The 1,074,413-nt window shown below is 45.0% G+C and overlaps 3 protein-coding genes across 7 annotated transcripts; all 3 read right to left on the bottom strand.

Moving 5' to 3' along the window:
- Positions 1-34,139: 34,139 nt before the first annotated feature.
- GPR176 (G protein-coupled receptor 176) lies at positions 34,140-103,434 on the bottom strand. Of its 2 annotated transcripts, XM_029600191.1 has the most exons (4): positions 102,541-102,633; positions 68,205-68,313; positions 38,087-38,339; positions 34,140-35,689 (listed from the first exon to the last, which is right to left on the bottom strand). In XM_029600191.1, exons 3-4 carry the CDS (start codon positions 38,329-38,331, stop codon positions 34,582-34,584), a joined length of 1,353 nt encoding a protein of 450 aa, XP_029456051.1. In that variant the 5' UTR covers positions 38,332-38,339; positions 68,205-68,313; positions 102,541-102,633; the 3' UTR covers positions 34,140-34,581. The 2 variants fall into 2 exon arrangements, with proteins under 2 accessions (XP_029456051.1, XP_029456050.1); XM_029600190.1 differs by lacking the exon at positions 68,205-68,313 and having other exon boundaries at positions 102,541-103,434.
- Positions 103,435-196,269: 92,835 nt separating this feature from the next.
- EIF2AK4 (eukaryotic translation initiation factor 2 alpha kinase 4) lies at positions 196,270-742,277 on the bottom strand. 2 transcript variants are annotated; one of them, XM_029600187.1, is made up of 39 exons: positions 742,016-742,277; positions 741,632-741,735; positions 741,428-741,530; positions 720,381-720,554; positions 699,731-699,811; positions 687,467-687,600; positions 656,428-656,543; positions 627,392-627,549; positions 590,070-590,608; positions 578,450-578,556; positions 557,745-557,902; positions 525,872-526,290; positions 507,827-507,896; positions 507,151-507,240; positions 490,039-490,161; positions 476,419-476,523; positions 474,168-474,228; positions 466,791-466,870; positions 455,847-455,948; positions 444,683-444,733; positions 437,870-438,106; positions 418,958-419,033; positions 382,689-382,810; positions 378,327-378,376; positions 373,480-373,648; positions 361,767-361,883; positions 356,983-357,048; positions 347,967-348,137; positions 347,295-347,429; positions 347,098-347,205; positions 346,247-346,375; positions 345,520-345,606; positions 321,893-322,005; positions 294,046-294,101; positions 273,216-273,316; positions 272,344-272,412; positions 235,642-235,686; positions 219,135-219,253; positions 196,270-196,680 (listed from the first exon to the last, which is right to left on the bottom strand). In XM_029600187.1, exons 1-39 carry the CDS (start codon positions 742,211-742,213, stop codon positions 196,623-196,625), a joined length of 5,001 nt encoding a protein of 1,666 aa, XP_029456047.1. In that variant the 5' UTR covers positions 742,214-742,277; the 3' UTR covers positions 196,270-196,622. The 2 variants fall into 2 exon arrangements, with proteins under 2 accessions (XP_029456047.1, XP_029456049.1); XM_029600189.1 differs by lacking the exon at positions 235,642-235,686.
- A 60,209-nt stretch (positions 742,278-802,486) lies between these two features.
- On the bottom strand, positions 802,487-1,074,087 carry KATNBL1 (katanin regulatory subunit B1 like 1). Of its 3 annotated transcripts, XR_003856488.1 has the most exons (10): positions 1,073,948-1,074,087; positions 1,043,905-1,044,148; positions 1,002,870-1,002,988; positions 972,405-972,455; positions 955,827-955,916; positions 919,749-919,838; positions 909,871-909,917; positions 895,993-896,030; positions 852,373-852,466; positions 803,226-803,243 (listed from the first exon to the last, which is right to left on the bottom strand). XR_003856488.1 is itself a non-coding variant. In XM_029600186.1 (8 exons), the coding sequence occupies exons 2-8, from the start codon at positions 1,044,034-1,044,036 to the stop codon at positions 803,211-803,213; spliced, it is 609 nt and encodes a 202-aa protein (XP_029456046.1). In that variant the 5' UTR covers positions 1,044,037-1,044,148; positions 1,073,948-1,074,087; the 3' UTR covers positions 802,487-803,210. The 3 variants fall into 3 exon arrangements, 1 of the variants encoding a protein (XP_029456046.1); XR_003856489.1 differs by lacking the exon at positions 909,871-909,917 and having other exon boundaries at positions 803,227-803,243; XM_029600186.1 differs by lacking the exons at positions 895,993-896,030; positions 909,871-909,917 and having other exon boundaries at positions 802,487-803,243.
- Between the last annotated feature and the right edge of the window lie 326 nt (positions 1,074,088-1,074,413).

Genomic DNA, 1,074,413 nt, shown 5'->3' with positions numbered 1-1,074,413 from the left:
GTGAAGTATCAGGCATATTTGGTTTGGGGTAGTAACCGCAGTAACAAGCCAGCTACTCCCCTCTTTGTGAGTGCAAATCCTTTTTTCCATTACCTCTTGCTGTTGAAGCTTAGAGCGATGTAGGAGTCACAGTAAGCATGTGTATGTTTATTTAATAAGGGTATTGTGTCAATAGCCATCATTCTGGCGAGTCACCCACTCTTCATTGGCGGCCTCTTGACTTTATGGATCCGCAGTGTTTATCCCACGCCCCTTTGAAGTCTTTCACAGTTCTGGTCTTCACCACTTCCTCCGGAAGGGCATTCCAGGCATCCACCACCCTCTCCGTGAAGAAATACTTCCTGACATTGGTTCTGAATCTTCCTCCCTGGAGCCTCCAATTGGGGGTATGGGTGGAGGTATGGGTGAGGGTAGGGTTGTGGTGTAGGAGGTTTTGGGAGACTGCGAGCAAGTGAATAAGAAACTCCATCAGAACACCTTAAAAGACCAGTCACAGTTATCTGGCCTGGTCCTCCTTAAGAATTACCAAGCAAGGGATTCTGGGTCAGGGAGGCTCCTTTCAGTTGGAGATGTGTGAGCAGATCCCAGAGGAGTTAAGCTGGCCCCTGGAGGAAGATAAGTAAACTGAACTGTAAGTGGCATTGGCACATTTTGTTTGTTGACCTGCACAAAATAGAAAAGCTGCTTGATCTGTTACTTGCTACAAATAAAGAGATTTATAAAATATTCTGCCAGAGACCAGCTTGAAGTCTGTTCTCTGGCTACTCTCTGACTGCTCAGTACTATAGGGATAATTGGAGTTTAGGGGAAGGGTAGGGGGTGCAGGTAAGAGATGCTAGGGGAGGGGTTTTGTGGTATGGCATTAGAGGGCCTTTTAGAGCATAGGAGATGGGGTACTTTGGAATAGGTAAGGATTATAGGTTTCAGGGGCAAGGGAGTCATATAACAGTAGCAATACATGTACATAGGTCATGACATTAATGTGTTAAAAGTCATGATCATCATTCACATGGCCATATATGGCTTCAGAAAATGATAATATATTTATTAATTGTTACATGTGTTGTTACTATTACATACTGATAGGTAAAGAGAAGAGTACAAATGTAAACCTTTATTGGCGGATGGCACATATCCTGAAGGGCCATAAAAGAATTTATAACTTGGGTTATTTTCACACGTCTCATTCCCCTTTCCCGTATCCCAAACTGTGGGTCTTTTCTGTCGAGGTGAAGGCTAACCTTCTTGGCCCAGGCATTAGTGTTCTCCCATGTGTGTGTATTTCCATATCTCTTCAGTGCAGGTACCTGAACAGACCAGTTGTAACTCACGGACTGAATGTTCAAATAATATTTGGGAATTATAATAATGCAATCAAGATATATAGAAAAATTAAAGTCCATTTACACTAGGTTTTATAGAAACTTTAGAGTACAGGATGCTTATAGTTCTTCTCTTGTATAAGTGCATCCTCAGTGTAGGAAATCAAGATATCTGTTTTCTCCATTTGAAAGGAGTGAGTATCCCAACTTGGCCAGGGTGTCCTAACTGTGTGTAGGGTCCCTGCTGCCCACAGTACCTGAGGTCCACATCGCATGGCCTGAATTCCAGCCTGTCTGGGGCCCTGCATCCTGGGGTGGGGACTCTGATTGGGGGTCTTCAGATGTTCTTTTTTTTCTCCTCTCTCATTCAGTTTTCATGGGACCTGTCTGGGGAAAAGGTCTATTCTGAAAGCAAATCTTAACTTCCAGTCCTGGGCATGGAAGGGGACAGAAAAACACTTCCTTCCCAGTAGATGGTATAAGCTTAATCAAAAACAGGACTCTTGTGGTGGTCTCTGAAAACTCCTCTTAGCTGGATGAAAAAGGCAGACAGCGTCCTCCTGCACTCCTGAGAAGGGGATTTCTACCTCCCAGAAAGTGCAGGTCTGAATAGTCCCAAAAGTATTACAAAAATAGTAGAATGGACAAAACCCTTCTCTGATCCTCCTTTCCTCCAGCCTGCCTTTATTTATTTATTTATTTATTTATTTATGTATTTATGTATTTATTTATTTATTTTATATACCGACATTCGATCGAGATATCACATCGGTTTCCAGATAACTAAAGGAATAGGGTGGTAACAGCCCTATTTTACATTATAACATGATAATAAATATAACAAGTTGTAACAGAACTAACAGGAATATATGGAACATTAGACTATAGTATATAACATATACTATAGTATATGTTTAGTAGAACGTATGGTAGAGCTGTGTCTCTCCTTTGCTGTGCTAAGTTGGAGCCTAACTCAGGGGCCGATGCAAATCAGTGCGCTCAGCCGAGTGCACTGTATAACCCACAATAGGGGGATTAGCACCTATTTAACCCACGTCCGACACGGAGTGAATGAGATAGCGCTCATCACATGCAAATGCATGTTAATGAGGCTATTACTCATTCACTCCAATGCAAAAAAATAAATGTGCATCTCAGATGCACATTTATCGCTCAGTATTAATGCCTGCATTAATAGCTGAGCACATTGAAAAAAAACCTCTGCCGCCGATATGCTCGGCGTTGGTTTTCATAACTGGCCGGCTGCATTATGAAAACAGACGCCGATAAACTCGGTGTGGGTTTTCATAACCAGCGAACTGCAGTTATAAAAACTGACGCTGAGTTTATCGGCGTTGGTGTTCATAACCGGCAGACCACCACTAACCATGGGTCGCGTTAGCAAGGAGGCGCTAAGGTCGCGCAAGTGACTAATTTGCGTATAGCATGGTGCCCCCCTTGCGGGCGCCATGCACACGTTAAGAAAGCGGGCGCTGACTTTTCAATGCCCGCTTTCCACATTTTTTATAGCATCGGCCCCTTAGAGAGCAGACAGATACACTTCCTCCCTTATTGAAATCAAAACACACTGCCCTCATTTCTCCTCTTACCAGAAAAGGAATCTACCACTAGGCAAACCTCAAAGGGAAGTACCTTAGGGAATGGTATGTTCCTCGTATCTGCTAAGATCTAGATTCATCAAGTCACTATAAATATAGTGAAAATAGTGCCCACAATAAAAAAGGGCATGGTTAGGCTAATTTGCACCCTGCTGTACTGCATAGTTAAATACCACACATGGTGTTGTGTCAGTGCACGCGGCGTTGTCAGTGCATCGAGCGTTGCATCACCACACGGTGTGTTGTGTCAGCACGTGGCATGTCATTTTACACGGCTAGTGTAAATTAGCGCGAGGTGCATTATTTTTGCAGTTTATACATCCCGGCTTCATGCAGCTGCCTCTTTGAGGGTGTGTCAGGAGTTTGGAGAGAGGAGGTAGGTAGGTGGTGTTGGTGGCTAGTTGGAGGTTCTTTATAGTTATTATTGAGTGAGTTGTCTTGTTTTCTGTAGCCATCTGTTTCCCTTTAGCTTGGACTTTTGTCTTCTTTGTTGGAGTGAAAGTTTTTGTTTGTTAGTCCAGTTTCTCTGTCTCTCTTTTGGTGCGGAGGAGTGGTGGTGGTGGTGGTGGTGGAGTGTGCAGGAGTGAGGAGGAGTGGAGGAGTGTGTGTGGAGGAGTATTTGTGGAGGAGTGGTGTTTGTGGTGAGCAGGATGGAGCATGAGAGGCATGGGGGAGAGAGGAGAGGAGGGGGAGGAGGAAGGAGAGGATGTACGAAGATAAGGGCAGGAATGCTAGGGGAAGGAAGAGTAGGAGTAGGGACAGGAGTAGAGATAAGCAGGAGGGAAGGGATAGGAGGAGGTGGGAGGGGGAAGGGGATAGGCAGGGGAGGACAGAGGGTGGAGGATGTTAGGCTAGGGATAGACAGAGAGGGCAGAGGGGAAGGGAGTTGGCAGGGTAGGGACAGGAGGGGAGTTGGAGGGAGAGTGAGAAAAGGGAGAACACCTCTCCGGAAGTGGAAGTAGCAGTCCCTTTCTGACAGCCAGGCAGCAGGATGCCCTCATCTCAGGGCTATCAAGCTCAGCATCCAGGATAATGAGATGGTCATTATAGGGGTCCTGGAGCATTATGCCATGCTGTTTGGCAACCAGGCAGCTAAGACCTCAAAGGCATCCAGGAGTCAGATCTGGCACAACATAGCCTAGGGCATCTCCAGGCACACCAGAGTCCAACAAAGCAGGGAGCAGGTAGCCCACAAGTACCAGGACATCAAGGTGCAACTGAACGCCAAGGTGGCAGCCAGAAATAAATATATACATTGGACCAGAGGAGGGGCTCCTTGTCCCAATGTCCTCACCCCCATGGAGGAGTGTTTCATGCAGAGGCTGGGACCAGATGTCTTCGAGGGCATGGCTGAGCGGCTGGACACCATGCAAGCCGCAGCTGGTAAGTTCATCTCACATGTAAATGGGCAGGCAGCAATGGATGTACACATCATTTGGCATAAGATCTTCACAATGCTAAGAAGCAAAGTGCACCTCTGATGCCAAATGAAAATAGGATACTTGCTGTATAGTTACCCAGTTCGCCCCTGGAGCCTTTTTCAAATATGGGGTTACATTGGCCACCCTCCAGTCTTCATGTACAATCGATGATTTTAATGATAGGTTACAAATTTTAACTAATAGATCTGAAATTTCATTTTTGAGTTGCTTCAGTACCCTAGGATTTGCTACTCTTTAGTTTGTCAATCTGGCCTACTACATCTTCCACGTTCAGAGTGATTTCATTCAGTTCATCTGATTCATCACCCCTGAAAACCATCTCCAGAACTGGTATCTCCCCAATATCCTCATTAGTAAATATGGAAGCAAAGAATTCATTTAGTCTTTCTGCAATGGCCTTATCTTCCCTAAGAGCCCCTTTAACCCCTCGGTTAAAGGGGCTCTAATGGTCCAACCAATTCCCTCACAGGTTTCTTACTTCGGATATATTTTAAAAAGTTTTTATTATGAGTTTTTGCCTCTTTGGAAGTCAATGTGAGGTCAGTGAGCCAGCAGACACTCACAGGTCCTGCAGTGCCATTGCCCTTGCATGGGTTTCTCTGGTAATTGGAAGCCCTGCATGAGAAGGGAATGGACTCACTGCAGAGTCTGTGAGCTTGTAGTGGCTCATAGGAGTGGTATTGCTTTTACATACTAATGCTGCTACCATTGCAGGTTATCATCAGGTTTAGGACCAGGCATGAAGGGAGAGGAAGGCTAAATGTGCATGGGCTTGGAGTAGATTGGCATAGCTTCTCTCGCCTCATCCACTACTGAACCTACCCCCAATGTGGCTTCTATCCTCAGCCTACCATCTCTTCTCACCAGGTGTTATCCATCTTTTGCCTGGGCCCAAAGGAGAATGTTACCACAGACTTAGAGAGGGAGATGTTTAAAGAAGGGGGCTATTTGAAGGGAGGGATCCAATGCCTAAGGGATTTGAAAGTTGAATGAGCTGGGGAAGGATTGGCTGTGGAGGATAAGAGAAGGGGAATGAAAGAATGACAGGAGATATGAAAGGAGCTAGAGAGTTGAGTGGGGAACAACTAGACGGATGTGAGAAAAGGGTTGAAGGTGATAAAGGGCTGGGATCATGACAGAGGATGGAATGGGGGAGGGGTGAGATGAGGAGAATGACAGAGGATCAGATGGAGCTTATAAAAAGGGCTTGGGGTTGAAAAGATCAGCTGGGGGATGCAAAACGGGTTGAAGGGAGTGAGTGAGATAAGGTTAACTGGGGAATGTTAGAGGGTATAAGCTAGAGCAGTGGTCCCCAACCCTGTATGCAACATGCAAATTTTCTCTCATGCATATTCATTGTGGATATCCTGAAAACCCGATTGGCTGGTGGGCCCCCAGGACAGTCCTCTGTATGGGGTGGATCAACTAGAGAGAGGAAAGGAAGAGAGAGAGGGTGGGGCGGATTGGCCTATCAGTGTTTTGGGCATGCCCCGGTGGGCTGGTCTGGTCAATCATGTGGGTTAGTGTTGATCACAGCAGTCCCATACCCATGGAACCACTGCGACCAATACCAGCTCAGCAATAGCTCTTCTAAAAAAACTGGAGCTTCCCCTGAGGTTCTCCATGGTCTGTCTGCTAATATTTACAGTGGCAGTGATGACAGCATGGGCCACTTCCCGCTCTCCTTCCCACTCCTCAACCAGCATTACAATAATATGGGCAGGCTCCCCGCTCTCCTCCCCAACCAACATTGAGGTAGCAAGGCCTGAGGCCTGTTCTCCTTAGCTGCGCCTCCCCCTGACGTATCATGGTGGCGGGAAGTACTCTTGTGGCTTCCTCTCACATTTCTGCCTGTTACTTCCTAGTTCAGAGGCAGCCAGCAGATCTCCTGCACTGTTGTCTCGCCATTGGTTGAAGGCCTCCCACTGCTGTCTTCTGTTGGCCCCTCCTTATACTCGACCACAGCAAAAAAATAATGACTCTTACCTTTCCCTAAGCATCAGGACTTTTCAGCCATCCTCTTTCCACACTATGGGGCACTTCCAGGATTATCAACAGCATCCCTGATCAGTGTAAGTAAAAGCATTAAAAAATATATATATTCAGTGGCCAAGGGGATAAAAAGTGAGAAAGAATGTGAAAAAGCATTTGTGTAGGAGCATGAGAGACAGAATATATGTGTGTGTGTCAGTAATTGATTGTGAGTGAGCAAATAAGAGATGAGAAAGTTTGTGTCTCTCCTCCCACTTCCTGTCCTTAACTAATCCATAATGATCTCAAAAGCTCCCAAGTATTGAGAGCAGGGTATTTTTTTCATCCTTAGTTAATTACTGGGTGTCATTTGATGTGTCTGCTGTTGTAAAATATTTTATTGGTGTTTGGGAAATATTTAAAAATGTATACAGTATATGAATTTTAAATTAATGGATGTTCTATTCATCAGCTGTTTTAAAATATTTATTCTTTTTGTTAGTATGGGTTTACTATTGGTTTATATTTCTTGATTTTATTTTTTTATGTTTCATTAGGAATGGAGATATTTCTATTTTTGTGCATTGTACTGCATACAGAATGTGGCTTATTGCGGTTTCAATTCAGTTTTTATCTGCATGTTTCTATATATACTTTATGGTCACATTGTTTTGTATTTGGTTAGGGTTTTTCTGCATGTATGTCAAGGTGAGGTATTCTGGTAGCATATAGCTGCTGTGTAGGGATCTATAACAGCTTGGCTTGTTCTGTTTTCCTTATAGGAGGGATATTGGTGTTTTAGGACCTGGTGTAATATTTGCAGTGTTGCCTTTTCATAAGTAGGGTTGTCACTGTTTAAGTGATGGCAATTAGTGTGGTTTTGGTATGGGAGGTTTAGTATATTGTAATTCTAAATCTGTTTAATTATGGCTTTCTAAGGGTTAAGTCCACAATCCAGCACATCATGATTTGCCTAATGTGATACGGGTTCCAACTTTTTTGGTTTTTTTTAGCAGGATTTTTTGGTTGGCATCACAGCAGTTCATGTAAATATAATATACATGCTGTTATATTTTTACCTCAGAAAACTGTGAATGGCCTTTTCCATGTAAAATTTGTTATTATAAATGTATAATTTTTAATTGTGTATGAGAGAAAGCAGAGGGAGCGGGAGGGTGCAAGGCTGTAAGGTTTGCTTAGGGCACCTAATACCCACCACCTAATACTCAGATGTGCTACTTTGGGTCAGTGGCACTCCCCAATCTCGGCCAGGGCTTAATATTTCTTTTTAAAAGCCTGGAGGAACAGCATGGATCACTTCTATTCCTCTCTCTGTTGGAATAGGTAAGCAGAACAGAGCCTGGGAAACCATAAAAGCAGCAGACTCTGTATAGTATACAGTGAGTGAGCATGCTCTAGAGAAGTAGTGGTGATGGTGGGTCAAGGAAAAGTGGAGGCAAGTTACAGTCAAAGAAAGGGAGGGGGTGAGCCAGGAGAAAGGGACTGTGCAGTGCTGGGGAGGCTTCTGTCTGAGATGAACTGGGCTGAGCTCTGAGAAGGGGCAGCTGGCTGGGGAAGCATTGAGCCTCCTGGAAAGCGGGGATGCCAAGAAGGGTGCGAATGGGAAAGGGAGGGTATTACTGCAGGCTGGGGAAGGGCTGGCAGCAAGCAAAAACTTTACATGACAGTGCTGAAGAGGGGGTACTCACTGTCTGAGCACATAAACAGCAGCAAAACAGCAGAATGCATGTCTGAGAGAAAGAGAGTGGGTATGTGTCAGAGAGATACACACACACATTGTTTTTGTGAGAATGTGTGGGTGGGTGGTGTCTTTCTTTCTGACACAGTGTGCATGTGTTTCTTTCTGACTTGTATGCACTCTCTCTCTCTCTGGGGCCGATGCAATAAAAAGTGCGGAAAGCAGGCGCTGAAAAGTCAGCGCCCGCTTTCCTAACATGCGCAACCTTAGCACCCCCTTGCTAACGCGACCCCCGCACGGCTGCTGGTTATGAAGACCGACGCCGGTAAACTCGGCAGACGGTCGGTTATGAAAACCGATGCCGAGTTTACCGGCGTCGGTCTTCATATCTCGGCAGTCTGCCAAGGTTTTTTTTTTTTTTTAAGTTAAGAAACAAAAAAAAGTACAGAAAAGCAGTTTTTTCTGCTTTTCTGTACTTCTTTTACCTGTGCTTAGCTATTAACGCCTACTCCAGGCAGGCGTTAATAACAGAGCAAAATGTGCATGAGACGCACACTTTTTTAATGTGGAGTGAATGCAATAGTGCTCATCACATGCATTTGCATGTGATGAGCGCTATTGCATTCACTCCACGTCGGACGTGGGTTAAATAGGTACTAATCCCCCTATTGCATTGGGAGGTGGATTAGCGCCTATCCAACCAGCGTCAGAGTGCGGGTTATACAGTGTGCTTGTGACACAAAGTCGCACCCACACAATGAGAGCAAGAATGTGTGAGTTGGTATCTTTGGGTCAAAGAGAGGGAGAGAGAGAGACACACACACATACATGCCCTCAGGGGGCTGATGCAATATTATTCGCAGAAAGCAGGCGCTGATTTTTCAGCGCCTGCTTTCTTAACGCATGGATGGTGCCTGCAAGGGGGGCACCATGCAAATCGCAAGTTAGGGGGTCGCACTAGTAAGGAGGCGCTAAGGTTGCTAGCGTGACCTTAGCACCTCCTTGCTAACGCGACCCCGCAGTTACCAGTATTCTGCCGGTTATGAACACCGATGTCGATAAACTCGGCATCGGTTTTCATAACTGCAGTCAACCTGCACATTTATTTTTTTGCATTTGGAATGAATGAGTAATAGCCTCATTTACATGCATTTGCATGTAATGAGCACTAACTCATTCACTCCGCGTTGGACGCACGTTAAATAGGCACTAATCCCCCTATTGCATTAGGGGGTGGATTAGCGCCTATTTAACCCACGTCCGACAGCAGGTTAAACAGTGCGCTCAACTGAGCGCACTGCATTGCATCGGCCCCTCAGATACAGACAAAGTGGGTGTGTTTGTCTGAGAGACTACATATGTGTTTGTCTCCATAACTGGCAACTAGTTCAAGAACTGATTGATTGGCAAGACACTTTAAACACCAGACCAGGAATCCAGGATATTATATAAGAGATGTAACCAAACTTTGTGGGGAGCCAACCAATTGCATAGGTGGAACAATGACTGAAGCTCTGTTTGCTCAACCCTGGTCTAGGTTGTGCTGTATTTCTTAGTTATTTAGGAGAAATGTGAAGTTTATGTTGGAGATTTTTTGACTCAGTTTTTCAAGGCACTAGGTCACATGATGTGCCTATCAAAGATCAGTTTGGCTTACTTTTGGGAGCTGTCAAAGCATGCACTGTAGGGAAAGTGCACAAGTCAGTCAGATATCCCGTGGGCTGGTTTTGAAAAAAAAAATTCCCCGGGCTGATATTTCCTGCAATCCGTTCCTGAGAGAGGGGATCAGCTGGAGAGCAGAAAGGCTCAGAGTGGAGTGATTTATGGAGAGGGTGGCTCCCCAGCTATTTAGTTTTGATTTTCTTCTGGGAACATGTGATTTAGACAATGCTAAAATGAGGTGACATTGGATACACATTTTGGAAAACCTATCTTACCTCTTCAAAGGGTTAAAGAAATGATTACAATCTAGTCACAAAAATAGGTCTAGTATATAAAGGGAAAATTCTTGTATGCTTCTACATTACTAAATGCACAGCACAGGAAGACTAGGAGCACACATGAAGTGGCATTTTCTACTACAGCACAACTTACAACAGAGAAGAGTCCTATGGATGTGCTGGCAGGTGGATAGAAAGGTGGTTACAATTTGGCCAGCTTTCTTCACCGAGTCAGTTGTATGAGCTACAGCCCCAAAATGAAAAACCGGCAGCAGCTTTTGTCAATGTGCACAAGGACACATACTATTGGAGGTCCTTTTTTTAAGAGGAGTTTAAGGGATGTAAAGACTACATACTCAGCAGCATATACCTTTTCCCCTAAAGTGCCCAGTGTGACTCCTCTTCCTCCCTTTTCCCTATCCTTCTACAAGCAAGCCAAATTGCATATTATCCCACAAAATAAATAAATAAATAAATTACTGTATGACAATAGGGGGAACCAGCTCTGGAACTCCCACTCTGTATTTAAGTAATATACTGTCCCAGCAGGGTGAGATCTAGACTTACAGACACAATGAGTCTTCAGCGAACCTGACTTTCACTCTCTGTATTCTCCTGATGATGCGTGGGGGGCAGATTGGCTCCTTCTTTAGATCTGGTCTGTCTCCACTGGGATGCCATACCTAATAGCCTCAGTGTGCAGCAGATAAGCACTATATCATTTACTTTGAGAGGGTCATGCAGCAAGCCCCTCCCCCCCCCCCCCCCCCACACACATTCTATCCAGACACCAGAATCTACTTTTCAATAAGCCAAAGGTGCACTTGATCATAGATGAGAGTGCCTCATTGTATCACCTCTATGCTGGTATCCTAGGTTGAGCAACAGGTATGAGAAGCCAAGGCTGGCAGCCATTTCTTGCACCACCTATACAAGTGACTAACAGGCCAATACAGTACGGTGTGCTCAGCCGAGCGCACCGTTTAACACCTGTTGGGACGTGCATTTTTGACGTGCTCCTATTACTCCTTATACTATAAGGGGAAATAGCGCATGGAAAACATGTGGCCAACCCCCCCGAAACTAATAGCGCTCATCACATGCAGAAGCATGTCGATGAGCCTATTAGTTATTTGCCCGGAATACTGAAAGTAAAATGTGCAGCCAAGTGATATTAAGTTGGTGGCACCAAAAATATATATTCAAAAACAGACGCTCAATTTTGCCGGCGTCCATTTTCCAAACCCGTGGCTGTCAGCAGGTTCAAAAACAGACACTGGTAAAATTAAGTGTCGCATGATGGACCCACTGACAGCCAACTTTTCCACTAATAAGGAGGCACTAGGGACACGCTATTGTCCCTAGCGCCCCCTTATTAGCGCACGGCCTAATTTAAATACAGAATCACATGCCCAGGAGAGGTGCCTGTGTGCGCGTCGGGAGAGCAGGCGCTCAACTCAGAGCACCGGCTCTCCCGCACCTTTTATTAAATCGGCCTGTAAGTGCATATGAAGTGCTGGCAGCTGACCTTATCAAGTGCTGCACTAGTCTTAAATAGTAGGTTAGCCTTTAGCCATGCTACAACTTTAGGACTTAAATGTTTTATGTTACTGTTACACTATATCAATAGGCCGACCCAAGATTCTTTGAGAGAGTATAAAACATCCCATGTTAGGCATGAATCACCAACAACACACCACCAAAGTCACACAGCCCTCCACTGAGCCTTCCACTCCCTTGTATAGCAACATGCTACCATTGTGACACAGGTTTCTCTGCTATGGACACAGGCCATATGATCACTGAAAGAAAAGTAAAAGCTATACCCACAGAGATTAACTACATCATTAATTACATATTAGGCAAAGGTTAGAGATCCAAAGAAACCTCCAAATACATATTTCCCTGATAGACAGGTTGGTACTCATGGCCCAAGGAAAATAATCTCAGGTAATGAAGCTGTACAGTTACATTTACATGATCGGAAAAGTTTGCCTTCACACATGCAAATGCTGGAAACCTCACCATAAGCTGGCCTTTATTTATATACCTGGGTTGCCATTTCATCCCAGATCGCCTTTCCAGATTGATAAACTGCAGGTTTTGGCTCATTTCATGCTTGGAATTGCAAATTCTGAGTGTCTAAGGGACATCTATGGGACAAACAGACATGCAACTCCAGGCATGCAATAGGGCGAAACCTAGAGTGGCTCAGCCTAGAAAGGTCACTTGGGGTAACATGACAACCCAACTACATCCCCAACAACAGCTAATGGTGACTTATAGGGGTGTGCATTCGTTTTGAACTTAAATGGAAAAGCAACTTATTTATTTTTTTTTACTTAAAAAAAAGATGAGGCTTAAACGATCGGATTTCCAACTTATTCAACATAGCTATGTTGAATACGTTGGAAATCGCGATTGTTGATCTAAATAAAAATTTAAACCCCTCACCCTCCTTAATCCCCCCCCCCAAGACTTACCAAAGCTGGCCAAAAGTTCCATGAGGGTCCGGGAGCGGACGCGTGGGGAATCACGTGACGTCCGCGTCACGTCGGAGTGACGCGGCGTCACGTGATTCCCATCGGGTTCGCTCCCGGACCCCTCGGGTTCGCTCCCGGACCCCTCGTTGGGCCCAAAAGGCACTTTTGGCCAGCTTGGGGGGGCCTCCTGACCCCCCAAGCTGGCCCCCCAAGCTGGCCAAAAGTGCCTTTTGAGCCCAACGAGGGGTCCGGGAGCGAACCCGAGGGGTCCGGGAGCGAACCCGAGTGGAATCACGTGACGCCGCGTCACTCCGACGTGACGCCGACGTCACGTGCTCCTTGCAAAGGAGCACAGGAATGGCGTCCTGACCCCGCTGGACCACCAGGGAGTTTTGGTAAGTCTTGGGGGGGGGGGGATTAAGGCGGGTGAGGGGTTTAAATTTTTATTTGCACATATGGACATAGACTCAACTTATGGAATTCTCCATATGTCCATATTGACCGCAAATGGGACCCCCTTTCGACTTATGGACTTATGAACTTAAACTTTTGGTCTGCACATCCCTAGTGACTTAGATGATGCATCACGGAGTACATATTGAAAGCTCTGTCACAATCATTACATCTGGTATCCAAGCATTAATAAATAGGTATGAGTGAATCAGACTGCAACCTGTACTTGAATGTGCCTCATTTCTTGCATTTTACACATTTGTTTTAAATGACTGCACATCCCTAGTCTTGTGTATCCAGCTGAGAGAAATATATAATCAGAAAGATGGTAGACCATATCTTACAGGAGACTTTAGAGCAGAATACAGAAAGCTGCCTAGCATTGCTAGTGATTTTGAAGCAGCCAGAGCAGAAATTATCAGGCAGTGAGCAGCATTACAAGAAGCCCACCAATGGTATCTTGTCAGAGAGAAAAAGAAAAGGCAACTGAGGAGATTGAAATTGAATCTGTAAGGACACCGAGATAGAAGCAAATGAGTGACCAGGTATTGGAAGTTCTGAAAATGGAATTAAAAGAGGCAAAGAATTTGCAGAGCTTGGGGAAAACAAGAGGAAGAAATGCCAAACTAACTATTTTTTATATTTATGTACCAGCAGGGGATCGGATGGTCAGGCTCTTTATATTGACTCATGGATCACAAAGGCATTTTTAGAATGAGGGTGGAGGGAACATCTTATAGAAACTTAAACCCCCTTTAAGCTGGCCTACCAAGGACAGGTCCTGCTATTGCTTGTTGCTGTGGCCAGCAATGCATACTTTTCCCAGCCATGGCAACATAAGAAAAATTCCTACAAGATTTTATGGCAACAGCATATGCCCCATAAGGGGTGAAGAGGGGTCATGAACTACCCAAAGCCAGCAGCAGCAAGAGAAGGAAGGAGAACCTCCATCCATGTTTCCAAGGGGCTCCTGCTTCCCTACCCACACCTCTGCAACTGGCAGCTAAATCTTCAGGCCTTTGGGCCCTGAATGGGGCTACTTTTTGGGCTATCAGGGTGGAAACATACAGTAGCTATACCAGGCTACAATCTATTCAGGAAGGACTGGGTAGGAAGGAAAGGTGGAGGTGTGGCACTATATATAAAAAATAATATTAAAGCAACAGAATTGTAGGGCTTTTGAAGTAAGGAGGAGACACTGTGGGTTAATTTGGAAAAAAGACACGGAGCATCAGACCTCCATCACAGACAGAGGGGATGGATACAGATTTAATGGAGGTTATTCACAAAATTGCTATGAAAGGGGATGTGCTATTGTTAGGGGATTTCAATCTGATAGATGTTGATTGGGTCATCCCAGCAGTAGTGTCTTCTAGAAGTAAGGAGATCCTGGATTCTCTACAAGAAGAATTGCTCTGTCAACTGGTAATGGAACCCACATGGTTGTAGTTGATAATCAGCTGGGATTCAGTGATCACCAGATGGTATGATTCAGTATTAGAGCACATGAGATAAAGGATCATTCAAAGACAAGGGTTCTAGACTTCAAGAAAAATAATTTTGTTAAAATGGGGGAGCATCTGAAGGAGTCATTAGCTGGTTGGGACAATCTAAGGGAAGCAGAAGATCAATGAGCAAAAACTAAAAGGAGATATTATAAGGGCAACTAACGTTTTTATTAGGAAAGTACATAAAGGAAAGAGGAAAAAGAGGCTGTTATGGTTTTCTAAAGAAGTAGCTGAAAAGGTAAGGGGAAAATGTTAACATTCATAAACTACAAGAGATCACAGAAAGGGGAAGACAGCCAGCAATATCTGGAAAAGCTAAGAGAAGCTGGGAAAATAGTCAGAAATGCAAAATTCCAAATGGAAGAAAAAATAGCAAATACGATAAAATGAGGGGACAAGACTATTTTTAGATATGTTAGTGATAGAATGAAGTGCAAAAGTAGCATTGTAAGACTCAGAAGTGAAGGGGAGTAATATGTAGAGACTGATGAGGAAAAAGCAAAATTGCTTAACAAATATTTCTGTTCGTGTTCACTGTGGAAGGGCCTGGAGCAGGATCACATAAAGCAAATACAAATAAGATTGGCAGTGAAGTAAACCTCAATCGATTTTCAGAACAGTGTGTTCATGAGGAGCTAACTGAACTTAAAGGCGATAGGGCCAGATGTGATACACCCAAGAGTATTGAGGGAACATAGGGATGTTTTGACAGCTCTCTGGCTGACCTTTTCAATGCTTCTATAGTCAAGAATTGTTCCAGAGGACTGGAGAGAGGCATATGTGGTTCCTATTCATAAAAGTGGAAGTAAGGAGGAGGCTGGGAACTATAGGGCAGTTAGTCTAGCCTCTGTGGTGAGAAAATTATAGGAATCACTGCTAAAACAAAGGATAGAGTATTTTCAGGAATCCAATGTATTGCAAGATCCGAGGCAGCATGGTTTTACTAAAGGTAAATCTTGTCAGACAAATCTGATCAATTTCTGTCACAACTGAGGGTCTGGCTAGAACTGGAGAACCCCCCCACAGGGGCAGCACAGGACTTCAAGGCAGGGCAAAGAGAATCTTCCACCTGTACCAGCCACCTCCCCCGCAGGTTGAGCCCTTGGGTTCTGGCAGCTGGCAGGACTTAGGCTGAGGCTGGAATCTAGGTGCCAGCTGGAACTTGGAGACACAGGCTGGAGACTGAGGACAGGATATGAAGGCAAGCCAGGGCTGGAGACTGAAGCAATATAGGACTGGAGACTGAGGCAGTGAAGATCTGGAGTCTGAGGCAAGGCAGGACTGGAGACTGAGGCAAGACAGGACTATAGATTGAGGCAGGGCAGGACTGGAGCTGGACACCCGTGGAACTAAGCTATAAAGGCTGGGCAGAGTAGGACAAGGCAGAGCACTTGCAGTACAGGGAACGAATATCAAGGACAGGACTAGGCCTCACAAGAAAAAGACTAGAAAAGGACAGAGACAAGACAGAACAGCCTGGAGGCAACGGGACTAGGCAAGGCAGAATGGAAGGCACAGAGGCTAGAGAGCAAGAAAGGTAAAACAGGGCCAAGCAGGGAGCTGAGTAGAATCAATGATAAAGCATCAGATATTGCAAGTGACAGATCTAAACAGGCCAAACCTGATGAATCATTATTTATTTATTATTATTTATTTAAAACATGAGCCCATGGAGATTATAGCTGGAGTGAGAGCAGGTGTAGCTCCATGGGGACCTCTGGTGGCAGGGAGGCAGCATTGTAGGAAGGATCCTAACATTTTGTTTGGGTAACCAGAGAGTTGGATGAAGGGAGAGTGCTAGGTGTACTGCACTTGATTTTCTTTAAAGCCTTTAACAAAGTTCTGCACAGGAGACAAAAATAAATTGAGTGCCCTTTCTTTGGAACCTAGAACGACTGAATGGGTTAAAAACTGTCTGAATGGGAGGCAACAAAGGGTAGTGGTAAGTTAACTGGAGCTTACTCTGAGGAGGGAAATGTTACTAGTGGAATACTTCAGGATCATCCTAGGACAAGTTCCTTTCAACATTTTCATGATCAACATAGCAAAAGGATTGTCAGGAAAGTTTGTCTTTTTGCTAATGATACCAAACTCTGCAGTAGGGTAGCCATCCAGAAAGGTGTGAAAAACATGAGGCGGGATCTAGCGAAGCTCAAGAATGGTCTACAGCCTGGCAGCTAAGATTTAATGCACAAAATGCAGAGTAATACATTTAGGCTGCAAAACCCCAAGGAAGAGATTCAATATTGAAGGCAAAATTCTTCTAAGCACAAAAGAGGAGCAGGATCTGGGGATGATGGTATCTGATGATCTTAAGCTGGCCAGACATGTGGAAAAGGTTATAGCAAAAACCAAAAAAATGCTTGGCTGCATAAAGAGAGGAATGGTCAGCAGCTAAAGGGAGGTAATATTGTTGCTGTATAGGTTCCTGATGAGACTTCATTTGGAATACTATGTACAATTCTGGAGACCACACCTTCAAAGGGATATAACCAGACGACTCATTGGGTGGCTACTATAATGACCAATTGTCTTAGTTCTAAAACATATGGGGATAGACTTAAAGATCTAAACCTGTACACCCTAGAGGAAAGGTAAGATAGGGGAAATATAATAGAGACATTTAAATATCTGAATGGTTTCCTTGCATGGGAGGTTAACCTCTTTGAATGGAAAGGAGAAACTATGTGGATGTGGATGAAAGGGGGTAGACTCAGGAGTAATCTTAGGAAATATTTCTTTACAGAGAAGGTAATGGATGCATGGAACAGCCTCCCAACGGAAGTGGTGAAGGCCAAAATGATATCGGAATTCAAGAAAGCAGGGGATACATGGAGGGGATATTTGAGGGAGTGATGGGAATTGTAAGGGTTAGATTAATTAGATGGATGGGCAGACTAGTTGGGCCATATGGTCTTTTTCTGCCATCATGTTTCCATGTTTTTATGTATACATACAAATAGAACTTAGAATTCTGTATATACAATCCACTAACAGTGGAGGACTGTCAGAGTGATGAGGAGCTGAGACTTCTTTATGCCTCTAGATAGGGAGTAACTTGCTTGATGCGATAGTTGGTTCCCTTAACCAAAAGCCTTATTCTACACTTCTGATGCAACTCCAACATTGCACATTGCTCTCTGATTCAACAGCAGGTGGGAGGGAAATTGCTCTCAAACAGTAACCAACAAGAGCCCTGACCTTGGCGGCCTGAGTGATAGGTATGGGAAACTGATAACTTTGGGAGCTTGCTGGGCAGACTAGATGGACCTTAGGGTCCTTTTCTGCAGTCACTTTCTATGTTTCTATGTTCAAGATCCAGAAAGATCTATCAGTCAGGACAAGTAAAAATGAAATCACATAGTAGATAGTACCCAAAATCCTACAGAGGAATAATGCTGCAGCATGCATATGATGAACCATGTGCAGGACACAGAGGTGACAATCACCTATGATGCCTTGAAACAGGTAGCTTATTGGCTCCATATATATACATTCAAGATTGTTTAATCTGTTGTAGGTTCAAACTAGGCTCTCCATAACATAGATCCCTCTTATGAAGTAAAGAAATAAGATTCTTTGGTCTGATATTCAGATAGACTGGATTGGCTCTGTGGTCTGATCTTCTTGAGGTAACAAATTTTAATTTCATAGTGGACAGAATCTATCCCAGCACCAAACTGCACAACCAAAACCACAGCCACCTTACTGTTAAATCGTGTTTTAGGTCACTGGGGTCTCCCAAATGAAAGTAGACTCCAACCTAAATTTACATTTTACCAGACAGGTAATCAAGAATATGTGGAAGGTCTTAGGAATAGCAAGTAAATTCAATATCTCAGATCATTCACTGTCTTTGGGGCAAGATTGAAGAGCTAATAAAACCATACAGGCTAATTTTAAAACAAGCACACGTGTCCATACACACATATATTGATTGGTACACGAGCGGAAATATACTGGAATTTTAAATCATGCTCACACTTGTGTGAATATGATTTAAAATACACCTACCATGCGTAAATATGTTCCTAATTTTAAGAGGTTACTCGAGGAAACCTACTTCGCGTATGTTCCTTAGGACTTTGCCCGCTTTAAAGTACTATGTCAGCACATTTTAAAACATGCTCGCACAAGGGACATTCCCAGTTTTTCCAGTAAGTCCACCAGTTTGCTCAGTCAAACTGGAAGACATCCAGACTCCTCTGGTTCTTCATACTGCCACCCCCACCCCTGTTGACCTAGACCCCTCATCCTGTCTTGTAAGTGCTAAAACACGAGACCTGCAGACTTGCTCCTCATCTGGAGCAGCAATAAAGTTATGCGGCTAATAAGCTGCTGTGCATTGCAGCCTCCGGTTTAAAAATATAGAGTTACGTGTGTAACATTTGGCCCGGCTCCAGAATACCCATGCCTAGGCCTAGATTTGTCAGTAGGCACACTAGGTCTTTGCCTAGGGTAGCAAAATCATGGGGGGGGGGGGCAGCAGGCTAACTGAAGATTTACTGCCTTTCAGCTGGCTCAATCTCAGAGCTGAATCTCCCTCTGCTTCCTGATCCAGTTCCTCCCTTCCCAGGCAGCATGCAGGGAACAAAATGGGAGGAGGTGAGTCTGGAGCACAGAAAGTGATAAGGGGGATCTTCATAGTAAGATTAGGAGGGATTGAATGGGGATCATTGGGGGTAAGAAGAGAAGCTGATGAATGAGAGTGGATTAGTTGAGGGAAGGGGGGAAGTGTTTGTGTGCATGAGAGAGAAGAGATTGAGGCTTCTGTGTGTGTTCTAGGTTGAGAGGATAGAGAGGAATTGTAAGGGGGAGCAGGACCAGAGCACAGTAGGGATAAACTACCTCTTCTCCTTCCTCCTCCCCCACCCACTACATTTCAAGTTCTCTGTCCCTTTATCTCAGATTCTATCCCCCAGATCCTGGCTCCTCCTTTCTTTCCTCTCGCTTCTCTCCAGACCCTGGAACCCTCCCCACCCCCGCCAACATTTCCTACTCCCTTTCACCCTTTCTCAATCCTAGAACCTCCCTTCCTCTCTTTTCCTGCCATCCCAGATTCCTGAATGTCCCCCTCTCCTTAATCTTCTCCATCTGTCATCCTTCCCATCCCTAGTCCTTTCTACCTCTCTTTTCCTCCCCCCATCCCCAGTCCTCTTTCCTTCTCATACTCCTCCCTCCTAACCTGTCCTTTCACCTTCTCATCACCCCATTCCTAGTCCTCTTACTTTCTTCTCCCCATCCCTGTTCCTTTCACCCTTCCCTTCTCTTGTGCCTATCCCTGATACCTCCTTCCTGTACTAATACTTAAGATCCCTTTTCTTCCACTAATAAAATAAATAAATTATGCAGACACAAACAAGGTTGGAAAATTACTTAATCTTTATAAAATGAAAGATGGAAATGTTTGCCAATGTGCTTCAGATTTTTCCAGATTTTGCCACAGAATCTGTGCCTGAGTTGCTGCAGCAAACTGTAGGACTGTGCCTTACACCTCCTGCTCACAGTTGTCTAACCTTACAGGGGGGTTGGTCGCAGCAACAGTGACTAGGGGTGGCAAACTCCTAAATCCATCTCTGCCCATGCCCTGCCCCTTTTCTGATCCCTTAAGTTTTGCTCACACACATGCATATACACACATAAATCATGGCTTTTAAAATCCATGTTGCTTGCGCACAGCCCACATACATGCCTATGTGGGTATCCTACGCACGCAACACTTTTAAAATCAACCTCATAGTTAGCACTTGAAAAAATATGTATCCTCCTTAGGAAAGGATTCGTATTGAATTGAGGTGAGCAGGCCCGGCCGCGGTGCCAACGCAGCCGGGAAGCGCAACAATAGACCTATTTCATATCCCTCCCAGCTAACCTAACAGTTAGTGTAGCTGGGTTTAAAAAAATGTTTGGATAATGTCATGGAGGAGAAGACCATTACCTGCTATTAATCAAGTAGAGTTAGAAAATAGCCACTGCTATTACTAGCATCAGTAGCATGGGATATACTTAGTGTTTGGGTACTTGCTAGGTACTTGTAGCCTGGATTGGCCCCTGTTAGAAACAGGATGCTGGGCTTGATGGACCCTTGGTCTTCTGACCCAGTATGGCATGTTCTTATGTTCTAAATTAAGAGTGCCCAATACATGTGTTTATGGGCACACATGCGCCCTTTTTAACATTTTCCCATTTGATGCTAAGGTTTGTAATGTGCATTTTTGGGTTATTAGTCTCGTAAGGATTTTAACAAGGCAGTAATATAGTATTTTGGTATTCATTTCCAGCTGCATAATGGCCGATTCATGTTGATTGCCAGTGAAGCCATGAAAATTCTTGGAGCCATTTTCCACTTAAAATCATTCATTTGAACCTACACGTTACCAGAGCTTTCTTTGTTAAATCTGCAAGCCCCTGATGAAGACCGATAATGGGCGAAACAAAAGCCTTTGTCGGGTCTCAGCTTGAATGTAATACTTACAGAGATATGTGTCCGATATTGGTACTTATTATCCAAGTTTGTAAATATACTCTTCAGAAGGATTGCTTAAAGTTGTACAATGATTGTTGAATACACGTGTGACACATTTTTAGATATCAAGTGAATAGTATCACTGAGTGTATAGTTTCAATTTTGTAATTGTTTTTGTTTTATAAATTTTCATTGCGTGTGGTGTGACAAATTAATATGTATGAGTGTAGTTAATGCTTTTATTGTGATTATTTATTGAGGATATCAGCTGTAATTTATGTAATATGAAGCTGGAATAAAATTGTCTATTTGGTTTGCAATCCTACATTTTTAAATATATGGGTGTACTCTTTATGTTTTCAATGGTTATCTATCTACAGCATAAGGAACCTACTTTGTGATTGATTTATCTATATATACACATACACACTTATACATACATAAATAGATATATACACACATAAATGATATTCACTAGGCAGCCACACTGCCAACCAATGGCTCAAAGCCCCCATTTTGTTTCTCTTCAAGCACAGTAGTTCACACATACACGGGCAAAGAGGCAGACACCCTATACCCAGTTTGAGAAAGAGCAAAATAAATACCCAAACAGACACAGAAACCCCACACATAGACAGTTACCTAATACCCAGATAGACATGGAAAGACATAGACATCCTAAACCTAAACACTGACTCCCCACAGAGAAACAGAAACCCAACACCCAGTCAGGCACAGAGATGTAGACACACCACACCTAGACACAAAAACAACAGACAGACACACCACCCCCAAACAGAAGAAAGACAAACCACAGACAAAGAGACAGACATGGACATACCACACCCAGACCCAGAGATACACAGGCAGACTACATCACACATAGATAATAGATCACACACACAAATAGAGCACACCAGACAGACACACAGGTAACATACTATAATGGTAAGGAATGGAAGAATTTTCAAAAAACTTAGGTGCCAGTCAAATTTTTTTAGAAATTGAATAAAAATCCATCCCAACCTGCCAAACTTTTTTTTGCATTTTTTTTTCTAATTTTTCCTATTTTTTAGTTTGCTCATCTTTTTTATTTTCTCGTATTTTAATTTGCTTATTTCACTGCTTTACACTTTTTACCTTTATCCTCTCTTCCCAAGTCCTCCAATCCAACTCCGTGTTCTCTCTGGTCTCTCTTCCCATTCTCCTCCCCTACCTCACCATTTCTTTTGCCCTGGGTGGGCAATAGCTGTCATATCTCTCCCAGGTAGGGATCTGGCAGCAACAGGAGCTGAGGCCTGAGGGTGGCAGCTCTTCCTGGGTTGTGGAACTGTAGTAGTTCCTCCCAAGTCCAGTTCTGCCAGAGTAAGAGGCTCCTCCCCCCCGGCTCACTGCAGCAGAAGCAGCTCCTCTCCCCAGCCCATCAAAAGAGATGCATGGCTAAGCCATGGCATGCATACAATGATGCCAGTACATTCTGGCAGTCCCCTATCCGCTGAGCTTGCAGTAATTCCATGGCACTGAGACTCAACAGTGTAGCCATTTTTTCTTCATTGATTGGGCCTCCCTTCAGGATTATTTAAGCCCCCATGGGAGTCCCACTCCCCAGTTTGCTCACTGCTACTCTATAGGATTGGCACCTTTTAAAATGATGGTAGGGAGAGAAATGACTTTACCTATGCATCTTTCTACAGGATGCAAGATGCAAACTTAGGGCTGGATTTTCTTTCTTTGCACCGGTTTGTGAATCCCGGCGCTAACGGGGGGGGGGGGGGGGGGGGAAGCGGGGGGAGGGGGGCCTGCGAAAGCCGGCAGCGATCGCACCACCGCGGTGCAATCGCTGCCGGCTTTCGCACCCAATAGCGCCATCATAAAAGGTGGTTATATTGGGTGCGCTACTGGCGGCAATAAGAAGCCTTACCTTTTAGCCGTCAGCGAAGTTTCCGCGGCATCTGTCCCGACACTGCCCCGACTCCTCCTCTTCTGGTGCTGATGCCACCCCAACTCCGCCCCGATCTAGGTATCACATGCGAAAAGTCCCTTTTCGCGTGCGATATGCTTACAAAAGGATCCCCTTAGTGAGTGCAACTACTGAATATGAATATGTTCCTCACCTAAGGAAACATTTGCAGAGTACCTTTGCCTTTGCTGAAAAGAGCTTGGAAAGTTCTGCCAGAAGTAGAAAAGCTTATTATAATCTACTTGTAAAGAATAAGAAATTGGCGATAAAGTATTTTATGACAATTTCGGCAAGAAGAAGGCAAAGAAAAGTAAATTTGTACCTATTTAGAAAGGTCCATGTCAATTGTGAACAAGGTTTTACCTGCCAAATATCTTATCCAAATTAAGAGAAACACTAATGGTTAAGATCTTAAATGGTTCTGCTTTGGCCTTGCCATCCTAGCAGGTTTATAAGCTAAGAACCTATTCTTGAAACGGCAGTTTTTGTTTTTACAGATGGAGAATAGAATCCTGAAAATCCTTTCCTGATGCAGTTGCTGGTCAGAGCAGAGGTTGCTCAACTGCTCAAATCAGGCTCTCCTGCAGGAGTTATGATGCACGACATTCTGGAGTTCCTGATTTCACAATCATATACAGTTATACATACTGGACCCTTATATTGTATACATTCACTAAATACACTAATTTTGCTTAAAATGCACATGAATTATGCAACTGCAAATGTGCAAAACATTCTAAGGTAGATAGACCCATCATGCAATTCAGCCTACCTGAAAGCAGACCAAAAGTGACAAAATATTTGTGGAATTTATTATTGGTGTAAATCTCTTTAAAGTTTTGGGTTGTTTATTTGGTAAATTCATGTCTGTATTGAGCACAGAATACTATTCAAGAATTGCCAGCTGATATGAAAGGTGTCTTTTATCAGATACAATGTCAACAAAGTCAGTTAACAGGTCATGGTAAGATTTTGAGTTACGTTTGTCACTTGGAGGATGGTCGTGGGAGCGGCTGCACTCTCCTTCAGGCCAGCGAGCCTTGCTGTAGCAGGATGACGCCGAGCTGCACACACAGTGGGACTCCGCCAGAAAAACTACCCCCAGACTTTTCTCTAGGTACGCTTTGCACCTGAAGTCAGCAGCTTTTAAAGGGCCTGTGGCACCCTTGGATGATGTCACGACATTTCGCCCTTAAAAGGGCTCCTCCGATGCTCCTTCCTCACCGCAGCAAACAGGTCCCTTGTCTGGTTCTAGGGAAGCCTGCCTTGAGTTCAGCAAAGTTCTGTCTCTAGTCTTCAGCCTTGCTCCACTTCTGTCTCCAGTCTTCAGCCTTGCTCCACCCACCCTTCAGATATGCCTCATCTACGCCCCTCCTAACCTCCTCGAACACGACTCTTCCCCCCCTCATTGAATTCATTGTAGACAACCTCAAAACAGACTCCCCCGCAGTGATCCTCGGAGACTTTAACCTCCATGTGGACTCCACCCCCCGTACTCCGGCATGCGAAACATTCCTAACCACACTCGAAGCCCTAGGTTTCAAACAGCTCATCGCTTCCCCCACGCATAAGGCAGGGCATACCCTCGACCTCCTCTTTGTCAACTCCCATCTGTCTGTACCCAACACTCCTTTAACCACCCCTATACCCTGGTCCGACCACTTTATCATTAATGCCCAAATCTGTCTCAACTCCCCCACCAAGTTATCACGAACCCAATTGAAAAAAACCATCTCCTTCCATAAACCCTGCTCATCAGAAAGCATCACTACAGCACTCGACAAAGCAGTAGAGAACCTCAACCTCTCTAATCCAGATGCAGCCCTTCACTCCTGGAATCACATCACCAAATCAATAGCCAACAAACTCTGCCCCATGATCCACAAAGAAATCCCACTCCTACAGAACAAAAAAAAACCCTGGTACACTAACGAACTTCAAAACCTGAAGCAGGACCTTAGGTCTAAAGAACGCCTGTGGCGCCGCCATCCCTCCCCCCAAAACAAAGCAGTGTATAAACAACTACTGCACAGCTACCGGCAAGCCACCATAAACGCCAAAAGGGACTTCCACGCTTCGAAAATTCACGACCTACAATTCAACGCCAACGCCCTCTTTTCCTATGTCACCAACCTCACTAAGACCCCCCACCCTGCCACCACTGAAGAAAACTCCAAGGAGAGATGCGAGGATCTTGCTAAATACTTCCAGCATAAAATATCCAGTATCCTCCTACGCTTCCCCCACAACCCCACGACTATCTCCCCCATCCCTAATCACAATAGCTCCTGTATCAGATCCTTCGACCCCACCTCTACACTAGAAATTGAGACCATCCTCAAAAAAATGAAACCGGCCACTCACTTCTTAGACGCAATCCCCTCCAAAACCCTCCTCTCCATACCCACCACCATCGCCAAACCCTTAGCTAATATCATTAACTGCTCCCTCACCATCGGCCAAGTCCCAGATCCCCTCAAACTTGCCTTGGTGAAACCTCTCCTAAAAAAACCCTCTCTTGACCCCTCCGACCCTGCAAGCTATCGGCCCATCTCCAACCTTCCTTTCCTTTCGAAAGTCCTCGAGAAAGTAGTCAATACTCAGCTCACCGACTACCTCGAAGACCACAACCTCCTACACCCATCACAATTTGGTTTCCGGAAAGAACGAAACACTGAGAATCTCCTCCTAGCCATCACTGATACAATACTCATTGGACTAGACCAAGGAAAATCGTTCCTCCTGGCCTTACTGGACATATCGGCAGCCTTCGACACTGTCAATCATCAAATCCTCATTACACGCCTGACAGAGATAGGCATTGCCGGCACAGCTCTAGGCTGGCTCACCTCTTACCTCTCAAACAGAGAATACCTTATAAAACTCGATAACTTTGAGTCCTGTCACATCCCCCTAAGACAAGGCGTCCCTCAGGGATCTTCCCTATCCTCCACCCTTTTCAATATCTACCTCCTCCCCCTCTGCAACTTATTCTCAGACCTAGGCCTGGAATTCTTCTTATACGCTGACGTTGTACAAATTCTCATCCCCATTCAGAAAACTCTCAATGAAACCATCCTTTTCTGGGAATCTTGCCTAGTCACCATCAACTCCCTACTAACCAACCTTCACCTCGCTCTCAATACAACCAAAACCGAACTACTCTTTATATCCAAACAACCTGAACACGACTCCTCCCCCACCCCACCACGCCCCTCCATCTCACCCACACTACCACCCTCCGTAAGAGACCTGGGTGTCACACTTGATCAACACCTGAACTTCAAGCCACACATCAAATCCCTACTCAAAGCAGGCTTCTACAAACTCCAGATCCTTAAAAAACTCAAGTCTTTACTCCACATTCAAGACTTCAGGTTAGTCCTACAGTCCACCATCTTCTCCAAAGTGGACTACTGCAACGCCCTGCTACTAGGCCTCCCATACTCCACCATCAAACCACTACAAACCTTACAGAACGCCATGGCACGAATCATTACTAACACACGTAAAAGAGAACATATTACACCCATTCTGATCGACCCGCACTGGCTGCCCATCCAATTCCGCTCCCAATATAAAACCCTTACCATTCTTCACAATATTCTCTACAAAAACAGCCCCCCCTGGCTTAAGGAAATGCCCCACTTCCATTTCTCACTCCGCCCCACAAGATCCACCTCCACAGGCACCCTTCACACACCCCCCCTCAAGACCGCCCGCCTCTCCACCACCAGAGAAAGAGCCTTCACTATCGCAGGCCCTGCCCTCTGGAACTCCCTCCCCACACACCTCCGTCTTGAACCCTCACTGCAAAACTTCAAAAAAGGCATTAAGACCTGGCTCTTCAGACAGGCATACCCAGAAACAAACCCCTCGTAGTCCACCCCCCTGAAACCCTCCCAGCCACCCCCCCCCTGCTACCCACCTAAACCCCCCCCAGTCACCCCCACTAGTCACCCCGCCTGCAACCCACCCACCCTACCCCCGTATCCCACCGTACTTCACTGTAATTAAGCTAAAATGTAAAAACCTGTGTTAAATGCTGTAAATAAGTTATCTTTTATAACCTGGTAAATACCGTTGCGTTCCTGTACTTTCTCAGCTGCTATCCCTTCCTCCTTAACTCTCTCCCTCTCTTCCCCCCCCCCCCCCCCCCCCCCCCCTTATTTCGCTCCTGCTCCATTACCCACTCCCCGTTTTTTGTAACTTTCCTCCTATCACAAGTTTATTGTAAACCGGCGCGATGTGCTCACACGAACACCGGTATATTAAAAGCTGTTAAATAAATAAATAAATAAATGTCTGCCTTCAGCTTCAACCTTGCCTGGTCTTTCAATCTTATCTGGTTAGCTTGCTCTTTTGGATTTTGTCCTAGCCTGGCCCGTACAAAGACTCATTTGCCTGCCGTTGCCGCCGCAATCCTTAGGGCTTGGCCCATGAGGTTGCATCAATTGCAGCATGGCAAGAGGGGCTTACACTCTTGTCACTTGCAACAGGCTGCTGAGGCCATGAGCTCAATGAATATGTCCCTGTGATGGGCCAGTGCTGCATTAGCCACCCAGATGCAGACGCAAAGAACTGAATTAAATAGTGTTCCAAACAGGTTCATGCAACAGGCCCAGCAGCAACGTGATCAGTTAAATGGGTTACTACAGACCTTGTCTCAGCACTTAGATATGATACAAGCCCAACTTCTGGCCCCAGCCTTAATACCACCTCTGGTGATCTCTGCACTGGCATCCATCTGGACCACGGAATCCATGGTACAGTTCCCACTATCTCTGAGGAATAGTGGTGACCCAAAGGAGTGCAGAGGGTTCCTCAACATTTGCAAGATTCAATTTGAGTTACAGCCAGCTCATTTTTCTGACCACGCCAAGATTATATATATCCTCTTCCTGTTGGACAGTCCTACTCTTGCCTGGACTTCTCCCTTGTGGGAGCAAGATGACTTACTTCTCAGGAATTTGGATAATTTCACACAACAATTTTGCCTGATCTTTGACCAACCCGGGTACATCTCATCTGCTGCCACAGAGCGTATTCATCAAGGCACTCGCTCAGTTGGTGAGTATGCAGTGGAATTTCATACCTTCGCTTCTGATCTAGGTTGGGCTGAAGATAAACAAACTGCCATTTTTTTGGCAAGGATTATCCGGGCGAATAAAAGATGAACTAGCAGCTCTGGACCTTCCCCCATCCCTAGAAGCACTTATCATCTTGGCAATCGAATAGATTTGAGATTCCAGGAACAAGCTCGAGAGAGAAAGACTTCCCATTGGACCATTCCTGTGGCTTTCATGTCTCCAAACCTCCCAGAATTCACTTGCCTTTGAAGAACCCATGCAATTGGGTAACATCTGACTCTTGGTAGATGAAAAACAAAGGTGAAGACTGCATAATCTCTGCCTCTACTGCGTGGAACACGGACATTTTGTCAGTTGGTGTCCTGAGAAACTGTAAAACTGTAAAAAGAAGATTAGTTGGGAAGGAAGTTTTTCACCATTCTGTTTCCCTTCCACCATTGATGGTATTGGTGTCCCTCACCTTTGGAAAAAGCTGTTTGAACCAAAGCCTTAATAGATTCTGGAATCGGGGACAACTTTATTCAGGACTCTGTTTTGCCAATGTGGCTGCCCTATTACTAGCATGACCACTTCTTGTGTTATTTCCTCCATCTACAGAGAACTCTTATCCGGTCACGTGACTGTGGCTACCTTGCCTATCACTATGCAGATAGGGTCTCACCATGAATTCCTTCAGTTCTACATGCTACCTAAGGCATTAAGTCCCCTTATACTTGGATTACCCGGACTCAGTCTCCATCCACTGGGGTCCATCCTGTCAGGAGCATTGTACCGCCTTGTCCTTATCTCTGGGTACTTCGTCCCAGACAACCTTGCTTGAAGTATTGGATTTGCTGCTCCTGTTCCAGCTTATGTTATAAGACATGTCTGGATGCTCCAATCCTCTGAGATTCATCATCATGGGGTAGAGGCCACTGCCAAGATAGCAAAGGCTGTCCTCATTCAATATGGTGATCTTGGAAACTACCAAGTCATGTTTTTATCACTCCAAATGATCCTTATCTGTAGAACAGGAGGCACTCCATGAAGTTAACATGTGGCACATTTAAAACTAATCAGAGAAAGTTCTTTTTCTCTTAATGCACAATTAAACTCTGGAATTTGTTGCCAGGGGATGTGGTTAGTGCAGTTAGTGTAGCTGGGTTTAAAAAAGGATTGGATAAGTTCTTGGAGGAGAAGTCCATTACCTGCTATTAATTAAGTTGACTTAGAAAATAGCCACTGCTATTACTAGCAGCAGTAACATGGGATAGACAGTTTTTGGGAACTTACCAGTTTCTTATGGCCTGGATTGGCCAGGATGCTGGGCTTGATGGACCCTTGGTCTGACCTGGTATGGCATGTTCTTATGTTCTTAATCAGCAGATGCTCTTTCAGTTCAGTCCAGAGACCAAAGAATCCCTAGATCTCATGCTGAACTCATCAAGTTCCCACATAATAAAGATGTACCTTCAACATCTCACCCGAAGCTGAAGTGAAGAGGCTTGGGGAGGGGCTACTGATACCTTATGCTGCTTGTAGAATGGTCCCGCAAGTGACTGCCCTCACCTTCAGGGTGGCGGGCCTTGCCGTGGTGGGATGCTGCTGAACTGCACATGCAGTAGGATGCCATTCGAGGCGCTGTCCCCAGACCTTCCTCTAGGTGCGTGCATACCCAAAGTCATCAGTTTTAAAGGGCCTGTGGCAGGAAAAGACTGTGATGCCCTTGGACGCTGTCACAACTCTTCTCTCCTTGAAAGGGCTTCTCCAATGTTTCTTCCTTGCTTCAGCAAACAGGTCCCTTGCCTGATTCTAATGAAGCCTGCCTTGTCTTCAGCCTTGCTCCGTGTCTGTCTCCATCTTCAGCCTTACTCCATGTCTGTCTCCAGATTCAGCCTTATTCTATGTCCATCTTCAGCTTCAGCCTTGCCTGGTCTTCCAGCTTTGTCTGGTTCCCAGCCTTAGCTTGCTCTTTTGGACTTTGTCATAGCCTGCCCATGCAGTCTTGTTCGCCTGCCATTGTTGCAAACCTTAGGGCTCAGCCCATGAGGTTGTATCAATTGCACCATGGTAAGAGGAGCTCACGTTTACATCACTCACAACATTATAATTAACTTAAACTCTCAAGCCAATGAATAGAATGAAAATGATCAGCATGTCCTTAAAATTTAGTTAAGAACATGTTTTTTATTCAACCCATTCAAGCCTTCACAAATTACCTGCTTCATGAGCTGGATAATGGTATGAGTAATTTAATGAAGGGTCAAATTCCTACCTATCTGGCTACTCCAGAGATTATTACTGAGGCCTTTGCTAAAATGACACTTAATGGCATTAAGCCCATTCAGATTCAAGGTGCTTTCTACTTGGAAAATGCCATTCCATTATATGTTGATGTATAAAAAATGGAGATTGCTTATGTATTGAATCCAGCCTTTATATTACTTGACAATGTTTATCAATTGAAATAGGTGATTAATATAGATACCTGGTCTAATAATTTGTTTCTTTGAATCAAAACACCTGCATTTTAGCATATCATTATAATGACACACAACAGTATTTGATACCCAATTTAAAACTGTATCAACTAGCAAATGACAAACATTAGTTGTGCCCTGATAAGCCATTTATAAAAGATACCACACAAACTCTTTATAGTCCATAATCTGAGAATATGCCAAAGAAATGTAAACATAATGATTTCTCTGACTGCAAAATTGTTGTTGTGAACAATGTTTGGTTAGTCAGCTCCATGCTGAAAAAAATAGCTATTTCTTAAAGCAAGCATGATATTTTTAACCATATTCCTCTTTCCAATAATGTTAGCCTTATTACTATTCCCAAAAACTCTTTAGCATATGTGGGAGGAGTATCACCTGTTCCTACAGAAATAGAATTGCTGAATGTGTTTAGGGGACATGCAATCAACTTCATTGAAGATCTGGGTTATTTTATAGACTATACTTTCATATTGTTGAATTATCTGTTGACTAAGATGCCCAGCAGATCATTGATTACAATTATGATTGTTGAGATGAAAGCGCTCTGCAAATAAGTTATGTTTTGATAGGTGTTTGATAGGTGTTTCATTGCAGAAAGTTTAAGGCTATGCCTCCAACTGAACATGACACTCAGCTACTGTTTATCTGCATTTGCAAGATTTAGGGGAGGCCAGAATCACTGAGATGCTATTCTACATGACACACATAGCTAACACTAATCATATCTTGGTTCTGAGTTTCAAATATTGATACATTAACACATATGATATCCATGATTGATTGCAAAGTAATAATTATGAATTGCCTTATATTTTGCATTGATTCTAACATATCATTGCTTACCATTTTTGCCTTGTGTCACTATTGGTTTCAACTTGCACAGTTATATCAATGTAGATTAAGCATTGTCTTAAAAATGTAGAAACTTAGAGCACAATATTCAGTGGCTCTTAGCTAGTTAAGTTTGGATTTAGTCAGCTGAGTGGCACAGTTTGAATATCCAGGCACAGTCAGTGGCTGCCACTTAGCTGATATGACTGAGAAGAAACATTCCCAGATATGGAATATTGTGGATCTGTTTCCTGCTTTGCCCATGATGGAACCTGAACCCCCTGCATATGTTTGCAGATCCAAAGATCACATCTTGGATCTAACAGCTAGGACTGCAGCTCAGATATTGATAGATTCTGCATATTCCTTCCTTGCTAAGTATCCATAAAACCTGGGTAGTTTATTCCATATGTGCTGGGACCTCAGTTGGCAATGCATACAAGAGAAGTGTGGGTTGGAACTTACTTTGCATAAGCAACTTAGGCCCTTTTGAAACCCGAATGAATTGTAGGTGTTACATAACAAGTCTAAGCCATGTCTCATATAACTGTTCTTCATTGTATGTCACAATAAAAACTTCGATATACCATAAAGTGGGGTAAAATAAATCTGGTCCCTAATGAACTTGGGTTGCCATTGGCTGAGATCTAAACCATTTCAGCTACTATATGTGAGTCCCATCTACCTTACAATATCTTCAGCATTTTCGGTCTCTTTCATATTCTGTGTTTTTCTGATAGTAAAGAGAGAGGGAGCTCCTGGCTCCAGAGATATTCTGAGATCTCTCAGACTCAACACAAACTATATCTCTGACAGATCAGGGAAACAGAGCTTTTGAGTCAATAATATTGTCAGCTCTCTCTGTCCTCGGTACACTATCTGTTTTTGTGACAACAGAGAGAGGGAGCTCTTAGTCAGTGATATCTTCAACTTTCTTGGATCCTGGCACACAATATATAGTTGAGGCAGCAGATACACGGAACATTTGGAGCCACAGATAAACTCAGCTCTGACCAGAGAGAGGGAGCTCAGGGGGTCAGTGAAATCCTCAGCTCCCTCTCAAACCTGTCATCATCTGTGCATCTGTGAATGGACAGAGAGAGGGTGCTCCAGGATTTAGTGAAATCTTCAACTCTCTTTCAGACCTAGGCATATATTGTACAATTCTGACAGACCAGAGAAATGATGTGCTCAGAATCAGTCATAGCCACAGGTCTCTGAGACACCTGTACACCCTATAACTGTCTGTGACCAACCAGGGAAATGGGTATACAGTAGTTAATTATAACCTCAGCCTGTCACATAAAACAGAGACCATCATTATGTACATAATATTATTTACTTTGTAAAAAAATGATCAGCAACGCAATTTAGATCTGTGAAAGAGAAGCCACATGCTTACAATATAATACTCCAAAGAGCTTAGAATCTCATGTGACATCATAGGTTGCTTTTTTCTGCTGCAGTTCATTTCTTCAGTGATATGAAAGGTATGTGACTGGTTGCCCCTTTTTGGAGACTGGGGATTGGTGGTGCTGTTTTATTGCTTTATCAGAATTATAATAAGAAATTTTACTTGAGAAATTAGTGGGGTATTGAGGAGAAGAGCAGGCCAAGATGTCTATATTTTAGAAACCCAGACTCAAAGGAGCACTTCATAGGTTTCTGCACTCAGGCAGTGAAGGAAATCAGGGTCTCCTTCTGAGACATGCACTTATCATCAGAGGGCTGGGAGGACACTTAAGTTATAAAACCTAAAGAAATAGAAAATACTTAAATAAAGAACAAACACAAAGAGAAAGTCAAACCATGTTAAGATGTTTTCCTTTTGGTTCTAGAAAGAGGACAGTTTAGATGTGCAGTGCAGACACATTTCTGGCTGTAATAGCTGAATATGAAGCACTTTGGTGCATGTTTCCCTTTTGTGTCTTGTTATTTGGCATTATCAGTTTTATCATTCCAGGCCAGGTTTTCTTTCTGCCGCTCCAGTGCATTGTGGTCTTTGTTATTCTGATATAGCATTGCGATAGGAATTAGAAAAGCAGGACCAAGGGGGCCCTCCTGCCAGTGAATTATGTGCTCCACTGCTAAACAAGAAGCTTTTCCAGCAGATAAATTACAAGAATAGGTAGGAAATGCTGTTGAAATAGCTGGAGGCAGAGAGGAAGAGCATGTGCTGCTTCTCATGTGATACTATAGGCTAGTCATAAATAACTTTACAGTTAATTACTTTTTAAAGGAGGGATATAGGAACAATGTATAATGCCTACCTGATGAGAGCTGTATAGGAATAAGCAAGAAGTATAGGCATACACAATGGGGCGGATTTTCAGAGCCCTGCTCGCCTAAATCCGCCCGGATTTAGGCGAGCAGGGCCCTGCGCGCCGGTGCGCCTATGTTCAATAGGCCTACCGGCGCGCGCAGACCCCGGGACTCGCTTAAGTCCCGGGGTTTTCCGAGGGGGGCGTGTCGGGGGCGTGTCGGGGGCGGGCCTGATCCACGCGGCATTTTCTGGGCGGGACATAGCGTTTCGGGGGCGGGCCCGGGGGCGTGGTTACGGCCCGGGGCGGTCTGGGGGCATGGCCGCGCCCTCCGGACCCGCCCCCAGGTCGCATCCTGGCACGCTAGCGGCCCGCTGGCGCGCGGGGATTTACGTCTCCCTCCGGGAGGCGTAAATCCCCCGACAAAGGTAAGGGGGGGGTTTAGACAGGGCCGGGCGGGTGGGTTAGGTAGGGGAAGGGAGGGGAAGGTGAGGGGAGGGCAAAAGAAAGTTCCCTCCGAGGCCGCTCCGATTTCGGAGCGGCCTCGGAGGGAATGGAGGTAGGCTGCGCGGCTCGGCGCGCGCCGGCTATTCGGAATCGATAGCCTTGCGCGCGCCGATCCCGGATTTTAGCGGCTACACGCGTATCTACTAAAATCCAGCGTACTTTTGTTTGCGCCTGATGCGCCAACAAAAGTACGCCAAATCACGCTATTTGAAAATCTACCCCAATGGTTTTATGATTAGAATGATGAGAGCCAGAGGATAGAGAATTAGAAGATTAAATCTGATGGGAGTTAGGTGAGAAGGAGTATGGAAAAAGCTATGTAGTAATCCTGATGAGAGCATGATGTAAAGGATAAGGAGAGGAATCGTGAAGGATGGGTCCCTGATATGTGCTGGATAAGAAGATGTAAGGATAAACAGAAGAATTTCAGGTCTGGCTGGAAATATAAGGATGGCATAACTGGGCTGGCTTTGCTTCACAATAATCAGTATGAGGCTGTTTTTGAAGAGCAATGATCCATGGGATCAGGTACTTAAGTCTTGAGAGCTAGGAATCCACCTTTGGGAAGATGCTGACTTTATTGTTCCTGCTGATTTTTCTCTCAGCTTTGCACTTGGACTGTTTGGTTTGGATCAGCTCCTCAGGTGTGTTTCCCAGGGGTGGTAGCAGTCTTTTCTTACTGTTTCTATTTTCAGACAACCACTGAGGGGGCAGCTCAAATGGCCCAAAGCCAAACTGCATAGAGTACTTGTCACTGAGGACGTCTGCCTCCGTGGGCATGGCAGGGGCCACCTGGGCCGCAGAGTCTGTACTCTGTGGGATAAACTTCTGGACCAGCGTTTGTTCTACCTTTAAGTTGGGACATGGGGTTTCTTTCTGCTTGTAGTCACTAGAGACAATAGATTTTGTTTCATTCTCCTCCTCATCCTCTGTTGGTTTGAAAATCTGCTGCTGCCCAATGTGGAACATCTCAAGTAACTGACTCCCAGAATGCACATTGTGCTCTAAGGTGCATTCTGCCATGACCCCTAAGCTGACGACATTTCGTCTGCTGTACCTGCGATGCAGTTGCACAATGGTCCCCACTAAGCATTTGCGCACAGATTTATTAACAGTCAGAAAGAGCAGAGGATTGGCCAAGAGAGACAACTTGGGAAACCAGATGGCTGTAAGCAGTAAAAACTCAGAAATGTCTTGACAATTGAGCACTGTGCGGTAAATAATCATAGTCATATAGGGAATACTGCAAAGAATGAAGACCAATACCATGGCCAAAAGCATGGCATGCAGTTCTGCCTCTCGCTGTGAGACATAGGGGATGGAGATGGTGTTCTGAGGAGTCCTTAAGGCTGCAATGATGACCTTCCTCTTCTGGCTGGCACTGAGTGCTCGGCGAATAAGAACCATGAAAAGGAACACCAACACCACTGGCACAATGACTGTGGTAATGTTGTAGATAATGACATAGACCAGATGCCCCAGTGAGTGGCTCCAGGGCTCTGTGCAGGTGGACATGGCATAAATATTGGTCACATTCGTCACCACAAACACCGGGAGGCTGATAACTACTGCATGAACCCAGATGTAGATAATCAAGTCACGAGCCTTGTTGTCAGATATCTTTCGTTCCAAAGGATATAAAACAGAGTAATACCTATAAAAAGAAATATAAGATAACCATTTACATACAGCAAGAACAATCCACCATTCATACACAATTTTAAAATCATATTATTAGGCCAGGAATAAAGGGAACTAAATAATCAATTAAGAAAAGGCTATAATGGAATCACTAGTAAATCATCTAAGGATAATTTCCCATTTTATCCTTTAATTTGCAACTTTTTAGACTCCAACCTTTAGCTAACATTTTCCAAATTTCCCAAGTAGTAAATGAATCTGTAGTACAAAAGCAATAAATGTGCATAAAACCTAGTTTATGCACAGTTATTTATTTAAAAAGTATTTATATCCCACGCCCTCCAAAGTTCGGGGCGGGTTACAATAAAACATGCATCATGAGATTTAAAACAGAAAATTGAAAACAAATTTAATACACAACATAAAAATGAAATAAAATATTGGATTTATTATTGTTGATAAAATAAAAATGGTGTTTTCAAAGAAAAATAAGAGTGAGGTGAGAGAAGTTATAACATACATAAGTCAGGGAAGGCCTGCAGAAAAAGGTAGTGTTTGAGGGCTTTCTTAAATGCTTTTCTGTCTGTGGTTAATCTAATGTCAGGAGGGATTGTGTTACCTGGAGGGAAGGGGGTTGGTTGTGCATGTAAAATGATTTTGCATATGCATTTATATGCCCTACAAAAAGGCATTCCAGAGGACAGAGTTGGGGCAGGAATATCACACATATACTTTTAATTTTTGAAAGCATGCATGCATATAAACAATACATGCCCAAAGTTACACCTGCTCCCAACCAGGGGTAACAGTGTGTTTGTATGTCAGCACTGCTTCTGCACATACCTGCAAATTTTCAAAGTGGATTTATGTGTAGAAATCCACTTTCAAAATTTGGGCTAAAAAGTCTGAGGGTAAAAAGTACTCAGAAACTTTAGTCTATGCAGACTGTTTGAAAATTACCCTCCCTGTGTCAGACAATGATAACCTGCAGAGTTCCAGTGAATTTGACAGAGACTGAGGTGGCAACTTGCTGTGACTCCACCAACTTCAATGGGCCTGATAAACATTCTAGAAGTTGCAATGGACACCTCTGAGAAAGCATTTCAAATTCATAGTCAAAGGCTTTGTCCAGGTAGCTTTTGAAGTGACCCACACAAAAGTCAAGATTTGAACTTTTTCCACCCTCTGCCTGGCTAAATTTTATCTGGGTGACCCATTACCAGTACAAAATGTAGTCATATAAAAAGAAGTAGTGATGGAGATGTTCCTGTGCTATGGTTAAATTTTAGCTAGTGAACACTGATATTCAGTGCTACCCAGCTAAAGTTAGTTGAGTAAGTCTGTCCTGAAGTTTATTTATATAAATTTGAAAGTTTGCTTCTTTCCAGAGTTAGTCTCAAGGTGAATTACAAGAAATTGAAATGAACAGAGGCATTTGCACATCTTACAGTCAGAATGAGAAGTTACAATTAGAGTGGTATTGGCTATTTAAACAAGCCTTTTATAAAGATAAAGATAAGGAGAAAAATGGTTGAATGATAAGGACGCACCAAACTAGAAGTTATTACTTTTAACCTACAAAATGCATTTTAATGTTAAATTAAACCGCATAATATGTTCCGAACAAATAAGCTTAACTGACACACATAGTTTTTGACACTAAATTGTTACCGTTCTATGATGGCACGTGGTTAATTTGTAATCTATACCACTCATATTTTTCGTAAACGTGCCTTTTTGTAAACCATTGTGATGGTTATCTAACTCAATGAAGGTATAGAAGAGTTTTTAAACAAATAAATAAATAAAATATTGGGAAGCAGTATAGGGAACCTATTTTCATAATAAGTTGGAGTCCATATTGGTCCCTGTTATGTATAACAAAGTTTCTAGTTAGTATAGGAAATTTTAGCTGGGTATATTCAATGTTGCTGAATATTGAAGTAAAGTTAGCCATGTTATCTTCTCACACACCGGCCCACAGAATATCTACCTCAGTCACCAAACTTATGGTCAAATGTGTCCTATCTTTTCACTGTTACACAATAATAAACAGATGTAATGGTCATATTACTGCACCTATTTGTTGCAATGACAGTGAGGATAAGGAGCTGAATGCACACTGATACTGCACCTAACTATAGCAATGGCAGTGAAGATAAAACAGCTGAGCATATGCTGATATTGCACCTGTCTATAGTGATGGAATTAAGGGTAAAGAGGGGAACACATACTAATACTGCACCTGTCTATAGTGATGGCAGTGAGGGTAAGGAAGAGAACATGTACTGATACTGCATCTGTCTATAGCGATGGAAGTAAGGGTAAAGAGGGGAACACATACTAATACTGCACCTGTCTATAGTGATGGCAGTGAGGCTAAGGAGGGGAACACATACTGATACTGCACCTGTCTATAGCGATGGATGTGAAACTCAAGATTGTTACAGAGCAGAAAACTTTGTGCAAGAACTTGATGATTTTGCAGAAAATCAATGTGTAGATCCACCAGCAACAGCCAGGACTGGCATTGAGGACAATATCAAAAGGCACACAGACAAGGCTGGCACAGATTCCCGAGCAGGCCAAATTCTTTATAAATCTGTTAGTTACAGATTTGAATACTGATGTTCTACATGTTGACCATAACACCATGAAGTTTCCTGGGGAAGTAAAAAGAAAAAAATATGATAATACATACATAAATACATTGTTATATAAATATATCTTAAACCTGCCGGATACTGAAGGGTTTGATTGTCGTGCCAAGGAGCTAAAAGGGGAATGCCCAGCCCTTGTTGCAGCTAATAACTTGTGATGTGGCCCTCCCCTGATTTAGATGATCAGTTTCCTAGTCTCACAAGGTCCTTCTGCAGTTCCTCACAATCTGCTGCTGTTTTAACGACTCAAAACAATTTTGTAACCTGCTCAGATTTGTTTTGATGGTGTGGGAACTAATTGAGTTTTAATAAATAAATAAATGAGCAAATAAATAAATAAATAAATCTACTTGCTACTTCTCATAAGATTGACTTTAAAGTTTTCAGAAAAAAATAAAGATGATTTGTGTGCCTTAGATCCCTATAATTATTCCTTTGATTAATGAAGTCGTTTTATGTAGGAAACATCACTGCCAGTCCTATTGTTTGTGGGAGGCATCCTTCCAGTATTATGTGTGTAGGTATCACTGCGAGTCACACTGTACATGGGAGGCATTTCTGCCATTCACATTTTCCCTGGAAGCCATCACTAACAGTCAAATTGTATGTGGAAAAATGTATTACTGCCAATTTCTGGCTGATTGTTTGGAATATATACATTTGAGGGATTATCAAAAGCTCTGTCTTGGACACTAATGCTGGGATTATCTGCCCCTGTCAGAGAATTTGCTACTCTAAAATAAAATTTAAACATGATACAACCTTTTTTGAGTTTCTGTTATTAATTTTCATTGGTTGTGCTTGCACATTTGCGGAGTTTTAAACATAAGTCCTAGTGTGCCACAAACAGGTCTGGTTTTTAGGCTAACCAACATATTTAAAATAGTTACATTACATTGTATGTAAATAATAACTCGAGAATATTTATAGCAAATGACTAGATCTCCAACCCTGTTTATGGCGCCGCTGGACTGGAGTTTGCCATCCTTGTAGAGTTCTCTCTGGTGGTCTGAAATCATAAGAACTGTCTATCAGGGAGCAACTGGCATACTTAGCTATACTGCAAAGTACAGATATATGCACAGAGAGAATTACAGACATTTATAAAACAATTAAAAGGTATCAGCTGAAATATCAAACCTTCAGGACTGGCACTGTACTAGAGGATCACTGAGGATTACTGAAATTATCTCTTTTTATGATATTCATAATGAATACTCTTGAGATACATTGAAGACCATCATATCCAGTGAATGGCTCCTGCATAACCATCATGGATCTCCTAATAACCAGACCTGGTAGTAGACCTTAAGAACCAGGATGGGGATCACTCTTTCGAAGGGCTGCAAGCAATCTAAGAACAAAATGGATTTTTGTAGGGATCTTTTATCTCAATTACATTCATGAACAGGCATGTGAGCACCTCATAGGAATCTGTCACAATCTATGTTCAGCATCTAGACACGGCATGGCACTTTTGAAATTACTGAGAGAATAAAGAGAAGTTAAAATAACTCATTTAAGGTTGTAGAGATAATTGGTGGCACAGAGAGCTATAGTGACATCCAAAAGTCACACAGTGAGTCAATGACAAAGCCAGCATTAAGTAAGGCACACTAATGCCTTTCCCACAGTTACACAGAATTAATGGCAGAGGATTAGAACCGATTTCTGGTGGTTTGATCCATACATCAATACAAGCCCACTCATTTGCATCTCCCATTGTCCATGTTATACAAACACAGGTTGCCTTTTATTCAGGACATTTATTATTATTATTATTATTATTATCAGTATCAAGTCTCAGAGTCCAAAATGCAGGCAGATAAAAAATAAAATTGCTTATCTTTAACAGGTGTTCTCTGGACAACAGGATATTCAGTCATTCACGTGAGCAACATCATCCAGTGGCACTGAGTATGGAACATTTATTAACTTGAGCTAGAAAACCTTTTTGTTCAAGGATGGTTGGCACCGCACACCATAAGTCATATATCAGAACTTACAAAAAAAATGTTTTTCAGGATAGGAATTTTCAAATAACCCTTTTACCCAAGTAAATTGCCATTGAGAAAGGCCAGCTTTGGTATAGAAAAAGGGGATTCAATTTAAAATCCAATTTGAAAATGTCTATTTTGTGACTGGTAGATCTGGTCTATTAATTTAAAAAAAAAAAAATAAGATGACTAGTTGAATGGACAGCCTCACAGCCTTAGTTCTGCTGATGTAAAGACATGGCACCCTTTCATAATCTACAGCAGGGGTGGCCAAATCTGATCCTTAAGAGCACAAATAGGCCTCTTTTTCAGGATACCCTTAATGAATATGCATGAAATAAATCTACATGCACCACCTCCATTGTATGCAAATATATCTCATACATATTCATTATGGGGCGGATTTTCAGAGCCCTGCTCGCGTAAATCCGCCCAAAACCGGGCGGATTTACGCGAGCAGGGCCCTGCGCGCCGGGAAGCCTATTTTACATAGGCCCCCCGGCGCGCGCAGAGCCCCGGGACTCGCGTAAGTCCCGGGTTCTCGGAGGGGGGCGTGTCGGGGGCGTGTCGGGGGGCGGGCCCGGTCGTCGCGGCGTTCCGGGGGCGTGTCGGTAGCGTTTTGGGGGCGGGTACGGGGGCGTGGCTACGGCCCGGGGGCGTGGCCGCACCCTCCGTACCCGCCCCCAGGTCGCGGCCCGGCGCGCAGCAGGCCCGCTGGCGCGCGGGGATTTACGTCTCCCTCCGGGAGGCGTAAATCCCCCGACAAAGGTAAGGGGGGGTGTAGACAGGGCCGGGTGGGTGGGTTAGGTAGGGGAAGGGAGGGTAAGGTGAGGGGAGGGCAAAGGAAAGTTCCCTCCGAGGCCGCTCCGATTTCGGAGCGGCCTTGGAGGGAACGGGGGGAGGCAGCGCGGCTCGGCGCGCGCAGGCTATACAAAATCGATAGCCTTGCGCGCGCCGATCCAGGATTTTAGTGGATACGCGCGGCTCCGCGCGTATCTACTAAAATCCAGCATACTTTTGCTTGAGTCTGATGCGCAAGCAAAAGTAGGCTGATCGCGCTTCTTTTAAAATCTACCCCTATGAATATCCTGAAAATGAGGCCTGTTTGAGGCTCTTGAGGAAAGGAGTTGGCAGCCCTGATCCAAAGTATAGAAACATAGGAATATGATGGCAGAAAAAGACCACACAGCCTAACTAGACTGCCCATCCACTCTTCATTCTAATGCCGAAAGTCTCCAAAGAGATAGGCATGCCGCTATGACACCATCTGCAACACTGCTCTCCTGGCTCCCCTAGGCATGTGTGTGCATGGCATGGCACCTTCTGAAGTCCCTGCAATGGGAAACCCAGCTGACAGCACTCAGTGATGACATCACTCAACTGGATATAAAAGGCCCAGCCGTGCTCCACAGGATTATCTCAACAACAGGTCTCCCTGCTCGGATACAGTGCGTGTTGCTCCTGCTTGGGTTCCTGTCTGCCTTGCCTAGTCTGCCTTGGTCTGCCGGTCTTGCCTTGCTCTGCCTTTGTCCAGTCTACTCTCCTTGGCTTCCCATCATCTCGGTCTTTCTTTACTCTATTTGGCACTGACCTCTGCTTTGCCTGCTGCCTGCCACTAACCTCTACTTTGGACCCAGATCTCCCTCTTGCCTGCCACCTGCCTCTGACTTCAGCTACGAACTCTGTCTACACCCCGTTTGATGCCTGCCTCAACCTCCAGCTAATTCCTGTCTCACCATTGTCTGTCTAGATATTGGCTTTGCCCCAGATTCCAAAGGGCGCAAATTTTCACCAAGTTTGACCTGCATGGGGCCTATAATCTTATATGGATCTGTGAGGGTGATGAATGGAAGACAGCCTTTTACACCAGAGTCAGCCATTATGAATATATGGTGATGCCATTTGGCTTATGTACTGCTCCTGCTGTCTTCCAACACATAGTCAATGAGATCTTTCGGGATCTTCTATACTCTCATGTGGTAGTGTACCTCAATTATACACTCATCTTCTTTCAATCCCTGGCCCAACATCAACAGCATGTAAAGCAGGTTCTGCAGAGGCTTTAAAGCACCATCTTTATGCTAAGCTAGAAAAATGTATTTTCGAACAAGAAGAGTTACCATTCTTGGGTTACATCATTTCCTGGCATGGGTTCTGTAAAATGGAAAGCCATCCTGAAAAATGGAAAGCCATTCTGGACTGGACCCAACCTGTAAGGCCTAAGGCTTTTGAATGTTTTCTGGGCTTTGCTAATTATTATAGACAGTTCTTACCTGGATATTCCTTGTTGGCGGCTCCTCTCACCGCTCTCATGAAGAAGGGTGCAGATAATCAGACATTGGCCAGAAGAGGCCATCCAGGGTCTTCAAGCATCTTAAACAAGAATTTCTCAAAGAACTCTGCCATTATCATCTGAACCTATCAAAACCCTTTGTTCTTGAGGTAGATGCTTATGCCATTGGGATAGGAGCTGAGCTTGCTCAACAAGATGAACATGGGACTCTTTTTCCATGCACTTTTTTTTTTTTTTTTAGTTCAAACATGTTTTATTGAGTACAATATAAGACAAGGAAATAAACAACTGGAAAGGTACAAAAAACACCATGAAAAGCATTATAAAGAAAACAGCATAAGGGAAGGGATGTCAGGAAAACTCAAAGAAAGAAGGTGACAGAATCTACAGCATTAGTACAGAAAGATATCAGTCACTGTTAAGGGAAGGTAAAGAAGAAGATTCAAAATAGACATCCAAAGATTCCCACACTGCTATCCAAGATGCCAAATGATGAAATTTGATGTCCACCACCTTCTCGTATTTACAGTACATACAGATTGTATTCCACCAATAGTGTTCATTGAATAAATCACCATTCTTCCAGAATGATAGCATTAATATAATGGTGACTCCCAAAAAGAAATACATTATATTCCTGTATGGAATGGGAAGAGAACAAGGAAAAGTTGCCACACGGAGTGTAACATTGCGGAATGTAAGCAGGAAATGTAAATGTAAAATATAGGATATAGTATGCCAAATGGTTTGCCAAAATTGTATCATAGGACAAAAACATAACATGTGGGACACAGTGGCAACAGCAAGAAGTGGAGGCTAAACCTGCTCTATATAATTTCCATGGGGTCCACACAGCTCTATGTGCAATAAAATAAGAAGATTGCATTAAACTGGAAGTTAGTGAAACACACTGACAAATTCCAGTAGCATGGCCAATCAACCTCATCAGCTGAACATTCAGATTCTGTAAGCTATACATTCTGCAAGCTCATCATGCTAGGATATTTGGTCATTTTAATAGATTTCTAGAGCTTGAAAGCCAAATGGCCCAATGATCCAAAGTCTTGGTATATTATAAACCATCTAGGGAAGAGAGACAAACAAAATTGGGAAGAAAGATCAGAACCCAAGCATTCACGCAACTGCAACCATAAGTAAAATTGAGACTTGGGAAAAGGGAAAAAAGATATCAATTCAGCAAAAGGGAGAAGTTTGTGGTCCTTCTGAATGGAGGACAAAAACCAAATCCCACTAGCCTGCCACACCTTCCAATTCAGACTTTTACCAGCAAGTTTAATATGAGTATGGAACCAAGGGGAGGCCAGTTTAGAATATTTCCATTTGGGTGAGGAGGAGGCTAGCAACTGGTCAAATTCAGAGTATGCTCTGTGAGTGAAGCGAAGGATAAGATTAGCTAGCAAAGTATGAGGGAGGATCATTCAAGGAAGGGCTTCAAAGGGATATGAAGAAACAAGCCAACATTCTATATTCAATAATCTGGGATTGTCAGAAAGTTGCAGTGAGTCAGACATCCAATGATATCCTTGCTCCAAAAAGAAGCTTGAGGTTAGCTGTAAAAATCCAGAAAGTTAACCCCACCATTACCTTTATCAGCTTTCAATTTGGAAATGCCAATTCTTGAGGGCTTATATTGCCATGAAACACCAAGCAACATACGGTCTACTTGCTTGTAAAAATCCATAGAAAAGAAAACAGGAATCTTAGAGAAAACAAAGTTCATTCTAGGCGCTAGTGCCATTTTAATAGTGTTCAATCAGCCCTACCATGTTAGATACAGGGGAGACCATTGAAGTAGGGACCCCCAAAGCATTTGCAGAATAGAGGCTTCACTGTGAGTTACAGGCTGGAGAACAGTTTCAAAGAAAATTATGCCCAACTATTTAAGTTATTTTTTCATTTTTTAATACAGGTAATTAGCGACATCTACATGTCTACTGGGGAGGTTTAGCAACAGTAATTTAGTCTTGTGCCAATTCACCTGATATCCTGAGAAAGAAGAATATGTAGAAATGAGAGAAATGAGATGAGGAAGGGTACTATCAGGGTTCTTAAGATACAACAAAACGTCATCCGCATCTGCAGAGAGTTTGTAAGTGTCAGCACTCACCTCTTCTCACTGGATGCCCAGGTGCTGACGAATAGTCAATAAAAAAGGGTGCAAAACCAGGTTAAAAAGAAAGGGTGAAAGAGGACAGCCTTGACTGGTACCCCTATGTAACTCAAAGCTAGAAAAAAGTCTACTATTAACATATAAACGTACTAGCGATTGGTGATAGAGCAGCCGTACTCCAGCTAAAAATGAGGGACCAAAACTAAACCACTGCAGTGTAGTGTAAAGATATTCCCATTCCACCCTGTCAAATGCTTTTTCAGTGTCCAGGGAGAGAGCGATCAGTGGATATTGATCAAATATAACTAGTTCAAGCATGTGAAGAAATAAATATGTGTTGCGTCCGTCAGTCTCAAACGGTTTCGACCTTTGTGCCTCACCTTTCTCTCTGCTCTCCCTTGGGAAGATGGCTACCGCTGCGTCTGCATGCCGCTCTCTCCGGCATCCCTGGAACGGCAATGGCAAAGCCTCACACCATGTTTCTCCTGAGGGCCTCCTAGGGTGCGTGCGCGCATGCCACCCACGTCTTTATCCACGTCATGGCGGTAACCTCGGGGGCGTCCCCCTCGAGTGACGTCACGCCATCCGGGTATTTAGCCTGCCCTTGTTTGCTAACTCATTGAGTTAGCAAGGATTGTGAATGGATGGAAAGCCTCCGGTCTGAGCTACTCTGCCGCTTCCTTGCTGCCGCTGGAAGCTCTCTCTGCCCTTCAGGGTATTTCTCTAACCTGGGTACCCGCTCCTTGGGGGCCCTTTACTTTCTTTTAGGTGCCTATCTGGGATCAGGTACTCGCTCCTCGAGGGCCTGCTCTCCCGGGCTCAGTGCCTGTGTTCAACTACTTCTGCCTGCTGGGATCTCCACCTTTACAGCTACCAACTTAGTGAGTAATCTAACTTTCTCAGTCTGTCTCATCTACAGCTCTGCTGCGCTGGGAACCTGCATTCGGATATCCCTATACTATCTCTAGCCAGTAGCCACTCAGTGTTGTGGCATCACACCAATCAGCTACTTGCTATTTTCTTTACGAAGGCTCACACAGCCGCAGAAAAGAGAGAACAGACCTATGTTGTTTTATCTGATGCAGCTAGGAGTGTTTCCAATCTTCTCTCTTAAATCAGCCTCCCTCACTTACTGACCCTTCCTTGCTTCCTCAAAGGGCCCTCTGGCTTGCTATATTTTCAGCCCTTCCATCTCCTCCCTTGAGTTGGGCCTGAATCTTAGGTGGCTGCTGCGCTGTCTGTCCTTGCTGGTATTGGCTGTTCTCCTTAGCTATGGCTCTTCCTATGCTGTGACTGCTGGCAGCAGTGCTGCATGCTGTTGCCGCTTCACTGTCACACTATTCAGTCATACTGTTTGGCCTACTGCAGCTCTCTCTTTCCAAGTCCTGAGCTCGCCTGGCCATTTCTCTACGTCCACTCCTCTCCTATTCCAACCATCACTGAGTCCTGTGTGAGTGGCACTGCCAGTGCAGACCTCAAAAATTAAAGTTGCTATCTGCTGTTTGCATCCAGTCTTGCTAAAATAAAGGCATAATTCGCTTTGAGCTGCTGCTATACAATTCCTGCCTCCCTCCTCAAACCATTTCAGTCCCACAGGACCCTGTTAAGTGTATTAGAGGGACAGAGGATGTGTGTATGTGAGAGAGACAGGGAAGCGTGTGTGTGTGTGAGAGAGAGAGGAAGCATATATGTGTGTGAGAGAGATAGAGACGAAGTGTGTGTGTCAGAGAGACAGAAGATGCATGTGTATGTGTGAGTCACATACACACACACACGCTTCTTCTGACTCACTTATGTACTCACATATGTTCCCTCTGTCTCTCAATGAGTGTGTATGTGAGAAAGAGAAGAAGCATATGTGTGTGTGTATGCTCACAACAATCTCAGTGTGAAAAGTATAGAAAGCAGGGGATGTTTAAAGTTCTTATTAGTTTTAATTATTGGGTTTTATTTGATGTGTCAGCTGTTTTGAAATATTATCACTGTTTAGGGAATTTTTAAAATTTGTACATGAGTTTTTAATTATTGGATGTTACCCTATTCATTAGCTGTTTTGAAATATGTATTTTTTAATAGTATGGTTTTACTATTCTGATTGATGTTTTATGTTTCTTGCTTGTATTGTTTTATGAGGAATAGTTTTGATTTTGCTTTTTCCATTGTGGCATCAGATACAGAATGTGGCTTGTTGCCACTTTAGTCAGCGAATTTTTTTTTATTCTTTAAGGTCTCTTTATTCTGTTCTAAATGAGGGTCTATCTTTGCTCTGCTCGTGTAACCAAAGGTGAGTGATTTTATAGTTATAGAAGGTTTACTATATTGTAATTGCAATTCATTTATTTTATGGGGAGCAGCTGAGCGGAAGGGGCCCTCCATTGGCCCAAAATGCTGGAACAGTAATTTATGCAAATGAATGAAAATAAGAGGAAGGCTCCCTCTTCCCCCCACCCAGTCCTCAAGGGCCCAGTCTAAGTCTGTGGAAAAGTTGGCAACCCTATTCCTATGGGATGGTACCCTCTACAATGTATTTACTTCTGCTGTATAGTCGATAAGTCCTATAGAATAGATCTGAGATATATTTTGTAATGATGGGCCAGTGTGACCAGCCTTACTCACCCTCCACTCATCCCGATGCTGCCAGGGCCTTAAGGTATGCGCGCACTACTGTAATTTAGAGACTCCAGGGCGGGAAAACTTACAGAAATGCTCCCGGATGACGTCACCCTGGCAGGGAATTTAAGCGCCTGCCAATATCCCTAGTGCTGCCCTTGCAACAAGTCCCCTGCTACTACAGTGCTAGTTGCCTTGCAGTTTCTGTGTTTCCTCTTCCTGCCGTGCTCCTGTGTTCCTGCTTGTTCCTGTGTTTCCAGTTCCTGCTGTGTATTAATGGTTCTTTGAGCCTTCAGTCTTTTTTCAGCCTTACCAAAAATTCCTGCATTCATTTTAGACTGTTCATTCTCTCTATGACGGACACTGAGGTGGCACACTAGCTTTGCCCACCCAGTAGTGGCTGCTCTACCTGAGGTTTGGATTCATAATGGGACTGGTTTACCTCCATGGCTATGGAAAAGATTTTGTGCTGGACAGGGAAACATGCTGAAATAACAGGATATATATTATTGGAGCTGTTAGAGGCATCATAAGTATGACACAAATGCTGTGTTATGCTATTGATCACTGCTGTATGCAAAGCCATTGAGTCTTTTAATGCTCTATTTACAGGTACCACACAATTTGATTTTGCATTCCCCCATGTACACACTCATAAGAAAAAAAAATGTTGGAAATGTCAGGATTGTACAAATCCACGATATAATTCAGTAAGGTTCTTGGGCTTGCCTGTCACGGTCAAAGAGAGTCAACCCCAGGATCCACCCCTTATAGGAACAGAACAACCAACCATAAGTCTGCAGTTGATAAGTGAGACACCATCAGCCACACAAGAGGACAGTCAATTGGTCGAGCTCCACCTCATGTGGCCAGACACATCGTTGCCTGACATTCCGGATGTACCAACACCTGGCATCTGTGTGGGCAGCGGGTCTCCAGGCTATGTTGTGACTGGTAGTGGGCCTTATGATGACAGCACTGTCCCACTAATAGAAGCGCCACCCCCCTCCATGGATGTCATGGAGAACCAGATTGCAAGGCAGGAATTTGTGGAGTCCAGTGTGACAACCGGATGGAAGCAATACATGCAAGAGATGGAGCACGTGCAAAAGGAAATGTGCCAGAAGTGTACAGAGGCCAGAATGTCATTGAGAGAAAACACAGCTGTAGCCAATGTGATGTCAAATTGCATTCGTGCTTCGTCTGATGATATTGCTGGAGATCTACGTGGCTTTGAACCCTGGGATATAAATCAGACACTGAACCATCTGATCAGGCTCGTGGTCCCCCATGAGGCAAGTATGTCCTCCTCAGAAGCCATGGAATGCAGCAGCCCCCCAAGCAGAGGCAGAGATGGCGGCCATGGATAGAAGAAGTATCCTTGAGGCATGTTCCCACCTTGCTGACTCCTACCATGATTTTTTCTGGACCTGACCCTACACTGGACCACCCTGGCCCCACTAATGATGCTATCTGGATCCACCCTGGCGCTACCTCAATGACTATTCCTTAGTCAACCACCACGCTGGACCACCAATGACTTTCTCTCAGTATTCTTCTGTGACTGGTGGTTGACACATAACTGTCAGATTTTTGGGCCGTTCCCCCCCCCCCCCCCGGAGAACAGAAAAACATCTGCTGCCACATCGGACCACCAATGAAAATACTTGAACCCTGCCAAGTTGTCGCTCATCACTGCACTATGAGGAGATGGTGGTTACCCTCCTGCTTTTCCTTCCAGTGCAGATGCTTCTTCTGTGAGAATACCTTGTCTCTATGCAGATGCTTTTCCCTCTTGAACACCTTGCCAATGCTATCGCCTGACCTGCCACCCACCAATGCACATCTCTTCTCTTCCTGTATTTACACTCCAACATTCCAAAGCACTATTCCTACAGGTAGCCCAGTGGGCTTAACAGTGTCAGCCTTGTATTTCTTCTCATTTTTTTCTCTCTTTCTCATTCTTTTTTGCAGATAGGTGCATCTTTCAAACCCCTCCTCCACACACACGATTTCCGCACAGTCATACAGACCACTATGCTCACGAAACTAGATTATTGCAACTCCCTGCTACTAGGACTCCCTGCCACCACCATCAAACCCCTTCAGATTCTACAAAATTCCATGGCCAGAATCATAACCAGCACTCGTAAAAGGGACCACATCACCCCCATCCTAAAGGACCTACATTGGCTGCCCATCGCCTTCCGCTCACAATACAAAACTCTCACCATCCTTCACAACTCCCTACATAAACACAATCACACCTGGCTCGATGAGATGCCTCGTTACTGCTCCTCTGACCGCCCCACAAGAACAACCCTTACAGGCACTCTCCACACCCCATCCCTCAAATCAGCACATTCATCTCAAACCAGAGGGAGAGCTTTCTCCGTCGCTGGCCCAGCCTCTGGAACTCCCTCCCCACCCCCCTACGCCAAGAGACATCACTTCGCAACTTCAAGAAAGGAGTCAAGACATGGCTCTTCCGACAGGCCTACCCCGATACTAACCAAACTTAAATTTTCCCCCTAACCAAATTTTAAATTTCCCCCTTTCAGCCCCTCACTGCTCGACCACTTACCCCCCCCCCCCCCCCCGCTCCCCCCTCCCCGCCCGACCCATCCCTACCCCCACTACCCTCCTAGTTACCCAACGTTCCCACTGCCTCCCGGCCGCGCCTAAATCCCTCCAGTATACCCCTTACCTCCAGTACACCATCCAGTTTACCCCGTAAATAAGCTATATCTTAGGGGTAGATTTTAAAAAGCATTTACTCGAGCAAAACTGGTTTTTGCTCGAGTAAATATACTTTACTCAAGTAAGTGGGCTTTTCAAAATTGCTACAATATATGCCATTGAATTGTCCATAGGATTTACTCAAGTAAGTGCACTTTACTCGAGTAAATAGCTTTGAAAATTGCTACGATAGTATGTCACATTTACATGCGTAACTCCTTTGAAAATGACCCCCTTAGTGAATACTATCGCCCAGTTAATACCGCCGGTTTTCAATACTTCCTTAGTTCCACTTAAGTTAATGGTACCTGCACATATGGCCAATTGTACATAGTTCCCTCTATTTTTGTTTCTTTACTTCATCTATCTTTCTGCCTTTTTCCCCTTCCCCTCCTTATCCCCTCCCTCCTACTCCCCCTACCTCCTACTTCCTACCCTCCCTCCCTCCCCTAGTCCCGCCTCCCCTGCTTACCCTACCCCCCCCCCTCCTTCCCCTCTCCTCCCTTATATTATTGCTCCTCTGGTTTTTATTGTTATTATTGTTTTATTGTATTATTGTATTATTGTTTTATTGTATTTTCCGCCTGAGTTCATTGTAAACTGGCATGATGTGCTTCACGAATGTCGGTAAATAAAAGTTAATAAATAAATAAATAAATCTTTGTCATCAGTGCTCATTACTGCAGTATACTCAGATGGTGGTTGTGCTCCTGCTTTTCCTTCTAGTGCAGATGCTTCTCCTGCTCAGATGCCTTGCATCTATGCAGATGCTTCTTCCACTTGAACACCTCATCTCTGTCATTGCCTGACTCACTGCCCACTGATGCTCATCTCTTCTCTTAATATTCCAGAGGTGTACCAGTCTTGCAAATCTCTGGACCAAGGATACAAGCCTGGACCAACCGTGACAGACCCAGAATCCTTTGTCCACAGATTTCCAAACTAAGGTGGAGGTCTTTGGACCAAGGATGCTGGGCCTGTTTTTCATGAATGTCACAGGCCCAGTATTCACATTAATGAAGAGCAAGACCAATGAAGAATGAGGCTGTCATTAAAAATTTCACTTTATTAAAACTGCATTTTAAATGGGAAAATATTTTTCAAAAAACAAGCACATTGCAACATTTCAAAAAAACAGACATTTAAAATTTGAACATATTAAAAACAGTGCATTCTCTTGCTGGCATTCATCTTCTCAGGGGTTGGCACCAATCTGAGAAAAACATTTTGACATCAGAATCTCACTCCACACACCACCCAGACAAATCATCCTACCCCTACCATGTGTACAAATGTACCTCCGAAGTAGTCCGCAATGACCTTGCGATAGAGCTCATTCTCCCTTGCCTTGCTATCGCCATCTGCAGCAGGTGTAAACATTTTGGGTTCTGGCCCCAGGTTTGGGTTCACTTCTTAATGAATGCTATGCTGAAGAGCAATATCGTGAAGCATGCAGCATACCACAATGATGTCCGCTACTTTCTCCGGCGAATATTGCAGTGCTCCTCCAGAGCAGTCATGGCAGTGGAACCTGCTTTTTAAAGCATCAAATGTACATTCTATGAGCACTCTGGTTTTTGCATGTGCCTCATTGTAACAGATTTCTGCTGTTGTATGTGGCGCAGGCAAGGGTGTCAACAGTCATGTTTTGAAGCCATAACCCGCAACTCCTGTAAAAAAAAATAAAAATGAGTCTTTTGTTTAGCAAAGTGTGTACTACTGTTCAGCAAATTTCCAGCTTTTGGCACCCACCCCAGAGAGCTTACAAGTGTAGTGGATTAGTATGTGCTTCGGCACCATATACCAAAAAGCGTGCACTAATCCGCTTATGGTACCCACCCCAGAGAGCTTACATTTCAACTTTTTAAGCTTGTGCTTTATTTTGTCTTGTATTTCAAATTTACTGAGCAACCAGCTTTTACTGTATTTCCCTTCAGTGAAATCTGAACCAGCGCCAACTGCGCAAGGATGAAGGACTCATGGCCGCTTCTGGAAAACTTGGAGACAACACTGATGATTTTTAACGTGTGCATTGCACACAACTTGTATATTCAAGATATGGAAATGCTTCCTGTTGCAATATGCCATTTTTCTCCAGTGTGTGTGTGTGGGTGGGTGGGGGTTGTAAGAGCAACATGGTTGAAATCAATTGCATTCATTACATTCGGCATGCCAGCGAATGACAGAAAGTGCACTTCATTCTCTGCTACTCCATAAGCTGTAGTAGCTACTTGTTACGCTGCCTGACCCGTTTCATCATGGCCCTCAGTACCTGGCTGAAAAACCTTGAAATCGTTGACTGGTGCATACCGGCCACCATGGCCACTGTATTCTGTCAGGAGCCTGTGGCGAGAAAATGCAAGGCACCAATAAGCTTTACCAAGCCTGGAATGGCATGTCCATGATCTATTGGGAGATCAGTATCGTCTCTGATCTCTTCATAGAGAGAAAGAATTGCCCTTGAGATCAGTCTATATGTCGGCACCACATCTATCTCTGGCAGTCCCAGCAGTGCTGTCCTCAGGTGGAATATCCACTGCCTGCATGCCCTTCTGCAAATGGCTTGGGCCAAGTCCTGCTTCTCTCAGACCCTCCTCCCTTCTTCAGCGATAAACCGTCTTCTTTCAATCTGTTCCCTCTTTCTTCCTCACAGTAAAGCTTCTGCTATTATAATTCTTCAATTGACCCGCAAAATGTACCAAAAAAGCATACATAATACATGTACTCACACACAGCCATACAATGGCCAGCAATGGAGTAGAACTGGCCACCAGAAATGTGCTTAACTTTTACTGCTGCCCTGTCCCAGGTGTTATAATTCCCATGTTAAAAACAAGCAATAGAATGTCTCACTGCTGACATGGCTCTCTGCATTGCCCTGTAATTGCTAATATCTTCTTTTATATGGCATTTGCCTACATCTATGTTAAGCAACCATGGATTTTTAGTGCAGTTTTTTTTTGGTGCTAAAACCTATATTACATACATGAATAAGGTTAGCACTAAAAAAACCCATGCTAAAACCAGAGTAAAAACCCATTTTAGATTCAGCACGGCTTCTTACAACAGACCTAACAAAGCAGGTTTCATATCCTTCTCACCTTTATTACTTTCCCCAGGCACTTCATTGCCCCTCCCATCACCTATCCACTTACATTATAAGCTCTTTGGGCAGGGCATAGAAGCCCTGTATCTATAGCAAAGCCCATTTCCACTGTAGCCCAGCAAAAGAGAAGTGATACTTGGGTGGTATAGGCATAAAATTGCTGCTGAGCAGAATAGGCCTTTTTTTTATCTTTATCTGCCATCATTTAATATCCAGTGGGGATGCTATCTGATTTACTGCCCTATGGAAATGATTTCTGTGTTTTTCCTTTCACACACACACACACACACACACATGTAAGCCAACCATAGGCTTTTTTTTGTTTTCAGCAAAAGCTTTGAGTATCTGAACACAACTTACAGGTGGCTAGCGCAGCAGATTTAAAGTAGGATTATTAGATGTGTGGTGCGTGAATCCTGGACACTTGTTCCCTAGAGTACCGATAGTGAGCAAGCAGTTCATTTGGGTGAGGAGATGAAAGGGTTGTCCAGTGGACTGTCTCCATGGGAAATTGTAGTAATATTTTCTCAACAAATACCTAAAAGCACATTTTTCAAGTTTTATCATCACAAAATAGTTCAGACCCAATACAAAGCCTCAGAGTTGCATACAAGAGAATTGATTATGCACCAGAAAAAAAAGTCAATCAACAAAATCCAGGTGTGGGAGATACATCCAAGTGAAAGACTTTGAACTAGGTACTAGGATGTTTTACATTGATGAGATATTAATTTTCCCTATCAAGCAATAAATGTTTCCAACCCTGGATTTCTTTGACTTGATTTTCTAGCTCAGTATGTCTCTATTTTCTCATTCTCTTGGCTGGTCTATGTCCCTTTTTTTTATGTTCTCGCTCCTTCTCATGTTCTTTTTTCCTTTTCTGTTTTAATTGTCTCTCTCTCTTTCTTCTGTCTCTCCTGCAGAGTGGATATTTTAATATTCTCTCTTACTTCTCTCTTTCTGCTCACTTTTCTTCTTTTTGTCTCCTCTTCCTGCCTGCCCCTTTCTTTCCTCTTTCTCCTATGCTCTCTCCTCCAGACCTCATCCCCTTACTCCTCCATTATCTTCCTTAATTTATTCCTTTCTCTTTCCCTCTTCCTTATCATGGGTCTTTTCTCTCTCTCCTTCCACCTAATAACCAGTCCTCTTACCTCTCCTTCCCTCAGTCCCTAGTCCTCTCTCTCTTCCCCTCTTCCCAGTGCTCTTTCCATCAGACTCTGGTCCTCTGCCTCCTTTTTCTTGCATTCCTTCCTTCCTCTCTCAACATCCTGGGTCCTCTGTCCTGCCTCCCCTTTCTTCTCTCTCACTGTGATCCCCATTCTAAATTTGGCTTCCCCTCCTCTGACCTCCTATTATCAAATAATCAAACCACTGGAAAGCTCTCACCTCATCCCCACTATTCCCTGGAAAGCTATCCCTGACAAATTGATCTCTGGTACAATCTGGCCTAACATCCCTGCCCTGTTGCCACCCCCAATTTCAGGATCCTCCCTTTGCCCTGGGCTCCCATCCAATTCCGTACCCCTCTCTCTAGTTAAGAACATAATAACATAAAAAATTGCCATACTGTGTCAGACCAAGGGCATCAAGCCCAGCATCCTGTTTCCAACAGTGGCCAATCCAGGCAACAAGTACCTGGCATATACCCAAACACTAAGTAGATCCCATGCTACTGATGCCAGTAATAGTAGGGGCTTTGACCTAAGTCAACTTGATAAATAGCAGTTAATGGACGGCTCCTCCAAGAAATTATCCAAACATTTTTTTAAACCCAGCTACACTAACTGCATTAATCACATCCTCTGGCAACAAATTCCAGAGATTACTTGTGCATTGAGTGAAAAATAATTTTCTCCTATTTGTTTTAAATGTGCTACTTGTTAACTTCATGGAGTGCCCCCTAGTCCTATTACCAAAAGAGTAAATAACAAATTCACATTTACCCATGCTAGACCTCTCATGATTTTAAAGACCTCTATCATATCCCCCCTCAGCTGTCTCTTCTCCAAGCTGAATAGCCCTCACCTCTTTAGCCTTTCCTCATAGGGGAGACGTTCCATCGCATTTATCATTTTCATCACCCTTCTCTGTACTTTCTCCAGTGCGATGTGGTGACCAGAATTGTACACAGTACTCAAGGTGCGGTCTCACCATGGAGCGATACAGAGGCATTATGACATTTTACATTTTATTCACCATTCCCTTCCTAATAATTCTAACCTTCTGTTTGCTTTTTTGATCTCATCAGCACATTGAGCTGACGATTTCAATGCATTATCCACTATGATGCCTAGATCTTTTTCCTGTATGGTAGCTCCTAATATGGAACCTAACATTGTGTAGCTACAGCAAGGGTTATTTTTCCCTATATGCAATGCATCACCTTGCATTTGCCCACATTAAATTTCATCTGCCATTTGGATGCCCAATTTTCCAGTCTCGCAAGGCCCTCCTGCAATTTATCACAATCTGCTTGTGATATTTTTTATCATCTGCAAATTTGATCACCTTACTCATCGATTTCCTTTCCAGATCATTTATAAATATATTGAAAAGCACCAGTCCAAGTACAGATCTCTGAGGCACTCCACTGTTTATCCTTTTCCACTGAGAAAATTGACCATTTAATCCTACTCTGTTTCCTGTCTTTTAACCAGTTTGAGATCCACGAAAGGACATTGCCACCTATCCCATGACTTTTTACTTTTCCTAGAAGCCTCTCATGAGGAACTTTGTCTAATGCCTTCTGAAAATCCAAATACACTACATCTACTGTTTCACCTTTATCTACTTGTTTATTAACCTATTCAAAAAAATGAAGCAGATGTGTGAGAAAAGACTTCCCTTGGGTAAATCCATGCTGACTGTTACATGAAACCATCTTTAGATTATTTTTCCCAGCACTGAAGTCAGGATCACTGGTCTACAGTTTCCTGGATTGCCCCTGGAGCTCTTTTTAAATATTGGTGTTACATTGGCCACCCTCCAGTCTTCTGGTACAATGGATGATTTTAATGATAGGTTACAAATTTTAACTAATAGATTAGAAATTTCAGTTTTGAGTTCCTTCAGAACCCTGGGGTGCATACCATCTGGTCCAGGTGATTTACTCCTCTTTAATTTGTCAATATGGCCTAATACATATTCCAGATTCACAGTGATTTTGTTCAGTTCTTCTGACTCATCACTCTTGAAAACCATCCCCAGAACTGGTATCTCCCCAACATCCTCATTCTTAAACACAGAAGCAAAGAATTCATTTAATCTTTCTACAATGGCCTTACCTTCCCTAAGAGCCCCTTTAACCCCTCAGCCATCTAACAGTCCAACTGACTACCTCACAGGTTTCTTGCTATAGTTACACAATGTTAGGTTCCACATTAGATGCTACAACCCAAGAAAGAGATCTAGGTGTCATAGTGGATAACACATTGAAATCATCGGTTCAGTGTGCTGCAGCAGTCAAAAAAGCAAACGGAATGTTGGGAATTATTAGAAAGGGAATGGTGAATAAAACAGAAAATGTCATAATGCCTCTGTATCGCTCCATTGTGAGACCGCACCTTGAATACTGTGTACAATTCCGGTCGCCGCATCTCAAAAAATATATAATTGCGATGGAGAAGGTACAGAGAAGGGCTACCAAAATTATAAGGGGAATGGAACAGCTCCTCTATGAGGAAAGACTAAAGAGGTTAGGACTTTTCAGTTTGGAGAAGAGATGGCTGAGGGGGGATATGATAGAGGTGTTTAAAATCATGAGAGGTCTAGAATGGGTAGATGTGAATCAGTTATTTACTCTTTCAGATAATAGAAAGACTAGGGGGCACTCCATGAAGTTAGCATGGGGCACATTTAAAACTAATCAGAGAAAGTTCTTTTTTACTCAACACTCAATTAAACTCTGGAATTTGTTGCCAGAGGATGTGGTTAGTGCAGTTAGTATAGCTGTGTTTAAAAAAGGATTGGATAAGTTCTTGGAGGAGAAGTCCATTACCTGCTATTAAGTTGACTTAGAAAATAGCCACTGCTATTACTAGCAACGTTAACATGGAATAGACTTAGTTTTTGGGTACTTGCCAGGTTCTTATGGCCTGAATTGGCCACTGTTGGAAACAGGATGCTGGGCTTGATGGACCCTTGGTCTGACCCAGTATGGTATGTTCTTATGAGTTTTTGCCTCTACGGCCAACTTCATTTCAAATTCTCTCTTAGCCTGCCTTATCAATGTTTTACACTTAACTTGACAATGCTTGTGCTTTTTCCTATTTTCTTCAGATGGATCCTTATTCCAATTTTTGAAGGATGTTTTTTTGGCTAAAATAGCCTCTTTCACCTCACCTTTTAATTATGCTGGTAATCGTTTTGCCTTCCTTCCACCTTTTTTAATATGTGGAATACATCTAGGCTGAGCTTATAAGATTGTATTTTTAAACAATGTCTACACATTTTGTACACTTTTAAACTTTGCAGCTGTACATTTCAGTTTTTTTCTATTTTCTTCATTTTATCAAAGTTTCCCTTTTGAAAATTTAGTGTTAGAGCTATAGATTTACATATTGTCCCCCTTCCAGTCATTATTTCAAATTTAATCATGTTAAGATCACTATTGTCTTGACACATGTCTTGCCCCACCACCATTACCTCTCTCACCAAATCCTGCATTCCACTAAGAATTAAATCTAAAATAGCTCCCTTTCTAGTTGGTTCCTGAACCAACTGCTCCATGAAGTAGTCGTTTATTCCATCCAGGAACTTTCTGACTCTAACAAGTCCTGATGTTACATTTACCCAATCAATATTTCAATATTGGGGTAACTCCATTATTATTGCACTGCCAAATTAGTTAGCTTCCCGGATTTCTCTTAGCATTTCACCATCTGTCTGATCATTTTGGCCAGATGGATGGTAGTATACTCTTATGACTATACTCTTACCATACATGGTATTTCTACCAATATAGATTCTACTGAGCATTTAGTCTCTTGTATCATCTTTATATTGTTGGACTCTATACCCTCCCGGACATAAAGTGCCACACCCCCACCAAGTTGATCATCCCTATCATTACGATATAGTTTGTAATCTGATATAGCACTGTTCCATTGGTTATCCTCCTTCCACCAGGTCTCTGAGATGCTAATTATGTCTATCTCATCATTCACTGCTTTCTAACTCTCCCATCTTACTTCTGGCATTGGCATACAGGCATTTCAAAATGTGTTTTTTGTATGTATTAGCAACCTGCTTTTCAGTTGATAGGGATAATTTGGAATTCTTTAGCTCAGGTGATTCTTTACTTATAGGCAAATGGACTACTTTTGCTTTTATTGGAACCTCTCTGCTGGGATGCCCTAACTTTCCTGTTTCATTAGTATCCTTCAACGATACATTCCTCTGAACCATGTACTGCTGAGTGACTGACAGCTTTCCTTTTTGTTCTAGTTTAAAAGCTGCTCTATCTCATTTTCAAAAGTTAGCACCAGTAGCCTGGTTCCACTTTGGTTAAGGTGGAGCCCGTCCTTTCAGAAAAGTTTCCCCTTTCCCAAAATGTTGTCCAGTTCCTTATAAAACTGAATCTCTCTTCCCTGCACCATTGTCTCATCCATGCATTGAGACTCCAGAGCTCTTCCTGCCTCTGGGGACCTGCACGTGGAACAGGAAGCATTTCAGAGATTGCTAACCTGGAGGTTCTGGATTTCAGTTTTCTACCTAAAATCCTAAATTTGGCTTCCAGAATCTCCCTCCCATTTTTTCCTATGTTGTTGGTGCCCACATGTACCATGACAGCTGGCTCTTCCCCAGCACTGTCTATAATCCTATCTAGGTGACACATGAGGTCTGCCACCTTCGCACCAGGGAGGCAAATTACCAGGCGGTCCTCACGTCCACCAGCCACCCAGCTATCTACATTTCTAATAATCGAATCATCAACAATGATGGGCGATCTAACCCTTCCCTGCTGGGCAGTAGCACTGGGAGACTTGTTCTCAGTGTGAGATAACAATGCATCACCTGGAGAGCAGGTCCTTGCTACAGGATCACTTACTGCTACACCAAGGTGATGCTCTCCAACCGAGAGACCTTTCTGATCCAAGGCAGCACCAAGGTTGCCAGAATGGATTTGGGACTTGGCTACTATGTCCCTAAAGGTCTCATCAACGTACCTCTCTGTCTGCCTCAGCTCCTCCAGGTCTGCCTCTCTAGTCTCCAGAGATCGGACTCATTCTCTGAGAGCCAGGAGATCTTTGCACCGGGTACACAGATAAAAGCAAGTTTGCTTACCGTAAACGGTGTTTCCGTAGATAGCAGGATGAATTAGCCATGCTGTCATGGGAACTGTCATTCAGGGCCTAGGAGGCGGAGCTTTATCAAGCAGATGCTAGAGTTTTTGGTCTCTGCGGCTGCGTGTGTGTTCCTGTGCAGGAAAGTAACAGATTCTCAGTCTGTAATTAAGCTTAGGCGTAGCATAATAGAAGGTCGAATACCAGGAAGGAGGGAGGGTCAGCATGGCTAATTCATCCTGCTATCTACGAAAACACTGTTTACGGTAAGCAAACTTGCTTTTTCCCGTTGATAGCAGGGCTGCATTAGCCATGCAGTCATGGGAGTCCCAAGCTCCCGATCATGCCAATTGTAAAGGCCCATAGTTCTTGCATGATCTACGCAATGTGGTAGTTGACTTGGTTAAGATGATAGGGCAAGCAATCCTGCAGTCTCTATCTTCACATCAGCGGTTGACTGCTGGTCCAGGCAGTAGTGAGATGTGAAGATGTGAAGAGATGACCATGTAGCTGCTTTACAAATGTCCACAGGTTGTACATTTCTGAGATGTGCTATTGTCACAGCTACTGTCCTGACTTGGTGAGCATTGGGAACAGAGTTTAGGTGTAACTTCTGTTTCTCATAGCAGAATTGGATGCACTGCGCTATAAAGCTGGAGATGGTTCGTTTAGCTACTGGTAGCCCAGGTGCAGTCGGGTCGAACAAGACTAATAGTTGAGAAGCACGGGAGTCAGTGTGTGTTCATTCTTTGTAGTATGCTAACACCCTTTTGCAGTCTAGTGTGTGCAGTAAGCGCTCCCTATCATTAGAATGAGGCTTAGGGAAAAATGTTGGTAGTTCTATCATCTGGATCAAGAGGAACTGAGATACCACCTTTGGGAGAAAGGCTGGGTGAGTCCTGAGAACTGCCTTGTGGTGATAAAAACTGTAAATATGGAGCACAGTGAACTAAGGCTTGCAATTCGCTAACTCGACATGCGGATGTCACTGCCACAAGAAATACTACTTTCCATGTAAGGTACTTCATGTGTGCTGAATCCATGGGTTTGAATGGGGAGAGTATGAGCAATTCCAAGACTATATTGAGGTTCCATGGAACCGGTGGTTTAGAGATTGGCGGACGAAGGCGAGTCAAACCTTTGATGAAACGAGAAAGCAAAGGGTGATTGGAGATAGGATGATTGTTAAATGGCCTATGATATGCTGCTATGGCACTAAGGTGAACTCTTATAGAGGATGTTGCTATGCCAGACATGTATAATGTATGGAGGTAATCCATGAGCAGCTCTGGAGAGCAGTCCAATGGTGGAATCCCTTGGATGTGCACCAGGTAGAGTAACGTTTCCATTTGAAGCTGTAATTCCATCTAGTTGAGTGTTTCCTGGATTCCAGAAGGATCAATTGGGCTGCAGTGGAAACACCTTGCTCAGTCAAGAGGAACTGTTCAATCTCCACGCTGTCAAATGGAGGGATGAGTGGAGCGGGTGTAGGAGCGTTCCCTGCTCCTGAAGCAAAAGATCTGGTTGATCTGGTAGTCAAATTGGGTTTTTGATTGAGAGGCATAAAAGGTAACTGTACCGTGGTTGCCTGGGCCAGGTTGGGGCTATTAAGATCAGTTGAGCCCCTTCTGCTATGCATTTTTGAATTTTCCTGGTAATGAGCGGTATGGGAGGAAAGGCATACAGTAGGCCGTTCTTCCATGGAATGAGGAAAGCATCTTGGCCAATTCTGAGCTGACTGGGTCGAATCGAGCAGAAACGCAGGACTTGAGCATTTATCTCTGCGGCAAAGAGGTCTATCGATGGCACCCCCCATTGCAGGAATATCCCTTGAGCTACTTGTGGATTGAGGGACCATTCGTGTGGATGAAATATTCAACTTAGTCTGTCCGCTCTGGTACTGGCTACTCCCGGTAGGTAAGTTTCCTGTAAATGTATGGAATTTCAATGAACTTGCTCGAAGTTTAGGAGGGCTTCCTTGCACAGGGACCATGAACCAGACCCTCCTTGTTTGTTTTATGTAAAACATTGCCACTTGGTTGTCCATGTAGATCATGTCTCTGCGACCCCACAGGTATTTTTGAAATGCTTGTAGGGCGTTTAGAATTGCTCTAAGTTCCAATAAATATATCTGCAAGGCTTGTTCTGACGCTGACACACACTCCCATCCCCTCACAGGCAGGCTCTCATTCACACACACATGCAACCTTTTGCAGGCAGAGTCCATAGATCTCTCTTACTCCTCTGCTGCTACTGCTGCCACCCAGTGCCTTGTTCCTTGGTTGCATGAGATGAGCATATAAGAAGTACTATCACCATGAGTGTTGAGTATCGCAGGGCCAGCCAGTACACCAGAAGGAACCGCCGAAAGAGCTCCCTGTGCTTCTGGCAGAGTATGGAACTCTTCCTTCTTCTGCCGTCGGTGGGATGGGGTCCACAGACTGCCTCATGGACCTCTTCCTTCTTCTGCCACTAGTGGGATAGGGTCCACCGGCTGCCACATGGGCCCTCGCTTCTCCCTTTAGTGGGCCTCCACCGCCCTCCCCGGTGAGCCACCCCGTGCAATTGCCTGAACTGGCCACTATAGCTGATCCTGAACTGCAGTATATTAGTTGCCCTTCCCCTCCGGCAGCATCTCTGCCTCCCACTCCAGTTGAGGAATTGAGCTTCTTTGGCTCCTCACAGATCAATATGCAAAAGCTGATAGAGCTCCCAAAAGGCAACACTGCATCTCAACAGGCCCCTTTTATGAGCACACAGATGATAAGAAATAAGTACTTGGAGGATGGATATTGAAAAAGGCTCATTATTCACTTTCTCTTTCACTTAATGTTACTGTCCTTCACCATTCACCTTTCCTTGTATTGTACAATACTTAAATAAATGTTCAATTACAACTGTTGTAAAAAATAATCTATTTCTTTGACAGATGGCACCAGTTGTTTGGCGCTAGGAAGTTTCTAGGCCTGCCTCAGAGTCAGAATCTGTATCACTCTCTTGTGCTCTTCTCCTCCCTCAGGCTATGCTATTCCTAGTTGTGTAGCTATCTTGTGTAGAATTCAGCATGCAGTGAAGATGTATTTATTTATTTTGATTTATATTCTGCCTTCCAGACACTCCACAGCAGATTACATTCAGATACTGTAGGTTTTTCCTGTCCCCCAGAGGGCTCACAATAAAAGGCCCTCATTTACTAAATCACACCATTTTACTACAGAAGGGGAGTAATATTATGGGGGGCATTTCCATGATATTGTCCCCTCCCCTGTAAAATATTGCGGAGGTTTCCTGATGAAATTTTTTCTCACAGAAAAAGTCGGCGAGAAAAAATATTGCGGGGAAAGGTAAAAAATGCAAGATGGCGTGTCCCTTCATACGGAACCACCATCTTCTAAAAGGGACACGTGGCCCAAAATCCCCCCTCCCCTTAGAGGTTTGATTAGACACCCCACCACCTGGCCCAGCAGGGCCAAAAGTATAAAAAATACAAACAATATTCATACAGCGATGTCCCACCCCTTTCCGAAACCCATCCTTTTTTGTGCAAAGTGGCCCCCACCACCACATATCCCCCCACTCCCCACAGTAGCTTTCCACCAGCCCCAGACCCCCACTTTACAATCAAATTATTCCCTGGTAGTGTAGTGGCCCCCCCACACCCCCTTACATAGAATAACCACCCTGGTAGGTTAGTGGTTCCTGTCCCAGGCAACCTCCACCCCCAGCCCCCCTTACCTAGAGAAAGTCTCCCTGGTAGTCTAGTGGCAGCCCAGAGCATCCCCTAACTCTGGACTAGTCAACAGCATTTTCCTAGGGGCAAAGGCTGGCTGGCGCTATTTTAGAAAATGGTGTCAATCAGCTCGGAGTTAGGGGGCCCTCCAGACCACTGCTAGACTACCAGGCAGACTTTCTCTAGGTAAAGGGGGTCTGGGGTGGCAGGGGGCAGGGGCCAGAGGCCACTAGATTATAAGGGTGGTTATTTTAGTTATGGAGGGTGGGGGGGGGTGCCACTAGATTACCAGGCAATAGGTCGATTGTAAAGGAGGATCTGGGGGTGGGGAAAGATACTGAGTGGGTTGGATCGAGGAGGATTTGGTTGGGAGGGCAACTTTGCACAAAGGAGGGGTTTGGGTAGGGGCCCAGGGCACTGCTGCGCAAATTTTACTTCTAGTTTTTTTTCACTTTTTTCACTATTGGGCCACCTCTATAAGCAGGGAATGGGGATTTTTGTAAATTGGGAGGGGGGGTTTCCAGGCCACACAATCCTTTAAAGAAGCAGGCTGGGACGTGCTCTCAGCCTGCTGATCCTCCCACAGAAAGTTAGCTACAACTCCTGAGTTGTAGCTATCTTTCTGGGAACTAACATGGCTTCGGGCTGCCGTGTTATTTTATTTTCATAGGATTACCTTTGCATTCGGTGCTTTGCATGCATTTGAAAATTATTTTGTATGCACAGCAGCTAATTTCAATAAGGGGAGATTTTGTAGACTAAATATTGCACAATATGCAATTATGACTGGATAAAAAGCGTTTTACGTGTGAAACACCTAAAGATGTAAATGTAACATTCCTAGTTTTTGATGGCAAAGCCTTTTTTCCTACATATATCATGAACAGTGTTTATATGCTACTTTCCTTTTCATTGAGCTAGTTCCAGGAGAAGCTGTCATATTTTGACCTTTGCATTCTATGATGTGGGCATCATTTATTTATTTATTTAACATATTTCTATACTGGTCTTCATGAAAGGATTCATATCAGACCGGTTTACATGGAACTTAGGGGATTAACTAAATAACCATTACAGGAGAGCTGAAGCAAAGTTACATAAAACAAGGAGATTGAACTGGGGGCTAGAGTAGCCAGGAAGAAGAAAGACAAAAATTAGCGATAAAAATACATGAGAAGAGTACTGGGGCTAGTGCGACCTTTCCATCTGTTTGGCTGCGAGTGGATTGACCTAATAGACATTATGAGAATGCTTGGAGGAAAAGCCAAGTCTTAAGTTTTCTACGGAAGGTAAGAAGGCAGGGTTCCAGTCTTAGTTCAGTCGGCAATTTGTTCCAGAGGCCTGGGCCCGCTGTGGAGAATGCACGTTCTTTGGAAGACGTTAGGCGGGTGGATCTAGTTGGTGGGACAAGTAGAGTTCCTTTATATACTTCTCTGATGGGTCTTGCGGATGAGTCTTGCCTCCTCCGGGCTGTGGTACCTTCCTCATATAAACAGTGTATACCATAACCTCCTGCCTACATCTTGACCTTTCTGGCTGATGACTGTCTCTACCCTGGCCTCTACCCTCATAGGCACAAAACACCATCCCAAGTCTCGCTCATTGAGTACAAGTGTCCATTTCTGGCTTACAATTTCCAAAATATGACGTGAACACTCCTGTCAAATGAGTGACACGTTGGAGGATAAGATGATGCATGAATGTTCCCCTGTGTAGTATAAGCATGACCTGTTAAGTAGTATTACCTTTTTTTAAGCTTCCTAACAATGTGGCTCCCCATGCTTCTAGAAATACTGATCACCTTCAGAGCTCCCCAATTCATTTATCTTCATTTCATAATATCTATCTTGTTCCCTACATGATGGCAATGTACCCTTTCTTTTGCACACCAGCATCATTTAGAAATATGTTCATAAATATATAAAAATGTACATTTAAATCATGACATTTATTGTGTCATAAAAATTTAGTTTTTGGAACAATTCAAAAATTAAGTTAAGAAAAATATAAGACATGTATGCAAGAAAAAAGTATATTTTAACAACCTCCCCCCCCCCAAAAAAATAAAATAAATAAAAAACAACAACAAGCAGGGACAGAAAGTGCTAAGCCATGGGTCACTGGATGTTAAAGGCAGCCATTGATGGTCCACTGCTAAGTGCTTATACCCTCTATTTCTGAGAGCAGGGTGGAATTTATTTATTTTATTTTATTCTGAGGGCCTGTATTTCAACTAATGTATTGCTGAGGTTGGTGGGACTCCTCATGCTTCCTCTTCTTCTTCCCAGACCAGTTTCTCTCAATGGGTTTGCTTTGCACATACCTTGACAGGAATGAACCTCATTGGTAAGCCAGGGTATGTTGCAAATGATCTCAGTCTCAAATTTACTGCTAATACACTTCTTAGTACTTGCATTGTGCCAAAGAGAGCCACCTTCTGAAGTTCATAGGGTGTAATCTTAACTGGCAACATATCAAGATGCATTTGGAAATTCTTGTTAATTAGTCCAGTAGCACCCAATATGACTGTGACTATTTCTGTATTTTTCTGCCACATTTTCTTGGTCTCTGATTGTATCTTGGTATTTAAGGATCTTCATTTTCTCCATATGATTCACAGAACAGTCATTAGGTCCTTACACCTCTACCAGTAATGCCATTCTTATGTTTTTCTCCTTCACCACAATATCTGGTTTTCCAGCATCAATTTTCCTGTCAGTGGGAATGGGAATGTCCCAGGTGATCACAACATCTTTGTTTTCTTCTATTCTATTAGGGGTGTGTTCACAATGTTTGTCTGGTAATTGACATTATGTTTTCAATGAATAAACTGTGCCATCTTGCTGTGCCTTTCAATACACAGGACTTCTGATATCAACACGTCATACCCAGCAATTGCGCCGATAAAGCGTGCTCAGGTCGAGCGCACTGTTAGCTCCCGTTTGGCCGCGTGTTTTCGACGCGCTATTTTTACCCTTTATACAGTAAGGGGTAATAGCACGGCCAACCCCCCCCAAAACTAATAGCGCCAGCAACATGCAAATGCATGTTGATGGGACTATTAGTTATTCTCGCGTGATACAGAAAATAAAATGTGCAGCCAAGCTGCAGATTTTACTTTAAGAAATTAACGCCTGCCAAAGGCCAGCACCGGGAAAGTGTACAGAAAAGCTGCTTTTCTGTACACCCTCCGACTTAATATCATAGCAATATTAAGTTGGAGGCCCCAAAGACAAAAAAAAATAATAATAAAAGATCTAAACAAAAAAAAAGTCGGCCCGCGGCCAGGAAAACGGACGCTCAATTTTGCCAGCATCCATTTTCCGAACCCGTGGCTGTGAGCGGGTTTGACAACCGATGCCGGTAAAATTAAGCATCGGCTGTCAAGCCCGCTGGCAGCCGCCGCTTCTGTCAAAAAGGAGGCACTAGGGACGCACTAGTGTCCCTAGTGCCTCCTTTTTACTGCGTGCCCTAATTTGCATAACTCGGCTGCCTGGGTGCGCGTCGGGAGAGCGGGCGCTCGCCAGCTCTCCCGCAAGGTTTTCTGTATCGGCCCGAATGAGATGAGTAACCATTTCCAGATCTGTATTGCAGAATCTACATTTGTCTGTTTTACCAGTCTTTTTTTTTCTATGCTGGCTGTGAACTGTCTTGTCCATAGTCCACTATCCTGTGCTGCAATTATAAATCTCTCATCTATAGGTTTTAATTCATCTCTCTTTAACCACTGCCAGATTAAATCTTGATCCACATGTGGTTTCTGGAGTAGCTCTCTATACTTCCTACTTTGTGCTTCTGCCAATTATTCCTTCCTTGTTTGCTGACCTGATTATTTAAAGTGTTTTTCTCTTGTTTTGCTAATTCTGTAGCTTCTTTGCCTTTGTGTGCTGGTAGATTTTCAGTCATTCCCTCTATTGTCCAAGCTTAAGGACTGAGACTGAAAATGCTTGCTCACTGTTTGAGCATTTAGGTCAATTGATGCCATTATGTATGCTTGAAGACTCTAATCAATTTCTATAAGATTCGCACCACTTTCAGCTCTAGAGATATACAATCTCAGCATATACTGGTTCTTATAGATTATCTAATAGATGTGAAGAAACTTTCTTGTTTTTTTTATATCTAATTCTTCAGGATATTTATGGGGCCAGTCTACTATTTCAAAATTGCATGATAGTACAGGAATTGCAAGCTGATTAATAGCTTGTATCTTATTTTGTGTTATTAAGGCACTCTTCATTATCAACTTCACTCTCCTATACTATTCTTTACTTATTTTTCCTCCCAGACCCTACTACAGCTGCACAAATCTAGCTCTTAAAATAACTCCGCATGCTGAAATCACCCTTAATCTTATGGGTCAATGTATAGGTAACATACACTACACATTACCCACTAGACTATCACAGATTGATGGGAATGTTTCTATACATCAGTGTGTATATTAGAATACTGTAGGTGTTCATGGTCTTTTTCATCACCCTGTATAATGGCAATAAAATATAGCCAGAAGAATGTATAATTAACCTACAAGGTTCTAAACTTTAGTAGATGTTGATCAAAGTTAGGTAAGGATCTGGTAACTTTATTTTTTTATCTAAGAACCATTACATAATTGTGATAAAAATAAACCAAATCCTGCCTCTTTTAGAAAAGATCTTAGTACCTGTGCTATATATAGTTACAATCTCAGAGAGTGGAATGTTTGTACAGATAGAAAATATGCTTGTCCTTAGATGGCAAAAGCTGATAAGGCCATCAAAAAAGACCTGGGAGCTCAAACAGAAATGTTTAGGTCAAATTTAGTGATGTGGCAAGCAGCAAATTTATCCAGGGAAAATTATGCACATAATTTGTTCTGGATATTCAATAGGACTGTCTCCCGCTGAATATATTAGGGTATAATTGTGTAACTTTACACAGAAACATAGAACATGATGCCTGATATATGGCCCACTGCTGAGTTTATAGTCCTTACAAATCCCTCAGGGATCCTTTGTGCTTGTCCCATGCTCTCTTGAATTCTGTTACTGTTCTTGTCGCCACCATCTCCACAGGGAGGCTGTTCCATATATCCACCATCCTTTCTGTAAAGAAATATTTCCTTAGGTTACTCCTGAGTCTACTCCCCTTTCACACTCATCCCATGAACCCTCACATTCCAGAGCTTCCTTTCCTTTGAAAGAGGCCTACTTCCAATGCATTTATTCCTTGGAACTATTTAAATGTCTCTATTGTCCCTTTTTTTCTATCATCCAGGTTTTACACAGTTAGATCTTTAAGTCTGTTCCCATATGCTTATGATGTAGTCCTGAGGGAGCACTGCTAGGAGCTCCATCTGCTGGTGGATTGCAAACTATACATTTCTTATAGTTCAGTTTATTTATTTATGTATTTAGATTTATATTCTGCTTTTTGCACTTTTTTCAGCGCTTCGAAGTGGATTACATTCAGATACTGTAGGTATTTCCCTATCCCCAGAGGGCTCACAATCCAAGTTTGTACCTGAGGCAATGGAGGGTGAAGTGACTTGCCCAAGGTCACAAGGAGCGACAGCAGGGCTCGAATCCTGGTCTCCTGGTTCATAGCCCACTGCTCTAACCACTAGGCTACTCTTCCACTCAGTTTACCTATTACCAGACAGAAATGATGCTCAGCATAGTGCCACACCAGAGACAAACCTTTATAGCTATAAATACCTAAAACAACTATATTTTGTCAAAATTATTTAAATGCACACAAGTAGTTCATGTCTCTCATGGGTTGTATGCTATGCCTCTAAATATGCAAAGCAACCCTTTAGATCTTCAGCTGTACCTCTGCCAACAATACTTTTAAAATCACTTGCAGTCATTCATCGGCAATTCTAATGTGCTTAGATGACTATCTGCTGATTTTGAACCTTGGCCCCAGGTTTCACACATTATAGTTTGTGCCACTTTGCCGAGTACAAGGCAAGAGAGCCTCTTCCTTTAAGGCACCTGTCAATCCTTAGCAGCCTAACCCCTGTGTACAAGTCATAAGTTCCACACATATCATATTTCCAATATCCAAGATGCAGCTATATTGCCATACAAGAGGGCCACCAGTCAGCATGGACAGGCTTTTGAGTCACGGGTTTCCAAAATTGCATGCATGAAGTTCTAGGTAAGATGGGTAGAGTTCAGCTTCTGGCTATATGCCTCCCCCCAAAAAGTGCGTATTCTATAAACAGGTAATTTTTCTGGCTTGATTTCAATTGATGTGACCTGTTGGATATTTTTTCTTAATTGCTTTTGTTCTTTTTATTTTTGATAAAGGGATATTTTGGGTTCCCTTGGTATCGTTTTTTTTTTTTTTTCTTCTGCCTTTAGATTTAGTAGTTCAAAGGGAAATCTTATTTTTTATTTTGAAGCCTTGGGGCTACAAAGGAGCTAATTACTTGTTTTAATTGTATCAAGGCCTTTGTATAGATCAGCCAAGCTAAGAAAGATGTGAAATTCTTGGAGGAGCTGAACTTTTCCAGCTTCTTTTCATCTGCAGACACCTTATTATGAAGAGGAATATGTTTCTTAATTACTTTTGCTCTTTTTATTATTTAAAAAGGGATAGTAGCATTGTTTTTTTTATTTGTTGGGTATAATTACTGCTTAGATTTAGAAAGGAATAGTACAAGGGAAAGGATTCCTTTGCTATAGCTTTTTTCTTCTGCCTTTAGATTTAGTAGTTCAAAAGGACAGATTTTGTTTGAAGCCTTGGGAGTAGAAAGGAGCTTGTTAGCTGTGTTAAATGTATCAGGGCCTGAGTTCTGTATATATGTCAGCAAAGCTAAGAAAGGTCTGCCATTCTTGGAGGAACTGAACTACAAACAGGTAATTTTTCTGACGATTTCGGCTGAGACCTTATTTTCAAGGGAGAATTTTTTTCTTAATTGCTTGAACTTTTATTTTTCAAAAGGAATATTTTGCATTGCTTTATTGTTTGTTGGGAATCATTACTGCTTAGCTTTAGAAAGGAAGAGAAGAAGGGAAAGAGTTCCTGTCCCCCACCCCTACCTTTCATTCTAACTTTATATACTACATAGAATAATGGAAAAATAATAGTCATCTGTGAAATCAGAACTCTTAAGTAAAATTCAGGGTGAGCTTAATTAGTAATACCATAGTAAATACTTCAAGAAATTTATTTTTAGTTAGTCTGAGATTTAGTAGCTAAGGCAGCAGCATTCTTTATAGAATACATACTTAACAGATACAAAAACTAATTTTATAAACTAAAATGGAGTTTTGGAAAATTGTGTATAACTCTATCTGTGACTTTAGACAAATAAGTGAGAAACTAACCATAACCAAAATTAAAAGAAATAGTAGGTTAATTAAAGATTATAAGCAAATACATTAAAATCATAGATTAGAATACATTACTAGTCATCAGTTGGAGAAAAGAACTGCTTTGTACCAGGAAGGGGAGGGATAGCAAGTGATTTAAGTCACTTTGGGTCTTCTGTAAATAGAACAAACTAAGTAAATTTCTTGTGAGCTTGATTGGTAGCATCATATTTGACCTTTGTACTGGTAATAATAATTTCTAGTTGCTCTGGTTTACTTTTATACTCTGAGTAACAAAAGTCTATTTATTTATTTTTTTTAAATGTACCTTCCAGTAATTTGGTGTTAAATTTGCTGTTCGCAGGATCATCCCGGAACCAGGAGCACTCACCCAATAGCCTCCAGAAGGCAGGAATGAAACCAGCGTCACCAATCCCAGGTTCCTCTAGGCATGCACATGGCGCAGTGCCTTATGAAGACCCTGTGGAGGGAAACCAGGCTGCCAGTGTGCATCGATGATGTCATGCAGCTGGGTATAAAAGGCCACCTGTGCTCCCTAGCCTTGCCACAGCAACAGGTCCTCCTGCTTAATATTAGTGCAAGTTGCTCCTGCATTCCTGATCCTGCCTTGCCTCGTCCAAGCTGCCCTGCTTCACCCAGTTTGTCCTGCCCCATCCTGTGTCTAGCCTTCCTTCATCCCGGTCCTGTCTGCCTGCTATGGACCCGGACTACTCTCTTGCCTGCCACCCGCCACTGATCTTTGCTATGGACCTTGCCTACTGCCTGCCCTGGCCTCTGGCCTTCTCCTGGTAATTGTCTGACTGCTGACCTAGGACCAGCCCTGGACTCTCTTACTCTGTATGCCCAGTGGGACTCTCACCTAAGTCCTGCTGACCTCTGGAACGCAAAGGCTCAACTCACAGGGAACGGGGCTGGTATAGGTGACACTCCAGTATATTCCCTGTTCAAGGTGTGTTTGCCAGCTGTCGGTGTGAGCCTAATGGGTTCACCTACTAGGCTGCGTCAACCATGTAACAGCATAAGATTTGCTGAGTTTACAAGTTTGTTGAGGCCATGGTGACTCATCCACAATCCAGGCCATACCGGATCTAGCCCAACATATCCAACAGGCTGGGGAGATGATAGGCAGATGGCCATTTTCTGGCAAGGATTGTCTGGGCGAATCAAAGATGAGCTAGTGAGTCATGATATCCCGCCCATTCTAGAAGGTCTGATTGCCCTAGCCATCATGGTGGAGCGCAGATTCCAGGAATGTGCATAAGAAAACAGAGTTTCTCGCCATCCCATTTGTCTCCCTCCTCAGTTTCAGCCTCCGTTGGCATCCTCATCCAGCCCTGTGCAGGTGGTCCCAGTTGAAGGACCTAAGCAGCTGAGATGCTCTAGGATTACCAATGAGGAGAAGCATAGGCGGGGCAATTAAATCTTTACTTATATTGTGCGAGACCAGGGTACTTCGCCAACCACTGCCCCAAGAAGTAAGGAAACTTGAACACCTAGGGCTGGTTGGAGAAGCAACCCTAGGCTGAATTCCTCATTTTCCACAATTATAGTCCTTGTTTGTCTCACCACTGGGGAAACTGTGATCCACACAGAAGCCTTCCTTGATTCCGGGGCAGGAGGTAACTTTATTGAAGATGCATTGGTATGGAAACATAATCTGCCTATAACCAACCTGGTAAGTGTTCTCACTTTCACTTCTGTCCAGGGAGGTCCTCTGCCTGGTCATCTGACATTGGTCACTGCTGCCCTTAGTTTGTAGATAGGCTTTCTTCACAGTGAAAGTATCAACTTCTATATGCTTCCTAAAGCAGTTAATCCCGTAATCCTCGGGTTGCTCTGGGTCCACCTTCATCAACCAGTCATAGACTGGGACATGTTGCAAATTGCTCGTTGGAGCCCTTCCTGCCTGCAAAATTGCTTAGCTTCTGTTCTGCCAGCAGTCACCATAGCTAAGGTCACACCCCCTAGTTTACCAGGGTTGTTGGATGTCTTCAGTAGGCAACGGGCCAAGACATTACCCCCTTATTGATCTTATGATTGCCCAATAGATATTCTACCAGGGAAGACGCCCACTAGAGGTTGGGTTTATCCTTTATCACAGCCTAAGATGCAGTCCATGTCTAAGTATGTCCAAGAAAATTTAGAGAGGCTTCATCCAGCCCTCAACTTCCCCTGCAGGTGAAGGTTTTTAATTTGTGGAGGAAAAGGATGGCTCTTTTAGGCCCTGCATCGATTACAGAGGCCTCAATGCATTCACATTGAGGCCTCTGTAATCACAGAATTAATTACAGACTTATCACAGAATTGTTTGACTCTCTCCGAGGGGGCCAAATCTTCACAAAGCTTGACCTGAGCAGAACCTACAATCTTATACGGATCCATGATGGTGATGAATAGAAGAAGGCCTTAACACCAGAGTTGGCCATTATGAGTATTTAGTGATGCCATTTGGCCTATGTAATACCCCTACTGTCTTCCAATACATGTTTAATAAGATTTTACAGGACTTTCTCTACTCGCATGTGGTGGTGTACCTAGATAACATTCTCATCTTCTCACAATCTCTGGCACAACATTGAAAGCACATTAAGCAGGTCCTGCAGAGACAATATGCCAAGCTAGAAAAATGCTATTTTGAAAAAGAGGAAGTGCCATTTCTGATTTACATCATATCCTGGCATGAATTCTGCATGGAACCTGAAAAGCGGAAGACCATTTTGGACTGACCGCAACCTGTGGGACTTATAGTCCTACAATGCTTCCTGGTCTTCGCCAATTACTCTCTTCTGGTGGCTCCTCTCACTGTCCACATGAGGAAGGGCATGGATACCAGGCATTGGCTGGACAAGGCCATTCAGGCCTTCAAGCGTCTCAAACAAGAATTCATTCGGGAATCCTGCCTTCGCCACCCAGACTTATCAAAACCCTTTATCTTGGAGGTAGATGCTTCTGCCATTGGAGTAATGGCTGTCCTCGCTCAACATGATGAACACAGGATTTGTTTTCCATGCTCTTACTTTTCTAAAAAGTTTGTCCCCATCAGAGAAGAACTATACAATTTGGAATCGTGAACTTCTGGCAGTTAAGCTGGCATTAGAGGGATGGTGCCATCTATTAGAAGGAGCCAGACACCCAATCACCAATTATACAGACCACAAAAACCTGGAATACCTGCCACAGGCCTAACAGCTGAATCCTTAACAAGCCTGGTTGTCCTTGTTCTTCAATCACTTTGATTTTGAATTCCGCTACTGTCCAGTGGAAAAGAATCAATGAGCAGATGCTCTCTCATGATCATTAGAGACCAAAGATGCCACGGAGACCCCTCGCCACATCATAGATTCAGCAAGAATCGTGGATGCCACTGCCATCACCATACTACCCATGGAAACCATCATCCCTAAACAACTCAGGTGAAAGGTATTCAAATGGGCTCATGATTCCCAATGGCAGGGCATTCTGGAGTCATCAGAACCTTAGAGCTTATCAACCTCAACTATTGGGGTCCTCAAGTGAAGCAAGAATTGAAACATTGTGATACGTAAGAGCTCTCGGGCTCACCCTTGGAGGCTGTTACAGTCATTGCCAGCCCTGAAGGAACCCTGGCCATTTGGCCACTTTGTCACTGACTTTCCCCTCTCAAATGGTCACATCATTATATGGGTAGTGGTGGATCATTTTTCCAAGATGGCTCACTTCGTTCCGATTCCTGGCATGCCATATATACAACATATCTTCCATTTACACGGATTTCCTTCTCAAATCTTCTCAGACCAAGATGTTCACTGCCTACTTCTGGAAAGGTCTTTGTAAGAATTTTGGTATCACGCTGCATACCATTCACAAAATAATGGGCAAATGGAAAGGATCAATCAAATCCTCAAAAGTTTTCTAAGGGCATAGATCTATAAGCACCAAGATGATTGGGTTTCCCTCTTCCCATGGGTGGAGATCTGCCACAACAAACGTGGGAAGTTCTATGGAATCCTCTCCCTTCCAGATAGTCTTTGGTCACCATCCTCAGGTTCCACTCCCAGTACCTCTCTCTGTCACCTGCCCAATGGCTAACATCTTAAGTCACAATATCAAGGATCTGTGGCACAGAACAGATTAACTGCTCACTACAGCTGCCAGTCAATTTAAAAAGCAAGCTGACAAAAGGTGCCAACCGGTGCCACAATTCCAACTCAGAGAACTGGAATGGCTAAGAAGCCAAAATCTACAGCCCAAGATGCACCTAGGTTTATTAGGCTGTTTTCCATCCTGCAGCAGATAGGGACAGTCATCTACAAGCTAAGGCTTCCTCCCATGCTGAAAATCCATAATGTATTTCACATATGACTTCCCCCTCTTCCCCAGCTCTGGCAACCCAAAAATCCAAATAGCACTCATCGTAGCATTTTTGTTATCAACACAAAATGTCACCAGGATATACTCACAATAAAGCAAATAAGATTAGAACTACATCTTGTCAAATTGTTCCAGTTTATCATACTTCAATGCAGTTAAGTGGCCCAAGAAATATATATCCTGTAACCTCTTTTTAACAATTTGTAACGAGGTGCATAAAGCTTGGCTCCAAAAGGTTGCCAATGAAATTCTAGCTGCCAATACAATTTCAAATATTAAAGGTTGTAAAGATTTAGAGACGTTGGGTACTGGGATACTTAACAGTAAATATCTGGGGTCTCTTGGAACCTATTTTAAAGTAATCTAATTTTGTCCCTAGTTTTATCCAACACTTAAAGATGCTTACTGTTAGGGTGTAGCTTATGTAAGATTTCTAATCTCTTAGGGGTAGATTTTCAGACGAGCGCGAATAGCCTACTTTTGTTTGCGCTCCAGGGGGTAGATTTTCAGAGCCCTGCTCGCCTAAATCCGCCCAAAACCGGGCGGATTTAGGCGAGCAGGGCCCTGCGCGCCGGGAAGCCTATTTTACATAGGCCTCCCGGCGCGCGCAGAGCCCCGGGACTCGCGTACGTCCCGGGGTTTTCGGAGGGGGGCGTGTCGGGGGGCGGGCCCGGTCAACGCGGCGTTTCGGGGGCGTGTCGGCCGCGTTTTGGGGGCGGGTATGGGGCGTGGCTACGGCCCGGGGGCGTGGCCGCGCCCTCCGTACCCGCCCCCAGGTCGCGGCCCGGCGCGCAGCAGGCCCGCTGGCGCGCGGGGATTTACGTCTCCCTCCGGGAGGCGTAAATCCCCCGACAACGGTAAGGGGGGGGGGTGTAGACAGGGCCGGGTGGGTGGGTTAGGTAGGGGAAGGGAGGGTAAGGTGAGGGGAGGGCAAAGGAAAGTTCCCTCCGAGGCCGCTCCGATTTCGGAGCGGCCTTGGAGGGAACGGGGGGAGGCAGCGCGGCTCGGCGCGCGCAGGCTATACAAAATCGATAGCCTTGCGCGCGCCGATCTAGGATTTTAGTGGCTCCGCGCGTATCTACTAAAATCCAGCGTACTTTTGCTTGAGTCTGATGCGCAAGCAAAAGTAGGCTGTTCGCGCGCCTCTTAAAATCTACCCCCAGGCGCAAACAAAAGTACGCTGGATTTTAGTAGATACGCGCGTAGTCGCGCGTATCGGCTAAAATCCTGGATCGGCGCGCGCAAGGCTATCGATTTCGTATAGCCTGCGCGCGCCGAGCCGCGCAGCCTACCCCCGTTCCCTCCTAGGCCGCTCCGAAATCGGAGCGGCCTAGAAGGGAACTTTCCTTTGCCCTCCCCTCACCTTCCCCTCCCTTCCCCTACCTAACCCACCCGCCCGGCCCTGTCTAAACCCCCATCCTACCTTTGTCGGGGGATTTACGCCTCCCGGAGGGAGGCGTAAATCCCCGCGCGCCAGCGGGCCTCCTGCGCGCCGGGCCGCGACCTGGGGGCGGGTACGGAGGGCGCGGCCACGCCCCCGGGCCGTAGCCACGCCCCCTTACCCGCCCCCAAAACGCTGCCGACACGCCCCCGCAACGCCGCGCGCTCCGGCCCCGCCCCCGACACGCCTCCCGACACGCCCACTCCGAAAACCCCGGGACTTACGCGAGTCCCGGGGTTCTGCGCGCGCCGGTGAGCCTATGTAAAATAGGCTCACCGGCGCGCAGGGCCCTGCTCGCGTAAATCCGCCCGGTTTTGGGCGGATTTACGCGAGCAGGGCTCTGAAAATCCGCCCCTTAATGTCTTATTCCACTTCCAACTGTTCTTTTAAAATCTTTTTCTTTTTATTGCAGAACTAGGCAATCAAGTGACCTCGAGCAACAGCTTGAAGACCCTCCCATAGCATAACAGAAGACACCTCCCCAGTATCAATCTGTAAATAATCTTCAAGAACAACTCTCAGTTTATGACAAATATCTTTATCATTCAATAAAGCATCATTAAGTTACCAGTAGTGTTTACCTGAATCATTACTAGTCAGAAGGAATTTAAAAATAATCGGGGCATGATCACACCATGCTATGATCCCTATGTCAGTCTCTTGCACCATGGAAAGTAAGGGGTAGATTTTCAGACGAGCGCGAACAGCCTACTTTTGTTTGCGCTCCAGGCGCAAACAAAAGTACGCTGGATTTTAGTAGATACGCGCGGAGCCGCGCGTATCCACTAAAATCCTGGATCGGCGCGCGCAAGGCTATCGATTTTGTATAGCCTGCGCGCGCCGAGCCGCGCTACCTCCCCCCGTTCCCTCCAAGGCCGCTCCAAAATCGGAGCGGCCTTGGAGGGAACTTTCCTTTGCCCTCCCCTCACCTTCCCCTCCCTTCCCCTACCTAACCCACCCGCCCGGCCCTGTCTACACCCCCCCCTTACCTTTGTCGGGGGATTTACGCCTCCCGGAGGGAGACGTAAATCCCCGCGCGCCAGCGGGCCTGCTGCGCGCCGGGCCGCGACCTGGGGGCGGGTACGGAGGGCACGGCCACGCCCCTGGGCCGTAGCCACGCCCCGTACCCGCCCCCAAAACGCTGCCGACACGCCCCCGGAACGCCGCGACGACCGGGCCCGCCCCCCGACACGCCCCCCTCCGAGAACCCCGGGACTTACGCGAGTCCCGGGGCTCTGCGCGCGCCGGGAGGCCTATGTAAAATAGGCTTCCCGGCGCGCAGGGCCCTGCTCGCCTAAATCCGCCCGGTTTTGGGCGGATTTAGGCGAGCAGGGCTCTGAAAATCTACCCCTAAGAGTTTATCTATCAGAAAGAAAGCAATATGAGAATATGTATTATATGGTTTGGGATAATATGTGTAGTCTCATTCCAAGGGGTGACGTAGTCTCCAAATATCTATCACCCCTAATCAGGAGATCAGAATTTTTAGACAAAGACGATGTTTCTTGAGAGTATGACCCACTCTCCCAGAATTATCCAAATTAGGATTCAATGTAATATTAAAATTCTCCCAACAATTGCATGACCCACAGCTTTAGTAGTAATAAAATCAAAACTTTTCTGGAAAACGGCCCTTGATCTGAGTTGGGACCATATATATTCAGAAATGTTTATATGTCTTCTCCCATAACCATTTGGATCATAATATATCTTCCATCAATGTCCCTATCAATTTCCATAAAGTCAACATACACATGCTTAGAAACTAAAATCCCCACCATATTTATTTTTTAAAATACTAGAAGCTGGGAACAACTTGGGGAACCCTTTAGAGTACAGCAACTTCTCATCCCTTTTCCGTAACTGTATCTCCTGAATGAACAGAATATCAGTATTTAATCGCAATGCCTCCTTAAACAACAGGTTCCTTTTAAATGGTGAGTTCAATCCTTTAACACTGAGAGAAACAACTTTAAGAGCCATTTCGTATAAAGTAGAAAGATAGAACTGCAATCTGGGACCTGAAAGCACCCCAAAGGTGCAGAAAGATAAGAGAAAAAACAAGATTCAAAGAGAAATCAAGTAATAGCTTCCAGTAAACCAATGTTTCACATATGTTAAAGGTACCCACCCCATTAGATAACTTAGAAAACCCATCGAATATACCCTTTTCAAACATTGCCAAAGCCCCTTTTAAAATGTCCCCCCTCCCTCTCCCCCTGAATACCTCATAAGAACATAAGAAATTGCCATGCTGGGTCAGACCAAGGGTCCATCAACCCAGCATCCTGTTTCAAACAGAGGCCAAACCAGGCCACAAGAACATGGCAATTACCCAACCAAGAAGATCCCATGCTACTGATGCTAGTAATAGCAGAGGCCATTCCCTAAGTCACCTTGATTAATAGCAGTTAATGGACTTCTCCTCCAAGAACTTATCCAATTCTTTTTTGAACCCAGCTACACTAACTGCACTAACCACATCCTCTGGCAACAAATTCCAGAGCTTAAGTGTGCATTGAGTGAAAAAGAATTTTCTCTGATTAGTCTTAAATGTGCTACTTGCTAACTTCATGGAATGCCCCATAGTCCTTCTATTATCCGAAAGTATAAATAACCAATTCATATCTATTCGTTCAAGACCTCTCATAATTTTAAAGACCTCTATCATATCCACCCCCCCCCCCTCCGCCCCAGGCGTCTCTTCTCCAAGCTGAACAGCCCTAACCTCTTCAGCTTCATAGGGGAGTTGTTCCATCCCCTTTATCATTTTGGTTGTGTGTATAAAATATTACTCACTTTATACAGAGGTATGATGCAACTTCCCAAGAACAGCACATCCTCAACTTAGGATAAAAACCAGTAATATAGTCCCATAGGGATACCCAACTCCCATAAGAACAAAACTTGTGAGAAAAAAAAATCAAGAGAGTGGACTGCAGTTGAAAACAATTGTAAAACATTCCTTGTAAAGATCGCTAGACCACTGGCAGTGTTCTATAATCACTCAAATCTTCTGCTGATGTAGAAGAAAAGTGAAATTAAATTAAGTGGAGTGGAGGAGTAGCCTAGTTGTTAGAGCAGCAGGCTATGAACCAGGAAACCAGGGTTCAAGTCCCACTGTTGCTCCTCTTGATCTTGGGCAAGTCACTTTACCCTCCAGGTACAAACTTGGATTTTAAACGCTCTAGGAATAAGGGAATACCTACAGTACCTGAATGTAATCCGTATTGAAGTGCTGAAAAAAGTGTGAAATGCGGAATATAAAAAAAGAAATCTAAATAAATAAAAATCTAAAATAAAGTTGCCGCAGATTAGAATGTCAAGAAACATCCCCAGACACCTGAACAGAAAGTGGCACATCACCCACCATTGGAGTTTTTGTAGTCATCTGCCACCTTTTCCAACTCTGCCATCTCAAAGTTTCTCTTCTAGACTTGGATTTAGAATTAGCAATCGGTGGCTTTACAGTAATGCCAGCCTCTGCCAACACTGACATTGCCTCCGAGAGATTCATCACTTTAGAGAACTTGCCATTAAGAGTGAAGGCCAAGCCAATAGGGTAAGTCAACTACAGCGAATATTTTCAGACCTGAGGGAATTAGAGACCAACTTCAGATCTCTCCTCTTCTGCAGAATTTGTGACAAGTCATTAAAGATAGCAACATCATTATCAACCAAAACACAACCCAAAACGCAATCTTGATTCCAGAGACCTCTCAAGTCAATATATCCAAATCAAAAAGGTGGTCAACTGGTCATTTATTTCAAAAAAACACTCTTTTATATCTTTTTTCTTTTTGTTATTTTAATACTAAATATAATCTTTGTAGGATCGACACTTCAACAGCTTTCAAGAACCTAAAAAACTGTTATCTGTTTTAAGTCCACTTTATTTTATTTATACCTCAATATATCAAACATTGTCCATTTATGGCTCAATCTTCATGAGAAAGCTGTTGTAAAAACTCCAACAACATGAGCATTATTGATCACTCAAAAAACAATATGGGCTACTTCCCACTGAAAAGTACTTATCTTGCCGCAATGTGAAGGTCACAAATCCTGACATGGATCCATGTTTCGAAAAACAATCTACTTCGAGGGGTCAAATCATCCAAAGTCCCAACAACTTTATAAAAATTCACTCTGCTCACTTCATCTGGAGAAAATAGGTCCTACATTTCTCATAACATCTTCAAAACCTTTTGAAAAAACTTTAAAAAACATGGCGGCGTAAACGGTCTTTAAATACCCCGAGGAAATGATGTCTACTCAGTTGATAGGACAACTCTCAAATGAGGGAATACCAATTAATTAATTCATTTAAACCATGTGGTTGTACAGAGTCCAACTTGAAAATCCAGAATTGTTTACGTTTGTTTAAAAGAATCTGAATATCACCCCTCACACCGATGCATCAATCTGCTCCAAAATAATCCACATTAAATCCTGGAACTGATGAGCCTTCTGTACACAGTGGAGCAAATTTTCAAAGGGTTACACGCGTAACCCCGAAAACCTGCTCCTGGGCGCGCCAAGCCTATTTTGCATAGGCTCGGTGACGTGCGCAAGCCCCGGGACGCGCATATGTCCCGGGGCTTTGAAAAAGGGGAGGGAAGGGACGGGGACGGGGGTGGGGCACCAGTCCGGGGAAGGTCCCAAGTCCTCCGGCACAGCGGCCGTGCTGGGGGATGGCGCAGAGGCAGGTATAACTCCTGAAATAAAGCTACTGGGGGGATTTAGGTAGGGCTGGGGGGTGGGTTAGATAGGGGAAGGGAGGGAAAGGTGGGAAGGAGTGGAAGGAAAGTTCCCTCCAAGGCCGTTCTGATTTCGGAGCATCTTTGAAGGGAACGGGGAAAGTCATCGGGGCTCCCCTAGGGCTCGGCGTGCGCAAGGTGCACAAGTGTGCACCCCCTTGCGCGCGCCGACCCCGGATTTTATAATATGCGCGCGGCTGCGTGCGCATGTTATAAAATCGGGCGTACATTTGTGTGTGCTGGGTAGCGCGCACAAATGTAGGCCGCGCGCGCAGGTTATAAAATCTGCCCCAGTGTGTTACCATTGGGGCTGTCATTTTCAAGGTATTAATTCAACTTTTGTGTTCAATTAAGCGTACCTGTATTTTGCGTTTAGTGCGTCCTACATAAACTAACCCACATGGGCATTGGAAAGCATAAATCATCCTTTCTGAATTGCGAGTAGTGTATTTTTATTTTTAAATGACACAATTAGAACCAGGGTGTCGCCACTAACAACCTGTCAAAGCCTGGGTACACATCTCACATGCGCCACAGGGGTAGTTACCTCTCACATCAACATCCATCCAAGTCACTATGTATATGAGTCTTCAAAGTTGAATGAACCAACATATCGCGAAGATTGCAAAATAGGCTCGGCGCGCGCAGGGGCAGATTTTCTCAAGTTACACGTGTAGCCTTTGAAAATCTGCCCCTATATATCGGGGAACTACCAGCGATCATCAACATACAGGGGTCAACATACCCGAGGCAATCAGCGACAAATTCAGAATTATCAATCAGGAGAGTGAAGCAGACCACGATCCCGATCCCAGTTCTCATCGAATCAGTTCCTATTGAATCAGTTTCCTCCATAATACCCCTGGAATTGCCCTCGGCTGTAATTTACATCTCAGGTGTAGAATAACTGAAGCCGAGGAACAAGTCTTAAATAAAGGGTTGAACTATGTTCCTACACAGACACACGATTCATTTCAATTTCGTTGTGAATTGTTTTAATTCATACATCAGTTCCAACGGAAGACTTATTTGTCTCGGTGTCCATCGGTATCAACAAATGTATCTCTGGTAAAGTTGAAACCTAATTGGAGCCCACCGCCCCCCGGGAGATGATACTATCAACACCTTTCAATGTCAAAGTCACTAACAAACATTGTGAAAATAGAGGTGGTAAATCATGTAGAAGAGCCAACATATGAAGTATCCTGTAAAAATGAAACAGATTTTTGAACAAATGGTTTTAGAAAAAAGTCCAAAAAACTGGAAAGTGGTTCTAATATGGAACCTCTACCTGCTACAATCGGACGTCCCGGTGGAGATGTTAAATTCTTGTGAATTTTAGGTAATGTATACAACACAGGAATAGACGGATCATTGTCTTGTAAAGCACGAACCTCTCTCGTAGAGAGAAAACATTTAGCTAAGCCCTGATGTACCACCATCTCTATATGTGATTTTAAAGCTGAAGAAGGATCACAGAAAAGAAGCGGATAATAGGAAGTGACATTTAATTGACATTGAATCTCCCCAATATCTTTCTTATTCTGTAAAACAATAGCTCCCCCTTTATCAGCAGGTTTAACTATTACATCAGGATTTCGAGCCAAGGTATCTAGCACTTGAAATTGAGAGTCAGACCAATCATTAGAATAACCTTTCCGTGTAACGCGCTCACCATTCTCCAATACAGACAAATCTCGCAAAACCAATTGAATATATGTAGAAATAACAGGGTCCATAGGACCTGGAGGAAACCAATGAGATTTAAGTGTAATGATGGCACTATCAACTCTTGTCACTCCTTGTTATTGAAAATATAACCAAAGTTGGGTATTTGCCAGGCACTTGTAGCCTGGATTTGCCACTGTTGGAAACAGGATGCTGGGTTTGATGGACCTTTGGTCTGACCCAGTATGGCAATTTCTTATGTTCTTATCTGAAAAAACGATGTAAATCAACCCAAGTCTGAAAGGAGTCATAGTGGCTAACAGGGACAAAAGATAAACACTTATCCAAGGCCGTCATCAACTCCCCAAATAAGGCTAGACTAGACAGACTGACTATTGTTGTTGATTGTGATATTGTGCCCGCGTTATAGGGTCCTCCCACTCTGAGGGCCGTGTCCGTGGGTAACCTCTCTCCGGGTGACCTCTGCAGGGTTCCCGGTATGAGCCCAAAAAAATTCTGTCCCTGTCCCAAGGAGGGAGAGGAGAAAAGACCCTGTCGGGGTGAGGTTTCCGGCCCCGTTGCCCTGCTCCACCTTCCTGACGTCATTGACTGCGACTACCTTTTGCCTACAAATACGTCCCTACTGCGGCGCGTAGCGTCCGCCGGCGCGTCGTTGAAGCCACGCGCTGTTTAAGGGGTGCGCGACTTATTTGCGACTTGCTTGCGACGGCTGGAAGACGGCAGAGTAAATATACCTTTTTGTTTGCAAATAGCTCGTTGGACTCTCCCATACCTCCCTGAGGACCAAGAGATAGCTTGCAAGGAAGTTTGTGTGGTAGGAACCTTCTTTCTTTAACTGTATAAATATAATGCCACATACCAAGCGCAAGGGGCGATTGCGTATGGATTCCTCTGTACCTACGCAACCCCCCCCTTGCACAGCAAGTGATAGAGGGTTTCTTCACACCAATTGCAGTATCGACACTGGGTGCTGGGTCCGTTGAAGGTGTAGGGACGGAGCAAAACCTCACCTTCCTGGACATTCACACTTCTCTAAGCCCCGGAGCACCTGAAACACCCACACACCCAACCCTGGGACACTTTCAGGGGTTAGTTCATGAGAAGCAGACTGATGTATGCAGTCTCATGAACACAGAGGAGAAACCTGGAAGTGCCAGTAAAGGGGGAAATATAATATCAGATAGGTGTGATGGAAACCTGACAACAGAAATCTCACAGATTTCACAAGTTTGTCAGGAAGGAGTGGTGTCATCTAATCTCATTATGGAAAAATTAATACAACCAGAGGTGATCACATTGGACTCCATATGGAAGGCCTTGATGACAATGGAAAATTCCATAACATTGTTAACTAAGTCTATAAATGTTTCTAATAACAAAGTGAATGATATCAATACCGTAGTGAATACCCATGAGGTTAAGATGAATGAGATTTCTGCTCAATTATCTTCTATGAAAGATATACAAGTTAACTTGATTAAATCTGATGAGTTAATGAAGAGAAATTATGAAAGAATCGAGAACAGGATGAGATATTTAAACTTGAGAATAATTTAAACTTGAGAATAATTAATTTCCCAAGTATGAAATTAATTTCATCCAAAGAATTATTTAAAAAATATCTGGTTAAGATGATTTTTGAATTGAGCAATAGTCTGTTCTAATTGCTTTTGGGATGCATCCAAAATTTCTATATTAGTTGACGATTGAAGATGAGTCTTCATATTGGCAATATCTTTTTTTAGAACATTGATAGAAACAGACGAACATTCAACAATCAGCAGTATCAAATCAAGAGAACATTTATTCAACACTGCAACCCACTTGGATGCAAACTCAGAATCTTCCTGAAATACCCGTGGCTCCTTCTACATACCTTTCCTTGGTTCTTGAAAGCTGTTGAAGTGTAGGTCCTACAAAGATTATATTTTGTATTAAACTATCAAAAAGAAAAACGATATAAAAGAGTGTTCTTTTGAAATAAATGACCAGTTGACCACCTGTTTGTTTTGAACATCATTATGATGCCATGCTATACCGTAGTACCCACAGCTCTAGGTTTTCTCATCATCTCCTCTTTCACTGCAAAGGTGTGCAAGTAGGCAACTTTATATCTGGGTTTATTAGTCTGTGGTCTGCCCAAGAATCAATGTGCTCTATACACTAAAATTTCCCTTGGAGCTTCTCCAGCATTTCCAGTATTCAGAACCGAAGCACAAATTGACTATACTATTTCATGACAATTTGCATAAACATCGTTGTCAGGGACTCCTTGACACTGTCTGGGCCTATTTTCCAAATCCTCTAATTTAAGTGCCAATTTACATTTATCCCGAGACAATGGCTGAACGTGGACTGTAATTGGGATATATAATTGGCATACTCATGGCCCCATTGTTCAACAGTTAGCAGCCTCTGATCCATATCTGTAAGTTCACGTCTAAGTGCACTGACCTGTTGTACCACTTCAATCTTTGCTATGTCAGTCTTCAATTCTTTAAATCAGGTCAGTTCTTCTCTGGTAAGCCAGCCTACATTCAACATGTTTTTATCAGAGCCTGAGGCTGCATCATTTTTTTTTATCCTCAGGTGCTATGTTGAGATTGTGGCCATTCTAGGAAGCGGCAGAGCCCCTGGGGAAAATCTGGAGCCTTTTTATAATTTGCCATTCTTATATGGTACTGCAGCACCATTTATAGCTATTTTTCAAGCTAGCAGGAATTGGGGATCAGACCAAGAAAAGCATTGTTGCGTTGCTGGGAGCTGAGAGTTAAGCGGCCATCTTGAGCAGGTGATGTCAGCACCTTCTGCAGTGCTCTTTTGATCTCTGTAAAGCCCTGGCATTTTTTTTTTTTGTAATTCAACTGAAAAGTCTCAAAAGAAACAAACCCATTGATCCTGGTATGTTATTTTCTAAAGCTTCAAATTTGCCTCAAGTATTTTACTTTTATCAGCAAAGTGATGGAGTTCAAAAAAATAATCGCTCTAGGTCTGCCATTAACTGATGGCACTAGGGTCAACGCTTGATGGGCCCTGTCGATTTTCAGCAGGCTCCTTTGCAGTCAAACTGCAGCACCTCCGGTATCCACTTAGCGAAGAATCCTACCGGGTCCCTCCCTTCACCTTTTCTAGCAGAACAGAAATTGTTAAATTGTTTCTGCAGCTTCTTTTTTCATAATCATCCTGCTTCTCTAAGATCTTTTCTTGGGCTCATTCCAGAACATCTATGTTTTGCCATGCAGCTGTTAGGGACATTTCAAGTTCTTCCACATGCTCCAACACACTATCCAGTTTTGTTTTTGTTTCCTCCACAGAGGAAATGAGTTGTGCCACTCTGTCCACTACTGTCTAACTTGGCATTGAGACTGGAGTGAATTTTTCCCCCAACTGCTGCAATTACCATATGCACCATATCCACCATTTCACTTGGCAAAGCAGCATTACCCATGGCCTCATCCTCCTTCCAAAGCCTGCGATTTCTCTGTGGCTATTTTCCAGATATACCGGTATCTTTTTGGCCGGACAGCCTGTTCTCTCCTCAACATCAGAAGGGATTTCTTGGCACATTCTTTTGTCATATTCTCACCTAAGATCTTGTTTAGAACTGCAATAAATAAGCGATTTAAGCTGGGGTAGATGGGTGGTCCTCGGTCTAGCTTCCTCCTGCTTTTAAAGTGTAGGGAACCTTTGTTTACCTCACTAACAGGAATGTACTATCTGTCTGGGGAAGTTCACAACAGAACTAGGCAGAGGGTTGGATTTTTGCTTCCCCATGTGGGAACTGCAGATGTTCTATTTATCATCCTCAATCACCATTCTCGTGAATTTTGAATTGGACTTTCATGCAGACAGGAGTCCTCTGTCTCCTGCTGTAAAATGTTTTTATTTCATGAAAAGGAGATGGGATTTTTCCCTGTGGGGGGTCAGCCCTCCCATCTGACCTGATTCTGCTTGTTTTACTCTTTTAAGTCAATTTTTTAAAATTCTTCTTGAGAACCTTGGTAACCTTTTCACAGAGGATGGGGGCATCCCTATGTAAGGCTATATCAAGGGGTAGGGAAGACCTGCAGCACGATACTACTCCTCCACCTTCGTCCTCAGCTAGCCGACTTGGCAACAAGTTCCGTACGTCTCTTCTAGCTCCTGTTCCGTGTTTCTGTGGCTACGCTATTGGACTCCATATAACTTTGGACTCTGTCTGGTACCCGCTCCTCTGAGGCCAGTGGGTGCCCTCTACAGGGACCTTGTCTCCTGGCCTCCCTCGCTCCTCGGGATGCCCCTGTGCTTCCAGAAGTCCTACTCTGCAAGGCTCCCCACTCCACGGGGCTGCCACCTGGACTGACAGCACTTCCCCGCTCCTCGGGGCTGCGTCCTCCTACTTCTCAAGAGACTCTCAGCACCATCCCGCTCCTCGGGACAGTGTCCTTGTGCTTTACTGTGACTGTCTGCTCCTTGCCGCTCCTTGGGGTCTCGCTTACGAGCTACTAGACTACCAGCACTTCCCAGCTCCTCAGGGCTGTGCTTCTCTATCATACAGAGACTGTCTGTGCTCCCTGCTCCTTGGGTTCTACCTACGTCATCACCGGAGACCGGACTTGGGCTTCCCTGCTCTATGGGTTAGCCTGCGTCACTACAGCTGTGCCTCCCTCGCTCCGCAGCTCCGCCCCTCGGGGGTGTCTTTCCGCTATCCCTCCTGCACGCCAGTCTCAAGCCTTCCACTCTATGACCTGCCTGGCGCCTTCCCCTTTGGGGGTCTCAGTCAAGGTATTATCATCAGCCTGCTTGTCTACTGGGGAATTCCTCCTGACTCCTCTGGACCTCTCCAGAGTCTTAGCCAGAGCTCCCTGCCATGCCTGGCCTCGCCTTCCGATGGTGTGGGCCTGTGGGGCTCCTCCCCACAGGTTGTAACAACTCATACCTCGGGCCAAGTGTCCACGAACCCACAAACCATAACAATGACCTTTAGTTCTACTGTTTCCTTTTGAAAGGAAAAGGTTTGAAGTACGTGCATCATTAAAACATTTTAAATGTCTGAAGGCATCATATCTCCCCTACAACTCCTCTTTTCCAGGGTGTACATTTGCAGATCATTCAGCCTTCCACATAAATCTTCTGATACAGACCGCACACCATTTTGGTCGCTCTTCCTTGGAACGCCTCCAGCTTGCCTCTATTCTTTTTGAGATATGGGTTCCAGTACTGAACGCAGTCACATTGCTTTGTCAACCTCAAATCACCAGACACTATCACCCCAAGGTCCCTCTCCCAATCCATGCACATTAGACTTTCACTACCCATCACATAAAGCACTTTTGGGCTACCGTACCCCAGATATAAGACTCTGCATGTTATGGCATTGAATCCCAGCTGCCAAATCCTCAACCAGTCTTCAAGTTTCTTAAATCACTTTTCATTCTCTCTACTTCTTCAGGCATGTCCACTCTGTTGCAAATCTTAGCATCAAACTTTACTTTCTATCCCTTCCGCAATGTTTCTCACAAAGATATTGAACAGAACCGGTACCAAAACCAATCACTGTGGCACTCAACATGGTTCTTTCTTCAGAATAGGTTCCATTTACCATTACATGCTGTCTCCTGTCAGTCAATAAGTTTGAAATCCACACCGCTACCTTGGCACCCACTCCCAAGCTTTTCATTTTGTTCATGAATCTCCTATGCGAGACCGTATCAAAAGCTTTACTAAAATCCAAGTTATTCACATCAAGCACTTTTCCTTGATCCAATTCTCTAGTCACCCAATCAAAAAAATCAGATTTGTCTGACAGGACCTTCCCCTGGTGAATCCATGCTGTCTCGGGTCCAGTAGCCCACTGGATTGTAAATGGTTTACTACTATTCTTTCCTTCAGTAGAGTCTCCATTAATTTTCCCACCACCGAGGTGAGGCTAACCGGCTTGTTGTTTCCAGCCTTCTCTCTGCTCCTTCTCTTGTGAAGCTTACCGCCATCGCTCTTCTCCAATCTCATGGCACTACTCCTGTTCCCAGGGATCTATTGAACAGATCTTTCAGAGGACCCACCAGCACATCTCTGAGCTCCCTCAGTATTCTGGGATATATCTCATCTGGCCCCATACATTCTCTTCCGTAAAGGGAGTTTTGTCTACTCCCCCCCTTCTGTAAAGGGAATTTTGTCTTAACCAGAGACAGTCCTTCTCCAGGTTCTTCTTTAGTAAACTCCGAACTGAAGTACTTGTTTAATATTTCTACCATTTCTTCATCTCGCTGACCACATAGCTCCTGTGTCACCTTTCAATTTCTCTATACTCTATTCTCCACCTCTTTGGCAATCTTTTCTTCTGACTGACCTTTTGCTTCTTTCTTTATTTCTTTCTTCATCTCCCTCAGTTTCACCAGATATTCTTCCCTATGTTGCTCTTTTTGGGATCCTTTATACTTCTTGAATGCTGTTCTTTTTGCTTTTTTTTCAGCCACCTCCTTTGAGAACCAGATTGGTTTCTTATTCCTCTTATTTTTGTTTACTTGTCAAACATATAGATTAGTTGCTTTTGTAATTGCTCCTTTTAATTTGACCACTGTTATTCCACCTCACCCATTTTCTCCCTATCTTCCAGTTTTTTCCTCCAGGTACATCCCCATTTTGCCAAAGGCGGTATTTTTGAAATTCAAAACTCGAGTCTTCTCTGTATCCTATTTGCAATATCAAACCATACTGTTTGATGATCACTGGTGCTCAGGTGGGCACCCGGACATTAGCAACATTATCCCCGTCAATGAGCACTAGGTCAAGTATAACTCCTTCCCTCATGAGTTCCATTACCATTTGTTTGAGCAAAGCCCCTTACAGGGCATCCACTATCTCTCTTCTTCTCGTAGATTCCGCAAAAGTGATGCTCCAGTCTACATCTGGCAGATTTAAGTCTCCAACAAGCAACACTTCTCCCTTCTTTCCCACCTTTTGGATGGCTTTGACCAGATCTTTGTCTAGTTCTTCCGTTTGAGTCAGAGGCCTGTAGACCACACCAGTAGAAATGGAAGCACCATCTTCTTTTTTAGGACTGTCCATAATGCTTCTTCTCTACCCCATGTCCCTTGCACATCAATTGCTTGGATATTGGTTTGATATAAAGAGCTACTCCTCCCCCTTTTCTGTCCTCTCTATTCCTCCCTTATCAAGTTATAACCAAGGATGGCAGTATCCTAATCATAAGATTCAGTGAACCAGGTCTCTGTAACAGCAACAATGTCCAATTCTGTTTCCACCATTAAAGCCTGCAGATCTGGAATTTTATTGCCCAGACTGCAAGAATTTGTGGTCATAGCTTTCCAACTTTTCTCCCTAGCATTGTTCTTCTTAGTCATCTTTTCTGCTATTTTGATCTGATTGATTTTGTTTTCTCCTCCCAATTCCTGTATTGCTTGGGGGTGAAATGGCAATTTCTTTGGTCACCTCCTGCCACCCCTTTCCTCTAGTTTAAATGCCTGATAATGTATGCTCTAAATTTCTCATTTAGCATCCTCTTTCTAGCTAAGGACAAATGTATACCATTCTTACAGTATCATCTTTTACTGCTCCATACATGGCCCCAACCAGCAATGTAACCAAAACCACTTGCTTTACGCTATGTTTTGAGCCAAACATTGAAGTTATCTATATGGCAGAGCCTTTCCTTCCCCTTTCCATGAACAGGTAATACTTCTGAATAGGCAATGGTCTTCGCCATGTGTCTGGGATTAAATTGGGAATTGAAAGGAAGATTGAACAATCTGAGAAAGCTGAGTAACTAGGAAGAGAAAGAGGTCAAGTGTTAAGAAGTGTGCTTCCAAAAGAATTAGGAGACTTTGCTAGAGGTTACAAGTTTATTCTTTCTGTTGTCCTATTATTTATTGATGTTATTTCAATGATGAATTGAGCGCTGTAAATATTCTGAAATCATCAAATCGACTATCAGTAAAGAAGCTGAAAACCACATTGCTTCTCAATGTGCTTTTTGTATATAAAAAACCGTGATTATTATTAGTGCTGGTTACAAGTACGGAAAGGGACTTGTACAGGGACTACTGCAAAAGGGCATTGGAATTATTGTTCCCCAGAGGGTAATTGCTATTCATAGAGAAACTGAAAGAAGTGTGTGCAAAAAGGGTCCATCTCTCTTTTCTAAATTCCCCTAGGTGCAAGTTAAAGGATCTGTCCCATCCAGGGGTTACACAAAAGCATCTTGTGACCTCCCTAAATTTATATATCTTGAGGGCCAATTTTAACTCCAGGCTGTTTCACACAATCCTTTTGATCCCAGGACCAAGGTAGGGAAAGGAATTTCTTCTCCAAAGCCCTGGGAGCAGGAGTGACACTGTTTCTTTAGCCTGGGAAAGGTATGCTTTCTCTTTCCCCTGTGGATATGAGTGCCAACAAACAACACAGGTCACAAGATGCCGCATCTCAAAAAAGATATAGTTGCGATAGAGAAGGTACAGAGAAGGGCAACCAAAATGATAAAGGGGATGGAACAGCTCCCCTATGAGGAAAGGCTGAAGAGGTTAAGGCTGTTCAGCTTGGAGAAGAGACAGCTGAGGGGGGATATGATAGAGGTCTTGAATGAGTAGATGTGAATCGGTTATTTACACTTTTGAATAATAGAAGGACTAGGGGACACTCCATGAAGTTAGCAAGTAGCACATTTAAGACTAATCGGAGAAAATTCTTTTTCACTCAACGCACAATAAAGCTCTGGAATTTGTTGCCAGAGGATGTGGTTAGTGCAGTTAGTGTAGCTGGGTTTAAAAAAGGTTTGGATAAGTTCTTGGAGGAGAAGTCCATTAACGGCTATTAATCAAATTTACTTAGGGAATAGCCACTGCTATTAATTGCATCAGTGGCATGGGATCTTCTTAGTGTTTGGGTAATTGCCAGGTTCTTGTGGCCTGGTTTGGTCTCTGTTGGAAACAGGATGCTGGGCTTGATGGACCCTTGGTCTGACCCAGCATGGTAATTTCTTATGTTCTTATGACTTTGATGGAGTGTCCAAAAATAACTTTACTGAACATGTCCTCTGATAAATTAATGGCACCATTCACATCAGTTCTTATCACCACAAGTGGCATATACAGCTTTTAGGCTTTATGTATGCAAGGATCATGTTATCAAAGTAAGGGAGACACCCTCCCGGCCGTGGATAATTAAGGTTCCCAAGTGGTCAGGGATATCCTTATTTGGACAGAAAACCCCTCTCGAAAATGGTGAGAAAATGGTGTAACAGTCTTTGCACAGAGTCCCAAATTACCTCTTCTTCAGGGTGAAGAATCCAAGTGGAGGTCCTCAAATGATTTAAAAAATGGTCTTACTCACAGTTCTCCAGAATTTCTCTGTCACATCCAGATACCTTGCTGGAAGAAAAAACAAACAGGAACACAGCAAAAATCTTCTTCCCAGATCGTCGAACCAAAAAAGTTTCTTACCAAAAATTATCTCAAACACCAGAAATACTTGCAGCAGATCACCACCATTCCTCTGTCCTCGATGAGAGTACAAAGGGGCAGGTCTTTCTCATCCTAGCCCCCAGGGAGAGACTTCTCTGTAATCTCTCTACAAGCAAAAACCAAGCGTCTCACAAGGCTTCTTACAACTAAGGTAAAAATCCCAAAACAACCCAGAAGACAGACCTAGCCAGCCAAAAGGTGGACTGGAAAGGCAGCTTCCTGATCTTTCCCCAAGACTGCAAGCTGGTGGTACCTGAGTCTAGAGGTAGGCCAAAAATCCAAAACAGAAAAACATTTCTGTACTTCCTCTAACTGTCAAAATCAATCTGCACTGCCCCACTCTCTAAGGGAGAGACCTGCTTATATACCCACAAGCCGTTAAGCCCGTTAAAACGGGCTACATTAACATTTTTTTTGGATCATTTCCTTCCCCCTCATTCTCCCTCCCACCTCCCCCACTCTCTCCCCTCTCCCCTCAGTCACTCCTCTCTCTCCCCCCCTCCCTCCTCCCCTCAGTCACTCCCCCCCTCAGTCACTCCCCTCAGTCACTCCTCCCTCCCCCTCCCCCCAGTCACTCCTCCCTCCCCCCCCAGTCAGTCACTCCTCTCTCCCCCCTCCCCTGAGTCACTCCTCCCTCCTCCCTCCCTCCTGTCACTCCTCCCTCCCCTCAGTCAGTCACTCCTCCCTCCCCCCTCCCCCCAGTCAGTCACTCCTCCCTCCCCCGAGTCACTCCTCCCTCCTCCCCTCAGTCACTCCTCCCTCCCCCCCTCCCTCCCTCCTCCCCCCTCCCCTCAGTCGATCTCCCCCGAAGACCCGGAGCGGCGGCCCGAAGACCTGGAGCGGCAGGAGCGGCGGCCCGAAGACCCGGAGCGGCGGCACCGGCCCGAAAACCCAGAGCGGCAGGAGCGGCGGCCCGAAGACCCGGAGCGGCGGCGGCATGCGCGCGAGGGAGGGACAGACGGACGGAAGGAAGTCTGTCCCTCCCTCGCGCGCATGCCGCCGCTCCGGGTCTCCGTCTGTCCCTCCCTCGCGCGCATGCCGCCGCCGCTCCGGGTCTTCGGGCCGGTGCCGCCGCCGCTCCTGCACGGGTCTTCGGGCCGCCGCTGTTGCTCCCGCCGCTCCGGGTCTTCGGGCCGCCGCTCCTGTCGCTCCGGGTCTTCGGGCCGGTGCCGCCGCCGCTCCGGGTCTTCGGGCCGCCGTTCCGGGTCTTCGGGCCGCCGCTCCTACAGCGCCATTTTTATTTTTAAGAGGCACACTGTGACCGACGTGCTCGCATGCGCGGTAGAGCTGCTCTCTACTGCGCATTAGCGGCACGTCGGTCAACCTTTGTTTATTAGGTTGATTGGGAACGGTCATCCCAGCACCCTCACAGGGAGGGGCTATACCGAATCCTTTTCTTAATAGTACTGCCTTTCCTAGCTTTCCTTTTGGTAATGATCCCAAAGAGTCATTGCAATGGCAAAAAAAAACAAAACATAGAAAAAAGAGATTGATATAACCGACGTACTGGTATATGATTGATGCATTAGTGCTTTGCCTGAATAAGATTATGGTTATGCACATAATATACTAGAAAGTCTTTAGGACATTATCCCCCTTCTTTGATATTGTTTTGCTATGTTCTGATTTGGATTGCGTTCTTTTTAGCTTGTGTTTGTAATTGATATTCTGAATACTATAATTTATTTACTTATTTAAAAGATTTCTAGCCTGCACCCTCCAAATAGTTCGAGTTGAGTTACAAAGTGCACAACACAGTATAAGCTATACAAAACAAGACAGATTAATTGAAAACTTAAATACGCTGTCATATTATGGTTGGAGAGACTGACCTATAGGACTAATCAGTGACAGACCCAAAAGCTTCCTTGAAAAAGTGAGTTTTAAGGGCCTTTTTGAAGGTTTTAATTTCCCCAGTGCTATGAATGTTTGCTGGTAAAGAGCTCCATAAGATAGGTCCAGCGATCGAAAATGCCCTCTCACGAGTTTCATCCAAATGTACTTCGCGAGCTGCTAAGATCTTCAAAAGGTTCTGGCTAGCGGAGCATAGTATCCTAGTCGGAGCATAAATATGCAGAGTTTTATTGATACAATGTAGACCAGAATTTGATCATAGGCTGAAAGCTATCACTGCTATTTTATAGCATATATGCCAGTAGATGGGCAACTAGTGTAAAGAATGGAGAATGAGCATAATCTGGTCTCTTACTGATGATCTAGATAATAGCTGTGCTATGGAGTTTTGAACCAGCTAAAGTGCTCAAAAAGTCTTGTTAGGGATACCAATATAAACCAAGTTACAATAATCGAGGGAGGACAGTATCAGAGATTGCAAAACTGTACAAAAATGTGATGGTAACAATAATGGTTTAAGATTTATTTATTTATTTATTTAGAGATTTTTATATACCGCAGTACGTAAAGATATACATCACCGCGGTTTACATTTAACAATAACTTAGCAACAGGCTTTACAATTGACATTATTAACTAGAATTAGAATTAATTACAAATAACAGGATTGACGGAGAAACAGTCTGTACAGACCGTGGACCATCCATTAGAGTTTAACATACAATAATGAAATTGAAGTAACTAAAAATATTTACGAACCAACACTAAAACCATAGAGCAAATAATACAATAACGGTGCTGAGTGGGAATACAAATTCTAAATTGATCAATGGATAATTCTATTATATAAAATCAATTAAAATATCATAATCGGGGATGGTGCGGGCAAATGGGAGGTGAAGATTTAGGGAGGGACAGTGGGTAGGAGGGACAAGGAGCATGGGATAAATGGGGGTTGCAAATTGAATGGTATTTCAGTTGAATTGGGTATCAATGTGTGACATTTCAGTTTAATTGGGTATCATTGTGTGAAAGCTAGTTCAAATAACCACGTTTTGAGGCCTTTTTTGAATTTCTTATGGCAGGGTTCCAGACACAAGTCAGTGGGCATCTTGTTCCATAGGTTGATTCCCGCTATGGAGAAAGCGCGGTCTCTTGTTGTCACGTGTTTGATATGTTTAATAGGCTCAGCTGCAAATTTAGCTTGATGGATATTTCTTATTGGTCTCTTAGAGGTATGGAAAACAAACTGCTCCGAGAACCATTGCATCTCTTGGTTATAGACCGACTTATGAATCAGGGAGAGAACTTTATAAATAATTCTAGATGCTACTGGAAGCCAATGCAAGAACATGAGAGCTAGTGTAATGTGATCATGGTGGCGGGTATTGGTGATTAGTCGAGCTGCTGCATTCTGTAACATCTGCAAAGGTTGAATTGCGTTTTTAGGGAGACCTAAGAGTAATGCGTTGCAGTAGTCAATTTTTGGTAGTATGGTAGCTTGCAATACCGTCCGGAAATCTTGTGGATGAAGCAATGGTTTAATTCTTTTTAGTGTGTGAAGTTTGAAAAAACCATTTTTTATTGTGGCCGAGATGAATTTCTTTAAAGTAAAATGATTGTCAATTATGACGCCAAGACTGCGGACTTGCTGTAGTTGGGGAAGAACTGAAGTTGAAAGATGGGATGTGTTGAAGGAGATGGTATTGTGTGGCGTGATGAGGATGAGTTCCGTTTTGGAAGTGTTTATAGCTAGGAAGTTTTCTGTGAGAAGCTTTTTTATTTCATCCAGGGCTGATTCCCAGGTTTTCAGAGCATTAGAGAGGGAATCATTAATAGGGATGAGAATCTGTACGTCATCAGCATATAAGAAGTGACGGAGATTCAGTTTTGCTAGGAGTCGACAGAGAGGAGCTAAGTAAATGTTAAACAGGGTTGATGATAGCGAAGAGCCTTGTGGTACGCCTTGTAGCAGATTTCTTGGTTTAGATATTTGGGATCCCAACTTGACACTGTATGTCCTGTCTTTCAGGATAGATTGGATCCAGTATAATGCAGTGCCAGTGATGCCGATTTGAGAGAGGAGGGCTAGGAGGATATTATGATTGACTGTGTCAAATGCCGAAGAAATATCAAGAAGGGCAAGAATGTATGAATGACCAGAATCAAGTGTTTTTAGAATAGAGATGACATAGCATCTGTAATTTTGCATACTGAAATTGCACCATGAGTTTCACACGAGACTGCATGGATAGTTTGGAGTCTAATAAAACACCTAAGTTTTGCACAGTTTGTGAAATCCTTATAATGTGGCCCTCAAATAAAAAAAACTGATAGTACACTTGCAGCTGGGCATCTACTTAGTAAAAGGATTTTTGACTTGACAATGTTTAGGGGTAGTCTATTACTGGATAGCCAGATTCTCACTGTGGACAAGCAAGACGATGTAAACTGCAGTGTTTTATGTCAAGATCATTTTACTGGGGAAAAAAATGGATATCATCCACATAAAGTTTATATGACACACCTAAAGAGATCAATAGCTGGCAAAGAGGGATCATATATACGTTGAACAGAGCCGCCGAAAGGGTGGACCCCCTTAGGTAGACCAGTGGTTAGTGAGCACCAGCATGAAGAACCTGAATTAATTTTTTTTTGCTGTTATCTGTCATTTAAGTAAGACCTAAACCAATCCAGTAAAGATCATCCTAGTCCAGCTTGTCCCAGGTGTGATAATATGAGGCTTTAATTTACAATGTCAAATGCAGTAAATATTGTGTCTCAGAATCAAAGCCACAGCAGCTGGACAGGAGGAGATTCTCTGTGCTGTAATGTTTGTGAAAACCAAAATGATGTGGTCCAAAATGTCAAAATTATCAAAGCATGCAGAGAGTGCACTGGAAGTACATTTTCCAATAGTTTTGCTAGTGAATGAATGGATGAAATTGATCGGTAGTTCAAAAATTCTTGTGGATTTGCTGAAGGTTTTTTTCAATATGGAAGGCACAACTTCTTGTTTCAGCAGTGAAGGTACAGAACCAGAAGAAAGGGAAAAATTAAAAATATTGGATGTCAAATCTACAATCTCATTTCTTGCAAACTTCAATAGAATTGTCAGACAAGGGTTTAATGCACAGGGCATAGGGTTCAATTTTTGCATGACTGCTAGAATCTCAGATTGAGATACTGGAGAGAAAACAGACTGAGGTGGGATATGATAGAGGTCTACAAAATCATGAAAGGACTTGAACAAATTATTGTAAATTGGTTATTTACTCTCTCAGATAATAGGACTAGGGGGCAATCCATGAAGTTAGCAAGTAGCTCATTTAAAACAAATCGATAAATTCTTTTTCACTCAGCGCATAGTTAAGGTCTGGAATTCATTGCCAGAGGATGTGGTTACAGCGGTTAGTATAGCTGGGTTTAAAAAAGGTTTGGATAAGTTCCTAGAGGAAAAATCCATAAACTGCTATTAATTATTAAGCAGCAGTAGCTTGAGATTTTTTTATGTTTGAGTACTTGCCAGGTATTTGTGACCTGGAGTCGCCACTGTTGCAAACAAGATATTGGGCTTGATGTGCCTTTGGTCTAACCCAGTATGGCAATTTTTATGTTCTTATGTTCTTATATCTAATCTAGCATCAGCGTGCTCAACTGGTGTCATATTTTCAGATTTTTGCCACCTTATTGACCAAAAAGGAGACAGAAACATCACATACAGGTCTATCCTGTAAAGTGCGTCCGCAGTTTCCCCGTTCCTAACCGGCTCTCTACTCACTTTCCGGCCGCGTTAGCCCTTCCTGCGATCCCGAATCCCCTTTAACCTACTCCTACCGCGTCCTAAAATCCCCAGCCAACCCCTTCCGCACGCGGCATGCATATTGCATGCAAATGAGCGAATTAGCTATTCCCTAGCATCCCGTAACCCGCGCCCCGACTATCGCTACCTTTCCCTGCCGTTTTGTCGCGCGTTTAACCTGCTAACTTACCGCCTACCCTGACCCCTGCGGTAGAGGCAGGGGTCAGGGTAGGTGGCAAGCTTTCCCCCAGCCCGGACCCGACCCGGACCCCCAACCCAGACCCGACCCGACCCAGACCCGACCGGCCAAGAAGGTATCGTGGCTCCCCTTTTTTTTTTTGCTTCGCCGCTGTCAGTCTGTTCTCCCTCCTCCCGGAGCAAGGCTGCTTTTCATGCCCTGCTCCGGGAGGAGGGGAGAAGAGATGACAGCGCTGAAGCAAAAAAAAAAAAGGGGAGCAATTTTCCAAAAGCGACAATTTTGGGTTTTTTCCAAAAGCGACTTACTTTTGGGATCTGTCAAGATCCCAAAAAGTAAGTCGCTTTTGGGCGCCTGCACAACTTACTTTTTTTTGCAGCCATCAGCAGGAACACATGGAGATCGTAGCTCCCGTAGCTACTCCCGACTAAGATGGCCGCCTGCACGGGGGAAAGCGTGCAATTGGCCGCTCAAGACGTGGCATCACATCCCGTGACGCCAAACGTCGTGACGTCACGTCTTCAGCGGCCAATTGCACGCTTTCCCCCGTGCAGGCGGCCATCTTCGTCGGGAGGAGCTACGGAAGCCACGATCGCCATGTGTTCCTGCTGATGGCTGCAAAAAAAGTAAGTTGTGCAGGCGCCCAAAAGCGACTTACTTTTTGGGATCTTGACAGATCCCAAAAAGTAAGTTGCTTTTGGAAAAAACCCAAAATTGTCGCTTTTGGAAAATTGCTCCCCTTTTTTTTTTTGCTTCACCGCTGTCATCTCTTCTCCCCTCCTCCCGGAGCAGGGCGCGAAAAGCAGCCTTGCTCTGGGAGGAGGGAGAACAGACTGACAGCGGCGAAGCAAAAAAAAAAAAGGGGAGCCACGATACCTTCTTGGCCGGTCGGGTCGGGTCCGGTTCCGGGTCCGGGTCTGGTCGGGTCTGGCTGCAAAAAAAAGTAAGTTGTACTTTTGGGATCTTGACAGATCACTTTTGGGGTCTCTTCTCCCCTCCTCCCGGAGCAAGGCTGCTTTTCGCACCCTGCTTCGGGATGGGGGAGGGGGGCTGGCGGTCCTGACTTCCTGGTATCTGTCATTTCAAATGTCATTTGAAATGACAGATACCAGCGTGGCGTGAAGCCTTAGGCCCGCGCACCCAGGATACTGTATAGGCGCTCTATCCAGTAAAATGGGTTGCGCGGGCCTAAGGCTTCACGGACGCGGTTTACATTTACATAAAATTAGTGTTCAGGATCGAGCGGTAGGTGAGCTGCACTGTGCGTGCGGCAACCGCGGGTGCCACAGGCACTAACGCAGCTCTTCCTACTGCTCGGTACTGGATAGACCTGATAGTTTTAAATTGCCCCCTGGTGTATTGTGTTTGTTAGGAGCTGAGATGTTAATCTCTTGACAGTGGCAAATAGCTCCCAAGAATTTGAGGAAGAGGAAGTAATACAGTTGTTTTTACCATTACTATGCTGAGAATAGTGAAACAGGCAAGGCTGAACATTTTGGGTGCCTAACTGATTAGCTTGGCTGTTGTCTTCTATGCAGAGTTGCCATCTAGCTCCATATTTTCAAGATAGGCTACCTAGTCCTGGTTTTATTCCATGGCATACCTGTAATCTGTCTTTTTTTAGGCAGTACGTTAGGGAAATCAGAACTACACATCCCTGCATGCTATAAGGTAAAATTAGCACTAGATTAAACTGTCCTGAATCAATGAAGTCTACTTCTATGCTCCAACCCAAAGAATAGATCCTTACTTGTATACAGATTTTCATTGTAATTTTGAGTTTTAACCTTGCTCTTCTGCTGCAGTTCTGGAGCAGGTTCTATTCTCCAGCTGCTTTTGCTCCTGACAGTCAGAAGCACTGTACTGTAGGAACAGGCATCAGTAAAAGTTCCTGGACAACTTCCTGAACCACAATTGGGGGTAAAACGGACAGAAAATTTTCAGATCAGCATTAGGCATAAGAACATGCCATACTGGGTCAGACCAAGGGTCCATCAAGCCCAGCATCCTGTTTCCAATAGTGGACAATCCAGGCCATAAGAACCTGGCAAGTACCCCAAAACTAAGTCTATTCCTTGTTACTGTTGCTAGTAATAGCAGTGGCTATTTTCTAAGTCAACTTAATTAATAGCAGGTAATGGACTTCTCCTCCAAGAACTTATCCAATCCTTTTTTAAACACAGCTATACTAACTGCACTTACCACATCCTCTGGCAACAAATTCCAGAGTTTAATTGTGCATTGAGTGATATAAGCTAACTCTCATCCTCCCATTCAGGACGATGCAATTCCGACATGCTAAAAACATGAGTCCAAAGTGGACACACTTTTTTTTTTTTAAGACGCGCACAATCGCCTCTCCTGGGCGCTTGATGCAATAAACAAATGAGCCACCACACTAAAAAGGATGTGCTAGGGATAAACCGTGCATCGCTAGCATATCCATGGTATTGAACGCCCAGCAGAAGTGGCTGTGCGCAAGTTAGGAAAACGGATACTCAATTTTACATGCGTCCATTTTCCTAACCTGTGCACAGCCCGGGTTAGGAAGATGGACGCACGTTAATTGAGTGTCATTTCCCTAACCTGACCACCAGCAAGACTTTTTTTTTTTTACGTTACTTCTTTTTTCGGTTCCTCCAACTTAATATCGCCATGATATTGAGTTGGAGGAACTACAGAAGAGCAGTATTTTCTGCTTTTCTCTTAAGTCTTGAGCAGCCCTAAAAGTTAATGCCAGCTCCAGGGCTGGCATTAATTTTTGAGAGTAAAAATGTGCACGCTGGGTGCACATGTATTTTTTACATAAGGGGCTAATAGCCTCATCAACATATCATTTACATGTGATAAGCATTATTAGCCACGTGCATTTTGGACGCGCTAATCCCCTTATTGGAAAAGGGGTTATGAACGTTTGTCCAAAACACACGTCCATCCGCGGGTTAACCGCCTGAGCTCATGGTACTGCATTGGCCTGGTTGTGCCTATAGCATGGGAAACCTCTTACACAAACATTTCAAAGACATATTCTAGGAGCATGGCCTTTCTTCTGATGATACTTGATGGTTAGTACCGGCACCTTTTTTTTCCCCTCTGGATCAGCTCTTGAGAAACAGCAGGAGGGGCAGGACTGGGTTACAGAGCTCCAGTTTCACATTCTCTGCTGCTGGTCTCTGAAGACTGCTATCTGGGAGGGGAGGAGCTGGACAGAACAGGAAGCAGAGAGCTGACCAAGAGCTGGGGCACCAGACCAGACTAGTATGCAGAACCTGGCAATTGTCCATACTGTACCATTAGCACTAATTCATTTTTTCTTTTTTTTTCCTGCCTTTAGCAGCTATGTATTATTTTGGAAACACACGAGAAAGATTTGTGAATCTAAATCTGAGAAAAGCACCAAGAGGAGAGGGAGAGAAGAGAAAGAAAAGCACCAGTGGTGCCTCTCTCTCTTTCAACCTTCCCCCACTAATTGCAGAAGGTAGGGCTACTGTGAGGTTGCAAAACACAATTCTTGTCCCCCTAAGAACAGCCCCACATGCAAATATCTTTCTTTCTAGAGTAAAAGCATTTTGTAGAAGTTAATTCATATATGATTAAAGTAACTGCAATAAAGATTATGTACCATGCATAATGTCTGGACTACAGAAAGTGAGGACCCACACGTATAAGAACCCTACACGTTGCTGAAGCCTATGCAACAGCCAGGCACCAAAGGATTAGTACATGCAACAGCAGATTTATCACAGGCACTGAGCTGAAGCAGCAGCTTCCATAGCTGATTTAGTAGGAATGAACTTTTGCTCAAGAAAGCAATATAAAAGTATTTTAAATAAATAAATTCCCTTTCTACTCATTGTCTTCCCCTCATCGCTTGAACCTGTCACAATAACATATATTACAACACTAATAAGAAGTAATTCTGATTTAATCCTCTAGAAATGAGTGATACATGGGCATTTTCAATAAAAAAAAATAACTTTTGCTGCAGAAACAATAGAACTGACTTAATTGCAACAACTACATAATCCCTAAATCAGTTTATACTTTCCTCCAAAAATTTAAGCTTTAATTACTATTGCTTTCTGCGTGCAATCTCTTGACCAGCTGAATTGTAATACAGAGAAACATCCATAGGTAATACAAATCCCACCTTATCACAGCATGTCTATGATTCTCCTCTGTCCCATTGTATGCATGGAGTTGTAGTTCTAATTTCCCTAGGCAAAGTAGGCCTACATCTCCATGAATGCAATTGGGCAAACCAGGACTGGATTACCCTCTCTGAATCCCATGGCACCTCTAACCATATCTTCATCGAAACAGAAAGGAACAGTGAGTCCATATACACTACATAAGAATCCTGCAGCAGGGATGCTCACAGGAAGACAAATACAAAATAATAGGGAAAGAGCAGTATTAATACTGACAGTACTTACCAAGCAAAGAGCCAATAAAGATGACAATTTGCACAATGGTAGTGAAATGCCTATAGGTTACCTCCTCGCTGTATTCCCCGGCTTCCAGGGGGCTGATTCTGTTAGAGTTTGAATTGTTCCACATTAGAAGGGGCCTGGATGCATTTCTTATATCTAAAGCCCTTGTCGCTGCTTGACTAAAACTATTATCGCTTCCATTTTGAGAACTCCAGCTCCCATTGTATCCCATGGCCAGTTCCTTTTCTTGATCCTGCAGAATGATCAGAGGTCCAGCGAGGGAGTTTGACAGCTGACTTCAGAAGCGCTTCCGTTAGGGAAGAATCTGTGTCTGTGTGGCATGTGTTTGTTCTTGCATTGTAAATCAGCTTGAGGAAGAAGGGACATGTAGGGAAGGAATCAGGCTCTTTTCTTGGTCCATCTCTTTCCTCTGACTTTCTTCAGCATGTCCTTTTGCACAGCCTCATTGTCTGGGTGTAGATACACACAATGTGCCATGAGCTCCACATTTCAACTTCCAGGATCAGCCCACAACAGGGTAATCTGAGATGCGATCATGGTTTGCTTGCTTGAATGGCATTTGCATACAGCTCTTATCCTCCCCTGGCTCTCTGTCCCATTCTTTGCCTAGTTCGGTGCTCCCTGCTATACCTCCTCCTATGCAGGATTTCCCGGCCCCATGCTCAGACAGACTCTGCAGGTAGTTCATGCAAATCCCCAGAATCTGCTCTTCTACCACCAAAATACCAGCTATACGTTCACAGGATCGCTGTCTATGGTCTCTCCAGTGTTCACAACAATAGAAACGCTCTGCATGCAGATTTTTCTAGGTTATGCTCTTCAGTAGTTAGGCCATTGTGGGCTGCCGTGGATAAATAACATTAGAAGTATCAGCTGAGTCTCTGCCCCAATGTTATCACGTCAGCCGCTGTTCTCAGAGCGCCTCTCAATCACGTGACCTATTGGGGCGGGATCGGTAGTCATTTTACTTATGAACCTGTCAGCTATGTGACGGGAGGGTAGATACTGTGCTGCATCACTGGAGATCTGTCTTGCACAAAGCAAATCAAAAGCAGCCCCTTGCATCCAGCAACATCTGTACTGTTCCCTGATTTTCCCGCCCTACTGTTGTCTGCTCTTGTACTCAGTGTTTACAGGGAATTTGTGAGAGAAAGGAGATCTTATATTAGTTTGCCACTGAACTGTATCACAGAAAGAATTAAAAGAGTATTCCAGGAATCTGCTGCCAGGAAAAATCAGGAAGAGGAGAGGAGACGGAGAAATGAGTTCAATGTGATTGCACAATCTCTTATTCATGTAAAATATATAAATGTTTCATAATTACTGCACAACGGCCATTTATACTAAGAGGTTTTCCAGTTTGTGTTGGAAGAAAAATACTTTTTACATCTGGCCTAATGCCTGTAAAACAATAACAAAAAAGGTAGGCAGATATATGTTTGAAGGAAAATATACTAGTCCTAAACACTAAAACTCATCATCCTGGTTTCCAGGTCTCACAGTGTTAAGGTAATACAGATAATCTATGTTTTTAAAATCCCCTGAAAAACTATTAACATGGCGGCAGGTGGGCATATTCCCCTCTGACTGGCAATTAAGATTGCTGGGTGTGGGTGGAAGGGGTGTGCGGTTAGAGTATAAGGTCTGAGCTCTAGGGCTGTTAAGTTTTATGTTTTTTTGAAATCGGGAGAGGTAAAGCCTGTTCCCTGTACGTACCCGGATCAGTCCAGACACCTGGGTTGTGACTCCGCACCAGCAGATGGAGACAGAGCAAAACTTGTCGGGCTCCCTACATATAGTAAGGTGCCACCCACAGCCCCTCAGTCTTACTCTGTCTCCAGCAGATGGGGCAGGTCCACCCACAGTCTCTGGGATCCCTGGGTTAGCTGGTTTAGTTAGTCAGGGAAGTTAGTAAAAAAAGTTTAAATCAAAAAAAAAAAAAGAGAAAAGAAGAAGTTTTCAGGAAGACAAAGATTCTGATTGGCACTGAAGAAAGAAGATCAGAAGGAAGGCTCCCGTCGGTGGAAGCTTCCCAGGGGGGTTGGGAAGGCCTGAAGGGCCATCCCCCCCTGGTTGAGGCCGCTGCTGTGGGTTGAGGACCCAGCCTTTACAGGCAGCAGCGTCGGGGGTGACACCGGGGAGCCCGGTTCACTCACCCCCGCTGGAGCAGACCGTTCAGGACCCGGGCCAGCGGCCAAAGTAAAAAAAAAAAAAAAAAAAAAAAAGTTTTTCTTTCGGAACTTGTTCTTGCCGCGCCGTCTCTCTGCGTCTTCGCTGCGATCGCGTCGCACCGGGGGGGGGGGGGGGGGGGGGGGGGGTGCTAGCTTAGCTTCCTTCTCTGGTCGTTGCGAGGCGGCGGGGCTGGTTACTGGGATGCCTAAGGGAGCGCCGTGCCGCGCGTGCGGGTCGGCGCGCGCGCGGGATCTCGAGACGGGGTGTGCGCGAATTGTGTTCCCGGGGATGAGGGGTTCGTCGGGGTCGGTCGAGGGGGCTGTCCGTGCTCGAATCGCTCGCCGGCGTGTGCCGCTCCGACCGAGGATCGCGTTTTAGACCCGTTCCCGCTTAGCGCGGGAACGGCGGCCATTTTGGACACGGTCCGGGAAGCAACGCGGCGGGCCTGTAATGGTGGCCAGCCGCCTTCGTTGTCCCCCCAGCCTCGAGTTCCCGAGGGGGAGGCCCCGGAGGGGCCCGGGGGGGACGACCACAGTGAGCAGGACGATTCTTCCGACTCGGAGTCGTTTTCAGCGGATTTCCAGCTGTTGCTGCGCAAACTGGCAAAATTAAAAAAGGCAAGGAAGCAGCCAGGTAAGGCTAAGGCCTCCGGGGGCAAGGGGATCGCTCTCGGCCCCAGAAAAGGGCAGCCCGGGATCGGGCCCCGGGGGACCCGCCGAGGGACAAGCGTCCGTTGCGGGGAGCCCCCCGGGACTCGAGCTCGGAGTTCACCGCCTCTTCGGAGGACAGTACGACCGCAGGAGTCCATGAAGGGCCTGAGGGGCCCGACGAGGAGGGCCCAGCTATGCCGGGAGCCGGCAAAGGGGCACAGGCGACGGATGGTGACGATCCTAAGGTCGTCCGCCTGTTTAAGAGGGAGGAGCTGTTTCCCCTCATTCCGGCCATACTTCAGGAGCTCGGGGTCGAGGGCCCTCCGGTGGAGTCCCATCAGGAGGCAAATATGGATCCGGGTCCTCCTGGGTCTGGGCCGGTCCACACCCATGGCTTTTCTGTTTCACTTCTCGGCCTCCGATATCCTTTTTCGTGAATGGGATACGCCGGAATTGGGTCTGAAGGTGAGTAAGGCCATGGACAAATTGTATCCTTTGCCGGAGGAAGTTTTGGAACTTCTCCGCCTCCCTCGGGTGGATGCAGCGGTGTCGGCGGTCACGAAGAGGTCCACTATCCCTGTCACTGGGGCTACAGCACTCAGGGATATCCAGGATAGGAAGCTGGAGGTCCAGCTCAAAAAAGTGTTCGAGGTATCCGCTCTGGGGGTCCAGGCGGCCATTTGCAGTAATTTTGCACTCAGAGCGGGGCTGCGCTGGGCCCAGAATCTGCAGGCGAATGCAGGTCTCTCTGACGGGGAGGCTTCACAGGCGGATCACCTGGAAGCGGTGATCGCTTACAGTGCAGATGCAATGCATGATCTGCTGCGAACTTCAGCCAGGGCCATGGTGTCCGCGGTCTCGGCACGCCGTCTTCTGTGGCTAAGAAACTGGGCAGCTGACGGTTCGTCTAAGGCGCACTTGGGCTCGTTGCCTTTTAAAGGGAAGCTGTTGTTTGGAAAACAACTGGACGACCTGATGCAGTTCATCGGGGAGAACAAAGCATTTAAGCTTCCGGAGGACAGGCCCAGGCCTAGAACCTCCTTTTCGGCTAGAAGTCGTTTTCGAGGAAACAGACGTCAACGGCCACAGAGATCTTCGGGATCAGGGCCTTCCTACCGATCCGGCTCTACCAGGTCCTCTTCATGGTCGCAGTCCTTTCGAGGGAAGAAGTTCGGAAGGTCTGGAGGGACCTCGTCGGGACCGGGTCCCAAGTCGACACAATGATGCGAGACGGGTCCATTCCTTGCGGCAGCCTCTGGAGCTCGTACCCGATGTGGGAGCGAGGTTAGCCTTGTTTTTCAAGGAATGGGCCAAGATAACTTCAGACCAGTGGGTCCTCAACGTGATAAGACACGGTTACGCTTTAGATTTTGCTCGCCGACCAGTGGACAAGTTCCTTGTATCTCCATGCAAAGGGGTCGCAAAGAGCGTGCTGTGAGAGCCACCCTAAGTCACTTGGAAAGGCTAGGCGCCATTTACCCAGTACCCCCGGGACAGCATCGTCGGGGGCGGTATTCCATTTACTTCATGGTTCCAAAAAAAGAAGGGACGTTTCGACCCATTTTAGATTTAAAAGGGGTCAACAGGTGCCTTCGGGTTCCACGCTTCAAGATGGAAACGATTCGCTCGGTAGTGGCCGCGGTCCGGCCGGGCGAATTTCTAGCCTCCCTGGACTTGACGGAGGCATACCTGCACATCGGAATTCAGCCGGCCCACCACAAATTCCTGAGGTTTTGCATCCTGGGCAGGCACTATCAGTTCCGGGCTCTCCCCTTCGGCCTGGCCACGGCTCCCCGTACCTTCACCAAAGTAATGGTGGTAGTGGCAGCACAGCTCCGGAGGGAAGGCCTCTTGGTACATCCTTACTTGGACAATTGGCTCATCCGGGCCAAATCCGAGGTCGCGTGCAGACAGGCAATCTCCAGGGTGATGCAGCTGTTGCGGTCTCTCGGCTGGGTGATCAACCTCGCCAAAAGTCATTTGGAGCCTACCCAGCGGTTGGAATATCTGGGGGCTCTATTCGACACGGCGAAGGGCAGGGTCTCCCTATCCCAGGACAGGGTGATCAAGTTGCAGAGACAGGTGAGACGCCTATTGTCTCTGCAGTGTCCACTAGTGTGCGATTACCTGATGGTCTTGGGATCGATGGCCTCGACGCTCGCCTTGGTGCCCTGGGCTTTTGCTCATCTACGACCATTGCAATCCGCCTTACTCTCCCGATGGAAACTGGCATCAGAAAAATTTTACCGGCCTCTTCCGCTCACGGACCGGGCTCGGACGAGTCTGGAGTGGTGGCTTCTCCCCGGCCACTTGACATGTGGAGTCTCCCTGCTCCTGCCCAACTGGACGGTGGTTACGACGGACGCCAGTCTATCGGGCTGGGGGGCGGTCTGTCAGGGACGCTTGGTTCAGGGACAGTGGTCCAGGCAGCAGTCTCGGTGGTCCATCAACCAGTTGGAAACCAGAGCCGTGGCGCTGGCGTTGAACGCCTTCCGTCCGTGGTTACGGGGACAGGCGGTCCGCGTACTGTCCGACAATGCGACTACGGTGGCCTATATCAATCGCCAGGGCGGAACAAGGAGTCTTCAGGTGACGGAGGAGGCGGGCCGTCTGATGCGCTGGGCGGAAGAGAATCTCTGCGGCATCGCGGCGTCTCACATCGCGGGAGTGGACAACATCCAGGCGGATTTCCTCAGCCGACATCGTCTGGACCCCGGAGAATGGGAATTGCCGGACGGAGCGTATCGCCTCATCTGCGAGAGGTGGGGTCGACCGCGCATGGATCTCATGGCCACCGCGCTGAACGCAAAGGCTCCACGGTTCTTCAGCCGGTGCAGGGAGCGCGGGGCGGAAGGAGTGGACGCATTGGTGCTTCCCTGGCCCACGGACGTGTTGCTGTACGTCTTCCCTCCTTGGCCCCTAATAGGCAAGGTGCTTCGCCGGATAGAGTTGCAACCCGTCGGAGGTGATCTTGGTGGTGCCGGAGTGGCCGCGGCGACCGTGGTTCGCAGACCTCATCCAGCTGGCGACGGAACCTCCTCTTCGGTTTCGCGGGGACGAGATTCTGCTTCGGCAAGGGCCCGTTTGTTTGGAGGATGCGGGTCACTTCTGTCTCGCGGCATGGCTTTTGAGAGGCGACGCCTAAAGTCTAAAGGTTACTCAGATGCGGTGGTGGCGACCTTGTTGAGGGCTAGGAAGCAGTCTACGTCCTTAGCCTACGTTAGAGTTTGGGGTGGTCTTTGAGGATTGGTGCAGGTCTCGAAAGGTGGATCCTCTCCGGTCCCCTGTGCCTGAGGTTCTTTCCTTCCGCCAGGAAGGTCTGTCTAAAGGGCTGTCTTGCAATACTCTGAGGGTTCAGGTGGCGGCTCTTGGTTGTCTCAGGGGAAAGAGCCAGGGAGTGTCCCTAGCGCTTCATCCGGATGTGGCACGGTTTCTCCGGGGGGGCTAAGCATCTGCGCCCTCCGTTGCGGCACCCTTGTCCATCCTGGAATTTGAACTGGGTGTTGACGGCTCTCTTTGCAGCGCCATTTGAGCCTCTGAAAAGGGCGACGTTGAAGGACCTTACGTTGAAGACGGTTTTCCTGGTCGCTATTGCGTCTGCTAGACGAGTATCGGAGTTGCAGGCTCTGTCCTGTAGAGAGCCATTTTTGCGCATCTCGGACTCGGGGGTTTCCCTGCGTACGGTACCGTCCTTTTTACCGAAGGTGGTGTCGGCTTTTCACCTGAATCAGTCGGTTGAGCTTCCGGCTTTTGCGTGTGGAGAACAGTCTGCCGGCGGGACACAGGAGTTGAGAAAACTCGATGTTCGCAGGGTCCTCCTCAGGTACCTGGGGGTGACGAATCCTTTCCGCGTTTCAGACCACCTGTTTGTTTTGTGCTCTGGATCACGGAGGGGTGTGGCCGCCTCTCGGGCTACGATTGCGCGGTGGCTCAAGGAGGCCATTGGCTCGGCGTATCTCTTGAAGGGGAAGGCGGTTCCCAAAGGTCTCCGGGCTCATTCGACTCGTTCTCACGCTACGTCCTGGGCGGAGGTCTCTCAGGTGTCCCCTCAGGAGATCTGCAGGGCGGCGACGTGGAAGTCGCTGCACACTTTTTCTAGACATTACCGGCTGGATGTCCAGGCGGCTGAAGCTAAGGGTTTTGGGGAGAGTGTTCTGCGCGCGGGACTCTCTGCTCCCACCCTTGGACATTAGCTCTGGTACATCCCAGGTGTCTGGACTGATCCGGGTACGTACAGGGAAAGGAAAGTTAGTTCTTACCTGATAATTTTCGTTCCTGTAGTACCACAGATCAGTCCAGGCTCCCGCCCGTCTGATTCTGTTGTTGTATTGCGCTAAGACGACAGAGAGTCCGCTCGGTTGGATTCCAGTTCTCGTTATTCATTTTAGGAAACAAGCCGTTCGCCTTTGGTTCTGGCGGTTCTCCAGTTGGAGGTGTTGTTGAATTGGCCTGGGTTAAAGGTCGTATTCTAGTTAGTTAGTCGGGCACTTATTTGCTTTGACATTACGTAAGACTGAGGGGCTGTGGGTGGCACCTTACTATATGTAGGGAGCCCGACAAGTTTTGTTCTGTCTCCATCTGCTGGTGCGGAGTCACAACCCAGGTGTCTGGACTGATCCGTGGTACTACAGGAACGAAAATTATCAGGTAAGAACTAATTTTCCTTTTGGTTACAGGGAAGTGGGGGTGGGGGGGAGGGTTATAGAATAGAGTATAGTTAGGTTTTGGCGTATTTTGTTTGTGCCATTGTGGGAGAGAGCAATTTTCCTAAACTGTTTCCTCAACGGTTCCGGGCATGCAGTGCAGTTTTTTCTTTTTCTATTGCCTAATCTTACTACCAGATTAGTGTGAGTTGGGGTAAATTATAGGTCATTGGTAGAGGCATCGTGCAGGAGCAAAAAAGTCAAGGTGGTAGGAGCGGTGGAATAAACGGTGGTTATACAATAGAGGTCCTGGCAGCATGAGTGAACTGACGATTAGGTGGAAGGATATGGAGGAGGAGCAGAGGCATCATGGCGAATGAAGGCACAGATTGAGGAGGATATGTATGGATATGTGAGCAGCAACAAGAGCGTATCAGCAGCTTCACCAGGGACATCTGAGGCCGGTGAGTCCTCAGAGGCGTGGGGTGTGTGGACAGATCAAGAGTCGGAGGATGGGGCAGGCCTTTCTGAGGAGGGCAGTGCAGGCCATTTAGGCCTGCCTCAAGCAGGCATGTGCTATAGGTAGTAGTGCTAGTGTGGTGCAAATGGGGGAAACAAAAAAGGACCTTGAAGTTTGACCTTCAGGATCATGGGATATGATCAAGAAGTCATTGGCTCCTGCAACATGGGCAGCATATACAAAGGCAACAGCTGTTGTCTCCAGTTATGTAAGAGCTCGGGGGTGGAATGGGGGTCCCGTGTCAGAGGCTGCAATCATGCAAGTTTATTATCTGGGCAAAACAGAGGGGTTATTCGGTGTCTGAGGGGTGGGGGGGGGGGGGGGGGGGGAGAGAGAGGGGTTAGGAGGGATAAACAGAGACTGAGCCGTTATCCAGAATTGTTGGTTATTTCAAAGAATTTTTCGAAGATTTGTTGGTCAGAATATGAGATGATCCTGTTTCCGATGACATTTGTATTTGCCCTTTTTTGGGCTATGCATGTGGGGGACGTAGTTGCGGAGCCAGCATTGCATTTGGGAACCTCGAGTCTGTTGTAGGAAAATGTTTTGGTGGCACAGTTTCAAATTCACAGATCTAAGGTGGACCAGAAGGGAAAAGGTCAGACAGTTGTTTTGCATTGTGGGCAATGTGTGTTAGTTTGCCCAGTGCGTTGTGCTCAAGCCTTTATTAGAGTGCAGCTTCATGTAGGAGGACATTTTCTAGTACATGAGGACGAATCGTCAGTGATCCACTATCAGTTCGTCAGCGTGCCTAGGGCAGTGATAGTGTTTTGGGTTGGGATGCAGACCAGTACAAGACACATTTGTTCCGTATTGGTGCGGCAACGAGTGTGGCTGAAGACGGTTTGTCAGAAGGTCAGATAAGGGGACTTGTGAGCTGGGTTTCAGGGGCATTTGCATCTTATGTCCACACTAATTTACAAAGTGATTATAAAGGTTGGTTTGGTTCTGGGGGATTTGTAACCTATTTCTGCTGTTTGTTTCATAATGGCGAGGGGATTGCAAAGATCATGGGTTTGCCTGGGTCGTGGGCCACTCATTCATGCACTACGCTCAGCGAAAAGCTTTTCAGAGACCATGTGATGCAGATCTGGATTGGCAGCAGCAAGAAAGCGGATAAGCTGGTTTGGCATACTTGGGATGCGATGGAACCAAATGATGTCACTCTTGCAAAGCCTGTTGAGGAGTCATTGAACTCCGGAAGCATTAGTCTTTCATTTCGGAGGGAATGATTTAGGGGCATAGTCGTACAGGGATTTTGTAGCGGCAGTATGGAAGGATTTGGGCAGTTTAATGAATGTCATGCCATGCACTAAGTTTGGGTGGTCTGATATTAAGCGGTTCAACTTTGAAGATCAGCCTCTGTTGAAGTGAGGAATTAAAAAGGTTAATCGACAAATTGGTTAGGTGGAGACTCAGGCAGGTTTTCAGGTGAAACATGAGTGGGCAATGCATGCCTGTTCCAGTCTTTATAGGGCAGATGGAGTTCATCGGATGTAGGGATTGACCTATTTAATAACTCACTACAAGAAGCATTGAAGTTTCGTTTCGCCCACAGATAGGGGTCCGCAGTTGAGGGGGATCAACAGAGGTTGGCCTTCATGGTAGCGGTTAACCCGAACCAAGTTGTAGAATTTTTAATGCTATGATCCTAACTTGTAGGGGAACAGGGCAGGGCAGGTGTAGCTGGGGAGGTGCTGCTACACGGTGCAGCTACACACAGTGAGGTCATTGTGCAGGCTGTGGGTTCTCCCTGCTGGGATGTGGCAGGGAGGACCGGAAGCAGCAGTGTGGCTGCTGGCGGGGGCGCAGATGGAGGAGGAGGGGCAGTATGTCAGTGGTGTGTGGTGGCATACTCGGACAATATGTTTGGGTAATGGGGGATAGGGAGGGTTTTCGGGGGGAGTAACTTTGTATTATATTTTGGCTCAGGTTTCATATGGATATAATAAACTGCGGCCTTGTTAAATACCAATTTCTAGTCAATGTAATTATTGGAAGAGAAGATGAGGAGAATGCCAGGCGAGTCCCACATGCACATGTTATTATAAGGCAAGGGGTAACGTCTACCCTCTGACAGAAAGTTAAGATTGCTGGAGGGTGGGGAGTGGAAAGGGAGTGTGGTTAAAGTGTAAGGTTTGAGCCCTCTAGGGCTGTTAAGTTTAATGATTTTTTTTTTTTAAATCACGAGAGGGAAAGCCTGATTGCTTACATCGAAGAAGGGAGTTATGTTGGAGGGGGGAGGAGGGTTATAGAATATAGGTGAGATTTTTTTTTCCCCCATGCTAGGTCAGACCAAGGGTCCATCAAGCCCAGCATCCTGTTTCCAACAGTGGCCAATCCAGGCCATAAGAACCTGGCAAGTTCCCAAAAACTAAGTCTGTCCCATGTTACTGTTGCTAGTAATAGCAGTGGCTATTTTCTAAGTCAACCTAATTAATAGCAGGTAATGGACTTCTCCTCCAAGAACTCATCCAATCCTTTTTTTAAACCCAGCTACACTAACTGGACTAACCACATCCCCTGGCAAGAAATTCCAGAGTTTAATTGTGCATTGAGTGAGAAAGAACTTTCTCCAACTAGTTTTAAATGTGCCACATGCTAACTTCATGGAGTGCCCCCTAGTCCTTCTATTATCCGAAAGAGTAAATAACCGATTCACATTTACCCGTTCTAGACCTCTCATGATTTTAAACACCTCTATCATATCCCCCCCCCCCCCCTCCCTCAGCCGTCTCTTCTCCAAGCTGAAAAGTCCTAACCTCTTTAGTCTTTCCTCATAGGGAAGCTGCTCCATTCCCCTTATCATTTTGGTAGCCCTTCTCTGTACCTTCTCCATCGCAACTATATCTTTTTTGAGATGCGGCAACCAGAATTGTGCACAGTATTCAAGGTGCGGTGTCACCACTGACCGATTTAGAGGCATTATGACATTTTCTGTTTTATTCACCATTCCCTTTTGTTGCGCCGGAGGTGGACCCTTGGGCCGAGGTGGGGTTGACACAACCCATTGGCAGGGGCCTACGGGTCCCCATTGTCAGCAGGCGGAGTGGACTGATGAACAGAGGACAACTGGAGCTTCACCAATACCAGCCCTCGTTCCCCGCAGGTTGAGCATTTGGGTGCCAGGGCCGGCAGGACTTAGGTGGGCCTCTGTATGAATTTGAAATTAAGTTGGCCATAAAGGCAAAAACTCATAATAAAAACGTTTTAAAATATATCCGAAGCAAGAAACCTGTGAGGGAGTCGGTTGGACCATTAGATGACCAAGGGATTAAAGGGGCTCTTAGGGAAGATAAGGCCATTGCAGAAAGAGTAAATGAATTCTTTACTTCCGTGTTTACTAATGAGGATGTTGGGGAGATACCAGTTCCAGAGATGGTTTTCAAGGGTGATGAGTCAGATGAACTAAACCAAATCACTGTGAACCGGGAAGGTGTATTAGGCCAGATTGACAAACTAAATAGTAGCAAATCACCTGGACCAGATGGTATGCATCCTAGGGTACTAAAGGAACTCAAAAATTAAATTTCTGATCTATTAGTTAAAATTTGTAACCTATCATTAAAATCATCCATTGTACCTGAAGACTGGAGGGTGGCCAATGTACCCCAATATTTCAAAAGGGATCCAGGGGCGATCCGGGTAACTATAGACCAGTGAGCCTGACTTCAGTGCCGGGAAAAATAGTGGAAACTATTCTAAAGATCAAAATCGTAGAGCATATAGAAAGACATGGTTTAATGGAACACAGTCAACATGGATTTACCCAAGGGAAGTCTTGCCTAACAAATCTGCTTCATTTTTTTGAAGGGGTTAATAAACATCTGGATAAAGGTGAACCAGTAGATGTAGTGTATTTGGATTTTCAGAAGGCGTTTGACAAAGTCCCTTATGAGAGGCTTCTAAGAAAACTAAAAAGTCATGGGATAGGAGGCAATGTCCTTTCGTGGATTGCAAACTGGTTAAAAGACAGGAAACAGAGAGTAGGATTAAATGGTCAATTTTCTCAGTGGAAAAGGGTAAACAGTGGAGTGTCTCAGGGATTTGTACTTGGACCGGTGCTTATCAATCATACCTATAAGGGAGCCCGGACCGACGTGCCGCAAATGCGCAGTAGAGCTGCTCTCTACTGCGCATTTGCGGCACGTCGGTCTCAGCCAGCGTCAGTGGAAAAAAAAATGGCGGCGTCGAGCGGCAGCAGCGGTGTCGAGCGGCAGCAGCGGCGTCGAGTGGCGGCGGCAGGTGATGAAGATGAGGAGCGGCGGCAGCGGCGGCCAGTAGCGAGGGAGGGGACTGAGTGAGAGGGAGGGAGGGAATGAGAGGGAGGGAGTAGGAGGGACGGAGGGAGGGACTGAGTGAGAGGGAGGGAGGGAATGAGAGGGAGGGAGTAGGAGGGACGGAGGGAGGGACTGAGTGAGAGGGAGGGAGGGAGTGGGAAGGAGGGACTGAGTGAGAGGGAGGGACTGAGTGAGGGGGGAGGGAGGGAGGAGTGGGTGAGTGTGTGGGGAGGGAGGTAGGGGGTGGGGAAGAGTGAGGGGAGTGGGAGAATGAGGGAGAGGTGAGAGACAGGGATGTAAGTGGAAGGGTAAGAAGTGGAGCAGAGAAAAAGGGAGTGGAGGAGGGCTGAGGGAGAGGGGGTGGGGAGTGACTGAGGGAAGGGGAGAGATGTGGGAGTGACTGAGGGAAGGGGAGGGAGGTGAGAGTGAGGGGAAGGAGGCAGTGGGAGACAGAGGGTGAGTAAGACTGAGTGGAGGGAAGGGGAGGAGTGAACGAGGGGAAGGGGGAGTGAGGGAGAAAAAGTGTAGAAGGGTGCTGTGTTCGAAAATGGACTGAAAAAAAATGTAATGTAGCCCGTTGTTACGGGCTTAAAGGCTAGTATATATATAAATGATCTGGAAAGGAATACGATGAGTGAAGTTATCAAATTTGCGGACGATGCAAAATTATTCAGAGTAGTTAAATCACAATGGATTGTGATACATTACAGGAGGACCTTGCAAGACTGGAAGATTGGGCATCCAAATGGCAGATGAAATTTAATGTGGACAAATGCAAAGTGTTGCACATAGGGAAAAATAACCCTTGCTGTAGTTACACGATGTTAGGTTCCATATTAGGAACTACCACCCAGGAAAAAGATCTAAGCATCATAGTGGATAATACTTTAAAATCATCATCTCAGTGTGCTGCAGCAGTCAAAAAAGCAAAAGGAATTATTAGGAAGGGAATGGTTAATAAAATGTCATAATGCCTCAATCGCTCCATGGTGAGACCACACCTGTGTACAATTCTGGTCGCTGCATCTCAAAAAAGATATAGTTGCGATGGGGAAGGTACAGAGAAGGGCAACCAAAATGATAAAGGGCAACCAAAATGATAAAGGGGATGGAACAGCTTCCCTAAGAGGAAAGGCTGAAGAGGTTAGGGCTGTTCAGCTTGGAGAAGAGACGGCTGAGGGGGGATATGATAGAGGTCTTTTAAGATCATGATAGGTCTTGTACGAATAGATGTGAATTGGTTATTTACACTTTCGGATAATAAAAGGACTAGGGGGCGGGCATTCCAAGATGTTAGCGAGTAGCACATTTAAAACTGTTATTAATTGCATCAGTGGCATGGGATCTTCTTGGTTTTTGGGTAATTGCCAGGTTCTTGTTGCCTGGTTTGGACTCTGTTGGAAACAGGAAGCTGCAGCAGAGACTCAGAAGAGACAAGACAGAGCAGGGCTGACTGTAACTCCCGGACTGGCTTCTGCTGGGGGCCACAAGAGGCAGCGGCGGCACCGTGGAGTGTTACCTGGACAGGAGGCAGGAGCAGGGCTGACTGGCTGACTTCTGCAAAAAAGCCAGTACGGGACACATGATGCTGAATGCTCCATCCTGCTGCGTCCCCAAGCGACCTTGCATCCCCGGCCTAGACAAGAGACTCACTCCTCCTTCCAGTCACAGGGAATGTTCGGATTCTCAAGCAGTGGAAGGTTCATTTTAATGAAAATCAATTCCTCTACTAAGTCTGGATTCAAACATCACGGTGTGGACTCACAATGTTCCCTGTCAATTAAAATACTCTTTCACTTTGCATACTGGTGGGTAGGCAGAAAAGAAAGTGTTGTGCTACTATGGTAAGATTAGGCTACATTGAAGCTTTTTCTGCCCCATTTCTCAGGGGATCTGACTCCATGCTCTGAACTGGCTCAGAGAGAAAATTCTTCACATGAATTTCTGCAACCTTCTCTTGCAGGTATTGCTGCTGGTTAGCAGCACCAGTCACAATTCTGCCAAGTCTTGCTTTTGCTTTTGAAATAGCACCAATTTGATGAAATTTGGGAGGAGGATGGGGTGTCATGAGAGGGGAGCAGCTGGTGGAACTGGAAGCAGTTGAGCAGGATGGAGTGGGAGTTGAAATCTTTTCAACCATTTTAATCAACTTGTGTTTCCAGTATGCAAGAGTATTGCACTTGAGAGAAAAATGGCCTTTCACAGGTGGGTCACACATAGCTGCTAACATATAGCTATCCCTTTCCATTAGCAGTTTCAACCTTTTCTGTACTTGCTCTTTTAAGCATTTCACAAGCTGCAACACTTCCTTCGACAAATCTGGCTGATGCAGAAATTCCTCTAATACCTGCTCCAGATCATATATTACAGGGATAATATCACATAAACTGGCCGAAGCTGCACTCAGTTCATCAGTATATTCTTTGAATGGCTTGAGGACATGCACCATCTGTGCAATGTTTGGCCAGTCCTGACATCCCAGAGGACTTTCCAATCCAATTTCAGATTCCATTGCCAAATCAAGCAGAGGTGTCTGTTGTTCAGACAACCTCTCCAACATAAGATAAGTGGAATTCCATCTGGTAGGCACATCTTGAACAAGGTTGTGCAATGGTGCCCTAACTGCTATTTGTTTCTCTCTAAGTTCCTTCCCACTTTTCATACTGTGATTGAAATGCCCAGCTATTTTGCGACACTTTGATTGAAAATCAACCGCTTCAGGACTTGACTAGTACCACCTTGCACTTCCTTGCCACTTAGCCCCAAAGCATCCCTCACTACCAGGTGCAGTATATGTGCAAAGCATCGGATGCCCTTGAATCCACCATCAGCCAGAGCCTTAATCATATTGGCACCATTGTCAGTAATAACATATCCATTTAAACATTCCATATCACTGCTTCTAAGTAGCCCTTTCCATCCTTCCATCATCCCCTGAATTGCCTGTAAGATATTTTCAGAAGTATGTCTCTTGTCTAGCACTTGAGCATGCAGTAAAGCCCACTGGTATCCTGGAGAAACCTTTTTGGAGCTGCTGGTGCTACTGCCACTGTGTGTGCTGTCAGTTAATGCCTCATCCAGCTGCCACCAATGTGCTGTTAGAGACAAATACGCGTGCATTCCATTTATACTAGTCCAAACATCATTGGTGAGATGTATGCTCCTTCCCTTTGCCCTTGCCATCACACTCTGCATTTGAGCACCACATTGTGGTGCTCAAATGCAGAGTGTGCTAAAAGATGGATCAGCTTCTTAAATCCACCATTCTCTACAATCTGCAGTGGCTGATCATCCTCAGCAATCATTACAGCAATTTGTCGTGTCACCACTTTGGATATTACTTGCTTCTTACTCTGTGACATTGCAGAAGGACACCACCCCATCTCTTCAATAGTAGCTTGCCGCTGCTGCCGGGGAAGAGGAGAAGGAGACTGCTTCTGCTTCACATACAATCTTCTGAACTACTTTCCTTCTGTGGCTTCCCTGTAGCTTCTGCAAGCAACAGTGTTCTATGTTCTCTTTCAAGGTGATATTTCATGTTGCTGTTAGTAAGATATCCAAGAATTCTTCCACGGCTCACCATCCTTTTACAATGGATACATTCAGCACATCTCCGATCAGCCACAACATTAAAATGATTCCAAATCTTAGATGTTTTTCTACTGTCCCTTACTCTAGGCTGGACACTTATTGTCATTGTCATAGTACTACTAGTATTACAAGAAGCAGCAGAAGAAGTTGTTGTTGTATTAACTTGCCGATGTTCAAATGGTTTAGGGATAGGGAGGATGATACTGGCACTGGCAGTGGTTTTTGCAATCGGACTACCATTACCACCATCTGACAGTACATTGTCATTGGTGGTGTTCTCCTCCTCCTCAGAATTTTTAATAGCCCAGAAACCCTGATCATCATCAACATCGTCATCCTCCTCAGAGTCCTCTGATTCTTTATTCAAGACTTTCTCTAGCACTTCATCTAACAATAAAGTGTGCTGCAGCTGCACAGATTTGTCCTTCACCTTTCCTTCACATTTTTCTGATTTTGCTCTTTCCTTGTCCTGCAAGTTACCTTGCACTTCTACATTAGCTGCATTAGAAGTGGTATCGTTCTTCTCAAATCACAGTTTTTTTCTAGGGACTGGAATTCTCTTTCCACCACCAAACATTTTAAAACTTTATGGCTTTAGCAGGTAATAATACTATAGCAGCCCCAGAGCACAGGAAATTAATTACACTAGCGCTACTGGTGATTTATAACAGTGGCCACTGGCCCACCAGCCAGGCTCAGTCAAGCTGCAAGTCAAGTCCAGTACCAACAAGTAAGCTGGCACAGCAGTGTAGTGACACTAATAGCAGCGCCTAATAGCCCCAACCAGAGCACAGGACACAGGATAAGGATATAGTGACTAGGGATGTGAATCGTTTTAGGACGATTAAAATTATCGTCCGATAATTTTAATATCGTCTTAAACCGTTATGGAACACAATACAATACAGATTCTAACGATTTATCGTTATAAATCGTTAGAATCGTGAGCCGGCACACTAAAACCCCCTAAAACCCACCCCCGACCCTTTAAATTAAATCCCCCCCCCTCCCGAACCCCCCCCCCAATAACTTAAATAACCCGCGGGTCCAGCGGCGGTCCGGAACGGCAGCGGTCCGGAACGGGCTCCTGCTCCTGAATCTTGTCGTCTTCAGCCGGCGCCATTTTCCAAAATGGCGCCGAAAAATGGCGGCGGCCATAGACGAAAAAGATTGGACGGCAGGAGGTCCTTCCGGACCCCCGCTGGACTTTTGGCAAGTCTCGTGGGGGTCAGGAGGCCCCCCACAAGCTGGCCAAAAGTTCCTGGAGGTCCAGCGGGGGTCAGGGAGCGATTTCCCGCCGCGAATCGTTTTCGTACGGAAAATGGTGCCGGCAGGAGATCGACTGCAGGAGGTCGTTCAGCGAGGGTTCCGGCGCCTCGCTGAACGACCTCCTGCAGTCGATCTCCTGCCGGCGCCATTTTCCGTACGAAAACGATTCGCGGCGGGAAATCGCTCCCTGACCCCCGCTGGACCTCCAGGAACTTTTGGCCAGCTTGTGGGGGGCCTCCTGACCCCCACGAGACTTGCCAAAAGTCCAGCGGGGGTCCGGAAGGACCTCCTGCCATCCAATCTTTTTCGTCTATGGCCGCCGCCATTTTTCGGCGCCATTTTGGAAAATGGCGCCGGCTGAAGACAACAAGATTCAGGAGCAGGAGCCCGTTCCGGACCGCTGCCGTTCCGGACCGCCGCTGGACCCGCAGGTTATTTAAGTTATTTGGGGGGGGGGGTTCGGGAGGGTGGGGGATTTAATTTAAAGGGTCGGGGGGGGGTTTTAGGGGGTTTTAATGTGCCGATTTTTCGATTTTTTCGATTTTTAACGATTTTTAACGATTTTTCACGATATTTTACCCCCCCAAACGGCAACAATACGATTCCCTCCCCCTCCCAGCCGAAATCGATCGTTAAGACGATCGAGGACACGATTCACATCCCTAATAGTGACACGTCACTGAGTGACTAGTAATCTGACTAGTGGCTCACTGGCTACTAGTAGCCACTAGCCAGCCACTGGTAGCCAGTAGCACTATATGAGCGAGCTACCCCTTAATAGCGCTACTGATACCGAGTGATTTATAAATTATAACCGCCAGCCAGGCTGACTCAAGACCAGCACCAACAAAGTAAGCTGGCACAGCAGCCAGTGAGTAGTTGAGTAATGTATTGTGTTGTATTTTACTTTTTAAACTTAAGCAGCTAATATAATATAGCCCCAGCCAGAGCACAGGACAGAGGATAGGATATATATAGTGAGTGACAGGTCACTGTGTGACTAGTAATCTGACTAGTGGCTCACTGGCTAGTAGCCACTAGCCACTAGTAGCCAGTGACACTAGGCTACCCCTTAATAAGTATTATACTAGCGCTACTAACAATCGATTTATAAATTTAAAGCTCAAGTGCAAGTCCAGCACCAACACACTGGCTCAGCAGTAAGAAGACACACTAGTTTAGTAGTTAGACTGATATTTTAGTATCAATCAATCACCAGCTGCAGCTAATACTGATTGATCGATAATATAAATAATACAAATCACTAAAACACTACTGCTGCACTGCACAGGAAGCACTGATGTGACTGCTGGAGTGGTGCCTACCTAGGCTTGAATAATGCTGCAGTACTGCTACTAATTCTGCTAAATGTCACTAGCTAGACAGTGACACTAAGCTAGTAGCCTATAGTATCAGACAATCACCACCTAGTAATTAATTATTAATTCACTGATATAATAAATCAATAAAAAATTGAGTAGGTTGATATAATAGATCTAGTACATTGAATAAAGAGCTGATGTTTCTCCTCTCCTCACAACAAACAAGCAGAGAAGCCCTTATTATATAGCTTAGCTAGTGAGTAAAAGTAGGAGGGAAAGTAAACGTATTGGCCAATTCAAAAATACACTTACCAATTACCATATACATCTCATATAAAAGGAAGCAGGATTGGATTATTCGAAGTGTGTATAATGCATATATTCCAGGACCCCCTTTCTAAAATGCACAGGGATTTGCAAATTCAAAAAATGCACTAGCATTTCATGTGCCAGTGCCTGGTAACAAAAATAATAAACAAACAAGTTCTAGTCACATGACTGATCACATTACTTTTTTTGTCAAGCTACCACCCATTTCCCATCCCCCATATATTAAACCATCACGTCAGTGCGAAACTTGGTAACATCAATAAATAACAAGAGGGCAGCCAATAGGAATATATATTCGTTCCTAAATTGCCCAAAAAGTGTCAAATTAGTATCATTTTCTGTTAGTGTGCACTAACAGTGGGTAATGCACACTATTCGAGACGTAGCGCGCACTAACTCCCGTTAGTGCTCACTAAGACGATAAACAAATTTTTCACAATAAATCGGGGGAATTTCTATTCTTTAACACTCTTTAACGATTAATGACAATTTAAAAAATATCGGACGATATTTTAAATCGTCAGAAAAACAATTCACATCCCTATTATCTACTGGGTGGCTTTTTCTCTACCCTCTCTGGGCTTCTCTCCAAATTTATCCGGCATCAGAAGAAGGCACGTATTAAGATGCATATCCTTTGGAGTCCTAAAGCGGCCGGAGGTATGGCCCTCACTGAATTACAGAGCTATCGCTGGGCCTGTGGGCTTGCGGGGGCCATGGTATGACTTCATAGGGATCATACAGTTTCTTGGTATGGCCTTGAACGCAATCTAGCCAGTGTGGTAGATTTACCAATGCTTTTACTGAAACCACATTCACTCAGCTGATAGGGCTGGTCCTCATGTTACCTATACTCTTAAAATTTGGAGAGCTCTGAGTACCAAATTGAAGTGGTCAGATTTACTTACTCCCTTGAGGGGCAACCTTAAGTTAGTTACAACTATGCTATATAGTGATGCCACCTGATGGTGGAAGCTTGGCTTAAAATTATTGGGTCAACTAAGGGAAGATGACAGTACCCAGCCTCAGTCTTTTCAGGATCTCTAACACTACTATGGGGTTGCAGATGATTCAATGGTTTTCCATGATCAGTTGCTAGCTGAACTGTCCCATCTTAGAGATAAAGGATGTCTACCCACTTTCCCTGATCCTGTAATGCGTATCCTTATTCAGGAATCTGTACTTGGTCGGGGTATATCTTTTTTTTTTTTTTTATAAATCTCTGTTGCAAATCTAGGTGGCGCAGGCTCCCCCCTTTAAGATTAATTCAACAGTGGAATAATGATCTCCAGCTGACTTTAACGAATCATCAATGAAAGGGGCTGTGGGAGAAAGCACATAAGATTTCTTTGTGTGTTCACTGTGTGTAAATGATGGTTAAGCTTCTCCACTGGACATATAGATACCCTCTATTTTATACTAAATTCTCTCCTGCTGCTTCAGGGTTGTGTTGGCGGGGTTGTGGTCACCCCGGTTCTTATATCCATTGGTGGACTTGCGATTTTGTTGTAACCTTTTGGCGCACTGTTTTGACTTCATGCCACTTAATTTTGGGTAAAAAGCTAGCATTGAAACCCGGGCTCTGCTTACTGGGGTTTGGAGAGCTCATGCTTTCACAAGCTCACAAAGAAGGCTTGCCAATCATTTACTACATGCCGGACGATTTACCATAGCTTTAATGTGGAAATCGGCTCCTACCCTCAGGTGCTGGCAGAGCCAGGTCCACAAAATAGCTCGGGTGGAGAAGCTTACCTATATGTTAAAACGCAAGTTATCATTATATGATAAAATGTGGCCTCCTTACTGGAACTACTGTAATGCTAACCCTCTTTGAAACCCACTGAAAGGCCTCAACAGCTGGGCGTGATATATTTCATTGCTTACTTAACATTACTATCTATTTTTGTTATTCAGCTATGTGTTGTTTTAAATGAGAACTATGCTTTCTTCCATGGGGTGGGGGGTGGGTGGGATGTATGTTTTTGTCCTATAGTTGGAGTGTTGGCTTTTGTTTTCTCCTTTTCTCTGTATTCAAACTGCTAAAATAAAGAGTTACAAAAAAAATCTGAAATCTTTTCTTTGGAAGAAAAAGAAAGTGAGAATACAGTTGCAGAAATTATTCTGATAAAAAGGAAATGGGTGGTATTAATCTATCTTATATACAAATGTATTATTCTGCTTGTCAGATGCAATTTCTGGGAGATTGGGTACTGAGAACTAGAAGGTATATAAATCTTAGTTTATATAGTACAAAGTTTTGGTGATTTATTCCTAAAACACGTGAAAACAAATACATTGTACCAGTTTGCAAGACATGGGCACATATGAGGAGCAAATGGCCACTACCCATCAAATTTTCTTTGTTGACCACACATAGGCATAATCTGGTTTTACAAGAGGCTGGAAAAGGAATTTATATTTTACAGTGGCTGTGTATGCCTTGAAGATCTTATGACTGCTGATCTTTTGGTTGATTCGTTTGCTAATCTACAAAGAAAATATGGTCTCAATACTAATCATTGGTATGCATATTTACAAGCATGCCACTATATTTTATTTTACAAATATTCTGAGTTTCAACAATGTTAGGATCCATGGGTTAGTGGGCCTTGGCCCGAGGTGAGAGTTGGTACCGCCCTCGGGAAGGAGCCCCACTGGGCCTCACTGTCAGGAGGCGAGGTCTGTAGCAGCAGATGACACAGCCCAGAGAGTATGGAGAGAGTGAGGCTGGGATGTGGGTGCAAGTGCCAGAGTAGGAACTCACTGTGGTGGAGCGTAGAGCAGACCCCGAGGAGTATGAGGCAGAGTATGGAGGAGTACCAAGGGAGCAACCTCAAGGGGCGGAGACACATGGTGAGCCGGCACAGGAGAGATGACGTAGACTTACCCAAGGAGCGGGGAAGCCCGATGGAGTCTCTGGAAATGCATGTAAGCACTACCCCGAGGAGCAGGGAAGTGAGCACAGTCTCTGAAGTGAATCAGGACGCTGCCCCGAGGAGCGGGGAAGCACGGCACAGTCACTGAAGTACACAAGGCCATTGCCCCGAGGAGCAGGGTGATGTGGCACTGTCACTGAAGAACACAAGGGGCTGACACGAGGAGCGCGGCACAGTCACTGAAGAACCCAAGGCGCTGCTCCGAGGAGCGGGAGAGCACGGCACAGTCACTGAAGAACACAAGGTGCTGCCCCGAGGAATCGGGGAGCGCAGCACAGTCACTGAAGTAGAAAGGCAATGGCCCGCGGAGCGGGGTACACCAATGCTGAGTCTCCAAGAAGCAGTGTAGTTCCAGGAGCAACTCCAAGAAGTGGAGAAGCTGGCAGGCAGGGCTTCAGAGGTACAGGGCCTTCCCGAGGAGCGAGAAGCCAGAGACAAGAGCAAGCCCCTGAGGAGCGGGTACCCGGAGTGTGTCTCATGCCAGGAAGTACAGGATACGAGAACCATAGGTCCGAGGAGTCTGCAGCAGGAATCATCAATGAGGGAACTCATTGCCAAGTCGATTAGAGCCAGGCCTGGGTGGTGCTTAAGAGTCCAGGGCTAGTGATGTCATCAGGAGACACCCCTGAGGTTCCTGCCCTAGCATCCTAAAGGTGGGCCGAGTAGCGCACGCGTGCGCCTAGGAAGGCCTGGAGAAGACATGAGGTCGGCAGCGTCCCTGCCACCATGAGGAGTCCCGGGACAGGGCAACATGTGTCGGGAGAGGCTGGCCACAGCCGTGAATTCACCCAAAGAAGAGAGGGCGGCAGCACATGATGTAAGTAAGAGCGGTCACAGCCGTCTGCGACCAATGGTCATAAACGAAAAACAGAAAAATGCTTTAGTCAAGATTAAAGGAAGTTATTAAAGGGTAAAAAAAAACATAACAGGCTGCTATAATTTCTACAGGGTTTAAGTATCGGAAGATAAATTGATCCCCACAAAGTGTATATTGGTTTGACTTGTTACAAACACCAATGCAGGCAGCAGATATGACTTATTTTTACTCACATTTGTATAAAGTCAGTATAGATGTATGTCTTCATAGAAACATAGAAACATAGAAACATAGAAATGACGGCAGAAGAAGACCAACCGGTCCATCCAGTCTGCCCAGCAAGCTTCACACATTTGTTCTCATACTTAACTGTTTCTCTTGGCTCTTAGTAACCTTATGTTCTAATTCCCTTTTCACCCCCACCATTAATGTAGAGAGCAGTGCTGGAGCTGCTTCCAAGTGAAATATTAAGTTTGATTAGTTGGGTAAGCGGCAGCATAGCTCTCTGCCATGAAGCAGAGGGCAATGCTGGAAATGTGTGAAGTATCAGTTTTTCTTTTCCCCTGTCATTGAAGCAAGGAGTCATGCCGGACATGCACCGAAAGTGAAGAATGCCTTGAAAGTCACATTAACTATCATCAAATATTGAAAAGCCTAATAATTGGTAATACCTATAAGCCCATGAACCCATCCCTGTTTTTTTTTTTCTTTTTTCTTTTCTTTTTTTAATTGGGAGATGGATGCCCTTCATCCTTCTACTCTGTGAAGGTGGACACCTACCACCGGCCACTGGCATCCCGCTCCGTTAATGCCTCTGTGGCTACTGCCGCTCCATGCAGTGTTTTACTACCTGCTCTTTATATGCGTCCTCTAGAACTGATGGATCCCATCCCTGGGTTTTTTTATTATTTATTTAATTGGGAGATGACAGCCCTCCATCCTTCCGCTCCGTGAAGGTGGACACCTACCACTGGCCACTGGCATCCCGCTCCGTGAATGCCTCTGTGGCTACTGCCGCTCTGTGCAGTATTTTACTACCTGCTCTTTATATGGACACCTACCACTGGCCACTGGCATCCCGCTCCGTGAATGCCTCTGTGGCTACTGCCGCTCCGTGCAGTATTTTACTACCTGCTCTTTATATGTGTCCTCTAGACCTGATGGATCCCATCCCTGTTTTGTTTTTTGTTTTTGTTTTTTATTTAATTGGGAGATGACAGCCCTACATCCTTCCGCTCCATGAAGGTGGACACCTACCACTGGCCACTGGCATCCCGCTCCGTGAATGCCTCTGTGGCTACTGTGCAGTATTTTACAGAATGCAATTCAAAATATTGCATTCTGCACATATTGATAAAGTTTGGCTTTTTCATATGGGCCTTGTTTTAAGTGTGAGGGGGATAAAGGTGTGTTTTTACATGCTTTTTATATTTTCCCTAAAATGTTTAGTGTGCCCCCCCCCCCCCCACCCCTTGGTCCAGACTATGAATTACCCCATGCTTGGGGTGGATAGTACCACATTATAAATTATATTTACTAATATGATTTGTCTTCAGGTTCGTAGCCTGAGTGGGGGAAGAGACAGGGTCCTAGTCACCCGATACCACAATATTTCATTTGTAGTACCACAGACCGGATTAAATCATCGCACCAGAATAAAACAGTAATTAACCTTTTTTAAGTAGATAAAAAATCCAACCAGAATATTAAATAGGAAAAGTACAGTAGTAAAATATAATATAAACTTGAGATTTTCTTATTTTAAATCAAGCCTTGTAGAAATAACACAGGGCAACCAACATACTCGTATGGATAGTAAAAAAAAAACAAAAAAAACAGTAATAGAGAAAGGTTGGGGGGAAAAACAGTGAAATACACAACTTTCAGAAATTGTCTTTACCCCGAGTACTCAAAGGGGGCAGGTGTTACAGATCCACCCCAATGTCATCAGTCTGTAAAGGGTACACCCTGTCCCAAACCCAAAATTGTGTGAAAGAAAAAACAAGCAAGAAAATGAAAGAGTCCCTCTTGATGGTGGAGCTGTCTAGATGACAAACCAAATAGATGAATACTGCAGTGTTTGGAAGGTCGGTCTCTCCTGAGAGCATCCCCAAATGGTTTACTTGGTACTAAACAGAAAGTGGGCCTGGTTTTATTCTCTTACAGAAAGACCACAGTCCATCAGCTTCTCTTTCCCTGCCCTATCTTTTGTGGCTGTGGTAAGGGTTTATGCTTGACTTTGTCTGAAAGGCTGAAACAGTTAAGATGAGATACTGAATTTGTGACTAAAGGCAAGGAAATAAATCTTCTCCCTCCTCTTCTTAGATACTCTCCATACAATGTTTAGATTACTTAATTCATTCTTTTAGGAGAGTGATCCAGCAATGTGCTCCTAGGCCTAGATAGGAAGTCTCTCACCTCCTGGCTCTTCTGTTGTTGGGATTTTACATGTAGCTTGACTATTAAGCAAGAACAGCTGTCTGTCTCTCTATTTCCTCAGAGCACAGTTTTCTGTCTCTTCCTCTTAATAATTAGCTCTTTCGGAGAAGATCTAATGCAGGGCTGCTAGATGCACTCCTCTTCCTAGCTCCAAGTACTGGTTGTTTCTGCCCTTCACACACAGACAGAACCAGACAATTTGTGCTTTTTCTTCCTTAAATGGTCTCCCAGCATTCCATTGGCTTCCTAATCTGCTGGCTATGTAGTGCTTTCTCTGGGAAGGCTATAGTACAGCCCTTTCCCCAAGCTAACACTGAGAGATCTGGATACTGGTTCTTGCAGAACATTTGTCATTCACAGGGAGAGCACACAGGAGTTTTTGATGAACATAAGAACATAAAAAAATGCCATACTGGGTCAGACCAAGGGTCCATCAAGCCCAGCATCCTGTTTCCAAATGTGGCCAATCCAGGCCATAAGAACCTGGCAAGTACCCAAAAACTAAGTCTATTCCATGTTACCATTGCTAATGGCAGTGGCTATTCTCTAAGTGAACTTAATAGCAGGTAATGGTCTTCTCCTCCAAGAACTTATCCAATCCTTTTTTAAACACAGCTATACTAACTGCACTAACCACATCCTCTGGCAACAAATTCCAGAGTTTAATTGTGCATTGAGTGATATAAGCTAACTCTCATCCTCCCATTCAGGACGATGCAATTCCGACATGCTAAAAACATGAGTCCAAAGTGGACACGAACCACATTCTCTGGCAACAAATTCCAGAGTTTAATTGTGCGTTGAGTAAAAAAGAACTTTCTCCGATTAGTTTTAAATGTGCCCCATGCTAACTTCATGGAGTGCCCCCTAGTCTTTCTAGTATCCAAAAGAGTAAATAACCGATTCACATCTACCCATTCTAGACCTCTCATGTGATGTGTTTTTATATTCCTTCTCCTTAGCTGTGGTGGCTTGCATTCTCTGCAGGGTTAAAAAATCAAAACCTTTTTGACAGGTCCACAACACATCACTCAAATCCAGATGCAACTCTGTCCACATTTTAAGGCTTCAACACAAGTTAAGCTCGTGGGGGCATGAACCTGGTTTATAGTAGCTTGCTACAGCAGGGAGCTGAAAGGATTAGAAGATACATGCTGGGCAAGAGGATATGAGCTGTGAGAAAAAGAGGAGCTGAAGTAAGGGGCTAGGATAAGGTGACAGGAATTTAAGAAGGAGAGAGAAGTGAGAACTAGGAAGGAACTCTGTAGGACAGAGAAATGGGGAGCTAATAGGGAGCTAAATCAAGAGAAGCATTAAGAAAAGAGAGGGGATCATGGTAGACTGCTACTCTTTCTATTAGGTTTTATTTTTGACTTAAATTGTAGTGTTAGTATGCTGCTGTATTATATGGTATTTATTTCTGATCATATCAGTGATCCAAGATTCATTTTAGATCATGAGTTATTTTAGAAAGAGTATATTTATGTATCATTTTCATTTCTTTCTTGGACAAAAGAGAAAGGGTAATTTTAAGACTGGCCATATAAGTACAAAGTCTGTGGATACTTTTGTCCAAAAGGACTTTGCACTAATTTTCAAAGTGAATATATGTGCATGCTTTCACTTTGAAAATGATCCCAGGAAAATTACCTGCACACATTTATACCTGCTAACATGAGTAAGAAGGTTTCCTGAGAAAAGCTGCACTCATTCTTTTGAAAATTCAGATGTGCAAACCCCTTCCTAAACCTGCTGCTGGGAATTCTTCCTCATACTCTGGATAAAAGGACCCCTACAATGGAACTATGTGAGACGGACCCTATGGTTATGTCACAATTAAGACCTGGATGAACCTTTAGTTTAGTCAGTAAGAGTACTGGGGGAGGGGGAAGATACCATTCAAATGCAGCCCCTCCCTTTGAGGGGTCTAGAATGGCCACCCCCTGATAGTAGCTCTCTACAGAGAGCATAGGGGGGCAAGCCCTTTAGGTTTGCTAAGAGTTAGGATGTAGAGAGGCATTTTTAGAGAGTTGTTTTTTTCAGACCTAGTCAGAGGAGCCAGGAAAACACTGCCTAGTGATCGTGACCAGGGTCGGAAGGGGTTTCCTTATCCAGTCCATTCATTGGTTGGTTAGGATTTTCCCTCTGGAATTATTTTTGGGGTTTTAAGAGTTTAATGGTAGGAGCATTGTAAGAGTCTATACAGCTCCTGGGCTCAGGGCACAGGGAACCTTGTGTCTGGGGCTGTGCAGGTTAGGGAAGACCTGTCCTCTAGGGGTGTGCATTCGTTTTGAACTTAAATGGAAAACGCAACTTTTTTTTTTTTTTAACTTAAAAAAATGATGAGGCGTAAACGATCGGATTTCCAACTTATTCAACATAGCTATGTTGAATACGTTGGAAATCGCGATTGTTGATCTAAATAAAAATTTAAACCCCTCACCCTCCTTAATCCCCCCCCCCCCCAAGACTTACCAAAACTCCCCAAGCTGGCCAAAAGTTCCGTGAGGGTCCGGGAGCGGACGCGTGGGGAATCACGTGACGCCGACATCACGTGATTCCCCTCGGGTTCGCTCCCGGACCCCTCGTTGGGCCCAAAAGGCACTTTTGGCCAGCTTGGGGGGGTCAGGAGGCCCCTTCAAGCTGGCCAAAAGTTCCTTTTGGGCCCAACAAGGGGTCCGGGAGCGGACGCGTGGGGAATCACGTGACGCCGAGTCACTCCGACGTGACGCCGACGTCACGTGCTCCTTGCAAAGGAGTTCAGGAATGGCATCCTGACCCCGCTGGACCACCAGGGAGTTTTGGTAAGTCTTGGGGGGGGGGCGGGATTAAGGCGGGTGAGGGGTTTAAATTTTTATTTGCACATATGGACATAGACTCAACTTATGGAATTCTCCATATGTCCATATTGACCGCAAATGGGACCCCCTTTCGACTTATGGACTTATGAACTTAAACTTTTGGTCTGCACATCCCTACTGTCCTCCAAATCCTCCACGAGGAAAGGAGGTGTCAGTGACCTGCTGCAAGGAGGAATTCTGGTGTTAAATTCAGTTGTATAAAAGACTTTGAGTTCAAGATCTAGGAGGAAGTTTTGACTGCCCTTCCTTCCTGATTGAAGCAAAGAGAGCCATTTTTTTCAAAGAGATTCCCTCCCATCAGGGATACAGAAAGAAGAAATAAAGAGAGTAAATATTGGTAACATGTTGAATTATTGGTGTGGACAGTTCCCCTGATGAAGGATATTTTCCCGAAACCTAGCTGAGTCAGGAGATTATAACCTAAGTAACATGTTGAATAATCAAAAAAATTTCAAGGAGCTTTCCTTAGCCTTTGTTGTGTTCCGCGGACGTGGCGCCCCACGACCGCGGCCCCCTACCTTGTCCGTGGTGCCCCTCGCCGCGGGAGTCCCTGGGGAGGGCTCGGAACCAGGCAGCCGCTCGCTGCAGGGGGAGCCATCCTGCTCCCCCTTGCAGCATCCAGCGGCATCTCTCCGGCATCTCTCCTCCACGGAGGAAAATCCAAGATGGCCGCCGCCATCCTTAGGCACGAGGCAGCGCCTCCTCCACTGATTTAAAGGGACCTAATCCCTTTAACAAGCCTCACCTGTTCCTCAGCAGCCTAAGCAGGGGAAGTGTAAAAGGAGACTTCCTCTGCTTGTCCAGTGACTTGGCAACATCCTCCAACGCTGTCTAGTCTGCTTGCTTCGGTGAGTTCCTTGAGCTTGGATTCTGCTTCCTGTTTCGTCTTGGTATTTCTGGTTCCTGACTTCGGATTGGCAAGCGGTGATTCTCTGGTGCACGACTTCGGACTGGTGAGCGACGACCCTCTGGCACTCGACCTAGGACTCCTTCAAGACTACCGTCTCCAAGGGCCCACATAAGTCCCAGCGGCCTGGGTCCCTACGGGCTCCTCCCGCGGGACCACGGGCTTCCAGGGCGAAGCTCCACTCAGCCCTTGCACTGACACCTGACCTCTCAAAGGTCCACCTAAGTCCCAGCGGTCTGGGTCCTTACGGGCTCCTCCTGGGGGGACCACAGACTTCCAGGGGTGAAGACACAGCTCCTCTTCTCGTCCCTTCATCCGTCTCCGCCTCAGTCTCCAGTGCCAAGGGTCAGCTCGTCCCGTCTTCTGCTTTGCCTCGCCTCCCGACGAGAGAACCTACGGATCCTCCGAAAGGTATACCATCCTCCCGTCAGCCAAGGGTTCACAAGCCTGAGCATTACAGATTGCCAAGTCCATGGACCCGGCAGAGGCATCCACCCGCCAGGCCATTCCGGGAATGGCCCAGCGCCTGGTGGACCAGCAGAAAACCCTAGACGCCCTGGTTTCCTCCGTGCAGAGCTTAACCCAACGCCTTGAGGCATTAGGGCCTATGAATCCTACACTGCCATCTCCACCCGGGGCTCAAGGAGCCCGCGCTACTCAGCCACTCGCTGTCCAGACCTCCAGGGGTGACCTGAGGTATGGAACTCCAACTCAACTCCCGGCGCCCTCTTAATACGCCGGAGATGTGAAGCTGTGTCGAGAATTCCTCAGTCAGTGCCAGGTCCGCTTCTCCTTGCTGCCGGCGCAGTTTCCTAGCGACCTGGTCAAAACGAGTTATATTATGTCCTTGCTTGATGGGAAGCCTCTGATTTGGGCCTCTCATCTGTGGGAGAGAAGGGATCCCATCTTCGGGAACTTGAGTCAGTTTCTGTCTGCCTTCCGGCAGATGTTCGATGAACCTATCCGCAAACCCACTGCGGTCTCAGAATTGCTCCGACTGCGACAGGGTACTCGGACAGTGGCCGAGTACGCAATGGAATTCCGCACCCTGGCTGCAGAGCTGAATTGGAGGGAAGATTGCCTGCACGGAATCTTCCTGGAAGGGCTAGCCTCGCGCCTTCAGAATGAGCTAGCAGCGAGAGAACCTCCGGACGATCTTGATGCCCTTATAGAATTGGCTAACCGAGTGGATCGCCGTATGAGGTTTCACCTTCCGGCAGCTAAGGTGGTGAGAAGGCCCTCACCTCCACCCAAAGGTATGTCTGAAGCCCCTCGGGCACCCACCGAGGAACCCATGGAAGTGGGACGAGGGAAGTTGTCCTCCCGTGAACGCCACCGGCGAATAAAGAAGGACCTCTGTTTTTATTGCGGCGCAGCGAGCCACCGGATAGCCGCATGCCCGGCGCGATCGGAAAACTCCCATGCCTAGGACCAGGAGGAGGTCTCTTCCTAGGCTCAACTTCCTCTGCGCCTCCATTAACTGTTCCAGTGGCGCTAACGTCACCCGTGGGTGAGTTTCATACGTTAGCCTTGGTTGACTCAGACGCCGGCGGCAATTTCATAATGCAGAAATTGGTGGAGCACCTGAAAATTCCTCTGGCCCGCATCCCTGCTCCTCTGGCCATCTCTTCCATCCAAGGGAGGCCCCTCCCAGGCTGCGTGACCCACATGACTGAACCTACCCAGTTAAGGGTTGGGCTCCTTCATCGCGAAGAGATGACATTCCACGTCTTGGAGCACTCGATGCACCCGGTAGTCCTAGGCCTTCCGTGGCTTCAAGAACATGGTCCCCAGTTTGACTGGAAGACCTTACAGCTGACCCGATGGGGTCCAAACTGCCATGATAAATGCCTTCAATCAGTAGTTCCAGTCTCCTGCTCCGCGACCTCCACCAGTCTTTCAGGCCTGTCGGCCCCCTATACCTTATACGCGGATGTGTTCTCGAAACAAAAGGCCGAAATTCTCCTGCCTCATCGGTCCTTCGATTGCACCATCAATCTCCTCCCCGGCACTGAGCCTCCTCGAGGATGCACCTATGCCCTCTCTCCTGCAGAGACGCAGGCTATGAAACGAATATATCAGAGAGAACCTGGAGAGGGGCTTCATTCGGAAGTCAAAGTCCCCCGCAGGGGCTGGATTCTTCTTCGTCGGAAAGAAGGATGGGACGCTCCGCCCCTGCATTGACTACCGGGGCTTGAATGCTATAACGATCAAGGACCGTTATCCCCTGCCTCTCATCTCTGAACTCTTCGACCGACTACAAGGTGCAAAGATCTTTTCCAAATTGGACCTCCGAGGGGCTTACAATCTCATTCAAGTTAAGGAAGGAGATGAATGGAAGACAGCCTTCAATATCCGTGATGGCCACTATGAGTACTTAGTGAAGCCATTCGGGCTGTGTAATTGCCCCAGCAGTATTCAGAATACTATGAATGAGATTCTCCGCGACCTCCTGTACCAATGTGTGGTGGTCTATTTGGACGACATCTTGATTTTCTTCGATACCTTGGCCGCTCACCGGTGGCACGTTGTCCAAGTTTTACAACGCCTCAGAGAACATAAGCTGTATGCAAAGCTCGAAAAGTGCCTGTTTGAGCAGGAGTCTCTTCCCTTCCTGGGATATATAGTCTCCAGTCAGGGATTCCGCATGGATCCACAGAAGCTAAGTGCCATTCGGGAATGGCCACAGCCGTCTGGGCTCAAGGCACTCCAAAGGTTCCTGGGCTTCGCGAACTATTACCGGTCTTTCATCCCTCACTATGCCTCCATTGTTGCCCCAATGACAGCCCTGACCCGGAAAGGAGCAGATCCTAAAAAGTGGCCTCCGGCAGCAGAGGCCACCTTTCGTCGCCTCAAGGAGGCATTCACGCAGCAACCATGCCTTCGGCACCCAGACCCGCAATGACCCTTCTTTATAGAGGTGGACGCATCTTCAGAGGGAGTAGGGGCCGTCCTGAGCCAGGCCTCTGAGGGCCATAAGCTACATCCGTGTGCTTTCCTCTCCCGCCAGTTATCGCCTGCTGAGCAGAACTATGCCATCGGCGACAAGGAGCTCTTGGCCATCAAGGTGGCCTTGGAAGAGTGGCGCCCATGGCTGGAAGGGGCACAACACCAGTTTACGGTCTTCATGGACCATAAGAACTTAGAATACTTGCACCAGGCACAACGGCTCAACCCACGACAAGCCCGGTGGGCCCTGTTCTTCACCCGTTTTAATTTCATTCTCCGGTACAGACCGGCTGGGAAGAACATCAAGGCTGGACGCCCTATCTCGGGTATTTGATTCAACAGAAGGGTCTGAAGAACCACAGTACATCATTGAGCCATCCCGTATCCTCCTGTCGGCTACCACCATCATTCCGCCTGGGAAAACTCTGGTTCCGCCATGCTTACGGAAACAAGTGCTGGCATGGGCTCATGATTCCCCGCTGTTCCCAGCCACCCAGGGCCAATCCCGCACATTACAGACCCTGCGCCGGTATTACTGGTGGCCCAAAGGTAATAAGGATGTCCGGGCTTATGTTGGAGTCCCTGCCAGACCTGTGCCCGCCACAAGAGGACCCCGGTTCCACCCCAGGCTTACTTCAAAACCGTTACCCTGCGCCTCTGAACCGTGGACCCTATGTGGCACTGACTTCATGGTGGACCTGCCACTATCCAATGGTAACACGGTGAAATGGGTGGTAGTCGATCGCTTTAGCAAGATGGCGCACTTCGTGCCTTTGCCAGGATTGCCGTCTGCACCTCAGCTGGCCCAGCTGTTCGTTCCAGCACATCTTCAGGCCTTCATGGCCTACCTAAGGGCATCCTGTCTGAATCGAGGGCCTCAATTTACTGCCAAATTCTGGAGGGCTCTCTGCCAGAAGTTCGACGTCACCCTAGATTACACATCCGCCTACCATCCATAAACCAATGGTCTCGCAGAAAGAACTAACCAGACCTTGAAGCAATTCCTTCGTCTATATGTTAATGAGAAACAAGACAACTGGGCTAGCCTGCTACCCTGGGCCGAATTTGCGCTAAATTCCCATATCTCCGCAGCTACGGGAGCCTCCCCATTTCATGGGAAACAGCCCGCCACTGCCTGTTCCCATCATGGTGGCATCTCCGACAGCTCAACTCTCTGCCGACGAGTTGCATCGTCTGTGGACATCCACGCAACGCGCCCTGATCAGGGTTGGCCAAGCATCTAAGAGATATGCTGACCAGCACAGGAGACCGTACCCCGCCTCTCAAAGCCGGGCCAAAAAGGTTTGGCTGAGCACACAGTTCATCCGCTTGAAGATGCCATCATCGCAACTGGCCCCGTGATTCATCAGCCCGTTTTCCATCATCCGGCAGGTGAGAGCTGTCTCGTATCAACTTCACCTCCCTCCATCTTTCAAGATTCACAACAACATTCCACGTCTCCCTATTGAAGCCTCTGGTATTATCATGGCCTTCCAGCACGCCTCGATCCCACAACCTGTGTGCCTCTGAAAGATGACCTCACTTATCAAGTCTGAGAGGTCTAGATGTGAGGAAACACAGGAAGAAGTGGGAGTATCTAACAGTGGTGAGAAGGCTTCGGCCCCGAGGAGAACTCCTGGGAACCAACTGGCTAATATCCTGGACCGGAATTTGCTGGAACAGTTCCACAAGGACCATCCAGCTAAATCCAGACCTCCGGGGAGATGCCCTAAAGAGGGGGGTACTGTTGTGTTTCCGCGGCCGTGGCGCTCCACGACCGCGGCCCCTACCTGTCCGCGTGCCCTCGCCACGGGAGCCCCGGGGGAGGGCTCTGAACCAGGCTGCCGGTGCGCTCGCGCATGGGGAGTCGTCCTGCTCCCCCCCTCGCGGCGTCCAGCGGCGTCTCTCCGTTGTTGTTGCCTCCTCCACGGGGGAAAATCCAAGATGGCCGCCGCCATCCTTAGGCGCGAGGCCGCGCCTCCTCCACTGATTTAAAGGCTCCTAATCCCTTTAACAAGCCTCATCTGTTCCTCAGCAGCCTAAGCAGGGGAAGTATAAAAGGAGACTTCCTCTGCTTGTCCAGTGACTTGGCAACGTCCTCCAACGCTGTCTAGTCTGCTTGCTTCGGTGAGTTCCTTGAGCTTGGATTCTGCTTCCTGTTTCGTCTTGGTGTTCCTGGTTCCTGACTTTGGATTGGCTTAGAGTGATTCTCTGGTTCCTGACTTCGGATTGGCTTATGGTGATTCTCTGGTTTCTGACTTCGGATTGGCAAGCGGTGATTCTCTGGTGCATGACTTCGGACTGGTGAGCGACGACCCTCTGGCACTCGACCTAGGACTCCTTCAAGACTACAGTCTCCAAGGGCCCACCTAAGTCCCAGCGGCCCGAGTCCCTATGGGCTCCTCCTGGGGGGACCGCGGGCTTCCAGGGCAAAGCTCCAGTCAGCCCTTGCACCGACACCTGACCTCTCAAAGGTCCACCTAAGTCTCAGCGGTCTGGGTCCCTACGGGTTCCTCCTGGGGGGACCACAGACTTCCAGGGGTGAAGACACAGCTCCTCTTCTCATCCCTTCATCTGTCTCCACGCCGCCTCAGTCTCCAGTGCCAAGGGTCAGCTCGCCCCGTCTTCTACTCTGCCTCGCCTCCCGACGAGAGAACCTACAGATCCTCCGAAAGGTATACCATCCTCCCGTCAGCCAAGGGTTCACAAGCCCGAGCATTACAGTCTTTTTGACCAGCATATGGGGGAAAGAAGATGGACATTGGTTGCACAGACGAATGAGGTGGTAGTTGGACATTTGGATTTGGATTTATTACATTTTAAAAGTCAAAGGTTCACAGCATATATACAAAAAAATCATTTTTTTCAAAAAAAGATAAATCTTGTGAATCTTCATTCAGTAATTGTGGTTGGTGGTTAGTTAATGATTATAACACAAAGTATTAGGCAATCAAGTTGGGGCCTTGACCGGTTAATAGATGAAACTACCACTTGTCCACTTTTTTATATTTACATAATCAGAAAAATTTAAGATGAGTTTCACATATCAGTTGTGTTCAGGGATTAAATGGTTTGTAATTTGGGGTCTATCTTAGAGTTAATCCCATTAGTGGAGACCGTTGAGATTAGTTACAGGGTCATTTATCAACTCGCGTTATGGCGTTTTCGCATGCATTAAAGCGTTTTTTGCATGCGAAAAATGCCTTAACGCATACGAAAAGCACCATAACGCATGGTGTGATGCTAATTTTTAAAAGGGGAGGGATTGGGGAGGAGTCGGGGGCGGGAATTTTGTAAAAGTGGGCTGGCATGATATCGCACAGTTTTAATGCCGAAAATAACTACAACTTTTTCATTAGCGTTAAACTGTGCAATGTCATGCGATATTCCCATAATGTAAATTGCGATTTTTCACAAATTCTGTTTTGGGCATTTTTAGAATGGGGAAAGGCCTGAGATGTTGGAGGGGATTGGGGGAAGAGCGTGAGATGTGGGAGGAGTGGAGGAGAGAGAGCGAGCCTCTGGGGGTGGCACCATGGCAAGCAGCTATTTATGCTACTATAGGAGGCCCACCTAGTAACTCGAGGTGAGGTTTAGGTAGTAGTGAAGGGGTTAGGGGCCACTTTTACATGTGGAGTGAGACGTATGAACAGAACAGTGCAGTCTCGTGAAGATTTGATGTATATATTGGAACTGGTCAATAGTCGTGCTTCTTCATTGTGCGTAATCTGCAAAGCCCAAAGAGTTTTTGTTATGGATGTGGATGCTTGAGCTGGCTAGAGTGTGAAGAGGATCCGCCGGAAGGCCCACAGCAGAACTCATAGCCAGGAGGCAGTACAGGACCAGGAGACCTAGCAGGACCTTCACCTATACCGGCCCTCGTTCCCCGCAGGTTGAGCTCTTGGGTGCCGGGGCCGGCAGGACTTAGGAAGAGGTCAACTGGCAAAGAGGAATCCGGTGAGAGGTCCGAGTCGAGGCAGGCGGCAGGGCAGAGAAGACAGGGCCAATCCAGAGGTCATGGCAGGCAGCTGAGAAGCAGAACAAGGAGACGTACCAGAAGTCAGGGCAGGCAGCAGACAAGCGGGTACCGGAGACAAGCCAAAGGTCAGGACGGGCAGCAGAACAGGAATACCAGAATACGAACCGAGGTCAGGAGCCAGAGAGATGAGCCAAGGAAGGAGAAGGAACCAGGGACAGGCGAGGATGGAGCAGGAATCAGGAACAAGCTGGAACGGAGTAGGAATCAGGAACAAGCTGGAACGTCAGGAACAGCAACTAAGCACTTGCAAGAGAAGACCCGTTGCCAAGGCAAGGAGTAGAGCTCTGCAGGGTTTAAATACCCGAGAGCATCTGACGTCACTCCCGGGGCCGAGTCGAAGTTTCCCGCCACGGCCCCTTTAAATTTGGAGCTCCTGCACTTGTGCATGTGCCTAAGGGGCGGGGCCAGCAGCAGAAGATTGGCGGCGTCTCCCTCATGGAGGGAGCGCCGCGGGAAGGCCCAGCCAAGGCCCAGAGCAGGCCGGAGGACGCCGCGACCAGCTGGGGTAAGCTGGAGGTAGGTTGGGGAGCTGGCCACGGACCGCCGTGGTCCAGAACCACAACAGTTTTGTGGCAAAACAATGAAAAGTGAGTTACAGGCAGGACCGGTACAAGGGTATTAGGTATCCTAGGTGAAAGTTCTGCCTTGTGCCCCCCTCCCCTGACCCAAACACATAAGCAAAAATTATTTTATGTGTTTATTTATTTACTTACCTAGATTATGCTTTTTAGCACTTCAAAGCGAACTACATTCAGATACTCAGCTTTTGACCACGAGTGGGATGGGCTCCACTCACAGCCCCACACAGCCTGGTGGACGCACTGGCCCTGGCTACAGTAATCTATTGATGAAAAAATGAAAGATTGGAGAACAGTTCAAATCATTCAGATCTAAATATGGTTTAGTGAGTTGTGGCATATTTAATTATAAAAACCTCGTTTTTGAAATTAATGTGTGAAATATGTGGTGTCATGGACAGAGATGAGTCTAATATGACCCTGGGTTCTGTGCCTTCTTCGATATATGGTAATTTGGTTATTATAACAGAAGGAGTTTGGGATCTCATATTTAATGCCACAATCTAGAATGACAATGTCAGTATTTTTAAGGTTTAGTGCTAGCCAGTTATGAGATAACCAACATTTTATACTTGAAAGACAAAGTGTAGCAAAATCAACTGTAGTGGTCCATGAAGTTTAAGGGAAGTTAGGGCAGGGAAGGCAGCAGCACATGTAGTTTGGGATTTTCAAAACTCTGCCTACTGTACTCAGAAAAATGTACTCACAGAAAAAGCAGGCATAGATCTCTGTGGATATTTGTTCCTGTGGCAATAAGCAAAGCATAATTACCCATGTAGTTTTCCTTTGATAATTGATTCAAACTGCATGGGGAAAAAAATACTAGCAGTTTGCAGTTTAATTAATAGTCCCTTAGTGAAAACAAAAGAAATGATATATTGATTCTTTTCAATGGAGACGTTAGGCAATGATAATATGCCTCTGTGAAAAAAGTATTGACTTCATACATGGAAAAAACAGGTCAATCACAGCTCTTAGGAAAGCACGGAAAGAGCTAATTATTCAGGGATAGAAAGCACAGACCCTCTGTTTATTTTAGAATGACCAAACGGGAAATTTCAAGATCTAACTGATCCAAAATGTAAGAAATCTAACATAAAATATCTTGTTCTATTTTTAACAAAGACCAGAACAGCTTCCCCCATGCTACTTCATTTCAATACACATAATACGACACATCTGAACCGTTATTTTTGTTAGAATCGATGTCTATAACCTACCCCATTGGACAGATGCTGAATGTGAAAAGCAACACAAGTATAAACTTGTTCATCTTTTTCACTTTATCAGAGTAGGGAGGAAGCTCTCGCCTTGGTGTGGTGTCAGGAGAAGGACCTTCTCTCTGTCTTGAAGCACCAGTTCATGCACTTTGTTACTCTGCAATGGCAGCAGCAGTAGCCTATTGGGTTTTTTCTTCTGCTGAATTTCATCATCACTGGCAGTGGAAATGAGCGAATTATCCCAATGTCTGTTGTGCTAGAACAGACCATGTATATGCACTGTGCTCTCAACTTTCATCATAAAACATCATCACAATTTGGAGTGTGCATACTGATAAGTGAAGAAATACTTTTTGCTCAGTTTGATGCTCCTTTTATGTCCCTGAGAAATAAGAAAAGGTTTTGTAAGAGAAAACAGGACAGGATTTTCCTGAGGAAGTAGTAGGCTGAAGAGGACAGTGGTCATCTGCTTGGATTCTTCTGGCCGTGCCAAGATCCCAGGCTTACTTCATGATATCATGAGATTTGGCCAAGTATTTGTCTTTGTGTCCCATGATCAGAAGAGTGAGTGGGAGAGAGAAGGATCCTCTTACTCTTTGGGCAGATAGACAGAATTATGGTAAACACCAGTTACAACTTCTTCCTGCTTTATCAGGACCTGAAACAAAGGCCCAGATTTATAGTGAGTGAATTCTTCAAAAAAGCAGATCATTTAAATTTTCACACCTGTAACTTTAGATCATATCTCCTTCCTGTCAAAAAAATATTTAGACTTCAGTGGTTTTAACTGCCTTATTTTTTTTTTTCACATATTTTTCTGATGTCTTGGCCCCAAATCCTTCCAGGATAGAAGTAGCCCATCCAGTGAAAATGATAGGACTCAGTGGTGTTACCAAGCTGGCAGTGGTATTTCTTATTTTTTTACCTCACCCTCAGTCCTTCAGTGTCATTTAATGCTTTGTAACGTCTAAATCAACTCACACTGTAGAGACTTTGACCAAAACTGATGTGTTTTTCCTCACCTAAGAACTAAATGATAAGGAAGCAGATAAAATCTATTAAGCTGCTGCTTGTCAGTTTGTCCCATTGAAAAATCAGCCACCACAGTTCTTAATTTTTTGCATCAGATGGTGCAGAGGAAAATGAGGCAAACCTTGGCATTCTGTTTACAGATGACAGTGGTAACGTTAAACCTTGGTGTTTGCATGGACTAGTGTTGCAATGTGGGCACAGCAATAATCAAAAGAGAATGGGGCAGTGTAACCTTTTAAAACCCCTCCTGCGCGCGCCGAGCCTATTTTGCATAGGATCGGCGACGCACACAAGCCCCGGGACGCATGTATGTCCTGGGGCTTGAAAAAATGGGCGAGGCATGGGCGGGGCCAGAGGCCTCGCCACTGCTGCTGGGCCCGGGGATCGCGTGCCAGCAGTCAGCCGGCGCACGCAACCTACGCCTGCCTCCAGGCAGGTGTAAATAATAAAACAAAGGTAGGGGGTATTTAGATAGGGCTGGGGGGCAGGTTAGATAGAGCAAAGGAGGGGAAGGTGGGGGGGTGGAAGGAAAGTTCCCTCCGAGGCCGCGCACATGTTATAAAATCGAGCGTAGATTTGTGCGCGCCGGGTTGCGCGCACAAATCTACGCCCGCACGTAGGTTACAAAATCTGGTCCAATATCATTATTTTTGTCAGCCCCAGCTGCATACAGATGATCTACAAGAAATGCATTCCCAAGAAATGCTAGTAAGCAAGTTCTTGCCTTTCTTGAAGAATATCTGCATGGGGTTAGAACACCAGAAAAATGATTTTCTCTTCTGGTTGTGTAGGCTGTTAAAAGGGGAGTAAAGACTTACGGGCGGATTTTAAAAGCCTTGCTCGCGTAAATCCGTCCGGATTTACGCAAGCAGGGCCTTGCGCGCCGGCGCACCTATTTTCCATAGGCCGCCGGCGCGCACAGAGCCCCGGGACGCGCGTAGGTCCCGGGGTTTTTGGAAGGGGGTATGTTGGGGGCGTGTCAGGTGGGACGGGACCCGATGACGCTGCGTTTCGGGGGCGGGGCGTGGCGTTTCAGGGTGGGACCGGGGGCGTGGTGCCAGCCCGGGGGCGTGGTCCAGGCCTCCGGACCAGCCCCCGGGTCGGAGGACGGCGCGCCAGCAGTCCGCTGGCGCGAGTAGATTTACTTCTGCTTCTCGCAGGCGTAAATCTATGGACAAAGGTAAGGGGGGGGTTTAGATAGGACCGGGAGGGTTGAGTTAGGTAGAGGAAGGGAGGGGAAGGTGAGGGGAGGGCGAAAGAGAGTTCCCTCCGAGGCCGCTCCGATTTCGGAGCGGCCTTGGAGGGAACAGAGGCAGGCTGCGCGGCTCAGCGCGCGCCGGCTGCCCAAAATCGGCAGCCTTGCGCGCGCCGATCCAGGATTTTAGAGGATACACGCGGCTATGCGCGTATCTTATAAAATCCAGCGTACTTTTGTTTGCGCCTGCTGCGCAAACAAAAGTACGCGATCGCGCTGTTTTTAAAAATCTACCCCTTAAAATGCAGGCTTTATGTAACCTAAAGAATTTCACAATTTTGAGTCCATGTTGTAAAAACAACAGGGGCATCCTACTATGCTGTTCTTGTGGTCTGGTCCATAAAGAGCTTCCTCTCCCCCTTCCTCCCTCTGCAGCATACTTTATTTGGGAATAAAGGCGCACCATTAAAGAAAGAGAAAATCCAACAAAACAAAGCACCTCAGGAGAGTGCTGCATGTCACTCCTGGATCTCAGCAGGGTGCTATGTGCCTCTCATGGATAAAACATATCAGCTACAATTTAATCTTATCAAAATAGACAAGGCAAGAATCAGCAAGCTTGCAGCCATCTAGAGTCAGTTTTCTAGAATCAATACAATGATTGCTTTTAACGAGATCTGTAGCTATCCTAAGGCCTCTGTGGCTATGGCCATAGGCACCACTGAACTAAGGATACCGTAAATACTATGCCCCCCCCCCCCATCCCCCACCCCCCAGAAATTGTCGAGATGAGAAGACGACAGCACCAGGCATCGTACCTCTATGGCCATCATAAAACATTTGCCTTGACTCCAATTTTGATGCTGCCAATGGGGCCAAAAAGAAATTGCTCTGCCACAACACCGTGCGCTGTATCCAACTCATGTGAGATTAGATGAATCTGCAGCTGCCATTAGAGTAAAAAATATGAGTCAGATACTGGCACTGTCTCCTGCCCATGGCCCAGCACAAGCCAGAGAGAGTGGAGTTGCCACCTTCCCTCCCTCCCATGCAGTTCAGAGTCTAAGAATGTCAGTATTCCCTAACTATACATTCACATAGATCATTCCTACATACGGCCAAAGCAAATGGCTAAAAAAAAAAACCAGAAAGATCTATATAACCTTCAACTGGTGATTATCCAACTGTTTCAGAAGGTGCTCACTTGATAATGAATATTTCATTATCAAGTGAGCACCTTCTGAAAAATGTTTCAAACAAAACATTTTTTCCCACGCAAAATAATTGTAATTTGATCATTTTTAATGAGGTGCTTAATTTAAATTGTTTGGTTAAATTTATGGAGGACTATTTTTTCTGGCTCTTTGTGATTATGTCTAGGATAGCTGCCACTTTCAGCTGGAACAAAACTTTTTGGAATGATTAAGCCTTTTCACAAATATACAATCAAATAATCATGATGAAAAATTAAATTATACAACTGCTATATGAAATTATATTGTATGATAAGGGATATATTCCACAACTGGATACCATTCATGAATCAAGCATGTGTAGAAGCCTCCATGTAATCATCAAATACCACCTTATCATATACAAGTCCATGTAAAAGCACTTAACTGACAGGGCTGCAGCATAGGATCCAATATGGCCTCATTTCAAAGTTCATTCTACTTCAGCAGAAAATTTATGAAAAGAATGCTTCTAACCTTGAGCAAATACTTGTAACATGGTTCTACACTGTCACCCCCATCCAACATTTTTTAAAAAATTTTTATTTATCAATTTTAACATAATTTTACAAATATCCACTTGTTATGAAAATTACAATGTAGTATGCAAAAGTCTACAATGAAATACTTATTTGATATAAATTATAACAAGAGGAAATAATATAAATCTACAATTGTATATAACAAAGGAAATATAGGAGAGAGAGCAGGAGAAATGGAGCATTACTTAATTTCAATGGAGTCAGGAAAATAGACCTATTGAACAGAAGCCACACCAATTACTTCATACCAGACCAACATTGGAAAAACTTTAGGTGTGGGAATCCAAGAATGCTCTCAAATGGGACGGCTCATAAGACACATACTCTTGCTGTTGAAATTTTAAACCACATTTACAAGGAAAACGTTACTGAAATGCTGCTCCTTTTTGCAAGGGCTCAGCGCTCATTGATAAAAACAATTTCCTTCTAGCTTGAGTAGCTTTAATTAAATCTGGATACCACCAGACTTTATAACCATGGAACAATACATGTCTATTCCTGAAAAAATATCTAAACACGGTATTTTTATCTATAAGAAAGGCAAAGGAGACTAATACGGGTCTCCTTCTTGAAATAACTAATTCTTGCGAGGACTCTAATAAAGCAGAAATATCCAGTGGTGCCGCTGGTTCCTCAGGATTTATTTCTGTGTATGGTAAGTAATAAGCTTTAGTTATTACCGGTGTTATACTTTCAGTCAGTTTTAATACCTGTGACACATATGATTTAAAAAGTTCCAACAGGGAAATATTTTCAATAACAGGAAAGTTCATAAAACGTAAATTGTGAGCTCTCAAACTGTTCTCTATGGGTCAAATTTTCAAATCTACGCCCGATTTTATAACATGCATGCGCAGCCGCATGCATGTTATAAAATCCGGGGTCGGCGCACGCAAGGGGGTGCACATTTGTGCATCTTGCACGCACCGAGCCCTAGGGGAAACCCGATTGCTTTCCCCGTTCCCTCTGAGGCTGCTCCGAAATCGAAGTTGGTCGCTGAGGGGCGAACAGCAGAGCGTGTGTGCTCTCCCCTCTGACCCCGGAAATATCGCTGAGCCCTGGATGTCCAGACAGGCCAGCCCCACCCATCCAACATTTTAAATCTCAGCGAAAGCTAGAAAACATCCAATAAAATAATTAGCTGCTACATACCAATTGATAATTCAAATAAAAAAGAAGCAATCCAGTGCCTCTTTCAGTCCAGAAAGAGCTGACGTTTTTAATGTACAGATCTAAAATTGCACTGGACCGCGCGCAGGTTGGGCGCTGCTCACGGCCACGCCGCCACCCCCAATCTCAGCCCCAATCACGCTGGGCCACAAAAGCAGCTGAAACTCTACTCCTCCTCCTTGCTACTGCTTGTGGCCGGTGGCCCCACAAGACTTGTGCCCCTAATGGTTGGTGCCCTAGTGGGTCCGCCGGCCCTGGCCTTGCTCAAGGTAATAACTGTAACTCCATCCCCAGGTACTGAATGCTACCTGATGAGGCCATAAAAGTATTTGTATAATTCTTAGGTGCTGGCACTTTCCCAGGCTAGCAAGAACAATGATTCTTATCTCCAGGGCCTGGATCCTTGGTTGAGGGGAAGGGAGAGATTACTCCCAAGACCCCATGTGCTAAGGGTGACCTCTCTTGTCCTTTGTTTTTGTTCCTGGGAGAGGGGTACTTGTCTGTCTCAGTGTGTGCTGGTAGTGCCAAAATAAAGTCTCTGGATTTACTGTGTTAGTGTCCAAATAAATGTTTACTGTTGCAAATGAGTGAAAATGGTACCATACAGATCCACAGAGCCACAGAATATGTTCTTTACAGTCTTCTCCTCAATCTGTGCAAGAATATTGGCTGCCAGAACCAGGGGAACCTCTACCCTCCAGGTGGTGCAGGGTGTCCTTTGGATGGGCAGAACACAACTTCCAATTAGCCAAGATTTCACAGTTACCGTTTCTGCACAGAGAGATAAACTCTCTCTTTCCCCAGGGGTTAGAAGCAGCAGATGGGTGTCTTCAAGGATGTTAGGTTTTGCCTTTACTCAGTTAGTTGATTTCCTGATTTCTTTGTCTCTGATGCACTCCTTTTTCTTTCTGTTGTGATCCCTGATGGGAGGGATCCCCTGCCACAAGACTCTCTGTGCTTCAGTCAGGAAGGAAGGGCAGTCAGAACTTCCTCCTGGATTTTGAAAACCAAATCTTCCCAACAACTGAAGATAACACTGGAGTGTATTCTTCATGGAGGGCAGGTTTTCCCTAACCTGCGCAGCCCCAGACCCAGGGTTCCCCGTTCCCTGGGCCCAGGAAGTGTACAGGCTTCAGTAAGGCCCCTACCACTTAAAAGGTTAAATCTAAAAAATGTACCCAGAGGGAAGAATCCAAACCAGCCAGGGAGTGGACTGGTAAGGAAAAACCCCTCCCAACCTTGGTCAGGACCACCAAACAGCTTGCTTGGCTCTTCTGACTGGGCCTGTAAAATAATAAAAGCTAAGCTCCTACTTCCTACACTTGTGCAAACCAAAAGGGACTGCCTCTCAATCAGTAGCTAGGGTGTTGTTATCGAGGCTCATCAGGGGTCTGTCAGCTGAGCGCCCGTTACATAACATAATGGTATGCAAATGATACCCATGGTAAAAAAATCCATGTTAGTTAAAAAAACGTGCCGAAACCCATGCTAAAACCCCGATGCAGAAAACCATGAGAAAAACAGGTGCTAAAATTGGCGCTAATGTAAAAAAATGCTGCAGATTCCCTCATTGGCTTTTTAAAGTAACATAAACCAAACTAAGGTGTAATTGGTGTGCATAGATGTCCATCAGATTTTCTGGGACACTCCTCCTTGCAGAGGAGGAGTGTCCCAGACACTCCTTGCAGAATAAAAAGTGGCTCCTTCCAGGGCCATTGTTATTGTTTGTAAGGTTTTGGGTGGACCCTTGGACACTGTGGCAGCTGACCACGCCCACGGGGGGAAGCCCCGTGAGGGGCTACAGGTCAGGCTCAGCTTTGGGACACACAACACAGAGTTATATTTTTTATTAGACAGAGTTGATAAGCCACCAGAGGTGGCAGTAGTGAGTAGAGATGAAGCCCGGCTGGGCTAGGGTTCCTCAGGATACTGGAACAGTGATTCCCTCTATGGCTGTGCTGTAGTGGAGAAAACTGAGATAGTGAGTACAGTGGAGCATACACAGAGTTCTGGTATAGAGCCTCGCTGGTAAAGTTACTCACACACAGGCCGATACAGTAAAGCGCGGCCGCGGTTACCCTGCTTCTAACCCGCTTTCTACTCACAATTTGGCCACGTTAGTCCAACCCGCGATTCACTATCCCTTTTAACCCATCCTTCCGCTTCTTTAAATCAACGGGTAACCCTTTCCGCCCGCGGCATGTATATGATATGTAAACGATCAGATTAGCTATTCCCTCCCATACAGTAACGTGCGCCCCGATTATCGCCTATTTAACCTGCAGTTTTGCCGCGTGTTTAACCTGCTAATTTACCGCCTACCCTTACCCCTGCGTTAGTGTGGAGCGTCAGGTCAGAGAGACGAAATTTCACGGGCAAACGACCCCTTCACCCCCCGGGACAAGACCTTTAGAGGAGCCAGGATCGGGCAAACTTTCCCCCAGCCACCGCTCACCTACCCTGGTCGCGTCCATGGGTGCCGATCTCCCGTACGGGCGTGCTGACAGCTCCGGAGCAGGAAGGAAGGACCTGTTGTTTCCAAGCATAACCTCTAAACCTCCATAACTAAACTCTTGCCTGCCCAACCTAAAATCCAACGCACCGGGAAAGCCACGCTTCAGGATCGGGCAAACTTTCCCCCAGCCCCCGCTCACTTGCCCTGGCCACGTCCATGGGTGCCGGTCTCCGGAGCAGCCCCAGTCTTCTCTCCCCTCCTCCCGGGGGCAGCCGGCGGTGAGAGCAAGAGCGGCTTCAGCAGCCCGGGGCGGATCGGGTGCTCCCCATGCGAGGCGCGGCTTCCAGCAGCCCTCGCCGGCGATGGTGAATGAGCGCATGAGCGCACGCTGTGACCCGAGCGCCCAGCTGGACGTCCGAGGTCATGGCGTGCGCTCATGGCAGCGAAGGTGCATGAACGCATGCCGTGACCTCGGACGTCCAGCCGGGCGCTCAGATCACAGCGTGCGCTCATGCGCTCATTCACCTCAGGTTTTTTTTTTGTATATTGAGTCCCTAGAGAGCCCTTCCCCAGTTTCTTTTTTTTTTTAAGTTTGTAAATAGAAGAGGGGGTTGGAGGTAGAGAGCACCATAGTCCCTACCAGCCCTCTACAGTTTTCCACTATGAGCCTGAATGCCCAGTCTGCAGTAGTCCTTTAGCTCATCCAGTATATACAGACTGTAAAGAAATTAAGGTGGAAGCTTAAGGAAAACAATTTCTTTAAAGCCCAGGGTCTTCAAATGTCACAGCACATACATTCTATATGACAAACAGAGTTGCAACAGCTAGCCATCAAAATAAGACTCTTATACATCCATAACTTTCAGCCAGTACACCCATCCACATGCTCATATTCTTTAGGCCTGGAAAATCCCTTCATTGAACAAACCAAAACATATCTTTTATATCATACCCTTTAGAAGGCTTCAGACAGCTCCCAGCAGAAAGCCATAACTCTCTCTTCGCAGGCCCCCTCAACCTCTTCAATGTGCTCAACATGCAATAGAGTAGAAGACTGACTTGCTTGAAGATATTTAACAGCTAATATAGCAGCTGGAGTTTCAGGCGATGTGGGATTTTCCCCAGCTAGCTCTAACTGATAGAGAATTGACATCACATAGGGATGGGAGGGAACAAGAAAAGACGTGTGAAATCTAACATCTGGCATGGATCCTTTTAGAGAGAAAGGACACATAGAAATAAATGTGAGTTACAGACTCACTATCTAAATGGCCATGAGCAGATGAAGAGAATAGACAAATTCCCTAGGCTTAATTTTCCACACCTCGGTTCCCTGAACTACTTTGTGCTGGTCCAATGGCAGCTGCATGCACAAGTCCACTCTAGGTATTGGCCACAAAGTAAGCCTTAGGAAGAATGCTGGATCTGGATTGCAAGATCACAGAGAATATAGCACAGTTGTTTACCTGTAACAGGTGTTCTCCTAGGACAACAGGATGTTAGTCCTCACATGTGGGCGACATCATCCGATGGAGCCTGGCACGGAAAACTTTTGTCAAAGTTTCTAGAAGCTTTGACCAGCACACTGAGCATGCTCAGCCTGCTGCTATCTGCTCATCCATGCAAGGTCCCCCTTCAGTCTCGTAACATAGCTAAAAATACAAGCAAAAAAATAAAACAACAAACCGGAAGGAGAGCCCAATTCCATGGGGAGGGGGGGGGGGATTCCTGAGGGCTAACATCCTACTGCCCTAGAAGAACACCTGTCACAGGTAAGTAACTGCGCTTTCTCCTAGGACAAGTAGGATGGTAGTCCTCACATGTAGGTGAGTGCCAAGCTCCAGACGGTCCTTGTTAACAGAAGAGACCAACAGCGATTGAACAAGGTGCCAATGGGCACAACAACAACTGCGACGCTGTAGATCAGCAGAGGACTGACTAGTTCCGACAGAAGCACAAAAGGAAGAGATGGGTTCAGGTCTGGAACAGATTGCACAGGACAGACTTACTGAAGGCACTGTCCTGACGCCTGTCCTTGTCCAAGCAGTAATGAGCCACAAATGTGTGAAGGGAACTCCAGGTTGTGGCTTGGCAAATTTAGACAATGGGGACTGCACACAAATGAGCCACCGACATCGCCATAGCCCGCACAGAGTGAGCCTTTACTCTGTCAGCTAGCAGGAAGCCCACCTGTGCATAGCAAAAGGCAATGCAATCCACCAGCCAGTTCGACAAGGTCTTTTTACCTACCACCATTCCCAGTCTATTGGAATCAAAGGACATGAAGAGCTGGGTGGACTGCCTGTGGCTTGCAGTGTGGTTTAAATAGAAAACCAAGACCCTTTTTCAGTCCAGGGTATGAAGAGCTTGTTCCCCCGAGTGGGAATGAGGCCGCAGAAAGCAGGTGGATAAAATGATGGACTGACTGAGGTGGAAATCAGTCACCACCTTGAGCAGAAACTTTGGATCAGTACACAGGACTACACAATTGTGGAAGAACCTCATGTATGGTGGGTACGTAACCAGAGCCTGGAGCCTGAAGTTCGCTGACTCTCCAAGTGAGAAACGTCAGATCACAGGACTGTAGCGGCTCAAAAGGAGGGCACATGAGCCATGCCAGGACAACGTTGAGATCCCAGGATGCTACAGGAGGCCGAGGTGGAGGGGGGGGCTTCAGCTGGAGGATGCCCCACATGAAGCGGCCTACTAAAGGTTGCACTGAAATGGGTATACCAGTGACACCCCAATGGTACGCACTGACAGCGCTAAGGTGGACCCTGACCGAGCTGGTTTTACGCCCAACAGCCAAGGGAAGGGGACATGAGAAAAGTCATGCCCCGCACACCAAATGGAAAACCTTTTCCGCTTCAAGCTGTAGGATTTCCTGGTGGAAGGCTTCCAAGATGCCATCAGTACCTGGGAAACACAGTCCGAGAGCACCAAGGGCTAAAGGATGATATGTGTGCCTGAGCTTGAGACCAACATGGAGACGGCAACTGACCCAGAATCCTCTGCTATCTTAGCCTTTCTGGCTATGTGAACTTTAAATGCCCTACTGAGCCTGACCTGGAAAAATTCCAAGGACACCTGGACAGCAGTTGAAGCTGGTTACAATTTGTGATGCCTAATTATAGGGTCACAAGAACAGAAGGCAACGGTCAGAACCTCAGGCTAGAATGTCGATTATAGGGGCATGTGTAACAGGGGCATCTGTAAACACAGTCTAAGATATAAAGATTGCCCTGAGCAGCAAGATTTTAACAGAACAATGGATTATGTAAAGAGTGATGGTAAATGGGTCCCAACTTGGAGAACAGGTCAGGGTAACTCAGGGATAATTTATCATGCTGTTGACATGACAACCTATGTAAATGAAACTCCAGGTGGTCACGCAACTTAAGAATTTCTGACCTAATACTGAAGTGTATTTTACCTATAAAAGAAGGATCAGTTCATGTATACAAACGAGATGCTGATTAGTCAGTTTGTCAGAGAACTGGCAGCCAGCAGTTCCCAAGAATACTTATATTGCTCAATAAAAAATTATACTTTCTACAAAATCTAAGTACAGTATTCTTGTCTTGTGACTGTGGAGAAGTGCCTTAAGCATGTTTGGTGCATAACAAGGACTACGCACTCACAACCAAGCCGTCAGAGCCAACGCCTGGAGGTTCGGGTGGCACAGGGTGCCCTGGGTCTGGGAGATGAGATCAGGCACCGTCCCCAGCTGGACAGGGATCTGCACCAACAGGTCCTGCAGAAGCGGGAACCAGACCGGAGGCCAAAAGGGGGCCACAAGTATCATGGTCCCTCTGTCCTATTGAAGCTTCAGCAACATCTTCAAATGGAGAGGTAGAAGAGGGTACACATATAGAAGGCCTCACCCCAGTGAAGGGAGAAGGCATCGCAGGTTGGATGCTTGCCCCTCGATAGTAGAGATAGGAGAGAGCAAAACCTGCTCACTTTCTGGTTGTGAGGGGAGGTGAAAAGGTCCACATATGGCATACCCCACTGATGAAACAGTCCGGCCGCTACCTCTGGGTTAAGAGACCACTCATAGGAGTGGAGGAGTAGCCTAGTGGTTAGAGGAGTGGTTAGAACAGTGGGCTACGAAACAGGAGACCAGGGTTTAAGTCCCGCTGTCGCTCCTTGTGACCTTGGGCAAGTCACTTTACCCCCCCATTGCCTCAGGTACAAAACTTAGATTGTAAGCCCTCTGGGGATAGGGAAATACCTACAGTACCTGAATGTAAACTGATGTGATATCTCAGATCGAATATCGGTATATAAAAAAAAATAAAATATTAAAAATAATAAGGCTGGAAGGAATGGCTTAAGTAGTCCACCAGTACATTCAGATACCCCAGCAGGTACATGGCTTGCAGGGACATCACCTGTGACAGGGCCTAGGGTCTACACTTGCACTGCCTCCAGAAAGAGCAGGAACAAGCCAGTGCCACCCTGTTTGTTGATATACCACATTACTACTTGGTTGTCTGACCGAATCTGGACTTCCTTGCATGACAACTGGTCTCGTAATGCCCACAAGGCGTAACGTTACATCCAAAGCTCCAGGAGGTTTATTTGACGGTGGGCTTCGGAGGCGGTCCAGAGACCCTGTGTGTGGATACCATTCACATGGGCTCCCCAGCCCTGAGGAGAGGCATCGGTGGTGAGGATCACCTGAGGTGGAGCAGCTTGGAAGGAAAGTTCCCTTTCCATGTTGGAGAGATCTTCTCATCAGGAAAGAGACACTTGCAGAGGATCCATGACTGCAACGTGAGTCTTGAAGCCTTGGGAGGCTTGTTGCCATTGGGACTGCAAGGGCCACTGAGCCCTCTGCATGTACAGGCGAGTGAGAGGGGTCACATTGATGGAAGTTGCCAAGTAGCCTAGCAGATGGAGCAGAAGGCAGACGGATACCTGCTGACTGTTCCGTACAAGGGCGGCTAACGAGATGAGAATGAGAGCCCGGTCCCTGGGTAAAACACTTTTGCCTGCATCATATCCAGTCTGGCTCCAGTGAAGTCCAGCTGGGGAGATGGACAGAGGTGAGATTTAGGGTAGTTGATAAACACTAAAGTCTGTAGCGTCTGCATAATCAGGGCCAGAGGACTCAAGGCCCCTGCACGAGAATTGCTCTTGAACAACCAGTCATCCATGTACGGGAAGACATGCCCCGACCACCGCCTGAGATAGGCGGCTACAACCGCTAGGCATTTGGTAAAAATTCGGGGGACTGAGGCCAGCCCGAAGAGGAGCACCCTGTACTAGTAATGGGCCTTCCCCACCACTAAGCAGAGGTACTTTCTGTGGCCGGGGAAGATGACTATGTGAGCATATGCCTCTTTGAGATCAAGGGAGCAGAGCCAGTCTGAGGAGGGGAATCAGTGTACTCAGAGAGACCATCTTGAACTTTTCTCTTGTGAGAAACCTGTTCAATGCCCTGAGGTCTAGGATGGGGCGCAAGCCACCATTCCTTTTCAGAATGAGGACATATATCGATTAGAACCCTTGGCCCTGCTGATGATGAGGGACCGGTTCTACTGCGCCCACTACAAGGAAGGCGGAGAGTTCCATCTGAAGTATGACCTGCTAGACAGACGCACCCCACGATGGATATGGGGGAGAGGCCTCTGGGAGTCAGCTGAAGTTTAGATGGTACCCCTGACAGATGATAGTAAGGACCCAGTGGTCCAATGTGATCTCTTCTCAGCAATGGCCAAAGCCAAGTAGCCTGCCTCTTACTGGGGAATCCAGCATCAGAGATATGGTCAACTGGCTTCCACTCCCTTGCCACCAGTCAAAATCCCGTGGCTGGGGCTTGCTGGGGCGCTGGCTGGGGCCTAGGCGCTCACTGTTGGCAAGGGTGGCCCCTGGTGCTGGTGCGAGGCATGCGAGCCCTGGAGGCCGGAGAATATTTCCTCTGCCTGTAAAAGGGCTTTTGGGATCCCGGCCTGGAGGACTTCTTGGGGTGTCAGAGGCGCTAACAGAAAGCTGTTGAAGGGTATAATGGTGGTCCTTCAATTTCCTTACCGCATCCCAGACCTTGTCCCTAAAGAGGTTTTCACCTGTGCAGGGGAGGTTGGCTAGCCTGTCTTGGACCTCCAAGCGGAGATCAGAGGCACTGAGCCATGCCATTCTCCGGGTGCTGATGTCCACTGTGGGTATGCAGGCCGCTGTCTCGAAGACATCACAGGTGGAATGTACCTCATGCTTGCCAGCTCTAGACCCAGTAAGACAATGGCCAAGAATGCCTCTTACTGTTGTTGAGGCAGACTCTCTGCAAACTCCTGTATCGATTTCCAGAGGTTCTGGTTGTACTGTGTCATATATAGCTGATAGGCAGCGATGCAGGCAACCAGCATAGTGCCTTGGAAGACTTTCCTGACGAAGTCATCAAGCTCCCTGTGCTCTCGTTCCAGGGGGGGGGGGTGAAGGCATGGGTGCGGGAGCATAGAACCTTCTTTAGGGCAGACTCCACTACCACCAACTGGTGGGGGAGGTGCCATTTCTCAAACCCCATGGCTCATTGCACCAAACAGGTGGCATCAGCTTTTCTGTTGACGGGGGAGATGGAAAGGGGTACTCCCACATCTGGAAGAGGAGGTCTTGAAGATGTCATGGATCCGAACTCCACAATCTCCTTAGGAGCATTAATGAACTGTAGTACTTTCAGCATCTTATGTCGCACGTCTTCCTCCATAAGCAGCTGAAAGGGGATGGCCTCGGCCATGGCCCTGACAAACCCTGCAAAAGACAAGTCTTCAGGATACATCCGGTGCCATTCCTCCAGGGGCTCCAAGAGGGAATCATCCAAATACTTGGAGGACGACTCCATGGAGTCACACCCCAAGGATCGTAAGGCCCTTCTTCCTCACTGGGACCAACGTGCTGTGGGTGAAGTCTGTGAGGGGTATCGGCCCTGGGCTCTGATGGCTTCGGAGGCCTCAAGGGCACCGTGGGAATCAACGGTTCCCAGGCTTCGAGGGGATCGGAGGCCATGGGAGGCCAGAAGGGCCCAGTAAGGGCTCGGGGAAATGTGGTCTGGGGAACATCGTATTGGCTGCATCTTCCTTCTCCGAGGACCCAAGAACCGGGATCGCCCCGGTGGATGGCATTGGTGGCCGTTGGGGAACTGAGGGCTCCTCGCGCACCAGCTGCATCGGGAGGGCACCCAAGAGGACATCCAGACGCTCTAGCAGGGGTGCTAACATTGATGGTGGAGGCTCAGGCACTGGGTAGGGGAGCCAGTGGCACCAGGAGCTCAACGCTCTGGAGCGCTTTAAACACCACAGACTGCACCCTGCAGTCCAACTCCTCCTGAAAGTTCAGAATGGCCAGGACTGAGGAAGGGGGATGAGGCGTTACTGGCCCTTCCTTGGGTCTCTGAGGTGACATGGTATCCAGCACTGATATAGGTGTGGAACTCCTAACACTACTGGGGACATTGGAGGATGGGGCCTCCGATGGCCGGTGTTGCTTTGGTGGTGGCCAGGCAGCCACTTGTGCTGCATCGGGACCGGAGCCATGCGTCAATGGCGACCGGTGGCCATGCTTGCAGGATCTCCCTCGGTGCTTAGCCTGGTCTTTCCCCAGTGCTGAGGAAGTGGAGGATCCCGATGTCCGGGAGAGTGGTGAAATTACCAAGGATCTATCACTGTTCCCGTGATCCTTAGAAGTACTGGCAAGAGGAACAGTGAGGGGAAGTGTGTCGAGAGGCTCCCCGTGACCTCCTGGCATCAATGGGGTCAATGCAGGTGTAGAAGGAGCAGACTTTGGGGCTCCAAAAAGTTTCTCCATCTTGTCAAGGCATGCCTGATTGCCTGATGGCCTTTGGGGTCATCTGATCACACAGAAGACAACCACGGACGTCATGCGAGGCCCCCAGGCAGAGGATGCAAACCTCTTGCGGATCCATGATAGACATGGCCAGCGGGCACTGGAGGCACCGATGAAAACCTGTCAACATAATGAAAACACACCCGGTGTGCGGTTGATGACTAGTGGTCACCGTGAGGCGAGAAGTCGGGGATCGACCGCAAAGTTGGAAAAAGGGGCAATAATAACCTACCACACCAAAGAGGCACCAACCGCGAAGGGAGACCCGATGAGGGCGACCGGGAAAAACCTGATACTGTCGAGAAAAATAAGAAAAATGGAGAACTCCATAAACCACGAGGCAACTGTACCGAGGTAAAGAAGAGACTGAAGGGGGAACTCACGTGGTTGAGCAGATAGTGTTGCGCCTGTCAGTCGCAGACGGCTGCGACCTTTGCTGCTCACCTCTTTTTGCCCTGCAGCTTCAAGTCTGGGGAGGATGGTCGCCTCGGCTTCTGCACGTCGCCCTCCATGGCATACCCAGGATGACACTGGTGCTCCTAGCAGCCATCTTACTTCTGGGGTGACCTAGGGCATGCGCACACCTGCCCCCATCTTAACCACGTCATGGCGGGAACCTCGGGAGCGTCCCCACCGCTTGAAGTCACTGCCTATGTGCATATAATCTCCTCGGACTGACAAAACAGCAAGGAAGGCTGCTTAATAAAGCCGTGGGAGCAGAAATACACAATAAGCAGCAGGTATAAAGGCAATATTCACTTTTTATGTACTTATTATTTTTAGTTATTTATTGCTACTTTTACTGTGCAGGTTTTACGTTCACAACATATATTTATGTCACCATTATATTTATTGTTGCTTTTATGCTCACACCACATATATCCATGTTATCATTTTATATGTTCATTTTAAATGTGTTATTCATATGTTTTTATCAGTTTTTAATCTATTTTTATATTATTTAATGTCATTTTTTGTATGTTTTTCGCCCCTGATGCAGCCCTATTGAAAGAGGGCGAAACTCGGCTGGAGTCGGGCTCATTTGCATACATTTGCCTTTGCACAATAAATTCTTACAGATCGGACATCTGGCTGCTTATTGTGTATTTATAATCTCCTCGGGCCAGCATACCATCGAGTTAGCAAGGATTCCTGTCCTGCTCAATTCCGCCATACTGGGACTTCGCTTCGCTGTTCCTGCACTCCTGTCTGAGTGATCTTGGTATCCGCTCCTCGGGGGTCTTGCCACACTCAGGGCTATCTGCTCCTCAGAGGGCCGTCTCTACTTGCCTCACTTCACTAACCCAGTGAGTCTCTTCCTGTTTCCACAGATGACCCTTCAGTGCTCCTGTACACCTCGGGTCTCCACGGTGCCTACCACTACAGCTGGCTACTCTGTTCAGAGTGAGTACTGGATCTGCTCTACAACTTCCTTCTTCTCTGTGTGGATTCTCGGGTTACCCTGCTCTGCGGACCACTACCGGAGACAGCCTGCACAAGTCTCTACGAGAGAAGGTATTCCCCGGGTTACCCCGCGCTGTGGACCACTACCGGGACAACCTACACAAGTTTCATGTAGAAGAAGTATTCCCCAGCTTACCCTGCGCTGCGGGCCACTACCGGAGAAACCAGTTTACAAGTCATCTACTCTGGACTGAGCCTATTAATCTGCTCCTCGGGTTATCTTGCTGTAAAATAAAACTACTGCATCTGGTGTCCATCACTGCTGAGTCCCCGCCTGTTGTGGTGAGTCCCCACAGGGCTCCTCCCTGTGGGTGGAGTCAGCTCTTGCCAAGGCCAAGGGCCCACTACCTAGTTCTAAACACACAGAACGTAACAGATTGCTAACTCCATGGACCCGGCTCAGCTCTCAGCCTTACAGGCCATTCCTGGCCTGGCCCAACGGATTACGGAACAACAGAAGTCTCTCGATACCTTGGCTACCGCCTATAACCAGCTGAGTTCCAGACTGAGTAATTCCACAACTTCTGATGTGAATGAATCTCCCCTGGTGGTTACCGGGCGTACTACAGTTCTTTTGCCAGCCCCCACTCGTTTCTCAGGAGATTCCTTGTTGTGTAGGGGCTTTTTAAATCAGTGCTGCATGCACTTCTCCTTACAACCGGCGTATTTTCCTACTGCTGCTACCAAGACTATATATATTTTGTCCTTATTGGATGGAAAAGCCCTGGCCTGGGCTTCACCTCTTTGGGAACACAATGATCCAGTCCTTAATGACTTGTCTGGGTTCCTGGCTCTCTTCAAATCAGTATTTGATGACCCCGCTCACCAGTCCATTGCTGGTTCTGCACTCCTGAACCTCCAACAAGGAACCAAGCCACTCCCAGACTATGTGATTGAATTCAAGACACTGTCTTCTGAACTCCTATGGGATTCAGTTGCTTAAGAGCTATATTTCTACAAGGCCTCAATCCCTGTATAAAAGATGAACTTGCTGTACGGGAACTGCCTGACACTTTAAGCTCACTTATGGACCTTGCTTGGCGTATTGATCATCGTATACGCGAACGCTCTGTTTAGGTGAAACCTCTTAAGAAGCACACATCCGGAGGAACTCGCTCTCAGCTCCTACCGTCAGCTCCGGTCCAGTCTTTACCTAATCCTGAAGAGGAAGATGAACCTATGCAACTAGGCCGTAGCCACTTGATTGCCAAAGAGAGGCACTATCGCAAAAAGATGGGCCTCTGCATGTATTGCGGGAAGAACTGGCATGCAGTCCAACCCTGTCCTATCTGTCCAGGAAACAAGCAGACCTAGGATCTGCTGGAGGACTCTTCCTAGATCTGATTGCTCCATCTCCTCCACTGACTCTGCCTGTCTCCATCATCTCTGGGCCTCTCGAATTTGCCATTCAAGCACTAGTTGACTCTGGTGCAGGTGGGAATTTTATTCTGAAGAGGTTGGTAGAGCACCTATGACTTCCCAATGAGCCAGTACCCACACCACTGCTCCTCTCTTCCATTCATGGCGAGCCACTGCCAGGAGAGGTTTCGCTCACCACACAACCTATTTGCCTACGCATGGGTTCCCTGCATACAGAGACCATCATGTTCCTTGTTCTCAAAAAGGCTATTCACCCCATAGTGCTTGGTATACCATGGTTACAAGACCACTCCCCCCAGTTCAACTGGTCTTCTAACGAGTTATCACAATGGGGGCCTAACTGCCATGACAGATGCTTAAAAAAAATAACTGCACTACCATGTATGGCTACCGCTACTGCTCCTCCTGGTCTACCACCACAGTACGCAGCCTTTCAAGACGTGTTTTCTAAACAAGCAGCAGATGTACTTCCACCACATAGACCTTTTGACTGTGCAATCAACTTAAAACCTGATTCAGAGCCACCCAGAGGAAGAGTTTATCCACTCTCCTTATCAGAGACAGAGGCCATGTCGGCCAACATTCAAGAAAACCTGCAGAAAGGATTCATCAGACCCTCTAAGTCCCTGGCAGGAGCCGGATTCTTTTTTGTCGGCAAGAAGGATGGATCTCTTTGCCCTTGCATTGACTATAGAGGTCTGAATTCAATTACCATCAAAGATCAGTATCCCTTACCGTTAATTTTGGAGTTGTTTGATCAGCTTCAAGGTGCAAAATTTTCATTAAATTGGATCTAAAGGGCGCTTACAATCTTGTCCGTATCCATCAAGGGGACAAGTGGAAAACGGCCTTTAATACTCTCAATGGCCACTTCGAGTATTTGGTGATACCATTTGGCCTGTGCAATGCCCCAGCCATATTTCAAAATATGATGAATGACATCTTGCGAGATCCGTTATACCAATGTGTGGTCGTATACTTAGACGATATCCTTATCTTCTCCCATGATGTGTTAACCCACCAAGCTGTTGTCATCTCCGTCTTACAGAGGCTATAGGATAATCATCTATACACCAAGCTTGAAAAGTGTGCCTTTCATCAAGAGCCTGTTCCCTTCCTGGGGTACATTGTGTCTAGTAAGGGTTTTCAAATGGACCCCCAGAAGACAAAAAGCACACAAGACTGGCCTCAACCTACTGGTATTAAAGCTCTATGCCGCTTCCTTGGCTTTACAAATTATTATCGCACATTCATCAAGGACTACTCCACCTTGACAGCGCCACTTACTGCCATGACTAAAAAAGGGGCTAACCCTTCACACTGGTCTCCAGAAGCCATCTGCACTTTTCAAGTGGTCAAGGAAGCCTTCCTCAAGAAACCCTACTTATGCCATCCTGATCCTCATCGACCCTTCATCATGGAGGTCGACACCTCTGATGTCAGCGTGGGGGCCGTGCTTAATCAGCACAGTGATACACATGTTCTACACCCCTGATCATTCTTCTCTAGAGATTTAGCCTCCCTGGAGCTGCACCACACAAGCGACAAGCTGACCCGCACACCATTGTACCAAGGAAAAAGAAAAAAGAAGAGAACCCTGAAGGAGAGGCAAAGCAACTCGCGGGGGGGTGGGGGGGGGTGGAGGAGGAGGGAGAGCCGACCTTACCGCTGCGCTTTCTGCTGACAACCGCCCCCTGCCCTGATTCTTTTTTTTTTTTTTTTTTTTTAACTTTAATAAAGTTTACAGTCGGTCCCCTCTCCTAAAACCAAAGAGAGCTGTCCAGCTCAATTCAGCAAATTAAGGAACAGAGGGGGAAAAAAACCCCAAAAACTAACAGAGCCAAAAGAAAAACAAAAGTCACCGAAGTGACCTTGTGAGGGGAAGGATCTGGACCACCAGATGTACACCCCACGGCTATTCTGGGACCAGGCGTACAAAAGAGTCACCAACACCCAGCCCGTCCGCCTCAACCAAACAGGGTAGGGATCCCTGATTAGTGTTGTGTCCGTCGGTGCCTGATGCCTTCTTTCTGCCCTCCTTACCTCTCTGGCGCCTCCCTCTCCGACCACGGGAAGATTGGCTGCCGAGGCATTCTTCTGCCACAAGTCCTCGGGCATTCCCGGACCGGCTCGACGCTGCTATCCGCCATGTTCCTGGAGGCCTAGGAGCATGCGGCTCGGCCCCGACAGAAGTACCGGCGATGGTGCGAACCTCAGGGGCGTCCCCCGAAGATGACATCACCCGCGATGGATATTTAAGGTCTCAGTATTTGCTAACAGATCGAGTTAGCAAGGGTTTCGCTACCTAAGCTACTCTGTCTCCTCGGACTTACTAGTGGTACTCGCTCCTCAAGGGCCCTTGTTCCCAGACTTGCTCCGTATGCTCTTTTGCCTGGAAGTCATCACTATCAACTATATCAACTACATCAGTGAGTTATCATCGTTCTCTCAGAGCTTTCCCTAGAAAGAACCAGGTACTCGCTCCTCGAGGGCCTATACATTCCAGCTCCTGGACTTCATTGGGACATTGTGTGAGTGTTACCATCTGCATACCCTGCCTACTCACTATATCTCAAGTTTCTCTATAGCTCAGCCTCCAGGGATCGCTGTTCCAGTATCTGAGGGACTACAGCCCAGCCGGGCTTACCAGCTCACTACTGCCATCTCTGGTGGTTCAGTATACTGTCTAATAAAAGAACTAGTGAGTGTTTGTCTCCTAACTCTGAGCCTGACCAGTAGTCCCTCTCGGGATCATTCCCCGGGGGCGTGGTCATCTGCCACCGGCCCAAGGATCCACCCACAACTCTCCTATATGATAACTACTATCTGATTGCTCCTTCCATCAGGCAACAGATCCTGAACAGATTGCTAACTACTTGCAACAGATCCTGAACAATTAGAAACCCCGAACCCTGGGAGGAAGGCTCAAACAAAAAAAAAGCTAGAAAAAAAAAATACTGGACACTGAAAGAAACTGCAGGTATATTCACCAGCCACCATCTGCTGGAGTTAATGAAATACTGAGGAAATGCAGGTGGCACCAGGGTATTTGAAGCAGTGTCAGTTTTACTTTTTCTGTCTCCATCTGCTGGCACAGATGAATAAACCCAGGAGTCTGGACTGATCCGGGTACGTGCAGGGAACATCTAATTTTTCTGAAAGCATGTATATTCTGTCTGTAATGATGAGCTAAAGGATAATAATGGTCTTTACTGCTAGTGCTTCCTTTCTGCCTACAAGCAGTGTACTTTTTTTTGAACAGACCGATGATTTTTTTACCTTCCTTTAGTATACAAATAAAGAAGGCTGAGCATAACCTGAAGAACATCATCAGTCATGTACCATATCTATAAAACATCTTGTGATACTTCAGGTTAATAGTTGGATATGTTTACTTCCCCCGGATGGCTCCACAGGATGTAGGGTCATGTGACGCCTGATCCTTAATCTTTTTTGCTGTAGCGACTTGCCCCAGCATCCAACATTTAAAATAGGAGAGCTTGGCTGTACTCAGTAGGGGAGGGGGTCGTTTGGAAGAGCAATAAACATTTATTCTGCAGTCACTGTCAGTTTTCTGCAGGTTTTCTTGCTATTAATCCTATTTATCTCAGTAAAGGGCTGTCAGTTGATGGATATTTTCCCTGCATGGAACTTAAAAGCAGCTTGTCAATATTATGTCACAAGTCTTTATGCTACTCAATCCAGACCTATCCATGCTCATGAGGACAGGTACACTTGTCACACTGCTATTACAGAAACATGGTTTATTGAGTTTCATGTATGGGGTACGGCCATACCAGGCTATATAACCTGTTCAGAAAGGATAGAGAAGACAGAAATGGGGGAAAAGTAGTTCTTTATGTCAAAAATAATATCCGAGCAACTGAAATGCAGGGGGTGTGGGAAAAGGAAGAAGCACTGTGGGTTGTCATAAAAAGAGATGATGGCATTTCTATTTACACTGGTGTGGTCTGCAGGTCTCTGAATCAGACAGAAGAACTTGATAAGGATCTGGCTGAAGACATCCAAAGGTGAGAAAGGAGAGAGAAGTGCTGCTATTATGTCTTAAATTACCTGGGGTCCAGTGGGGGGGGGGGGGTCCCGGTGTGATCTTCCACTCTTGGGCCCTGTCATATGACAGGGCAAAGGTAGCACCGGCGCCATTTCTATTAACGCACCCGTGGCCCGAGAGTGGAAGATCACACCGGGACACCCCCCCCCCCACCCCACTGGACCCCAGGTAATTTAAGACATTTTGGGGGGGTTCGGGAGGGTGGGGGATTTATTTTAAAGGGTCGGGTGGGTTTTAGGGTTGTTTTAGTGTGCCGGTTTTCCCGCCCTCCCCTTCCCCCGATTTACGATTTTTGACGATAAATCGGGGGAATTCCTATTGTATATCGCCTCTAACGATTTTTGATGATTTAAAATATATCGGACGATATTTTAAATCGTCAAAAAACGATTCACATCCCTAATACTCATGAATTGGCCATGAGTTCCAGAGGAGAGAGGGTGGACCCTGGTAGGGAGGAATGTAAAATTTTACAGTTTTTATTACTGGAGGGAGATGAACGAATCACGGGAAGGAGGTGGGGGGGGCACTTGTTTGCATAGGACAGCAAAAACACTAGCACCGGCCCTGCTAATACCCTTTCCTATCGATGGGGGTTTTTTTTTGGGGGGGGGGATGCAGTTTTTAAAAATATAGATTGCAAGGAGTTGGGCTTTATTTGATGGACCTGGGACAGAGACTGAATTAATGGAAGGGGGCAGCACAGTAATTTGTCGCACAGTGCAGCAAAAAAAAAAAGCTAGCACCATGCCCTGGAGCTGGGAGATATAATTTCTGTTCAAGTGAAGTCTGAGAGCCTGGCACTTTTATCCTTGTGGGTGCCAGTGTACCTGTTGAGAGATTTTACTCTGACTGCTGTATCCCATGAAGTCTGAGTATTCATTAATTACATGTCCTCCCAATTCTATTCCTGTAGATAGTGTCTGGCTGTAAAGCCAGAAATGAAGTTGAGAACTTTGGTGTATCTGAGTGTGATGTGACTCTGTCTTGATGCTTTATCATGCCAGCATGAAAGGAGATAGCCAGTGGGGCCAGGGTTCATGGAGAGGAGGAGATGAGTGTTCTTCCTGACTAGTCAAGAGAATGTGAGCTATCCCTGCTGTTTCTATCTGGGTCCACTTCACCATCTGCATAACCCATAACTTTTAAACCCACTAAATAAATTAATAACTAAATAAACTTGAAAATCATCAGGCTCTAAAAGAGGCTTTAAACATCCAAGCATTTTTAGCTTAAAATATCCTACTTTTATAAAATTTTATATGTGAGCCTTCATTGATAACTTTGAGTCTAGCAGGTCTACAAGATCATGTACATATGAACCCATAGATATTTTTTGCCCACCAAATTCTAACTGTGGCAGATCTTCCATACTTTATTTTCTGATGAAACCAAAATTGTTATTGATAATTTCCATTTTTGCATCATTTAAAGATAAACTATTGCAAAATAGCCCTGTTTGTACAACAGCGAGGTAGATTTCCAAATGTTTGAGAATGTGGTGGATTCTAAGCTACATACAGGCATAAAAAAGTGTATGTAGACAGTGTAAATTCAAAAGTTTAAACTTAGTTCTGCTAATAATTTGCTAAGTGGTGCTAAATAGATGTTTAATGTTGCTGAACACAAAGATTCCTGGAGCACAAGTCTTAATTTCAAATCAATTAGAGGTATTACTCCAATTGGAGGGTCATTTAACAAAATGCTATAAGCCATTTTTGCATGGGAGAGAGAGAGAGAGCACCTAGCCATAATGCCCCCACACTAGATAGGTATTTATATCTCTATGGGAGGCTCACCTAGTAACTCAAGGTGAGGTTTAGATATTAGTGTAGGGGTTAGGGGCCACTTTGACATTCAAAGTGAGACGTACGAACAGAACAGTGCTCTCTTGTGAAGATTTGATGACCCTCGGAGTGAGGAAACTCAACCAAAGATGAGATTTGTGCAATGTTCTCTCAACCTAGCTTGATGTTACCCAGGTAGAGAGTCCATCAAGCTAGGCTGAGAGAACATTGCACAAATATCTTTGAGTGAGTTTCTTCACTCCGAGGGTCATCAAATCTTCACAAGAGAGCACTGTTCCGTTCTTACGTCTCACTTTGAATCTCTCTCTCTCATAGTCAACATGGTCCCCCCAGTGGTTGTATGTAGGAAATATCACAATTTGTGGTAACTTAGCTCTTCGCATAAATAGGTATTAGCACAAATTGCGATAAACTGCCTATTACCATAAAACACGCCCCTTTTTCTATCGCAGGCGGTATTTAGTGCATTTTGATAAATCCAGGCCTTAGATTGTAAGCCCTCTGGGGATAAGAAAATACCTACAGTACCTGATTGTAATCCACTTTGAAGCACTGTGAAAAGTGGAATATAAATGAAAATAAATAAATACAAATTCTGATCTGTTGTGAACATCCAGGTAGAAATGAACTAAATTCTTTCAAAATGTTCCTAGGATACTGTGATGTGGGGTGTAGACTCAGGGTGCTAAGGCATTGATTTCTGTAGTTAAAGTGAGCAATTTCAAGTTATGGGTCTTTACGATTTTTAGGAGTTGAGTGCCCTCTATCTATAAGTGGGTTTTCTATTTCTAGAATCTGCTCTGCACTTAAGTCTTAAACTTCTCACAATAAAGCAAAAGGGGTTCTTATCTCTAGCCTGTGGCTAAGCTTGTGTGTCATGAGTTTAACATCAGTCTCAATCAGTAAAGCAAGGCTCTGTGCAGAAGATTGAATTCTAATATTTTCTGCTTCATTGTGTCTTTGACAAATATGTTGAGATCTCCCTTTTAACTCACAACAAAACCTGGAACGGGACTTTCATTTCCTTGTGACAATTCTTGTAATGTTCTACATCTGTTTCCCCAAACCCTTGCACCATTCTAGGCCTTAGTAATGACTCCAAACCAAACTACAACTCAATTCCCCAAATTCTGTTTATTCAGTAACAGTTAAACACAGTGGTAACAGTTTGAAACAGGTATTTAGCAAGGCTTAAGAGAGGCTCAACCTTTAAGCTTCCAAATAAATTCAAGCACAAGGAGAAAAGTACTGCTCATAGTCTTACTACTCCTGAGCTGGCTTGCATAGGCTAAAAGGATTCCATGCCAGAGTTTCCAAATGATTGACTCTAGTAACCCTTATAACCTGGAGTTCTAGTTTATATAATTTGTGGCACAAGTTACAATTAATGAGAGGGTACATTTCAGGGTTTTCTAAACACCACAGTTTCCCCAAAAGAGTACAAGAACAGAACTGATCAAGCATGGCTCAAAAGTACTAAACTTTCACTATATTGCTTCAAAGTCTAACCACTTGGTCCTTTCTAAATATGTTCCTCAAATCCCCAAGGGAATAGCCACCATTTCCCTGCTGTTTCTAGGCAAGAGACTTAGCTTAGAAATGGGAATGTCCCTCTGACTGTCTCATCTTCATCAGCACTGCACTCCATTGTTCGCCAGGTGTCCTTTATCTCAACCTCCTCCGTCCCTTCCCTCTTTGCTGTTCCCCTCTGGTTCCTTTTATAGGAACTAGAAGCCTATTGGTGAACTGAGTGAGCCTCTCTCTGACTCAGCCCCTTTTTTGCACCACCTTTCTCAAACTAGATGACTAGAATCCTGGGATTTGTAGTCCTACTAGAGTAGCCCTCTTAACCCCAGATTCAAGCTGCTGTTGCCTTTTATTAAAAGGCTGCCTTTTTGCACAGAGACCACTACCAACACACCTAAATCATCACAGATACCAAGCTCTTCCAACTGTTTAGTGTCATAGATGACTGAGATATCAAATAGCACTAGGAATTAACTTTGGCCACCTTTCATTATATCAAATTCAATAGTAACAGTGTTTCAGTGATAAAGTTCTTTCTAAATCCGAACTGGTAAGAGCTTAATAATTAATTCATCTCCTCTAGGTAGTCAGTTAGTAGTTCAAGTGTACAGTTCTTTTTGACTTTTGACAAAAATGGTAGGGAAGATATCATGTGGTAACTGGATAAAACACTTGGGTCAATTGTATGCTTTTTTTTTTTTTTTTTTTATTGTTGGATGAGCCAATGCTTTCTTGATCAGATCAAGGAGAGTCCCCTCATTAATGGCAGATTAACAATTTTAATCACATAGGGAGAGATCATCACATATCTTTAAAAGCCCCATAAATATGGGGCTTAATGGACAGAATGATACATTCCGTTTAGATCATCACATATCTTTAAAAGCCCCATAAATATGGGGCTTAATGGACAGAATGATACATTCCGTTTAGATATTTGCTGAATTTCATAATTAGATAATGGGGCAAACTGCTCCCTATATAAAACAGCCTTCTGAGAGGCCATGGTTACCCCTGTGCCTTCTGTTTAGGATTATAACTATCCCAATGTCTTCTGTTTACCACTGTAACTACCCCAGTATATAACTGCTGATCTGTGCAGGTCACCTCCGTGACTATCTTGGAAGCACAATGTGGTTTGGGGATGAACCAATGCTCCATTCTTATTACACCAGTATTTCATTTCCATCTTCTTGATAATAAGGGATCCTCTATCCCAAGCTTTCTTGCTTTTTGCTACTATCTTTGTCTTCATTACATCCTCCGGTGGCATTCCATGCATCCACTACTCTGTGAAAAAATATTTTATGATGTCCTGAGTCTGCCTTTTTGGAACTTCAAACTGTGACCCTTAATTTTATTGCTTCCTTTTTATTGGAAAGGTTTGTGCATTTTCAGGTATTTAAATGTTTCCACTCAGGGCAGTGTCTCCAAATGGGTTAATTTTATACATATCTTGCTAGGAATCAACCTCATTTGTAAAGCCAGGGTATGTTAGGAATGATCTCAATCTCTCAAATTTACTGCTAATGCCCTTCCTACTTCTTGTATTGTGCCAAAGAGATCCTTCTAGAGATCATAGGGTGTAATCTGTATAGGAAACATATAAAGATGCACTTGGAAATTCATCTTAATCAGGCCAGTGCCACCCAATATAACTGGGACTATTTCTGTATGTTTTGCAACATTTTCTTGGTCTGTGATTGTATCTCTTGGTATTTATCCACAGAATAGTCGCTGGGTACCGACACCTCTATCAGCAATGCCATTATTGTGTTCTTCTTCACCATGATATCTGGGTTTCTGGTATTGCTCTAGGAAATAATATCCCAGGTGATCACAACTTCTTTGCTCTCTTCTATTCTATTAGGTTTGTACTCCCAATGTTTGCTTGGTTTGTTGATTTTATGTTTACCCAGCTTCCAATGAATAAGCCATGCCACCTTGTTGTGCCTTTGTGTACTGGTTTCCTGACATCAGCATCATCACATCCAGCTTCCAGTTCTGTTCTGCAGCATCTGCATTTGTCCATTTTACTAGTCTTTTCTATGCTATGAACCATCTTGTCCATAGTCTTCTGTCCTATGCTGCCATTAACAATCTCTCATCTATAGGTTTGAATTCCCCTCTCCTTAACCCCAACTGTGTCAAATCTTGATCCATATAGGGTTTCTAGAGTAGCTCTCTATACTTCTGACTGTATTTGTGTTTCTGCCAATTATCCTACCTTGTTGCCAGGTCTGATTCTTTAAAGAGTGTCTTCTATTGTTCTGCTAATTCTGTAGCTTCTTTACCTTCGGGTACTGGTGGATCTTCAGTTATTCCCTGTATTTGCCAGAACGATTGTCCTAGTTTAAGGGCAGAGACTGAGAATGGTTGTTAGCTTTCATACTTCTGCGCTGCTTAGCATTTGGGTCCATTGATGCCATTAAGTACACCTAAGGGCTTATTATGGTAGCTCCATAGGTATAATCAATTTCAATAAGACCAATACCATCTTCAGCTCTAGGAATGTACATTCATTAATTCTTATAGATTACCTGATGGGCATGGAGATTTGTTTTTACAATCAATTCTTCAAGATATTAATGGGGCCTGTCTATTATTCCAAACCTGTATGATAATTCAGGGATTGGACGCTAGTTAATAATAGCTTGTATCTTATTTCATGCTATTAAGGCACTCTTCAATATCAGTTTCATTTTTCTACAGTACTCTTCTTTACTGATCTTTTCTCTCAGTGCTTTATACTGAATTTTTCTACCTTCCTCTACTAGATATTTATATCTTCCTGCTTCAGTTCCTTTGTATTGCAATCTTCAGTTAGAAAGATGTTTTCAGTTTTGCTTAACTTTCCTTTAAGGAACAACATCTTAGCACATTTGTCCAAGCCAAATGTCATCCTGTCATCTGAGAAACTCTTCGCTATACGAAGTTGTTCTGCTAAATGAGCATCACAGGAACTGTAGAGTTTCAAGTCATCTAAAAATAGAAAGTGAGATGATATTGGTAGGGATTTGTCACTCTAGGATTAAGGCTAACACCCACTTTAATTAGTTCAGTATTACAAGCTTTATTATTTGGACAACTTGACTACTGTAATAGGCTCTATTATATTAGCAAAGAAATATCTTACAGGTAGATTTGAAAAGCATTGTTCGCGCAAAAATTCTCCCAAATAATGTGTAGGTGGGCCATGGGCGAACAACGCAAATTTTAAGAAGCCTGGAAGTACATGCATACATACTTGTACATGCGTTAAGAATAAGGAGGCAGAAAAGGGGTGGGGAATGGGCATTCTGGTGTGGGGGCAAGAAGTACGCGCATAACCCCTGAATTTTGCAAGGCTGACCATGGCAATTAGGGATGTGAATCGTTTTTTAACGATTTAAATTATCATCCGATAATTTTAAAATCGTCATTAATCGGTAAGGGACTCGATACAATAGGAATTCCCTCGATTTATCGTGAAAAATTGTTAAATCGAGTACGGGAATTATTTGGGGGGAGGGCGGGAAAACCGGCACACCAAAACAACCCCTAAACCCACCCCGACCCTTTAAAACCAATCCTTTACCCTCCCCCACCCTCCCGAACCCCCCCCCCAAAATGTTAAATTACCTGGTGGTCCAGTGGGGGGGGGGGGAGGGGGGCCTGGCGCGATCTCCCGCTCTCGGGCCATCGGTGCTATTTTGGCTACCACTGATAAAAATGGCGCCGATGGCCCGATAAAAAATAAACCCACCCCGACCCTTTACAAATTACCTCTTTGCTTCTCCCACCCTCCCGACCCCCCAAAAAACCTTTTACATGTACCTGGTGGTCTAGCGGGGGGTCCGGGAGCCATCCCTTCAATCATACCCTCGGTGCCGGTGCTGGACTGGTTTCAAAATGGCGCCGATCGCCTTTGCCCTCACTATGTCACAGGGAGCGACCGTCGCTCCCTGTGACAAAGTGAGGGCAAAGGCGATAGACTGCCAGTATGGCGCCGATCACCTTTGCCCTCACTTTGTCACAGGGAGCAACCGTCGCTCCCTGTGACATAGTGAGGGCAAAGGCGATCGGCGCCATTTTGAAACCAGTCCAGCACCGAGGGTATGATTGAAGGGATGGCTCCCGGACCCCCCGCTAGACCACCAGGTACATGTAAAAGGTTTTTGGGGGGGGGGGTCGGGAGGGTGGGAGAAGCAAAGGGGTAATTTGTAAAGAGTCGGGGTGGGTTTTTTTTTTATCGGGCCATCAGCGCCATTTTTATCAGTGGTAGCAAAAATGGCGCCGATGGCCCGAGAGCGGGAGATTGCGCCGGGACCCCCCCCCACTGGACCACCAGGTAATTTAACATTTTTGGGGGGGGGGGGGGTTCAGGAGGGTGGGAGAGCAAAGGGGTCATTTGTAAAGGGTCGGGGTGGGTTTTTTTTAATCTGCTCAGGCCTCACTAAAAAATTAACGATGTGAATTGGAATCGGAACCGATTCTAATTCACATCTCTAACGATCCAATTTTTTTCTCCCTCCATCCGAACCTGATCGTTAAAACGATCGGGCACACGATTCACATCTCTAATGGCAATGCGTGCTAAGTTACGCAGGCAACTTTACTACTGGTCCTGGGCGGGAGGAGAGGCTTTTAAAGGGATATTTCACATTGTAAGGGGGCCTCTTTCAACTCAGGGTGAGTTTTGGGGGTGTTACAATGGTCTGCCTAGGACACAAGGTTCTTTAGATCCTTGTAACACCACCCCAAAACCCATATCAGACACTTAAGATAAGTTATAATGGTTGTTTTTGCTCTCTCGTCGACTTTTTGAAATAAGATTTGTGCTAATAACCCGAAAAGGGACCTTCATGCTGTTGGGATTAATTTGAAATGAACAAAAAAATGAAAAAATGAAAGTTAAAGAATAATAAAATAAAGTAAAAGTGGACCGAAGGGATACACAGCTTGTTTACCCTTTCAAGTTGTACTCATGAAGGTCCAACAAATTTAATAGAGAATACAATTGAAAATATGTAAAACTACACTGGGGAATATTGTGCTGTTTTTGGGATATTCTCTATCAGATAACATCATTTATTTATTGAAAATTACACTATCCTCAGTTCTAGGCAGATCCCATAAAATTAACAATACAAACTAAAACAAACATGAATCATACACTGATGCAATCTAGTGCTACTGATCCTCCCTCCAATGCCAAAATTCCAGATTATTTCCTAGGCGTAATAGCTACTTAGACAATCAATGAGGACTGATATCCTGCTGTCCTCAGAGAACACCTATTACAGATAAGCAGCTCTGCTCTCTGTGCATACTCTGCCAGCATGGCCCTGGCAGTGCCCCATATCCCCACGAGGTAAAGTACGTGCACTGTGGACAGCATACATACTTTTTCCCATGCTTTGGGGGGGTCAGTTTTCAAAGGGGAGCTCTCCAGAAAATCCCTTTGAGAATTTCCTCCCACAGAGGATAGGGAGTTGTCTCCTGCAAGCAGTCAAGCCTTTACAGCTCAGAGATGTGAGATATCCTTAGCTAAAGTTATTCTATTCTGAGATGAGGTAGCGAGTTTTAGCTCTCAAAAGGTAATCAAGAAAGAATAAAAAAGTATCAACTTTATGTATTAAAACAGCAGCCACACTCCTTTAGCTAAAGTAGTCAGGCAGACTGGATGGGCCAATCACCTGGACCAGATGGTATACATCCTAGGGTACTGAAGGAACTAAAAAAATGAAATTTCTAATCTATTAGTTAAAATTTGTAACCTATCATTAAAATCATCCATTGCACCTGAAGACTGGAGGGTGGCCAATGTAACCCCAATATTTAAACAAGGCTCCAGAGGCGATCCAGGTAACTATAGACCAGTGAGCCTGAATTCAGTGCCGGGAAAAATAGTGGAAACTATTCTCAAGATCAAAATCGTAGAGCCTATAGAAAGATCTGGTTTAATGGAACACAGTCAACATGGATTTACCCAAGGGAAGTCTTGCCTAACAAATCTGCTTCATTGTTTTGAAGGGGTTAATAAACGTGGATAAAGGTGAACCGGTAGATGTAATGTATTTGGATTTTCAGAAGGCGTTTGACAAAGTCCCTCATGAGAGGCTTCTAAGAAAACTTAAGTCATGGGATAGGAGGTGATGTCCTTTCGTGGATTACGAACTGGTTAAAAGTCAGGAAACAGAGAGTAGGATTAAATGGTCAATTTTCTCAGTGGAAAAGGGTAAACAGTGGAGTGCCTCAGGGATCTGTACTTGGACCGGTGCTTTTCAATATATTATATGTTATAGGTAACTTTTGTTTCTTCTGATTACAATAAGTTGTTCCCTATGTTACAGTTATCTTTCCCCTGTTTGATGTAAACCGACCTGATATGGTATTCAACCTTGAAGATCGGTATAGAAAAATGTTAAATAAATAAATAAATAAATATAAATGATCTGGAAAGAAATATGACGAGTGAGGTTATCAAATTTGTGGATGATACAAAATTATTCAGTTAAATCACAAGCAGATTGTGATACATAACAGGAGTACCTTGCAAGACTGGAAGATTGGGCATCCAAATGGCAGATGAAATTTAGTGTTGACAAGTGCAAGGTGTTGCATATAGGGAAAAATAATCCTTGCTGTAGTTACACAATGTTAGGTTCCATATTATTTTATTTATTTAACTCTTTTATATACCGACATTCATGAAAAGTATCATATCACATCGGTTTACAGGGAACTGGGGAATTATAACAATTAATGGTAACGGGAAGAGAGAAATTACAATAAACAAGGAGTTATGATAAGTTGGGAAAAACTAAGAAAAGATATTAGGAGCTACCACCCAGGAAAAAGATCTAGACATCATAGTGGATAATACTTTAAAATTGTCTGCTCAGTGTACTGCAGCAGTCAAAAAAGCAAACAGAATGTTAGGAATTATTAGGAAGGGAATGGTTAATAAAATGGAAAATGTCATAATTTATTTATTTTGAATTCTTATATACCGACATTCCTGTATGAGATACAGATCACACCGGTTTACAGTAGAACAGAACAGACGCAATTGAGCGATACATAATGCCTCTATATCGCCCCATGGTGAGACCGCACCTTGAATACTGTGTACAATTCTGGTCGCCGCATCTCAAAAAAAAGATAGTTGCGATGAAGAAGGTACAGAGAAGGGCTACCAAAATGATAAAGGGGATGGAACAGGTACCCTATGAGGAAAGGCTGAAGAGGTTAGGACTGTTCAGCTTGGAGAAGAGACGGCTGAGGGGGGATATGATAGAGGTCTTTAAGATCATGAGAGGTCTTGAACGAGTAGATGTGAATCGGTTATTTACACTTTCGAACAATAGAAGGACTAGGGGGCATTCCATGAAGTTAGCAAGTAGCACATTTAAGACTAATCGGAGAAAATTCTTTTTCACTCAACGCACAATAAAGCTCTGGAATTTGTTGCCAGAGGATGTGGTTAGTGCAGTTAGTGTAGCTGGGTTCAAAAAAGGTTTGGATAAGTTCTTGGAGGAGAAGTCCATTAACGGCTATTAATCACTACTATTAATTGCATCAGTAGCATGGTATTAATTGCATCAGTAGCATGGGATCTTCTTAGTGTTTGGGCAATTGCCAGGTTCTTGTGGCCTGGTTTGGCCTCTGTTGGAAACAGGATGCTGGGCTTGATGGACCCTTGGTCTGACCCAGCATGGCAAGTTCTTATGTTCTTAATCTACCTTGTTACAGGTCAAAGAAGGGAATATGTTATATGAGGCCAAGGCAATTCAGAACAGATTTACCCAATTTTATGAAGAGCTGTATTCACAAGAAATGGTAGCCTCCGAAGCGGATATTTCCACATACCTAGAAAGAAGATTAGAGCTCCCTTTTCTGTCCCAGACTGAACAGCAACAAATAGGGCGTAATATCTCTGAGGTGGAGGTAGACTGGGCAATAAAGGATTTGAAGCTAGGAAAAGCCCCCGGGATCAATGGGTTCACACCACTATTTTACAAAAGATTTAAAGATGTACTCCAGGCCCCCCTGATTCAGCTCTTTAATTGCTTGAGAGATGGGGAGAGGCTACTTTCCTATGGCAATGTAGCGGGCATAACAATACTTCCTAAGCCAACACTCTGCGGCTCATATAGACCAATATATTTTATTAATATTGATTTGAAAATTTTAGCAAAACTTTTATCCCTTCAATTAAGAGGAGTTATTGGGAAGTTAATACATTCAGATCAGACGGGCTTTATGCCTAGGCAAACAACAGCTGACAATATCAGGAAAATCTTAGACCTGATACATTGTGCCCGGTCGAAGGGGGATCCTGCTATCTTATTGACTATAGACGCGGAAAAAGCCTTTGACCGGGTACACTGAGTCTTTTTATTTGCGGTAATGGAAAGGATGGGGTTGGGGTGGACCCTTTTTGTCTTGGGTAAAAGAGCTATAATCAGGGGCCCACAGGCTGGTTAAAGATCAACAATGGCTACACTGAGAATTTTCCCATTTAAGAGAGGTACCTCACAGGGGTGTCCTCTCTCCCCCTTCCTCTTTGCAGGAAGTATGGAGCCCTTGGCTGCGGTAGTGCGCAGTACACAGGATATTGACGGTATTGGAGTTGGGAAAGATCAGTTTAAAATTTCTTTGTATGCAATGACATTATCTTTTTCCTAACTAAACCTGAGGGGTCATTACCGTTTGTGACAAAAGAGATGGATTACTTTGGCTCTGTTTCTGGTTTCCACGTAAATATGGATAAGCCGGAAATCCTCCCCATAAATATATCTAAGGAAAATGAAACATACTTAAAAGCGAGACACTCCTTCAGGTGGACAGCTGGGCCCATCAGATATTTAGGAGTTAATATCAGCTTAGATTCAAAGATCTCTTTAGAATCAATTATTCCTATTAATTGCAATCCTTACAAGCAGATCTTTGTCAGTGGGAACACCTGAATTTATCTTGGCTAGGCAGAATATCGGCAGTTAAAATGAATATCTTACTTTGTCCTGTGCTGTGCTAGGGAAATGCTGATATTCAGAGGGTAATGTAGTTAGGTGGTACTTTCCTGCCATCTGCTGGTGATTGTGGTTAATTGTAGAATTTTGCTTACCTTGACATTAAGGGGTCCATTCATCTTGTGTTATGTTGGGCCTCCCTTTGCTGAACAGCAGCAGATTATTTGGGGTTTCCAGAATAGCAGCTCTTATAAAAGGGTGTATTCAAGAGATATTTGGAACATATAAGCATCAGCACAGTTTTAAAAGACATATTTGAAATTCATAGGAGGCAGCAGCGGATCCATCATTAATAAAACCCTTCATGCTGCCCAGCCCCATCCCACAAAATTTTATTATCTTGGATTTTGCCTTCCAGAGGTTCTCCGCTTGAACATGCTCACTCCTGCCTAGGATAGGAATACATTTTTTTTCATCCAACCTCCATTATCTTCAGTGGGGGAACTTCTGTGCGAAATAAATTTTTCTTTTAGTGTAAATTACTGAAACCAGAACATAATTCACCTTCTGTCCTTTTACTCTTTTTTTTAACTTTATATAATTTTATAATATTTCCAAGCATAATTACATCCTGGAAAAAAAACACTATCAAAAAACCAAAACATATCTGGTAAAATTAAAAAAAAAGGATGAACTCTTTGCTTCGGTATTCACTTTATCATTTTGGTCACCCTTTTCTGTACTTTCTCCAGTGCAACTATATCTTTGAGATGTGGCGACCAGAATTGAGCACAGTATTCAAGATGCGGTCTAACATTGGAGCGATACAGGGGAATTATGACATCCTCCATTTTATTCGCTATTCCCTTCCTAATAATTCCTAACATTCTGTTTCCTTTTTTGACTGCCACTCTACAATAAGCTGACAATTTCTATGTATTATCAACTATGATGCCTAGATCTCTTTCCTGGGTGGCAGATCCTAATATGGAACCTAACATTGTGTAACTACAGTAAGGTTTATTTTTCTCTATATGCATCATCTTGCACTTATCCACATTAAATTTCATCTGCCATTTGGATACCCAATCTTCCAGTCTCATGAGGTCCCGCTTGTGATTTAACTACTCTTAAAGAAAGGATACTAAACTATCTACGATCCAGTAATTTGCTGGACCTGAGGCAGCATGGATTTACCAGAGGTAGGTCCTGTCCGACAAATCTGATTGATGTTTTTGATTGGGTGGCTAGAGAATTGGATCGAGGAAGAGCACTCGTCACCTACTTTGATTTCAGCAAAGCTTTTGATACTGTCCCACATAGGAGGCTTGTGAACAAAATGAGCTTTGGAGTGAGGGTTAAGGTGGTGGCATGGATTACAAACTGATTGATTGATAGGAGACAGCGTGTAATGGTAAATGGAACCTACTCTGAAGAGAGAGCTATGTTAAGTGGAGTGCCACAGGGATCGGTATTGGATCAGTTCTGTTCAATATTTTTGTGAGTGACATTGCGGAAGGGATAGAAGGTAAACTTTGCGGATGATACCAAGATCTGTAACAGAGTGGACATGCCTGAAGGAGTAGAGTGATTTACAAAAGTGATTTACAAAATCTTGAAGAGTGGTTGAAGATTTGGCAGCTGGGATTCAATGCCAAGAAGCACAGAATCATGTGCAGTAAACCAAAAGAACTGTATGTGGGGGGGGGGAGGCTGATGTGCACAGACCAAAAGCAGGATCTTGGGTTGATAGTCTTTGGTGATCTGAAGATGGCGAAGCAATGTGACAAGATGATAGCTAAAGCCAGAAGAATGCTGGGCTGCATACAGAGAGGAATAACCAGTAAGAAAATGGAGGTGGTGGTGATGTCCTTCTATAGGTTTTTGGTGAGACCTCATCTGGAGTGCTGTGTTCAGTTCTGGAGCCTTTATCTCAAAGGAATTGAGACAGGATGGAGGCAGTCCAGAGAAGGGCCACCAAAATGGTGTGAGGTCAGTATCAGAAAACCTAGGAGGAAAGACTGAAAGATATAAATATGTATACTCAAAGAAAGGAGATGCAGGGGTGATATGATACAGACTTTCAGATACCTGAAAGGTTTAAATGATGTACAAACATCAAACGTTTTCCGTTGGAAATAAATCAGTAGAAATTGGGGTCATGAAATGAAAATTCAGGGAGGACGTTTCAGAACTAATACCAGAAAATATTTCTTCACAGAGAGGGTGGTGGATGCCTGGAATGCCATTCCGGAGGAGGTGGTGAAAACCAAAACAGTGAAAGAATTCAAAAGAGCATGGGATAAATACTGTGGATCCCTTAAGGCTAAAGGATGAAATGAGTGCATGGAGTAACTTGCTGGTGTGGCGGTTACTACACTTTACCAATAAGCCTCGATACTGTTGATGTAAGTCCATCATCGCTCTCTGCTTCAATGGCAAAGGGAATTGGATTCGAACAGCAACCAATGAGGGCCCTGACTTTTATGGTGTGGGAAACTGATATGCATGGGTTAACCTACATGGCGCAGATGATACTACCATAAGCTTGCTGGGCAAATTGGATGGTCCATTTGGTCCTTTTTTGCCATCTTTTCTAGGTTTCTATGAATAATTGTGTGTCATCTGCAAATCTGATCACCTCACTCATCATACCCCTTTACAGATCATTTATAAATATATTAAAAGCACTGGTCCGAGAAAAGATCCCTGAAGCATTCCACCGTTTACATTTTTCCACTGTGAAAACAGACCATTTAATCCTACTCTCGGCTTCCTGTGTTTTAACCAGTTTGCAATCCACAAAAGGACATCTTCTCTTATCCCATGATGTTTTAGTTTTCTTAGAAGCCTCTCATGAAGGACTTTGTCAAATGCCTTCTGAAAATCCAAATACACCACATTTACTGGTTCACCTTTATCCACATGCTCATTATCCCTTCAAAAAAATGCAGCAGATTTGTGAGGCAAGACTTCCCTTGGGTAAATTCATGCTTCCTGTGTCCCATTAGATCATGTCTATCCATATATTCTATGATTTTATTTTTTATGTTTCCACATTTTTTCCCAGCACTGAAGTCAGGCTCACCTATCTATAGTTTCCCAGATCACCTCTGGAGCCCTTTGTATATATCGGGGTTACATTGGCCACCTTCCAGTCTTCAGGTACAATGGATGATTTTAATGACAGGTTACTTTAATAGGTATGAAATTTAATTTTTGCATTCTTTCAGAACCCTGGGATGTATACCATCTGGTCTAGGTGATTTGCCGCTGTTTAGTTTGTCAGTCTGGCCTACTACATCTTTCCAAGTTTACCATGATTTGGATCAGTTCATCTGAATTTCACCCTTGAAAACAGGCTCCAGAATGGGTACTTCCCCAACATCCTCCTCAGTAAACACCTTGAAGGCTTCTCGCCTAAAATTAAAGACGAGCTCGCCACTTGAGACCTCCCTGGAGGAGCTCATAGACCTTACTGGGAAAATTGACCACTGGCTACAGCAGAGGGCCTGTGAAGTCTGCCCAGCATGAAGGAGTGTTGCACTAGCACCTCAAGTTTCAGAACCCACTCTCGTCCCGACTGCTGCTTCTTTGCCCCCTCCTGTGGCTGAAGAGCCCAGTATCTGGGGTGTTCTTGCTTGACTCCATATGAGATATTTCACCACAGGCAACAAGGTGCCGGTCAGGGCCATCTGTTTGCTCAGTGCCCTCTGAAGTAGGGAAACCTCCATGCCTAGGGTGCCACATGGAGATGATACTAGGCCTCACAGTGCCAGCTCCCCAGTTACTGATCCCAGTGACCATGGAGTTGGGTTTCAAGTGTCTCACTATGCAGGCCTTGTAGATTCTGGCTTGGGGGGAGCTTTATCGTAAAGGAACTTGTCAAGCAACTCGTAATTCTCATGATCCAGATGACCTCACCCCTAATAATCTCTTCAGTCTATGGAGATCCTCTACCAGGCCAAGTTACCTGTGACCTTCCACATCAGTCTCTTACATTTGGAGAAACTCAGTTTTCATGTGATTTCCAGGGCCATGCATTACATTATTTTGGGACTACCTTAGCTCCAATGGCATCTACCGCAATTCGACTGGGCCACCCTTCAACTTGCCCGATGGGGCCCTGACTGCAAGGATTCCTGTTTGGAATTATTGAACCTTCTCATCCTATGACTTTGGCGACTGGACTTCCTGGTCTTTCCCCCCCGCACTATGTTTCGATCCTCCCCATAATAAATTATTGCAACTCTATTCTACTAGGTCTACTGGCAATAACCCTAAAACCTTTACAACTTCTGCTCAATGCAGCCACACGTCTCATTTCTGGAACCAAAAGATGAGATCACATCACTCCCATCCTGATGAATTTACATTGGTTACCCATTAGTGAACACATTAAGTATAAAACTGCAGTCATTACCTATAAATTGATTTCTGACTCTGTTTCTTCATGGGGCAATGCTCTATTACATCTATACTGCTCCACCCAACTTCAATCCTCACAAAGAGGTCTTCTTGATGTGCCTTCTCCATCCTATGCCAGGGCTGTGTACAACCAGGGACAGTGCTTTTTCTGTTGCAGCACCTATTTTATGGAATACTTTTCCAGTGGAACTGCATTTGGCTAAAAACATTTAAATCCCTTTTAAAAACATGGCTATTTAAGCAGGCGTTTTTATTAAGCTATGGCACTTTTGCAAGCATCTGATCTGGCTACTGTCTGTCTGTGTAATGTGTAACCATTATTTTATGTATTTTTTTTTTAACAATATGTTTATTGCTTTTTCATTATAAACTGTACTTAACAGAAACATAAACATTCAGGTAAGATATCTAAACAAAACTTGTCCAATTATGCGACGGAACGAGATCCATATGTCCCCGTCCTTCCTTCCCATTTCCCCCCTTTCCCCCTCCGCCTCCCGTCAGGATCCGCTACCAGCCAAAATGTTCCGAAAGTACCTTTTACTGTCAAGGTGCAAGAGTTGCTGTAACATAGTCCTGCATAGTGGTTGTAAGAATGTTCCAATAGCTACTCCATATCGCTTGGCATTTGGTCACAGCTGCTTGGGAATTATGTTTGGCAGTCATGTAATCAAATTGTAGGACCTTGAATAGTCTATTTTTCCACAGTTCTACTTTCGGTGAATCCTCCGAAATTAATTCCTTGAGGATCGGCTGAAGGGCTACTAAAAAAGCTTTTTTCAAAAATATCTGATCATGTTCCTTTAGTCGTTCCAGTGGTCCTTTGATAAGCCGTAACAAGCAAAGTTCCGGTGACTTGGGAATATCCCTCTGCAAAATATTCCCCAAAGTTGCAATCACATTGTCCCAATATTTGGTAACTTTTGTACATCCCCAAAATAAATGGATCAACGTTCCTTTTTCCAAATTACATTTCTGACATTGATCTGTGGCACATAACTTGGCAAGAAACATTTGAGTTCTAGACATGTACATACATCGGAGTTCTTTATAGCCTATTTCCCTCAAGATAATATTTTCTGTAACCCGTACATCATCAATCAGTACCTGTAAGATATCTTTCATAGTTAAGACTATCCCTGCATGTAAGTCCCATTTACCTTGTATTTCTGTCAGTACCATCGCCGAGGGTATGTCCTGGATAGCTCGGGAAAATACCGAACAGGAATTTTGTTTTTTCACTACAGGCGAAAAGAAGGTTCTTATCCTTGTGAGTTGAGGTCTCTGGGGGAGGTCACAAGTTTTAATCAAGGTATCAAGGTAATGTCTGGCCTGTAGGTATGCATAAAAATCTTTTGATTCAAGCGCATAATGTTCTTGAAGATCCTTAAAACTCCTCACATGAGCATGATCATCATCCCATATCTGAAACACTCTGGTTAGTCCAACCGTTCCCCATTTATGAAAAACATTACTAGTGATCCCACCTCAAACTGTGGATTCCCTCGAAAGGTAACATATGGTGATATGCCCCCCTTGACTTGTAACTTGTTTCTGCATAAATAGGACCAGGCACGTCTACACGATTGGATTAACAGGCATTTATTATAAGGGGCTGGGACTTCAGCTTCCCGTAGATGAAGATTTTCAGGATAATAAGGCGCTGTTCACTCCAATAGAAAATCATGTGGGGAATACAAGTTAGTGCCTGTTGTGACACGCCTTCTTCTATGACGTCACCCCCTTCTGTGACATCAGATGCTGGGGGGATTTAAACCTGGCGTTTCCTAGGTTTCCTTGCCTTGCAACACAGTTACCAAGAAACCTGCTTGCCTGCCAGCCTGCCTGCCAGTCTACCTGCCTGCCTGCCTACCTGCTTGCCTGCCAGCCTGCCAACCAGTCTACCTGCTTGCCTGCCAGCCTTCCTGCCTGCCTACCAGTCTACCTGCCTGCCTTCCAGTCTACCTGCTTGCCTGCCAGCCTTCCTGCCTGCCAGTCTACCTGCCTGCCTGCTTACCTGAACTGCCTCCTGACCGTCTTCCATCAACGGTCGGCCCAAAGATCCACTTCTGGATTTACAAGTGCCCATAAACCAATCTTGCATATGCCGCAATAAACATGCTAGGTTATAGTCCCTCCAATTTGGACACGAAAGTCCTCCCTGCAAATATGGAAGCATCAAGGCTCTTAGGGACACTCTTGCCCTCTCACCCCCCCATATATAACGATTCAATATCCTATTAACTTGTTGAATTACCTTTTTTGTCAACCAGAATGGAATATTTTGTAGAACATAAAGCCAGCGTGGCAGTTCCATCATCCGAAGTAGATTTAACTTGCCCATAAGCGACAATGGCAATTTAGACCATATGCCCAATCTCTGCTCCATGTGTTTAAGGAGTTGTCCTTTGTTGGCCCCTTTAAGTTGTTCCACCGTTCTAGTCATATGTATTCCCAAGTATCTCATAGTCTTCCCCACCCAACGTAATGGAAACTCCCCTTCCCACTGAGCTTGAACATCAGGTCCTAGGTCCATGGCCTCTGATTTCTCCTCATTTATCTTTAGGCCGGCAAACATGCCAAATAATTTCTGATGGGACAGTACCCATTGCAGAGACTGCTGTGGGGAAGTGAGAAAAACAAGCCCATCGTCCGCAAACGCCGACACTTTAAATTCTTGCGACTTCCCTTTATATCCCAGAATCTGTTCATCCATTTCTAATTTTCTAAGGAGGGGATCTATTGTTAAAATATAGAGCAGTGGGGACAATGGGCACCCCTGCCTAGTTCCCCTGTGCAATTGGAAGTCTTCCGAAACATGACCATTCGCTAGGATTGCCAATTTCAGAGTATTGTATAACATGTCAATATTCTGTATAATTTCCCCCTTAAACCCGTATCTTCCTAACACTGAAAACAGATATGGCCAAGACAACCTATCGAACGCCTTCTCGGAATCAAATCCTACCACCATGGCTGGGGTTCCACCAGCACTGCTTTCTTCCATAGCTATTAATAGTTTAGTCAGGTTCGTACTCACTGACCTCCCCCTTTACAAAACCTACTTGGGTTTTGGTAATTATTGTGGGAAATACTTGGCTTAATCTATCCGCCATTATTTTTGCGAATATTTTAGCCTCATAATTTAGTAAGGAAATCGGCCTATACGACGCAGTGAAGCCAAATCTTTTCCTGGTTTTTCCAGAACTGTTATATAAGCCCTGGTCAACCCTTCAGGGAAGACCCCTCTCTGTTGGGCTGATTCATAGAATTTTAATAGGTGTGGGGCAAATTGGTAAAGAAGGCTTTTGTAATATTCTGCACTGAAGCCATCCGGACCTGGTGCCTTCCCCCTTTTGCTCATTTTTATTATACTAACAATTTCCACTAGTCGTATAGGCTGATTAAGTTGTGCCAATTGCTCCAAGGTTATTTGTGGTATAGGTAAATCCTTAAAAAATTCAGCTTCATGTTCTGAACCTCCTTTTCTATCATCGGTGTATAACTGCATATAAAAGTCTCTGAACGCTGCACAAATGGATGCCACATTCTTTATGGGATTTCCTTGGGAGTCCCTTAACTTTGCAATATAAGATTTGCCTCTAGCTGTACAGGTCAGATTAGCTAAAAGGCTTCCAGCTTTGTTCCCATAACAGAATAGCTTGTGTTCCCCATATAGAAGAGATTGTTTTGCTTTCTTGTGGAGCCATTTAATGTATGCAGAATGGCATAGTAATCCTCTCTTGTTTGCCTATTATGTGCCGTCATTTGGGCCTTGGCTTGCTTAAGCCTGCTCTCCAATATTTTAATTTGTTTATGCATATTTTTGGACCGAGTTATCATATACCCCAAAATTTCGCCTCTCATTATGGCCTTGCCTACCTCCCAGTATAAGATCGGGTCTACTTTATGTTGCTTATTATGCTTCTCATATTACCTCCACTTTTCTTTTAGAAATTCTTGGAATTTTGTTTCACCCGCCAGGTATCCAGTAAACTTCCACATTTTGGTACCAGGTTCGTCCCTTTTCATCTTTAAATCGATCCATATGATTGCATGGTCTGAAATCTCGATAGGTCCTATTACTGCTTTCTCTATTTGTGGGAATAGGGCATCTGCTACTAATATATAGTCTATCCGTGATAGTGTGGCATGAGCCCTTGAGACGTGAGTATAATCACGTTCTGTAGGATGTAGGGTACACCAAATGTCCAATAGGTTCAATTCAGTACTAAGATAATCAATGCCTTTACCTTTGCCCCCATTCTTCCTAGTTCCTGTTTTATCCATGGATGGGTCACTGACACAATTAAAATCACTCATGAATATCAACTGTCCCCTAGCTATAGAAAGGGGACAGTTGATGAATCCAAATTAGGAAAAGCGGGAAGTGCAACTGTTTGACTAAGATGAAAAACTGAAATCAACTTCGGCAGAAATGAGGGCATTGTTCGCAATGGCACTCCATTTTCCATAAACTGCAGAAAGGGGTCTCTAGAAGACAATGCCTGAAGCTCTGAAATTATTCTGGCTGAACAAATTGTCACCCAAAAAAACCGCCTTCGGGGTTAAATCCTTTAGAGTTATCCTCCGCAAAAGCTTGAATGGAGCCTCACACAACACCCTCAGAACTAAATAAAAGTATCATGAGGGACACACCTTCCGCATCAGTGGCCGCAAGTGTTTCACCCCACGAAGAAACTGAATCACATCTGGGTGGGAGGCTAGGGACATTCCCTGCACCCTACCCGAAAGACAGTCTAGAACCACCACCTACACTCAAAGAGGCCTTTTTCCAGAAAGGTCAAAATATGGGAAACTGAAGCCTGAGTGGGCTGCGTTCCTTCTTTGATACACCAAGCCTCAAATATCCTCCACACCCTAATGTAGGCCAAAGATGTGGATGGCTGCCTGGCTTGGTGTTGATGACAGCTGCCTGGCTGGTGTTGATGACATCTTCAGAATAACCCTTACATCTTGAGCATTTCCTCTCAAAAGCCAAATCATGAGACAGAAGTGAACTGCCTAACCCGAAAATATTAAATCTTGACATAAGGCCCATCTATTATTAAGTTTAATATGTCTGCAAACCACAGCAGACATGGCCACTCCAGAGCCACTAGAATCACTTTCCCATGGGGGAAATATATAAAGAAGAATCCTCGGCGACCATGGAAACACCAGAGCATCGATTCCTTCTGCTCCATGTTCTCGCCTGTGACTGTAAAACCATACCTCCTTGGCATTTTGACTCGACACCATCAAATCCATGAGTGGCATTCCCCTCACCTGGCCCAAGGATAAGTTACATCTATAGAATGAGTCCTAGACTCAAAACTGCTATAGCATTGACCTGGACATGATAGTGATCACACTCATTTATCAATTAGCATTAACTAAAAACTATGTTACCGAACCTTATGGCACCTGTGTAAACTGATAGATTTTAATAGCATTACTTTTGTGCCTTACTGTAAACCGTTGTGACGGTACCCACCTTAACGATGGTATAGAAAAAGATTTAAATAAATAAATAAATAAATAAATAAATGAGAAGATTTGTTTCTTCCGTCAGCTCTCACTCTCCGGGGTCCAACATTTGCCTGTTGAGAAAATCTGCCTCCACGTTTTCCACCCCAGCTATGTGAGATGCTGCCAGAACTGCCAGGTGATGCTCTGCCCAGTGAACCAACTCCTGAGCCTTCTGAGAAACCATCTGACCTTTGGTCTTTGCATTGTCTGAGAGAACTCACACTGCCCAACCTTGTAACCATGGCAGAAAGGAAAGCAAGGCTAAGCGCACCACTCCCATCTCTAACCGTCTGATAGACCATGATGCCTCCTCCTTTGATCATCGGCCAAGTGTAGTCTGCCCATGACACACCGCTCCCAAACCAGATAAACTAGCACTGGTGATCACTATCAGCCAATCTGGGATTTCCAATTCCATCTCTCATTCCAGATGGACACAACCAAGCCACCAGGAAAGACGGGACCTTGACTCCCCCCCCCTGAGGGGGAGAGAAACTTGAAACTCCTCTGACAACAGATTACAATGGGTGAGGAGCGCTCTCTGAAGAGGCTACATATGCTTGAATGCCCAGGGAGTCAATTCTAGCGTCAATACCATAGAACCCAGAACCTGCAAATAATCCCAAACTCTGGGCACCTTGAATTGGAACAGGTGGTGCACCTGACTCTGCAGATTCAGCATCTTCTCCTCTGTGAAGAATGCCTTACCAATCCAGGTGTCGAACTGAGTCGCCAGATGCTCCAAGGTCTAGAATGGCATCAGATGGCTCTTCGCTAGGGTCACCACCCAGCCCAGAGCCCTCAACTTCTCTAGGACTTGCTGTACCACCAGCTAACAGAGGTCCTCCATCTTTGCCCGAATGAGCCAGTTGTCCAGATATGGGTATACCAGTACTCCTTCTGAAGTGCTGCAATTGCCACCACCATGCCTTTAGTGAATATACATGGTGCTGTCGCGAACCCAAAAAGGAGGGCACAATACTAGAAATGATCTCCTAGAATCATAAACCAAAGAAACCTCTGGTGCTCTTGCCTGAATGGTATATGCAGTTACACCTCTGTGGGGTCTAGCAATGCCAGGAACTCTACCTTGCAAATCGCTGCAATGACCAAATGCAGCATCTTCACAAGAAACCGTGACATCCTGAGTGCTGCATTTACCTTCTTTAAATCCAAAATCGGTCTGAACATCCCCTCCTTTTTTTTAGGAGGGGGAAATAAATGGAATACTGACCTTTTTCCTGTTCCTTCTGGGGAATCAGCACTATCACCTCTAGCTACTGCAAGCAGACCACTGTGTGATAAACCAACCTGTTTAGCATGGGGAGTGCAAGGGGAGATGTTGTAGGCTTTCCACACCAGGCAAGCAAATTCTAACACATAGCCATCTTTTCCCACTTCTGAGACCCACTAGTCCGTTGTGATTCTGATCCAACAGCTGGAAGAGAAGATTGGATCAGCCTTGCTTCATTGAAAAGATTTAACTTCCCAGGTTCCCCGCCCACCTTGAAAGGACTGGGTCCTTCCCAAGCTTTTCCTCTGAAGGGCCTCTGTTTGCCGATATCTCCTATAGTCATAAGAACATAAGAAATTGCCATGCTGGGTCAGACCAAGGGTCCATCAAGCCCAGCATCCTGTTTCCAACAGAGGCCAAAACCAGGCCACAAGATCCTGGCAATTACCCAAACACTAAGAAGAACCCATGCTACTGAAGCAATTAATAGCAGTGGCTATTCCCTAAGTATAATTGATTAATAGCCATTAATGGACTTCTCCTCCAAGAACTTATCCAAACCTTTTTTGAACCCAGCTACACTAACTGCACTGACCACCTCCTCTGGCAACAAATTCCAGAGCTTTATTGTGCATTGAGTGAAAAAGAATTTTCTCCGATTAGTCTTAAATGTGCTACTTGCTAACTTCATGGAATGCCCCCTAGTCCTTCTATTATTCGAAAGTGTAAATAACCGAGTCACATCTACTCATTCAAGACCTCTCATGATCTTAAAGACCTCTATCATATCCCCCCTCAGCTGTCTCTTCTCCAAGCTGAACAGCCCTAACCTCTTCAGCCTTTCCTCTTAGGGGAGCTGTTCCATCCCCTTTATCATTTTGGTTGCCCTTCTCTGAACCTTCTCCATCGCAACTATATCTTTTTTGAGATGCGGCGACCAGAATTGTACACAGTATTCAAGGTGCGGTCTCACCATGGAGCGATACAGAGGCATTATGACATTTTCTATTCTATTAACCATTCCCTTCCTAATAATTCCTAACATTCTATTTGCTTTTTTGACTGCTGCAGCACACTGAGCCAACGATTTTAAAGTATTATCCACTATGATGCCTAGACCTTTTTCCTGGGTGGTAGCTCCTAATATGGAACCTAACATCGTGTAACTACAGCAAGGGTTATTTTTCCCTATATGCAACACCTTGCACTTGTCCACATTAAATTTCATCTGCCATTTGGATGCCCAATCTTCAAGTCTTGCAAGGTCCTCCTGTAATGTATCACAGTCTGCTTGTGATTTAACTACTCTGAATAATTTTGTATCATCCGTAAATTTGATAACCTCACTCGTCGTATTCCTTTCCAGATCATTTATATATATATTGAAAAGCACCTGTCCAAGTACAGATCCCTGAGGCACTCCACTGTTTACCCTTTTCCACTGAGAAAATTGACCATTTAATCCTACTCTCTGTTTCCTGTCTTTTAACCAGTTTGTAATCCACGAAAGGACATCGTCTCCTATCCCATGACTTTTTAGTTTTCGTAGAAGCCTCTCATGAGGGACTTTGTCAAACGCCTTCTGAAAATCCAAATACATTACATCTACTGGTTCACCTTTATCCACATGTTTATTGACCCCTTCAAAAAAATGAAGCAGATTTGTTAGGCAAGACTTCCCTTGGGTAAATCCATGTTGACTGCGTCCCATTAAATCATGTCTTTCTATATGCTCTACGATTTTGATCTTGAGAATAGTTTCCACTATTTTTCCTGGCACTGAAGTCAGGGTCACTGGTCTATAGTTACCCGGATCGCCCCTGGAGCCTTTTTTAAATATTGGGGTTACATTGGCCACCCTCCAGTCTTCAGGTACAATGGATGATTTTAATGATAGGTTACAAATTTTAACTAATAGATCAGAAATTTCATTTTTTAGTTCCTTCAGAACCCTAGGATGCATACCATCCGGTCCAGGTGATTTGCTACTCTTTAGTTTGTCAATCTGGCCTACTACAGCTTCCAGGTTCACAGTGATTTCGTTCAGTTCGTCTGAGTCATCACCCCTGAAAACCATCTGTAAAACGCAAATGGGATGGAAAGGATTTATTTTTCCCCTTCAGCTTGTCCTCTGGCATTGCCCCTTGGACTCTCTCAGATGCTTCACTAGCTGCTCTAAATCTTCCCCAAACAACAGTTTTCTCTTGAACGAGAGGGTTCCTGAGACTTTGACCAAATGTCTGCAGACCATTTTTTTTAACCATAGCAGCTGCCTGGCCAAAACTGCTGACATCAGTATTCTGGATGATGTTCTTATCAAGTCATACAAAGCATCCGCCACATAAGCTATTGCTGCCTCCAAGCACTCTGCCTGCTTCGTGGAGAGCAATGAAAAATTCTCCTTTGCCTGCAACTGTGGAACCCAGAGCAAACAAGCTCTCTGAATAAAACTGCTGCCTATGACAGCCTATATATATCCAGCAACTTCAAAAATCTTCTTGAGGTAAACTTCCAGCATTCGGTCTGCACATCTTTCAGTATGATGGACCCAACCATCGGAATGGTGGCTTTCTTGGCCACTGCCGAGACTGAACATCAACCTTCAGAATCATGAAAAGCTTGAGTGTCTCCTCCGGTAACAGGTACAACCTTGCATTGCCCTTTCAACTTTCAGACTGGTCTCTGGGGTCTCCCACTCCCTGCAACCAACTTCTTTACCAACTTTTGGAAGGGAAAAGCCTTAGCCCAATCTCTCAAGCTGTCTAGGATGGTGTCCACTCTGTTCTGGTCCGACTCTTTCTGAGGAAGTTTTATGCCTAGCTGATTAAGCACATGTGGAATTAAGGGCTACAACTCTTCCCTGCAAAACAGACAGACCACCTTAGGGTCGTCCCATTCGGCCATTAGCACCTCCTCCGAATTCAGATTGGAAAAGTCCTGCATGGACTCTGACTCCGGAGACCCCTCCAGAGGACCATTCTTGTCTTCGAAATACTCAGATTCCTCAATGGTACAACTGTGCTGCCTAGCCAAACCTGAGCACCCTCCGGATGTTAACTGATGCCTTCTTGCTGATCACCTTGGGCCATTTAGCAGGCCGTGAGACACTTTGCAGCTGACACTTAGTACAAGAGCACTTCTCCCCTGCTGCCTTTCTAGCCAGATAAGCTCTGTGGAGAAGTGACACCAAATCTGAGGGAAAGAGGGCCTGAGACTCCTCATAATCTTCCTGCATCAAGGACTCCTTATCCTTAGAGGCTTCCAGCCTCTCTGCAGGACTTTGCATGGTTGACGATAAGGAAGGAGAGGAATCCCTTGCCTCCCCGGGAGCCTCTTGTACTGCTGCAAATGCACACAAGATGGCTTGCCATTCCCACATTCATGGGAAAAGGATTTGTGGTGGCTCATGATGAGTGTGATGCTTTTTTTTTTTTTTTTAATTTATATTTTATTAGAATTTTCAAAGTATATAACAATAGCAGAGACGGTACCATACAAGGTTAGGTGAGTACATTCAAATTAACAGATAAACATAACTAAGATACCTCACCCCCTGTGGATTCCAGCGAACTCTAATCATCCCCTCTCCCCCCCTCACCCAGGATCCCTTGCAATTCCAAAATCCAGGGCATTGTTGTGGGCAACTGTGTATTGTCCGTTTAAGTGTCTCTGTGGTTTCGAACCGTAGAACTTGGTCGGTAGGTATAGGAATCAATGTCACTAGAAGTTCCAGAAAATGCAGTGGTTAAATATTGTCCCTGGCTCAGATTCTCGCCACACTGAATAGTGGACAAAATAACAAAAGCATCATTCAAGAATCTGGCTCGTCTTTAGAGGAAATGCTTTGCGATGGGAAACCAGGCGGTTGTTGCGAAGTGCCGTCAAGTAGTCCAGCCGCTGATACCCCTTTAATGTTGCTAACACTTCAGAGAGATGTGGGAGTGTTACAGACGTCCAATATCTGGCAACTTTGATGCGTGCAACCAGTAATGCAAAAGTGAAAAATTTACGTTGACATGGAGTAAGACCATCAAGGGGTACATTTAGTAGAGCATTCGCAGGCCCCCATTGAAAGGAACAACCCAGTAAAGTCCTTAACCAATCAGCCATAACTTGGCAAAAGATTACTATTTTTGGGCATTGCCACCAGACATGGAAATAGGTACCAGTCTCACCACAGTTCCTCCAACAACAAGAAGATATAGAAGGGTAAATGTTATGCAACCGTTCAGGGTCAAAATGCCATCTATAAATCAGTTTATAGCCATGTTCTTGCAATCTAGCTGAGATGATACCTCTACTAGCTCTCTGATAAATTGCGTCCCATGTTTTGACCGGTAATGGTTCTCCTAGATCTTGTTCCCATTTCAAAACATGCAAGGGCGCTATGTTCCCCCCAGTGCTCAGTAGTTGATAAATTCTTGAGATTCCTTTAGTCAAGGAGTCAGAGTTAATACAATAATTTTCAAAAAGGGATCTGTTTCCCCTCATTCTCCCCGAGTTGCCGATAGCTGAGAGAAAGTGACGAATCTGTGCATAAGCCAAGAACATATTATGATGAAGATGGTACTTCTCTAAGAGTTGTTGCCACGGTAATATCTTCCCCCTTGGTAGAAGTGACCCAGTGTAGTTAAGCCTGCATCATGCCATGCTTGAAAAGTCCGTGACTGGAAACCAATGGCAAACTCCTTATTATAAAGAATACATGTCTGATAGTAGTAAGAATAGTTCCCTACTAGTCTAGACTGCCATTTATACCAAAGTTTCAACGTAGTCTGAAGGGACCAGGGAATATGCCGTACAGGTTGCCATGTAGATCTGGGCTGCCAGGGCAGGGCGCTAATAGCCATAGGGCCCAATATAGATTGTTCAATAGCAACCCACTGTTTACCAGTGTGTCGTCTGGCTAAGTCCAGTACGGCTCTTAACTGTGAGGCGGTGTAATAAGCCTGCAAGTCAGGGACCCCAATCCACCCTGTAGCTTAGGCTGAAATAATATGCGACGGGCCACCCTAGGGGGTCTCTTCCGCCAGATAAAATCAAATACCCTTTTTTTGAAGCCTACGGAGAAGACGTGCAGACAAGAGGACAGGTAAAGTAAAGAATAAATAGAGGTATCGGGGAAGGATATTCATTTTAATATGGCTATTCTACCGAACCAGGTAAAAGTGCTTCTGTACCAAGTATCTATATCTCTTCCTATCTTTTTCAATAATGGAGTATAATTGAGATTAAACAATTCGTCAACCTCGGGGCTCAAATGGATTCCCAAATATTTCAAGGATTGTTTGGCCCACCGAAAGGGAAATTGTTTTGAGATTTTCGTGACCTCTGATGCCTCCAAATTAAGGTTCAGGAGTTCAGATTTGTCAAAGTTCACCTTAAAACCTGAGACCCTACTGAATGACATCAATTCCTGTTCCACCCCTTGCAAAGAGTAGAAGGGATCAGTTAGAGTGATCATGATGTCGTCGGCAAATAATGAGAGTTTATATGTGAAGTCACCCACCTCTATCCCCTGTATAGCTCTCGTATTCCGCACACGGGTTGCAAAAGGTTCAAGAAACAGTGCGAAAAGCAAGGGAGAGAGCGGGCAACCTTGCCTCGTACCACGTCCTATCGAAAACGCATCTCCATAACCACCATTGACCTTTACCATGGCTTTAGGGCCATTATATAGTTGAGTTATCCACTGCGTGAAGAAAGGGCCAAAGTTCATTTTAGCTAGAGTTTGAAATAGAAAAGGCCAGTGAACTAAGTGAAATGCCTTTTCGGCATCTATAGAAAGTAAGACTGCTGGGATATTCTGTTGTTTTGCCCACCAAACCAAATCTATTATCTTCCTCACGTTATCAGCAGCCATCCTTTGTGGGACAAATCCAACCTGATCTGTATGAACTGGTGATGGTAAATAGCGGTTTAGGAGCACAGCCAATATTCTGGCTAAAATTTTTAAATCTTGATTAATTAAGGAAATAGGGCGATAAGACCCACATAAAGAAAGGTCTTGCCCTGGCTTGGGCAGCACTGTGATACCCGCTACATTAGAATGCTCCGTGAGGATCCCCCCATCTCTAATGTAGTTAAACAATTCCACCAAGTGGGGTGCTATGATGTCTGAGAGAGCTTTATAATACTCCCCTGGTAGCCCATCAAGCCCTGGTGCCTTATTAGCTTTTAAAGTTTTAAATGTCATTTTCACTTCCTCTATAGTAATAGGCCTGTCTAAAATATCTTGTTGTTCTAATGTTAATGATGGAAGTTCCACCCCTTCTAGATAGTTTTGTATATCCTGACCGTGTATGTGTGAGTCCGGCCTATACAAAGTTTCGTAGAACTGAGTAAAACATTGCTGGATCTCATTGGGTTCAGAAATAAGCTCTCCTTTTACATTTTTTATTTTTGTAATGCTGCTTTGGGATGTGCGAGACTTTAATTGACGAGCTAGCAATTTCCCTGCTTTTTCTCCGCCTTCATAATACACCTGTTTATTTAATTCTAATATATGTGCAATATGGTGATCCTCCAAAGCATGCAGATGCAGCCTCGCTTCAGAGAGCTTTTTATAAATTGTTGGTGATTGGGACTGAAAATGCTGCTTGGAAAGCTCCCCTATCTCCTTTAACAATAAAGACCTACTCTGCTCTCGCTCTTTCTTTAATGCAGTAGCTTTTGCAATGCAGTGGCCCCGAATTATGGCCTTTGAGCATTCCCACATGGCACTAGTGGAAGTTATGGAATGGGCGTTGAGGCTATAATATTCTTGTAATTGATTTGCTAAAGTTTTAACAAAGTGCTCTTCACGCAACAAGGAAGTATTAAGCCTCCAAAAGGACTGTCCTCCTCTTCCACCCCTAAAATGCAAGTCCATCCAAACAGGACCATGGTCAGACCATGTAATTGGTTCTATATCTGAATTATGTAATTGCAACATAAGGGATTTATCTACGAGGAAAAAGTCTATACGTGAATACGAATTATGAGGTGGTGAATAATAAGTGTAAGTCCTAGAGGACGGGTGTCCATGACGCCAGGGGTCTACTAGTGTCCAGTCATCCATAATAGAGCGAATGACAGTTCTAGCTTTCTGGTTCTGCTTTGCCATATTCCTATGACTCTGATATGAGTTGTCTAATTTGTGATTCAGCGTTAAGTTAAAATCCCCTCCCCAAATAAGGGTGCCTTCCCCGTGTTCCTCCAGCAATCTTTTCACCTTAGTGAAGTAAGTGTCCTGACCGGATGTGCGGGCATATGTGGATAGTAAGGTGAAAATATCCCCTCCCATTTTAAATAGGACAAACCTCCCCTCAGTGTCTAAAATACTAAGTAGTGTGTCAAAAAGCAATGAGGAGGAGATAAGAATCCCTGTACCGGCATATTTGGAATGTTTACTGGCACCTGAGAGAAAGCGAGTTGGAAAATCCCTAAATGCTAATAAATGTTCATGCCGCTTCTTAAGGTGTGTTTCTTGTATAAGAATAGTTGATGAATGTAAGCGTTGCATTTCTTTGTGTAATAAGTGCCTCTTCCGGTATGAATTGAGCCCTTTAACGTTAAGAGTGACAATCCGAATCATTATAAGTAACTATTAAAAATTGACTATAATTTATATGGCCCTACCGATATAAAAGCTAAGAGTTATTGATAGAAGACATATTGCCCTCTTCGGGGCATCTTGTAATAATAACCCACTAGTAATCAGAGAATAAACGGATCCTAGGTGTGAAAAAGTATTCCCTTCCCTCCCGTACGATCCACCATAACCACATATGGATCCCCACCTTAGGGTGCGTCCCAACTGCGGCATACGAACGCCCCAACTGCTCCCTCCCCCCTCCCCCATCCCACACACTAACGAACAACAATACTTATTATAAGCTTTAAATAGTTTAACATTACATAGCTAGTAACACGTGTCAAAAAATGACAAGGCAAAACAGTCTCACATTATGCGACCCTCAAAATCAACCTTGATCAGATAGATTGTCCTGTGGCTGCCACGAATGGGTTGCCATGCGGCGTCTCGGCTTCTCTACCCGCCGCCATTTTAGGGCTCCCTCAAGGTTAGGTTTTGGCGCGGCAGATTGCAGCGATGGAATCTGAATTGCAAGACCTGCCTGCTGAAAAACGGCGTTGGCCTCATCGACGGATTTAAGCCGGTATGTGATTCCTTCACGCTGAAATGATAATGAAAATGGAAAATTCCATCGATAGCGGATATCCATCCGTTGCAGGGCCTCCGTCACCGGTCGTAGGTCGTATCTTTTCTTTAAGGTGCTAGCGGCAACGTCCTGGAACACAGCTATCTCTAAATTATTCCAGCTCCAGAGCCTCTTTTTAAGTGCGATTTGCAATATTGATTCTTTTTGCTGGAAACTGAGAAAGTTGACAATATCTCGAGGCTTCCCATCTCGGCCCCGAGATGGGAAGCCTCGAGATGGGAAGTGCACAGATCACCCCGAGTGATCTGTGCGCTCTTTCAATTTTGATCTCTTCGCACCGATCGCCTAATGTTTGGGTGCCTTCAGGTCCACCTTGCTTTAATAAGAATAGACAGAATTCCCTTGCCGATTCAGTTCAATTGGAGAAATCAGCCAATTTGGGTATACCTCGGATTCTTAAATTCTGACGGCCAGATCTATTCTCGATGTCTTCTAGTTTATCGTTTATGTGATTGATAGCGGTTTGGTGCTCATTAATACCTTGTGTAAGATGCGTGATATCCGTTGCATGCTGTTCTACATGGAGCTCCATTTCATCAACTTTTTGTCCGAGAGCCTGAAATTCCTCTCTTAGCTCAGCGAAAGAGTTCATTAGATCTTCTTTGTGTGTACGCATGTCCGCCCTTAACTCCATAAACCACTCTCGGAGCATCTTTTTATCAGGTAAATCCGACAAGGTAGGACTGGTATCAGATACTGCTTGTGGCGACAAAATCGGGGCCTCTGCCTCTATTTCCTCTGCTTCTCCCGCCATGCTCTCAGTGATGTCGGCCTCTCCGGCCCGCAACTCCGAGGCAGCTTTAGTAAAGGAAAACTTTTGAAGATCGATTCCCCGCTTTCTCAACGACATCAGTCCTCTTGTAATAATTCAATCAAACAATTGTTTGTAAGAGAAAATTGCGTGATACTAGCAAATTTAAAGATGGGGGAGTATCGAAGCTTTAGACAGAAGCGTCCACCATGCCTCGTGGCGAACAGCGCCCCCCAAGTATGATGGTCTTTTACGTGCTGAATTGGAGTCTGCACTATTATGCTCAGAAACTGTAAGCGCCGAAATGGAGTTTGCACTGTCTGAGCAGCCCTCTCCCATGGAGATGCAGCGTATGCGCATATCCCCACATGAACGACAGGCCTTGTGCGATCTTTGGCTGGCGCCATGTATGTCCTACATGCACTGCCTCTTAATCGCTTGCTGTGGTGGACTCAATGCTGAGACCCATAGCTCACCTGTGTGTGGTGTGATCACTGATCACTCACAGGATCCACCAGAGTCAATATTCTCTCTCCAAGCCGCCTGTCAGGATTTTTTTTTTTTTTTTAACTTTACAGATAAAAATAAATTACTTTCCTGAATGCTGTAGAGTGGCTGCTGGTTCCCGCAGGTTCTCTGGGGGATTGAGGGAACTGGATCACCAATTAATTGAAACCTCCTCAGTATCCAGGGATGAGCTAGCATCAAGGGTCACCAACCCCTGCTCGTCCATCTCAATCAGGTAAGATGGCCCCCACCAGGGACCTAACACCACCCTAGGAGGAAGCTCCTGAAAGAAATCCATCTCTCCTTTTTTTTCTTTTAAACTCCAGACTGCAGGTTTTACACCTCTACCATCTGATGGAGACAGAGAAATACTGAGGGCCTGCAGGTAGCACACTAGGTTAAAGTAGCAGTAAGGTTTTCTTCTCTGTCTCCATCTGCTGGCAGGGAAGCAAAACCCAGGACTGGACTAATCTGGGGTATAAACAGGAATGAGATACAGTTTCAGTGTTCAGATGTTAAGAAGGATGCAGTAGAGCATTGAAGAGTACAGAATGGAGATATTATATAATTGAATCCACATCAAATTCAGAAATGTAAGATTATTCATATCAGCAGAGATAAGAACACCCGCCTCCCAAGAAAGTGATGAATTTTAGTCAAATCAGATAAATAAAAAGAGATGACGAGAGATGACAAAATTACTGTCTAGAAAATATGAAAGTACAATATGAAGAGCTAAGATAATGTGTTTACTTAGGGAAATACTGAAAAGAGAACAAATTGAAATTCATAAAATAGAAAAGAAAAACTACTCTATTATGAAAAACAAACCACACAATACATTTCAAAAAGTTTATTTTAAATAATTGTTTTCCTGAACATTTGTACTCATTAACATGTTCATGAAAACTTTCAGAAACCTTGTTTCCAGTTCCATAATATGCATTTTTCTATTACATTAAAAGATCATCTTTAACAGAATACATAATATAAATATTAGCTGTATTGCTTCCAGGTTTATTTACAATAGTACTTTGCAGTTTTCTTCAGTTATTATCAATTAAAAAATAGCACTAATTCCACTTAGTTACACAGTTCTTAGAATGATGTCTTTCACTTTTATTTCGTTCCAGTGATCAGAGATGATGGATATGGCAAAAAATGTAGCTTGTGTAGCCAAGACTTTCAGAACTAGAACAATACCTTGTAGAAGTCATCTTTGTAACTGTACAGCACCAGCAGGGAGACTCTGCAAAAAAAGAATGAGGGTGACAAACAGTTCAGACACTACGGGAAGAAATAAGGGGTGTTAAACAGCTAAGAGAGGACCAGCCCTGCATTTGTCAATAGGCACTCATTATGCCTGGGCCTAGGGTAGCAAACATTTCGGGGGTAAGATTTTCTGCTTTCTAGCTCTGCTGAATCTTATTCAGTAGAGAATAGCCCTCTGCTAACCAGTAATAGTTCCTTTCAGGAGGTGGGGGAGCGGGATGAAAGCACCAAAAGTGCCTAGGAGTGGCAAAATCCTAATCTGTCCCTGGAGAGGACACTAAGAGGCACAAGAGAACATGAAGCAGCTCATAGAGAGCAGGGACATGAATGATGGAAAATGATGTACCTCACAGACTACTTTTGAAACAAACACTGGGACTTCCTGATCATGTCCTTCTTGATTTTGACCATTTTTCTAAAATATACAAAGTTCCTGAAATATATTTGTCTTGTCTGCGAGTCTTGACTAGAGTGTAAGCTCCATGGGGCAGAATGGTCTCTGTGTGACTGTATAGTACTGTGTACATATTGTAGTGCTATATAAATAATTATTAGTTGTAGTAAGACTGAAACCAGATTTTAGACCCCTATCAATTTGGATTTAGGGAAACCCTTAACACTGAGATATTTCTTTCTCTATGCTTGACAGTATTAGACCCAGCCTCGATAGTGGTCATAGCTATGTACTAATTATGTTGGACATTTCATTGGCCTTCAATACTCTTGACCATGACATTCTTCTTTATCGTCTGAGGGACTGTGGCATTTCTGGGCAAGTTTTAGCATGGTTTACATCCTATCTTTCCTATCACTTTTCTCACAAGTCATGATGGGGGTAGGGGTCAATGTTCTTTGTGGTTTGCTAATACCACAGGCGTACCTCAGGGTTTTGCCTTATTTTCACTGCTGTTCAACATCTATCTACCCCTCTTTGTAAGATTCTCACAAGCCTTTGTGAAGGATATTGAATTTTTGCAAACGATATTCAATTCTACATCAAAATGAGTACTACCTGGACTGATACAGTGAGCTCTATCGATATCTGTGTCAGTCATTAAACTATGGCTACAGACAACAAACTTTCTCTAAATGTCTCAAAACAGAGTTTTTGGGTTTCTAGCGTTTTAACAGTACTAATGTTCCTTCTAACATAATCTTGAACAACTTTAGATTTCCCATCTCCTCTTATGCAAAAAGCCTTGGTGTGTGGATTGACTCCTAGCTGCATTTAACCATCATATAAAGACTGTGACTAGAAGTGGCTTTTCAAACTTATTCTCCATGGCCTGAAGAATCTTCTAGAACCAGACGATTTCAAATTAGTTGTTAAAGCATCAGTGTTACCCATCTTGGATTATTACAATGTGATATACATTTTGCTTCCTGATTTGGCCTTAAAACCTCTTCAATTATTTCTTAACTCTACAGCCCAGTTGGTCAGTGTAATCAAAAGCACTGCACTTCTACCCTCCACCATCTTCAATGGTTCCCTGTTTGTTTTAGGGTTCAATCTAAGATACTGATTCTTACTTATAAGCTCCTTAGTATTTCTTCTTTGCCTTGGATTAATTTCTTACTATGAATATATCAACCCAGTAGACACCTCAGATCACAAGAAAGAGTCTTCTTGAAGTGCCTACAGAATGAGCAGCAAAGCTGTCATTCCGAGAGATTGTGCTTTTTCAGTAGCAACACCTGTCATGTGGAATACCCTACCTGCAACCTTGAGACTTATGGAGTGCTCTAAAACATTTAAATCCGCATTAAGATCTTTTCTGATGAACTAAGCATTTATTAAAATAATACTCTAATTTTAAGATCTAGTCACTAGCCAGACTTTGGGTATTTAAGTTGTCTTATATTTTGTCAGTGAAGTTATTTTGTGTTTTATTTATGGTGATTTTATATATCTGTTTACCTTGTAAATTGCTTAGGGCGTGAGCGTGAAGCAATTAAGAAATTTTAATCAACAAACAAATAGCTCAGAAAGGGAACAAAGAATACAGATTACTGTAACTCTTTACTACTGGGCCTTCCGGCCTCTTCTATTCGTCCTCTACAGGTCCTGCAGAATGCTGCGGCAAGAATTTTAACAGGCAGTAGAAAAAGAGATCATATTACACCTATTCTTGTTACCTTGCACTGGCTGCCTATTGAATACTGTATCCAATTTAAGACACTCTGCACTTTACCCAAATTAATATACGTGAGCAAGTGGACTGGCTTAACGCAGCAATTTGGCTTCACGTGCCCCAAAGAAATCTCAGGTCTGTTAAAAAAGGCCTACTTTCAATACCTACTGTACACTCCACCCATCTTAGCCAAGATGCAGAAAGAGCTGTCTCGCTCACTGGGCCTAAATTATGGAATGCACTGCCTATGGATCTGAGATTACAAGCTGATTTTAAGAAGTTCAAACGGGAACGAAAAACCTGGCTGTTTGAAAAGGCACTTATGGCTGAAATATGAGATAGCGCTCTATTTTTAACCTTTAACTTTCTTTATTTTAATCTTAATCCTTTTATCTATTTTACAATATTGTTCTTTTATCCCCGGATAATTTAGGTTTTAATTGTCTATTAGCTTTGAATGTATTTATTCTATGTCTTTTAAAAAGCTGTAAACCGTTGTGATGGCTCGTCTGAACGACTGTATAGAAAATCTGATAAATATATAAATAAATAAATGGAGCATGAAGTGGCTCAGGGTGGGCACTGAAAGGCAGGACGGAATGTGAAGCAGCTTAGAAAGGACACTGACAAAGAAAGATCAGTACCTATTCCTTTTCTTATCTCACACAAACCTCATCTTTCTTTTAATTCTAGGGATATAAAAAGTCAGAATATGGAACAGATCTACCTTAGTGAAAGGAGTTTCTATGGTAATCAGGCTTCTTTGCAGCCCACATATGGTGAGTTGTATAGCTGTCAAATATGATTAATGGAGTAAGGAGGTGTTAAAGATAAGTAAAATAAGGAACTGGGCATTGGTTACAGTATCACAGAAACCTTCCTAGTATGAAAAGTGTTAAAATAATGTAGGGATCCTGTTAGATCCCTACTAGAGTTTAGTTAGAAGAATATACCATCGGTTTGGGGAAAGACATTGTAGTAACCTTGTGGGTTTGCAGCATCCCTTTATGGAAGCTGGCAATGGATGTGTCCCTCTGGTTTATAAAGCTAGATCACCATTTTATCTTGTAGATTTCCTTTTTGCTTTTACAGAGACAGCATGTCTTGGCTGATTTTTCTATTAACTTAGTTTTGGCTCTATGGAGATAATTTTGTTTGAATGGGAGTTTCTTTCACCCTCCCTATCTACCCTTTAATCTTAATTTATTTATGTTTGGTGTATTCCATCACTTGGGACTAAATTAAGCTGATTTAAGTTTGCTCTACCATCAAATGGGAGAGGTTCCCTTTATGTAAGATGGACCTGTGATTATCAAGATTCAAGAAAAGGATGACTTTCAGCCATTCTGAGAGAAAGGGAGAGAGGGGAAAGGAACTGGACCCCATCCAGGGCCCATGTACATCTACTGAAGATTGGGAGAAGAGGAATAAAAGATATCACCCTCATACTGAAATGGAGAAGAGAAGGACTTTTGCATTTCAGGTACTGTGATGAAACAAAAAAGAAAGAGGAGAAAGCTACAAGGAGGAGGTAGGAGATAAATTACTGTATAACAGATTCCATCTTTGATACTTCATCTTCATTGGGAAAGGATCATGCTACTTGCCCTATGTCCATGGAAGGGAAGAAATTAAGTTTTTTGAAGAACTAATTCAATTGAATTTAACATCTGAAATTGAGAAAGACTAAGAAGTCACAAACTTATTAAAAAAAACAAAATAAACCCCAAACCCCCCCCCAAAAACGCTTGTACCATCAATAATTGAACCAATCAGCTGTATAAGACTTTAAACAATCACTTTGCACCTTATCAGTAAAAGGCCAAAAACTCTCATGTGTTTCACTGAACAGTGATCTTAATGCTCATCTATTCTGTTATCATCAATACTGTGTGCAAAGACTTTATTATGGGAGAAAACTAATTGCAAAGGTAACTTTCCCCCATGCAGGAAACCCTGGAATTAAATAATAGAAATCTGAGACATGGCATCTGGAACTAATATCCAGGTTATAATAAGACTAAGTATTTGTCCTTCTTGGTCAGGTATGGGTTCTGGTAAAAAATTAAATATGCAGGGGTACATTTAGGGCCGGATTTTCAAAAGCATACGGGCAAATATCCATGGGATTTACGTGCTTAGGAGGCCTTACGCGCGCCGGGCCTATTTTAAAAGGCCTGGCCACGTGTGTAAGTCCCGGGGCTTCGAGAAATGGGTGGGGTGGGGCCAGAGGACCCTACCACAGCAGCCATTTGCTGCTGTGTCAGAGGATCGTGTGCTGGCAGGCTGCCAGCGTGCGTAACCTGCGGTGGGAAAGTTAGGGGAAGGGATAGAAAGGATAGATTAGGGGGAAGGAAAGTTCCCTCTCAGGCTGATCCTAAATTGGAGCAGTTTGGGATGGAACGGGGGAAGGCTGCGGGTGTCGTCGCACGCAAGTTGCACTAATGTGCACCCCCTTGTGCATGCCAACCCCCGATTTTATAACATGTGCGCACCGGCGCGTGCATGTTATAAAATTGGGCGTCCATGTGTGCGTGCAGGGTAGCGCGCGCACACAAGTTTATAAAATCTACCCATTAGTTTTTAGTCACTATATAGAAAAGAAGCATTCTGGAGGATGTTGGACAAAATAGCTGAAGAAACTTGTCATAGTGAAAAAGCAAACCACTGTAACCTTCCCCCACCCAAAGCAGCCTGTCTGTTGGAGAACTGAATACTGAAAAACTAATCTCTGAGAAGGTACACCAGGCTATAAACAAAAGATCCAAGCAGAATAAAAGATCCGTTTTTTATCTAAAAACAAAAGGCTAGGTTTTTCTCTACTGTGCCATCTATCTTTCCTGATGTTCCTGATAATAGTCTACAATTAAGAGTCAAGTATTGATAACCTAAGATATAATCATCTAGAAGTTTCTGGAAATGATACAGCCAGCAAATGACTGCCTTACCTGCAAGGAAATCTCTGACCAACTTAGGCCAGTAAAAACTAATTCTACTTTTCCACCTTTATCTCCATTCAGAAAAAGCTATCACCTCTTTTTGCTATGTGACTGTCACTACACAGTCCTTTCAAAATACTATAAGAATAGAATAAAGACAGATATGAGGAGAGAAAAGCCAACAGAAGATGCAAAAGGAAGAAATTCAGACTGTAGAAAATACACAGACAACTGAAGAAGAAGCCACCAGCAAGATTCAGAGACCTGAGACTGCAAATGCACACAGAAATCAAAACCAACACAGAGGATCCACAGATCATCACAAAAAGACCAGAGACCTGACAACACAGAATTCCTGCTTATCAATAAGTTTGGACTAAAATGTATTAGAAAAAAAATAGTTTTTACATATTTTCCATAAAAGCATCCGAACGATAAGTTGCAAGTATTTGAATAAATTAAGAGTTCCTAAATTCTGATGAAGAAAACTGTCAATGTGATTACTGCAGCAAATTGCTGATAGAACATTTAACCTATAGTCTTCTGTAAATAAAACAATTGAAAACAAATATGCCTATCCTTTAAATTAACTTCCTGGTAACATCTGGTGGTTGGAGATATGTACTGCATTTAATTTTACTTCAAACAGTTTTTATTTTGCTCCAATAACTACAAACACTGGTATGACAAATACAAAGAATATTTGAATAACAATGGTAATACAGAAAGTCGCTAATAAAGTAGTAGATAATTTGTTCTCCTTTCATCCCCACTCCGTTCCCCCTTACCTTTCCCACCTCCCCCCCCCCCCCCCAATCCTCTATGGTCTTCAACGAACTCTGATATGGTGCATTAAACTGAACATATACCTCCAATCTTGTCTCTAAAGTTCAAGCATTTAAAATTAAACTCCTGGGTTGATGTGGCAAAGCCAAAATATAGGGTTCCCATATCTGCATAAATCTCTGGTGATGCTGGGGGAAGATTGAGCCAGCTCTTTGTCTATCTGGAGCAGTCTATGGAAATGGTTCAGCCATGCCCAATATGTGAGGGGTCCTAGCTCTGCCAATGAAGAAGTATTATCTTTTTCCCTTCGCAAGTAGCAGCAGAGGAGGCCCTTTCCCTCGAATCGAGGATTATGGTAGGAGTCCAAACAACACCAGTTGCAGGGTAGGCTTAATAGAAATATCCAACAATCATGATATGTATTGTATTATACGTCCCCAGTAATCTCTGATGAGAGGACAACCCCAGAACATATGTAAGAAATTACCAACCTGTTTTACACTTCCCACAGAGTTCTGACATAAGAACATAAGAAATTGCCATGCTGGGTCAGACCAAGGGTCCATCAAGCCCAGCATCCTGTTTCCAACAGAGGCCAAAACCAGGCCACAAAAACCTGGCAATTACCCAAACACTAAGAAGAATCCATGCTACTGATGCAATTAATAGCAGTGGCTATTCCCTAAGTAAAATTTATTAATAGCCATTAATGGACTTCTCCTCCAAGAACTTATCCAAACCTTTTTTGAACCCAGCTACACTAACTGCACTAACCACCTCCTCTGGCAACAAATTCCAGAGCTTTATTGTGCATTGAGTGAAAAAGAATTTTCTCCGATTAGCCTTAAATGTGTTACTTGCTAACTTCATGGAATGCCCCCTAGTCCTTCTATTATTTGAAAGTGTAAATAACCGAGTCACATCTACTCGTTCAAGACCTCTCATGATCTTAAAGACCTCTATCATATCCCCCCTCAGCCGTCTCTTTTCCAAGCTGAACAGCCCTAACCTCTTCAGCCTTTCCTCATAGGGGAGCTGTTCCATCCCCTTTATCATTTTGGTTGCCCTTCTCTGTACTTTCTCCATCGCAACTATATCTTTTTTGAGATATGGCGACCAGAATTGTACACAGTATTCAAGGTGTGGTCTCACCATGGAGCGATACAGAGGCATTATGACATTTTCCGTTCTATTAACCATTCCCTTCCTAATAATTCTTAACATTCTATTTGCTTTTTTGACTGCTGCAGCACACTGAGCCAACGATTTTAAAGTATTATCCACTATGATGCCTAGATCTTTTTCCTGGGTGGTAGCTCCTAATATGGAACCTAACATTGTGTAACTACAGCAAGGGTTATTTTTCCCTATATGCAACACCTTGCACTTGTCCACATTAAATTTCATCTGCCATTTGGATGCCCAATCTTCCAGTCTTGCAAGGTCCTCCTGTAATGTATCACAGTCTGCTTGTGATTTAACTACTCTGAATAATTTTGTATCATCTGCAAATTTGATAACCTCACTCGTCGTATTCCTTTCCAGATCATTTATATATATATATATATATATTGAAAAGCACTGGTCCAAGTACAGATCCCTGAGGCACTCCACTGTTTACCCTTTTCCACTGAGAAAATTGACCATTTAATCCTACTCTCTGTTTCCTGTCTTTTAACCAGTTTGTAATCCACGAAAGGACATCGCCTCCTATCCCATGACTTTTTAGTTTTCGAAGAAGCCTCTCATGAGGGACTTTGTCAAACGCCTTCTGAAAATCCAAATACACTACATCTACCAAGTTCACCTTTATCCACATGTTTATTAACCCCTTCAAAAAAATGAAGCAGATTTGTTAGGCAAGACTTCCCTTGGGTAAATCCATGTTGACTGTGTTCCATTAAATCATGTCTTCCTATATGCTCTACGATTTTGATCTTGAGAATAGTTTCCAGTATTTTTCCCGGCAGTGAAGTCAGGCTCACTGGTCTATAGTTACCCGGATCACCCCAGGAGCCTTTTTTAAATATTGGGGTTACATTGGCCACCCTCCAGTCTTCAGATACAATGGATGATTTTAATGATAGGTTACAAATTTTAACTAATAGATCAGAAATTTCATTTCTGAGTTCCTTCAGAATCCTAGGATGCATCCCATCCGGTCCAGGTGATTTGCTACTCTTTAGTTTGTCAATCTGGCCTACTACATCTTCCAGGTTCACAGTGATTTTGTTCAGTTCGTCTGACTCATCACCCCTGAAAACCATCTCCAGAACTGGTATCTCCTCAACATCCTCATTAGTAAACACGGAGGCAAAGAATTCATTTAGTCTTCCTGCAATGGCCTTATCTTCCCTAAGAGCCTCTTTAACCCCTCTGTCATCTAATGGTCCTCACAGGTTTCTTGCTTTGGATATATTTTAAAAACTTTTTATTATGAGTTTTTGCCTCTATGGCCAACTTCATTTCAAATTCTCTCTTTGCCTGTCTTATCAATGTTTTACACTTACCTTGACAATGCTTATGTTTTATCCTATTTTCTTCAGATGGATCCTTCTTCCAATTTTTGAAGGATTTTTTTGGTTAAAATAGCCTCTTTCACCTCACCTTTTAACCATGACGGTAATCGTTTTGCCTTCCTTCCACCTTTCTTAATGCGCGGAATACATATGGACTGCACCTCTAGGATTGTATTTTTAAACAATGTCCAAGCCTGTTGAACACTTTTAACCTTTGCAGCTGCATCTTTCAGTTTTTTTCTATTTTCCTCATTTTATCAAAGTTTCCCTTTTTAAAATTTAGTGTTAGAGCTGCAGATTTACTTATTGTCCCCCTTCCAGTTATCAGTTTAAATTTGATCATGTTATGATCACTGTTGCCAAGTGGCCCCACCACCGTTACTTCTCTCACCAAATCTTGTGTTCCACTAAGAATTAAATCTAAAATAGCTCCCTCTCTTGTTGGTTCCTGAACCAATTGCTCCATGAAGCAATCATTTATTACATCCAGGAACTTTATGTCTCTAGCAAGTCCTGATGTTACATTTACTCAGACAATATTGGGGTAATTGAAATCTCCCATTATCACTGCACTGCCAAATTGGTTTGCTTCCCTGATTTCTCTTAGCATTTCATCATCTGTCTGACCATTTTGTCCAGGTGGACAGTAGTATACTCCTATCACTATACTCTTACTCAACACACATGGCATTTACTCTCTTGTATGATCTTTATCCTGTTGGACTCTATACCCTCCCGGACATAAAGTGCCACACCCCCACCAAGTTGATCCTGCTACAGTGGAGGGAACATAGGCTCTCCACAGAAACTTAAATTGCATTTCTCAAAAATACATATTGGTAGATATACTAGATATTCAACTAAAGCTCATTTTAATTATTTCTGCAATTACAATATTTGCTTCCTCTTTATTCAGCGCTCTTCTAACAAGGAAAAGACACTATCAGTATTACAGCCTGCTACCTTTTTATAGTAATGGGCTAGAGAAGGGCTCTGCCTTTTCTCTAAAGCAAATAGATCTTCTAAAATTAAGAAATCTTTGGATTGTGTGGAAAATGCAGGTAAGGATTTTATGTAGTGCTGAATTTGCATGTATGGGAATATGTGTGTTTGGGTTAAATTTATTGTGCTGATAGAGAGGGAAAGGATAGCAAATGGCCATCGCTGTTTAGGACATGTCCTATGTAAATTATGCCCTTAGAAATCCAATTTTGAAACCCTGCTGTGTGTGAGGCCGGGGAGAAGTCTAAGTTGCTGCTAAGGGGAAGAAAGTAGATACATTGACATGGCATGGTAAGTAATTTTGTGACAAGCTTCCAGGCAGTTCGGATTGGGGAAATTAAAATATTTAAGAGCGATGACAACGAGAGTTTTACTCCTTCCGCCTGTAAAACAAACCGCTAATCTAAAGTACCTGCTAAGGTTTTTTCAGCCAGGATATCAACATAGGATGATTCTCCCAATAGCCAATCTTGGACAATTTGAAGGGTACCAGCCAAGTTGTAAAGTTTCAAATCGAGCACATTTAATCCTCCCTTACCCCAGCTAGCTTGTAAATGGTGAAACGGAATTCTTGATTTTCTGCCTCACCACAGAAATTTCCACAGCGCCCTCTCCAATCTCCTCAGGTCCCTATGTCTGATCATTAAAGGCAGGTTTTGAAAGAAATAAAGCCACTTGGGAAGGATGATCATCTTAAATAAATTAAGACGGCCCATCAAAGACAGGGGGAGAGATCTCCAGGCCTCCAGTGTTTCCAACGATGTGTTACGCATAGGGAATACATTGAAATTGTACAGTTTCGTGAGCTTTGAGGGGAGGCATATTCCCAGGTATTTAATCTTGGAAACAGCCCAAGCCAACGGAAATGATTCCTCCCAACTGTCCTGTAAGGGGAAGCCAAGGCCTCTGACTTCACTATATTTAGTTTAAGCCCTGAGAATTCCCCAATAGAATAACTGGAAGAGTGCTGGTAATGATTGCCTGGGGTTTGTTAAAAATGCAATAATATCGTCTGCAAATGCTGCATATTTGAATGTTTCTGTTTGGAAACGCACCCCTTTGATTGTTCGTGTGTCCTTTATTGCTAAAAGAAGTGGTTCTAACTGCAAAAGAAACAGCAACAGAGATAGGGGGCAGTCCTGTCTGGTACCTCGACAGACTGGCAACGTATCTGATTGAGAATTATTGGCCACGATAATCGCCAAGGGGGTCTTGATATAGTAACTTAACTGCATTGTAAAAAACCCCAGTAATTCCCATTGATTGTAAAATATGGAAAAGGTAGTCCCACTTCACCCTGTTGAACGCCTTTTCAGCATCAAAACTAATAACTAAGTGTGGTTCCTCCACTTGACAGAAATATTCGGAAAGCACTGGCAGCAATGGCTCTAAGTGCATATCGTCATCTCACAAATCCCACCTGACAGGGTTGAATTAAAGAAGGCATCAACACCGCTAATCGGTCCGCTAAACTTTTAGCTAAAAATTTATGGTCGACATTTAACAAGGAAATTGGGCAATAGGATTCGGGGAACAGTGGATCTTTCCTAGGTTCTAGTATCAAGGTAACATGCGCAGTATTCATGTGAACAGGAAAGGATCCTAATTCAATTAAGGCATTAAAGTTATGCACCAATGGGGCTGTGATGGAATCAATCAGGCATTTGTAAAACTCAGCGGTATAAACATCTGGGCCTGGGGCCTTGTATCGTTTAGCCTGTTTAATAGTCAATCTGACTTTATTCTCAGTGACTGGGCTGTTTAACCAGTTTTGCTGCTCACTAGTTAAATGGGGAAGGTTCAATCATTCAAAGAACTGTTCGCAGGCCTGCGAATTCTGAAACTCCGCTGTATACAGTCGAGCATAAAATGCCCTAAATGTGTTTAGAATAGAAGGAGTGTCATGAACTATTCTATCCAGGATGGTATGTATAGCCGAGATATGTCGGGGTACTCTGTGTGAGTTATCAAATTGGCCATCATTTTGGTGGATTTGTTACCAAACTGGAACAATTTATATTGGTAATATAACATGCTCTTCTTGGCCCGTTGATGCAACAACGTATTGATGGCATTTTGGGGGGCAAAATATTGTTCCCTATTGACTCTTGTAGGAGCGTGCTGAAAAGCGTGCCTGGCGCGCCGAAGCTGAGTACTTAAGGAGAGTAATTGTTTGTCTAAAAGTTTCCATCTCCGGGCTATGTAAGATATAATCTCCCCTTGAAGGAATGCCTTTGCAGTGTACCAAAACAATACTAAATTGGCTAGGTCTTCACCATTAAAATGCAAATAATCATCCCACTTGATGCGCAAATATTCGTGAAAGTGAGCATCCTCTGCCAGATAACAGGGGTAGCGCCATGTACGACATGTCGGAGACTGAGTGTTGCGGTCCCAACCGCCCCTCTCCTGATCGGGCTCAGGACCGCCTACCTCCGCTCCGGCAGCCGCGGGATTCCGCCCAGCCCAGGTCCCGGGAGGCCCTCCATCCGTGCAATTCCCACGTGGCGGACGCCATTGCAGGCCTGTTCTCCTCCGGCCTCGCGCGCCCGCGTGAAGAGGCTCCTCTTGTGCATCCAGCTCCCGGAAGCCCAACTCCGCCTCCTCGGCTGACGTCACGCTCTGCCTCCGATATAACCGGCGTTCAGTCGTTCACTAAATGCCTTGCAACGAGGTTCCTAGCTGACTAGTTGCTTCCTGTTTGCGTTTCCTGTTGACTCCTTGCTGCCTTGACTCCGGTTTGCTTCTGACTTCGCTACAGCCCGCTGCCTGCCTTGACTCCGGTTTGCTTCTGACTTTGCTACAGCCCGCTGCCTGCCTTGACTCCGGTTTGCTTCTGAATTCGCTACAGCCCGCTGCCTGCCTTGACTCCGGTTTGCTTCTGACTTCGCTACAGCCCGCTGTGTGCCTTGACTCCGGTTTGCTTCTGACTTCGCTACAGCCCGCTGCCTGCCTTGACTCCGGTTTGCTTCTGACTTCGCTACAGCCCGCTGCCTGCCTTGTCTCCGGTTTGCTTCTGACTTCGCTACAGCCTGCTGTCTGCCTTGACTCCGGTTTGCTTCTGACTTCGCTACAGCCTGCTGCCTGCCTTGACTCCGGTTTGCTTCTGACTTCACTACAGCCTGCTGCCTGCCCTGACCCGGGTTGCCACGGACTTCTCTACCGCTTGCCGCCTGCCTCGGTCCCGGTCTGTCACGGACTCCATTACCACTGCCCGCCTGCTCTGGCCCCGAGTGTTACCCTCTGGGCCAGCTTCCTGACCGGGCCTGTCTCTCTGACTCTCTGGCAAACCTCTAGCCGGCTCAGCTCCTAGTGGGCCTCCTGCCCTCCCTACGCACTAGCTCTTCAGGACATTCTCAGCAGTGCCCAAGTCCCAAGGGCCTGGGTCCCTACGGGCTCCTCCCGGGGGGATCCCAGGCTCCGGGTGAAACCTTGCCAGATCGTGCCTCCGCCTCCCGGCCTGCCCTGTGATCACCGGTAGGCCGGCCCAAGGGTCCACCATCTACCCTCACAGCAGTCTAGCCGTAACAGTTTGCAAGGCCATGGACTCGGCGGAGGCTCCCAGTCTACAGGCCATCCCTGGGATGGCACAACGCCTCCAACAACAACAGCATTGCATCGACACCCTTGCTGCCACCGTGGAACAGCTGGTCAGCCGCCTGGAGGCTTCCCCACCGGACCCGCCTCCAGCTCCGCCCCTTGCCTCCATCCCCAGCTCCGCATCAGTAACCCAGTTGCCTGCACCGACTCGCTATGCCGGGGATATCAAGACATGCCGAGGCTTCTTGGACCAGTGCTATGTCCGCTTCACTCTCTTGCCAGCACAGTTCCCCTCGGACGCAGTCAAAGTAGCTTACATATTCTCGCTGCTGGATGGCAAAGCACGCGACTGGGCCTCTCCCATGTGGGAGCGTCAAGATCCCTTGTTACAGAACCTTCAGGAGTTCGTTCTCAACTTCCGCTTAGTTTTCAACGACCCTGCACGCCAAACTATGGCCACCTCTGAACTTTTGCACCTCAGGCAAGGGGTGCACTCAGTGGCGGACTATACTATAGACTTTCGCACCCTCGCCATGGAGGTCGGTTGGCGGGACGACTGCCTTAGGGGGATCTTCCTGGAAGGTCTAGCTAGCCGTATCAAGGATGAGCTAGCGGGTCGAGATCTCCCGGATGACCTCAATGACTTAATTGATATCACCGGAAGGGTGGACAGTCGTCTATAGCAACGAGACAAGGAGACACGCTCCTATCGAAGGGCTCCACCGGTTCCCCAGAGTATCACCTGGCCCTCAGCACCCAAGACACCACCCACTTCTGCCGCCCCCGGAGAGCCTATGCAGTTGGGCAGATCCCCACTGACCACAGAAGAAAGGAGGAGACGCCGTTCGCAGGGCCTTTGCCTCTACTGTGGCGGCAAGGGGCACTTCCTCACCAACTGCTCGGAGCGTCCGGGAAACGACCGTGCCTAGGTTACCCTGAGGAGCTACTCCTAGGCTTTGCGGGCTCAGCTCCTCAATGCACCATACCAGTGACTCTTAAATACCCCGGAGGGGAACTCCAGACTTGTGCCTTCATCAACTCTGGAGCTGAGGGCAACTTCATAGTAGCGGACCTGGTAAACCAGCTATCGCTCCCCACGCGGCCCAAGGTTCCTCCACTGAGTATCTCTTCCATCCGAGGTAAGTTGCTCCCTGGGACCATCTCCCGCTGCACGGGTCCCTTGACCCTTCAGACCGGACTGCTCCATTCTGAAGAGATCTCCCTGCTGATTCTGGAGCGGGCAGTGCATCCTCTGGTCCTCGGACTGCCGTGGCTGCAGCGTCACTCCCCGGTAATTCAATGGGACACCCTCCAGCTGACCCAGTGGAGTCCCTTCTGCTTCGCACACTGGCTGCAGGTCCCACGTCCTCCGCCGCCGCTCCAGCTTTGCTCATCTCTTCTCTTGCTGGAGCCGTATCAAGCCTTCGCCGACGTGTTCTCCAAGGAGATGGCAGAGATTCTCCCTCAACACCGGCCATTCGACTGCCCTATTGACTTATTGCCTGGCACCACACCCCCTTGAGGCCGGGTTTATCCGCTGTCCCTGCCAGAGACTGCTGCCATGTCCCAGTACGTTACAGAGAACCTTGCCAAGGGCTTCATTCGCCCGTCTCGTTCCCCTGCTGGAGCCGGCTTCTTTTTTGTGGCAAAGAAGGACGGCTCACTCCGCCCCTGTATAGACTATCGAGGCTTGAACACCATTACCAAAAGGGATCACTACCCCCTTCCGCTGATCCCTGAACTTTTGGACCGCCTCCAGGGGTCCCAAGTATTTACTAAGCTAGACCTTCGGGGGGCCTACAACCTCGTCCGTATACGTCCTGGAGATGAATGGAAGACGGCCTTCAATACCAGGGATGGGCATTACGAGTACTTGGTAATGCCCTTCGGACTCTGCAATGCCCCGGCCGTCTTCCAGAACCTCATGAACGAGGTTTTACGCGAGATGCTACACTCTCACGTCATCGTGTACCTTGATGACGTGCTAATCTTTTCAAAAGACCTGGAATCTCACCGCCAACACGTCAGGCAAGTCCTACAGGCTCTAAGGGATAACCGCCTCTATGCCAAGTTAGAAAAGTGCGTCTTTGAGGCGGAGTCCTTGCCCTTTCTGGGGTACATCATCTCGTCCACTGGCTTCCGGATGGACCCCGAGAAGGTCTCGGCCATAACGAAAAGGCCCCAGCCCCTGGGTCTCAAGGCTCTTCAAAGATTCCTGGGATTTGCTAACTTCTACAGACATTTCATTCCTCGCTACTCCCATCAGGTCGCTCCCCTCACTGCCCTAACCAGAAAGGGAGCCGACGCCAAGACTTGGCCCGACGCCACCGTCAAGGCATTCTCCGATTTGAAAGAGGCATTCTTGGCCGACACCTGTCTCTGCCACCCGGACCCAGCAAGACCCTTCATCGTCGAAGTCGACGCCTCCAGCGTGGCCGTTGGGGCGGTCCTCAGCCAACACTCCGCTTCAGGCCAATTACTACCCTGCTCGTATTTCTCCAAGAAATTCTCCCCAGCCGAAGCGAATTATTCCATTGGAGATAAGGAACTTTTAGCAATCAAACTCGCCTTCGAGGAATGGAGGCAGTGGCTCGAGGGAGCTAAACAACTGGTCACCGTATACACTGACCACAAGAACTTGGAGTTTCTGTCCCAAGCCCAGCGGTTAAACCCCCGTCAGGCCCGGTGGTCTATGTTCTTCAGCCGCTTTGATTTCACACTGCAATACCGCCCTGCAGCAAAGAACCTTCGGGCCGATGCCCTGTCGCGGACCTCCATGTCTGATGAGGACCTCGAGCCTCCCCAATATATTCTGGACCCCAGCAAGGTCCGTCTATCCGGTTTGCTCCTGACTGTCCTTTCTCAAGGTAGAACCATGGTCCCCCGACGAGACCGACTAAAGACCCTGCGCTGGGCCCACGACTCCCTTACTGGAGGCCACGCCGGGCGGGAGCGAACGCTGGAACTCCTCAACCGGTTCTGTTGGTGGCCCAACATTCGGCAGGACGTCCGTACCTACGTAAGCTCTTGTCCCACCTGTGCCCGACAAAAACCCAGTCATGGTCCTCCGTGTGGTCTTCTGCAGCCTCTCCCGGTTCCCACAGAACCTTGGACCCATCTCGCTACAGACTTTATGGTTGACCTACTGCCGTCACACAGGAAGACGGTAATCTGGGTCACCGTCGACCGTTTCTCCAAAATGGCGCACTTTGTGCCGCTGCCCAAGCTGCCATCCGCAACCGAACTGGCCCTTCTTTTCGCCCAACACATATTCCGGATTCATGGGCTTCCCCAGGATATCGTTTCTGACCGAGGGCTGCAGTTCACCGCACGGTACTGGAGGGCTCTCTGCAAATGCTTCAAGGTGCAGCTCAGCTTCTCCACCCTCAAAGCAATGGTCAATCCGAAAGGATGAACTGCTCCCTAAAGACCTTCCTGCGTGCCTTCATCAATGAAAGGCAGGACAACTGGACTGAGCTCCTACCCTGGGCCGAGTTTGCCTATAATAACCAGTGTCATGCCGCCACCGGACGCTCACCCTTCCAGCTGGTATATGGGAAGCAGCTTAAACCCCGCTCCCCATTTCCACGCCCAGTGTTTCCCCGGCCGCTCAGCTGACGGCTCAGCAACTGCAGACTCTTTGGCAAACAACTCAGGACAAGTTGGCTGTCTCTGCCTCCTCCGCCAAGCGAGCAGCTGATCGCCACCGACGCCCGGCACCCATGTATCAGCCTGGAGACCGGGTCTGGCTCAGTACGAAGAACATCCATCTGAGGCTTCCCTCTAGGAGATTTGCGCCCAAGTTCTGTGGACACTTCCGGGTTGCCGAAAGGATGGGGCTCGTTTCCTACCAATTGAGGTTGCCATCCTCGCTACGGATCCACGACGTCTTCCTCGTCTCTCTGCTAAAGCCTCTGGTCCTCTCCCGCTACAACCGCAAGCCTCAGGACTCTTCGGCTACTCCCATAGCTGATGATCCCACGTACCAGGTACGCGAAGTACTAGACGTATGATTCTACAACCGAAGATGTGAGTACCTCCTCGCCTGGGAGGGTTGCGGCGACGAGGACAACACCTGGGAGCCAAGCCGTAACATCCTGGACAAGTCCCTCCTTTAGCAGTTTCATCTTGACCATCCTGAGAAACCCGGTCCTCTGAAGAGGGGCCGTAAAGGGGGCGGGGTACTGTTGCGGTCCCAACCGCCCCTCTCCTGATTGGGCTCAGGCCCGCCTACCTCCGCTCCGGCAGCCGCGGGATTCCGCCCAGTCCAGGTCCCGGGAGGCCCTCCGTCCGCGCAGTTCCCACGTGGCGGACGCCATTGCAGGCCTATTCTCCTCCGGCCTCGCGAAGAGGCTCCTCTTGTGCGTCCAGCTCCCGGATGCCCAGCTCTGCCTCCTCGGCTGACGTCACGCTCTGCCCCTGATATAACCGGTGTTCAGTCGTTCACTAAACGCCTTGCAACGAGGTTCCTAGCTGACTAGTTGCTTCCTGTTTGCGTTTCCTGTTGACTCCTTGCTGCCTTGACTCCGGTTTGCTTCTGACTTCGCCACAGCCCGCTGCCTGCCTTGACTCCGGTTTGCTTCTGACTTCGCTACAGCCCGCTGCCTGCCTTGACTCCGGTTTGCTTCTGACTTCGCTACAGCCTGCTGCCTGCCTTGACTCCGGTTTGCTTATGACTTCGCTACAGCCTGCTGCCTGCCTTGACTCCGGTTTGCTTCTGACTTCGCTACAGCCTACCGCCTGCCCTGACCCGGGTTGCCACGGACTTCTCTACCGCTTGCCGCCTGCCTCGGTCCCGGTCTGTCACGGACTCCATTACCACTGCCCGCCTGCTCTGGCCCCGAGTGTTACCCTCTGGGCCAGCTTCCTGACCCGGCCTGTCTCTCTGACTCTCTGGCAAACCTCTAGCCGACTCAGCTCCTAGTGGGCCTCCTGCCCTCCCTACGCACTAGCTCTTCAGGACATTCTCAGCAGTGCCCAAGTCCCAAGGGCCTGGGTCCCTACGGGCTCCTCCCGGGGGGATCCCAGGCTCCGGGTGAAACCTTGCCAGATCGTGCCTCCGCCTCCCGGCCTACCCTGTGATCACCGGTAGGCCGGCCCAAGGGGCCACCTTCTACCCTCACAGCAGTCTAGCCGTAACACTGAGAGGACCAGTTCATCTCAATCCATACGGGGGCATGATCCGAAACTATCACATCCCCAATATCTGCAGCACAGAACTTAGAAAAAATGCGGGTACTGACTAAAATATAGTCTATTCTGGATTGAGATGAATGAGCCCATGATATGTGCGTGAAATCCTTAGCGGTGGGATGTAAGATACACCAGGCGTCCAACAACTGCAAAGAGTGTTCTAAAAAATGGATGCCTTTGCCCGGGACATTATCTCGTTTGTGGGCGCTAGTCCTATCTAGTTGAGCGTCTCGGAAATTATTGAAATCCCCTCCAATAACTATGTCCTGATCCATGTAAGGAGCGAGTTTGTCCATATAGGCCTTGAAAAAAGTCTAAGCGATGATTATTGGGGGCGTATACATTGCAGAGGATTACTGGGATCTGATTTAACTCAGCGACTAGAATTAAATAGTGCCCCTGGGATTCTTTTATTTCTTTATGAATCTGGAGTAGGAAACGTTTGTTAACCAATATGGTAACACCGGCTGACCGAGTAGTTGCGGAGGCAAAATGGACTGCCCCCACCTAGTTCCGACTCTATTTTTGATGTTCCAAATCATTGAGATGTGTTTCTTTAAAAAGGCTAAGTCAGCAGAATTTTTCTTTAGCACAGATATAATCTTAAATCGTTTAACTGGGGAGTTAATACCACATACATGCCAAGAGAACAATCTTAACCCTTGTTTAATCATCTATTCTAGGCCCAGGAGACAAGAAATAACAAAAGAAATAAAATTTGGTATCGCTGTATGGAGACCTTCCCAGCAGAGGCCTCCATTCCAGAATCATAGCACAGGTTTAAGAGGTGCCAAAGCGACTTAGAAACCCAATACCACGTTACACACCACAAGTGAACCATATGAGATTATCCACTTCACTGCCCCAATCCCCTTCACTCCCTACTCTCCACCCTTCCCTCCCTGTCCCAGATTGCCCTATTTTTACCCATCCCGAACACATCCCAAAGGGATTGATGGAGATCACTGTAGAAGTAACTGGCCCCTCCGCCCCCCACCCAGCCCCATCCACATTGTGTACATATATTTCAGCACAATAGAAACACCATTCATGTTATCTCCGGGAAGCGTCAAAATCATGGAAATGGTGAGAGCAATTTAAAAAAAAAGTAACTGGCAATACATAGTAAATAACAGTTAACACCAAATGCTCTCCTGCCATAAGGTAATTGACATAAAAATTTGTCTTAGGTAACCCAGAACCACTAAGTGAGGGATATAAGAAACGTAACAAACTCAGATATTGAGATAACTGTCCAATGTCCCTCAAGGTCAAATTATTCTGATCATGACAGTGTCTCTCAGAAAAATAGTCACCGAATTACTCAAGTAATGACTGCAAACTCCCTTATTTTCCTCTAAATGAATACTTGCAAATCACAGGACAAGTTGGCCCTTTTCAGGAGACTCCAGCGGATGAGGAGTGAGTGCTTTCTCACTCAGTGATGTAATTTTGAGCTTCCTCCGGGCCAGAGAACTATCGGATCCTTGCTGGAGTCATCACCCGGAGCCGCTTTCTCTCCCAAAGCATGTAATTTCGCACAAAACGGCGCCATTGTTCGGCGCTGCTGCGCCACGTTTGCGGAGAAGTCCTGGAAAACTAGGACCTTCTGATTTTCATAGGACGGGGGATTTCCCCGAGCGCAGCGCAGTTAAAATTCCGGTTTTATGAGCATAGTTAAAAATCTTAGCAATCACGAATCTGGGACTGGATTCTGCCGCACGTTTAGGCCCAGGTGATGGGCGCGCTCAATTCGCAACGGGCCGATGGTCTGAGCCAGATCTAATGTACACGTCAGCTACGATTCCAAAAAGGCCGCCAACTCTCTCTCACAAATAAATTCTTCGAAACTCAAACAGCTCCTACGTCACAAAGAAAGAAAATGGCGTAAAGCCCCTTCTCCGACCTCCCTATCGGATTACAAACGCTCACTCCACTTATACAAGAGCATCACCTTAAAGACAAAGAGGGACTTCTATGCTCACAAGATCCACAATCTCATCTACGACTCCAAAGCTCTGTTTACCTACGTTCCAATCTTACAAAAACTAACACTCCAGACATTCCATTCGACCTAGCCCAGTTGAAAGCAGATGAGTTGGCTCTTTACTTCAGCAAGAAAATCACCAACCTTCAACAATTGACACCAAATACGCACTCACCCTCTAGTACTTATCTACACTCAAACAGAGATATCACTTTCAATTACTTTGAACCCATCACTATTGCAGACATCCAATCGGTTCTGATGAAAATGAAACCGTCTTCACACCCCTTCGATCAAATCCCTTCCAAAATGCTGCTACTAATCCCAGATACAATCTCTAAAGCACTGACCGACATTATAAACTGTTCCCTATCTCAGGGTATCTACCCAGATCAACTTAAAACAGCTTCAATTAAACCTCTCCTAAAAAAAACCAAACCTCAATACCAGTGACCCCAACAATTTCCGTCCCATCTCCAACCTCCCGTTCATTGCCAAAGTTATGGAAAAACTAGTAAACTCACAACTATCGAACTACATTGAGGATCACCAAATACTGTTTCCTAATCAATATGGATTTCATAAAGCATTAAGCACGGAAACTCTACTCCTTTCACTCACAGATTTCCTCCTCACTGGCATTGATAAAGGACATGCCTACTTATTAATCCTTCTGGACCTTTCGGCTGCATTCGATACAGTCAACCACTACATCCTCCTAAACCAGCTGGCAAACATAGGCATTACAGGCATAGCATTGGCCTGGTTTAAAACCTTCCTAGAGAACAGAGGATTCAAGGTCAAAATCTATAACAAATAATCTCAGTACTACCCATCCTCTTGTGGGGTTCCACAGGGCTCCTCCCTCTCACCCACACTCTTTAATGTATACCTTCTCCCACTGTGTCAACTGCTAACCAAACTAAACCTTAAACATTTCTTATTCGCAGATGATGTACAGATCGTGATTCCTATAAAAGAATCCATTAATAAAACATTAGAATTCTGGGAAAGCTGCCTTCTAGAGATCAAACCAGTCTAAACTTAATTCTCAATGCTTCAAAAACTGAATTCCTGCTTATATCCCCTGAAAATAACAACCTCACTACAAACCCTCCAGCTAATCTTCAAACCTCCCACGTTAGAGACCTAGGAGCTATCATTGACACCCGTCTAAACCTAAAATCATTCATCAACCAAACTACCAAAGATTGTTTTCACAAATTACATGTCCTAAAAAGAATTAAGCCACTCTTCTACCCTCAGGACTTCAGAACAATTTTACAAGCAATAATCTTCTCCAAGATTGATTATTGCAACTCTACTTTATTAGGTCTCCCTGCGACCCATACCAAACCGCTACAGATGGTTCAGAATACAGCAGCCAGAATTCTGACTAACTCGAGGAGAATTGACCACATCACCCCTATTCTCAAAGACCTACATTGGTTGCCAATCCACTACAGAATCATGTACAAATCCATTACCACCATTTACAAAGTCATCCATCACTACGCGCCTCTAAACTTACAAATTCCATTCAAAAAACATACTTCCGCCAGACCCATTAGAGAGTCTTATAAAGAATCACTCCATGTTCCACACGCCAAAACCTTTCAACATAAATCCTTGAAAGACAGAGCATTCTCAACAGCAGGACCACCACTATGGAACTCCATACCTTCCGACCTGCGACAGGAACCGTGCCTACCGATATTCAGGAAAAGGCTGAAAACATGGCTTTTTAAAAAAGCTTATCCTGACCTCAACTGATCCTTACCACTCAGCCAGTTACTATCAGACATTACAATCTCTGTGTTAATATCCTCCATTCGGACCTCAACTGATTCTTACCACCCAGCCAGTTACCATCAGACTTTACAATCACTGTGTCAACATCTTCCTTCACCACATCAACTCCACTTCACTGTAAAATGTTTTGCAACAATCTAAATAATTTGCTATTAGTTAATCTTCTTCTTTACTTTCTTCTGCTCCCAGTTGTACGCCTCCCTGTTTTATTGTAACTGCAATTTTCTTACCATGCACTTGTTAGAATTTTTTAGTTATATGTATATATCACACCCTGTTAAATGTAAACAGACATGATGTGACTCTAGTCATGAATGCCGGTATAATAAAAAAACACTAAATAAATAAAATAAATAAATAAATATGGAGAATGTCTGGGAAATCTGGCACAATCCAAAGTGAATTCCAGGTGTTTTTATTAAAAAGTTATTTTAACATTTGTGGAATACATACAGAAAAGCATGCGCACTATAAGCTCAAAACTTTGTTGAGACTATCTAAATTTAGAATTCAGTATTTACCTTTTTTCTATTTTTATGTTGTAGATTTCATCACAGACAGATTTTAAGTATCTCTGCTTTGGCAATCCAGACATCAGTTGTTTCACAGTTGTATAAAAGGTCTGTTCATCTCCATCACACTGTTTTAATAAACATAAATTATAACTATTACAAGAATATTATGCAGGAAATGACGGTATGAGCACAACAGTAGTCAACCACAAAGGATTCAACTGTCATAGAGACTTGGTATAATTTGCTTTAAGCATTATGGGGCAGATTTTCAAAGGGGTACACGCATAAGATACGCGCTTACCCCCCCGAAAACCTGCCCCAAGCCTATGTTGCATAGGCTGCTGGCGCGCGCAAAGCCCTGGGACACGCGTAAGTCCTGGGGCTTTGCTTGGGGGCGTGGTGCCAGCCCGGGGGCGTTCTGGGGGCGTGGCCGAGGCCTCCGAAACTGCTCCCGGGCAGGGGAATGGAGCGCTGGCAGCCGGCTGGCAGGCGTAAGTTTTAAAATAAAGGTAGGGGGGGGCGATTTAGCTAGGGCTGGGGGGTGGGTTAGGTAGGGGGAAGGGAGGGAAAGGTGGGGGGGGGGAATTCCCTCCGAGGCCGCTCCCATTTCGAAGCGGCCTCGGAGGGAACGGGCAGCGCGCGCAGTGCTCGGCGCACGCAAGGTACACAAATGTTCACCCCCTTGCGCGCGCTGACCCTGGATTTTAAAAGATACATGCGGCTACGCGCATATCTATTAAAATCCGGCGTAGTCTTGTTTGCGCAGGGTTGTGCGAACAAAAGTACGCCCGCACACTTCTTATAAAATCTACCCCTATATTTGTATCATGTATTGGAATGTTCCTCTACCCAATCATCTGCAAAATCTTTTAATATTACCTAACATCAGAGGTCTGCTGGAACTCATAGCTGAAGCAGCTGAAATTTCAAATTTTAATTTTTCAAAATTCATTCTCCAAAGTGAGAAGCCCCTGGCAACAGCCTACGCCAGGATCACTGCCCTTATCTTCTTAATAACCTCATTTTTGGTCCATATCATCTATCTCTGATTGTGGGCATCCATCTGGTGACAGATAAGGGTGTGAACAGGAAAAATCTAATTCATTTTGTTTTTCTTGGTTTTTTTTTTGTTCCATTTTTAAATTTTGTTTTATTTTGTTACTAATGTGTATAAAATATGTTTGTGTAGGTGCATGATGTTGAGATTACTTACCTGATAATCTCCTTTTCCTTAGTGTAGACAGATGGACTCAGAACAAGTGGGTATAGTGTGCTCGTCCTAGCAGTTGGAGACGGATCTGACGTCAGCACGGGTACATATACCCCCACAGGAAGTGAAGCAACTTAGTAATCTTCCTTGCAAAAGCTGTTATGGACATATGTGTACTGACTGATCAAATAATTAATGAAATAGGATTCCCCTGGCCGACTGATAGTAGCTGGAGACCGCCAGCGTTCCCAACCGGATGGCGTCGACACCTGGTAGAGTGGACGCTCTTATGTAAGAAAATGACATGGCTTACCTTGAATCGGTGAAACCCATGTATACCGGCAGCCGGGCGGGATGCTGGGTCCATCTGTCTACACTAAGGAAAAGGAGATTATCAGGTAAGTAATCTCAACATTTCCTGGCGTGTAGCCAGATGGACTCAGAACAAGTGGGATGTACAAAAGCTACTCCCGGATTGGGCGGGAGGCTGCCTGAGGACCGCGTAGGACTGCCCTCGCAAATGCTGTGTCCTCCCTGGCCTGGACATCCAGACGGTAAAATCTGGAAAAGGTATGGAGGGAGGACCATGTCGCCGCCTTACATATCTCCGCGGGCGACAGCATCCTAGATTCTGCCCAAGAGACCGCCTGCGCTCTGGTAGAATGAGCCTTGACCTGCAGAGGCGGTGACTTCCCGGAATCTACGTAGGCCGTTCTGATAACTTCTTTAATCCAGCGGGCGATGGTGGGCCGAGAGGCCGCTTCTCCTTACTTCTTCCCGCTGTGAAGGACGAACAGGTGGTCCGTCTTTCGTACTGCTTCTGTCATTTCCGGGTATCTGGGTAGCAATCTGCCGATGTCGAGATGGCGTAACAAACGCCCTTCTTCCAACTTCTTCAAACCCGCCGTGGTTGGCAAGGATATGGTTTGGTTGAGGTGAAATTGTGAGACTACTTTAGGTAAGAAGGAGGGAACCGTGCAAAGATGGATAGGCTCTGGAGTGAGTCTGAGAAAGGGATCACGGCAGGACAGTGCTTGTAGCTCTGAGATGCGGCGTGCTGAACACACTGTCAGCAAGAACACCATCTTCAAGGTTAGCAAACGGAGAGACAGACCCCGAAGGGGTCTGAAGGTGGATCCCGCGAGGAAGTCCAAAACTAGGTTGAGGTTCCACAGGGGCACTGGCCACTTCAGTGGCGGACGAATGTGCTTGACTCCTTTCAGGAAGCGGGAAACATCTGGGTGCGTGGCAATGGTCTTGCCATCCCTCCTGGGACCGTAGCAAGACAGCGCAGCCACCTGAACCTTGATGGAGCTGAGGGAGAGAACCTTCTGAAGCCCATCCTGCAGGAAAACCAGAACAATAGGGATTGTGGTCGCATGTGGATTGGTGCCATGAGTGTCGCACCAGGCTTCAAATACTCTCCAGATCCTTATGTAGGTGAGGGATGTGGAAAACTTGCGAGCTCGGAGGAGTGTATCTATCACCGGCTCCGAGTAACCTCTTTTCTTCAGTCTAGCCCTCTCAATGGCCAGACCGGAAGAGAGAATTGAGCTGGATCCTCGTGGAGGATGGGTCCTTGACGTAGCAGGTCCCTGAGAGGAGGCAGGGGAAGGGGCTCCCCTGTCAGGGTACCAGGGTCTTCTTGGCCAGTCTGGTGCCACTAGAAGAACTAGGCCTCTGTGCCGCTGAATCTTGTGTATAAGGGTGCCCAGCAGGGGCCACGGAGGAAAGGCATATAGCAGGGTCCCTGGAGGCCATGGCTGAACCAGGGCGTCGATCCCGTGAGAGAACAGATCTCGCTTGCGGCTGAACTAACTGGGTACTTGAGCATTGGACCTGTCCGCTAGTAGGTCCATGTCCGGAGTCCCCCACTGATCCACAATCATCTGGAAGGCTGTGGGGGACAGCTGCCATTCTCCTGGATTTAGGCTTTCCCTGCTGAGGAAGTCTGCCGCGGTGTTGTCCCTTCCGGCAATGTGGACGGCGGAGATGTCCTGGAGATTCGCCTCTGCCCAAGCCATCAGCGGGGCTATCTCTAGGGACACCTGTTGGCTTCTGGTTCCGCCCTGTCGGTTGATGTATGCCACCGTGGTGGCGTTGTCTGACATCACTCTGACTGCTCTGTTCCGCAGTCTGTGAGCAAATCGCAGGCAGGCTAACCGGACTGCCCATGCCTCTAGGCGGTTGATGTTCCACCCCGACTCTTCTCTGTTCCACTGCCCTTGGGCGGTGAGCTCTTCGCAGTGTGCTCCCCAACCGTTCAGGCTGGCATCCATGGTGAGCAGAGTCCACGTGGGGGAGGACATCTTCGATCCCCTGCTCGTGTGGTCGGACAGCAACCACCACCGTAGCTGGGTCCGCACTCCAGCGGGTAGAGGTAAATGCACGGTGTAGTTCTGTAAACGTGGGCTCCACCGAGAGAGGAAGGAGTGTTGTAACGGTCTCATATGGGCCCTTGCCCATGGTACCACTTCCAGGGTGGATGCCATGAGACGGAGAACCTGCAGGTAATCCCAAGCTATGGGCCAGCTGGCTCCCATCAAGGAACGTAGATGCGTCTGGAGCTTCGACCTTCTCTTGGTGGTTAGGCTGACTCTGTCTGCCTGGGTGTCGAACCGGACTCCCAGGTATTCCAGTGATTGGGAAGGCTGTAAGCAACTCTTGCTTAGGTTGACTACCCATCCCAGGCTTTCCAGAAGGGCGATCACTCTGTTGGTTGCCCGATGGCTCTCCTCTCGTGATTTCGCCCTGATCAGCCAATCGTCTAGGTAGGGATGGACAAGGATTCCTTCCCTTCTGAGCGCCGCTGCTACCACTACGATCAACCTTGGTGAAGGTCCGCGGCGCCGTGGCTAACCCGAAGGGCAAAGCCCGGAATTGGAAGTGTCGTCCCAGAACCCTGAAGCATAGGTAGCGCTGATGATCCTGATGGATCGGGATATGCAGGTAAGCTTCCGACAAGTCCAGGGCCGTGAGGAATTCTCCTGGCTGTACTGCGGTCTTGACTGAGCGCAGAGTTTCCATGCTAAACCTCGGGACCTTTAAGTATCGGTTGACTGACTTGAGGTCCAGAACGGGTCGGAAGGTGCCCTCTTTCTTGGGTACCATGAAATAGATGGAATAATGTCCAGAATTCATTTCCCAGGCAGGTACTGGGATTATGGCTTTCAAGGACATGAGCCTCGCCAGGGTAGCTTCCAATGCCACCTTCTTGTGGACTGGACACGGAGATTCCACAAACCTGTCTGGAGGGACGTGATGGAAGTCCAGATAATACCCCTCTTGGATGATGGCGAGGACCCACTGGTCCGGCATAATCTCGACCCATCTGGGGTAGAAGAGGGTTAACCTGCCCCCCTATGGCTTTGTCCCCCGGATGGATCGGCTGATTCTCATTGTGAGGTGCGGTCGGGACCTGAACCCAAGCCGGCTCCCCTCTTGTGCCTCTTGGTCCGAAAGGACTGGTTCCTGGCCTGAGGACGAGGTGCCTGGTAGCGACTCCTATAGGGAGTGAAGCGTTGGGAGCTTCTACCTCTGGAGTGCCTCGGAAAGGTACGCTGGTTCCTCTTGGACCTGTCTTCCGGCAGTCGAGGTACTGGAGAGGCGCCCCATGTGCTGGCCAGTTTATCTAGGTTGCTGCCGAACAGAAGAGAACCCTTGAACGGCATTCTAATGAGACGTGTCTTAGAAGGAGCATCGGCTGACCAGTTCCGTATCCAGAGCTGCCTCCTGGCTGCTACTGAGGATGAGACCCCCTTGGCTGTCGTACGGACTAGGTCGGAGGCGGCGTCCGTGAGGAACGAGAGAGCTGACTCCATGTCCGCTGCCAGGGCATTGTTCCTGACCTGTGACAAACAGGAACACGTCACCACTGTGCAGCAGGTTGCGATCCTCAGAGACAGAGCTGCCACCTCAAAGGTTTGTTTCAGGATGGCGTCCAGGCATCGGTCATGAGCCTCCTTGAGGGCCGCCCCCCCTCCACTGGAATGGCAGTGCGCTTGACCACAGCGCTAACTATGGCGTCCACCTTGGGGCATGCCAGCATGTCCTTGATCGCCGGATCCAGGGGATACATGCCAGACAGGGCCCGATCCCCTATGAATGAGGCCTCCGGCGCATTCCACTCCAGATCGATCAGCTGTTGTGCTGCTTGCAGGAAGGGGAAACGTTGGGCTGTCGGACGAAGGCCCTCCAGCAGGGGGTTCTGATTGGGTTCCCCCAGAGTGCTGGGGCCAGGAATAGCCAATTCCGTCAGGCACTGGGAAACCAGGTCCGAGAGATCCTCCTTGGGAAAGAAACGTCTCATGGTTCGATATGGCTCCATCCCCGAGGGAAGTTCCCCCTCCTCGGGGAGCTCGGACTCATCCTCCGAGACATCAGGATCCCCCTGAGCAGGGCTGCCTAGTGGCGGGTGCCCGCGGTAAAGACGAGAGGGTCCCGGGGCAGGGGCAGCCGCCGGGGCAGCGGGGCCTGGGCGGGCAGCCGACTGCATCTGTACAAAGGCGTGGATCCCTTTAAATAAGTCCACCCAGGAAATGGAAGCAGTCTCTAGCCGGCGGGGAACCAGGTCCCCTGGGATGCCTGGTTGTTCAGGTCGGCCCGCTAAATCTGGGGTGGCCCCTGAGGAACTGTCGGTAAACCTCGGTTGAGACCGGCCCTGGCCCGAGGCTCCCATGGCCTCTTCACATTGGGCACAAAGGGAGTCCGCCTCCTCGCTCTGCGTGGCACTAAGGTGGCATGCTGAGCAGAGGCCTAGAGCTTTTATGCCGGAATCTGGAGACGCCAGGGCGTTTAAGTGTTCCATCGCGTCTTGTGAATGCAGGGCGCCGGCGCTTATGCGATATGCTTTCAGCTATATGCGCTCAATAATATGCACTCAATAATATACAGTATGCGCTCAATAATATGCGCTCAGCAATATGCGCTCAATAATATACAATATGCGCTCAATAATATGCGTTCAGCTATATGCGCTCAATAATATACAATATGCGCTCAATAATATGCGCTCAGCAATATGCGCTCAATCATATACAATATGCGCTCAATAATATGCGTTCAGCAATATGCGCTCAATAATATACAATATGCGCTCAATAATATGCACTCAACAATATGCGCTCAATAATATACAATATGCTTAGCAAGCTATATGCTGCGTTGTGCGCCTATCAACAGGCGCCTATCCGTGGGCGCTCAATACCTGAACAAGGCAGAAAAATGGCGACCTCCTCGGCGTGCCGTATGCAGGCAACGCCGCCGATCCTCGCTCCACGGAGACCAGCAAAAGTAAGAGATGTACGCCTTACCTGATCTTCGGCGCTTCCCGGCTGCAACCCGGGTGGTCTCCGGCTGCAGGGGGAGAGGGTGAGTACCTTCACCGCCGTGCTCGAGGAAGTGCACCCGCTGCCTCTAAGCCGCCGAACTCGTTACGCTCGGGGCTAAGTCCTCACCGCGAACGGATCAGGACCGAGGCGCCTCCCAGCCGCGCCCGAGCCCTTCTCACTCGGGGGCTAGATCCCTGCCGCGATTCGGCCACCGGACCGAGGCCTAGACCTCCGAGGGACCACGGAAATCACCTCGGGAAACTCAACTGGGGGAGGGACCCGAGGGTATCACCGCAGGAGTGCAGGGCTCGTCTTCTGGTAATCTTCTTAGAAAGTTTAGAAAGTAGATTTGGAAAACACGCTCAGCGAGCGTGCAGGCGCTCCAAACTGCTTTGGAGACGGAAATTACTAAGTTGCTTCACTTCCTGTGGGGGTATATGTACCCGTGCTGACGTCAGATCCATCTCCAACTGCTAGCACGAGCACACTATACCCACTTGTTCTGAGTCCATCTGGCTACACTCCAGGAAAAATAGAATTAATACATATAAAACATGAATGCACATAAAGTAACACAGCAAAAATAGTGATAGAATGATCACCAACCCTTAAATCAAGGGACAATTTACACTTCACCCCAACAACCCTAAGTTGGCTGCTACAGTACTGCTGAAAAACAAAACAATCACAATTCTGTTATAACTGTTGTCAGTTTTCTGACATAAAGGTATGAAACTGAGCAAAAAAATTGAATCATCTATCTGAGATGTCTTTTCCTGAGGACTCTGTAACATGTGAAGAGAAGAGGCAGAACAGAGAATGTCTTCTGTGTCCCAGAATCTGCAGGACACAGCGGCCCTGCCAATAAGAGAGAAGTCTCTTACTAACCTCATAGTAAGCTGATTACTGGGAGACATAAGAATGTATGTCAGCACAAACCATAAAAATACACATTAAACTGAAAGTATGTCATGGGTATTGGCAAAATCACTTACAGAAGAGACTGAAAAGGAATTAATAAAACAGGAACTTTTACTGTTAACAGGATTTACAAGAGCTTGGCTCTGCAACTTTTTATTTGAATGCTGGGCTTTCCCATACTGTAGACCTTGTTCTCTCTCTGACAGTGTCCTTTATGTATGAGAATTTCCTCCCTCATGGAATGTGGAACAATGTCTTAGCCTCTTTACTCCTGTGCCAGGATGTTCCACAAAGTGCACACTGCCTTCCGAGATACCTGTTTAAAGGACCAAATCTTGACAGCTTAGCGCAGACTACTGAACTCCCACCTGAATTCACGGATCTTCTCCTCTAGAGGACAAAATCTTAGCCTGGAATAATAAACTAAGGGAGGCTTTTGATCAGTGATGATTTGTTATGGTACCATTCTGGTTTGAAATCTTTAGAGAGACAGATAAGACATTTTGAAAGGAAATGGTGGAAAGATAAGCTGCCTGAGGATGAGTACAGACTTTAATGTAACATTAAAGGTAAATTTTAAAAGAGATGTGCACGCAAATAGTGCATATTCATGGAAGTGCTATTTTATAAACCTCACACATACAGGTGCAAGTACTGGCTCTTGAATAACTGTGCTCATGTAAAAAAAAAAAAAAAAAAGGGGCCGACTAGAGGCATTCCTGGGTGGGGCTAATATTTATGTGCAGAATAAAATATTTATGTGCAGAATAAATATTTTTATTTATGTGCAGAATAAAACTCTTTATAGCCAAAAACTGAAAGGGTGAGGGTAAACTGCAGAGAGTTCGGGCTAAAGAACGAGGGGGGTCTTGATAACCTAGAGGTAGACTGAGAAAACTGGTGGACTAACTGGTTAAACTAATTTCCCCCAAACACGCATGTTATAAAATTGGATGATTTACATGCGTAAAAGCCAAGTGCTAAGAAAAATATGCAAATTATATGTTCTCATGTAAATGATTTAAATTAGCATAAATATGCATGCAGATATTCACCATTCATTTGGATAATTGTTTACTTATTTGGTGCAGTGGTGGCAGCGATGGAGAATTCTGTAGAGGAGAGTATGATCATCCAAAAAATCCTCTTTTCTCCCTCTTGACTCTCCCCCAGGCATGTGTCAAGCATGACCCAAAAGAAGAAATCTACGGAGCTTATGAAGTTCTCTTTTGTGAGTCGAGAGACTGTAAAGGCCACAGGCATCAGCGCTGGAGAGGAAACCGGCAGAGGTAAGCTGTGAGGAAGGGTACAGCATTCCGGATGATCAGGGGATTGGCATGTCGGCTCGAAATGAATTAAAAAAGTGATTCACTGAAATCCACAGAGATGTAAGCAGCATAAAGGAGAATATGGGAGTGATGGTAACAGAACTCCACGGCGACATGCTGGAACTGGGCCAATGGGTGGATGAGGCAGAGACGCATCTTGATGAGCATACATCTGATCTGGCCTTGTGGTAGGAGGCCTTGGACAAAATTACTTACTCTAATAATGAGCTGAATGTGCGGCTTGAAGACCTGGATAACAGATCTTGCAAAAGCAATTTGAGATTCAGAGGTATCATTAAAGACCACGAGCCTGCAGATTGCTGCCAAATAATTCAAAGCATCTGTACCTTGATCATGGGAGCAGATATGGAGGCAGGATAGCTGCCTATTATTTATTTATTTAGGGTTTTTATATACCGACATTCTCGATATACTATCGAGAATATTTTAGAATATCGACATTCTCGATATTATAAAATTGGAATGAGCCCACTGAGCCCTGGGGTCATCCGAAGGAAATTTCCCATGAGTTATCATAGCCTGCTTCCCATTTATACTTTGAAGGAAAAAACTGCAGTACATGTATAAAAAATGGGTGAGATCACCGCAAACAAGGTAGAAGTGTTTCAAGATTTAATGCCCATCACTATCCGCAAGTGCAGGGAATTCAAGGAGACATTAGCAACGTAGCAAAAAGAAAATGTCAGTTACCAGTGGTTGTTTCCCTTTGGACTTGCTTTGTTCTGTATGGTAAGTCAGCTTGGGTAAAAACAGTGGCTGAAGCAATTTTGTTTTTGTGAGATGCTGGAATAATGATATCAATAGCGGGGCCACCCTCACCAAACAGACAGGCCAATACAGTACAGTGTGCTCCGACGGAACGCACTGTTAGCCTGCTATTGGATGCGCGTTTTCCCTTACCGCTTATTCAGTAAGGGGAGGAAAACGCGCGTCCAACCCGCGGCACCTAATAGCGCCCTCAACATGCAAATGCATGTTGATAGCCCTATTAGGTATGCGCGCGGGATACAGAAAGTAAAATATGCAGCCAAGCCGCACATTTTACTTTCAGAAATTAGTGCCAACCCAAAGGTCGGCGCTAATTTCTTCCAGCACCGGGAAAGTGCACAGAAAAGCAGTAAAAACTGCTTTTCTGTGCACCCTCCGATTTAATATCATAGCGATATTAAGTTGGAGGTCCCGAAGAGTAAAGAAGTAAAGAAAAAATAAATAAATAAATTTGAATTCGGCCCGCGGCTGTCGGGCCGAAAACCGGATGCTCAATTTTGCCAGCGTCCGGTTTCCGAGCCTGTGGCTGTCAGCAGGCTCGAGAACAGACGCCGGCAAAATTGAGCGTCGGCTGTCAAACCCGCTGACAGCCGCCGCTCCTGTCAAAAAGGAGGCGCTAGGACGCGCTAGTGTCTCTAGCACCTCCTTTTACCCGGATCTACCGCCGGACCTAATTTAAATACTGAATCGCGCGCACCGGCAAAGCGGGCATTCGCCCGCTCTTCCGCAGACTTTACTGTATCGGCCCAAGAATTTGGATATACAGTGGTGAAAGAAATGCCCGAAATAGCAGAAAGTGCCTGGAGGGGGGAGATGGCTGCAGCGCTAATCAAGCAGCCCTGGCTCACCAAGACCAGCTAGCATATAACAGAGATCCTAAATAGTGCTGATGAGGCATGACAAATTGCAATGACTAATCTATGGTATTACTGACTTATTCCTGCAGGGGAGGGAAGCTTGGGTTCAATAAGATCGATGTTGCTGTTGGCTGGGGGAGGGGGAGGTTTAGGAGTTGGTCATCTGGTCAACTTCATTCCTTAGGTCGGAGGTAAACGATCAGAAGAGGAGGTGGGGGAAGGGGTAGGGGTGGTTGTACACGGGATAGATATCATTTGGGGAAGAAGGGAGATATGAAAATGATTAAGAATGGTGTTTGAAAAAACAGACCTATGCAGGGAACTCTGGACAATATTCAAGGCGGGGGGAGGGCTCTTGTTTATACTTGGCCTATGGCTCAGCTGAAAATTCTCCCAACGTTAAAGAGCGAATAAGAGAAGGTTATTGTTTAAGGAAGCGGAAGTATTGGAGGCAAATATTGTCATTTGTCAAGATCAGACAGGAGGAAAAAAGCAAACTGCCTTTCCAATGGGTTTAAAGTCTCTTTTTGTTTTTTACTCCTAAACTAGAGTTTAAGTCAACTGGCTATAGGTTTACTCTCTAGCAGCATTATAATTGCCACAAAAATGCATGTTGGCTGCATAATCTCAAAATAAACTAAAACAACCAAAAAAAAATACTGTGCTCAACTGAGCTCTTACTACACTTAAAATTGTTTTCCATCACTGCTTAAATAGGAACAGAAAAGAAAAGAACTGGTAGCCAACAATCCAAAAAATAAAAATAAAAAATCCTTAAGCTGTTGGATTCTCTAGGGGACTGCCACAATCTGTTAGGATCTGAATCCAAAAGGACACAACTCTGCAGCCACACTATTAACCAAGCTTTAATGAAAAAACAAAGTCCAAAAAACATAACGTACATTCCGCCTTACAACTGCAGGAAATGCAATCAATGTTAATCAAGATGTGATTCCCCTTACCGGGTACCAAGGGAAGAGATCCAATAAGAGTAACAATGGTACAAGCGCAGTCCTGTACAGACCCTCAGCTTTACACTTGAAAGAATGTAGTGCCATATAAGTTAGACAGATGCGATGTATCCAACTACCTTCCACAATGTCTGAATATCTACTTCAGGGTGGTTTCCCACAGAAATACTCATTCATTCAAAATTTGGAAGAAGGATCCAATAGAAGAAAATAGGATAAAGCATAAGTTGGCAAATGAAATGTAAGACATTGATAAGACAGGCTAAGCGAGAATTTGAAAAGAAGTTGACCGTAGAGGCAAAAACTCACAGTAAAAACTTTTTAAAAATATATCCAAAGCAGAAAGCCTGCAAGGGAGTCAGTTGGACCGTTAGATGATTGAGGGGTTAAAGGGGCACTTAGAGAAGATAAGGCCATCGCGGAAAGATTAAACGATTTCTTTGCTTTGGTGTTTACTGAAGAGGATGTTGGAGAGATACCCATTCTGGAGAAGGTTTTCATGGATAATGATTCAGATGGACTGAACCAAATCACAGTGAACTAAGAAGATGTGATAGGCCTGACTGACAAACTGAAGAGTAGTAAATCACCTGGCCCAGATGGTATATACCCCAGGGTTCTGAAGGAACTAACAAATAAAATTTCAGATCTATTAGTATAAATTTGTAACCTATCATTAAAATCATCTATTGTACCTGAAGATTGGAGGGTGGCTAATGTAACCCCAATATTTAAACAGTGCTCCTGGGGCGATCCGGGAAACTACTGACCAGTTAGCTTGACTCCTGTGCCAGGAAAAATAGCGGAAAGTGTTCTAAATATCAAAATCACAGAACATATAGAAAGACATGGTTTAATGGAACAAATTCAGCATGGTTTCACCCAAGGCAAGTCTTGCCTCACAAATCCGCTTCACTTTTTTGAAGGGGTTAATAAACATGTAGATAAAGGTGTACCAACAGATGTAGTGTATTTGGATTTTCAGAAGGAATTTGACAAAGGTCCTCATGAGAGGCTTCTAGGAAAAGTAAAAAGTCATGGGATAGGTGGCGATGTCCTTTTGTGGATTACAAACTGGTTAAGAGACAGGAAACAGAGAGTAGGATTAAATGGAAAATTTTCTCAGTGGATGGGGAGTGGGCAGTGGAGTGCCTCAGGGATCTGTACTGGGACCCGTGCTTTTCAATATATTTATAAATGATCTGGAATGGAATACGACAGTGAGGTAATCAAATTTGCAGATAATTAGTTAAATCACAAGCGGAGTGTGATAAATTGAAGGAACACCTTGTGAGACTGGAAAATTGGGCATCCAAATGGCAGATGAAATTTAATGTGGATAAGTGCAAGGTGATGCATATAGGGAAAAATAACCCATGCTATAGTTACACAATGTTAGTTCCATATTAGGAGCTACCACCCAGGAAAGAGATCTAGGCATCATAGTGGATAATACATTAAAATCATTGGTTCAGTGTGCTGCAGCAGTCATAAAAGCAAACAGAATGTTGGGAATTATTAGAAAAGGAATGGTGAATAAAACGGAAAATGTCATAATGCCTCTGTATCTCTGCGTGGTGAGACTGTACCTTGAATACTGTGTACAATTCTGGTCGCCACATCTAAAAAAAAATATAGTTGTGATGGAGAAGGTACAGAGAAGGGCGACCAAAACGATAAAGGGGTTGGAACAGCTGCCCTATGAGGAAAGACTAAAGAGGATAGGACTGTTCAAGCTTGGAGAAGAGATGGCTGAGGGGGGATATGATAGAGGTGTTTAAAATCATGGGAGGCTTAGAACGGGTAAAAGTGAATTGGTTATTTACTCTTTTGGATAATAGAAGGACTAGGGAGTACTCCATGAAGTTAGCATGTAGCACATTTAAAACTAATCAGAGAAAGTTCTTTTTCACTCAACGTACAATTAAACTCTGGAATTTGTTGCCAGGGGATGTGGTTAGTGCAGTTAGTGTAGCTGGGTTGAAAAAAGGATTGGATATGTTCTTGGAAGAGAAGTCCATTACCTGCTATTAAGTTGATGTTGAAAATAGCTACTGCTATTACTAGTATCAGTAACATGGAATAGTTTTTGGGTACTTGCCAGGTTCTTATGGCCTGGATTAGCCACTGTTGGAAACAGGATGCTGGGCTTGATGGACCATTGGTATGTCCCAGTATGGCATGTTATGTTCTTAAATAGTCTAGCTGAGATAAGACTAATACATATGTCACCTTTTTCAAAGCATCTATATATAATATCAGTTTCAATTGTTTTATTAACTTCAAATTCAAATATACTTTTTTTTTTAAACCACTGCAGTTACCTGCCTTTCCATATTCATCATTGAATATAAACTTACACCCAAGGACTTTACTTCTATCAACCAATAGGGAACATTGTGACATTTTTCAAACAAGCGCTGGTTTTTATCATGGTTTTCTGCATGTCAGTTTTATTTTCCACTTTTGGCACGTGTTTTGGGCTTACCGTGGATTTTTAGTACTGGTTTGATTTGCATACCATTAGTTTACTGTGAGTGAGGCTGTGTGTTTTTAGTGCGTATGTTGCGTCTGTGGACTCTTGGTCCAAGGCAGGATTGACGTAACCCGCAGGGAGGAGACCTGCAGGTTCCTACCGTCGGCAGGCGGACCGGGTGAAGCAGAGACTTAATGAGAGCTTCACCTATACAGCCCTCGTTCCCCTCAGGTTAAGCCTTTGGGTGCTGGGGCCAGCAGGTCTTAGGTGGGGTCTCTGCGAATGGTAGAAGAGGTGGTTCTTGGATAACTGTGTCATAGGCAGGTGGAGGCAAGAGGAGTCCAAGGTCCAGGAGATGGTGAGAAGCAGGTGCGGTCAGGAGAATCCGAGATAAGGCTGAGGTCAAACCAGGTATCTGTCCGAGGGAAGAAATGAGACAGATAGGCAGGGCAGGCAAGCAACTTGGAGGAAGACAAAAACAGAAGACAAGGTACTGGAAATGAAGACAAGACAATGAGAGCAACACGCACTACTTCAGGAGTAGGTGGACCTGTTGCTGAGGCAATGAGAGGTCAAGAGGGCCTTTTAGGCCTGAGTGAAGTCATCAGGAAGCACCATTGGTCTTTTCCTGACATGGGTCCTTTAAATACAGCAGTGTCGGGCACACACGTGCCTTAGGAGGAGCACAGCAGGAGTGAGTTGGCTGCGTCCTGCCATGAGGTGAGCCAGTGGCATGTTGTCATGAAGAGGAGCAGCGCCCTGCTGCGAAGAGCAGGTCATTGCGTTTGGGGGCCCAGCCAGAGAGGTGAGGGTGGCAGTTCGTGGGGTTAGCCCGCAGACCACTGAATGCAACAGCATGCGCTTGAAAAATCGGAGTAAAAATGTTGCATATGTTTTTCTGTGGATTTTATTTCATCTGTCTCAGACTGTGCTGAATACCAGTGTGTGGGGTTAGGAGGGACTAAATCATTGGGAGTAGTGAATGGCAGTACGTGAGAATGGGATGTCACATTGAGTGGGTAAATTTCATGAAGCATTGATGACTCTTTCTGTATTTGAAAAGTATCATTTTTTAAATGTTTGCACTAGGAAAATCATACAAACTTAATTTTACTAACTATCAGATGTGAGCCAGAAGATTGCAGACAAAAATAAAACCTTTTAGGTCTAACAGGATACACAACTTATCCTTAATACCGTATTTTCCGGCGTATAAGACGAGTTTTTAACCCCTGAAAATCTTCTCAAAAGTCGGGGGTCGTCTTATACGCCGGGGGTCGTCTTATAGGGCGAATAATTACCATATTTTTCGCTCCATAAGACGCACTTTTTTCCCCCAAAAGTGGGGGGAAAAATGTCTGCGTCTTATGGAGCGAATATAAAAAAAAATAAAAATCTAACAAACCCCCCCCCACCCTCCTGACCCCCCCAGACCTGCCAAATTAATTTACTACAACCCCCTACCCTCCTGACCCCCCCCAAGACCTGCCAAAAGTCCCTGGTGGTCCAGCGGGGGTCCAGGAGCGGTCCAGGAGATTGCTCCCAGACCGCTCCTGGACCCCCGCTAGTAGTAAATTAATTTGGCAGGTCTGGGGGGGTCAGGAGGGTGGGGGGTTGTATTTAATTAATTTGGCAGATCTTGTGGAGGGGTCAGGAGGGTGGGGGGGTTGTATTTAATTAATTTGGCAGGTCTTGGAGGGGTCAGGAGGGTGGGGGTTGTATTTAATTAATTTGGTAGGTCTTGGGGAAATCAGGAGGGTGGGGGAAGCTGAGGGATTAGTTTTAAAGGGTCGGGGTGGGTTTTTTGTTTATCGGCTCGAGCACAGCCGATAAAAAAAAAACCCGATCGTGCTGGACGAAAAAAAACCCACGATGTGAATCGGAACCAGAACCGATTCCGGTTCCGGTTCCGATTCACGTCTCTATTACCGGTACCTCCTTCTCTGCCTCTCAGATCTCGCACATGCACGTCTGCGCCGCTTCACTGCAGTCCTCAGGAGCGAGATCTGAGAGGTAGAGAAGGAGGTACCGGTAATAGGATACAAAGGTGGGCCAGAGGGATGCGTTACCGCTCTGATAGTCTTGGAGACAGGGAGGGCTGGGCAAGCAGGGAAAGCTGACCAATCCAAGCAGGATTTGTATACAACAACCAGCCAATCGCCGGTAAGGTACATCGCTTGCCGTGATTGGCTGGTTGTTGTATACTGGGTACCACATACAGTATGGTTATGTAGTGACACAGAAGGGTAGTCTTATACGGCGAGTGTATCCCAAACTCTACATTTTAACTGGAAAAGTTGGGGGTCGTCTTATATGCCCAGTCGTCTTATACGCCGGAAAATACGGTATATATAAACTCTTGTCTCTGCATAATATATTGACATATATTATAGCAGACACTTCTTTAACCAAGCAGGCATTGTACAGAATTATACCTGCATCATCATTAATCTAGAATCAGTTCCCAACTCTACAGGCTCAAAGGGCAGCTACCGATTCACAGTTGAATCTGACAAAACTACAAACCCATCACGTCATCTGAGATCTTTTGTTTCAAGATAGCTTTACACACTAGCACCAATCTTTTTCAAGAGTGAACAGGAATGGATATAATAATGGTATATTACTCACCTCTAATGACATAAAATTTAAGATTGTTTCTTTGGGCAGATCAACCTAGAAAAGCATAGAAGTAGATGATATCAATATTATGTATTTAAAGCTATGCTGCAAAGTACACCGAGAGCTATGGAAAGGCAACTTTTCCAAGTAGTAGAAAAGCAAGGTTGTTTACTTACAACATGCGTTCTTTGTACAGCAGTTTCTGCTGTCACATCAAGAGTCAGAAGCCAAACAATAATAGGATTTTAATACGTAGATAACTGTACATCACAGCTAGGTAAATCTCTTCTATAGAGGTTGGCCTCATATAGTCCTGTGATGCAGCTATGGCCCTGACATTATGGGTCATCATCATCATCATTTATTTATTACACATTTTTTCAGCCAGCATGTTCAAAGTACATGGAGGTAAGAGAGAACTGGAACTCAAGAACAGACTGGAGCTGCATGGAGGTAAGAGTGAACTGGAACCAGCTGGAGCTGCATGAAGGCAAACAGGAAACAAAGTAACACTGGAAAAAATACTAGGGCATGGACAGGCTAAGACAGGACAGGACAAGGACTACACAGAACATGGAACAGGAAAGCCAAAAGGCTACAGAGCAGAAAGGCCCTGAGGGGCAAGACAGGGAAAGGCCTAGAGTCAGGAGAAACCTAGGGAAGCCTCAGACTAGACCAGAATTCAGGAAGCAACAACCAGCTGGTTTGTTAAATCTGGTATAACATAGTAAATCATACTGTTGATGATTACTATAAATGCAAACAATAGGCCGGGGGGGGGGGGGGGGGGGGGGGGGATGTGTCACAGGAGGATTCCAGGTATTGTGGGTACCGAGTTGGGGAAGGGTGGTGTCTACACCTCCAGAGTGGCACAGGAGGGCAGGACAGAATGGAGTTAGACTAGGCAGTCTGGTTAGGCTGGAGCAAGGGATGATATACAGGCTGTACTGAAGCTTGGGAACGAGTGCAGACTGGACCAGAGCTCAGGGACAGAGTGCAAGCTGGGCTGGAGCTGCGTGGAGGTAAGAGAGAACTGGAACTCAGGAACAGACTGGAGCTGCATGGAGGTAACAGTGAAATGAAACACAGGAACCAACTGGAGCTGCATGAAGGCAAGCAGGAAACAAAGTAACACTGGGAAAAATACTAACTAGGGCATGGACAGACTAAGACAGGACAGGACAAGAACTACACAGAACATGGAACAGGAAAGCCAAAAGGCTACAGAGCAGAAAGGCCCTGAGGGGCAAGACAGGGAAAGGCCTAGAATTAGGAGAAACCTAGGGAGGCCTCAGACTAGACCAGAATTCAGAAAGCAGAGACAGACCTAGTATCAGGAAGAGGCTTAGGAAAACCTCAGCACTAGGCCTGAACAGAGCTGAAGGCCAGGAGGCCACAGGACAAAAGCAGAAAGCCAAAAGGCCACAAAGCAGACTGGGAACAGAGGTACCTGAAAGGCCTCAAAGCAAAACAAGTCAAGGCTATAGACAGAAGCACCAGAGGCCATGAAGCAAGACAGCGAAAAGGCCAGAGAAGACAACAAGGTAAGGGTGGCTAGAGCAAGGATCTGAGTAAAACTTGATGCTGAAGCATTGAGGCAGAGGTGAGACAGGTTTAAAAAGGATTGGGGTCTGGGCGTGGTGCAGGCAGGCAAGACAAGCTTGACCAGCCAGGGGAATGAGCTCTTGGAGGTCCCCTGGTGGCACAGAGACTGTAGGACTGACTATAGCTAGGAACCAGGCACGTGCTGGAGAGTGCAGTTCAGAATTGGGTTCACCAGAGTCCTCTGGTGGAGGAGAGGCCGCAAAGCAGTTGGAAGCCTTAACACAAGGGTATGGTGTTATAAAGAATTTGGTTGATTAGTAGGCATAAAGAACAACATAATTAGTTAAATAGGGAACATTTATAACTACAAATTATCCATTCAATTACTGTATACAATTTCTAATTAGGGTTTAATCATATTATACTTAATTGACACAGTGCCACAGGCTTTTCTTTGGTGTGTCAAGAGATCAGAGGATCTTGACAGGGTCAAACTGGCTTAGGAAAAAGTAAAGGATACATAACCTGCTACCTAATTAGTGTTCTTTTGATTAGCTGCTTTGAAGACAATTATTGGCTGGGGGTTCTGAGAAGGGGGTGGAAGGGGTCTGAAGAGCACTGATGAACTGAAAAGGTTCAAACAAAAGCCAATTAATATCTAGTTGTGAGGTAATGAAGCTTTAGCCAGCAGGCCCACATTCCAGCAAACAATCCATTGAAGGTAGGCTAATTGTAGTTGGAGACATGGCAGGAGATATGGACTGGGAAATTTCATGCAGAGCAGTATTTGATAATTTAAAGCTTTGGTGGAAGATCAATCCTTTCTGACTATCTGCTTTGAGGACACAAATTCTGCTTTCAGTATTAATGTAGACAGGTAATAAAGCGGTGCTGAAGGTTAATTATTATTTAGGAAAAGAACTGGGATACATTCTGAGTATAAAGTTACAAGGTAAAAAGCTATGCAGATTTAGAGTTCTGGCAGATGCACAGTGGGGGGAAGCCCCCCCCCCAGTGAGCTATACTATGTGGAGCCATTTCTCAATGGGAAAGGAAGCCTTGCAAGTTTGTTGAAAGAACTGCTGCTTGTTGACAATTACTATATTTTATACAAGATAAATCAGCTTCACTATTGGTATTAAGTAAATATACAATTATATAAATTTGGTGGCATAGGCAGAGTGCCACAGCAGCACACCCCCCTTTCGAAGCTAAGTAAGCAATCATAAGAACATAAGAACATAAGAAATTTCCATACTGGGTCAGACCAAGGGTCCATCAAGCCCAGCACCCTGTTTCCAACAGAGGCCAAAACCAGGCCACAAGAACCTGGAAATTACCCAAATACTAAGAAGAACCCATGCTACTGATGCAATTAATAGCAGTGGCTATTCCCTAAGTATAATTGATTAATAGCCATTAATGGACTTCTCCTCCAAGAACTTATCCAAACCTTTTTTGAACCCAGCTACACTAACTGCACTAACCACATCCCCTGGCAACAAATTCCAGAGCTTTATTGTGCGTTGAGTGAAAAAGAATTTTCTCCGATTAGTCTTAAATGTGCTATTTGCTAACTTCATGGAATGCCCCCTAGTCCTTCTATTATTCGAAAGTGTAAATAGCCGAGTCACATCTACTCGTTCAAGACCTCTCATGATTTTAAAGACCTCTATCATATCCCCCCTCAGCCGTCTCTTCTCCAAGCTGAACAGCCCCAACCTCTTCAGCCTTTCCTCATAGGGGAGCTGTTCCATCCCCTTTATCATTTTGGTCGCCCTTCTCTGTAACTTCTCCATTGCAACTATATCTTTTTTGAGATGCGGCGACCAGAATTATACACAGTATTCAAGGTGCGGTCTCACCATGGAGCGATACAGAGGCATTATGACATTTTCCATTCTATTAACCATTCCCTTCCTAATAATTCCTAACATTCTGTTTGCTTTTTTGACTGCTGCAGCACACTGAGCTGACGATTTTAAAGTATTATCCACTATGATGCCTAGATCTTTTTCCTGGGTGGTAGCTCCTAATATGGAACCTAACATCGTGTAACTACAGCAAGGGTTATTTTTCCCTATATGCAACACCTTGCACTTGTCCACATTAAACTTCATCTGCCATTTGGATGCCCAATCTTCCAGTCTTGCAAGGTCCTCCTGTAATGTATCACAGTCTGCTTGTGATTTAACTACCGTACTCTGAATAATTTTGTATCATCCGCAAATTTGATAACCTCACTCGTCGTATTCCATTCCAGATCATTTATATATATATGGAAAAGCACTGGTCCAAGTACAGATCCCTGAGGCACTCCAAGTACAGATCCCTGAGGCACTCCACTGTTTACCCAATCGTCCTAAGGCAAACAAAACATGCTCCGCTTTGGTTTGTGTATTTGTGCACCTTCAAAATTTTGCAGTTGCCTATGTTGCTTATGCTAAATCTGGGCCTGACAAAATAGGAGATGAAGGCATCAGGTCTGTATGCATATATGTGTATGTAACCCCACAAGTGCGACTATAAACTTGGTCTCTTCGGGCTAGTGACCCTGGCTATCTCTTTCATTGCCCCCTTTCCCTAGGGTGTGATTCCCTAAAATTTGGGGAAGAAAGGGTTGCTTTCTAGTTGCAGTGCAGAGGTGGCTAACTTCCTTCCTTCCTTGAATTCCCTGGATGAGGTGAATTTCTAAGCGCTATGTTGCTTATGCTAAGTTGCCTATGTTGCTTATGGACCGAAGCCGATAGGCGGAAGAGAAGTATTAGCCCCAGAGGGGGAAATAGACGTTATATCTACTGATAGTCCTAATTTAACAGCATTCTTGGAGGCCTCAGTGGATGATATCCAGTCTAGAGCCACATTAATAGTGGTGTTTAGCCTGGAACAGGAAAAAAATCTGGTACTTCAAAAGTACTTCGGGAATAAAGAGTTTAGTTTTTGTGATCAGAGAATGCAAGTGTTTCCAGATGTTTCAAAATCACGCAATCAAGGCGGAAATAGTTCTTACTTTTGAGACAGAAAGTATTGGCCCTTGGGGCCACCTTCTATCTCAAATTTCCTTGTAAATGTTTGGTTACCTTCCAAAAAAACAAATTTGTTTTCTTAGAACCTACCCACCTTGAAGTTTTTCTTGCAGATAAGGGTGGACAGGACATAGTAACAACCCCCTAGTTTGGGAGTAAATAACTGGCGAATAAATATAGGCTCATCTCCTATTAGATCATGTTATGATTTTGTCTTCTAATGTATTATTTCCTTGGATGGTTCCCCTATAAAGTGGGCTGATGTATTTGAATTTACATTTTGTCTATGTTGCGAGAGCCGCAGTGAAAGTATTTCTGGTTTGAAGAATTGATGATGTAAATCAAAATTTTCTTTATTTCGTTTGCATTGTAAAATGTTTAAGAAATTTAATAAAGTATAAATTAAAAAAAAATAACTTCTTCTGGTTCTCAAAAAGGAAATAACACTAGAACTGCCTCTTGCAATGGGTCACCACCACTTCTGGAACAGGATTTCCCTATCCCTCAGCAACCTGAACACAGGGTTCTCCATTCCCTGAGTCCTGGAAAGGCCCAGGTGTCCAGCAAGTTCCTATCAATTAAAGTTCAAAATGCCAAAATAGTCCCTGGCAACCATTCTGCACCTTGTGAGAAGAGTACAGCAGTGGAGCCCTCGACGTGCCCTGAAGGATCCCAGGCAGGATGGAGAACAGACCCCCCAAGTAGGCCAAAAATGTAATTCAGGCAAAAACCTCAAACCTTCCTCTTAAACTGCCATCTTAGACTGCCCCCAGAGCTTTTAGTGGAGCTCTGCTATAAAATCTCTGCAAAGGATATCCATTCTAGCACCCTTAATGGGAGAGGCTGCCAACGAATGGATCATCCCCTAATTACCTCTCTTACTAACTGCACTAATTTGACTTGTCCTGGGGCTTACTGGTAACCCAGAAAGGTGCCCGAGTTACATGATTATAAGGCAGGTATTCCCATTTAGTTACCGTAAGTTATCAACAAAGGTTAAGCAGTCTTTTCCATTTGGGACTGGAAGTTACTGTGGTGTGTGTGCGCACACAGAATAAAGCAGTCCTTTACAGTTTGGCACAGGTAATCACAAGCATATCTGAGCTCAGGCTCAGGCTTTTTTGCTGCAATACACAATAGTAAGCTGCATCCTATTTGTGAGATAAACAAAGGTACAAAAATTCCCTTCAACACATTCCAGCATACTGCTACAGCTGCTATGAATGATGGGATTTACATGTTTGAGAATAACTGTTTTGTTTACAGCAATATGTTTTAACTTGCGCATATACGCATATAATTTGTGGCTTTTAAAATACGCATTATTCATGCGTGGCCCACATACTTGTGTATATGGGCCTTTTAATGCGAGCAATGCTTTTAAAATTCACCTTCTAATGAGAATAGAAATTTCTCCTCAGACTTCCGGCAATGACGCAGAGCTGAGTCAATGTCTCCTGTCAGTGGCAATATATTAGTTTTCTTTTTGTAACTGGACTTTGTGTATTTTCGATGGATAATATTGTTTCTTATGTATGGACAACTCTGTGATCAAAAATGCACAGAAATGTCACCTAGGCAGAAAAGAACTGGAGTCACTAAGAATATGCTAGCTGAAGATAAGATGGCATTGGAACTGGGGACTATTGTGGAGGCGATCTCAGAGACCTTATAAAAAGAGCTTATGCGGGCAGGCGTGGTAGTAAACGATATAAACTACAGAAGTTGCTTATCCTTATAACAGAGACATGGCTTTATGAGCACGACACAGATATTAAACAACCTCTGTCCAGAAGGTTTCATCCCCATCTCACAACCCCGTCCCACTCGAAGAGGAGGAGGATTACTAGCTATCAACAAATCCTCATTATCCCCTTGCAAGAAAATCATTACAAAAAATGAAACTTCAATAGAAATTATTTTAATCTCCACCACCATATTGAACTTATGTCTAATATACAGTCCTCCAGGTATACTTGCTAACCACTTATCCTCATTTCTAGAAACAATTGTAACTTTACCATGTGGCCTATCCAACATTACTGCTGGTGACTTCAATTTACATTTCAATAATCAACAATCACAATCCTCAGTAACAAATCTAATAGATGTGTTATCTGGTCTCAACTTATCAACACTAATTAATGAACCTACTCATAAAATGGGAAACACTAGATCAAATTTGCTATTGCTGCTGAAATCATACCAGTGCTCTGGTCTGATCACTTCCTAATAAAACTATCTGAACAATACAAACCAATGAAAAACACTAATTCTAGATCTGATTATACTAATCAAATACTAACAAAATGTAAAAATATTAACATTGATGCATTTATTGAATCCATAACACTTACAATAAACCAAAACGTTTATTCTGATGCTACTGCAATGTTATCATACTGGGATAAAACCATAGAAGAGAGCATAAATATCTTAGCACCTTTAAAAACATACAAAAAAAAACTTCAAAAGTTACATCACCATGGTATTCTGATTCATTAAAAACTTTCAAATGAAAACTTCGTAATTTAGTACGTCGGTGGCGAAAAAATCCGTTACCAGCACGCAAACAAGCATACTATACATACTTGCAACAATATAAAAAAGAAAGAATAAAAGTAAAGAAAGAATACCATGCATCTAAAATTCAGACTGCCAATGAAAACCTAACAGTTCTATTTAATATCGTGAGAAGTCTAACGACAACACCATATAATACATCCCAATTAGCAACTGATGAATTATGCAATAACACAGCAAACCATTTTGAAAAGAAAATATTTTAACTGAATTTGCCACATTACCTATTCCTAATTCGACCCTGCCACAAGCGACCTGTTCTTTATCGGATTTCAGTAAGATAAATAAAAACGATATAATTAACATCCTAATATAATCTAAACCTTCCAATAGTCCATTCAATCCTTGCTCTGGTCATTTACTAAGGGATACCAAAGAATATATTGCTCAGTCTCTCTCTAACATAGAAAATGCCTCATTGTCAATAAGGTATTTTTCCTGCATCCCTGAAAAAGACATCAATTACACCAATACCAAAGAATAAAACCCAAGACCCACAAGATGTATCAAACTACCATCCTATTGCTACACTTCCATCAATGGCCAAAATCATCAAATCTGTTGTACTCCATCAGCTATCAGACTACATACAAGACACCAATATCTTACATGCTAACCAACACGAATTCAGAAAAGGACACAGTACTGAATCTTTACTTCTTTCATCATTTGACAACATTCTAAAAGGATTCAACTCAAATACAGATTACATCATGGTGCTGCTTGATATTTCGGCAGTGTTCGATACTTTAAATCACGACATACTAATGTTAAACCTTAAACAAACAGGAATCACAGATACTGTTCTACAAATATTCACTTTCTTCATATCAGAACGTCCCCAAAGAATAATAATAGGAATGTCAAAATCTAACTGATATACTACCAGATCTGGAGTTCCACAAGGATAATCGCTCTCTGTGATTCTTTTCAACATATATCTACTACCACTATGCCATTTACTATCCGGACTCAATTTATCTTTAAAAATTTACGCTGATGACATTCAGTTCATCATACCATTCACCCATTCTTGGAAAAATACATTTTCGCTATTACATCTATACCTAACTACAATAAAAATTTGGTTATCCCACAGCAGACTAAAATTAACCACAGCAAAAACCGAATTACTTTTCTTATCCACGATGCCTGACTCACCTCACCAACCGCCCAAAACCTTCACTTTTGAATGACAAACACTAACATAAAATCATACATTAAAAATCTAGGTATGGCTATTGATTCTAGACTATCTAAGTCTAACAACATATCAGCATTGGTAAAGAAATCCTTCTACAAACTCCATATGCTAAGAAAACTTAAACTACTACTATAGCCATCAGATTTTCGATCCGTAACACAAGCACTCATCCCAAGTTTAGACTACTGTAACTTTCTATACATAGGATTCCCAGCCTCCACTATTCATCCACTTCAACTCATTCAAAATTCCACAGCCCACTTATTATACAATGTATCCTGTCGAGATCATATCACTCCAATACTACATCATCTTCACTGGTTGCCAATATCCTACCGAGTCACATATAAGATTCTTACAATGATTCATAATCTACTTTACAACCCAACCACAATATGGCTCTGCACCGTACTACAGATTTATAAACCAACTCAACAACTGCGATCAATAGACAAATGTAACCTTCAGGTACCCTCAATAAAATCTGCACACTTAGATCTAACTCGTAGACGAGCATTCTCAGTAGCAGCCCCAACTCTTTGGAACTCCATCCCCGAAGAAACCCACTTAACATCTAATACAAAAGAATTCAAAAAGCTTCTTAAAACATACCTTTTCACTTTAGCATACAAAATTAGTTAACAGACTTACATACATAGTTCTCAAGATAACATTTTTATCAGCATGTCTTATTGATATTGTAAATTTATGTATTTTAACGTACTTAATTTGTTTGTAATGTTATCCTATTTATTATGTATGTTATATATGTAAATCACTTAGATGGTCAGTTTTCTGCCCATACTGCAGTATATAAAAACATAAATAAATAAATAAATAAATATAAATAAGTTGCAATCTTCCCTTGACTAGCAGAATGATACGATGAAACATAATAACGTTATTATATCTACTGCTGAACAAAAGGTTATGCAGTATAATGACTGCCTCGATTCTCTACTGTCTCTGAGCCGTGCAACAAGAACCGTATACCTGAGGACAAATTTAATGATTTGGAGAATCATAGTTGCTGGAATAAAATCTGGAATCTTGGCTTGCCTGAGGCTATACAGGGTGAAGCTCTTCTCTGTCTTTGTGAAACATGGCTTCCGGAGGCACTGGGAGTCAATGTGCAGGAGAGCCCAATCTTAATGGAGTGGGCATATTGAGTAGGCCCCAGTGCTCCAACTACAAAGACGCCTTGCCAGGTTATTGTGAAGTTTTGAAACTTCACTGACAAGATGAAACTGTTAACTACTCTTCAGAAATCTGGAAAGCTAAAGTATGAAAATAAAGCAGTTGCTTACCTGTAACAGATGTCCTCTGAGGACAGCAGGATGTTACTCCTCACACATAGATGACATCATCCTCTATAAGCATGCTCAGGCATGCATTATACCACGCGAGGTCCCTTTTGCTCATCCCACTCAGAAAACCTCCTCCACTTCAGGCCATAGGACTTTCTGGTGGAAGACTTTCTGGAAGCAACAAGGACACAAGACACATCTTCTGAGAGATTAAGGAGTTGCAAAATCAACCTCTCAACATCCAAGCTGTGAGCAATAGGGCATGAAAGTCGGAATGTTGCAACCTGCCCCGATCCTGGGTGATGAGATCTGAGGAAGTCCCCAGTCTGATCTGTTTTTGGATGGACAACTCACAAAGGAATGGAAAACAGAACTGTCTCAGCCAAAGAGAATCATAATCCTTTTGTCCTCCTTGAGCATCTACAAAGTTTTTGCCACTAGCAGAGCTGAAGGATATGCATACAGGATACCCTGGCCCCAAGGAAGGGCAAAAGCATCTGAGGCTAGCTTGCCATGTATCCTGTGCATAGCTCAGAACTGAGGAACCTTCCAGTTCCAAGGGGCTGTGAAGAGACCCACATCTAGGCATCCCCAGAGATGGAAGAGCCAGGTCACAACCCTTGGTCCAGAGACCATTCAGGGGGTCTAAAGTAGCTGTTCAGCCTATCCGCTATCCCATTCTCCATACCAGCTAGATATATGGCCCTGAGTACCACACTGTGGGAGAGGTCCATGAACATATCTGGGTTGCCTCTTGACACAAGAGGTAAGAGCCTGTACCTCCCTGCTTGTTAACGTAGTACATCGCCACCTGTTGTCTTTCTCGATCAACATGACATTGTTGGACAACCGATCTCTGAAAGCCTACAGTGCATACCTGATCACCCGAAGCTCCAGGAAGTTGATTTGACAGAGATATTCCTAAGCAGACCAGAGACCATGGGTGCTGAGCCCATCTACATGGGTTCCTAAAACAGAGTGAATGTATCTATTGTCAGGATAATTTGAAACTGAGGAATTTAGAAGGACACCCCCCTGTTCCAAACTGGAAATTTTCTGCCACCAGGCCAAAGCGTCCTGGAGGGACAGAGTGACTCAGATGCTGAATAGCCTGAAGCTACAGAGTCCGCTGGGCTCTCCACATGTGCAGGTGTGCCAAGGGAGTAACAAGTACTATTGCAGCCATGTGGCCCAACAGTCTCAACATGTGCCATGCTGAAACCTACTGGCTCTTTTGAATCTCCGCTTCGATGGTCATCGAGATGATGGTCCGATGTCATATCAGGTCCAATTGAGGTGACGGGTTGAGATGGGACTTGGAACAGTTGATGACAAACTCTAGCAACTCCTACACCCGGATGGTCGAGCACATGGACCCTTCAGCCCCTGCCTGAGAGATGCTCTTGACCAGCCAATCGTCTAGATAGGGGAAAAATGTGAATTCCCAGTCTGTGAAGGTGCACTGCCACCACGGTCAGACATTTTGTAAAAACCCACATGGCAGGCACTAGCCCAAACAGGAGAATGCATTACAGTAAGTGCTGTTTTCCCACCACTAAACAGAGATACTTCCACTGGCTAGGAAACATCTCAATGTGTACGTATGTGTCTTTGAGATCGGGCAAGCATAGCCAATCCCCTTTTTTTTGTTTTGCAGAAAAGGGATCAAGGTGCCCACGAAACCATCTTGAACTTTTCTCTTTTTAGAAACTTGTTCAAGGCCCTTAGGATTAGGATGGGATGTAGTTCACCTGTTTCTTTGGAATTGGGAAGTACTGGGAGAAAGATCCCTGCCTTCTTGGCCCTGGTGGAACAGGCTCAACCACTCTGGCCATTAAAAGGGAGGACAGCTCTGACATGAGCACTTCCTAATGTGCTACCGTTCCCCAATTTGGACGGCGATCTGGTGGGCACCCAATAGGTTTAATTTGTACCTAGTCCTGGGGGAATTCTGCGCTACTGCGGAGCACAGAATTTGCGCAGAATTCCCCCCCCTGCGTAGAATTGCCAAATTCTGCGCAGAAAATACCAGAGGAGACCCCGGCATGCTGCGAATGGAGTGCATCTCGCGTGTGCTGCGTGATGCGCTCCATTCGTAGTGAAGATGAAATCCATGGCGCGCTGTTCGCGGTGAAGATGGAAGACCCTGGTGAGAGAGAATGTGTGTGTTTGTGTGTGTGTGTGTGTGTGTGTGAATGAAAGAGGAGAGGGAGAGGGGAAGGGGAGGGTGAGAGAGAGTATGGGAGGTAAGAGAGTTGGGGGATGCTTTAGTGTGGGTTTCAGAGAGAGGGAGCCTATATGAGGGGAAGGGGTGAGGGGGAGGGGAGGGTGAGAGAAAGCAGGAGGGTGTGAGAGAGAGCATGGGAGGGGATGTTGGAGTCTGGGTTTCAGAGAGAGGGAGCCTATATGAGATTGTGAAGGAGTGTATATGTGTGTGAGAGAGATTGGGAGTTCATGTGTATAAAAAATGGATTGTATGTATGTGAGGGTGCTAGCTTGTGTGAAGGGATTGTGTATGTGTAAGAAAGAGCTTGTGTGAAGGGGTGCGTGAGAGAGAGACATTGGTAGCCTGTATGAGGATGTATGTGTGAGAGAGAAAGGGAGCTTGTGTGGGTGTGTATGCAAGAAAGAGGGCCGTGTGTGTGTGTGTGTGTGTGTGTGTGTGTGCGCGCGCGAGAGAATGAGGGAGCCTGTAGGAGGGTGTGTGTATTTGTATTAGACAGAGGGAGGCATGTGGGTGAGTGAGGGAGGGACAGAGGGAGCCTGTGTGAGGGGCAATACTGAGAACAGGGTCAAAGTCTGGGACTGGCAATAAAGTGGAAGGAGTTGAGCCTAGAGGTGGAGGCGAAAGATACTAGCAGATGGAGGAGTTGGGGCTTGAGAGGACAAAGTGGCCAGGGGAGTAGGGAGAGCGAGTAGAATGGACATCTTACAGTGAATTTCTAGGGAAATTCTGCTCAAAATATTTAAAATTCTGCATCTTTAATTAATAACTTTTTTCTGTATTAATTTAAAATGTATTAAAGACTGTCATGTAAATTGTGTTATTTTGACCAATATAAAGTTTGCAGAATTTTAAATTTTTTTGCGCAGAATTCCCCCAGGAGTTATTTGTACCCTCTGTGAATAATGTTGAGAATCCACAGGTCCGAGGTTATACTGGGTTACTGGCTTACATAGAACCGCAGCCTGCCCCCAATCGGGAGGTTCGACATCACGGGTTCAAGGGTTTTGGCTACGCTATTGCCGACCCAGTCGAAACTCCGTCTCAGGAATTGAAGAAGCACTGTCAGGGGTTTTGGAGTCCTCTGCTTCTTTGGGTGGCTACGAAGAGCCTACTGCTGCTGAAGGAAATGAGATGTTGGGTGTCTCCTTGCGCGGAAGAAAACTTCCTTGGACCAGATCTCAAAGATCTCCTGGGTCCTGAGTGCCAGCAGTCAGCTGCTAAAGCACTGTGTGGTTATCACAAATTTAAGCCAATGCACTTTATCTCCAAAGATATTCTCTCCTGTGCAAGGCACATCAGCAAGTCTTTCCTGTACCTACTGATGGAGATCTGAAGACTGCAGCAAGGGGAGTCTGTGGGCACTGATCCCTGCAGTGGAGACTCTTGATGCCACCTCAAAAACATTGTAGATCGAACAGACCCTGTGTTTCCTGCACTCCAGGCCCCAAGTGCACCAGTGACAGGTCAGTGTCTTGCTGCTGCTGAAGCAGCTGCTTGGCCACCTCCTGCATATGCTTCAGGATGTCCTGCATGTATTGGCCCATGAAGTGCTGGTAGGCCGCTATGCAATGAGCATAGCTCCTTGAAATACCTTCCTACCAAGTTTGTCCATGGCCCTCAGATCCTTTCCCCGGGGGCACTGAGGAATGAGTACAGAGTTGCTTGGCCTTCTTGAGAGCAGATTCAACCATGGCTTATTGATGTGCACCTGACACTTGTCAAATCCAGGAGTCTTTGGGATAAATCACGTCCACCATCTTATCAATGGGAGTCACCGAGTAGCAGCACTTCCAAGATCTCCTTAGGAAGCTCCATGTGCTGGAAAATATCCAGCATCTTGAGCCAGGTATCCTCCTCCAATCTCCAATGTAAATGGGATGGCTTCCTCCATCAACCAGACAAAACCTGCAAAGGTGATATCCTCTAGAGGAGACTTCATGTTGCCTGTGGAAGAAGAAGGGTTGGAGGGAAGTTCATCCGATGCACCATCTGAAACATATGAGGAGCCTTCCCCACAGAGGTCATAAGGATTACCATCACTGTGATATGTGTGCCTGAGCTCGAGATCAACATGGAGACGGCAACTGACCCAGAATCCTCTGCTAGCTTAGCCTTTCTGGCTAGGTGAACTTTAAATGCCTTACTGAGCCTGACCTGGAGAAATTCCAAGGACATCTGGACAGCAGTTGAAGCTGGCGACAATTTGTGATGCCTAATTATAGGGTCACAAGAGCAGAAGGCAACAGTTAGAACCCCAGGCAAGAATGTCATTACAGGGGCATCGGTAACAGGGGCATCTGTAAACACAGTCTAAGATGTAACGATTGCCCTGAACAGCAAGATTTTAACAGAACAAAGGATTATCTAAAGAGTGATGGTAAATGGGCCCCAACTTGGAGAACTGGTCAGGGTAATGTAGGGAAACTCAATTATGCTGTTGACATGATAACCTATGTAAATGATACTCCAGGTGGTCATGCAACTTAAGAATTTCTGATCTAGTACTGTATTGTATTTTACCTATAAAAAAAGGATCAGTTCATACAACAAGATACTGGTTGGTCAGTTTGTCAGAGAAATGGCATCCAGCATCTCCCAAGAATAATTATATTGCTCAATAAAAAATGATACTTTCTACAGAAAACGTCATAAGTGTGTTTGGCGCATAACTGTCACTGACAGGGGATGGATCCCAAAGTGCTCAGTCTTCAGCCAATGGTATAGGAACTGACTCGGCTGGCTGAAGGGCTGATGCAATAAGGGCGCATAGAAAGCGGGTGCTGAACAGTCAGCGCCCGCTCTCTTAACGCACACGTGGTGCCCCAAAGGCGACCTTAGCACCTCCTTCCTAGCACGACCTGCCGCAGCTGCCTCACTGCCAGTAATGAAAACGGCCCCCAAGTTTATCGGTGGCCATTTTCATTACTGGCAGATGGCTGGTTATGAAAACCGAGGCCGAGTTTACCGGCATCGGTCTTCATAACTCGGCGGTCTGCAGAGTTATTTTATTTTATTTACTTTAATAAAGAAGGACAGAAAAGCAGTTTTTTCAGCTTTTCTGTACTTCTTTTCAATGCCCTCAGCTATTAACACCTTCTCCAGGCAGGCGTTAATATCTGAGCGATAAATGTGCGTCTGAGATGCACATTTATCTTTTTGCATTGGGAGTGCATGAGTAATAAGCTCATTCACATGCATTTGCACTTGATGAGCGCTCTCTCATTCACTCCGCGTTAGACGCGCGTTAAATAGATGCTAATCCCCTTATTGCATTCGGGGATTGATTAGCGCCTATTTTACCCGCGTCTAACTGCTCGTTAAGAGTGCACTCAGCATATTGCATCGGCCCCTGAGTGAGCTTGGACCCTGACACCAATCCTGCTACCAAGAGAGCTTCCTCCTCCAAGGAACTGGGGATTACCACAGGATCAGTCAGTGATGGCTTCGATGCTCCGATGGACATCGATGCCAACCCTGGGCACAGACACCAGTGAAGGTGTTGGTGGCACTCTGATACGCACATACAGGGAGCCAAGCAGTGACTCGAGGAGTGACGGTGTCATGGATTGTGAGTTCTTTGGTCTGTGGCAAGATTGGTTAATCTATACTGGCAAACCAGCTTAGGCCCCTGCCAACAGCAGGCAGTCACACTCACGCAGAGACAAGGAATACGCAGCACCTGTACCAGACTCTTCCCCTCCTGCAGATTAAGCTCTTGGGTTCTGAGGCTGGCAGGACATAGGTAAGGGTCCCGTAGGGTGTGATCAGGCAGCATCAGTAACAAGGCCAAGATCAGGGCAGGTAGAGAGCAGACACATTAGTATCCAGGCTGGATTCAGGCCAAGCAGAAATCAGGCTGGGGTCAGGTAACCAGAAAAGTGTCTGAGAGGCAGGGGCAAGGGATGAAGAGACAAGGCACAGGCAGGCAAGATAAGGGCAGGAACAGACAAGGCACGGAGAAGACAGACAAGGACTGGAACAGGCCAAGGCAAGGAGCAGGCGAGGAGCTGGAAGAAGCCAAGGCTGGAATAGGAATGTAGCAACATATACTACAGGATATGCATGGCAGGGGACCTGTTGCTGAGACACTGGCTGATGGAACTAAGCTTCCTTATATACTAGAGCTGAGACATCATCATCAGTCAATTCCAAAAGGAAATGTTGGCTTCATGGTCTATAAAAGGGCTACACGAAGTGTAAGTGGTTTCAACTAGGACCTAGGATGCAGCATGCTGCAGGAAGCTCTGCCAGAAGCACTTGAGGTAAGGGATTACAGTCAGCGCTGGGCTCAGTGCTGTTGGTGCACAGACATTAAGGAATTGCAGCACCTTTCTCCATGGCTTGCTGCACTTGCTTCTCCAGCTCATCCTCGAAGACTGCAAACACCAAGACTGACTGGGATCCAGGAGGCATGACCAGATCCCTCTTCGGAACCAAGAGGAGGATGGTGGTGGACATTAGGACTTGTGGAGGCCATGGCAAACTCCTGGGAACCATGAAGGACTGGTGCTCCTCACCATGGGGTCATGTCTGGGGCATTGTGTTCAAGGCTGGTGCATCCCTGTGCCCAGTACCATGCATTGAATGGAACTGATGCCAATGCTTCTTTGGCTTCCCTCAATCCTTGGTGCCAAGGTCAAAGATGATGAATAGGTCTTTGATCTGATAACTCATTTCCAGAGTCCATGATAGTCATTCATGCCAATGGAACTGATTGCCCCACTGACGTCAATGGCTCTATGGCCATCGGTGTGGCTCCGAGGTCCTTCGATGTTGATGCATCAGTCTTCCAGAGCCCGAAGAGCTGGTCCATCTTCTCCATCTTCTCCAACCAGGCCCGTCGTCCTTTACGGATCATCTGAGAGCACTTGCTGCAACCCTGGACATGTAATGTCCCCAGGCAGAGAACACATCTATCAGGTAGACATAGTTCTCCCACACTAAAGGCACCGCTGGAACCCTGACGAGGACATATTGTCATGAAATAAAAGGGATGCAATATCAAATTCGTCAGTAGTGGCTATTGATAGCCAGTGGGCACAGAGCACACTGCCTCCCCAAGAGTTCGACCTGAAAAGAAACTTACTAAAATGTTGAAAACCCTGAGAACTGGGAGGACTCCACATCAATCACATAATCTCGACAACGCTCAAGCCAGGGCAAAAAACAGCAAAAAACTCCCGATAAAGGAGAACTAAAGAGAGACTAGACTCAACCGTGAAACACCAGGCTCCATGGAAAAGAAAAAGCTGAGGGGACCCCGCATAGTGTAATGTATGCCTGAGCATGTTCATTGAAACTCAGTCAAAGTTCTAGCAACTTTGACATAAGTTTTCCATGATGGGCTGTATCAGATGTCACCCATGCATGAGGACTGACACCCTGCTTGTCCTCAGAGAATTTACTCTTGCTTTTTCTTGACTGTTCAGCACAGGTTCTGGCGCAATGCAAAGAAGTGTTGCCCTATACACCCAACTGTTCCAGCATGGTATTAGATTTTCACTCTAGTTCCCAACACATTTTAAAGTGTTTCACCTATGGAGAAGCTAAATCCTTTGCTCATAAGGAGGAGAACAAACGTTTTCTGGTTAGCTTGCCAGAATAGTACAGGCTCTTTTTTGTGTTCATTCTAAAAGCTACACTGCCGTATGTTGTGTTGAGTATAGGTGAAGTGCCTTCATTTATTTTTCCTTTTGTCTCTGAGCATATAGTAGAGAAACTGACTTCCTTGCTCACCAGATAAGATTATCAGTCTCTTGGCCAGTTGAGCATGGCTGAGCTGATTTTTTTTTTTCCATTATACAAGCTGTATTGCTGGTGAAGGGCTTTTGTTTGTTCCTCCTTGTACCTCTGTACATTTGGTAGAGAAACTGACTTTCTTGCTCACCAGACAAGACTATCAGCTTCTTGTTTTTCATTTTACAAGCTGCACTGCTTTGTTCTGTAATGAAAATTGGTAAGGAGCTTTGGTTTACACTTCATTTTACTTTTGTTAACCCTGTGGAGAAACTAATTCCTAACTTACTCAGATGAGATTGCAAATTTTTGGAAACGTTTCAAACAGTTGCACTGCTTATTTTTTGTATTTATTTTACCAGTTCCATTCCCTTGTTTTGTGTCATGTGTTGGTGCAGACTTTGACTATTCTTCATTGTATTTTCATGCATTTACTGGAGAAACTAAATCTGATCACCGAGCTAGGAATATATGCTTTTTGTTTTGTTTCAAATGGCTGAGTTAACAGCCTTTATTTTCTTCTCATCATATCTCTGTACAAAGTAATGTTCTTTGTTTTCTATGCTCAATGCGTTAATTTTTTTGCTAGTGCTTGGAATGTTTTTGGGATGTCTGCATCTTTGTTCTTCAGGTCCTGGAATTAGGCTGCTGACTCTAAGTCCCTTTAATTTGCATGGGAAGAGAAGAAGAGTGCAAGACATGACTCTCATGGACTTGTGGAAAAAGTTATGGTTCCTGTATGTTTTTTAGGCAGCAAATGGATTACTTTTTTTTTTTTTTTTAGGGAGGGGGGAGAAGGGTTTGGAGTGCATGTATATGGTATGCTTGTGAATGTGTGTGGGAGTGCTTGCATGTTAAAACTTTCCATGGTGTTGTATTTGTATTTGAGTCAGGATCTGGTTGGTATATTCATGGTTAGGGAAGAATTTAGATTGAGGAATTCTCTCCCTGTATTGTTTATCATGTAAGAACATGCCATACTGGGTCAGACCAAGGGTCCATCAAGCCCAGCATCCTGTTTCCAACAGTGGCCAATCCAGGCCATAAGAACCTGGCAAGTACCCAAAAACTAAGTCTATTCCATGTTACCATTGCTAATGGCAGTGGCTATTCTCTAAGTGAACTTAATAGCAGGTAATGGACTTCTCCTCCAAGAACTTATCCAATCCTTTTTTAAACACAGCTACACTAACTGCACTAACCAACATCCTCTGGCAACAAATTCCAGAGTTTAATTGTGCATTGAGTAAAAAAGAACTTTCTCCGATTAGTTTTAAATGTGCCCCATGCTAACTTCATGGAGTGCCCCCTAGTCTTTCTACTATGCGAAAGAGTAAATAACTGATTCACATCTACCCGTTCTAGACCTCTCATGATTTTAAACATCTCTATCATATCCCCCCTCAGCCGTCTCTTCTCCAAGCTGAAAAGTCCTAACCTCTTTAGTCTTTCCTCATAGGGGAGCTGTTCCATTCCCCTTATCATTTTGGTAGCCCTTCTCTGTACCTTCTCCATCGCAATTATATCTTTTTTGAGATGTGGCGACCAGAATTGTACACAGTATTCAAGGTGCGGTCTCACCATGGAGCGATACAGAGGCATTATGACATTTTCCGTTTTATTCACCATTCCCTTTCTAATAATTCCCAACATTCTGTTTGCTTTTTGACTGCCGCGGCACACTGAACTGATTTCAATGTGTTATCCACTATGACACCTAGATCTCTTTCTTGGGTTGTAGCACCTAATATGGAACCCAACATTGTGCAATTATAGCATGGGTTATTTTTCCCTATATGCATCACCTTGCACTGTGCATTACCTTGCACTGTATCTTTTTTTCAGTTCTTTGCTGGGAATGTTTGATTTGACGATGTGTTCTTTTAACATAGACAGCCCGAATTCCCTTATTAAAAGAAAAAAAAATGTTAAGTGCACTAAGGAGACATTGGGCTAACATTGTCTTTCTCCAAGAAATGCATTTGGATGATTCTGCACACCAGAAACTGAGCCAGGAATGGGTAGTGCAATGTTATTTCTCTTCTTTCTCCATGTGCCAAAAGGGAGTTGCTATTCTTGTCAACAAAATATACTCCCTTTCAGTTTGAACAACAATTATCTGACACTGAAGGTAGATATATGAGTGCCTTTGCTGAGTAAAAAAGTGTTATTTGCCAGAACATATGTGCCAAATACCTATTCCAATTGCTTCTTTGCTCATCTATTGTCTAAATTGGTTCCATGGGATGATTATTCGATCATATTGGGTTGGGAATTTAATGTTACTGACAACCCATCTCATAGACTGTAAACCAGTCAAAACCCCTAGAAAACAACAATCTGATACTAGGTAGGTTTCTTGTGTCATGGGTTGAATCTTTTTGACTCCTGGATATTTAAACACTTGGAGGATCAGGAGTATACCTTTTACTCTGTGGCTCATAATGTATACTGTCATTTGGATTATATTCTCCTTTCTACTACTTATTTCAATAAGGTACGCTTTAGTAATTTGATTGATCTACCCTTTTCAGATCATTTTTTTGTTAAAACTCTATTAACACTGATATCAGATAGGACAAAATTCAATACTTGCAGGATGTCTTCACTTTTATATCAGGATAAGATGTTTGTGAGATTTTTACAGGATAAATAAATAATCTAAATATTCTCAGCTGAATTCCCTTGACAACGTGGGACCTACTATTTACTGGAATATGGTTAAAGCTGAGTTGCGAGGTCATATTATTGCATACAGTGCACCCAGTTCAGAGAGAGAAATCAGAAAATTGGTAATTTGCGTTCTAGATTTTCTCGTTTGAAACATTTATTTATTTTAATTTTTTTTTACAATTTTTATTCAGGAATGGCACATAGTACAAGGATATTTACAATCACACCGGAAATCAAGCAAGTAATACACATCAATATAACAGGTCACGGCTCTGAGACACAAAAAACACCTGAATAGAAACATTTTTGATAATACCCTCTCACGCCCCCGCCCCTTTCCCCTCCCATCCCACGTCACGGAGAGCTCAGGAAGGTAAACCCAAAAAGAAACGTAAGGTGAATGTCCATTGCCTAAGATAATCCAAAACAACAAAGTCCCGAGGTGTATCCTACGACCAGCTTAAAGAAATCCAGTTGTTGGTAGAGATTTCCACTGCAAGTAAAGTCACCAAGCTGCTTCAAATCGACCCATCCTGCCCAACTGAAGTGCAGTCAGCTTTTCCATGAAGTACAGCCAGTGGAGTCAGCATAAGACACATTCAAAAGTAGGGGGCAGAGATGACATCCAATCACGTGCTATTGTGCCCCTCATCACCTGCAATACTGCTCACACAAAAAGACGCTGGAGGGCTCAGGGATCTTTAAGATAGTAAAATTCAAAAGCGCAGTGCGAGGAGTGAGTGCAATGGGAGGGGCTCAACAGTTGCGTAAACCAGTTTTCAACAGTACGCCAAAGTGTGTTAAGACTAGGGCACAACCACCACATATGCAGGAAATCCCTCCTGTAGACTACACCCACGCGTGGGGTACATTTTATGTAGTTTGACCGGAGTGTAATGCCAGCGAAAAAGTAGTTAATAATTAAGTTCCAGAGTCCAGGCTGAAATAGAACTGCTACTGGTGGCATGGAAACAAACATTCCACTCATCGGGGGATAAGGGCCCCATTAGGGCCTCCTCCCAGGCCTTCATAAATTTAGTCGCAGGGTCCTTTTGTATAATTAGTACAGCATACAACTTAGATACCACCCGTCTAGTCTTATCAGCAGAATCGTAAAACCCCTCCAATAGGAATTTCCCCTTGAGTAAATCAGCCTTCACCTCAGGCTTAAAAAGAAAATGGTGAAGTTGTAGGTAGGCAAAATAATCATGTGAGGTCAGGGAATGCGACTGCTGAAGATCTGCAAAGTCTGTCATAACACTCCCCCTCCAAACCTGGCGAAAAGTACTTAATCCTCTCTCTGCCCAGACGCCAAATGCTTTACTCTCCCCTCCCGCCGGAAAACCACAACAGCGCCGGATGGCTGTGGAAAAAAATAGCGTCGACACCCCAAAAAGTGTGACCTCCATTTCCACCACACAGATATCGTACAAGCAGTGCAGGGAGAGATTTCAGCCAACCGGGTGTGTGGTTTAACAGGATCCCAAAACCGCTCACTCAAAAGCTCATCAGCCAACATTCCCTGTTCTATAGAAACCCACTGCTTACTTTGATTAGTGTTGTGAAAATCAACCACCGCTTTCAACTGGGCGGCTATGAAGTACTTCTGAAAATGTGGAACCCCCAGTCCACCATGCCGTTTAGGGAACCCCTCAGTCCACCATGCCGTTTAGGCAGATAAAGAACGAACCAAGCCACCTTGAGGGGAACTACACAGGGTAAAGCTTGAAAAAAATATCCAACTTTGGGTAACAAAGTCATTTTGATGGCCGCCATACGTCCTAACCATGAGATAGTAAAATGATCCCACTTAGCCAGGTCGGCCTCCAGCCGTGTAAGTAAAGGGGGGTAATTTAATGAGAATAAATCACTATAATTAGAACTAATCGAGACCCCCAGGTATTTAACCGCCTGTTTTGCCCATTGAAAAGGGAAAAGTTCTTTAAGTGTGCTCAGGGAGTCCTCTGGTAGAAATATTGGAAGAATTTCTGACTTAGCAGTGTTGATCTTAAAACCAGACACTGCACCATAGGCCACAATATCATCCACAACCGCCGAGAGGGAAACCTCAAGTTTGGTGAGAGTAAACAATATATCATCGGCATATAATGCAATCTTGTGATGCTCTCCCCGATACAGACTCCCCAAACCACCTGGTTCTGTCGGATATGCTCCGCGAGAGGCTCCACACAAATAGCAAAGAGCAACGGAGATAAGAGGCAACCCTGACGTATACCCCTTTGTACAGAAAAAAAAGGAGAGTAACCCCCATTCACCTTAATGCAGGCAAGCGGATCTGCATACAGGGCGCGCACCCAACTGAGAAAGCGAGTATCAATCCCCATTTTAGACATTACCTTAAAAAGGAAGGGCCAATGTACGTGATCAAACGCTTTCTCAGCATCCACCCCCAGGAGGACCGAAGGGCGTTTCATCCTTTTAGTAATGTAAACAAGTTTAACTATTTTCCGGATGTTATCATCAGTCGTGCGTCCTGGGATAAAGCCACCCTGGTCAGGATGTATTAACAAATGTATAATAAGATTCAATCGTTTCGCCAAGATCTGGGCCAAGATTTTAAGATCCATATTCAAAAGGGAGATAGGCCTATAAGAGCCGCAAAAGGAGGGGTCTTTCCCGGGCTTAGGGATAACTGTAATTCCCGCTATGTTAGAGAAAGGTAGCAGCCGCCCCCCGTTGCATAAATAATTGAACATTGCGGTCAATAGCGTAACCAGTAAATCTTTAAATTTTTTTTTTTTTTTTATAAAAGAGTGGGGTAAATCCATCTAAACCGTGCTCAAAAATCGGGTCTTTACCCTATATTGGCACCATTGACCAAAGATTTTAGGGAGAGTTCAGAGTTAAGCGTCCTCCTGCATCTAGTGACGTCACTTCCTCCCCTGAAACATATTTATCTTACTAATTTATCAATTAAAGAATTAAGGTTAAGGCAGAATTGATTTTATTAGATCACTGTTGCCAAGTGGCCCCACCACCGTTACCTCTCTCACCAAATCCTGCGTTCCACTAAGAATTAAATCTAAAATAGCTCCCTCTCTTGTTGGTTCTTGAACCAATTACTTCATGAAGCAATCATTTATTACATCCAGGAACTTTATGTCTCTAGCAAGTCCTGATGTTACATTTACCCAGTCAATATTGGGGTAACTGAAATCTCCCATTATTATTGCACTGCCAAATTGGTTTGCTTCCCTGATTTCTCTTAGCTTTTCATCATCTGTATACTCCTATCACTATATTCCTATCACTATTCTCTTACCCAACACACATGGGATTTCTACCCATATAGATTCTACTGAGCATTTAGTCTTTTGTATGATCTTTATCCTGTTGGACTCTAAACCCTCCCGGACATAAAGTGCCACACCCCCACCAAGTTGATCCTCCCTATCATTGCGATATAATTTGTTACCGTGATATAGCACTGTCCCATTGGTTATCCTCCTTCCACCAAGTTTCTGTGATGCCAATTATGTCAGTCTCATCATTTGTACACTCTAACTCCCTCCCTAGTTTAAATCTAAAAATGTGCCCTGGTCTTTTTTTTTTTTATTATTTATTATTTATCATTTCCGATACACAATTTCGAAATGTTTAAAGTGGAATCACAATAAATCATATTCCTATAAATGTTATTACTGACATAACATTTTATAAAATGTGCCCTGGTCTGACCATTACCAGATTACTGGCAGTTGTATGGTTAATTTGTTCTAATTTTCCACTTCAGATCCTAACTACTAGTTACTAAACGTGGGTTTATGGACATTAAAAAATTTACAGAATGATTATTACCTCATTCAATTTCCTTGCAGATAATTTAGAATTAAGCTGTAAATTCATGGCACTCTATGTTGTTAGCAATCTCAAGATCGAACATAGAAAGCCATGTGCCTTCGTTCAATTCTACACTCAAATTACTGAACAGAAATTGAAACTATGTGAGTGTAAGTGGTACAAAACTCTGACCACCTCAAATAAAGCCACCTACATACAACTGGAAAGTTATCATGCAAATATTGAGAAGTGTGATGAGTTGAGCCAGAGCGGAGTCTCTGTGCTGTAAAACTTTGAGGTGTTTTCCTCAATGGGCAGTTACTTTGCAGGAAGGAAACTACATTTCCCAGATGCCCTGGTAGTCAGCCTCAGGAAGGGTTGGGGGGCAGGGAAACACAAGGGTGGTTTCTTCCTAGGGAGGGGCACTCTGACATAAAGAGAGTAGCCCTCCAAAGAGAAAGGAGGAGGAGGAGGGAGGAGAGCTGGAGGGAAGGCAAGTAAGATCCAAAGCCTGAGGCTGGGGGGATGGTGCCGAGGCAGACCTTTTCCACTAAAAGCTAAGTCAGCTTTAACAGATGGTTTTTAGAACTGCACGGCAAGGGGAGCTTGTGGCAGTGAAAAGAGTTGTTTTACTTAATTAAGGCAGCTGGGGGAAAAGAGGTAATTAGGACCTGGCAGCTGGCCTAAGGAGACGTTCCTGCAGTGGGGGAGGTTTCAGTACTATGTTATGCTTGGGGGAAGTAGAATGTACTGGGGGAAAAACCTACTTTGCCCACATGTTGTGCAGGGGAAAATATGCTAGAAACTCAGAGTGAGAAGCTTGGTTGATAATGCTTGTTCAGTTGAGTGTTTTGCCTTTCTGTGGAGTTTGGTTTAATTAATAAACTTTAATACATAAGAAGCTTCTGCCTGGATGTAATATGTTGTTTTAAAGGGCTGCCAGGGAGGTGACCCTTACTCTAGTGGAGAATGAGGGAAGTTTGGTCTCAGGGGCCTAGTTGTAAGAGGGCCTTCCCTTACAAGTGGTGCTGACCCCTAGCCTCCTTGCCTTATGGTTATCCTCTACTCCTGTCTCGCGGGAGAAACTTCAGGAAGGGATCTGCTATAAAGGACTTTGTGGAAGCAGTCCTTGATAATTAGCCCCGAGCCCGAAGTCACCGCTGAGGACCTGCCACTAGGAGCACCATCATCGCCACAAATGGTGGCAGCAGTGGGATCATCGAACTACACGTTATAGCAGGATACAGCCCGGACGAGTGCCCATCTTATGGACGAGGTTGCGGAGCCTGACCAGATCGCTGAGAGGACCGGCAGAGAACGGGAGGAGCAGACCAGGTGGGGGATTAGCCGTGGAGAGCTCTGGAGGCCTGTTGTGTCTGAGTTCCGGTAAGCGTACCTGGAGCTTGCCCTACCGTCGGAAGGAGAAGGGGCTCAGGGTACTGTGGTGTGGTGGTGCCGAGGCGAGGTCCAGTGGTTCTCTAACCGAGGGGGTGGATGTATATTGCCGAAATGCTGGTGTAATTTGTTCCGCTGGTAAGGTGTAACCGGAGAGAAGGGGCTGGCAGATTTTTTGGGTGAAGCAGTCTGCACTCGGATCCCCTATTTTCTTTCCTTACCAGCTGCTCAACAACAGCAAGGGTGTACGAAGAAACCAAGGCAAGCAGCGGGAGGCCCCACTTGGAGGAGACAGAAGCTGGAGGCGTTGTGAGGAGAAAGCCGGAGCCCGATGGAAAAGCCAAGAAAAATGGACACCCGGGATTCACAGAACAGAAGCTATTGCAGTCCACCGTGGAAAAAGAGTTGGGACTGTATACCTTCAGTTAAGAAATCATTGGGACTGTTTCAACAAGGTGTAGCTTGGGATGTTGAAGTTGGTGGAATAGATTGTAAGGAAAATGTTTATGATGGAGAATACTGTGTGTCAGGTGGTTTTATAGGCAGCCAGGGGGGCTGGAGTAAGAAGCAGTGTCCTTGGGAGAAAGGGGTCTCCAGGGAGCTGTGGGAGACTGACACAGCGGGGGCTGGGAGGGGTAGATCTCCAGGGGTAGGGATTGAACCCACCAGCCAACGGCCAAAAGTAGAATTGGCTGGGAAGTGTCCCAAAATGTGGAAATGGGAATGCTTAGAGGGCCCGCAGCCAGACCATGTTAAGGAAGATTGCCCATGTGAAGAAATACACGGAGAGGGGCAGGAGATTAATGTGGCAAAGTTAGGGCCTGGCACAGGAAGTGTCGTACGAAGAGGAGCCCGAGGGACTCCCCAAAGAAATGGGAAAAGGGGTAGAAGCCGGCGGGGCAGTACCACTTGCCAGATTTGTGTGGAAGACAGCCATGTAGGGGAGACTTGTCCCAAAGACCCACTAGAAATGCTTTACAGAGAGTGGGTTGGGGAAGGGATGGACCTTGAGGGGTCTCCGCATGGAAGGGGTGAGAGTATAGACACCCCCAACCCTTGTACCCAGGTTGAGAATAGGGGTGGTCTGAAGGGGGAACGGTCAAAAGGTGCTTTGCATAGTTTTGGTAAGGACAATAAGACCCAGAAGACGAAGGGCGGGCACCCTAGGCAGACAATGATGGGGGAGGTTAGAGTGAGTACCTCACAGTCTCAAGATGCGGGGGACCCAGATGTCTTCACAGGGGTTTGTCTTTCAGCAGAATCCCTCGAAGTAGGAGAGGCACACTCTGGGCAGGAAGGGACAGTAGAGGGGAATAAAAGGGAGGAATTTCTCCAAGCTTGTTTCCCAGCCAGAGAAGGGGGCCTGGCTCCGGGGGGTGGGGTGGTGGAGCATGGCTGATACTGAACAGGAAAGCAGCACCAGTGACAAAGTAGTAAAAGACTCCCCTTGCAGTGGTCAAAAGAGGGAGGGTTATTTGAAGATAGGGAGTGTGAAAGGAAGCCTAGAAGTAGGCAAGACTCCAGGTCTAAAGGGGAAGAAAGCAAGGAAGAAGCAAGCTGATTTTAAGAAGAGGGTAGAAGAGGAGAAAGCTTCCTCAGTACAAGGCATCCGGGTTGAGCAGGAGAGTTTGCGCAAGCCAGGGGGAAGAGTGGATCAGGACTCTGTAGGAGGGTCCTTGGCCCAACAACTAGCGCTAGCCCTTCAGGGGAAGGTGAAGGTAGAGATGGAGTTGGGGACAGCCCTGAGTTTATTGCAGCAGCAGATAGAACAAAATCAGCAGTTGTAGTTGCTAATGTCCGGATTACTTGATAGCCATTTGGCAACTAAGGGGGAAGTTGCATGCCTACAGGGGAAGCTGCAGCAAGCACACCAGAGTAATGCGGAGGCAGAAGAAAGGTGGGCAAGGGTGATAGAGGAACAGAGGAGTAGGCAGGAAGCAGTTGTGAAAAGGTGGGAGGCAAAGTGCCAGGAGCGCTCTGACCTTGTAGCCACCCAGCAGCAACTTAGGGAAACTGCTGAAGAGGAAGCTGCCAGATTAAAACAGGTATTAGACCAGGAAGATGAGCAGCATGCTACTCAGCAACCGGAGATGGAAGACAGGCTCCAGTGGCTGCAAGACCAAAATTGCTAGATTTTGGAGGAAAAGACAGCAGTAGAAGTGGCAGTTGAGGCTAGGGTCAAACAGCTAACTCAGAGAGAAGGGGAACTGCAAGTCCAGGTTACTGCACTGCAAGAGGCTCTGGAGGCAGAAAAGTTGTTACGCAGGGAAGTAGAGATTGAGAAAATGAATTTGAATATGGAACTAGAGAGGTTGAAAAAAGAACAAACAGCCCGCTTAAATACCAGAGGGACTCAGTGTGTACAGTATTTGGGCTCCATCTGTCAAGTCGAGTCAAAAGCAGAAGTTAGTGAAGCGTCGGAAGCTCAAGGCCGTCAGGTTCAGAATCTATCAGGGGTGTTAGAGGTCCCTACCTTGGGGAGAAGGGTCAGTGGCCATTGAAGTTAAACCAGCAGACTTTGGAAATCCAGGGTGAGGAACAGCCCAGTTACCTAGTGCAGTGGGTCGGGGAAGGCCAGACATTACAGAAGAGGGGAAACGAGATGAATCAGCTTCAGGGAGAACTGCAAGAGATTTCAAGGGAGTGGTTGCAGAAGGTAGAGGGTATTCTGCAGCTAGCTAGAGAACTCACTCTAGTGAAAGCAGAGTTAAAGGAATCCTCATGGGTCCCGATAATAAGGGGAGTGGGCTGGCGGAGACAAAATAGATTAAGAACATATAGGGGATATAGAGGTTGGCGCCAGCTACTCAAAGGCATGGGTGACAGCAAAGTGCTAGTAGTGCTCTTTGACACTTCCTCTGACGGGAATAGAAAAGACAGAGGGTGGTGGACATTCAAGAAATCGGAGAAGCTCCTTATAGAGAAGTATCAAAGACGCAGGGCAAGACAGAGGAAGATAGATGAGGCTACTGCCTATAAAGCCTTTTTACATATTCCTACAGGCAGGGGTTGCGAAGAGGAATTGGTATGCTCTTGTGGCAAAGGTTTTTGTGTTTAGGTTTGAAATTAAAAAGGGGGATAAGAACACACATACCCCGTGCAGAGACTTTCCAAGGGGGAGGGTGTGTGGTAATTTGAACCAGAGATGAGTCTCTGCACTATAACACTTTAAGAGGTTTTGAAGAAGGGATAGTATACTCTCTTCTCAAAGAGTGGCTTTTGTGTTCAAGGGGGGAAACACTGTATATCGTGCACAGAGACTTTTTAAGGGGGAGGGTGTGTGATAAGTTGAGCCAGAGCGGAGTCTCTGTGCTGTAAAACTTTGAGGTGTTTTCCTCAATGGGACGGTTACTTTGCAGGAAGGAAACTACATTTCCCAGATGTCCTGGTAGTCAGCCTCAGGAAGGGTTGGGGGCAGGGAAACACAAGGGTGGTTTCTTCCTAGGGAGGGGCACTCTATCTGACATAAAGAGAGTAGCCCTCCAAAGAGAAAGGAGGAGGAGGAGGGAGGAGAGCTGGAGGGAAGGCAAGTAAGATCCAAAGCCTGAGGCTGGGGGGATGGTGCCCAGGCAGACCTTTTCCACTAAAAGCTAAGTCAGCTTTAACAGATGGTTTTTAGAACTGCACGGCAAGGGGAGCTTGTGGCAGTGAAAAGAGTTGTTTTACTTAATTAAGGCAGCTGGGGGAAAAGAGGTAATTAGGACCTGGCAGCTGGCCTAAGGAGACGTTCCTGCAGTGGGGGAGGTTTCAGTACTATGTTATACTTGGGGGAAGTAGAATGTACTGGGGGAAAAACCTACTTTGCCCACATGTTGTGCAGGGGAAAGTATACTAGAAACTCAGAGTGAGAAGCTTGGTTGATAATGCTTGTTCAGTTGAGTGTTTTGCCTTTCTGTGGAGTTTGGTTTAATTAATAAACTTCAATACATAAGAAGCTTCTGCCTGGATGTAATATGTTGTTTTAAAGGGCTGCCAGGGAGGTGTCCCTTACTCTAGTGGAGAATGAGGGAAGTTTGGTCTCAGGGGCCTAGTTGTAAGAGGGCCTTCCCTTACAAGTGGTGCTGACCCCTAGCCTCCTTGCCTTATGGTTATCCTCTACTCTTGTCTCGCGGGAGAAACTTCAGGAAGGGATCTGCTATAAAGGACTTTGTGGAAGCAGTCCTTGATAATTAGCCCTGAGCACGAAGTCACCGCTGAGGACCTGCCACTAGGGGCACCATCATCGCCACAGAAGGCTAAAAAGAAATACTTTTCACTGAAGATTCAAGCATCAATTAACAGCCCCACTGAATTATTTCATATTATAAAATTATGAACAATCAGGACCACAAAGGTCAATAATACTTTATGTAATAGCACTGTATGCTGCAATAAATTTGCAGATTCTTTCTTAAACGAAATAAGAAATGTGGCACATTTTTTAAAGATGCTGTGTTATTTCATAAAAATGCTTTGGCTTTGACCCTTGAAGGTGGAATGACCACCGAAACATTGGTCGTAATGGGCATAAAAACCAAATAAGCCTGATACTTCACTTTCAATGCATATCCAGCATAGCTCTCTGCTTCAACGGCAGGGGAGAAAGACTGATACTTCTCACATATCCAGCATAGCTGTCTGCTTCAACGGCAGGGGAGAAAGACTGATACTTCACGTTCAATGCATATCCAGCATAACTCTCTGCTTCAATAAAGAAGCAGGGGGGAATAAAGAAAAGTGGATCTATATACAGACAACCAACAAGGATTGAATTACATAGTCTGGGTAAACAAATAAGCATGGGTGTAGCTTGCTTATTGCGGCGGTTACTACCCCTAACTAATTAAGCTAGATATTTCACTTAGATGCAGCTCCATCACTACTCTACATCAATAGTGGGGGTGGAAGGGAAATAGACCCAAAAGGTTACTAAGAGCCAAGAGTAACAGATAAGTATGAGAAAAAAAAAAAGCATGAAACTTGCTGGGCAGACTGGATGGGCCGTTTGGTCTTCTTCTGCCATCATTTCTATGTTTCTATATTTCAAGAATAGACAGCACTGATTATTCACGTTTAAAAAGTGTCATAAGTGTGTTCTGATATTTAAATGATTTGAGATGGTTTATTTAAAAGAGATTTGATATAGTTTTGGAGAGTTTCAAGAAACTGGTAAATGATTTGACATCCATTGCTTTTCTTCTGATTCCTGTTAGAAGCCCATTGCAGGCAGGAGGCAGAAGACAGAGGATTAACTTCAGAATATATATTCATTTCTGATAACTTTTTCTTTAGTAGATGTAGTTGATTTTTTGAAATCTTTTTCCAATATAGGTATCTTATTCTTTTGTTTTGTGGTAATTTTGAAGAGATACAGCAAAGCAAAGAATTCATTTAGTCTTTCCACTATGGCCTTTCCTTCCCCTAAGTGCCCCTTTTACCCTGCGATCATCTGATGATCAACAGACTCCCTTCACAGGCGTTCTGCTTCGGATGTATTTGAAAAAGATTTTATTATGAGTTTCTGTCCTATGGCAAGCGTCTTCTCTTTCCCTGACTGAGGGGCGGATTTTCAGAGCCCTGCTCGCGTAAATCCGCCCAAAACCGGGCAGATTTACGCGAGCAGGGCCCTGCGCGCCGGGAAGCCTATTTTACATAGGCCTCCCGGCGCGCGCAGAGCCCCGGGACTCGCGTAAGTCCCGGGGTTTTCGGAGTGGGCGTGTCGGGAGGCGTGTCGGGGGGCGGGGCCGGAGTGCGCGGCGTTGCGGGGGCGTGTTGGCAGCGTTTTGGGGGCGGGTACGGGGGCGTGGCTACAGCCCGGGGGCGTGGCCGCGCCCTCCGTACCCGCCCCCAGGTCGCGGCCCGGCGCGCAGGAGGCCCGCTGGCGCGCGGGGATTTACGTCTCCCTCCGGGAGGCGTAAATCCCCCGACAAAGGTAAGGGGATGGTTTAGACAGGGCCGGGCGGGTGGGTTAGGTAGGGGAAGGGAGGGGAAGGTGAGGGGAGGGCAAAGGAAAGTTCCCTCCGAGGCCGCTCCGATTTCGGAGCGGCCTTGGAGGGAACGGGTTAGGCAGCGCGGCTCGGCGCGCGCCGGCTATACAAAATCAATAGCCTTGCGCGCGCCGATCCAGGGATTTTAGTGGATACGCGCGGCTCCGCGCGTATCTACTAAAATCCAGCGTACTTTTGCTTGAGTCTGATGCGCAAGCAAAAGTAGGCTGATCGCGCTTCTTTTAAAATCTACCCCTTATTGTTTTTCATCTAACTTGCCAGTGGCTTATTGTTTTTCCTGTTTTCTTCATTTGGATCCTCTTTCCATTTTGTGAAATATGTTCTTTTGGCTATAATAGCCTCTTTCTCCTCAACTTTTAATCATGCTGGCAGTTGTTTGGCCTTCCTTCCACCTTTCTTTAATGCAAGAAATACAACTGATCTGGGTTTTCCTGATATTTAAGCATTGTCCACTCATGCCAGATGTAAATTCATAACCTCTGCAGCAGCACCTCTTAGTTTTTCCTAAATATTTTCTTCATTTTATCCTAGATTCCCTTTTGAAAATGAAATACTAGGCAGTAGCCTTCTTTAATGTCCTCTCTACAATTAAGTCAATTTGATTGTGTTATGATTACTAGTGCAAGGTGGCCCCACTATTATTACCTTATCCTCCATATCCTGTGGTCCACGAAAGAGTACACCTATATCATCTCTCCCTCTTGCTGGTTCCTGGACTACTGCTGCATGAATCAGTCATTTATTTCATCTAGAAACTTTACCTTCCAAGCATTTCCTGATGTGATATTTACCCAGTCAATATTGGGGTAATTGAAATCTCCACAATAGAAATTAGAGTCAGCTAGGTTACCCAAGCAATAATATAGTAATCAAAAAATGAGAACACAACTATCAATATTATAAATAGCCTCCATGAAGGTGTCAGCAAGCCAGTCGCGACACCTTCATGGAGGCTATTTATAATATTGATAGTTGTGTTCCCATTTTTTGATTACTAGGTAATTGAAATCTCCCATTATTATTGTATTGCCAAATTTGTTATTTCCCTAATTTCTGTTAGCATTTCATTGTCTGCTCATTTTGGCTAGGCAGATGGTAGTATTCCTCTACTATTATACTATTCGCCATCACAAATTGAAATTCTATCCATAAAGATGGCATAGTGCATTTTGTCACATATAAGATCTTTATCCAGTTTGACTCTATGCTATTTTTAAATATATAGCGCCCCACCGTGTTGACCCACACTATTATTGCAATATAATTTGTATTCTGGTATCACACTATCCCATTGGTTATCCTCTTTCCACCAGGTCACTGAGATGTCAATTATGTTTATCTACCTCTTCATTCAGAGCTATCTATTCTTTCTAATTTTTTAGACTTTTGGAATTATGGTTTTTTAAAATTTATATTTATAATTTTTCTAGCCGTTGATGGGACACATTGGAATTTTTTAACTCAGTCTGCTCTTTATTTAAATGCACCTGGCCTTTATTAGTACCTCTCTATTGGGATGCTCCAACTTCCCTGTTTTGTTAGTATCTTTAAAAATACCTCCCTCTGAGCCATGTACGGCTGAATGAATATTGGCTTTCCCCCATGATCTAGTTTAAAAGCTACTCTGTCTCCTTTTTAAACATTAGCAACAGCAGGCAGGTTCCACCCTGGTTAAGGTGGAGTCTATCCTTTTGGAATATGCTCATCTTTCCCCAAAATGTTGCCCAGATCCTAACAAATATAAAGCCCTTGCCTCCCCTGCATCACTGTCTCATTCACACATTGAGACTCTGCAGCTGTGCCTGTCTCTGGGGTCCTGTATGTGGAATGGGAAGCATTTCTGATAATGATATTCTGGAGATTCTGGATTTCACTTTATACTTAAAAGTCTAAATTTGGCTTCCAGAACCTCCCTTTCATACCTTATTTATGTCATTGGTGCCCACATGTGCTACAACAGCCGGCTCCTCCCCAGCACACTAAAATCTTATCTAGGCGACATGTGACGTCCACCACTTTTGCATCAGGTAGGTAAGTTACCAAGCAATTCTTAGTTCCACCAGTCATCTTATCTACATTTCTAACAATTGAATCAGCAACTAAGACAGCCGTCCTAATCCTTCACTCCTAAGCACAAGCCTTTGGAGAGGATACTGAATCATCTGGAGCATGGTGCTGCACTCCTTCCAGTTGAACTTGCACAGAGGCTGCCAAGACTTCAGTTGGGATTTTACTGTAGTTCTCCTCAATGAATCCCTCTGTCTGCCTAAGATCTTTCAGGTCTGCCACTCCTTCTCTGAAAGCTAGGAGGTTCTTTGCAGTGAGTGCATACATACGAACTCTTACTGACTGGCAGATAATCATACATATGGCAGAGAACTTTTTCACAACTGATTCTTCTTGAGAGTCAGGCAATAATGTAGGTGGTTATTCTAAGCTTTTCATGTCCTAGTCTTGGATGAAGGTCACCTTTAAGACTTAACCTGCAACTGAGTTGGCAGAAATTCTTGCCCGGCTTGGTATGGAAATTGTTTTTGACAAAATCAATTCACATTTTTCTGATAAAGGGATGGAAGGAGGAATTCCAATAGATATGATTCTGGAACTAGAATGTGCATGGATCATGAGAGGTCTTGATCATGTGCATGGATCATGAGAGGTCTTGAACGAGTAGATGTGAATTGGTTATTTACACTTTCGGATAATAGAAGGACTAGGGGGCATTCTATGAAGATAGCAAGTAGCACATTTAAGACTAATTGGAGAAAATTCTTTTTCACTCAACGCCCAATTGAGCACTGGATTTTTATGCCAGAGGATGTGGTTAGTGCAGTTAGTGTAGCTGGTTTCAAAAAAGGTTTGGATAAGTTCTTGGAGGAGAAGCCCATTAACAGCTATTAATGAAGTTTACTTAGGGAATAGCCCCTGCTATTAATTGCATCAGTAGTATGGGATCTTCTTGGTGTTTGGGTACTTGCCAGGTTTGGCCTCTGTTGGAAACAAGATGCTGGGCTGGATGGACCCTTGGTCTGACCCAGCAAGGCAATTTCTTATGTTCTTATGGCTTGTTTAGAAGAAGAGGATTTGGAATAAACTAAATGTTATGGTTAATTGGCGTTGATATTTGTATTTCAGAGCAAAAAGTTCATGGCGCAGAGAAAAATATGGACTGATGAAACAGCAAGGGAGGCTATCTAACCAAGCCATCGAGGCAACAATACAGAATTAGAAACCAAATGTCCGATCTGGATTCTTTATTAGACAGAGACAAATATCTTTAAACAAGCCCGACTCAGGCCGAGTTTCGCCCTCTTACAATGGGGCTGCATCAGCTGCTCAGCTTTGTCATTATGATGCGCTATGATCGGACACAGACTGAGCTTGCCGCTTTGAAACTAGAGATCTATCAGCACATCAAAATTATTGGAGTGAGCTGTTGTTTTTAAATAACACTGCAGTACAGGATATCACAATCTGCCAGAGGTCATTTGATGCATAATCACAATTTTCAACCCGGACACCCAGAAATCCCAAAATGACAAAGCTGAGCCCCTGATGCAGCCCCATTGTAAGAGGGCAAAACTCGGCCTGAGTCGGGCTTGTTTAAAGATATTTGTCTCTGTCTAATAAAGAATCCAGATCGGACATTTGGCTTCTAATTCTGTATTGCTGGAGAGAAAAATATGACACTTTTGTCAACAACACTGACAAAAATTCTGCGCAAAATAGTGAGGGTGCTGAAGGTGCTATTAAGTGTGTCAATATGTTGTTGTGCCCCCAGGGACTGTTTTGGTTCCTGTATGCTTTGGCAGTTAAGACCACATTTTCCCTTTCTCTTCAGAAAAGGAGGACTGGCCCATGTGCCAAGACTTATCCAACTAATGGTGCTTATAATGAGACACTGCCATTTAGGAAATGGATCATCAGCTGGTTGTCATTTTCTCTTGGTTTAACTGGAGACTTGAGGAGAAGTAAAAAAATTATTTTTGTGCGTCGCTTCTAGATCTTCTGGCTCTGGGCAACATTCAGGCACAAGCAGTGCAGTTAGGCCAACTATGTGATGGGCCTAAGCAGCAAATGCAGTGGTTATGCTGGCCTGATAAGGACATTTTGCAGGATCAGTAGACACACCTTTTGAAGCCCACTTTACTGGCTCCCATTGCAAAGAAAGCTAAAGCCAGACAAACTCAATTTTGGAAATTTAAAGTAAAAAAAAAATGTATTTCTTAGGAGACTAGTAACAAGAAAAAAATACTTCAAGAAAAGGAAAGAAAATTGCAAGGAACAAATTCAGCCAGTGGCTGAAGAATAGCTCAAAAACCGCCTTCTTTTGTACAAGTGGAAGAAAGAAGACTGAGAAGACTCATGTGCTGGTGGTTGCACAGGAACACTTGTGCATGCTGAGAAATCGTTCATGATTTTTCTGAGCTTTGAGAGAGCTTTTCCATCTCAGCACCATTAAATGACATCACCCACTTTGTGTGGCTGATTACTGTTCTGCTTGTCCAGAGAGAATATATTTTTGCGATATAATAAATGTGCATTACAAGTTAAGTGTAACAAGTTAAATGTAGAAAGCTAAGTTCTACCCTGTTGCAGATTTTGGGATCAAAGGCCTTATTGAAATTCAAGTACACTACTTCTTATGCTCTCTCATGACCAACTCTCTGGAGAAGGAAATATGGCCTCATGCCTTACTGATGAGAAGTTTAATGTATGAAAAAGAAGAAAATAGAAAATATGAAGAAAACATCTTAACTTCTCTTTTTGTGACCAAAGCTGAAAAGAGAAGCTATTTATGCAAGAAAAATGTGTCTCTCTCATTCTGTGGAAAAAGACTGAATAAGGGGGCCTTGTGGTACACAGCTATGCAGTACCAAGCGCACTGAACAGAAAGGTTTTCTAGGCTTTTGTAGCTCAAATTAATAAATGCTCCATTCTTGGCACCGTTGGATGACATTACCAATTTATGTGACTGATTCATTCTGTTTGCCCACGCAGAATGACTTTTAGTTCTTAGAGGATAGAATTTGTAACTGGAGGATGGCCAGCTTGTTGATGGAACATTACTGTAAACTACACAGATTTATTAAACTGACCTCAGAGAAGTGTGGAAGTTTCTAGACTTACGTGACTGCCCAAAGACTCATTTACAGACCCAGCATGGTTGAAATTAACAGAAGATGGAGTAATATTAAGTAGATTGAAATAAAACAGGTCAACTCACTGCCAAGATTTCTATCTCATTGCTGCGCTGCTGCAGGCTGCTGAGGAAAGTCTGGAGTCGTGCAAGTACCTACAACAGAAATTCATTCAATTCAGCTCAGTATAGAAACTCAGAACTTGTTACATTAGAATGCTTGAACTCAGGCTGTGACATCTTTATAGAAAAACTCTGACAAGATGAATCAGCTGTTGATAGTTTTATCAGGAGACAAGAGAGAAAATTGTAAGATATAATTCCTCAATCAAATAACCATAATTACTTGCTTACATCTAAGTACAAGATAAGCATTATTGGGAAAACACTAGGCTTGATAAAATATAAAGTTCTTCTCCTTCATTATAACTCTCTTCTTGCAGCTTCTGTCTCCTCCATTTCCTGCCTGAACAGCTGTCACACTTCTGTCTCCTGCCTGCCTGCACTGCTGACTCCCATTCTTTTCCCTGCTTCTAGAGGTCTCTTCCTTTGTTTCCTTTGTACTGAACTATCCTAACCTGTTCCCTGCTCATTTGGCTGTGTCCCAGCTCTTGTTGCTCTTTCCTTCTGTCTTCTGCCTGTACAGTATTATCCTTGCTCCATCTCTCCCTGCTTTCCATCTTATGCCATTCTCTGCCAATAAGGACAGAGGCAATTACATACTACACAAACATTTTGCAATGGAGTAAATTCACATACGAAGAGAAATAAAATGAAAAAAAAAATTGGTTTGAAATTGTACAGAATTTCTGGATACATGATGATAATCAGAGGAAGGAAGGAAGAAAGAATAGTACATTTGTAACATTATTGAGTATGCCAGTTTTGTATTGTGAATATAATTGTGTATTTCATGTTATAAAGCACTGCTGAAAGATGAGCATCTTCAAACTACTCACTTGAATTTCATGGCGGCGGCGTATGTTGGAAGACAATTTCTCTGGAGACAGAACACTTACATTTGGCACTACGGCAGCTCCGTGCTGCTGTTCAAATAAGCCTGAAATGTAGAAATAATATGATCTCATCACCAGACTCATTACAGAGACTAGAAAAACTTCAAGTTACTAAAAAACTACTATATCTAATATCAGCATTTCTGTTCTTAGGCTCTACTGTTGTTTATTTTGGTCTTTTTACTAGGTCATGGGGAGGCAGGAGGGTTTTGTGAGGATATTTTGCTGTTTTCAGACACCTGTTACATACAGATAAGCAACTCTGATTTCTCCAAGGACAAGCAGGATGGCAGACTTCACAAGTGGGGACTACCCAAATGAAAAAAAGAGAAACAAAAACAAGCGTTTTTTATATTTTATCTTATCTATGAAGGGCAGCCTGGAACAAAAACAAGCCCTAGGATGAGTGGAGTTGGGTTTTACACTTCAACAAATTCCATAGGACATGTCCGCCATTCCTGTCCAAACACAAGTGAGATGTGAACATCTGGAGAGAATTTCACGTCGCAGCTTGGCAGATCTCCTCCATGGGGAACAATCGTAGGTGAGCCACTGATGTTACCATAACTTGAACAGAGTGAGCCTTGACATGGTCACCAGATTCAGGTCCGCTTGTGCATAACAGAAAGAAATACAATCTGCTAGCCAACTGGATAAAGTCTGTTAGGCAACAGCAATCAACAGCTTGTTGGTATCAAAAGAAACAAAAAGCTGGATGGGCTTTCTACAGGCTTCATTCCACTCTAGGTAAAAGTACAAGGTTCTCTTGCAGTCCAAATTGTACAGTGCTTGTTCACATTGTGGATATGTGGCCTGGGTAAACATATTCGAAGGATGACTGAGTGGTTAAGATGGAATTCTAATACTACCTTAGGCAGAAATTTAGGATAAGTATGCAGAATCACCGTATCATGATAAAACTTGGTATAAGGTGGATAAGTTACTAGGAACCTGGAATTCAGTGATACTGCGCGCTGAAATCACTGACACTAAAAATATGACCTATGTTAGGTACTTCAGGCAGCAAGAGCACAGTGGCTCAATGTGAGGTTTTATCAGCTAGATCAGTACCATGCTGAAGTCAAAGGGCACAGTGGGAGGCCTGATTAGAGGCTTCATGAGTGTACAGAGATGGGTCCAACTTCTACATGCTGGTGATAGGTGCCAAATGCAGACTCGGACTGGACTCGGATAAATGTAGAAGATACACAAGCAGGTTTTGTGTGGAGCAGGAGAAAGGATTTATATAAATCTAGGAAATATGATCTATAGTCCTGGATCTAGAAGCAGTCATTCAAGAAACTGATTTAGATGTAGTGGCTACTGCAGAGACTTGGTACACAGAAAACCATGACTGGGATATAGTTATACTGGGCTACAATCTATTCAGGAAGGACCGGATAGGAAGGAAGGGAGGAGGTGTGGCATTATATATAAAAAAAAATATTAAAGGAATAGAATTGCAGGGCTAATAGAGTAAGGAGGAGGCACTGTGGGTTAATTTGGAAAGAGAGCATGGAGCATCTATTTATACTGATGTAATATACAGACCTCCATCAGAGACAGTGGAGATGGACAGAGATTTAATGGTGGATATTTACAAAATTGCTATGAAAGGGGAGGTGCTATTCTTTAGGAATTTCAATCTGCCAGAAGATTATTGGGACATCCCAGCTGCAATGTCTACTAAAAGCAAGGAGATCCTGATTTGCTGCAAAAAGAACTGTTCTCTCAGCTGGTAACAGAACTCTCAGGGGAGGAAGCCATATTGAACCTGGTGCTTACCAAAAGGGACAGTATCTTTGTAGTTGATCATCATCTGAGATCCAGTGATCAGTGGATGGTGTGGTTTAGTATTAGAGCACAAGAGTGAAGATTCATTCAAAGGCAAGAGTCCTAGACTTCAGAAAAACTAATTTTATTAAAATGGGGGAAGTATCTCAAGGAGGAGTCGGAAAAATCTAGGGAAAGTAGAAGAGTAGTGGGCAAAATTAAAAGGAGATATTATAAGGGCAACTAACCTTTTTGTTAGGAAAGTAAATAAAGGAAAGGGGGAAAAGAGGACACTGGTTTTCTAAAGAGGTAACTGAAAAGGAAGTGGAAAACAGGCCACAATATATGGAAAAACTAAGAGAAGCCGGGATGCAAAAGTTCAAATGGAATAGCAAATACGATAAAATGGGGGGAGGGGGGCGGGCACAAGACTTTTTTTTTTTTTAAGATATGTTAGTGATAGAAGGAAGTACAACAGTGGCATTATGAGACTTAGAGGTGAAGGAAAGGAATATATACCTACAGTACCTGAATGTAATCTACTTTGAAGCACTGAAAAAGTGCAAAAAGCGGAATATAAATCTAAATAAATTAAATATATAAATAAATACATGTAAGAGCTAGTGAGGAAAAAGCAAAATTGCTTAAATATTTCTATTCGGTATTCACGGTGGAAGGGCCTGGAGCAGGACCACATAAAACAAACACAAATAAGAATGGCAGTGAGGTAAACCTCAATCGATTTTCAGAACAGTGCATGAGGAGCTAACTAAACAAAGTAGATAAGACAATGGAGCTGGATGGGATACATCTGAAGGTATTAGCAGAACCTAGAGCAGAGCTTTCCAAACTTTTCATGTTGGTGACACACTTTTTAGACAAACATAATTTCGGGACACAGTAATTAGTCTACAAGCAAACCGGAGGTTAAAGGTTAAATGAACGAAATGTATTTCGACAATTTATGTATGTTTCCTTAAATATATACATAATAAAATGTTTCACGACACAACATATCTTGTGAAAACCTTTCGTTTATATTAAAAATATATAATATTCCAAGATTAATGTTATTGTTATAATTTATGAGTAACAATAATAAAACAAAGTTATTGTGTTATTCAATTTACCTCTTTAATGAGATATATGAGCTTGATGGGATGAACACAGCTTTTGAATATTTGGTGTTAATAAAAAAGTCCAAAGGGTCTTCTGCATAATTTTAAAAAGCTGGCCAGTTTCATACTATATAATTATTTGATAGCCTCATTCAACTAATTCTATATGGCTATGAGAGTGAAATCTGGAATTTATAGGAAGGGACAGAATGTCAATATAAATCCTGCACCTCCAGTTCTGTAACTCTGTGCATCCACTGAAATTCCCCCAAACAATGGAGCTTGGATGTTTCCCTTACAGTTCATCATACTAAAAGATATTTTCAAATGCTGGTGTCACCTCACAGTAACAGCAGCACAAACACCTTCCACTGCCAGGCACATTGTGAACTAAAATAAAACCTCGCAAAAAAGACACTCAAAATCTATACTGCAATCCCATTGTAACATAACAGTAATAACACCAAGGACTCAAACAACAATAACCCTACCTGTGAAAAAGCATGGGTAAATATTACACTGGGTCCTAGAATACCAATACACCACCTATTGAGGAAACAAAACAAACCCGATTGCTATAGATCCCTATGCTAGCAGAATCTCTCATCATGGTCACACACACAGAGCAGAGACAGACCCTCACCAAATACAGAATACAAAATAAAGGAGCACAAATTAGACAAAAACTGAAATGGAAACTCCAAGAAGCCAGACTCTGTGTATTAACAATGGAAAAACAGAACCACCATTCCTCATAAAACAAACAAAATCAAGAAACATAAAGCATCAGTTATAATAGTAAAACCATACTAATAAAAGAATATTTTAAAACTACTGATAAAGGAAAATTAGTTTCTTACCTGATAATTTTCGTTCCTGTAGTACCAAGGATCAGTCCAGGACACCTGGGTTGTGACTCCGCACCAGTAGATGGAGACAGACTAAAACTTGTGGGCGGAGCCATATAAGCCCCTGTGCCAGTCACAGCCCCTCAGTCATACGTAATGTCAAAGTAGAAACCCAAAGGGCAACCATAGCTAACTAACAAAACTTGCCATTTAATCGGAAACAATTCCAACCCCTGCGGGAACCGGACTCCCCAACCGGGAGAGCGAACAAGCGGTGAGCGCAAGGAAACAACGATGAGCGGACTCTCCGTCAGCGGGCGGGATCCTGGACTGATCCTTGGTACTACAGGAACGAAAATTATCAGGTAAGAAACTAATTTTCCTTTCCCTGTACGTACCAGGATCAGTCCAGGACACCTGGGATGTACCAGAGCCAACTTACCGAGGGTGGGAAGCAGAGAGTCCTGCTCGGAGTACCCTCTCTCCAAACCCTCCGACCTCAGCGGCCTGAACATCCAGACGGTAATGTCTGACGAAGGTATGCAACGACTGCCAGGTAGCCGCCCTACAATCTCTTGGGGCGACACCTGAGAAGACTCCGCCCAGGACGCAGCGTGAGACCTTGTCGAATGAGCCCGAAGACCCACCGGCGGAGTCTTTCCCCGTACAAAGTACGCTGAGCCTATGGCCTCTTAGAGCCAACGGGCGATCGTCGTGCGAGACGCTGCAGCCCCTTTCTTGGGACCAGAAAGGAGGACAAACAGATGATCCGTTATCCGAAAAGGATTAGTGACCTCCAGATAGCGAAGGAGGGACCTCCTCACATCCAGCTTTCGTAAGTCTCTCGTCTTCGGATCCGACGACTCCCCGACCGCGAAAGCGGGAAGTTCAACGGATTGATTCAAATGAAAAGCCGAGACGACCTTCGGAAGAAAGAAGGGACCGTGCGCAAGGAAACGCCTGTGGCGGAGAGTCACAAGGACGGCTCCCTACATGACCACGCCTGCAATTCCGAGATACGGCGTGCCGAAGAAATCGCCACCAGAAACACGGTCTTCAACGTGAGATCCTAGACAGTAGAGCGCTGCAAAAAGGCTCAAACGGTGCCGAACATAAGGCAGAAAGAACCCAATTAAGATTCCAAGCCGGACAGGAAGGACGCAAGGGAGGACGGAGATGCTTAGCCCCCTTCAGGAAAACGGGCTATATCCGGGTGAAGAGCCAGAGGGGATCCCCCCGACCTTCCCCCGCAAACAACCAAGTGCCACCACTTGGACCCGTAGGGAACTGCACGCCAAGCCTCTGGCCAGTCCCACCTGGAGGAAAGCCAGAATATCAGAGACCGCAGCGGCGGTGGGATCCAAACCTCGCTTCATACACCAATCCTCAAAAACTACCCAGACCCTGACATAAGCCAGGGAAGGAGACTGCTTCCGGGACCTCAGCAGCGTAGCAATAACCGCGTCCGAGTAAACTTTGCTCTTTAACCGATTCCTCTCAAAAAGCATGCCGCGAGACAAAAGTGATCCTCATCCTCCAAACAGACGGGGCCCTGATGAAGCAGCCCCGCGAAGCCGTGGAGACGAAGGGGAGCCTCCGCTGACAACTGAATGAGGTCTGCGAACCATGGACGGCGTGGCCACTCCGGTGCCACCATGATCACGTTGGATGGGTGCAATTCTACACGCCGCAGGATCTTGCCGATCAGTGGCCACGGGGGAAACACGTACAGCAGCACATCCGTCGGCCAAGGGAGCACCAGCGCATCGACGCCCTCTGCTCCCCGCTCTCGACGCCGACTGTAAAAAACGCGGAGCCTTCGCGTTGTGCCACGTGGCCATCGGATCCAAGTGGGGAACTCCCCACGTCCTGCAGAGGAGAAGAAACGCCTCGTCCGCCAGTTCCCACTCTCCAGGATCTAGACGATGCCTGCTGAGAAATCCGCCTGCACGTTGTCGACCCCGGCAATGTGAGACGCTGCTATGCTGCTGAGATGTTGTTCCGACCAGGCCATCAAAATTCTCACCTCTTCCGCCACCAGTGGACTTCTCGTCCCTCCTTGACGACTGATGTAGGCCACGGTGGTTGCGTTGTCTGACAGTACTCGGACCGCCTGTCCCCGCACCAAGGGTATGAAGGCTTGGAGAGCCAGACAGACCGCTCTGGTCTCGAGGTGGTTGATGGACCATTGAGCTTGCGACGCTGACCAACGACCTTGCACCGACTTCCCTAGGCAAACTGCTCCCCAGCCGGAGAGACTGGCATCTGTGGCCACCACCGTCCAGTCGGGAACGAGAAGGGATATGCCACAGGACAGATGACTTGGATCCAGCCACCAAAGAAGACTGGATCTCGCCGGACCCACAAGCGGGAGCAGTAGGTAGAAATCCTCTGAAACTGGTGTCCAACGGGACAGCAAAGAAGACTGCAATGGCCGCAGGTGAGCGAACGCCCAGGGTACCAACGCGAGCGTTGAAGCCATAGACCCCAGCACCGTCAGGTAATCGCAGACTCGTGGACGGCGAAGAGACAACAGACGCCGCACCTGAGATTGCAGTTTGCATATCCGATCTTGAGAGAGGATTACCCTGCCCCGTTTCTGTCGAATAAGGCCCCCAGATATTCCAAGGACTGAGTGGGAGCCAAATAACTTTTGTTGTAATGGACCACCCAGCCTAGGGACTGCAAGAACTGGAGGACCCTGTCCACCGCCCATCGACACTGACTCTCTGACTTCGCCCGAATCAGCCAATCGTCTAGGTAAGGAAGAACTAGAAGACCTTCCCGTCGCAGCTGCGCCGCCACTACCACCATCACTTTCATGAATGTCCGAGGCGCCGTTGCAAGACCAAAAAGGAGCACCCGAAATTGGTAGTGCCTCCCCAGAACGCAGAACCTCAGAAACTGCTGGCACGATGGCTGAATGCCCACGTGAAGGTACGCCTCCTGTGAGATCCAGAGGAGTCAGAAATTCGCCCGGACGCACCGAAGCAATAACTGACCGAATCGTTTCCATTTCGAAGTGGGGAACGCGAAGTCATCTGTTTACCCCTTTGAGGTCCAGAATTGGCCTTGAAGTGCCGTCCTTCTTGGGAACTACGAAGTAAATGGAGTAACGGCCCGAGCCGCGCCGATCGGCAGGGACGGGGGATATGGCCCCCAAGCTTTCCAGCCGACGGAAGGTGTCCAACATCGCTGCCCTCTTCCTGGGGCCTTGCAGGGCGAGACCAGGAACTCGTCCGCTGGGATGCGAGCAAAATCTAACTCGTAGCCGTGTCTTATCACGTCGAGGACCCACTGGCCCGACGTCACCCTGGTCCACTCCTCGAAATATAAAGTTAACCGTGCCCCTACATTTGGAACGGCGTGCCGCAGGCGCGACAAGAGGTGGACCGGCCGGAGTTCAATGCGAGGGCTTGGACCCCGCACCCGACAGGGCCCCGCCTTGCTCCCCGTAACTTTTCCCACGAAAGGACTGCTGCCATTGAGTGTTCCGGGAAGAAGATGGTCTATACGAAGAGCCGGCGGATCTTTGAGGGCGCGATTTCCTGGGCCCCCGGAACCGGGCACTGGCCGGAAAGGAGGGCCGCGCCCTGGCCCTATCCTCGGGCAGCTAGAATGCCCTGTTCTCTCCCAGAGAAACCATCAAATCATCCAACTCCTTGAAAGGTAACGAACCCAGGTGGGCTTTGGAAGAGCCATCCGCTGCCCAGTTGCGTAGCCACAGGAGACGGCGCGCCGAAACTGCGGCTACTATGGACCTAGCAGAGGTGCGCAGCAGGTTGTGGAGGGCGTCAGCTCCATAAGCTATTGCCGCCTCCAATCTATCAGCCTGAGACGCCACCTCCGCCAACAGGCCTGCATTCGCCTGAAGGACCTGGGCCCAGCGTAAACTAGCGCGCATGGTGAAGTTAGTGCAGATTGCTGCCCGCACCCCTAGGGCGGATACCTCAAATATCTTCTTGAGCTGCACTACAAGCTTCCTGTCTTGTATATCCCGAAGGGCCGTCGCCCCCGTGACCGGGATAGTGGGCCTCTTCGTCACCGTGGAGACCGCTGAATCCACCTTTGGAAGTTGCAGAAGCTCCAGCGCCTCCTCCGGGAGCGGGTAGAGCTTATCCATGGCCTTGCTGACTATCAACCCTAATTCCGGGGTATCCCAGTCGCACTGGATCCATATTGACCTCCTAGCGGACCACCACTGGGGAAGCCTCTATCCCCAGGTCCTGGAGAATGGCCGGGATGAATGGCGACAGTTCCTCTCTGCGGAACAGACGGACTACCTTGGGGTCATCCCCGTCCGCTGCCTGGGTACCTGCTACCGCGCCGGGCTGGGCGGAGCCATCCGCCCCCGTCTCCTCAGCCCCCCTCGGGGGTTCCTCGAGACCACCAGTATCCGCCGTGGAGGAATCTTCTGGATCTGACTCCTGAGGTACGCTCCGGGGAAGCCGTTTCCCTCGCGCTGGCTCCTGGGCGAGCATCGCGGTCTTTTTCGCCTTGCGCTTACTCGGTGGGGCCTGGTTGGAGCCCTCCCCAGAGCCCCCCCCCTCGGGAGCGCTTGCTGCGCTTGTACATAAGTACCTTGCGCAGCAAGCCCGCGAAATCCTCAGAGAAACGACCCGGATTTGGAAGAATCGGCGCCGGAATCCCCCCGGGGCTGAAGCCCCTCCTCGGCGCCCCCTCCTGCCGCGCCCCGCTGCGGGGATAACGCGGGAGGGAGAGCCGAATCGCCTGCCGCGGTCCGCGAGAATTCCTTGCCAGTGGCCAAAATGGCCGCCGCTCCCACGCTGAGCGGGAAAATGTCCTGAGGCCTATTTATTGAGCCTACCCCTCGCGGCGGCGAATGCGCGATCCGGGCCCGAGCCCCCCGCGATGCCCTGGACGTTGGTTCACCGTCCTGGATGCAGGCCGAGCAGAGGCCCTCCTGGAAAAAACACGCGCGTGCGCGCGCCGACCCACAGGCCTTGCCTGAAGAACCGCGCGGCAAGCCGGCGACCGCGGGAAGTAAAAAAACTGAGGCGCGTCAAAATTAAAGAAAAAACTAATTCGGCGACCTCCCCTCTCGCCTGCGGCGCCCCCCTGCGCGAAAACGACGGAGCAGCGACGCTGAAGCAACGGAGAGCCGGCCGCAACAAAATAAAAACAGAAAACTTTTTTTTTTTTTTTTTTTTAAACGCTGACGCCGCTGTCCCGGGTCCTGGAGCCCTAGTCCTGCAGGGGTGAGTGAACCGGGCTCCCCGGTGTCACCCCTGACGCTGCCACTAGACCAGCCGGGTCCTCGACCCTGGCAGCGGCCTCAACCGGGGGAGGGTAGTCCCCTCAGGACCTCTCAACCCCCCTGGGAGGCAGGGCACCCGAGACTAAGGGATTAAGAGAAAACCCCAATTTGGTATATAAAACAACTATGCCTAACAAAAAACCTAGCCCAAAAATTCAAACCTGACTAACACCAACACCAGAATCAGGTCAGGCAGGGCTATGACTAGACCTGCACCATCTACTGGAGACAGAGTAAGACTGAGGGGCTGTGACTGGCACAGGGGCTTATATGGCTCCGCCCACAAGTTTTAGTCTGTCTCCATCTACTGGTGCGGAGTCACAACCCAGGTGTCCTGGACTGATCCTGGTACGTACAGGGAAATAGAATTTCTATTAATTAAAATCATATACATTTTTTACAATTTCCCAGAGGTTATCCTCTCTCACACAGACTCACATGTCCATTCTCTCTCACACATACACTGTCACATACATACACATTCATGCTCTTATACCCACCATAACCTCTCGCTCTCACAGACACTGACACACTCTCAGGCTCTAAGACACTCTCTCCCCCTCCACACACACCCCACACACAAACTCTTACTCCCCTGGATTTTCTCATACACACTCTCTCTGGCTCCCCCTCACATACACACAAACACACACACCCAGGCAAGTTCCCAATCATTCTCGCACAAACACACACACCCAGGCAAGCTCCCAGTCATTCTCACACACTAAAACTGACCCCCAGGCAGGCTCCCATTCATTTTCACACCACTCCCTCACCATCCCCCAGGCAGGTACCCATCCATTCACACACATACACCCCCAGGCAGGCACCCATTCATACACATGCACACACTAAAGGCAGACCCCCTCTCTTTCTTTTGCCAGCAACCTCGGAGCCTCTCTCATTCCTCTGCTGCCACTGATGCCGCATGGCTATTGGGGAGGCGCTGATTGCTGCTATTGGCACTGAAGCCCATTCTGCTGCCTCCTCTGTGCAGGCCCTGTGGGTTTCCAGTTCCTCCATGTTGATCTCGTACATTGTGAGATCCGCATAGAGAAAGTGCTACTCTTGACATTAACAAAGATTACATGTGCCAATCAGTAAAAAGTAATTTATTTCTTTTCTTTTTTTTACCTTTGCTGTCTGATCTTAGTTTTCTAATTGGTTGGTCCCAGGCTTTTTTGTTCCACCTCTCCTTTCATATTTTTTTGCCAATTCATTTCATATTGTCTTTTTTTCTATTTCTTTTCTCTCCATCTATCTTCTTCCCTCAAACATACAGTCAGGTTCTCATTCTCACATGCTTTCTCTCTCTCTCACACACACACAGGCTCTCACTCTCACATGCTCTCTCTCTCATACAATCATTCATACACAGTCTCTCTCTTGCACATGCTGTCTGACTCTCACACACCCAGGCTCTCTCTCACTCCCACAAGCTGTCTTGCTCATGCACAGGCTCTCACTGTCACATGCTGTCTCTCTCTCACACACACACAGGCTCTCACATGCTGTCTCTGCAAACATTGAGATCCTCACTCCCACACCCAATCTCTCAACTCACACAGGCACCCAATCTCTCAACTCATCTCATACACGCACACAATCTCTCAATTCAGCTCATACAGGCACCCAATCTCTCAACTCAGCTCAGCTCATACAGGCACCCAATCTCTCAACTCAGCTAATACACGCACTCTACGGGCTCTCAGCCTCTCTCTTACCTCTGGGCCTCCTCTTCACGGGTCGCTGCAGGATCGGCTCTGCAGCGGCCCTGATCTTCTCGGGCCGATCCGATCCGCAGTGGGGGCCCTGCTACCAGGCCTCTTCTCGCCCACTGCAACAACGCGGCTCCTCTTCTGCACGCGGCTGCTTCATCTCCTTCCTGCCCGTGCGGCTCCGGCAACATTTTTCTTCCAGGGCCGCGTGGGCAGGAAGGAGGCGGAGCACCTGCACGTTTAGACGTGCCCTTTTTCTTCGGGCCGTGGTGACGTGAACTCACCACGGCCTTACCGATCTTCCGGCTGTGTGTCTGCGGCACACAGCACAACGATTCTTCGCTGCTCAGCAGCCAGTGGGATGAGCTCCACCGGCGGCCACATTGGCTCCCACTTGCCGGTGTGTCACGTGCACCGGGCTTGCGCGACACACCAGCACACCTCAGGCGACACACCAAAGTGTCGCGACACACACTTTGGAAAGCTCTGACCTAGAGAAGTCCTGGCAGCTCCATCACTTGACCTTTTCAATGTTTTTTTTTGTTTTTTTTTAGAGTTGGGAAAGTTCTGGAGGACTGGAGAAGGGCAGATGTAGTTCCTATTCATAAAAATTGAAGTAGGGAGATGGCTGGGAACTACAGGATGGCTAGTCTGATCTCTGTGGTGAGCAAATTAATAGAATCATTGCTAAAACTGAGGATGTTCTTATAGTGCAATTTCTGGATTGAACTGCATGATCTGTAGTCATGGACTACTAGAAAAAAAGTCTAACAAATATCGGGTGTCTTTATAACAGCCTGTTTGTAGGGGCAAAAAAAGCTTTGGGGTAGAAGGGGAAAGCAGATTGCTTACCTGTAACAGGTGTTCTCACAGGACAGCAGGATGTTAGTCCCCACACATGGGTGACATCATCAGGATGGAGCCCAATCACGGAACACTTTTGTCAAAGTTTCTAGAACTTTGACTGGCACCTACTGGGCATGCCCAGCATGGCACTAACCCTGCATCCAGCAGGGGTCCCCCTTGAGTCTCGTGTATAGCAAGAAGTACGTACGAAAAATAAAATAGTAAAACGAGAACGAACCCAACTCCGCGGGGTGGCGTGCGGGTTTCGTGAGGACTAACATCCTGCTGTCCTGTGAGAACACCTGTTACAGGTAAGCAACTCTGCTTTCTCACAGGACAAGCAGGATGGTAGTCCTCACACATGGGTGAATATCGAGCTGAGGATGCCCGAGCAATGCACCAAATGCACCCAAAGACGTGCAACAGGCACAGCAACAGTGGTGGATTTGGGTAAGATGGAATCCTGAAAATCCTGTACGGGTCGCTGGTAGGATGTTGGGTAGTTAAGCTGAGAACAAGTTGCGAAGAACTGACTGGTCAAAGATGGAATCTTGTCTGCCAGCTTTGTCTAAGCAATAATGGGCTGCGAAGGTATGGAGAGCGCTCCAGGTAGCAGCCTTACAAATGTCAGCAAGCGGCACCGAATGGAGGTGCGCTACTGATGTCGCCATGGCCCTGATAGAGTGTGCTTTCACACAGTCTTGTAGCGGAATGCCTGCTTGCTGGTAGCAAATGAGATACAGTCCGCCAACCAGAAGGAGAGGGTCTGTTTTCCCACTAGATTTCCCAATTTGATGGTATTGTAAGATACGAACAATTGAGTGGATTTCCAATGGGCTGACGTGTACGTTTACAGTCCAAGGAATGTAGCGCCTGTTCTCCTGGGTTGGAATGGGGCCTGGGAAAGAAGGTAGGTAGGATGATGGATTGATTAAGATGAAACTCCGATACTACCTTCAGTAAAAATTTAGGGTGGGTGTGGAGCACTATCCTATCATGCAGAATTTTAGTGTAGGGTGGGTAGGTGACTAATATGCCTGCAACTCACTAACTCTGCGAGTAGATGTAATAGCGAGAAGAAATATAACTTTCCAGGTGAGATAGCGAAGATCGCAGGAGTGGAGAGGCTCAAATGGAGGTTTCATGATCCGTCCTAACACCACGTTAAGGTCCTAAGCAAGGGCCGGAGGGCGCAATGGAGGTTTCAGGTGGAGCAAACCTCTCATCAAGCGTGTGACTAAGGGTTGTGTTGAAATAAAGAAATCTCCCACGCCGTTGTGGAAAGTGGCTACCGCACTGACATGCACTCTTATGGAGGAAGTTTTCAGGCCTGACTGACAGATGCAGAGATAGTCCAGAAACTTCGCAGTGGAACAAGAGAAAGGGTCCACGGACATGGACATGCACCAGACCGTAAACCTTTTCCACTTAGAACGATAAGAGCATCTCGTAGAAGGCTTTCGTGAAGATACCAGGATTCAGGATATGGACTCCGAAAGGTTAAGGGGTTGGAGAATTAACCTTTCAACATCCAGGCCATCAGGGACAAGGACTGGAGGTTGGGGTGGCATAGGCACCAGTCGTTCTGAGTTATCAGAAGCGGATCCTCCCCCAGAGGGATGCGCTGGCAGACTGACAGGTCCTGGAGGATCGGAAACCAGACATGGCGCGGCCAGGGAGGGGCTATGAGAATCATTAAGCCCTTGTCCCTCCGTAACTTCACGAGAGTCCTTGAGATGAGAGGAAGTGGAGGGTATGCATAGAGGAGACCGCTGGACCATGAGAGGCCGAAAGCGTCCCTCGGTTGTGAGGGGTGGCTGCGAGTGAGCGAGCAGAAGTTCTCTGCTTTGTGGTTGTGGACTGACGCAAAGAGGTCAACCCCACGGTAGCGAACCCCACGGTTCGCTACCGTGGGGTTGAGCAACCACTCGTGTGGATGAAATGTGCGACTCAACTTGTCCACCAGAACATTGTCCACGCCCGCCAAGTAGGTTGCTTTGAGGTACATCGAGTGGGAAAGAGCCCACGCCCATATCTGTGCAGCTTCCTGACGCAGCAGGTAGGAGCCCGTTCCACCTTGCTTGTTGATGTACCACATTGCTACCTGATTGTCGGTTTGGATCAGGATGGCCTTGTTTGAGAGGCGATCCTGAAAAACCTTGAGGACATATCGGATCGCCCGAAGCTCCAGGAAATTTATCTGATGTTTGGCTTCCTCTGAAGACCAGGTTCCTTGAGATTGCAGGTTGTCGATATGAGCACCCCACCCTAGGTTGGAGGCATCTGTCGTCAAGACAATTTGAGGTTCTGGAGCCTGAAAAGGAAGGCCTTGAAAGAGATTAGAGTGGTGCATCCACCAGGCCAGCGACAGGTGGAGCTGCTTGGTAATGTGGACAATGTTCGACATAGGGTGAAACGCCTGAGCCCACTAGGATTTCAGGGTCCATTGCATTACTATCATGGCTAGGCGGGCCATCGGCGTGACATGTACCGAGGATGCCATGTGACCTAGCAATGTGAGGAAATGACGGGCTAAGTACTCTTGGGCCTGGAGAGACTGTGCCAGGGACGCAAGAGTGTGAGCCCAATCCTGAGGGAGGAAGGCTTTTGCCTGTACGGTATCCAGATCGGCCCCTATGAAGGATAGGGTTTTGGATGGAACTAGTTTGGACTTGGGGTAGTTGACCAGAAACCCCAGGGGCAGCAGAGTATGGAGAGTCAGACGCAAGGAGGTCAGTGCGTCCTGAGTTGGAGCCATTATCAACCAATCGTCGAGATAAGGGTAGAAGTGGACCCCCTTGATCCCTGAGGTAGGCTGCGGACGCTAGGCTGAATGGCAGTACTCGGTACTGGAAGTGACGGGGCCAGACCAGGAACCGAAGGAACTTTCGATGAGAAGGAGTGACCGAGATGTGTGTGTGTATGCATCTTGGAGATCTAGAGAGCAAAGCCAATCCCCTCTTTGCAGAAGAGGTAGTAGAGAGCCCAAGATTACCACCCTGAACTTCTCTTTTCGGAGGTACTTGTTTAAGGCTCGAAGGTCCAAGATCGGACAAAAGCCACCTGACTTTTTTAGCATGAGGAAATACCGGGAATAGAATCCCTGCCCCTGTTGGGAGAGGGGCACTGGTTCTATTGCCCGGGATTTGAGGAGGGATGAGATCTCCTCCTCTAGAAGAGGGGAATGGTCGGATGATCCCCACGTCAGCCGAGGTGGGAAGTCCTCCGGGACTGTCAGAAAGTTGAGGTGGTAACCTTGGGTCACTACAGCAAGTACCAATTGATCTGTGGTGATTGGGTGCCATATGCTGGTGAAGTGGCACAACTGACCACCGACGGGTACTGACGGTAGAGGTGGTTGACATTTGCTCTCCAGCGAGGAGTCGAAATCTTGATGCTGGTACCGGTTGAGGCGCTGGTTGTGCCTTCTGAGGACAGGATTGTCTAGTAGCAGGAGGTTAATAACCTTCTTGGCTTGTAGGCCGGTTGCTTAGAGTCCTGTCTGAATGTCCTCTTGGAAGTGGACGAGAAATCAGAAGGCACTGCAGAGAGCTGGTGTAGCGTCTCATGGTGGTCCTTAAGCTGCGCCACTGCTTCTTGGATTTTGTCTCCGAAGAGACTGTCACTAGCACAGGGCAGGTCAGCTAACCAGTCCTATACTTCTGGTCTGAGGTCAGAGGACTTCAACTGCGCCCATCTTCGTGCACTAATCCCCGATGCAGACATCCTAGAGGCAGTGTCAAATATGTCATGCGCAGTGCGGACCTCATGCTTGCCAGCATCCAGTCCCTTTTGAGCCAGGGCATTAAGTTGATCCTGAAGATGGTTGGGTAAAGATCAGAAAAATCCTGGATCTTCTTAAAAAGGTCCCTGTTATACTGAGTCATGTACAACCTGTATGAAGCAATGCGAGATCACAGCATTGAGCCATGAAAAACACGTCGGGCAAATGCATCTAGGAACCTCTGCTCCTTCCCCAGAGGAAAGGAAGAGTGAGGCTTAGAACGATGTGCCTTCTTCTGGGCAGACTCCACAACCACAGAATTGGGGCAGTTGTGGTTTTTAAAACCCAGGGGCTGTCTGTACCAGGTATGTGGCATCTGTTTTCTGGTTCACCGGTGGCACAGAGCCTGGATGTTCCCAATTTCTCTTCAGGAGATCAAGGAGAACTTCATGAACAGGTATGGACATGATCTCCTTGGGTGCATCCACAAACTGGAGCACTTCAAGCATCTTATGCCTGGAATTCTCTTCCATCTGAAGCTGAATCAACCTTTCGTGGATTGCAAACTGGCTAAAAGACAGGAAACAGAGAGTAGGATTAAATGGACAATTTTCTCAGTGGAAGGGAGTGGGCAGTGGAGTGCCTCAGGGATCTGTATTGGGACCCTTACTTTTCAATATATTTATAAATGATCTGGAAAGAAATACGACGAGTCAGATAATCAAATTTGCAGATGATACAAAATTGTTCAGAGTAGTTAAATCGCAAGCAGATTGTGATAAATTGCAGGAAGACCTTGTAAGACTGGAAAATTGATCATCGAAATGGCAGATGAAATTTAATGTGGATAAGTGCAAGGTGATGCATATAGGGAAAAATAACCCATGCTATAGTTAAGTAATGTTAGGTTCCATATTAGGTGCTACAACCCAAGAAAGAGATCTAGGCGTCATAGCGGATAACACATTGAAATTATCGGTTCAGTGTGCTGCGGCAGTCAAAAAAGCAAACAGAATGTTGGGAATTAGAAAGGGAATGGTGAATAAAACGGAAAATGTCATAATGCCTCTGTATCGCTCCATGGTGAGACCGCACCTTGAATACTGTGTACAATTCTGGTCGCCACATCTCAAAAAAGATATAATTGCGATGGAGAAGGTACAGAGAAGGGCTACCAAAATGATAAGGGGAATGGAACAGCTCCCCTATGAGGAAAGACTAAAGAGGTTAGGACTTTTCAGCTTGGAGAAGAGACGGCTGAGGGGGGATATGATAGAGGTGTTTAAAATCATGAGAGGTCTAGAACGGGTAGATGTGAATCAGTTATTTACTCTTTCAGATAATAGAAAGACTAGGGGGCACTCCATGAAGTTAGCATGTGGCACATTTAAAACTAATCTGAGAAAGTTCTTTTTTACTCAACGCACAATTAAACTCTGGAATTTGTTGCCAGAGGATGTGGTTAGTGCAGTTAGTATAGCTGTGTTTAAAAAAGGATTGGATAAGTTCTTGGACGAGATGTCCATTTCCTGCTATTAAGTTGACTTAGATAATAACCACCGCTATTACTAGCAAAGGTAACATGGAATAGACTTAGTTTTTGGGTACTTGCCAGGTTCTTATGGCCTGGATTGGCCACTGTTGGAAACAGGATGCTGGGCTTGATGGACCCTTGGTCTGACCCAGTATGGCATGTTCTTATGGCTTCAGACATCTCCTTTATAAAATTTATAAAGGAAAGGTCCTCTGGATTAGAGCGTCGTCTTTCCTTAGGAGGAGATGGTTCTGAAGGAAGATCATCGGTGTCCTGGGATGATTCATTGGTCCAAGGATCGTAAGGTTGATCACCGGCTCCCATGTAATCTCCAGAGGGAAGAAGTGGTTCTAATCCTGAAGGGCCAGGCCGAGGCACTGGCGGCATCAATAGCGGCACCTACGGCATCAATGCTGGCATCGATGGAGGCACCAATGGAACCGACGACAATCGATGGGCGAGCCAGTGGCAGGATTCCAGACGGTCCAGGTATCGGTGGTTTTTTCATCCTCCGATGATAGAGGAATCGAGGTGGAAGGTGTAGGACATACCGATGCCCTTGGTTCCAATGGTGGAAGGGCAATGATGAATGCATCCAGTCTGCCCAGAAGCGGTGCGAGCTCCATGGGAATCAGATCGGTGACCGGAGCGGGCACCGGTGTCGGTGCCAGTGGAGGCTGGAAGCCCTTTAGTGCTTTTCCGATGGCTCTTGGATCATCCATCCAATTCCTCGCGGAAGCCTGGGGCGTAGAACCCCGGCTCCGGAGTAGGAGACAGCACTGGCGTAGCCGGAGGGTCCACCGGTGAAAGTGGAGTCGCGGCTCCCGGCACCAACAAAGGTGGGGAAAGCCTCAGTGCTCAGTCGCTGTTATAATTAGTGAGGTTTGGGTGGACCCTTGGACACTGTGGCAGCTAACCACGCCCACGGGGGGGAAGTCCCGTGAGGGGGCCACAGGTCAGGCTCAGCTTAGGACACACAAACATACAGATTAATCTTTTATTAGACAATGTGGTGAAGCCACCAGAGGTGGCAGTGGTGAGCAGCAGAAGTAGCCCAGCTGGGCTAGTATCCCTCAGGTGCTGGAACAGCGACTCCTCTGGTAGCAGTGCTGTAGTGGAAAGAACTGAGAATAATGAGTACAGTGGAATATGCACAAAGCCCCAGGATAGGGAGAGCAGGCCCTCGAGGAGCGAGTACCTGATCCCTGAGAGGCTTGAAGGTAATATACTCACACAGCGGTTCCACGTAGGAGATGGCACTAGGGCTGGAACGGAGGCAGGCCTTCGAGGAACGAGTACCTGGTTCCAGGGAACAGCTCTGAGGTGAAGATGGTAGTACTCACTGGTGCTGAAGATAGTGAATCCCTCCTGGCGGAAGAGAAGGTAGGAGCAGGCAGCGAGTCAGGGAACATGGGCCCTCGAGGAGCGAGTACCGGTTTCCTGATAGCGACCTGAAAAGCAAGTGAGGCCCTGGAGGAGTGGGTACCACGTTAGCATTAAGAGTCCAATGGAAAATTGGAGAGGCAGAGTAGCTGGGTATGGAGAGCGAATCCCATCCCCAAGATTCCCCTTGCTAACTCAAAGGCTAGCAAACATCGTAGGCTTTAAATATCCAGGCAGCGTGACGTCATCACAGGGGGACGCCCCTGAGGTTCGTGCCAAGTAGAAAATAAGAGTGAGGGCTGCGCGGTGCGCACGCCCTAAAGGTACCAGCGGAGCATGGCGGGAGGCAGCGCCCAAGCCGGTCCGGGGACGCCGGAGAGGACGGCAGGCAGACGCCGCGGCAGCCAGGCGTCCATCCATAGCGAGAGGAGGTGCAAAGAAAGAAAGGTAGACGGAGTGAAGCCTTCGGGAAGGGACGGTTGCAACAGTTGCAGAGGAGGATGGGGCCTTCTCTGGATGGGATTTCTTTGTCGGTGGCTCTGTCGACACCGATGCTGAGGGCTTGCCTGGATCAGCAGACTGAGTCTTCCGATGATGGTGTCGACGCTTCTCCCGATGCTCTGCTCTGTCCTTCTCCATAGTTGAAGCAGATGCAGTCGATGCTTTCGGAGTAGCGAGTCGGATGGGCAGCACCGGTGTCCTGCTGCTGGAGAGAGGTCAAAGGTACTGGCTCAGACGAGGTCGACGCGCTCGATGGAGTCGGTGGCTTTGCCTGAAAATGGAACTCCATCTTCTCTGAGCGGGCCTTACGGCCCTTCAGTGTCATTTGGGCACATTTGGTGCAAGTTAGGACGTCATGGTCGGACCCCAAACACAAAACAGAAACCCTATGCGGGTCAGTGATGGACATTGTCCGAGGACAATCGGGGCACCGACGAAAATGCAAAGCCATGGCTTCGACAAAAATTTAGCCGCGGTGCGGTCAATGGCCAGTAGGCCCCAAAGGGAAAACTCGATGGGAATCGACCACAAATGAGGGTTAAGCCTTACCTTACGACCGCGGACTACGGAATTGATAGGGGGACCCCTATGGGGTAGAATATTTTTGAAATAAGTTCCGTGAGGAAAATTCCTGTCAGGAATCTCTAGAGAGCTACTGCTGCGCGGAAAAAAAGAGACTGAAGGGGGACCCCTGCTGGATGCAGGGTTAGTGCCATGCTGGGCATGCCTAGTAGGTGCCAGTCAAAGTTTCTAGAAACTTTGACAAAAGTGTTCCGTGATTGGGCTCCATCCTGATGATGTCACCCATGTGTGAGGATTACCATCCTGCTTGTCCTGTGAGAATTTATAAACCTGGATATTTATTCCTTCTGTGTTAGATATAACAGAGAATATATATCCTTAGCTCTAACAAGATCCTGAAATAAAAAATCATGGCTATCAAGCTAAAGAACAAGAACAAAAAGTGGTGATATGCTGCTATTGTGAAGGGTAGCGGGTGAGTGTGCTGTTTGTGCTGAGGTGTAGTTGACGCAGCCTCAAGGGCGATTCCAGGAGGCCTAAGCCGGCAGCTAGCGAGTGAGTCCTGTGGCAGGACAGTCTGGAGCTTCATCTTTGCCAGCCGCCTTCCCTACAGGTTAAGCCCTTGGGTGCTGGTGGTCAGCAGGACTTAGGCAGAATCCTAGGGTAGTGAAAGTAACTAGAGTCCAAAAGCACACCAGGGTCAAGGCAGGTAGCAGACTACCGGAATCAAGAATAGGCCAAGGTTGGGACAGGCAGCTAACAAGAAAGGTCAAATCCAGGCAAGGAGTCAGATCCAGGCAGCAGGCAATCGTGGTCATGACTACGTGGCAGGCAGTTGAGGTCAGGTCAAAGTAAGAGGTCAAGAACCGTAGATTCAGGCCAGGGGAGACGCAGACACACAGCAGATACTAGACGAGACAGGCGGGATAGGATAAAGCTGGACAAGAAAGGCTGGACGAGGACGTCTGGAAAACAAGGCTGAAAGACAAGGCACAGGAAATGCAGCAATCAGGACTGCTGGCAACACGCACTGCAAAACAGACGACCCATTGCTGAGGCATAGGTGGCTCCTCCACAGGAGCCTTAAATGCAAGAGGGCGAGTTATGTGATCACTGGGCATCACAGCAGAGTTCCTGCTGTGGGCCCTTCATAGATTGGGCCAAGGTGGTCAGTGGGGTGCTGTCATGGTAACATCCTTGCCGCAGTTGGCTCTGATGGTGTTGGCATTCCGATGGCGGCATACAAGCTGTGGAGAAGCTTGTTGGCCTACTGGGGTGAATGCTGCAGCTCGCGGGCCCTCGTGTGAGCCACTAATCTGAAGAGCTATTACATTTAAACTACACGAGGGTTCCATAGCCAATAAATATAAACTATTTGAGCAACTATTAAATACACTTCCAAAAATTATTTTAAAAAGTTGCATTGTGGCTGACAATTAGAAAAAAGATTTTAGACTCACTAATGATGAGGAGGAAGAGATATGTAGCAAAGCTTACTCTGAACCTGGGATTAGTATTATATACAAACCTGATGTGTTAGAAGATCCCTTCAGGTTCTGTGCAGAAAGATTATCTGATGACTCTCTAGAAATGAACAAACAAAATGAGCATTAGAAAAGATAAAAAATGAAACCAGTAGTTGTCACCTTCCTCAAAATATTCATCTGAACCCTCTGATTACTAAGAACAACATAAGAATTTGCCATACTGGGTCAATCAAGCCCAGTATCCTGTTTACAATAGTGGCCAATCCAGATCACAAGTACCTGGCAAGATCTTAGATAGTAAATAGATCCCATGCTGCTGTCGCATAGTGATAAATCTACTTGGTTAATATCAGTTTACTGACTTCTCCTCCATGAACTTGTCCAAACCATTTTTAAACCTAGCCATGCTACATTTAGGGGTAGATTTTCAAAAAACGCGAATAGGCGTACTTTTGCTGGCGCATCAGGCGCAAGCAAAAGTACGCTGGATTTTAGTAGATACGCGCGGAGCCGCGCGTATCCACTAAAATCCTGGATCGGCGCGCGCAAGGCTATGAATTCTGTATAGCCGGCGCGCGCCGAGCCGCGCTGCCTACCCCCGTTCCCTCCAAGGCCGCTCCGAAATCGGAGCGGCCTTGGAGGGAATCCTCTAACGCCCTCCCCTCATCTTCCCCTCCCTTCCTCTATCTAACCCACCCGCCCGGCCCTGTCTACACCCCCCCCCTTACCTTTCTCCGGGGATTTACGCCTCCCGGAGGGAGAAGTAAATCCCCGCGCGCCAGTGGGCCTCCTGTGCGCCGGGCCACGACCTGGGGGCGGGTACGGAGGGCGCGGCCACGCCCCCGGACCGCCCCGGGCCGTAGCCACGCCCCCGTACCCGCCCCCAAAACGCTGCCGACGCCCCCGAAACGCCGCGACAACCGGGCCCGCCCCCCAGACACGCCCCCCTCAGAGAACCCCGGGACTTACGCAAGTCCCGGGGCTCTGCGCGCGCCGGTAGGCCTATGTAAAATAGGCTCACCGGCGCGCAGGGCCCTGCTCGCCTAAATCCGCCCGGTTTTGGGCGGATTTAGGCGAGCAGGGCTCTGAAAATCCGCCCCTTATTGTATTCTCCGACAATGAATTCCAGAGCTTAATTGTGCATTGAGTGAAAAATAATTTTCTATTTGTTTTGAATGTGCTATTTACTATCTTCATGGCGTGACCCCATTTTTCTATTTTAAGAAAGAGTAAATAACCGATTTTCATTTACCTGTTGTTTTCACTCATGATTTTATAGACCTCTATCATATCCCCTCTCAGCCATCTCTTCACCAAGCTGAACACCCCTAACCTCTTTTTCCTTTCCTAACAGAGGAGCTGCTCCATCTCCTTTATCATTTTCGTCACCCTTCTCTGTACCTTTTCCAATGCAACAATAAGAACATAAGAAATTGCCATGCTGGGTCAGACCAAGGGTCCATCAAGCCCAGCATCCTGTTTACAACAGAGGCCAAACCAGGCCACAAGAACCTGGCAATTACCCAAACACTAAGAAGATCCCATGCTACTGATGCAATTAATAGCAGTGGCTATTCCCTAAGTAAACTTGATTAATAGCTGTTAAAGGCTTTCTCCTCCAAGAACTTATCCAAACCTTTTTTGAACCCAGCTACACTAACTGCACTAACCACATCCTCTGGCAACAAATTCCAGAGCTTTATTGTGCGTTGAGTGAAAAAGAATTTTCTCCAATTAGTCTTAAATGTGTTACTAACTTCATGCTTTTTTGACTGCTGTAGCACACTGAACCAACGATTTTCATTGTATTCGACTAAGGAATTTTTTCCTGCTTTTTCTGTTTCACTGTAAACCGGCATGATTTGCATTTAATGCAAGAATGTCGGTATATAAAAGTTAAAAATAAATAAATAAATAAATAAAGTATTATCCACTATGATGCCTAGATCTTTTTCCTGGGTGGTAGCTCCTAATATGGAACCTAACATCATGTAACTACAGCAAGGGTTATTTTTCCCTATATGCAACACCTTGCACTTGTCCACCTTAAATTTCATCTGCCATTTGGATGCCCAATCTTCCAGTCTTGCAAGGTCCTCCTGTAATGTATCACAATCATACACACACACAACCGTTCCCTCTCTCAAATACCCACATGCTCCTTTTCTCTCCAGCAAATATGCTTAGACGCTCACACATTCCCTCTTCTCTCAGCACTTATACTTACACAGATATGCTCTCTCTCAGCACACATGCTTACACACAAACATGCTCCCTTTTGCTCAGCACACATGCTTACACATACACTCACACACATTCCCTCTCTGTCAGCACACAGAGAGGGAGCGTGTGTGTGTGTGTGTGTGTACAAGCATGTGTAGTGAAAAAGAAGGAGCATTTGTGTGCAAGCATGTGTACTGAGAGAGAGGACGCGATTGTGTAAGCATGTGCGCTGAGAAAGAGGAAGCATGTGTGTATACTGAGAGAGAGCCTGTGTGTGTTAGCATGTGTGCTGAGAGAGAGGGAGCATGTGTGTGTGTGTGTGTGCATGCTGAGAGGGGAAGCATGTGTGTGCATGTGTAAGCATGTGTGCTGACAGAGAGGGAATGTGTGTATGAGATGCATCTGATGAAGTGGACTCTGTCCTTGATATTTCATGCCCCAATAAATTGGTTAGTCTATAAGGTGTCACCCACCTCGTGTCATTTTTGGTCAGAGTAAAGTTTCTGGTAAAATTTCTGTAAGACCTATATTGTATGTCATGGATACTGGGGATTGTTTGTAAAGAATTCTTATGCAAGGCTCTAGCCAGTAAAACTCCCATTTTATTGCCATGCTTACAGCAAACTTGAAGGTCTTTTTAATGCCATGAATCTGAAGTCCCTGCCGTTCTGCTCTACATTTCTGAAGAACTTTATACACTTTAGAAGAACAAGAAGTCTTGTTCCTATCCTCCAGTAGTTTAGGGGTAGATTTTAAAAGGTGCACGCAGGCGTACATGTGCACGTGCTACCCGGCGCGCACACATATACGCCCGATTTTATAATTTGCGCGCGCAAGTTATAAAATCAGGGGTCTGCGTGCGCAAGCGAATGCACAATTGTGCACCTTGTGCGTGCCGAGCCGTGCTGACTTCCCCTGTGCCAGGAGCCTCTGACCCCGCCCCAGACCGCCCCCTTCCTGCCCCTTTAGTAAAGCCCCGGGACTTACACACGTCCTGGGGCTTTATGCGCTTCGCCGGGCCTTTTGAAAATAGGCCCAACAAGTGTAACCCTTTGAAAATCCGGCCCTTAATGTGTTTCTTCAAGGACTATTCATCTTTAATCCTCTTCTTCTTAAGGCGGCTAGCAAAAACTAATAATTTGGCCTCTAAGGAGTTTGTTCTGCTCCCATATGTACCCTCTTGAAATTATAGCATTTTCTATCAAGATATGCAATTGATCATTATCCAAGAAAGAGGTATTAAAACACCACATCTTAGAGCCCTTCAAGTTTAGTTTATTAAAATTTCTTAATCACTTTTGTGTAAAAGCTCAAAGTGATTTACATAAATAAAACACACACAATATAACAAGTCTTGTGACACAGCAAGGGGCATGAAAACCGGATGATGAACCGAAATGTGACAGGTTAGAATATTTAGCTGACCAGCCATACCTGCAAGTGCTGCCACACATAAAATGAAGTTAATGCAACTGTAGGAACTGTGGTGTTGCGAAACATAAGTATAACCCCTACCAGTGAGGTATGGAGCTTTCCATATATTCAGAAGCCCCAATCGGCACAGCAAAGCCCTAACCCTCTCTGCCAAACCCTGACTGCACCTTCTGTGGGAAGATCAAGATACATATTCCAATCCCTGCCCCCCCCCCCCCCCCCCCCCCCAACAATCTAGGAAAGTGAAGAAAATGCCTCAAAGGTACCAGTTAATTGTCTATAAAAACTCTATTGGCCCTCATTTGGGCCATATGCAATGGCCAGAACTGTTTCCCATAAACAGAGCATTCTAGAGCTATAAAGTGACTGCCTGGATCATTTTGATTAATTCAGGAGGAAGGGCCTTATGAATTAAAGGTAGAAAAAAACATCCAGCCCACTCAGTTATGCTCTAGCTTTTGAAGTTCTACATCTGTCAAATGTGTCATCTGCAAATGTGATCGCTTATTTCAATATTTATATACCACTAATCAAAATTTCTTAGCCTTCAGAGTAAAAACAATCATAAAGGCACAATATGATTAATATGTTAAGAATCTAAAACAAAACAGCGGACCACACAACAAACTCATAGCAAGCACTGCACGGCCTCCAAAGTTATCACTACAATGCTCTAAATCTTAAAACCCTATAAACTCTGCTTAAAAAAATGAAAAAATAAAACAAATAATTACAAGAAATAATTAGAAAAATAAAAACAATACTTTTCAAACCTGCCATGCAATATTTGCTACTTTGAATATTATTAGACTGGCCATTAGTTAGATAAACCCTTGATAAAAACAGCATGTCTTAAAAGCTTGTTGGAAAAAGAACCCCTTCACTCACTGTTCCCCTTTCCAGATCATTTTTAAATATATTAAAAAGCACTGGTCCCAGTACAGATCCCTGAGGCACTCTATGTACCCTTCTCCGCTGAGAAAACTGACCATTTAGTCTTACTCTCTGTTTCTTCTTGTTTAACACTGTCTCCTATCCCATGAGTTTTTAATTTTCGTAGCACTCTCTCATGGTGCATTTTGTCAAATGCCTTCTGAAAATCCAAATACACTATATCCACTGGCTCGCCATTATCCGATTGTTTGTTAACCCCTTCAAAAAATGGAGCAGATTGGTGAGGCAAGATTTCCCTTCTATCAATGCATGCTGGCTGTGCCCCATTAAACCATGCCTTTCTATATGCTCTATTTTATTCTTTAGACACACATTTTCCATGCACTGAAGTCAGACTCATTTGTCTCTAGTTTCCTGGTTCACCCCTGGAGCCCTTTTTATAGATCAGGGTTATATTAGCCACCCTCCAATCTAGAGGCACAATTGATGATCCCAACGACAGGTTACAAATTACCATTAACAGATCTTCAATTTCATTTTTTAGTTCTTTCAGAACTCTGGGGTATATACCATCTATGCAGATGACGTTCAAATCGTCATTCCCATTCACAACTCTCTCTCAGATGCCCTTGCCTTCTGGAACACATGTCTTGCCAACATCAATGACTTCCTCACCAACATCCACCTCGCTCTAAACTCCTCCAAAACAGAGCTGCTCCTTATCTCTCCTCACCTCCCTCCCAAACCACCGATCTCCAACGATCCAGCTTTCAACGTCATAACACCCCAACCCACAGTAAGAGACCTTGGGGTTATCATAGATCAACAACTCAATCTCAAAAAACAGATCAACTCCATCCTCAAAGAAGGTTTCTTCAAGCTTCACATCCTGAAGAAACTCAGACCCCTCCTCCACTATCATGACTTCCGCACCGTCATCCAAGCCACCCTTTCCTCAAAGCTGGACTACTGTAATGCCCTCTTCCTTGGCCTACCCTCCTCCACCACCAAGCCCTTACAAATGCTCCAGAATGCCATCGCCAGGGTCATCACCAACTCAAGGAAAGCTGATCACATTACCCCAATACTCAAAGAACTCCACTGGCTCCCCATCGCATCCCGAATTCTCTTCAAAATTCTAACCATAGTGCACAAGTCCATCCACTCGCACAATTCCAATTGGTTGGATGAACCCTTTCGTCCTATACGCACTGAACGACCCACTCGCACTGTCAACAAAGGCACCCTCTCCATTCCCCCTTTGAAAAAAGCCCACCTCTCCTCTACTAGGGACCGTGCACTATCCATTGCAGGCCCTAAACAATGGAACGCCCTCCCTACCACTCTCAGGCTAGAGCCATGTTACGCCAAGTTCAGAAAAAAACTTAAAACATGGCTCTTCCGACAAGCCTACCCTGATTAAGTACACCGACTTCTGCAAGTATCTTGCCTACGCCTTGTATATTCCTGTAAATAGTCCGTTGCAGTTTTTATTTATTGCTTTAATTCCTCCACCTCCTGCTCTTTGTATACTCCTCCTTGTTCGCCCTCCCTGTTCATTGTAATTTCTACCTTTAAAGTTACATTGTAAACCGGTATGATGTATGCATACTAATACCGGTATATAAAAGTTTTTAAATAAATAAATAAAATAAATAAAATCTAGTCCAGGTGACTTAAGTTTGTCAACCTGCCTCATTACATTCTCCAGCTTCACAATGATTTGCAAGTAAAAGCAAACAACAAAAAAAGGATTTAAAAGGTGAATGATAGGGAAGTCCAAGTGTTTGATTTGTTAACCAACACCATCTGGCTTGCTAACACCTTATATTTGCTATACCAATGAAACCAGCTCAAGTGTCTCAATTTACTTCGCTTATGAATTGTCTCTGTGATTTTGACATTTGGACAGCATTAGCTCTTTGTTGGTAGATGTAATTTTTGGTGTAATATTTTAGTATGTGGGTAACCTGCATGGAGTGGCAGTTACACTCTAAATAGAAGGCATGGGGTTAATCTGCAAGGAGTGACAGTTAAAAGTCTAAACAATTTGCTGGGCAGATTGAATCTGGCCAGATTTGGGTCTTTATGTTACTGCACAAGTAAATGCAAGACTCTTTACACATGTTCCTTCTTTTATCAAAACACAACATGATATACATTTTATGTGTGAGTCCCAAATCAAAGTTTCTTTATTTTTAGAAAAATGGCAAGGGAAATATTTACAAAAGAAAACAGTCTTATATTTCTGCAGTTTCTTGAATTTACAGAACAAAGGACAGGATTTAGAAAAAGTAACTTTAGAAAATAAGCCATTCCTTTAACTTTCTAAGACATGTTAAGGGACTAAACTTCCTGGGGCTATGACTAGCTTCTGCTTCTTTCTTTACTTTATCCACTCTTTGTTAAAATTTTAATTTACAGTTTAGATTCTCCTCCAAACATGATGAACAATTAGATTAAGATTATCTTTCTCCTTTGGATCGCACACTTATTTCTACGTCCTCCCTCTGTAGGCTTCTTTATTAGGAGCAGATCTATTAAAGTACTTTCCCTGCAACTTTTACAATGCACTTTTTAAAATTACTGTCTCATGATTCCTTCTTTGATGGACTTCAAAAATTACTCTTATCTAAAGCCTGGGGCGTGTCAAGGTGGTGCCCTGAACAGATGTGTGTGTTTGAGTTCCTGAGACTTCCCTGCAATTTTTCTTGTTCATTTGCAGCTCACCTATCCCTGTGGCTATGGGATGTCGCAGCAAACCACCATCTCTTAGTTCTCACCCATTCTACCTTTGCCGACATTGGAGGTTGACTTAGCTGGCTCTGTGGCTGCCATCTCATCAATGGCTGAGGCTTCTCTCAGCCCCATGGATCGGTCAATGCTGAGGCCCCCGTGTGATGGCTAAGACACTGGAAAGCGAATGGAATCCCGGTGCTGCCACCACGTTGTCAGTCGGTGCACACCTGTTCCCTGCTGTGACTGGAACACAGCGAGATGCGATAGAGAATGGTCAGCTTTTCTGGGGACTGGATAGACTGGCTGGAGGAGTGGTGGCTGCAGTTTCAGTGTCGGGTGAAGGTTCCTCACCGTTGGCTTGCAGGAGGACCAAAAAACGTATCTCCTCACTCCAGATTAGAACTCCGTTGTCCAAACCTGTTTCTGTCACACTAGACAGTCTCTGCTTTGCAATGGTGACCACTGAATAATCTGTCTCCTCTCTGGTAACTGTTACCCTTGATATTCATTCAAAATTTCACAATTTCGATTCCGCAAAACCTATATTCCAAGCTTGGAGGCATCTGTTTCTCAAATTAAAGATTTACAAGCCAAACAAATTGTAGATCTAACATCCATCTAATGAAGGGTTGAGAATCCAAGAATCTGTATTTGAATCCAAGAATCTGTATTTGAGAGTTTTAAACTTTCCTCAAACTCCAATGCTTTCGCCTATTGACATGTTTAAATATTATATGAAGGATGTTAATTTCTGAATCAGTGTGGCCTCCTATCCAAAATAATTTTTATTTACCTTCTACCAAGAAGAACATGGATGGAGGTGGACTTTGGATATGACTTTTTTGAAAATTATGGGACACAATCTTTTTCTAGAGCTACTCTGTTGGTTTCATTTGTGTTTTTTTGCAGGACAGACATCATATTCTTCGTTTATTCTTTCTTCACTGAGAAGCTATATATAAGAGAGGGACACTCTGGATTTTCCAGATCTAACTAGGGGGACACAGGAGCGAAGGAGAAAATTCTAGGCCATGAAATCGGAGGTCACTTCTTTGGGGGCCACCTGCACTGTTAGACACCCTTGTAAATGTTTGGTAGTTTTGAATTCTGTTAGATATGTTTTCTTTGATCCCATGCAGCTGAGGGACTTTGATGCCAGATGTAACGCTGCTTCCCAGCCCTCTTAAAGTGTCAGGCTCTTTATGAGAAGTTAGTGTATTGTTCAGGATGTGATGGTCTATGTTTATTTTGTTTCTAATTTGTAGGTCTTTGCCCTAAGACCTTTTTCTTTCCCCCCAATATCTGAGGTCTTTTGGGGGTTCTACAATCTAGTTTTGTATAGTTCTAAATATTTCTTTACTTTTTTTTGTATTTTCTAGTTTGTACCTCATTTTTCTTTCAAATATTTGTATATTTGCATTCTTATTTAAATTCAAATAAAAATAAAGTTATACAAAAATTTTCTTAAGGTTTTTTACTTATATATGAGCCTCCCTTCCATCCCCTATGAAGATAGTTCATGATGTGAGAACCTTCCCACTCTTTGAAAAGCCGCTGAATATACACTACTACATATAAATGGCTAACTAGCACAGTGGCTGCATATGGACCCCAATATGTTTATGGTTGTATTTTATATTTATTTATGTGTAATATGGTTGTTTTGTCTGTGGTTGGGATAGGGATTAGATCAGTGTTTCTCAGCCTCTGGTCCCAAACAGCATTTCTGCTAGTCCCCAGAGTGATGATAAATGCAAGAGGATGAAGAAAAAGCAAGACCTGCCTTGCAGTTACACACGCTGAACTGCACCCTAGCCAGCAGAGACTTTTTAAAATCTTCCTCCACCTGCTCTGTGGACCCTTTTTTTCCCCCTAGTTGAGGCTAGTTCTGAGGCTCCATCTCTTGGAGGGCAGCAGCTGCAGCTGAATGTTAATGAGCCAGTGTGAAACTGAGTCAGGATCTGCTCTGCTTTCAGGCCTCATCTCCTGTATAGGGGCTAGGAGGGGACGGGGCTCACTCAATTTCATGCAGGCTCATTAACAGTCAGCTGCAGTTGCTCCCCTCCTAGAGACTGGACCTTGAGACTAAACCCAACAGGAAAAAAAAGAGTCTATGGGAAGTATTAACTATGGGGCCAATAATACAGTGCGCTGAGCCAAGCGCACTGTTAACCTGCAGTCGGATGTAGGTAGAACAGGCACTAATCAATCCCGTAATGCAATAAGGGGATTAGCGCATATTTAACGCGCGTCCAACGCGGAGTGAATCTAATAGTGATCATCACATGAAAATGCATGTAAATGAGGCTAATAGGCATTCACTACCGATGCAAAAAAAAAAAATGTGCGTCTTGGACGCACATTTAACTGTCATCTATTAACGCATGCCTGGAGCAGGAGTTCATAGCTGTGTATATATAAAAAAAAACAGAAAAGCAGAAAAACTGCTTTTCTGTACTGCCTCCTATTTAATATCGTTGTGATATTAAGTAGGATGAAAAATAAAAGAAATAAAAGTAAAAAAAATAAAACTGACAGTCAGACCCATTATGAAAACCGACGTCAATAAACCTGGCATTGGTTTTCCTGACTACCATGATGCCAAGTATATTGGTGTTAGTTTTCATGACGGCCATCCGCCACTAAGGAAAACAGACGAGTTTATCGGAATCTGTTTTCCTTAGCGGCGAATGGCCGTCACGAAAACCAACGCCGGGTTTATCGGCATCTGTTTTCGTGGCTGTCCACCAGTTAAGACAGCAGGCACTGACTGTTCAGCGCCTGCTTTCTATGCGACTTTATTGAATCAGCTGACTGGAGGAGGGGGTGAAGAAAAAAAGCTGTTTACCTGTGACAAGTGTTCTCCACAAACAGGACAAGTCAGCCACACAAATGGGATGATATCTGATAGCATTGACATAGTAACATAGTAATGACGGCAGAAAAAGACCAAAATGGTCCATCTAGTCTGCCCAGCAAGCTTCCCAAGGTAGTAACTGCCACTCCCTGCAGGTTACCCCCCATGTTTCTCTTAAGGGTAGGGTAACTGCCGCTCCGTGCATGGATATACTCTCTCAAGAGTTCAGAACACAAATTCTTTCTAACCATGTACAGGTGTCCATGGGCACTGTGGGAGTCTTCTTAGTTTTTTCACTAGCTAAGCTTCATCTCTAAGGGGAGGAAGGTGGGATTGGGTGGCTGATTTGCTCTGCTATCTACAGAGAACATCTGTTACAGGTAAGCACCTTTGCTTTCTCCATGTACAAGCAGGAACAAATTCAGCCACACAAGTGGAAATTCCCAAGCTGAGAGTTGTGTGAATACATTTCTGGTTTTCTTTATGCAACCTAGTTAAGTAGCGGATGGTGAGAGAACAAACTAATATTTAAAGAAAAATTTTTAATATTGTTTGATGAAGGCACTGTCTCTGCATGAGCCTTCTAGAAAATGCTTAATAAAAGCGAGAACAGAAGAGCAGGTAGCTACATTGCAGATGTCTTGCATAGAAGATGAATGCAGAAGCACTACTGAAATTACAACTGCTTGAATTTGATGAGTTTTGACTTTATTACAGACATTGAAGCCTGCTTCTACGTAACAATGGAGCCAATGCAATATGCTGAGTGCACTCTTAACGAGCAGTTAGACTTGGGTAAAATAGGTGCTAATCAATCTCCTAATGCAATAAGGGGATTAGCGCCTATTTAACGCGCGTCTAACGCGGAGTGAATGAGATAGCGCTCATCACATGCAAATGCATGTGAATGAGCCTATTACTTGGGGGCCGTTTTCATTACTGGCAGACAGGCAGCCACGGGTAAGTTAGACCTACTCAAAGCAGGTCTAAACTTAGACGGATATGACTTGTCTGCCTAAGAAGTGCTTGCTATGGGTCTATTCAGCAGCATTGCCGTGCTGCTGAATACCCCATCTAAGTAGGATATGTTTATCCGGCTAACTTAGAAAAACGGATCGGTTTTCAATCTCTATCCCAGTATACATATATGGTATTTTTTAAGTTTATTTAATACAATTAAAATTGTATTATATTTTTTTGATACATTCTCCCTTTTTTCTACATTTATTCTAGACATCGTATTTAAAAGCTGTTTTGCAAGAGGATGATACGTCATCAATGGAGAAATTACTTACCTGATAATTTTGTTTTCCTTAGTGTACACAGATGGACTCAGGACCAATGTGTATAATGTGCTTCTGATAGCAGTTGGAGACGGATCAGATTTCAATCTGACGTCAGCCCTAGTACATATACCCCTGCAGGATGCCATGCTCTTCAGTATTCTCTTCAAAAAGCAATTGTGGATATATGTGTGACTGAATAACTTGATTAACTTGGATAACTTGGTTAACTTGATTAACTTGAACTGGTTGATGTGGTTATAGCTGGAGACCGCCAGTGCACTCAACCAAGAAACCTTGTAGAGCTGTGGCCGACAGCTTCCTTTCCCCTTGGTCTAGCTTTCCCTGCTGAGGTAGTCCGCAGTGACATTGTCTTTTCCCGCAATGTGGGCAGCTGAGATCTCTCGTAAGTTTGATTCCGCCCACGCCATTAGGGGATCTATTTCCAGGGATACCTGTTGGCTCCTGATTCCTCCCTGGTGGTTGATGTAGGCCACTGTTGTGGCGTTGTCCGACACAACTCTGACCGGTATGGGTGTCCTAATTAGAGGGAAGCTTGGCTTACCCATGTTTGTCTTGTTCTCGGGGATTGTCACCCGAGGTTTCCGTGATTGTCGGCGGGATGCTGAGTCCATCTGTCTACACTAAGGAAAACGAAATTATCAGATAAGTAATTTCTCCATTTCCTAGCGTGCAGCAGATGGACTCAGGACCAATGGGATGTACAAAAGCTACTCCCGAACCGGGTGGGAGGCTGCCCGTGGCCCACTCAGTACTGCCCTTGTGAATGCCATGTCCTCCCGAGCCTGAACAGGTGTGATATGTATGTTATACAGGAACGTCGATTTATAAAAACTAAAACTAAATAAATAAATAACATCCAGACGGTAGAACCTAGAGAAGGTGTGGATGGAGGACCATGTCGCCGCCCGACAGATCTTGGCGGGTGACATCCACTTGGTTTTCACCCAGGACACTGCCTGGGCTCTAGTGTAATGGGCCTTGACTTGTAGAGGTGTCGGCTTGCCTGCCTCTACGTAGGCCGCCTTGGTTACTTCTTTGATCCAGCGGGCTATGGTTGCCCGCGAGGCCGCTTCCCCTTGTTTCTTCCTGCTGTGAAGGGCGAATAGGTGGTCTGTCTTTTGTACAGATTCTGTCCTTTCCAGGTATTGGACTAGGAGTCTGCCGACATTAAGGTGGTGAAGGCGGTGAGATTCTTCAGAGTCCTTATGCTTGTCTGGCAACGGCAGCGAGATGGTTTGGTTTAGATGGAAGTGAGAAACCACTTTTGGGAGGAAAGAGGGGACCGTGCATAGCTGTATTGATCCCGGTGTGAACCTGAGGAACAGTTCTCGACAGGACAGTGCTTGGAGCTTGGAGTTGCGACGGGCCGAACAGACTGCCACTAGAAATGCAGTCTTCAATGTTAGTAGTCGGAGGGACAGACCGCGGATGGGTCTGAAGGAGGCTCACGCTAGGAAGTCTAAGACTAGATTGAGATTCCATAGAGGCACCGGCCACTTTAGAGGTGGTCGGATCTGTTTGACCCCTTTCAGGAATCGGGAGACATCCGGGTGAGAGGCTAGGCTGCCGCCCTCCACCTTGGTTCTGTAGCATGCTAACGCGGCCACCTGCACCTTGATGGAGTTGAGGGATAACCCCTTCTGTAAGCTGTTCTGCAGGAATATTGACTGTCCGCGGGAGGATGTCACAGTCTTCACACCAGGCTTCGAATATTCTCCATATCCTTATGTATGTTAGAGATGTGGAAAACTTGCGTGCTCGGAGTAGGGTGTCAATCACTGCTCCGAGTATCCGCTCTTCTTCAGGCGAGTCCTCTCAATGGCCAGACCGTAAGAGAGAATCGAGTTGGATCTTCGTGGAGGATCGGGCCTTGCTGGAGCAAGTCCCTGTGCGGAGATAGAGGGAGAGGGCTCCCTGTCAGTAGTCTTCGCATGTCTGAGTACCACGGCCTTCTTGGCCAGTCCGGGGCCACTAGAAGTACCGGTCCCTTGTGTTCTATCTTGCGGATGATCCCGCCTATTAGCGGCCATGGAGGGAAGGCGTATAGTAGGGTTTCCTGCGGCCAGGCCTGGACGAGGGCATCGATTCCTTGGGATTGTGGTTCCCGTCTGCGACTGAAGAAGTCGGGAGCTTGTGTGTTGGACCGGGTTCCCCAGCTGTTTACTATCAACTGGAAGGCTGTGGCCAACAGCTTCCTTTCCCCTGGGTCTAGCTTTCCCTGCTGAGGTAGTCCGCAGTGACATTGTCTTTTCCCGCAATGTGGGCAGCTGAGATCTCTCGTAAGTTTGATTCCGCCCACGCCATTAGGGGATCTATTTCCAGGGATACCTGTTGGCTCCTGATTCCTCCCTGATGTAGGCCACTGTTGTGGCGTTGTCCGACATGACTCTGACCGATTTGCCCCGGAGTCTGTGGCTGAACCGTAGGCAGGCTAGTCTGACTGCCCATGCTTCTAGCCAGTTGATGTTCCATCCCGATTCTTCCTTGTCCCATTGTCCCTGGGCGATCAGTTCCTGGCAGTGGGCTCCCCACCCTTATGACTCGCATCCATGGTGAGAAGGATACAGGTTGGCGGGGATAGCCTTACTCCCTTGCTCAGATGGTCTTCTTGTAGCCACCATTGTAGCTGGGTTCGAACTTCCTCCAGGAGCTGGAGGCAGACGGAGTAGTTCTGGGACATCGGATTCCAATGTGACAGTAGAGAACACTGTAGGTGCCGCATGTGAGCTCTTGCCCATGGAATCACTTCCAGTGTGGATGACATGAGACCGAGGACTTGGAGGTAGTCCCATACCTTGGGGTGAAGGCTGCTTAACAGATTTCGCAATTGGTTCATCAGTTTTGTTCTCCTTGTAGGAATTAGAATATCCTTGTCTTGTCTGGTGTTGAACCGGACTCCCAGGTATTCCAGAGATTGGGAGGGCTGCAGACAGCTCTTGTTCGTGTTGACCACCCACCCGAGACTCTCCAATAGAGTTTTAAGAACATAAGAAAATGCCATACTGGGTCAGACCAAGGGTCCATCAAGCCCAGCATCCTGTTTCCAACAGTGGCCAATCCAGGCCATAAGAACCTGGCAAGTACCCAAAAACTAAGTCCATTCCATGTAACCATTGCTAATGGCAGTGGCTAACCATTGCTAATGGCAGTGACTCTGGTGGTCGCCTAATGACTTTCCTCTGGGGATTTTACCCTGATCAGCCAATCGTCCAGATATGGGTGTACGAGGATTCCTTCTTTCCTCAGTGTCGCAGCCACTACCACCATGATTTTGGTGAATGTTCGGGGCGCTGTGGCTAGCCCAAAGGGTAGTGCCCGGAACTGGTAGTCCAGGATTGCGAAGCGTAGAAAACGCTGATGCTCGTGGTGGACTGGGATGTGCAGGTAGGCATCTGACAGATCCAGGGATGTGAAGAATTCTCCCGGGTGTATCACTCTTATGACTGAGTGTAGGGTTTCCATGCAGAAGCGAGGAACCCTCAGGTGGCGGTTGATGGACTTGAGGTCCAGGATGGGTCGGAACGTACCCTCTTTCTTGGGAATAATAAAATAGATGGAATAGTGCCCAGTATTTTGTTGATGCGTGGGCACCGGCGTTATGGCCTTTAAGGCAAGCAATTTGGTCAGCATGGTTTCCACTGCTGTCCTCTTGGAGGGGTCGTGGCAGGGAGATTTCACAAATTTGTCCGGAGGGATGTTGTGGAAGTCCAGATAATATCCCTCTCGAATGATGGTTAGTACCCACTTGTCCGAAGTTATCTCGACCCATCTTTGGTAGAATAGGGCAAGCCTGTCCCCTATGGCTTCTTCCTGTGGATGGGCCGGCTGATTTTCATTGTGGGGTGCGGCTGGGGCCTGGGCCAGAGCTGGCTCCCCTTTTGTTGTGCTTGTTCCGAAAGGACTGGCCCCTGCCTGTGGGGCGAGATGTTTGATATGTACTCTTTTACGGTTTGAAGCGCTGTGATCCCCTGCCCTTAGATGTTCAGGGAGAAGGGCGCTGGCTTTTCTTGTTCTTGTCCTCCAGCAGCCGCGGTAGTGGGGATTTGCCCCATTTGTCGGCTAATTTCTACAGTTCGCTCCCGAACAGGACGGTTCCCTTAAAAGGCATTCTTGTGAGTCTCGTCTTGGACGTCACTTCAGCTGACCAGCTTCGGAGCCAGAGTTGACTTCTGGCAGCCACAACGGAAGAAACGCCCCTGACTACGGTGCGTACCAGGTCAGAGATTGCATCCGTGAGGAATGATAATGCTGGTTCTAGTGCTTTGACAGGCGTGGTGGCGTTCCTGGTCTTAGATAAGCAGACGCGTGTCACCACAGCACAGCAGGCCACAATATGTAGTGACAGAGCTGAAACGTCAAATGACTGAGGATGGATTCCAGACAATCTGTCCTGGGCATCCTTCAGTGCCACTCCTCCCTCGACTGGGATGGTAGTGCACTTTGCGACAGCGTAGACCATGGCATCTACTTTGGTGAATTCCACAAGATCTTTGGCAGCGGGGTCCAGGGGGTACATGGCTGCCAGGGTCCGTCCCTCTTTGAACATGGCCACCGGAGACTCCCATTCCAGGTCAATCAGCTGTTGGACCAGCTTGTAGCAAAGGAAAATGGCGGAAGGCTTGGCGGAGTCCCTCTAGGAGGGGGTTCATCTTAGGTTCCCCTGTGGCACTTGTGCCTGGGATAGCAAGCTCTTTCAAGCTGTGCGCCACGAGGTCTGAAAGCTAGTCTTTGTCAAAGAACCGCCTCATGGTTTGGTAAGGTTCCGTTCCTGGAGGGATTTCTCCTTCCTCCAGGGAGTCTTGATTCTCATCCGAGGTATCCGTGTCTCCAATGCTGGGGCTTTTGGGCGGGCGAGGCACTTCTCTGGGTTTAGAGGGTCCCGGGATGTTAGGGTCCTCTGGAGGAGGCTGTGGCTGTGTCATCGGAGGCGCCGGTTGCATGTGGACAAAGGTACGTAGGCCTTTGAAGAATTCTACCCAGGAGAAAGATGCTGGGTCTAAATTGAGAGGCACTGCATCCACGGGGAGCCCCATTTCAAGGAGGCTCCCGCTGGGGATAGCAAGGTCCGGTGTACTGTCGGTTGATCCAGATCCCAGTACCGGCTGGGGAGGATCTTGGGCTGGATCACCCAGAGCCTCCTCGCACTGTATACACAGGGCTGTGGCCTCTTCGTGCTGCGCAGCTCTAATGTGGCATGCTGGGCAGAAGCCCTGAGCCTTGAGCTTCTTGTCCAGTGGTGCCAAGGCTTGTGTGCGTAGGATTGAGGAAACCTCCAGTTTGTGCATTCAAGACTACACCGGGAGGCTTAGTTGTGCGCTACGGGCGTGCCGAATTTATGCATGTAGGTCGAATGCGCGCTCAACATGAGCGCGCCGCTGTGCGCACGGGGTTTACTTATGCGCCCGGCACAGTAAAGCGTGTGGCTGTGCGCCCGGCACCCTCATGCACATCGCTATGCGCACGATACTTATGCGCACGCCGGTGTGCGCACAAGAGAGTTTGTGCGCACGGCTCGCCTCTGTGTGCATGGATCGAATTGGCAGACAGGGCGGTGATCCAGCGAAAATGGTGACGGCGACCATGCGAGCAATATAACGACCATCTCGGAGGGTTCTCCACATGGGAGGACCCTCGTATCGGACCGGGGTCTAGCCCAGAAAAGGCTGATCAACCTGGTGGCACTGACACCGGCTGGCAATTTGTGCGGCTCTTTGAGCCTTGGAGACCAGAGACTTTTAGGAAGTTTTCTACCTTACCTTGTCTCGGCGTTTCCCGGTCTCGTTCCGGGCGGTCTCCAGCTGTGGGAGGAGAGGGAAAAGTACCTTCACTGCTGCGCTCGAAGTTGCACCCGCTGCCTTTCAGCCGCACCCGAAGTCGGGGCTAAGTCCACGCCGGGAACCGGCTGCAAGACCGAAGCTTACCTCTGAGGGATCATGGAAATCACCTCAGGAATTCTCAACTGGGGGAGGGACCCGTAGGTATCACCGCAGGAGAGTGGGGCTCGTCTGTAGAGGTAAGATTTCTGCTTGTTCTGGATTTCTTTGGTTATTTATTTAAAAACATTTCTATACCATCTTTCACAAATAAAATTTGACCAAGACTGTTCACAAAATTGAAATATAAAAAAACAAGATAAAAGAAAAATAAATATCTAATTAAATAAACTACGCAAACAAAAAAATAAAAATATAAAATAAACAAAAGTAGAGTAATAGATAGGAAAAAAAATACAATGATTACTTATAAGCCCTAATTCTTTAAAATAACTGTACTAATTTTACAAAAACAAGTAAAAGTCAGAAAAATTAGGGTAAATCTAAAATATCCTAAAGATTTTCACATGGTTAGCCGCAGTAAGAGCAAAGGTAAATGGGATTGTTAAGTAGCCACAAATGGAATGTCGGTATATAAAAATTCTAAATAAATAAATAAATAAATATAACTCTTTGGAATTAAGGATTCATTCCAACAACCCTCAAGACATACAACCAGATCCCTCATCCCAATCATGACTCCCCCCTTCACGCAGTTGTTAGGACTTACGATGTTCTCTCTTACTCTGCTCAATGCTCAGTCACTGACAAAGAAAACCCACGTTCTAAATGATTACCTCTTAGACTCAAAGCCGGACATCTGTGCCATCACGGAAACCTGGCTAAAAAGCTCAGACACAGCCCTTATAAATCAACTACCGTTACACCTCTATGACATAATCTCGATTCCCAGACAAAAAAAACGAGGAGGTGGTCTTCTCCTAGCCACAAAAAAAGAATTCAAACTCAATCCACAACCAGTCAAGATCCCGACCTCTACCAAACTTGAACTAGGTCTCTTTAAATCAAAGCATTTACAAATTCTACTAATATATGCTCCACCAGGACTGCTAGACTCCGATGCCTCCCCCCTCATAGAAATAATAGCCACACACATTAACATGGACTCGCCAGCCATAATCATGGGGGACTTCAACCTCCATGTTGACGCCTCCTCGCCCACCCCTAATTGCAAAGTGCTCCTCACTACACTCGAAGCCATGGGCTTTAAACAAATCATTGATAAACCTACCCATAAAGCAGGACATACCCTCGACCTCATCTTCATCAACTCCAACATTTCCTACAACAATGTTCCGATCTGTACCCGCATTCCCTGGTCTGACCACTCACTGATTTCAACAATCCTCACGACTCAAGGAAATCCTAAGCCCCCTCATCCCCTCTCCACCATCCACTTCAGGAAAACTTGTACATCGGACATGCTCAGTGATCATCTCTCTAAGGAACTCCCCAACTTGGACACCACCAACCCCAACACAGCCCTTCTTTCCTGGCACAACATCACAGAGTCTATCGCAAATAAAGTATGCCCTAAAGCAGTGAAAACAATCAACCCTATGCATAAAAAGAAACAACCCTGGTTCTCCTCCGAACTTAAGCAGATAAAACAAGACCTCAGACACAAAGAATGCGATTGGCGTAAGTCCCCCAATTCCTCGACTCTAGCAAACTACAAACACACACTACATCTCTACAAGAATTCTATCCTACGGACTAAAAGAGACTTCTATGCCAGAAGAATCCACGACCTTCAATTCGATGCCAGGACCCTGTTCTCATATGTCTCCCAACTCACCAAAGCCCCTACCCACAGCATACCAGATGACCAAGCCCAATCCAAAGCGAACGAACTAGCACTCTTCTTCCAGAAAAAAACTACAGACACTCTAGCTCGCCTTCCCACCAACACAACTCCCACCCACCCTACCTACAACGCCACTCCTCACGCTGGAGCTAACCTAGATTCCTTTGAACCAACAACCCCACTAGAGATCGAATCCTTACTTAAGAAGCTGAAACCCTCCAACCACCCATCAGACCACATTCCAACTAAACTTCTGCTTCTCATCCCGACTACTATCTCCAGACCTTTGACCAATATCATCAACTGCTCACTCTCCCAAGGAATATATCCTGACAGACTAAAAACGGCCTCCCTCAAACCCCTCCTAAAGAAACCTAACCTGGACACGAGAGATCCCTCCAATTTCCGCCCCATATCTAACCTACCTTTTCTGGCAAAAATCATGGAGAAATTGGTAAATACGCAACTCTCACTTTATCTGGAAGAACACAATATCCTCTATCCATCCAAATACAGCTTTTGTAAATCATTAAGTACAGAAACCCTCCTTATCTCACTTTCTGACCACATCCTCATGGGCCTCGACAAAGGACTGTCTTTCATCCTGATCCTTCTAGACATCTCTGCAGCCTTTGACACCGTGAACCACACAATCCTACTAAATCGGCTTTCAGAAATCCGATTATCAGGATCCGCACACAAATGGTTCTCCTCCTTCCTCAGCAACAGGAGCTATAAGGTAAAAATTAACAATAAAGAATCTCCAGACGTCAAATCAACTCTAGGCGTACCTCTAGGATCTGCCCTGTCCCTCACCCTCTTCAATATCTACCTCCTCACCCTCTGCCAGCTGCTTACAAACCTAAAATTAATCCACTACCTCTATGCAGATGACGTACAGATTCTAATCCCCATAACAGAATCACTCTCTAAAACACTCACCTACTGGGATAGCTGCTTTCAAGCTATTAACTGCCTACTCTCCAGCCTGAACCTAGTCCTCAATGCATCCAAGACAGAACTCCTTCTCATTTCCTCCGACCATTCAACCCTAACACAGCCAACAACACCCAACACCCAAATCACACAAGTAAGGGACTAGGAGTTACCCTTGATAACCACCTGAATCTAAAGAAATCCATTAACACCACCACCAAGGATTGTTTCTATAAACTCCAAGTTATGAAAAGGCTCAAACCTCTCCTCCATTTCCAGGATTTCAGGACTGTGCTCCAAACCACTCTCTTTTCCAAAACAGATTATTGCAACGCTCTCCTTCTTGGACTCCCTTTCTCCTCTATCAAAACATTACAGATGCTCCAAAATGCAGCAGCCAGAATCCTAACCAACACCAACAGAGGATCACACATAACTCCCATACTACGGAATCTTCATTGGCTGCCAATAAAATATAGAATATTACACAAGGCCCTCACCACAATTCATAAAACCATACACAATCAGCAACAACTAGACCTCCAGTTTCCAATCAAACTAGACTCATCCTCAAGACCTATAAGAGAAGCGTACAAAGGTACCCTGCAAGTTCCCCCAACGAAATCCACGCGCCTATCATCCACCAAAGAACGAGCATTCTCTACAGCGGGTCCAACCATCTGGAACAATTTGCCCTCAGACCTCAGACTAGAACCCTGCCCTCGAACCTTCCGAAAAAAACTTAAGACCTGGCTCTTCCTCCAGGCCTTCCCATAACTTACTGAACCATTAACTGTCAACCAGACAGGACTCTGCTTTCCTGGCTAACGCCCCGCCTTGCATAGACGTTATATTTAAGCCGCTATTTTTTGTCTCAATGCCTAATCTTGTTTTTGTTACTCTGTCCTTTACCTCTGACTAGCCTAGCCCCCCAGTTATAGGAAAATTAGGTTCTTACCTGATAATTTTCGTTCCTGTAGTACCAAGGATCAGTCCAGACTGCTGGGTTATGCCTCCCCTCCAGCAGATGGAGTCAGAGAAAACTGAAAGCACCCCCTAGATATACTGGTGTGCCACCTGCCATCCTTCAGTATAATTGATATCAAAGCAGAAGAAATGGATCATCCTTCCGCCAAAAATTAACTATGGCCACTGGCTAGATCAAGTAGTAAAACTCTGCAAAAGTAAGCATTAACATCGCTCAAACACTACTGAGCCAACCAAGCAAACAAAGCCAAAAAGGCAACGAAATGAATAATCACTTACCGTATCAAGTTATCGATACCTGAAAGAGTGGAAAAGATACTGTTACAAGCGGACTCTCCTGAAACACCATTACTGGGCGGGCATCTGGACTGATCCTTGGTACTACAGGAACGAAAATTATCAGGTAAGAACCTAATTTTCCTTTCCCTGTACGTACCAGGATCAGTCCAGACTGCTGGGATGTACCCGAGCTGACTTAAATGGGGTGGGACCCCGAGAGTCCCGCTCGAAGTACGCTGCTTCCAAAGGAAGTAGGTGACGGCCCTCGAACATCAACCCGATAATGTCGAGCGAAAGTATGCAACGACTCCCAAGTGGCCGCCCTGCAAATCTCTTGGCTCGAAACCAGGTGACTTTCTGCCCACGAAGTCGCTTGAGAACGGAGAGAATGGGCCTTGAGCCCCTCAGGAACAGCCTTACCACCACCAATGTACGTGGCAGCGATCGAGCCCTTCAACCAACGGGCAATAGTTACTTTGGACGCCTGAAGCCCCTTCCTGGGGCCATGCCACAAGACAGATGATCAGACCGTCGAAAATCATTGGTAACTTCTAAATATCGCATGAGCACTCGACGAACATCCAAACGTCTCAAATCTGACCCTTGAGAAGACTGTAGTTCTGTCGCCGAGAAGGAAGGCAATTCCACCGTCTGATTTACATGAAAGGCCGATACCATCTTAGGTAAGAAAGAAGGTACCGTACGCAACGACACACCTGAGTCCGAAATACGCAAGAACGGTTCTCTACATGAAAGAGCTTGCAACTCAGAGACCCTATGAGCGGACGCAATTGCCAGGAGAAACACCGTCTTGAGAGTTAAATCCTTTAAGGAGGCCTGCCTGAGAGGCTCAAAGGGGGCCGCATTGAGGCCTTTGAGAACCAAGTTCAAATTCCAAGACGGGCAAGGAGGCCGCAGCGGAGGACGCAAGTTCCGAACACCACGTAAAAAGCGTGCTACGTCTGGGTGACAGGCGAGAGAGGACCCTTCAACCTTTCCTCTCAAACACCCCAGAGCTGCTACCTGAACCCTCAGAGAACTGTAAGCCAAACCCTTCTTCAAGCCGTCCTGCAAAAACGTAAGGATTTGAGCTACAGAAGCCCGGCGTGGCGCAATCTTCGAGACACCGCACCAGGAGTTAAACACCTTCCACACTCTAGCATAAGTAAGCGTAGTAGAGGGCCTCCGTGCCCGAAGCAGTGTGGAAATGACAGGCTCAGAATAACCCTTTTTCCTTAATTGTCTCCTTTCATAAGACAAGCCGCCAGACAAAAGCGATCCGCCAGATCTAAAAATACCGGCCCTTGCCGAAGGAGGTTTGGAAGATGACTGAGACGTAAAGGCCCATCCGTCGCAAGATGAACCAGATCCGCGAACCATGGTCTTCTTGGCTACTCCGGGGCCACTAAAATCACCCGACCATGATGCGATTCTATGCGTCTTAACACCTTGCTGATCAGAGGCCATGGAGGAAATACATAGAGGAGGACGTGACGAGGCCATGGAAGCACGAGTGCATCCACTCCTTCCGACCCGTGCTCTCGCCTTCAGCTGAAGAAACGCGCCGCCTTTGCATTGTGCCGAGTTGCCATCAGGTCTAGGTGCGGAATCCCCCATCGTAGGGTGATGAGACTCATTGCCTTGGCCGAGAGCTCCCACTCTCCGGGGTCCAAGTGTTGTCGACTGAGATAATCCGCCTGAACGTTGTCTACGCCTGCAATGTGGGTGGCCGCGATGCGGGACAGATAACGCTCCGCCCAGGTCATTAACAACGCTGCTTCGGTCACTACCGGTCGACTTCTTGTACCGCCCTGGCGATTTATATATGCTACCGTGGTTGCGTTGTCCGAGAGGACTTGAACCGCCCGACTGCGTACCAGGGACAGAAGGTGGCGCAAGGCTAGACATACCGCTCTGGTCTCCAGACGGTTGATGGACCAAGAGGCCTGGCGAGGGGACCACGTTCCCTGTACCGCTCTTGATTGACAGACCGCTCCCCACCCCGTTAGACTGGCATCCGTCGTCACTACCACCCACTGAGGAGGATCGAGATCTACCCCCTGCAAGAGGTGGTCCGGGATCAACCACCAAGCTAGACTGGACCGAGCCGGTTCCATCAGCGGCAACTGGGCACCGTAATCCCCGGTTTTCTGGTCCCAGCGAGAAAGAAGAGCGGTTTGCAAAGGACGCATATGCGCAAAAGCCCACGGCACCATTTCCAGAGTAGAAACCATATGTCCAATGACCTGCAAATAATCCCATGCCGTAGGTAAGGGGAGATCCAGTAGGTTCTGTACCTGAAGCATCAGGTTCTCCAGTCTCTGCTGAGTCAGGTATACCTTGCCCATCAAGGTATCGAAACGTGCTCCCAAAAATTCCAAACACTGACTCAGAACCAGCTGGCTCTTTGCAAAGTTGACTACCCAACCTAGCGACTGCAGTTGCTGAACCACCACCTGGACTGCTCGCTTGCACGAGTCCTCAGACTTCGCCCGGATAAGCCAATCGTCGAGGTAGGGATGCACCAATACTCCCTGACGGCGCAGGAAGGCTGCGACTACGACGAGAACCTTGGTAAACACTCTCGGAGCTGTGGCTAACCCGAACGGGAGGGCGCAAAACTGAAAGTGTTCCCCGAGCACCATGAACCTCAGGTACCTCTGGTGGTGCTCCCTGATCCCAATGTGAAGATACGCCTCGGCCAGATCCAAAGAAGCCACAAATTCTCCCCTGTGGACGGCCGCAATAACAGATCGAAGAGTTTCCATGCGAAAACGGGGAACATGCAAGGCCCTGTTTACTCTCTTCAAATCCAAAATTGGCCGGAATGTACCTTCCTTCTTTGGAACCAGGAAGTAAATGGAATACCGACCTGTTCTGGTCTCGTCCGGTGGAACGGGCACCACTGCCCCCAGGGATCGTAACCGGGCCACAGTTTGGGCTATTACCAGTTGCTTTTCCGGAGGACCGCAAGGAGATATCATAAAAAGATCCCGGAGGGGCCGAGCAAAATCCAACTCGTAACCGAGACGCACCACGTCAAGGACCCACTGGTCTGAAGTGATCTTGACCCATTCCTCCCAAAACTGGGATAACCGGCCTCCGATGCATGGGAAGGAGGAATGGGCCCGAGCGCCTTCATTGCACAGGTTTGCCTGTGGCCAAACCCTGCGAGGAACCCATTCGTTGTGGTCGTCTGCCTCGAAAGGAAGGAGTCCACGACTGAGACCTGGGGCCCTGCTGCCTTTGGGGAAAAGATCCACCCCTTCCCGTGCGAAACCGGCGTTGCCCTCGAAATCGGGACCGCATGTTTCCGAAAGACTGCAATTGTCGGGGCTTGTCCTCCGGCAACTTATACACCTTATTGTCTCCCAAGTCTTTGATGAGTTGATCCAACTCCTCACCAAACAACAACTTCCCCTTAAAGGGAAAAGAAGCTAGTCGCGACTTAGAAGAGGCATCTGCCGACCAACGACGGAGCCACAATAGTCGTCTGGCCGCAACAGCCAAGGACATAGTGCGGGCCGAGGTCCTTAGCAAATCATACAGGGCATCCGCTGTATAAGCAACCGCCGCTTCCACACAATTGGCCTGCTCCGCCTCTTCCGGCGGGAGTTCTTGGGTGGTTAGTAATTGTTGCACCCAGCGCAGTGTGGCCCTCTGGACCATACTGCTAACAAGCCGCAGCCCGGACTCCTAAAGCCGCTATCTCAAAAATGCGCTTTAATAGGACCTCTAACTTCCGGTCCTGGAGATCTTTCAAGGCTACCCCTCCCGTGACGGGAATGGTAGTATGCTTAACCACGGCAGTGACTGCCGAGTCCACCGAAGGGACCTTAAAAATCTCTAACGAATCCGAGGGCAGAGGATATAATTTATTCATTGCCCTGCTAACGCGCAGGGATGCCTCTGGAACCTCCCATTCCTTAGATACGATCTGTAATACCTTAGAGTGCAAGGGGGGGGGGGGGCTCTCAGACCCGCCATAGCTACGTCCCCAGTGGAAGTATCCGTGTCCTACTGCGGCACTGGGATCTCCAGGTCCTTCAAAACATGAAGAATCAAATAGTTCAGCTCGTCCCTGCCAAACAGGCGTAAAACCAGGGGGTCGTCCCCTTCGAGAGACCCCTGAGCGTCTCAGATGTCGGCCCCTGCCCCATCCCGTGAGCCCTGGGTGAGATCCGGGAACCCCGGATCGTCGGCACCCCCAAGGGAACAAGCTCCTGATTTGCCCGGAGCTTCAGCCTTTTCCTGGTCTCCCGATTTGTCCTGCACCGAGGACACCTTAGGCACTTTTAGAGGGGGGGGGGGGGGGGTTCGTCTGGCTCCCAAGCCTGCTTCTGCCTCCAAAAAAGCCTGTTGCATCAACAGCACAAACTTGGAGGAGAAAGGCACCTTCCTTTTAACTGATCCCCCCTCGGGACGCACCGGAGGGGGGAGGGGGCTCTTGCGGCATCAAATTCGGAGCCACTATGAGGACTCAAAGCCGGCGGTGAAAGCGGAGGAAAATTCTCCTCCGCAGAGGCAGAATCAACATGCTGCCTCGTGGACAAGATGGCCGCCGGCTCCCCCTCACTGGGAGGCGGGGCCGACAATCGCGGCGCCGACAGCCTCCTCAGCCGCGCCGAGGAGGACGGATCCGTGCCACTGCGGGCTGCACTCGGCCCCCGGGAGGGTCCCTCGCCCCCGGGAATGCAGTGGGAGCAGAGACCCTCTCGGGAGAGTCGCGCCCCCGCCCTACCGCAGGCCGTGCAGGCCGAAGAACGCGGCATCGAGGAGGCAGAAGAAAAGCGCGCGCCAAAAATAGGAGCCCTGTGCAAGCGCCTCTAACGCCAGGTGAAAACCTCCACCCCCTCCGGAGTCCCTGGTCAGGCTAATTACCAGCGCGGCAGGCTAGGGCTGGGAATGGATCACTGCCTGCTACCAACAGGGCTTATGTGTCCTGCATCCACTTTTTATTCACTCTCTTTTTTTTTTCAAGTAAAGCCCTCTTCAGATCAAAGTCTGGAATCACTGTACTTCGGGGGGGGGGGGGGGGGGGGAAGGTTACCGGCCCACCGGTAAACTTTCCCCCAAGACCAAAAGGGACACTAATCCGGGTAAAACAATGAGAGCCAAGCTCTCAGTGCCTGCCTGTACGCTGCGCTAGCAAAACCAACAAACAACTGCTACAAAAATATCAACTTTTTTTTTTTTTTACACTAAGCAAGGAAGAGAATAAAACCAGTTGATCTAGCCAGCACAGTTATAAAAATCATAAAGAACACCTGAAAGATTGTTTTAGTCAGAACAGACAGGACCGCAGGTTATGCCTCTCTATCTGCTGGAGTCAGAGGAAATACTGAAGGATGGCAGGTGGCACACCAGTATATCTAGGGGGTGCTTTCAGTTTTCTCTCTGACTCCATCTGCTGGAGGGGAGGCATAACCCAGCAGTCTGGACTGATCCTGGTACGTACAGGGAACTACCTTTGTTATATGTAACTTCCGCTTCTGGTTAATTATGTTTAAGTTATACCCTTTGTTACATGTAAACCGTTCTGATATGAAATTTTTTCATGAAGGTCGGTATATAAAAGTGCTAAATAAATAAATAAATAAATAAATAAATAAATAAAATGTCCTGCAAAAGCCATCTTAAATAGGTAAGTTTTTACTGCCTTCTTAAATTCATTGTGATTAGTGATTAGTCTTAATGTATTAGGGAGCAAGTTCCAAAGTAAATGTCCTGCCACCGAAAAAGCTCTCTCTAGTTATATTTAATCTGGCCAGCCTAACTGTAGGAACATCAAGTAAATACTTGACAGCAGATCTAAGGTTTCTAGTTGGTTTGTATAACCGCAATGTAGTACAAAGCCAAGTTGAGTCCGGATCATGTATTAATGAATGGATTAACGATAATACTTTGTATTTCACCCAAAATTTGATAGGGAGCCAATGCAAACTGAACAAAATGGGGGAAATATGATGTCTCATAGGTTAGAATACTCTAACGCTGCGCAAGCATGTATAGAGTCCCGAACTGCTATGGAGACGGAAAATACTGGAGAATATGGCATCCTGCAGGGGAATATGTACTAGGGCTGACGTCAGATTGAAATCTGATCCATCTCCAACTGCTATCAGGAGCACACTATACCTATTGGTCCTGAGTTCATTTGCTGCACGCTTGGAAATGTGTCTACCAGCAACAAAAGTTTTCCCGGCATAAGTCAAAGGAAACTATTCTCCTACTCAGAGTGATGCAGGCATAGAAACATTTCAGTTGCATATAACAGACTATTTGATCAACTAAGGGTGACACTGACACATTTTTACGGAGGTTTACAGAACGTTCTGTTTTGCCCTAAAAAATAAATTTCACAAACACAGGCTTTGGATCCCTTTTTAAAAACTATCAGTGTGAATTCATTAGGAATTACCTTTAGTTGACACTGCTTTCTATATTGCACTGTTGAGACCTATCTAGAGTTACCTATGCTGTCAGGTCCTAACCTGACAGTATATAAAACTGGCGCGAACTCTCAGTAATGATTCTGATCAGTCCTTCTCTGGGATTACTCAGAAAATGGAACTGGATCCTAATCTTTACCTGGAACTTCTTTCTTCAAACACTTTAGTCCTCAGTTTTTGCACCAGGTGATCCACAAGTTCAGATTCTAATATTCTCTTCTCAGTCTGTCTGTCCTTCTCAAAGGATTTCACCTAAAGAAAAGATATAATGGCAAAGATGAAATCTTACACTGTAGATTATTAGAGGGATATAGTTTATAGAGACAGCTGCTTTTGAGAAACACGATGCAGACTAGTGACTAAGTTCAAGATTATTATAGGAAATACAGTTGGTTTAGTGATGCCTCAGATACATGAAGCTCCCATCGCTTAGATGGGACATACACTAAAATGATCAGATCATTTATGTAATAAGGCATAGATTTTGAAAAGGGCCCATCTTCCCAACCCTAAGCAACTCCATCTTCAGAAGAAAGACCCTCTCCATTCTTTTCCAAAGATCACCACCAATACTGCCACCCCTCAAGCAACCCAATCTTCAGAAGAATTTCTACCTAGAGCATGTTATAAGCCACTTCCCTAACCCCCGCCCACCCAACATGCAGAAGAAACCCCTACCCCACTTCTCCCACAGACTGATGCCAACCACCCCCCAACCCTGGCAACCCAAACTTCAATTAGAATTTAACACAATTGTACCGAAACGGGTGGAAGGAAGAAGCTAGATTGGCCTGGGGGTAGGAGGGGGAAGAGTGAGGGGCAGCAATTGCTGGTTCAAAGGAAGGTTGAAAATTGGGCTGCTGGGAGTTTGGAGGGGGTGACTGTCAAGCAGAAGACTGGACTGCTTGCGTGGGAAGGGGTGATCTCTGGTTCTGGCAGGTTGGGGGGTCTTTTATTCAAAGGATTTACCCCCCCCCCCCCTAACTTAAGGAGTTAGCTGGGCAGATCTCCTGCAGCTAGACACAACTTGGTTTTGAGAAGCTTACTGACTGACACTAACAAAATATAGACTATAACTATATATTTTATTTTTTATTTAACAGTTTTATATACCGACCTTCATAGTAAATAACCATATCGGATCGGTTTACAATTAACAAGAATAAAAAACTGGGGTAACTATTCAAGTAAACGAAAGATAAACAGTAAGTAGGAATGAGTCAAAGTTACAATCAACAGGGAAGAGAACTTGGAAGCTTGCAACAAGCAGGAAAGAAGATAAGGCGGGAAATAAATATGAAGTGATGCCATAGGGCGTACGGGTTAAAGCATTAATGGTGCCTTAACCTGGGAGAGTCAGAGTCCATTCGTGAGTATAATCATCATAACGGGTAAGCGTGAAGGACAACTAGTGATTGTCTGGTGGGTCGGTGAAGGCTTGGTGAAAAAATCTATATATCTATAATGAATGAATTTCTAAGGATTTCACTGTTATTTTTTTCAAGGCCTATTTTATATTACTGTGGCAAACCATGGGACATAAGGGAGTGAATTCACATATACCACCTTGAAGACTTGAAAGTCTCTGGTTTGCCCCATAACCTTCATACTTTTTTGCCAGCAAGCTAACACTATACTTCATTGTCACCTTCAACTTATGACTCTAGCAGCAAAGCATAACCGCAGACTAACCTTTCATATGGCAAAAATCAGCATTACAGGTAAGATCTGAATTAAAGAGCTAAAACCATACAGTTTGAAAGTTAGCTATTAAAAATACAGTAAATGATGACAGATAAAGACCCAGATGGTCTTTCCAGTCTGCCCCATAAGTTGTTTAGGAAAATAACTGCAACTCCATATAGGTTATCTCTATGCTGAGTTATTACACTTAAATGTTAACACAAGTTGCTCATTTTTTCATTTCCATCGTTTAGCAACTGGGGATCCCCTGTATGTATCCCTTGTCCGTTCTTATCTTAACTACCATGTTTGGGAGAGCATTCCTGATGTTGTTCCTGATTCTTCACCTTGGGAGTTTCAAGTCATGATTCCTAATTCTACAGCTTTCTTTCCACTGGAAAAGGTTTGATTCTGGTGCATTATTTATGTGTTTTAGGTATTTAAAAGTTTATATAGCTCCCTGGTCTCTCCTCCAGTCCTTCAGTCTCAGTTCATAAGTCTTTTGATACAGACCCTACACCTTTTTGGTTGTCTCTCTCAGGATCTCTTCCATCATGTATAAATATTACTACCCTTAACATAAGGCTTGGAGGTAACCTGCACAGAGCAGCAGTAACTACCCTTAACAGAAACATGGCATAACCTCACAGAGTGGCAGTTACTACCATAAGAAACTTGCAGAGCAGACTGGATAGATTATATATATTGTGGAGGAGTAGCCTAGTGGTTAGAGCAGTGGGCTATGAACCAGAAGACCATGGTTCAAGTCCCACTGTTGCTCCTTGTGACCCTGGGCAAGTCACTTTACTCTCCATTGCCTCAGGTACAAACTTACAGGCCGATACATTACAGTGCGCTTTCGACGTGCTAGCTTTATCCCTTATTCAGTAAGGGGTAATAGCGTGTCAAAAACGCATGTCCAACCCCCCCGAACCTAATAGCGCCCGCAACATGCAAATGCATGTTGATAGCCCTATTAGGTATTCCCGCACGATTTTTTCCGGGCACCGGGAAAGTGTACAGAAAAGCAGAAAAAAACCTATAATTGCAGTTCCCTGTGCATACCCGGATCAGTCCAGACCGTGGGTTATGCCTCCCTTCCAGGAGATGGAGACAGAGAAAAACTTGTAGGGCGCCCTCTGATAACCAGTAGTCTTCTGTCTCCAGCAGATGAAGGAAGGGAGAACCGGCGGTCCCGCTTTAGCAGCAATTTAAATTTGGGGGTTTTGATCCCCTATTTCCTCCCATATTACCTTATTCCTTTGAAATGTAAAAAAAAAAAAAAAATTATAAAAGGACTTTGAGGAAAGTTTGTTTCTTACTTACTTTCCTCTCTTGTCTATTGGACAATAATACTCATAATCAGAAAGTTCCTGATGGAAAGAGAATTTGCATTTATACCTGTTTTTAGGATCAGGTAGGTGATTGTTAGCAGGGTCCTGGTGGTCCAGCCTCTTCCCCTGCACTGCAACCGGCTGCCCGAAGAAGTTTTTGCCTCAGGGCAGTGCTGGCTGAGATGCGGCTTTTCTCAGCCAGTCCCTGCTTTTATCTTACAGGTGGGTGCGATCTTTGTTCGGAGCAGAGGGTAGTCGGACTTACCTGCTCCTGCCAGGTTTTTCGGGGGAGTACGCTCGCGAGTCCGCTGCGTTTCTCGACCCCATTCCGTGCTCGGCATAATGCTCCACCTGCGGGGAGCCCGGAATGCGGCTCTGCTGCGAAGGGATTTGCTCTCGGTGCCTCCCCAGTGGGGAGGGCTCCTCGAGAGTGGCGGATCGGAAGGCCTTGCGATCGCAAGCTCGACAGCCGTCAGGGGGGTCGGCCCCATTTGCACTGAGCGTGGGAACGGCGGCCATCTTGAATTTGGGAGCCTCTGCTGAAACACAGCCAAATGGCAGCCTGCACGTGGATTCCTTCCCTGCACCTCACCTCCCATGTTAACTCCGGAGGAACCCCCCCCCCCCCGTGGGGGGGGGAGGTAGTACCAGGACCCGCTCCTGCTGTACCTCCCTCGGGGCCCCCTCCCCCACCTGCTTTCACTACGGAGTTTGTGCTCCTCATGCACAATGCATATTTGGCACGCATGATCAACAGGATGGCTCTCCTCCGGCTCCCCCTCCCCCTCCGGTGAGTTGGATGGATGGTGGGGCCCCTCAGGGGACTTCCCGGTTCCGGGTAGTACCCCATTCTGGCTCACAGGATCCATCTCCGGCGGACCCATATCAGGATCAAGATGATCCCGCTTCAGGCGCACAGCTGGAAGGGGATGATCCCCAAGTTTTGTGTCTCTTTCAGAAAGAGGAGCTGGAGCACCTTACCCCCATGTCCTTTGGATATTGAGGCTCCCCAGGATCCTTCAGGGGCCAGTTCCGGAGCCTGCAAAGGAGATTGGGTATTAGCGGGGTTGCGTCTGCCAGCGAAGACGTTTCCCCTTCATCCAAGGCTCCTACAGTTGTTATCCAAGGAATGGGACTCTCCGGAGTCTAGTCTACGAGTTGGACAAGCCATGGACAAGCTCTATCCTCTCCCGGAGGACGTCCTGGAGCTCCTTAAGGTGCCGAAGGTGGATTCTTCGGTGACGGTGGTCAGAAAGAGGACTATCATACCGGTCACAGGTGGAGCCGCTTTAAAGGACTTCCAGGATCGCAAATTGGAAGTGTACCTCAAACGGGTCTTTGAGGTGTCCATCACCTTGGGAGTCTGGGCGGCGGTATGTAGTTCCCTCATGCAGAGGGCAGGTTTGAGATGGGTCCAACAGCTTCTCTGTGGTCAGGAGCTCCCACCAGACGACGCCCAACAGGTGGAACGCATGGAGGCGGTGATAGCCTATGGGGCAGACGTGCTGAACGACCTTTTACGAGTCCTAGCACGTTCGATGGTTTCAGTAGTCTTGGTTAGGTGCCTCCTATGGCTTCGGAATTGGTCAGAGGACTCTTCTTCCAAGTCTCGATTGGGTTCTCTCCCATTTAAAGGCAAGTTTCTGTTCGGCGAGGATTTGGACCAGATCATCAAATCCCTGGGAGAGAACAAGGTACATAAGCTCCCTGAGGATCGGCCCAGGACTTCCCGATCTTTCAATGCTTCCAGGAATCAATTTCGTGGACAAACGCATTTTCGGCAATCAAGACCAGTATCCCAGAAGCCTCCGTCATCAAGGTCCCAATCTTGGTCCCAGTCCTTTTGGGGACGCAGACCCTCTCGAGATGGTTCATCTCAAAGCCCCGCTCCAAAATCTGTCCAATGAAGGATCACCGACCTGCTCCCCGGTTCCCAGAGTGGGGGGATGCCTCTCCCTATTTTACGAGAAGTGGGTCAAGATCACGTCGGATCAATGGGTACTGGATATTCTAAAACACGGTTATGTCTTAGAATTTGCTCGGCCCCTAAGAGACAGGTTCCTCTTCTCACCTTGTGGACCATTGCGGAAACAACAAATTGTGCGTCAGACCCTCGACAGGCTCCTCGACCTCGGGGCCATCCTGCCAGTCCCACCAGAGGAACATGGGTTAGGCCATTATTCCGTTTACTTTGTGGTTCCCAAAAAGGACAATGCTTTCCGTCCGATCTTGGACCTCAAGACCGCTAACAAGGTTCTCAGGTTTCTCCACTTCCGAATGGAAACACTGCGTTCCATTATCACAGCAGTTCATGGAAGGGAATTGCTGGCATCGTTGGATCTCACAGAGGTTTATCTCCACATCCCCATTCGCTGGGAACATCAACGATTTCTTCGTTTCAAGATCCTGGGCCAGCATTTTCAGTTTCTAGCTCTGCCATTTGGTCTGGCGACTGCTCCCCGGACCTTCACCAAAGTGATGGTGGTGGTAGCAGCTGCGCTCCGGAGGGAGGGAATCTTGGTCCATCCCTAACTGGACGACTGGCTCATTCGGGTGGTCCCTGGATCTTAATACTGAAGGGACGCAGGGGGTGCAACTGGTTATCAGAGGGCACCCTTCAAGTTTTTCTCTGTCTCCATCTGCTGGAAGGGAGGCATAACCCACGGTCTGGACTGATCCGGAGTACTACAGGAACGAAAATTAACAGGTAAGGAATAATTTTCTTATCATGTGATTCAACATCTAGCAGTCCCGAAAGACCTTTCTCACACCAGTGCAGCAATACCTCACAATTCTGGGCAGACTAGATAGACCATTTTGGACTTTATTTGCCATCATTAACTATGTCACTAACAAAATGCTCATTTTAAAAAAGGCTTCCCGGGGTTATCCAGGAAACTGTAGACCGGTGAGCTTGATGTCAGAGCTAGGCAAAATGGTAGAAGCTATTCTGAAGAACAAAATTATTCGTCATCTGGATAGACAAAGATCATTGAGGCACAGCCAACATGGATTTAGCAAATGGAAATATTTTCTCACAAATTTGTTAGCTTTTTTTTTTTTTAAGGAGTTTAACATTTGAACAAGGATGAGTCAATTGATATAGCGTATCTGGATTTTCAAAAGATGTTTGATAAAGTCCCTCATGAGAGCATCATAAAGAAATTAAAGAGTTATGGGGATAGGAGGCAATGTCCTATTGTGGATTAGTAACATGGTTAAAAGTCAGGAAACAGAATAGGCCTGAACGGTCATTTCTCTCACTGGAGAAATGTAAATAACGAATTACTCCAGGGATCTGTACTGTGACCAATTTATTTGAATATATTTATAAATTATTTAAAAATGGGAGTGATTAATGAAGTGAACAAATTTGCAGATGTCACAAAATTATTCAAAGTATTTAAAATGCAATCAGATTGTGAGGAATTGAAAGAGGATCTTATGAAACTGGGGGATTAGGCATCTAAATGGCAGATGAAATTTAATGCGAATAAGTGCAAAGTGATGCATATAGGGAAGAATAATCCAAACTATAGGTTCACACTGTTGGGTTCTGTATTAGGTGTCACCACCAAGGAAAAGAATCAGAGTCCTTGTAGATAATACTTTAAAATCTTTTGCTCAGTTTGTGGCAGTGGTCAAAAAAGCAAATAGAATGTTAGGTATTATTAGGAAAGTAATGAAAAATATACTGGAAGATATAATGCATATGTATCATATTATGGTGCGACTGCACCTTGAGTATTGTGTGCCATTGTGGTTGCTCCATCTCAAAACATATAAGCAGCACTACAAAAGGACCACTAACATGATAAAGGGAATGGGACAGCTCCCCTATGAGGAAAGGCTAAATAGGCTAGGGCTTTTCAGCCTGGAAAAGAGATGACTGTGAGGAGATATGATAGAGATCTATAAAAATGGGAGTAGGGTAGACAACGGTTATTTACCATTTCAAATTGTACTAGGACTAGGGAACACTCCATGAAGTTAATAGATTACACATTTAAAACAAATTGGAGAAAGCATTTTTTTTCACTTGGTGCACAATTACATTGTGGAATTTGTTGTAAGAGGATGTGGTGAAAGCTGCTGGGTGGGTTTAAAAAAGATTTAGACAAGTTCCTGAAGGAAAAATCCATAAATCACTATTGGTCATGTAGACTTAGGAAAGCTACTGTTTATCCCTGGTTATGAGCAAAACGGATTGGACCTATTCTTTGGGATCCTACCGGCTACTTCGGATCTGATTGGCTGCTGCTGGAAACAGGATGCTGGACTTGGTGAATCTGTGATCTGACCTGGTATAGCATTCTTGGTCTTCAGGAAGTAAGGAGGTTAAAAATATCGCTCATCATCTCAGACAGCTGGGTTTCTGTCTGCGAGAGGTTCTCTGTACTAAAGCAGGTGGGAATACATACTCTTATTTTATTTAGACATTTTATATACTGTCATTCCATATAAAGATCACAACGGTTTACAAAAGTAACATTCACACCTATTAATCATCAAATTTGACATATTCATAAATAGAATTAACACATATATGAAGTTCTGTTACATATTAAGTCGTCTACTAAAGATCTAAGACATAAGGTAAGTAATACAGGGAAATAGTATAACAAATATCATATTAATGTCAGTACATTGCGATTCTTACATTCACTCGTTATATTTTATTTCTCATGCTTCAATTAATATCTCTTGTCCATCTTGTTATTTTAGTTCTTTACATTCTGATGTTTTTAAGTTAGGTTATATGCATTTTTGAATGGCCATGTTTTTAGTTCACATTTAAATCTCTTTCTATCTGGTATTAAACGTAACATCTCAAGAAGAGAATTCTACAGATTTGGGCTCGTTTTGGAAAACACATGATCTCTTGAGTCAGATATGTACTCCATATTGTGGGAACAATCAATAGTCCTTTATTTAGAGATCTTAGCGTTTGCTGAGGTGTGTATGGTTGTAATGTCACGCCAATCATACCAGTATTACTGGAATGTATGATTTTGAATATTAACGTTAATACTTAGTAATAGATATGTAACCTATACAGGAACATCGGTATATAAAAGTTAAAAATAAATAAATAAATAAATAGATTCAGGATTGTACTGGCAGCCAGTGCTGTGAAATCAGCGAGGGTGTAATGTGATCAAATTTCCTGGTTCCTAATAAAAGTCTAGATGAAGGCATTTTGTAATATTTGTAATGGTTTTAAGAGACATGTGGGAAGTCCGAGTAATAGAGTTACAGTAGTCTAGGTTTGAGAAAATAAGTTTGCAATACAGTAAGGAAGTCTCCAAAAGTTAAAATAGGTTTCAACTGATGTAATATATGTAACTTTGCCTAACCTGTATTAATTAATTTGAGGATGTACTTTTTCATAGTAAGATTTTCATCTAGCTGGATACCTAAATTCTGTACTTGATTTCAGGGAGTAATTTGGAAAGTATCCAAGTCTAGAACCAAAGGTTTAACTATAGAAGGGTTTCTATTTAGCCAAATGACTTCAGTCTTTTCAGGGTTTAATGTTTGTTTAAGATGAGATAGTTTTTGCTGGATTTCATTACTATGGGTCTAAAGTGTCAATACTGTATTTTCAAATGATTTAGAGAATGGAATGTAAAATTGTATGTCATCAGCATACAAGAAGAAAAAAATTCCTAAATCCGCCAGTAATTTGCACAGTGGGAGCAAATAAATATTGAATAGTGTTGCCGAGAAAGCTGAACCTTGACGGACACCTGTATCAATATGGAAAGTATCAGGTATGTGATTGCTCAATCTGACTTGGTATGACCTATTAGATAGGAAGGAAGAGAACCATCTGAGAACACTACCTTCGATCCCAATGTTGCTCAGCTAATGGTACAACAGGGTATGGTCCACGGTGTCAAAGGTTGCTGTTAAATCGATTAGCACCAGAAAATAGGATTCATCAGAATCGAACTCTCATAAAACAGAGTCCGTTAAGGAAGGAGTAGAGACTTATTGAATGATGTTTCCGAAATCCAAACTGATTAGGGAAAAATATCTTGGTCTTCCAAATGATTCACATGTTGGGATAACAGCTTTTTCCAGTACTTTTGAGAGAAAAGACAAATTGGATATGGGCCGATAGTTGTCCCAGTCATTGATTCTACTAGTTTTATTTTTTAAGAACATAAGAAAATGCCATACTGGGTCAGACCAAGGGTCCATCAAGCCCAGCATCCTGTTTCCAATAGTGGCCAATCCAGGCCATAAGAACCTGGCAACTACCCAAAAACTAAGTCTATTCCATGTAACCATTGCTAATGGCAGTGGCTATTCTCTAAGTGAACTTAATAGCAGGTAATGGACTTCTCCTCCAAGAACTTATCCAATCCTTTTTTAAACATAGCTATACTAACTGCACTAACCACATTCTCTGGCAACAAATTCCAGAGTTTAATTGTGCGTTGAGTAAAAAAGAACTCTCTCAGATTAGTTTTAAATGTGCCCCATGCTAACTTCATGGAGTGCCCCCTAGTCTTTCTACTATCCAAAAGAGTAAATAACCGATTCACATCTACCCGTTCTAGACCTCTCATGATTTTAAACACCTCTATCATATCCCCCCTCAGTCGTCTCTTCTCCAAGCTGAAAAGTCCTAACCTCTTTAGTCTTTCCTCATAGGGGAGTTGTTCCATTCCCCTTATCATTTTGGTAGCCCTTCTCTGTACCTTCTCCATCGCAATTATATCTTTTTTGAGATGCGGCGACCAGAATTGTACACAGTATTCAAGGTGCGGTCTCACCATGGAGCGATACAGAGGCATTATGACATTTTCCATTTTATTCACCATTCCTTTTCTAATAATTCCCAACATTCTGTTTGCTTTTTTGACTGCCGCAGCACACTGCACCGACGATTTCAATGTGTTACCCACTATGACACCTAGATCTCTTTCTTGGGTTGTAGCACCTAATATGGAACCCAACATTGTGTAATTATAGCATGGGTTATTTTTCCCTATATGCATCACCTTGCACTTATCCACATTAAATTTCATCTGCCATTTGGATGCCCAATTTTCCAGTCTCACAAGGTCTTCCTGCAATTTATCACAATCTGCTTGTGATTTAACTACTCTGAACAATTTTGTGTCATCTGCAAATTTGATTATCTCACTCGTCGTATTTCTTTCCAGATCATTTATAAATATATTGAACAAAGATATAGATCTTCCTTCGTTGCTCTCCTCTACTACTACCAACGAAGTATCTTTGGAACTTCCTCCTATATTCACTCCATTTCCAAGTCCCTCCCCGAGAATGGGCATTGAGTCCACATCTTTGGTAGGACTCAACCCCTCTGAATCTGGATTGAGTGAAAACTTAGGCGGTTCTGGAGTCAAAGGTGCTCCGGGGCTTAAAGAAGTCTGAAATTGTTCCTGAAATAATGGTAGCTGCTCCTGCTCCATATCTAGTTCGGAATCACCCGGAGTATCTGCATTTAATGTTCTGAGAAAGTTTTCAATTAGCGGTTGGGAGGAAGCTAGATTGGGAACAGTCGGGGTCTCTGGACGCAATCTTCCCTTCCTCTTAGTATGAGGCATACTTTAATAAGGCTATATCCTTCTCAGACATCACCTTAATTTAATAATATAGAGACCTTCAGTGAGGGACAGAGAGTGTTAGAACTTTTGAAGGGGAAATTAAATATTACAACTTACTTAATATTCATTACTTCTTCTTCATTTACTTTCACTCTCCGATTTCAGTCTTTAAAGTAACCCGGAAAAGTGGCTTCGACCGCGCGCCGGCGACTGCGCGCCGAGGGGGGGTCCGGTTTTAGCACTACCGGCCCCTCCCCTTGATGACGTCAGGCACAGGAACCAGGAAGTAGCTGACAAACCTCCACGGAGAGAAAAGTAAGCAGAAATCAGCAGGAATCTTTCAGCTGCGAAGGGCAAAGCTCTTTCAGCCCTTCACACTCTGTTCACACTCTCCGTCCCGAATACTTGCCGAGGGGGGGGTCCGGTTTAGCACTACCGGCCCCTCCCCTTGATGACATCAGGCACAGGAACCAGGAAGTAGCTGACAAACCTCCACGGAGAGAAAAGTAAGCAGAAATCAGCAGGAATCTTTCAGCTGCGAAGGGCAAAGCTCTTTCAGCCCTACATACTCTGTTCACACTCTCCATCCCCCCTCTACATCAACACCTAAAGGCGCTAAAGGAGGGGTAGGGCTTGGTAACTACTCACAACCTGGTGAAAGTGTCATTAAGAAAAGAAATCCTCAATTTAAGGAAAATTGTGGTGTCACACTTGAAAATATATGGGAAGTTTTAATGGATTTAAAAACATCTATGAAAAATCTAGAAGTGAAAATGTCTGAAGTACAAACACAAGGGAAAATTGTAGAAGAAAAAGTTAAGAAAAATGCTGAGAAATGTGAGATTTTAGAGAAACAATTAGTTCAGATTCAGGAAGTACAACTAGGGCTGATAAAAGGAGAAATCTCTAACTCTAGAAGGTTAGAGGTACTTGAAAATAATTCTCGTTATAAAAATCTGAGAATATTGAATTTCCCCTCAGTTAAACTAATATCTCCTTTGGAACAATTTAAGAGATTTTTGATTGAAAATTTATTAATTACCTCTGAGAATATGCCCTCTTTAGAAAAATCTTTTATATTGTTTCAAAAAAACAAGAAAACTGTGATGTGTTAAATCAGACCCATCCTTTAGTAAATCTTACAGACTTTATTGAAGAATCAATGGAAAATCAAATTGAGTCAAGAGGTACCTTATGTGTGAAGTTTCAAAAGATAGAAGATAGGGATAATGTGTTAAAATTATTCCTAAGAAACCGGGAAAAGCTATATCTTAATGGGAAAATTTGGATGTACCCAGACATTACAAAAAATACACAGATAAGGAGGAAAAACTTTCTTCAGATGGGTCCAGATGTTAAGCAACTGGGAGCCCAGATGACAGTTTATTTCCCCTGTAAATGCATCGTTAAACATCTAAATGAGCGATACGTATTTTTAGAACCATTGGAACTCAAAAAATTTATAGACTCAAGAGTTAAAAAATGAACTTTCACCAGGTTGGTCATTGGTTTATATATTTGTAATTGCATTTAAACGCACCTATTCCTTAAGTAATTTTGCTTACTTATGCTCCAGATTAATTGAATTGGGGCCTTCCTTTTCCTTATAACTGGCAATGTATAAAGAATTTTCCTTTAAATTGTTTGTCTTGCGTACTGATCAATTTGATCAATTATATACATAAATTGCCTTGTAATTGACATGTTTATTTGCTGTCAAAATCTTTTTAAACTGCATAAATAAAAATTTAAAAAAAAAATATATATATATATATATTGAACAGTAAGGGTCCCAATACAGATCCCTGAGGCACTCCACTGTCCACTCCCTTCCACAGAGAAAATTGCCCATTTAATCCTACTCTCTGTTTCCTGTCTTTTAGCCAGTTTGCAATCCACGAAAGGACATCGCCACCTATCCCATGACTTTTTACTTTTCCTAGAAGCCTCTCATGAGGAACTTTGTCAAACGCCTTCTGAAAATCCAAGTATACTATATCTACCGGTTCACCTTTATCCACATGTTTATTAACTCCTTCAAAAAAGTGAAGCAGATTTGTGAGGCATTATCACAGCTTGTTTTAATCTTGTTGGTACAATTCCTTCTGAGAGAGAGATTAATTAAGGTTGTGATTGTCAGAGTGATGACACAGCGTACTTGTTTCAAGGAACTGGCTGGAATTGGATCACGTGGGTGAAAGCACAGTTGCTTATCTGTAACAGGTGTTCTCCTAGGACAGCAGGATGTTAGGCCTCATAATGTGGGTGATATCATCCAATGGAGCCCGGCACAGAAAACGTTTGTCAAAGTTTCTAGAAGCTTTGACCAGCACACCGAGCATGCTCAGCATACCACTATCCACACATCCACGCAAGGTCCCCCTTCACTCTCGTAACAGAAAAAATATGAGCGAAAAAATAAAATAAACTGGAAGGAGAACCCAACTCTGTGGGAAGGTGGGCGGGATTCCTGAGGACTAACATCCTACTGCCCTAGGAGAACACCTGTTACAGGTAAGCAACTGCGTTTTCTCCGAGATTAAGCAGGATGGTAGCCCTCACATGTGGGTGAATACCAAGCTCCAGGCTGTCCCCATTAGCAGGTGAGACCAACAGTTACCAAAGTGCCAATGGGCACAACAACAAATGTGGTGCTGTAGGTCGGCAGGGAACAGTCTAGCTCCCACCAGAGGCATAAAGCAGGAATAGTTGGGCTCATGTCTGGAACAGATTGCGCAGGACGGAGTGACCAAAGGTACTGTCCTGACGCCCATCCTTGTCCAAGCAGTAGTGAGCCACAAACAAGTGAACTCCATGTTGTGGCCTGGCAAATTTCGACGATGGGGACTGCTCAGAGATGAGCCACAGACATTGCCATAGCCCGCACAGAGTGAGCTTTAACTCTACCGTCCAGCGGAAGGCCTGCTTGCGCATAGCAGAAGGCAATGCAACCCTCCAGGCAGTTGGCTAAAGTCTGTTCAGCCACCACCACTCCCAGTCTGTTGGTATCTAAGGATACAAAGAGCTGAGTGGACTGCCTGTGACTGGCTGTGTGATCTAAACAGAAAGCCCAGGCCCTCTTGCAGTCCAAAGTATGAACAGCCCATTCCCCTGGGTGGGAATGAGGCCTAGAAAAGAAGGTGGGTAAAATGGTGGACTGACTGAGGTGGAAATCAGTCACAACCTTACGCAGGAACTTAGGGTATGTACGCAAAACCACACGATCATGAAAGAACCTCATGTATGGCGGGTACATAACCAAGGCCTGAAGCTCATTGTCTATACGAGCTAAAGTAATCGTCACCAGGAATATAACTTTCCAGGTGAGGAACTTTGGGTCGCAGGAACATAGCGGCTCAAAGGGAGGATGCATGAGCCATGCCAGGACAATGTTGAGTCATAGGATGCAACAGGAGGCTGACGAGGGGGCTTTAGCTGGAGCAGGCCCCTCATAAAGCAACCTACTAAAGGCTGAACTGATATGGGCATGGTCAGCGACACCTCAATGGGACGCACTTACAGTGCTAAGATGACCCCTGACTGAGCTGGTTTGAAGCCCAGACTCAGAAAGGTGCCACAATTAGTCCAACAGCAGGGGAATGGGGCAAGTGAATGGATCCAAGTCATGCCCCACACACCAGACGGAGAATCTTTTGAACTTCAAACTGTAGGACTTCCTGGTGGAAGGTTTCCTAGAAGCCCCAGCACCTGGGAGATACTGTCCGAGAGAGCCAAGGGCTGAAGGACTAAGTGCTCAACATCCAAGCCATTAGGGCCAATGCCCAGAGGTTCAGATGGCGTAGGGTGCCCTGGATCTGCGTGATCAGATCGGGCGCGGTCCCCAGCCGGTTGGGAGCCCTGACCAACAGGCCCTGCAGAAAAGGGAACCAGACCTGTCGGGGCCAAAAGGGCACCCTGAGGATCATTGTCCCTCTGTCCTGTTGAAGCTAAAGCAGGGTCTTCAAGAGGAGCGGGAGAGGAGGGTACGCATGCAGCAGACCTCTCCCCCAGTGGAGGGAGAAGGCATCGCAGATGAGATATCCTTCCCCCCCCCCCCCCCCAGATGACAGGGAGCAGAACCTGCTCACCTTGTGATCATGAGAGGAGGTTAGGAGGTCCACATCTGGTGTACCCCACCGACGAAACAGTTTAGCCGCTACTTCTGGGCTGAGGGACCATTCGTGCAGCTGGAAGGAGTGACTCAGCCGGTCCGCCAGCACGTTTAGATTCCCATGCAGGTGTCGCGTGCGACATCCTTAGCAACAGGGCCCATGTCCACACCTGCAGCGCCTCGTGACAAAGGAGGAACAAGCCTGTGCCCCCCTGTTTGTTGATATACCACACTGCAACTTAATTGTCCGTCCGGATCAGGACTGCTTTCTGCGACAACCGGTCTCTGAATGCCCAACAGGGCGTAACGGATCGCCCAAAACTCCAGAAAGTTTATTTGACAGCAGGTTTCGTGAGCAGTCCAGGGACCCTTCGTGTGGAGACTGTCCACATGGGCATCCCAGCCTTGAGGAGAGGCATTGGTAGTGAGGATTACTTGAGGAGGAACAGTTTGGAAGGGAACTCCCCACTCCAAATTGGAGAGGTGTTCTCACCAGGAAACAGACACCCGCAGAGGTTCCGTGACTGCAACGCAAGTCTCGAGGTCCTGAGAGGCCAGTCACCACTGTGACTACAAGGTCCACTGAGCCCTCTGCATGCACAAACAGGCAAGAGGGGTAACATGGATGTAAGCCATGTGGCTCAGCAAACGGAGCAGAAGGCAGGCAGTCACCTGCCAGCTGCTGCAGATGGAGGCTGCCAACGAGGCGATGGCAAGAGCCCAATCACGGGGCAAAAATACCTTTTTGTCTGCACCGTGTCTAGTCTGACGCCTATGAAGTCCAGCTGAGGAGACGGGCAAAGATGAGATTTTGGGTAGTTGATCACAAAACCCAAGGCTTGTAGAACCCGCACTGTCAGGGCTAAAACACTCAGCACCCTTGAGTAGGAATTGCTCTTGATTAACCTGCTGTCTAGGGATGGGAAGTCATGCACCACACGATGCCTGAGAAACACAGCCACCACTGCCAAGCACTTGGTGAAGATGCGAGGGGCTGAGGCCATTCCAAAAGGCAGCACCTTGTACTAATAGTGAACCTTCCCCACCACGAAACAGAGGTATTTTCTGTGGCTGGGGAAAATGGCTATGGGGCAGAAGCGTCCTTGAGATCAAGGGAGCAGAGCCAGTCTCCTCTTTTGAGGAGGGGGATCAGCGTACCCAGAGAGACCATTTTGAACTTTTCTCTTGAGAGAAACTTGTTCAATGCCCTGAGGTCAAGGATGGGAGCATAAGCCGCCATTCCTTTTTGGAATTAGGAAATACCTCGAATAGAACTCTCGGCCCTGCTGGGGGGTGAGGGACCGGCTCTACCTCACCTGCTGTGAGAAGGGCAGAGAGTTCCATTTGAAGTATGACCTGCTGGGCGGACAAACCCCATGATGGATATGAGGGAGAGGTGCCCGGGAGCTGTCGGAAGTTGAGGTGGTACCCCTGACGGATTATGGTAAGGACCCATCAGTCCGAAGTGACATCCTCCCAGCGATAGGCGAAGCCAATGAGCCTGCCTCCCACTGGGGGATCCGGCGTCAGGGGTATGCTCAACTGACTCGTGCTCCCTTGCAGCCAGTCAAATGCCCATAGCTGGGGCAATGGCTGGGGCCTGGGCTCATGCTGCTGGCGGGGGTAGCCCCTGGAGCTAGTGCATGGCGTGCGAGCTTGGGAGGCCGGAGGATAATACTTCCTCTGCCTAAAGAAGGGCTTCTGGGATCCTGGCCTGGATGATTTCCTGGCCGAGGAAAGGGCGTTGGAAGCACTAGCGGAAAGCTGTTGAAGGGTATCATGGTGGTCCTTCAATTTGGCTACCACATCCCAGTCCGTATCCCCAAAGAGTTTGTCACCTGTGCAGGGAAGGTCAGTCAGTTTCTCCTGCACCTCTAGCCGGGGATCAGAAGCCCTGAGCCAGGCCAACCTATGGGCACCGATGCCCACGGTGGCTACACGAGCTGCAGTTTCAAAGACATCATAGGTGGATCGCACCTCATGTTTGCCAGCTTCGAAGTCTTGCAGGTGTTCATACTGGAGGGCTGCCATGCTCCAGGAGTCCAAGAGTATGATTACCTACTTTTACAGGGAGTTCAAATCTTTATCTGAATGCTTTAAACACACAGAGAGTTCAACGAAAAATCATTCAGGTCAATCCAGTAAAGTGTGGCCACGTTTACCCCGCTCCTAACCCACTTTCTACTCACTTTCCAGCCGCGTTAGCCCTTCCTGCGATCCACAATCCCCTTTAACCTACTCTTACCGCGTCCTTAAATCCCCGGGTAACCCCTTCTGCACGCGACATGTATATTACATGTAAACGATCGAATTAGCTATTCCCTACCATCCAGTAACGCACGCCCCGACTATCGCTTTTTTACCCTGCCGTTTTGCCGCGCGTTTAACCTGCTAACTTACCACCTACCCTTACCCCTGCGTTAGAGGCAGGGGTAAGGGTAGGCGGCAAACTTTCCCCCAGCCCCCGCTCACCTGGCCTGGCCGCGTCCATGGGTACTTGTCTCCGGGGCAGCCCCAGTCCTCTCCCCTCCTCCTGAAGCAATAAAAGCGAAAAAAATCGAAAAAGAGAAAAAAAAAGTTGCAAGAGAGAGGGGGAAGAGAGGATGGGCAATCCTACGCTCAGGATTGCCAGTCCTGCCTCCCCTCCTCCCGAAGCAAGGCACGAAAAGCAGCCTTGCTCCGGGAGGAGGGGAGAGAGGACTGGCAGTGTAAAGCGACGAAGCGACTTACTTTTTTTGCAGCCCCCCTCCGGAGACGGACATCGGCGAGGACAACCGCAGCTCCCCTGCCTCCAGCTGCCCACGAAGATGGACGCCTGCACGGGCGAAAGCGGCCCCTGTTCGTGCAATTGGGCCGCTCAAGGTGTGACGTCACGTCTTGAGCGGCCCAATTGCACGCACAGGGGCCGCTTTCGCCCGTGCAGGCATCCATCTTCGCTGGGAGGCAGGGGAGCCGCGATCCGTCTCCGCCGATGTCCGTCTCCGGAGAAGGGGCTGCAAAAAAAGTAAGTCGCTTTGTCGCTTTACACTGCCAGTCCTCTCTCCCCTCCTCCCGAAGCAAGGCTGCTTTTCGTGCCTTGCTTCGGGAGGAGGGGAGAGAGGACTGGCAATCCCGAGCGTAGGATTGCCCGACCTCTCTCCCCTCTCTCTCGCTACTTTTTTTTTTTTTTGCTTTTTTCTGCTTTCGTTGCTTGCTTCGGGAGGAGGGGAGAGAGGGCTGACAATCCCGAGCGTCCGAGAACCGTCCACTTCCTGGTACCTGTCATTTTAAATGTCATTTGAAATGACATTTGAAATGACATTTGAAATGACAGATACCAGCGTGTCCATGAAGCGTTAGGCCCGCGCACCCAGGTTACTGTATAGGCGCTGTATAGCGCTCTATACAGTAAAATGGGTTGCGCGGGCCTAACGCTTCATGGACGCTTCTTAGACGCGGCTTGCATTTGCAAGCTATTTACATACAGGATCGAGCGGTAGGTGAGCTGGACTGTGCGTGCGGCAACCGCGGGTGCACCGGGCACTAACGCAGCTCTTCCTACCACTCGTTACTGGATTGACCTGATTATCTTTGTACTCCACGCTCACAGAGAGTTCAGAGAAGGTCTTTCTTGAATAATTAACAACTACTTTTTATCTTTAAAATAAATAATCTTTATTAGTAGTAAGCAAGAAAGTGAGAGTAAATACAATAGGTTTCTTGGGAGCAGCGTACTAGTTTTAATTGTGACATATTACCTAGCCTGCTCAGTTATTACAGGATACATCATTGTCTTATATACATGTCTACTAAAACTAATGATATCACAATGCCTTTATCTTGGTATACTCCTTCTTTCCCCACTCAGTAGCCAGGCCTTGAAGCGTCAGCAAGTTTCTTACACAAGTTTCTATGCAACCTGCTTCTGCCTGTCATCCAAGGACTGTTTTTCTTGTTCATAATGACAAATCACATTCTTTTACTTGTGCAAAGCTGTTTCATTAATTTCAATATTTCACTGTTTAAATCCAGAATATTATCATCCCCCTCTTGAAGAATTAATACTTCTAATTCTTCATACCAAATGGCCTGTACCTGGCATTACCTGTCCTAGCGATGGGCCTGTACCTGGCATTACCTGTCCTAGCGGTGGGCTTGAATACTGTGTACAATTCTGGTCGCCGCATCTCAAAAAAGATATAATTGCGATGGAGAAGGTACAGAGAAGGGCTACCAAAATGATAAGGGGAATGGAACAACTCCCCTATGAGGAAAGACTAAAGAGATTAGGACTTTTCAGCTTGGAGAAGAGACGACTGAGGGGGATATGATAGAGGTGTTTAAAATCATGAGAGGTCTAGAACGGGTAGATGTGAATCGGTTATTTACTCTTTCGGATAGTAGAAAGACTAGGGGGCACTCCATGAAGTTAGCATGGGGCACATTTAAAACTAATCGGAGAAAGTTCTTTTTTACTCAACGCACAATTAAACTCTGGAATTTGTTGCCAGAGAATGTGGTTCGTGCAGTTAGTATAGCTGTGTTTAAAAAAGGATTGGATAAGTTCTTGGAGGAGAAGTCCATTACCTGCTATTAAGTTCACTTAGAGAATAGCCACTGCCATTAGCAATGGTTACATGGAATAGACTTAGTTTTTGGGTACTTGCCAGGTTCTTATGGCCTGGATTGGCCACTGTTGGAAACAGGATGCTGGGCTTGATGGACCCTTGGTCTGACCCAGTATGGCATTTTCTTATGTTCTTAAAAATCAAAATAGTGGAAACTGAAAGAATGAGATTGTGTTTCCTTATGGGAGTAAACATAGCATTGTTTTAAATTTGCATTACCCTCTTTTAGGCTGTTAAACATGGCTTTCATATTCTCATATTGCTAGTACATTGCTCACAAACATCACACATTCTTTGCTTACTCAGTCTCATCTTCACATTTACTCTGCATTCCTATGCTGCCCAGGCCTTCTTGTTCCAGGTATTTAACACATGAGGTAGTTTTTTCTTTTAAAGCAGCAATTAACAAATAGCCTATATTTTCATTTTTTCCTCTTAATGATTGGGGACAATCATCACACTCAGGGCCATGCCACTGACTTAGGTTGTCCAACATAACCATCCTAGTGATTGGATCTTACCCGTCCTTGTTAAACATGACATCCTGAGGAGGTCTCTTTCCAGGAAAGCTGCTGTATTAAAGTAAGCATAGAGGTTCTGTGTCATACTTATTTGGACAGTCCACCCTCCTGCTAAGAAAGACCCTCTCTTGAAACATTATCTTTTTAGCCCACGCTCTTCCCATAGTTAGGTCTTTCAACATTGTACTCTGCCACCTGTATACTCTGCCACCTGTATACCCCTACCGGTACTATTCAACCTTACCACCACTTATTTGCAGTTATCGTATCATTTATCCATGTTATTTGACGAATTTTGTCATCTATTTTTATATAACTTTATATTTAATATTTATTGATTTACGTTCTTTTGTTTAATAACCTGTTGATTGTTTAATGTTCTCTGTTCAATACCCTGTTTATTGTTTAATGTAACGCCTCACCAGCGACAGTTGAGTTATATGGAAACCGACTTGATTTGATATGTATATCGAGAATGTCGGTATATAAAAAAATCTAAATAAATAAATAAATAAATACTTGACCTCTAGTATTGACTGTATTCATGGTGATAAAAGATGTTGTTTTAGGCCCATAAAACAATAAACAGGTAGGCAAACACATTCATACTGCTTCCACATTCACAAGCAAAGGATCAGAGCAAACCACAAGTAGTCACTGCCAATTACCTCTAGAAATGTGAGCCAATTTAACAGTTATTCCCGCCAAATAGACCAAATTCAATGGAAATACAACCTTGTCCTTTTTAAAATAGCACATACTTCGCTTTGGGATAACAACAATCATCTGTACATATGGTTGTGATAATTCATCAATAGATCTGTTAAAACATATTCTCAGACTCAAACTATAACTAAAAAAATGGCTTGTAAGCACTGTATTTGTGTAAGAACACCTAAAATTGCTAATAGGGAGGTGTTAAGATTTAGGAAATCTAATGACTTGCAGTTCTCTCTTTAACCTGTAACCGGGAGTAAGTAAATAAACATTTGGAACTACAGACAAATTCAGATAATGTGTGTGTATGGAAAAACATTTTCATTGAAACAAGTGACAGCTCACTCTATGGGAAAGTGTTCAGCATGCTATGTGTTCAAATGCAAATTAATGTACTTCATAGGATTACTAAACCATCAGTGTGAGCCTTTGTACAGGAAAGTGAAGAAATTCAAGAAAATAAAAACAAGAAATAAGGAAAAAGGAAAAAGAATGATATATTCCCCTCTGGAACCTTAAATGTGATCAGACTAGCTTTAAAATGCTGCAAAACTCTTGGAACGTAGGGAACTAATAAAACTGCATTAACTCAAACTGTATCATCAACTTGAAAATCCAAACAATGGCATCTGCAAAAAGGCATATTGACTAGGTATATATGACAATCAATTATCACGTCAGATAAAAGTACATTGATTCATACAATCAAGAAAAACTGCATCTGGGTAAGGCATAACAAAACAATTACAAAGAGAAAATCAGGCAAATGGGGTAAATATGTCAGTTCAGATAATGACGGGTGCAGGATGAATTCTGTGGCAAAAGCATGACTTCAGTGGCAAAGACAAAGGATGAAAAGGATGGAATGAAAATCAATGGCATATTCAGTTCTTTCAGTAGGGTGTATTATTCTCTTTCTTTCGTCGAGGCATAAGTGATATGTGTGTGTTTATGGATTCAAATACCTAATATAACAGAACAACACAAATTCAAATTAATCAATTAAAAGACAATAGCAGAAAGCGTCTCCTGCTGCTGCTGAGGTACGGTCTCAGCAAGATCCTGGACTCGCTTCCATAGGTTCCAGTTGTACTGAATCATGTACAACTGGTAGGTAGCAATTTGGGCAATAAGCATAGCGCCCTGCAGCCAAAGGCCTCGAGCTCCCTATGCTCTCGCCCCGGAGGGGCAGAAGCATGAGTAAGGTAGCACCTGGCTTTTTTGAGGGCGGACCACCAACTGGTGGGGGAGGTGCAACTTCTCAAATCCCACAGCTTGCTGCACCAAATAGGTGGCATCCGCCTTCTTATTGACAGAGGAGAGAGAGATTGGGTGTGGTTGGTAGACTTGGAAGAACCGAAAAGTTTCTCCATCTTATCAAGATGTGCACGACGGCCTTTGGGGGCTTATCTGATCACACAAGCGACACCCGCAGATGTCATATGCAAGGACCCCAGGCAGACAATACAAACCTCATGCGGATCCATGATGGACATGGTCCATGGTCACCGGGGGCACCAACGCCGCGCTTAAGCAGGTCCTGCATCTTCTGATGATGCCATCGGTGGGCAGGAGGTGGGCATGGCCAGCCTTCGTGGCACCGATGTCTCCCGTTAGAATCAGGGAAGCATCTGCCACATCTTCAGTGCCACCGCCAGCAGCCAGGCCAGTGGAGGCCAGGCAAGGAGAAAGCCACGCTGTCATGTCAGAGCCCGTGGTGTTGCCACCAGCCTTAAGCATGCTCTGCACCTTCTGATGTTGTTGTCTGTGGGTAGGCGGTGGGCATGGCCAGCCCTTGCAGTGCCAATGTCTCCCTGTTAAGAGCTGGGGGGAGAATCTGCTGCGTCTTCGGTGCCACCACCGGCAGCCAGGCCAGTTGAGAAGGCCAGGCGGAGGAGTCACCCACGCTGTCGTGTCAGCTGGGTTCCTCCTCACTTGTCCATCACATTGGTAGGTGGTGCTGAAGAATACCTTTGTAGCACAGGCATGGGTCCCCAAGACGACATAGGTGTCAATTGTGTGCTGTTGGTTGGAGACTAGATACACCATCAGTACACGGAGTACTTTCCTTGGCAGCAGAGCTCTGTTTCCCAGGGTGGATGGCTGTTTGTTTCTTGGCGCTGAGGATACAGATGGTTCCTTGGTCTATGCCAAGGTGCTCCATGCTGAGGGAATTGCCTTGTTCTACATGCTCTGCACAGATGTAACTGAAGGAGCCCTTGATGGCACTAGGCATAGAGCATCTGGGAAGAATAAGCTGTCCAGCATCATGGAGGTCTTATGCACTGCCAAAGAGTTTCTCATCGAGGTTCTGCCCCAACAGAAGTCTACACTGACGTGCTGACTTCTTGGATGCTGAAGGAGATGGCCCTGGAGACTTACCCTTGTGCTGCTTAAGTGCTCTTCTCAACTTTCTTCTGGCACTTTAGGTTTCTTTGCCAAACTTAGATCTGAACTATGATAGATCCAGAAACCAGCTCCAATAGGAGGGAAACCTTTCCTGTCAATTTGTGGGAAGAAATACTTCTTATACAGTTTGAAGAGACCTCACACAAAGGTGGAGTGGCTGTCTGAAGCACCTGCAAAGATATCCTCCTACAACTAAGGCGACTTGGGACATCATGGTCTGGGCTCAGGCAGTAGTAGCACACAGTTTGGTGTCCGTGATGGACATCTGGCACCCACACCCATAAGCCTTGAATCTACTTATTGCAGGTTTCTTCTTCGATTTCTCCATCTTTTGAATTTCATATGGTAGTTTGAATGAAAAAAGACTGAGGGACTCACAAGGTGGTGACTGCATGCATAACTCCCACGCATGCTCAGAAAGACCTCTGAGCTCAAGAGAGATGGGTCTGTGTCTGTGCCGTTGTAATACGTCACTCACTGGTTATGGCTGATTTAATCCTGTTAAGTCAATGAATTAACTGTTGCTGGGCACTGGTATAGAGATCTGGTGGTGTAGGACACTAGTTGCTGGTGGGGAGTTGTTTTTGCAGGGTAAGGGGGATAATAAGGGGAAATATTGCTGCTGGGTGTTGTGTGGCGGGGTACAGGGAGGTGTCACAGCAAGGTGCGGAGTGATGGCATAAAGAGGTGCTGCAGGAGGCACTAGGTGATGGTATAATGAAGTGTTATTGCAGAGTGATGGTGCAATCAGAGACAGCATAGTCTGTAGAAGATCTGGAGGAAGGAACTTGTGTTTACCTTTACATGGCTGCCTTCTTTGTCCGAGACGAGAGCAACGTACATAATTCCGGAGTTTCGGCAGTATTCCTGCAGTTCTTCTTGAGACTGAAAGATGACAAAGTTTGGTTTTACTAGAACACCTAAGCCCAACAACAGATGCTCTAAAATAAGTAGTGCTCAGACCAGGAATGAAAGGCAGACACAACCAACCTCTGGAAGAAAGGGACATGGATAAAGATGAAAGGGGAAAGACTCAATACTAACGTAATGGAATATTTCTTTACAGAAAGGATGGTGGATGTATCAAACAGCCTCTGAGTTGAGGTGGTAGAGGCAAGTATCTGAAATAAAGAAAGCATGGGACAAGCAAAGGGAATGGTAAGAATTGTAGAGCTGATCAGTTGTTGTGGCTGCGCAGTCTAGACTGCATGTTTTCTTTCCATGCCATTTTTTTCATGACCAGCAGGGTAAAAGACATTAGCGATAGTATTTGGGTGTTGGTTTAAGTAAATAAACTTGTTAGCTTATCTACCTAAAATGGTAGAGGACCAAGGAGGGAAGATAAAACAACTAACCTGGATAAACAGTGATACCCTCAGCTGATCAAACTTGTTCAGCTGTTAGTCAGTGCAAGGAGGACATGAACAAGACAGACTGCGTGAGGCAATTAGTTTTCATCTCCTATTATTTTGTATATTAGTTTGAGATCAGTGATGCATAATCCTAGCAGTAATTTGGCAGTTACCTGAGACCAGTCATACATAAGCTCAGCTGTGATTCCTGCAGTCCAAAGTTTCTGAATAATGCTGATGGCTCGGTCCATAGATATCTGTCCAACACTTACAACCAGCAGGTCAGTGTAGCCAACACTCGCCTGCAAGCAAAAACAGTATCAGGTAAATACAATTCTATGAAGTCCATACGGTTTGGAAGGCTTGAATTCAATTTCTGAGTCAGATCTTCCAATCTCTAAGCCAGCCAGAGCTGGGGAAGCTACAGAGGCAGCACACACAACCCTGGGGGAAAGGAGCTCAAATCATCATGCTATGGGGCAACACCTGGTGGCTGGATTTAGGTCCCATGAATGCCCTGGGGCAATGCTTCTGGCTGAGGACTGCTGCTGCGATAATGGAGCTAGGTGAGTTGGAAGGGGATATAAAATAGGGATAAAAATCCCCAAGTAGTTCTGAATGAAGGCTTGGTTTAGAGTGAGTTGAAAGCCAAAAGAGGAGGAGGAAACTGCCTGGCAAAAAAAAAGAAAGAAAGAAGAAAAAAGGAGGGTTTTAATATATATTGGGGAATCTCATAGCTGAGATACTCCTTGCTCAAAGCATGGCTTCTATAGGTTCCCACAGGCGTGAAGTATCTGGTGTTTCTTTCCCATACAATCTAGTACATATAATCCATGCTTCTCTCCCACACTTTATTAATTGCAACCAGTGTTCCCCTACACATTCCAGAAGGAGTAACTGCAACTCTTGTTCTTATACACAAAAAGTTTTATGTGTTTTTGGTAATAATAAAAAAAATATGGCTAGGATGTACATTAGGGAGTCTGAACAAATTTCTAATCAAACTCACTGAGTTGAATCTTACCTGTTCCCCCATGGCAGAGAGGGCTACAGATATTTTATCAATAGCTATACTAACTCCAACAGCAGAGGGAACAGGCCCTACAGTCTGAGGCACTCTAAATTGTGGAATCTGAAAAAGAAAATAAGACACATGTTGGAAAGCCATACAAATATGCAATAGTGGGGAGCTTGAGCTAGGCTGTAAAGTGCTGCACATACCAGGTGATCATATCTGCCGCCAGCTGCAAGTATCTCTGGCACAATCTTTTGCCGACGTCTGATAAATGCTACAAACTGAAAGATAATACCATTGTGCTGCCGCACCTTATAGACCAACCCCAGATTTACCACCACCTACAAAACAAAATACATTTGTGATTATGTGCCTCTTAAATAAGGACTAAAATATTGATTACAGAGAAGCTATATGAAATAAAACAAATACCTTGTACACCCTGTAAAACAGCTGTGCTTATGTTTACATACCCCTGGCAGATTTTGTAAGATGTTTGGCATTTTAAGAAAACACGGGTGATCAAACAAAACACATTTGTTAATTTAAATGTGCTTCAAATTAAACTATTTTATGCATCACAGAATAACTGGCCGATGTTGGAAGCTGCCTCTTTAATAGCCTTTTTCCACATCTTTATAGTTTTACTAAAAAGCAGAATATAGTATTCTACCCAAAAACTTTATCCGAGTGTTAATATCATTTCATGACTCAAAGTTTGGCAGATTAAATATACAGAGGAGACTCTACTTATTGCATACAAGTCTCATTTTTATGCCTCTGCACTCTAAAAATACTTAACATTTATCTATACAGAATTTTGTTTTCAGAAAGAACTACATAGAGTATAGCAAGATTCTTGTATAAGTTTTACAGACCTGCAGTTTCACACCTAATCTCTTTAAAAGGTTCAGAACTTCCTCCAACTCCTTCATGCCATTTTTAATCAGCTGGGTGACACCGATTTTCTGCCTGGTAAGCGAAATTAATATGGGACTCAGATCCTGAATATCTCCCTTCTGCTCGATGAGTCGACAGAGACAAGCCAGCTGAGAATTTAATAGAAACAAACTAGTATCTCATTAAGGCAAAAAACATCAGATTACAGAGTCAATAATGTACTAGGGATGGGGTGGGAGTTAAAATGTGCTTGGGAGCTAGTCAGGCAAATGTTAGATTGTATCCGAAGAGCCTGGGACAGTCAGTTTGGGTGCTATACTATACCTAGGAGAGACATTATAATGTAACCGGAGGGTCTGGGCCAGTCAGACTGAGGAGGAGAATGGGAACATATCCACACCTGAAACATTCTTTAACAGTGAAGATTCTGAACAACTAAAACAAATATCTGTGATAATGGAGGATGTAATAAATCAGATTGGCAAGCAAAAGAGAAACAAATCACTAGGACCCAGTATGGCGTTTCTTATATTCTTATGTTATTGTGCTTCTCTTCCAGCAATTTCATTAAAAGAAAAAATAGTTCTGATCTGCTGCTGCAGCCACCACCATTTTATCATCTCCTGGGCTTTGATTTATTGCTGCTGCTGCCTCCTCCTTCTCTAGCCCCTATTTGCCTCTGCATTCCCTGCTGTATCCTTCTCCATCCCTGATCTGTTGCTACTATTACCTCCTCCTTGTCTCACCAAGCTCCAATCTGCTGATACAGCCATCTACTCCTTCCCTCTCCAGCTTCCTTTGGCGACCTCAACAAATAATTTTGCATTATGTCAGCAGATGTTAGTAATTTCACATTTGTTTCTTGATTTAAAGTATCTGGCCAGTCAGGTCGAATATTTTAGCATAACAGAGGATGGAGGACTTTCAGACAAGGTGTTAAACAGTAACCAGCTGATAAGGCCCATCAAAAATGATGGGCTGAGAGAGCCTCTGTAGCTGCACTGATGTATCTGTTTGCTGGCCTGCGCAGACTGCTTTCCTCTACCATGGTGTTGTCCATGTAGTGGTCTCCATGGGTCACTCCCTGCCTCACCATCCTGGTGTAATAGCAGGAGATAATATGCTTGTAGTTTCAGATGAAGGGCCCTGGGCTCCCTGTCAGTCATGTTGCTCACTGGGCCCAGCACCATGCCACAGGCCCACCCTTCAGTTTCCCCAGGGCAGCTAAATGCTGGAGCACTAAAGTACATTCTGCCCAAGAAAAACAAACATGACTTGAACAAATGCAACTGCTAATTATATATAGTGGAAAATGGGAGTGTCTTGGGCAGATGAGTTGTATGTTGTAATAAATGATGAGGGACAGAGGTGATATTGGAAAATTGGTTCTTACCTGCTAATTTTCATTCCTGTAGTATCACAGATCAGCCCAGACTCTTGGGTTTTGCCTCCCTGCCAGCAGATGGTGACAGAGAAAATTTCACTGACACTGTACATAAGCCAAGATGCCACCTACAGACCCTCAGTGTTGACCTGTACCCAAGCCAAGATGACAGCAACAACCATAAATTTCTAAGCAAACTCGCTCCCCTCCAACAAGCCGGAAGAAGGTGAATTTGCCCAAAAAATACAATGGAAAATTATTTTCCCAAATTTATCATAAGCGATCAGCACTGAACCTCCAACAACTCCGCACTATATACAAAACAACAGTAGGAGGGGGCAGACCCCCCCCAGTAAATGGGCAGGCGTCTGGACTGATCTGTGGTACTACAGGAATGAAACTTAGCAAGTAAGAACCAATTTTCCTTTTCCTATATGTACCCAGATCAGTCCACACTTCTGGGATGTACCTAAGCTCCCCTTAACTCAGATGGGATGTGGAGAGTTACACTCATAGAACACTCTCACTAAAGCACATGGAAGCCGGATCCCCCACAACCAAGTGATAATGCCCAACAAAAGTGTGTAACGACTTCCCAGTAGCTGCCCAGCAAATTTCATGCTGAGACACCTGTTGAAAATCAGCCCAGGAAGTTGCGCCCCTAAACCCCCCAGTAGCAGGCACCCTTTAGAAACGTAAGTCAACTTGGTCACTTCCTTCAGCCATTGCACAATTATAGCCTTAGATGACTTATTTCCCTTCTTTGGACCACTCCTTAGTACAAAGAGGAGATACAATCTACAAAGAGCTGATGCGATCTATGGAAATCATAAGTAACCTTTAGATACCTCAATAATGTATGCCTCCAATCTAAGAGGCAAAGCTCCCCCACGTGAGGCATAGAGGAATCCAAATCCATAAAATCTGGAAGCTCTACTGTCTAACTAAGATGCAACGCCAAGACTACCTCAGACAGAAAAAAAAAGGCACCATGCATAAAGATACCCCTGAATCAGACATCTGCAGGAAGGGATCTCAACACGGCAGTGTCTGGAGCTCCGAAGTTCTCCTGGCTGAACAAATAGCCACCAAGAAAACCTCTTTAACAGTCAAGTCCTTAACTGTAAATCTCTTTATTGGTTCATTGGACTGAGCTCTCTTTAGTAGTTCAAACTGAGCATCACAAAATCCTCTAAGGACTAGATTCAGATTCCAAGATGGACAAATGCTCCCCGAAGAAACGGTATAACATCTAGATGTGTGGACAGGGGATACCCTTGCCCTGGAGACAACCCAATGTTGCTACCTTGACTCTCAGAGAGTTAAATGCCAGTCCCTTAACCAGAACCATTCTGTAGAAAAGCCAAAATATGCAACACCATAACATGAATACACTGAGGCTGCACTCCATCAAAAGCAGACCAGGACTCGATCCTCCAAATTCGCATATACATCAAGGATGTAGAAGGTCGCCTAGCCTGCAATAAGGTAGAAATAACCGCTTCAGAATATCCCCTCAATCTCAGTCATTTCCTCTCAGAAGCGAAGCCGTGCGACAGAAGTTAGCCACCTGATCCAAACGTATTGAGCCCTGATGGAAAAACAGTAGACTGATATCTGAACCTCAGGAGCCCATCTATGGCCATGTTGATCAGATCTAGAAAGCATGTTCAATGTGGCAACTCTGGAACTACCAGGATGTTTCTCTATCCACCATAATCCCTTTTTCCACCAGAGGCCACGGGAGGGAAGACAAAGAAGAATCCCTCAAGTCCACAGGAGCACAAAAGCTCCAATTCCTTTGTACCATGTTCTGTTCAGCAGCTGTAAAACCATAACACCTTGGTGTTCTCTTTGGTCAGGATACCCCCATTTTCCATGAATGAGACCCACTGCTCACATTTTCCAGCGTCCAACTATCTCCAACTGATAAAATCCACCTGAATGTTGCTCACTCCGGTGATGTGAGATGCTGCCAGCCACTCCAAGTGCTGCTCTGTCCAGACAATCAACTCCTGGGCCTCTTGAGCCACTGCCTGATTCTAGGTTCTACTTTGATTGTTCATGTAGTCCACCATAGTCGCATTGTCTGATAGGATTTGTATTGGATGGCTGCGTAACCTTGGCAGACAGACAAGCAACATGAAATGCACTGCTCTTATCTCTAACAGACTGATAGGCCATGAGGCCTACTGTTTTGACCACTGGCCCTGTGCCGACTGATCTTGCCATACAGCCCTCTTTCTGGAGAGGCTTGTATCAGTGGTGATTATTATCCAATTCGGAATCTCAATTCCACATGACTCTTGAGATTGGTGCAAGTAAGTCACCATAAAAGACTGCCCCTGGCTTCCCCCTCTAATGGAAGAGGAAGATGAAACTCTTCTAATAACGGATTCCAGCAGGAGACAAGAGCCCCCTGCAGAGGCTGTATGTGTGAATGCCCAATGCATTCATTCCAAGGTCAATGACATAGAACCCAGGATCTGTAAACAGTCCCAGACCTTGGGCACCGAAAACTTTAGCAGGAGCCTAATCTGACTCTGCAATTTCAGCATTCTCTCTCCCTGAGAAAAACCCTCTCTGCCAGTATGTCGAACTGAGCTCTCAGATACTCCAGAGTTTGTAAGAGGACTAAATGTGTTGTTGCTAGTTTCACCACCCATTCTAGAGACGTCAAGAACATTGGTACCTTTTGTACTGATTGTCGACAGAGGTCACTTGGTTTTGCATGAATAAGCCTGTCATCCAGATTCAGATACACCAACACATCCTCCTTTTGCAATGTGGCTGCCCCCTCTATCATCACCTTTGTGAAGGTACGTGGAGCCATCACCAGCCGAAAGGCAGGGCTTGAAACCAAAAATGTTCCCTTAGGACCATGAACCTCAGGAATCTCTGTGTTCCAGCCTAATGGCTATGTGCAGATACGTCTCTATCAAGGTAAGAGATGCCAAGAAGTTTCCCTTGCATACCGCCGCTATGAGGGACCACATAGTTGGACCTCAGAGTTTCCATGTAGAAAAGGGGAACTTTGAGAGCATTTACCTTCTTTAAATCCATAAGCACATAAGAATATGCCATACTGGGTCAGACCAAGGGTCCATCAAGCCCAGCATCCTGTTTCCAACAGTGGCCAATCCAGGCCATAAGAACCTGGCAAGTACCCAAAAACTAAGTCTATTCCATGTTACCATTGCTAGTAATAGCAGTGGCTATTTTCTAAGTCAACTTAATTAATAGCAGGTAATGGACTTCTCCTCCAAGAACTTATCCAATCCTTTTTTAAACACAGCTATACTAACTGCACTAACCACATCCTCTGGCAACAAATTCCAGAGTTTAATTGTGCGTTGAGTAAAAAAGAACTTTCTTCAATTAGTTTTAAATGTGCCACATGCTAACTTCATGGAGTGCCCCCTAGTCTTTCTATTATCCGAAAGAGTAAATAACCGATTCACATCTACCTGTTCTAGACCTCTCATGATTTTAAACACCTCTATCATATCCCCCCTCAGTCGTCTCTTCTCCAAGCTGAAAAGTCCTAACCTCTTTAGTCTTTCCTCATATGGGAGTTGTTCCATTCCCCTTATCATTTTGGTAGCCCTTCTCTGTACCTTCTCCATTGCAATTATATCTTTTTTGAGATGTGGCGATCAGAATTGTACACAGTATTCTAGGTGCGGTCTCACCATGGAGCGATACAGAGGCATTATGACATTTTCCGTTTTATTCACCATTTCCTTTCTAATAATTCCCAACATTCTGTTTGCTTTTTTGACTGCCGCAGCACACTGAACCGACGATTTCAATGTGTTATCCACTATGACGCCTAGATCTCTTTCTTGGGTTGTAGCACCTAATATGGAACCTAACATTGTGTAACTATAGCATGAGTTATTTTTCCCTATATCACCTTGCACTTATCCACATTAAATTTCATCTGCCATTTAGATGCCCAATTTTCCAGCCTCACAGGGTCTTCCTGCAATTTATCACATCTGCTTGTGATTTAACAACTCTGAACAATTTTGTATCATCTGCAAATTTGATTATCTCACTCATCATATTTCTTTCCAGATCATTTATAAATATATTGAAAAGTAAGGGTCCCAATACAGATCCCTGAGGCACTCCACTGTCCACTCCCTTCCACTGAGAAAATTGTCCATTTAATCCTACTCTCTGTTTCCTGTCTTTTAGCCAGTTTGCAATCCATGAAAGGACTTTTTACTTTTCCTAGAAGCCTCTCATGAGGAACTTTGTCAAACGCCTTCTGAAAATTGAAGTATACTACATCTACCGGTTCACCTTTATCCACATGTTTATTAACTCCTTCAAAAAAGTGAAGCAGATTTGTGAGGCAAGACTTGCCCTGGGTAAAGCCATGCTGACTTTGTTCCATTAAACCATGTCTTTCTATATGTTCTGTGATTTTGATGTTTAGAACACTTTCCACTATTTTTCCTGGCACTGAAGTCAGGCTAACCGGTCTGTAGTTTCCTGGATCCAATATCTCTTGAATTGGATGCAGGTGGAAAAGAAACAGGATGCTTAACTTAAAATTGACCTCTGGCCACACTAAGGGACCGATGCAATAATTTTCGAGGAAAGCGGGCGCTGACTTTTCTTAACGCACGCATGGTGCCCGCAAAGGGGGCGCCATGCAAAATGTAAATTAGGGGGTCGCGCTAGGAAGGAGGCACTAGGGTCGCTTGCTCGACCTTAGTGCCTCTTTGCTAATGCGACCCAGCCGTGGCTGCCGGTAATGAAGACCGACACTGGTAAACTCTGCATCGGTTTTCATAACCGGCAGACTGCCAGTAATGAAAATGGCCGCCGATAAACTCGGTGTCCGTTTTCATTATTTATTTATTTGTTTGTTTTTATATACCGGTGTTCGATTTACATATCACATCGGTTTACAAATAATTTGAAGGTGCAGGAAGGAAGTCCTTCCTTTTGACAGGTACAGAAAGCGATTAGAGAAATGTAATAAGATGTTATAGTAGCAACATGGGTAAAAAAACAGTGCCAATAATGGAAACCAGACAGGCAGGTTATGAAAACCGACGCTGAGTTTACTGGTGTCTGTCTTCATAACTCGGTGCTCTGCCGAGTTATTTATTTATATTTTTAAAAAGTACAGAAAAGCAGTTTTTTCTGCTTTTCTGTACTTCTTTTACCTGTGCTCAGCTATTAACGCCTGCTCTAGGCAGGCGTTAATAGTTGAGTGCTAAATGTGCATCTGAGATGCACATTTATCTTTTTGCATGCGGAGTGAATGAGTAATAGGCTCATTCACATGCATTTGCATGTCACGAGCGCTATTACATTCACTCCACGTCCAACGCGGGTTAAATAGGTGCTAATCTCCCTATTGCATTAGGGGGTGGATTAGCACCTATTTAACCTGTGTCAGAGTGTGAGTTATACAGTGCGCTCGGCTGAGCGCACTGTATTGCATCTGCCCCTAAGTGTGTTCAGGGTCTGAGCTAACAGACTCGGGCCATACCGAGCCTGTTCAGGGTCTAAGCCAATAAACCCAGCAAGACATATCTGTGAAAAATGAAAAAATTTGAGCAGAGTCCAAAGCGGCTCTCAATCATATGCAATTTCTCCATCTTCTAGAGGTGAGAAAGCCAATTCTCCATCAGAATCCTCTGGTCTCATGATTCACACCCCCTGAACATTACCAGGGAAAGCCTCCCTGCAGCATTTGCCTGCTGTAACTGACAAATGGAAGGCCCAAGCACATGATCCCTATGTAGTAGGTTGTTTCACCTTCCCTGAGTGCCCCTGCAGAAAGGTCTGCAGGCCCTGGAAACATTTCACCCAGGAGCATATGTGCTCAAATCTAGGCTGCGATCTTATGCGCACAGGTCCCTGCGCATGCAACTGCCACATGGCGAGAATGCATGCACATGGCTATGCACGCGGGAAAAAGAACCACTGCCAAAGCCTACGACACGGCTAAGCAAAGCCTGCCTGCTTCACTGCATTTAGGTCCAGAACCGTTTGACATCCAGCACTGAAAATCATTGGCCTGAAGAGCTTATCAACACCTTAGGCCTCTTGACTGGCCGAGAATCCATGAAGACTGGGGCCAAGAGCCAGCATCCCGCTAAACACATTTTGCGCATAAGCAAATTAAAACTGGCAGAAGACCTCTACCAGAACCAGAAACTCCTCCTCAGTGCAAGTGCCTCTCTGCACCTCTGCAGAACAGGGAACTGCCAGTGATAGTTGGAGGGGATTCCCTTGCCTCTCCCACCAATGCTGCTAGGGAATAAAAATTGGCCACCATTTCTGCGCTGACGGGGAAAGCCTCAGTGCTAGACCCCATCACCCACAAGGTTTGTTCTACTGGTGTGGTCATGCTTGACGCAGATCCTGAATGCCATGCTCCTTTTGCCGCACATGAATGCTGTTTCTCCCCGCACCACCATCAGCACCTCAACGGCAAGCAGGGGAATAGTCCCTCAGCACCACAAAGCCAACACCCGTTCTCCTTCACAGGCAGAGGAGCTGCTGAAAAACCCCATCACTGAGCTCCCTGAGCTGCTAAGGTAGCTTCCCCCCCTGGAACCCCACTGCTGCACAGATTCCTCTAACCAGTTCCTTGTTCTCTCTCTTTTTTTTTTTTTTTACTATCTGAGAACAAATCAAGATACATAGAAACCAATACTTTCCTTTGGTGCAGAGGTTCAGGTTCCAGGGGAGCAGGCCGAATGGCAGATGAGAAAAAAACCAGACCACTGGCTATATCTGTCTCCTTTTGCCAAACTTTAGCAACCTAGCCCAGGACAAATTGAATAGAAGGGATACGTACCTGATCCACTGGGCTTGCAGTACAGAACTGCCAGCAGGTTCCACCGCTGTCTCCTGGGAGATGAAGGATCTGAACCACCAGATGTCCACCTCATGGACCACCGAACTGAGCTATCAGAAGGGTCACCAACCCCCTGCTCGTCTGCCTCAAACCAGGGGATGGCCCCACCAGGACTTCACAAACCCCTGGGAGGATCCAGAAATTTTGTCTTTTAATCTTTTTTTTCTTTCTTTCCAGCCTGCAGGTTTTATACCATCTACCATCTGCCAAAGACAGAGAAATACTGAGGTCTGCAGGTGGTACACTAGGTTATGCACACTGTCAGTGAAACTGTCTCCATCTGCTGGCAGGGAGGCAAAACCCAGGAGTCTGGACTGATCTGGATACGTATAGGGAAAAGTCCTTTTTTTAAAATAATGTAAATTATGTCAGAGTGCTTCATAGTTCCCTGGGTTTTGTTTACAAACTGCAATGGTAGAGTAACACATGGGGCAGAGAAGTTTTGTTGCACTGAAGGTAATTTATTACTGGCACAATGGGAAATTGTCCCATAATGTACTGGGATATTATTTGCCTTGTACAGTTATTTTCCAGGTGAGGAATATTATAAATACTACCTGCAACAATTATATAATACTAAAAGCATAGCATGCAATAACCATGTAGCATCACAAGTATGAAATATAATTCTGTAATATTATAAACATCCCTGTAATAATACAAAAATAAATCAAATATAATGCTGTAAGTTCAATGACAACAGTATGGAAACACTTACATTGTTTGAGGAAAGAGGGAGATTACAGAGCTTGGCTTCCATCTCTCTTCTGGTCAGTTTTTCAGTCTAAAGTAAAACAAACAGAGGTAAATCTGCTGGACTATTCTGCACTATGCAAAGCTAGTTCTGAAAGTGCTGTGGAGGTAACTCCTGTGCTTCACTGTTTTGTCTTCAACAGGCAGCCCATTCTGATAGGCCTGCTTTCTAGTTCAGGACAGAGAACATCAACTCTGCTACAATGTCAACCTGTGTCTGGTGGGGTATGGGAGTATGGGTATGACCTAATCCTTTTATCTCAGATCAAACTGAGCTATTAGTCTGTATACACTGAAGCTAAGGCAAGCAAAAATAGTCATAACAGAGAAGAATCAAGTATTGCAATATTTAGGAAAAGTCTGGTGCTATTCAGTTCTCGTAATGGATATTTAAAGCTTAAGCACTGATTGATTTTTAAGTGACATCATTCACAGAATGATCGTTTCAAATGAACCTAATATCATTCACCCAATCATTCACAGTATGACACTGATTTCCATTAAGTTGCCTATGAGATTCCCATAATTGCCATACTATATTCCCCTCTAATGCTGTTTGATCCTCTTCTCTTACTCTAGTTGAACACTCTGCCTATGAAAAAGCACTAACCATGTTAACTAATTGATAAAATTGTAAACTGTTGTGATGGCAATACCGAACGACAGTATATAAAACGCTATAAATAAATAAATATCTGCTTTTAAAAATACTGTTAAATTTGAAGAGTCTGGGGACCTTCCTGCATCATGCATTTAAAGCTCTGCACAATCCCTTACATATATGGTAATTGGCATTACCAATCATTCACCCAATCTCAAATCCCCCTTCTTCCCCTACACCACTTGCTCAACCAATTCCAAAATACCAAGCAAAAAATAAAGAAACAGATAGTGAACAATTTTAGTCCACATAAAACAAAATTATCTAAAATAAAACCAATAAAGTAGTTGGGTAGAAAGGTTTTAGTCCTTGTAGCAGCGATAAGGCATTGACAGCTGTTGCCCCCTTTGCCCCCATCCACAGACCCAGGCAGCAAATTAATGAGACCACACCAACCAGTTTTGGGTGTAAAGGCCGCAGCCAGTTTTATGATGACTAATTTCAAGAAAAAAAAAGCAATATTTCTATCCTAGCGAACCCGAGCCGAACAGCTGTCACCATAATATAGTTGCCCGTTTCAGCCCGTCGTGCTGCAAAGCAATAGGGCATTTACCGAGCATTACCATGCTCACACGTTTACTCACTACCAGCCATGAAGTCCCAACAAACATGTACAGCCCTTAAAATTGTCCACCTACCCCACCCCCTAACTAGCTGTGACAATGAACAATAACAATGCAGAATAATTCAAGAAAATTAGCTTAACATCTTCTATCTACGCACATTATAGCCCCATAAACAGACAATCGCCCACCAAAAAAAAAACAAAATGGCAGAAATTTCAAATCAACTCCTTCACTACACATATTTCTTACTCTCGAAGCCTAAACCTCTAGGGTGGGTTGGAGGGGGATGCTGGCTTGGCGAAAAAGAAGGGCTGTAGGTTGTGATGTAGCCTAAAATCTCCCTGATGTCAGCAGGTGGTATCTTCATTTCATGTTAAAATGGGGCTGTCCTCAAGTCGATCTGAAGGAGACACGTCACAATGCAAAGGCTCCTCGGTTTTTCAGCAGACGCAGGGACTACAGCGCTGAGGGTGTAGATGCTCTTGTCCTTCTCTGGGTTTATTCATCCATGCCAGCAGGCGGAGACAGAGAAAGTAAAACTGACACTGCTTTATATACCCTGATGCCACCTGTAGTTCCTCAGTATTAATCTGTACCAAAGCTAAATGTAAAGAAAGCATCATAAAAAAACCCATTGGAATAAAACTTGATGAAATTGGCAAAAACTTCTGATATCTGTAATGTGCAACAGTTAAGCGGACGACTCTTCACCCTCCCTAATACCTGGGTGGGACTCTGGACTGATCCTTGGTACTACAGGAACGAAAATGATCAGGTAAGAACCAAATTTTTCTTTCCCTGTACATACCGGATCAGTCCAGACTCCTGGGATATACCAAAGCTTCCTAAACAGGGTGGGATCTGGAGAGTCCCGCTCATAACATGCTTTCGCCGAAAGATCGAAACTCCCGAACTGCCACATCCAGTCGATAATGTCTTGCAAAATATGTAGCAACTTCCAAGTCGCCGCTCTACAAATCTCTTGTGGCGATACCAAGTGAGCCTCTGTCCAAGAGGCAGACTGAGATCGGATGGAATGAGCCCTCAAGCCTTCCGGTACTGGCTTACCTTTGAGAACATAAGCGGATCCAATAGCTTCCTTAAGCCACCTGGCATTGGTGGTTTTGGAAGCTTGAAGCCCTTCTTCGGACCGTTCCACAAAACAAAGAGATGGTCAAATCGCCTAAATCCATTCGTGACCTTAAGATAGCGCAGTAACGCTAGACGGATGTCCAATAGCCGAAGTTCACGAGCATTTGGTTCCGAATCTGCCAAATCCGAAAAGGCCGGCAGCTCAACAGACTGATTAACATGAAATGAAGATACCACCTTCAGGAGAAAGGATGGTACTGTTCGTAAAGACACATCCCATCCGATATCTTAAGAAAGGGATCATGACATGACAAAGCCTGAAATCCTTCTTGCAGAGCAAATGGCAACCAAGAAAACAACCTTCAAAGTCACTTCCTTAAGAGTAGCCCTACGTATAGGTTCAAAAGGAGCCTCACACAAACCTCGAAGTACCAGGTGGAGGTTCCAAGGAGGACAAACTCTCCTCACCGGCGGACACAAATTCTTGACACCTTGAATAAAATGGACAACATCAGGATGAGAGGACAAGCGGTGGCCATCCATGGTTCCTCTCAAAGATGTCAACACCACCACATGAACTCTAAGAGAGTTGAAAGCAAGGCCCTTGACCAAACCGTCCTTTAGGAAAGATAACACGTGTGATACGGAAGCGCGCAAGGCCTGAATCCCCTTCGCCACACACCAGGACTCAAAAACCTTCCAGACTCGGACGTACAACACTGAGGTGGACTTCCGCCTAGATTGAAGGAGAGTAGTAATCACTGGTTCCGGGTATCCTTTCGACCTTAAACGCCTCCTCTCAAAAGCCATGCCGCTAACATAAGCGATCTGCCTGATCGGAAAATAAGGGACCCTGATGTAGTAGACCGGGAAGATGACTGAATCGTAACGGTCCCTCGACCACTAGGTTTATCAGATCTGCGAACCAAGGACGGCATGGCCACTCCGGGGCCACTAGCACCACCTCCCCTGGATGTCTCTCTATTCGCCACAGGATCTTGCCCACTAGGGGCCAAGGAGGGAACACATATAGCAGAACTCCTCGTGGCCAGGGAAGGACCATAGCATCTACGCCCTCGGCACCGTAGTCCCTGCGTCTGCTGAAAAACCGAGGCGCATTGCATTGTGACGCGTCACCATCAGATCGACTAGAGGACAGCCCCATTTTAAAATGAAATGAAGATACCACTTAAGAGTCTGGACTGATCTGGTATGTACAGGGAACTTCCTTTCCTTCCCCTTTTCTGTGTCCTCTCTGTCTCTCCCCTTTCCCTATCCTGTGACTATGTCTCTTTCTCCACCTTCCCTTCCTCTGTGACTGTATCCTTCGGCTAGCTTGCTGCAGCTCCTCTCTCAGGTCTTGGCCCAGAACTCAGTGCGGGAGAGGGAGGGACCCAGAAGGCATTGCTGCAGAGATCTGTGGGGCTCAGGAACTGAGAGCTGTGCTATGCCCTGCCTCCTCTCTCCATCCCATCTAATCACAAAACAGGAGACAAGAGGGCAGGGACACAGCTCTGTCTTTCCCTGTAACCAGGAAGCTGTGGAAAAGAGGATACTCTTGCAAAAAACGATTTTCAGTGTCTGGTCAGTACTTCTGACAGGACACTGTACAGCACAGCTGAAAATCTGGCTGTCTGGTCCAAAACTGGACAGTTGGCAACCCTTCTTACCTGCACCAGTTCAGAATCACAGAAGGCAGCCAAACCTTGGTGGGGGGAGGGGGGGGGGAGGAGAGACAATTGTAACTTACAGACAATGTGTTGCTGAAATACAGCTCAAAGGCAAGATATCAAAGAAATCCTCTTCTTGCATATAGAACTTGGTTTGATCAGTAGAGGCTCTACCTATTCCATGATTCAAAGGAAAGGAGCTTTTGTGAATATGGGCTTGTTAAACTGACAGCCTGTCAGTAGCATGGCTCCCAACAGATCTTCTGAAAATCCTTTTCCTTTTAACATTTTTTTTTTTTTTAAATAAAAGCTTTTCACTGAAAGCCTTAAAACCTGCTGCACCAATCAGAAATTCTTCTCATTAGCTGGAAGCAAAGAATACTGGCTTATTCATTCTGCACCTAGTTTACGTAGAGGTAGTGATGTTATAAGAATAAAGAAAAAAAAAACCAATGCTCTGCCTCTATCAGTTGAGAAAGGAATGAAACCCAACTATTCTGGACTGATGTAGCAGAAAGATAAGGAAGTACCTGTTCTGGGAAGGAGCAGGGTTAAAAGGAACACTGCACGCTACAGAATCTTATACATCTGAGAATCTTTATCCCTCAATCACTATTTATCAGAAATTTACATATGATATTAAGCTTGAGATAGTTTATCCATAGGAACTGTGGAATGGAAGATGTCATTTACCACAGAAGTGAATACAGCATATAGGATTACAGATATGAGGGAGTTTATTTTCAGGAATATAACGTACCATTGCATCATACAGAATGTTATACACCTGTGCGAGTTTATCCTCTGGTACTCCGGAATGTAACAAGATAGCTTTGAGCAGAGATGTGTGATTTAGATAGATGCTGTAATTCCGTTCCTAAAGGAAGACAGAGATATGGCTTTATTAGCATAATAAGGAAAAAGAATACATTGGAAAATATGCCAAATAATGGGAAATAACTTTGTTGCATACTGGGTACGGTTAGAGATTGCTGCCCACTTAAAGTTCGTTTTGTTTCTAGGGAAGTAAAATAACCTAAAATGTCAATTACTCCAAATCTGTAGAGGGAAAGAAGCATATTAGTAAGCAGGTGAGTGGACAAATTATCCAGCATAAATTAGCTGAATAAATTGTCCCATATATTCAGCCGGATAAACATGTAACCAGATAACTAAAAGAACCAAATCAGTTACATCTGAATGTAACCAGTTAGGTTTTAAAGTTATCTGTTCTTGTGCAGCTGGATAGCTTAAGACTTATTCAAAAGAGTACAGCCTGTTAAGTGGCACTGAAATTATATATATAGGTATATAGATATGTAGATATATTTCTGCATATAAATGGCATGCTACAGGTCTGTGGCCAGATAACTATCCCCTCCCCCCCCCCCAATATTTCATAACACACCCTGTTGTGTCAAGCACCTCCCCCAGCCCCATAAATCATTATGAAAGGTTTATAAAAGATCCTCAGGCCGGTACCCCCCTCCTTGAATGTTTCATTTCTTAATAATTGTCCCTCCTGTTGCAACCCCAGGCACTGGACCCCCTTGACTCTCTCCTCCCCTTCTCCAGATCCTGAAGACCCCAGTCGGGAGCAAGGTATTCTCTTACTTACACATGGCACTTACAGCTTTGCTGCTGTCAAAGCAACACTGGAAGTAAGAGAATACCTTGCTCCCAGGTGGGGTTTCCAGGATCCAGGGGAGGAAAGCATCTGTGTCTAAGAGGTTGTAGGTGGATGGAGAGTGGGATAGGAGTGGGTGGGAATCGGGAAGCCGATCTGCAGCTTAGTTTTTTGTTTTTTTTTTAATCTCTTCAGACAGGTTTAGGGTGGGGTACTTGGCCCAGCAGTCAGTTATGAAATATTGGAGTGTGGTGGTTATTTTGCTGCAAGCCCGTAGTTCTCTCTTTTTTTTTTTTTTTTTTTTTAAATATACAGAAAAAAATCCAGTCAAAATAAGATCTGGTAGCACATTTTGGTATGCAGCTAGATCCTGAAGATTCCAATATTGCTAATGTTTTTTCTACATATATTTATTTAGTTTTTTCTCTATCTTTTGAGTGTGCTTTTTAAAAAAAAATTTTTCTACTACTAATCTCAACTGTTAGAAAAGAAATCCTTCCTCTTGCATAACCAATTTCTTGCTTTAACTCGTCTACTAATCTTAACCTGTCCTACCCAACTATATTTTTTAATATATATGAATGTCACTTTGTAAACCACTGTGATCTATATATGGAACGACGGTATATAAAATGTCTAAATAAATAAAAATAATAGTGAACTTTACTTATAGTTCAAAAACTCTCCAGCTGATCTGATTTGTTTTTAACTATAGCTCTCTGCAGTATCTTGTTTAGAACAAAATTTTACCCTGTTTGTATTTTCTGTTTAAATAGCTGCAGTTCATAGCTTGGCTGTTGAGTCTGTTTTGTTTTGTTTTTTTTAACAGAATCTTTTTTTATTGAGAAGATATGCAATTCATAGGCAGAACATTATCGTACAAAATACAAGGCTGAAGCCAGAGACAATGCAGTACAGAGACTGAAACGACAACCATGTCCTTTCCCATTGCCCTGTCATAATAGACCGCATGCAAATCTCCGTTTTGTAAAGAAACAACTCACTCAACCCCAGACTTACTCACTAAACATTACCATGACTGTCCAGCCATGCATACAACCATCCAGCCCTTCCAATCCAAACAACCCAGTCATCCACTCCTTATCTCCCCCCTGTCCCTGGGAGACTAACGAGCCTTTGCCCAGCTCATATAGTATTAAAGGATAAGATGGGAGCTGCAGACACACTGTACAGTCCCCAAAGTGCCATTCCTCCCAACCTATTGGGGCACATATATACATCGAAGGCCAAAGCACAACATAAACACTGACTATAACCAGTTCACCCAATAGCCAGCCACTAGTAGGCTAGTTTGTATGTCTGCAGGTAAGAGATATTAGCATTTGGACCAGCTTTCACAGTATCGCTTATAAGGCTTCCTGTACTCCTTACACTGTCCATCCCCTCCATCTGCATGACAGTTGCTATCCGTCAATGCAAGGCTGTTACTTGAGGTAATGCAAGAGGATCAATTCAGACCAACAATATCTCCTGGAAGGCTAAGAAAATGGCAAGACTTCCAAAACAATCATGGGAGGCAGGACATGGTATCAGGGTCTCTTTCAGTCCCGACATAAGAAGTCTACCTGACTTCGGGAGCTGTCGGCTGATACATCTTTCAATGAACTCAAATACTGTAGACCAAAAGGTCGCAAGGTATGAGCAAGCAAAAAGCTGATGAATCATAGTCCCGGGCTCTCGCGCACATTTGATACAAAGCGGTAATGACAAACGGCCCATTTTGAATCGACACACATCATTGCAGATGGTGTGGTGCAGGATCCAGAATTGCAATTCTCTCAGCCCCAAATCCGGGATGTGACAGTGCAGTCTTAAAACAGAGTTGTAAGTAGGACTTTGTAATCAACTCCATCCATACTGCTAACCAGTAAGCAATGAGATCATCTAGGGAATCTAATGTAGCAAATTGTTTGCTCAAGGCGCTCCAGCCTTTTATAGAGCTGCGAAAGTTTGCACTGTCAAATATATTTTTAGTAAAAGAAGATTCTCGTTGAAACAATTCTCGTGTCTAGTGAAATGAGTGGAGATAATGTCGTACTTGCAAATACGCAAAAAACTGTTTGAACGGTATTTGATTTGTTTGGGCTATAGAGGCAAACTCCCGCACCACAGGGTTATTCTCTTCATAGAGATGAAAAATAAATGGCAGTCCATTATGAGCCCAGGCTTGAAATATGGCACTACAACTGAGTCCAGGCAAGAAATCTTTGTTGCTTACTAGTGGCAACAATAGAGAGTAGGAGCCCTCCATAGTGCACTGGTGTCGAAGCCACCTCCAAGCACACCAGCAGGGACGAAGAAGCACTCGAGAAATGTCCAGGGTCTGAAATGTCTTCGGGCACGCTTGCAAGAGATATAAAGATGACCATGGAGCAGACATACTGGTAAACAAGCCCTGCTGGCAGTAAGAATAAGAGTCCAGAAGCCATTCTCCCACAAAACGCATCTGACAGGCAACATTGTATCTCCGGAAGTCTGGGAGTCCAAGTCCCCCCCCCCCCACTTCCTTGGAGCACATAAGGGTCTGGTACTTTATTCGTGCCCACTTTCCAGCCCCTAAAAACTTTTGGAAAGCCGACTATAGCCGCCATAAATCTACATTGGATAGCCAAATAGGAAGCATATGTAATTTGTATAGAAGCTTGGGGACAATCACCATTTTTAGAAGAGCACAGCGCCCAAAAAATGTCAGAGGAAGCAGATGCCAAGCCATCAGCTGGGCTCCTACATTCATGATTGTTTCCCGAATATTCATGGCATAAAGGGTGGTGAGATCCCTAGGAATCCACACCCCCAAATACTTGTTTCCCAAGGGCCCATAAAAACAGAAAAACTCCAGGCCAAGTTGCCTGTAGATGCTGATCGAAGGGTAACGCCTCAGACTTAGAAAAATTAATATATAAACCCGTAATCTGCTGAAATTGTGAGAAAATCGAAACTGGCTGGAATGCTTACTCGTGGGCGACCCACAAACAAGAGAATATCATCAGCAAACATTGCCACCTTCAACAAATGATTGCCAATGCGAAGGCCCCAGAACTCTTTGTTACGCCGGAGTATTTCAGCTACAGGTTCTATCGCTAGGACAAATAATAAGGGAGATAGAGGACACCCCTGACGCACCCCACAGTGCAGTGAGAAAGGCAAGGACAACGAACTATTGATTAACAGTCAGGCCCTCGGGTTGGTATAGAGCACCTCTAACCATTGCGCCCAGAACAAATAATCCCAAGACAAAGAATCAAATACTTTTTCCGCATCTAGGCTCAGAATTAGCGCTTCAGTCTGGGGGTGGTAACTAAGGGCAGCTATCAAGCGACATAAGTTTTGAACTCCTTGTCGACCTTTAACAAAACCCGCTTGGTCTGGGTGTATTATCTTGGGGACTATGGCATTAAAGCGGGCGGCCAAGACAGATGCTAGAATTTTGATGTCTACATTAATTAGCGAGATCGGCCGATAAGAATCTACATCATAAGGGTCTTTGCCTGGTTTCGGTATAAGGACAATCGTGGATTGATTGTCCTCCTCGGGTATGAGCTTGCTGACGAGGAGATTGTATGAGGTTAAAGTCGGCAGCAGGGGAAATTTTAGCCACTTATAAAAGTCATTACTTAGATCGTCTTGCCCGGCCGCTTTACCAATCTTCAACCCTTGTATGACAGCATAAACCTCGCTATCCTTAATGGGGGCATTCAGCATCTCCAATTGCTCCCGAGTTATCTTTGGCCATGGGAAATCCTGAAAGAAGACCTCAGAGGCTTCTGCGCTCCTGGATTTTGTACTATAGAGGGATTGATAATAATCTAAAAAAACTCGAAGCAATATCATCTATGGCTGTTTTACAGACACCATCCTTACAGCGAACCCCTGAGTTAACAGACTTCTGGCCCCTAGCTCTAACCAGATTTGCCAGCAATTTACTAGGTCTATTGCTGTGCTTATAAACCTGATATTTATAATATCGAAGCGATTTGGAGGCCCTCTGATGTAAATGAGAGTTTAGAGCCACTCATATACAATGTCTCGCTTGTTTATTGGAAGCAGACATGTCTGATATATGTCTTAACTGGGCTGTTTTTAAATCAGCTGTTAAAGCGCAATATTTCCGCGTTACATTTCCTATTTCGTTTAGCGACATATGCAATGACATGACCTTCCCCGTGGCCCACAAAATGTCTGGGGTCACATCGGGGGTAGAATTTAGTTGCACATAGTCTTCCCAACCCAAATGCAAATAGGCCTGAAAAGATTTATCAAAAATGAGGTCTGGGAGCATACGCCAGGAAAAGGCCAGCCTCTGAGGTCTTCCTATCTCCAGGTTGATTGATATGGGTGCATGATCCGAAATTGATATAGTGCCTATAGTAGCCGCTTTTGTCCTACAAAACAGTGAGTTGGAAATTAAGGAGTAATCTAACCTTGAGTAGGAAAAATGGGGGTGAGAGAAGAAGGTAAAGTCTTGCCCCTCAGGATGCAGTGTCCTCCATACCCAACTCTTTACAGACAAAGTATACTCCCATGAGGTGATCTCTACTCCCTTGTAAACGTGGGGGCTTACAATCCAAATGTTTGTCCATAACCGTGTTAAAGTCTCCACCCACCACCAGGGCATGGTCAGACAGGTTTGCAAGAATACCTATTATATGAGTAAAAAGAAATTACAGGGGCTGCTCTAGCATTTATTTGTGATTTTCCTTGATAAATCTGCTCTTTGGAAAGAAAGAATGGATTTACTTTTCCTATCTAGCCCTACTGTGGAAACCTGCCTTTATAAGTAGAAACCATTGAACCAAAGGTACTAGAAAAAAAATCCAGTCAAAACCAGAACTAGGCTACCCCAACTATATTGTTTAATAGTGAACTTTGCTTCTGAGAAGCATTTAAGCAAGTTAGTTTTAGGTTTAACATGCCCTGACACTTAAAAACCCTCCTGCCCTACCTCATCTCCTAACTACCCCGACCTTGTTTTTCTTCTATACCCTTAGGACACATATACAAGGGTACTTAAAACTGAATGGTAAACAAGGAATTTAGAAACTCCTTATCACAATACAGGTGTTCTGTAGTAAAATAAATCTATAATTGGCCACTAATCTGGTTAATATTTGTAGTGCTTTAGTCTTAAGGCAGACCATCTGGAAGCTCAAATCTTGTCCCATTTGTCAACAGCTGTCTCCAATAAAAAAAGAAGTTGATTGAAAGAGGAATTATCTATGTTTAAAAATACCTCCCCCAATTGTGTGGCATCCAGAATATCTGTCCCCACTCCCACAGACAATTTGGAAACCCATGAATAAATGGATTACAGTGGGTTCTGGAAGGGTAAAACCTGTGGCAAGGACACACCAACTCTACAAAATGATACTCATACAAAACATCTTTTCTGCACTGGAAAATGAAGATGGGCCACAAATGGAAAATGAATTGGTATCTAAAAAGAGAGATACTCAAGACATGCTGAAACCACATAATGCCATCAAGTATCAAAACAGAAAGCTCCTGGTGCTGGGAGTCAATTTCAGCACAGTCCAACAGAAACCACAACGTGCTACCAAACAAAGGGTAGCTGGGAGACGACAGTTGCAGTAACTTGGGACTCAGTTTGAGGGACATACAATAATAAAATGCCTTCCAGGATCTTCAGCTGGCAGAAATACAAATCAGACTGGCAATACCATTAGGGAAGTAAGTAAGGAATATAAAACTGTTGTAATCCATCTGGGGACCAATGATCTCACTTGAAACGGCATCCAAGAAGTAAAGAGAGATTTCCAGAATCTGGGGAAGCAGCTTGGGCACATAGCACAGAATATTACCTTTTCAGAAATGTTAACTGTTCATGGAAAGAGAAGGGAGTGGTTAAGTCATATAGTCTACTTCAATATGTGGTTCAAAACCTGGTGTAAAGGAAGATTTGGATACACTGGTGTTTGGGGCAGTGTATGGAATAAAAGTCTGTACAGCAAAGATGGCCTGCATTTGTCTGTGGCAGTAAAAAAGATCCTAAGTGAGAAGCTAAGAATATATGTCATCATTTAAACTAAAGGAGAGGGGTGGAAAAAGGAAGTCAATGGAATTAAAATGTCACCCTCAACATATATAAGCACAAGGAGTGGTTGGAGAAGAGAACAAAATTAGTCTACTTTTAGGCAAAAGCACAGAAAAAATGTCTGAGAAAAGCAGCAAGCAGAGGGAAAAAAGCTGGAAAGCTATGTGCACAAATGCTCATAGTCTGAAAACAAAGTTCCAGATTTGCAGGCTCGAATAGTTGACTTGGATATTGTAGCTATCAAGGAAACATGGTTCAGTGGGTCTCATGAATGGGATATGCCCATCCTAGGATATAGCCTGTTGAGGAAAGATACAGAGGGCAAAAAAAGGAGGAGCAGTTACTTATATCAAAAACAATATCCTATATATATATATATTAAATAAACAAATGATAATTGTATTTGAATTTATTAAAATTTATTACCTGCGTCATCACAAACCTTTGAGGATTACTACAAAGCGTGAACATACATAAAATAAACATAACTAAAAATAAATAAAATAAAACAAATGAAGCCTTTGGCTGAATAAATGAACACACAGTTATGGCTACAGTGTCTGATTACAAGTATAACCAGACACTGTAAAACCCAGCCACAGCAGCAAGGAAAGATAGTCTAACGTGGCTGAGCCAGGGGCTAATCAGATTAAGTTTAGCTTTAAGTCCTGCTGCACCAATCAGAAGAGAGCATGCTCACGCTGTGAAAGCATCATAGGCATTGGAAAGAGGTGGACCACTGGGGCCATGGCCTGCCCCCATCTACTTTAGCCATCAAGCATGTGTTCATGCACAGGCCAGTAGCAACTCCCTCTCTTCCATGTAACTTGCTTGTGACAGAAGCCAAGTCTTATAGCTCTATCTTCTGCCGCAAGCAAGCTTAAAAAAACAGCAGCTGAACATGTGGGCCTTCTTCCTTTTGCTGTTACCTTGGGCCATTAACCTGCCTTTATTTCAGCTACTACTTACACCAGACCTGCATCACCTTTGCTGCTGACCTCCTCAGCAGTTTTTCAGAGACTTGGGTGAAAAAAATCAATCCACCAGGACAGGTATGTGGAAGGTGGCAGTCAGATGATGGGAAGGACTGGGAGAGCAGGGGTTGGGGGCAGGAGCAAAAGCAAGTAAAAGGGGATTGATGGGAGCAGGGCGAAGAGAAAACAAGGGAATGGGAGAAGGGTAAAGGGAGGGGAAGAGGCAAAAGAGAGCAAGGGTGGGGAGATAATAGGGTAGGGAATAAGTGAAATAGGGAGGGGGTGGGTGGGGATGGGCTGAAGGGAAAAAAGGAGGATGGGGAAGAGGTGGGTGCTAACAGGGGAAGAAGAGAGGGCTGGGAGCAGGAGAGAGAGAGAGGGAACTTTTCTCCCTACCTTAGCCCCAAGTCCCAGCCCCAACCCCCTCTTTCTTCCTAATCCTGCACTGCCTCTTGCTCACCAACTCTGCCCTCTCCTTTCCCCTCAGCCCTTCTCTGCCCATCCTTTCCCCAGACAGCACTGTGTTCCCCCGGTTCTCAAGGTGTTCAGTTATGGACTGTAGAAAAGTTGGCAACCCTAACAGTATAGGAGGCAATATCCTATAGTGGGTTGGTAGTGTTCATTACTATAGATGTTGAGTGTACATTTTCATGCACTCATGAAATTTAAAGGCTGGAGAGGTGGAGGGAAATTATCAGAAATTGAAGTTTGCCATGAACGATGAAAAGTCAGGGAGCCAAAACCCACTGTCATTTCATTTGCATGTCTCTTCCTACAAGAGTATGATTTGTGCACTGGTGTTTTAACTTCTGTTTCAACATCTTTCAGAAGGCCTCTTCACTTACGGCACCTCTTTAGGTTTTGGCTGTTGCTCGTTTTCCATTTCCAGCCATTTAGGCATCCTATACACATCCATTATTTTATTTTCACGATCACAAAGCTAAAGCTTTTCATGACCTCTATCACGTGCTTACTTCTACATCCGGTCATGCAAGTTTGGACATGCCCATGCAAATTATACTGCATGCAGCTCATCACCTTTTGTTTCTTTTAAAATGTATCCTAGCAAGTCTGTGTAGCAAATAAGCATCTTGATCTGTAAGCCAATCAGTCACTTGTTTTTTGGTCACTGGATGATTACATGTTTTAGCAGCCTGAAAAAGAGGATTTCTACCAGCAAAACTACCTACAGTGCCTGATTCATAATATATTTTATTTAAGATCTGCTGGTGCAAGGCTATTTTGTATGGCTGTAAACACAGAGGTCTGTTTTTTAAAAGAAAACTAAATCCTTGTTTTATTCACTTTTGAAGTCCCACATCTTCCAACACCCTGCTGTTAATTATTCTCTACTCAGATTTCACTCTGCCAGGATAGGGGCAGTTGGGGCATGCGTATCTACATTGAGGGGAGGAGGGAAGGGGGAAGATTCTCCCTGTCTCTGTGTACAGAAAGAGCGACAACTTCCTGCCACCTCACAGGTAATAACTTTTAAAACAGAAGGGCTATAAAAAAAAGCATGCTTCCGGTTCTGTCATCATTAAAAAGCGACAGGGACATTTCTGCTGATGTTCTAGGGGACGCATTTTTGGGAGGGTGGGTTGGGTTTTGTATTGTACGTCTGGTGAGATCATCAAAAACAGCTAGAGTCCATTAATTCTGTCATCATTAAAAAGTGACAGGGCTCTTTCTGATGACGTTTTAGGGGGAATGTTTTTGGGGGGTGTGGTGAGGGGGTTGGACTTCCAGTGATATCATAGGGGTTTGGCTTGGGGCAGGGTGTGGGAGGGGCCACCAGTGATGCCATAGGGGGATTGGTTTGGGGCGGGGCCATTCCATTCACTTCTATTGGGGGAGGAGTGTGGGCGGGGCCAGGGGCGGAGCTAGGGGCATGACCAGGGCAGGAAGGGCAGGGCTTGGGAGGGGCAGTGCTGTGCTCCATTCACTTCTATGGGAGTGGGCAGGGGGATGGGTGGGACTTAGACAGGAAGTGAATGCTGATTGGCTTCCTGTCATCTGATTGGCTTCCTGATATCTAGTAGTCTAGTACCCATAGACTACTAACCCAGCTGCATGCTTTCAAGCACATGGCATAACTAGGGTGGTAGCCACCACCAAATGTTCTAATTAAAAGATAGGAAACAGAATTGAACTAAATGGTCAGTTTTCCCAATGGAGAGAGATAAAGAGTGGAGTGCCCCAGGTATCAATACTGGGAATGTTCGTATTAAAATTTACATTAACAGTCTGGGAAAGAGAGAAACGAGTAAAGTGCTTTGGATAACAAAATTATTCAAATGTGTTGAAAGACAAGTTGATTGTGAGGAACTGTAGAATGGCTTTGCCAGATTGGAAAGTAGGCATTTAAATAGCAGATTAAATTTAATGGGGGGGGGGGTAATTTTCAAAAGTTTTATGTATGTACATGGGCATTTTTGAAAATCACCCCAGGGTTGAACACGTAAAAGTACATGTGGAAACAATTTCCTGTGTACTTATACGCGTACTACAAAGCAGCAGTCCGGGGGCAGAGTTGGGGTGGGGAAATAATTTACATGCATACTTTTGATATAAGAAAGTATGAGCTGCCAACCACACAGACACCCTCTTTGGTTTAGGGCCAGGGTCAACAGGAGGGGGGAGAATTAATCTGTCACTCAGGAGCTGTGCACCAGAAATTTTCTGTTCACCAGACTTAAACCGCCTTCGCATCCATCACAGGAAGCTTGTCCATCACCTGCTGGAGATAGAGAATACTGGCAGGCTGGTGTCAGCACAGAGGTATATAAGGAGTGACATCAGCGAGCCTGTTGTTCTCTACCTTTATCTGCTGGTTAGGGTATATAACTCACTTGTCCAGACTGGTCTGACTGGAAGAAGAAGAAACTCCTTTTAAATTTATGTCAGATGCCTTGACCTCGTCCTCCAGCAAGAAATTCCACAGCTCAATTGTGCATTTTTTCCAATTTGTTTTAAATTGCTATTTGCTACTTTCATGGACTGTCCTTAGCTCTAGTACTATTTAAAAGGATAAATAACCTTTCCCTATTAACCTTTTTACCCCCTCAATTTTATAATCAATACATAATAAAGAAGGGTAATTTTGTAACAGCCCAAATAAAGTAGAAAGCAAATAATTGCACAAGTTATACCAATTTTCAAAGTGAACTTATGCATCTAAGTTCCCTTTGAAAATTAGCACACTAAAAATAACCTGCACATGACATCTGTTACTTTATATGCAATTTTTTCAGGAAAATTTAAATGCATACTTTCAAAAATGAAAAAGTATGTGCATAAGTGCAAACTGCTTCCCAACTCTACACCAGGGAACATCTCGGTTCAGACCAGGTAAACTTGTTCACATACAGGACACACATGCATAAGTTGACCCACATATCAGGTACACAATTTTATAACAGGTCATTTCTACAGGTTACTACAGAAATGCCTTTGAAAATAATTAGCCAACCACCCACTTTTGTAAATCTATGTTGGAAAACATTCTCAAAGTCATGTCTCTGCATGCATTCTCTACTTGTTTTTACAGCTTAAATCTTTACCAATGCATCCTAGTGTTCTTCTAGTTTGGCCACCTTTGTTTTTTGTTTTGTTTTTTTTCTATTTTGTTTTAATTCCATTTCTAATAATTCCTAACATAAGAAGTTTGAATTGCTGAAAAAAATCTGCTACTTTATTGCTTCATAGAAGTTCAGAAATATACATCACAGGTCTCAATACTTTTGACATATCCAGCATCTATGTGTATAAAAAAGGGTAAAAAAAAAGAAAATGGTACCTGTAGCACTGGGAACTCCTGGATGATCTCAGTGATGGTGTAGATGGTTTCTGCCATGGGTAGGGAACTGTTGCTACTTGAAGTGATGATATCAAATGCGCATTCTAAAAGTTCTTTAGGATGACTTCTGTCTAATCTCCGTGGTCTGAACACTTTCTCAATGCAATACCTAACGAGAAGATCAGAATAAAGATGATGGGATGTACTCTCTAATAATAAGAGCTAGAGTATGCAAGTATGGTTCACTATGTGATGGAAGGCTATTTTCTGTTAAGTAAATAATATAGCAGCATAGTAAATGACAGCAGATTTATTTATTTATTCAAAGTTTCTTATAGTGCATGTCTTCCTAACAAACTTCTCCAGAGCGAATAAGTTACAATCATAAAATAACACACATAATAAAAACATAAAACTATCTTATAAAGCATCATTCAAGTTAAAACTAGACAGATAACCAAGATCAAAATGCCTTCCCTTGCAGTAGCAAGCTCAGGTATATGCTTCTTTAAAATAACATAGCTTTCACCTGCTTTCTAAAGTTCTTTTAACTCCTGTACCTCCCTCACCTTTACTGGTAACTTGTTCCATGCTGAAATCACTGCAAATGAAAAAGCTGTTGACCTTGCTCATACCTGAAGGTGCTAGCTGAGAGAATCTGTAACAAACGTGTGCTTTCTGAGTGCAGAGTCCTTGAGGGAATATAGAGAACTACAGTAATCCATGTGGTGTAGGATTAGTGACTGAACTATTGTATGAAAGAGTTCCGATGGCAATAGGTTCTTTAAAAGTTTTACCAATTTGACACCTAGATTCATCATTCTGCTTCATTTATAGCAGAATGATGAGACAAAAAAAAAGGGATAGGGCAATAGTGGGCAGCCGGCCGCATCGCAGCGGTGAGATCGCGCCACACATTACCACCTCCATAGCGCCACGGGAAAAGGTGGTATTATTTCCCACAGTGCTGCCGGCGATAATGTAGAAAACATTATCGTTGGCAGTGCTGCCGGGCCATAACCCCGCCCACACTCCTCCCCTTACCCTAATTAGCATGGCATCACAGAATAAAGAATGACCGTGTAAGCTTGTAAAATGCTGCCTTAGCTACCTGTCTAATTTGTTGCTTCATCGTAAGTTGTGAATCAAGAGAGACCCCAAAACTCTTTTTCTGAAAGAACGGGAATAGTGGACCTCTCAAGATAAAGCTGTTGAGGCTACAGTATTTCTTCGGGAGACCTGCTTATCCACAGAATTCTAGTTTTTGGTTTGTTTTTTTTTAATATTCAAGCATAAGTGATTTGGGATCAGTCAATTTTGATTTTTGCAAGCATTTCTCAGGCAGTGTCTCATTGCGCAGACAAGGAATATAAAGCTGAATATCATCAGCATAAATGAAATATGGAATATTCAGCATCTGTAAAAGAGTTCCTAATAGGCTAAGATATAAGTTAAATAAAACCAATGATAGTGCGGATCCGTGTGGCACTCCCCAATTCACAGTATGCCATGCAGAGCACTGGTCTCCCTCTCTGAACCTGCTGTTTCCTGTTGTGCAAGAAAGAACAAAACCAGCACAACATGGTTCTTAACATTTCAAAAGTCCACAGCCTGTACTAAGACACCATAATGTACTGTATCAAAAGCTGCAGACAAAAGACCTAAATGGCCCATCCAGTCTGCCCAATAGCAATTTGTGCACTTTGGACATACAAATTTCCACATGGAAACTCACACCCACTCCACTGTGTTCTTTTTTGGATTGTAACTGCTACTCCATTTAATTTATCTCATACCTTCTAAAAAGCACAATGCATTCATAGCTCCAATGTTTTGGGGCTATAACTGCTGCTCCATGCAGATTACACCAGTACTTATCTTATTTTGCCACTAGGGATTCTCTGTGCTCATTCTATGCTTTTCTGAATTCCATTACCGTTTTTGTCTCTACCACCTCCCTCTGTGAGGCATCCCATGCATACACCTTCCTTTCTGTGAAAATCTATGTCCTGATGACGTTCCTGAGTATAGGCCTTGGAGCTTCATATCATGTGACAGATACTTGGAAGTATGCAGTACATCTGCATACTTCTCCCAGTTGCTTCGGTGGATTGCTACAATCTACCTTGGGCCTGGGCTGCTCCTACCCTTGAGTTCCTCGAGAAGCCAGAAGATGCACCCATGGGAATGTTCTCCAGATAAAGGACAGCAAATAATACTAAAAACATTATCAAGATCGAGACACAGATCCATTATAGCATACTATGTAAATATTAACTGTAAATGCATTTTTACTATGTAAATATTCCTGTCCCTCTCTCTTTTCCTCCTATCCCAGTTGTTAACTTCCCCGTTCATTGTAACTATTATTTTCCGCACCAGTTCAATACCTCTAGTTCTATGTTCAATGCACAACTTGTTAAATGTAAACCGACTTGATGCAACCTCTGGTCGTGAAAGCCGGTATAGAAAATAATAAAATAATAATAATAATAATAAGATAAACAAAATGAGAAGGACAGAGAACCATTAGAGAAACCCACATACTGGAATCCATATCATCAGCCAGGCACATACCATCATACCAAAGACGATTCACTAGGGCCTTCCTCCCATTCTGTGCTATGTGGAAATACCTTGATGAATCAGGGCCTAAGACAACAACGTATGCTATACTCAAAAAACCCTACTGCTGAATCCCAGTAAATATGAGACAGCTAAAAAGAAAAAAATGGGCTCTCAAACTTCACGCACAACTTTTATAGTAGCTTCACAAATCAAATGGTATCCTTGGTAAAATCATTATAGGTGGCCATCTGTAAGAACTATATGGAATGAGGAAACAGCAAGTCTCGGCTACCATCGCAGAGTACAGCCCATGTGAGACATATGTGGCTTCAAATTAGAAAAATCAGACCCTACAACACAATTCAGTCCACATCTCTTGCAATCAGGTATATAAAATAAAAATCATAATACAGAGAAGACTGTGCTGGTGTAGGATGGCCATTATTGATAGCCACTTCTATAAGCAATAAATCATATTTTGCTGCCAAATATCAATCTAGGAAATTTCTTATAAATTGTGAAATAACAGTCAGTACTGAATGGCAAATCACCACTTACAGAGGTGTTCCATTACTCATTTGGTGGGGGGGAATATATGTATTTGAATAAATTATGCATTCAAAGCTGCTTATTGAAAGAGGCATTTTCTAGAGAAAATATTGCGAGATATCACCGCGATATCACACAAACAGCATTTTCATTTGATAAATGCTGTTTTAATGCATTAAACACTTATTGCAACTTTATACTTTTATGCTTTTTGTTTACATTATCTGTTCAACTCTGTCTGCTCATTACTTAATGGCACCTGAGCTTCTTTTGCTTTTATTTCAACCTCTATATCAGGATGCCCTAAATTCCCTGTTTTGTTAGTATCCTTCAAAGTTACATCATTCCGAACCATATGCTCCTGAGAGACTGTCGGCTTTCCATCATCATCTAATTAAAAGCTGCTCTATCTCCTTTTTAAGGGTTAGTGCCAGCAGCCTGGTTTTACCCTGGTTAACATGGGAGCCCATCCTTTCCAAAAAGGCTCCACCTTTCCCAAAATGTTGCCCACTTCCTAACTAACCTAAAGTCCTCTTCCCTGTACCATAGTCTCATCCACACACTGAGTCTCCAGAACTCAGCCTGCATCTAAGATCCTGAGCATGGAACCCTGAAGGTTCTGGATTTCAACTTTCCACCTAAAACCCTAAATTTGATTTCCGGAACATCCTCCCTGCACCTTCCTATGTCATTGGTGCTCATATGTACCAAGACAGCTGGCTGCTCCCCAGCACTATCTAAAATCCTAATATGGGACAGTCTTGTGGATGTATCACAGAAGGGTTAATTTAGCTCCTTACAAGAGAGGAACAGAGTTGTAGTGATATGATGCAGCTTTGTGCTTGCTTGAATTCACTGTAAAACTTTGGTTAGGTAGCCTCTCTTCCCCCTAGTTTGGCAGAAGCTTCCTGGAAACTTCAAGGTCACACACAGAGAAATACAAAATACAAGATGGAGACAAGACTTATTTAGACAACTTTATTTCTATAAATCAAAATAATATACATTAAACTACAAATATATGCAAACTTATATAAATTTGCCATATAATTGCCACAATGTTTTGAGACGTCTGCCACAGAATTTGCCAACATTTGCTGCAGAATCTTGAAATATCTGCCACAGGAAACCAGGGGCTCAAGGGGAGGGACTGGATTAGGGAGCAGAGCAACTTTTCTTTCCTCTGCTCAGTCCTCTCCCATTTCACCTCCTCCCCTCCTGTTCTGCACATGCCTGGAAGGAGAGCAGCTGGAGCAGGAAGCAAATAGCTGTTCTTTGCTGAGTGAGGTTCAGTTCAGCTGGGAGGCAGCAAAAATCTTCCTCCTGCCTGTTACCCCCCAGATTTTTGCCATCCTAGGCACAGGCCTAAGAGTGCCTAGTGGCAAATCTGCTACATCACCTCTTACTGAAGGGTTTGGGTGTCTTGAGTAAAGCTATGATAGAAGAGAATTTGTGACATGATCTATCACTTGTCACTTATCTTTTTTTCAGCATCAGCTGCTTATTACTGCTCTCATTTCTATGGCACTCCTGAAAAGATTATGTGAAATCTCCTGAAGAGTATATAAATACTGACTGCCAACCACTGTAATTTTCTCCTTTCCTGGCCCTCCATACTGGCTCTTGGGGAGGGTACAGTTGAAAGCATATATTCTCCTTCCAAACATTAAGCAAACTCCTGGCTTAGTCTTGAAAAACATACAGATTAGTTTTACTCTTTATCCTCTTACCTTTTCAGATTTGTTATATTATTTCTGGCTACAAATCTTGCAAAGGGAATCTGAGAAGTAAAAAATATCAACATTCAGATATACACATGATAGAGCATAAAGCAAAACAAAACATAGCAAACAGTACCAAGAGATTGTTCGCATTATATAATCCACTTCTGCTAAAATTTGGGGGATTATGGTTAAAAACAATTTAAGAAAGGATGCTTCATCTGTGTCTAAAACCCTCACTTTGTATTCAGAAAATATAATTTACCCATGGACATCTTACTTCAGACATTGTTCACTGAAATGGAACAAAAGTGTGTAATGGCTGTATGGGAGCCAGTTCTTATTTATAAGAACATAAGATATGCCATACTGGGTCAGACCAAGGGTCCATCAAGCCCAGTATCCTATGTCCAACCAAGTCACAAGTACCTGGGCAAGTACCCAAACATTAAATGAATAGATCCCAAGCTACTAATCCTTATTGATTAATACAGTTTATGGACTTCTGCTCTTGTAACTTATCCAAACCTTTTTTAAACCTGATATAAAATCAGTATCCTGCCACTCCCAGCCAAAAGGGCCGACGGAGCGCACTGTTAGCCGGCATTTGGACGTGCTAGCTTTACCCCTTATTCAGTAAGGGGTAATAGCATGTCCAAAATGCGCGTCCAACCCCCCTGAACCTAATAGTGCCTGCAACATGCAAATGCATGTTGATGGCCCTATTAGTCATTCCCGCGCGATACAGTAAGTAAAATGTGCAGCCAAGCCGCACATTTTGCTTTCAGAAACTAGCGCCTACCCAAAGGTAGGCGCTAGTTTCTGCCGGCACCGGGAAAGTGCACAGAAAAGCAGTAAAAACTGCTTTTCTGTGAACCCTTCAACTTAATATCATGGCGATATTAAGTCGGAGGTCCCGAAAGTTTAAAAAAGTAAAAAAATAAAAATGTAAAATGTAAAATGGGCCCGCGGCTGTCGGATTGAAAACCGGACGCTCAATTTTGCCGGCACTCAAGAACAGACGCTGGCAAAATCGAGCGTCGGCTGTCAAACCCACTGACAGCCGCCGCTTCCGTCAAAAAAGAGGCGCTAGGGACATAAATTCTTTTCGATGAATGATCCCCCCACCATACTAATACCAGAGGACCTATCCATTTGAGTATCATGGACACAATTGAAATCCTCACCTATCAAAAGGAAACCAAGATTCGCTGGCCAACAATTTCACCAACTGGATGAAAAAAAGAATGCTATAAAATGTAAGTTACTCCCCTTTACGATCTGTTTTCTAGATCATCTATTTTTAAAGCTTGTTGATCGCATACAGATTTTAGCAACTCTACATCTGTTTCTAGGGTATGCACACGATCAATCACATCAGAATTTTGCCTGCATCTCCTATATTTGCTTATTGGAATCATCAAGAAGTGTGAACACTTCATCAAGTTTGGTATAAACCTTATCAAACTTAGGCTGGAATTTTCCATTCTTGCAGAGAATGGTGAATTCCGGCGGTAATGGGGGGTGGGCCTGCAAAAGCCAGCAGCGATCGCACCACCGCGGTGTTATCGCTGCCGGCTTTCGCACCCAATTGCGCCACCGTGAAAGGTGGTGCTATTGGGTGCGCTACTGGCGGCGATAACATGTCTTACCTTTATCGCCGCCAGCGAAGATAGCGCCGCGTCCACCTCCTCGCCGCCCCGACTCCACCCCTGGCAAGCTATCGCACGCGAAAATTCCCTTTTCGCTTGCGAAAGCCTTAGAAAATAACCCCCTTAGTCTCTAATGCTGCCATAACTGCCGCTGCCACTTTCGTGCCTCTAGATTCCATCTCTCCCACGATGGTGGTAATCTGAGAGGAGCCGTCATTTTCTAGCTCACCGATTTTACTTTTTCTTTCTCCTGATGTTGTGGTTTAGAGGCTATAAAACTGCCAATTCCTTTCAGCAAATTAGTGATACAACTATACAAAGGTCTACCAAGCAGGATTGATCAGTTCTTATGTTTAAATGTTAAAGTATTCCATTGTAAAAATGAAAAATAGGAGGTGGAGATCAAGAGCAGTGCAGGAACACATCCTACACCTCTCCTTGGCGTCATGTGACCTCTGCGCATATGTTATAAAATACTTGTCTCTGTGCATAAAGTGAAGGTTATTACACATATAGGTTACAATTATTTCCCATGTAAATATATATGCATGCTTTTATAAAATAGGTGCATAAATTATGTAGATTCCGGCATTAAAGAAAAATGTGTGCATACTCACATGTGTGAACTTTTAGGTTGGAAATATGTAGTATTTTATAAACTATATGACTGCCACCACACGGTTTATAAAATACTTTACATGCACAGATAAGCGCATATGCAAAATACTGAAAATTACCCTCTGAAGTTTCAAAACTATGCATGTACTGCTACTCAGAAAAAATTACCTGCACAATTAACAAGTGTAAATTGTACGGGTGGTTTTCTTGGGATAATTTTCAAAGTGAAAGTAGGTACACAGATTCACTTTAAAAACTGGTGCAAAATCTGTGGGTAAAAACTATTCCTGGATGTTGCAGCAATGCAGCCAATTAGAAAATTGCCTACCTCAATATTTCTGTTTATTGTAACAGGACTATACTGTGTGTGAATCAGGAGAAAAGCTGTATAAATACTGTATTTCTTGAAATAAAAAAAAAAAACATTCCATTACAAATCGGTGAACATGATTCAGCAACATAACAAATGCCATTCTCATTCAGACCTATAGTTCATCCTGTTGCCATGTCTATGACTGTTGCCAATTAGGGTCACTTTCAAGAAATACAAATAGATCCTAATAGGTGGTTCCATTGGCTGCTGTTCATGACCAGTTCCTGGCATTAACAGGTGATGTTTCCCAAGATTATTTAACTAATAGGCTAATGGACCTGTCTTCCAGAAACATGTCCAAACAAGTTTAAAACCCAGCTACATTATTAATTTGGATCACATCCTCTGGTGTTAAATTACACAGGTTGCATGTTGACTGAAAAAAATACATTTTTAAATTAGTTTTAAATCAGCTACCAGTTAGTTTCATGGTGTGTTCCCTAATCTTGGCACTGTTTAAAAGGATAACATAAGAATTCGCCATACTGGGTCGGACAGAGGGTCCTTCAAGCCCAGTATCCTGTTTCTAACAGTGGCTAATCCAGGTCACAAATACGTGACAAGATCCCAATAGATCCCATGCTGCTATCTTGCAGTGTTAGTTAGTGGCTATTTCTTAAGTCTACTTGGTTAATTACAGATTGACTTCTCCTCCAGGAACTTGTCAAAAACTTTTAAACCCATTTTTTTCTCTTGGACAATGAATTCCAGGGCTCAGTTATCTGTTAAGTGAAAAAGAATGGTCTCCAATTTATTTTGAACGTGCTACTTATTAACCTCATGGATTGTCCCCAAGTCTTTGTATTTTTTTGAAGAAGTAAATAGCTAATTTACATTTACCAGTTCTATTCCATTCATGATTTTATATGCATCCCCCCTCAGCCATCTCTTCTCCAAGCTGAACAGCCCTAACCCTCTTTAGCCTTTCCTTTTCTAGGAGAGCTGTTCCATCCCCTTTACCATTTTGGTTTTCGTTTCTCTGTACCTTTTCTACTGCAACTATATCTTTTTTGAGATGTAGCTATACAGCATTCTAGATGTGGCTATGAAGCAATACTGAGGCATTATGATATTTGCCATTTTATTCTCCATTACTTCCCTAATATTTCCTAACATGTTATTTGCTTTTTTAACCACCAACACAAACTGAACCGAGGATTTCAAAGTATTGTCCACTATGATGCCCAGGTACTTTTCTTGGGCAATAAATCTTAATATGAAATCAAACATCAACTTTTCCCCATGTGCATCACTTTGCACTTGTCCACATTAAACTTCTTCTGCATTAAATTGCCCAGTCATCCTTATTTTCTTATTCCACACCACTCATTATTTTATAAACTTCCATCATATCCCCCTCTCTTATTCAAGTTAAAGACCATACGTTTTCATAAAGGAGCTATGCCATACCCTTTATCATTTTTGTTTCCCATCTCTGTACCTTTTGTCCTAAGAGAAGAGAAGCTAGTTAGGCTATAAAGAGGTCAATATTTAAAAATCATTTAGATGAATAACTGAAAAGTTATACGTTTAAATGGCAAAATGATGATATTCATTGTTGTACACAGTTAAAATATAGCTGCATAAATTAGGGCAGGCTGGAGGTATTTCCGGGAGGAGCAGTGTTAGCCTTATATGTTATGCGGCTAACTCAGATATTCAGATATCCATATTCTGGACTATGAACCAATTACTGGAAGACACGTGTAAAAGAAGGAAATAAATTACCCTGAGATCATAGGGTAGGATGGCCAGCATCCCACTGTGGTCCATAAAACAAGCTGCCTCACTGGTCTCATATAACTTCTTGCTCTGAGGCATTAGCAGAGGGGTGTGCAGTTTTACAGCTCCTACAGAAAAAAAAAATTATCAGCCTGCAAAAATTCACATCACAGATTCTTGTACACTCAGTTCCAAAATACAGACCCCTCTTTTAAAGGGAAGCACATTCTTTACAGTTCAGGAGACAGAACTTTAGAGAAATGGATGTAAGCAAGGCATTTTCCACACATTAATCATTCTTAGTTACTGTTAATATCAAAAGGGACACAGATATGTAGAAATCAACATTAACCCCTACTGTCTAAGAGTTTCAATGAGGGTAACATACACAACTGTAGAAGATCAGATGCTGAGTCCAACCGTTTTATGAATTATGAAAAAATTACACCATACCTCATAAAGCGCAGTTGCTTACCTGTAACAGGTGTTCTCCTAGGACAGCAGGATGTTAGTCCTCACATGAGTGACATAATCCGATAGAGCCCGGCATGGAAAACTTTTGTCAAAGCTTCTAGAAACTTTGACTGGCAAACTGAGCATGCCTAGCCTGCTGCTATCCGCGCGTCCACGCGAGGTCCTCCTTCAGTCTCGTAACATAGCAAAAATACGAGTGAGAAAAATAACATAACAAACCGAAGGTGAACCCAAAGTCATGGGGAGGTGGGCGGGATTCTTGAGGACTAACATCTTGCTGTCCTAGGAGAACACCTGTTACAGGTAAACAACTGCGCTTTCTCCTAGGAAAAGCAGGTTCTTGCCTGTAAAGTGGGGTCCGCAAGCCAGTCCTGAACTTCTGGTCGGAGTCTGGAGGCCCGAAGCCAAGCCAGCCATCTGGCACAAACACCTCTGGAGGCTAGGCAGGCTGCATTCTCAAAAACATCATAGGTAGACCTGACCTCATGTCTACCCGCCTCGAGCCCCAGTGAGGCGATGGGTGCAAGGGCCTTCTACTGTTGCTGGGGAAGGCCCTCCGCAAACTCCTGGACCTGCCTCCACAGGTTGTGGTTGTATTGGGTCATGTATAGCTGGTAGGGCACAATACGGGCAACCAGTACAGCCCCCTGGAACATTTTCCTGCCTATGTCATCGAGTTCCCTGTGTTCGCTCACCGGAGGGGCAGAAGCATATGTCCGGGAGTGTCCGGCCTTTTTAAAAGTGGACTTCACCACTGCCAGCATAGAACCTGAAGTATTTCTGATGATCTTTCCGGATTCCAATATGCAGGGATGCCTCCGTGAGATCCAGCAAAGCCAGGAACTCTCCCGGTCTCACTGAAGCAATCACGGACCTCAGGGTCTCCATGCAAAAGTGTGGTATCCAAAGACAGCGGTTGACTTCCTTTAGATCTAGAATAGGCCGGAAGGAGCCTTCTTTCTTTGGAACAACGAAGTATATGGAGTAGTGTCCTCTTCGTTGCTCCAAGATGGGAACTGGGACAATAGCCCCCAGATCTACCAACCGGACCAAAGTCTGATGAATCGCTAATCCGCTTGTCTGCATGCCTGCACGGGGATGGAAAAGATATCGGATTGGGGAGGCGAGCAAAAGCGTAACTGTGTTTTAACACAGAGAGTACCCACAGGTCTGTCGTGATTGTGGTCCATTCCTCGTAAAAGAGAGACAGTCTGCCCCCTACCTTCGGCACAGAGGGATGGACCGGCGGGACATCATTGTGCCGACTTACCGCCAGGGGCCGAAGAGGCGGAAGCAGGCTTATCAAAGCATCTTCCTCGAAAGGACTGAGACTGCTGTCTACCCCCTCCCAAACGAAAGGAGGATGAAGGGGTACTAGGACGAGGGGTCCGAGACTTACGATTTCCCCAAAATCTAGACCAGAATAAGAAGGACCCCTTGGAACACGACCTGTCCTCTGGCAGTCGGCATCCTTTATTTTCGCCCAGCAACTGAATCATATCATCCAATTCTTTACCGAAAAGCAGTTTGCCCTTAAAGGGTAAGGAACCCAGGCGAGACTTGGAGGCTCCATCCGCTGACCAGTTCCTTAACCACAATATACGTCTGGCCGAGACGGCGGACACCATGGAGCGAGCCGAAGTTCTAAGGAGGTCATACAGAGCTTCAGCACTGTAAGCCACGACCGCTTTGAGACGACCATCTGGCTTCTTCCTCTGACATGCCCTCGTTGGCGAGTAGTTATTGTACCCAATGCAGGCCAGCCCGTAAAGCGAAGTTACTACAAATTGCCGCTCGGGCCCCCAGAGCTGAAACTTCGAAAATCTTCTTCAACTGGATTCCAACTTGCAACCCTGGAGATCCTTCAATGCCGTAATGCCCGTGACTGGAATGGTCGTCCTCTTTGTTACCGCTGAAACCACGGCATCTACCTTTGGCACCCACAGGACTTCCAGAGCGTCATCTGGCAAGGGATACAGTTGATCCATGGCCTTTGTGACCTTTAGGCCCAGGTCTGGGGTATCCCATTCTCGAAAGAGAAGGTCCGTCGCCAAGAAGTGAAAAGGGAAAGTTGTAGGGGGGCCACTCAGACCCAACAACACTGGATCCATTGATCCAAGCCAAGACTCCTCAGGGGTGTAGCAATCCCTAACTCCCCCAAAATGGTGGGAATAACCCGTCGGAAGAGGCATATCACCCTCGGATCATCACCCTCAGAAGTCTGGCTTTGCCTCGCCGTCCCCTGTGCCGGTGTGCCATCTCCCTCTGCCCCCCTCGGAGGTGGGGAAGGGTCCTCATGATCCTCAGGGTCCATCAAGTCGGAGGACTCCTCCCTGGGGGGGAAGGACCCGCAATGGATGTTTGGATTTGGAGGCTCCCTCCTTCACCTCTGGACGCGGCCGAGATGCGCCCGCTGTAAGTGGGACCCCCTTGGGGCTCCGACTGGGGCGAACGCCTCTTGTAGGCTTTGCGGGCTTTAAAGGCCCTGTGCATCGCTAAAATAAACCCCGAAGAAAAAGAGGAGCAGGAGTCCTCTGTATCTATGTTGTCTGTATCAGGCCCCATACCTCCCCCTGCTGCTGCTGCTGGGGAAGCGGACCGCGAAACCGGCCGCTACGGTGAAAGGGAGGGTGGGGAATTCCTGGCCCCCTCTGCGGTCGGCGCGTCAATGTGGGCCGATGGCAAGATGGCAGGATTTCCTGCGTTCCGCGAAAATGGCTTGGGAGGGAACGAGGAGCGCTCCCCGATCGCGACCGCGAGCATCCGAACAACCACCCCCGAACCACCCCCAAAGGACTCTCGCCTCTGGAGATGCAGGCTGAACACAGCCCATCCCGCGAGAGGCGCGCACTCCCGGAGCCGCAGGCTGTGCAGGCCGTGCCTCGTGGCATGCTGGCTCTGACTAAAAATGTAAGAAAAAACGCGAAATAACAAACCGAACACGCGGGAGGGCTGAGGGGAGGAGAAAAATTGCCACCGCAGTGAGGCCGGAGAATCACCGAAACAAACTTTTTTTTTTTTTTTTACCTCAGACGCTGTCCCTCGACGAGTGCTGAATCGGTCCGGCTGGGGTGAGTGAGCCGGGCTCCCCAGTATCACCCTGGCTGGGCTTGAAGAAAAAGCAGGGTCCTGGACCCCTAGCCCCAGCAACCTGCTCGACCAGGGGGGATGGTCCCCTCAGGACCTGGCAAGCCTCTGGGAGACACAGACCGTTCTTCCTCCTAACCTATGTATGCCTCTGTTGCGTCGGGTTCGCTGGTCTAAAAAATTAGAGCTGGATTGTTGATCAAAGTCATAAGAGTTACAGTTGTTATCCCCTTCCATAAATCTCACCTGTCTCATATCCTTTTTCTTTTCCTTATGTTGTCCATCAGATTCATCAGTAGAGTCATCAGATGAGGAAAAGTCACCTTTCTTTTTGGTGTATTTTTGTTTTTTATTTACCTGCATCCAATGGTATACGTATCCGCCATTATAAACTTTTTCATCTCTACGGAATTTACTAACTTTTACTTTTTTCGTTTCCTTCCGATACTCATCTAATTGATTTTGCAACTCACTCATACGACTTTGCAACAAATCTGTAGGCAATTCCTCCTGAATTTTTACCAATTCTAAATCAATTTCCTTTTTTAACTCCTCAATTTTAATTTTAGTATTCTCAATAATCAATATCATCAAGTCATAGGAACATTTATTAAGGATGGAATTCCATTTTTGGATAAAAGCCTCATCATCTGTAAATAATAAAGGCTCTTTATTAATTCGTAAGCCACGTGGAATGCGTTTAACATAACAATATTCTGCTAACGTGGCCACGAGTAGTTCCATCCACACAGCTTTTCTTCGATTTTTGGCGTAATTATCCCAACTAACTATATCACCATGTACACCAGAAGAATCAAAAAGGTGAAAACCCGACAGGATAGTATTGGCGGCTTGTTCAGTATAAGAGTGCATATCCTCCATTTCTCTCCCTCAACTTGGTAACCAACACGATATAATAATACAGAGGGTAATCTTTTTAAATATAACTCCCTATAGCTCTATCATTAACTCTACCACACAAATAGAGAGACAACAAATTCACAATATGTGTAATATTTATTGAATACATTCACATGTTCACCAGCGATCCCGAGGCAACAGAGGCATACGAGGATCCAGATTTCAGAAGGCAAACTAAGTAACTCCAGTTACAATCTTCGCCGGTAGGAGAAAATTTGGTTAACATTAAGGATGTTTCAGTGTTTAATCTGTCTGATAAAGTACTTACTAAATCCATGTTAGAAGTTCTTAATAAAGGTTTCTCCTTTGTCCCGGCTTGAAAATATGATTCCTTTTTCACTTGCACTGAATTATTTAAATTCTTCAGGTGACTTCACCTTATGGAATATTTTATGGAGGAAAACAGCCAATATGAGAAAGGAGGACTTTATAAACCATCTAGATGGATTCCCCCTACTGCCCCTAGCCATTTACTTCAGACATTTCAGACTTTGGTACTTAGAGATCTGGATAAAATGGAAAACCAGAAAGAGTTTGTACAATACAATCTTTCAAAAGAACAATGGAGCGCGATGATTCAACTATGTGATGATATTTCTATAAAAATAATATCGGCTGATAAAGGGGGCGGCATCGTCGTTATGAACGACGTCAACTATGATAAAGAAGTATATAGGCAGTTGTCTGATACGCATTTTTATAGAAAATTAGATCAAGATCTTACTTTTGAGTTGCATCAACAAGTATCTAACATTTTGGAAATAGCTATGAAGGATAAAATTATTACCAATAAGGAATATCAGTTTTTGCAGGTGTCTTGTCCCACTACGGCATATTTTTATATTCTACCAAAGATTCATAAATCATTGGTTAACCCGCCTGGTAGGCCTATTGTTGCCAGCATTGGTACTGTTTTAGAGCCTATAGCCCAAATGATTGACTATTTCCTACAACCTCAGCTAGTATTGGCTCCTTCATATGTGAAAGATTCAACTGACTTTATAAATCATTTGTCAGACTTACCAGAAATTTAACAAAATTGGGTGTTACTTACAGCTGACATCACCTCATTGTACACAAGTATCCCCCAAGGGGAAGCCCTGGAAATTATTAAAGTGGAACTTGCTAAAATGGATATCACTGAACGATTGAATTTTCTCAGCACTGTAGCTGAAATTGCTTTAACGCGTAACATATTTAGTTATAAATCTGATTATTTTCTACAAATCAAGGGTATACCCATGGGGTCTCTAATGGCCCCTAGTGTGGCTGGCCTGTATGTGTCTCATTTTGAGGAAAAATGGGTTTATAGTTCCCCGTTATTTCATTATGTCATGTACTGGAAACGCTACATTGACGATCTGTTTTATATATGGAGTGGGAATGATGAGGACTTGGATTCATTTATGAGTTCGCTCAATTCGAGTGATCACAATTTGGAATTTACTTTCACTAGGAACCAATATTCTGTTACATTTCTGGATATTTTTTTATTTTATTTATTTAGATTTTTTCTATACCGGCATTCGTGAAAATATCACATCAAGCCGGTTTACAATAAACAGTGGGGTGATAACCGGAACAGAGAACAAGATATGTACTAAACATACTATAGATGCAGTTACAATAAAACAAGGAGGCGTACAACTAGGAGCAAGAAGAAGAGAAAATAGTAACTTTAACATAGTATATTAACCCGTAAAATGGTAGAATTACCAAGCAGGGAAGTGTGTGATTTACAATGAATTATGATATGAAGGTTTATGATATGAAGGATATGAAGGTTTATGTCCATGAGAAGAGATTAGTTACAAGTGTCCATAGGAAGATAACAGACAAAAACACCTTGTTGCATTATCATAGTTTTCACCCTAAACAACTCAAGGATAATATACCAGTTAGTCAGTTCTTGTGGTACAGGCGGTTTCCCGTTGATAGCAGGGCTGAATTAGCCATGCTGTCATGGGATCTGTCAATCAGGCCCGGGAGGCGGAGCTTGTCAAAGCAGAGAACAGAGCTTTGCTCTCTGCGGCTGCGCGTGTGTTCCCGCGCAGGAAAGTAACGGTATCTCCTCAGTGTTTTTTTCCGCGAGCGGGATCGCACGCAGAGCTGTTATTCTCCTCAGTTTTTAAAAAACAGAAATAAAATGTCAAAACCGGGGTTTAAACCCTGTCTCTGTGGAAAACGGATGTCGGTAACGGACGGACATGATCGATGTTATCAATGTCTTGGACCACATCACCATACAGAGAATTGTGAGTTTTGCTCGAAAATGTCACCAAGAGCATTAAAACAAAGGGCCTATAGGCTTCAGGAACTTTTTGCCTCCCGCGATCCGTCAGAGGCTCAATCATCGCCTGGCCCGTTCACTTCATCGGCTCCATCGAAAAAGAAATCTTTGCCGTTTGATCCTAAGTCCTCCACTATAAGAGGTAAAAGGAAAGCAAAAAATCAAAGGCCAATGGGTTCTCATAAATCCCCAGTGCCTATAGAGCCGCAACGTACCTCATCGGAGGAGGAACCCTCGGCGCCGAAGACTTCTGCGCCTATGGCGCCAAATGCGCATATACCGGCGCCGAAGACAGAGTCTGCGCACAACTTAGCGATTCCGGCGCGCATGGCGCAGAAGAGACCACCGCGCCGACCAGTTATGCGCACGGCGCTGGAAACACCTATGCGCATGGCGCCGGAAACACTTACGCGCATGGCGCCGGAAACACCTGCGTGCACGGCGCCGAAAACATTTAAGCGCACGGCGCCGACTGTAAGGAAACTTATGCGCACGGCGCCGAAAAACCCTGTGCGCTTGGGATCAAAGAAATATGCGCATAAAACTACAACCGCGCACAATTTTACTTCTGCGCACAGACATTCAAGTGCGCATGAGTCTACAGTCGCGCATACCTCTACATCTGCGCGTAAATACATATCCGCGCATAAATCTAATTCAGCGCATATATTAAGATCTGCGCGTAGAAACCAAAATTACTTGCCTCAAAAATTAAAGAGAGAGTTAAAGCGAAAATGATTACCTTCACACAGCTCTTCTTCCGAGGCGGAAGTCACAGATACTGAGTCTTCATCTGAGGACTATCATAAGTACTCACATCACTCCCATTCTAAAAGATTAAAAAAGAGGAGTGCGACATGGGAGATGAGTCCTTCGACTTCTAAATCATCTCATAAAGTTCCATCTACTACCGGCTCATTAAGAAAACTGGTACAAATTCTTTCCTCTACCACTTCTTCAGATTCGGAAGATTTAAGAAATACTCCAGTCAATAAGACACGGAGAGATAGGGAAGTTCCTACAACTTCACCTCCAACAATTATCCCACAACAACAAGACAATCGTATGATAATGCCCTCTCATACAAGAGAAGCATTTTTTCAATTGTCGCAGTCTCTAGCAGGATTTTACGAGATGCTTCAATCATCATCAACCTAATAAATGAAGGTTGACCGACGTGCCGCAAATGCGCAGTAGAGAGCAGCTCTACTGCGCATGTGCGGGCAAGCACGTCGGTCTTAGGCAGCGTCAGAAAAAAAAAACATGGCGGCGGCGGTGGCGGCGGGCGGCGGCGGTAGCGGGCGGCGGCGGTGGCGGCGGGCGGCGGCCAGTAGCGAGGGAGGGAGGAGAGAGAGAGAGGGAGGGAGGGAGTGGGAGGGAGTGACTGAGTGGGAGGGAGGGAGGGATTGAGTGAGGGGGAGGGACTGGGAGGGAGGGACTGAGTGAGGGGGAGGGACTGGGAGGGAGGGACTGAGTGAGAGGGGGGAGGGAGGGACTGAGTGAGAGTGAGGGAGGAGTGGGTGAGTGTGTGGGAGGGAGGTAGGGGGTGGGGAAGAGTGAGGGGAGAGGGAGAATGAGGGAGAGGTGAGAGACAGGGATGTGAGTAAGTGGAAGGGGGAGAGGGAGAATGAGGGAGAGGTGAGAGACAGGGATGTGAGTAAGTGGAAGGGTAAGAAGTTGTGGAGCAGAGAAAAAGGGAGTGGAGGAGGGCTGAGGGGGAGGGGATGGGATTGAGAGAGGGTGGGGAGTGACTGAGGGAAGGGGAGGGAGGTGAGAGTGAGGGGAAGAAGGCAGTGGGAGACAGAGGGTGAGTAAGACTGAGTGGAGGAAAGGGGAGGAGTGAACGAGGGGAAGGGGGAGAGAGGGAGAAAAAGTGTAGAAGGGTGCTGTGTTAGAAAATGGACTGAAAACAAAATGTTGTTTAAAATAACTAATACTTCTGAGGACAATGCTATAAAACCTAAAGCACAGTCTAATGAAGAGCAGTCGGCAGAACCACCGACATCTCCCAGGACAAACCAACCAACCTCGCCTACTCACAGACAGGATACATATTTTGATTCTCCTTCAATACAAACATCCCCATCATCATCGGTGGGATGTCTGTCAGATACACAGGACCAACTACAGGAGCCATATTCTCCTCCTGAAGACCTTACATACCCAAAATTCATAGAAAAAATGGGTACAATTCTTCACCTATAGGTCCAAAAAGAAACAGACCCTAGAGCGGAAACTCTTGGACTTCTAAAGATATTTGATACTCAGGTGGAACCAACATCTCTTCCATCACAAGAAATCCTGCACTCCGTCTTACAAAAATCCTGGGAAACGCCTTATACAACTGCAGCTGTTTCCAAGAAAACAGACATGAAATTTCGTATGAAGAAAGCATCACTATACACTCTACCACAATTGCCTCACGCATCAATCGTAGTAGAGTCGGCGATGCACAGGTTCAGGAAAACAGTTGCACACTACTTTCCCACCAGGGAAAGACAACAAATATTTGGATGAATTTGGTAGGAAAATATACCATAACTCGATGTTAACCGCAAGAATTATGCAACATCAGTTCTACATGGTACAATATCTGATTGAGTGTATGCAAGCTATGAAAGGTATACATTCCTCAGTAGCGGAACAGATACCTCAGCCTCTTCATGACATGGAGGAATGTTCTCGACACCTATTGAGATCAATCTATGAAGCACATGAAACATCATCCAGAGCATCTGCAGCAGCTATTGCAGCCCGCAGACTAGCATGGTTACGTTCAAGTTCCATAAGAGATGACTTGCATGTGAAACTAACAAACCTCCCATGCACAGGAGATAACTTGCTCGGAGAAAAGTTCCAGGACGCAGTAAGTAAATTAAAAGAGGAAGCTCTAGCAGTACAATCTCTAACATCGAATCCTATTTACTCGACTACACGTCGTTATGTGGGGTCTACCCGTAGACAATCATATGCCAGAAGACCCTATAGATCTTATCAATCTTTTCGTACGCAGCCATACCCTGCCTACCAACGTCCTGCTCCACAAAACAATACCTCAAATCAACGAAGAGGTAAACCACGTAACCAGAGGCAACAGGCACAACAGCCGACTACTGCAGTAAAACCAACGTCATCTTTTTAGTTACTCAGCCGCCACCACAACATCAAGCTCCTCCAGGCAGAATTCATGCTTGCCTGAATGTCTGGGAAAGAATAACATCACATCAATGGGTTCTGGAGATAGTACGTCAAGGCTACCAACTCCAATTTGTAACAAAACCCATCTTGCCTCATCTTTCCACACTCAAGATCTACAATTCCCATCCACAACTGGGGGAGGAAATTGCTTTACTTCGCAAGCAACAAGCAATTCGACAAATCCACCCACACCCCAATTTAGCAGCATTTTACTCCCCGTACTTCCTCATACCCAAGAAGTTTGGAGGCCTTCGCCCCATACTAGACCTAAGGGAGTTGAACAAATTTCTCACCAAGGAGAAATTCAAAATGGTATCGTTGAAGTCAATTCTTCCTCTCATTCAAACCAACGATTGGATGTGCTCCATCGATCTGAAGGATGCTTACACGCACATTCCAATCCATCCATCCTCGTGGCGTTACCTGTGCTTTCGCTACAGACATCAACACTACCAATACAAAGTTCTTCCCTTTGGACTATCGGCTGCACCCAGAGTTTTCACCAAATGCATGATAGTGGTGGTGGCTCATCTCAGGAAACAAGGTATAACCATCTTTCCATATCTGGACGACTGGCTCATAATAGCCTCAACCAACACAGCAGTTACAGTTCATAGGCGCATGCCTGGACACTACGTGCAACAGGGCATACCTCCCAGACGACAGAATATCACATTTCTGTCAACTTCTGCACACCTTGAAACATACTCAGAGGCCGTCAGCAAGACAAGTCCTGGTAATTCTGGGCCACATGGCAGCGGCGAATTTCATGGTGCCCAACACCAGACTACACATGAGACGCCTACAATGGGGTCTAAAACGACAATGGAAACAGCATTCACAACCATTGACGCAAAAAGTATTGCTGACCGCAGAAATGAAAAAAGATATAGCATGGTGGCTCCTAGACTCCACCTTATCCAAGGGAGCATTGTTCAGCCCCCCTCCTCACAATGCAGTTCTAACCACAGATGCGTCTTGCAAGGGATGGGGGGCTCACCTCGAGATTTATGAAACCCAAGGGTTATGGACACTCTCGGAACAAAATCTACAAATAAATCTACTGGAACTCAGAGCGATTCGCAATGCATTACGAGTCTTCCAAGACCACCTGAAAGGACGCAGGGTCATGATCTACACAGACAACCAGGTAGCGATGTTTTACATCAACAAACAAGGAGGGTCCGGTTCATGGTCCCTCTGCAAAGAGACCCTGACAATCTTCGAACACGCTCACAAGCATTGCATACATCTACAAGCAACTTACCTACCGGGAGTTGCAAACACAAGAGCGGACAGGCTAAGCCGCATCTTTCATCCCCACGAATGGACACTCAATACAGAAATAGTACAGGACATATTTCTGCAGTGGGGGACACCTTCCATAGATCTCTTTGCAACAGAGATCAATTCTCAAGTTCCCAAATTCTGCTCGATAAGACCAAGCCAATTCAGGATCGCCCAAGATGCCTTCCTCATTCCGTGGACGACAGGCCTCCTCTATGCCTTTCCTCCCATACCTCTCATAACAAGAACAATTCAGAAGTGCATAGCGGACAAAGCTCAACTGATACTCATAGCCCCGGCATGGCCGAAGCAACCATGGTACAGTTTCCTACTTCGACTATCCATCAAGGATCCAATTCTATTACCGAATCGTCAAGATCTTCTCAGCCAAGATCAAGGAACACTACTACACCCGCTACATTCATCTCTATACTTGACAGCTTGGAGATTGAAAGGCTCCTTCTAACAGAACAAGGAGTTTCCACTTCAGCACAATTTATTTTGTTACAATCAGCCATGCTGACCCACCCTCCTCCCTGGCAGTCACATAGTCTTCGACTACACTACAGCTTTATTACAGACTGAGGAGATACCGTTACTTTCCTGCGCGGGAACACATGCGCAGCCGCAGAGAGCAAAGCTCTGTTCTCTGCTTTGACAAGCTCCGCCTCCCGGGCCTGATTGACAGATCCCATGACAGCATGGCTAATTCATCCTATCTACGGAAACATCGTTTACGGTAAGCAAACTTGCTTTTATGCACTTCCACTGTTGAATTTAAAATTCAAGCTCAACAGTTACAGGATAGATTTCTTGCCACAGGATATACTCGGACTACCATCAGAAGGGCATACAAGCGTGCATTGTATTCTAATAGGGACAATTTGTTAATTCAAAATCCTAGGGAATCTGCCACCCGTATGATTTGTACTATTCCTTTCTCCTCTAAATTATCTGAAGTAAAAAAATGTTATTCTCAAGCATTGGCATGTTTTATCATCTACTCCTTGCTTTATAGAAAATCCAATCTTTGCAGTTAAAAAACATCAATCTTTATATGACAAATTAAAACATTGGAGAGAACCTGAGGATTTAAATTCACTTCACGGACAGACCCCATGTGGGTCTTGCTCAGTGTGTCCTCTTACGCTCGAGTGTAAGTTTTTTCATCATCCTAACTTGAAATATCCCTATAAGATACCCAAGGAGTTTAATTGTAACACCAATGGTGTGGTATATGCTATCATATGTCCCTGCAATTTGATCTATGTGTGTCAAACTGCGCGGCTTGTCCGTTCACGCATTATTGAACATCGTAGCCGTATTAAATCTTTACGTGAACATGCCCCTTTGGTGGACCACTGGGTGGAAAAGAACCACTCTTTAGATGATATCCGCTTTTTTGTGATTAAACAAATCATTCTTAAGAATGGAGGGGACTTGTCTGCAGCCTTGAGGAAAGCAGAACAACGCTTTATTTTCAGCTGGCATACAGTAGCTCTGTCTGGGCTCAATGGACCAATCGAATGGAGTGCTTTCCTTAATTTGTTTGCTTAATTGGATACAAAATCTGTTCTTGCCAGTATAATTGTATTGATGGCTTTTGGCTAGTTGAATGGGAATGGGTTTGATGTTTTCTGGATTTTTTTTATTTTTTTTTTTTTACTTTTTGGCTGTGTCTATATGTTATGATATATTTTGGCGTATGATTATTTAATTCCCCTAGGGGCCTATATCACCGAAATGATGATAGACAGAACATTCTTAATTGTCTCCCTTGTGTTGACATGTTGTCTCTTATTTCGGCTTATGACTCTCTACTTTCCTAGGGGTCTATATCTCCAATATGAGGGTAGACATAACAGCCTTAATTGTCTCTCCTATATCTCCGATATGATGGTAGACAGAGCAGCCTTAATTGTTTCTTCTATATAAAGTTTTAGTATACAAATTGGATACGTTTTGGTGAATGACGGAGAGTTGCGTCATTTCCGGCGATACGTGAGTACGGCGGTGGCTAGTAGTGGATATCGGAAGGAGTGCTGCTGAAAAAGGTTGGTAAGTTTAAGCTTTGATTTTAGTTTTGATACTATGTTTATTTTTGTGTTTCCTTAGAGAAATGCTCCTTTGAGCACGCGAATTGGCGCCTTGACACAGAGGCGCGGTGCTGTTGAACTACAGCTTCATTGTCAGTGTTTAGCGGAATGAAGTTCAATTTGGCTCTGGTAAAGCAAGTTTGCTTACCGTAAACGGTGTTTCCGTAGATAGCAGGATGAATTAGCCATGCTGTCATGGGATCTGTCCATCAGGTCCAGGAGGCGGAGCTTGATAAAGCAGAGGTAGACTTTTAGTCCCTCTGCGGCTGCGCGTGGGTTCCCGCGCAGGAAGTACAGATTCTCCTCAGTCTGTGATTAAGCTGAAGTAGTCGAAGACTTATGGACTGCCAGGGAGGAGGGTGGGTCAGCATGGCTAATTCATCCTGCTATCTACGGAAACACCGTTTACGGTAAGCAAACTTGCTTTTCCCGTCGATAGCAGGGCTGAATTAGCCATGCTGTCATGGGAGTCCAAAGCTCCAGATCACGGTTAATATGAGCGGTAGCTGTCCGTGATCGCATCACTGTGGCAGTCCTTGAGGATCAGATGATAAGGAATGTAATACTGCTTGCCCAATCTTTGCATCCCGAGAGGTTTGTTGGTGGAGGCAGTAATGAGAAGTGAACGTGTGGAGAGAAGTCCACGTGGCTAATTTGCAAATGTCTGTTGGGTGGACATTGTTAAGATGAGCCCACGAGGTGGACCAAGCTCTTACTTGATGAGCATTAGGAGTAGAGGAGAGAGGTATGTTGCTAGATCTATAGCAAAACTGAATGCACTGTACAATCCAACTAGAAATGGTCCGTTTGGAAACTGGCAGACCCGGTGCCTTAGGGTCAAAGGAAAGGAACAACTGTGAAGGTCTGGAAACGGCTTGTGTTCTGGAAAGATAACACTGTAGTACCCGTTTGCAGTCCAGGGTATGAAGCAGCTTTTCTCTATCACTGGTATGAGGCGGTGGAAAAAAGGTTGGAAGTTCAATGGTTTGGTTAAGGTGGAAGGACGAAATTACTTTTGGTAAAAAAGATGGATGGGTCCTGAGCACCACTTTGTGAGGGTAAGACTGAAAGTAAGGAAAATAGTGTACCAATGCTTGCAATTCACTCACCCTTCTCGCCGAAGTTACGGCTACCAGGAAGACCACCTTCCAGGTTAAGTATTTAGGATGTGCTAAGTCCATTGGTTCAAATGGGGGAAGCATGAGGCGTTCCAAAACCGTGTTAATATCCCATGGTATGGTCGGTTTGGATGTAGGCGGTCGTATCCGATATAGTCCTTTGATGAAACGGGAAAGGAGTGGATGAGTGGAGATAGTTGCGTTGTTACACAAAGCATGATAAGCTGCTATGGCACTGAGATGTACCCGAATCGAAGAGGCAGCTAGTCCAGTGTCAAAAAGCGTGCATAAATAGTCCAGTAGTTTGTCCGGGGGACAATCTTTTGGATGTAATCCGTTGTTTGTACACCAAACAGCATAACGTTTCCATTTATAATTATAATTACGTCTGGTTGATAACTTCCTGGATTCTAAAAGAATGAGCTGTGCTCGTTCTGAGACCTTATAATCGGTGAAACAGCTCCGTTCAATAGCCATGCTATCAAATGAAGAGAGGCATGCATGGGGTGTAGTAAAGTTCCCTGGTCCTGAGCTAGGAGATCGGGACGTTGCGGAAGGTGGATGGGAGGTTGCTGTGACAGGTGGAGCAGATAACTGTACCACGGCTGACGAGGCCACGCTGGAGCAATGAGGATCAGAAAGGCCTTGTCCTCTATACATTTCTGAATGGTCTTGGAAATGAGAGGAATTGGCGGAAAAGCGTACAGTAGACCTTGCGACCATGACAGCAGGAACGCATCCTGCGCTTCCCTGTACAGGCTGGGCCGAATGGAGCAAAACAGAGGAACTTGTGCATTGGTCTCCGTTGCGAAAAGATCGATTGTGGGGGTTCCCCACTGTTTGAATACATGTTGGGCGACTTCCATATGAAGAGTCCATTCGTGAGGATGGAATACGCGGCTTAATCTGTCGGCTCTCGTGTTGTCTACTCCCGGCAGATATGTTGCTTGGAGATGAATGCAATGGAGATGAGCATGCTGAAATATCAACAACGTTTCCCTGCAGAGGGTCCAGGATCCTGTCCCTCCTTGCTTGTTGATATAGAACATGGCCACCTGATTGTCCGTATAAATCATTACTCTGTGGCCCTTTAAGTAAATCTGAAATGCTAACAGCGCTTTCCTGATCGCCCTGAGTTCTAATAAATTGATTTGAAGTTCCTGTTCTGAAGGAGTCCAGAGACCTTGTGTCTCGTATAACTCCAGATGCGCTCCCCAACCTTTCCTTGAGGCATCCGTGGTCAGAACTAAGTCGTGAGTTGGAGTGCGAAATAACGCTCCTTTTGTTAGAACAGTGGGGTTCATCCACCATGAAATGTCTTGGCGCATGGCTGCAGTAATTGTGATCGTGTGTGTCAGTGGTTGAGCGTGTTGTTTCCATTGACGCTTCAATCCCCACTGCAGTTGTCGCATGTGGAGCCTGGTGTTGGGAACCATGAAGTTGGCTGCCGCCATATGTCCCAAGACAACTAACAATTGTCTCGCCGTCGCTGAACGACTCTCGCAGAGATGGAGGAGAAGAGGCTTTAAGAGAAGTTGCCTCTCCACTGGAAGATAAGCTCTGCAACGTGTGGTGTCGAGTTGTGCTCCTATGAAAGTTAAATACTGTGTCGGCTGTAGATGTGACTTTGAAAAATTTACAATCAGACCGAGTTCCTGTAGAAATGGTATTATCGTTTGAAGCTGGCTGAGTAAAGTGTCCCCTGAAGAGGCTACTACTAGCCAGTCGTCGAGATACGGGAAAATCGTTATTACCTGTTTCCGGAGGTGAGCCACCACTACCACCATGCACTTGGTGAATACTCTGGGGGCTGCTGAAAGCCCGAAGGGGAGTACCTTGTATTGATAATGTATGCTCCGGTGTTCGAAACACAGGTATTTCCAGGATTCGGGATGGATTGGTATGTGAGTGTAGGCATCTTTGAGATCGATGGAACACATCCAATCGTTGGGCTGCAGTAAGGGAAGAATGGTCTTTAGAGATACCATCTTGAATTTCTCCTTCACAAGGAATTTGTTGAGCTCTCGTAAGTCTAGGATGGGGCGATGTCCTCCCGTCTTCTTTGGCACAAGGAAATATGGGGAATAAAATCCCTGGTTGACTTGTGTTTGTGGAAGTTTCTTGATGGCTCGCATTTGAAGTAGAGAGGAGATTTCCAACTGCAGTTGACTTTCTGAACTCGGAGACCGAGTTAGGGGAAGAAACGGGAGGCTCGGTTTGCGTTGAAATTGTAACTGATAACCGGTTTGTACTATTTGCAACACCCATTGGTCGGACGTAATGCATTGCCATTTCGGAAAACAGGCCTGAATCCTGCCTGGCGGAGCATGGAGGGGAAGTGGTGGCTGCGAAATCAAAAAGACTGTGTAGGTTTCGTAGTTGTAGTGGAAGACTGTTGATGAGAACGTTGATTACGAGGGCGTCCTCGGCGTGGCTGTTGAGTTTGTTGAGACTGTTGCTGTGGTCTTTGATACGCTGGATAGGTAGGAGGCCTATAGGGTTGGTAAGACCGATAAGGTCTACGACTATAATTTGGACGGCGACTAGATGTGAAAGTACGCCTGGGGTACTGAGTTGAAGTAGAGGACTGTAGTGACTGCACCGCGAGTGCCTCATCTTTCAGTTTTCCCACTGTTTCTTGGAGTTTGGTCCCAAACAGATTATCTCCAATGCACGGAAGATTGGACAATTTGTGATGGACATCTTCCCTTATGGAGCTGGAACGAAGCCATGCGGTACGTCGAGCCGCTATGGAAATTGCGGACGCCCTTGAGGAAGTCTCCATGCCTTCATATATGGACCGAAGCAAATGCCTAGTGCACTCCTCCATATCATGGAGAGTTTGAGGGGCAGTAGTGGCTGAGGTAGTCAAAAGACCTTTAGTCGCTTGGATGCATTCGTAAAGATATTGAACCATGTAGAACTGGTGGTTCAATATCCTGGTACTCAACATGGAATTTTGAAAAAGTTTTCTTCCAACTTCATCCAAATATCGGTTATCTTTATTTGGCGGGTAAGAAGAATGGGATCTCATTTTCCTAAAACGCTGCATAGCGGACTCTACCACAATGGACTCATGTGGAAGCTGTGGAAGAGAATAAGGTGGTTCTTTCTTCATACGGAATTTTAGGTCAGACTTTCGCGAAACAGCAGTAATAGATTGGGGTGTTTCCCATGATTTTAGCAGAACTTGGTGAAGTAACTCGTGTGGCGGTATAGCCAGAGGTTCACCGGGAGTCTCGAAGATGCGAAGGAGACCAAGGGTTTCAGCCCGTGGGTCCACTTCCTTCTGTAACGGTAAATTCAAAATCTTCCCTATTTTCTCCAGAAACCTTGGATATGTGAGATCCTCTGGTGGAGAATATGGTTCTGAAGGTATATCCAATGGGTCCGAAGGAAACCCTGTTGAAGAGGAAGGTGAAAGAGATGGAGACAGTGTTGGAGACCTTTGATGTGTATGGCTGCTAAGCGAAGGCGATAGCCTGTGACCTGAAGCAGGAGACTGTGATCGCTGCTGATGTGTGGTGGTTCTCACTGGAGACATTGTTACAGCAGTTGCCGGTTCATCCCGAGCAGGCATCATAAAAGCGGATTCTATGGTTTCATAGAATCCTGTCAAAGACTGGGAAAGTTGAAAAAATGCTTCTTTAGCATGCGCCGGCATTGTCGGCCTTTGATCACTGCGGTCTCTTGGTTGGGGCGGAGGAGATTTAGAAACCGGGGTAAGAGATCTGCTCCTAGAGAACGAGTGTTGAGAAGCTGAAACAGAGGTTGTTGACTTCGTAATAGATTTAGAGCGAGATGACGAAGGTGATGAAGAAAGTTTCCTTGTACTGGTTCTAGATGCTTTCGGAGCAGTGGAAGAACGACAAGTATGAGTTTCTTCACGGTGTCGATGAGTTCGAAGAACTGGGCTACCACTTCTTTTTGTGACTGAGACGAAGTTTTGGAAGGGGGATGAGAACTAGATGAATTAGCGGAATGAGAAGATCGACGCTTTCGTTTCCGATGTACTGTGAGAGATTTAACCCCCTGTGTATTGTCTTCAGAGATGGACTTCCCTGAAAGAGAGTACCAATCTTTTCTATGGGATTTCTCTGTAACCCTTATTCTGCGGGAAGAGTCTTTTACAGAGACTTCTGTACCATGCATACTTCTCTCAGATTCAGTTGGAATGTGTTCAGGATTGAAAGTTTGTTTAGAAAGATCCTGTAGCGCCGTTATGCTAACAGGATGTAACGCTGATGGCGCAGATAATTGTAAAGTCGATTGGCTGGGCGCCGTCTGCGCCGAATCTGACTGCGGCGCCGGTTGCGCCGGCGCGGAATGCGAAGAGGACTGCGCCGAAGGTTTTTGTGTCGCTGTCTGCGCAGATGTTAGTGTAGACTGCGCAGGAGGTTGCTGCGCAGAATGCGCCAACTGCGCCGAGTGATGCGCTGTCCGCGTCAGGTCCACGAACGGTACCATCTGCGCAGTAAAGGGGCGAGGCGCTGACCGCGCCGTGGAATGCCTATGCGCCTTTAGTTTCTTTTTCTCCTGCGCCGAAGTTGTCGGCGCCGTCCGGTCCTGCGCCATAGTATGGCGCACATTGCCATGCGCCGACTTACTTGGTCGGGTGGAGCGATCTGCGCCATGTTTGGCGTGTCTTGAAGAAGACGGTTGAGGATCTCGGATAGGCGAACGGCCTCTTTGATTTTTTGGGCTCTGACCTTTATCCGATACATTATCACATGAAGTGGGTCTTTTCTTCTTCTGCTGATTTGTTTTCACCGGTCCCGGTGAGGACTGAACCTCTGAAGGATCAGAGGTAGTAAGTAACTCCTGAATGCGGTAAGCTCTTTGTCTTAGCGCCCGAGGCGACATTTTCGCACAAAACTCGCATTCCTTTGTTTTATGATTAACACCGAGGCAGCGATAGCAGCGGTCATGACCGTCCGTTTTTGCCATCACTCTGCCGCATCGGCAACGTTTAAACCCAGATTTTGACGACATTTTACTAGAGAGTACAAGCTCCGCGTGCGTTCTGGCGCGCGGAAAGAACAGACTGAGGAGAATCTGTACTTCCTGCGCGGGAACCCACGCGCAGCCGCAGAGGGACTAAAAGTCTACCTCTGCTTTATCAAGCTCCGCCTCTTGGACCTGATGGGCAGATCCCATGACAGCATGGCTAATTCAGCCCTGCTATCGACGGGAAAAATGATTTAAGTAAGTCCATTCCTTTTTTACCATCTCACATTTCATGCGGTGTTTGAAATGAGGTATTAGGTGGTGGTCTGAATGGGTTTCAATTTAGTATTCATGTGGTTTTCATTTTTGTTTTCAGACGTGCTTAACGAGAACGTGACACCATTGTGACTGATGCAGTCAAAAAAATGATTTTGCTAGATCTATTAAAGTAATGGTTTGAACTTGGAAGGGTAACTTTTAGTTACTTAGTCCCCATATTAGGAGGGATATTTTGTATATATTTTTTCAAGGGTCATAGCTATTAATTGATACTTCAGCTATTGATATTTGATAATGTTCTTCTATGTTTGTAGTGGAGGAAAATGAATTAACATCTGATAAAACTTAGTCCCTGAGGAGGCCCTGTCCATTAGGAGTGAAACGAAGATATCTTTTGTTGGACATATGGTTAAAATCAAGGAACATGGTCTAGTGGTTAAAAGCCAAGAATACTTCTCGTCATGATAAAGATTTATAATATAGTAAAACTGATATTTTTCAGTTTGAATTCATGAATTGATGAGATATATCTGTAAATATCTTTACAGCACCACTGCTGTGCAATTTTAGAGCAATCCTGTAAATATCGCTTTCCTCGTCGTTAGCAGTTACCTACTTTCATTGTAAATAAGTAAATAAGTAGATCTTGCTACCCACTTTCAGGTCGATACAGTAACATTCAGTTAAAGATTCCCCGTCTGTAATGTGCTGGGAGCGCACAATACAGACGAGTAAGGCGGTCCAGCAATACAGTCTCCAGTTTCACGCGTCCTTAGCGCTTCCTAAAATAAACACATAACCCTTTCCGCACCCAGCATGTAAATGAACGAAAAAGCTGTATAATGAAGGAATTAGCTATTCCCCTCCGATACTGTAACGGGCGCTGATATTATCTCCTCAGTAACCCGCTGTTCTGCCGCGGCCTTAACGTGCTAGTTTACCGCCTCCCCTTAGTAGGTGTTAGTGTAGTGTAGTGTAAAAAACATTGCTTACACGCCCTGGTCCCCGGTCCAGCCGTCCGGTGTAGCCCCAGTCCGGTCTCCTGCAGCCCCATCCGGTCCCCTCCTCCCGAAGCAAAAAAAACCCAAAAAACGAAAAAGTAGCAAGGCTCGGGCCTGCTACGGTAGTCCCTTCTCCCTTTCTCCCTTCCTCCCACCAGGAAGTGTAAAAAGTGTAAAAAAACAAAAAACCAAAAACCTGTGTGTTATATAAAAAATAAAAAAAAATTTTAAATACCTGTCGGAGGGCCGTGGGTCCAGGCGGCCGGTGGGCGGGCGGGCAGGCGGCGGCGAGAAGCAAAAAAAAGCGGCATCCGGGATCTGGGGGCAGCAGCGGCAGCGGGGGGGCAGCGGGATCCGGGGCGGCAGCAGGATCCGGGAGCGGCGGGTAGGTAGCAGCGGCAGCAGGGGGGGAGTGGCAGCGGGATCCGGGGGGTCCGGCAGCGGCAGCAGGATCCAGGGGCGGCAGCAGCGAGAAGCAAAAAAAGCGGCATCCGGGATCCGGGGGCAGCAGCGGCAGCGGGGGGGGCAGCGGGATCCGGGGGCAGCAGCAGCAGCGGGGGGGCAGCGGGATCCGGGGGCGGCAGCGAGATCCGGGGGGCGAGTAGGAGGCGGCGTGTTCGATCGGGCGGGCAGGTAGGTGGCAAAAAAAGAAAAGATGGCCGCCTGCACGGGGGGAAGCGTGCAATTGGCCGCCAAACGTCGTGACGTCACGTCTTCAGCGGCCAATTGCACGCTTTCCCCGTGCAGGCGGCCATCTTTTCTTTTTTTGCCACCTACCTGCCCGCCCGATCGAACACTCCGCCTCCTACTCGCCCCCCGGATCTCGCTGCCGCCCCCGGATCCCGCTGCCCCCCCGCTGCCGCTGCTGCCCCCGGATCCCGCTGCCGCTGCTGCCCCCGGATCCCGGATGCCGCTTTTTTTGCTTCTCGCTGCTGCCGCCCCTGGATCCTGCTGCCGCTGCCGGACCCCCCGGATCCCGCTGCCACTCCCCCCCTGCTGCCGCTGCTACCTACCCGCCGCTCCCGGATCCTGCTGCCGCCCCGGATCCCGCTGCCCCCGGATCCCGGATGCCGCTTTTTTTGCTTCTCGCCGCCGCCTGGACCCACGGCCCTCCGACAGGTATTTAAAAAATTTTTTTATTTTTTATATAACACACAGGTTTTTGGTTTTTTGTTTTTTTTACACTTTTTACACTTCCTGGTGCCTGTCATTTCAAATGTCATTTGAAATGACAGGTACCAGCGCACCCAGGTTACTGTATAGGCGCTGTATTAAGCGCCTATACAGTAAAATGGGTTGCGCGGGCATAACCCTTCCCTAACGCTTTACAGCCGCGGCATGCATTTGCATGCGATTAGAAGACAGTATCAGGCGCTAGGTCTAGAGAACTGTGCGTGCGGGGAGGAAGGGTGCGCCTGACACTGCCGCACTGTTTTTACCGCGGCCTTACTGTATCGACCTGCTAGTTAGCCACATGTTCAGCTTATTGTTCGTTCTCTTCAAATACCATGTATATAGTCTCTTGTTCTTCCCTTCCTGTTACCATGTTACAAACAGTTACCATGTTATAATGTAAAATAAGCAAGTCATGCCTTATTTGTTTTAGTTACATGTGAACCGATGTGATATCTCAATCGAATGTCGGTATATAAAAACAATAAATTAAAATAAATAAATAAATGACTGTGAACTTAAAAGAAATGTTTGTAAAAAATTTGGTTTCATTTTTTAAGAAAGTATTATCACATTGAAAAGATTATATATTCTATTTGGATTAAAATATTGTACGGACATCTGTTTTAATTGGAATGTATGAATGTGTGTGTGTGCTAGTTTAGTTTTTAAAGTGTTTATATAGGTGAACATGTATTCAATAAATATTACAGATGACAGAAGTTCTCTAATTTTTTCTTTGGCGGGTTCAGTCAATGAGCAATCTCATATATTAAAGGACCAAAATCACCTCTATTTCTACATCAATTTACAGCTGAAAAATCAGAAAGAATTCTTATTAATTTGTCCACTGATAATGACCTCATATAGGCATTTTTACGGAGCCTTTTTTTGAATGAGTGTGCTGATTAGCAAGTAGTATATCTCGCACTGACACGGTCCGTGTTTCGGTTTTCCACCTTCTTCATGGGGCCATGATATTTGTTGCTCAGTAACGTATTCCGTGTTCTGGTAAATCTGGTAAATCTGGTAAATTCTGGTAAATCTGGTAAATCTGGTTGAAGAGATGGATTTACCAGAACACGGAATACGTTACTGAGCAACAAATATCATGGCCCCATGAAGAAGGTGGAAAACCGAAACACGGACCGTGTCAGTGCGAGATATACTACTTGCTAATCAGCACACTCATTCAAAAAAAGGCTCCGTAAAAATGCCTATATGAGGTCATTATCAGTGGACAAATTAATAAGAATTCTTTCTGATTTTTCAGCTGTAAATTGATGTAGAAATAGAGGTGATTTTGGTCCTTTAATATATGAGAGTGAGTTCAATAAATATTACACATATTGTGAATTTGTTGTCTCTCTATTTGTGTGGTAGAGTTAATGATAGAGCTATAGGGAGTTATATTTAAAAAGATTACCCTCTGTATTATTCTACTGTAATAGAAAGTAGGCATCATGAGTGTATCCAGGAAACTTGGGCATGAAATCCAGGATGAGACCCTTGTCTCAGACCTCCTGCATATTGAGGAAGTGGAAGCCCTTGCGATTGTGGAAGGTGGCCTCTTCTTCTCCTTGTGCTCTTATAGGGATGTGTGTGCAATCAAGAGCCCCCAAGACAGAAGGAAAGCATGCCATTTGATAGAAAAAAGTCCTGATATGTTCTTGATGCTGTCTTCTCTGAAGAAAGGATATATAAAGGTGTGTTCTTAGCAAGGCAGCCAGGACCTTATCGATGCACATGGAGGTTGCAGACTGGCTGATGCCAATTGTGACCCCAAGAGGAGTTTGGAAAGTGCCGATTGCTAAAAAGGAAGGGCAGTGGTGAGCCTGACGTGCTGACAAGGTATGGTCCCTCTGGCTGGTGGGCTGTAGGTCCTGCTCTAACTGCTGGCATAGATATGGGTTAGTTTCCTTATTAAATCTGAACCTGTGTATGACTTTCTCCTCTGACAGATCTAAAAAATGTGTCCTTGCTCTGCAGACCTTGTGCCTGGGCGATACCTCCTCCTCAGCCTTATAGCCCTGAGTTTCCATATAGTGATTAGGGTCATATTGAAATGAAAGTCTCACCCACCCCAATATGTTCCAGACACTCCCCCTCCACGCCATTTACATCCCTGCTTCCTCCGATATGTTCCTCTAACCACCAGTCGATTGCTCCTGCATATCCCTGGTACTCTCCTTGGAACTCCCCCGTGTGACCCTGTCTTATATACAAGGCAAAGGTTTCCCAGTATCCACCAATTGGTCCCAGTCCGCAGCTGGTGTCCTCCCTGCCACCCACTGGGTAGTTTCTGCTTCCACTCAGTGGGAAAAGGTAGCCTCAAAAATGCCAAGTCACTCTTCAAGAATCTCTATTGCGGCAGTATGCGTAAACACGCAAAAGTTGGTGCATAGGACACTTTTAAAATACGTCATTACACGCGTATGTTTAGTCATGTCCCTTTTTCTGGGCATTCTGTTGCTCGCACACACACATATACATGCATATTTTGCCACTTTTAAAATACGAGTTGTGCACAATTGGCCCATATACTCGCATAAATGGATGCTTTTATGAGAGTAACTCTTAAAATTCACCTCTAAGATTTTAACAAAAATCTTATCACAATTTAATAGTGAATTAGGTCTCTAGGATTTCACTCGAGTTTGGATTTTTCCCTTCCCTAGGAATTACCAAAAAAGAAGCCACCATCTTAGATTTAGGCAAGGTTTCACCCTTTAATATTCTGTTGAATATCTCAGCCAATTTTGGGATCAATAGATGGAAAAATGTTTTCTTTAATAGTTAAGTTTTAACAAATCTTCTCCAGAGCATTTTCCAATAGTTAGGGTCTTGACTGCATTTTCAATATCAAATTGCATTATTTCTCTTTCAAGTAATCTTCCTCATTCAGAGATGCAAGTGTAATCTTATCCAAAAGCTGTTCTAACTGAAATCCCAGGCTAACCGCTTCCTGAGAATACAGTTTCTGGTAATGACACAAAAGCCTCCCTGTTCAGTTTAAGCCTTTGGTAGTTTTGCCATCATCCAATTCTAGTTCTTTTATATACTTATTTCAATGGATTTCAGTATATGGGCCAATAACTTACCAGCCTTTTTATCCTGTTTATAAAATTTCTAATTGGTTCTCCAAAGGATCGCTTCTACTTTCCTTTCTATTAGGACATTTAACATACCTCTTGTATAAAAGATTTTTTCTTAGAGATTGCAACAGACTCTGGGCCTTCTGGAAATCTAGAGCTCTAACTTCTTTATTTTACTCTGTTTTTCTCTGTCATCCTACTTTTATTAATAGTGATTTTTAGTACAATGTCCAACAATGTCCAACAATGTCCAACAATGTCCAGTCAATGTCCAACAATGACTGCCTTATTTACATCCCAAAAGCAAAAATCACCGGATTATGTAGGGCAGTTACCCCACCAGTCTGTCATGGTTGAGTCAGCACTCAAAAGAGCCACAACGAGACTTCACTCCAATTTATCTACTGGAAAGAAGCACAGGCTCCTGGACTCATTTGGCAAGAAGGTGTTCCAAGGATCCATGCTTGTGGCCCGAATTGTTCACCATCAGTTTTTCATGCGTACAGAAACAAAAACCTTTCTTCTGCACTGAGGTTGGCTAACCTTGTGCCCCGCCGCAATGCCACGATCTAGAGGAAGAGGTCCAACACCTTCTCTGTAGTGTGTATGAGTCATTTGATATTATTACACATATATCTGCAGCCTCGATAGGAGCAAGATGTATGGTGTGGCTTCAAGCCAATAGCATATGAGAGGACGTCCATGAGAAGCTCGCTGATCTGTCCTGCTCGCGTGACAACCTATTTGGGTAGAAGCTGCAGGAAATGGTCTCCCAAAATCAAGAACCAAAATGTGGCTGTCCAGTCCTTATCTATGGTATCAGAGCAACCATCCTTATCTCATCCTCCTCCTAATCCAACCGAAGGACGTTCTATCAGAGAAATTCCTTCCGTTCCTGTCACCAGTACTGCCTCCCACCTCTGCTGCTACAGCAGTCTCAACAGCAACAGCTGCCCATTAGACCACACCTCAGCCTAAATTGGGGCCAAGCTGGGTTTTTTTTTTATTTATAAATTTCAATTACAAAAGTCAAGAGTAAATCTTGAAACAGAAATCCAGAATTGAAAAGGAAATAAGAAACAGAAAAAAAGAGGAAATGAAAAAATTAAATATACATCTAATCAATTAATTCTACTCAAGTCCTCATAAATGGGGGGGATTCAATATCACTATACAAAGTTAATAAAAACAAAGGAAATATTATTAGCAGTTACCATTGGCCATACATTTAAACTTAGAATGACTGGCATATCTAAAGTAGTACTACAGGAGGCCCAGACTGAACAAATTTATCACTTGGAATGGGGCAAGAGTTTTTGATCCTAGAAGCAAAGACCAGCCCCAACCTCATGGGTGGCAGGAGCCAGGGTTTTCTATCAATGTGGCATCAAAATACCATGGATTCCTGGATCCTCAGGATCATGTAGTTTGATTACTATTTAACATTTCTCTTGACTCCCTCCCTTCCGACAGAGGGGTTCCCTCCTCCTGGATCTCTCCCAGTTTTCATAGCATTGAGAGGAGGTCCAGGCCCAACTCCAACAAAAGTCGATAGACTCAATCCCAACATCACAACTGGATCAGGGATTTTACTTCCATTCCCTTCCTTATCCCCAAAAAGTCAGGAGATTTACATCCAATACAGGATTTAAAACTTCAACAAATTCCTACACTGATAGAAATTCAAGATAAACTCTTTGCAAATGATCATCCATTTATTTTGCAGGGAGAATGGATGTGTTTATTGGATATGAAGGATGCATACGTTCATGTCCCGATCCATCCCGCCTGTTGGCACTACTTTTGTTTCAAAGTGGATACAACTTACTACCAATACAATATGCACAAGAGTATCCTGCACAGAGCAGTAGTTATTACCCTTTATGGAACATATGGGGGTGAACTACATGGTGTAGCAGTTACTACCATTAACAGAACACATAGGACTATACTGTACAATGAGGCAGTTACTACCATAAGCCACTTGCTGGGCAGACTGGTTGGACCATTTAGTCTTTATCATTGTTATGTTACTATGTAAGGTGCTGTCCTTTGGCCTCTTGGCTGCCCCGAGTGCCTTCACTAAGTGCCTGTTAATGGTAGCAGGTTACCTGCATTGTCAGGGGATTCAGTCTTTCCATATTTGAATGACTGGCTGATCACAAGTCCAACATGGGATTCTGTGATGAAAAATCTTCACACCCACCATTCAAGTTCTGCAAAGTCTTGGCTTCCTCATCAGCTTTGAAAAGTCCCATCTGGTTCCAACACAGTGCCTTCAGTTCATAGTCACCTGCATAGACTCTGTCTTATAAGAGGGTGTTCCTGCCTGTCTGCCGACTGGGCAGCAAATGTTTGACAATTAATATAGTGTCTTCACTTGCAGACTCAGATCATGGCTTCACGAGTGCAAACTGTCCTGGGCCATATGGCAGCCATATTGCATTTAGTGCCCATCTGCATATTCACTGTTTACATGGAGTCTGAACAGTCAGTAGAATCAACTAACTCAACCATTAGACTCTCTGATCCTCCTCTTGACAGCAATGAAACAGGAACTCCGCTATGGGCTGCAGCTGCAGGTCTTTCAAGAGGGTGTGCTTCTCCGACATCTTTCCCACCAAACTACACTAGCAAAGGATGCCTCGACCCTGGGATGCAGCATACATATCCAGTCCTGCAGGACATAGGGTATCCGGTCCCTCTAGAAATGCCATTCGTATATCAGCCTCCTTGAATTGCGTGCATTGAAGAACACTTTGATAGTCTTCACTCTAAGAACAGAGCATCTTGATTCAAACTTACAATCAAGTCACCTATATCAACAAACAGGGAAGAACTAGTTCATGGACTCTGTCAAGAGACCAGACAAATCTGGAAGTGGGCAATAGCCCATCATACTACCATTCAGGCAATGAACCTACTGGGGATTCTCCAATACCTTGGCAGACCATCTCAACATAGTACATAAGAACATAAGAAATTGCCATGCTGGGTCAGACCAAGGGTTCATCAAGTCCAGCAACCTATTTCCAACAGAAGCCAAACCAGGCCACAAGAACCTGGCAATTACCCAAACTAAGAAGATCCCATGCTACTGATGCAATTAATAGCAGTGGCTATTCCCTAACTAAACTTGATTAATAGCCGTTAATGGACTTCTCCTCCAAGAACATATCCAAACTTTTTTTTAACCCAGCTACACTAACTGCACTAACCACATCCTCTGGCAACAAATTCCAGAGCTTTATTGTGCGTTGAGTGAAAAAGAATTTTCTCTGATTAGTCTTAAATGTGCTACTTGCTAACTTCATGGAATGCCCCCTAGTCCTTCTATTATTCGAAAGTGTAAATAACCGAGTCACATCTACTCGTTCAAGACCTCTCATGATCTTAAAGACCTCTATCATATCCCCCTCAGCCGTCTCTTCTCCAAGCTGAACAGCCCTAACCTCTTCAGCCTTTCCTCATAGGGGAGCTGTTCCATCCCCTTTATCATTTTGGTTGCCCTTCTCTGTACCTTCTCCATCACAACTATATCTTTTTTGAGATGCAGCGACCAGAATTGTACACAGTATTCAAGGTGCGATCTCACCATGGAGCAATATAGAGGCATTATGACATTTTCCGTTCTATTAACCATTCCCTTCCTAATAATTCCTAACATTCTGTTTACTTTTTTGACTGCTGCAGCACACTGAGCCGACGATTTTAAAGTATTATCCACTATGATGCCTAGATCTTTTTCCTGGGTGGTAGCTCCTAATATGGAACCTAACATCGTGTAACTACAGCAAGGGTTATTTTTCCCTATATGCAACACCTTGCACTTGTCCACATTAAAATTCATCTGCCATTTGGATGCCCAATCTTCCAGTCTCACAAGGTCCTCCAGTAATGTATCACAGTCTGCTTGTGATTTAACTACTCTGAATAATTTTGTATCATCCGCAAATTTGATAACCTCACTCGTCGTATTCCTTTCCAGATCATTTATATATATATTGAAAAGTACCGGTGCAAGTACAGATCCCTGAGGCACTCCACTGTTTACCCCTTTCCACTGAGAAAACTGACCATTTAATCCTACTCTCTGTTTCCTGTCTTTTAACCAGTTTGTAATCCACGAAAGGACATCACCCCCTATCCCATGACTCTTTAGTTTTCACAGAAGCCTCTCATGAGGGACTTTGTCAAACGCCTTCTGAAAATCCAAATACACTACATCTACCGGTTCACCTTTATCCACGTTTATTAACCCCTTCAAAAAAATGAAGCAGATTTGTTAGACAAGACTTCCCTTGGGTAAATCCATGTTGACTGTGTTTCATTAAATCATGAGTTTTCGCTCAATCAGTCTGTTGCAGTCCATCTGTTCAAATTGTGGGGTTGTACCTCAATCAATCTGTTTGCCATGAAACACAACCAAAATTTTATCAATTCTGCTCCATCCTTCCCAGTGAATTCCAACTCACTCAGGATGTATTTCTTCTCACCGCTTCCCTTGATTCCAAGGACGATTCAGAAGCACCTTCATGACCATGCCCACATGGTAGGTATTTCTTGTGAATTTCTGTGAGTTCTCCAGTGCATCTAGGGTTAGATCCATTCCTACTGATGCAAGAAGATGATCACTTAGTCCACCCCCAAAATCTGTGGAACCTCACTTCACATCTTGGATGTTGAATGTTCACTGATGGCCAATCTCGCTTTGCTTAAACCCACTGAAGAATTTCTACTTTCAGAAAAAAAAACTTCGACTCTTTTCACTGGAAACCATGTTATTTACTATCCTATTTAACTTACCTCTACCAAAGCTTAACACCCATAGATATCAACAGGAGAAGTACCAAACAGAAGAGAGAGGATAGGAGGGAATCTGAGAAGAAAGAAAGCAGAATTATCAAAAAGCATAAAATCCAGTTTTCTACCTCCTATCCATTGTTCCTTCTAACTATGCACAAGCACACAGGTCGTGAATCCCGGGCACACAGCAAAACATAATATGCATGATAAATCCCGATATTTCCATGATACTGGCTTGTAGCATATACATTTGAAGTCAACTTATAAAAACAAACTATAGAAATAACATTTTTGCACATATAGCCTTTAAAATTTAAAGGGACTACTGAACCCAGCCTCATCTTCATTATCTTAATTTATTTTTAGTCACACTTTTCCACCATAAGAGCTCAAAGTGTGTGACATGTAACATTTCAGCAAAAGGAAAAATTCAACAAAAAGAAACCTTACACAGAGATTCAGTAAAACAAGAAATAGTATTAGAGTGAACTCTTCAATAACAATTCCATGAACGTAAAACAACCAGAGCTACCAAAAGTTGCAAGTCTTTACTTTTGTTCCAGTGATTCAGAGTTAATCCTCAGTCCCATTCAGCAACTGTGAAATCAACTTTTCCAAAAAGGGCCCTGGATCAAAAAGAGTTACTTGATCATCCCTACATCTGCTATATCCCTTAATGATTCCTTTTTTTTCTCTCCCTTGTTCTTATAGTCTCCTTCTGCTGTTAGTCGCTTACGTTTACTGCAGGATTCTTTCCACATTCGTGAGTCAAAAATTCCTTCTTCTTCTCCATCAACTCCTTTGTCTTCCCTTAACTCCTTCAGTGGGTTCAAGCACTACTATACACCCTTAAATGAAGTCTTCTGGTGTCATAGGTGAGGAACAGTACAGAGAGAAAATCCCATCTGTAAATGACATTTATCTGTTGCAGCCATATTATGAGGGACTTAACTTCTCTTAGCTGATGTTTTTTTTTATCTAAATCAGGGAATTTTTTGATTTGCTCCCATTTGTATAGTATATAATCCTTGCCCCTTAATTTTGACATTTTTTTGGCCAAAATAAGACGAAATATGCTATTCTTGCTTTTGTAGCACTGCTGCCTTTATGCCTGTTTATTCTATTTGCCCTCTCGAGTCTGACTACTGACTGCTGTTCCTGCCCCATTATCAGATTATATATCTCCTGTACAATCTGTCTTCTTAAGCCTCCTTTTCCATTACCCCAAATATTCTAAAATACATTGTCTGTTTTCCATATCTTCTTGCTTATCTTTTTAATAAGTATTTGATTTTCTTATAGAAGCAGGCTGTATTTTCTCTCTGTTTTCCTATTTTAATTTCATTCTGTTCAATCCTCATTTTAATATCTGTAATAACTTTTTAAAGATTTTGATTGTACCTGTTATATCCAAGCACGTTAATTTGATCTCTTGGATCAAAGCAGCAAGGTTCCTTTTAGTTACTGGAGCATCATTATTTGATAACAGAGTAGAGGTTACCCTTGTCCCAAGCGAGTCCTCCATTTCATCCTGTGCATTTATACTAGGGGGCGGTGATCTGCAGCATTACTTTTCTTTGCAGATATATATTTTTTTAAATCCCACACTGTTTAAGAACAAGTGCTGCTTTATGTTTTCTAATTTTCCTCCTTTCCCCTTAGCAGGTTTTCTAGATCAGGGGTGTCCAAATCGGCCCTTTGAGCCCCCCAGCCAGTTGGGTTTTCAGGATCTCTCTCATATGCAATTTTTTTGCATGCACTACCGCCAATGTATGCAACAATTTCTCATGCATATTCATTAGGGATATCCTGAAAACCCGAATGGCTTGGGGAGAGGGAGGAGGCCTGAGGACTAGTTTGAGCACTCCTGTTCTAGATTTTCAAAAGCATTTACATGCTTAAAACTTGGTTTTACATGTTTAAATGTGCTTTATCCATAAGTGGGCTTTTGAAAATTGCTACAATATATGCCTTTGAATAGTCCCATAATATTTACCCACAGAACACTTTATGCATATAAAAGATGGAATAGGGTAAACAATTCAATGTTACCCTGGCCTACTCAATAAAAAATAATCGTTAAACACTTTTTTATCTTATAACTCTACCTACCCTATATACTTATCATTGTAACGAGTTGTAATCAGTTGTTCTCTTTGTAACCAGTAGTTTTTCACTTGTAAAATATATTCAGTGTGATGCAGTACTTCACTGTTAAACCTCTAAAACTTAGCTGTTACAGTTTCTAAACCATTCTCCCATACAGGTCAATACAGTAAAGTGCGGCCGCGGTTACCCTGCTCCTAACCCGCTTTCTACTCACTTTTCGGCCGTGTTAGTCCAACCCGCGATACACTATCCCCTTTAACCCATTCTTACCACCTCTTTAAATCACCGGGTAACCCCTTCCGGCTCCAGCATGTATATTAGATGTAAACGATCAAATTAGCTATTCCCTCCCATACAGTAACGCGCGCCCCGACTATCGCTTTTTTAATCTGCTGTTTTGCCACGTGTTTAACCTGCTAACTTACCGCCTACCCTTACCCCTGCGTTAGAGGCAGGGGTAAGGGTAGGCGGCAAAATTTCCCCCAGCCCCCGCTCACCTGCCCTGGCCGCGTCCATGGGTGCTGGTCTCCGGGGCAGCCCCAGTCCTCTCCCCTCCTCCCGAAGCAACGAAAGCGGAAAAAAGCGAAAAAGCGAAAAAGCGAAAAAAAAGCGCTAAAAAGCGAAAAAAAAAAGTAGCAGCGAAGTGGACGGTTCTCCTAGAGAGGACTGGCAATCCCGAGCGTAGGAGAACCGTCCACTTCCTGGTACCTGTCATTTCAAATGTCATTTGAAATGACAGATACCAGCGTGTCCGTGAAGCGTTAGGCCAGCGCACCCAGGATACTGTATAGCGCTCTATACAGTAAAATGGGTTGCGCGGGCCTAACGCTTCACGGACACTTCTTGGACGCAGCTTGCATTTGCAAGCTATTTACATACAGTATCGAGCGGTAGGTGAGCCGGACTGTGCGTGCGGCAACCGCGGGTGCGCCCGGCACTAACGCAGCTCTTCCTAGCGCTCCTTACTGAATCGGCCTGATAGTTATTAATGTAAATCGTTTAACTGTTCATGTAAACTGTTGTTATACCTGTAAACCGGAGTGAAGGCATGCGCCAAATGTCGGTATATAAAAGCATACAAAATAAAAAATAAATAAATAAAAATAAATGACTTTTGAAAATGACCATGATAGTATGTTAATTTACACGCGTAATTCCTTTGCAAAACATATGAGGTTGTAAGCAAAGGTACAATTAAGAGATTTCCAAAAAATGCCGCAAACCAGGAATCCTTATGACTTGTGCAAATAAAAGCCTTCACATTTACGCTTTTGCCTTTTTAGTATTGATAAGGCAGAGTCTCTAGTTTACCATACTGTATGACAAAGGACCTTTTAATTGTAGCAAACATATATCTCATGGACTCAAAGCACTGAGCATCCTGATCACTCATTTTTTTCCTTTTAATTACTTTTTAAATAAGAGAGCTATTCAAATTGTTCTTTGCAGAAGTTCAGCATTCAAGCAGGCTCTATTTTCCATGAAGACTTATTACTCAGCTATAATACATAAAGGGAGCAAAAGGTATTTTAAAATCAGTCCTATTTCTCCTAATAATTTTTGCACTTAGTATCTCTGCTGCTAGTACCCTTAACTGAAAGCCTCCATTGTTTTGTTTTTTTTATTGTGGATCTCTCTTTTCCACTCTCTCTATATTACTAATCAAGCCCACTGCTTTCATTATGCATTACCCTAGCAGGCCTCTAAATACACTATGGTGCTGATATAATAAGCAGCGCTAAGCCTACCATGGGCTTTTACTCGTGTTTTAATGTGGATTTTTCAGGGCTAACATTGTCCTGGTATGTAAAAAGGGCTTTAGTGCCAAAAAACCCGCAGCAAGCTTAGAGTAGGCACATGCAAATTGCAGGGTTATATCTCAATTAGCTGGGGCAGCCTAGCATTACTCCTTTTATCACAGGAAATGTAGTGCCTACACAAAGGCAGGAGCTAAACCCCATGGTAAAGAGCAGAGCACCCCAGTCAGCAAGTCCTTCAACACAGTACTTCGGTGAGGTAGGGTGGCCAAGCCAGCAAATTTCCTTTTCTACCCTCCTAATGCAGAAACCAGGGAGGATCCGAGGTCTTCCCTGCTTTAATTAAACTAACACCAAAGACACCCCCCACCTCACTGGGAACCACAACCAGAAAAGACTCCTCTGGCTAGGCTGTCCCCTTCCTTTTCAGCAGGCAATTTGTTCCTCTACTATGTCAGTGAAAGAACAAATTCCCTTTCAGAAGGCTGGCCAGCATCAAAATCAGAAACATATTCTTGGTACTGTACATAAGAACATGCCATACTGGGTCAGACCAAGGGTCCATCAATCCCAGCATCCTGTTTCCAACAGTGGCCAATCCAGGCCATAAGAACCTGGCAAGTACCCAAAAACTAAGTCTATTCCATGTTACTTTTGCTGGTAATAGCAGTGGCTATTTTCTAAGTCAACTTAATTAATAGCAGGTAATGGACTTCTCCTCCAAGAATTTATCCAATCCTTTTTTAAACACAGCTACACTAACTGCTCTAACCACATCCTCTGGCAACAAATTCCAGAGTTTAATTGTGCGTTGAGTGAAAAAGAACTTTCTCTGATTAGTTTTAAATGTGCCCCATGCTAACTTCATGGAGTGCCCCCTAGTCTTTCTATTATCTGAAAGAGTAAATAACTGATTCACATCTACCTGTTCTACACTTCTCGTGATTTTAAACACCTCTATCATATCCCCCCCTCAGCCGTCTCTTCTCCAAGCTGAACAGCCCTAACCTCTTTAGTCTTTCCTCATAGGGGAGCTGTTCGATTCCCCTTATCATTTTGCTTGCCCTTCTCTGTACCTTCTCCATCGCAACTATATCTTTTTTAAGATGTGGCGACCAGAATTGTACACAGTATTCAAGGTGCGGTCTCACCATGGAGCGATACAGAGGCATTATGACATTTTCCGTTTTATTCACCATTCCCTTATCTGCATCTTTACTAATGACCATTTTGTCCCTTCTTTTCCTACCCTTTTATTTTACTCTTTCAGTATAATACTTTAGCAACACATATACAATTGTTATGCCAATAAAGTTATATACATTTGATTTTCAGTCAATATATGTCAATTGGCTTTTGCCCTACCTCAAGCCACAAAGCCTATCCAATCCATCGACCACTCCCCTCCCCTCCCCATTCCTATGCCTCCAAACTTCCCCTACCCTCACCCCCACCTCAAACTACTTTCCTATTTCCCACAATATGCTTACCTCATGGGGGTAGGAGGTTCCATGATTAAACCAGTTTTGAAAGCCCTGCTAGGCCTGCGGTATTTTGAGGTTGTTCTGCCAGAGCCAGTGAATGACAAACAGGAGGGCTTCCTTCCTTACCACCAGGAATGCCAGCTTGGCCACGTCCCTGGTGTCTTGCCGGGGAGGTGGCCATCTTGGAATGTGCTAGACCCAACAAAACCAGAAAGGTGCATATCTACAACACTTCCTGAACGCATGGATATTTACGTATACTGAAACTTACACATGTATGTTGGGGGAGGGGGGTGTGTGTGTAGAGATGCGCAATATTTTATAATCTGCATGGACCTATATACACAGATTATAAAATACTACATATACCTGTGTACTTACAGCTGTACAGAGATGTTTGAAGGTTATCTTCCTTGTGCATCACTATGTATTTCTCCACATTAAATTTCATCATTTCCCCAGCCTGGCAAGGTCCTTCTGCAGTAGCTCAAATCTGCTTGTGTTCTAACTACTTTAAATATTTTTCTGTCTTATGAAAATCTGATTGTTTTGCTCATTACTCCTTTTTCTAGATTAAGTTAAAAACTGGTCCCTGTAGAGATTTCTGAGGCACTCCATTTATCTCTTTGTTAGGAAAATTGACCATTTAGTCCTATTCTTTGTTTGCTATCTTTTAACCAGTTACCTATCCACCTCCTATCCCATGACTTTTTAATTTCCTGAGGAGTTTCTCATATGCCTTCTAAAAATCCAAATACACTACATCAACCTTTATCCATGATTTTTTAAAATATTTTTCTGGTTTTACTTGCCTTGGTTTTTTATATTGTGCTAGTTTTACTGGTCTTACTCTCTAATTTTTTTCTTTTTCATTCAGTTTATTCTATTGTGGCTATACAGAATCTGATACTTGGAAAATGAGCCTTAATTTTTACCTGTTTAGTAGGAGTGTCTTTCCTCAGGGGATCATAAACCATTTGAATTGCTAACATTTTTTCATCTAAAGTAATTGATGACCAAATCTTATTCTTTTATTCCTGCTGGGAATGTAACTTGTGCCAATGTCTTCAAGATGAATCTGTAGCAATTCACTGAATATTCTCAACTACCTCAAGACAGACAGAATTTATGGCAACCCTCAGAATAAACCTACCATGTCTTTTAAAGATGCGGCATACAGTCTCTGATACATGCTGTTGGATCCTAGCTCCATGGGTTGCATAATTACCCTAAAACAAAAAGATAATCTCAACAGAAGACTCCAACAAGGGAAGGCTGCAATATTCTCTATAGAGCTTGCTGATGGGACAATTAGAAACTTGAGTAGTAATGTTAGTATAGTTATAAAACCACCTTTATGTTAAACCAAGATTTTTGCTTCTTCAGAGTTTTAACAAAAATAAATAATTTCTCTGAGACCTGGCAGAAAGGGTTCAGAAGTGTCAATCCAATTTGAACAGAAAATTTAAAAAAAAAAAAAAAATCTGTAAGTAAAATTGAAAACTGCCTAGACTATGGTTACAGTTCCATAAGCCTTTCAGTTACAGCACTCAGGGCTCTTCCCCTTTCTCTTTCATTTATCCCAATTATTGTAGTGAAACACTCTGGACAAACGGCACGGAGTGAAATTCTTTCAAGAACCTGGCACACATGTGCTACTAAACAAGTCAGTAGGTATCCCTCTTGAGCAACAGCAGGAAGTGGGAGCTGTGTTGTGGCCTAATAAAAAAAAGAAAAGCAGAGGGAAAAGCCCCCGAAGTTTGTACAGCCTCGTCTGTAGGGAGGGGATGAGTGTAGCAAATCAAAAGCTATAAGACTAGCGTGTTGTTACAAGTCTTTAAGCACATACTGGAATATTGATTGTTACACATTAGAATAGAAAAGCTCCCAATAAGTGCATGTCAAGGAAATGTTGTGTATACTGATAATCTCAACTGTTAAAAGCTTTATCCCTCTACCCACCCATCATGGGTTAACATGGTCTTGCTAGGGTACCTAATTGCAATAATTGCTAACAAGGTACTGTGTAAATCTATCATATTTAAGGTGTTCCATATCAGAACAAATTAACAAAATGAGTATAATTCAATGTAGTAACTGCCTTTGTCTTAAGGCAAAGCATCTGAATGCTTAGAGCTTGCCTCATTTGTTTGCAGCTCTCGTCAATGAAAAAGGAGTTGACAACTCAAATTAGAATTAGCTACAAATAGAAAGACTAAGAAGGAATTAACAACCATCAAAAAAAACCTCCAACACTTTACAGCATTCAGAAAACCTACCCCCCCCCCCAATTCAATAGAATATTCAGAAACCCATGAATAAGTGATTCATAGTGGGATCTGGTAGGATATAAGACTTTTTACCCAGACACACCCACCTCTCCCCAGTTGTGCAGCCCAGATGTCCACTTTCAATTCCGCAGAGCATCCAGAAACCCAGGAATAAATAGATTACAGTGGCTCTGGAAGAACAAGATCTGTGACACAGACATCCACTCTCTCAAATGATAATGGTACATAATGCCCTTTTCTGTATTGTAAAATGAAGATGTTCCAAGAATGGAATCTGAAAGGAAAAAAGATACCCAATGCACAGAAAAACCCAATATACAATCAAAAGTCAAAACAGAAAGATCCTTGTGGTATAGTTAAATGCCTTCCAGGATCTTCAGCTGATAGAAGTACAAACCAGATATTCAATGCAATTCAAACAAGGACTCTAAAATCAGTATCATCATCCACCTGAGGGCCAATCACCTTGCTAGAAACAGTACAGAGAAATTTCCAGAATCTGGGGAAGCAAATTGGACACATGGCAAAACCTGTTGCCATACAGACAACTTCAATACATGGCTCAAAATCTGGTATAAAAAGGTGGTTTTGTATATATAGGGCCATGTATGGAATAGTAAACGGCTTTATAATAAAGCCTTTATAGTTTAGCTTACATCTGTCCATGGCAGGGAAAATGATTTTAAGTGAGAAATTCAAATTCCTGTACATACTCTGATCATTCCAGACCAGTGGGTTGTATATCCCTAAAAGCAGATGGAGTCAAAAACGTTGGACACTGCTACATATGAGAAAGTGCCACCTGCATTCCCTCAGTATCTCTCTGACTCCAGCAGCTGGTAGAGATGCAATCCTGCAGTCTAGGGTTTAGTTAAAAAAATTTTTTTAAAAAGTGTAGTTAGTTTAGATTAGCTGAGCTAAGATTTTGCTCCCCGAGGTGTTAGGCACCATTGCGGGCCATCCCTCCAGTGGAGCCGGGCGTCCGATGGGGTTAGATACCCCTAACAGCATTTTAAGTGCACCCTGCCGGAGGGCCTGATAACCAGAGGCTTCTGGTTCCCTCAGCCTCCGGTCCTGCTAAGGTTGGCTAAAGTTTTTATTTAAAAAAAAAAAAAAAGTGATTTCATCAGAACCTAAGAAGTTCCTCAGGTAGGCCTCTGGTCTTAGTTGGGCCCAGCCGGGACAGTGGGTACTGTGGACTGAGGAGGAGACTGGTCAGTGTCTGGGGCATGAGGGTCGGCAGCCCGGGGCTCCAGGCTGGAGCGACATCAGACACAATCGTTTGCTGAAGGGAGGAGGCTCCCTCAACTCTTTTGAGGCACTTGCTGTTTCTTTCTTACATACTGTGGTGTGAGTGACGCTTTCGAGGCAGGCAGCTGCGGGGCCCTAGTGCCTTGGTCGCAGGCATTTTTGGTCCACTGACAGATGGCAGAGTGCGGCTCCTTTTTGGCGGATGCCGTTTTCGTCACAATCCAAGATGGCCACCTGCTGCACACGTGGCGCGGCAGGGGGCAGGTTAGATTCTCACTCTCTCTGTGTTAACTGCAGGTCGGGAGAGGATGGCCCCTATGGAGGGGGACGCTCAGTTAGGCTAGGCCTCCTGCCTCTACCTCGGAAGTCAAGGATTCTGACCTCGTGGTGCCGGGGGAATTCCCCATCCTCCATTTCCCCTAAGGAGCTGGTTTGCACACCTGCGAACCTTGCTAGAAACAGTCCGAGCCCCCACAGGGGGTGGGGGAGCAGCCTATGAACTTTTCTCCTGAATTTGTGCTGCTTCTTCATCAGGCCTTTTTGGCCAATCAAAGATCAGAAATTAAAAAGACAGTGGAGCAGTCGGCAGACACTTCCACTTTGGGGTCCAAATGTTCTTCTCAGGATCCTCAGGACCCCCTATGGCCTCCTGGGCCTCCGTCAGGCACGGGGTGACCCGGCCTCCAGTGGGGACGCAATGGGGGCCCCCCAGACATGCAGGAGACGGTCCCGGGATCTGATCCCTCCCCAGACCTGGGAGATACCGAAATGGATGACCCGGCCTTGGATGGATTCCCAATCCCAAAGGGGGATGGACCCTTGAGTTGTCCAGCCATTCAAGCTGGAGGAGCTGCGCCCATTGATTCCCCAAGTTTTAGAAGAGTTGGGGATTAAGGTCTCCCAGGAAGAGTCGGATAGTGAGGGGGTCAATCCGAGCTCGATGGTCTGCGAGGATAGACAACTGCCTTTCCTCTACCCAAGAAGATCAGGAAGGCGTGACAAGGGCGTGGGACTCTCCTGACTCCAGCTTGAAGGTAGGCCGAGTGATGGCAAAAATTTACTCCCTCTCTCTGGAGACCTGGGACCTTCTGAAAGTGTCGCAGGTGGATTCGGCTCTTTCGGCGGTCACCAAGAAGACAACAATCCCGGTGGCTGGGGCGGCTGCTTTGAAAGACATGCAGGACCGCAAACCGGAAATTCAGCTGAAGCATTTGAGGTTTTCGCGCGGCAATGTGTACCAGCATGATGAAGAGTGCCTATCTGTGTTGGGTCCAGAAGGTTGCGGAGGCGGTAGCAGCAGGCAACCTTTTGCCCTTGCAAGTGGCTTGCCTTCAGGCGGGAGTGGCTTATGTGGCTGATGCTATGATTTGGTTCACACCTCTGCGTGTAGTATGGTTTCCTCTGTGGCGGCTTGCAGGCTTTTATGGTTATGGAACTGGTCGGCAGACTTGTCCTCTAAGGCGCAGCTCTGTAAACTCCCCTTCAAGGGTAAACTCCTGTTTGGGGAGGATTTAGACCAGTTGGTGAAGCTATTGGGGGAAACTAAGAGCAATAGGTTTGCTGGAAAATAGGAAGCCGAATAAGGTATTTCCTTCATAAGAACCGAATAAGGTTTTTCCTTCATAAGAACATAACATAAGAACATAAGAAATTGCCATGCTGGGTCAGACCAAGGGTCCATCAAGCCCAGCATCCTGTTTCCAACAGAGGCCGAACCAGGCCACAAGAACCTGGAAATTACCCAAACACTAAGAAGATCCCATGCTACTGATGCAATTAATAGCAGTGGCTATTCTCTAAGTAAACTTGATTAATAGCTGTTAATGGACTTCTTCAAGAACTTATCCAAACCTTTTTTGAACCCAGCTACACTAACTGCACTAAACACATCCTCTGGCAATAAATTCCAGAGCTTAAATGTGCGTTGAGTGAAAAAGAATTTTCTCTGATTAGTCTTAAATGTGCTACTTGCTAACTTCATGGAATGCCCCATAGTCCTCCTATTATCAGAAAGTGTAAATAACCGATTCACATCTATTTGTTCAAGACCTCTCATGATCTTAAACACCTCTATCATATCCCCCCTCAACCATCGCTTCTCCAAGCTGAACAGCCCTAACCTCTTCAGCCTTTCCTCATAGGGGAGCTGTTCCATCCCCTTTATCATTTTGGTTGCCCTTCTTTGTACCTTCTCCATCGCAACTATATCTTTTTTGAGATGTGTTGACCAGAATTATACACAGTATTCAAGGTGTGGTCTCACCATGGAGCGATATAGAGGCATTATGACATTTTCCATTTTATTAACCATTCCCTTCCTAATAATTCCTAACATTGTTTGCTTTTTTGACTGCTGCAGCACACTGAGCCGACGATTTTAAAGTATTATGCACTATGATGCCTAGATCTTTTTCCTGGGTGATGGCTCCTAATATGGAACCTAACATTGTATAACTACAGCAAGGGTTATTTTTCCCTATATGCAACACCTTGCACTTTATTTCATCTGCCATTTGAATGCCAAATCTTCCAGTCTTGCAAGGTCCTCCTGTAAAGTATCACAATCCGCTTGTGATTTAATTACTCTGAATAATTTTGTATTGTCCACAGATTTGATAACCTCGCTCGTTATCACCAGTCCAAGTACAGATTGAAAAATCTGTGAATATATTGAAAAGCACCGGTCCAAATACAGATCCCTGAGGCACTCCACTGTCTACCCTTTTCCACTGAGAAAATTGACCATTTAATCATACTCTCTGTTTCCTGTCTTTTAACCAGTTTGTAATCCATGAAAGGACATCGCCTCCTATCCCATGCCTTTTTAGTTTTCTTAGAAGCCTCTCATGAGGGACTTTGTCAAATGCCTTCTGAAAATCCAAATACACTACATCTACCTGTTCACCTTTATCCACATGTTTATTAACTCCTTCAAAAAAATGAAGCAGATTTGTTAGGCAAGACTTCCCTTGGGTAAATCCATGTTGACAGTGTTCCATTAAACCATGTTTTTAGGAATTCTCGGCGTTTTCATTCTGGTAAACCTGTTCCTCCCCCTGGGTCCAGGCAAGGCTCTGGACATCTGCAGTCGTTTCGTGGAGGATGTCGGATTCCCAGAGATGGTACAGGTCAGGGATCAGGAAGCTCTAAGCCTCCCCAAAGAGGCCAGGGGCCCCCACTCCCATGTAGAAACTTAAAATAAAATAAATAAATAGGAGGCAGACTATCCAGCTTCTACGAGGAGTGGGAGAAGATTACCTCGGACAGGTGAATCTTGAAGGTAGTCTGGCATGGTTACGCTCTAGATATCTTGTTTCCAGTTCAGGACGCCTCTGTAGAGGCTCGTGTGATTTCTTGCGGCAGGTTGAGAGGCCATGTGGGCAACTCTCCAGAGGTTACGCGATCTCAATGCCATTTGTGCAGTCCCTCCAGCGGAGCAGGGCCAGGGGTGGTACTCTGTGTACTTCCTGGTTCCCAAGAAGGAAGGGTCCTTTTGTCCTATCCTCGACTTGCAGAAGGTGAACCGGTGCCTACGAGATCCCAAGTTCTGCATGGAAACGCTCAGAAAAGTGCTTGTGGCTGTACGCAAAGGAGAGTTCCTCACGTCCTTAGATCTAACAGAGGCTTATCTGCACATTCCAATCCGGCAGGACCATCAAAGATTCCTGAGGTTCAAGGTGCTGGGTCGACATTTTCAGTTTCGGGCTCTTCTGTTTGGGCTCCTCGCACGTTCACCAAGGTGATGGTAGTAGTAGCAGCAGCTCTGCGTAAAGGAGGGATCTTGGTGCATCCATATTTGGATGAATGGCTCATCCGGGCGAAGTCTCTGGAGGACTGCAAGAGATCTCTCCAGAGAGTGATGACCACCCTACAGTCTCTTGGTTGGGTAATCAATCTGCAGAAGAGCCAGTTGGTGCCCACTCAATGCCTGGTGTACCTAGGTGCGCGGTTTGACACGCAAAAGGGCAAGGTCTTCTTGGCGACAGAGTGCAGAAGTTACAGACTCAGGTGAAAGGCCTTCTTCGCTTGACGGTGCCAACAGCCTGGGATTATCTACAAATCCTGGGCTCCATGGTGTTCACATTAGAGCTGGTGCCTTAGGCTTTTGCGCAAGAGACCTTTTCAGCATGCTCCATATTCCGTTGCCTCTTCTTCAGGAACCCAGACGCAGTCTCTCTTGGTGGCTGTTGCGTTGCAACCTGGAGAAAGGGGTGGAGTTGGACCCCCTGACTTGGGTGATTGTCTCTATGGATGCCAGATCATTCCAGAGGCCTACCCCATTCTGATTCCGAAAGACAGTCTGTGGAGCATTTAGTATTTTGAAGGAATGATTGGATTTTTCTATTTTAAATAGCAGGGCCATTGGCTTACCGGTGTATGTTTCGTTGGTTTCGGGCAACCTAGACCTCTGGTTAGTTGGGAGGGATCGGTCACCCTTGCTTGAAGTTTAGTTTCACGGGCTTGGATACAGGCTGATACAGAGGGACTGCAGGTGGCACTCTCTCTTATGTAGCTCGGCAGAACAAAACGAGGGTCCCTTGTTGGAGTTCTGGTAGTGTGAAGAAATGGAGTCTTGGCAGTGAGAAGAAATGGAGTTCTTCCAGTATGAAGGCATCGTTTCAGTTTTGGTATTTCTTCAGCGTTGATTTCTGCTGAAGTGGAAGTTGTTTAGTGCTTCAAGATGGAAGATTCATTTGAATTTTGGTGTGAATATACTTGCCTACATGGAGAAGACTTTTTCATAATTTGAAGTAGTATTGCTCTTTTCTATATACAGTAGTTCACATTTGGATCACTACAATATTTAGAGTATTTTGGAGGGGTTTTGTATGGTGAGTGTGTGTGTGAGTTGCTTGAGTGGTGAATGATTCTGGGGTAGGATTTAAGGGTTATATGTGGTTATGATATTGTTGGATAGTTTTCTTAAAGTGTTTGATATATGATATTGGATATAAATGATTACTGTATAAGTCTGTTGAAATGAAGATGTATATTGTATATGAGTCATTAGCACCTATGATATAACAATTATAATAAATGTATTTATGTAGTATTTTTGTTTTCGGTATATTGTGATTTCACTTGTTATATAGACTAATTTTATGTATACAGACAAATGTAAGCCATTCTTATCATATAGCCTTTTACTGCTCCAAACACTGCCTATCCTCCAATGTATCCAAAACCACCTTCTTTACATCATGTTTTGAGCCATGTACTGAAATCCATAATATATCGGACTTGGTAGTGTGTCCGTCAGGGCTCGCTCGTGTTCCCCAGCCCGCCAATAGATGGCGCAGGCAGCTCCCTGGCTGCCTTGGAGGCTCAAACACGCCATACAGCAGCCATGTCACAACACCAGCTACAAGAGGTAATCCTGGGGGAATTCAGCGCTACTGCGGAATGCAGATTTTGCGCAGAATTCCTCCTTCCCGCAGATTTCCTCCCTTGCCGGAAGACTATTCAAAACCGGAAGGACAGCGGTCTTCGCGGGACAGGCAGAAAATAGCAGAGGAGACCCTGGCATGCCGCGAATGGAGCGCGTCCCATGGCACATGCTCTGTTCGCGGCGAAGATGAAGGCCCGGGCGCACCAATCGTGGCAAAAAGGGAAAGCCCCCGTGTGCCACGATCGGTGCGCCCGGGCCTTCATCTTCGCCGCGAACAGAGCATGTGCCATGGGACGCGCTCCATTCGCAGCATGCCGGGGTCTCTGTTGCTATTTTCTGCTCAAGGCGAAAATGGAAGGCCCCCATGTGCCGCAAACGGTGCGCCGGGCCTTCATCTTCGCCTCGAACGGCGCGGGTCCTGCTGCATGCCGGTGAGAATGTGTGTCGGGGAGGGGAGGGTGAGAGAGAGCAGGAGGGTGTGAGAGAGAGCATGGGGGGGATGCCGGTGAGAGAGCACGGTTGGTAAGAGGAGAGTGGGGAGGGTGTGAGAGAGAGCATGGGAGGTAAGAGGGGGTGGGTGGGGGGATGCTTGAGTGTGGGTTTCAGAGAGAGGGAGCCTATATGAGGGGGAAGGGGATGCCGGTGAGAGAGAATGTGTGTGTGAGAGAGGAGAGGGGGTGTGGGGGAGTGTGAGAGACAGCTTGGTAAATAAACTTTGCCAGCCCTGGCTTTAGCAAATGTGCATCCACGTCCTTTGCCCTGGGTGAAAACAATTTAGTTTTTCCTTTTCAGCTAACGCTTCTATACAAGAGCATATGTGCCAATAAAAATGCTGCCGCCCGGACGTAGAACGGGTACAATTGCTAGTTATAGGTATGGATTAGACTTTCCTTTCCCTTTCCATGAACAGGTAATACTTCAGAAAAGGCAATAGTCTTTGCCATGTGTCTAATCTTCCCTAGATTTTGGTAATCTTTCTGTACTGCTTGGATACCATTTCTACCAAGGTCATTGGTCTCTAGATGGATAGCAACACTGATATTATAAGTCCCTACTTTCTTTTATAATTGCAATGAAAACCTGGTTTGCATTTCTGCTCGCCAAGGATCCTGGAAGGCATGTTGTGTCCCCATCAAAATGAATTCCCAAGTTAGTTCCTCTGATGACTGAGTCTCTCACAAGAAGCTTTCTTTTATGGTACCTGGGTGAATTGGGCGACTTTTTCCCTTTCATATATCAGTTCATTTTCTATTGCTGGAGCTTCATCATTTTTCAATACAGAAAAGACATTATGTAAAGCTATAATCAGGAAGAGAATCTCTTCATTGCAGACCTTATTCCACCAGAGTCCACTTTAATCCATGTTTTCCTGGATGTCTGACTCCTTTGTGGGAGTGGAGGTGGATACCCTGCATGCTGCACAAGTGGAAGCAAATGTCCTGGATCTGCAGTTGGGGAAATTGGATGTCTCTGGGTCACAGATCTTGTTCTATCAGAGCCCACTGTAATCCATTTATTTCTGGACATCTGACTTCTCTGTGGGAGTGGGGGTGGATACCCTGCATTCGGCACAATTGGGGAAATTGGACGTCTCTGGGTCTCAGGTCGTTTCTACCAGAACCCACGGTAACCAATTATTCCTGAGATTCTAATAGATTGCTGTTCTTTCTTTGCAGTTATAAACATTTTCTGGATGGATATAGCAGGCCATAATTTTGGGTTGTTGTTTTCACAAGGTCTGGAACAAAGTAGAGAATATTTGCCTTCAACAACATTCTGCGCTTTCAATTTAGCAGCTGAAAGAATTTTTAACAGCTGGGGTAATTGGGGAACCTCTTCTGAGCCAATGATCCAAAAAGAAAACTGATTTGAAGGTTTGAGAGACTAAATTTTAGGTGTTTTTTGCACAGGAAAATTTATGCAACCATTCTGGATGAGCTCTTTAGCGCACCCCTTAACCCCTCCTTCTGACTAATCTAATTCCTTTGCCTGGGTGATCAGACAGGTAGATTGGGGAAAGCACCAGATCTAGTTGTGTACTTGGATTTCAGCAAGGCCTTTGACACAGTTACACATAAGTGACTTATAAACAAACTGAGCGCCCCCTAGGTATAGCTCCTAAAGTGACTGGGTTAGAAACAGGTGAGAGGCGACAACAGATAATGTTAAATGGAATTCACTCTGAAGCAAGGATGTTAGCAGTGATGTGCCACATGACTTGGTCCTTGGTCTGATTTAACTTAACATTTTTGTAGGTGATACTGCAGAAAAGCTATTGGAAAAGGTTTGTCTTTTTGCAAATGATATCAAAATCTACAACAAAGTATACACGCTGGAAGGTGTGGAAAACATGAGATCCAATGATGAATGATCTAGAATCCGGCAGCTAAGATTTAATGCTAAAAAATACAGGGTTATGCATTTGGTTTTCAAAAACTCAAGGGAGCAGTACATTATAGGGGATCTGGGGGTGATCGAATCTGATGATCTTAAGATAGCCAAGTTGACAGCAAAAGCCAGAATAATGCTTGGGTGTATTGGCTCAGTCCAGAGGGCAGCTACTAAAATAGTTAATCTTCATTATAAAGCATATGGAAACAGAATAAAGATCTAAGCATGTATACCCTGGACAAAAGGAATTAAATACTTCTAAGGAATAACTGCACAGGAGCAGGGCCCTTTCAACAGAAAGAAGACTCTGGAACAAGGAGTAATAGAAGGTGGGTAAAAGAGAGTAGATTCAGGAGAAATCAAAGGAAATATTTATTTACAGAAAGGGTGAATGAGGAATGGAACAGCTTCCCTGTGGAGATGAGAACAGTATCTGAATTCAAGAGACCATAGGACAAGCAACGAGTATCTTCAAGAGGAAGGGACTATAAAGCTGAGCAAGCAGAGGGGCGGAATTAAGATGGTGGTATAATTAAACACGCTCCCTTGCTGTTCCTTGGTTTCCTCATACATTTTGTCTCAGAATGCCTCCTAAACGCAAAGGAAGGATAAGGGTTTTTCCCTCTGTTACCTCTCTTCCTTTGGATCAGCGTGCTATACCAGAGCTTGTGTCGGCTGCTCTAATAATGCGGACATCGAGCCCCATTGGAGTAGAGGAGCGAGAAACTCCTCTTTCTCCTGGGGCTGTTACACTTAGCCAACCGGACTCCTTTATCCAACCACGGATAACCCCGCTAGGTGATGAGCTCACTACAGGAGTTGCTACAGAAGGAGCGACCAGCTCCATTATCGCTTCAGAAGAGGTTTCTTCTTCTTTGCAGGTGGGTTCTTTCAGCCTGACTGGTAGTGATGAGGTCTCTAACATCAATTCAAGCCCACATAGATGGTGAGTTCTATGTTTTATGGGGCTTTATAGTTCCATCAAAACCAGCTGCTGTGACACTCTATTCTCTATGGGATTTGATGGACAATTTGTATCAGCCAGTATCTGAGTATTCGCACAGGACTGAGGCCGTATCCCATAAGGTTGACTCTATGGCTTAAGACCATCAACGTATTTTCTCTGAGCATTCTGAGAGTCTTCAAACCTTGGGCAAAAATGTTCAGGAAATTTAAGCTGTTAATGCTACTATCATACAAGAGAGGAATGTGGAAAATTGTCAGACATTTAAATCCAAGGTTGACTTACTGGACTTAACAGCTATTATTGAATCTTCAGATACGGATATAGCAGTACCTGCTACTTTGATCGTAACCCTGGTCTTGGAACTTGATAGAGATTGGCTGTTGAAATTATTCTTCAGGCACAGATTGGAACTCTTTATGCGATGTAAAATAAATATGTTTCCTGATGTAGCACGTCAGACACAAAAGAGGCGTAAACAGTTCCTATTATTGCGAACAGGAGTACAGCAGATTGGGGGGCTCTTTATTTTGAAATTCCCGTGTAAATGTCTGGTAAAGTACCAGAATGTTTCCTATATTTTTTTTGACCCCTCTCAGTTCTCCCAGTTTCTTGTAGGGAAAATTCCTCTGCCTAACTCTGTGGAAACTCCTTTAACCGAAATAACTTGATAAGAAAAGGATCCTTTTATTGTATAAAGTGCTACTGCACCTAACTGTTAATAGCTATTCCTATGTTTAAAGTTTGAAATTTCCTAAAGTAGTGTTTTGGATCCTCTCAATATTGAAGACTAAAATGTAAAGCTTATATGATTTCTTTTCTTTTTTTTTTTTGTCCTGATGGTATTATATTAATAAGCCTTACTGTTTTCAGACAAGAATTTCTTGTATTGTAAAGTTAAATTTCAATAAATAAAAAAATTAAAAAAATAAAAAAATAAATCCAAGGTTGACTAATTTTCCTAAAGTTATGGGAGAACTGCCTTGTATTACCTTATTAAAATATCTAATGAAGATTTTAAAAATCTCTGAAAACCTAATTTCATCTTTCAAAAGGTTTTTTTCTTTCCTTATAAGCCTTGAATTGGTCAACTTGGACTGGCTCAACCAAGTGCTGAGTTGGAAAATATATGTCTTTTCGGAAACTTCTAGTTTTGAACTTATTAAGAGAGCAACTTTGATTCTTTTTTAAGTGAAAATGATTTAAGTTTTGTAATGAAAAATTACTTCCAAAATATGACTCTTAATTTCCATTTAATCTTTCACTAAAAGAAGGTCAGGTGCACTTGTTAAAATCTATTCTGGTTTGGCTAAGGTCACTCAGGATAGAAGGAAAGCTTTTTTTTAATATGTGACAGGAGGTTCAAGCATTTGGAGCCTCCTTTTTGTTAAAGTATCCATGTAAATGTCTAAGTTAGGTGATGAAAGTTATATATTTTGCTCCAGAAAAACTAAAGGAAAATTAGTTCTTACCTGTTAATTTTTGTTCCTGTAGTACCACGGATCAGTCCAGACCGTGGGTTGAGCCTCCTGTCCAGCAGATGGAGACAGACCAAAACTGAAAGGGTATCTATATCAGGACAGAGCCTACCCTGCAGCCTTTCAGTATAACCACTGTCAAAGCAGAAAGAAACACAAAGAACAAGATCAAGCAAGTAACCAAAAAACTCAACTGAGTAACTCTACAACCTTTTAAGGAACTCTGTAGAAAGAAACACTCTTGCATATATTTGGTCATCAAACCCAATGCTTCCGGTGTTCTGAAGAGAAGAATACAGTACTGGCATCCAAATACCGTAGAAAAAGCTTCGAGTGGACGACGTGAAAGAACGAACAGGGAAGGGCGTCTGGACTGATCCGTGGTACTACAGGAACGAAAGTTAACAGGTAAGAACTAATTTTCCTTTCCCTGTATGTACCCGGATCAGTCCAGACCGTGGGATGTACCAAAGCTTCCCTAAACCGGGTGGGACCGAGACAGTCCTGCTCGAAGCACTTGCTGACCAAACGAACCAAAAACCGGCGCTTGCACATCCAGTCGGTAGTGGCGAGCAAAAGTATGCAGGGACGTCCATGTAGCGGCCCTGCAGATCTCTTGTGGAGAAAGTAGCTTGAGAACGCAACGAATGGGCCTTAAGGCCCTCAGGCACTTCCCGACCTTGACAAAGATAGGCCGAGGAAATTGCCTCCTTCAACCAACGAGCAATAGTAGTCTTGGAAGCCGGTTTGCCCCGATTTGGACCACTCTAGAGGACAAAAAGATGATCCGAGACCCGAAAGTCATTGGTAACCTGGAGCTACCAGAGTAAAACGCGTTTAACATCAAGCTGGCAAAGATCGCCCCCAGCGGTACCCGCAATCTCCTCTTGAGAGAACGTGGGAAGCTCCACCGACTGGTTGACATGAAAAGCGGAAACGACCTTTGGCAAAAAAAGAAGGTACCGTTTTGAGAGAGACTCCTGAATCGGAAAACCGCAGAAAAGGTTCCCGACAGGACAACGCTTGGATCTCTGAAACCCGCCGAGCGGAAGAGATAGAAACGAGAAAAACTGCTTTGAGTGTGAGATCCTTTACCGTAGCCTGACGGAGGGGTTCAAACGGAGCCGCAGAGAGCCCGAAAGATGAGATTAAGACTCCACGACGGATAAGTGGAGCGAGCAGGCGGCCGCAGGTGCTCGACGCCCTTCAAGAACCGAACCATGTCCGGGTGACCCGCTAAGGAATGACCTTCGACCCTACCGAGAAGAGAGTCGAGAGCGGAGACTTACACGTGCAAGGAACTGAAGGAAAGACCCTTGGAGAGACCCTTCTGGAGGAAGGAAAGTACCAACGAAACCGGAGCGGAGCGTGCCAAAACCCCCAATTCCGCACAGTCTCAAAAACTTTCCAAACGCGTACATAAGCCAGAGAAGTAGACTGCTTATGAGCCCGCAGTAAAGTGAAGATAACCTCCTTATAGCCCTTACGCCTTAGGCGTCTCTGTTCAAAAGCCAGGCCGCTAGACAAAAGTGTTCGGCCTGGTCGAAAAATACAGGCCCCTGCCGAAGCAGATGAGGAAGATGGCCGAGCCGGAGAGGTCCGTCCGTCGCCAGAATGATGAGATCCGCGAACCACGGTCTGCGAGGCCATTCGAGTGCTACCAGAACAATTGGCCCTTGGTGGAGTTCTATTCTTCGGAGAACTTTTCCCACCAGAGGCCACGGAGGGAACACATAGAGAAGGACATCTGTGGGCCAGGGGAGAGCTAGAGCCATTCACTCCCTCCGAACAGTGCTCCCTCCAGCGGCTGAAGAACCTGTTGGCCTTGGCATTGCGCAAGTTCGCCATGAGGTCCAGGTGAGGGGGACCCCACCTGCCGACGATCAGATCCATGGCTTCTTCGGAGAGTTCCCTCTCTCCCGGATCGAGAGACTGGCAACTGAGGAAATTGGCCTGTACATTCTCCTTGCCCATTATATGGGAGGCCGCTAGGTAATCCATATGGCGCTCCGCCCAGGCAAAGAGACAGCTGGCTTCTAGAGCCACCAGGTGACTGCGAGTGCCCCCCTGACGGTTGATATAAGCAACGGTGGTGGAGTTGTCGGAGGAGCCTCACCGCCTTTCCGTGGATCAGGGGCAGAAACTCCTGTAGAGCCAGACGCACCGCCCGGGCCTCCAGCCGATTGATGAGCCAACGCGACTAAATCGGAGACCAGATCCCCTGGGTGGTCTGGGACTGGCAAATTGCACCCTAGTCGGAGAGACTGGCATCCGTGATTACTACCATCCACTGTGGAGTCTGAAGAGGCATTCCCCGGAGATGATGAGGAAGCGAAAGCCACCACTGCAAGGCAGCGATGGTAGAGGTTGAAAGCGGGAGAACCGTGTGAAACTGTTCCGACACCGGCTGCCAATGGGATAGCAAAGCTCTCTGTAATGGTCGCATATGCGCAAACGCCCAGGGGACGAGGTCAATGGTGGAGGCCATCGAGCCCAGAACCTGGAGGTAGTCTCACGCCGTCGGGAGCGGAAGCGAGAGAAGGTTTCGCACCTGGTCGATAAGTTTGAGAGCCCGAGCGCGAGGTAGGGACACCTTGCCGATCTGAATACCGAAGCATGCCCCCAGAAATTCCAACACCTGGGAAGGCTGAAGATTGCTTTTGGGAAAATTGACTATCCACCCGAGGGAGGCGAGGAGAGCTAGAAGGGGTGGACTAGGACTCCTTCTCGGCAGAGGGCAGCCGCCACCACCACCATGACCTTGGTGAAGGTGCGTGGCGCGGTGGCCAGACCAAAGGGCAACGCCTGGAACTGAAAATCCCGGTTGAGGATGTGGAAGCGAAGATATTTCTGGTGATCATGGCGAATCAGAATGTGGAAGTAGGCCTCTGTCAGATCGAGAGAGGCGAGGAATTCGCCGGGATGAACCGCCGCGATGACCGCTCTCAAGGTCTCCATGTGAAAATGAGGGATCTTGAGGGCCCGGTTGACCCTCTTGAGGTCCTAGATCGGATGAAAAGCACTGTCCATCTTGGGTACCATGAAGTAAATGGAATACTGGCCGGTGCCAAGTTCCTCCTCCAGAACTGGGATAAAGGCACCCAGACTCAGGAGCCTAGTGAGAGTTTGGTCCAGCACCTCCCGCTTCAGACGGCTGCAAGGAGAGACTACGAAGAGGTCCGGTAGGTCTCAAGCAAATTCTAAAGCGTAACCATCTCAATCTCGAGAACCCACTGGTCCGACGTGATTTTAACCCACTCCTCGAGAAACAGGGAGAGACGACCACCCAGAAAGGGGACCAAGGAATGGGTCAACCGAACTTCATTGTGGAGCTGGCTTTGGGGTGGCGCGCTGAGAAGCTCCTTCGTGGAAGGGCCTGCACCCACGAAAAGGCTGGGACCAAGACTGAGACCAGAAAGAATAACCTCTAGAGGAGCCACCGCGCCCGCGAGGAGTATATCTCCTCTGACCCCGGAATCGAGGATGGGAGGGCACAAATGACCGAGATTGTTTCGGACAGTCCTCCGGCAGCTTATGAACCTTGTTTTCCCCCAAGGAATTAATAAGCTGCTCAAGGTCCTCTCCAAAGAGCAACTTACCCTTGAAAGGCAACGTGGCCAACCACGCCTTGGTTGACGGGTCCGCGGACCAATTGCGCAACCAGAGAAGCCTTCTGGCGGATACCGCCGAGACCATCGCTTTCGCCTGGACGCGGAGGTCGTACAGCGCATCTGCCCCATACGCGATGACACCTTCCAACCGTTCAAGCCTGCTCCGCCTCTGCAGACGGGAGGTCCTGGGTGCCGAGCAATTGCTGAACCCACCTAAGACCTGCCCGCTGCATAAGACTGCTGCAGATAGTCGCCCGAACTCCCAGGGCCAGAACCTCGAAGATACGTTTTAGATGAGCATCGAGCTTACGATCCTATCCTGTACGTCCTTCAGGGCTATCGCCCCCACTACTGGAATAGTGGTGTGTTTGGTGACTGCAGTGACAGAAGAATCTACTGTGGGAATTCTCAGCATGTCCAAGCAGTCCTCCGGGAGGGGGAAGAGCTTGTCCATAGCCCTCCCGACACGGAGCCCCGCTTCGGGAGCTTCCCATTCCCGGAGGAGCAGCAATTTATGTATACGATGGAAGGGAAAAGCACACGCCGGAGCCCTAAGTCCCACCAGGACCGGGTCTATTATCCTTGGGCAGCGAAGCTGTCAAAGTATCTGCAGGGGGCCCCTCAATCCCTAGCTCCTGGAAGACAAAGGGAATGAGGGGTTCCAATTCCTCCCTTTGAAACATGCGGAGGACCCAGGGGTCATCCCCCTCCAGGGGGGGAAACGCCCCCGCCAAATCCATGCTGGGATCCGGATCCGGAGTGACCAGAGGCGTCGGAGGATCAGGAATGGGAGGTACCCCTGGGACCACCTGCACCCAGACCGGCCCCTGCGGCTCCGGAATCGGCCTTGGGAGTTTTGCCGGCAGGGGACCTGGGGAAGGGTCCTCCTCCTCCTCCTGCAAGCTGGCCAAGTAAGATTTGTGCATGAGAAGCACAAATTCCAAGGCAAAACGTGGCCTAGCCTTGCCGGGGGGGGGGGTGTCAGGGACCTTGTCCTGGGGCAGCACAGGGCTCAAATTGGAGGGAAACTCCGAAAAATTTGGTTCCTCAGCGCCTGGCAGCCCTGAATTGGGAGCTGCCGAAACACCCAAGATGGCCGCCATTCCCGCGGTTTGCCGACCCGGGAACGGCCGTGCCATGCGGTGAGGAGTGCGACCCCAGGCTGGATTTACAAGTGCTGCCCAGGAGGGAGCCGAGCCGCGTCAAAGGCTCACCACAAGCAGTGCAGGAATGTGAACGCGGCATCCTCACTGAAGAGGAGCCGCGATCTGCAGTCAAAATCAGCTGAGATAAAAAAAAATTAGCTGCCGGCAGGAGCGGAGGCAGAGGAACGAACCCTGCACGCTCCTCTGCACTAAAGACCCTGGCTGCCGGCTTGTGGATTTATTTTACTTAGATATTTCCCTTCTTTATTTATTTTATTTATTTATTTATTTATTTTAACTGAGAGGAAAGTGAAAACCTTCCCAGTGCAGGGAAAGAAAAAGAGGAGCTCTGAGTCCCCAAGGCAGCCAGGGAAGGAGGGGGGGGGGGGGGGAGTGAGACACTGGACCACCAGTTTCACCCCCCACACCGAGGAAGCAAAATAGGGCTTAGGTTATGCCACACACAAGGGGCCAAGCCCCCCTAAGCCCCATAAGAGCCAGGAGACAGAACCGTCTCCTGTGAGAGAAGAGACAGGCAGAGTCAGTCATAAACAAATTAAATTATTATTTTTTTTATTTATTTATTTATTTATTTTTTTAACAACATTGGAAATAAATTACTACTTGCTTGATCTTTTAGCGAGAAAAGAAAACCAACATGAAAAACAAGGGCTGACTAGCCGAGATCAGGGAACCGCAGGGTGAGCTGATCCATTTGCTGGAGACAGACAAATACTGAAGGACTGCAAGGTAGGCTCTGTCCTGATATAAGATACCCTTTCAGTTTTGGTCTGTCTCCATCTGCTGGACAGGAGGTTCAACCCACGGTCTGGACTGATCCGGGTACATACTGGGAAGAGGTTTTCTGGATGCTTGATTAGGGAATTTGGTCATTAACTCTTAAAGCATCGATAAGAGTCTAATTCATTTATAGAGATTATTTTACATTAATTGCCTTTTCGGTTGTATAGGCAATATTACATTAGTGTATGTTACTCCTCTAGATTTTCCAACTCTTCCCTTTTTTATAATGTTTGTTGGGACCTATATGTGAGAACATTTACTTTTTTTTTTCTTTGTTGATTTTTCTAATGATTTTTCTTTTATCTCACGATGTTACTATACAAAGTTTGTATTTAATTGAAAAATGAATAAAGAGAAAGTATTAAAAAAAAAGCTGAGCAAGAAATGATAATGGGCAGACTTGATGCATTGTATATTCTTTATCTGCCATCATGTTCTCTGTCAGGCATAAGCAACTCCATTCTTCAAGTACTAAAAGCAGGTCTGATTTTCAGGATATCCACAAAAAATATGCAAGAGGTATATCTGCATACAATGCATCTAAATATAACTCATGCATACTCATTACAGATATCCTAAAAACTAGACCTGTTTATAGCACTCAAGGATGTGAGTTGCCTAACCCTGTTCTAGGTTTAAATGTAATATATAAAGGTATCTGACACAGTGAAATGGTGGCTTCAACCCACCATTTAATCTTTCACTTTGATATAAATATTAAAGTTATTAGATTAAGGTTACCTTCTGTAAGTCACTATCATAGGTATAATCCATTGCTGGAGAGAAGCGCTGGGAGAACATCTGGTTCACCATGGTACGGTAGGCTTTGCTGTCCAGGTTTGCTAGGGTGTGATGGAGAACCTCATGCAGCTCAGATTCTTCCATCTGTGGTGGAGGGATATGTTCACTCTTCAGCAGCTCCATTGCTGTAGGTCGCAGTGCAGGATCATGGTTTAACAGCCAAGTGATGACTAAGGTCTAAAAAGAACACACACATGATATATTGGAAAAACTCATTTGGGTAACACTACAGGCAGTAGCAACACTGTGATTACCATATTTTCTGGTGTATAAGTCGCTGTTTGTTTTTTTTCAGCAATTTCAGTAACTGCAACTTATACACGGTGCGACATATACTGTCACAATCTCTCTCTCTCTCTCTCAGCCTGTGCTGTTAACCTCACTGTACAAAGAGGTGTGTCTTATACAAAGGTGCAACTTATCTGCCAAAAGGGTGCATGGGTGTAACTTGCATGGATTAGCAGTTACTACCCTTAATGGAAGACATGGGGTTGACTTGTTCAGAGAAGCAGTTACTACCTTTAACAGAATGCATGAAGGTAACCTGAATGGAATGGCAGTTACTACCCATAAAAGAAAGCTCGGGGGAGGGAGTGGGGGGGGGGGGACACCTGCACAGAGCAGCAGTTACATGAGCCTACTCATGAACCCCCTATTCCTTCCACTCCATCTTTCCTTTACCCCGCCTACACCCCCTACCCCTCCCCTCACCCCCCTAGGCCCCCACCGAATACCCCATTCTTAACTCTATCCTCCTAGTTTTCAATGTACATTATCTATATTTATATTAACTATAATCCTCATGTACGCTAATTATAATTGTATTTAACTATGTTTTTATGTTAACCCATATGTACAGTATAACCCTGGTTTCCCACACCCTCTAATCCCACTCCCCCTCCTCCCCGCCCCCTCCTTCTTCACCCCCTCCCCTGTTTATTGTATTAGGTTCATTGTAAAGCCCTGTTGGCTATTTTATTGTTCTATGGAAACCGATGTGATGTTTTCCTAACGAATGTCGGTATACAAAACCTTCAAAATAAATAAAATAAATAAATTACAATCATAAACAGCTTGCTGGGCAGATTGGATGGCCCATTTGGTCTTTATCTGCCATCATTACTATGTTACTATAATCTATCGCCATAGCAGAACCCTCATTTCAGTTGGAAAATGTTTGCTTGATGTCCCGCATCAAAGATTAACTAGATTGATTGAGTCTAGTGAAATGAAGTTTGCTACAATGTCTCTTGCTGTTTTGGAATCTGTTCCTAAAAACAATGAAGAAAAACATGTAAAAACTTTTAGGAATCAGTTGAAATCAGTTCTGTTTTCAGAAGCATTTGGGCTGATCTAAGCAATTATTTTCTATTTGTATATGTAGAAATAGTGTCTTCCTTTTACTGGTTTTTATGTTTTTTGTCTTATGAGTATGTTATTTATTTTATTATGAATGTGATTCTATGCGTCACTTAGGACCTAGGATAATGCGGCAGTTTTTAAATAATTAAGTAGATGCATCTAAACTTACATCTGTATTTTATGGGCTCTGGTAGAATTAGACCTGTGATCCAAAGACATACACGGTATCAAGTGCAACAAGTACAAAATGCCTTCTCTGTATTAAATACTGAAGAAGTTCTTGAGAAAAAGACTGAAGTGATATCAGAAAAGAGAGAAGAAACCCAATGCATACAGAAATTCCAGATCAGAAACCAAAGAAAAAAAGCTCACTGTGATGGATGACTCTGTCAGAGGCACTAATCTTTTCCCTTGCACAAATGCAAAGAGAAAAGTGGATAACAAAACTCAACTAAAGAGGTCACAAAAGGAATCCAGGAACAGCAGTAAACCGAACAAAGAAAGCTGGAAAGCTAGGAGCACAAATGCTCATAGTTTCGACAATAAAATCCCAGATCTGCAAGCCCTAATGGTGGAGGCAGACTTGGACGTTGTTGCTGTCACAGAAATATGGTTTACGGAATCTCATGACTGGGATACGGCAATACCAGGCTATAACTTGTTAAGGAAGAACAGAGAGGATAGGAAAGGGGTGGGGGGGGGGGGGGGGAGGAGTGGCTCTTTTTGTCAGAAACAATATCCAAGCATCTGAGCTGCAAGGAAGATGGGGCAATGAAGCACTATGGGCCGACCTAAAAAACGATGGGGCATCCATTTTTATTGGAGTGGTTTACAGGCCTCCAAACCAAAAGGAAGAGCTGGACAGAGATCTGGTTGAAGACATCCAAAAGATAGGAAAGCAGGGAGAAGTGGTGATCGTTGGAGACTTTAATATGCCAGATGTAGACTGGAGAATCCCATCTGCAGAATCTAATAATAGTAGAGAAATAGTGGATGCCCTGCAAGTAGCTTTGTTCAAACAAATGGTAATGGAACCCACGAGAGAAGGAGCTATACTCGACTTAGTGCTCACTAATGGAGATAATGTCTCTGATGTCCAGGTGGGCACCCACCTCAGCACCAGTGATCATTAAACGGTATGGTTTAATATCACAAAAAGGATACGGAAAAGAAGCACAAAGACCCGAGTTTTGCAGTTCAAAAACACGGACTTTGATGAAATGGGGAAGTACCTGGAGGAAGAACTAAAAGGCTGGGAGAACGAGAGAGATGTGGATCAACAGTGGACCAATCTAAAAGGAGCAGTTACCAAGGCAACTAATCTATATGTTAGAAAAGTAAAGAAAAGCAAAAGAAAAATGAAACCTATCTGGTTCTCAAAGGAGGTGGCTGACAAAATAAAGGCTAAAAGAACAGCGTTCAAGAAATATAACAGATCCCAAAGGGAGGAGCACAAAGAAGAATATCTGGTAGAACTGAGGGAGACGAAGAAATTAATCAAGACATCAAAAAGTCAAGTGGATTGCCAAGGAGGTAAAGAGAGGTGACAAAAATTTTTCAGATACATCAGTGAAAAGAGAAAAGTTCAAAGTGGTATAGTGAAATTGAAAGGTGGAAAGGATCAATGTGTGCAGAGTGACGAAGAAATGGCAGAAATATTAAACAAATACTTCAGTTCTGTGTTCACTAAAGAAGACCCTGGAGAAGCACCGTAGCTAGTTAACAAGAAACTGGAGGGAAGTGGAGTAGATGTAACTCCATTTACAGTAGAGAATGTATGGGAAGAACTGGGGAAACTGAAAGTGGACAAAGCCATGAAGCCTAATGAAGTTCATCCCAGGATACTGAGAGAGCTCAGAGATGTGCTGGCGGGTCCACTGTGTGACCTGTTCAATAGATCCCTAGAAATGGGAGTGGTGCCGAGTGATTGGAGAAGAGCGGTGGTGGTCCCGCTTCACAAGAGTGGGACAGAGAAGAGGCTGGTAACTACAGACCAGTTAGCCTCACTTCGGTGGTGGGAAAAGTAATGGAGTCACTGTTGAGAGAATAGTGAACTATCTACAGTCGGGAGAATTGCTGGACCAAGAGGCAGCATGGATTCACCAGGGGAAGATCCTGTCAGACAAATCTGATTGACTTTTTTGACTGGGTAACCAGGGAATTGGATCAAGGAAGCGCACTCGATGTCATCTACTTGGATTTCAGCAAAGCTTTTGATACGGTCCCGCACAGGAGACTGTTGAATAAAGTGAGAAGCTTAGGAGTGAGTGCCGAGGTGGTGGCCTGGATTGCAAACTGGTTGACGGACAGAAGACAATGTGTGATGATAAATGGAACTCTCTCTGAAGAGAGAGCTGTTTTAAGCGGTGTACCGCAAGGATCGGTGTTGGGACCGGTCCTGTTCAATATCTTTGTTAGCGACACTGCGGATGGGATAGAAGGTAAGGTTTGTCTTTTTGCGGATGACACTAAGATGTGCAATAGAGTGGACACGCCGGAAGGAGTGGAGAGAATGAGATGGGATTTAAGGAAGCTGGAAGAGTGGTCGAAGATATGGCAGCTGAGATTCAATGCCAAGAAGTACAGAGTCATGCATATGGGGAGTGGAAATCCGAATGAACTGTATTCGATGGGCGGAGAAAGGCTGATGTGAAAGCAGGAGAGAGACCTTGGGGTGATAGTGTCTAATGATCTGAAGTCAGCGAAACAATGTGACAAGGCGATAGCTAAAGCCAGAGAATTCTGGGCTGCATAGAGAGAGGAATATCGAGTAAGAAAAGGGAAGTGATTATCCCCTTGTACAGGTCCTTGGTGAGGCCTCACCTGGAGTACTCTGTTCAGTTCTGGAGACCGTATCTCCAAAGAGACAGAGACAAGATGAAGGTGGTCCAGAGAAGGGCGACCAAAAAGGTGGAGGGTCTTCATCGAATGACTTATGAGGAGAGATTGAAGAATCTAAATATGTACACCCTGGAGGAAAGGAGGAGCAGGGCTGATATGATACAGACTTTCAGATACTTGAAAGGTTTTAATGATCCAAAGAAAACGACAAATCTTTTCCGTCAGAAAAAAAATCAGCAGAACCAAGGGTCATGATTTGAAGCTCCAGGGAGGAAGACTCAGAACCAATGTCAGGAAGTATTTCTTCATGGAGAGGGTGATGGATGCCTGGAATGCCCTTCCGAAGGAAGTGAAGACCAGAAGTGTGAAAGACACTGTGATAAACACTGGGATAAACACTGTGGATCCATAAAGTCTAGAGGATGTGAATGAAGAGTGGGTGGCTCGTGGGAATGACAGCTACTACCTGGAGATAATACCCTTATTCAATAAACATACACACGGTTAATGCGACTCCAACATTGCTCTAAGATTCAACGCAAGAGGAAATGTGGAAAAAAGGATTTGCATTCACAAAAAAGCGGGGAGTAGCTTGTTTGTCACGATGGTTACTACCCCAAACCAAATAAGCCTGATACTTCATTTTCAATGCATATCCTGCATAGCTCTCTGCTTCACGGCAGGGGAGAAAGTCTGATACTTCACACATATCCAGCAGAGCTCTCTGCTACAACGGCAGGGGAGAAAGTCTGATACTCCACGCATATCCAGCATAACTCTCTGCTTCAATGGCAGGGGGAATGAAGAAAAGTGGATCTATAAACAGACAACAACCAACAAGGACTGAATTACATAGTCTGGGTAAACAAATAAGCATGGGTGTAGCTTGCTTATTGCAGCGGTTACTACCACTAATTAAGCTAGATATTTCACTGCGATGCAGTTCCAACACTGCTCTCTACATTAATGGTGGGGGTGAAAGGCAAATAGAACCAAAAGGTTACTAAGAGCCAAGAGTAACATAAGTATGAGAAAAAAAAAGTGCAAAACTTGCTGGGCAGACTGGATGGGCCGTTTGGTCTTCTTCTGCCGTCATTTCTATGTTTCCATATAAAATGTGCAGCGGGAGCTAATTTATACAATAACGCACATCACCACCAAGCAAGTATGCACATATGTTTTACTACATGTACATTTTCTTTAATGCAGGGATATACAGAGTTTATACACCCTATGGGAGAGCCAAGTGACTTTCATACTGAAGACATATTGCACACAGGACCCCAATCTTTCTTAAAGATTCCAGCTTTGTTTACATCAATCAGCATACAAACATGTAGACTACTTATATTCAGCTGTGTACTCACAGCTTCATCTCAAGACAGAGATATTTCAGGAGTCCCTTCTCCTGGAGATGCAGAGCCTCCTGTACTTAACTAGGCCTCATTTTTAACCCTACTCAGCAGGGTCCCACCCACAGAGCTCTCTCTCTCACTGGGATTAAGGTGGACAAGGCTAGATGCCTGGTCCCACCCAGGTTAAAGAGGAGTTGTACATACCTATTCTATAAAAGTATGCCATATATTTTACACATTAAATAACTGTAATAGGTGTATGCAATAACCCTCAGCTCATGCTTGGAGGTGGGTATTTTATAAAGTTGGCTGATAAATGAGCATATTTCGCTTATGAAAATACTTACATGTGTGCATATTTCCAAGCACCAATTCATTGAGATCTAAACCAGGTGACCTAGACCTTCATTAGTTCACCTACACCAGGGATGGCGAACTGCAGTCCTCGAAGGCCGCAAACAGGCTAGGTTTTCAGGATATCCACAATGAATATGGATGAGAAAGATCTGCATGTACTGCCTCCACCGGATGTAAATCTTTCTCATGCGTGCTCATTGTGGATATCCTGAAAACCTGGCCTGTTTGCAGCCCTCGAGGACTGCAGTTCGCCATCCCTGACCTTCACCCTCCACCAATTGCTCCAGTCGCCTGACCCAAAAACTGCATACAAAGCAGGAATCAGATTTAATTTCTATGACTTGATTAGGTGGAAAATCATGCATACATGCTGGATGATGTACATGCATATTTCCAAACCTCACCACAGACTGCCCTCAAAACATACTGTTCATGCATATTCTTCCGCATGGCAACAGTATGCATGTACTCCTGTCCTGAAAATTTGCTTCCAGTGCTCAGAGTCCACTTATGCTGGTTTTACACATTTTGTCATAGTATTTAAATTGCATTATTTATCTTGTTTGCTGTCTACAGCATTCTTAGAAGAGGTAACTTATAAATGTTAGAAGGAAGGAAAAAAGGAACAAGCATCATGGCCAGGCCATAACTCTCTGCAATATGGAGTGAACGGGCTGTGAGATGTTACTCCTGGAATTGTGCAGTGACCACATAAAGAAGTGACTGTTCCAGCACTGGGAGTTGTTGAAAGGTTCAGCCTTTCCATACTTTTGTTTTGTAGTGACTGAGCAGAGACCAAGAGACAGGGGAGGAAAGGAAAAGAAATATTTAACAGTACCTGCTTTTCATTCTTTACAGGATCAAAATCTTCAGGGAAGACAATAGATGGCTGAAGAGAAAATGTAATCAGAATTTAAAAGGTTGGTTACTTATAGTACAGAAGATCAAACCTTTAAAAAAAAAAAAAAAAAAAAGACATCACCATGTATTGCTTAACTCCAGCTTAAATAAATGATTTGATCAATGACAGAGCATCCCACAGATATATCACATCACGAAAACTTCAAAGTCTTATCCAGTTAATGTTTTAGTTCCTTTTTCCATTGTCAGTACTGGTAACTCCTTAAATGTATTTGTTAGATGTCAAGCATGTAGCTCATATGAAAAAGAGCTCTAGAGAGCCATCTCAGTCCCTGGTGCATACAAGAACCTAATCTGTCCTTATAATAAGATGCAGATCTGACCATGAACCTTTTTGCCTTGAGAAAGTATGTGCCAACAAATTCAGCTTTGTATTATATGTCGTCGTATTTCTCCTGCACCCACAAGGAGAAATTACTACTTACTTGACAATTTCCTTTTCTTTAACAAAGACAGGTTAATCCACGACCAGTGGGTAATGCACCTCTACCAGCAGATGGAGACGGAGCAAAGCTGACATCACAGTATATATGCCCCTGCAGTGACATCAGCCCACCAGTATTCTCAGTAAAAGCCAAGGGGCGGATTTTCAGAGCCCTGCTCGCGTAAATCCGCCCAAAACCGGGCGGATTTACACGAGCAGGGCCCTGCGCGCCGGGAAGCCTATTTTACATAGGCCTCCCGGCGCGCGCAGAGCCCCGGGACTCGCGAAAGTCCCGGGGTTCTCCGTGGGGGGCGTGTCGGGGGCGTGTCGGGGGGCGGGGCCCGGTCGTCGCGGCGTTTCGGGGGCGTGTCAGCAGTGTTTTGGGGGCGGGTACAGGGGCGTGGCTACGGCCCGGAGCGGTCCGGGGGCGTGGCCACGCCCTCCATATCCGCCCCCAGGTCGCGGCCCGGCGCGCAGGAGGCCCGCTCGCGCGCGGGGATTTACTTCTCCCTCCGGGAGGCGTAAATCCCTGGAGAAAGGTAAGGGGGGGGGGGTGTAGACAGGGCCGGGGGGGGGGGGTTAGGTAGAGGAAGGGAGGGGAAGGTGAGGGGAGGGCGTTAGAGGATTCCCTCCAAGGCCGCTCCGATTTCGGAGCGGCCTTGGAGGGAACGGGGGTAGGCTGCGCGGCTTGGCGCGCGCCGGCTATACAAAATCGATAGCCTTGCGCGCGCCGATCCAGGTTTTTAGCAGATACGCGCGGCTCCGCGCGTATCTACTAAAATCCAGCGTACTTTTGTTTGCGCCTGGAGCGCAAACAAAAGTAGGCTATTCGCGCGCCTTTTAAAATCCGCCCCCAACTGTGGACAACTAAACAATACATGATCATAACTCACATAGCAGGAAAACACTGAGCTCAGACAAGGAGTGTAATATCACTAATCTAGGGATTGGATCTGATACTTACCAGTAATCCTCGGAAACGCAGCCACTCAGGACAATAGCACCACCTTCCGGCAGTCAAGGGCAGGAAGGTTGATTAACCTATCTTCATTAAAGAAAAATAAATTATTGAGTAAGTAGTAATTTCTCCTTTTTTGGCATCCAGACAGGTTAATCCACAAACAGTGGGACGTACCATAGCTACTCCCAAACAGGATGGGAGACTGCCCGTGGTCCGATCAACACCACACGCGCAAAGGCTGCGTCCTCCAGGGCCTGCACATCTAGCAGGTAATGCCTGGAAAAGGTGTGTAAGGAGGACCACGTCGCAGCTTGGCAAATCTCCATGGAAGACAATCTAATCTCTCACTGCCTAAGCCCTAGAGGAATGAGCCCTAACCTGCCTAGCAACAGCTGCTTAGCATCCACATACACGGCCATGATAACCTCCTTAATCCAGCAGGCTATTGTAGCCTGCAACACTGGCTTACTCTGTTTACCCCCAACAAGGAGTATAACTAGCTGGTCCATCTTCCTGAGAGGTTTAGAAACCTCCAAATAAATACCTCATGCTATGCCGCTTGACATCCAAGGTCCATGACAGATGATATTCATTCACATCTCTCTCCCTGTCCAGTGTCGGCAGGGAAATCGATTGATTCAAGTGAAAATCCGAGGCCATTTTAGGCAAAAGAAAGAACAGAATGCAACTGTATTGCCACCGAAGTCATTTGCAGAAACTGTTCCCAGCAAGACAAGCCCTGCGGTTCGGAGACTCTACATGCAGAACACATTGCCACAAGAAATACCATTTTAAAGGTAAGTAACCTCAAGGACAGACTACAGAGCAGTCAAAAGGTGGGACCCACCAGAAAATCCAGAACCAGATTAAGTCTCAAGGGCACTGGCAACCGCAAGGGGGGACAAAAATGCTTTATCCTTTTTCAAGAACCGGGCCACATCTGGATGTGCCAACAAGGGTTCACCATTCACCTGATCTCAGAAATGGGCAAGGAATTAAGAGCCAAGCCCTTAATCAACCCATCCTGCAAAAATTTCAAACTTCCAAGTTGTCTCGACTCTCTCCCTCTGGTAGTGCTCCTTCCCTCGATGTTCTTTGGGGCCTGGCTGCTGCACTCTGACCTCCTTCCTCTAGGGCTGCCAGCCGAACTGCCTGTATCGGCGAGGAGGAGGACCCAACTGTCCCAAGCTCGGCGATTCCACCCCGCTGGGTTCGTTCCGGAGCTTCCTCCTCCAAGAGCCCAGCTCCACCGACCTGGATCAGGGAAGAAGCTCTCAGAGGCAATCTAGGATCTGGCGGGCACAAATCCAGAGGTAGGGTCTGCATACTGCGATATTAACCACTGTCCCGGGGGGCTAGTGGGGTCGAGGGGAAAGACCCTCACTTTCACCTTCCTTTTATGGGGCATTTTCTTCCAAATTCAAGGGGAAACAAGATATTTTAAGAAAAGAGGACTCGGATCTGCGTTCAGTAGCATCCTCTAGTCAGCCATCTTGTTTCCCCCCCCTGCGCTGTTAAACACGGTCAAACCACAGCTGAACCAATGCAATGCTGTATGTAACTTTCCTAAGCAGGACTGTCAAGCACGCTATGATATGTTTGCACATATTATAACAGGACACGGTAATAAGGACATTGGGTAGCAGGATAAGGCTGCCAACAGCTGAATGCTCATACCACCCCTAGCATGGTAGCCTGCAAGATTGTAGCACAAGCAAAGCCCATAAACAAAGCATGTTCAATCAGTCTTATCTGACTTATCGGTAAGGTTGCTCATGTCCAAATACTGCTAGCAGTAATTTTGTTTTGAGGTTAAACAGCTGCTCGTTTTTGAATGTAAAATATTTCTACCCTTAACATGAGACTTGGAGGGTAAACTGCATGGGGCGGCAGCTACCACCCTTACCGAAGCATAGGCGTAACCTGCAGGAGTGGCAGTTACTACCTTAAGAACTTGTTGGGCCAACTAGCTGGACCAATAGGTCCCTCCCTGCCGTCAGTACTATCTAACCCCCACTATCTACGGCAGCTAACCACCATAATAGCAAGCAAATGGGACTGTCCTAACCTGCCAATCCTACCTGAAATTACCCATCAGGTCAATAACGGAAGGAGAATGTAACCAACGACCTGGTAGCGCTGCCACCACTCGAGCCACTGCACATTGACGAGCTGAGGCACAAGTTGCAGAAATGCTGCTGGCTGTAGCGCCCCCCCAACCGTAGGACAAAGCTGACCTGTCAGCAAGAACTACATTCAGTGATGCGGAAACAGCAGCCCATTAGGGCCATTGCTGGGGCTGTAGAGATGAGCCAAGCATCATATCTGAGCAAGTCGCCACCTGTCCGTGACTCAATGGACAAGACAGAGCCACCGACCCTCTTTGCTACCACAATGGCACAATTCGCATGGCAGAGCATGACAAGGCAAAAGAATGACCCACTAATTCATGAAGACAGGAGCATTAACAGTTTCCTGAATCACTCCCAGAGCCAGCAGCAAGCCACCACATGTAATTGCTGCCCGGATATCCTGAAGATGTGCAGGGCGAAAACAAAGACGTCACTGCAGCAAAATGTAAATGCCTAGGTGCCACAAAATGACCCGATATGGAAAGAGAAAGGAATACACAAAGATGACATTCTGCAAGAACTCCTAACGCCAAGACAGTTTACCCCATATACCCACTGCTGGGTTGTTAAAAGGATGTGCAGGATGAAAGTATACCTAAGACAAGCGAAAAGATACCACATAGAAAATGCTGCTATGTTATTGCTGGCGGAGTGGCCCTTGGCACTACCCGATCCAGATGTCCAATAGAGATTAGTCACGAGATTCCCCTGGATGCAGTTCCAATAGAAATACACCCCGAACCTCTATGTATTGCTCTAAGTAAGCCAAAAGGTAGATGCCTGGCTTGAAAGACACTCCCCGGTGTTGGCAGAACCCTAGGATGGCAGCTGACATACTCAGTATGGTTATAGGCATGCATTTTACTATGCTCTCAGCCATTCTTTTCTTGCACATAACCTATACCCACTCAGTCATTTCTGAGGTGGCCTGATTAAGAAGAATTACCATGCCTGCTGTGATATGTTTGTACACCTTACCTCATATGTACCAACCTCCCTATGATTTGAAGCAAAAGGAAGTCTAAAGGCAAAGCATGTTCAAGCAGTATTGTCTGAATTATCAAGACATGTCGCTAGCAGTAAATTTTGCAATGGGTTAGGACAGTTGCTTGTTTGAATGTACCCATTACTACCCATAATTTAAGGCTTATGGGTAACCAGGATAGAGGAATAGCTACTACCCTTGTCAAAAACAAGGAGGGGTGGGGGACTGCACAGAGCGGCAGTTCTACCATAAGAGACTTGCCGGCGAAAGCTCATCCTTTTCCCTGGAATACCTCTGTTTACTTAAATGTATCATAAATCCGCTTTGAAAAAACACATTGGGAAAGGTAGGTTATCAAAATGCTCATAAATAATAGATTATACTGCTAGATAATAACCTGTAGCAGGGAGGAGAAAGGAGCAAGAGGGCATAAAGCAAAGCAACTGCGAGGAGCCTGAGCTGGGACGTCGCACCTCTGCATTGGCCCTGCCCTCACGGGAGTAGCCCTCCCAATCACTCATTGCCCTGGAGGCCCCGCAGCAACAGGAAGAAGGTATCCCCCATCCTTTCCCTTCCTTAAATTTGATGCCTTGGCATGAGGGGTGCACAAGCATGCCTCAGCCACGCTGAGCATGTGAACCGCCGCCAAGGGCTGCTGCTGCCACCGCCTGGGCCCCCTCAGTCCGTCCATAGAGGCTGCGATGAGCCTCCCATCCCCAATCTACATTGCCGACACGCCAACCACTCCTGATGCACAACTCACCACAATGCGACGCAATACAGGTTGTCTCCTCAGTTCGGAGGGAGCGCCAACAGCCACCACAGAGCCCCAAAGGAGGTCCCCTGCAACAGGAGCTCTACATCAACTCACCCGGAGACCTGGTTGGGAGCCATGAGTCGACCCGAAGGCAACAAGCCACCTGCTCACCGCCAAAGAGAACCACATCACATGAAAATGGACGCAAGGCATCTCCGGACAGCGGCACACATGATTTCCCCTTAATACGGTCACCAGGGAGAGGAGGGCCCGACGCATCTCTGTGCCCATAAAGCCGTGGCAATGGGGGGAGGGGGGCAAACCCAACCTCCAAGAGTCGCTTACAGGGCCCAGGGCTGCCCTGGAATGGCCTTCCCAAAAAACTTCTGGCACTCACCCGAGCAAACCAACATGGCCAGGCAAAATTCCTCCAGTCTGCTCCCATGCCTCCTGGATCTCGACACAGGAAAATCCAATGCGGCAATGAGAGGAAGAACGCAGCCGCCACCTCGGCACTGGAAGCGCAAATGATTGCTGGGTGCAAAAAAACTACTGCCCACCTGCCAGAGCTGCACACCATCCATCCGGCCAAAGTGCACAAGGTCAAGGCCGCAAGCAAACCCGTGAAAGGGAAAGCCAGCAAAGTCCCAGCACGGGCCTGGCTCATGCGAACCACTGGCGAGGAAAAAAGGCCCAGTCCCCGTGCAAGCCCGAAGACATAGAAGCTGGAACAAAAACGAGAATAGGATGACAGACCTTCCCTTGCTCCAGCAGCGGGGTACCTCGCTGGTTGTGACCTCTCCGCCTCAATTGGGTGCAGGTTGACTTAAGTCTTTGAGCAATCCTCCTGGCTGGACCATTGTTTCGGGCATTGGTTCGATCCTTGAACTGCTAACTAAATTTATAGATAGATCATATATTACAACCGCTGGCTCTTCAGTTACAATCGTATTTGCATGATTCCGCAGATTTCATTAACCAACTTACGGACGTTACAGAGGTTGATCCATCGCATGTCATGGTCACGGCTGACATATCTGCGTTATATACTAATATACCACAGATGGCTGTCTTAAAGATTATTAAAGGAGCCATTGATGGAATGGATATGCCACCTAAAAGACATTCATTTAATTTAAAATTTAATTTAAAATTGGCTGAACTCACACTGATACGTAATTATTTCACATGTAAAGCGTCATATTTTTTTTGTAGATAAAAAGGATTCCCATGGGTTCTCCCATGGCACCTAGTATGGCTTCTTTATATATTCACCAATTTGAAGACCGGTTCATATACCCTTCAGTATATTTCAGAAATATAATTTTCTGGAAAAGATAGACAACCTTTTATGGATTTGGATGGGAGAGGAAAATACTTTCCATGATTTTTGTACATGGATCAATAAGGTAAATCCTAATCTTTCATTTACCTTTATGAGCCATTGTGTGACTATCATATCACATTTTTAGATATTCGCATATATAAACATGATGGACAGTTCCGAACTTCTGCATATTGGAAGCCTACCAATAAAAACACACTACTCCATAATTCAAGTTTTCATCAATGAGGTTTGAGGGAAAACATCTCCATTGGACAATTCTTGAAATTTCACAGGTTATGCTTCACCACTGTGAAATACAAGATTTAAGCTCAGAAGTTATGTGATAGATTTTTAGCCTGTGGATATTCCAGGACTGTGGTTAGGAGGGTATACAAGAGAGCGCTTTATGCCAACAGAGATAACCTTCTCTTTAAAACCACTAGGAACCCTTTAACCTGCATTGCGTTTACAATTCCATACTCTACAAAGACTACAACTATTAAAAAAATCATTCTATAATATTGGCCAACTGTTTCTTCCTTATATATATATATATATATATATAAATATATATATATATAAATGCAGTGATGGACTCATTTTCTCCGTGATAAAACATACAAATTTGAGGGCATGTTTAAAACAGCAGGATAGGGAATGTCCCATATTGATATTCTAAAGGGACAAATTTGTTGTGGGTCATGTTCTGATGCACACACATCTTAGCCTTACAATCGTTCATTCATCCTCATTTGAAGTACCCTTATGTATTACCGGGTCATTTTACCTGTAACACTTAGGGGCGGATTTTAAGAGCCCTGCTCGCCGGTGAGCCTATTTTACATAGGCCTACCGGCGCGCGCAGAGCCCCGGGACTCGCGTAAGTCCCAGGGTTTTCTGAGGGGGGCGGGCCCGAACCGCGCGGCGTTTTCGGGGCGTGTCGGGAGCGTTCCGGGGGCGGGCCCGGGGGCGTGGTTACAGCCCGGGGCAGTCCGGGGGCGTGGCCGCGCCCTCTGGACCCGCCCCCAGGTTGCGTCCCGGCGCGCTAGCGGCCCGCTGGCGCGCGGGGATTTACGCCTCCCAGAGGGAGGCGTAAATCCCCCGACAAAGGTAAGGAGGGGGTTTAGACAGGGCCGGGCGGGTGGGTTAAGTAGAGGAAGGGAGGGGAAGGTGAGGGGAGGGCGTTAGAGGATTCCCTCCGAGGCCGCTCCGATTTCGGAGCGGCCTCGGAGGGAACAGGGGTAGGCTGCGCGGCTTGGCGCGCGCCGGCTATACAGAATCCATAGCCTTGCACGCGCCGATCCAGGATTTTAGCGGCTACGCGCATATCTACTAAAATCCCGCGTACTTTTGCTTGCGCCTGATGCGCCAGCAAAAATACACCTATTCGCGCGGTCTGAAAATCTACCCCTTAATGTGTTATTTACGCATTTGTATGCCTTTGTAATTTGGTTTATATCGGGCAAACTAAAACAGATTAAGTTGAGGATCATTGAACCAAGAGTTGCATTAGGTTAAAGGAGGAAAATACTCCATTGGTTAATCATTGGATTCATGTGTCTCATGCTATAGACCGTTTAAAATTCTTTGCCATACGCCAAGTTAAACCAGGTAAAGGGGGTGACAATTCTCAGACTTTAAGATTAGAACAACGGTTTATCCTTTTGTGGCGTACTGCTAGTCCGAAGAGTTTAAATAACCCAACTGAGTGGTCAGCTTTTTTATAAGTCAATTTTTAAAAAAATCAATTTGTTTATAATTGAACTCAGTTGTTGAATTACAGCAAATTAGTATGGGTGGTTGCAGCTATAATAGATGTTGCCTTCATGATTTTGGCTGAATCAGCATCTTTGTGACTTGTAACTTTTCGCTGAAGTGGCGTCTTTGTGACTTGTAAGGTAATTGATCTTCTTTAAGTTTGCTGTGGATATTACTTGGATTTTTTAAGACAGTTTCTATATTTATGCAGTGAATTGATCAGACTGTATTTACATTTGTATTGTAGTTTGAGAAATGCATTGCTGGATAGTGAAGTGGTATTTTTAGTAGTATAGACAGTGCAGAAATGGCAGTATATGGAACGTTCAAGTTGGGACAGTTACAACACTGAAGAAGTATGTATGATTTTTTGAGATATTATTGAAGGGTGGTGGTATATTATTGTATTGATAGACAGTGTGTGTTATCGTTTATAGGTTCGGATATGTTTCAAGTTTCCCCCGAAAAAGCCCTATGTTTGAGTGTGAAACAAAGAATTCTTTGTTGGGAACATTAGAGAAGATGGATTGCACAGTATGAGAAGGAGGAAAGAATAGTCGTGTCATTATTGAATTGCTATCATTAGTACTATCTATCCACTTTCATTTATTGAAGAATTTGAGGAAGTGGATGAGAACATTGTAACTGAGATTTTTTGAGAACTGGTGTTGGTTTCCTCCTCTTTTGTACTCTGTTGTACTTTTTATTATTTTTGTATTTGGGACCGATATGGTATGAGTGAGTATGTGTGCATGTGAGTCAATTGTGTGTTTTTTTTTATAACATAGGGATATTGGGGTTGGTACTTCCAGCATAATAATAATAGGATTATGTAGATAGATAGATAGATGGATATACTGCAGAGAGAGAGAGAGAGAGAGAGACTGCATATGTTTACATTGTATGATGATTAAAACAGTTGAAAATTGATTTTGTAAAAAACTTTGTAAATTGTCATTGTATATATATATATGTATACAATGACAATTTACAAAGTTTTTTACAAAATCAATTTTCAACAGTTTTAATCCATCATACAATGTAAACATATGTAATCTCTCTCTCTCTCTCTGCAGTATATCTATCTATATAATCCTATTATTACTATGCTGGAAGTACCAACCCCAATATCCCTATGTTATAAAAAAAACACACAATTGACTCACATGCACACATACTCACTCATACTATATGAGGGAAAGTTCAATATTATCCTTCATTTCTTGTGGACCTAGTTGGTAGTCTAAAATTACCCAGATTCAATTCCCTCTCAGAAAATATTTCATCATAATATTACATCTGAAAATGTATTTTTTAATGGAAAGGATAGTAGATTCATAGAACTGCCTCTAAGTAGAAGTGGTGGAAACAAAAATAGTAATAAGATTTAAACAGTATGGTATATACACAAAGAAGCCCTAGATGAGAACAAGTAAGAAGAAAGCCAGAGATCAACCGGGATTTGCGGTATTGTTCCAGGAATGAGATCGGTCAGACTAGATGGGCCTAAAGGTTTCAATCTGCTGTCTTGATCAATGTTGCTATATTTCTGTCTTCAAAAAAACTGCCATCTAGTGCAGCTTCATTTTACTTCTATCCATCAATGTCATTTTTTTTCCACTCAAAAAAAATCAAAGGGCTAGTGAAAGAAAACAATCCAAAAATACAAAATTTTGTAACTTCAATAATATTTTTAGAAAGAGTATCATGGATTCATACCGTGAAAACATGCAGGAAAAGTCCTCAGAGCTCTGGTATACTATGTCAGCCGACTCAAATATGACAGTATTGTTCTATTCATTGGTCAAAAACCTCCAACCAACCAATATTTTTCAAATTTTAATCAATCCACTTGTTTTTTTTATATATTTTTTTAGTCCAATTGTTTTTTTTTTTTATTTTTATATTTTCTAAATAGACTGCAACTTATCTTATACTGATAGTCCTTTCTGTTGAATCAAAAATCCCGGCAAAAGCCACCACCAACGTTGGCCAATCGTTTTGCCATAGGCTGCTTCAGGGCCATCAAGTAAACGGTGAGTGTGTTGCTCCCGGCTGGAAGTAAGTTTGGATTGGTGGCAAAAAGTTCAGTTTCCGCCCTGAAGCAGCCTATGGCGTAACGACTGGCCAATGGCGGTGGTGGCGGCTTTTGCCGGGAGTTTTGATTCAACAGAAAGGAGTATAAGTCTAAGTTGCAGTCTATTTAGAAAATATAAAATTAAAAAAAACAATTGGACTAAAAAATTTATAAAAAACAACTGGATTGATTAAAATTTGAATAAATATTGGTTGGTTGGAGGTTTTTGAGCAATGATTTGAACAATACTGTCATATCTGAGTCGGCAGACATAGTATGCCAGAGCTCTGAGGTCTTTTCCTCCATATTTTCACGGTATGAATCCATGATACTCTTTCTAAAAATATTATTGAAGTGAAAGAATTTTGGATTTTTTCTTCCACTGCCAAATGCATTTAAGCACTCTTGGGCTGACTTCAAGCAAGGAGCTGACCAAAAGATGTTTCATGGTCTGCCTTTTGCCACAATCACAGGTCTAGTAGGCTATGTCCATTTTGCCATGTCATTTTTTTAACCTGCTGGCTTGGATTAAGAGGTAGTTTCATTCCTTATAGCTGCTTCCCAGAAACCTGAACTGCAGTACTTGAGAGTTCCTCAACAGAATGAAAAGTGAGCTTTTTCTATAAATATACAAACTATGGAAAGAAATATTCTGCTTACCTGTCTCAGCAGACTGAGTACAGAGATTCTCTCTGAGGTAGTGTTCATAGGATGGTAAGACATCTCAAAGAATATTATACCAAGACTGAACAGGTCCACTTTCTACAAAGCAGAAAATTCAAGAACAAGTTTCACTCCAGCAAAAACTGGAATACAAGCAGCTAATTCTGTGGCAATGCATTCTTGCATAAGAACAAAAATCTATTCTTGTATAAGAACAAAAATCTTACCTCCAGCCTTTTAGTAAATCAAAGTCCCCAAGCATTTTTTTCTTTTGAAAAAGATATATATGCTAAGTCCATCTGTACTCTGAGCAGTATGCTAGATCCATTTAGACAATTCTAGCATTTAGATGCTCTTTCTTCTCTATCACCTAGAAATGTAAGGCTTGTGGCACAGGAGAACAGCCTTCCATCACAGATCATCTTGGGCAGATCCAAATGGGTAAATTCATTCCATGTTGCTCATTCCCAAAAGTAAGAGGTGGCAGTCCCAACTCTACCTGGCTAATAATTGATAATGGACCTATCCTCCCAAAACTAGTCCCAACCACTTTTTAAATCACATCCTCCGGAAAAACATGAATTATTCTCAGACAAATGCGGATGATGTTTGGTGCTCTAGTTAGAAAGAGTGGAGGAGTAGCTTAGTGGTTACTGCAGTGGCCTGAGAATCAGGGAAGCCAGGATTCAAATCCCATTGTTGCTCCTTGTGACCTTGGGCAAATCACTTTACCCTCCATTGCCTCAGGTACAAAAATTTAGATTAGAAGCCCTCTGGGAATAGGAAAAATATTTACTGACCCTGAAAAGTAACTCACATTGAGCTACCATTGAAAAGATGTGAGCTAAATATACAATAAAAAATAATTAAAAGTATCACCTATAAAATCATATTTAACTGTTGCTAGCTCTCAGGAGTTAAGGTCTTAAGAGCTGAATCTGAACCTTTAATTTTTAATTTAAACTTTCCAGTCTTTCACTACTTTATTTGTTTAAGGTGTTTATTATTTGATATATATTCTGTCTTTCAGACATTTCAAAGCAGATTTCATTCAGGTACTGTACACTACAGTTTGAGGTTTTGGCTTATCTATACTCTACTTTCACTTGAAAACAGCATCATTTAGGAGGCAATTTTCAAATTATCTCATAGGGTTGCAAACAAGCAACTATATTTTATTGTAAGCCACCTAGGACACAGAATAGAGCAACATATGAGAATTGTAAAATAAATACAAAACAATATCCTCAGACTGATCTGTGCCCCTCAGAACACAGGTTTATAAACTTCTACAACGATCTTTTGATATAAATATAAAATTATACAATCCAATGAAAGGGGACAATGTTCTAAACTATGCAGATTGTTGCAGAGTCCACGGGTACTTTTTCACCAGTTCTCAAAGGGAAAATACATGTGACTTTAGGAAGCTCAAACCTTCTATCCTGATTTCACTTATCTCATGTTAATAACCTTCTTCCCTATCTGACTCCATAGATTAAACAGTTTTTCAACATGACCTCATCGTGGAAGCGATGAGGCCATGGAATCAATTTCCCATGTGGACAAGCGGGCTGGATCTGCTGGTGCGCAATGTGCCATGACACTGATCTTCCAATTTTGTTTTCCAGTTCATGCCTCTACATTACGAGGCATCTATGTTTAAAGATGCTCCAATAATGACATTTATAGCAACTGAGAGACATCCAAACTTCTGTATTCTATGAGGTAGATATTCAAAAGCCATTTAGACAGATAACTGAAAAAGTTATCTAAATAGCTTAGCCACAATATTCGGCGACTTTCTTTGCCAAATTTTAGACAGATAACTCTTTATTCGGCTAGAATTTAGCCAGCTATGTAGGGAGCATTCCTGGAGTGGGTGGTAGGCATTCTGGAGAGTAACAGAGTTAACCAGCTAACTTTGGTTGGATTTTAATTAATCAGAGAGAATGGCTTTAATTCAATGCAACAATTGTGGTGCTTATGTCCCAAGGCCTATCATTTGGAGAACCAAGAGCTGTCCCTTTTGCCTTCAGCTATCTAAAATTCAACTAGAGCTGATCCATCTAAGGGAGCAATTGGCTAGGATTCAATTAACCTCCCCTTCCTTGAAACATCCATCTGTCACCCATTTCCCACAGCGGTTATGGAATCCCAGGAAAAAATGTTTTACAGTGGGCTCTGGAAGAACTAGACATGTGACAACCAGGCACCCACCTTCCCCAAGTTTACAGGAACCTGTACCTCAACCCCCACTCCCACAGAGTTATCAGACATCCAGGATTCAAAAACCCAGAATCAATTGGATAATAGTAGGCTCTGGCAGAATAAGACCTGTGAAGGACATGCAAAGTGAAAATAACAAAATCAACCAGCTCAAAAACACAGACTAGGCTCCTAGGAAGTGCAACATAGCAAGGGAGAAAAAGTGGAAAGCTATGACTACAAATGCTCGCAGTTTGGGCAATAAAATCTCAGACCTGCAGGTCTTAATGGTGGAAACAGACTTGGACGTTGTTGCTGTCACGGAGACATGGTTCACGGATTATTGTGACTGGGATACGGCCATATCGGGCTATAACTTGTTAAGGAATGACAGAAAGGACAAAAAAGGGGGAGGAGTAGCACTTTATGTCAAAAATTATATCCAAGCAACTGAACTGAAAGGAAAGTGGGGTAGAGAAGCAGCATTATGGGCAGTCCTAAAAAAAGATGACTGTACATCCATTTTTACTGGAGTGGTATACAGGCCTCCGACTCAAACGGAAGAACTAGACAGAGATCTGATCAAAGACATTATAAAGGTGGGAAAGAAGAGGGAAGTGTAGATTGTTGGCGACTTTAATCTGCCGGACGTGGACTGGAGAATCCCTTCTGCAGAATCTAACAGAAGTAGAGAGTTAGTGGATGCCCTGCAAGGGGCTCTGGTCAAACAAATGGTAATGGAATCCACGAGGGAGGGAATTTACTTGACCTAGTGCTCACTAATGGGGCTGTCTCTAATGTCCGGGTGGGTGCCCACCTCAGCACCCATCATCATCAAACATCATCAAACAGTATGGTTTGATATTGCAAATAGGATCCAGAGAAGTGTCAAGACCCAAGTTTTGAACTTCAAAAAAACAGACTTTGTAGAAATGGGGGAAATATCTGGAGGCAGAATTTGAAGACTGGGAGAGGTTGAAAAACAGTGGGCCAAACTAAAAGGAGTTATTACAAAAGCAACAAACCTATATGTTTGCAGCTTTTAAGAAATATAAAGGATCCCAAAAAGTGGAACACAGGGAGGATTACTTGGCAAAACTGAGGGAGATGAAAAAAGTAATCAAGGGGCCGATGCAATATGTCCAAACTGTTAACATGCAGTTAGGAGCGGGTAAAATAGGCGCTAATCAATCCCCTAATGCAATAAGGGGATTAGCGCCTATTTAACGCGCGTCTAACGCGGAGTGAATGCAATAGTGCTCTTCACATGCAAATGCATGTAAATGAAGCTATTAGGAATTCACTCCCGATGCAAAAAGAAAAATGTGCATCTCCGACGCACAGTTAGCTGTCATCTATTAATGCCTGCCAGGAGCAGGCGTTAATAGATGTGCGCATCGGAAAAAGAATAAAAAGTAAAAGAAATAAAAGAAAAAAAAATTGACGATCGGCCCATAACAAAAACCGATGCCGAGTTTATCAGCTGCTGTGAGATGATTGAGTGAATGTCGAATATCGCTTCCTCCCCTCTCCCGGTCTCTCATCTGCCCTCGTCGGGTCCATTGAACTTTCTTCATTAAACTTACTTCAAGATAAACCTTCTTTAAGACACATTATAGACCTACCAACTCTTACTTGATAACTTTTAAAGCAGGATGGCCACATGCTGAACAGCAGCAGATTTAAAGCAATTTGCATTTAGCAAATTAGTGGAAGAAAACATGCATGAGATGATAGTGGCCCCAAATACCTCCCAGGGACTAAGGAACGCTGCAGAAGATGCGGGAGATGCGAGAATAGAAGGCTCGGAGATCGCCATGGGAGACACCGGTCCAGACTTCCCCACGCGGGACGAAATGCGTGGGTGGTTTATTGAACTGCGGTCGGATTTGCGGACCCACAAAGCAGAAATTCTGGCCTGCATCGAGAATATGAAAGAACATCTTGCTTCCCTGGGCTCCCGTGTGAATGAATTTGACGGAAGAGCGGATGGACAAAGCATTCAGATGGAGGCTCTATCAGCCCAAACAAAGCAGTTCACGACGGAACCAGAAACTTTGGGGGACAAAGTAGAAGATCTTGAAAACCGGTCCCGCAGATCCAACATAAGCATTAGGGGAGTTCCTGAGGAGGAGCAATACGCGGATAGCATGCAGACGGCGAAGGCAATCTGCCAAGATCTCTGGACCTGCTTCGGGATCTCCTCGGAGGAGCATGATCGTATCTTCCAGGTGGATTTGGAAAGGGCGCATCGGGCTCTAGGGCCCAAGCACAATAATCAGCCCAGGGACAACATCATTAAATTTCTTCACTATAAACAAAAAGAAGAGATCATTAAGCTGGCTCGGGCCCATCCCCAATGGAAATGGCGCAACCATGACATTGCCATTTATAACGACTTGGCGCCTTCTACACTGCAAAAGAGGTTCCTGCTGCATGAGGCAACAACCATCTTACGCCGTGCAGATATTCGCTATAGATGGGCCTTCCCATTTGCTTTGATCTTCCAACAAGGTACCTCCTACAGGCTTAAAATGCTAGTGGAGGCAGCCGAATGCTTCACCCAAGCCGGCATCAGCTTCGACTTCACCCCAGCTTCTAGGCCCACGCCCCATACAGCCTCGGATGTAGACCTACGATGGAGGCGACAGGGGCCGGGCCGTGGACGGCTTCGCAGACAACCAGCTGGCTCCGGGCACCTTATGACCTATAAGGGCTGACGAGGAAGGATCTCTCTTCATGATTCTATCCAGAGAGAAGGAGATAGTACTGGACAAATAGGAGTATACTTCATGTACAGACCTCACAGTTTTCTTTGTCAAACGTTGTTTCACAATTGATGGTTACAATCAGTTTTTTTTGATGGGCATGGTAGGCACATAGATAGTATTGAGCTAATTTTAGGGACACATGGGCTCGGCAAGTGGGCGTGGGGGGGGGACGAAGGCTGGGAAGGAAGCGGTGTCCATCAGGTACCCCCCCAGGGGGTAGATTTGCAGAGGATGGTGAGCGAATCCTTATTTGTTAAGATGGAGGAGGTAGTGGAGCCAGAATGTTTGATTAACTTTTCCAACTTAGACAGATTCAGATTGTTCCCTTTTCATACTACTAGGGCGGTGATACATACACTCAAGCACTTACCCAAGACATACATGGATATTTGCAGGAGAATCCCCTTATACCTAAAGCGATGCTTCCTTTACTAATTGATAATGGTTAAGATAATATCTCTCAATGTTAAAGGCCTAAATATACACATAGAAAGCGTTTCCTTCTCCAAAAAGAGTTGTTACATCACAAAGCAGATATTGCATTCATTCAGGAAACCCATTTGAAGCGCAAACATGAGCATTTACTACAATGCAGGGACTTCCCACATGTATTTTTGGCTGCAAGAGGACCAGAGGCTAAATATTCGGGGACAGGAATTTTGATATCTAAGCATTTGGTATTCGAGTATCTTTCTCACGCTGCTGATCCGCAGGGGAGGTACTTTATCTTAAGCAACCAGACTGGCACAAAAAAATTCACATTAGTGACGGTTTACGACCCCAATAGGGACCCAGGGCCCTTCTGGAAGGAATTGCATGGGGCATTGCCTTACATGCAGAAGGGTGAATCATATTAGGAGGGGACCTTAATGTTACCCTTCAGCCGGATATTGATGCGTCCAATCCACACACTCAGCTTTCTGGGCCCGGCAGGAAATCAGTGCGAAACCTCATGTCCGACTGGAATATCATTGACATTTGGAGAAGCCGATGCCCTAAGTCTAGATCCTATACTTTTTTTTCAGCACCTCATGCAAGCTACTTCCATATAGATTATTTTCTGGTTGATAAACTTCTGGGAAATCAGGTCAGGGGGGTGGATATAGACGTTATCACTTGGTCTGATCATGCCCCCATTACACTTGAGGATTATTTTGATAACCGGGACGAGGGCAGTCGGTTCTGGAAGTTGAATGAATCCCTCCTACAAGATGAAGTTTTTGTGCAGATGTTGGGTGCACAGATGCAGGGATATTTCCGTTTGAATTCTGGTGGGGAGGTATCCCCTAGCACCCTATGGGAGTGCTCTAAGGCGGTGGCAAGGGGGATTCTAATCTCTCGGGCTACTGCATGTAAACGCCAGGAACAGGGGGCCCATATAGCATTAATGGACAAAATTTCAGCCTTATCGCAGGTACATATGAGAACCCAATCTAAGCATTGCTACCAGAAGTTACTTGCACTAAAAGATGAATTAGCGCAACTTGATAATAAACGTATGCATTGGATTCTCTAAAGCAGAAATACTATGAGGGTGGGGATAAGGCAGGTCGCTTCTTAGCTCGTCAACTTCGGGCTCAGACCTCCCAAAATCACATTTTAAAAAATAAAAATTTGTCTGGGGACATCCTTACCGCCTCGGCGGGAATATGCAGCATCTTTTCAGAGTTTTTTCAGACTCTGTACAGGCCTGAGGGATCCATTCAACAAACCGACATAAATGCATATTTGCGAGATTTAGGTCTACCTAGCTTGACATCTGAGCAACGACAGAGCCTGGATGCTCCGATCCTCCCCAGCGAGATTGAGATGGTGATCAAATCCCTGAAATCCGGTAAATCTCCTGGACTTGATGGTCTCTCTGGGGTGTACTATAAAAAATGTATATCCATAGTAGCAGAACCCCTAGTCCAGTATTTTAATAGCCTTTGGGAGGGCAATGGCATAGGGTCCCAGAACAATACAGCCGGAATCACTGTTATTCTCAATCCCGGACGAGACCCGGCACAATGTGGCTCATATAGACCCATCTCACTTATCAATGTGGATCTCAAAATCCTGGCTCGAGTCCTAGCTCAACGACTCAATAAATTTCTTTCACAGCTCGTTCATACTGATCAGGTAGGGTTCATTCCACAGCGCATGGCGGCAGATAAGATACGGAAGGTCATTGATCTCATATGGTGGGTTCATAGAACTCAGACTCCTGTGGTATTATTGTCTCTTGACGCCGAAAAGGCGTTTGACCTAGTTCACTGGCCCTTTCTATTCTCCACCTTATGGCATATGGGCCTTTCTTTTTGCAATGGATACAACAGCTTTATGATAAACCCACTGCCAGGGTCAAAGTGAATAGCGGATACGGTCCTGCTTTTCCTATAGGAAGGGGCACTAGGCAAGGATGTCATTTATCTCCTTTGCTATTTGCCTTGTATCTTGAACCCCTAGTGACCCAGATCTGTAAGGCCGCTGATATACATGGAGTGCGACTGGGGGATGAGGAATACAAAGCATCACGGTTTGCTGATGATATTTTATTAACGTTAACCGACCCGGCCTCATCGCTGGAGGGGGTCACTCGCGAACCTTATAGCTTTGGAAATGTAGCTGGTCTTAAGGTGAACCTCTCCAAGTCAGAGTTGCTTAATGTGACTCTGAATCCAGCTGAAGTACAAAATATTCATAGTATGTTTCCATATAAGTGGGCGAAGTCACATATAAAGTACCTGGGAGTCTTTCTAACAGCTAGATTACCTGATCTCTATAATCTAAATTATATACCATTGATCAATAGTCTAACCTTGGATATGAGTCGCTGGAACAGGGGCACTTTCTCATGGTTGGGAAGAATAGCAATTGCCAAAATGACAGTCCTGCCTAAATTTCTCTATTTGTTTCCCACATGTTTCCCACATTAGGCCCCACATGTTTCCCACATTAGGCCCCATATCTGTTACTTTATGTTGTTAACCCCTTTTATTTTTATCCAAGTTCAATTTACCTGTTTATTGTAAGACATCCTCTTGTCATGGTTATTGTTTAGAATGTAAACCGACTTGATTAGTAATTCTGTTACTGGAAAATCGGTATATAAAAGTGCCAAATAAATAAATAAATGATTTGGCACTGGCAAAAATCGATTTTTGATTTCATTTGGCGAAGACGTGCCCCCCCCCCCCCCCGTCTAGCACATCAAATTCTCTATCTTCCAAAGTCTCAGGGGGGACTGGGAATACCCAATCTCCTATGGTACTATATAGCAGCTCAGTTGCGGGCCATAATGGATATCTATCGTAATACGGAAATTAAGCAATGGGTGACTATTGAACAAGCAATATTAGGCCCAATGGCCCTACGGGCCATATTTTGGCAACCACGGAATATTGGCGGCCTGCCAATGACATTACATGGTCTTTACAGGTCACCTTGTATATTTGGAAGCAGAGCAGAAGGCAAGTAGTTGGGGAATAGAAATATTTCTATCAAACCTCCCGACTCCATAATAGTCATATGCCGACAGGTTATCAGACTCCCCAGTTGACTGGAGGGACAAGGGTGTTACCACAATTGGGCACATGATGTCACAAGGGTCGATCCTATCATTGCAGGGGTTAATGGATATCTTCCCCTTCAGCCCGAAAGATTTCCTGGCGTATGCTCAAGTAGTCCACTTTATTCAGACTTCGCAACGCGCTAAACTGCTACGACCAAGTTGTTCGCTGTTTGAGTCTCTGGTTCAATATAGTGACAGAATAAAGGGGCCCATTTCTAAGATATATCACGCCCTTTTCCCAGACAAACAGATCAGCAACTTTGTGAGATAGTGGGCAGTAGAACTGGGGGAGCAGTTGAGCCTTCAGACTTGGGAGGTTATACTACATTTTGCCAGGAAATGTTCAATTTCAGCCGGATTGTGTGAAAATTGCTATAAGATGATATATAGATGGTACTTCACCCCAGATAAAATTCATAGGATATATCCGGCAGCATCGGACTCCTGTTGGCCAACTGTGGAAGTAGTGGAACTTACTTCCATATATGGTGGACCTGTCAGAAAATCCAGACCGTTTCGGAGATTCTTTTCACCTGGTTGAGTGACCTGTTCCATGTTACTCTTCATGCTTCTGCTATTACTGCCCTATTGCATGTTTACCCTGATGACCTACAAAAGTTCCAGCAGCATTTTTGTTCTCATACCTTTATCGCTGCTCGTACTCTGATACCAGCATGGTGGAAAACAGAACAGGTACCACAATTACCGGAGGTCATAGATAAACTCCATACATACTATCGGCTGGCCTCTCTAACAGCTGCCAAATACGGAAACCGTTTATGGACTATGTTTCTCAAATGTAATCTGATATTGTCTCAAGAGATCAGACAATATATGGGGGAATGCATTGATTCATAGCAACTTGGGTGGGAATGTATCATTTTGCATTGTATTCCAATGTGTCTTCTAAGTGACATGCTTCTTTTATAAGCATTGTGTATTGGGTATGTTGACATTATGGTATGAATGTGAGAAACTATTATCTGACACCAATGCCTTGGATTCTGTAGCAGATGGGCTATAGCTCCACTAAGCTGACGAGGGGAGGGGAGGGAGGGGGGAGTCGGGGATGCCTTCTGTATTTATATTGATATTGTAATAGCAATGTTATATTAAAAGTTTAATAAAATTATTAATTTAAAAAAAAATAGAAAAGCTTGAGGGTAAACTGCACAGAGCGGCAGTTACCACCCTTAACCGAAACGTGGGGGTAACCTGCATGGAGCAGCAGTTACTACCTTGGGAAGCTTGCTGGGCAGACTAGATGGACCATTTTTGTCTTCTACCATCATTACTATGTTACTGAAGTTAACTAGATATACGTATCTGGATATATTCACTGGCACTGTTACACCACTGAATATCTTGATTAAGTTAGCCAGATAGGTGCGGCTGAATATCATCCCCTATAAAATTAAGAGATGTATAGAAAATTAGATACAGGCTCAAGTTTCCACCAGATGGATCAGAATCCAAGTTGGCCTTGGTACTCTGATGTCCTTAGGATATTGAAGAGAAAAAACAGGCTTTAGAAAAGAAGAAATTGAGACCTGATAGTGATAAACTGCTTTGAAAATCAAAATTGCTTGAGTATAAATGGTGTTTGAAAGCTGCTAAGAAACAGAAATTTTCTACTTTGAGAATTGATTGAATGTCCCAAAATAGACTCCTGCTATTATCAAGTCATTACCAAATATGAATCCTTCTCATGATATATTTGTACCCTTAGTGGATTTAAGTGAAAATTCTTCTTGTTTTAATTTTTAAAGTAAAGTAATTTCATACCACAACCTTCTGCATTTCTTTAGCCAGCCACTGAAATTTCTGCCTATCTCAGACAGCTGACACACCAGATAGGCACAAAACTTCCCTTGTCCCATGGTGATTTCCCAAGTCTATACCCCTTACTATGAAGTTTCCATTAGAATTTGTTTGCTTCTCTTCTGGATTTATTGGCAGTCTATTTCAAGGTGTTTGCTATGGAGGACTAACTGATCAACTTTAACTCCGATTCTCGATAGCCCCAATAATTGCCCCTACATTACTAGCATGTTGCAAAATTTTTGTAAAGGGACTGGATATAGGAAGGGCCTGCAATCTATCGTATGAATGTTCCTAAGCCCACAGTAAAATAGGTTCCCTTCCTTTTGGGAAACATTTGCTAGTTACAGGTCTTGCTGGCCAACATGCAGCATGGATGGTGTGCTTTGAAGGTGCACCTCTTAAGATTTTGGACTGGAAGGCGTCATCTGAACCAGCAGGATAAAGATGGGGGAGCAGCAGTGATTTTTGAGGGAGAAAACAGAGAAAGACAAAAAAGGGAAAGAAAACAAAATGACCTATGACCTAAAATTCTCACATCTGGCCAGTGTATTTCTAGTAAGTAGAAGAAAAGGTCAACCCTGTTACCTGGTTGTAGCTGGCTTTGGTGTTTCCTTGCATCTCTGGGCTCACGTATAAAGCAGTGCCGACCATTCCTGTCAAGATACCTGTGTATAAAAAATAATTTCACATATAGCATCAATGTTAAAACAGAACGAGAAGCATTTAGCCGGATTCATAATTATTTTATGACCTTTTAATATTTTCGGTACTTATCTGGCAATACTTTAGCCGGATATCTCATTATTTGTCTAAAATTTAGCTGGATAAATTAAGTGCATTCTGGGACATTTCTGGGAAGAATTAGGTTAGCTGGATAAGTTACCCGGCTAACTGATATTCAGAGTTAACTGGATAACTTATCTGGCTAACTATGGTCATGCCATAAAACTGTCCTAAAGTAAGCCAGATAAACTTATAGCCATCTATATTCAATAGTGTGGCTGCATTCCCGAATGTCCCTCAAAGTTAGCCAGATAAGTTTATCTGCCTAACTGCAATCCAACCAGTGACTGAATATGGACCTCAACATTTACAGAATAGAAGTGCTTCTATACTTCAGCCATGTGTTGCATGATGTAGGATTTTTTTTATCATGGTTATATCTGTACACTCCACCCATAAACAAACCTTGGAAAACACATTTGTCTGCAGTGGTAAATAGAAATTATGAAAATGTTTTCTATACATTCTGACGACACATTTTCATGTTATTACTATATATCAATGTTCACAATGTGGCGGAGGAATGGCCTAGTGTTTAGAGAAGCAGCCTAAGAACCAAGGAAATCAAGGTCACAAATCTTACTTCTCTCATTGATACTCCTTGTGACCAAATCACATCACATCATCCTCCACTACCTCAAGTACCAAATTAGATCATAAGCTTTCTAGGGCAGGGACTTAGTTACTGTACCTGGATTGTACCTAACCTTGACCATGCTATGGAAAGACAAGTAATTAAATCTAAATCATATCTTTGTCCTTATGCTTCTAAAAGTATTCTAATGTTCCTAACATGTTTTTATGAAAAGAAAATTGAAGGATGGAATATTGTGGCAATAAACAAACTGGTTGCATTGGTACAAACTCTGTAGGTAGTTTTTACACATGAGATTTGCATCAATAATCTACCACGAGTGTGCCCCATTCGCAGAATATCTGGTTTGCTACCCCTCCCTGGTCCAAGGATCATTTGTGGGGTTCTAGAACCCAATTCAGTCTGACTACTAGAACATTCTCCTCACCTGCCAAATACTGGCTTTGCTGCTCTAACCTTTAAGTGAGAGGAGAGGCAGCTTAGAAGATTTTCTCTGTCTCTATCTGCTAGCAGAGGTGGAGGTGGTGGGGGTAAACACTCACTGGTCTGGATTAGTCAGAGGATTTCTGAGGAAGTGTGCACTGAAGTTCACATAGAAACATTTCATATTTCCTCTACGGAGATACAGCCCAAGTTAAGATGTGGAAGCTGCCATTGCTCTCTCATTTTGTACTTTCCTAAGTCTTCTAAAGACAGGCCTGTTTTGTTACAGCACACAGATATTTATTCAGATATCCAAATTGCAATTGTAGATTTTGTGAATGCAAGTACAGGTCTGTTAGGGTTATAAGAGACAAATAGCTGAAAGAATTTTGTCATATTTTTGGTTCTAAGTCAAAAGGACAGAGTTCTTTTACAGTCTAAAGCAAAGGTGAGCAAATTTCGGCCCACAAGCTAAATCCAGTACTTTCTTACTTTTAATCCAGCCTATGGAAGAAATTTTAAAATACATTAGATGCGGCCCGCCAAGACTTTCACAGCCTGTTCAAGTTCTCAACGTCATCAAAGGCGCAAAATATCGCCTTTTTGCTGACGCGCTGAAACGGGCCTTTGATGATGACATCAGCGGGAAAGCAGGTAGGATGGCATTGGTGCACAGGCAGGACATCTGTGTACAACCTGGCTGATGAGGAGAGACGCCATTCAACGGCGCTGGTGGTATTCCTGCCAGCAAGAACAGACACAACAGCAGCACCCTCTGGAGCTGAAAATGAAGAGAGATGCGGTAGCAGCGCCTGCCGGAGTCCAGGCCAGCAGGACCAAAAATGAAGAAAAAAAGACACGAGTGAGGTGCTGGTGGAAATCCTATCCCCCCTGCCAGCAAGACGAGATCCTGCACAGCGGTGAGCCTGAAATTGACCCAGCTCGCTGGAAGACGACAACATGAAGCTGGCAGGAAGGGTAAGTCATCACATGGTGGGGTGGGAAGAAGAAGGGTATGAATAAGGCAAGGAAATGGGGTGAGGGGTTTAGTGACTAAGATGGGAGGATGTGTGACAAAGGGAAGGGAAGAAATTGATTGGGAAGGAGGGAAAGTGATTGAAAGGGAAGAGGGTGAGTGACAGAGGGAAGGGGACTGAGTAGGAGGGGTGAATGACAGAGGAAATGAGTGGAGGGAAGGGGTAAATAACTGAAAGGTGAATAAGGGGTGGGGAGGAAGAGCATGAGGGGAGTTAGAAGAGAGGATAGAAGCATTTCTGAGTATGTGTGGGAGTGTGTCTGGTAAGAGAGATTTGAAGCTTGCTTGTGTGTGCCTATGAGACAGGGATTGCCAGCCTGCTTGTATGGGTCTGGAGAGAACTGATGTAGCTATGCATCTTTCAAAGGTAAATAAAGATGGCATTTTTAGAAAATTGAATGACCTGTATTTTAAGTTTTGTCTCTGAAGGTCAAGGAACTCTGAGGGAGCCCTGCCCACAGCTGCACCTCCTGCCCCACCCCTGGCCCCTACACGATGGACAAAACCTTCTAAAGTGGCCCCCGCACCAAAACGTTTACCCATCTCTGGTCTAAAGTATGTAAGGTTGATTCTACTCTAGGGGAAAAAGTTGGAAAAATAATAAACAGATATAAGTGGAAATCAAACTATTTTGGAAAAAATGTGAGATGTATGCAAAATTACTCTGTTGAAGAATTTGTGTATAGAAATTAAGTCACTTGTGCTTGAAGTTTGCTGACCTTTCTAGCAGAAACAATTTCAGTAAAATAAATATTACTTTTTAGGTTAAATACTTGAATTTACAAGTATTGATAGGCTCAAAAAAAGAGGTCTCATTAGTTGAGTGAAGACCATATTGCAATCCCAAGACAAAGCAAGTGCAGCATTATTTATTAAGGAGAAGAAAACAACCTTCGCCAGGCTGCACAATGCACTAGGCCCGCCATGCAGCCAGCAGAGAAGCTTGAAAAGGGAGAAAAGGAGAAAAACAAAATAATTACCATTAAGGTATAAAAGGAAAAAAGAATACAAAGACCTGTAAGTATAAACAGCTGCTGCAGTTCCAGAATTGTCACATCAGTAGCTGTGAGGGAGAGAGCAAAGCTGATACCATGACCACACAGCTTCGCAGAAAAAGAAAGACAGGGGCCCTGCCTATAAAGTAGGGAGGGGACTACAGCTGCACATGCTCTGTACAGCATACTGAAAGCTCTAGAATCTTTGAGATCAAAGTTTCGTGCCAGGCTCTAGCAGATGATGTCACCCATATGTAAGGACTACCCATCAGTGTTGCCAATTTAGTGATTTTGTTGCTAGATTTGATGAGTTTTTGAACCTGAGAAATTTTAAAACTGTGAATGAGCCAAGGAACTAATTTAGCTATTTTTAGACAATTTAGCTACAAATCTATCGATTTCCTCACAGCTCTAACATTCCCTTTGGGTTCCCTACTTACAGAGCATATCTGAAAGTAGAAAAGTACAAGCAAGTGAGACTTTCTCTGGCTAGAGTGCTGCAGGAGAGTGTGAGAGATCTCCTCAGGCTTAGAGTGTTGCAAACTGTTGCGGACTGGACAGTGGATCCTTGGGCCGACCTGGTGGAGGAAGATGACCAAAGCGAGGAAGGAGAAGAAGTCGAGACAGGCGACAGACACAGAGTTTCAGAGGTGAACCGGGATCAGGAACCAAGGAGACAAACCGAGAAGAATCCGGAAGATGAGCAGGATCAGGAACAGCAGAACAAGGATCAGGAACACAGCAGGACCAAGATCAGAAACACAGCAGGACCAAGATCAGAAACACAGCAGAACCAAGATCAGAAACACAGCAGAACCAAGATCAGAAACACATCAGAACCAGGATCAGAAACACATCAGAACCAGGATCAGAAACACAGCAGAACCAGGATTAGAAACACAGCAACTGGTGCCTCCAAGGAGAGAACCTCGTTGCTAGGCTACCTCCTTAGCCAGACGCCAGGCTTAAATACCTTGCCGGTGTCTGACATCATCAAGGAGGCGGGCAGGAACTTGCCACAGTTGAGTCTTTAAAACAGTCTCCCTCGCGTGAGAGAGGAAGGTTAGGACCCGGTCGCGAGTTTAGCGATCGGGACCGCAACATAGAGTGTCGTGCTGCCTGGCTGATTTCTCCCCCATCCACCCCAGGCACCAGATTTCTCGACACAGTGTGGCTTGGCTTGGCTGCAGGCCTTCCCTCTCCCTCCATCCAGATACACTGGGGAATTCAATGAGGTCACAAGGCAAAAGATCAATTACAGCAAAAATAAAAAGCAGGAGCTGCATCTGTATTGTCATCCTATGCTTTGACAGACTTATAGAAGCAAAAAAAAAAAAAAAAAAAAAATATAAGGAGGGAGCTATGATTATCTATTATCTATATCTTTATATATATATTTATATATATATATATATATATTTTTTTTTTTTTTTTTTTTTTTTTTTAATATTTTTTTTTTTTTGCTGTGCAGCTAGGACCTGAGACATCCTGCAAAGCACTATCTCATTGAGCCTGGGATTCAGGGAACCTATTGATCATGTAGGTCTTGGCCTAGGCTAAGCCATGCTTCCAGCTTCCCTGCCTCTTCTGTTTGCAATCTCTTCCCTCTTGCCTGTGGCACAGCATCAAGTGATTGCTAATTAGTTTTCTGCATACATCTCAGAGGAAGTGCAGCAGCATCTGAGGCAGCAAATTATCTATTTATTTATTTATTTATTTTTGGTTTTTATATACCGGAAGTTCCTGTATAATATACATATCACTCCGGTTCACAGATAACAGAGATAACTATCGCCGGGATGGCGGTTTACATGGTTTACATCTAGATGGTTATTTTTTGTTAAAACCTGTTTACTATACATTTATGTATTGCTGTTGCAGGTGGTTAACAATGAGGGGACAAGGAAGATCTGGGAAACTTTCAGATTTTAAAGGGAATGAACAAATTATTTTTAAATCCCTGATTTCTGTGGTCAGTACTGACCCCATGGGTTTAGCTACTTTTTACCCAATTTGGCAACTTTTCACAATGAATCTGGTCATTTTCTTCAAGTTGGAGTTGGCAACACTGACTGCCATCCTGCTTGTCTAAGAGACGTAGGCTTTTCATAAAACATGATATTAGAGAATGGGAAAACATTGTTTTTTTCCTCCTCACAAGTGGTAAGCAGCTATCACACTAATATGAATTGTGACTGAACTTGTTTTCAAGCCAGATAGAGATAAGTGGAGAAGATAGTCTAGCAAATGTGACACCGTGAGATATCTTGGGCTAGCCAAAGAACAGATTCAGGCTGGACTCTGGCTGTTCTCTCAAACTTCTGCTTACCTTCACAGTTCACACAAAATAAAGACAATATAACTCACAGTTCAGCAGTAATATCCTTCCCTAGGCCTCCCTTATTTTCCCTGGGCCTAGCTTCTTATTCCCTCTAAGGAGAACACCCTGAGAGCGGAACTCCCTTTCTTTGGCTTAAGGTAGACCAGGCTAAATGCCTTGTCCCGGACTTTTGAAGAAGGGTCTAACATACACTTCACATGTAGGAGAAAATTTAAACTCTTGCTTGTACACATTTATAAAACTTCTTCCACTTGAATATGTAAGAGGCTCTATTTGACAGTTTCATTGATGCATCTGTTAAAAACATTGTTTTTAACAGATGAGTGAGGAAATTACTGACTTTTTAACATCCAAGCTGATAGCCCTAAAAAATGAATGTTAGAATTAAGTTAGATGTCTTTGTTATGGCTAGCAGGGCTAGAAGATTCTTCAGGCAGACTGAGTTCCTTATGGACAGTTGAAGTACAACAGGAAAACATGTCTGTCTTGGCCAGAAAAGGACTCTCAGTAGTTTGGTTCCTTCAATTTTACCAAGGTTTGTCTATTAATAGTAACAGAGGATACACATAAAAATGGCATTCCCCTCACAATGTATCAAGAATATATGTGTAAAGCATTTCTTCTGGAGCAGATTTTTTGAACCTTATAGTTGAGATGAGATGCAACAAGTCTATGTATGTTACTTACTGGTTTAGAGATCATTTCTGTGGGTTGTCCCTGCAGAATTAGTCCGCTATCCCATTTTCCTTGCTTAGTAAATATGTGGCTTGGAAAATGGCTTTTCTGCTCGTACATAGCTTATTTCCTGTTTCAGCACACGGTAAGACGCCTTCAGTCAGTCTTTCTGTGAAACATGTCAGACGTTCTTGAGTTAGGAAAGCTTCTCTTCAAATATGTCTGACATGTTTCACAGAAAGACTGACTGAAGGCGTCTTACAGTGTACTGAAACAGGAAATAAGCTATGTACGAGCAGAAAAGCCATCTAAGGGTTTTCTAGCTCTAGGAAGCAAGGATTTACATCTTGGCCACCCTTAGAAATGGACAGCTGGCTGCCCCTTCTGACAGGAGGGAGTGGGGCAAAGAGAGGGAGGTAACCCTGTAATTGCACAGCACAATGCCAATGAAACAAGCAGAGCAGATGTCTCTTCACCCTGTCCCCACCACTTCCCCCACATTGGAGCAATTACCTGTATGCAACTGCCGACTCTGCTTATTGGAAAGTCCACCCCTGGCCCTAGGTATTATACATCCTACACTTGCCAACCACATATGTGGATGATTTAGTCCTACTTGTCCATGGACAATGACATCTGGGGGACTGCGATACTCCCAGACTTTGGACTTGTACGACCAGTGTACTATGCCAGATTCTTCTCCATCCCCAGCAAACCTACACACCAAAATAGTTTAAAAAAATGCCACAACTTTATTATTTAAATAATATATGTAGCAGTGGGTACAGATTAAGACACATGAATACATGATCCATTACCACAGAGCTCACAATCTGTGTGTGAGCTAAGGAAGGTTAACCTGTTGAAGATTGTATAAGCAAGTACTGGAAGATTTTTCAGCTCTGAGCTGTAATCACAACCTGATTATGTGTAATGCTAAGAGAATGTGCTAACTCTAACCAGAATAAAACAGGTTTTCTGACCTCCTCACTGTAAATGTAAAGATGCCCTGCTACAAGATACCCGTTGACACAGATCTGCTTCCAAGAGAACTACATAAGAGGGCAGATCTACTTGGCTCTAATGTATTAGAAAGAAAAATCCATGTACTTACCTGCAAGATCAGGTATGACTAATTGATCTATCAACTTATCTCTTTCCTGCTTTACATCAGCCTGCAAATTAAAAGCAACAGAAGGAAATATTGATCCTTTGAATGGCCTGTTTATTTAAATCAGTTCACTATACTCTAAGAAGTGGAACAGAGAGGCATTGAGCCCTATAAACTATGGTGTGATGCTCCTAAGGACCAAATACCCTAAACTAAAGACTGCAGAATGGGGTGTTGGGCAAGGACTACAGAGCAGTTTGTCAGGAGCTATGCACAGACAGATCAGATGTGTCCTTGCATCTGAAAGCTGTTATCTCATCACGGATGGCTGTGATAGCTGCTTTGCTTTAGATTGACAGACCTTATAGCTCCATATCTAGAAGGAGAAGCCAAGCTAATACCCACAATGCATGCATGTAAATGTAGTTCTAATTTCCCACAATAAAAAAGGACATCTTCCTGCATGCAAAGGGATAAAGTAACTGCTTCGGCTTGTTCCCCAGAGCATAAAGCAATATGGTCACCCTAGCATTAGCACATTACAGGAATATAACCTTTAAAAACCCATGTCATCAACAAAGATTTTATTTCATTATTTAAAGCTTTACTTCTACTTGTGAGCCCTAGCAGGATTGTTTCAGGATGGGAGATAATTGTCCTTGACCTATTATCTGTCATTAATGTCAGTTCACAACATATATGGAAAAAGGTGAATAGTGGATTACCTCAGGGATCTGTTCTAGGATTGATGCTTTTAATATATTTATAAATGACCTGAAAAAGGGGAACAAGTGAGGTAATCAAATTTGCCGATGACAAAAAATTATTCAGAGCTGTCAAATCACAAGAGAATTATGAAAAACTGCAAGAGGACATTGCAAAACTGAGAGACTGGGCATGCAAATGGCAAATTAAATTTAATGTAGACAAGTGCAAAGTGATGCACTTAGGAAAGAGTAACCCAAATTATAGCTACAAAATGCAAGGTCCCACCATCAGGAAAAAGATCTAAATGTCATTGTTGAAAATATGTTGAAATCTTCTGCTCAGTGTGCTCACTGAGCAAAAAAGCAAATAGAATGCTAGAGATTATTAGGAAAGCAATGGAGAATAAAACGGAGAATATCATACTGCCTCTGTATTGCTCCATGGTGCAACCTCATCTTGAGTATTGTGTTCAAGTTCTGGTCACCCAAACTCAAGATACAGCAGAATTAGAAAAGGTACAGAGAAGAGCGACCAAGATGATAAAGGGGATGGAACAATTCTCATATGAAGAAAGGCTAAAAAGAAGTTAGGACTCTTCAGCTTGGAGAAGAGATGACTGAGGGAAGATATGATAGAGGTCTATAAAATAATGAGTGGAATGGAACGAATAAGCGTTAATCAGTTGTTTACTCTTTCAAAAACTACAAAGATGAAGGGACACACAATGAAGTTACTGGGTAATACATTTAAAACTAATAAGAGAAATTTTTTTTTTTACTCAACACATAATTTGTTACCAGAGGGTGTGGTGAAAGCTGTTAATATAGCTGCATTTATAAAATGGCTTGGACAAGTTCCTGGAGGAAAAGTCCATTAGCAATTATTAATGGAGAGTTGCAGAAATCTACTGCTTATCTATCCCTTGGGATCCTGCCAGGTACATGTGACCTGGCTTGGCCACCATTGGAAACAGGACACTGGGCTTGATGGACCCTTGGGCTGACTCACGATGGCAAGCCTTATGTTCTTATACCTTGTCACAAGCCAAATGAGCCATCAATATGAAGGTGATATTGCTTGTTAACTATCCCAAGAGCTGTAGTAAGAGATCTTTTTTTGGCTTTCCAGTTTTCTTCTGATCCTCCGAGCTTCCAGCTCATTCAGAACTGGTCTCTGTTGGGCTATGGTGCTATTAACTTTCAGTTTCAACTATCCAGAACTTTTCTCCCTATTTTATATCCTAGTGATATACTAGTTCGAATGTCGGTATATAAAAAACAAATACATAATAAATATCCCCCTCCCCACAATTCAGCCAAGCCATCACAGCAATAGTCCTCAGCTTTTCCTGTGTTAGGTACTTGCTCTGGACAGCTATACAATTTGTGTTTTATGAATAAACGTTTATCTTTATGTACTATATCACAACTCTGAAAAACATTGTTGACAACTTTAGCTTTCTTTGGAAAGATTTTCCTTCTGCAGCAAACTGTATATTAAATTATGCTTTAAAAAGACTGTTGGCTTTGTTTTAAAGAACACTTACTATGGAAGCTGGATGATCTGTGGCAAGACCAAAATCTCCGATTTTCACATGATCATTAGAATCCAAGAAAATATTAACAGGTTTCAAATCTCGGTGAATCATTCCCTGCCAGACAAGAGAGACACAGTGACCAGGTTTCTGCGCCAGGGCAACATCAAGCAAAATTCATTCCCAAAAGCTGATGCTATGAAAATTCTTGAATGAGGAGAGTAACCCATTGCATTCATCTGTGAAGGCTTATATATGTGTAGATATATATATATAAATATATATATATCTACAAACACACATATCTATCTATATTCCTATGAACTGGACTCATAACAGCCAGCCACTAGCAGGCTCACTGGTGATTAAGCAAGCTTGTTGAGTCACTTTCCCCAAAGTTCAGAACAAAAAGAAGTTAGAGTGCCCAGGAGAAAGGCACTCAGGCGGATAAGCTGAAAGATGAAAGTCTTCAGATAGGATTTAAATTATTGTAATTGTTTTGTGAGTCCGACAGTCTTTCCCTAAAGAGTTAGGTAAATTATATTATGCATACACATAGATTAAATAGAGCCAGGCTTAATGTCTATAGTTTATTTTGCCATTTCACATATAGGGCATAATTTTTAAAGACTTCCATGGGAAACGTGCATAGACAATTAATATATGAATGTGTACTGTAGCTGCCATGTGGAAAAGAATGTGCATATAAAAAGATGTTTTGAAGGCATTACGGGGCAGGGTTTGTAAGCATGTGCATTTACATATTTTATAAACAGAGCACGCTCATAGATCAAACGTGCGTGCAATTTTTTACACCTGCTAATCAAATCACTTTTCTTTTGTCTGCAGTTTTGGAATGAGGTGTCTGGAGCAAGTGATAGGGAGCTGGGTCAACTGGTATTTGAAAGTATGCACACAAGTATTTTCAGAAGCAAGATACACACATGTATCGGCCAACTCACGCATAAACAGTTTAACACAGAGCCCAATATTATGACAGCTTGTTTAGGACTGATTGTCCACATGTACAAAGTATGCATGCAAGTCCGCTTTGAAAATCTGTGGTTAAGAGCAGGAGTAAATGTCCATGTAGACAGTGACATGCCTACTTCTGAAAAACAAAAATACGTGCATAATATAACTCCCCTGCCCCAACTCTGCCCCGGGAACATCTCTTTGCAATACAAATTAAAGTACGCACAAAATCACTGCTGCATGTACTTTTACGCATACAAACCCCAGAGTAAATTTTAAAAGTCATATATTTTGAAATTTATCCCCTAAAATATATGCACATACTTTTATAAAATAAATGTATAAACGAAGTGGATGCCAGGAAATAAAAAGCTGTGTATTGAAACATGAATTTCATGCAGGGCGGTGATAGACGGTATTTTATAAACTGTGCAGCTCTCACCTCACATTTTATAAAATACAGGCATAAAATTTAATGCACCTACTCCTGTGCTGAGTTATGCACACTACTGAAAATTACCTTCATCATGCTCTTCCGTTCTGGGCTCTTTTTTTTTTTTTTTTGGTCTAAACAAACAGCTTAAAGCAACATTTTGTGGCACTGTATCCCTGAACCAGAGAGTCATGGCTTACAGAATGAGTTGGAAAAGCCTTAGCATCAACCTCTGACAGATTCAACATCCAAAAAGTTGTGCTGAAAGCAACATTTTAGTCACTCAACCATAGAAGCACAATACTGCACTTGATCAATTAATTACATGCACATTTACCATTAACACAACTGTGAATGCACATCTGTTCTATGTCTGAAAGCCAGAGCTGTTTGTAGTTCTCAAGGATTGGGATTAATTCACTGCTGCTTGTGTTCATACAAGAAAAAGACTATAAATAAATACATACTAAAATGTTACATTACTTCTGAAATAATTCACACCACCAAAGAGATGTATCTGTGCCTAAATTAGTTACTACAGACATGAATAATATTGATTTTTATACATGTGCACATGCAATGATGGGATTAATTTGAGTATTAAGTCTGAACACAAAATGAAACAAAATCCTCACTTATTCCTTGAGAAGTTTTGTTGCAAGAATAAAAAAAGGAGCATAAAGCATGATTAATCAATGAGCAAACAGATCCAAGAAAGTCTATGTAGGATATCAAAACTGCTAGAAAAAAAAAGAAAAAAAAAAAAGAATCCCTGATTGGCTGAGAAACTTTTATTCCTTCAATACAGTTCCATCAATGGCTAATGAAAAGATTTCTTTAAACATCTTTCAGGGTTAACCTGTAAAGCAAATCTGATAACCAGTAAACAGGATTCTCTGTAAACAGCAGGATACATCAGTCAAAATGTGTAGGTGATATCTGACACTGCTGACATGAGCTCAACTCTCAGAGATCAGGAACATTTTTCTGAGTATGCTTGGAAGTTTCCATGCATGAACACTGCCTCATGAGCCCCCTCATTCTCAGAGCTTAAAGCTTAGCAAGATAGTTGACAACTGTGGTAATACGTCAGTTTGTTGCTTAGTCCCTTTGCAGGAATCCCTGGTTAAACTCATAGGAGCAGTGCAGGATTAGGTAAATAAGAGAAAAGCAAAAGTAGCTTTGCAGAGAACTACATTTCCCATAGTGCCTCTGCCTAGTTTCTTGGGCTAGAGGCCATCACACACCTGGGGGAGGACTATAAGAGGCTTGTGGAGCAGCTGAGCAGGGGCTGAGGTGGTGGTGGCTGGGAACAACTAGCCATGGAGAAGGATGGAGCTGGGGGGAAAAGAAAGGACCCACCTATGAAAGGAAGCAGACTTGGCCTTTTGTTAACCATGGATGAAGGCACTGAGGATGAGGACCACCCGAAGGCAAGATTTACCTATCAGCTCAACTACAAAGCTAAGTGAAATGTTTTCTATGCCTACTGTAAAAAAGTAGGATTTGACCTGCTAATCCTTGGGGAAGGTAAAGGAGTGGCCTGAGGAAGTCAGACAAGAGGGACAGATAAGACAGAAACTGGAAATGATGCACCCTGTTTAGATTTTGGCTAGTTTGTGTTGTTCAAGAATGTACAGCTACTGCTGCTGCAAGGAACTCTGATGTACCCAATGAAGTAGAAGGAATGCATGTAATGGCAGCAGTTATCCTTTGTTATCCAGAAGTACTTTCAAACCTGCACAGAAATAGAATTCTTCTCAATTACAGGCTGATAAAATACAGTGCGCTCCCACGATTGGCCAACGTTTTCAACACGCTATTCTTACCCCTTATACAGTAAGGGGTAATAGGGCGTCAAAAATGCACGGCCAACCCCCCACCACCCCCGAAACTAATAGCGCCCGCAACATGCAAATGCATGTTGATGGCCCTATTAGTTATTCCCACGCTATACTGAAAGTAAAATGTGCAGCCAAGCCGCACATTTTACTTTCAGAAATTAACGCCTGCCCAAAGGCTGGCGTTAATTTCTGCCGGCACCGGGAAAGTGTACAGAAAAGCAGAAAAAACTTTTTTTCTGTACACCCTCCAACTTAATATCATAGCAATATTAAGTCTGAGGCCCCAAAATTAAAAAAAAATACTTTTTAAATCGGCCCGCGGGTTAGAAGACAGACGCTCAATTATGCCGGCGTCCGTTTTCCGAACCCATGGCTGTCAGCGGGTTTGAGAACCGACGCCGGCAAAATTGAGCGTCGGCTGTCAAACCCGCTAACAGCCGCCACTCCTGTCAAAAAGGAGGTGCTAGGGACGCGCTAAATGAGGGCCCCTTTTACCGCGGGCCCTCATTTAAATACTGGATCGCGCACCCAGGAGAGTGGCCTGGGCGCGCGTTGGGAGAGCGGGCGCTCGCCTCGGAGGGCCGGCTCTCCTGCCGATTTACTTTATCAGCCTGATAGTAAGCTGTATCTAGGAACTACACAGGAGTAAAGATTTTTAATCAAGAGTAAGTTTTATAAAGCATATGAGTAAGCTGGTACTGACTGGTATATCAGTGAATTAGGATTATACAGACATCTATTGGCCATATAATTAAAACCACAGGTTGAGAGTGAGCCATACAGAATGGGAACTTCCCCTACGTGAAAGCTGTCTGTGTGAAACTGAATTTTCATAGCTGAAAAAAAGGAAACCACTTGCTATCCAGAATCCCAGATTGTATTGGGACTGTGGAATCACCTAAGAGCAGTACTAGCAGAATCAGAATTGCTATCTTGTAAAACCTAATTAACCTGAGTCTTACAGCTTACTTGGTGGGAGATGCAACTGTTTTGTTTACAAACAGTAGTGCATACTGTGACTAGTTACTGGAGAATGGCATTTCTAACTGAAGAATAAAGTTATATTCTTCTGAAATTGGACATATGAAGCATAAAAATAAAAGTAGTTGAAGGAATACCTCTGGTAACTGGATTTTTTAAAATGGAGAGCAGGCTATTGAGGAGACTGATTAACAATTATTTTGGTTAGCGTAAGAGAGTCGCTGACCCTTGCCACTGAAGCTAACCAGAAGGCCAAGCAGGGATTAAGGGAATGGCATCCATACCAATGCTTGGGATCTAAATGTTGCAACTCAACTTGGAATTCTAGCCTCCACTAGATCAAAAGCTTAGAATGCAAATGATCAGAAATCACAACCATAAATATCATCAGATAAGTGGTTTTCTTTATTTTTTTCCTCTGAAATGATATAAGCTGTACACAGGTGACCCAGTACGTCAGGAAGCCACCCAGAGCGCTAGCCATGAGAGGTGCCACAGATATTTTATCCTGATACCTACAGAGAATCCTATTTACATGTAAGAAAATTTCCTTTCTCCATTGACAAGCTGGCATAAAATAACCATAATGTATGCAAAGTCCCAATCTGAGGGTTGTGTTTCACAGCAGCTACTAAAACAGACAACCCAACCCTAACAGATGGAGAGCGACCTATTAGGTGAACCAGCAGTGGAATGTGAAGGTGTGAACATGTGATCAAGTAGAAGCTTTCCATATTTCTTCAATGGAAGGGGTCCTCTAATGAGCCATTGATATTGCCATAGCTCCCACTTGATGAGCCTCAACAGTCTATAATCTGTAACCCAACCAGCATGCAACAATGCACTATACAGTCCACTAGCCAATTAGACAAAGTTTTTTGGCAACTGCTCTTCCTAAACTATTAGAATCTAAGGATACAAACAATAGAGAAGCTTCAAGGTGAGGTTGAGATCTCTTTAGGTAATATATTAGGGCTCTCTGACAATCCAAAGAGCGAAGAATCGCTCTTCTTTGTGTGCATGAGATCTTGAAAAGAATGTTAGCAGCACAGTAGCTTGGTTAATGTGGAATGCAGACACCACATTCGGAAAGAATTTAGGGTGAGTTCACAGAACTATATGATAAAAAAAAAAACTGCAGGTATGGCAACTATGAAACCAAACCCTTTAATTCACTTACCCTTTATGCCAAAGTGACAACTACAAGAAACAACACTTTCCAGGTGAAAAACCTCAAATCCATCAACTTGAGCAGTTACAAAGGCATTTTTATGAGTTGAGATAGCACATGGTCCTGAAGGTTTACTGACTTAACGCTTGGAATGCCACGCACCTTTCATGAATTTTGATACTAAATACTGGAAAGAGATTGAAGTCACTTCCACCTGTTGATGATACACTGCAATGGCAATGAGATGAATTTTATTCAAAGAGGAGCCAAGGCTGGAGGATGAAAGAAAAAAATACTGAAGGCCTCCATGCTACAGGAAAAGGGATCCAGTTAGCTATCTCACATCATTCTGAGAACCTCTTCCACTTTAAACTATAAGATTTCCTGGTTGAAGGTTTCCTGATTGCAATAAGCACATCTTCTACCTCCCAAGAAAGGAGACTACTCTTTACTCGACAGTCATGCCGTGAGGGCCAGTAAAGGCAGGTTCAGATGACAGTGTCTGCTGTCTTTCTGGGTGATGAGTCTAAGCCATCCCCAAGGGTATCAGAAACTGAATGAAAAGAAAGAGGAGGTATGAATACCACACTTATGACCAGGGCAGTGCTATGAAGATCATCTTCGCCTTGTCCTGAAGGACAATCTAGACATTTGTAGCAATGAAAGGAATTGGCGGGTATGCCAATTTTAAATGAGAAAGGCGCTATAACAAGAAATAAAAATAATTTAAAGAAATAAGTAGAGTAATCAGACACTCCAGTTCAGCACAAAAGCATTGGGGGGCTGACCTGTGGTTGCTTGAAGACAGGAAGCAGAATTTCTCAATCTTCCTTTTGTCCTCTGAGGCAAACAGGTCAATCACTAGTGTTCCCCAACAAAGGAAAAAGTCATTTTTGAACTCCTGATCTAAGGACCACTCGTGCAGTTGCAGAACTTTGTTGAGATCCTCTGCCAGTGTATTTTGAAATCTCAGTAGGATGCCTGGAGATGCACATTATGATTGGTCTATGACCAAATACAGAGGACATTCTCACTTGTTTACACAGAACATGGCCAACTGGTTGTCTGCATCAATATTCTCTTGCCCAACAGCAGGTGAGAGAATGCCCTGAGTGAATAATGGATTTTTCACAGCTCCAGAAAGTTGATTTGTGGTGACTCTCCATTATAAACCAGTCCTTTGGGTTCGCATAGCACCGGTATGTGCTCCCAACTCTGGTAAAGGCACCTGATGTACCCAAGGCACACAGTGTGAGACCCACTATCAGAACCACCACTGGAGGGATGCTCGCTTCCTGGAAGTTATTAGGATTTGGTGGGATAATGGCTGGAACATGAGATAATGCTACCCCCTACCAATATGATCCACCCTATCATTGCAATATAATTTCTAGCCTGGTATCACCCTCTCTTATTGGTTATCCTTTTTTCGTTAGCTCTCTGACAAGCTAATAATGACTCTTCATTTAGTGCTATACATTCTAACTTTCTCATCTTATTCATTTTTTCACTTCTAGAATTTGTAAAAAGATATATCAAGATATGTTTTTGTTTCTATTTACAACCTCCTTAGCAGTTGACAAGGATAGTTTAGAATCTTTTAACTCAATTTGTTGAAAGGATCTCACCATGTTCATCAAAAGCTCAAGCTCTTTCAATAGTAAGGAATGCATTCTTCTGAAATGAGTCTATCCAGGCTCCTATGAACTGTGAGCTCAATATTCAGTAAACTGAAAAGCAAACAATTTATCCAGCTGCAGTTAGCTGAATATATTCGCCTAAAGTTACCCTGCTACTTATAGCTGGATAACTATAAAACCTAACTGGTTATATGTGAATGTAACTAGTAAGATTTTTAAAGTCATCAGGCTGCTTGTGGTTAAGAAGCATTGAACTGGAACAAAAAAAAACCCCTCTCAGGCTCAAATCCCCAACCCCACACTCCCTTAAAATAAGTACAGATAATTGGCCAAGCAATACCAATCCATCCCTTCCCTAAACAACTCAAAATTAAAATTTTACAGTAGCGACCAGTGGCCCTATGCCAGCACTCCTTCCCTTCCCCATTTTATTTTTGGAAATTGAAATCCCTCTGCATCTTTCCCCATCCATCCCCAACCTCTCTTTTACCCTCACCCTGGAACCATAAAACCCCAAAACTCCTGATGGGAGCAAGGTCTTCTCTTAGCCACTTCTGGTACTTCCAGCATTGCTCTGATAGCTAACCGGAAAATCTTTACCCTTTCCTAAAATGCCCTCAGAATGCCGTTTTTTTAAATCTGTCTAAAGGCTAGCTACATAAATATTTCCCACTATTCAAATCATTAGCATTTAGCTGGATAAATTATAAGTTATCCAGATAAATACCTTAGAGTACTGACCTCTGTATTCTTTGAGATGGACCAAATTGATTTTTGAGATATTGACCAGGAAACTTAGGTACTCAAGATAATGGATGGTCATGTTGAGGGACTCAAGTATCCCCCCAGAGATGGGGGCCATCACCAACCAATTATCCAGGTATGTGAATACACAGAGACTCCATGCCAGCGGAGATCTGCAGTTATGCCTGCGAGCCACTTTGTGAACACACTCAGAGGCCTCCAAGAGGTTGAATGGGAGCACCATGTGCTGGTAATGCATGCCCTTCACCATGAATTTGAGGAACATGTGCATACACACATTCATATCCAGAACAAATATCCAATCCCTCAGCTGAATGAAAGATAAAATTGTCTGGAGGGAATTCATCTGCAACCTCTTTTAGACAAATTCTGTTCAGTTTCTATAAATCTAGGATGAGCTTAAGCCCCGCTTGACTATATGGTGACTAAGAATTATTGGGCATAAAAACCCTGGCCACATTCTTGAGGTGGAATAGAGGCTGAAGAATGATCCCCGTTGGGCCAGAGTTGTTGACTATGGTTACTATCTGTGCTTCTCTCATCCTCCTCTGGCCCAACGGAGATCATTCTTCAGCCTCTATTCCCCTCAAGAATGTGGCCAGGGTTTTTATGCCCAGTAATTCTTAGTCGCCACTCCAGAAGGAAGAACTAGACCCTCCACCCCCACACTAGAGGAGGTAAGGAAACAGGTCTCAGGGACTTCAGAAATTGGTCCCTGGCTTAGGTTGTGACTGTTGCTGGGCCTTCAGTTATCTTTCTCTCTGTCTTTGATTGGATAGCTACTATGGAAGAGTATGAGGAGCTCAGTATCACTGTAAAGGATAGAAAGGCTGCATGTGGAAAAATGGACATCTGCAGGAGAAGCACTTACATCTGGCAGGACCAGGCTGTGGCAGACAGCGATTGTATAGCGGACTGTCACGCCTTAACCAGAGCCACAGTCTCCAGTACCTAATCCCTGAAAAAGTTCTCCCCTCTAAAGGGCACATCTGCCAGGCAGTCTTGTACATCCTCTCACACCCAGTCGCTCATAACCATGCGAGTTCCTTGGCTCCTACACAGACTGTCGAAGTTCTGTCTACGGCGTCAAAGGCCTCATACGTGGATTAGATTTTATAATATTTTTAACCCATGCCCCCCAGAAGTCCAGAGCATGGAACCGCATAACATATATTAAATATTGAAACAAAATCAATACAAAGCAGATCAAAAACAAAAACAAACAAATGGCTCTCGCTTCAACGGCATGGGAGAAGACTTATACGTCACGCATATCCAGCATAGCTCCCTGCTTCAACGGCAGGGGAGAAGAAAAACAACCAATAAGGGCTAATAACATAGTCTGGGTAAAACAAATAAGCATGGGTGCAGCTTGCTTATTGCGGCAGCTACTACCCCTAACGAATTAAGCTAGATATTTCACTTGGATGCAGCTCCATCACTGCTCTCTACATTAAAGGTGGGGATGGAAGGGAAATAGAACCAAGAGCTAAGAGAAACAGATAAGTATGAGAGAAAATATGTGTGAAGCTTGCTGGGCAGACTAGATGGGCCATTTGGTCTTCTTCTGCCGTCATTTCTATGTTTCTATGTTTCTATGTTTCTAAAATGCTACAACAGGTCATTCATAGTTCTTATCTACTCCAATTAGATGGTTGAGTTAATCAGCTATTTCAAAAGTTTCCTTAAAAAGAAAGCTTTTCAGTGCCTTTTTAAAAGCATTTGTATCCTTTAAGTTGTGAGCCAAAGCAGGTAAAGTGTTACTGAAAAGAATGGGACTTGTAAATGAAAAGGCCTTCTTACATGTCTCAGTTAAATGCACTGTGCATGGTGCCGTAATATCTAGAAGGCCTTGATTAAAGAAACCAAGAGATCTTGAAGCAGCATAGACTCACTGAGGATAATTTTAGAAGGAGCTTTTTGCTCCGAAACATCTGGATGTCGGCTATATAATTTTCATCAGAGTCTAAATACATCTATCTGATTTCATCACAAGATAAGTGGCATATTGTGACATATGAAATTCAAGTAAGTGCAAATTAACATGTTCAATAACCGCCATTGGTGCGATAAAGATCAACTATATGATCCACAACTACAATGATCAAGGTACCTAATGATTTTTAAAGCCTTGCACTTATCGGCTTATAGACACGATAGCTATAATTATACAGCTACGTATGAAGGTACATCCTTGATCACACTCAGAATTCTCTTACATAGCACGTCTATTTTCTTTTGGATTTTAATTCTATCACTCAACATATGCTTATGCATGAATACATTCAATGCATTGAAACTATGTATATCAATGGATTGAAGGCATGTACTTTACCTGTTTTAAATATATATATATGTATAAGTCCCAATTTACACACAAGTTGGACAATTTTAAAACATGCATGTGTCGAGGAAATTAACCAGGTTACCAATTAGTCCACCAGTTCACCCAGTCCTTTTCCAGTCATCAAAACCTTCCTGGTTCTTCAGCCTGAACTCCCCCCAATCCACCCAGACCTCCCACCTTGTCAGAACTAAACAATAAACAAGTTTAATATCACTTATACCAGATAAGATGTAAACACGTAATTGTTTGCCATGCCCCAGATTGCCCTAGACACCCCTTTTTTTACATGCACATATGTGTGCACAAAAGTGAACATGCACATGTTTTTCTGATTTTTATAAAATATAAAATTCACAAGTAGAGGCTACTTACATGGATATAAGCTATATTTTAGGTGTGCAATGTTTTGAAAAATCACCTTTAAGTGTTAAGTTTATCCTTGGGATATTTGTGTTTCTTAAGAAGATATGGAAATTAACTGTCACTTGTACTGTACATGCTAGTGAACAGGAAGCCAACGGAGTGCACGCAGTGTGGGAGAGATGTGGTTGCGCATATTAATGCCATTGAGAATACATGAATCTGCATTTTGGTCAATCTGTAATTAGCAGTGCATGTTGGAAGGGAGACCCAAGTATAAAGTGTTCAGTAATTTTAGCCAATTAATAAGAGGGATTGAAGTACTGTACAAAAATTTAATGTGTGTCTGGGTAGATAATGAGACATCCAGGATGACTCCCAGGTTCATTCCATACAGTTTGAGAAATAGGAATGGCATGACACTCAAAGGTGAAGATGGATGGTAGGTCTAAAGGAAGAAAGTGACTCAGTATTAGGCTGTTTTAGTTATATTAAGACACAACCAATTGTGGTGTAACCATATCTTGATGATGAATAGACAAACTGATATGAAATGAAAAGTAGTGGGCCAAGATATTTTTAACAGAAAAAAGAGCTGGATGTCATCTGCATAAAGTTTATAGGATAAGCTCAAAGTGGGCAACAATTTGCAAAGAGGTGTCAAATAAATGTTTAATAAGGCCGCAAATATGGCAGACCCTTGGGGAATTCCCATTAGTCATCGGTCGCCAAGATGAGGTTTCTCAATTTAATCTAATTTGTTATAATCGATTATGGAGATAGGATTTGAAAAATACTGTCCTTCCAATTCCAGTCTCAGTAAGTTACATGAGTAATATAACAATTTATGGTATCGAATGCAAGAAAGATTCAAGTAATAACATATAACGTACCAGAGTCAAAGCCTCATCATATGGGTTTGAAACTAGAAAGTACTGTGATATTTGCAAAACCCAAACTTAAACTGGTTAAGGATGGTGTGGTTATCAAAGAAATCAGAAAGCTGTATAAGGATGGTATTTTCTATGATTTTGGCTAGAAAAAGAAGAGATAAAATCAGGCAGTAGTTAGAGAAATCCTTAGGATCTGCAGTCAGTTTCTTTACGATATGGTTATTGAAGCCCTCTTTAGCAGAGCTAGCATTTTGCAATTAGAAAGGGACAGATTTGCAATTTTGGTGGTAATATCAAGAGTTGTGGAACATGGACTTAGAGGGCAAGGGAAGGAATTCAATTTGTTTATGATCTATAAAACCTCTGTTTGAGCAACTGGTGTAAATTGGTCCTATTTCATCTCATTCATTACGGCAACATCAGTAGGAGGAACTGGATTATTTGGAAATGCATCACACAGATGCAATGCTGCTCACACTTCTCAGACTCCTGTACAGCTCTCCAAAACTCCACCTGCCTAAAGTCTTTTGCATCTGCTTTTGCAAGCACTAGTACAAATACTACACCATAAACAATTGGAGGGCTACAGTAATCAGAGTGCTAAGCATGGATCTGTGGTAGGTCTTTTTCCCAAACACATCCAATGTCTTTGGGTCTTTTATTTATTTATTTATTTAACACTTTTTTTATACCGGCATTCGTAGGACACATCATGTCGGTTTACAAGTAACTGAGAAAGGAAATTACAATGAACAAGGGAGGGGCTAACTGGGTAATATGCAAAATACAAAGGAAGAGAGTCAACAGCAGAATTACAACTTTTTGCATTCAAGTTAGGGTTAAATATGCAAAAGAACTTATAAACAAATTAAACGAGGCATGTACACTTGAGAAATTAGCATATGAGGGCTTATTTACAGTATGAGGAGGCAAGTGCACATATGTATAGTTAAAAGCTAGTGGGGGGGAGAAAGGAGGGAGGGAGCAGGGGGAGAGGGGCGGGTGGGGTAGAGTGAAAAGGGGTACATTAAGGCATGGGTACTTTGAGGGAGGGGTTGCTAAGGGGTGAGAGGGAGGGGTATTGGGGGGCTAGGAAGTGCACTGGAATATTGGACTTTATTCCAGTGCACTTCCTGGAATATTTCCAGGAAGTGCACTGGAATATTCCCATGGGTGCTTTGCCTGCTTTAATGCTAACACCATCACTACAGAGTGGAACTTCCAAGCATGGTCAGAGACTTTTCTGCGCTCTGAAAGTTGGGTCTATGTCACTGCTGTTAGATGACATTATCCATGCATTATGGCCAATTTGTGCCAGCTTGTCGACTAACAATAAATGAAAGAGAGGGTGGTGATGTGTGCAACAGCCTCCCCCATTGGAAATGGTGGAGATAAAAACAGTATCTGAATTCAAGAAAACTTGAGATCTCTAAGGAAGAAATGAGAATTATAATGCTAAATTAATTGGATGGATGGGCAGACTGGATGAGCCATATGTTTGTTTGGTTTTTTTGTAGTCTTATTTCTATGTTTCTATGAATATGGCCTGTGACTGTGTAAGAAAGCAATTTTACAAGGCAATAAAACTAAGTCCCAAGCTTTGTTTGTAGTTTTCATTCTTATCTACTTTTGAGGCATAACTCAAATTATAAGAGTTATTCCACATTGACTGACTAATCTTTAAAAAGAAGGCAAACTCTACCCAATTTAGTATGAGTGGAAAAGAGCTTACCCTGACATTGCATCACTCAAAGTCTTAGCAGTTATTCATTTTATGGCAAAAACTGCATAGTGTGCCAGCATACACAGACCTTATCAATGCAAAGTGATCAGGGCCCCTGCAATCGAAGGAGTCAAACCCCAATCAACTTCTGGTGCTCAGGAAATGCTGTTCAAAGTTACCAAGGAACGCCTTATGAAAGGCCTTTTTATTTGCTGTCTTTGGTTAACACGGCTTGAATTCATGAGAGGCTCCTTTAGCCAAAGGGGTTTCTGGCTGGACTGGGGCAATATAATTGTGACAAAGGACCACCTGCATACTGATATCATCATTAACGTATTGATAATTTAAACCAGAAATTTCTCCAATAAATTATCAATGAAAGGACTTCCAGTTTGTTTCCATCTACATTATAAAGAGCAGGACATAAATACATCTTTCACTTTAGCAACTATAATTCTGCAGAAGAAACACAGGCTCTGGAATTTTCTTTTATTACTGACTTGATCATGTATATAAGCTAATCCATCCAAGATCTCTCGGAAAAGCCTCCAAAGCCGAATGTTGTCCAGATGCAGTCCCTGGTCTATAGTATCACGCAGCGTGCTCTTCTCACAGTACTCCATCTATACACAGCAAGAGAAGCCATGGTCAACATACCTCAGAGAAAACCCCAGTAGTAGAAACAAGGCATAGCAAGATATAGGATGCATTTGGAGACATTACCCCAATATCTGCAATATAAATGAATTTTAACAGGAAGGAATATACAAATAAAAGAAAATTATTACTTACCTGCTAATTTTCGTTCCTGTAGTACCATGGATCAGTCCAGACCGTGGGTTATGTCCCCAATCCAGCAGATGGAGTCAGCCCAAAACTCTGAGGGGGCGTCACCATAAGTACTACTACCCCCTCTGCAGGAGTTCAGTATCGAGTATATCAAAGCCCGAGTAAACAGAGACCCCTTGGTTGGATCAAGTTTAAACAAAACGGCAACAATAAGCCGCTGGATCGAAATAGAGAACTGGAACCATCCCACCAAGGGGTGGGAGGCCGTGAACATAGCGTGTCAACCACCAACAGAATGGTGACAGACAATGAAAACTGGAAACACGTGAAAAACAACAGCAGCAAAGCCACTACTGTAACAGACGGAATGGCTGAGCAGAGTCAGCCCCCAATACAGCTGAGCAGGAGTAGAACCCAAATGCGGTGGGCGTCTGGACTGATCCATGGTACTACAGGAACGAAAATTAGCAGGTAAGTAATAATTTTCTTTTCCCTGTACGTACCAGGATCAGTCCAGACCGTGGGATGTACCCAAGCGTCCCTAAACCGGGTGGGGTCCTGCGAGGCCTGCTCGTAGAACCTGTTCGCCAAAGTGTCCATGGACGGACGAGGCGAGGTGTAGTCTGTAGTGTCTCGAGAACGTGTGCAACGATTTCCAGGTGGCCGCTCTACAAATTTCCTGCGTAGATACCGAGCGACTCTCCGCCCAGGAGGCCGCCTGAGAACGTGTAGAATGCGCCACAATACCGGGTGGGGGCGTCCGCCCCGCCCCAATATAGGAAGCGGCAATGCCGGCCTTCAGCCATCTGGCAATAGTCGTCTTCGAGGCCTGGGATCCCTTCCGGGGACCGGACCAAAGAACGAAGAGATGGTCAGAAGTCCGGAAATCGTTCGTAGCCTCCAGGTAGTGCCGCAGAACGCACTGGACGTCCAGGAGACGGAGAGCCCGCGGCTCGGACGAAGAGAAAGATGGCAATTCCACCGTCTGATTTACATGGAAGGCGGACACCACCTTCGGGAGGAAGGAGGGCACAGTACGAAGTGACACACCCGAATCGGAGAACCGGAGATAAGGCTCTCGACAGGACAGAGCCTGTAGCTCCGAAATACGCCGAGCGGAGCAGATGGCCACCAAGAACACCGCCTTAAGTGTGAGGTCCTTGATCGTTGCACTCCTCAGTGGTTCAAACGGAGGTCCCGACATGGAACGTAGCACCAGATTGAGGCTCCAAGAGGGACAAGGATCCCGCAATGGGGGTCGCAAGTGCTTGACCCCCTTGAGAAAACGGCCGATGTCCGGGTGCTGCAACAGGGATCCTTCGCCCCGCAGGAGGGAGCCAAGAGCTGCCACTTGGACCCGAAGTGAGTTGTAAGCGAGCCCCTTCTCCACTCCTGCCTGCAGGAACTGGAGGATCTGCGGAACCGACGCCTCCGTGGGTCTTGTGTTCAGACCGGTACACCACATCTCGAACACTTTCCAGACTCGCACGTAGGCCACAGACGTCGAGGTCTTCCGAGAACGAAGCAGAGTTGACACTACCGCCTCCGGGTACCCCCGTCGTCGGAGACGGCGCCTCTCAAAAGCCAGGCCGCAAGACAGAAGAGTTCTGCCTGGTCGAAAAATACCGGGCCCTGGTGAAGGAGGCGGGGCAGATGTCCCAGCCGGATGGGACCGTCGATTACCAGGTGGAGGAGGTCCGCAAACCAAGGTCGACGTGGCCACTCTGGCGCGACGAAGATCACAGTCCCCTGATGAACTTCTATCCGTCGGAGTAGTCTTCCCACCAGCGGCCATGGTGGGAACGCATACAGGAGCAGATCGGCCGGCCACGGGAGCGCGAGAGCATCGACGCCCTCCGCCCCCCGTTCTCTCCGGCGACTGAAGAAGCGAGGCGCCTTGGTGTTCTGGGCGGACGCCATGAGATCCAGGTGGGGAGAGCCCCACCGCCGGACGAGCAGCTGCATGGCCTCGTCTGAGAGGGACCACTCTCCGGGATCCAGAAGCTGGCGACTGAGGAAGTCCGCCTGGACATTGTCCACGCCTGCGATGTGCGAGGCCGCCAGGCGGCGCAGATGCCGTTCCGCCCACTGCATCAGCATCGCTGCCTCGAGCGCGACCTGCGGGCTGCGAGTGCCGCCCTGGCGGTTGATGTAGGCCACCGTAGTCGCATTGTCCGATAAGATTCTGACTTCCCGATTCCGAAGGAGCGGCAGGAAGTGGAGAAGCGCCAGCCTGACCGCTCTGGTCTCCAGACGATTGATGGACCACTTCGACTCCTCCGCGGACCACGTCCCCTGCGTGGCGCTTCGGTCGCAGACTGCTCCCCAGCCTACGAGACTGGCGTCGGTGGTTACTACTACCCAATTTGGTAGATCGAGGGACACGCCGCGAGCCAGATTCTCCGGAACCATCCACCAGGTGAAGCTGTTCCTGGCAAACTGGGGCAGCGGAAGTATCACCTGGTAGTCCTGCGAAAGTGGCTTCCAACGGGACAGAAGTGCTCTTTGTAGAGGCCGCAGGTGCGCAAATGCCCAAGGGACCATGTCGATGGTGGAGCCCATCACCCCCAGGAGCTGTAGATAGTCCCAGGAGGTGGGAGCTGGTAAGGCAGAGAATCGCTGTATGTGTTCTCGCAGGGCGTGCGCCTTGTCCTGCCGTAGGAAAACCGCGCCCAGACTGGTGTCGAAGGTCGCCCCCAAGAAATCCAATCGCTGCGAGGGCACGAGGGAGCTCTTGGAGAAGTTCACCACCCATCCCAGAGACTGCAGAAACTCTATCACCCTGGCCACTGCCACCTGTCCATGCCGAAACGACTTCGCTCGGATGAGCCAGTCGTCCAAATAGGGGTGGACTAGAATCCCCTCCTTCCGAAGGGCAGCCGCCACGACTACCATGATCTTGGTGAAGGTGCGCGGGGCCGTTGCCAATCCGAACGGAAGCGCTACAAACTGGAAATGCTGATCCAGAATCTTGAACCGTAGCAGATGGTGATGCTCCCGGCGAATAGGGATGTGAAGATAGGCCTCCGTCAGGTCCAAGGAGGCCAGGAACTCCCCTCGATGTACCGCTGCGATCACGGACCGTAGCGTTTCCATGCGGAACCGGACCACCCGAAGGGATTTGTTGACTTCCTTCAAGTCCAGTATGGGCCGGAAGGAACCGTCCTTCTTCGGTACCACGAAGTAGATGGAATAATGGCCCGAGCCCACCTCTCCGGAGGGTACGGGCACAATGGCGCCTATCTCCCGCAGTCTGTCCAGCGTCAACTGCACCGCCCGTCGCTTGATGGTCGAGCCGCAAGGAGAGAAGATGAACCGTCCCTTCGGAGCGCGGGCAAATTCCAACGCGTAGCCGTGTCCTATGGTGTCCAAGACCCATTGATCCGAGGTGATCCGCGCCCACTCCTCGTAAAAGAACGCCAGCCGCCCCCCAATCTGGGGGACGTCGGAGTGGGCGAGCTGAACATCATTGAGAGGACTTGGGCGAGGGCTGTCCCGCCGTGGGAGCGGCTCGCGCTGGGCGTCGCCCGCGAAAGGAACGGGACCAGGGCTGAGACCTGGGAGCAGCGGGCCGAGATGCCGCCGGTCTGTAATTCCTGTAGCGCCTTTGCGCCCTGGCTCTGGTCCGCGAGGACGGGAATGCCCTGGTGGAGCGATATCTGTCTTCCGGCAGGCGATGGACCGCGTTTTCCCCCAGAGACTTGATGATCTGGTCAAGATCCTCCCCGAACAGGAATTTACCCCTGAATGGCAGGGAACCCAGACTCGACTTGGAGGACGTGTCCATCGCCCAGTTGCGCAGCCATAGGAGACGACGTGCCGCCACCACCGAAGCCATGGAGCGGGCGAGGACCCGAAACAGATCATAGGAGGCATCAGCCCCGTACGCCACTGCTGCTTTCAGCCTATCCGCCTGGGCGGCCTCCTCGGGCGGCAACACCTGAGACGTGAGCAGTAGCTGCACCCAGAGAAGACTGGCCCGCTGGGCAAGCGAGCTGCACATCGCCGCCCGCAGCCCCACCGCGGAGACCTCGAAGACCCGCTTGAGGAAGACTTCCAACTTGCGATCCTGCGTATCCCGTAACGCCGCTCCACCCGTCACCGGTATGGTCGTCCTCTTCGTGACTGCCGACACCGCGGAGTCCACCCTGGGCACCTTGATGAGCTCCAGAAAATCTTCCGGCAGCGGATACAGCCTCTCCATGGCGCGGCTGCCCCTTAGGGCAGCTTCCGGGGCATCCCATTCCCTGGTGAGAAGCTGCAGGAACGACTCGTGAATGGGAAAAGCCCGAGCCCTCGGACACAGGGCTGCCAACACCGGATCCCCCTTCTTTGAGGAAGTGACGACAGCTGGCGCAAAGGAGCCAGCGGGTCCGGCGGAGGATCGAGGTCCAACCCCTGAATGATTTGTGGGATTAGATCATCCAGCTCTTCTCGCTGGAAGAGGCGCAGCATCCGTGGATCCTCCCCCTCGGAAGTGGAGTCCCCTTGTCCCGACGCTGCAGGGTCCGACCCAGGGGAAACTGGGGCAGACCCAGGTCCACCCGAGCCCACAGGGAGCCGGGTGGGGACGGGGAGCTGTGAGGCCCCCACGCCCGCCGGAGCGGGGGGGGGCCGTATAGAGGGACGAAGGTCGTGGCAGCTTGGGTGGTGGCGGGTCCGCGGGAGCAGCCAGGTCCTGAAGGTAAGCTGTATGCATCAGGCGGATGAACTCCGGTGAAAACCCCGGCCTAATCGGGGGGACATCCGCTGCTGGGGGCCCCGGGGGACCCTGCCCCCGCGGGTCATCCTCCGGATCTACTTCTGGTAGTAAGCTCGGGGGAGAGCCCTCAGAGGCTTCCTCGTCCCCCTGCACTGCCTGCTCTCCTTCAGGACGGAGCGCATGCAAGATGGCCGCCGTTCCCGCCAGTGATGGGGGAGGGGCCGGCCCACGCCGCCCGGGCAAGGCTGCCAGAGGAGAAAAACGAGTGAGGGGCCGCGACGTGCCTTCCCCCCCGGGGAGGCACCGAGCGCAGATCCCCTCCCTCGAGATACGCGATCCAGGCTCGCCATAGGCCGAGCAACGCGCCGGCCGCGGCATCGGGATCGTGAAAAAAAGAAAAACAGTCCCCGGCAGCCCAAAAACGCCCTGGTAGCCTCGGGGGGGGGGGGCCGCGACACGGATCGCCGCTGCGGGGGGGCCCAGATGGCCTGCACTACCCGCCGAAGAACAAAACGGAGTCGCGGGGGGGCCTTCCTGGCCGCACAGCCCGCTGGAGGTAATCACCCTGCTCCCCGCTGCAGCCCACGTGGAAACAAAAATGGCCGCGGGAGCGGGCGAGGACGCTAGGAGGCCGGTGCCCCCGGCGGTCGCGTCCAAACCTAGCTGCAAACTAAAAATACCAACAGAGAAGAAATGCAACTTACCCCGGAGAAGCAACAACAGGTGCCGGGACAGAGGAAAGAGGGAGAGACAGAGACTCACAACAAAGAAGCCACGCCTCCCCAATTGAGCAATTAAGCAATTAAGTTGTTTTTTGTTTTTTTTTTTTTAAATGAAGGCCAACTTGATCCAAGCAAAAAAGCTAACAAAGAGCAGAGAATAAAGTCCCAAACAAAAGAAGTAAAGGAAGAAGGTTATAGGCAATCGGGAGCAAGCCCAGATTCCACTACTCGCATCTGCTGGAGTCAGAAGATACTGAACTCCTGCAGAGGGGGTAGTAGTACTTATGGTGACGCCCCCTCAGAGTTTTGGGCTGACTCCATCTGCTGGATTGGGGACATAACCCACTGTCTGGACTGATCCTGGTACGTACAGGGAACTAGAATTGGATGACAGGCTTGACAGATGACAGCATACAAGTTTAACATGAAAAAATGGCAAACTATCAGGCCAATGCAGTAATCTGGGTATTAAAAAACTGTATGCTGGATTTCAGTGCACATTTTTAACACCCAGATTAAATTTTCAACTCCCAATGTAAGCTAAGGATATGCTAATGTATCGTAAATTAAAAAGTAGGTAATCTGAGTTAACTCTGGGTGGAGGTAAGATTGGAGGAACCAGGGAAGAAAGCAAAAGTACAGAAAATCTTTTAAAAAGATAGCTGGATAATTACAGACTTATCCAGCTATCTGGCCACAGTTAGCTGCAGCAACTTAGCCGGATAAGTCAGTTCTTATCTGGAAAAGTACGGACTTATCCAGCTAAGTGGCGGAGCCAGATAACCAGATAAGAACTGACTTAGCTGGCTAAATGGCGGTGGGCTATCTGCTGCCAGATAGCCAGATAATACCATACTTATCTGGCTAAGTGGCAGTTGAGTGGGCAAAAATTGTTTTTCACAATTTTGTTTTGCCCGCACAGCAGCACTGGAAGCTTAACTCCATTTCTGATCCAGAAGTTAAGTTTCCAAGGTTAAAAAAAACCCAGGTTAGGCAAACATACCTCTCTGCATTGGAGAATACTGCTTAATGTCCTCGTTGCATGGGATTTCCGTGCAAGTGTGCTAAGCGGTAGTCACATTTTAGAATGCACATTTTGTGAGCATAGATCTCCTTGCTGCATCAGCAGTAAGGTTTATGCTCATAAAATGGGCATTCAGATTTGTTTTAAAACATTTGTAGTCCATCTATAATAACGTGTCAGGCTAAGTGGATCACAAATAAAACAGTACAACAATTTAAAACAATGATACAGGTAAAGCTGTGCATTGGGCTGAATGTACCTTTCTTCATCAGCCTGAAGATGGCATCTGAAGTTAAACAATATGTCATTCCCAATATTAGCATCCAGTGAGGATTATTTCAAAGGATGCCCTGCTACCACTTTTGTTCTGCAACTCAAAGAAGTGAGGATAAGAGGTGGTGATTACTAAATAAATCAATGACTGAAAAAATATATAAATGGATAAAAAATAAATGGTATAAATATGCTATAGATATAAATAAACAAATATACAGGTAAACATCAAATATTTATTCAAAACAGTAAACTACCATACAAATCGCTAAATTATAAATAGAGTAATGCATGTAAATTGTAAAGAGGAATACAAATTAAACAAATAAGCAAAAACTAATAAAACCCAACATGGCCATGTTTCAGTATAATTTTCTGCACCAGGGTTTGACAATTATTTAATCCATAAATGAAAGCAAACCAGAAAGTGACAATAAATCATTTATGTGATAAAGGATAAGCCTGTGCTCCTGTTTTTCATCACTCTTCCCCACTCCTGTTTGTTGCTTTTACTGCAAAGGTGTGCCTATGTTTTTTGGTTTTTTTTTTTGTTTGACCAATTTTGTTCTGGCACTAACTGTACTGAGTATTCATTAGAGATGTGCAGGCCAAAAAATGTGGTTCCAGTTCATTTTGTTTCGGGGGATATTTTCTATTTTCCATTTTGTTTTCCAAATCAAAATTTAAAAAAAACCACAAAAACAAAAAGAAGAGACTGAAGAGGGATCCTGCGTGGACGCATGGGATAGTGGTATGCTGGGCATGCTTAGTGTGCCTAGGCAAAGTTCTACAGAAGTTTTCCGTGCTGGGCTCCATCTGATGTCACTCACATGTGAGGACTATCATCCTGCTTATCCTAGGAGAAAGGAAGAATATTAGATGCTCACCTGTAAATAAAAGTAAATAATGCATCCACAAAAGACACCTCCCCAACCCCCAAGACCTCCCTAGATTCCATACTCACAAGTATATACTCTCCAGGTCTGACATTGTGAGTTACATAAGAACTTAAGAAATTGCCATGCTGGGTCAGACCAAGGGTACATCAAGCCCAGCATCCTGTTTCCAACAGAGGCCAAAACCAGGCCACAAGAAACTGGCAATTACCCAAACACTAAGAAGAACCCATGCTACTGATGCAATTAATAGCAGTGGCTATTCCCTAAGTATAATTGATTAATAACCATTAATGGACTTCTCCTCCAAGAACTTATCCAAACCTTTCTTGAACCCAGCTACATTAACTGCACTAACCACATCCTCTGGCAACAAATTCCAGAGCTTTATTGTGCATTGAGTGAAAAAAAATTTTCTCCAATTAGTTTTAAATGTGCCACATGCTAACTTCATGGAATGCCCCCTAGTCCTTCTATTATTCGAAAGTGTAAATAACCGAGTCACATCTATTCGTTCAAGACCTCTCATGATCTTAAAGACCTCTATCATATCCCCCCTCAGCTGTCTCTTCTCCAAGCTGAACAGCCCTAACCTCTTCAGCCTTTCCTCATAGGGGAGCTGTTCCATTCCCCTTTATCATTTTGGTTGCCCTTCTCTCTCGCCATTTGTCAGATTATCAAAATTATCAATACTAACATGGGTAGTTAAGGACATCGCTACAAGCCCTTGTGCAAAGCTGTTGAAAATATGGTTATCAAATTTCCAAAAAAGATTTCCTAAGAAAAAAATATCTTGGGTTTTTGGATCTCTCCACACTAACAAGATTACCTTTTTCCTACTAAGAAATCCTCTCTCAAGAACTACTTTACTCCCTTATCTATAATTCCAAATTGAAAAAAATCATCAACCACAATAGCTTCAACTTTGATTTGAACATTTTGGCCTATTACCTTAGTTAAAAATCTTGACAACCTCTGCCAAAAGGTCCACAGAAATGGACAGGACCAAAGTGTTAGCAAACTTCCCAGACATATTTTATATTTAATACAACAATCAGGGTTGATATTTTGGCCTTATAGGCCCTATTCTGCAAAATATAGGCCTTATAAAGAAATTTGTAAACTAATTTTTAAAAAGTCAAAATCCCTGTAAGATTTTTTAACTCTCATAAAACTACTCTCCAATTTCTGAGTGGTAAAATATTCAATTCTCTATTCCATTTTGTTGCCAAGTCCTCATAATATCCATAAGGATTCTGCTCCTGAAATGTTTTGTGTAAATCAGAAATAATACTTCAATAGAGAACATCCAATCCTGGCCCAAACTAGTCGGATTTGATGGATGGCCCAACAGAAGCTGTTGGTTGCCAAATCTTATATGACTGCACTGAGTAGATAGCCTGTGCTATTCCCAGCGTACTTTTTCTCTGAATGTCGACCTTTAGAATACATGTGATTTATGATTTTTGGGCCAGCTTTTGGAAAACGGTCACTGTCTTTCACAGATCTGGTAGCAGAATAACAGATTCTTAATCATATTCGTTATCTGTTTTTACAGTTCCATAAAGTTGTTTCCCAGGGGTCGGGCAATAATGAAGATGGGGAAGAAAGTGAGGGTTTGGAAGAAATTTTGTGATGTGCTGATAGGGGGCAGCATTTTCCTTCTCTACCATACATTACTATTAGGAGGCAGATCTGTGAAGAGGATATGAATTGATTTTTTAATTTGGTATTGCTTTGTAGAGAAGCGGTATCTGTTACGCTGGAGCAAGTTAAATTTATTGTGGATAGAGAGCTGGAAACGGTGATTCAAACTGTATGAAAGATGCCGTTTTGACAGAGTATGGTATCAAATTGATTGGTGGTATAGTTTAGAGGTAGTGAAATGGGTATATTATACTATTGGGTGTTTGAAAACGCCAACATTTTGAGAATTGTATTTTCTGTGAATTATATTTTTATAAATGTGCAGTATTTACATGTCAGGATGTTGTATTCATGTGATTAAGGTTTTTAATGCTTTAATGTATTCATGTGATTTGTGTGGGAATTATGAGCTTTGCTCCTGAAAGAGTATGTCAGGGGTTAAGCTCTATCAACACATCCAACTTCCCCTTTCTCGGGCCTGCACTGAAGGCAGCAGAATTGTGTAAGCTTTAGCCTGCCACTAGCTGAGACAGGAAATCTGTCTAACAATCTACTTGCCACAGACATGCCTGCACCAGGAATAGAGCTCAAACTGTAGCAGATCGAAACTGCTCGTTGCCTACTTCCTCTTACACTTAGTCAGCTAGTTTAACACATCTTAAACTGCTTCAATGTCCAGTTTATGACCTTTCTCCCCCCCCCCCCCCGCCTGCCAGCTTACACGTAGTCAGCATAAAGGCCAGGAAGGACATTTATGGTATGACGCTGTAACAGCCAATGAATGATATATATGTATTTGCAAAGAACCAATGATGTTATGACAAATCTGCATGCTATGCTATGGAATTATGTACAATAAAAGGAGACCCGGGGAAGGAGGAGGGGAGGTGACCTTCCCGGGGACACGCTTCACCACGAATCCTGCCTGATGTGTCTTCATTGATGCAACAGATTTGTCTTGTATTTTGTTGATACTGTATGTATTTTGTCTAATAAATATGTAACAGATACACTTCTAAGTGATTTGTTACAGTATTAATGTACATGTGGGTACCAACGACATAGGAAAATGTGGGAGAGAGGTTCTGGAAGCCAAATTTAGGCTCTTAGGTAGAAAGCTTAAATCCAGAACCGCCAGGGTAGCATTCTCTGAAATGCTCCTTGTTCAACGCGCAGGTCACCAGAGGCAGGTAGAGCTCCAGTCTCAATGCGTGGATGAGACGATGGTGCAAGGAAGAGGGATTCAGTTTTGTAAGGAACTGGGGAACCTTTTGGGGAAAGGGGAGTCTCTTCCGAAGGGATGGGCTCCACCTTAACCAGGGTGGAACCAGACTGCTGGCGCTAACATTTAAAAAGGAGATAGAGCAGCTTTTAAACTAGAACAAAGGGGAAAGCCGACAGTCGCTCATCAGTGCATGGTTCGGAGAGAGGTATTTTCAAAGGATACTAATGATGCATTAGAATTAGGGCATCCCAACAGTGAGGTTCCAATAATAAGAAAAGTAGTCCAAGTGACTGTAACTAAAAACTCACCTGAGCTAAAAAATTCTAACTTATCCCTATAAATTAAAAAGCAGAATGAAAATACAAACAAAAAACAAACTTTGAAATGTTTGTAAGCTAATGCCAGAAGTCAAAAAAGTAAGATTGGAGAATTGGAATGTATAGCAGTGAATGATGACAGACTTAATTGGCATCTCAGAGACATGGTGGAAGGAGGACAACCAATGGAACAGTGCTATACCGGGGTACAAATTATATCGCAATGACAGAGAGGAACACCCGGGAGGTGATGTGGCGCTTTATGTGTGGGATGGCATAGAGTCCAACAGGATAAACATCCTGCATGAGACTAAATGCAAAATTGAATCTTTATGGGTAGAAATCCCTTGTGTGTCGGGGAAGACTATAGTGATAGGAGTATACTACCATCCACCTGGTCAAGATGGTGAGACGGACAGTGAAATGCTAAGAGAAATTAGGGAAGCTAACCAAATTGATGGTGCGGTACTAATGGGATACTTCAATTACCCCAATATTGACTGGGTAAATGTATCATCGGGACATGCTAGAGAGATAATGTTCCTGGATGGAATAAATGATAGCTTTATGGAGCAATTGGTTCAGGAACAGACGAGAGTGGGAGCAATTTTAGATCTAATTCTCAGTGGAGCACAGGATTTGGTGAGAGAGGTGGTGGGGCCGCTTGGCAATAGTGATAATATGATCAAATTTGAATTAATGACTGGAAGAGGAACAGTATGCAAAATCCACGGCTCTCGATAAAATGAGAAAAATTGTTAGAAAAAAACTGAAAGGAGCAGCTACAAAAGTAAAAAGTGTGCAAGAGGCATGGTCATTGTTAAAAAATAACATTCTAGAAGCACAGTCCAGATGTATTCCACACATTAAGAAAGGTGGAAAGAAGGCAAAACGATTACCGGCATGGTTATAAGGGGAGGTGAAAGAAGCCATTTTAGCCAAAAGATCTTCATTCAAAAATTGGAAGAAGGATCCAACAGAAGAAAATAGGATAATGCATAAGCGTTGGCAAGTTAAATGTAAGACATTGATAAGACAGGCTAAGAGAGAATTTGAAAAGAAGTTGGCCGTAGAGGCAAAAACTCACAGTAAAAACTTTTAAAAATATATCTGAAGCAGAAAGCCTGCGAGGGAGTCAGTTAGACCGTTAGATGATCGAGGGGTTAAAGAGGCACTTAGAGAACATAAGGCCATCGCGGAAAGATTAAATGATTTCTTTGCTTCGGTGTTTATTGAAGAGGATATTGGGGAGATACCCGTACCGGAGAAGGTTTTCATGGGTAATGATTCAGATGAACTGAATCAAATCACAGTGAACCTAGAAGATGTGGTAGACCTGACTGACAAACTGAAGAGTAGTAAATCAAAGAGTAGTATACACCCCAGAGTTCTGAAGGAACTAAAAAATGAAATTTTAGACCTATTTGTAAAAATTTGTAACCTATCATTAAAATCATCCATTGTACCTGAAGACTGGAGGATAGCAAATGTAACCCCAATATTTAAAAAGGGCTCCAGGGGCGATCCAGGAAACTACAGACCGTTTGGCCTGACTTCAGTGCCAGAAAAAATAGTGGAAAGTGTTCTAAACATCAAAATCACAGAACATATAGAAAGACATGGTTTACTGGAACAAAGTCAGCATTGGCTTTACCCAAGGCAAGTCTTGCCTCACAAATCTGCTTCACTTTTTTGAAGGAGTTAATAAACATGTGGATAAAGGAGAACCGGTAGATGTAGTATACTTGGATTTTCAGAAGGCGTTTGACAAAGTTCCTCATGAGAGGCTTCTTGGAAAAGTAAAAAGTCATGGGATAGGTGCCGATGTCCTTTCATGGATTGCAAACTGGCTAAAAGACAGGAAACAGAGAGTAGGATTAAATGGACAATTTTCTCAGTGGAAGGGAGTGGGCAGTGGAGTGCCTCAGGGATCTGTATTGGGACCCTTACTTTTCAATATATTTATAAATGATTTGGAAAGAAATACGACGAGTGAGATAAACAAATTTGCAGATGATACAAAATTGTTCAGAGTAGTTAAATCACAAGCAGATTGGGATAAATTGCAGGAAGACCTTGTGAGTCTGGAAAATTGGGCATCAAAATGGCAGATGAAATTTAATGTGGATAAGTGCAAGGTGATGCATATAGGGAAAAATAACCCATGCTATAGTTACACAATGTTAGTTTCCATATTAGGTGCTACAACCCAAGAAAGAGATCTAGGCGTCTTAGTGGATAACACATTGAAATCGTCTGTCTTTTTTGAGGTGTGCTCCTAGAAGTAACCTAGAATGGTCAGCATCTTGAAGGTCAGCTCCTAGAAGTCACCTAGTAACCTAGAATGCTCAGCATCCTGGAGGTAGATTAATGCTTATCTTTTGGCAGCAAAGAATGCTGCTGAATTATTAGATGAAAACGTTCTAGTATAGATTTTACCTATATAGATTAGTTAGATGCTGAGCCAAGAGATCTCTATCAATTTATTTAAATCTTTTTCATATACTATCTTAGGCAATGACTCAGGAAAATTTTCTGAGGATAGAACATCCTCCTACATGACAAATGGAGAGTCAGCAGTTGAATGTACATTGTGATGTCTGTAAATGTGAAGGTATTGGGGGGGGGGGGGTGATGGTCTATGCCAGTGGTTCTCAACCTTTTTTCTGTCGGAACACACCTGACAGATGGTTCTCACATCCATGACACACTGGCCCATTATCATCACGGGGCTAGATGTAAATGTACAGGTTGCATCCATGGGAACCCCCCTGACCCACAATAATGGATGTAAAGCAGAATTACGACATTCCCCATACAACTCACCCTACAAAAAAAGATATTCTGGTTCTGGTGTCATCTCAGTAACAGCAACTCAAACTCCTGCTACTTCCAGGCTCAATAGCCCTACTTATGAAAAGACAGCAGTTTACCACCAATGCATGTCCTCTTGAGAAAACACAACAAATAAGACTGATACAAACGCTTACATGCTAGTAAAATATCTCGGTAATAGACACAGAACCGACCTAACATACTCCCAGGATCTGTAATAATGCACATAAACTAATCCGCACACAGTTACACCTGTATTATGGAATACACTCAAACAGGAGCAACCCTATCTATGAAAAGGCAACACTACAAATATTAAATCAGGCCCTAAAAAACCAATACACCTCCTATTAGAAAACAGAACAAGCCAAGCTGCTAAAGATCCCTACACAGAAATAACTGTAAAACTATACTAATAAGCAGAATAAATGTTTCAAAACAGCTATGAACAGAACATCCAACAATTAAAAACTCATAAAAACTATTAAACATACTCCAAACACCAATACAATATTTAAAAAAAAGCAGACACATCTCATAATATTAAATAATTAAAATGGCAGTCAATCAAGAAAAATAAACTTAAAAAGCCACCTTTACTTTCCCCCTCCAGCAGTTCTCCTATTCCCTTTCCATGCAGGCCGTAGCACACACCAGAAGCAGCAGTAGTGGCTAAGCTCTATATTCATGGTCCTCTTTTTTAGGGCCCATGTCTCTCACAGACACACCATACCAGTTCATGCCCCCATGACCAGTTTGTCTCTCACACACCAATCATTTCCCAAACAGTCTTTGACACACACACCAGTCACCTTCCTGAACAGTTTCTCTCATGTCATACACACACACACACAGGCTTCCCACTCCCGTGTTCTACTTACATATACGGGCTTCTCACTCTCATAATCACTTTCTCTGTCTCACACACACACCAGTCTCTCACTCCCATGCTTGTTCTCTCTACATGCACAGGTTTCTCATTCCCATAATCACTTTCTTTCTCTCTCTCACACACACATACACACAAACACACACCAGTCACCTGATCTCTCTCATGCATACACACACACAGGCTTCCCACTCCCATGTTCTCTTTCAGATATGCAGGCTTCTCACTCCCATAATCACTCTCTCTCTTTTACACACACACACACACACAAACACCAGTCTCTCTCTCATTTCCATACTCGCTCTCCACCTGCACAGGCTTCTCATTCCCTGAATCACATTCTCTCTCTCACATTCACACACACCAGTTTCTTTCTCTCACACACACTGTCACCTTACCAATCAGTCTCACTCTCATGCATGCACACACACATAGGCTTCCCACTCCCATGCTCTCTCTCACATAATCAGGCTTCTTACTCCCATGCTTTCTCACATACCCAGATTTCTCACTTCCATGCTTTTTCTCTTTCTCACACTCACATACACATCAGTCATCTCTCTGAGCAGTCACTCATTGTTTCTCACATATACACATACATCAGCTCTCTGACCAGTTTCTCTCAATCACACACATGCTCTCAAATACATTCTCTCACTTACACATAGGCTCTCAATCACACACACACACATTTTCTCACTTACACACAGGCTGGCTGCTTCTCTCTCTGTCACTCACTTCCTCCCCTCCCCCCCCCCAACACAAATTTTACTGCAGCAGCCTCCTCCTCCAGCCCCTGCAGGCCAAGAAAGAAGAATCCCATCGGCTGCGGGAGGCTCATGCTGCTGTCTCCTTTCCCAATTACGTCTGCTTTGGTTGCTCGGGGGCCGATGCTGCTGCCGCCACTGCTACTTTTCCACGCAGCACGGCCTTTCTCCTTCCCGTGCACCGCGTATCACTTCCTGTTCCGGGTCACGGGGGGAGGGGGGGGCAGGCGCGGGAAGAAAAATAGGCCAGCCACGGGTGCCACAGCTTCTTCTAGCACTGCTGCCGTTCCCACTGGGCTTGAACATGCTGATAGCCCAGCGGCAACAGCAGCAGGGAAGGAAGAGCAGCTGGAGAGACCGGGAGCACGCAACACACCTGCCAGTGCTTGGCGAAACACTGGTATGTCGTGACACACCGGTTGAGAAGCGCTGGTCTATGCACTCCATATCAAGATTACTTAGAAGGACAAACCTCTACAACATTGTCATCACTGACAGTGGACAGCACCAAGATACTAAATCAATGTTGAAGAATTGATGCCTGAACCCATCACTCAATGTCAATAGCTCTCACTTGACCCCAAAGGTGTCATTACCCTGCCTCACACTAAACTCCGAACAGGCAATCTTTGATATCAAAGTTTCATTCAATGAGTGACTTGTTGTGGAAGTTTTCAATGTCAAAGGTTTCAATGTTGAATGATTAGAAGAACTGACTTAAATGTGGATGGCTTCAGAATGGTATGGAGTCATAATCATCTAAGACTTATAGCTCTAGGACAGGGGTGGCCACTCCGGTCCTGAAGAGCCACAAACAGGCCTGGCTTACAAGATATCCATAACAAATACACATGAGATAGATTTACATATAATGGAGGCAGGTCATGAAAATCTCTCTCAGGTATATTCATTATGGATATCTTGAAAACCAGACCTGTTTGTGCCTCTTGAGGGCTAGAGTTGGTCATCCCAGGTCTAGAAGATAAGCAATCTGAAACATCACGTTTAAGTCTTAAACTGTACAGACATTCAGTATGGTGGTCAGTTATGAACAATGTTATATTACCTACAGGGCACAATTTAAACCCTGTGGCCATTTTGTCAGCCATCAAATTAAAAGTAACAATTTTTACATATAGTAAGGCCTGCAGTCCTTTTTTGTAAGACAAGGAAAGATATTGAAAATAAATTTAAAGAGAAAAGCGCTAAGAGAGCCTCACAATCGAAGTAAGAAGTTTTTACAATACAGGAACATACATCTTTTTCTGCCAAAGACAAATGACTGAGGGAACCTCATGACATGTACCTGTGTGGTGCTTGCTAACCATGAGCAGAAAGAGCTAGAAAGGACTAGAAAACCTATCTAGATAAATCTTTCTGTTCTCAGCACCATCAGATGACATCAACCACATGTGTAAATGAGTCATTCTACTTGTCCATGGAGAAAATTACAATAGTCTGTCTCTCACTGAGTGTTTCTCTTGAATATAAAAACAGTGTATAGCCTATGCTCACAAGTGACTCACCTGAATATAAAGATAGTGTACTGCCTGTGTTCCTGGATGTTTCTCTGAATCTCTGGAATCTTCCCTACAATTATTCTTGCATTCTTCATCCTGTACACAAAAACATACTAACATTTCAATCAAGTTTTCAGTCATTAAGTGAATTGGAAAAGTGCAGTGCATTGCATCTGGAAAACAGAAGACGTTCCAATGGTTACTATAATGCATCTGAGAGATAGAGATGGTTTATGCGATTGGCATAGGTAGGTGGAGGGGAGCCTCAGCATCAAGCACAAGATGTCTGCAAGAGGGATATCCTTTGGATAATGGAGTATGCTTTGGGACAATGTCCTGTGATGGCGCTGTCTAATTTGGGAGGGATTGCTGTGATCAGACTTGGGTATGTTTGGGAGCTGGTTCCTGTGATCGGTGCTGGTGGGGAATGAGAGATTAATGTAGGTTCCTATCAGTAACAGACACTTTGGTGCTTGACATTTTGTCTCCATCTTTTATGTACCACATTCAAGAGTTTTGGAGCAACTGGACATCACAGAGTTATAGTTTTTGGCTTTTCTCTAGAGTAGCTTGCTATCAATAGTTAGACATTAGCATTACCGGATCCAGCAATCCTCGGCACTACATACTGTTGATGATTTTAAAGATTTCCTTATTTCTTTCACAATTTGCACCTATTTACCTGTATGTGGCTTTTACTGTTCTCATCCTTATTTTCAAAAATGATGTCACTGTCAGAGTTGGTAGAAGGCCTGCAGCAGAGAACAAAAGAGGTTGAACATGGAAAAAAGTGCAGTTGCTTACCTGTAACAGGTATTCTCCTAGAACAGCAGGATGTTAGTCCTCACGTGTCGGGTGACATCAACTGATGGAGCCCAGCACGAAAAACTTTTGTCAAAGTTTCTAGAAGCTTTGACCAGCACACTGAGCATGCCCAGCTGTCGTCATCTGCGTAAAGTCCCCCTTCAGTCTCGTAACATAGAAAAAATAGGAGTGAAAAAATGAAACAAACCAGAAGGAGAACTCAACTCCATGGGGAAGTAGACGGGATTTCTGAGGACTAACATCTGCTGTCCTAGGAGAACACCTGTTACAGGTAAGCAACTGCGCTTACTCCTAGGACAAGCAAGATGGCAGTCCTCACATGTGGGTGAATACCAAGCTCCAGACTGTCCTCATAGCAGGTGAGACCATCAGCAACCAAACAAAGTGCCAACAGGCACAACAACTGCGGTGCAGGTTGGCAGGGGACTGTCTGGGCTCCACTAGAAGCATGAAACAGGAAGAGTTGAATTCAGGTCTGGAACAGATTGCACAGGACGGATTGACCAAAGACACTGTCCTGATGCCCATCCTTGTCCAGGTAGTAATAGGCCGCAAAGGTGTGAAGAGAACTCCAGGTTGTGGCCCAGCAAATTTCGACAACAGGGACTGCTCGCAAATGAACCACCGACGTCGCCATGGCCCACACAAAGTGAGTCTTTACTCTGCCGGCTAGCAGAAGGCCTGCTTGCACATAACAGAATGCCTTGCAATCCAACAGCCAGTTGGATAAATTTTGTTTACCCACCTCTATTCCCAGCCTATTGGTATTGAAGGACACAAAGAGCTGAGTAGACTGCCTGTGGCCGGCAGTGCAATCTAAATAGAAAGCCAAGACCCTCTTTCAGTCCAAGGTATGAAGAGCCTGTTCCCCCTGCATGAGAATGAGGCCTCGGAAAGAAGGTGGGTAAAACGATGGACTGATTAAGGTGGAAATCAGTCACAACCTTAGGCAGAAACTTAGGGTGCGTACGCAAGACCACATGATCGTGAAAAAATCTCGTGTATGGCGGGTACATAACTAAGGCCTGAAGCTCACTGACTCTAGGAGCCGAAGTAATTTCCACCAGGAAAATAACTTTCCAGGTGAAGAACTTCAGGTCGCAGGAATGCAGCTGCTCAAAGGGAGGACGCATGAGCCACGCTAGAACAATGTTCGGGTCCCAGGACGCAACAGGAGGCTTCAGCTGGAGCAGGCCCCTCATAAAGCAACCTAAAGACTGCACCGATACAGGCATGCCAGCGACTCCCCAATGATACGCAATGACAGCACTAAGGTGAACCCTGACCGAGCTGGTTTGAAGCCCTGACTCGGAAAGGTGCCACAAATAGACCAAAAGCTGGGGGAGAGGGCACGCAAAGGGATCCAAGCCATGCCCCACACAGCAGACGGAGAATCTTTTCCACTTCAATCTGTATGACTTCCTGGTTGAAGGCTTCCTAGAAGCCACCAGCAGCTGTGAGACATTGTCCATAAGAGCCAAGGGATGAAGGACTACGCGCTCAATATCCAGGCTGTCAGCGCCAATGCCCAGAAGTTCAGATGGCGCAGAGTACCCCGATTCTGCATGATCAGATCAGATGCAGTCCCCAGCCAGATGGGGCCCTGACCAACAGGGCCTGCAGGAGTGGGAACCAGACCTGTTGGGGCCAAAAGGATGACACAAGGATCATGGTGTTATGAATCTCTGTGAGGAGTTAGCAATCTGTTATACATCGGCTCCTGTAGAGGGAGGAGTTAGCAATCTGATATACTCTACTCCTCAAGAAGGGAGGAACATAAGAACATAAGAGGAGTTAGTAATCTGTTATGAATTGGCTCTTGTGGAAGGAGGAGTTAGCAATCTGATATGCTCAGCTCCTGTAGAGGGAGTAGTTAGCAATCTGTTAAGGAATAGACTGCGGAGTTGCAATCTGTTATGAATCTGTTGCTGAAGATTCCTGATGAGGAAGGAGTAGCAGCAATCTGTTATCAGCGGAGTGCTTGGAGAGGGCACTCGGCTGTAAAGGAATGTAGATAGGTGGATCCTTGGGCCGATGGCAGATGACTGCGCCCCCAGGAGGATATCCTGAGAGGGACCACCGGCTAGGCTTGGGTATGGAGACAGACACAGATAGTTCTTTTATTAGACAGGTTAGTTGAACCACCAGAGGTGGCAGTAGTGAGCTGATATGCCCGGCAGGGCTGAAGTCCCTCAGGAACTGGAACAACAATCCCAGGGTTGCTGAGCTGTAGAGAAACTATAGATAGTGAGTAGACAGGGTATGCTGGGTTCATAGCCAGAACTAGATGACAAAACTCACATAAGGTCTTAAGGAAGCTCAGTAGCTGGAAAGGGTAAGGCCCTCAAGGAGCGAGTACCTGGTTCCAGGGAAAGCTCTGGAGAGCGATGGTAACTCACAATGTCTGTATCTGCGATAGCTTCCAGGCAGTAGAGAATCTTCAGAGTGTTCAGGAACATGGGCCCTCGAGGAGCGAGTACCGGTTCCTATCTGCAATCTGAAATAAAGAAAAGAGAGCGAGGCCCCCGAGGAACAGGTACCCCTGGTAAGTCCGAGGAGGCAGAGTAGCTTGGAACGAATCCCTTTGCGTTTCCTTGTTAACTCGATTCGTTAGCGAATATTGAGACCTTTTATATTGGAAGCGGATGACGTTATCTCAGGGAATGCCCCCGAGGTTCGCGCCCTTGCTGGTACATGAATCGGAGCGCGCGCGCCCTACGTCATTAGGCAACATGGCGGATCCACAGCGCTGTGCCGGGCCGGGGATGCCGGAGGGAGATGGCAAGAAAACGCCGCGGCAGCTAACCGTCCATCAGACCCAGAGGGCGTCGCCACAGAGGTAAAAAGGGCGGAGTGAGGGCATCGAGCAGCGACGGACGCAACACATGATCCCTCTGTCCTTTTGAAGCTTAAGCAGTATTTTCAAGAGGAGAAATAGAAGGAGCTACGCATACAACAGGCATCTCCCCCAGTGGAGAGAAAAGGCATCTTGGGCCAGATGTCTGCCTCTGGACAACAGGGAGCAGAACCTGCTCACCTTGTGATTGTGCGGGGATGCGAAAAGGTCCACATCTGGTGTACCCCACCGACAAAACAGCTTGGCCACTACCTCAGGGTTGAGGGACCAGTCGTGTGGCTGGAAGAAGAAACTCAGGCGGGCCGCCAGCATGTTCAGATGTCCAGGAAGGTATGTTGCTCACAGCGACATCCCCTGTGACAGGGCCCAGGGTTCACACCTCCATATACCACATTGCTACTTGGTTGTCTGTTTGGATCAGGACTTCCTTGCGTGACAACCGGTAATGGATCGCCCTAAGTTCCAGAAAATTTATTTGACAACAGGTTTCAGGAGCTGTCCAGAGACCCTGCGTGTAGATGCCCTCCACATGGGCTCCCCAGCCTTGAGGAGAGGCGTCGGTGGTGAGGATCACCTGAGGCGGAGCAGTTTGGAAGGGAACTCCCTTCGCCAACTTGGAGAGGTCTTCCTACCAGGACAAAACCACCTGCAGAGGTTCTATGACTGCAATGTGAGTCTCGAGGTCCTGGGAGGCCTGTCGCCATTGTGACCACAAAGTCCATTGAGCCCTTCGCATGCACAGATGGGCGAGAGGGGTGACATGGACAGAAGCTAACATGTGGTCCAGCAAACAGAGCAGAAGGTGGGCAGTCACCTGCTGGCTGGTGCTGACAAAGGCCACTAACGAGGCAAGGGCAAGAGCTCGATCCTGGGGCAAAAACGCTTTTGCCTGGGCCGTGTCCAGTCTGGCCCTTATGAAGTCCAGCTGAGGAGATAGGCAGAGGTGAGACTTGGGGTAGTTGATGACAAACCCCAGGGCTTGTAACATCCTCACTGTCAGGGCTAGGGCACTCAAGGCTCCTGAGCAGGAATCGCTCTTGGCCAACCAGTTGTCTAGGTACGGAAAAACATGCACTGCCTGACACCTGAGATAGGCTGCCACCACCACCGGGCACTTGGTGAAAACACGGGGGTCTAAGACCAGCCCAAAAGGCAGCACCCTGTACTGGTAATGAGCCTTCCCCACCACAAAGCCGAGGTATTTTCTGTGGCCGGGAAAAATAGCTATGAGTGTATGCCTCCTTGATCGAGAGAGCAGAGTCAGTCTCTTCTTTTGAGGAGGGGAATCAGCATACCCAGAGAGACCATATTGAATTTTTCTCTTGAGAAAAACTTGTTCAATGCCCTGAGGTCGAGGATGGGGTGCAAGCCGCCATTCCTTTTCGGGATGAGGAAATACCTCGAACAGAACTGTTGGCCCTGCTGGGGCTGAGAGAGAGGCTCTACCACGCCTGCTGTTAGAAGGGCAGAGAGTTCCATTTGAAGTATGACCTGCTGGGCAGATGAACCCCACGATGGACATGGGGAGAGGTCCCTGGGAGCTGGCTAAAGTTGAGATAGTACCCCTGACGGATGACGGTAAGCACCCATCGGTCAGAAGTGACATCCTCCCAGCAATGGCCGAATTCGAGAAGCCTGCCTCCCACCGGGGGATCCAGCATCAGGGGTGCTCTCAATTGACTCTTGCTCCCTTGCCGCCAGTCAAAAGCCTGTGGCCGGGGCAGCAGCTGGGGCTTAGACGCTCGCTGCTGGGGAGGGCAGCCCCTGGAGCTAGTGCGTGGCGTGTGATCCCAGAAGGTCAGAGAATAATACTTCCTCTGCCTGTAGAAGGGCTTCCGGGATCATGGCCTGGAGGATTTCCTGGCTGAGGATGGGGCATCGGAGGTACTTGCGGAGAGCTATTGAAGGGTGTCCTGGTAGACCTTCAATTGTGCTACTGCATCCCGGACCTTATCCCCAAAGAGATTGTCACCTGTGCAGGGGAGGTCAGCTAGCTTTTCCTGTACCTCCGGACAGAGGTCGGAAGCTCTGAGCCAGGCCATTCGGCGGGCACCGATGCTGACCACAGCTATGCAGGCCGCCTTCTCAAAGACATCATAGGTGAATCGCACCTCTTGCTTGCCAGCTTCTAAACCCAGCAAGACGATGGCCGAGAGTGCCTCCTGTTGCTGTTGAGGCAAACCCTCTGCAAGGTCCTGATACTGCTTCCAGAGGTTCCGGTTGTACTGGGTCATGTGCAGCTGGAAGGTGGTAATTTGGGCGACCAGAATAGTACCCTGGAAGACCTTCCTGCCCTAGCCATCGAGTTCCATATGCTCTCACTCCGGGGGGGTGGGGGGGAGGGCACTGATGCATGTGTGTGCGGGAACACCGTGCCTTCTTTCAAGCGGATTCCACAACTGACTGGTGGGGGAGGTGCCGCTTCTCAAACCCCATGGCTTGCAGCATTAAGTGGGTGGTATCAGCCTTTCTACTGACAGGTGAAATAGAGATTGGGTGCTCCCACATCCGGAGGAGGAGGTCCTTGAAGATGTTGTGCATGGGAACTGCCACGATCTCCTTAGAAGCGTCAACAAATTGGAGTATTTCCAGCATTATGTGTCGTGCATCCTCCTCCGTGAGCAACTAAAAGCGGATGGCTTCGGCCATGGCCCTGACAAACCCCGCGAAGGACAGATCCTCGGGGAGTGACTGGCACCGTTCCTCCGTCAGGGAGGACACAGAGAGGAGGTCGCCCGAATAGTCTAAGAAGGACTCCATGGAATCATGTCCCCAAGGGTCCTAAGGTCCTTCCTCCTCACTGGGGCCAGTGCGGTATGGGCAATGCCTGTGAGGGGTATCGGCCCTGGGCTCTGATGGTTTTGGAGGCCTTGATGGCCTCGCGGGAACCTATGACTCCCTTGGCAGCAAGGGGACCGGAGGCCGGAAGGACCCAGCAAGGGCTCGAGGAACTGTGGCCTCGGGAACATGGTGCCGGCTATATCTTTCTCCTCAGAGGACTCGAGGATTGGGATCACTCTGGTGGAGGGCCTCGGTGGCCATTGGGGAACTGAAGGCCCCTCGGGCACTGGCTGCATCGGTAGGGCACCTAAAAGAATGTCCAGATGCTCCAGCAGGGGTGCTAAGATCAATGGCGGAGGCTTGGGTACCGGTATGGGAGCCGGTGAGATGGGTGACTCAGTGCTCTGAAGTGCCTTGAGCACCGCGGATTGCACCCTGAGGTCCAACTCCTCCTGAAAGTCCGCTAAGGCCAGGACTGAGGGAGGAGGATGAGGCATCACCAGCTCTTCCTCGGGTCTCCGAGGTGGCATGGTGTCCACCACCGATATCGGTGGGGAAATGCCTAGAACTCCCAGAGGCATCAGAGAATGGGGCCTCTGATGGCCGGTGTCACTTCGGTGGCGGTATAGCCGCCACCGGTACCACACCAGAACCTGAGCTGTGAGTTGACAGCAACAGGTGGCAATGATTGCAGGATCTCCCACAGTGCTCGGCCTGGTCTTTCCCCGGTACCGAGGAGGTGGAGAACCCCAACGTCCAGGAGAGTGGTTAAAGCACCACAGTTCTGTCACCGTCCCTGCGATCCTTTGAAGAGCCAGCGAGAGGAACAGCAAGAGGGAGCGTAATCGAGGTGCTCCCCACAACCTCTCTGTGTTAAGGGCTCTGAAGCAGGAGTGGAAGGAGCCAACTTGGAAGAACCAAAAAGCTTCATCTTATCAAGGCATGCCAGAAGGCCTTTGGGAGTCATCTGGTCACACAGACGACACCCACAGATGTCGGGCGAGGCCCCCAGGCAGAGGATGAAACCTCATGCGGATCTGTGATGGACATGGTCCGCAGACACTGAGGGCAGTGATGAAAACTGGTCAGTGCCATGAAAAAACACCTGGCATACGGTCGATGACCAATGGTCACCGTGAGGCGAGAAGTCGGGAGTCAACCGCAAAAAACGACAAAAAAGGCAGTAAAAACCTACCACACTAAGAAGCACCGACCGCAAAGGGGGACCAGATGAGGAAAAACAGGAAAGACCCAATCCTGTTGACAAAACAAGAAAATGGAAGAGCTCCACGAACCGCAAGGCAACTGCACCGCGGAAAAGAAGAGACTGAAGGGGACCTCACGTGAACACTCGGATGGCGGCATGCTGAGTGCTGGTCAAAGCTTCTAGAAACTTTGACAAAAGCTTTCCATGCTGGGCTCCATCTGATGATGTCACCCCACATGTGAGGACTACCATCCTGCTTGTCCTAGGAGAATACTTATTACATATCCACTTGCTTCTATTCAGGGCCTATTTTGTATACCAACTGTGAACTAAACCCTTCAAAGCAAACAAATACAAAAGGTTGCTTTCCGCTTTCCACAGAACACAGCTATTCTGGAACATGCTAAAGAGCTTTCTGCCAGATGGATATAAGAGATTTCTGTTCTCTGAGGAACAAACTAAAAATCAGTAAACCCTATAAATAAACTATTGGTAAAAATGTCCAGATAGATCCACTGACAATTAGATGGTGTGTTCTCACGTAAGAACAAAGGCAGAGATGGGACACACAAATTTCAGTGTCCTGGACTCCAAGCGTACCCATTATGTTTAGATAACGGAATACTTTAGGGAGACACTGATTCTTTTCTTTCTGAATGTACTCAAATGTTCATAACCTCTCGGACCAAATCTTCATTTAAATACTGGTGTCCCACAGGTTTCAGCCCTATTGGCATCCCTTTTTAACATTTATATTTCCCCTATTTGTAGGGTATTGGCAAATCTGGATTTCAGCTACAGACTACATGCGGATGACATCCAGTTTTTTATCCCCACCAAGAGCTCCTTTAATGATGCATTCAAGAAAGTTGCTGCTTATTTGCTTAAGCTAAAAATTTGGAGGTTTGACCACAAACAGATGTTGAATATGGAGAAAACTGAAATTTTATACTTGGCAAGATTCCCATCCTCTGATGCCCCTTGCTCTTTACTTGATGGCATGTCTATCCTAATATCTAAGCAATTGCAAAACTTAGGTGTGATTATTTATCCCTCTGACCTTTTGTGGTAGAGTAAGAATATATCGGCTTGTCTCAGATTATACATCATGTGACACAGCTTGTTCAGAACACAGCTGCTCATATCATTTCTCGAATTTCAATTAGACAACATATTATTCCAGTTCTTAACAGACTATATTGGTTACCTATAATGGGGCAAATAAAGTTTAAAATCTTGCTTCTAGTTTTTAGGGATACTAATGGCTTTACACCCACTTTTAATGCAGTGCTTAAACCTTACCAATCTATAAGAATTTTAATATCAGAGTCATGGGGTTATTTGTACCTTTTCTAGGCAAGTAAGACTGGATGAATTTCGAGAGCACCTTTTTTTGTGTACAGGGCTCAGCCTTATGGAATGTATTATCAGGGGCAATTAATGTTGAGATTACTTACCTGATAATCTCCATTTCCTTAGTGTATGCAGATGGACTCAAAACAAGTGGGTATTGTGTGCTCGTGCTAGCAGTTGGAGACGGATCTGACGTCAGCACGGGTACATATACCCCCGCAGGAAGTGCAGCAATTCAGTAATCTTCCTTGCAAAAGCTTTATGGATATATGTGTAACTGACCGATCAATTAAATGACCAGGATTACCCTGACCGATTGATAGTAGCTGGAGAACGCCAGTGTTCTCAACCGGAAGGCGTCGACACCCGGCAGGGAGGATGCCCTATTAAAAGAAAACATGGCTTACCGTGAGTCGGTGAATCCCCATGTATGCCGGCAGCCGGGCGGGATGCTGAGTCCATCTGCATACACTAAGGAAAACGAGATTATCAGGTAAGTAATCTCTACATTTCCTAGCGTGTAGCAGATGGACTCAAAACAAGTGGGATGTACAAAAGCTACTCACGGACTGGGTGGGAGGCTGCCCGAGGTCCGTTCAGGATTGCCCTCGCAAATGCAGTATCCTCCCTGGCCTGGACGTCCAGACGGTAGAATCTGGAGAAGGTATGGAGGGAGGACCACGTCGCCGCTTTACATATCTCTGCAGGCGACAGCATCCTAGTTTCTGCCCAAGAGGCCACTTGCGCTCTGGTAGAGTGAGCCTTGACCCGTAGAGGTGGTGGTTTCCCCGCTTCTACTTAGGCAGCCTTGATAAATTCTTTGATCCAGCGGGCGATGGTCACCCGTGAGGCCGCTTCCCCTTGCTTCTTCCCGCTGTGAAGGACGAACTGGTGGTCCGTCTTTCGTACTGCTTCTGACATTTCCAGGTATCTGGACAGTAGCCTGCCGATGTCTAGATGACGTAGTATTCGACCTTCTTCCGACTTCTTCAAACCTCCCGTGGTAGGCAAGGATATGGTTTGGTTGAGGTGGAAGTGTGAGACTACTTTGGGTAAGAAGGAAGGAACTGTGCGAAGATGGATAGCCTCTGGAGTGATTCTGAGAAACGGATCACGGCAGGACAGCGCTTGTAGCTCTGAGATGCGGCGTGCTGAACATACCACCAGCAGGAACACCATCTTCAAGGTTAACAAACGGAGGGACAGGCCTTGAAGGGGCCTGAAGGCGGGTCCCGCTAGAAATTCCAAAACTAGATTGAGGTTCCACAGGGGTACTGGCCACTTCAGAGGCGGGTGAATGTGTTTGACTCCTTTCAGGAAACTTGAAACGTCTGGGTGTGTGGCAATGCTGTTGCCGTCACTCCGGGGACCTTAGCAGGATAGCGCTGCCACCTGAACCTTGATGGAATTGAGGGACAGACCCTTCTGAAGTCCATCTTGCAGGAAATCCAAAATGATGGGGATTTTAGCGGCATGTGGATTGGTGCCGTGAGTTTCGCACCAGGCTTCAAATACTCTCCAGATCCTTATATACGTTAGCGATGTGGAGAACTTGCGTGCTCGGAGGAGTGTATCTATTACCGGCCCCGAGTATCCTCTTTTCTTCAGTCTAGCCCTCTCAATGGCCAGACCGTAAGAGAGAATTGAGCTGGATCCTCGTGGAGGATGGGACCTTGCTGCAGCAGGTCCCTGTGTGGAGGCAGGGGTAGTGGATTCCCTGCCAGTAGTCTTCTCATGTCTGCGTACCAGGGTCTTCTTGGCCAGTCCGGGGCCACTAGAAGAACTAGGCCTCTGTGCCGCTGAATCTTACGTATAATGGCGTCCAACAGGGGCCATGGAGGAAAGGCGTATAGCAGGATCCCCTGAGGCCATGGCTGTACTAGAGCGTCGATCCCGTGGGAGAGAGGATCTCGTCTGCGACTGAAGTATCTGGGTACTTGAGCTTTTGACCTGTCCGCTAGTAGGTCCATGCCCAGAGTCCCCCACTGATCCACAATCATCTGGAAAGCTGTGGGCGACAGCTGCCATTCCCCCGGGTTTAGGCTTTCTCTGCTGAGGAAGTCTGCCGTGGTGTTGTCCTTCCCGGCGATGTGGACGGTGGAGATGTCCTGGAGATTTGCTTCCACCCAAGTCATCAGGGGGGCTATTTCTAGGGATACCTGTCGGCTTCTGGTTCCGCCCTGTCGGTTGATGTATGCCACTGTGGTGGCATTGTCCGACATCACTCTGACTGCTCTGTTTCGAAGTCTGTGGGCAAATCGCAGGCAGGCTAGCCTGACTGCCCGTGCCTGTAGTCGGTTGATGTTCCACCCCGACTCTTCTCTGTTCCACCGCCCTTGGGCGGTTAGTTCTTCGCAGTGTGCTCCCCATCCGTTCAGGCTGGCATCTGTAGTGAGCAGGTTGGGGAGGACATTCATGACCCCCGGCTCATGTGGCCGGGCTGTAACCACCACCGTAACTGATTCCGCACTCTGGCTGGTAGAGGTAGGTGTATGGTGTAGTTCTGTGATCATGGGCTCCACCGAGCCCGCGCCCATGGGATCACCTCCAGAGTGGATGCCATAAGGCCGAGGACCTGTAGGTAATCCCAAGCTGTGGGCCGGGTGGCGCTCAGCAGGGCCAGCAGACGATTCCGGAGCTTTGATCTCCTCTTGGAGGTCAGACTGACCTTGTCTTCCTGGGTGTCGAATCGGACCTCTAGGTATTCCAGCGACTGAGAAGGCTGTAGGGAACTCTTGTTCAAGTTTACTACCCATCCTAGGCTTTCCAGAAGAGATATAACTCTGTTGGTTGCCTGGTGGCTCTCCTCCGGTGACTTTGCCCTGATCAGCCAATCGTCCAGGTAGGGATGGACGAGAATTCCTTCCTTCCTGAGTGACGCCGCCACTACTACTATGACCTTGGTAAAGGTCCGCGGCGCGGTGGCTAACCCAAATGGTAAAGCTCGGAACTGGAAGTGTTGGTTCAGGACTTTGATGCGTAAATAGCGCTGGTGATCCCGAGGGATTGGGATATGCAAGTAGGCTTCCGACAGATCTAGGGATGTGAGAAACTCCCCTGGCTGTACTGCATTCTTGACAGATCGCAGAGTTTCCATGCGAAAGCTGGGGACCCATAGGTGTCGGTTGAATGACTTGAGGTCCAGGACGGGCCTGAAAGTGCCCTCCTTCTTGGGTACTATGAAATAAATGGAATAATGCCCAGAATTTATCTCCCCTGAAGGCACTGGGATTATGGCTTTTAGGGACAGGAGCCTCCGCAAGGTAACTTCTAGTGCCGTCCTCTTGAGGGGTGAACAAGGAGATTCCACAAACTTGTCCGGCGGGAGCCGAAGAAAGTCCAGGTAATACCCTTCTCGGATGATGGCGAGGACCCACTGATCCGAGGTAATCTCGACCCACCTGCAGTAGAAGAGGTTTAGCCTGCCCCCTATGGCTGCTACCCCCGGATGGGTCGGCTGATTGTCATTGTGGGGTACGGCCGGGACCCGAACCCGAGCCGGTTCCCCTCTTGTTATGCTTAGTCCGAAAGGACTGGTTCCTGGCCTGAGAACGAGGTGCTTGGTAGCGAGTCCTGTAAGGGTTGAAGCACTGAGAGTTTCTACCTCTGGATGGTCTAGGAAAAGGGCGCTGGCTCCTCCTTGACCTGTCTTCTGGTAGACGGGGTAATGGAGAGACGCCCCATTTATTGGCCAGTTTCTCGAGGTCGCTGCCGAACAGGAGGGATCCCTTAATGGGCATTCTCGTGAGACGTGTCTTGGAGGAGGAGTCGGCCGACCAATTACGTAGCCAGAGCTGTCTCCTGGCTGCCACTGAGGATGACACTCCCTTGGCTGCCGTACGGACTAGGTCGGAGGCTGCGTCAGTGAGGAACGAGATTGCTGATTCCATCTCTTCTCCCGGGGTGTTGTTCCTAGCCTGTGATAAACAGGAACGTGTCACCACGGTGCAGCAGGTCACAATTCGTAGGAACATGGCTGCCACCTCAAAGGCTTGTTTCAGAATGGCGTCCATGCGCCGGTCATGTGTATCCTTGAGTGCCGCCCCCCCCCCCCCCCCTTCCACCGGAATGGTGGTGCGCTTCACAATTGCGCTAACTATGGCGTCTACCTGGGGGCACGCCACCACCTCCTTGGTTGCCGGGTCTAAGGGGTACATGCCAGACAAGGCCCGACCCCCTTTGAATGAGGCCTCTGGCGCATTCCATTCCAGATCGATTAGCTGCTGTGCTGCTTGTAGGAGGGGAAAATGGTGAGCCGTTTGGCGCAGGCCCTCTAACAGGGGTTCATTCTAGGTTCCCCTGGGGTGTCATGGCCCGGGATAGCCAGCTCCGACAGGCATTGAGAGATTAGGCCTGGGAGATCCCCTTTCAGAAAGAAGCGCCTCATGGTCCGATATGGTTCAATCCCCGAGGGAAGTTCTCCCTCCTCGGGGGACTCGTCGTCTTCCTCAGGGCAATCTGAATCCCCATAAGTGGGGGTTCCGGGTGGCGAGTGGCCGTGCCTAGGCCTTGAGGGTCCAGGGGCCGGGTCATCCAGTACGTATGGACCCGTTCGGGGAGCAGACTGCATTGTGACAAAGGCATGAATCCCCTTGAATAATTCCACCCAGGAGAGCGAAGCAGGATCTGGCCTTAGGGGCACCAGGTCTCTCGGGTTCCCTGGCTGCTCACCGCTGCCTGCTAGGTCCGGGGTGTTCCCTGAGGAACTGGCAAGTACGCTGGGCTGCGACCGGTCCTGGCCTGGAACTCCCAGGGCCTCTTCACATTGGGCACATAGGGAGTCTGCTTCCTCGCTCTGTGTGGCTCTGAGGTTGCATGCCGAGCAGAGGCTTATGCCTGATGCTGGAGGTGCCGGCTCCGCTGACGCATGGGCTCTCTTATGCTCCATCTCGTCTGTTAACTCAGCTGGAGTCTGCGCTTCGTAATAAGCACGCAAGATGTGCGCCTACCAATATGCGCTTATCCACGTGCGCTTATCAACAGGCGCCTATGAACGTGTGCCTATCAGCGGGCGCTTAGCAATGGGCGCCTAACAACGTGCGCCTATCAACGGGCGCCTAGCAACGGGCGCCTAGCAACGTGCGCCTATCAACGGGCGCTTAGCAACGGGCGCCAACAGTGTGCGCCTAACAACGGGCGCCTATCAACGTACGCTTGGTAACGTGCGCCTATCAACGTGCGTGTAGCAACAGGCAGCTATTGCGCGGTGACGAACCAGGACAGAAGGCAACGGCGAGCAGGCAGGCAAATGGCGACCTCCTTGGTGGATTGCCACGTAGGCAGACTCTGCTAATCCTCGCTTCCTCGGAGACCAACAAGTAAAGATGTACGCCTTACCTTGTCTTCGGCGCTTCCCGGCTGCGACCCGGGCAGTCTCCGGCTGCGGGGGGAGAGGGTGATTACCGTCACCGCCGCGCTCGAGGAAGTGCACCCGCTGCCTCTAGGCTGCGCCCGAACTCGTCATAGAGGCAGCCTCGGTCCACGCCGGGACTGAGGCTGCCTCTATGCCGCGCCCGAGCCCTTCTCACTCGGGGGCTAGGTCCCTGCCGCGAGTCGGCCACCGGACCGAGGCCCTTACCTCCGAGGGACCACGGAAATCGCCTTGGGAAACTCAACTGGGGGAGGGACCGAACGGTATCACCGCAGGAGTGCGGGGCTCGTCTTCAGGTAGGTTTCTTCTATGAATTTAGTCTTTAGAATTTGGAAAAACGCTCAGCGAGCGTGAGGTAGCTCCAAACTGCTTTGGAGACGGAAATTACTGAATTGCTGCACTTGCTGCGGGGGTATATGTACCCGTGCTGACGTCAGATCCGTCTCAAACTGCTAGCACGAGCACACTATACCCACTTGTTTTGAGTCCATCTGCTACACGCTAGGAAATCACATTTACTTAGGGAATAGCCACTGCTATTAATTGGATTAGTGGCATGGGATCTTCTTAGTGTTTGAGTAATTGCCAGGTTCTTGTGGCCTGGTTCGGCCTCTGTTGGAAACAGGATGCTGGGCTTGATGGACCCTTGGTCTGACCCAGCATGGCAATTTCTTATGTTCTTATAGAATCTGTTCCGTATTTGAGCCAGCAAGGGGGTGAGAAACTTGCCATCTTTAGTGGATCAGGATGCCTCTTGATGATTATCCTTTCTGCAATTACAGGATGAATGGGAACTACTGCACAGTCATTTTGTGGCATATCTGCAGACTGTTCATTATGGTACCAGTGTCTGCGCTGGAGCGTTGTCCAAGCTCATTTATACGGATGAGGAGGATAGCTTTTTTTGATACGGGGCATAAATTCAATAAAATGTCAATCAGGGTTTCTCATTTAAAGGAATTTTTGCCTGCTTGTCACATGGAACACCTAGCGGTAAAGTGGAGCAACTATCTGGAGGAACCTATTGATTCAAGTGCTTTGAGCTCAGCCTTTACATTGGCTCATACGTTTCTTCTGGCTGCGGATATGCGGGTGATCCAAGTCAGAATGCTCCACAGAGTTTATATCACTGGGGGTTAAAATGGGAATTTGGGAATCCAATCTGTGTCTCAAATGTAAGATTCTCACTGGGACTCTGTCATATGTTCACTGGGTGTGTAAAGCTCCAAGGGTTTTGGGACGAGATATCTGACTTTCTGGGCGAGGTTTTGGGAAGCAGAGTCCTCTGGTCTCGGAAGTTAATTTATTTGCATACTATTGATAGGAACTCTAGGCTCCCACAGGGGGGAATGCGGTTTTTGGTGGTAGCATTGTTGCTTCCCAAGAAAACTGTATTATCGTGTTGGAAAACTGACGAAGTCCCCTAGCTTTGCTCAGTGGTTAGCGCATATGCAATCCACTGCACAGACTGAGCAATTGCGGTAGAAAAACATATCCTCAGGTAGGGCCTCTCTAGCCTACAAAGGCTATTTTGAGCTATGGAGGAAAGTCTTACGGAACTGTGATATGAGCAGTCTTCCAGCTTACGTTTTCAATGGACCTCCTGTCATTTCCCAATCTTGGGCATTGAAATGAGCGGATGAATGGGGTGTGATTATAGTGTGAGTCTGTGTGTGGGGGTTCCGTTTTCTTCATTGTAAAAAGCTGTTTGAGCCTAAGGATTCTCTTACTCTGGGGATATTTTTCCTGCACTTTTGTTATGTTATAACCTGCTATTTACTGGACTGAGATGTATATTATGTTTATATATATTGGCAAAATATATCTGAAGCACGTAACCTGTGAGGGAGTTGGTTGGACCGTTAGATGACTGAGGGGTTAAAGGGGCTCTTAGGGAAGATAAGGCCATTGCAGAAAGACTAAATTAATTCTTTGCTTCTGTGTTTAATAATGAGGATGTTGGAGAGATGCTGGTTCCGGAGATGGTTTTCAAGGGTGATAATTCAGATGAGCTGAACCAAATCACTGTGAACCTGGAAGATGTCGTAGGCCAGATCGATAAACCAAAGAGTAGCAAATCACCTGCTCTGGATGATATGCACCCCAGGGTTCTAGAGGAACTCAAAAATAAAATTTAAGATATTATTAGTTAAAACTTGTAACTTATAACCTATTATTAAAGTCATTCATTGTACCTGAAGACTGGAGGGTGGCCAATGTATCCCCAATAATTAAAAAGGGCCTGCAGGGGCAATCCAGGAAACTATAGACCAGTAAGCCTGAATTCAGTGCCGGGAAAAATAGTGGAAACTATTCTAAAGATCAAAATCAAAGAGGATATAGAAAGACATGGTATAATGAAACACGGTCAGCATGAATTAACCAAGGGAAGACTTGTCTCACAAATCTGCTTCATTTTTTTGAAGGGGTTAATAAACATGTTGATAAAGGGGAGCCAGTAGATGTAATGCATTTGGATTTTCAGAAAATGTTTGACAAAGTCCCTCATTTTATTTATTTATTTATTTAGGGTTTTTATATACCGGCATTCGAGAACGCAGTCCCATCATGCTGGTTCACATTAAAACAAGTGTGCATCGTAAACAAAACTAAAACAATGGTGCGGAAAAAGGCAGTTACAAATAACAGGGAGATTAGAACTTGGCAGAGAGAGAAGAGAAAGGACAGGTTATTAATTCAAACATGTGAAGCCTCATGTGAGGTTTCTGTAGAAGCCTCATGTGAGGCTTCTACAGAAACTAAAAAGTCATGGGATAGGAGGCAGTATCCTTTTGTGGATTACAAACTGGTTAAAGGACAGGAAACAGAGTAGGATTAAACAGTCAATTTTCTCAGTGGAATGGGTAAATAGTGGAGTACTTCAGGGAACTGATCTGGAAACGAAAACGACGAATGAGGTAATCAAATTTGCAGATGATACAAAATTATTCAGAGTAGTTAAATCACAAGCGGATTGTGATAAATTGTAGAAGGACCTTGTGAGACTGGAAGATTGGGCATCCAAATGGCAGATGAAATTTAATGTGGACAAGTGCAAGGTGATGCATATAGGGAAAAATAATCCATGCTGTAGTTACACGATGTTTTGTTCCATATTAGAAGCTACCACCCAGGAAAAAGATCTAGGCATCATAGTAGATAATACATTGAAAATGTCAGCTCAGTGTGCTGTGGCAGTCAAAAAAGCAAATAGAATGTTAGGAATTATTAGAAAGGGAATGGTGAATAAAAACGGAAAATGTCATAATGCCTCTGTATTGCTCCACGGTGAGACCGCACCTTAAGTATTGTGTATAATTCTGGTCGCTGCATCTCAAAAAAGATATAGTTGCGATACAGAAGGTACAGAGAGAGAAGGGCCACCAAAATGATAAAGGGGATGGAACAGTTCCCTATGAGGAAAGGCTAAAGAGATTAGGGCTGTTCAGCTTGGAGAAGAGACGGTTGAGGGGGATATGATAGAGGTCTTTAAAATCATGAGAGGTCTAGAACGTGTAAATGTGAATCGGTTGTTTACTCTTTCGGATAACAAAAGGACTAGGGGCACTCCATGAAGTTAGCATGCAGCACATTTAAAACTAATTGGAGAAAATTCTTTTTCACAATGCACAATTAATCTCTGGAACGTGTTGCGAGAGGATGTGGTTAGGGCAGTTTATATAGCTGGGTTTAAAAAAGTTTTGGATAAGTTCTTGGAGGAAAAGTCCATTAAGTGCTATTAATCAAGTTGTCTTAGAAAATAGCCACTACTATTACTAGCAACAGTAGTGTGAGATATACTTAGTTTTTGGGTACTTGTCGCCTGGATTGGCCACTGTTGGAAAAAGGATGCTGGGCTTGATGGACCCTTGGTCTAAACCAGTATGGCAATTTCTTATGTTCTTATGGATTCCCAGCACTGGCCAACTGGGAAGTGGAAGACTTGAGCTGAAACTCGAACTCAGGTCCTTCTGCATGCTCAGGCCAATTATAAGTTTTTTTATACACAGTGAATTGTTTTGTTATTTTTCTGTGTAGCTTTCTCTCTAGGACCAGAGTTCACCAAAGTTTCTTTAAAATGTTAGCACATGAAAAACGGCATTAGAATTGCGACCAAATTATTTCCATGGAAAGCAAAAAGAACAAAGCAAGTAAAACCTGAGTGGCTCTGCTCTTGAGATGGAATGCTAAGACTTCTCAAAGTGAAAGATATCATAGTCACAACAATGGATGAAAAGTAACAGCTTATTTATATGGTTTACATTTTTTAAACTAGAGGTGTGCTTAGTTTGTGTATTTGGCATGTTTTTGGATATCGTATCACTCTACTTACAAGAAAGACTGAGAGAAGACATCTTCCGCATTGTCGTCATCATCATCACTGGAATCCTCGTGGGATCCGCTGCACTTGGCACTTGATGATCTCTCACAGGAAGTGCTCCACTCCACAGAACTGGTCAGGATAGGGGCAGGAGCATTTTCTTCCACATCATCTGCAATATCCAATTCATTGCGCAGGCTTTGATCACATCTGGATAATACTTCCTGCTCCTGAGAAGTATCTGGTACCTTTGTGCTGGGAATTGGACACTGGTGCTTTTCAATCCAGGCATTATAATAGCGCACAATGTTCTCATGGTTCAGCCGAGACAGCAGAGTAACTTCTCCTTTAATTCTGCGGAAATGCTTACTAGTGGGATTAATCTGAACACGCTTTACAGCATAGTAACATCCATCTAGCTTGTTCTGCACCTAAAAAACAAAAACATTTCTCAGTCATTTATGCAGTAACGAAAAAACAGTGATGTGAAAGAAAAAAATATGGTACTTCTCAAAGGTACAGGCAGCAACAAGCACACACTGTGTTTCTCCGAAACTTATCCAGCAATTAAAACTTGTCATTTTTCAAGATTTGTCCAGTAACAAACGCACATATCAAATCATATATGAAACAAAGATGTCTGCGGCATAAAAAAGGTACACAAATTATAATCTTAAATTTTGTTTCACTGTACACTAATCTGTGGAATTTACAAAGTCAACAATATTCAGCAAAAGTCCTAAAACTACTATTTGTTTTCATCCTGCTATAGTTTACAGTTGCTAGATACACTATAGAGCAGAGCTTTCCAAAGTGTGTGTCGCGACACTTTAGTGTGTCGCCTGCACTGTGCCGCGCAAGCCCAGTGCACGTGACGTGGTATATACTGAGGAGAGGTCAGAGGGAGCCAATGCGGCTGCCGGTGGACCTCATCCCACTGGCGGCTGAGTAGTTAAGCATCGCTGTGCTGTGCCGGAGACACACAGCAATAAGATAGTCAGGGCCGTGTTGGAGCTCATGTCACCACGGCCCGAAGAACAAGGTCACGTCTAAACGTGCAGGTGCTCCTCCTCCTTCCTGCCCACGCGGCCCCTGAAGAAAAATGTTGCCGGAGCCGCATGGGCAGGAAGGAGGAGGAGCATCAGCCGCGTGCAGAAGAGGAGCAGGTTGTTGCAGCGGGCTCAGAAGAGGAGGCGGCCCGGAAGCAGGGTCCCCGCCACGGATCGGCCCGAGAAGATCAGGGCCGCTGCAGAGCCCATCCTGCAGCGACCCGTGAAGAGGAGGCCCAGAGGTAAGAGAGAGGCTGACGGCCCGTAGAGTGTATGAATGAGATGAGTTGAGAGATTGTGTGTCTGTGCGTGTATGAGTTGAGTTGAGAGATTGTGTGTCTGTGCATGTATGAGATGTTGAGAGATTGTGTGTGGGAGTGAGGACCTTAATGTTTGCAGAGACAGCATGTGAGAGAGACAGTATGTGACAGTGAGAGCCTGTGTGTATGAATGATTGTATGAGAGAGAGCATGTAACAGTGAGAGCCTGTGCTTGAGCAAGACAGCATGTGGGAGAGAGAGAGCGCCTGGGTGTGTGAGAGTCAGACAGCATGTGCCAGTGAGAGACTGTGTATGAATGATTGTATGAGAAAGAACATGTGAGAGTGAGAGTCTGTATGTGTATGTGAGAGAGAGAAAACATGCGAGAATGAGAACCTGACTGTGTGTTTGAGGGAAGAAGATAGATGAAGAGAAAAGAAATAGAAAAAAAGACAATATGAAAGGAATTGGCAAAAAAATAAGAAGGAACAAAAAAGCCTGTGACCAACCGATTAGAAAACTAAGATCAGACAGCAAAGGTAAAAAAAAATAAATTACTTTTTACTGATTGGCACATGTAATCTTTGGTAATGTGCAAGAGTAGCACTTTCTCTATGCGGATCTCACAATGTACGAGATCAACATGGAGGAAGTGGAAACCCACGGGGCCTGCACAGAGGAGGCAGCAGAATGGGCTTCAGTGCCAGTAGCAGCAATCAGCACCTCCCCAATAGCCACGCGGCAGCAGTGACAGTGGCAGCAGAGGAATGAGTGAGGTTCCAAGGTTGCTGGCAAAAGAAAGAGAGGGGGTCTGCCTTTAGTGTGTGCGTGTGTATGAATGGGAGTCTGCCTGGGGGTGTATGTGTGTGAATGCATGGGTGCCTGCCTGAGGGTGTGTCTGTGTATGAGAATGAATGGGTGTCTTCCTGGGATTTGTATGTGTAAGAATAGGTGCCTGCCTGTGTGTGGTGTGTGGTGTGTGTGTGTGTGTGTGTGAGAATGAATGTGTGCATGCCTGGGGGATGGTGAGGGAGTGGTGTGAAAATGAATGGGAGCCTGCCTGGGGGTCAGTTTCAGTGTGTGAGAATGAATGGGAGCCTGCCTGGGGGTCAGTTTCAGTGTGTGAGAACGACTGGGAACTTGCCTGGGTGTGTGTGTTTGTGTGTATGTGAGGAAGCCAGAGAGAGTGAGAGCATGAGTATGTATGAGCAAATCCAGGGGAGTAAGAGTTTGTGTGGGGTGTGTGTGTGTGTGTGTGAGGGGGACAGAGTGTCTTAGAGCCTGAGAGTGTGTCAGTGTCTGTGAGAGCAAGAGGTTATGGTGGGTATAAGAGCATGAATGTGAATGTATGTGACAGTGTATGTGTGAGAGAGAATGGACATGTATGTGTGACAGAGAGAAGATAACCTCCTAATCCTTGACAATATCAGGGTGACTGGAAATCAAGAACTCACACGTATGGACAGCAGGGGCTTTTTAAAATCCTTATTAGTTTTAATTATTGGGTGTTATTTGATATATGTGCTGTTTTGAAATATTTTATTGGTGTTGGGAAATTGTAAAAAATGTTTATGATTTTAATTAATAGAAATTCTATTTATCAGTAGTTTTAAAATATTCTTTTATTAGTATGGTTTTACTATTATAACTGATGCTTTATGTTTCTTGATTTTATTTGTTTTATGAGGAATGGTGGTTCTGTTTTTCCATTGTTAATACACAGAGTCTGGCTTCTTGGGGTTTCCATTTCAGTTTTTGTCCAATTTGTGCTCCTTTATTTTGTATTCTGTATTTGATGAGGGTCTGTCTCTGCTCTGTGTGTGTGATCATGATGAGAGATTCTGCTAGCATAGGGATCTATAGCATTCTGGTTTGTTCTGTTTCCTCAGTAGGTGGTGTATTGGTATTCTAGGACCCAGTGTAATATTTACCCTTGCTTTTTCACAGGTAGGGTTATTGTTGTTTGAGTCCTTGGTGTTATTACTGCACTCCCAAATTCAAGAAAAAACTGAAAACCTGGCTCTTCGAGCAAGCCTACCGCATGACACCGCCCACCTCATAAAACTCCTCTGTAAACTATTCTTCGTTCTACTATTAAGAATGCTCTATGACTAGGAATGCCTTATGACCACCGATTTATGCCTGATGCTTTATGACCTCTGATTATTGTATATTGTTACTCATGTTCATAGTTCTTTATCTATCTATTTATTGATTTATTAATTTGCGTTGCCTTTCGGTATTATCTACTCTCCCTGTTAATTGTTTATCTATCGGTTATATGTAAGGGCTACGCCCAAAAGTTCTTGTTTTTTGTAAACCGATGCGATGTGCGAACGGCTATCGGTATAAAAGAGACTTTAAATAAAATAAATAAATAAATAAATGTTACAATGGGATTTGAGTGTCTTTTTTGCGGGGTTTTGTGTTAGTTCACAATGTGCCTGGCAATGGAAGGTGTTTGTGCTGCTGTTACTGTTAGGTGACACCAGAATTTGAAAATATCTTTTAGTATGATGAGCTGTAAGGGAAACATCCAAGCTCCATTGTTTGGGGGAATTTCAGTGGATGTAGAGCGTTACAGAACTGGAGGTGCAGGATTTATATTGACATTCTGTCCCTTCCTATAAATTCCAGACTTCACTCTCATAGCCATATAGAATTAGTTGAATGAGGCTATCAAATAATTTTATAGTGTGAAACTGGCCAGCTTTTTAAAATTACGCAGAAGACCCTTTGGACTTTTTTTATTAACACCAAATATTCAGAAGCTATGTTCATCCCATCAAGCATATATATCTCAATAAAGAGGTAAATTGAATAACACAAAAACTTTGTTTTATTATTGTTACTCAAATTATAACAATAACATTAATCTTGGAATATTATATATTTTTAATATAAATGAAAGGTTTTCACAAGATAGGTTGTGTCGTGAAACATTTTATTATGTATATATTTAAGGAAACATACATAAATTGTCGAAATACATTTCGTTCTTTTAACCTTTAACCTCTGGTTTGCTAGTAGACTGAATTGCCGTGTCACGAAATTATGTTTGTCTAAAAAGTGTGTCACCAACGTGAAAAGTTTGGAAAGCTCTGATCTAGTGAGTAATCTCTCAGTCTGATTCATCTTCAGCTCTGCCGTGCTGGGAAACCTACATCTGGATAGTCCTATACCATCTTGGTGAGACGGGTTCCCTCTGCCGAGGGTCCCTAGACTGCTCCTCTGGATCACCTCACTACTGCCACCTCTGGTGGAATACATCAGCTGTACAATAAAAACAAAACTCTGTGTTTGTGCGTCCTGAGTTTAGCCCAGTACAGTGGCTCCCCACGGGGCTCCTCCCCATGGGCATGGTCATCTTCCACAGTACCCAGGAATTCACTCAAACACCTCGAAACCATAACACTAAGGAAGCTAGGGCTGTTCAGTTTTGAGAAAAGACGACTGAAGAGGTCTACAAAATCATGAAAGAACTTGAAAAAGTTAATGTAAATCGGTTATTTACTCTCTCAGATAATAAAAGGACTAGGGGGCACTCCATAAAGTTAGCAAGTAGCTCATTTAAAACAACACTGAAAATTCTCTCTCACTCAGTGCATAGTTAAGCTCCAGAATTCACTGCCAGAGGATATGGTTACAGCAGTTAGTGTAAGTGGGTTTTAAAAAGTTTGGATAAGTTTCTAGAGGAAAAGTTCATAAATTGCTATTAATTAATAAGCAATAGTAATTTGAGATTTAATATTTGGGTACTTGCCAGGTACTTGTGACTTGGACTGGCCACTATTGGAAACAGGACACTGGGATTGATGGACCCTTGATCTGACCCAGTATGGCAATTCTTATGTTCTCTCACTTGCACACAGGCTCTCAGTCACATACTCTACTACTAAACATTTCTATAGCGCTACATGACACATGCTCTCTTCTCACTTTCACAGGCTCTCAATCACACACAGACACATGGTCTCTCTCTCTCTCTCACTTATACATACAGGCTCTTAATCACACACTTACATGCACACTGTCTCTCACTCACAAAGGATGTTAATCACACACACACACACACACACACACACACAGGCTCTCAATCACAGTTACACACATGCTCTCTCTCACACGCACCACACAGGCTCTCACACACTTACATATATAGGCTCTCAATCATACTTACATACATGCAGTCTCAAACATACATGCTTGCTCACTCACCCACTTTCTCCCCCCACCAAAGAAAGCCTCCTCTTTTTCCAACCCTCGTGGCCTCGAGAAAGATGTCCCATCGGCCGTGGGGTCTGATGACATTCCTCTTTTTACTCCAGCCCAATGCTGCCTATTCTTCTATGTTATCATGGTCTCTTCTTCCAGCACGCTCAGCAGCTGCACACCACTTCCTCTTCCTGGCTACGGGGTGTGGGAAGAAGATACCATGCTGCTAGTGCCGCTGACTCCAGCTACCTTGCTGCATTCCGCCCAGGTGATCAGCATTTCAAGCCCGGGCAGAAGAAGAGTTTGCATCTTGCTGGGGGGGGTAAAGGGGAGCAGCTAAACTAGTGGGGGACCAGGAACCGTGGCAACACACCAGTTGAGAACCTCTGTACTAAGGACCACATCCCCCTGGGTCCAAGTGGCACAATTGTGCACTCCTACCTTCTGACTAGGGATCAGTGGGCAGGGTTAACTGATGTGCCGGGAAGTGTAATAAGAGATTCACTCTCAGACCTTTTGTGTTCATTCACGACTGAAGGGACACTCGCATCTCTGCAGTTAAAAGAGATCTAGTGCCACAATGGCTGAACAACTGATCCCACTGGCTGCAGAAGGCTCACTGATGACCATGCATATTCAGATAAATCCGAGCAGCCATGTGCTCCATGCAGCTATGTGACATAGTAGAATAAGTATCAACCTTGGTGGCATCTGATCCTGCAGTAGGACCTCACCAGGCCCATCAAAACATCAGCTCTTTTGATAGGAATATCACCTTCTGAAGGGAGACTATCCAAGCTCCTATAATCTATCCTCTGGGACGCAACTACATTGGATTTCAAGAAACTGACAAGGAATCCAGGGATTGTAGAAGACTTACAGAAGCATGGAGAGATTAAAGTACCCTTGCCAGTAATAACCCCATCACTAACCAATCGTCCAAATATGGTAACACAGACTTTCTGCCGATGAAGCTGTGCAATCATGACTGTGAGACATTTTGTTAACATTCTCTGTGCCACCAAGAGGCCAAATGGAAGCATTTTGTACTAGCAGTGCATATTCCTCACCAAAAATCTGAGGAACTTTCAATGGACAGGACAAATGAGAATGAGTGCATAAACACCTTTCAGATCAACAGCACATTTCCAATCCCTCAGCTGAATCAGTAATATCTAAGGAGTTCACCTTTAACCCCTCTCAGACCAATTTGTATGGCTTCCATAAATACAGGCTAGGCCTCAATCCCTTGGACTTCTTGGAGATTTGAAAGTAATGGGAAAAGAACCCTGGCCACATTTCTGTGGTGGGACAAGCTTGATTACTTTCTGCTGAGCAGACTGAGAGGGGATTGAAACTGAAGATCAAACTCTTTTGGAGATGGAGGAGGGTGAGAGAAGCATAAGTGTTAGCCATATTCCACAATTTTCAGGATAAGAACATAAGAAATTGCCATGCTGGGTCAGACCAAGGGTCCATCAAGCCCAGCATCCTGTTTCCAACAGAGGCCAAATCAGGCCACAAGAACCTGGCAATTACCCAAACACCTAGAAGATCCCATGCTACTGATGCACTGATGCAATTAATAGCAGTGGCTATTCCCTAAGTAAACTTGATTAAAGGAAAATTAGTTTCTTACCTGATAATTTTCGTTCCTGTAGTACCTAGGATCAGTCCAGGACACCTGGGTTGTGACTCCGCACCAGTAGATGGAGACAGAGCAAGATCTGTCGGACTTGGCTACATATAGCCACGTGCCTCACACAGCCCCTCAGTCTTACGTAATGTCAAAGTAGAACAAGCTAAATAACTAACCCCAAAGGGTCCCAATTCAAAAACCCCAACGGGAACCAGGCTCCTCAACCGGAGAAGCAAACCAAGACAAAACCAGAAATTACATATCAGATTAGGTGAACAATCAAATAGCGAGCGGACTCTCCGTTACTTCAGAAACACGGGTGGGATCCTGGACTGATCCTAGGTACTACAAGAACGAAAATTATCAGGTAAGAAACTAATTTTCCTTTCCCTGTACGTACCAGGATCAGTCCAGGACACCTGGGATGTATCAGAGCCAAATTACCGAGGGTGGGAACCAGAGAGTCCCGCTCGGAGCACTCTCTCTCCAAAACCCCCAGAATCCATGGCCTGAACATCCAACTGATAATGCCTAGTGAAAGTGTGCAGCGACTTCCAGGTAGCCGCCCTGCAAATCTCTTGAGGCGAGACCTGCGAGGACTCTGCCCACGAAGTCGCATGCGATCGGGTAGAGTGAGCCCTAAGACCCACGGGCACCGGCTTACCCCGTACCACATATGCCGAACCGATGGCCTCCTTGAGCCAACGTGTGATCGTAGTCCGGGAAGCCGCCCCACCTCTTTTTGGACCTGAAAATAGAACAAAGAGGTGATCGGAAATCCTGAAAGGATTAGTTACTTCCAGGTAGCAAAGGAGGACCCTCCGCACATCAAGCTTCCGCAGTTCTCTGGACTTCGGATCCGACAAGTCGGTACCCAGGAAGGCAGGCAGATCAATTGATTGATTTAAATGAAACACAGACACCACTTTTGGTAAGAAGGAAGGAACCGTCCGCAAAGAAACCCCTGACTCCAAGATTCTCAGGAACGGTTCCCTACAGGACAACGCCTGTAACTCCGATACTCGCCTGGCCGAGGCAATCGCGACGAGGAACACAGTCTTCAACATGAGATCCTTGAGTGTCGACCGCTTGATGGGCTCAAAAGGCGACGAGCACAAGACGGAAAGTACCCAGTTGAGATTCCAAGACGGGCAAGGATGGCGCAAAGGAGGACGTAAATGCTTATCCCCTCTAAGAAAACACGCTATATCTGGGTGTAGTGCCAGAGACACCCCATGCACCTTGCCCATCAGGCATCACAGTGCCGCCACCTGAACCCGTAACGTACTACATGAGAGACCCTTAACAAGGCCAGCCTGAAAAAACGCTAGGATATCGGAGACGGAAGCCGAGATAGGATCCAGGCCACGCTCTACACACCAGTCGTCAAAGACCGCCCAGACCCGGACATAAGCCAAGGACGTGGACTGCTTCCTGGCCCACAGCAACGTGGAAACCACTGCGTCCGAATACCCTTTTCTCTTCAGACACTGCCTCTCAAAAGCCATGCCGCGAGACAAAAGTGATCCGCATCCTCCAAACAAACGGGGCCTTGACTGAGGAGCCCCGCAAACCCCTGAAGATGAAGGGGAGCATCCACCGAAAGTTGGATGAGGTCCGCGAACCATGGACGTCGCGGCCACTCCGGCGCCACCATGATCACAGTGGACGAGTGCAGCTCTATGCGCCGAAGCACCTTGCCTATCAGTGGCCACGGAGGGAACACATACAGCAACACGTCCGTCGGCAAGGGCAGAAGCAACGCGTCGACGCCCTCGGCTCCTCGTTCTCGCCTTCGGCTATAAAACCGTGGGGCCTTCGTGTTCTGGAATGTGGCCATCAGGTCCATGTGGGGCGTCCCCCACCTTTCGCTGATGAAACGAAAGGCGTCCTCCGCCAGTTCCCATTCGCCGGGATCCAGGTGATGACGACTGAGAAAATCCGCCTGAACATTGTCGACTCCGGTGATGTGAGACGCCGCAATGCTGCTGAGATGTCGTTCCGCCCAGCTCATCAAGCGTTGCGCCTCCTCCGCCACCAGCGGACTTCTCGTCCCGCCCTGGCGATTGATGTAGGCCACAGTGGTAGCGTTGTCCGACAACACTCGGACCGCCTGTCCCCGGATCAGCAGGAGAAAGGACTGCAGCGCCAGGCTTACCGCTCTGGTTTCCAGGCGATTGATGGACCATTGAGATTGAGCCAAGGACCAAGGGCCCTGCACCGACCTGCCCAGGCAGACCGCTCCCCAGCCGGAGAGACTGGCATCCGTAGTGACCATCGTCCAGTCGGGCACTAGCAGAGACACTCCACACGTTAAGTGATCCGCCTCTAGCCACCAGCGCAGACTGGCTCTCGCTTGAGCTGGGAGCGGCAGAGGTAGATGGAACTCTTCCGACACTGGCTTCCAGCGGGAAAGCAATGCTGATTGCAACAGACGCAGATGTGCGAAGGCCTAGGGCACCAAAGCAAGCGTCAAGGCCATAGAACCCAAAACAGTCAGATAATCGCAAACCAGCGGAAGTCGAAGAGACAATAACCGGCGTACCTGACTCTGAAGCTTGCACACCCGCTCCCTGGAAAGAAACACCTTGCCCTGCTTGGTGTCGAACCGGGCGCCCAGGTACTCCAAAGACTGGGTGGGAACCAGATGACTCTTGCTGAGATTGACCACCCAGCCCAGGGAGCGCAACAGATGGAGGACCCTGTCTATCGTTTGCCGACATCGACTCTCGGACTTGGCCCGAATCAGCCAATCGTCTAAGTAGGGGTGCACCAGAAACCCCTCCCGTCGGAGCTGAGCCGCTACCACTACCATTTCCTTCGTGAATGTACGGGGAGCCGTGGCTAGACCGAAGGGAAGGGCCCTGAATTGGTAAGTGCCTGCCCAGAATGCAAAACCTGAGGAATCGCTGATAAAACGGTTTAATGCCGATATGGAGGTACGCTTCCATGAGGTCCAGGGATGCTAGGAACTCGCCCGGACGGACCGAGGCTATTACGGACCGAATCGTCTCCATTTTAAAAGGGGGAATGCGAAGACACCTGTTTACCCCTTTTAGATCCAAGATTGGCCGTGCTGTGCCGTCCTTCTTTGGTACAATGAAATAAATGGAGTAACGGCCCTCGCCTCGTTGGTCGTGAGGTACGGGAAGTACTGCCCCCAAGCTTACTAGGCGCCGCAGAGTACCCTCCACGGCTTCGCACTTCCGAGGACACTTGCAGGGGGACACCAGGAACTTGTCTGTAGGCGTCCTTGCAAAATCTAACGCGTAACCTCTTCTTATCACGCTGAGGACCCACTGGTCCGATGTTATTTTGGCCCATTCCTCGTAGAACAATTCCAGCCGAGCCCCTACGTTTGGGACGAGCGACTGGAGCTGATGCGAGGGATGGAGCGGCCGCCTTTCATTGGGAGAGCCTCCCGTGGCCCCCCCCCCTTGCCTCCCGAACCGTTTCCCTCGAAAGGACTGCGGCCAGGAAGAGGATCGGGAGGAACCCGCACGGTAGGAGGGACCGGAGGACCTCTGGGGCCGAGATTTCCTGTTCCCTCGGAACCTAGACCTACTAGAAAAAGAAGATCGAGTCCGAAACCTATCTTCAGGTAGCTTAAAAGCCCTGTTTTCCCCAAGGGACAACATCAAATCATCTAACTCCTTGCCAAACAACAACTTGCCCTTGAACGGTAGCGCTCCGAGGTGAGCCTTGGACGACCCATCCGCCGCCCAGTTGCATAGCCAAAGGAGACGCCGCGCTGAAACCGCCGAAACCATGGATCTGGCTGAAGTGCGAAGGAGGTCATGTAGGGCATCAGCGCTATAAGCAATCACTGCCTCCAGACGGTCGGCTTGCGTGGCTTCTTCCTGTGAGAGGTCAGCATTGGCCTGGAGAACCTGGGCCCAGCGCAGGCTCGCCCTCATGGCGGTTGCTACAGATGGCCGCTCGGACCCCCAAGGCTGAAACTTCGAAAATCTTCTTCACCTTTGCCAGTACCAGGCTGAGAGGAACCGTCCCCCATAGTACCATCGGCCCCCCCGGGGGCTCTTCAGCCAAATCTTCCTCGTCCTGCGACGAAGAATCCGAGTCCGTGTCCTGCGGCACGCCTCTCAAGGGACGCTTTTCCCTAGGGGGCGCGAGGTTCCTTCTGGAAACCGCTCCGGATTTTCTCTTCCGGGATCCGGAGCCGCCGCCGGATCCCTTGGCGCGAGATTTTCCCTTTCCGCGCTTGCGGCCCTTGTAGTTTAGGACTTTGCGCAATAAAAGCGCAAAGTCTGAGGAAAAAGAGGAGTCCGACTCCGAAAAGTCACTTCCACTGTCCTCCACCGGTGAGTCAGCCCCCCCCCCGGAGGGCCTCCCCCCCCGAGGGTGCCCATTGCGGGGAAAGCGCGGGAGGCATGCCACCATCTGCCGCGGCCTCCCGCAAAATTTCCCGGGCTGACCCCAAATTGGCCGCCACTCCCGCGCTGACAGGGAAGAGATCTGCAGGCCCATCTGCAGCCTTCCCTGCACGCGGCGGCGATCGCACCGACTGGGACCGGCCCTCCCGACCGGCCCCGGACGGTCCCTCACCACCGGCCACACAAGCCAAGCAAGCCCTGTCGCGCGAGGGACGCGCGCGGGCCGAGCCTCGCAGCATCCGGCGGGACCGCGAGCAAACAAACAAATCGAATTAAACAATTAAAATAAAAGAAATCGCTGTGCCGAAACAGCCCCCCCCCCCCTGCCGCGAAGAGCCCGCGCAACAAAAATAAAGTAAACTTTTTTTTTTTGTACTGACTTGGTGCTGTCCTCGGTCCTGAGGCCTGTGCTCCTGCGGGGGTGAGTGAACCGGGCTCCCCGGTGTCACCACCAACGCTGCTACTAGTAAGCCGGGTCCTCGACCCTAGCAGCGGCCTCTACCAGGGGGGGATGATCCCCTCAGAACCTTCAGACCCCCCTGGGAGGCAGGACAGCCGGAGGATCTTCCTGCTGCTGTTCCCTAACAGCCAAAACTTTCTTTCCTTTTCTTTTTTTTTTTTTTTAAACCTTTAAGAAAAACCAAAGAAAACTAAGCCTAACTAACTACCAGGCCTAGCCAGAGGCTGTGACTGCACCTGCACCATCTACTGGAGACAGAGTAAGACTGAGGGGCTGTGTGAGGCACGTGGCTATATGTAGCCAAGTCCGACAGATCTTGCTCTGTCTCCATCTACTGGTGCGGAGTCACAACCCAGGTGTCCTGGACTGATCCTGGTACGTACAGGGAATAGCAGTTAATGGACTTCAAGAGCTTATCCAAACCTTTTTTGAACCCAGCTACACTAACTTCACTAACCACATCCTCTGGCAACATATTCCAGAGCTTTATTGTGCGTTGAGTGAAAAATAATTTTCTCCGATTAGTCTTAAATAATAGAATTTTCTCCGATTAGTCTTAAATAATAGAAGGACTAGGGGGCATTCATGGAATGCCCCCTAGTCCTTCTATTATTCAAAAGTCTAAAAAACCGAGTCACATCTACTCGTTCAAGACCTCTCATGATCTTAAAGACCTCTATTATATCCCCCCTCAGCCGTCTCTTCTCCAAGCTGAAAAGCCCTAACCTCTTCAGCCTTTCCTCATAGGGGAGCTGTTCCATCCCCTTTATCATTTTGGTTGCCCTTCTCTGTACCTTCTCCATTGCAAATATATCTTTTTTGAGATACAGTGACCAGAATTGTACACAGTATTCAAGGTGTGGTCTCACCATGGAACGATATAGAGGCATTATGACATTTTCCGTTTTATTAACCATTCCCTTCCTAATAATTCCTAACATTCTATTTGCTTTTTTGACTGCTGCAGCACACTGAGCCGACAATTTCAATGTATTATCTACTATGACGCCTAGATCTCTTTCTTGGGTGGTAGCTCCTAATATGGAACCTAACATCGTGTAACTACAGCAAGGGTTATTTTTCCATATATGCAACACCTTGCACTTGTCCACATTAAATTTCATCTGCCATTTGGATGCCCAATCTTCCAGTCTTGCAAGGTCCTCCTGTAATGTATCACAATCCGCATGTGATTTAACTACTCTGAATAATTTTGTATCATCCGCAAATTTGATAACGTCACTCGTCGTATTCCTTTCCAGATCATTGATATATATATTGAAAAGCACCGGTCCAAGTACAGATCCCTGAGGCACTCCACTGTTTACCCTTTTCCACTGAGAAAATTGACCATTTAGTCCTACTCTCTGTTTCCTGTCTTTTAACCAGTTTGAAATCCACGAAAGGACATCGTCTCCTATCCCATGACTTTTTAGTTTTCGTAGAAGCCTCTCATGAGGGACTTTGTCAAACGCCTTCTGAAAATCCAAATACACTACATCTACCGGTTCACCTTTATCCACATGTTTATTAACCCCTTCAAAAAAATGAAGCAGGTTTGTTAGGCAAGACTTCCCTTGGGTAAATCCATGTTGACTGTGTCCCATTAAATCATGTCTTTCTATATGCTCTATAATTTTGATCTTGAGGATAGTTTCCACTATTTTTCCCGGCACTGAAGTTAGGCTCACTGGTCTATAGTTACCCGGATCACCCCTGGAGCCTTTTTTAAATATTGGGGTTACATTGGCCACCCTCCAACACTTGTCCTTGGTGATACAGACCCATTCCAGAGGAAAGGACTGAATTCTTCTCCTCACCAGAGGTGGCAGGCCTTAGGAACATCAAAAACCGGTCCCAGTCTAAGGCTGTAACTGTTCTCGGTCTTTGGTTGATGCCTTTCCCTTTGTTGACCTCTTGCAGGCAGCTACTGCGGCAGAGCATAAGAAATTGCCATACTGGGTCAGACCAAGGGTCCATCAAGGCCAGCATCCTGTTTCCAACAGTGGCCAATCCAGGCTGCAAGTACCTGGCAAGTACCCAAAAACTAAGTATATCCCATGCTACTAATGCTAGTAATAGCAGTGGCTATTTTCTAAGTCAACTTGATTTTTAACAGGTAATGGACTTCTCCTCCAAGTACTTATCCAAACTTTTTTTTAAACCAGGCTACACTAACAGCCCTAACCACATGACCTGGCAACAAATTCCTGAGTTTAATTGTGCACTGAGTGAAAAAGAATTTTCTCAGATTAGTTTTAAATGTGCTATATGCCAACTTCATGGAGTGCCCCCTAGTCCTTCTATTATCCGAAAGTGTAAATAACCAATTCACATTTACCCATTCTAGACCTCTCATGATTTTAAAGACCTCTACCAAAATCTCCCTCAGCCCTCTCTTCTCCAAGCAGAACAGGCCTAACCTCTTTAATCTTTCCTCATAGGGGAGCAGTTCCATACCCTTTATCATTTCCTTCCACCCCCCCGCACCTTCCCCTCCCTTCCCCTCCCTTCCCCTAACTAACCCGCCCCCCGGCCCTAAATATTCTCCCCTCCTACCTTTATCGTGAAAGTTATGCCTGCTCGAGGCAGGCGTAACTTGCACGCGCCGGGCCGGCTGCCAGCGTGCCATGGTCCGGTCCGGGGGCTGGTCCGGAGGCCGCGGCAACACCCCCAGAACGCCCCGATGACGCGCCGGCCGCAACATGCCTCCCAACACCCCCCAATGATGCGCCGGCCAATGACACGCCCCCCGACACGCCTCCGACACGCCCCCCCAGGAAAGCCCCGGGTCTTACGCTCGTACCCCTTTGAAAATCTGTCCCTATGGGTTTTTTCCTATATGCATCACCTTGCACTTATCCACATTAAATTTCATTTGCCATTTGGATGCCCAATTATCTAGACTCACAAGGTCCTCCTGCAATTTATCACAATCCGCTTGTGATTTAACTACTCTAAATAATTTTGTATTATCTGCAAATCTGATTACTTAACTTGTCGTATTCCTTTCCAGATCATTTATAAATATATTGAAAAGCACAGGTCCTAGTACAGATCCTTTAGGCAATCCACTGTATACACTTTTCTTACTCTGTTTCCTGTCTTTTAACCAGTTTGTAATTCACGAAAGGACATCGCCACCTATCCCATGACTTTTTACTTTTCTTAGAAGCCTCTCATGAGGAACTTTGTCAAAAGCCTTCTGAAAATCCAAATACACTACATCTATTGGTACACTTTTATCTACATGTTTATTAACCCCTTCAAAAAAGTGAAGATTTGTGAGGCAAGACTTGCCTTGGGTAAAGCCATGCTGACTTTGTTCCATTAAACCATGTCTTTCTATATGCTCTGTGATTATGATCTTTAGAACATTTTCCACTACTTTTCCTGGCACTGAAGTCAGGCTAACCAGTCTGTAATTTCCCAGATCACCCCTGGAACCCTTTTTAAATATTTGGGTTACATTAGCCACCCTTCAGTCTTCAGGTACAATGGATGATTTTAACAATAGGTTACAAATTTTAAACAATAGGTCTGAAATTTCATTTTTTACTTCCTCATAACTCATTTTGGGGTTTTTTTTTATTTTTTTATGACCACCACGACACTAAACATAATACTACTGTTAAAAAAAAAAAAAAAAAAAAAGGTTACTTTCTTACTTTGCAGTCTTGATCGTCACATTCTCCTTGAATACATCTTGCACAATGTAATTACATAATAACTCATTTTAACCACTCTTTGATATATAAGCATCTAATCCACAATTTTAAAGTTATAGGCGATATAAGAGCCCTAATTATAGAACTTTGTAATTAACTAATAGTTAATATATTAGATGAGATTTTGATTTATGAATAAGTTGTCTCTATATAGAAAAACATGATCTTATATTTTTTAGATTAATTTCTATACAAATAATCCTAACTGCCTATTTTCCATCGTTATTTCTGCATTACTATTGTCATTCGCTAAATGATTCTGTCTATATAATTAATTTCCTTCCAGTTTATTTTGCCGCTTCGATACGCACATGAATAATTATAAATCTTTAATATGTTATCAAGATAATTAAGGTAATAATCAATCTATATCTCTTGGTTTGAAGATAATCATTTATGTTTTATTATGAGTAATTATGGTGTAGATTTTCAGAGGGTTACGCGCGTAACCCCCAAAAACCTACCCCAAACCCCCCCCTGTGCGCGCCGAGCCTATCTTGCATAGGCTTCCGGCGCACGCAAAGCCCCGGGACACGCATAAGTCCCGGGGCTTTGCGTGCCCGGGGGTGTTCCGGGGGAATGGCCGCAGCCTCCAGACCAGCCCCCGGACCGGAACATGGTGCGCCGGCAGCCGGCCCGGCAGGCATAACTTTTGCGACAAAGGTGGGGGGGGTGTAGATAGGGCCGGGGGGGTGGGTTAGGTAGGGGAAGGGAGGGGAAGGTGGGGGGAGGCCGGAGGGAATGGAGGCAGGCTGCGCGCGCCGACCCCGGATTTTAATGGCTACGCACGTATCTATTGAAATCCCACGTACTCTTGTTCGCGCCTGGTGCGCGAACAAAAGTACGTGTGTGCGCAACTTTATAAAATCTACCCCTATGTTTGTGTATGTTTATTTTAATACTGTTTTATTTAATTGTGATATTTTACGTCTTTTTTCATTGCCTAACTCCATTTCCAAACAGTTGTTAAATAATTTTAATATATTAAAAAAAGGGATTATTTGTTCAATTTTTAGCTTTTAAATTATTTATCAGAGTAATTAAAATTATATTTGTAGTTTTACAGCTCCTGATGCAGCCGATTAAGCGAAACTCAGCCAGAGTCAGGCAATTTATTTAATTGATTTTAATAAAGGAATCTTTCCAAGACGCACGTCTTGTCCTGTTCTTGTTTGCCTGTGGCTAAGCTAGACTGTCTTCCGTTTTGTTTTATTGGACTGATTTTAATGATAGGTTACAAATTTTAAATAGATCTGAAATTTCAATTTTTACTTCCTTCAGAACCCTGGGGTGTATACTATCCGGTCCAGGTGATTTACTACTCCAGTTTGTCAATCAGGCCTACCACATCATCTAGGTTCACCGTGGTTTGGTTCAGTTCATCTGAATATTACCCATGAAAACCTTCTCCTGAACAGGTATCTCCCCAGCATCCTCTTCAGTAAACACTGAAGCAAATAAAGCATTTAATCTTTCCGCAATGGTCTTATCTTCTCTATGTGCCCCTTTAACCCCTCTATCATCTAACAGTCCAACTGACTCCCTCGCAGGCTTTCTGCTTCGGATATATTTTAAGAAGATTTTGCTGTGAGTTTTTACCTCTACGGCCAACTTCTTTTCAAATTCTTTCTTAGCCTATCTTATCAATGTCTTACATTTAACTTGCCAGTGCTTATGCTTTATCCTATTTTCTTCTGTTGGATCCTTCTTCCAATTTTTGAATGATCTTTTGGCTAAAAATAGCCTCTTTCACCTCAATTTTTAACCATGCTGGTAATCATTTGGCCTTCCTTTCACCTTTCTTAATGTATGGAATACATCTGGATTGTGCTTCTAAGATGGTATTTATATGTCCATGCCTCTTGCACACTTTTTTACCTTTATAGCTGCTTCTTTCAGTTTTTTTCTATTTTTCTCATTTTATCAAAGTTTCCCTAAAGCCATAGATTTACTTACTGTCCCCCTTCCAGTCATTAATTCAAATTTGATCATATTATGATCATTATTGCCAAGTGGCCCCTCCACCGTTACCTCTCTCACCAAATCCTGTGCTCCACTAAGAATTAGATCTAAAATTGTTCCGTCTCTCGTCTGTTCCAGAACCAATTGCTCCATAAAACTGTCATTTATTCCAACCAGGAACTTTATCTCTTTAGCATGTCCAGATGTTACATTTACCCAGTCAATATTGGGGTAAATGAAATCTCTCATTATTACTGTACTACCAATTTGGTTAGTTTCCCTAATTTCTCTTAGTATTTCACTATCCGTCTCACCATTTTGGCCAGGTGGACGATAGTATACTCCTATCACTATGCTATTCCTCAACACACAAGGGATTTCTACCCATAAAGATTTGATTGTACATTTAATCTCATGCTGTATCTTTATCCTGTTGGACTCTGTCATCATGGAATAAAGCGCCACACCTCCTCCCAGATGCTCCTCTTTGTTATTGCGATATAATTTGTACCCCGGTATAGCACTGTCCCATTGGTTTCCTTCTTTCCACCATGTCTCTGAGATGCCAATTAACTCTATGTCATCATTCACTGTTATACATTCTAATTCTCCCATCTTATTTATTATTTATTTATTATTTTTATTATACCGAGTTTCATGATAGGAATCACATCAACCCGGTTTACAATTAACAATGTGAGTAAAGGCAGAGAGTAACATAGTAAAACATTTTACTTCTTAGACTTCTGGTATTAGCATACAGACATTTCAAAGTGTGTTCTTTTACCTCAGGTTTTTAATTACAGGCACTTGGATTACTTTTCTTATTAATGGAACCTCACTGTTGGACCTACTTCTAATGCGTCATTAGTATCCTTTGGAGATACTCAGCAGCACATGGTTCGGAGGGAGGTGACTGTCTGCTTTCCCCTTTGTTCTAGTTTAAAAGCTGCTTTATCTCCTTCTTAAAGGTTAGCGCCAGCAGCTTGGTTCCACCCTGGTTAAGGTTCATGACTTGGTTGTTGAAAGGGAAATAAGCTCTTATGATGTCTCTGATTCAGAGTAATATAGTAAAAGATGACAGAAAAAGACAATATTGTTCCATCTACTTAGCCCAGCAAGGTGTTTAAGTTATAACTGCTGCTCCATGCAGGTTACCCCATAAAGAAAAGTTATCACGTTATCCTTGCGCTTTACTTCCATCCATTTGTCATTATAGATCCTTTTTTATCTCCACTATTTCCTGAAATTGTTACTGAGTCTACTTCCTGGTAGATGATTCCTAGTAGCATTCTTTCCACTGGAAAATATTTGTCTCTTGTGCATTTTTAATACTCTTTAGGTATTTAGTCTGTTTCATATACTGTCGCCCCTCTCCTCCAAGACAGTGTTTCTCAACCTTTGATAGGTCAGCTAGTTACCTTTCTTAAACTACTGTGCATGAACCAGTTGCATCATTGTTGAGTTGGGAAAGGAGGAGAAGGGAGTCACCCAGAAAATTAAAGAGGTAAACCTAGTCTTAAATCTCATGGATCTGCCCTACAGCTGATCTGTGTCATTTTAAGAAGATAATTAGCCAGTGTAAGAAAAGCCCTCTCCCAGTCAAATAACACTATTGTCCTCAAAAAAGAAAAAACTATCTTCTTCTTCCTCCCAGTCAGCCACCAGCTGATCATTGAAAAAAATAAAAATCCCACTCTCAATATATCCCTTGCTCATCCAGAAAGCTACCAGTTGATCATTTGAAAAAGAAAAAGGCTAAAAGTCCCTTCCTCCCCCCTGCCAGCCAAAAACACTACTAAAATTAATATCCCTGCCTCATAGACTTTTTTTTTTCAGTTTGTGTCAATCCCCAGATTCAATTTCTGGGAAGGTAGCAACTGCAGGTGAATATTAATGGAGCCAATGTGAGATTGACTCAGTATCTACTCTGCTCTCAGATCTCCTGATAAGCCCAACCCATCCTGGCTTCTGAACAGGCAGCAGGACCTGAGAATGGAGAAAATGCTGCACAATCTCATGCAGATTCATTATCAGCTTGCTGGTGAGGGTGTAGTGCAGTATATAGAGCTGCTGATCTTTTTTCTTCCTCATCTGCCTCCGATCACCATTGCTTTGTAGTCTGGCAGAAATGCTACTAGGGACCAGTGTTTGAGAAACCCTGCTTTAGGTTATACATATTAAGGCCCTCAGTTCTTCTCTCATATGTCTTTTGTTGCCTTTCTCTGCACCACTTTTATCCTCTGCCTACAACTTCCAGAACTGGGTACTTCAGGTAATGCATCACCAATGGCCTATACAGAAAAATTACTACTTACCTGATAATTTCCTTTCCTCTAAGGCAGGCAGGTCAATCCCCACAAGTTGGGTATGCACCTCTACCAGCAGATGGAGACAGAGTTAAATCTGCCATCATGGTTATATAGTCTTGCCCCATCAGACCACCAGTATTCTCTGGGAAAGCCAAGCTGTGGACAAACTGATTATACTTGAAAATGATTATCAACCACTCATGCTTCCAACCAATAGGGAACACTGACCTCAGACAAAACAATGAACAGTTACTAAACTGAGGGGCTGGTAAAGTCACTTAACCACTGAACCAAAGCGAACCTAAAGCAAAAATCGGCAGCTGAGAGTGGGTTGGGGATTGGCCTGCCTTCCTTAAAGGAAAGGAAATTATCAAGTAAGTAGTAATTTCTCCTTTCACTGCATTCAGGCAGGCCAATCCCCACAAGTGGGATGTACCATTCATCATTCAAAACATCTTTGCCACTTAGTCAGATTTTTATGCTGAGAAGGCTGTACTCATCCCATTCAGATTTCAAAGTGAAATCATGTTACAATTATGAGAGATGTATCCAATGTGGGCAAGTTGATCTCAGCTAATTTAAATATTGAATCTCAAAAATTATCATTTAGGGTCACACAAAATGTGGAAAATGCAGCTTGTGCCCTTTTACAATTATTCCCTGCAATTTATACACCATTTCTAATAAGATTTATACTTTGAGGCATACCACTGATGGTACCTCCAAATTTATTATCTACCTTTTACAATGACCGTGTCCATTACTACATATCAGGAAGATCAAAAGAATGGTGAAAGTCAGAATGATTGAGTATCGGAGTTGTATCTCCAGCAGAAAGCTGTCGACTCCTTTAGTAACACATTCTTTTGAGGACTTTAAATGGCTGGTTTTGGACCACACCCACCTTCTAAGACATGTTGATCTTGCACCTCTATTATCAATGAAAAAGCAACATTGGATTTTTAACTTAAAACATATTCATCCTTTTGGTTTAAATCTAGAAAAGTAATGGGACAGTATACTATGACATTTTATTGAAATTTGTATTTTTATGTCTGCTAGTCCATTTAAATTCAGTGCCTTCTTTGATATGGATGAGTTTTACCTGACTATAACTCAGTGTCTAAAATGCCGCTGTTATTCATTACAGCAATGACAGCAGTAGGTTGATGACCTGCTGCAGCAACAGTTCCTGTGAAAAGTATCAAGGCTGGAAAGATATGTGCCAAAATATAGCTATATTAACTTTTTTTTTTTTTTTGAAGGACTGTGGAGATGCTGGTCAATACTGAGAAATTACTACTTACCTGATAATTTTCTTTTTTCTAATTAATCCACAACCAGTGGGTTATGCACCTCCACCAGCATATGGAGACAGAGCAAAGCTGACATCATAGTATATAAACCCTTGCTCTGATATCAGCCTGCCAGTATTCTCTGCAGAAGCCAACTGTGGTCAAACTAACAATACTTGATTATAAACATTAACAGACAACCACTTAGCAACAGGAAACACTGAGCTAAGCCAAAGAGTTAACATCACTAATCTAGGGACTAAAACTGAAGCTTACCAATTATCCTTGGAACACAGCCACTCAGGACGACAAAGAACCACAAACCAGCAGCCAAGGACTAGAAGGTGTATTAACCTTTCTTCATTAGTGTTACGCTGGAGGTAGATTCTTGGACTGAGGTGGGGTTGACGCAACCCATAGGCAAGGACCTACGGGTCCCCACTGTCAGCAGGTGGAGTGGGCTGAAGCTAGAGGCCACTGGAGCTTCACCTATACCAGCCCACGTTCCCCTCGGGTTGAGCCTTTGGGTGCCGGGGCCGGTAGTACTCAGGAGGACCTCACAGTTAGGTACAGTTAGTTGATGGTTCAGCCCAAAGACAGCAACCAGCAGATGGCAGGGTTCTATCTTGGACGGGATGTGGAACAAGAACTCAAGCACCACGGAACTAGGAGTGACTGAAGGTGCCTGAGCAAAGGAAGGCCGGGGCCTTAATAGTCCACGTCCAGAGGATAGGGACGGAGGCATCAATGCCGAGCTCGGACAGGAGCTGGCGGCAATTGGAAGGTGTAGCAAGCAACGTGGAACTCTTGACTCAAGGAAGTCTGTAACGTGGTCATTCGTAGCAATAGTCAAGGTGTAGAGAAGGCAGATGTGGTCAGACATAGCTATGTCAGGGCACGAAGGTAGGTGTGGTCAGGCGAAGCAATGGTCAAGGCACGGAGAAGGCAGGCATGGTCAGACGTAGCTATGGTCAGGGCACGGGGAAGGCAGGCGTGGTCAGGCGAAGCAATGGTCAAGGCAGGCGTGGTCAGACGTAGCAAAGGTAGAGGCACGGAGAAGGCAGATGAGATCAGGCGTAGCAAAGGTCAGGCTTGGAGAAGGCAGACGAAGTCAGGCGTAGCAGAGGTCAGACTTGGGAGAAGGCAGGTGAGGTCAGGTGTAGCAGAGGTCAGGCTTGGAGAAGGCAGGCAAGGCCAGGCGTAGCAGAGCACAAATCCAGGAAGTCAATTCAACGGAAGGATCAGATGGATGAACAACGGAACAGGAACCAGAAACTTGGAGAATCAAGAACACCAACAAGACAAGCAAGGAGGCAACGAGTACTCAGCAACCTGGAACAGGAGACTAAGGAGCCTTGTTGCAAAGGCGACGCTGAGGAGTGCGGCCTGAGTATTTATACAGAGAAGTATCTGATGTCAACATCTGGGTCTGCGGCCAAGTTCCCGCCGCGGGCCCTTTAAAGATGTCACAGATGCGCGCACACGCGCGCACCTAGGGAGGAGTGCAACACTTCCAGCAGCATCTCTCCGCGAATCCCGCGGAGAGGCCCGCCGCATGGGAGCATCCTGGCTAGAGGTTCTGTGAAATGAAACGAAGCCAGAGGCGCCAGCGGGAGCCCGAGGTTAGGGCCGGTGGCTTGCTGCAGCCAGCGACGAGGAGCTGGGACCTGGGAACTGCTTGAGATGGTGAGAGGGCCGCACTGCGGGGCTGCCGCGGGCGGAGAGCTTAAGAATTAGAGAAAAGGAAATTATCAAGCAAGTAGTAATTTCTCATTTCTCAGCATTCAGACAGGTTAATCCACAACAAGTGGGATGTACCTAAGCTACTCCCAAACAGGTCAAGAGGCTGCCACAAGATAAGCAACACCGCACACACAGAGGCTGCATCCTCCTGGGCCTGCACATCCAGGCGGTAAAACTGGAAAAAATGTCTAAGGAGGAGCACGTCACAGCTCAGCAAATCTCGATGGGAGACAACAATCGAAGCTCTGCCCATGACACTGCCTGTGCTCTAGTGGAATGAGTCCTAACCTGTTTAAGTAACAACTACTCAACATCCACCCACATGGCATGATAACCTCCTTAACCCAACGGGCTAACATAGCCCGCTATGCTAACTCACCCTGCTTACCTCCACTGTGGAGAGCAAACAAGCGATCAATCTTCTTGAGAGGTTTTAATAACCTCCAATACCATATCAGATGCCTCTAGACTTCAAAGGTCCACAACACATGATATTCAACCACATCTCTCTCCCTGTCCAGAATTGGCAGGGAAACTGATTGGTTCAAATGAAAATCCGAGACCATTTTCAGCAAAAAAGGATGGCTTAGTCAGAAGCTGGACCACCTCCAAAGTCACCCTCAGGAATGGTTCCTGGCAAGAAAGAGCCCGCAGCTTGGACCTGATGCACGGAACAATTCACCACAAGAAACACTGTCTTCAAGACTTTAACCTCAAGGAAAGGCTATGCAGAGGCCAAAAAGTGGAATTTGCCAAAATTCTAGAACAGGATTAAGGCTACATGAGGGCACCAGCAACCACAAGGGAGGATGAAAAAGCCTCATCCCCTACAAAACCGAGCCTCATCCGGAAGGACCAACAAGGGTCTGCCATTCACCTGACCCTTGAAAACAGGTAAGAGCCATCATCTGCACCTTCAAGAATTCCACGAGTGGGATCTTAACTGTTTGAGGATGCATGCCTTGTTCTTCACACCATGCCTCAAATACTCTCCAAACCCAAATGTAATCTAAAGAGGGGAGAACTTTTGTACTCGAAGCATGGTGGAATCACAGCAATGGAGATTCTGTGTGTCAACAACCGAGCCCTTTCAGGAACCACACCCAAAAACAAAATCGAGATGGACCTACACGAAGAACAAGTCCCTGTCGTGGCAGGTCCCTGTGGACTGGTAACCGAAATGGAGAGTCTGCCTGGAGCCTCCGCAAATCTGGAACCACCAGAAGCATCAATCATGTGTGTCCTTCGATTTTCCAATTACTCTGCCCAACATAGGCAGGGGAAAAGGCATACCGAAGCTTGTATTACAGCCACTTCTGCCCGTGCATCGATGCCTAGGGGCTTCAGATATCCCCTGCGACTGAAAAAGGGAAGGAACCTTTGCAGTGAGCAATGTTGCCAGCAAGTCTATAAATGGTAGGCCTCAGCGGCTCACTGAGCTGAATGCATCTGACATTTCCTATTCTCCTGAAAAAAAAAAATAGACTCTTACATTGTCTTTTACCGCAATTGAGAGGCGGAGATTTCCTGAAGATGTACTTCCACCTATTCCAAAAGCTGGATTATTTCCTGCAACACTTGCTGGCTCTTGGTGCCTTCCTGGCGATTGATGCATGCCACTATCGTCGCAGTGTCTGACATTACTCGGAGTGCTTGGCCCTGCCAGCAGTCAACGAATTGCAAGCATGCCAACTGTATGGCACATGCTTCCAGATGACTGATGCTCCAGAGAGACTCCTCTGCAGTCCAGCGTCCCTGCGCCATCAACTCTTGATAGAAAGCCTCCCAACCCTGAAGCTCGCCACAGTCGTGAATACCAGTCAGTCCTGTGTTTGTAGGGAAATTTCCTTTCTTAGATGATCCGCTTTCCATCATCAGTGCATTTGGATGCTAGTTTTCACCAGTAACTGAAGCCATATCTAGAAGTTCTGACTTTGGACTCCATCATGCCCATAGTGTGCACTGAAGAGGAAGCATATGTGCTCTTGCCCATGGAACCACTTCTAGGGTGGTTACCATCAACCAAACACCTATAGGTAAGACCATACCACCGGGCAAATACCTTCTGTCAATAGTCGCACCTGAGCTATCCATTTCTGAATGCGGGTCTCCAGCAGGAACACCCTGCCTTGCTTCGTGTCGAAATGAACACCAAGACACTCCAGCGTCTGAGATGCTGTAACTTACTCTTGGTCAAGTTCATCACCCAACCTAGAAATTGCAGCAAGGAAGCCAGCCTGCATGAGGTCTGAAGACTCTCTCCATGCCCTTAGCCCAAATTATCCAATTGTCTAGGTACGGGGGAGAACAGAATATCATCTTGTCTTGACACTGTCGCTACCACCACTAGGACCTTGCAGAAGGTCCTGGGCATGGTTGCCAACCAAAAGATAGCACTTGAAAACTGCTAATGTCACTCCAAAACATTGAACTGCAAAAGTGATGATGCAGCAGCCGAATGGGAATATGTAGATACACCGCTGAAGATTCAGAGGCGTGAGAAACTCCTACGACTGTAATGCCATTATCACTAAGTGTCAGGATTTCATGTGTAAACAAGCCACTCACAATGACTACTGATTTCCTTTAGGACCAGGATGGGCGAAAGAAAACCTTCTTGGGTACAATGAAATAAATGGAATGCGGCCCACACTTTCTTGTGACTTAAGCACTGGACCACGGCCACCCAACTCAGGGGCCTCGACAATTTAACCTGCACTGCCAGCCTCATTTCCGAAGAGTCACAGGGAGACGCAAAGAAGTTGTTCCGAGGAATGCAGAACTCCAGAGCATGGCTGTTCCTTATCACCACAGAGGAATAATGTGTGGCAAACAATCAACTGGTCAATAAAGCTCACAATAAACTTTTAATTCATACATACAATCACAGGTGTGTCATGAAATATTATTTCAGATATTTAGATATACATTCATGGAAAAATGGTACACACAAGGACCCCGACATGGCCGTGTTTCGCATCAGGGGCTGCGTCAGGGGGACCACAACTTCTAAAAGCATATAAAACAGATATTGAGCGGGTAGGTAGGGTTTTTTTGGGGGGTTTTTTTATTTTTTATTTTTATATATACTCTTACACATTCTTTCCCATTTTATCATCCCCTACTGGGTCTTTAGTCTTAGTCTACACACAGTATCCTTTATAAGTTACTTCCACTTATCAGTAATATGTATACCCTAATTGGTGCATCCTGAATCACGTGACTAAATTTTGGCGCGATATTTTCTGTATTTAATTTAGGCCCAGACAGTTCTATTTTGAATTGCCACATCGCCGTTCAGACTGCCAGTACATTAAGATTTTTGCAATAAGGTTTGTCATTCCAGCTATCTTTTGTATTCTTTTAATGTTCTCAACTCTGCCGCGGCTCATATTTTCTCTCCCTTCTCATTATCAGTTCCAGTTTAGCTTCCAGCGATCATGCACCTAAATTAAAGATTATTCTTTCCTCTGACCAAGTACCCTTTCGATACTTTAAGGTGAGCATGAGTATACTTTTTAACTGAGTCCGCTTTTTTACTTCTCCTCTTCTATAGTTTTTGATGCATTTTGTTCAGTGCTTTTGTCGCTCTGTTTGTATAGCAAACCTCCCCTAAAACCCTCAATACTGCTTACTTTGTTCACAAAGTACCTGACCTGCTCTTTAAATGTAAGATTCCTCTGTTCACCTTTTTAGCTCCGCGGGCAGATTTGCCCTACTCGCGGCTATGGCTGACTGAGTGAGCAATTCCCATGGACCTTCCAGGATAGGCTTCTTTGAATAGTTCAGGTATATTTTTTCTTCACATTTTCCACGGTCCTTTCCTTGAGCTCAGCATTAAATGGCTACCTTTGTCCATTTCTTACCATTTCCTCATTTCTTTTCAGAATTTTGGCTCGTAAATCTTACAGATTTCCTCAGTAAGTTAATTAGTTGCACAATTGTATTTTCCAAGTTTTTGTTCTATCATCTTTTCTCGTTTCCCTTTTTTGTTTATTTTTTCTTTTCTAGACTGCATACAATCAATTCACGATCTCTAGTATTGAGCTGCCCTTGATTCTCAGGTTATAATTCTCAAATTATTTATTATTTCTTCCCTTAACTTCTTTCCCCTCCTGCCCCCTTTTTCCATTTCTCCCCATTCCCCCTCCACCCCTTTTTTCCCTTCCCCCTCCTTCTAACCCCCTCCCCTTCCTTCCCCTTCCTCCCCCTCTCCACCCTTTCTTCCCTTCCCCCCTCACCTCCCCTCACCTCCCCTCCTTTCCCCTATCTTCTTTCTACCCCCCCACCTTTTCTTCCCTGGTTTTCCCCTATGTTGAAATGATATCTAGTTTTTTTGACTGTGCTCGCCTACCTGCTCAATATCCACTCAATATCTGTTTTATATACTTTTAAAAGTTGTGGTCCCCCTGACGCAGCCCCTGATGTGAAACTCAGCCGTGTCGGGGTCCTTGTGTGTACCATTTTTCCATGAATGCATATCTAAATATCTGAAATAATATTTCATGACACACCTGTGATTGTATGCATTAATTAAAAGTTTATTGTGAGCTTTATTGATCAGTTGATTGTTTGCCACACATAAGAACATAAGAACATAAGAAATTGCCATGCTGGGTCAGACCAAGGGTCCATCAAGCCCAGCATCCTGTTTCCAAAAGAGGCCAAAACCAGGCCACAAGAACCTGGCAATTACCCAAACACTAAGAAGATCCCATGCTACTGATGCAATTAATAGCAGTGGCTATTCCCTAAGTAAAATTGATTAATAACCATTAATGGACTTCTCCCTCCAACTTATCCAAACCTTTTTTGAACCCAGCTACACTAAGTGCACTAACCACATCCTCTGGCAACAAATTCCAGAGCTTTATTGTGTGTTGAGTGAAAAAGAATTTTCTCCGATTAGTCTTAAATGTGCTACTTGCTAACTTCATGGAATGCCCCCTAGTCCTATTATTCGAAAGTGAAAATAACCGAGTCACATCTACTCGTTCAAGACCTCTCATGATCTTAAAGACCTCTATCATATCCCCCCTCAGCCGTCTCTTCTCCAAGCTGAACAGCCCTAGCCTCTTCAGCCTTTCCTCATAGGGAAGCTGTTCCATCCTCTTTATCATTTTGGTTGCCCTTCTCTGTATTCCTCTGTTGTATATTTAATATATGCGTGTGCTGTTTACACTGCCTGTTTTGTGTTCCTTATCACCTCCAGAACCCACTGGTCTGACGTGATCTTGACCCACCCCCAATAAGAGGAGACAGGAGGACCCCTACCTCCAGTTCTAGGAAGTAGATCAAGCACACCTTCATCGAGGGGGGGTCAGGATGTATCACCACTCAAGCCTATGCCCCATCTGGGCTACCTGGGCCTAAAGGACCGAGACCTATTCAGAAGTTGAGCACTTGGATAAGGCACTTCTCTGTAGGGTTGAAAACGTTTGAAACTCCTAGCGCTCCCCTCGCGCCGAAAGAGCGCGGCGCCTGCTTTTAATCCTCTGGTAAATGAGGAACTTGGGACTCACCCCGAACAAGAGTGATTCTTTAAGGACAATTTCATAAGATAAGACTTTAAAATCGTAGCAGCCGACCAATCTTAGCTACAGCTGATGTGTGGTTGCCAACACCAAAGCCAGAGAGGCAGAGAGATGGACTAGGGCGCAGATGGACTAGGGCACAGTTTGCATTGGTCAGAAAGTCGTCAGCTGGTTCCATCAACTGCCCCAGTATTCTAACCAGTCTCATCGGCTTCTGAGAAAAAAGCAAACCAGCGCGAGCCACCAAGGAGCCGTCATTTCTATGTTTCTATGTATGTTTCAATGTTATGTAAGAAGTTAACTGCAATTCATTTCCACCACCTCAAGGCCTGCGTAAGGATAGCCTCAACTCTCCTATCCTGCACATGCGCATGCTTTGAAGTCACTCCCTCTTCTTCAGGAAAGGTCGTGCACTTGGAGACTGCACACACCAGTGCATCCACTTTTGGAAAACGCAACTGCTCTCTCTCGCTGTCGGATCCAGCCCTACCAAGGCTCATACCACTTTAACATTAGCTTTCGGAGCGCCCCATTCAAGGCCAATCAAGGTACTAAAATGGGATTCTTCTTTAGCTCATACATGGAACCAACACCCAGAACTCCCAGAATCATCAGAGTCAGAGATCACAGTGGGCGACCCATCTATATGACTTCAAACCCGGAGGAAGTTCTCTATCCTCCAGGGTGTAAGGATTGCACTTGTCATCAGAGCCAGCAGGGTCTCCATCAGTGGAACCTGCAGGAGGCCGGGGTGAGCTTCAACGCTTATCTGTGGCACCAGACTTGCAGGATTCCGGAACCTGAACTCCTGAACTTCCAGGAGGTAACTTGGAGGGGGTAACTTTGGGCCGTAACTTGCCAAACATTAGAAGGGATTGCAGCCCTTGAAAAAATTCCACCCAAGAAAAAAGGCGAAAGGAGGCGCTGAAGAGGTATCCATTGAGAAGTCCTCTCCTGCTGAAATTCTAGTTAGGGGAGTCTCAAAACAAGGCAAAACGTGACAGATCCCCCCCTCCAGTCTCATTCCCGCATCTTGCTGGGAAGGGCTGGGCTCAGCCAAATCTGCAGGAGACAACTCTCCCTGGGCTTCCGGGCAGAGCTGATAAGATTAGAGGGGACACCCTGCTGTGATGCTCGAATATAGCAAGCAGTGCAAATCACAAGGCGATTAGGATTCTTTATACCAGCACCATGAATAAGACTTCCACTAGCAGCACATTTACAAACAAGCATCTGACAATTGTGCATCCAACTGTGTGTCCTGTTCAAGGCAAGTCCAGACAGGATGCCCAAATTTAAGGCGCCCAAGTATGGGATGCCTATATTTAAAGATAGGACGTCCCATAAGAACATACTTCTCTTATAAAGAAGAGCTTAGGTGCTAGGATCCAAGGAATGCACAAAACTATGGACACCCAAAATTTGGATGCCCAAGCCACGTGATCCAGACAGATGACCAACTTGGATGCATAGGCGTGAATCGTTAGTCACTGTATCCCAGTAGACTTGCACAGAAGGCAGAACGTGAACACCACCATGGCCTACCACTCAGTATTTCAGAGAAGCCCGCGTGCAGGGCCTAGACAAAAGGCTGCTCAATCCAACAAAGCTACTGCAACTCCCCTAGCCCCTCACAGAGGCGGGAATGAATGTCAGATTGACATTCCAAGGCTCAGAGACCAGACAAGAAAAAGGGGGGAGAGGAATCTCTTAACAGTATCCCTCTCTCTTACATTTGTATTATTATTTTTTTTAACATCCCCTTATCTGAACTCAGGCCGCCCCGGCCAAGTACAGAGTTGGTCTCTGGCTGCGGGAGGAGAAGGCTAATGCCTTCACCGCCACACTCAGCTTCCTGCACCCGCTAGCTTCTCAGTTAATTCTCTCTTGGCATTTAAGTCCACACCGGAATACCGGCTACCGGACAGAGGCACTCGATTGAGGGAGGCACCACAAGGAACCACTGCAGGAGAAGCGGTGCATGATCAATCTCATTCTTCTTTACAAAACCCTATGTACCATCCATAAACTAATTCATGATGAGAAATCAGACTGGCTAAACACAGCATTACGGGTACACGTCCCACAGAGAAATCTTCTATCAGCAAATAAAGCACTCCTAACCATCCCTTCAGTTAAAACAGCAAGACTAACCCAAGTGAGGGAAAGGGCCTTATTAGCAGGACCCACAATTTGGAACACAATGCCTCCAGAGATCAGATTACAAAGTGATCTCAAGGCATTTAAGAAAAGTTTAAAAACATGGCTTTTTAAACAGGCATTTTACAAGGAGACGGGAGAATAGAAATTACTCAGGAATAAGCAGATAAGCACAGACACACAGTAATTAGGACAATACAGTAGAGTAGTCTATGAACCCCACATCACAACTAGCATATTGATAACACTATGTATGATAAATTTACCCGTAAAAGTACTTTCAGTACACTCGGTCATGACCCACTTCTCTAAAAATTATTTTGTCTAATGATATATTGTAACCGAACCTTTGACGGCACCTGTTAGAATGTACTATAGTACACTTTTACCTACATTAAATATGTGCCTACATGTAAACCGTTGCGATGGTATATAACTTAGCGACGGTATAGAAAAGATTTTAAATAAATAAAATAAATAAATACTCTGTATCTTTTCTTTTTTTCTAAACAAGCAATTCCTATTAGGGAGACACACATCCACCATCTACTGGAGACAAAGAATACTGACAGGCTGATGTCAGAGTAGGGATATATATACCGTGACGTCAGCTTTGCTCTGGCTCCATCTGCTGGTAGAAGTGCATAACCCACTGGTTGTGGATTAACCTGTCTGAATGCTGAGAAACTAGTGGTTTTGAAAATTCCATTCTGAAATGCGTGGCTTACGTGTTGGACACAAATTCAAAAAGAAAGCTACATATTTTGTTTAAGTATGAAACGTGTTATTGAAAATAAAACAGAGTATTTAGAGATTTTGGAACTTCACTTTACAATTAATTGGATTTTAATTACTGTTTAAGCACTGATTAAAACCTTGCGGTTTGCACCTTGAATAGGGTGTTTTACAGCCTTGGCGATCTTATCCCCATTTTTATGTTAGCCCTCATTTAAATCATTTAAAAAATCTTTGTGTTCCATTTTTTTTGTCTTTTCTGGATTCACAGTAGTATGGCTATCAATTTAGAAGTATCATTTTGCTAACCTATCATTTTCAAGAGGTAGAACACAGTTTTCACATTTTATTATAAAGACCCCAAGTTTTCAGCTGATAATTGTTTTTTCCGAGTTGTACCTTGATGACATCTCCAAAGGCACCTTTCCCCAGCAGCTGCAACTCTTCAAATTCATTCAAATAGCGGGAAAACTGTGGCTGTCCTGGTATGCAGTGCGTGATGTTGGAGAGCAGGTTTGTGGGGATCACCGTATCAATGCAGTCTGCCCCAATGTAATCTAGAAAGGAAGCAGAGACTTTTGTAACAATGTAAGAAACACATCCCTACTATTGTATCCTTTCTACATATGTAAACAAGAAATTTGCCCCTTTCTGGCTCTGCAGTACACACTTCCTTAAAAATTCATCTTTGATTGCCAAATAAGGTAAGTTCCCAAAATATATGGAACCAGTTGTTCTTTTACTGATTTTCCCTTGAAATCTAAAATGCATGTAAAACATGTGACTAGTTGCTAAACTATAACAGCACATCAGTTATAAGGAATGAAAAATTCAAGTACAATAACAAAAAAGCAAGTTGATTTGGCTGGACAAGGAAAGTGAAAATGTGCACAAGTACATTTCTGTGCTGCCACAGTTTTCCCACTATGTGACACTGCTACTGTCATAGTTGGTGATTCGATTATTAGGAATGTAGACAGCTGGGTGGCTGGTGGGCGTGAGGATCACCTGGTAATATGCCTACTTGGTGCGAAGGTGGTGGACCTCAAGCGTCACCTAGATAGGATTTTAGACAGTGCTGGGGAGGAGCTGGCTGTCATGGTATATGTGGGCACCATCGACATAGTAAAATGTGGGAGGGAGGTTCTGGAAGCCAAATTTAGGCTCTTAGGTAGAAAACTTAAATCCAGAACCTCCAGGGTAGCATTCTCTGAAATGCTTCCTGATCCACACGCAGGTAACCAGAGGCACGCAAAGCTCCAGAGTCTCAATGCGTGGATGAAACAATGTTACAAGGAAGAGGGATTCAGTTTTGTTAGGAACTGGGGAGCTTTTTGGGGAAGGGAGAATCTCTTCCGAAGAGATAGGCTCCACCTTAACCAGGGTGGAACTAGACTGCTGGCGCTAACCTTTACAAGGGAAATAGAGCAGCTTTTAAACTAGAACAAAGGGGAAAGCAGACAGTCGCTCAGCAGCGCATGGTTCGGAGAGAGGAATCTTCAAAGGATACTAATAATGCATTAGGATTAGGGCATCCTGACAGTGAGGTTCCAATAATAAGAAAAGTAGTCCAAATGCCTGTAACTAAAAACTCACCTGAGCTAAAAAAATTCTAACTTATCCCTATCAATTAAAAAGCAGAATGAAAATACAAACAAAAAACAAACTTTGAAAAGTTTGTATGCTAATGCCAGAAGTCTAAGAAGTAAGATGGGAGAATTAGAATGTATAGCAGTTAATGATGACAGACTTAATTGGCATCTCAGAGACATGGTGGAAGGAGGACAACCAATGGGACAGTGCTATACAGGGGTACAAATTATATCGCAATGACAGAGGAGCACCTGGGAGGCGGTGTGGCGCTTTATGTCAGGGATGGCATAGAGTCCAACAAGATAGACATCCTGCATGAAACTAAATGCACAATTGAATCTTTATGGGTAGATATCCCTTGTGTGACGGGGAAGACTATAGTGATAGGAGTATACAAACTTCCACCTGGTCAAGATGGTGAGACTGACAGTGAATTGCTAAGAGATATTAGGGAAGCTAACCAAATTGGAAGTGCGGTAATAATGGGAGACTTCAATTACCCCAATATTGACTGGGTAAATGTATCATCGGTACATGCTAGAGATATAAAGTTCCTGGATGGAATAAATGATAGTTTTATGGAGCAATTGGTTCAGGAACCGTCAAGACAGGGAGCAATTTTAGATCTAATTCTCAATGGAGCACAGGATTTAGTGAGAGAGGTAACGGTGGTGGGGCCACTTGGCAATAGTGATCATAATATGATCAAATTTGAATTAATGACTGGAAGGAGGTCAGTAAGCAAATCCACGGCTCTCATGCTAAACTTTCAAAACAGAAACTTTGATAAAATGAGAAAAATTGTTAGAAACAAACTGAAAGGAGCAGCTACAAAGGTAAAACGTGTGCAAGAGGCGTGGTCATTGTTAAAAAATACCATCCTAGAAGCACAGTCCAGATGTATTCCACACATTAAAAAAGGTGGAAGGAAGGCAAAACGATTACAGGCATGGTTAAAAGGGGAGGTGAAAGAAGCTATTTTAGCCAAAAGATCTTCATTCAAAAATTGGAAGATGGATCCAACAGAAGAAAATAGGATAATGCTTAAGCGTTGGAAAGTTAAATGTAAGACATTGATAAGACAGGTTAAGAGAGAATTTGAAAAGAAGTTGGCCGTAGAGGCAAAAACTCACAGTAAAAACTTTAAAAATATATCCGAAGCAGAAAGCCTGTGAGGGAGTCAGTTGGATCGTTAGATGATTGAGGGGTTAAAGGGGCACTTAGAGAAGATAAAGCCATCATGGAAAGATTAAATGATTTCTTTGCTTCGGTGTTTACTGAAGAGGATGTTGGGGAGGTACCCGTACTGGAGAAGGTTTTCATGGGTAATGATTCAGATGGACTGAACCAAATCACGGTGTACCTAGAAGATGTGGTAGGCCTGATTGACAAACTGAAGAGTGGTAAATCACCTGGACCAGATGGTATACACCCCAGGGTTCTGAAGGAACTAAAAAATGAAATTTCAGACCTATTAGTAAAAATTGGTAATCTATCATTAAAATCATCCATTGTACCTGAAGACTGGAGGATAGCTAATGTAACCCCAATATTTAAAAAGGGCTCCAGGGGCAATCCAGGAAACTACAGACCGGTTAGCCTGACTTCAGTGCCAGAAAAATAGTGGAACGTGTTCTAAACATCAAAATAACAGAAAGACATGGTTTAATGGAACAAAGTCAGCATGGCTTTACCCAAGGCAAGTCTTGCCTCACAAGTCTGCTTCACTTTTTTGAAGGAGTTAATAAACATGTTGATAAAGGTGAACCGGTAGATGTAGTGTACTTGGATTTTCAGAAAGCATTTGACAACGTTCCTCATGAGAGGCTTCTAGGAAAAGTAAAAAGTCATGGACTAGGTGGCGATGTCTTCATGGATTACAAACTGGCTAAAAGACAAGAAACAGAGAGTAGGATTAAATGGACAATTTTCTCAGTGGAAGGGAGTGGGCAGTAGAGTGCCTCAGGGATCTGTATTGAGACCCATACTTTTCAATAGATTTATAAATAATCTGAAAAGAAATACGACAAGTGAGGTAATCAAATTTACAGATGATACAAAACTGTTCAGAGTAGTTAAATCACAAGCAGATTGTGATAAATTGCAGGAAGACCTTCTGAGACTGGAAAATCGGGCATCCAAATGGCAGATGAAATTTAATGTGGATAAGTGCAAGGTGATGCATATAGGGAAAAATAACCCATGCTATAGTTACACAATGTTAGGTTCCATATTAGGTGCTACCACCCAAGAAAGAGATCTAGGCGTCATAGTGGATAACACATTGAAATCATCGGTTCAGTGTGCTGCGGCAGTCAAAAAAGCAAACAATGTTGGGAATTATTAGAAAGGGAATGGTGAATAAAAAACGGAAAATGTCATGCTGCCTCTCTATTGCTCCATGGTGAGACCGCACCTTGAATACTGTGTACAATTCTGGTCGCCACAGCTCAAAAAAGATATAATTGCGATGGAGAAGGTACAGAGAAGGGCGACCAAAATGATAAGGGGAATGGAACAGCTCCCCTATGAGGAAAGACTAAAGAGGTTAGGACTTTTCAGCTTGGAGAAGAGACGGCTGAGGGGGGATATGATAGAGGTGTTTAAAATCATGAGAGGTCTAGAACGGGTAGATGTGAATCGGTTATTTACTCTTTCAGATAATAGAAATACTAGGGGGCACTCCATGAAGTTAGCATGTGGCACATTTAAAACTAATCAGAGAAAGTTCTTTTTCACTCAACGCACAATTAAACTCTGGAATTTGTTGCCAGAGGATGTGGTTAGTGCAGTTAATAAGGCTGTGTCTAAAAAAGGATTGGATAAATTCTTGGAGAGGAAGTCCATTACCTGCTATTAATTAAGTTGACAGCCACTGCTATTACTAGCAACAGTAACATGGAATAAACTTAGTTTTTGGGTACTTGCCAGGTTCTTATGGCCTGGATTGGCCACTGTTGGAAACAGGATGCTGGGCATGATGGACCCTTGGTCTGGCCCAGTATGGCATGTTCTTATGTTATTAGGTGTTCTTCCTCTTATGTGCTGACCTTGCATATACATACGCTTACAGAACCAGGCTCCTGATTCATCAGCCTTCAGTGTGCCTTTTCACAGATAACCATGTCTATTAACATTCAGAAAAAGGCTTAAGACTTGGTTATTCAAACAAGCCTTTCCCGAGTCTAACTGATTCATCACAACTATTAAGAGACCTTTTAGCACAATGTAAATAATTACTACTGTAAAGTTACTCTTACTCTTGTCTCCTTCCTCTCCAGTTCCAGCAACCCTGTTTTATTGTAACTTTGGTTCCTCTCCACTTGTTAAATGTTCAAGGTTATTGCACCCCTGTTACCTGTAAACTGGCATGATATGATTTTAGCATGAATTCCGGTATAGAAAAGCTCTAAATAAATAAATAAAATAAATAAATAAATAAATAGCCATCCAGACACTTTTCCTTAAACAATCCAAATTCCTATGTGACATTGTTACTACTCAGCACAACCTCCTGGTTCTAGGGAATTTCAATTATGCATAGGCCTCCTTCAAAAGGATACACCACCAGCTTCCAGCACAACATATGACAAGTTCAGCCTCTTCCAGCTAATCAAGGTCCCTATGCACAGACATTTATTTTATTTATTTATTTTACATTTTTATATACCGGAATTCCTGTATGCAATACAAATCAGTCCGGTTTACAAGTAACGAAAGAGGTTGCCCTGGTCTGGGAAGTTAGACCTGGGTTTTTTTACATAGAACATGGAACAATAACAATAAACCATTGTAGAAGGTAAAAAGTTACATCAAACAGGGAGCGAACAATGAGCATTGCAAACAATGAGCATTGTTTGCAATGAACAAACAGACATGAACATGCTTTTGATTTAACTTTCCTGTATTCAATCATCAAGTTTTTTAGATGTGCCTACAATCAAATTAGCAAGGCTTGAATTTACCTGTAAGAGAGCTTTTTCTGTGGCAGGACCCTACTTGTGGAACTCCCTACCAGACTCCCTGCAACTCATATCTGTGCAACAATTTAAGAAATCCTTAAAAACTAGTTTCAAAAAGCTTTTAATATCTCCTCTTCAAATTGATCATTTAACATTCCTTTTTCTTATTGTCATGATCCTGCACCAGTACATACCCTCAGTCCATTCCATCCTCCCTTCCCCCTCTCTTTTTCTCACTCCCCCCCCCCCCCCCCTTTCCTCCAATACTTTCGAATATAACCTAGCGAGATATGGCACCTTAATCCCAAGAGGCGCTCTGTTTGTTTACTGAATTTTTAGATTCTTGTCTACATTTTTTGTTTTTATTGATGAATTTATTTTAGATTATGTATGTTTTAGATCTGTAAACAGTTTTGACTAAATTTTTGTTTGTAAAGGCGGTATACAAACATTGTTAAATAAATAAATAAATAAATACTACCAACTTCATAACAGTATTTCCCATTTTCTGGTTGGACCATAAACTTATCCAGGCATTCCATTCCCAAAATAAATTCCTTATGCTCCTACACCCAAATCTCCAAACAGAAACTTAGCCTGTATTACAAGCAAAAATGTGAGTAATGTCATCAATATAAAGCAACATCTACCATCTTAGATCCATTAGAACTTCTAGTCCATCAATGGAATGAATTCTCTAAAGCAATTAAAATTAGCCCCTCAAATCCAATCCTATTAAAACCCCCCAGGAATGATTCCATGAAGCTCTTCCCTTTAAACAACAGTCTTATCAACTCGAACAAGTATGGAGGAAACAAAAACATATCAACTTTCGCTTCTGCAAAGAACACTGAAAAAAAAAACCCAAAAAACAAAGCAGCCATCCAACAAGCCATTTCCAAACTAGAATCATCCATGAACTACCCAAATAAATTTTTCAACCTGGTACAGAAACTCTACAAACCAGAAACCCAAACGCCTTCTACCAGCTCAGAGGGTCACACAGCTGAAGACTGCCAAATTCTTCACAGAAAAAAATACAAGCTATTTGTTCCTCCTTTGATCCCTCTACCTCCCTCATCAATCATCCCAAGAATACAACAACCTTTCTTCTTACCCAGGCAAATTTTATTCAACTCCCTCCAGACTTTAGCCCATTGTCCGATCTGAGGACAATCTCCCCACAATAAGTGGAAAAAAATCCTCCAGTGAATCAGTCAGTCCATAAGCCCGTTAGATTCTATCCCTCCCAGATTCATCTGTAACCTGAACACGACCTAGCCCACAAGTTAATTATTTTAGGCTCAGCATCAGGTTTCTTTAAGGTGGGTTTTATGACAGCCTTTATTAGCGAGCAGGGTAGCAAACCTTGGGTTAGAATGGCATTTACTGTATTGATTAGCCACATCAACTTCGCTGGCTTCCAGTCAAAAGCAGGACAAAATTTAAACTATATGCTCTGTTTTCAAATGCTTGAAATAATAAGCCAGAGTACCTCTGCTAATTTCTTTCCCTTTACATACCCTCAAGGGAAATCTGGTCCTCCCAAATGGCTCTTTCCTCTCTTCCTCTGACCTCCACCAGATCGTCCTGCACAAGACTTAATGCATTCAATTATTATGCAACAAAAATTGGAAGAAAGTGGCACTAACCCTGCACCTGGAACCAAGCTACCTTAAGTTCAGAATAAAAAAGCAATGGGATGGCTTTTTATCCAGACCTTCACCCTCAGACACTCACAACCTCCCAGCCTAACTTCCTGAAGTCTGAAACAGGGACTTTGTTAAACACAATAGGGACAAAACTGTGACTCCAAGTTATGCAGCCACTCTCAAGCCCCTCCAGCTTCTTCAAAATGCAGCAGCACGATCACTAACAAATAACAAAAAAACGGATCATATTACGCCCACACTCAAACAACTCCACTGGCTGCCCGTCCCTTTCAGATCTCAATACAAAACCCTCATGCTCATACACAAAGCAATCCATAATGATAAAGTCAGTTGGCTACAGGGACCTCTGTCCCCCTGCAACCCCACCAGGAATCTCCGCTCAATCAACACAGGTTTACTCACTTCTCCCTCCATCAAGGAAGTGCATCGAGTCTCCACAAGAGAATGCACTGCATCTATAGCAGGCCCTCACCTCTGGAACAACCTCCCGCCCTCTCTCAGAACTGACCCAACGCCTTCCTTCCGAAAATCTCAAAACCTGGCTCTTTCGGAAAGCATTCCCTCCAGATAAATAATTTCTGCTACCCTCTCCTTGGCTTTGCCTGTTCCCTTCTCTGCCACTGTACATAGTAAGTTAAATCAGAACATATTACTATTAAAAAAAAAAGTTAGTTTGTAAAGCAAGTTATATGACTTAGTTAATCTGTTATACTGTATCATGTCACTATAAGGCTTGCCTTAGACATCCTGTTGTATGTAAACTGGTGTGATATGTCCTATCGAATATCGGTGTAGAAAAATAAATAAATAAATAAATAAATAAAATAAATGCCCTCAAGTCCTCTAGGTGGCAGAGCTCCTCAAAGCACACAGAGCTCTGCTCCGTGTGCCTGTTGTGTCCTCTCCCATGCGGCTCCCAGCTTGCCTCAGTCTGTTATCCAAGCTTGTACTCCATGGTTAGGAGACTATCTGGGGAGGTGAGTTAGCTGCTATCTATGGAAAACACCATTTATGGTAGCAACCTTGTTTTTTTTCCTGCAGATAACCAGGCTGAATTAGCCATGCTGCCTGGGAGTTGAGCACTGCATGGTCTCTGGAAGTGGTGCGCAGTCCATTCCGGTTCTTCTAGGAGGTACGCTTAACCTGGTAAGCCAAAAGGATGGCTTGACCCACCACAGCCTCTGCAACCGCCTGCTGGTTGAGGCAGTAGCGTGAAGTGAAAGTATGCAGCGATGACCACATGGTGGCTTTGCATATGTCCTGGACAGGCACCTCACTTAGATAATCGATGGAGGCTGCCATTGCTCTGACTTGATGGGCCTTTGGTGAGATAGATATGGTTTCTGATCTTCTGTTGTAACAGAACAGGATGCATTGGGAGATCCAAGATGATAGGGTTCTCTTGGAGATGGGGAGCCTGAGGGCATTCGGGTTGAAGGAGTCAAAGAGTTGGGAGGCCCTGGACTCTGAATTTGTGCGCCATTTCTAGTAAGCTAAGGCACATTTGCAATCCAATGTGTGAAGCTGTCTTTCTGTTTTGGATTTGTGCAGTTTCGGGAAGAAGGTTGGTAAGGTGATTGGTTGAGGTGGCATGCTGATACCTCCTTCGAGAGGAAGAAAGGGTGAGTTCTTAATGTCACCTTATCATGGTAGAACTCCAGGTATGGTGAATAGTGGACCAATGCTTGCAGTTCACTGACCCTCCTTGCTGAGGTGAGGGCGACCAGGAAGAGGACTTTCCAGGAGAGATACCTCATATGACTGCTGTCTAGAGTTTAGAAGGGTGGGAGCATCAACTGTTCTAGAACTAGGTTGAGATCCCACGGAACTGGTGAGCGCAGCTGCAGAATGCCTTTCATGAATCTGGAGATGAGTGGGTGGCATGATACCGGGAAGCCATCATGAGGGAGGTGGGTAAGCTGCAATAGTGCTAGCATGTACTCTGATAGATGCCGTTGCCAGTACTGTCTGGTATAGAGAGTGGAGGTATTCCAGCAGGCATTCCGGAGGGCAGGAGAAAAGGTCTACTCCATGCTCTCCGCACCACTTTGAGTATCTGATCCACCTAGCTTGGTACTTTTTTCCTGGTGGAGTACTTCCTGGAGGACACCAATACATCTTGAATTGGTAGTGGTAGGTTTAGATTTGTCAATACTGTCCTTTCAATCTCCATGCTGTCACATGAAGGAAGGAGCGCATGGGGTGAAGAAGGAATCCTCCTGTCCTGTGATAGCAGGTTTAGAGCATGCCCAAGGGGCATTGGCTGCCTGGTTGATAGGCAGACTAGGTAGGTGTACCACGGTTGCCTGGGCCATGCCGGAGCTATGAGAATGACATCGGCTCTGTCCATGATGCACATCTGGATGGTCCTCAATATGAGTGGGATGGGGGGAAAGGTGTATAGCAGTCATTCCGTCCATGGGATGAGAAGAGCGTCCTGTGCTAGACTGTGCTTGCTGGGGTAGATGGAGCAGAAAGCGGGCACTTTCCTGTTGTTCTCCATGTCAAAGAGATCTATGGAGGAGTGGCCCCACACTTGAAAGTGGCGGTCTGCCACCTCCTGGTTGAGTTCCCATTCGTGGGGATGGAAAATCCTGCTGAGTGGCTGCTCTTGAGTTTCCTATACCAGGGAGATAAGTCGCTTGGAGTGTGATGGACTACCCTTCCACCCATTACAAGATGCATACACAGTTTCTCTGCAGAGTCTCCATGAACCCGACCCCCCTTCCTTGTTTATGTAAAACATCGCCACCTGTTTGTCTGTGTGGACCATGACAGACTTTCCCCACAGGGTCCCTGAACGTGCGCAAGGCGCACCTGATCGCTCGAAGTTCCAACAGGTTTATTTGTTGCATTCTCTCCCAGTTCGACCATCGGCCTTGGGTTTGAAACTGTCTTTGCTCGAGGTGTCTGTGGTCAAGATAACTTGATGAGCTGGCTGTTGGAGGGGCATTCCCATAAACTATGTCTTTGGACTCAGCCACCACCGGAGATCCCTTTTCATGTTCGTGGTGACCTTGACCCGTCGTAACAGGGGGTGCAGATGCTGTGTGCACTGTGTTTTCAGGCCTCACTGTAGTCAGCGCAACTGAGGCATCACGTAGACGGACGCCACCTTGTGCCCCAAGATGGTCAATACTTGTCGGGCTGGGTGTGTGTGACCGCCAGCAGGTTTGTAACCAGGGTCTGAGACTTCCCTCCCCTGGATTCGGGGAGGGAAGTCTTGCCTACTTTTGTGTCAGTTACTGCCCCTATAAACTGAAGGATTTGGGTTGGCTGTAGGTTGAGTTTTTCGTAGTTGATAAGTAAACCCAACTCTTCCAAGCATCGGATGGTGATTCGTAGGCTGCGTTGCAGGGAGGATGGGTCCAGGGCAACTAGCAGCCAGTCGTCGAGGTAAGGAAACAGCTGTATTCCCTGTTTCCTGAGATGGGCCACCACCAGTGCTAGATACTTGGTAAAGACTCTCGGAGATGACAGACGTCCGAAAGGGAATACTTTGTATTGGGAAAAGGTGCCACTGACCTGAAAGCAGAGGTACTGCCAATAGGTACGGTGAATGGGGATGTGAGCATAAGCATCCTTTAGGTCTAATGCGGTCATCCAGTCGTTGGGCTGTAAAAAGGGTAGGATGGTGGTGTGTCCGTCGCTGCTCGACGCCCTCACTCCGCCTTCTCTACCTTTGTGGCAACTCCCTCCGGGTCTGATGGACGGTTGCTGCCGCGGCGTCTCCGGACCGGCTCGATGCTGCGGATCCGCCATGTTGCCTGATGACGTAGGGCGCGCGCTCCGAATGATGTACCAGCAAGGGTGCAAACCTTGGGGCCTCCCCCTGAGTTGACGTCATCTGCTTCCAATATAAAAGGTCTCAACATTTGCTAACAGATTGAGTTAGCAAGGACAAGAATACAGACTCTCTACGGATTCGTCCAAGCTACTCTGCCTCCTCGGACTTACCAGGGGTACCTGCTCCTCGGGGGCCTCGCTCTCTTTTCTTTATTTCAGATTGCAGATAGGAAGCGGTACTCGCTCCTCGAGGGCCCATGTTCCTGGACACTCTGAAGATTCTCTACTGCCTGGAAGCTATCGCAGATACAGACATTTGTGAGTTACCTTTGCTCTCTCAGAGCTTTCCCTGGAACCAGGTACTCGCTCCTCGAGGGCCTAACCCTTTCCAGCTACTGAGCTTCTTTAAGACCTTGTGTGAGATTTGTCATCTAGTTCTGGCTATGAACATAGCATACTCTGTCTACTCACTATCTATAGTTTCTCTACAGCTCAGCAACCCTGGGATTGCTGTTCCAGTACCTGAGGGACTTCAGCCCAGCCGGGCATATTAGCTCACTACTGCCACTTCTGGTGGTTCTATTAACCTGTCTAATAAAAGAACTATCTGTGTCTGTCTCCATACCCAGACTAGCCAGTGGTCCCTCTCAGGATATCCTCCTGGGGGTGCTGTCATCTGCCATCGGCCCAAGGATTCACCTATCTACATTCCTCTACAGCTGAGTGTCCTCTCCAAGCACTCCGCTGGTACAGATTGCTACTCCTTCCTCATCAGGAGTCTTCAGCAACAGATTCATAACAGATTGCTACTCCTCAGTCTAAACCCTAACAGATTGTTATCTACTCCCTCTACAGGAGTTGAGCATTTCAGATTGCTAACTCCACCTACGGAGCATAACAGAATACTATCTCCTCCTGGAGTTCCATATCAGATTGCTAACTCCTCCTTCCACAGGAGCAGATTCATAACAAGATTGCTATCTCCTCCCCCAACAGGAGGAGATCCATAACTGATTGCTAACTCCTCCTCCAACAGGAGCATCCATCATCAGAAACCTAACAGATTGCTAACTCCCTAGCAGATTCTCAACACAGCTATAACAGATTGCTAACTCCAGTGGAGCCGGGTTTTATTTGGAGAAGCAGTACTCCTGGGAATCCAGTTAAGGTATGGGATGTCAGTAACCCATGGACCCGGCACACCTCTCCGTTTTGCAGGCTATACAGGGCCTGGCTCAACGCATCTCAGAACAGCAAGAAACCTTGGAGAAACTTACTGCAGCATTCCATCAGCTTCACACACAGAAGATACAAGGTACAGCTTCTACCCAAGAAGGTCAGTTACAGGAGGTAACTTTAAAGCCTGCTGTTCCACTGGCTGCTCCTATTCGCTTCTCCGGAGAACTCCAGAAGACGCGGGGCTTTTTGAACCAGTGCAGCTTGCATTTCACCTTACAACCTTCATTGTTTCCCACGGGCCTCTCTAAGACTACCTACATCCTGTCATACTTGGATGGGAGAGCTCTGTCGTGGGCATCTACCTTGTGGGAACGCAAGGACCCTAATTTTGCAGGACATGGAAGGATTTATGGACTTGTTTAAATCCATTTTTGATGACCCTGCTTGTATGTCTGTTGCCGGGTTTGCTTTAGTGGACTTGAAGCAAGGCAACAGATCATTGGCTGAATTCGCCATAGAATTCAAGACTCTTGCAGTGGAACTTCACTGGGACCCCAGATGTCTGAAGACTCTCTTCTGCAGAGGCCTGGATACCCGCTTGAAAGACTAGCTGGCCACTCACCAGACACCTGACTCGCTGGAAGAATTGATAGCCTTAGCTACTCAGATTGATTGCCGGCTCCGAGACAAGGTGAAGGAACTCCAGCCTAAGGTGTTACCCAGGTTGAAACAGGCCAGTACCCCTGCACTTCGGATGGGTCCAGCAATTCCTGCTGTTGATAAAGATGAATCTATGCAACATGGTCATGGTCACTTGACCTCAAAGGAGAGAAGATTTCGGAAGAAACGCGGCCTGTGCATGTACTGTGGTCAGCCCGGCCATGATGTCTCTACATGCCCCATTCGTCCGGGAAACGGACAGGCCTAAGTCCCGCGGGAGGACTGTTCTTGGGCCATAAGGCGTTATCTCCTCCACTCTCTCTCCCAGTCTCTGTGACCACTGAACCAGCAACGGTTCGGACCTCTGCCCTGTTGGACTCAGGGGCAGGAGGCAACTTTATTCTCAGACATCTTGTGGAAGACCTGAGGAGTCCCTTCGTCAAATTAGAAGATCCATTATTACATCACAACTTGAAGTGGGCTTTGGACGTTCCTTTACATCACCACTTCTCGAGGATCTTAACGACATCCACAGCAGTTCTACTCTGGCTGCTGATATTCATAGCGGTTGCTATGATCGCCATGGCTAGATGGCGCTCTACATCTTTACCGTCTTCACGGACTATTACTGAGAGATATCTGCTATGATTGGTTCACTCGGAAGTCGTGCCTGAAAGACTATAGCACTATTAGTTCCGAAGAAGATATCTCTAGCTACCAGCCTGTTTGATTTGCTGGTGCTGCCACCATCTCTCTTCCAGCTTCATCTATGGAAGAGTTATCCAGAAGTGGGTTTTGGACGTACCCCAACATTGCCACTTCTGTTGAAGTTTCTGTGACGTCCATAGCAGCTAGCCATTGCTGCTTAATTCAACTTCTCATTCAGTTACATTCTGGAAGAGTTATCCAGAAGTGGGTTTTGGATGTACCCAACATTGCCACTTCTGTTGAGGTTTCTGTGACGTCCATAGCAGCTAAGCCATTGCTGCTGAATTCAACTTCTCATCCAGTTCATTACTGAAGTACCCTAACATCGCCACTTCCACTGATGGTTCAGTGACGTCAATGCCTGCGTGCTCTTGGGAACATGTGGCTGCAGTCTCTGCAGTTGGATGGGTCATGGTCTGGCCTCAGTGCATGAAGCCATGTCAATGCACATGCATCAAGACATAAGAAACATGATGCAGGATCATAAGAAACATGATCCTGCGTCATGTTTATGTCTTGATGCATGTGCATTGGCATGGCTTCATGCATCGGGCGGGTGCATCGATGCATCAGTGTCACCCGAGACTTGCCTGGGCCATGAAAGCCGTGGATCTTCCAGTGCTCCCTGCGTCGAGGCAGTGTGGGCATGCTTCTGCGGGGCCCTTGAGTCGCCTGAGGGGCCTGCCAAGGAGACCCTTTTTCCCTCGATCTCGGGGGTTCCCGACTGGGCCCCGGAGAGGACTGAGTGGATACTCGAGGTGGCTCTGGAATGCAGAATCCTGACACTGCTTCCTTCAGCTTCTCTATCTGTTGCCTGCGTGCTCTTGGGAACATGCGGCTGCAGTCTCTGCAGTTGGATGGGTCATGGTCTGGCCTCAGGCAAACGTAACAATGAACATGCCCATCTGTTACAGACATAACCTTTCCGTACTGGTAGAACATAAAGCCAGGAGGTCTCGGCATCACCACCTTGCTGTTTTGCAGCAAAGTAATCAAAGTATTCAAAGTTGTAGCCAAAAAATGGCAACAGTATAGGAGAGAGGAACTCCACGTGCAGCCTGCAATGTGGAAAAACAAGACTGAGGGATAGGAGCTATAGTGCGTAAACCTAGCAACCTTTGCAGAGTCCCCCACACCACCTCTCACTTGCTTTGAAAGACCATATGTAACTTCAGAAAAACCTCCCTGATGGTGTACGAAAATTCTAGAGCATATTCGTCTCTCACTACCTCTTGAACCCAACAATCTGAAGTAATCTTGGCCCTCTCCTCATATAATCTGGACAATCTGCCTCCTACCGCTTCTACGGAGGAATGGGTAGCCCTGGCTTCATTGTGCGAACTTTCCACCACTGGCCCCCTGACCAGCACCATCCCTGATGGATCTGCAGGAGCAACAAAAAGGACTGCTAAGCCCACCAACTGCTTTGCTCCTGTGGAGGAGGATGGCTTCTTGACTGGAATCTACACAACTCTCGAAAATGGGGTGAGTCGGAAAAACATTCTTGCTGGTTTTCTTATCCTCCGGCAGCCTATTTCCTTATCACTCCCCCAGAGTCTTCATCAGCTGATCTAAATCCTCCCCAAAAAGGAGCTTCCCTTTAAAAGGGAGATTACACAACTGGGCCTTGGACCACACATCTGCCAACAAATTGCGCAACCACAGATACCTATGAGCTGCCACTGCCGAGACCATGCTCCTGGCCAAAGTGTGCACCAAATCATAAAGCGCATCCACAACATAAACCACTCAATCCTCCAAGCACCCTGCCTGCAAACCACTGATATCCCAGGCTGAGGCTTGCTCTTGTGCCTTCTGCACCCAGCACAAACAGGCCCTCTGCATCATACTGGCACAAACTACGGCCCGAAGACTCAAAGCAAATACTTTTTTTTTTCTATTTATTCATTTTCAAAGTATTTCAAGACAAACACACTTGAAAAAGCAAAGGAGCTTAGCACAAGAAATATAAACAATATACAGAATGTTATTTAACAAAACCATCTCCAAAAAGTCCACTATCTGGGATCCAATAGACAGCAATACAAGCAAAAAGAAGAAAGAAATCATAATATTATGGAAATAGTAGAGCTGGTCATAACTACGGGAAACATTATTTATTTATTTAGTGCTTTTTTATACAGACATTCTTGATAAGGATCAAATCAGATCGGTTTACATGGAACATGGGGAAATAACATTAACATATCCAAGAATAAATGAAAGTTACAATAAAACAGGGGTACTCAAACTGGGAATAAGAGGAGCCAGATGGCAGAAGAATTTGGAACTAAACCATATCAATACAGCAATATTTACAAATGCGGTCCAGGGGGAAGCGATGACAGATAATCATCCTACTAAGGGTGAGATGGGAGGAGCAACCTCAAGATTGGAGCAATAATTTATCACACAAAAAGTCAGAACGTTGAGATGGAACAAAAAAAAAAATAACTTGAGCCTTTATACAAAAAAAAATAATAATTGAGCCTTTATACTTGACTACTTAATCTGTAATTATCTAAAGCCAAAATTTACAGCCAAGTTCTCAACAAGTTACTAATGTTCAAGAATACTGGATAAAAGAAAATTCCTCTCTACAATTTAAAATTGAAAATCTTGAGAATATAATCCGAAGCAGGAAGGCAGAGGCTTCTAACAGCCGTTTCAACTGAATCTCCAACTTGTGGTCCTAAACATCCTTCAGCGCAGCAGCACCCACCACTGGTATGGTCGTCTTCTTGGTAACCACCGAAACCTTAGGCACCTGTAGGAGCGCCACGGTTTCCTCCATTGTAGGATAAAGTTTGGCCATAGCCCTGCCAACCTTCAGGCCCACCTCCAGGTAGTCCCACTCCTGGTTCACCAACTTCCGAATCATCTTAGGCAAGGGAAAGGCACGCGAGAGACTTTTTAGCCCATCAGGACCGGATTCATGCCCTCATTATCAGACTCCTCCTGAGCCACTTTAACCCTCAATTCCTCCGACACCTGGGGAATAAGGGGACGCAATTCCTCTTTCTTAAACAAGCAGACTACCCGAGGATCAGTTCCCTCCGACACAGGAAACTCATCCAGATCAGGGTCAACCTTACTAACATTTGGATCCGCATTCGAGTGCGCCCCCTGCTGATCCAGATGCTCTTCATGTGGATCATCCGAATCTCCCAAATCCCTAGAATCAACCTCCGAATCTGCATGACCCAGCCCTAGGCACCTCAGCAGATCCCCAGACCCTCTAGAAGCCACTTTAGGCCTCTTAGCAGCGGGAAGAGACTGTCTCTCTCTCTTCGATGCTTCTCCCCTGCATCCTTCCTCACCAGGAAGGCCTTATACAGGAGAAGAATAAACTCTGGAGAAAAATCCTCTGGATCATCTGTCCCCTGCCCAAGAAGACTGTCTTCAGACTCCCCTCCCAATCCAGAGCCTCCTGCCCCCACAGGAGAAAGGGGTGGAGGGGAATCCCTGGGCTCTGCGGAGGCCGAGGCCCCCTGCCCACAACCCCCCTTGGGCACGGCTGCACCCCGAGGCCCAGCAGCCATGGCCCCCAATGAACTAAGGGCCCTTTTTCCCCCCAGAGACCACTCCCGCAAAGGAACCTTCCCCCCTGACACGCAGCCTGAGCACAGGGAACGTGTATTAAGCCATGCAGCTCTGGCACCATTAGGCCCACGGTGACAGGGAAAAATCCGCTGCCTGGGCGTGGCTCTCCAAACCAGGTCAACCACCCACACGGCACAAGCACTGCCATGGCAACACAAACAGCACGCAGGAAAACAGAAATAGGCCGCACTTGTGGCCGTACACGCAGCCCCACACCGCTGCACTGGCTCAAGCAATGCGCAGGAAACCCAAGACCACAGCCGCAGCTGAAAAACACTGCCCCCGCACTGGCTCAACACACCGCCCAGTCAACAAACCTCTGCAAACTCCGGGCCCCCCCAGGAAGCAGGGTGAGCCAGCACTTCGCTCTCCCTCTCCTGTGACAGCACGCGCTGTCCAAGCCATCCTCACCGCCATGCCTTGGACTGCACCTCCTGTTGCTAATATGCTTTTTTTTTTTTTTTTTTAACTTAATCGAAACAAACAGGAGTATTTCCCTGGACAAGGCGGCAGGTTAGGGGTTTCCAACCCCCCCCCCCCCCCCTGGGTCCACCTGAGGGATGGTGCACAAAGGAGCCTAACACCTCAGGGAGCCTTCCTTAAACAAATTCTCTTTTTCAGTCTTTTAGCTTTTCTCAGACTGCAGGTTTGCACCTCTACCATCTGCTGGAGACAGAGAAATACTGCTGGTGGCACTCTTGGTTATGTAGCAAAGCCTCAAATTTTTATTCTCTGCCTCCATCTGCTGGTACGGATGCAAAACCCACTTGTCTGGACTGATCTGGACATGTTCAGGAATGACAATTACATTCTCTCCACTGCTGTTTCATCTCTCTTCTACACATCTTTGTTAAACTCTGTTCACAAGGCAGTTTCATGTTGGGTTACTTCTAAAGTGTGCTTTCTACATTCTTTTTATCCACTCTGCAGAGTGTGCCTGGCTAAAATCATGTTCTCATACTGACTTCAAACATTTCATATTCATCTCACCTCATCCTAGTCTGCTATAGCACTCAAACACACCTACTAAATTCATCTGACAGACCCCATCTCCAACTCCTTATGCTCACCTCCCTTCTCAAACCTCCTCCAACCTTCACTTTCTGCCCAGATTATGACAGACTTCTTCCATGACAAGCCTCACAAGATTAATTTGCAGATCTCCACCAGGCTCTTCCATTCCCTTCCTATTCCTTAACTCCAGCCAGTATTTCTTCCTTTTCTAAAATCAGAAAAAGAAACTGTCCATCTTCTCTCTTCCTCCAAACTCACTATTTATTCCTCTGAACATATTCCTACATAGCTCCTCTTATTTCCCCTGTAGTCATCCCCATAGTCACATTTTCAGTCTTTTACTTTCCACTGCAACCATTTCTACTGTTTTTAAATATGCTTTCACCATACCACACAAACTCTTCACTTGATCCTACCTGCTCTGCTATCATCCTATTTCTTCTTCTTCCCTTTTGCATCCAAACTACTTGACCATGCCATTCACCTACACTGACTTAACTTTCTTGCATTTCAAATCATTCTCAATCTGCCCCAACTGGCTTCTGCCCTCTATAATCCATGAATACAGTTCTTGCAAAAGTCCCCAGCAACCAGGGCCTTAACTCAACCCTCATCTTCCTTAACCTATCTACTTCTTTTGACACCATTCATCATCATCTACTTCTTGACATTTTCTCACTTGAATTTCTGGACGCTGTTCCAACTTGACTCTCTTCATTCCTCTTTCATTTTTCCATTATTGGTCAGTGTGCCTCTAAGTGGGCCCTCTTCTCTCTCTCCAATCATCCACTTGATGCGCTTATCTCTTTCCATAGATTTCATCATTATCTTTATGACAATGACCCTATTTACTTCTCAATATTAGAAACTTCACAAAAAATTCAGTTCCAATTCTCAGCCTACTTGTATACCATTAGTTAAACTTAACATGGATAAGACATAACTTATCTTTCCTTCCAAACAAACTTTCCACCTTTCTCTTTTTTCAATCACTATAAAACTGTCATCTTCCCAGTCCTCTCAGAACACAAACTTAAGGTCAACTGACTCCTCTCTCCTTTACTGCCCTCACCCAAAACACTGCTGAAACATATTTCATATTTCTCTATAATAGTGAAGATCTGTCATTGCATTTCTAAACATACTACCAAAATCCTTATCCACTTTTTCACAACTTCCTGCTTAGACTACAGCAAGCGGCCCCTCACAAGTCTCCCACTGAATCATCCATCTCCATTACAGACTCTTCAAAATTCAGCTGCATGCCTTCTCTTATTTGTGTCATGATAATCATGAAACTTCTCTGAGTCACTCCATTAGTTCTCCATCCACTTACACATATAGTTTAAGCTTCCACTCAAATACAAGTGAACTAATATTGCAACTCCTCATTATCTTTCCTTTTTTCCCCTCACATTTCCACCTATACCTCTCTTTGTGACCTCCATTAGCGCATAAGAAATTGCCATACTGGGTCAGACCAAGGGTCCATTAAGCCCAGCATCCTTTTCCAGCAGTAGCCAATCCAGGCTACAAGTACCTGGCAAGTACCCAAACACTAAGTAGATTCCATGCTGCTGATGCCAGTTATAGCAGTGGCTATTCTCTAAGACAACTTGATTAATAGCAGTTAATGGTCTTCTCCTCCATGAACTTACCAAACATTTTTTAAACCCAATTACACTAACTGCACTAACCAAATCAAGTAAGCTGTTCTTACCTATATTCTTCTCCTTTGTTGCCAATTCTTGACTCTGTATTTTCTACCCAGCTGCACCATATGACTGTAGTAGCCTTCCTAAGTTGATGTGTAATGCTCTTCTCACCCATATGCAAATTGTGCTAAAAAGATCACCTTTTTTAGGAAGCTTTTAAATCAAACTCTGGCTCTCTATTATCAAAGCCTAGTACATTTTAATCATATTTTATATAATAAATTTCTGGAAGCCTGTCTGTGTATCTTGACTAGATTGTAAGTTCCATGGAGCAGGGACTGGGTTTTTAAAGTGTTGTATTCATCTAGAAGTGCCATAAAAACCAATAGTAATAGTTGCTGTAGCATTAGCAGCAATGTAAGACTATTCATTCTCTGGTTTTATTCTGTTTAACTACTAATGATAGATAGTCTGTGTTTGACCCATGCTTTCTTGAATTCTGATACCAGGTTTGGGTTTTTTTTTGGGGGGGGGGGAGGGGGGTTTGTTTGTTTTTTTACATCTGTGGGAGTCAGGTCTTATACATTTGCATACAAAGTATGCAAATGTATAAGACCTGTATACAATGTATACACTGTAAGACAATGTATACACTGTAAGACAATGTATACAACAGTACAAAGACTTAAGAGAGAAGACAAAATGAAGGCTAGAACTCTTTCTGATGGCTAGAATTCTTTCTCTAGGCAATGCAGAACCTGGTTCCCCTTCTCTAGCAACTCTACCAAATGTCCCCTTTCCTCTCATTCCTCCCCTTATTTCTGCTCTCTAACAACTACTTTTTCCGTATTCTTTTCTTAAAGTTTCTTTGTATAAATATTATCAACTTTAAAAGAAAATGAAATTACAAATGGAATTCCATATTTAAAGGAATCTTTTTTTTTTTCCATTCTGACCCTGGTATCTCTAGATTATTTGTATTTCTTGCATAGAGGTAACACTACATCTAAATGCTGCAAGGCTTGAAATCAGCCATTGCAGCTAGCACAAATCCTCATAGAAAGGAGCAAGATACCAAGAAAAGTGTAACTGGAAAATTAGTTAGTTTTTCATGTTGTGTAATCCCATCTTTGTAGGGGGAAATGTATCAACTGGAAAGGCCGAAAGAAGGCACTTTATATTCTGAGGCCATCCAGCGGAACAATATTTCCACTTCTCTCAATAAGCATTTATGTTGAAGACAGACATAGCTAGGGACACACCAAAATTACCTTCAGGATTCTCTTCCACAATAGGATTTGGCACAGAGGGGTTAATGAAGCTGTGCTTCAGCAGCTGCTCTGTGTTCCATCTTTCCTTGTCTTCTAGACAGACACATCTGGAAAAAAATAAGACATTGCACAAGTATGACCGGTCTTTCTCAGATACTAAAATTAGCTTGCTAATCACAATAATTTTAAGTTAAGTTTTACGTGATTTTATGTAACCCGCCCCAAACTTTGGAGAGTGTGGGAAATACATACTTTTCAATAAAGAAAGAAAGAAAGAAAGAACATAAGAAATTGCCATGCTGGGTCAGACCAAGCGTCCATCAAGCCCAGCATCCTGTTTCCAACAGAGGCCAAACCAGGCCACAAGAACCTGGCAATTACCCAAACACTAAGATACAATTAATAGCAGTGGCTTCTGATACAATTAATAGCAGTGGCTATTCCCTAAGTAAACTTGATTAATAGCAGTTAATGGACTTCGCCTCCAAGAACTTATCCAAACCTTTTTTGAACCCAGCTACACTAACTGCACTTATCCTTAATGCTGTTTAACCTGATTTTATATTCAATAAAGCAGCAGACAGCATGGCTCTGGTCAATGTGGAGCAGCTGGCAAATTTCTAGGAATTCTATTAGGAGTACTAGAGGTGTACATGGGATTTTTTTTTTTTTTTTAATTTCTTCGGTGGGGAGTTCATTTTATTTTTGTTTTCCAGTTTTAGTGTATTTTACAAAGGTTTTGTTGTGTTTTCAAATGAAAGCATATCCCTATTTTCTACTTCTACAGAGGATAAGCTAGAGTCTATGGCATTGCATCTGGCATGAAATTGTAAGCAGCAGTAGCTTTCTCAAGACTTAGGCCGTGTGTCCTAAGAACCAAGGATAAGCAGCGGCTTTCACAAGTCTATATTGCTAATGGTTTATGGACTCTTGCTCAGGAGCTTGTCTAAACCCTTTTTAAACCCAGCTATGCTTACTGCTTTTACTATATCACCTGACAAAAAATTTCACAGTTTGAGCACAAACTAAAAAATTATTTTATTTTAGATTTGTTTTAGCTTATTAGCTTCATGAAGTGATCCCTAGTCCTAGTACTATTGGAAAAGATAAATAACTGTACCCTATTTACCCATTCCAACACATTCCTGATTTTATAGACCTCCATATCTCCTATCAGCCATCTCTTTTCCAGCCTGAATAGCCCTAATCTGTTTAGCCTTTCCTCATAAGGGAGCTGTTCTATCACCTTTATAAATTTTGATTGCCCTTCTGTGTAACTATTCTAGTTCCGCTAGATCAATACAGAAGCATGATGATACCTTCTATTTTATTTTCCATTCCTTTCCTGATTATGCTACTTACATTTTCGACTGCCACCGCACAGAGTTGAGGATTTCAAAGTATTGTCCACAGTGACTCCAAGGTTCTTTTCCGAGGTGGTGACATGTAACATGGAACCCAGCAGCGTGTACCTATAGTTTGGATTATTCTTCTCTATATTCATCACTTTGCACTTGTTCATGTTAAATTTCATCTGCCATTTAGATGGCCAATTCCCGAAATTTGCAATGTTTTCTCACAATTCCTCACACTCGGCTTGAATAATTTTGAGAAATCTGCAAATGTGATCATCTCATTCATTGCTCCCTTTTCCAAATCATTTATAAATAAATTAAAAACCACCCAGGTACAGATCTTTCTCCACTGAGAGAATGCATAATTGCTTATCTTTAACAGATGTTGTCCAAGGACAGCAAGATGACAGTCCCCACACATAGGTGATGTCATCTGATGGATCTCGGCAAGGAAATTTGACTTCAAAGTTTCTACAACTTTAATCCTCACTGAGCATGCCCATGGGGAGGCAGGCAGGTTTTGTGAGGACTGACATCCTACTTTCTGCAGAGAACACCTGTTACAGGTAAGTAACTCAGCTTTCTCTGAGGACAAGCAGGATGGCATCCTCACAAATGGGAATCTCAAACTACATAAGGAGCAGTTGGACCAAAAATATTGACCTCTAGGAGGGAAAGGAGTCAAGTTCTACATCTCAAATTCTGCAGGACAGATTGGCCAAACCTACTGTCACGTCGGCCATCCCTATTCAAACAATAGTGAGATGTGAATGTGTAAAAAGAACGTCACATCACAACTTTGCAGATCTCCTCCATAGGGACAGATCACAGGTGAGACACTGTTACGGCCATGGCTTGGACAGAGCCTTAACATGGCTCAGCATATGCAGGCCCACCTGATCATAACAGAAGGAAAAGGAATCTGCTAGCCAGTTAGATAAAGTCTGTTTGGCAATGGTTATCTTCAGTTTGTTGATGTCAAAAGAAACAAAAAGCTGGGTGGACTTTCTATGGGCTTCAGTCTGCTCCAGGTGAAAGACCGAGGCTCTTTTACAGCCCAGACTATTCAGTGTTTTCATAAGTTGTGCATATCAAGATTAAAGTCATTTCTTGCTTCTGATGACTTCCATTCAGTTTTACTATCATTAGTTTTATAAAAACTAGATTATTGCAATTCGCTTTACATAGGAAACCTTCAAGCTGTGCAGAATGCATTAGTAAGATTTACAGGAGCCCAGAAATTTGATCATATTACACACTAGTATTATGTTATCTTCATTGGCTACCTGTTTTTTTGGGATATTAGGTTTATAGAAACATAGAAACCATAGAAGATGATGGAAGAAAAGGACATAGTTGCCCATCTCATCTGCCCAGCAAGTTCACAGCCTATTTGGTTCACAGACCGTCAGGATCTGGGCCTTGTAGGTTACTTGTTTGAGATCAATTTCTTGTTGTCCTCTGCTGTTGTGGTAGAGAGCACTGCTGGGATTATCCCAGTTGTGTCATCGTTAATTATAAATGGGTAATGTGTGTCTCATCGGTAAGTCACCCCCCTTGATAATTTGTCTACCTAGACTTCCTCTTGTGCCATTTGATTTACATTTTGCACTGGCATGTCACCCCATGCCCTCTAGGTTTTCCCAGACTGTACCCTTTTTCCGCCCCCCCCCCCCCCCCCCAAGATTATATAGTTCATGTTTTAATTTTCTGATGTCAGATTTTTTAACTGTATGAAGGATCTTGCCTCTAATGTGCCTCTTTCCTCATTTCACTTCCCTCGCTTCTAGGAATCCACAGAGTTTATCCCATACCCTTTTGAATTCCCTTCACTGTCTCAGTCCTCACCACCTCCTCCGGTAGGGCGTTCCATGCATCTACCACCCTCTCCAAGAAGAAATATTTCTTGACATTCAATCTGAATCATCCTCCCTGGAACTTCATTCCATGACCTCTAGTTCTCCTTATTTATTTCCAACAGAAGATGTTTGTTATTAAAGTTGAATCATTCATGCCTTTTAAGTATCTGAAGGTCTGTATCATGTCTCCCCTGCTCCTCTTCTCCTCCAGGGTGTACATATTTAGGACCTTCAACCTCTCCTCTTAAATCTTTCTCTGGACCATCTCATCTTTGACTCCTTTGAGATACGGTCCTACAGAACACAGTACTCCAGGTGAGGCCTCACCAGGGACCAGTACAAGAGAATTATCACCCCCTTTTTCCTACTGGATACTCCTCTTTCTATGCATCCCAGCACTCTTCTGGCCTTGGCTATCACCTTGTCAAATTGATTTTTCATCTTCAGATCACTAGATACTATCACCTCAAGGTCCCTCTCTTGCTCCGTTCACATCAGCCCTTCTCCCCCCCAGCTTGTATAGCTATTTTGGGTTACTGATCCCCAGATGTATGATTCTGCACTTCTTGACATTAAACGTCAGCTGCCACATTTCGGACCACTCCTCTAGTTTTCTTAAATCTCTTTTCATTCTGTCCATACCTTCCGGAGTGTCCACTCTGTTGCAGATCTTCGTGTCATCCGCGAATAGGCAGACTTTACTCTCTATTCTCTCACTAACATCGCTCACAAAGATATTAAACAGGACAGGTCCCAACACCGAACCCTGCGGTACACCAATAAATACAGTCTTTCTTCTGAGTAGCTTCCATTAACCATCACACTCTGTCTTCTATCCAACAACCAGTTTGTAATCCACACCACCATCTTGTCATTCAGTCCTAAACTTCTCATTTTCTTCATGAATCTTCTGTGCGGGATTGTATCAAAAGCTTTACTAAAGTCCAAGTAGATCACATCTAACTCGTTCAAGACCTCTCATGATTTTAAAGACCTCTATCATATACCCCCTCAGCCGTTTCTTCTCCAGCTGAACAGCCCTAACCTTCATCTTTTCCTCACAGGGGAGCTGTTCCATCCCTTTATCATTTTGGTTGCCCTTCTCTGTATCTTCTCCGTTGCAACTATATCTTTTTTGAGATGCAGCGACCAGAATGGTACATAGTATTCAAGGTGCGGTCTCACCATAGAGCGATAAATAGGCATTATGACATTTTCCATTTTATCAAAGTTTCTCTTGAAAATTTAGTGTTAGAGCTGTAGATTTAATTATTGTTTAAATTTGAACATGTTATGATCACTATTGCCAAGTGGTCCCACCACTGTTACCTCTCTCAACAAATCCTGCGTTCCACTAAGAATTAAATCTAAAATATCTCCCTCTCTCGCTGGTTCCTGAACCAATTGCTCCATGAAGCAATTGATGTAGTAGGTACCACCACTGCATTTCTCCAATCTCTAGGCACCACCCCTGTATCTAGTGATCTATTGAACAGGACGCATAGAGGACCTGCCAGCACATCCCTGATTTCTTTCAGTATCCTGGGGTGAATCTCGTCCAGCCCCATGGCTTTCTCTACTTTCATTTTACCTAGCTCTTCCCATACATCATCTTCTGTGAAAGGCATATCTTTTATTTCATTCCCATCTAAAGTCTTCCTAACCAACACAGGTCCTTCTCCTGGGTCTTCTAAGGTGAACACTGAACTGAAGTATTTGTTTAATATTTCTGCCACAATGACACAATGATCTGTTTCAACGTTTAGTTTCAGTATGCCTCTTTGGACTTTTCTCTTTTCACTGATATAACTAACAAATGTTTTGTTTCTTCTTTTAACCTCTTTGGCAATTTTTTCCCTCCACCTGGCTTTTGCTTTTATTATCACTATTTTTGTTTCTCTCATTTTCTTCTGGTATTCTTCTCTGTATTGCACTTTTTGGGATCTTTTGTATTTCCTGAATGCTGTTTTGTTTTTTTTTTTGCTCTTGCTTAATTGTTTAACAAACATATTTGCCTTTTTGATTATTCCTTTTAGTTTGGCTCACAGCCAAAATTGTATGCCTTGTCCATCTGGAAATTCTGTGTGCAATGTTTAATTAGACAAATCTATGGAAAAGATTTTTGGGTGCAGGCCCCTAGTGCTGGAATGAACTTCTGGATAAGTTAAGAGCAATTGAGGAGCTTCTTTTTATTCAGGAAGCAGGTAAAGGATCATTTCTTAAAACTAGCTTATGGCTGTCAAGAATAGTAATATGTAGTCTTTTGCTGGTCATGATACTAACAATCTGAAAAACTGAAGGTTCTGTGTGGTATAGCCCTGGGGAAAGTGATTTGTGATTAATTGTAATGTTATAGCTTTATAATACAAAGGTTGGTGTTTACTAGTGAACATTTTAATGTTTTATTTAAATTTTATTATGCATGTGCAGTTGTTACCTACTGAGTACATTGGATTGTGCAGGATATAAATGTTTTGCAATAAAATAAATAAATGTGGTCTGGGAAAGAATGATGAATTGTCAACTGGCTTGTTAAGCTGGAATTCCAACACCCCTTTAGGGAAGAACTTAGGGTGGGTGCACAGGACCACCCTATCATGATGAAACCTGGTAAAAGGTGGATGAGTTACTAGAGCCTGGAGCTCACTGACCCTGTGTGCTGAAGTTGTCGCAACCAAAGATACAACCTTCTAGCAGGCCGATACAGTACAGTGCGCTCCAGTGGAGCGCACTGTTAGCCCAGGTTTGGACGCACGGTTTGGACGCGCTAGCTTTACCCCTTATACTGTAAGGGGTAATAGCGCGTCAAAAACACGCATACAAACCTCCCCCCGCACATTTTACTTTGAGAAATTAACGCCTGCCCAAAGGCTGGCGTTAATTTCTGCCGGCACCGGGGAAGTGTACAGAAAAGCAGAAAAAAAAGCTTTTCTGTACCCCCCTCCGACTTAATATCATAACGATATTAAGTCGGAGACCCCAAAAGTAAAAAAAAAAAAAAAGTAAAAATTAAAAAAAAAAATATGTAAAATCGGCCCACGGGTCGGAAGACGGACTCTCATTTATGCCGGCGTCCTTTTTCCGAACCCGTCTCTGTCAGCGGGTTTGAGAACAGACGCTGGCAAAATTGAGCGTCAGCTGTCAAACCCGCTGACAGCCGCCGCTCCTGTCAAAAAGGAGGCGCTAGGAACACGTTAGTGTCCCTAGTGCCTCCTTTTACTGCAGGCCCTAATTTGCATAGGCCACCCTCCTGAATCGCGTGCCCAGGAGAGTGGCCTGTGCGCTCGCCAGCTCTCCTGCTCGTTTTTCTTTATCGGCCTGCAGGTCAGGTACTTCAGTTCACAGGAGTTCGGTGGCTCAAAGACAGCTTTCATCAGCTGGGCAAGTACCATATTTAAATCCCATGACACAGCGGGAGGTCTGATAGGATGCTTCAAATGAAGTAGAATCTGCATAAATCAGTCAACTAAAAGCTGTACAGAGATGAGTTTTCCTTTTACATGCTGATAAGTGCCAACTGCATAAAGGTGAATCCTTATCGAGCTGGTTTTGAGACCAGACTCAGACAGATGTAGATGGTATTCAATCAGTGTGTGTAGAGCAGGAGAAAAGATCAAGGGCCTTCTGCTCACACCACAGAACAAACCTCTTCCATTTTAAAAAAACAGAACTTCTTCGTGAAATACTCTCTTGAAACTAATAGAACTTGAGACACATTGTCAAGTATATCAAGGAGCTACAAGGTTGAATCAACATTCAAGCAGTGAGAGCTAGGGACCTGACATTGGGATGGAGCAACCTGCCTTGATCCAGTGTGATGAGGTCCAGGAAAGTATCCAGCCTGATCGATTCCCTGATAGACATCTTTCTGGGAAGTGGGAACCATATTTGTCTTGGACAAAAAAGTGCAATGAGGATCAGACTCCTCATTTTCTCTCACCTTCAACAGCATTCTCTGTCACAATGTAGGGTGAAAGGGTCCAAAGCTAGTCTGCCAAGTGCCCTTATTATAGAACAGAAGAGCTAAGTCTTTCTGTTCAGAGAAGACAAACATCTGCCAATGGGTTCTCCCACTGGCAGAAAATCTGTCTTACTACACCCCCTCCCCCCAAGGTCCAGCAATTACTCATGTGGATACAGGATTTGGATTAATCTGTCTGCCAGGACATTCTCTACACCTCCCAGACATGTGGCTCTGAAAACCATCCCGACAGATGGTCTAGTCCCACAGGTAGAGAGTTTCTTGATACAGGAGGTACGATTCCATGCCTCCCTGAAGGATGACATAATACATTGCAACCTGGTTGTTTATTTGGACTAGGACTTGCAGGGATCGTTTGAAAGGTTCTTCTCCCCTAAAGCTAGACAAGTTACATAAAAAACCATTACTGCACTGTGAAATTACATTGATCAGACTTGTACAAAAAACAAAACAAAAAAAACCACTTGCCAGTAGGGAATGTTGTAGCGGTCGCATATGAGCCCTTGCCCACTTGGAAGTAGGTTCCATACCTTGGGGCAAACGAGGTCAACAGTTTTCGCAATTGGTCCATCAGTTTCCTTCTCCTTGGAGGTGGGAGGAAGACCTTGTTCTGTTTGGTATTGAACCGGAATCCCACATACTCCAGTGACTAGGAAGGCTGTAGGCAGCTCTTGGCTGTGTTCACGACCCACCCAAGTTCCTGTAGTAGATTCTTGACTCTGGTGGTCGCATGGTGACTCTCCTCCGGAGCCTTTGCCCTGATTAGCCAAATGTCCAAGTAAAGTCTTTCCTTAGTGTTGCCGCCACAACCACCATAATTTTGGTGAAGGTTCTGGGAGCGGTAGCTAGGCCGAAGGGTAGCGCCCAGAACTGGTAATGATGACCCAGAATAGCAAAGTGCAGGAATCGCTGGTGGTCCTGATCTATCGGGATGTGAAGGTAGGCTTCAGATAGGTCCAGGGAGGTTAAGAATTCTCCCGGTTGTAACACCATTATAACAGAGCGTAGGATTTCCATGCGGAAGTGTGGTACCCTCAGGTAACGGTTGACGGCCTTGAGATACAGGATGGGCCGGAATGCTCCTTCTTTCTTGGGGACGATAAAATAAATGGAATAGTGGCCAGTATTTTGTTGGGGCATGGGCACCGGGGCTTTTGCCTTCAGGCTGAGTAGTCTTGCTAGTGTGGTTTCCACTGCCAGCCTCTGGAGTGGGAGTGGCAATGGCAATGTGATCTCATAAATTTGTCTGGAGGAGTGCTTTGGAATTCCAGAGAGTACCCTTCTCGAATGATAGTTAGGACCCACTTGTACGATGTTATCTCGACCCATCTTTGGTGGAAGAGGGCAATTCTGCTCCCTATGTCTTCTTCCTGTGGATGGGTCTGCGTCTTCTCATTGTGGGGTACGGCCGGAGCCTGCTCCCCCTCTTAGTATGTCTGTTCTGAAAGGAATGAGACCTTCCTGAGGGGTGAGGTGTTTGTGACTGTGTGTTCTTGTAAGGTCTAAAGAGCTACGATCTTCTGCCCTTAGTTTTTCTGGGGGAGGAGCGCTGAAATGTTCTTTTGTTCCTGTCTTCCAGTAGCCGGGGTACTGGAGATTCACCCAATTTGTTGGCTAACTTCTCCAATTCACTTCCGAACAAGAGAGATCCTTTAAAAGGCATTCTCGTGAGGTTCGCTTTGGATGTCGAATCAGCAGACAAATTCCGGAGCCGTAGTTGTCTTCTGGCTGCCACTGCGACACCCCTGGCTGAGATGCGCACGAGATCTGATGTGGCATCAGTGAGGAAAGAGACCACAGGCTCCATCGCTTCTCCAGACGTAGTTGCGTCTCTGGAGAGGAGCAAGCAGGAGCGTTCCACCAATACGCAGCAGGAAGCAATTTGTAGCGTCATTGCTGATACGTCAAAGGACTGCTTAAGGATGAATTCCAGTCATCTGTCCTGGGAGTCCTTTGATGACGCTCCTCCCTCCACGGGAATCGTAGTGCACTTTGAGACTGAGCAGATCATAGCGTCCACTTTAGGGAAGCGTAGGAGTTCCTTGGCCGTGGGTTCCAGCAGATATAGGGCTTCTAGGGCCCGTCCCCCTTTGAAGCTGGCCTCTGGAGCATTCCATTCCAGGTCAATCAGTTCCTTGATGCGCTCCAACATAGGAAAGTAGCATGAGGCCTTACGGAAATACACCAAAATAGGATTCTTCTTTGGATCCGTTATAGGGTCCGTGCCTGGAAGGCCCAGCGTCTTTAGTCTGGGACACAAGGCTGGTAACTCAGCCTTGTGGAAGAATCGAAGCATGGTTCGGTATGGCTCCATCCCTGGAGGTATTTCTCCTTCCAGGGAATCAGTTTCATCCTCTGAGATGTCTGGATCCCCATCAGGGAGGCTCTTGGTTAGGAAAGACATGTCTTGAGGAACCCGGAAGGTGCCGGGAATGGCGTGTGCTTCCGGCAGGGGTTGAGTCGGATGCGCCGCAGGGGCTGGTTGTACCTGGACAAAGGTTTGCAGCCCCTTAAAAGATTCCACCCAGGAGAAGGTTCCTGGGTCCATGTTGATCCCAGGAGGGGTCGTAGTGTAAGCCCCAGAGGTGCCTTCTTGTGGGGGTGCAGAGCTGGAAATACATAGATCCAGAGTACCATCATCAGTGGTTCCGGATCCCTCTCCTGGCAGTAGGAGGTCTTGCCTTGGTTCTCCCTGAGACTCCTCGCACTGCTGGCATAGGAGGGATTCCAATTCCGGTTGCGCGGCTCTTAAGTGGCAGGCTGGACAAAGGGGGTGTCCTTTGGCCTTTTTGGATGGCTTTGCCATTGTTTGTGCGCATGCAGAGCTTCAACCTCGTCTATGCGTGCAGGTATGCGCGCGGATGTGGTTAGTTGTGCACGTCGGATGCGCAGAAGTTATGCGCACAGGCTACAGAGTTTCTGCATCTGACCCCCATGTGTGCGCCGTTGTGCACGTCGATGTACGTATGGCACAGTAGGCACACTGCAGTGCACACAACTCAGCGTGTGCCTTTACGGGTGCGCTCAAGTTAGGCGCCTCAGCCCTCCGACCTGCCCCGTACGTACCGCCGATCGAGGGGGGAAAATGGCGCCGACGAGCCCGCTGGCAAGATGGCGACCCCCCCGGAGGATCTCCACGTGTGGACCCTCGCACCGAATTGGGGCCTAGCCCAAAGAGGGCTGCTGAACCCGATTTTAAACCTCGTCAGGAGGAAGATTGGTACTGCTATTCGAGCCTTGGAGACCGGAGACTTAAAAGTAAAGGTTTCTACCTTACCTGGTCTCTGCTCTTACCGGTCTTGTGCCGGGTGGTCGAGGGGAATACCTTCACCACCGCGCTCGAATCTGCACCCACTGCCTTTCAGCCACCCTGGGGGCTAAGTCCGCGCCGGGATCCGTCTGCCGGACCAAAGCTCACCTCTGAGGATATCGAGAATCACCTCCGGAAAGTTTCAACTGTGGGAGGGGACTCTTAGGTTTCACCGCAGGAGAAGCAGGGCTCTCTTCTTGCAGGTAATTTTCCTTCTTCTTTCTTGTTGTAAATGTTACACTATTCTCTTTTGGATAGTGTCCGCATCTGCTATGAAGACGGAGAAATACTGAAGAGCTAGGCTTGATGCACGGGTATAAGTAGGGTGACGTCAGCTTGAAATCTGACTCAGTCTCCCATCTGCTATCAGGAGAGCACAATACCCATTGGTCCTGAGTCCATCTGGCTACACGCTAGGAAAAAAAGCTTCAAAGTCTTCTCCTTCACTTTTTTTTGTTTCTGGTATTGCTGAGAGGTACAGCAGAAGGGGGGGGGAAGAGAAAGGGGGAGAGAAAAGAGAGGGAACTATGTACCTGAGACCGGTAGCCCCCTCATCCCCAGCAGTACTCAACTGAAGGAGAGAAACAAAACTTCACCATAGAGCTGCTATCCAAACATGTCAATTCAAAGGCTCTGGGCTATGTTCATCTGAGGGATGGAGAACTAGTCTTTCACCTCAGAAGCTGCACCCTCCTCCAAAAATATTTTTCCTATTCACCCAGTTCTTCGTTTAAAGAATGGGATGCTGCTACCATCTGCTGGAGACAGAGAATACTGGCCAGCTGAGGTTAACACAGGTGCCTATAAGGGGCGACGTCAGTAAGTTTTTTGCTCTCGGTCTTCATTTGCTGGTTGGTGGGCATAACGCATTTGCTGGACTGGTCTGACTGGATGAAGCAGCAGCAATTATGCCACCCATGTGTGACTACAGAGAACTGCTTGTCTTCAGAAAAAAACAATTTTGTTCCCTCTTAGTGGGAAATATCATACAAATCATATCAAATATATACTAGAAGGCTTTCACCTCAGAAATGACTTCATATCAGTTTCTGATGAATGTTAGGATCATGGCTACATGAAAGGTATTAGAGAACGTCAAAAGTATTTTACTTACTTTTTCAGGAAGTCTTGGAAGTCAGAGGGTAGATCACGAGGAATGACAACAGGATACTCAGAAACTACCTTGCCTTGGCTAAGAGACAGCAGCAGCAGGCCCAAATGCCATATGTCTCCCTTTTTTCCTGATTTTGTAGGTAAGGCACTCTCACTAAATCGAACTTTTGTTTGTTCAAAAACATCCTCCTTACAAGTGTCTGCCAAGCGCTTGGAAAGACTGTAATCTGTTAACTTTATGTTCCCTGCACTATCCAGGAGGATAGTAGAAGCAGTTAACATCTTGTGCACCACAGAATTAGTATGCAAATAATCCAGAGCAGACAGCAGCTGAGAGGTATAGGAGCGAAGCTGATCCATAGGGACAAGCAGCTGCCGATTAAGGTAACAAGATGTGAGGCTAGGTCCATTTACATGCTCCACCACTATATGTACCAGGAAGCAGTCCTCTTGATCCTGGAAGTTCATGGCAATGTACTGCACCAGCCCAGGGTGCTTAAGTTTCATCAGGGATCCAAACTCTGTTTCTGCTCCCCAGATCTGTTTGAGATAAAAATAAAAATCAAATGTAATCAATGAGCTCAGATTTCAGGACCCTAAATACCTCCCCCAATATCTTTCCCCTTACCCACTCTCGAGGGAACTCCAATCCTCCAAATGGCTCTGCCTTCCTCGCCCCTTGTTGACTACCACCAGATTTGTCCTGCGTGAGACTTCACACTTTCAGCTGCTATGCACCAGCAATTTGGAACAAACTACCACTAGCCCTGCACCTGGAGCCATGCTACCTTAAATTCATAAAATAAAGCAAATACATGGCTTTTCACCAGGTCCTTCCTCTAAGACCTACTTCCTTTGGCACATCTACCTGAACTCTTGTCAAGGGACTGTATTATACACAATATGGGTTTTCACAAATGGGTTTCCCATGTTGGATCCCATCACTACTCTAACTGCACATTCATATTTATTGTAAGCAATTCATATGCTTCTGTTCATTTAAATTTTATTGTAATCCACCTTGAGATCAACTCTGGGAAAAGGCTGAATATCAAATGACCATAAATAAATAATAAAATAATGAATGTAGAGCCTGCAGCTACCAGAGCCAAAGGTTCAAATCCCATTGTTCCTGACAGCCTTGCAGCATGAAGAAAATGCAATAGCAATAATTTAAAGATTTGGGGCTCCCAGTGACCCATTAATAACTTAGGCAATAAGACCCTGAAGTGACCAGTTACTGCTAATATCTCCCCTGTATATGAGACTATGTACTGTACATACAAAATTAAGAACCTGTACCCATGAAAACACACCAACACAATAAGATCAGCATTCATTACCTCTTCACTATTTAAATTACAATAAATCTAAGATGCTGTCTTAACAGCCATGTGAGAGTAAGGATTTTTTCCATGATATTTTTAGCTTGCAACAAACAAATACCTACAGTCCTCTAAAAAATCTCTACCCTCAGGTTCAAATACAAATATTGGGTGTGTCCAGGTATTTCATATTTAGTTATCTATTCCATAAAAGATTTAAAAGTCATCCCCTTCCAAATTTGTTCCAAAAATTGAAGAACTTTTTTCTGCCACAGCTGCATGTCAAATGAGAATGAGATAATTGAGGATTCCCGTATACCACACTTACAGTTTAACCTGGAAAGAATGGGAAAGGAGGATTGTGAAGGATTTCCCTAAAAACCCTCCTTAACCAGTACTGGACCAGTTATCTAGCCTGGTCCATCATAAAAGCTAGATAAACATGTAGCTCTGTAAGCAAATCCCTAGAGAGCAGTGTAACTGGGCCCCAAGTTTGGTGCTTCATCTTTCACTTTAGGGAGGTAGGGTCCAGATTCAATCTGAGAGGGAGGAAGAATAAACTTCTGGCATGTCTATCCACTCTTTACTCTCAATGTCCTTACTAAAGGAAGAGGACCTCCAACAGGTGCTAGACAGTTCAGAGAAAGAGCAATGAAGGTAATAAAAACGAAGGCAGGAAGATCAGAAAAAACACTCAGAAGTCCAAGAATGGTGTTCAAATAAAACTGTCTTTATTGCAACTTAAAATAATCCAAGCCACAATGCCAAAAATACAGAACAGCATAAAAAATAATATAGTAATGAAGATGATTGTTAATTTTTCCATCTTAGGTGTTACCTCCCTTCTCTTGCACCATTATCCATGGAGAAAAACTGCTCCCCTTACAATGTATGAATACAAGAATGGGGTTCCAGTATGAAGTCACTCAGCAAATAGAAGAAAATCCCCAAGCACAAAAACTGCAAGACAACTGTCCCCATGTACAAAAACATCCAACTTCAATTGGTACAATTTTAACTTTTCTTCAAACTAGAAGAAAAGGATTGTAGTCCTTTGTGTTCTTGTATCAAATAGTATCAAAGCTTCTTACCTCTGTTTCTTCAGGTCACTCAGGCAACCAAATTCTTTCTCCAAATCTTCACTCTTGCCCTAAATCCTCAGGGATACCGGGATTACACCCTTCCCTTCAAACTGGCAAAGGCAAAGCCAAAAAATCCTTTAATCCAAAAATTCCTTGAATATCTAATTTACCAAAGTGATGAGCAGAAGGCCCATCCCAAAAGTACTCAGCATGCTCCCTTCTGATAGAAAGTCCCAAAACTTCTCTTTCCTCCTCACAGACCCTGTGAGGATCCAAAACTCTTCCAAAAGTATTTTAAATCCTGGGGGGGGGGGGGGGGGGGTGTTCAAAATACCAACTCCTCTTGCTTGAGATCCTGTAGGTATCTTTAGCTGCCGCCTTCCCCTCTTGGCTGCTTCAGCTGCATCTAACCCTCTGAAGTTCTGGGCATGCTCCTAGGCAATATTTATCCCCGATGCCATATCCTTAAAAAGGTGGGATTGTCACACAGGGAGGAATAAAAATACAAAACCCCTCCTAAAGCCACAGAACATTCAAATTACAAGGGCAATATAAGTGACTGCTTGGATTCCCCATCTCAGCAGAAATAAGAGTTTGGTCCCAGTTGGGAAGAGAGAAGCCTCAGGTCTCCAGGAGAAAGTAGCTCCTGCAAGAATGTGAATGTGGCTAAAAGTAAGTCATTTATGTTGGACAATTTGCTTATGGAAAAAAAGTCAGTCCAGTATGTGTCTGTTCTCTGAGAAGTTACAGATCGCTTGTGCTGTCTCAAATATGGTGTAAGTTTGTGAATTTCTGCACTACACAAGGCACAGTCAGAGACCCATGCCTCAGAACAGAGAAAGAAGTATTGTTGAAAGTATTTGCAAAAGCAGAAACTCATGTCACAAAAAAAATAATAATAATGTATTTTTTTCCTAGGAAATCTGTTTTTTTTTCTCTAAAGCCTGGCACAGAAAAGTTCTGGTATAGACAGCAGCACAAAGGAGGGATTCACACTAAAGGAAAAGAACTAAAAGGAGAAATTTTAGAAATATGTTTATTCCTGCACAGAGCAAAAAGGCCTGTGATGAGGAAGGACTGTAGCTAAATATTGTGCAGAATACAGGAGCATATAATGAAGAAAAGTTTTCTAAAGAGGCTTGGGCTACGGAAATGGATATGCAAGTTTAAAATAACAGGCCAAGGAGAATAGATCTGCCTGAGAAAGGGAAAAAAAAAGTCAGAGCTGGATAAGCAGGGGTTTTTTTTTTCCCCAAGGGGGAAAAAGTGAAAGACGTGGACAGTTTGTGTTTCTGAGCAAGGATTTTGTCCTTTTCCCCCAAAGAAAAAAGAAAGAGAAAGCTGAGCAGGGCATGATCCCTAGAGAGCAATCCATCTCTTTTATAACAGAGCACAAGTGAGCTACTATGGAAGCTTTGCTTCAAACTCTCCTAGAGGGACAATGGCAGCTAGGAATTTCTCTACAGTCCTGGGTAGTCAAGCAGCGAGTTCTGCAAAAAAATTTGAAAAAGCAACAAGCTTCCTGGCTACAATATATAGAAGCCCTGCAAGCTACTGGAATCTGTGGTACAAATCTGATTCCAGTGACATCAGATGCAAATCCAGGAGAGAACTCAGAGCATTCTGAAGCAGAAGAATGTAAAAATGCAGGTAGCGCCAGATCCAGCACTGCTGAGAGAGGCTTTCACTAGGACATTGACTTGGCTACAAGTCAGGGCCAAACCCAAGCTCTGACAGGACCAAGTGAGGAAGAAAATGTGCAACCTGAGGATCCTGAAGTCCCAGAGAAGCAGCAGATATGGGACTCAGACCTACAGGCACTTGCTCAGGGAGAGCAGTGGCTGTCCCCTTCTACAGCTAATCAGCTAAGAGAGACAATCTACAGAGTTCAAAGAAGTCTCACAGGGCATAGAGCTAAAGAAGTGAGTGAACACACCACTGAAGCATTTAATGGAAGTAAACCGAGAACTGCAAAAACAGTCACAAATGACTGCAGGAAAGGAGCGTGGAAGCCAGGGGAATGAACCTCAGGCCAGTCCTGAAGAGGAACAACCCAAAGCAAGGTGGTACAAACAACCAGGACTGGGCCCTATAGAGCCAGATCGAAATATGGAACACTGGGTTTCCCCTCCCCCTCCAGCCACACTACCCCTGGTAACCAGGAAAAAAAGCTGCTTCAAGGTACAGATAAAACAAGAGAAACATTAGTAGTGGCCTAGAGGCCTGATACAGGTGCAGAGAGACTTAAAGAGGATATGATAACGGTTGAGAAAGATGGAGAAAACTGTTGGCAATGAAGTAGATGGAAGAGAGAAAATTTTCCACAGCAGGGCAGAACTACAACCTGCTACAGAGCTTAATAAAGAAAAAATAAAACATGCACACACTTTGGAAGTCCTGAGGAAAAACAGAGTTTTCCAAGGGAAGCAGCAATATCCTAAAGGATACCAGGGAATCCTGGCAGAAGAAGTTCCAGATTGAATATGCTTCGAGGTGGAGGACTGGAACTCAGGGCTTCTTATGGACTCATGTAACATAGTATTAGTTAGATGGGCTGTTATTAAGTTTAATAATAGGAATAATGTAGGATGCTTAAGTGACCTGATGTATGTTAAGTTATGGGAGGACATTGGGCAAAAGGTAAAGTAGCCAGTTTTGGCAATTGGAGCATGTTTAAGAGTAACCCTAGTGAAAATGGGGAATAGTGATACTGTCAACCCTTACCCCAGAGTTAACTGACAAGGTCTCCAGAGAAAGTTATAGAAAACTTGTAAAACTGAAAGGAACTATAGACGCCTGGGGGTTTGCTTCATCCCAAACCATGGACATAAGGAAAGAATCAGCCCAAATTCAAGCCAGGATGGCATCTGGGAGAGAAGTCACTTCCCTGGAAGATATCCAATGAGAGTAAAGATGCTAAAATTGACAAAAGTCTGAGCTGAGGGGAAAGGTATGTGAAAGTGTCCCCTAAAACCCTCCTTAACCAGTACTGGACCAGGCATCTAGCCTGGTCCACCTTAAAAGGTAGCTGGGTGGGTTCTCAGAGAGCAAGAATAAGAGTTTGGGCCCAGCTTGGAACAGAAAGGTCCAAAGTCTCCAGGAGAAGGTAGCTCCTGTAAGCATGTGAATATGGCTGAAGGTAAGCCATTTATGTTGGACAATTTGCTTGTGGAAAATAAAGTTTTATATACAAATAGTCCAACATGTGTCTGTCCTCTGGGAATGCACAGACTGCTTGTGCTATCTTACAAGGATTTAGTCAATCATTGGAATTCAGATTTTGTGAAAGCTATTGACATAACTGCACATAAGTTTAAAAAGCGTATTTTTAAAAGTCTGCAGCTTGGAACCTAGAAACCAAGTTCTAGCATGTTAAACGTAGACTGGAAAGAAAATGGAGAAAACCACCTGATGATAATCTGAAAAATTCTTTTACAGGACCCAATATGCACAGATTGGGGCGGATTTTAAAAGGCGCGCGAATAGCCTACTTTTGTTTGCGCTCCAGGCGCAAACAAAAGTACGCTGGATTTTAGTAGATAAGCGCGGAGCCGCGCGTATCTGCTAAAAACCTGGATCGGCGCGCGCAAGGCTATGGATTTTGTATAGCCAGCGCGCGCCAAGCCGCGCAGCCTACCCCCGTTCCCTCCAAGGCCGCTCCGAAATCGGAGCGGCCTCGGAGGGAACTTTCCTTTGCCCTCCCCTCACCTTCCCCTCCCTTCCCCTACCTAACCCACCCACCCGGCCCTGTCTAAAACCCCCCCTTACCTTTGTCGGGGGATTTACGCCTCCCTCTGGGAGGCGTAAATCCCCACGCGCGAGCGGGCCTCCTGCGCGCCGGGCCGCGACCTGGGGGCGGGTACGGAGGGCGCGGCCACGCCCCCAGACCGCCCCGGGCCGTAGCCACGCCCCCGTACCCGCCCCCAAAACGCTGCCGACACGCCCCCGAAACGCCGCGACGCCCGGGCCCGCCCCCGACACGCCCCCCTCGGAGAACCCCGGGACTTACGCGAGTCCCGGGGCTCTGCGCGCGCCGGGAGGCCTATGTAAAATAGGCTTCCCGGCGCGCAGGGCCCTGCTTGCGTAAATCCGCCCTGGTTTTGGGCGGATTTACGCGAGCAGGGCTCTGAAAATCCGCCCCATTATAAATAAGACTAGGAAATACTTATTTAAAGCTTAAAGAGAAGTCTGAAAAAAATCTAGTTATCTGTGTAATTTTAATAGAAATCTGTCTTCTTACTCTTACAAAAACAATGGGATGAGTGCAGTTTGTCATATTTTTCAGAGAGATTAGTAAGATCTGTGATTCCTTTGACAATGGTATTTTTGTGCAACTGTCTGATGTTTAGATCCCTTATTTGTGCTACAACTTATGAGAGTTTTCTTCTTGGATGATTGGCGCTATAGGGATAGCAATTTTAGAAAGGATTTATTCATTTATTTAGCTCACACTTTTTCATTAGTTCCTCAAGATGAGTTACACTCAGATACATAAAGTATTTCCCTATCCCCAAAGGCCTGTTGGAACAACCAAGTACAACCTATTAACTAAAAAAGCAAAGAACAATCCGGGTTATAAACAATTAACCATCTCGTCAAGTAAGATGGACACATCTCATTTTGAATTAACTCTTTAAAAGAAATCTGCTGGATAACAGATAATCAGTGTAAGTTCCAAAGTACTGGAGAGACATGGTCTCTAATACCAGCCTCAACCACCAATAATGCTGCAATATTCTGGACCCATTAAAATGTATTAAAACCTCTTATAGACAAATCCCAAAATAGGGAAATACAATAGTCAAAGTAAGAAATAATGGTGGCATGCAGACTCTTCATAAATACTGATAATTCAAAAAAGTGTTGAATTCTTTTTAATTCCTCAATTCATAAAAACCTATCTTAAATATTCCGGCAATATGGTGATCAAAAGGTAATCTAATATCACCTCCAAAGTTTTCACATAATCTTCGACTGCAATACTATCCTAGCCCCATATGACAAAGGGTTAAGAAAGACCCTAAGTCAATACCTCCAACCCACAAAATCTGTCTTCTGGGTTTTCAGTTTCACCTTACTCATGGGTCACCCACACCTTAATAGCATGCACACAGTCCCCTAATTCACTCTGCTATTCATTCTGCTTTCTATCCAAAAGGTGTATTCAGCTAAATATCATCCGCAAATATCTGGAGAGAGACACCATGTGCAGCAATATCAATGAGTCATTCAAGATATAATATTAAATAATAATGGAGAGAGCAGGGTCCCTTGAGGGACCCCTGTTGACAGTGGAAAATTTTGCAGACTTATTTCCTCACACCTTTAGACGACAACTGTTTCAACAAAATTGAATGGTTAATCACACTGAGTTGCAGCACTTTGGTCTAATACCACTAATAACGAATCTGTATCTTTGTCCAACCAACTCCACAGACTGACCACTACAGTCGCACTACCTCTATAAAATGGTGTTTTTCAAATCCCAACTGATTTTCACTTAAAATATTCTCCTCCACAAATTCTTGAAAGTGGATTAACATTTTCTCAATCAGTTGAATACATATGGCAGCTGCAACACTGGATGATAATTTACTAATTGGACTGCTGATGTCTTCAAAGATGTTGGGAACATTCCTGATTTTCAAAGATTTATACATAATTGATTGAACTGATTTCACTATCGCTTTGTCAGAACACCAGAATAAACTAGAAGGACATGGACCCAGCTTGTATGTAGTAATATACATCAATTTTATCAGAGAAATAGTATCCTCAACATTAACAGTTCTGAACTGAGAAAAAATAGTGGAATCTACTTCAACTTCTCCATTCTCTGCCACCCTCCCCCCTTTCAAATCCAATTCCCCACCAATGTGCACCATTTTCTCATAGAAAAAGACCACCAAGGAGTCTAACCCAAATATCTCTCCACCCCTATCCTTGGTCTAAGAAGCTTAAAATAAACCCTTTTACACATTCTAAAAATCTCCCGGGTTCAAGTTTCTATATCTTGTAAATACTTAACATAATAAATTCTCTTTACCTCTACAATTGCAGTCTTATAACATATCTCCTCCATTTACCCCTATCCACCATATTTTACATTTTAATCTACACCCTCTCTGCTTGTCAAATCTGCTTTTGCAGTCCCCGGAAACTATGAGAGAAACAAGGTGCACTCTTTCCTTACTTAATACCTCTTCTCTTCAACAGAGCCAAATTACTGACAGTGCACACCTCTGCATTCCAACAGTGAATCTGGACCCCTAAATGTAGAGAGCAAAGTCTGCTATACAAAGCCTCTAATACATCAACAAAATACCATAAATACACAGCACTGTCTCTAATCAATCCAGAGGCAACATTCCCATGACAGAAAACTTGTAGCCCTAAACATTAAATCAAAAGAAACAATAAAATGATCTGACCAAGGGAACGGGTTTACCCCAAAAGCCACAAAACTTAGTATCTTAATGGGTACCCATTTAAATCAGATGAGACAAAAACTACATCTAAAATATTCCCCTTATTATATGTTGGCACATTTACTTTTTGAATAAATCAAGTTTACTTACCATAAACAGGGAACTCTGTAGATAGCTAGATGAATTAGACATGACATGTGTATGATGATATCTACCAGAGCCAAATGGACCCCCTCTCTCCTAGCTCATAGCACTTTTGCTGTATTGAGTATGCATGGGAGTTCCTGCACATGCTCTGCCTCATGAGCCCCTCAGTTGATTGCAGAGCTCTGCTTTAGTGTTATGGTTATGAGGTGTTGGAGTGGATTCTTGGGTACTGCGGTGATGGCCACTCCCACAGGGAGGAGCCCCGTGAGGAACCACAGTACTAGGCTATACACGCAGACACAGAGAAGTTGTATTTATTGTACAGCTCGATGGTATTGCCCGGGGAGCGGGCAGCAGTGAAGGTAACCCAGCAGAAGTAGTCCAGGGATCCTCAGCAGAGGAGACCAGTCTCACACTCGAGTAGGTGATAAGCAGCACGGTGTAGCAGGCACAGGTCCCAGATGTAGACACAGAGCGCTGAAGCTGAGACAGACTAAAAGGGTTAGTACTTACTGAAGCAGAAAGCTGGCAGGCAGAAGTTGTTCAGTGACAGGCATCAGATTAGGGAGAGCAGGCCCTCAAGGAGCAAGTACCCGGTATCCCAAGATAGGTATCCCAAATAGAGCAGAAGGGCCCCTGAGGAGCGGTTAGTGAAGAAATACCCCGAAGGGCAGAGAGAGCTTCCTGCGGCAGCTGGGAAGCGGCAGAGCAGCTTAGACCGTAGGCAATCCAATCCTTGCTAACTCAGTTTGATAGCAAACGAAGGGCAGGCTAAATACCAGGATGTATTGACGTCACTCGGAGGAGGAGGGGGGGGGGATTCCCCCCCCCCCCCGAGGTTCCCGCCATGACGTGGATAAAGATGTGGATAAAGACATGGGTGGCGTGCGCACCCTAGGAGGCCCTCAGGAAAATCATGGCGAACACTGTTGCCAATCCGGGGACACCGGAGAGAGTGGCATGAAGACGCGGCAGTAGCCATCTTCCCAAGGCTTGAGGAGAGAGAAGGAAGAAAGATGAGGCACAGAAGTCGAAGCTGTCTGAGTCCGACGGACGCAACATTTAGCTGGGTAATCGATTCACCAGGAAGGCAAGCAGGTATTAAGCATGGCTAATTCATCCTGTTAGTCTACAGAGATCCCAATTTATGGCAGGCAATGTTGAGATTACTTACCTGATAATCTTGTTTTCCTTAGTGTAGACAGATGGACTCAGAACAAGTGGGTATAGTGTGCTCGTGCTAGCAGTTGGAGACGGATCTGACGTCAGCACGGGTACATATACCCCCACAGGAAGTGAAGCTCTTCAGTAATCTTCCTTGCAAAAGCTGTTATGGATATATGCGTACTGACGATCAAAGAAAAATAGTGAAAACAGGATTCCCCTGACCGATTGATAGTAGCTGGAGACCGCCAGCATTCACAACCGGAAGGCGTCGACACCTGGTAGATGGACGCACTCATGTAAGAAGTGATAAGGCTTACCTTGAATCGGTGAAACCAATGTATACAGGCAGCTGGGCGGGATGCTGAGTCCATCTGTCTACACTAAGGAAAACGAGATTATCAGGTAAGCAATCTCAACATTTCCTGTCGTGTAGCCAGATGGACTCAGAACAAGTGGGATGTACAAAAGCTTTACTCCCAGACTGGGCGGGAGGCTGCCTGAGGACCGTGTAATACTGCCCTCGCAAATGCTGTGTCCTCCCTGGCCTGGACATCCAGACGGTAGAACCTGGAGAAGGTATGGAGGGAGGACCACGTCGCCGCTTTACATATTTCTGCCGGCGACCTAGATTCCGCCCAAGATGCTGCTTGTGCTCTGGTAGAATGAGCCTTGACTTGAAGAGGCGGTGACTTCCCGGCCTCTACGTAGGCCGCTCTGATAACTTCTTTAATCCAGCGGGCGATGGTGGGCCGAGAGGCCGCTTCACCTTGTTTCTTCCTGCTGTGAAGGACGAACAGATGGTCAGTCTTTCGTACTGTCTCTGTCATTTCCAGGTATCTGGGCAGCAATCTGCCGATGTCGAGATGGCGTAGCAAACGCCCTTCTTCAGATTTCTTCAAACCTGCCAAGGTTGGCAAGGATATGGTCTGGTTGAGGTGAAATTGTGAGACTACCTTAGGCAAGAAGGATGGAACCGTGCGAAGATGGATAGCCTCAGGAGTGATTCTGAGAAAAGGATCACGGCAAGATAGTGCTTGTAGCTCTGAGATGCGGCGTGCTGAACATACAGCCAGCAAGAACACCATCTTCAAAGTGAGAGAACGGAGAGACAGGCCCCGAAGGGGTCTGAAGGTGGATCCCGCGAGGAAATCCAAAACTATGTTGAGGTTCCACAAAGGCACTGGCCACTTCAGTGGCGGACGAATGTGCTTGACTCCTTTCAGGAAGCGAGAAACATCTGGATGCGTGGCAATGGTCTTGCCATCCCTCCTGGGACCATAGCAAGACAGCGCAGCCACCTGAACCTTGATGGAGCTGAGGGAGACACCCTTCTGAAGTCCATCCTGCAGGAAATCCAAAACAATAGGGATTGTGGTCGCATGCGGATTGGTGCCGTGAGTGTCGCACCAGTCTTCAAATACTCTCCAGATCCTGACGTAGGTGAGGGATGTGGAAAACTTGCGAGCTCAGAGGAGCGTATCTATCACTGGCTCCAAGTAACCTCTTTTCTTCAGTCTAGCCCTCTCAATGGCCAGACCGTAAGAGAGAGTTGAGCTGGATCCTCGTGAAGGATGGGACCTTGACGTAGCAGGTCCCTGAGCGGAGGCAGGGGAAGGGGCTCCCCTGCCAGTAGTCTTCTCATGTCCGCGTACCAGGGTCTTCTTGGCCAGTCTGGTGCCACTAGAAGAACTAGGCCCCGGTACTTCTGAATCTTGTGGATAAGGGTGCCCAGCAGGGGCCACGGAGGAAAGGCGTATAAGCAGGGCCCCTGGAGGCCATGGCTGAACCAGGGCGTCGATCCCTTGAGAGAATGGATCTCGCTTGCGGCTGAAGTATCTGGGTACTTGGGCATTGGACCTGTCCGCTAATAAGTCCATGTCCGGAATCCCCAAGTGATCCACAATCATCTGGAAGGCTGTGGGCGACAGCTGCCATTCCCCCGGATTTAGGCTTTCTCTGCTGAGGAAGTCTGCCGTGGTGTTGTCCCTTCCGGCAATGTGGATGGCGGAGATGTCCTGAAGATTCGCCTCTGCCCAAGCCATCAGCGGGGCTATCTCAAGGGACACCTGTTGGCTTCTGGTTCCGCCTTGTCGGTTGATGTATGCCACCGTGGTGGCGCTGTCTGACATCACTCTGACTGCTCTGTTCCTCAGTCTGTGAGCAAATTGCAGGCAGGCTAACCGGACTGCCCGTGCCTCTAGTCGGTTGATGTTCCACCCCGACTCTTCCCTGCTCCACCGTCCTTGGGCGGTGAGTTCTTCGCAGTGTGCTCCCCATCCGCTCATATTGGAGAGGCACCCCATGTGCTGGCCAGTTTATCAAGGTCGCTGCCGAACAGGAAAGAACCCCTAAAGGGCATTCTGGTGAGGTGTGTCTTCGAAGGAGCATCCGCTGACCAATTCCGTATCCAGAGCTGCCTCCTGGCAGTCACAGAAGATGAGATCCCCTTGGCTGTTGTACGGACAAGGTCGGATGCGGCATCCGTGAGGAACGAAAGAGCAGACTCCATGTCCGCTGCCGGAGCATTGTTCCTGACCTGTGACAAACAGGAACGCGTCACCACTGTGCAGCAGGTTGCGATTCGCAAAGACAGAGCTGCCACCTCAAATGTCTGTTTCAGGATGGCGTCCAGTCGCCGGTCGTGAGCCTCCTTGAGGGCCGCCCCCCCCTCAACTGGAATGGTAGTGCGCTTGACCACCGCGCTAACCAATGCGTCCACCTGAGGGCATGCCAGCATCTCCTTGATTGCCGGATCCAGGGGGTACATGCCTATCAGGCCCCGACCCCCTTTGAATGAGGCCGCTAGTGCAGCCCATTCCAGATCTATCAGTTGCTGTGCGGCTTGCAAGAAGGGAAAATGGCGGGCTGTAGGACGAAGACCTTCCAGCAGAGGGTTCTGTGTAGACGGCACTGTTGTGCTGGGCCCTGTAATATCCAACTCCGCCAGGCACTGAGATACTAGGTTGGAGAGATCTTCCTTGGGAAAGAACAGCCTCATGGTTCGATATGGCTCCATCCCCGAGGGAGGTTCCCCCTCCTCGGAGGGTTCTGATTCAGTCTCCGAGACATCAGGGTCCGCCTGAACCGGACTGGCCGGAGGCGGGTGTGCTTGTCCACGATAAGGGCGTGAAGGTCCAGGGGCAGGATCCGCTGGAGCAGCAGCAACAGCCACAGCAGGGCCTGGACGGGAAGCTGATTGCATCTGTACAAAGGCATGGATCCCCTTAAAGAGATCCACCCAGGAAATGGAGGTGGTCTCAAGTCGTCGGGGTACCAGGTCCCCCGGGATCCCAGGTTGTTTGAGACTGCCTGCGAGATCCAGGGTGGCCCCTGGGGAACTGTCAACAAACCTCGGTTGAGACTGGTCCTGGCCCGAGGCTCCCACTGCCTCCTCACACTGGGCACAAAGGGAGTCTGGCTCCTCGCTGTGCGTGGCTCTGAGCTGGCATGCTGAGCAGAGGCCAAGAGCTTTCACGCCGGAATCAGGAGGCGCCGCCGCCGGGGACACCGGGGCATTCGATTGTTCCATTGCGCGCTGATTAATATGCGTTTAATACGATAAGCGCTCAACAATATGCGCTCAACAATAAGCGACAGCTATATACGCTTAATACAATATGCGCTCAATAATATGCAGTCAGCAATATACGCTAAATACAATATGCGCTCAATAATATTCAGTCAGCAATATACACTTAATACAATATACGCTCAATAATATGCGGTCAGCAATATACGCTAAACACCATATGCGCTCAATAATATGCAGTCAGCAATATACGCTTAATACAATATGCGCTCAATAATATGCGGTCAGCAATATACGCTAAATACGATACAGGCGCTTATCATGGGCGCTCAATACCTGAACAGGGCTGACAAAATGGCGACCTCCGCGGCGTGCCGCATACAGGCAACGCCGCTGATCCTCGAACTTCGGAGACCAAAAGTAAAAGTTGTGCGCCTTACCTGATCCTCGGCGCTTCCCGGCTGAAACCCGGGCGGTCTCCGGCTGCGGGGGGAGAGGGGAAATACCTTCACTGCCACGCTTGAGGAATGCACCCGCTGCCTCCCAAGTCCACGCAGGGACTAAGGCGCCTCTTAGCCCGACCCAAGCCTTTCTGCTCGGGGGCTTGGTCCCTGCAGCGATTCGGCCACCGGACCGAGGCCTAACCTCCGAGGGACCACGGAAATCACCTCGGGAAACTCAACTGGGGGAGGGACCGAATGGTATCACCGCAGGAGTGCGGGGCTCGATGTTCCTGTAGAAATTTGGTAAGTAGAACATAGAAAGTAGATTGGAAACACGCTCAGCGAGCGTGCAGGCTCTCCAAACTGCTTTGGAGACGGAAATTACTGAAGAGCTTCACTTCCTGTGGGGGTATATGTACCCGTGCTGACGTCAGATCCGTCTCCAACTGCTAGTACGAGCACACTATACCCACTTGTTCTGAGTCCATCTGGCTACACGACAGGAAAACTTACTTTCTCTGTCGACAGCAGAGTTGAATTAGCCATGATAGCTTGGAAAGCCCCAAGCTGAGGGCTGCGGAATGTAACACAAAGAAAAAGCAACCTAGACTAGACCTTCCCTCTCCCCCCTTCCCCTCCCATGGAGAGTGAACTACTGGTTGAACAGGCTGCACAAAACCTCTTGCACAAAATTACTGTTGCTTCTTGGGAGACTGATTAGACAGTAATAGGACATGAAAATATGAACCGACAACCAAGTTGCAGCATTGCAGATCTCATCAATGGGCACAGCTCCTAGATAAGCCACTGAGGTGCTCGTGTCTCTTACCCAATAAGTTTTGACTGAGACTGTGATCTGGAGGCCAGCCAGAGCATAGTAACATGTGATACAGTTTGATAGCCAGTTGGACAATGTGTGCTTGGCAACCACTATTCCCAATCTGTTAGGATCATGTGAGCTGAAAATTTGAGAAACCTAGCTAAGTGGTCGAGTTCTCTTTAGATAACAGGCCAAGGTCCTTTTAAAGTCCAGTGAACAGACAGCCTTCTCTCCCCTAATATGCATGAGGTCTTGGAAGAATACAGGTAAACAATGGTTTGGTTCACATGAAAGGCTAAAACTACTTTTGGCAGAAATTTGGGATGAGTGTGGAGCAACACTGTTGTGGAAAAATTGTAGGTATGGAGAGTAATGAATCAATGCTTGTAGGTCACAAACTCTTCTAGCCAACATGATGGCAACTAGGAACACCACTTTCCAGGTAAGGAACTTTAAGGAAGCTGACTAACAGTTGATAGGGCAGTTTCATCACTTATGCCAAGAGAACATTGGAATCATATGGCACCAGTGACTTGGCAACCGGAGGTCTCATATGCCATAAGCCTCTCATGAACTTCAACACCATAAAATGTATGGAGATAGGATTACTATCCACTTTAATACAGAAAGCAGCAATGGCACCGAGATGCATCTTAACCGATGATGTACTGAGACCTGATGAGGAAAGGGAGAATAAATACTGAAGCAAATCCTTTGGAGCACAGGCAAACAAGTTCAAAGAACCTGCTCGACACCAAGATGAAAATGTTTTCCATTTAAAAACTTTTCTAGTGAATGGCTTCCTGGCTGAAATCACAATATCCTCACCCTCCTTGAACAATGACAGTGGTGAGACTAACAAGCACCCAACACCCATGCTTTCAAATTCAGAGAGAGAGAGAGGAGATTTGGATGACAGATGACTCTCCAGTGTTACCAGTCAGAAAGATTGGATCCCAGAGGGATTGGAGAGCCAGACTGAAACTGACAAGGTAAGGGAACCACACTTGCCTGAGAGCAATGAGGAAAAGTTGCACCCGGTCTTTCAGGGCCTTCTGCATCATTCTCGCGATCAGCTAGAATTTAGGAAAGACATACAGCAGATATGCATCCCATGAGCAGAAAAGCATCCAGAGCAGATCTGAAACTGCTTTGAAGAAGGGAGAAAAACGTTTTGACTTTTCTGTAGTCCTTACATGCGATCCAGTCAATTGACAGGTAACCTTAGAGCATAAGTACATAAGAACATGCCATACTGGGTCAGACCAAGGTTCCATCAAGCCCAGCAACCTGTTTCCAACAGTGGCCAATCCAGGCCATAAGAACCTGGCAATTACCCCAAAACTAAATCTATTCCATGCTACAGTTGCTAGTAATAGCAGTGGCTATTTTCTAAGTCAACTTAATTAATGGACTTCTCCTCCAAGAACTTATCCAATCCTTTTTTAAACACAGCTACACTAACTGCACTAACCACATCCTCTGGCAACAAATTCCAGAGTTTAATTGTGCGTTGAGTGAAAAAGAACTTGCTCCGATTAGTTTTAAATGTGCCACATGCTAACTTCATGGAGTGCCCTCTAGTCTTTCTATTATCTGAAAGAGTAAATAACTGATTCACATCTACCTGTTCTACACCTCTCATGATATCCCCCCTCAGCCGTCTCTTCTCCAAGCTGAAAAGTCCTAACCTCTTTAGTCTTTTCTCATAGGGGAGCTGTTCCATTCCCTTTATCATTTTGGTCACCCTTCTCTGTACCTTCCTCCATCGCAACTATATCTTTTTTGAGATGCAGCGACCAGAAATGTACACAGTATTCAAGGTGCGGTCTTCACCATGGAGCGATACAGAGGCATTATGACATTTTCCGTTTTATTCACCATTCCTTTTCTAATAATTCCCAACATTGTTTGCTTTTTTGACTGTCGCAGCACACTGAACCGATGATTTCAATGTGTTATCCACTACGACGCCTAGATCTCTTTCTTGGGTGGTAGCACCTAATATGGAACCTAACATTGTGTAACTATAGCATGGGTTATTTTTCCCTATATGCATCACCTTGCACTTATCCACATTAAATTTCATCTGCCATTTGGATGCCTAATTTTCCAGTCTCACAAGGTCTTCCTGCAATTTATCACAATCTGCTTGTGATTTAACTACTCTGAACAATTTTGTATCATCTGCAAATTTGATTACTTCACTTGTATTTCTTTCCAGATCATTTATAAATATATTGAAAAGTACAGGTCCCAATACAGATCCCTGAAGCACTCCACTGCCCACTCCCTTCCACTGAAAAAATTGACCATTTAATCCTACTCTCTGTTTACTGTCTTTTAGCCAGTTTGCATGTACAATCTGTCTACTACTCTTCGGTCTAGAGACCACTCAAGGGGGTGAAACACTGCTGAGGCAATCCACCAGTGTATTGAAGATCATGGGATAGCAAGATGCTTGTTATTCATTTATTTAAAAAATTTAAAGACCACCTATCAACATTCTTTGGCGGTTTACAATTAAACATTCATATATTAAAACAGGAAGGCTCTATGGCAAGTCCATTCCCAAATCCTTAGAGATTCTTGGCAGAAAGTCCATGATGCTCTGCTGCCTTGTTTGTACATATAAAACATCAGTACCTGGTTGTCAATTTGGATCAAAATTCTCTCTCTCCAAAGGAAATGCAAAAGAACTCTCAAAGCAAGTCTGACTGATCGTAGCTCCAGGAGATTGATCTGAAACAGACGTACCTGTCACAAACCAGATTCGTGGGGTTCAGAAGCAGCCTGTGAGAGCTCCCCACCCTCTGATGGATGGGTCTGTTGCTAGTGTTACATGATGAGATAGAAGCCGATGAGGAGCACCAATCTGCAGGACCTTTTGAGGCTAGCCATCAAAGAAGAGCCATTTGCATCTTTTCAGTGACCTTCATAGGATGCAACTAAAAGTTGAAGCAAGCGATCACACTAGAGAATTCTCATTTTGACGTGGGGTCTACATGTATTACTGCCACCATATTTCTCAGGACAACCAGGACTTCTTGAGATTTGATCCTAGCATGATAGTTCTGGATCAAGAATCAGGCAAAATGTCTGCTCTGATGGAAAGAACTCCTCCTCCAAGAATCTATGTTCTGATGAACTTGATTTTTTGGGTAGGAGTAAAGGCAAATCTTTACCTTTTCTAGGCCCCTTTACCCCGTGATTAGACTGAAAAAAATAAAATCATACAGCCAATCTTGCTGCAGTGAATAAGTTCCCTTTATTCGGGATATGTGTACATAGAGGCTTGCCACCACAAGAATTCAGGAAGCAATATCTGCCTTTGCACTTACAAATCTTGTTTTGTTTTGTTTTTAATTCTTTATTTATAACTTGTCCAATACATATAAGTATTTGATCATCAGAAAACATGTATAAACCACATGGAACCTCACTATTCAAAAAAAAAAAAATAAGAAATACAATTTTCCATGGGTTATACCAAATCTTAATACAGCACACCAGAAAGGGGGCAATACATGTGAGGAGTACTAAGGAAATTTAAAAGGAAAAAGCATTATCCTGACATTACAGAGCTACCTTATTACTACAAAATTGGATCCTTTATGGTTCAAGCATTAAGTGGCATATGCATCTAAATAGGCTCTCAATTGTTCTGGGGCAAAAAATATATAGCAATCATCTTTCTTGACAATACATTTACACGGATACCTCAATAGGAAAGTGGCTACCAAAGAAATAGTCTCCTGTCTCATGATTAGAAACCCCTTTAGTCTCTCCTGGGTAATTTTAGAGATATCAGGAAACATACAAATCTTAAAGCCATGAAATAGGGAACTCAAATGTCGAAAATAGCAGGACATTAACTTACTAATATCCTGCTCAGCTATAAGTGATACTAACAGTAGAACGATCAATTATCTCTATGCCCGAGGATTCCAAAAAGGTAATTAAATTCTGGAGATCTGGGGGAGGGGGGGGAACTCCAGTATCAGTTGTTAAACAATTCTCAAATGTACTAGAAGACAAAAAATACACCTTATTAATCAGTGGAATCTCTGATTCAGGTAAAAGAAGTACCTCTGAGAGATACCTCTTAAAAGTGATTACTGGAAGTTCTCCCATTACCCGAGGAAAATTGATCAGTCTTAAGTCTTAAGTGATTTAAATTGTTTTGTGTTAGCCTGTTCCAAAAGCAATCATAAAATATACCAAAAAAAAGAGGGAGTTTTAAACAGACACTTAACAGGTGACTTGTGCATCATAGTAGGTGATCAGGCCAGCTCTAGTCAGTCTGCTTTGAAAGAGAGAGAAGAGACTACAGTCCAACTTACTTGGCAAAGCTAAGATTTCTTTAAATTAAGCCTTTTACAAAGCTTTAATTTTGCTATTCTGTCTGCTTCCCTCCCACCCTACCCCTCTACCCACCCACCCCTAAGGTTGGTTGTTCTAATATAGTCTACCTAAATACAATTGGCAACAGGATAAATTGGTAATTTAGTTGTTCCTTAGGTGTTATCCATCAGATAAATTTATCAAAATGAGGACTATCCAATGTAACCAATGTGGAGCATTTATTGTCAGGGAAGTCATCTGGAAACTTAGGGCTTGCCCTAAATGCTCAGAACTGTCTTCCTTGAAAAAAGAGCTGGCTGAAGATAATGCTGAATTGGAAGCAATAAAGAAAGTTTCACCCACTTTATATAATTCAGGAGTTAATCCCACATTACCACATAAAAACCAAAAGTCAAAACCAAAGGGGTTTACAGTGGGCTCAGGCAGGATAAGACCTGTGACCCACAGACACCCATTCTTGACAGCTGTGCAGCCCACAAGATTACCCTCTCACTCACATAGAGCATTAATGAACTCAAAATACAGAATTATAGTGGGCTCTGGTAGAATCAGACCTGTGATGCAGAGACACACACTGTATCAAGTGCAACAAGTACAAAATGCCTTCTCTGTATTAAATACTGAAGAAGTTCTTGAGGAAAAGATTGAAATGTTATCTGAAAAGAGAGAAAAAACCCAATGCACACAGAAATTCCAGATCAGAAACCAAAGGAATAAGCTCACTGTGATGGATGACTCTGCCATCAGAGGCACTAATCCTTTCCCTTACACAAAGGCAAAGGGAAAAGTGGATAACAAAACTAAAGAGGTCACAAAAGGAGTCCAGAAACAGCAGTAACCTGAATGAAGAAAGCTGGAAAGCTATGAGCACAAATGCTCGTAGTTTGGGCAATAAAATACCAGATCTGCAAGCCCTAATGGTGGAGGCGGACTTGGACGTTATTGCTGTCACGGAAACGTGGTTTACGGAAACTCATGACTGGGATACGGCAATACCGGGCTATAACTTGTTAAGGAAAGACAGAGAGGACAGGAAAGGGGGAGGAGTGGCTCTTTATGTCAGAAACAATATCCAAGCATCGGAGCTGCAAGGAAGATGGGGCAATGAAGAAGCACTATGGGCCAACCTAAAAAAAGATGGGACATCCATTTTTATTGGAGTGGTTTACAGGCCTCCAAACCAAAAGGAAGAGCTGGACAGAGATCTGGTTGAAGACATCCACAGGATAGGAAAGAAGGGAGAAGTGGTGATCGTTGGAGACTTTAATATGCCAGATGTAGACTGGAGAATCCCATCTGCAGAATCTAATAATAGTAGAGAAATAGTGGATGCCCTGCAAGTAGTTTTGTTCAAACAAATGGTTATGGAACCCACGAGAGAAGGAGCAATACTTGACTTAGTGCTCACTAATGGAGATAACATCTCTGATGTCCAAGTGGGCGCCCACCTCAGCACCAGTGATCACCAAACGGTATGGTTTAATATCACAAAAAAGATACAGAAAAGAAGCACAAAAACCCGAGTTCTGCAGTTCAAAAACACAAACTTTGATGAAATGGGGAAGTACCTGGAGGAAGAACTAAAAGGCTGGGAGAATGTGAGAGATGTGGATCAACAGTGGACCAATCTAAAGGGAGCAATTGCCAAGTCAACTAATCTATATGTTAGAAAAGTAAAGAAAAGCAAAAGAAAAATGAAACCTATCTGGTTCTCAAAGGAGGTGGCTGACAAAATAAAGGCTAAAAGAACAGCGTTCAAGAAATGCAAAAGATCCCAAAGAGAGGAGCACAAAGAAGAATATCTGGTAGAACTGAGGGAGACGAAGAAATTAATCAAGAGAGCAAAAAGTCAAGCAGAAGAGAGGATTGCCAAGGAGGTAAAGAGAGGTGACAAAACATTTTTCAGATACATCAGTGAAAAAAGTTCAAAGTAGTACAGTGAAATTGAAAGGTGGAAAGGATCAATGTGTGGAGAGAGACGAAGAAATGGCAGAAATATTAAACGAATACTTCTGTTCTGTGTTCACGAAGGAGGACCCTGGAGAAGGACCGTCCCTAGTTAACAAGATACTGGAGGGGAGTGGAGTAGATGTAACTCCATTTACAGTAGAAAATGTATGGGAAGAGCTGGGGAAACTGAAAGTAAACAAAGCCATGGGACCTGATGAGGTTCATCCCAGGATACTGAGGGAGCTCAGAGATGTGCTGGCGGGTCCGCTGTGTGACCTGTTCAATAGATCCCTAGAAACGGGAGTGGTGCCGAGTGATTGGAGAAGAGCTGTGGTGGTTCCGCTTCACAAGAGTGGGAACAAAGAGGAGGCTGGTAACTACAGACCGGTTAGCCTCACTTCGGTGGTGGGAAAAGTAATGGAGACACTGTTGAAAGAGAGAATAGTGAACTATCTACAGTCGGGAGAATTGCTGGACCAGAGGCAGCATGGATTCACCAGGGGAAGATCCTGTCAGACAAATCTGATTGACTTTTTTGACTGGGTAACCAAGGAATTGGATCAAGGAAGAGCGCTCGATGTCATCTACTCGGATTTCAGCAAAGCTTTTGATACAGTCCCGCACAGGAGACTGGTGAATAAAATGAGAAGCTTAGGAGTGAGTGCCGAGGTGGTGACCTGGATTGCAAACTGGTTGACGGACAGAAGACAATGTGTGATGGTAAATGGAGCTCTCTCTGAAGAGAGGGAGGTTTTAAGTGGTGTACCACAAGGATCGGTGTTGGGACCGGTCCTGTTCAATATATTTGTGAGCGACATTGCGGACAGGATAGAAGGTAAGGTTTGTCTTTTTGTGGATGACACTAAGATCTGCAACAGAGTGGACACGCCGGAAGGAGTGGAGAGAATGAGACGGGATTTAAGGAAGCTGGAAGAGTGGTCGAAGATATGGCAGCTGAGATTCAATGCCAAGAAGTGCAGAGTCATGCATATGGGGAGTGGAAATCCGAATGAACTATATTCGCTGGGGGGAGAAGGGCTGATGTGCACGGAGCAGGAGAGGGACCTTGGAGTGATAGTGTCTAATGATATGAAGTCTGCGAAACAATGCGACAAGGCGATAGCAAAAGCCAGAAGAATGCTGGGCTGCATAGAGAGAGGAATATCGAGTAAGAAAAGGGAAGTGATTATCCCCTTGTACAGGTCCCTTGGTGAGGCCTCACCTGGAGTACTGTGTTCAGTTCTGGAGACCGTATCTACAAAGAGACAAGGACAAGATGGAAGCGGTACAGAGAAAGGCGACCAGAAGGTGGAGGGTCTTCATCGGATGACATACGAGGAGAGATTGAACAATCTAAATATGTACTCCCTGGAGGAAAGGAGGAGCAGGGGTGATATGATTCAGACTTTCAGATACTTGAAAAACTTTAATGACCCAAAGACAACGACAAACCTTTTCCATCGGAAAAAAATCAGCAGAACCAGAGGTCACGAGCTGAGGCTCCAGGGAGGAAGACTAAGAACCAATGTCAGGAAGTATTTCTTCACGGAAAGGGTGGTAGATGCCTGGAATGCCCTTCCGGAGGAAGTGGTGAAGTCTAAAACTGTGAACGACTTCAAAGGGGCTTGGGATAAAAACTGTGGATCCATCAAGTCTAGAGGGCGTGAATAAAGAGGAGGCATTCAAACACTGCACGGAGCGGCAGTAGCCACAGAGGCATTCACGGAGCGGGATGCCAGTGGCCAGTAGTTGGTGTTCCACCTTCACAGAGCGGAAGGATGGAGGGCTGCTATCTCAAAAAAATAAAAAAATAAAAACAGGGGTGGGTAAGGGTGTGGCCTGCTTGTTACAGCGGTTGCTACCCCTAATTGAGCTGGACGTTCACTTGAATGCAGATACAGCGCTGCTCTCTAAATTGGTGGTGAGGTGGAGGGGAATTAGGGCTGGAAGGTACTGGAAGCCAATAGTAACAGGTGGGAGAGAAAAAAAAGGGGAAAAAAATGGATAAAGTGCGTAGCTTGCTGGGCAGAAGAGATGGGCCGTTTGGTCTTCTTCTGCCGTCATTTCTATGTTTCTATGTTCTATGTAAGTTCAGCTGACGATTCCAATTTTCTAGCATCTACAGCCTCCGTGATAAGGCTGCTCTATCTTTAATCGTTGCCATATTGAAACTTTTAATTTGTTGAATTTCAGTTTCAACTTTAACAGAAAACTTCACAATTGAAAGAATTCTCCTGAGCTTGAATTTTGGAGCTCAACGAAGTAGTTAACAAATCCATCTTATTATTACATGCTCTCACTGTTACAGAAAGCCCAGCAGTTTACTCCCATAGGGAATCCAATGTTACGACTGCGGGCTTAGCAGGGGACTCAGGTTGTTCACCCAATGGTGAGGGGATGCTTTCAGAAGGCGATAGAGTAGCCAAACCATCAAGGGTTGCAGAATCCTCCCTTGTTGATTCTCTCCTGCTTCCTGGCTGTGCCGACGCCAGCAGTAGTTCCTCCTGCAGTCCCACGCTGCTGATCTCATCACTCAGCGACTCCTGCAGGGCGTCTGGGATCGGCTCTCCTTTGACTGCCAACGGTCTTTTGTCGGGGGGGGGGGGGGGCTGAGGGAAACCTCCACCCTTGGCGACTCTCCTCTAGGCGAGATCGCATCGGGGGACACCGCCCCAGGATTCGCAGCTCCAAGAGTCAGAAAGTTGGTAATTAGTGCCTGCTCGGTGAGTTGTGTGGAGAGAGGGAAAACCTTCACTTTCCCCTTGTGTTTGGGAGGCATCAGTTAGCTCGAACAGCTTACTTTTCTGAGGAAATAAGAGCGGCTCTATTTCGTGACTCTAATCAGGACACCATCTTGCCAGCCATACATGCCTACAAATCTTTTTATAGATTTTTTAACTTCTGCTTTAATCCACATAAGGCCAAGCATAAAGAATAAGCCAATTAAATGTCAGTTATTATACTGTCTTATTATTATTCATTATCAAGCCAAACAGAACTGCTCCATTTCACTGCAACAGATTTACTCATTAGGCTCATTAATAGTTATCAATCACAAGCTAAGCTTTACTTATGCAATCCTAACAGCCTTTTAAAAGTAAACTGCTAGTTATAACTTGTTTTATTCCTACTAGCATATGTTAGATCTCTGTTCCTCAAAATTGGGCACCCTAAAAAGCAACTCACCAGGTGCCAGCTTCCACCCCCACTGAAGTGTGCCATTACACAGCCGGCCAACTTCCAATGATCTACACCTTAGGCACAGGTGCACACATGTATACATGCTATGTATGTACCTAGGAAGGAACGAGCAGGACTCGCGCTGACATGACATTACCTGCTGGCAGGATTTTATGTGTACTCCTCCCAATGCTTCCGGCCTCAGCAACTGTGTTCCTCTGCAGGGTCCCTTCCTTGGTTCTTTCTTGCCCATGGCCCTTCCTTGTCTCTCTTCCCTGGTCTTGCTCCCCATATTGTGTTTCTTGTTCTTCCCTGGTCCTGGTCTGTCTGTTCGTCTTTTGGTCAATCTGTATTTATCTCTGGCCTGATGTCCTGGATTCTGACCTCGGATTGCTTCTGGTTTTCCCTGGACTGCTGCCTACTGCCTGCCCTGACCTTTGCTTGAACTTTGACTTTGCCTCTTTGATTACCCCAGGAATCCACCTAAGACTTGTCGGCCATTAGAACCCAAGGGTTCAACCTGCGGGGAAGATAGCTGGTAAAGGCAAAGCTCCTGATAGTCTCAGGGTTCGACCACCTGTTGTATTGTGCTTCACTACTGCCCAAGGGTCCATGTTTGCTAACAGATTGCCGAGACCATGGACCCTGTGAATCTGGCAGCTTTACAAGCCATTTTGGGACTGGCATCCAAGATTCAGCAGCAGCAAGACATCCTGGACCAGGTTACCGGAGTCCTGGAGAGGCTCGCTGTTCACATGGATGCTCCAGCAGCACCAATACTAGCACCACAGTTCTTCCACCAAACCTGCAGCAACATCGGTCCTTAGACTACCCCCTCCATGACACTTCAATGAAGACCCTCTGGAGTGCAGAGGCTTTATCAACCAGAGCTGTATGCACTTTACTTTTCAGGCCACCCTCTTCCCTACGGATAAAATCAAGGTCACTTTCATAAGAACATGCCATACTGGTTCAGACTAAGGGTCCATCAAGCCCAGTATCCTGTTTCCAACAGTGGCCAAAGTCACAAGTACCTGGCAAGTACCCAAACATTAAATAAATCACAAGCCACTACTGCTTATTAATTAATAATAGTTTATTATTATTTATTTATTTGTATACCCTCAAACTGAATGATCAATCTTGGTGGTTTACAACACATTAAATAACTGAAATCATAATCCTAAATTACATTAAATTATAACCTAATATACATAACTTTAAATAAACAATTATAATCAACTTAAAAATGTTCAATCACTGTTGTTGTTCGGATATGCAATGTTAAATAGCCATGTTTTCAATTCCTTTTAAAGATCCTACTGTTGGATTCTAATCTTAGCTCACGCGGCAAGGTGTTCCAGAGTTTAGAGCCGGCTATAGAGATTGCTCTGTCATTGACCTCGTTTAAATGTACGCCACGAACAGCAGAGACCTGAAAGAGCCCTTTGCTTGCGGTTCTAATTCTATTGGGAATAGAAACATGCAAGGAAGCATTTAGCCAGGTGACATTATTGTATAATGAGTTATGAATGATTATTAATATTTTATATTGGGCTCTGTATTTGATGGGCAACCAATGTAATAATTGTAGTGTGGGAGAGATGTTCAAATTTGGATTTTTTTCTCTAGGAACTTATCTAAACCTTTTTAAAACCCAGTTACATTAACTGCTGTAACCACATCCTCTGGCAATGAATTCCAGAGCTTAATTAAGCACCGAGTGAAAAATAATTTTCTTCAATTTGTTTTAAATGAGCTACTTGCTAACTTCATGGAGTGCCCCCTGGTCCTTCTACTGTCCGAGAAAGTAAATAACCGATTTACATTAACTTGTTCAAGTCCTTTCATGATTTTGTAGACTTCTATCATATTCCCCCCCTTTCGTCGTCTTCTCCAAACTGAACAGCCCTAGCTTCTTTAGCCTTTCCTCATAGCAAAGCTGTTCCATGCCCCTTATCATTTTGGTCACCTTCTCTGAACTTTCTCCAGTGCAACTATATCTTTTTTGAGATACGGTGACCAGAACTGCACACAGTATTCGAAAGGCTGTCTCCCCATGGAGCAATAGAAAAGCAATATGACATCCATCGTTTTATTTGCCATTCCCTTCCTAACATTCTGTTTGCTTTTTTGATCACCACAGCACACTGAGCCGACAATTTCAATGTATTATCCACTATAATGCCTAGATCTCTTTCCTGGTTGGTAACTACTATGATAGAACCTAACATTATGAAACTACAGCAAGGGTTATTTTTTCTTTTATGCACCACTTTGCACTTGTCCACGTTAAATTTCATCTGCCATTTGGAAACCCAATCTTCCATTCTCGCAAGTGACTCTTGCAATTCATCATAATCTGCTGGAGATTGTGTCATCCACAAATTTGATCACTTGATGTACCCCTTTCCAGATCATTTATAAATATATTTAAAAAACACTGGTCCAAGTACAGATCCCTGAGGCACTCCACTGTTTACCTTTTTCCACTGTGAAAACAGACCATTTAATCCTACTCGGTTTCCTTTTTTTTTTTTTAAACCAGCTTGCAATCCACAAAAGGACATTGCCTCCTATCCCATTACTTTTTAGTTTTCTTAGAAGCTTCTCATGCAGGACTTCTTTGAACGCCTTCTGAAAATCCAAATATACCACATCTACCGGTTCACCGTGGTCCACATGTTTATTCACTCTATCAAAATCCAGGCTGGTTGTGTCCCATCAAACCATGTCTATCTAAATGTTGTGTGATTTTATTCTTTATAAGTTTCCATGATTTTTCCTGGCACTGAAATCAGGCTCACCAGTCTATAGTCTCCCGGATCACCCCTGGAGCCCTTTTTAAATATCGGGGATTACATTGGCAATTTTCCAATCTTCAGGTACAACAGATGATTTCAATGATAGATTACAAATTAATTGAAATAGGTCTGAAATTTCATATTTTTTAGTTCTTTCAGAACCCCGTGGTATATACCATCCGGTCCAGGTGATTTACTACTCTTCAGTTTGTCAATCAGGCCTACCACATCTTCCAGGTTCACTGTGATTTGGTTCAGTTCCTCTGAATCATCACCCATGAAAACCTTCTCTGGAATGGGTATCTCCCCAACATCCTCTTCAGTAAACACTTAAGCAAAGAAATCATTTAATTTCTCCATGATGGCCTTATCTTCTTTACATGCCTCATCAACCCCTCGATCAACTAATGGTCCAACCACCTCCCTCGCAGGCTTTTCTGCTTCGGATATATTTAAATACGTTTTTATTGTGAGCTTTTGCCTCTACAGCCAACTTCTTTTCAAATTCTCTCTTAGCCTTTCTTACCAATGTCTTACATTTAACTTGCCAATGTTTATGCTTTTTCCTATTTTCTACTGATGGATCTTTCTTTCAATTTCTGAATGAAGAACTTTTGGCTAAAATAGCCTCTCTCACCTCACCTTTTAACCATGCTGGTAATCCTTTTGCCTTCTTTACACCTTTCTTAATGCATGGAATACATCTGGAATGTGCTTCTAGGATTTTTTTTTGTTGTTTTTTTTAACAATGTCCACGCCCGTTGCACACTTTTTGCCTTTGTAGCTGTACCTTTCAGTTTTGTTTTGGTTTTTTTTTTGTTTTTTTGTTTTTTTTTTAACTATTTTACTCATTTTATCAAAGTTTCCCTTTTGAAAGTTACCCATAAGGATTAGATTGTGCATTTAGTCTCCTGCAGGATCTTTATCCTGTTGGATTCTATGCCATCCCGCCAACAAGATGCTTCTCTTTGTCACTGCAATATAATTTGTACCCCGGTATAGCACTATCCCATTGGTTATCCTCTTTCCACCATGTCTCTGAAATGCCAGTTAAGCCTATGTCATCATTTACTGCTATTACACTCTAATTCTCCCATCTTAGTTCTTAAGACTTCTGGCATTAGCATACAAACATTTCAAAGAGTATTTTTTGTATGTATTTACATTCTGCTTTTCAGTTGATAGGAACAAATTGGAAACTTTTAGCTCAGGTGAGTTTTTAATTATAGGTACTTGGACTACTTTTCTTATTATTGCAATCTCTCTGTTGGGATGCCCTAACTCTAATGCTTCATTAGTATCCCTTGAATATACCTCCCTCCGAACCATGCTGTAACGCTTGCTGACCGCGGGGCTCCACGGTCTGATTCATTCATCTCCTGCCGCCCTGCAGCAGCAGGCCCGGGCTCCCTGGCTGCGTCGAGAAATCGCTGCTGATACAAGCCATCCCATCCAGGAGCTGCAGGAGCCTCCCCTCTCTCTTCTGCGGCCGGGATCCCGCCGCCTACCGCTCCTCTACAGGCCCCTTCTACATGCCCGTGTTCGGCTCTTCCCGGGCCTTAAAAGAGCCGGTGGTGGGAAATGGCTGCCGGCCCTCCCTGTTAACATCACAGCTCCAGCCTATTTCAGGCTGCATCTGGCTCCCAGCCGGCGGCTTGGCAACAGGTCTCCTTGCTTGTGGCTAGTTCCTACGTTCCCCATTACTCCTACTCTTCGTGCCTCTCTGCTTGACCTCGGCTGACCTTGGACCGGACATAGACTACGAACTTCACTGCCTGCCACGACCTTGAACCGGACATCAACAACGAGCTTCACCACCTGCCACCACTTCGCCTGGACACTGCACCTTCGAGGCTACGACCCCAGCCCAGGCAAACTTGATCCTGCACTACCCCTTGGACTCCGGCCTGTTGCGGAGACCCCACGTAAGTCCAGCCAGCCCCGGTACCCAAGGACTCAACCTGAGGGGAACGAGGGCTGGTAGTGGTGAAGCCCAGCAGGGGTTTCTGCCACCTTCCTGCCTCACCAACCGACGGAGGGAACCTGTGGGGCCTCCCTACAGGTGGAGACAACTCCTCCTCGGCTCAAGGGTCCACGAACAGAACACATGCGCTGCTGAGTTAGTCAGCTTTCCCCTTTGTTCTAGTTTAAAAGCTGCTCTATCTCCATTTTAAAGGTTAGCACCAGCAGCCTGGTAACACCAAGGTTAAGGTGGAGTACCATCCCTTCGGAAAAAATTCCCCCCTTCCCCAAAAGGTTCCCCAGTTCCTTACAAAACTGAATCCCTCTTCCTTGCACCATTGCCTCATCCACGCATTGAGTCTCCTCTCCGGAGCTCTGCCTCCCACTGGGGACCTGTGCGTGGAACAGGGAGCATTTCAGAGAATGCTACCCTGGAGGTTCTAGATTTCAGCTTTCTACCTAAGAGCCTAAATTTGGCTTCCAGAACCTTCCTCCAGCATTTTCTTACGTCATTAGTGCCCACATGTACCACAACAGCAAACTCCTCCCCAACACTGTCTAAAATCCTATCGATGTGACATTTGAGGTCCACCACCTTTGCACCAGGTAGGCATGTTACCAGGTGATCCTCACACCCACCAGCCACCCTGCTGTCTACATTCCTAATAATTGAATCACCAACTAAGATGGCCGACCTAACTCTTCCCTCCTGGGCAGTAGCGAGAGGTGCGAGAGGACAATGCACCACCTGGAGATCAGGTCCTTGCTACAGGATCATTTTCTGCTGCACCAAGTTGATCCCCTCCGATCATGAGACCTTCTTTCTCCAAGACAGCACCAGGGAGGCTGCCAGTCTGGAGTTGGGACTTGGCTACTATGTCCATGAAGGTCTTATCTATATACCTCTGTTTGCCTTAACTCCTCCAGGTCTGCTACTAGCCTAGAGAGATCGGACTTGTTCTCTGAGAGACTGGAGCTCTTTGCATTGGACACACACATACATTTTCTCACCGGCGGGTAAAAATCATACATGTGACACTCGATTCAAAAGACTGGGAGGCCCCCCTCTTGCTGCTGGACTGCTGCCTTCATTTTAAATTTGTTCAGCTTGAGGTTAAGTTTAGGTTGCTGTGGGGGTTGGAATGCGTACAATTAGCGTCCTTTAAATGTATTAGTGTACTCACTATATACCTGGTAATGACCTACAAGGGAATGATCAAATTCTTGATAAGGTGTGGGGAATTTCTGAATTTAAGTAAAAAGGATGATTTAAAAAAAAAAAAAAATTTGCTCATAAATTAAAGAATGAGCTTGGGGTGCATGGGAGGGTTGGGAAATACAAACACAAACTTCTGTTTATTGCATGCCTGACTACCTATTTATTTAAGTTTTAAAGATTTCCCCAAGCAATACTTATTGATTCTTTTCAGCCACCAGTAAGGTGATCTTCTCCTCTCAGTGCTCCCACTGGATTGTCATTTTGTTCTATTCAGAGTTACTGCCTTGGCCTGGGCATCCCCCCTTTGGGAATGAGAGGACCCACTTTCTATAGGACTTTCACCTGGTTTTTGATTAGCCTGATCACTCCACCTCTGCCGCCTCTGAACTTCTGCAGATTCGACAAGGATCTCACACAGTTGGGGAATAAGCAGTACACTTTAGGACTCAGGCCTCTGAGCTGCAGTGGGGAAATGACAGCCTCATCGCAATCTTCTGGCAAGGACTCTCCAAGTCTATTAAAGATGAGTTGGCCAGATGGGAACTACCTGACACCATGGAAGACTGGGTTCCAGTGTGAGTACTGAGAAGAGAGGATCACCTTGCTGGTGGCTGAAAGGAATCAGTAAGTTTTGCTTGGGAAATTTTCTTTTTTAAACGTATTGGGGCAAAGTTAACTATTGGGGAATAGTGTGTTTGTGTGTTTCTGCTTTTAATAGTCAGAAAGGCAGCGAATAAACAGAAGTTAGACTGTATTTTTAAAAAGTCAGTCAGTAAGGCAGCTAATAAGCAGAAGTTGGAGTGTTTGTATATTAAAAAAAAAAAAAATTTAGGCAGAAGTTAGAAATAAGCTAGGAGCAGTGTATACCTAAGTAAAAAGGTTGAAAAGTTCAGTTCAGTTACTCACCTTGGAAAGGTGTTAAGGTAGTGTGATTTGGTTTGATTAGGTACATTCATTTTTTAATCAGATCAGCAGTGAGTCACTCAGGATAACTAACTGTAGTGTAAACCTCCAAAGGGATTGTTTTGCACTAATTTACGTCAGAAACACAATATATATTGCAAGGGAAGAGCTCAGTAACCCACAATCTAGTGGGAGCACTGAGAGGAGAGGATCACCTTGCTGGTGGCTGAAAGGAATCAGTAAGTTTTGCTTGGGAAATTTTCTTTTTTTAAAAGTATCGGGGCAAAGTTAACTATTGGAAAATATTATTTTGTGTGTTTGTGTGTTTTGTGCTTTTAATAGTCAGTAAGGCAGCGAATAAACAGAAGTTAAACTGTTTTGCTCCTGTCAGAGAACGAGCCCGATCTCTGGAGGCGCTGAGGCAGACAGGTATATAGATGAGACCTTCAGGGACATAGTAGCAAAGTCCCAACTTCAGACTGGCAGCCCTGGTGCTGCCTTGAAGGAAGAAGGTCTCATGATCGGTGAACATCAACCTGGTTCAGCAGGAAAGGATCCTGTAGCAAGGAAATGCTCTCCAGGTGGTGCATTGTCCTTTCACACCGAGGATGTCTCTCAAGGCCTACTTCCCAGGAGGGAAGGGTTAGGTCAGCCATCATAGTTAGTGATTCGATTATTAGGAATATAGACACCTGGGTGGCCGGTGGGCGTGAGGATCGCCTGGTAACATGCCTACCTGTTGTGAAGGTGGTGGACCTCACGCGTCACCTAGATAGGATTTTAGGCAGTGCTGGGGAGGAGCCGGCTGTCGTGGTACATGTGGGCACCATCGACATAGGAAAATGTGGGAGGGAGGTTCTAGAAGCCAAATTTAGGCACTTAGGTAGAAAGCTTAAATCCAGAACCTCCAGGGTAGCATTCTCTGAAATGCTCCCCGTTCCACGCGCAGGTCCCCAGAGGCAGGCAGAGCTCCGGATTCTCAATGTGTGGATGAGACGATGGTCCAAGGAAGAAGAATTCAGTTTTGTAAGGAACTGGGGAACCTTTTGAAGAAGGGGGACACTTTTCAGAAAGGATGGGTTCCACCATAACCAGAGTGGAACCAGGCTGCTGGCACTAACTTTTATAAAGGAGATAGAGCAGCTTTTAAACTGAAACAAGGGGAAAAGCAGTCACTCAGCGGTGCATAGTTCGGAGGAATGTATCCTTGAAGGATACTAATTAAACAAGAGAATTAGGAAATCCCAACAGAGAGGTTCCAATAAAAGCAAACATAGTCCATGTGCCTATATGTAAAAAATCATCTGAGCTAAAGATTTCCAAATTATCCCTATCAACTGAAAAGCAGGTTGTTAATACAAACAAAAAACACATTTTCAAATGTCTGTATGCCAATGCCAGAAGTCTAAGAAGTAAGATGGGAAAGAGAGTGTACAGCAGTAAATGATGAAATTGACATAATTGGCATCTCAGAGACCTGGTGGAATATGATAACCAATGGCACAGTGCTATATCAGGGTACAAATTATATCGCAATGATAGGGAGGATCAACTTGGTGGGGACGTTATGTCCAGGAGGGTATAGAGTCCAACAGGTTAAAGATCATACAAGAGACTAAATGCTCAGTAGAAACTATATGGGTATAAATCCCATGTGTGTTGGGTAAGAGTACAGTGATAGGAGTATATTACCATCCACCTGGACAAAATGGTCAGACAGATGATGAAATTCTAAGAGAAATCAGGGAAGCTAACCAATCTGGATGTTCAGTATTAATGAGAGATTTCAATTACCCCAGTATTGACTGGGTAAATGTAACATCAGGACTTGCTAGAGATATAAAGTTCCTAGATGTAATAAATGACTGCTTCATGCAGCAATTGGTTCAGGAACCAATGAGAGGGAGCTATTTTAGATAATTCTTAGTGGAATGCAGGATTTGGTGAGAGTGGTAACGGTGGTGGGGCCACTCGGCAACAGTGATCATAACATGATCAAATTTGAACTAATAACCGGAAGGGAGACAATTCTGGTCGCCACATCTCAAAAAAGATATAGTTGCGATGGAGAAGGTACAGAGAAGGGCAACCAAAATGATAAAGGGGATGGAACAGCTCCCCTATGAGGAAAGGCTGAAGAGGTTAGGGCTGTTCAGCTTGGAGAAGAGATGGCTGAGGGGGGATATGATAGAGGTCTTTAAGATCATGAGAGGTCTTGAACGAATAGATGTGAATCGGTTATTTACACTTTTGAATAATAGAAGGACTAGGGGGCATTCCATGAAGTTAGCAAGTAGCACATTTAAGACTAATCGGAGAAAATTCTTTTTCACTCAACGCACAATAAGGCTCTGGAATATGATGCCAGAGGATGTGATTAGTGAATTTAGTGTAGCTGGGTTCAAAAAAGGTTTGGATAACCTCTTGAAGAAGTCCATTAATGGTTATTAATCAAGTTTACTTAGGGAATAGCCACAGCTATTAATTGCATCAGTAGCATGGGATCTTCTTAGTGTTTGGGGTAATTGCCAGATTCTTGTGGCCTGGTTTGGCCTCTGTTGGAAACAGGATGCTGGGCTTGATGGACCCTTGGTCTGACCCAGCATGGCAATTTCTTATGTTCTTAAATCTTTTGCCTTCCTTCCACCTTTCTTAATGCATGGAATGCACAGTCCAGATGCATTCCATGCATTAAGAAAGGTGGAAGGAAGGCAAAACAATTACGGGCATGGTTAAAAGGTGAGGTGAAAAAGGCTCTTTTAGCCAAAAAAAAATCCTTCAAAAATTAGAAGACGGATCCATCTGAATAGGAAAAAGCATAAGCATTGTCAAGTTAAGGGTAAAACATTGATAAGACAGGCAAAGAGAGAATTTGAAATGAAGTTGGCCATAGAGGCAAAAACTCATAATTAAAAACTTTTTTAAATATATCCGAAGCAAGAAACCTATGAGGGAGTTGGTTGGACCGTTAGATAACCGAGGGGTTAAAGGGTTAAGGAAGATAAGGCCATTGCAGAAAGACTAAATGAATTCTTTGCTTCTCTGTTTACTAATGAGGATGTTGGGGAGATACCAGTTCCAGAGATGGTTTTCAAGAGTGATGAGTCAGATGAACTGAACAAAATCACTGTGAACCTGGAAGATGTAGTAGGCCAGATTGACAAAAACTAAAGAGTAGCAAATCACCTGGACCGGATGGGTATGTATCCTAGGGTTCTGAAGGAACTAAAAAATGAAATTTCAGATCTATGAGTTAAAATTAGTAACCTCTCATTAAAATCATCCATTGCACCTAAAGACTGGAGGGTGGTCAATATAACCCCAATATTTAAAAAAGGCTCCAGGGACCATCTGGGAAACTATAGACCAGTGAGCCTGACTTCAGTGCCGGGAAAAATAGTGAAAACTAGTATAAAGATCAAAATCACAGAGCATATAGAAGGACATGGTTTAATGGAACACAGTCAACATGGATTTACCCAAGAAAAGTCTTGCCTCACAAATCTGCTTCATTTTTTTTGAGGGTATTAATAAACATGTGGATAAAGGTGAACTGATAGATATAGAGTATTTGGATTTTCAGAAGGCATTTGACAAAGTCCCTCATGAGAGGCTTCTAAGAAAAACTAAAAAGTTAAGGTTTAAGCAGGCGATGCCCTTTCGTAGATTACAAACTGGTTAAAAGACAGGAAACAGAGTAGGATTAAATGGTCAATTTTCTCAATGGAAAAGGGTAAACAGTGGAGTGCCTCAGGGATGTGCTTTCCAATATGATAATGATCTGGAAAGGAATACAACGAGCGAGGTTATCAAATTTGCAGATGACACAAATTTATTCAGAATAGTCAAATCACAAGCAGATTGTGATAAATTGCAGGAAGACCTTGCGAGACTGCAAGACTGGGCATCCAAATGACAGATGAAATTTAATGTGGACAAGTACAAGGTGTTGCATATAGGGAAAAATAACCCATGCAATAGTTACACTATGTTAGGTTGCATATTAGGAGAAAAGATCTAGGCATCATAGTGGATAATACATTGAAATTGTCGGCTCAGTGTGCTGCAGCAGTCAAAAAAGCAAACAGAGTATTAGGAATTATTAGGAAGGGAATGGTGAATAAAAAGGAAAATGTCATAATGCCTCTCTATCGCTCCATGGTGAGATCAGACCGCACCTTGAGTACTGTGTACAGTTCTGGTCACCGCATCTCAAAAAAGATATAGTTGTACTGGAGAAGGTACAGAGAAGGGCAACCAAAATGATAAAGGGGATGGAACAGCCTCCCTACAAGGAAAGGCTGAAGAGGTTAGGGCTGTTCAGCTTGGAGAAGAGACGGCTGAGGGGGAATATGATAGAGATCTTGATTGAGTAGATGTGAATCAGTTATTTACACTTTCGGTTAATAGAAGGACTAGGGGACACTCCATGAAGTGAGCAAGTAGCACATTTAAGACTAATCGAAGAAAATTCTTTCACTCAACGCACAATTAAGCTCTGGAATTTGTTGCCAGAGGATGTGGTTAGTGCAGTTAGTATAGCTGAGTTTAAAAAAGGTTTGGATAAGTTCTTGGAGGAGAAGTCCATTAACTGCTATTAATCAAGTTGTCTTAGAGAATAGCCACTGCTGTTACTGGCATCAGTAGCATGGGATTTTCTTAGTGTTTGGGTACGTGCCAGGTTCTTGTGGCCTGGTTTGGTCTCTGTTGGAAACGGGATGCTGGGATTGATGGACCCTTGGTCTGACCCATAATGGCAATTTCTTATGTATTTATGTTCTTAAGGAGTTGAGCACTGCGGATGCTGCCTGAAGCAGGAGATAGCCCTGGATAGTTGGCTCTCCAAGGCAAGGGCAGATGCTTGAGCATTAGCACCAGCAGGCACTGGTTTCCTTGAAGTCATGTCAGGTCTAATCTGTGGTTTCTGGCAGAAGCCTGGGTGCTGCAAATGCAGCTTGGACCAAAGCTTTAGGGTGCAGTACAGGAGCAGCTGAACTGGAATTCCCCTTAAGTGATGCAGCTGAAGCAGAGTCCATCTGGGAAAGAGTAACTGAGTCTGGAACTGAGATATGACAGGGACAGATTCAAGCTGCTGTTGAAAAGTAGAGGAAACTGGCTCATCTGGACATGGCAAGAAAAGCTTGTGTTAAAAGGTATTGTGGGTTTCTCTAGTGACTGGACGGAGGTAGGTGGATTCTCTTTGATGGAGTCTTTGTGGGCACAGGCAGCCCGAAAAAGGTCCATGGCGCTGAAACTGGAAGAGCCTGGGATGGAAACTTGAATGTTATACATAGTTTTGAAGAGAGTCCTTGGCACTTCAATGGGCTTAGCCTGGGGTAGAATCTTTCTGGGCATATGACTGGCACAGCCTGAAGCAAAGGCTTAAGTGCTGTGTCTGGAAAGGCAGCCAGGCAAAAGGTCCTTGAATCCGTTATGAGCAGTCTAGGGTAGAGTCCTAGAATCTGCTGTGAGCACAGACTGTATCAGAGAATAGAAGGCTGCAGGAAAAGCCAGCTGGATCAAGATCGCTGGTGCTGCTTTGGGAGATGCAGTCCTGCAAAAAGTCTTTGAATCTGGTGAGATACCTACCTGGAGTAAAATATGTGACCCAGTGGACACAGCGTGAGATAGTCTTTGGAAGTGCTGCAACAGCAGCCTGGGCTGGGGTCTCAGGAACAGCTGCAGGCAGAGCTTGCATTGGAGTCTTTAGACATGATGTAGTAGCAGCCTGGATTGGATTCTTGAAAAATGCTGCAGGAACAGACTGGCCCAGAGTCTTGAGAAGTGTTGCAGAGACAGTCCAGACTGTATTCTTGGAATGGGCTGCAAGAGCAACTTGAATCAGAGTCTCTGGACATGCTATGGTAGCATTCTGGACTGGATTCTTCTATATCAACCAACAGGTTACTACTACCCAGAGTAAGGCTTGTGAATCAGTAAATAGTGCTAAGGCCATGAGATCACCAGAATGGATTGTCACTAACATACAAAACACTTACCTGCTTTTTACATTTTTCAACCTTTTCCTTCTCCTGGCTAGTAAGAAACTTTCCCATCTTCTTCCGCCAATGAAGTATCCACTCATATACAATGACAAAGTTGCCTGTAGACACTTCGAGAGCATTGTAAGTTGATTTTCCAAGTTGCTCATTCTTACCTGTGTAAAATATATAGAAGTTCCATCAGGTTTTCATTCCTGCAAATAGTACAAATACCACCACTACTGGTTTGAGATTGTGTCATAAAACCTAAAACCTCGAGCACTTGTTAACTGATGTCTAGAATGATAAGAACATAAGAAAATGCCATACTGGGTCAGACCAAGGGTCCATCAAGCCCAGCATCCTGTTTCCAACAGTGGCCAATCCAGGCCATAAGAACCTGGCAAGTACCCAAAAACTAAGTCTATTCCATGTTACCATTGCTAATGGCAGTGGCTATTCTCTAAGTGAACTTAATAGCAGGTAATGGACTTCTCCTCCAAGAACTTATCCAATCCTTTTTTAAACACAGCTATACTAACTGCACTAACCACATCCTCTGGCAACAAATTCCAGAGTTTAATCGTCCGTTGAGTAAAAAAGAACTTTCTCCGATTAGTTTTAAATGTGCCCCATGCTAACTTCATGGAGTGCCCCCTAGTCTTTCTACTATCCGAAAGAGTAAATAACCGATTCACATCTACCCGTTCTAGACCTCTCATGATTTTAAACACCTCTATCATATCCCCCCCTCAGTCGTCTCTTCTCCAAGCTGAAAAGTCCTAACCTCTTTAGTCTTTCCTCATAGGGGAGCTGTTCCATTCCCCTTATCATTTTGGTAGCCCTTCTCTGTACCTTCTCCATCGCAATTATATCTTTTTTGAGATGCGGCGACCAGAATTGTACACAGTATTCAAGGTGCGGTCTCACCATGGAGCGATATAGAGGCATTAAGACATTTTCCGTTTTATTCACCATTCCTTTTCTAATAATTCCCAACATTCTGTTTGCTTTTTTGACTGCCGCAGCACACTGTACCGACGATTTCAATGTGTTATCCACTATGACACCTAGATCTCTTTCTTGGGTTGTAGCACCTAATATGGAACCCAACATTGTGTAATTATAGCATGGGTTATTTTTCCCTATATGCATCACCCTGCACTTATCCACATTAAATTTCATCTGCCATTTGGATGCCCAATTTTCCAGTCTCACAAGGTCTTCCTGCAATTTATCACAATCTGCTTGTGATTTAACTACTCTGAACAATTTTGTGTTATCTGCAAATTTGATTATCTCACTCGTCGTATTTCTTTCCAGATCATTTATAAATATATTGAACAGTAAGGGTCCCAATACAGATCCCTGAGGCACTCCACTGTCCACTCCCTTCCACTGAGAAAATTGCCCATTTAATCCTACTCTCTGTTTCCTGTCTTTTAGCCAGTTTGCAATCCACGAAAGGACATCGCCACCTATCCCATGACTTTTTACTTTTCCTAGAAGCCTCTCATGAGGAACTTTGTCAAACGCCTTCTGAAAATCCAAGTATACTATATCTACCGGTTCACCTTTATCCACATGTTTATTAACTCCTTCAAAAAAGTGAAGCAGATTTGTGAGGCAAGACTTGCCCTGGGTAAAGCCATGCTGACTTTGTTCCATTAAACCATTTCTTTCTATATGTTCTGTGATTTTGAGGTTTAGAACACTTTCCACTATTTTTCCTGGCACTGAAGTCAGGCTAACCGGTCTGTAGTTTCCCAGATCTCCCCTGGAGCCCTTTTTAAATATTGGGGTTACATTTGCTATCCTCCAGTCTTCAGGTACAATGGATGATTTTAATGATAAGTCTGAAATTTCATTTTTTAAGGAGCAAGGAGCAGCAGAGGTCTGTGTCACATGCTCAATCAGAAGCTAGAAGAAATCAGAAAGGTATTTAGTAGACTACCTCATGAATCTGTCCCTGAGGCTAATTCTGCTCAATATCTTCATAAATAGATGAGCTAGTAGGAAAAGTCTGTCTTATTGTAGATGATACAAACACCTGCAACAGAGTAGACTGTATGAGGAGAGATTTAAGATAGCCTGAGGAGTGGCAGCAAACATTCAGTGCAAAAAATTGTACAATTAAAACACCTGGGGTTGCAAAAATCCAAGGGGAAGGTAAACAGAGAAGAACGAGATACTGATCACTATGAAACAGGACAAATATTTCAGGATTAGTATATCTGAGTTTATCATTGTCATGCATTTCAGGTGCAGAAATCCAAAGAAACAGTTCATAATACAAGTGAGGTACTGATGTATACCCAACAGGAGACAGACCTTAGGGTGACATCTGATGATCTCAACGTAGTGAAACAGAGCAACAAGGCAGTGGCCAGAGGCAGAGGAATATCAGAGTGGATAGGGAGAAGCATAACTAGCAGAAAAAAAAGCAATGCCTTTAAACAGAATATCAGAGGCAAGACTTCACCTGAACTATTATGTCCAATTCCGTTCAGAGGCCATGCCTCTGAACGGATAAAAAAAGGAGTGGAGGCAGTCCAGAGAAGGGCTATCAAATAGTTCAAGGCTGCCACCAAAAAATCTTATTCTCCAAGGTGTTTCCATCTTCAGACTCCACCTTAATAGTCGGAGACTAACATATATGTTGATAAAATCCCCAGAACAGCAGCCTATGATATGTTCCTGAAAACTATGGAAACTCTAGGGTGGTCCCAATTCATAACTAAAGCCACCCACAAAGCAGAACATATCTTAGACCTAATTTTTAGCAATCCCAAGCACTGCCAAGTCAACACTTCACACACAATAATCCCCTGGTCCAACCACCAACTAATAAAAGCGGAGATAACCATCTCCATCACCATGAGGATTGCTGTTAATATTTCACCTTCAGAAAAAAGATCGATCTTAAGATGGCATCTGTGGGAGAAGCTGGCGTGTGAAGCTCCTGAAGTGCTGTTTTCTCTGGTACTTTTTCCTGTTTCTTGGCCATCGAAAGATGCCACATACTAAGCGTAAGGGCAGGGTAAGAGAGGGTGCCCCAAATCCTGTAAGACCCGCGCTCATACAAACGCTGATGGGCTTCCAGCCTCAATTGGAGCTTATACCCCGGAATATCCTGCTGAGCAAACGGGCGGGGAGCAAGCACCCTTGCTCCAGGGAGACACCATTCTAAGTCCTGGGGGCCCCAACAACTTTTACTCCACCAGGTAACGCCAAAACAGCTGCTGACCCAGGCCCACTCAGAGGACGAATGGCGTCATTAGAAGTGAGCCCTATCGGGGAAGGAGCAGCTGGAAGTATGGCGGCATTAGAGAGAACGGGAGGTCCTTTCATCTCCTCCCCACAAGTGGAGGGAATTATCGCGAGGTCCGAGCTAAGACCAGCAAAATGGAAGCCGGAACAGTCATGAAAAGAGCTCAGCCTCAAAGGATCCAGGACACTCAAGGTATATCTATATCTCAAGTAATAACTTTTCTACTGTTTGTATCAAATGAGAAACCAAAAGTTGTTACTAAGGCAGGCGATAATGTCTATGCAAAGTGCCATAGTAAATTTGTCTACAAATATAAAAGAAATGCTGCAGACGGTGTTATATAATTTAACTCCTGAAATAAACCAGCATTCTGTGAATTTGTTGAAAGTGGAAGAAGAAATTAACCAGATAAAGAATGTTCAGCTTTCAATAATTAAAGGAGAATCTGTGTTGGAGAAGAAAGTGGAAAGTATAGAGAATTCTATGAGATAGGATTTTAAACTTTCCCAAGTATAAAATGGCTTCCCCAAAGGAACAATTAAAGAACTATTTTCAGGAAGTATTATTACTACCATCTGATATGTTACTGGTGATATCGAAGGCATATTTTCTTTTGAAGAAAAATGAGCAACAAAATGGAAACCCACCAGAAAATCCACCAGTAAATGGAACTTCGTTAAATGTTACAGAACTGATAGAGACTTCCTATAATTCTCAAACTGAAATGCGAGGAACCTTATTGGTAAAATTTAAATTCTCAGAAGATAGAGATAATGTATTAAAATTATTTTAAGTAAAAGATCTTGTTTATATTTGGGGCAAAAATTGTGGGTATACCCTGACATCTCTAAGGAGACTCAGATACGACAAAAAAGTTCTTATTGTTGGCTAGTCAGGCCAGAACGTTTGGTATATAGTTATCAGATTCCCTTGTAAATGTATAATGAAAGTGGATGGAATAAGATTTGTTTATTATGAGTCTGAACAGCTAGAGAAATACTTAGAGAGTCGACGGAACCAAGAAACTGAGCAAATTATGTCATCCTCTTAGTTGTAGGGTAAGAAATAGTTTACTCCGTAATCTCCCAATTTTTGAAAGTGCATTATCTGGTCTTTATTGCTCTAAAGTAGGATCCTCTCTCTCATGTTGTTTGGTAACAGGGAGTCTTAGATGATTATATTGTGCAATTGAGTAACGTATAGAATATATATTTATCCTAATTTAGGGTAATATATACTGTGATATTCTATGTACTCCTGAATTATGTTTATTTGCTTTTTAATTTGTATTCAAATTTGAAATTTCTAAAATTAAAAAAAAAAAAAAAATCGATCGATCTTGAAGCACTTGCCAAATCACTTGAAAAGTAGCTCCAAGATCTACAGCATTCCAGTGCCACCCCAGCCTTTGAATCTTGGGACCAAACTGTAAACGAGATTGCTGATAATCTCAGTCCCATCCAGACTAAAACTTTCTTTGATGAAAGGATATCCTCCAAACAATCAAAACCTTTTGGTACAATGAAGAACTAAAACTTGCCAAACAAATCCTTAGAAAATCAGAGAAACAATGGTGCAAATGCCACTCAGATGAACTCCTAGAAAAATATAAAACTGTCCTAACAAAATACCAAAATTTGACCAATAAAGCTAAAAAGGACTACTATGCTAAACAGATACATGGAGCTATATTCAATTCTAAACTACTCTTTGACCTAAGGATCCATCTTCTATAAAATACAGGAACTACAACTTTTCATTAGACAACTGCAACGAATACGCCAAATCCCTAATAGACAAAATTAACAACTTAAAAGCTCAACTCCCCACCTGCCTTCCAGCGATAACAACCAACAAAGTGTTAAACAATTGGTTCATACTCCCCCTGCGTAACAATCTATTAATTTTACCCTCCACATTTTGCACTATCAATCTTTCTAGTATTGACCTGTATTATATATGTATTACATTGACTTTTGTACTATTGTCCTTTCAAGTATTGACATGTTTTATCAATGTACTGAATGTGACTTATGAATGTGCAGCCTTGAATGATGAATGTCTCCTCAAGCAGTTGAGTATTCTTAATGCATGAATGTATGTATACTGTGAACCGTTGTGATCTTTACTGGAATGACGGTATATAAAATGCTTAAATAAATAAAGTTGAGATTTATTTATTTAAAATCTTTTCTATACCGTCGTTAAGTTAAATACCATCACAACGGTTTACAGGAAGGCACATAAAATAATGATAAATTTATAGGAACATACATTCTAGACAGGTGCCATTAAGATTCGGTTACATAGTTTTATGATCAATACTATTTGGTGAATGTGATAAATCTTGTCCTTTTATACAGGTATCATTTTATTTACAAATATAATTTTATAAGCTGTATATTTTATGTCAGCAGTAAGGTAAAATAATAAAATGCACACAAATTAGGTGCTGTGTGCAGATGTTCTACTGCCTGTCCCCTTCTACTTTCTATTCCCCATTCTCTTTGTGATAAGCTTGTTTAAAAAGCCAAGTTTTTAAATGTTTTTTTTTTAAAGATTTGATGTCTCTTTGTAATCTGATCTCTAGTGGCATGGTGTTCCATAGAATAGGTTCTGCTAATGATAATGCCTGTTCTCTAACTTGGGTTAGTCTTGCTGTTCTGATAGAAGGGACGGTTAGGAGTGCTTTGTTAGCTGATCTCAGGTTTCTATGTGGGACATGTACACATAGTGCTGTGTTCGGCCATTCTGCTTTTTCATTATGTATTAATTTGTGCATAGTGTTTTGTACTGAATTCTTTGCTCGATGGGTAACCAGTGTAATTCTGCTAGAGTTTTGGTAATGTGGTCTCTTTCTTTTACCTGTCAGAATTCTTGCTGCAATGTTTTGTAGTATTTGGAGTGGTCTTAGCGTTGTGTATGGTAATCCTAATAGTAATGCGTTGCAGTAATCAGTGCTTGCAAATATTAAAGCTTGTAGCACTGTTCGGAAGTTTGTAGGTATTAGTAGTGGTTTTAATCTCCTGAGGATCATGAGCTTTGCATAGCCTTCCTTTACTTTTAAAGATATCTGTTGTTTCATGCTGAGTTCTGTGTCTATTATCACTCCGAGGTTCCATACTTTCTCTGATAATTCTATTTCCTGGTTATTTTTAAGCATAATTGTGTTTTGAATGACCTCAATATTCTTTCGTTCTAAGTGTAAAAATTCAGTTTTTTCAATGTTAATAACTTGCTCCATTTGGTTTAGTAGCTGTTTGATAATATCTAGGTACATGTTAGCTAGGTTTCGTGTTTTTTCAATTGTGTCATCGATGGGTAGGATTAGTTGAATGTCATCCGCATATATGTAATGTATGATATCCAGGCCTGCCAGTAGGTGGCATAATGGCAGTAGGTATATGTTAAAGAGTGTTGCAGACAAGGCTGATCCATGTGGTACTCCTGTTTGAAGGTTTATTTTTTCTGATATTACATCTTTGATCTGTACTTGAAAAAATCTGTTATTTAGATATGATTTGAACCAGTTGATTGTTTTGCTGTGTAGTCCTATTCCTTCTACTCTTTTTAATAGTATCTCATGGTTTACTGTGTCAAAGGCTGACGACAGGTCTAGCATCACCAGAATGTAATGTTTTCCACTACCAAATCCTCTCATAATATTGTCTGTTAGTGAAAGCAGCAGTGTCTCTGTGCTGTAATGTTCACGGAAGCCATGCTGCGATGGATACAGTATATTATTATCTAAGTTATCTAATAACAAGAATTGCACATTTATTTATTTATTTATTATTTTGTTATACCGAGTTTCATGACTAGAATCACATCAACCCGGTTTACAATTAACAATGTGTGTAAGGTAAAGAGTAACATAGTAAACAATATTCCCAATTCAAACTTCAAATACAGAAAACAATATTATGGATGTGAGAAAGTTACAATAAAACAGGGAAAATTAACTAGGATCTGGAAAGGGGGAGAAATTGAACAAAGAAATATTTACATTTCAGTCAATTGCATCAATTAATATAATTGTTTAGCAAAAATGAATATTTAATCATTTTTAAATATTTAATATTTAAAAATGAATAATTCAATCAAAAATGAGGATTTAATCAAGGCCTGGGAATGCTTTTTTGTAAAGCCAAGTTTTTAGTCTTTTCCTAAATGTTAGAGTGCATGGTTCTTGTCTCAAGTCAGGTGGGATAGAGTTCCATAGAGTTGGACCTGCTGAAGAGAAAGCTCTGAGACTGAAGGATTTATGTTGGTAGGTTTTGGCATGTGGAACCTGAAGTGATTCTTTGTAGTATTCCCTGATGGGTCTGGCGGATGTGTTTTTTAAATGGGATATTGCATATTTTGCATATGCATATTCTAGAGGAGAGTGGGGAGACAGTGGAGCTTGATGAATTGATGGTTTATGAAAGCAATCAGAATGCTAGGAATTATTAGGAAGGGAATGGTGAATAAATCGGAAAATTTCATAATGCCTCTGTATAGCTCCATGGTGAGACCGCACCTTGAGTACTGTGTACAGTTCTGGTCACCACATCTCAAAAAAGATATTGTTGCACTGGAGAAGGTACAGAGAAGGGCGACTAAAATGATAAAGGGGATGGAACAGCTCCCCTATGAGGAAAGGCTGGAGAGGTTAGGGCTGTTCGGCTTGGAGAAGAGACGGCTGAGGGGGGATATGATAGAGGTTTTTAAAATCATGACAGGTCTTGAAAGAGTAGATGTGAATCAGTTATTTACACTTTTGTAAAATAGGACTAGGGGCATTCCATGAAGTTAGCAAGTAGCACATTTAAGACTAATCGGAGAAAATTATTTCACTCAAAGCACAATTAAGCTCTGGAATTTGTTGCCAGAGGATGTAGCTAGTGCAGTTAGTGTAGCTGGGTTTTAAAATAGTTTGGATAAGTTCTTGGAGAAGTCCATTAACTGCTATTAATCAAGTTGACTTAGGGAATGGCCCCTGCTATTACTGCATCAGTAGCATGGGATCTTTTTAGTGTTTGGGTACTTGCCGGTTCTTGTAGCCTGGTTTGGCCTCTGTTGGAAACAGGATGCTGGGCTTGATGACCCTTCGTCTGACCCTGTATGGCAATTTCTTTTGTTCTTATAATAAACTGAAGGTATGGAATAGAGGTGATGGTTTGGTTTTTTTTGTTTGTTTGTTTTTATCTATTATTCCATATCCTACATTTCCTTATTTTTTATTTATTTTTTAATCTTTAGTGGACATGGTTTTCTGCCTGTCCCAGTCTGCTATCCGCGGCTGCTAAATGGTCCAATAGTAGTGTGTAGTGAAAGTGTGAACTGAGGACCAAGTGGCAGCTCTAAAAATGTCCTCTATGGGAACATTTCACAGATGCGCTATAGAAGAAGCTTTAGCTCACAGTTGATGTGCTGAAACTGAACCTGATATGGGAATTTGTGTTGAAGTATGATGGAACTGAATACAGTTTGGATCCAGTTTGTTATGGTTCTTTTGGAAACTGCCACTCCTAGTAAATTTGGGCTGAATGATATTAACAGTTGGGAAGACTTGCGGTGAGGCTGAGTTCTTTGTTTATAGTAGGCCAATGCTCATTTGCAATCTAACTTATGGAGATTCTCTCGTCTGCATGAGGCTTGTGAAAGAATATTGGAAGTGTAATGTCTTGATTAATAGGAAAAGCTGACATTACCTTGGGAAGGAACTTAGGATGAGTTTGGAGAACTACTTTGTTGTGGCAAAATTGTAAGGCGAGAAATAAACTAAAGCTTGAAGTTCACTTACTCTTCGAGCTAAAGTTATTGCTACTAGAAAAACTACTTTCCAAGTTAGATATTTCAAATGAGAAGACTGCAGAGGTTTGAAAAGAGCTTTCATTAGGGTTGATAAGACTATGTTCAAATCCCAAGGGACAGGGGGTTTCCCGATTGGAGGATGAAGATTAGAGTCCTTTTTTTTTTTTTTTTTAATAGATTTCTTTATTGAAAGTTTTTTTTGTTAAATACAACCGTATAACAAACAATTTCCTTGAACATGTAATGAAAACAGTTGCACCCACCCACCCTTCCCCCCTCCCTCCCTGTATCCTGAATGAATGAATAAATTGAGTCCAAGCTAGAACGCCCGTGGTCCACAGTCTATATATAAGGAAATACTGAAGACTAAGAGTCCAGGCTTGGATATTTTCCTTCTTAGGATGCCTCATGTCCTGCTCGCTTCTCTAGAAGATTCCCTATAGTCCATGTACAGTTGAAGCTTGAGTGTTGCCTGTATGATTGATGGGAGATTGTTCCAAAATCTCAGCCAGGTCGCCTCCCAAAGGGCCACCTTCTTCGTTGTCGAGCGCCTTGCCGACAGATATTCAAAGCACATGAAGTTGATCATCCTCGAGCGCCACTGTGACTTTTCCGGTGCCTCCTCTGTAATCCACTTAGCCATGATAGTCTGGAGTCCTATCAATACAGCCTTCTGTACAAAAGGACACCCCTCATTATCTAACTCTGCCAAGTCCCTGTGTGTCATCCCTAGTAAACATAATAAAGGTTCTCTGGAAATGGTAAGCCCCAAAATCCCACCCACCTCCATTAGTAACATACGCCAGAATTGTACGATCACCTCGCAGTCCCACAACATGTGAATTAGGGTTCCATCATACATGCCACATTTTACACACTTAGCAGAGTCACATATTTTAGCTGCATACATCTGAGTTCGGGACATGTACATACAGTGCAATATTTTATATCGAACTTCCCGAAGAATTACATTTTCAGTCAATTTATGACTGTGTTGGAGACAATCTTTTATTTCATCTACACTTAGCTTAATACTTGCCCTTACTTCCCATTTAGCCTGTATGCCCTCAATGGCTCTGTTATTCTCTAGCCCTTTCAGTATTCTTGAAAAGGCCCCACTCGAGTTGGATTTCCGCCCCATTAGTAAGAAAGAACACCCGTAGATCCTGACTCTTAAGAAAATCTTCCTGACTCTTAAGAAAATCTTCCTTAATATATTTAAGAGAAAATATATAATGCCTAATCTGCAGGTAAGCAAAGAAATCATGAGAGCCTAATCCATACTGCTCCTGCAGTTCTTGGAAACTTTTCAGGCTTAGGGATTTTAAGTCCAAGCAGCAGTATACATTATCTAGGCCCTTACCTTCCCAGGTCCTAAACACCCGAGTCATCAAGCCACTGGGGAATTGTGGGTTTCCCACAAAGGAGAGATATGCAGAAACAATACCTGCCATTTTCAATTTCGTCCGGCACAAGTATCTCCAAGCGCCCCTACCGGAGAATAGTAGCAAGCTCTGTTTAAATCTATCTGGCACCATCTTTCCCGGTATCTGTAAAAGATTCACAGGACGATATGGAGTCATCCAGTCAAGTAGAAACTGGGTCGTGAGTATATACTAGTGCCATTTATCCAATCATATATATGACGGAGGATACAGGTAAGATTGTAGTCCCTCCAGTTCGGACAAGCTAATCCCCCCTGCAGTTTGGGCAACATCAGCATTGATAACGGTAGACGGGGTCTTTGCGTCCCCCATAAAAATTGCCTCAAGAGTCTATGTATGCATAGTACCTCCGCCCTTGTTAACCAAAGCGGACGTTGTTGTAGTACATAGATCCATTTCGGCAGTTCCATCATTTTCAACAAGAAAACTTTTCCTGTAAGGGACAGCGGCAAACTCCCCCACCCCTTCAGCTTATTGGCCATGTTTTGATACAGGGGCTCAATATTAGCCTTATGCAGTTGGTGCACCTCTCGAGTCAAACGAATCCCAAGATATCGCATATCATTATCTACCCACTTCAAGGGGAAATTGCCAACCCACTCCCTCCTTAAGTTATTTCCCAGCGCCATGGCCTCAGATTTTTCCGTATTAATTTTCAAGCCTGCAAAGGCTCCAAACTCCTTCTGGTACTGGAGGACTTTGGCCAAGTCCTGTTGGGGAGAGGTAAGGAATACCAATACATCATCGGCAAATGCGGAGATGTTAAAATTATGTACCCCCCCTCCATATCCTCGAACCTGGTGATCCCCGGCTATCTTCCTCAGCAAAGGGTCTATCGACAAAATATATAACAGGGGAGACAATGGGCACCCTTGGCGAGTGCCGCGATGTAAACAAAAGTCTTCAGATAGGCCATTCACCAGAATCGCCGAAGTTGGGTGATGATACAACAGGGATATACAGTTAAGAATTTCCCCTCTGAGGCCATAGCGCTGTAACACAGAGAAGAGATACGCCCACGACACTCGATCGAAGGCCTTCTCCGAGTCGAATGTGACCAGCATTGCCTCTATGCCTTTGTTTTGGCATTCAGCCATAGACACCAGCAATTTCGTCATGTTAATACTGATTGCCCGTCCTTTAACGAAACCAGCTTGATGTTCCATTATCAGATATGGAAAAACCACACTCAGTCTTGTCTGCAATTTTGGCAAAGAGTTTCGCCTCGCAATTTAGCAATGAAATAGGCCGGTAAGCCGCTGGGTTCGATAGGTCTTTACCAGGCTTTTCCAACACCATTATGTAGGCTTTTGTCACGCCATCGGGAAAACACCCCTTCAACTGGGCGTTATGAAAAAAAGCAAGCAACGCTTCCGAGGCAACATTCTTGAGGATCTTATAGTATTCAGCGCTCAAGCCGTCAGGTCCTGGCGCCTTGTTCCTTTTGCTTGAACTAATAACCCCTTGAAGTTCCTCCAGAGTGATGGGTTCGTTCAGTTTCCGCAAGTGGTCCTCTGTGACTTGGGGTAAAACTAAATCACGAAAAAAAAGGTTTTCTTCCGCAACTCCTCCCCCTCTGTCCTCTTGATAGAGGTCCATATAAAAGGGTCGGAATTCTGCACCAATCCCCTCCGCTGTCGTGAGAGGTTTCCCTTGTTTGTCTTTTAATTTGTCTATAAACGTTTTCCCCCTCTGTACCTTAACTAGCTTGGCTAATAGGCGGCCTGCCTTGTTCCCGTACTGGAAGAGCTTATGTTTCCCAGCTAGCAGAGTTCGTTGCGCCCTTCGATGTAAGGCATCATTTAGGGCTTTAAGACATTCGTGATATACTTCCAGGGTCTCCCTATTCCTGCGCCAACTCAGGGCCTTCTTAGCTTTGGCTAGTTTGTGCTCCAAGTCCAGGATATTCTTATGCAAACATTTAGCTTGCGCTATCACATATGAAGTAATCTCACCTCTCATGACCGCCTTGCCGGCCTGCCAGTACAACTCTGGGTTCTGCACATGTTCCTCATTATGGGCCGCATATTCTTTCCATTTAGCTACCAGAAAGTCCCCAAACTTCAAATCGTCCGCCAAATGGGCCGGAAATTTCCATAAGTTAGGGTGGTCTAAACCAACTCCGTCCCGGATTTTCACCCCAATCAAGGCATGGTCTGATACTGCTACATCCCCTATGGTCGCCCCTTGCACCCTGGGAAACAATGTTTCCGATATCAAAATATAGTCTATCCGGGACATTGTCGCATGTGCCCTGGACACATGGGTATAATCCCGCTCTGTAGGATGTAAGGTGCGCCAAATGTCAATCAAGGTAAGTTCCTTGCAGAGATAGGCAATCCCCTTCCTGTCTGTGTAGCTTGCACGTGCTCCAGGTTGGGATCTATCCAGAGCTGCATCATGTACACAATTAAAGTCTCCCATGAGAAACAACTGCCCTCTCTGAAATTGTAACAATTTTCCCACTAGACTTTGAAAGAATTTATGTGAATATTGATTGGGCGCGTAAACGGAACATAGTGTTACCTCCTGGCCTTGCAATTTACCTACAACAATTAGCACCCGCCCTTCAGTGTCTGTGTACTGTTGTAACAGTTCAAACCGCAACTGCTTATGAATCAGTATTGCCGTACCAGCTTTTTTTTTTACCGCTGGATTATAAAAGCAATGCCCAATCCGTCCCCTTTTCAATTTTTTACACTCCACCTCACTTAAATGAGTCTCCTGAAGCCCCACTACATCCACCTTCATACGCTGTAATGTGCTTAAGATTTTCTGTCTCTTAACAGGGGAGCCGAGGCCCCCTACATTCCAGGAATGTATCCTCAAGTTGCTCATGTGAACACAAATAGCATTTGTTGGCTTAACACACTAGACCAGTGGTTCTCAACCCTGTCCTGGGGACCCCCCCCAGCCAGTCGGGTTTTCATGATATCCACAATGAATATGCATGAGAGAAAATGTGCATGATATGGAGGCAGTGTATGCAAATTTTCTCTCATGTATATTCATTGTGGATATCATGAAAACCCGACTGGCTGGGGGGGTCCCCAGGACAGGGTTGAGAACCACTGCACTAGACAGCAGTACCAAACCGGTGGACCCCCCAGCCTGAGCCTCCCGGCGGTTCCGTACCAGACGCACCCTTATGACAATGGCGTGGACTAATAGCATTTCCCCCTTCCTAATTACCCGAGCAGGAACTTTATAGTCTATGAACCTTCTTTCGCGCCCCCTAGCTAGGTACAACCCCTGAGTCCCTTCCCTTCCCCATCCCTTCCCTGTATCTACCCCCACCCTGATTACTCCTTCTGAGTACCAACCCCTCAATTCGTCTGAATATCCGCCCCACTCTCTATGGGGATTGAGGTCCGTTTCTATGTGACCAGGTTCTGCCCTCCCCTTTCTGCAACCAACCTTCCCCTGGCTAGCTAGTCAAAATCCCACTGAAACTTTTACATAATGTACTTATTACCCACTTTAGAAAAACATGGAACAGGTTGTCGTAACTGGGATCACTCCCTACATGGCAGACAAGGCATAGTGTCCGGCTCATTTTCACTCACTGTTATGCCCCTTGGCTGAGAAAAAACAACACATATAAGGAAAAATAAAGATTATCTTCTGCACCGGCCCCCGATTTCATGAACCGGTCGCTTGATTGGTAAGCCAAGTCGCCACTTTTTCTGGAGCGTCAAAGGAGAGTATCTGTCCCGCGCTCCAAATTTTTAGGACGGCCGGGAACTGTAGGGCGAACCGAATATTTTTATTGAAAAGTGTGCTGCACGTTGGCGAGAATAATTTTCGTTTGGCCGCTACCGCGGCAGAAAAGTCCTGAAACATTATGATTTTCTCTTCTTTGTACCGCAGCTCCTTCATCTTTTTAAAGGCTGTTATTAATGCGGTTTTTTGGGCCCAATCAAGAAATTTGGCTATTACAAGCCATGGGCGTCTGTCCGAATCCCGCTTGGGTCCCAAGCGGTGAGCTCTCTCGATTGTCAGCTTGCCTTCTAGATCCGGTAAGTTCAGAGCTCTCGGCAGCCAGCCCTCCAGTATGGTTTTGAGTTCCATCTCCGCGATGTTTTCTGGGAAGCCCATAAATTTTAGGTTGTTTCTTCGAGCCCGATTCTCAAGGTCCTCGAGCTTTTGTTCAGCAGTTTTGACACTCCGCTCCAACGCTGTTAACCGCGTGGTCGCCGCCATGATGTCTTCTTCGGCCACAGACACCCTGCCTTCAGCTATATCGATCCGTCGTCCCACATCGCTCAGCGCCTCCTTCAAAGCCCCAAACCTCTCGGAAAGGTCATCAAATTTCGGCGTTAAGCCTGTAATGACTGCTTCCGTAATCTTGGCGACAGTCTGCTCTTCTACTGCCATTAGATCTCGGCTGGCAGTGGCGTCCGCCATTTTGAGCTCTGTCTCCGCCGCTTTTAATTTTTCTTTTCGTACCGGTTTGGCACTCATCTCTGCTTTCCTTTGGCTCTGATGGTGCTGCCAACAACTACCTTTATCTCCCGGGGCAGGTGAACCAAAAATTCGGTTGTTTTTTTAGCTCGCTAGTTAGGTTTTGGGGAGCGCAGAACCCGGAGCAAGGAGAGATAACCTCCTTCCCCGCTCACCACATCACGTGATCTCTAGAGTCCTTTTATGAAACGGGATATTAAAGGATATGAGGCTATGGAGGAGCCATTATGTCTCATAGGATATGCCGTTATGGCAATGAGGTATACCCTTACTGATGAAGTAGCTAAGCCTAATTTGGAGAGGTAAAGCAAGTAAGTGAGTATTTCCGTAGGTGTTGAGGTGAATGGATGAATTTTTTTCGGGTTCGACACCATTTGGTATATCTCTTCCTTGTTAATGGTTTTGTCGCTGCCATTATAATATGTTGAATATCAGCTGTAAGAATTAAACCTTGTAAGATCTTGCGTTCAACATCCAAGCCGTCAGGTGAAGGGAGGAGTGAAGAGGGTGAAGGAAAGTGCCCCCCCTCTCGAGTTAATAGGTTCAGGTCTTGATCCAGATTCAAGACTGGTCCCACATCAATTTCTGAACTGTCCTTGAGATTAAAGGAATTGGAGGAAATGCATAGAAGAGACCTCGAGACCATGACACCAGGAAGGCATCTTGCTTGATCCTGAGGGGGCTTGGGCGCACCTGAGAAAAATGGTGAACCTTTTGATTTTGTTCTGTTGTGAAAAGGTCTATCCAAGTTCGACCACATTGTAGGAAAATCTGGTTTGCTACTGATTGGTTGTGCGACCATTCATGGGAATGAAATATTCTGCTGAGTCAGTCAGCTAATGTGTTCGCTACCCCTGGCAGATAATTTGCCCGCAATAGTACTGAGTTTCTGAGAGCCCATTCCCAGATCCAAACTGCTTTCCTGCAAAGAATCCAGGAACCTGACCCACCTTGCTCGTTTTATATAAAACACGACGACTTGATTGTCGGTGTGAATCATGAGGGTGTGACCTCGTAACAGATATATAAAGGCTTTTAGTGCATACTTCATGGCTCTGAGTTCCAGGAGATTTATTGGATACGTCTTTTTGATTTGTGTCTTTAGACCTTGTGTCTTGTAATTTAGGAGAGGCATCTGTTGTAAGGATTAGGTTGTGTTCCATTTCTCAAAGAGGAGATCCTGCTGTCATAACTTCTGGATTTAACCATCAACAAATGTCTTGCCATGGATTCCACACTGTTACTACTGTGGATATTGGTTGGAGATATTGAATCCATTGTGCTTTTAATCCCCATTGAAGGTGTCGCTTACGTAGGCGAGTGTGGGAAACTACATGAATGGCAGCCGCCAAGTGACCCAGCACAATTAGGATTTGATGGGGAATGACTTTTGACTTTAAAACTAAGTCTGTACCTAGGTGATGAATCTGATTTATCCTCTCCTGGGGAAGGAATGCACGAGATTTGACAGTGTTTTTCCTGGCTCCTATGAATTGAAGAATCTGAGTCAGTTTGAGTACCAATTTCTCGTAGTTGATAAGGAAACCCAGAGTTTCTAGACACAAGATTGTCCTCTCTAATTGCTGAGACAAGGAGTTCAGGTCGGGAGAAACGTATTCGCCAATTGTCTAGATAAAGGAATAATCGAATCCCTTGACATCTCAAATGGGCTACTGCCACAGCCAAATATTTGGTAAAGACTCTGGGAGCGGAGGAAAGACCAAAGGGCAGAACCTTGTACTGGTAATGTATGGAGTTCAGACATTACTCAAATCACTTTGCCTCAGAGTCTGTGGCTGAATCGCAGGCACGCTAGTCTGACTGCTCAAGCTTCCAGGCGGTTTATGTTCCATTCCGCCTCTTCCTTGTTTCATTGCCAATGGGCCGTCAGTTCCTGACAGTGGCTCCCCACCTTCGCAGGCTCACATCCGTGGTGAGCAAGATCCAGTTCAGTGGGGATAGGCTTACTCCTCTGCCTAGGTAGTCTTCCTGTAGCCACCACTGAAGCTGAGAAGGTACCTCTGCTGGTAGTTGGAGGCGAATTGAGTAGTCCTGGGACAATGGGTTCCATCGTGACAGTAAGGAGCACTGGAGCAGTCGCTTGTGGGCCCTTGCCCATGGGACGACCTCCAGGGTTGATGCCATGAGGCCGAGGACTTGAAGATAGTCCTATACCTTGGGGCTTGCATTGGTCATCAATCGTCGTAATTGTTCCATCAGTTTCCTTCTCCTCGGGGAGGGAGGAAGACTTTGTTCTGTTTGGTGTCGAAACGGGCCCCCAGGTACTCTAAAGATTGAGAGGGCTACAGACTGCTCTTGCTCATGTTCACGACCCAACCCAGTTCCTGCAGTAGGTTCTTGTCTCTGCTGGTCACCTGCCAGCTCTCTTCTGAAGACTTTGCCCTGATCAGCTAGTCGTCCAGGTAAGAGTGTACCAAAATCCCTTCCTTCCTCAGTGTTGCCGCCATGACCACCATAATTTTGGAGAATGTTCTGGGGGCGGTTGCTAGGCCAAAAGGTAGCGCTCGGAACTAGTAATGGTGGCCCAGTATCGCAAAGCGTAGAAAACGCTGGTGATCTTGATGGACTGGAATATGAAGGTAGACTTCGAAGAGGTCCAGGGAGGTTAGAAACTCTCCTGGTTGTACTACCATTATTACGGAATGAAGAGTCTCCATGCGGAAGTGTAGTATCCGTAGATGATGGTTGACGTTCTTGAGATCCAAAATGGGTTGGAATGATCCTTCTTTCTTGGGAACAATAAAATAGATGGACTAGCAACCCGTATTTTGTTGGGGCATAGGAACCGGAGTTATTGCCTTCAGACTGAGTAGTCTTGTAAGAGTGGCTTCCACTGCCAGTATCTTGGTGTGGGAGTGGCAGGGTGACATCATAAATTTGTCTGGAGGGATGTTGCGGAACTCCAGAGAGTAACCTTCTTGAATGATGTTTAGTACCCATTTGTCCGACGTGATCTCGACCCATCTTTGGTAGAAGAGGACAAGACAACCCCCTATTTCCTCTTCCTGTGGATGGGTCGGCCCATTCTCATTGGGGAGCATGGCTGGAGCATGCTCCTGGGCCTGTTCCTCTCTTGGTCTGTCGGTTCCGAAAGGGCTGGGACCTTCCGGAGGAACGAGGTGCCTGAAACTGTGAGTTCCTGTAGGGTCTAAAGTGTTGTGAGCCTCTGCCCTTGGTTCTTCTGGGGGAGGGGCGCCGAGATCTTTTACTCCTGTCTTCCGGTAGCCAAGGCACTGGGGATTCGCCCCATTTGCTGGCTAACTTCTCCAATTCGCTTTCAAACAAGAGAAGATCCTTTAAAGGGCATTCTTGTGAGATTCGCTTTAGAGATCGCGTCAGCAGACCAATTCTGCAGCCACAGTTACCTTCTGGCTGCCACTACCGAGGCTACTCCTCTGGCTGGGGTACGCACCAGATCTGAACTTGCGTCCGTCAGGAAGCCTGCCGCAGGTTCCATCATCTCACCAGTATACATTCCGAAGTTATTTGCCTCTCTCGAGAGGGGCAAGCAGGAACGTGCCACCAGTGCGCAGCAGGAAGCAATCTGCAGTGTCATTGCTGTTGCGTCAAAGGCCTGCTTAAGAATGGATTCCAATCGTCTATCTTGAGTATCCCTTCAATGCAGCCCCTCCCTCAACGGGAATGGTTGTTCGCTTTGAGACGGCACAGACCATGGCGTCCACTTTCGGAAAACATAGGCGCTCCTTGGTCGCTGGTTCCAGAGGGTATAGGGCTTCCAAGGCCCGACCCCTTTTGAAGCTGGCCTCCGGGGCATCTCATTCCAGGTCAATCAGCTCCTGGATGGCTTCCATTATTGGGAAGTAGCATGAGGCTTTATGCAGGGACACCAGGATGGGGTGGTTCTTTGATTCCGCCATAGGGTCCGAGCCTGGAATACCCAGAGTCTTCAGAGTCTGGGAAACAAGGGCCGGTAATTTATCCTTGTGGAAAAAGCTAAGCATGGTTCGGTATGGTTCCAGGCCTAGAGGAATTTCTCCTTCTTCCAGGAAGCCACCATCATCATCTGAGGTGTCTGGGTCCCTTATCAGGGAAATTCTTGGTTAGGCGAGGCATGTCTCGAGACATCCAAGCAGGGCTGGGAGGATCTTGTGCTTCCAGCAGGGGTTGAGCCCAGGGCACAGCCGGGGCTGATTGCGCCTGAACATAGGCTTGCAGCCCTTGGAAAAATTCTAACCAGGAGAAGGTCCCTGGGTCCATGTTAAACCCAGGGGGATTAGTCATCTCTTGTGGAGAAGTCATTTCAGAGATGCATAGATCTGGGGAGCTATCATCTGTAGAAGTTCCGAACCCATCCCCAGTGAGGGACCAGGCTTTGGTTCCCCCTGGGCTTCCTCGTAATGCTGACAACAGGCAGGACTCAGTTCAGGCTGCGCGGCTTGTATGTGGCAGGCTTTGCAAAGAGCGTGCCTTCTGGCCTTCTTGGGTGCCGGTGCCATTGCCTCTAGCATCAATGCGTGCATGTAATTGTAAATGCGGCTGTGCGTGTAGTTGTGCGTGCCGCTGTGGGCATGTCTGTATTGGACGCGCAAAAGTTAGGCGAATCGGCCGCCCAGCCTGCCCCACGGGTACCGCCGGTCAAGAAGGGAAGATGTCGCCGACACCCCCCACGCGTAAGATGGCGCCCCCGAGGGTCTCCACGTGGAAGCCTGCACCGGATCAGGGCCTAGCCCAACCAGGGCTGCTCAACCCGATCGATGCTCCCTTTTATTTTGCCTGAAGAGAAACAAAATTGGTACGGCAATCCGAGCCTCGGAGACCTTAAAGTTTACTGTCTACCTGATCTCGGCGCTTACCGATTGAGTGCTGGGACGGTCTCCAGCTGCGGGGGGAGAGGGCTTTACCTTCACCGCTGCACTCTGTTGTGCACCTATTGCCTTTCAGCCACTCTGGGGGCTAAATCCACGTCGGGCACCATCTACCAGACCAAGGCACATCTCTGAGGGATATCGGAAATCACCTCAGGAATTCTCAACTGGGGGAGGGACCCTTAAGTTTCACCACAGGAGAGCGGGGCTCGATATTCTTTAAGGTAATGGAGAAATTACTTAGCTGATAATTTCGTTTTCCTTAGTGTGGCAGATGGACTCAGGACCAATGGGTATAGTGTACTGATAGCAGATGGGAGACTGAGTCAGATTTCAAGCTGACGTCAGCCTACATATACCCATGCAGGAAGCTTAGCTCTTCAGAATTCTCCTCGAAAAGCAATTGTGGCTATATGTGTGTTTTAAGAACTTTATTAACTTGGTTAACTTGATTAACTGGGACTGGTTAAACTGATTTCCAAATTGGAGACCACCAGTGCACTCAACCAAAAACCGCCGACACCCGGCAACTATGGGTGTCTTGAACTAGGGGTAATACCTGGCTTACCCGTGCTTGTCTTGTTCTTGGGGATTGTCACCCGAGGTTTCCGGATTTCGGGGCAGCCATGGGTGGGATGCTGAGTCCATCTGTCTACACTAAGGAAAACAAAATTATCAGGTAAGTAATTTCTCCATTTCCTAGCATGTAGCAGATGGACTCAGGACCAATGGGATGTACAAAAGCTACTCCCCAACAGGGTGGGAGGCTGCCCGTGGCCTGTGAACCTGAGGAACGGTTCTCAACAGGATAGGGCTTGAAGCTCGGAGATGAGACGGGCTGAACATATTGCCACTAGGAATGCAGTCTTCAAGGTCAGGAGCCGTAGTGACAGACCACGAATAGGTCTGAAGGAAGCTCTCGCTAGGAAGTCTAGTACTAGATTGAGATTCCATAGGGGCACCGGTCACTTTAAGGGTGGTCGGATTTGTTTGACCCCTCTCAGGAAGCGGGAAACATCTGGAAGGGTTGATAGACTGATGCCGTCCATTTTGGCTCTGAAGTAGGCCAGCGCGGTCACCTGAACCTTGAGGGAGTTGAGAGACAACCCCTTCTTCAAGCCATCCTGCAGAAATTCCAGGATCATGGAGATTTTGATTGTCCGTGGAAGGATCTCGCGGTCCTCACACCAGGCTTCGAATATTCTCCATATTCGTATGTAAGCTAGAGACGTGGAGAACCTGTGTGCTCGGAGTAAGGTGTCAATCACTGCCTTAGAGTATCCGCTCTTCTTCAGGCGAGTCCTCTCAATGGCCAAACCGTAAGAGAGAATAGAGTTGGGTCTTTGTGGAGAATCGGTCCTTGCCAGAGAAGGTCCCTGTGTGGAGGTAGGCACAGAGGGTTCCCCGCAAGAAGTCTTCGCATGTCTGTGTACCATGGCCTTCTTGGCCAGTCCGGGGCCACTGGAAGTACTAGACCTCTGTGGTGTTCTATCTTGCGGATAATCCCACCCAGTAGTGGCCATGGGGGAAAAGCATACAGCAGGTCTTCCTGTGGCCAGGTCTGGACGAGGGTGTTGATTCCCCGGGATTGCAGTTCTCGTCTGCGGCTGAAGAATTTGGGCGTTGGAACGGGTTGCCAGGAGATCCATGGCTGGGGTTCCCCAGCGGTTTACTATCAACTGGAAGGCTGTGGTTGACAGCGTCCATTCCCCTGGGTCTAGACTCTTTCTACTGAGGTAGTCTGCAGTGACGTTGTCTTTTCCCGCGATGTGGGCGGCTGAGATCCCTTGCAGATTTGCTTCTGCCCACGCCATTAGGGGGTCTATTTCCAGGGACACCTGTTGGCTTCTGGTTCCTCCCTGGTTGATGTAGGCAACTGTTGTGGCATTGTCCAACATGACTGATAGATTCGCCCCGGAGTCTGTGACTGAATCGTAGGCAGGCTAGTCTGACTGCTCGGGCTTCCAGTTTGTTTATGTTCCATCCCTACTCTTCCTTGTCCCATTGCCCCTGGGCCGTCAATTCCTGGCAATGGGCTCCCCATCCTCGCAGGCTCGCATCCGTGTTGAGCAGGATCCAGATTGGTGGGGATAGTCTTACTCCCTTGCTCAGATGGTCTTCCTGTAGCCACCATTGGAGCTGGGTCCGAATGAAGCAGTTCTGGGACATCAGGTTCCATCATGACAGTAGAGAACGTTGTAGTGGGCACATGTGGGCCCTTGCCCATGGGATGACTTCTAGGGTTGTCGTCATGAAACCGAGAACTTGGAGGTAAGTCCCATACCTTGGGGCGAGCATAGTTCAACAGTTTTTGCAACTGGTCCATCAGTTTCCTTCTCCTTGTAGGGGGAAGAACCTCCTTGTCTTGTTTGATGTCGAACCGGACTCCCAGGGACTCTAGCGATTGGGAAGGCTGCAGGCAGCACTTGGCTGTGTTGATGACCCGCCCGAGACTCTGCAGTAATTCTCAACTCTGGTGGTCACCTGGTAACTTTCCTCTGGAGATTTTGCCCTGATCAGCCAATCGTCCAGATACAGATGTATGAGGATTCCTTCTTTCCTCAGTGTCACCACCACTACCCACCATGATTTTGGTGATCGTCCAAGGAGCAGTAGCTAGTCCAAAGGGTAGCGCCCGGAACTGGTAACGATGGTCCAGTATCGCAAAGCGTAGGAAGCACTGATGGTCGTGATGGACCAGGATGTGGAGAAAGGCTTCAGACAGATCTAGAGAAGTCAGGAATTCTCCCGGTTGTACTGCCCCTTATGACTGAATGTAGGGTTTCCATGCGGAAGTGTGGTACCCTCAGGTAGCGATTGACGGTGTTTAGGTCCAGGATGGGCCTGAATGTCCCCTTCTTCTTGGGGACAATAAAATAGATGGAATAGTGACCAGTATTTTGTTGGTGCTTGGGCACTGTGGTTATCGCCTTTAAGGCTGAGTGGTTTTGTCAGTGTGATTTCCACTGCCGTCCTCTTGGAGAGGAAGTGGCACGGTGATCTCACGAATTTGTCTGGAGGGATGCTGTGAAAGTCCTGGTAGTATCCCTCTCGAATGATGGTTAGGACCCACTTGTCCAACGTTATCTCGACCCACCTTTGGTAGAAGAGGGTAAGTCTGCCCCCTATGGCTTCTTCCTGTGGATGGGTCTGTTGATTTTCATTGTGGGTTGTGGCTGGGGCCTGTACCTGAGCCTGCTCCCCTCTTCTGTCTGTTCCAAAAGGACTGGTCCCTGCCTGCGGGGCGAGGTGTTTGATAGTATGTGTTCTTGTACGGTCTGAAGCTCTGGGTTTCTCTGCCCTTGGTTCTTCGGGGGGGGAGGAGCGCTGATTTCTCTTGTTCCTGTCCTCTGGTAAACGAGGCACTGGAGATTCGCCCCATTTGTTGGCTAACTTCTCCAATTCACTCCCAAACAGGAGAGATCCTTTAAAAGACATTCTCGTGAGGTTCATTTTGGAGGTCACGTCGGCTTACCAATTTTGGAGCCATATTTGTCTTCTGGCTGCCACTATAGAAGAGACGCCCCTGGCTGAGGTGCGTACCAGGTCTGAGGTCGCATCCGTGAGGAAGGATATCGCCGGTTCTAATGTTTCGGCGGAGATGGTTGCATCTCTGGAGAGAAGCAAGCAGGCATGTGTCACAACGGCGCAGCAGGAAGCGATCTGCAGGGTCATTGCTGCAACATCAAATGATTGTTTAAGGATGGATTCCTGATGTCTGTCCTGGGCGTCCTTGAGTGCAGCTCCTCCTTCGACGGATGGTTGTGCGCTTTGAGATTGCATAGACCATGGCATCCACTTTTGGGAACCATAGGAGTTCTTTGGCCATGGGTTCCAGGGGGTATAGGGCTTCTAGGGCCCGTCCTCCCTTGAAGCTGGCTTCCGGAGCATTCCATTCCAGGTCAATAAGTTGTTGTACGGCCTGTAGCATTGGGAAATAGCATAAGGCTTGATGGAGGGAGAACAGAACGGGGTTCATCTTTGGCTCCGCTGTGGTACTCGCGCCTGGAATGGCCAGTGTCTTCAGGGTCAGAGACACGAGGGCTGGCAACTCGTCTATGGAGAAGAATCGCAGCATGTTCGGTAGTGTTCCATCCCTGGAGGAATTTCCCCTTCCTCCAAAGAGTCAGTCTCGTCTTCCGGGGTGTCTGAGTCCCCTAAGGGAAGGCTTTTACTTGGATGGGGCATGTCTCGGGAGGTCCGAGAGGTGCTTGGAAGGTCTTGCGCTTCTGGTGGAGACTGGGGCTGTGTCGCAGGTGGTACCGATTGCGCCTGGACAAAGGTTTGCAGCCCTTTGAAGAATTCCACCCAGGAAAATGTCTGAGTGGAGGCCCCCGAGGTGCCCACCTGAGAAGGGGCTGAGTCGGAGATACAGAGGTCTGGGGCACTATCATTGGTGGAGCCGGATCCCTCTACTGGCTAAGGGGGGCCTTGCTTCGGTTTCCCCTGAGGCTCTTCGCACTGCAGGCATAGGGCCAGAGGCCACTTTGGGTTGCGCAGCTCTCAGGTGGCAGGCTGGGCAGAGGGCTTGTCCCTTGGCTTTCTTGGCTGGCAGTGCCATGATTTGTGCGCGTGGAGTGGCTCAAAACTCATCTGTGCGCCTAGGTGCGCGCGCCGGGAGACTTAGCTGTGCGCTCCGGGTGCACAGACGATGTGCGTGCAGGATGTGGAAGATGTGCGTGCAGGTCGCTATTTGTGCGCTTGGCGGAGATGCGCGTGCCACTGTGCGCACGGGCCTATCTGTGCGTCCAACACTGTTGTGCGTGCCGCTGTGCGCCCGGCACCGTTGTGCGCGCCGCTGTGCACAGAAGTTGGTTGTGCGCACGGCTCAGGTGAGCGTACAATGCGGTGGGGTCAAAGGGGGGAAATGGCGCAGACGACCATGCGGACAAGATGGCGACCCCCCCCCCCTGGAGAATCTCTACTTGTGAGGACCCTTGCACCGGATCGGGTTCTAGCCCGGACGGTGCTGCTCAACCCAATTTAACAGACGCCGGAAGGACGATCTGTGCGGCTATCCGAGCCTCGGACACCGGAGACTTTTAAGAGAGTTTTCTACCTTACCTTGTCTCGGTGCTTCCCAGCCTCGTGCCGGGCAGTCTCCGGCTGCAGGGGGAGAGGGAATTACCTTCACCGCCGTGCTCGGTATTGCACCTGCTGCCTCTTAGCCACTCTGGGGGCTAGGTCCACGCCGGGAACCAGCTACCGGACCGAGGCTTGCCTCTGAGGGATCTCGGAAATCACCTCAGGAATTCTCGAATGGGGGAGGGACCCTTAGGTATCACCACAGGAGAGCAGGGCTTGTCTTGTAGAGGTAAGATTTCTTTCTTCTTTGGTTTGGATTTTCGAACACTGTGCAAGTGTGTGTAGTGTCCCTATCTGCTTAGGAGACGGAGAAATACAGAAGAGCTTAAGTTTCCTGTACGTATATGTAGGCTGATGTCAGCTTGAAATCTGACTCTGTCTCCCATCTGCTATCAGGAGTACACTATACCCATTGGTCCTGAGTCCATCTGCTACATGCTAGGAAAATTTTCTTTCTTTGCTGTAATTCTTAACACTATTTTAGTGTGTGGGATAGTGTCCGCATCTGCTAGGAGACTGAGATACTTAAGAGCTGAGGTTACTGCAGGGGTATATCTAGAGTGACTTCAGCTTTGAAATCTGACTCAGTCTCCCATCTGCTACCAAAAGAGCACATAACCCACTGGTCCTGAGTCCATCTGGCTACACACTAGGAAATCATGACAGAATTTAAGCATGCTTGGGACAGATATAGAGGGCAGTGGTAAGAACAGGGGTGGAAGAGAGTTGGGAGTAAAACAAATGTAGAGCCTGTGTTAAAATGTGGAAACTTATGCTCATGTACCCAGAACAGAAGAGGATCAAAAATCTGACTTTCACGGAGCAGTGGTATGGCTGCTATGAGCTGGCAGGATTGATCAGCAAGGAGTGATGGTGGGAACTTGTAATGCTCTGAGGTGTAAATGGGGAGAGATAGGCAAAAATGATAAGGAGTAAACTTCTGCACGTGATCAGCTAAGAATTCTTCTTAGCATGGTTTGTAGTAATAAGAAAGGGTGATGACTAAAGAAAGTGTAATGTAAGTGGTCAAGTTTATATGGCCAACAGCTGGGAAATCATCTTCATCAGAGAGTGAAAATGGCAGGCAGAGTGGGTGGGTAAAATGGTCCTTATCTACCAACATGCGTTATGTTATTATGTTACTGTTTCAATGCCCAATTTGAAAAATATAAGTTCCCTCTATAAGTTCTAGCACCAAAAACTTCACTCAAACCTTTTAAGCAAAGGTAAAATTCATATGAAAATGAAATCAAATACAAAATGAAGAGCACGTGCAATCAAATGGAAAAGGAAATCTGAACCGTGTAAGGAACTGATGGAACTTCTGGCCAGCAGCACAGAGATATATGGTAGAGTCAGAAGGACATGGTCTTTTATTCCAGAACAATACCAGGCAGAACTGGAGGGACATACTAAGTCTCTCTTATCAGAGGGATTCCCAATACAATTAGAAAAATCTGATGAAGCTTTTCTGTTCCAGTACAGTGAATTCAGATACAACTAAAGGAATGTTGGGTTCCATATTAGGTGCTACAACCCAAGAAAGAGATCTAGGTGTCATAGTGGATAACACATTGAAATCGTCGGTTCAGTGTGCTGTGGCAGTCAAAAAAGCAAACAGAATGTTGGGAATTATTAGAAAGGGAATGGTGAATAAAACGGAAAATGTCATAATGCCTCTGTATCGCTCCATGGTGAGACCGCACCTTGAATACTGTGTACAATTCTGGTCGCCGCATCTCAAAAAAGATATAATTGCGATGGAGAAGGTACAGAGAAGGGCTACCAAAATGATAAGGGGAATAGAACAACTCCCCTACGAGGAAAGACTAAAGAGGTTAGGACTTTTCAGCTTGGAGAAGAGACGACTGAGGGGGGGATATGATAGAGGTGTTTAAAATCATGAGAGGTCTAGAACAGGTAGATGTGAATCGGTTATTTACTCTTTCGGATAGTAGAAAGACTAGGGGGCACTCCATGAAGTTAGCATGGGGCACATTTAAAACTAATCGGAGAAAGTTCTTTTTTTTTTTTTTTTTTTTTTTTTAATTCTTTATTATCACTTTTTAATTTACAAAACCTTTAAATTTTGCAAAAACAGAAATTTCAGATCAGATGAACAAACAAAAAAGAAATAAAAGCAACATTTAAACATAATACCAGTTGTTCATCTTTTCTTAAATATTAATCAATATATATATATATAGCCATACATATACATATGGCTATTTGGAGAGATCCATTATTAATGAGAGTGAATCAAACAAAGAAAATAATATTAATTACAATGAAAGGCAGGCACGTAACACAACCATTACATTTAAGTATTTATGGGTGATGATGTGATAGGAGTTTTCAATGATAAAAAACTTTTTAACTGTTCGGAAGTGAAAAATATATTAACTTCAGCTCCTTTCTTCAAATAACATTTACAGGGAAACTTAACTTTAAACGAATAACCCAAAGCTATGACTTGTTGGCGCAGAGCTAAAAATTCTCTGCGTCTTCCCTGGGTGGTCGGGGACAAATCTGGAAAAAACTTCACATTTTCGTTTAGGAAAACAGTCGGAAATTTGCTGAAATACTTCTTCATAATAGACTGCACATCCATAGTAGATATCATTGAAACTAGTAAAGTTGTTCTGTCTATTATTTCTGTTGTATTTGACTCTTCTAAGAATTGCGTTAAATTTTCCTGGATGTCTAACCTGTTTGATGCAGAAGATGTTTTAGGCAAAAAATAACATTTGTTTACTGCAAGAATACTTCCTTCATCAAAACACAAGACATTTAACATAAAACTTTTTAGGGTAATATAAGGGTTTTCACCCAAAACCCGGGGAAAATTTAAAATCCTGATATTTAAATTTCTTGAAGAGTTCTCTAATGTTTCCAGTCTCCTAGCAATTGACTGATTATCTTTAACAACTGCCGCGTGAAATTTTAAATTTGTTTGCTCCTTCTCCTCCAGGGTTGATACTCGCTTAGAAACTTGGTCAAGTTTCTTTTGAAAATCAGTTGTATTTTTGGAGCTTTGTGAAGCTAATGTCCTCACTTCCTCACTCAGATGGTTCACAACTGACGCTACTCCCGCCATCAAATCCCATAGAGCAGTCATGGTCACCACTTCAGGGCGATCTGGAATTTTCAGGGGTTTAAAGGTTGGGGTAAGTACATGCAGTGTTGGCAGGCTTAAACTCGCAGAACTTACCCCTGCTACCCCTTCTCCCAGTCCGATATCCGCGATTCCCACGCTGGCTGTTATTCCCTCTGGGACGACCGAAGTTGTTAGTACTGCTTGTGCAGCAACGGTCAGCGTTGGCGTCTCTGCCAGTAACCCGGAAAGAGTTTCCTTCAGTCAGCGCGTCGGGTTGGAAAAGTAGCCCTGGCCCTTGTGTCGGAACTGCTCGCTGTTCTGGGCTCAGAATAGTCTCCTCCGGAGTGGATAACTCACTCTCCGTTCACCGCTCCAAGGGTTCCTCGACTTCTGGATTAGTGGTTGAGGAGGTAAGAAACCGTGTAATCTCCTGCTGTAGGATCGATATCGGAGGGGGTGTCGAGGGATAAACCCTGACCTTTCCCTTCCATTTCGGGTGCATTTTCGCAAGAAATTCAATGTTTCAGGAAAAAAGCAGGAGATCGACTGGCTCCGGCTCTTAACGTGCCGCCATCTTGGATCAGAGTTTTTTTTTACTCAACGCACAATTAAACTCTGGAATTTGTTACCAGAGGATGTGGTCAGTGCAGTTAGTATAGCTGTGTTTAAAAAAGGATTGGATAAGTTCTTGGAGGAGAAGTCCATTACCTGCTATTAAGTTCACTTAGAGAATAGCCATTGACATTAACAATGGTAACATGGAATAGACTTAGTTTTTGGGTACTTGCCAGGTTCTTATGGCCTGGATTGGCCACTGTTGGAAACAGGATGCTGGGCTTGATGGACCCTTGGTCTGAACCAGTATGGCATTTTCTTATGTTCTTAAGAGATGGAACGTCTCCAACCCAGAAGGACAGAGAACAGACCCACTCCAACACAGGGATACCAAGTGCAGTGCACTCCATATGATAATGGAACCCACTGCCTACCTAGTTCCAGCCATATCTATATACAAACACACAACACTCCCTATATTATACACTCACCTATACATTTTCCTCTGTGCACAGTCTGCAGACCATAGCCTCCTATGTGAAAATGCAGGAGTTCATAGGATGTGGAGCAATCTTCATTACTATGGACAGAAAGCTGACGATCTCGCCTTAAAAAAAAAAACAACAATATAAAACTACAAAGCAGAACACTTACCAAATTCCAGAAACTTGCATTATCAACCTTACTGAAGTGTGCATTCCTTAGTCATCTACTCCTAGGAAATAGATCCAGAAACCAACAGCAAGTTTAATTTCTTACAAAATGAGTTTTTTTCAGGAAAAAGATGGTAACATCAGAATTTGACATCTCAGAAAAACAAAAATGCTTTAACATTATCTGCAATGTCTTATTCTGGATTGCAAAATGGCTAAAAGTTAGGAAACAGTAGGTTTGACTGGTTAGTTTTCTCAATGAAGGAAGGTACATAGTGATACCAGTGCTTTTTAACATTTTTAAATGATCTGGAAAATGGATCAAGTGAAGCAATCACATATAGAGATGACAAAATTATTTCAAGCTGTTAAATCACAAGAGGTTTATAAAAATCTGCAGGACCATCTTGCAAGACTGGGGAACTGGGCATCCAAATGACAGATGAAATTTAATGTGGACCTATGCCAAGTGATGCAATTAGAGAAACATAATCCAAAAGGAAAATTGGTTCTTACCTACTAATTTTCGTTCCTGTAATACCACAGATCAGTCCAGACAAGTGGGTTTTGGAGTCAGAGAAACAAAACTGAGACATTGCTACATAACAGAGTGCTACCTGCAGTCCCCTCACTACTGACCTGTACTCAAGCCAAGAAGTAACCCCAAAAACCCTTTTGCGGGCTAACAGGGAAAACTATAGGGTTGGAAACCCCCAAAAACTAGAGCCCAAAACAATCCCAAAAGCTAAATCTAAAAAACCCAAACCATGATCAATAACTGCCCAAATACCCTGAAAGGCAAACCAACTTGAACCACTAGTTGGCAGTAACAGGATGGGTCTCTGGACTGATCTGTGGTATTACAGGAACGAAAATTAGCAGGTAAGAACCAATTTTCCTTTCCTGAACATACCCAGATCAGTCCAGACAAGTGGGATGTACCAAAGCACCCCTAGACTGGGCGGGAACCCGAAAGACCCGCATGCATGGTGAAAAGGGACATGGTGGAAAGAGGATAACCAATGGGACAGTGCTATACCGGGCTACAAATTATATCGCAATGACAGAGAGGAGCACCCGGGAGGAGGTGTGGCGCTTTATGTCCGGGATGGCATAGAGTCCAACAGGATAAATATCCTGCATGAGACTAAATACAAAATTGAATCTTTATGGGTAGAAATCCCTTGTGTGTTGGGAAAGACTATAGTGATAGGGGTATACTACCGTCCACCTGGTCAAGATGGTGAGACGGACAGTGAAATGCTAAGAGAAATTAGGGAAGCTAACCAAATTGGTAGTGCAGTAATAATGGGAGACTTCAATTACCCCAATATTGACTGGGTAAATGTATCATCGGGTCACGCTAGAGAGATAACGTTCCTGGATGGAACGTTTATGGAGCAATTGGTTCAGGAACCGACGAGAGAGGGAGCAATTTTAGATCAAATTCTCAGTGGAGCACAGGACTTGGTGAGAGAGGTAATGGTGGTGGGGCCGCTTGGCAATAGTGATCATAATATGTTCAAATTTGATTTAATGACTGGAAGAGGAACAGTATGCAAATCCAAGGCTCTCGGGCTAAACTTTCAAAAGGGAAACGTTGATAAAATGAGAAAAATTGTTAGAAAAAAACTGAAAGGAGCAGCTACAAAAGTAAAAAATGTCCAAGAGGCGTGGTCATTGTTAAAAAAATACCATTCTAGAAGCACAGTCTAGATGTATTCCACAGATCAAGAAAGATGGAAAGAAGGCAAAAGGATTACCGGCATGATTAAAATGGGAGGTGAAAGAAGCTATTTTAGCCAAAAGATCTTCATTCAAAAATTGGAAGAAGAATCCAACAGAAGAAAATAGGATAAAGCATAAACATTGGCAAGTTAAATATAAGACAGGCTAAGAGAGAATTTGAAAAGAAGTTAGCTGTAGAGGCAAAAACTCACAGTAAAAACTTTTTTAAATATATCCGAAGCAGGAAGCCTGTGAGGGAGTCAGTTGGCCCGTTAGATGATCGAGGGGTTAAAGGGGTACTTAGAGAAGATAAGGCCATCGCAGAAAGATTAAATGATTTCTTTGCTTCGGTGTTTTCCGAAGAGGATGTTGGGGAGGTACCCGTAATGGAGAAGGTTTTCATGGGTAATGATTCAGATGGACTGAATCAAATCACGGTGAACCTAGAAGATGTGGTAGGCCTGATTGACAAACTGAAGAGTAGTAAATCACCTGGACTGGATGGTATACACCCCAGAGTTCTGAAGGAACTAAAAAATGAAATTTCAGACCTATTAGTAAAAATTTGTAACCTATCATTAAAATCATCCATTGTACCTGAAGACTGGAGGATAGCAAATGTAACCCCAATATTTAAAAAGGGCTCCAGGGGCGATCCGGGAAACTACAGACCGGTTAGCCTGACTTCAGTGCCAGGAAAAATAGTGGAAAGTGTTCTAAACATCAAAATCACAGAACATATAGAAAGACATGGTTAATGGAACAAAGTCAGCATGGCTTTACCCCAGGCAAGTCTTGCCTTACAAATCTGCTTCACTTTTTTGAAGGAGTTAATAAACACATGGATAAAAGTGAACCGGTAAATGTAGTATACTTGGATTTTCAGAAGGCATTTGACAAAGTTCCTCATGAGAGGCTTCTAGGAAAAGTAAAAAGTCATGGGATAGGTGGTGATGTCCTTTCATGGATTGCAAACTGGCTAAAAGACAGGAAACAGAGAGTAGGATTAAATGGACAATTTTCTCAGTGGAAGGGAGTGGACAGTGGAGTGCATCAGGGATCTGTATTGGGACCCTTACTTTTCAATATATTTATAAATGATCTGGAAAGAAATACGAGTGAGATAATCAAATTTGCAGATGACACAAAATTGTTCAGAGTAGTTAAATCACAAGCAGATTGTGATAAATTGCAGGAAGACCTTGTAAGACTGGAAAATTGGGCATCCAAGTGGCAGATGAAATTTAATGTGGATAAGTGCAAGGTGATGCATATAGGGAAAAATAACCCATGCTATAATTACACAATGTTGGGTTCCATATTAGGTACTACAACCCAAGAAAGAGATCTAGGCGTCATAGTGGATAACACATTGAAATCGTTGGTTCAGTGTGCTGCGGCAGTCAAAAAAGCAAACAGAATGTTGAGAATTATTAGAAAGGGAAATGTGAACAAAATGGAAAATGTCATAATGCCTCTGTATCGCTCCATAGTGAGACCGCACCTTGAATAATGTGTACAATTCTGGTCGCCGCATCTCAAAAAAGATATAATTGCGATGGAGAAGGTACAGAGAAGGGCTACCAAAATGATAAGGGGAATGGAACAACTTCTCTACGAGGAAAGACTAAAGAGGTTAGGACTTTTCAGCTTGGAGAAGAGACGACTGAGGGGGGGATATGATAGAGGTGTTTAAAATCATGAGAGGTCTAGAACGGGTAGATGTGAATCGGTTATTTACTCTTTCGGATAGTAGAAAGACTAGGGGGCACTCCATGAAGTTAGCATGGGGCACATTTAAAACTAATTGGAGAAAGTTCTTTTTTACTCAACGCACAATTAAACTCTGGAATTTGTTGCCAGAGGATGTGGTTAGTGCAGTTAGTATAGCGGTGTTTATAAAAGGATTGGATAAGTTCTTGGAGGAGAAGTCCATTACCTGCTATTAAGTTCACTTAGATAATAGCCACTGCCATTAGCAATGGTAACATGGAATTGACTTAGTTTTGGGGTACTTGCCAGGTTCTTATGGCCTGGATTGGCCACTGTTGGAAACAGGATGCTGGGCTTGATGGACCCTTGGTCTGACCCAGTATGGCATTTTCTTATGCAGAACACTCTCACTAAAGAATGCTTCTTCCTGCGCCCTCACGTCCATGCTGTAATGTCTGGTGAAAGTATGCAATGAAGACCACACCGCAGCCCTACAAATCTGAGGCAACAACAAATTACATTCTGAACAGGAAATGGCTAGTGACCTTGTAGAGCACGCCTTCAGCCCCGCTGGAACTTGACAGCACTTACAAATATAGGCCATGCAAATAGCCGCTTTTAATCAATCAATGTGAAATGGTAGCTTTAGAGGCCTTCTCTCCTTTCTTCCTACCCTCATACAGGACAAAAAGGTGATCAGAGTACAGAACTATTCGACAGTTTCAGATAACTCAAAGTTCTCCTTAAATCCAAAAGATGCAGCTCCCTGCCCCTAGGGGAATCCTTAGACCACTGCGGAAAAGCTGGGAGGTCTACCAATTGATTAACATGAAAGGACACCACCTTAGACCAAAAAGAGGGGACTGTCTGCAAGGAAACCCCGTCATAAGAAATCCGCAGAAAGGGATTCTTAGAAGACAGAGCCTGTAACTCCGAAACCTGTATGGCCGAACAGAAGGCCACCAGAAACACTGCCTTCAGAGTCAAAGCCTTCAGCGTCACTCTTGTCAAAGGCTCAAAAGTAGCCCTACACAAAACTCAGAAGACCAAATTAAGGCATTGCTACATAACAGAGTGCGCCACCTGCAGTCTCCTCACTACTGACCTGTACTCAAGCCAAGAAGTAATCCCAAAAATCCTCTCTCGGGCTAACAGGCAAATACTTGACCTCTTAAGAAATAAATCATGTCCGGACGCAAGGCCAAGAACCTCCCTCGCCATTTGCCCCTAAGAAAGCCCAAAGCTGACACCTGAATGCAAATGGAACTATAGGCGGGACCCTTAGACAAGCCCTGTTGCACAAATTCCAAGATGAAAGGAACCTCCACTGACATGGGATGCACCTGTCTGTGAAGTCTCCAAGACTCTAACGCCCTCCAGACCTAAATATACACCAAAGTGGCAGGTCGACGAGCCTGGAGAAACGTGGAGATTACCTGCTCTGAATAACCTTCAAGGCGCAGCCGCCATCTCTCAAAAGCCAAGCCGCAAGACAAAAGCGATCCTCACGATCCAAAAATATGAGCCCCTGATGCAGAAACTTTGGTAGATGAACCAGCCGAAGGGATCCAACTACCACCAGATGCAAACCACGGACATCGCGGCCACTAGGGCACTGCCAACACCACAGAACCGGGATGCACCTCTATACACCTCAGAATTTGGCTGACCAGTGACAAAGGAGGAAACACGTACAGCAGGATCCCCGATGGCCAAGGGCACACTAAAGCATCCAAACCCACCGAACCAACTTCTCTTCTGCGACTGAGAAAGCAAATGTTGCTTACCTGATGTAACAGGTGTTCTCACAGGACAGCAGGATGTTAGTCCTCACAAATGGGTGACATCGAGGATGGAGCCCAACCACGGAAAACTTCTGTCAAAGTTTCTGGAACTTTGACTGGCCCCTACTGGGCATGCCCAGTACGGCACCAACCCTGCAGCCAGCAGGGGTCCCCCTTCAGTCTTGTTTCAAAGCTACAGGCAGTGCCGAAAAATAAAATAAGAAAAACGAACACAACACCGCGGGGCGGCGGGCGGGTTTCGTGAGGACTAACATCCTGCTGTCCTGTGAGAACACCTGTTACATCAGGTAAGCAACATTTGCTTTCTCACAGGACAAGCAGGATGGTTGTCCTCACAAATGGGTGAGTACCGAGCTGAGGATGTCCGGACGTGCACCAAAAGCACCCAACGGCGTGCAACAGGCACAACAACTGGGCTGGAATTTGGTAGAGGACATCCGCACCTCACCGCGTAGGCGGAAGGGTGTTGGTACGTCATGTTAGAAAAAGGTTACGCAAGACAGATTGGCCGAAGATGGAATCCTGTCTTCCAGCTTTGTCCAAACAGTAGTGGGCTGCAAATGTATGGAGAGAACTCCAGGTAGCAGCCCTGCAGATGTCAGGAAGCAGCACCGATCGAAGGTGTGCTACTGAAGTTGCCATGGCCCTCACAGAGTGTGCCTTAACACGGTCTTGAAAGGGAATGCCAGCCTGCTGATAGCAGAAAGAGATACAGTCCGCCATCCAGGAGGAAAGAGCCTGCTTACCCACAGGTTGCCCTAATTTGTTAGGATGGAAAGACATGAATAATTGAGTGCTCTTCCTGTGGGCAACTGTACGGTCTAGATAGAAAGCTAGAGCTCGTTTACAGTCGAGGGTATGCAGAGTCTGTTCCCCGGAGTTGGAGTGGGGCCTGGGAAAGAAAATAGGTAGTATGATGGATTGATTAATATGAAACTCCGAAACTACCTTAGGCAAGAATTTTGGGTGAGTGCGGAGTACCGCCCGGTCCTGCAGGAGTTTAGTGTAAGGCGGGTAGGTAACTAGGGCCTGTAATTCACTAACCCTGCAAGCTGAAGTGATAGCCAAAATGAAAATCACTTTCCATGTGAGATATTTAAGGTCACAGGAGTGAAGAGGTTCGAAAGGTGGTTTCATAAGGCGACCAAGAACCAGATTAAGGTCCCAAGATGGGGCCGGAGGACGTAAAGGTGGCTTCAAATGGAGCAAGCCTTTAAGAAAGCGTGTTACAAGGGGTTGTACTGAAATAGGGACACCCCCAATACCTTTATGGAAGGCGGCTACCGCACTGACATGCATTCTAATGGAAGAGGTCTTCAGACCTGATTCTGACAAATGCCAAAGATAGTCCAAAAATTTAGGAATTGGACAGGAAAGGGGATCAAGGGACTGAGAAGTGCACCATGATGTGTACCTTTTCCATTTATAGGAGTAAGATTTTCTTGTGGAAGGCTTTCGTGAAGCGATGAGGACACGAGAAACTGAATCCGATAGGTTAAGTGGTTGAAGGACTAACCTTTCAACATCCATGCCGTCAGGGACAAGGCTTGGAGATTGGGATGGAGGAGGCATCCGTCGTTTTGAGTGATCAGATGCGGGTCCTTTCCCAAGGGAATGTGTCTGCGGATGGAGAGATCCTGGAGTATGGGAAACCACACTTGGCGTGGCCAGTGCGGTGCTATCAGGATCATGGTTCCCTTGTCCTGACGTAGCTTCACAAGAGTCTTCGACAGAAGAGGAAGTGGAGGGAATGCATAAAGCAGACCAGTTGTCCACGGGAGGGAAAATGCATCCCTGGGCCGAGAGTGCTGAGTTCGAATGAGAGAGCAGTGATTGGCCACTTTGTGGTTCTGAGGGGACGCAAAGAGGTCTATGTGGGGATAACCCCATTTCTGGAAAAGAGAGGTCGCTACCAAGGGATTAAGTGACCACTCGTGTGGTTGGAAGACACGGCTCAGCTGTTCTGCCAAGACGTTTTCTACTCCCGGCAAGTAGGTGGCCCTGAGGTACATGGAACGGGAGAGGGCTTCTGCCCAAATCTGCGCAGTTTCCTGTCAGAGAAGGAAGGAGCCTGTGCCTCCCTGCTTGTTGATGTACCACATGGCCACCTGGTTGTCCATCTGAATCAAGATTATGTGATTTGATAGGCAATCTTGAAAAGCCCGGAGAGCGTATCGGATTGCTCGAAGCTCCAGGAAATTTATCTGGTTTTTGGCTTCCTCTAGAGACCAGAATCCTTGGGTTTGTAAACTGTTTACATGGGCTCCCCAGCCGACGTTGGAAGCGTCGGTGGTGAGAATTATTTGAGGATCTGGTGGATGAAAGGGCAAACCTTGGAGGAGGTTGGATTGATTTGTCCACCAGGCAAGAGACAGACGGAGTGCATCGGTGATGTGGACAATGGTCGACAGAGGCTGAGTGGCTTGGACCCATTGTGATTTCAGAATCCATTGCATGACTCTCATGGCCAGACGGGCCATTGGAGTCACATAAACTGAGGAGGCCATGTGTCCCAGCAGAATGAGGAATTGGCGAGCTGTTGCTGTGGGTTGAGACTGCAACTGGCAAGCTAGGGACACAAGGGTTTGAACACGTTGATGAGGAAGGAAGGCTTTTGCCTGTAAGGTGTCCAAGTCTGCTCCAATGAATGATAAGGTTTGAGATGGGAGTAAATAGGATTTCTCGTAGTTGACAAGAAATCCTAGAGAAATTAGAGTTCGAATTGTCAGGGAAGACCGAGCGATTTGCTAGGTTGTGGCCCTGATCAACCAATCGTCCAAGTAGGGGTAGACATGGACACCTTCCTTCCTGAGGAACGCTGCAACCACTACGAGACATTTGGTGAAAACTCGCGGTGCGGATGCTAGGCCAAATGGGAGCACTCGGTATTGATAGTGGTTTTGGCATACTAGAAATCGGAGGGATTTGCGATGAGATTGAGGGAGGGGAAGGTGGGGGGAGGCGGAAGGAAAGTTCCCTCCGGAACAGAGGAAGGCTGTGTGGCTCGGCGCGCGCAAGTTGCACAACTGTGCACCCCTTTGCGCGTGCACATGTTATCGGGCGTAGATTTGTTTGCGTCGGGTTGCGCGAACAAATCTACTCCCGTGCGCACCTTTTAAAATTTGGCCCACTATGATCATCCCTGGCCTCAAATCTCTGGACTCTGCTAGAACTGACAGCCTTTTACACCACCCCCATAGAGATTGAGCATTTTAGCAACCTCTGGCTACCTTTGCTTTGTTGAAGATCTAGTGCCTAGTTGGCAGACCTCACTCCATTCTGCCCTGGATGACACTGCCCCCATTAAACTGACTCAGGTCCCTTTTAAAAACATAACACACCCTGGTGCTCTGCTGAATTAAAAATTCAAACAAGAGAATTACAACAAACTGAACAGAGAAACAGCAAAACAAACAGAGATAAATAGATAAGCCCATCAAGCCAAGTGCCTGATTCATTAAAGGTTTTTCCCAAAGACACAAAATGGGAGAAAAGCCTTAATGAATCTGGCCCTAAACTAAAATTTTATAAAACTACCGCGGACACTGCCAACAGAATTTTTCTCCCAAAGATTCTCAGCTGCTGCTTCCCACCCATGGGGATTATTTCATGTAATCCACTCTCTGATAGACACACCTTAAAATGGGCCCTCTAGTCCACTCTCACAAGCAAGGTCTTTGTTGACTTCTTTAATAGGAAAATTATCAAGATCACAAAGGGTTTGCCAGATTCTACAACCAGTCTCTTCCTCTTCTCCTGTTTCTTGGTTTGTCTTTGATCTTCCTTTGAGAGTTGAAATCTGCACAATACTAGCTTCACTTAAGAATAACTGTTGCTCTTTTAACTCATGCTCCACTCTATTAATCCGGAATATTGTTCACACTTCCCTTACACAGGGAAAACTGCCTACCAATTTAAAAGAAGCAACTGTTCTAAATTCTCTTGAATTAGAAAACTACAGGCCAATTTCATTTCTCCCTATACTCCATCCAAAGTTATTGAAAAAGTAGTTTTCAATCAGCTACAGGATTTCCTAACTGACAATATCATACTTCATGAATCTCAGTTCGGATTCCAACTGCATCATAATATAGAGGCCCTGCTTCTCTATAATTTTGATATGATTAGGGAGGGATTTGACAAGAGAAATATTTATTGGTCCTTATTGATTTATCTGCAGCCTTCGACATCATAAATCACCATATTCTTTTGGGATGTCTTGAATCACTGGATATTGTTTTTACAGTCCTTCCCTGGTTTTCATCTTTCTAATAGACCAATCTTACCAAATGTTTACAGGCAACTCTTCCTCCTCCACTGTACCTCTTATTACAGTGGTCCCTCAAGGCTCCTCACTTTCTCCTATACTATTCAATATTTACCTGCTCCCTCTTTGCCAATCTCAGCTCAATATCTCCTTCAAACTGTACGCCAATGACATAAAATTTCATCCCTATCACTTCTACATTTTCTGTTGCAGTCAACAAACGTTTGCTCTGTTTTTCATAGATCAGTGATTGGTTATCATGTAACAGTAAAACAGATTTTTTTCTTTCATGGATTGAGTCTTTTAAAGCTGTTAACATTCAAATCAAATCCACAGCTCAAGATTTAGGTGTCCTAGATTCTACTCTCTCTTCCTGCAACCAAAAATACAATCACTGGTTCGTAGCTGTTTCTTTAAACTCCAAAAGCTCCGCACTATTAAGCCATTCTTAAACACCTCTCATTTCTTTGTCACAAAGGCTTTACTTCTATTGTCTCTAGACTACTGCATTTCCCCCTACCTAGGATTATCTCAGTCTACCCTGCAAGCCTTACAGGCCCATCCAGAACTCTGTAGCCCATGTGGTCTCTGGGACTCCTTTACATCTTTCCAACTCTACCTGTTACTCATATGCTGGTGCATTAGATTTAAAATCCTGACAGTATTTAAATCTATTAAAAGGTCTTGCACCTAGTAGTTTTCCCAACCGTCATCTACTGCTCCACCCAGCCTTATGATCCACATCAAAAAGTCTGGTTGTCCTAGATTTTAAAAAGATCCGATTAGCCCAGTGTCATGACCATATGTTTAGTATTGCAGGCTATCAACTATGGAATGAACTACCAGATGTCCTTAAGGCAGAAAATAACCTATGGCACTTCAGAAAACTTCTGAAATCACATCTGTTTTCTTCTGCATTTCCAGTCTAATTAACCATTTTGGTGACTTCCGTGCTTTTCTACTGTGATATATGTGGTTGAGAATAAACCACTGTACCTTGTATGTATGTTTGTACCCTGTTTAAATGTTGCATCTTAATATTGTATTATGTTTCTTTTAATACTGTTATTGCAACCTGCTGAGATCTGTGGATTGGTGGGCTATAAATTTTATAAATAAATAATTAACTCTAAACTGCAAGCAGAGCAGTTTCTGCAGAAGCTGGGGCACACTTAATAGCTGAGTTGTCGTTTTGGAGACATATTCCAGTTCTCTTTTTTTTTTTTTTTTTGCACTGTTACTGTGTTCTTCCTTGCTGAGAACTGAGTGAAATTTATTTTTAAAGCACATCCTGCTCCCTCCAAGGTTCAGGGTGGGATACATAAAAATATTCATAGTAAAAACGAACAGATTGTTACAGATACAAACAAACAGTTGGCCTGGGTGTGTAGGATGCAAGGAGAACTTGAAGAAAGGACCTTAAAAAGGTGTTAGGTACTTTATCTCAATTTTAGTAGCTCCTCAAAGTCATTGTTGAAAAAGAATGTTTTAGGGTTTTCCAGAATGCTTTGGGGTAGTCAAGGCTGCATTGGTTTAAGGGTAATGAACTCCACAAAGTGGGACCTGCGATCAAAAAGGCCCGCTCTCTGATAGAATCAAGGCAGGCCAACTTGGAGGATGGAATCTCAAAGAGCTGTTGGAGGAGCGCAGGGATCTACGAGGAGGGCATAATTTCAAAGTGGCATTTGTCCAAGGCGATGAAACGTTGTGGATCAGGTTGCAAGTAATGGAGACAAGCTTGTATTGAATACTCCAGTTTATTGGCAACCAGAGTAATGACAAAAGGATCCGTTATGATGTGGTCACAGGATATCTGTGACCAGGTAAGGAACCTTGCAGCAGCATTTTGTATTATCTGAAGAGGATGAATTGTATTTTGAGGTAGTCCAGTGTATAGGGAATTACAGTAGCCGAGGGAGGGAATGACATGGCTGTAGTGGACTCTGCAGCCTGGATTTACCATTATCCATACCCATTTTCCCCTGAGCAAGTTCCGGATGATTCTGCATCTGCCATTCTAAACTCCAGAATACTTTTGAATTTTTTTTGTTCTTTTTACTTTTTCATTATTTTCCTTCATGAACTATGTATTGGGCTTCAGATACAAGGCTGAACTTCGGAGCCTATTTTCCCTTCTTTATTTTTTGTATTGAAACTGTTCTATATTATGGCAAAGTCATGAAGCCTTTATGAGCATCTGTTTCAAATACCTCATTTTAATTTAAGACAGTTCCATTTCCTATGTTCTTAATGTTGTTTTCATGATTCATATTCCTATGGCTATGTACTGTGTTCTGGGTGAGATGTGTTAAAACAGTTTACTGTTTTATTGCATTAAGGGGCCTCTCCAACAGGTGCATTCTCCTGGCTATGAAGAAGATAGAGGCTGTGAAAGAAGAAACGGGAGAGTTGTGGTCCATTGGAGCAAGGTGGGATTATTTGAAGAGTGTCTGTGGGTGTTCTGGGGTGTGTGTGTGTGTTGGATGCTAGTGAATGTGTGGCATTTGCATATGAATGTGGGGTGAGGCTGGGAGGGTTAATGGGTGAGGAGCTATTTTAGATTTGGTTGAGCCATGGTTGCTGGGTGGGCATTTTTTCAAGTTGATGGGTCGTCCAATGTTTAGCACTTGTGCTTAGGCTGGGAGACACAGGACGTCCCTTTTTCAGTTGGTTACTCTTTTACAATAAACAGAGAGGTTTTATACCCCCAATTGATAATGGCTACTCTGAAAATTGCTTCTTTAAATGTTGATGGCATTCATTCTCGTCAAGCATACCAGAAATACTCACTTTTTCGAAAAAGGTGCAGATTCATATTTCCTATTTGCAGGAAATGCACTTGACTGATGAAGACCTTTTAAAACTGAGCAGAGAACAGGTAGGACTTCATGGTTTTGCATCTTACTCTCTCTAGAAGGGGGAGGCAGCAGCAATTTTAATACACAAAAATCTTCCTTTGTACTAGAAAAAAAAAAAGACTGGTATATTTTTTTTTTTTGCTAGAAACACTGTATGAGATTAAATCTCCCCTCTGGAATGTTTATGCCACTAATGTTTATTCGCCAGATTTTTTTGCTATGTTGATCACTAAACTGTTGAGGTTTCCAGACTATAAAGTGATTTTAGGGGGTGATTTCAATACTGTTGATATTGGATGGACTGTTGACCTCCCAAAACTTGTATTCCACAGGACTCTTGTCGACCTCCTAGATATTTGGAGACTCCTACATCAGGGGAAGAAGATTCTTTTTATTCAAATCCATACTACAGTCATTTTAGGATTGTCTATCTCCTTATTCCTGAAGTATTATTTCCTAACTTAGTTTCAACAGATTTGTCTGATCAGGTACCAGCTTCTCTTTCTCTGGCATTAGGAGAAGCTTCTGTAGGATGGACTGGCTGGAGGATGAGATCTAATCTTATTCAGGATTCAATTTTTTGTGATTATTGCCAGAAAAGTGGGCAGAGTATCTTATCTTTAATGCTACACCTGATATCGTTCGGACGCTTTTGTGGGAGGCCAGAAAAGCTATCATGAGAAGGAACACAGTGGCTTATATAGTGAAAAAAAGAAAACAAAGGGATGCAGAAAATTCTGTTTTTATCTCGATTGCTGTTGGAACTTTAAAAAGTTCATATCACTGACGACTTCTGATTCTAAAATGAAACTGGACGACGTACAGCAATCCCTGAATCACTTACTACACTTATGAGCAGTTTGTTCTAAGACCCATTAAATTTTAATATTATAAATTTGAAAACAAGGCAGGTAAAATATTGGTCCATTTGTTAAGAGGTGTGTGTCAAAAGTCCTTTGTAACACAGTTACAGAATAGTCAAGGCCTGCCAACCAGTAACACTACAGTTACAGTATGCTAGAAATATTTCACACATATTATAAACAGTTATATAGAAAACATGAGATGGATACTGCAATCCGGGATATGTTCTTTCAGGATTTAAACTTGCCCAAAGTGGGGAAAGAACAATTACAGAGACTGAATAAACCTTTTTCTGAGGCAGACATTTTTAGGGCTGTAAGTTAATAGTTGTGGTACCTCTCTCCCTAATTTTCGTTAATATTAATTGGCTTCTAGGTTGCAGTGCCTGAAAAATTGGTTTAGGTCCAGCTTGGGTACCCTGTGAAAGAGCACTCGTGGGTGATATACGTCTCCATTATTTTCTTTTTTAGCTACCACTTCTTCTATAGTCAGAATAGTCTTTCCTCACAGCCTTATTCTAGCTCATACGCTCGGAGTGTGGCACGAGCTTCTCTAATATCTTAACCTTGCTGACAAAAAGTTGCCACCTCTCTCTTCTATTTTTCAAAATTATGCATTGTCTGGGCTCACCTTCTTATGAGGTTACCAGGAATGGGTGAGATGTGGATGGGTTTTTATAGCACAGTTAAGGGATGAATTGGGGTTTAGAACTTTTGTTTACCTATAAGAGGAGTTTGAGTTGAATGGAGAAACAAGGGCACTCTATTTTCAGTTGTGCAGATGTATAGCAAGTTTGATGGAGGTCTCACATCCCCCATGAACCTTAATCTGATGGAGTCCTTTTTTACCAATCTGGATGCAAAGCAGCGGGGCTTATTGTTGGTGTACCTGGGTATTCTGCTGACTAAATATGGCAACAGTACTAACCCCTAATTAACAAATGAAATGACAACTTGAATCTTACTCTTACTCAAAAAGATTAAAAAATTCTTTGGATATCGGCACAAAAAAGTGCTAAAAGAGTAGAACTCATGATTAGGCTATTACACAGGACATCGCACACCTTGTTATTTTGCAGACACATATACAGGAGCGAGTCCTAGTTGTTGAAGGGGTTGTGGAGTACTGGGTACATACTTGCAATGTGTGGTGGAAATATCCTGGGGTAACCTAGTTCTGGGCAACTGTGACAAGAAATTTTTAACATTCTTGGTAGCCTATTTCATCTTTCTCGAGCCCTGGCATTCTGGGTAAATGGACAGGGTCTGGAGTTGTGTTAAATTTAGAGCTCTGATAACCCAATTGCTCCTGGCAGCTCAGTTCACTATTGCCCCAGTGTAGAAAAGAAATCCTAGTCTTGATATTTGGAGAATGCAAACCCGGGCTATAGTCAACATAGAAAAGTTGCACTATTGTCTTAAAGATTAAGTTTAAATATGATGCTATTTGGGAACAATGCTGGAAGTTTTACAATGTACCTCAAGAGTTATGAGAATCTAACTAGATAAACGACGCTTGACCGACGTGCCGCAAATGCGCAGTAGAGAGCAGCTCTACTGCGCATGTGCGGGCGAGCACGTCGGTCTTAGGCAGCGTAAAAAAAAAACAAAAACAAGGCGGCAGCGGCGGCGGTAGCGGGCGGCAGCGGTAGCGGGTGGCGGTAGCGGGCGGCAGCGGCGGCGGGTGGAGAGAGAGAGAGAGAGGGAGGGAGGGACGGAGAGAGAGAGTGGGAGGGAGGGACTGAGTGAGAGGGAGTGAGTGGGACTGAGGGAGAGTGAGTGGGACTGAGTGTGAGTGAGAGGGAGGGAGAGAGGGGGGAGTGAGAGGGAGGGAGAGAGGGGGGAGTGAGTGAGACTGAGTGGGAGGGAGGGACTGAGTGAGAGGAGAGAGAGGGAGGGTTGGGAGGAGTGGGTGAGTGTGAGGGAGGGAGGTAGGGGGTGGTGAAGAGTGAGGGGAGAGAGAATGAGGGGGGAGGTGAGAGAGTGAGTGAGACTGAGTGGGAGGGAGGGACTGAGTGAGAGGAGAGGGAGGGTGGGGAGGAGTGGGTGAGTGTGAGGGAGGGAGGTAGGGGGTGGTGAAGAGTGAGGGGAGAGAAAATGAGGGGGAGGTGAGAGACAGAGGGATGTAGCCCGTTTTAACGGGCTTAACGGCTTGTATGTACATAAGTAGAACTGCAGTGACAGTTCCTTACTGTACTTTCATGGTGAATTTATTGTGATGTGCCTTTGTTTTTAGACTATAATCTGCCTCTGCACCTCTGTACATTAATAGTCTTTATGCATGATGGTTTGTGAACATGACATTAATTGTTAAATAAAAAGATTTTAACAATTAGGTAAGTCACCAGACATGGATGTTGTAGGTCCTGAGTATTATAAAATTTTAGTTTCATGTTTTTTTCATCAGAAATTATACAAGTGGCTATATTAATACTGTTGAAGAAGGGATAAGATCCTGGAGCTCCATCTGCCTATCATCCAGTCTCTTTTCTAAATGTGAATGCTAAGTTATTGACTTCTGTTTTGGCTGCCAGGTTGAGTGCAGTGCTTGGTCAAATTGCACCAGTACTGGAAACAGGCTTTTTCAAAGGATATTATGGAGTTAGGAATGTATGTAAAGGTTTGGCAGCTTTAGGCATGTGAGGAGAGGAATTTATTTTATTTATTTATTTGTTGAGTTTTATATACCGTCATTTGGTGTAGCCATCACAACGGTTTACAAGAGTCAAACAGAATACAGATAGTTAAACATTTGCTGATCACTGGAAAAAAAAAAAAACAATGGGAGGGATTACGGGAGGGGGGAAAACAAGGGAAGAATTGAAATATAAGGGAAGGAGGATAGTAAAGGTAGTGAGATTTATTAATCTTAGAGGCTGTCTCTTTCTATTGTTTCTTATAAGTTCATTGTAGTATGACAATGGTTGATGCTGGTTGCTGTTTCATTCTTGCATGGGTTTGGTTGGTGGTACTGATTGACAATCAGATAAATCAATGAACTAACAACAATGTAGACTTTGTAGAAAAGCAATGTTTTTAGATCTTTCTTGAATGTTTTGACGTTGGTTTGTGTTCTCAAATCATTTGGTAGGGAGTTCCATATTTTCGGGCAGGCAATGGAGAATGCTCTCTCTCTTGTAGTTGATAGAGCATCTCTGATGGGAGGAGTTGTTAGACGACATGTGTTTGACCGCAGGTTCCTATGGGCATTTTGCGGGGTAATTTTTAAACCTGTTTGTCTTTGATGATCGGTGTGTACTAATTTATGTATGATGGTCATGGTCTTGTGTTCAATTCGGGATTTTATTGGAAGCCAGTGTAGTGAAATCAGTATGGGGGTAATGTAATCGTTCTTTTTTTTCCCGTTAGAATTCTGGCTGCTGAGTTCCGTAAAGTCTGAAGAGGTTTGATGTTGTAAGGAAGACCAATCAGTAGGGAATTGCAATAGTCTATGGTTGAGAAAATTAATAGCTGCAGTACAGTTCTGAAGTCATATGAGCTTAGGAATGGTTTTATATGTCTTAGGGTTAGAAGTTTGAGATATTCTTCTTTGATTTTGGTTGTTATGTGGTTTTTGTAGGATAGGTTTTTGTCAATGATTACTCCAAGGTTTCTGGTGTGAGTGACAGGGGATATTGGTTTCATTTGATTGTCAGGTGTGAGTTAGGGTGGTGGTGTTGGATTGGGTTTTCTGTCCATGATGATTATTTCGGTTTTGTCAATGTTGATTATGAGTTTTAATTTTGTTAGATGTTGTTTGATTTAAGTAGAACAGATGTTTCTTTTTATGTTTCATCGAGGGAGTTTTTGATGGGAATTAGAAGTTGTATATCATCTGCGTAGAGGAAGTGGGCGATTTGATGATCGCTTAGTAGTTGGCAAATGGGTAGAAGGTATATGTTGAACAGAGTGGCAGATAACGCTGAGCCCTGTGGAACTCCAGTGTTGAGGTTAATTTTCTTAGAGATGTTGTTGTTGATACTTGGTAAAGTATCAACAACAACATGTTGTTGTAAAGATAGGATGAGAACCATCGTAGGGTGGTGTCAGATATACCAATTTCTGTCAATCGTTCTAAGAGTATTTGATGGTTTACTGTATCAAATGCTGCTGAGAGGTCGAGGAGTATGAGTAGGTATTGTTTTCCATTGTCGAATCCTCTTAGTATAGTGTCATTTAATGAAAGAAGGAGAGTCTCTGTGCTGAGATTATTTCTGAATCCATATTGGGTTGGGGATAGGATGTTGTTTGTTTCAAGGTATTCATAGAGTTGGGAGTGAACAACTTTTTCGATGATCTTGGCTATGAAGGATAGGTTAGAAATCGTGCAGTAGTTTGTTAGGTTTTTTGGGTCGAGATTATTCTTTTTCAGTATAAGTTTGATTATTGCTGATTTGAGGCAATTGGGGTAGCTTCCTTCAGTAAGAGATAGGTTGACAATCTTGGTGATTGATTTTAGTAGGTTAAATTGCCTTGAGGCTTATTATGTGGATGCTGTCCAGAGGGTGGTTGGCCGGGGTTCATATTCTTGATGAGTGATTGGATCTTGAGGGTGGAGGCGGTGTCGAAGTTTGTCCATTTTGAATTTACTTTTGTGCTCAAACATATGGGCTGAGTGTTGTCGATAAAGTTGGATTGTATTAAGTTTGATATTTTATTGTTAAAGAATTCAGCAAAATTGTCGCTTTTGTGAGAGGTGCAAGTAGTTCTCTGGGTTGTCTTTGTGAGGTATTGTACTATTGAGAAGAGCATTCTGGGGTTATTATGAAATTTGTTGATTTTTTTTTTTTTTAGAAGTATTCTTTCTTTGCGTTGATGGTGTTTTTATATTGTGCTAGGTGGTTTCGATATGTGTTTAGTGTGGCTGAAGTTTTGTTCCTTCTCCATTCTTTTTCTTTTTTTCGGAGTACACGTTTGGAAGCTCTGATGTTATCATTGTACCATTGATTGTTGTGTTTTGATTGTTTTAGTTACGGTGGGGTTGATGTTATCAGCCACTTTTTTTGTGATCATTAGCCATGATGCTGTGGCTTCATCAGAATTTGATAGATCAATGTTAGTTAGATCTGTTTGAAGAGTTTCTTGTAGGAGTTCAGTGTTGAAGGGGGGGGGGGGCGGTATGTTATTTTATTTGGTGGGTTTTGAGGAGAAGTAAGGATGGAGTTGATGGTCAAGGTGGCTTGGATTAGGTGATGATCAGACCAAGGTATTTTTGTGGTGTGGGTTGCGTTAGTATTCCAATCTTCAGTGTTGATGAATATGAGGTCAATAGTGTGACCTGCTTTGTGAGTTGGAGTTTCAACCACTTGTTTTAGATGTAGTGTTGATAGTGCATCAATGATGGTATGGTAGGTTTCTGAGTGGTTGATTGTGTCAAAGTGTATGTTGAAATCACCCAGGATGATGATGGGTTTATTGAGTTAAATATTATTCATGATTTATTCGATTAGGGGTGAGCAGCTTTTGTCGAGTGATCCTGGTGGACAATAGACCAGGCATATTTGAAGTTTAGCTGAATCAAATAATGCGACTGTAGGTTTTTTTTTTTTTTAGAGATTAACATTAGACCACCACCTCTTTTTCTTTTTCTGGGAACTGAGAATATGTTGTATTCTTGGTTGTTTAATTGGTTGATGAGTACGGAATCGGTGTTTTTGAGACAGGTTTCAGTTATTGCGATGAAGTCTGGTTTAGAGTCAATGAGCAGGTCATTGATTAAAGGTATTTTCTTTACTATAGAACGTGCGTTGACTAGTATATGAATGAGAGTAGAATATAGTTTGAATATTGGATGTATGTGTTTGTGCTGTTTGATAGTTGCTGGTTTTTTTGTATATCGAGGATTAGAGGGTGTGTGTTTCCTTTGAATTGGTTGCTTTTTTGAGAGCGTGGTTCTTTTGTTTCGATTTGGGAGTTTACTTGTTGCGGCCATGGTTATTGTTTAAGTTCTAATAGTTTGAAAGTCTATAGTGAGAGTGTTAAGAGAAGAGTTGTTATAAGGATGGAATTAAGTGGTAGATTGTTGAGAAGGTGATTTGTCAGCGTTAACTTGTGTTAGCTGAAAAGTGTCCAGTTGATGGGGTAAGAGGGAGCGCTGAATGGGTAGAGCGAAGGGGCATGAAAAGGGGCCTGCTCCTTTGGACACGCTCCTTCGGTGCGCGGCGCCTAGGGTGAGTGAGGATTTGAATTTACTCACCCGGCTCCTCCTCTGACGTCAGGGGGCGGTCTGTTCTTCCTGCTTGCACTGGGTTCTGCTGGTGGTGGTGCTGGGCATCTGCCCGCCCGCTTCTCCCCAATGTCGTCGGGCCCAGGCCTCTGGTGGTGCTGGCATCGGGATCGAGGGACAGTCTTGCTGGGACCCGGTGGCGTGGGAGAAGGGTCTGTGCCTGCTGGTCCTCGAGGTCTCTGGGGTCAGGCCCTCGATGTCCTGAGCATCGCCGGTGTCAGGGTTTAGGCCTCGGCTGTGCCAGAGCGCTGTTTCGTTCCTCGGGTGCAGGTAAGTGAGCTGGTTTAAAGTGGTCTTCTGTATATTTATGGAATGATATATGAATGTGGGTGTGGGTGTGGGTGTGTATAGAATGATATATGAATATATATATGGAATGATATTGAGTCATTCGGAGAAAGCTTTTGATAAATTTATTTGGTCTTATATGTTCTGGGTGCTGTCTGCATGGGGTCCCAGGGAACCTTTTTGGATTGGATACATCTGTTGTATAGATCACCTTGAGCTAAAGTTGTTTATTAACAGGGCATTATCCTCTGAGTGGAAATGGCACAACAAAGGAACTAGGATATTTATTTGTTATGATGCTAACCTAGAATGTGAATGCTGATAATGTAAACTGTTGTGATCTTTTTTTGGAACGATGGTATATAAAACACCTAAATAAATAAATAAATACATACATACATACATACATACATACATACTCCAAATCTGTTTACACGAGGCATATTCAGCACCCATCAGTGCCAAAAAGTAAGATGCATCTTCCACAGCAACAGAACCACAGAGAGTAGACAGGACTGCAGCTGGGGTGATGAATAGAGAAGTAGCATGAGAAGACACAAGAGAGAGGGCAAGCAAGGAGCAGAGAGCTGCAAGGGCTGCAGTGGATAAAAACATAAGAATTGCTAAACTGGGTCAGACTGAGGATCCATTAAGCCCAGTATCCTGTTTAGAACAGTGGCCAATCCAGGACACAAGTACCTGATAGGATCCCAAACAGTAGATACATCCCATGCTGCTAACATCCAAGAGATACATAGCAGCTTTCTCCAATTCTGTTTAACAACAGTTTATGGACTTCTCCTCCAAGAACTTGTCCAAACCTTTTATTAAACCCAGCTGTGCTACTGCCTTTACCACAACCTCAGTCAAACTATTCCAGAGCTTAACTGATTTGTTTTATATGTGCTACTAACTAACTTCATGGAGTGTCCCCTGGTTTTTGTATTATTTGAAAGCATAAATAACCTATTCACATTTACCTGTTCTATTCCACACACAATTTTATAGGCCTCTATCATATCACCCCTTGTCCGTCTCTTCTCCAAGCTGAACAGTCCTAACCGCTTTAATCTTTCCTCAGAGGGGAGCCTCTATCATTTTGGTCACCCTGCTCTGTACCTTTGCTAGTTCAGCTATATCTTTTTTGAGATACAACAATCAAAACTTTACACAGTAATCTAGATCGGTGCTTCTCAACCCAGGGCACACCTAGCCAATCAGGTTTTCAGGATATCCACAATGAATATTGTCCCGAGGCACCGGTCAAGGCGTATCCCCAGCTCAGCCATCCACAGGTCAGACTCCTCCAGGCAGTTTCACCCTGCAGGACTCCATGCACCACATTAAGGTTCTCTAGCTCCATCCCACAGCAATGCAAGAACAAAAAGAGGTTTGTGTCCACCACACCTTTACAGTTCATGAATGAAAAAAAATTACACAAGTTTCCAGAGCCCCTCAGTTCATAGGGATGACAAATGAGCTTAGCCTTCCGGCCAGCAAACCGCCCTGCTAGGCAGTAGCACAACACTCCCCTTCTCCCCTCAGTTGTGCTGCAGGCCACAGTCCTCCCAGTCCTTAAAAAAAACTCAAACAGCAGCAGCATTAGTAGTGGAAGTCAACATGGGGCCTGTAAATAAGCACACACTCATAGGCTGTGCAGTGGCACAGCCCTTGCATGAGTTTCTGTAGTTGCAGAAAGCCCTGTGCAAGGAGGGATCAGGGTTACTGCAGGGTCTGATGTGATCTGCATGTGGCAGCAGCTTGGGACCAGCCATGAAAGAAGGGGAGGGCTAATGTATGGCCAATGGAGATTTTCACTGCTGCCCTCCCCTCACCAACCACTGAACAAAGACAAAAATGTTGCCCTATCATCAGCCTGCTCTCTCTTCCCACTGTTATCATCCACCTTTTGCCCAGAGCCCAAAGGAAAATTTTAGCATGGACTCTGGCCAGTGAGATGTTTGGAAGAGGGGCTATTTGAAGAAAGGGATGAGAGGCAAGAGGGGGGTTTTTTTGTGTTGGATAAGGTAGGGAGGGATTACTTACTTCTGGAGAGTGAAAGAAGGAATGACAGAAGATCCACTGAGGGATGTAAAAAGAATGGAGATGTGAAAAAAGGGTTGGAGGGAGGAGATGAAGCTGGAAGGTTTGAGAGAGAGAATGAGAGGGAGGAGGCAATGGGAGATGGCATGAGAGGGAGCGGATGACAGAGAATCAACTGGGAGATGTGAAAAGGACTGGAGGACATGAGAGAGAAGGGGTGGGCTGGGGAGTGAGAGATACAGAGATTGAGAGAGGGGAGGAGGTTAAGAGAGGGCAATAGATGGAGTAACAGGGTGAGAAGGAGTGATTGATGGAAGGGAACTGCATCACTGCTAATTTGTTTGGGTCATCCTCTGGGCATATTTAGGAACTCTCTGGATTTGGCCTGGAGACTCCAGAATTCTGAATGAACTGCCAGGTCTCCGGGCCAACACCCGATAACTCTGGGTGCCCTGCTGCAGAAGGCCGGAAGAAAAAGGGTCTGGAGCAGTGCAGGCTCAAGGAAGGAGGAGTGTCAGCACCTGTGCCTCAGGAAAATGACGTGAAAAGCGAGATGAGCAGGAGCGTTGCCCTCCCATGCGGGAAATAAGAAACTGCAGATGCAAGAGGAGCAGCAACAAGGTCAGGCCACGACTGAAAATAAAACAAGGGAAGAGCAGCTCAACACTGCAGGAGGAGGAGGAAGTGGAGCACATGTCCTGTGGGCCTGCAGAAAGAGGAGGCTCCTGTGGCTGATTAGAATTGAGGTGAGAAGAAAGAATGAGAGTGCATATGTGTGTGGAAGAGGGAGAAAAGTAAATGAGTGTGTATGTGTGTGTGAGTATATTCATTTATGAACATAAGAACATAAGAAAATGCCATACTGGGTCAGACCAAGGGTCCATCAAGCCCAGCATCCTGTTTCCAACAGTGGCCAATCCAGGCCATAAGAACCTGGCAAGTACCCAAAAACTAAGTCTATTCCATGTAACCATTGCTAATGGCAGTGGCTATTCTCTAAGTGAACTTAATAGCAGGTAATGGACTTCTCCTCCAAGAACTTATCCAATCCTTTTTTAAACACAGCTATACTTACTGCACAAACCACATTCTCTGGCAACAAATTCCAGAGTTTAATTGTGCGTTGAGTAAAAAAGAACTTTCTCCGATTAGTTTTAAATGTGCCCCATGCTAACTTCATGGAGTGTCCCCTAGTCTTTCTACTATCCAAAAGAGTAAATAACCGATTCACATCTACCCGTTCTAGACCTCTCATGATTTTAAACACCTCTATCATATCCCCCCTCAGTCGTCTCTTCTCCAAGCTGAAAAGTCCTAACCTCTTTAGTCTTTCCTCATAGGGGAGTTGTTCCATTCCCCTTATCATTTTGGTAGCCCTTCTCTGTACCTTCTCCATCGCAATTATATCTTTTTTGAGATGCGGCGACCAGAATTGTACACAGTATTCAAGGTGCGGTCTCACCATGGAGCGATACAGAGGCATTATGACATTTTCCGTTTTATTCATCATTCCTTTTCTAATAATTCCCAACATTCTGTTTGCTTTTTTGACTGCCGCAGCACACTGAACCGACGATTTCAATGTGTTATCCACTATGACACCTAGATCTCTTTCTTGGGTTGTAGCACCTAATATGGAACCCAACATCGTGTAATTATAGCATGGGTTATTTTTCCCTATATGCATCACCTTGCACTTATCCACATTAAATTTCATCTGCCATTTGGATGCCCAATTTTCCAGTCTCACAAGGTCTTCCTGCAATTTATCACAATCTGCTTGTGATTTAACTACTCTGAACAATTTTGTGTCATCTGCAAATTTGATTATCTCACTCGTCGTATTTCTTTCCAGATCATTTATAAATATATTAAACAGTAAGGGTCCCAATACAGATCCCTGAGGCACTCCACTGTCCACTCCCTTCCACTGAGAAAATTGCCCATTTAATCCTACTCTCTGTTTCCTGTCTTTTAGCCAGTTTGCAATCCACGAAAGGACATCGCCACCTATCCCATGACTTTTTACTTTTCCTAGAAGCCTCTCATGAGGAACTTTGTCAAATGCCTTCTGAAAATCCAAGTATACTATATCTACCGGTTCACCTTTATCCACATGTTTATTAACTCCTTCAAAAAAGTGAAGCAGATTTGTGAGGCAAGACTTGCCCTGGGTAAAGCCATGCTGACTTTGTTCCATTAAACCATGTCTTTCTATATGTTCTGTGATTTTGATGTTTAGAACACTTTCCACTATTTTTCCTGGCACTGAAGTCAGGCTAACCGGTCTGTAGTTTCCCGGATCGCCCCTGGAGCCCTTTTTAAATATTGGGGTTACATTTGCTATCCTCCAGTCTTCAGGTACAATGGATGATTTTAATGATAAGTTACAAATTTTTACTAATAGGTCTGAAATTTCATTTTTTAGTTCCTTCAGAACTCTGGGGTGTATACCATCCGGTCCAGGTGATTTACTACTCTTCAGTTTGTCAATCAGGCCTAGCACATCTTCTAGGTTCACCGTGATTTGATTCAGTCCATCTGAATCATTACCCATGAAAACCTTCTCCATTACGGGTACCTCCCCAACATCCTCTTCAGTAAACACCGAAGCAAAGAAATCATTTAATCTTTCCGCGATGGCCTTATCTTCTCTAAGTGCCCCTTTAACCCCTCGATCATCTAACGGTCCAACTGACTCCCTCACAGGCTTTCTGCTTCGGATATATTTAAAAAAGTTTTTACTGTGAGTTTTTGCCTCTACAGCCAACTTCTTTTCAAATTCTCTCTTAGCCTGTCTTATCAATGTCTTACATTTAACTTGCCAATGTTTATGCTTTATCCTATTTTCTTCTGTTGGATCCTTCTTCCAATTTTTGAATGAAGATCTTTTGGCTAAAATAGCTTCTTTCACCTCCCCTTTTAACCATGCCGGTAATCGTTTTGCCTTCTTTCCACCTTTCTTAATGTGTGGAATACATCTGGACTGTGCTTCTAGAATGGTATTTTTTAACAATGACCACGCCTCTTGGACATTTTTTACTTTTGTAGCTGCTCCTTTCAGTTTTTTTCTAACAATTTTTCTCATTTTATCAAAGTTTCCCTTTTGAAAGTTTAGCACAAGAGCCTTGGATTTGCACACTGTTCCTTTTCCAGTCATTAAATCAAATTTGATCATATTATGATCACTATTGCCAAGCGGCCCCACCACCGTTACCTCTCTCACCAAGTCCTGTGCTCCACTGAGAATTAGATCTAAAATTGCTCCCTCTCTCGTCGGTTCCTGAACCAATTGCTCCATAAAGCTATCATTTATTCCATCCAGGAACGTTATCTCTCTAGCGTATGTGGAAAAGGGAGAGGAGTGAGTGTGCATGTATATGTATGGAAGAGGAACAGAAGTGAGTTTGTGTGTGTGTGGAAATCAGGAGTGAATGCATGTGTGTGTGTCTGTGTGTATGGAAGGAGAGAAGTGAATGTGTATGTATGTGTTTGGAAGAGTGAGTGTGTGTGTAAAAGGGAGGAGTGAGTGCATGTATGTGTGTGGAACAAAAAGAAAAGCGAGTGTGCACTTGTATGTGGACAAGGGAGAGAAATGAATATGTGAGAATAAGCATGTATGTGAGTGAGTGAACATGTGAGTGTGCTAATGTGTGAGACAGTTTGTGTGCATGTGCTATTGCCTCCCCCACCCCACCCGACCTCAGGGTGACAGGAAATCAAAAGGTCCCAGGTATGCCTCTGGGGTCATATGAATTTTCAAGTTCCAAAATGGGGTCACATTGGATAAAAGTTTGGGAAGCCCTACTCTAGGGTATACATGTTTTAAATCTTTAAGTCTATCTCCACATGCTTTAGAAAGACCACTGACCATTTTAGTAGCCACCCTCTGGATCGACTCCATCCTGTTTACATCCTTTTGAAGGTGCAGTCTCCACAATTGTACACAGTATTCCAAGTGAGGTCCCACTAGGGACCTATACAGGGACAATATCACCTCCCTTTTTTTGTTACCATTCCTCTCCCTATGCAGCCAAGCATTTTTCTGGCTTTTACCATCACTTTAGCCAGCGGTTTGGCCACCTAAAGATCAGATACAATTACCCCCAGATCCTACTTTTCCTCTGTACTTAGAAGAATTTCACCTCCAATAAAATACCTTTCCCTTGGGTTTTTGCATCCTAAATGTATTACTCTGCAATTTTTTAGCATTAAATCTTAGCTGCCAGACCTTAGACCACTCCTTGAGCTTCACTAGATCCCTCCTCATGTTTCCCACTCCTTCCTCACTGTCCACCCGGTAACAAATTTCGGTATCATTGGCAAAAAAAAAAAAGACACTTTCTCTATAACCCTTCCATTATGTCGCTCACAAAAATGTTGAAATGAACCAGTCCAAGCACCAATCCCTGAGGCACACCACTAGTAACAACTACGATCCTCAGAGAAAACTTACCACTACCCTGTGTCACCTTCCACTCAGCCAGTCACTACCGTTTGTCACCTCTAACCCAGTCAGTCAATCTATAAACCATACCAAGGGCACACAATTTATAAGTCTTCTGTGCGGAACCGTGTCAAAGGCCTTGCTGAAAATCAAAGTACATTAAGTCTAGCGCTCTCCCTTGATACAATTCTCTGGTCACCTAATCAAAGAAATAGATCAGATTCGTCTAACAAGATTTACCTCTGGTAAAACCATGCTGCCTCATATCTTGCAATCTATTGGATTCCAAAAATTGCACTATTCTGTTTTGGCAGCGATTCCGTTAGTTTGCTCACCACAGCGGTTAGACTCCTCCTTACTTCCACTTTTAGGAATAGGAACCACATCTGCCCTTTTCCACTCCTCTAAAGAAGCATTGAAAAGGTCAGCCAGAGAACCTGCCAGGACATCTCTAAGTTCCCTTAGTACCCTTGGATGTATCCCATCCGGCCCTATTGCCTTATCTACTTGGTAAGAAGCTAAATAAACAAACACTCTGTTCAATCTTATTTGTGTTTGTTTTATGTGGTTCTGCTCCAGGCCATTCCCCAATGAACAGTAAAGAGAAATATTTGTTAAGCAAATTTGTTTTTTTCCTCATCAGCCTTTACATATTCCTCCCCTTCCAGTCTCACAATGCCACATATGCACTTCCTTCTATCTCTAACATATCTAAAACAAAATTCTGTCCCCCCATTTTACTGTATTTGCTATTTTTTCTCTGAATTTTTGCATTCACTACTTTCCCAGCTTCAGTTTTTACAGATATTGTCCGTCTTCCTCTTTCTGCGAACTCTTGTAGTTTGTGAATGCTAGCTTTTTCTCCCTTACCTTTTCAGCTACTTTAGAAAATCATAATAGTTTTTTGTCCTCTTCCCTTTATTTACATTCTTAACAAAAACGTTATCCAAATGATAAGCACAATCCCCCCCCCCCCTTGAACTCCAAGTATCCAATCCACCTAAGTGAGCAAGGGGGAGAGCTTTAGGAGAAAGCGGGGGGGGGGGGGACGGGGGGGACGGACAGAGGTCAGAGGTTGAAGGGGGTCAAAAGGCACAGGAGATTAAATAGAAATAATCACCTTACCCTCCTGGAAGTTTCTCAGCCAATTTCTACCAGCCAGGAGAGGAACTTAGTCGTCACCTCTGCAGCACCCCCCACCCCATGCTAAGAATCAGAGTCCAGCTGCTGCTCAACTGAGGGAGGGACAGCTGAGCTGTCACATCAGGAGAATCACCTAAGCTCCACTAAGGCCTTCATCCACAGCATATGGTCGCACATCCACCATCTGCTAGAGATAGAAAATACTGGCAGGCTGGTGTCAGCACAAGGCTATTTGAGGAACGTCATTAGTGAGCCTGTGGATCTCTATCTCCATCTGCTTGTAGGTGTATACAACCCATGCATGATGGACTGACCTGAATGAACATAGAGAAACTTAAATTGGTCTCATAACTTACTTTGCCCTTCTTAATTATAGTTCTTTACACTTCGCTTTCCTTAATTCTATACATCTCACTATTCTGAAAATGGCATCTTAGGTGGATTGAATACTTGGTGGACACTTAGGTGGATTGGATACTTGAAGTTCAAAGGGGGGGGGATTGTGCTTATCATTTGGATAACGTTTTTGTTAAGAATGTAAATAAAGGGAAGAGGACAAAAAACTATTATGATTTTCTAAAGTAGCTGAAAAGGTAAGGGAGAAAAAGCTAGCATTCACAAACTACAAGAGTTCGCAGAAAGAGGAAGACAGACAATATCTGTAAAAATTGAAGCTGGGAAAGTAGTGAATGCAAAAATTCAGAGAAAAAATAGCAAATACAGTAAAATGGGGGGACAGAATTTTGTTTTAGATATGTTAGAGATAGAAGGAAGTGCATATGTGGCATTGTGAGACTGGAAGGGGAGGAATATGTAAAGGCTGATGAGGAAAAAAACAAATTTGCTTAACAAATATTTCTCTTTACTGTTCATTGTGGAATGGCCTGGAGCAGAACCACATAAAACAAACACAAATAAGATTGAACAGAGTGTTTGTTTATTTAGCTTCTTACAAAGTAGATAAGGCAATAGGGCCGTATGGGATACATCCAAGGGTACTAAGGGAACTTAGAGATGTCCTGGCAGCTTCTCTGGCTGACCTTTTCAATGCTTCTTTAGAGTCTAGTACTTTTAGAGGAGTGGAAAAGGGCAGATGTGGTTCCCTATAACTGACTCAATAACTTCTCTTTTGCTGTTCTAGTTCTCTGGAATAAATCACATCTTTGATACTTGCTCTGCTCCTTCCATGTGGCTTTCAAGAACAGGTTCAAATCATACTTATTCTCATTAAGTAACAAAACAATCAAATGGTTCAGATCATACCTAAATAACAGATACTTCTAAGTACAGATCAAAGATGTAATGTCAGAAAAAATAAACCTTCAAATAGGAGTTCCACAGGGATCAGCCCTGTCTGCCACACTATTCAACATATACCTGCTGCCATTGTCACCTGCTAGCTGGTCTGAGCATCTCACATTACATACAACGCTGATGATATTCAATTAATACTACCCATCAACGACACAATTGAAAAAACATTAAACATAGCGAACATGTATCTAGATATCATCAAACAGCTACTAAACCAAATGGAATTAGTTAATATAGAGAAAACTGAATTCCTACATTTAGAACGTAAAAACAGAGATCATCCAAAATCCAATCACATTAAAAAATAACCAAAAAATAGAATTAGCAGAGAAAATACGAAACCTCGGAGTGATAATTGACACAGAACTAAGTATGAAACAACATATATCTTTAAAAGTAAGGGAAGGATACGCCAAACTCTGACTCTTAGAAGACTTAAACCACCACTAACAACTACCAACTTCCAATCAGTGTTACAAGCTTTAATTTTTGCAAGCACTGAGTAATGCCCTTCTACTGGGTTTACCATACACCACGCTAAGACCACTCCACATACTACAAAACACTGCTGCAAGAATTCTGACTGGTAAAAAAAAAAGACCATATCACCGAAACCCTAGCTGAACTACACTGGTTACCATACATAAATTAATACATAACAAAAAAGCAGAATGGCTGAACACAGCTCTTCACGTACACGTCCCTCACAGAAACCTGAGATCAGCAAACAAAGCACTACTAACTATTCCTTCAGTCAAAACAGCAAGACTAACCCAATTAAGGGAAAGGGCACTGTCCTTAGCAGGACCTATACTATGGAACACCATGCCATTAGAAATCAGATTACAAGAGACATCAAAACCTTCAGGAAAAGTTTAAAAACATGGCTATTTAAGCAAGCATATCACAAAGAGAATGGAGCGTAGAGTCCAGGGAAGTGTAGGATACGGTCAGTAGAACACCCACACACATCACCTTAATCAATATGTGTGTATTTTATTTTCGCTCACCACCAAAGGCTAAGATACAATTATTAATCTATTTTAAAGCTGATACAGATTGGAATGGACATGATTTATCACACCCACCAATTAATATTTTTTTACGAAACTAGGTTACCGTAACTTAATGGCATCTGTTTAGTTGATATAATTTAATACAGCTAGGAATATTAATTTATGTGCCTCATTGTAAACAGTTGTGATGGTATCTAGCTTAACGACAGTATAGAAAAGATTTTAAATAAATAAAATAAATAAATCTCTCCTTGTCTCCCTTTACATCTGTTACTTTCAATGCTACTTGAATATCTAGGGGCTGATGCAATATCATGCACGTAAAAATGTGAATCCAAACTGGGTGTCCATTTTTTGAATGCACGTACATCCACCTCTCCTGAGCACCCAATGCAATAACCAAATGAGTTGCCATGCTAAAACAGACACACTAGGGATAAATTGTGCATCCTTGGCATCAGGTGCCCAGGAGACTGGCTGTGTGCGGGTTACCAAAAGGATGTCAAATACAAGCATCTGTTTTATCCCGTGGCAGAAAATTTACTGGCTCAATAAACACAGCGTGTATATTGTCCGTCCAGAAATTTTTTTTTCCCCCCCATCAAGCTTTTTTTTTTTTTTTATGATGCTTTCTGTGGTTCCTCCTACTTAGTATCACGACGATACTAAGTAGAAGGAACCACAGAAAAGCAGTATTTTTTGTTTTTAAACATACTTTTGATGCATGGCAAGACTTTACGCCTTCTCCGTAAAATTTGATGGGTTAAATTTGCACCTCAGACGCACAGCGATTTTTTGCATCACGGGGAAATAGCTAATAACCTCATCTACATGGCATTTACATGTGATGAGTGCTATTAGCTATACCTTTGTTTGGATGCACGTTTTGGATGTGCTGATCCCCTTATTACATCGGGGGTTATGGACGTGCAGACAACTGCTCACTAACCTGTGCGTTAGGCTGGGCATACTTTATTGTATCAGCCTCCTAGTGTGCAATCATTAGTGCTTTTCTTCACTGAATAAAAACGTATACCCAAATCTGTAATTATGATGATTATAATGTAACTCAAAGGGAAAATTAAAGGAAGAAGCACTGACACAATATTCCTTCTTGATCTTAAAATTATGTACTAAACTAAATCACAGAAAGAACCATGAGGCACCTGGAACGTCCTGTGGAATTTGTTCGATGTCTGTTTCCATTGTGATCGCAAGTTTCATTGATGATGGTCGAGGGTTTCAATCCAGCACTGGGTAAGTCTTCCTGGTTTGAGAAGCTAACATTCTCTAGTCGATCCTGGCAAGAAAATAACTATTAAATGGTGCTAGTAATTAAGACAATGAACAAGGAGGGCTTGGTATTAACAAGTTCTCTACCACTAAGAACACTATTTCTTTGTACATTAGTTTCCTGTAAAAATACTTATAAGCTCTCTGGTGAAAGACCCCTTGTTTACAGTAAGTACTGGAGAAATTATAAAAATTAATCTTAATTGCTGACATTTTTCTTAGTCTTCACTAGCAATAACTCCTTCCTGATAGGCTTCCTATTCACACCTGCACTGGAGCAGATGTCTCACTTCTCTAATATTGGAAGGAGAAAGGGCCACATTCCATAGGGCCCCATAAACACCATTTTTCAGCTCTGGCCTTCACTTGCCTACAAAACTTCCAAGGCAGAAACAAAACTGTTAATGTAGCTGCTAATTCTTTCTTCATCCCCAATTTTAAAGCCTATGCACTCTGGTACCCCTTTCAGGATGTTATAAGGATCTGCCACTGGAACTATTCCTAAGAGCTGGGCCACAATACTGCCCCGGGATAGATTTGCTGATGCTTTCTTACCCAGTGCCTCAACTATAGTAACATAGTAATGAAGAAAAAGCAAATATCCATTATCTTCAACCCTGCCAGCTGTGTCTGATTACTCCATAGGTGATCACAAGTGGTTGACCAATCATGAAAGGTGGAATATATTCAAAAAAATAAAGGAAACAAATGTTTGTCAAAGCACATTCTCTCCCAATGGAAGAACTGACTTCATGACCCCAACAATGACTTTAACCTATCACGAAAGTCATCCATCGTATGCAAGACTTGGAGGGTGGCCAATATAACGCCCATCTTTAAAAAAAGGGCTCCAGGTGTGATCCAGGAAGTTACAGACTTGAAGGGGTTAACTTTATTGTAGAAATTATTCTAAAGAACAAAATCACAGAACATATAGAAAATCATGGTTTAAATAGGACACACACATTAAATCAAATGAAGAATCTGGTATGTAAATTTTCCTCAATATTACTATGGAACCACGTACAAATTACTTTTAAATTTGTAGGACCTCTGTGCTACATGGGTGTGTAACATGTACAACCCATCTGTAGTTTACAGGTCCAATGTTACTTTATTTCTCCTAAACAATACTCTTTCTTGGAGTTTTTATAAACACCTCAATTTTTTAAGTTGTTTTTCTGTATATATATAAAAATGTTCAAAGACCCAGCAACAGCTCTTCACTTCGGATAAGAATAATCATTCATACCACTCATAGGAGCGTGATACTCATCTGTTAAATGATTTTCTAACGCATTCTGCGTTATTAAAGAAGAAGTGACTTCAACTGGAACCGCGAGAATAGCGACTATTTGAGACCCTTCAGAACTGGAATTCATACTTTACCCCTGAAGCAGGACCAGGACGGTCCGAAACACGATCGAGTCGGGACGGGACGATGCTAGGATGCAGAATGCGTTAGAAAATCATTTAACAGATGAGTATCACGCTCCTATGAGTGGTATGAATGATTATTCTTACCCGAAGTGAAGAGCTGTTGCTGGGTCTTTGAACATTTTTATATATATACAGAAAAACAACTTAAAAAATTGAGGTGTTTATAAAAACTCCAAGAAAGAGTATTGTTTAGGAGAAATAAAGTAACATTGGACCTGTAAACTACAGATGGGTTGTACATGTTACACACCCATGTAGCACAGAGGTCCTACAAATTTAAAAGTAATTTGTACGTGGTTCCATAGTAATATTGAGGAAAATTTACATACCAGATTCTTCATTTGATTTAATGTGTGTGTACATTCTTATGGATCTGGAATAAGATTGTTTTGGGCACATTTGTTGTGATAATTATCGTAGTTTAAATAGGACACAGCCAGCATGGGAAATCTTGCCTCACCAATCTGCTACTTTTTTTTAAGAGGCTTAATAAACAAGTGGATTTTTAGAAGACATTTGACGTTCTCCATGAGAGATTCCTGAGAAAATTAAAAAGTCACAGAATAGGAGGCAATATCCTATAGCAATTGCAAATTGGTTAAAAGATAGGAAACAGAGAGTAGGACTAAATAGTCAGTTTTCTCAGTGGAGAAAGGTAAACAGTGCAGTGCCTCAGGGATCTGTACTGGGACCAGTGCTTTTTAATATATTTACAAATAATCTGGAAAAGGGAACGGGGAAATCAGATTTTCAGATGACACAAAATTATACAGAGTTGTTAAATCACAAGTGGATTGTGAGAAATTGGAGGAAGACCTTACGAGACTGGGAGAGAGCATCCAAAAGACAGATGAAATGTAATGCTGACAAGTGCAAAGTGATGCACTTAGGGAAAATAACCCACACTGTACTTACACGATGTTAGGTTCCATATTGGAATTTTTACCCAGGAAAAGGATCTGGGCATTCATAGTGGATAATACTTTGAAACCCTAAGTTCAGTGTACAGTGATTGTAAAAAAAAACCCAGAAATCATTAGGAAATTATTGGGAAAGGAATAGGGAATAAAACAGAGAATGTCATAATATCTCTGTGTAGCTCCATCGTGACAATGCACTTAGAGAGTGTGGTATGCAATTCTGGTCGCTACATCTCAAAAAAAAAGATATAATTGAAGTGAAAAAGGTAGCAAGCAGGGAGAACAAAATGATTAAGGACATGGAACAACTCCCCTATGAGGAAATGCTAAAGAGGTTAGAGCAGTTTAGCCTGGAAAAGAGATGGCTGAGGGGAGATATGGTAGAGGCCTATAAAATCATGAGTGGAATAGAACAGGTAAGTATGAATCAGTTATTTACTGTTTCAAAAAAATACAAAGACTAGAAGACACTCCATGAAGTTAGTAAATAGCATATTTAAAACAAATCAGAGAAAATGTGTGCACGCGCGTCCCAGCATGAACACATGCCGATTTTCTAACATGCATGCGCAAGTTAGAAAACCCGTGGGCCGCGCACATATGTGCAGGTGGTGCGCGCAAGGGGGGGATTTTTGCAATTTCCGCACAACGCATTCAGGTCTTCCCCAGTTCCCTACCCTCCTACCTGAATTCCCTCCCTCTTCCCCTCTCCTCCCCACCCCCTAAACTCTACCATTTGTTTATTTTTTTCTTTCTTTTACAACTTTCTTCAGGCTCCCGAGTAAGTTGTGCGCGCCAACCAGCTCCCAGGGCACGAATGTTCAGGACAGCGATCAATGGCGCTCTCCAGGCTCGCCCCCTGCCCCGAACACGCCCTCCGGCCTGCCCCTTCAAAGAGGCCCGGCACTTATGCACGTGGCCAGGCCCCTTCGAAAATTCGCTCAGTGCGCACAAGGCCCGGCCGTGCACATAAACCCAATATTTACACCCACGGGCTTTTGAAAATCTACCTGAAAATGTCTATGGTACCTGAATTGTAACTTGCTTGAGTTCAGTTTTGGAAAAGGGTGAGTAATTAAATCTTTAATCTAAATTCTAAAAACCTAAATTTATCCTCCAGAACCTCCCTCTTGCACTTTTTCCTGTCACTAGGACCCACATGCACCACCACAACTGGCTCCTCACCAGCACTCTCTAAAATCATATTCTGGTAATGCACAATGTCAGTTACCTTTGCACTAAGCAGGCAAGCTACCAAGCAATTCTCAAATTCAACAGCCAACTAGCTATCTATATTCCTAATGTCTAAATCACCAATTACAATAGCAGTGCTAACACTTTCTTCCTGGGCACGCGCCACTGAAGAGACATCCTCGGTGCAAGAAACCACCTGGACGGTAATTCCTAAGTACAGGATCGCTTCCTGCCACAACAAGGTGATAGTCTGCTAAGTGACTTATGAAAAAAACAAATTTGGATCAGTTAGTGCTAATAAATTATTGCCCTATTTCTACCTTACCATTTTTGTCTAAAATATCGGAGAAAATGGTGTTAAAACAACTTTAGCAATACCTTGAAGAGTTCTGAATTGCCATCAATATAGTTTCCAATGAGATCATAGCAGAAACACTGCTTATATCACTGCTTGACATTTTTCGTTGGGACTTTGATAGTGGTAAAAGCTATGTGCTGACCTTCTTGATATATCTGCTACATTCAACACACTGGATCACTCAATCTTACTATCTCAATTAGCTGAAAATGGAATCAAGACACTGCACTCCAGTGGTTTAAATTGTATCGCATCAACTAAGTACAACAGGTTAGATTAGACCAGTCATCTTCCACTTGGTATTCATCAACAACAGGAGTAGAACAGGGTTCATATAGCTGTCAGCCACACTTTTCGACATTTATCTGTCTTGGTGTTGGACATATTCTCTATGATAATATACAGTTTTCTATTCCAGTACTATCAGTTTTTCATGTGTTATCAGAAGTTAATATTTATATCTCAGCAATAAAACAATGGATGATGACATAAGAACATAAGAAAATGCCATACTGGGTCAGACCAAGGGTCCATCAAGCCCAGCATCCTGTTTCCAACAGTGGCCAATCCAGGCCATAAGAACCTGGCAAGTACCCAAAAACTAAGTCTATTCCATGTAACCATTGCTAATGGCAGTGGCTATTCTCTAAGTGAACTTAATAGCAGGTAATGGACTTCTCCTCCAAGAACTTATCCAATCCTTTTTTAAACACAGCTATACTAACTGCACGAACCACATTCTCTGGCAACAAATTCCAGAGTTTAATTGTGCGTTGAGTAAAAAAGCACTTTCTCCGATTAGTTTTAAATGTGCCCCATGCTAACTTCATGGAGTGTCCCCTAGTCTTTCTACTATCCGAAAGAGTAAATAACCGATTCACATCTACCCGTTCTAGACCTCTCATGATTTTAAACACCTCTATCATATCCCCCCTCAGTCGTCTCTTCTCCAAGCTGAAAAGTCCTAACCTCTTTAGTCTTTCCTCATAGGGGAGTTGTTCCATTCCCCTTATCATTTTGGTAGCCCTTCTCTGTACCTTCTCCATCGCAATTATATCTTTTTTGAGATGCGGCGACCAGAATTGTACAGTATTCAAGGTGCGGTCTCACCATGGAGCGATACAGAGGCATTATGACATTTTCCGTTTTATTCATCATTCCTTTTCTAAGGACTAAGATTAATGATAGAGAGAAAACTGAAGTGCTAGCTGGGTCAGCTAGAGATAATAGGAGATTGGGCCGTTCCTATTTCTAAACAGGTCTGCAATTTGACATTTTTGACACTTTACTTACTTTTCTATCAAAAATGAAATCCTACTTTAAAAAATGATTTATAAAACTGCATTTGAGTACTGTAACCTTTTTTAAATATTGATGATTTTCATTCTGTTCTTCAGGCTATATGATTCTAACTGGCCTAGATTATTACAATGTCATCTACATCAGATGGCCAGCTTCCGCACTAATGGCACTGCAATCTGTGCGGAATGCAGCTGCTAGGGTACTTATGGGTACTCAGTGCAATGAACATTTATCATATTGTTTTCGTTATTACTCGCTTCCTATTCCCTGGTGCATACAATTTAAAATATTAACTATAGTCTATAAAGCTCTGCAGAACAATGGAGCATTTTATATTGCATCCACTTTAAAACTTTATACTCCATTGCATGCGATAAGATCAGCAGCACAGAATCTACATCTTTAACACACACGAGAAAACTTTTATGGTTGCAGGCCTGACAATGTGGAAATGATTTACCAGCTAATTTAAGGGCTGGGCAATCAAAGTCTTTGAGGAAAAATCTTGAGGCATTTTTGTTTTCTCAGGCCTTAGGGACCTATTAGTACTGCCTTGTAAGATGACTGTTTGTTCTTTTATCTGGTTGATCTGATTGTGTGTTTTAGTTAATAAGTTTACAGAATATACTGTATATTGGTAATGGTTTTATCTTTGTTTTATTTTTTCCCCAACAGTGTTTTCCACCATATTGGAGATGATTGTTCTAGGTTTATTTTTATGAATGTAGTTTAACACCTGTCTAGAATTGTGGATAGGTGGGAAATAAATATTTTTTAATAAATAAAGCAGCACAAGAGCGGCCAGGCTAGAGTTATGACTGCTCTATTATGTCCCTGAAGGTCACCTCTATACAGCTCTCTATCTGCCTTAGCCCCTCCATGTCTGCCACTAGCCTCAAATATCCAACTCATTCTCCAAATGCCAGGAGCTCTCTGCAATAGGTACACACATACAATCTCTCACCAACAGTAGACAGTCATACATGTGGCTTTCTTTGCAAAAGACTGGATAGCCTCCATCTCAATGCTGGACTTGTCTGCATCTTGATTTTGTTGAGTTGCTAAAGATTTTTAAAGCTGTTTAAAAACCATATATTTGTGTTTTATGTTAATTTGATAATGACCTGCAATAAGACAAAGTAATCAACTGCTAAAATCAGGGTTAATTGCATATTAATCCCTAATTGACTTATTTAGAAAAAGTTTTCCTCCTAATAAGGATAAAAATCTATATATGAAAAAATGTGACTGTGGTAGGTGAGAAATAGGGGGGTGGGTGAGAGGGAATCAGACACCAATGATTACTTGTCCAGGAACCAGCAATCACACCATCTTAGAGCCAACAATTAACTTTTTAAAATTCTCAATTACTTTCCCAACACATACACTCAAGCTACATACAGCACTAATTCAAACCTCTCAAACTATTTCCCACTGCACACACAAATATATAAACACAGTAACAGTTCAACCTTCAAACAAATTCCTTTGTGAGATTAAATCACACTTTCCTAGCAAACCAATAAAATCCTATCACACCAGCAAACACAGCTTCTGCTTACAGCACTCCCTCAGGACAGTATGCAATGTAACTGTAAACTAGTGCTATGTATGCCTGTACATGAACTACATATTAAACAGAACAGTCATACGTATGTTCATGTTAATAGAAAAAAATAGTGTAATTTTATAAATGAGAGTAGACAGGTAATTACTAGTAATCTGAGAGAAAAAAAGAATTAGAATGTGACCATGCAGAAGTTGGTAACAATGGCAGAGAAGATCCACACCAGATGCTCTGAAGGAAATGCTTTGCAGCATACATTACTGGGTTAAGAAAACTGTAAATGGGAATCTGCAAACAGCAACCAGAAAGGAAAGCATGCGGAGACTTTCTCTATCCACCTTTCTCCACTGAGAAAATAGCCCTTTTCTCTGTTTTCTATCTTTTAACCAGTTTCCAATAAACAATAGGACATTGTCTCCTACCCCATGACTTTTTAACTTCCTCAGAAGTCTCTCAGGAGGGATTTTGTCAAACGCTTTCTGGAAATCTAGATACTATATATCAACTGGCTAACCTTTATGCACATTTATCCCATCAAAAAAATGTAGCAGACTGGTAAGGCAAGACTTCCCTTGGCTAAATCCACATTGGCTTTGTTCCATTAAACTATGACAGTTTCCACCATTTTGCCTGGCAAAAGACATCAGACTTACTGGATCACCTCCGGATCCCTTTTTAAAAACTGGCACTACATTGGCAACCCTCCAGTCTTCAGGTACCACAGACAATTTTAATGATAGCTTACAAATTACCAATAGCAGGTCCGCAATTTCATTTTTCAGTTCTTTCAGAGCTCAAGGATGTATACCATCTGGTCAAGGTAATTTGCTACTCTTTAGTTTGTCAATTTGCCTTATTACATCTTTCAGGTACATTGAGTTTGTTTCGGCTCCTCTGAATAATCATCCTTGTCATTCAGCCAGACTAGTCCAGATGCATGGGATGTACCCAAATTATCCTTCTATTGGGTAGAACACTGCCAATCCCACTCTCAAGACTTTTGAATCCAAGGAAGCCTCTTCCCCTGGCTCAAAGGTTGAGACAAAGAAGACCAGGTAACTATTCTGCAAATCTTTAATGGCGACGACAGGCAAAGTTCTGACCATGAAGCCACCTGCACCCTGGTAGAGTATGCCCTCAATTTATTGGGAAGCCGGAATCCTTTGGATATAAGCTTCCCCTATCGCTTCTTTACTTCAAAGTGCTATTGATGCTTTTGAACCATTAAGTCAAACAAATGATACTGAGTTTATGAAACTATTAGTAACCTTTAATTACAGTAGAACTTTTAACATCTAAATGACAAAACTAAGCATACTTTTCTCCACACGAGTCCCTTTGAAAGGAAAGAAGATATACCATCTAGCTAAGATGAAAAAATGTGAAACCATCTTAGAAAGAATCGAAGGAACCATGAGAATCTACACCACCTCGTCCAAAGAACCCAAAATGGGATCTCTATATAACAAAGCCTGCAGCTCCGAAAGTCATCTGGTAGAACAAATTGCTACCAGAAAAGCCTATCTTAAGCATAAGCAGTTTAAGTGCCATCTCTCTTACAAGCTCAAAAGGATGACCAACCAGGTACAACACCAAATTCTGATTCCAGAGAGGTATTGATCCCTCTTACCAAAGGCCAAATATGCTTCACTACCTGAAGGAAACAAGATACATTCGGATGAGATGATAAAGGTCTGGCTTATCAACCAGCCTCTGTAACAGACCATAGTTGCTATCTAACCTTAGGCGGTTAAGGGCCAACCCTTATCTAATCCCCTGCAGGAATTCTAAGATAACCAACACTGAAGCTCTTCTAGTCAATACCTTCTTAACTGAGCACCAAGCCTCAACTTCTGGACTCCCACATATGCCCAGGGAGTGAAAACTTTCTTGGAGCACAAAAGGGTATTTACAGCCTTCTGAGAATATCCCTTCTCTGACAGATAAGCTGAAAGACAAAACCAAGACTGTTCCTAGTGAACCACCATCCCTGTCCTGAGGCAACAATAACAGATCTTGTCCAGCATTCTCACCAGGGCACCCTGGACAATTGGGAGCTATCAATATTACCAGCCTCTGTTGCCCTAAAATCTTCTGAAAGAATCTGCCCTCTAGAAGCCACAGAAGGAACCCTGAACTGGCCAGACTTGTATTAGATGTTTTAAAACAACTAGAAAACAGTATTATTCATTTTCAAGTCGATACTGTTGACAGCGACAGAGCATTGCTCCAGGATTGTTTTGATTAGTTATCAGTTCGCTGTATCCAGTGGTGTATTTTTTGATATATTTTGGTTTGTCACAGACTTGTATTAGGGCATCCAAACTGGATGAACGTCTTACTCTTCACACTCATAGATTTCTGCTGATCACCATCACTGGGAGAATACCTTCTGGGAATATCTCCGAGGTCCAGCCTGTTGCAACTGAGGAAGTCTGCTTGTATGTTCTCGCTATAAGAGCAACAGAGAGCTTTTTTACATGCTTCTCCACTTGGATTAACTGGAGACCTACCTGTTCTGCCAGATGCCGACACCTGTTCCTGTCTCTGGGAATCAAGTATGCCACTACCATAGCATTAGCTGACAAGATCCTGACCACCTGATTCTGAAGAATGGAAGCAAACTAAAAGGAAAGTCTTCCCTATCTTTCTGGTTTCTAACAAATTAATGGACCACTTGACTTCTCCAGATTCCAAGTGCCTTGAGCCTCTATATAGTAAGCTCCCCAACCCCAGAGACTGACATCCAAGGTCACTATTACTCAAATGGGAGATTTGAGAATCAAGATCTGTTCCTACTGTCAGGTTCCAATATACTAGCTACAAAGCAACTCTCAGGCTCACGTCTTCAGAGGGAATCCCATAAAAAACACCTGAAACTGAGGACATTAATTTAAGAGCAAGCATTTCATGTGCGCTCTTGCCTAAGGCACTAAATCCAAGGCAGTCACCATGGATTCCAATACCTGAAGATTAATCCATACCATGGATCTCTGAAGCCTTAATAAACTATGCACTTGGCTCTGCAACTTCCAGATTTGTACGCTTCCGGTAAAAGTCCAAAAGGCTAACAACTTGCCTAGCCTTTGTACTAGAGAAGGACTTCTCACACCTTCACTGTTAAGTCTGAGAACTTTCGGACTGCCCCAAGTTTCCATCTTTTATCTTCCTTTTTGGAATCTACCAAAGATTCTAGACCACTGGCCATGCATCAACCTCTCTGGTTTTTCATGCTTGGAATCCCTCAAGCAGCTCCAAGCTGGAGTTAATCACGACATCCTCTTAAAATTGTCTTCAGGTAATCTGGAGACTTGTTTCCCTCCAAGCTTTCACCAGCTTTTCTAAATCTTCTCCAAAAAGATTTCCCTAGAAGAAACACTTGGACTACCTTGTCTTGGAAACTGAAACTGCTGATCAATTACCTAGCCACAGCAAACAAGCAGCTATAATAGAAACTATAATCCTAGTCAAAGCACGGACTAATTCATGAGGCATCCACCAAAAATGTCGCCCTCTGTGCCATCTGAGCTGCATCCTCTAGGATCATATGCCCATATTCTAAGGAACTTTCCAGTATATGCTGAGACAAATGCAATCATGCCCTAGCAACACCTCTGCTACACACACCTGCCTACAGCACCAAACCAGCAGCCTCTATCTTCCTATCCTGAGCATCTTTGAAGGCAGAGACCCCACCTTCCACAGGAATAGTGGTCCTCTTAGTGACAGCATAAATGAGTGCGTCCACTTGAGAAAATTCCAGCTTTTCCCTTTCCTGAGCCAAGAGAGAATACAGCCTCCCCATAGTCTTACCCTCTTTAAAATTTAACGTTGGTGTATCTAATTACACAGAGATCAGTCTTATCTAAGCCAATGGAAATCACTTTCAATAGTTTCCTTAAACTCCTATCCTCTTTTTTTATTTTTTTCCACTATATCCAGCATTCTTAGGGATTGTAAATCTATGGGACAAAGTTCCTCTTTGTGGCACAACCAAACATAGCTAATTATCCTCTCCCCTAGGGAAACATTCCTCTTCCTCCGACTTTCCCTCACTGCCACTTTCCCTTAAAACCTTAAGGTCCTCAAGTGACAGATCGAAACATGCAGAATTTTCTCCCCTCCCAATCCTTTTCTACTTTTTTTTTTCATTCTTTTGCTCTGGATACCTAAAAGGAGTTCCCGGGGACAGTATCACTCAGAAGGGAAATCTGGAGATGCCTCTGTCCTAAAGAAAAGGACATGATGCAAACTTCACAAACTCCATGGGAATAGAGACCCAGAAGAGAAAAGAATCACATCTTCAGCTGAAGAAATGGAAGCTGCTCCTTTTAATTCCACCCTGGAGGAACTGCAGACCAGACTGCTGCGATATCCACAGGAACCAGCGTAGGAGGTCCCTGCTCTGAGTTACTCCATTCTCACAGTTCTAATATGGCCACTGTCCCCTCCACAGCAGCAAGTACGCCGGTGGGAATGGCATACAGATGATCCTGTCTATGCGGGCCTCCCAGGGCAGATGGCTCCATGCTCTGCACTCTCCCCCTTTCCACCCCACAAGATTTACAGAGGCTTCCCCCTCCCAGTGCCTAAAAGTGCAATACATATGCATTGCAAACTGAACACTTCCTGCACACCTGAGAGGTCATCATTTCCTCCCTTAGTTTACAGTTCCTCAAACGGCAAACCATTCTTCTGCCTTTTTTTTTTTTTTTTTTTTTTTTTTTACAGTTTTTACAGGCATGGCATAGAGTTCAGGAAAAGGGAGGGAAAAAATAGACAGGGGATCCTGGTTTAGACTTTTTTTTTTTTTTTTTTTTTTTTTAAGGCGAGGAGAAAAAAAGCATGGGGAGGGAGTAAAGGTTAATTCTAGCAACATTAGCCAAGGAAAATCCTGTTCCAACAACTGGAAGTCCCCTGGCCGTGCTCAACCAAGGAAAGAGTACACGACTTTCAGCTCAGGAGCTGCCATCCAAATTTCTATTTTCTTCACCAGGCCTCAGCTCACAGCACAGCATGCTTGCCGGCCATCTTCTGGAGACAGAGAATACTGGCAGGCTGAAGTCAGCAAACCTATTAGTCACTGTCTCCATCTGCTGGTTGGGAGGCATAACCCATGTGTCTGGACTTGTCTGGCTGGAAAACGAGGAATCTATTTTATTCATTTATAAAATCATCACTGGAACTTTCCTTCTGATTAGCATGCTTAATATGCTAAATATTCACCCAAACCTAGGTTTTCAAACTTCTAATTCTCAGGGATCCTAGGACCATTTCATAAAAACATCACACAGGCAGGTGGACCACTGAGTAACAAGGCACATAGCTCCAATTCTCCAAACTTTTAATACTCTACCTGCTTAGCCATTTCTTTCTTTTTTTTTTCTTCTCTTTTTTCCTCTTCCCTTCTCTGAATCTCATTCAAGATTTCCAATTTCTGGAATAAATATTGACATTATCTAAGGGTCGGAGCTGCTTTAAGAAGGTTCCACTGATAATGAAATGCAGAAGTTGGCAGACAGATAAGTTACACATTTATAATACAGCACTACCTGTGGGCTCCAGCAAAGATATAGAGTTATAGGTGGGGAAGCTTGGAGATTGAGGGTAAGAAAAATGTCATGCATTTCTCATTTTAGATAGAAGATAACATTTTAAAAAATCCTGATAAGTTGAGTGTGATTACTTACCTGCAACTGCTGTTCTCTGACAGTGTGCAGGGATCAGAAGCAGTGCAGCTGAGGGGAGAGAGGACTGAGTAGAGTATACAATCCTGTTCCCTTCCTCCCTCCCATCAAATCACTGAGGCAGCAAAGAGCAGGCCATGCTTTTGAGCTGTCCTCCAGCCCCTCTAATCTGACAAGGAGGCTGAAGAAAGCCAGCTGACTCCAACTCAAAGAGGCAGTCTGTGCCTTACTGGCCAAGGAAAGAGGGGGAGAATTGCTAGACTGGATAATTTACAGGACGAATGGGATTTGAGGACCAAAAGGGTCTAGGAGTAGATTTGGGAGCTCTAGGGTTGGGGAAGGAAGGCAGAGATTAAAAAAAATAAAAAATGTTCTCTACCTACCCCAGGTCCCACAAGTGCTCAACCCCCAGCACTAAGATGGCAGACAAAAGAAAATTAGGTCTTACCTCCGATAATTTTCATTCCTGTAGTACCAAGGATCAGTCCAGACTTCTGGGTTTTGCCTCCGCACCAGCAGATGGAGACAGAGCCAAACTTGTCAGGCTCCGTATATATACCAAGGTGCCACCCACAGCCTGTCAGTATAACGTAATGTCAAAGCAGAAAGCCCTGAACTGAAAACTAACTAAATACCGGAATAACAACCGGAGAACCCTGAGCTCACTGTCCCCAACGAGAGACCTGCTCCAGAAACAGAAATACAAACATATAACAACTGAACTACATGAAAAGTCCCCCAACATCCTCACATAAGGAAAAACACAGCGGACTCTCAGAGACTGAAGAGAGGATTGAGGGTGGGACTCTGGACTGATCCTTGGTACTAGAGGAACGAAAATTATCAGAGGTAAGACCTAATTTTCTTTTCCCTGTACGTACCGGATCAGTCCAGACTCCTGGGATGTACCAGAGCTGAGACTACTTGGGATGGGATCCGGAGAGGCCTGCTCTTAAAACGCCAGCTCCGAAGTTGCCTTCCCTTGAGCCCTGGACATCCAGGCGATAATGACGTGCAAAAGTATGCAATGATTTCCAAGTTGCAGCCCTGCAGATCTCCAGCGGCGAAATCTGCATACACTCTGCCCAGGAAGCCGCCTGGGAACGCGTCGAATGGGCCTTGAGACCCTGTGGTAGAGGCCTTCCACTGAGTGGATATGAGGAACCTATGGCCTCCTTCAACCAATGAGAAATGGTGGCCTTGGAGGCCATATGGCCCCTTCTTGGACCCTGACAAAGTACAAACAGGTGATCCGATAAACGAAAGTCATTAGTGACTTCCAAGTATCAGAGCAGCGTTCTACGCACATCCAACTTCTTCAGATCCCTCGAAATAGGATCCGCCCCAGTGATATCCGAAAAGGAGGGAAGATCCACCGACTGATTCAAATGAAATGAAGAGACCACTTTCGGAAGGAACGAGGGAACCGTGCGCAGAGAGACTCCTGCTTCAGAGAACCGCAAGAAAGGCTCCCTACAGGACAAGGCCTGAAGCTCTGACACACTTCTAGCGGACGCGATCGCCACCAAGAAAACAGTCTTCAACGTAAGGTCCTTGAGAGTCGACCTTTTTAACGGCTCAAAAGGAGGAGCACATAGGTCCTTGAGAACCACATTCAAGTTCCAGGAAGGACACGGAACCTTCATGGGCGGTCGCAACTGATTCGCCCCCTTCAAAAACCGGACCACATCAGGATGCGCCGCCAGGGGTCTCCCTTCGAGAAACCCCCGAAAGCACCTAAGAACCGCTACCTGTACTCTCAAAGAACCACAGGATAGACCTTTAGCTAAACCATCTTGTAGAAAGGCCAAAATGGCGGAAACAGATGCCCGGGTAGAGGGGATCGAACGCTCCATGCACCAAAATTCGAAGACCTTCCACACTCGTACATACGCTAAGGAAGTCGACTTCTTGCGCAATCTCAACAAAGTAGAAATCACTGCGTCCGAATAGCCTTTGCTCTTTAGACGGCGCATTTCAAAAGCCATGCTGCTAGACAAAAGCGATCTACCTGATCGAAACACACGGGACCCTGACGGAGGAGATCCGGAAGGTACGGAAACCTCAGCGGCCCCTCCACTGCTAGATTGACGAGATCTGCAAGCCAGGGCCACTGTGGCCATTCGGGGGCCACCAGAATGACCTCGGATGGATGGGCCTCTATGCGACGAAGGATCCTGCCAATCAGCGGCCAAGGAGGGAAGACATACAGCAGAATTGTTGTTGGCCAGGGCAAGCCAAGGCATCCACTCCTTCCGCCCCTGTCTCTCTTTGACGGGCGAAGAACCTTGGGGCTTTGGCATTCTGGAAGGGTCGCCATCAGATCCATGGCCGGCATGCCCCATCTGTTGCAGATGAGTTGAAAGCCCTGTCCGCCAGTTCCCACTCTCCTGGGTCGAGTTGATGACGGCTCAGGAAGTCCGCGTGCACGTTGTCGACCCCTGCGATATGGGATGCCGCTATGCTGACCAGATGACGCTCCGCCCACTGCATCAGAAGGCGAGCTTCGAAGGCCACCGGTTGACTCCTGGTTCCCCCTTGACAATTGATGTAGGCCACTGTGGTCGCATTGTCGGAGAGAACCCTGACCGACTTTCCCCGAACCAGGGCGGTGCAATGCCAGTCGCACCACCCTGGTCTCCAGCCGATTGATCGACCAGTGAGACTCTGTCGCAGACCAGCGTCCCTGAAACGACTTCCGTAAGCAAACCACTCCCGCATCCATGGTGACCACCGTCCAGTCCGGCGTCATGAGAGGCACTCCCCGGTGAAGATTGGTCGAGCACAGCCACCACCCTAGGCTGAGACGAGCCGGCTGCGTCAATGGTAACGGAAGGTAAAATTGTTTGGACACTGGGCTCCAATGGGAGAGCAACGCGGACTGTAAGGGCCGCATGTGCGCGAAGGACCAGGGAACCAGATCCAGGGTGGACGCCATTGAACCTATCATCTGTAGATAATCCCAAACCATTGGTGGCTGCATCAGAAGCAAGGCAAAAACCTGCCCCTGTAATTTGCGACAATGCTCCAACGAGAGGAAGACCACCCCTCGGCGAGTATTGAACAACGCTCCCAAAAACTCCAGAGACTGAGAGGGAATGCGATGACTCTTGGCGGTGTTCACTACCCATCCCAGGGAACGCAACAGCTGGAGTACTCGAGAGATTGCCGACCAACAGAGGGACTCCATCTTCGCCCGGATCAACCAATCGTTCAGATATGGGTGTACCAACAATCCTTCTCACCGAAGCTGCACCACCACGACCACCATAATCTTGGTGAAGGTTCTGGGAGCTGTGGCCAGACCAAATGTTAAGGCTTGAAACTGATAGTGCTTCCCCAATACGTAGAACCGAAGGTGTCTCTGGTGATCCTCTCTGATCCCAATGTGAAGATATGCTTCCATGAGATCCAGGGACGCCAGGAATTCCCCCGGACGCACTGAAGCGTTGACAGAACGCAACGTCTCCATGCGAAAACGCGGAATCCACAGGCACCTGTTGACGCCCTTGAGATCTAGAATGGGCCGGAAGGTCCCTTCCCTCTTTGGAACGACGAAATAAATGGAGTAATGTCCTCTTCGTTGCTCCCGATGTGGAACCGGCACAATCGCTCCCAGAGCCAGTAGCCGCTCCAAGGTCTGTTGGATCTCTTGACGCTTGTCTGCGTTTCCGCAAGGCGACGGGAAATATCGCGGGCAGGGCTGGCATGCAAAATCTAAGGCGAGCCATGTTTTATCACCAAGAGTACCCATTGATCAGACGTGATCCTGGTCCATTCCTCGTAGAAGAGAGACAACCTGCCCCCCTACCCTGGGTACCGAGGAATGGCCCGGCCGGACATCATTGCGCGGACTTAACACCGGCAGGGGATTGGGAATAACCAGGCCTGCCAAAACGTCTGCCCCGAAAGGACTGAGTCTGCTGCTGGCCCCCTCCCGAGCGGAAGGAGGAGGAGGAGGAGGAGGAAGTACCCGGGTGAGAGGTACGGGCTCTACGATTTCCCCTGAAACGAGACCTAGAGGAGAAGGATGACCTGGGGCATGCTCTGTCCTCTGGAAGACAATACCATTTATTCTCTCCCAGTAACTGAATCATATCGTCCAACTCCTTCCCGAATAACAGCTTACCCTTAAACAGTAAGGAGCCCAACTTGGACTTGGATGCTCCATCCGCAGCCCAGTTCCACAACCACAGCAGTCGCCTCGCCGAGACGGCAGAAACCATGGAGCGCGCCGAAGTTCGAAGAAGGTCATACAGGGCATCCGCGCTATACGCCACTACCGCCTCCAGGCATGCTGCCTGTCGGGCTTCCTCCTCCAACAGGCCCTCATTGGCAAGGAGCTGCTGCACCCAGTGTAGGCCAGCTCTGAGCGCGAAATTACTACAAATTGCCGCCCGGGCCCCTAGCGCCGAGACCTCGAAGATCTTCAATTGAACCTCCCACTTGAGATCCTTCAGAGTCATGGTACCCGTGACCAGAATGGTAGTTCGCTTCATGACCACGGAAACAGCTGCGTCCACCTTAGGGACCCGCAGAACTTCCAAGGCGTCCTCCAGCAATGGGTAAAGCTTATCCATAGCCTTCGTGACCTTCAATCCCAAGTCCGGAGTGTCCCACTCCCGAAACAGCAAATCCGTAGCTGAAAAATGGAAGGGAAAGGTCATAGGGGGCCCGCTCAGGCCCATCAACACCGGATCCATGGAACCGAGCCTAGACTCTCCTCTGGAGGGGTGGCAATGCCTAACTCCTCCAGGATTGCAGGAATGAGGGGGTCCCAGTTCGTCTCTCCTAAAGAGATGGATAACCCTGGGATCATCGCCCTCCGAAGTCTGACTCTGCCTCTTCGGCCCTGGCGACGTGGCCCCGTCTCCCTCTACCCCCCTCGGGGGTGGTGACTGGCCCTCCAAATCCTCATGGTCCGACGGGTCTTCTGAAGAATCCAAATCCTCCTGTGGGGGAAGGCCCCTCAGGGACCTTTTTGCTCTTGGAGGTCCCGCCGTGGCCTCCCGACAGGGGTGTCCCTTATCTACCGGTTGAGACCCCTCGGGCCTACTCTGCGCCGCTGCAGGATGTTTGCGGGCCATGCGGGCCTTAAAAGCCCTATGCATGGCCAAAATGAACTCAGAGAAGAAGGGGGAGCAGGAGACGTCTGATTCAGTTCCTGTATCGTGTCCTGCCCCTTCCCCCGAGAGACCCACGGGGGAGGCTGGCCCAGGAACTGGCCGCTGCGGCGAAAGGGAGGGGGCGAGTTCCTTCCCCCCCCCCCCCGACGGTGGATAAGTGATCGGGGCTGCCAGCGAAACTGGCAGCAAAATGGCGGCTTTTGGCGCGCTTGTCTGGAGCCGTTTAGGAAGATGCGCGGAGGGGGCTCCAACCATGACTGTCAGAGCGCTCCGCCTGACTACCGCCCCCCCCCCCCCCCGCGCGAGCCCCAAAGTCCCCTTGTCGCCAGGAATGCAGGCTGAACACAGCCCATCCCTGGACAGCCGCGCGCGCTGACCCGCAGGCTGCGCCACGTGGCATGGCGGGACGCGCCACGTGGCATGGCGGGACGGGCCACGCTGCTGGCTGCTGCACCTACCTTTTTTTTTTTTTTTTTTTTTTTTTTACAAAGACGCTGTCCCCTGGCGAGTGCTGAAGCGGCCTGGTTGGGGTGAGTGAGTGGGGTGAGTGAGCCAGGCTCCCCGGTATCACCCTGGCTGGGCCGGTTCTCACCGCAGGGTCCTCGACCCTAGGCCACAGCAGCCCCACAACCAGGGGGGATGGCCCCCTCGGGACCTAACAACCCCATGGGAGGTTCAGGTCCGAACCACTGGACTAGCTGCTGAAAGAAGAAAGTGAAATTTATTTTTTTTTTAAACTTTACTAAAAAGGAGAAAGGGAGGACAAATCCAATCTAAAACCCTTACTCCCCTAACACTAAACCCAATTTGGTTCAGACGAGACTGTGCGTTAAGCACCCCGCATCTGCTGGAGACAGAGTTATACTGACAGGCTGTGGGTAGCACCCTGGTATATATACGGAGCCTGACAAGTTTGGCTCTGTCTCCATCTGCTGGTGCGGAGGCAAAACCCAGGAGTCTGGACTGATCCGGTACGTACAGGGAACTGAGAGAAGAGCATTGGTGGGGATGGAGATTGAGAAAGAAATGTCTTTTCCCGAGTGTGTGAGAGCAAGTGTGTGGAAGAGAGAAAGTTCACATCTAGTTCATGCACAGATCACACTAGGCCCAGGCCCTGGGTCTTCATCCCATGTCCATACTTCCCTTTTGTAAAAAATTTAAAACACTTAGCCACATGGCAAAATTTAAAATGACACAAAATAATTTTATATTATTTCTAAGTTTGTATTTTTATTTTCTCCTTTTGATACAAGAAAATATTTATTCACAGAAAGGGTGCTGAACAGGAACATGCAGCCTCTAAGTTTTTAATTCAATTCTTTTTTCTTTTTTGGAGGGTGTGACAACACATGAGCAATCAAAACTTTTCAACACATGAGCAGTCAAAACTTTTCCTTTAAGTGCTTTTATTTGCAGTGTTTAAACAGCATTCCACATTTAAACTTTAGCGTCATAATTTCCTAAATAATCTCAGGCCAGCTATTCTCAGGGGCTGCCTAAACCCTCTGTACTCACAGTTTCAATTCATTTCACAAACACTTCCATTAAGCAGGAGCTGCCCCTCCTGTCTAAGCCTTCTAGGCCCCTAGTTCTTACCCTCAGCTGTAGGAGCCTCCCTGGGACCATAATCCCTTACTACACGCAGCCTTAAGGTGGACTGGATCAGATACCTGGAAGAGGTCCTTAAGGTGGATATGTGCTCTGTCATGGGGTGGGGCGAGAGGTTCGTTTCTTCAGTTTATTTAATAGTTTTTTCAGTTTAGTTTGTATGCCAACACCCCCACAGAAAAAAATAAATTTAAAAGCCCACAAAAGTTTCTTTAAAAGGGCCTCCTGCCCTGACACAATTTAACCCTAGGTCTAGGTGGGCCCCCCCGGGCCACTCCAACCCCCATTCCCTCCAATATAAATGCCATCTAAGGAATTCCTCCCATCCCCCACATTCACATTTGCTGAGTAGTTCCTATCTCAGCCCCTACTTACCACCTTCTCTGGTCCTTCTCAAAACCTAAAGGGCAAAAGCGAAGCCTACTTGCCCCTTCCCAGGTACAGAACTTTAAAAATGGCACTAGCCTCCAAGTGAACGGTGTTATTTTTAAATTTCCAGACCAAAGGCTGAAACAAATGGGCTTCACTCCAGCCTAAAGGGAGCAAAACCCATTCGTTGAGAAGAATCTGGGAAGGGAGTAATTGGGGGCCGGTATGGGAGCTCCCATTCACCGGCAAATTTAATGGGGAGGCCCAGCGCTGCTGTTCTGTAGCACTATATAAATGTTAAGTAGTAACAGCAGTAAGCCCCAGGTGGGAGTGGGGGTCAGAAGTCCCAAGCCCCAGGTGAAATTGTGGAAGGGCAGGAGGATGGTAGAGAGCAAAGGGAGGCCTTTTTGGGGAGTTTTGTGGGGGTTTTTTTTAAACTGCAATGAATATGAAAATACCCAAAATCTTTTGAATATTTTCATAGGGAGGACTAAATGCATGAACAGTCTCCCATTGGAGATGGAGGCAAAGGCAACTCGAAATTCAAGAAACAAAGCTGATGCTTGGTGATAGGGAAGCATGGATACAATGAGATGAAGAAGGGCCTGCAGTATTTCAACAGGAAGGGAAAAGGGACAGACTAGGCAGGCCTTGCAGTCTCTCTACCATCATAGTCTTTTTCTTTGATCTCAATTCTATCTTATAATATTCAGGAAATTTTGACATGACAATTTGTACACGTATGCATAAAGCGGCTAAAAATAAAAAGTAAAAAAAGTATTCTGTGTGTGTAACCGAAGTGAGATATTCTGTTAGTGGGTCGGATTGATGCAGCCTAGCGCATGCGAGCATGGACTAGGCTCCAGTGGGCAGCAGTTGATATGTTGCTGGCTATGTTTGGGACAGCCAGCGTCCAGGCAGAAATGGAAGGCAGGCTAAGATCAGGGCAGGCAGTGTTCAAAGGCGGAGACAATTGAGGTAAAGGCAGGCAGCAAGCAAAGCAAAATTGAGGTTCAAGCTGGGTTAACAATGAGAAGTCAATCTGAGGCAATGGACAAACAGAGCAGGCAGGAAGCAGGACAGGAATAAAGCAGTGCAGGAAGCAGGAAAGGTCAGGAACAGAGCAAACAGGCAGGCAAACAAGCAGGAACACGAGTCAAGACCAGGAAAGTGACACCAACTAGCCAAAGGAATCCATGAAAGAACCTGTTGCTGAGGCACTGGCTAGGTACACTGAGCTTCCTTACATCTCAAGACAGTGATAATGTCATCAGCCAACGCTACAGGAAGTCCCAGACATGTCCTAAAAAGGCTCAAAGATTGCAGTCTGCCTCCTAGTCAGAGCCATTGAATGCAGCATCGTACTGGAAGCTATGTCAAAGGAGGCGTCGCTGGGGAGGTAAGGAGTGTTGCAGGTAGTATTACAGGATCTTTGCAAGGATCTGTCCAGCTGTTTTCCACCCTTTACCTCCCAACAGGAGCTGTATTGGTGTTCTAGGGCATTTTGCATATTTGTAGTATTGCCTTTTCATAGGTAGGGGTGCTGCTATTTGAGTCCTAGGAGTTAGTGCTGTTTTGCTCCGTTCATATTAGTTGAGTAGAAAAAATAAAAAAGTCTTATTTTTCCTGGCTCTGCTCCCCCAATGTTATTCATCTCATCTTATTTCTATTTCTTGCCCTTCTCAATCCATCTCCCCTCTATTTTTCCCTACTTCCCTTTACTAGATCTTTCCTCCTGTATTCCCTCCTAGTTACCATCGCACCTACTTCAAACTAAAGATCCTTTTCCCCCCATTGGACAGAGCTACAATTCTGAATCATGTAAGAAAAATAGAAGTACATTTCCATTCATGGAATGGAGCAAAACCAGAGCTAGGCCAGACTCTTTGGATTGACCTAGGTAAGATAGTAATCCTGTTCCCTTCCTTTCACAGTCTTGTGTTTTTCCTCCCTTTGCAGCTATCTCTTCTTTCTATCCTTCAGGTATAGAGCATTCAAGGAGCACACCTCAATCCACAGATTGATTCTTTCACCACCTCCTTTTCAAGGGTACCATTTCCCTCAGATAGCATAGGGAAACACCAAGTCTAAAGATAGCCTCGCTCCCCCTCCCCTACATGGCTGTCTTCTCTTCCTTTCTCAGATTCATAACACTGTCTCCTATCTCTCTCCCACCTGCCGCCCTCTCCTCTGGCAATTTATGTACCTTGTTCTTTCCGAGGGACTTGATCATCTCTTCCAAGTCCTTTCCGAAAAGCAGCCTCCCCTTGAAAGGCAGTGAATCAAGATGAGACTTGGAGGAAATATCCGCCGCCCAATTCCTCAACTAGAAGAGTCTGCAACTGACACTGCTGCTACCTCGGTCCTGGACGACGTATGTAGAAGTTCATAAAGAGTATCCGCACTATAGGCCACGACAGCTTCCAGCGCTCAGCCTGACCGGACTCCAAGGGTGATAAAGACCTGTCCATCTGCAGCTGCTGAACCCAGTGTAGGCTTGCTCTCAACAAAAAACTGCTACTCATTGCAGCTCGGACACCCAGCGCTGACACTTCAAAAATCTTTTTAAGGTGACCCTCCAGCTTTCTATCCTGAAGATCCTTGAGTGCCGTCACGCCAGTGACCAGAACGGTCGTTTTCTTAGTGACTGCTGACACAGTAGCATCCACCTTAGGTATCTTCAGGAAGTCCAGCACTTCCTCTGGAAGCGGATACAACTTGTCCATGGCACGCGTGACCTTCAGCCCTGTGTCCGGGGTATCCCACTCCCAGAAAAGCAAGGCAGTCATGGAAAAGAAACTCCTGGTGGGACCTCGGAGCCTCACCATAACTGGTTTACTGCGCTAAGCTCTGCGCTCTCAGGAGGATTGTAAATACCCAGCTCCTCCAAGACTGCTGGAATTAGCGGGCTTAGCTCCTCCCTGAAGAACAGTCTGACCACCTTGGGATCATCTCCCTCGACTGCAGATGCCTGTGAGGAATCACGGTCCGGATACCGAGGACCCAGCACAGGATCCATCCCCGAGAGGTCCTGCTCATCATCCAGTCTCAAACCCTCCAAGGAGGTGTCTGCTATCGGCACGAGCAGAGAAGACCTCATCTGCCACTGTTTCGGGTTCCTGCGCTTGACAGGAACCCCTGCCCTCTTAGTAGACCTGCCTCGGTGCTGCTTGGCTGACTTGCCAGCTTTGAACACCTTCTGCATGAAACGCATGAAGTCCGAGGCAAACGAAGGAGGAGGAGGAAGAAGAATCGGAGAGCTCCTCAGGCTCTCCGACGCCTGGTTCAGAACCCATATGGGATGCCCGGCCCCTGCCAGAGGCCCTAGCTTGCAGCGACAACGGAGGTGGGAAATCCCCCTCCCCCCGCGGCAGCCCTGAATGTGGACAAAATGGTCTCCATTCCCGTGCCCAGCGGGAAAGGGTCCTCCCTCTGGGGGCTGCCACAACGCAGAAAGCCTCCCAGGCTCGCGGGGCTTCCTTGATCTCTCTCCCTTATCCGCGCTAGACGGACCCTCCCCCCGGGGAGGCAGCGAGCACACGCGCATCCCCGCAGGCACTGCACACTGTCCCACGTGGTGTTATGGTGGTCGGGAAGCGATCGCAGCCCCAAAAGTAAAATTGCCTGCCGGGGGGTGGGGGGAGGGTTGGAGAGCTGCTGCCGCACAGGAAAAGCAGAGACATACCAAAAAAGAAGCACACAAACGTGCAACCTTTTTTTTTTTTTTTTTTTTTTTAATATCTTTAAAAAGCAACTTAGGCTCACTTGAATCCTCACAGAATGAGTGAACTGGGACCCTAGTGTCACCCTGAATGGCGGCAAGGCTCTGGGAGCTGCAGAAGGATCCCCAACCAACAGCTCTCCTGCCCCGAATACCAGGGGGGACGTTCCCACCAGGACCTCGCTACACCCTGGGAGGCTAACTGAATAACAGGTACTCTTTCCTGGTTTGTTTTTTTTAAAGTCTCAGACTGCAGGATTTTGCACCTCCACTATCTGCTGGAGACAGAGAAATACTGGCAGACTGCAGGTGGTACCTCGGATTAAGTGACAGAGTCAGTCAAAATTGCTCTGTCTCCATCTGCTGGATGGGAGGTAAAACCCAGCTGTCTGGACTGATCCGGGTATGTACAGGGAACATGCGTTTGTTAACAGTCATGCCTAGTCTGTTGGGATCGGAAGAGACGAAAAGCTGTGGGATATGACGACGTGGTCGAGTTCTCCTCAGATAATAGGTTAAGGCCTCCTTTCCAATCCAACAGACAGAGTCTTCTTCCTTTTATACGCATTAAAACTTGGAAACAACATGGCAGAACAATGGCATGAACCAAATGGAAAGCAACAACCACTTTAGGCAAAAACTTAAGATGAATGTGAAGCACTAACCTACTATGGAACACTAAGTCAGGAGAATGAGAAACCAATTCTTGTAGCCCGCTGAGTATTCTAGCCAAAGTGAGGATGACCAGAAGAATCATTTTCCTTGTCAGAAACTTCAAGAAAGCCAATTCCAACAGATCCTAGAGAGGTTTTATTGCTTGTGTTAAGACAATGTTGAGATCCCATGGCAAAGGAGGCTTTGCATACATACAAATCCTTCATGAAATCTGACCATAGAATGCATGAAAATGAGATTTCCATCCACCTGAGGGCAGCAAGCAGCAATGTCATAAAATACAGCTTGACTGATGATGCACTGAAATCCAAAGAGGAGAGGGAGAAGGAATACTAACACAGATCTCTCAGAGATAAACAATTTCAGGGAGCCTGCTGCGACAAGCATATAGCAGATCAGAATCCCACCTGACTAGAAAGTATCTAGAGCAGATCTGAACTTGCTCTGAAGAATGGACAGAAATTGCAGATTTTCTTTTTGCTTTCTGATACAAACAAGCCCATTAACAGGCTACTCCAGAGGTTAAATATGCCTGTATGCCACACCCAAGTACCAAGGGTGGGTATGAAAAATCCTGCTGAGATGATCCATCAATACATTGCAGATCTCGGCAAGGTAAGTTGCTATGAGATAAGCTCTGTGACAGCAAGCTCACTCCTAAAATTTTCACTGATTCCTGGCAGAGGCTCAAGAACATGTGTCCCCCTTCTTTGATCATCTGGAACACTGTCCCTTGATTATTGGTTTGGAAAAGAATCATCTCTCTCTGAAGGACAAAAGAGAAAAACGAACACCTACCAAATGGCTCATAGTTCCAAGAGGTCAATCTGGAACAGGGATCTGGATGAGGCAGAACTCTAAAAATGTCATCTATCTCCTGGATCTATCCACCAATGGAAGACTATTTCATCATCAGGTTACTGTATGCATCAAGGGCTGACACAGCTGAACACATTGAAAGTGGAGGACCCTAATGGAGACCAGATACATCATTGCTGCCCTGTATCTCAGGAACACCAGGAGTGCTTGGGCTGGAATAGGGTTCAATTCCAGCCAGATAGAGACCACTGCTAAAAGACAAAATGCCCAATCTGACGGAAGGAATGCTTCTGATGAGTCTAACCATGCCCCAATAAACCTCTCTGAAAACTAGTTACTAAAGAATCTGGGTTGACCTCAGCAGGGAGTTCAATATTGCTGCCTGAGAAGGTCCCATCACCAGCCAGGTCATCCAGGTAATGACAGATACCAATTTCCCAATGACTGAGGTGTGCCACCACTACTGAGGCTTTTTGTGAAGCTCCTCGAGGCCATTAAGAATCCCAAAAGGAACAACTAAAATGGTAGTGAGGAGAATTCACCACAAAACTTTTTTCCATGAGATGGATGGATGGGTATATGAACAAACACATCTTTCAGAACCAAGGAGCTTATTTGGCCCCCCTCCAGGAGGAAGGATAGGATGTTGTGGAGAGTGGAGAAATTACTTACCGTACCTGATAATTTTGTTTTCCTTAGTGTAGACAAATGGACTCAGAACAAGTGGGTTTATGCTCCCCTGCCAGCACATGGAGAGGAAACAAGCTGATATCACAGTTCACATAACTCTGCAGTGACCCCAGCCTGCCAGTATTCTCTTCAAAAGCAACTGTGGACAGACAGGCAAAAAACTTGATTAAAAATAGAAGATCAGAACTTTACTCAACCAACCATAAACACTGAACTCACCTAAGATTCTAGGTACCCCAAGCTAGGGTCTGGATGAAAACTTCCCAGTAACCTCTTGGGACCCGGAGCCCCACAGAAGGACTACTGGCACACTTATGCAGCAGCCAAGGATGGGAAGCTGCCATCTGTCTACACTAAGGAAAACGAAATTATCAGGTAATTCATTTCTCCATTTCCTTGCGTGTAGACAGACTCAGGACCTGTGAGATGTACCACAGCTACTCCCTAACAGGGTGGGAGGCTGTCCAAGATCCAGTCAACACCGCACGTGCAAAGGCTGCATCCTCCTGGGCCTGCACATTCAGATGATAAAACCCGGAAATAGTGTATAAGGAGGATCACATCACAGCTCGGCAGATATCAAAGGGAGACAACAGACTAACCTCCGTCCATGACACTGCCTGAGCCCTAACCTGAGTAGGCAATGGCTTTCCAGCATCTACATATGCAGCCATGACCACCTTCTTAATGCAAAGTGCTATGGTAGCCTGTAAAGCCGGAGCTCTCTGCTTACTCCCGCCATGGAGAACAAACATGCAATCCGTCTTCCGAAAAGACTCAGATCTCCAGATACCGCATGACAAGACACTTAACATCCAAGGAGCGCAAAAGATGAAACTCATCTGCATCCCTGACCTTATCCAGGGGTGGCAAGGAGATGGACTGATTCAAATGAAAGTCTGAGACTACCTTGGGCAAGAAGGATGGAACAGTACACAGCTGTAACGACCCTAGAGTCACCCGAAGGAACGGCTCACGCCAAGACAACGCCTGCAGCTCAGAAATCCGACGTGCAGAACATATAGCCACCAGGAACATAGTCCTCAAAGTCAACAACCATAAAGAAAGGCTATACAGTGGTTGGAATGTAGGGCCCGCCAAAAAGTCCAGCACCAAATTAAGACTCCACAATGAAACCGGTAACCTCAAGGGAGGCCTAAGGTGTTTCACTCCCTTCAAAAAATGGGCCACTTCAGGATGAGACAACAAGGAAACACCATTCACCAGGCCTCTGAAACAGGCAAGAACCGCAACCTGCGCCTACAAGGAATTAAGGGCCAAGGCTTTATTCAATTCATCCTGCAAAAAGTCCAGAATGAAAGGAATCTTAACTGAACAAGAAAGAACACCCTGCTCCTCATACCAGAGCTCAAAGACTCTCCAAACCCACACATAAGCCAAGGTAGTGGAGAATTTGCGAGCACGGGAGTAAAGTAGCAATCACCGCAGAGGAATAACCACACTTTAACAGGCGAGCCCTCTCAAGGGCCAAACCATAAGACAGAATAGAGTTGGACCCTCGTGAAGAAATGATCCCTGCTGAAGCAGATCCATGTGCGGCTAAAGACGAAGGGGAGCGTCCACCAAGAGTCATTGCAAATCCACATACCAGGGATGCCTGGGCCAGTCCGGAGCCACCAGGAGTACTAGCCCTCTGGCCCTTGCTGGACAGGATAGTTCACAAAATTGAAGGCCACAGAGAGGAAAAGCATAAAGCAATCTGTCTTCCAGCCAGACCTGTACAACAGCATCTATTCTCAGGGATCATGGATCTCTCCTGCGACTGTAGAAGCAAGGAACCTTTGCATTTCAAGAATTCACCAGCATATCTAGGAACAGAAGGCCCTGGTGATCCACAATTAGCTGAAACACCTCGGCTGACAACATCCACTCTCCTGGGTCAGGACTCTCCTTACTAAGAAAGTCAGCTCTTATGTTGTCTTTTCCTGTAATGTGAGAGGCCAAAATCATCTGCAGATGACCTTCCGCCCATTCCATCAGCTGGTCTATTTCCTGCAACACTTGACTGCTCATAGTTCCTCCCTGGCAATTGACATAGGCCACAGTCGTCACTTTGTCCAAAATCACATGAACCACTTTATTCCACAGCGTGTGGCTGAACTGCAAGCATACCAGCCGTGCCACTTGGGCCTTCAGGCGATTGATGTCCCACGGGACTCTTCAGCATTCCAGCACCCCTGGGCCATTAACTCCAGACAGTGAGCCCCCCAACCACGGAGATTCACAACTTTCGTGAGTACAAACCAGGCCGGAGAGGACAAGGGAACTCCCTTTCTTAGAAGATCCTCCTACAACCACCACTGTAGGCAGGAGAAGATTTCCATCGACAAATGGAGCCAAACCGCATAATCCTGAGACTGCAGGTTCCAACGAAATAGAGCGTGCTGAAGAGGATACATATGTGCCCTTGCCCATGGCACCACTTCCATGGTAGCTGCCAAACTGAGTACCTGTAGGAAGGACCACACTGTCGGGCGTATGGTGTTCATCAACTGACGCACTTGAGACATCAATCTCTGGATCCGAACTTCGGGTAGGAAAACTCTGTCCTGTCCCATGTTGAACCAGACCCCCAGACTGGGATGGTTGAAGATTGCTCTTGGTCAGACTTGCCATCCAACCAAGCTCCTGCAATAAGGAGATCACCTTGTGTGCCACTAGGCAGCTCTCTTCCTGAGACTTGGCTTGAACCAGTCAATCATTCAAATAAGGGTGGCACAGGGATTCCTTCTTTTCACAAGGCCACCGCTACTACCACCACCACAATCTTGGAAAATGATCTAGGAGCGGTGACTAAACAAAAGGCAGCGCCCAAAACTGATAATGGCACCCCAACGCCGCAAAACGCAGAAAGTGTTGGTGTTCCAATTGGATAGGAATATGAAGGTAAGCCTCCAACAGATCCAAGGTGGTCTGAAATTCCCCCAACTGCACCGGCATCATTAGAGCGTAAGGTTTCTGTTCAAAAAATTAGTCACCTTCAAGTGACAGTGGACTCTCTTGAGATCCAAGAAGGGATGAAAGGAGCCCTCCTTTTTGGGCACAACAAAATAAATGGAATATCGCCCCATACTTCTTTGAGACGTGGGTACCGAACCACAGCCCTCAGTCTGAGGAGCTTTTGAAGCGTAAACTCCACTGCCTGCTTCTTCCGCGGGAAGTGGCAAGGGGACACCATGAACACATCCTGAGGAATACTGCGAAATTCCAGTGCATACCCTTCACTTATTAACTTCAGGACCCACTAGTCCGACATGATCTCGACCCATCTCATATAAGAAAGAGAGACGTCCCTTATTTCCTATTCTAGAAGGTGAGTCAGCAAACCTTCATTGGGAAGGTCCACCACCCGAGCCTGCTCCTCTCTTGGACTGCCGGGGCCAAAAGCCTGAGATCTACCGAAAGGCCGAGTCCACTGAAAGGTCATCCATCTGTAGGGATGAAAACGCCTGAAACCCCAGAAATGACCCCTCATACCAAAAGACTGCTGTAACTGTTTCTTATCCTCCAGTAATCAAGGCACTGGAGACTTGCCCCACTTACTGACCAGTTTCTCCAACTCGCTCCCAAACAAGAGCAAGCCTTTTAAGGGCATCTTGGTAAGATTGGCTTTGGAAGCTGGGTCAGCTGACCAATTTCACAACCAGAGGACACCAGACAGCCATCACCAAAACCACTCCTCTGGCCAAGGTCTGGACCAAATCACAGTCTGTGTCTGCTAAAAAGGGGGCAGCAGGCTCCTTAACCGCTCTGGAATTCCCTCAGACTCATCTACCTCCTGAGAGAGAAGCAGACAAGATCTCACCACTAGGGTGCAACAGGAGGCAATCTGTAAATTCATCGCCACTATCTCAAAGGCTTGATTAATAGCAGCCTCAATCCTTCAAGGCCGCTCCACCCTCTACGGGGATAGTCGTCCGCTTAAACATGGCACATTCCACAGCATCCACTTTTTGAAAAGGCAAACGCCGTCTCAAACCGTGATCCAGGGGGTGCAGGTCTTCCAATGTTCAACCGCCTTTAAAATTTGCCTCTGGGGCATCCTATTCCAGATCAATCAATTCCTGGATGGTATCCATCACTGGGAAAAAAACAAGAAGCTTGACGTAAGGAAACCAAAATGGGATTCTTCCACGGCTCTGACATAGCATCTGAACCAGGAACACCCAGCTGTTTCAAGGTCTGGGAAATCAGGGCCAGCAGTTCATCTCTATGAAAGAATCGCAACATGGTTCGATACGGTTCCAGCCCTGGAGGAATTTCCCCATCTTCTAGGGAATCCTGATCAACCTCATCATTAGTGCCATCCAGATTCCTGTCAGGAGCACGTGCAAGGAGCCGGGGCAAGCCCTGGCACTTAAGCATAGGACTGGAAGAGGGAGGAACCACCAGCTGAGGATCCGACCAGACAGAAATGGGGTAAGCGGGGGACTGCGCCTGAAGAAAGGCTTGTAAGCCTTGAAAAAATTTCACCCAAGAAAAAGCAGCTGGGTCCAGACCAAGCCCAGTAGGAACTGGAGCTGGACCTACAGAACTGACCTCGCCAGCGGAGAAGCCAGTCAAGGGAGAACCAAAATCTGGCGTCCCCCCAGTCAAGGCCGTCACCAACCCATCATCAGAATGGGAAAAGCCAGGCTTAGCAAAATCCGAGGAAGACAATTATCCCTAAGTGTCTGAGCAGCACTGACACAGGTTAGAAGCCAAGTCATGCTGAGAAGCCCTAATATGACAGACCACACAAATAGGAAGACGCTAAGGCTTCTTGCACGACCTGTGTACCAAATTAAGCGCATAAAAAAGTTTGTGCGCGTAAAAAGTGCACCCAAAAACCAGGCGCACAACGAATGCACAAAGCCGACACACTGCACACACTGACAGCCTATAGAGGGCAGTATAACATGCACAAGAGCAGCGAAAACGGTCGCTGTGGCCTACCTCGTGGCATGCAAGAAAAAAGCCTAAGTGCGGGGCCTAGCCCACAGGGGGCCACTCAACCCACCAGGCTGTCCAGTTCCTCAACCCCAACTGGAGCGGGAACAAACATAAGCAGAGCGCGCAGAGAACAGAGACCGGAGGAAGTCCTGAAACCCCTCTGTGTCTGATTCAGGTAAAACTTACTCTTTTTTTTTTTTAAACCTTACCTGAGCTCAGTGCTTACCAGCTGAGTACAGAGATTGTCTCCGCCTGCGAGGGGAGAGGACATCTGCTGTCACCGCCGCACTTGACCTCCTGCACCCGCTGCCTTTCAGCTGAACTAGCAGCTAAGTCCATCTGCTGGAGATGGAGAATACTGGTAGGCTGGGGCCACTGCAGAATTATGTATCCTGTGACGTCAGCTTGCTCCATCTCCATCTGCTAGCAGGGGAGCATAAACCCACTGGTCCTGAGTTCATCTGTCTACACGCTAGGAAACATTTATTTAGAACTTCTCCCTAACACTGTAAAATTCTGGAAATCCCCCTGATTTCTTAGGAACCTGACCTTAGCCATTTCTCACACAGGCTCTGAATACTCTACAGGATTCAGAAGAGCCTGCTGTTAAAAAGTATTGTACCATATACAAAGGAAGAGTTGCAAACACAGGCAATGAATATTGAAGTCTGGATAATTTTCTTCCCGAAACTGACCAACAACCTGAGGTCCTTGTCCTGGGTGGTGTTGGAAAAAACTGCAGAAGGACAGGAGGCTAGATTGCCTCACATTCCCATTACAGGTCCCAAATAATTAATAGGACTTCAGGTTGAGATGAATATTCAGGCAAAACAGGTAGTGGGACTGAAAGAATCCATATAGACCTTCTCTGAAATGGTGAGAAGAAGCTGAACTCCCTGAGAGCAGGGAATGGTTTGCCCACCGGAGCAGGAATAACTTCCATGACTGGCAAAACTGAAATTGTGACATGGAAGTGGAGGGATTCCACTAGTGGGAATGAAATGCCCATCCTGCCAAGATGTAAAGATAATCTTTACCAAATCCATGGGTCCGTGTGGCACTCCCAGATTAAGAGGGGGATCCCTGGGTGGGGTGGCCTTGACTTCTATGCTGGTGGCACCAAACACTTCCAGGCACAGTCCCCTAATGAAGCTGGATGTCCTGAGTATCTAAACAGATCCAAATGCCTCGAGTGCTTAGATAAAGCAATACCTCAACAAAGCAGTAACAGGAACCCTAAATCACTAGATGTACTGGTGCACATGCAGAACGGCTGCCAGACATGCTCCTGCATCAACCCATCTTTTTGCACTGATGTTCTCGTACAGTAACCATACTGAACATGTTTTTGCATCGAAGGCACCAGGCACATTTGTGATTCAACTTCGCCAGAGGTGCTTTTTTTATTTGATGTGTTTGAGCTTTGACATGCTTGTGCATCAACAGCACTGGATGCATTTTTGTGCTGGGTGCTGGGCATGTTTCTGCATCGAACATGCCAGAACGATTTTTATATCGATAGGCTCATGTATCAAAGTTTCCAGATGTGTTTCTGTATTGATGTATTCATGCATCAACACAATTTTGCAACGGTGTGATCCTGGGGCTCTTACAGCCTGCTCAGCCCAAAGGCTAGAAGGATCTGGAGACTGGCACCATAGGGAGGGGGAACCCTGCTCAAGAACACCAGTTCAACATGGTACAGAAGGGTTCAATTAGGATGCCCCACCGGGAGGCATCCTTGGCTACTAACCACAGACTTCTTGGAAACTAAGGAAACCAAAATATTAGTTATATTTTTTTTTTATTTACAGAAGCAGTGTTTGAAAAAGATAGAGAAAAACACCACCAAAAGGCAGAAAAGAGAGAGTGTAGACAACCATGCAGTAGCACAGATTGAGGGAATCATCATGCAGCATATGGGAGGGAAATCCCATGCATGCTCAGTAGAGTCAAAGCTCTACTAAGCTAGAGAGAAAGGTGTGTTCGGTACCACTGGATGACATCACCCACATGTCAAGGTTAATTCAGACCTGCATGTCAACAAAGAACTGTTTCTATGCACACCTGATACTGCACTGCAAAAACTGGGAGGTATGTTTTGTTTTCTGCAATGTAATACCACAAATATTGTTCTTTGCAAATAACCATCAGTCTGACCATAGAAAGCACTAACATTTAGAGAAAGGATTGTGAATGATAAATAGGTTAAATGCCTCAACAGTCCCCTATTTAAATGGAAAACAAAAAGATACAACATAGTTATTCCCATCTTTTGTTTGTTACAAGCTGATCATTTACTGGTAATATCAATTTCAAAGGTAAAGAGAATAAGTACAGAAAAAGAACCATCCTTACCATTTGTTCTTCTTTTTGCCTAACTTCTTGAGCACGTCGTTGTTCCTCCTTTGCCAATTTCTCCTGTTGCTTCTGAAGGTTCCGCAGCATTTCCTCATGGAATGACTTGGATGGTGGTTTATTGCATGCAGCAAGAAATGACTGCACACAGTCAGCAAGTTCATAAATCATTACCTGCAAGCAGCAACATTTGTCTCAGAAAAAGGAAAGAAAAACAGAATATAACCAAAGCATAGGAAGTTTACATGATGCTGAATATAGAAAAAAGTAAAGCATACTCATAACTGAGCACGTCAGTCACTGTTTAACAGAATATAGAGCTCCTTTGTACACAGGCATGTTGCAGCTGTGCCACTAAACACAATTCTTATTGACTACACAGCATATATTAATAATTTTCAAACTACAGTAAGAACTCCTCCAAAACAGGGAGGCAGGTAAATTATGTGAAAGGAAAATTAGTTTCTTACCTGATAAATTTTCGTTCCTGTAGTACCACGGATCAGTCCAGACTCCTAGGTTTTGCCCCCCCCCCCCCCCCTCTAGCAGATGGAGACAGAGATGTTTTTAAAACAAACTCCGCCTTACATAGGGATGGTGCCACCTACAGTCCGGCAGTATTACTCAATGTCAAAGCAGAATGACTTCAGAACTACTAGAACTATGTACAAGAACCCCTCAACTAGACAAAAAAAAAAAATACTTGGGTCACCGAACCCCTCAAGGAACGGAACCTGTGGACCCACTGACACAAGGACAATCCAAAACAGAATAGCATTTTCTGCAGATTTAACAACCAAAGAAATAGAGAACGAGCGAACTCTGCCATATATCTTATGGGCGGGACTCTGGACTGATCCGTGGTACTACAGGAACGAAAATTATCATGTAAGAAACTAAATTTTCCTTTCCCTGTACGTACCCAGATCAGTCCAGACTCCTGGGATGTACCAGAGCTGACCTACGTGGGGTGGGATCTGGAGAGGCCCACTCACAGCACACCTGCTCCAAACTCCGCAGACCCCGATGCCTGTACATCCAATCGGTAATGCCTTGCAAACGTATGAATGGATGACCATGTAGCCGCCCGACAAATCTCCTGCGGCGACACCAAGTGACATTCTGCCCAAGATGCTGCCTGAGAACGAGTAGAGTGAGCATGAAGCTCCAGAGGAAGTGGCTTACCACGCAATAAATAGGCCGAGTTAATGGCCCCCTTCAACCAGCAAGCTATGGTAGTCTTAGATGCCATCCTACCACGCTTGGGACCACTCCACAGTACAAACAGATGGTCCATCAGCCGAAAATCATTGGTGACCTCCAAATAACGTAATAACCCTCTGCGAACGTCCAGCCTCCCCAAGTCCCCAGACAACGCATCTGACCGATCTACGTCCAAGAAAGCCGGAAGCTCCATCGATTGGTTGACATGAAAGGCCGAGACCACTTTCGGTAGAAAGGAAGGCACCGTTCGTAAAGAAACCCCTGAATCCGAAATTCACAAGAACTACAAGAAAGAGCTTGGAGCTCCAATACTCTACGAGCCGACGTAATAGCAACCAGAAAGATAACCTTCAAAGTAAGGTCCTTTAGGTTGATCCTCTTCAAAAGCTCAAAGGGAGCTGAGACCAGAGCTTTGAGCATCAATTTCAAATTCCAAGACGGAAAAGGATGTCTCACAGGAGGCCGCAAATGCTTGGCACCCCGTAGAAAACGAACCACATCCGGATGTGCCGCCAAAGCCACACCATGAATGGTACCATGCAAACAGCCAAGCGCCGCGACTTGAACCCTCAGGGAGTTATACGACAAGCCCTTGGCTACCCCATTTTGAAGAAAACCGAGAATATCTGAAACAGAAGCTCTAGTGGGAGCAACCTCCCGCTCTAGACACCACGACTCAAAAATCCTCCAAACTCTAACATACGCTAAGTTGGTAGATGTCTTACGTGAGTTCAGCAGAGTCGCCACCACAGCCAGAGAATAACCTTTATGACTCAAGCGGCGCCTTTCAAAAGCCATGCCGCAAGACAAAAGCGCTCTACTTCCTCCAAACAGACGGGACCCTGATGCAGTAGATCAGGAAGATGTGAAAACCGCAGGGGTCCCGAGCACGCTAGGTTGAGGAGATCCACATACTAAGGATGTCTCGGCCACTCTGGAGCTACCAAAATTACCGCCGTTGGATGGAGCTCTATGCGCCGAAGTACCTTGCCGATCAGTGGCCAAGGCGGAAAGACGTAAAGCAGGATCCTCGTGGGCCAGGGAAACACGAGTGCATCCACCCCTTCTGCCCCCGTCTCTCTGCGCCGTCCGTAGAACCGCGGGGCTTTGGCATTCCGAAACGTTGCCATGAGATCCATGCTGGGCGTGCCCCATTCCTCGCAGATGATCTGAAAGGCCGCGTCCGCCAACTCCCACTACCATGGATCGAGGCGGAGTCGGCTGAGAAAGTCTGCCTGCACGTTGTCCTCGCCGGCTATGTGGGATGCTGCGATGTTGACCACATGCTGCTCCGCCCAGTTGACTAGCTGACGGGCCTCTACTGCCACTGGTCGACTCTTGGTTCCCCCCTGGCGGTTGATATATGCTACCGTGGTCGCATTGTCCAACAGGATTCTGACTGCCCTCCCCTGAATGAGAGGACGAAATGCCTGCAGCGCTAGCCATACTGCCAGAGTCTCCAGCCGGTTGATCGACCATCGGGACTCCTTGGGCAACCAGCATCCCTGAACCGACTTTCCCATGCAAACTGCCCCCCAACCGGAGAGACTGGCATCCATTGTAACCACGGTCCAGTCTGGAACCTCCAGGGGAACTCCACGAGAGAGACTGTCCACGACAGCCACCAATCGAGACTGGCCCGCGCTGCCTCCGGAAGTGGAAGCAAAAGGTGAAAAAGCTCAGAGACTGGATTCCAACGGGAGGTACCAGTTCCAAGGTGGAAATCATCAAGCCGAGCACCTGTAAGTAATCCCAAACTGTGGGAGGACTCTTGAGCAAGAATCCCCGGACTTGGGCTTATAGCTTGACAATTCGGTCTGCAGAGAGAAACACTCTGCCTTGCTGTGTGGAATAACTCCCCCAAATATTCCTGGGACTGCGAGGGCACAAGTCTGCTCTTGGATAGATTGATCACCCAGTCCAATGACTGCAGGAGCAGGAGTACCCTGTGAACTGCCCTCTGCGCGAGGTCGGCCGACTTTGCCCAAATCAACCAGTCGTCCAGATAGGGATGCACTAGCAGTCCTTCCCTCCGAAGCTGAGCCACTACCACCACCATTACTTTGGTGAATGTCCAAGGAGCTGTGGCCAGACTGAAGGGAAGAGCTTGGAATTGAAAGTGCTGGCCCAGGATTGCGAAGCGAAGAAACCGCTGGTGAGCCAGCCTTATGCAGATATGTAGATATGCCTCTGTGAGATCTAGGGACGCCAGAAACTCCCCTTTTCTGACAAAGGCCATGACTGAGCGAAGAGTTTCTTTGCGAAACCTTGGTACTCTCCGAGGCATCTACACTCTTGAGATCCAGAATGGGCCGGAACGCACCCTCTTTCTTTGGAACTATGAAGTAAATGGAGTACCGACCCTTCCTCCTTGCCTCTACGGGTACGGGGACAATGGCCTCTAGCTGCAGCAGCCGCTGCAAAGTGTCCTGAACTGCCTGACGTCTGGCCGCGTATCTGCAGGGAGAGACTAGAAACCGGTCCTGAGGGCACCGTGCAAAATCTAAAGCGTAGCCTTGTTTTATCACAGTGAGCACCCATTGATCCGTTGTGATCTTGACCCATTCCTCAAAATATAGGGACAGTCTGTCCCCTACCGCCGGCACAGAGGAATGGACCAGTGCCCCTTCATTGTGAGGATTTGGACCCCGGGGCGGACTGGGCTGTTCCCACTCTTCCGAATCTTCGGCCACAAAAAGGCAGGGACTAGGCTTGCTGCTTCGGTTGTGCTGGCCAAAAGGAAGAGTTAGGCATTTTAGCCAGTCGATATTGCCGATTCCCCCTGAATCTGGCTCTAGAAGAGAAGGAACCCCAAGACAGAGGCCTGTCCTCCGGCAACTGAAGAACTTTATTTTCGCCCAAAGATTGAATCATATCCTCCAAGACCTTGTCAAAAGGAAAATTAGTTCTTACCTGTTAATTTTCGTTCCTGTAGTACCATGGATCAGTCCAGACCGTGGGTTGAGCCTCCTGCCCAGCACATGGAGACAGACCAAAACTGAAAAGGGTATCCTACATCAGGACAGAGCCTACCCTCAGTCCTTCAGTATAACCATTGTCAAAGCAGAAAAGAACTAAGAAAACCCAGTAAGGAGATCAAGCAAGTAAACATGACTCAAAAGAGTAACAGAGGAAACAATTATGAACAAGGAATGAACTCAGCCTTAAGCAACACATAACACTGAAAGTCAGAGAAGGCTATGCCAAATTAATGGTCCTCAGGAGACTAAAACCCTTATTAACTCAAGCACACTTTCGAACAGTTCTGCAAGCACTAATATTCGCTAGCACAGACTATTGTAACACACTTTTCCTAGATTACCATATGCAACACTAAGACCACTGCAAATACTATAGAACTCGGCTGCCAGAATACTTACTGGAAAAGGCAGAAGGGATCATATCACTCAAACACTTGCCGATTTACACTGGCTGCCAATAGAACAAAGAGGGCAGTTTAAAACGCTATGCACAATTCATAAACTAATCAATGATGAAAATGCCGATTGGCTAAACACTGCACTATGATTGCATGTCCCCCAGAGAAATCTCAGATCGGCCAATAAAGCTCTACTAACCATACCCTCGGTCAAAACAGCAAAACTGATCCAAGTTAGAGAGAGAGCACTATCTTTAGCGGGGCCAATATTATGGAACGCATTACCACTCGAAATAAGATTAATGAAATATTTAAAACTCTTCAAAAAAAGTTTAACAACATGGCTCTTCAAAAAAGCCTTTCACAGTGAGGTCGATGAATAAGAACACAGACACACAGCTGAAAGTCACCCAAAAGCTTAATGCCTACTTTATTATTCTTATCATAATTAAGTATTAAATTAAGAGAAGGACAATATAAAATGTATATGATTATCCTATTAATAGTATAAATGGAAAATCCAATCCACTCTCCATATAGAGTATATTATTGAAACATGTAACCGAAAATGTATTGGCACCCTCTAGATCAGTGGTTCTCAACCTTTCTAATGCCGTGACCCCGCAATACAGTTCCTCATGTTGCGGTGACCCCTCGCCCCGCCCTCGCCCCGTGAGGGTGGGGTGAGGGCGGGGCTTTGGTCATATGGGGGCGGGGTTATGGATGGGGTTGGATTTTAGTGCACACTTATTTAATTATGACATTTATAATGTGAATGTAACTCAACTCACCATAGGTTCTCACATGCATGGCACACTGACCCATGATCGTCACGGGGCTAGATGTAAAAGTACAGTTTGTATCCACAGGAACCCCCCTGACCCACAATAATGGATGTAAAGCAAAATTATGACATTCCCCATACAACTCACCCTACAAAAAAGATATTCTGGTTCTAGTGACATCTCAGTAACAGCAACTCAAACTCCTTCTATTTCCAGGCTCAATAGCCCTACTTATGAAAAGACAGCAGTTTACCACCAATGCATGTCCTCTGAGAAAACACAACAAATAAGACCGATACAAACGCTTACATGCTAGCAAAATATCTCATCTCGGTAACAGACAAAGAACCGACCTAACATACTCCCAGGATCTGTAGTAATGCACATAAACTAATCCGCACACAGTTACACCTGTATTATGGAATACACTCAAACAGGAGCAACCCTATCTATGAAAAGGCAACACTACAAATATTAAATCAGGTCCTAAAAACCAATACACCTCTTATTAGGAAAACAGAACTAGCAAGCAGCTATAGATCCCCACACAGAAATAATTGTAAAACTATACTAATAAGCAGAATAAATGTTTCAAAACAGCTATGAACATCCAACAATTAAAAACTCATAAAAACTATTAAACATTCTCCAAACACCAATAAAATATTTCAAGACGCAGACATCACACAATTAAAATGGCAGTCAAGAAAAATAAACTTAAAAAGCCACCTTTACTTACCCCCTCCAGAAGCTCTCCTACTCCCCTTCCCTGCAGGCCGTGGCACTCACCAGAAGCAGCAGTAGAAGCTAAGCTCTATACTTATGGTCCTCTTCCTTAGTGCCCATGTCTCTCACACACACACACCATACCAGTCATGCCCCCATGACCAGTTTCTGTCTCTCCTGAACAGTTTCTCTCATGCCATACACACACACAGACTTCCCACTCCCGTGTTCTACTTACATATACGGGCTTCTCACTCTCATAATCACTTTCTCACACACACACACACCAGTCACCTTCCTGAACAGTTTCTTTCATGCCATACACACACACAGACTTCCCACTCCCGTGTTCTACTTACATATATGGGCTTCTCACTCTCATAATCACTTTCTCTGTCTCTCTCTCTCTCTCTCTCACACACACACACTCACTCACCAGTCTCTCACTCCCATGCTTGTTCTCTCCACATGCACAGGCTTCTCATTCCCTGAATCACATTCTCTCATATTCACACACACACACCAGTCTTTTTCTCTCACACGCACCATCACCTTACCAAGCAGTCTCTCTCTCTCATGCATGCACACTCACCCAGGTTTCTCACTCCCATGCTTTCTTTCACCCCCACAACACCAGGCTTCTTACGCCCATGCTTTCTCACATACCCAGACTTCTCACTTCCATGCTTTTTCTCTCTCTCACACACACACATCAGTCACCTCCCTGACTAATGTCTCACACTCTCACACATCAGTCATCTCCCTGAGCAATCACTTTCATTGTCTCTCACATACACACACACATCAGCTCTCTGACCAGTCAATCACACACAGGCTGGCTGGCTGCTTCTCTCTCTTTCTCTCACTCACTTCCTCTTCTCCCCCGAGCACAAATGGGAGCTGCAGCAGCCTCCGCTGGCCAAGAAAGAAGAATCCCATCGGCCGTGGGAGGCTCATGCTGCTGTCTCCTTTCTCCATTACCGGCTACTTCTATTGCTCGAGGACCGATGCTGCAGGCGCTGCTGCTACTTTTTCGCGCGGCTCTCTCTCCTTCCCGCGCACCGCGATTCACTTCCTGTTCCGGGTCACGGGGGGGGGCAGGCGCAGGAAGAAGAAAAGGCCCAGCCACGGGTGCACAGCTTCTTCTAGCGCCGCTGCCGTTCCCGCTGGGCTTGAACTTGCTGACAGCCCGGCGGCAACGGCAGCGGGAGAGACCGGGAGCGCGCAACACACCTGCCGGTGCTTGGCGGCGCCGCGGACCGGCAAAAAACTCCCACGGCCCGGCCCCAGTCCGCGGACCGGTGGTTGGGGACCCCTGCTTTAGGCGACCCCTGTGTTTGGGCGTTCGACCCCCGCCGGGGTCGCGACCCATAGGTTGAGAACCGCTGCTCTAGATAGTTTATAAAACAAACTTATTTACGTGCCTAATTGTAAACCATTGTGATGGTGCATTACTAAACGACAGTATAGAAAAGTTTTAAATAAATAAATAAATATCCTTGGACATCATATAGATGCTTCCGGTGTCTGTAAGATAATGATAGGTGATAGTCATCTAGAGACCTGTAGGAAGAGCGGACGGCAGAGAAGGAAGAAAAACCCAGGGAAGGGTGTCTGGACTGATCCGTGGTACTACAGGAACGAAAATTAACAGGTAAGAACTAATTTTCCTTTCCCTGTACGTACCCAGATCAGTCCAGACCGTGGGATGTACCAAAGCTTCCCTAAACCGGATGGGACCGAGACAGCCCCGCTCGAAGCACCTGCCGCCCAAATGAACCAAAAACCAGGGCATGCAGGTCTAGGCGATAATGCAGAGCAAAAGTATGCAGAGATGTCCATGTAGCGGCCCTGCATATTTCCTGTGGAGAGACCGACTGACTCTCCGCCCACGAAGTAGCCTGAGAATGCAAGGAGTGAGCCTTCAAGCCCTCAGGAACTGACCGACCCCGGCAAATGTAAGCCGAGGCAATCGCTTCTTTCAGCCACCGAGCAATAGTAGTCCGAGAAGCCTGTTTTCCCTTGTTCGGACCACTCCAAAGGACAAAAAGATGATCGGAGAGTCGAAACTCATTGGTGACTTTGGAGATAACAAAGTAACACCCGTTTCACATCAAGCCTGCGAAGATCGCCCCCATCGGGACCCGCGACATCCTCCACCGAGAATGCCGGAAGCTCCACCCACTGATTAACATGGAAGGAAGAAACGATCTTTGGCAAAAAGGAAAGGACCGTTTTGAGAGAGACTCCAGAATCCGAAAAACGCAGGAAAGGTTCCCGACAGGACAACGCCTGAATCTCCGAAACCCGACAAGCGGAACAAATAGAAACCAAGAAAACTGCCTTAAGCGTAAGGTCCTTTAGCGTAGCCCGACGGAGAGGTTCAAATGGAGCCACATAGAGAGCCCGAAGAACTAAATTGAGATTCCAGGACGGACATGTGTTTGGCGCCCTTCAAGAACCGAGCAACGTCCGGGTAGGATGCCAAGGGGTGCCCTTCTACACGACCGAGGAGAGAACGGAGAGCAGACACTTGGACGCGCAACGAATTGAAGGACAGACCCTTGGAGAGGCCCTTTTGAAGGAAGGAAAGGACCACGGATACTAGCGCCAAACGCGTCAAGACCCCAAGTCAGCACAGACATTCTCAAAGACCTTCCAAATGCGGACATAAGCTAATGAAGTAGATGGCTTACACGCCCGCAGAAGGGTGGTAATCACCTCTTCCTTGTAGCCTTTACGCCTCAGCCGTCGCCGTTCAAAAGCCAGGCCGCTAAACAAAAGCGATCCGCCTGGTCAAAAAATACGGGACCCTGCCATAGGAAACGAGGAAGGTGGCCGAGACGCAGAGGGCCGTCCGACACCAGATTGACCAGATCCGTGAACCACGGCCTGCGGGGCCATTCAGGAGCTACCAGAATGACCGGTCCCTCGTGGAGTTCTATTCTTTGAAGAACTTTTCCCACGAGAGGCCATGGAGGAAACACATGGAGGAGGACATCCAATGGCCACGGTAGAGCGAAGGCATCCACTCCCTCCGAGCAGTGCTCCCTCCAATGGCTGAAAAACCTGTTGGCCTTGGAGTTGGACAAAGTCGCCATGAGGACCAGGTGCGGAGGGCCCCACCTGTTGGTGATCAAGGTCATGGCTTCGTCCGAGAGCTCCCACTCTCCTGGATCGAGACACTGACTGAGGAAATTGGCTTGTACATTCTCCTTGCCCGCTATGTGGGAGGCCGCTAGACAATCCAAATGTCGTTCCGCCCAGGCAAGGAGTCGGCTGGCTTCCAGGGCCACTAAGCGACTCCGCATGCCCCCCTGCCGGTTGATATAAGCTACCGTCGTGGAGTTGTCGGAGAGGACCCTCACTGCCTTGCCTCGGAGCAGAGGTTAGAACTCCTGTAGAGCTAGACGTACCTCCCGGGCTTCAGCCGATTGATATGCCAGCGGGCTTGGACAGGGGACCAATAACCCTGAGTGGCCCGAGACTGGCAGACTGCCCCCAGGCGGTGAGACTGGCATCTGCGGTGACTATGATCCACTGTGGAGTCCAAAGAGGCATTCCCTTCAGAAGATGCAGAAGCGAAAGCCACCACTGTATGTCAGTGATGGTAGAGGCCGAAAGTGGAAGAACCGTCTGAAACTGTTCCGACACTGGTTGCCATCGGGAAAGCAAAGCTCTCTGAAACGGACGCATATGCGCAAAAGCCCACGGGACAAGGTCGATGGTGGAAGCCATAGTCCCCAGGACCTGGAGGTAGTCCCACGCTGCCGGGAGTGGGAGCAAGATAAGGCGGCGTATTTGGTCAACGAGCTTGGATGCTCGAGCATGGGGCAGAAACACTTTTCCGATCCAAGTATTGAAGCGCGCCCCCAGAAATTCCAACACCTGGGAAGGCTGGAGATGGCTCTTGGGAAAGTTTACTATCCACCCGAGAGAGGTAAGAAGATCCAGAACCCAGCTAACTGCCTGTTTGCAGAGGACTTCCGATTTGGCTCGCACTAGCCAGTCGTCCAGGTAAGGGTGGACTAGGACTCCTTCCCGGAGAGCCACCGCAACCACCACCATGACCTTGGTGAAGGTGCGCGGCGAGGTGGCTAGCCCGAAGGGAAGCGCCCGGAACTGAAAATGCTGGCCCAACACGTGGAAACGGAGATACTTCTGGTGCGCGGGACGAATTGGAATGTGCAAATACGCCTCTGTTAAGTCGAGAGAAGCCAGGTATTCACCGGGATGAACAGCTGCTATGACCGCCCTCAGGGTCTCCATACGAAAATGAGGTAACTTGAGGGCCCGGTTGACTCTCTTGAGGTCTAAAATCGGGTGGAAGGAACCCTCCTTCTTTGGGATGACGAAGTAGATGGAATACTGGCTGGTGCCAGCCTCCATCTCTGGGCCCAGGACAATGGCTCCCAGCTGCTGAAACCTGGCAAGAGTTTGAGCCACCGCTTCCCACTTCCGACGACCGCATGGCGAGACTACATAGAGGTCCAGAAGATCTCAAAAAAATTCTAACGCGTAACCATCTCGGATAATCTTGAGGACCCACTGGTCCGACGTGACCTTGACCCATTCCTCGAAGAATAGGGAGAGATGACCCCCAAGGTTGGGAACGGAGGAATGGGTCGACCGAATCTCATTGGGAAGCAGGTTTCGGGGTGGTACGCTGAGTTGCTCCATCACGGAAGGGCCGACGCCCTCAAAAGGGCTGAGACCAAGACTGAGACCGCACAGGATAACCACAAGCAGAAGCACCACGCCCCTGAGCCGCATATCGACGTTGACCCCGAAACCGGGTCCGGGAAGGCACAAGAGCTCGGGACTATTTCGGCTGGTCCTCCAGCAGCTTGTGGACCTTGTTCTCACCCAAGGAGTTAATGAGCTGCTCAAGGTCCTCGCCAAAAAGCAACTTACCCTTGAAAGGCATAGTGTCCAACCGCGCCTTGGATGCCGGGTCCGCTGACCAATTGCGTAACCAGAGGAGCCGTCTGGCGGAAACCGCCGTGGCCATTGCCTTTGCCTGAACGCGGAGAAAATCGTACAGGGCGTCCGCTCCATACGCAATAACGCCTTCCAACCTTTCAGCCTGCTCGGCCTCTGCAGGGGGAAGGTCCTGGGTGCCGAGAAATTGATGAACCCACTTAAGGCCAGCCCGCTGCATGAGACTGCTGCAAATAGTTGCCCGAACACCTAACACCAGTACCTTGAAGATACGCTTGAGGTGGAACTAAAGTTTGCGATCCTGTGCATCCTTCAAGGCCGCAGCCCCCACCACCTGAATAGTGGTGTGCTTGGTTACAGTGGAGACGGACGAATCCACTGTGGGAATTTTCAGCAGTTCCAGGCAGTCCTCCGGGAGTGGATAAAGCTTCTCCATGGCTCTCCCAATGCGGAGACCTGCCTCGGGAGCTTCCCATTCCCGTAGGAGAAGTAATTTGAGCATGGGGTGAAAAGGAAAAGCCGAAGTCTGGGCCTGTGTTTAGGTAGTGCTGCCATAAGAGTGTCCGCCGGTGGGCCTTCAACCCCTAATTCCTGGAGAGCACTGCAGGATCCACTAAGGGTGTAGTTTTTTTTATTAAATAACGCATCACTAAAGTTACAAGTTTAAAGATAGTTTTGTACTCAAAGCTGAGAATGACCTGGACATGATTCATCACATGTAACAATTAAACATTTATAACAAACTATGTTACCGAACCTTATGGCACCTATGTAAACTGACAAATTTTAGTATCATTACTTTTATGTGCCTTATTGTAAACCGTTGTGACGGTTCCTGCCGAACGACGGTATAGAAAAGACTTAAATAAATAAATAATTCTCAAATAAGCGCAGTACCCTGGGATCATCCCCTTCGATAGGGGGAAGAACTGCCAAATCCGCAGCAGATCCGGGTTTCCCAAAGGTGCCGGAGGGTCCGGGCAGACGGGGGCCCCCGAGACCACCCTCACCCGGACTGCCCCCTGCGGCTCCGGGTCCTCAGGGGCGAGCGGAGGGTCCAACTGTGGAAGTTTGGCCGGCGGGGGACCTGGGGAGGGGTCCTCCTCCTCCTGCAAGCTGGGCAGGTAGGATTTGTGCAAGAGGAGCACAAATTCTGAAGAAAAATTAGGTCTAGACTTGCCGGGAGGGGAAGGGGGGGGGAGAACCCCCAAAATCATCCTCCCCTGCGCCGAGCAGCCCCTAATTGGGAGCTGCTAAAATACTCAAAATGGCCACCGATCTCGCGGTTTGCCGACCCTGCCATGCGTCTTGAGGAGCGACCCCAGGTTAGATTTGGCTGCGCTGCCTGGGGGGGTCCTTCTCCACCCGAAAGGCACGCAGAACAGAGCCCCTTGTGCGAAATTCACGTTGAGGGCTCTCCACAGGCTAGGCAGTATTGTGATCGCGGCATTGCCAGTGAAGGGAGCCGCGATCACAAAGAAAAAACAGCTGATGAGACTGTCTGTGCTGCCGGCAGGAGAGGAGGCAGAGGACTGAACCCTGCTCGCTCCTGGCTGAACACCCGGCTGCCGACGACAGAGGTAAGAACTGTAAACTAGTGGGGAGACTTAATATATTAAAGAACACCTCCAAGTTATATACTTTATTTTTTTTTTTTTTTTCAAGAAAGGAAATAGTTTTGGTGCCCTGAAGGCACTGACAGGAGAAAAATCTCCTGACAAATTTAAAGGCAGCCAGGTGAGGGGGGAGTGACTGGACCACCAGTTTCACCCCCTTAGGAGCACCGGGAATAGGGGCTTAGGCTATACTGCAAAGCACAAGGGGAAAAGCCCCCCCAAGCCCCCCAAGAGCATGGAGACAGTGCTGTCTCCAAAAAAGAAAAGACAAAGCCAATTCCCCTTTTCTCTCTTTTTTATTTTTTTGTTTTTTTTACTAATATCCCCAGGGGTACTTGCTTGATCCTTTAGGAAGAAACCCGAAAACTGGAACTAGGGCCAAACGAGCCCAAATCAGGAGACTGCAGGTTGAGCTGATCCATCTGCTGGAGACAAATACTGAAGGCTGCAGGGAAGGCTCTGTCCTGATATAGGATACCCTTTTCAGTTTTGGTCTGTCTCCATCAGCTGGGCAGGAGGCTCAACCCACGGTCTGGACTGATCCGGGTACGTACAGGGAACAGTAATTTTCCTTTAAACGGCATAGAACCCATCTGGGCCTTGGCGGACAAGTATGCTGACCAATACCTCAACCACAACAGTCTACGAGCCAAGACCGCTGACACCATGGATCTCGATTGTCCACAACAAGTCGTGAAACGCATCAGCACAGTAGGCCACGGAAGATTCTAACCGACTCGCCCGAGCGGCTTCCTCCTGCGAAAAACCTGCATTGGCCTGTAATTGTTGCACCCAGCGGAAACTCGCTCTCATTGCGAAGTTGCTGCACATAGCTGCCCTGACTCCCAGGGCGGAGACTTCAAAAATTCTCTTAAGCTGGACCTCCAACTTCCGGTCCTGCAGGTCCTTGAGCTCCCATAACAGGTTACTCCCATAACAGGAACCGTAGTCTTCTTGGTAACCACGGAGATGGCTGCGACTACCTTGGGCACCCGCAGCATCTCTAGAGCATCCTCTGGCAGAGGATATAGCTTCTCCATGGCCTTTCCCACTTTCAACCCCAGCTCCGGGGTATCCCACTCCCGAAACAGCAAGTCTGTAGCTGAGAAATGAAAAGGGAAGACAGTTGCTGGACCTCTCAAACCCAACAAGACAGGATCCAGCTTACCTAACTTAGCCTCCTCAGGAGGACTGTCAACGCCCAGCTCCGCCAGGATAGCAGGAATAAGAGGAGCAAGCTCATCCTTGCGAAAAAAGTGAACTACTTTGGGGTCATCCCCCTCCGCAGCCTGTGAGCCTCTTACCGCCCCTTGCGGCTGCAGATCAGGATCCGTATCCACCCCCTGCGGAGGAGAAGGCTGTGGATCGGGTTCCTCTGGATCGGTATCCTGCCCCAAGGAATCTGTATCCGGCTGAGGAAACCCTGTACGGAGCGAGCGCTTAGGCAGAGACGGTCCCTTCTCGCCTCGAGGTTTAGCGCGCTTCCTGGCATGAGATTTGGAGGTAGAGAGAGCCGACCCGCTGAGGGAAAACAAAAGTAAAAGTAAAACCAAGTTTTTTGTTTTTTTTCAAACCTTGCCCCGGCAGTGGTCCAAAGTGCTGATCCTCAGAGTGGAGTGAGTCGGACTCCCCGGTATCACACCCAAGTTGCCACAGAAGAATATGAGGGTCCTCAACCCTGACTTGCAGCTGCCTCAAACCAGCAGGGGATGGCTCTCTCAGAGCCTACCGACCCCCTGGGAGGCTGACCACATCGATCGTATGTCGAAACTCTAAGCTTCACCTCTTCTTTTTTTTTTTTTCAACTAGCAAAGTTAAGGTAATCACTAATAAATAAATAGAAAAAAAAATCCCCTAACTAACTTTCCTCACAAAAACTATTCTCACAGACCAGACTGAAGGTTTTGCACCCCTTCCATCTGCTGGAGACAGATGAATACTGCAGGATTGTAGGTGGCACCATCCTATGTAAGGCGGAGTTTGTTTTAAAAACATCTCTGTCTCCATCTGCTAGAGGGGTGCAAAACCCAGGAGTCTGGACTGATCCGGGTATGTACAGGGAATCACTGTTCACACCAAGAGATTAACAAGCTAAGGGTTTTCTTTGGATAAAAAGGGGGAAGACAGAGTACTAGGAAGCTTCCACTCAGAAGAATGCATTTTGTTAAACTCCATCAGAAGGCCAGAAGCTCATTTATTCCAAAACTTACAAGCTGCACAGGAAAGGACGGTGCCACCACCGACATGGACATGACCCACAAATTAACTAGAGACAGCAAATTAGGAAATTCAAGATGAAAGCAAACTAAAAATGAGATCTGTGGTGAGGGCATTTAAACAAAGAAAGCAGATTTGCTTACCTGTTACAGGTGTTCTCCAAGGACAGCACTATCGGGCCGATATAGTAAAGTCCACAGGAGAGCGGGCAAATGCCCGCTCTCCCGGCGCGCGCACAGGCCACTCTCCTGTGTGCGCGATTCAGTATGCACATTAGGCCCGGCGGTATAAACAGGTAAAAGGAGGCGCTAGGGACACTAGCGTGTCCCTAGCGCCTCCTTTTGGACCAGAGCAGCGGCTGTCAGCGGGTTTGACAGCCGACGCTCAATTTTGCCGGCGTCTGTTCTCGAGCCCGCTGACAGTCATGGGTTCGAAAACCGGACGCCGGCAAAATTGAGCGTCCGGTTTTTGACCTGCGGGCCGACTTCAAATTTTTTATTTTTTTTTTTTACTTTTGGTAACTTTACTGCTTTTCTGTGCACTTTCCCGGTGCCCGAAGAAATTAGCACCTACCTTTGGGTAGGCGCTAATTTCTGAAAGTAAAATATGCGACTTGGCTGCACATTTTCCTTTCTGAATCGCGCGGGAATACCTAATAGGGCCATCAACATGCATTTGCATGTTGCGGGCGCTATTAGGTTCGGGGGATTGGACGCGCGTTTTCGGCCTCTTACTGAATAAGAGGTAATGCTAGCGTGTCGAAAACGCGTGTCCAATCGAGGGTTAACAGTGCGCTCCGTCTGAGCGCACTGTACTGTATCGGCCCGTATGTCAGGCTACACAAGAGAGTGACATCCTATGGAGTCCAGCCCAAAACTTTTATATCAAAGTTTCTAGAACTTTGATTGTACCTCACTGAGCATGTACAGTATACCATTATGCCACACATTCATGCAATGGCTCTTTCAAACTGATTTCTTAGCTTAAACAAGGAAAAGCCAATTCCAAGGGGAGGCAGGCAGGATTCATGAAGACTGACATCCTGCTAATCTCTGAGAACACCTGTTACAGGTAAGCAAGGGGTTTTTTTTGTTGCTTTTTTTTTTTTTTTTTTAAAGAAGCAAGATGGCAGTCCTTACAAGTGTGGAATCCTTGGCTACAGACTGACCCAAATGAAAAAAAGAGAAAGACAAAAAAAGTGCCAACAGGCACAACATTTTTTGGTAGCAACAAGCCCTTTTTTTTTTTAATCTTTCCTTTAAAAAAAAAAAAAAGCAGCTTGGAACAAAAATAGGCCTTAGAAGGAAATGGAGTTGGGTTCTACATTTCAGAGAAATTCTGTAGTACAGCCTGTTCAAACACTGTCACATTAGGAATCCCTGTCCAAACAACAGTGTGATGTGAATGTGTGGAGATAACTCCACATCTCAGCTTTGCAGCTCTCCTCCATGGAGACCAATCATAGTTGGGCTAGTAATGCTGTCATGGTTTCGCACCATGAGCTTTGATATGACTCACTAGATTCAGGCCCTTCTGGGCATAACAGAAGGAAATGCAATCTGCTAGCCAACTGAATAAAGTCTGTTTAGCAATGGCAATTTCCGATTTGTTGGTGACAAAAGAAACAAAAAGCTGAGTGGACTTCTTATGGGCTTCAGTCCATTCCAGGTAGAAGGCCAAGGCTCTTCTGCAGTCCAAACTGTGCAGTGCTTGCTCATCCTGGTGAACATATGGGCTGGGAAAAAATGTTGACAGGACAACTGGTTATGGGCAGCTCATATTTGACATCTTTGAGCCTAGCCTTTATTGGTCCTACAAAGTTATTAGGACAATTTAGTCCATTCTTGTTAATGAAGGCTTGGTAATTAATAGCCAGTAAACTAAAGCTGGGATTATTTAAGACAGAATTCCAACATCACCTTAGGCAGAAACTTAGGATGGGTACACAGAACCACCCTATGATGATAAAACTTGGTAGAAGGTGGACACGTTACTAGAACCTGAAGTTCATTGATCCTGCAGACCAAAGTCACCACACCAAAAAAAAAAAAAAAAACATCTTCCAAGTTAGGTACCTCAGGTCACAGGAGTGCAGTAGCTCAAAGAGAGCTTTCATCAGCTGGATCAGTACCATACTGAGGTCACAACACAGCAGAAAATCAAACTGAAGCAATCCACTTGAATCAGCATTTCTGGGGAAATTTTTCCCACATTTACAGCATTTATGGGCTTTGCAGTGGGCAGGCTGTATTCCTTCAAAATCAGAAAATTTGCATCCAATCTGGTTGAATGTTCCTCCAATAAAGCTGAAAAAGTGGCACTTATCCAGGTAAAAAGTGCAGCCAGATAAAGTTGCCCAATTTTTCTAACCAAGGTTACCCAGCTGACTATAGTCAGCCAGTGACCAAGTTTAACCGTACCCAGAACACCTCCAACATTTGATGTAGGTAAATTTTATGTGAGAAGAATTTGCTTAAAATTAAATTGACCCATTCAGTGGGGAGACATGACAGAGGTTTAAAAATTGTGTGTGGTATTGAATAAGTTAACAGAGAACAGTTATTTACATTATCAACTAGTACTAAGGTTAAGGAACACTCCCTAAAACAGGTGGTAAATTTAAAACAAAAAGTTAAAAAATCTTTTTTTCAGTCAACACAAAATTAAACTATGAAATTTGTTGCCAGAAATTATGGCTAGTATTACCAAGTTTAAAAAAAGTTTGGACAAGTTTCTGAAGAGCAAGTACATAAATAATTTATTTAATAACTTTTGTTTTTGTGGCATACAACAGTAATGACAATAAAAGGTTCTTCTCTGTTTTATATAAATAAAATACAAATTAGAACAGTAGGTTATAGAATAATGAAATCTTCACAGCAGGAGTTTCCCCAAATTGCTCACCAAATTAGGGATACACATTCGGTAGCATAATAACCCCCAGATTTGCAAAATAGACCCCAGGTAAGCAAAATATGGACCCCAAATGGCAAAATATTTAGCATTTCCATTTTTAAGGTTGTACCTTAACTTTTCAATGTCAGCTATATCTCTTAAAGCATACGCCAGTACTCAGTGATGGGGCTGACTTTGCAGTAAGTTGCTATGGTGAACCTAACAGCTAAAAAGCTACCCAGCCAAAAGTAGTCACTTAACCGGGACTAAGGATCTGTTCCATCTACCAATAACCCCCAACACAGCGGGGTCACGTGAACAGGGATGTTAAGGATATCAGCTATTTCTTGGGTAACTTGTGTCAGAACGACTAACTTCTGTGCAAAACCACCACATATGTGCCAGTTTGGCCACAGTCTCTCCAACACTGAACACCAACATTCAGAAAGTATTTTGAATAAAATATGTGAGTACGATTGGTTCTATTTAATAGCTTATCCATTAGTTCTACTCTTTTAGCAAAGACAGAGATGTGGTGAGCAGAATTCAAAATAATTTTCCAGGCCCTGTAATCCAACTCAGTACCCAAGTTGTGATTCCAAGCATCAAAAAATAAACTGTGGTGTTTCTTTACCATATTTACTTAAAAGGATTCCCAAATAAATGAAAGCAATACCTTTACCATATATAGAAACATAGAAGTGATGGCAGAAGAAGACCATATGGCCCATCTAGTCTGCCCTGCAAGCTTTCACAGTTAATTTTTCTCATACTTATCTGTTACTCTGAACGCTGAGGTCAGGGCCCTTATTGGTAACTTTTTGGTTCTAATTTTCCTTCCACCCCTGCCATTGATGTAGACAGCAGTGCTGGAGCTGCATAAAAGTGAAGTATCAAGCCTAATTGGTTAGGGGTAGTAACCGCCGCCATAAGCAAGCTACTCCCACGCTTGTTTACCCAGCCTGTGCAATTTAGTCCTTGTTGGTTGTCTTAATATAAATCCTTTTTCTTCATTCCCCCTGCCATTGAAGCAGTGAGCAGTACTGTTTATGTATTCAAAGTGAAGTATCAGGTTTAATTGATTAGGGATAGTAACCGCCGCAACAAGCAAGCTACTCCCACGATTATTTGTGAATGCAAATCCTTTGTCCCACATTTCCTCTTGCCGTTGAAGCTTAGAGCAATGCTGGAGTCACATTAACCGTGTGTATGTTTACTGAATAAGGGTATTAATCACCAGGAAGTAGCAGTCATTCTTGCAAGCCACCCCCATGCCTCTTCTCTTCATTCACATCCTCGAGACGTTATGGATCCACAGTGTTTATCCCACGCCCCTTTGAAATCCTTCACAGTTTTAGTCTTCATCACTTCCTCCGGAAGGGCATTCCAGGCATCCACCACCCTCTCCGTGAAGAAATACTTCCTGACATCGGTTCTGAGTCTTCCTCCCTGGAGTTTTAAATCGTGACCACTGGTTCTGCTGATTTTTTTGTAATGGAAAAGGTTTGTCGTTGACTTTGGATCATTAAAACCTTTCAAGTATCTGAAGGTCTGTATCATGTCACCCCTGCTCCTCCTTTCCTCCAGGGTATATATATTTAGATTCTTTAATCTCTCCTCATAAGGCATTCGATGAAGACCATACACCTTTTTGGTCGCCCTTCTCTGGACCTCCTCCATCCCTTCGGAGATACGGTCTCCAGAACTGAGCACAGTACTCCAGGTGAGGCCTCACCAAGGACCTGAACAAGGGGATAATCACTTCCCTTTTCTTACTCGATATTCCTCTCTCTATGCAGCCCAGCATTCTTCTGGCTTTAGCTATCGCCTTGTCACATTGTTTCGCCAACTTTAGATATGCTTCTGGGTTGCTCAGGAAGGACTTCAAACCATCTCACGTAATGATTTAGTCAAATCCAATTTTTCCCCTAGGACCCCCTCAATTGTAAGTAAAAGGCATGGGAATGTGACAAGAGGTTAAATTCTTCACATAAAGATTGAAAAGTAAGGAATCCATCATCATCCCAAAGTTGAATTTTATACGTGAGACCATAAATAATCATTAACCAGGCAAAATGTTTGTTTTTGTGTGTCTTAAGTTTTAGAGACTGCAACAGACTTTTATAATTGGATTTGCTGAGTACTTCCAGGTGCCCTGGCTGTCCACTGTTAAAAACAGGATATTTAATCCATCAAACCCAAGGTCTGACCCACCATGGATATTTCTGGTCGTCGCATCTCAAAAAAGATATAGTTGCGATGGAGAAGGTACAGAGAAGTGCGACCAAAATGATAAAGAGAATGGAACAGCTCCCTTATGAGGAAAAACTAAAGAGGTTAGGACTTTTCAGCTTGGAAAAGAGATGGCTGAGGGGGGATATGATAGAGGTGTTTAAAATCATGAGAGGGCTAGAACGGGTTAATGTGAATCAGTTGTTTACTCTTTCAGATAATAGAAAGACTAGGGGGCACTCCATGAAGTTAGCATGTGGCACATTTAAAACTAATCGGAGAAAGTTCTTTTTCACTCAACGCACAATTAAACTCTGGAATTTGTTGCCAGAGGATGTGGTTTGTGCAGTTAGTGAAGTTGTGTTCAAAAAAGGATTGGATAAGTTCTTGGAGAAGTCTATTACCTGCTATTAATTAAGTTGACTTGGAAAATAGTCACTGCTATTACTAGCAATAGTAGCATGGAATAGACTTGGTTTTGGGGTACTTGCCAGGTTCTTATGGCCTGGATTGGCCACTGTTGGAAACAGGATGCTGGGCTCGATGGACCCTTGGTCTGACCCAGTATGGCATGTTCTTATGTTATTTGTCCACCTTACTTACAACATTAATTAGACAAATCTTTTGAATACGGACCTCAGTCTTTTTATACTCTTCTACAAGATATAACTTCCAGAACTGGAAAGAGTGCACTATCCTTTTGCTACCTCTCTGTCACTCATTCCCTCAAGATCATTGTGATCTTCTGTCCAACAATTTGCTTTCCAAAAAAAAAGAAAAAAGAACAAGCTTGATTCTAGTGCACTATTTATACCATTCAAGTACCTGAATATCTCTATCATTTCTCCTCTTCTCCCTCACCTCCCATTTTTTGTTAACTCTAGAATACGAATAATATGTCAGACTGCACCATTCTAATAGGCCTCTTCCAAATCTATATCCTTCTGGACATGGCACTTGAGGAATTAAACAATTTCACCAAGGAGGATAATCAGAATTCAAAGTTCCCTGTCCTTTCAGTTTACATCTTACCTCGCCACACAGCTCTTTGGCCAATTGCTGCAGCCTCGACTTTAATAAGTTGACATTTTCATTAGAAAGACCTTTCACATTCTTTAAATCTAAATCAGGGGGGCTGAAAAACAAACATTTAAACAGAAAAAAAAATTAAAACAAAAAAAAAATGCATCCACCAACACCCATTCTGCTGCTCCTTAAGAACTAATAGCTACTCACACATCTGGGTATGTAGGGGGGCACTTGATCCACAAATCCACAGTGACATAAACTTCTTCTCCTTGGGGTCGCAAAGTTAAGATGATTTCTGATGGTTGCTTTACCTGTAACGCAATATAATAGCCCATATCACTCCTAACCACGAATGAAAAAATTACACACTCAGCCTGCTTCCCACCAGACTTTCCCCAACACTCCTCCCCCAAAACTTCAGCCCCCTTCTCCCTCCACTCTTTCCTCCGATCCTATCCCATCTACCTCTCTCCCAGTTGCCCTATCCCTCTTCCTTTCCCCGGGTCTCGAGGGAACGATTGCAAAGCTTTGAGGTGGAAAGGACTATAACTGCTCTAGAATAAAGTAGGAGACGTGCAAGAGTAAGCATGCCTTCCAGGGTTTGTTGCTGCACCGCAGGTCGGTGAAGTCACGCCCATAGATGGACTCCAGAGCTTGCAACTCGTTGTCTTGCTGCTGGCTGTATGTTTCCAAATCCCCAGAGCCACCTTGTTGGAGCGCACTACTCGCAGTACTACAGTATGAACCAGAACCTCCATCAGCAGACATATTACACGCAACGCTCCTCATCTAGCTCCCACAGGCTGAACAGTCACAGCCGGAGCACCAACCAAACCTCATTCTCAGCCACCAATAGCAAGCTAGCAGAGGCTCAAGACTCGCTTTCGCTCACCATGCGGAAGCCAGTATCCAGAGCCACGCCTCCAAGAACATACGGCTCAAGTAAACTTAACCCTTCTTTTTTGAGCAAGTTCTGTTATCAAGATCATAAGTCGCAGATCCTGGAACGGAAAAGAAGAGCTTGGTAGGCGCATCCTATTAAAAGAGGGCTCAGAGAAGCCGACCTAGAGCTACGAAGAAAAATAGCGTAGATCCGGTTTTTATCCCAAAAGAATTTAGCTTAGGTAGTGTATTTCCAAACCGATTACCAACAAGAAAAGTGAAAAATGATAATAATGAATGGCAGAAAATGTGTAAAAAAATTGCTCAAAAAATCTCATGAAACACAGATGAACTTTCATTATTAAAAAGGAACATAAGTGTTAAAATGTATTTCTTTGTCCAAATCTATAATTGATCATAGGTCTCACTTTTTTATATTCCAGTAACACCATAGCATACTTGAAATTCAAGTGATGGTTAAAGAAACAATTTATTAAATACTTGGTAAAAGACTTATCTTCTTTCTGTCCTCATATTCTCCTACCCCACTTCTGGTCAATAAAATATGCCTTATTCTTCATGAGGAAATCCTTTTCTTTATAAATAAATTGCAAACTTAGGTGTTGCTTCTTTTCTTCACAAAACACATTTCAATATTTGTTAATCCTTTATCAGTTCTTCATATATTCAAATGTTTCAACCAATCAAGATTTACAAAACACAAAGAGCTGAACTTAATGGGTGTGTACCAACACAGGCTGGATTTTAAGGTGTGAGATCTGTGTGACTGAACAGCACCAGTGCTGATATGACCATGGGGCGAAGAAGAGCCAGAGTCCCTCTTCCAATAGGCCCAAGGCAGCTTGCTGCCACCTCCCACACTAGCTTGTGAGGTGAAGAGTTGTTACCTGTACTTACCCGGATCAGTCCAGACTCCTGGGTTTTGGGTCCCCTCCAGCAGATGGAGACAGAGAAGTTTTGAAAGACTCTGCCTTATACCCTGAAGTGTCACCCAGGGTATAAGGGTCGCGTGGGATCCGGGTGGTGTAGGCAAGAGTCTAGAAGGAAGGCTTGCTTTAATTCCTCAAGGGCTTGGAGTGCCTCTGGTGGCCACTCTTTGGCGTTAGCTCCCTTCTTGGTAAGGGCAGTGAGTGGAGCTACTTTCTGTGAGTAGTGCAGGATGAAGTGCCGGTAAAAGTTTGCAAATCCGAGAAAGTGCTGGAGAGCTTTAACTCCTACCGGCCGGGGCCAGTCTCTAATGGCTGAGAGTTTATCAGGGTCCATGTGAAATCCGGTGATAGATACTATGTATCCTAGGAACGGTAAGGACTCTTGTTCAAATACACACTTTTCTAATTTGGCGAACAGGCGGTTTTCACAAAGTTGCTGCAGCACTTGACGCACTTGCTGTCGGCGGGTGGTAAGATCTTTAATCTTACCACCCGCCGACAGCGTCAAGTGCTGCAGCAACTTTGTGAAAACCGCCTGTTCGCCAAATTAGAAAAGTGTGTATTTGATCGTGTATTTGGGCCAGGGTAGGCCCAAGTACACGAGCACATCATCGGAGAACCTCATTCATAAGGTTTTGAAAAACCGCTGGAGCATTACACAAGCTGAAAGGCATGACTAAATATTCATTAGGGATGTGCATTCATTTCATTCGTTTCATTCGTTTCATACGTTTCCCATTACATGTCAATTAGATGTGCATTCATTTCATATGTTTCATATTACATGCTTGTATAAGAAACGTATGAAATGGATGAAAAGAATGCACATCCCTATTATTCGTAATGCCCATCACAAGTGTCAAATGCGGTTTTCCACTCGTCGCATGGTTTGATCCGCACTAGATTGTATGCTCTTCGGAGGTCGAGTTTAGTAAAGATCCTAGCTCCCTGAAGACGATCCAAGAGCTCTGGGATGAGCGGGAGAGGATATCTGTCCCGGTGTGTAATGGCATTGAGTCCCTGATAATCTATACAGGGTCTGAGGAAACAGTCTTTCTTGGTGACAAAAAAGAACCCGGCCCCTGCCGGGGAAGTCGAGGGTTGGATTAAACCCCTTGTCCAGATTTTCTTGAATATATCGAGACATCGCTTGAATCTCCGGTAGGGACAAGGGATAAACTCGTCCCCAGGGGGGGCATTGAACCAGGTAATAAGTAAATAGCATAGTCAAAGGACTGATGTTCTGGCAGGAGCTCAGCTTTTCCCTTGGAAAAGACATCGGCGTATTCTGCATACTGTGGAGGCAGCAACAAGGAGGTGGCAGACAAGGGAATACTAGGCCGAGGCAGGGTAGGCAAGCAAGTAGTAAAACAAGTCGGACTCCATGTCGCAATCTGCAGGGTATCCCAGTTAATGAGTGGAGAGTGCTTCTGAAGCCAGGGTAGGCCCAAGACTATGGGATGAATGGATTTGCCCAGAATATAAAAGTAGATCTCCTCCTCATGGAGAACCCCAGTGCGGAGGGTCACCGGAGCCGTTGTGGCCAAAATGTAGCCTGGCAGAGGGGTGCCGTGAATGGAAGATACTCATAGCGGTGGTGTACGTGATAGTATGGGAAGTCGCAGTTGTTGGACTAGGTCAGCTAGGATGAAGTTCCCTCCAGCCCCAGAGACAATGAAGGCCAATGTTGAAAAAGACCCACCCGGATATTCCAAAGAGACAGGAACCATGCATTGGGGAGCAGGGTTCACGCAGCCTAGGGTCATCTCCCCAGTGACACCTAGGCTTGGGAGTTTTCTGGCCGCTCCTTGCACTGTGCAAACATGTGACCCTTGCCACCGCAGTAGAGGCACAGGCCTAAAGAACGGCGGTGCTTCCTCTCCTCTGGAGTGCAGTTAGTGTAGCTGGATTAAAAAAAGGTTTGGATAAGTTCTTGGAGGAGACATCCATTAACGACTATTTAGCAAGTTTACTTAGGGAATAGCCACTGTTATAAATTGCATCAGAAGCATGGGATCTTCTTAGTGTTTGGGTAATTGCCAGGTTCTTGTGGCCTGGTTTGGCCTCTGTTGGAAACAGGATGCTGGACTTGATGGACCCTTGGTCTGACCCAGCATGGCAATTTCTTATGTTCTTATCTCATTTTTACAGCCGCTGAAGAGAGCACGGAGCAAAAGGAATCAATGGTTTGGTTCTACCATGGCCTCGAGACATTCTTCTTTATGTCTTTCTACCATGGCCACTGGTGAGCGAAGTGATATGGAGGATAGAGAAGCATCCAAGAAACATGGTTCTGATGGCTCTGGAGTGGCCATGTTGACCATGGTTTGCAGATATGGTCAACATGGCCATAGATGGGCCACTGAAATTTGGCCATCTGTTGAATGTTCTCCACCAGGGCCCAATATTTTCAGATCAGGCAACTCACTTATATCTCACTGCTTGGCTTTTGAGAGGAGACAGCTGAGACAGAGGGGGTATTCCAAAGTTGTTATTACCACCTTACTGCAGGCCACATCCTTAGCATATGTGAGGATTTGGAGGATCTTCAAGCCCTGGTATACCGTTAATCAAGTACAGCCTATTTTGGCTATGGTGTCGCATATTTTGGCCTTTCCACAGGAGGGTTTGGCCAAGGGTCTGGCCTTTAACTCTCTGAGGGTGCAGGTTGTGGCGTTGGTCTGTCTTCATGGTAAGATGCAGTGATATCCTCTGTCCATACATTTAGATGTGGTGTGTTTGCTTTGAGGAGTGAAGAATTTGCGTCCTCTGGTGAGAAAGATCTGTACTTCTTGGAACCTTAATCTCGTTCCTAGAGGAATATGTGAGGCTCTGTTTGAACCTCTGAGGAGGGCAACCATAAAGGGCTTAACTCTAGGGATGTGAATCGTTTTTTATTTATTAAGTTCAGCTCTTTGTGTTTAAAAAATCGTCCGATATTTTTTAAATCGTCAAAAATCGTTAGAGTGCACAATACAATAGAAATTCCCCCAATTTATCGTGAAAAATCGTCAATGGGTTAGTGTCCACTAACGGGAGCTATTTGGGGGGAGGGCGGGAAAACCGGCACACCAAAACAACCCCTAAACCCACCCCGACCCTTTAAAACTAAACTCTTACCTTCTCCCACCCTCCCGAACCCCCCCAAAACTTTTTACGAGTACCTGGTGGTCCAGTGGAAGCCCCGGAACTGATCTCTTGCTCTCGCGCCATCGGCGCCATTTTGGCTGCCACTAATAAAAATGGCGCTGATGGCCCGATAAAAAAAAAAAACCCCACCAACCCTTTAAAAATGACCCCTGTTTTTTGTGAATGCAAATCCTTTTTTTCCACACTTCCTCTTGCCGTTGAAGCTTAGAGCAATGTTGGAGTCGCATTAACCGTGTGTATGTTTATTGAATAAGGGTATTATCTCCAGGCAGTAGCCGTCATTCCCGCGAGCCACCCACTCTTCATTCATGTCCTCTAGACTTGATGGATCCACAGTGTTTATCCCATGCCCCTTTGAAGTCCTTCACAGTTCTGGTCTTCACCACTTCCTCCGGAAGGGCATTCCAGGCATCCACCATCCTCTCCACGAAGAAATACTTCCTGACATTGGTTCTGAGTCTTCCTCCCTGGAGCTTCAACTCGTGAACCCTGGTTCTGCTGATTTTTTTCCGATGGAAAAGGTTTGTCGTTGTCTTTGGATCGTTAAAACCTTTCAAGTATCTGAAAGTTTGAATCATATCACCCCTGCTCCTCCTTTCTTCCAGGGTGTACATATTTAGATTCTTCAATCTCTCCTCGTAAGTCATTCGATGAAGACCCTCCACCTTTCTGGTCGCCCTTCTCTGGACCGCTTCCATCTTGTCTGTCTCTTTGGAGATACGGTCTCCAGAACTGAACACAGTACTCCAGGTGAGGCCTCACCAAGGACCTGTACAAGGGGATAATCACTTCCCTTTCTCATCCTGTCTCATTCTCTCCACTCCTTCCAGCGTGTCCACTCTGTTGCAGATCTTAGTGTCATCCGCAAAAAGACAAACCTTACCTTCTATCTCGTCCGCTATGTCGCTCACATAGATATTGAACAGGACCGGTCCCAACACCGATCCTTGCAGCACTCCGCTTAACACCGCTCTCTCTTCAGAGTAAGTTCCATTCCCTGTACGAACCAGGATCAGTCCAGACTGCTGGGTTGTGTCTCCCTTCCAGCAGGTGGAGTCAGAGAAAAAGGTTGAAGGCACCCTCTGATAACCCAGTGTGCCACCTGCGATCCCTCAGTATTTCTCTGACTGCAGTAGGTGAAGGAAGACATACCCTGCGGTCCTGATCCTTTCTAAAATTGAGTGTTTCTATTAAATGGGGTTCCTTACTCCTTAATGATCATTGACTAGATCAGCCTTAGTAAGTACTTAAAAAAAAAAAAAAAAATTTACTTTCTTTTAAATAACTTTGGTGAGAGCAGCATAAAGGGCTTTGTGCCCACAAGCCTTGATACCCGGAGGAAGTTATTACTATTTTCTGTTACATTCCAGGGAGGTACATTCCCCTGATTCACTGGCTCCATTTTTTGTAAAAAAAAAAAAAAAAAAGGTTTAAAGCCTGTTCCCTGTACGTACAGGATCAGTCCAGACGGTGGGTTATGTCCCCCGTCCAGCAGATGGAGTCAGAGTAAAACTTCGAGGGTGCTGGTATATAAACTGGTGCACCCTCCTAGATCCTCTGTATCTCTCTGACTCCAGCAGATGTGAGGAGGGGATCTCGTTGTTTCCCCAAATTTAGGGTTTATTACTCTATATATATATTATTCTTTCTTTGTTGATGGATCAAGTTCTTTAAAAAAAAAAAAAAAAAAAAAGTATTTTGTTTCGGTCAGCAGGGAGCCGGGGTTTCTGGGCTCCCCTGATCAGCCTGCCATCAGGACTGCCTCTTACCTCGTTTATTCTTCTCTTCTTGGGATCTGCAGGGGTAAGCTTGGGGGTAGTTTTTTTATGGTCTTGTGTTCCTTTTTCTTTCAGCGCAGGTTTGGGCGCGTTTTGAGGTGGATGCTGGTGGGGCCAGCCTCTCCCCTCCTTACCGTTGCGGCGTCTCACCTCCCCCGCGGCCCTGCGACGCTTCATTCCCCAGGGCCGCAGACGGCACGGAGGTCCCATTCCCTTGCCGTCCCCGGGGTTGAGGGTGTTTGGGCGGGTGTGGGCAGGCACGGCGAGCCCGCTCTTCCCGCGCCGCGATCTCAGGTTTTTCCCGGGGGGGGGCTTCTCCCGGCGTGCGGCACTCGGAGGCGTCCCTTCGGCGCGATGCAACGCGCGCGCTGTCCGTCCTGCGGCGGCCCGGGTCAGGGCACCTCGAGGGACGGGCCATGCGGTCGTTGTCTCCCCAGGGGGGAGACGAGCGGCGCCCCGCCGACAGTTTCGCCGCCGCACCAGGAGCGCCGCGGGCCTCGAGGGCTAGCCCCGCCCCCGTCTTTGGCGGGAGCGGCGGCCATCTTGGACCTAGAATGCAGCGCGGACTCGGACACGGAGGAGCCCGCTGAAGATTTTTTGCCGTCCGCCCCCCCGACCTCGGATTCGGGGCCTCTGCCTTCCACATCTGGACTCCCCAGGGACCCCCTGCCCTCTCCCTCGACGGGCCCGCTCAGTTTTTCAGCGGACTTTGTGGTGCTTATGCACCAGGCGTATTTGCAGAGCCTGAGCCCTCAGGGGGGGGCAGCTTTCTCTCCTCCTCCCGCCAAGGTCCCCAGGCCCTCGGGTGTTGCGGCTGCGCTACCGGGGACCGGAGGGGGCGGCACCAGGTTGCCCCTGAGTATACCACTCTCCCTGGGGGGCCCGTCACCCGCCCCGAACCTGGGGGGCGATCCAGTGTCACAAGTGGATGAAGATTTGGCCCTAGCAGCGCACCTGGAATGCGATGATCCGCGGGTCCTTCGCATCTTTCGCAAGGAAGAATTGGCGGAGCTCATTCCCCACGTTCTCAAGGAGTTGGACCTCGACCCTCCCGGGGAACCCCCGGGACCCCCGGCTCCCTCCGTAGCCTCAGCTACCTCCAAGGGTGACCCTGTCTTAGCAGGTCTGCGTCCCGTAGCGAAGACTTTTCCCATTCATGATTCGTTTCTCCATCTTCTGGTGCGGGAGTGGGATAACCCGGAGGCGTCCCTTCGGGTTGGCAGGGCGATGGACAAGCTCTACCCTCTTCCGGGGGACTTCCTGGACCTACTCAGGGTCCCCAAGGTTGATTCAGCGGTGTCCGCCGTCACCAAGAGAACTACCATCCCGGTCACAGGGGGCACCGCGCTGCGAGATATTTCGGATAGAAAGCTGGAGGTCGCCCTCAAGAAGATCTTCGAAGTCTCGGCGCTGGGGGTCCGGGCGGCTATCTGCGGTTCGCTGACTCAGAGAGCCGGGCTTAGATGGGTTCAACAGCTCCTCACCTCTCAACAGTTACCGCCCGAGGAGGCAGCCCAGGCTGACCGCCTGGAGGCGGTCATTGCTTACGGGGTGGATTCTCTGCACGACCTGCTGAGGGTCCTGGCAAGGACCATGGCATCAGCCGTCTCTGCCAGAAGACTCCTGTGGCTCAGGAATTGGGTGGCGGACGCCTCCTCCAAGGCGAGCCTGGGAGCTCTGCCCTTCAAGGGCAGGTTTCTCTTTGGTGAAGACCTTGATCAGATCATCAAGACCCTGGGGGAAAATTCGGTCCACAGGTTGCCTGAGGACCGGCAGCGTGGTTTTCGTTCGTACACTGGAACTTCCAGGAACCGCTACCGCCCCCAGAGGCGTTACCGAGGCTCCAGAACACAGAGCCCTAGGACACCTTCCACCAGGTCGCAAACGTGGACGCGGCCCTTTCGAGGTCGCAGACCGGCCAGGGACTCCTCGGCTCAGGGAGCCTCAGGCAAGCCTTCCCAATGATGTCAGGCCAGTCCACTCCTCGCTGCCCCGGATTGGAGGTCGCATCGCTTTGTTTCGCGAGGAATGGACCAACATCACCACGGACCAATGGGTCCTGGATATTGTAAGAGAAGGTTACGCGTTGGAATTTGTGCGGGCCCCCAGGGATCGGTTCGTCTTCTCCCCCTGCGGGTCAAGTATCAAGAGACAGGGGGTGCAGCACACTCTGGACAGGCTGCTGACCCTGGGAGCCATCTCGCCCGTCCCCTTCGGAGAGGTGGGCTCGGGGCATTATTCGATTTACTTCGTGGTCCCCAAGAAGGACGGAGCCTTTCGTCCCATTCTGGACCTCAAGGAAATCAACAAGGTGCTCCGTGTCTCCAAGTTTCGCATGGAAACACTCCGCTCGGTCATTGCGGCGGTTCATCAAGGGGAGTTCTTAGCTTCCCTCGACCTCACGGAAGCATATCTACATATCCCTATTCATCCGGCCCATCACAGATTCCTTCGTTTCAAAATCTTGGGTCAACATTTTCAGTTTCAGGCGCTGCCTTTCGGCCTGGCGACCGCGCCCAGAACCTTCACGAAGATTATGGTGGTGGTAGCGGCCGCGCTCCGGAAAGAAGGCATCCTGGTTCACCCGTACTTGGACGACTGGCTCATTCGTGCGAAGTCTCTGTCGCAGGGACGGGCGGCAGTCGACAGGGTGGTGTCTTTCCTTCAGTCCCTTGGCTGGGTGGTGAACTTCAGCAAGAGCAGCCTGAAGCCAGCCCAACAGTTGGATTTTCTGGGAGCGCGGTTCGACACGGCTCTGGGCAAGGTATTCCTGCGTCCGGACAAGGCTCAAGCGCTGCGGGATCTAATCGTCCGGTTTGCGTCTCTTCAGACACACACGGCGTGGGACTATCTCCAAGTTCTGGGTTCCATGGCGTTTGCGATCAGCTTGGTGCCCTGGGCCTTTGCACACCTGCGGCCTCTGCAAATGTCCTTGCTATCGAGATGGAAACCAGTCTCCCAGGACTACCAGGCGATTCTCCCTCTTCCCCCGGCCGCCCGGTCCAGTCTGAGGTGGTGGCTGGACCCCAGGAACCTAGCTCAAGGATGTTCCCTGGAAACGCCGGACTGGGTAGTGGTCACTACCGATGCAAGCTTGTCCGGTTGGGGGGCAGTGTGTCTCTGGAGCTCGGCTCAGGGCAGGTGGACGGTGGAGCAGTCTACCTGGTCAATCAACCGCCTGGAGACAAGGGCGGTTCGGCTAGCCCTGGTACAGTTCCTGCCTCTGATCAGGGGACGAGCGGTTCGGGTCCTCTCGGACAATGCGACGACGGTGGCATACATCAACCGGCAGGGGGGCACCAGGAGTCGTCTTGTCGCAGGGGAGGCCGCGCGCCTGATGGCGTGGGCGGAACGTTTCCTGGACCAGCTGGCGGCATCCCACATTGCTGGGGTGGACAACATTCAAGCAGACTTTCTGAGTCGTCAAGCGTTGGATCCGGGGGAGTGGTCTCTCTCCGACGAGGCGATGTCGCTGATCTCCCGCAGGTGGGGGACGCCGGCGATGGATCTCATGGCGTCCGCCGCCAACGCAAAAGCTCCTCGGTTCTTCAGCCGAAGACGAGAGCGAGGCGCGGAAGGCGTCGATGCTCTGGCTCTCCCCTGGCCCACTCAGATTCTACTGTATGTTTTTCCCCCCTGGCCACTGGTGGGAAAGGTGATTCGGAGGGTGGAACGGCACCACGGCCAGGTCATCATAGTGGCTCCGGAATGGCCGCGGCGTCCGTGGTTTGCGGATCTGCTCGGCGTGTCGGTGGACGGGCCCCTCCGACTCGCGCACCTTCCACGGCTCCTGCATCAGGGCCCAGTATTTTTGGAACAGGCGGAACCCTTCTGTCTTGCGGCGTGGCTTTTGAGAGGAGGGCGCTTCTGAACAGGGGCTACGCTGTTTCTGTGGTGGACACCCTCCTCAAGGCGCGTAAGGCTTCAACGTCGATCGCCTACGTAAGGGTCTGGAAGGTCTTTGAGGTCTGGTGCTCGGCGCGGGGGGCCCTCGCGACCGCAGCTTCCCGCCATCACATCTTGGCGTTTTTGCAGGATGGGCTGGAAAAGGGTCTTTCCTACAATTCGCTCCGATTACAGATGTCGGCCCTCGCGTCCTTGGCTCGCGCCTCCGGTAGACCGGATCCATCGTCTCATCCGGATATATCCCGGTTCCTTAGGGGAGTTAAGCACTTGCGGCCGCCGGTGCGTCCTCTTTGTTCCTCCTGGAATCTCAACTTGGTGCTGAGAGCCCTAGGGGGGCTCCCCTTCGAGCCCTTGCATCACGCTTCCATCAAAGACGTCACCCTAAAGACGATTTTCCTGGTTGCAATAGCTTCGGCAAGGCGTATCTCGGAACTACAGGCGCTGTCGTGCAGGGAGCCCTTCCTGCGGTTCACGGACTCCGGGGTTTCCCTGCGGACGGTTCCTTCGTTCTTGCCTAAGGTGGTCTCATCGTTTCACATGAACCAGGTGGTGGAACTTCCAGCCTTCCCAGGGGACGCCCCGGCGGCGCTTCGGTGCCTGGACGTCAAACGAGCGCTTCTTCGCTATTTGGAGGTGACGAATGACTTTCGACTCTCCGACCATCTCTTTGTACTCTGGTCCGGTGCTAGAAAGGGCCGGCAGGCGTCCAAGACTACCATCGCACGCTGGCTTAAAGAGGCGGTGGCTGCTGCTTACATTGGTTCCGGGAAGGATCCTCCGGTGGGTATCAAGGCGCATTCGTTGCGAGCTCAGGCAACTTTCCATGCAGAGTCTCAGCTCGTCTCCATACAAGAAATCTGCCGGGCGGCGACTTGGAAGTCTCTCCACACTTTTGCCAGACACTACCGTCTCCACGTACCGATGACGGAGTCTGGTTCATTTGGGGACAGGGTACTTCGAGCAGGGTTCTCAGGGACCCACCCGGTGTAGGGAAGCTTTGGTACATCCCACCGTCTGGACTGATCCTGTACGTACAGGGAAAAGAAAATTACTTCTTACCTGCTAATTTTCGTTCCTGTAGTACTAGGATCAGTCCAGACGCCCACCCGGTATGAACCTGCTCGACTATTCTCTACTGTCCTTCTGTTCGCTGCTCCTTCCCTCTCGGGGGTAGTGGTCTTCTGTGTGTTGTTATGTTTAACAGTTCTTATTGCATGTTGCATAAATTTGTTCACAGTTTCAATCTTTGGTTGAGTTTATGCTTGATCCATCATCCTTGGTCTGTCCAGTTTTCTGGCTTGGCTTTGATATTCTCGATACTGAGGATCTAGGAGGGTGCACCAGTTTATATACCAGCACCCTCGAAGTTTTACTCTGACTCCATCTGCTGGACGGGGGACATAACCCACCGTCTGGACTGATCCTAGTACTACAGGAACGAAAATTAGCAGGTAAGAAGTAATTTTCTTCTCTAAGTACCCGGCGCTCCGAAGGAACTTACTGACACAACAAAGCTTGAAGTTCCAAGATTTTCCTGGATGAACAAACAGCCACCAGAAAAACCACCTTCAGAGTTAAGCCCTTTATGGTTGCCCTCCTCAGAGGTTCAAACGGAGCCTCACATATTCCTCTGGGAACTAGATTAAGGTTCCAAGAAGTACAGATCTTTCCCACCAGTATTTCTTCACGGAGAGGGTGGTTGATGCCTGGAAAGCCCTTCTGGAGGAAGTGGTGAAGACCAGAACTGTGAAGGACTTCAAAGGGGCGTGGGATAAACATTACGGATCCATAAAGTCTAAAGGATGTGAATGAAGAGAGGGTGGCTCGCGAGAATGACGGCTACTTCCTGGAGATAATACCTTTATTCAATAAACATATACACGGTTAATGCGACTCCAACATTACTCTAAACTTCAACAGCAAGAGGAAATGTGGGAAAAAAGGATTTGCATTCACAAAAAAGCAGGGAGTAGCTCGATTGTTACGGCAGTTACTACCCCAAACCAAATAAGCCAGATACTTTACTTTCAATGCATATCCAACATAGCTCTCTGCTTCAATGCAGGGGAGAAAGTCTGAAACTTCACGCATATCCAACATAGCTCTCTGCTTCAACGGCAGGGGAGAAAGTCTGATACTTCACTTTCAACACATATCCAGCATAGCTCTCTGCTTCAACGGCAGGGGAGAAAGACTGTTACTTCACGCATATCCAACATAGCTCTCTGCTTCACTGGCAGGGGAGAAAGTCTGATACTTCACTTTCAACACACATCCAGCATAGCTCTCTGCTTCAATGGCAGGGGGAATGTAGAAAGGTGGATCTATATACAGACAATAACCAACAAGAACTGAGTTACATAGTCTGGGTAAACAAAGGCATGGGTGTGGCTTGCTTATTGCGGCGGTTACTACCCCTGACTAAGATGGATATTCACTTGGATGCAGTTCCAATACTGCTCTCTACATTAATGGTGGGGGTGGAAGGGAAATTGAACCAATAGAGCCAAGAGTAACAGAAGTATGAGAGATAAAAAAAAAAGTGCATAACTTGCTGGGCAGACTGGATGGGCCGTTTGGTTTTCTTCTGCCGTCATTTCTTTGTTTCTATGATTTAAGGAAGCTGGAAGAGTGGTCAAATATATGGCAACTGAGATTTAATGCCAAGAAGTGCAAAGTCATGCATATGGGGGTGCATAAATCCGAACGAACTGTATTAGATGGGGGGTGAAGGGCTGATGTGCACAGAGCAGGAGAGAGACCTTGGGGTGATAGTGTCAAATGATCTGAAGCTGGAGAAACAATGTGACAAGGCAATAGCTAAAGCCAGAAGAATGCTGGGCTGCATAGAGAGAGGAATATCGAGTAAGAAAAGGGAAGTGATTATCCCCTTGTACAGGGCCTTGGTGAGGCCTCATCTGGAGTACATTGCTCAGTTCTGGAGACCGTATCTCCGAAGGGACAGAGACAGGGTGGAGGCTGTCCAGAGAAGGGCAAATGACTTATGACTAAAGACTGAAGAATCTAAATATGTACACCCTGGAGGAAAGGAGGAACAGAGGTGATATACAGACGTTCAGATACTTGAAAGGTTTTAATGATACAAAGACAACGACAAACCTTTTCTGTTGGAAAAAAATCAGCAGAACCAGGGGTCACGATTTGAAGTTCCAAGGAGGAAGACCAATGTCAGGAAGTATTTCTTCACGGAGAGGGTGGTGGATGCCTGGAACACCCTTCCGGAGGAGGTGGTGAAGACCAAAACTGTGAAGGACTTCAAAGGGGTGTGGGATAAACACTTGTGGATCCATAAAGTCTATGTTATTAAAGCTCTGTTGTTAAAGCTGAGAGATAGCAATCTGTTATTAACGGAGTTGCTGGATATAGCAATCTGTTATTATTTGGAATAGTTGTAGGTGGATCCTTGGACCAGTGGCAGGTGACCACGCCCTCGGGGGAGATCCCGAGAGGGACCACTGGTCAGGCTCAGTGTAGGAGACAGACACACACTAGTTCTTTTATTAGACAATATATTAAACCACCAGAGGTGGCAGTAGTGAGCTGGAAGCACCCGGCTACGCTGTAGTCCCTCAGGTACTGGAACAGCGATCCCAAGGTGGCTGAGCTGTAGAGAAACTAAGAAGGTGAATAGGCAAGACATGCAGAGTTCAGGAACAGGTCCTTGATGGTAACACTTACACAATAGTCTCTTGAGGCAGCCCAGGAGTTGGTATGCATTAGGCCCTTGAGGAGTGAGTACCTGGTTCCAGGGAAAGCTCTGAGAGATAGAGAGAAACTCACTAATGTTGTAAGCAGCGATGACTTCTATTGAGGAAATGAAGACACATCAGGCAGGATTCATGGCAGGCAGGAAAAGGGCCGACCACTCCCGTGGATCCCCTTTTTATTGTCCATACATTCAATGGCATACAATGTGTCATCACATCATTGGCTCCTCTCCCCATAGCATACAGACGTGTCACTACACTATTGGCTTGGCTCAGGGGGTGTGTACGGATCATTTCATTGGCTGCTGAATCCTATACCATAATGTGTCTGTCTTTATCCTGCAACTAGCTATCCTTTCAGGCAATCCTTTCAGGCAATCAGGGTTAATTATAAGCTAGAGAAATACGTCAGACAGGTATCCTCTCCTTAGGCAGAGAGGTTTAAGCACTAGTGTTGCTTCATTCAGTGCAAAGGTCAGGGAGAAGGGAAGTTAGTGTTAAACCCTGACATGGCCTGCCGGCAAAGCTCATAATTCCCCACATCTCACCTTTTCTGTTTTTATTTAAGCAGCACAAGAAAGCTTTAGACCCCTACCGAAATCTGTTATGTCTTGGTATGGGCTGGAGATAGGGGAAGGGGGATATGGAGAGAAAAGCTGAGTCGGCATGGTGTGCCAGCTGCCGCAGAGCTCCTGAATCTCCATTTCACCCAGAGCTGGTGCAGCGTGGTGTGCCAACTGCTGCAGGGCTCAGGATTCCCTATTAAGCAGCATACAAGACATCTTTGTATCCGGGCTGAGAGCAAGGTTTCAGTATGGATATGAGGTTGGGTATGCACTGAATACAGCAGCACAGGCAAATAATTAAGACAATTATAGTCATTATAATAGAAATCACCCTTTTGAGACCAGAAATATCAGGGAGCCAGGACCATAGCCAGTCCCATGGAGAAGTTGGTATTCTGCCTGAAAGTGGTGCATCAGCAACCATGGTTTCCATCTGCTCTATGGTATGTGTGAGGTTTGCTTTATAAACTGATATGTACACACAGCAATGAGATTCAATTAATGCACAAACACCACCCTTTCAAGCTAAAATGGTGTCTAAGGATTAGCGGTTCTGTAATGCTACCTCTCTAATCTGAGAAACTTCTGTTGTGAGTAGTTTTAATGATTGGACTGTCTGATTAAATAGGGCAGTCGTCCAGTTAGCTAGGATGTGTAAGTCTCTGTAATTCATAGCTGTCCCCATTGAGGGAAACAGGCTTCTAGCTACCTGGGTTTCTGTATACTTATCTATGGGATTATTGATCGCCTCCCTTTTATTACGGAGTCTTGCCTTGGGTAAATTTTTGACTGCATAGAATGAGGGGAGGATGTAGCCTAGAGTGCATCTGCCTCTCCATCTGGGGGGAATGTGCATATATGCTCTACGCCCACATAACATCCAAATGTTCCCTATCTGGTTAGTGTACCAGTTACGGGGCTGTTTAACTTGTTGTACCATTGCGGATACATATTCCCACAAGCTAAATTGCCCGTCTGAGAATTTTTCTTTTCTATCACACCTTTTTGGTTCTCCCACGGAAGATCCTGAGATCAGCCAATTGCACATATAGTGGGTAAAGCTATGCAAGTATTCTGTGATATTTTTTGGGAATTCAGGGTATGCTGTTACATTAGAGTATGATCTGATCATGACTTCTTCTAATACAATGGTTCGACTACAATATGGATATTTTCCCACCTGAAGCCCCTTCCCATCCCCTGTATCATAGTCCCAACAAAGAGCAGCAGTCTCTTGAATACGACTGCCGATGGGTATTATGGTATTACCAACTGAAGAAGTAATGAAAACACCTCTCTGTAAAGGATAATTAGTCCATACTGTAAGGTTAAATGGTACAGCATGCATCAGTAGTTCTCCGCGGGCATGGGTTGGCATGTGTGTGCAAATCCAACAGTCTGTTCGATTCAACAGGTGTGAAATGTTCTGTGCATCGAGGATGTACATGTTGTCCTGCCAGAGTCCTTGTTCGGAAATCGCCATAGCTGGAGAAATAAGGCAAAGGAGGAGGGTGCAGAACACAATTGTTAATGATTTGGCATTTAGGCAAGAAAAGGCGGCTAATAAGAAGTTCTCTGGAGTTTTCTCAAGGCCTTGCTGTTCCAAGAGTTGTGCAGATTGGTTGGATAGGTTCTTGATCTGTCCCCAGGTCATGTGGTGCTGCTTTTTGCGGGGAGTCCGGTCTCTGTCCTTCTGAGGGCTGTGGAGGCTCAGGGAGAAGTTGGGGATTGGGTCCTGTAGACCTGGACACCTTTCCATCTTTCCACGGCTTGATATAACGGCTTGGAACCCAAAGTGGATCTGTGGGAGCAAGCAGAGAAGCATATCCTCATCCCCATGTTAAGGGAACGGGACCGTACCAGACAGGGTTAAACATTCTATACAAAACTGATGGCTGTGGGTGACTAACCCTAGTCCCATAATGATTATCCATGGCTGTGGTCTTATTTGAATTTGATATGTTTAGATGATTTAAAGTAAACAATACTTTGTTCAGCCAGTCCTGTTTAGTGGGAAGTCCAATGGCATTCCCTCCTTTTTGTTTGTGTTTTGTCAAGAGCTGTCTTAAGGGTATGATTGGCTCTCTCACAATGGCTTGCCCTGTGGTGTTGTAGGGGATGCCAAATACGTGTTTAATGTTCCATTATTGACAAAATTCATGCAAAGGAATGGCTGCAGTAAGCAGAGCCATTATCAGTTTTCAGAACAGAGGGTAATCCCATTATCAAGAAAGTTTTTATGCAGTGATCAATTTTCATTCAGTAAAATAGCATAAATGTAAATTAATCATTTAAAGGAAAAGTCATTTGCAGTAGGCTGAACCACAAACGATAAGTATTTTAGACATTACATTAAACATATGTTACACAAGACTGACACATATTCATCCATCCTGCAAATATTCATTCATAGTCTTCTTGACATCAAGACAGACAACAGATAACACATAATTTGAGCTAAAAATTTCATATCAAAAGGTATCAAAAACAAAATTAGATCAAGGATCAAAAATCAAAAGGTGTCAGAAAAATGTTTGAAAAATGTTAAAATAAGCTGCAAAGTGTTCATCTTCACATCTCTCATGGCGGGAAGGCTGTCAATCTGGAAAATATTAAAAACTGGCATACAGCAAAAAATTTACTAAGGTAAGGATTAAAGTGAAATTCTTACTTTTTAACCTTGGAGAAATCAATTCTATTATTCAATTTAATAAAATCAATTTGGATTTGCAAGAAAAGGCTTGGGAGGGATTGCTTTAGATGTAGCAACCTCTATCGGTAAAAATTTTAAGGTTCAGAATTCTGTAAAAATTTGTGAAAAAGAAAATAAAACTGAAGTTTCCTTAAGACAGGAGGACTAAAGACCTGAAAAATAAAAACTAGTATACAACAGAATTATTAAAATAATAATATAATATAACTGGTAGAATAGCATAGCGCCTCCTAGTGGAGGCACCATCATTACTTTATAGATTGCAACCTGGAACAATAAATTCAATCAATAATACTCTGAGCTTACTTTCAATGTGGAATATCAGAATACAATTTCTTCATATAATTATTAGAATAGGAAATTAAACACGCTGTTTGCTCAGCTCTGTCTGCTGCACGCTAAAGTGACTGTTATTACTATTAAATGTCCTTGTCAGTAACCTCAGTTCAGTATTAAAGAAGTTTGAAAGTATTAAAAAGATTAACAACAGAAAGACAGAGTGAGAGGAAGGGCTAGTGTAGGAATGCATTGAAGGTTGAGGGAAAAGATTTGGATCAGCAGGAGATCTGATCTGTGCCCCCCTTTGAAAGCTGCAATGCACAGTTGCAGCAGATAATTCAGGAATTGAGAGGTATAAAGTAAGTGTTGTGATAGAGAAATGTATCAGATATAACAGATAGGGAGAGAAACTGTAGTACTAAGTCCAGTTTTTTCTTTTCAAAAGTTCTCCCTCCCCCCCCATGAGTGGCAACCAAGAGTTAATAACAGAAAGACAGAGTAAGAGGGGGAGGAACAGTGTTTCTCAAAAGAAAATAAACAGAGGAGAGAACTTCATTCAATGAATTAATCCTTCAGTCTATAGGAACTGAAAAGCAGCCCTGTATATCATTAACTTAGTTAAGTATGCAAGAAGTGTACCAGCAAGTGATAACAATCTAGATAACATCAACCAGAGACAATGACTGGCAAGGATTTGCTGATCTCTTGTAGACAGATTCTATCTTAACTTACTTTGTCCTAAAGGGAAAATTACAGTAAAAATACAAGTTCTGTGCGCTGGCAATACAAGCAATTGCTATAAACTTAAATCTCAGAGAAATGGAGTCATTTTAAATGTGAGCCAATTTAACTTTGCAAAAGGGGAACATTTCACATGAAATTTACACAGTATACTGCTCAAGTTTCAATACAGTTATAACATAAGGCTCTGCATACACTTTCTGTGGGGAAATGCAGACTTTCTGTAACTGAATATCAAAGACCAAGATAAACTCTCCTTCCAGGTCTGCCCTGTCTGCTCTATTACTCGGTTTAATCTGGTCTGCAATAGGTCATTGTACTGTCTTATTAAATCATTTCTTTCATATCGATACTGTCTTTGTTTGTAACGCCACTGTGATATCAGGAATGTTGCTGCCTGGCCCAAGGTCTTATATGCTAATTTCTTTGAAGACCTGGGGGCATAGTTACTGCTTATGGCACTCCGGGCGGTATTCAATTCTATTGCTGTCAGGGATTCCTCTATCAACCCTCGGGTGTAAGAGGAGTGAAACCCTGCCTTTTTGATACTTGTGCAGAGTTCTCTAAGAACACTGTAGGGAAGGGCAGACCAACTATATTCTGTCCCACCTAGTTCTTTGATCCTTTCTGTAATGGGAGAGGCTTGAATCCTTTCCAATAATTCCTCCCTTATGAGATTTTCATTCACTTGCTCTAGGTGAAATTCCATGCTGACCGTGGCACATAAATTGTTACCGGGAGCAGCTGTTTGAGATGGTAATTTACCTGGACAAATCGGTGATGCAGAATCAATGACTGTCTCAGGCAATGGCAACTGGGGGTACAGGGAGTTGGTGGTTGGTGGGGGAAGGGCTTGTGGGTAAGGTGGAGGGAGGCTAGCTTCTCTGATTTCAGTGTCTTTAGTTTCCTGGGGTTTTTCCTCTGAGGTGGATGCAGAGGAAGCCACAGGAGCCATGGTAGGGGACGGTGCCTTATGAGTGTGTGTCCCCAGATGTTCTATTTCATATTCTGTCCCCCCTAGTTCATGGGTCCTTTCTGTGATGGGAAAGGCTTGAAGTCCTTCTAATACTTCTTTTCCTGTAAGGTTTCCTTTTTGCTGTTCCTGGTGAAACCCTATGCACAGGCCAGGTTGTGGCTTAATTGTGCTCAAGGGCTGTTTTTCTAAAGAAGGCGGGGAGGTGTGAATGGGCTGTGTCATGGGTGTGGGTATGGGGAGCTGCGGATACAGAGAATTTGCTGTCTCTGAGGGAGTTTGTGGATAAGGTGGGGGAAGGTATGTGGATTGAGTGTACTGATGGGCGGTCTGCCTGCTTCTTTACTGTCTGCTTCTAAGGGCACATGAACTGGAGATGGTGCTTTTAGACTTTTTCTCCCTATGTGTTCTAGGGCCTCTGTGCATTTTTGCCAGAGTAATATTTGCTTTATGGGGGCTCTTGGGAGCGTATGAAGACTGTTGCCTATCTTGATCCAATCTTGGATATCCAGAGTTCCCGCCTCTGGATAAAATGGGCAACGGCAAGCTATTTCACCTATCAATTCTTCTAAATCCCCTAGCCTGACTTGTGCTATTTTTCCCCTGGTGATGAAATAATGATTCTTAATTATTTTCTGCAGCTTTCTAGCATGACACGTCTGCTTAGCTGACAGTTTCCCCCCCATACTCACGATTGTTGGGAGCAGACTTGCTGAAAAATTACTTACGCTTGCGGAAGCATGTCTGCTGTTGCGGTAGCTACCTAGGCTGTTTCAGCCGAGTGAGCAGGGAGTTTATCATGTCGGGGTCACCAGATATTGAGGCAATGAAGACACATCAGGCAGGATTCATGGCAGGCAGGAAAAGGGCCGACCACTCCCGTGGATCCCCTTTTTATTGTCCATACATTCAATGGCATACAATGTGTCATCACATCATTGGCTCCTCTCCCCATAGCATACAGACGTGTCACTACACTATTGGCTTGGCTCAGGGGGTGTGTACAGATCATTTCATTGGCTGCTGAATCCTATACCATAATGTGTCTGTCTTTATCCTGCAACTAGCTATCCTTTCAGGCAATCCTTTCAGGCAATCAGGGTTAATTATAAGCTAGAGAAATACGTGACAGTCAGGTATCCTCTCCTTAGGCAGAGAGGTTTAAGCACTAGTGTTGCTTCATTCAGTGCAAAGGTCAGGGAGAAGGGAAGTTAGTGTTAAACCCTGACATGGCCTGCCGGCAAAGCTCATAATTCCTCACAGACTTCTTAGCAGAAGTGATATTCAGGAGCTGGTCCGGGACGTGGGTCCTTGAGGAGTGAGTACTGGTCCTGGACTGCGACCTGAAATTAAAAAGAGAGAGCGATGCCCCCGAGGAGCGGGTACCTCTAGTGAAGTCCGAGGAGGCAGAGTAGCTAAGTTTGCGGAGAGCGAATCCCATCCGCAGCGACCTGGAGGAAGCGAACCCCATACCATGCTAACTCGTCTTGTTAGCGAAAACTGAGATTTAAATATCTGGAGCTGATGATGTCAACTCAGGGGGACGCCCCTGAGGTTCACGCCAACGCCGGTACATCAGTCGGGCCGCACGCGCCCTTAGGCATCTGGTTAACATGGTGGCTTGCAGCGTCGAGCCAGTCCGGAAACGCCGGAGGAGGACGGCCTGGAGATGCCGCAGCAGCTAGCGTTCCATCAACCCCAGAGGGAGTCGCCAACGAGGTAAGGTGGGCGAAGCAGAGACTTCGGACAGCAAAGGACACAACAATCTAAAGGATGTGAATGAAGAGAGAGTGACTTGCGGGAAAGACAGCTACTACTTGGAGACAATACCCTTATTCAATAAACATACACACGGTTAATGTGACTCCAACATTGCTCTATGCTTCAATGGCAAGAGGAAATGTGGAAAAAAGGATTTGCATTCACAAAAATGCGGGGAGTAGCTTGCTTGTTACTGCGGTTACTACCCCAAACCAAACAAGCCTGATACTTCACTTTCAATGCATATCCATATCCAGTGTAGCTCTCTGCTTCAACGGCAGGGGGGAATGAAGAAAAGATGATTTTATATTCAGACAACAACCAACAAGGACTGAATTTCACAGTCTGGGTAAACAAATAAGCATGGGTGTAGCTTGCTTGTTACGACGGTTAATACCCCAAATCAATTAAGCCTGATACTTCACTTTCAATACATATCCAGAGAAGGTCTCTGCTTCAATGGCAGGGGGGGAACGAAGAAAAGTGGATTTTTATTCAGATAACAACCAACAAGGACTGAATTGCACAGGCTGGGTAAACAAATATGCGTGGGAGTAACTTGCTTATTGCGGCGGTTACTACCCCATACCAATTAAGCTAGATACTTCACTTGGAAGCAGTTCCAACACTGCACTCTACATTAATGGCGGGGGTGGAAGGGAAATAGAAGCAAAGGTTACATTAATGGCGGGGGTGGAAGGGAAATAGAACCAAAAGGTTACTAAAGCCCAAGAGTAACAGATAAGTATGAGAGATTAAAAAAAAAAAGTGTGAAAGCTTGCTGGGCAGACTGGATGGGCCATTTCGTCTTCTTCTGCCGTCATTTCTATGTTTCTGAGAAAAAGAAGCCTCCTGTATCAGATCCCCTGAACCTCCCGCAGGGACAAATTCTCTTGATGGATCTCCTGAGGCTAATAACTCTCAAATGGTATACAAAGCCAATGAGAAACCCTTTCTTGCACTGATCCTCCAATGCCATCTCTCACAGCCCAGCAGAGCTCCCCAAAATGGCTCCTATCGCGTGCCCACAGCAGTACAATATGCTGCAAAGTAAAATGGTGCCTGCCACATGCTCCCTTCATGGTTGCGAATACTCTCCCATCTGGCCTTGCCAACATGCCAGCAAGCTGGTGTGCTGCGCCGCCTGAACGGCTCTCTGATGGCCAAACACCAGTGTGTTTAGCAAAATCCCTGTCCACAGTTGCCCCAAAGCTACTTGCTTTTTTTTTCCTATAAAACTTCCCCAGTCAGACGCAAAAACAGCAAAGCACCGGCCCGCAGAAGAATGGAGCATCATAGAACAGGGGACAGTGCAATGAAAGGAAATAGAACAAGACAAAGAAGAGAAAGGACAAAAACAATTAGCAGGGCTGAGCCCAAAGCCTCCTTACCCTACTGAAATTCTTCTGCTGTCAGGAAGAGGGCTAGGGCACCAGCTATCACTTCATTCCTTACTGGTCAAGACACTCAACTGAGGGAGGGAGCTTTAGCTATCACCACAGGAGGTAAAACTTACCTGCCCTATCCTGGCAGGCCTAAGTCCTCAAGCGAGGATGAATGTCTACCATCTGCTGGAGATGGAGAAATACTGGTAGGCTCGTGTCTGGGTTGAGCTATATAAGAGTGACATCAGCAAGTCATTGTTCTGTCTCCATCTGTTGGTTGGCGTGAACAACCCACTTGTATGGATTGGCCTGCCTGGATGAAGAGGAAACCTTTTTTATACCCAGCTACACTAACTGCCTTAACCACATCCTCTGGCAATGAATTCCAGAGCTTAATTGTGCGTTGAGTTAAAAAGAATGTTCTCCTATATGTTTTAAATGTGTAACTTGCTAACTTCATAGAGTGCTCCCTATTCCTTGTATTATCTGAAAGAATAAATAACTGACTCACATTTACCTATTCTATTTATTTTATTTAAAGGATTTATATACCGGAGGTTCCTGTATAATATACATATCACCCCGGTTTACAATGAACAGTAAATATCGCTTCAAGTTAGAGGCTTACAATGAACATGGTTAATCCAAATAACAGGGAAATATAAATAATAATGTTAACAATTAAGAAGTGATAATATATAGATAATAACAATAAATACATAAATAAAATAGAAATAAATAGAAATAAATAGAAATAAATAAGTAACTAACAGTAAACATCCATGAAATATAACAGTAAATAAGATAACAGGTTATGTGAAATATGCTGGGGTAAACGAATGATAAGTGACTGACTTTCTACCTGCTCTTAGCTCTGCGGGAATGCTTGTTTAAATAACCAAGTCTTAAGTTTATTTTTAAATGTGGAGTGGCATGGTTCAAGGCGAAGGTCTGTGGGAAGTGAGTTCCAGAGTGAAGGGCCTGCTGTGGATAGGGCGCGTTTTCTCAGCACGGATTTAGCTGGTTGGGTGATTAGTCTGTTCTGATAAGCGCTTCTGGTCGGTTTCATGGATGTGTGTAGTTGAATTTGGAATGTTAGCTTGAGAGGCGCTATGTTGTACAAGGCTTTATGTATCATCATTAAGGATTTGAATTGGATCCTGAATTTAATTGGTAGCCAGTGGAGATGAAGAAGGATTGGTTGTAATATGATCTCTTTTTTTGGCATTTGAGAGGATTCTTGCTGAGGCATTAAGGACCATCTGAAGTGGTTTTGTGGTGCATGCTGGTAGGCCTAGAAGGAGGGAGTTGCAGTAGTCCAGTTTTGGGAGTATGATGGCCTGTAGTACCATGCGGAAGTCTCTGTATAGCAGGAGTGGTTTTAGTTTCTTTAAGGTTTGAAGTTTAAAGAAACATTCTTTTGTAGTGTTGTTGACGAATTTGTTGAGGCTGAATCCGCTGTCTATGATGACTCCTAGGTCTTTTACTTGTTGTGAGAAAGTATCCAGGCTTTGGCTAGTATTAAGAGTTGTGGGTGGGACATAGTTTTCCGGCGCTATAATGAGGATTTCAGTTTTTTTTGTGTTTAAGACTAGGTTGAGGCTGTTGAGGAGGTTGTTGATAGCTGAGAGACATTTATTCCAGTGTGACATAGCTTTGTGTAGTGAGTCTTCTATAGGGATGAGGATTTGTATGTCATCCGCATATAGAAAATGAATTAGCTTGAGGTTGGTGAGTAATTGACAGAGTGGGAGAAGATATATGTTGAAGAGAGTCGGGGAGAGGGATGATCCTTGCGGTACTCCCCTTTTGGATTCGATGGCGTGGGACTCATTGTTGTTTATCTTGACCTTGTATGATCTGTTTTCCAAAAATGATTTGAACCAGTTGAATGCTGCTCCTGTAATGCCAATGTCCGTTAGTCGTTGTAGGAGGCACTGGTGGTTAACAGTATCGAACGCTGATGAGAGATCCAGGAGAGCGAGGAGGCAAGGATGGCCTTTTTCTAGGTTAAAGATAATAGTGTCTGATAGAGTGGCTAATAATGATTCGGTATTCCTCGTCTTGCGAAAACCAAATTGGTTTGGGGTGAGGATGTTGTTTTCTTCAAGAAATTCTGTGAGTTGTTTGTTAACAACTTTCTCCATGGTTTTGGCTAACATGGGGAGGTTTGCTATGGGTCTGAAGTTAGCTGGGTCTGAGGTGGGAAAGTTGGGTTTTTTCAGAAGCGGTTTGAGCATGGCTAACTTGAGTTGGTTAGGTACATGGCCTTGGATGAGAGAACAGTTAATGATGTCTGTGACAGGTTTGGTTATGGTGTTGGTGATCAGACTCAGGGTGTTTGATGGAATATGGTCTGCAGGGTGAGAGGATGGTTTTATCTTCTTGAGGATATTCTCTATTTCTAGTGTGGATGTAGGCTCAAACTTGTTGAGCTTTATTGGAGTTGTGTTAAATTGTAAAGTGGTTGGGAGCGATGTTTGTTGCATGTGTGAAGGTGAAGATTGCTGGATGGTAGAGTGCGAGGTTTGTTGATCTGTTGCGTGCAAAGATTGTTGGCTGGTTGATTGTGATGATTGTTGAAGGTGGTTTGGAAGAGTGGCTGCTCCTTTGAGAGGGGCTAGGAGAGCTGTGATTTTGTTATCGAAGAAGTCAGCTAGTTCATTCGCTTTGTTGAGAGCTTGATCGTCTGGAATGGAAGGTGCAGGGGGTTTAGTAAGAGTTGAAACATATGAGAACAGTGCCCTTGAATCAAAGATGAGGTGGTGGATTTTTTTTGAGAAGAATTCTCTTTTGGTTTTGTTAATGTCGTTTGTGTAAGAGTTGAGGCACGTTTTGTAGGTGAGGCGGGTGGTAGTCCTCTCATGTTTTTATAGACCTCTATCATATTTTCCCCTCAGCCATCCTTTCTCCAAGCTGAACAGTCCTAACCTCTTTAGCCTTTCCTCTTAGGGGAGCTGCTCCATCCCCTTAATCATTTTGGTTGCCCTTCTCTGAATAGTTTCCAGTGCAACTATATCTTTTTTGAGATCCAGTGACCAGAATTACACATAGTACTCAAGGTGCAGTCTCACCGTGGAGTGATACTGAGGTACTATGACATTCTCAGTTTTATTCACATTCCTTTTCTAATAATTCCTTACATTGTTTGCTTTGTTGAGAGCTGCAGCACACCGAGCTGATGATTTCAATGTATTGTCTACTATGACACCAAGATCTTTTTCCTGGGTGGCAACTTTTAATATGGATCCTAACATTGTGTAACTACAACATGGGTTACTTTTCTCTATGTGCATCACTTTGTACTTGTCCGCATTAAATTTCATCGGCCATTTTTATTCCCAGTCTTCCAGGCTCGCAAGGTCCTCCTGCAATTTATAACAATCTGCCTGTGATTTAACAACTAAATAATTTTACGTCATCTGCAAATCTGATCATCTCATTTGTTGTTCCCCTTTCTAGATCATTTATAAATACTGCATGTTAACATGCACTAGTCCCAGTACAGATCCCCAGTACAGATTTTTCTCTATTGAGTAAACTCTTTAATCCTACTCTCTGTTTCTTATCTTTTAGACAGTTTGCAATCCACAAAAGGACATTGCCTCCTTTTGTGGATTGCAAACTGGCTTTTTATATTTCTTAGGAGTCTCTAATGAGGGACTTTGTCTAACGCCTTCTGAAAATCCAAATATATTAAATCTACGGACTCACCTTTATCCACAGATTTATTAACCTCTTTAAAAAATGAAGCAGGTTTGTGAGGCAAGTCTTCCCTTGGGTAAATCCATGCTGGCTGTGTCCCATTAAACCATGTCTGTCTATATGTTCTGTTATTTCTTCTTTAGAATAGTTTCCAAGATTTTTCCTGGCACCAAAGTATAGCTCACTGGCTATAGTTTTCTGGATCACCCCTGGAGCTTTTTTAATTATTGGGGTTACATTGGCCACCCTCCAGTCTTCAGGTACAATGGAAAATTGTAATGATAGATTACAAATTACTAGTAATAGATTTTGAAATTGCATTTTTTTAAATTCTTTCAGGACTCTGGGGTGTATGCCATCTTGTCCAGGCAATTTGCCTACTCTTTCAGTTTGTCAGTCTGGCCTACTACATCTTCCAGGTTTACCATGATTTGATTCAGTTCATCTGAATCATCATACTTGAAAACCATTCCTAGAATACATAACTCCACGATATCTTCATTAGTAAACACTGAAGCAAAGATTTAAATTTAACCTTTCCGCAATGGCCTTATTTTTCCTAAGTACCCCTTTAACCCCGCGATCATCACCAACTTCCTGCTTTGAATATATTTTAAAAAGTTTTTATTAATTGTTTCCTCTATGGCCGGATTCTTTTCAAAATCTCTCTTAGTCTGTCTTATCAATATTTTACATTTAACTTGATAATGCTTATGTTTTTTTCTATTATCTTCAGAGGGATGTACCTTCTAATTTTTGAAAGAGGTTCTTTTGGCTAAAATAGCCTCTTTCATCTTGCCTTTTAACCATGTGGCTAGTTGTTTGGCCTTCCTTCCACCTTTTTAAATGTATGGAATACATCTGGACTGTGTTTCTAAAATGGTACTTTTAAACAATGTCTTTGCATGTATCTTTCTGTTTTTTCCTATTTTCTTCATTTTATCAGTCACTCTTTTGAAAATTTAGTGCTAGAGCTTTACATTTACTTATTGTCCCCCTTCCAGTCATGAAGTCAAATTTGATCATGTTATGATTACTATTGTCAAGAGGCCCCATCACTGTTATCTCTCGCACCAAATCCTGAGTTCCACTAAAAATGAGATCTAAAATGGCTCCATCTCTCATTGGTAACTGAACCAATTGCTCCATGAAACAGTCATTTATTCCATTTAGGAACTTTACCACTCCATCATGTCTTGATGTTACATTTATCCAGTCAATATTGGGATAACTGAAATTTCCCATTTATCACTGTGCTGTCAAATTTGTTAGCTTCTCCAATTTCTTCTAGCATTTCATCATCTATATGATCATTTGGGCCAGGTGGACTGTAGTGTACCCCTCTTGCTATACTCTTCCCCAACACACATGGGATTTCTACCCAAAAGAATTATACTGTACATTTAGTTACCTATAAGATCTTTATCCTGCTAGACGCTATGCCATCCTGAACATAAAATGCCACTCCCCACCAAGTTGATTCACCCTATCACTGCAATCTAATCTGCACTCTGTCCCTTCATCAGGTCTGAGATGCCAATTATGTCCAGCTCTTCAATCATTGCTATACACTCTAACTCTCCCATCTTACTTCTTAAGGGGTGGTGGCAGTTGGGATAGGTGGGAGGAAAAGATAGACACTAGAATTACCTACCTTATGCTTGCTTTTTATTCAAAACTAAAAAACTAAAACTAAAATAACCCTACAACACTGTATAAACAAGAGGACCTATAACATACATAGAAACATAGAAGTGACGGCAGAAGAAGACCAAACAGCCCATCCAGTCTGCCCAGCAAGCTTTCACACCTATTTTTTCATACTTATCTATTACTCTGACCGCTGAGGTCAAGGCCCTTATTTGTAACTTTTTGGTTCCAATTCCCTTCAATCCCCACCAACGATGCAGACAGCAGTGCTGGAGCTGCATCTAAGTGAAGTAAATAGCTAATTGGTTTGGGGTAGTAACTGCCATAATAAGCAAGCTACTCCCACGCTTGTTTACCATGCTTGTGCAATTCAGTCCTTGTTGGTTGTCTGAATATAAATCCTCTTTACTTCATTCCCCCCTGTCGTTGAAGCAGTGAGCTGCGCTGGATATGTATTCCAAGTGAAGTATCAGGCTTAATTGATTCGGGGTAGTAAGTGCCATAACAAGCAAGCTACACCCATGCTTATTTGTTTACCCAGACTATGTAATTCATTCCTTGTTGGTTGTTGGCTGAATATAAATCATCTTTTCTTCATTCTCCCCGCCGTTGAAGCAGAGAGCTATGCTGGATATGTATTCCAAGTGAAGTATTAAGCTTATTTGGTTTGGGGTAGTAACCGCCGTAACAAGCAAGCTACTCCCTTGCTTTTTTGTGGATGCAAATCCTTTTTTCCACATTTCCTCAACTAAATACAACTAAATCTAGGAAAATCCCCAAAGTAGTCAAGTTGTACCTTTTTTTAAATTAGGTTAAAAGGACCTTACACGCCAGTCTCAATTTGCAAATTTCTGGGACTTAATTATTTCTTGATCAATATTTTTTTAAACATGTTTTTATTAGAGAGAGCAATACAAAGAACCACCAATAAGTGACTTGGTTAAAGTACAAAACAAAGAAAAAGCTCGTACAGATATTGTCGAACCCAAAAGTCACTAAAGGACCTGTGAGTGAATACAGGAACAACTGCAATATGAAAGTATTTGTTAAGAGGACCCTCCTCTCTTTTATCAATAATCTGCTTTAATTCCTCATTCATACAACCCCATTCATACTCATAGAGACATTACATTCAAAATACTTAAACAGATAGCAAATGTTGCTTACCTGTAACAGGTGTTCTCACAGAACTGTTGCAGTTGGGTACTGCTGTGGAATAGTGGACCCTTGGGCCGACCTACCACGAGAGGCGGGGTAGGCCGGGAGGCGGAGCCAAGGCTCAAAGTGTTCACCAGGTGGCTGCCCGGGAACCAGGGACCCCCCAGGAGGAGCCTGTAGGGTCCTGGCCCCTTGGGACTTAGGTACCAGAAAGAGAGTCCAGTAACAGAGAACCAGGAAGTCCAATGGTAATTGAGTCTAGCACAAGATCTTCACCCGGGTACCCAGAACCCCCCAGGAGGGGCCCGTAGGGTTCTGGCACCTTGGGACTTGGGTACTAGAGAGAGAGTCCAGCAATAGAGAACCAGGAAGTCCAAAGATAATAGAGTCTCCAAAGGAGCAGATGTAAGTAGGAGCAAGTAGAAACCTGGAGTGGGGTCCGCAGCCAGCAGGTGAAGGCAAGGCTGAAGCAGGAACAGAGAAGAGCCGATATCAAAGGCAGGCGGCAACAGAGCGTGGTCAGGGACGAACCGGGGTCGAGGCAGGCAGCTGGCAGAGCGTAGTCAGGGACGAACCGGGGTCGAGGCAGGCAGCAGGCAGAGCGTAGTCAGGGACGAACCGGGGTCGAGGCAGGCAGCAGGCAGAGCGTAGTCAGGAACGAACTGGGGTCAAGGCAGGCAGCAGGCAGAGCGTAGTCAGGAACTCCAAGGTCAACGGCAGGAACACAGCAAGACGAAGCGCAACTCAGAACTACAAGACTGTAGTGAACCTCGTTGCAAGGCGATGATGGAACGTCCGGACGCCGGTTATATCTGTCTTGGAGCATGACGTCATCAGCGCAGGTGGGGCTTGACTTCCGGGTTCTGGGCGCTCAAGTGGGCGTACTCGCGCGCGCGAGGCCGCAGTGAGAGAGACAGGTAAATGGCGGATGCCACATGGAGCTGAGCGCGTCTTTGGGTCCTGGAGACCGCGGAGTGCAGCGTCCCCAGATGCGGAGGTAGGCGCTGGTCACGGGGAAGAGAGGGGAAGCGGTGCAGACCGCAACAGTACCCCCCCTTTACGGCCCCTCTTGAGAGGCCCGGGCTTCTCAGGATGGTCCCGGTGGAATTGTTGCAGAAGATCCTTGTCGAGGATGTTACGGCTGGGCTCCCATGTATTATCCTCGTCACCGCAACCCTCCCAGGCTAGGAGGTACTCCCACCTGCGGTTGTGGAAACGGATGTCCACAACCTCTCGTACCTGATACGTAGGATCATCATCTATGGGTGCAGAGGTGGGATCCGGAGGTGCACGGTGGAAGCGTGAAAGGACCAAGGGTTTGAGCAGGGATACATGAAAGACGTCATGGATCCGTAGGGTGGACGGCAGTCTCAGTCGATAGGATACCAGGCTCACTCTCTCAGCTACCCGGAAGGGACCGCAGAAACGGGGGTGCTGAGTGAAGAGAAGGGCCAGTTCGGGAGCTGATGGGAGCTTAGGTAGACGGTACCAAATGCACCATTTTCGAAAAGCGGTCTACAGTGACCCAGATTACTGTATGGCCGCTAGATGGAGGCAAGTCTACCACAAAATCTGTGGCCAGATGTGTCCAGGGTTCGGTGGGTATTGGCAAGGGCTGAAGGAGACCACATGGGGAACCCGGGCTGGGTTTCTGACGAGCACAGGTAGGACAGGACCTCACATAAGTGGCGACATCCCACCGGAGGTTGGGCCACCAATAAAATCGGTTGAGGAGCTCCATTGTTCTCTCACGCCCGGCATGCCCTCCGACGAGGGCATGCCGGGCGTGAGAGCCCATTGTAGTGCCGTGAGACGATCCCTGCGAGGAACTACGGTCCTATCCTGGGTGAGGACCGTCAGGGCTGATAGACGGACCTTACTCGGGTCCAGGATGAATTGAGGCTGTTCCTGATCCCCTTCGTTACAAGATGTCCAGGAGAGAGCATCCGCTCGGACGTTTTTTGCTGCCGGTTGGTACTGTAGGACGAAATTGAATCGGCTAAAGAACAAGGCCCAGCGGGCCTGGCGGGGGTTCAAACGTTGGGCCTGGGACAGAAACTCAAGGTTCTTATGATCGGTATATACCGTGGTGGTATGTAATGCCCCCTCGAGCCACTGCCTCCATTCCTCCAGGGCGAGCTTAATAGCCAATAACTCCTTGTCCCCAATGGAGTAGTTGATCTCAGTGGAGGAAAACCTCCTTGAGAAGTAGGAGCAGGGTAGGAGTTGTCCAGAATCCGAATGCTGACTCAGCACGGCTCCCACGGCGATACTGGAGGCGTCGACCTCCACTATGAAGGGCTTGGAGGGGTCCGGGTGTCGGAGGCAAACGTCGGAAAGGAAAGCTTCCTTTAAATCAGCGAAAGCTGTAACAGCGGCGTCAGGCCAGTTCCTGGCGTCGGCGCCCTTGCGGGTCAGAGCTGTGAGTGGAGCCACCCGGCGAGAGTAGCCTGGAATGAAGTGTCTATAGAAATTAGCGAAGCCCAAAAACCGCTGGAGGGCCTTGAGCCCCTTGGGTTGAGGCCACTGGGTGATGGCCGCTACCTTCTCTGGATCCATGCGGAAGCCGGTTGAGGAGATAATATAACCTAGAAAAGGCAGGGATTCGGCCTCAAAGGTGCACTTTTCCATCTTGGCATAAAGGCGATTCTCCCGGAGAACCTGAAGGACTTGTTTGACGTGCTGACAATGGGAATCCAAATCCTTTGAGAAGATGAGTACATCATCGAGGTATACTATAACATGAGTGTTCAGGAAGTCTCGTAGAACCTCATTCATGAGGTGTTGGAAGACGGCTGGGGCGTTGCAGAGTCCGAAGGGCATTACAAGGTACTCGTAATGCCCGTCCCTGGTGTTGAATGCCGTCTTCCATTCGTCTCCAGGACGGATACGTACCAGGTTGTAGGCCCCCCTGAGGTCCAGCTTGGTAAACACACGGGCACCCTGAAGGCGGTCCAGCAGCTCCGGGATCAACGGGAGTGGGTAACAATCCCGCTTGGTAATGGCGTTCAAGCCCCGGTAAACAATACATGGCCGGAGAGAACCGTCCTTCTTAGCCACGAAGAAGAAGCCGGTGCCTGCAGGAGAACGAGAGGGCCGGATGAACCCTTTGGCCAAGTTCTCCGTCACATACTGCGACATGGCCTTGGTCTCGGGTAAAGACAGAGGGTACACTCGGCCGCGAGGCGGGGGTGGTACGGGCAGTAAGTCAATGGGGCAGTCAAACGGCCTATGCTGCGGAAGAAGCTCTGCCATCTCCTTGGAGAACACATCCTCGAAGGACTGGTATGGCTCAGGCAACAGCTGGGAGGAGCAGACGTTCAGGGGTCTAGGCGGATGCGGAAGTTGCAAGCAGTGTTCAAAGCAGGCTGGCCCCCACCGAACCAACTGAAAGTCGTCCCATCATATTAGGGGCGAATGTAGACGGAGCCACGGCAGTCCCAGAACCAAGGGGTGCACCGCTCACTCTAAGACAAGCAAAGAGATCTGCTCCGAATGGAATAATCCGGTTTGTAGAGTAACGGGAGCGGTGGAGCAGGTAATGGCCCCGGGGAGCAGAGTGCCTCGGATGGATGAGATCCGCAGCGGAGGGACCTTTTGCACTGTGGGGAGGGCGAGCTGGGCCACCAGGTTGGCCGCTATAAAGTTTCCTTCTGCACCTGAGTCTATGAACACACGGACCTGGAGTTCCCCTCCAGGATACTTCAGGGTTACAGGCAATGTGCACAGAGGAGCTGATCCGGAAGCCTAGGTGTAGCTCCTCAGTATAGCCTAGGCAGGAGCGTTTCCCGGACGCTCCGGGCAAGTCAAGAGAAAATGCCCCTTGCCTCCACAATAGAGGCAGAGGCCAAGCGTACGCCGTCTCTTCTTTTCTTCAGGAGTCAGTGGAGATCTGCCGACCTGCATGGGTTCCCCACTAGACACCGGAGTAGGAGAAGCCCCGAGAACCCGGGATCTAGAAGTGGTAGATGACGGAGGAGGCGGTCTGCGGGACGAACGGATCTCCTTATCTCGCTGCTGGAGACGACAGTCCACCCTACCAGCTATGTCAATGAGATCGTTCAAGTCCCCTGGTAGGTCTCGACCTGCCAGCTCATCCTTGATTCGGCCGGATAGTCCTTCAAGGAAGATGCCCTTCAGACAATCGTCCTGCCAATCGACCTCCAAGGCTAGCGTGCGGAACTCGATAACATAATCCGCCACTGGGCGTGTTCCTTGCCGGAGAGTCAGGAGTTCTGAGGCTGCGGCACTTAGGCGTGCCGGGTCGTCGAAGGCAAGCCGAAAATTGAGGAGAAACTCCTCTAGATTCTGTAGCATAGAGTCCCGGCGTTCCCACAAGGGTAAAGCCCAGTTAAGGGCCTTGCCGTCCAGGAGTGAAAATATGAACGCCACTTTCTCTGCGTCAGAAGGGAATTGGGCCAGCAGAAGGGTAAACCGTACTTGACACTGGTTTAAAAACCCTCGGCAGGACTTGCTGTCCCCGGCATACCGGGGGGGGTGTAGGTAGCTGCGTAACTGAAGCAGTAGAGACAGTGGATGCCTGACGTGACTCCCGAGCCGAAACCTCTAGCTGGGCGACCAACTGTTCTACGGTGGCTGCTAGGGTGTCTATGCAGTGTTGCTGCTGCCGGAGGCGTTGAGCCATTCCCGGGAAGGCCTGAAGGCTCCGGGTCTCCGCCGAGTCCATGGCCTTGCAAACTGTTGCAGTTGGGTACTGCTGTGGAATAGTGGACCCTTGGGCCGACCTACCACGAGAGGCGGGGTGGGCCGGGAGGCGGAGCCAAGGCTCAAAGTGTTCACCAGGTGACTGCCCGGGAACCAGGGACCCCCCAGGAGGAGCCCGTAGGGTCCTGGCCCCTTGGGACTTAGGTACCAGAGAGAGAGTCCAGTAACAGAGAACCAGGAAGTCCAATGGTAATTGAGTCTAGCACAAGATCTTCACCCGGGTACCCAGAACCCCCCAGGAGGGGCCCGTAGGGTTCTGGCACCTTGGGACTTGGGTACTAGAGAGAGAGTCCAGCAATAGAGAACCAGGAAGTCCAAAGATAATAGAGTCTCCAAAGGAGCAGACGTGAGTAGGAGCAAGTAGAAACCTGGAGCGGGGTCCGCAGCCAGCAGGTGAAGGCAAGGCTGAAGCAGGAACAGAGAAGAGCCGATATCAAAGGCAGGCGGCCACAGAGCGTGGTCAGGGACGAACCGGGGTCGAGGCAGGCAGCTGGCAGAGCGTAGTCAGGGACGAACCGGGGTCGAGGCAGGCAGCAGGCAGAGCGTAGTCAGGGACGAACCGGGGTCGAGGCCGGCAGCAGGCAGAGCGTAGTCAGGGATGAACCGGGGTCGAGGCAGGCAGCGCGTAGTCAGGAACTCCAAGGTCAACGGCAGGAACACAGCAAGACGAAGTGCAACTCAGAACTACAAGACTGTAGTGAACCTCGTTGCAAGGCGATGAGGGAACGTCCGGACGCCGGTTATATCTGTCTCGGAGCGTGACGTCATCAGCGCAGGCGAGGCTTGACTTCCGGGTTCTGGGCGCTCAAGTGGCCGTACTCGCGCGCACGCGCAAGGCAGCGGTGAGAGAGACAGGTAAATGGCGGATGCCACATGGAGCTGAGCGTGTCTTTGGGTCCTGGAGACCGCGGAGTGCGGCGTCCCCAGACGCGGAGGTAGGCGCTGGTCACGCGGAAGAGAGGGGAAGCAGTGCAGACCGCAACACAGGACAGCAGGATGTTAGTCCTCACATATGGGTGACATAATCAGGATGGAGCCCAATCACGGAAAACGTCCATCAAAATTTCCAGAACTTTGACTGGCCCGTACTGGGCATGTCCAGCATGGCACTAACCCTGCAGCCAGCAGGTCCCTTCAGTCTTATTTGAAAGCTACAGGCAGTGCCGAAAAATAAAATAACAAAACGTTATGAACCCAACACCGTGGGGCGGCGGGTGGGTTTCGTGAGGACTAATATCCTGCTGTCCTGTGAGAACACCTGTTACAGGTAAGCAACATTTGCTTTCTCACAGGAGGAGCAGGATGGTAGTCCTCACATATGGGTGAGTACCGAGCCGAGGATATCTGAACATGCACCAAATGTACCCAAAGGCGTGCAACAGGCACAACAGCTGGGGTGGAATTTGGTAGAGGGCATCCTGAACCCCACCGGGCAGGCGGAAGGGTGTGGGTACGGTACGTTGTAAACAGGTTACGAAGGACAGACTGGCCGAAGGTGGAATCTTGTCTTCCGGCTTTGTCCAAGCAATAGTGGGCTGCAAATGTGTGGAGAGAACTCCAGGTAGCAGTCCTGCAAATGTCAGGAAGCGGCACCAATCGTAGGTGTGCTACTAAAGTCGCCAAGGCCCTCACAGAGTGTGCTTTAACATGGTCTTGGAATGGAATGCCCGCTTGCTGATAGCAGAAGGATATGCAGTCCGCCAACCAGGAGGAGAGAGTCTGCTTACCCACAGGCTTCCCTATCTTGTTAGTGTGGAAAGAGACGAACAATTGAGTGCTTTCCCTGTGGGCAGAGCCCGTTTACAGTCAAGGGTACGCAGAGCCTGTTCTCCTGGGAAAAAAGGTAGGTAGTATAATGGATTGATTAATGTAAAACTCCAATACTACCTTAGGCAAAAACTTAGGGTGAGTGCGGAGTACCGCCCGGTCCTGCAGAAGTTTAGTGTAAGGCGGATAGGTAACTAGAGCCTGCAATTCACCAACTCTGCGTGCTGAAGTGATAGCCAAAAGGAAAATCACTTTCCATGTGAGATATCGAAGGTCACAGGAGTGAAGAGGCTTGAACGGTGGTTTTATGAGCCGACCCAAAACCAGATTAAGGTCCCAAGAAGGGGCCGGAGGACATAGTGGAGGCTTGATATGGAGCAAGCCTCACTGTTTTTCCTATTAGGATTTTTTCAACTGTACCTTAATTTTTGAGCTCTTTCATCTTTTGTATTTATACTGTACTCACACTTCATTTACTCTATCTCTTTTATATTTATTTTCTATATAATATTTATTACCATATTACTATGTTTAATTGGTTATCTATTCTATTTGTTCCATCATTATTGTTGTTGTTCTATTGTTACCTGTTTATTGTTCAACTGTTCTATGTAAAGCCCACTACTCTTTTTGGGCATTTAAAAGTTGTATGTGAACCGGATTGATTTGTAGTTCCTACAAGAACTTCGGTCTATAAAAATTATAAATAAATAAATAAATAAAGCCCTTCAAAAAGCGTGTGACGAGGGGTTGTACTGATATAGGGACATCCCCGACACCTTTATGGAAGGCGGCTACCGCACTGACATGCATTCTGATGGAAGAAGTCTTTAGACCTGACTCAGATAGATGCCAGAGATAGTCCCGAAACTTTGGGATTGGACAGGAAAAGGGGTCAAGGGACTGAGAAGAGCACCATGACGTGAACCTTTTCCATTTGTAAGAGTAATATTTTCTCATGGAAGGCTTCCGTGAAGCAATCAAGACACGGGAAACTGATTCAGAAAGTTTAAGTGGTTGAAGGATTAACCTTTCAACATCCATGCCGTCAGGGATAAGGCGTGAAGATTCGGATGGCGTAGGCTCCTGTTGTTCTGAGTGATCAGAAACGGGTCCTTTCCCAAGAGAATGTGCCTGCGGATGGAGAGATCCTGAAGTACTGGAAACCACACTTGGCATGGCCAGTGAGGTGCTATCAAGATCATGGTTCCCTTGTCCTGACGTAACTTCACGAGAGTCTTTGAGAGAAGAGGAAGTGGAGGGAATGCATAGGGCAGACCGTTTGCCCACAAGAGGGAGAATGTGTCTCTGGGTCGGTCGAGTTTGCTGCGAATGAGAGAGCAGTAGTTTTCCACTTTGTGGTTTTGTGGGGACACAAAGAGGTCTATTCGAGGATATCCCCATTGTTGAAAAATGGAGTTCGCTAATGAGGGGTTGAGAGACCACGCGTGCAGTTGAAAGACGTGACTCAGCTTGTCTGCCAGCACATTGTCCACTCCCGGTAAGTAGGTGGCCCTGAGGTACATCGAATGGGAGAGAGCTTCTGCCCAAATCTGTGCAGCTTCCTGACACAGAAGGAAGGAGCCCGTACCTCCCTGCTTGTTGATGTACCACATGGCCACCTGGTTGTCCGTCTGAATCAGGATGACCTGATTTGATAGGCGATCCTGAAAAGCCCTGAGAGCATATCTGATTGCTCGAAGTTCCAAGAAATTTATTTGGTGTTTGGCTTCCTCTGGAGACCAAAAGCCTTGTGTCTGCAGATCGGCTACGTGGGCTTCCCACCTGAGGTTGGAAGCATCGGTGTGAGAATGATTTGAGTATTTGGAACCTGGAAGGGCAGTTCCTGGAGGAGATTGGTCTGATTTTTCCACCAGGCGAGACACAGACGGAGTGAGTCGGTGACGTGGACAATGGCCAATAGAAGCTGAATAGCTTCAGTCCATTGACACCTCAGAGTCCAGTGCATGAGTCTCATGGCCAAGCGGGCCATTGGTGTGACATGGACTGAGGACGCCATGTGTCCCAGGAGGACGAGAAATTGGCATGCGGTTGCAGAGTGCTGAGACTGCAGCTGGTGAGCAAGAGATACAATAGTCAGTGCTCGTTGCTGAGGCAGGAAAGCCTTTGCCTGTAAGGTGTCCAAGTCTGCCCCAATGAATGATAAGGTTTGAGATGGGACTAAGTAGGATTTGTCGTAATTGACGAGAAATCCTAACGAAAATAGAGTGTGTAAGGTTAGATTGAGGGACGACAGAGCAGCTTGCTGTGTGGGAGCCCTGATTAACCAGTCGTCCAGATAGGGGTAGACGTGAACACCTTGTGTCCTGAAGAAGGCTGCAACAACTACGAGGCATTTTGTAAAGATTCATGGTGCAGACGCTAGGCTGAATGGAAGCACTCGGTATTGATAGTGCTTGGGACCTACTAGGAACCTCAAGTACTTGCGATGAGCTGGACTTATCGCAATGTGGGTGTATGCGTCCTGGAGGTCCAGAGAGCAGAGCCAGTCTCCTCTTTATAGAAGAGGTAGAAGCAATCCCAAGGTGATCATCTTGAACTTTTCTCACTGGAGGTACTTGTTGAGGGCCCATAGGTCCAGAATAGGACGGACGCCTCCCGATTTTTTAGGGATTAGGAAGTACGGGGAATAGAACCCTAGGCTTTGCTGAGAGTATGGAATGGGTATTATTGCTCTTGACTGGAGAAGGAGGGAAACCTCTTGATCCAGAAGAATGGAGTGTTCGGATGTTCTCCACATCTGTAGAGGTGAGGAGTCCGGTGGCAGGGCGAGAAAGTTCAGATGGTAACCCTGAGCAATGATTGCCAATACCCATTGGTCGGATGTGATTGAATGCCACATGTTGTGGAAGTGGCACAATCGACCTCCCACTGGTATGTGCGACAGAGGAATCTGGCTGCTGCTCTCTAAGTGGAAGTCAAAAACCAGAAGCAGGTCCTGGTTGAGGAGCTGCTTGTGGTTTTTGTTTACGGGCTTGACGAAACTGCGGTTTTTTATAAGGTCTCTTGGCACGAGATCTGGTTGGTGGCGGGTAAGACTTCTTCGGGCCGAAGAATGACTTCTTCCTTTCTGAAGGGCTGTTTTGAGGAGAAGTCAGAAGGCATCAAAGAGAGCTGTCTTAGGGTCTCATGGTGTTCCTTTAATTCTGCCACCGTCCGTTCAATCTGTTCGCCAAACAGATTATCTCCAACACAAGGCAGGTCTGATAACCGGTCTTGTACGTCTGGGCGAAGGTCAGAAGACTTGAGCCAGGCCCACCGTCTCGCTGAAATAGCAGCTGCAGACACTCTGGTAGAAGTATCAAAAATGTCATAAGATGTTCTAATCTCATGCTTGCCTGCCTCAAAACCCTTGTTTACTAGGGCTTGTAATTGTTCTTGAAATTGCTGAGGCAGGGAGTCTGAAAAGTCCTGTATCTGCTTAAAAATGACCCTGTTATATTGGGTCATATAAAGCTGTTAGGCAGCAATTCAGGAGATGAGCATGGCCCCTTGGAATACTCGGCGACCAATGTTATCTAGGAACTTCTGTTCCTTTCCAGGAGGAACAGACAAGTGAGGCTTTGACCTTTTCGCCCTCTTTTGTGCAGACTCTACCACGGCCGAGTGGTGATCAAGCTGTGATTTTTGAAAACCTGGGACTGACTGCACCAAATAGGTAGTGTCAGCTTTCCTGTGTACTGGAGCAATTGATCCAGGATGTTCCCAGTTCTTCTTGAGGAGATTGAGAAGGACCTGATGGATGGGAATAGAGGTGATTACCTTGGGGGCATCCAGGAATTGAAGCAACTCCATCATCTGGTGCCTATCATCCTGTTCCGTCTGTAATTGGAAGGGAACCAATTCAGACACTTCCTTCACAAAGTTTATAAAGGAAAGGTCCTCTAGAGGAGAACGTTTTCTACTCTCAGTGGGTGAAGGTGGTGAAGGTAAATCATCGGTGTCTGTTGAGGTATCATCACCCCAGGTATCATAAGGATCATCACCCGTCCCTCTAGGAACTAGAGGGGGACAGGGTGGTTGGATACCTGAAGGTCCCGGTCTAGGCTGCGAAGGAATCAGAGGAATTATCGAAGGCACCGATGATGGCATCGAGGGCATTGATGGATGACTCGGTGGCGCCGACGGACGTATCGGCACCGATGGATGGGTCGGTGGTGAGGGACGTATTGGCATCGATGGCTGAGGCAGAACTCCCAATGGAGGGATGCAGAACGGTGTTTCTCCTCCCGATGATGCTGTCAGTGGGGAGGGCATCGGAGCCATTGGAGACCCGGGATCCATCGGTGGAAAAGCGGCCATAAGCACTTCCATCCTGGATAGCAGCGGTGCCAGCGCTGCCGGAATCAGGTCAATGATCGGTTCCACAGGCAGTGCCGGTGTTGGTGCCGGAGGAACTTGAAGATGTTGCATCGTCTTGTCGATGGCCTCCTGAACCATCCGGTCCAGTTCTTCTCGGAGACCTGGTGCAAGCAGCCCCGGCTCCGGAACAGAAGAAGGAGGCAGAGGCATAGCCGGAGGGACCACCGTTAAAGGCGGAGTTGCGGCTCCTGATCCCCAATCGGGTGAGGGTTGCCTCAGTGACCCGGTCACAGGAATGGTCGGTGCCTTTCCTGGACAGGGTTTCTTCGACAGCGGCTCGGACGATGGCGAGGTCGATGATTTCACTCCCTCGATGGTCCGAGTCTTATGGTGTCGATGGCGATGTTTCTCCCTACGATTGTCTCGATCCTGAGGGGGAGTAGAGGGTGTCGATGGCTGAGAAGTCATCGATGCCGGTCGGTCACCGGTCGATGCTGACGCGAAGTTGATGGTGCCGGTTCTGACGACGTCGATGCAATGGAAGGAGTCGCGGTTTGAGCACGGAAGAGAAGTTCCATCTTCTCCATTCTGGCTTTGCGACCCTTCGGTGTCATTAGGGCACATTTGGTGCAGGTCAAGACATCGTGCTCATGTCCTAGACACATTACACAGACTTTATAGGGGTCTGTGATAGACATGGTGTGGGTAGTTTTAAGTGTGCTACTTGATAACTTCATGGAGTGCCCCCTAGTTCTAGACCTCTCATGATTTAAAGACCTCTATCGTATCCCCTTCTCAGCCGTCTCTTCTCCAAGCTGAACAGCCCTAATCTCTTTGGCCTTTGCTCATAGGGGAGCAGTTCCATCCCCTTTATCATTTTGGTCACCCTTCTCTGTACCTTCTCCAGGGCAACTATATCTTTTTTGAGATGCAGTGACCAGAATTGTACACAGTAAAGGTGAGGTCTCACCATGGAGCGATACAGAGGCATTATGACATTTTCTGTTTTATTCACCATTCCTTTCTTAATAATTCCTAACATTCTGTTTGCTTTTTTGACTGCCTCAGCATACTGAGCTGACAATTTCAATGTATTATCCATTATGATGCCTAGATCTCTTTTTCTTGGGTAATAGCTCATAATATGGAACCTAACATCGTGTAACTACAGCATAGGTTATTTTTCCCTATATGCATTACTTTGCATTTGTCCACATTAAATTTCATCTGCCATTTGGATGCCCAATTTTCCAGACTCACAAGGTCTTCCTACAATTTATCACAATGTGCTTGTGATTTAACTACTCTGAATAATTTTGTATCATCTGCAAATTTGATTACCTCACTTGTCGTATTCCTACATTTTTACTAATAGATCTGAAATTTCATTTTTGAGTTCCTTCAGAACCCTGGGGTGTATACCATCCGGTCCACGTGATTTACTACTCTTCACTTTGTCAATAAGGCCTATCACATCTTCTAGGTTCACCGTGATTTGGTTCAGTCCATCTGAATCATTACCCATGAAAACTTTCTCTGGAACGGGTATCTCCCCAACATCCTCTTCAATAAACACTGAAGCAAAGAAATTGTTTAACCTTTCTGCGATAGCCTTATCTTCTCTAAGTGCCCCTTTAACCCGTCGATCATCTAACGGTCCAACTGACTCTCTCGCAGGCTTTCTGCTTTGGATAGATTTTAAAAGTTTTTACTGTGAGTTTTTGCCTGTACGGCCAACTTCTTTTCAAATTCTCTCTTAGCCTGTCTTATCAATAGAGATGTGCATTCATTTTTGCCGAATTGGAAAATTTCAACGAAATTATCCAATTCGGCATGTTTCAGGGAGCCTGATAAAACGATCTGGATTTTCCCGTTTTTTCACGAAAATTCATTTTTCGGATTAGTGCGCAAAAACTAACAAAAAGTAACAAAATAACGGTTTTTGTTAGTGCACGCTATCGGGGAGTTAGCATGCACTAACTCAAAAAACGATTTTTCACGAAAAAAAAAAACTCGAACTGCAAAAAAACCACATTTTCCACGGTGGTTGAAAAACAAACACAAAAAACGATTCACATCTCTACTTATCAATGTCTTACATTTAACTTGCCAATGCTTATGCTTTATCCTATTTTCTTCTCTTCGTTCCTTCTTCCAATTTTTGAATGAAGATCTTTTGGCTAAAACACCTCACCTCACAATCATGCCGGTAATTGTTTTCCTTCCTTCCACCTTTCTTAATGTGTGGAATACATCTGGACTGTGCTTCTAGGATGGTATTTTTTTTTAACAATGTCCACGCCTCTTGCATGCTTTTTACCTTTGTAGCTGCTCCTTTCAGTTTTTTTCTATTTTTCTCATTTTATCAGTTTCCCTTTTGAAAGTTTAGCACTAGAGCTTTGGATTTGCTTACTGTCCCCCTTCCAGTCATTAATTCAAATGTGATCATATTATGGTCACTATTGCCAAGCGGCCCCACCACTGTTACCTCTCTCTCTCTCTCGTCAGTTCCTGAACCAATTGCTCCATAAAACTATCATTTATTCCATCCAAGAACTTTTTCTCTCTAGCATGTCCTGATATATTTACCCAGTCAATATTGGGGTAATTGAAATCTCCCATTATTACTGAACTACCAATTTGGTTAGCTTCTCTAATTTTTCTTAGCATTTCACTGTCTGTCTCACCATCTTGGGCAGGTGGACGGTAGTATACTCCTAGCACTATACTCTTCCCCAACACCAAGGTATTGCTATTGTGCATTTAGTCTCATGCAGGATGTTTATCCTGTTGGACTCTATGCCATCCCAGACATAAAGCCCCCCACTGCCTCCCGGATGCTCCTGTCATTGCGATACAATTTGTATCCTGGTATAGCACTCTCCCATTGGTTATCCTCCTTCCACCATGTCTCTGAGATGCCAATTAAGTCTATGTAATCATTTACTGCTATACATTCTAATTCTCCCATGTACGTCTTAGACTTCTGGCATTAGCATACAAACATTTCAACGTTTGTTTTTTGTTTGTATTTTCATTCTGGTTTTTTTTTTTTGCATTCATTTCTTTATTAACGTTTTGTTTGTTATACAACCGCAATAAACAGGTACAAGTATACGATCCAGCCCCAACTCCCCCCCCTCAACTCTATCCCGCCAACCCCCCCCCCTCCAGGAGCCAACGTCAGTCTGCTATGTAACTAAAGAGTCCCTTGTTTGTGTGTTGTGGTCGCATAGGCATAGTCTGTAATCTGCGTAATCAGAGCTCTCTTATGAGGCGAAAGAGAACACCAAAATTTGTCCCAAATCGCATAACAGTCCGTTTGACGCCTTCCTGCTTGTGTGCGTGCCGTCATATACTTGTGTTGGAGCAGCGTTTCCAAGCGGGCGATCCACTGAGCCTCGCTTGGTCTCTCAGGAACAATCCATCGAGCCATAATGGTCTGTAAGGCAACGAGCAAAGCTTTTCCTAAAAACAGTTGGTCCTGCTCCGAAAGGTCCAATAACAGATGGTCAAACAAACACAAAAGACACAATTTAGGATCCCGGGGTACATGGAATGCAAGCAACCTGCTAAGACTATGCAGCACTTCCTCCCAGAAAAGAACCAGTTTCTCACATTCCCATAAACTATGAAACAGAGAACCTTTCCCCTTTAGACATTTTATACACACATCAGAGTCACACATTTTATTCATTCTGTTTTTTTAATTGCTAGGGATAAATTAGAATTTCTTAGCTCAGGCAAGTTTTTAGTTACAGGCACTTGGACTGCTTTTCTTATTATTGGAATTTCACTGTTGGGATGCCCTAATTCTAATGCATTATTAGTATCCTTTGAAGATACCTCCCTTCGAACCATGCACTGCTGAGCAGCTGTCAGCTTTCCCCTTTGTTCTAGTTTAAAAGCTGCTCTCTTTTTTTGTTTTGTTTTATTTGTTTATTAAAGTTCAATACATCAGTATACAACCAATAATACAATATGAGTTGAACCATTTTATTCCTTTTATATTCTGCCTTTACCAAAATCCCCCCTATCCACTTCCTTCCCTCTCCCCCCCCCCCCCCCCCCTTTCTCATTCTCTATGCCTTGTTAAATTATAAATCCGTCTGGAGACACCTGTGAATGCGTATAACTAGGAAAGTTCATATTTCATATTTACAGAATCATGGGCAGTAATACACACTTACAGAACCATGGGTAGCAATACAAGCGCAGGCTCTTTGATGACCAAGAGAATAAGTGTACTTGGCCATATGCTAAATTAAGGTTGCATAGGGCGTACTGAGTACAGAAACATGTATGTATAGAAATTACAAACAAACAAACGTAGGCAATCTAATACGTGAAAGTTCATGGATAAGATGTGTCTGAATTTGCCCTGGGCTCCACTGTGGGTGTTAAATAATTTAAGAGTGGTTCCCATATTAGTTGGTAATTAGAGAGTTTTTTTGGAGAGGTAAATCTAGCAATACCATATTCTAGAGAGCATAAATGTATCATTTTTGCATCCACTGCTCATGCTGGGGGCCCTGATCATCCAGCCACTTCAACAGGATTGCTTTTTTCCCCATTAGACCTGCTCTGTTTAGAAATAAACAGGTCTGCATTTTCAGTGGGGGAGAGGGTGATGCCATGTGTCCAGCCACAGGTCTGGCTGTAAAGGAAGGGCTATATGTAGCATTTGGAAACATGTAGTTCACAGATTCTCCTAGAAATCAAGTACCCGAGAGCACTCCCAGAAATAATGATAGTAAGTTCCTATACTGGTGTGGCATTTGAGACAAAGATTAGAAGTAGCTATTTTGTATTGAAATGCCCATTCTGGGGTAATATAAATTTGCCAAAGGAATTTGTATTCCGTTTCTCTGAGAATGGCATTCTCAGAGATGTCCTTAAGTAAGGAGAATCCATTTTTGAAAACCGTATACGGGACTGAGAATGGAGGCCACTTGTCCCACTTCTCATGGAGCTGTTCCAAGGGAGTTAGGGGTTTGCTCTCCACGAGTATGGTGTAAAAATAGGAGATGGTTAGACGTAGTGTCTTTTTTTGAGCTAAGATTGTGTGCAGTTCCTGATCAGCTCTCCTTTCTTCTCCAAATCCTAGATTATGTGTGAGAAAATGGTTCATCTGCAGGTAGGGATAATAATCAGTATGTGTTAGTCGAAAAAGCTGTTGTAATGTGGGAAAATCCAGCAGATCCCCAGTAGATGTCTGTAATAGTTGGTGAATAAATTTTAATCCTTGCCTTGACCATCTGGAAAAGGCAGCTTCATCAAGGCCTGGTGGAAATGCAGGGTTATGTGTGATGGTGATCAGTGAGGACCTGCGGGAAGAATGTCCCATACTCTTGCATAATGTCAGCCAAGCCACCCGGCACGTATGGAGTAGCTCGTGAGACCTGACATGGTGAGGTATGTGTTGGAGATCAGAGTGTAAAAGAGAGTTAAGGGAGGGTACCTCGTATCACACTAAAAGGTGCTGGTGTGGAGTATAATATGAGGAACCATACAACCAATCCCGTTTGTAGCGTAGACTACATGCTAGGTTATATAGCGAAAGGTTTGGACATCCTAGATCCCCTGATTTAAGTACTGCTATAGACAGTCGCGCTTTTTTCTTTTGCCATATAAAAGCCCGTAAGGCTTTGTGAAATCGTTGAGTGTCTTGTTTGGTAAGCCATATAGGGGCCATTTGAAGAATATAAATGCACTTAGGCAGCAGCACCATTTTGAACAGTTGGATCCTATCCGTCAGGGATAAGGGTAAAGTTTGCCATCTGTTCAGAGTGGCTTCAGAATGGTGCAGTAAAGGCTGTACATTAGCTCGATATAAAGTCCGGACATCCAGCAGGATCCGTATTCCAAGGTATTTTAATTCAGTCTGAACCCACTGGAGGGGAAATGGCGATGGCCAATTTATTTGTAGCGTGCCAGTCACATCAATGGCTTCTGATTTTTCTTCATTGATTCTCCATTGCAAAGGTTCCAAATTGTTTTTGCAACGTGAGCAGTGCAGTCAGAGATGCAATTGGGTTTGTGAGAAAGACTAAGATGTTGTCTGCAAATGCTGCCACTTTGAAATTTGATGGCCATGCCCCAAAACCTGATATAGTATAGTTGTCTATTTTTCGCAATAAGGGATCAATTGATAAAATATATAGTAAAGGGGACAACGGGCAGCCTTGTTGGACTCCCCTGTGTATGTGAATATCATCCGATATCATTCGGTTAGCAATGATACAGGATATTGGGTTATTATATAGTAGTAGATATTGCAAGAAATCCCCTCTAAAGCCATATCTATTGAGAACAAAAAAAAGGTAAGACCATAATATGTGGTCGAAAGCCTTTTCGGAATCAAATCCAATTGCCAAGGCTGGAATGTTCCGAGTTTGACACACTTGCATGGCTGTTACTAATTTAATAATATTGATATTGGCTTTCCGCTCCTTCACGAATCCAACCTGATGTCAGGAGATAAGTGTCAGTAATAAGATATTCAATCTCTCTGCTAAGATTTTTGCTAATAGTTTAAGGTCACAATTAAGGAGAGAGATAGGGCGATATGAGCCCGGTTGGAGCGGATCCTTGCCTGGCTTTGGGAGTACTGTGATATGAGCGAGACTGAAACGTGACGGGAAGGATTGCTTGGACAGCCCATCTGTATAAAAAGACAGTAGTGGACCAGACACTTGTGAACTTAAACATTTGTAAAAATCATAGGGAAATCCATCCGGGCCTGGGGATTTCCCGGGTTGTACGGAAGCAATGGCCTGTACCACTTCTATATTTTGGATTGGTTTGTTCAAAAAATCTAGCTGCGTAGTCGTTAGAGTTGGCAAGTCTATGCCCTGGAAGAAACAGTGTTCCTCCTCCTTTCCTTCATTTGCTTCTGCAGCATACAGTGTTTCATAAAATGAACAAAACAGCTCACAGATCTCCCGTTTACCAGTCATGGGCACTCCCTGAGCATTGTACATGTGTGGTATACAGGTTTTAGATTTTGTAGCTTGGACCAGATTAGCTAGTAATTTCTCTGTTTTGTTGCCATGTCTGAATAGGTGTTGTTCACCATGTTGCAAATGATATTGGGCTCACAGATGAAGATTCGTGTTCAATCGGTTAAGAATACTATAGTACTGGTTCATAGTACTCACAGTTGGGGTCTGGCACATAGTAATTTTAGCATTCGCTAGCTGTGTCTCTAATTCTAAAATCCTCTTATTCAAGTCCTTTTTCCGGGTACTTGGATATGAGATAATATGCCCTCGTAAAACTGCTTTCCCGGTTTCCCAGAAAAGCTGGGGTTCAGTGACATGTTGCTTATTATTGGCTACAAAGTCTTCCCACTGTGCTCTAAGAAACTGCTGAAATTTGATGTCATCCTTAAGGAAACTAGGGAACCACCACATGCGGGCTACATCACGATCAGTTTTAGAGCCCAATAGTAAAGAAACTAGTGCATGGTCCAATATGACCTGCATTTCAATGGTAGCACGCACGGTCTCTGGGAAAGCAGCTTGGGAAATCAGGATATAATCACTGCGGGACAATGAAAAGTGTGATCGGGATATATTTATTTTTTATTTATTTAAGGCTTTTATATACCGACTTTCTTGATACAAATCAAATCAACTCGGTTTACATCGAACAAAGCGGTTAACCGTAACCAAATAACAAGAGACACAGATTGAAGAAGCAAAAAGTTACATTGTAACAGGGGCGCAAAACTGGGGATAGGAAATATAGGGGGGAGAACAGAGATAATTAACTTTGGGTGTAGTCCAGTACCTCCGGGTGAAGGGATCGCCAAATATCTACCAAACCCAGATTTTTGCAAATGAATCATATACCTTGGTCCCGTTCCCGCCCTCTACTGAGAACTGCTGGGCTCTTGTCCAATGAAGGATCATGAATGCAGTTGGTCTCCTAGCATATACAGTGTACCATGCATATTACATAGCAATATGTTACAAAGGTTAACAAAAAATGTATAGGAGTACTTGTTAGGTGCATATATGTTGCAGATTGTAACTGGAGCCCCATTCCATTCCCCGGTCAAGATCAGGTAGCGTCCAGCAGGGTCAGCCATACTTTTAATTTTCTGAAGAGCCGTGGTCTTATTAATGAGTATGGCTACCCCAGCTTTTCGACCCTGACCCACCCAGTCACATCTCGCTTTCCAAAGCGGTGAGATGTGTTTCCTGAAGCCCCACAATGGCTGGCTGTAATTTCTTGAGATGAGATATTTTTTTGCTCTTAATGGGAGAGCATAGACCATTTACATTCCAAGTTATTAAATTAACCAGTTTTGTTGGGAGATGTTATACAAAACTTTGCAAGCATAATTACTATAAAATAAAAGGAATGAGGCTCCCAGATTAACCTCACTCCCTGTATAGAAGTCTCAGAAGTATGTACACTATATTCCTTCCAGGTGCCCACCCTTTGCCATAACCAAACCCATGTATTTACCTCATGTCTGAAGTGCAGCCACACTATTCGAGAGATGTAATTAAGGAATAAAATAATAATCATCACATACTCTGGTACATAGAGAAATAGAGCCCTGTGCCTTCGCTCTGCCCCTCTCTCCCCTCCCACCCCACCCTCCTTTCCCCTTCACGTCCCCTCCCATCCCCCTTTTCCCCTCTTTCCTCTAAATCCCCAAAACCTTTAGTCCATAACCAAATCCTCATAGCTTGAGGTTGTGGAGTTGCATAGGTTATGTGTGAGGGTTAAACTCCTCTCTGGATATCGTTTAAGCCTTCAGTTTGTGTAGAGTGTCCATGCTTGTATGAATAAAGATCAAAAGCAGGTCTCGTGTCCTTCCTTCGGGCTATGTCTCCTATGGTGTAACTTAGTGAAGCGTGTGGTGGCCCCCTATTACCATGATGTTAGGGCCGTTTCACCCAGTCAAAAAGGTAGAGAGCCGGAGACTATGCAATTAATCATTTTGTAAAGCAGGGGAAACCTGGTGTGTCCCCACTCTTTATTCCTAGTGTGATTATGGCAAATGCTGCTGAAAGCCCGAGAGCAGCATCCCCGCGTACAAGTTTCAGCATAGCCTCCTCTTGATGGTCGGGCCTCATGGTATTGTTTCCTAGCAGAAGAAGTCTCAGCCGATTTCAAAAGCTGCTTGCACCATGCCACATCCCTGGAGTTATCAATCTCCTTGACCGTATATGAATCTCAAGTCTTTATTTCCCATGGAAGGCACGTTGAGCCCTTACTTGCTCATGGTCTCAGAGGTCCAAGGAGCCTGGTTTCCCTTGATTCATAACTTGACACTCAAAGGCATTTCAGGCTTGAGCGGGAATTCAAAGGTGGCAGCTTTGACTGTCGAAAATCACTGGTGCTTCCCAAAGCGACCAGAGTCCCGGATAATTTAATAATCGAAAATGCCAGGCATAGATACAGAGTGGATAGTATACCCAGTCAAGGGAAAATAAATGTAATACTCTAAACACCTTCCGCTCGGCTCCAACTATTGTAAACTGAATTGGGAAGGCACTCACTGTTCACTGATACGCGCCATTTTAAAGCTCCGGTCGTGCTCTTTTGCTGAATCCGGGGTTTCATTAAGTGTCTGGGGTAATAGATTAAACTGTGGATTCTTCCCCGTCCGCACAGGGAGACCCAGAATAAGCCCAGCATTTGTGCTTCGCTCCATGTGCGACCGCTGGCTCTCCTCCGTGGAAGGTGAGTAATCGAACTAGAATTACTGGTAAAATAGCGAGTTAAATGCAACATATCTGCCGAAACGTAATAAGTTAATTAGCCTGTGTTCCAAACTAGCAGATTAAAGCTGGGCTGCGAAAGCGTCCGCCTTTTCGGGTGTATCAAAAATTTGTACCTGGCCGTTAAACCAGACTCGGAGTTTTGCCGGAAATTGCAAGGTAAATTTAATCTGCTTTTGATGTAATTTGGAGCAAATCGGCGAAAAGCCTTTCCGAGCTTCAGACACTTGGACAAAATAATCTTGGAAGAGCCGAATCGTGTGCGTCTCGTATTTTATCTGTTGCAATTTTCTTGATCCCAGCCACACTTTCTGTTTGTGCTTATAATTTTAAAATGTGGCTATTACCAGCCTCGGTTTTTGCAAGTTCGATCGTGTAGCTCCAAGCCTGTGCGCCCTCTCAATAGTAATTTGGCCCTTTAGTTCTGGAAGGTTTAGCATATCCGGCAGCCAAGTCTCCAAAAAGGACCCTAGGTCTCTATCCTCTAGTGTCTCGGGAAACCCTAGGAACTAAATATTTGAACGCTTTTTCTGATTTTCTAAATCATCCAGTTTGTCATGGAGTTCCCCTATCAGTTTATCTTGTGCTGCCATTTTCCCCGCGCTGGCGAGGGAGTCATCCTCCAGCAGATGAATGTGGCCCTCTGTCTGCTCAATTCGTGGGTTTAGCTCAGCCAGAGTTGTTTTAACCTCAGTAATTTGGGACACGATAGTTGCTAGTTTTTCGTCGAGGGCGGCATATATTACCTCTTTAATATCGGCTATTGTGGCTGCAGTTCCAGAGGCAGAGGTCCCCTTAGCTGTGTCGCTGGTAGGTGCCATTTTGGAGTCCGGGCCACGTGATTTTTCTTTTTCTTTCTTGCTGCCTTTCGCTGACATTACTGGTGAATTGCACTGCATATAATTTTCTATTGGCATAGGCTCCTAAAGATAGGGTGCCAAAAAGAATGGATTTTTCACTGGTTGTGTAGGATTTCAGGTGATTGGCGGAGCTAACCCTCAGAGCCTAGAGAGATCCCTCTTACCCGGCTCACCACATCACGTGACTCCTCTATCTCCTTTTTAAAGGTTAGCGCCAGCAGTCTGGTTCCACCCTGGTTAAGGTGGAGCCCATCCCTTCAGAAAAGACTCCCCCCCTTCCCCAAAATGTTCCCCAGTTCCTTACAAAACTGAATCACTCTTCTTTGCACCATCATCTCATCCACGCATTGAGACTCCGAAGTTCTGCCTGCCTCTGGGGACCTACGCATGGAACAGGGAGCATTTCAGAAAATGCTACCCTGGAGGATCTGAATTTAAGCTTTCTACCTAAGAGCCTAAATTTGGCTTCCAGAACCTCTTTCCCACATTTTCCTATTGTTGATGCCTACATGTACGACAGCCAGCTCCTCCCAGCACTGTCTAAAATCCTATCTTGGTGACGCGTGAGGTCCGCCACCTTCGCACCTGGTAGGCATGTTATCAGGTGATCCTCACGCCCACCAGCCACCCGGCTGTCTACATTCCTAATAATCGAATCACCAGCTATGACGGCCGACCTAACCCTTCCCTCCGGGCAGTAGCCCTTGGAGGCTCATCCTCGGTGCGAAAGGATAATGTTCTACCTGGAGAGCAGGTCCTTGCTACAGGATCCTTTCCTGCTGTACTAGGTTGATGCTCTATCATGAGACCTTCTTCCTCCAAGGCAGCATCAGGGCTGCCAGTCTGAAGTTGGGACTTGGCTACTATGTCCCTGAAGATCTCATCTATATACCTCACTGTCTGCCTCAACACCTCCACTCTAGCTTTCAGAGATCTGACTCGTTCTCTGAGAGACAGGAGCTCTTTGCATCGGATGCATACGTACAACTTCTCACCGGCAGGTAAAAAATCATACATGTGACACTTGATGGAAAAGACTGGGAGGCCCCCCTCTTGATGCTGGACTGCTGCCTTCATCTCAAATTTGTTCAGTTCCTAATTAAGTTTTAGGTTGCTATGGGAGTAGGAATGTGTCTAATTAGCATTCTTTAAATTTATTAGTGAATTCACTATAAGTCTGGTAGTGGCCTACAGGAGAATGATCAAACTCTCAATAAGGTGTGGGGAATTCATGAAGTGAAGTTTAAAAGGCAGATATTTTTTTTTAGTGTGAAAATGGCACCTGCCTATAAATTAAAGGATGAACTAGGGTTGGGAGAAACAAACACACTAACTTCTGTTTATTAGCTGCCTTACTAACTATTAAAAGCACAAACACACTAAATAATATAACCCAATAGTTTACTTCTCCGCAATAAAAAAAAAATAATTCTCAAGCAAAACTTACTGATTCCTTTCAGCCATCTGCAAAGTGATCCTCTCCTCTCATGCTCCCACTGGATTGTGGGTTACTGAGCTCTTCCCTTGCAATATATATATTGTGCTTCTAAGACAAATTAGTAAAAACAATCCCTTTGGAGATTTACACTACAGTTAGTTGTTCTGAGTGACTCACCTCTGTTCTGATTAACAAATGATGGTACCTGATCAAATCAATCACACAACCTTAACACCTTTCCAAGGTGAGTAACTGAACTTTTCAACCTTTTTACTTAGGTATACACTGCTCCTTGTTGCGCTTCCCGGCTGTGTATGCTCCACGGCCGAGCCTGCTCACCTCTCTTGGCCATTCACGAGCGCAGGCCTCCCTTCCGCTGTCGGTCCTGACCGTTCCCGTCTCTCTCCTCTACCCGCAGCGGCTCCGGCAGCATCACAGGCCTCACAGTGGAGCTCCCGCTGGGGCTCCGCATCCAGTGTCTCCTTGGCCCTGCCCCTAGGCGCGCACGCGGCCAGCATCACGACATTTAAAGGGCCAAGTGTGGGAAACCAGGGCCTGATGCTCCCCAATGACATATCCATTCCTCAGTATATAAGGCAGGGCTCAGACCCATGATCCCTGCCTTGGCAATCGGGTTGATCACGTTGTGATAGCAAGTTTGCCTTCCTGTTCCAGTGTCTTGTTCCAGTCTTCTGTTCCAGTCACCTGCTCCAGCGTCCTCCTGTTCCTTCGTCTCCCCAGGTAGTACCATTCGAACTGTCTTCTCGGTACTTACCTCTGTTACTTTGACTACTTTTGATCGCCGGCTAGATTTGACCTTTGCCTGTTTCCTCGACTACGTCTGAATGCTGCCTGGAACTGACCTCTGCCTGACCACTGACCTCGTCTGACCACCACCTGGAACCTGACCTTTGCCTGACTGACCATCCACAGACTGACTACTGGTATTGACCCCTGCTTTGGCTGACCAAGCTATCCTTCTCTGGCCTTGATCCACACTCTTCATTCAAAGACTCTGTTCTGGCCTTCTCTGGCTCCTGGACTTCCTGACTTGAACATCGACCGCGCACCCTTGTTCGTGGTGGGCACACTCCTGAACTTTATCTCTTGGAGATCCTGCGAGGCCCACCTAAGACCAGGCGGCCCGGGTAACCAAGGGCTCAATCTAAGGGAACCCCAGGTTGTTATTGGTGAAGCTCCAGCTGGCCTCTGTCTCCTCCTGTGCTCCACCTCCTGGTGGCAGGCACTCTCTGGGTCCGATCAGGGAGCCTACCAATCCTGCACCAGGCCAAGGGTCTACCTCCCGGCGCAACACTCCTAGCTAATTTTTAGCTTCTGGCTACCTTTTATTTATTTATTTTTTAAATAAATAAACTTCTGCTTATTAGCTGCCTTACTAACTATTAAAAACACAAACACACTAAATAATATACCTCAATAGTTTACTTCTCCCCAATAAAAAAAAAAAATAAATTCCCAAGCAAAACTTACTTAGTCTTGAATAAACATGATACACATGGGAATAAAAGGTAAAGTCTGAGTCATTGGCATGCAGAAATCTCCACATGTTAACTAAGCCCAATTCTTTTGCCAGGAAACCTATACCTATCTGATCCTGATTTTTTTTGGGCTGCTTGGGCGGATTACAAACAACAAAAGGGTTGTCTGTTATATTAAAGTTGCCCCCATAACACAAAATTAGTCATCCCATTGAAGGAGTTTGGCCACTAAAGCTGAAAAAACACATGAGAGTACTCAAAATTGTCCATAAATCTTGTAGAATACTTTTTTGCACTTTGTAGGGGTTGATGCTCAAAATTGGCTAAAATAACAAAGGATTCTTCGTGGATGCCCAGGGAGCAAGTGGAGGCTGTTTCCTACCCGACTGACATTATGACCAGAAGCCATTTCTTGGTCAAATTTAATGCTTTAAAAAATAAAATTGTGTGCTAGTGTCCATATAACAATAAAAACATGTTACTTAGCTTTTGCAATTGCTGCTTAAGAACAGGGAGCATTTCAGAGAACGTGACACTGGAGATTCTGGATTTCAACTTTCTACCTAAAATCCTAAATTTAGCTTCCAGAACCTCCCTCCCACATTGTCCTATTATATTGGTGCTCACATGTATCACGCCAACTCATGCTCATTTGCATTTCCTCCCCAGAACTATCTAAAATCCTATCTAGGTGACATGTGAAGTCCGCCACTTTTGCACCAAGCAGCAGTTGCAAGAGCTAAGAAATGTTTTTAAATCCCATGTGAACACATTTTTGTTGTGTTATGGACACTAAGCACACAAAACTTTTTTTTTTTTTTTTTAAAAAGCCTTAAATTGGACCAAGAAATAAAGTTCCAGAATTTTGCATTTTGAGACTGTTGTTTAAGGTCCTACATACCTAATTTAAAAAAAAAGGATCAACTTGACTACTTGGGGAGTTTCTTGTTATTTAGTTGCTTATTATTTCAGGCACACAATAAAGAATATACCTCACAATTTCACCTCTCCCCCATATTTTTTTTAAGCAATACTCACTGATCCTCTTCCGTCACCAGCAAAATCTTCTTCTCTTCTCAATATTCCCATAGGATTGAAGGTTACTGAGCTCTTCCCCTGCAATATATATTGTGCTTCAAAGGCAAGTTAGTTCTATATAATCCCTTTGCTCATTTGCATTTCAGTTAGTTAGCCTGAGTGACCCTATGCTACTCTTCCTGTTCAACAAAACTACTCAAGACAATTACATTGCTCTAAGACCTTTTCAAGGCAAGTAACTGACCTTTTTCTAGTTTTTTTTACACAGGCATACACAAACTCTAAACTTACCTATCTTTTTATTTCAGGCACACACTCAAGTATTTCACTAAATGATCAATTTTCCCATTGGAAAAAGGTTAATAGTGGAGTGCCTCAGGGATCTGTACTAGGGCCAGTGTTATTCATTACTAATCTGAAAAAGGAGCAATGCTTAAAATGATCAGATTTACAGGTGACATAAAAATATTCAAAGTTGTTAAAATGCAAACAGATTGAGGAACTGCAGAAGGACTTTGCCAGACTGAGCATCTTAAATGGCAGGTGAAATTTAATGTGGACAAGAGCAAACTGATGAACATAGAAAAAAATAATCCTAACTATAAGTATACAATGTTGGATTCCCTATTAGGAGTCACTGCCTAGGAAAATGATCTTGCTGTCACTGTGTAAAATATTTTGATATCCTCATCTCAGTGTGCTGCAGCAGTTAAAACAGAAAATAGAATGTTAACAATTATCTGGAAAGGAATGGAGAACAAAACTGAGGATATCATAATGCCTCTGTAAAAATCTATGGTTCAAATGCACCTTGAGCACTGCACTGGGTTCTGATCATCCCAATTCAAAAAGATATAGTAGAGCTAGAAAACAAAAGGAGAAGGGTGATACAAATGATAAAAAGGATGGAATGGCTGCACTATAAAGAAAGACTAAACAGGTTAGGGCTCTTCAGTTTGGAGAAGAGACAACAGAAGGGATATAACAAATTAGCGGCTTTCAATCTAGTCTTCGGAACACACCTAGGCAGTCAGGTGTTCACGATATCCACCATGAATATATATGCGATAGATATGCATACAGTATAGATAGTGCATGTAAATCTATCTCAAGTACATTCATTGTGGATATCCTGAAAACCTGATAGGCTAGGTATATCCCAAGGACTGGATTGAGAACCATGTAATAGAGGTTTATAAAATTATGAGTGGGCTAGAACAATAAATAGGAAACTGTTATTTATGCTATCAGATAATATAAGGATTACTAACTATTATTTATTTATTTACATTTATATTCCGCTTTTCACACTTTTTTCAGCGCTTCAAAGTGGATTACATTTAGGTACTGTAGGTATAACTATTACTTATTTTTAAATCATTACTAGGCAAAGTGAACATTCTATGAAACTGATTTAAAAAAACTGGGATGACTATTTTTCAGTCCACTCATAATTAAGCTATAGAATTTGTTGCTGGAAGATATGGTCAAGACAAATTGCATAACTGAGCTTAAAAGAGTTTTGGACAAGTTTCTGAAAGAGAAGTTCATGAACAATTATTAGCAATGTAGAATTGGGGAAAGTTTATCCCTGGGAGCAGACAAGAAGAAACAGACCTACTTTTTGGGATCTGCTGGGTACTTCCTAGAGATCCAGATTGACCAATGTTACAGATGGGATGTGGGTTCAGTGGACTCTTGGTCTAAACTAGCAAGGCACTTCTTGAGGTCAATATTCAAACACTACTTAGCCGGATAAGTATCTTATCTGGCTAAGTGGAAGCTGCTGAATATACAGCTACATTCAGCAATCGCTACTTAGCTAGATAAGTCACTTATCCAGCTAGTTAGCTGGAAAGTCAGTGTCACAGTTTTGCCTGTTGTGCAGCCTCACCATTTCCTGATTGTGGCTTCTGGGCTTGTTCTTACCTTATGCCTTGCTCTGTGGCTTATTCATGTCTTTCCTTGCTTAGTGGCCTTTGGGCCTTCCTTGTGGCTACCTTTGGGCTTCAGTTTCTGTCTTCTCCTTATCTGCTCCTATCCTTTTCTATCTTGTCTAAATCCTGCCCTAGTCTGTCTTGTTTAGTCCTGCTCTTGTCTGGTCTTGTCATGTTCTTCCAAGTCCAGTCCCCAGCATCCATTCCCTGCTTTGCCGTGCCCAAGCCTATGGCTATATCCAGCCCAGGCCCTGCTCAGTATCCAAGCCTGTGTTTATATCCAGTTCCAGCCTTTGTTCAATATCCTGCCACCCTCCTGTCCCAGTATCCAGTCCTCAGCTCTTTGCTTGTCCCAGTATCTAGTTCTCGGCTTCTTTCCTGTACCAATACCCAGACCTCTGCTTCCAGTCTGTCTCTGCCCCCAACATCCAAGACTGTACCTGCCCTGCACTGTCCATCTTGTCCAGCCTATCCAGTTAAGCTCTACTGGCACCAAAAGGCTCAACTTGCAGGGAGGGGGGATGGCTAGGCAGAAGACCAGACCAGCTTCCATCTGTGATGTTCAGCCGTCGTAGCTCACTTTGTGAGGAGAAGGCAGCTCCTATTACAAGTCTGTCTTAACCATGAGTGCTGAAACTCTGAATTGTGCTGATAAGGTAAGCAGACTGGTTGTGATACTACTTTTTTCTGCACAGTAAATAAAACACTGTTCTATGAAGAAAAGACTGGCATTCAGAGTGACCTGTCCTCCAGCCCTACTAAAGCCTAAGACTGCTCAAGCTGTGTTAAATTCCCTTTCTGAAGTTGACCTGCTTTGAAATGTAACCTCTTGTAGAATACAGTATGAATGTCTTCTAGGTTGAATCTTTTCATAATTTAATTTCATTATCATTTATATATCACCAATGCATACCCCAAGGCGGTAAACAAGCTGAACATACATAATAAAAAAACATTAAAAAAAAAAAAAACAGACACCATTTAGCCGCTTCAAAATAACACACAAGACTTAAGAGCCCCATAACTTAGGAAACTTCTCTCACAATTAATATGCCAAATGAAACATGAATTTTTAATGACATGATGAGATAGGTTCTAGCCAATTAGAAGCAGCAGCAAGCATTGAATCCACTTGCAAGTTGGCTAGATGCCTGGAAATGAGCTCCTGAATCATTCTCTTGCAATCCTCCTTATATATTGTTGGTGGTTATCCAGACCCAGTCCCTGGTGAAAGAATGTCCTCCTGTGTCACTAAGGGGGACAATGATCTTGAAGAAACAATGGTGGAACAGAAGGAAAATAGATGGCAGCAATGGGTTCGGCACTGACATTTGGTATTGACATTGATGTGGCAGGTAATGACATGGTTGACAACCCAATAGATGTATTAGGCATTGAGAGGGCATCCTCGTTCCTGACCTTCATGATTAGGCAGACTTTCTTGATGTCATTGGATTTCTCTGGTTGGTAGGATGCCAAAGTTTCAAAGTCAGAGCTGGATGCTCACTGTTGAGATATGCAGGGCAGTATGTGGCAAGAGGGTGTACTTGGAAGTCAGCTTGCATTGCTCAAGCTTGAAGAAGCTGCTTCAATATTGAAAGTTTTCTTAGTGAAGGCATCAACTTTGATATTGATTGTTTCAACTCAGGTGTCTTTGATGTTGAATTGTTCAACACTGTATGCTTCAAATGTTTATACTTTGATGGGAAATCTAAAATAGAATGAACTAAAAGATATTCTGGAGTCCAAGTCTTCAATGTTTCATGGCCCTAGGAGACATTTTAGCATACCTACATATTTTTTGATATAATGGTGAACTCCTAGGCAATGCAAGCATTCTTTGTGATTGTCTATAATAGACGTTTTCTTATGATACCCAGCGCACCCCTTCCGCTCCGTGGCCTTTATATCAGCCACAGTGGGAAAGATGATGTCTATTAAATTAAATGAAGAATTTTTGAAAAAAAGCAGCTCCCTTTTAAGAAATTTAAATGCGAATTTTAGTGAAAAGAAACATTTCTGAAGGAGCTTTGTGAGAAATATAAAAAGCACCATAGGATCTGTCCAACTGTTTCCCCGTAAAAGAAAAGACTCAGGGGGAACTCATATTAGTGAGCATGTGCAGCTCCCATGCACATGATCAGAAGAGCTTAAAGCTAGTTAGCTGGTCACTATCTGATCCTCGAAGCCACCATCCCACGTGTGGGACTGACTTTCATGCATGTCCATGGAGAATTATAATTCTCTTGACATAATGACATAGCAAATTATGGCAGATAAGGTCAAAATGGTTCATCTAGTCTGCTCAGCATGTATTTAGGGTTGTAACTGCCACTCAATGCAAATTACCCCCATTTGGCAGAACTGTAGGGGGTAGCCACCTCATTGCTATTTTAGAATGTTTCTTTATCAAACAAAAAGAGGCAACAAGGGTATACAGGAATCAATGAGATATAACAGCTCCCTAAGAAAGTTTGTAGGCAGTTTTCCATAACTACAAATGTTAATTATTACTGCTTTTGTTTTCAGTAAAGTGTGTTCCTGATATATTTTTTACAAAATGCCTATTATGCCCCTCACCTCTGAACCGAAGTGACTCTGGCATAGCCTTCAGCAGCATGCCGTTCCAAAGATCAGGATAGAACTTCTTCCAGCTCTGGACTGCCTTTATAGGTTCCCTAGCTGGGATTTCCAGTGGCACTGGCTGATGATGTCACATCCTCCAGGAGTATATAAGGGAGTCTCTTGCAACCAGCCAGCAAATCAGTAACAGGTCTTCTGGTGCCCTTGTGTTCCAGTGCGTGTTGCTGTTCTTGTCTTGTTCCTGCTTTGTACCTTGCTCTGTGTTCCTTTTCATGGTTCCTTGCTCCTCTGTGCTCTCTTTATTGTCTAGTTCGTTGCCCTTCTGCTCTTATTCCAGTTCCTGCTTGTTCCTTTCTTGCTTGTCCTGTCTGTCTTGTCTGTTCTGTTTGTCTCAGACTGACTACCTGGATCCTGACCTGGCCTCCGTCCTTCTGCTGCCTGTCCTGACCTCTGGCCTGTTTATTTATTATTTAAAAGCTTTTCTATACCACCTATACAGTATGCAAGTCTAAGCAGTTTACAAAATTTAACATACATAAACAAATTTTGACATGTAAAAAAAAACCAATCATAAAAGAAATAAAAACAAACAAATGATAAAAACTATATAAATTAAGCTAGACACATAAACTGTACAACTTATAGATTGAAATAGCAAGACAGAAGAGAAACAGCCATCATGCCTTCGGTTCAGTGAAAACAAGTGAGCATAGGTAGGTTTTTACGGCCTTTTTAAAGTCTTTTGTATTTGTAAGTGTTTTGTTACCTTTTCTGCTGACTGCTGCCTGTTCTGACCTTTGGCTTGTTACCTGTTCTGTCTGCTGACTACCCTGATTTCTGGCTTGTTACCCGTTCTGCTGACTGCCCTGACCACTGGCTTGTTACCTGTTCTGCTGTCTGCCTTGTCCCAAGCTTCCTGGATTCTTCTCTTGGATTGCCCTGGGGACCCACTTAAGTTCTGCCAGCCCCTGGAAACCAAGGGCTCACCATACGGGGGAACAGGGCTTGTATAGGCAAAGCTCCAGTCAGTCTCGCCACAGGGTTTCTCTGCCAGCCAACGGGGAGGGCCTAGTGGGCTTGCTCACTTGGCAGCATCAACCACCCCTCAGCATTAAGTGTCCACTTCTTCAATAGGTATTACAATGCCAGCTTTTTGGTTCTTCTTTAGAAGATTGGCTTTTGGTCCTTCTTGGCTCAGTACATTTATTGTAAAATCACAAATATTTTTCAACTTTGAATAAAACTTTTCCAACTGGTATATATTGTTATGCTCAATTACTTCCCTCTGGATTATGTGGTTTGAAATAGACTTTCAAACTAATGCCTCCTTTAGCCAATTTTCATATATATTTTATAATCTGCACTTCTTGTCTTTTGGAATTCACTTGTTATTTATTATTAAACATTTTATAATGTCTGTAAAATTATTATCCAAACTGTTAATTAAAAAACCCCACACATAATAACATTTACATAATTGATGTCAGATAAAGATGAAAGCTTGTTAGAATGTTTCTTATTGCCATAGGATGTACAAGAGTAGCTGTTCAATCCTCCTCACTCAACCTTTATCAGCTTTTAGATATTCTCCAGAAAATGACATACTGTTTAATTTCCCTACTATTGCATTACATAAACTGCTCTAAATACCTTAGCTCTAAACTGATTGTAATCTACTCTGCTTGAGACCTCTTACCCCATGACAAATCTCATAACTGAAGTCAAACAATGCTAGCTTTACAATTTAAAAATTTTGCAAAATGTTTGCAAGAAAACAGAATATTCTACAAATGCATAAATAAGGCACCTTTACACATTCTTAACTGATTTGACAAAGATAGTTTAATACATTTCTGTATTTAATAGTACTAAAAAATAAGGCACCTGATTGTACACAATGTACAGTAATACCGGTAACAAACATTTGGAATAAAATATAGCAAACTTTTTGACGTGATCAAAAAACAGCTGCAAGATCCTCAGTGTTGTACTAAGGATAAGCTGAAACACTCAGTCCTCAGCTGTTCACAATGTCTCTCAGAACCAGGGTCTCCAGTTTTCTCTCGATAGTGCTAAATATTATGGTCTATTGCACAGCATCAGGACATCATAGGATGCTTATTGGCATCTGCACATCTTTCACTAAAGAACTCTGGCTTACTTCCAAATGCTACACGGGTTCAAGTGTTTGAAGGACCATTATTGATATTATATGTCCCTCTGCAGGAAGATGTTATAACACTTTCCACTCCTCTCCTGGGAAAGGCAGTCTCAGTGGTTTTACATCATACAGTTCATAAAGGGACCACGTTTCTCCACCTTTCAGTAGAGATTTTGTATGAAGGCCCCATCTTCCTCTTCTTCTCTACTGGCTCCACACCTCGTATGAAGGACCCGCGTTCTTCCTCTTCTCACTAGTAGTTTCATACCACATTGCGTATGAAAGGCCCATGTTTTGACTCCTCTGTTGATATTCTTAGAAATGACATCTTTCAGGGGATATTTGAAAGAATTAATTAAAAGATGTGCATATGGATAGCTTGCTCACTCAGTGCAGCTGCAGTAAATATGCATCTACATCCTAAAAAGAGAAAAGTGCCAAAACCATTATTATAAAGCATGCACACAAACTGAAGGTAATTTTCAAAGGAGTTACATGCATAAATGTAATATATTATCGTAACAATTTTCAAAAGCCCACTTACATGCTTAAAGTGCACTTACACGTGTAAAACCTATTCACAATTCAAAGGCATATATTGTAGCAATTTTTGAAAGCCCACTTATATGCATCATTTGCATTTACATATGTAAAATCCAGTTTTAATAACATGGGCTATGACATATGTAAACCAATACTCTATTATGTGAACCTCTAATTGTAAGAAAAACCAAAATACATCAATCAAAATATATTTCCTACATACAACTTCTAAGTGTACTATTTAAACCATTTGTGTATCCAAGCCACCATCATAAAGCACTGGGCTCACCTCGTATTCCTTATCTGGTAACCCATTAGCAAAACGTTTCTGTGCTTAAAATTGTGATAATCATCAGTCACTTGAAAAAACACTCTTTAAATAGTCTTTCCAAAACTTTTATAAAGACTCTTTTGTTCTTTTCTCTGTTTTTTCTTTCAAAAATTACTCATTAGAAAAATTTCAAAATATACTTATCTATTGGCTGTGGTTGTATGCTTATTCCAAAATCGGATACTTGGATACTTGCAGAATTTGAATGGATTGTACTAGAACACATTCCACCATTAAAGTGAGGGGGAGATCGTAACGCTAGGTTAAATTTACAGGAGAGTTTTTGGATTCACAGATTAAACACAGTGGAGCCTAGAGGCTTGAGTGATAAAATAGATTGGCACACGCTTAGTTCTTAAGATTTATTTTATCAAGGAATGTTGCCATTTTTTGATACTGGTGTATATTTGGTTTGGACCTGTGACTGACGTCTCATGTTTCACGGGCTTTTTGGGTATAAAATGGCGGATTTGAAATCAACCCACGTCAGATGCTGTGGAGATTATTAAGAGAAAAATATCGCAAAGACGTTCAGAGCACCATGCGCAAATGTTTGGCTGAGAATTTATTTTATGCATAGTCTTGCGCCTAAGGTAAGTTGGACTTTTAGAAATAGTTACGTTTAATATAAAAGAAAAAATTATTGATATTTTGGCATAGGAGCTGAGCTGACTGAACAATGTTCACGTTGAGTGTGTGAGGATACAAGGAGTTAGCCGCAACCCCTGAAGAAGGAGTATTCTCTGAAATGCTGCAGTGTCGGGTGTTGAAGATGGCGTGGAAGCAGAGGAATTTCATATGTATAAATTCTTTACAATTTAGAGAGATCCAAGTATCCGTTTTTGGAATAAGCATATAGCCACAGCCAACAGATAAGTATATTTTGAAAAATTTTCTAACGAGTAATTTTTGAAAGAAAAAAGAAAAAAGAGAAAGAGAAAAGAACAAGAGACTTTATAAAAGTTTTGGAAAGACTATTTAAAGTGTGTTTTTTCAAATGACTGATGATTATCACAATTTTAAGCACAGAAAAATTTTGTAATGGGTTACCAGATAAGGAATACAAGGTGAACCCAGTGCTTTATGATGGTTGCTTGGATACACATAGGGTCAGATTTTCTAATCTACGCCCGATTTTATAACATGCGCTTCCAGCCGCGCGCATGTTATAAAATCCGGGGTAGGCGCGCGCAAAGGGGTGCACACTTGTGCAACTTGCGCGCCGAGCCCTAGGGGAGCCCCGATGGCTTTCCCTGTTTCCTCCCACCCCCCCGCACCTTCCCCTCCCTTCCCCTATCTAACCCACCCCCCAGCCCTACATAAATCCCCCCCTATCTTTATTATTTAAGTTGTGCCTGCCTCTGGGCAGGCGTAGGTTGCACACGCTGGCCAAGTGCCAGCATGCGATTCCCCGGCCTAGCACGCCTTCGGAGGCCTCTGGCCATCCCCCGCCCCTTTTTTCAAGCCCCAGGACATATGCACGTCCCGGGGCTCGGCGCGCGCAGGAGCGGGTTTTCGGGGTTTCGCATGTAATATACTCGCGTAACCCTTTCAAAATGCGCCCCATATAGTTTAAATAGTCCACTTAGAAGTTGTATGTAGGAAATATTTTTTTGATTGATAAGTAAGCCAATAGCACGATGGAGTATGCATGAAAGGAGTTCCAAAAACACCCTGGTTAACTGTAAGAAATGATACCTTCACCACTAGGAACTATATCAGAATGCTTCAGCTCTTTAAATGATTGGAGCTCATTAACATTGTAGAAATTACTTACCTGATAATTTCATTTTCCTTAGTGTAGACAGATGGACTCAGGACCAATGGGTATAGTGTGCTCCTGATAGCAGTTGGAGATGGAGTCAGATTTCAATCTGACGTTAGCACTACATATACCCATGCACGAGGCTTTGCTCTCCAGTTTTCTCCTTGACAAGCAATTATGGATATATGTGTTTGGATAATTTTTTTGATTAATTTGGATAACTTGATTAACTTGAATTGGCTGACGTGGTTTCTAGCTGGAGACCGCCAGGACACTCAATAGAGAAGCCCCAACACCTGGTAATATAGGTGTCTGAACTAGAGATAAGGTTTGGCTTACCCGTGCTTGTGATGCACTCGGGGGGAGGTTCCCCCGAGGATTCTTGATTGCAAGGCAGCCATGGGTGGGGTGTTGAGTCCATCTGTCTACAATAAGGAAAACGAAATTATCAGGTAATTTCTACATTTCCTAGTGTGTAGCTGTTGGACTCAGGACCAATGGGATGTACAAAAGCTACTCCCGAACCGGGTGGGAGGCTGCCCGTGGCCCATTTAGTACTGCCCTTGCGAATGCTGTGTCCTCCTTGGCCTGAACATCCAGGCGATAGAATCTCGAGAATGTGTGGATGGAGGACCACGTTGCCGCCCGACAGATCTCTGCGGGTGACAATATCTTGGTTTCTACCCAGGACACTGCCTGGGCCCTTGTGGAATGGGCCATGACTTGTAGAGGTGGAGGCTTCTCTGCCTCTACGTAGGCCGCCTTGATTACTTCTTTGATCCAGCGAGCTATGGTTGCCCGCGAGGCCGCTTCTCCTTGCTTCTTCCCGCTGTGAAGAACGAACAGATGATCCGTCTTTCATACAGGTTCCGATCTTTCCAGGTATCGGACTAAGAGTCTGCCGACATTCAGGTGGCGAAGAAGGCGTGAGTCTTTCGAGTCCTTATGCTCGTCTGGAGATGGCAGCGAGATGGTTTGGTTTAGATGGAAGTGAGAAACCACCTTTGGCAGGAAGGAATGTACCGTGCGCAGCTTTATGGTTCCCGGCGTGAATCTGAGGAACGGCTCCCGGCATGATAGTGCTTGAAGTTCGAAGATTCGACGGACTGAGCAGATTGCCATGAGGAACGCCGTCTTCAAGGTCAGGAGCCATAGGGACAGACCGTGAGTTGGTCTAAACGAAGCTCCCGCTAGGAACACTAACACTAGACTGAGATTCCATAGGAGTATCGGCCACTTTAGGGGTGGCTGAATGTGCTTGACCCCTTTTAAGAAGCGGGAGACATCTGGTTGGGCTGCTAGGCTGGTGCCGTCTACCCTGGGTCTGAAGCTGGCCAGAGCGGCCAGTTGCACCTTGATGGAGTTGAGGGACAACACTTTGTTCACGCCGTCCTGCAGAAATTCCAGGATCATGGGGATTTTGACTGTTCGAGTAAGGATGTTGCGGTCCTCACACCAGGCTTCGAATATTCTCCATACTCGTATATATGTTAAGGAGGTGGAGAACTTGCACGCTCGGAGCAGTGTGTCAATCACTGGTCCTGAGTATCCACTCTTTTTCAGGCGAGACCTTTCAATGGCCAGACCATAAGCGAGAATCTTGTTGGGTCTTCGTGGAGGATCGTCCTTGCTGTAGTAGATCCCTGTGTGGAGGTAGACGTAGAGGGTTTCCCGACAGAAGTCTTCGCATGTCCACTTACCACGGTCTTCTTGGCCAGCCCTCTGTGGTGTTCTATCTTGTGGATGATTCTGCCCAGTAGTGGCCATGGAGGGAAAGTGTACAGTAGGTCCTCCTGTGGCCAGGTCTGGACGAGGTCGTCGATTCCCTGGGACAATGATTCCCGTCTTCGGCTGAAGAACTTGGGAACCCAGGTGTTGGACCCGGTTGCCAGAAGATCCATGGCTGGGGTTCCCCAGTGGTTTACTATCTGCTGGAAGGCTGCTGTAGACAGTGTCCATTCCCCTGGATCCAGACTCTCTCTGCTGAGGTAGTCTGCAGTGAAGTTGTCTTTTCCCGCGATGTGGGCGGCTGATATCCCCTGTAGGTTTGATTCTGCCCACATCATTAGGGGCTCTATTTCCAGGGACACCTGCTGGCTTCTGGTACCCCCTGGCGGTTGATGTAGGCCACTGTTGTGGCATTGTCCAACATGACTCTGACTGATTTGCCCCGGAGTCTATGGCTGAACCGTAGGCAGGCTAGTTTGACTGCTCGGGCTTCCAGTCGGTTTATGTTCCATGCCGACTCTTCTTTGTCCCATTGCCCTTGAACCATTAGCTCCTGGCTATAGGCTCCCCATCCCTGCAGGCTCGCATCCATGGTGAGCAAGGTCCATTCCGGTGGGGATAGGCTTGTTCCCTCGCTCAGATGGTCTTCTTGTAGCTACCATTGTAGTTGGTTCCGAACCTTCGCCGGTAGCCGGAGGGGGGCAGAGTAGCTCTGAGACATCGGGTTCCACCGTGACAGTAGGGAATGTTGTAGGGGCCGCTTGTGGGCCCTTGCCCAAGGGACGACTTCTATGGTTGATGCCATGAGTCCGAGGACTTGGAGATAGTCCCATGCCGTGGGGAGAATGGAGTTCAACAATGCTCGTAGTTGTTCCATCAAGCTCCTTCTCCTTGTTGGAGAAGGGTGACTTTGTTCCATTTGGTGTCGAACTGGACTCCCAGATACTCTAGGGATTGGGAGGGCTGCAGGTGGCTCTTGGGAGTGTTGACGACCCACCCAAGGTTCTGCAGTAGTTCCATGACTCTGGTGGTTGCTTGATGGCTTTCCTCTGGCGATTTCGCTCTGATCAGCCAATCGTCCAGGTATGGGTGCAAGAGGATCTCTTCTTTCCTCAGTGTCGCCGCTACTACCACCATGATCTTGGTGAATGTTTGTGGAGCCGTAGCTATCCTGAACGGTAGGGCCTGGAACTGGTAGTGATGGCCCAATATCGCGAAGCGTAGGAAAGGCTGATGGAGGCGATGGATCGGTATGTGGAGATAGGCTTCTGACAGATCCAGGGAGGTCAGGAATTCTCCCGGTTGTACCGCCTTTATGACCGAATGCAGGGTTTCCATGCGGAAGCGGGGTACCTTCAGGTAGCAATTGACGGTCTTGAGGTCCAGTATGGGCCTGAATGTTCCCTCTTTCTTGGGCTCAATGAAGTAGATGGAATAATGCCCAGAATTTTGTTGGTGCATGGGCACCGGTGTTATTGCCTTTAGGGCGAGTAGTTTTAATAGTGTGGTTTCCACTGCCTTCCTCTTGGAGGGGTCGTGGCACGGAGAAATCACAAACTTGCCCAGGGGAATGCTGTGGAAGTCCAGGTAGTATCCCTCTCAGAAGATGGATAGGACCCAATTGTCAGACGTTATTTCGACCCATCTTTGGTAGAACAGGGCAAGCCTGCCCCCTATGATCTCTTCCTGTAGATGGGTCTGCTGATTCTCATTGTGTGTTGTGGCTGGGGCCTGGACCCGAGCCGGCTCCTCTTTTGTTGTGTCTGTTCCGAAAGGACTGCCCCTTGCTGGTGGGGCGGGGGGCTTGGTAAGTGTTTTTGTATGATCTATATAACACTGGGATCCTCTGCACTTGGGTGCCCGGGGAGAGGGGCATTGGTTCCTCTTGTTCCTGTCCTCCGGAAGACGGGGTACTAGGCACTCACTGCCGCGCTCGGTTCTGCACCCGCTGCCTCTCAGCCACTCCCTTTTCAGGGGGCTAAGTCCAAGCCGGGTCAGCTACCGGACCGAGGCTGCCTCTCAGCCACTCCCTTTCCCGGGGGCTAAGTCCATGCCGGGACCGAGGCTTACTTCTGAGTGATCTTGGAAATCACCTCAGGAAATCTCGACTGGGGGAGGGACCCTTAAGTATCACCACAGGAGAACGGGGCTCATTTTGGAGGTAAGTTTTTCTTTGTTTCTTCTTTAAATTTGGAGTTTCGTTTTCTAACGCTGTGCAAGCGTGTGTAAAGTCCCGAACTGCTATGGAGGTGGAAAAAACTGGAGCGCAAAGCCTTGTGTACGGGTATATGTAGTGCTGACGTCGGATTGAAATCTGACTCCGTCTCCAACTGCTATCAGGAGCACACTATACCCATTGGTCCTGAGTCCATCTACTACATGCTAGGAAAGTACAATTTAGTTCATATTTATTGTGTATCTCTGCACATAACAGTCATCTCCCCCATGCACACATGGATTTCATGATGCACATGTGTACATACATAAACCATTTTGATTCTAATTCTTCACTTCTTATTGTTGGGTTACTCTAAGTCTCTGTCCTCCAATCCTTATTTTTCTCAATTTATCTTCATAGACTACGTTCCTTTAGCTCTTCATCTTGCTGTTAATACCACTACTTTGTTGATGACACTCAAATCCTCCTAATCTTCTCTCACTCCTTCATAATTATGGTACTGTCTTGGTCTTCCTCCCTGTCTTCAGTTTTCTCTTAGATGCATATTCATTTATTTTCTCTTTAAATACATAAGATACATGTTTATGTATTCACAACTTTGTCCCTCCATATCCTATCCACTTGTCCTGGCAACCCAACAAACAGTTGGGGTTTTAGGATATCCAGTGATATCTTTATGTGATATCTTTATGTGACTCACCAAATATATCAAATCTTATATAAGAATGTTCTGATTGCAATAACTCATGCCTTATTTTGATTTTCCAGCTGAGGTGACTCTTGATTGCAGCTGATTCAAAATAATGCAGCTTGTGTAGTGGTGAGGTAAGACTAATAGATCATATTGTAGGGTTAGTACAGCATAGGAGTAGGCATGAACATTAGCTTAACATTAGTTTGTGAGACATTGTCAGTCAGATTAGCGGTTGTCAGCCTCTCCTCATCTTTGTGCCAATACGAAAAAACATTCCTGGATCAGTGGTGTAGCCAGAACTGATTTTTGGGGTGTGCCCAAAGTAAAACATTGGTGGGCTGTAGGCATATAGGTCTGACTCCTACTATTTGTATTTTTATTGATAAATAATGCCTTAGCATGCACCCTACAATGGGTTTCTAAATAGTCTACAACAGCAATTAGCATCATGAGTAAAACCTTTTAGAATATTTTGACTCAATTATTGCAAGCACTTACCAAGAATAAAAATTCCTTACTAATCTGTATTAATTTATTTTATATTTATTATAGTTTATAGTATCATGTAAACAGAAAAGAATACAAACATCAGATCCAATCAATCATGTTATAAAACAAATGTCAATGTATTCTTTCATGAATCCTCTTTTCAGCAAGGCAGAGATCACCATAACTATAATAAAATAGCAATAATCATAAGAAAAGGTGTAGAGCAAAACTACAACAGTTCACATTGCAATCTAACATGAAAAAAGCTATACTCAAATTCTAGTGTCACCTCAGAAAAAAAAAAAAAAAAAGACTCTCTCCAACCCTAAACATTTTTGGGTAGATTTTGAAAGGTGTGCGCATGTTTCCTGGTGCGCACACATGAATACACCGATTTTATTACATGTGTGTGCCGGCTCACATATGTTGTAAAATCGTTGGGCTGCACGCACATGTGCGCCGGATTTTGTAATCTGCGTGCACAAGGGGGGTACAGTTCTGCAAATTTCGTGTGGCGACGCATCCTGGCCTTCCCCAGTTCCCTCCCAGTCCACTCCAATTAAGGAACGGACTGGGAGGGAACTTCCCTACCCCCTACCCTATCCTCCCTTTCCCTCTCCTCCCCAACCCCTAATTCCTACCTTTTTTTTTTTTCCCAATTTACTTCAGGGCCCAACTGGAAATAAGTTGCGCACACCGCCCGGCTGCTGGCCTGCGAGGCTCCAGGACAGCAATCAATGCCGCTATCCCAGCCCACCCCGCCCCTCCCCCGAGCTCACCTCTTGCAGGAAGGCTGGCATGAATGCGTGTACCGGCCTTTATGCGCGTGGCCGAGCCTTTTTGAAAATAGGCTCGGCGCACGCAAAGCCTGGCCACGTGCGTAAAGGCCAGATTTTACATGCACCGAGGGATTTAAAATCCGGCCATTTGTGAAGTAACACAAACTCCTACAATAATAAAAATAAATAAATAAGTGACATAGAACCTTGCCATACTATATCAAACAGCACTGACTCTCAGGACTCAAATAACAGCAAGCTTATGAAAAAGCAGCAATGCAAATACTACACTAGGCTCTAGAACATTAATACACCACTTACTGGGGTAACGGTATATAAAAGCTTTTAAATAAATAAATAAATAAATAAATAACAGAACAAGCCGAACTGCTACAAATTCCTATAGAGAAACTACACGCTAGCAGAAATACTGCACCTCAGACATATACAGGTGGAACACAGACCAACCCTTACCTAATACAGAAATAAGGGACTACAAATTAGAAAAATAAACATGCAAATAAAATTGAAATAGAAAGCCTGAGAAACCGGATTCTGAACAGTGAAACTCTAAAGAGCAAAATACAAAAATATAAGAAATGCATATTCCAATTGCTAAAAAAAACTAAATAATGTTTTTTTTACCTTTGTTGTCTGATTTTTTTATTTTTTTAATCAGTTGGTCCTGTTCTCTTTTTTCCATTTTCCCCTTGTTAGTCCTTTCCTAATTCATTCTCTAGAGTCACCCTTCTGTTTCTTCTCGTCTATCTTATTCCCTTCCTTTCTCACAGTCACACAGAGACTCATGCCTTCTTGCACAGATTTCCTTACACACACAAGCTCTCGCTCTCACATGCTCTACCATACGCACTAGTTCACTCTCTCACTCACTCACAAAACCAGGCTCCCATTCTCACACACTCACAACCCAGGCTTCCAATGTTACTCACACAATCATATAAACAGGCTCCTATTCTTATCCACACATACACACACTAGACTCCTATTCTCACACCCACATATACACAAACTCTTATTCTTACACACGTACACACAGTTTTCCATTGACACATACAAACATGCAGGCTTTCATTCTCTCACACGCACACAACCTCCCATTCTCACACACCCCCAAACACTCAGACTCCCAATCTCACATGCATGCACCAGCCCTCACCACCGAACCCCTTCTTCCGCTGCCGCAAGGATGGGCTCCCACCGCAGTTTTACTCCAGTGGGCCTTCTTTGCTACCAGGGCAATGGGCTCCAGGTGGTGGCCTTGCTTCGGTGGGGCCTTCTTCTTTGCTGCCACAGGGATTGGCTCCTGTGGTGTCCTTGCTTTGGCAGGGGCCGTATTCACTGCCACAGCGATGGGCTCCCATAGTGGCGTTGCTTCGGCAGGACTTCTTTGCCGCCACTGGGATGGGCTCCATGGCAGTCTTGCTTCAGCAGGTTCACGCCTTCTTCAGCCATCACGATGAAGGACTCCATGGCAGCCATTTTTCAGGCCCTGTTAGTTGTTGGGCAGCCCTGATTGGGTAGGCCTGAGCCCACCCATGGCTACACCACTGTTCTGGATAATATAATCAACACAGTTACCTTCCCTCAGCATAAAGAAGAAATTATGGGGCGGATTTTAAAAGGGTTAAGCGCACAAGTTATGCGTGTAACCCTTAAAAGAAAACCCCGTGCACGCCGAGCCTATTTTGCATAGGCTCAATGGAACGAGCAAGCCCCGGGACGCGCGTAAGTCCCGGGGCTTTGCTAGGGGGGCGTGTCGAGGGGTGGCACGACGTTCAGGGCTTCCGGGAGCCTGGTGCCGGCCCAGGGGCGTTCCAGGGGGCATGGCCGAGGCCTCCGGACCAGCCGCCGGGTCGGGTGATGGCCCGCCAGCGGGCCACCGGCGCGCGCACGTTACGCCTGCTTCGGGCAGGCATAACTTTTGCGATAAAGGTAGGGGGGGTTTAGATAGGGCTGGGGGGGTGGGTTAGGTAGGGGAAGGGAGAGGAAGGTGGGGGAGGCGGAGGGAACGGGCAGCGCGCACAGGGCTCGGCGCTCACAAGGTGCACAAATGTGCACCCCCTTGCGCGCGCCGACCCCGGATTTTAAAAGATACGCGCGTATCTATTGAAATCCGGCGTACTTTTGTTTGCGCCTGGTGCGCAAACAAAAGTACGTGCTCGCACTTTTTTTTAAAATGTACCCCTATGTCTAGCAGCTTCAAGCACATTTGACACATAACATGGAGATCTAACAACCATCTGCAATAAAGATACTCCCTTCAGCATGCTAACAAACTATATGACTAACTCAAGAAGAGTATGTTCTCAAGCAAAAGATGGTCCCCCTACATGCAGAGACTTCTCGCCCCTCTTTTCTACAAGAGATAACTAGTTCCTGCATCAGCTCATGGATCAAAGGGTCAATACTGCTAATTGTAAAGGAAGAAAAATATCTTTGCCTGGCACGAATGCGCAGCCTCTGCAACAAAGAGCTATAATAAAGCATGTATGTGAAAAGCAACAGACAGCACAGTAGCAGCAACTGATTACTGACCAGACAATGCATCCTGTGTTTCCTTTCACTTTTGTCCAAAGTGAGGAATCTTTATAAAGAAGACTGTTAACCTCCATTCTTTCTTTGTTTCAAACCCTCCTAGGGCATTAGGTTTAACTGTTTCTAGATGGGATCATTTTGATATTGTCTCACAATTAGAAATTTCCAAAATAGTTAAGGCTATGAATCCTTTCAATTGCTCTCAATCTCTATAGCACAAATATTTTGAAGTTTATATAGCTGATAACATTTGTCCTGCACTGACCCACATTATCAATGCTTTCCTTACAGAAGTTATCTGCCAGCACTTTTGAAAAGAGCTTCTATAAGACCTTTGGCTCACAAAGCCAAACATAGATCAGTCAGTATTGATGACCTACTGTCCAATTTCATCAATTTCTTTTGTGGAGAAGATGATTGAATATGCTGTTCTGAAGCAACTTTATGATTTTTTTTGGGATCAGAATGATATTTTAGACTCACATCAATTTGGCTTCCACCTGAAATTTAGTACTGAGCTTTTGATGATTTCAAGCCCTGATATTATCTGGCAAAGCTTTGATGCAGGAAAGGATTTCCTGCTTGTACTGCTTGATGTATCAGCAACATTTGATACTGTAGACCATGACATGTTATTGTCATGATTGTCTGACTGTCATAACTCGGGGTGTATGGATCCATGGGGCCACTACTGAATTGATGCACCTTAATAGCACACGGTGCAAAGAGCTCCTGGCTCACAAAGAATGAGTTTGAGATCTGGAGACTAGAGTGGCAGACCTGAAGGAGCTGAGGCAGACAGAGGTACAATGATGAGACCTTCAGGAACATAGTAGCCAAGTCCCAAATCCAGCCTGGCAGTCCAGGTGCTGCCTTGGATCAGAAAGGTCTCCCAGTTGGAGACTATCACCCTGGAGTAGCAGGAACTGATTCTGTAGCAAAAATCCACTCTTCAGGTGTTGTGTTGTCCTCTCGCACTGAGGACAAGTCTCCCAGGGCTACTGCCCAGGAGGGAAGGGTTAGGTCACCCATCATAACTGGTGATTCAATTATTAGAAATGTAGATAGCGGGGGGTAAAAAGATGGCTGCCAATTGAGAAGGATGGGAAAAGCTCTCTCTCCTTTTTGTTCCTTCATTGTTTTTCTATCACTTTTGCTAATTCATAATGCCTCACATGAAATGTAAGGCTAAGATAAGGGAGAATGTCACTAGCTTTCCCTTATTAGACTCCAATCAGATGCAGATTGAGAGCTTTTTCGCTGCTGCAATGCCAGTAGTGATTCCGGATGAGGTAGCCACTGCAGAGACTGACAGTGAGCGAATGCTGTCCCCGCTGGCTGAAGTCATCTCTCTTACCCCTGGTGATCGTCCACTCCAACTCCTCCTCTTCATTGTTTGACACTGCTGGTTCATCATTCCTCAGCTCCCCATGAGGTGAAACGGGGAGTTTGAGTGCAGGAAAACGCAGCTATTTATTTATCAGAATGTCTTTGCCCCCCCCCCCCCCCCCGTTTAGATGGATAACCTCTATCATGCATACCACTTAGTTAATTATTTATTGTATATTCTACTCTGTTAATTGTATGTTTTTAATGTTCCTTGTATATTCTACTCTGTTAATTGTATGTTTTTTAATGTTCCTTATATAATTATATGATAATTGTAAAGCCTGTTGCTCAGTTCTGTTCTCTGTAAACCGACGAGATGTTCCCAACGTTCGTCGGTATATAAAAGCTATTAAATAAATAAATAAATATGGAGGAAACTGGGAATTAACTGATGCTGTCCCTGCAATAGATTTCAATATTGCTGAAGGGAATTACATTGCTCCTGAACCGTCTGAAACATCAAGTTCCCCAGTATTGGCCTCTATATCGGCCCCAACGGAAGGAGTTATTACTATGGGAGGTGGTAAGTCAAACGCCCCAGTTAGATTTGCAATATCTAAACCCCAAGTGATATCTTTAGATGCATTGTGGAATGCTTTGATGGTATTAGAGGCTTCTATTTCTTCTCTCACTAAAGCTACTATGGATATTAATAATCAAATAGCAGCTTATGCTACTTTAGTTTCTACTCTTGGATCCAGATGGATGCTATGGATATTCGTGTTGCAGCTGTAGAGAAAATACAAGCTCTAGTTCAGTCTGAGCAAATACACTCCAAGAAACTAGAAAATGTGGAAAATTCTCTGAGAAGCTTCAATTTTCCTATTATACAACTAGTTTCTCCAATGGAACTTTTTAGAAATTATATTTCTCAAGTTCTTTGAAATGTCAGTATGCCAATGCCAGATGTCTAAGAAGTAAGATGGGAGAGTTAGAGTGTATAGCAGTAAATGATGAGATTGACATAATTGGCATCACAGAGACCTGGTGGAAGGAGGATAACCAATGGGACAGTGCTATATTAGGGTACAAATTATATCGCAATGATAGGGAGGATCAACTTGGTGGGGGTGTGGCACTTTATATCCGGGAGGGTAGAGAGTCCAACAGGATAAAGATCATACAAGATACAAAATGCTCAGTAGAATTTATATGGGTAGAAATCCCATGTGTGCTGGGTAAGAGTATAGTGATAGGAGTATACTACCGACCACCTGGACAAAATGGTCAGACAGATGATGAAATCATAAGAGAAATCAGGGAAGCTAACCAATTTGGCAAAGCAGTAATAATGAGAGATTTCAATTACCCTAATACTGACTGGGTAAAAGTATAATCAGGACTTGCTAGAGACATAAAGGTCCTGTATGTAATAAGCGACTGCTTCATGGAGCAATTGGTTCAGGAACCATCGAGAGAGGGAGCTATTTTAGATTTAATTCTTAGTGGAACGCAGGATTTGGTGACAGAGGCCACTTGGCAATAGCGATCATAATATGATCAAATTTAAACTAAGAACTGGAAGGGGGACATGTAAATCTACAGCTCGAACACTAAATTTTCTAAAGGGAAACTTTGATAAAATGAGGAAAATAGTTAGAAAAAACTGAAAGGTGCAGCTGCAAAGATTAAAAGTGTACAACAGGCATGGGCATTGTTAAAAATACAATCTCAGAAGCGCAGTCCAGATGTATTCCATGCATTAAGAAAAGTGGAAGGAAGGCAAAATGCTTACCAGCATGTTAAAAGGTGAGGTGAAAGAGGCTATTTTAGTCAAAAAAAATCCTTCAAAAATTTGAAGGATCCATCTAAAGAAAACTGGAAAAAGCATAAACATTGTCAAGTTAAGTGTAAAACACTGATAATGTAGGCTAAGAGAGAATTTGAAATGAAGTTGGCCGCGAGGCAAAAACTCATAATAAAAACTTTTAAAAATATATCCGAAGCAAGAAACCTGTGAGGGAGTCGGTTGGACCTTTAGATGACTGAGGGGTTTAAAGGGGTTCTTAGGGAAGATAAAGTCATTGCAGAAAGACTAAATTAATTCTTTGCTTCTGTGTTTACTAATGAGGACATTGAGTAGATACTGGTTCCGGAGATGGTTTTCAAGGGTGATGAGTCAGATGAACTGAACCAAATCACTGTGAACCTGGAAGATGTAGTAGGCCAGACTGACAAACTAAAGAGTAGCAAATCACCTGGACCGGATGGTATGCATTCCAGGGTTCTGAAGGAATTAAAAAATGAAATTTCAGATCTATTATTTAAAATTTGTAACCTATCATTAAAATCATCCACTGTACCTGAAGACTGGAGGGAAACCAATATAACTCCAATATTTAAAAAGAGCTCCAGGGGTGATCCGGGAAACTATAGTCCAGTGAGCCTGGAAAAATAGCGGAAACTATTCTAAAGATCAAAATCACAGAGCATATAGAAAGTCATGGTTTAATGGAACACAGCATGGATTTACCCAAGGGATGTCATGCCTCACAAATCTGCTTCATTTTTTTTGAAGGGGTTAATGGACATGTGGATAAAGTTGAACCGGTAGATGTAGTGTATTTGGATTTTAAGAAGGTGTTTGACAAAGTCCCTCATGAGAGGCTTCTAAGAAAACTAAAAAGTCATGGGATAGGAGGAGATATCCTTTCATGGATTACAAAATGGTTAAAAGACAGGAAACAGAGAGTTGGATTAAATGTTCAATTTTCTCAGTGGAGTGCCTCAGGGATCTGTATTGGACCACTGCTTTTCAATATATTTATAAATGATCTGGAAAGGAAAGGACTAGTGAGGTAATCAGATCTGCAGATAATACAAACTTATTCAGAGTAGTTAAATCACAAGCGGATTGTGATAAATTGCAGGGGGATCTTGCGAAACTGAACGATTAGGCATCCAAATGGCAGACGAAATTTAATGTGGACAAGTGCAAGGTGTTGCATATCGGGAAAAATAATCCATGCTGTAGTTACATGATGTTAGGTTCCATATTAGGAATTACCACCCAGGAAAAAGATCTAGGCATCATAGTGGATAATACATTGAAATCGTCGGATAACAGGGATAACGCAAGAGAAACGAAGCCCCCAACTCCACAGTATTCTTCCTAATAGCTAGAAACCACTTTTCTTCTCTGCTGAGTAAGCCTAGAAATATCTGGGAAAATTCTCACATTCGGACACTAAAAAGAGGTATTTAATTTCTGGAATTATAGAGACAGTAACTGAATGTGATATGCTTTGAAGTGCCGAAAAGCGGAATATAAAAATCTAAATAAATAAAAAATAAAATAAAATAACATTGAATAGATCTGAATCTGAAACAAAGGGAACTGATAAGGTAGCCCTTTCATTAATTTCTGGACCTGATGATTCCAAGAAATCAGTTAAATTCAGCAAAGGCAGATTATTCGGTCCAAGACCTCACGAGAAACGATGTGCAAACCGTTGTTGGTATATAAAAAAATTCTAAAGAAAGAAAGAAAGAAAGTTATATTGTTAATAGGAGTAAAATCTTCCGATGGCATACCTAGGATTTACAAAAAATATTTTCTTAAGGTAACAATAAGGAGTTCACCCATAATCTTAGGAAAATTTAAAATCATAAGATTAAGCCTATGAGAGGCATTTTCAAGCAATTCAATCCTGCAAGACAGAAGCTCTCTATCCTGAATGAACGTCGTCTGGACCTCTTGTATCTTGACAATATCTTGCTTAAGCTCAGCAATTTGAGCTGTATGCTCTTGGATTAAATTTTCATGTTGAGTAACTATGGGGTCTAGTCTTAAAACAACAGAGTCCACTTTAGAAACAGAGAGAGAAAAAATCCTGCTGAAGTTCTACATAAGCTCCCATTATTGATTCTAATGTTATCACCACTGGGTTATCCGGAATCCAAAATGCTTCCTTTGACAATGGACCCACACAGGAAGAAACCACAAAACTTAAGGAGGAAACATTGCAGCTCTCATGGCCTCTTACCGCCTGGAGCCATCCATAGGTGAAAAAGCAGGAAAATCTCCAAAGCCGATTGATCCCTCAGACACCAGCAAAGATGACTGGAGAGGCGCCATTTCCTCCTCAGCCCCCACCGGCGCAGATGCTGGTGTTGAGTCATCAGCCAGCGCCCTGACCATGTCACAGGAAGAATTGCGTCTCTCAATTGGCGGGCAGTGCAAATCTCAGGAGCTGAGAAAAACCTCGTCCCCAGGCCTTGCTGAAGCTCCCTCACTGAGAGCAGCAATGGGGATTTCACTACCGAGAGACCCAGGATCCAGAGGAGACATGAACGACAAAATCAACTGCTGACCAGGAAAAGGAAAGGGTTTGGAGGGATAAACTCGACCTTGCCTTTTCTCTTCGGAGCCATAAGTTTAATACAGAAACAAGCAAGGAAAGAGGGCATAGTAGGACCACATCTACTCACTCACGGCCATCTTGCTCCTCCCCTATGTTGTATTTATAATCATTGGCCCAGGGTAAATTCATACCATGGTTGAATTTACTCCAGGCCATTGATTTTAAATACAACATAGGCACTTGCTCAGTTTATGAGACTTAAGACACCACATTTAATAGTGCAGTCTAAGTGCCTTTATATGAAGTCCTTTAACGCAAAGTGCTTCAAAACATACTGAAAAACTTTTGTGCCGCATTGCTATTTTGAGTGAAATTTTGATTTGGGCCCTAACAGCACACAGCATTGCTTATGCTCCAATAAGCAGCAGCTTACTAGCAGGAAGGGGCTGGTTCACAAAATCTTACAGGCAGGAGGTAGGTAAGGGTGGAGCACTGAGACAGCAGCGAGGCAAGGCTGGAACACCACCGAAGAACAGAATCAGGAATCATAATGGCACAAAATTAAGGATTAGTACCTATTGCTTATACACTCACCAAGGGAACTGAGCCACATTTTATTTTAGAGTAGCAGTGATGTCATCAATGTACGCCATAGGAAGTCCTGGAGCCTGGGCCTATAAATCCGGTGACTGCTAGGACAGCACCACAGAGGACATGACACTACCTCGGGCCCAGAGCCATTTGACCGATTGTTAGCGTTCACACCACTTGATGCTGCACAGTATGCCGATTTCTAGTTACTGAAGTTTTTCTCACATTTGTTTCTGCAACATCTATTTACTAGGTCCTTTTATATTATTTTAGGGAATCTGATCCCGATTCATCTGGGCTTGCAATGCCGTCTCAAGATTCTCATAAAATAATTTTTCAATCTTTAACTTTCTTCTTTCAGGTATGTTTTTTATAACTGTCATTAGTTCTTTTGGAATGTTTCTATACCACAAGATGTTTTTCATTTTGGCACGATTACTACACTATTGCCCGGATTTTAAAAGCCCTGCGCGCGTAAAATCCGGGCTTTACGAGCATGGCAGGACCTTGTGTGCACCGAGCAAAGTTTTGAAGGGGCCCAGCCACATGCATAAAGCCCAGAACGTGCATAAGTGCCGGGCTTCTTAGAAGGGGCAGGCTGGGGGGCAGGGAGGAGGGTGGGGTGGGCCAGGACAGCGCCATTGATTACTGTCCAGAAGACCCGGCTGCTGGCGCCCAACTTAGTTCAGCTCGAGAGCTGAAGTAAGTTGTGAAACAAAGAAAAAAAAGAAAAAGGTAGAATTTAGGGGGTGGGAAGGAGAAGGGAGGCTAGGTAGGGGGGTAAGGAAGTTCCCTCCCAGTCCACTCCTTAACTGGAGCGGACTGGGAGGGAACTGGGGATGGCTGGAATGCGTCACCGTGCGAAAATTGCAAAATTCCCCCCTTATGCGTGCAGATTATAAAATCTGGTGCACGTGTGCCCAGCCAATGGATTTTATAACATGAGCGCGCATATTATAAAATCGGCATGTTCATGTGTGCGCACCGGGAAGCGCATGCACATGGACATGCACGTGCACATTATAAAATCTACCCCTATGTTTCATCTATTTTTACAATATTTTATGTTACACTTAATAAATTTTCTCCTCGCCTTTCTCCCAATGTGTTGTTTTAAGCCATCAGCTCAATTTGGTTCAAAAAATATATTTTTGTTTCTCTAGTGAGCTTGAGCCTTTTTCATGGAAGATAGCCCACTCTGGTAGGGCTTGAAAGCCGCCTCAGAATCTACATATTTCTTCGTTCTATACTCAGGAGGAGTTTGTTTTTAATTTTTAGTTGCTTTCATACTTCACAGTCAAATGTAAATATTTTTTTATTATTATTAATTTTTCCTTTTATCATCCTCTCTTGGGATAGAGCTTTTGTTGAGACGGGTTCTTTTTGTGTTATTAGTTTTAAGAACCCTCTGTGACCTTGATCTAGCTTTCTTGAAAAGCTGTGCTTCCTTTTTCAGTTACGTTAACTTTTATACTCTTTCTAATTGTTTCTTGCTATCCTCATGGTTCTTCTTTCTCACTCATGGTTTTACTATTTATACTGCTGGTTCTATATTCTGCATTCTCCTTTTCTTTTCCAGTTTAATCAGTATATACCTCCAGTTAGGTTTTCTTCACATTCCCCTGTTCAGCAGGTATGTAAAACAAACATTATTTCGTTATAAGGTCTCTTGCTATTCACTGGTTTTAATAAACTTTATTCAGTACTCACTTTCATTTAGCCTTCATAAGTAATATTAAAAATATTAAAAATATATTCATTTTTCCTTTTTAGGGACTTGTTGCCTTATGTTTGGATTTGTTTTTTTAGACAGTTTATATAGCTCACCTTATTTTTGGTATGTATATGCCCTCTAATTTTGTATGCCTCCTGCTTTATGACTGGTTTTGCATTTTAATCTTTCCTTTGTTTAGTTTTCAGAGCCTTTCTGGCTCCCATTGGGTTTGTTTCTGTCCCTTCCGATGCAGCATTGCGAAACACAGTCCCATATTGGGGGACTTATTTCTATGACATCTGTTTAAGCCATTGTTATTTGAACATATTTACATGTCTTTATGGACTTTCTCTGATTAAAAGGATATGTGAACTGTTGCTAGGATATTCTCAGTTTATTTAGTCCTTAAATTGCTTTTGTTTGTATACAACCACTCTGATTATCGCAGTACACTACTGTACATTTTTTGATTCTTTGAACTTAGCCAAACCTTGTGCTCAGGTTTGAACTGCGGAGCAGGTCTATGCTTCTTGAACTGACCAACAGCTTTCACAAGAAGGGTCTGAGTATTCCTCCATATCTCCTGCATACTGGCAGAGAGACGGTCAGTCATAGAAATGTCTATGGACATGCGGAGAGGAGGAGGTACCTTAGGATGTTTGCCATGCACAATGTAGAAAGGGGAGGATCCTGAAGATTCATTGTCATGGTTTATTTTATTTATTTATTTATTTATTTTATTTAGAGTTTTTCTATACCGGCATTCATGATACAATCACATCATGCTGGTTTAGAAATAACAGGGGGTGTAATAACTTAGAACCTTGAACAAGTGCAGAGAATCAATGCAGTTACAATAAAACAAGGCTGTTCAACTGGGGGAAGAAGAAACAAAGCTATAGTAACTTAACAGACAGAAGTATAATTATTTACAGTATTTCTGAAGAGTCTTTCTATAGTTGATGCTGAGAGTCAGTTCGGGTCTGGAAAGGCTTGTTTAAACAACCAAGTCTTAAGCCTTTTTCTAAATGTTAGAAGGCATGGTTCTTGTCTCAGATCGGGGGGAATGGAGTTCCATATCGAAGGTCCCGCTGTAGAGAAAGCCCTGTCTCTAAATGCTTGATAATGTGTGGATTTGTTTTGTGGTACATGTAGTGATCCTCTGTAGGCTTCTCTAATGGGTCTGGAGGAGGTAAGTTGTCTGAGCGGGATATGTAGGTTAAGAGGAGCATGATGATGAATGGCTTTATAGATAACTAGCGGTACCCAGCCACGCGTTGCAATGGCAGAGTCAGGTTCTTTACCCTCCCTCCCCCTTCCCCTTGCTCATTTACCTCAGTCACTCATCCTCCTCCCCTTGGTCACTCACCCCCCCCCTTCCCTCCCCTGTCCCCACTCCAACTCTCTCCCCTCACACTCACCTCTCCCCTCATTCTCCCTCCCCTGAAATGTATGCTTTCTTAGGTAAGAGGCCCAGACTGTAAGAAGCAGCTAGGATGCCGATTGAGAAAAGAACACCGAAATAGAAATTGGTGGTGGTAAACGTGGTCCATCAGTGGGAGGTTGTGCGTGTTCTGTATCAAAATAGTGGAGTGCCTAACCAAGTTAGCACTCTCTATTTAGTTAATTGTTTTGTAGAGGGCTAATTTGGTGCCTTTCCGAGATCAGGGACGTTTTGTGTTTGTGTTTGTGTGTGCCCTCCATCTTTCCACCCCAAAAGAACCCCACACACACCCCACCTCCATTTTTCACTCAACGTACAATAAAGCTCTGGAATTTGTTGCCAGAGGATGTGGTTAGTGCAGTTAGTGTAGCTGGGTTCAAAAAAGGTTTGGATAAGTTCTTGGAAGAGAAGTCCATTAACTGCTATTAATCAAGTTTACTTAGGGAATAGCCACTGCTATTAATTGCATCAGTAGCACGGGATCTTCTTAGTGTTTGGGTAATTGCCAGGTTCTTGTGGCCTGGTTTGGCCTCTATTGGAAACAGGATGCTGGGCTGGATGGACCCTTGGTCTGACCCAGCATGGAAATTTCTTATGTTCTTATGAAGGTGATAGGCAGAGGAAACCTAGTGCAGGAGTGGCCAACCTATGGCTCGGGAACCACATGCAGCTTTATCATGTGAAAAATGTGGGACTTGCCCTCCTGGCAACTGAGTAACACTGCAGAGGACAGCGGGAGGGACTGGAGCAGAGGTACACACACTAGAACAGAAGAGAGCCATTGTACCCCAGGATCCCCTCCCTCTCTTGACCTGACAGTGCTGCTGATTGCTGCAGAGACAGAAGGGAGAAGTTGGAGCAAGGATCAGAGGGTTTCCTCTGTTTATCCCTGTTCTAATACTTACCCATTTTCTTTTCTATCCCCCTGCCTCATTTGCAATCAACAAGAGATGAGGAGAGGAGAGCAAAAAAAGAGTCAGTCAGCTCCCTGCTCCAGACCCCACCCCTATTCTGTCCAACTTTCCATCCCACTTGCTACTTTGAATATAGGGCTCTTCTCTGGTCTGGTGTCTGGAGCAGAAGGGCTGGAATGTACACAGCTCAAGATCCAGTAGCTCAATGTGCTCTCATGACTTGGAATTCAGCTGACAGCAGACAGGAGGAGGCAGTCTTCCAAAGCTCCAGTCAAACCAGAATAATTTTTGGCAATGGAAAGGTGGTGAATGCTGGGAGAAGGGGCGGAAGAGTGGAGAAGGAGGTGAATGTAATTGATTAATACTTGAGGGAGCAAGTATATGAAGTGAATGCTTGAAGGAGAAGCAGTACAAGAGGAGGTGAATACTTCTGAAGGCAGCGACATGAAAAAAGGTGAATGTTGCAAGATTTCAGGGGGAACACAATTAGAAGCTTATGCTGTGGGGAAAATATGTGTGTGTGGGGGGGGGGGGGCACTGAATATTGTTTCTTTCCCCATCTCTCTGAAGTCAGCAATGAAATTAGACAATCTGACATCTTATTCTTCCTTAAAGTCCACTTTGCCACACGGTTGAGAAAAATGGAGGGGGGGAGAGAGAGAGAGAGCAGGCCAAGATAGGGTGTTGTATGAGAGCCATGTGGGGGAATGGAAATGGCATAAAAGAGCCAGGAAATGTATGTAGAACGGGTTCACAAGAAAGAGGAAAGGCAGTAAAATCATAAGAGAAAGATAGGGGATGAAAGGGGAAAGCAGCAACAGAGCCAGAAGGCATGATAGGAGGGAAGGAATGGAACCTAGATGTGTGAATGCATGGAGGAGTGAGAGAGCTAGGAATGGTGATTAGAGGGGGAAGGATTTCAGAGAGACATACAAGGAGGAGCAGTGCAAAAGGGACTGCATGCTTATAGAGAAAGTGACTTGAAAAGGGTTGAATTTTGGGGGAGAGGAGGTGGCTGTGAGAAAGCCAAAAGGGGTAATGTGGAGGTTGTATGCAAGAGAGCTAGGGAATACATTGGAAGGGAGGAGTCAACGGAAGAGAGCGAGAATAAGAGGGAGTGGGGGCAGGGAAAATAACGGAGGTAGACAGAAGGTGAGGAGGGGGGACAGAATACCACTAGGGGTAGGGAGGGAAGTGTTAATTTGTGGGGTTTGAAGTAAATAATACTGGGGCTAATTAAGAGAGAGTGATGGGGATAAGAGAGAGAGAGAGAGAGAGAGACAGACACTAGGCAGACCATGGGGGAGAGAGAAGATGCTGCTCAGAGATAGGTGGGGACAGGGTAAGAGGATTAAAAGAGCCTGGTGTGACTGAGAAATCGGAGGATAGGATGTGATTGAGAGAGAGGGATGGGTGGGGTAATTAAGGGAGACTGGTGGAGACAGGGAGGGTAACAGAGAGAGAGACTGGTGGGAACAGGAAGAGAAGACTGAAAGATTCGGGGGGGGGGGGGGGGGGAGCAGGGTGGAGAGCCTGTGGGAGGTAGCTTAGAGGTGGCTGTTAGCGGGTTCAGACAACTGATGCTCTATTTTACCGGCGTCGGTTTCCGAACCCGCTGATAGCAATGGGTTAGGAAAATGGACGCCGGTAAACTGACAGTCTGTTTTACTAACCACTGACCGGTGGTGGGCAGATTTTTAAAAATTTTATTTTTATTTATTTTAAATTTTTGGTTCCTCCAATTTAATATCACTAGGATATTATGCCGGAGTGTGTACAGAAAAGCAGTATTTTCTGCTTTTCTGTACACTTTTTAGGGTTGCTCAGAAATTAACATCTGTTCTTGGCCGCAAATTTTACTTTCAGTATCCTGGGGATTAACTAATAGCCTCATCAATGTGTATTTGCATATGATGAGCGCTATTAGTTTTTGGGGGGCTAGCTGCTCATTTTCAGCGCGCTAAACCCCCTTACTTTATAAGGGGCAATAGACGTGCGTCGAAAACGTGTGTCCAATGGCATGCTAAACAGTGCGCTTAACTGAGCGCACTGTACTGTATCAGCCTGAATATGTTTAGGGAGCTCACATAGTTGGAATATATGTTGCAACAAGTGTGTGGAGAGACTCAGGGATTTGAGTCTCTCCAAGCAGTTTGAGACGGATGAAGGGGATCATCCTATAAAAGCAGTCAATGACTACCTAGATAACAGCTTCCCCCCCAAGAGGGGAGTAGGTCCATAATAAAATCCATAGAAACATTAGTCCAGGGTTTCTGTGGCACCAGCAAGGGATGAGGTAAGCCCACTGGTCACTGCAAGTTTTATTTTGCGTGCAGTTGGTACAGGATGAAATGTAATTATGCTCCTCTTTAGTGAAGATGAGCAACCAGAGTTGCAGGAGATGAGGTCCACGGATTTATGGATGCCCTAGTGCCTGGCGAGTTTAGAATTGTCAGCCCATTTCAGGACTCTCCATCGGAGATGCTCAGGCACGAATGTCTTTCCAGGAGGGATTCCAAGTAGTGCCATGGGCATGACAGAGAATCTTAGCTGGGTCAATAATATGCTGAGGGGTATTGAAGAAGCCTAAATGATCGAAGGATCTGGACAGGGCGTCCATTTTAATGTTTTTCTCTGCTGGGTAATAAGTTAGCTGATAGTAAAATCTACCTAAGAATTGTGACCATCTGAAGACATAACAGGTTCTTATAGTCTGTATCTTCCAGTAGGTGACATCACTCTTCCAAGACTAATTTAATGACAATTAGTTCATGATGGCCAATGCCACAGTTCCTTTCCGCTGGGGAGAATTTTCTAGCATAAAAGGTGCAGGGCAACAATTTACCGCTGGAAGCGGACTGAGAAAGGACAGTCCCTACACCTACTGAGGAGGTGTCGACTTCCAAAAAGAAACGTGCATGGTGGCGGGCCTTGACGCACAGGTGCGGAAAGAAAAGAATCTTTCAGATGACCAAATGCTCGGATAGCTTTGGGTGGCCATTCCTTGGTGTTTGCCCCTCTTTTAGTAAGAGCGGTAGTGGGAACACTGAAGGTGGGCTGGTTATGAATGAATTGCCTGAAATAGTTGGCAAATTCCAGAAAGTGCTGAGTTACCTTGATGCCCACTGACTGTGGGCAATTCATAATGGCGAAGTGTTTAGAAGGGCCCATTTGCAGATCCCTAAACTGATCTTATGTAACCCAGGAATGGGAGTTCAGACTGTTCAAAAGCATATTTTTCTAACTTGACATAAAGAGCATGTTCCCTTTACCAGTGAAATACAGTCTTGATATGGGAACGGTGGTTATGAATATCCGGTGAGTAGAACAAAATATCATATAAGTATACTAAGACACAAGTATACAATAACTCTCTGAATATGTCATTGACAAAATTTTGGAAAACCGTTGGGGCATTAGAGGCCGAAGGCATCACCAAATATTCATAATGGCCATCCTGCGTGTTAAAGGCAGTTTTTCATTCGTCAACTTCATGTATCTATATGAACTTGTATGCTCCCTGCAGATTCAATTTAGTAAATATGGAAGCTCCTTAAAGCCAATCAAACATTTCTGATATTAGTAGCAATGGGTATTTGTTTTTGATGGTGACTGCATTTAAATCCCGGTAATCAATTCATGGGCATAGTGATCATCCTTTTTGCCAATGAAGAACCAACCCACCCCAGCAAAGGAAATGGATGGTCTAATGAACCCCCTCTCAAGGTTCTCCTGGATGTATTTCATCATTGCCCTTGTCTGCGGAATGGATAACAGGTAGACTTTACTATGGGGTGGCATCTTACCAGGTATTAGGTCTATGGCACAGTCACAGGGATGATAGGAAGGTAAAGTCTCAGCCTGTTTTTTTTTTTTTACTGAAAAAGTCCGCAAAGGAGACAAAGCATGGAGAGCCCTGGAAGTGTGGAGGATTCTGCAGAGCCAAGCTGCCTGGGAGGCATGTACAGGAAGTAGGCGAGTTTGGAAAAAGTGGGTGATCCAGGTGAGGATCCATTTCCCCAGTCCACAACTGGCCTAAGGTATTGTAACCAGGGCAGGCCATGTAGAACAGGGTTGATGGATGTCCAAAGCACAAAGAAAATGTTGTATTCTTCAAGCAGATGTACTATTCTTAGTGTCATAGATTCCATTGTATACGGAATAGTACCAGGCAATAGCTGTCCATAGACAAACACAATATAAACAGGGTTTCTCAGGGGTACTGGAGGTATCTGGAACTCCTTCACCAGGGCTTCACTGAAAAAAATTGCCAGCAGCACCAGAGCCTAAAAAGGCCTCCATGAAGAATCTCTTACTTCCGGAGTTTAACCGACTGTCAAAATAATTCTTCATGGGGGAGTGGAGTGGATATTGTCTAGAATAGCCTCCCTCATTGACCCTAGGCATGGGTATTTCCCGATTTCTCAGGGCATGAGGCGGCATAGTGATCCTTGCCCACACAGATTGAGCAATCTTCTCTGGCGTTTCTCCTCTTCAGACAGCTGGTGTGAGCCAGTTGCATGGGTTTCTACTCAGATGCCTGCTGTGGCGGAGTCTGGGCAGGGAATTACATCGGCTTTTGAAACCTGGGGCCCAGGCTGGCGTGTTCTTGCGATTTTTCTTGGAAACTGGTGCCAGCCTTCACTGCCAAGGATATGAGGTCATCCAGCTTGGTGGGGGCATCATGGCCCACCAACTCATCTTTGATCTGGTCCAATAGATCTTGCCAAAACATGACCACTTGTATCTCTTCTGTCCAGGAGAGCACAGATGCCAGGGTGCAAAATTATATCATGTAGTGTCTTCCTGTCATACATCCTTGTCTCAGATGGAGCAGCTCAGAGGTTGCAGAGGATGATCGAGAGGGCTCATCAAAGAGCATCATGAACTGGGTCAGGAATGATGAAGATCAATAAGACTGGGATCATTTCTCTCCCTTAAGTGTCAGGCACATGCAAGGGCCTGATCTGACAGTAGGGAGGTTATAAAATCCACTTTGGCTCATTCCAATGCGAAGTTGACTGGATGAAGCTCGAAATGGGGGCAGGGGGGTCGCCTTCATTCCGGGGTGGCAGGGAAGAGGTGGTCTGCGAGGAGGCAGGGCCAGTGACCAGTCATGGGATGGCTGGATGTGGCATACTCAATCACAGAGCCAGGTCTTGCAGAACACCAGTGATGTGATCTTGGATCTTCTGTTGCTGTTGGACCATGTGCGAGAGGTCCTGCAGAATATCAGGCAGGGGAACACCAGCAGGGTCCATGGCCTAAGCAAACTGTCCCATCTCAGGGTATTTGGACCCTTGGGACTGCTATTGGATTGCCATAGTCTAACTAACACATAGCACTGCTTAGGCTCCATAGAAGCAGCTGACTGGTGGGAAGGGACTGGTCCAAGCAGGAGGCGCAAGGCAAGGCTGGAACAATGAAGAACAGAATCAGGAGCCACAATGGCACAGGATCAAGGATCAGGACCTAATGCTCAGATATTCATCAAAGGAACTGAGCCTCCTTTTATTTTAGAGTAGCAGTGATTTCATCAGTGTGTGCCTCAAGATGTCCTGGAGGCTGGGCTTATAAATCCAGTGTGAGCTGCAAGCCCTTAATCTAGGCCAGAAGATGCAGCCCTGAAGCAGGAAGCTAGGAACCATGCCAGGCAGGGTCGGTTCTATGATGCAGGGTAAGGAGGTTGCCTTAGGCAGCAGAATTTTGAGGCAGCAAAAAATGCCCCTCTCAAAATGCCCCTGCAGCATCTGCCTCACACACTGCTCTCTGGTGTCTGCACACATCTGAAAAAAAGCTGCTGTGTCCGTCATCGTGGTGCCAGTGCACAGGCTCACCAACCATTTTCTACTGCTGTCTAGTGCCTTACAACCTGGCTGAGAAAAGTGGCCCTCTCTGCTGGTTCAGCAGTGCTTGTTGCCTGTGCTGTGCAGTATGCAGAACTGCATTCTGGTCTGTGGTCTAACTTTGGCAGTTCCCACATGTCGCTTGCCTCCACAGATCAAAAGTAAGTAAAAGTTAAAACAGCAAGCCCAAGTCTCGGTTCCTGTGTCCCCTCTGCTGCTGCTCAGTGGCCTGCAGGAAGGGAGGCAGCCTCAGGAGAAAAAAAAAAAAAAGATGACTGCTGAGGAATGTTCAGTGAGGGAGCCTCAGGTAAGGGCCACGGGGTGGGAACGGTCAGCAATTTTAACTCACAGTGCTGACTCTGAGGTAGCGGCCGCAGTGCATACACAGACCAGAGGCTCGGGTTGGGGGTGGGTCAGGGAAGGCAGTGGCTGATGAGGAGGGGAGTAGAAGAGACCTTTGGAAGGTATGAGTGGGCAGGCTACAGTCCCTACATTTTGACAAACGCAGTTACAAATTCTTCAGGAATTTCCTGAATATTGACAAATGCAGCGGCTCCTCCCCTCTCATGGAAAGAACAAGATATAAGTCTTAGGGGGGTGGGGGGGGGGGGGGGGGGGGGGGGGGGGGGAGAAGACAGTGACTAAAGAGACAAAGAGAAAGATTGGTCTGGGAGGGTGTTGATAGTGACTGATGACAAAGAGATTGCTCGGGGGGAAGGGATCAAATTTTATGGTGAGAGAAAGACTGATCTGGGGGATGACAGTGACAAGAAAGAGACTGATCTGGGAAGGGAAGGGGTGACAGTGATGAGCAAGAGAGACTGGTTTGGGGAGAGGGTGACAGTGACAACAGAAAGATGTCTAGGGGGGACAGTGACAGTGATGGTCTAGGTGTAAGGTGACATGTCTGGTGAGATTAATTGGTCTGGAGGGAGGGGGTGTCAGTGATGAGAGAGAGACTGATTGGGGGGGGGAAGAGAGTGACAGTGACTGGTGAGCGAGCAGTATCGGCCTTTGGGTAGGATGTGGTGGGCAATCACCCTGGGCACCAGCAGCATTGCCTATCCTGTCTGCAGCACCAAAAGAGGCTCGGTGAGGCCAGGGCAGACCCCCATCCTGATGCAGCCCTAAGAAATAGGGAGGCCCTGAGAGTGAAAGCCTGTGCGTGTATGTGTGTGTGCAAGAGAGCCTGTGTGCATGTGTGGAAGAAAGCAAGAGCCTGTGCGTGTGAGACAGAATGAGCATATGTAGAGTGTGCCTATGTGTGAGCCTGGTCATGCTATATGAGAGCCTATGTGTCATACATATGCACGCACACACACACACGCACATATAATGTGTGTGTGAATATATGTGTGAGGGACTGAGTGTCTATGAATGTGAGAGAGAGGAAGTGCATGTGAGAGTATGGGTGTGTGTATGAGCAGAGGGAGTGTGTGAGAGAATGAATATGTATAAGTGTGTCTGAGAGAGAGGATAAAGTTTGGACGCCCACCCTTCTCCAATCCATGACAATCTCAGGGTGACAGGAAATCAAAGGATCCCAGGAATGGAGAAATTTTCTAATCCTTATTAGCTTTAATTATTGGATGTTATTTGATGTTTCTGCTGTTTTGAAATATTTTATTGATGTTTTAGGAAATTAATAACCTTAAAATTATTGGATGTTCTATTCAGCAGATGTTTTGAAATATTTATTATTTTATTAGTATGGTTTTACTATTACGATTCATGATTTATATTTCTTGTTTTTATTTTTGTTTTATGGAGAATGGTAACGTTGCACTGTAAACATCACCTGGTTAGTTGTGGTTTCCAGTTCAGATTTTATCTGTACATTTCTATTTATGCTTTATGGTCTTTTTATTCTGTATTTGTCTTCAACAGTTAATGGACACCTGTGGATATATTTTGTGAAATCTATAAGGTGTTACATATTATCTGAGTAATGTCCTATATCCATTTTCTAAAATTGTTTATGCAATGCTGTCAAACAGTTTAACAAATAGTTTTTCTGAGTGGCTAGAACTGGCTAGGGCTTTCTTTATTGCATATAGGGCCCTTAGGATTTTTTTCTTGTAATGTTGTATAGCCAAATTGCCAGACACAGTTAATATCAGGCAAAGGTATGCATAGTCTAGGAATGTACATTAATTCTTTGTTATTGAGATACAATTTGAAGATTTGGAGATTTTTTTGGCTCAGTTCTGCTGAAGATGTGTGATCCAGGGATACATGATATGATAGAAAATGAAAAATGTCTTTATTCTGTAGATGCAGCATTTCTATATCTAGAAAATTTGTATTGCTACATTTCTAAGGTTAGCGCTGTAGTGGTGGTGAAAAGAATGGGGAGAGGGCAGGGGGAAAGAAAGTATGTCCACCACTGCTAATTCATATCAATCTGAGGGAGGGGGGTGTTTGCTCTTCTTCCCCCTCTCTACTGACTGACTTAATTACTCTCCCCCTCGTGTGACTTCCTTACCCTTTGCCCAGAGCAGCAGGGACCAATTGGGTGTGGTGGGAATGCCATCAACTATTTTTGCCCAAGGTGAGAATTCCTTGTGCCCCACCACCAAAATGCATTCTGGGTTGCACTGCTTGAATGCAAAACATTGTGACTATTCTGATGGGAGTGGGGGAAGGGTAACTGCAGCTGGGAATTGTTGTTGATGGGATGGGAATTGGGAGGTCAGGGCAGGGTGGTGGGACAGAATGATGAACTAGTGCTGGGATTTGGGGGCAGGTAAGTGTTTGAATAGCAAATTTCACTGTCCAAACGATTATCATGTTTTAATTTTTTTTTTAATGGTGAATTTTTTATTCAAATACTGGTTATCTATGATCATGCAGCTTGCTCTGTTTTCCAATCTGCACCTCCCAATACAAAGTATATTGGTGTTCTAGAGCAGGGGTTCTCAACCCAGATCTTAGGATGCATCCATCCAGTCAGGATGAAATGAATATTTGTATGCAAATCTATCTCATGCATATTCGTTGTGGATATCCTGAAAACTTGACTGGGTAGGTCACTATGTCCTGAGGACTGGTTTGAAAACCACTATTTAAGGGCATTTTATAATATTTACAGTGCTGCCTTTTCATAGGTAGGAGTGCTATTGTCTGAATTCTGGTATAAATACTGTTTTGGTATGGCAGGTTTGCTATACAAGTTGAGTGACATTTTTGCAGCGTTTTGTGTTACTTCACAATGTGTCTGGTACTGGTGGAAGTTTCTCTATGTCATTTCCCTGTAGCTTAGTATTGTGATATGAAATCCTACTGGAAATAAATCTAGTAAGAAAACCTTGAATCTAGACAGTTGAGATTGATATTTCTGAAGCAATAACACAAGTGGAATCTGCAAAATCATTCCTCCAAAATTTTCATTCCAATAAAGAAATGGAAAATGTCCTGGAAAAAAGGCACACAAGCTGGCAGAGGAGCTTACCTAATGATGCCAATTTCCTAGCAGAACCAGTAAGGTCTCACCGTAAAAAGACACGTTTTGATTATGAGGCACAAGAGCCCCTTTTCACAGACCCAAAGAACAATTCAAAGTTTGTTGTTTTTTTTTTTAAAGTTCTTGATGCTGCAATTGTGTCAGTTGATGAACGATTCTTCCAGCTCAGAGAGCAACTGCAGGATATTTGAGATGCTCTACATTTCAAAACTCCAAAATACTGTACCTGAAGTCTTTCAACAAAGGTTTGGTAAAATTGACAAAGTGGTCATCAATGGTGAATAGCATATATTGAAGCAACTGACTTGTATGACAGACTGAGGACACTTTCCAGACATGTATTGACGGATAACTCCAAAGGATGTTCTGGAGTACATATACCAAGAAAAGTTATCTACTGTTTTTTTCAAATGCTTCTACTGCTCTGTGCATAATTTTGACTTTTCCAGTAATAGTTGCAAGTGGAGAATGCAGCTTCTCCAATCTAAAGCTGATAAAGATATGTGTGTCCCACTATAGCCCAGGAATGGCTAAGTTGGACTTGCAAATATATTAATAGAGAATGAACTAGCAACTACAAAGTAACTGTGAAGGGTAGAAGTTGTGTACGCCCTTTGTACTGTGGCGTAATTGACGCAGCCTCGAGGGAATACCCACGAGGCCTACTCTGGTAGCTGGCGAATGCACCCTGTAGCAGGACAGTCTGGGGCTTCACCTATACCGCTTGCCCCACAGGTTGAGCCCTTGGGTTCTGGTGGTGAAGGGAACTACAGTCCAAAGACAGACCAGGGTCAGGGAGGCAGCAGACTAATGGAGTTAGAGACAGGCTGAGGTCTGGGCAGGCAGCTAGCAAGAGTGGTCAGGTCCAGACAAACGGTCAGGTCCAGGCAACAGGTAATCACGATCAGGTCCAGGCGGCAGGCAATAGTGATTAGGTCAAAGCAAGGGGTCAAGATCCAGACAGTCAGGCTAAGGTTGGAGGCAGACACACAGAAATCACTGGACAAGATAAGGCAAGGCTAGATAAGGTGGGGTAGATGAGGCAAGGCTGGATGCATAAGGAGACAAGGCAAGGCTGGATGAGCAAGGATGAAGACAAGGCTAGATGAGAATCAGGAACACAGGAGCTGGGAACGCTAAGCCAGGGCTTCCCAAACCTGTCCTGGGGACCCCACAGCCAGCCGGGTTTTCAGGATATCCACAATGAATATGCATGAGATACATTTGCATACCATGGAGATGCAGTATATGCAAATTTATCTCATGCATATTCATTGTGGAAAACCCGACTGGCTGAGGGGTCCCCAGGACAGGTTGGGAAGCCCTGTGCTATGCAGTTATGCACTTTTTCTCTAATGTCTGTGTATTAATACCCCAGACCTAGCGATGGCTTTCATCTGAATCCTACTTCCATCAAAGCGAAGAGCAATATTGCAGTTGCATCAAAATCATAAAAGCTAATTGGTTAAGGGTAATAATTCCCATGCCTTCTATTAGAGGAAGTAGCTGTAGTTCCATGCAGGTTACCCCCATGCAAGCTTTCCTTCATTTCCACCCATTAGATCTTAAGGAATCGATTTGGATCTTTGCTGCCCAGAAGGCATGGAAAGCACTCATCTGATTAGTGAGGATGTGACGTTGCCTATCCAGCCAGAAACTGGAAAGAAAGCCTTTTAGTGTGTCACTTTCACTGTGACAAAAATAATTATAGAAATATTCCAAAAGTAATAACAAATAACAAAATAATTTTATTGCTATGAGAGAGGGTGTGAAGAATTAATGCAAACCCGAATTAGCTCCATTCAAAAAATTGCCTTAATAAGGCTCATAATTTAAATAAAGCTGACCTGTGTCTAGTCACAGTAACTGAGCTGAATCAAATACCTATGGATGAACTTCTTGGTCTCAGTGCTAAGCAATACATGTGGCATAAAACAAACAGAGCACATCACCCTGGCTTTTTTTATTCTAAATTACTTTTTTACTATATTTACTATATTTATAATTGATTTTTATGATGAAAGTGTAGGGTATGTTGTGTAGAACAGTGAAACAAACTTCTACTTGATTAAAAAATAAATAAATAAATAAATAAATAAATATACACTTTTTTAATGTCAGAATATAAAAAATGCACTTGCACTGTATTTTATTGTTTTTGGGTAATGTTATTTATTATTATTATTACTACTACTTCTACACATTTCTATAGCGCAGCACTATACAAACATATAAAAACACAGTCCCTTCTCAATAGAGCTTACAAACTAATAAGACAAACATACAGGTTAAGAGACTTGGTTAAAAGAAAAGAAAGCTAGTCAAGACTAAAAGCAGACAATCAGGCAGAAGATTTTAAAGCGGTTTCAAAAGGTGGGTCTTTAGATGGGATTTAAACATAGCAAGAGAGGGAGCATGACACACCAGCTCAGGAATACTATTCCAAGCACACGGTGCAGCCAGGTGGAAAGCACAGTCTGGAATTGGAAGTAGAGGAGAAGGGCACAGACAGGAGTGAATTATCCGACGAGCGCGAGTGCACAAGGGGTTTACAGAGAGATAAGAAAGGACAGGTAGTGAGATGCTGCAGAGTGAAGGCATTTGTAGGTGAGACAGAGGTGCTTGTAGGTGAGAAAGAGGAACTTGAATTGTATGCTGGAGCGGATAGGGAGCCAATGCAGTGACTTCAGAAGAAGGGTTATGTGAGCATAGCACAGCTGAATTTAGGACAGAATGCAGTGGAGAAAGACGGCTTACTGGGAGACCTGTGAGGAACAGGTTGCAATAGTCTAAGCGGGAGGAGATGAGAGAGTGGATAAGGGTTCTAGTAGTATGTTCGGAAAGGAAAGGATGGATTTTGGCAATGTTATAAAGAAAAAATTACATGTTTTAGCAGTGTTTTAGATATGCATAGCGAAGGAGAAAGAGGAGACGAAGAGGACTCCAAGGTTATGAGCGGATGGGACAGGGACGACGAAGAGGGTAGGCGGGCTTGGGGGGAAAGATAAGGAGCTCTATCTTGGCCATGTTGAGTTTAAGGCAGCAGCAGGACATCCAGTCAGCAATGTCAGACAGGCAGGCTGAGATCTGGGATTGGATTTCTGGTGTACATTTTATTCATTCATTTATTATGTCTTTGTTTATCATTTGTTGTTTTTTTTAATAATATTTGTTTTACGTTATTTATTGGTCTTGAGTTCTTGAGTAATGTGAAAGGTGGCTCAATAAATCCAAGAAAAAATAAATCTTTTGGAGTGTATGCATTTTGAGTGTCAGGGATGGGGGGGGGGGGGGGGGGGGGGGGGGGGGGCAGGTATACCATCTCATTCCTCACATCAGGCAACAGATTGCCTTGGGCTGTCTCTGATACCAGGCCATCGTCACAGAGGCATGATATAATGTCGGGCCCTGGGCCATAAGAAACAGAAGGTTGACCAAGGTGTAGCAGCCCAGACGTGGCGGCATGATACAATGACATTGGTATTGGAGGATCAATTTATGCCTGGTTTCAATCATACCTATATGAGTGGACACAGCAAGTCAGATGCAATTCTAAAATTTCTTAATCGTTTTTATTCAAGTCCAGCATATGCCTTAAGGATCTTTAATCTTAGCAATGTAAGTAGCACATTTAAGACTAATCGGAGAAAATTCTTTTTCACTCAACGCACAATAAAGCTCTGGAATTTGTTGCCAGAGGATGTGGTTAGTGTAGTTAGTGTAGCTGGGTTCAAAAAAGGTTTGGATAAGTTCTTGGAAGAGAAGTCCATTAACTGCTATTAATCAAGTTTACTTAGGGAATAGCCACTGCTATTAATTGCATCAGTAGCACGGGATCTTCTAGGTGTTTGGGTAATTGCCAGGTTCTTGTGGCCTGGTTTGGCCTCTGTTTGAAACAGGATGCTGGGCTTGATGGACCCTTGGTCTGACCCAGCATGGCAATTTCTTATGTTCTTATGTTCTAATGCTGTTAAATATTTATTTTAGCCCAATATATAAATTATTGGCAGGCCTCGATCTACATTTCAGACTATATGCTGAAGATATACAGATTTTTCCCCAGTATCATCAGATAAAAACCACGACAGGTTTACTTACAAGTTATCTAAAAGTATTTAAAGCATGGATGTTTGTGTTACAATGTGGGAGAGCCCTGTGAGCTGTCTCATGTATCCCCAATGCTATTTCTAGCTGCACACGGCAGAAACACCACTCCAGTTTACCAAAGCCGTGCTGCGTGGCTCATATGTCAATACAGTGTCCAGGCCTCACCACGTTCCTGTTCCTCCCGGGCCTTTCTAGGTGCATGCCTATACTTAAAGGGCCCAGTGCGGGAAACCCAAACCTGGTGCTTTCTAATGATGCCACCCACTCCTACTACTTAAGGCGGCCTTGAACAATCAGCAGTGCCTCAGCAATGGGGCTCCTGCTTTGCAGTACGCATTGCCTTTTTTTCTGGCTCTTGATTGCCTTGGTGTTCTTGCATTCCTGTCTAGGCTTCCTGTCCAGCCTTGCCACGTCCCGTTGTTCTTATCCAGTGATATATTACCCTATATTTCTTATCCAGTGCTCACTATGTATCTTCGTCTACCCTTGGCCTGACTCTCTGCATACTGACCTGTTGCATGGATCTGACCAAGATTGCCTGCTGCCTGGACCTGACTACGTTTGTCTGCAGCCTGCCCTAACCTTGGCCTGTCTTCGACTCCTTCAGTCTGCAGCTTGTCCTGACCCTGGCATGTCCTCGGACTCGTTTATCAAACTACCCTAAGGACCCACCTAAGCCCTGCAGGGGATGTGGTTGGTAAAGGTGAAGCTCCAGCTTGTCCCGCTACAGGGCGCGTTTGCCAGCTGTCGGCGTAGGCCTTGTAGGTTCGCCTATGAGGCTGCATCAACTATGCCACAGCAACAAGGGCTCACACTCATGCCACCCATTACAGTTTGCCAACAAACTGGTCCATTATATCAACAAAATGGAAATTATTAGACTTAACGTGCAATTCCACATTTCCCAGTAATTATTCTTTTGAAGGTTGCTGCAACATTATAATCTCTACTATAATGTGAAATTTAGGAGTTCTTTTCATATCAGATTATCTTTCAGACCACAAATTGAAGTGGTAGTAAGTAACTCATTTTATAAGTTATGAATGCTAAAGATGACCACATCCTATTAAGATCCTGGAAATTTCCACACAGTACTATGGTTATGTCAGGTATTGACTATTGCAACAGCATTTATTTGGGTCTCCCTGCATCCACGATTAAAGCCCTGCAGATTATCCAGAATTCAGCAATACACATCCTCACAGGCACTTCTAAATGTGATCGCATTTCTCTTGTGTTGTATGCCTTATATTGATTCCCAGTGGAATGGAGGATTAAGCGCAGCTGCTTACCTGTAACCGGTGTTCTCCTAGGACAGCAGGATGTTAGTCCTACCATGTAGGTGACATCATCTGATGGAGCCTGGCATGCCCAGCCTGATGCTATCCATACGTCCACGCGAGGTCCCCCTTCAGTCTCGTAACACAGAAAAAATACGAGTGAGAAAAATAACATAACAAACCAAAGATGAACCCAACCTTGTGGGGAGGCTGGCGGTATTCCTGAGGACTAACATCCTGCTGTCTTAGGAGAACACCTATTACAGGTAAGCAACTGTGCTTTCTCCTAGGACAAGCAGGATGATAGTCATCACATGTGGGTGATTACAGAGCTCCAGACTGCCCCATTCGACTAGAAAGACAAACAGTAGCCGAACAAGGTGCCAACGGGCACAACACAACTGTGGCATTGTGGAGAAAACAGGTGCCGTCTGGTCCCACAGAGAGCACGATGAAAAACAGTTGGGCTCAGGACTGGAATAGATTGCGCAGGACAGACTGGCCAAAAGCGCTGTCCTGGCAACTATCCCATGTCAAGGCAGTAGTGTGCCGGGAACATGTGGAGGGAACTCCAGGTCACGGCCCTGCAAATTTCGGCGACAGGGACCACAAACAGATGGGCCACTGACGTTGCCATAGCCCGCACAGAGTGAGCTTTCACCCTGCCAGCCAGCTGAAGGCCTGCTTGCCTGTAGCAGAAGGCAATGCAATCCGCTAGCCAGTTTGACAGGGTTTGCTTCCCCACTGCTGTTCCCAGATTACTGGGGTCAAAAGACACAAAGAGCTGGGAGGACTGCCTATGGGTCGCTGTATAATCCAAGTAGAAAGTGAGTGCCCGCTTGCAGTCCAGGGTGTGGAGAGCACGTTCCCCCGGGTGGAAATGAGGCCGTGGGAAGATTGTGAGAAGGATGATTGACTGATTGATGAGGAAAGCAGTCACCACCTTAGGCAGAAATTCTGGATGTGTACGCAGCACCACACGATCATGGAAGAATTTCATGTAGGGAGCGAACGTGACCAGGGCCTGGATCTCATTGACCCTGCGAGCGAAAGTTATCGCCACCAGGAACATAACTTTTCAGGTGAGGAACATCAGGACTTAAGAGGCTCGAACGGAGGCTGCATGAGCCTTGCCAGGTCAACATTGAGATCCCAAGGGGTTGCTAGAAGGTGAAGCGGGGACTTCAGCTGAACAAGGCCCCGCATGAAGTGCCCGACCAATGGCTGGACTGAAAAGGGTGCACCGGCGACACCCTGGTGGTAGGTGCTGAGGTGTAGCCGGATCGAGCTGGTTTGGAGGCCAGACTCAGACAGATACCAGAGGTAATCCAGCAAATGGGGAAACGGACAGGAGAATGGGTCCAGTCCATGACCACTGCACCCATATGGAAAAACGCTTCGACTTCAAACTGTAGGATTTCCGAGTGGAAGGTTTCCAGGACTCAGTCAAGACCCTGGAGACATCATCTGAGAGCTGTAAAGTCCGGAGGATCATGTGCTCAAAATCCACACTGTGAGGGTCAGGGCCCAGAGGTTTGGGTGGTGCAAGGTGCCCTGGTTATGCGACATGAGATTGTGGGCCATTCCCAGAGGGACAAGCACGCTCACTGAGAGGTCCTGAAAAAAAGGAAACCACACCTGCCTTGGCCAGGAGGGGGCCACCAGGATCATGGTCCCCCTGTCCTGCAGTTTTGTCAGAGTCCTCGAGAGGAGCGGGAGAGGGGGGTATGCATACATGAAACCCCGTCCCCAGTGAAGGGAGAAGCGCTGCAGGCCGGATGGCCCTTCCCTGGAATCAGGGAGCAGAATGCGCTCATCTTGTGATTGCGGGGAGAGGCGAACAAGTCCATGTCCGGTGTGCCCCAGCGATGGAACAAGTCTGCTGCTACCGCAGGGTTCAGGGACCACTCGTGCGGCTGGAAGGATCGGCTGAGACGATCTGCCAGCGTGTTCAGGTGACCCAGTACGTAGGTGGCCTGTAGGTGCATTCCTCTGGAAAGGGCCCAATCCCAGACTTGCATTGACTCCTGGCAAAGGAGGAAGGAGCCCGTGCCGCCCTGCTTGTTGATGTACCACATCACCACCTGGTTGTCCATTTTGATGAGGACAACCTTGGAGGACAGCCTGTCCTGGAAGGCCCACAGGGCATATCGTATTGCCCGAAGCTCCAGGAGGTTTATCTGGAGGCGGTCTTCGGCTGCAGTCCAAAGACTCTGGGTGTGCAGGCCGTCTGTGTGGGCCCCCCACCCCTAAAGGGAGGCATCGGTGGTGAGGGTCATCTGGGGCGGCGCAGGCTGAAATGGGAGCCCAGTTTCCAAATTGGGAAGGGCTTCCCACTAGGCCAGGGAGGAACGAAGGGGGTCCGTGACCGTGATCAGTGCCTCCAAATCCTGGGATGCCTGCTGCCACTGGGACCACAAGGCCCACTGAGGGTTCCTCAAACGAAGGCAGGCCAGGGGCGTCATGTGGACCAAAGCCACCATGTGGCCCAGCAGGCAGAGCAGCAGACGGGCCAGCACCATCTTTCAATTGCGAATCATCTTTCAGTTGCGAACCTATGTACCGTTTCATAGTCTTATTTTTTCACTTGCTATTCTAATGTATCAATAGGCTGAAATGTAAATATGGTGCTGTTCAATTTCTCCCCTTCCATCCCAAGTTTATTTTCCTTGTTTTTTGTAACTTTCCCTCTCCCTTTTTCTGATTCACTGTATTTAAAGTTCAAGGTTCTTATTGAAAATATTGTTTTTTACGTTACGTTATGCTTTACACTCCTTGTTATTTGTAAACCGGGTTGATGTGATGCCTATCATGAAACTCGGTATAACAAAAACAATAAATAAATAAATAAATAAATAAATCAAGGAAGCTAGCGAGGAGAGGGCAATCACTCGATCTTTGGGCAGGAAAGCCTTTGTTTGTGCCATGTCCAACCTGGCACCGATGAAATCTAGCCGTGGAGATGGACAGAGATGTGACTTGGAGAAGTTGATGACAAATCCTAACATCTGCAAGGTCTGAACCGTCAGGGCCAATGAGTTCAAGGCCCTGGAGTGGGAATCACTCCAGATCAGCCAATCGTCCAGGTATGGAAAGACAAGGACTGAGCGATGCCTGAGGTAGGCAGCTACCACCGCCAAGCATTTTTGAAAATGCAAGGAGCTGATGCCAGCCCAAAGGGCAACCCTTTGTACTGAAAATGTGTCGTCCCCACCAGAAAGCGAGGTAATTCCTGTGGTTGGGGACAATTGCAATATGAGCGTACGCCTCCTTTAAGTTGAAGGAGCAGAGCCAGTCTCCTCTTCGGAGCAGGGGAATCAGCGTGCCCAAAGAGACCATTTTGAATTTCTCTCTTTCGAGAAACCGATTTAACACCCTGAGGTTGAGAATGGGGCGCAAGTCGCCATTCCTCTTCGGAATGAGGAAGTACCTCAAGTAGAAGCCATGGCCTTCTTGCTCGTAGGGGACCGGTTCCACTGTGCCCACCTCTAAAAGGGCGGAGAGTTCCAATTGAAGGACAACCTGATGGGCGGGCGAACCCCACGATGGACATTGGGAGCGGTTTCTGGGAGCCAGCTGAAATACAGGCGGCAACCCTGGCGGACAATGGAGAGAATCTAACAGTCCGAGGTGATCACTTCCCAGCGGTGGGCAAAGCAAAGGAGCCTGTCACAGACCGACGGATCGACCGCCAGGGGAACCAGTTTTTGGCTCATGTCCCCTCGCCGCCAGTCAAAAGCCTGTTGGGGGGGCCTGCTGGGGGGCTGGTTGAGTCCTCGGAACCTGCTGCTGTCAGCCATGACCCCTGGGGCTGGACCGAGGCGGGCAGGCATGGGTGGCTGGAGAATAGGATTTCCTCAGCCGGTAAAAGGGCTTATGAGGGCCTGGCCTGAAAGTCTTCCTGGCGCAGAAAGGGCCTTCAGAGAGGCTGGCTGAGAGATGCTGAAGAGTATCGTGCTGATCTTTCAGCTGCGCCATGACCTCTTTTACCTTATCCCCAAACATGTTCTCGCCTGTACAGGGGAGATCCACAAGCCTTTCCTGAACCTCTGGTTGGAGTCCTGAGGCTCGGAGCCAAGCCAGCCACCTGGTGCCGATGCCCCCAGCGGCTAGGCGGGCTGCGGTCTCAAACACGTCGTAGGTAGACCTCATCTCGTGTCTACCCACCTCAAGGCCCAGCGTGGCAGTGGCTGCAAGAGACTCCTGCTGCTGCTGGGAAAGGCCCTCTGCAAAGTCTTGGATCTGCTTTCCCAGATTGCGGTTGTATTGGGTCATGTATAGCTAGTAGGCTGCAATGCGGGCCACCAGCATAGCCCCCTGGAATATTTTCCATCCTATGCCATTGAGCTCCCTGTGCTCATGCCCTTGAGGGGCAGAAGTGTGTATCCGGGAACATCTGGCCTTTTTAAGCGCGGTCTCTACAACCACCAACTGGTGAGGGAGGTGCCGCCGTTCGAAGCCCACAGCCTGTTGCACCAGGTAGGTTGCATCAGCCTTCCTGTTTTCCGGGAACACCAACACCGGGTGTTCCCACATACGGAGGAGAAGCTCCTTAAAGATGTCGTAGGCCGGCATCGCCACGATTTCCTTGGGAGCGTCGATGAACTGGAGGACCTCCAGCAACTTGTGAAGGGTATCCTCCTCCGATGGCTTCTGCAATGGTCCTTGCAAAACTGGCAAACAACAGGTCTTCGGGCGGAGACTGATGCTTTTGCTCCAGAGGGGAAGGCTCCAAGAGGGGGTCATCGGAAAACTCAGAGGATGAGTCCGAGGAGTCATTGCCCCACGGGTCATAAGGACCCTCCTCATTGCTGGGGCACAGACGCTGAGGGCGGGGGCCGGGAGGGGCAGTGGGCCTGGGCCCCAACACCGGTGGCATCGATGGAACTCCCGGCACTAAGGAGGGCATCAGCCGCGGTATGCCAGAAGGAACTGGCGCCGGTCCAGGGAACGACGGGCAAGGGGGCCTGGTCCCCGAGGTCTCATTCTCCTTAGAGGACCTGGGAATCGGGATTGCTCCGGTGGAGGGCATCGGTGGCATCGGGCACTGGTTGCATCAGTAGGGCACCAAGGAGGACATCCAGACGCTCCAGCAGGGGTGCGAGCATCAATGGCAGAGGCTCGGGCACCGGCCGACTGCACCCTGTGGTCCAGCTTCTCCTGAAAGGACTGATGGAGGGGGACGAGGCGTCGCTGGCACATCCTCGGAAAGATCACAAGGAGGCACGGAGCTCAGCACTACTGTCGGTGGGGAAACCCTTGGGCTACTGGGGGCACTGGAGGATGGGGCCTCCGGTGGCTGGTGCTGCTTTAATGGCAGCTCGGCGGCTGCCAATGCCACTCTGGAACCGGAACTGTGGTGAGACAGTGACCGGTGTCATTGCTTCCTGGGTTTCCGGTGCTTGGTCCAGTCTTTCCCCAGTGCCGAGGATGACGAGGACCCCGAGGGTGGGGGTGTAAGGAGAGACCACTGAGGATCGATCTCCCTCTCCCCGATCCTTAGGAGGGCTGGAGATCGGGACCGCCAGGGGAAGAGACGGGGATGGTTCCCTGCAGTCCTTGGGCATCAAAGATACCGAAGCCGAAGTGAAGGGTTTTGAAGAGCCAAAGAGCTTCTCCATTTTGTCCAGGCACGCTCAACGCCCTTTGGGGATCATTTGGTTGCACAAATGACACCCACAGACATCGTGCAAGGTCCCCAGGCAGAGGATATACACCTCATGTGGATCCGTCCATCGAAAAAGAGGCCGGCGCACAGTCAATGGGCACCACGGTGTGGAAGTCGGGAATCGACCGTGAAGACTAGTGCCCGTGGACCATGTCCATCATGGATCCGCATGAGGTGTGTATCCGACATATATGTATATAAATATCAAATCCCAGCAAACGAATATTAATGAAACAATATTATAGAACAACCATTAAAAAAACATTTTTATTATTTATACTAAAGAATTATTCTTTTTTTTTAAAAAACTGGTTACTAACCAGTATACATGAAAAAACTGTTCCAATACAATAAAGACAGAAGTAATCACAAAAAATATTTCTACAAAAAAATGTTTCAAAGTTTATGTCATTTTGAGGTCTGAATTAAAACCCCTAATTCAAGAACACAAACCACTAAGTGGCTAAGCTTAGCAGAAGATCAAACAAAGTAAATCCAATGTTACATTCAGACCTCAAAAATACATAGTATAAATAATTTAAAAAAATGTTAATGGTTGTTCTATAATATTGTTTCACTAGTGTTCATTTGTTGGTATTTGATATTTGTTTATATATTGAACACTTTATTTATTTTTTCCCATTATTTTTGTTCACTATACATATCACATATATATATCTTGATGGGTACCTGTTTCACTATTAGATTTTTTTTTTTATATTGCTGATTTGTAAATCTGCTTTTAGCATGTTATTAGGGCAAAAACGTTACTGCTAGCCTTGAACTGGGGGCTGCCTGGTTTGGGGCTACTGTCTTGGCTACAGAGCCACAGACTGGTTCAAAGAAAGCTAGCTTCAGACTGTATATTGTCTGCTGTATGGCCCCACCCCTAAGGATCTGGATTTAAAGAAGAATTGGATTCAAAAAGAATGCTAAAACACCTGAAAGGTGTTCCTAGCATTTAGACAGCTAAGAGGTCAAAGGAAGGTTTGGGATCCTGGAGAAAGACCTGTGAACTCTTTGCCTGGTATGCATTAATATTATACTGTGATATTAAGACTGGAAGTCTTGTGCCCCACCTGAAAGTACACATCTTGTTTCTAGTTGTGTTGTGTGCTGTCTTTCAAGAGAATCTATTGTACTACTACTATTACTTATTACTTTTATAGCGTTACTTGATGTACACAGTGCTGTATGAAAAACATAAGAGCCAGTCCTTTCTCTGTAGCACTTACAATTTAATCAAGACAAACATATAGGGCAAAGAGACTTGGAGAATTTAATTTATGAAGACAATGGTTACAAATTAATGAGGCTGAAGGTTGTATGATGTGGTCAGAGCATGAGGACATGTTCCTTTGTTGCTCCGGGCCCCAGTCCCTCTATTTTGCCTTATTGATCTCCTATGTACACGATTTAAATCCCTTTAACATCTTGAAACGGGAAAACGTGGAGAGTTGGACCTGACAATTTCTGTTGCAATCTTTAAGCAGTGATGGACAAAAAAATGATCTAAAAAGAAAAGATCAAGCCAGCTGTAAGATGGTGGACAGTGTTAGTAATCCCCCATCGCCGCAAGCTGGCATCGGAGATATGGGCGATGTCACGTCTATGATTATAGCCAAAATGGATGTGAAACTGGATAAAATACATTTGAAATCTGAGAAACTGCAAGCGACGCTTATTAATAATTCACAGTGGATTGCAGAAGTTGAAGCTCATGTTACCAGGACAGATGAGTGCATTCAGGACTTGGAGTGAGAAATGGTGGTGGTAAAGGCAAATGCGTCAAAATCAGAGGCAAAATTGGAGGATTTAGAGAACCGCTCCCACAGGAGTTATTTAAGATTGATTGGTCTGCCTGAGGAGATAAGTGAGCAAGAGTTAAAGAAAACCTTGGAGGTGTGGCTGGTGCAAATTTTCTCTTTTCCAGAAACACCACAGGCCTTTCAAATAAAAAAGGCACATCAATTGGGAACCCGGAACAGCGGTCAAGGAAGACCTTGACTTGTGATTACAAAGGTTTTAAATTTCAAATATAAAGAAAAGATCTTGTGACAATACTGGCAATCCAGGTCTCTTGAATATGAGGTTCGCCATGTCCTGGTCTTTTCTGATTATTCAGCAGCGATTTCAGCCTGACAGAAATCCTTTGCTGCTGTCTGCTCAAAACTGGTCATTTTGTTCTTCAGTTCCCAGCTAAACTGAAGGTGACATATAAAAATGAAGTTCATTTTTTTGAGTCAGCAATGGGGGCACAGACTTTCTTTCACACCAGGCTGGAAGAAACAGAAGAGCAACAGGCAGAGAACACAGAGAATAATTTGGCTGTCAGCGTAAGTGATGTAGCGAAGACTGTGTGAGCAAGTCGCATCTCTTGAAAAACATGCAGTGACTTTTCAGCAGTTCCTGGAGTGGGTAATTTGCTATGCCTATATTTGCCTGGAGTTACCAAGTGGAAAAGAGCCTATGAAGCTTTTGCACATCAGGGATGTAATATGTTATTGGGATTTGGTACAGAAAAGGGCGACCAAAATGAAAAGGGGATGGAACAGCTCCTCTATGAGGAAAGACTAAAGAGGTTAAGACTGTTCAGCTTGGAGAAGAGACGGCTGAGGGGGGATATGATAGAGGTGTTTAAAATCATGAGAGGTCTAGAACGGGTAAATGTGAATTGGTTATTTACTCTTTCGGATAATAGAAGGACTAGGGGCCACTCCATGAAGTTAGCATATGGCACATTTAAAACTAATCGGAGAAAGTTTTTCACTCAACGCACGATTAAACTCTGGAATTTGTTGCCAGGGGATGTGGTTAGTGAAGTTAGTGTAGCTGGGTTTAAAAAAGGATTGGATAAGTTCTTGGAGGAGAAGTCTATTATCTGCTATTAATTAAGTTGACTTAGAAAATAGCCACTGCTATTACTAGCAACAGTAACATGGGATAGACTTAGTTTTTGGGTACTTGCCAGGTTCTTACGGCCTGGATTGGCCACTGTTTGAGACAGGATGCTGGGCTTGATGGACCCTTGGTCTGACCCAGTATGGCATATTTATTTATTTATTTATTTATTTCTTTATTTAAAGAGTCTTCTATACCGATATTAGTAAAAAAAAACCATCATATTGGTTTACATTGAACTAAAGAGCGGAAAGTTACAAAGAACAGGGGAAAGGGGAGGGGATACAAATTAAACCAATAGGAAAGAACGGAATGCGGAGGGGCAAAAACAACAGGCAGATTAGAAACCTTGAAAACAAGTGCAAAGGCAATTCAAACATTATAACATTATACAACACGGAGGGAGTTGCAGGGGAGGGGCTGTTAAGGGTTTTGGGGGAAGGCTTGTTTGAAAAGCGAAGTCTTTAGTTGGGATCTGAATTTTATGATGCACGGTTCTAGCCTGAGGTAGGTCGGGAGTGAGTTCCAGTGCATGGGGCCAGCTATGGAGAGTGCCTGTTCCCTCGTGGATGTGAGATGAGCTTTCTTTAATGAGGGTACATGGAGGGTCCCTTTGTTAGAGGTCCTGGTAGGTCGATTAGGGCATGTGAGGCGGAAGGGCTCGTCAAGCCAATTGGAATTGTGTGCATATAAGGCTTTGTGAATAGTGGTGAGGGTTTTATAGAGGATACGAGATGGGATGGGGAGCCAGTGCAGGTCCTTGAGGATAGGGGAGATGTGATCATATTTATGTGCGTTGAAGATAGTTCTGGCCACTGCATTCTGCAGCATTTGGAGGGGTTTTTATTTATTTATTTAACATTTTTTATATACCGAGGTTCTAGAGACAAAATCACTAAGCACTTCGGTTTACAGACAACAGTTGAAATGACTGACGTGAGTCTTACAGAGAACAGGAAGTAAGAACTGGGATATAAAACAATTAACTTGTAATGACATAAAATCCTTAAGTAACAGAGTTAGTAAAGATTGGTAGTCAAAACATGTAACAGGTGATTAAATGCGACTAGAATATAATGAGATTAAATCTATGGTTGTTTGGCAGTGAAAAAATATGATAATTTGCAACAGGTGTGTAGGAAGGGTTACGTCTGAATTAGGCGTAGGCTAGGGTGAAGAGCCAAGTCTTTAGTCTTTTTTTGAAAGTAATTGGACAATGTTCAAGTCTAAGTTCTGAAGGGAGAGTTTTATGGAGCCGTAGGGTAAGCCTAGGAAGAGGGAATTGCAGTAATCCATTTTGGACGCTAGTGTGGCCTGGATGACAGTGAGGAAATCACTGGCATGAAGTAGCGGTTTCAGATTTTCATGACATTTAGTTTGTAGAAACCCTCTTTAAGGATAGCATTGATGTGTTTTTGAGGTTCAATTGCTGGTCAATCTGAACCCCAAGGTTTCCAGCGCAGTGCTGCGCGTGAAGGGTCTTGTAGGTGGGGGTCATTTGCGAGTGAGGGTTTAATAGGGAGATGCTGGGATATGAGGAGCAGTTCTGTTTTGGAAGTGTTTAAAGCCAGATGGAGGTTAGTGAGTAGGGTATTGATGGCTGCAAGACAACTTTCCCAGAATTCAAGAGCATTGGATAGAGAGCTTTGGATAGGTATGACGATTTGCACATCATCAGCATAAAGAAATAATTTGAGGTTGAGTTCTGAAATGAGTTGGCAAAGAGGGGTGAGGTAGATATTAAAGAGAGTCGAAGATAGGGAGGAGCCCTGGGGGACTCCCTGGGAGAGAGCGTAGTAAGTGGACACAGCATTGCCTATCTTCACAGTGAATTTCCTGTTGTCGAGATAGGAGGAGAACCACTTGAGGGCTGAGCCTGAGAGGCCAATGTTGGATAGGCGGGAGAGGAGGTGATTGTGATTTATTGTATCAAAAGCCGCCGAAATCTCCAGCAGGGCAAGGATGTAGCTGTGACCTTGGTCCATTCCCCTAATGAGGTGGTCGGTTAAGGAGAGAAGGAGGGTCTCCATACTGAGATATTTGCGGAAGCCAAATTGAGAGGAGTGCAGTAGATTGTTGGTTTCAAGGAAGTCAGTTAACTGCGAGTTGACAACCTTTTCCATGACTTTTGAGATAAGTGGGAGATTGGAAATGGGGTGAAAGTTGGCAGGGTCCTTAGGGTCTAGTGAGGGTTTTTTGAGCAGTGGTTTAACCATGGCATGCTTGAGAGAATCGGGGACAATGCCTGAGGAGAGGGAGCAATTAATGATGTTAGCAATGGATTTGGAGATAGTGTCAGGTATGGTGGGGAGGGCTTTGGTAGGGATGGTATCTGAAGTGTGGGTTATAGGTTTAATCTTTTTAAGGATTGAGGCAATTTCTATGGACGAGACGAGTTCCAGTGTGTTGAAGGAGGCAGCTGCTGAGGTAGCGCTTGTGGTTACAAGGAGCGAATGGGGGTTTGAGGGAAATCTATTGTGAAAGAAGCACGCCAGTTCTTCACATTTGCTGCTGGCTTCGCTGTCAGGAATGGGGGGAGGTGTATGCTTGGTGAGGGTGGACACGTAGGTGAAGAGGGCTTTAGGGTTGTATTTGTAGTCGTGTATTCTTAAGGCATAGAAGTCACGTTTGGCTTTCAGGGTGTTCTTATGCTCTCTTATGTTCTTAAACCAAAATGGGATTTTTCTTTAGCTCAGACATGGAATCTTCCCCAGGTACTCCCAGCATCTTCAAAATCTGGGAAATCAGAGCCGGTAGTTCATCTCTATGAAAGAACCACAACATAGTATAGGGATCCAGTCCCGGAGGAATTTCCTCCAGAGGGGCAGTGCCATCTGGATTCCTATCAGGAGGACCAGCTGCCAATCTGGGTGTACTTCAGCGCTTAACAGTAGTACTGAGTGAGTGAGAGGTCACCGCTTGTGACTCTGACCTTACAGGATTGGACGGGGCTGAGGACTGCGCCTGAAGAAAGGATTGCAATTCTTGAAACAATTCTACCCAAGAAAAGGCAGAAGGATCCATGCCAAAACCAGAAGGCACCTGTGCTATTCACACTGAGCTATTGTCCCCACTGAAGAACCGGTTAAAGGAGTTCCAAGGTCAGGCGCCACTCCTGACATGTCCTTACCTAAGTCATCATCAGGTTGGGAAGAACCAGACTTAAAAATCAGAGGAAGATAAATTCTCGAGCTTTTAAGCAGCGCTGGCACAAATAAGAGGGCACTCCAGGCTGAGATGCCCAAATATGACAGGCAGAACAGAGGGAAAGGTGTTTAGGTTTCTTAGCCACAGGCGCCATTAGTCTGTCAGTATGCTTAACAGGCAACTGAAGGTGTGTGTCCAGCTGAATTCATGCTGTAAAATTTAGGAGCACAAAATTTAGGTGTCACAAAACTAGGCGCACCTCCGCCACTCCAAACTTAAGCGCACAACCAATGCGTCCCAGATTGTACGCATAGGCAGCGTGCCCAAAAAACTGGGCGCACAACTTGGACGCACAGCCAGACGCACCTGAACGCACCGATGGTCCTGAAGAAGGCAGCCTAACATGCAGAAAAAACGCAAGCGAAAACGCCACCGTGGCCTACTTCACAGCACACAGAAAAAAGCCTAACGGCGGGGCCTAGCCCACCCAGGCTGCTCAACCTGCCAGGCTGCCCAAGTCCCTTAACCTCCCTTGGGAGCAGGAAGAAATATCAGAATGGCGCACCGAGCACGGAGATTGGAGGAAGGGGGGTGCCTTACAAACAACCCTTCTAAACTGTCTGTCTTTTTTTTTTTTTTTTAAACCTTACTAGAGCTCAGCCTTTCCCAGCTGAGTACAGAGACGGTCTCCGGCTGCGGGGGGGGAGAGGGCATATACCATCATCGCCATGCTCGGCTTCCTGCATCCGCTTCCTTTCAGATGAGAAAGCCACCCTATCGGACCAAGGCACTCATCTGAGGGACCATGGAAATCACCTCAGGTATTCTCAACTGGGAGAGGGACCATTTGGTATCATCACAGGAAAATGGGGCAAATTAAATCTCCTTTTAAAATTTGAAGCAATCCCAAGTAGGGAGATGCATGTCCACCATCTGCCCGAGATGGAGAATACTAGTAGACTGATGTCACTGCAGGTGCGTGACGTCAGTTTGCTCCATCTCCATCTGCTAGTAGAGGCGCATATCTCACTGGACCTGAATTAGTCTGCCTGGGCGGTAGGAAATCTCGCTTTTAAAGAAACTACAGCTCTCTCAATACAACTTTCAATGAAATCTGGGATGATATCTAACATTTTAAGAAGCGCTCAATAAAGATGTCAAACACAATATCTAAATTAAATGTCAAACACAATATCTAAATTAAATGTCAAATATCACACACACAATTTATCAGCCAATCGTATTAAACATGTATGTGATTCTCATACTAACATGCTGCTCTGCATGCCATGTCCACTATTCTTCAATGCTCAAGAAATAAAACAAAGTCAAAGAGGTAGTACAGGCCTGAAGAAAAGTCTTTTACCTTTATTTTGTATTTAAATTTGGAATAGAGGAAAGTAAGAAAGCAGCAGAAGCAAACTATGGGGGAACTTTCAGTGCAGTTAAAATCGGGAGGTCCAGCAGTTTTTTCTAACTTACCCATCAGCTTATATCTGAAACTTACAATAGGAGTTCAAAAATGGAAATCAAACAGAAAATCCAGAATGGATTTATGCTGTCAAACTGTGCAAGCTTATTGGGTCTATCCCATTCATACTGTTACACTTGTTTCAGTGCATTAATTTATCCAGCCAACCATATTGTTATACAACCTTGCAAGCACATTACCTCATCAATCCCATATAAATGTTACATAATGTTTACAGTTCATTACCTTAGCTATATTTCCTGTATATCCTGGGACTTGCATCAGTTGGTTTTCTTGTTCCCACAGGCCAATTAACTGCCATTTTAAAACCTGAATATTCCTGTAAAATAAATTCAAATTTTATGAACCTTTGGCCTGTGACAACTGCATACTTAATTGCAACAGATTTATGGCTAGCACTAAAGTTTGTTTCCTTTACTCCATTCTGAAGTGTAATGAAGAATGGCAAGGACCCTGATACATCTTTTAGTGTTGGCAACACTGGTTCTGGTTTTGAATCTGCCCGTGAATTTTATGAAGAGCCAGGAAAAAGTCTCATTTTTGATAAATCCCAAAACACTTTCCTTATCAAAAGGCTGCAGGGTACTGTGTTCTGGATCCCTTAGCCCTTCCAATTTTAGCGCTGAAACAAGAGTGTGAGATTTCATTTTAGAGCTATTTTCACAAGAGCAGCATTTCAGTCCAGCTTACTCTGGAGCTGAAGTATTTTTGTGATACACGTCCCTTCTTGGAAATGGATTAATATGGTTTTGTAATTACAGAACCACAATATATTTTTATCCTCATTTTGCAAAAGGGATGACAGCAGAAGCATCCATGTTGCAACACTAGGAGTCATTTTGACTGATAATCCTGCTAATACCATCCACCAGGCTAACTAATAAGAACAAAACAAATGCCATACTGGGTCAGACCAAAATTCCATTAAGCCCAGCAGCCTGTCTTTGTTAGCAGCCAATCCAGGTCACAAGTACCCGACAGAATCCCAAAAGAATAAATCCAATTCTTCTTATTCATAACCAGGAATAAGCAATGACCTTCCTAAAGCTACATTGTTAATGATGGTTTAAGGACGCCTCCAACACAGGTGTGGAAAGGCACTAATCAAAACAATTTTTTTTATGTAAAAGTGTCAGCAAGCCAGACGGTATCTGGTCAAATGTATCCACCGCTCAGTGTTAACAATCATTCATCTTGATACTTTTTGAAGAAGCAAAACTCAGTTGTGATATTTAGTTTTCAAATGCAACATAATAGTGACACCGCAAACCACAAATCCATTCATAACAAGTGTTCTAAAACGAGCTCCACGAGCTTGGTTGGTTGCTGGTCCTCTCTCTCTTATATCGAATTATTGATTGATGGAAATTGAGTCACTCTCTTGGTTTTGCTTGATTTATCTATTATGGACTATTCCTCCAGGAACTTGTCTAAACTCTTTAAAGTCAGCTTTCACCACAGCCTCTGGCAACAAATTCCACAGTTTAATTGTGTTTTGAATGAAAAAATACTTTCTATGATTTTTTTTTTCAATCATAGTTTATTAAGGTCAAACCAAATACAAGACAAATACAGTCCTGTATATATGTAACATATAAATAAACATATACAATACTGACCAAACTTTTATTATTATTCATAGAAACATAGAAATGACGGCAGAAGACGACCAAACGGCCCATCCAGTCTGCCCAGCAAGATTCGCACTTTTTTCCTTCTCATACTTATCTGTTTCTCTTGGCTCTTAGTAACTGTTTGGTTCTATTTCCCTTCCATCCCCACCATTAATGTAGAGAGCAGTGTTGGAACTGCATCTAAGTGAAATATCTAGCTTAATTAGTTAGGGGTAGTAACCACTGCAATAAGCAAGCTACACCCATGCTTATTTGTTTACTCAGACTATGTAATTCAGTCCTTGTTGGTTGTCTGTATATAGATCCACTTTTCTTCATTCCCCCTGCCGTTGAAGCAGAGAACTATGCTGGATATGCGTGAAGTATCGGTCTTCCTCCCCTGCCGTTGAAGCAGAGAGCTATGCTGGATATGCGTGAAGTATCGGTCTTCCTCCCCTGCCGTTGAAGCAGAGAGCTTTGCTGGATATGCATTGGAAGTGAAGTATCAGGCTTATTTGGTTTGGGGTAGTAACCGCCGTAACAAGCAAGCTACTCCCCACTTTTTTGTGAATGCAAATCCTTTTTTCCACATTTTCTCTTGCCATTGAAGCTTAGAGCAATGTTGGAGTCACATTAACCGTGTGTATGTTTATTGAATAAGGGTATTATCTCCAGGTAGTAGCCGTCATTCCCGTGAGCCACCCACTCTTCATTCATGTCCTCTAGACTTTATGGATCCAAGTGTTTATCCCACGCCCCTTTGAAGTCCTTCACAGTTCTGGTCTTCACCACTTCCTCCGGAAGGGCATTCCAGGCATCCACCCCCTTTCCGTGAAGAAATACTTCCTGACATTGGTTCTGAGTCTTCCTCCCTGGAGCTTCAAATCGTGACCTCTGATTCTGTTGATTTTTTTCTGACGGAAAAGGTTTGTCGTTGTCTTTGGATCATTAAAACCTTTCAAGTATCTGAAAGACTGTATCATATCACCTCTGCTCCTCCTTTCCTCCAGGGTGTACATATTTAGATTCTTCAATCTCTCCTCATAAGTCATTTGATGAAGACCCTCCACCTTTTTGGTCGCCCTTCTCTGGACCACCTCCATCTTGTCTCTGTCTCTTTGGAGATACAGTCTCCAAAGAGGTTAATTTACCCTTCCTTACCCTCCCTCCGCTTTTGATTATCCATCACTGTTTATATAATGATATCGAGAATCAGCTTGTAAGAGAAAGTTATAGTATGGAATGTTAATCACAAGATCTTCTTAATCTCTTTAACTCGTATTGTGTTCAATATCTTTCCTTATCCAGTCCTCGTATGGTTGCCAAATTTTGATGAAGTTGCTCACAGTATCCAGAGTGCTGTCAGTTTGTTTAAATAGTAAACTATGGATAATTTCTGTAGAATCTCCGCAACTCCTGGTCTCTTCTTGTTTGCAGGCCACGGCTATTACTAGACGGATAGCAATGATCACTTGAATTGCCAGCAATTGCTGAAATTTGTTAAAGTACAGAAGTGGGAAAGTAAGCAGGCAACATTTAAGATCTTTGTCAACTTTTTGCCCCAGCATTTCAGAGAGAAATTGAAAGACGGAGTCCCAAAGTCCAGAAATATCTGGGCACGACCACCATATATGAAGCATTGTGCCTTCATGAACGGAGTTCCTCCAGCATTTACTAGACACTGTGGAGTATGTCTTATGTAACCTGGTCAGTGTGAGGTACCATCAATATAGTAGTTTATAACCAATTTCCATGAGTGCAGCTGATATAGAGCTGATTAAACGAAGCTGATATAGAGCTTCGTTTAATCATAGCACAGCATAGACCTCAGAACCTCCTGCTAGTTCTAATAGAACATACAGCATTTGTGGCAGGAGATTCTAAGGTCTTTTTCCTCCAATTTACAAACATCTGGATAGGTGGACACTATTAATTGCTTGAATTTTTATGTGGAGATTTTTGTTTTGAATGTTCTTTCTAGCTCCACATACATACCTTCTGTTTGGGAATCTCTATAAATTATAAGCATGCCACATGTCTAAGTCTAAGAATATCCTGTTAGCTAATGGTTTAAAGTTTAGGGAAAATAAATCTGTCCCAGTACCACTCAAATTCACACCTAAGTAGCGAATAGCTACTTCGCCCACTTAAAAGGAAATTTTTCTTTTACCTGTTTTTCAAAATTATCTGGGAGCCAGATTGACATTAGTTCTGATTTATCAAAATTTATTTTGAAGCCAGAGACCCCGCCATATAATTTTAATTCCTCAATTAAAAGTGGTAAGGAACATAAGGGATCGCTGATGGTGAAAAGAATATCATCTGCAAACAGATATCTTGTAAGCAGACCCCCCATTTCTATGCCTTGGATCGCTTGTGCATTCCTTACTTTAATAGCAAATGGTTCCAAAGCTAGTGCAAAAAGTAAAGGTGATAAAGGGCATCTTTGACGTCTGCCTCTTCCAACTTTGAACTTTTTGGAGTATCCCCTGCTGACTTTAACTGGTTGCTTCCGTTTTTGTATAGTTGTTGTATCCAGCAAATAAAATTGTATCCTAATTGTTATTTTTCCAAAACCTGGAATAAAAAGGCCCAATGGACTCTGTCAAATACCTTTTTGGCATCTACTGACATGCACAGAGATGGTATTTTGTGTGTCCTAGCATACCAGATCAAGTTAAGTATTCTACGCACGTTATCCGATGCCATGCAACCTTGTATGAAACCAGACTGGTTTGCATGTAGTAGATTAGGTAGCTAGGTCCCTAGACCAGTGGTTCTCAACCGTTTTTTGGCCGGGACACACCTAACAGATGGTTCTCACATGCGTGACACGCTGAACATGTGACCATCATGGGGCTAAATGTAAACATGCACTCTGCATCCACAGGAATCCCCTCAACCCCCAGCAATTTTATTTTATTTATTTATTTATTTGTTTATTTGTTTATTTATTTATTTATTTAAAGTTTTTGTATACCGACATTCGTTAGGAGATACATCACATCGGTTTCCATGGAACAAAAAATGGCCAACAGGGCTTTACATTGAACTGATAAGAGAAAGGTAGGGGAAAGGGGGGGGGGGGAAACACAGGTAATGCTGTACAACAAAGATAAATGCAATAAAATGGTTGTATAAATGCAATAAAAAATAATTATATACAAGTGTATTATTTACAATAAAATGTTAGGGGGAGAGAGATAAGGAGCGGGGGAATGAGTGCAGAGCAGATCTAGGGCATTACCCTGTACAACTCGCCATACAAAAAAGATATTCTGGTTCTGATGACATCTCAGTAAAAGCAAAACAAACTCCCTTTACTACCAGGCACAATAGCCTTCCTTATGAAACGACAGTAATTTACCACTAATGCATATCCTATTGAGAAAACACAACAAATAAAATTGATACAAATGCCTACATGCTAGTAAAATACCTCACCTCGGTCACACACCCAGAACTGACCATCACCAAGTACAGAAAAACCACAAATTATAAATATGGAGACAGAAACTGGAATGGAAAACCAAAAAAGTCACTCTGCATTTAGTGTGAACCTGGAGAAATGAAAGAGAAATATAACACCTAACAGACTCTCAGGATTTGCAATAATGCACACAAACTAACCCGCATAAAGTTACACCTGTATTATGGAAAACACTCAAACAGTAACAACCCTATCTAAGAAATACAACTATTAAACCAGGCCCTAAACACTAACACATTTCCTATTGGGAAAACAGAATAAGCCAAGCTGCTATAGAGCCCCACACAGAAATAATTGTAAAGCTATACTAAAAATGTTACAAAACAGCTGCTGAACAGAATAATATCCAACAATTAAAAACTCATAAAAATTATTAAAACATGTCCAAATATCAATAAAATATTTCAAAACAGCAGACATCGCATAATACCCAATAATTAAAATGGTAGTCAATCAAGAAAAATAAATTTTAAAAGCCACCTTTACTTACCCTCTCCAGCAACTCTCCTACTACTTTCCCTTTCAGGCCAATAGCACTCACCAGAAGCAGCAAGGGCTGCTGAAGCTCTGTCCTCACAGTCCTCTTCCTTAGTGCCCATAACCAGTCACTCACATACACACACTCCCCCAATTAGACCCCACGACCAGTCTCGGTCTCTCTCACACCAGTCATCTTCCTGACCAGTCTCTCTCTCTCACACAGAAACACATCACCTCCCTGACCAGTCTCTCTCTCAGTCACACACATGCTCTCTTATATACAAGCTCTCAATCACACACAAATGCTCTCGCACCCATTCACACCAGCTCTCACCCAGGCACCGATTCATACCCACAAGCTCTCACCCAGGCATCCATTCACACCCACACACACAAGCTCTCACCCATGATTCCATTCACACCCACAGACATAAGCTCTCATCCAAGCACCCATTCACACCGGTTCTCACCCAGGCACCCATTTACACCCACACACACAATTATAATTGTCAGTTTTCAAATGGATCTGGTTAATAGATGTTTTATCTTGAAATAGTCATTGCATCGCCAAAAATGTTTGCTAGCGTCGTCTGAGGGTAATTTGATATCACAAATGATGGGTGCATGGTCAGACCAAGATATACAGGTCGATACAGTAAAGTGTGCTCCGTCGGAGCGCACTGTCAGCCTGCTCTGGACGCGTGTTTTCCCTTACCCCTTATTCAGTAAGGGGAGGAAAACACGCGGCCCACCCGCGGCACCTAATAGCGCCCTCAACATGCAAATGCATGTTGATGGCCCTATTAGGTATGCGCGCGGGATCAAGTAAGTAAAATGTGCAGCCAAGCCGCACATTTTACTCTAAGAAATTAGCGCCGACCCAAAGGTCGGCGCTAATTTCTTCTGGCGCCAGGAAAGTGCACAGAAAAGCAGTAAAAACTGCTTTTCTGTGCACCCTCCGACTTAATATCATAGCGATATTAAGTCGGAGGTCCCCAAAAGTAAAAAAAAGTAAAAAAAAAATAAATTTGAATTCGGCCCGCGGCTGTCGGGCCGAAAACCGGACGCTCAATTTTGCCGGTGTCCGGTTTCCGAGCCCGTGGCTGTCAGCGGGCTCGAGAACCGACGCCGGCAAAATTGAGCGTCGGCTGTCAAACCCGCTGACAGCCGCCGCTCCAGGCCAAAAGGAGGTGCTAGGGACGCGCTAGTGTCCCTAGGGCCTCCTTTCCCTCGTTTGCACCGCGTCGCCTAATTTGCATGCTGGAGCATACTGGATAGCTCGCATCGGCGAAGGGCCGGTGCGTGCGCCGGGAGAGCGGGCGTTCGTCCGCTCTCCCGCGGTTTTACAGTATCGGGCTGATAATTCCTATTGACGTATCAATGACCCTAGAGACAAGTAATTTATCAATAAGAAACATATCTATTCTGGTGTATAGATCATGAGGAGAGTAGAAGGTATAGTTTCGTGTATTAGTGTGTAGAAACCGCCATATATCCACAATCCCCAAATGTTGAATTAAATCATTTAGTCCTTTACGTTGAATTTTGGGGGTTGAACTCTTTCCTTATGACGTATCTAGGAGAGGATTCAGGACCAAATTAAAATCTCCACCTAATATGATATAATCCCCACCCAGGGTATCTAACTGTGTCTTTAGATCTTGGTAAAATGTAATATGGTTATTGTTAGCGCCATATACATTCACTAAAAGGAGCTTCCCTTGAGGTGTGCCCATTTGTACTATCAAACATAGTCCTCCCTCATCCTGATACAATATTTGGAAGTCTGCGCAGAGTTTATGAGATATCAATATTCCCACGCCACTATATTTATTTGATGTGTTATTAGAGGCTAAAAAAATTGGAGATAATGGCGGTTTCTCCTCAACAGACCCCCATCTCTTCTCCTCAAATGCGTTTTTTGAACGAATACTATATCGGCTTGCAGCCGTCCAACTTTCTTAAAAAATAAATTTCTTTTCCTTGGGGAGTTTAACCCCTTAGCATTAATAGAGATTATTCTAAGATTATTCATGATTAGTATTGTTAAGTTGTGATATGTCTAGTATCATTATTAACCCCAAGTCTTCCTTCTTATAAGCTTTTAAAGCTCAAGCCACCATATATCCTGCTTTCAATATACAGACCTCCTTGTCCCTACTTATGCATACCCAAGCATAATCTCTATCAGTGTGGTTGATCAAAAGTTCCCTCATTATCCCCCTCCCTTCCTCCCTCCCTGTCCTCGTCCATCATATCTGGCTATTCCTTGCAGGTATAAAGTGAGAGATGGAAGCGACGCCACCCACAAGTTCCCACCACCTCACCGCAGTCAACCATCTTATACAGATCAATTAACATAAACTAAAGAGTTGTAGACTCTCAATCTACTTAAGTTAAGTTATAACAACTGCGCCCTATCAAATGTTTAACTTATTAAGTCTCACAGAAGTGGAATGTACCAATTCCTTTGACCATCGTTGTTTTTTATGCTTATTCTTCATAGTAAATACACAAAATGAACCCGCACACTAATCGAATATTATTCTCATTAAATAAAGTATGTCTTAAAAATTTTTTAAGGAACAATTTTTTATAAATACACCTCAGTGTCCCCCAATTATAAAAAGATTATGAAGTGTCGGATGATGCTTCATATAATTACCAGAACACCAAACCTTGGTGTCTAGCTCAATTTAGTATTATAATCATGAGCACCACCTTCCACCACTTTTAATTTTTACAAAAGAATTTTTATTTGTCCTATTTTTTATTATTTGTTATATATGATTAAAAATTGATGTTGCTTAACCAACTTGTGTCTTTTATCTTATTGACTGCTCAGTCCATTTAAATATTTTAGAGAAGGTTAAGAACAAAGTGAAACACTGTGTGCTGAACCAAGGGTTTCAGGTCACCAATCCCTAGAGAGACAGAAAATTACTTAGCTTAGATTGTTGTTCAAAACGCGGATCTTTTTCAGTGGCACTTGCCCCAACGAGGCCCAGTTTCGACGAATCTTCTTCAGGAGAGTCCACTCAAATTATATCCAAAATTTTTAAGTAAATGTGGTGGAAGGTGGTGCTCATGATAGGTACCGGGACGGGTGTCCTGAGGTGGCGTCCGAAGACCGTTTGAAAGGGAGATTGCCCAGTAACCGAGTGAGTGTGGTTATTATAGGCGAACTCAGCCCAGGGAAGGAGGGAGACCCAGTTGTCCTTTCTCTGCGAAATGAAGCTTCGGAGAAACGTCTTGAGGGAACGGTTCATCCGCTCGGTTTGCCCGTTAGACTGTGGGTGAAAAGTGGTAGACAAGTTCAGTTGTACCCCAAACGTTTTGCAGAGGGCACGCCAATACCGGGCTGTGAATTGGGGTCCCCGATCGGAGACAATGCTCTGTGGAAGGCTGTGGGCCCGGAAGATATGTTGCGTGAAAAGAAGTGCTAGCTCTGGTGCAGACGGAAGCTTAGGTAATGGTACCAAATGTACCATCTTAGAAAACCGGTCTACGGTGACCCAGATTACTGTGTTACCCTCGGAAGGAGGCAAGTCCACCACGAAGTCTGTGGCAATGTGAGTCCATGGTTCTGTAGGTATTGGTAGAGGTTGTAGAAGACCCCAGGGTCGGCCGCCGAGAGGCTTCTGTTGGGCACATACCGGGCACGAGTCTACGTAAAGTCGCACATCCTTCCGGACTCGGGGCCACCAATAATGACGGTTCAATAGATCGAGCGTCCTTCCCTCTGCCGACGTGGCCTCCAATGAGGGAATCGTGGGCCCATTGCAGGACTTTCTTCCGGTCTTTGTGTGGAACAACTATTCTGCCCTGTGTAGAGATTGTGGTGCTGGCTGGTTCGATCTTTGCTGGGTCGATGACGTGTTGAAGGGGTTCCTCCTTTTCATCCATGATGGCATTCCGAGAGAGCGCATCCGCTCGAACATTCTTAGATGCTGGACGTTATTTGAGGGTAAAATCGAAGCGACTAAAGAATAGCGACCATCGTGCTTGCCTTGGGTTGAGTCGTTGAGCTTGGCTGAGGAACTCCAGGTTCTTATGGTCGGTATAGATCGTGATGGGGTGAGCGGCTCCCTCCAGCCACTGTCTCCATTCTTCAAGTGCTAACTTAATGGCAAGCAGTTCCTTGTCTCATATACTGTAATTACCTTCGGCTGGCGTAAACCTCCTTGAGAAGTAGGAGCAAGGCAATAAATGCCCGGAGTCGGAGCTTTGAGACAGTACTGCCCCCACAGCTATATTGGAGGCATCAACCTCCACAAAGAAGGGCCTTGACGGATCCGGATGGCGCAGACAAGTGTCCAACAGGAAGGCCTCCTTTAAATCCTTGAAGGCCTTACATGCCTCGGCTGACCAAACGCGCGTGTCGGCCCCCTTTTTGGTCAAGGCGGTCAGAGGTGCGACCAGTCGGGAGTATTGCTGTATAAAGTGCCTGTAGAAATTGGCAAATCCTAAAAAACGCTGCAAAGCCTTCAGGCCTACTGGTTGGGGCTAATTCTTAATGGCGGACACCTTACTTGGATCCATGAGGAATCCCGTAGCTGAAACGATGTACCCAAGAAAAGGCAGCGACTCCTGTTCGAAGAGACACTTCTCCAGTTTAGCGTATAGGTGGTGATTACGAAGGATTTGGAGCACTTGCCGAACCTGTTGCCTATGAGAGGTCAAATTCTGTGAGTAGATGAGGACATCATCTAGGTAGACTATCACGCAAGAGTTCAGCAGTTCGCGGAGGACCTCATTCATGAGGTGCTGGAACACCGCAGGAGCGTTACACAAACCGAAGGGCATAACCAAGTACTCGTAGTGCCCGTCCCGGGTGTTGAACGCTGTCTTCCACTCGTCCCCGGGACGGATACGCACCAAATTGTACGCCCCCTTAAGTCCAACTTGGTAAATACTCGGGCTCCCTGGAGTTTATCCAATAATTCTGGAATTAGCGGAAGCGGATAGCGGTTCTTTTTAGTAATGGCATTTAATCCCCGATAGTCTATGCATGGTCTCAAGGACCTGTCCTTTTTTGCCACGAAGAAGAATCCCGCCCCTGCGGGTGATGTTGAAGGTCGGATAAAACCCTTGGCGAGGTTCTCAGCAATGTATTCAGACATTGCTTTGGTTTCAGGTTGTGATAGTGGATACACCCTGCCTCGGGGTGGAGTTGCTCCAGATACCAGTTCGATGGCGCAATCGAAAGGACGATGTTGGGGCAAAAGTTCTGCTTTTTCCTTAGAAAATACGTCCGTGTAGTCCGCATAATGACTGGGAAGGGTGAAGCCGGTGTGAGCCAAGGGAATGTGCTGGACTGGTAGAGACTTGATACAAGATTTGAAGCAGTGAGGACTCCATTGGGTAATTTGCAAATCGCTCCATTGGATCACTGGAGAGTGCTGCTGGAGCCAGGGTAGGACGAGGACCACCGGATGAACTGAGTTCTCCAGAACCAAAAACGAGATCTCCTCAAAATGTAGGATCCCGGTCTGCATGAACAGTGGTGCAGTCTCGGTAGAAATGTGGCCAGGCAGGCAGGTACCTTGTATGGAAGTAATCCGTAAAGGAGGCTCCCGGGATTGTGTGGCCAGGCAGAGCTGATGTACAAGATTGGCAGCGATGAAGTTCCCTCCTGCCCCAGAGTCAATGAATGCCTGAGTCTTGAAAGACCCTCCGGGATATCTGAGGGTTATAGAAACGGTACATAGAGGAGCAGCATTCAAACAACCTAGGAGGCACTCCTCCCTTACTCCTAGGCGCGGGAGTTTTCCGCTCGCTCTTTGCACTGAGCGAGGAAGTGACCTTTGCCCCCGCAGTAAAGGCACAAACCCATACTACGGCGCCGCCGCCTTTCTTCAGGTGTCAGGGACGCTCTTCCCAGCTGCATGGGCTCCTCGGATGTGACTTCCGTGGACGTGCTAGCCCCCCGTGGGCCTGGTGGGAATGGGCGAGGAGAGGTTGAAGCCAGTGGGACTAAACGGCGGAGAGGACGCCCCTCTTTGGCCCTCTGCTGAAGGCGGCGATCGATGCAACCAGCCACTTCGATGAGAGCATTGAGGTCCTCCGGAAGGTCTCGAGCCGCCAATTCGTCTTTTATCCTTGCAGCAAGTCCCTCTAAGAAGATTCCACAGAGGGCGTCGTCCCGCCATCCGACCTCCAGTGCGAGGGTACGGAACTCCAAAGCATAATCGGCCAGGGACCGAATTCCCTGCCTGAGTTGGAGCAATTCGGAGGTTGCGGAGGTCTGGCGAGCTGGTTCATCAAAGGCTGCCTTGAAATCAGCTACGAAGACATTCAAGTCATTCAGAGCCGGGTCGTTCTTCTCCCACATAGGAGATGCCCAGTTCAGAGCCCGACCGTCCAGCAGCGAGAAGATGTAGGCCACCTTGACGGCGTCCGAGGGGAACTGGTTGGGCAGAAGAGCGAACCTTACGAAGCATTGGTTCAGAAAGCCTCTGCAAGCCTTGGAATCTCCCGCGTACCGTGCTGGCGCAGGGAGTTGCGTAAGAGTGTGAAGGGTCACCACCGGAGCCGGAACCGGGTCCGGAGCTGATGCTGGCGGACCAGCATCCATCCGAGCGGCCAGTTGCTCCACAGTGACAGCCAGGTTGTCCAAGACCTGTTGCTGCTGTACTAGCCGTTGAGCCAGTCTGGGAATGGCTTGAAGGCTAGCGAGGTCTGCCGGATCCATGGCCTTTGCGAACTGTTGTAATCAAGAAGTGGATCCTTGGGCCGACCGTTGATGGAAGACGGTCAGGAGGCAGTTCAGGTAAGCAGGCAGGCAGGTAGACTGGCAGGCAAGCAGGTAGACTGGCTGGCAGGCAGGTAGACTGGCAGGCAGGCAGGCAGGCTGGCAGGCAAGCAGGTAGACTGGTAGGCAGGCAGACTGGCAGGCAGGCAGGCAAGCTGGTAGGCTGGCAGGCAGGCAGGCAAGCAGGCAGACTGGCAGGCAAGCAGGCAGACTGGCAGGAAAGCAACTTCCTTGGTGACTGTGTTGCAAAGGCAAGGAAACCTAGGAGACGCCGGGTTTAAATCCCCCCAGCATCTGATGTCACAGAAGGAGGTCTGATGTCACAGAAGGAGGCGTGTCACAACAGACGTCATGTCAGAGCTCAGCCACAAGTTGAGATAATTCTGTTTTGAGCCCTCCTATATTAGCATTCAGGTCTTCAAACCATTTGACAAAGTCTGCCTTGGATATTGAATCATAATCACTTAAATTCAATGCTACAGCTCATTTTTCTCCCTCTGCTGCGTTCAGCTCCTCCTCAGGATGGTCAGACATCTTGTCCCTGCGTTTGCGCCAGAGTTTATCGCTGCTTCTCTGTAAGAAAACTTACTGAAGTTGACGCTTTTCTTCTTAGCCAGCATCTAGAATGTTTAGGGGGTCTCTCCAGACCGTTTTTTAGAGGAATCAGATATTTTAAGTGCTTGTGTTCGCTAGATTTGGGGCGGGGTGGCGAGAGCTCCGCGATTAGGCAGACATTTGGGTCTGTGTTGTCACTTCCCCCCTCTACAATTTTTTTTTTAATGTACTACTTATCAGTTTCATGGTGTCCCCTAGTCCTATTATTTGAAAAGGTAATTAACCATTTCCTGTTTATCCATCCCACTCCATTCAACATTTATAGATTTTTATCATATCTCCTCTTAACCATCTCTTCCCCAGGCTGAAGAGCTTTAACCTGTTTAAGCCTTTCCTTATAGGGGAGCCATCTCTTATTAAATCGGTTGACTTCTCTGTACCTTTTCTAGTTCAGCTATAATTTTTTGAGATGAGGCAACCAGAACTGCACACAAATCAAGATGTAGTCACACCATGGATCAATACAGAGGTATTCTCATATTCTTTTTTTCTTTTTAATTGATTATTAAGTTACAAATCTTTAGGAGGAAAAAAAAAAAAGGAAACCATTTTCCATATTTCATATTGTATCCAGTAGACCCCAATCTTAGGGGGGAGGCAGACTAAACGAGGAGAAAAGTAGAAACATAATACTTGAAAAGACATAGCATAACACAGCCACTAATAACTTTTTTTACGTCAAAGCATTGATTATTCCACATTTTAACATTTTCCTAGACTCAATAGACATTTTAAGTTGTTCCGGTGATTGAAACACAAAATGATCTCCTTTGAACTTGACCAGACATATCCATGGATATCTTAGAAAGAAGGATGCCCCTATGGCCAGAGTATCCTGCCTCAGAGCCAAGAAGCCCTTTCTTCTTTCTTGTGTGATCTTGGACAAGTCTGGGAAAATTCTCACAGATTGTCCCATAAATAAGATGTTAGATTTCTTGAAATACTTCTTCATAACAGCACTCAAGTCACTATCAGTTAAGAAGGAAACCAACAGTGTGGCTCTTTCTATCACCTCGTAATTAGAGGACTCCAAATAATCTGTTAGGTTGTTCAAATAAACAGCCGGTACTTGTGTTTGAAATCCCAAACCAGATGGTAAAAAAATATACTTTATCCAAGGCGGGAATCACTTCCAAGGAAAATTCTAGAATATCAAGGAAAAATCTCTTTAAAGGGAAATATCGTAGTTCCCCCACCACCCTTGGGAAGTTTAGAAAACGAAGGTTTGGGTGTCTCAGCCTGTTTCAACAAATTCAATCCTTCTATTCAGGATATCACCATCATGAATTAAAGAACTTTGTACTCTCTTAATTACATTTATCTCCTCTTCAATGTGATTAAACTTTTTCTGGTTTTCCTGATATTGTAATACATTATTTTTGCATACTGTCTCTAGTTGTTGATAGTGTAGAAATTTTAAGAGAACACTGTGAGATAGCATTACTCATATTTGTAACCAGGTCCCATATTGAATCAAGGGTAACTGCGGCTGGTTTCTGAATCAATGCGAAGGTTTTCTCTTCAGACAGCTCCAGCCTCTCACCTTCATCTCCACCACAGGCTCCGGAGAATGTTTCCTCAGGGAGAAACACAGTTGATCCTTCCACTACGATCTCCAGCCCCTCTGGCACAGGAGTGTTCTCCGCAGCTGTTGCCTCGGCATCAGGAACTCGAGAAACCCCACCGGGACTCAACCAGACTAGCTGCTGCTGCCCCTCCTGCACCGACAGTGGAGACCTGACGTCAAGCGGGCTCAGGGACACCTCCTCCAAGGCTATAGTGAGCTCTCCTCCGCTCACTACTGCAGCCGAACCTCCTGGCCCCACATGTGTGGCTGTAGCCAAGCTTTGCTCGATCATTCGTTGCCTGGAAAGAGAAGGGGGCTCCGAGGGGAAGATTTTAACTTTCCCTTTCTCTTCGCTGGTATTTTAGAGGTAAAAAACCCCCCACAGAAACAAACTTTCAGAAAGGTGCCGAGCAGAGCAGAGCCAGCGTTAGGCCGCCATCTTGACTCCTCCCCCCCCCCCAGTTCTCGTATTCTAATAGTCTTGTCTTTATTTTTCATATGTTCCCTAAAACCTAACATTCTATTTGCTTTTATTGTTGTTTTGTTTTGTTTTTTTTACTACCTCTATGCACTGGGCTTAGTATTTCAATGCATTTTCCACGATGATTCCAAAATCCTTTTCCTGTGTGGTAATGCCTAATAAGGAACCCATTATGTTCCATATAGTTTAAATTATTCTTCCCTATATGCATCAATTTACATTTTCCCACATTCAATTTCATCTGCCAATTACATGCCCAGTCCCAGATGTGGTCCAAGATGGCAGATTGGTAAGATGCGTGTGAGTGTCGCTCTTCAACTTATCTTGGAATTTGAATTCTTATGCCTCATTCAGGCCGCAAGAAGAGGGCGAGGGAGCATCTAGCCCTGGAGACCCCCTCGACCCTAGCGGTAGTAGGCCCCATGGACGCTCACCTGCGTCGGGGTGCAGAAGCTCCAGTATTGAGCTCATTGGCTGGTAATCAAAGGGAAGAGGAGTCCGAAAGCAGCCCTGAGCTAACATCTTTCTCGCCGGAGGATAGACAACCACCTGTGAATCCAGCGCTGAGACGTGCCAGTCAGCCGCAGGGGGAATCAGAGGCACTGGAGCTGAGTGCCGCTCGAGATTCCTTTCCGGAGCCTGCGTTGACGGGGGGAAGTTCATCAGTGTTACACCATCTGGATCCGGACATTGATGGAGCTACACCAGAAACTGAGCAGCAGTCACGGAGAAGGGAGACCGTGGAACAAACTTCCCATGAACTAGAGAATGTTGGAGAGCTGGTAAGACCACCAATTTTCTCCTTAGAGCAGAGCTTTCCAAACTTTTCATGTTGGTGACACACTTTTTAGACAAACATAATTTCATGACACAGTAATTCAGTCTACCAGCAAACCAGAAGTTAAAGGTTAAACGAACAAAATGTATTTCAACAATTTATGTATGTTTCCTTAAATATATACATAAATAAAATGTTTCACAACACAACCTATCTCATAATAAATATTTGCAGGCTTCCACTTCCTCCATGCTGATCTCGTACATTGTGAGATCGGCATAGAGAAAGTGCTACTCTTGCACATTCCCAAAGATTACATGTGCCAATCACTAAAAAGTAATTTTTTTTTTACCTTTGCTGTCTGATATTAGTTTTCTAATCGGTTGGTCACAGGCTTTTTTTTCCAGCTTTCCTTTCTTGTTTTTTTGCCAATTCCTTTTACAGGGTCTTTTTTTCTATTTCTTTTCTCTCCATCTGTCTTCCCTCAAACACATAATCAGGTTCTCATTCTCACACGCTATCTCACACATTCTCACACACACAGGCTCTCACTCACATGCAATCTCACACATCCACAGCTCTCACTCTCACATGCCTCTCTCTCATACATACATACATACTGTCTCTCTCGTGCACATGCTGTCTCACTCTCACACACACAGGCTCTCTCACTCCTACATGCTCTCTTGCTCAAGCACAGGCTCTCACTGGCACATGCTGTCCCTCTGCACAGGTTGCCGAAGGATGGGCTCTTCAGAGGCCCTGATCTTCCCTGGCCGTGACATGGGATCTGCAGCGGCCCTGCTATCGGGTTTCCTCCTCTTCTCGGGCTGCCGCGACGTGGGATCCGCAGTGGCCCTGCTATCGGGTTTCCTCCTCTTCTCGGGCCGTCGCGACGTGGGATCCGCAACGGCCCATTAATGCTGCTCTTCTTCTGTACGCAGCAGATGCTCCTTCTCCTTCCTGCCCACGCGGCTCCGGCAACGTTTTTCTTCCAGGGCTGCACAGGCAGGAAGGAGGAGGAGTGAACGTGACCCTTTTCTTCGGGCCGTGGTGATGTAAGCTCCACCACTGCCCGCCGATCTTCCTGCTATAGTTCCCTGCTTCCGCCGGCCCTGTGGACCGGGCGACACACCTCCACACTACAGGCGACACACTAATGTGTCCCGACACACACTTTGGAAAGCTCTGCCTTAGAGACTATCTGGGAGGCAATAAATAAATAACTAATAACATTTCTAGGCAGATTTCACAGACTGCTAGGCATGTGGAAAAACTGGAAGGACGTTTGTGTGTCCTAGAGAAAGACCAATTTGAAATTAAACAGAAAATACAGACAGCTGAAATAAAAACTGAGAGCATAAATAATCTACAATATGAAATGCTTAAAGAAAATCAAGTTTTGCAGCAAAAATATGAGAAACTGGATAACCAGGCACGAGTAAGAAACCTTAGATGCATTAATTTTCCCAAGCTATTATATATGACACCTAAGGATCTTTGGAGAAAATATATGCTGGAGGGATTAAAAATTCCAGAAGAAACTTTACCTATTATTTCAAAGGCTTACTTCATACCTCCGAGAAAGAAATCACAAATAGATATAGATAATTTTCAAGTATTAACACCAAGGGAAACACCGGTTTTGGACATTTCTGCTGTCCTTGAACAATCAGATGAACACACAGCGATACCATCAACTTTTAATTGTTGTATTCTTACTTGAATCCGACAGAGAGTGGGTATTCAGAAAGTATTTCTCATACCGAACTGAGCCTTTTCTTGGTCTTAAAGTTCAGATTTTTCCTGACCTCTCAAGGGTAATGCAGAAGAGACGCCAACAATTTCTAATGCTGAAACCTCAAGTTTTGGAGCTGGGATGTTTATTTTTATTAAAATTTCCTTGTAAGTGCTTGGTAAAACACCAAGGCAATTCCTATATATTTTTCCAGCCATCCCAGCTTACCTCTTTTATATTAAGTAAAAAGAATGTTGTGGTTTCTTCTCCAGCGACTTGATTGTCAGCTTCATAAGATGTAACTTCTGTTCTATCTTAAAGTTAAAAATGCACCCCGTGTTATCATATTTGTTGTTTAAGAATAATTCCTCAAAGTTGTGTAAATTTTGGACCGTATTTGAGGGCTAGGTATGTGCTTGGTAGTCTAAAAAAAAAATGGTGTATTTCTTATAGAAAAATTTGTGTTGGGTTAAATATTTCTGATTGATTAATTAAGATAGGATTATACCTTTCCTTTTTGAATATTTGAAATATGTATTGTAAGTTCTACCAAACATGTATTTCCATTCAAGTAAATGCTTGAATTTATTTGTAAACTGATAAATAGAAAAAAAAAAACACAACAAAAAAAAAATGCCAAGTCCCCCAATTTCACAAGATCCTTTTCCAATTCCTCACAACTGATTCATGATCTAACAACTTTGAATAATTTTGTGTCATCTGTGAATTTGATCACCTCACTCATCGCTCCCTTTTCCAGATATTTATAAATAAATTAAAAAGCACTGGTCCCAGTACAGATCCCTGGAGCACTCCAGGGATCTGTACTCCACTGAGAGACATAACCATTCGGTCCTACTCTATTTTCTATCTTTTAGTCACAACAGAACATTGCCTCCTTTCTCATGACTTTTTAATTTCCTCGAGTCTCTCAAATGCCTTCTGGAAATCCAGATACACTATCACCCTTGTCCACATGTTTATTAATCATTACAAAAACAGATTTATAAGGCAAAACTTCCCTTTCATAAATCCAGATTGGCTCTGACTCATTGTCTATCCAGATGGCCAGTAATTTTGTTCTTTAGAATGTCTTCAACCATTTTGCCTGGCATTGATGCCAGGTTCATCTGTCTGTAGTTTCCAGGAACATAACTGGAGCCTTTTTTACAAAACGGGCATTACAATGGCTGCCCTCCAATCCTCAGTTACCATAACTGATTTGAATGAGAAGTTAGAAATTACTAGCAATAGGTTTGTAATTTCATTTTTTAGTTCTTTCAGAATTTTGGGGTGTATTCCATCAGGTCCCAGTGATTTCTACTCTTTAGTTTGTCAGTTTGCTCTATTACATTTTTCCAGTTCACCGGGATTTGATTCAGATCCTCTGAAACATCACCAAAGAGTGTTTACGGAGAATTTCCTCAACACTCTCCTCAGTAAAGACCGAACCAAACAATTCATGTAGTTTTTCTGCTATGGCCTTGTCTTCCCTAAGTGCTCCTTTTACCCTTCAATCATTCAGTGGTCCAACCAATTCCCTCACAAGCTTCTTGTTTTCAATATACTTGAATATATTTGCCTCTCTGACAAGTTTCTTATTAAGTTCTCTTTTGGCCTACCTTATTAATGCTTTACATGTAACTTGCCAATGCTTATGCTCTTTCTATATTCTTCATTTGATTCCACAGAGTTTTTGGAAGATGCTCTTTTGGCTTTAATAGTCTCTTTTACCTCACCATTTAACTATACTGGCAGTTGTTTGGTCTTCTTTCTATGTTTCTTAATGCATTGAATATATGTACTCTGAGCCTCCAAGATGTGTTTTTAAACAGCATGCACACCGCATGCCAACTTTTCTACTTTGGAATTACACCTTTTAGTTCTATTTCTAATTTACCCATTTTATCAGTCTCCCTTTTTAAAGTTAAATGCTACTAAGTAATTTTCTTTAATGTCCCCCCTTCAGTGATTAAATTAAATTTGATTACATTACAAACACTGTTGCCAAATGGCCCCACCACTGTTACCTCTTGCACTGATCCTGCTTTGCAGTGAGGATTAGCTCTACAATAATACCCCCCCTCTTGTCAGTTTCAGGACTAGTTGCTTCATGAACCAATCATCTATATTATCTAGAAACTTTGCCTCCCTAGTATGTCCCAAAGAAACATTTACACAATCAATATTGGGGTAACTGAAATATCCCATTACTGTGTTTCCTAATTTGTTAGCTTTCTGTTAACATTTCACTGTATGTCTTTTCATTCTGGCAGGGTTGATGGTAGATTACCACCATCACAATACCGTTCCCCTTCACACACAGAATTTCTACCCATAGATATTCCACAGAGTATTTGGTTTCCTGCAGGACTTTTATCCTGTTTGACTATGCAATCCTTCACGAATAGCACATTCCTCCACCAATTTGACCTAGCCTATCATTCCAATATAATTTGTATCCTAGTATCACAATGCTCAATTGGTTCTCCTCCTTTCACAAAGTCTCTCAGATGTCTATTATATCTACTTAAAAGTTTATATGTTTATTAACTTTTTCCAAAACATATATCAAAGTCAACAACAATTTCAGTGACAATATAGTAAACCATCCATCCCCATTAAACCTCCCCCCCTTAGACATTTGGGTGTGGCTTTACCCCATATATCTAGATTTTTGTTTGGTGCCATACATTCCAACTCTCCAATAATATTTTTTAGACTTCTGGCAATCGTATTCAGACAATTCAAAATATGTTTTTTTATTTGTATTCAAAACCAGCTTAGCAGTTGAAATGAATAGTTTGAAATCATTTCACATTGAATGCTATTTATTTAAACATATCTGGACTACTACTTCTCACAACTTCTCTGCCAAGATATTCTAATTTAGCTGTTATGAAGGAATCCTCCGAAGCTACCTCACTCCTAATCATGCTCTTCTGAGAACTGTCAGCTTTCCCCTATGTTTTCATTTAAAAGCTGCTCTATCTCCTTTTTAAATGTTAGTGCCAGCAACTGTGTCCTACCCTGGATAAGGTAGAGCCCAACCTTTCAGAACAGGCACCTCTTTCTCAAAATATTGCAGTTTCTTTTAAGAGGTAGCTGAATAGGAGAAGCTGTAATTTTGGAAAGCGGGGAACTCTTGTGGCTGCAGGTATATAGACAGAGCATTACAGCCACATTCCTTTAGAACAAAGGCAGCCAGAAGCACTGCAGAACCGAGTCTTCTGGTGTATGCCATCCAGCGCCTGGGAAGATGGTGGTTAGCTGCATGTTTCTTATATACATCACAAAGATGGAAACCCAGAGAGTGCTTACATTTAACCTGCTTACCAGGTTTTCTTGCAGGAATTCCCAACAGGCCCAAGATGGTATGGTTTCTGGGTCATTCCTTTACGTCCAGGGCTAAGCAAGCAGTACACACCCAGACAACCCCCACTTTGGGACAAGTTGACTCGTGCTGTTTGAGAATTTGTTGGTTCAGCAAGCCAGGCCTGCACTGGTCTGAGTTTATTCCCCTTTTGCGATGGCTACTGGCAGACATTCAAGACTAGAAATCATCCAAACATCCTCATCATTCATCATGGGGATAGTGATGTTGGCAGATATCCTGCATTTTTGATTTTGCTTAGGACGGTCATCTGTGACCTGGCCCTCATTGAGTCGTGGCTACCTAAGGTTGTCCTTTTGTGGACTGAGATTATCCCTCTTCAAGCTGGTCACAATCAAGGAGGGTAGCTACAATCAACAGCCAGAGAAATCTGGAGAATAATGAAAAGTGGATTCTTCTTTTGCAGGATTTTTCTGTACAGGTGGTGGCTAAACGGAGGGAAATTACACCTTACTGTTCACAGCTTTTTCAAAAAAGAATAAAATTCTCTCTTCAATATCCTGCAAAACTGACAATATATCATCAGGGAGGAAAGTAAACTCTTAACACTGCAGCAGAATTTAAAAAGTACACATTAGAGCTTAACCTGGAGTAATACCACTTAAGGAAGTTTATTATTAATTTATTTGTATGATATCTTGTTCCCGCTTCAGAAAAGATTAGTCTGCATGTGATTTGTTTCTCTTTTTTTTGTTGGGGGTTTTTTTTTTTTTTTTACTACTCTTGGTTTTTGGGAGATATTACCATTGCTAATATGAGACTATCCAAAATGTTATTTTTTTCTCATCAGGAGCTATGAAGTGAGATGGCCTTTTCGGCCTGTTTTGAGTTGGACATGTGCCATCTTGGAGTGACACAGATTTTTATGTATTAGCGAATATTGGATACTACATGGCCTACAGATTTACTGGACTCAACATGCAGAAGTGGAATTTTGATTCTTTGGATTTTATGTCTGTAGAGTCAGCATGTATTGTTGTCTAAGTTGTACTATTCTATGGTTCTCTATAAGGAGTGACATTTTCCAGGTAAAGTTATCATTTTTGATAACTTGTTTATTTGCTGTTCAGGTTATGTCTTCCATTTCGAATGATAACATTGCGAATTTTTATTTTTCAGTGTGCCTTAAATTATGCTATCGCAGAAAGCATTTCTTATATTTATGGGGACTACAGTCTGGTACAGAAATATGTGCTGGGCATTTGAAGACTTGTTTTCCCCTTTTCTTTTTGATCAGATCATTACAAATCCTTTCTGCTTTTTGGTGGACATGCAGAGACTTTTCTTTGACTGTTTGAATTTAATGCTTTTTGTTTTCAGGCAACACAACAGGAGAGGGGGTTGGAGTCTGCAATAACATCTTACAAATTTGGATTATCTGGGGATGGATATTACAGATATGGATAAGTGGGAAGGGAGTGGGAAAGGGTTTAGAATCCCTAGAGTTATGCAGAGACAATTTGTGTGGGATGAATGTGGTATGTTTGTATTAGGGAGGGGAGTGTGTATGACTAGTTAGGAAGAGTAGGTTGCTTTAAAATTGGTGCTCAATATTCTATGTTTCTAATCTTGAAGCGTGCACTTTATATTGCCTTGTATAATTGACAATAATGGGGCTGAATGCTAGAGAAAAGCCTAGCATTAGTTTTTCTAAGTTTGGAGAACTCCTATGTCTATTTATAATAATGTGACATTTCAATCGTGGAATGTACATAGCATAAATTTACCTTTAAAGCAGAAGAAAAAATTAATGTACTTGAAGAAATTAAGTGCTTCTATTACATTTCTACAGTAAAGCCATCTCAAGCATAAAGAACATATGAAGCTGAGAACTGAATTGGTGGAAATATGTGAATACTCTTCTTACACGCAAAGACAAAGAGAAGAGATTGCTAAATACATAAATCTCTGCCTTTTGAATATGAAAAAGTTTTAAAAGATCCTCCAGATAGATATTTGTGGATGGCTGGTACAATGTTTGGCTCCAAGATATTGTTGAGAAATGTTTAGGCTCCCAACCAATATGATCACAAATTTTTCTCAGACTTAATGGTGCAGATGTCTCAATTTGAAGGATATCAAATAATTTTGGGAGGGGGTTTTAATGTGCCCCTAAATACAATGCCTTCCAGGGATTGTGGTGGGAAAGCAGGAAAATGGGAGAGACCATAAAGTTGTGAGGACTCTTTCCGGGTCATTCATCAAAATGCATTATGATGTTAATGCATGCATTACTGTTCATAACGCATAGCGTGAATGCAAATTTTTTGGAGGGGCGGGATCAGGGAGGATCTTGGGTGGGATTTAGTTAAATGAGGGGTATTATCGCACTGTGCAATAGCATAACACATGCTATCACACAGTTTTAATGCCGGAAATAACCTCACGTTTTTTCCTGGCATTAGGCTGTGTGATATGCCTGAAATGGCCATAATGCAATTCGCGATAAATTTTTGGAATTGCATTTTGGCCATTTCTGGGTTTGGGGGGGAGAAAGGGAGAGAGGTAGAAGGGAGAGAGAAGAGAGGTTGAGTGGAGAGAGAGAGAGAGGGCATCTGGGGAAGGCCTCACTGTGTGCACCTACATTTGCGCGTGCAACCCAGCGCGCACAAATCTACGCCTGATTTTATAACATTTTATAACAAGCCCCGGAGACCTGAATTTAAAGTTTTCTGCTTGCCTGGTCTCTGTACTTACTGATAGCGTGCCGGGACGGTCTCCAGCTGCGGGGAGAGAGGGCTTTACCTTCACCGCCGTGCTCAGTTGTGCACCCGCTGCCTTTCAGTCACTCTGGGGGCTAAGTCCACGCCTGGAACCAGCTGCCAGACCAAGGAACACCTCTGAGGGATATCAAAAATCACCTCAGGAATTCTCAACTGGGGGAGGGACCCTTAGGTATCACCGCAGGAGAGCGGGGCTCGATCTTCTTTAAGATAAAAAATTTTTCTTCTTTGCTGTAATTCTTAACACTATTCTAGTGTGTGGGATAGCAAATGTTGCTTACCTGATGTAACAGGTGTTCTCACAGGACAGCAGGATGTTAGTCCTCACAAACGGGTGACATCGAGGATGGAGCCCAACAACGGAAAACTTCTGTCAAAGTTTCAGGAACTAGACCAGCCAGCAGGGGCCTCCCTTCAGTCTTGTTTCAAAGCTACAGGCAGTGCCGAAAAATAACATAATAAAAAACGAACCCAACACAGCGGGGTGGTGGACGGGTTTCGTGAGGACTAACATCCTGCTGTCCTGTGAGAACACCTGTTACATCAGGTAAGCAACATTTGCTTTCTCACAGGACAAGCAGGATGGTTGTCCTCACAAATGGGTGAGTACCGAGCTGAGGATGTCCTATCGTGCACCAAATGTACCTAACGGCGTGCAACAGGCACAACAACTGGGGTGGAATTTGGTAGAGGGCATCCGCACCCTACCGGGAAGGTGGAAGGGTGTTGGTACCTTATGCTGGAAAAAGGTTACGCAAGACAGACTGGCCGAAGATGGAATCCTGTCTTCCAGCTTTATCCAGGCAATAATGAGCTGCAAATGTATGGAGGGAACTCCAGGTGGCAGCCTTGCAGATGTCAGGAAGCGGCACTGATCGAAGGTGTGCTACTGAAGTCGCCATGGCCCTCACAGAGTGTGCTTTGACACGGTCTTGGAAAGGAATGCCTGCTTGCTGATAGCAGAAGGAGATGCAGTCCGCCAACCAGGAGGAAAGAGTCTGCTTACCCATAGGTTGCCCTAACTTGTTAGGATGGAAAGAGACAAATAATTGAGTGCTCTTCCTGTGGGCAACTGTACGGTCTAGATAGAAAGCTAGAGCTCGTTTACAGTCAAGGGTATGCAGAGTCTGTTCCCCGGAGTTGGAGTGGGGCCTGGGAAAGAAGATAGGTAGTATGATGGATTGATTAATATGAAACTCCGAAACTACCTTAGGCAAAAACCTAGGGTGAGTGCGGAGTACCGCCCGGTCCTGCAGGAGTTTAGTGTAAGGCGGATAGGTAACCAAGGCCTGTAGTTCACTATCCCTGCGAGCCGAAGTGATAGCCAAAAGGAATAACACTTTCCATGTGAGATATTTTAGGTCACAGGAGTGAAGAGGTTCGAAAGGTGGTTTCATAAGGCGACCAAGAACCAAATTAAGGTCCCAAGATGGGGCCGGAGGACGTAAAGGTGGCTTCAAATGGAGCAAGCCTTTAAGGAAGCGTGTTACAAGGGGTTGTACTGAAATAGGGACACCCCCGATACCTTTATGGAAGGCGGCAACCGCACTGACATGCATTCTGATGGAAGAGATCTTTAGACCGGATTCAGATAAATGCCAGAGATAGTCCAAGAAATTGGAAATTGAACAGGAAAGGGGATCAAGGGACTGAGAAGTGCACCATGATGTATACCTTTTCCATTTGTATGAATAAAATTTTCTTGTGGAAGGCTTTCGTGAAGCGATCAGGACACGAGAAACTGAATCCGAAAGGTTAAATGGCTGAAGGACTAACCTTTCAACATCCATGCCGTCAGGGACAAGGCTTGGAGGTCGGGATGGAGGAGGCATCCGTCATTTTGAGTGACCAGATGCTTGTCCCAGAGGAAAGTGCCTGCGGATGGAGAGATCCTGGAGTATGGGAAACCACACTTGGCGTGGCCAGTGCGGTGGTATCAGGATCATGGTTCCCCTATCCTGACGTAGCTTCACGAGAGTCTTCGACAGAAGAGGAAGTGGAGGGAATGCATAAAGCAGACCGGTTGTCCACGGGAGGGAGAATGCATCCCTGGGCCGAGAGTGCTGGCTCCGAATAAGAGAGCATTAATTGTCCACTTTGTGGTTCTGAGGGGACGCAAAGAGATCTATGTGGGGATAACCCCATTGTTGGAACAGAGTGGTTGCTACCAAGGGATTGAGGGACCACTCGTGTGGGTGGAAGACACGACTCAGTTTGTCTGCCAAGTCATTGTCCACTCCCGGCAAGTAGGTGGCTCTGAGGTACATGGAGCGGGAGAGGGCTTCTGCCCAAATCTGCGCAGCTTCCTGGCACAAAAGAAAGGAACCTGTGCTCCCCTGCTTGTTTATGTACCACATGGCCACCTGGTTGTCTGTCTGAATCAAGATTACGTGGTTCGATAGGCAATCTTGAAAAGCCCTGAGAGCATATCGTATTGCTCGAAGTTCCAGGAAGTTGATCTGGTGTTTGGCTTCCTCTGGAGACCAGAATCCTTGGGTTTGTAATTTGTTTACATGAGCTCCCCAACCAACGTTGGAAGCGTCGGTTGTGAGAATTATTTGAGGATCTGGTGGGTGAAAGGGCAAGCCCTGTAGGAGGTTGGATTGAGTTTTCCACCAGGCAAGAGACAGACTGAGTGCATCGGTGATGCGAACAATGGAGGACAGAGGCTGAACAGCTTGGATCCATTGTGATCTGAGAGTCCATTGCATGACTCTCATGGCCAGGCGGTCCATGGGAGTCACATAAACGGAGGAGGCAATGTGTCCCAGGAGAATGAGGAATTGACGAGCTGTTGCTGTGCGTTGAGACTGCAACTGGCAAGCTAGGGACACAAGGATTTGGACTCGTTGATGAGGAAGGAAGGCTTTTGCCTGTAAGGTATCCAAGTCTGCCCCAATGAAGGATAAGGTTTGAGATGGGATTAAGTAGGATTTCCCGTAATTGACAAGAAACTCTAGAGAAAGTAGTGTTTGAATTGTCAGGGTCAGGGAGGACCGAGCGATTTGCTGGGTTGGGGTCCTGATTAACCAATCGTCCAGATAGGGGTAGACGTGGACACCCTTCTTCCTGAGAAATGCTGCAACTACCACGAGGCATTTGGTAAAAACTCGTGGTGCGGATGCCAGGCCGAAAGGGAGCACTCGGTATTGGTAGTGATTTCGGCCTACTAAAAAACGGAGGTATTTGCGATGAGGTTGCGATATCACAATGTGAGTATAGGCGTCTTTTAGGTCTAGAGAGCAGAGCCAGTCTCCTCTTTGTAGCAGAGGGAGAAATGAGCCCAGGGTTACCATCTTGAACTTCTCTCTGTAAAGGTACTTGTTGAGGGCTCGTAAGTCCAGGATTGGTCGAAGTCCTCCTGACTTTTTTGGAATCAGGAAGTACCTGGAGTAGAACCCTAGTCCTTGTTGTGAGGGAGGAACGGGTTCTATAGCGTTTGACTGGAGGAGAAGGGAAACTTCCTGCTCTAGAAGAACAGAGTGATCGGTGAGTCCCCACGCCTGCATGGGTGGGGAGTCCGAAGGAAGAGTCAGGAAGTTGAGGTGGTAACCATGTGCTATTATCGCTATCACCCATTGATCTGTGGTGATATGATGCCATTTTTCTAGAAAATGGCTTAAGCGACCTCCTACTGGAATGGTTGAAAGAGGGATTTGGCAATTGCTCTCTGATTGAAAGTCAAAAACCCGATGCAGGGCCAGGTTGCGGAGCTGCTGCGGGTTTTTGTTTCCAAGACTGGCGAGGCTGAGATTTATGGTAAGGCCTCGCAGACCTAGACTTGGTTTGTGGGGGATAATACTTCCGTGGTCGGAAGAAGGACTTTTTTGGGTCCTTCTTGAACGGCTGTTTAGAAGGTAAGTCAGAAGGAATGGATGAGAGCTGTTTAAGTGTCTCATGATGATCCTTCAATTCAGCAACAATTTGCTGAATTTGTTCACCAAATAAATTATCCCCTAGACAGGGCAGGTCAGAGAGCCTGTCCTGTACCTCCGGTCGAAGGTCAGATGAATTTAGCCAAGTCCAGCGTCTTGCAGAGATGGCGGTAGCAGAAAGTCTGGTGGAAGCATCAAAGATGTCATAAGCTGTTCTTATCTCATGCTTCCCAGCTTCAAACCCTTTATTTATTAGGGATTGAAGTTGTGGCTGGAACTGCTCTGGTAAAGTATCTGAGTACTCCTGTATCTGTTTAAAGATGGCCCTATTGTATTGGGTCATATATAGCTGATAAGAAGCTATTCTAGAAGTTAGCATGGCTCCTTGGAATACTTTCCTACCTATACTATCTAGGAATTTATTTTCCTTAGTAGGAGGTATGGAAGAATGTGGCTTTATTCTTTTAGCTTTCTTTTGAGCTGATTCTACCACAACAGAGTGGTGGTCTAGCTGAGGTTTTTGAAAGCCAGGCGCTGACTGTACAAGATAGGTAGAGTCAGCTTTCTTGTTTACTGGAGCAACAGATCCAGGAGATTCCCAATTCTTTTTTAGAAGGTCCAGAAAGACCTGATGAATTGGAATAGAAGTGATGACTTTAGGGGCATCCAAGAATTGGAGCAACTCCATCATCTGGTGCCTGTCATCTTGTTCTGATTGAAGCTGAAAAGGGACCAACTCCGACATTTCCTTCACGAAATTTATGAAAGAGAGGTCCTCAGGAGGAGAACGCTTTCTACTCCCCGCAGGAGAGGGTGGTGAAGGCAAATCATCGGTGTCTGTGGAGGTATCGTCACCCCAGGTGTCGTAAGGATCAGGTTGCTGACCTGTAGGACCATGAGGGGGTTGGATACCTGAAGGCCCCGGCTGAGGCTCCGAGAAACTCGAAGGAATCATCGGGGGCATCGAAAAGGTCCTTGATGGCACCGGTGCCAGCATCGGTACCGGTGCCGGCATCGAAGGAATCGGTGTCGGCATCAATGGTGTGGGTGCCGTCATCGAAATTCTCGATGGAGCTGATGTGCGTATCGCCCCCGTGGAATGCATCGGTGGCGAGGGACGACATGGTACCGATGGTACTACCCCCGAAGGGGGAATTCGGTACGGTGTTTCTCCACTCGAGGAGATAGCCATCGGAGACCCGGGTATCACCGGAGGAAGGGCAGTCATAAGCGCCTCCATCCGGGCAAGCAGCGGTGCCAGTGCTGCTGGAATCGGGTCGGTGACTGGTTCCACTCTCGGTGCTGGAGGAGTCTGGAACCGTTGCATCGCCTTGTCGATGGCCTCCTGGACCAGCCGGTCCAATTCTACCCGGAGACCTGGGGTAACAATACCCGGCTCCACTGGAGAGGGAGGCTGAGGCTGAGCCGGAGGGACCACCGTCATCGGTGGAGTTGCGGCTCCCAAACCCCGAAGGGGTGAGGGTTGCCTCGGTGTCTGCGAGACAGGAGTGGACGGTGCCACTTCTGGTCGAGACTTCTTCGGAGGAGGCTCGGACAGAACTGAGGTCGATGACTTCGATTCCTCGACGGTCCGAGACTTGTGACGTCGATGGCGATGTTTTTCCCTCTGATCCCCGCGATCTTCGGGGGAAGGGACGGGAGTCGATGGCCGCGGAGACGTCGATGGCAGGCGGTCACCGGGAGGTTGTCGACGATGGTGAAACTTCGACGGTGCCGGTTCCGATGACGTCGATGCAATCGATGGCGTCGGAGTGTGGGCATGGAAAAGGAGTCCCATTTTCTCCATTCTGGCTTTGCGACCTTTTGGTGTCATTAGGCCACATTTGGTGCAAGTCAGGACATCATGCTCACTCCCTAAACACAAAACACAGACTCTATGTGGGTCTGTGATGGACATAGTTCGTGTACAGTCCGGGCAGCGACGGAACCCCGACGCCATGGCCATGGGCCAAAAATTTAGCCCCGGGACGGTCGACTGCCAACAGGCCTCGAGGGCCAAACTCGACGGTAGTCGACAAAAACGACGGCAAAAACTTACCGAAGTACCGTGGAGCAAAACTTGAAGAGGGGAGACCCCTGAGGGGCAAATTTTTCTTCAAGAAATTAGAAGAAGAAATTCCTGTCAGGAATGTGGTAAGAGCTCCTTAACCGCGTGGCTACTGCTGCGCGGAAAAAAGAAGACTGAAGGGAGACCCCTGCTGGCTGCAGGGTTAGTGCCGTGCTGGGCATGCCCAGTAGGGGCCAGTCAAAGTTCCTGAAACTTTGACAGAAGTTTTCCGTGGTTGGGCTCCATCCTCGATGTCACCCATTTGTGAGGACAACCATCCTGCTTGTCCTGTGAGAAAGTGTCCGCATCTGCTAGGAGATGGAGAGATATTGAAGAGGGCCGGTACGCGATTCCCCGACTTAGCAGGCCTTCGGAGGCCTCTGGCCAAGCCCCTGCCCCGGACCGCCCATGCTCCGCCACTTTTTCAAGCCCCGGGACATATGCGCGGTCCGGGGGCTTGGGCTCGGCGCGCGCAGGAGCGGGTTTTCAGGGTTGTACGCGTAATATATGCACGTAACCCTTTGAAAATCTGCCCCATAGTGCATAAGGCCGAGTCTGCTTAGAAAATGACAAATTGGAACCATATAAATGTTAAACAAAGTGGCTGATAGTGAAGACCCTTGAGCAGTGGTCCCCAAACCTGTCCTGGAGGGCCACCAGCCAGTCGGGTTTTTGCGATATCCTCAATGAATATGCATGAGAGAAAATTTGCATGCACTGCCTCCATAACATGCAAATTTTCTATCATGCATATTCATTGTTGATATCCCAAAAACCCGACTGGCTGGTGGCCCTCCAGGACAGGTTTTGGGACCACTGCCCTTGAGGGACTCCCGTGTTTAGTTCTATTTTATTAGAAATCATGTTTTTAATTTTAACTTGAAAAAAGTGATTTTTGATGTAAGAAGAAAACCATTTGACTGTGGTATCCGTCAGCCCTATTTCAGTTAGTCCGTTTAAAAGAATTGTATGATTCATGGTATCAAATGCTACTGACAGGTCCAACAATATTAGTAAATAGTTTTGTCCATTATCGAATCCTCTTAGGATAGTATCAGTAAGAGCAAGGAGTAAAGTTTCAATGCTGTGGTGCTTTCTAAAGCCGAATTGTGAGGAAAATGGAGAAATTATTTACCTGATAATTTCGTTTTCTGTAGTGTAGACAGATGGACTCAGGACCAGTGGGTTATGTGCTTTTCTGCTAGCAGATGGGAGACGGAGTCAGATTTCAAAGCTGACGTCACCCTAGATATACCCCTGCAGTAATCTCAGCTCTTCACTATTCTCTTCGAAAAGCCATTGTGGATATATCTTTGCTTAAATAACTTGATTAAAACTTATTAAACTTGATTGAACTAATTGAACTAATTTAAAAAACGAGACCGCCAGTGCAGTCAACCAATTAACGCCGACACTGGACAAACTGTGGGTGCCTTAACTAGGGGTAGGCAACAGCTTACCCGTATTTGCTTAGTCTTGAGGTTCGCTTTCCGAGGTCCTTCTTCTCTGGGGCAGCCATGGGCGGGATGCTGAGTCCATCTGTCTACACTAAGGAAAACAAAATTATCAGGTAAGTAATTTCTCCATTTCATAGCATGTAGCCAGATGGACTCAGGACTAGTGGGCTGTACAAAAGCTACTCCCGGACAGGGCGGGAGGCTGCCCGTGGCCCACATAGTACTGCCTTTCGAAGGCTGTGTCTTCTTGGGCCTGAACATCAGCCCAACATATCTCGGCGGGCGACAGCAGCTTGGTTTCTGCCCAAGATACTGCCTGGGCCCTAGTAGAATGAGCCTTAACCTGCAGTGGTAAGGGCTTTCCTGCCTCTATGTAGGCTGCCTTGATTACTTCCTTGATCCAGTGGGCTATGGTCGCCTGCGAGGCCGCTTTTCCTTGCTTCTTCCCGCTGTGAAGAACGAACAAGCGATCCATTTTGCGCACCGGTTCCGATCTTTCCAGGTATCGTGCACCAGGAGTCTGCCGATATTTAGATGGCGAAGAAGGCGTGAGTTTTCCAAGACCTTATGTTCATCTGGAGATGGTAGTGAGATGGCTTGGTTCAAATGAAACTCGGAAACCACTTTCGGTAGGAAGGAGGCGACGTTGCGCAAATAGATGGTTCCAGGAGTGAACATAAGGAACAGTTCCCAACAGGATAGTGCCTGTAGTTCGGAGATGCGACGAGCTGAACATATTGCCACTAGAAATACCGTCTTCAATGATAAGAGGCATAGTGACAGACCGCATGTTGGTCTGAAGGAAGCCCCCACTAGGAAGTCTAAAACCAGATTGAGGTTCCATAGGGGAACCGGCCACTTTAGGGGTGGCCAAAGTTGCTTAACCCCTTTTAGGAAATGGTTCAAATCATCTGGATGAGCCGATACACGGATACTGTTCACTTCGGCTCTGAAGCAGGAGAGGGTTGCTACTTGGACCTTAAGGGCGTTGAGTGACAACCCTTTCTTAATACCGTCCTGTAGAAACTCCAGAATCATGGGGATCTTGGCCTTCTGCAGGAGTATCCCGCGGTCCTTGCACCAGGCTTCGAATATTCTCCAGATCCGTATGTATATGCCAGAGATGTTGAGAAATTACGCGCGCGGAGCAGGGTGTCAATCACAGCCTTCGAGTAACTATGCTTCTTCAGGCAAGTCCTCTCAAGGGCCAGACCATAAAAGAGAATCAAGATGGATCTTCATGAAGAATTGGGCCCTGCTGGAGAAAGTCACTGTATGGAGGTAGGCACAGAGGGCTCCCCACAAGGAATTTTTGCATGTCTGCGTACCATTGTCATCTTGGCCAATCTGGGGCCACTAGAAGAACTAGTCCCCTATGGTGTTATCTTGCGGATGACCTTGCTCAGTAGTGGCCATGGGGGGGAAGGCTTACAGTAAGTCTTCCTCTGGCCAGGTCTGGATGAGAGCGTCAATCCCTTGGGAGTGTGGCTCTCATTTGTGGCTGAAGAACCTGGGGACTTGGGCACTGAGTTAGGTGGCCAATAGGTCACTGAGGGCACTCAATAGGGCACTGAATTAGGTGGCCATGGGGCTGGGAGGCCCCAGCGATTTACTATCAGTTGGAAGGCTGTGGTCGACAGCATCCATTCCCCCGGGTCCAGGCTCTCTCTGCTGAGGAAGTCTGCTGAAATGTTGTCTTTTCCTGCGATGTGGGAGGCCGAGATCCCTTGTAGATTTATCTCCGCCCATGCCATGAGAGGGTCTATCTCCACAGACACCTGCTGGCTCCTGGTTCCTCCCTGGCGGTTGATGTAGGCAACCATTGTAGCATTGTCCGACATTACTCAAATCGCTTTGCCTCAGAGTCTGTGGTTGAATCGCAGGCACGCTAGTCTGACTGCTTGAGCTTCCAGGCAGTTTATGTTCCATCCCGCCTCTTCCTTGCTCCATTGACCCTGGGCCATCAGTTCCTGACAGTAAGCTCCCCACCCTCACAGGCTTGCATCCGTGGTGAGCACGATCCAGTTCAGTGGGGATAGGCTTACTCCTCTGCTTAGGTGGTTTTCCTATAGCCACCACTGAAGCTAAGAACGTACCTCTGCTGGTAGTTGGAGGCGAATTGAGTAGTCCTGGGACAGTGGGTTCCAGCGTGACAGTAAGGAGCACTGGAGTGGTCGCATGTGAGCCCTTGTCCATGGAACGACCTCCAGGGTTGATGCCATGAGTCCAAGGACTTGAAGATAGTCCCATACCTTGGGGCGTGCAATGGTCATCATTCGTCGTAATTGTTCCATCAGCTTCCTTCTCCTCGGGGGGGGGGGGGGGGGGGGGGGGAGGAGACTTTGTTCTGTTTGGTGTCGAAACAGGTCCCCAGGTACTCTAGAGACTGAGAGGGCTGCAGACTACTCTTGACCGTGTTCACGACCCAACCGAGCTCCTGCAGTAGGTTCTTGACTTTGCTGGTCACCTGCCAGCTCTCTTCCAACGGCTTTGCCCTGATCAGCCAGTCGTCCAAGTAAGGGTATACCAAGATCCCTTCCTTCATCAGTGTTACCGCGACCACCATAATTTTGGAGAATGTTCTGGGGGTGGTTGCTAGGCCAAAGGGTAACGCTCAGAACTGGTAATGGTGACCCAGTATCGCAAAGCGTAGAAAACGCTGGTGATCTTGTTGGACTGGGATGTGAAGGTAGGCTTCGGAGAGGTCCAAGGAGGTTAGGAACTCTCCTGGTTGTACTGCCATTATTATGAAGCAAAGCGTCTCCATGTGAAAGTGTAGTATCCGCAGATGATGGTTGACGTTCTTGAGATCCAAGATGGGTTGGAATGACCCTTCTTTCTTGGGAACGATAAAATAGATGGAATAGCACCCCATATTTTGTTGGGGTGTAGGAACTGGAGTTATTGCCTTCAGACTGAGTAGTCTTGTCAGAGTGGCTTTCACTGCCAGTCTCTTGGTGTGGGAGTGGCAGGGTGACATCATAAATTTGTCCTGAGGGATGCTGCGGAATTCCAGAGAGTAATCGTCTTGAATGATGTTTAGTACCCATTTGTCCGACGTGATCTCGACCCATCGTTGATAGAAGAGGGAAAGTCGACTCCCTATTTCCTCTTCCTGTGGATGGGTCGTCCCATTCTCATTGGGGAGTACGGCCAGAGCCTGCCCCAGGGTCTGTTCCTCTCTTGGTTTTGTCAGTTCCAAAAGGGCTGAGACCTTCCTGAGGGACGAGGTGCCTGAAACTGTGAGTTCCTGTAGGGGTGAAAGCGTTGAGAGCCTCTGCCTCTAGTTCTTCTGGGGGAGGGATGCTGGGATATTTTACCCCTGTCCTCCGGTAGCCGAGGCACTGGAGAGTCACCCCTCTTGCTGGCTAACTTCTCCAATTTGCTTCCAAAAAAGAGAGATCCTTTAAAGGGCATCCTTGTGAGATTCGATTTAGAGGTTGTGTCAGCAGACCAATTCCGCAACCATAACTGTCTTCTGGCCACCACTACTGAGGCTACTCCTCTGGCTGAGGTACGCACCAGATTTGAGCTTGCATCCATCAGAAAGGCTGCTGCCAGTTCAATCGTTTCACTGGTGTATGTTCCCGAGTTGTTTGCCTCTCTCAAGGAACAAATAGGAATGTACCACCAGAGCGCATCAGGAAACAATCTGCAGTGTCATTGCTGTTGCATCGAAGGCCTGCTTAAGGATGGATTCTAATTATCTATCCTGAGTATCCTTCAATGCTGCACCTCCTTCAACGGGAATGGTTGTTCGCTTTGAGATGGCACAGACCATGGCGTCTACTTTCAGAAGACACAGGCGTTCCTTGGCTGCTGGTTCCAGAGTGTATAAGGCGTCCAAGGCCCGACCTCCTCTAAAGTTGGCCTCCAGGGCATCCCACTCCAGGTCAATCAGTTCCTGAATGGCTTCCATGTTTGGGAAGTAGCATGAGGCTTTACGAAGGGCCACCAAGATGGGAGTTCTTCTTTGGTTCCGCCATAGGGTCCATGCCTGGAATACCCAAAATCTTCAGAGTCTGGGAAACAAGGGCTGGTAATTCATCCCTGTGGAAGAAGCAAAGCATGGTTTAGTATGGTTCCAGGCCTGGAGGGATTTCTCCATCTTCCAAGGAGCTGCCATCATCATTTCAGGTGTCCGGGTCCCTGTCAGGGACATTCTTGGTTAGGCGAGGCATGGCTCGAGGCATCCGAGCAGGGCCGAGAGGATCTTGTGCTTCTGGCAGGGGTTGAGCCTGGGTCACAGCCGAGGCTGATTGCGCCTGAACGAAGGCTTGCAGCCCTTGGAAAAATTCTAACCAGGAGAAGGTCCCTGGGTCTATGTTAATCCCAGGGGAGTCAGAGTAGGGGCCCCTGAGGTGCCCTCTGGTGGAGAAGCCATTTCGGAGTTGCATAGATCCGGGGTGCTGTCGTATGTAGTAGTTCTGGACCCATCCTCAGACAGTGAGGGACCAGGCTTTGGTTCCCCCCCCCCCCCCCCCCGGGCTTTTTCGCAATGCTGACACAGGCAGGACTCCAGTTCAGGCTGCGCGGCTCTTATGTGGCAGGCTGTGCAAAGAGAGTGCCTTCTGGGCCTCTTGGACGCTGGTATCCTTGCCTCTATGTCTAGGCGCACAGGTAATGTGCTTCAATGTGCGCATAGTTATGAGCGTGAGCTGTAGTTGTAAGCGCGGCTGTGTGTGTAGTTATACATGCGGTGTGCGCTCAGTTGTGCGCGTGGTGTGCATCCAGTTATGCGAGTGGTTATATGCATAGCTGTGCGCATGTCTGTATTGGATGCGCACAAGTTGGGTGCATCGGCAGTCCTGCCTGCCCCGTGCGTACTGCCGGTCAAGAAGGGAAGATGGTGCTGGCGCCCCCCGCACATAAGAAGCCACCCTCGAGGGTCTCCACATGTCTGGACCCCTGCACCGGATCGGGGCCTAGCCCAACCAAGGCTGCTCAACCCGTTTATCGGTGCTCCCATTTTTACCTCGCCGGAAGAAAAAACAGAATCGGTACAGCAATCCAAGCCCCGGAGACCTGAATTTAAAGTTTCTGCTTGCCTGGTTTCTGCACTTACCGATTGTGTGCAGGGTCGGTCTCCAGCTGCGGGGAGAGAGGGCTTTACCTTCACCGCCGTGCTCAGTTGTGCACCCGCTGCCTTTCAGCCACTCTGGGGGCTAAGTCCACGCCAGGAACCGGCTGCCAGACCAAGGCACACCTCTGAGGGATATCGAAAATCACCTCAGGAATTCTCAACTGGGGAGGGACCCTTAGGTATCACTATATGAGAGTGGGGCTCGTTCTTCTTTAAGGTAAAACATTTTTCTTCTTTGCTGTAATTCTTAACACTATTCTAGTGTGTGGAATAGTGTCCGCATCTGCTAGGAGACGGAGAGATACTGAAGAGCTGAGGTTACTGCAGAGGTATATCTAGGGTGACGTCAGCTTTGAAATCTGACTCAGTCTCCCATCTGCTAGCAGAAGAGCACATAACCCACTGGTCCTGAGTCCATCTGGCTACACGTTAGGAAATAAAATATTATTGCTTTCAAGGTGATCTGTCAATTATTTCTGTACTACTTTTTCTATTAATTTGGCTAGGAATGATAAATTGGATATCGGTCGGTAATTATTCAGTACTGTAGGATCCAATGACCGTTTTTTTAAGATTGGTTTAATTATTGCACTTTTTGAGTATTTGGGGGTAATTGCGTTCCTGAAGTGATAAATTGATTATGTTTGATATTGAAGTAGATATCAAATGTGCTGTTCCTTTAGTGCAGGGATGGGAATATTATCAAGTGGATGAGTTGCAGGATTCATCTTTTTTTTATCAAGTTTTCAATTTCTGAAGGCGAAACTTTGTCAAAGTTTGACCATTTCGTGCACTCTCTAACGCTCATATTAATTATTTGGTTTGTATTATTATCGATTCCATTTAATAAATCTACTATCTTTTGTTTAAAAAAAATATGCTATTTCAGTACATTTTGATTCTAGAAGGGAACCATTATCGTCAGCAGGGTTTCTAATAAGCTTCTGAACTGTCAAAGTATTTTTGAGTTATGAAAATAATTTTGGATGTTTTTACTAAAGTATTCCTTTTTTGTATTATTAATAAGTTTCTTGTAGTAAGCTAGGAAACTTCTATATGCCGCCAAATTTGATGTTGTAGGATTTTTTCTCCAAAGTTTTTCCTTTTGTCTCAGAATTTTTCTCTTAGATTTAATTTCATTATTGTACCATGGCATGTGGTCTTTATTCAAGTTTTTTCTAGTTATTCTTTTCAGAGGAATTAATAAGTTAACAAGAACAAGAAATATGGGGAAAATGAGTTTGCCAGACATATGCATGTATATTGTAGCATGTCAATTATGAGTATTAAATGACTGATGTTTTGCAGATAGGTACTTACGCAAATGTGAGAAATAAATTGGGATTAATGCAGTCCTATCTTCGTATCAATGTAGTTCATATACAGGGGGCATATTTACCAACTAGTTTAAAACAGCATATTTTGATTAAACCGGTCAGACAAGATTAGACTTTCTTACAATGTAAGTGGATGTTACCTAGTCATTTCTGTCCTCTGATTTCCTTTATAGTTAATCCTATGTTTCAATATGGAGGGGAAGGGATGTTTCGATAATAGAATAATAAGGGAATTCAGCAAGTTGCTGATATGTTATCTAATATGCAAATTTTGTCTTTTACTGATTTGCAATAAAAATATGGTATTTCGAGATGACACTGGAATGCATATTTACAAGCCCGGAATTATTTGATGATAAATAAACTACCCGTGTCGCAGGAGGTGCAAGAGAATATTTTTGCAATTTATGCCAAGGTGTTGACAAGTAAGAATATTGTTACCATCTGCTACAATATGGGGCAGATTTTCAAAGGGTTACGTGCATAACCCCCGAAAAGCTGCCCCTTCCACCACCTGTGCACGCCGAGCCTATCTTGCATAGGCTCGGCGGTGTACGCAAGCCCCGGGATGCGCGTAAGTTCCGGGGCTTTCCTGGGGGAAGGGGCCGCATTGGGGGCGTGTCACGGCCGGCGCATCATCGGGGACATTCCGGGGCGGGGCTGCAGGCGTGGTTCCGGCCCGGGGGCGTAGCCGCGGCCTCCGGACCAACCCCCGGACTGGAACATAGCGTGCCGGCAGCCGGCCGGCGCGTACATGTTATATCTGCCTCAGGCAGGCGTAACTTGTAAAATAAAGGTAGGAGGGGAATTAGTTAGGGTTGGGGGGGTGGGTTAGATAGGGGAAGGGAGGGGAAGGTGGGGGGGGCGGAAGGAAAGTTCCCTCCGAGGCCGCTCCGATTTCGGAGCGGCCTCGGAGGGAACAGAGGATGGCTGCGCGGCTCGGCGCGTGCAGGCTGCTGATTTTGAGTAGCCTTGCGCGCGCATGTTATAAAATCGGGAGTAGATTTGTTTGCGCCGGATTGCGCAAACAAATCTACTCCCACGTGCACCTTTTAAAATCTACCCCTATGGGAAGAAAGAGTACCTCAGCAGCTGTTCTTTAATCTCAGAGCAATTATTGGTCGGCAGTGGATGATTTGATTTATTATGTCAGTAGATGTAAGATTGGGGAGATGCAATTAAACCATAAACTATATCAGATAGGATAGGTTGAAACAGAAGTGTGTTCTAAACGCAAAAACGATATAGACATTTCTTCACAATATATACTTTTTCCCACTGATAAAAAGGTTTTCAGACGATATATTTTCTGAGTTATAGAGACTAAGATTTATATTTTCCTTGATAGAATTACAGCAATTTTAAGGATATGTTAATTTGAAGATAATATCCCAACCATTTATAGAGCTATGCTGGATTTATCTTTATTATTGGCTAGAAAATGTATATTAAATGGATTAAAGAGGAAGTTCCCACAAAAGATTTGAGATTACATTTCATGGTTGAAATCTTTCATCTGGAAAAAAAAACCAAATGTGGTGGTATACTCCTAAGGTTTTTAGCAATTTATGAATCATTGGAAGCCATTTTTGGAGAGCTTGCAGAGGATGTAATAAGTGCAGTTGATTTATTATGTAAAAAACGTGGGAATATAGATGACATCTATTGGAGATAACTGTTGAATTTTGCTGTGTTTGAGAAAGCACCATTAATGTAAGGGTTACACGATGTTCTTTGAGGTATTTATGGCAACCTGGATGATAGTGAATGTATGTGGTTATGAGAGTGGGTGTGGCTGGATGGTTGATGGAATATGTGTTAGTGGCTATTCTTACTTGCAGCATGTCAGGATGGGGAGAAGGGGGAGAGGTATTCTTATTCTTTATAAGTATATTATTAATGTCAAACAAGTTTTTGCTCCCCATGAGAAAATAGTTGTGAGATTACAGGATTGGACAATAGTTTTATTGTAGTACACTCCTGATATAATTGCTCAAAATCTTACTTTTTATTGATTTTGTAACTATGTTTTCACTTCAAATTGATAAGATTATATTTGTTGGTGATTTTAATATTCATTATGATAGCAGACCCCAGGGAGTGTTTCAAAATTTTTTTATCTGCTTTAAGGTTTGTTCCATTGTTCACTACTGCTACCCATAGGGATGTCCAATTCCTGGATCAATTAATACTTCCAGTATGTTTTGCAGAACAAGGTATTGTTAGTCACATTCTGCTGCAACCAGTAACTTGGTCTGATCATTTCTTAATTATTTTTAATTTAATTTTTTAACTATATGGCAATTCCATACTCCAGTAGATATAATCTTAAACATTTTATGGGGAAGTCTAGTGACATGATGTGGGAGTAAGATGTGTTCCTGCATTGCTCCAGGTCCTCATTTCCCATCGTAATTAAAATACGGATGTTTTGTTTTTTATTTTAATTTACGACTTACTTTTAATATAGTAGGATTTCATAAGAATTTAGTTCAAATCTGGAAGAGATAACTGATCCACTCATGGCCACTAAACTGCAGTGCAGAGAAAAAGAGAAATCCAAGGCAGCTGATATAAAATTGTGGCTATGTTGAGCAATTCTCATTCTCCTAAGTCGCCAGATCTGACAGTAAAAGATGTAGCATCTGCGGTGGTTGTGGCCCTAGAGGTCAAATTTGACAAAATTTATGCTAAATTTGATGGTCTATGCATTATTTGCCAATTCTAAAAAACAAATTAAGTTGAATTGCAAGTCTTGGGGTTGGATGACTGCACAGTAACGTTATAAGCAGAGATCATCTGCTTTAAAAGCTGCACAGATCAACAAGTGGCAAAGACAAAAACCTTGGACAGGCATCTTAGATTTTCTCGGTATCCTGGACAGCATCCATGAAAATTAGTTAGCTAACATATTGGAAAGTTGTTTACCACGTGCGCTGCTCTTAGGCGAACGACAGAGATATTTGAATTGAATGCACCCACCGTTTGTGAATGAAGACTCACAGCACACTAAGCTACAGTCTGTAATAGCAAAATTCTTGAATTCAGCACATAAAGTTAACATTCTTCAAGCTTACTGAAAGAACGGAAATACTGAACATGAAGGAACATCGATTTTAGTTTTCCAGGACTATTCAACATTAGTTACCCCACAGAGGAAAGCTTTTGGCTTGTTTGTACGAAGCTTGCAGAACAGAAAATACTGTTTGCCCTACAATTCCCAGCTAAGGATAAAATATGGGATAGATTTTCAAAAAGTACGTGCGCACATCCATGTGCGCACACTACTCGACGTGCACACATGGACACGCGCATGTTATAAAATGCCGGGTCAGCGCTCGCAAGAGGGGGTATAATTTTGCAAAATCGCGTGGCGACGTACCAGTCCGCTCCAATTAAGGAGCGGACTGTGAGGGAACTTCCCAACCCCCTACCCTAACCTGCCTTCCCCTTCCCCTCCCCCATCCCTATTCTAACTACCCCTATTTTTTTGTTTTATCTTTTGCTCTGCAAAGAATTTAGGACTGGCTGTATCGCAACAGATCTATCTCTATTAGCAGGGACAAAAATCTGCCTCATAAATTTTCTTGTTTCTAAAGAACCCACATCACTGAAATAATAATGAGCAAAAAAAAAATTTTTAAGTGAATTTTCAATCATTATATCAAAAAAGATAGATTTCAAAAATTTTTTTGAATGAGAACAGTGGTAGTTTCATATAGGGCCAGATTTTAAAATCTACGCCCGATTTTTAACATGCGTGCGCATGTTATAAAATCCAGGGTCGGCGCGCGCAAGGGGGTGCACAATTGTGCAACTTGCGCGCGCCGAGCCACACAGCCTTCCTCCGTTCCCTCCGTCCCCCCACCTTGCCCTCCCTTCCCCTACCTAACCCGCCCCCCAGCCCTACCTAAACCCTCCCCCTTACCGTTAATTTTTAAGTTGCGCCTGCCTTACAAGCGTCTATGGGAAGAGGAAATAGTGCTACCAAGTAATCTTACAAGCATCTATTAACAACATCTACATACAGCTAAGTAGTATCAAAGATATTTTCTATGTAAAACTGTGGGACAATTTCAATTGGATTTTTCACAGTTCCAATTCAGTGTGTTCAACACTTTTGATTTATACTTGATTCACCCATTTAAAAAAAGGGGGACGTGGTATGTTCATGATTATAACCAGAAAGTGGGTAATCTGGATGGTACCTGTATATTCATTATATGAAACTACCACTATTCTCATTCAAACATTTTTTGATATAATGGTTGAAAATTCACTTAAAACATTTTTTGCTCATTATTATTTCAGCGATGTCGGTTCTGTAGAAACCTTTTGTTATTGTTGTGGTATATTTTGGTTGTGCTGGTTCATAAATTTTCTTGGCAGAAATCAATTGTACTTCCAACTGTAATATCTTTTTTATCTTTTTCTTACTGGTGACAAAAGAGATATCACCCCTCAGAATTGCCCTGGCTATCTCACAAAAAAGGAGACAGCAACAAAGAATTTAGGAAGAATCTAATATATTATAAATGTAAATTATTTCATTTGGAAACAAATCAGACAGAACTCTTGCAAATTTAACTAGGAATTAAGTAGGACTGAAATTTATTTCAACTATGAAACATAATTCTGGGGCAGTAATGAATTCAACCAAGAACATCTGTAATATTTTAGGTAATTTTACCAGATTTTATATACAACAACCCCCACTAACACGGACAAAATAAAAGAAATTCATCTAAGTTACCTGAAATTCAGAGGGAGAAACTCAATGCCCTAGTTCAGCTACAAAAAATTCAAAGGGGGTTTCAGCAAGAAAAACTACTTAAGACTTTGGGGCCCAATGGAGTTCCAGCAGAATTCTTTAAGTTGCTGAATGAAAACATTTTGTTCTCGTTGGGAGTTAATAAACCAGGGAAACCTTCCTTATTCTATTATTTCATTACTGTGTTCCCCAAGCCAGGATCATATACACTAATCGCTCTGCTGAATTTTGAGGTGAAATTATTAGCTAAGATAACGGCAGAAGATTGGCTCAACAATTACTCTCACTGATAGATGACCTAGTGGACTTTGTTATGGGGAGATGTTATGTCATCAATGTCTGCAGAATATAGCCTCAATGGAAACTAGTAAATGGCAACAATTTCCTTCTCTCCTCAGTTTTGATGCTGAAAAGGATTTTGACCAGATAGACTGGTCCTTTATGTTTGCTATTCTCATAGAAGGGGGTAAAGAGGGGTACTTTTGAAAGGTTCTCAAAGTTTTAAATATCTGGCCAGTGGTGTCAGAGATTGGTGCACAATCTGACATATATATAAGCTGCAGCATGGAACATGATAGTATTGTTCTCTGTCCCCAAAGCCCTTTCTTTTATCATGAAAACCCTTTCTGAAGAAAATTAGGGAAAACAATTACATTAAGGGGATGCCCAAGAGGGGCAGCTGGACACTAATTTTTTCAAATTAGCCTCTTTTGTGGTCAATATTTAGATGCATATAATGGATCTGAGGAGCTCTTAACCAGCTCTCTTAGAGAAATATTCCATCTAGGGTAACTTGGCAGATTCAAAACTCGACCTGGACAAGTTGGAAGTCTTGCCAGTGTTAGACTTGATAAAAGACATGTGTAGCATCTATTTCTCGATGCAGGGGGAAGGGAATCCTTCAGATACTTGGGGATCCAACTGCACAGAGAACCAGCTAGAATGCAAACTGTCAATTATAAGTTAATGCTTAAACTTCACAACAAATATCCTATTGAATTGGATGGGTTACCCTTTACCTTTAACAGGATGAGTAAATATTTATTAGATGATGATCCTTCCTTAATGGTCTCCAACAAAAAAAGGAAATGATGGGAATTGAGATATTGATTCGGCAATTTTTGTGGCAGAAATCAAAACCCCATATTGCATTATCCACATAAATGAAGAAATGGAACCAGGTTGGCCTTGGCTTGGCAAATTTAAAGTTTTATAGTTTAGTCTACAACCTTAGACATTTAGGAGATTGGATTTTGGGTGCAAATTTCTGTACACCTTTGACCTTGGAAAAGGCTATTATTGGACTTTTAGATCTTTGTCAAATACTCCACAAAGTTTTACCTGTTCACCTTCAGAACAGTATATTAATTACTTCCATAATGAAAACTTGGAAATGGCTCTGTACCAGGCTCCAACTGAACTACAAGATATCCCGTTTTTTACTTAGTTTAGGTAAAAGAGATTTTACTCAAAGATTTTTTGAAAGTGGCATACTGAACGGCTCCAAACTATTTCCCATTTATTGGATATGGGGGGGGGGGGGGGGGGGAGGGAGTGCATACATTTCAAATGCTTTAGCATTAATTTGATATTGACCACAAACAGTTTTAAGTATACTTACAGATCAGGCATTATGTACTATCTTTGGATCTCTCTGAGCTGCAACATAAAAATATGAAATATTTGATGGACCGTTTTGACTGAGGGGATCCTGATCGCCATACTATTTTCTCCTTCTACAAAATGTTGCAAAAGAAAGACTCTGAAACTCAGTACAACCAAGTCTTAAATAGCTGGAAACAAGAATCAGGTATAGATTTAAATTCCTCTCAGTATTCTAAATGCTTCTCCAGAATTCGATCTCTTACAATAAATATACTCTTACGGGAAACTCAATTTGAATTTCTTACCAAAAAAAAAAAAAGCGCACTTAAAGGATAACTTTAAAAAATTTGCAAGTGCGCCCTTATCAGCAGCTATATGGACATGTGTGCACATGCACACATATTTTATATTGTGCTCATACTATATAAAATACATATAAATCTACCCATATGTTTGCGTATCAAAAAATATGCAGCGTGTATTTTAAACATAGCCACATAAGTTTTAACTTACCTGGCTAAGTGGTGATAAATCTCCAGCTAAGTAGCACAGTGGTGACTTTTTTGGCTAAGTAAATCTGTTTAAGAGTTATCCAGGTAAGTAAAAGAAAAGCACTACATATTTGCATAATAAAGATAGATGGATAACTGAAGACTTAGGCCTGGATTTATCAAAATGCACTAAATATCGCTTGCGATAGGAAAAGGGGTATGTTTTATGGTAATAGGCAGTTTATTGCAATTTGCGCTACCTATGTGAAGTGCTAAGATAGCACAAATTGCAATAACTTTTTCACACTTTGTGATAAGTGCCAGAATTGTTGTATTTCCTACATACAACTACTGGGGGGACCATGTTTAGTAGTTTTTAAGCTCTTGGAGAGCCAGCCTAGTTGGCTGTCAGGGCCCTTCTACAACCACAGGGGGGGTGGAGGGGGGAGGAGGGAGGGAGGGAGAGAGAGAGAGAGAGAGAGCGCCTAGCCATAATGCCCTCATCCTAGGTAGGTATTTATATCTCTATAGGAGGCCCACCTAGTAACTCAAGGTGAGGTTTAGGTATTAGTGCAGGGGTTAGGGGCCACTTTGACATTCAAAGTGAGATATACGAACAGAACAGTGCTCTCGTGAAGATTTGATGACCTTCGGAGTGAGGAAACTCACCCAAAGATGAGATTTGTGCAGTGTTCTCTCAACCTAGCTTGATGTTACCCAGGTAGAGAGTCCATCAAGCTAGGTTGAGAGAACACTGCACAAATCTCATCTTTGGGTGAGTTTCCTCACTCCGAAGGTCATCAAATCTTCACAAGAGAGCACTGTTCTGTTCGTATGTCTCACTTTGAATGTCAAAGTGGCCCCTAATCCCTACACTATCCCTAACCTCACTTCGAGTTACTAGGTGGGCCTCCTATAGAGATATAAATACCTACCTAGGATGAGGGCATTAAGGCTAGTCTCTCTCTCTCTCTCTCGTGGTTGTAGAAGGGCCCTGTGCGAAAACATCGCAATGTGCGATAAAGCCCTATCGCACGGCTTTAGGCAAATGAATAAGGTGTAGTTAAAATTCATGTTAAAGCCGTGCGATAGGGCTTCGCAAAACTATGAGCCCAGCCCACTTGGCCACAAATCCCACCCCAAACTCCTCCTATTTTTCTCATTTGCATCGCACCATGCGTCATGGTGCATTCGTATGCATTAAAGGTGCTTAACACATGCGAAAATGCCTTAATGCATGTGAAAACGCCATATAGCACTTTGATAAATGACCCCCTTAGTCGGCTATCTTACTTATCTGGCTATGTAACACTTTTTAAGACTTATTCAAATAAATAAAAAAATATTCCATTAAGTGGTGGACATCTGCTAAGTGTGCATATTTGTGCTCCTAATTTTAATCATTTTCATGAAGAAATGTAACTTATGTATTTTCCTTAGCACACGATCCCAGAGGAAAACCACAACCAAAATACTGGGGTGCAATCGCTCCCCACAAATCAGTCCATTCTCAACCTCACTGCTATCCAGCTGATTCCCTCTTTCATTCTCTACTCTGTCTACTTTATTCACACCCTCTGTCTAGTTTATCCACTCTCTGTCCCTTCAGCTTAAACCCTTTACCATCCCTAGCTCTTCTCACTTCCCCTCCTCTCTCTCACCCTCTTCAGACCTTTTCACATTCCCCAGCTGACCTCTCAAGCCCGAGCCCTGCTTATCTAAGGGAATGCAATAGGAAAGTCTGAATTAAAATCCCTGAATATAATAGGATAACGATGGACTGCATCAACCTATCCTCAAAATCTTGAGCCTGTTGGCAACTTGATTCATGAGCCACACCAACTATTGAGTCACCTCTCTGTCCCTGCTTGCTGGTGCTTTACAAGTGCTTCAAGAGTAGATTTCAGTACCATGGTAATGCTTTTATACATACTAACAGTAATGACAGCAGAAAAAGACCAAATGGTCCAAACAGTCTGCCCAGCAAGTTTCTTATGGTAGTAATTGCCGCTCTGCACAGGTTACCCTAATGCATTTTGTTACGGGTAGTAACTGCTGCTCTGTGCAGTTTACCCCAAACCTTATTGTAAGGATAGCAATATTTACAATCAAAACCAAGAAATTATCAAACCCATAATAAAATTACTGCTAGCAACATTTTTATGACATGAGTAGTCTTCTTGATAATTCAGACAATGCTTCTTCAATGTGCTTTGCTTTTGGACTTGGCCACAGAAGCAGTCCTGTGCTTTATCCCTAATGGCTGCATATCAGTACCTCGGGGTCCAGCGTTGGCTATCTTCTAAATCCAATCCCCCTTTCTCCCCACCATCAAAGCAGACAGCGATGTTGCAGTTACAACACAAGCATCAAGACTAATTGATTAAAGGTAGTAATCCCTATGCGTTATATTAAGGGTAGTAACTGCCACTCTGTGCAGGTTACCCCATGCAATATTTCCTTCATTTCCAACGGCTAGTCTTTAGGGATATATACATTTATCCCATGCCCTTTTGAATGTTTACTGTTTTCGTTCTTACCACTACTTCTGGAAGAGCATTCCAGGCATATGGTTAGCTGTGTAGCAGAAGGTGCTAGAGTAGAGCCCATGGACCTTTTCTGTTAGATAAAAAGGAAGGTCCAGTGAGTGTGAAGAGAATAACCCACATAGCATGTATATTGAAAGTATGTACACTCTTCCTGGGTGTCGCTTGCTAGCCAGAAGACACTGAGGAGGAGGAGGAGGAAGAACCAGCAGAGCAGTACACTTCGCTGGAGCATGGACATCACGAGGAGGAGGAGATGGCGACTCAGCCTACAATGATGTTGTCATACATACCAGATCTTTGGTAGCATGCAGCTGGCTGGGAGTACAGCAGCTCCCCTGAGGAGGACCTTGTCTCTCTGCGAGAAGAGGAGATGCAGCCACTCCAACAGAAAGATGCATAATGGAACTGCATGCCAGTGTGGTGGAGGAAATCACAGGCCTCAGGATTGACATGAAGGGCCTGAGGGATGTCATCAAGGAAGAGATGCAGGATGTGTGGCAGGAGCTATGGGACATTCATGAGCAAATGGAGACCCAGATTGATGCTCGTAGGAAGATGCTGCTCCCTGCCAGCCACAGACCCCACCAGCTCCCTACTATGCAATGCCTCCCTGGATGCTATGCCTACCAGACTTTGCAGAACCACCACCCTGGCTGGCACATCCCTAGGCAGGAGTTCTGCCTGCTCTGTTGCCAGCTCAACCTCTTGCTCTGTCAACACACATTATGGTACCACTCCTCTTGTGCTACTGCCACCACCACACATACCAATGCCATATCCAGCAACACCCCCGCCACAACTGAGGGATGTTCCCTCTTCTCCAGGGAACATATGGCTGAAGAGGAGAAACCCACCAAATATTGCAGCCCCTCTTCTCAGCAGCCTCACAGCCCTCCAGCAGATATCCAGATATTCCACTGCCCCCAGGTACCTCGCCCTCCAAGGGCAGCATCAGTTGTGGAGGAGCAAAGGACTTGGTCAGGCAAGGAGTTGACTTTTAACCATGAAAAAGACAGTGGACAAAGAAGCACTAATTGTCTTTTACATATATTTCACCACATTGAGCACTCCATGCAAATAAATGCACCTCTACCGTCACAAATGTCTTTGTATCAGAGTGTCCTTTCATGTATAGCCTGCTGTTGAATCTGGCGAAGTATCTCCTATATTTCCTTCTGACTCAGGTCATGTACTTCCTCCTCATCCATAAGGCTAGAAAGATTTCACAGAATTAGCGGAATTGTAGAGAAGGCATTGTAGAATTTAGAGTAGAAAGACCCTTATTTTGTGGGCCTCCATCTTCATAGGTCAGCTATACAGAGTAAAACAGTGGAACAAACATAAATGTATTTTGGAAAGCTTAGCACCGTCTGCTCTTTACTAAGTTACTGAAATCTTATAAAATTATGTTGAAATCTTAGAAATAGGGTTATTTTTATATCTGTATCTAGACCCATAGTCATAATACAGTGCTAGTAGTTTTTTTATAATGAAAAATATTACAAAGTATTGCATTAGTATTGCATCAGACACCCCAGCATGGTATGGTTGATGAAATCTAGAATGGAGGAAAAGGGGTGTTGCTTCAGTATTAGGACATAGGTATAAGGGGCAATAGGTGATTGAGTGCAGACCTTTGATTAGGTCTGTGATTGGACCAACTGGACATAGGTATAAGGGGCAATAGGTGATTGAGTGCAGACCTTTGATTAGGTCTGTGATTGGACCAACTGTATAATAACAAAAATAAGGATGTGATGAAAGGAAGCTTGTCATCAAAGAATAATGTATTGACTGGTTATATAATCTTTTAATGAGAAATTAGAAAGATATTAGCCCTGGTCTAATGTGTGCAGAGACAGACAGAGAGAGCAACTTGCCATTGCCATGTAGCTTATTTCATTTTTTTTCCATCGATAAGCAGGCTGAACTAACCATGCTGTCTGGGTGATGTCATCCGACAGTGCTCTCTGCAGACTCTCTCTCTCCAAGGAGTTAGAGAGTGCTCTGCTGTGCCTGCACGGCACTTACCGCGCAAAGAACGTCATCGATCTCCTCAGTCTTCTTTTTCCACGCTCATGCACGGATGTTTCTCTCATCATGTCTCATCATAGTTGGATGTCACCTCTTTTCCTCTATTTTTCGTGCCAGCGATCCCCCAAAAGCACTTTTCAGTGCTAGCCACCATGTGCAAGAAACCTGGCTTCAAATATTGTCAGTGTGGGAGCATAATGTCCATCACTGACAATCACAACTATTGCTACCTCTGTCTAGGCCTGGATCACGACCAGGCATCATGTTGAGACTATGGCTGCATATGGCTGCATATAAGCACAAGCACAAAGACAGAGAGTGACAAAGATAGCCTTGCTAAGGGAGAGGGATGGAACTTATTCAGCATCGGGCAGCTATGCGCCCTCCCCAAGGCATTCACCGTACTCCTCCCCGGGCCCTAAACTTTCCGCCCACAATGTCCACAGGAGATCAGCTTCGATGGAGCCGCAGGGAAAATTGAGGGACAAACACTTGGTCCTCAAACCAGCAGCAGACGTGGGTCAGAAGGTCGATTTGGCACCTACTAAACCCAAGCTGATACCTGCAGAGTACCCTAGGCATCATTCTGGTGCAGGTGCGCCATCAGCATCGTCAAAGACCTTGCATCAATGCACTGACCAGGATGGAGCATCGAGTTCGAAACAGCCTAAGCATCACCGGGATGAATCCATGCAGGCGACCCTGAAAGCACTGCAAAAGAACGATCACATTGCTTCCACCTCGACTCACCATGTGTTGGTGCAGGCTGGTAAATGGACCCCGACTCACGAGGTCTCGTTGCAAGCTACCATGCGCACCAACACTCACAGCGCATTGACGCAAATGCAATGACCCTCCACATGCTCCGATGCCTTCACGGTACAACTCTCAAATCCCTCAACGCATGCGTCTTCCATATGGGATGACAGATACAAATCTGCCTCTTCTGATCGGGCAGAGGAGTCACAGGAGCCTCAAAGCCTGCATCACAAGAAAAGAAGAGTGGGTTCTTCCTCACCGACTGGTTGAAGACGCAGTGTGGACCCACTCCTGGATATTCTATCGCAACCTCCATGGACTTCCCCTTCCAAGCCAATCAGTGCCAGGTCTTCCTCCTCCCAGGGGGGGCGTACTGTCTTCTCAGACTTATCCACATGCTCATGTCCTGGGGACTATGATCTCCAGGAGGAACTTTCTCCGAGAGACAAGCGGGCTGGACCAGATAAAGGTTCAAGGGATTGGAAGCAACCTCCCTCAGATATGTGATTCTCTGCTATACGTTCTCACGGGAGGCGGTCTCTGTCTGCTGTTATCGTAGAGAAGCAGCGGGTTCCTTTGGAACCACTTCCAAGCCGCTCCCAAACAAGCCATGGACCAGATCATGTCAAATAATCTATTCTCCTCGCTGCAGCCAGAGATTTCACCCCCACAAATTCCAGGGTCGAGTGGGGAAGGGATTCCAGAACATCCCCCTTTTTCACTAGTTAAACCCACATCCCTGGAGCGAGTAGGCCAGATGGATCTCATCCACCATCACTGCAGTCAGAACACCCATATTCTCCACCAGACCTCTCGCCTACCAGTTCTACAGGTATCCCCCATCCGACCCTCTGGAAGAACCTCTAGATCACTCTTCTCCTCCGGAGGATGTAACCTATTCACGGTTTGTCGAAAAGATTGAAACATGCTGGGGGTAGAGGTCTGAAAACTCCAAGACTCTAGGGAGGAAGTTTTCGGGATCCTGAAGATCTTGGAAGTTCCCGCTGAACCTTTGGTGCTGCCCACCCATAAGGTGCTAGATGCGGTACTTTTGAAAATGTGAGAGTCCCCTCATTCCAACCTTCCTGTCTCCAGGAAGCTAGATTTAAAGTTTTGATTACAGAAGTCTTTGACATATGGGGTCGTCCAGATACCGCATGCACTAGTTGTCATTGAATCAGCGATGAAGCACACAAAGAAATCAAAGCTGCATGCATTTGCTCCTCCAGGGACAGAACAAAAGCTCCTTGATGACTTCGCAAAGAAGATTTTTCAGAGTACAATGTTAACATCCCGGATCCAACAACACCAGTTTTATATGGTCCAGTATCTTTATGAATGCCTGCAGCCATTGAAACCATTTTCACGCACGGAAACGGGCCAGCAGCTAACACCTCAACCCTTTTACGATCTGGAGGAGGGATTATGACACTGAGGGTGGGCTATGAATCTTTTGAAACTTCATCCAGCATCTCCGCCACCGCCATTGCCGCTCAACACAAAGCGTGGATCCGTTCCAGCTCCAATAGGGAGGATGTTCATGACAGACTAGAAAATCTACCTTGCTCAGGTGAGAACCTTTTTGGTGACAAACTGAAAGACACAGTGTCCCAAATCAAGAAGCAAAACGTTGCGATGCAGTCCTTGTTGGTGACGTTGGATTCACAGGCCACAGCAAAACGGTTTTATCCTCAATATCAAAAACCTTATTACCAGAGGAAACCATTCAAGCAGTTCCAACCCTTCAGGTCTCAGTCGTATCAGCACTTTCAACAATCTTGCCCGCAGTCCCAACCTACTCAGTGTGGAGTTTGTCAGAGAGACTACAAACAGAAAAAGCCTTCGAAGCCATCAATCCCAACCCCGCCCCCCCCCCCACCCAGTCTTTTTGAAAACAGCTGAGCCACAGCCTCACTTGCCAGTGGGGGGCAGGACTCACCATTTTCCCTCGGAATGGAGTCAAATAACGTCAGATCAGTGGGTTCTTAAGATTGTCCACGAGGGTTATCATCTGAATTTCAAGATCAAGTCTTCACTTCCCCATCATACCGGCCCATTGAGGGATGCTTCTCAACTCCCTTTACTGGAACAAGTGGTTCAGACCTTGCTCCGTCAGAAGGCATCCAACTGGTAGGAAAACATTGAATCAATACCAGTTACTACTCCCAGTACTTCCTTATTCTGAAACGCTCAGGAAGACACAGGCCCCTCAACAAGCACCTTCAGAAGGAGAAGTTCAAGATGATCTCCCTCAAGTTAATGATTGGATGTATTCTTGGATCTCAAAGATGCCCACACTCACATTCCAATACGTCCTTCCTGCTGGCAATTCCTTTGCTTCTAGGTAGCTTCGAAGTACTACCAGTATAAAGTCCTCCCCTTTCGTCTTTCCTCGCTCCCAGAGTTTTCACCAAATGTCTGGCTGAGGCAATAGCTCATATAAGACGCCAGGGAATTTGGGTTTTTCGCTATATGGATGACCAGATGATAGTCTCCCCCAACCAAGTGTCCCTACAGGCACATCTGCATATGACGATCACTTGCTGGAATCTCTAGGATTCTTCAACTACAAGAAATCTGTATTCAAACTGACCCAGATACTTCAATTCATAGGAGCCATGATAGACTCCACTCAGTCGTGCATCTTTCTTCTGAAAGAGAGAATCGTGAGTATTCATCACCTCGGTGCAGAATTACTCTGCAAATCAGTTGTCACAGTGCCCTATGAACCTGTGATCCTGGGACACATGGCAGCAGCCATTCACGTACTATCAGACGCTCAACTACAAATGTGGCGCCTTCAATGGGGCTTGAAGTCTCAGTGGAACCAATACTGCCAACCAATGAACAAAAAAGTACCTTGTTGGACTCCATGAGAAAAGACATTCATTGGTGGTTAGAACCGGGGGAACTAGCGATGGAATCCCCTTCTCTAGGAGCCCCCAAGTCTTGTCCTTACCACCGACGCATCCATTCAAAGTTGGGGGGCTAATCTTCTTCACTACAAAACACAAAGCCTATGGTCAGCCTATACACGATCAACCTGCTAGAACTCAGAGCCAGGAGATATGCTCTAATGGCCTTCACTCATCTACTACAGGGGTCACACCTTTATGATTCACATTGACAATCAAGTGGCCATATTCTATGTGAACAAGCAAGGAGGCTCAGACTCCTCGCTCCTGTGCAGGGAAGAAGTATGGATATGGGAATGGGCCATCGAAAACTCGATGATTCTGCGTGCAACATATCTATCCAGGGTGGCAAACAAGTTGGCAGACAGCCTAAGCAGGATTTTCTACCCTCACAAATGGTTCCTCAATCTTCCTACAATGGGGCCACCCTTGGATAGATCTTTTTGCAACCGAACAAACTTGGAAAGTAACTCAATTCTATTCTGTCCGCCCTAGCCGCCTCAGAAAGGTGCAGTATGCCTTTACCCTGTCCTAGGCGAAGGGTCTTCCATATGCCTCTCCCTCAATTCCTCTCATCTTGAGGACAGTTCAAAAGATGATCCGGGGAAAAGCACGAATGATACTCATAGCACCTGCATGGCCAAGACAACCGTGGTATGTGTATCTGGTGCAGTAATTCAGGAGTCGTCCAATATATCTCGGTCAGGATAGAGATCTCCTAACCCAAGAAGAGGGCTCCCTTCTCCAACCTCTCCATTCTTCCCTTCACCTAACAGCCTGGATGTTGAACACAAGATCTTGCAAAACTTTGCTCTTCCAGTGGATATTCAATAAATTATCATGGCGGCAAGGAAACATTCAACTAGATGAAATTATTCCTTTAAGTGGAAGCGGTATGCGGTATTGTGTAAAAGTCAATGGATTAGCTCCTTTCATTGTCACCCAATTAAATTCTCAGTTATCTGTTCCATCACTCAAAATCTGGCTTGACAACATCATCCATAAGAATTAATTTAAGTGCCATAGCTGCTTATCATCCTTCCAGACCATGCACATCCATCTTGCTTAGCTAGTGACTAAGGAGACTAATGACATGCTTCGTGCAGGAAGTGCCGCACAGACACAGCAGAGCAAAGTTCTAACTTCTTGGAGAGAGAGAGAGTCCGCATGAGCGCCATCGGCTGACGTCACCCAGATAGCATGGCTAATTCATCCTGCTATCTTGAGCAAAGGCTTGGCCTTTAACTCTCTCCAAGTACAGGTAGCAGCTTTGGCGTCCTTACATGGGACAGTGGACGGGGAACTTTGTCCTCTCATCCGGATGAGGTCAGATTTCTTCGAGGCGTTAAGAATTTGCGCCCTCCGGTTAGGAGAGACTGCCCATCCTGGAATCTTAATCTTGTCCTGCGAGTTTTATGTGAGCCGCCCTTTGAGTCTCTCCGCAGGGCGACTTTAAAGGATTTGACTCTGAAGGTTGTTTTCCTGGTAGCTGTTTGTTTGGCGAGAAGGATATCAGAATTGCAAGTGTTATCTTGTCGAGATCCATTCCTTCAGATTTCGGATTTAGGCATGTCCTTGTGGACGGTTCCCTCCTTCCTTCCCAAGGTGGTCTCATCGTTTCATGTTAATTACACTGTGGAATTTCCAGCTTTTCTGGATTTGGATGTTTCTGCACCTCATGCACTAGTGCTCAGATGTTTGGACGTCGGGAGAGCCTTGATGAGGTATCTCGAGGTGGAAAATGACTTTAAGAGACTGGATCACCAATTTGTTTTGTGAAGTGGTGCGAAGAAAGGTACCCAGGCTTCCAAGGCTACCATTACGAGATGACTTAAGGAGGCTATTGGGTCAGCCACATAATCAAGGGTCGACAGGAAGCTGAAGGATTGTGGGCTCATTCTACTCGATCGCACGCGGCCTCATGGGCAGAGGCTCAATTTGTGTCGCCACAGGAAATTTGTAGGGTGGCAACATGGAAATCATTGCATAACGTTAGCATTATTATCGCCTAGACGTCCAGGATCCAGGAGCTCGCTCTTTTGGTAAGAGTGTTTTGCGAGTGGGACTCTCCCCGAGTAGGGAGCTTTGGTACATCCCAGGAGTCTGGACTGATCCGGGTACGTGCAAGGAAAGGAAAATTGGTTCTTACCTGCTAATTTTCATTCCTGTAGTACCACGGATTCAGTCCAGAACCCGCCTGTTCAAGGGGTGGAGAATTAGCCGCTCGACTCTGGTTGCTTTCGGTGCTGTAAGATTTTTTGGGGGGATATTCTAATATGTTTTAAGCTGTTTGACTATTTACCAGTGTTTTTTCCCCAATGTTTTTTCTGACCTGGGTACAGTTCAATACTGAGGAACTGCAGGTGGCACCGGTGATTATAAAACTTTCTCCGTCTCCATCTGCTGGTATGGATGCTTAAACCCAGGAGTTTGGACTGATCCATGGTACTACAGGAATGAAAATTAGAAGGTAAGAACCAATTTTCCTATATCTTTGTTAACAACAATATTGTGGCACTAAGATGCAAGATGGATACAGACTCAATCCCACATTCCCAACATCAACCCCACTGCAATCCAAGTCCATCCAATTATAACTCCAAAGAAAAAGCAGAATGACTTCCCTGTAATGGGTGTTCTCTTAGAACAGCATGATGTCATTCCACACATATGGGTGACATCATCCGATGGAGCCTGGCACGGAAAACCTATGTCAAAGTTTCAAGAACTCTGACTGAGCCTCAGTGAACATGCCCATGGACTACATTATAGCATGCGTCCATGAGGGGTCCCTTCAGTCTCATAATATAGCTAAACAAAAGAAGTGCAGACAAAACTCCACGATGAGGCAGGCGGGAATATTGAGGACTGACATCTTGCTGTCCTCAGAACACTTGTTACAGATAAGCAACTCTACTTTCTCTGAGAACAAGCAGGATGGCAGTCCTCACACATTGGTGATCCCTAACAAAAAAGGGGAACAACAAAAACAGTGCCAACAGGCACAAACTATTTTTGTTGGCAATGTGCCCTTTTTATATGTGTATACACCAAGGAAGGGGCAGCCTGAAACAAAAATGAAGGGCCCTAGGCAGGAACAGAGTTGGATTCTACATCTCCATTTCCGGAGGATAGACTGGCCAAACCTACTGTCACATCAGCTGTACCTGTCCAAACAATAGTGTGATGTGAATGATTGGAGAGAACTACACATCACAGCCTTGCAGATCTCCTCCATGGGGACTAATTGCAAGTGAGCCACTGATTTTGCTATGTTCTACACAGTAAAGGTATATACCAATCACATTAAATTGTACCCTGACCTAGTTGGTCTTAAAACCAGCTTCAGAGATATATAGAAAGTAGTTAAGCAATTGTTGTGTGGAGCAGGAGAAAGGATTTAGGGCCTTGTGCTCACATCACACAGCAAACTTTCTCCACTTCAGTCCATATGACTTCCTAGTAGATGGACTGAAGTGGAGGAGGATGGACTGACCTTAGAAAGGTCAGGTAGTTGCAGATCAGCCTCTCAACATCCAAGTGGTGAGCAAGAGGGCCCAGAGGTTGGGATGGTGCAACCTGCCTTGAGCCTGAGTGATGAGATCTGGATAAATCCCCAGTCTGATTGGTTCCTGAATGGACATCTTTCATAGGAGTGGAAACCAAATATGTCTCGGCTAACAGTGGCTATGATAATCATCGCTCCCCTGTCCTCTTTGAGCTTCAACAAAACACAAGTAGAGCCCATTGCGCTTTTGATGAAGATCAGCAGGCTCAGTGGCCACAGGCGGAGCCCATCTTGGCTGTGGCCAAAGAAGACAAGAGAAGGCCCAGTGAGAGAGGCAAGAAAACTTGTGAGACTGTGTGTGAGAGAGAGGAAGTGTGCATGTGAGTGTATGTGTAAGAGAAAGAAGAAGCCTATGTGAAAGTGTGTGCATATGAGAAGAGATTGTGAGGGAGTGAGAGGTTGGGAGCCTATGTAAGAGTGAGACAGAGGGAGCCTATATGAGGGGATGTGTATGTGCAGGAGAGAGAAGGAGCCAGTGTGATGGGGTGTGGGCACGCAAGAGAGACAGGGAACCTATGTGAGGGGGGATATGCGAGACAGGGACAGAGGGAGCCCATATGAAGGTGTGTACGTGAGAGAGAGAGGGACAGAGAAAGCCTGTGTGAGGGTGGTGTGTGTGTGTGCACCAGAGAGAGCCTGTGTAAGAAGGAGTGTGAGCGTGCGTGTGTTGTGAGAGAGGGCCAGAGGAAGCCTGTGTGAGGAAGCGGTCAAACTCTGGGAATGGAGGGCTGGGGGGGGGGGGCGGGTTAGAAATAGAGGGAAGGGGGTTGAGTCTGGAGGTAGAAGGGAGAGATAGTGGAGAGTGGACGAGTTGAGGCCCTCCACCTTTCTCCCTACTCTCCTGCCCAGAGTGAAAAAGATATGGCCAGGAGAGAGAAGTGGAAGGGACACTTTTACAGCTTACTTAAGGAATTCTTCTCAAATTATTTAAAACTCTACATCTTTGAGTAATAACTTTTCTGCATTACATTTTACATTAATTAGTTAAAGATTGTGATGTACATTGTGTTATTTTGACCAATATAAAGAAGGCAGAATTTTAAATTGTGCACAGAAATCCCCCAGGAGCACTTTCTCTAGATCCTGGAACCCACCCCCAACATTATCCACTCCTTCCTCATTTCCAGAACCTCCCTCCCTCTCCTATCCTAGATTTCTGATTTTTCCCCTTTCTTCCATCCTCCCTATCTCCCTATCTCCCATCCTCTGTATCCCCAGTCCTTTCTACCTCCCCTCTTCCATCCCCAGGCCTCTTTCCTTCTCATACTCTTCCCTCCTATCCCCAGTCCTTTCACCTTCTCATCCAATTCCTAGTCCTCCTTCTTTCCTTTCCCCATCTCTTTCTCTTCTGCCCATCCATGAGCTCTCATCCCTTTTCTTTACCCAATTAAAAAATAAAATTATATAGACACAAGCTAAGATGGGAACTTAATTTTTATAATATAATATAAAAGATGGAAATGTTTGCCAATGTGCTTTGGATTTTTCTAATTTTTGTTACAGAATCTCCCCTGAGCTGCAGCAGCAAACTGTGGGGGTGTGCCTTAGAAACTCCTGCTTCCTATTGTCTGACCTTACCATTTGAAGGAGGTGAGATGGGGAGGGAGCCATAGCAGCAACGGTGCCTAAGGATGACAAAATTCTAAATCCTTATGTGACACGGAAATGTGCAGTCAAGGCTTTTTCTCTTTGTGTGCTTTATTTTCAGTGCAAATAAAACATAGTATTCCACATTCACAATTCCAATTCAGTAATATAAACTCAAACAGGTCAGCTATCTTGAAGGGGCTGTCTTTCCCTTTTTACTCACATTCAATACACAAGCTGTTCTCTCCTAGAGTCTGAGTCTCCCTTTGTTCTGGTCTCAGCCTACATAATATTCCTGGCCCAGAGGAGACAGCCTGTACCCAGCATTCCCTGCCTTAAGGTGGACCGGGTCCAGATAGCTAGGTCCTGTTCTTAAAGTGTTCCCTGGTCCCTGGGTAGATACTCTTGTCATACCATCTCTGGAGCAAGGTCAGCCTTTTACACCTGCACAATCACAGTGCAAATATAAAATTAAACATCAACTGGACTAGCATACATTTGATTCAGTACATAAAATCCAGTATACCTCTGAGTGACCCTGGACCACATTTTGTCCTTCAAAATTCACATAGAAAAATGGAGAAATTACTTACCTGATAATTTCGTTTTCCTAAGTGTAGACAGATGGACTCAGATGGGTATAGTGTACTCCTGATAGCAGTTGGAGACGGATCAGATTTCAAGCTGACGTCAGCCCTAGTACATATACCCCTGCAGGAAGTGCAGCTCTTCAGTATTGAAAAGCATTGTGGATATATGTGTGACTGACTAATTTCAATAACTTGATTAACTTTATAACTTGAATAACTTGATTAACTTTAAAACTTGGTTAACTTGATTAATTTGAACTGGTTGACTTGGCTATAGCTGGAGACCGCCAGTGCCCTCAACCGAGAAACGTCGACACCCGGTAGGATGGGTGTCCTAGATGAAGGAAAGCATGGCTTACCCTTGAATCACTCGCTCCCGGGGGTGTCCCCCGAGAATTCCATGAGTAACGGCAGCCATGGGTGGGATGCTGAGTCCATCTGTCTACACTAAGGAAAACAAAATTATCAGGTAAGTAATTTCTCCATTTCCTAGCGTGTAGCAGATGGACTCAGGTCCAATGGGATGCATGAAAGCTACTCCAGAACCGGGTGGGAGGCTGCCCGTGACGCACTTAGTACTGCCCTTGCAAATGCTGTGTCCTCCCGAGCCTGATCATCTAGGCGGTAAAACCTGGAGAAGGTGTGGATGGGGGACCATGTCACCGCCCTGCAGATCTCGGTGGGTGACAGCATCTTGGTTTCCGCCCAGGACACTGCCTGGGCTCTAGTCAAATGAGCCTTGACTTGCAAAGGCGGTGGCTTGCCTGCTTCCACGTAGGCCGCCTTGATGACTTCTTTGATCCAGCGGGCTATGGTTGCCCGCGAGGCCGCTTCTCCTTGCTTCTTCCCGCTGTGAAGGACGAATAGATGGTCCGTCTTTCATATGGATTCCGACCTTTCCAGGCATCGGACTAGGAGCCTGTCGACGTTGAGATGTCATAGACTTCGAGCCTCTTCCAAATTCTTATGCTCATCTGGTGATGGTAGCGAGATGGTTTGGTTGAGATGGAAGTGAGACACCACTTTGGGGAGGAACAACGGAACTGTGCGTAACTGGATGGTTCCCAGGGTGAGTCTGAGGAACGGCTCCCGGCAGGACAGTGCTTGTTGCTCGGATATACGACGAGCTGTACAGGATGCAAGCAGGAAGGCTGTCTTCAATGTTAATAGTTGGAGAGACAGGCCGTGGAGAGGTCTGAAGGAGGGTCCTGCTAGGAAATCTAGGACCAGGTTGAGGTTCCAAAGAGGCACCGGCCACTTTAGGGGTGGTCGGATGTGCTTGACTCCTTTCAGGAAGCGGGAAACATCTGGGTGAGAGGCTATGCTGCCGCTCTCACTCTTGGTTCTGTAGCATGACAAAGCCACCACCTGTATCTTGATAAGAGTTGAGGGACAATCCATTCTGTAGTCCGTTCTGTAGGAGTTCCAAAATCGCAGGAATTTTGACTGAGTGTGGTATGATGTCATGGTCCTCACACCAGGATTCAAATACTCTCCAAATCCTTATGTATGTTAGGGATGTGGAGAACTTGTGTGCTCGGAGTAGGGTGTCAATTACTGCCCCCGAGTATCCCCTCCTCCTTAGGTGAGTCCTCTCAATGGCCAGACCGTAAGAGAATCGAGCTGGATCCTTGTGGAGGATCGGTCCCTGTTGGAGCAGGTCTGTGTTGAGGTAGCGGCAGGGGGTTCCCTGCCAGCAGTCTTCGCATATCTGCGTACCATGGTCTTCTTGGCCAGTCCGGGGCCACTAGAAGTACTGGCCCCCTGTGGTGTTCTTTCTTGTGGATGGTCGCGCCCAATAGGGGCCACGGCGGGAAGGCATATAACAGAGACTCCTGTGGCCATGTCTGTACCAGGGCATCGATTCCCTGGGACTGGGATTCCTGCCTGCAGCTGAAGAAACTGGGTACCTGGGCGTTGGACCAGCTTGCCAGAAGGTCCATGGTTGGTGCTCCCCAACGGTTTACTATCAATTGGAATGCTGTGATTGACAGTTTCAATTCTCCTGGATCTAGACTCTCTCTGCTGAGGTAGTCCACTGTGACATTGTCTTTCCCGGCAATGTGGACGGCCGAGATCTCTTGAAGATTCATTTCCGCCCATGACATTAGGGGGTCTATTTCCAGAGACACCTGTTGGCTGCTGGTTCCTCCCTGACGGTTGATGTAGGCCACTGTTGTGGCGTTGTCTGACATTACTCTGACCGCTTTGCCTCGGAGTCTGTGACCGAACCTTAGGCAGGCTAGTCTGACTGCCCGGGCTTCTAGGCGATTGATATTCCATCCCGACTCTTCTTTGTTCCATTGCCCTTGGGCGGTTAGCTCCTGGCAGTGTGCTCCCCATCCTCGTAGGCTGGCATCCGTGGTGAGTAGGATCCAGGTTGGGGAGGATAGTTTCGTTCCCTGGCTCAGATGGGCCTCCTGTAGCCACCATCGTAGTTGGGCCCGAACTCTGTCCGGGAGCTGAAGACGTACGGAGTAGTTCTGGGACAGTGGATTCCATCATGACAGTAGTGAGCGATGTAGGGGTCTCATGTAAGCCCATGCCCATGGGACTACTTCCAGTGTGGATGCCATGAGGCCGAGGACTTGTAGGTAAACCCATGCCGTGGGGCGAAGTTCGCTCAACAGGGTTCATAACTGGGTCATCAGTTTTGATCTCCTTGTCGGTGTCAGGATGACCTTGTCTTGTTTGGTGTCGAACCGGACTCCCAGGTATTCTAGAGATTGGGAAGGCTGCAGGCAGCTCTTGTTTGTGTTGACCACCCACCTGAGGCTCTCCAGTAGAGTCTTGACTCTGTTGGTTGACTGGTGGCTTTCCTCTGGGGATTTTGCTCTGATCAGCCAATCGTCTAGATAAGGGTGCATGCGGATTTCTTCCTTCCTCAGTGTTGCTGCCATCACCACTATGATCTTGGTGAACGTCTGGGGTGCAGTGGCTAACCTGAAAGGTAGTGCCCGGAACCGGTAGTGACGGTCCAGGATTGAGAAGTGCAGAAAACGCTGATGCTCTTGATGGATCGGAATGTGTAGGTAGGCTTCCGACAGATCCAGGGAGGTAAGGAACTCTCCCGGTTGTATTGCCTTATTACCGAGTGTAGGTTTTCCATGCAGAAGCGGGGAATCTTCAGGTAACGGTTGACCGCCTTGAGGTCCAGGATAGGTCTGAACGTTTCTTCCTTCTTGGGAACGATAAAATAGATGGAATAATGGCCAGTATTTATTTATTGTGGAGGCACCGGTGTTATAGCCTCTAAGGCTAGTAATCTGGTGAGTGTAGCTTCCACTGCCATTCTCTTGGAAGGGTCATGGCAGGGAAATACCACAAACTTGTCCAGAGGGGGGTGGTGAAAATCCAGGTAATATCCCTCTCAAATGATGGATAGGACCCACTTGTCCGAAGTTATCTCGACCCATCTTTGGTAGAATAGAGCCAGTCTGCCCCCTATGGCTTCTTCCTTTGGATGGGTCGGCTGATCTTCATTGTGGGGTGCAGCTGGGGCCTGGGCCCGAGCTGGCTCCCTTTTTATTGTGCTTGTTCTGAAAGGACTGGCTCCGGCCTGGGGGGCAGGCCGCTTGATATGAGTTTCTATATGGGTTGAAGCACTGTGATCCTCTGCCCCTGGAGGTTCGGGGGAAGGATCGTTGGTTTCTCTTATTTCTGTCCTCCGGTAGCCGCGGCAGTGGGGACTAGCCCCACTTGTTGGCTAGTTTCTCTAGTTCACTTCCGAACAGGAGTGTTCCCTTGAAAAGCATCCTTGTGAGTCTCGTTTTGGAGGATGCGTCGGCTGACCAGTTTCGGAGCCAGATTTGTCTTCTGCCTGTTGCGGCGGAAGAGACTCCTCTAGCTGCTGTGCGCACCAGATCCGAAGCAGCGTCCACGAGGAATGATATGGCTGGTTCCAGGGCTTCCCCAGGAATGTTGTTCCTGGTCTGTGCTAAGCAGGCGCGTGTCACCACGGCACAGCAGGCTGCGATCTGTAAAGACATAGCGGAGACGTCAAAAGACTGTTTGAGGATAGATTCCAGACGTCTGTCTTGAGCATCCTTGAGTGCTGCTCCTCCCTCCACTGGGATAGTAGTGCGTTTCGAGACTGCACAGACCATGGCATCCACTTTCAGACATGCCAGGAGATCTTTGGCGGCAGGGTCCAGAGGGTACATGGCTGCCAGAGCCCGGCCCCCTTTGAACGTGGTTTCTGGAGCATCCCATTCCATGTCAATTAATTGCTGGACAGCTTGTAATAGTGGGAAATGGTGGGAGGTCTGCCGGTGTCCCTCTAGTAGTGGGTTCGTCTTAGGTTCCCCCGAGACACTAGTGCCCGGGATGGCAAGCTCTTTTAAGCTGTGCGTGACCAGGTCTGGAAGTTCATCCTTGGTGAAGCATCTCATGGTTCGATGGGGTTCTGTCCCCGGAGGGAGTTCCCCTTCCTCCAGGGGTTCTGACTCCTCATCTGAGATGTCTGTGTCCCTGAAGGTGGGGTTTCTGGGCAGTGGGATCACTTCCCTGGGCATAGAGGGTCCTGGCACGTTGACGTCCTCTGGTGGTTGATGTTTCAGGCCTTAATCTCATTTTTCCTAGCGTGTAGCAGATGGATTCAGGACCAGTGGGTATAGTGTACTCCTGATAGCAGTTGGAGACGGATCAGATTTCAATCTGACGTCAGCCCTAGTAGATATACCCCTGCAGGAAGTGCAGCTCTTCAGTATTTTCCTTCTCCCGTTTGAGGGGGGGTCCCGCTGTGTGATGCTAGGTCCGGTGTACCGCTCGAGGGGCTGGGGTCCAGTACCGGCTGGGGAGGGCCATGAGTTGGGTCCCCTAAGGCCTCTTCGCACTGGTGGTGCCTGTGGCCACATTGTAGGAGGTCCCGGTTGCATGTGGATGAAGGTATGCAGACCTTTGAAGAATTCCACCCAGGAGATAGAAGCTGGGTCTAGACTAGGGGGTGCCGTGTCCCTGGGGAGCCCCGTTTCAGGGGGGGTCCCGCTGTGTGATGCTAGGTCCGGTGTACCGCTCGAGGGGCTGGGGTCCGGTACCGGCTGGGGAGGGCCATGAGTTGGGTCCCCTAAGGCCTCTTCGCACTGTATACACAGGGCCTCCTCATGCTGTGCAGCTCTAATGTGGAATGCTGGGCAAAGGCCCTGAGCTTTGAGCTTATTTTCAGGTGGTGCCATGGTTTGTGCGCGTACAATACAGTTGTGCTCTCTGGTGTGCGTTGACGATGCACGCATAGGTATGGTGCGCACGTGTAGAGCGATGTGCACACGGGTCGAAGTTATGCGCCCAGCACAGTGAGCGCGTGGCTATGCATTTCGCTTGTGTGCCCAGCACTTGTGCGTGCGACATTGAGCGCACAAGGTATTTGTGCGCACGGCTCGCCTCTGTGCGCACGGATCGAGACGGCGGACAGGGCGGCGAACAGGCCAAAATGGTGATGGCTACCAAGCGGACAATATGGCTACCACCTCGGAGGGTCTCCACGTGGGAGGACCCTCGGATCTGACCGAGGTCTAGCCCTGCTAGGGCCGATCAATCCGGTGGCACTGGTCCCGGCTGGCGACCTGTGCGTCTCCTCGAGCTTCAGAGACCGGAGACTTTTAACTAGATTTTTACCTTACCTTGTCCTGGCGCTTCCCGGTTTCGTTCCGGGCGGTCTCCGGCTGCGGGGGGAAGAGGGAAAATATCTTTACCGCCACGCTCGAGGTTGCACCCGCTGCCTCTCAGCCTCACCCGATGTCGGGGGCTAGGTCCCTGCCGAGGGTTGGCCACCGGACCGAGGCTCACCTCCGAGGGATCGCGGAAATCACCTCGGGAATCTCGACTGGGGGAGGGACCCAAAGGGTGTCACCGCAGGAGAGCGGGGCTCGTCTGTAGAGGTAAGATTTCTTCTCAATTTGGGTTTATTTGGTAAAATGTTCTCTAACGCTATGCTAGCATTTATAGAGTCCCTAACTGCTATGGAGAAGGAAAATACTGAAGAGCTGCACTTCCTGCAGGGGTATATCTACTAGGGCTGACGTCAGATTGAAATCTGATCCGTCTCCAACTGCTATCAGGAGTACACTATACCCACTGGTCCTGAATCCATCTGCTACACGCTAGGAAAAATGAGATTAAGGCCTGAAACATCAACCATAACTTTGCAAATTCAAAATGGAGAACACACTCAGCTATGATGAGAACCCGTGAGCTTGCTCTAGGTTGCTCCAATGCTGAGTACAATTGCCCAGTATGGGAATGCTCCACCCATGCAACAAAAATTGACCTGGTGTTGAATGACAACTGCTGAATTATCTAAATTACCTAAAACCAACTCATCTCAAAAGTTTGTACATTCTTACTAGATTAGCTCTGCCAGACAGATGACAAATCATAATAAAACCAATAATTAAGAAAAAACAGTGATCCCCTTATCCTAAACAACTATAGACCAGTATCAAATCTTCCTTTAATAGCTAAACTAATTGAAAAAAACGGTACAGAAACAACTAGCTGAACACCTGGATAACAATAACATACTGTATCCTTCTCAACACGGTTTTCGAAAACACTACAGCACTGAGACTCTGCTCCTCTCTCTAACAGATAACATTCTAAGAGGCTTTGATAGTGGTAAACACTACATTCTACTAATGCTTGACCTATCTGCAGCCTTTGACACAGTAAACCATAAAATACTACTAAATAGACTGGAAGAAATCGGATTACATGGCCTAACTTTAAAATGGTTCAGATCATATCTAAAAAACAGGTTTTTCCAAGTTCAGATCAACAACACATTATCAGAAAAAATTAATCTCAAAACAGGAGTTCCACAGGGATCAGCCCTATCTGCGACCCTTTTTAACATATACATGCTGCCATTATGCCACTTACTTGCAGGGCTAGGAATTATCCACTACATTTACGCTGACGACATTCAACTAATTCTACCCATAGAGGACACTCTAGAGAAAACATTAAACCTAGCCAACATGTACCTAAGCATTATAAAACAACTACTGACACAAATGGAACTTGTAATTAATATTGATAAAACAGAATTTCTTCACTTAGAACGAAAAAATTCTGAAATCAGTCAAACATCAATAATACTCAAAGACAACCAGAAAATTGAACTAGCAGAAAAAGTACGTAACCTGGGAATAATAATAGACCCTGAAATCAATCTGAAACAACACATATCACTAAAAGTAAGGGAAGGTTATGCAAAACTCATAGTACTCAGAAAACTTAAACCACTGCTAACTCAAAATGACTTCCGAACAATACTGCAGGCACTAATCTTCTCCAGCACAGATTACTGCAATGCCCTTATGCTAGGACTAACTAATATAACATTAAGACCACTGCAAATACTTCAGAACACAGCAGCTAGAATACTAACTGGAAAAAGGAGGAGGGACCATATAACTGAAACCCTAGCAGAGTTACATTGGCTACCAATTGAACACAGAATTAAATACAAAACCCTATGTATCATTCACAAACTAATTTATGATGAGAAATCAGACTGGTTGAACACAGCATTACGGGTACACACTCCACACAGGAACCTCCGCTCAGCAAATAAAGCACTCCTAACCATTCCATCAGTTAAAACAGCAAGACTGACACAAGTGAGAGAAAGAGCCCTATCACTAGCAGGACCCATAATCTGGAACACAAGGCCTCCAGAGATCAGGCTACAAAGTGATCTCAAGACATTCAAGAAAAACCTAAAAACATGGCTTTTTAAACAAGCATTTTACAAAGAGACAGGAGAATAGAGAGAAATATTTCAGGAAAAGACAGAAAGGCACAGACATACAGTAGATTAGTCTATGAACTCCACACCACAATAAACCATAACTATAATACTATGTGTAATAAAACTACCGGTGTAAGTACCTTGGTACAATTGGTCATGAACTACTTCGTTAAATGACTATGTCTAATGATATATTGTAACCGAACCTTTGACGGCACCTGTTAGAATGTATTATTGTACACTTTTACCTACATTAAATATGTGCCTATATGTAAACCGTTGCGACGGTATTTAACTTAGCACGGTATAGAAAAGTTTTTAAATAAAAAAATAAAAATAAAATGGTCAGGCAAACAGAGGACAATAGAAACCCTCTGTACAGTCACACAATGGCAAAAAAAACCCCCCAATGCCTGAAATCATACAGGAACTGCCACACAAAGAGATCTGGCAGGAGTGATTTGGAGAACTTGACACTAAATAGTTCCTGTAGAGGAAAAGGAGAAATGGCCCACCAAGTCCTAAATCACCTCCCTACCCACACTGGCAGGTGAAGAGCTGACATGGTAAAACAGAAATATTCTACTAGACTTATGAAATGCAATTGTGCCAAGAGACAGACTGTGCAACACCTTTTGATCTACTCATTGCTTGAGGAAGGCCCTTGCAAAGTGAAGGAACTTGCTGAAGTCAACTCAAGCATTATGACTGTCACTGGAAAAACATGACTTTGGTGGACCGACATGAGAAAGAGAAGATTTTGCTATATTCTATGTGTAATTTATGTCGGAAATCACTCCATCACAGGAGGTTCTCACAAAAAACTTAGGCAACAGAAGAACTTTCTGGAAAAAAAAAAAAAGCACACCCAGGGCCGGTCATATCTGTTATTGGGGGGGATAATCCACTTAATTTCCCAAGTCCATACTCTGCTTCTCAAGTCAAGCAGAGATGATGCAGAGAAATGTTCACAGCTCTCATGCGCAGGGAGTTTCAGCTATTATTCAACAGTGACACCTAATAGCTAGATTCAGGATTAGGTTCTGGAGGAAGCTACAATCTATGTTCCCTGATCAGGGATTGTTGCTATAGTGGCTCAGCTAGACCAGGGAGAAAAGGAGTTCCCTCATTTTCACAAGAACTCCTGGGTAATTGCAGATGAAGTCTTATGGCGCTGTAGCCATAGTAGAGGCCAGTTCTCACTGAGCTAGAAGCTCAAAGGAGTAGGAAAAATTGCTGAGAAAAAAAAAAAAAAAGACAGACTACATCCATTCCTGCAGAAGCAATCACAAGGGATCAAAATCAAAGTGTTTGAAATGGCACATTATAACACAGTCAACCTGAGAAAAAACAGCTGATAAAATGAATTCAAACTGCCCTATTCTCCATTGACAATCCTACCTTTTAGCAAATGCTTCAGCATCCTAATACTCTTGCTGTGTCTTTGCCTTTTGGTGAATGATTAATCATCACCATCGCCAGACTCACAAATCCACTAACATTTTAACTGAAAAGTATAGGATGCTTACCCATCCTCCAGATCATCTGTGTTTTCAGACAGCTGCGTCCACCATTTTTTGACGACAGCTTGAAGCCAGTTTAAGCCAACTAACACGTATCTGTAAGAAACATTTTAGGCTACAGATTAGTTTCACAGACTGACCAGGAGCTCAACAGCCAGCTGTCCATAGTCACTACTCGTTAATCTCTCCCTAGCAACTCCAGTCACTGCAAATTTAAGAAATACCTCTTGCAAAGAATTCAATTTTTAGTTGATCTTACAGCTGATACTCCCCAGTGTATATCTGGGAAATTTCAATCTACCAGATGTAAATTGGAGTGTGTCAGTTACTGGATCAATTTGAAGTAAACAGATACAGAAATCCGAGAAAAAGATTTTCTTCAACCAACCAAATGAACTGCTTACTCAGGATAAAGCAACATAAGACGGTCTTCACTGTCAATAGCAGGTCTAACAGAAATCATGGTAGAGGACAGCCTTGGGTTCTGAAATCACTATGCAGTTTGGGTCAATGTAAATACTGGACAGTAATAGTTCCTAGATTTCAGAAAAAATAATTTGAAAAATGAAAGATTATGATAAGGAAGCCTTGCAGGAGTAGGGTTATCTTGTAAGGATGCTTTGAGAAGGTTTTCTATGAAACCAGACTAGTTTAGTGGAGAAACAGAAAGATAACATTATTATCACAGCACAAGGAGATTGCACTGATCAGACTTGTAGAACAATTAAGGCTGTTGACATGCTTAAGTATATTAAAGGTTGACCAGTATTTTAAAGATTAGCATTAAGTTTTATTTCTGCCTTCTGAGCTCAATTTACAAAAATTATACGACTTACAAAAATCCAGTCTTAATATATAAGATATAATGCCAACCAGTTGGAAAATGTCATACAAACAAACTAACCCACTGGTGTGTAAGTTTAGAGGTGGTGATGTATTTAAGCTCAGAAGACCTGAGCTGTGAGTATACTCTGCATTGTTTGGTAAGCTGCACTGCTCCTAATATGAGATATCTCATAATAAAAGATAAAGATTTTTCTCTTTCTAGCTGTTAGAATTCAGTATTTACTAGCACCCCCAACATTTTTTGTGACCCTGATGGGTTGTGGAATGAGAAGGTGGGGTCAGCTAGAGCCCCCAATCTAGTAAGAAAACAACAACAAAAAAAGGGCAGGGGATATTTTTCTTTCCCTTTGCTCAGGGACCTCCTGCTTCCCAGTATCCTATGCAAGGAAATTCATCGATTTGGGCATTCTACATCATGCTAACAGCAGAGAGACAAACTTGACTTTTAGATTTTAGGAATTCTAGGTTTACCACACATACACAGGGCAGACTCCCCTAGTAGATTCAGGGCAAGTATAAGAAAGGTGAAAGGAAGGCAAAACGATTACTGGCATGGTTAAAAGGTGAGGTAAAAGAGGCTATTTTAGCCAAAAGATCTTCATTCAAAAATTGGAAGAAGGATCCAACAGAAGAAAATAGGATAAAGCATAAGCGTTGGCAAGTTAAATGTAAGGCATTGATAAGACAGGCTAAGAGAGAATTTGAAAAGAAGTTGGCCATAGAGGCAAAAACTCACAATAAAAACTTTTTAAAATATAACCGAAGCAGAAAGCCTGTGAGGGAGTCAGTTGGACCGTTAGATGATCGAGGGGTTAAAGGGGCACTTAGAGAAGATAAGGCCATTGCAGAAAGATTAAACTATTTCTTTGCTTCAGTGTTTACTGACGAGGATGTTGGGGAGATACCCGTTCCGGAGGAGGTTTTCATGGGTAACGATTCAGAAGAACTGAACCAAATCTTGGTCAACCTAGAAGATGTGGTAGGCCTAATTGACAAACTGAAGAGTAGTAAATCACCTGGACCGGATGGTATACACCCCAGAGTTCTGAAGGAACTCAAAAATTTGTCTGAGGTAATTTTTGACTATTGGGTACCAAAAAACTGAAATCTCTCCACTTGAAGACTTTGAGATGGGTAAATCTGTTGAGACTGGTGGTAGTGAAAAACCCATTGCAGGTTTCTGTGGTTGCTCCTGTATAAAGTTGGCCTAGCTTTTACTTGCTACTGTTTGATAAACTTTTGAGGCTGCATTTGCTGCTGGGGGAGTATTATTGCCCACTGTCTATAGAAAGGATATGGATTGCATATTCTTTTTGAATAATAGCATGGTCTCTTAAATTTTTGTTGATATTTCCTATGGATTAAGAACATAACATAAGAACATAGTAAATGCCATGCAGGTTCAGAACAAGGTCCAATAAGCCCGGTATTCTGTCTCCGACAGTGGCCAGTCCAGATCACAAGTACCATCAGATCCTCAATAGTTGATCTATTTCTTGTATCACATGCCCAGGGATATACACTAGCTTTCCCAAGTCTTCCTGGCTAATAATTGTTTATGGACTTTTCCTTTAGAAATTTGTCCAAACCTCTTTTGAACCCCACTATGTTAGATGCCTTGACCACATCCTTCAGAAACACATTCCATAGCTTGATTGTGAGCTGAGAGAAAAAAAATACTTCCTATGATTTGTTTTAAACCATTCAGTTGCTAGTTTCATGGAGTGTCCCCCAGTCCTAGCAAAATAACTCAGAATGGTAATTAATGAGGTTAGTACTTCACACAGCCAGAACAGAGGAATGTAGCTAGGCAAACACAGAGGGCATTATAAAATAAATACTCAGAGAATAACGAGAAGCAGAGAAAAGACAAAGAACAGGAAGCTGCTGAGAATTGTAGTTCCAGGAGACTTACCCTAAAGCCATTAATGACATTAATTAAGAAAATCAAGAGTAAGACTACCAGAAAGGCAGAGAGCAGTCAGAGAAGCAAGTGCCACTTGACAAAGGACCAAGGCATTCTTGGAGAAAAGTGGGGAATCAGTGTGATGGCTTGTGGCTCTCTGCCAACATGGTAGCCCAAGTCCTACCATTCCAGAGCACTAAAAGGCCATAAGTTGCAGCAGCTATGAGAGTCCTCTCCATTCCTTGCATTTCAACCTTTGGGGGACACTCTTCTCTTCAATCTATTCCAGCACCACCCTACAGACAGCCCTAAGCAGGACCAATTTTGACTGAGAGGTACCATTCCAGGTGGGAATATCCCTATAAAATTACCGGACACCCTATGTCTTGAGGCTAGAAGGTGTTGGGAATAGGTCACCAGCAATGACATGAAGTCCATTCTGGTGAAGGGAAAATGAACAGTAAGGTGGAAAAAGAATCAACACTAGGCCAAGTCCTCATCAACTTCTCTAGAGGTAATAATGTAGAAGGGCTAGAAAGGAAAATGTGTCTTTCATGATTAGTAATAAAATCTGAAATACAGCAATATGCTTATATTTTATGTTTTTCAGCCATGCCTGAGGGAATAGACACAAGGAAGGAACTTTAAAAAAAATTGAAAGAAGAGTTTAGAGACTGTCTGTTAAGCCAAATAAATGTAAAATGATGCATTTTAGATGCAGTTATTCAAAGGCCAAATACCATTTGGGGTGAAGAATGAGCAAACAGGAAAGGGACTGGGAATCATTATTTCTGATGACCTCAAAGTAGCCAGCCAGTATGATGAAGCAATTAATAGCATAACTGAGTGCAAAAAGAGAGGTACCACTACATGTCTGTTGAGACCCCATCATGAGAACAGAATTCAAGTCTAGAAACCTCATCTACCAAAGGGCATTGGCAAAGCAGAAGCTATTCAAATGAGAGCAGAGTTGCTTACCTCTAACATATGTTTTCAGAGGACAGCAGGATGCTAGTCCTCACACATAGGTAATATCATTGGATGGAGCCCGGTCCAGAACATTGATCTAAAAAATTATAGAACTTTCAAACGAGCCCTACTGAACACATGCAGCTGTAGTTATCACCCTGCCCCCTAGGCAGAGTCCTTCAGTCCATGATTTAGCTCACACATGGAGAAACCAACTCATAGGGGAGGGTTTTGTGAGGACTAAAATCCTGCTGTCCTCAGAGAACACTTGTTACTGGTAAGCAACTCTGCTTTCTCTGAGGACAAGCAGGATGGTAGTCTTACACGGATGATTCCCAAACTATAGGCTGTTCGAGCAGGACAAAGCAGGAAACCACACGGTGCTGAAAGCACCACCTCTTTCCCTTTTGCCTGTGAGGAAGCTTAGAAACATAGAAACATAGAAATGACGGCAGAAGAAGACCAAACGGCCCATCCAGTCTGCCCAGCAAGCTTCACATTTTTTTCTCATACTTATCTGTTTCTCTTAGCTCTTTGGTTCTATTTCCCTTCCACCCCCACCATTAATGTAGAGAGCAGTGATGGAGCTGCAACCAAGTGAAATATCAAGCTTGATTAGTTAGGGGTAGTAGGGGTAGTAACCGCCGCAATAAGCAAGCTACACCCATGTTTATTTGTTTTACCCAGACTGTGTTATTCAGCCCTTATTGGTTGTTTTTCTTCTCCCCTGCCGTTGAAGCAGGGAGCTATGCTGGATATGCGTGTAGTATCAGTTTTTCTTCTCCCCTGCCGTTGAAGTATAGAGCTATGCTGGATATGCGTGAAGTATTAGTTTTTCTTCTCCCCAGCGGTTGAAGCAGGATATGCATTGAAAGTGAAGTATCAGGCTTATTTGGTTTGGGGTAGTAACCGCCGTAACAAGCCAGCTACTCCCCGCTTTGTGAGTGCGAATCCTTTTTTCTTCTCCCCTGCCGTTGAAGCAGAGAGCTATGCTGGATATGCGTGAAGTATCAGTTTTTCTTCTCCCCTGCCGTGAAGCAGAGAGCTATGCGTGAAGTATCAGTTTTTCTTCTCCCCTGCCGTTGAAGCAGAGAGCTATGCTGGATATGTATTGAAAGTGAAGTATCAGGCTTATTTGGTTTGGGGTAGTAACCGCCGTAACAAGCCAGCTACTCCCCACTTTGTGAGTGCGAATCCTTTTTTCCACATTTCCTCTTGCTGTTGTAGCTTAGAGTGATGTTGGAGTCACAGTAACCATGTGTATGTTTATTGAATAAGGGTATTATCTCCAGGCAGTAGCCGTCATTCTGGCGAGCCACCCACTCTTTATTGACGGCCTCTTGATTTTATGGATCCACAGTGTTTATCCCACGCCCCTTTGAAGTCCTTCACAGTTCTGGTCTTCACCACTTCCTTCGGAAGGGCATTCCAGGCACCCACCACCCTCTCCGTGAAGAAATACTTCCTGACATTGGTTCTGAATCTTCCTCCCTGGAGCTTCAAATCGTGACCCCTGGTTCTGCTGATTTTTTTCCTATGGAAAAGGTTTGTCGTTGTCATTGGATCATTAAAACCTTTCAAGTATCTGAAAGTCTGTATCATATCACCTCTGCTCCTCCTTTCCTCCAGGGTGTACATATTTAGATTCTTCAATCTCTCCTCATAAGTCATTTGATGAAGACCTTCCACCTTTTTGGTCACCCTTCTCTGGACCGCCTCCATCTTGTCTCTGTCTCTTCGGAGATACGGTCTCCAGAACTGAACACAATACTCCAGGTGAGGTCTCACCAAGGACCTGTACAAGGGGATAATCACTTCCCTTTTCTTACTCGATATTCCTCTCTCTATGCAGCCCAGCATTCTTCTGGCTTTAGCTATCGCCTTGTCACATTGTTTCGCCGACTTCAGATCATTAGACACCATCACCCCAAGGTCTCTCTCCTGCTCCGTGCACATCAGCCTTTCTCCCCCCATCGAATACAGTTCATTCGGATTTCCACTCCCCATATGCATGACTTTGCACTTCTTGGCATTGAATGTCAGCTGCCATGTCTTCGACCACTCTTCCATCTTCCTTAAATCTCGTCTCATTCTCTCCACTCCTTCCGACGTGTCCACTCTGTTGCAGATCTTAGTGTCATCCGCAAAAAGACATACCTTCTATCCCTTCCGCAATGTCGCTCACAAAGATATTGAAAAGGACCGGTCCCAACACCGATCCCTGCGGTACACCGCTTAAAACCGCTCACTCTTCAGAGAGAGTTCCATTTACCATCACACATTGTCTTCTGTCCGTCAACCAGTTTGCAATCCAGGCCACCACCTCGGCACTCACTCCTAAGCTTCTCATTTTATTCACCAGTCTCCTGTGCGGGACAGTGTCAAAAGCTTTGCTGAAATCCAAGTAGATGACATCGAGTGCTCTTCCTCGATCCAATTCCTTGGTTACCCAGTCAAAAAAGTCAATCAGATTTGTCTGACAGGATCTTCCAATGGTGAATCCATGCTGCCTCTGGTCCAGCAATTCTCCCGACTGTAGATAGTTCACTATTCTCTCTTTCAACAGTGACTCCATTACTTTTCCCACCACCGAAGTGAGGCTAACCGGTCTGTAGTTACCAGCCTCTTCTCTGTTCCCACTCTTGTGAAGCGGGACCACCACCGCTCTCCTCCAATCATTCGGCACCACTCCCGTTTCTAGGGATCTATTGAATAGGTCACACAGCGGACCCGCCAGCACATCTCTGAGCTCCCTCAGTATTCTGGGATGAACTTCATCAGGCCCCATGGCTTTGTCCACTTTCAGTTTCACCAGCTCTTCCCATACATTTTCTACTGTAAATGGAGTTACATCTACTCCATTCCCCTCCAGTTTCTTGTTAACTAGTGTCGGTCCTTCTCCAGGGTCCTCTTTAGTGAACACAGAACTGAAGTATTCATTTAATATTTCTGCCATTTCTTCGTCTCTCTCCACGCATTGATCCTTTCCACCTTTCAATTTCACTATACCATTTTGAACTTTTCTCTTTTCACTGATATATCTGAAAAATGTTTTGTTACCACTCTTTACCTCTTTGGCAATCCTCTCTTCCGCTTGACTTTTTGCCATCTTGATTAATTTCTTTGTCTCCCTCAGTTCTACCAGATATTCTTCTTTGTGTTCCTCCTTTTGGGATCTTTTATATTTCTTGAATGCTGTTCTTTTAGCCTTTATTTTGTCAGCCACCTCCTTTGAGAACCAGATAGGTATCATTTTTCTTTTGCTTTTCTTTACTTTTCTAACATATAGATTAGTTGCCTTGGTGATTGCTCCTTTTAGATTGGTCCACTGTTGATCCACATCTCTCTCGTTTTCCCAGCCTTTTAGTTCTTCCTCCAGGTACTTCCCCATTTCATCAAAGTCTGTGTTTTTGAACATCCAGGTACTTCCCCATTTCATCAAAGTCTGTGTTTTTGAACATCAAAACTTGGGTTTTTGTGCTTCTTTTCCGTGTCCTTTTTGTGATATTAAACCATACCGTTTGATGATCACTGGTGCTGAGGTGGGCACCCACCTGGACGTCTGAGACATTATCTCCATTAGTGAGCACTAAGTCGAGTATAGCTCCTTCTCTCGTGGGTTCCATTACCATTTGTTTGAATAAAGCTACTTGCAGGGCATCTACTATTTCTCTACTATTTTTAGATTCTGCAGATGGGATTCTCCAGTCTACATCTGGCATATTAAAGTCTCCAACGATCACCACTTCTCCTTTCTTTGCTATCCTGTGGATGTCTTCAATCAGATCTCTGTCCAGCTCTTCCTTTTGGTTTGGAGGCCTGTAAACCACTCCAATAAAAATGGATGCCCCATCTTTTTTTAAGTCTGCCCATAGTGCTTCTTCTTTGCCCCATCTTCCTTGCAGCTCAGATGCTTGGATATTGTTTCTGACATATAGAGCCACTCCTCCCCCTTTCCTATCCTCTCTGTCCTTCCTTAACAAGTTATAGCCTGGTATTGCCGTATCCCAGTCATGATATTCCGTAAACCATGTTTCCGTGACAGCAACAATGTCCAAGTCCGCCTCCACCATTAGGGCTTGCAGCTCTGGGATTTTATTACCCAAACTACGAGCATTTGTGCTCATAGCTTTCCAGCTTTCTTTGCTCAGGTTACTGCTGTTCCTGGACTCCTTTTGTGACCTATTTAGTTGAGGTTTGTTATCCACTTTTCTCTTTGCATTTGTGCAAGGGAAGATATTAATGCCTCTGATGACAGAATCATCCATCACTGTGAGCTTTTTTGTTTGGTTTCTGATTTGGAATTTCTGTATGCATTGGGTTTTTTCTCTCTTTTCCGATAACATTTCAATCTTTTTCTCAAGGACTTCTTCAGAATTTAATACAGAGAAGGCATTTTGTACTTGTTGCACTTGATACAGTGTGTGTCTACGGAACACAGGTCTTATTCTACCAGAGCCCACTGAAATACTTTTAAAGTTCCTTAATGGCCTGTGTGAGTGGTGGGATAGAGTTGTGGGTTGCACAGCTTTCAATAATGGGTGTCTGTGGGTTACAGGTCTTATCCTACCTGAGCCCACGGTAAATCTCTTTTTTCTTGAGTTTTGGTTATTCAGTGGTAAGTGGAAATTATTTCCTGAATAATGTACCGTCGCTGAGACTCTCTTTATTGAAGCTAATTCAGCTTTAAAGTCATCCATCTCCTTTTCCAAGGTAGAGAGTTCTGAACAAAAGGGGCAAGCCTTAAGTTTCCATATGATTACCCTCAATATAAAGGCTCCACAGCAGTTGCATTGAATAGTACTCATTTAGGTAAGTTATTTGATTGGTGCACCTAAGGAATAATCAATTTACTAATTTATCTGGTTGCCTATTATGAAGTTAGGATGACTACATTAGAAATACAAACCTAGGGGTGGGTGGGCAGAGGGGTAGGGTGGGAGGGAGTGAAACAGTTTATACCTAGGTCAAGCTGGGTAGGGCAAGACACTTTCTGAAAGTTTACTTGTCCTTTAGCTAGTAAAAGGATCCCACAGCACTTATATCCCAATTTGGAACAGATTATATAACAGTTATACAATTAGAGGGATACTGGGAATTTTTTTCTTTTTTTTTGTGGCTTTTTTGAATCTTACAACAATCTAATATCAAGAAACCAAACAGATTAGTATACAATATAATCAAGAAACCAAACTGATTAGTATACAACACTGGAATAGAAAGGGATTTGAAATCACACAGCAGTTTTCTACACAGAATCAAACCAATATCAAGGAACCACAGATTATAATACTAGAATAAAAAGGGATTATGAAACACATAATCCCCACAAAGGGATCTAGGTGGGAAAAGAGTTGGTTTCTACAAAAGAAAACCATAAAAGACTGAGACACAAAACCCCAATGCGTAGAAGATGCGCCTAAGACAGAGGAGTGATGTGAATGCCAGCAAGAAAATTACTCCACATCATGGAAAACATTACAAGTCTGGTTTCGGATCAGGAAACCCTGACAAAGACAGTAAGTCTAGAACCTCCTGGATAGAAGAAAAAGTCTTTAGGTGCAAACAAGAGAACAACGCTTGGACGAAGTCCGCATAGTTTCCCTCGGAGTTACAAGACAATCGAAAAACCAACTGGGGCCAAAGAGCACCCCAGAAAGAAATTGCGGTCCACTGGCATCTGAAGGACAGAATGCATCCGCAGAAGAGTGCCCTATGTTTGACTGATAGACACAATGGACAGAAAAACCCAAGCAATGCTTGGAAGAAATCAGCAACAATGGCAGGGTCTGTGACAGACTCTACATGCCAAAGTACCAGACACAGCTGACCACGCAGGACAACATCAAGAGTTTCAGGGGATGAAAGGTAATCCCTAAATGGCATAGCTAGCCCAAACCCCTGAGCAGGGAGATAAGTTAAGCCTGAAGCTCACCCAACACTGCACCCTGTCAAGGGCAGGGCTATCCATCCTGTCTACAGGATAGAACAGGATTTCTTCATTGACCTGGAAACCCTAAAGGTACCAGGGCAGGGCAGTATGATCTCAGAACAGGTTGCCCATCAACTTGTCTTAGGTATTAATGCCTCAGCCATGATTTCATATTCTTTCCCCAAGGGAGCATGCGAGCCAGTAAATGGAACAATCATTGCATGAACCAGGCCTCTTCTGTTCGCAGACAGGGATAACCCTAAATTGGGGAAGTATAGCTTGCAAGCCACTGTAACCAAAGAGTAGCACCTCTGTTGCAGGGTCTCGCATTCCCCAACTTCTTCAGCCATGGATATGTCAAGAGGTTGAAAGGCATACTTGGCAATTAGATGGACTAGAACCCTCCTCACTGAAGTAGGGTCCCACAAGCGAGAATGACTTGCAAAAATGGTCCTCCATGAAAAATGCCCAGTGAGTTCAGCAGGTATCAAAGGCAACGCCCAGTCAGGAGAAACCTCTAATCTTCACCCGGGAGCTACCCTGAAGAGGAGACTCCTAGTATGATGGGGAGACCTTCCTTACTCCACATTACAACTACTGCAATTACTTATTAACTCTGCTGCTCATATTATATCTGGTTTAAAGCGATATGATCACATTACTCCTGCCTTATTGATCTACACTGGATCTCCATCAGTGAGCAGATTAAATACAAAATTTGAATGACTATTTTCAAACTTATTAATGTCCACTCTTGTGCATGGGCCAATGCCATATTGAAAATTTACCAGCCATCCAGAAGCTTATGTCCTTCACAAAGAGGTTTTTTGGGCATTCCATCTCCAAAGGTTGCACACCTCCACATTACCAGGGAATACGCATTTTCGGTTACTGGCCAAGATCTCTGGAATTCTCTTTCCATTGAGCTGGGACTATGTGAGTCCTTAAAAACTTTCAGAAGCATTTTAAAAACTTTTCTTTTTGTTATCATATTACTGATTGTATTTAATTTGTAATTTATCTTGTCTGCTTTAATTTTAATGCAGTTATGTTTTTTATGAATTTTTACTGTATATCGCTTAGACCTATTCCAGGGTTAAGCGATTAAGAAGTCTTAATAAATGTAAATGAAATGTAGAATGGTTCTCTCGCAAAATACACCTGCTGTGCCTTAGGATGACCTAAGAAGAGCGCTACCACCCGACCGGCTCTTGGATCCTGCGAGGAACAGAGAGGAACTGCCAGTCAGAAGCAGTGACATCTCTTCTCCAGGAAACAGAACAAAGGCCACCTATTGTAAGGGTTGACAACCAGGTGTCCGGGGGGGGAACACACCCATAATGGTCACCTTGGAAACCCAGTTGGATCTCCCCTTTCTAAAGGGACAGAAAAGCAACGGGACTCGGGACTTCCCGATCCTGAAAAAATTCCAACACTCCAGGTGAGAGTTGGGTTACAGTTACTGATTGCTGAGGTTCAGAAGTGACCAAATCTACCACTCGCAGCCACCTTCAGATGGGGTAGGCCATCACGGAAATCAACAGAAGGACCCCAGCAAAAATGGTATAATGACCGCCGCTGCTGTCCCCTAGTCTTGGCCAACAAGTAGATGCACCAATTCAAAAAAATCATGGCTCCAGTTCGGAGATAAACCTGCAAAGGGGTTTTCTAACACGGGATGGGTCAAAAGATATAGTCGTCTTCTGAGGAAGAGGAAGACACTTGACGCTACTCTCCTGTAAACCAGTCCCATATGGGTTTGACCAGGAGTGAAGTCTTAGGTCAGTTCTGTGGTTGCGGCGCATAACCTGCTGTGCTTACCACGAGGGAAATGCACATACACCCATTCAGTACAGGGCAACTAGATGAATAGTGCCCTCAGCTTTAAAAGCACACTGACCAGTACTCATATAGTTCTGGTCAGCGTGCTGCCATCTGGCCCTACAGATGGCAGCACACTTACGAACCCACTCGCCGTGTTTATGGGTAGAATCCCACAGCACAGCACCAAGTGTTAATGTTGGTGGCTGCAAGCTGCCAAAAAGCAATCACAGAGTGTGGGATGGTGCCATCCTCGCCAGCGGTCCCTAGTACCTTATGGTGCAGAACAGATTTTTTTAAATTAATTAATTAATTAATTTTATTTATTTAAGGCTTTTCTATACCGGCATTCATGATACAATCATATCATGCCGGTTTACAGATAACAGGGGAGTGAAAACTTTGTTCATTTAACCAGTGCAGAAGAAGCAAAAAAGTTACAATATAACAAGGTCGTTGAAACTGGGGAATGAAGGAGATAAGAATAGATAGGAATAAATATAAACTTTACAGAGGTAGATTATTTACATTGTGCAGTAATGTCTCTTTGTGGTTAATATTTACATTGTCCCGTTAGGTATCAATGGGTGGTAGAATCTGTAGGGTTCGCGTGTCGTAGCTGATACCTTGACGTAACGATGGCAGAACCTTGGCATGGCTGTGTACTGTACCAACAGAGAGAATGCCGCCTGCCAGCACCCGAGGCGCTTAGGAGAATAGATGACCCTTGCCATACCTGATTGGGCATGCTGCGTTCCACTGTCGCACTAACTCCCAATGGAGTGAATAGGAACAGTGTGACAATGGCATTCCCAATGCCACTGGGACTCTGATTATGGCATGGTAGTGGTTGGCATTATATGGCGTCACCCCCACAATACTCCCAGTACCTGATAATGCTCCAAGAGGCTGAACACAGCCCTTGAAATGGTATCAAGAATGGTACACCACCGTTTCCCTCATGGAACGGCAGCAGCGAAGTCCATGGCAACCGACAGTGTCCATGGTACTCTGCGATGGTGTCCTGCGGCATGTGACCGCATCCACTGGTACCCAACTTGGTGATGGCACCCCTGGGATCCATAGCACTCTAGCGGTCACCAATGATGGATCGCTTCAATGGCACCAAACAATGCTGCACCCAGAGCTTTGACAGTGCTTGACCATGTCTCGACCAGTTTGACAGTATATACACCATTCCCAGTGACCCAGGCACCTACGGACATTGACAGCCCAGCGGAACCAATAGAGGCCCCAGTGCCCAAAAGCGTCGATGGATTGGTGGTACCAAGGATGCCAGGGGTGCTTGCAGGAAGAGGCTCTACGGACCCACCATGGCACCAACATGCCTTATTGGTGCCCAAAGGAACTGATGACTGCTGGCGCCATTGACGGTTCCTCTCTGCTCACCTATACGTTCGAGGGAGTCAATGCTGCTAGCTCAATGGCGTCCCTTGCCAGCGGCTTTGGTTGATGATAGCCTTGACAGCAACCCTAATGCTCATTAGCACAGATGATGCATGAAGCCAGGCGGGGCCTCTGATGTCCCCCGATCCCAGAGGGTCAGGGCCTCATAGATAGACATGTATGGAGCCCGATAGCCATAGGTCAGTATTGGGACAGCACGATGCCCTCGGTGCCCCATCTGGACACAGCAAAGGAGCCTTGAGGGCACCGGACCACTGCGCCTGGATGCCTCAGCGCTCCAGGGTATCTCAGGTCGATGGCGACCCCAGCGCATGACAGCACCAAGGTCATCCAAGGCCTGAAAGCCCTGTCTTCTAAGGGCTTCAATGGCCATGAAGGGCTTTCAGAAGCCCCAGGGGTCAATGCCTTGAGGACGACCAGGGAGCTCAATGGCAATTCTAGTGCCTCATCAATAGTGCTCGACATCGTCGAGAGTAGCAAAGAATGGCACAGCTGGTCAACATGCCCAATGACCTCCACGGCAGCCCCGCACCTCGATGGCACTAAGGGTGTCAATGGTATTGAGGTGGCTCCACACCTCGATGGCATCAAGGGTGACCATGCACACACCTTAATGGGATCGAGGGCGGCTCCGACTGCATGGAGGGGGACCATGGCACCAGATGGCAATCCTGGTCCCCGACACAGTCTGGACCGCAACACTACATGCTCCTACTCCACCACATCGAGGCTCAAGGCATTTGATGACGCTGATTGATGCCATTCCTCAGGTGCATCAAGGTTCTATGGCGCCCGCCGATGTCTACAGCACAGAAGGCCCAGCCTCCGCGCTCTAAGCATGCATGAAGCTTTATGGCACCCACATGGCACTTACGGCATCGAGGGTGGTCATGTACCTTGATGGCATCAAGGGCGCCCTGGCACCTCGATGGCATCAGTGACCATGGCACTCAATGGCAGTGGTCCCTGACACAGTTCTGACATCAATGCAACAGACCATCGGTGCACTGGAACGGGCAACCGTTACTGAGCATGGCACTGAAGGTGCAGCAGCAATGTTGCATGCCCAGGCTCTGCTCACCCTCTCTCAAAAGGAGACTGCATGAACATCACAGGCAAGCAGGAGGGAAGACTGTGTCTTCCAGAGTTCCTGCCCGTGGAAACTAGTTTATCTGAATGTGGGGAGGATGAGCTCTCCCCCCCAACAGGAACAGTGTGGTCTTCGATCTCTTCATGGTCCAAACCTCCCTCGATGCCGATCGGTGAAACGACATGGAACTCCTGCCCGGGTAGAACTCAGGCGAGTCTCCTTTGTCAGGCCTACTAGCACTTGACAAAGGTACAAAAACAGACAGAGCAAGGTGAGGACACAGATACTAAACTGCAGGTGCAGTATGTATTTAATAAGAGATAGAATTAGACTCTGCCAGGCTACACAGCGACTAAGGCCCATCATGCGGCTGGCAGACAGTGGAAAGAAGAGGAAAAAAGAAAATAAAACTACCGTAAGGTAAGGGAAAGAAAAACAGCTGCAGTTCTAAAACAAAATCAATTACAAAAACCGTGAGGAGAGAGTAAAGCTGAATACTGTGACACACATGGCTCCCGCAAACACACGGCTCCACAGGAAAAAAAAAAAAAAAGGAGACTGAGGGACTCTGCCTAAGGGGTGAGGTGATAACGACAGCTGCCCATGCTCAGCAGGGCATGTTTGAAAGTTCTAGAATCTTTGAGATTAAAGTTCCAGAACGGGCTCCATCTGATGATGTCACCCATGTGTGAGGACTACCATATTGCTTGTCCTCAGAGAAGGCCAAAATGGTGCATGGCCTGCAATATCAGCCATACACAGAGCCCTATTTACAAAGTATTTTTCCCACAGACACAAAATAGGAAAAAACCTTTAGTAAATAACCCACATAGAGAGCCTGAAGGAGCTAAAGATGTATTCTCTAAAAGAAAGAAGGTGGAATTACACAAACATTTTAATTTGGCAGGCTTCAATAAGGTCAACATTAAAAAAAAACAAAACAGTGACTCAAAAAAACTGTGCATCACAACTACAAAAACTTACAAACAAAACAAAACCAATGTGCTTGTTTTGTTTTAAACTGGTATAATATAAATATGTATTAAATATTTCCAGTAGAAAGGCATATGGTATAAAAGATTTACTACAACCTTCAACAAAAATATCTGAATTCAAAATTCTAAAGTAATTAAAAAGTCAGTAATTTGCATGCTATGGAATAAAAATAATTTAAAAAATCACCTCTAAACAGAAAACAAATTTGAATGATAGTGTGCAGGGATGTGGAGAAATTTTTACCTGTTAATTTTCTTTTCATGAATTCTGTTACATCAGTCCAGTCTAGACAAATATGTCACCCTACCAGTAGATAGAGTCAGAGAACAAAGTCTTCCTTGGTGACAATATCATCACTACTTACAGGTGGTGCAGCAAAGGAACAACTCAGCATTTCTTTAACAAAGCACTGAACAGATCCTAAACAGTCAAACAGAAAAAATAAAAAATAAGAAAATTTGATAATGTATGATTTCTAGAGAAAATTCTCTTACTGTTCCTTATATGTCCATGCCCTTTAAGGAAAAGAGATAACAGAGGGGAGGACAGGAGAACAACAACCAACCAAAGACTGACATGACAATCAAATCCTCTATAACACAACCTTCAGGGCAGTCACTGCAACAAGCCTTCCACTATTTACTATGGCCCATCTTCCCGAGAGGGTCCTGGACTGGTGTAGCAGGATTCATGGAAAAGAAAACAAGTAAAAATTTCTCCATCCATTTCATTCTACTACAGCAAGCCAATTGAGATAAATGGAAAGTAACGAAGTCCACCTAAATTTGGATGGAAGAAGTGAAGGTCGCCTGGAGAAGACTGGCCCCAAAGGGTGCCAGTCTTCTCCAGGCGAATAGATCCAGGCAAATAGATCCAGTTTGTAATAAGAACATACTGGGTCAGACCAAGGGTCCATCAAGCCCAGCATCCTTTTCCAACAGTGGCCAATCCACGCTATATGTACTGGCAAGTACCCAAAAACTAAGTCGATCCCATGCTACTGATGCTAGTAATAGCAGTGGCTATTGTCTGGGTCAACTTGATTAATAGTAGGTAATGGACTTCTCCTCCAAGAACTTATCCAAACCTTTTTTAAACCCAGCTACACTAATTGCACTAACCACATCCCCTGGCAACAAATTTAAGAGTTTAATTGTGCGTTGAGTGAAAAAGAACTTTCTCCAATTAGTTTTAAATGTGCCACTTGCTAAACTTCATGGAGTGCTCCCTAGTCCTTCTATTATCCGAAAGAGTAAATAACAGATTCACATTTACCTGTTCTAGACCTCTCATGATTTTAAATACCTCTATCATATCCCCACTCAGCTGTCTCTTCTCCAAGCTGAACAGTCCTAACCTCTTTAGTCTTTCCTCATAGAGGAGCTATTCCATCCCCTTTATCATTTTGGTCGCCCTTCTCTATACCATCTCCATCGCAACTATATCTTTTTTGAGATGCACACAGAGATGTACACAGTATTCAAGGACACAGTATTCAAGGTGCGGTCTCACCATGGAGTGATACAGAGACATTATGAAATTTTCCGTTTTATTTCCCATTCCCTTCCTAATAATTCCTAACATTCTCTTTGTTTTTTTGACTGCCGCACCACACTGAGCAGACGATTTCAATGTATTATCCACTATGACGCCTATATCTCTTTCCTGGGTGGTAGTTCCTAATATGGAACCTAACATCGTGTAACTATAGCATGGGCTATTTTTCCCTATATGCAACACCTTGCACTTGTCCACATTAAATTTCATCTGCCATTTGGATGCCCAATTTTCCAGTCTCACAAGGTCCTCCTGCAATTTATCACAATCCACTTGTGATTTAACTATTCTGAATAATTTGGTATCATCTGCAAATCTGATTAACTCACTCTTCGTATTCCTTTCCAGATCATTTATAAATATACTGAAAGGCACGGGTCCCAGTACAGATCCCTGATGCAGGCCACTGCCCCCACCCCCCCCTCTGAGAAAATTGTCCATTTAAACCTACTCTCTGTTTCCTGTCTTTTAACCAGTTTGCAATGCATGAAAGGACATCGCCACCTATCCCATGACTTTTTACTTTTCCTAGAAGCCTCTCATGAGGAATTTTGTCAAATACTTTCTTATAATCCAAATACACTATATCTACTGGTTCACCTTTATCTACATCTTTATTAACCCCTTCAAAAAAGTGAAGCAGAAGCCATGCTGACTTTGTTATTTATTTATTTATTTATTTATTTATTTAAATACTTTTCTATACCGAAGATCATGTACAAGTACAATTGTTCCATTAAACCATGTCTTTCTATATGTTCTGTCATTTTGATCTTTAGAACATTTTCCACTATTTTTCCTGGTACTGAAGTCAGTTTCCCGGATCGCCCCTGGAGCCCTTTTTAAATATTGGGGTTACATTAGCCACCCTCCAGTTTTCAGGTACAATGGATGATTTTAATGATAGGTTACAAATTTTTACTAATAGATCTGAAATTTCATTTTTGAGTTCCTTCAGAACCCTGGGGTGTACACCATCTGGTCCAGGTGATTTACTACTCTTCAGTTTGTCAATTAGGCCTACCACATCTTCTAGGTTGACCGTGATTTGGTTCAGTCCATCTGAATCATTACCCATGAAAACCTTCTCTGCAACGGGTATCTCCCCAACATTCTCTTCATTAAACACCGAAGCAAAGAAATTGTTTAATCTTTCTGTGATGGCCTTATCTTCTCTAAGTGCCCCGTTAACCCCTCGATCATTTAACAGTCCAACTGACTCCTTCGCAGGCTTTCTGCTTCGGATGTATTTTAAAAAGTTTTTACTGTGAGTTTTTGCCTCTGCGGCCAACTTCTTTTCAAAATTTCTCTTAGCCTGTCTTATCAGTGTCTTTCATTTAACTTGCCAACACTTATGCTTTATCCTTTGCTTAGCAAAGGAAAGTAAAGACTACCAAGTTGCTAGCTTACAAAAGACCACAGGCACAATAGCAACTGCTTCTGCCCAGGAAGGAGTCTGAACCACAATAGAAAGAGCATGAAACATCTTGGGTGCATGATGACCTCTGAGCATATATACTTAACATTTCTTGCCCTTGATCAACCTTGCCAAAGTAGCTTTGGAGGCTGGGGTACCCTTATGTGGACCTCCAAACCAGACAAACAGTCTGACAGTACTGCAGGAAGGATTAGAAATTTCCAAATAAGCATCCAATGATCAAACAAAAATCTATTGTTGCTCTTACACTCTTCTGCAGAGAAAGCCGGCAAAGAAAAAAAAGACTGAAAGAGGTGGAACACCAACATTACCTTCGTAAGAAAAGAAGGTGTGGCACAGAGATACTGAATCCAGCGCAAATCAAAGACGGAACCCTAAAGGGAAAAACCCTGAATTTCTAAAATACTCTGAACTGACTGTTACTAGGAAAAAACACTCAAGAAAATATCTTTTATTGAAGCACAGAAACATAGAACTGCCATACCGGCAAGTTACCCCCAGTTACCCCCCTGCACTCTTTTCTTTATTTCCATCTGCTAACCTTTAGGGATCTACAGAAGGTACAGAGAAGGGATCTACAGAAGGTACAGAGAAGGGCTACCAAAATGATAAGGGGAATGGAACAACTCCCCTATGAGGAAAGACTAAAGAGGTTAGGACTTTTCAGCTTGGAGAAGAGACGACTGAGGGGGGATATGATAGAGGTGTTTAAAATCATGAGAGGTCTAGAACGGGTAGATGTGAATCGGTTATTTACTCTTTCGGATAGTAGAAAGACTAGGGGACACTCCATGAAGTTAGCATGGGGCACATTTAAAACTAATCGGAGAAAGTTCTTTTTTACTCAACGCACAATTAAACTCTGGAATTTGTTGCCAGAGAATGTGGTTCGTGCAGTTAGTATAGCTGTGTTTAAAAAAGGATTGGATAAGTTCTTGGAGGAGAAGTCCATTACCTGCTATTAAGTTCACTTAGAGAATAGCCACTGCCATTAGCAATGGTTACATGGAATAGACTTAGTTTTTGGGTACTTGCCAGGTCCTTATGACCTGGATTGGCCACTGTTGGAAACAGGATGCTGGGCTTGATGGACCCTTGGTCTGACCCAGTATGGCATTTTCTTATGTTCTTATGTTCTTATGTACAGGGATAGATTTTTAAAGTTATGCACGGGTGCAGATTTGTTCGCGCACCCTGGTGTGAACCAATCTACGCCCGATTTTATAACGTGCGCGCTGCTGCGCACATGTTATAAACTCCAAGGTCGGCACGCGCAGGGGGGTGCACAATTGTGCAACCTGCGTGCGCCGAGCCGAGCAGCCTGCCTCTGTTCCCTCCGAGGCCGCTCCAAAATCGGAGCGGCCTCGGAGGGAACTTTTTTTCCGCCCCCCCCCCCCCCCCACCTTCCCCTATCTAATCCACCCCCCAGCCCTAACTAAATCCCCCCCTTTGTTAAGAAAGTTACGCCTGCCTCGGGCGCCATTCCCCAGCGCGCCATTCCCCGACCCGGGGGCTGGTTCGGAGGCCTTGGCCATGCCCCTGAGCTGGCACCACACCCACAGCCCCACCCCCGAATGCCGCGCCGCCCCCAACACGCCCCCCAAGCAAAGCCCCGGGACTTACGCGCGTCCCGGGGCTTTGCGCGCGCCGGCGGCCTATGCAACGTAGGCGCGCCGGCGCGCAGGGCTTTTAAAATCTGCCCCACAGGGTTTATCCCATGCCCCCTTGAATTCCTTCATTGATTTCATCTTCACCACCTCCTCTGGAAGGGCATTCACCACCCTTCTCCGTGAAGAAATATTTCCTTACACTGGTTCTGAGTCGTCCTTGGAGTTTCATTTTATGACACCTAGTTCTGTTGATTTCTTTCCAATGGAAAAGGTTTGACGATTGTGCATCATTAAAAACTTTCAAGTATCTGAAGGTCTGTATCATATCTCCCTGCATCTCTTCTCTTCCGGGTATACATATTCAGATCCTTCAGCCTCTCCTCATAAGTATTCCAATGCTGACCCTTCACCATTTCGGTCGCTCTTCTTTTTACTGCCTCTATCTTGTCTTTATCCTTTTTGAGATACGGGCACCAGTACTGAATGCAGCACTTCAGGTGAAGCCTCACCAAGGACCTGTACAAGGGCATTATCACCTCTTTTTTCTTACTGGTTATTCCTCTCTCTATGCAGCCCAGCATTCTTCTGGCTTTAGCGATCACTTGTCACATTGCTTCGCTGCCTTCAAATCATCAGACACTATCACACTAAAGTCCCTCTCCCAATTCATGCACATTAGTCCTTTACCACCCATCATATACAGCTCTTGGATTGCCCATAAGAAATTGCCATACTGGGTCAGACCAAGGGTCCATCAAGCCCAGAATCCTGTTTTCAAAAGTAGCCAATCCAGGCTACAATTACCTGGCAAGAACCCAAACACTAAGTAGATCCCATGAAACATAGAAACATAGAAATGACAGCAGAAGAAGACCAAACGGCTCATCCAGTCTGCACAGCAAGCTTTCGCACTTTTTTTTCCCTTTATACTTATCTGTTACTCTTGGCCCTTAGTAACCTTTTGGTTCTATTTCTCTTCCACCCCCGCCATTATTGTAGAGAGCAGTGTTGGAACTGCATCTAAGTGAAATAGCTTAATTAGTTAGGAATATTAACCGCCGCAATAAGCAAGCTACACCCATGCTTATTTGTTTACCCAGACTATGTAATTCAGTCCTTGTTGGTTGTTGTCTGTATATAGTTCCCCTTTTCATCATTCCCCCCTGCCGTTGAAGCAGAGAGCTATGCTGGATATGCATTGAAGTGAAGTATCAGTCTTTCTCCCATGCCGTTGAAGCAGAGCTACACTGGATATGCATTGAAAGTGAAGTATCAGTCTTTCTCCCGTGCCATTGAAGCAGAGAGCTATGCTTGATATCCATTGAAAGTGAAGTATCAGGCTTATTTGGTTTGGAGTACTAATGCAGTAATAGCAGTGGCTATTCTCTGAGTTAACTTGATTAATAGCAGTTAATGGACTTCTCCAAGAACTTATCCAAAACTTTTTTAAACCCAGTTACACTAACTGCAGGAACCACATCCTCTGGCAACAAATTCCAGAGCTTACATGTGTGTTGAGTGACAAAGAATTTTCTCCGATTAGATTTAAATGTGCTACTTACTAACTTCATGGAGTGCCCCTAGTCCTTCTATTATCTGAAATAGTAAATAAGCGATTCACATCTACCCAGATGCATGACTCTGCACTTCTTGGCATTGAATCTCAGCTGCCAAATCTTCGACCACTCTTCAAGCTTTCTTTTCATTCTCTCTACTCCTTCAGGAGTGTCCACTTTGTTGCAGATCTTAGTATCATAAGCTAACAGACAAACTTTACCTTCTATCCCTTCTGCCAGGTTGCTCACAAAGATACTGAACAGAACTGGTCCCAAAACCAATCCCTGTGCCACTCTACTTATCACTGTTCTTTCTTCAGATTAGGTTCCATTTACCATTACACACTGTCTCATGTTAATCAACCACTTTGCAATCCACGCTACTACTTTGGCACCCACTCCCAAGCTTCTCATTTTGTTCACGAGTTTCCAATGTGGGGCCATATCAAAAGCTTTACTAAAATCCAAGTTAATCACATCCAGCATTCTTCCCTGATCCAATTCTCTAGGCACCCAATCAAAAAAATCTATCAGATTTTTTGACAGGTCCTTCCCCTGGTGAATCCATGCTGCCTCGGGGCGAGCAAGCCATTGGATTGTAGATAGTTCACTATCCTTTCCTTCAGCAAAGTCTCCATTAATTTTCCCACCACCGAGGTGAGGGTAACTGGCCAGTTTCCAGCCTCCTCTCTGCTCCCACTCTTATGAAGCGGGACCACCACTGCTCTTCTCCAATCTTGCGGCACCATTCCCATTACCAGGGATCTATTGAACAGGTCCCTTCAGCGGACCCGCCAGTACATCTCTGAGCTCCCTCAGTGTCCTGGGATGTATTTCATCTGGCCCCATGGCCTTCTCTACTTTCAGTTTTCCTAGCTCTTCCCATACATTCTCTTCTGTAAACAGAGTTTTGTCTACTCCATCTTCATCCACAGTCTTATCAAGTAGCGACGGTCCTTCTCCAGGTTCTTCTTTAGTGAACACCAAAAGGAAGTATTTGTTTAATATTTCAGCCATTTCTTCGTCTCTCTCCATGCATGTTTTCAAGGCACAAAGGGAGAGAAAAACTATCATCTATGAGGAGGAAATGACGTCATCGGAGCTCACGGGTGATTAATCCCCGAGCTCCGTGCCCCGCCAAAATAAACGAGCAGATATCTCAAGCATCCATTGACATCCTCCAACCCAACTCAAACCATCTGAAAGTGGACTCCTTACAGATGTCGGTGCGGCAAAAATCTGTTGATTTTCACAAGTTTTCGTATAAAAAATTCTGATAGCCCGACAGCCGACCAGTACAAGATGGCGGATGAACCTGGGGCCGACTCCGACGAGACCATGGATGAAGCACCATCTGACTCCGATTCCGGTTCCGACACGAGGCAAATTCAGAACCTGGTTCAGAGACTTGCGACAAGATATAAAAAAAATATAAGAATGAGGTCATGGACATGGTTTGAGAAATCAAGGAGGAGGTGAGTGAAATGGGCAGATGCCTCTCTGAATACGAAATAATGACAGAAGCACAGAACAAAAAGCAGAGCATCCTACAAAATGAGAATAAAACCATGTTAGCAGAAATTAATCAGCTTACTACGAAAATGGAGGACACAGAAAATAGAAATCGTAGAGTCAATCTACGCTTCCGAGGTATTCCAGAAACCCCAGAGTACTACGAATGCTCTATGGTGGTAACCCGGATTTGCAGGGGCTTCCTAAGCCGGGAAAATGGAGATGAACCGACTGTTCCCAGCACTGAGATACGCATTAAAATTGAAAGGGCTCAACGGGCTTTGGGGCCTAAACCAGTCAACAGGCCCCGTGATATCATCGCATGTTTTCATGAGTTTGCAGTTAAAGAACACATCTTCAATATGGCGAGGAAAGGTACTGTGTTACAATTTTTGCGGATATATCACCCATCACTCTCAAGAAACAATCGGAAATGAGGCCTATAACAACAGTTCTACGTACTGAGAACATTCGCTATCGCTGGCTATATCCTTTTGGGATCTGGTTTTCAATTAAAGGAGTATCACATTGAGCGCAGTCCCTGAGAGAGGCCTCCGAGATTCTAAAAGAGGCCAGTTTTATTGTCCAAGAGACTTTGCACAGCTCACCTACCTCAACCCTGCAGAAAGAAGACGCACCTCGAATGTAATAATTGGGGAAGAGAAGCAGAAGGCTTCCCAGAAATTCAGACAATTAAGCTTCGGACACAGACAAAACTTAACCATAAGGACAGAATCTTTGCTGCTCAATCACTCGCAAATTTATATCTTGTGAGCCCTGAAAACACCTCAATACTTTAATCCATCTTGTTCTTGGAGATTGAGAGACATTGTTGGAAATGTCATGAACAAATTAGATGACTCATGCACAAGCTGATGGACTGCTCAGCAGGGAGGCAACCCTGAATCATCCTATGACCATCTCCTCCCAGATGACCACACTGGGACCTTACTCTATTAATGGTTCCACAAGTGGGGTGGGTATCTAAGGGATGGATATTCTATTTGGTGGTATGAAAGGATTAACCAAAGAGGATGAGAGGGAAGACTTAAAGGCATGGGGGCTTGCTCAAGGGGAAGGTTTAAATGGGGACATGTTTCACAATAGCAAAAGCTACTACTATGTACTTAGTATACTTTTTCTTAGAAGATCATGACTTCTTTTAAAATATTATCATTAAACGTAAAAGGGTTAAACTCCCCCAGAAAGTGGAAGCTTCTATTTTCAGATCTTCACAGATTTAACGCTGCAATAGCGATGATACAGGAGACCCACCTGAAAAGAACATACGAACACTTAATGCACTCAGACCAGTACCCTATACAAATTTGGTCTGCAAGTTTAAAGGGAGCTAAATACACTGGGGTTGGGATCTTCTTTAAAAAAGATTTCACATTTGATTTGGTATCCTGTTGCTGAGACCCTGAAGGGAGGTTCCTATTAGTGGTTATAACCATTGTGGGGAAAAAATATATATTGCTCAAATCTGTATGCGCCCAATGTACAACAAGGGACTTTTTTCTCTGCCCTAGGGGTTCCTTCTCATGTCCCATGCAGAAGGCCACTGTGGTTCAGTTTCTAGGAAAGAGTGGGCCCAATTTAAGAGATTCTTGTCCCAAAGCAATGTGATAGATGCCTGGTGGTTCCTTTATCCCCTATCAAAAAATTACACTTTCTATTCTAAACCACATAATACCTGCTCTAGGAAAGACTTCTTATTTGTGGATAGAGAATTAGCAAGCCGGTTAACAAAGGCGACCATAGAGCCAATAACCTGGTCAGACCACGCCCCGGTTTGGTTAGAAACGTCCTTTCTGAAACATGATATAGGCCAACGCTTCTGGAGACTGAATGAAAGCCTTCTAGATGACAAATCCTATGTAGACAAATATAGAGCTGATATATTGGAATATCCCCTATAGTAATCTGGAACTGCCTGAAGGCAGTAATATGGAGCAAGCTAATAGCTAGGGCTTCTTATGTTAATAAGCAGTCATACCAAGATATAACAGTTTTATTGAAACAATTAGCTCAATGTGAACAGCTTCAAAAGAAAGACCCTTCATAAATTAATTGAAGAAGGGTAGAAGCATGTAGATCCCGATTAATGGAACTTAAGTTTGCTAAAATAGCGTTTAATATGGAACAGATCAAACAGATTTACTTTGAAGGAGGAAACAAGGCAGGCAGAATATTAGCCAATAAATTAAAAGCAAAGCGCTCACATAATACAATAACTAAAATTAAAGATGAAATAGGAGCAATCATGACAGTTAATAACGACATACGGCAACGCTTACTCCGCTTCTACTCAGAATTATATAAAGCTAACCCAAACATTAAACTGGATGCTATAGATCAGTTTTTAGAAGACATTAACCTCCTGGTCTTGACTGCGGCTCAATGTCTTTTCTTGGATAAGGACATCTCCCCACAGGAAATAGATATGGCAATTAAACAACTAAAGCCAAACAAATCGCCAGGCTTAGATGGCTTTACAGCTTGTTTTTATCAGTGCTTTAAGCATGAACTAAATGCCCCTCTGACTAAAATGTATAATATGATACCATGCGAGGATTCCCTGCAGCAGAACTCAAACTTGGCGGGAGTCTCGATTATTGCTAAACCTGGAAGAGACCCTATGATTTGTGGCTCGTACCACCCTATTTCTCTTCTTAATATAGATTTAAAATTGCTTGCTAAAATTTTAGCTAAAAGACTTAACAGTTTCATAGCTAGGCTCAAGCTGGGTTCATCCCAGGATGAATGGCTTTGGACAACATCTGCAAAATATTAGACTCCATATGGTGGGCAAAACAAAAACAGATTCCATTCTTACTAATGGCCATGGATGCCGAAAAGGCATTTGATCTAGTACATTGGCCCTACCTAGTTAAAGTTCTCGGAAAATGCGATTCGCCCCCTTCTTCCCAAGGCTTGTATCAAGGTGAATAGGTGATACTCAGAATTCTTCCCTATGGGCTGTGGGACTCGTCAGGGCTGCCCACTATCACTGATACTTTTTGCCTTATTTATAGAACCCTTAGCTCAAAAGATATGTGAAAATTCGATAATCTCAGGAATCCAAGTGGGGGACTACTCTTCAAAATTACCAATGTTTGCAGACGATGTCCTACTTACAATATCAGACCTCACAACCTCACTACCAGAGATAGTTAAGTTTATCGCCCTATTTAGCTGTTTCAGGCTTCTCTATAAATTGGGATAAATCAGAGATATTGAATATTGTGCTTCCAGTTGATCAAGAAAAAAATCTTAAAACAGAGCCTCCCTTTCTGGTGGGCCAGGGGAAAAAAATCAAATATCTGGGAATCTATATTGGGACCAAAAAAGATATATTTCAACTTAATTACCCGTCCTTACTTGCACATATCAATCGAGAACTCGAAGAATGGGACAGTTATCACATATCATGGCTTGGGCGCATAGCAACAATAAAAATGAATATTCTCCCCAGGCTTAGTTACCTTTTTCAAACTATTCCTTATTATATTCCACCAGCTAAACTCAAAAAATGGCAACATAGAATAATGAAATTTATTTAGAAAGGGAAAAACCCCAGATTAGCCCAAAAGATACTATTTCAACCGAAATCTCAAGGTGGCTTGGCAGTGCCCAATCTTCTGTGATATCATGCGGCAGCCCAATTAAAAGCTATCATTGATTGGAATAAAATGGATCCCTGTAAACCCTGGGCCTTCAGGAACAAGCAACTGTTGGCCATATGCCTATTCAGGCACTGCCATGGCAACCTAGAAAGACTTGGCCACTCAACCAGCCTTTACCAACACCCCTACTACACACACTACAAATGTGGGAGAGATGGAAGTCTATTCTCATTGGCCCTAAATCACTTTCGATCAATACTTGTCTTTTTCATCATAAAGATTTTTTGGGCAGAGAGGCATATCAAACATTCTTGAACTGGATTAAGAAAGGTATTTACAAATGTGACCAGATCTGGGAATCACAAGAAATGCTAAACTTTAACAGTATACAGTCTAGATACAATTTACCATCATCAGAATACCTTCATTAATGCAATTACATCATTTTTTGCAATCCATTAGAGTGAAACAGGAACTTACAAAAAAGGTCTATTTGAAAACTTCTGTATAGTTGCAGATAAAACACAGAAAACAATGTCCAAAATCTATAAAATGTTAAACCAGGAAAATAAAAGGAAGTCTGCATATGTTCAGGCCTGGGAGGCAGATTTGGGAGGGGAACAAGAGGAAGATTTCTGGGATGAAATCTATCGGTCATCTGGTAAAGATTTAACATCAGCATTGTTAATACCGGTGGTATTACACTTCATATAAGCTCCACAAGCTCTATCCTAGCATTTCTGACAAATGTTGGAAGGGCTGCGGTGAATGTGATCCCTTTTTTCATCTTTGGTGGACATGCACTCTGATTACAAAGTACTGGCTCGCAATCTCTGAATGGCTGGGTACGATTCTCCATAAGGAGATTATTCTAATTCCCAAATCTGCCTTACTAAATGAATCTTTTGCTCTAGTAAACCATTATCAGCAAAAACTAATTAAACTAATTGCCACTGCTGCTAGATGTGAATTAGCCAGAGTGTGGAGGAACCGGACTGTCCCTACCATTGCCTCAGTAAGGTCTCAAACAGAAGAACTTTATCGACTAAATAAGATAACAGCATATAAGCATAAATGAGTGGGAACATTTCAAAAAATGTGGTCCCCTTATCTGACTTGTAGATCAGAACAATCTTAATATGTCTATTCAGGTCTTCATCTAGGATAGGATGTGTCTATTTATCATATGCCCTAACGAGTGTCGTGGTTTCTTTCTTTCATTATAAAGAATGTTATGGGGGGAGAATAGGAAGGGGTTAATAATAAAATGAGAGACTAATCAGTGTTATGATGTTTTATTGTGAAATATTAAGACCAACAATTGTATGGTTGATACTTATACAAAGAGTTAGATATAGTTTTTAATTAAGCAGAAATATTTTCAGGCTGGATAGAATGATATTGTTACCTGTAATACTCCACATCAAGGTGGAATGGGAACTGAGTTCAACAGTTGGCAATTTACTAATTACATAAGTGTAATACAATTGCTGTTGCTGAATACTGGAACATAATTGTATGCATACTTGAAGTATCTGATAAAGTTTAAATTACAAAATAAAAGCTATCATCTATGCACTCCATGAAGAAAGCAGGACACATTAGGATGGGAAACTACCAACTTCATACAAACTGTATCCCAGAAACAGGAGTAGGCTCAACTTCGACTTTCAAAGAGTTCAAGACTATCCCATTGCCAAATCTAACTGGAGAAGGCTAAAATACAAGGGATAACTGAACTCCAAGAGGAGACCAACATTTCCTGCAGCACATTTTAAAGAGATGCCAAGCCAAAAATAAGGCAGAGAAGTGGAAACTTTAGGGCCTTCAATAAGTTGAAAATCACTTAGGAAGAATAATCTTTTTTCTTTAAGCGTGACCTTATAAGAGTCAAGGATAAAATGGTGCACCAACAGCCCACAAGTATCTGGGGATACAGAGAGGACAGTCAATCTGGAGCCTCAGAATCACAATAGTACTCTCCTCCATCTGGCACAAAGATCACCCTACCAGAAGGAAACCGATTTGATTTGATATTGTATCAAGAATGTCGGTATATAAAAATTCTAAATAAATAAATAAATAAGTTGAGATGACAACACGTATACAAGATTTCTAACTGGTCAAAGTTGAACCAGGCTGATCATTCCCTGGGTTCCAAGCTCTTTATGGCTGGAAATCCACTGAATCATAGCATTAAACATAGAAACAGAAATGACGGCAGAAGAAGACCAAACGGCCCATCCAGTCTGCCCGCAAATTTCGCACTTTTGTTTTTCTCATACTTATCTGTTACTCTTGGCTCTTAGTAAACTTTTGGTTCTATTTCCCTTCCACCCCCACCATTAATGTAGAGAGCAGTGTTGGAACTGCATCTAAGTGAAATATCTAGCTTAATTAAGCAAGCTATACCCATGCTTATTTGTTTACCCAGACTAAATAATTCAGTCCTTGTTGGTTGTTGTCTGTATATAGATCCACTTTTCTTCATTCCCCTTGCTGTTGAAGCAGAGAGCTAGGCTGGATATGCGTGATGTATCAGTCTTTCATTCTTGTGAGTTGTTATCAGATCCATATGGGGAAAACCCCACCAGCATACTCTTTGTTGAAAGGCATCGTGACTGAGTTTCCATCTGTCTGGGTCCAGAAGAATTGTGCTAAAAAAAAATAGCCGAAATATCTTTGAGGTCTAAAAAGAACTGCAGATTCCTTCTGCATAAGGGAAAAGAAGATTTTTCTGTTCACATCCACCACAGCTGTGGCATTGTTGAGAGAGGACTCTGATCGCGTTACCCTTGATTAAGGAAAGAAAATGACAAAAAGGGAGTCTTTACAGCTCTATTGAAGGACCAAGCAGCTTCTTCCTGAGCCCAAGACCCCTAGACCACCCAAGCTAGACAATAAGCTTCCTAACCAGATAAAACTCACATCTGCTGTGATTACAATCCACAACAGAAGTACCAAAAAGACGCCTGTTAACACGTTTCAAGAGCCTGTCAGTCAAAGGAGGCTGTTCCTCATGGATCAGGGCATAAGGTGACAGTATCTTGAACCTCAAATATGAAAAGACCTTTGAACAGAAGCGAGAACTGAAGAGGTCTCATGTGCACCTTAGCTCAGGACTCAGATTCAAGTCGATCAGCCGAAAATAGTTGCAGGGAGACTTCAAGGCTGCAAACCTCTGAAGCACAATCTTTGGCACTCTCTCTCAAGAATACTCAACCTGCACTGGTGTCAAGCAGAGCCTCTAGGCATTTCAAGGACTAGGTTAGCAGAAGCTCACCCTTTGTAAAAACTGATCACCAAAACCAAGTCTTCTAAGACGTGGACCACACTGTCAGCTAGGTGAGCCCCTTCTTAGAAAGACTTGTCCCTCATCAGTGAAACTTCCAAATAAGGGTGGACCCTGACTCCTGTTTCTCAAAAAAGGCTAGCCCAAAGGAGTGCTCAAAACTGGTAATGGTGCTGCCATAAGTTCCGGGGAGGACAGAACTTGCCCTCCCCTATTACAACCAGCACCAAATGAGAGGTTTCATTCAATTCATGTATACAGAACCTTGGTGTCATCATCAACCTCCTGCTTTCCTTTTGTCCTTGGACAAGAAGTATCTTAAAGTCTGGTTTCTATAAGTTACATTACTATGTGGTCTCAAACACCTCTTAGAGAAGCTGGATTTTTGGACTGTGGTCCAAGCTTCAATCTTACCAGTGGTTCATTATTGTAATTCCACCTTTATCGGCTTACCTACTGTGACTTTAAAACCTCTGCAACTACTGCTTAATTCTGCTCCCCGTCTTATTTCCAGTTATAAAAGAAGTGACTACAATATCCTGTGCTTATAGACCTTCAACTGGCTTCCAATTACTGAACGTATCAAATATAAAATTGCTGTTATTGCTTTTAAATTGATTTCTTCCTCTGTGACACCATGGGGCAATGCTTTGCTACATATGTATTATCCAACATGCCATTTGCGCTCCTCTCAAAGGGGCCTGATGGATGTACTGTCAGTGCTCCATGTAAGACTACGTAGCACTAGAGATTATGCTTTCTCTGTCACAGCTCCTATCCTCTGGCATTCCTTTCCAGAGGCTCTACGCCTGGCTGAAGAATTGAAAACTTTTAAAACCTTGTTGAAAACATGGCTGTCTAAACAGGCACATTATTAGAAATTGGGACTTTGTTTGAATCATTCCTCTATTGAAATTTGTGATGCCTATGGATTTTTTATGTATTGGTGCCTGTTTGTAAGTTTTTCTTTATGTTTGTTTTATTTGTTCACTGCCTAGTGTATTGTTAGGCGATTCATAAATCTAAACAAAGATAAAGTGAGAAATTCTGGAGGTTGAAGCTCACTCCACTGAGACTAGGGATAGATCCATAAGTCTCATTGTAGTTTCTTTTTTTCTTTTAAATGAAAACCATAAAATTAGGAAACTATTGACCTTGTCTTGGCTTGGAGAGAAGAAACTTGTATTACTGCTTGAAGCAGCTGAAGCCAGGAAAAAGCACCCTGAACTGCCAACCACATGGAGACCGTGGAGCAGAGAGACCCAAGAAGGCATCAGTAACAGAAGAAGCAACCTATAGGGTGTAGCCGAAGCAGAAAAAAAAACATTTAACACCCACGGCTCTGAGGTTATCTGGAAACATTTCTAGTAAATACTGTTGTAATTAACCATCTACCACCAGCATTAGAGAGCAAAGCCACTCTGCTACACTGTGGGGTATGACCAGAACCTGAAGAGCTAGAACCATCAGGCCTTGGATTTTTGTAATCTCTAAAGGACTGGTTCTTACACCTTTAGGTTTCAAGAAACAAGGGAAGGACTACCTGTTGGGCCTGATAGGCCACACGTCCTGAAACTGATGAGGACATCTGCTAGATTAATAAAAGGGGGCTCAACTAATTGCTGTAGCTATGCCCTAAATAGAAACTTCCCTGCAAAGGGAAGATTGCTAAACCAAAACGCAGACAATGAATCTGACAACAACTTGCAGAGTGAAAGAAGCCTCCTGACCACTACAGCTAAATCCTCAGAACTGGAGGGAATCTGGAAAAGGTTGCACAGATCATCAGCCAAGAACACAGTAGCTAGCTGAATCTTCACCTTCCAAGAACTGCCCATTAAACCAAGCTGCCACAAAAGAAATCTGGGCAGTAATGCAGCCCTATCTTCCTGTCCTGAGATCTTGAACAGAACCTCTACAGGAATTGTGGTTTGTCTAGTAATGGCCATGACAAGCATCCATCTGAGGCACTGTGCATAGGTATTGAACTGCTACTTGAGAAAGGAGATAACAGCTTAATAAAATATTTTACTCCCCTGAGGCTGTTCTCTGGAGACTCCCATTCAGATAGCACTATGGCATCCACCTTATAGTGAAGAGAAAAGATTTAGAGGATCTGTGGCCCTGCTTAATAATGGAGACCTCCAGGCAGGAAGCTCTTCAACCATAAAAGCCTCTACACATAGCGAGGAAGCCACTTGAGTAAAAGCTGGTAATTCATCCCCAAGAAACAAGTGAAAAATGGACATCCTTACTATCTGAGGGGAGGCCACCTTTCACAGAGGCACAGCTGGCAGAACTTGATAGAGCTTCCTGCAATGCCTCTTGGAAGCCTCTGAAATGCACATGAGGCCCGAGGCATGAAACTGAAACATTCAGGGGAAAAGTCCTTGTGCACCTGTGGCTGACCCAATGGAGCATTCTCAACATATTCCTCCACAGGAACAAGAACCAAGTGAGACCAAAGGCTACCGTTGTATTAGAAGGCGGATGCAGAGAAAAAAAGGCAGCTGCATAGGAAATACTAAACATGGTGGCCATTCCTGCCAATAAAACGCTGTATCAATTACCTTCAATGCTCATTCCAATTACCGGGCAGGAAAAAGACCTTCCCTGCAGTGAGAGCAATTGAGGCCTGCCCTCTGGAGGCCTTGGATAGCTCCCTGGGACTTCGCCCACCCAACCACCAGTCGCACAAAGAGGCCCCATGACAGAAGCAGAGCACTTGCAACAGCAGGCTCAAGAGCAGCCGCGCTCAGAATCATACCAAGAAGGTCCAGCATCTTCCCCAAGGTTGCCCATAACAGGAGCCTCTATGCCAGCTCCAAAAACACCCTTGAAGACACTTACCCCCACCAAAGAAGCTGAATAGTCTCTTGCCTTTCCTCTAGCTTTTCTTAGCATAACTCTGCATCATAAGGATGTTTTTTCCCCAAATGGTTCTGAAGCAGAAAAGGAAGTGAGGGAAGATAAAGGGGAGGATGGAAGGAGATCCTCACAAATTAGGTCAGGAATGAGAGGTAGGCAGAGGAAGGAGAAGAAAAAGGTGTCTTCTTCCAAATCCTGATAAAGAAAAAGAGAACCTCCTCCCTAAGCTCAACCACGTCAGTTCTGGAACCGGGAACCACCAAGGGCTCACTACTCTTGTAAAAATCAGGCTCCTGGCCCTAGAAAAATATCATTCATTCATTTGACTGGTCAAAATCAGGTGCCCAGCCCTAGAAGAAAAGTTAATAAAATTGCTCACTAAGGGGTAGAATTTCAAAAAATGCGAATAGGCGTACTTTTGCTGGCGCATCAGGCGCCAGCAAAAGTACGCTGGATTTTAGTAGATACGCGCGGAGCCGCGCATATCCGCTAAAATCCTGGATCGGCGCGCGCAAGGCTATGAATTCTGTATAGCCGGCGCGCGCCGAGCCGCACAGCCTACCCCCGTTCCCTCTGAGGCCGCTCCGAAATCGGAGCGGCCTCGGAGGGAACTTCCTTTTGCCCTCCCCTCACCTTCCCCTACCTAACCCACCCACCCGGCCCTGTCTAAGCCCCCCCCTTACCTTTGTCGGGGGATTTACGCCTCCCAGAGGGAGGCGTAAATCCCCGCGCGCCAGCGGGCCGCTAGCGCGCCGGGACGCGACCTGGGGGCGGGTCCGGAGGGCGCGGCCACGCCCCTGGGCCGCAACCACGCCCCCGGGCCCGCCCCCGAAACGCTCCCGGCACGCCCCCTAAACGCCGCGATGACCGGGCCCGCCCCGACACGCCCCCGACACGCCCCTCGGAGAACCCCGGGACTTACGCGAGTCCCGGGGTCTGCGCGCGCCGGTGAGCCTATTTTACATAGGCTCACCGGCGCGCAGGGCCCTGCTCGCCTAAATCCCCCCAGTTTTGGGCGGATTTAGGCGAGCAGGGCTCTTAAAATCCGCCCCCCAATGTTTGGTCCTAAAAAGACTTAGCCCATGCCTAAATCCCTTCTAGAGGGAGGCATGCTGAAGAAAGAATCCTGCTGCACTATCATTGTCCTACCATCTGCTGGTGGCAGAGAATACTGAGATCTTCCTGTGTTGTACCACCTCTATGTAGTGGTGATGATGTCACCAAGGTTTTAATGATCCAAAGGCAACGACAAACCTTTACCATAAGAAAAAAAATCAGCAGAACCAGGGGTCACGATTTGAAGCTCCAGGGAGGAAGATTCAGAACCAATGTCAGGAAGTATTTCTTCACGGAGAGGGTGGTGGATGCCTGGAATGCCCTTCCGGAGGAAGTGGTGAAGACCAGAACTGTGAAGGACTTCAAAGGGGCGTGGGATAAACACTGTGGATCCATAAAGTCAAGAGGCCGCCAATGAAGAGTAGGTGACTCGCCAGAATGATGGCTACTGCCTGGAGACAATACCCTTATTCAATAAACATACACATGGTTACTGTGACTCCAACATCACTCTAAGCTTCAACAGCAAGAGGAAATGTGGAAAAAAGGATTTGCACTCACAAAGACAGGAGTAGCTGGCTTGTTACGGCGGTTACTACCCCAAACCAAATAACCAAATTACTACCTCCACCCTCCTCTATTCCTGATGCCTTTCAACTAGCTTGATCACTCCATTCTTATACTTCACTTTCAATGCATATCCAGCATAGTTCTCTGCTTCAACAGCAGGGGAGAAGAAAAACTGATACTTCACGCATATCCAGCATAACTTCAACGGCAGGGGAGAAGAAAAAAGGATTCACACTCACAAAGCGGGGAGTAGCTGGCTTGTTACGGCGGTTACTACCCCAAACCAAATGTGCCTGATACTTCACTTTCGATGCATATCCAGCATAGCTCTCTGCTTCAACGGCAGGGGAGAAGAAAAAAACTGATACCTCACGCATATCCAGCATAGCTCCCTGCTTCAACGGCAGGGGAGAAGATAAACAACCAATAAGGGCTGTATAACATAATCTGGGTAAAAACAAATAAGCATGGGTGTAGCTTGCTTATTGCGGCGGTTACTACCCCTACTACCTCTAACTAATCAAGCTAGATATTTCACTTGGATGCAGCTCCATCACAGCTCTCTACATTAATGGTGGGGGTGGAAGGGAAATAGAACCAAGAGCTAAGAGAAACAGATAAGTATGAGAGAAAAAATGAGGGAAGCTTGCTGGGCAGACTGGATGGGCCATTTGGTCTTCTTCTGCCGTCATTTCTATGTTTCTATGTTTCTATGTTTCTAAGGAAGACTCTATCCTCTACCTCCATCTGCTGGTAGGAGAACCTAACTCACTGTCTCAACTGGACTGGTGTAACAGGATGAAATGGAAAAAGGCACTTGATTTTTGTTGTTAAAACAATTTTAGAAAAATAATAATCTATTCTGCTAAATATGTATTCAGAGTACAGGTGTTGCTCAGAGTTATAAATATTAACTGTTGCCTGTACAATTTAAAGTAATCAGATCTGCCAATAAAAATCTGTTTAAATTTTTTTTTTTTTTTTTTTTTAAACAACTGTGGTGTTTTGGCAAAAATGTGTCAGCCTCAGAAATGCTTGTAATTCAGATCACTTCACAAAAAGCCATCTACAAGGTCTCACTATTTTCTCCAGACTTGGAATCTCAGAAAATAACTATCTGATGCCATCCATAGCAAACAGTGGGAGAAGGCAGACAGCTTTTTGTGAAGAGATTTTGATTGCAAGCACCTCTAAAGGCAGGCATATTTGTAATGAAACAGTACCAGTGTTAGATTTTTCTAGTTACAAGTGACTTTTTAATTCTTTTCAGACTCTAAATTCAAATATTGATTTCTGTGGAAGTTGTGGTAAATAGATTATTCAATAAATATAGTACATTAGCAAACACCAGTTTAAAACAAAATACAAGCAACATTGGTTTTCAGACATTTTACTTGAGACTGGGATTTTTTTTTAATTTTTGCAAAACTCTGGTGTGGATTGATTTATATTTCAGAATTTTGGTTTAGACTTCAATTAGATACCAGAAGGCAGAATTTTTCAGAGAATGACAAAGGCCAAGAGCATCATCATATGAAGCTAAATGGAAGATGGCTCAAAAGGAATGCAAGACAGTATTTTCTCTAAGAGGGTGGTAGATACATGGCATAGACTTCTGGAGATGGAAGGAGCCAAAACAGTAACAGAATTCAGGCATGCATGGGACAGAAATAAAAGGAGTTTATGGGCAGGGGAAGGGAGGTTGGTTGAAGATCACAGGTGAAGTAATATCTTTGGCAGTTCAGTACATATGTACAAATGGGCACACTGGGGGAATCAAGTGGTCTTTATCCATAGATATCTTCTATGTTTCTGTGCAAGTCACTCACTTAGATAAGAACAAAATTCAATGATGTTCAAATAATCTAAATGTTTAAACAGGTCATACTTTCATAAAAAGATGATGCAAAGACTGAGAAATATCCAACCAAAGTGAAATATATAATCTATAATTAAACATTTTTCATGAAATCCAATTTTAAAACTGTTAATGGTTGTTGATACTTACTCTTCATATTTACTTTTCAGCAAGGACTTTATTAATGGCAATAAATCTATACAACATCCCACAGAGATGCATGGTTTTTCTTCCTGCAAACTAGGAAAGAAATAGTCAGACCAAAAAACATAGGGAAAATACTGCCAGACTCCAGGAGTCCTCAAACTACAGCCCACAGAGCTCATTTTTCTGGCCGCAATCAGGTTTCAGGGGTTTCTTTTTTTCATTTTTTAAAAAGCATTGAGGAGGGAAGTCCCTCCTCCTCCCCCTGACACTTTCACACGCACAGAGGAGGTATGGTAGAAAGGAGAAGCAGTAGTAGCAGTGACCAGGCCACAAGCCTCCCCCCTAGCCTTCAGTTCCATGATCTCCTCTCAGTTGCTTATACCAACATACTGGTGCCAAGGAAAAGAAGCAGCAATTGAAATTGCAATAGGGACTGGGTCCAAAAAAACCCCTTTCAGTCTTGTTATTGCCTTCTCTGCACCTCTCAAACGAATGTACCAGCACTGCTGCCAGGGCCAAGGAGAAGTGGCTGCAGCAGGGACCAGGCCACAAAAAAAGAGAATAAATCAGAAGAATCAGGTATGCTGGTGAGGGAAGGGGAGGCAGAGAGATGCTGGCACAGCCAAGTATGCTGGTGGGGGAAGGAGAAGGTAGAAGGGAACACAGGGTACCCAGGTATGTTGGTGGGGGAACGAGGTGACAAAGAGGAAATGCTGACAAGTGTGCTGGATGGGGAAGGGGGAGGAAGAAGGAGACCCAAGTATGTTGGTGGGGGTGGGGGAAGGGGAAGGGGAACATAAGAACTGTCATAATGAGTTAGAGTAAGGGTCCATCAAAAGCATTATCTAGTTTCCAACAGTGGCCAATCCAGGTCACTAGTACCTGGCAAGATCACAAATAGCAGTCAGATTACATGCTGCTTATACCCAGGGATCAGCAGTTGCTTTCCCCCAAGTCTACCTGGTTAATAACAGTTTATGGACTTTTCCTCCAAGAACTTGACCAAATCACTTAGCTAAGCTAAGTGCCTTTACCTCATCCTCTGACAATGAATTCCAGAGCTGAATTATATGTTGAGTAAAAATATTTTCTCTGATTTAAATGTGCTACTTAGTAAATTAATGGACTGTCCTTTAGGCTTTTTAATTTTTTGAAAGCATAAACAACTGATAGGAAAATTTGTTCGTACCTGCTAATTTTTGTTCCTGTAATACCACAGATCAGTCCAGACAAGTGGGTTTTGCATCCCTACCAGCAGATGGAGACAGAAAATAAAAACTTTTCAGGCTCTGCTACATAACCGAGAGTGCCACCTGTAGTCCCTCAGTTTCGACCTGTACCCAAGCCAAGTAGAATGATAAACACCAAATTACCCTAACCAGGGTGAACAAAGTCTCTCTAAACTGGAGCTCCCCTCATCAAACAAAGGAACCAAAACACCATTATAACTCTACCGGTTCTGAATATATGCACCTCACTCAATATATATGCACCTCACTCAAAAACCACAACCTCCCTCGCTGACGATGCCTCACAACAATCCCCACAACCACAGACACCCTTATAGCCTCCATCTCAATCCTAACCCTCTTCCTCATAAACGCCCAATCCATCACAAAAAAAATCCCCATCCTACATGACCTCCTAACAGACAACCACCCTGACATACTATGCGTCACAGAATCCTGGCTCAAAAAATCCGACACAGCACTAGTAAATCAACTCCCTCACTCAAGTTATGACATCTTCTCCCTACCCAGATCTAAAAAAAAGGAGGCAGCCTACTCCTCCTGGTCCAAAAAAAATTCAAACTCACACACACCACCCCATCACCATAACACCTCCTGGAGATAGGCCTCTTGAAATCAAGAAACCTCCAAATACTGCTACTTTACTCCCCACCAAAAGGCCTAGATCACAATCTGTCCCACCTCATCGAAATCATCTCCTCCCAAATAAACACCGACCTCCCCACAACCATCTTAGGAGACTTCAACCTCCACATCAATGCCACCCCCCCCCCCCCCACATGCACCCTCCTCCTGGACACCATGTCCGCAATGGGCTTCAAGCAAATTGTCAACTCACCAACCCAGAGATCAGGTCACACCCTTGACCTCATATTCATCAATGACAAAGCCACACCTACAAACAACCCACCCACGACAACCATGGTCGGACCACAAATTAATCCAGACCACACTACGACTGAATACCTTCCACTCTGAAACCGAACAATCCAAAAAATACATTGAATTCCACAAACCATGCCCCAGCGAAGAATTGAGGGAAATCCTCCCCAACGCCTTGACCACCCTCAACCTCAACGATACAAACACTGCCATCAACTCTTGGCTCTCCATCAACGCCGAAATTGCCAAATCCAAATGCCCAATTATCTCCAAAGTAATCATACAGACAACCCCCATAAAACACTTGGTATAACCCAGAACTAAAAAACACCAAAAGACTCCTCAGGCAAGCAGAGAAAAAAATGGAGAAGATATCCTACCTCGTCCAACCTCGACAGATACAAAACACTGCTCCACTTAAACAGAACAGACACAGACAAAGCCAAATGAGAATTCTACTCAAAGAAAATTCACCAACACCAATATAACCCTAGAATCCTTTTCAACTTTGTCTCCAACCTGACCCAATCAAGCCTCAGCCCACTGTCAAAGGAAGACTCAGCAAAGACCTTTGAAGAACTTGCCCAATTCTTCACAGACAAAGTTTCAAAGCTAATACCAACCAACCCCCCAGCAAATCCGGAAAGGCCAAATCCCCACAACACAACATCTTCCACATGGACCACCTTCGACCTCATTGCCTCCACAGAAGTCAAAATGATTATACAAAAAATCAACCCAGCAGCCCACCCCCTAGATCCCAGCCCAGTCAAAACCCTCAAGCAAATCCCTGAAGCCACTGCCAAACATATAGCCAACATAATAAATACATCCCTTGAACAAGGCCTCTTTCCTGAAGCCCTCAAATGCACCGTAATAAAACCCAATCTAAAACAACACAACTAAATCCCTCCAACACAGCCAGACCCATCTCCAACCTATCCTTCGTATCGAAGATCATGGAAAAAATTGTCAACCACCAACTCTCAGAACACCTGGAAACTCACAAAATCCTGTTCCCCACCCAACATGGATTCAGGAAATCACTCAGCACTGAAATGTTACTACTATCCGTCACAGACACCACCCTGAGAGGTCTCAATGCCGGGCACTCCTACCTCTTAATACTACTGGACATCTCTGCCGCCTTCGACACCATCAACCACAACTCTCTACTAACCCAACTAACCGAAATCGGACTAGGTGACAAAACAATAAATGGTTTGAATCCTACTTGTCAAATAGATCCTACAAAGTGCGACTAAACAACAGCGAATCAAAACACTTCCCACTCCCCCATGGCGTCCCACAAGGTTCTTCCCTCTCCTCCACCCTGTTTAATATATACATGCTCCCCCTCTGCAAACTCCTCTCCAGCCTGAACCTCCACTACTTTGTCTATGCAGATGATGTCCAGATACTACTTCCCATCAAAGAAAACTTGCAATGCACCCTACTGAGATGAGAATCCTACTCAACCCAGATAAAAAAAAAAAACCTCCTTTCATAGCTATCCCTCACACTCAATCACACAAAAACTGCAATACTACACGTAACAAACAAACACCCCACAAAGAACAACCAAGACCCCCCCCAACCTTTCACCCAATGCATTACCGAAGTAAAAGACCTAGGTATCATATTGGACTCTGAGCTCAACCTAAAAAAAACATATCAATAAAATAATAAAAGAGGGCTACTTCAAGCTACAAGTCCTCAAGAAACTCAAGCCCCTCCTCGCCTATCAAGACTACAGGACAGTTCTCCAATCCCTCCTATTCTCCAAACTGGACTACTGCAACTCCATCCTCCTCGGCCACCCTTCATCCACCTTCAAACCCTTACAACTCCTCCAAAACGCAGCAGCCAGATCCCTAACAAACAGCAGTCGTTCCTCCCACATCACACCCATCCTCAAAGACCTTCATTGGCTCCCAATAACCCACAGAATCCAATACAAAACCCTAACCCTACTATACAAATTCATCCAAAATAAAAAAACAGAATGGCTAAAAGACGCCCTCCTCCACCATAAGACTCAAAGAAACCTCAGATCCAAGAACACAGGATTGCTGTTACGACTGTCGCTGTCCGATGTCTCCACTCCGCCCTCCTTACCTCTCTGGCGACTCCTCCTGCGGCTGAAGGACGTTTGGCTGCTGCGGCATCTGCCTGCCGTCCTCTCCGGCGTCCCCAGACCAGCGTGGGCGCTGCCTCCCGCCATGCTGTTCAGCTGCCTTAGGGCACACGCACCGCGTGGCCCTGCTTGTAGTACCTTCAGTGGCGTGAATCTCAGGGGCGTCCCCCTGTGATGACGTCATACATCCAAGATACAAAAGGCCTACGCGATTGCTAGCTAATCGAGTTAGCAAAGGTTTGCTAATGGATGGGATTCGCTCTCCATACCTTGGAACTCTGCCTCCTTTGGACCTACTCCATTTGGGGTACCCGCTCCTCGGGGGCCTCTCTCTCTTTCTTATCTTTCAGGTCGCAGTCTGGAACAGGTACTTGCTCCTCGAGGAAGACACCACTGCCTATAACATCTGTAAGTTACCATCTCTATCTCTCAGAGTTATTCCTCCAAACCAGGTACTCGCTCCTCGAGGGCCTGACTTCACTCCAGCTCCTATGCTCCACACTAAGTGACCGCTGTGTGAGTACATTACCAACGAGGCTCTATTCCTGAACTCTGCATATCCTGCTATTACTCACAATATCAGTTCTCTATATTACAGCACAGCCATTGTGGGATCACTGTTCCAGAGCCAGAGGGACTACAAGCCCAACTGAGCTACTTTCCAGCTCACTAATGCCACCTCTGGTGGTTCACCAATCCTGTATAATAAAAGAATTAGTTTGTGTGTGTGTCTCCTACGCTGAGCCTGACCTGTGGCCCCTCACGGGACTTCCCCCCGTGGGCGTGGTCATCTGCCACAGATCCAGGGATCCACCCAAAACCCTTACAAATAATAACAGATTGCTAACTCCATGGATCCGGCACAGCTCAATGCCCTGCAGGCTATACCGGGCCTGGCCCTGCGCATTTCGGAGCAGCAAGACGCTTTGGAGAAACTCACTTCAGCGTTTCATCAGCTGCACACACAGAAGACCCAAGGAACGGCTTCCAGCAATGAAGGTCAGTTACAGGAGGTAACTTTAAAGACTGCTGTACCGCTGGCAGCTCCAGTTCGTTTCTCGGGAGAGATTCAGAAGACCAGGGGCTTTTTAAACCAGTGCTGCATGCATTTTGCTCTACAGCCTTCTCCAAGACTACTTACATCCTTTCTTATCTGGATGGAAGGGCCTTGTATTGGGTGTCTACCTTGTGGGAACGCAAGGATCCTATATTGCAGGACATAGATGGATTTCTGGACTTATTTAAATCAATTTTCGATGATCCTGCTCGAGTTACTGTTGCCGGCTTTCTGCTGGGACCCTAAATGCCTGAAGACCCTTTTCTTCAGAAGCCTGGATACCCATTTAAAAGATGAGCTGGCCGCTCGCAAAACTACTGACTTGCTGGACGAACTAGTGGCTTTGGCCACTCGGATCGATCACCGGCTTCGGGACAAGGTGAAGGAACTCCAACCTAATAGAATACCTGGGTTGAAACAGGCTAGTGCTAAACCTGCACCTCGGATGGTTCCAGTAATTCCTGCTGCCAGTGAAGATGAACCGATGCAACTTGATCACGGGCATTTGACTTCCAAAGAGAGAAGACTTCGGAAGAGGCGCAGTCTTTGCATGTACTGTGGTCAGTCCGACCACGATGTCCCTACATGCCCTAATAGTCCGGGAAACGGATGGGCCTAAGTCCTGCAGGAGGACTGTTCTTAGACCTCACTACGCCCTCTCCTCCACTCTCTCTCCCAGTCTCCTTGACCTGCGGACCGTCCACGGTTCAAACTCTTGCCCTGGTGGATTCAGAGGCAGGAGGCAACTTTATTCTCCGACATTTAGTGGAACACCTGAGGATTCCCCTCGTCAGTCTGGAAGTTCCGTTACTTCTATCCTCCATCCATGGAGAGCCCTTACCGGGCGATGTGACTTGCCAAATCTTACCAGTGACTCTCTGCACCGGAGCTCTCCATACGGAATCGCTTCTCTTCTTTGTGTTGGAAAAGGCCATGCACCCTATCGTCCTGGGGTTACCCTGGTTGCAAGCGCACCAACCCCAATATGACTGGGCATCCTTGGAACTCTCCCGCTGGGGCCCAGAGTATCATGGGAGGTGCCTTAAGGAGATTGCTCCTGTCATCTGCATGCCTACGACTCCGGCAATGCCAGGACTGCCGCCACAATACACATCCTATGAGGATGTGTTCTCCAAAGAAGCAGCTAACATCCTTCCTCCGCATAGGTCCTATGACTGTGCCATAAGACTGAAACCCAATACTGAACCTCCTAGAGGACGTGTCTATCCTCTCTCAGCAATTGAGAACAAGGCAATGTCCGAATACATTGAAGAGAACCTTCAGAAGGGGTTTATCAGACCATCAAAGTCTCCAGCCGGCGCAGGCTTTTTCTTTGTGGGGAAGAAGGATGGTACCCTACGTCCATGTATCAATTACAGAGGTCTAAACGAGATCATGATTAAAGACCACTACCCCTTGCCTTTAATCTCGGAGTTGTTTGACCGGCTTCAAGGGGCCAAAATATTTTCAAAACTCAACCTGAAGGGGGCCTACAACTTAGTTCGCATTCGTAGTGGCGACGAATGGAAAACAGCCTTCAACCCTCGAGACGGCCACTTCGAGTACTTAGTGATGTCCTTCGGCCTGTGTAATGCACCCGCCATATTTCAGAACATGATGAACGACATCTTGCGGGATCTGCTGTACAAGAGTGTTGTGGTCTACCTGGATGATATCCTAATCTTCTCCCAGAACCTGCCCACTCACATTGAAGATGTCAAACAAGTACTCCGCCGACTCCGTGAACACCGGCTGTACGCCAAACTCTCTAAGTGCGAATTCCACAAAGGCTATATTGTGTGTAAAGAAGACTTCCAGATGGATCCTCACAACTTGAGAGTATCAAAAATTGGTCCTAACCTACCAGCCTGAAGGCCCTGAGAAGATTCCTGGGGTTCACCAACTATTATAGAAGCTTCATAAAGGTACTTCTTTAACAGTACCCTTGACCGCTATGACCCGCAAGGGTGCCAACACTTCAAAATGGTCTGCGGAGACCATTTCCGCGTTCGAGAATCTGAAGACTGCCTTCTCCACGGAACCGTGCTTGCGGCATCCTGACCCCAACAAACCCTTTATCGTTGAAGTTGATGCTTCAGATGTCGGCGTGGGGGCCGTATTGAGCCAGACAGGAAACTCGAAAGCCTTACATCCATGTTCCTTCTTCTCATGACGGTTCTCCCCGGCCGAGAAGAACTATGGGATCGGCAATAAAGAGCTCTTGGTAATAAAGCTTGCATTCGAGGAATGGCAGCCTTGGCTCGAAGGCGCTCAACATCAAATAACCGTATTCACGGACCACAAAAATCTAGAGTATCTCCGCCATGCACAACATCTTAACCACAGACAAGCCAGATGGTCCTTATTTTTTAATCGTTTCAATTTTGTGCTTAAGTATCGCCCCAGAGACAGAAATACCAGAGCGGATGCCTTGTCACACTCCTTTCTCTTGGAGGATGTGCCCGAAGAACCTCAGCACATAATTGATCCAAAGAAAGTCATCTTGGCGACTACCCATTCTGTGCCCGCTGGTAAGACCATCTTTCCAAAAAACCTCAGGAAGAAGGTGCTCTGTTGGGCACACGATTCCAAGCTGGCTGGCCATCCTGGTCAATGCCGTACCCTGCTCAAAATAAAGAAGCTGTATTGGTGGCCTACGATCAAGAAGGTTACCTATTCTTATGTGGCATCCTGTACAAATTGTGCCAAGAACAAACCCGCATCTGGTCAACCGTGGGGTCTGCTGCAACCTCTGCCAGTTCCGGAACAGCCCTGGTCACACATCGCTACTGATTTTGTAGTCGATTTACCCCCTTCTGGAGGAATGAATACCATCTGGGTAACAGTTGATCGCTTCAGCAAGATGGCCCACTTCGTAGCGCTTCCTGGCTTACTCTCAGCCTTGGAGCTTGCGAAGCTCTTCATATCACACATATTTCGCCTTCACGGCTTACCTAGTCACATTGTCTCTGACTGTGGTTCACAATTCATGGCACGATTCTGGAGGGCCTTGTGCAAGTTATTTGACATCTCTCTAGACTACACTTCAGCCTACCACCCGCAATCAAATGGCCAAACAGAACAGATGATTAGAACTTTGAAGCAGTTCATTCGTGCCTACGTCAGTTCCCGTCAGAATAACCGGGCTAAATTGCTACCATGGGCTGAATTCGCCATCAACTCTCATCCAGCAACATCAACTAGATCAACACCTTTTGAAGTGGTATATGGACGTTCTCCAATACCGTCATTTCCACTGAAGCTCTCAGTGACGTCCCCAGAAGCTCAAGCTACTGCTGATGAAATCCATAACTTGTGGGTTCAAAGGACATGCTGAATAAGAACATAAGAAATTGCCATGCTGGGTCAGACCAAGGGTCCATCAAGCCCAGCATCCTGTTTCCAACAGAGGCCAAACCAGGCTACAAGAACCTGGCAATTACCCAAACACTAAGAAGATCCCATGCTACTGATGCAATTAATAGCAGTGGCTATTCCCTAAGTAAACTTAGTTAATAGCTGTTAATGGACTTCTCCTCCAAGAATGTATTCAAACCTTTTTTGAACCCAGCTACACTAACTGCACTAACAACATCCTCTGGCAACAAATTCCAGAGCTTTATTGTGTGTTGAGTGAAAAAGAATTTTCTTCGATTAGTCTTAAATGTGCTATTTGCTAACTTCATGGAATGCCCCCTAGTCCTTCTATTATTCGAAAGTGTAAATAACCGAGTCACATCTACTTGTTCATGACCTCTCATGATCTTAAAGACCTCTATCATATCCCCATTCTCAAGCCTGGAGATAAAGTTTGGTTATCTACCAAACACCTCAGACTGAAGCTACCCTCCACTCGGTTCGCTCCTCGCTACGTTGGACCATTTCCAATCCTCCGACGTCTTGGCAACATCACCTATAGTCTGAAGCTATCACCTGGACTCAACATCCATAACACTCTCCATGTTTCACTCTTAAAACCACTCATTCTCAGCGAATTTACTTCCAAGACTCAGGAACCACCTGTTATCAAAGCAGAAGACGACCTAGAATAAAAGGTTGAAGAGATACTTGCTGTCCGAAGACGAGGCAATGCACTTGAATACCTTCGATCATGGGAAGGTTTCGGCCCCAAAGAAAACTCTTGGGAGCCTCAGGCCAACATCCTTGATAAAGAGATTCTCTGTCAATTTCACCATGCGCATCCTTCTAAACCAAAGATTGGTACCCAAGAGGAGACCGCCCTTTGAAGGGGGATACTGTTACGACTGTTGCTGTCCGACGTCTCCACTCCGCCCTCCTTACCTCTCTGGCGACTCCTCCTGCAGCTGACGGACGTTTGGCTGCCGCGGCGTCTGCCTGCCATCCTCTCCAGTGTCCCCGGACCGGCTTGGGCGCTGCCTCCCGCCATGCTGTTCAGCTGCCTTAGGGCGCGCGCGCGCCGAACGGCCCTGCTTCTAGTACTTTCAGTGGCGCGAACCTCAGGAGCGTCCCCCTGTGATGAAGTCATGCATCCAGGATACAAAAGGCCTACGCGATTGCTAGCTAATCAAGTTAGCAAAGGTTTCCTAACGGATGGGATTCGCTCTCCATACCTTGCAACTCTGCCTCCTTTGGACCTACTCTATTTGGGGTACCTGCTCCTCGAGGGCCTCTCTCTCTTTCTTATCTTTCAGGTCGCAGTCTGGAACCGGTACTCGCTCCTTGAGGGCGCATGTTCCTGGACTCGCTACTTGGACTCCACTTCTGCCAGGAAGATACCGCTGCCTATAACATCTGTGAGTTACCATCTCTATCTTTCAGAGCTATTCCCTGGAACTAGGTACTCGCTCCTCGAGGGCCTTGCCTTCACTCCAGCTCCTGTGCTCCACACTGAGAGACCGCTGCGTGAGTACATTACCAACGAGGCTCTATTCCTGAACTCTGCATATCCTGCTATTACTCACAATATCAGTTCTCTCTATTACAGCACAGCCATTGTGGGATCACTGTTCCAGAGCCTGAAGGACTACAAGCCCAACCGGGCTACTTTCCAGCTCACTACTGCCACCTCTGGTGGTTCACCAATCCTATATAATAAAAGAACTAGTGTGTGTGTGTGTCTCCTATGCTGAGCCTGACCTGTGGCCCCTCACGGGACTTCCCCCCATGGGTGTGGTCATCTGCCACAGGTCCAGGGATCCACCCAAAACCCTTACAAATATTAACAATTGCTAAACATACCCTCCGCAAAACAAGCACACCTCACCACAACCAGAGAACGCGCCATTTCAATAGCTGACCCCTTCCTTATGGAACACACTCCCTGCACGGCTCAAATTGGAGACCTCCACCCAGTCCTTCAAAAAAATCTAAAACCCTGGTTATTCCAAAAAGCCTACCAGCCCACAGAACCATCCCCCCTCCCCATCCCACCCTCATGACAAAATGAAAATGTCTCATTCCTACCTAGCCTTATTGCATGCCCGCGTACTGCATTAAACCAACCATGTTCCAACGTACTCATTTTCACAATGTAGTATCTCCTGAGATGTCTACCTCCTAATGTAAATATATAAATTGTTTTGTAAACTGTTTTATTGAGCTATTGAGTTAATTCCTTACAATGTTCCACCCCGTTAAAATGTAATTACTTTGTTAAGCTGCCTCCGTTACAATGTAATAATATGACACTTTAGTCTTACTATTTCTATACGTTAAAATGTAAACCAATGTGATATATCCCAATGAATGTTGGTATAGAAAAGCAAATAAATAAATATACACCCAGAAAAAATTACAGACTGAGTCCATAAAGGTCGTTCCACCACAGGGGGACGGGTCTGATCTGTGAAATTACAGAAACGAACATTAGCAGGTAAGAATAAATTTTCCTTTCCTGTTCATACCCAGATCAGTCCAGACACATGGAACTTACCCAAGCTCCCCTACACTGGGCGGGCACTCGAAAGACCTGCTTGCAACACACTCTCGCCAAATGTAGACTCATCCGGCACCCTGATATCCAGTCTGTAATGCCGGGAGAAAGAGTGAAGGGAAGACCACGTTGCCGCCCTACAGATCTCCTGAGGAGAGACCAACTGACATTCCGCCCAGGAGGCTGCCTACACCCTAGCAGAATGAGCCCACAACCCCCTGGAACCTTCCGGCCCTTACAAAAATAGGCTGAGAAAATAGCCTCCTTTAGCTACCTAGCAATCGTAGCCTTGGATACTTTGTTTCCTTACTTTGCCCCACCAAATAAGATAAACAGATGATCCAAAAGCCGTTAGAGACCGTCAGACTGCATAACAGGATGCGTCTCACATCCAATTAGTGAAGCTTCCCAGACTGTGATGTCTCCGAAGTCCAGTTTGGAAAGGCCGGAAGCTCCACCATCTGGTTAAGGTGGAAAGAGAAAACGACGTTTGACAAAAATGAGGGCACCGTACACAGTGATACACCATCCTCCGTTATCTGCAGGAAAGGCTCCCTACAGGACAAAGCTTGCAGCTCCAATATCTGCCTGGCGGAACAAACTGCCACCAGGAAGACCACTTTAAGGTAAGATCATTCAGGGTCACTCTCCACATAGGCTCAAAGGGCTCTTCACATAGCACTCGCAAAACCAAATACAAGATCCAATCCGGACACATCCTGCGCACTGGAGGTCTCAAATGTTTTACCCCCTTTAGAAACCACACCATGTCTGAATGAGATGTCAAGGCTCTCCTGTGCGGCTTATTCCTGAGACAACCCAAAGCCACCATGTGAACACAAAGTGAATTATAGGCCACCACCACCCAGTCTAGGGTCTCCAGATTCACCCTTTTCTCCAAATTACGGTGAGAAAGCCACAGGGACAGACTGGATCTAAAGTCCACCTGAAGCGGTAACGGCTGCTGAAAATCCTCCGACAACAGATTCCACTGGGACAGTAAAGCTCTATGGAGAGGAAGCATTTGGGCAAAGTCCCATGGAACTATTTCCAGAGTAGACACCATTGAACCCAGCACCTGTTAATAATCTCAGATTCTGGGGATCAGAAGGCATAATGAACAAAATATCTGCATCTGCAACTTCACCTCCCTCCCCAGGGTCAGAAATACCTTGTCAACTCAGTTGTTGAATAGCGCTCCAAGATAGAGACTGGGTTGGTGCCAGATGACTCTGACAAATCTATCACCAGCCGAGCGCATGCAACATTTCCATGATCCGGTGAACTGCCTGAGCACATTCCATCTACAAATTTGCTCAGATAAGCCAGTTGTCCAGGTATGGATGAACTAGAATCCCCTAGCTTCTCAGGGCTGCCGCCAGACCACCATCATTTTTGTGAACGTCCACTGAGCAGTCACGAGCCCGAAATTAGAAATGCTGCCCTAACACCATGAACTGCAGAAACGTCTGGTGCTCCAACCTTATGGGTATGCAGATATGCTTCCATCAGGTTTAAGGATGCCAGAAACTCTCCTTTCCACAACAGTACTATTACTGTCCACAACATTTCCATCTGGAAGCGCAGCGCCTGCAGCACCGTGTTGACCTTCTGAAGATCCAGAATAGGCCTGAACATGCCTTCCTTTTTGGGCACCAGAAAATAGAGTACCTGCCCTTTGCTCTCTCCGCTGAAGGCACCAGCACAATCTCCTCTAGCTCTTGCAAACGGAGATTATTAGACTTATATCAAACACCAAAGAATTAAAAAAATCATTAAAAACATATCTTTGTTCTGCCACTTATAATATTGCCTATTTTTAACTGCCCCCTCCACTAACTTCTTAAGAAAACGTTTTATGTCCAACTAGCTATCCTTTTAATATCATATTATTTTACATTTTATTTTGTATTTATATTTGTCGTATTGTCTTTTTAGTTTAACTCATTATGTATGTATCATTTTAAACCGCCTAGATGGATTGTTACTAATCTTATTAGCGGTATATAAAAACTTTTAAACAAATAAATGTAAATAAATAAATATATAAACAATGTCTCTTGAACCGCCTCCCACTTGCTTTGAGATAGGCAGTGGAACACCAGAAAAGCCTCTCTCAGTGGATGAGAAAATTCTAAGGTATAACCATCTCTTACCACCTATAGAACCTATTGGTCCAACGTGATCTTGGTCCGCTCCTCGAAGAAAAGAGTTCATCTCACCCCCACTGCTTCCACAGAAGAGTGGACTGGCCTGAATTCATTATGAGGCCTTACAGGCTCCGGCCCCTGACTGGAACCCTCCCTGGGAGTCCTGCAGGCACTGCGAAAGGACTGCTGCAGTGTAAAGGTCTGCTTCTACCCTGAGGCTGGCGCCCCCTTGCCAGACCAAAATGCCTCAAGTCTCAGAAGCGAGAATGCACTGGAAAAGTCTTTTTGATTGCTTTCTTGTCCTCCGAAAGCTTATTTCCCTTAGACTCCCCTAACTGCTTCGTCAGCTTGTTACAAATCCTCTCCAAACAGCAGCTTTCTCTTAAAGGGAAGATTACACAATTGCGACTTGGACCAAACATATGCCGCCCAATTGCACAACCACAGGAGCCTGCGAGCTGCCACTGCCGAAACCATGTTCCTGGCTGAAAGTGCGCACCAAGTCATAAAGCACATCTGCCACTTAGGCCACCCTGGCCTCCAATCGGACTGCCTGCCTGGAATTGTCTGCTGCAGCATCATTTGCCTGCTGTGCTTTCTGCACCCAACAAAAGCAGGCCCTTTGCATCAGGCTCCCACAAATGGACGCCTGGAGAATCAACACTGAAACTTTAAACATCTTTTTTAACTGGTTCTCCAGCTTTCGGGCGTGAACATCCTTCAGTGCAGCCAAACCAACAACGGGGATGGTGGTCTTCTTAGTGACCGTCGACACCGCTGCATTTTAGGTAGTCTCAAAAGCTTCAAGGTCTCCTCCATCAGCAGGTACAACTTCGCCATTTCCTTGCTGACTTTCAAGCCAGCCTCCAGGGAATCCCACTCCCAGTTCACTAACTTTCCTCATCTTCTTGGGCAATGGAAAAGCCTTCGGTGGCCCCCGAAGTCCATCCAGGACTGGGTTTATGCCCTCATTGTCCGAGTCCTTCTGGGAAACCTTAGTCTCCAGATCCTCCAGGACCTGAGGAATGAAAGGTCTCAACTCTTCCTTCTAAAAAAGCTGGACAACCCTCGGGTCATCCCCCTCCAAAAGCGGAACTTCATCCGGATCAGTCACAGCCTTATCAGCCCGAGGGCCAGCATCTGGATCACTATCCATGGGTTCATCCCCGGGAACATATGCGAGGGCCCCCCCCCTCCCCCTCGCATCTAGTGGATCATCCAAGTCCTCCCAAGGTCAGTGACCCATATCCTCATCTCCTGAGGGACCCCTCAGATCCAGGCAATGCAAAAGACTTCCGGACCCCTCTTTCGGAGCTACTCTAGGCCTCTTTGGGGGACACTGTAACCTTCCCACCAGGGGCCGCGTCCCCTCTGCCCCCTTCCTTGCCAAATAGGCCTTATGCAGGGAGCAGAACGAAAACTAACATCAGAGAGCTCGTCACATGGCACGCCCCCCTCAGGCTCCCCTTCACCAGCAAATTTCTCAGAATTATTCAGGTTCCCAGGAGACAGAGGAGGGGAATCCCTGGGATTTCCTACAGTTGTTTGCCTTTTGCCATGTGCCTCCTTAGTAACCACGGTGCGTGCAGCCCCCCAGGAGTTTCTGGCACTGGGCTCGCTGACCACGTGACTCTGCTCAAACCTTCTGCCTCACCAGAGGATCCTTCCCCCCCCTTCCCGAGGCACAAACCATGTAGAATGCTGCCGAATTGAGGTGCCCTCCACGCGATCCACAGGCCTTACAGGTGGTCCCGCATCGCGATGTTGGCGCCATTGCCTCGACCACCTGGCGCTGTCCCGTGGCAGCTGCACTGAACAGACCTGACGCAATCGGCCCAAGTCCCTGCCACTGAAAGCCCAGGACCTCCAATGCTACCAGGGACTCTGTGATCCTTCTCCCTCCTGCAAGCCACGACTCATGGGCACAACCCAACCAGCCTGCTTCCTTTTTTTTTTTTTTAAAGGAGCAGAGACTTAAAAGATATGCCCCAGAAAAAGGGCATACTTCCCTGTTCTTGTCGCTGTAGAAGGAGAGAAGGCCTCAAAGGGAGCGAAGGAGCCAGGAGCCCTGCCTTTTGGACCTTCTGGATGACGTGGGCTGAGACAGCCAAGGACCATCAACTCCGTGCTTGCCGGGCTCCATCTGAGGAATGGTCCATGAAGGTGCTTAACACCTCAGGTCATTCTTCAATCTTTTTTTTTTCACACTCTCTCAGACTGCAGGTTTGCAACTCTATCATCTGCTGGAGACAGAGAAATACTGAGGGACTGCAGGAGGCACTCTCGGTCTTGTAGCTGTGCCTGAAAAGTTTTTATTCTCTGCCTCCATCTGCTGGTAGGGATGCAAAATCCACTTGTCTGGACTGATCCGGGTATGAACAGAAATTGCATTTACCCATTTCTTTCACTCATGACTTTATACACCTCTATCTCCCATCAGCTGTCTCTTCTCTAAGCTGAAGAACCCTAACCTCTTTATCCTTTCCTCACAGGGGAGTCACTACATCCACTTTATCATTTTGGTGAGGGAAAGCAAAGGCAGAGGGGAGACAGTGGATAGGAGGCCAAGTGTACTAATGAGGGAAGAGAGGAAGCAGATATGAACAAAGGAATCCCTGATTTATTGGTGGTGGGGGTGGGAGAAGGGGAAGACAGAGAGAAGATGCTGGCAAGGCCAGGTGTGCTGGAGGGGGAAAGGAGAGAGAGGGGAACACAGGGGACTCAGGTATGTACATGGAGATGAAGGAAGGAGGAGGCAGAAGGCAGACCCTAATGTGTAAGAACAACTGTGTTTGTCCTACTCAGCACCCTACTGACACTTTCCCCACTGCTGCCATTGTCATCACAAGGGATAAGTAGCTGTAGCCAAGGACAGCATCTGTAAAGAAAAAAAAAACAAAAAACAAAAACAGGGGACAAAAAAGGAGAAATCCAGATGAAAAGGCAAGCAGGGGGAATGGGATGCTGGTGGGGAAAGGAGGAGGAAGGGGCAAGACTCCAATGTATGAGATTAGCTGTGCTTGCCCCACTCAAGAGCCCCAATGCTGCTGTCTCCACTATTGCCACATCCATCCCTGAGCCCCTGCTCAGAAAACTCCTTGGTCTTCTGAGAAGTTTCAAAGGACCAATGTGGCCCTTCTGCTGAAAAGTTTGGGGGTCCTCTGCTACTGAATATAACACTTTTATCTTACCTGTTCATAAGTATAGGGAGGCAGTCAGCAACTACACCCAAGTCTTGCATCCTGGAAAGACACAAAACAGTATGAACAGTCAATACCAACATATCCTATAGAAATTACTTTTCATGGGCTATGAGTAGCGAACAGCCCCTCAGAATCACCAACATGTTGCTCCCTTCCCCTTGTGTCTGCTACTTAGAAGAGCCCACTGCACTTTACTTCTTGTGTCTGCTGCCCTATACAGTCAACAAGTCTCATTTCTTCTGATGCAAATATGGCTTCTAATTGATAGTAAAGTAAAGTTGCTCACTTGTAAACGGGTGTTTTCTGGACAGTAGGAAAAACCAGCCACACAAATGAGTGACATCACCAATGGCGCCAACATGTAAGTGGCTCTCTCTAGAGCTCATAAAAAGCAAGAGTCCTTGTGAGCATACACAGAAATTCCTGCATAGCTACTGTCTCAAGAGCCTCCCCAGTCATTTCCCCAGCTAAGCTTCAACTCCAGGATAGAAGGGTGGGATTATATGGCTTGTTTGTCATATTATTCATGGAGAAAACATGTTACAGGAAGCACTTTTCTTTCTCTTTGGACAAGCTGGACAAATCCAGCCACACAAGTGGGGACCCCCAAGCTGAAGGTTGCAACAAAATTCTTGAAATTCCCCTTTTTTTTGGGAACCTGATAAACAGGATGGAGGAAAAGTTGAAGTTTTAGTTAAATAAATTTTTGTCTTAGCACTGCTTCTCCAAAACTACTATCTCTGTGAGATTCTTCTAAACAATAGTGCTTTGTAAAAGTATAAATAGAAGACCATGTGGCTGCTTTGAAATTATCCTGTATTGAAGTCAATCTAAGATGGGCTACTGATCAGTGACATGCGGACGGGACCTTTAAGGGATTCAGTAAATCCACTGCCCTGATAAAGAAAGGAAAATAAAAAAAAAAAGTTTATCAGCTGCATATGCTATCAATCACTTGCCTAGCCACTGGCCAATAGAAGAGGCAGCCTGCAGAAACCATAGAGGTGGCCAATAAAGAGTGGAGCTGAAGAACAGGTGGCAGCCTCCTTGCGGCAGGGCCAATCATGAGAGCAGGTGGCAGCCCAACATATTATCATGAGCAGTCAGCCAAAGTCAGTGAGCACAGCTGCAAGAAATAACACAGCATGGACAGAAAGCAGGATTTTAACTTTGGCTTGCAACAAAGTCCCACCTTCTACCCTATGTGAAAAGCTGCAGCAAAAGTGTCAAACCCAAAAGTGTGGATCTTCAGAAAGCTGCATGACCTCAACCTGTGTGAAGCAGAGGGGAAGAGGCTGTTGCATCTGCGAGCTCAGAGAGGATTAATATCTGTCGGGCTGGTTTAGAATTGTAGCATCTGAATCAAGCTGCAAGTCAGTAAGTGTCTGCTGGGGTCAGGACTCTGGAAGGGGTCCTATTTCAGAAAGACTGCTAGGGACTGGGAACAAACAGGGAGCAAGAATCCTGAAGATTAAGGGATGGAAGATTGAGACTGCTGTACCTTGTTTCTCTGAGATGGGAAGTGTGAAGAATTTGATTTTCTCTGTGTCATTTTTGGGAAATATGCATCTCTGAATATTTCTATTTTGTACAGTACAGGAAAAATGCATTTGTTTTTATTTCTCCAGTCTTACACTGCAGGCAAAATCTAGCTCTTTGGTGTTTCCAGTTCAGCTTTTGTCTTCATGTTTCTCTTTCTAATTTGTGGCCAATCATTCTGTATTTGGTGAGGTTCTGTTTGTGTTTTGCCTATCAGACCTAGGAGAAGTATTCTGCCACCGTGTAGTTTGTGTGTCAGAATTTGTAGCAGTCCAACCTGTTCTTATTTCCAATTTGTACCTTTTAGTAAAAGGATGTATTATGTTCTAGAACAGTGAGCATGTGTGAGCATGAGTATATGTGCATCTGAGCATGTATATGAGCATGATTTAGCCCATGATCGTGGGCGAGCCTGAGAGAGTGGGTGTGTTCGAGGAAGCATTTGTGAGAGAGCATATGAGAGTATATGTGAGAATTAACATGCATGTTAGAAAGTATATGATTAGGAAAGAGAGGAGAAAGTTTGTACCCTGACTCTCAGGGTGACTGGAATCAAAAGTTCTCAGGTATGGAGAATGGATTTTTTTTTAATCCTTATTTTAACTATTGGGTGTTTTCTGATGTGTCTATTGTTTTGAAATATTTTATTGGTATTTAGATAATGTTTAAAATTTTTATGTTTTCAATTAATGGATGTTCAATTTGTCAGCTATTTTGAAATATTTATTTTTTTATTAGTATGGGTTTACAATTGTAAGCCCTCTGGGGACAGGAATTTTATTGCTTAATTTGTTATGAGGAATGGTGATGTTTGGATTTTTTTTCCTCTGTTGTAATGCATACAGAGTTTGGCTTCTTGGGGTTTCCAGTTCAGTTATTGTCTAAATGTTTCTATTTACTGTATATTATAGAGGGCAGATATTTACCCGAGCGAACCGCTGCTATCATCGCCCTCAGGGTCTCCATTCGAAAATAGGGAACCTTGAGAGCCCGGTTGACTCGCTTGAGATCCAAGATTGGACGAAAAGAACCGTCCTTTTTGGGAACGACGAAGTAGATGGAATACTGGTTAGACCCTTGTCCTCCACCGGGAATGGAACTATGGTACCGAGCTCTTGTAGCCTGCCAAGAGTCTGGTTGACCGCTGGCCACTTCCGGCTTCCGCAGGGAGAGATTATGTGAAGATCCGGTATGTCCTGAGCAAATTCTAATGCGTAACCTTTCTCTATCACCTCTAGGACCCATTGATCCGTCGTAATCTTGACCCATTCCTTGAGAAACAGGGACAGTCATCCACCTAAGTTTTGAACGGAGGAATGGGCCGGCCATATCTCATTGTGGAGAGGACTTTGTGGTCGAGTGCTGTGGGTTGGCATCCCAGAAGGGACGATGGCCAAGAAAGGAATGAGACCAGGACTGGGATCTGGAGGAAGTACCTCTTGGAAAGGATCCCCGCGCTCTGCTATTATACTGATGCTGACCTCAAGCAAGAGCGCGAAGGAAAGAAAGATCTAGCCTGCTTCGGGCGGTCCTCCGGCAGCTTATGAATATTGTTCTCTCACAAGGATTTAATAAGCTGTTCAAGGTCCTCACCAAAAAGCAACTTACCCTTGAAGGGAAGCGTGCCCAACTGAGACTTGGAGGAGGAATCCGCAGCCCAACTGGGGAGCCAGAGGAGGCGTCTGGCTGATACCATGGAAACCATGGCCCTGGCCTGCACTTAGAGCAAATCGTAAAGGGCATCAGCCCCATATGCCACTGCTGCCTCTAGCTTTTCTGCCTGCTCTGCCTCTGCAGACGGGAGGTCCTGGGTGCTGAGCAATTGTTGAACCCACCTGAGGCTTGCCCGCTGCATGAGACTACTGCAGATTGTCGCCCGGACTCCTAAGGCCAGGACTTAAAAGATGCGCTTGAGATAAAGCTCGAGTTTGCGGTCCTGAACATCCTTCAACGCCGTGGCTCCCACCACCGGGATGTTGGTGTGTTTGGTAACAGTGGAGTCAGAGGAATCCACTTTGGGAACTTTAAGCATTTCTAAGCAGTCATCAGGGAGAGGACAGAACTTGTCCATTGCCCTACCCACTCGGAGCCCCGCCTCTGGAGACTCCCATTCCCGAAGGAGCAGCAGCTTGTGCATAGGATGGAATGGAAATGTACGTGAAGGAGCCCTAAGTCCCGACAGGACCGGGTCTACGTTAGCTGGCATAGAGGCTGTAACGGTATCCTCAGGTGACACCTCAATTCCCAGCTCCTACAAAATAAAGGGAATGAGGGATCCAGCTCTTCCCTTTGGAACAAACGAAGTAGTCACGGGTCATCACCTTCGAGGGGAGCACCTGGGAGCAGTAAGTCAGAATCCTGATCCGGATCAGGGACCAGAGGCGGCTGGGGGGGGTTCCGGTGGTGGCGGGACCCCCGGTACCACCCTGACCCTGATATAGCCCTTACCCTCTGGCACCGCATTACTGCTTAATGGTTCCAATCCCCGGTTAGCAAAGGCAGCTAACAGGTGACTCAGATGGGGACATCATGTCGGTGTTTGTTTTTTGTTTATTGGTTTACTTACTTATTTGTTTGTATTTTCACAAAAAATCAAGAAATACATTATTAAAAAAAAAAAAAAAAAAAAGATCTAAACGATTTCTTTGCTTCGGTGTTTACTGAAGAGGATGTTGGGGAGATACCCGTTCGGGAGAAGGTTTTCATGGGTAATGATTCAGATTGACTGAATCATTACCGCACTTTAAGCATGCCTGTACCAAAATACTTAACCAAACATTGTATATAGTGTACAATATATATATATGCCTATATCCACAATTATGTTCGCTCTGCATATAATGTTATGCACCTTTCTCTAGTTTCAATGATATATACCGCACTCTAAACATGCCTCGTCACCAAATTTTTAACCAAACATTGTATATAGTACCCAATATATATAAACTTATATCAACAGTTTTGTTCGCTCTGAATATAAAGTTATTCACCTTTCTCGGTTTGCCATGTAACCAAATTGTTCAATGTATTTTCTCTATCATTATTATATGTTCTATGTAAACCGATACGATGTGAATATGGTTATCGGTATATAAAAACACTTAAATAAATAAAATAAAATAAATCAAATCACAGTGAACCTAAAAGATGTGATAGAACTGATTAACAAACTGAAGAGTAGTAAATCTTGCCTAACAAATCTGCTTCACTTTTTTGAAGGGGTTAATAAACATGTGGATAAAGGTGAACCGGTAGATGTAGTGTATTTGGATTTTCAGAAGGCATTTGACAAAAGTTCCTCATAAGAGGCTTCTAGGAAAAATAAAAAGTCATGGGATAGGTGGCGATGTCCTTTCGTTGATTACAAACTGGCTAAAAGACAGGAAACAGAGTAGGATTAAATGGACAATTTTCTCAGTGGAGGGGAGTGGGCAGTGGAGTACCTCAGGGATCTGTACTGGGACCCATGCTTTTCAATATATTTATAAATTATCTGGAAAGAAATACAACAAGTGATGTGGGGGTTGGGCGTTTGGCTTCTCTGACTGATGGCACGCCACGTCAGAAGGCCAACGTCTGTCCCATGTCTAAACCTACGCTTAGTGTAAAGAAAATGTCATACTCTGACCGCAGCATATGAACAGCCTCCAGCTAACAGGAAGTCAGCAGGAAACATCTAGTGCAAGCTTCTGCAGCCCAGAATAGCTCATGACCTACTTGCATTTATGTGGTGTTTCACACCTAGATAGTTTAGTACAAATGACCAGCTAATGACCTCCCCCCTCCCTGCCTGCAGACTGACCGCTTGCACCTACTGCCCACTTGCGCCTACTTAGTAAAAGGTCAGCATAAACACTTGTGGTGGAAAACATTGTAGCAGGAAAATATGTGACGTATGTATCATATGAAATGCTATGAGATCATTTACAATAAAAGAGCAGCCTTCCCAAAAGCCTGGGAGAGACGCTTCACCATGAATCCTGTGTGAGGTGTCTTCATTACCGTTGCTTCATCTGGTGAGCCCGACGTGATTTAAGTCTTGATCCAAGGAGTGACCCGAGACGTGACAACTCCCTGCTCATCCGGCTGGACAGAAAGCCTAGATGCGCATCGTAAAACAGCAAAACTCGCTCCCACAAACGTAAGTATTTTTTTCTCAGCGAGTTTGCTCTCAACAACAGACCCGTCGTAAGTATTTATTCAGCGAGTTTGTTCCCAAACATTCGTGAGTATGGGAGATAGCATTTCAATTCAGCATAGAAGTCATGCGGAAGAATTGAAAATATTAGTGAAGAATCATTATTTAGTCACCAAGGGAGAAAGGGTACATATCAAATTGGGGGACATGGAAAAATTGATGAAAGAGATAGCTTGTCGTTGTCCTTGGTACCCCGAATCAGGAACTCTGAATGTAGAAGACTGGATCCAGATAGGTAATAGTCTGCATACATATCCACGAGCTCCTTTAAAGCAGTTATTGCTCTGGAAAAAATGTACAGAGGCTCTAGAACACATCAGGACTAAAAATCTCAAGGCACCACTTTTAGTTCATGCGTCCTTAGAAACAGACAGTAAAGAAACAGACAGACTGTCCATCAGCACACCTAGTACACACACTCATCCCTTACCAGATCTGCAAAATCCCTCAGGAACAGCAACTTCGCTGTATTCTCAGCTTCCCATGCCAGAACCCATGACGCAGCCCATTCAGACCTCTCAGCCTGATTCAGAAAAACAACCCCTAGGCACAATTGAACCACAACCTGGCCAGTGTGGTCCAATTTGCAAAGAAAATCTTACCGGAGAAGAATTATTAGAAGGACTTCAAGTCTTTCTCATTACAGAAAGGACTCCCGTGGTTTCCTCTGCGTTCACCTTAGAGAAAAAACCTCAGGAAGCTAAAGACACTGAAATCAGAGAAGCTAGTCTCTCTCCGCCTTACCCTAAAGTTCTTTCACCACCCATAAATTCCCTGTATCCTGAGCTGTCACTGTATCCTGAGCTTCCTGAATTGTCACTGATTCCTGAACCTCCTAACCTGTCACCTAACCCTTGCCTCCAATCCATGCCTATTTTCCTTGAGAATAGCGAGAAAGACACGGAGAGTAGAGAGGAAGTTGAAAAAGTCATTGTACCTTCAACTGTCGCTGGTCCTCCAGCAGCACAAGTTGCCAAATTAGAACGTTCATTTTTTTATGTCACCATTTGGGTTGATTCATTTCATGGATGGACGCTTGCCTTAAGCCCACAAAAAAGAGTCTGTCCTCTGGAAGGATCTCTGACAACAATTGAATTGCATACCGCCCGGAGTGCCGTACGCAGTAAAAATGCTCCCAGGTCTTCCAAGAAATTAGCATATATGACCTTGGGCCAGGCATTCCTAATATCGCAGCAGCGTTATAATCAAAAACGGTTCCAACGTGAGAGAAATGATTTAATAAGACAGTACAATGCTCTATTGGAAACCAGAATAAACAAAACATACGTATTTAAAGCACATTTCCCTACAGGAAATGATAGGGGCCCTTCACACATCAAGAAAAGATTCAATGTATGTTACAACTGTGTTGAAATTTGGCCAAGACACTCAATTTCATGTGAAATGTTTTCCTTTTCACAAAATTAAAATGGAATACATTTAAAATGACCTCGTGACTCTGAACCTTATATTTCATAGCTGTTAATTACATTAATAGTGCACAGAATTAGTTTTGTTTAGGATAAAGTAGATTAGGATAAAATCTGACTATTGATTCATTGAATGGAGTTCTCTTTATCTGTTTATTTTCTCTTGAGAAACGCTTTCGGCATACACTAGCCCTTCCCCTCACTCTATCTTTCTGTTAACTCGTGTGGGGGAGGGAGAACTTTTGAAAAAAAACAAACTGAACTTAGTACTGTAGTTTATCTCTCTACTTCTGTATTTGCATATATCTCTGATATACTGAATTGAGGTTACTGACAAAGACATTTCCTAGTGTTAAAATTTACGATCAGTGCTGAGCGGAAGTAAAGGTTTGTGGTGACAGGCACAGCACTGCTTATAGAAGTATTTTTGTCAGTGACTTGTGCGGCGAACGGAAAAAAGAAAAAAAAAAGAGTTACTTTTGTTTAAACGGAGCATATTTAAGCTCTACTCATTTGATAATTAACTGTTTGATGTTTAAGTTCTAATTCCTCTAATTACTTAGTAGTGCACATTATACTTCAGCTCAGAATATTATTGACCAAATGTACCATATTGTTTTGTTTTCTTAATAATTCTTTGAATACTAGTTTTATTTCAGGAAACTTCAGTTTTATTTTCTTTTTCTAAATTTTATTCAGAATTCTGAACCTTTATTTTTTACTAATGGAGGTTGCTACATCTAAAGCAATCCCTCCCAAGTCTTTTCTTGCAAATCCAAATTGATTTTATTAAATGGTATAATAGAATTGATTCTCCAAGATTCAAAACGTAACAATTTCACTTTAATCATTACCTTAATAATTTTTTGCTGAGTGCCAGATTTTAATATTTTCCAGATTGACAGTCTTCCTGTCATGAGAGATGTAAAGATGAACACTTCACTTTGTAGTTTATTTTAACATTTTTCAAACATTTCTTACACATCCTTTTGACTTTTGATCTTTTGATCTAATTTTATTTCTGTTACATCCTGCTATGACACTTAAGCTGATGCTTCATTGTTTTTAATCATAAAGTGGAAAAACATTATATAAGATTAGTAATAGTAGAATTATAGCCATAATGAAATGTCATTAATTAATCTGAATTTCAGTTTTTTCCCTATATTAGGTACCCGACGCTACAAGAAACACATATCACAATTTAAGCCTTGATGAATGAAAAATTGATACACCTTGCTGTAAGATTGACTATGTCATCATTAAATTTTATTAATCTTGCTACAGCAGTCAGCGCAAAAAGCGGAACTAGTTGCAGTCATTCCAGCTTTGCAATTTTTATCAATGCTGATTTAAACCTTATTTCTGATAGCCAGTATGTTTGTAATGTTGCTTCTTCTCCTCCTGGAGCGTAAACACAAACAAACAGAAAACGGGAAATGCCATGCCATTGGACTTTGCCATTGGTCTTCCCCCTAAAACACTTTAAATCATCTAAATATATCAAATTCAAATCAGACCACAGCCGCGGATAATCATTATGGAACTAAAGTTAGTCACCCACAACCGTCAGTTTTGTATTGCCTAATACTGTCTGGCATGGTCCCGTTCCCGGGCATGCTACTGTGCTTTCTTTCACAGGTCCAATTTGGGTGCCAATCCATTGTATGAAGCCGTGGAAGGATGGAAAGGCGTCCGGATCCACAAAACCCGATCCCAAACTTCTCCCTAAACCTCCACAGCCCACAGACGGTCAGAGACCGGACTCCCCGCAAAAAGAAGCCCCTGATGACCTGGAGATAGATCAAAGCCCTATCTCACCAATCTGCACAACTCTTGGAACAGCAAAGCCTTGAGTAAACTCCAGAGAACTTCTTATTAGCTGTCTTTTCTTGCCTGAATGCCAACTCAATAACAATTGTGTTCTGTATACTCATATTTAGCTTCATCTCTCTTGCCATGGCGAATGTCTGAACAAGAACTATTGACAATCCAATATGTACATTACCGATGCACAGACTTTATCACAACTATTGAACCAAACAGATTGCTGGGTTTGCATACACATGCCAGCCCATTCCAGAGAAGGACTATTGATGCATGCAGTTTTTAACCTATCAGGATGGACTAATTACCCATGGACTTACAGAAGGGTCTTTTATAAATTCACCTGTCAATTACACAGTAATGTATTTGGATAGTAGGGTACAAATGAATGCTGTTTTTGTTGGAATATAATAATTACAATATCACAGGGCTCAGGGTAGGGAAATACCCATATTGCAATCAAACATTCATTCTGCACCACATCATGTCTGGAAAATACTCCTTCCTTAATGCAACCATCACTGAACACATGCACAATTTCACAAACATCTCCTGGCTCCAAGTCTCAGAAAGACTATTCTCATTGTTGTATATATATATATATATATATCAGATTATAAAGCAAATCTCACACATACCATAGAGCAGATAGAGGCCATGATTGCAGAAGCGCCACCCTCAGATAAGAACACCGGCATCCCCCTGGGACTGGCTATAGTCCTGGCTTCCTAATATCGGTGGTATCACACGACTCCTTCCTGTTGCATTCCTGAAGATAGGCTTCCTTGTTTGGCTTGCTGCCTTCAGTGCATACCCCATCTCATATCCATTCTAAAACCCCAATCTCGGCCTGGATACAGAGATGTACTTTATGCTACTTAAAATTAAAAACAAAAAAAGAAAAAGACCAGATGTGGGGGTTGGGCGTTTGGCTTCTCTGACTGATGGCACGCCACGTCAGAAGGCCAACGTCTGTCCCATGTCTAAACCTACGCTTAGTGTAAAGAAAATGTCATACTCTGACCGCAGCATATGAACAGCCTCCAGCTAACAGGAAGTCAGCAGGAAACATCTAGTGCAAGCTTCTGCAGCCCCAGAATAGCTCATGACCTACTTGCATTTATGTGGTGTTTCACACCTAGATAGTTTAGTACAAATGACCAGCTAATGACCTCCCCCCTCCCTGCCTGCAGACTGACCGCTTGCACCTACTGCCCACTTGCGCCTACTTAGTAAAAGGTCAGCATAAACACTTGTGGTGGAAAACATTGTAGCAGGAAAATATGTGACGTATGTATCATATGAAATGCTATGAGATCATTTACAATAAAAGAGCAGCCTTCCCAAAAGCCTGGGAGAGACGCTTCACCATGAATCCTGTGTGAGGTGACTTCATTACCGTTGCTACAAAGTGAGGTAATCAAATTTGCAGATGATACAAAATTCCATGCCCCTTATCATTTTGGTCACTCTTCTCTGTACTTTCTCCAGTGCAACTATGTTTTTTGAGATGCAGCGACAGAACTGCACACAGTATTCAAGGTACAGTCTCACCATGGAGCAATACAGAGGCATTATGACATCCACCATTTTATTTGACATTCCCTTCCTAATAATTCCTAACATTCTGTTTGCTTTTTTGACCACCACAGCACACTGAGCCGATGATTTCAATGTATTATCCACTATGACACCTCGATCTCTTTTCTGGCTAGTAACCACTAAGATAAAACCTAACATTGTGTAAAAGCAAGTTTGCTTACCGTAAACAGTGTTTCCGTAGATAGCAGGATGACTTAGCCATGCTGTCATGGGATCTGTCAATCAGGTCCGGGAGGCAGAGCTTTATAAAGTAGAGATTTAGATTTTAGCTCTCTGCGGCTGTGCGTGTGTTCCCGCGCAGGAAAGTAAAAGATTCTCCTCAGTCTATGATTAAGCTGTAGTGTAGTCAAAGAGACGGTGATTGCCAGGGAGGAGGGTGGGTCAGCATGGCTAAGTCATCCTGCTATCTACGGGAACACCATTTACGGTAAGCAAACTTGCTTTTTCCCCGTCGATAGCAGGGCTGAATTAGCCATGCTGTCATGGGAGTCTCAAGCTCCCGATCACGTTGTTTATGGTATATATGTTTGTACGTGATCATGAACAGTGTGGCATTCACCGTGTACAAGAGGATAGAGATTGCAGGATTGCGTGCCCTATCTTCGCATCAGTGGCTGCTTGTTGATCAAGGCAGTAGTGCGATGTGAAGGTATGGAGCGATGACCATGTAGCTGCCTTACAAATGTCTATGGGTTGTACATGTTTAAGGTGTGCCAAGGAGGCCGCCACTGCTCTAACCTGATGAGCTTTGGGAACAGAATGTAGCTGTAGCTTCTGTTTGTCATAGCAGAACTTGATGCATTGTGCTATCCAGCTGGAGATGGTGCATTTAGCCAACGGTAGTCCAGGCACCTTCAGGTCGAAAGAGACAAAGAGTTAAGAAACACGGGAGTCCAAGTTTGTTCTTTCTTTGTAGTATGCTAAAGCTCTTTTGCAGTCTAGCGTATGTAGTAAATTTTCCCTGTCATTTGCATGAGGTTGAGGGGAAAAGATGGGTAGTTCTATGGTCTGATTGAGATGGAATTGAGAAACCACTTTTGGTAGAAGGATGGGTGAGTTTGGAGAACCACTTTCTGATGATGAAACTGTAAATACGGAGACTAATGGACCAAGGCTTGTAATTCACTGACTCGTCGTGCTGACATTACTGCAACCAGTAACACCCACCTTCCATGTGAGGTATTTAATATGTGCTGAGTCCATGGGCTGTTCAAGAACTATGTTGAGGTTCCACGGAACTGGAGGTTTGGAGATCGGAGGGCGAAGGTGAGTTAACCCCTTGATGAAACGAGATAGTAAGGGGTGATTGGAAATAGGAATATTGTTAAGTGATCTGTGATATGCCGCTATGGCACTGAGATGAACTCTAATGGATGAGGTTGCCAGACCAGCTGTGTACAGTGTATGTAGATAATCAATGAGTAACTCAGGTGAACAGTCTAATGGTGGTACACCGTTAGAAGTGCACCAAGCAGAGTAGCATTTCCATTTATAGCTATAGTTTTTCCTTCTTGAGAGTTTCCTGGATTCTAACAAAATGGATTGTGCTGAAGTGGAAACTCCCTGTTCTGTTAAAAGGAGCCTCTCAATCTCCATACTGTCAAATGAAGAGATGAGTGTAGTGGGTGTAGAAGCGTTCCTTGATCTTGGAAGAGAAGATCTGGGCGATTTGGTAATCGAATGGGGTCCGTGATGGATAGTCGGAGAAGGAAACTGTACCACGGTTGCCTTGGCCAGGCTGGAGCTATGAGTATCAGTTGAGCCTTGTCTGCTATGCACTTCTGAAGTGTCCTTGTTATGAGTGATATGGGAGGAAAGGCATACAGGAGGCCTGTCGTCCACGGATTGAGGAAGGCATCTTGGGTGATCCTGAACTGACTTGGTCTTATCGAACAGAATTTGGGAACCTGAGCATTGATCTCGGTTGCAAAGAGATCTATCGCAGGTGTCCCCCATTGCATGAAAATGTCTTGGGCTGCCTCCGAACTGAGTGTCCATGCAATGTTGGTGAGCATGTTTGAAGATTGTCAGGGTCTTCTTGAAAAGGGGCCATGAACCGGACCCTCCTTGCTTGTTGATATAAAACATTGCCACTTGATTGTCTGTGTAGATCATGACTCTGTGGCCCTTTAAGTAATCTTGAAACACTTATAGCACATTTCGAACTGCTCTGAGCTCTAATAGATTTATCTGCAGGGTCTGCTCGGAGATTGTCCATAACCCTTGGGTTTCGTAAATCTCGAGATGTGCTCCCCATCCCTTGCGAGACGCATCTGTGGTTAAGACTGCGTTGTGAGGAGGAGGACTGAATACTGCTCCTTTGGACAGGGTGGAGTGTAGGAGCCACCATGTTATGTCCTGTTTCATCTCTTGTTACCTTGTAAATAATTTGCTGTCAGTTAACTGCCTCTCTTCTCTCTTCCAGCTCCCAGTTATTTATTTCCCTGTTTTATTGTAACTGTCACTCTCCTTACAATGCTCTTGTTCCAGTTGTTTGAGTTCTCTCTTACCTTGCACACTTTGTTAAATGTAAACTGGTTTGATGTGATTCATGTCATGAAAGCCAGTATAGTAAAAATAATAAATAAATAAATAAATAAATAAATAAATAAATAAAACTCGGAAGTCAATGATAGCTTCTGTGTCAACGATTGTGAATGTTGTTTCTATTGACGTTTTAGTCCCCATTGCAGGCATCTCATGTGTAGCCTGGTGTTGGGCACTGTGAAGATAGCTGCCGCCATGTGGCCGAGGACTACCAAAATTTGTCTCGCCGACGGCCTTTGAGTGTTGTTCAACGAGTAGAGAAGTTGACGTAGTTGTGTTATTCTTTCTGTTGGGAGATATGCCCGATTGAGAACAGTGTCCAGGCCTGCTCCTATAAACTGTAGTCTCTGTGTTGGTTGGAGATATGATTTTTGAAAATTGATCACTAGCCCCAATTCCTGTAAGCACTGTATCACTCGAAGGTAATCGAGTAAGATGACCGGGGTCGAGGCTATTATTAGTCAATCGTCCAGATATGGAAAGATGATCATACCCTGTTGTCTGAGATGAGCCACAACCACAACCATGCATTTGGTAAAAGCTCTGGGTGCAGCTGATAGTCCAAAGGGAAGAACCTTGTATTGGTAGTGTTGATGGCCATAGCAAAAGCATAGGTAACGCCACGAGGATGGATGGATTGCAATATGTGTGTACGCATCCTTCAGATCGATGGAACACATCCAGTCGTTGGGTTGAATCAGAGGAAAGATCGATTTCAACGATACCATTTTGAATTTCTCTTTGGTCAGGAATTTGTTCAATTCCCGTAGGTCTAATATGGGGCGAAGTCCACCTGACTTTTTGGGTATGAGGAAGTATGGGGAATAGAACCTTGTTTTTTGGGTTTTCGGGAAAATTCGTCGAATGGCCTGCTGTTTGCGAAGCAAAGCAATCTCCTCCCCCAGTTGTGGTTGGAAGCTTTGACTCTTTAGAGTGGAAAAGTGAGGTAGCATGGGTTTTGTGGTAAATTGGAGTTGATAGCCATGTTGTACTATCTCTAAAACCCATTGATCGGTAGTTATTTTCTCCCAGGCTGCCAGGCAAGAATGAATTCTGCCAGGTGGTGCTTGATGTAGTGGTGGTGGCTGGTTTATTAAAAAGACGGCGTTGATTTCACTGCAGCAGCCGGTTGTTGTGTTTGCTTTCTCTGGTTACGTGGTTTACCCCTATGTTAAGTCGTGTTTTGTTGCGGCGGAGGACGCTGTTAAAATGGATATGTCTGTGTACGAAAAGATTGATAAGACCTGTAAGGCCTATGATTAAAGGATTGTCTATGTGTAGATCCCACATAACGACGCGTGGTCGAGTAGTGAGATTGTGACGTTAAGGATTATTATTATTATTATTGTTAATATCAACTTGTACATTTGTATATATTTCTCGTATTATTCTCCTCTGCCCTTGTTAATCCCTACCTGTTAATGTTATTATTGTAAAGCCTGTTGCTAATTTATGTTACATTGTGAACCGAGGTGATGTTTTGCAAACGTGCCTCGGTATATAAGAAACCTCTAAATAAATAAATAAATAAATAAGGATTGGACTGCTAGAGCTTCCACCTTTAATTTTCCAACTGTTTCTTGAAATCGTTCTCCAAACAGGTTGTCTCATGTACACGGGAGGTTCGTCAGTTTCTCGTGTAAATCTTCTCGTATCGTACTAGAGTATAACCATACCATCCTATGGGCTGCTATGGCTGTCGCAGACGCCCTAGAAGATGTTTCAAATGCCTCATATATTGATCGTAGAAGATGTCGAGAACACTCCTCCATATCATGAAGAGGCGGTGGTACCTGATCAGCCGTCGAGGAAAGCATACCTTTTGTGGCTTGTATGCACTCATATAGGTATTGTACCATATAGAATTGATGGTGCATAATGCGGGCATTCAACATTGAGTTGTGATACATCTTCCTGACAAAGTCATCTAAACACCGGTTGTCTTTGCCCGGTGGATACGAGGCATGCGTTTTTGCTTTTTTGAATCTTTGCATTGCCGACTCTATCACAATTGAAGCATGTGGTAATTGTGGTATAGAGTAAGGCGATGTTTTTCGCATACGAAATTTTAAATCCGTTTTCTTGGAAACCGCTGATAGAGAATAAGGCGTTTCCCACGACTTCTGTAAAACAGAATGTAATAATCCGTGTGGTGGGAGAGATGTTGGTCTTCCGGAGCAGCGAAAATCTTTAGGAGACCAAAGGTTTCTGACCTAGGGTCTGTCTCCTTTTGGACCTCCAGATGTAGTATTGTGCCCAATCTTTCTAAAAATTTTGGGAATGTCAGGTCCTCTGGAGGGGAATATGGTTCCTGTGGTTGTTCCTGTGGATCCGATGGGAATCCAGTAGATGACAATGGGGACGTTTGTGGAGATAGAGAATCTATAGGGGTATCTTGCTGTTGAATTGGTGAAATTGGTCGTTTCGTCATTGGGGATGCTGGAGGCTCAGACGGTTCTCTAGAGGTATGTATATTGTGTTCCGGAGAACACAATAAAACCCTGCCAATGATTGGGATAATTGAAAAAATGACTCTTTTGTTTGAGGAGGCATTGCTGCACGACCAGACTGTTTTGGTAGTCCACCTGTTTTAGATGATACTGTAGGAATTTTAGCGGAAGCAGCTGGTACATCATACTTGTTCCTCATCTTGCCCTCTGTGGTCTTAACAGAATTATCTGAGGATGAAGATGCAGCAGAGGAAGTGATTTGTATTAATTGTCTATGAGATAAGGAAAGGAAAATTAGTTCTTACCTGTTAATTTTCGTTCCTGTAGTACCACGGATCAGTCCAGACAGTGGATTGAGCCTCCTTTCCAGCAGGTGGAGACAGACTAAAACTTGAAGGATGCCCTATATCAGGACAGAGCCTATCCTCTAACCCTTCAGTATAACGTATGTCAAAGCAGTAAACAACAAACCTAAGAATAGGATCAAGCAAGTAACCATAAAGCTCAAAGGAGCAACTATAGAATAATGTAGAAACATGGTATACCTATATGCTCTTGCATAAACTTGGTATAAAAAACGACCAAGGCTTCCGGTGTAATTGCTCAGTAATCTTGCACAAAGTGAAATATGAAAATCTGCGAACCTGCAAGAAAAGAAGCTTCGAGAGGACAGAAGACAGACAGGGAAGGGCGTCTGGATTGATCCGTGGTACTACAGGAACGAAAATTAACAGGTAAGAACTAATTTTCCTTTCCTGTACATACCAGGATCAGTCCAGACAGTGGGATGTACCAAAGCTTCCCTAAACTGGGTGGGACCGAGACAGTCCCGCTCGAAGCACTTGCCGCCCAAAGGAACCGAAAACTGGAGCGTGCACATCCAGACGGTAGTGCCGGGCAAAAGTGTGCAGAGACGTCCAAGTGGCAGCCCTGCAGATCTCCTGCGGGGAGACAGATGACTCTCCGCCTACGAAGTAGCCTGAGAACGTAGAGAATGGGCCTTCAGACCCTCAGGAAGTGGACGACCTTGACAAAGATATGCCGAGGAAATGGCTTCTTTCAACCACCGCGCAATCGTGGTCTTAGAAGCCTGTTTACCCCGGTTGGGACCACTCCAAAGGACTAAGAGATGGTCCGATACGCAGAAGTCATTGGTGACCTGGAGATAGCGAAGCAAGACTCGTTTGACATCTAGCCGACGAAGGTCGCCACCAGCCGTACCCGCAATCTCTTCCGGAGAGAACGCGGGTAGTTCTACCGACTGGTTGACATGGAAGGCGGAGACAACCTTAGGCAAGAAGGAAGGAACCGTCCTGAGGGAGACCCCGGAATCAGAAAAACGCAAGAAGGGCTCCCGACAGGACAGCACCTGGAGCTCGGAAATCCGGCGAGCGGAGGAGATAGAGACCAGAAAGACAGTTTTGAGTGTTAGATCATTGAGCGTAGCGTGGCGAAGAGGCTCAAAGGGATCCGCACAGAGAGCACGAAGGACTAGGTTGAGACTACACGATGGACACGTGGCACGAGAGGGGGGGCGAAGGTGCCTAACACCCTCAGGAAACGAATCACGTCCGGGTGAGCAGCTAAGGAATGACCGTCCACCCGACCCAGGAGAGAGCCGAGCGCAGAGACTTGAACGCATAGAGAACTGAAGGACAGGCCCTTAGAAAGACCCTTCTGAAGAAAAGAAAGAACCAGAGGAATCGAGGCGGAGCGTGCCGGAACACCCGACTCCGCACACACGGACTCAAAAACTTTCCAGATGCGCACATAGGCCAGAGAAATCGACTGCTTTCGGGCTCGCAGCAGGGTGGAGATGACCTCCTCCTTATAACCCTTACGCCTCAGACGACGCCGTTCAAAAGCCAGGCCGCTAGACAGAAGTGATCGGCCTGGTCGAAAAATACAGGCCCCTGCCGGAGGAGACAAGGAAGATGACAGAGGCGCAGGGGCCCGTCCACCGCTAGATTGATGAGATCCACGAACCACGATCTTCCCCACCACTCGGGAGCGACGAGAATCACCTGTCCCCGGTGGAGTTCGATTCTGCTGAGAACTTTCCCCACCAGTGGCCACGGGGGAAACATGTACAGAAGGACGTCCGTTGGCCAAGGTAGAGCCAGAGCATCCACGCCCTCTTTGCCATGCTCCCTCCAGCGGCTGAAGAACCGATTGGCCTTGGCATTGCGCAGAGTTGCCATGAGATCGAGGTGAGGTGGACCCCACCTGTCCACTATCAGCGCCATGGCCGCATCAGAGAGCTCCCACTCTCCCAGATCGAGCGACTGACGGCTGAGGAAGTCGGCTTGAACATTTTCCTTCCCCGCGATGTGAGAGGCCGCAAGGCACTGTAGGTGTCGCTCCGCCAAGAGAGGAGACGGCTGGCTTCTAAGGCTACCATGGGACTGCGAGTGCCCCCTTGGCGATTGATGTAGGCCACTGTGGTGGAGTTGTCAGACAGGGCTCTTACCGCCTTGCCGCGGATCAGGGGAAGGAACTCCTAAAGAGCCAGGCGGACCGCCAAGGTTTCCAGTCGATTGATGTGCCAGCGAGACTGAGTCTGCGACCAGGTTCCCTGGGTGGATTGAGAAAGGCAAACCGCAACCAAGCCCAACAGGCTGGAGTCCGTGGTCACTATCGTCCACTGTGGAACTTGAAGAGGCATCCCTTGCAGAAGATGAGGAAGAGACAGCCACCACTGTAATTCGTCGACAGTAGAGTCCAAGAATGGAAGGACTATGTGAAACTGCTCCGACACTGGCTGCCAACGGGATAGCAAAGCTTTCTGCAACAGACGCATATGAGCAAAAGCCCAGGGGACGAGGTCGATGGTGGAAGCCATGGATCCCAAGACCTGTAGATAATCCCAGGCTGTCGGGGAAGGTAGCGCAATCAGATTCCGGACCTGATCGATCAGCTTGAGGGCGCGGGCCCGTGATAAGAAAACCTTGCCTACTCGGGTGTCGAAGTGGGCTCCCAGGAATTCCAACTCCTGAGAGGACTGAAGCTTGCTCTTGGAAAAGTTCACTATCCACCTGAGGGAGGCAAGGAGCTCCAGGACGCGATCCACCGCCCGTTGGCAGGAAGTCGCCGACTTGGCCCTGATGAGCCAATTGTCCAAGATAGGGGTGGGCGAGAATCCCCTGCCGGCGCAGAGCCGCCGCTACCACTACCATGACCTTCATGAAAGTGCGAAGGGGAAAGCTCGAAACTGGAAGTCCTGATTGAGAATGTGGAATTGGAGATATTTCTGGTAGTCGCGGTGGATGGGAATATGGAAGTACGCTTCTGCGAGATCGAGGGAAGCAAGGAACTCTCTGGGACGGACCGCCGCAATGACCGCACGCAGGGTTTCCATGCGGAAGTGGGGGATCTTGAGGGCCCGATTGACCCTCTTTAGGTCCAGGATTGGGCGGAAGGACCCATCCTTTTTGGGCATGGTGAAGTAAATAGAATACTGGCTGGCGCCAATCTCCCTTTCCGGAACTGGGACCACCGCCCCCAGATCCAGAAGTTTGGAGAGAGTCTGCACCACTGCATCCCTCTTGGCCCGACCGCAAGGCGAGAAAAGAAAGAGATCCGGCAGTTCCCTGACAATCTCGAAAGCGTACCAGTCTTTGATAATGTCGAGGACCCACTGATCCGATGTGATTTTGACCCATTCCTCGAAGAACAGGGAGAGGGGTCCGCCGAGGTAAGGAACCGAGGAATGAGTCAGCTGAACTTCATTGCACGGCAGGTTTAGAGGTGGCACGCGCGGGCTGGCCCTCACGAAAAGGCCGCCTGCCACGAAAGTACTGCGACCAGGACTGGGCACGAGAAGAACCCCTCGCGGAACCGCCATGCCCCCGAGGAGCAAAGCGACGCTAGCCCCTGAAACGAGACCGGGAGGGCACGAAGCACCGGGAAGACTTAGGACGGTCCTTTGGAAGCTTATGGACCTTGTTATCAGCCAAGGAATCCATAAGCTTCTCGAGATCCTCTCCAAAGAGCATCTTACCTTTGAAGGGCAGCGTGCCCAGCCGAGTCTTCGACGACTGATCAGCCGACCAATGGCGTAGCCAAAGGAGCCTTCGGGCAGCCACCGCCGAAACCATCGCCTTCGCCTGCACACAGACCAGATCATAGAGGGCATCCGATACGTAGGCGGTTACGGCCTCCAGACGTTCGGCTTGCTCTGCCTCTGCTGGCGGAAGATCCCGGGCGCAGAGTAACTGTTGGACCCACTGAAGGCCTGCCCGCATCATGAGGCTGCTACAGCAAGACGCCCAGACCCCGAGGGCCAAAACGTCGAAGATGCGCTTCAAGTGAGCCTCTAACTTACGATCCTGTGGATCCTTCAGAGCCGTGGAACCTTCCACCGGAATCGTGGTGTGTTTGGCCACCGCAGAGACATAAGAATCCACAGAGGGATATCGCAGCAGCTCCAAACCTTCCTCCGGGATGGGATAGAGCTTATCCATCGCATGCCCCACCCGGAGCGCACCCTCAGGGGCCTCCCATTCCCACAGGATTAGGAGCTTGAGCATGGGGTGGAAGGGAAAGGCCGAGGCCGGAGCCCAGAGCCCCCCCAGGACCGGATTCATGTCCTTGGGCAGCGAGGCCATGAGATTATCCATGGAAGGACTTTACAGACCCAGCTCCTGCAGTACAAAGGGAAGGAGGGGCTCCAATTCCTTCTTACGAAATAAACGGAGGGCTCTGGGGTTATCCCCCTCTAAGGGGGGGAGCATCCGCCGAATCCGGGGAAGCAACGGGGTCCGAGGGCCCGGGAAACACCGGGGGGGAGGAAGGGGGGCACCCCCGGGACCACCCGCACCCGAACTGGCCCCTGGGGCTCCGCAGCCGGTCCAGCGGTCAACGGCGCTGAGCGAGGGATTTTTGGCAGGGGGGAGGGGCTTTCGTCCTGCTCATGGAAGCTAGCTAAATAAGATTTATGCATGAGGAGGACGAAATCCGCCAAAAAAGGGACCCTGGATTTGCCGGGGAGGGGGGGCGAGAAGGGGTCAGGACCCCCCCCTCCTGGGGACCCACGGGGGCCAAATCAGGGGTTAAATCAAAAAAATCTGGCCCCCCAGCCCCCGGGGAGCTCTGAAATCGGCCCCCATGAAAAATCCAACATGGCCGCCGTTCCCGGGCTTTGCCGACCCGGGAAAGGCCTGGCCATGCCGGGAGAAATGGAGCCCAGGGCTAAATTTGCTTGTCCTGCCGAGGAGGGACCTTCCCCACTCGGCAGGCAAGCAGTGCAGAGACCCTGCCGTGAAAAACGCGAGGAGGGCAGCCCACAAGAGAGGCAGGCTGCCTGCATGGACTTAGCCGAGCCATGGCTGAAGAAAAAAAAGCAGAAAAAAAGCTTTGATTGACAGCCTGCAAAGCAGGAGAGAGCAGGAGGGAAACCTGCTGCCTCCTGCTTGTCTGGCTGCTAGTTCAAGGCCTGCTCTGACCAGAAAAAGGAAAAAATGCTGGTCAACTGCTGCAAATAAGTTAGAGGTAGGTGAGTACCTGCAACTTATTTAAAGTTTAAAACTTTTTTTTTTTTTACTGAGCGCAGCAGTGGGTTCAAAAACCCTCTTGGCAGCCAGATGGGGGGGAACGAGACCCAGAGAGACTCGGTCCCCACACCTGGAAGCGTCCACGGACTCAGGCTATGCGGTGCAAAAGGGGCAAAGCCCTCCTGAGCCGGGCAAGAGCTGGGAGACGGAGCCGTCTCCCACACAGAAAAAGGAAAAATCACTAAAAAAGGCAAACTTTCCCTTTTTCTTTTTTTTTTAAACAAGCGAGAGCCAAAAGAAATACTTGCTTGAGCCTACAAAAAGACAGAAGAAAAGGCTGACTAGCCTACAGCAGAGAACCGAAGGGGAGATGCTACACCTGCTGGAGATAGACGAATACTGAAGGGTTAGAGGATAGGCTCTGTCCTGATATAGGGCACCCTTCAGGTTTTAGTCTGTCTCCACCTGCTGGAAAGGAGGCTCAACCCACTGTCTGGACTGATCCGGGTACGTACAGCAATCTACACTTCGTGGTTGAGATGACCTAGAAGTGGAAGAGCTCACTGCCCATGTATCTCTCGTCTTCACAGCTTTTTGATGTGAGTGACGTGATCGCCTATGGTGATGGTGTGACGATGATCCTGTATGGGTTCTATCTCCCGACAGTGATCGTCTGATTCGTTTTGACTTCACCTCTGTAGAATCAGAGTCTGAAGAAGTGGAATGAGGTACATCTGGAGACTGATGTCTTCGTTTTACCGCATGTGGTATTGAATGATATATTTGTTTGGACTTTTGTAGTCCACTGTGCGTCTATCTGTGTGCTGTCGAGTGCGCCAATGCCTTCGGCACCATGTGCGCCGAAGTTTTTTGTAAGTTGTGCGCATATATCGACTTGTGCGCATAAGTCATCGATGCTGTGCGCTCAGATGGTGTCGGCGCCATTGTTTTTATCGCCGAGCTCACTTCAGACGGCTTCGGCACGGTGCGCGCAGACGTCTTCAGCGCCTTATGCGCATATACTTCCTGCGTTGTGCGCGCCAATCTCTTGTGCGCCGATGTCGATTCGGGTGCAGAGGTATTATGCGCCAATGGTGATTTGGGCGCAGAAGGTACTTCAGGCTCATAAGTCGTCGGCACCGAAGATTTAGGCGCCGTTGTTTCCTGCGCCGATCGCCGGGGCTCTTTTGGTCCTCTCAGATCCGAAGGCCTATGTCGGCTTGGTAAGTCCTTACCTCCAAGCCTGGAGGGTTAAGGATCCCATGACGACGCTCTTTTTTGTGACGGAGCCGCCGTCAAGGAGGGACCCGGTGAAGAATGAGCCTCCGATGGCTCGGAAAACGTGAAAAGTTCAAACATTTTGTAGGCCCGTTATTTTTGGGCTCTTGGGGACATTCGAGCACAAAAATCACAATTTTGTAAATTATGCTCTGGTCCCAGGCATCGGTAACATCGGTCATGGCCATCCGTGACAGACATTACCTTGCCACAGGCATAGGGTTTAAACCCCGGATTTTTTGACATTTCAATAAAATAAGAAAAATGCTGAGGAGAAGTCAGCCCCGCGTGCGATCCCGCTCGTGGAGAAAACAGACTGAGGAGAATCTGTTACTTTCCTGCGCGGGAACACACACGCAACCGCAGAGAGCTAAAATCTAAATCTCTGCTTTGTAAAGCTCCGCCTCCCGGACCTGATTGACAGATCCCATGACAGCATGGCTAATTCAGCCCTGCTATCGACGGGAAACTACAGCAAGGGTTATTTTTACCTATATGCATACCTTGCAACTTGTTCACATTAAATTTCATCTGCCATTTGGCAGCCCAATTTTCCAGTTTCACAAGGTCCCCTTGCTCTCTCTCACAATCCACTTGAGATTTAACTATTCTGCTCTAACTACTGCAATTCACTATTCATAGGTCTCCCAATATATGCCACTCGTCCTCTTCAAATCTTCCAGAATCCCGCTGCACACCTATTAACTGGTACTCCAATTTGCAAACATATTACTCCTGTTTTACAATCACTCCACTGGCTTCCAATAATTTATCGGATACAATATAAACTGGCTACCACTCCCTCATTAATAACTTACACACCTCTTGGATTACTGCTATTATGAAAATTCACACTCCCATCAGAACTCAGCGTTCATCCAGCCCAAATTTGTTAGAGACTCCTTCGCCTAAGGTGGCTCAACTAGATGAAACCAGGTAACATGAATTTTCAGTAGCAGGCCCAACATTTTGGAACACATTCCCTAAGGAAATAAGAAATTTGAAACAGCCCAAGTTCTTTAAGAAGGCCCTAAAGACCCACCTATTTAACTAGGCATTTGAATGTTAAAATATGTTATGCAGCCTCCACTCTTTAATTTCATGTCATTATAGAAACATAGAAATGACGGCAGAAGAAGACCAAATGGCCCATCCAGTCATAGTTATTTTTCTCATACTTATCTGTTACTCTGACCGCTGAGGTCAGGGCACTTATTGGTAACTTTTTAGTTCTAATTTCCTTATGAAATATGTTATTTTATATTGCTTGTTTTAATGTTATGTTATTTGCTATTTTTACTATGGCTTGTTTTAATGTAACTGATTTTGAATGTTATGATGTACTCTGCCCTGAACGTAGGAAGAACAAGTAAGAAATGTTTTTAAATAGATAAATAAAGATGTACTCTCTCTTAATCAAAAAGGACTGTACGCTTATTTACAGATCAGACACTACATTTATTCCCTGGATAGAAATAACCTGCACGATACAGTGAAAAGTACATAGAGTAATTTAGATTGGAAGATCAAGAAAACCTACATTTTCAACCTTGCATCTAGTATTAACCTAAACTGAAATGCAGTATGATTTCAGCATATTATTACTTGGAAAATGGAGATAGCCACCCAATGAGATACTGAACTATGGCATGTTTTACACAGAGAAAGAGAAGAACAGGCAAGACTGAATTAAGGGAAACTCAGTAAAAATTTTCAGTGGGATATTTCTCACAGGGACGAACTTTGAAGGTTAGAATGTCAGACAGAAGTATGAATCAAATGGCAATGCTGAAAGCAGCATTTAGGTCATTCCTTCTGATCATGCACATAAGTTAAGTGATATTGGAGGACCTAGAATATTTGATGATGCATAAGTAGGAACTTTTGTTTTCACTTTTTATTTTTCCTGGCAATTTCAATGTTATAATGTAATTTTGATGGGAACACAACAGTTAAATGCCTTCCAGGATCCTCAGCTAGTAGAAATGCCAACCAGATAGTCATCTCAATTACAGAAGAAAGCAGAGACTCCAATATAAATATTATCATCCATCTGGGGGGACAATGACCTTACTAGATATGGTATTCTTGCAGTACAGAAAGATTTCGAAAACCTAGGGATGAAGATAAAACACATGGCAAACACCATTTCCTTTTCAGAAGTATTACCTGTTCATTGAAATGGGAAGGAAAGGCTCTGCCACATAGATAACGTCAATGTCTGGCTCAAAGCATGATGTAAATCAAATGGTTTTAGTTACATTGGTGGCTAGGGCCGGGTATGGAACAGTAAAAGGTTATACTGTAAGGATGGCCTATATTTGTCCTTGGCCAGAAAGCATACGAAAGACTAAAGAGGTTAGGACTTTTCAGCTTGGAGAAGAGACGGCTGAGGGGGGATATGATAGAGGTGTTTAAAATCATGAGAGGTCTAGAACGGGTAGATGTGAATCGGTTATTTACTCTTTCGGATAATAGGAAGACTAGGGGAAACTCCATGAAGTTAGCATGTGGCACATTTAAAACTAATCGGAGAAAGTTCTTTTTCACTTAGCGCACAATTAAACTCTGGAATTTGTTGCCAGAAGATGTGGTTAGTGCAGTTAGTATAGCTGTGTTTAAAAAAGGATTGGATAAGTTCTTGGAGGAGAAGTCCATTACCTGCTATTAATTAAGTTGACTTAGATAATAACCACCGCTATTACTAGTAACGGTAACATGGAATAGACTTAGTTTTTGGGTACTTGCCAGGTTCTTATGGCCTGGATTGGCCACTGTTGGAAATAGGATGCTGGGCTTGATGGACCCTTGGTCTGACCCAGTATGGCATGTTCTTATGTTCTTCTTATGTTCTTATAGTTGCTTACCTGTAACAGGTGTTCTCCTAGGACAGCAGGATGTTAGTCCTCACATATAGGTGACATCATCCGATGGAGCCCGTCACGGAAAACTTTCTAGAAACTTTGAATGGCAGACTGAGCATGCTCAGCCAGCTATCTGCACGTCCACGCGAGGTACCCCTTCAGTCTCGTAATACAGCAAAAATATGAGCGAGAAAAAATAACATAACAAACCGGAGGTGAACCCAGCATCGTGGGGAGGCAGCCGGGATTCCTGAGGACTAACATCCTGCTGTCCTTGGAGAACACTTGTTACAGGTAAGCAACTGTGCTTTCTCCTAGGACAAGCAGGATGGTAGTCCTCATATGTGTGTGATTACAGAGCTCCAGACTGCCTCCTGAGAGCAGAGGAACCCACAGTAGCCGAACAAGGTGCCAACGGGCACAACACAACTGCGGCACTGAGGGAAAAACTGGGGCAGTCTGGTCCCACAGATAGCATGATGCAAACAGTTGAGCTCAGAACTGGAATAGATTGCGGAGGACAGACTGGCCAAAAGCGCTGTCCTGGCGACTATCCCTGTTGAGGCAAAGGTGAGCTGCGAAAGTGTGCGACAAGGACCGCTCGCAAATGGACCACTGATGCTGCCACAGCCCGCACAGAGTGAGCCTTCACCCTGCCTGCTCGTAGCAGAAGGCAATGCAATTTGCTAGCCAAATGGATAGGGTCTACTTCCCCACTGCTGTTCCCAGCCTATTGGTGTCAAAAGACACAAAGGGGCGGATTTTCAGAGCCCTGCTCGCGTAAATCCGCCCAAAACCGGGCGGATTTACGCGAGCAGGGCCCTGCGCGCCGGGAAGCCTATTTTACATAGGCCTCCCGGCGCGCGCAGAGCCCCGGGACTCGTGTAAGTCCCGGGGTTCTCCGAGGGGGCGTGTCGGGGGCGTGTCGGGGGGCGGGCCCGGTCGTCGCGGCGTTTCGGGGGCGTGTCGGCAGCGTTTTGGGGGCGGGTACGGGGGCGTGGCTACGGCCCGGGGCGGTCCGGGGGCATGGCCGCGCCCTCCGTACCCGCCCCCAGGTCGCAGCCCGGCGCGCAGGAGGCCCGCTGGCGCGCGGGGATTTACGCCTCCCAGAGAGAGGCGTAAATCCCCCAACAAAGGTAAGGGGGGGGTGTAGACAGGGCCGGGCGGGTGGGTTAGGTAGAGGAAGGGAGGGGAAGGTGAGGGGAGGGTGTTAGAGGATTCCCTCCGAGGCCGCTCCGATTTCGGAGCGGCCTCGGAGGGAACGGGGGTAGGCTGCGCGGCTGCGCGGCTCGGCGCGCGCCGGCTATACAAAATGATAGCCTTGCGCGCGCCGATCCAGGTTTTTTAGTAGATACGCGCGGCTCCGCGCGTATCTACTAAAATCCAGCGTACTTTTGTTTGCGCCTGGAGCGCAAACAAAAGTAGGCTATTCGCGCGCCTTTTAAAATCCGCCCCAATGTGAAAGGCAGATTTAGCAGAAATAGGTAGCAGATGCAGCAACACTTCAGATTACATAGTATCTACTCATAGTTAAGTTTTAAAAATATACATAGTTCTCAAGACATTTTTGGCTCATTTTGTGAGGCAAACAAATTCCAGGACTTTTACCCTATGGGGCGGATTTTCAGAGCCCTGCTCGCGTAAATCCGCCCAAAACCGGGCGGATTTACGCGAGCAGGGCCCTGCGCGCCGGTAAGCCTATTTTACATAGGCCTACCGGCGCGCGCAGACCCCGGGACTCGCGTACGTCCCGGGGTTTTCGGAGGGGGGCGTGTCGGGGGCGGGCCCGGTCGTCGCGGCGTTTCGGGGGCGTGTCGGCAGCGTTTTGGGGGCGGGTACGGGGGCATGGCTACGGCCCGGAGCGGTCCGGGGGCGTGGCCGCGCCCTCCGTACCCGCCCCCAGGTCGCGGCCCGGCGCGCAGCAGGCCCGCTGGCGCGCGGGGATTTACGTCTCCCTCCGGGAGGCGTAAATCCCCCGACAAAGGTAAGGGGGGGGTGTAGACAGAGCCGGGTGGGTGGGTTAGGTAGGGGAAGGGAGGGTAAGGTGAGGGGAGGGCAAAGGAAAGTTCCCTCCGAGGCCGCTCCGATTTCGGAGCGGCCTTGGAGGGAACGGGGGGAGGCAGCGCGGCTCGGCGCGCGCAGGCTATACAAAATCGATAGCCTTGCGCGCGCCGATCCAGGATTTTAGTGGATACGCGCGGCTCCGTGCGTAACTACTAAAATCCAGCGTACTTTTGCTTGAGTCTGATGCGCAAGCAAAAGTAGGCTGATCGCGCTTCTTTTAAAATCTACCCCAAAGAGTTGGGTAGACTGTCTATGACTCACTGTACTGTCCAAGTAGAAAGCGAGCGCCTGCTTGCAGTCCAGGGTGTGGAGATCACGTTCTCCAGGGTTAGAATGAGGCCATGGGAAGGATGATTGACTGGTTATTGTGGAAAGCAGTCACCACCTTCAGTAGAACTTTTGGATGCGTGCGCAGCACTACACGATCATGGAAGAATTTCATGTAGGGAGCGTACGTAACCTGGGCCTGGATCTCACTGACCTAGCGAGTGGAAGTAAAAGCCACCAGGAACATAACTTTCCAGATGAGGAACTTCAGGTCACAGGATTTGAGAGGCTCGAACGGATGCCGCATGAGCCTCGGCAGGACAACGTTGAGATCCCACGGGGGTTGCTGGCGGGCAAAGCTGGGGCTTCAGTTGAACCAGGCCCCACATGAAATGCCCGACTAGTGGCTGGACTAAAATGGGCACCCTGGCGACACCCTGGTGGTAGGCGCTGAGGTGCACTCGGACCGAGCTGGTTTGGAGGCCAAACTCGGACAGGTGCCAAAGATAATCCAGCAGGCAGGGGACCAGTCCGTGGCTGCTGCACCAAGTGGAGAAACGCTTCCACTTCGAGCTGTGAAATTTCAGGGATTCAATCAAGACCCTGGAGACCACCATCCGAGAGCTGTAAGGGCTGGAGGATCATGCGCTCAACATCCAAGCCATGAGGGCCAGGGCCCAGAGGTTCGGGTGGCACAGGGTGCCCTGGTTCTGAAATAGGAGGTCAGGAGCCATCCCCAGCACAACCGGTATGCTCATGGACAGGTCCTGGAGCAGAGGAAATCACATCTGCCTTGGCCAGTAGGGTGCTACCAGGATCATGGTCCACCCGTCCCCTTGCAGCTTTGTCAGAGTCCTCAAGAGGAGCATGATAGGGGGGTACACGTACAGGAGACCTTGTCCCCACAGTACATGCAAAGGCTGCGCCTCTTCCGAAGTCTTCTCTCTTTAGAAGTCAAACGTCCATGACCAAGTTGCATCGGTTCATCCTTATCAGCAGCAGGAATTACTGGAACCATCAGAGGTGCAGGTATAGCACTAGCCTGTTTCAACCCAAGTAACACCTTAGGCCGGAGTTTTCTTCACCTTGTCCCGGAGCCGGTGATCAATCCAAGTGGCCAAGGCTACTAATTCGTCCAGTGAGTCAGGGGTTTCGCGAGCAGCCAGCTCGTCCTTTAAACGGTTATCCAGGTCTCTGAAAAAGAGAGTCTTGAGACATTTGGTGTCCCAGCAGAGTTCTGCCACAAGAGTTTTGAACTCCATGGCAAATTCAGCCAATTATCTGCATTTTTTAATTCCTCTACTGTTTTTGTTGCCACCTTCTCCACCAGAAGGGCACACCCCACCCCTTTCTGTGAAAATATATTTCCCAGTGCTGTGCTCCTGAGTCTTCCCCTTCACAGTTTCATATCTCATAATTTCATACCTCAGGTACAAACCTAGGCCTGGATTTTCTAAAATCGCAGGCCTTAGTGAATCGCGCAGTACCGGGGGGCAAAGCGGGGGGACGGACCTGAGAAAGCCGGCAGCACCACGGTGGTGCGATCGCTATCGCTGCCGGCTTTCGCAAACCACGTTACTGGCGGCGATAAGGGCCCTTACCTTATCACCATCAGCGATGTATTCGCCGCGCCTGCCCTGGTGCCGCTCCGACTCCTCCCCTTCCGGTGCCGACTCCACCCCAATCTAGCTATCGCATGCGAAAAGTCCCTTTTCGTGTGCAAAAGCTATAGAAAATGACCCCCCTTAGATTGCAAGCCCTCTGGGGATAGGGAAATACCTACAGTACCTGAATGTAATCCACTTTGAAGCGCTGGAAAAAGTGCAAAAAGCGGAATATAAATCTAAAATAAATAAAAAATATCTTCCTTCTATTGAGAAATATTTGCCTCTTGTGCACAATTAATACTTTTCAGGTAAATCTCTATTAATGTGAGAGCTACAGTAAACTTAAAACAAATCAACGGAGTTAAAAAAATAAATAAAACCTAGCATTGAAAAATATAAATATAGATGTAGGAATGTGTGTTCTTTGAGAATGTTTACTATAGATGATGCAAGGTATGAACCGGATTCAAGACTGAAATCCAGCTCAAGCCCAATGACATCTATAACAAAGTTTCCAAACATGGATCTGGACCCACTTATGAGTTCAGGAGGTCTTCAAAGTATGTTATGAGACAGGTTCCATTGGAGAAATGTTAAAAGAAAGCCAAGCATTGTAGTGCTTGAAGCAACAGGAATTAGATCTTAAAATTATTTTATTACATGACAAGTCCTGTGATTTTTCTGAAATTCTAAAAGGGCCATGAATTGAAGTGCTTGGATATACTCATGTATGATACCACCACCAATGAAGAGAGAGTCAGACATTTTAAGGAATCAATATTGGTGCTGAATACATACATATGTAGCAGTTCACAGTCCAGCAAATGTGTCACTCAGTGGCACAGATGATGGTACTGCAATGCTCTGAAAAAAAGCCACCCTGATTTGCTGAATAAGATGCAACTGAAATGACATAAAACACAAGATAGGCTAAATGATAGCAATCTGAACTAGTTATGGTTTTTAAATATCTTAGCCTCTGGGACAAAAGTCTTGGTGAATCAGGTCTTTAGCATATAAATTACCCATGTCATACACTATCTCTGAACTGGAAGACAAAAAAAAAAAAAGGACATTTGAAGCACTACAGAAAAAATTATTTTTAGCTACAGCTATAAGAACAAACAGCAGCAAATTTTGTTGCTTCAGTTTTAAATGGAATTCTTTTTTTTTATTTGAATTTCCAGGTCAAGTGAAATAAATATCCACATAACAAATTCAGGCATATTTGCAGAAAGAGATGTTTCTAGCCATAAGAAATGACCAATATTATGAAAGAGGATTTTACCTGACTAGGTAAGCAATAAGTTCACTTGTGCGTCTCTTCCTCCAGAATGTCAATGCAACACTGAGCCGTAGGTTTCGGCTAAATAGCACCTGTGACATGGTCTCATGGTCCCTTGATACCTGCAAGAGAGAATGATAGCGTATATTAAATAAATAGCCTCAATGCTCAGCATTCCTCCACCCCAAAAAGCCAGAAAACTCCTAAATCCATTATAAATCTTTCAGAAAACAAATTTTTATGTTACCAAATATTTAAATTAAATGATCAAGTTTTTAACTAAATTACCATTCTACATACACAAAATTAGTTTGATGAGATCTAGGACAGATGGAATAGTTTTGCAGCCTGAAACAGAGGGATAAGGAATCATGTGCTGAGAGCAAAGTCGCAGCAAGAGAGGTGCAATAAGGGCTCCTAACCCAAGCGTTCCTCCAAGATGGGGATGTGGGGGAAGCAGACATTTTTATTTACAGCATTTGATATGCGCAAAGTTCTAGTAGACAGAGACGGTAATTTTAAAATGAGCGCATGGGTGCCCATGCATGTGTGTATGAGCGTGCCAGCGCACATGTTCTGGAATTTTAAATGGTGCATGCAATTGCGTGCATCTGATTTAAAATATGCCTACCATGCGTATGCAGGCTCCTAATTTTAAAGCAGTTGCTCAGCAAATATATTTCATGTATCTTCCTTAGGACTTTGTCGGCTTTAATGTGCAAAGGTAAGTGGATTTTAAAACATGCTCACATGAAGGGCATTGCCAGTTTTATCAATTAGTCCACCTGTTTGCCAGTCCGTCCTGAGGTCATCTAGACCAGTGGTTCTCAACCTTTTTTCTGTCGGGACACATCTGACAGATGGTTCTCACATGCGCGACACACTGAACACATGACCATCATAGGGCTAAATGTAAAAGTACAGTTTGCATCCACAGGAACCCCCCTGACCCACAAATATGAATGTAAAGCAGAATTATGGCATTCCCCGTACAACCCACCTTACAAAAAATATATTCTGGTTCTAGTGTCATCTCAGTAACAGCAACACAAACTCCAACTACCAGGCTCAATAGCCCTACTTATGAAAAGACAGCAGTTTATCACTAATGCATGTCCTCTTGAGAAAGTACAACAAATAAGACTGATACAGTAAAATACCTCACCTCGGTCACATACACAGAACCGACCTAACATACTCCCAGGATCTGCAGTAATGCACATAAACTAATCCGCACACAGCTACACTTGTATTATGGAATGCAGTCAAACAGTAACAACCCTACCTATGAAAAGGCAACACTACAAATATTAAATCAGGCCCTAAACACCAATACACCTCCTATTAGGAAAACAGAACTAGCCAAGCAGCTATAGATCCCAACACAGAAATAAATGTATAACTATACTAATAAGCAGAATAAATGTTTCACAACAACTATGAACAGAATAATATCCAACAATTAAAAACTCATAAAAATTATTTAAAATTCTCCAAACACCAATAAAATATTTCAAAACAGCAGACATATCACATAATATTCAGTAATTAAAATGGCAGTCAATCAAGAAAAATAAACTTTAAAAGCCACCTTTACTAGCCCCCTCCAGCAGCTCTCCTACTCCTCTTCCATGCAGGCAAGTAGCACACACCAGAAGCAGTAGTGGCTGAAGCTCTCTCACACACACACATACCAGTTACCCCCGTGACCAGTTTCTGTCTTTCACACACCAATCATCTCCCGACCAGTCTTTCTCTTACATACACACCAGTCACCGTCCCAATCAGTCTCGCTCTCTCATGCACACACACACACAGGCTTCCCACTTCCATGTTCTATCTTACATATACAGGCTTCTCACTCCCATGCTAGCTCTCTCCACATGCACAGGCTTCTCATTCCCATAATCACTTTCTTTCACACACACACACACACACACAAACACACACACACTCCAGTCATCTCCCTGACCAGCCACTTCCATTGTCTCTCTTATATACACACATCACCTCTCTGACCAGTTTCTCTCAATCACACATACGCTCTCTCTCACACACTTTACATAGATGATCTCAATCAAATGCTCTCACACACTGGCTTACACACGGGCTTTCAGTCACAGATACACATGCACACTCTCAATCACACATACATGCTCTCACTTACAGACAGGCTGGCTGGCTGTCTCTCATTTCCTGCCCCCCCCCCCCCCCCGAGCACAAATGGTAGCTGTAGCTCTTCCTCTAGCTCCTGCAGGCCAAGAAAGAAGAATCCCATTGACCACGGGAGGCTAATTCTGCTGTCTCCTGTGCCGATTTCTGGCTGCTTCTGATTTTGCTTCTGGCCCACTCTACTGCTCGGGGCCGCCGTTGCCGATGCTACTTTTTTGTGCAGCATGGCTCTTTCTTCTTCCCGCGTACCCCACTGCACATCACTTCCTGTTCCGGGCCAGGGTGGGGGCAGGTGCTGGAAGAAGAAAAGGCCCAGCTGCAGTTGCCAGCCTCCACTAACACTGCTGCTGTTCCCATCCAGGCTTTGACGTGCTGATAGCCCGGGCGGCGACGGCAGCAGTGGAAGATAGCCTGCCTCTCGCTCGGTGAAGGAAGAAGAGGGAAGAGCAGCGGGAGACCGGTAGCACGTGACACACCTGCTGCTGCTTGGCGACACACTGGTGTGTCGCAACACACCGGTTGAGAAGTGCTGATCTAGACCCTTCTGGTTCTTCAGCCCGCATTTCCCCAGACCCCTGAATCAGTCATTTTAGGCCTAAACAGAGATTTATCAGACGTACACCTCATCAAGTGCAGAAGTAAACATGCGTGGCTAACAGCCCGCTGCATGCTGCAGTTGCCAAATCTAAAATACAGATTTATGTGTGTAATTTTTGGCCCTGCCCAGAAAGCCACCTTTTTTTTTTTTGTTTGCTTTTTTTACTCATGCAAGCGCATATACACACATAATTTGTGGCTTTTAAAATAAGTGTTGTTCATGCACAGCCCATATACTCGCATATATGGGCCTTTTAATGTGAGCATCGCTTTTAAAATTTATCACAATCAGGCCGATACAGGACAGTGCGCTCCGATGGAGCGCACTGCACTGTTAACCTGCCATTGGACGCGCGTTTTCCCTTACCCCTTAATCAGTAAGGGGCGGAAAACGCGCGTCCAACCCGCCGAACCTAATAGCGCCCTCAACATGCAAATGCATGTTGAGGGCCCTATTAGGTATTCGCGCGCGATTCAGAAAGTAAAATGTGCAGCCAAGCCACACATTTTACTTTCAGAAATTAGCGCCTACCCAAAGGTAGGCGCTAATTTCTTCCGGCACCGGGAAAGTGCACAGAAAAGCAGTAAAAACTGCTTTTTTGTGCACCCTCCGACTTAATATCATGGCGATATTAAGTCGGAGGTCCTGAAGAGTAAAAAAAGTTAAAAAAAAAAAAAAATTGGAAGTCGGCCGGCGGCTGTCGGGTCATTTCATTTATTAAAATGTATTAATCGCCTAACACTTAAAAGGCCTAGGCGATGTACACAAATACATACATAATAAAAGCAAAATAAAAATACAGACAATAAATTTTAGCTTCACAGAAACCAAAAAGCAAAATACCAAATATTAATGATAAATAAATGTCATAACGATATCAAACCTATCAAAAAGGTTAATATTTTAGACATCAGAGCATAATTCCGAAAATGGAATCTCAATTATTGGCTCATCATATTTACTTTAAACAGGCAGACTGAGAACATTCATACCGCTTTATTAATCATTAAACGCACGATGAAGCAGATATTCCTTGAATGACTTTTTGAACTTTTTAACGTCTTCCAGAGATCTGAGGTCAAAAGGAAGAAGGTTCCATTGAACGGGTGCCGCTATAGAGAAAGAAGTCTCCCTGGTACTGAATAATCGTGCATGACGAATTGAGGGAATCTCTAACAGGTTAAGTTGTGAAGATCTCAAGCATCTAACCGGATTAAAGATTCATAACAAAGCATTGAACCAAATAGTGGAGTCTGACATATGGAGCTTGTAAACTAACAGGCCTATCTTGAATACTATACGTTCATTAACTGGTAACCAATTAATTCTGCGTAGGATCGGCGAGATCTTTTCAAAACGCTTTGTGTGGGAAACCAGCCTTGCGGCTGAATTTAACAAAAGTTGTATTGATTGAGTTAAACACTTCGGTAAACCAATACATAGCCCATTACAGTAGTCAATGTGCGGAAAAATAATAGCACGAACAACCGTCAGGAAATCTTTGTCATACAACAAGTGACGTAGGCCTACCGCAGCCGAAGTTTAAAAAAACCTGTTTTAACAAGCGATCTAATTTGAGGTTTAAAAGACAAGGTAGAATCAAGCATGATGCCCAGGCTCTTAATAGGTTTGATAAGAGAGAATGAAAGATTGTCTATTGAAATAGTGTCATATGTAGGTACAGAATGAGGTCGATGAATTAATAACATTGTGGTCCTGCTAGTATTTAGCAACAGCTTGTTATGTTTCAAACATCGCTTAATGGTATCCAAGCAGAAAGATAGAGAATTCAATGTTTCTTGCCATGAATTCTGGACTTTTATATAAAACTGAATATCATCAGCGTAAACCCATCTGAAATGATAGCCAGCAATTTGGTAATGGGGGCAAGATATATATTAAACAACATTGCCGAGAAGGCCGAACCCCCGGACGCTCAATTTTGCCGGCCAATTTTGACAGCCACGGGCTCGAGAACAGACGCCGGCAAAATTGAGCGTCGGCTGTCAAACCCGCTGACAGCCGCCGCTCCTGTCAAAAAGGAGGCGCTAGGGATGCGCTAGTGTCCCTAGCGCCTCCTTTTGCCCATTTCTACCGCTGGGCCTCATTTAAATACTGTATCGCACGCACAGGCGAATGGCCTGTGCGCGCGCCGGGAGAGCGGGCATTCGCCCACTCTCCCGTGGACTTTACTGAATCGGCCTGATATTGAGGCCAACATTCAAAGGCATTTTAGTCAGATAACTCAGAAGTCATCCTGCTAAATGCCTTCTTTTTGAATATTGGGGCACTTACCCAGATAGATTTTAATCCAATAAATCATTATCAGACTAAAATTTAGCCAAAAGAAAAAGAGGCATTCTGGGGCAGGCCAAGTTTATCCAGGCTAAGTTATCCAGCAGTTTACACTTCCAATGCTGTTCAGGCCACAGCAATGCTGGACAGAAGTAGGAACTGGGAGCAAGGGCCGCGCGGCCGGCGCCGGGACCCATCGGGGTAAGGCCCATAAAACTCGCCCTACCACCGACAGCCCACTGCCGGCCACGTGGCCATAAATAAATCACTCACCGCCGCCGAAATCACAGCCGCTCCGACCCCAGGTGCATCGCATCCGTCGTCATCTGAGACGCGACCAGGAGGGGATTTAAATCCCGGCGCGAGCTCCCGGCGGTCTCTTGAAAGTGAAACGCCGACCTCGCCGCTCGACCACCGCAGCCTGCAGCACAGAAGTAGGAGCTGGGAGCCAGGGCCGCGCAGCCGGCGCCGGAACCCATCAGGGTAAGGCCCATAAAACTCGCCCTACCACCGACAGCCCACCGCCGGCCACGTGGCCATAAATAAATCACTCACCGCCGCCGAAATCACAGCCGCTCCGACGTCATCTGAGACGCGACCAGGAGGGGATTTAAATCCCAGTGCGAGCTCCAGGCGTCGCGCGCCGAAGGAGCGGGACAAAGGAGCTTGCCCCTTTGTGTGCCCCTTCGTGCTGCCCCTTCGCGCTGCCCTCCAGCACATCTATCACCCGCCACACCACGTATACCGGGCTGAGGCAACCGACTACCAACACATACCACCGAAGGTCAGATACAGATCCAATCAGCACATCCTAGACAACGACCTCAAATCCTTAAAGGAGCTGACCCTCCTATATCTCCGATCAGCCCAATCATGACTCCTACTCAGAGAAAAACCAACCATCTCATCAACATCCCTCTGAAGCACAACCTCAAAAACCTATTCTACCTCACCTTCTTCCTAATAAACGCCCAATCATTAACCAAAAAACACATCCTAATAAACGATCTAATCCATGAAAAAAAACCCAGACTTCATAGCAATAACAGAAACCTGGTTCAAAAACACTGATAAAGTACTCATAAATCAAATAGCTAATAACAACTATGACTTATTCTCTATCCCACAAAAATCCTGCAGAGGAGGTGGTCTACTACTGATAATAAAAAAGAAGCTTTCTTTTAAACTGATCCCTAACAACCTCCCTAAGAAATACGAAATTGCTCTCTTTGACTCAGATCAATTACAAATATGCCTAGTCTATTGCCCCCCTAATCTTCTAGAAAATGATTTGTCCCCACTACTGGAATACTTAATAACTAACATCAGCACAAAAAAACCAACAATAATACTTGGTGATTTCAACCTTCATACAGACATCAACCACAAATCACAAAACTGCCAGACCCTATTAGACATGCTATCCAGCTTTAACATGACACAACAAGTAAACACCCCCACTCATAAAGCTGGACACACTTTAGACCTGATTTTCACCAATCACCACTTCTCAGATACCTCCATCTCAGCCAACCCAGTCCCCTGGTCTGACCACTTCCTTATACAATGCAAAACTCAGTTACAGTTCAGAAAATCGACTAACGCAAATAACTCTACCTCTTTCAAATACCGACCTCCCTTTCAACCAGATCTACTACAAAAAGAACTAGGAAAACAACTTACAAACCTAGACCTCTCCAATACCAACAGAGCGATACAATCCTGGCACCACCTCACCAAACAAACAGCAAACAAGATAAACCCCATGAAAACAAGATAGCGAAAACTAACTAACGGAAAAAACAACCCATGGTTTGACTCTCATCTAAGATCAATGAAAACTAACCTCAGAAGACTGGAAAAAGAATGGAGAAAATCTAAGTGCCCAACTAACCTTCAAAGATACCGCACTCAACTCGCCATTTATAAAAACACAATTATGACCACTAAACGCAACTACTATAGCCAAAAGATAAAAAACTCTTCCAACAACCCAAACGCATTGTTCAACGTCGTCAAAAAACTCACAGATGACAAAAACAACAACACCCACACACCTAACTCTAACAACATAACCCAAGACCTCGCACTGTTCTTTAAAGACAACATCAATAGAATATCTAACACATTCAATAACTACACTCCCGTAGATGATCTCTTTGAAATTAAGAACATAACCCCATGGCTGCAGTTCGACCCAATATCCAGCACCAAAGCTGAAAAAATGCTAAAAAAAATCAATCCTGCTCGTCATGAACTAGACACTATCCCAACACAGACCCTCAAAAAAATGGCTCATATCATCGCACCAACCTTAGCAGCCATTATCAACAAATCTCTCGAAGAAGGTGAGCTTCCAATTGAACTAAAAACAGCAACCATCACTCCTATTTTAAAAAAGAAGAACCTAGACCCTACAGATCTAAACAACTACCGCCCTATCTCGAACCTACCTCTGCTTGCCAAATTGACAGAGAAGGCAGCGTTGTCTCAGCTGAACGAACACCTCGAAAACAACAACATCCTACACACGACACAACATGGATTTAGAAAAAAACCATAGTACAGAAACACTGCTCGTCAACCTATCCAATGAAATTATAAGAGGACTTGACAACAAGATAAGCCACCTTCTAATTCTCCTCGACCTATCTGTGGCTTTCGACACCGTTGATCACAAAATCCTACTAGCAAGTCTCTCAAACATTGGACTCTCAGGTAATACCCTCAGCTGGTTCACCTCATACCTAAACGACAGATCCTTTAAAGTCTCCATGAACAACAACTCCTCAAACCTCTTCCCACTAGAAACCGGCGTACCACAAGGGTCCGCCCTCTCGACTACCCTCTTCAACATATACTTAATCCCTCTATGCCACCTCATCTCCAGTCTCGGAATAACCTACTATATGTACGCCGATGACATTCAGTTCATCATTCCAGTTTCCAATTCACTAGAAGAAGCTCTCAGCACTGCAGCCAACCACCTTACCGCAATCAGAAACATGCTAAACCAGCTAAAGCTTTGCCTGAACATGAATAAAACTGAATGCATTCTCATAGGAAGAAATATATCGGAACAAACCATCTCTCAACACTCCCGCCTAATTGAAAACATCAACATCCCGATAAAAAACACGACTAAAGATCTCAGAATATGGATTGACAAAGATCTCAACTTAAAAAAGAACATTGCAACCAAAACCAAAGAAGGATTCTACAAACTGCACGTTCTGAAACATCTAAAACCTCTTCTCCACCACCAGGAATTCCGAACAGTTCTACAATCACTGATATTCAGCAGCCTTGATTACTGCAACTCGATACTGCTAGGCCTTCCTAAATCTACCATAAAACAACTACAACTACTGCAAAACACCGCTGCCAGAGTACTAACCGGCAAAAAAAAATAGGATCACATCACCCCTGTTTTAAGAAGTCTTCACTGGCTACCCATTGTGCAGAGAATTGAATACAAAACCATTACAATTGTACACAATGTCTTAAACAAAACGGACAACACCTCGCTCAGCAACATGATCTACCTTCACAAACCTCAACGAAACACCAGATCTGCCCGCAAATTACTAATAGACATACCCCCTTATTCCATGGTGAAGCTTACAAGCACTAGAAACAGAGCTTTCTCCATAGCTGGACCAAACCTATGGAACGCCCTACCACATTACCTCAGCTCTATTACTGAAAGCAAATCCTTTAAAAAAGAACTGAAAACATGGATCTTCAGCCAAAAATTCAGAGATGGAATAGGCTAAACCACTTCACCCCCACCTTCAAATACCTCCGTCAACAACTTCCATAACAGATGATCGCTCTATTATCGATGCTTCACGCCCCCCCCCCCGCCCTCCTCCCCGTTCTCCCCCTCCAATTCCCCCCCTGCAAAGATCTTCTACAATGTCGCCCAAGTTAACACTCCCATCTCCCGCTTTTCCCCTCCCCCCCTCCGGCCTTCCCTTCCGCCCCCCTCTCTCTGCCTACCAATCCTGTATCTTAGAAACCTGCCATCAGTCTAGGCCTATTTATAAACCCTAGTTGACCATGTGAGTCCCTAGTTAAATGTTATCAACATCTGCTATTCTATGTTCAGTTAAAAGTTTCGTTGACCTGCCCTATGTAACAAGTTTTGTTCCTCTGTAAACCCGAGTTGACCATGTGAGCCCCCAGCTAAACGTGATCAATATCTGCTATTCTATGTTCAGTTAAAAGTTTCAATGACCTGTTCTATGTAACAAGTTCTGTTCTACTGTAAACCGGGGTGAAGGCTAACTGCTAAACCTCGGTATATAAAAAACTCCAAATAAATAAATAAATAAATAAATAAAGCATAAGCTTCTGCGTAGTTTACACTTCAAGTGCTGCTTCTGTCAGAGCAGTATTAGAAGCACCAGTAAGTAAATACCTTGCTCCCGGCTGGGGATTTTAGAGTCCAAGTTGGTGGGTGGAGGCTCCAGGGTGTGTGGGAGTCCGCTAATAAAAAGGTTGCCAGTGGGTGAAATATGGGTGGGGCAGGAGAGAGCCTGATACAGAATTATAAAACAACAGAGAATGGGGTCAAGGGGAAGAGGGGAATGAGATACACCCTTCACTTCCTATTTCTTTTAATTTATTTTTTATTAGAGATTACATTAACAATAAATGAAATAATAAGGAACAAATAATGTAATTTAGGACAAAAAGAAGAGAGCTCTTCAGTATAACAAAAATATGAGAAATTACTTCTTACCTCATAATTTCCTTTTCTTTAGACCAGACAGATGAATCCAGAACTATTGGGTCATGCACTTCTACCAGCAGATGGAGATGGAGCAAACTGACATCACAGTATATAGTTATAAGGACTTTTAGAGTTGATATAGTAGTTCATTCGATACTTTATTTCATTGTTTTATGTATTAACATGCTGATTTTTACTGTTTTAGGTTATAAGGATTTATTTATTTTTTAATTTTTTTTAGCGTTTATATAGTAGCTTATTTAGGAGAAAGGAGGAGGAGTGAACAGGAACTTTAAAATCGTCAGCTCAGAGTGCCGCAGCAGTCAAAAAAGCAAACAGAATGTTAGGAATTATTAGGAAGGGAATGGTTAATAAAACAGAAAATGTCATAATGCCTCTATATCGCTCCATGGTGAGACCACACTGATTATTGTGTACAATTCTGGTCGCCGCATCTCAAAAAAGATATAGTTGCGTTGGAGAAGGTACAGAGAAGGGCAACCAAAATGATAAAGGGGATGGAACAGCTCCCCTATGAGGAAAGGCTGAAGAGGTTAGGGCTGTTCAGCTTGGAGAAGAGACGGCTGAGGGGGGATATGATAGAGAACTTTAAGATCATGAGAGGTCTTGAACGAGTAGATGTGAATCAGTTATTTACACTTTCGAATAATAGAAGGACTAGGGGGCATTCCATGAAGTTAGCAAGTAGCACATTAAAGACTAATTGGAGAAAATTCTTTTTCACTCAATGCATAATAATGCTCTGGAATTTGTTGCCAGAGGATGTGGTTAGTGCAGTTAGTGTAGCTGGGTTTAAAAAAGGATTGGCTAAGTTCTTGGAGGAGAAGTTCATTACCTGCTGTTAATTAAGTTGACTTAGAAAATAGCCAGTGCTATTACTAGCAATGGTAACATGGGATAGACTTAGTTTTTGGGAACTTGCCAGGTTTGGCCTCTGTTGGAAAAGGATGCTGGGGGCTTGATGGACCCTTGGCCTGACCCAGCATGGCAATTTCTTATGTTCTTATGATATATTTAGGATATTTTATGAAATGTCATTATTAGCTGGAATCTTTTTTATATCATTTATGTTTTACCTGGCTGTTTTACTGTCTATAATGTATTTATTGAATCCGAGTGACGGTATATAAGATCCAATAAATAAATAAATAATATATATATACTCCTGCAGCAACATTAGCCTGCCAGTATTCTCTTCAAAAGCAACTGTGGATAGACTAGCAAAAACTTGATTAATAACAAATAACTATTTTAGTACTCAGCCAAAAAAAAACATAAGCTCAGACAAATAATGTATTAATACTAGTCTAGGGACTGGATTAACATTTACCAGTAACCCCTGGAACAAGTAGCCACACAGAAGGAACATAGTGCAATCATGCGGCAGCCAAGGGCAGGAAGCTGGATTCATCTGTCTGATCTAAAGAAAAGGAAATTATCAGGTAAGTAGTAATTTCTCATTTCTTAGAGTCCAGACAGATGAATCCAGAACCAGTGGGATGCACGAACCTACTCCCGAATAGGGCTGGGGGCTGCCCGTAGACCAATCAAAACCACACGTGCCAAGGCTGCATTCTCCCAGACCTGCACATCCAGACGATAAAATTTGGAAAAGTTGCGTAAGGACCACCACACTGCAGCTCAGCAAATGTCAACAGGACAATCTAACATCCGCCCAAAACACTGCCTGAGCCCTAGTGGAATGAGCCCTAACCTGACTAGGCAATGGTTGTTCAGTATCCACATACATGGCCGTGACTACATCTTTAATCCAGCGAGCTATTGTAGCCCGCAAAACTGGTTCGCCCTGTTTACTTCCATCGTGGAGGAAAAACAGGCAATCCGTCTTTCTGATGGGTCTAGAAACCTCCAGATACCTCAAGATATGTCTCTTGACATTCAAGGGTCACAACAGGTGATTTTCCTCCACATCTCTCTCCCTATCCAGAGATGGCAGGGAAATGGACTGATTCAAATGAATTCTAAGACCACCTTTGGCAAAAAATGAATAAACAGTACACAGCTGTATCGCCCCTGGAGTCACTTGAAGGAATGGATCCCGACAAGATAAAGCCTGCAGCTTTGCAGAACAAATTGCCACAAGAAATACCATTTTCAAGGTCAGTAACCACAAGGAAAGGTTACACATCGATCAAAACATAGGACCAGCTAAGAAATCCAAAACCAGATTAAGACAAGGAGACTTCCAGCGATGACGTCACTGGTAAAGACGTCTGGAGTCTGAGCTCCATGGCCCCCCACCGAACTCCCCTCGCTAACCCCATGCAGCGGTGGTGATTTTTTTATATTTCCACCAGGGGGGGGGGCTTCTAAAAGGTTCGTGCCCACAATGACGAGTTTTCTTTTTTTTTTTTTTTGGTGCCCAGTTGGTAGCGGGAGCTTGCGGCCGATGCGGCGTGAAACAGAGCAGGAAACATCATGGCCAAGATGGCGGCCGCTATGGTGACTTACTCCCAATAATTTCAAAGAGCTGGCTGGCATTTTTGTGGTGTTTCTGCCTGGAATGTCTTGGCAAGGTCTTTGCCATTAAAAAGAAATCAACTGGGGCAACACTGGTGACCGGGACCGCGGCAGGTGCAGAGCGGATTACAGCACAGCGTAGCCAAGAAGGCGGTCGTCCTTGTCAGTTCCCCTACTGCATAAAACAAACAACTGCCAGACGATTTGGAAGCATGGCTGTCTGGGAGGACCTTTGAGGGGTCTGTGTATCCACCAGAGACTTTTTCTTTTGGCAGGCGCCCCTTTTTGAACTTGTCACACTGATTAACCGTACATCGCTCATCCGCCCCAATCCACTGTCTACACGGCCGAAATTTGTCTTCTCCCCGCGCGGAGACTGCAGCTGACTGGCGTCGGAGCATTTTGAGTTGGTTCATGGAGACCCGACCCACAAAAAAAAGACAAAGACCAGGAGCGGCCTAAACTGGCAGACCCGATGCCGGGAGAAGAGGCAAGGCCACCTGATCCGACATCAACTGGAACACTGGCCGACATTAAAGCAGCGATTCAAGCTACCCTGAAGCCAGAACTCACCACCATCTCCACTAAGCTCAAGGAGCTGACTGCTGCCATCACGGGGTTTGAACAGCGCTTCGTGGATCTTGAACAGAGGGTTTCCGACCTCCAAGATGACCGCCGAGACTCGGAGGTGAACTTACAATTGAAAGCAAAGCTGGTGAAGCAAGAAGAGAGGCTTGAAGACCTGGAAAACAGGTCCAGGCGCTCCAACATACAGCTGGTGGATCTGCCCGAGTACCTGATAGAGAGAGACCTTGCCCAGACATTGGAAACATGGCTCACTCGAGAGCTGGCCCTCACGCTGCAGTCAGGGCCACTCCATTTTGAAAGAGCGCACAGATTGGGGCCTAGAAAGGATAATTTACCCAGACCAAGGGTGGTCATAGCTAAACTACTTAATTACATCCACAAAGGAGAGATTATGCCATCGCTGCGGGTGGGGAAAGAGCTTCTGTACAAGAACCAGCGGATCTTGGTGTTCCAAGATTTCTCAGCACAACTCTCCCAGGAGTGCAGGAAAATGGCCCCCTACTGTGCAAAATTGTTAGCTCTGGGCAGCAGAGCACATCTTGTCTATCCAGCACGTATCAGAGTGGCAACAGAGCAAGGCGCACGCTGGTTGGAAGCAGAGGTGGAGGCTCAACAATTTCTTAGCGCCCAGGAGGCTAAGGGCAAGAAGGCGAGATCCTCACCGCCGCTGTCACACCCCCCCTGAGGAACGGTGCTGGGTCTACCTGTTTTGCGCCAGTTCAAGGCCACATTGTTTAAATCCAGCCACTCCATTTCTCCTGGAGTTATTGAGGGGCAGCTGAGGCAGCCTCACTGCATCTTACTATTGTTACACAGCAGACTGCATTACACCCCTATTATGGATTGTCCTCAGCAATTACTGACACTGGGAACCCCTGTTCAATTTCTATCCTTGCACCCTAATTCCAGGTTCCCAATGTTGTTTTGTTTTGGTTTTTTTTGTTGCTAAACCGGGTTGTGGTTTCCAAGTTTCATAATGTAGCATTGAATTCGGGAGGGGGGGAGTCGGGGGAGTGTCCGCGACTCGGAGCTCCTATTAGCGGACAACTAACTAAATATTAAGGAGGGAGAAGACCGTAAGGCGTGAGGTGGGGGGGGGGGATTCATGTGGCATGGCTTGGTGAACCACTGTAAATCTCGATCATTCAGAGCGTTTGTAAAGATACGTGAATCAAGATCTGACTTCAGCCATAAGTGTGGAGGTCTTAGCTGGGACGGCCTTCATACATTTCACTTAGATGGAAAATTTTCAGTCTGGGCTTACCTTCAGATAAATGCTAAGAGAGGATATCCAGTGATTACCTGGAATGTAAGTGGTATTCAATTCCCCCATTAAGTGAACAAAAATTCTCACCTCGCTTAAAAACCAATCTGCAGATATAGCGATGCTGCAAGATACGCATCTGAATGATCAAGAGCATCAAAAATTATGTCAGCATTGGGTTGGCAAAGTATATTTTGCTTCTGCTACCACTCACTCCGCCGGGATTGCAATCCTTCTCAATAAGCGACTGCCCATACAGGTGACCAAGGAAATAAAAGACCCTAAGGGAAGATATCTTATTCTGGTCACGGAATATCAAGGCTTTACAATCGTGTATTGTAATGTATATGCCCCGAATAGTCCTGATCCCGCCTTCTTCAGGGCCATCTATACACGACTCCTCCCATACTTGGATCACACCATCATTTTAGGGGGTGACCTAAATGTCTTGAGAGACCCTCAGTTGGATAAACAAGCGTCAAGTTCTACTCGTCCCCCCCTTGACAATGGGATCCTTTTTTTGGAGCGCATGCTGCATCTATCAGATGCCTGGCGCCCATTGCATCCCATGGAACGGAAATACACGCACATATCTAGGGCCCATGACTGCCAGTCCTGGCTGGATTACATTTTAATTAGTGCACGACACTTTTCTGAGCTTCAGGAGACTGGGATAGGCATGATCCACATTTCTGACCATGCCCCAGTCTGGGCTGATTTTACTACTAACTTAGTCCCGCCCACTCAGTTCCTGTGGCGCTATCCCTATTACTTAGTTGAGGACACCAAATTTCAATCCTATCTCAGAGACTAGTGGACTGAGCACCAAGAACATGAATCGGAGTCATATTGCTTATGTAGCTAAAAGGCGAAAACTATTGGATAAGAATCTCCTTCTCCTGACTGCAAAATTGAACCAGGCAAAGAGGGTCCTGGCGGGCTCGAACACTCGTACCAAAAGGGAAGCTTACTTTACATTACAGGGCGAGGTGAATTCCTTGCTTCATCAGAGGGCCAAAAAAGGTTTCCTTTATTATGAGTATAAACTCTATCAATATGGTAACAAATCGGGCAAGTTGCTTTCCAATTTAATCAGAGCTCAGAGGGCATCCCGCCATGTCCCGCCATGTCTTGGCGGTGCGCTCCCCTTCAGGGCAGATGGTTACGGACACTCTGAAAATATTGCAGTTATTTAGAACTTGTTACCAAGGTCTTTATACCGCTGGGAGTTTGGATATTTCTACCAGTGAGGCGGATCATTAGAGAGTGGCTGGTGGGGGAATCTTACTTTGTGACTCTACCTGCTGAAAATACGTTAACGGATCCCCTGGACCTTTGTTATGTGCTTCAGTGCACTAATGATAAATATTCTCCCCCGCTGATGCGCAGAGTATTGGTGTCCCCTATTAGATGAACATGGACTAGAATTATGAAGGCCCTGTCCTTGCCATCTACATGTGCATATTTACTGCCGCTCCGGGGCAACTCTGAGTTTGCCCCGGGGACTCAGTCCTTGGGTTTTCAAATTTGGAGGGCTAAGGGCGTGCTCCAGTTGGGACAGGTTCTAGATGCAACTGGCATGCTACCACTCATAGATCTTGTTTCCTTGTATGGTCTAAGGCAATCCCAACATTTCCAATATTATCAGTTACAGCACTACATAAAGTCCCTGCCGGAAGCGTCCCTTCAACCACAAGTTTTCACCATCTTAGAGGCTCTGTTTTTGTTGGGCAAGGAGCGTCCGCCATCACTTTCCTATTACTATAAGCAGTTGAAGGGCCGTATCTGCTATGACCCCCTCCCCTTGGTTGGTCAAGAAAAGGAATTGTGAGGGAAATTTTGAGCTTTCCGTTCCTGTGTTGAAGGCAAGTTTTCATAGGATAGCGTCGACCTCCCCTAATATGTATTTCAGGGAAATGCAACATAAGTTTCTCTGGAGGACACACATGTCCACGGTTGCCGCCTTTCATTCTCACATTATAGCCTCTCCCCTCTGTGTGAAATGTCAGTGAGAGGAAGGGTCCCTTACTCATCTATTCAACAATTTTGGGCTCACATTAGATACCTGAATTATTTGGAACATGCTCACCTTCCACTCTCACCAAAGTGGATACTGTTTGATGCCATTCCAAGTAGATTGCTTCGGACTCCGGGGGCTCGCCTCCTGGTCAGAAAGGCATGTTATGTGGGGAAGAAAATCATTCTGTTGCACTGGCGGAGCCTGGACCCACCTTCGTATTGGGCATGGCGCAACCATTTCCATAAAATAATGCTCATGGATGAAATGGCATCGCGGACTGCACCCACACATCAATGGCATTTCTGGCAGATGTGGAATCCCTACATTCAGTCACTTTCAGTGAAATCCAGGAATCTACTCTTAAAAGACTTTAGCTGAAGACAGATACCTTGAGTGATCGTATAAGGACTGCTGTATCGTTTTCTTAATAACTTAGTGCTGTGTTCACCCAAGCCTGGGGAGCAGGGGATGGGGGTTTGGGGGCGGAAGCGGGAAAGGCAATGGGTGGGGAAGGGTGAGAGTACTGGGGAATTTAAAGTGTTAAAATAACTGCGTATCTACTGCTACGGCATATCCGTCCATCGGGCTACATTAGTCGAATGTTTCTGTTACAATGGTTTCACTTCTTGTACCTCTATTTGTTCTTAATAAAAATGCTAAATACAAAACCAAATTAAGACAAGGGCACCAGTAACCACAAGGGAGGACAAAGATGTTTCAAACCTTTCAAGAAACAGGCCACATCTGGATGAGCCAACAAGGATCCACCATTCAACTGACCCCTGAAACAGGCAAGAGCCACTACCTGTACCTTTAAGGAATTAAGGGCCAACCCATTATTCAATCCATTCTGCAAAAATTCTAACGTGAGTGGAATCTTAACCAAACGATCTTCACAGCAAGCCTCAAACACTCGCCAAACCCACAAATAGGCTAAGGAAGTATAGAACTTTCTTGCTCAGAGCAAGCTGGCACTCACCACAAAATAATATTCTTGCTTCAGCAAGCGAGCCCTCTCAAGGGCCATATCATCAGCTGGTGCTGCCAATCCTGGTGCGCTGGAGGGGAGAGACCGCCAGGAGCCTTTGCAGATCTACATACTATGATATTCTGGGCCAAACTGAGGCCACCAGAAGCACCATCCCATGCGACTCTCGATCATCCGAATCACCCTGCCCAACATGGGCCACGGGGGAAGTCATACAGCAGTTCGCCCTCTGGCAATTCCAGCAGGAGGGCATCGATGTCCAAGGGCTTCGGATCTCTCCTGCGACCGATTAAACTAGGAACTTTTGCAGTGTGAAAAGTCGCTAGTAGATCCAGAAATGGAAAGCCCCAGCAATCCAGTACCAGCTGAAACGCCTCATTTGACAATTCTCATTCAACTGGATTCAGACTCTGTCTGCTGAGAAAGTCAGCTCTTACATTGTCTTTTCCTGCAATGCGCAAGGCTGAGATCTCCTGAAGATGCACTTCCGCCCACTCCATAAGTTGGGCTATTTCCTGCGACACTTGCTTGCTTTCTTGGTTCCACATTGCCAATCGATGCAAGGCAACGTTGTTGCATAGTCCGACATTATTTGAACCACTCAACCCTGAAAATGATCATCCAGCTACAAGCATGCCAACCAGACTGCGTGGGCTTCCAGGCAATTGATATTCCAGAGAGACTCTTCTGCACTCCGGCATCCTTGCAGTCAGCTCCGGACAGTGAGCTCCCACCCTGGAGGCTTGCATCTGTTGTGAGCACTAGTCAGTCCTGTGAGCTTAGGGAAACCCCCTTTTTCCTGAGATGATCCACTATATATAACCACCACAGGTATGTGCAGACCTCCGTCAGCAGATGAAGCTGAATCGAATAGACCTGAGATTGTGGGCTCCAGTGAGACAGCAAAGTGTGCTGAAGAGGATGCAAATGCGCCCTCACCCACGGTACCATTTCTAGGGTCACTGCCAATCAATTCGAGCACCTGTACACAGGACCACACTGTCAGGTGTACTATGTTCATCAATAAACGCACCTGCATCATCAACATCTGAATATGACCCTCCAGCAGGAACACCCTGCCCTGTTTCATGTTGAACCGGTACTAAAAGACCCTAGTGACTGGGAAGGCTGAAGACTGCTCTTAGCCAGGTTCACTATGCTCAACTGAGTCCAGGCTCTCTTCCAGAATTTTGTAGAAAAAGATACTGAGCTCGGAGGCCAAACCAAAATGTAGCGCTCAAAACCGTGAATCATAGAATCGTTAATGCTCTAGCCAGATGGGGATATGCAAGTTTCCCTCGGATAATACCAAGGATGGTACCTCCGACTGCATGGCCATTATCACTGAGCACAAGGTGTCTATGCGAAAACGAGCCACCCGCAAATGTCAGTTGACCCCTTGAGATCCAGGAAGGAGCAGAAAGAGCCCTCCCTCCTTCTTGGGCATAAATAAAGAAATGGAATATCGGCCCTATTTTCCTAAGACATAGGCACTGAAACCACAGCCCTTAGACCATGGAGCCTTGACAATATATGCTCCACTGCCTGCAACTTCTGCGGGAAGTGGCGGGGAGATACCATGCACAAATCTATCTCGTATCACGTCCAGAACCCACTGGGCTGACGAGATATTGATCCACTTCTGATGAGAAAGAGAGAGAGAGAGAGGAGACCCCCTATCTCCTGTTCCTGGGGTTAGGTCAGTACATCTTCATTGAGAGGCTCTGGATGATCCACTACCCGAGCCTATGCCCCATCTGGGCTGTCTGGGATGAAAGGACCGAGACCTACCCAAAGGCAGAGTCCTCCGAAAGGCCACTCCTCTGAAGGGTCAAAAACATAAGGATCCCCCATGACTGCCTCTGATGCTAAAGGGACGTGGCATCTGCTTCTTATCCTAAGGCAATCGAGGAACATGGGACTTGCCCCATTTACTGGCCATTTTTTCTAACTCGCTCCCAAACAACAGCGAGTCTTTAAGGGCAACTTTGTAAGATTAGACTTGAAAGTCATACGGACTGACCAATTTCTCAATCATAACTGACGCCTGGTCGTTACACCGAATCCACCCCTCTGGCTGAGAGGCGGAACAAATCGCAGCCTGCATCTGCCAAAATGGGTGGCTGCTGTTTCCATTACTGCCCTGGAACTCATACCATATTCATTGACCTCCTGAGAGATAAGTAAACAAGAGCGAGCCACCAGAGAACAATAAGATATCTGCAAGTCACTGCCAATGCTTGAAATGCTTGCCTAAGGATGGCCTCAATTCTTCCATCATGTGCATCCTTGAGGGCCTTCTACAGGAATAGTAGTTCACCTGGTGACAGCACACACAAGCGCATTCACCTTCGAAAGGTGTAACTGCTCTCTCCCAGCTGACTCTAAGGGGTGCAGTCCTTTGAAGACTCATCCCTTTTTAAAATCCCCCCACTCAAGATCAATCAGTTCTGGAATGACCTCCATTACACGAAAAAAAACCATGAGGCTTCATGCAAAGATGACAAAATGGGATTCTTTCGTGGCTTAGCCGGGGTCTCAGCACCCGGCACTCTTAACATCCAGACCACCAGAGCTGGCAATTCATCCCTGTGAAGAATCGCAACGCCATTCTTTACAGCTCCAAACCTGGAGGAATATCCCTAACCTCTAAGGAGCAGGGATCCATGTCATCATCCATGTCATCATGACAATGCCCCCGGGAGGGCAAGATGCAACCAGGCGCCTGCCGCTCTGCCAGCCTTGAGAGATCTCACAGCTGCAATCCCGGACTGTCAACATTGGTCAGCTTTGCCTTTCATGCCTGTAGAAATGATCCATGGCAAAGGTTGGGGGGGGGGGGGGGGGGGGGGAAGAGGCGGCGGTCAAGCACCCACTAATTGTTCTTCCTCTGCTGACGATCCAGTTAGGGGGGCCTCAAAACCAGGTGAACCTCTGACACATCCCACTCCAGTCCTATTCCCGCTATTTTAGGGAAGGGCTGGGCTCACCAAAAACCACCAGAGAACTCCCCCTGAGCCTCCAGGCAGTGCTGACAGAATTTAGAGGGTACACCAGGGTGTGATGCCCTAATATGGTAAGCAGCACACACTGCAAGGTGCTCAGACTTCTTTATTACTGGCACCATGATATGCATCCACTATCAAAAAGATCTACTGCATCTGAAAAGAGAGAGTCAAACTGTGCGTCAGTCTAAAATAAGGACATCCAAGAAAAAGGAACGTCTATCTCTGAATGCCCAACATGGATGTCCAAAAACTGGACGCACAAACCTGGATGCTCAAAAATCCCAAACATCCAAGTATGCCGCCCAGTTAGACACCCCACCTGAACATGCAGGCGTGAACCAACTACAGGCCCAGACGTGCGGATTACATGCCCAAAACAAAGCATGTGAACCCCACCGCGGCCTACCATGTGGTGCCACAGAAAAGCCAGAGAATGTGGCCTAGCCTAAAAAGACCGTTCAACCAGCCAGACTGACGCGATCCCCAAGTCCTCCACGGAAGTGGGGAATAAGTTGGATCAGCGCGCCAAGGTTTCGGAGATCTTACTCTCTTTTGTTGTTTTTTTATATTTATTTTTTACAGCTCCTTACCTGAGCTCAGCCTGTCCCTGCTGAGAATAGCTCTGGTCTCCAGCTGTAGGGGGAGAGGGCTACTGCCGTCACCGCCGCGCACGGCTTCCTGCAACCACTAGCCTTTCGGATATTGTCTGCCGCCATGCGCTGGGGAACAAAGCCGACCTGGTCGTTATGTACCAGTCCTGGTAGAAATTTATTAAGTCTCATAGCTAATAAGCGGGCCAGAATTTTTAAATCGACATTAATGAGGGATATAGGCCTGTAAGAGCTGCATAATGTGGGATCTCTACCCGGCTTGGCTAGCACCGTGACCCCCGCCGTATTAACGTGGGAAGGTATAGAGCCGCCTTCCCGAAGACCATTAAAATAGTCAGTCAGGGGTTCCACCACTGTGGTAGAACATTTTTTATAATAGGCTCCGGAAAAGCCGTCAAGGCCTGGAGACTTCCCCATCTTAAGAGACTTAATTGCAAACCCTACTTCCCCAGGTGTAATGGGAGCATCCAGTATCTGCTGCTGTTCGGTTGTTAAGGAGGGGAGGGCTACCGTGTCCAGGTATTTTGCAATATCAGAGTCTAGAATAGACGTCTGAGCGCTGTAAAGTTTAGTATAAAAGTCAGAAAAGGACGTACGGATATCGGACGTGGAAGTATGAATTAGGCCTGTATCACTTTTTATTTTAGAGATATTATTTTGAGTCATCTTAACTCGTAACTGACGAGCTAACAGACGTCCAGCTTTATCCCCCCCTTCATAATAAGCCTGCTTGGTGAGATCAAGGGCGTGTAGCACCCGATGATTATCTAGAGAAGCGAGGGAATCTTTCAATGCCAGCATCTTCTGGTAGCATCGAGAAGATTGCGTTCGCATATGTTCCCTGGTTACGGCAGCTAATTGAACATGCAGGGCAAGCCTGTCCTTTTCCCTGTTGCGTTTGCACCATGTCGCTCTAGAGATCAACTTACCCCGGGCCACAGCCTTAGAACATTCCCATATAATAGCCGGAGTAATCTCAGGATTCTGATTAAGTTGGAAATACTCCTGGAGGTGCTCATTCAGTTCCTTGGTAAAACGCTCATCACTCAGAAGTGATTCGTTCAATTTCCAGAACCTATCCCCCGTGTCACTGCTGTCTAGGGCTACACTCATTCTAATCAGGGCATGGTCTGACCAGGTAATGGGGTCAATATCCACTGTGTGCACCTGATTACTCGTTACTCCGTCCACAAGGAAAAAATCAAGTCGAGAATAGCTAGTGTGGGGCGCCGAGTAATACGTATATACACGAGCTCTTGGGTTACGATTCCGCCAGATATCCAATAAATGCCACTCCTCCATAAGGTCCCTCAAAGCATTTCTGTTCGTGTGAGAGGTAGCGACAGACGCCCTGGAATTATCCAGTTCCCGGCATAGGGTGACAATGAAGTCCCCCCCTATGATTATAGAGCCTTCAGCGTGTGTTAGTAACAGAGTCTGAATCCCCTTCCAAAACCCCATCTGATCCCCATTAGGGGCGTACACTGATAATAAAGTGTAAACCTTCGCTCCCACCCAGATTTTCAGGAGTACATACCTCCCCTTGGGATCAGGTATATGGAGGATATATTCAAACAGCATTTGAGCGGAGATTTGAGCGAGTGGCCCCCAAGCCGCATATTTGGCTTGGGGGCCACTCGCCGCTAGAAAAGCATGGGGATATTCTTTAAATGCCAGCAAATGGTCATACCTCCTTTTCAAGTGGGTTTCTTGGACGAGCGCTATATCGATTCTAAGAGAGTTGAGCTCCTTCCTGAGCAAGTAGCGTTTTCTAAAGGTATTTAAACCTTTAACATTCAAGGACACTACAACAACCATAGTGAAAATTGAAACCTATCTGGTTCTCAAAGGAGGTGGCTGACAAAATTAAAGCTAAAAGAACAGCATACAAGAAATATAAAAGTTCCCAAAGGGAGGAACACAAAGAAGAATATTTGTATCAACTGAGGGAGACAAAGAAATTAATCAAGTTGGCAAAAAGTCAAGCGGAAGAGAGGATTGCCAAGGAGATAAAAAATGGTGACAAAACATTTTTCAGATACATCAGCGAAAAGAGAAAGGTCCAAAGTGGTATAGTGAAATTGAAAGGTGGTAATGATCAATGTATGGAGAGAGATGAAGAAATGGCAGAAATATTAAACGAATACTTCAGCTCTGTGTTCACTAAAGAAGACCCTGGAGAAGGACCATCTTTACACAACAAGAAACTGGAGGGAAGAGGAATAGATGAAAATCCTTTTACAGAAGAGAATGTATGGGAACAGCTAAAGAACCTGAAAGTGGACAAAGCCATGGGGCCTGATGGGATTCATCCAAGGATACTGAGGGAGCTCAGAGATGTTCTGGCGGGTCCGCTGTGTGACCTGTTCAATAGATCCCTAGAAACAGGAGTGGTACCAAGAGATTGGAGAAGAGCGGTGGTGGTCCCGCTTCACAAGAGTGGGAACAGGGAGGAGGCTGGCAACTACAGACCGGTCAGCCTCACTTCGGTGGTGGGAAAAGTAATGGAGTCACTGTTAAAAGAGAGAATAGTGAACTATCTACAGTCAGGAGAATTAATGGACCAGAGGCAACATGGATTCACCAGGGGAAGATCCTGTCAGACAAATCTGATTGACTTTTTTGACTGGGTAACCAAGGAATTGGATCAAGGAAGAGCGCTCGATGTCATCTACTTGGATTTCAGCAAAGCTTTTGATACGGTTCCGCACAGGAGACTGGTGAATAAAACGAGAAGCTTGGGAGTGAGTGCCGAGGTGGTGACCTGGATTGCAAATTGGTTGACGGACAGAAGACAATGTGTGATGGTAAATGGAACTCTCTCTGAAGAGAGAGCGGTTTTAAGCGGTGTACCACAAGGATCGGTTTTGGGACCGGTCCTGTTCAATATCTTTGTGAGCGACATTGCGGACGGGATAGAAGGTAAGGTTTGTCTTTTTGCGGATGACACTAAGATCTGCAACAGAGTGGACACGCCGGAAGGAGTGGAGAGAATGAGACGGGATCTAAGGAAACTGGAAGAGTGGTCAAAGATATGGCAGCTGAGATTCAATGCCAAGAAGTGCAAAGTCATGCATATGGGGAGTGGAAATCCGAATGAACTGTATTCGATGGGGGGGGAAAGGCTGATGTGCACGGAGCAGGAGAGGGACCTTGGGGTGATGGTGTCTAATGATCTGAAGTCGGCGAAACAATGCGACAAGGCGATAGCTAAAGCCAGAAGAATGCTGGGCTGCATAGAGAGAGGAATATCGAGTAAGAAAAGGGAAGTGATTATTCCCTTGTACAGGTCCTTGGTGAGGCCTCACCTGGAGTACTGTGTTCAGTTCTGGAGACCGTACCTTCAAAAAGACAAAGACAAGATGGAGGCGGTACAGAGAAGGGCGACCAGGAAGGTGGAGGATCTTCATCGGATGACGTATGAGGAGAGATTGAAGAATCTAAATATGTACACCCTGGAGGAAAGGAGGAGCAGAGGTGATATGATACAGACTTTCAGATACTTGAAAGGTGTTAATGATCAAAAGACAACGACAAACCTTTTCCGAAGGAAAAAAATCAGCAGAACCAGGGGTCACGATTTGAAGCTCCAGGGAGGAAGATTCAGAACCAATGTCAGGAAGTATTTCTTCACGGAGAGGTTGGTGGATGCCTGGAATGCCCTTCCGGAGGATGTGGTGAAGACCAGAACTGTGAAGGACTTCAAAGGGGCATGGGATAAACACTGTGGATCCATAAAGTCAAGAGGCTGCCAATGAAGAGTGGGTGACTCGCCAGAATGACGGCTACTGCCTGGAGTCAATACCCTTATTAAATAAACATACACAGGCTTACTGTGACTCCAAAATCGCTCTAAGCTTCAACAGCAAGAGGAAATGTGGAAAAAAGGATTCACACTCACAAAGAGGGGAGTAGCTGGCTTGTTACGGCGGTTACTACCCCAAATCAAATAAGCCTGATACTTCACTTTCAATGCATATACAGCATAGTTCTCTGATTCAACGGCAGGGGAGAAGAAAAACTCGGTGACTCCAAAATCGCTCTAAGCTTCAACAGCAAGAGGAAATGTGGAAAAAAGGATTCACACTCACAAAGAGGGGAGTAGCTGGCTTGTTACGGTGGTTACTACCCCAAATCAAATAAGCCTGATACTTCACTTTCAATGCATATACAGCATAGTTCTCTGATTCAACGGCAGGGGAGAAGAAAAACTGATACTTCACACATCCAGAAAAGAGGGTTCGCACTCGCAAAGCAGGGAGTAGCTGGCTTGTTACGGCGGTTACTACCCCAAACCAAATGTGCCTGATACTTCACTTTCGATGCATATCCAGCATAGCTCTCTGCTTCAACGGCATGGGAGAAGAAAATCAACCAATAAGGGCTGTATAACAGTCTGGGTAAAACAAATAAACATGGGTGCAGATTGCTTATTGCGGCGGCTTCTACCCCTAACTAATCAAGCTAGATATTTCACTTGGATGCAGCTCCATCACTGCTCTCTACATTAAAGGTGGGGGTTGAAGGGAAATAGAACCAAGAGCTAAGAGAAACAGATAAGTATGAGAGAGAAAATTTGCGGGGCAGACTAGATGGGCCATTTGGTCTCCTTCTGCCGTCATTTCTATGTTTCTATGTTTCTATGTTTCTATAAGTGAAAAATGATAGGGCGCAAAATCCCACAAAAAGGCCCGTGAGCACTCGCCCCGTAGGGCGTCGCAGGCAGGAAATAGGCCCATCTTCCCACGCCAGTGATGTCCAAGCAGTGCACAGAACATGTCAGCCCATATGCAGAGTTCCAAATCCCCTGGTACCCAAACCCCTTACCCACATTGATATGATTCGCCCTCCCCACGCAAATCATGGCGGGGGAACCCAAAGAACAACACCGGCAGCTCCTACAGACCGCCGCTCCCGCAGATGTGCCTTAAAACGAACAATAGGCAATAGGAACATTAAAATATGTAAAAGCAAACAATGAAAACAATTGCAGTAGAACACGTGATAGTAGCACAAAACTTTGAAACATGAACACAATCATGACAGCAATATCATCGATAGGTTGACACAGTTTAAACTGTAATAAACTTTAAAGTACAAGGAACCCATCAGCCCTTCTCGCCCTGAGGATGTCCCTTCCACGACTGTTGCCGTCGTAAGCGGCCCCGACCCGGACCCTGCCGCTGCCATCTCGGGGTGGAATCTACAGGCCGTGCAGCTCGAGGTTGTACTGGAGGAGTAAATGGGGCCTCCAGGCCCGCTTTTTTAAAGCACTCCACCGCTTCTTCCAGGGAACGGACACGGTATGTCACTCCCTTTCGCTGGAAAATGAGAGCAAAAGGAAATCCCCAGCGATATCGAATTTCTTCATTACGGAGCGCTGAAGCCACTTCCCGTAGCGAATATCGCTTTTGTAGCGTGGATGGGGCCAGGTCATTGTAAATAGAAATGGGGTTATTTTGCCATGACCATTGCTGCTGCGATCGCGCACATTTAAGGACCTCCTCCTTTACCTTATAATGATGAAACTTAATTACAATGTCTCTCGGCTGGTTGTCTTTGCGCTGGCCCAGCACTCGGTGCGCCCGCTCGAGATCTATGTCTTTTCCGCTGTCTGGGGATGTAGAGGGTCCCTGAGCCAGTATAAATTTGCAAATGGCCGCCGCAGTTTGCATACAGTCCGTGTACTGGTCAGTTTCGGGCACCCCCCGCAAGCGGAGATTCGCTCTCCGTGAGCGATTCTCTAAGTCTTCAAGCTTGTTATGCACTTCATCCAGCTCTATGGACATTTCTTTATTTTGAACCGCCAAAACTTCAAGCGCTGCATTTTGAATCTCCGCCCTAATGTCTAGGTCGTCTACACGATGTCCCATAGAGTTAAGGTCCTCCCGCAACTCCGCCATGGTGGCTAGCAACTCCGCCTTGTGAGCTTTAAGGTCTGCCCGGAGTTCGATGAACCATGTGCGCATCTCCGCTCGGGTCGGAAAATCGGGGGCCGTTCCCGTGGTCGGCATCGCAGCAGCCACAGCAGTGCTCGCCGAGCTGACCGCGCCAGTTTCCGCCTCGTGGTTATCCTCGGCCTGGTCCTCCTCGGCCTGCATAATCTCCGACGCCACCCTACTAAATGAAAACTGTTTTAAATCAGTTGGTCGTTTGCGGGTTGCCATCCCGGGATGTTCCCCTGTTCAGAGAGCCTAGTCAAACTTGCACACTCGCAACCTGTTTCCAGCTATTCGCCTAAATGCTGTGAATGGGAGCGGAGCAGACGTCTCAAGCAGCCATTTTCCAGCGCTGCTCAATAGCGCCCCCAACCACTAGCCTTTCAACTGGATCTCCCATCAGCTAAGTCCACGCTGGGAACTGTCTACTGGACCAAGGTACTCAACCGCTAACCTTTCAGCTGGAACTCCCTTCAGCTAAGTCCACACCAGGAACCGGACCAAGGCACTCAACTGGGGGAGGGATCGAATGGATATCACCCCAGGAGAAACTTGACTGAGGGAGGGACCTTTTGGTATCACCTCAGGAGAACAACGAATATATAGTCTCCTTAATCTTTCTCTTTTTTCTTTTTTTTAACAATCCGCCAGTTGGGCGATCCACGTCCACCTTCTGCTGGAGAATACTGGAAAGGCTGATGTCACTGCAGGGATTTTTTAACTGTGATGTCAGCTTTGCTCCATTTCCATCTGCTGGAAGAGGTACCTGGTTCTGGATTCATCTGTCTGGACATTAAGAAATATACAAATTCCAGACCATGCTAAATGGGGGTAATCAGAAACAAATAATACAAATAATACAAATTGGAGTACTTTTCAATCTTTACCCAAATCTCTAACTTACTATCTTGTCCCTAATAAAAGTCTCAAGGTGTAAAGGATCAGTAAACACGAATCTCATCTCACAAAAGGTAACCAGACATTTACAAGCATACTTAAGGAAAAAAATGGCACCCATCTCAATAATTCAACTTTTTAATTGTAGAAATTGCTTCCGATGGGCTTATGTTACTCTAGAAAGAACAGAAAATACATTAACTCACTGATCAAAAAATCTATCTTTATAAATACAGAATTTTTGAAAAATAAGATTTTTGTCCTGCTCAACTGAAAAGAAAACAAGGAGGGTAGCCCTAGAAGAAATATCAGTGGAAGATTCCAGGAAGTCTGAAAGGTTGGGACTCTCTACCACTGGGGAGTCCACAGCTCTTTCCTCTACTGCTGCTACTCTCCTACTTTTAGGGAGGAAATATATATTAGATAGTTAAGGACATTTATATTCTGGAATGGCTAGAATATCAACTAAATACTTTTTAAATAATTCAATAGCAGAAAGCAATCTTGTCTGGGGAAAGTTTAAAAATCTCAAGTTTTTCCCCCTAAAACTGATTTTCTAAATGAGTACTATTATATTATATTTAATGTGAGCTTGTAACAAACTCTGTTGAGATTTGACATTAGTGAATGATTCATCTAATGCTTTCCAACGTAAATCCTGCTCTTGTAATTTATTTCTAATAGTTTTAGTTATTTTGGAACTGGGACAGTGAAGTGGACATAGGCTTATCAACCTGATTAACCACCCACCAGATGTACAACAAAGTAACGTCCTTAACATCAGAGGAATCCATAGGCAACTCTGAAAAAGTCAAAACATCGGGTAAGGGGATTGAGAGGAGAGCCGATGGCAAGATTTACGTTTACACCCTGTTCGAATGTAAACCGGCATGATGTGATTTCTTCATGAATGCCGGTATATAAAAAAACCTAAATAAATAAATAAATAAATAAATGATTCCCCTTCCCTGTCCACCTACCATAGCTGAGGCAATGATGTCAGATGGAGTTCCTGGGCCTGCCTATAACATCCAGACAGATGTGGCGCACCCACCGGCATGGGAAAGAGTACTGATAGGCTCTGTGCATTTCTCGCACTGGTCTGTGACCTGTAAATTGGCTTTAAACATGAGATGCAGAGACAGATATGCTCTCCAGAGAAATTTATACTGCATCTCCCAATAGTACATATTACTGGTCACCCGTGAAATTTGCTTAAAACAATTCTGGATCATAACTGGTGAAATGGTGAACACCCCGTCTCTGTTCCATCTCTCCGTCAGAGTTGTACTAGTATCCACAGATACGGTTCTTTTTAATACCTTGTGAGCCAGAGCCATAGACAATTTCGGTGGTTTCTCCAACTGTAACATTTGATTCAGAGCCTCAAAGACCGCAGGTCTTTTACAATTAGATGGCAAGGATTTAACAAAATGTTGTAACTGCAAGTAGGGAAAAACCTGGGAGGCTCGTAACGCATAAATGCCGCGTAGCTGAGAGAATGGGATAAGCGCCCACTTCCCGTCCAGGAGCCCAGCGTGAACTGTGTATTACCCTTATAGCAGGGGTCGGGAACCCATGGCTCGCGAGCCAGATATGGCTCTTTTGAGGGCTGCATCTGGCTCGCAGACAAGTGTCGCCACACTTTCCAGTCCCCCGCTGACCCAGCTGCTCCCCGGTCCTCCTCCGCCCGGGCTTAAAATGCTGTCAGCCCGGGCGGAACGCGGCAGGACAGCTGGAGTCAGCGGCACCGGCGTGCTCTCTTCTTCCCCCCCCCCCCCCGCTGCCCGGAAGAGGAAGTGGTGAGCATCGGGTGCGTGCGCGGGAAGAAGAGACCATGCTAGTGTGGTCTCTTCTTCCCGCCCCTCCCCCCCCCCCCGCGGCCTGGAAGAGGAAGTGGAGAGCATCGGGTGCGTGCGCGGCAAGAAGAGGCCACGCTAGTGTCCGAAAAGAAGACTGCAGCACGGCTCGGAGGAAAATGAAGAGTTTCAACCGCGGCCGATGGGACTCCGCCTCCGCGAGGGCTGAAAATGAAGGAGGTTAGCGTTGGGAGGAGGCTGCTGCTGCCGCGAGTTCCCGGGGTGGGGGGGAGAGAGAGTGAATGAGCAAGCAAGCATGTGTGTTTGAGATCCTGTGTGTGTGTGAGTGAGAGATTGCATGTATGTGAATGATTGAGAGCCTGTATATGTGAAAGAGAGTATGTCTGTGATTGAGAGCCTGCCTGTGAGAGAGAGAGAGCATGAATGTAAGTTTACCATTGGTAACCTGTATGTGTAAGTTTGTGATTGAAAACCTGTTTGTGTGAAAGAGTATGTGTGTATGATTGAGATCCTTTGTGTGTGAGAGAAATCATGTGTATGTATGATTAAGAGCCTGTGTGTATAAGTAAGAGAGAGATCATGTGTGTCTGTGTGTGATTGAGAGCTGGTTTAGGTGATGGAGCATGTGAGTATGTGATTGAGAGCCTGTGTTTAAATGAGAGAGAGACCATGTGTGTCTGTGTGTGATTGAGAGCTGATTTAGGTGAGGGAGCATGTGATTGAGAGCCTGTGTGTAAATGAGAGAGAGGACATGTTTGTAAGCATGTGAATGAGAGTCTGTGTGTGAGAGAAAAAGACAGCATGTATTTATGTGATTGAAAGCCTGTGTGTGTGTGTAAGCGTGAAAAGATAGACAGCATGTGTGTAAATGTGTAATTAAGAGCCTATATAAGTGAGAGAGAAAAAACATGTGTATATGTGAGTGACTAAGAGCATGTGTGTAATTGAGAGCCAGTGTGAGAGAGAGCGCTGGTATGTGACTGAGAGAGGAGAAAGTTCCAAGCAAACCACCCCGCCTCCTGCTAATTCAGAACAATCTCAGGACACCTGGATATCAAACATTCCCAGGTATGCAGAGCAAAAACATTTTTGTATCCTTATTGTTTTTCATTACTGGGTCTTTGTGTCTGCTATTTTGAAATATTTTGTTGGTATCTGGAAATGTTTTATATGAGTTTTTAATTATTGGATATTCCACTCATCAGCTGTTTCGAAATATGTTCTTTTTGTTAGTACAGTTTTACTGCTGATGACTTTATATTTCTTGATTTGTTTTATAAGGATGGGTGATGTTTCTTTTTTCCTTTGTTACACTGCATACAGTGACTCTGGCTTGTTGCAGTTTCCAATTCAGTTTTTTCTGCATGCTTCTTGTTATGCGTTTTGGTCTCTTTATTCTATGTTAGGTGAGGGACAGCACGTGATTCAGGTGAGGTTTTCTGCTGGCGTGTAGTTTCTGTGTAGGACTCTATAGCAGCCTGACTTGGTCCGTTTTCCTAATAGGAGATGTATTGGTGTCTTAAGGCCTGGTGTGATCTTACATAAAATGCACACATTTACTTGTATTTAGTTTTAAACATATTGGGGCGGATTTTCAGAGCCCTGCTCGCGTAAATCCGCCCAAAACCGGGCGGATTTACACGAGCAGGGCCCTGCGCGCCGGGAAGCCTATTTTACATAGGCCTCCCGGCGCGCGCAGAGCCCCGGGACTCGCGTAAGTCCCGGGGTTTTCGGAGGGGGCGTGTCGGGGGCGTGTCGGGGGCGGGCCCGAACCGCGCGGCGTTTTCGGGGCGTGTCGGGAGCATTCCGGGGGCGGGCCCGGGGGCGTGGCTACGGCCCGGGGCGGCCCGGGGGCGTGGCGGGGCGTGGCTACGGCCCGGGGCGGCCCGGGGGCGTGGCCGCGCCCTCCGGACCCACCCCCAGGTCGCGTCCCGGCGCGCAGGAGGCCCGCTGACGCGCGGGGATTTACGCCTCCCTCCGGGAGGCGTAAATCCCCCGACAAAGGTAAGGGGGGGGTTTAGACAGGGCCGGGCGGGGGGGTTAGGTAGGGGAAGGGAGGGGAAGGTGAGGGGAGGGCAAAGGAAAGTTCCCTCCGAGGCCGCTCCGATTTCGGAGCGGCCTCGGAGGGAACGGGGGTAGGCTGCGCGGCTCGGCGCGCGCCGGCTATACGAAATCGATAGCCTTGCGCGCGCCGATCCAGGATTTTAGCGGATACGCGCGGCTCCGCGCGTATCTACTAAAATCCAGCGTACTTTTGTTTGCGCCTGGAGCGCAAACAAAAGTAGGCTATTCGCGCTCGTTTTAAAATCCGCCCCATTGTATGGCTCTCATGGAATTACATTTTAAAATATGTGGCATTTATGGCTCTCTCAGCCAAAAAGGTTCCTGACCCCTGCTGTATAGGGAGAAGGTAAGCGCATTGGGACGGAAGGTGTAACAATCTGCCCAGTTGTTTCCAAGCCTGCCGCATAGGTTCCAGTAGAGTGTGTTGCCTCAGCGCCTCTGGCAAATTGGCTGCCAGCACCTGCAGTATGAATCTTAAGTTAAGGGGTGCCACCAAAGCTTGGTCAGCATTAATATTTGTGTAAGTGGGGGAACCCAGGAGCCATTCTCGTACTATGCGAAGATTGCTAGCTAGATTGTAGAGTGCCAGATCCGGAACTCCCAGTCCTCCCCAACCCCACCTCTCTCTTAGCCATTTCAGGGGGATTCGTGGCTTCTTACCTCACCAGATGAATCTACAAGAGTTTATCCAGATCGGAAAAATCTTTCTGCTTAACATGGAGTGGTAAATTCTGAAACACATAGAGCCATTTGGGGAGTACAATCATTTTAAAAATATTAATACACCCCCCCAGCGAAAGTGGCAATTCCCTCCAGGCATGCAGCCTGTCCCGAGTGTGTCGGAGGAGTGGGGAGATATTGAGGGCTAATAGCGATGTAAGATCCGTGGACACTTGTATCCCCATGTATCGAATAGAATTGGGCGCCCATCGCAAAGGAAAGGGTCCATCCTAGCTCTCCCAAGTGGTGGGGGGATAGCTCAGGGCCTCTGATTTATCCCACTTTATCTTGAGTCTCAAAAAAGTCCCAAAGGTGCTGAAAATCTGTAGTAACGGAGGGAGTGATCGTTTTGGAACGGTCAAGAACACCAGGATGTCGTCTGCAAAGGCCGCATATTTAAACACTTGCCCCTGTAATTGTAAATCCCTTTGACCTCTGAAGTGGCTTGAATGGTCCTAAGCAAAGGTTCAAGGGTCAAAAGGAATAGCAGGGGGGACAAAGGGCACCCTTGCCGAGTCCCCTGAAAAACTGAAAACTGCGGGGACTGCGAATTATTCGCTACAGTTGAGGCAATTAGGTCAGTGTATAGTAATCAAACATTGTTTAGGAAGAACCCCTCAAAACCAAAACAGCGAAGAAGATAAAACCTATAACTCCATTCCACCCGATCGAAAGCCTTTTCCGCATCCAAACTGACTACAAGGTAAGGGTCCTCCACTCTCCTACAGAGCGCCATGGCGGTCATTACCAAACAAATATTGGTAAGGCCATAACATCCCCGCACGAAACCCACTTGTCCTGGCTTGATCAAAGCAGGCAAAATGGTGGCCAGGCGCTCTGCTAAAATCTTGACCAGCAATTTCTGGTCAAATTAATAGAGAAATGGGGCGATAGGACGCCAGGGAGAGAGGATCTCTCCCCAGCTTGGGAATCAACGTGATGTGGGCAGTATTGGTGGATGCAGGATAGGCCCCAGATTATATCAAGGTGTTGAATGTGGAGAACAATAGGGCTCCCAGCTCGTCGGACAGAGTTTTATAGAATTCCGCCGTGAATCCATCTGGGTCTGGGACCTTTAAACTAGGTGCTTGCCTAATAGCCTGGATGATCTCCTGTACAGTGATGGGACAATTTAATCGGGCACACTGTTCTGTAGTCAGGCAAGGTAGCTCCACTCGTGAACAGAATCGTTCACACCCCGCCATGTTCTCCCTGTCTGAGGAATAAAGCTACAAATAAAACTGTAGGAAACTGTTCAGGATTGCAGGGGTGTCATTGATCACCCGCCAGCTGGGTTACGTAACGCCGCAATATGTCTCGAATGATGCGCCATTTGAATTAAATTGGCCATCATCTTTCCCGCCTTATTATTATATTGGAATAACCGATACTGATAACAGAGCAGACTTTTTTTTTGTCCTCTAATGGATCAACGTGTTTAGCGCGGCTTGAATAGTCAACAGCTTTTCCCGATTGGATCGTGTATGTGAATGTATGACAGTTCGCTTGGCACTATGGAATTGGGCCATCAATGATAGTAGGCATTTGTCCAACATTTTCCTGCGGTGTGCTAAATAGGAAATAATATCTCCACGAATCACAACCTTATTAGCGTACCAGAAGAGGACGGGGTCTTCCACATGTTCCTGGCTGAATTGGGAGTAGTCACGCTACTTAGACCGAAGAAAGTCTCGAAAATGGTTGTCCTCTGCCAAAAAATAGGCAAAACGCCATATTTTAAAAGAGGAGGGCAGAGAGGGCCATGAGAGCTCAATCCAAATGGGAGCGTGATCCGAGATACTGATTTCCTCTATCTTAGTGTCGCTAACTTTAGAAAAAGCGTGAGCACTAATGAAAAGATAGTCTAATCACGAGTGAGAGGCATGGGTCCGAGATAAATGGGCGAAATCAGTGTCCGTGGGATGGAGAGTCCGCCACGCGTCCACCAAGTGTAGGGTATTTTCTAAAAAAACAATGCCCTTTCTGGGTTGGCGGGTCCTATGCTCGTAGGATGTATCTGAGTAAGGGTCTCTAACTGCAATGAGGTCTCCCCCACGATTAATGTATGGCATGTGTAGGCCATAAATCTCCCGAAAAAAGGTGGGCGTATAACTATTTGGTGCGTATAAATTACATAGTACCAATGGGGTATGATAAAGTTCTGCTACCAATATAATGTACCTCCCGTGTGGGTACTTCAGCTCTTTTGGGATGGTAATGGGAACCCTCTTGTAAATTAGGATGGCAACCCCCGCTGATTTTGTGGAAGCGGAGGCATAGTGTACTGCACCTACCCAGCCCTGTCTCAGTTTCATGTGCTCATGATCTGTGAGGTGGGTCTCTTGCAGGAATGCTATATCTGCCGATCTCCTCCTCAAGGCTGTACGGATCTTAGTTCGCTTAACAGGGGAGTGTATACCACACACATTCCAGGAAATAACACATGTCCCTAGGGACATCGGTACCTGAACCTAAAAGTTGTAAAGTGGAACATTGAAATCCATAGTAGTGGCGGGTGCACCCAGCAGAGGCACTCCCACTCTTCACCTTGATCACGACATACCTCCCAAAGATAATGCTCCAACTTGGGCGGCTTTGCATAACCATAATCGAACAATAAGGTATAAAAGAACCCAAAACAACCCTCCCCACAATCCCCTCCCCCCTCTTGCCCTTTCCCCCCTATTCCCCTTAAGATTTGCGACAACAAAGGGAGATCACTACCACGCATTCGGGGCCCTCCCCCTGCACCCGACCCCCACCCCGAAATAGATTTAACTAAGTAGCATGGAAAGGATATATAGGAGTTCCAAGCATATTATGGAGCGTGTCTTTTTTTTGTGAAGCCCATAAAAAAAGAGCAGAACAATCTCCAAAAGCATGGTCCGCCCTAGCATACTGAGTGAACACAGGATTATAATGTGGCAAAAGGTCCATGTCCACTATAATGCAGATTCTGCATGTCCCCCCAGAAGTCTGCACTAGTGATGGTGGGCATTACTGCCAGCGATCCCTATGATAGCCTTAAGATGGCCCTAGGATAGGTAGTGGACCCAAAAAGCAACAAGGTAGGCGATCCAGTAAAGCCGTGAGGAAGCAACAAAGTGGTGGATGCCACAAGAAAGTCTTTTTCAAGTCTTTAATAATGGAGACGTACAATATCATATACAGCCTGTATATATATCCAGCTGTATATATATCCTGTATATATAGCCTGTATATATATCCAGCTGTATATATATCCAGCTTTACTGGATCGCCTACCTTGTTGCTTTTTGGGTCCATCCCTGTTAAGGGCGATGTCTTTTTCACCATGGAAAGACGTCCTCAGCTTTACAGAAGGCCAATTAAATGAACTTCTCCCCCCTGAACCTTTTTTCAACAATGATGATGTCTTTGATGACTTTTTGAAAAAGTGGGAACAAGCTATCAATTTGAGTAAGAGTCTCATTCGGAGCTCTTTACATGCTTCATCCTTATTGGAGTACTGCCGGTTTAAGAGGATACCAAGAGGGTTGCGCATGAACAAACCGCCGAGTATGTTTCGTGAAGATTCAGAATTTATGGTTGGCTGGGAAGCTATCCTGAATAAATGTTCCCTGGATCTAATGATTCTGATCATCAAAACCTCACAGAAGAGGGAAGAAAGATTGAAGAATGAATTAGACACTCAATTAGAGTTTCTGAAAAAGAATGATATATGTTTTGAAATTATTCATGAAGACTATAAGAAGAATCTAGATTCATTTACAAAAGAACTTAAAGCCTATAAATTTGATAAATTCAAACGAGATGAATTTGACTATAAAAATAATAATATTTATCCATGGCATTATTCGAAGAAACAAGGATACAGAAATAAAGAGAATTATAGATCAAACCAAGCAGAAACTACAAATAACAATGATAGGAATGAAAAAAGGATCCAGGATAGCCCCAAAATAAATATAAATGCGAAACGTATACGAAGCAATAACGATAATGAAATAGAACCTTCGGCCTTTTTATTTACAGATGCCCCTTTTGACATACCCAAACTAGATAGACCAGTCACCAGATTACATGAATTAGATAAACTTTGGAAAAGGGACTCAGTCAGAGAAGAGACCATTGTACCTAGACCATCTACTTCTTTTTTCAGAGGGAGGGGGGAGTGGAGAGGAAGAGGAAGAGGGAGAGGGAGAGGAGGAAGGAGGGGCAGTTTCAACAGCAATTACAACCGCTATTAGGAGTAGAAACATCAAAATTAGAGGTGAAAGATAGGGTAATCAATATTTCATCCAAACAATTAGATACACACCAAATTAGTGCATTAAACAAAGGTCTTTCCTTTGTTCCCACCCCATATTACGATGCATTCTGTACTAGAATTGAGCTTTTTAGATTCACTAGGAAATTGAAGATAACAGAATTCTTTTCTAGAATAGAAAATAGCCCTAGCATTGATCAATCGATTGTGAAGAAACCCAGTAAATGGATCCCACCTGGAGTGACCAACCCAATAATTCATACTTATGAAACACTTGTTTTGAAAGAAATACAGCAATTAGAGGATAAAGGTACCAAAAATAGATTTTACAATTTGACCAAAGAGGAGAAAGAGGCTATTTATAGTCTAAGAGAAGATTCTAAGATAGTGATCAAAGGAGCAGATAAGGGTGGTTGCATCGTGAGTATGGATTTGGACAAATATATAGCAGAGGTCGAAAGACAATTATCCGATACATCCTTCTATTCGAAATTAGAAAAAGATCCTACAGATATGATAAAAAAAGAGATTGACAACCTATTATTAATAGCTGGGAACAGAGGTTTTTTAACCCACAAAGAATTAGAATTCTTAAAAGTTAATCATCCAAGAATGCCTATCCTATATATTTTGCCAAAAATTCACAAATCCCTTATTGATCCACCAGGAAGACCAATTGTATCAGCCATAGGATCATTATTAGAACCTCTGTCAACATTTATAGATTCCTTTCTCAAACCTCTCATTGTGAATATGCCTTCGTATATAAGAGACTCCTCACATTTTATTACGATTTTAGAAAATATGGTAGTTCCTGAAGATGAATTAATTTTAGTGACATTGGATATAGAATCCCTATATACGAATATCCCACAATCGGCTGCATTGGACATTATCACAAAAGTTTTAATTGAGAGAACAACACACAAGCGTATTCCCAATGAATTTTTAATTAACGTAACAGAAATAGCAATCAAAAAAAATTTTTTTAATTTTAATAAAAAGATATTTCAACAAATTAAAGGAGTTGCGATGGGGTCTACCATGGCCCTATCGATAGCTAATCTGTATGTGCCCAATTTTGAGCAAGTTTTTTTTAAAGGATCATGATTTCAATGACAATGTTTTTTTATGGAAGAGATATATTGATGATGTTTTTATGCTTTGGAGAGGGAATGATGCATCACTTTTACGTTTTCACTCATGGCTGAACACTTTAGACCACAATTTGAAATTCACCATCATATATGACAAACAAAAGATATCGTTTTTAGATATTCAAATAACATTACAAAATGGTATATTTAGTACAGATATTTTCAGGAAACCGACAGATACCATTAAACTTCTACACTACAAGAGCTGTCATAACAGATCTCTGTTACAGAATCTCCCTTATTCTCAATTTTTGAGATTACGAAGACTGTGTGCTGATGACTCTACGTTTGAAACGAGAGCATCAGAAATGACACAAAGATTTATAGACAGGGAGTATCCAGTAGAATATGTTCATAAAGGTTATCTGAAAGCACGTGGTCAAAACCGTTTGGATTTGTTAAAGAAAAAAAGAGAAAAAAATCAATGGACCGCATGGTTTGTCCTATAACTTACACTTCCATGTCTCATAAAATCATTAAGATTTTAAGAAAACATTGGCCGATTTTACAGGTTTTAACTGCTTTCAAAAATAAAGAATTACTTATTGCTAATAAAAAAGATAAGAACCTCAAAGATTTGTTAGCACCATCTACATTACCGAATAAACGTAAACAAGATATTAGACCACCGGGCCACCTCCCGTGTGGGACATGTTCAGTTTGTAAGGTCAATATGAAAACCTCAGTTTTGACAATACCAGGGAAAGATAAAGAATTTAAGTTAACTTCATACACAAATTGCAAAAGCAAAGGTGTTATATACGCTGTGTTCTGTCCATGCAATTTAATCTATATAGGGAAAACTGTGAGAGAATTTAACAAAAGAATAATTGAGCATAGACGCAACATCAATCGGTCAGTACCTGCAAAACCACTAGTAGAACACTCCATTTTAAAAAATCATAAATTTAATGACTACAAGTTTTGTGTTGTTCAACAACCATTACCTAATCAGAGGGGAGGTGATTTTGACACATTACTTTTACAATTAGAGCAAAGATACATCTTTGATTTTAAAACCCTTACCCCTGATGGTCTTAATAATGATACTGACCTTTCAGTTTCCTTATAAAAAATTCATTTTTATGTGCACATATGAATATTTATTATGTTATTAGATTATTAGTTTTTTAGTATTTTATTTTTTATAAAAACAACAAATACAATATTTAATGAATATATTATTATTTATTTTTTAGGATTTTGTCTTATCAACCCAAATCCAAAAAACTTTTTTTAGATCTGGTGACACTCTTTAATAGAATATAACCCCCTTTTTGTAGAAGTAAAGACACTTGGCAGTACATTCAAATGTCTTTATTAGAATTCTGCATTCTTTCAGCTCTCTTCATTTAATATAGTATAGGTTCTGATCATTCAAATAATTTTGAATACACACATTCAGGGTATTAGAACCAATAAGTTGACATTTTGTAGTCACGGTATGATCAATCGAATTGGTCGTAGTATTAGTCGAATGTTAATGCATAATGTGATTTTGGCTTTCAACCCGTTTTTTCTTACTTGCTGTGTCCCTTCATAACCGGCAGTTGAGTTTATCCACAGTATTAACACAGTTCATATTTTTACTCCAACGTATAGTGAATGTATTATTTTGCATTAATAGTTCATATTTAATATTTAATTTTGTTCATTATACATGTTTTGCATTATGTTTCAGCACAGTAGGATGTCCATTGGCTTAACCGTGCCTTTTTAACAATCCCCTAGGTGGTTTTGGCGCCGAACCCGCCTTTAAGTGATTGCTTAACCACGCCCCCTTCAATGATTGATTGGGCGTTTTTGGCGCCAAACCCACCTTTAAAAGAATCTTGTGTCGGCGTCTCAGTCCTTTAAACTTTTTGTGAGAGGAGACGGACCGTGCCGGTGTGTAAATGATATGTAAGTTGTTGCACAGTATTTCAACACGGTTTACAGATATTTTACTCTTCACTAGGATAGGTAGGATCTATTCCTCATAATAGAATGTGATCGCAGGGGAATGCAGTCTGAAAGAACCGCTCAGATAAGTGACCAAAGAGCTAGGCAAGTGCAGGAGTACCGGGACAGCTTGCCGCTAAAGCACACTTCATTCCAGATCAAGTCAGGGAATGTCAGTCGCGTTGTGCCGGTTTTCTGTTGGTTTTCCTGTCGGTGGGTATTAAAGAATTGCTGAATTTCAGTGGTGTATGTGAACTACCAGATCCCTTCTGCAGTCTGTATCCGAATTTTTGCAGGGTAGATCATGATCGCCATAAGCCCAGGTCGAACATCTTGGTGCAGTACAGGGCTAGTGCCCGACGTTGCGCCAACAGGGAGGTCGAGAAATCTTGAAAGGCCAGCACCTTCTTGTTGTCATGCGTCAGTGATTTCCCCATACGAATAGCGTGCAGAATCTCCGTTTTATGTGCAAAATTAAGTAACTTCGCGATTACTACTCTCGGTCGGTCTCCGCTCGATCTCTTGGGACCCAAACAATGAGCACGCTCACCCGGTGCAGGCCATGTGCGCTAGACAAGTTGAGTTCTTCCATAAGCCACGTTTCTAGGAACCGGGGTAAGTTACGTTCATCCAGCGATTCTGGCAGCCCGACAAATCGTAGGTTGGATGCCGGGAGCAGTTCTCCAGGTCCTCTAATCTTTCAGCTTGTTTTGTCAGTGTGGCTTTCAGGGTGAAGATATCGGCCTGCACCGAGCGGAGGCCATCTTGGTTATCCGAGATGCGCGATTCCACTTCATTAAACCTTTTTTCAAAGCTTGCCATACCAGCCAACAGTTCTGTCAGTTTCTCTGAGATCTTTTTTAATTCTGGGGCCAAGGCTTCGACCACCACGCTGTCATTTCAGCCAGCGTTGCCGGTGGCGGGGACGCGATCTCAGCCAGCCCTACGTCTTTCTCAGCAGGCGGCTCAGTCAACCAGGCCTTGTCTCTTTTTTTGTGGTTCTGGATGCCATCGGGCCACCAAAGGTTGTCAGTATGCTGTTACGGGGTCGATTAACCGAAACCACGGCCTGAATTGTTGTTTTGGCTGAGTGGGATGGGTTTGGATGCGGCAGTCAAGCCCCGAGAAAGGAGTTCACATCTGCTCCTTTCAATGCGTAACATGATCTCCCATTAACATATCTAAAAGAAGTATTGTCCCCCCCCCTCCTGTTTTACTGTATTTGCTATTTTTTCTTCCGTTTGAATTTTTTTATTCCTGACTACTTTCTAAGCTTCTCTTAGCTTTTCCACATCTTCCTTTTTCTGTGATCTCTTATAGTGTATAAACACTATCAGTATCAAACAGTAACTGAGGAGGCCCAAAGTGAACATATTTGTGACCCAAACTGCAGTAAGAGAAATTATTCTAAGCTTTACATGGAACAATGAGACCCTGAGCTTTTAGATTCAGGAAAATATGACTCACCTCTGTAAAGAAGCTGCTGTACTTAGAAGATGGTCCTTCAGTCTGGGAGGAGCTGGAGTCACTGGAATTTACCAGTAACATCCAGCGGTCACTCTGGAGTTTTCCTGCCAGTTCATTCTCTTTATTTGCCATATCACAAGCCCTCTAGCTCTGAGCAGCTTTCTTGATGGGCCTTGAGTCTGCAGATGCCCTCTCTTCTGCAGCAGAGTGCTCTGTGTGAATTATTCACAATCTGACTCTTGGTCTGCAAGAGATAATATATGGATACAGAGAAAACCAAACTTCTTTGAAAACCAAGAACATGTATTTCAATTATTAAGACTATTTATAGTGTATAAACAATTTTACAAAAATATGAGTCAACTGCTCATACCTAATAGTTCAATAATAAAAAGCTAACTTTTGACTTTTGAACAATAGTTATGTTCAACATATTGGTTAAACTATTATTCACTTGAGACCAATTCTGTTAGATCTTAAGACAGCCCGATATCATATGGTACAACACAATCTCAGATCATCCAAATGCCATTTGTAAATTGGGATACATGTGAATTTCTTGAGAGAAATATAATCTATTAACAATACTATATTTATATATACAGGGAGTTTCACTCGAAAGAGGCCCCGAATACCCTGTAAAACTCTCACTAGGACGAAGCAATCTGAATGAAACAACATGCAATGTGTTCCTCAGTATATGGAACTTCGAACAAGCCAGGATGCCCCCGCGTCAGAGTGATGGGGTAGGTGCCGGACAGCCATCGCGATGTTTAACCTCTGTTTGCGAGATGAAGCAACGTGTCATACATCGGCAAAGAGCATAGCAAAAACTGAGTCCTTTTTTGGCAACAGGGTAATTTCAAAGGGGCTTTGGCCACCACAGTCGCCAGATCTGACACCACCAGACTTCTTCCTTTGGGGTATGCTCAAAGGAAAAGTCTATTGGAACAAGCCTCGCACTGTGGAAGATTTAAAGGAAAACATCCAATGTGAAATTGCTGCTATTCCCCTTGATATGCTCGCAGATATGTTCAGGAACATGGAGCGCCGCGTCAAAATGTGTCTGGCAAAAACCGGTGATCACTTCCAGCATCGCATGTAATGCAAAAGATTACATATATGTCAAGGTAAGTATCATATTTTTTTGGTTCAGATTGCTTCATCCTAACAGAAGTTACAACAGAATATTTGGGGCCTCTTTCGAGTGAATCTCCCAGTACTATATTTACATATGTAATTAACATATTGAGAAGGATCTGGTACCTTTTTGATATAACCACTATACATATAAATATTTATATTAGATATGTTAGCGTCAGAGTATTTGCACTCTTTTTGAAAAATGCTGATATTTCGTACCATTTAATATTTTTCAATTCATGACCAACCTCTAAACCTACTGCTGTTCAAATTACTGCCAATGTCTCCAATTTGTAAATAAAAAATCATTCATTTACTACCAGCCCGGTTAGCTCAGTGAAAGTGCCATGCAAAGGCACTTGTTTGATCCTCCTGCTCCTGGGTTGGCTGGAGATGCTGTGGAAGCAGCATTCACAGCCCCTAAGGTCATCAGCAAAAATAAAGTTGAGATCAACAACCAACCACAAATAAACAGGCTAACAAAGGGAAGGTAGAAAATGTTGACAACGTCTTAGATAAGGCTGAAGAAGACTGATGTCAAATAATCAAGCACTTTAATGAAAGCAGCAATTCACGCAGAAGTTACAAGCAACTTTACAGTAGATATATAGAACACAGCCCCACTGATGATGTACATATTTCATTAGTTGGTTGTGATATTGTCGTCTCCAACAAAAAATCTAGGAGTAATACTTAACTTCAAATTAACTTTACAAAACTATATAGCTGCAGTCACAAAATCTGCATTATAGTACTTGGAAACTTATTCAACAATTACAATATTATCTACAAACAGCAAACTTGACATACATTGCTGCAGCATTACTTATGCCAAACCTAGACTATTGTAATCCAACCTTAGTTGGCCTACCAAAGAAGTCTCTGAAATATCTTCAAAATACAGCAGCCAGAATTTTAGCAGGTGTAAGAGTTAGATATCCTACTTTCCAAGTGCTCAAAAGTTTACAGTGGTTGCCCATCCAAGCCAGGATTCTATTTAAGATAGTTACTTTAGCTTCTAAAACGTTGCATGAAATGGTTCTGGATTACCTTTGAAGAAGATTGTGTAATCACATGCCTGTTAACTAAAATAATTTAGGTTAGCTTTACATACCTGCTCCCTTAGAAATTTTAAATCGATAACAAATTAACAAAATTATGATGCAAGAAGTAATTCAGCAGTGAGGGAGAAGCTTTCTAGTCTTTTGCACTGAGTGCCACATGTATGATTATCTTCCAGCTGGTGAGAGGTTGTATGTGTGCGCTAAGTGCAAGGAGCTCCAAGCCCTCAGAGAACGGGTCCGAGGCTAGAGTGGCAGACCTGGAGGAGCTAAGGGAGGCAGAGAGAGATCTATACAGGAGACCTTCAGGGACATAGTAGAGAAGTTCCACCTCCAATCTGGTAGCCCCTGTGCTGCTTTGGAGGAGAAAGATCATCTGGAAGGAGAGCATCAGCTTGATGAGGCAGGAAGCAATCCTGTAGCTAAAGCCTGCCCTCAAGGTGATATAGTATCCTTTTACTCTAAGAAGGTCTCCAGGGGCACATGCCCAGGAGGGAAGGGTTAGGACGGTCGTTATAATTGGTGATTCAATTATTAGGGAGGTTGATAGCTGGGTGGCTGGTGGACATGAGGATCCCTGATAACTTGCCTGCCTGGTGCGAAGTTGGTGGATCTCACGCATCACATAGTAAGGATTTAGACAGTGCTGGGGAGGAGCTAGCTGTCTTGGTACATGTGGGTACCAATGACATAGGAAAGTGCAGGAGAGAAGTTATGGAAGCCAAATTTAGGGTTTTAGGTAGAAAACTGAAATCCAGAACCTCCAGGGTAGCATTCTCAGAAATGCTCCCCGTTCCATGTGCAGGACCCCAGAGGCAGGCAGAGCTCCAGAGACTCAATACGTGGATGAGACAGTGGTGCAGGGAAAAGGATGTTTTGGTTTATTAGGAACTGGGCTTCATTTTGGGAAGTAGGGACCTTTACCAAAAGGATGGGCTCCCACCTTAACCAGAGTGGAACTAGGCTGCTGGCACTAACTTTTCAAAATGGAGATAGCACAGCTTTTAAACTAGATGATGGGAGAAAGCCGACAGTTGCTCAGAAGCGAATGGTTCAGAATGATGGAGAACACTAAGGGGCAGATTTTCAAGGGGTTACGCGCGTAGGGGGGTTACGTGCGCCGGGCCTCTTTTCAAAAGGTCCGGCAGCGCGCAGAAAGCCCCAGGACACGTGTAAGTCCGGGGCTTGAAAAAAAAGGGGGGGGAGCGGGCCGGAGCCTCCAGGCACAGCGGCCATTTGCTGCTGTGCCCGGTATTGTGGGTGACCCCTGATACATGCCAAAGTGCCGGCCTGTCTGAAGGGGGCAGGCTGGGGGTGTAGTCTGGGCGAGGAGGGACAGGAGGTGGGCCAGGACAGCACCATTAGCTACTGTCCCAGGGAAAGGCGCGCTGGCAGCCAGCTGGTGCATGGAGTCTACTACTGCTCAAAGGAGCAGCAAGGTAAATAATAAAAAAATAATTATAATAGCTAGGAAGGGGTTAGGGGTCGGGGAGGAGAGGAGAGGAGAGGAGAGGGCAAAGGGTAGGAAGGTTAGGTAGGGGTATAGGGAACTGGGGAAGTCCTACTCAAGTTGCTGCGCATAGCTTTTAAACTTTACCCCCGTGCGCGTCCCGACCCACCCGCACATGCGCGTGCCGATGCACATGTTATACACACAGATGCACGCGCACACGTTTTAAAATCTACCCCATAGTGTGTCTGGATTTCCAGAAAGCATTTGACAAAGTCCTGCAGTTCTGGTCATCACGTCTCAAGAAAGATATAGCAGAATTAGAAAAGGTACAGAGCAGGGCGACCAAAATGATAAAGGGGATGGAACAATTCCCCTATTAAGAAAGGCTGAAGAGGATAAGACTCTTCAGCTTGGAGAAGAGACAATTGAGGGGAGCTATGATAGAGATCTATAAAATAATGAGTGGAATGAGTAAGCGTTAATCAGTTGTTTACTCTTTCAAAAAGTACAAAGACCAGGGGGGATACAGTGACGTTACTAGGTAATACATTTAACTAATAAGAGAAAATATTTTTTTACTCAACACATAATTAAACTCTGGAATTCATTGCTAGAGGATGTGGTGAAAGCTATTAGTGTAGCTGCGTTTAAAAAAAGGTTTGGATAAGTTCCTGGAAGAATAGTCCATTAACCATTACTAAGGTAGAGTTGCAGAAATCCACTGCTCATTCTTCGGATAAGCAACTTTGAATCTATCTACGCCTTGGGATCCTGCCAGGTACTTGTGACCTGGCTTGGAAACTGTTGGAAACAGGATACTGGGCTTGATGGACCTTTGGTCTGACCCAGTATGGCAAAGTCTTATGTTCTAGCAAGGCTTACTGAGTATCCCTAATAAGTCTGTTTGATTTTTCCTTCTTTGCTCCTAAACTGTGGAACAGATTTCTTCATGATCTACATTTACAACATGATTATTAATCATTTAGTATGTGTTAAAACCTGACTATTTAAGAAGGTTTGGGGGTTTTTTTGTTTTTGTTTTTTTTTATTTTTAAACTATGATGGGAAAGTCATTTCTTATTTTTTTTTCAATTAGAAATTTTTATTGGTGTTTTTTACAGAACCACAAATAAAAGGGCATCCAATATGGAAAGTTACTGCTATTATAACAATTGGAATGTTTCAGTTACATCCAAAGTTTTACATAAAGTCCCTCCCTCCCTCCCCCCACCCCGTCGTGCATTCAAAATTGGAAATATAGTGAAACATTAGTACATTAAAATGTATAACACCGGACAGAGCATTATAAAATCCCAATAATCAAAAGAAGAAATGAATGAGATCTCAACTTATTCAAAACATAATTATGAGTTAGTCTGTCTCCAATTCAGGTAAGGGTCCCACAAAGACAGAAATCGATTGCGCTTTTGATGTTTTAAAGCGGTAATTTTGCTCAGAGCGCATAGCCTATCCATACGAGAGATCACTCCCTGTCTTGTCAGCAGATGATCCTGCCTCCAGAAAAAGGCTATCTCCATTCTTGTGGCGATACAGAATTGTTGAATCAAGACTTGGACATATGGATCTTCAGTGGAGAGTGGAAGGTTCAATAATGCCAATTCCCTGGATAACTCAGTTTTCTGTAAAATCTGAGTTGGGATGGTGGATATCTGGTACAACAATATCAAAATTAATGGTACATCAGGTATGTATTAAACACCTCAAAGGTTTTCTTAGCCAAATATCTGTAGGGCCCTTACTTCGAGGGTCTGTATTATGCGACAGACTCTACTATTGTGCAGGGTCACCTTACTTTAATTTTAATTTTCAATCGTCAATCCTAAAGTAGATTATATATCCTTTTTGTTGAAATTTTCTTTATAATAAAATCAATCATTAAATGTCACGCAATCTCCACAAGTACAAAAAGGGGACACTAATACTCATCTACTCCATTCCTGGTAGTTCACCCGACACAGCTGTGTTTCGGACATCATCGTCCTGCTTCAGGGGGTATCCTTCAGTATCTCCTTATGAGAGCGTTGTCACGGAGCCTTCTTTAATTTGTTGGCTTGCTTCTTCTTTTTAATTCCACGACAGCCCCGTTGGGCTGCGTCTGCTCTTGAAATGGCAACCACCTGCAGTGATCCTTTTATACCCTCAAACCCGGAAGTCTTCTTCGCCGGAAGCCGTAGTCTTCTTTCACGTCCAGTGCTCCCGTCTGAAACGGAAGCTGTTCAGGCGGCAACCACGGTCTTCTATCACGACCGGTTTGTTGCTTTTAAAGACACACGCTATAATATAAGCTGCATTCCATATTATGTACGCCGTCGAATCCAGTCTTCTTTCACGTCGTCTGCATTTGAATAAACTCCTCCTCTTCCCCTCAATTTGCCACTCAGATCTATCTTCACGTCATCGAATATCTAATCGAATTTATATTCAATACTTCTTTCATGTTTCATCCTAAAATCCAGATCCACATGTATTAGCATAGTTATCCATCAATAGGACGAAAAACCTCCGTCTACAAATTCAACAGTGTCTGCAAATTCAGCTCCCGTTAGTCTCCTCCTCGCACTTATATTGACCCTTCCTTCCACACCACAACTGTTACCACTTCTTTACACGCTACTAAATGAGCGAGTACCAGTTCACTTTCTCGTTTAATCCTGCTGGATCTACTGTATTTAAGCAATAGATCCAATATTGCTCGCGCATGTTTAAACGAAGTTGGATATCCCCCCCGCGTGGGTCTAAGCACACCTGTTCAAGGACTAGCCATTTTAGATCCGTAAACTCATGCTGTTGTCTAATGCAATGTGGTACCATCGGCGCAGTCACTTTCGCAGTTCTTATGCAACTTCTGTGCTCAATCAGTCGAGTTCTTATTTTGTGTTTAGTGCGGCCAATATACAGCAATTTACACGGACATTGAATGGCATAGATCACTCGTTCAGACTCACAATTAGTGGATCCATCTAGTCTGAAGATTTTGTCAGAATTAGGTGCTTGCCACTGATTCCCTGTCAATGCCAAGGTGCACATATCACAGTGACCACACACTTGGTGGCCACCGGAAGACTGGGGTACAATTGTGGACACAAACGTGGATTTAACCACTATGTCTCTAATGTTTTGGCCCCTAAAAAATGCAAACCTTGGTTCGATCTGGAAAATGGGATGGAGGGTCAAAACATGCCAATGTGTCTTAATAATGTTAATTAGTCTACCCGCTTGTTTCGAGTACTGGAGGGTACATGTAGTTGTCTGGGAGAAAGGGCGTTTTTGGTATTGTAATAGAAGGTATCGGTTGGCATATAGTGCCCTTTTATATGCCTTTTTAATAATTGATTTCGGATATCCCCTTAGAACAAATCTATTTGTTAGTTCTGCTGCTTGAACCCGAAATTCTTGTACAGATGAGCAAATGCGCCGCAATCTTAAGAATTGAGAAATGGGCAAGCCGTTCTTTAAACCCAAGGGGTGGACACTGGAGTACTTCAAATAATTGGTGCGATCTGTCTTTTTCCTAAACAGGGTTGTACTAATACCGTCGTTGTTCCGTTGAATCAAGATATCTAAAAACGCTATGGATTGGCAATCGAAGTGTGCTGTAAATTTTAAATTATTGTTCACTGTGTTCAACCAAGTCAAAAACAATTGCAGATTGTCTACAGAAGACACCCAAATAAAAAATATATCATCAATATATCTTTTATATACTCACATGTATTGGTACCAATGTGATTTATATAATATTTGGGTTTCAAAATCACTCATATAAAGATTAGCAATATTGGGGGCAACTGTGGCCCCCATTGCTACACCCTTGACTTGAAGGTAAAGTGTCTTATCAAATTTGAAAAAGTTTTTGAACAAAACTAATTTCAACAGATCAAGTAAAAAATTGGTAGGTTCAGCGTGTGGACGTGGGCGAAACTGAACATAAGAACATAAGAACATAAGAAAATGCCATACTGGGTCAGACCAAGGGTCCATCAAGCCCAGCATCCTGTTTCCAACAGTGGCCAATCCAGGCCATAAGAACCTGGCAAGTACCCAAAAACTAAGTCTATTCCATGTAACCATTGCTAATGGCAGTGGCTATTCTCTAAGTGAACTTAATAGCAGGTAATGGACTTCTCCTCCAAGAACTTATCCAATCCTTTTTTAAACACAGCTATACTAACTGCACGAACCACATTCTCTGGCAACAAATTCCAGAGTTTAATTGTGCGTTGAGTAAAAAAGAACTTTCTCCGATTAGTTTTAAATGTGCCCCATGCTAACTTCATGGAGTGTCCCCTAGTCTTTCTACTATCCGAAAGAGTAAATAACCGATTCACATCTACCCGTTCTAGACCTCTCATGATTTTAAACACCTCTATCATATCCCCCCTCAGTCGTCTCTTCTCCAAGCTGAAAAGTCCTAACCTCTTTAGTCTTTCCTCATAGGGGAGTTGTTCCATTCCCCTTATCATTTTGGTAGCCCTTCTCTGTACCTTCTCCATCACAATTATATCTTTTTTGAGATGCGGCGACCAGAATTGTACACAGTATTCAAGGTGCGGTCTCACCATGGAGCGATACAGAGGCATTATGACATTTTCCGTTTTATTCATCATTCCTTTTCTAATAATTCCCAACATTCTGTTTGCTTTTTTGACTGCCGCAGCACACTGAACCGACGATTTCAATGTGTTATCCACTATGACACCTAGATCTCTTTCTTGGGTTGTAGCACCTAATATGGAACCCAACATCGTGTAATTATAGCATGGGTTATTTTTCCCTATATGCATCACCTTGCACTTATCCACATTAAATTTCATCTGCCATTTGGATGCCCAATTTTCCAGTCTCACAAGGTCTTCCTGCAATTTATCACAATCTGCTTGTGATTTAACTACTCTGAACAATTTTGTGTCATCTGCAAATTTGATTATCTCACTCGTCGTATTTCTTTCCAGATCATTTATAAATATATTGAACAGTAAGGGTCCCAATACAGATCCCTGAGGCACTCCACTGTCCACTCCCTTCCAATGAGAAAATTGCCCATTTAATCCTACTCTCTGTTTCCTGTCTTTCTCTAGTAACTCAAATGCCTCCTGTTGAGGAATGTTCGTGTATAATGCAGTAACGTCCAAAGTGACTAACCAATATTCTTCTGGTAAATCTGACACCTCAACCAAGATCCGCAGCATATGTGAAGTGTCTTGCAAAAAAGACGCTGATTCCAAAACAAATGGTTTTAAAAAGAAATCTAAGAATGTTGACAGAGGTTCCAAAACTGAGCCTCTGCTTGATACGATAGGGCGACCAGGTGGGGTCCTAATATCTTTATGTATCTTCGGGAGGGTGTACAGCACCGGTGTGACCGGCTGTTTTACCCTTAATGCCCGGGCTTCCCTCGAAGTAAGAAAGCCCTCTTGTAACCCTTTCTCAACAAGGTCATCAATAATATCCTGTAATTCTTCCGTTGGATCAACAGATAAGGCTTGATAATAATCTGTTTGACTAAGTTGGCGATCAATCTCTGATAGATAATCCTTGGTGTCTTGGTAACGATCGCTCCACCTTTATCTGCAGGCTTTATTATGACCTGCGGGTTATCTGCTAATTGTTTAATGGCCCGATATTGATCATAGGACCAGTCTACTGCCCTAGTCTGGTCGTACATCGAACTTTGTTCTTCTAATTGTCCCAAATCTCTCAATACCAGTTGTATGAATGTTGCAATGGCCGAGTCCATAGGACCTGGAGGAATCCACGTGGAGCAATAATAGAATTATCCTGCAGATTGCAATCTTTGAAAAACCACTTCAATTGTAGTCTTCTAAAGAACCGGTATAAATCGATCCTAGTTTTAAATGGATTGTATTTACATAAGGGTATGTATGATAAACCCTTTTCTAGTACTTTCAAAGTTGTATCCGATAATTCCAGATTGGAGATATTTATTACTCCTGGACCCTCCTGATTATCTACCGACTTCAAAAATTCTGTTGGCTGCGATGTTGTGCCCGTGTTGTCGGTCCTTGCCAGTTCGAGGATTTCCCTCCTCTGCGTCCTCTGTACGGTCTGGGATGAAAAGTCTCTTTGCCTGTGCCTAAAAAAGATGACGCGGAGGATGCAGAGTTAGAATTCTTTCTTTCTTCCTCACTTCCACTATGACTTGAATCGTCAGAAGAGTCCTGAAATGTAACATGTGGACGTCGTTTAACTTGCTTTTTGTTCTTCCAAAAATAGATGTTATCATTTTTGTAATCCGTTTCGTCCCTACGAAATTTCTGTATTTTAAACTGTTTAAGTTGGTTCTTAAATTGTATTATATCCTGTTCGAGCTTGGTGGTGGAAGCTTCTACTGTTTCTATGTCAACTGTAGTGGAAAGCTGTGTCCGTATCTCTTCTACCTCATTACACTCCTTTACAGAAGCAGTCAGGCGTTCTACTATCAAGACCATAAGGTCGAGCGAACATTTGTTCAGAATGGCTATCCAGCGGGAAACAAACTCCTCATCCTCTTGAAACATCAAGGGGCCCTTTTTGCATCCTCAGGCCCCTTGGAATCATCTTTTGTTTGATGTATTCCACTATAGTAACCTGGTGTAGCTGCTCAGCTCGAACCAATTTTTTAGAGGCTAGAGTCAGATCCGCCCAAGTCTTCTTGGTATCATTTATATCTTCATTGTCAAACAGCAACATCTGTTGTATTATAGCAGCTATTTGTGTGTCTGAAAAGCTCAGGGTATTTGTCCAATCACTTTCGGAGGTCGCCATTGGGGTAAGCGTACGATATCAATCACAACCTATTCACCCAAAACCACTGTATTCCAGTGTACCGAACTGTCTAACAACAATATCAAAATTAATGGTACATCAGGTATGTATTAAACACCTCAAATGTTTTCTTAGCCTTACTTCGAGGGTCTGTATTATGCGACAGACTCTACTATTGTGCAGGGTCACCTTACTTTAATTTTAATTTTCAATCGTCAATCCTAAAGTAGATTATATATCCTTTTTGTTGAAATTTTTCTTTATAATAAAATCAATCATTAAATGTCACGCAGTCTCCACAAGTACAAAAAGGGGACACTAATACTCATCTACTCCATTCCTGGTAGTTCACCCGACACAGCTGTGTTTCGGACATCATCGTCCTGCTTCAGGGGGTATCCTTCAGTATCTCCTTATGAGAGCGTTGTCACGGAGCCTTCTTTAATTTGTTGGCTTGCTTCTTCTTTTTAATTCCACGACAGCCCCGTTGGGCTGCGTCTGCTCTTGAAATGGCAACCACCTGCAGTGATCCTTTTATACCCTCAAACCCGGAAGTCTTCTTCGCCGGAAGCCATAGTCTTCTTTCACGTCCAGTGCTCCCGTCTGAAATGGAAGCTGTTCAGGCGGCAACCCCGGTCTGGTACAACAGGGTTTGAATAGGAGAGCAGTCCCACCACATGTGTAGAAAAGTACCTTGAGCAGAGCAGCGCCAACATTGATCGCTTATGTGAGGACAAAATTTATGCAGCCTAACCAGGGTGTAATACCACCTATATAATAATTTATAACTATTCTCAAATAGTGTAGAAGAGATGGAGGATTTCTTGACTGACTGAAAAACAAAGGACCAGTCTTCATCAAGAAGTGTAAGTCCTAAATCATGTTCCCAAGCTTTTATGTAGGCAGGCTTACTCTTTAGGCGCGCATTCAATAACATATAAATTTTAGAAATCATTCCTTTCATACTATGGGCATGACAGCAGTAACCTTCAAAGAGAGATTTATTCGGGGATAGGAGTGATTTCGCCTGCAGTTCAGAAATGAAGTGTTTGACCTGAAGATAAAGAAGGAATTCAGATAGAGGGAGTAGATATTTAATCTGTAATTCATTAAAAGCAAGTGTCTTACCATTTACATTTAATTGTTCAAAACGACAAACCCCTCTATCTTTCCAAGCTTTGAAAGATGGAAGGGGTAAACAGGGAACAAACAAAAGATTATGAAAAAGAAAAGTGGATTGAAAGTAAGATGCTGGACACACCAATCGGTGTTTCCAAATTGTCCATAGATTCAGGGTATGTCGAGTAGTGGGTGCTATATTAGGGGAGTGATGCCAGGAATGGTGAGGTTGCCAAAGAGTAGCCTGCAAAGGCATATCTTGAAGCCAGAATTGTTCCATTTGAACCCAGTGCTTAATCAGTTTAGAACTGTGCCAATCGATAATGGGGCGTAACTGGGCAGCTGCATAGTACCATTGTAAATTAGGTACCCCTAGCCCGCCTTCGGATTTAGAATGGTATAAAGTGGTGCGAGCAACCCTAGGAGGTCTATGTTTCCAGACATACCTGAAAAGTTTCTTCTGCCAGATTCTCAAAATTGAATTGCGTACCGAGAGGGGGAGGGTTTGGAACAAATAAAGAAATCTGGGTAATACGTTCATTTTTATTGTTTAAATCCTCCCTAGCCAGGTTAATGTAAGACGGCCCCCCAGTTATCTACGTCTTGCCCAGTTTGCTTTAGGAGTGGTCCATAATTTAGAGAGTACAGGTCTTCCAAGTGTCTGCCAATGTATACGCCCAGATATTTAAGCTTATGTTGCGCCCATTTAAAAGGATGGTACGACTGCAAATATGATATTAAGTGTAGATCACAAGAGATATTGAGAAGCTCTGACTTTTCCCAGTTAATTTTAAAGTCGGAGACAACACTGAAGAATGCCAAGTTCGATTCGATTTCTAACAATGAAGTGTGGGGATCGCTAATAGTAAACAGAATATCATCCGCGAACAAATGATTGGGGCCCCAATTGAAATCCGGAAAATCAGGGCGTTATTTGTTATGGTAACGGCCAATGGCTCAAGAAAAATAGCGAAGAGTAGAGGTGAAAGAGGGCAACCTTGTCTGGCTCCCCTCTTGACTTCAAAAGGGTCAGAGTACCCTCCATTGATTTTTAGACATGCTTTAGGATTGTGGTAGAGGGAACGCAGCCAATTTTGGAAGGAGACCCCGAATCCCATTTTATTTAAAGTAGTGAGCAAAAATGGCCAGTGGACCATATCAAATGCCTTTTCAGAATCTATAGCTAATAGGAGGGTTGCTATGTGATTCTTATGGGCCCCTCGTATAATATTCAAAATTTTGCGGACATTGTCACTGGCCATTCTACCTGGGATAAATCCTGTTTGGTCTTGATGGATGATTGGGAGATAAAGCAATTAAGACGGTCTACTAATATTTTAGCTAGTAGTTTAAAGTCTAAGTTTACCAAAGAGATAGGTCTATAAGAACCGCATATAGAGGAGTCAAGACCCGGCTTGGCAATGACTGTGATACCAGCCAGATTAGAGTCTGGTAATAAAGATCCTTCGTTGGTAAGTAATTGAAAACATTTTGTAGGAGCATTACTAATAAAGGGGCAAACTGCTTAAAATTTAGCTGTTAGGCCATCATGGCCTGGAGCCTTGCCCACCTTTAGATTTTTAATAGCAGAAAGGATTTCAGGAACTGTGATTTCACAATCCAAGGATTCCCTCATAGCCTCAGTTATTTGCGGTATTGGAACGTAATTCAGGTAGCCCTCTATCGCCTCTGTGGTTATTGAGGTATCTGAGCTATAAAGGGATTGGTAGAAGGATAGAAACCTTTTCCTGATATCCGTGTTGGTGGTGAGAATCTGACCTACCTCATTTTTGATCTTCAGTATATGGTTTTGGAGGGTAATGTTTTTTAATTTGTTCACTAGTAGTTTACCTGCTTAGCAATTTCCATGTGGTGGGAAATTCGGGAAATTTCAAATGCTGTAATTCCTCTCTAGTCTTGACAAGTTGAGAGAAGGTTTTCTTTGAATTGTTTGGGGAATATTGGTGCGAGAGAACTCGAATCTTATGACGGAGTGAAACGCATGTTGCTTCTTCCTGACATATCAGGAAAAAAGAGCGGGAGGTAAATAGACCCCGAACATACGCCTTAAAGCAATCCCAGACTGTGACAGGGGAAGTTACAGAATGCTCATGATTAAGAAAGAATTCTTGAATAGCAAAGGTGACAGTTTTGATATAAACTGTGTCTTGTAAGAGAGAGCCATTAAGATGCTAGAATTTTTTCCCTCTATCGTAGTGATCAAACATAATGTCTAAAGAAATAGAGACATGGTCAGACCAGGAGATAATGCCTACATCCACTTTCCTGATGTTATAAATCAGTGATTTATCTACGAATAGGTAATCTATTCTTGTGTATAGATCATATGTTGCTGAATAGAAGGTATAGGACCTAGATTTAGGATAGCATAAGCGCCATATAGCAACCAGCTGTAGATCTTCCATAAGGGTTCTCAGAGCAGTTACATGAGATTTATCTAGGGAAGAGGTGCCCTTCGAGGTGTCGAGGCTGGGGGATAGAGCTATGTTAAAATCTCCTCCCAAGATTAGGGCCCCCAGTACTATGTGTGAGAATAAGTTGTTGCAGGTTCCTAAAGAAAGCGGCCTGCTCTTTGTTGGGGGCGTATACATTGACTAGGGTATACGGTAATCCATTAACCACAATACATAGAAGAAGATACCTTCCTTGGGGATCGGAGATACATAAGGTGCACTCGCATATTAAGTTCTTGGAAAATAAAATACAGATCCCTGTATATTTTGCAGACTTACTGTGAGGGGTAAAGAATTCTTGGGGAAATTTAGGTGATTTAAGCAGATATTCATAGCGACGGGACAGATGTGTTTCCTGTATAAATATGATCTCAGATTCATTCAGTCTCATGTCTCGAAATAATAAGCTCCTCTTGTGAGGTGAGTTAAGCCCCTTGGCATTAATGGAAGTTATGTAAAAGAGTGGCATTTACATTATCAATAATTGTTATTTACTAAAATATCTTATTATTGCCAAGGCTCTCAAGTCTGTAGGTCAAAGAGAACTTTAGGAGCCTGTGTAATTTTCCATTCAAAGGAGTCTCTTGAGAACATAAATTGGGAATAGTAAATGTAATTATCCATTCAAGGCAAGCGGATTTAGAGTAAAATAGGATATCCGGTGTAAATACTGTTAGAAAGAGCAGACAGGCAGCAGAATTCCAACCCAAAACTACTAACCCCCCCCAGGTTGGAACTGGTCTGCATATTCCTCCTTGCAGGCCATTGCAACATCTTTCCAGGGAGGAGTTATCAGCAGCAGCAGAGTGGAGCCCCAGCACCACACACACACACACACACACACGTTTAAAATTAAGAGTGCTATAGAAAATGACTCATCATCAGATTAACTAAATAGGTAGAAGGAAGAATCCTAAATCATAGGCATAAAAGTACCAGACTATAGAAATCCTAAACAACAATTGAGAAGTTACCCAGATTTATAGATTATGTCCTCTGAAGATGTAGAAAGAAAATCAATGTGTCCCTTGGCTGGATGCAGACCCTCCAGAATGTCGGCAGAGCCTGCTGTTCCATTTTCCCACTCTCTGCCACAGGGGAAGTACAGCTCTCACATTGGACTGTTTCGCTGTTTTGGCAGGTATTGTAGAGCTGATGAAGCCTCTTGAAGATTAAACCGTGGGTACTTCTTCCAGAGAATACAGCTTGTAGGAGATGCCTTCGATAGCAAAAGAAAGTCCAAATGGATGTAGCCATCTATATTTAACATTTTCTTTTCTTAAGAACACAATGACCTCCTTTAAATTTTGTCTATTCTGGAGGGTGGCTTAAGAGAGGTCTGCAAAGATGGAAATTTCTTGGTCCTCCCGGTGCCCGGTGTTTTGTTTTCTTGCTGCCAGGGCCACCATCTCCTTAACGGAGAAGTCGTGGAAGCAAACCACAATATTGTGGTGACGGTTAGCCATCGGAGAGTGGAGGGCATGATGAGCCCTATCAAGCTGAATATCCGGAGCATTAGGTCCTGCCTCAAAGCTGGATGTAGCTAGGAGGGACTGGCAAAATCATACAATTATTGCCTTACAGTCCTCGTTCCCCGGAGACTCTTTAAAACCCCTAAAATGCAAGTTGCTTCTTCATACTCTGTTTTCCAGGTCAGCCAGCTTTGCCTTCAGATTTTGATTATCCTCCTGCAGGTCAGTATATGTTGATTTAAGGCTTTTATCCACTTCAGCCTGACAGTCCAGACGGATATCTAGGTCATCTACTCGGTGACCTCCTGAATTTCTGCCATGTGTTCTAGCATTTCCTGCAGATATGTTTTTATATCTTTTCGCAGGTTAGAAAACCACTCACGGAATTCTGTTCTAGTGGGGATTTCAGAGTCCAGAATGGCAGCAAGGTCCGGGCTAGGCGCTTCTTCCTCTGTATGCAGAAGATGGCGCCATCTTGGGTCTCGCAGGTGCCATCATCTTGTCCCTCAGCCAGTGCCTCTCCATCTTTACAGTAGGAGAAGCGTCAAAAGTCGATGTTTTAGCATTTGGAAGACATATCATTGCTGGTAAGACTTTGGCGCGGCTACTGGTTATCACAGTGAGTTCAAAAACTGCTTTGCTTACAGCGGATTAAGGCAGATTAAGTGAGAAGGACTGGGAGCTTGTGATTTAGGCTGCCATCTCCGCCGATGACATCACTTCCTCCCCAGTTTCATTTCATTTCACTTATTTACATATCACACTTACCAAACTTATAAAGCTGTCCAAAGCAGTTTACAGCAAATTAAAACATAACGAATATTAAGTTAAAGCATGTAAAAACATCAGTTAACAAATGGAGAATAAGTGGCAAGGTGGTACTGTGGAATTTATATAACAGGAAAAGCAAGTTTGCTTACCGTAAACGGTGTTTCCGTAGATAGCAGGATGAATTAGCCATGTTGTATGGGAACTGTCAATCAGGGCCCGGGAGGCAGAGCTTCATAGCAGAGTGAAGATCTTTTTGATCCTCTGCGGTTGCGCGTGGGTTCCCGCGCAGTGGTAACGGTTCTCCTCAGTCTGTAATTAAGCTTGAGCGTAGCGGGAAAAAACCACGACTGACAGGGAGGTGGGTGGGTCAGCATGGCTAATTCATCCTACTATCTACGGAAACATCGTTTACGGTAAGCAAACTTGCTTTTTCCCGTCGATAGCAGGGCTGAATTAGCCATGCTGTATGGGAGTCCCAAGCTCCCCTACACGCTGTATTTACGTTTCTTAGCGTGCCTAAATTGTGGCAGTCGTGGAATTTACTTAGAGATGGTGTGCAGAATGGATTGTCCCAGAGTTGCATCTCCTGCAGATTGTTTATCTATGCAATAGTGGGACGTGAAGGTATGTAGCGAAGACCAAGTGGCTGCTTTACAGATATCCACTGGCTGAACGTTCTGTAGATGTGCTATCGATGTTGCCACAGCTCTTAGTTGATGGGCCTTTGGCAGCGAAGAAAGTTCGGTTCCTTTCTTAGAATAGCAATACTGGATGCATTGTACGATCCAACTGGAGATTGTACGTTTTGCTACTGGCAAACCAGGAGCATTCGGGTTGAACGATACAAACAGTTGAGATGTCCTATTGAGAGAATGTGTTCTTCTCTTATAGTATGCTAACGCTCTTTTACAGTCTAGGGTGTGCAATAAGCGCTCCCTATCATTTGAATGAGGTTTTGGGAAAAATATAGGTAAGTCTATGGTTTGATTGAGATGGAACGAAGAAATTATCTTTGGAAGGAACGATGGATGAGTTCGTAGGACAACTTTATCATGATGAAACTGTAGATACGGTTCGTAATGAACTAGAGCTTGCAACTCACTAACCCTGCGCGCAGAGGTTACGGCAACTAAAAACACTGTCTTCCAGGTGACATATTTCATGTGTGCGGATTCCATGGGTTCGAATGGAGGCAGCATCAGTTGTTCAAGAAGTAAGTTAAGATTCCACGGTACCGGTGGTTTAGCCACCGGTGGGCGTAAGTGCAGAAGACCCTTGAGGAATCTAGATAGTAGCGGGTGTTCTGCCACCGAGTGGTTATCTAGTGGTCTATGATAAGCTGCAATCGCACTAAGATGCACTCGGATAGAAGAGGTTGCCAAGCCTGACTCATAAAGAGACTGCAAATAATCTAGCAAGGATGCTGGCGAACAGTCTATGGGTGAAATATCCCTTTCTCTACACCAGGTAGAGTAGCGTTTCCATTTGAAGGAGTAACTTCTTCTGGTGGACGGTTTCCTAGACTCGAGAAGAATGGTCTGTATCGTGTGTGAAACCCCTTGTTCGGTTAATAATGCCCGCTCAATTTCCACACTGTTAGATGGAGGGAGGAGAGGAGCGGGTGAATGAGTAGGCCATTGTCTTGGAGTAGAAGGTCCGGACGGTCTGGGAAGCGGATCAGGTTTTCTACTGACAGACGCAAGAGATAGCTGTACCATGGTTGCCGAGGCCAAGCCGGCGCAATGAGAATGAGTTGACTGCAGTCTGCGATGCATTTTTGTATTGTCTTCGTGATTAATGGAATCGGCGGAAAGGCGTATAGAAGAGTTGACGCCCAAGGAATCAGGAACGCATCCTGAGCTAACCTGGACGGACTGGGTCGGATGGAACAAAACTTTGGAAGCTGAGTGTTGGCTTCCATGGCAAACAGGTCTATCGTTGGTGTTCCCCAACTGTCGAAGATTTCCTGCAGTACTTCGGGATTTAATCTCCACTCGTGAGGGTGAAATATACGGCTTAATCTGTCCGCTCTTGTGTTTGCTATCCCCGGTAGGTAAGAGGCTTGAAGGTGAATTGAATGCCTGTGAGCGTGAGAGAAAATCTGTAGAGTCTCTCTGCAGAGGGACCATGAACCTGACCCGCCTTGCTTGTTTATATAGAACATGGCGACCTGGTTGTCTGTGTAAATCATCACCCTCCGACCTCGTAGATATTCCTGAAAGGTGAGCAGGGCGTTGCAAATCGCTCTGAGCTCTAAGAGATTTATTTGTAATTTCTGTTCAGCTGGCGTCGATTGCGTCTCCATTCCTGGACGCGATTTCTTCGGCGCCGGTGACGGCTCCGTAGTTGTCGTTCGTTTCAATCGCGGCTTCGGCTCCGTGGCCTTTGAAAGTATTAAGGCCCTTACCGGATTTTCCCCTTGAGGTCTTTGGGAATAGGGCTCAGACAGCTTGAAAGGCCTCTGTTTTCCGTCCTCCATTCTTTGGGTCTGAAGACCAGGTCCCTGGTCTTCATTGTCTCTGGGTTTCCTTTTTGTCTCCCGTACCTTCAGAGACTGAGGGTCCCAGGACGCCGCTCGCTTCGTAGAGGTTGATGATTTTGATTTGGGTCCCGGAGAAGAGTGTGTGGTGGATGCCTTGTCTTCTAACTCCAGCCACCGGTAACTTCTGTGACGACGAGCTCTGGGTGACATTCTTTCACAGTGCTCGCAGTCTGATTGGGGGTGTTCGCGCCCAAGAAAGCAGTAGCAGCGATCATGCCCGTCGGTGACGGACATGATCTTACCGCAAGGGCACGGTTTAAACCACGACTGTTTTTTTGGACATTTTACGTTTCTTCTGAGGAGAAGAAGGGCTCTGCGTGCGCTCCCGCGCGCGGAAAAAAAACAGACTGAGGAGAACCGTTACTACTGCGCAGGAACCCACGCGCAGCCGCAGAGGATCAAAAAGATCTTCACTCTGCTATGAAGCTCCGCCTCCCGGGCCCTGATTGACAGTTCCCATACAGCATGGCTAATTCAGCCCTGCTATCGACGGGAAATGTGATATTATAGGATTATTTTAAGTATGCTATGTATTGAGGTTAGGGGGTTGGTACAATAAGGTGGGAGGCAGTGGTTGTCAAAACCAACAACACAAAATACAGATAACAGACTAATTTTAAAGCAGGAGTGAAAACCCATGCTAGAGTTAGCATAGGTGTATGCAAATCCCATGGAAATGAAGGCATTAGATAATACCAGGCATTGCAGGAAGCCATGTTAGGGGATAGCCTGCTTAGCTCGCTTTTTTCTACTGCATGAAATTTAACTCCTGGGACAGGGCAGGATTAAAAGTTAACTCACATTTTGATTGCTATTTTAGTCTACTGTTAGTGCCCATGTGGTAGTGTGTTTAGGTGCTTCTCTGTATCACAATGGATTTTGTGTGTTTTTTTCTGATGGTTTGGTACATTTCGCAGATTAATAAGAGATACATCAGGCGTGGATATTGTTTAAAAATACCATTTGGAAGCCCAGACCAGATGTATTCCATGTATTACAAAAAGTGGAAAGAAGTGTAAACGACTACCACATGGTTAAAATGTAAGGTGAGAGAGGCTAATCTAGCCAAAAGAACATCTTTCAAAAAATGGAAAAGGGATCCAAATGAAGAAAACAGGAAACAGCATAAGTGTTGCGATCCTGCCCGCGAGGAGCGCGGGCAGGCTCTTACCTTCTCACAGCCAGTCGGGCTGCTGACGCTGCTGCTTCTTTCTCCCTGAATCAGCTGGGGCCGTCCCCACAGCTGTTGCCATGCGGCCGGCTCCTCTGCTCCTGTTTCTGCCTTCCCCCGACGTGCTGCTGCGATCCCGGGACCTTCTGCCAGCAGGGAGGCTGTCCCTCCCAGTGCCTGCTTCAGCCCGGGTCCTCACCCGGCAGGGAACCGTCCCTGCCGGTGCCTGCAGCCTCTCACAGCTCCCTGCAGCCAGCACTTCTCTCTTCAGCCTTGCAGCATGGAGCAGTGCCTGCAGCCTGCTACAGCCCCCTGCTTCCCCTGCAGCCAGCCTTACCTCTCTCTGCTTCTTCCTGCTTCAGTCCTTGCAGCTGGGAGCTGCTCCAGTGACCTGCCTTCACCCAGCTCCAGTCCAGGGCTGCTCCGCGGCTTCCTTGGGCCCTCCACGTGGCGGAGGACGCCACCAGCTTCCAGCTCTTCTCTCCAGCTTCCTAGGGCGCGGGTGCGCGCCTCTCTGCTCCTCTTCAAGGGCCAGCCAGGTGTGGCCCCCTGCTGACCCCTCCCTGGGCGTTGTCCACCCCAGCTCTACTAAAGGGCTCAGCGTTCAGTCTGTCTTTGCCTTCGCAAGGAGTTGGTCACTCCTGAGATCCTTCGTTCCAGGAGCTGCCTTGTGTTCCAGCCTTCTGCAAGGTCCTGTGTTTCTTGTTACCTGTTGGAGCTCCTCGTCCAGTCCTGATGTCTGCCTGCCATTCCAGTCCCAAGGTCTGTCTCCTGTTCCAGTCCTGATGTTACCTACTGTTCCAGTTCCATGTTGCAGCCCTGAGGTGTGACTCCTGTTCCAGTATCCGTGTTCCAGTCCTGATGTTACCTGCTGTTCCAGATGTCCTTGTTCCAGCCCTGAGGTCTGTCTTATCCTTGTTCCTGATCCTGATGCTTTAACCTGCCTTGAGCTGCCAGGAGTGCAGCGTATCTGCCTTGAGCTGCCAGGAGTGCAGCAACCTGCTTCTTCCCTGTGCTCTCCCGCTCTCAGCGTGGTCCGCGACCAGCCTTCCTGGGCTGAGTAGGGCGCGCATGGGACAGGGTGGTCCGCGACTCAGTCCCGCGGGTGGTCTGAGTAGGGCGCCCTGAGGGACAGTGCCCATGTCTTCCTTCAGCCCTTGTTCCTGAGTCCACGTCTATGCATCCTGCACCTCGTTCCTGAGTCCACGCCTGTTCCTGAGTCCACCTCTGTGCATCCAGTACCTCGTCCTGAGTCCATGTCTGCTCCTGAGGTCACCTCTGTGCATCCAGTACCTCTTCCTGAGTCCACGTCTGTGCCTGTCCACGTCTATGCACCCTGCACCTCGTTCCTGAGTCCACGTCTAAGCCTGAGTCTACGTCGTTCCTGAGTCTCGTCTGAATCCATGTTCCAGTCTTCGCTGCCCTGGCCTCCATCTGGCCTGCCGCTTCATGCCGTACCCTGCGGCAGGTCCGAAAGGGCTGGGAACGGTCGGAGGACTGTTCACAAGACCAACATTGCGTTGTTGGGTCTTCCGAAGCGTGCAGGTCCGGAGGAGGGCCTGTCTTCCAGTCATCACTCCAGCTTGCTTCCGTCCAGCCCATGCTCGGGCATGCCACGCCTCCCGCGGCACCTCTTCAGACCTCTCTGGCGTTGAGCTGCGGCCCAAGAGCACACACATCTCCCAGGAGTGAGATCACTCTCCTAGCGCTCCACAACAATAAGCACTGGCAAGTTAGATGTAAAGCATTGATGATAAGGGCAAAAAGAAAATTTGAAAATAAGCTTGCCATGGAAGCAAAAACTCAAAATAAAAAGTTTTTCAGGTACATTCAAAGCAAAAAGCCTGCAACGGAGTCAGCTGGACCACTAGATGATCAAGGATTAAAAAGGGGCACTTAGAGATGTCAAGGCCATAGCAGAGAGACTAAGTTAATTCTTTGCTTCAGTCTTTACCAAGGAAGATATAAGAGAGATACCCATGCCAGAAATGATATTTAAAGGGGATGATTTGGAGGAACTGAAACAAATCTCAATGAACTTGGAAGATATAATTAGGAAAATCACCTGGGCCAAATGGCATGCATCCCAGAGTGTTAAAAATTGAAAAAATGAAATTGCAGACATACTATTTGTCACTTGTAAACTATCTTTAGAATCACTTATAGTATCTGAAGACTGTAGGATTGGCAACGTAATGCCAATTTTTAAAAAAGGTTTTGGGGTGATCTAGGAAACTACAGAACAGTGAGCCTGACATCAGTGCTAGGCAAAATAGGAGAAAGTATCATAAAGGACAAACTTACTGAACATAAAGATAGGCATAGTTTAATGGAAAAAAGCCAGCATGGATTTAGCCAAGGAAAGTCTTGCCTCACCAATCTGCTATATTTTTCTGAAGGTGTAAACAAACGTCGATAATGGTGAGCCAGTTATTATAGTGTATCTAGATTTTCAGAATGTATTTGACAAAGTCCCTTATGAGAGACTTCTGAGGAAGTTAAAAAGCAATGGGTTAGAAGGCAATGTCCTATTGTGGACTGGGAACTGGTAAAAAGATAGAAAAATGAAAGTGCTAAATGGTAAATTTTCTAAATGGAAAAAGATGTACCCCAGGGATCTGTTCTGGGACCAATGCTTTTTAACATTTATAAATTACCTGGAAATGGGAAAGAGTGAGAACAAATTTACAGATGATACAAAATTATTCAAAACTGTTAATTTACAAGAGGATTGTAAGAAACTGCAATAGGACCTTGCAAGTCTGGGAGACTGGGCAGATGACATTTAATGTGGACACGTGCAAAGTGATACACATAGGAAAGGGCAATCTAAAATAGAGCTACACAATGCAAGGTTCCACATTAGGAGTCACCATTCAGGAAAAGGATCTAAGCATCATCATGCATAATATGTTGAAATCTTCTGCTCAGTAGGCAGCAGCAGCAGCCAAGAAAGCAAATAGAATGCTAGGAATTATTAGGAAAGGAATGGAGAATAAAACAGAGAATAACATAATACCTCTGTATCGCTCCATGGTGTGACCACTTGTTCAGTATTGTGAACAATTCTGGTCACCATATCTCAAAAAAATATATAGCAGAATTAGAAGAGGTTCAGAGAAGTGCAACCAAAATGATAAAAGGGATGGAACAATGAAGAAAGGCTAAAGAGATTAGAGTTCTTTAGCTTGGAGAAGAAAGAGCTGAAGGAAGATATGAAAAAGGTCTATAAAATAATGAACAGAATGGAATTGGTTGCTTAATTTCCAAAGACTAGAGGACGTGCAATGAAGTTACTGTTGCGCAGGAGGTGCAACCTTGAGCCAAGGTGGACTTGATGCTACCCCCAGGGCAAGCCTTACAGTCCCCACCATTGGTAGTCGGAGCTGGCTGACTGATGGAGGCTGGCTGGAGCTTCGCCAATACCAGCCCTCGTTCCCTGCAGGTTGAGCCCTTGGGTACCGGGGCTGGCTGGAGGTCTTCTGATGGACGAGGAGGAGGTCAGCCAGGGACCAGCAGTGGTAAGAGTAGCAGATCTGATCTGGACAAGGTGGAGTCCCAGAGACACAGGCACCAAATGGAACGAGAGGCAGACGGGGCGCCCGAGTAAGAACAGGCCGAAGCCTGAGAAGCCAAGTCCAGAATGAGTATAACAGAGGCGTCATTGAACAAGCTGGAGTCAGGGCTGGCAGCAGGCAAGGTAGAGCAGTGAGGCAAGGCAATGGTCAAGTCCAGGAGATAGTCAATGGCGTAGTCAGACAAAGCAGGGGTCAGGTCCAGGAGATAATCAGTAGCGTGGTCAGGCAAAGCAGAAGTCGGGTCCAGGAGATGACCAGTAGCGTGGTCAGGCAAAGCAGAGGTCGGGTTCAGGAGATGATCAGTAGCATTGTCAAGCAAAGCAGAGGTCGGGTCCAGGAGTCAGTCCGTAGAACAAGTAGAGTAATGCAGGAACACAGGAGAATACCGGAACTAGGATCAGGAACATGAATACGACAGGAACCAGGAACACGAAGGAATCACCAGGGGAAGCAAAGAAGTATACGACCATCGTGGAGACCTGTTGCAAAGGCAACTAACTGTGGCTGGGCCAGGCCTTATATACCGGGGCCCAGTGACGTCATCATCCGGGACCGCGGGTTAATTTCCCGCCGCGGCCCTTTTAAAAGGAGATGCGCACGCACGCGCCTAGGGAGGGGCGCGGTGTGGGACCATGCGGGGAGGCCTGCCGCGGAGCAAGGACGTCCGTTGCGGAGATAGGAGCACCAGGGTTGGCCCGAGGTCGTAGGCAGCGGCCCATGGCCGCAAGAGAAGTGGAGCCAGACAGTGGAGCAGGCAAAAGAGGATAAGAGGGCCTGACCACGGGCCTGCCGCGGCCAGCATATGCAACAGTTACTAAGCAGCACATTTAAAACAAATAGGAGAAAATATTTTTTCAGGCAATGTATAATTAAGCTCTGGAATTCACTGCCAGAAGATCTGGTGCAAGCTGTTAGTGTAGCTGTGTTTAAAAATAGTTTGGACAAGTTCCTGGAGGAAAAGTCCATAAACCCTTATTAAGGTGGACTTGGGGAAATCCACTGCAAGCATCATGGAATCTATTTATCTTTGAGATCCTGCCAGACACTTGTGACCTGGATTGGTCATTGTTGGAAACAGAATACTGGGCTTGATTGACTTTGGGTCTGATCCAGTATGACAAACCTTATGTTCTAAAGAGGAGTTCTGTGCCTATAATGGATGCTGAGTTAACACGCAGAGCTGAATCCTTCTTCTTCCCTCAAGTGCCTTGTATGACTCTGCTCACCCCCCATTCCCTCAAAGGTAACAGTAACTCAGAGGACCTCCTTCCACGAGGAAGCCTAATAACATAAAATCCATGGGAAAATACATTAAACAGAATACGATAGCACAGTTTGAAGCACCCACACAGCGGTCATCTCAACTTTCCTAACTGGGCAAGATCAAGACTTTCAGGCAAAGAAGAGCTCAACGATTCTATGGTGAACCTAATTTGCACCAAGTGTGTTTTCCTGAGAAAGCGCTGGTGGGGGGAGGCCACACTAGATCCTCGTCCCAATCAGTCTCTCTCTCTGCTGGGATGCCATATCTGATAGCCACAATATGCAGTATGCAGCAGACTAGCTCTATCTCACCTATTGTACAAGGGTCATACTGCAAAGCTCCCCACCCGTTTGTCCAAACAGCAGAAATCTACTTTTCAAAAAGTCAAAGGTGCGCTCTATCACAGAGCGAGTCAACTAGTGTGCCTCATTGCATTTCCTCTCTGCTGGTGCCCCAGGTTTAGCAAGAGGGGTGAGAAGTCATGGCTGGGAGCCATATCCTGCATCACTTTGCATCGACAGAAAACACCTGTGCTGGATGCAGACCATATGATGTGCAGCACAGCTCCTAGAGAAAGGGTTAGCCATCAGTTCTTAAACTACTTTTGACTCAAACGTGTAGGTGCAACAATCACAGTACATTAACAATGCTGACTCTGTGGGTTTGGCACTGTAAAAAAAACAACAAAAAAACATCTCTTTAAAGCTATGGCATTGGGCACATTAAGACTCCTGACATGAGCGAAATAAAACATGTCAACCTAGTCACATCACTTTAGTTGGTACTCCCTGAGCCAGATTCTACCTTCTAATGCCACATGTAAGCACTGTTTATAAGGTCTCTCTCAATATTGGATAAGAGGTATATAAAATGGATACTAAACGGATCAAGCTTTACTACACAGCAGCCAAAGGTTTGGAATCTTCATCACTCAACTACCACATATCCATTTTTGTTCACAGGCCCTAGGCCCTATAAGCATGACATGGAAATAAGTATTTGTGTCAGTAGTACATGGCTGCAAGGGTTTGGCATTAAATACTGCTAAAGCAAGTGACTTTTCTCTAAGGCTACCTTTTCTTGCCACAGGGTTGGATTGTCTCCCCTCTTGATTATTGCAAGTGAATTCACACCAGATTTTTAACTGTGTCATTCCAGCAGATAGAATTCTGTCACACAGCCAGGGCACTAAGAAAATAGCTACTGCTGATATACAAAGGGTCCAAACTGGTAGTTGAAACATCTAGAATGGTGACATCTTCTCCAAAAGCTGCTGATGTCAAAGGAGGTGTATCACAGAGTGCAGCTTGAAAGCTGTGTTACATGGACTACTTGTGGAATTATTGTTTCAACAAAGTTGTAGTGAGTACCGTATACTGAAAACAGACATTGCTTGTCTCACTCTTAAAAGCAAATTCTTGCATGTGCTATGTTCCTTTAGTTTATAACAACTTTTCAACTCCTAATTTGTATTTTACCTATCATCTTCATTTTTCCAACTCCAAAGCCCTTAGCATGTACTCAGTCTCCAGCTACAATGCATTACAGATTTTAGCATTGAAAGTATGGAGGCACTTATGCAATACTAGTCACTGGCAGGCAGATGAAGAAAGGTACGTTCAGTCAAATGCACAGCTTAATCCTCATTTAAAACATATATTTTGTGACTGCAAACTTTACTGCTGATGCAACAAGGAGTTTTACATTCACAAAATGTGCACTGAAAAATGTGAGAACTACTTAGCACCCTCGCATGGAAATCCCAAGCAAATGAGAGCATTAAGAAAAACTCCACAATACAGAGAGGTGCGCAGGACAACCTGGATTTTCTTCGCACTGGAAACGTAACTTCTGGTCAGAAATGGAGTTAAGCTCCAGCACTGCAGTGCAGGCATGTAAAATCACAAAAAAGAAGTCTTTCCTGCTCCAATGTCAATTAGCCAATTAAGTACAGACTTATCCCATTATCTGGTTGCGGTTAGCTGTCACCACATAGCTGGATGTCAGTATTTATCTGGTTATCTGGCCACAGTTAGCCATTGCCACTTAGCTGAATAAGTCCGTACTTATCCGGCTAAGTGGTGGCGGCTAATTACAGCCAGATAGCTGGATAAGTAAGATTTATCTGGCTATCTTTTTTTTTTTTTTACTCTCAGCATGGTCTCTTTCTCTCCCTACCAACCAGAATTAAAATGCGTGTTCAGCCTGTGCAGAACACACATTTTTATCTCAGTCTACTCACTTTTTAACTCCCAATGCATTAGCTTCCTGCATCGGGTGTTAAAAAAAAAAGTAATCTGTGTGTTAAAACTGTGTGATCAAATCCAGCGCACAGTTCCTTAAGGTACATATTAATGCATTGGACTGATAGTAACAGGGATGCTCATTTGTCATGCTGGAATTGTTAACATCCCAACATATTAGGACCAACTCTGTGTGCTGCCTCTAATGGCCCCACTCATAACAAGCTTTAATCTGTAGCTGGGATAAGAAATGAAGGGGATGCACATAGAAAGCCTTAAAACAACACTCAAAAGTGTTACAGGGTCTTACCCAGTAACCATCCATTCCAAACCTCTCACCCTCAAAGTTCTGACAAATAGCCACACACCTCAAGAATTGAGTCATGGAGGCCCCTGGGAAACTTACATGATCCCTACACGCTGACAGCTCAGCAGTTTCACAAGGCCTGCAATGGCATGGGACCTGACTGTGACAAGCTCCAGTTAATCTTTCAGCTCTTCATATAATGCCATTGATGGCCTGTGAGATCAAATGATACTTCTTGATCACCTCCTCCTCAGGAAAACCAAGTAATATGTTACAGATATGAAATAGTCACTCCTGCCAGGCCCAGTATTACTTCCTACATGGTGAAACTCCCAGCCCCCTGAAGGCTCACCTGCCCTAATTACCCATCTGCCTCCTGCCATGATTCTAGCTTCCTGGCCTCTCACTGGTGCTGTTTCCTGCAGCTGCAATGTAGCCAAAAGCACACACAGTAGCCGAAAGTTTTGCCAGAAGTAACTAGGCCAACTAGGAATGTCTTTTATTGGTCTAGAACTTGGCAGGAGGGTGTGGGGAAAAAATTATTTTTGTGAGAAAAAATTATTTGCATATTTTACCCAAATAACTTCTGCAGGTATTTTTTGAAAACAAAATCTGAGATATTTCCTTTTTATCAAGCTATATTATACCACAAGGTATAATTATAGCTCTCCCATCAGCTATTTTGCATGTTTTCCATATTTTCATTAAAATTTGCAAAATAATGTTTATTTTGATGCAATATTTTATCAAACAATGTAAATATTTTTCATGAAAAATCATGTATTTAACACAAGATAAAGGTTTTTATCACACAAAAAAAGCCAAATTACATCTTAGTGCAGCGGATCTCAACCAGGGTGTCCCCAAGCACACGCAGGAGTGTTGCCACACTTCCTGGTCCCCCAATTCCAGCTGCTCCCTTTTACCCCAGCGAGATGCAAAACTCTTCTTCCTCCCAGGCTTGAAATGCTGATAGCCTGGGTGGAACACAGCAGGATAGCTGGAGTCAGCGGCTCTAGCAGCATGGTCTCTTCTTCCCGCCCCTGCGGCCCGGAAGAAGAAGTGGTGTGCAGTTGCTGAGTGTGCGGGAAGGGACCATGGAAATTTACAAGTGCAGGCAGCATCGGGCCAGAGCAAAAAGAGGAACAACGTCAGCCCCCGCGGCCAATGGGACACCTTTCTCAAGATCGAAAGGGTTGAAAGAAGAAGAGGCTACTGCTACTGCCACCAGTTGTTCGGTGGAGGGAGAGAAAGTGAGTGAGTGAGCATGTGTGTTTGAGACATGTAAGTGTGTGATTGAGAGCTCGTATGGTGTGTGTGAGAGAGAGCATGTGTGTGAGTATGACTGAGAGCCTGTATGTGTAAGAGAGAGAGCATGTGTCTGTGTGTAACTTAGAGCCTGTGTAGGTGAGAGACAGCATGTGAGTATGCGCGAGAAAGAGAGCATGTGTGTGAATGAGAGCCTATCAGTGTAAGTGAGAGAGATACAGTATTTGTGTAAATGTGTGATTAAGAACCTATGTAAGTGAGAGAGAAAGAGCATGAATATATGTGCATGAGTAAGAGATTATGTGAGAGAGAGCTTGCATATATGTGTGTGACTGAGAGCCAGTGGGAGAGAGAGAGCTTGTGTGTAACAGAGAGAGGAGAAAGTTTCAATCAAACCCCTCCTGCTAATTCAAAACAATCTCAGGGCACCTGGATATCAAACATTCCTAGGTATGGAAAACAAAGCATGTTTATATATTTTATAGGTGTCTGGAAATTTTTTGAGTTTTTAATTATTGGATATTTCATTTATCAGCTGTATTGAAATCATCTTCTTTTTATTACTATGGTTTTCCTGCTATTGATTTTATATTTCTTGATTTGTTTTATGAGGACTGGTTTATGTTTCTCTTTTTCCTTTCTTACACTGCATACAGTCTCTCTGGCTTGTTGCAGTTTCCAGTTCAGTTTTTGTTTACATGTTTCTAGTTATTCTTTATGATCTCTCTATTCTTTGTAAAGAAAGGGTCTAGCATATGTGACTGAGGGGAGGTATTCGCTGGCATGTAGTTTCTGTGTAGGGCTCTACAGCAGCCTGGCTTGGTCCATTTTCCTAATAGAAGGTATACTGGTATTTTTAAGGCCTGGTGTAATATTTTGTTTTAGTATGGAAGGATTACTATTTATGTAATTTCTATTCAAAGTACTTATCTTTCCCTTGTGTCATGCTTAATAAAAAATACTGGACCTTTATTTTTTATTTCCACCGTGGATTGTAATTAAAAGTGTGTCACCCATGTCTATCAGGTGTGTCATGATGGGGAAAAGGTTGAAAACCACTCTCTTACTGAATGAACATCTTCCCCCGGGAGTCTCGACACATTATCGTAAGCATCCAAATGCTCCCAGGGTCCTGTACTAAAAGGGTCAACGGCCCTAAGTAAGCTCTCGCCCGAAAGTAATGGGAAAAAAAAAAAAAAAAACAAGGTATCTACATAGATCCCCTGTGCCACCCCTAGAGGCGGCTTCTTGATAAAAAGTAAAAACAAAAAAAAACTTTTAAAATCGTGGCCAAGCCCCGCCCCAACCTCCCCGCTTCAATTAAAAAAATCCGGCCCCGAAGACCGGAACGCCATCCTCCACCTTAGCCCACCCCCAATTACCCCCTTACCCGCAAAGGAGTCCCTGGTGGTCCAGTGGGGGCCCGGAGCGCCCCCTAGGCTCCGGGCCCGGCGGCGGCCATTTTTCAAAATGGCGCTGCCCGGCCTTTGCCCCTATCACGTGATAGGGGCAGAGGCCGGAGGTCGGCCATTTTTTAACATGGCACCATCCAGCCTTTGCCTCATCACCTATTAAAAATCTGGGCGGCGCCATTTAAAAAAGTGGCCGACGTTTTGTCTCTCCTCCTAGCACGTGATAGGGGCAAAGGCCTGGTGACGCTATTTGGAAAAATGGCTGCTGCCGGGTCGCGAGTGTAGGAGCGCTTTGGGTTCTGAGTGGATTCCTAGGAATTATTTTGTGGGGGAGGATGGGGTCCCGCCATTCGAAGCCGAATTTTTTTGTTTTTAATTCAAGCGGACGGGTTGGGGGAGACTTGCCACGGTTTTAAAAGTTTATTTTTTTATTTTGATTGCGAG

This window comes from Rhinatrema bivittatum, chromosome 4 (genome assembly GCF_901001135.1).
Source record: "Rhinatrema bivittatum chromosome 4, aRhiBiv1.1, whole genome shotgun sequence".
Lineage (NCBI taxonomy): Eukaryota > Metazoa > Chordata > Amphibia > Gymnophiona > Rhinatrematidae > Rhinatrema > Rhinatrema bivittatum.
The sequence above is the reverse complement of the archived record's forward strand: the minus strand, read 5'-3'. Positions and strand labels throughout refer to the sequence as shown.

Excerpts from the sequence above, each read along its gene's own strand:
- GPR176 (XM_029600190.1), bottom strand. The coding sequence starts at position 102,769 with ATGGGATACAATGGGAGCTGGAGTTCTCAAAATGGAAGCGATAATAGT. Across the intron at positions 38,340-102,540 it reads CTTTATTGGCTCTTTGCTTG|GAAACTTCATGGTGTTATGG; the intron begins GTAAGTACTGTC and ends TTACTTCCCCAG. Across the intron at positions 35,690-38,086 it reads ACATCCATCGCTATAGACAG|GTATTACTCTGTTTTATATC; the intron begins GTGCAGTATCAG and ends TTCTTTTTATAG.
- EIF2AK4 (XM_029600187.1), bottom strand. The coding sequence starts at position 742,213 with ATGAGGAGCGTTGCGTGTAATATGTCTGCTGATGGAGGTTCTGGTTCA. Across the intron at positions 378,377-382,688 it reads TCCTACCCTATGATCTCAGG|ATTCCCTTTGCAAGATTTGT; the intron begins GTAATTTATTTC and ends TTTACTTCTCAG. Across the intron at positions 219,254-235,641 it reads TAAATTTTATGTCATTAGAG|TGTGATGGAGATGAACAGAC; the intron begins GTGAGTAATATA and ends TTATTAAAACAG.
- KATNBL1 (XM_029600186.1), bottom strand. The coding sequence starts at position 1,044,036 with ATGGCAAATAAAGAGAATGAACTGGCAGGAAAACTCCAGAGTGACCGC. Across the intron at positions 919,839-955,826 it reads CTGAAAAGTAAATATGAAGA|ATACGTGTTAGTTGGCTTAA; the intron begins GTAAGTATCAAC and ends TGTTTCTTACAG. Across the intron at positions 852,467-919,748 it reads ACAGATGATCTGGAGGATGG|GAATATTCAGGTTTTAAAAT; the intron begins GTAAGCATCCTA and ends TTTATTTTACAG.